Source organism: Ambystoma mexicanum, chromosome 3q (genome assembly GCF_040938575.1).
Source record: "Ambystoma mexicanum isolate Mex_15411 chromosome 3q, UKY_AmexF1_1, whole genome shotgun sequence".
Lineage (NCBI taxonomy): Eukaryota > Metazoa > Chordata > Amphibia > Caudata > Ambystomatidae > Ambystoma > Ambystoma mexicanum.
Window position 1 is genome coordinate 369,196,484 of NC_090926.1, and position 1,153,433 is coordinate 370,349,916.

Sequence of the window (1,153,433 nt, forward strand, 5' to 3'; positions counted from 1 at the left end):
CCTGGAGCTTGGAGGATCTGCGAGAGTGACCATCTGTCCTTATGAGGAACTTGTTCGAGCCTATCAAGTCGAGCAGGGGTCACAACCCTCTGTCTTTTTTCGGGATCAGAAAATGAGAGTACCAGCCTGGATTTCTTTCCGCTGCAGGTACCTGTTCAACTGCACCCTTTTCTGAATTTCCTGAAGGAGCGGATCTGGTACTTTCAAGTACTGGTCTTGAGGGGAACAATCTGGTGGTCTCTTTAGAAATGCGAGTCAGTAACCATGGGCGACAGTTTGTAGTGCATATGCTGTAATTATTTCATATGCTGGGATAACCTGCCTCCCACCACTGTCAAATATTTCAAGCCTTCAAAGTGGTTTTGTGGCACGGGTTGGTGCAGAAGGAAAGGCAGCGGATACTGCTGCAGCTCCTCTACCTGTATGTCTTCAACCGCCTTAAGATTGCCTTCTCTGTCCACTATGGTTAAATTGACCTCTTCTCCTGCTAACTGAGAAATAGTAACGAAATGCAAGATTTCTTCATACCTGAGCAGAAGCTGTTAATTTCTTCCTTACTTTTGTTTCCCTATATGGGCCTCTGATTTGTATGCATTGTGGGTCTTCATATGTATTGTTTGTACTGACAAGTAAAAAAATCATGAATCATTAGCTATTTATTCCACGTTTAACATTACTCAAAACTCTGATAAGGCAGCACTAATTATTTTACTATCCAAGATTACCAGATAAAAAATATTGTACTGGTTAGGGTTGCCCAATGTCCTGACTCAAAGATTTAGCTGCTGCCTTACACTGCAACTTTTCAAAACTTTCACCTGCCTTAGAGCCAACCAAGTAAGACCCTTCAAACGGCATATCCAATAATCTGGATTGCCAGTCTGAAGCACACCCCGATTTACAAAGCCAGGCAAATCGTCTAAGCACTGTACCATCAGCCATAGAACGGCTAATACAATCTGCAGTGTCTAGCCCGGATTGCAATGATTGGCACACAGCATCTTTAGGTCCTGAATAATGCTCATACACCCATCCCTTTCTTCACTCTCTGGAATATGTCCAAATGCCATGGACATCACCTCCCACAAAGTGTAGGTGAACTTCGCTATAGCACAAGTTGCATTTGTTGCTTTCAGTGCCATACTCCCGACGGAGAAAACTTTCTTCCCCATGGCATTTAGCCTTTTATCCTACCTGTCCTGAGGGACTGTGGCATAGGCGGCTCCCTTAGATGCAAGGAACAAGTTACTTACCTGTAACTGTTGTTCTCCAGCATGGGTCTGGCATGGATTCACATGCTCATGAATATTCCCCGTCGTCAGGCTGGGAATCCTCGGTAAAGAAAAAACCAGTATCAGTTTCGTTTCTGATCTGTCTTTCGTAGTAATAACCAATCACTGGTCTCTGCGTCATACTGACCACAGCCAATGACTGCCCTCTACCTAAGCCCCGCCTCTGGCAGCCATCTTCAGATTTGGAAGCACGTGAAGTGGCAGTATAACCAAGTGAAGAGCCGCAGAGGGGTAGGCGGGAGGGTTCGCATGTGAATCCATGCCAGACCCATGCTGGAAAACAACAGTTACAGGTAAGTAACTTGTTCCTTCTCCAGCATGGGGTCTGGCATGGATTCACATGCTCATGAATAAAGAATACATAGCAGTACACACATGCACAACCACGGGAGGTGGCAAAGGCTCAACATTAAGCATTGCATCAAACTCAACATTAAGCATCTTACCTCCTCACCAGGCTCACCTCAGGCGAACAGGTTGCGCAGCACTGCTTGGCCGACCCTGGACTCCTCCCTGGAATCCCGATCGACGCAGTAGAACTTCGTGAAGGTGTGCGTCGACCTCCACGTAGCAGCCCTGCATATGTCCAGCAGGGGCACACCAGAAAGGAACGCCATGGTAGCTGCGATCGCTCTGGTGGAATGGGCTCTCGGACGGCCGGGCAGCGGTCGGTTTGCCAACCGATGACAGTACATGATACAGCCGGAGAGCCATCTGGAAATGGAAGCCTTCGAGAGAGCCTTCCCCCGATTGACAGGTCCAAAGTTCACAAAGAGTTGTGACGTCTTCCGAAAACACTTCGTGCGGTCCACGTAGAACTTCAGCGCTCTAGCCACATCCAGCGAGTGCAAAGTCCTCTCGGCCGGCGACGAAGGCGACGGGAAGAACACAGGCAACACCAAGGGTTCCTTGAGATGGAAGTCCGACGGTACCTTGGGCATGAAGGAGGGGTGCGTCCTGAGCATTACCCTTGTGTCGTGAAAAGTCAAGTACGGGGCCTTGCAGGAAAGGGCCTGGATCTCTCCCACCCGTCGTGCGGAGGTGATGGCCACAAGAAACGCTGTTTTCCACGACAGAAACTTCAACGGGGCCGAGTGCAGAGGCTCGAACGGAGGTCCCATGAGCTTGGTCAGCACCACGTTGAGCTCCCACGCCGGGGCCGGAGCCTTCACCGGCGGGAACGATCTGAACAGTCCCTTCATGAACTCTTTCACCAGACGATGAGACCACAAGGACGTCCGTCCCGTGGTTCTGGTGTATCGGGAGATCGCAGCAAGATGAATCTTGATGGACGCGTGTGCCAGTCCAGCTTTGGCCAGCGTCAGCAGGTACGGCAGAACTTGGGGAGCCGTAATCCGTAGAGGGTTAATCTTCTGTGCGTGGCACCAGACAGAGAACCTCTTCCATTCGTGTCCGTAGCATTTAAGAGTCGAGGACGCCCTGGCCTTTGCAAGTACCTCTCTGCAGTCGGCCGGTATGTCGTATCCTCCAAACTCTAGCGCTGCAGGAGCCAGGCCTGCAAGTTCAGCGATTTCGGGTCGTGGTGGAGGATGGCGCCTCCTTCCCTGGAGAGCAGATCCGCGTCCACCGGCAGCTTGATTGGCGGGACGCTGACAAGTCCAGAAGGTCCGGGAACCATATCTGCCTCGGCCACGCAGGTGCGACGAGGATCATCCTGCACCGTGACCTCTTGAGCTGGTTGACGAGCCGGATTAGCAGTGGCAAAGGAGGGAACGCGTAGAGGAACAGGCCCTCCCAGGGGAGCGAGAAAGCATCGCCCATGCTCCTCGCCTGGGGAAACCTGCTGGCGAACCTCCGGCACTTGGAGTTCGTCGCCGTCGCGAACAGGTCGATCTGGGGTGTGCCACACCGTCGGAAGAGGCGATCCACTAGATCCTGCCGTAGTTCCCACTCGTGGCACGAGCGCAGCTCCCTGCTGAGTGAGTCGGCGATGGTGTTTTTTATCCCTGCCAGATGAAACGGCACCAGAAACATCCCTTGGGCGACTGCCCAATGCCACAGGTCCTGCGCCTCCTTGGACAGTGCTGGGGACCTGGTTCCGCCCTGTTTTCTGATGTAAAACATGGTGGTGGTGTTGTCGGTGAAGATCCTCACCACCTTGCCCTTGAGGGACGGAAGGAAGGACCTGAGGGCCCAAAACACTGCACGGAGCTCCAGGACGTTGATATGTAAGGATTTCTCCGTCGGGAGCCAAAGGCCCCTTGCGTGCAGATTTTCAGTGTGCGCTCCCCACCCTTCCAGGGAGGCATCCGTGGTCACTGTCTCCTGGTGGGCTGGGGTCTGGAAGTCCATGCCTGCCGTCAGATGCGCGCGGTTGCCCCACCACCGGATCGCTTGTCGGAAACTCTCGTCGAGTGTGATCCTTTCCTCGAAGTTGCCCGTCGTTTGGATCCAGCGCGCGTCCAGGAACTCCTGCAACGGGCGCATCCGGAGCCTGCACATGGGAATGAGGTAGATGCAGGAAGACATCATTCCGAGGAGGGACTTGATGGACCTCACCTTGGCCGCGTCGGCCACCAACATGCGCTGCACCTTGCCCAGGATGGTCCTGGTCCTCTCCTCCGACGGGGAGGCCCGAAGGGACACTGTGTTGAGCCTCGCTCCCAGAAACAGAGTGTCTTGCGCGGGTACCAGGTGGGATTTGGCGTAGTTCACGGAGAATCCCAGGTCCGTGAGAAGTTGGACGGTCCTTGCCGTGTGGACCACGGCGAGCTCCCTTGTCTTGGCTCGGATGAGCCAGTCGTCCAGGTAGGGGTAGACGTGGATCCCTTCGCGGCGCAGCTGAGCCGCCACCGGTGCGAGGCACTTGGTGAACACCCTGGGTGCCGACCGTAGACCGAAGGGGAGGGCTTTGAACTGGTAATGCCGCCCTTGGACCACAAACCTGAGGAATTTTCGGTGCCCCTTCAAGATGGGAATATGGAAGTAGGCATCCTCCAAATCCAACGACGACAGGAAGTCTCCTTCCTCCAGCTGACCCAGGACGTGCTGGAGGGTGACCATCCGGAACTTTTGCGCCTTGATGAACTTGTTCAGACGTCGCAGGTCCAGGATGGGGCGCCATCCCCCCGTCTTCTTCACAAGGAAGTATCTCGAGTAGACTCCGGAGCCCCGAAGCCTCTTTGGGACGAGTTCGATGGCGCCCTTCTTGAGCATCGCCTTCACCTCCAGGAGAAGTTGAGGGACGTGAAGTTCTTTCCTGGCCACGGGGGGGACGCGCGGACACTTTCTTTGAAACTCGAGCGCGTGGCCCCGGGCTAAGGCATCCAGCACTCAACGGTCGGTGGAGATGGACTCCCACACGCTGACGAAGCTCGCCAGCCGGCCTCCCACCGGGGTGCTTCGGTGGGGGCCCGACCCCCCGGCCGGTTCAATCCTGCTTCGACAAGGCTTTAGCGCCTTGTCCTTGGCGACGACGGCGGGGTCCGCCAGGCTTGCCTCGTCCTCTGTAGGCCTCCTGAGATGACGAGCGGGCCGCTTGACGGTAGGAGGAGAAACCGCCGCCGGAACCTTTGGAGGCGCCCTTGCCTCCGCTGCTCCGAAAGGGCATCCGTCGTTGTTGCAGAACTCCAACGGCCCGGGCCGTCTCGGTGTCCGCTTTAATGGCCTGAAGGGAATCGTCCACCGTTTTCCCAAACAGGTTGTTCCCATCGAAGGGCATGTCCAGGACTCTGGTCTGAACGTCTTGACGGAAGTCCGTAGCCTTGAGCCATCCACGCCGCCTAAGGCAAACGCCGTTGCCCAACTGGCGGAACCCAGTGTCGGCGATGTCCGTCGCAACGGTAATGGCGTGGTCCGAAGCCACCTCACCTTCCTGCAGGATCTCCAGGGCCTCTGCCCTCTTGTCGTCCGGCAAGAAGTCCAGCAGGGGAGCCAGTTTGTACCAGAGCTCCCTGTCGTATCGGGCCACGATAGCCAAGGCGTTGGCAGCTTTAATCGTCGTCGCTGCAGACGAGATGACTCTGCGTCCCATAGCGTCCAATTTCTTTCCCTCGCCGTCCGGTGGGGAAGTCGATGTGGAGGCCGCACCCCCTCCCCGCTTTTTTCCTGGCCGCCGCGGAGACGACGGAGTCCGGGGTAGGCTGCGCCCGGAGGCACAGGGGGGCCGTGTCCGGGACCCGGTACTTTTTCTCGTACCGGTCTCTTCTAGCTGGCGTCGTGGACGGGTTCTTGAGGAGGGTGAGGCCCTCATCCCAAATGTCATCCAATAGAGGCACCGCGAGGACCGTCTTCCTCTTGGCCTCGCGCCGCTGATAAAGGAAACCTTCCTTCTTCTCCTCAGGGCAGAGTTGGAAAAGCTCGGATGCCCTGGCGATCATTGAGTGGAACGATCCAATCTCGTCGGGCGGAGAAGCCCTGGTGGGAGGCGACGACGGAACATCCTCGTCGTATACCTCGTCGTCCGTACCCGTCGCTGCCGTGTCAGTCCCCGTATCATCCCCTCGGGTGGACGGGGAGGAGGGCTGGAAGGGGCGCGGCGGCTGAAAAGGAGGTGGAGGGTGGATCCTTCTTTTCTTGGTAGGGGGAACACCAGAAGGTCCCGGTTCTGGGTCCCCCGACGGGAGAGGTTCCGTCGGCAACGGTAGTCTCGTCCTTATCTCAGAGCATAAGGACTGTATAGCCAACAAAATGGCCGCCGAGTTGTCTCGCGGCGCTGGCAGAGGGGAATCCGACGGGCGATCAGGGGCCCCGTCGGTACCCTCGACGATGTCGTCGTCACCTGCGTCGGGATCCATCCCGACGGGCCGGTCTTCCTCCACGCCGAGGCCGTGGCTTAAGACCTCGACCAGCTCCTCCTCCGAGGTTGAGGCCGAATCTACGACGACGCCCTGCCCCCCCTTTTTCTTCCCCACGGGGGATTTCACAGGGGTCCTATCGATGGGCACAAAAGAGGACTCCCTCCGAGGTGGCAGGGAGACTCTGAGCCCCGAGGTCGCCACCACTGGTGTAGCCTCCACAGGCTGAGCCAGGGCCGCCGCGACAGTTTCGATAGAGGGCTTGGCCGGATGGATTAAGGCCTTCACCACTTTAGGTGCGCTCACCGCCTTATCCTTGAGGGGGGGGGGGGGGGAACACTGCCTCGCCCCCCTCCGCCTTCGAGCTCGACCGGGGCCTCTCCAGGAGCTTCGCCGGGTGCTCGGCCTTCCTCTTACCCGACCCAGAGCGTTGGCTCGTGGTTGATGGTGCCGGGGAGGGTGCGCCCTGCCTGGCGCCCGTAGAGCCCGACCGTTCAGCGCTCCCGGTGCCAGCGGACTCGCGGTGCTTGGCCTTATGTTGGACCCCCGTCGCCGGGGCGTCCTCAAAGGTCTTAGAAGACCGCTCGGATTTCTTCCTCTTCTTCTCGCCGGACGGGCTCTTCCCTTCTAGCCAGTTGGCGAGACGTTGATGGCGGTCCTTCATGGTCCGCTCCGACATGTTGCCGCAAAACGCACAGTTCTTCTCCACGTGCGTCTTGTCCTCATGTAGGCAGTAAAGACAAAAAGAGTGTTCGTCCTCCTTGAAGACGATCTGCAGCTGGCATCCAGGGCAGACCCTGAACAGCTTTCCGGGCGTCGAGTTTCCCTTCTCCTGGGCCATGGCCGGGCCTGAAAAACTTCTGGAGTCCTCCAAAAGCGTAGCTCGACGAAATCTTCACCCTTGAGGGGCGCAGACGAATCCGAAACGGGTCCCCGTTGATCGGATGGAGAGTGGGTGGAGCTTGAGGCTCTTTTGACCGAAAAAACAAAGTTTTTGAGAAAAAACGTGAAAAAATAGCACTAACGCTCGAGAGCAATAGCACGAGGATCCCAACACATGAACGTGCGGTAAAAATCTGAAGATGGCTGCCAGAGGCGGTGCTTAGGTAGAGGGCAGTCATTGGCTGTGGTCCGTATGACGCAGAGACCAGTGATTGGTTATTACTACGAAAGACAGATCAGAAACGAAACTGATACTGGTTTTTTCTTTACCGAGGATTCCCAGCCTGACGACGGGGAATATTCATGAGCATGTGAATCCATGCCAGACCCCATGCTGGAGAACAGTAGCTGCTTGCACAACAAGGCTTTGTGGACTCAGATGTTTCAAAACAAACTCTGGATCCACTGATGGTCTGTATTTTTTGTGAAATCCTTGTGAACTGCAGGGATGGTATCTGGATTTTTCCAGTTTCCTAGAACTCGATTTTTTCACTGCTCTATTGAAGAGAAGGACTGGGTACTTAGGAGGTCCCCTGTCCAAAATATCCATAAGGTCATCCTGTTCATATTTAAATAACCTTTGCCATTACTGATCTATAAGATGCATCAGCATGACCTGAACCTTCAGGAGGGCCAACATCAACCTCTGGAGAGGTGTCTAGACCACTGGCATCCTGCAGGGTGTCCACAAGGTCTCATTTTAGATTCTTGGGATATCAGCGCCTCTGGAACCCCAGTAGTGCCGTATTCCCTACCAAAACTATCAAAGGGGCTTTCTTCTTCCACCTCTTCCTCATAATTAGAGGCAATGGACTTAAAGTCTTTTTCCCCCTGAGGTTTCAAAACCTTCGATAGACTTTCAAAAGTCCTCGGGGGCTTCGAACCCGACTGTTTCAGCATCGATACTCTACTTCGACGTCTTCGAAACCGACGTGTCAGAGGACTATCCATTTGAGGCCATTATAGGGGCACGAGATGGGTCTGAATCCTTCGACCTACTGTGTGGGCCATGGTCTATGGTTTCCACAGACGACACCCGGTCTGACTTTTGTACGATGGCATTGGGAGTCTCCAACTACTTCAAGGAAGGGGCTGGTTTTTGTAACCTTAAACACCTTTAATATCAGCCAGCGGAACTATTCCTGTTCCACTGACTCGTCCCTTTTTAGGGAATCGTACCAGTTTCCCTTCAGGCGAGGAATCCGTAGACGACCTGGAGCGAGGACTCCTTTTCTCTAAGATGATGTAGAGGACCGCCAAGCTCTCAAACTTTTACTGTGCCTCTTGGCCCGTTGCAAGATCTCCCTTTTAGGCTCTTCTCTTCAGACAAATCTTTTGTCACCGAAGACTAACTCTGGGATGGTTTGCCCAAAGCAAGTTTCCCATTCCTCTCCTTTAACGCTTTTCCAGTCAGACTGGCACAAGCCACAATCTTCGAAGATGTGGTTCACCCCAGTGACATGCTCAATAATGATTGGTTATGGCCATTTTAGCCGAACACGCAACACATTTCTTAAAGCCCGTTTTCATGGTATGACTAGACATTTTTAGAACAACTCTTAACTATGCAATAAATAACACGCCAAGGCAAAAAAACAGTACTGCGTCAACAGGCTTGGTACATGCCATATATATACCAGCGTCAACGTCATACTCTAGGACGACGGAGGCTCTCGAGGTAGAAGACACATGGAGCCCTCTGTTGAGAAAAGTCTCCAAGCTACAAGCAGGATATCGGAGTATATCAAAGAGGAGGCATACGTGGGAGGACAATACAGTTAAAATAGATATATAAACTTTGAAGGTGTTTTTCGTCTTGACCAATCAAACGAAGCTCAAGATATTAATTTTAAAGCTGCCCATTTTAGATGGCTTTGTGCTACCTCACTTGTGGAAGACTGCATTGCATAAATATTAGTTTGCGCTTCTGAGGTACTTCAAAAATGTAGTTTACCAATTGACAACTTCATGATGGTACTATAAAGCTCTGAGTAAATTATTAATGAACAAATTACTTACCTGTAACTATTGTTCTCCAGCATGGGGGCGGGGGGGGTGGAGGGGTCAGGCATGGATTCACATGCTCATGAATATTCCCTGTCGTTAGTCTGGAAATCCCCTGTAATAAGAAAAACTTTCACTTTCAAACTGCATTTCTCCTCTAAACCAATCACTGTCCTCAGGGTCATATTGCCCCATCCAATGACAGTCATCTCCCTAAGCCCCTCCTCTGGCAGCCATCTTCCGATTTGGTAAGCATGTAAAGTGGTTGTATGACCAAGAAGAGCCACAGATGGGATGGAGGGAGGGCTCACATGTGAAACTATGCCAGACCCATGCTGGAGAATAGTTACAGGCAAGTCATTTGTTCCTTCTCCAGCATGGGGTCTGGTATTGATTCAAATGCTCATGAAAAACGAATACACAGCAGTACAACATCACACAACTATGGGTGGTGGCAAAGCTCAACAGAAGCAATTAACTCTTACATCGGGAACAGACTCACCTCAAGCGAACAGGTTGCGTAGCACTGCTTGGCCAACTCTCGATTCTTCCCTGAAATCCCGGTCAACGCAGTAGAACTTTGGAAATGTGTGCATGGGCCTCCGTGTCGCAGCCCTGCAGATGTCCAGCAGGGGCACACCAGCCAGGAATGCAGTTGTCGCAGAGATCACTAGGGTGCAGTGAGCTCTCAGATGGCCTGGCAGTGGTCGGTTTGCCAACCGATGAGTGCATGATGCAGCCGGAGAGACCTTGAGATGCAAGCCGTGGACAGGGCCGTCACATGGTTCACAGGACTAAAGTTCACAAACAGCTGTGAAGTCTCTCGAAAACTTTGTGCGCGACATGTAGAACTTCAGGGCTAAAGCAAAGTCCAATGAGTGCAAGGCTCTTACAGCCGGTGACTAAGGCTTTGGGAAAAAAAGAGGCAACATCAAAGGTTCGTTGAGGTGGAATTCCGACAGAACCTTCGGCATGAAAGAGGGGTGCGTCTGCAGCACCACCCTAGATTCGTGGAAAGTGAGGTATGGCTGTTTTCAGGATAGGGCCTGTATCTTATCCACCCCCTCGGTGGAGGTGATGGCCACAAGGAAAGCAGGTTTCCACAAGAGGAACTTGAGGGGCCTGATGCATAGGCTCGAAGGGGCCCGCCCATGAACCTCAGCACCACGTTGCATTGCCACGCCAGGGCCAGAGCCTTCACCGGTGGAAAAGATTGAAGTCCTTTGAGGAATTCCTTGATAAGACCAAAGTGAAGACATTCCTGGTGATCTGGTGTAGCAGGATATAGCCACCAGGTGCAACTTGATTGAGGCGTGCGCCAGTCCTGCCTTGGCCAAGGATAGCAAACATGGAAGAATCTGCGGGCTGTGACTTTCAGAGGGGTAATCTTCTGCGACCGGCAACACATAGCGAAACACTTTCACTTATGACTGTAGTAACTCAAAGTCGGCGACACCCTGACCTTGGCGAGGACCTCCCTGCAGTCTGCAGGCAACTCATATCCTCCAAACTCTAGGGCTGCAGGAGCCGAGCCCTCAGGTTGAGCGATCCTGGCTTGTGATGCAGGATTGTGCCTCCTTCTCTGGCGAGAAGATCGGGAGCCACTGGCAACTTGATCAGAGGCAACACTGACATGCTGAGAAGGTCGGGATACCAAATCTGCCTCAGCGATGAGCATCATCCTGCACGGACATAGAGTGTACTGATGACTCATAGCAGGAGAGGCAACATAGGGAAGCATAAAGAACAAGTTACTTACCAAACTGGTAACGTTCTTTCGACTGGATGTTCCTCCAATGTATTCCTCATCTATGACATGTTATGTCCACAGCTGTTCTGCTTCAGAAATCTTTTCGGCAGAGGGCGTCCTTGTGTCGATGGCGTTGGGTTGATGTGCCTCAAAGGCCTCTGTCGAGGGTGACATCAGATGTTATAAGTAGCATGCAGAGTGCCCATAGCCTCAGTTCATATTTTTCCCCCCTCACAACGTGTGGCACACATGCCCAGAACACAGCATCGACTGCACTTAGCATTGCGGGACGTAAGTTGTAATGGCATAGGAAATTCTTGAGGGGTAGGCTGGGAGGGTGATGAGGAATACAAATGTTTTTTCACTAGGTGGGATAACTATTGTTTTTAGAAATTACAGCTGTTTTTCACGTGTGATGTCGACTTTCGGCAGTGGGGTGGACCGCAGCCTCGTCTCCAAACGGTCGGTCGATATTTTGGGGACAGTGTCTTGTTTGTCTTTAGACTTGCGGGCCTGTCATGAGGCGATTGGGACTGGGTGCTCAGAGGACCGGGATTCTGTAGACCTCCCCCTTGATGCCGTGTGGGCGTTTGGTCGACGGCGACTCCTTGCCACAGGCTATGTGCTTAGAGCTGTGGGTCATGGTAGTGCTTTAGCCACCTGGTTTCATCCCCAAAACAGAGTCGCCGGCCTGTCTTGCATAGCTTGATCAAGACCCAACATCTAGTTCTTCAGTCTCAAAGAGTTTTTGGTTTGAAGAGCTTGCAGGCTCAACAATGCCCCTCGTCGTGATCACGCCCCAGACACAAATTGCACACCCGGTGCTAGTCTATCCCCAGGAATTTTTTTTGCACGTGGGGCAACATTTAAATGGGGTATTCTCCATGTTTAAGGGGAATGAAAGCCAGGCTAGAAAGGGAAGAGGGGAAAATGCCTTCTACAATGACCACCCCCCATTCTCCTTACTGTTAGAGCCTAGACCCGGTGCGGCCTTCCAAGGCCGAAAGGGTCAGTCGAGTCAGGAATTCATTAGACGGTCGTCTTTTCGACCGCGTTCAAGAATTTGTCAAAGTCAGTTTGGAAAAGAACAGAAAGAGTAACTAGTCTTAATTTTTCATAAGCAAATGGTGTTAGCCGAAATTAACTCCGCAATAAGCGTCCGTCACGATGGCGGAAAAAAACAATCCGAAGGACCATGACACGTGAAGGACCATGGGTACAGGGGATGTCACACTAGGGGCAGCTGATTCCACAAGCCTAAAAAAAAAACAAAAAAAATGTATATATCATACTTTACTTACCTTAATCATATTACTGATGCTTGCATCGGCTCAGATTCACATGCTTTGTATAGGCAAACATCTAGTGGTAGAGTATTGCACATGTTTTCAAAGTCCGAAAAGGGACGTTGACTGGGCGCGTTTGTAATATCCCTAGTGTGAGGTCTACTGTACCCATGATCCCTCACGCATTGAGGTTGTTTCGGACCAGCGGGAGTATAAAGGGCATCCATGGAGATAGGCTAATTGTGATGAGGTGTGAATCATCTAGGATTTTCCCAAGAACCTTCAACCCCAAGAGGGGAAGAAAGGGTGGGCGCATGTGCATCTAAGCAGATACAAGCATCAGAAATACAATTACGTTAAGTAATGTATGCCTTCTGAGGCTTGTAGATCTGCTTAGAATCACATGCTCTGCATAGATTAGCAAGCAGTACTTTGAGAAGGTGGGTTATTTCATAACAGAGCAGCAAAAAGGTGTTTTAATACCGCCTGACCCATCCGATTGTCACCCTTAGAATGTGCATCTAAACAGTAATGCTGTGTGAAGGTATGACCGCACTCCAAGTGGAAGCTTTGCAAATGGCGTTGAAGGGCACATTTACAATGAAAGCTAGAGTTGTCCCTGTGCCCCGAGTTGAGTGAGCTTTGGGCTTGAACAGGAACGTTCTCTACGGCTAGATACAAAAAAAAAAAAATCTGTTTTTCTTATTGGTTTAGTCTTTTGAAAGTAATACACGACAGCCCTTCTGACATTTAGGGTATGTAGGCTTTCCTCTGCAGCATTCTTGAGGTCTTGGAAGAAAGCAAGAAGTTCTAGGATTGATCTACATGAACTTTGAGATGAATTTGGAAGATAAACAAGGATGCGTGCGTAGCACCACTGTCTCCTTGTGAATGACAGAAGAATCTTGTACTAAAAGTGCTTGCAATTCACTAACTTCTTGGCTTTGTGAATTGGCTCGATCCTCTCCCCCACGAACCCCTCTACCCCCAAACACCCTAAGCCTTGTAAGCACAATATTCAAGTCCCAGCCAGGAGTAGGATTAGAAACTGGTGGGTATATTTTTTAACACTCCATGAATGCTTTTACCACAGCTTCCACCATGAAACTTTACTTTGTGATGTAGGCTGAGAGAGCAACTAGGTGTACTTGTAAGGAATTGGACTAAACCAGTGTTTAAAGGATATAGTAGATAATGTACCATTTGTGAAGGTGAGCAGTCAATTGGATTGAAGGTACGTGTTTTACACCATAAGACAAAAGTTTCCATTTGTTAAAATATTGTCTTGCATTAGGCTTGCATGCTTACTTTAGGATGTCCATGCACCTTTGGTTTAGATTTAGGTGGTCAAACTAAGACCTAACAATCCAGGCTGCTTAGTTAAGCATCCGAGGGCATGGGTGGAGTGTTGTCCTTTGGTTCTGTGACATGTTATGGGCACAGAAGGTTCATTGGAGGACAAAGATCCATCATTTGCAGGTGTGAAAACCACGTTTGACATGCCCATAGGCACTATTAGGATGAAGGTAACTTGTTACAGTGTAGCTTGTGGACTATCCTATTGAGAATTGGTGTTGGGGGAATGCGTACGCAAATCTCAGACCAGTTCATCAACAGAGCGGTCCCCTTTCACCTTGTCTGGGGAAACCTAGACGCGTTCTCTTGGCATTGTGCATTCTCTTGCGTAGCACAGGGGTCCAAGTCCTTTAACTCCCAGTTTGTGAAGACATTGTGAAGGACGTATGCACTTAATTGCCATTTGTGTTCTACATGCAGCTCTGCTCTTCTGCTTAGTTCGTCTGCCAGAGAGTTGTGTTCCTCTGGAACGTGTTGGGCTAGGAGAAACAAGTGGTGTTTCGGTGCCTAGAGCCAAATATTCTGAACTAGTCTGGACAGACCTGGAGAACCCCCCTATTTATGTCGAACATGGCTGTAGTGACATCTGTTAGAATGAGCAGCATCTTCTGTACTAGCTGATGTATGAATGCTTTGACGACTGCTAGCACAGTTTGATGTAGAAAATGAGCTCCCCACCCTGTTAGCGATGCACCTGTCGTGAGAGTGGCCTCGATTGCTGAAAGGTTTGCCCTTTAAAAGGTTTTTCTTTGCCCACCATTGTAGAGTTCGAACCAGATTATTCAAAATCACCACTAGATTGTTCCACAGACCACTTGCTTGTGACCATTGTAGGAACTGTTGTAAACAGGTGTTGAGGCTATGCCGAATGGTAGCACTTTGATTTGGCATTGCTTGTTTCCCACTTAGTATCATAGGTATTTTCTGTGTGCTGGCAACATTGAAATATGAAAGCAAGTATCTTTCATGTCTAATGTTGCCATGTAATCCTGTTTTAGCAAAGGAATTACCTCCTGCAGCATTGTCATCCTGAATCAGTGTGGCTTGACATACGTGTTTGCAGGGCGTAGGTCTCAGGCTGTGCGCATTCTTCTTGGGAACAAGAAAGTACACTGAATAAATACCTTGGTTTTTGAACCACCTCTATTGCTCCCTGTTGTAGTAGTGTTAAATGTCTTCCAGAATCAAGTGTTGTTCTGACAACTCTTCATCGAGGAGGGAGGTGGTGAGGTGTTTCAAGGAATTCTAATAGCCCTTTGCCACAGTTGTAAGCAACTAGCGAGCCAATATTATACCCTCCCACGTGTAGGTGAACGGTATGAGACACCCCCTATTGGGTAAGCATGGGAGCATACCTGAAGTGGCGTGTCTTTTGTTGGCGGGTACAGCTGACCATCTAGAGGCCGCCACTCTGGCCAACCTTCAACTGCAAAGAGGGTGCATGCCCTTGGAGATTGTAGTAGGAAGAGGAGGATGCTCCAAACCCAGACTGAGGACCTTGTGAAACCTTGACTCCGAAAGGAGCGCCGTGTGTTAAAGGTGCCCCGATGGATAAAGTGTTTATTAGAAATGTGTCCTTATGTCTTCAAGGTTTAAGGCTCCTTTTTAGTAGCCTCTAGTTCGTCAACTGCTTTCCAAAAGAGCACTGAAACTTCAATAGGCATATTGATCAAAGTTCTGGGGTTTAAACCCCGAAATCCAAAGCCATGAATGCCGTTTGAGCAGGTTGCCCTTAGCTTTTACTGTTCCAGAAGTGTTTCGGGGACAGAATCCAGATGTTTTTGTATTTCGTCCTACTGTGTATTGTTATAGCTTGCAAGCAGAGTAGTGTTTGCAGCGCGCGTTAAATAGGCCCCAGAGGTGGTTACCCTCTTTCCTACGGTATTCAATCTTTCACACTCTTTATTAGGAGGTGATTCAGCAATAGCTAGGAGGAAACACACCCTTTTCCTAGTGGTGGTGACCACTGGGGAACCCGGCTTTACATGTCCTTTAATATAGAGGGTCAGAAGGTCATGGCTTAAACTATGCTGGGGTTAACTGCCTGAGTTAGCAAAGGGGTAGAGACTGGGCAATTATTTTCTTTATGGATTGTAAAGGTGGAATGGCCTGACCGATTGCTTTCCTCTCATTTAAATTTCCTCAAAACATTCTTTAGACCAGGTTCCTGTATTGGGTGAACACAATAACATCAGGATCTTCTCTAGGCCTTTTCTTTGGAAGAGAATGGGATAAAAGGGAGTTAGCCTCACAATATTGTGGCACCTTCTCCAGTAGGTGTGTGAAAGATGTGTGCATGAGCTTTTATATAGTGTTCTTCCCTGCTAGCTGGAGGCTTATATTTCTTCGACGTGTATGGACGTTTGCGAAACATAAGTTTAAGGACTTTTATACACACCTGATGACGCCCGTTTTTCGTTTTCACCTTGCGCTAAACGCCGAAGCACAGCAGGCATTTGGCGCGTATGGTCGGTAGGCCATGCAGTGCCTTCTGCCCACATGCTGCCTTCTTTCAACGTATCCGTTAAAGAGCAGCTCGAAGTTGTATGCTGTTCATGTGTGCGTGCCAGGAGTTTTCCACATAGCAGCACGCTGCCCCTCTTTCGGGACTCGGGACTGACGTGTGGGAGCCGGAAGGTTCCCCTGAAATTTCTTTGTCCTCCGAAACAGAGCAGTCACTGACTTGACCTGTCACGTCACGTCCAACTCATGCCGATAGGGGGTTTCAGATTCAACAGAGCAGGGTATGTGCCACCCACCATTTGGTGCATCATTCTTTTAGGGTTATGGGCCTAGGTAATTTGCACAACACCCCTTTGGGTGGTCTCGGGGAAGGAAGTGGTTGCACACTCAATGGGAGCACTTCCACAGGTATTTTATGTTAAAGCATGGACAGAATTTAAAAGGAGTTCTCTCCATGTTTCATTACCTGAATTGTAAATGCAGCTAGACAAGGGTAGTGTACATATACATACATATATACATACATAGGTAGTGTAGGTGTGCATTCTCAGATAAAAGATAAGCTTCTCTCCCTACTGCAAGGCTCTAGTCTGTCGCTGAATCTGAGGCCTCGTCAGACTTGGCCATCCTTTGTTCAAGTTGTTCGTCGAAACATGCCAACAGCGACTGTCGGAAGAAGTTTGTTAACTCTGGAAAAGTAGCAGCGATACATACACCATGTAACACGTCAGACCACGATGGGGTGAAAAAAAAATCTGAGGGACCTCAAAGCGTGAAGGATCATGGGTACAGTAGACAAACTAGGGAGAATATTACAAACATGCCCAGTCGGCATCCCTTTTCGAACTTCAAAAACATAATACCCTGCACCTACCACTTGATGTAGGACTACGCAAAGCATGTGATTCTAAGCAGATCCACAAGCCTCAGAAATATATGACATATATTACTCCCCTCTACCTCAGCAGCCTCCATGAGTATGTGTTGCCCAGTGTCATTCCCTTCAAATTTTAAGAGTCAAAGCTAACATTGTAAGCTGCAGAAGCTTCTTCTAGGTGGTCCCTGGGTAGGCAGACCACATTTCTCTATGTGGGCTGTATGCCAAGGGGCTGAAACCAGAATTTCACACACAATTCGAGCCACTTTCTATACTACCTGTAAATGTCTAAATTCTGGCGATCATTGAATTCACAAACACTGAATATATCTACCCATATGCAGGTTCTCTGAACATTCAAATAACAGGGAACTTTTAAATAAAAAAAAAAAAACTACCAACATTTTAACCTATTTGCCTCATGGTTTTCCAATCCTAGCCCACCACAATATATCTGTGCGCCTAAAGAGGTTTTCCTACATAGGCCCTAAACAAAACACACAAGCAATGTGCAGTGTTAAAATGCAAAGTAGAACAAGGACACTGCCACTTCAAAGCAGCCAACAATTACTGACCACATTATGCTCAGCATTGACAGTTCAAGTCCGTTCTTTTTTAAATAAAATGTGAAAAGGGGAAATTCCCTTCTCCTTTAAGCCAACACTCTGGTTAGCCTTCTGGTTGAGAAGGGGAGGCAGGTGGGTCGTTTAGAAATTCGATTATGGTAACGTGGATGAATAATTGGATTTGCAAATATTCCTTCTCCCTTGTGATCTTCATTGATATTGATGCACACTGAAAAGAATAGCAAACTAATCCACTTATGGATGGCTGGAGGGGAAGAAGCAAAAGAAAGGAAATGGGAAGATCATACCATAAGAGAAATAGACCCATCATGCCACTGCAAACATTTCAAATAAAGCAGTCATCCAAACAAGGGCCCAGCACTTCGATATAACCTGTAAGGTATCCAAGCCAACATTTCCTAAAAGATGCTTGTCCCATCTTAGCTTCCTCTCCAGCATCCAAGTCCAGGCAGCAGTGCCCAGCAAAGATGTACACACAGACTTCCTTCACATTGCTGCTTCACAGATCTCAGCTATTGTGAGGTTTTGCAAAAGCGCAGCAGTCGCCAACTTGCCTCTGTAGGTATGGACTCTAGGTCTACCTTAAAGTGATTTGTTTTCCTTCTGGTAAAATATGAGAATGTATGAAACTATTTAGAAATGGAGTGTTTGCAAACAGCAAAACCTGTGCGATTGAATCATAATTGGCAAAGTTCGTTTTTCTGACCTTTGTTTTGTCAATATAATAGAGGACCCTCATGACAACAGTTTGCAAGGCTCTGAGTGGGCAGAGGGAATCGGGAAGTAAGAGGGCAATGAAAGTTTGATTTTTGTGAAAATCTGAGAATCTTAGAAAGGATGGGCATGTTCTTATAGCTACCATGTTCTTGTGAATCACCATACACAGTTAATTCATGTGCAGAGGGCATGAATTTTGCTTGCCCTTCCAGATGAGGTAAATACAACCGGGAAACAACCTTTCATTTAAGTTGTTGCAAATCTGCTTTATGTATTGGCTAGAAAACAGGGTTTAGTTTTGCCAACACAAGGCTCAGCTCCCAAGGAGGGTCAGGCCTCCTGACCAGGGGGTAGATTTTCTTCACTCCTTGCAAAAAATGTATTTTTTGGGCTAGAAAACTATTCTAAAGAGGGATTTTTGTGTATGTTCTAATAGATACATTTACTAAGGTTTGCAGTTTCTGACATCATATTTTTTCCAGATATAGACGATAGGGTAGCACCAGCTCTTCTCTTTACTACAGGGGCAACATCCCTCCAAACTTAACACACAGAATCTCTTCTACCAGAGGTTTTTCTGATTGGGGGTAGAGGTGCTTGCTTTAGAATAGTAATGCATTCCTCTGGAATGTCCAGTTAAGAGCTGCAGCATTCTACAACCTTCCATCATTTAACTAGCTATCCATTTCAGAATTAATTGGGAAAAAGCATGCAGAGCATGATCTAAAAGCCATTTACCCTGGCTACAGGTACCTGGAGACTTAGGTTTTGTGTTTTACATTGCCCGCGATAGTTGACAAGTGAATTAATGGCCATCCCCATTTTTAGTGTCCATGAATTCATCACTTAGAAGAAATTTATTTTCTACTGGAAACGATCTGCTCAGGTCTGCTTGCTATGTTCAGAATCCTTGGCAGATGTGCTTCCTTGATGGAAGCCAGTACCAGATAGTCTGTGCCACCTTTTGGAGGTCCTGTACTTGGCGCCTCCCTGTTGAGTACATGGTTCTACTGTAAATCTGAATTCGTATTAAGGATGACTAATCGAGGGCAGGAAAGCTTTGTCCAGTTAAGGTGGGCGCATAGTGAGCACTCTGCTCCCCAGGAATCCATCTGCCACAATGGACTGAACTGTTGATAGGTTAAAACAGCACTCCGAAGTAAATTCTCATCCTTGCACCATTTAGACAGTTCTTCACAGACTTGGGCCAGATTGGAGACTGAATTGGAGGACCTTTTACTAATAGTTCTTGACTGTACACTGCAGAAACCTCCAATACTGTTCTATTACCAGAACGTGGAATCAGGAGTTTTGTGAGTATACTACAAATATCCAGTCCTCTTTTTGCAGGGTACAGCAGCTTTTATAAAGGCATCCAACATTCCATACTTTATTTATTTGCCACAAAAAGGGCTAGGCTCAGTATTTGATCTGTGCCTTTTCTCCCCAGGAAACAACTTGAAAATATTCCTTTCCCTCGTAGAGATCTTGGGATTGCTCCTTTCAATAAGACTTTTTTTGGGGGGCAGGGGGGTAGGGAGAGCTTTGAATAACAATTATGTATAACTGAGCACCAAATTGTCTTTGGTGACTTTGCCATGTTGGTAAACGTGTTTAAAGCCTACCACTCACACACCAGTGGGGGAAATGTCCCCCAGAAGGATCTGCTTTGGGCAGCAGTGGATTTGCCTGCAGGGGATTGGAACTGCTTCTTTTAGCTAAGTATATTTGGTAAGGAGATATTTGCTGGATTTGAAATGGTTGCCTGTGAAGTTGCTGCCTCTGGTGGTGGCACAATGGATGCCTTCCCTGATGAGAACCTCAATTTGTAAAAGGGTGTGAAATCCTTTTGATCAAGACCAACGGATGTCAAGCTCTCATTCTTCATCCTCAAAACCCATCTGACCTGAAAAAAGGCACCCAGGAATCCAATGCCAGTAACCTTGTGCTGAGACCACTTTAAGGCCTGCTACTGTGACCACCATGACAATCTCATTTAGGCCATGGCAATAGTTACCAGTTGAAGACTACTCTAAATCTTTTGCCTCAAGTGTATAACCTGGGTGGATCCGGGCACGCTCTATTTTCAGCAGATTATCGGTTCATTGACGGGAAGGAATTCAGCCATCCTCTCCACTGAGTTCCAAAGGCCCATGTGCCTGCTTAGTAATACCAAGGAACATGTGGTACAGCCGGCAGCAGTCACGTTTTATAACATCCACCTGTAACACTAACATCCATCCTTTAAATCGATGTGGCAGGGTTGATGAGAAAAACTGAGAAGCAGAAATGCCTGTGACAGCTGGGAATGTTCCTAGATCCAGCAACTGAATGCAGAGATAAGGAAACACTTTTCACCAAGGAAGGGGGCGGTGGGGGCATGTGAAATGTCAAAGGTCTTACCCCGACATGTTCAGACAAAGCAATCTCAAAGCAATCTAGATTGCTTATTTGGTGCTGAGCATTGTTGAAAGGTGTATCCCTAAATATCCGTAGCACAGGCTCCCTATTTGGGGCATGTTAAAGAAGGCTGTTACTCCTATTGATTTTTTTTTGGAGAAAAGGGCCTTATAAAAACATCAGTCTTCGCGGGATCCAGAATATAATCGAAAGTGTATTTCAAGGAAATGTGATTGGCGAGAATATCAACCAAGATGACATTTTTCATAAAATCAGAATTATTTTAAGCACCACCATCAAACGTATTAAAATTTCCACACACTGAACTCAACCAATTGCTTGGTAAGAACCATTATGTACTTAAAACGCAGTAGGGTTCTCACTAAGTAACTACAAAGGTTGCCAAAAGCACAGCGAGTGCCTGAGCCCTTATGTCTACAGGGAGCCAGTCCTCATTCTTAGTTTTATTATTTTAACAATTCACCAAGACTGGAAAGAGATAAATAGAAGGCACAGCAATTTTCTATTGAGAAGGGGGCTTTTGCCAAACAGAACTAAACATTGAAACCAAAACCCCCTAAAGAAATAAATTAAATGCACACATTAACAAGCCAAGTACCTACATTCCTATATCACAATCCCCCAAAAATATGAGTGGTAAAAACAGTAGTTTATTTCTCTCAGTGATCGCATTAAGATACATAAAAAAAATCTGATGAATACTTGTTTTTCCCAAATTTCCTTTAGGCTGCGCCACAAAGGGAAAGTGACTTAAATAGCTATGTCAGCGCGGCTCACAGCTTTTGAGATGTGGCAATGGTAGGAAGAGGGATGATACTTTAGAGTCTCTGGATGCGTCTCAAGTGCTTGGTCTTTCTAAAGGCCGGTCATGTGCAAGTGAAGAGGAAGCTTATTCAGTTCACTGAAATTCACCCAAATTTCAGTTTTTTTAAACGAATATCCTTTAAAAAGAAAAACAGAACCACTTAGAAATAAATCCAGTACATATTTTCAGTGAACACAGGAGGTCTCGGTTTAAAATTATCCACTTCTCCTAAAGTATTGTTCCACAAAAGCTGAAATCTGGGACAAAACTAGAAGGAAAAAACCCAATGAGACATGGGGCAGATGAACAGTATCAAAGGTAGGAGGAGTCCATCAGGTTGCGCAACCATTCCATGGAGCCCAATATGGGAACAACAGGCTGCAGAGGAATGGAGTTCTGTGCCACTGCGAGTCAACGTGGTTGTGGGGTCACTGACGCGGACCAACAATTCCTCTTCCAGTCCCAAATCCAGGCTTTGGTGGCATTCCACCGCGTGGTGGTCCTCTAATCCCTCCTCCTAGCCCGCCACGAGGTCCAATGCCACGGGGCCGATTATCTCGCCTGTCTCCTTCTCTGGCAGCTCGGGTTTTCTTTTCTTCCACATTCAGTCGCACCTCCCCCCTAAACATGATTGGCTATAGAAGATAAAAATGTGTTGCAGAATTAGAATTCAAGCTTTAAAAAGACATGATATCTTATGTACAAAGGAAAACTAGCAGCTGCATCAACCAAGAAACAACCGGCACTAAATCACAAATATCGTGTCAAGAAGCCTCTGCAAAACAACTGAACTACAAGTACACCCACCATCTATTAAGAGTGAGTGACAGTTATCTCTGTACTCTTAGAGCACAAACTCGCATGGGACAAGTGCACTCTTCAGTTAAAGGCAGCCATTTATCTGCAATTGTCATTTCCATAAATGACAAACTGAAGACATTCTAACAGTGAACACTAAACATTAGTGAATTAGCTTGTGGTAGAATGCTGCGCAACTTAAAAGGCTACGGCATCGTATACTTGGCTTAAGCACAGTGTGGTCTTCCTGCGTACAGCAAAAGTTGACTGCCCAAGAGGAGGCTCTTCAACAGATTGTAGCAACTACTATTCGCAAAGTAAAATGAGAAAGCAAGATGAGCAATATTGTGAGCATTGTCAGATGTCAAACTTACCCGGCTGCCAAGGATTTTCTGAACTGGTTCGGAATCATCAAAAACCACAAAGCCAAAGTTAGGGAGTTTCCCGCCACTGTTAATGCGAAGTTCTAGAACGTTGCCATATGCTGTAACGGGAAAGAAAATGCATTTTGCTAATGTCCACTACAAATTAAACACGTCCAGAGTATTTTGTAATTCTAAGCAGGAAGCAGTTTCACAAGAGGAGACCGTCTGTAGCATTTTCTCCTCAAAAGAAAAAAAGATATACTTTAGCAAATCTATTTTTAGCAGCGGTTAACAAGGACCGCCAACACAAAGCATTATGTAGTCTCAGGAAGCTTGCAATGCTACTTCATCATTTTATTTTTTGTACCAATCAATTGTTGCAACTGTTATCCCAACTTATTTGATAGCAGACCGATGAACAAGAGAAAGAAGGGGTACTGCCATCCAAGACTGGTGTGCCGCCAACTATATGCCTGAATGCCAGCAAGAAGGAGATCCTCATCAGCACACCTTCACCCTCCTTTCCCCTCTCTCTGGCCGGCCTCCCATGGCCCTCCACCTACCCCCACCTGCGAGGCTAATCCTACTGCACTGCTTCAGGAGGTACTCTGCCATTCCTCTCCTTCCTCCAGAAGCTCACTGTCTCCCAAGCTCTGGTTCTCTCTAGGTTGGACTACTGCAACTGCCTCTTTCTAAATCTACCTGCCTCCACCCTCTGCAACTAATTTAGAACAGGACTGCAAGTCTTGTCCTTGGCCTTAAGCCCTGGGATCATCTCTCTCCAGCCCCAAGATCTCTCCATTGGCTCCCTGTGGACGGAGGGATTACATTCAAAACCCTCTGCATTGTCCACAAGGCACCCTGGGTCCAAAATATCTTCAGCTTTCTCTCCGCAAATACCTCCACCCTAGAGCTTCACTCCTCTACCTCCAACTCCCTCAGGGTCAGTCGTTTTTCAAAGAAACGAGCTGGGGGTAGATCGGTCTTTGGCTGGGGCCTGCCTCTGGAACAGCCTCCCTGCCACTCTGAAACGAGGAGAACCACCTCCGGAAGCAGCCCAAGGCCCTCCCTCTGTGCTTCTGCCTTCACCCCCCATCCCTGTTGATCTATTCTCTTGGCACCGTGCACCTGACCCATCCTATGTCTTCCGGGCCGAGGTACCTGCTCACCCACCCGCATTGCCTCCGGGCCACCCCTTGCACTGGGGCCTGTATCTGTACCAATGCAGCCCACCCCCCCTTTTATTCCTGCACTTATCAGACATACCCTGTCTGCTGCCTTAACCCAGCACTTACCACTTGCTGGCTGCACTACCACCGTTTGTTGCCTTCACTATTTTTTCATCTGTTTTCCCTCTGCTCTGCACTTTCCACTCCCCTCTACCATGCACTTGTGCGTTCCCAATGTCACTGGGGCTAGTAAGACCGTTGTTTTTGTTCCCCCGTTTCCCTGCCTTGTCGCGCTCTGAAACACTTGTGTACGAGCGCGATATAAATAAAATATCACTATCAATATAAAAAAAAAATGACATAACCAGGGCATTAGTGAAGACAAAGAAAGGGAAAAGAGGAAACGCAGTAAAAGGTGCTTTCTATAAAATGCCCAACGTCTCCTCAAAACAGACTGTTTATGTACACTTCACAGATTTGATATCCATTTCTGTGATGTTTGTGGAATTGGGTAAAAGCACAATCTTGCAACAATTCGTAATGGAATGGAAAGTTAGATGAGACCATTACATGCAATTTATTATTCAACGCAGGATACTAGCCATCCATCATGCTCGTCGGACTCAGACACTCTGAAAAGAATATGGATCAAATAGGTTACACAGTCAAGGCATACGTAGAGGGTCTTCCCCTTCATTGTCCCATATAGGAGTGTAACATTTTCTCTCAATTCTGGGGAGGGTGGATGGAGACGAACTATAGAGGCCGAAAATCAACTTTTGCCAAAAATAAGAGTGTCCCCTCTACGACAATGCCAAATACCTGATCCTACAGGATGGTTCACACTTCGGGTCTCTGAGCAGGTTAACTCACCAGAGGTGACATCCCCATTTGAATATCAATCTATTCCTGCTCAGAGACAAGCCAGAACCGAAAATCGATTCGTACTGTCAATTCATGTTTTGTGTAAACGTGGTGCATTTTATGACATACTCCTGTCCATACTAATATCTATATTATTGGACTAAGATATGACAATTCTCTCTTTGTCAGTGCGATATTCTAATAGCTATTCAAATTGTGAAAGCTATTATAGAAGGGACTTAATAATCAAGATTGTGGACAGATTATTATGGACAAGCATGCATTTGAAAAATAACTGCATAGCATTGTATTTACCATATCATTTGCAAGCTATTAAAACAATATTTTTTTTAACATGGTGTGCAGTGCTGAATGAATAACCATGGATAGGGAAACCTTTGGCACTTATTCTATAATCTGGAAAGTAAAGTGGACATCATTGCTAGCTACACCGTAATAACAAATGAAGGTTTTCCAATGGCAGGGCACTTCTTTAATATGACTGTTGTAAAAAAAAAAAGTGGGGAAAAAAAGCGAGTCGGCCTTTTTACTGAGAAACACAACCAAACATGTTCAAGGAGCAGGTTCCCATCAGGAAGATCAACCACGCCATAGAACCATCACCTAGAACAGGATATTTGGCTGTGTTCATTCTCAGCCAAGAGGCTCCCACATTTGCATTTACATTTGAGAGGCGCACTAAGTACCTGGATCAGGGCAATAACGTTTTAATAAGGTTTACTCTGAGGGTAGGGTCAAGGTAATGCCATTCACCTTTTTAAAATAAAATGAATAAAGTTTATCAAAGTAGAATTTCAAAATAGTTATGATTTTGTCGGATTATCGCCCTCAATGGCCAGCGTTTGTTTGGCATAAAGGAGTGAACATTTGAGTGATTATAAGTATTGTTTACATACATTTCATCGGTATACAGAAGCCAATCCATCTCCAATGACGGTCTTTGATTTGTTGTAAAAAATGCTGGAAATTCTGTCTGTACAGCAGTGTTCACACTGGAAGCACTGTGCTGCGAAAGAGTCAGTCGATATCAAAATTAGGGATCTAAGGTTTGCTGTACAGAGCAAAAAAAAGTCACCGAACATCCCATGTCTAGTCCTTTTAAGTGTTTCTGCAGGATTGTCTCATCGACACATACTAGCCACAAGAGTGGTATACGTTACAAATATTTCATATTGGAACTGCTAAGTACAAATTGAGGCATAATGAGAGTCCAATGTCATAACATTTTGAAAGACTAACACCTGGAAGGGCCCCTTTAGGGAGTCTGAATAATAGCCAAGACCTCAAATCACTGATCATGGCTTCCATAAAGTTGATCGTTTTTATGTAAGATTTTCATATAGATGACCTGGGTCAACCACAGAACTTGTTGCTTTGACTTGGTCATTATTTTACCTTGTCCCTAGGGGAGTGGTAATCTTTTTCCCCTCTCAACTAGTCTTACTCTTTTTATGGGAGACCTTTTTATGTCTGTCCATAGTGTATGATTTGAGTTCTAGTTTCCTATAACTGGACTGAGTAATGTACTATGGTAGCACACAGCATTTTAAATGCGGGGGCTTCCTTTTAATTCCTTTTCTTGTGTGAACTATTACCAAGATGTCAAGTGAGATTCACATCCCCTTTATATTAAGTGAGCCAGTACACCCCACCTTATGTGGAGTGCTGGGGGATACAATGTATCATCTTTCTTACTTACCTGGTAACATTTGTTTTACAATTGCAATTTTATTCGAAAGGCTGGTGGATGTGGTTTTACTTTAGTAACTTTTTAGTCTTATTACTTGCAGGCTGTTAAATCAGCCACGATAATGCACAGAAGGGCCACCATTCTGAACGGATGGTGCTCCTTTTTTCACCATTTCTCGTTTGCTTGTTTCTGAGGTCTTCCCCTGCCATTCGAGGGGGAGGGCGGGATGACCTCAGTGGAAGTATTGTCATCTGCGGGAATCCTTTGTATTCCCTGCCAAGGGTTTGTCTTTCACCTTGCCCTAAAGGAACTCAGTCTCAATGGGGGGTTGGCTGTCCTAACACGACAGCCAGACTGCCCCTTTCTGTGAACTGCACGGAGAGATTGCAGATGTTGTGATGTACTTCCCGATAAATACTCCGAACCTGGAAGCTGCTGACAAGTCGACCACTGGAGCTGAAACCAAAGAGGAAAATGAAGAAAAGGCACCTGCAACGATATACAGTGACTGGAGAGACTGCTGTGTAACCTAAGCCTGAGGAGACCCCTAGCTTCCAATCGACATGGGTGTCCTAAAAACAAAGACTCCAAGCCAGACACTGGTACGATCCACTAGTTTCAAGAAGACCTGCATTTTGAGCCGACCTTGCTGGGCTGCAAACCGCCAATAACCTGGCACCTCTAGTCTGAGTGCAGTACCGATTTATTTTTCTTATAAAGGTGCTCATATTTCAAGCCAGTGTTTCAAAGCACCAAAATGTAAAATTAAGGGAGCAGGGGAACAAATAAACAAGGGAAATTACAATAAATACATAAGGAAGCAAATAGACAGCGTTCCCACTAGGCCTTGTGACATTTGGAACATGCAAGTGCAGAAAAAAATAATGGGGAGGGGGTGTAATTGCTAAAGACATCCGAGGCAAAGCGGAAGGTCTAAGCCCACAGATAAGTGCTGGACACAGATGGACCCCCAGCCGGCAGGTGTGGGCCCAGAAGGCAGTGCAGGGAGTGGGAGGGACAGAAGCTGGTGGTGATTGGGCTGATGGGCAGGACCCTAATGGACTCTTGAGGAATCAGGCCGCCAATTACAAGGGCTGAGGGGATGGTTAGTACGGGAGGGAGCAGGAAAGAGGACAAAGGTCTCGAGTTGCTTATGGACCTTGAAGTGGTCCGGTTCAAGAGAGAGGGAGGGAGACTATTCCAGAGGAGGAAGCCAGTCGAGGAGAGAGATCTGCCTCCAGCTCTCTGCTTAGAGACGCGTTTGACCAGCAGAGAGTTGGAGCAGGAAGATCAAAGGGATCTGGAGGGAGAGTATTTAGTGAGATTTGCAGGTAGTGTGGTTCCAGACCCCGAACAGCCTTATGGATGATGCAAAGGGTCTTGAATTTGATCCTTGCAGCAATCGGGAGCCAGTGGAGAATTATGGTCCCTGGGCTTCAGGCCATGGATAAGTCTTGCAACCCTATTCTGGATTGGTTGAAGAGGGTGGAAAGAGGCAGGTTGGGGGGGGAGGAGCAAGGAGACAGAGAGAGCGGCACAGAGAGAGACAGAGAGAGAGAGACACACAGACAGAGAGAGACAGACAGAGAGAGAGAAACAAAGATAAAGAGAAACAAAGATAAAGAGAAAGAAAGAAAGAAAGAGAAAAAGGGAAAAAGAGAAAAAGGGAAAAAGAGAAAAAGGGAAAAAGAGAAAAAGCCAAAAGGAGAAAAAGCCAAAAGGAGAAAAAGCCAAAAGGAGAAAAAGCCAAAAGGAGAAAAAGCCAAAAGGAGAAAAAGCCAAAAGGAGAAAAAGCCAAAAGGAGAAAAAGCCAAAAGGAGAAAAAGCCAAAAGGAGAAAAAGCCAAAAGGAGAAAAAGCCAAAAGGAGAAAAAGCCAAAAGGAGAAAAAGCCAAAAGGAGAAAGACAAAAAGAGAAAGACAAAAAGAAAGATAAAGAGAGAGAGAGAGAGAGGACCCCAAGGTTTCTAGCTTCAGTGGAAGAAGTCGGACAGCCCACACGCGGCGGCCAGAGTGAAGGAGGCAAACGGAGAATAGGTGACCCGATCGGAGGAATCCCAGTCTTACTAACATTAAGACAGATGACTGGAGGAACACCAGGACTGAATAGCAGACGGGCAATCAGGTATGAAAGAGGAGACCTTGACGAAGAGTTGTGTCATCTGTGTAATTCTGGAAATGAGGAGAGATGGCAGTTATTAGGCGAGCAAGAGGTGAAGGTAGATGTTGAAAAGACAAGGCAAGAGGATAGAGCTCAAGTCTTACCTTAATACTTAGCTTAAGACTGGTGCGCATCCTGTGAGGCTGAGTGGGTGATTCATGTGTTTGGGAGTTTGCCAATACCACTTGCCCAGACCCAACACTGGAACACATAGGGAGCCTTCTACGAAGTCCCTGAACACTAACTCTGAAAGTGAATACTTATTTAGACTTTTCCTGCAACTGAACCCTATCTCAACCTGCCACCAGTTGGCACCTAGACCACTAGGGTCTCTTCTGCCTCTGCGAGAATACAATAGGGAAGTGAGCTTAGGGCCCCTTTAGGAACGTGCATGCAATGTATGGGTTCACAGAATAACAGTCCAAAAAACCGAACCAACTCAGGAAGATGGCAAAGTACCGTTTTATTAACAGTAATCTAAAACAGGGAGTTACAACGATCAACGAACGTACACTCGGTTTCTCTCAACGACTTTTTCACACAACAGACTTTATACAAAAAATACATCAGAGGTGACGTAATTCTACGTGGCAAATAAAAAACATACTGGGCATAGGGATAGGCTTAAGAGGAACATCTAAGTACACATCGGAACTAGGATTGCGATTGGCTGCCCACTGTTAGGTGGGCAATACATGCCTACCTCTAAAACAGGTATCCTTCAAAAAATTAAGTACACATTTTCTAATTGGCCTTCAAACTATAAGGCCCTTGTTATACGGCCCACAATTGTTTGGCACACTGGAACTTTCAGTTAATTAAGCAGCATGTAAGACCAGACCCAGGTGCAAGGAGATAGGCTAATTGGGTGGGGTGGTACTCAGGCCAAAACAACTCTCATCACCCAAGCCTTCTGCCATGAAGATTGTCTTTGAGCTTGGCATTGCAAAGTAGCCTTGTTTCTGGGAATGCAGGCATTCACTATCATTCTAGGACTCAAGTTAGACTATTTTCATCCTTGGCTCACGTGACAGCAGACCACGATTTGGGCCATTTTGCAGATGCTCTAAATGAAAACTCGGCACTCTTGGTGTTCCCTCTCTGCACCTTAATGAGAGGATTCATCCTTTGCACGTTCACTCCTTTCCAGAATATATAGCCGACCTTGGCTGCTTCAATCTTGACTTCAGGCCAGACAACCTTGCCATGCAGCTCCACGATTTCAGCTTATTCTTGCTGCGATAATTCCCATATTCATGGGTCCTGGTTTACTAAAGTGTATGATACCGATGTCCAGCTCTTGTATAAATGGCGGCTACGCCTGCTTCTATGAAGAGTTAGGTCTACCTTGCATTTCAGCGTCTGTACAATTATTGAATGGTTGATTCTCTGCAGCACTTTGTGCACGTTAATCTTTTTCAAATTAAAAGGTTCAATTGACTCTTTGCTTCGTCATTAGTTTGTTAGATCCATACATTCTCGTCGGCCAATATCCTCAGACTTCGCTCATACTCCGAGTCAGACTTTTTTTTTGCTCTTTCATATTCCTTCAGGGAGTTCCTCCCTCAGATTATCATCCCTTCGGGGATACATTTGATAGGGTTGTCTCAATGGGTACCTTCTTTCGAATATACGCTGCAGTATTGGCACAACTGCTGGTGTCAAACACGGCACAATCTCAGGCTTCCAATATATAGGGGTAAGTGGGCGGTATTTCCTGCAGAGGCATGCAGCTGCTCCTCTACATTCCCCCCTCGGGCCGAGTCCTCAACCACCTCCTCAATTGTTTCCACATTATGATATTTTTCTTTGAAGTAATTCTTTGGAGTTCATATCTTCATCACCCACCTCAGGGTGTCGGCTGATTTGACATGTTCATCTCCAGTCAAGGTCATGTAATTCGGGTACAATAGACCCATCGTCCCACGTACTTCCGATTCTTTGGATATAGGAACTTCGGTCCCTCTGATGCTACAATGCTAGCCTCTATATATTTTCCGACAGCTTCATCAGTCAGCTCCTTGGTGCTATGACAATCACAATCTTCCTTCCTACCACCTTTATTGCCATTTCCTTCCATTGGGGAAATCGCTATCCTGATTAACCAGATTCCGAAGATCAGCAACACTAAAATTACTCCAAGAGTTTTGAATTTATTTGCCAACCACTGCAGAATCCACAAGAACAGGGAGGCAAACCACCTGTCATCTTCAATGTCATCTGTCTCATTCTCATCTTCCATCTTGTTATGCCGGTCTGTCAACAAGGTTATAGACTCCGTCAAGGTCCCATTTTGTTCATCATGAGAAGGTATAAATGTGAATCATGATGGCCTGATCTTGGCGCAAACTCCTCCTTCCATTGCCTTGATCATATCAAGGACATATCAGTTCTGGAGGGTCAGTCATATGGCCCTCAGCTCTTCCTTAATAGCATTAAATCCCGTTAGGCTAGCATAGATTGTCTGCAGAAATCTCCCGTCTGGTGATCTGTAGCCACTAGGCGTTTGCTACTGCTTGGATCCCAGGCATGTAACGCTCACCTGGTATCCGTGGGGACGTCGCTCAGCCTGTTCTGACCTCTTACGACCTCGAACTCTTCACTGGAGTCTACTCGACTGGAGACTGGGCCTGAAACACAGGATTGGTAGAGTTTAACTCCCTATTGTCTGTGTGCTTGAACCCCTTCTTACCCGGGGTCCAACCCTTCCCTTTGATCCACAGCGCACCTTGTTTTCTTGGAAAGTGTGCTCGCCGTCCTGCTTTCAGCGCAGGGGCGCGTTGATTGATGCTGGCTCGTTGCTGCCTAGTTACTTCACAGGCAAGAGTCTGACAGGTAAGTATAATGAGTCTTTTGAACAGTTCTCCAACTTCGTTCCTTTCCTTCCTTAGGTGATGTCCGGGGATGGCGACGTGCTGCTGAGAGGAGTAGCGCAGAAGGTGAGTGAGAGCGCGATGCAACCCTTTCGTATTTGTATTGAACTGAGTTCTTTTTCTGTGTCTTTTAGGTGCCGCAACGTTTTCAGTGTGGATGCCGGTTATGAAGAAGAAATGCGGCGAGTAAGCGCGATATGCGGCGCCTCTTGATGTTTCCACGCTAACCTGGAGTGTCTTTTCCCTCTTGCAGATGGATGAGAAGTTCCGGAGACAGAGTTCCCCCAGGCAATGAAAGTTCATACTGTATTCATGGCATGGGGATGAGAGATCAGACGTAGCTACTCTCCTTAGATGCTTTGTCCCCCACTTTTCTCATGTGTTGGTACCACATGAAACTCCCCAGGTGAGCAGTTTTATCTAGATCAGTATTTATCCCTTCACCATCTTTCTCTGCAGGTCAAAAGTCGTTTTCACAGTAAGGAGAACCACAGAAAAATGGTCAAACAACAGGTATCGTGGGCTAGGTGAGAGCATCCTGGAGGCATGGCTACCTTTGCTTGCAACTGGCTTCTTGCTGCAACCAGGTCAAGAGGACCACGATTTCTCCTGCAGAAGAGCTACTGCCCTTGTGTCAGGTGTTGGGCTGGTGCACATTCAAAGTTCTCACGTAAACAGGACGTATGTAAATGTCACAGAAAGCAGGCTGCTGCTGCCCACCTTGATGCTGATCAGACCACTCCCCGATCCGTGGGCAAAAGCCAGAGCCTTGCACACTTCGACCTGTTGGCAGCAAGGTTTGCCACCAGACAAAGACTCTTAATACAAATACTGAAAAGGAAGCTGGTCAGGGCATTGAAACCCAGCAAAGTGGCACCAAAGAAACAGCCCCAGCCAAAAAGTCAATACTACAGAAAATTGTGGCTGAATTGAAATACTACTACAATGGGTTCGACATTCTTTGGAATGACACCCAAGTTGCTGGCAGTGTGGTCTAGAGGCTACTGCATGGGCAAGTGCTCAGCAGGAGAGAGAGAGACGCGAAGGCTGATGAGAACCAGTGACAATCTCTTCAGATTGTTACCATTTACTGTCTTTATCATTGTGCCCTTTATGGAGTTCCTGTTATCTGTATTTTTGAAGCTCTTTCCTGAAATGCTGCCATCAACCTTTGAAACTGAATCAAAGAAGGAAGAAAAGATGAAGAAACTGGGAGAAAAGCTGGTGCTCGCAAAGTTCCTCCAAGAAACCATTTCCGAGATGGCCAGAAGGAACAAATCAGAGACTGGGGGGGTGCCATGACTGGACAGTTCTTATGTACAGCAGGTCCACCACAATGGAGAGCAGCCAATTACCCAAGATAACGTGCGCTTTTCTAAACTGTTCGAAAATGAGCTGGCATTGGAACATCTTGAAAGATCCCAGCTGGTGGCACTGTGCAAACTACTAGAGCTGCAACCCATTGGCACCAACAACCTGCTTCGTTTCCAGCTCATGATGAAACTTCGGTCCATCAAAGTAGATGACGAGATGATTTTCAAAGAAGGAGTGGATGCCTGGAGTGTTTGAGTTGCAGGCTGTTAGAGCCAGAGGGATGAGTTCTTTGGGTTTGACAGAACAGTTGAGAGAACAAATCAAGCAGTGGTTGGACCTACATCTGGAATAACGTTCCACCTTCATTACTGCCGCTTTCTTGTGGCTTGTACTTGACTGATGTGAAGCCAAAGCCTATTCAGATACCACCTATCGAGATGCCAAAGAGAGCTTGTTAAAGAGAAGCCCATTACAGACACAAAAGAAACCTTGGTGGACACTGCTCCAACTGTGGAGGGAATAAAGGAGGTAGATTTGCCTTCAAAGCCGTCAAACACTGTTTAACAAGCCTGCTAAACCTTTGAACACAATCTTTTGGAATACATTTGGATCTCTTGTTTGTATGGGATAATGTTCCCCTCTACACCAGATGTTCTACTGCGACGACCGGAGCGGAGACACGGATGCCTCCTCTCGAACACCCGTTCCTGCACTGCAATTCTGCATTTACAACAGCAGGTAAGCCCCTCCTGGGCTGGACGGACATGCACTTCATGGCACCTTAGCAGACTGACCCCTCTGCTGCAAAATTGTTTCTAGTAACTCTAAAAATCTGCAGCACGCAATTTTGTATTTATTTTTGCGGGCGCATGGTCTGCTCTGCGTTTTATCATGCTGCTGCTTCGTCAGTGCTACAGGAGGCTAGGCCCTTCTAAGATGGCCTCCTCTGTCAAAGCATCGGTGTGCCCTTCTCTTTTTGCTGGGGCCTGGGATTGATCCTGGCCCACTTCATCTAGGCCAATGAGGTTGCCGGCAGGCTTGGTCGGCCCTCCTCACAAGACCCACTCCTAAGGCCCTGTCTAACCCTGTCCACCACGGTACGCTGTGGACCAGCATGAAGGTATGCCCCCCCCACTCTCCCCAGTATGCGTGCACCCTTCCGCTGCCCTCAGTATGCATGCACCCCCCACCCTCGCTGTATGCCTGCACCCCCTCCGCTGCCCTCAGTATGCATGCACCCCCCCACCCTCGCTGTATGCCTGCACCCCCCCACTGCCCTCAGTATGCATGCACCAACCACACCCCCTCCCCCACTGCCCTCTATGCGTGCACCTGACACCCCCTCCACCACCGCCCTCAGTATGTGTGCACCCCCAACCCCTGCTCTCCCCAGTATGCCCACACCCCCACCCCCCTGCTGCCCTCAGTATGCGTGCACCCCGCACCCCACTGCCCTCCGTATGCATGCACCCCCACCCCCTTGCTGCCCTCAGTATGTGTGCACCCTCACCCACACCCCCCGCTCCCCCCAGTATGCATGCACCCCCCCACTGCCCTCAGCATGTGTGCACTCCCATCCCCGTGGCCCTCGGTATGCGTGCACTCCCATCCCCGTGGCCCTCAGTATGCGTGCACCCCGCACCCCCACTGCCCTCAGTATGCGTGCACCCCGCACCCCCTTGCTGCCCTCAGTATGCATGCACCCCCAACCCCTTGCTGCCCTCAGTATGCATGCACCCACACCACCCGCTCTCCCCAGTAGGCTAGCACCCCCGCCCCCCTCAGTATGCATGCTTGCACCATACCCCCACCCACCACTACAACCTGTACATATAACCCCCCCCCCCCCACACCCCCTAGTAAGGAACAAGTTACTTACCTGTAACTGTTGTTCTCCAGCATGGGTCTGGCATGGATTCACATGCTCATGAATATTCCCCGTCGTCAGGCTGGGAATCCTCGGTAAAGAAAAAACCAGTATCAGTTTCGTTTCTGATCTGTCTTTCGTAGTAATAACCAATCACTGGTCTCTGCGTCATACTGACCACAGCCAATGACTGCCCTCTACCTAAGCACCGCCTCTGGCAGCCATCTTCAGATTTGGAAGCACGTGAAGTGGCAGTATGACCAAGTGAAGAGCCGCAGAGGGGTAGGCGGGAGGGTTCGCATGTGAATCCATGCCAGACCCATGCTGGAGAACAACAGTTACAGGTAAGTAACTTGTTCCTTCTCCAGCATGGGGTCTGGCATGGATTCACATGCTCATGAATAAAGAATACATAGCAGTACACACATGCACAACCACGGGAGGTGGCAAAGGCTCAACATTAAGCATCACATCAACTCAACATTAAGCATCTTACCTCCTCACCAGGCTCACCTCAGGCGAACAGGTTGCGCAGCACTGCTTGGCCGACCCTGGACTCCTCCCTGGAATCCCGGTCGACGCAGTAGAATTTCGTGAAGGTGTGCGTCGACCTCCACGTAGCAGCCCTGCATATGTCCAGCAGGGGCACACCAGATAGGAACGCCGTGGTAGCTGCGATCGCTCTGGTGGAATGGGCTCTCGGACGGCCAGGCAGCGGTCGGTTTGCCAACCGGTGACAACACATGATACAGCCGGAGAGCCATCTGGAGATGGAAGCCTTCGAGAGAGCCTTCCCCTGATTGACAGGTCCAAAGTTCACAAAGAGTTGTGACGTCTTCCGAAAACCCTTCGTGCGGTCCACGTAGAACTTCAGCGCTCTAGCTACATCCAGCGAGTGCAAAGTCCTCTCAGCCGGCGACGAAGGCGACGGGAAGAACACAGGTAACACCAAGGGTTCGTTGAGATGGAAGTCCGACGGTACCTTGGGCATGAAGGAGGGGTGCGTCCTGAGCACTACCCTCGTGTCGTGGAAAGTCAAGTACGGGGCCTTGCAGGAAAGGGCCTGGATCTCTCCCACTCGTCGTGCGGAGGTGATGGCCACGAGAAAAGCTGTTTTCCACGATAGAAACTTCAACGGGGCCGAGTGCAGGGGCTCGAACGGAGGTCCCATGAGCTTGGTCAGCACCACGTTGAGCTCCCACGCCGGGGCCGGGGCCTTCACCGGCGGGAACGATCTGAACAGTCCCTTCATGAACTCTTTCACCAGACGATGAGACCACAAGGACGTCCGCCCCGTGGTTCTGGTGTATCGGGAGATCGCAGCAAGATGAATCTTGATGGACGCGTGTGCCAGACCAGCTTTGGCCAGCGTCAGTAGGTACGGCAGTACTTGGGGAGCCGTAATCCGTAGAGGGTTAATCTTCTGTGCGTGGCACCAGACAGAGAACCTCTTCCATTTGTGTCCGTAGCATTTAAGAGTCGAGGACGCCCTGGCCTTTGCAAGAACCTCTCTGCAATCGGCCGGTATGTCGTATCCTCCAAACTCTAGCGCTGCAGGAGCCAGGCCTGCAAGTTCAGCGACTTCGGGTCGTGGTGGAGGATGGCGCCTCCTTCCCTGGAGAGTAGATCCGCGTCCGCCGGCAGCTTGATCGGCGGGGACGCTGACAAGTCCAGAAGGTCCGGGAACCATATCTGCCTCGGCCACGCAGGTGCGACGAGGATCATCCTGCACCGTGACCTCTTGAGCTGGTTGACGAGCCGGATTAGCAGAGGCAAGGGAGGGAACGCGTAGAGGAACAGGCCCTCCCAGGGGAACGAGAAAGCATCGCCCATGCTCCTCGTCTGGGGAAACCTGCTGGCGAACCTCCGGCACTTGGTGTTCGTCGCCGTCGCGAACAGGTCGATCTGGGGTGTGCCCCACCGTCGGAAGAGGCGATCCACCAGATCCTGCCGTAGCTCCCACTCGTGGCACGAGCGCAGCTCCCTGCTGAGTGAGTCGGCGATGGTGTTTTTTATCCCTGCCAGATGAAACGGCACCAGAAAAATCCCTTGGGCGACGGCCCAATGCCACAGGTCCTGCGCCTCCTTGGACAGCGCTGGGGACCTGGTTCCGCCCTGTTTCCTGATGTAAAACATGGTGGTGGTGTTGTCGGTGAAGATCCTCACCACCTTGCCCTTGAGGGACGGAAGGAAGGACCTGAGGGCCCAAAACACTGCACGGAGCTCCAGGACGTTGATATGCAGGGACTTCTCCGTCGGGAGCCAGAGTCCCCTTGCGTGCAGCTTTTCGGTGTGCGCTCCCCACCCTTCCAGGGAGGCATCCGTGGTCACAGTCTCCTGGTGGGCTGGGGTCTGGAAGTCCATGCCCGCCGTCAGGTGCGCGCGGGTGCCCCACCACCGTATCGCTCGTCGGAAACTCTCGTCGAGCTTGATCCTTTCCTCGAAGCTGCCCATCGTCTGGATCCAGCGCGCATCCAGGAATTCTTGCAACGGGCGCATCCGGAGCCTGCACATGGGAATGAGGTAGATGCAGGAAGACATCATCCCGAGGAGGGACTTGATGGACCTCACTTTGGCCGCGTCGGCCACCAACATCCGTTGCACCTTGCCCAAGATGGTCCTGGTCCTCTCCTCCGACGGGGAGGCCAGAAGGGACACTGTGTCGAGCCTCGCTCCCAGAAACAGTGCGACTTGCGCGGGCACCAGGTGGGATTTGGCGTAGTTCACGGAGAATCCCAGGTCCGTGAGGAGTTGGACGGTCCTTGCCGTGTGGACCACGGCGAGCTCCCTCGTCTTGGCGCGGATGAGCCAGTCGTCCAGGTAGGGGTAGACGTGAATCCCCTCGCGGCGCAGCTGCGCCGCCACCGGTGCGAGGCACTTGGTGAATACCCTGGGTGCCGACCGTAGTCCGAAGGGAAGGGCTTTGAACTGGTAATGACGCCCTTGGACCACGAATCTGAGGAATTTTCGGTGCCCCTTTAGGATGGGAATGTGGAAGTAGGCATCCTCCAAATCCAACGACGATAGGAAGTCTCCTTCCTCCAGCTGACCCAGGACGTGCTGGAGGGTGACCATCCGGAACTTCTGCGCCTTGATGAACTTGTTCAGACGTCGCAGGTCTAGGATGGGGCGCCATCCTCCCGTCTTCTTCACGAGGAAGTATCTCGAGTAGACTCCGGAGCCCCGAAGCCTCTTTGGGACGAGTTCGATGGCGCCCTTTCTGAGCATCGCCTTTACCTCCAGGAGAAGTTGAGGGACGTGAAGTTCTTTCCTGGCCACGGGGGGGACGCGCGGGCACCTTCTTTGAAACTCGAGCGCGTGGCCCCGGGCCAGGGCGTCCAGCACCCAACGGTCGGTGGAGATGGACTCCCACACGCTGACGAAGCCCGCCAGCCGGCCTCCCACCGGGGTGCTCCGGTGGGGGCCCGACCCCACGGCCGGTTCAATCCTGCTTGGACGCGGCCTTGCCGCCTTGACCTCCTTGGCGACGACGGCGGGGTCCGCTAGACTTGCCTCGTCCTCTGTAGGCCTCTTGCGACGACGAGCGGGCCGCTTGACGGTAGGAAGCGAAACCGCCGCCGGAACCTCTGGAGGCGCCCTTGCCTCCGCCGCTCCGAAAGGGCGTCCGTCGTTGCTGCAGGACTCCAAGGGCCCGGGCCGTCTCAGTATCCGCCTTGATGGCCTGAAGGGAATCATCCACTGTCTTGCCAAACAGGTTGTTCCCGTCGAAGGGCATGTCCAGGACTCTGGTCTGGACGTCCTGCCGGAAGTCCGTAGCTTTGAGCCATCCACGACGTCGAAGGCAAACGCCGTTGCCCAGCTGGCGGAACCCAGTGTCGGCGATGTCCGTCGCCACGGTGATGGCGTGGTCCGAGGCCACCTCACCTTCCTGCAGGATCTCCAGGGCCTCCGCCCTCTTGTCGTCCGGCAGAAAATCCAGCAGGGGAGCCATCTTGTACCAGAGCTCCCTGTCGTAGCGGGCCACGATAGCCAAGGCGTTGGCCGCTTTAATCGTCGTCGCCGCCGACGAGATGACTCTACGTCCCATAGCATCCAATTTCTTTCCCTCGCCGTCCGGCGGGGAAGTCGATGTGGAGGCCGCACCCCCCCCCGCTTTCTTCCTGGCCGCCGCGGAGACGACGGAATCCGGGGTAGGCTGCGCCCGGAGGCATAGGGGGGCCGTGTCAGGGACCCGGTACTTCTTCTCGTACCGGTCTCTTCTAGCTGGCGTCGTGGAAGGGTTGAGGAGGGAAAGGCCCTCATCCCAAATGTCGTCCAACAGAGGCACTGCGAGGACCGTCTTCCTCTTGGCCTCGCGCCGCTGATAAAGGAAGCCTTCCTTTTTCTTCTCCTCAGGGCAGAGTTGGAAAAGCTCGGAAGCCCTGGAGATCATGGAGTGGAAAGATCCGATCTCGTCGGGCGGAGAAGCCCTGGTGGGAGGCGACGACGGAATATCCTCGTCGTATGCCTCGTCGTCCGTACCCGTCGCTGCCGTGTCAGTCCCCGTATCATCCCCTCGGGTGGACGGGGAGGAGGGCTGGACGGGGCGCGACGGTTGAAAAGGAGGTGGTGGATGGATCCTTCTTTTCTTGGTAGGGGGAACACCAGAAGGTCCCGGTTCTGGATCCCCCGACGGGAGAGGTTCCTCCGTCGGTAACGGTAGCCTCGTCCTTATCTCGGAGCAGAAGGACTGTATGGCCAACAAAATGGCCGCCGAGTTGTCTTGCGGCGCTGGCAGAGGGGAATCCGACGGGCGAGCAGGGGGCCCGTCGGTATCCTCGACGATGTCGTCGTCGTCACCTGCGTCGGGGTCCATTCCGACGGGCTGGCCTTGTTCCACGCCTAGGCCGTGGCTTAAGACCTCGATCAGCTCCTCTTCTGAGGTTGAGGCCGAATCTACGACGACGCCCTGCCCCCCCTTCCTCTTCCCCACGGAGGGTTTCACGGGGGTCCTATCGATGGGCACAAAAGAAGACTCCCTCCGAGGAGGCAGGGAGATTCTGGGCCCTGAGGTCGCCACCACTGGCGCAGCCTCCACAGGCTGAGCCAGGGCCGCCGCGACCGTTTCGATAGAGGGCTTGGTCGGATGGATCAAGGCCTTCACCACCTTAGGTGCGCTCACTGCCTTATCCTTGAGGGAGGGGGCACTGCCACGCTCCTCCTCTGCCTTAGAGCTCGACCGGGGCCTCTCCAGGAGCTTCGCCGGGTGCTCGGCCTTCCTCTTACCCGACCCAGAGCGTTGGCTCGTGGTTGATGGTGCCGGGGAGGGTGCGCCCTGCCTGGCGCCCGTAGAGCCCGACCGTTCGGCGCTCCCGGTGCCAGCGGACTCGCGGTGCTTGGCCTTATGTTGGGCCCCCGTCGCCGGGGCGCCCTCAAAGGTCTTAGAAGACCGCTCGGATTTCTTCTTCTTCTCGCCAGACGGGCTCTTACCCTCCAGCCAGTTGGCGAGACGTTGATGACGGTCCTTCATGGTCCGTTCCGACATGTTGCCGCAAAACGCACAGTCCTTCTCCACGTGCGTTTTGTCCTCATGAAGGCAGTAAAGGCAGAAAGAGTGTTCGTCTTCCTTAAAGACGTTCTGCAGCTGGCATCCAGGGCAGACCCTGAACAGCTTTCCGGGCGTCGAGCTTCCCTTCTCCTGGGCCATCTCCGAGACCGGGCCTGAGAAGCTTCTGGAGTCCTCCGAAGTGTAGCTCGACGAAATCTTCACCCTTGAGGGGCACAGACGAATCCGACACGGGTCCCCGTTGATCGGATGTAGGATCGGTGGAGCTTGAGGCTCTTTTGACCGAAAGAATTGAAGTTTTTTGTGAAAAAGCGCGAAAAATAGCACTAACACTCGAGAGCAATAGCACGAGGATCCCAACACATGAACGTGCGGTAAAAATCTGAAGATGGCTGCCAGAGGCGGTGCTTAGGTAGAGGGCAGTCATTGGCTGTGGTCAGTATGACGCAGAGACCAGTGATTGGTTATTACTACGAAAGACAGATCAGAAACGAAACTGATACTGGTTTTTTCTTTACCGAGGATTCCCAGCCTGACGACGGGGAATATTCATGAGCATGTGAATCCATGCCAGACCCCATGCTGGAGAACCTATGTACTCCTGGGGTGTGTGTAGCTGCCCATAATAACCGAGACCTGCAGCTCGCTATTGCCCCTCGATCTTAACCTATCTATAGTATGCACTTGCCTCCCCACATAAAGCGGCCGGCCCCATGCTACCTTATGTTGATTTCTACCTGGCACCCATGCTTTGCATGCCTCCTCTGTACTATTATGCCTGGCACCACACACCTACCCTTGATTACGGCTTTGCATATATGAGTCGCTGCTGCCATGTAACATGTGGCCGACACCTTGTATATGATCACCATCTATGCCCACACAGCTGCTTGTATCTGCCGCCATATAAGACATGGTTGGCACCACGCTTTCGATCACGCATCTGACCCCGCAAACTTTATGGATACCTCAACGCAAGATGTGTTTGCACCATATAGCTTGCCCACATAACCATGCTATCTATGTCATGCACTTTTGTAACCTTTTTAAAGCAACACGTTTGTATGCTTTCAAATGCACTTATGTAACCAAGTAAGCCTTCATAACAGCTCCACGATACCTCAGGGCAGTGGGCGCTTTACAAATTCAAATAGATACATACTTCTCCAGTGGAAGTACTAAGATGAGACTCTGAAAGTTGAGGGACAGAAAGACAACAGGAACAATCATGCAAGCGTCCATCCTACTACTTGTTGAATTTGTTCATTCTCCATCACCATGCCACTTCATTATTCATTTTTAATACAATCAAGTTTGTTAATATTTGAAACTGTAAGAGTGTTGCAATTAAGCCAATAAGGAGCCTTATAACTGGACTGTTTTTAGGATCCTGAAAAAAAGTGTGAATATTAACATTTCTTCTAACAAGAGCAGGGTACGACAACTATAAACACAAAGACAGCAAGCACAAGCCGATTAACGTCACTATCGGTTTGTACCATATGCTTGATCACTTAGGACAAATATTCTGCACAAAATGAATCTGGATACTGATCTTGTTTCCAATTTCTGATCAAGAACCAACGTTTAGGCAGAATTATGATGCGTTATTTTCTGCTTCAAAATGTACTAATAAAAGTTAATTTCAAAATTCCTGGAATTCTCCACAAGTCTTCACTCTCTACTAGAATATCCATAAGGAGTGTCTCATTGAATTCCAGTCCAAATATGTATATATTAATCACTCGTTTCATCGTCCTTCTTGGTCATCGATCGGGTCTGCACACACTGAAATTCTCCTCGTCTTGCTTCTGGATCCACAACGTTGGGAGGGAAGGGGTCTCCTTTATAAATCTTCACATCACAGAGGTGAAAAATGGACCTTGGCAGCACAAGGGGACACTATCTTCGATAATAAAAAGGGCCATGAAAACGTGGCTCATGCCACTTCCAGGTAAAATTTTAAATGAGCACTAGGTCCTGAACATATAACTTAGGTGATGGTAATAGTTTGCTTGGATTGGTTGCTGAAATTATTTTCTGTGTTCTTAGACCGACCACCATGGCGGTTGACTTGATCTTAAATGAAACACTAGATGTCATACATGTCAAATAATCATGCATCTCATCACCTAAAGTTTTAGCTATGCTCTGGGTATCATTTCAACTCCTAGACAGAGGTGTAAGGGGCATTCTCATTCAAGACCCTGTAACTAGCTTGTGGGGGGTGAGCTGGTGGTCTGATCATGGCCGATTCCAAAGGGCATATAAGACTAGGGGTAGGTAATACAGCCATTCCCTTTTTCAAAGTCAATTTGATCTTGGCGATCCTTTCCTTGATGAGGCTGTTGAGTCTCACATATCCCGTTCGCTTGTGGGTGATGAGCAGAAAACATAAAACGTGTTTTATGTTTAATAGAAGCCCCATTTGCTCAAATAGCTCATTGACAAATTGCTGCACATTATCAGATCTTAGCAACACACAACCCCCCCCCCCAACCTTGGGAACACCTTGCACACTAAATACTTTGCTGTGCAAGTGGCATCAGGGTGTGTACACTGACCTGCCTCGATCCACCTAGAGAAGGGACAAACCACCACTAATAGATCCCTATATCCATTACATGTCTGCAGTATATCGACATTCGATATGTAAATGCTGAAACTGACCATTTGGTCTAGGTATTACTCTAATATTTCTCAGTGTATGCCCAGCAGTAGAACTGACACGATGCAGTTCACCATAAATAGTGCAACATGTTCCAACAAATTAGGAATGAAGGAGGCCACCAGGGGGCGCACAGGCAATGGCTGCCTGATCGTATCGTTCCCGCCGAGGCCCGGCGTCTAGAGGGGATTGAGCCCCCCCCCCCGAAACCCCTCCAGCGGCCCAACGGAGAGATTCAGCTGGCTGACCCCCCCGGAACGAAAGAGCGGAGTCAGACGGCCCTGGGGACCCTGAGATCGGGACCAGTGTGTGGGGAAAGGCACGGAGAGGCGCGGCCTGGGCGGCCGCGGAGCCAGGGGAGAGGCGAGGCCTTCCAGCGCCTCCGCGGACACACCGCCTGCTTCGCCGTCCTCCCCCCCGCATTTCACCCCATCTCCGGCAAGAGGGAGCGGCTAGGTCGAGGGCCGGGCCTGGAGAGACTGGGGAGCCCGCTGCGGAGCTGGGGCGGGCTCCCTTCACCCCTCTCCCCGCCTCCCGGACTGGGAAGCAGCGCGCCGGGATCCCCCACGCAGCGGGTGGCGAGACATCCCGAATCGAGCCGCTCGTGTGGAGCGGGACCGGGAGAGGAGGCTCCCCGCCCCCATCGGAGATCTGCAGAGCGGGCTGCCACGGCCCTCGGAAGAACCGGAGAGTGGAGGATCAGGCACAGCAGGCACGCGAGAGGCCCCCAGAGGTGAGGGGGTCCTCCACATTTCAGTCGCAGGCCGGGAGGGTCCGGTTGGGCGCACCAGCCCCCCCCCCACACAAAGAACGCCGCGGATTTGGGGGCTCCACTGGGGGATCAGGGTGAGGAGAGGCTCCCATAGGAAGGGGTCAAGAGTCGCGGCTTCTCCCCCCCCCCTTACACATTGAAAGAGGTCCACGGGATTGGCCCCACGAACTCAGCTGCTTCCACCGCCCCCCTGGGCCCGGCCTGCCGCAACGGATTTGGAAGGGGTGTGAGGGCCCCCGCCGCACGATGGTGGGGCATGTGCCCGCCCTCCGCAACATATAGCTGCCCCCCCTGTGGCAACAGGGGTCACTCCATTCCAGCCAGAGGAATCTTGGCCTTAGCTCCCTTTTTGCACGCGCCCCCCTGGGCACCCCGGGAAGGCAACTACAGACTAAACCGGGGGGGTTCCTCCCCTCCCCCGACAGGATCACAGAGATCCAATCTGCTGTTCACGGGGAAGCATCAGATGAGCTGGCGGGAATCCCTGCAGGCATACCGCTTCCAGGAGATTGAGAGGGGCAACAACGGTGGGAGCCTAAAAAGAACCATGGCTCAATCGGAAGACGCGGCCCCCTCCTCGTCGGCCATGGAAAGGGGCTTTGCCTTGATTTTACAGGAAATCAGGGACATGCGCTCTGATATAGCTCAGAAATTTGAAAAGATGGACCAAAGTGTCGACAAGGTTGAGGATAGACTGCTTCAGGTCGAGACTAACCAATCGGCATCAGTGTCCCAGGACATGCATATAAACATGTGGCTGGCGGCCCTGGAAAAGAGGGACGAGGAGAGGGCCCAGCAGATGGACGATTTTGAAAACCGAGAGAGGAGGACAAACCTCAGAATTTTTGGAGTGCCCGAAATGGAAGGGGAAACGGAGAGGGACGTCATCAGGACAGTGCGAGATATCATTACTCTCCTGTTTGCTGAAGAGAGGACAACGAAACTCACATTCGACAGGGTGCACAGTGCGGGGGGCCCAGCGGGGGGGCTCCGATCGATCTTGGTCCGGTTTCATTACTACTCGGAAAAGACGAAAGTGCTGGAGGAGGCCAGAAAGGCCCGAGAAATCACCTACAACAACGCTCAGATCTCCATATACCAGGACCTTTCCGCCTACACGTTGGCCAAGCGGAGAATGTGCAGCCCGCTCACACAGCTGCTCAAGGAAAAAGGTGTGCGCTACAGATGGGGCTACCCCTTCTCCCTGACTTTTGAATACATGGGTCAAAGATCAACCCTGATCACGGAAGAGGATATACGGGGAGCTTTGCAAGACTATGTAGCAGACACGAACCCCGGGAGGGGCCCATCGGGGCCGGAGAAGGGCAGACCCAGGGGCCCGTCGGGAGACAGGAGAAAGCGAACCGGCGCGGAAATTCCGGAAAATGAATACACTATCACCAGCAAAAGACGGAGAACAGAATGACTCCGAGGACTAAGGACGGGGGCACCCCGTAAAGACGTGGACAGCTTGGTGTGGACTCGGAGGTTTCACCACTACCAACGTCCCATCAAACAGCAAGTATACGGGATGTATAATTGGGACATGGCCCTGGGGGGCTCAAAATGAAGAGCTTCTAACGTGATCTGCCTGGCCGCGGTGGGCGGGCTGGTGGTTCGGTCAAAAGCCAGTGATGGCGGAACTAATTGGCTGGACGCCGGGAAGGGGGTGCATAGGAAAATTGGGGTTGTTCAGTTTGGGATGGGGATTGGGGGCAGTTGGGGAATAGTTTCAGGCCCACCCAGTGGGGTGGGCACCAGTTACAACCACGGGAGCACGCAGAAATGGGTGGTGAGGGTACGTCGACAGGGAGAGAAGCATTTCTAGAAAATGGCTGAAAGTCTACCGGCCCTGGGAGTGGGCACTCTTAATGTACGAGGCCTGAACACCCACACAAAGAGGTCCCTGGTCTGTAGAGAATTCAGGAGGGCTAGCCTTGACCTTCTTTTCCTACAGGAGACTCACTGGGCACGAGGGAAAGAACCCAAGATGCGGGGGGTGGAATATGGGAGGTTTTTAGCGCGTCCCACAAGGCCAAAAAGAGAGGGATGGCCATCCTTTTGGAGAGGAATGCTGGCTTCGTTAAAGAGGAAATGCTGAAAGACCCGGAAGGTCGGTAACTGTTGGTACGAGGAACCCTGCAGGGGGCCCCGCTCATCCTGGCTGTGATATATGGTCCGAATGAGGGCCAGGCCCAGTTCTGGGAGGAGGTGGGTGAAAACTCAAGCTCTTTGTCAGGGGAGGGTTGGTGTTGGGGGGAGATTTTAACATTGTCATGGATCCAACCCTGGACACGAAGCGAGTTGGCCCTCAGTTACCCAGGCCAGCGGATGAGACCATGGCCCGGACGTTCCAAAGGGTTAACTCGGAGCTGGGCCTGGTGGACACGATCCCCAACCCCTAGGACGGGAACACCCTCCTTTACATATTATTCACCCATTCACTCTTCTTTTTCCAGAATAGATTATATCCTAGTGGACGAGACCCTGCACCCATTTGTTACTGGCTACAAGGTCGACCCCGTCCCGTGGACAACCACGACTTGGTCCGAACCACCATTGCAAGGGGCTGGCTAAGCGACCGCAGAGGCAGATGGAGATGTAACGACTCTCTGTTGAAGGATGAGGTCCGCGCTCAAGAGGTGTTAGAGGCAATTACAGAATTTTTTGAGTTTAATGACAATGGGGAGGTGGGTCCACACACCCTATGGGACGCCTTCAAGGCAACTCTAAGGGGCCTCCTTATCAAAATGGGTGCCCAAAATAAAAGAGTGAGGGAGGCCCAGGAGAAATCCCTAAGGGAGAAAATAGCTCAACTCCAGCCAGGGGGTCCCCCGGGTGTTCCCTTGGATCAAGACCAACTCGCAACTCTGGCCGATTACAGGCTCCAGTTAAGAGATCTTCTCTTGCACAAAACGGAACGTAGTTTCCAACTGGTCAAGCAAAGATATTATGAAAAGGGGGATAAAGCGGATAGGATCCTGGCCTGGAAATTGAGGGAAGTACAGAGAGAGAATGGTAAAGGCAGTGAGGAATGAGGAGGAACCATGGGCCACGACACTCCCCACATAGGGGAAGCCTTCCGCAGATATTATGAAAAACTGTACTCATCGGAATACGATGGGCGGGACGAAGAGATAGAAAGGTTCCTAAACTCGATACAAATCCCGGCCCTGACTGGGGAGATGGCTGCAGGGCTAGAGGGCCCGGTGACTGAGGACGAGGTGGAACATGCAATTAGCGGAATGAAGGTGGGAACCTCCCCGGGAGAGGACGGCTTCACAGTGTATTTTTACAAAAGGTTTCGCTCCACCCTTGCCCCCCACTTAGTGAAGGTCTTCAATGCGGTACTAGAGGGGGGGACCCTCCCGGACTCCATGATCGAGGCCATAATTGTTGTGTTGCCCAAAGAGGGTAAGGACCCCACGGAGTGCTCCTCCTACCGCCCGATATCCCTGCTAAACATCGATGTTAAGGTCCTTGCCGAGGTAATTGGGAGGCGGATGGAGAAGATACTACCGAAACTGATCCATGGGGACCAGGTAGGGTTTATAAGGTGTAGGCAGGGCTTGGATAACATCCGCAAAAGCATAGACTTAATCCACCACGCCCAGGAGTCGGACCTCGACGCGAGTGTCCTCTCCTTGGACTCGGAAAAGGCATTTGATAGGGTCGAATGGAGATACATGGAACTCCTCCTCCAGAAAATGGGTTTTGGCGCACACATCAGGGGATGGGTGGCAGCACTATACAGAGCTCCGAAAGCAAGGGTACAAGTAAACGGCAGGTTGTGGGATCCCTTCCCCCTTTCACGGGGCACAAGACAGGGATGCCCACTGTCCCCCCTGATATATGTCCTTACAATGGAACCCCTGGCCATAGCAGTAAGAGCACACCCGGACATCAAAGGGGTTAATAGGGGCGAAGTGGAATTTAAACTTTCCCTGTTCGCCGATGACATCTTGGCCTACCTGGTGGACCCCAGCTCCTCCCTCCCCCCACTTTCTGTCCCTGGTCTGCAAGTTCGGGCACTTCTCGTGGCTGAAGATTAACGCTTCCAAATCAGTTCTACTCCCCATGCGAACGAGGGACCCGGGCTTGGAACCCTTGGGTACACTTCATGGGATATCAGTGGGAAAGGTCTCCATTCGCTATCTGGGCGTCCTCCTTACTAGGGACCTATCCACACTGGCCCCAACCAACTATGACCCTGTCTTGGCAGGCATTACCGCGGACCTCAGGAGGTGGGGCGCAATGATTTTGTCCTGGTATGGCCGCATGACGGCAGTGAAGATGAATGTGCTGCCGCGTCTGCTGTATCTCTTCACCTCCCTCCCAACAATCATCCCCGATCACACTTTTAGGACCCTACAGAATGCGGTCCGCGAGTTTATTTGGCAAGGCAGGACCCCGAGGACAGCGAGGGCCGTCCTGACCCTGCCGAGAGAGGAGGGTGGGTTTGGCTTGCCTGACTTCCAACTTTATTTCCGCGCAGCCCAATTGCGCGTCCTCCTGGAACACATGAGGGAGCAGATGGGCACTTACTGGTCTTACCTAGAGGATATGGACGCTCACCCTCTCAAAGTTCGAGACCTTATCTGGGCCCCACGCAGGTTTATCCCGAATAGGCTTAAATCCCACTCCACTCTGGGAGTTCTTTGGGCAGTCTGGAGGGAGGGCCCCCAGACAGTGCACCTAACATCTTGGCCATCTCCGATGTCCTCACTCTGGGGACACCCCCTCAGATTGGGTAACAGGGGGTTCAGCCGGGCACAGATCTGGTCCGACTCGGGGCTGGAATGGGCGGGGCAGTTGTTTCGGGAGGGGGAATTCCTACCATACGAGGATTTGAGGGATGCCATCGGGCAGGGGTCCCTCTCCATATTTGAGTATCTTCGCTTAAAGGGCATCCTTTGCGATCAGTCATGGGGTGAGAACCTGAAGAGGCAGCTAACCCCCTTGAGAAATTACTTGACACAGCGACTTCTAGGAAGGGAGCTGTCTCCGGGATGTACAGAATCCTTATCACTGCAAACCTAGTGGAACGGCAGGGGTTCTGCACATTTTGGAATGACCTGGCAGGAGAAGTGATCTCGGAAGACGCCTGGTCGCGGATATTCAAAATAACTTTCCACGGGAACCTATTCACAGCGGACATGGAACACAACTTCAAGATTTTGCAGGGGTGGCACAGTGTCATGGTCACTGCTTCCACGGGGCTAGGACCAGCCCAACGTCCTTGGAAGCAGGCCTCTAACCTTCATCCTAGGCACCAGCCGGTCCCCATTGGGACCTTTTGGACCTTGTCCTGGCGCCGGTGGCACCAGGCTCATCAAAATCACTGGTCCCGGCACTGGAAGCGCCGGGCTCATAACATGTATAAAGATGCTTGGGTGGACTTACCTGCAGCAGACCATGCTGCTTACTTACCAGCCATATGGGAATCCTCTACGAGCCGGGACTAGTTTCTTACCTGGGTGGGGCAGGCTCCACTCCCTGGATACAACACTGGAACTCTTCTAGAACAGGAACTCTTCTTTCCTGGGCGAGGCAGTGGAGGAAGACGCCTCATCACTCCAAGGCTATTTAAACCACACCCGATTGATGCAACGTGCTTCGCGTTATTCTGCATCTGCAGCAGAACGCTCACCGTGTCGGTTCCAGTCTTCATTCTTCCGATCCTGAACCTGTGAGAACAAAAGCTTACCTTTCTTGTATCCAGCCTTCAGAAGCACCTGCAAAGACAAAGAAACAACAGGTTAGCACAGCAACCTTCACTCGCAGCGCTTTCCTCACCTGATCCATCGGCAGTTACCAACTCTTCGCGCTGCTCCTCCGCCATTATAAAAGCATGTGAAGACAAAAGCATAATTATTCCTGTGGGGAATTTACTTACCAGCACCCCTCGAATTCCGGTTTTCATCAACGCTGCATTCCTGCACCTGAAAGAGAAAAGGAGACACATTAGGCAGGCTATTTACTCACGCGCCATCGCGCCCTCCAAATACCCTGGCGTTTTCCAGAGTCTCTTCAGCATCCGAACTCATACCTGCAAAAGAAAAGCGACAGTTGGAGTGCATTTTGAAAGCAGGCAACAGGCACTTACTTACGCACTCCCAAGCGCTTCATTCCTATGCGCTGGCTCGAACTCTGGCTCTCTTCAAACCACCATCTTTCGCCTCAAGAGCCCTGCAAGACAAAAGGCACCATTTGAAAAGAACATTATACAGAGCCCTATTCCATACTAACGTGCCCACGCACCTAAAGACTGTAAGGACATTAAAGGTGCCCGGAAACTCACCGTTCGTGCAGTTAACGACGGTTAGCAATCCTCTGAAGTCAAGAGGCCTACGTTTCAACCCAGTGAAGGAACTGGTAACGGCACCCTGCACCAGACGCAGATGGAGAGTCCAGCATTCACCTATCTAAGGTGAGCACGTTGACCTTGGGGCTCCACGGAAAAGTGAGAGGGGGAAAGGGAGACACCCGACAATCCCAGGTCATTAACCCCATATTCTTTCACCTGCAGACATCTTACTCTTCGAGTTAGACACAGTGCGAAGAGGCCCAGCCCCGGAAGCCAATCGAGTCCTGCACTTCACTTTTCAAGATACAGTTACCACCCTGCCAAGACCAGCGCCTCCGTGGGAATCAGGTGAGCGTTACACACAGAGACCCTGTGAAACTAAGATGTTTGCGGGAGTGTCCCCGATGTGTCCGAGGGGATGTGGCCGGCCTGGCTCGAGAGGCCACATGTGATGGCTTTGCCCGAAGGTGCAGGCGTACTGGGAGAGGGTAAGGGGCTGGATGGCTGAGGTTACCGAGGAACTGCTTCCCCAGAACCCCCTGACGGTGCTGCTGGGCCTCCCCCCAGAGACCGCGGAAGTTTACAGGTACCCCAGAATGTGGGAAACAATGCTAAGAGCGGGAAGGGTGGCACTGGCACAGAAATGGAAGAGCCCGGAGACCCCCTCAAAGGAGGACTGGCTAAAGAAGCTAAAAAACATGTTCTTAATGGACAAGCTAACGGCGATGGTGAACAATGACTCTGGCTCATTCCTTGAAAAATGGTATGGGGTGCGGCAGTCCTGGGGTTGGGACGTGCACCGATGCCCGGTGGTGGCCCAAGCAGGGCCCGGGAGGACGAAAATGGGAGGTGTCAAAGACATGGCGGGTGCCCACGGCCCGGGGGTCGAATCACAGCCATAAATGATTGTCGACGCTCACACTCATCACCAAGTACTGGACAAAAAAGAAAAGTCCAAGTCTCCCTATTTTTGTGGTGCAAGTTTAAGGGTATGGGGGCGGGGGGAGGGAGGTAGGAGCTGGGTTTGTTGGGCCGGACTTATGTACAGCTCCTGCACATGCAAGGGGCCCATTTGTTATGTTTCAAAAATGCTAAAAAAACCAAAGTTAAAAAAAAAAATTAGGAATGAAGCAGTCTTCTGCAATACTGGCAGCAAGACTCACAAGTTACATGCGCGGGATAATGCAGCTGTCCAAGTGCTACTTTTAATAAAGTTACCGGCATCACTGACTTTCCAGTGCTGTTCTGTCGCCATAATGCTTCCGTGAGGTATAAATAACACCCCCCCTTAGTTTCCATAATTCTGCCCTTCCTGTGGCGCACTTCTTTGAACCTCTAAATTGGGCTATTGACAACTTATTAAACCCCTCTTGCACTAGCATTGTTGTAACTAAACTTTCTTTAATACTCACTTTCAAAACTCGAAATTTCTGGGGAATATGCAACCCTTTTGTCTTTGTCTGCAGCTTCATTCCCACAGGAGAGCAAATCTGTTGGCTTAGTATATGCTGCGCATTTAACAACCGCTATGGCCACTGGGAATTTTTGGTGCCTTATTGAGCCGATCCAATAAGGATGCATGCTGCACTGGAGAGCCACCTGCAAAGAGGTAGCCCCTCCATTTCCAATGTGTCAATTCGGCGAGTATGGTTGAAGTATAGGTGGAGTCACTGTACACCGTCACTTTCTGCCCTTCATGTTTCTCAAGTTCCTCAATAAGTGCTACTAATTCTGTTGCTTGTGCTGAAAATGTTTTAAGTAACTCATCGTATTGACTGGTCCCCTTTACTCCATACTGCATGTGCGTCCTTTCCTAGGGACAGAAGACGGAACCTTTTTTCACCAGAAAAAAACATTCTTCCACTTTAAATTTTAAGGTGCGTGGGGGTGCGGCCCAGGAAGCATGTGCTACCCTGACCCCGCCTACCGGCACCACACTTCAGTCTTCATTGACGCGTCAACAATATTTAACATTGCCTAATGACGCCAGTATTATTAGGGGGGGGGGGTGGTACATGTGAGGAAAGGGGACTAAGAGTATGGTAGTCACTACGGTGAGTAACTTCTAATTACTTATGTCCCGTCCCCTTTCCTCCATACTGCATGGGCGATTACTACTGACTGTAGCCCCAAGGTGGAAAGGAGACCATCCTGAAGCAAATGTGTTCCTTAGAACCGCCTGTCCAAAAACCGCATCCGACTTTGAGCCGGCGTCCAACAGTAATGCGAAAGCCAAGGGGGGTGGCCAAGGTGGCCGCCCTACTGATGACCTGCTACGGAACCCGCCATTGGAATGCAATGGCCGTGGCTTTGGCCCAGACGTCTTGGGTGTGCACCTTAGCTGGCAGCAGCGTGTTCTGCCCCTCGTAGGCCTCCTTGATGCCCGCAACCATCTACCTTGCCATAGAGGCCTTGGATACTTGATACCCAGGCCTAGATCCCATCCCCCAAAGGTGGCTAACAGTGCGTCCGACTTACGGAAGCCCTTGGTCCTGTCCAGATAGAATTTCAGAGCGCACCCGATAACCAGACAGTGCAAGACTCAGACTTGTCCTTGGGGTCAGCAAAAAAGTTAGGTAAGACTATTTCCTTGTTTAGATGAAGAGGACAGTACTTTAGGTAGGAAAGCAGGGCGAGAACGCAGGACAACCTTATCCCTATGAAAAGTGGTATAGGGCTCCGAGGCCACCAGGGCCTGGATCTTGCAGACTCAGAGGAGGGGAGGCCCACTAACAAAGCTATTTTAATGGTGACCAGCCTGATGTCCATGGACGCCATTGGCTCAAAGGGGTTGTGCGCCAAGGCGCCCACCACGACCTTGAGGTCCCACACGGTTGTGGCTTCTTGATGGGCAGGTAGAATCTGGACAGGCCTGCCAAATGTGGAAGATGAGAAGATCTCCTCCTCCGACATCATCGAACGTGCACGTAAGAGGTGCGGGGGTCGATCTCCTTAGAGACCGCCCAATGATGGAACCTTGTCCATTTACTCTTATATTGGCTCCTGGTAGCCTTGTTCCTGGCACCAGAACGATCTCCAGGTTAGCCTGCGATAGGCTCAGGTGCCTGGGGGTGACCTTCTCAGGAACTACGCTAAACCGTTGGCACTTCCTGTTCATCCAGGAGGCAAACAGATCTACTTGAGGATGCCCCAATCTGCTGAAGACCTCCTGTAGCACCAGGTTGTTCAATTGCCATTTGTAATTGTCCGCCCCAGTCTGCTTAGTCTGTCCACTTCCAAGTTGGCCTCCCCCAGAAAGAGGACGGGCTTGAGGAAGATGTTCTCCAGGGCCCATTCCCACATGCTGACCGCGAGGCGGCACAATGGCGGGGACCTGGTAACCCCTGCTTGTTGACATAGTACATGCTGTTGTTGTCGGTCTGGATGAGGACAGTCTTGCCCCCAATGAGCGGAAGGAACGCTCAGAGCTAACCAGATGTCCCTGAGCTCCAGCCAGTCGATATGAGAATCCTGCTCCTGCCGTGTCAAAACTCCATGGTTGCTGTGGCTGTCCAGAGTGGCCCCCTAGCCTTCCAGGGAGGAGCCCGTAGTGATGGTGACCTGCGGAGCGGTTGCCGGAAGACTTGCCCGTCCGCAGGTTGCAGTCCCTGCACCACCATGCAAGGTCCAAGTGGAGAGGAGGGAGGGATGCTGAGCGGCTCCGCTTGGGAGCCCTTCTCCTGATTCCATGAGAATGCGAAGTGCAGCTGTAACCTCCTCATCCAGAGTTTGTGTCTGGCACGGCCAGCAGGACTGCTGCCATGATACCCAATAATCGTTGGTATCACCAGGACAAGGTCACTGCTCTGTAAATGTAAGTAGTGGCTCTCTTGATGGCCGTTAACTTGTCTTCCGAGGGAAAGACCTTCTCGGAGTTCATATCACAGATGAGGCCCAGGAAGGTGAGGCTCTGCGTGGGCTGCAGCTGAGATCTCTTGAGGTTAATAGTAAACTCCAGGTCGTGGAGTGTGTTCATCGGTGCAGAGGAGGTATGGTTAACGCCCTCCAGCGATCACACCCTGACGAGCCAGTAATCCAGGTATGGGTAGACATGGTGGCCCTGAGGAGAGCTGCCACTGCATACATGAGTCTAGTAAATACCCTGGGGGCTGAGTTGAGGCCAAAGGGAAGCACCTTGTATTGGAAATGGCAGCTCATGATCCTGAAGCGCAGGAAGGAGCGATGTGGCTGCCAAATTGGGACGTGTAGATAAGCATCCTTCACATCCAGGGAGCATATCCAGTCTCCCTGGTCTAGTGTCTCCGCAATGAGTGCTGGCGTAACCATCATGAATTTCTGAAGAGGGAGAGGTTGAGGGAGGATAGGTCCAGCACAACTCTCAGGCCAGCCCGGTTCTTTTGTATGGCGAAAATCCTGGAATAGAAGCCCAATCCTCTCTGGGAGGCTGGGACTGCCTGGCTCCCGACGAGCGTCTGAATCTCTGTCAACAGAGTTGCCGTCCCAATCTGTGGGAGTGGAGGGGAGGAAGGAGGAGAGGGAGGGATCAGTAGGCGGTACCCTGAGGATACTAGAGACAGGATCCAGGGGTCCAAAAAAATCTGGCACCAAAATTGCATGTAAATGTGAAGCCTGCCCCCCCACCAGAGACATGTGGACACAAAGGGACAAGTCATTTCTTTCCCTCTGAGGTTGCTGCGGAAGAGGGTTTCATGATCTTTGCTTCCAAAAGGTCAGGGTTTTCCCAACTCCCTTGGAAGCAGATTCATAACCCAGGTTCCGAGTGCCAACCAGTCCCAATTGGGACCTTTTGGACCCAGTCCTGGCGCCAGTGGCATCAGGCTCATAAATATGCCCAGTCCCAGCGCTGGAAGCGCCGGGCTCATAATGCTTGGGTGGAATTACCTGCAGCAGACCATGCTGCTTACTTGCCTGCCAGTTGAGCCTCTGATCCTCTTCTGTTTGGAACTACTTTTCCTGTTGGGTGGGGCAGGAGCGACTCCCTAGATTCAGAACACTGGAACTCTTCTGGAAAGCAGGAACTCTTTTCTTACCTAGGCGTGGCTGTGGAAGGAGACACCTAAGCACTACAGGAGGCTATTTAAACCACACCCGATGGATGAATCTTGCTTTGCGTTATTCTGCATCCTCTGCAGCAGAACGCTCATCGTGTCTTCTGCATCTGATTCTGGGCCTAAGGAAAAAGGCTTACCATCCTGAATCCAGTCTTCAGCAACACCTATAAAGACAAGAAAGAACAGGTTAGCATTACGGTCTTCAGTGACAGCTCTTCACTTACCTGGGCCATCGGCTGTCACCACGCCTCGCGCTGCATTCTGAAAGACAAAGGCTTACCTACTCTTCGTGCGCTCCGGAGGTCTTCACTCTGCATTCCGGCATCGGAAAGACAAAAGCTTACCAACTCTTCGCACGCTCCGGAGGCCTTCGGCGCTGCATCCCGCATCTGAAAGACAAAACAAGGTGCGTTTAAAGACATTGGGGAACTTTAATACTCACGTGCCATTACTCCTTTCCACATCTAACCCAGTGGGTATTCCGGCACCCTGCAGCCGCTCCGAACTTGTACCTGCAAAATAAAAAGACAGTTAGAGCGCATCGTGAAGCAGGCAACAAGCGCTTACTTACGTGCTTCCAGGCGCTTCTATTCATCACACAGGCTCCATCTTCAACTCACTTCAGCCCGTCATCCATCATCGCCGGAACCCTGCAAAACAAGAGACATCATTACTAAAGACTTTAAAGACATTAGAATTACTCGAAACTTACCGTTCGTGCAGTAAACGACGGACAGCAGTCCTCTGAAGTCAAGAGGCCTGCTCCCCTTATCCAGTGAAGAAACTGGTTACAGCACCCTGCCCCGAGGCAGATGGAGAGCACGGCGTTCACTTACCTAAGACATCTTACCCTTCGAGTCAAACATACAGTGCACAGAGGTCCAGCCCAAAGAGCCAGCCGTGTGTTACACATCACCTTTGAAGATACGGTATACGCCCAGTCAAGACCGGCGCCTCTACGGGAATCAGGTGAGCGTTACAGAGGGGGACTGGAAAAAGCCCTTGCCCCCAGCCCTTTGTTGTTTGTGTCGGTGCTGACTCAGGCAACGGTCAGGCTGCCTCGGCCTCCGTTCCCGGAAGCCCTGGAACATGCCGAACGACCGCCCCCTGTCAGAGCATTGATTGAATTGGGTGTACACCTTGGGTGTGACCTTCGTTAGGATAGATTAAGACTTTGCAGTTTGCAAGCTGTTCTTTTTATCGAACTCCGCATCGGCGGTAGAGTGAAAGAGGGCACTACCCTCGAATGGAAGGTCCAAAATGCGTTCCTGGACATCAGGGTTAAACTTAGTAGCCCGAAGCAAGGCCATCCTCCGCTTGTCCGTGGCTATGCATATCGATGTGGGTCACGGTGGACTCCATGATGTCCTGCGCTAGCAGCTTGGCTTCTCCTAGACCCGCCTTGAAGCGTGCCTGGCTCTGCACCGGATGTTCTGGAAAGAAGTCAACTTTTTCCCACCAAAGGCTGTTTAACGGCTGCCAGTATGGCATCCGCTTTGGATTGATGTATGTGCAGGGAGGCGGAGTATTGCTTCTTCCCGTAAGTCTCCAAGAACTTCTCCTTGCCTAGCAGCGCAGAGGATGAGGTGGCCGAGGACAATGGAGGCCAAGAGTGACGCTGCAGCGATCACCGAATAGTGCGGTTGAGAGTGTGCCGACAGCAAGAGTGGATTCCCTCTGTCTATACTTGGCATAGAGGCGCCGATTGACGGGTTGGGCCGAGTGTGGCTTGAGCCATCCCTTCTTAGCCAAGGCAACAATATCTTTCTGCATCGGGATATCTTTTTTGGTAGGGGGTCATAGAGTGAGGACTTCTGTCAAGACCCCCCCCCCCAACCCCTCTCAGGCTGCTCGACATCAGGTTGAGGAAGGCCCAAATATTCTACCAAACCTGTAAGCCGGTCGTGGAAGGCCTTTGTTGATAATGGCGTGTCCGGGTCCTCCTCGTCTGTGTCCAAAGTGTCCGGCTGGTCCAGAGCACGTGGGGGAGTGCTGGACGCAATAGAGACCAGAGTTGGAGGCTGGTGTGGACCCGCCTGCACTGTGGGAGGCAGGGGAGCAGGAATCTAAGGATCCAGCCGGGACAGCGGGGGCTGCGCTGGTGCCTGTGGTGCCCGAGCCATCTGAGGAATGACTATAGGCGCCGGTGGAGTGACTGGAGGGAGCAAGTTCACGACTACATCCCACAGGATGTCCCATCTGGGGGGTTTGCATCAGCATCCAGAACATTTCGAAGAACCGGTTTTCTGAGGCTGAAGAGGTGGCAGGCGATATTGACAGAGTGGCTGGGGGCTGCTGTGCCGAGAGTGTACTGTCTGGTTTTCAGGGGGAACAGGCCCACTGCTGCTCTTGGATAAACTGTAGGCCACGTACCTGGTTGACACCATTCCCACCTTGAAGCTTGTTCTCCCACCTGCTCCGTTCCTAAGAGTGGCATCGGACGAGTAGCCATGTCTGCCACGGCAGCCAATTTGTCGATCTGCGTGCCACGTGCCAAAGTCATGGTGCTTGGCTCCCTGGGCCTGGCCTCCTCCAAGACTCTTGGTGGTGGCGCATGAGACATACCCTGCATCTCAGGCCGAGGCCTGGAAGGCGCATTGCCCTTGGCAGGGTCGCTGGTAGTGCTACGTGCATGCGCCCCCCTCTGACATTAAGCCGGTACTAGGGCGTTGCCCCTTGGTGTACACCCGGGAAAAGAACCTTGCGGTCCCTCAGCACTACTTCCAGAAGGATCCGATGACCCCTCCGGCGTGAAGCCGGTAGCTGGACTAGCCTCGGTATGTGTGCTGGTGCGAGAACCCGTGAGGTTCCTCCCGCTCTAGCGTTTCCTTGGGAAGGAGTCGTCCTTACGGGGTGCAATGGAAAATAGCAGCCCCCCTTTGAGCCTCCATCTCCGTTTGACGAAGTCCTTCAAGCCCACTGGAGGCGACTTTTCGAAGAGCTCCCTCCAACTAGCTAGCCTGTTCTTCAGTGCGCATGGAGTCAGTGCGTCGCACACGGTAAAACCTTCCCAGCCATGGTCGTAGGAAAGAGCCCCTCGCAGGCTGGACACCTGCTGAAGTTGGCATGCACAGGGAGGAGCATGATGCCGGAGGACCGAGTACATAAATGACAAAAAGACGAAAAGATAGAAGTATCCAGGGAAGAGCGTGTGGGATTACATAGCCGAAGCCAAACCCAGCAGAGCTGGTGAAATTGGGCCATACCCGTCTATGCGGAAAAGGGGGCTCAGGTGTGGCGCTGGTGGGCGGAGTCAGGGTAGCGCATGCTCCCAGGGACGCACCCCCGTGCGCCTCTTAATTTAAAGGGGAAGATTTTTTTTTTTACTGGTGAAAAAGGTTCTGTCTCGAAATGGTAGCCTTGCACTCGCCACTACTTCAAATTCTCCATTTAACCTGTGTCTTATCACTGCAGCGCCTGAGTGCATTTCCCCACTAGCCGCATACATTTTCAAAGAACCATAAATACAGAGAATCTCCCCTCCCGCTAAAGCATTCTCTTTCCCACGGGGTATATCATAGAATTCAACATAATTAGCACAGTCATGTACATGATCACTGCCTTCTTCTGGCTCAGCTATAAATGTGGCACGGTTCACTTTTTTACATCTTACGATTTTAATCGCCGATTCAAAAAACATTACCTCAAACTGAAGCGCTTTGGGATGTCAATGTGCCATTGGGATTCTCTAAACTGGCAAATAGAGCATGATCCCCAAAGAGGGCTATAGAGCAGCCCATGACAACACTTTTAGACTTTGACCGTGAACGCGGCAGCTACCAAAGATTGTTTGCAAGAGAACTGTCCTCTCATAACTGGGCCTACAATTCCACTGTAATATACCAAAGGTGTGTACCCCAATGTGGTTCTCTGTGTAAGCACTACTGTCACAACTGTCCCATTTGAGTGCGAAAACATAAAATTACTCCACACAATTGGGAATTCCAAATTGCATTTTTCAACTCTTCAAATCCTTCCTCCATTACTTTAGTCCATTCTAGTTTTGTTTTACCAATTTGCGGTTTCTTTAATGCTTGCAGAAGTGGTCTTGTGTATGTGAGATAATCAAACACCCAAGCTATAACAGTTGCATAAACATAAAACGGTTGCATCTGTCTCACTTGATTTGGTTTTGAGGTTTTCACAATTGCCTCAGCTCTCAGGTGTCACTTTCTTTCCTTCATGTGAAATCAACTGACCTATATAGAACACCTTCTTGGCAATATTGTAGCTTCTCCTGGTCTACTTTATAACCCTTGTCTACTAGAATAGTCATCAACTGAAAAGACTCATGTCTGCACTCATCTTCTGTGGTGCTGCAAATGAGGAAGTCATATACGGAACTTACCTGCAACTGTTCTCCAGCATGGGTCTGGCATGGATTCACATGCTCATGAATATTCCCCGTCGTCAGGCTGGGAATCCTCAGTAAAGAAAAAAAAAATCAGTTTCATTTTCGTTTCTGAACTGTCTTTCTACTAGTAACCAATCACTGGCTCTGGGTCATACTGCCCCTAGCCAATGACTGCCCTCTACCCAAGCCTCTCCTCTGGCAGCCATATTCAGATTTGGCACGTTAAGTGGAAGTAGGACTAAGAAGAGCCACAGAGGGGTAGGCGGGAGGGTTCGCATGTGAATCCATGCCAGACCCATGCTAGAGAACAACAGTTACAGGTAAGTAACTTGTTACTTCTCCAGCATGGGGTCTGGCATGGATTCACATGCTCATGAATACAATACATAGCAGTACACATATGCACAACCACGGGAGGTGGCAAGGCTCGACATTAAGCATTTCAACAACTCAACATTAAGCATCTCTTACATCCTCACCTTCAAGCGAACAGGTTGCACAGCACTTCTTGGCCAACTCTGGACTCCTCCCTGGAATCCCGGTCGACGCAGTAGAATTTCGTGAAGGTGTGCGTTTACCTCCACATAGCAGCCCTGCAGATGTCCAGCAGGGGCACACCAGACAGGAACGCCGTAGTAGCAGCGAATGGGCTCTGACGGCCAGGCAACGGTCTGTTTGCCAAGCAGTGACAGTGCCAGATGGAGCCGGAGAGGCATCTGGAAATGGAAGCCTTGGAGAGGGCCTTCCCTTGGTTCACAAACATCTGTGATGTCTTCCAAAAATCTTTGTGCAGTACACGTAGCACTTCAGCACTCTAGCTACATCCAGCGAGTGCAAAATCCTCTCAGCCGGCGACGAAGGCAACGGGAAGAAAACAGGTAACACCAAGGGCTCGTTGAGATGGAAGTCTGATGGCACCTTGGGCATGGAGGGGTGCGTCCTCAGCACCACCCTCGTCTCGTGGATTGTTATGTATGGAGGTTTACAGTAGAGGGCCTGGATCTCTCCCACTCGTCGTGCAGAGGTGATGGCCACAAGAAACGCTGTCTTCCACGACAGGAACTTCAACGGCACCGAATGCAGCGGCTTGAATGGAGGCCCCATGAGCCTGCTCAGAACCACATTGAGCTCCAGGGCCGGGGCCTTCACCGGCGGGAATGATCAGAACAGTCCTTTCATGAACTCCTTCACCAGGCGATGGGACCATAGCGATGAGCGCCCCGGAGTTCTGGTGTAGCAGGAGATAGCCGCCAGATGGATCTTGGAGGAGGCATGCTGCCTGCCCCGCCTTGGCCAGCGACAGCAAGTACGGCAGATCTTGAGGGGCCGTAATCCGCAGAGGGTTAATCCTCTGTGCTTGGCACCAGACAGAGAACCTCTTCCATTTGTGTCCATAGCACGAGAGTCGAGAACGCCCTGGCATTTGCAAGCGCCTCCTTGCAGTCTGCCGGGATATCGTACCCTCTGAACTCTAGTGCTGCAGGAGCCAGGCCTGCAGGTTCAGCGAACCCGAGTCGTGGTGAAGGATGGCACCACCTTCTCTAGCGAGAAGATCCACGTCCGTTGGCAGTTTTACTGGGAAGGGTGGGGGAGGGGACGTTGACATGTCCAGAAGGTCTGGGAACCAAATCTGCCTCGCCCACACCAGTGCGACGAGGATCATCCTGCACCGGGACCGTCTGAGTTGACTGATGAGTCGCAGCAGCAACTGCGGGAATGCATACAGAAACAGACTGTCCCAGGGGAATGAGAAGGCATCGCCCATGCTCCCCGCCTGGGGAAACCTGCTGGCGAACTTCCAGCACATGGCGTTCGTCGCCGTCGCGAATAGTTCGATCTGGGGATTGCCCCATCGTCGAGTAGGAGATCCACTTGATCCTGCCGCAGTTCCCAATCGTGGCACGAGCGCAGCTCCCTGCGGAGTGAGTTGGCAATGGTGTTCTTTATTCCTACCAGATGGAAGGGTACCAGAAACATCCCCTGGGCGACGGCCCAGTTCCACAGATCCTGCGCTTCCTTGGATAGGGCTGGGGGATCTGGTGCCCCCCTGCTTCCGGATGTAGAACATCGTGGTGGTGTTGGTGAAGATCCTTATCACCTTGCCCTTGAGGGACGGGAGGAATGACCTGAGGGCCCAGAACACAACTCGGAGCTCCAAGACATTGATGTGCAGAGACCTCTCCTCCGGGAGACAAATGCCTCTTGCGTGGAGAACTCCGGTGTGCGCTCCCCATCCCTCCAAGGAAGCGTCCGTTGTCACCGTTTCCTGATGTGCCGGGGCCTGGAAGTCCATGCCCGCCGCTTGAAGCGCGCGGACGCCCCACCACTTGGCAAAACGTCTCGCTGAGCGAGATCCTGTCCTCAAAGCTGCCCGCAGCTTGCATTCAACGGGCATCGAGGAATTCCTGCAGTGGTCACATCCACAGCCTGCAGAGGCGCACAAGGTAGATGCACGACGTAATCATGCCTAGTAGGGACTTGATGGAACTCACCCTGGCCACCTCCATGGTCAACAGCCGTTGTACCTTGCCCAGGATGGCCTTCGTCCTTTCCTCGACAGGGAGGCCAATCGCGCCACTGTGTGGAGTCTGGCTCTGAGAACAGGGTGACTTGCGACGTTACCAAGTGGGATTTCGCGAAGTTGATCGAGAATCCAAGATCCATGAGCAGTTGGACTGTCTTTGCTGTGTGGTCGACGGAGAGTTCTCTTAACTTTGCTCAGATGAGCCAGACGACCAGGTAGGGGTAGACGTGAATCCCCTGTAGGCGCAGCCGCGCCGCCTCTGGTGCCAGGCACTTGGTGAATACCCTGGGTGCCGACTTCAACCCAAAGGGAAGGGCTTTGAACTGGTAGTGCCGCCCCTGGAACACGGATCGTAGGAATTTGCAATGTCCCTTTAAAATGGGGATGTGGAAGTAGGCATCCTCCAAGTCCAGCGAGGATAGGAAATCGCCTCCCTCCAGCTGTCCCAGCACGTGCTGGAGGGTGACCATCTGGAATTTCTGTGACTTTATGTACTTGTTTAGATGACTAAGGTCCAGGATGGGTCGCCAACCGCCGATCGTCTTCCGGATGAGGAAGTATCGCCAGTACACTCCGGAGCCTCTTGGGACGAGCTTGATGGCTCCCTTTCTTAGCATCGCCCGTACCTCCAGCAGCAGTTGAGGGATGTGGTTTTCCTTCGTGGCCATGGGTGGAATACGGGGACACCTTTTGAAATTCCAGAGTGTGCCTGCCCGCGGGCCAGGGTATCCAGCACCCAACGGTCGGTGGAGATGGACTCCCACACGCTGATGAATTTCACCAGCCGGTCTCCCACCGGGGTGCTCAGTTGGGGGCGCGACGTTAAGGCCGGTTTAGTCCTGCTTCATCGAGGCCTTGCCGCCACAGACGGGGTCCTCCCGTCTTGCCGCGTCCTCTGTAGGCCTCCTGACAAGGAGCGGGCCGCTTGGCGGTACGAAGAGTAACCGCCTCTGAATCCTTTGGAGGCACATTGCTTGCCTCCGGAGACCCGAAAGGATGGCCATTGTTGTTAGAGCACACCCAAGGCCTGACCCATCTCGGTGTCTGCCTTGATGGCCTATAGTGACTCGTCCACCGTCTTGCCGAACAGTTTGTTACCGTCGAAGGGCATGTCCAGGACCCTGGTCTGCACGTCCGGGCGGAAATCGGTGGCCCTGAGCCAACCACGCCGGCGAAGGCAAACGCTGTTGCCCATCTGCCGAAAACTGGTGTCGGCGATGTCGTGGTCCGACGCCACTTCGCCTTCCTGTAGGATTTCCAGGGCCTCAGCCCTCTTGTCTGGGAGGAAGTCCAGCAAGGGAGCGATCTTGAACCACAGCTCTCCGTCATAGCGTGCCACGATCGCGAGGGCTTTGGCCGCTTTAATCGTCATCGCCGCCGAGATGACCCGTCCCATGGCATCCAGTTTCTTCCCCTCGCCGTCTGGCGGGGATGTTGAAGTTAAAGCCGTCGCTCCCACCGGTTTCTTCTTGGCCGCCGCGGAGACCACTGAATCCGGGGACGACTGTGCCCTGATGCACATAGGGGCGGAGTCCGGGATTTGGTACTTCTTTTCGTACCGTCTCTTAGCAGGAGCCGTAGACTGGTTCTTCAGGAGCGCCAGCGTTCCAGATGTCATCTAGTAATGGGACTGAGAGGACTGAGAGGACAGTGTTCCTCTTGGCCCTCCCGCCGTTGGTAGAAAAAAAACCTTCCTTCTGTTCTTCGGGGCAGAGCTGAAAGAGCTCAGATGCCCTGGCGATCATGGCGAGGAAGGAGCCAATTTTGTTGGGGGTGGGGAGGAGGAGGGGAAGGAGCAGCGGGGGAGGCCCGAGGAGGTGGTGAGGGACGGTCCATTCCGTTGTCACCACCGTCGTCGTCATCATCCGTCCCCGCTGTCTCCGTTCCCATTGGATGGGGGTGAAGGCTGGAAGGGGGAGGAGAATGGACTCTTCTCCGCTTGTTAGGCAGGCTCCCCAACGGACCAGGCCCTGCTGGGATCTCGGTGGGGGGTACTGGCGTCCTTGACCGCATCTCCGTGCACAGGGTCTGTATAGCCACCAGGATAGCTCCTGAATTGTCCTGTGGTACGGGCACTGGCTGCAAAAGGACCGACGGTTGGGGCCTGGGGTCGGTCCCCCCATTTCCCTCCTCGTCGGGATCCTTCCCGTCGGCCCTGGATTCCTCAAACTTCTTGTCCAGGATCCTTTGGACGCGCGCCAACTAATCCTCATAGGTGGATTATGTGTCAGTTATGGCTACCGTGCCCCCCTCCCCATTTCTCCCGCTGGGGATACACGGGGGTCTTCTCGATAGGCAGAAAAGAAGATTCCCTCCGGTGTGGCAGGGAACCTCTAGCCCCTGAAGTAGTCTCCACCGGGGAAACCTCTGTAGGTTTCGCCAGGGCCGCCACGACTCCATCAATCGAGGCCTTAGCCAGGTGAATCAGGCCTTCACGATCTTTGGCGTGCCCGAGGCCTTCACCTTGGGGGGAGGGTCGTCGCCTCACTCCCCCTCGGCTGTCTCCGTCGGGATCGCCCGGGGCTTCTTCCGAAGCTTACCTGGGTTCTCAGACTTCCTCTTGACCGAGCCAGAGCGTTGGCTCGTGGTTGACGGCGTCGATGATAATGCACCCTGCCTGGCAGCCGAGGAGCCCGACCGATCAGCACTCCCGGTGCTTTGCCTTGTGTTGGGCCCCCGTCGCCAGAGCGCCCTCAAAGGTCTTAGAAGACTGCTTGGATTTCTTCTCACCCGCTGCTGGGCTCTTCCCCTGCAGCCAGTTGGTGAGGCGAGTAAGACGATCCTTCATGGTCCGTTCAGACAAGTTCTTACAAAAAAGCACATTCCTTCTCCACGTGCGATTTGTCGGGAAGGCAGTAGAGACACCGAGAGTGCTCATCCTCAAAGACGTTCTCAAGTCTGCATCCAGGGCAGCTCCTGAACAGCTTGGATCCAACAGGAGTCATGCTTCGTTTGTCCTGGGCCATGTCCACGCGGGGTAGGCCTCAAAGATCTTCTGGAATCCTTCGAAAAGTGGAAAACACGACAAAAAGCTGCCCTTGCGGGGCGTGGAAAATTACGAAAACGGGTCCCCGTTAATCAGAAGTAGAGTCGGTGGAGCTTGAGGCTTGATTGACCGAAAATATAACAGTAAACTCTTTGAAAAAATGCAAAACGCAGTAAAAGCTTGAGAGCTACAGCGCGAGGACTCCCAACACTTGAACGTGCGATAAAAATCTGAAGATGGCTGCCAGAGGAGGGGCTTAGGTAGAGGGCAGTCATTGGCTGGGGGCAGTATGACCCAGAGACCAGCGATTAGTTACTAGTAGAAAGAGTTCAGAAACGAAACTGAAACTGATTTTTTCTTTACCGAGGATTCCCAGCCTGACTGGGAATATTCATGAGCATGTGAATCCATGCCAGACCCCATGCTGGAGAAAAGAGATCTACTTGATCTTGCCAAAGCTCCCATTAATGGCAGGAGCGCAGCTCCCTGCTGAGTGAGTCAGCGACTGTTCTTTACTCCAGCCAGGTGAAAGGGTACCAGGAACATCCCCTGGGCGACGGCCCAGTGCCACAGATCCTGTGCTTCCTTGGAGAGAGCTGGGGATCTGGTGCCCCCCTGCTTCCGGGTGTAGAACATCATGGGTGTAGTCTGAAAACCCTTACCACTTTGCCGTTGAGGGTTGAAAGGACCTGAGGGCCCAGAAGGCGGCCCCAAACACCAGGACGTTGATGTGCAGTGACCTCTCCTCCGGGGGCCAAAGGCCTCTTGCATGAAGATCTCTGGTGTGGACGCCCCATCCTTCCAGGGAGGCATCTGTCGTCATGGTCTCCCGATGCGTTGGGTTCTGGAAGTCCATGCCCGCCGCGAGATGCGCGCGGGTGCCCCACCACTGGATCACTTGACGGACAGTCCCGTTGAGGGATATCTTGTCTTCGAAGCTTCCCGCCACTTTTATCCACCAGGCGTTGAACTCCATCAGCGGCCGCATCCGCAACCCGCATAGTAGCACAAGGTAGATGCAGGACTACTTGATGGATCTCACCCTGGCAACTTCCATGGTAGTCTGCCGTTGTACCTTGCCCAGGATGGCCTTTATCCTCTCCTCCGACGGTGAAGCCAGTCGTGCCACCGTGTTGAGCCTGGCTCCCAGGAACAGGGCGTCCTGCGATGGCACCAAGCAGGACTTTGCAGAGTTTATCGAGAACCCCAGTTCTGTGAGCAGGCGGACGGTCCTTGCTGTGTGGTAGACGGCGAGTTCCCTTGACTTCGCTTGGATGAGCCACTCATCCAGATAGGGGTAGACGTGGATCCTCTGAAGCCACACGGCCACCAGTGCCAGGCACTTGAAGACCCTTGGTGCCGACTTCAAACCGAAAGGCAGTGCCTTGAACCGATAGTGCCGCCCCTGGACCACGAAGCGCAGAAATGTTCAATGTCCTTTGTGAATGGGGAAGGGAAGTATGCATCCTCCTGGTCCAGCGACGACAGGAAGTCCCCTTCTTCCAGCTGTCCTAGCACGTGCTGCAGGGTGACCATCCAGAATTTTTGGGATCTTATTTGTTGAGGCGGCGGAGGTCGAGGATAGGTCGCCAGTCTTCTTTCGGACGAGGAAGTACCGCTAGTACACTCAAGCCCCGGATTCTCTTTGGGACGAGCTCCATCGCGCCCTTTTTCAGCACTGCTCTTACCTCCAGAAATAACTGTGGAATGTGGTTTTCTTTCCTGGCCACCGGTGGAAAGTGGGGACACTTCCTTTGGAACTCCAGAGTGTGTCCGTGGGCCAGGGCATCCAGCACCCAATGGTCTGTGGAGATGTATTTCCACATGCCGCAAAGTTTGTCAGCCGGCCTCCCACCGAGGTGCTCGGGTGGGGGCCCGACGTCCCAGCCGGCTCAGGCCTGGTTCGTCGAGGCCTTGCCACCTTGGCGACGACTATGTCCACCGGCCTTGCTGCGGCCCCTGTAGGCTTCCTGCGACGAAGAACGGGCAGCCTGACGGTACGAGGAGCTGCCGCCGAATCCTTTGGAGGCACCTTGAGACTTGCTTCCGGAGGCCCGAAAGGATGGCCGCCGCTGATGAAGCATGCCCAAGGCACGGGCCGTCTGTCCGCCTTGATGGCCTGCAGCGACTGCAGTACCCTGGTCTGTACGTCCTAACGTAAATCGGTGGCCCTGAGCCAACCGTGCCGGCAAATGCTGTTGCCCATCTGGCGAAAACCGGTGTCAGCGATGTCTGTGGCTAACGTGATGGCGTGGTCAGAAGCCACCTCGCCCTCCTGCAGGATTTAGAGGGCCTCTGCTCTCTTGTCGTCCAGGAGGAAGTCCAGGAGGGAAGCGATTTGAAACCACAGCTCCCCATCGTACGGGCCACGATAGTGAGAGCATTGGCCGCCTTAATGGTCGTCGCTGCCGACGAGATGACCCGACGTCCCGTGGCGTCCAGCTTCTTCCCCTCGCCATCCGGCGGGGAAGTCGATGCCGTCACCCCTGCTGATTTCCTCTTGGCCGCCGCAGAGACAGCCCGGGGACGGCTGCGCCCTGAGGCACATTGGAGCAGAATCTGTGGCCCGGTACTTCTTCTCATACCGGTCTTTCTTCGGAGGGGCCATGGACGGGTTCTTCAGAAGGGACAGTCCTCGTCCCAGATGTCGTACAACAGAGGGACTGAGAGTACGGTCTTCATCTTGGCCTCTCGTCGTTGATAAAGGAATCCCTCCTTCTGCTCTTCGGGGCTGAGCTGAAAAAGCTCAGCGGCGATCATGGCATGAAACGAGCCAATTTCGTTGGGAGGGGAAGCCCGGGGAGGGGGTGATGGGAGATCTATTCCGACTCTGCCGTTGTCCGTCCCAGTCTCATCCCTCGGTAAGGGGATGGAGGTGAAGGATGGAAAGGTGCGGGTGGATCGACTTGCCTTCGGTTGGCTGGAGGGCTCCCCGACAGTCCAGGCACCACGGGATCGTCCGCCGGCAGTAAGGGCAACTTTGTCCTTATCTCTGTGCACAGGGTGTGCAGTGCCAGCAAGATGTCTTCCGACCTGTCAGACTGTGTTGGCATCGGTTGCGATGGGAGCGTCGGCAGAGGCTCCTCCAGTTCCTCGTCAACCGGCCGTTCTTTGTCGGCTCCACCCTTTCTCTCCACGTCAGCCTCGTCGGGATCCTTCCCTCAGGACCTGACCTCGTCGAACCTCTTGTCCAGGACTGCCTTGAGGACAGATCGCTAGAACTACCGTGCCCCCCCCGCACTCCTCAGCCTGGGGCTTCATGGGTGTATTTTCGATCGGTTGGAAAGCCAATTCACTCTGGGATGGCAGGGAAATTCTAGGCCGGGAGGCCGTCTCCACTGGGGTTGCCTCTGTGGGCTTCGCCAGGGACACCACGACTGCCTCAAACGAGGCCTTAGCCGGGTGAATATGTGCCTTCATGACCTTAGGCACGGAGGTCTTCACCGTGGGGGGGGGTCACCGCCTCGCTCCCCCTAGGCATTTTCCGTCAGGATCGGCCGTGGCTTCTCCCGAAGCTTACCTGGGTTCTCAGACTTCCTTTTCACTGAGCCGGAGCGTTGGCTCGTGGTTGACAGTGTCGGTGACACTGCGCCCGGCCTGGAAGCAGAGGTAGCCCGAACCAATGGCGCTCCTGGTGCGCACGGACTAGCAATGCTTTGCCTTCTGTTGGGCCCCCATAACCGGAGCGCCCGCAAAGGTCTTAGAAGGCCGCTCAGATGACTTCAGCCAGTCAGCGAGTCGTTTACGACGGTCCTTCAGGGTCCGGACAGACATGTTCTTGCAGAACGCACAGTCCTCCACGTGAGACTTGTCGGAGTGCAGGCAGAGACACCGGGAGTGCTCATCTTCCTTGAAGACATTCTGTAGTCCACATCCCGGGCAGATCCTAAACAGCTTGGATCCAACGGGCGTCGAGTCTCCTTTGTCTTGAGTCATGACCATGCGGGCATAGGCCTCAAAGATCTTCTGGAATTCTCCAAGAAGTGAAATTCGATTAAAAATTGCCCCTGAGGTGCATAGAAATTTCCGAAACAGGTCCCCGTTAATCGGAAGATTAATCGGTGGTGCTGGAGGCTCAAATTGACCGAAAAATGAGAGCAAACTCTTTGAAAACACGCACCACGCAGGGAGAGCCAAGCACGAGGACTCACAGCACACTTGAACGTGCAGTAAAAATCTGAAGATGGCTGCCAGAGGAGGGGCAGTCATTGGCTGGGGGCAGTATGACCCAGAGACCAGTGATTGGGTATTAGTAGAAAGAGTTCAGAAACAAAACTGATTTTTCTTTACTGACGATTCCCAGCCTGACTGGGAATATTCATGAACATGTGAATCCATGCCAGAACCAATGCTGGAGAAGTATTGTTATCACTGCACTTTTTAGATCAATATTACCTAGATCCATCCGGAGGACTCTTAAAGATCGATGGGAACTCACAGTACCCTTGAGGAAGCCAAGTAGGTTTCAGTCTTTTTTGGCGAAATGTAAATGAAGACCAGTCTTGTGAGTCCTTGTGCAACGGCATGAAAAGCATGCATTTTTCAAATCGATCATTGTACAATATCGGGCTTCCACCGGGCTACTGCATAATATTGTTGCCAGATTAGGAACTTAAAGGAAAGGAACAAGTTACTTACCTGTAACTGTTCTCCAGCATGGTTCTGGCATGAATTCACATGCTCATGAATATTCTGTCGTCAGGCTGGGAATCCTCGGTAAAGAAAAAAAATCAGTATCAGTTTCGTTTCTGATCTGTCTTTCTTAGTAGTAACCAATCACTGATCTCTGGGTCATACTGCCCCCAGCCAATGACCACCCTCTCTCTAAGCCCCTCCCCTGGCATCCATCTTCAGATTTGGTAGCACGTAAAGTGGCAGTATGACCAAGTGAAGAGCCGCAGAGAGGAGGGAGGGTTCGCATATGAATCCATGCCAGACCCATGCTGGAGAACAGTTACAGGTAAGCATGGGGTCTGGCATGGATTCACATGCTCATCAATACAAGAATACATAGCAGTATACACATGCACAACCACGGGAGGTGGCAACAGGCTCAACATTAAGCAATACAACAACTCAACATTAAGCATCTCTTACCTCCTCACCAGGCTCACCTTAAGCGAACAGGTTGCACAGCATTGCTTGGCCGACCCTGGACTCCTCCCTGGAGTCCCGATCGACGCAGTAGAATCTTGTGAAGGTGTGCGTCGACCTCCACATAGCAGCCCTGCAGATGTCCAGCAGGGGCACACCAGACAGGAACGCTGTGGTAGCAGTGATCGCTCTGGTCGAATGGGCTCTCGGACGGCCGGGCAGCGGTCGGTTTGCCAACCGGTGACAGTGCATGATGCAGCCGGAGAGCGATCTGGAAATGGAAGCCTTCGAGAGAGCCTTCCCTCGATTCACAGGTCCAAAGTTCACAAACAGCTGTGATGTCTTCTGAAAACTCTTTGTGCGGTCCACGTAGAACTTCAGCGTTCTAGCTCCGTCCAGCGAGTGCAGAGTCCTCTCGGCCTGCGACGAAGGCGACGGGAAGAAAACTGGCCACACCAAGGGCTCGTTGAGGTGGAAGTCGGACGCCACCTTGGGCATAAAGGAGGGGTGCGTCCTCAGCACCGCCCTTGTGTTGTGAAAAGTCAAGTATGGAGGCTTGCACGATAGAGCCTGGATCTCTCCCACTCGTCGTGCGGAGGTGATGGCCACGAGAAATGCTACCTTCCACGACAGGAACCTCAACGGCGCCGAATGCATAGGCTCGAATGGGGCCCCCATGAGCCTGGTCAGCACCACGTTGAGCTCCCACGCCGGGGCAGCGGCCCATACTGGCGGGAACGATCGGAATAGTCCCTTCATAAATTCCTTCACCAGGCGAGGAGACCACAAGGACGCCCGTCCTGTAGTTCTGGTGTATCGGGAGATGGCAGCCAGATGTATCTTGATGGAGGCGTGAGCCAGTCCAGCTTTGGCCAGCGACAGTAGGTACGGCAATACTTGAGGGGCCATAATCCGCAGAGGGTTAATCTTCTGTGCACGGCACTAGACAGAGAACCTCTTCCACTTATGTCCATAGCACTTGAGAGTTGAGGACGCCCTGGCTTCTGCAAGAACCTCTCTGCAGTCAAACTCTAGTGCTGCAGGAGCAAAGCCTGCAAGTTCAGCGACTCTGGGTCGTGATGAAGAATGGCGCCTCCTTCTCTGGAGAGAAATTCCACGTCCGTCGCCAGCTTGATAGGTGGGGACGTTGACAAGTCCAGAAGGTCCGGGAACCAGATCTGTCTCGGCCACGCCGGTGCGACGAGGATCATCCTGCACCTGGACCTCTTGAGCTGGTTGATGAGACGGAGCGGCAACGGAGGGAACGCGTACAGGAACAGGCCGTCCCAAGGGACCGAGAAAACATCGGCCATGCTCCTCGGCTGTGTGAACCTGCTGGCGAACCTCTGGCACTTGGAGTTCGTAGCCGTTGCAAACGGGTCGATCTGGGGTTTGCCCCATCGTTGAAAGAGCCGAACCACCTGGTCCTGGGGTAGTTCCCCACTCGTGGCACAAGCGCAGCTCCCTGCTGAGTGTATCGGCGATGGTGTTTTTTATTCCTGCCAAGTGGAAGGGAACCAGAAACAACCCCTGGGCGACGGCCCAGTGCCACAGATCCTGGGCCTCCTTGGATAGTGCTGGGAATCTGGTGCCTCCCTGCTTCCGGATGTAGAACATCGTGGTGGTGGTGTCTGAAGATCCTCACCACTTTTTCCTTGAGGGACGGAAGGAACGATTTGAGCGCCCAGAACACGGCTCGTAGCTCCAGGATGTTGATGTGGAGAGACCTCTCCTCTGGGAGCCAGAGGCCTCTTGCGTGGAGATCTCTGGTGTGGGCCCCCTATCCCTCCAGGGAGGCGTCCGTCAACACCGTCTCCTGATACGCCGGGGTCTGAAAGTCTGTGCCTGCCGTGAGGTGCGCAGGGGTACCCCACCATAGAAGCGCCCGACAGGCCTCCACGTCGAGCGGGATCCTGTCTACGAAGCTGCCCGCGGCTTGAATCCAGCGGGCGTCGAGGAACTCTTGTAGCGGACGCATCCGAAGTCTGCAAAGGGGCACAAGGTAGATGCATGAGGACATCATCCCGAGGAGGGTCTTGATGGACCTCACCCTGGCCACAGGTGCTGCACCTTGCCCAAAATGGCCTTCGTCCTTTCTTCCGACAGAGATGCCAATCGCTCCACTGTATCGAGCTTCGCTCCCAGAAACAGTGCCACCTGCGACGGAACCAGGTGGGATTTGGGGCAGGCGGACCGTCCTCGCCGTGTGTTCGACGGCGAGTTCTCTTGACCTTGCATGGATTAGCCAGTTGTCAAGGTAGGGGTAGACGTGGATCCCCTGCAGGCGCAGCCGTGCCGCCACTGGTGCGAGGCACTTGGTGAACACCCTGGGTGCCGACTTTAATCCGAACGGCAGAGCTCTGAATTGGTAGTGACGCCCCTGAACTATGAATCTGAGGAACGTTGTGTCCTTTTAGAATGGGGATGTGGCAGTAGGCATCCTCCAGGTCCAACGACAATAGGAAGTCGCCCTCCTCCAGCTCTCCCAGCACGTGCTGGAGGGTGACCATCCTGAATTTCTGTGCCTCAATGTACTTGTTTAACCGACACAGGTCCAGGATGGGACGCAAACCCCCTGTCTTCTTGCTGACTTCGGAGCCCCGGAGCCTCTTGGGGGACGAGCTCGATGGCACTCTTGAGCATCGCCCTTACTGCCAACAGCAGTTGAGGGACGCGATTCTCCTTCCTGGCCACGGGAGGAATGCAAGGACACTTCTTTTGAAATTCTAGCGAGTGTCCGCAGGCCAGGGTGTCCAGCACCCAACGGTCGGAGATGGACCCCCACACGCTGACGAACTTCGTCAGCTGGCCGCCCACTGGGGTGCTTCGGTGGGGGCCCGACACTACGGCCGGTTAAATCCTGCTTTGAAGAGGCCTTGCTGCCGGCGGCGAGACCCTCATTGCTTGCCGCGACCTCTGTAGGCCTCCTGGGACGAGGAGCAGGCCGCCTGGCGGTACGTAGAAGAGCCACCGCTGGATTCCTTGGAGGCTCCCCGTCTGCCTCCTGAGCTCCGAAAGGGCCGCCGTTGCTGAAGGACTCCTAGGGCTCGGGCTGTCTGTGTCGGTCTTAATGGCCTGGAGGGACTCATCCACCGTCTCCCCAAACAGGTTGTTGCCGTCGAACAGCATATCCAACACTCTGGCCTGGACATCCTGGCGAAAGTCCGTAGCCTTGAGCCATCCTCGTCGTCGAAGGCAAATCCTGTTGCACAGCTGGCGAAATCCAGTATCGGCAATGTCCGTTGCCACAGTTATGGCGTGATCCGACGCCACCTCACTCTTCCTGCAGAATCTGTAGGGCCTCCACACTCTTGTCGTCCGGTAGGAAGTCTAGCAGGGGAGCTATCTTGAACCAGGGCTCCCTGTCATAACGGGCCACAATCGCTAAGGCATTGGCTGCCTTAATCGTTGTCGCCGCCGAGATGACTCGTCGTCCCATGGAGTCCAACTTCTTGCCCTCGCTGTCCAGCGCCGCCTTCTTCTTGGCCGCTGCCGAGATGACCAAATCCGGCGTAGGCTGGGCCCTTAGGCACAAGGGGGTGGCGTCAGGGACCCGGTACTACTTCTCGTACCTGTCCCTTTTGGCGGGTGTCGTGGTAGGGTTCTTCAGGATAGCCAGCCCTTCGTTCCAGATGTCGAGCAACGGTACCGCGAGGACCGTCTTTCTCTTGGCCTCCTGTCGTTGGTAAAGAAAGCCTTCTGTTTTCTGTTCCTCATGGCAGAGCTGGAAGAGCTCGGATGCCCTGGCTATCATGGCGTGGAAAGAGCCAATTTCGTCCGGCCGAGAGGCCCGGCGGGGGGGATGAGGGGGGATGGTGGTCAAGGAATGTCTGTTGTAACATCGCCACCGTCATCGTCTGTCCCCGTCGCTGTATCATCCAGAGGGTCCGGCGAGGGGTCCACAGTCCTTGTGGGCACAAAGGGCGATGCAGGGTGGACTCTCCTCCGCTTGTTCGGTGGGCTTCCCGATGGTCCAGGTTCTGGATCCTCCGTCAGGGTCCGTGGTAACCTCGTCCTTCTCAGTACATAAGGATTGGATTGCCAACAAAATGTCCGCCGAGCTATCCTGGGGCTCGGGCAATGGCTGCGAAAGGCGGGATGGCTGCTCCACTGGGCCCTCGTCGTCGCCATCGTCACTATCTTCGATCACATCAGCAGGATCCTTCCCCTGGGATTGAACCTTCTCGAACCTCTTGTCGAGGCCTTTCACGGTTTCGACCAGATCCTCCTCGGAGGCTGAATACGAGTCCGTAATGGTCACTTGCCTCCCTCCTTTTTCCACCGGGGTTTTCACGGGGGTCTTAACGATAGGCTGGAAAGGGGATTCCCTCCGCAGTGGCAGGGAAACTCTGGGCCCCGAGGCCGCCTCCACTGGTGTAGTCTCTGCCGGCTTCGCCAGGGCCGCTGCGACAACCTCGATCGAGGCCTTTGCCGGGTGGATCAAGGCCCTCACCAATTTAGGTGCGTCCTGGGCCTTCGCTTTGGGGGGAGGGTCATCGCCTCGCTCCCCCTCGGCTCCCTTCGAGATCAACCAGGGCCTCTCGAGAAGCTTACCCGGGTTCTCAGACTTCCTCTTCCCTGAACCAGAGCGCTGGCTCGCAGTTGATCGTGCTGGGGAAGTCGCGCCTTGCTTGGCAGCCGACGAGCCTGAGCTTTTGGCACTCCCAATGCCCGCGGACTCGCGGTGCTTGGCCTTCTGTTTGGCCCCCGTCGCAGGGCACCCTCACAGGACTTAGAAGACCGATCAGACTTTTTCTTCGCCTTCTCACCTGCTGTGCCCTTCTCCAGCCAGGCGGCGAGGCAGGAACGACGATCTTGCTTGGTCCGTTCCGACAGGTTCTTGCAGAACGCACAGTCCTTTTCCACGTGCGTCTTGTCCTCATGAAGGCAGTAAAGACATCTCGAATGCTCGTCCTCTTGAAAACATTTTGCAATCCGCATCCCGGGCAGCTCCTGAACAGGGAATATTCATGAGCATGTGAATCCATGCCAGACCCCATGCTGGAGAACTCTGCATCTGCAATCTGGTTAAGAGGTCTCGTATCCAGGATAAATCTCCACGACCCCCCCTTTAGATTTCTTAAACAGATACACTGCAGTATTACACGATGATTCTGATGGCACCAGAATCCCCCAATTCATCATTGCTGAAATAGTCTGAAATATACCCCCAGCAGCTTCACGAGACATGGGGTAGTGTTTTACTCGGGGCAGAATTGCTTGTGGCTTGAGCTTTATTTTATCCTCTCCTATCCCCTTCAATGAACCTACGTCATGAGGGCCTGTGGTATACAAGGCACTTGGCAACTTTTCAAGATCCTCGTGAAAGATTGCTCGTCTTGGTGGCATTATCGCCATTCACTGTGCGACTTCCCTTTCCTGTATCCTTATCCAGTATGGAATGCTCATGGAGTACACTACATCACTTCGGTCTTCCCCAAACTTATCAGTTATGTCAATCTGTACTCTTCCTCAAGCGCTATCAAAGTTCTCCATGGTCTACCCTCATCGTCTATTGCTTCAAGCATTGCCATTTCCCCATATACTATGGCTGCTTCCAACTCTACAGGAATAGTCTGACCACCTTCCTCATCCATAGGTATTTGTGGTCTAAACAGAAACATCAGGTATTCTCACAATCTTTCCCACCAGGCCAGGTACCCATGTCAGTAAAATGCTCACTCCATATAGAAAAATCTCTAGATCTACCAGAACGCCTCGCAGAGCTACTTGTCCTGTAAATGCCAATATGAACTCTCCCACATTTAAATAGGGTATTCCTGGAGTGGAGCACACTATTCATGATGTTAGGCAGAATCCTGTGCAGTGCCCTTAGGGACTACTACACACAATTAAGACTACAAGTGGTAATACAAGTTTTACCTTTGGTACAAGCCTGTACTACTATGTTAAAGTGGTAGCAGTAGCGGAGCAGCCAGTCTTATCTCAAGAGTATATGAGCAGTAGCAGAGATTACACAAAGGGACCACAGTTATTGTGACTCAAGCAAACACTGACTCAAGGTTTCAGGTAAAATGATACAAGTACATTTATTTTTAAACCATTTGCCATAAACACAACACTTCTATTAATTCAAAACCACACGTAAAATACACTACAACCAAACAATTAACTTCAGTTATACTGTACCAAGTTAAGTACCCTATGTTTTAACGGACTGGTGTTGTGAAACAAAAGATGATACTGGGAATACATATGCAATCTTTTTTTGACAGTAATGGCAGTTCGGCCTTACTAAAGATACGCATATCCGCGGGAAGAAATGCTACTGGGGCAAAAACACACTTAGCACCTGAATTAACCAGAGAGTTGGGGGTAAAAATCATAGGCAATACTTTTGTCAGGGCAGACAGAATCAGAGAACACTCGTTGACAGAAATTCAAGAGTCAATAGGCAGGAGCCAGTGTCAAGTGGAACTGGGTCCCTGTTGTCGAGGATCACACAGTCGGACAGTTCAAGATTCAACGTAGCCAGGAGTACTTAGATATTGTCAATAGAGGAAGCAAAAGTTATAAGAAGGAGGGAAGATAAGGGCAAGCCTTGGAGGAGGAGAAAAGGGATTCACCCTAGCTCCTCGAAGCAGAACACAGTATCTCATTCAAGGAAGAAGCTGGTGCCACGGCAGTTTCTGGTAGTTTCCTGCAGACCCACGGTTCCTGGAGCTTTGGCAAGAAGGACATCTGGAGGGGTCTGCACCACACAGGGATGAAGCCGGCAGCAGCGACGGTACATAAAAGGTGCACTCCTTAAAAACAGGAGAGGCTCTTCAGATGGCTATCCGGACCACTGCAGCAGTGTGCAGCGATTTCGACCATGAAGAGGACCCTCTGGCTGTGGAAGATTAGCTGGTTGACCCCACCGGGCTCAAGGGAAGAAGACTCGACTGGATCTTCTCTGGTCATCGAAGTGCAGATGGCTCAGGACTGCAGCAGGGCTTCACCGGGACGGGATAGTTGCAGCAGCAGTCTTCTCTGCTTCTCTTAGTTTCCTTGTAGTTCCAGTGGCGACTGACTTCCAGCCCCAGAGTCCTGCCTTTTACGTGAAAATCCCCCATTCACACAGCCTGGCTTGCAATCACGTATCGGGGGGGGGGGGGGGGGAGAAGGTTTGTCCAGCCTGGACTACCACCTCAGCCAATCATGGCAAAGTGCGACTTGGGTTTCCTAGGATACCCTCTGCAGGGGGGGGGGGGGGGGGGACTACACCCCTCCCACACATTCAGCCCACCTAGACACCCAGGCGCCAAGAGGGCTTCTTGGCAGAAGCCCGCCAAAAGACAGTGAACAAAGAAAGCAAACCTGGTTTGCCGCGCAAAGTAAAACACAAGAAGGACTTTAACAAAAAGAAATGGTGAATAAACCCGACTGGAGCCAATAGAAAAAGTATTTGGTCAAGCGGGTTTATGTTCGAGGCTAATATAATAGCCTAAAACAATACCACGTTTATATAGTATAAACACGGTAGAAAAGTTAGGGTAGATTCCACTGCCACCAGCCAAGTCTAAATGTTAAAAGATCCAAACAATGCTCTAGGAGGTACAGATAAAAAGGGCTAAGAAGTGACCCTTTCCAATACTCCATGTAAGATGGGGTGTACTGGATCTGTGGTTAAAGGACTATGTAAAGTTAATGGCAACTTTACCCTTTTCTGGGGGACAGTAGTCAGCCCCAGAAATGGAGTCAGTGGGAAGTCTAAAAGACAACCCTGTGTGACTGCACTGAAGGTGCTGTGTAACACAAAAGGAGGGGGCTACTGAAGTGGTGTACTCCAGAACCCACAATCACAAAAACAGAGGAAATAAACATGGCAAAACATGGGTAAGAGTGGGGGAAAAGCTCACACTCCTACCAAGTGAAAAAATAACTCCAGCAATCCAGCAAAGCTGCTGAGGGACTCACTAGGTAAGGGAAATTAGCCATTAATGAGAATTCTCCCCAACACTGGGCTCTTCCCCTCCAGCCAGTTGGTGAGTCTGGTACGACGATCCTTCATAGTCCGTTCGTACATTCTTGGAAAACGCACAGTCCTTCTCCACATGCGTTTTGTCTTCGGGAAGGCAGTAGAGGCATCGAGAATGCTCATCCTCGAAGACATTTTGTAATGTGAATCCAGGGCAGCTCCTGAAAAGCTTGGATCCGGGCGTTGCATTTCCTTTGTCCTGGGCCATGTCCACGCGGGGTAGGCCTCAAAGATCTTCCGGAATCCTCCAAGAAGCGAAAAGCGACAAACTTCACCCTTGAGGGGCGTGGAAAATTCCAGAAGCAGGTCCCTGTTGATCGGAAGTAGAATCGGTTGAGTTTGAGGCTCTATTGACCGAAAAAAATGAGATTAAACTTTTTGAAAAATAAAAATAAATTAAATCGCAAAAACGCAGTAAATGTTTGAGAGCTGTAGCACAAGGACTCCCAACACTTGAACATGCGGTAAAAATCAGAAGATGGCTGCCAGAGGAAGGGCTTAGGTAGAGGGCAGTCATTGGCTAGAGGCAGAATGACCCAGAGACCAGCGATTGGTTACTAGTAGAAAGAGTTCAGAAACGTAAACTGAAATAGATTTCTTCTTTACCGAGGATTCACAGCCTGACAACGGGGAATATTCATGAGCATGTGAACCCATTCCAGACCCCATGCTGGAGAAGACCAAATTAGTCACTATGGTGAGCAACTGTTAATTACTCTTAAGTCCGGTCTCCTTTCCTACATAATGTATGGCTGATTACATTGGAGTATAGCCTTAGGGTGGAGAGAAAACCCTCCTTAAGAAACAGGTTTCTCAAAATGGCCTGACCGAAAGCCGCGTCTGACCTAGAGGTGGCGTGCAGATAGCAGTGCTTGGAAAAAGCAGAGTGGGTAGCCCAGGTGGCCGCCCTACTGATGACCTGCCACTGAACAAGGCGTTGGAACGCAATAGCCGTGCTCTTGGCGCCGATAGCATGAGCATGCAAATAAGCTGGAACTGGCTTGTGCTGCTCCTCATAGGCCTCCTTGATGGCCGCGACCATCCACCGGGAGAAGGAGGCCTTGGAAGCCCGATACCCTGGCTTTACACCTCCGAAAGTGACAAGAAGGGCATCCGACTTGCGGAAATCCCTGCTCCTGTCCAAGTAATACTTCAGAGTGTGTCGGACAGAGTGTTTCATCACCTCGGAGGTTCATCCTTGGGATCGGAGAAGAAAGTAGGTAGAACAATGGCCTCGTTAAGGTGGAAGGCGGATGAGACCTTGGGTAGGAAGGCAGGGTGCTTCCGGAGGACCACCTTGTCCTCGTGAAAAGTGGTGTAGGGCTCTGAGGCCACGAAAGGCCTGGATCTCGTTGACTCTGCACGCTGAGGTGAGGCCCAAAAGCACAGCTGTCTTTAGGGTTACCCACTTGATGTCAGCAGACGCCATGTGCTCAAATGGTTTGTGGGCCAATGCGCCCCTGCCAGGAGGCGAACTGCTGGCATTTCTTCTTGACGTGGGAGGCAAACCGATCCACTTGGGGGTGCCTTATCAGCAGAAGATTTCCTCCAGTACCAGGTTGTTCAATTGCCATTCGTAATGAGGTAGATTTTCTCCAGGACCCACTCCCACATGCTGATCGCGAGGTTGCAAAGTGGAGGGGGATCTGGTACCACCCTGCTTGTTCACATAGTACATGCTGGTTGAGTTGTCAGTCTAAGTACTGTCCTGCCCTCTATGAGAGGGAGGAAGGCTTTGGGGGCCAGCCATATGGCCTTCAACTATAGCCAGTTGAAGTGGGACTCTTGTTCCTGCCAGGTCCAGACTCCATGGACGCTGTGGTTGAGGGAGGAGTCAGTCGTGAGTGTTCTGAGAAGAGGCTGCCAAAAGGGCTTGCCCTGCCGTAGGTTGAAGTCCAGACCACCAGAGGAGGTCCGGGTGGAGACATGGGAATGTCCACATGCTCCGATTGTGAGCCCCTCTACCAATTCCAGGAAGCTGCGAAGTGCAGCTGCAGCCTCCTCATCCTGAGTCTCGTGTGGGCGACGGCAAGAAGGACCGCCGCCATAATGCCCAGTAGGTGTTGGTATCACCAGACCGAAGTCACAGTCCTGGAGAGGAAGAGAGTAGTAGCTCTCTTGATGGTCGTGATCTTGTCCTCTGAGGGGAAACGCCCTCTCGGAGACAGTGTCCCAGATGAGGCCCAGGAAGGTCACCATCTGCGTGGGTTGCAGCAGAGACTTCTTGAGATTGATGGTAAACCCCAGGTCGTAGAGTGTGTTCATGAGAGCGGGGAAGGTGTGAAGAACCGCCTCCAGAGATGAGGCCCTGAGGCGAGCCAGTCGCCGAGGTATGATAGTGGCCCTGAGGAGAGGCGCCACTGCATTCAAATGACTCATGTGTATGGGGGCTGAGTTGAGGCCAAAGGGTAGAACCTTGTACTGGAAACGGCAGGCCATGATCCTGAAGCGCAGAAAGGACCGATGAGGCTGCCAAATCGCGACGTGTAGATAAGCGTCCTTCAGATCCAGGGAGCACATCCAGTCTCCCCTCTTCAGCGTCTCTGCAATGAGAGCTGGCGTAACCATCTAGAATATTTGTAGAGGTACGGAGAGGTTGAGGGTGGAAAGTTCCAACACAACTCTCAGGCCAGCCTGGTGGTTCTTCTCTATGGCGAAAATCCTGGAATAGAAGCCCAAGCCTCTCTGGGAGGCAGGGACTTCTTCCACTGCCTGGCTCTCGATGAGTGACCTGACTTCTGCCAGAGTTGCTGTCCCAATCTGTGGGAGAGGAGCGAAGGAGGGAGGAGAGGGAGGGACCGGTAGGCGGTACCTGTGGAGACAACAGATACGATCCAGGAATTAAAAAAAAGTTTGGTGCCAAAATGGCACATGAGAGGCAAGCCTCCCCCCCACCGGAGACAGGTTGACCCAAAGGGGCAGGTCATGCCTTTTTCCCTCCGAGACTGCTGAGGAGGAGGATTGGAAAAAGTCCTCTCAGCCGGCGACAAAGGCGACGCGAAGAAAACAGGTAACACCAAGGGCTCACTGAGATGGAAGTCCGACGGCACCTTGGGCATGAAGGAGGGGTGCATCCACAGCACCACCCTCGTCTCGTGGAATGTCAAGTAAGGTGGTTTACAAGAGAGGGCCTGATCTCTCCCACTCGTTGTGCAGAGGTGATGGCCACGAGAAAAGCGTTCTTCCACGAGAAAATCTTCAGCAGAGCCGAATACATAGGCTCCAACGGGGGACCCATGAGCCTAGTCAGCACCACATTGAGCTCCCACGCCTTCACCGGCGGAAACAAACGGAAAAGTCCTTTTTATAAATTCCTTGACCAAGTGGTGTGACCATAACGATGACCGCCCCGAGTTCTGGTGTAGCGGGAGAGATAACCGCCAGGTGAACCTTGATGGAAGCATGGGCCAACCCTGCCTTGGCCAGTGACAGTAAGTGTAGCAGCACCTGCAGAGCCGTAATCCGAATAAGATTAAGAGTTCCTGTGCACGGCACCAGACTGTGAACCTCTTCCACTTATTCTGTAGCATTTCAGTGTAGACGAAGTCCTGGCAAACACTTCCTTGCAGTCCGCCGGGATATCATATCCTCCAAACTTCAGCGCTGCATGAGCCAGGGCTGCAGGTTCAGCGACCCTGGGTTGTGTCAATGTTCCCTCTAAGCTGTGTGCTTGCTCAGCATCCCACTGGGTACCGCTCATAAGTCTTAGCAGCGCACACAGCCAATTACACCCTATTCCAAAAGATTTACCAAGGCACAAGCCATAGCAGGTACCCAAAATTTGCTGTCTCTCACTAACTAGTCTTGATATTTTGTTCGAGCCCGTTTACAATGCCCAACTATGCAAACTTGACCTTAAAATCCCAAACCTATAATACACCAACAAGAGGTTAAAAACTAATATGAAAATGTGGCTCCATGAACAGAAAATACAAGATATGCACGCACACATTAACCAAATTATCTCCCCTCCCCACCAATGACTCCTATACTGGACTCTACCACACTAATACCTTATGACCCGAACCTCCACCCTAGACCACATTCAAATATTGTCAGACACAATTGACTCTGCCTTGCTTGGCTCTGCGAAAGGTTACCAGACTAGCACCTACATCCACTCCTTTTATGTTTGTTATATTATGAATGAGGTTCAATCACAATAACTTCTGTTACTCATGGTGCCTTAGCAAAAGTGTCAACCAGACTATATAACCTAAACTGTCAGCTCAAATATCAGATACTGACTAAGCAGGCTACTTGGATGTGGAACCTCGTCCCATGCTTCCTTTCCTTGTACATATGTTGCACATGCACTTTTTAGCGGACCCCTTACAAGTTAACACATTATGAAATGCAAATATTAATTTGCCTTCTTAGGCTTTTGAGAAGCCAATGTCAGGCTCAGCGTCTCCTACTTTAGCATTGCTAACATTACCCTATAACTAGAGGGGATAATGGGCATGGGCTATGCCTGGTATTATTCATATATAGCATCAGGGCAAACTATATTCAGATAACTATAATGCTTTAGACACAATCTGCAACTGTAACAAGATTTCAGAGTTCCATGGAGCATAGACCTTAAATTATATGGTAATTCGCTGCTATAGAAAAATGGGTTGACTGAGCACTGACAATCCTAGCCAGCAATTTAAAGGGGTGGGGTATGTTGCAAACAATCTTGTATGCACTTCATAATTGTTAGGCAGAATCCACTGCAGTTCCCTTGGGGAGCACTACAACAGATTAAGACTACAGTTATATGCAAGAAATTCCCTTTGGTATCAGTCCGTTCCACAAATATTTAGTTGGTAGATGTGGCTCAGCAGTCAGACTCATCTCAAGAGGAAGATGAGCAGTATTCAAGGTTTAAACATTAGGACTAGAGTACTATGGTACAAGGAAACACTGACCAAAGCTTTGTCTTAAAATATATATATTTATTTTACACACTTCTAGTTCAACACATAAATCACATTTATCAAAACAAGTTAAAATAGTCAGAGGTATACACAACTCCCTATTTAATTTATAGACAAGTTTGAGCCAGAGTGAAAATTGAGCAAAATGGCACAAGGTCAACCAAGCAAAAATGGCACTCTAGTAATTTCTCAAAAGGGAGGGAAAGGACAAGTTATACAGAGCTAACCTCTTAAACACACGAGCAACACTTCCCAAGTGGATTGTGAACAAGTTAGGCAAGGTAGCACTTTAGCAATAGTCATACATAGGTGAAAATCGAGCAAAATGGCACTTCAGCAATACTTAAGTGGGAAGGAAGAGTGGTTATAAGAGTTTCGGGTGCACCAACACAGTTGAGGATGAAAAGCAATCTAGTGAAGACAGTTCTACCAGATTTAGCCAAAGTCAATAGGCCTTTGCCAGAGTTAGTGGTACAGGGCAATGTGCCCAGGATCAAACTGTTCTAGTAGCTGCAGTCAAGTCTTTGGTTTAACAAGTCAAAAGGAGGGTGCAGAAGGTAAAAGAATGTTAGTCAAAAGGGGCGGCCAACTCAGGAGGTAGTTAAAGGATTTCAAACACCTTTAGCAGTACCCCTCGAAACGGGAGGCCTGGCGGAACAATGTACCTGAAAAAGTGGAAGTGGCTCCTGCGGTGGCAGTGGTCCCTGGAAGTTTCTGCAGTTCATGTTGTCCAGCAGAGGAAGAGAGGCTCTCGTGGAGGAAGGTTCGAGTTACTGCACTGCCCAGGGAAGAAGCGAGCCGCGGTGATGCCGAAACGGATTAAAAGGTATGCTCCTTTAAATCTCGGTCGTGGTGGATGGGTGCCTGGCTACCCGGTCTCCGAGTGCAGGGCACTGGCGATTCGACCAAGGCAGGTCCTGGAAGGAGATTGACCAACTGGTTGGCCCCACCAGCCCAAGGGAAGAAGACTCTTGCAGGCGAAGATCTTCTCAAGTCATTGGAGAAAAGTGGTGAGGATCTGCAGCAGGGCTTCACCAATGGTTCAGTTGTTGCAGATGTCTTCAGCTTCTCTCCTCTTCGGTTTCTTAGTTCCAGTGGCAGCGTCTTGTCCTCCAGACCCTGCTTTTATGCAGCAAGACACCCATTCATAGAGCCTAGCTGTCACACTCACAGTGGGGTGGCTCTCCTGGCGGGAAAACCTCCCCAGCTTATCAGGGCAGAGTGCGACAACCCTGTCCAGGGTGCCTATGCCCCCCTCCCACACATCCTGTCTACCCCAGACTCCGTGGCGCTGAGAGGAGGGCTCCTGTGCAGAAGCCCGCCGAAAGGACGAACAAAGGATCCCCGGCCCGGGTTAGGATTATAGAGAAAGACACAAGAAAGAAATAATATCAAAGTTCTGGCAATAAAAACCTACCATAGTAAAGTTAGTATTAAAATAAACCAGCAGCATGTTAGAGGCGGTCAGTAAAAGTGGTAGCCTCGAACAAAGGGAAAATCCCATAGGGAAATATTTGCGGTCAAATTTCAAATATTCACTGCCACCAGCCAGAAACTTTTGAGAACGGGACTGTACGGTACCCCCTCGAAAAATGAACACTATGGAAAAACTATTAACCCTTCCCAGTACTTCCATAGTAAGATGGGTTGTACTGGTTTTGTTCACAAGAATTGACTAGTAAAGTCAATGGGGACTTTACATGCCCTGGGAGACAGTCAGTCCCAGGGTATGGAGTCTATGTTTGGGGGTCACTATGACACCCCAGTGTCACTGCACTGAGGGTGCTGTGTAACACATGTTAAAAAGATGATTCCTATGAGGGTGAGAAAAACCTCATAGGCCATAAGCACACAAGGTAGCCTAAAACACACACTAGCAATCTGCCTAAGAGTGGAGGGGAGAAAAAAAGTCACTTTGCAGGAGAAAAAAATAAACCCCTCAATCCAGCAAAGCTGCTGGGGGACTCTATAGGTAAGTGAAATTAGCCTTAGAAGAGAATTCTCCCTAACAATAATAAGTGTGCACATGCAGATGCAGATTCATGACATTTTCTTCATGACAGTTTTAGCTTGCAAAGTATTTTGGGCATGCAACCATCCCAGTGAGTGTTTTATTGCTACAATCCCTCACTTTTTATTGAGCCCCGTCAACTAGTATTGGAGGCTAACAGGAGTCTGGGAGGGGTGCAGGTGAAAAGGCACAGGAGAAGACTTCTATGGGTTGAATAACAAATCAGCAACTTTGAAAAACCAAATCGGATGATTTTTTGCTAAAGGATAGGAAACTCTAGTAACAGTTTAGGAAACTGCACCTTCCGTTTCTTTATATGCTCAGCTGCTGAGGGCATTTCAATATAGTCATGGGCTTGTGTTTATTGCCTCTAGCATCCCCATGTATCTTGTTCAACTCCTAACAGGGAATTTCAGAAGAGGGGTCCCTAGTTAAAGAAGACACTTAATCTGTTGTACCTGTGAACATTGCTGCTATTGACCTAAAAAGCAAATATGTGATTTTCTTCAATGGGACTCGATAAACTGTTATTTCCCCTTAAAAGTCGGATTGAGATCAGGCAGTAATACTATTAGAGTTCTTACTTATGCCACTGCTCTGCTGGTCACTGACTGAAAAACATAAGTGGAACTTTGTGGATAGAGGCAGGGTGGAGGCTCCTGATGTTCATGGTTTCGCATTTTTGTTAAGCACATTTTCCTGTTTTTAGGGATTAAAAAGGTATCATGTATATGCCTCTAAACTGTAAGACTTGTTTTGAGTAACTGTTGGCACAACTCACGGGACAATGTAACATGAATAGTCAGCAGAGGCCCAGGAATTCTCATTCTCATCAAATTCTGGGGTGCAGTTATTCTGATGCAATGATCGTCTTTGGACAAATTGAGAGGCATGTTCTCCTGGCCCTTAAATTACTCAATTAAAGTGGCACATAAACTCCTATTGGCATGTTTTCTGACGCGTTCCTTTCAGTTGCCATTATTCCATTTGGAAAACTTGTACCCTGTCTAAATTTTCTGACAGCCACATTCTTGATGAGCGATATTTGTTTATTGTAATAAACAGGAGTGTTTATTTCCTATTACATTAAACATTCTGCACGGTCTCTGAGCAGTGTCAACAAATAAATGGCCACAAATAAACCTATTGTTTATGCTAAGAATACAAAGCTTTTTTTGTGCATACATGTTTTTTTAATCTACTCAGGAGTGCTTTTGGTAGGTTTTTTGTGGCATATCTTGAAGTCTTGGACTGGATGATGAGCTCTAGTTATAAATCACATAAGATATTTGTTTTTTAGCCTATGGGTTTGGAAAAAGTGTTTTATGATGCACCCTTTACACCGATTTATAAAGAATTGAAATGTAAGATTCCCTTCCAAACTCTTCGGAGATGCTATCTCACTAAATAGACACAGTCATAAAGTGGCTTATCTCGTTATTAAGAAGCGCACATGGAAAATAATGTGCGCACTGAAGCTAACCATTTCGGCATTTAGGGAAAAATAATTAGAGGGAACACTGGTCGTGGTGCAGAATCGCGCCTCCTTCTCTGGTGAGAAGATCTGCATCCGCCAGAAGATTGATTGGAGGGGACGCTGACATGTCCAGAAGGTCCGGGCACCACATCTGCCTCGGCCACACCGCTGCGACGAGGATCATCCTGCACCGGGACCGTCTGAGTTGATTAATGAGTCGCAGAAGCAATGGTAACAGGGAAAACGCATAGAACCTCCGGCACTTGGTGTTTGTCGCCGTCGCAAACAGATCGATCTGGGGATTGCCCCATTGTTGGAATAGCAGATCCACTTGGTCCCGTCGAAGCTCCCACCTGTGGCATGAGCGCAGTTCCCAGCTGAGAGTCTGCCACAGTGTTCTTCACTCCTGCCAGATGAAACAGGGCGAGGAACATCTCCTGAGCGACGGCCCATCTCCATAGGTCCTGAGCTGCTTTGGAGTGCGCCAGGGATCTGGTGCCCCCCCCTGCTCTCTGGATGTAAAACATTGTGGTGGCGGTGTTGTCTGTGGGACGGAAGGAAAGACTTGGGGGCCCAAAACATGGCCCATAGCTCCAGAATGTTGATGAGCAACGACTTTGCCTCTGGTAACCGCAGGCCTCTTGCATGGAGATGACCGGTGTGTGCACCCTATCCCTCCAGGTGCGTGGGGGGGGAGGGGTCTGGAAATCTGCGCCCGCCAACAGATGCGCGCGTGCACCCCACCACCGGATCGCTTGATGGAAACTCTCGTCTAGGGTGATCTTGTCCTCGAAGCTTCCCGATACTGGAATCCAAAGGGCGTCGAGTAACTCCTGCAGCGGTTGCATCTGCAGCCTGCACAGGCGCACGAGGTAAATGCACGACATCATGCCGAAGAGGGACTTGATGGACCTCACCGTTGCGGTCCTCAGGGTCAAACGCTGCTATACCTTGCCCAAGATGGCTGCTATACCTTGCCCAAGATGGCTGCAATTCTCGCCTCTGACGGGGACGCCAGACATGACACCATGTTGAGCCGGGACCCCAGAAACAGCACGTTCTGCAATGGTACCAAGCAGGACCGTGATTGCATGCTCCGATGCCACCTCGCCTTCTTGCAGGATCTCCACCGCTTCCGCTCTTGTCGCCGGGCCACAATGGCTAAGGCATTGGCCGCCTTGATTGTCGTAGCAGCCAACGAGATCACTCATCGCCCATGGCGTCCAGTTTCTTTCCCTCACCGTCCGTGGGGGAAAGTAAGTGATAGGATGTTGACGCCGAATATCCGGAGGACGACATTTTCACCGAGACTACAGAGTCCATGGAAGGTTGCGATCGGAGACACTTGGTGCAGAGTCCAGCACCCTGTATTTCTTCCGGTGCCGAGGACAGGTTCTTCATGAGGGACTGCCCCTCGTCCCAAATGTCGTCGCACAGAGGGATAGACCGTACAGTTTTCCTCTTGGCCTCCCGGCGCTGGTACAGGAAGCCTTCCTTCTCCTCTGGGTCAGTTCAAGCATCTGAGGCCCTAGCGATGATCATGGCGTGGAAGGGGCCAATCTCGTTGGGTGGCGAGGTCCTGGGCACCAGGAGGTCCCCTCCGTCGTCCGTACCCGTCATCGCTGTATCCGGTTCAGTCTCGTCCCTCGGAGGGATGGTGGTGAAGGGTGCAAGGAGGAGGATGGACTCTCCTCCTCTTGCTGGGGGTGGGGGAGGTTCCCCAACGGCCCGGGTGCCGTGGGATCTCCTGCCGGCGACAGGAGCATCCTTGTCTGGATTTCTGAACATAAGGTGTGCAGTGCCTGTAGGATGTCCGCCGACACGTCCGCTGGTGGCAGTTGCTGAGGCTGCAACGGGAGCAGTGGCATTGGCGTGGTGTCCTCTGGCTCCTCAGAGCCCTGATGCTCCCCGTCGGCATCTTCGCCGATCTCCACCATCACTTCACCGGTGTCCTTCCCATAGGACCTTGACCGGACAAAGCCTTTGTCCAGCACGGCCTTCAGGCCAGCAAGCTCCTCCTCAGAGATGTCCGAGCCCTGCAGGACTACAGGCCCTCCCCTCCCCTCGCTTCTGCTCGACCAGCAGGGACAGTTTAGGGGAGATGATCGGCATAGTCTTCACCGTGTCTTCTCAATGGGTAGAAAATACAATTCCCTACGCGCAGGTAGGGGAAACTCATCTTAGGCGGCGCCTCCTGCAAACCCGCATCCGCAGCCTTCGCTAGGGACGCCACCACTCCTTCCAGGGAGGATTGTGCCTGATGAACCTGGGCCTTCACGATCTTTGGCGTGCTCGAGGCCTTCACTGGTGGTTGGGGGGTCCGGGGAGGGCCAGCACCCCGCTCACCCTTGGCTTTCTCGGTCGGAATCTACTGAGAATTCACCAGAAGTGGTCCGACTTCCTCTCCGTCGCTCACCCGGAGCGTTGGCTTGTGATTGAAGGGCCCGGGGATGCCGTTCCCGACCTGGCCGCCGAGGAGCCTGTTCCAACCGCTCCCAGTGCCCACAAGCTTGCAGTGCTTTGTCTTATGTTGGGCCCCCGACGCCGGGGCGCCCTCAAAGGTCTTAGAAGACTGCTCAGACTTCCCCTTGCTGGGTGAAGCTCAAGGCTCACCCGCAGCCAGGATCTTAGTCTGAAGCCACTCCTAGAGCCTCTTGCGACAGTCCTTCATGGTGCGGGGCACCATCTCCTCCACGTTCGTTTGGTCGGAATGTAAGCAGTAAAGGCACAGCAAGTGCCCATCTTCCAGGAAAAAGGTTCTGTCGTCCACATCCAGGGCAGATCCTGAACAGAGGCGCGGAGTCTCCTTTATCTTCAGCCATGTCCACCTGGGGTAGGCCTCAAAGAATTTTCTGGAATCCTCCAAGAAGGGAAAGACGAAAAATCACCCTTGAGGGGTGTAGAAAGCTCTGAAAAAAGGGTCCACATCAGTCGGATGATGGATCAATGGAGCTTGAGGCTCGATTGACCAGAAAAAATAGAGTAAACTCTTAGAAAAATCGCAAAACACATTAAAAGCTTGAGAGCTATAGCACGAGGACTCCCAACACTTGAACGTGCGGTAGAAATCTGAAGATGGCTGCCAGAGGAGGGGCTTAGGTAGAGGGCAGTCATTGGCTGGGGGGGCAGTATGACCCCCGAGACCAATGATTGGTTGGTAGAAGGGAATAGTTTCTTACCTGTAACTCCATTTCTCCAGCATTGGTATCTTTCATGGATTCACATGCTTCGAATATTCCCCATCGACAGACTGGGAACCCTCTGTACGCTTATAAAGCCGTTTCCCATAGGAAAACGTTCAACACTTGTGTCCCATCAACGTCGTTTTGGGCCCGCGCACGCATGCCCAACTAGGACGTAGCGGTTTAAATGCCCCGCCCCCGCGGCTCCCTTCAGATTTCGACCCATCCAAAGCAGAATGGGGTGAAACCTAGATATACAAGACGATTGCATTCCGGGGAGGCCGGCGGGCGCATGTGAATCCATGAAAGATACCAATGCTGGAGAAATGGAGTTCCAGGTAAGAAACTATTCCCTTCTCCAGCATTGGATCTTTCATGGATTCACATGCTTAGAATAGAATGCACAGCAGTGATCCTGAATAAGAGGTGGTGTGAATGCAATCCGGTACCCTCCCAAGCATATGTATAGCGAACCACGCTTAGGTAGGATGCCAATTTAAAATGCGCAACAGTACATGCAAAGATCAATACCTATAGACACATATATAAATATATACATCCATATCTACATATGTCAAAATAAGCACAGACCCTTCTTGAAAAGGGCTTACCTTTTTGAAACAGATGGCGCAAGACTGCTCTTCCCGTTTGTATTTCGTTCGCATGCTGCCTTTCGAGGCAGTAGTGGCGGGTAAATGTGTGAGGCACCGACCATGCCACCGCCTGCAAATATCCGTCAGCGGGATTCCTGCCCACAACGCCGATGACGAAGTTGCCCTTGTGGAATGGGCTCTCAGACGCCCTTGTAGCGGTTTTCCCGCTTTTGAATGACAGAAGGCAATAGTCGACGAGACCCATCGGGCCAGTCCCTGCTTTGAAATTGCTTTTCCTTTTGCCGAAGGACCATATGCAACGAAGAGTTGTTGCGTAGAACTCAGTTGCCGAGTCCGATTAAGGTAAAATTTTAGAGTTCTCTTGACGTCCAAGGTATGTAGGACTTTTTCCGCAGCCAATGAGGGGGTCGCGAAAGAGGTGGGCAGGACAATGGATGAGTGCTTATGATAAGCCGTAGTAACTACTGGAATGAAACGAGGATTCGTTGACAGAACCACTTTGTCCTTAAAAAACCTTAGGTACGGAGGGTCTATGACCAACGCTTGCAACTCCGAGATCCGCCTAGCTGATGTTATAGCTATTAGAAAGGCCACTTTCCATGACAATAACTTCATCGACGATGTGGCCATTGGTCCAAAGGGTGGTTTCATTAACCCTGCTAGCACCATATTCAGGCTCCACGTTGGTGGAAAACTTTTAACCGGAGGGAACGTCTGGAACAAACCCCTCATGAAGTGTTTCACCAACTTGTCACTAAACAAGGGAGACGACTTCCTTCTCCTCGTGAAACTAGAGATGGCCGCCAGGTGTACCTTTATTGATGAAAAAGATAATCCGCTCTTCACTGGGTGTAGCAGATACGGCAGAAGCTGTTTCGGAGTAACCCTTAGAGGTTGCACTCCTGTCTATCCTTGACACCACGTACAGAACCTTCTCCACTTACACTTGTACGACTTGTAGGTGGAAGGGGCTCGCGCTGCTTGCAGGATCCTCCGACAGTCCGACGAAATGCTCAAGGCACCAAATTCTGAAAAGTCAGGAGCCAAGCTGTGAGATTGAGACTGTCTGGATTGTGATGCCACACTGTTCCCTCGTCCCGGGACAGGAGATTGGGAACCTTCGGGAACGTTATTGGTTGATCCACTGACAGGTGAAGCAGGTCAGAAAACCACGGCTGCCTCGGCCAACACGGTGCCACTAGGATAACCCGGCACCTGTACCTGCGTATCCACTGCAGACTTCTCCGTATCAGAGGGAACGGAGGGAAGGCGTAGAGGAACTTGTCCGTCCACGGAAAGGAGAATGCTTCCCCCAGCGAGCCTTCTTGTGGCCACCTGCTGGCATACATTTCGCACTTCTTGTTACTCTTCGCAGAAAACAGATCCAGCGGAGGCCGTCCCCATTTCTCGAAGACCTTCGACAACTGAACGCTGTCGATCTCCCATTCGTGAATTTGGTCCATATTTCTGCTGAGCGAGTCCGCTTGCTCGTTCCGTACCCCCGGAAGATGATGAGCTACGATGGATATATCGTGTTTCAGAGCCCAGTGCCACACCTTCTGAGCCTCGGTGGAAAGGGTTCTCGATCGCGTGCCCCTTGCTTCCTCAAGTAAAACATCGCCGTCATGTTTTCTGTCAATACTCTCACTATGGACCCTCTGATGTGCGGCAGGAACGACTTCAGGACCCAGCGCACTGCTCTCAGTTCCAGAACGTTGATGTGCAGGAGAGATTCACTCCGAGACCAATGACCTTGCGTTTGTAGAGTGCCTATGTGTGCTCCCCAGCCTGTCAGGGACGCGTCCGTCACTATGGTTAGCCGAAATTCCGACTCCTGTAGGGGTACCCCTCTGGATAGATTCTGGAAGCTTTTCCACCACTGAAGAGCTAGTAGGAGGCTGTCAACGGTCAGTTTGTCCGACCAGAGCCCTTGGGTCTGCAGCCACCGGTCCGCCAGAAACTCTTGCACCGGCCTCATGAACAAGCGGCAGTTGCCCACCAGAGCAATGCCGGACGCCATAGTGCCCAGAATTGACATATTTTCTCACTGACAGTCTGGTATTGATTTTCAGCTGACCTGCCAATCGATTTGAGTTTGGCGATTCTGTCGAGGGATGGCTTCACTAACCCCGACTGGGTCTCGAACTGTGCGCCCAGGAACACCAAGCTTCTCGACGGCGTTATCGAGGATTTCTCGAAGTTTACCGCAAACCCCAGCCGTTGTAAGAGGTGCATGGTGGCCTGCAAACTTGTGTGAGTCGACATAGGGGAGGACCCCCTCACCAACCAGTCGTCGAGATACAGGTATACATGATGGCCTTGCCTTCTCAGCCAAGCTGCCACCAGGGCCAAACATTTCGTGAATGTTCCGGGAGAGGATTTCAGCCCAAAGGGAAGTACTGTGAACTGGTAGTGAGTCCGCCCTACCACAAACCTTAGGAACTTTTTGTGTCGCTGACACATCGGTATGTGGAAGTATGCGTCCTGCAGGTCCAGAGACGCCAGAAAGTCCCCTTCTTTAACTGACCAGATCACTTCTTGGAGCGTGAGCATCTTGAATTTTAGGCTTTTCAACGATTTGTTTAGATCACGCAGGTCTAGAATGGGACACCACTTTCCGTTTGGTTTTTTCACCACAAAGTATCTGGAATAAACCCCTTGACCCCTCTGACGACGGAACCAATTCTATAGCACATTTTTTGTAGCTTAAGTGCTACTTCCTGCTGCAACACGCTCAGATGGGGTTGAGCTACAAACGCCGGTGGAATGTGCAGAGGGTTGCTTTTGAATTGCAGGGAATGTCCGTATATTACAGTGTCCAACACCCATTGATCCTTTGTTATTTGCTCCCATTCGTTGATGTAGCACGATACCCTGCCTCCCAGAACGTTCCGATGCCTGTCATTGCTGGCCCTTGGTCTGTTTATCCCTCGTCGACGAGTAACCTTTTCTCTTCTTGGGGACCTGGTAGTCCCGGCATCGTTTTGCCGCTTGAGAAGCCCGTCTGTATCCCTGAGAGGGGTATGCTGGCCTACTGAAGGATCTGCCTCGATGCCGAGAATCTGGAATTTCCCGATGCTCCCCTGAAGGGACTAAAAGACCGGAAACTTCGACCACTTTGGAGGGGCCCCCAAGGAACGCACTGTGTCCGAGTTCTCTTTCATGCCCTTCAGGGCCTCGTCTACCTTCTCACCGAACAGAAGGTCTCCCTCAAAAGGCATATCCAGCACCTTGTATTGCACCTCTGGTCGGAAGTTGGTGCATTTCAGCCATGCCTGCCTTCGGAGAAGCACACCGTTATTCATCTGCTTAAACCCCGATTCCGCGAGGTCCACCGCGATGTTTATGGCAGGATTGGAGGCCTCTTCACTTTCCCTGACCAGCAACATCGCCGCCTTACGATGTTCTTCCGGAAGATGCTCCAGCATGTCGTATTTGGCTACTATGGCCAGGGAATTGGACGCTTTCACTGTGGTAGCACCTACCGACAGCACTTTTTTGCCGAAAGCATCCCGTGTGGCATCACTTTCCGGGGGGGGGGTTGTGCACTTGTGCTGGGCCCTCGCCTTTCTCGCCGCCGCCACCACCACCACCACCACCACCACCACCACCGAGTCAGGAGTTGGTTGGGAGGAGAGACACTTGGGAGTAGACTCTGGAGCCTTAAACTTTTTCTCCAGACAACCTTTTATCGCTGGATCCGAGAAAGGGTGCCGCATGGCCTGTAGCCCCTCCTGCCACACATGATCCAGCATGGGTACTGAAAACACCGACCACCTCCTCTTTCCGATGTGGTCGAAAAGAAAAGTCCTTTTTCTCTCCTCTTCCTGGGCCAGGCCGAATTCTGTACAAGCCTTGGCCATCATGGTGTGAAATGAACCAATATCGTCCGGGGGAGACGGCTGAGCCGGGCTTCTCGGGGTTTCTAATTCTGCTTCGGACTCCCAGGTTGGATCCCTGGAGGGGAAAGCGAGACATCCGATAAGGCTATACTGTCCGAGTCCGAATACATCAGCTCTCCTTCCTCGTGGCGTGGAGCCGAGAGGTCTGCACCCGCTGGCAATGCCGTGGGGGTTGACGGAGGTGGCCGACGAGACGGGCCCGGGTCGTCGATGGCCGACCTAGCCGGAGTTGCTTTAGGTAGTCTGTCGTCCAGTGTCTTCAGCAACATTTGCAATGTGGATAAGACCTCCAGCGACAAGAGTGACTGCGGACTGAGCAGAGGGGTAGACCCCAGAATGCTCCCGGAGAGAGGCCTGGTAATCCCTCGTAACCCGAGGTCTGCAGGGCCAGCTACTGGCACATCCTCATCTCCCGAGGACACCGACAAGGCCTCTTGTTGCAGTAGTGTCTCCGGCAAAACTGGGTTGTAAACCTCTGGTCGCCAGGCCCTTGCGGAATCTCCATCGACGAAGCAATAGCTGGACCCGTCGTCGACGTCGTTGTCTGCAGTCCAAGAACGGTTGAGGCCAATTGTGCCAGTGGCAGAGACGTGGTCGACGACTGCCCTGCCGTCGACGGTGGCGATCGTGCAGGTCCTTGAGGCGTTCCCGCCTTTTCTGAACTCGACTCGAGGTCGATCTATGATGATCGCCCGAGGAGGATTTAGATTTTTCTTTTCTGTCTTTCTTCGTTGAAGATGAGGATGAGTAGGCTTTCTTCGACGAAGAGTCCTTAGAATGGCTTCTCGATGATTCCTTCTCTGCCGGTCGTGATTTCTTCACCGGGGGTTCCGACGATGTCGAGCGGCGCCCCTGAAGATTTTGACACTGAGGCCACGCTGCGTGTGGAGCCCACCTCCGAAGGCGGATATGCCCCCGCTCCATTGTTTAACAATGCCACAAATCTTCGACTTCGATCTTTAAGAGTCTTCTGGGAGAAGCCCTTACATATGTCGCACTTGTCCGCCGAATGAGGGTGCAGACAATATATGCAATCCATATGTCCGCCCCCCTCGTACACCTTCAACCCACATGTAGAGCACGGGCAGAGCAGGGCTTTTCCTGAGATCATGAAAAACTCCCACAGCACAACCTAGACAAAATAGTAGACTACACAAGGTGCTCCCACTACTTTGGAGACGGTTGAAATCTGAAGGGAGCCACAGGGGCGGGGCATTTATACCGCTACGTCCTAGTGGGGCATGCATGTGCGGGCCCAAAACGACGTAGATAGGACACAAAAGTGTCAAACGTTTTCCTATGGGAAACTGCTTTATAAGCGTACCGAGGGTTCCCAGTCTGTCGACGGGGAATATTCCAAGCATGTTAATCCATGAAAGATCCAATGCTGGAGAAAGACAGTTCAGAAGTGAAACTGAAAGACCTGCATTACTCACCGTAATAGCATTTCTGATGATTGTATCTGCTTAGATTCACATGCTGTGCATATGGTCCGACATCCAGTGGTAACCGCAGAGTATTGCATCTTGTCTTTCGGGGACCGAAATGGGATGTCGCCATAGGCGGGTCTGTAACACTATCGCTATCGTGACGTGTAGTGTACCCAAAATCCCTCACGTGCCGAGGTCCCTCCGATTGTATTCTTTCTCTCGTGAGGGAGCCCAAGGCTATTGTGATTGAGTACATGAAGAGAGAAAGTAGTAAGACGTCTATGTTCCTTCCACCGCGAGCGGGGTGGCAGGGAGGGCGCATGTGAATCTAGGCAGATCCAATCATCAGAAATGCTATTACGGTGAGTAATGCAGGTCTTCTGATGCTTGTTAATCTGCTTAGAATCACATGCCGTGCATAGACTACGAGCAGTACCCGGAGTTAGAGGTGGGTTATGGGAAGCAACAATACAGACAAGATGTCTTAATACTGCTGGTCCCACCTGAGAGTAAGATCTAGAATGAGTGTCTAGGCAATAGTGTTTTTTAAACATGTGTACAGAACTCCAGGTTGCCGCTTTGCAAATGGACTCTAGGGGAACATTTGCAATGAATGCTATGGACGCCCCAGTACCCCGAGTAGTGTGCTCTAGGCTTGTAGGGCAGTTCTCGCTTAGCAAGAGTGTACCAGTGTGATGCATTTGACAATCTACCTTGAGATAGCCGATTTAGAGGCAGGATCCCCTTCTCTGCCATCTGCCACTGAAACAAAACATTGGTTCGCTTTCCTCAGTGGTTTCGTTCTTTCCAGGTAGAACATGACTGCCCTGCGCACATCTAGTGTGTGTAGGCTTCTTTTGCCAATGCGAGTGGGAATCTGGAAGAAAGTGGGTAGTTCGATCGATTGGTTCATAGAGATGAATTTAGGCGCAAATCTGGGATGAGTGCGCAGAACTACCTTATCCCTGTGGTCTAGAACAGAAAGGGTCTGTAGTTTGCTAACCCTTCTAATAGAAGTGATAGCCACTGAGAAGGCAGTCTTGTAAGTTAGGTCTTTTAGACTTGCTTTATGCATTGGCTCATAGGAGATCCCATGAATGGGTTTAAAACATTTGGATCCCACCCAGGAGCTGGGTGAGAAATGGGGGGGGGGAGGTGGATTCTCTTAATCCCTTCCATAAAGGCTTTAATAACTGGTATTTTCCACCATGACACTTTCTGTTGTGGCATGGTGTAGGCTGATAGAGCAGAAAGATGAACTTTTAGGGAATTGAAGACCAACCCTGTGTCCAACAAATGGGTTAGGTACAGCACAATGTGTGTTGGTGAGCAATCAATGGGAATGACACCCTTGGTATTACACCAGATGACAAAGCGTTTCCATTTACTGGAATAGCAATAGCGGGTGTTAGGTTTCCTAGCTTCCCTGACTATGTCCATGCATCTCTGAGGGAGCTGTAGGTGTCCAAACTCTATGAACTCAGGAGCCTGGCTGCTAAATTCAGAGTTTGTGGGCATGGGTGTAGGGTCTCCCCCCTGTCCTGAGACAACATGTTGTACGGGCAGGGTAGTTTTACTGGTCGGGAGAGGGACATTTCCATTAGATGAGCGAAGCAGGGTTGGCGGGCCCACATGGGGGCCACCAGTATCATGGTGACTGGTTCCTGGTAAACCTTGTGACTATCTTGCTGAGTAGGGGAGTCTGGAGGGGGAGGTAAGGGGGTTTGGCCACATTTCCCCGACAGGTTATCAAGAGTCCGTGTTAGGGAGAATTCTCATCTATGACTAATTTCCCTCACCTAGTGAGTCCCTCAGCAGCTTTGCTGGATTTCTGGAGTTTATTTTTTCCACCTGGTAAGAGCGTGAGCCTTTTTTCCACTCTTACATGTGTTTTGCCATGTACAGTAGTGCAGCTTACTCCAGACATCGTCCTTGCCATGTGTATTTCTACCATTTGTGTGATCTTGGGCTCTGGAGCACACCACTCCATGAGCCCCCACTTTTTGTATGCGGTACACAGCACCTTCAGTGCAGTGACACAGGGTTGTCTTCGAGACTTCCCACTGACTATTTTTTGTGACTACTGTCCCCCAGAAACAGGTTTGTTTGTTTTATTTATTTGCATAGCGCTCCAAACCCAAGGGTAGAAGGGCGCTTAAAGAAGATGGTTACATATTGTGATATACGACTACGAAAAACAAAATGCAATACTCCGCAGTGACCACTGGATGTCGGACCTATGCACAGCATGTGATTCTAAGCAGATTAACAAACATCAGAAATACAATTACAAGATAACCATTTTACAAAAATACAGGATACAGCAGTTGGTTGGCAAAATTTCACAGACATGGTTAAGTAATGGGATGTGTGACTTCCTATCTAGGGTGTTGCTCTTTGTTCAGGAGCCAACCGATAACATGTTTCCTAAAGATCTGGAAGGACTCAATAGCTTTTATGTTAACGGGTAGGGTGTTCCAGAGTTGGGAGGCAAGTACTGTGAAGCTGGTTCCTCACGCTCTTTAATGAGAATCTAGGCACTGTTAAGCATAAAGTGTTGGAGGATCTGGTGGATATTGTGGCAGGTTTCATGGTAAACTTGTTGGTAAGATAGGGAGGGGCTAGGTGGTGTAGAGCCTTGTACGTGAGGCAGATTTTCAAGTCAATTTTTTGTCGAATGGAGAGCCAGTTGCACGATTTCCTAGCATTGGAGATGTGCTCTTGCTTGGGAATGTTGAGTGCTGCGTGAAGAGCATGGTTTTGAAGTACCTGTAGTTTGTTAATTGTGGTTTGGTTAGCAACTAGGTACAGACTATTGCAATAGTCTAGTTTAGACAGTATGAGGGCTCTGGCAAGCGTGAGGCAACTGTTGGTGGATAGGAAGGGTCTACTGGCCCTAATAAGCTTGCTGGTGTAGGCGGCGGCTGAGGCGATCATGTTGGTTTGTTTGGAGAGGTTAGAGTTGGCATCGAGATAAAAGCCAAGGGTTTTCACACTTTTGGCAATAGGGATGGTGTGACCATCGATCGTGATGTTGTCATAGTTGGGATTAAGTTTAGACAGATTAGCGGGAGAGCCGACAAGGAGGAGCTCCGTCTTATCATTCAGGCAGAGGCCATGAGAGGCAATCCATGCCTGAATAATGGAGAATATTTCGTTAATCCGGGTGACGTCTGTGTGGTAATTGCATGTGATGGTGAAGAGTATCTGGGTGTCATCTGCGTAATTCGTGTAGGTGACACCCAGACGGTCCAATTGATCAAAGAGTGGCTTTGTAAATATGTTATACAAAGTGGGGGAGACACAGGAGCCTTGTGGGACTACTCCTCTTAGAGCTTTCAGCGGCCTTCGACCTGGTCGACCACAAAATCCTCTGCAACCACCTAGCCACCGCAGCTCACTTCTCCTCCCCTGCCATCGCATGGATACAATCATTTCTGGTGAACAGAACCATGCGAGTCTTCTCTACAACAGCTGCAGCAGACCCCATTCCTATCTCATGCGGATGTAGTTATTTAAAACTACAGACCCAGTACACCCCATCTTACATGGAGTACTGAAAGGGTTAATTCCCATCCCTTTTTGTCTATGCCTCTATGAGCTTTGTTTTGCTCATTAAACATTTAGACTTGGCTGGTGGCAGTGGTATCTACACTAACATTTCTACTGTAATTATATTATATAAATGTGGTATTGTTCCAGGCTATTATATTAGCCTCAAATATAAACCCACTTGACCAAATACTCTTTCTTTTTGCTCCGGTTGGGTTTACTCGCCATTTCTTTCTTTTAAAGTCCTTCTTGTGTTTTACTTTGCGCGGCAAACCAGGTTTGCCTTCTTTGTTCACCGTCTTTTGGCAGGCTTCTGCAAAGAAGCCCTTCTCTTGGTGCCTGGATGTCTAGGTGGGCTGAATGTAAGGGAGTGGTGTAGTCACCCCCTGCACAGGGTATCCTAGGAGAGGCCAGTCACATTTTGCCATGATTGGCTGAGGTGGTTGTCCAGGCCGGACAACCCCCCTGCTGCGTGATTGACAGCCAGGCTGTGTGAATGGGGGATTTTCGCATAAAAGGCAGAACTCTTGGGCTGGAAGTCAGTTGCCACTGGAACTGCAAGGAACCGAAGAGAAGCGGAGAAGACGGCTGCTGCAACCCCGAGTCCCGGTGAAGCACTGCTGCAATCCTGAGCCATCTACTCTTCAATAACCAGAGACAATACAGTCCGGAGTGTTCTTCCCTTGAGCCTGGTGGTGTCAACCAACTCATCTTGTACAGCCAGAGGATCCTCTTCGTGGTTGAAATCACTGCACACTGCTGTAGTGGTCCAGATAGCCATCTGAAGAGCCTCTGCTGTTTTAAAGGAGCGCACCCTTAAAACGGCTGGCCTCATCCTCGAGTAGTGCAGCTCACTCCAGATATCGTCCTTGTCCCCACGACTGAAGCTCCAGGAACTGAGTCTGCAGGAAACTACCATGAACTGCCGTGGCACCAGCTTCTTCCAAGAATAAGGTACTGTGTCCAGGATCGAGGTACAAGGGTGAACCCCTTGTTCTCCTCATCCAAGGTTTGCCCTCGTCTTCCTTCCCTCTTATAACTTTTGCTTCCTCTGTTGACAATATCCAAGTACTCCTGGCAACGTTGAATCTTGAACTGTCTGACTGATCCTCGACAACAGGAACCCGGTTCCACTTGACATTGGCGAAGGCCTACTAACTTTTATTTTCCTATCAGCAAGTGTTCTCCGATTCTGTCTGCCTTGACAAAAGTATTGCCTATGGTTTTTGCCCCCAACTCTCTTTTGTTAACTCAGGTGCTAAGTGTGTTTTTACACCGGTAGCATTTCTTTCCACGGATACGCGTTATCTTTCGTAAGACCGAACTGTCATTACTGTCAAAAAGTGATCACATATGTATTCCCAGTAACGTCTTTTGTTTCACAACACCGGTCCGTCAAATCATAAGGTACTTACGTTGAGTTATTCTGCACAAAGAGAATTGGTTGTGTGTAGTGTATTTTACGTGTGGTTTTAATTTAATAGAAGCAAAGTGTTTTGCAAACAGATGGTTTAGAAATAAATGTACTTTTACTTTTCAACCAAAAACCCTGAGTCAGCATTTGCTTGAGTCACAGTAAGTGTGGTCCTTTGTGTAATTTCTACTACTGCTCGTTTGCTCTTGAGATGCGTCTGGCTGCTCTGCTGTGGCTACCACTTTAACAGTGTAGTACAGGCTTGTACAAAAGGTGAACTTTTATTACCACTTTTAGTCTTGATTGTGTGTAGTGGTCCCTAAGGGCACTGCAGAGGATTCTGCCTAACCGTCCGTTCCCCTTGGAGTGATTCTGGGGGTATCTGGAGGCGTAGTCTTGGCATTGGGCGTTTTCCTGATTTGCGAACAGGGCGATTTCTGGGAAGCCCCATTCTGCGAAGACATTGGAGACGGTCTTCATGCAGACACCATTCGTATTCTACGGGCAGTGGGAAATCTCTGCTGAGCACGTCTGCCAGAAGATTGAGTTCCCCTGGAACGTGTTGGGACGACAAACATCTTGTGTTTGAGAGCCCACATCAAAATGTATTGGGACAGCTTGGATAGCCCTGGAGAATGTCTGCCCCCTTGTTTGTTTAGGCAATACATGGCTGTGGTGCTGTCTGACAGAACCAGACCTGTCTTCCCTTGTAGTTGAGTCTCAAAGGCCTTTAGTGCCTTGAACATTGCTAATAGCTCTAGCAGATTTATATGGTTGGATGCTACTATGGGGACCACACCATGCCCTGTCTGCTGAAGCAGGCGAGCGCCCACCCGTGAGAGAGGAGTCTGTCATGAGAGTGGCTTCCACTGCAGGGTTGGTGAAGGACTTCCCCTTCAAGAAGTTTTCCCTCGACCACCACTGCAGAGAGAGAGTGAGGGCTAGCGAGACAACTATCAGATCGTCCGCTGGCCTGACACCACTGGCTGTTCAGCCACTCTTGCATGGGACAAATGCGCAGGTGCGCGTGGGAACCAAGTATATGCATGACGCCATCATACCTAGCAGCCGCATGGCCTTGCGTACCGTCACCTCCCGACTGGCTACATAATGAGGGATCTGAAAAAGCATGTTCTAAACCCGCTCGTTGGAGAGGAAGACAAGGCCGTCCTTCGTCCGGATTAGAGCCCCCAGAAATTGTTTTACTTGACTGGGGACTAGACTGGACTTCTTCCCGTTGATCGAGAATCCAACACTGAACAGGTGGTCTACGGTCTTCTGGGTGTTCAAAAAGCATGTGTTGTAAGAGTCCCCTGTTACGAGCCAGTCGTCGAGGTAAGGGTAAACCGGGACGGATAGTCTGCACAGGTGTGCTGCCACTACTGCCAGGACCTTTGTAAACACCCTTGGCGTTGAGGCAATGCCAAAGGGGAGCACCTTGAATTGGTGCCTGTCCTCCATCATGAATCTTAGATATTTCCTGTGCGCTGGCAACATTGAAATATGAAAGTATGCATCTTTCATGTCCAAAGTGCCATGTGGTCCCCCTATTTCAACAGTGGGATCACTTCCTGTAGCGTTACCATACAAAACTTTTGAGGTTTTATAAATTTGTTCGCTGGGCGCAGCTCTAGAAAAGGGTGCATGGTGAGGTCTTTTTTGGGTACAAGGAAGTACACTGAATAAATGCCCTTGTTTACCTGAAGAATAGGGATGGCTTCTATGGCATCCTTTCCCAGAAGCGCTTTCATCTCTTGAATCCGGATCTGCAGATGGTCCAGCGTGAGGAGTCGTGAACGTAGCGGTCTGAACTGTGGTGGTCTGAACTGTGGTGGTCGGGCGAATTCCACGCAGTACCCGTGGGCGACCGTCTTTACGACCCACTGGTCTGAAGTTATCCCCTCCCATGCCGTGAGGAAAGATATTAAGCGCCCGCCCGACTGGGGTGACATGGGAGGGGACCTGGATCCGTTGGTCATTTCTGACCAGAGGCTGCGGCTCTGGGGTTGGGGCCTCTGCCTTTGCAGTGTCGTTGAACCCTAGGTGGGTAGTTGGCAGGGCTTCGGGATGCTTGTCCAGAGTTCCAGTTTCCTGTATTGTAGTTATTTTGACCTGAACGGGATTGGCCTCGAAAGGACCGATGAGAAACACCTTCCCTCTGGGGGGAAGGCTTCCGAGTTATTTGTTGGAAGGACTTAAAGAGTCTCATGCTTTTTCTTGGCTGTCTCCAGAGCATCGTCGACCGCTTTACCGAAGAGATTGGTCTCTATGGGTTTGCTAAAAAGAACGGCTGTGTTTCAGGCTTGAACCCCGAGCCAAGCGTGCCACTTGAGTAGTGTACCCTGGGCCGGGGACCTGCCTGCTGTCTCAGCAGTGTCCAGAGTGTTTTTAATTATATTTTGATTTACCTGCCTGCCCTCGGCCATGATGGTGAGTAGTCTGTACCTAGCGGGTTCAGGAACCTCCTAGAGACCTTCTTGTACAAAGTTCCATTGTGCATCTGCATAACTGGCAAGCAGCGTAGTGTAATTCGCTATGCGCGTCATGTATGCAGCTGCCGAGGGAGCACATTTACTTAAGGCGTACAATCTTTTAGATTCCTTATCCGGAGGTGCCTCCCCCGTAGCAAGAGGTACCCTGCCCGTTTCCGGGTGGTAGCGACTACCAAGGAGTCGGGGGTGGTGTGGCCTTTAATATATTGAGGGTCAGTAGGGTCAGTAGAAGATGGCCGAAATAGTTCCTCCACTCTTGGATTCACTGCCCGGGTCTGTGCTGGCGTGACCAGGGAGGGGGCCAACCTTTTAACAGAGTTCAGGAAAGGAATGGCTTGGCTTGAGGGGGGTTTCTCTGGTTTCTCTCCACAAAATCTTGTTCGGGTGCCGTCTCCTGAGTGGTGATCTTAAAGTGCTCTGCTGTCTTCAAGATGGCATTGAAAGCCATTTGAACGTCCACAGGCGAGGCCTGGCGGGCCGGAGTGTTGTGAGGGGAATCCAGGTATAGGACATCAGTGTCCTGATCTTGCGTAGGGAGCGTCCCATGGCTCAGTCTCCACTTACTAGGTCTCCTCCCAGTTGCCCATGGCATCTGCCTGGTCATCAGGGTAGTCTTGAAGGAAGGGTAGTCTTCCTCGTCATAGATTTCTTGGTAAGTGTCTATCTGGACCACATCTTCATGGTGGACAGAGGGTCTTCAGATTTTCATGGAAACGTGAAGCCGGCACTAAAAGAGGGTCTTCACGAGATCTCTTAGGGGAAGGATGCACTGAACGTGAGATAATCCTTTCTAAACGGTCCATGCATCCTTCGAACTTTTCCCTGGTCCACTTAGATTAACCAGAAGGGGCAAAAGGTGGAAAAACTTAGCCTTCACGTTGGCGTCGAAATTTGTCCAAGGGTGTTGGACAGAGGCTCCTGACTGTCCTCGTAGGTTTCGCGAGTACTGGGGCACCATGGTGTGTCTTTAGAGCTGTCTGCGGCACGCTCCATGCGTTTCGACAGTGTCTTAGGCGTCAGCCCAACCACCCAAGTAATCCTCACGAGACCGTCCTCAATCTCCACCAAATCGGCGTGAGTCAACGGGTCAGCAGTAGATTTACCGCCTACCACAGCGCCAGAGGGTCTAGCGGTAGATTGTCCCCTGTGGAAAGGAGTAAGTTTCAGGCCTAGCGGGGCCGTAGGGGGCGCCCGATGATCACGCTACGGCATCCAAACTCGATTTAGGGGCAGCACCCTTAACTTTGAAGTGTCCAGTCGCAAAACGCTGCTGCGGGTGCAGGGAAGGCTGCTGATCTACCGGATCAGAGGATTCAGTTGAAATTTTCAGCGGTCCTGTTGGCGCCTTCACCAGTCGACAGAAACGTCGAACCGGTGATGGGGTTGTGTGCTTAGTGTGTGTTTTCTGTACGCCCTTGTCACTGGGTGTTGTACCCAAAGCGAGGCTTTAGTCAGGCCTAGAGGGGTCGGGGACGGGTGCGGTGGACCTAGACGCATCCGCCTCAAGGTCGATGACATCCGACACGGAAGTCTGGTCATCGTCAGTGCCCAAGTCACTGTCGGCGGGTGTGGTAGTGGGGGGGGGGGAAGAGGGTTGAGCCTGCGACATGCCATATGCGGCCCACCGCTTTACACATCGCTCCTTAAGGGTTTTAGGCCGAAGGAGTCTACAGGCCACACACCGCTTCTCGTTGTGAACTATGGGTAGACAAGAATTACACGTCCTGCAAGTCTTTCCACGGGTACCTGACCCTACATTTAGGGCAAAACCTAAATTGAGTCCTTTCCATAGCGAAAGGTATAGACAAAGATGACCAGACCTAGAGGGCAAAGAGGGGGGGGGGGAGGAGACAAAAGATATGGTCACCCCACTCCCCCTAATGTGTAGGCTGGCCAGAGCGCCCAGCCACGTGGATGGCTCATCCGCCAGATCTTAGGTGCCGAAATCCACCACCGTAGAAACTTCCCAGAGTCTTCGCCGAAGTTGCTTGAATCGCTGTTGAAGTGACTATGGGGAAATAACCGACAAAGTCGGTATAAAGATAAACAATGTCTCTTTAAGAGCTCCGCTATAGGGCGACCAGCTATCTGGGTGGACAAAACAATCTGAGGGACCCCGGCGCGTGAGGGATTTTGGGTACACTACACGTCTCGATAGGGATAGTGTTACAGATATGCCTATGCCGACGTCCCCTTTCAGTCCCCGAAAGATAAGATGCAATACTCTGCGGTTACCACTGGATGTCAGACCACATGCACAGCATGTGATCCTAAGCAGATTAACAAGCATCAGAACTGATTTTTTTCTTTAGATGATTACCAGCCTGGCAGGGAATATTAATGAGCATGTGAATCCATGCAAGACCCCATGCTGGAGAAGGGCCAATATGCGTTCCTGGACGTCCGGGTTGAATTTTGTAGCCCGGAGCCAGGCCATCCTTCTCATGTCTGTGGCTATGTAGATGGCCTGACCAGAGGTATTGTTAGGCAGAATCCTATGCAGTTCTCATAGTATGTGCAATAAATACCCTTTGGCATCAGTCTGTACCACACAGATTTAGTTGGTAGCTGTGGCTGAGCAGTCATGCATCTCAAGAAGGAGATAAGCAGTATTCAGGATTTACACAATAGGACCACAATACTATGGAACAAGGAAACACTGACCAAAGCTTTTTTTATCAAAAAGAATATATATTTATTTTAAACACTCAAATCAGCACACAAATCACTGGTATTAAAGCAAGTTAAAACAGTCAAGAAAAGTATACACAACTCCCTATTTAAATTGTAGACAAGTTTGAGCCAGAGTTAAAACTGAGGAAAATGGCAGTGTAAACCAAGCATAAATGGCAAGTTTAAAGGGAGGGAAAGGACAAGTTATACAGGGTAAACACACCAACAGCACTTCCCAATTGGATTGTGAACAAGTTAGGCAAGGCAGTACTTTAGCATAAGCAATACTTAGGTGAAAACCGAGCAAAATGGCACTTCAGCAATATTAAAAGGGGAAGGAAAGGTGGTTCAGGTGCACCAACTCATTTCTTGATGAAAAGCAATCTAGAGAAGGCAGTTGTAACAGATTTAGCTAGAGTCAATAGGCCTGTGCCATAGTCAGTGGTACAAGGCAAAGTGCCCAGGATCAAACGGTTCTAGTAGCTGCAGTTAAGTCTTTGTTTAACAACGTGAAAAGGTGGTTGCAGAAGGTAACAAGATAATGTTAGACGATAGGGGCGGCACACCCAGAAGGTAAGTATTTAAAACACCTTTAGCATTACCCAGCGAAACCGGAGGCCTGGCGGAACAATGTACCTTGAAAGTGGAAGAGGCGCCTGCAGTGGCGGAAGTTCCTGCAGTTCAGGAGATCCAGCAGAGGAAGAGAGGCTCTCGTCATGGAGGAAGGTTCGAGTTACTGCACTGCCCAGGGATGAAACCAGCCGCGGTGATGCCAAAATGAAATAAAAAGTATGCTCCTTTAAATCGCGGTAGTGGTGGACGGGTGCCTGGCTATCCAGTCTCCTAGTGCAGGGCACTGGCGATTCGACCAAGGCAGGTCCTGGAAGGCGATTGGCGAACTAGTTGGCCCCACCAGCTCAAGGGAAGACGACTCTTGCAGGGAAGATCTTCGAGTCATTGGAGGAAAGTGGTGAGGATCTGCAGCAGGGCTTCACGGTGGTTCAGTCGTTGCAGAGGTCTTCAGCTTCTCTCCTCTTCGGGTTTCTTAGTTCCAGTGGCAACCTCTTGTCCTCCAGTCCTCAGAGCCCTGCTTTTATGCAGAAAACCCCCCCATTCATACAGCCTGTCACTCTCACAGTGGGGTGGCTATCCTGGCAGGATAACCCCCCCCCAGCCTATCAGGGCAGAGTGCGACTTGGGTTGCCTAGGTAACCCTGTCTAGGGTGCCCATTTCTCCCCCCCCCCCACACATCCAGTCTACCCATACTCGCTGGCGCCGAAAGGACGGCTTTCAGTGCAGAAGCCCGCCAAAAGGACGAAGAGAGGATCCCTGACCTGGGTTAGGATTTCAGATAAAGACACGAGAAAGAAATACTATGAAAGTTCTGGCAATAAAAACCTACCGGAATAAGACATGCATTAGTTACCGTAAAAGCATTTCTGATGATTGTATCTGCTTAGATTCACATGCTGTGCATATGGTCCGACATCCAGTGGTAACTGCGGAGTATTGCATCTTGTCTTTCGGGGACCAAAAGGGGACGTCGGCATAGGCGTGTCTGAAACACTATCCTTATCGTGTCGTGTGTAGTACCCAAAATGCCTCACACGCTGAGGTCCCTCCGATTGTATTTTTTCTGCCATGAGGGAGCCCAAGGCTATAGTTAGTGAGTATATGAGAGAAAGTAGTAAGAAGTCTATGTTCCTTCCACCCTGAGCGGGGAGGCAGGGGGGGGCGCATGTGAATCTAAGCAGATATAATCAGAAATGCTTTTAGGGTAAGTAATGCATGTCTTCTGATGCTTGTTAATCTGCTTAGAATCACATGCTGTGCATAGACTAGCGAGCAGTACCCGGAGTTGGAGGTGGGTTGTGAGAAGGAATAGTAGAAAAAAAGATGTCTTAGTACTGCTTGTCCTACTTGAGAATCAGCCCTAGAATGAGTGTCTAAGCAATAGTGTTTTGTAAAGGTGTGTACAGAACTCCAGGTTGCCGCTTTGCAAATGGAATCTAGGGGAACATTTGCAATGAATGCTATGGATGCCCCAGTGCCTCGAGTAGAATGAGCTCTAGGCTTGAAGGGCAGTTCTCTCTTTGCAAGAGTGTAACATAGTGTGATGCATTTGACAATCCACCTTGATATTGCTGATTTAGAGACAGGGTTCCCTTCTCTACCAGCTGCCACTGAAACAAACAATTGTTTAGTCTTCCTCAGTGGTTTAGTTCTATCCATGTAGAACATGACTGCCCTGCGCACATCTAGTGTGTGAAGGCTTCTTTCGGCCAGGTTAGTAGGTCTCTGGAAGAACGTGGGTAGTTCGATTGACTGGTTCACATGGAACTTCGAAATAAATTTCGGCGCAAATCTGGGATGTGTGCGCAGAACTACCTTATCTTTGTGGACTGTAACAAAGGGGTCCAAAACCGAGAGGACTTGTAGTTCGCTAACTCTTCTGATGGAAGTGATAGCTACTAGAAAGGCTATCTTGTAAGTCAGGTCTTTCAGACTAGGTTTATGCATAGGCTCAAAAGGGGGCCCCATGAGCCTAGTTAAAACCACATTTAGATCCCACCCAGGGGCTGGGTGAGTGATGGGGGGATACATTCTTTTAACCCCTTCCATAAAGGCTTTAATCACAGGTATTTCCCAACACGACACCTGCTGTGACGTGGTGTAGGCTGACAACGCCGCTAGGTGAACCTTTAAGGAATTGAAGACTAACCCAGAGTCCAACAGATGGGTTAGATATAACACAATGTGTGAAGGTGAGCAATCGGTGGGATTGACGCCTTTGGGACTGCACCAGATGACAAAATGTTTCCATTTGCTGGCATAGCAATAACGTGCGTTAGGCTTTCTTGCCTCCCTCAGTAGGTCCATGCACCTTTGAGGGAGTTGCAGATGTCCAAACTCTATGACCTCAGGAGCCAGGCTGCTAAGTTCAGAGTTTGTGGGTATGTGTGCAGGGTCTCCCCCCTGTCCTGAGACATGTTGTACGGGCAGGGCAGCTTGACTGGTGGGGAGAGGGACGTTTCCATCAGGTGCGTGACCAAGGTTGGCGGGCCCACATGGAAGCCACCAGAATCATGGTGACTGGTTCCTGGTGCATCTTGTGTACCATTTTGTTCAGAAGGGGAGTCGGGGGGGGGGGGGGGGGGTGTTGGGGGGGACAGGGGGGTGGGGAAGGTAAAGCGTAGACAAATTTCCCTGACCAAGTTATCCAGAGACTGTTCCCCTTGGATCGGTTCTGGGGGTATCTGGAGGCGTAATCTTGGCATTGGGCGTTCTCCCGAGTAGCGAACAGGTCAATCTCTGGAAACCCCCATTCTGCGAAGACGTTGGATACAATGTCTTCGTGCAGTCGCCATTCGTACTCTTCTGGCAGAGGAAAATCTCTGCTGAGTACGTCTGCCAGCAGATTGAGTTCCCCTGGAACATGTTGGGATATCAGGAACATCTTGTGTTTGAGAGCCCCTATCCAGATGTTTTGGGACACCTTGGATAGCCCTGGAGAGTGAGTGCCCCGCTGTTTGTTCAGGTAATACATTGATGTTGTGCTGTCGGTTAGGACCAGCACTGTCTTCCCTTGCAGTTGCTCCTGAAAGGCTTTCAATGCTTTGAACACTGCTAGTAGCTCCAGTAAGTTTATATGGTTGGACGCTACCTGAGGGGACCACACTCTGTGCGCTGTCTGTTGAAGCGGGTGAGGGCGCCCGCCCCCCCCCCCACCCTGTGAGATGCGTCTGTCGTGAGAGTGGCTTCCACTGCAGGGGTGGTGAAGGTTTTCCCCTTCAAGAGGTTCTCCCTCGACCACCAATGCAGAGAGAGAACGAGGGCTGGCGAGACAACTAACCGATCTTCCCATTGTCCACTGGCCTGACAACACTGGCTGTTGAGCCACTCTTGCATGGTACGCATGCGCAGCTGCGCGTGGGGAACCAAGTATATGCATGACGCCATCATCCCTAGCAAAGGCTTAGCTTTGAGTACCGTCACCTCTCGACTGGCTACATACTACGGAACCTGAGAGAGCATGTTCTGAATCCTCTCACTGGAAGGGAAGACTAGACAGTCTTCAGTACGAATTAGAGCCCCCAGGAACTGTTTTACTTGGCTGGGGACTAAGCTGGATTTCTTTTCGTTGATAGAAAATTCCAGGCAGTAGGTCTGTCTTTTGGGTGTTCGAAAAACAAACGTGGAACGAGTCCCCCGTGATGAGCCAATCGTCGAGGTAAGGGTAAACTGCAACTGAAAGTCTGCGCAGGTGTGCCGCTGCCACTGCCAGGACCTTGGTAAACATCCTTGGGGCCGAGGCTATGCCGAAGGGGAGTACCTTGAACTGGTAGTGTGTCCTGAATCACGAACCTTAGGAATTTTCTGTGCACTGGCAGCATTGAAATATGAAAGTATGCATCTTTCATATCCAATGTTGTCATGAAGTCCCCCCTGTTTTAGCAATGGGATCACCTCTTGCAGTGTTACTATGCAAAACTTCTGGGGCTTTATGAACTTGTTCGCTGGGCGTAGGTCTAGAACAGGACGCATGGTGAGATCCTTTTTGGGTACAAGGAAGTACACTGAATAGATACCTTTGTTTACCTGAAGAATCGGGACGGCTTCTATGGCGTCCTTTCCCAGCAGTGCTTCCACCTCTTGGATCAGGATCTGCAGATGTTCCGGTGAAAGGCGTCAATGTTTCAGCGGTCTGAAATGTGTAGGTCGGGCGAATTCCACGCAGTAACCGTGGGCAACTGTAAGACCCACTGGTCTGAAGTTATCCCCTCCCATGCCTTGAGGAAAGATGTTAATCGCCCCCCCGACCGGGGAGACATGGGAGGGGACCTGGACTTGGTGGTCATTTCTGACCCCAAGTTGACGCTCCACTGGAATTGGAGCCTCTGCCTCTATTCTTTCCGTGCTTCTGACCCCTCTGGGGGTACTAAGTGGGGTTTGCAGCAGGTTGAGTTGAAGTTGCCCGTGCCGAAATTATTTTGAGCGGCCGGGCTTGTCCTCGAAAGGACCACCGTGAATTACTGACCCTCTGTGAAGAGGGTTTTTGGGAAATCTGGTGCAGCGACTTAATACTCTTGTGCTCCTTCTTAGCTGTCTCCAACGCATCGTCTACCGCCTTCCCGAAGAGGTTGGCCTCTTCGATGGGTTTGTTGATAATGGATGCCTGGGTCTCAGGCCTGAAGCCCGACGTGCGCAGCCACGTGTGTCTCTTTAGGAGAGTACCCTGTGCGAGAGACCTGCCTGCTGTCTCTGCGGTGTCCAGGGTATTCTTTACCACATTCTGATTGGCAAGTTTGCCCTCCGAGACAATGGCGAGAAGCTTGGCTCTGGTTGGTTCCGGAACCTCCTGAAGGCCTTCCTGGAGTAGGTTCCATTGGGCGTCGACGTAGCTTGCCAGTAAAGTTGTGTTATTGGCAATCCGGACGGTATATGCCGCCGACGTAACCGTTTGCCTAAGGCATACAACCTTTTGGACTCCTTGTCCGGGGGCGACTCTCCCGTGGCAAGGTGAACCCCTGCTCTCTTGCGAGTGTTGGTCACCACCTGCAAGTCTGGGATTGCGTGTCCTTTGATATAAAGCGGGTCGGTGGGGGAGAGCCGGAAAAGTTTCGACCCTTGGGTTCACAGCCGTAAGCCGTAGTCTGAGCGGGTGTGAGTAAGGAAGGGGCCAGCCATCTCTTTACAGAGCTCAAGAGAGGCATAGACTGGCTTGCCGGAGGCTTTTCATTAATGTCCTCTGAGAAATCTTGTTCGGCCGCTGCTTTTTTCAACATGTTGTTGAAAGCCATTTGATCATCCACCGGGGAAGCTTGTCGAATCGGGGTGGATGGTGGAGAGTCGAGGCAAACAATATCAGAATTGTGATCATCCTGCTGGGTGTCCTCCCAGCTGTCCGTTGCCCCTTGATCTTCCCCATAGTTGTCCAGAAAAGAAGCCTCTTCTTCTGTATAGATGTCTCTATACGTGTCCATCTGGACCTCTTCTTGATAGTCAACTTGGTGTTGGACATCTAGGTGTTGGGCATCTTGTGTTTGAGGGTTAGGGTCTACCTGAGCTCTTTTCGGCGGAGGTTGATCAGAAACCCTGAAAAACTGCTCCAGCCGATCCATACATCCCTCGAATTGCTCCATGGTCCACTTGGATGATCCAAATGGACCTAGCTGAGTAGGAACCGGGTTCTCCGCCTTAAGGCGTTGAGAGGATCTCCTCAGGGTGCTTGAGCGGAGTACCTGGCTTTCTTCGTAAGTCTTCGGGATCGTCTTCCAAATCCGTGGAAAACTTTTGGGCAGATTGGCCCATAACTGTGGGCGGAACCGGTACTAGGCCCACCGCCTTAGCAATCCTATTGATGCTCTTACGGATAGTCACCGAATCTTTGAGAGACAACGTCTTCGATGATGTGTCGGCAGTGAAAATGTCTTCCGCGGCTCCAGAAGGGCCAGCGGATGGCTTCTCGGGTAGAGGCCTACTCGCAGTTTTCGGGCCTGTATGGGCCTTGGAAAACTTGGAACCCATCAAAGTTTCTTGTTCTCGTTTCTTGTTCTTGGGGAGTAGCGCCCTTGTTACGTTTGTTATGCCCAGTCATGCGCTGCTGCGGATGCGGGGAAGGCTTCGGATCAGATTGATCCGATGGCGCTTTCGCCTTCTTCGAAGAAGTCGTCTAGGAGGGCGCTTGGGTTGTGTGCTTTGTGCGGTGCGATTGTACGCCCCCGTGACAGGGTGTGGTCCCTGTAGCAAGACCGGAGTCGAGCCTGGAAGGGTGGGGGACGGGCGTGGCGACTCTAGAATAGTCTGCCTCAAGGTCTATAACGTCCGCGTTGGACGTTTGGTCATCCGATGTACCCCCGTCACTTTCGGCTGGTGTGGCGGCAGGGGAGGGAGGCTCCACACGTGACATTCCGTACGCGGCCCACCGCTTCAACCGGCGCTCCTTAAGGGTTTTAGGTTTAAGGAGTTTACTCGCCGAACATGGCTTCTCGTCGTGCTCTAGGGGGAAGACAAGCGTTACACGATGTGTGCTCATCTTTCCACGGATATCTGACCCTACACACAGGGCAGAATCTAAATGGAGTCCTTTGCATAGCAGAAGGGAAGGGTGACCAGACCAAAAAGGAAAGCAGTGGAAAGGAGGAAAGACATAGCAGTATGGCAAACCCCGAGCCCACTCTCCCTACTGTGTAGGCCGGCCGGAAGGCCTGACCACGTGGAAGTCCGAACGCCGGATCTTAGGCGGCGGAACCCACAGCCGTAGACGATTCCCCCGTAGTGTTCGTCGAAGATGTTCTTGATGGGCGAAGTGACTTAACGGGGATTAAACCGACAATTCGGTAAGATAAACAATGTCTCAAGAAGAGCTCTGCTATAGGGCGACCAGTTATCTGGGTGGAAAAAAACAATCTGAGGGACCTCGCCGCGTGAGGGTTTTTGGGTACTACACACGTCACGATAGGGATAGTGTTTCAGACACGCCTATGCCGACGTCCCCTTTCGGTCCCCGAAAGACAAGATGCGATACTCCACGGCTACCACTGGATGTCGGACCATATGCACAGCATGTGATTCTAAGCAGATTAACAAGCATCAGAAAGTTAATAAAATAAACCGGCGGTATGTTACAGGTTGTCAGTAAAAGTGGTAGCCTCGAACAATGGGAAAATCCCATAGGAAAATATCCACGGTCGAATATTTACAGTAGTAACCACTGCCACCAGCCAGAAACTTTGGAGAGAGGGACTGGACAGTACCCTCTCGAAAATGAACACCAGGGAAAAACTATTAACCCTTTCCAGTACTTCCATAGTAAGATGGGTTGTACTGGTTTTGTTCATAACTATTGACTAGTAAAGTCAATGGGGACTTCACATGCCTGGGGAGACAGCAGTCAGCCCCAGGGTATGGAGTCTATGTTTGGGAGTCACCGACACCCCTGTGTTACTGCACTGAGGGTGCTGTGTAACACATGTAAAAAGATGGTACCTATGAGGGTGAGAAAAACCCCATAGACCAGAAACACAAAAATAGCCTAAAACACACATCAGCAATCCGTCTAAGAGTGGGAAAAAAGGATCTCACTCTTAGCAGGAGAAAAAAAGAAACCCTTCAAATCCAGCAAAGCTGCTGGGGGACTCTATAGGTAAGAGAAATGAGCCTTAGAAGAGAATTCTCCCCCAACATGTATCGATATGGGCCACTGAGGACTCCATGTTGTCGGACGCTACCAACCTGGCTTCTCCTAGTCCTGCTTTGAAGTGAGCCTGGCTTTGGGGCGGGAGTTTCGGGAGGAAGTCCGATTTCCCGCCAGAGCATTTGGTTAGCAGCTGCCAGCATGGCATCGGATTGACGCAGGTGCAGGGAGGCGTTGGAGTACGGCTTTTTCCTGTATGCCTCCAAGATCTTCTCTTCTTTGCCTAGCAGCGCCGAGGATGAGCCGCAAGCAAGAGTGTATCCCCTCTAGCTGCCTGTACTTGGCATTGAGGCGCCGATCTGGGCCGTTCGCATCAGCGCCAGAAAACTTTCGAAGAACCTGTCTTCAGAGGCTGAGGAGGTGGCAAGAGATATTGATGGAGTGGTCACGGGCTGCTGGGGCCAGGGCACACTGTCTGGGATGCAGGGGGAACCTGCCCTGCGCTGTTGATGGATGTGCTGTAGGCCACATACCTGGTTGACCATAGTCCCACCTTGCGACTCATTCCTGACCCGCTTTGCTAGAGGCGGCATCGGACGAGTGGCCATTTTGTCTGCCGTGGCAGCCATTTTGTGGAGCTGCGTGCCACGTGCTGAAGTCGTGGCGACTGGCTCGCTGGAACAAGCCCAGTCCAAGACGCTTGGTGTTGGATCGTAAGGCTTATCCCGCACCTCAGACCGAGGCCTGGAAGGCATAGAGCCCTCGGCAGAACTGCCGGTAGTGCTGCGTGAAGGCGCCCCCCTCGGACATGCCAGTACTTGGGTGTTGCCCCTCGGGAGTAACCCTGGTACAAGAACCTTGCGGTCCCTCTACACCGATACCGGGAAGATCTAGAGACCCCCTCGGCTGCATGGCGGGTAGCTGGACTAGCCTCGGTACGTGTGCTGGCACTAGAGCCCGACAGGCCCCTCCTGGTCAAGCGCTTCTTCGGAATGGAATCGCCCTTGCGGGATGCAACGGTGAATAGAGGCTTACCTTAGGCCTCGAAGGAAGTTTGACAAAGTCCTTCAGGTCCTTAGGAGGCGATGTCGGGAACAGTTCTTTCCACCTAGATAGCCTGTTCTTCAGTACTCTAGGTGTCAAGGAGTCGCACGCTGAGCAACCTTCCCAGCTGTAGTCTGGGCCAAGGCTGCAGAGGCAAAGGGCGTGGGGGTCTGATGTGGGGGAAGAGCCCCTCACAGGATGGACACCTGCTGAAGCCTGTCTAAGTCGACATTTATTCATATTCGTTAAGCGCACAACAGCCCGTAGGCATCATGGCGCTGGATAGGAGCGTGACGGAGGACTAAGTATCTAGAAGAAAAAGAAAAGGCAGAATAATATCTGGGGAAGAGCGTGTGGTATTACATGGCTGAAGCGAAACCCAGGAGCACTGGTGAAATTGGCCCGTTCCAGTCGACGCGGAAAAGGGGACTAAGGAGTAGTGCTGGTGGGCGGAGTCAGGCGAGCACATGCCCCAAGGGCCGCGCCTATAAATCTAAAGTGGAAAGGTGGTTTTTCTGGTGAAAGGTTCCATCTCCCGTTCTTCACGAGGGACGCCCATACATTATGGAAGAAAGGGGACAGGACGCAAGAATAAGACAAGTAAGGGGGTTTACAGGATAGGGCCTGGATCTCCCCCACTCGTCATGCAGAGGTGATGGCCACGAGAAAAGATGTTTTCCACAACAAAAACGTGAGTGGTGCAGAATACAGAGGCTTGAACGGAGGTCCCATTAGCCTTGTAAGCACCACATTGAGTTCCCACGCCGGGGCCGGAGCCTTCACCACAGGGAACGAGCGGAATAGTCCCATGACGAATTCCTTGAACAATCGATGCAACCACATATGAACCTTGGTGGAGGCGTGGGCAAGCCCAGATTTGGCCAACGTCAGCAAATATGGAAGCACCTCAGGGGTATTGACCCTCAGTGGGTCGATCTTCTGGGAACTGCAACAAATAGCAAATCTCTTCCACTTGAGTCCGTAGCATTTCAAAGTAGATGATGCTCTAGCCTTGGCGACAACTTCCTTGCAGTTCGCTGGGAGATTGTAGCCACCGAATTCTAGCGCTGCAGGAGCCAGGCCTTCAGGTTCAGAGACCCTGGATTGTGGTGAAGAATTGCATCTCCTTTCCTGGCAAGAAGATCCGCGACCACTGGCAGCTTGACTGGTGGCGCCGCTGACATGCTGAAAAGGTCTGGGTACCAGATCTGCCTTGGCCACACTGGTGATAGGAGGATCATCCGGCACCAACACTGAGTAGATTGATGACTCGAAGTAACGACAACAGAGGGAACACATACAAAGAGGCCTTCAAAAGGGAACGAGACTGCGTCCCCCATGCTCCTCTGCTCTGCTGGGGAAACCTGCTGGCAAACCAGACACTTTGTGTGCGTCGCCGTCGATCCAGGGACTGCCCCATTTGCAGAACAGGTTCTCCACCAGGTCCTGCCGAAGCTCCCACTCGTGGCACGAGCCAAGTTCCCTGCTCAGAGTCGACGACCGTGTTCTTGACACCTGACCGATGAAACGAGATGAGGAACATCTCCTGAGCGACGGCCCAATGCCATACTTCCAGTGCTTCTTTGGAGTGCGCCGATGGACCAGGTGCCCCCTGCTTTCTGATGTAAAACTTTGTGGTGGTATTGTCGGATGACCTGCACCACCTTGTCCTTGAGGGACAGCGGAAATGATTTGAGGGCCGAAAACACTGCTCGTAGCTCCAGAACTTTGAAGTGCAACATCTTTTCTTCTGGCAGCCACAGGCCTCTGGGGCGAAGACTTCCAGTGTGGGCTCCCCATCCTTCCAGGGAGGCATCCACCATTAGTCTCCTGATGTGGTGGGGCCTGGAAATCTGCACCTTGGGTCCGATGAGAGCGCACACCCGACCACCTTATCGCCCGACGGAAACCCTTGTCGAGAGCAATCTTGTCCTTGAAGAAACCAATGGGCATCAAGGAACTCCTGCAGGCGCTGCATCCATAGCCTGCAGAGTCGGAGGAGATGAACGCATGACATCATGCCAAGCAGAGACTTGATGGCCCTCACTGTGGCGATCTTCAGAACAAGCAGCCGTTATCCCTTGCCCAGGATGGCCGCCACTCTCTCCGCCGATGGTGATGCCAGGCATGACACTTGAGCCGGCATCCCAGGAACAGCACGTCCTGCGATGGACGCAAGCAGGACTTTGCATAGTTCACAGAGAATCCCAGAACCGTCAGTAAGCACACGGTCATTGCCGTGTGGTCGACGGTGATACTCCTTGAGCTGGCCTGGATGAAGTCGTCAAAGTAAGGGTAGACGTGGATCCCTTGCAGTCGCATATGGGCCGCACACAACGAAGCGCAGAAACTTGCGTAGTCCCTTGTGAATTGGGATGTGGAAGTACGCATCCTCCAAGTCCAATGGTGACAAAGTCTCCCTCTTCTAGCTGTCCGAGCATGTGTTGAAGAGTGACCATCCGGAACTTCTGGGACTTCATGTATTTGTTTAGTCGTCGCAGGTCAAGAATGGGCCTCCAGCCCCCTGTCTTCTTACTCACGAGGAAGTACCTTGAATACACTACGGAGCCCCGGAGTCGCTTTGGAACGAGCTCTATCGCCCCATTCTTTAGCATGGCCCGAACCTCCAGCCACAGCTGAGGGACGTGGTTTTCCTGTCGGGCCACCAGTGGTATTTGGGGACACTTCTGTTGGAACTCCAGAGTGAGTCCGTGGGCGAGAGCGTCCAGCAGCCAACTGTTGGTGGAGATGGTCTTCCACACGCTGACTAAGATCGCCAGCCGCCCTCCCACCGGGGTGCATGGGTAGGGGCCCCGACGCCATGGCCGGTTCATTCTTGCTTGGATGTCGACAGGCCGCCTTAGGGTACCTGGCGACGACCATTTCCTCCTCCGAAGGCCTTGGAGCGGCCCCAATTGGTCTCTTGGGCAGAGGATGGGAAGGGTTGGCAGTAAGGAGCCCCCGCAGTAACCCTTGGAAGAACGGGGAGACTTGCCTCCTGAGGACGGAAAGGACGGCCATCGCTGCTGTAATGTGCCCATGGCACGTGCCGTCTCAGTGTCCGCCTTGATGGCCTGTAGAGACTCATCTACAGCCTTCACGAAAAGATGGTCTGCGTCAAAGGGCATGTCCAAAACCCTCGTCTGGACCTCCTGTCCAAAGTTGGTGGTCTTGAGCCAGCCACAGCGACCAAGTAAAACACCGTTGCCCGTCTGGTGGAACCCCGCGTCAGCAATGTCCGTGGCCACCGTGATGGCATGGTCCGACGCCACCTCGCCTTCTTGCAAAATATCCAACGCCTCCAACCCCTGGTCATCGAGGAGGTAGTGCAGAAGGGGCACAAGCTTGAACCACAGCTCTCGGTCGTAGCGTGCTACAATAGCGAGGGTATTGGCGGCCTTGATGATCATCGCTGCAGAGTAGATAACTCGTCGTCCCATAGCATCCAACTTCTTCCCCTCGCTGTCAGGAGGGGTGGATGCTTCTGAAGATGAAGCGCCCGACGACTACTTGGCCACTGCAGAGACGGAGTCCTGTGACAGCTGGGCCCGCAAGCACTTGGGCGCAGAGTCCGGCACCCTGCATTTCTTCTCTAGGCGGTCCCTCTTTGCTGGGGCCATAGAAGGGTTCTTCATGAGTGACAGGCCTTTGTCCCAAATGTCATCAAAGAGTGGGACTGCAAGGATGGTCTTTCTCTTCGCCTTAGCATGTTTGAGTGACAGCTAGGACTGATGAATGGGGGTTTTCTGCATAAAAGCAGGGCTTTGGGTACTGGAACTTCAGATGTCGCCACAGGACCTAAAGAATCCGAAGAGGGAGAAGCTGAGCCGACCTGCAACGACACCACCGTTGGAGCCCTGCTGAACCGACTCACCACTTCCCAACGACAGAGAAGATCTTCCTTTGAGCTAGTGGGGTTAACCAGTTCGGCCCTTTTTCATCTTCCTGGATCGTCTCGTGGTCGAATCGCCCATGCCAAGCACCCCGGCGGCCGGATAGCCACGCTTGACCACTACCGAGAATAAAAGGGTAGTACCTTTTAACCGGGAAACTCTGCGGCTGGTTTCTTCCCAGGCAGTCCAACGACCTCCAGCTTTCCTTCACGTCGAGATGTTCTCTTCCCCTGGACGAAGCATCGACTTGCACCCGCTGCCAGGAACAACTGCCCCCGCTGGGGTTTTCTCACCATTTCAGGTACTGTGTCCCGCCTGGTCTCCCTTGCAACAGACTGTTCAAGGTGTCCCGTAAATACTGGACTCTCTATCCTGGGGTGACTTGGGACCTGCTAACTAACTTTTCCTGAACTGATCCAACCCTTTTTGAACTATCTGCAAAGACTTTTTAAAGTACTATTCAACTGTGTGATCTTGGACACATTCCGCCTTGCTCTTTCCAAGAGTGGGCCTGGCCTATGAACTTTCTTGCTCTAACAGTAGACTGCATTTTTCTGACTTGCTGTCGTTCTTTTAAAAAGTGCTGGTATTGTGCTGTCCTAATTTTACCTTTTTCCCTCCCTTTTTAACTTATTGGAGTGCCATCTTGGTTAAGCGCTAACCTCTGTGTTGATATGTTCTTTTCCTAAGACTTGTCGAATAATTAATCAGGGAGGTGTATATATTTCTAGTGACTGTGTTTGAACTGGCTTGATATATTAGTGCCAGTGTATTTTTACAAGTGTGTTTTTAAATAAATAATTATATACTTTTATACCAAAGCTCTGGTCAGTGTTTGCTTGTGCTACTGTATTTGTGTACAGTAATGTGTATACTCTATATACTGCCTAACTCTTCTTGAGAGAAGTTTGATTGCTCCGCCACAGCTACCAGGTAAATCTGGGTGGTACAGACTGCTACCAATTGGGTTTACTGCTAACACCTGTAATCTTAAACTTTTTGCAGTGTTCCTTAAGGGAACTGCACAGGTTTCTGCCTAACACCGACATTCAAAAGGGATGCCACCACCACCACCTCGATGGAAGGCAGGGCATTTGACAGCTGTACCTGGGCCATCACGGTCAGGACTGGTCCCTTGTACTGCTTGGCCTTCTTGGTCGTACCGGACGCCTTGTCCTGCGTGGCCTTCTCCTTAGGGGGTGGGTCAGAGCCTCTGTACCCTTTGGCCTTCTCTTTGGACTTCTCCTGGACCGTTTCCGGGGCCATCTTGAGTTTGCCCGGATGGTCCGACTTCCTCTTGGACGAAGATCCCGAGCGTTGACTGGTGACCAAAGTAGCCGAGGAACACGCGCAACGGCGCTCCCGGTGGCAGTTGACCCACGGTGCTTGGCCTTCTGTTGGGCCCCTCTGGAGGGGCACCCTCAAAGGACTTGGAAGCCCGCTCGGCTTTCCCAGATCCAGGAGAGGCGTGCTCCTGGCACCCACAAAGTGGTCAGCCAGTAATATTCAGCCGCTTACGCCGATCCTTCAACGTGCGTGTAGAGAGTTCACAGCAAAATTCTTGTGCGTCGGGTAGAAGTACTGGGAATGTATCGTCCATAAAAACATTTCACAGACGCTGTTGGTACAAAGCTTTGAAAAGAGAGGGGGAATCCTTGTCTGCCATGATCCACGCGGTGAAGGCCTTGAAGAATCTTCTGGAAGCCTCCACAAAGAAACTCGACGAAATTTGCCATTGAGGGGCGCTGAAGAATCTGAGAATCCGAAAAACTGGTCCCTGTTAATCGGAAAGGTTGATTGATGGAGCACAAGTGCCTGATTAACCGAGTAAAAGTCAAAAAGAAAAACGCAGTAAAAGCTCGAGAGCTAAGCACGAGGATTCCCAACACTTGAACGTGCAGAAAAATCTGAAGATCGCTGCCAGAGGAGGGATTTAGGTAGAGAGCAGTCATTGGCTGGGAGCAGTATGACCCAGAGCTCAGTGACTGGTTGTTAGGAGAAAGAAAATTCAGAAATTAAGCAGATTTTTTCTTTTACCAAGAATTCCCAGCCTGACGACGGGGAATATTCATGAGTATGTGAATCAATGCCAGACCCCATGCTGGAGAAAGTACAGTTACAAGACTAACTCATTCACAAGTAAGTACTTTAACCCTTTTCATATTTTCAAGACCGAAGCCTCACCATTTATAGCCATTCCCTATTCAAAAGCGGTGATCTCAAGAGGCAGAAAAGGGACCCTGGTGGTCTAGGAGCCAGCAGTAGGCAGGTCAGGATAGGTTTCAAGTACAGGAAAGTCAGTTTCAGAGGATATCTCCATAAACAAGTATTAGCTTCAGAGTTAGTTTAAAGTGTTCAGGGACTTCACGGAAGGACTATATGTGTTATAGCATTAGGCTTGGGCAAATGGTATTGGTAAACTCCCAACCACAATCACTCCATCAGGATTCGCTCAAGGTCAAGTATTGTCCAAGCCAACACAGTACATTAGGAGAAAAGAGCTTCTGGGTGGATATTTTCAGGATGTAGCAGCACAGGACCCAGTCCCTGGATTCTTGCTCTTGAGATGAACGAAACAGACACTAGATGGGAACTTGCAGAAGCAGTCACCAGAGGAGGCTTCCAGCAAATTATTCTTCCCAGTTCCTCGTGGCTCTGGATTTGGCGAATTTTGACAGGAGGCAGATGAGGAAAAAATATCGCTGGTCGGATTCATTTCACTATCAGTCCTACACAATGATTAGGTGACTTCATGGTCTTGAATTGTGTCTCTTGAGGTCCAGCAGGAGTCCACCAAAGTTCTGGATGACCAAGCACTGCATTTAGGCTTGAGCGGCCTAGTATTGGCCGTTTGCAGCCCAGGAAGGTCACAGCACATCGACGGATGGCTCGTTTTGCATGCCTTCTTGAGACTAGTGGATCTCGCCAGCCTCTGTTAGGAGTTGTCGCATTCGGGAGCCCCAGGTTGATTGAAGGGTTACATCAGGCTCTGGCTACAAAGCAGTCTCTCCAGTCACTAGAAATCGTTAGACGTCTTTTCTTTATCTTACTCTTCAGATTCAGCTCCAGTGGTCGACTTGTCAGCAGCTTCTAGGTTCAGAGTATTCATCAGGAACTACAGAACAACTTCTGCAAGCTATCCCTACAGTTTAGAATCGGGACAGCCAGCCCCCCTATTTAGAACTGGTTCCTTTCAGGCAAGGTTAAGGAAAAAAAGGATGCAGAGTTTTGGACTCCTCCCTCACTTCCTGTTCTCAGACACTCTGGTGCCTCTGCAGAGAATACAAAGGATTCCTGCCTAGAATGGCAGAAGAAAACCTAGCAAACAAACAAGAAATGGTGAAAAAAGTAGCCGCCCACCATTCTAGCAGAATGGTTGCCCTCCTTTGCTTATCAAGGCGGGTTTGATAGCCAGTGAGTAAAAATGACAAAGTAAGTAAAACCACTGCCACCAGCCATTCAATAGTATTTTACAGTTAGTCCAAAGTTATAGGAAACTAACTCCAATCGCACACTATGGCGAGACATAAAAAGGTAACCCATAAAAAGATTAAAAGACTAGGTGAGAGGGGAAAGATTCCCACTCACAGATTCAAGGTGAAATAATTACCAAGTCCAAGCAAAACGTTCTGGCATTGACACAGGTCAGGAAGATGTATCCTAAATATGAAGACCTTACCCAACAAACCATAAAGCAAGGAAGGAAAACAATTGAAAATACTACCAATATTAGGGCCAAATTATATTTTGGTTTGGAATTCATTTAAAGCAGACACCATTTATACTTTTCATTTAAGTATTTGAACATAGTACATTAAAGTAAATTAAAGTTCTCAAGATTGACCGCTTGCCGAGTTTTCTTGTACAATGCAAAATGGAGTCGGAACAGCAGCAATGACGTGTGAAGATGTTTATCCCGATTACACTGAAGACATGCCAAGACATGAAAACTCACTGAAGGGCATGATTCAACATAATACTACTAAATGTGAAAACATGTAGTTTCTGCTTACCTTGAAAGAAATCCTTTAGCTCAGACTTATCCACATCGTGAGGCAAATTACCAACAAAAAGCTGTTGGCTATCGGGATACCTGATCATGCGCCTCGTATCGAACTCTCCTTGCTCACCTTCTCGAACTAGAAAAAATATGAATGAAAGCAGAAGCTTACTTGCCACATTCCATTAACCCACCTTCAGGCCCTCCCCCCACGGCAACCCCAGAAAGTAGCACTTTGATTTTACATGGCTTAGCACCCACTTGCATGAAAAAGGTTCAAAGTACAAGTCTGGACCTGTTGCAGGAGAGGACAGATTTCCACAAACCGAGATATGTTAAGAAGGGAAAGTTGCATGTAATCAAAGTTCTCAATCACAGGAAGCGTCATTAAAGTTGTGAAGACAGAATATCTCCCTGTACTGAGGCATGACATTGCATTCTTAAAAAGAAAACACACTTTGTAAAATAAAACAATTAGAGATGCATTATGAAATGAAAAAGCTACCAGGCCAATTGTGACTTCCTGGTTTCCCCATTAAAAGCGCATGTAGGAAGAAGTCATTGCTAGCTAAAAACTAAAACCACAGAGGAACAATTGCAAGATAGTTGGCTTCAATAATGTTTGTCAGAAATAAAAGTTTGCTTAGGGCTGAAGAGTTGCTAACTGCCATCATACATACTAGTGTTGGTTCCAGCATTTTTTGTGCGGCGCATGAATAGTAGGGTAGCTAGAGATCTCTTGATTTAAGCCCTTGCCTCAGACAGATCCTGGGTGGAGGACAGATAATTGATAAAATCAATTAGGATACTTGTTAGGGGATAACAAGTTACGTAACCCTTGTAACTCTTGACTGAATGTTCCTTCCATGTATTCCTCATCTTATGATACTATCTTTTACAGCTTCAGCTGCTTTGGAAAATAATTTCGACAGAGCGCGCTGTGCGTAGATTCCGTCGACTCGAGGTCCCTCGAGGGCCTCAGTCTCGAGGTCGTCATCACCAGTACATATGGCACATGCAGCCCCCGTTGGCTTGAATTATGTTTTCCCCCCATATTTTCCTTTGCGGAATTACCCGATTAGCATTATAACGTATCAGACTCTAAAAGAGCGTAAAGTTTCATGCCTTTAAGGTGGGTGGGCAAATGTGAATCTATGAAAGATACCAATGCAGAAGAAGAACAAGTTACTTACCTCATCTGGTAACGTTCTTTCGATGGGATGTTGCTCCGACATTCCACATCTATGACAGGTAATGAACACATCTCTGCTGCCTCAGAATATTTTCGGCAGAGGGCGTCCTGTGTTGATGACGTCGATCCGTTGTTCGTCGAGGGTCGACGTCACCGGATGTTGTATATAGGACGCATGGCGCCTGTAGCCTCAGTTTCTTTCCAGAACGTGTGCCACCAATCTCCTGCCAGTATGACTGCAGAAAGCCTTGCGGAAACGGAAGCTGCAATCCCATAAGAAATTCTTAGTAGCGGGGCAGGCTGGGAGGGTTCGATGTGGAATACGTCGGAGGAACATCCATTCGAAAGAACGTTACCAGATAAGGTAAGTAACTTGTTCTTCGAGGGGATTGTGTCCTCCGACATATTCCACATCTATGACAGACTCCCAAAGCAGTACCAACTTATGGAGGTGGGAAAAAAATTTACAATTTATAATTTTAGACTGCCCAAAGAAATTGCTGAATAAAGGACTGCCTTACCAAAGGCCAAATCCTGCCCATGGATGGAGTCAAAGTAATAGTGTCTCACAAAAGTATGGACAGAGGCCATGTGGCTGCTTTGCAAATATAACACCCCTCTGTAGGGCAGAGGAGGCAGCCAAACCCCTAGTAGAGTGAGCCTGTAAGCCTACCGGAGGGTCCTTTCCCGCCAAACGGTTACACTTCGAGATCGTCAAAATGATCCATCTAGACAAGGTCCGTTTGGAAACAGCCTGACCGAAGAGTCTTCCAGCATAACCAACAAAGAGCTGATCGTCCACTCTGACCTGGGACATCTGCGAGATAGAAACTCAAAGCTCTTCTAGGATCTAACCTATGGAGCCTCTCCTCTTCCTTACCAGAATGTGGAGGATAAAACGGCGGAAGAATCACCTTCTGGCCCAAATGGAATTCCTACACCACCTTCGGAAGAAAAGAAGGCCACACGCGCAAGACAACCCGTCCTTATGGAATACAGTAAAGGGTGGCTTGGCGGAAAGTGCCTGCAACTCACTATGCATGCAGAAGTAACCGCAACTAAAAACAGTTTTAAAGGACAGTCGAAACAGACAAGAATGTAAGGGCTCAAACGGAGTTCCCAATAGGAACTTGAAAACCAAATTCAAATCCCATCCCGGCACCTGGAAAGGCGACGGTGGAAACACATTAGTTAGCCCTTTCAGAAACTGAGAAATCAAAGGGATCTTAAAATAAGAACATTCCTCAAACGAGTGCTTAAATATGGAGAGCACCGCCAGGTAACCCTTAATGGTACCCACTTGCAGGCCCTTGTGGGCTAAAGAAAGCAAAAAAGACAAACCCAAAGGAATGGAACATTGGAAAGGATCCACATTCTGTACCCTGCACCAGTCACAGAACTTTCTCCAATGGCAACTGTACAGGGATTTCGTTGCGGGCCTTATGGCCGCAAGCAACACCTCCATCACGTCGTCCGGGGATGTCCCAATCCTTATATCTCAACCTTTCATATACCAAGCATGAAGGCAGAGACTTGACCTCTGGATGAAGAACCTGACCCCCCCCCCTCACGTGAGAGCAGATCGTCTCAGTAGGGAAGACAGCGTGGAGGGCAGATGGACATGTCTAGAAGGTCCGGCTACCACGCTCTCCTGGCCCATGCCGGAGCAATGAGGATCATCCGGGAACCGAACCTCTGTAACACTTGCGGAATGACAGGGACTGGAGGAAACGCGTACAGCAGTGGGAAGGACCACTCCACTACGAACGCGTCCCCCAATGCTCCTCTTGGAGGAAATTCCCACAAGCAATCTCTTTGGCAGTTCTGGTTGATGCTGGTGGCGAAGAGATCCACTTGTGGGGTTCCCCAAAGGGCGAAGATCTCCAACAGAACTTCCTGAGCCAGCTCCCACTCGTGAGAGACCGTGCTCTGCCTGCTCAGAGTGTCCGCCACCGCGTTTTTGTCTCCATCCAGAAGAACTGCCGAGATCGAAATTTCCTGCTGGATGGCCCAGAACCAGAGCTGCATCGCCTCCCTGCACAACAGAAGTGACCCTGCCCCCCCCCCCCGCCCCTTTTTTGTTGAGGTAGTGCATGGCCACTGTATTGTCTGTCATAATCAGGACGTTCTTCCCCCGCACCGATGGCAGAAAAGCTTTCAGGGCTAGCCTGACAGCCTCCCTTCATCAGATTGCCTTCGACAGCCCACCACAGAAGAACCTGTGCGACCGAGGGCGAATCTGAACGGGATCGGCCATTCCTGCCGGAGAACTGCGACCACTGCATCTTGAGAGCCCACTGCAGAGATCTCATCCGCAGCCTGGCCTCTGGCACCAGGAAAATGCAGGATGCCATGAGGCCGAGCAACCTCAAGAACTCGAACGCCGGGACACTCTGGGCATGATGAAACTGGTCCACCAGCTGCAGAATGTGATGAGCCCTCACCTGGGGAGGCGAACACTGCCCCAGGGATGTGTATAGCACTGTTCCAATGTATTGGCGTCGCTGGGTAGGTGTCAAATGGGACTTCTTTAAATTCAGGGAGAAGCCCAGCTTGTGAAGGGAGTGGCAGGTGACGGACAGATCTAGGACTTGCTCGGGTGAGCGTGCCCTGATCAACCAATCGTCCAGGTAGGGGTAGACGTGAATACCTCCTTTCCTGAGATACGCTGCCACCACCACCATCAGCTTGGTGAAGACCCTCAGGGCGGAGGTCAAGCCGAACAGCAGGACCCGAAACTGAAAAGGCGAGTCGCCAACCGGGAACCTCAGGTACTTCCTGTGCTTGTGATGAATCGGCACATGACAGTAAGTATCCTTGAGGTCGAGAGACACCAACCAGTCCTGAAGTTGAAGGGCCTGGAGGACTTGAGAAAGAGTTACCATTTTGAACTTGTCCTTCCTGAGGAGCTTGTTCAGCCCACGCAAGTCCATGATGGGTCTCAATACCATCCCTTGTTCCTCTCTGCTACAGGCAGCAGGTCTATGGCGCCTTTCTCCAGCAGGGATAGGATTTCCGGCGCAAGGAGCGGATCCGGACACTTCAAAGTTTCCCCGGTGGATTGTCGTGAGGCCTCTGCCGCAAGGGAAGACAGTAGCCGTGGGTTATGATCTCCAGAACCCACACATCTGAAGTAATGGCACCCCATTCTCCAAGATGCTGCGCAAGTCTGCCCCCAAACCGGCGAACCCTGGGACATGGCCTCATGACTGAGCAGACGCGGCAATGCCTGAGGGCAAAGAGGCAACTGCCCGAGTCGCTTTGGCACCTCGAGTACCTTGTTTTCCACCTCTGGTACTCCTACGGTGGCCCCTTTGACTGGCAGCTCCTTTCGATCTACCAAAGGAAGAGTAGTACCGGAAGGAACCTCCCCTCCATTGCTGTCCCCTAGGACGAAATGGCGAAGGTTGCCGTACTGCAGCGCTCCAAGACTTTGCTGCAGCTTTGGAGGTGTGCAACCTCTCAAGACTCTTGTCAGCCTTGCTGCCAAACAGATGGACACCATCAAAGGGCATGTTGAGAAGCCGAGATTGCACATTAGGAGCAAACCCAGACTTCCGCAACCAAGCAAACCTGCGTATCACAGTGCTCGCAGCCATGGACCGACTGACACAGTCTGCCGTGTCCAAACCCGACTGAACGGCTTCACACATGGCATCCTTGCGGTCCTGCACGGGGGCTAGAAAACCATCCCGTTCCTCCCCTTCGGGAATATGCTCAGCCGCCAAAGATGCACAATTCCACAGAGTGTGAGTGAATCTTGCCAAGGCACAAACGGAGTTGGCCGCCTTCAAAGCGATACCCCCAGAGGAAAATACCTTCTTCGCCCAACCATCAAAGTGCTTATCGTCCCCATCAGGAGGGATGGTAGGGTACGCAGCCTGCTTTGCGGGGGCCATAGCGGCCTGCACCACCCAAATCTCCATAGTAGGGTGCGTCGACAATTAGCAGGGGTCGCTACTGGCTGGGCGGGAGACTCTCGGAGCAGTCCAAACCGCTGCCACCCTTCTTTGCAAAGCCATATGAACTGGCAACACTGGGTCAGTGGGTGGAATTTGGTCCAGGATGTCCATCAGATCATCACGATCAAAATCAACAGGTGGAGCAGACAACCTCAAGTATGCAGTCACCCTCGACATGTAACGCCTATAAGAGGATTCGGCATGCGTCCCCAGCTCAGGGCTGCCAAACTCCACCTCCGGAGAGGTGTCAAGACCGCTGGCGTCATGCAGGGACTGACTGAGTTCCTCCAACTGACTGTGCCCAGACACAAGGTCATCAGGAACATCAGGAGGCACAACCATCTCTTCCCCAGACCCTTCCTCCACCTCCGAAATATAATCCAAAGGTTGGAACAAATCCAATCTGGGAGGAGGAACAGAATAGGGCTCAAAAGCAGGCCTCACAGATTTACTGAGAGCCTTCCTCGGAGGTTCCACAGCCCTCCGGGGCACCTCTGGCAAATACTCCACAAACTGCGTCGAGGGCGCCGAGGGAATTCGGCGTTGACCGAGGCACCGCCAACCTCTTCGAGGCCGGAGCCCAGAGAATGTCCCTCGAAGGCTTCACAGGTTCCAATGGTCTCGATGGTGTCAAGGACCAGGACCTGGCACGGCTATGGCGATCTCCCTTGTCCGAGCGGGACCTCGACAGCTCCCGATGAACGCGCTGACCGCCCGAGCACAAAGGCGTGCGAGTGGTGGACCGAGCCCGTTCCTTTCCGGCTTCATCGGAGGCACAGACGGAACTGTGCCTTGCGATTCGAAAATCGCCAACATCTGCCAGCGGAATGAATCCCATTCGGCTGGCGACGAAGACTTGGTGGGACAAGTCAACCGTCTAGCGGAGTCCTCCTCCAACGAAGACGACTGGTGACGGCGCTTCCTAGAATGCCTCAACAAGACAGAGGAATGGCAGGAACCACTCCTAGACCGAGACCCCCTGGACTTTCGCCGACACGGAGAGTCGCCCCTCGAGTCATCGGTCAAAAGCCCAGCGCACTTCGACTTATGGGGCTTAGACACCCCAACTACCTTCAATTTCTTCTTCCTTTCCCGCAAGGCATTAGACGTCAGGGACTGACACTCCTCGCAGTCGTTGGTGGCGTGGCTTTCGCTGAGGCACCAAAAGGCAGACGTTGTGCGGGTCCGTGATTGACATCTTCGACCTGCAGTCCCAACACTTTTTAAAACCAGACTTTGGGGTAGCAGAAGACTAAAACATATTCGCACAGAAGAATGGAGCGCGGCGAGATTCTGAAGCAAACGCGTTGCAGAAAAAACAACTGGGTTAGGGGCGCCGTGCGTCCTATATATAACATCCGGTGACGTCCACCCTCGAGGAACAACATTGACGCAGGACGCCCTCTGCCGAAAATTTTCCGAAGCAGCACAGCTGTGGTCATTACCGGTCATAGATGTGGAATACGTCAGAGGACACAATCCCCTCGAAATATGGTTACAGGCAACCAACCAAGACTTTGCCAGCATTGGATCTTTCATAGATTCACATGCTTGAATAGAATACCAAGCAGTTAAGCATGCCCAAAATGGTTACACCCTGAAGGTTAATCTTTAGGATACCAAGTGTACAGCAACTCAACTAAAGTCACATACTAGGGAACGTAGGAGAAAAGGCTGCTCCTACCTTAAATAGGTGGCGGAGGACCGCCTGTCCAACAGCCGACTCCTTGTTGGTGTCTCCTGTCTTGACAATAATGCTTGGTGAATGTGTGTAGCGTGCTCCAGGTAGCCGCTCTACAAATGTCTTTTATAGCTACTCCTGCATGGAACGCAACCGAGGCTGCTCTTCCGCCGGTGGAGTGAGCTGTGCGAGGTCTAGTGAGTGGGTGTTAGGGAGAATTCTCATAAATGTGCTAATTCCCTCTACCTTAGTGCCCTCCAGCTCTTTCTAAATTTTGGGACTTTGACATTTTTCATTCTAATTGTTTTCTGTGTTTGTTTAATTTGGTTATGGAGTCTAACACACTCCATAGGCATCTTTTCATTTGTGTCACAGCACCCCTGTGCAGTGACACAGGGAAGCCTTTTAGGCTGCTCCAAGGTTTAAATACCTTCTCTAGGATAAACTACTGTTTTCCAGAGAAAGTAAAGTGAAATTGACTTTACTAGACTTTTCAAATTCCTAGACTCAGTGCTGGAAGGGTTACTTAGTAACCTATGTCTAGAAACTTGTGTAGCAGTCAAATGCTAACCTTTCCTCTCGAAATGGCTGGTGGCAGTGGTTTCACAACAAACTACCATTATTTTTCCCGGCAGCGAATAACGGTAGCGTTAAATCGCAGGAGCCATGTTTTTGAAGATGGCGTCTGAGCCCCCTCGGTAAAAACAGGTCCCGGCATTATTTCGCCGTTTTTTTGGAAAGGTTCTTTTAGAGTTTGTCTCTGCGTGCCAAACTAGGTTTGGTCCCTTTGTTCCTACGCCTTTGGCGGGCTTCAGGACTGAAGACCACCTCTGGCACCAGAGGACCTGGGGTGGGTAGGGAGTGAGGGAGGTGCCCAAAACTCCCTGTGCTTAAGTCTCCTAGATGACCCAAATGCAGTCGTCCTCTTCCAGCTCGTCTTCGGTTCTTTCGTTCCAGTGGTCGACTCTGCCTTCCAAGCCAAGATACTCTGCTTTTATTCAGTTCTCTCACATTCATTGAAGCCTAGCTGCTGCTCACCCCGCAGGGTGTTTGTCCTTGATGGGCATTCAGCCAGCAATCACACCAGACTGGCTGAATGCCCATCAAGGACAAACACCCTGCGGGGTGAGCAGCAGCTAGGCTTCAATGAATGTGAGAGAACTGAATAAAAGCAGAGTATCTTGGCTTGGAAGGCAGAGTCGACCACTGGAACGAAAGAACCGAAGACGAGCTGGAAGAGGACGACTGCTGCAACTCCTGGACCGTTGGTTTGCTCGGTGAAGCCCTGCTGAAGGTCCGAATACCCAAGTTCATCTCGACAGAGAAGCCTTGCAAGTACTTCTCCCTTTGAGTTGGTGGGACCAATGAACTCGACACTAAGCCACCTGGATAAAATTCTTGGAGCTGGTTGTATTTTCCTCAGAGTGCTGCAGGAAACCAAATAACTAGGGAGAGGGACACCAATGTGTGTGCTTCACTACATCTACCGTAATTGAAGCTTTTCGACCAGTCCCAGTGCAGGAGTCCCCAGACGTCCTCTTGTCCCCATGACTGAGGCTCAGGAACAGAGAGATCTGCAGGAACTGCCAGTAACAGAAGTCTTCAGCTGTATCTTTTTCTTCATTGTAAGGTACTGTGAAAACCTGACCAAGAGAACTTAACTCACTGCGAAAGTGCTTCAAACTTTGGCAACTTGCAGTCCTAGTCAGCTTGTGACCCAACATATGAACATTTTCTTTACAAACTACTTCTAAGAACTTTGGCAAAGACTTTTCCGTTTAACTACCAGAACTGCTTTATCCTATACAAAACTTTAGCCCATTGACTTTGGCCTTATCTATTGCACTGAATTGACTCCTCTGGTGAACAAAGTATTTGCACTGTCGAAGAATAACTTCTCTTTTTATTAACCTATGCCTTTTTGCTCCTACTTCAAATATTCTGAATGCCATTTTGCTCCTCCTTCAAAGTAGGTTAAATGCCACAGACAATGATAGTATGAAGTAATGAAATATATTTGTGTGTGAGATACATTGCCTCCTTCTAGTGAAGGATTTATAACTGACAAATATAAGTGTTTTACCAAGAAACCTTGAGTATAAATCCATTTGAATACTTGGGATTGTAGAGCTCTGTAATATTACAGCTCACATTCACCTCTTGAAATCAGTCTGGCTGCTCAGCAACGCTACCATATGTGGTTCGTGTGGACAGAGCTCTAGATGCTTTAATTATGTCCCAGCATTCTGATGGAAGCGTTAGGTTCACCAATTTTCACTGTTCAGGAATCATGCCTTGAGCGACAGGCTCGCTGGGTCGTGGTGGAGAACCTTGTAGTTCCGTTGAGTCAGCTAGATGAATTGATGACCCTTGGGAGAGGTGCGGTAAGATCGGGTAACACTTGTCGAGCCCATTCCAGTGCTAGGACTATCATTCTGCAAGGTTGCGCCTGTCCAGGCTATTGAGAATGCATCCCCCAATGATAGATCCTCCGAGTATCTCGAGGCGAACAGGTGGCACTTCTTGTTGTCGTTGGTGGCAAAGATCTATCTCCGGTTGTCCAAAAATGCATAATATCAGCTGTCCGTCTTGTTCCCATTCATGGGAGGTTGTGTAATCTCTACTCAATTTGTCCGTTAGGACATGGTCTACTCCTGGCAGGTGTTCTGCTTTCAGCTGGACCTTGTGCTGTAGCCCCCTTACCCTTAACTTCTGTACTTCCTTGGATAGCATCTCCGATCTTGTGACTCTGCTTGTTGGTATAATGCATGGAGGTTGTGTTGTCCTTCTGAACCGTTACTACTTGCCCTGCTAGCACAGGCAAGAAGGCCTTAAGTGCCCAGCGGAGTGCCCTGTGCTCCAGGACGCTTACATTTAGTCGAGACTCTTGGGTTGACCACGTGCCCTTTTGTCTGTAGTTCTGCCAAGTGTGCTCCCGAGCCTGACAGATGTGTCTGTTCTGAAAAGAAGCGTCGCAGTGGAAGCTTGTAATTGCATTCCCTGCGACAGATTTTGTGGTGTACCGCACCATAGAAGTGCTCAGCGGAAGCTTGGTGGAAGTTGAATTACATCTTCCCATGACCCGTGTGCTTGGACCCATTGGTGGTCAAGGGTCTCTTGTATTGGCCTCATGTGTAGCCTGTAGTTGGGTAGGAGATATATACATGAGGACATCATGCCCAGGAAAGTTTAAAGATCATACCGTGGCTGCTGTGCTGTCGGGGAACCATGATATTAGTTGCAGCATCGTGGATACCGTCTGCCGAGGGTCGTACCCTGGGGATGCAGGTGTTCAGTTCTGCTCACAGGAAGAGAGCCGTCTTGGCAGGTACTGGGCAGGTTTTGGTTTTTATGGAAAATCCTAAGTCTTTCAGGAGATTCATTGTCTTTGTAACCACAGCTGTTGCAAGGTTGAATGACCGTGCCTTTATTAACCAATCGCCTAGAAAGGGAAAAACCTCTGTTCCTGAGCCTCTGAGGTTTGCAGCCACCGGTGCCAGGCACTTGGTGAAGACCCTTGGTGCCGACCTTTGGCCATAGGGGAGAACTCTGAATTGGAAATGTGCCTCTCCCTCTGAGAACCTGAGAAATCTTCTTGGGTGGATGGGGATATGGAAGTAAGCGTCTTCCAAATCCAGGGTTGCTAGAAAGTTGTTTTTTTTTAGCGATGGGAGGAGATTTTGTAATTATGTCATTTTGAATTTGATGCGCTTGATGAATTTGTTTAGCACCCTTCGGTCCAATATTGATCTCCACTGGCCTTTCTTTTTCCTGATTAGGAAGAACAGGCCTCTTCCCCTTTGGTCTAACGGAACTCGTTGTATGGCTGCTTTTTGGAGCAGTTTGCAAATTTCTATTTTCCTATGCTTCATGAAGTCTGTTTTGCGTGGTTGTGATGTGAGGGAGGTCTAAAAATTTGATTGTGTGGCCCTTGCCAATGACTTGTAACACCCACTTGTCTGATGTAATGATTTGCCAATGGTGGTACTGTTGGCTTATCCTTCCTCCCAACGGGGTGTGCTGAGGGATAGGTATGGATTGTCAGTTCTGTTTACATTGTGTTTTGGCGTGGTTCGAGCCACGGCTGCCTCCGAGTATTGAATATGGCTGTAGATTGGTGACATTCATTGTCTTGAAAAGGTACTGCCTTGCGTTCTGACCATAGGCCGGTCTGTTGTAACCTCTGAATCGGGAGGATGAACCCTGAAAGGACCGAAAAGGTGCGGCAGTCCTGGTCTTTATTTTTCAACAAGCTGATAGCTCTAGCTGTGTCTGTGTCCGACTTAATGCCTTAAAGATGGTCATCAATCTTTTTTCCAAAGAGATCATGCCCGAGGGGCATATCTAAAATTTATACTTGGAATTCTGGTCGGAAATTGGTTTCATCCATGCCCGTCTTCTTAGGATCATGCCGTAGGACATTTTTTGGAAACCTGATTCGGCAACATCTACTGCTGCATCGATTTTGTGATTGGAGATGGCTTCCCCGTCAGTTATTATTGCTGTTGCTTCCTCGCGAAACTCAGCGGTTAGGTGCTTGGTTAGCTTTGATATGCAAAGCCATAGTTTCCGGTCAAATCGGGCTGTCCTAGCCAGAGCATTACCTGCTCTGATAGTTAGGGAAAATGATGAAACCTTCATGCCAATGGCTTCAAGTTTTCGTCCTTCCTTGTCAGGTGGTGCCGTCAATGGGGATGATGGGTTTGCAAGTTTCTTTCTGCGACTGTGATGACTGAGTCAGGTTTCGTGCGCCCTCTTAAGCATAGAGGAGCTGTGTCTGGGGCTTTGTATTTTTTTTTCTCTGGCCGTGATACCAGATGGGGTGTAGCCAGAGGTGTACAAAGTATTTTCACTCCTGAATCCCAGGCTGTGTCTAAGAGGGACAGTAGTGACAGTCCCTCTCCGCTTATCCCAGTCTTCGTATAGGACTGATTTCTTCTCCGAGGTTACCTGAATTTTGAAAAGGTCTGCTGCCTTGCCAATGATGGTGTGAAAGAATACCAGGTCATCCAGTGGTGAGGTTTCCCCTGGAGATACACTTTTTCTTGGTTTCTCCATTACGTAGTCATCCCATTCACTGTGTGTGTCTGGGTCGTGTGTAATCTCTTTCCTCAGGTTCCTGTGAAGTCTCTGAATGGGTCCTCCTGCCAATCTGAAATTGACACAGTTGAAGGTTCTATAGTTGGATTCCTCATTGGCGAAGGTCTCCTCAGTCTAGGGGAGAATCTTGATGGTGAGACTCTGGTCGGTGAAGCACTGCCAGATAGTGGTCTGTCTCTCGGCCTGTGCAGAGGTTCAGGAGAGCGTGGGCACTTACGGGCTCTACTGCTGGTGGGAGAGCCTCTTGGCTTACTGTAATGTGGTGACTTGTATCTCTTTGTGGAGATCTTGTGCTCCTCGAGCTTGCGGATATCCTTACCTTTTGAGGTTTTTTCCTCCGTATGATGCTTTATCTGACCCACAGAGCTCAAGGATGGTGATCTTGCTCTTGTGAGAAGGGGAAGAACCCCTTTCCACTGAAGAGGCCCTTCTTCTAGAAGTGTCTCTCAGTTGATTTGTGAGATTGAACAGGGGCTGTTTTGGCAGATTCCTCATCCGAGGAGTGGCACTTGGACTCCAGATGTAATCGCCTCCTGTGCCTGTCTTGTAAAGTCTTGTTGGTGAAAGTTTCACAGATTTCACACTTGTGGACATCATGAGGGTAAAAACAGTAGATCCCCTGTTCATGTGTATCCCTAATGTACACTAGCTTCCTTCTGCATCTCCTGAAATCCTTGAACAAGAAAGGCTTCTGGGTAGTTGGTGTTTCTTTCGTCATGGTGTGAAGTAAACCTTCACTCAATGAAAAAAGGTCAAAATCTTGTGCTTTCTGGTCCCAGAAAGTCACAAATGATAGTCCTTGACTAGATGAACAAGATGGGATAACATTCGAAATGTAGCTTATACAGCGAAAGATTGTAAATTCGAAAAAGCTCAGAGAGCTGGAGGATTCCCCAGTCTGTTAGACTGCGGTGAAAAATCGGAAGATGGCTGCGTGGTGGAGCTTAAGCCCTGCCACCTCATTGGTTAGGGTCAAAAAGGACCAAAGTGAGGTGGAGGGACTACACAAGTCAATGTCCTAATGGACATAATGGGCAACTCCCATAGCCTTTCTCCTATGGAAATAATGTATGGGATACATTACTCACCGTAATCGTATTTCTGATGCTTGTATCTGCTTAGATTCACATGCTGTGCATAGGCCAACATCTAGTGGAAGGTGCAGAGTATTACAGTTTGTTTTTCGAAACTCGAAAAGGAGCGTCGAACTAGGGCGTGCCAGTAATAATATCCCTAGTGTGACGTCCACTGTACCCATGATCCCTCAAGCGTGTAGGACCCTAAGATTGTATTTTTTCTGACATGAGGTAGCATGAGGAGTAGCGTGAATAGAGTATCCAAGCAAATAAGATAGATAAAACAACAAGCATCCATGCGCCTTCTCTCAGAGAGGAGGAAGGGCGGGCGCATGTGAATCTAAGCAGATACAAGCATCAGAAGAACAAGTTACTTTCTTACCTGGTAACGTTCTTTCGATGGGATGGTCCGACTACGTATTCCATATCTATGACATGTAATCACCACAGCTGTGCTGCTTCGGAAACTTTTTTCGGCGTCTGCGTCCTGCGTCGAGCCGTCGTCGAGGACCTCCTCCGACGTCATCCGATGTGATAAGTAGGACGCACGACGCCCGTAGCCTCAGTTGTAGTTTTTTCCCCCAGAACGTGTGACATTAGTCAACTGCCAGTCAGACACAAAGACTTGCGGAACGTAAGCTGCAATCGCAAAAGAAATTCTGCAGCGAGGAAGGCAGGGCGGGAGCGATATGGAATACGTCGTTGGACCATCCCATCGAAAGAACGTTACCAGGAAACAAAGTAACTTGTTCTTCGCGGGGATTGGGTCCTCCGACATATTCCGTATCTATGACAGACTCCCAAAGCAGTACCAGAGCAAGGAGGAGGGAAAGAATTTAGAATCAAATTTAGAATAGCCAATCAAATAGCAGAGCAAAGGACTGCCTTGCCAAAGGCCAGATCCTGTCCTCGGATGGAATCGAGGGAATAGTGACATACAAATGTATGTACTGAAGCCCAGGTGGCTGCATCACAGATGTTGCGAATGGGAACACCCCTCTGCAGGGCAGTAGATGCAGCCTTACCCCTGGTAGAATGGGCCCGCAAGCCAGCCGGTGGGTCCTTACCCGCCAAGCGGTAACACTCTGAGATGGCCAAAATAATAAAGCGAAGCAAAGTCTGTTTCGTCACAGCTAGCCCCAAACGCTTTCCAGCGTAACCAATGAAGAGTTGATCGTCCACTCTGACCCGGGACATGCGTGAAACATAAAAGCTTAAAGCTCTCCTAGGATCAAGCCTATGGAGCCTCTCCTCTTCCTTACCAGGATGCGGAGGAGGATAGAATGCCGGAAGAACAACCTTCTGGGCCAAATGAAATTCCGTCACTACCTTCGGAAGAAAAGAAGGACGAACTCTAAGGACAACCCTGTCCTTGTGAAATACAGTGAAGGGTGGCTTAACTGAAAGTGCCTGCGACTCACTCACTCTGCGAGCGGAAGTAACCGCAACTAAAAACACAGTTTTCAGAGTTAACAGCCTCAAAGGGCAAGAATGTAAAGGCTTAAACGGAGCACCGATAAGAAACTTAAGAACAAGTTTTAAATCCCAACCGGGCACCAGGAAAGGTGACGGAGAAACACAATAGTGAGCCCTTTCAGAAACTGTGAAATCAAAGGGATTTTAAAGTAAGAACACTCTTTAGACGAGCGCTTAAAGATTGACAGCGCCGCCAGGTAACCTTTAATGGTACCCACTTGCAAGCCCCTGTGGGCCAAAGAAAGTAAAAAGGACAGAACCATGGGGATGCCACATGCAAAAGGATCCACATTCTGAACTCTGCACCAGTCGCAGAACTTACGCCAACGGTACAGAGACTTTGTTGCTGGCCTTCGGGCCGAAAGCAACACCTCCATCACGTCTTCAGGGAGGTCCCAATCCTTATACCTCAACCTTTCAGAAGCCAAGCGTGAAGGTTGAGGGATCTGACCTCTGGATGGAGAATCTGACCCCCCTCCCGTGAGAGCAGATCGTCTCGGTAGGGAAGACGACGACGTGGAGGGCAGATGGACAAGTCGAGAAGGTCCGGGTACCACGTCCTTCGAGCCCACGCCGGAGCAATGAGGATCATCCGGGAACCGAACTTCCATAACCTCCGCAGCACTTGCGTGATGACGGGGACTGGAGGAACCGCGTACAGCAGCGGGAATGACCACTCCACCACGAACGCGTCTCCTAAGGCTCCTTTTGGAGGAAATTCCCGCGAGCAAAACCTTTCGCACTTCTGGTTGACACTGGAGGCGAAGAGATCCACTTGAGGGGTCCCCCAAAGGGCGAAGATCTCCAGGAGAATCTCCTGAGCCAACTCCCACTCGTGAGAGATCGCGCTCTGCCTGCTCAGAGCGTCCGCCGTCACGTTTTCATCTCCGGCCAGATGAACTGCCGAGATCGAAACTTCCTGCTGGATGGCCCAGAACTCGAGCTGCATCGCCTCCCTGCACAGAGGAAGTGACCCTGCCCCCCCCTTTTTTGTTGAGGTAGTGCATGGCCACTGTTGTCTGTCAGGATCAGGACACTCTTTCCTCGCACAGTCGGCAGAAAAGCCTTCAGGGCTAGCCTGACAGCCCTCAGCTCCAACAGATTGATATGGAGTCTGGACTCCGACGGAGACCAACGATCGCTGACTGTCAGCCCGTTGGCATGAGCTCCCCATCCCTTGAGGGATGCATCCGTCACGATCGTCACCTCCGGCCAGGTAAGCCAAAATGGAGCCCCCTTCATCAAGTTGCCTTCGACGGCCCACCACAGAAGGTCCCGGGCGACCGATGGCGGCACCTGAACCGGGTCCGACATCCTGCCGGAGGACTGCGACCATTGCGTCTTGAGTGCCCACTGCAAAGATCTCATCCGCAGGCGAGCCTCTGGCACCAGAAGAATGCAGGAGCAACCTCAAGAACTCGAACGCTGGGAGTGTCTGGGCATGCTGAAACTTGTGCACCATCTGCTGAATGTGAAGAGCCCTCACCTGGGGAGGAAAACACTGCCCCAGGGAAGTGTCGAGCACTGCTCCGATGTACTGGAGCCGCTGTGTTGGTGTCAAATGGGACTTCTTTAAATTGAGGGAGAAGCCCAGCCTGTGAACGGAGTGTCAGGTTACGACAGATGATCCAGGACTTGCTCGGGAGAGCTCCCCCTGATCAACCAATCGTCCAGGTAGGGGTAGACGTGAATCCCCCTTGCCTGAGATGCGCTGCCACCACCACCATGAGCTTGGTGAAAACCCTTGGGGCGGAGGTCAATCCGAACGGCAGGACCCGAAACTGAAAGTGTGAGTCGCCAACCGTGAACCTCAGGTACTTGTGCTTGGGATGGATCGGCACATGGAAGTAAGCATCCTTTAGGTCGAGCGACACCAACCAGTCCTTAAGCTGAAGGGCCTGGAGGACTTGAGAGAGAGTAACCATCTTGAACTTGTCCTTCCTGAGGAGTTTGTTCAAACCGCGCAAGTCCATGATGGGTCTCAATCCCCTTTCTTTCTTCGAAATCAAGAAATAAGGGGAATCCCATCCCTTGTTCCTCTCCGCTACAGGCACCAGTTCTATGGCGCCCTTCTCCAGCAGGGCTTGAATTTCCTGCGCAAGGAGCGGATCCGGACTCTGCAAAGAGAGGTTCCCCGGTGGATTGTCGTGAGGCCTGTGCCGAAAGGGAAGACAGTAGCCGTGGGTTATGATCTCCAGAACCCACACATCTGAAGTAATGGCTCGCAACTCTACAAGATGCTGCGCCAGCCTTCCCCCAACCGGCGAACCATGGGACATGGCCTCATGACTGAGTGGGAGCGGCTGCGGCGTTACCTGAGGGCAAAGAGGCAACTGCCCGAGCGGCTTTGGCACCACGGGTACCCTGTCGTCCACCTCTGGTACCCCTGCGTTGGCCTCTGACTGCCAGCTCCTCTCGCTTTACTAAAGGACAAGTAATAGCGAAAGGAACCACCCCTCCACTGCTGTCCCCTAGGACGAAAAGGCGGAGGTTGGCGAACTGCAGCGCCCAACGACTTCGCTGTAGCTTTTGAGGACTGCAACCTCTCAAGGCTGTCATCCTTGCTGCCAAAAAGGTGTTCACCGTCAAAGGGCATGTTGAGGAGCCGGGACTGCACATCAGGAGCAAACCCCGACTTCCGCAACCACGCAAACCTGCGTATCACGGTGCTCGCCGCTATGGTCCTACTGACGCATTCAGCTAAGTCCAAACCCGACTGAACGGACTCACACATGGCATCCTTACCATCCGGGACCATAGCAAGGAAACCATCCCGTTCGTCCCCTTCGGGAATATGTTCAGCCGCTAACGCAACACTGTTCCACAGAGTGTGTGTGTGAAACGAGACAAGGCACAAATGGAGTTGGCCGCCTGAAGCGCCATACCACCAGAAGAAAACACTTTCTTCGCCCAGCCATCAAAACGTTTGTCGTCCCTATCAGGAGGGATGGCAGGGTACGACGCCTGCTTTGCCGGGGCCGTGGCCGCCTGCACCACCAAACTCTCCGGAGTGGGGTGCCTGGTCAAGTAGCAGGGGTCGCTACTGGCTGGACGGTATTTTCGCGACAAGGATCTGCCCACCGCCGGGCGACTCTCCGGAGCAGTCCAAGCCGCCGCCAACCTTTTCTGTAAAGCCATATGGAACGGCAGTACCGGGTCAGTTGGGGGACCAACATTAAGGATGTCCGTTAGATCATCCTGCACAAACTCCCCTGGGGGAGCAGACCATCCCAAGTACTCAGAAACCCTAGCCATAAGGCGCCGGTACGAGGAATCGGCATGAGAGCCAGACTCAGGCCTACAAAACTCCACCTCCGGAGAGGTGTCCAGTCCACTGGCATCATGCAGTGACTGCCTCAAATCGTCAAACTGACTATGGCCCGAGACAATTTCATCTGGAACCTGACTAGGAACCAGGCCATCAGAATCCTCATCCGCCTCTGAAATATATTCCAGGTGGCGAAAAGAAGGCACCGAGAGTGCTTGCTCTTAACCAGAACCTTCCTAGGGGGTTCACCCGTGCCACGGGGTACCTCAGACACGAAAGGCGTCGATGGCGTCGAGAGAACAGGCATCGGTGCCGAGAGGATCAGCGTCGAGGAAATCGGCGTCGACGTCAGATGCAGCGCCGCCGGCATCGGCGGCGTCGACACAGCCCTCGAAGCCGGAGCCCCGAGCGTGTCCTTCGACGACCTGAGCGTCGACGGCTTCCTCGAAGCCGGAGCCTCGAGAAAGCCTGTCGACGCCCTCGACGCCTCAGACGTCGAAGTCTTCCTCGAAGACCTCACAGGTGCACACGGTCTCGAACGCGTCGAGGACCGGGACCTGGAACGGGTACGTCGAGAACGAGTCTCCTTGTCCGAACGGGACCTCTCCCGTGACTCGTGCCGACCACTCTTGCGAGCGGTGTCTTGACCTCTCACGACCGACCCCACTCGGGGGCGCGGACGGCTTAGTTCCCTGCGACTCGAGAATCGCCAGCATTTTCTTCCCGAAGGAAGCCCATTCCTCCGGCGTCGCACGGCTGGTAGGGTAAGCGACGTGCCGGGCAGAGTCCACCGAAGAGGACCTGGAAGATGACCGGTGTCGGCGCTTCCGAGAATGCCTCGAAGAGGCTGAGGAGTGGCGAGACCGACTCCTAGAAGGAGACCCACGAGACTTCCCACGACGCGGAGAGTCACCCCTCGAATCATCCGTCGAAAGCCCCGCAGACTTCGACTTCCAGGGCTTGGACACCCGACCTACCGACAACTTCTTCTTACGTTCGCGTAAGGCTTTGGACGTGAACGACTGGCAGTCGATACAGTCATCCGTGTCGTGGGCCTCCCCGAGGCACCAGACGCAGGCGTCGTGCGAGTCCGTCACCGACATCTTGGACCCACACTCCCCGCACTTCTTGAAGCCCGGACGCGGGGTCGAAGACGAAGTAGAAGACATCTTCACACGAAGGATTTTCTCAAAAACGAACAGGTTCGAAGAACAGAACTCCAAAGAGTCGAGGTGCTAACCGAGATTGACAAAGCAACACGTTCGCGGAAAAAACGGAACTGAGGCTACGGGCGTCGTGCGTCCTACTTATCACATCGGATGACGTCGGAGGAGGTCGGAGGAGGTCCTCGACGACGGCGCATTGACGTCATCGACGCAGGACGCAGAAAAAAGTTTCCGAAGCAGCACAGCTGTGGTGATTACATGTCAGATATGGAATACGTCGGAGGACCCAATCCACTCGAAATACAATTACGGCGAGTAATGTATTAATGTTTCCCTTCTGAGGCTTGTGGGTAATGTATTAATGTATCCCTTCTGAGGCTTCACATGCTGTGCATAGATTAGCGAGCAGTGTTAGAAGGAGGTGGGATGTGAGAAGGGTCATGAGCGAACAAATGTCTTAGAACCGCTTGTCCCACTTGAGTATCTGTCTTGGAATGAATGTCAATGCAGTAGTGCAGAGTAAAAGTGTGAATGGAGCTCCATGTAGCTGCTTTGCAAATGGTGTCAAGGGGTACATTTGCAATGAAAGCCAGAGTGGCCCCAGTACATCTTGTAGAGTGGGCTCATGGCGTAAAAGGCAGTAACGCAGCTGGATACATTTGACTATCCATTTAGAGATGGCGCCCTTAGCGATCTCCTTCTCTGCCTGTAGCTACGGAGACGAACGGTTGATCCGTCTTTCTTAGCGGTTTGGTCTTGTCTATGTAGTAGAGGACTGTTAGGCAGAAACCTGTGCAGTTCCCTTTGGGAACACTACACAAGATTTAGGACTAAAGGTGTTAGCAGTAAACCCAGTTGGTAGCAGTCTGTACCACCCAGATTTACACACTCCGGCACTATTATTGTAAATCACTCTAAACACAGTTACTATTATATATACATCCCTTATTCCTTATCAGACAAGTCTTAGTTAACACCACTTATTTCCAGACAGAGGTGAGCGCTTAACTATAGATGGCACTCCAATAAGTTAATGAAAAAGGGAGGGAAAAAGGCAGAATGTAGGAAGATACACCACTCTAATACTTTGGAACACTTTAGCAAGGCAGAAAAGACAAAAGTTACTGGTGAGCCAAAGTCCATCGGCCGGGCCCACTCAGAGAGAGGAGAGCACAAATGCGCCCAAGATCACACAATTACAATAGGCTTTGAAAGTCTTGCAGGGAGTGCAGAAAGTGTTTAGAGAGGCTCAGAAAAGTTTAGCCAGGGTGTCCCAGGCTAACCCAGGTTCAAAAACCGGGGGCTAAATCTACCCCGTACAGTCGGTTGCAAGGGAAACCTGGCGGAACACGGTACCTTAGGTGGAAAGGATCCTCCAGCGGGGGCAGTTGTTCCCGGCAGCGGGTGCAAGTTGCAGCGTCCAGAAGAAGAGAAGATCTCGACGTGGAGGAAAGATGAAGGTCGTTGCACTGCCAGGGAAGAAACCGGTTAAAGGTACTACCCTTTGATTCGCGGTAGGGGTGGAACGTGGTATCCCGGTTGCCGTAGTGCTTGGCACAGGCAAGGCGGCCACGAGATGCTCCAGGAAGCGAAAAAGGAAGAAGACTGGTTATCCCCACCAGTCGAAGGAAGGCGACTCGCCGGGCTGGAGATCTCCTCTGTCGTTGGGAAAAGTGGCGAGACGGTTCAGCAGGGCTCCACCGGTGGTGTCGTCGTAGCAGGTCGGCTCAGCTTCTCCCTCGTCGGATTCTTTGGTCCTGTGGCGACTTCTAAAGTTCCAGTCCCCAAAGCCCAGCTTTTATGCAGAAAACCCCCACTCAGCGTAGCTGTCACTCAAACACGCTAAGTGGTGAGCCGGCCGGCTCACCACTTGGGCCAATCAGGACGGAGTGCGACTTGAGTTGCCTAGGCAACTCAGTCCAGGGTGCCTAAATCCCCCTCCACCCCTCCTAAGTATCCCAGACAGAGTGGTACCACTTTGGAGGGCTTCTGTGGAGATGCCCGCCAAAAAGTGGAACAAAGGGCTCAACTTGGGTTGGAGCCACAGAAGCAAACACAAACGCCCTTTTAGAACAGAGTTCTGGCAAACAATACCAACCGGAGAATTAATATTAAATAAACCGGCGGTATGTTCGAGGCTATACGAATTAAATAATTAAAGTTGGTAGCCTCGAACAATGGGAAATCCCATAGAGATATATTTGCGGTCGAATATAAAAAGTAGTATCCACTGCCACCAGCCAAAACTCGATCAGGGGGGACGGAGACATGCCCCCTCGACTAACAGACCTCGGGGCAATCGAATTGCCCCGGCCAGTACATCCACAATATGATGGTTTGTACTGGTTCTGTTCAGAATTTGAGACTAGTAAAGTCAATGGTGACTTTACATGCCCTGGGAGACAGTAGTCAGTCCCAGGGTATGGAGTCTATGTTGGGGGGTCACTATGACACCCCTGTGTTACTGCACTGAGGGTGCTGTGTAACATCAAAAAAACACATGAAGCCCCATGGAGTAAAAGACCCCATAGCCTATTAAACACATCCAGAGTCAAAGAAACACACTCAAATCATGCCCAAGAGTGAGGGTAAAAGTCACTCTTGGCAGGAGAACAAAATAAACCCCAAAAATCCAGCAAAGCTGCTGGGGACTCACTGGGTTAGGAAATTCAGCCTAAACAGAGAATTCTCCCCAACAAGGACTGCTCTTCTCACATCTAGAGTGTGGAGTTTCACCTTAGCAGAGCTCTTGGAAAACATCTGGTAGCTCAATGGACTGGTTAACATGACATTTTGAAATTAATTTAGGTGAGAACCTAGGGTGAGTTCGTAGAACCAGTTTATCCTTATGTACAGTAAAGAAAGGATCTTGCACTGACGGAGCTTGAATTTCACTGATCCTTCTCATGGATGTAATGGCTACTAAGAAGGCAGTTTTACAAGTTAGGTGTTTGAGACTAGCTTTATGCATGGGTTCAAATGGGGGGGAGGGGCAGGAGTTTAGCAAGCACCACATTAAGGTCCCACCCTGGTGGTGGGTTCGAAATTCGAGGGTGGAGTCTCTTCACCCCTTCCAAAAAGGCTTTGACAACTGGCACTTTCCACCATGATACTTTGTTATGGGAGGTGGTGTAGGCTGACAGCGCTGCCAGGTGTACCTTGATTGAATTAAATACCAACCCTGCGTCCAGAAGGTGGAGCATGTAGGTGACAATATTGGAAGGAGTGCAATCAATTGGGCTGATTTGTTTATTCTGGCACCAAATAAATCTTTTCCATTTATCAAAATAACAGTGCCTTGTGTTAGGTTTTCTTGATTATTTTAAGATATCCATACATCTCTAGGGTAAATTGAGATGGCCAAACTGACTTCAGGAGCCATGCTGCCAAGTTCAACGAGTTTGGTTGAGGATGCACTGTTTGTCCTTCGTGCTGGGAGAGTAGGTTGTACCAGCACAGAAGTCTGATGGGGTCGCACACCGCCAGCCTGCGTAGGTGTGGGCACCATGGTTGTCTCGCCCACATAGGAGCAACTAGGATGAGCGTCATTGATTCCCTGTGTGTAACGCTCACCTGATTCCCGTAGAGGCGCCGGTCTTGACTGGGCGTATACCGTATCTTCAAAGGTGATGTGTAACACACGGCTGGCTCTTTGGGCTGGACCTCTGTGCACTGTATGTCTGGCTTGAAGGGTAAGATGTCTGCAGATAGAAAATGTGGGATTAATGAACTGGGTTATTGAATGTCTCTCTCTTCTTCCCTTTCTCTTCTCCTGTAGAACCCCAAAGGTTAACGCTCTCACCTTAGGTAAGTGAACGCCGTGCTCTCCATCTGCCTCGAGGCAGGGTGCTGTAACCAGTTTCTTCACTGGATAAGGGGAGCAGGCCTCTTGACTTCAGAGGACTGCTGTCCGTCGTTTACTGCACGAACGGTAAGATTCGAGTAATTCTAATGTCTTTAAAGTCTTTAGTAATGATGTCTCTTGTTTTGCAGGGTTCCGGCGATGGTGGATGGCGGGCTGAAGTGAGTTGAAGATGGAGCCCGTGTGATGAGTAGAAGCGCCTGGAAGCACGTAAGTAAGCGCTTGTTGCCTGCTTCACGATGCACTCTGTCTTTTTATTTTGCAGGTACAAGTTCGGGGCGGCTGCAGGGTGCCGGAATACCCACTGGGTTAGATGTGGAAAGGAGTAATGGCACGTGAGTATTAAAGTTCCCCAATGTCTTTAAACGCACCTTGTTTTGTCTTTCAGATGCGGGATGCAGCGCCGAAGGCCTCCGGAGCATGCGAAGAGTTGGTAAGCTTTTGTCTTTCAGATGCCGGAATGCAGTGTGAAGACCTCCGGAGCGCACGAAGAGTAGGTAAGCCTTTGTCTTTCAGATGCCGGAATGCAGCGCGAGGCGTTGGTGACAGCCGATGGACCAGGTAAGTGAATAGCTGTCACTGAAGACCGTAATGCTAACCTGTTCTTTCTTGTCTTTATAGGTGTTGCTGAAGACTGGATTCAGAATGGTAAGCCTTTTTCCTTAGGCCCTGGATCAGATGCAGAATACACGATGAGCGTTCTGCTGCTGAGGATGCAGAATAACGCAAAGCAAGATTCATCCATCGGGTGTGGTTTAAATAGCCTCCTGTAGTGCTTAGGTGTCTCCTTCCACAGCCACGCCTAAGAAAAGAGTTTCTTCTTTCCAGAAGAGTTCCAGTGTTCTGAATCTAGGGAGTGGCTCCTGCCCCCACCCAACAGGAAAAGTAGTTCCAAACAGAAGAGGATCAGAGACTCAACTGGCAGGCAAGTAAGCAGCATGGTCTGCTGCAGGTAAGTCCACCCAAGCATAATGTGCCCGGCGCGTCCAGCGCTGGGACTGGGCATATTTATGAGCCTGGTGCCACTGGCGCCAGGACTGGGTCCAAAAGGTCCCAATTGGGACTGGTTGGCACTCGGAACCTGAGTTATGGATCTGCTTCCAAGGGAGTTGGGAAAACCCTGACCTTTTGGAAGCAGAGATCATGACACTGTGTATCTTGTTGACCACCTTCGTCATCAGAGTGGTTGGTGGAAAAGCGTAGGCAAACATCCCTGACCAATTCATCCATAGAGCGTTCCCCCTTGGAGCCTGGCTGGGGGAAACTTGAATGCGAATTCTGGACATTGTCTGTTTTCGCTTGTGGCGATTAGGTCTATAGTGGTGAAACCCTACTGAGAGAAGAGATCTACAACTTCTTCGTGTAGACGCCATTCGTGTTCTTCTGGGAAGGGATCTCTGCTCAAAGCGTGTCTAGGGCAGCTCCTACGGACTGTTTGGAGGTGCTTGGCACCAGGCTTTATTTTTTCTCGTTGATTGAGAAGCCCAATTGGACGAGGAGGTTGATTGTTCTTTGAATGTTGAATCTGCAAATTAAGGGGGTTTAACCTGTGATGTGCCAGTCGTCCAGGTAAGGGTACACTGGGATTGCCTGCCTGCATAGGTGTGCCGCCACCACCGCCAGTAGCTTGGTGAGCACCCTTGGAGCCGAGGCTATACCGAAGGGCAGCACCTTGAACTGATAGTGCTGGCTGTCTACCTTGAAACGCAAGAATCTTCTGTGCGCTGGGAGCATGGAAATATGAAAATAAGCATCTTTCATGTCCAATGTTGCCATGTAATTTCTTTTCAGTAAGGAGATTACTTCCTGGAGTCTAGTCATGCAAACTTTTTGTGGCTTCACATACTTGTTTGCAGGGCGTAAGTCTAATACTGGGCGCATGGTTAGATTTTTTTTTGGCACAAGGAAGTAAGTAGAATAAATACCCTCGTTTACCTGGTTGCCCGGGACGAGTTCTATTGCGTCCTTTGCAAGAAGAGTGACGATCTCCTCGAGGATTCTTTGGTGCTCCAAGGAGTGTAGCTTCTGTCTTGGAGGATGGTCGCGGGGGCGTTCCAGTAGTTCTATACAGTATCCCGCGGACACTGGACAGCACCCATTTGTCCTAAGTGATCCCTTCCCATGCGTGGGTGAAGATGGAAAAGCGCCCCCCTTACTGGGGATGCATGGGAAGGGACCCGGAGCGGAACGTCACTGTTTATTGGGAGGCGTAGCACCTCTACCTGGGCTGCCTCTCCCCCTACCGCGGCCCCTCTTGACCTCTGGCAAAACGATGGGTAGCTTGTTGGTTTCTGCCCCACGAGGTTCCTTGGTTCTGGTAGTAATTGGACCCTCTCTGGGAGTTTTGGCAGTGAAAGCGATGAAAATTGTTATTTCGCCGCTGGTTTGTGGGCTCGTTTGTTAGTTGACGAAGGGACTTTAAGGTGTCTTATTCGTCCTTCACTGTCTTCAGCGCTTCCTCCACTGCTTTCCCAAATAGGACATTAGGTTCTACCGGCATGTCTAGGAGGGTGGCTTGGGTCTCGGGTTTAAACCCCGACTGCCTTAGCCAAGCGTGTGGTTGGATTACTGTGCTTTCTGCTATCAGCCTCCCTGCATTGTCTGCTTCATCGAAGTTAGCCTTGAGAATGCATCCGGACACTGATCTTCCGACGCAATCTGGGCCAACTGGCTCTTTAGAGGTTCTGGTACGGAGGCAATGAGGGCAGCTACCTGTTCCCATTGGTGGTAGTTGTAGCATGCTAGCAGAGTGGTGGTATTGGTAATACGTGCTTGGTATGGCAACGTGGATGCCACCTTCCTACCTAGAGCATATATTCTCTTGCTCTCCTTGTCTGGGGGAGCTTCCGAAGATGCTAGTGGTGCTCCTGCTCTTTCTGGTGGTAGTAACCACTAATGAGTCGGGTTTCAGCTGACACCGTATGTACAGTGGGTCGGAAGGAGTGGCCCCGAATAACTTTTCTACTCGTGGGTTAACTGCCCGAGTAAGATTAGGGGTGACCAGAGAAGGATGGATTCTGCGTTGAATAGCCTGGGCAATGGATTTTTTGTCCCCTAGAATTTGCTCTGCAAAATATCCCTTCTTGTGGGTAGCGCTCTTGCCGCCGGGTGTAGTCCCCATAACTGAGCCACCGGTCAGTCCTCCGAGGTCAGGGGCCTGCGCTTGGGTGCCTGATGACACCCTTGTGCCCTCGCCGTCCGATACGGCGGCGTTGCTGCCATCGCTGAAGGAACCCACTGCGTCCATGGCCTCCAGTTGCCTGGCGTAGTGGGCCCAACGCTTGGTCGAGCGGTCCTTAAGTGTCTTCTGTGGTGTGTTCAGCTGCCGTTGACATGCAGTCGCACAGGGTATATATAAACCTTGCCAGGGTGCAAGTTAGATTAGTGGATTTTAAAGCCATACTCCCTGATGTATAAATCTTCCTGGACCATGCATCAACCTCATTGTCCCTATCCGGAGGGATTGTGGGGTGTGCAGCATTTCTAGTGGAGGTAGCTGCTTGGACTACCAGACTTTCAGGAGATGGGTGTTTGCTTAAGTATTCTGGGTCAGAATTACAGGGTCTATATTTCGACACAAATGTTTTATTAACTGCTGGAATGGCTTCAGGGTGTTCCCATGCAGAATTAACTCTCCTTTGTAAGGCAATATGAAATGGAACTATGGGGTCTTGCTGAGGTGCTCCTGAAGGGATATCAGTCATATCATCATCTTGATAAACTGGTGAATTTCTACCCCATCCCATAAATTCAGTGACTATTCATTAGCTTTCTGTAGCCCGCATCAGCATGTTCTGCTGGGTCTGGTTTATCAAATTCGTACTCTGGAGAGGTATCCAGACCACTTGCTGATTGCAAGCATTCCTGTAAATCTTGTATTTTAGATTGAGGATCAACTAACTCCTCAGGAACAGGTCATGTGCCAAATTTAACCCCAGGAGAGGTAATTTCTTCATCTGCTGATGATCCTCCTTCATAAATTGATGACATGGTCCCAAAATAAATCATGTCTAATTTCAGGATGAAAAACCTTTTCAGGTAATGCATGTTTTTCCCTTGGTATAGGCTTGGGCGTCGACGAAAACGTTGATGGCGTCGATGCTGTCACAACAACCTTTGATGTTGTGGAGGGAACCTTCGATGTGCTCGAAGGAATAGTCAAGGGAATTGTGGAAACAATCGACACTGTTGAAGGAGCCTTCGAAGATGCCGACTGTATACTCGACGTATTTTTTTTTAGAATGAGTTGTAGATGCCTCGTACTCTATTGTCTTTGAGGGCGTTTTCGATGTCGACCTCGATGATGTATGAGAGCTTGACGCCATCTTGTTTTCTTCTACCTCCGGTTTATTCACCGGCAGGTCTTTTTCATGAGGTGACCGGGAAGAGTCCCTGGGTGATACCCTCTAACACTTTTTGTCGGACTTTGTTTTGGATCTTCCCCCGTCACGTTTCTCGTGAGTAGGGGCATGGTCTTTAGACTGAGGGGGTCTGGGCCACGTTCGCGTTCTCAACATTTTTTTAACAGAAACTCTAAATGCTTCCCATTTACTCGGGGAGTCATGTTTCGATGGGCAGGTTATCACTTCCTCAGATGACTAGGAGGGAGAGGGCGATTGGTGCCGTCTTTTCTTTGTTTTTTTGGAGGACAAAGAAGACTTCCCCGATCTACTCCTCGATCTATATTTTTTATGGTGCTTCACCGAAGACTCGGCGGAGTCCATCTTCCCCTTCGAAGTAGACTTCGTTGAACCCTCCGCCTACAACAGTTTACCTCTGCGTTCTTTTAAGGCCTTATGGGTCATCGACTGGCACGAACCGCAGTCTTCAATTCGGTGGTCGGAACCGAGGAACCAGAGGCAATTTGTGTGGATCAGTTAAAGACATTTTCTTTCCACATTTTAGAAATCTTTTAAATCCTGTCTTAGGTGTGGAAGGGTTCGTTGAAGATGACATTTCTTCACGAAAAACACAAGCGCCGTTTGTAACTATCCGAAGCGAATGGAAAAATGGAACTGAAGTCAAGGGGCGCGCTCGAGGCATTTATACAGCGGATGACGGTGCTCGACAGATGCCGCCAAGGGACATTGATGCCGCGACCCCGAGAGGAGCGCCCTCTGGTGGAGAGAGAGAGAGAGAGAGCGAAAGAAATTCTGAAGCAGCAAAGCTGAAGGTAAGGATATGTCTAAGATGAGGAATACGTGGGAGGACACAATCCATTCGAAGAACTAGTTACTTAGCCCGAGTAACTTTCTTTCGACTGGATGTTCCTCCCACGTATCCACTATTCTCCAGTATTGGATCTTTCATAGTCACATGCTTGAATAATCCCCATCCGTAGACCGTGAATCTTTGGTGATTTAAAAAATAATTATATATATAAGCATGTGACTATGAAAGATCCAATGCTGGAGAATAGTGGATACGTGGGAGGAACATCCAGTCGAAAGAAAGTTACCAGGGGTAAGTAACTAGTTCTTCGAATGGATTGTGTCCTCCCACCTATTTCTCATCTTTTGATAGACTCCCAAAGCAGTGTTTATTTTGGAGGCAGGAGTAAGAATTTTCAGAGATATTAGTCATGGGCCAAATTAAGGACTGCCTTCCCAAATCCTTCTTCCGGAGGAAAAGATGAGTCTAGACAGTAATGTTTTGAAAACGTATGGATGGTAGACCAAGTGGATGCTGCACAAATAACCCTTATTGGCACCCCTCTTTGTAGGACAGAAGAAGTTGCCATGTCCCTCGAAGAATGGCCGCTCGGCCCTTCTGGAGGGTCTTTGCCAGCTAATCCATAGCATTCTACAATGCTCAGAACAATCCATCTGGACAGGATTTGTTTCATTAACTACTAGTCCTAATTTATGACCAGTGCATCCAATGAAGAAATCTTAGCAAATCTTTGCCATTCACGAAACAGAAACTCAGAGCTCTTCGGTCAAGTCTGTGAAGCCTCTCCTCTTCCTTTCCAGGATGTGAGGTGGGTAACAAGATGGTAAAACAATCTTTTGAGATAGATGGAATTCAGAGGTTATTTCAGGTAAAAACAAAGGTTTTACCTTAACAACCTTGTCTCTATATAATGTTTAAAAAAAGGGGGGTTTGCAAGATAAAGCCTGCAACTCGCTCACCCTGCGGGCTGAATAGCTACTAGTAAAAAGGTCTTAAATGTCAGAAGTTTTAATTGACACGAATAAAGTGGCTCAAAAGGAGAACACGAGAACAAGATTCAAATTCCAAACAGACTTGAAAAGGAGTTGAGGGAAACACATTGGTGAGCCCCTTGAGAAATTGTATGATTAAAGGTAACATTTTAAAGTATGACACTTACTCAGACGAGCACTTAAAAAGTGTAAGTGCTGACACAACCTTTAATGGTTCCAATCGGGAGCCCCGGATTTGCCAAATGTAGCAAAAAAGACAACACCATAGATGTACTACATTGAAATGGATCCACATTCTTACCTCTGCACCAGTTGCAGAACCTGTTCCAAAGGCGCAAAGATTTGGTTGCTGGTCTTCTGTCAGCCTCTCAGAAACCATGCGTGAAGGTTGAGGGTCTTGACCTCTGGATGGAGAAACAGACTCTCCTCTCACGCAAGGAAGACTCAATTGAGGGCAGATGGACATGTCCAGAAGGTCCGGGTACCACAATCTCCTGGCCAAATCGGGAGCAATTAGGATCATGGATTTCCCAAACTTTCGCAACCTCCTGATCACTCGAGCAATGTCGGGGAGAGGAGGAAGCGCATATAGGAGTGGAAATTCCCAGTCCACTACGAATGCGTGCCCTAGAGCTCCTCTTGGGGAAAGTTACGTGGAGCAGAACAGTTCACACTTCCGGTTGACACTGGTCACAAACAAGTATACTTGAGGGTGTTAGGGAGAATTCTCATAAATGTGCCAATTCCCTTCACCTTAGACCAGCAGCAACTTTGCTGGATTTTGAGGACTTGATTTTACCTGGAGAGAGTGTGACCCTTTTTCCCCACTCTCTCATGTATTTTGAAATGTGTTTTACTCTTGTGTTTTCTTTGGGTATGGAGTCCAACCAACTCCATAGGCATATTTTCATTTGTGTCACACAGCACCCTCGGTGCAGTGGCACAGGGAAAACTTTTCAGGCTTTCCCAAGGTTTAAATACCTTTGCTGGGATAAACTACTGTTTTGCAGAGTAAAGTGAAATTGACTTTACTAGTCTTTTAAATTCCTAGACCCAGGAGGTGGGAGGGGGTTACTTAGTATCCCCTGTGTCTAGATACTCATGTAGCAGTCAAATGCTACCCTTTCCTCTCAGAATGGCTGGTGGCAGTGGTGATATTTCCCGAGCACCAGTAGAGTTACATTGCAGGAGCTATGTTTTTCAAGATGGCGTCCGAGCCCCCTCTCTAAGAACAGGTCCGGTCTTTTTTCGTCATTTCTTTGTGGAAAGGTCCTTCTAGAGTTTTGCTCTGCGTGCCAAACCAGGTTTGGTCTTTGTTCATTCGCCTTTGGCGGGTTTCAGGACTGAAGACTACCTCTGGCGCCAGAGTGTCTGGGGTGGGCAAGAAGTGAGGGAGGTGCCCGAAACTCCCTGCTTAGTCTCCTAGGAGACCCAAATTAACTCTGGTGATTGGCTGGCTGACTGTCTGGCAAGGGCAGCCATCCTGCTGGGTGAGGACAGCTAGGCTGGAATGAATGGGAGAGAAGTGAATAAAAGGAGAGTCTCTTGGCTTGGAAGGCAGAATCGACCACTGTAACGAAGAAACCGAAGAAGAGCTTGAAGAGGATGGCTGCTGCATCTCCTGGATCATTGGTTTGCCCGGTGAAACCCTGCTGCAGGTCCGAATCACCAAGTTCACATCGACAGAGGAGCCCCTGCAAGGACTTCTCCCTTTGAGTTGGTGGGACCAATCCACTCACAAGAAAGCCACCTGGACACCTATCTTGGAGCTGGTTGAATTTCCTAAGAGTTGCTGTAGGAAACCTTAGAACCAGGGAGAGGGACACCAGTTTGTGTGCTTTACTCACAGCTACCGAAATTGAAGTTTGCCAAGTGCTAGCTTTTTGACCAATCCCAGTGCAGGAGTCCCCCGACGTCCTCCCTCTTGATGAGGCACATGAACAGTGAGATCTTCCAGGAACAGAAGGCGTCAGCTGCATCTTTTTCTTCATTGCAAGGTACTGTGAAATAAGAGAGTACTTACCACTCGCAGTGAAAGTGCTTGAAACTTTTGCAGCTCGCGGGCCTAATCAACTTGTGACCCAACATAGGATGATTCTTTTTACAAACTACTTCCAAGAACTTGTGCAGAGACTACCATTTACGTACCAGAACCACTTTATCCTATCCAAGACTTCAGCCCATTGACTTTGGCCTAGCCTATTGAAATGAATTGGCTCTTTTAGTGAACTCAAAGTATTTGAACTGTCTAAGAATAATTGTAACCTTTCATGTTCTAATCTTTGCCTTTTACTCCTCTTCACAAGTATCCTCAAATTGTATTGAAGTATAAAATACGTGAATGATGCTGTATTGCGCCGAGACCCAATCTTTACAGCTAACACTCTAGAAACAATACAGTGGTCGACTGCCTTCCAGTCGGCTGTAACAATTAAACTGAATCATGGGATACAAGCACATTTTGTGGATATTAATTCTTGTGAAATTATTGTTTCTGCAGTGTTTGCTGTAAAGATTGGGTCTCGGCGCAATACAGAATCTTTCACGTATTTCTTATTTCAGGGGTGTTGGCCTACGGGGACCACACATGCTGTTATTTGCAGCAAGTATACCGCTAAGCTACAAATATTAGGACTAGTGCACACCACTGTGTTATGCCCTGATCTAGTATTGAAGTATTTTTGTGTGTGATTATATTGCCTCCTTATGAATGATAAATTAATAAGTATTTATCAAAGAAATCTTGAGTGCACGTTTTTTTTTACAATTGTGTTTGTAGACCTCCTTACTGCTCAGATTCCCCTCTTGAGATTCGCCTGGCTGCTCAGCTCCACTACAAAACTGTAGTAGAGTTATACCAAAGGTTGGTTTGCTTATACCTGTAGTCCTAGTTGTGTGTAGTGGTCCCAAAGGGGACTGCATACAAACTTTGCCTAACAGAATTGCGAATATCTCTTGGACTTATTGAGCTAGTTGGCACTCGTGGGAGACTCTGCTCTGCCTGCTTAGAGCGTCCGCCGCTGCGTTCTCCCCTCTGGCTAGGTGAAACACTGATATGGAGATTCCTCCTTGAATGCCCAGAACCAGAGCTGCATTGCCTCTGTGCACAGTGGTAGTGACCCTACACCGCCTTTCATTGAGGTAGTACATAGCTGCTTTGTCCTTTTCAGGACATTCCTTCCCCGTACAGAAGGCAGAAAGGCATCAGCTCCAAAAGATTGATGTGTAGTTTGGACTCCGATGGAGACCAATTACCATTGTCAGATTGTTGGTGTGGGTTCCCACCCCGTGAGAGGCCTACATCACTACTGCCATCTCCGGCCATGGTTTCCAACAAGGTTCTCCCTTCAGAATGTTGTCTTTCAGGCCCACCACAGGACATCCTGCGTAACTCATGCTCGGAACCCAAACGTCTGACATCTTGCTTGGGAATTGAGACCACTGAGTCCTGAGAGCACATTGAAGGGATCTCATTCTCAGTCAAGCCTTTGGCACTAGGAGAATGCAGGATGCCATGAAGCCGAGAAAGTCGAAGGGCGGAAGACGCTGCCCACTCTGTAATTTGGTGACCATCTGCAGAATGTGTTGAGCCCTCACCTCTGGAGGCGAGGCTTTCCCAGAGGATGCCTCTAGGACTGCTCCGATGAACTTGAGTCTTTGTGATGTTATCTTGTGGGACTTCTTGTAATTGAGGTCGAAGCCAAGTCTGTGGCAGGTGATGCTGAGAATTTCCAGGACCTCCTGAGGACGACGTGCCCTGATCAGCTTATCATCCAGGTAGGACTAGAGTTGAATCCCCATCTGTTGAGACTCGCTGTCACAACTCCCATTCACTAGGTTTAAACCCTCGGGCGGCTGTCAGCCCAAATGGTAGAACTCGATACGGATAATGAGAACCCCCAAACAGTGAACCTTAGGTACTTTCTGAGCTTGCGATGGATAGGCCCATGAAAGTCAGCATCCTGAAGCTCCAATGACCCCATCCAAGCCTGAAGCTGGAGGGACAAGCATCTGAGAAAGGGTAACCATCTTGAACGTGTCCTTCCTGAGGAACTTGAACAAGTATCTCAGGTCCAAAATGGGTCTCAATCCCCCATCCCTGTGTTCCATTCTGCTACAGGTAGAAGTTCTATAGCACCTCTCTAGTAGGCTCAAATATATCCTGCACAAGGAAAGACTGAGCGTTTCTAATGCCCAAGCATCTGAAGCAATGCCTCATCATTATTGCAGATACAGAGACAGTCTGCCTCCCACTGGGGTCTTGTGGATGGGGAACTTTGAGGCGGCTGGAATAGTGGCTGATGGTAAAGCATCCGCTGTTTGGGCAGACTTCGTACCTCTCCTTCATCCAACAAAGGAATCTTCTTTGGCCTCCGAATAGCCTGTCCTCTCGCTCTATTAACTGAGCAATAGAAGCGAAAGGACTTACCCCTCCAAGAAAATCCCCTGGGATAAGATTGGTGTGGCTGATTGCGAAGCTAAGTGATTTTTCCACCACATTAGGGGTCAGCAGCTTCTCCAGGCTTTCGTCAGCCTTGCTGCCAAACAGGTGAGAGCCATCAAAAGGCATACAGAGTAGTCTGGCCTGCACGTCCGTTGCAAATCCAGACTTGCGCAACCAAGCAAATCTGCCTTGTACGATATTTGTCGCCGTGGATCTACTGATGCCGCCCGCAGTATCCAGTCCTGACCGTAGACTCGAACATAGACTCTTATGTCACTTATGATGGACAGGAAGCAGTCTCTTTCTTCCCCTCGGGAATATGGTCAGCCGCCACCGCTATACAATCCCACAAGGTGAATGTGAATTTGAATTTTGCTAAGGCACAAGTAGCGTTGGCATATTTCAATTCCATGCTTCCTGCAGAAAGAAATCTTTCTTGCCACAAGCATCCACTCTAATGGTCTTTCAAGAGGGATAGTGGGATATGCTGCCTGTTTGGACGAGGACGTCACCCTTGAACCAACAGGCTTTCTGGCGTGCGTTGCCAAATATTCAGGGTCACAGCTAGGCGGCTTATACTTTTTGGTGAGGTTCATGTTCACCGCAGCAATTGTCTCAGGTGCCTCCGAATTTGTCTTAACCCTTTTCTGAAGGGCAATGTGAAAGGAAAGGAAAGGATTGGATCCTATTGTGGACCTTGGTGCAGGATATCTTAATTTGTGCGTCTCAAATGGGGGAGCAGGCCTGCTCCAACCTAATAAGTCAAACACCCTGGTCAGGAGTTGCCTATCGGAGGCTTCTGCATGGTCCGAAGGGTCTGGTTTTGCAAATTTCAATTCAGGTGATGTATCCAAAGCGCTGTCGGGAGGGTCTACATAGGTCCTTCAACATGGACTCTGACACATTAGGGGTACTGAACGCCTGGACAAAGGGTGGAGTGTCCGTATCAGCAGAAGGTTCATGCGCTTCATAAATTGAAGATAAAGATGTGAAGAAATCTTTTCTCAGTACACGTTTGTAGGTTTTCTCCACCTGCGATGGGAAAGGCGTTGACTGCTTAGAGCTCATGGAGCGTTTCTTCGATATCAATGGCATACAAGTCTTCAAGACTGGAGACCGACGCCACCAATGTCGATGGCCTTGACACAGATGTGTCCAAGCCTTTTTGCAGACAGCGCCCTCAAAAGGGCTAGACCCTCGACTCCAAGGAGTCTTCAGTGAACTTCATCAGGTCGAGGAATGAACGCCTCTCGATGGGTCGATGGCTTACGCCCCGGGCTCGAGAGTGTGCAGGATTTAGCCTTTGCCTTCACCTGGTCGCCTTTATGCAGCGCAACCGCAGCATGGATTCTCTCCTGGTCCTTCAAGGGGGTCAAGGCCTCCTGCTGAAATATTGTCAACATTTCTCTCTGAAAATCTTCCCATTGGGCAGGAGAAAAGGATTTGGTTGGACATGCAAGTATCTTAAGTGAGGAATCACTATAGGACGATGGAGACTTAGGACGCTTCATTTTGGCCATAGTCGACGACTAAGAATGCGAGACACTCCTGGAATGAGCTCTCTTTTTGGATGAATTTCTCTGAGGAGAGTCTCCTCTAGACTGGCCAGAAGATCGGGTTTTAGATTTGAATGAAGGGGATTTCGAGGGGGTCGTAATCGCTACTAGCTTCCCTTTATGCTCTTTTAGAGCCTTACCCGTGATCACATGACAGTCGCAGTGAGCCGTTCGATGCTATGTGCCCAGGTACACTCGATGAGGGTCCGATCGACATTTTGGCACCACAATCGTGGCATTTCTTGAAACCCTTCGGTGTCACAGTTTTTGTTCTAAAACCAAAGAGCGCCATCATTCTCTTTAAGCGAAAGCTGCGTCAGTCAAAAAAATAGACCTGAAGCTAACGGGTGCTGTACGCGTTATATATACTGGGGGTGACGTAGACCTTGAGACGGAGGCCCACAAGTGACAACGAACCGACGCACAGAGATCTCTCCCAAAAATAAATTCTGAAGCAGCTGAAGCTGGAAAAGAGAATATCAAAAGAAAATACGTGGCAAGACAATCCATTCGAAGTACTTTTTTAAAGTTCTCTAGTCTCACTTTTATGGGACGCCGACACATATTGCTCCCCCACCACCCAATCGCCTCTGCTAAGCACTTCAACATCTATCCTAATACTCCTTGAGCTGTCCTGCTGCCTTTAACACTATCAATCATTCTGATCTCCTTAATACTCTTTCTTCTTGGGATTCACGATCAAGACCTTGCCTGGATTGAATCCTACCTTGTACCTCGCCAATTCCATCTCCTGGAGCAACAACTCCACTCTACTAACTCCTCTGTTGGTGTTACACAAGGCTCTGCCTTGCGTCCACTTCTCTTTACACTACAGCTCTGTTCTTAGAGCACAAATCTCCTCTCCTTTGGGTTCCCGTACCAACTCATCATTGATGACTCGAATATTCTCTCTTCCAGAACTCTCCTCTGATCTCCCTCAATATAGCAAACTGTCTCTCTACCATTAAATATTGGATGGCTTCACACACTTGAAACAGAGGTGTTCTTTCCCTGCCAAAGGTGCTTGCAGTCATTTCATCCTCTGCCAATCCAGTTCCCACCGGACACTGTCCCCTACTGTTCTTCAGCTAGAAACCTCGGTGTCATATGACCCTTCTCACACCTGGCCTACTTTTAACTACAGAACTGGAACAGCAGCTTACCTCAACCTCCAAAATATTAGGCATCTCCTTCCTTCCAACAGCGCAAGGCAACTCTTAACTACTCTTGTCTTCTCTAAACTGGACTACTGTGCCAGCATCCGCCTTTGTGTCCCCAACTATGCTTTGTCCTCTCAACAAGATAATTAACTTCGCTACCAGGACTCTGAACTACCTCACTTCACACCTACTTCCTTGTACTGTCACCAGGCTGGAGGGCTGAAATGCAAAACCGGGGCAGATTTAAATTTTTTCTCCTGGTTCACAAATCTATCCACGATAAGACAACACTGTATCTATCCCTCTACCCAACTCTACAAGCATTCTCGTAATCTCAGCTCTGCCTCCTAGACTACCCTTGTGGCTCCTTGCCCTCCCTGTGTTTCCTCACAATTGCACTCTTTCTCTCCTTGCTCCGCTTGCATTGAGTTCTCCCCCCCAGACATCCGAGAAGCAGTTCAGCACAGCTGCCCATACCACCTACCTGCTCTTACAAATGTCCAATGTTCTTTGTCTTTAATCTATGTACCTCTACTTATATCTTGTCCCTGGTGACTCTTCCATTTACTCCCACCACAAGCTGGTCAGAATGTCCCTCAAACTCAGCCGGTCCAATAGCACAGCGTTTAGAGAGCTTGCTTTGACATCTGTGCTGATGCAGGTTCGAATCCCGGCAGGGCCAAACTCAGCCTTTCATCCTTCCGAGGTCGATAAATGAGCACTGCACACCGTGGGTAATAAGCAGCGCTCAGATACCTGAGGGTTCGTAGCGCTATATAAATGCTAAATTGTTAATTATTTTATTATTTATTCTATTGTAATAAGCATACCGCTTCCTGTCAAATCCGATTACTTATCTACTGTGTTAGGCGAGTTTTCCCAAGTCCTGACAGTAAGACTTTAGTAAGCTATCCCAGTGGTTTGTAGATCTCCAACTTTTAGTATCAGTCTGTTCTAACTCAGGACCTTGGAAGAGTGGCAGAGCAGTCAGGCTTATCTTAAGAGGAAGATGTGAGCAATACCTTATAAACTTATATTAGAACACTTCGGAATACAGATTATACTTCAAAGGGCATTTTCAGTTTTGGGTTTGTTCGCAGTTACATTTATTGCAATGTTAGAAAGGGAAAAGCCAATGCCATCGTATTATCGGTAATTAAGTACACATGCGGTTCTTAGATGTACGGTAAGACATTAACTCTGCAAACACCAACAAGAAAGTAACTTAAAGGAAAGAAGGAAAAGGAAGTCTCAAGTACAAAAACACAAGCCTTGCTAAAGGCAGTTCGCAAAGGGCTCAAAGTCTTGACAAGCAGCCCAATACAAAGAGTTCATGTGGATTTCTTAAAGTCTCTAGTCTTTTAGAAGCAGCAAGTTAACAACCAACCATGGAAACCCTATTAAGGACTCGAAGGGACAGCTGTTTGAGTCGGAGGTAAGAAGGGGTTGGCCTGGACACCTCTACATGCACTCAACGCTCTGGAGCGACTTTCTGGAATCAGGTAAGCAATGCCTTTCCCCCTCCCACTGTACCATAGGTTAGAAGAAAATGTACATGCTGGATACTCTGCGATGTTGCAGCTCAGGACCAGACCTCCAGATTCCTTTTGTCTGATGACTAAAGGCAGGACAATGGATATGATCTCTCAGCAGCAGTCTCAAGGGAGGACCTGGGGCAAGACCAGCAACAACCTCTTGGTGCACTCTGCAGTCCCTGCACCTTTTCTGCAGCCAAGGACGTGGATCGCTTGATCACTCTTCCGAGTCCTGCAGTCCCACGCTCTGATGAAGGGGCTGGGCGAGTTAGATCGGATCTCTGGAGTGTCCTTGAGGGCTCAGCAAAGATCTGGACGGATTCAGCCTTTCCACGACGATGCACTGGAAATGGGAAGCAGATCTCCTGCTATTGGGGTTATGCAGGTCTGGAAACTCATGACTTTGGGAGATTGTTCAATTCAAAGTTTGTCTTGGGACTGGTTGTTCCCACCAGCCAAAGTGAAGGAGTTTTCTTCGGAGTTCTCTGTCGCACAGAAAACTGGGTCAGGACAGCAGTGGTCACTTCATGGTGTTACAAAGGGTCTGCAGTCTCTGGCTGTTTTCTTCGGTTGCTTCAGCTTCCAGTGGTCAACTTGCTTTTCACTCCAGAAGCCTCGCCTTCTACACAGTTCCAGCACACACGCCTCTGCAATATCAGTATTTTACAGAAAGGGGTGTTTGGCTGTCCAACCAGGACAGCCAGATGCTCTGTGGGAGCTGGACCTACTAAGGCACTCTGGCAGACAAAGGGCAGGGGGTGGAAAACTCCTCTCCCACTTCCTGTCTGCCCAGACACTCTGGGGCCTCCGCGGGGATACAAAAGGGCTGCCACTAAAGGCAAAAAAAAAAAAAAAAAAAAAAACACACACAGACCTCATCCCAGAATGGTAGAAGGGCTAACAAAGAACCCCCACGCTAGTAATGGCAAAAAAACGAAGGGGCCAAAAGTTGGTACTTGGGTGCCCCTATTGTGCACTATTGAGGCTATGGACATAGCCTGCAGTTTAAAAAAATACACAAGAGTTAGTTGAATACTTCCACTGCCACCAGCCTTAACTAAAAAGTCACAGGAGCAAAGAGAAGGGGGACACTATGTATCCCTTTGGCACTGCACATAAGATGGTGTGTGCCAATCACTCAGACTATATTTTGGGAGAGATACTAAGAACTGTAGTTAATTGAGGATATAGAAAACGAATTATACAAGAGGACCCTAAGGGTCCCAAGCAACATCGTCCAAAAAAGAGCTGCATGCTGCTAGCAAAAGACAGACGCCCTTAACAGCTATGGTGGAGAGACACTCCATCGTACAGGTAGAATGCAAAGAATAGAATTCCACAAAACAGAGCCCACAAGAACGAATTAGTGGACAAAGGCTTCACTCAGGATTTCAGAGAAAAAGGCCCAGAAGTCCATCATAAAGTGCTGGGGGGTCTCACTAGGAAAGGGGGATAAAGCATAACCGTGGTACTTTAGCGGGTTCTGGCACCTCAGGTAAACAGATGCTGGAGAAGTATAGGACTACTTCCACTTTTGAGCATGGGTTTCCCCTTGCTAGTCGCATTAGCATTGGCTGGGTCTTGGTTGCAGACAGGACTTTGTTCTTGGGTCTCTTAGTAGGAGGGTTTACTGTATTAGAAACGAACCACAAAGTCGGTCCTTTCTTAGCAGGAATTCTCTGTACACTGGACATTGAACTAAGTTATGCCATTTACTGGAACTGAGACCGGTAGAATTAGGGACATTCAAAGGGGTTGATCGACTAGTTTTGTAGGTTTGAGGATCCTTGCCACACTTCTCTGGGTTGCAACCTAGTCATGCTGGCTGCAGCGTCTATGCCACAGTTTTCTATTCATGAAGCCATTATCCGGAAAGTAAGATTTAGTGTTGCTACCAGGACTCTAGGGAAAAACGCTTCAGCTTGAACGCCTAAAGGTTCTTCAGCAGAAGAGAAAGATGAACCTATCCCATTACCATCATCCTGACAGAAAGCAAAGTACCTCCTCCACAGATCTTGCCTTTAGTGTTAGGAAAGATTCCATCATTTCTGTTAAGCAAGAATTTGTAGAGTCCAACTGGTGTGGGACTTAACAAGACTTATCTCTTGGTATTAGGAAACCAACCTTTTAATATAGGCCTGTACGACAAGTTGAGAGTGACTGATCAGCCAGGCTAATCTAAAGAGGGGTAATGTGAGCTGTACAATGAAATTAGTGAATACAGTTATCCAAGTAAACTCTTACAGTAATAGTATAAATATGTATTTATATATACATAAGAATAATCAGAATCTTTAACCCCTTAAGTGCCAAGGGCGAGGTATCTCGTCTTTGACATTACCTCTGTAGTGCCAAGGACAAGATAGCTCATCCTTTTTGGCACCTTGTTTTGAGCGATCCCTGCAAAGCAGGGATCGCTCAAAACTGTAATCCAACCCCCGGGCTATGTGAGGGGGAGGTCCACCCTCACTGCCAGGGGGCTGGATTACCTTCAGTTTCACATCAGCGTGCTTTACGCACGCCGACGTGAAAGTAATTTACACTGCAGCAGCCATTTCAGGCTGCTGCGGTGAAAATAGAAGGTGAGTGTTCACCTTTCTCCCCCTCGATCTCCGGCTGTATTTCAAGCCGGAGATCGAGGGAGGTGTCGTTGGAAAGGGGAGATTCTCCCCTTTCCAACGACACCCTGTGTGAAATCATTGCTGCCCACGGATCAGGCGCAGGGCGCTCGATGCGCAGACAGCAATGCCTACTAGACATGTGGGGGGACTGCTTACAGTAAGCAGCCCTCGCCGCCAAAGCATGGGGGCATATATGTGTACAACCTTGGGGGCAGATGGCTGATAATCTGTCCCCAGGGAAGGGGACAAAAAAAATAAAAAAATAAACAGAAAGCAATGGGGATGGGGGGGGGGGGGGATCGGGGGGGGTCCTGGGATTTTTTTTGCCCCCTGAAATGGTGGCGGCCCTCCCCCTCCCACACCAAGTGGAAAGGGGGGTCACCCCTTGTAGCCCTCCCTGGGGGCAGATTTATGCCCCCAGGCAGGAGTACATGAGGTGGCCTCCCCATCCAATTGGGGGGTGGGGGGGACACCAGGAATAAGTGTGCAGGCCACCCAAAAGACGGGGCCTGCAGGTTAGGCCCCCTCCCTGGGGGCAGATGACTGATCTGCCCCCAGGGAACGGGACAAAATAAAAGACGGAAAAAAACAAAAGGGGATTTTGGGTGGGGGCACTAGCCACCAGGGATATATTTTACAGAAAAGGGTGGTGGCTCTCCCCCCCTCACCCCAAGAGGAAATGGGTCCCCCCTTGTAGCCCTCCCTGGGGGCAGATATATGCTCCTAGGAAGAGGCATCTGACCGCTGGGTGGGCTGCATGAGATGCCCCCCTCTTATATGCCCCCAGGGAGAGCTGAATGAGATGCTCCCCCCTGCATTTGGTGTGGGCGGCTAGAGGGTTACCCCCCCATTACATTAGAAAATTACCTGGTGTTTTAGGGTGCCCCTCAGCCCGCCGTAAAGTATAGTGTACCATTTTCCATTTTTTCTTTGTTTACGAAACTTGCCTTCGACGCAGAGGGGCACATTGGTGTGCCAATCTGGCCCCAGGGTGCCCAAACCTTACTGCCCCACCCACCGGGGGGCCTGTCCCACCATTTTTGGTGGCCCTCTGCCCCCCACCCCAAATGGAGGGTTGGGGGTGTATCTCACAAAGCATGCATGAGGTGCCCCCGCCAACCATTTGGGGTGAAGGGGGAAAGAGCCCCCAAAAATTGTGGGATAGGCCCCCCCAGTGGGTGGGGCTGTACGGTTTGGGCACCCCGGGGTCAGATTGGCGCACCAATGCGCCCCTGTGCGCCAAGGGGAGTTGGGTTACCAAAGGCGAAAAAGGAAAATGGTGGAACGCATTTTAGGGGGGCTGTGGGGCACTCCAAAGGGACAGGGAATTTTCTAATGGGATGGGGCGTTGACCTCCGGACCCCTCACCCGCAATGGAGTGGGTGCCATGCAGCCCTCCCTGGGACCAGATATCTGCTCATAGGAAGGGACGTCTGAGCCCAGGACAGCCCCCCCCCCTTTATCTGCCCCCCGGGGAGGGATACATTTTGCTGGTGTGACCGTAGGTAACATGTTTTTTGTTTTGTTTACAGCTTTTTCTACGCGAGCAGCTGCAACGTTATGCGAGTACTGTTTTTTATTATTCTATGGTTAGGGACCACTGTCAGTGGGGGTCGGTGAGACTGGGGCTGGATTGTTGGTGGTGTGGGTGGGAATGGGTCGCCTGGGCAGATATGTTGGTGGGCAGGGACAAAATTGCAGGAGCAGACCACAAATTGCCCCTCATGCCAGCATAACATTGGTGTTTCCCTGGGAGTGGATCCTTCCCATGTGGGTTGTCCGTCTGCAAGCCCAGGTTCCACCTCTGGCTGTGCTACGTTACAGATGTCGCCTCCGGGAGGAATGGGGGATCCTGCTGGGGCTCCCTGGAGCTGCTGCTGTTTTTAGGGGACAGTACACCCACATGGTACATGGATGTCCAAGGCCAGGGACATCACCTCCAACCGTCCTGGAGTTGCGGCTGGGCTGCATTACAGCTTTTCCCTTCAGGGAGGTATTGGCACACTGCCGAGACTCCCTTGTGGGGAGAAGCTGTAACGCAGGACAGCCAGGGCTCCAGCAAAGTCGGCGGTAATATCCCTGGCCTTGGGCACCCTTCTCCCATGTGGGTCTTTGCCGGGGGTTCAGGGTAATACATTCTGGGACGATTTGCTTAAGTCAGACCTCTGGATTCCCACGGGTGTCCTCTTTTGGGAAATGCATGGGGTTCCCCGTTTTCCTTGCTGGCTTCGACACAATAGGCCCAAATCTTTAGGTTGCCCACATGAACAAAATGGGCTGTGCCGAAAGGATTGGGGTTACCAGTGGGTTACACCCTTTTCCTTTTGCGCCCCTGGTAGGTGCACCCACACATGTGAGGTACAGTTTTCAACAGGACACGTGTGGGGACGCGGGGAGGTAGGCCATGTGTTGTTGGCGGTGTGTTTCGGTGGGTGGCAAGAGCAAAATGTCTGAGAATTGTCTTCATTTCCAGCCAATTTCAGAGACATTTCCCTGTGTCCTCACTGAACACGTCACCAACAACAGATGTCATACCTTCTCGCGTTCCCACAGATGTCCCGACGAAAACGGTACCTCACGTGTGGGTGCACCTACCGGGGGCGCAAAAGGAAAAGGTAACCAAAAGCCTTTCACCACAGCACATTTTGTTCATGTGCAAAGAGGACACCTGTGGGAATCCACAGAGGTCTGACTTGCGCAAATCGGCCCAGAATCTACTACCCAGAAACCCTGGCAAAATCCAAATTTGTGAGTAAAAAAACCAGTTTCAAGACATTTCACTCTGCTCACCCTCCGAAACACGCTGCCAACAGATGTCATACCTTCCCGCGTTCCCACAGGTGTCACAACGAAAACGGTACCTCACATGTGTGGGTTCACCAATCTAGCCGCAAAGGGAAAAGGCTAATCCACTGGTAACCACAAAAGTGTTTGGCGAGGTAACCTACAGATTTGGGCCTAGGGTGTCCAAGCCACCAGCGTGCTTTACGCACGCCGACGTGAAAGTAATTTACACTGCAGCAGCCATTTCAGGCTGCTGCGGTGAAAATAGAAGGTGAGTGTTCACCTTTCTCCCCCTCGATCTCCGGCTGTATTTCAAGCCGGAGATCGAGGGAGGTGTCGTTGGAAAGGGGAGATTCTCCCCTTTCCAACGACACCCTGTGTGAAATCATTGCTGATCAGGCGCAGGGCGCCAGGGAAAACTGGGAACCCCATGCATTTCTGAAAAGAGGGCACCAGTGGGAATCCACAGAGGTCCAACTTGCGCAAAGCGGACCAGAATGTTTTACCCAGAACTCTCGCCAAAGTGAAAAATGTGGGGGTTTTTGGCACATTTTGGACTTTGCAGGGGTGTCTGGGTAATACATTCTGGGCCGATTTGCGCAAATCATACATCTGCGGATTCCCACGTGTATCTTTTTTCGGAAATGCATGGGGTTCCCTGTTTTCCCTGGTGGCTTGGACACCAGAGGCCCATATCTGTATGGTGTGCCTGTCCGCAGAAAGTGTGAAATTCACGTGTCAAAACAGACTTGGGGTTACCTGTGTTTTAGGCTTTCCCCTTGGCGCCCAGGTAGGTGCACCCACACATGTGAGGTACTGTTTTCATCGGGACACCTGTGGGAACGTATAACATTTGTTGTGTTTGTGTGGTTTTCAAATGTGCCCTACATTTAGTCGCTGCTTTCGGCACCATACACTATTGTAACCTGCACAAGTCACCTACCCTTGAAAAGGTCTGTCTCTGCTCTTTCAAAAAAAGTATGCTTGCCGTTCCTCACCACATTGGTTTTCCTGATTTACACATGCTAAGTGCGCCTGTTCAGGCCGTAAGCATAAAACTCCTGTGTACCATGGGTCAGTGTTTGGCTTGTGGTATTGCTTGTTTTGTAAAAACACTAAAAAAATGTGTGCTTTCCTAACCAAGAGTCGGGGGAATGTAGCGGAGCATTGCTTCTCTCAAAATTCATAGAAGCCATTGCCGTACCAAGCCAACCATGTCCACCACATACTTTTTTTTCGGTCATTTTCCCACTGTTCCCCCCAATCTATGGCATTTTCCCCTACCGAGTTGTTGCCCAACCTATGCAAATCTCCCCTTCTTAAACTTGGAATTTTGTCTCCAATTCGGCTTTCCTACCCTTTTCTTCCATTCCGTCCATACATGTCCAATTGGCAAAAATGGCCAAAATTGCCTACCTCACAAAACGGTTGATAACCACATCAAAATAATGTTTTTTCATTTCCACTCAACCTGTTCTTGAAAGCAAGGAAATTGGGGAATTCAGCACAGCAAACCATTTGTTCCTAGCTCTTACAAGGAAAAAACCAGGCTTCTTTGTACATCATTTTATTCGCATTTTTTGAAAAAACTAAATTTTCGCTTTTTTGGTTATTTACTCTCACCCCCCCCGCCCCCCTACAGCAACCTAGGATTCTCCTGGGGGGCGTTACAACCGCCTACATGTGGGGAAAGAAAGGAGACAAATTTGTCCAAGATATCTCATGTAACAAAAAAGTTACAAGGCATTGAATGGCCACATACCGAAATCACCAAAAAAGGCCTCAACAATGGGGGGGGGGGGGGAATACCCATGGCACTTAAAGTGTTAGAAAGCAACAAATAACATTAAATCAAAAGTTAGAATTCAGTTCAACAAGAACAATAAAGCAGTTGAGTAAACTTTCCTTATGCTAAACATGTTCCAGCACACTGAGTGACGTCATTTGAGGTCAGTATTCTCACTTATTTGGGAGCACCATTACAATATTGAGTTTTAAGGAGGGAAAAGTCAAAGTCAAGATACTTTGTAAGTAATAAAACAGTTAAGATTCTCCCAGAGGCATGTAGGCAGTCTTCATCCCGCCATAATAGTGTTCAACTATTAAAACCTGTGAGGTAACAAGCACTGCCAAAGCCAATAGGCTCAGAAGGGGAGCCTTTAGGGAGCCAGGACAGCCAAAGTCAATGGTCCAGTTCAAAGTTCTGATGCTCTCTTAGAAATGTTTTAAAATAGTCAGTAGTTCAGTAGACAAATCCCAGAAGCTCAAGAGGAGCCACTTTGAAGAAGCACATGCTGGAAGGCCAGTGCCTGAGAGTTGGTCAACTCAAAAGGGTTTAAAATAGTGCTCCCCAAGCTAGGAAGCACCACAAATGGCAAAGTGAACCACAGTACCCGAGAACTGAAAAATTGGTTCCAGCTGGATGCCTTCCTGTTTCATTGTAGCAGACCCTTGTTCCTGGTCCTTGGTCACGGCGACAAAAGGGGTGATGTCTGGTGGGCTACTGGGTCAGCACAAGAGTGACTCTGCAGCAATGGATTCTCCTGGAATTCTGTGGCCTTTTGTGGTTTTTCTGCCCTTTTCTCAGCGCCAGAGAAGAACAGCTCTGGTTGGAAGTTACTTGATCCCTCGGTCCTGGAGTCTTGATTTCCTGCTTCTGTTGGGTCCTCTGGACGCCCACAAAGTTTTGCCCGGATTCGCACTTCCGAAGACAATGCACTCGATGGTCAGGAGTCCCCAGGCATTGGGATTCTGCAGCCTTGGAAAGTCACAGCATGTCGGGGTTGCGCCAGAATGAAACTTGTCTCAAGGCTAGTTGGTACCATCAGCCCAAAAGAGGAAGATGTCCCTTGCAGGTATTTGAGTCTAAACGAAAATGAGGTCAGCACAGCTACAGGGCTTCAACTGGCACTTTGCGGTCCAGGAGGGTGTTACTGGCGTCTCTTCATGTCTTCGTCGGATGTTGTCCTCCAGTGGTTGGCTCTGCCTCTAGTCCCCAAAATCTCACCTTTTAAGCAATTTTGCATTCATTCACAGCACTAGGGCTGTCATCCAGCAGGGTGGATGTCCTCCCAGACAGCCAGCCGGCCAATCAGAACTGGTTTCACTCAAGCAAACCTAGAGACAAATGACAAGTGTGGGCTACATTGGCCCGCTAAAGAATACTCCCCCCCCCCCCACATCACCAAGCTGCACTTCAGCAAAACCTGCAAAATGATGGCGCTGGCTCCTGCGAGTACCATTGCATCCAAACTGCATTTTGCAGCGACAAAAGGCGGGCTGCACTGTTTTGCCAAGCGCCATTGGGCAAGATGGCACAGGAAGCACCCCGAGAAAGGCTACTAGGGTGTGTTCTTGTTTGTCTTAAAGAAATGGAGTGAAAAAGCAGCGCTGCTTTACTGCAAGCCCAAAGTTCCCATTGAAAAAAGGAATATTTCACCTTTAAAATGATGCTGCTTTGATGCTATTTTTCCCTGTTCTTCATCACACTACCTCTATCAGAAAGACCCCATCATGCCCAGCCATATTCACATGGTGCTCCATCAGAAAAGAGCATTATTCCTGAATAGCAGGCTGTGCCAGTCAAATCTAAGAAAAATCAACAAAAGCTTTACTTCAGCTGCACAGAAAAATGTCAAACATCACTGCTTGAAAAGAAATTCTAGCTTTCTGTGCACATGTCAATTTCTGGAGACCTTTGCCTTGTACAGACTTGTGTACAAGAAGCTAACTATGGCTACAAAACAATGTGGAAGCGCAGATGGAAGAGAAACCGAATTTGCAAGGAAAACGCAAGCTGGCTTTACACATGGAAAAATTGGCTTTTGCAAACCACAAAAAAGCACCCGTTTTAAAATGACCATGTTGAACAAAAACTTTTGTCTGTGCCTAGCAATGTAAAGGGGCTTGTTGCTGGGAAATATAGGAGATGTTTCATCCAACAGGTTTGTTTTGACCCAGGACAAAAGAAATAAAAGGAATTAAACTGCATTGGCTGATTTTTGTAAGCTCCATAACATGTTATCCCTGCTGGCAAAGCTAAGGCTTCCCCCAACAAACTTCCAGGACACAAGACATAATTTCTAGCTTGAAAAACTTTGAATGGACTAAGACAAAGAAAGTTCACACGCTCGTCAGACATTCGTCTGTGCTCCAGGCTGGGACAATAGAAATTCTGGGACACAAGGACATGAAAAAGTCATACTGCCCTGTGAATTCTACAAAAAGCTTCAAAGAAAAACACCAGGACAACCCTGAACTTAAGGGGATGGCCTGGAAAGACATGCCCATATTTGGTGGACAATGCTGACTATTTGGTTTAAAAAGCTATTTTATAAAGAAACTTATCAGGAATGTAAAAAAATTTACTGTTAATGTCATTTCGGGGGGTTTAATTTAAGACATTGTAGCTTTCACTGCCATATTGGGAATAGAAATGGCAGAGATTTGGGTATTCCACGAAAAGTATACGTGATGCCACTGCGAATTTCAATGCTGACATGGCTAATGATAATCCACACACATGTATAAAGTTATAGAATTTTAGGCCAATATTTCACCCTAAAAATGACCAAAAATTATTAGAAGGGCGAAACAATGTCTTACCGACTGCAGAGTTGGACTGGCATGGGCTGAATAAAATATGTAACCTGCTTTTGTAATTTGTTAAAATGCTACCATGTACAAATGTGCCATTTATGGCAAAACTGGATTTTAGCTCAAGCGTGGGAAGGCTTTTCACATCATACAATACAACCTCATAAATTGAGACTCCTCAAGGAGGCGATTAACTGAGGCAGACCTATCCGAGTCTAGGAGGTAGGCCTAGCTCAGTTCTGCCCACCAATAATTCTTTGATGTCACCATGTTTTATAATAAGTGTGGCTGACAGGACTCTGGACACACTTTCCTGAATTTCCTGCGCCCGCGTTCCTAATCTTCCACATTCATCATGCTAAACTCTAGATCCCACTGCAAAGCCAAAGCATATCTGACCCTACTCCTGCTAGGCCAAAGCATAGCTGAAACATCTCAGCAAAGCCCTTGATCCGGAAATCCCACTAAAATCCCATTAACCAGGGGGAACTGTGTGGTACCTTTAGTATCCTGAGACCAGGCAGGCTTGTCCACTACCTGCATCCAGCTTTACTTGACATCCGGTGACCCGAACTTTGCCCAGCTGTATTGCCAGGAGAGTCCGCTATCCGGTGACCAGAATCTTTTGTGACCAGAACCCTGACTGTTACAAAATCCCCAAACTCAAAGTGTGGACTGAGTATTTTCCCATCCCAGAGAAACAGTCTCCCCATCTTGATTTTTGTCTTTGTTCCCCTCTCTAAGCAACCCTATTGTCACAATTCCTGCCCCCAGCCCTCCGGCATATCGGGCTGGAGCAAGGCCATGATCACCTAGTTGGTCTCTAAGGGCCTCTCCATCTCCCCAGAGACCTACTTGGACTCAGACTTGGCGCCTTTGGCACCAATCTCACACATAGCCCTAAGATCCATTTAACATTGGATTTGCAATGTATTATGGGCCAATGGATGCCCCCATGTAATTCAGTTTCCTGAACTGAATAAGCAGTCTAGCCTTTTGGGTGCGGCTCAGCCCAGTGATACCTGGGATACCTACAGACTATTTAAACCACGCCCGGCACAATAAACACGCTTTGCGTTTCTCTGCACATGCAGCGTGACACTCACTGTGCTCGAATCTCTCAAAGAGGCCCACTTCTTTCTTCTGCGCCACCGCTCCTGCAAGACCATCATTAACAATACTCACCTTGAAGAGCATCCAGCTTCTGCCCAGCTCTTTCTTAGTCTTGCGTATTCCACCGACGGGGTCATCTTCATCTCGGCACGCCGCGCCTACGAAACGGGAGAAGAACAGAAGAGCATTAGTAAGCATTCAGCAATACCTTTACCCTCTCGAAACTACAAGGAGAGTTAGTTCCTTACCTGAATTCCTGCCAATCGGACATCTTCTGTTCCGGAGCATTCCGCCGATCTGAAAAAGGGAAGAGACATCAGGTTAGTGCAAAAGACATTTATGAGGCGCCGCACATCGCGCTTACTCAACGCAGCTCACTTCCACGCTGGGTTACTGCGGCACCTAAAAGGACACAGAAAAAACTAACATTGTTAGTGCGAAGGAAACCAACTAGCATCGTGCACCGCGCTCTTATTCACCTCAGCAGCACCTCGCCATCCTCAGGACCTTCACCACCTAAGGAAGGAACAACATAGTTTAAAGAGACCAGAGCCATCAGTCTTTTCGCAAGGCTCATTCCACTTACCGGTCGGGCTGAAGTCACAGCCAGCCCTGTCCGCTGGGCCCGTGCCAGTGAAACAACTAGGCACCCCTGCACCGAAGGCAGGACAGATAGCATCCCACATTAGAAAACAAGCTGAGGAGAGAACCGGGGGGGAAGGTTGGGACCCACGGAAGAAGGGGACGTTAGACAAGCGAAACCAATAGGGAATTAACCTCTGGTAATCCTGTGTTTCAGACCCCGTGTTTGGTTGAGCAGATTCCAAGGAAGGGTTCGAAGTGGTCGGAAGTCCAGACAGGCTGAGTGGCGTCCCCGTGGATACCATGGGAGCGTTACACCTATCCATATCCTGATAACGTGTACAGCTGTCAGAATTCTCTGTGCATCTTGTCCTGGACCTCCAAGCATTAGCGCCACTTTTCTCTTAATTGCTGTCTGGCATAGATTAAGTCATTAGCAATATTTTAATTTAATTAATTTTCCCTCAAGAAAAGGTGTACACTGCGTGAAGGGTTACAACTGCAGCGTAACTTTTATATTCACGGGTGGCATTCTTAGCCATTAAATCTAGTTTAAGTAAAAGTTGCCTTTCATTTTAAAACCGATTCTCTTTTTCACTACTCCATTTTCCTAAAAACGAACCTCACTCTACCTTCCAAATCTGTATAAATTAACCAGCCAGAGACCTGCTTTCAACTCTATGTTGTCCCTGTGATATATATCCATTCCCCAGTCCAAAAACCGCATTGAAAATCCAAGTATTTCACCAATTTTTCATAAAATTAGTTGGTGTCAATTTAAACGGCAATTGAGAAAATGCAACTTTCCAACGTGTGAATTTGGTTGTAGCAGGTTTGAACTTTCCACTTGTTTTTGAATTGTATGCCTCTTGCTGATCCCTTGCCTTGTGATTGCTAGTGTTTAGGGATTTCTGTTGTGAGAAATATTTGTCTCAAAGATTAAACCGCACATTGTTAATTTCCGAGTGTCATTTCATGCCATCGCAAAGGATTTAAATTCCCTCTTATTTTGTGAACCAAGGCCGGATTTTGATTTTGTTTGCTGCCTCTTATCCCTTATTACCTGCTGCTTCTTTCTATCCACTCATAATTCGATTGGAGGACCTTCAAAGGGGGAAACCTTAACGTGGGTGCTATCTATTCTAATTCAAAAAGTGCTATTCAATTGTGCTTTGGATAGGCTCATGTAGAAGGTAAACCAAGTGTAGTTCAGTAGTTTTTATTGTAATTATCACCCCATTGGTGATTGCTGCCCAATATTAAAATGTGTGATTTTTGTGAATTCTAAAAATATTGTATTTTCACCAACCGGCCTGGTTCATGGTCCATTGTGACCACGGATATTTGTAAAAGGGGGTGTGAGACAGGTCGGGTATCGGCTCTATTTGAATTAATTGAAATTAAAGAAAAAGCATTCCTATTGAGCGCCATATTACAGGATAAGACCAAGTTTCCAGACACACTGGAGCCTGGGCAGGCTGAAGCCCCCCAAAGGCAAAAAGACACAAAGGACTCAAACCTGGTTTAAACGACAGCGTAAAAGCCCAGAAGAAATTAATGGACAAGAAATTGTGAAAAAAGACGACCAGTGCCATTTTGGGAAAATTGGCACCCTTGGGTGATGTACTGCAGCTGAGAAAACAGCATGCAGATATATGGCACAAAGGTAGCAAAAAGGAAACCACTGCCACCAGTCACTGAATTTAATGTACCAAACAGTTACATGAGAAGTGTGCTAAGGAGTTACTATTTAACCTCCCAGAACTCCACATAGGGTGCGTTAGGACAGTTTTTCTGCAGTCCAACTAAGGGCTTAGTAAAACCATTCAACTGAGGCAGTACAAGACTCCACTCTTAGTATAAGGCTGTATATCACCTGAGTTCATGGTAGCGCAGACAAAGCAGCCAGGGTTAACTAGGAGGGAGGGCTGTAGAATCAGTACAAATTAAATTGTAATACAAATGTTCCAAAAAAACACTGAAACACTATGTATGTAAAAATAAATGATTTATTTTAATACAAGCTGGCCCAGATAAATTTAGGGGTACATTTGTACCATCACAAATTATATGTAATCAAAATGATCAAAACACAACACTATGCGTGAAGGTGCACAGACCAAAGCCCAAACCTTATTTGGAACACCCAACTGTAGTTCTAGGGAAGTCAAAACCTTTTCATATACATTCAGTATAGGTCACACCTATTCTTGGGTAGTAAAAACCAATGGTTACTTTCACAATTACATTTAGTAATGCCAGGGCAGTAGAACAGGTGCTTTTGAGATCAGTGAAACACAGATTGAGACGAGCACAAACTTTTGTAATTTATTTTTTGGATGGCACACAGCTATCAAGGTAAGTGAAACCCATATACTTTTATCATCTCGCAATTAAGTCCAGGTTAGATCTTTCCCAGCAGTACAAGTTAAACCTATGTACCACCTATGAGGGACAGTTGGAACCAAAGACTCATCTTATGTCTGTCTGCAACAGTACAGGGAAAGCTAAACCCAAAGTTACACTTTAATGACTCAAAGTTATTCTAGGTAGGTAACAACCTAATACAGACTTATTCTGGACAGGCTAGCAGCAAGTGAGGGGAAGCAAGACCCAGTTGGGGGACACTCATACAATGATCCTAACAGGAATAATCTGGTGAAACCAACACATTAGTTTTGGTAAGAGGCACAACCTAATCACAGGTGAGTAATATACACTCACATCTACTGTCTATTAGAATGGCAAAACTGTTTCTGGAAAGAAAGATGTTAACCATACTTTTAAGAATAGTGCATCACACTCAAGGTAAGTAAGAACCATTGTAACGGTTTACTCTTAGTTACAGTTACCAACCAACTCTTTTTCAAGTAAGTAACTTTTAAACACTTATTTTCTGTTCTAGGCAAAAGGCCCAATCACTTAAGTCTTTCCCTTATTCTTGGAGCATGAATGTTCTCAGTGGCAGAAGGGGCGGGGGGTCACTAGGATATAGTGACCAGACTGTCAGAATATGTTCTGAAGTAGCAAATGTCAGAGTTCCTTAGGAAGACTGTCCAAACAGGTGAGTACTTTACTTCTAGAGTTAGAAGAGGGTCCATGGGCTTCACAGAAGACACCCTAGCAGGATAATAGCAGTGGGACTGGGTGCACTGGACGAGAGGCCTCCAATCACAGAAAACACCTCACACCTACACAGAAATCCTAACAGAATTAAGGTAAGTACATACCCAAACCAACAGGACCTCAGCATTGAAGATTTTGCAGCAGGACGACTTCAGGATCTGCAGCCAAATACCCAGTCAGTGGATTTGTTGTCATGGTGACTGAAAAGACCACGTAAGGAACTTTGCAGCAGGGATCAATGGAGAAGGCTCTAGGCAAGGTTATCTTTGCGGATGAATGCAGGTCTGAGGATTTGGCATCTTTTCAAGGAGCACAGAAGACAGGAAATCACGGTTGAATTCTCGTCATTACAGTGGTCCAGCACTGTTGAGGGGACGTTTTCGACTCTACTTGTGTCTCTGGAGATACACCAGGATGCCCAATACGTTCAAGCGAGATTGGGAAGACCGTGCAGCGCACGATGGTTCGAGGTCACAAGGTATTGCTGCCCCGCAAGGTCGCAGCAACGCTTGTGATGGCTCAAAATGCAGGTCTTCCTGAGTCTAGTGGGTTCTGACCAGGCTATGGGTCAGGGTTGTCGTTTTCAGAGTGCCCAGGTCGATTGGAAGGAAGGGGTACAGCAGGCTCTCTGGTCGGTGGAAATCATTTCAGCCACTTTTCCTTCATCCTCTTCGGTTCCAGTGGTCGACTTTTCTTCAGCTTCCAGGTTCACCATATCGAACAGGAACTACAGCACAACCTCTACAGTCTCTCGCTGCATTTTACAACAAGGGGCGGTATGATTGTCCAGTCAGGACAGGAAGCCCCCATGGGGATTTGTCCCCATTCAGGCAAAAGGTTAGACAAAGGGCTGCAGAGTTTGACCCCTCCCTCATTTCCTGCCTCCACAGACCCTGGGCGGTGAGACCAGGGAACTCCCGGCGACTCCCGCCAAAGATAAAAAACACATCAAGGAATTTCCCGCCCTGGATGTGAGGGGGAAGGAACAAGAAAGGACAACACACTAAAATGGCCATAAACATAACCGGGGTCATTTTGGTAAAATGAGCACCCTTGGGTGCCTTTACTACAGCTGTGAACACAGCCCGCGATAACGGTGCACCAAATTAATACAAGGTAACACCGCCACCAACTATTGAAGGTAAGCTTGTCCCTGTAACAGGATTATTACAGTTTTAGTGTGAAAAGGGATACATTTTATCTCCCCAGTTCTTCACATAAGGTAGAGGGTGCTGGTTTCACAAAATAAAACGTAAAAGGGATCCAAAGATCCTTTTTACCCTTGGGAACTGTAGTTCACTCAAGGTTAGCCAGAGAAAGTTTAAAAAGGGGAGCCCTAGGGCAACCCAGCAACAACATGCACAAGATTCTGAGTGTGGAAAAAGGTTCCCACTCACAGAGGTATTAAGGACAAATATCCCACTAGTAAAGCAATACGTTATGGGGTTGACCCAGGTCAGGAAGATTTAGCATTTCTATGAAAATCTTAGCTAACAGGCCGGTGTGCGATGTACCCACAAAAGAAAAGGTAAGACAAAAGTCATCTTACTAAAGAAAATGTATTTAAACATTAAGAAAAGTCCAACGGACTTCTCAGTGTAAGTGCACAAAAGGTGCTGTGTGTCACTATGCAAAAAGCATATGCCTATGGAGTTTACCATACACCATTAAACAATAAGAAACCAAAACCAAAAATCCTAGTCTGAAAAACGAGGGAGGGTGGGGGGGGGGGGGGACAGTTTGGGGGAGATCCCACTCACTCAGTGAGAATTAAAAGGCCCAGAGTCCAGCAAGGCTGGTGGTCTCCAAGGTCAAAGGTAATTGCCATAGAAGAACAAGTTACTTCTTACCTGGTAACGTTCTTTCGACGGGATGTTCCTCCGACTTATTCCTCATCTTTGATAATACGTTTCCAGCTTGCTGGCCTCGGAAATTTTTTATTTAGAGGGCGCTGCGCGTCGACGTCCGCCGAGTCGATGTCCCTCCACGGCCACCGTATCGGCGCCGACGTCACCATGCCCATAAATAGACACGAGCTGCGTCCGTTGCTCAGTTCCGTTTTGTAGTATAAGAAAAGACATGCCTGAATCGGTTAGTAACCTTGAAGGAGCGAAAGCTGCAACCACAAGGGAAGTCATCACTGCGGGGATGGATGGGAGGGGCGATAAGGAATACGTCGGAGGAACATCCCGTCGAAAGAACGTTACCAGGTAAGAAGTAACTTGTTCTTCGAAGGGATTGTGTCCTCCGACGTATTCTTCATCTTTGATAGACTCAAATAGCAGTGGTATGTAATTGGAGGTGGGAGTGATGGTGTTATGTATCCCTTTAGGGATGGACCGAGTAATACGGCCTTGCCAAATATGGTTTCGTGAGCATTGGAGGAATCCAGATTGTAAAATTTTGTGAATGTATGTGCGGACGACCATGTGGCAGCCGCACATATGTCCCGGACCGGTACCCCTCTCTGGAGAGCCGAAGAAGCTGCAATACCTTTGGTTGAATGAGCCTTGAGGTTTTGGTGTGGCTCTTTCCCTGCTAGTCTAACATTCCAGGATGGCAAAGATAATCCACCTGGAGATGGTTGGTTTTGTTATGGGTAGTCCCAATCAGCTGGTTTGCTTGCCTGATCCTAGCCATTCTGCTGATGTAAAAGCTGAGAGCTCGCCTAGGGTCCAGCCTGTGTAGCCTTTCCTCCTCTTTCCCCGCATGGGGAGGAGGGTAGAATGAAGGCAAGGTAATTTTCTGAGTAATATGGAATTCAGAAACCACCTTTGGGAGAAAATTAGGCTTCACCTGAAGGACAGCTTTGTCCTTGTGGAAAATTGTATGTGGGGGTTTACAGGAGAGAGCTTGTAGCTCACTCACCCTCCTAGCAGATGTTAGTGCTACAAGTAGGACAGTTTTAAGTGTGAGAAATCTCAATGCGCAAGAGTGAAGTGGCTCGAATGGAGTGCCCATTAAGAAGTTTAAGACTAAATTTAAGTCCCATAATGGAACCTAGAATGGTTTTGGAGGGTAAACGTTAGTTAGACCCTTGAGAAATTGTACCACTAGAGGAATTTTGAAATACGATGGTTCCTCCGCAGTGCGCTTGAAGATAGAAAGCGCTGCGAGATAGCCTTTTACAGTGCCAACTTGAAGGCCTGAGTTTGCCAAGTAGAGTAGAAACAATAACACCGTTGGTGTACCACATGAAAAAGGGTCGATATTCTCTTCCCTACACCAGCTGCAAAACTTGTTCCAACGGCAACGGTATAAAGACTTTGTTGCTGGTCTTCTGGCCGAAAGCAACACCTCCATGACGTCATCAGGGAGATCCCAATCCTTGTACCTCAACCTTTCAGAAGCCAAGCGTGAAGGTTGAGGGTTCTGGTGTCTGGATGGAGAACCTGACCTCCCTTCTGCGAGAGCAGATTCTCTTTGAGTGGAAGACGGATTGGAGGACAGATGGACATATCTAGAAGGTCCGGGTACCACGTTCTCCTGGCCCAGTCCGGGGCAATTAGGATCATGGTTTTCCGGAATCTTCTCAACCTCCTGATCATTTGAAGAATAACACGGACTGGTGGAAACGCGTAGAGGAGTGGAAACTCCCAGTCCACTACGAACGCGTCTCCTAGAGCTCCTCTTGGGGGAAATTACCTTGAACAGACCAGATCGCACTTCCTGTTGGTGCTTGTGGCGAACAGATTCACCTGAGGGGTTCCCCAGAGGGCGAAGATCTCTTGAAGGACTTCCTGAGCTAGCTCCCATTCGTGGGAGACTGCTCTGCCTGCTCAGAGCGTCCGCTGTCAAATTCTTCTCTCCGGCTAGGTGGACTGCCGATAGAGAGATTCCTTCCCGAATTGCCCAAAACCAGAGCTGCATTGCCTCTCTGCACAGTGGCAGTGATCCTATGCCTCCTCTTTTGTTGAGGTAGTGCATGGCCACCGTGTTCGTCATTATCAGGACATTTCTCCCCTGTACTGATTGCAGGAAAGCTTTCAGCGGTAGTCTGATCGCTCTCAGCTCCAATAGGTTGATATGTAGTCTGGACTCCGATGGGGACCAACGACCGCTGATGGTCAAGTCGTTGGCATGGGCTCCCCACCCTGTGAGCGAGGCGTCTGACTACGGTTATCTCCGGCCATGGTTGCCAAAACAGTTCCCCTTTCAAGATGTTCTCTGAATAGGCCCACCATTGAAGGTCGTGGGCTACCTTGTCCGGAATCCGGAGGAGGTCTGACATTCTCCCTGAGAATTGTGACCACTGACTTCTCAGTGCCCACTGAAGAGATCTCATTCTCAGGCGAGCCTCTGGCACAAGGAAGATGCAGGATGCCATGAGGCCTAGCAACCTCAAAAAGTCGAAGGCTGGGAGACGCTGGGCATTCTGAAACTTGGTGACCATCTGCAGAATATCTTGAGCCCTCACCTCTGGTGGCAAGGGTTTTCCCAGGGAAGTGTCCAGGACCGCTCCAATGAACTGGAGTCTCTGAGATGGTATCATCTGTGACTTCTTTAAATTGAGGGAGAAGCCCAGTATGTCAAGGAAGAGGCAGACATAATCTAGCTGGGTCCGGCCCTGTTCTGAAGATACGGCCCTGATCAGTCAATCGTCCAGGTAGGGATAGACGTGGATCCCTTCCCTCAGACTCGCCGCCACTACCGACATCAGCTTGGTGAAGACCCTCAGGGCGGAGGTCAGCCCAAATGGCAGAACTCGAAATTGATAATGAGAGTTGCCAATTGCGAACCTCAGGTATTTCCTGTGCTTGAGATGGATTGGCACATGGAAATAAGCATCCTGAAGGTCCAGAGATACCAGCCAGTCCTGGAGCTGGAGGGCCTGAAGGATCTGAGAGAGAGTTACCATCTTGAACTTGTCCTTCCTGAGGAACTTGTTCAATTCTCGTAAGTCCAGGATGGGTCTCAGTCCTCCGTCCTTCTTTGGTATGAGAAATTAGGGGGGAGTACCAGCCCTTGTTCCTGTCCGCTACAGGTACCGGTTCTATGGCACCTTTCTCTAGCAGGTCCATAATTTCTTGCAAGAGGAGCAGATCTGGAACTTTTAGGGAGCTGTTCCCCGGTGGATGACTGAGGGATGTGTAGAAAGGGTAGGCAGTAACCTTGGGCAACTGTCTCCATCGCCCAAGCATCTGACGTTATAGCCTGCCTGTCACGCTCACCTGATTCCCACGGAGGCGCAGGTCTGGCTTCGAGTGCTGATGCTTCTTCTATGGTGAAGCGCAGGACTCTGAGGATGGACAGGAAGGGCCCCTCTACTCTGGCTTTTCTGGCTCGCAGGAATATTCCCCTGTGCGTGAAAGGGAGTATTACCTACTGACGGAATAATGCTCAAGCCTCCCACTCCCTTCCAATCCTCCACGATACCCTTCCACGATTCCCCGTGAAGTCTCACCTTAGGGTCTGGAAGGATGAGTTCTCCATCCTGCTTCTGATGCAGGGGCGCGTTGAAACCCAGTTACTTCACTGGATTGAGGTTTGATGGGAGTTCAAAATAGGCTTGACTATTCAGGTGAGGCGCTGTAAGAGTTCTGTTGCAAGTTCAAAAGTTCAAGCTTAATAATAATGTTCATGGTCTTATTGCAGCAAGCGCTAATGCTTATGTCTTTTTCCCCTTAGGGGCCGGGGTTCGGAATGCCGAAGATATGGCGCCTACCCGAAGTGAAACGTGCAGTTCCAGTAAATGACAGGTAAGTTCTGAATGAGCGTTCAGGTAATGTCTTTGCATTCGCTCAATGTCTGTCTTTTTTCCCCCATAGGGGCCAGGGTCCGGAATGCCAGGAAGCGGCAGGACCCGAAATAAAATGGGAATGACCCAACAGGTAAGTCTTAGAAGGAAACTGAGCCTTTCCTATTCCCTTCCTTCTCTCACCTTGTCTTCTTGTCTTTTTCTCTAGGCTCCGAGAAGTGGGTGCGGATCCGGATGATCGCTGCTGAAGATGGAGGCGCCCAGGAAAGGTGAGTGAAATGCAGCGCTGCAGCGATCGAAGCGAAATGCTTTTAAAATGATGTCTTCCCTTTCAGGATCGTCGGTGTGATGTCTCTGTGATGCAGCTTTAGCTGGTAAGGTCTTCTTTCTCTCCAATTCTCTCTTATCTCCCTTTGCAGGCGACCCAGGATGCTGACAGGCGTGGCTGAAGTCCAGATGCAGGAGCTGACACGGTGAGCGTCCAGCTGCGAGGAGCAGAACAACGCGAAGCGTGAGTTGCTGATCGGGCGTGGTTTAAATAGCTTTGGAAGAAGTTCCAGGCATGTATCCTTCCACCGATCAGGTATGTATCCTTCCCCGACCACACCCAGGTGGAAAGTAGTCCCACAGGTAAAGTAGTTCCATTCAGGCCTCAAGAGGGCCTGGATGTAGCAGCATGGTCTGCATCAGGTAAGTGCACATTAAAACACTTGAACACATGTCTAGCTTTATGAACCTGGTGCCTAAGGCGCCAGGACAGGGGTCCAACATGAGCCTGGCGCCTAAGGCGCCAGGCCTGTGTCCAAAGGGCCCCAGCTTGGGCCCGCTGGCTCTTCCCTGGGGGGAATGATGCCTGCCTCTGGGGTTGCTGGGTCGGACCTGGCTCCTTGGAGGTAGGCATCATGACACTGCCATTCCGTCAGATGGGGAGTTAACCTGCTCCCTACAGGTGTCTTGTGTGCGAAGGCCTCAGAGTGGTTTGGGGGTGGCTGATGCAGATGCCGAGGGTAAAGAGGCACCTGCTGCGGTCTTAGTACCTTTGACCCGTCCACCTCGGGTGGATCTTCTTTGGTCTCTTTGAGCCGGCTGTCCTCTGCCTTTTCCGAATGCAGAATAATAGCGAAAGGACTTTGCTCTCCCAGAGGTTCCTGAGGGGCGAAAAGGAGTTTGGCGGATAGCAGCTCCTAAGGATTTTGCTGCTGCTTTAGAAGTTTGTAACTTTTCCAGACTGCCAGCCTTTTCTCCGAATAATGAAGAGCCGTCAAAGGGCATATTCAAAAGTCTGGCCTGCACATCTGGAGCAAAGCCAGACTTTCGCAACCATGCATGCCTGCGGATTGTTGTACTAGCCGCCATGGCCCTGCTGATACTGTCAGCGGAATCGATGCCAGTTTGAAGAGACTCGCACATGGCATCTTTGCCATCTTGAATGATGTTAAGGAAGGCTTCCTTCTCCTCTCCATCGGGTATGCAGTCTGCCGCTGATAAAGCACACTCCCATAATGTGTGACTGAACCTGGCGAGCGTACAGGTGGCGATGGACTTCAACGTCATACTACAGGCAGAGAAGACTTTCTTTGCCATAGAGTCGTACCTCTTGTCATCCCTGTCCTGTGGGACAGTAGGCTAAGCAGTCCTACTGCTGGATGAAGTTGCCGCTTGAACCACCAGGCTCTCTGGGGTCGGGTGTTTTGACAGGTATTCAGGGTCAGCAGCCGCTACTCTATACTTTGTCGACAGTCTTTTATTGACTGGTGGGATGACTTCGGGAGTCTCCCAATCGGATGCAATTTTTCTTTGTAGGGCTGCACGGAAGGGGACCACCGGGTCCTCCTGTGGGCCTTTGTCCAATATATCTGTTATATCATCCTGTTGAAAAACAGGTGAAGGCGCAGACCAACCCATAAACTCAATTATTCTTGCCATCAGGGTTCTATATGGTGTTTCGGCATGTTCCCCTGGGTCTGGCTTTACAAATTCCACTTCTAGGGAAGTGTCAAGTCCACTGGCCTCATGAAGTGAGTCCTGTAGTTCCTTCAGCCTCCTTTCTTCAGAGGTGAAATCCTCTGCAGCAGGCAGTGTGGAACTCTGTAAACCAAAAGTTTCTTGGTCAGAGTCTTCTCTTTCTTCATAAATTGAAGACAGACCAGGGTATTCTGATCTCTGAAATGGAGTAAAGCCCATCTCTAGGGCCGAAGTAACCGGCTTCGAAGGCGCCAAAAATGGCGTTGAAAAAACTGGAAGGGGTCTCGAAGAACTCGAGAGGATCGGAATCCTACTCAAGGGCATCGACGACAGTCTCAGCGTCGTGCCGGAGGCCCTTGAAAACACTGTTGGCTGTGGAGCCTTGGTCCTCTTTCATCGGCGTCGACGATGGCGTCGAGTCGATCGACCGATGCGTCGAGGAACCCTTCGACAACGGCGTCGATGGCGCCGACCCATGCGTCAAAGGAACCCTCGACGACGGCGTCAAAGACGGTGCCTTCTTACCCGATGGCTCATGGCGCTCTCGGGTGGAATGATTCGCCGGGTGCTACGACTCGCAGCATTTTGATTTTTTGGGTTTTTCACCCGGGGTATCACCCTCAGCTGTCTTCGAGGGGGTCGAGGCTGCGTTCTCAAAGACGCTTAACATTTTCTTTCTGAATTCCTCCCACTCGGCTTGAGAACTGTGTTTGGTGGGACAGGAAACTCTTTCTGGGGACACCGGAGACGACGAGGAATGGCACCTTCGACGTCTCTTTTTTGAGTGTCTAGATCTCGACGAATGGTGGGAGCTGCTTCAAGATCTAGAATGGGAGTGTTTGACGGCGAGGAGACGAATGACTCGACTCAGCCGACGAAACCTTGGAGGAGGATTTGGCTGACTTACCTCTCTCGAGCTTCCCCTTTCGCTCCTTCAGGGCTGTCGCCGTCATGGACATGCAGACCTCACACTCCGAACAATGGTGCTCGGACCCCAAGCACCATAAACAGACCCTGTGTGGATCCGTTATTGAAATTTTTTTACTGCAGTCTCGACATTTCTAGAAGCCGGATCGCGGCGTCGTCGGTTCTGATGAAGCCATCGAGAACGATAAGGAATATTATTCGAAATAGATTTAGATAAACCTGACTGAACTGAGCAACGACGTTTCCGAGGCCCCACAAAGCGTGGAAAAACGGAACTGAGCAATGGACGCAGCAGTGCGTGTCTATTTATGGGCATGGTGACGTCGGCGCCGATACGGTGGCCGTCGAGGGACATCGACTCTGCAGACGTCGACACGCAGCGCCCTCTACAGAAAAAAATTCCGAGGCCAGCAAGCTGGAAATGTATTATCAAAGTTAAGGAATACGTCGGAGGACACAATCCCTTCGAAATGAAAATTCTCTAACAATTTCCTATACTGTTTTTGATCAAGTCCTGACTTATTTGAAGGGAAGTAAAAGCGTCAGCTTCACTTCCCTTATTTGCTCATTTGTTGGGAAACTATCAGACTATCAGTAATGGGTGACTTGGTTTCCCTTTTGAATTCTTGTATTTTTACATGGCACACAGCATCTTACAACGTGCCTGGTTTTTACACCCTAGCTTTTTACATATGGGATTTTTGGTTACTTTCATGTGCAAAAGAAAAGCTTGTGGCAGCAGTTACATTTGTATCGATTTTGCATTATTTTAGTGTGCATATTCGTGTTTACCCCGTATGGCTATTAAACGTGCCTAGTGCCCTCAAATTGCAGTGCAACGAGATTTCTGCTTGTTCTTTGGCCATATTGCGGTTTGGGTTTCATGCCTTGCCAGGTCAGGAAATCCCTTATAAGGTCATGCACTTGCCCGGGAAAGCTGCAACTTTCACAGGTTAGTGCTGCCTTTGTGTGTGTCCCAGGAAGGGGGTGGGACTGTCTAGTCCCACTCCACATCCTTGGTGCCAGAGCGTCTAGCTGGTATCTGGTAATATTTTCCCCATATGTATGGTCGCCATACATAATGTCGCCGGGAAAAGGTCATGGCGACATATATGGTGACCATATATGAGGTCATGGGGAGCGGGGGCCCTTTGGAGAAAGAAAAAAAAAGTTGTGGGGGTTGCAAGGGTATCCCCGCATGCTCAATATAATAATGTCCCTATAAAAAAACTGCCAATTTTTTGGTGACTTTTGCAGGGATATTACATGGAACCGTCAAGGTTTGGGGATAAAGTGAATTCAGTAGTTGTCCCAATTGGACAACTACTGGCAGGTTGAATGGTGCAGATACTTGCCATTGGTGGGCTTGGACTTGCTCCCAGATTGGAATGTGGGTAAGACTGCATTTCCCCACTGGTTAGCACTAGGGGGTGGGGCGGATTAGGACTCTGCTCCTGGGTTTGTGGGGACTTGCACTCACCACTGGATGATCCTCTGGAGCTACACTTGTGCCCCTGGTGTCTGCTGCATTCTTTTGGGTACCTGTGGGGAATAACAGACTAGCATGCGTTAGGGAGATTTATAATGTGTATGCTTCATCCCCTCTCCTAGTGAGACCCCCAGCACTTGTTGCTGGACTTCTGGACCTTTCTGCTTTATATCCTGAATGAGTGGAGCCTTTTCCCACTCATTCATTCTTATGGGTTCTGCATTTTGGAACTGTACTCTGTTTTACCTTTTAACATGGAGTGTACTTTCCTCCATCTCTTAAGGCAACTGTATTTTACTTTTGCAGCACACTGCTCCTTATGGGCAGTGTTGCTGGGATCCCTTTGGTTTCTCCTTTGAGATTCTCTCCTTAGCCTTACAACTGTTCTTAAGGATACTTTGGATCTCTCTTGAAACTTTATATTCAGAGACAACGGCACACAACACCATATGTGGTGTGCCAATGGGATACCTAGTATCCCCCTCTCTGCTCCTGTGACACTTTAATCACAGATCACTAGTTATGGCTGGTGGCAGTGGACCTGTTCTACCAACTATTCAGTCCCAGTTGTGCACAATAGGGTCAACTCTGTACTAACTTGATGGCTCCTTTCTTTTTTCACAATTTCTAGCGTGGCTGTTCTTTGTTAGACCTTCTACCATTCTGGGAGGGGGTGAGGTGTATGTGTGCATGTTTTTTTGCTTTTGGCAGGAAACCTTGGGTGTCCACCTCCTAGGGTCCAGTGTGTCTGGGCAGGCAGGAAGTGTGGGAGGAGCCTTTCACTTCCCTACCCTTTGTCTTGGAGAAGCGGCTCCCACTGATTGGACAGCCATCCTCCCCTGTCTGTAAACTGCTGAGAGAGATTGCTTATGAGTGTGTGCTGAAATTTAATGAAAGGTGAGGTTCCTGAGGTGAAAGGCAAGTCGACTACTGGAAACTGAAGATGACCAGCGACACCTGCAGACCCTTTGCAACACTGAAGCGACCACTGATGTCCTGACCCAGTTTTCCATGCGACAGAGGAACTCTTAAAAGGACAACTCCAGCCCCGAGACAAACTACAATCTGAGCCATCTCCAAAGGTGCTACGAGTCTCCAGATTTGCAGACTGCAAATACCAGGAGGCCGCCAACCCAATCGTAGTGCATTTTCTTGCCAAGGCCAAATCCGCCCAAGTCTGCTGAGCTCCAGGTGAACCTCCAGAGACAAGTCCCCTAACCAGAGTGCAGGACTCCAGGAATCTAAGAAGAATGACCAGGCGGATCATGTCCTTTGTTGGTGCTGCAGAAAAGGCACCAAAACCGCAGTGAGCTGAGAAGCTGAAGAAATCCGTGCTAGAGGTTCTCCCTCGAGACTGCTGCCGAGCAATCCCGTTCCTTGTCCTGCTGTGATGCTGGAAATTCATCGGAGGGACAGGGCCTCCGTATCCTTGTCCTTTAATGCTTTTTATCGTGTGTTCTGTCGTGTTTTCCATGTAGGAGTTCATCTCGGAATCCTGGCGGTGCAGCTCTCTTTTGGTTTGTTGTACAGACCCATGGGATACCCTTATGGCACCCATGGGTGGGGGTACAACCCTGTGCCCCTAGTGTATGTTTTTGGGCACCTGTGTGTGGCCCACAAAGCAGGGTATGGGCTCGTGGCAGCTCCATACTGAATTTGACAGGTGCTCTGAGTATCCTCCATTTTGGGATACCCAGGCCCTGCCATTGGAATCAGTTTATTCCTGATGGGAAACTAGATGGCCCCTGTGCCCTTTTGTTTTCTATTGCCGGTTCCTCGTTTTCCCAAAGTCCTGGGAAGCCCGGACCCTGTCCCTTCCCCCTGACTGGATGTTGGGTGGAAGTACCATATATGGTGGTGTTGTAAAGTCCAGGCCAGACTGGCTGGAGCCTGCCCAATGACTGTATGTTGTGGGTACACCCTGTGGGTGGGAGCTGGGTGAATGGAGTGTGACGAATACACATTCTGTGTTGTGGATGTTTAGTATCTGGTGTTTGACACAATGACTGAGACAGCCCTGCCCAAATCTGGTATTAATGCAGTGTGGAGTGTTGAATGGCTGGGTACTTGTCCCAATACATAACTTGTGAGTGTCTGGAGAGAAGTGAATGGCCTGAATGCACTAATCACCTGATTGGCTGCCTGCATGAATGCCCATCTGACCGATTGGCTGCCTGAGTGTAACCCAGCAGAATGAATGGGAGATCAACTAGTATATCTGGGGGCCTCTCACTGCTAGAATTTGTGTTCAGAAGCTGAAGAGTAACTGGAGTGAAACTGAAGCTTGACCTTGAAGCCCTGCTGGAAGAGAAGAATTGCTGTTGATCTCCATCAATCTGAAAGCTGCTGTGTCTCCAAGGACAGACCCAGAGAGGACCTGGTAAGGCGTCCTCTTCCTGAGCTACGAGGGAGCATCGTGCACCAGCTGATCTTTGCCAATGCTCCCTGGTAGACAGACCTACGACAGGCTGCCGACCGGAGACTGGGACCGCCGCAGAATCCCAAAGAGAAGCGCCCGGACTGTTGTCCACCACTGTTGACAACCACCGTCGCCGACCGGAGCCGCCATGCTCCCGTTGCTTAAGAACTTTCGATTCACGGACGCACTCGTCCGCACCACCGCCCACCTTATCCCACCGGAGAAGGCCAGGCTGTCGACGAGCCGAGGACCATTCGCTGGTGGGTTTCCCGCCACCCAAAGACCACAGACGCCGACGATTCGACACCCTTGCTGGGCCACAGTTCTTCAAACTCTTTGCAGTCCTGAACTATCGACACCGAGGTGCCCCGCACACCTCTTCCTTGCAGGACGTTTATGCTTCCGAGTTGACGGGCAACGCTAGGAAAGAAGCTGCCACTTCACCGTTGTAGTTCATCCTGTTCTCAGACATTCGACAACCCGTGACTCCTGCCCTAAAGGGAGAGCACTCAAGAATTGCCGTCAATTCCCCAACGAGGAACGCTACAATGCCAGGTACTTTGGGGTTGCAGAACTAGTGGAAAGTTTCTTGTAAACAATATATGGACCTGGCTTGTGATATATCTTTATTCTACAGGTTGCCCAGGTTTTGGGGGGGGGTGGGGGGGGGGGGGAGAATCTCCACACAGAACTGTGTCTAGGTATCGGGGCCAGTATTCTGCTGCTTGTTCTAACCAACTGCTTTCCTCTTCTATCTATTGTTGCTTTCCGTTACAAACTGATTTGTGTGCCCTTTAACCATACAGTTGATGCACTTTAAAGATATCTAATAGTAATTGTGGTACCACGTAGAACTGTATATTTTCCATTATCGATAAGAGTAAAAAGTGAGTTATTGTGATATTGTACATAACCTTGAATATTAATTATATAAAGACTGTTTTAACTAATACAGTGTGCGGACATTCCTTTGTGGGTGCTTGGGACTACACTGTACTTAAGAGTAGTGCCACCAGTGTAAAGACCGGAACGGGGGGTGGGGGGTGTCTGTACTTATGCTCTCTATATGGTAGAGAATCTTGGCTGGGGTCCTCTGTGCCTCTACCATATAGAGAGCATAAGTACAGACACCCCCCTCCGGTCTTTACACTCGTGGCAGCGGTGGGATGCTTATGGTTTTAAGAATCAGTGTATAACCGTGCCACTTACAAAATATCTGCACTTTGTTAAATTGAGGTTTAGTTGTGTACAAGATAACTGCATTACAAGCAATGGAATCTAATGCGACTGGTAAATTGACTAGGATGAGCTTAGAGGCTCTCCAGAGTGCTTGTGGAGCTAGGGAGTTAGACTTTGTGGTTAGTCTAGGGCTGAGCTGATAGCTGCCTTGGTGGACTACCAGACAGATGGTGAAACTCTTGAAGGGGGGGTGCAACCAATGAGGACTCTGCTCCGAGGGTTGTCGCTGAATCCGTTTCCGGGAATTACACCATTCCTGCTGCCCCTGTTCCAAACACCAGCAATTCCTTGGAACTTGAGTTATTAAGGATGAAATTGGCCTTTGAATATTGCAAGTTGGAAATGGATGCTGAGTTTAAGAAAGAGGAGCTGGCGCAGCAAGTGGAGCTTAAGAATAGGGATCTTGAACTCAAAGATAAGGACCCCGAACTCGACCGGGACACTGAATGTCAGCAAATCCAGTTCGAGAAAGCTCGAGTGGACACTTCAGCTAAACCAGTTGTGTGTCAGGTCCCCAGCAACCAAGTTTATGAAAAATTTGGTTGGTGTGTATGCAGAGGGTTCTGATATCCTCCAATGGACTGAAGTGTTTGAGATGGCTTGGGCAATTCATAAGAGAGATTGGGCTAAGTGTTTGTTAAGCAGAGTGCCTCAAACTGGATATGACCGTATTCTGTAACTGAGTGTGGAAGAAAGGGGTCAGTATGAGTGCATGAAGTCTGCTTTGATTGGCCATATACCTACCCAATACCTTAAAAGGTTCAGGGATTTTAAGAAAAGAGAATGTGTCTTGGGTTGACTGGGTGAGTGCTGCGCACATGAACATGATGGGGTGGATTGATGGTTACAAAGTGAAAACGTTTGTTGAATTGTCCCACCTTTTGTTTTTTGAACATTATTCTGAAGCCTGTTCACCAGAGATGCGTCAGTATGTTGCTGACCAGAACATTTTAGATCCCTTTAAGCAGTTTATGTTGGCTGACAAGTGGGTCTCCCACCGTGTGTCCCCTAAGGACTCCAGTGGGAAGGACAAAGAAAAGAGGATCTCTCAGAAGGCTGAGGAGTCCCAAAAGCAGTCAGTCGGGTAAGCCAAAACCTTCCTCTCCTAACATCCAAAAATCTAGTGGGGATAAGTCATCTGTGGGTGGGAATAAGCGTAGTGGTCCACCTGCTGCAAAGCAGGCTCCCAGTGGTTCCAGTACCGTCCCCAGCATTCCTGGCACCTGTTGGGAATGTGGGGCTCTGGATCAGAAGAAGGGTGACTCCAAGAGTAAAGGTAACGCACTTTGCGTACAGGCTGTCAGTCTGACCTAACCTTACCCCATGTCTGAGGTGGAGGCCACTGTCCTCCCCTCCTCTACAGGAATCACATTTGGTGCTCCGGTAGAGATTTCCTTAGTGTCCCTTGGGGCCTGGACCAGTACGCAGAAGTACTGGCGACTATCCCACAGAACACCCGTAGGTTTTTGAGAAGTGTCCTCTTGAATGGCCAGCCTTCTAATGGCTTGAGACACACTGGCGCAAGCATGACAGTGGTGGACAGGACCCTGCTCAAGCCAGAGGACTATGTAGGTGCTCCTCTGAGAACCACCAAGGTGGCTGGCGGGCCTCCCAAATTATCGCCTGTAGCCTTAGTCATACTCCTATTTGGAGATAAAACAGCAACGTTTCCTGTCCTGGTTCAGGACAATGTCCCTGCTAACATTTTGTTAGGAAACGATCTAGTAGAGTTGGGGTTGATCTCTGATTGTCTCCCCATGACTGCTGCTGCAGTCAATAGGTCACAGGTGACATTGGGTCCAGCTGTGAGCCCGGTACCCACGCCAACGGTGAAACCCAAAACGCAAAGAAGAAGGAAGAGTAAGAAGGCTGCCTCAGCGACGGGGGCTCCTCTTCCTGCTGTTCCTACAGCACCCATCGGGATCCATGCTCCGGACGGGCTAGACGGGTGCGGGAGCCGATGGCTACTTGTTTCGAAACTGGTTTGTGAATTTTCCACCATTGATATAACGGCACCCTCAACTTTTGTGTCTGTCTGGAATCCAGGCTGACTTAAATTGATCATTTGTTATGCGCTTATACACCAGTGTTCCAAAGCGCAACAACGCATGGGAGTGGAAGCCACAAGACAAACGATCTTACTACGCATGGTACATTCAGTGTGTGTGTGCACGTGTGTGTCAATAGGGACAAGTGCGCCCAGTCCCGTCAGATCCTGGGTTAAGTGCAGAGAGATGCCACTCTCTTGGGTCGTAACCAAAGTGCAGTAGTACTTTGGCAAGCGCAGGGGACTGGCGAGGAAGCTTGGGCCCTGTGAGGCTCTGAAGGTACACCAGGCAGCCAGTCAGCAAAACTGAAGCATAATTAGAGGAGAGAGCAGAAGGGAATCGTTTACCTGTAACTCCATTTCTCCAGCATTGGTATCTTTCATGTATTCACATGCTTAGAATATTCCCCGTCGTCAGACTGGGACCCCTCGGTACACATACAGCCTTTTCCAATAGGAAAACTTCCGACACTTTTGTGTCCTATCTACGTCCTTTTAGGACCCGCCTACGCATGCTCCGTAGGCCGTCCCCGTATAAGAGGCCCGCCCCCGCGGTTCCCCTTCAGATTTCGGCCCCTCCAAAGTAGGAAGGGTTAATTTTATCCAATAAATACATTACATTCCGGGAGGTTGGCGGGCGCATGTGAATCCATGAAAGATACCAATGCTGGAGAAATGGAGTTAGAGGTAAGAAACTATTCCCTTCTCCAGCATTGGATCTTTCATGGATTCACATGCTTAGAATAGATTGTATTGCAGTAACACTTGAGACGGTGGTGAGAATGTAATGTAATATACCCTCAACATAGTACACAATGCATATTTACAGTAGGAATAAGTTACCTCATATAACCTTACCCACATAAAATGAACTGTCATTAAAAAAGTAGACAACAGATTCGCCACAGCGTGGAGCTTACCTTACTGAAACAGATGGCGCAGGACAGCTCTTCCCATCTGCACCCCGTCCGCATGCTGCCTAGCAAGGCAGTAGTGGCGGGTAAACGTGTGGGGCACTGACCATGCCGCAGCTTGGCATATGTCTGTCAACGGAATTCCTGCCCACAAAGCTGTTGAGGATGACATCGATCTTGTAGAATGGGCTCTAGGATGTCCTTGTAGTGGCCTTCCGGCCTTAGAGTGACAAAACGCAATCGATGAGACCCATCGAGCCAATCCTTGTTTAGAGATTGCTTTTCCTCTCGTCGACGGACCATACGCGACGAACAGTTGTCTAGTAGACCTGAATTCCTGTGTACGATGTAGGTAAAATTTCAGAGCCCTCTTAACGTCCAGGGTATGAAGAGCTTTTTCTGCTGCCGATGATGGTGTGGCGAAGAAAGTAGGGAGAACAATGGACGAGTGTTTGTGATACACCGTCAGAACTTTTTGGACGAACATAGGATTAGTTGCCAGGACTACTTTGTCCTTAAAGAATCTTAGGTATGGCGGGTCTACGACCAGCGCTTGCAGTTCCGAGATTCTTCTAGCTGATGTGATAGCAATCAAGAATGCCAACTTCCACGAAATGAATTTTATGTCGGACGTGGCCATAGGCTCAAAAGGCGGTTTCATTAAGCCTGCCAACACTGTTGAGACTCCAAGTCGGGGGGAAACGTTTTTCCGGGGGAAAAGCTTGAAATAAACCCGTCATGAAGTGTTTTACAAGTCTGTCGCTAAATTGAGGAGACGACTGCCTTTTCCTTGTGAACCTCGAGATGGCCGCCAGGTGCACCTTTATCGATGTGAAGGATAATTCCCTCTCCGCTAAGAGGAGCAGGTAAGGTAGAACTTGTTCCGGCGTCACCGACAACGGTTGTAGGCCCTGTTGCCCCTTACACCATTCACAGAACCTCCGCCACTTATAGGAGTAGGATTTGTATGTAGAAGGGGCTCTAGCCGCCTGTAGAATTTTTGGGCAATCCTCTGAAATGTCTAAGGCGCCAAACTCCGAGAAGTCAGGAGCCAGGACGTAAGGTTGAGACTGTCCGGGTCGTGATGCCACACCGTGCCTCTGTCCCGGGATAGAAGGTACGGGACCTTAGGAAACGCTATGGGATGTTCCAGCGACAGATGGAGGAGGTCTGAGAACCACGGTTGCCTCGGCCAGTATGGTGTCACTAGAATCACCCGGCAATTGTATCTGCGTATCCACTGTATTGTTTTCCATATGAGGGGAAACGGGGGGAAAGCATAGAGGAACATGTCAGTCCATGGGAAGGAGAACGCCTCCCCCACCGACCCCTCTTGGGGCCATCTGCTTGCAAATTGCTCGCATTTCTTGTTGTCTTTGGTCGCGAAGGCGTCCAGAGGGGGTTGACCCCATTTCTCGAACACTTTCCTCAAGTGACCCGTGTCCACTTCACACTCGTGTATCTGGGCCATGCTTCTGCTGTGGGAGTCGGCTTGGCCGTTCCTCACTCCTGGAAGGTGATGAGCCACGAGGGAAATTCCGTGCTTTGCTGCCCAATGCCATGTTTTCTGGGCTTCTATGGAAAGAGTCTTGATCGTGTCCCTCCTTGTTTCCTCAGATAAAACATGGCTGTTGTATTGTCGGTCAGTATTCGCACTCGCGAACTCTTAATGTGTGGTAGGAACGCCTTCAAAGCCCATCGTACCGCTCTGAGTTCCAGTACGTTTATGTGTAGGAGTGACTCCGTTGGAGACCAGCGACCTTGCGTTTGGAGAGCACCCATGTGCGCTCCCCATCCGGTTAGGGACGCATCCGTAACTATAGTGCTCTGAAACTCCGGCTCCTGTAGGGGCACACTGCTGTTCAGATTGTGGGAACTCTGCCACCACTGAAGGGTCCGACGCAGCTTGTCGTCGTCGACGGTTATCCTGTCCGACCACGATCCCTGAGCCTGTGTCCATCGGTCCGCGAGGAATTCTTGGACTGGCCTCATGAATAGTCGACAGTTTCTCACCAGATGGATGCAGGATGCCATGGCCCCTAGGACCGAAACATACTTTCTCACTGAGATCCTGGTGTTTTGCCGTAGTCGGGCCGCTTGTTGAATGAGTCTTGAGGTCCTGTCGAGGGAAGGTTTCACCAGCCCTAACTGAGTCTTGAACTGTGCCCCCAAGAATACCAGCGTTCTTGATGGCCGCAGAGAGGATTTCTCGAAGTTTATGGCGAATCCTAGCCGTTGTAGAAGCTGCATGGTGGCTTGCAGACTTGTGTTGGTCGACGCTGGGGAGGATCACCTTACCAGCCAGTCGTCGAGGTATGGGTATACGTGGTGGCTTTGCTTCCTTAGCCAGGCAGCCACTGGAGCCAGGCATTTTGTGAACTTTCTGGGGGAGGTCTTGAGCCCGAAAGGAAGAACCGTGAATTGTTAGTGAGTTTGCCCTATTACAAAGCGTAGGAATTTCTTGTGTTTCCGACACATTGGAATATGGAAATACGCGTCCTGTAAATCGAGGGACGCCAGGAAATCTCCCTTTTGAACTGCGCGGATCACCTCCTGCAGAGTGAGCATCTTGAATTTCAGGCTCTTTAAGGACTTGTTGAGATCGCGTAAGTCTAGAATGGGACGCCATTTGCCGTTCGGCTTTTTTATGACGAAGTATCTTGAGTAGACTCCTTGACCTCTCTGTGATGTTGGAACTAATTCTATCATGCCCTTCGCTTACATGAGTGCAACCTCTTGTTGCAGTACCTTCATATGGGACTGAGCGGTGAACGCAGGTGGAATTTGCGGAGGGTTGTGTTTGAATTGCAGAGAGTGTCCGTTTCTTATGGTGTCTAGCACCCATTGGTCCGTCGTTATCCTTTCCCATTCGTCGACATATGCTGAAACTCTTCCCCCCCAGAACGGTGTGTGGTATGTCACTGCTGATCTTTATTCTGCTTGTCTCTCGACGACGACAGGTATGATGGTTGTTTTCTGGAAGACTGGAAGTTTCGTCGACGGTTAGCCGATTGTGAGGCACGTCGGTATCCCTGGGAGGGGTAAGCCGATCTGGCAAAGGATCTGTCTCCAGAAGAGAATCTTGAATTACCTGAAGCCCCTCTAAAGGGACGAAAAGACTTGTAACTTCTTCCACTCTGGAGGGCACCCAATGAACGTGCCGTGTCCGAATCTTCTTTCATCCCTTTTAGGGCCTCGTCCACCTTTTCACCGAAAAGAAGGTCTCCCTCAAAGGGCATATCTAAGACCTTGTATTGCACTTCTGGCCTGAAGTAGGTGCACTTAAGCCATGACTGTCGACGCAATACCACCCCATTGTTGACTTGCTTGAAGCCTGACTCAGCGAGATCCACCGCGATGTTTATTGCGTGATTTGAGGCTTCCTCACCCTCTTGGACCAGGAGCATCACCGCCTTTCTCTGTTCTTCTGGCAGATGGTCAAGCAGCGGAGCTAGTCTGTGCCACATCTCCCTATCGTATCTGGCCACAATTGCCAGAGCGTTTGCGGCCTTTACTGTGGTCGCTCCCACGGAGAGCACTTTCTTGCCAAAGGCATCTTGGCGTCTCGTTCTCAGGAGTCGTCGTGCACTTGTGCTGTGCCTTTGCCTTCCTCGCTGCTGCCGCCGACACCACCGAGTCCGGTGTTGGTTGGGAGGATAAACACTGGGGGGGTCAACTCTGGAGCCTTAAACTTCTTTTCTAGGCGTCCTCTCACTGCTGGTTCTGAGAACGGGTGTCTCATTGTCTGCAACCCCTCTTTCCATACATGGTCTAGTATTGGTATCGAGAACACCGACCTCCTTCTCTTGCCCATGTGGTCGAACAAAAAACAATCCTTTTTCTGTTCTTCTTGGGACAGACCAAATTCTTTGCATGCTTTCTCCATCATAGAATGGAATGACGCAATGTCGTCCGGAGGGGACGGGTGAGCTGGGCTTCTGGGGTTTTCCAACTCCGCTTCTGACTCCTAGGTAGGATCCCTGGAGGGGGATAATGAGATATCCGACATGGCTCCCCTGTCAGACTCCGAATCTGGTAGCTCACCTTCTTCCTGTGCCAGTGTTGAGATTGGCATGCGTGGGTGCGTCGGTTGACGGGACGGGCCCGGCTCGTCGACGAGTGACTGTGGCAGGCTTGCCTGGGGTAGTCGCTGGTCCAACGACTGCAACAAGGACTGAAGCATGGACAGAATATCCAACGACAGAACCGATTGAGGATTGAGGAGAGGGGCAGATACCGGTGTAACGGATGCCCTCGTCGACGACTTGTCAGCCGCTCGTAGCCCTAGGTCTGCTGGGCCGGCAACTCTCTCGTTCTCGTCCTCCGAGGACAGCAACATAGCTTGTTCTTGAAGCAAAGGCTCCGGGGGGGGGGGGGGGGGTCGGGTCAAAGACTTCAGGCTTCCAGGCCTCCTGTAGGAACCCATTGTCGACGGGACGGTGGATGCCCTCTGTGCCAGTGGCAGGAAGGCGGCCGATGACTGGACCGCCGTCGAGGACGAAGACTTCGCAGGTGGTTTTGGCGGTCCCGCCTTCTCCACACTGTGCCTGCTTTTACTGGACTCTCGACTCGTGGTCGATCTGTGATGATCGCCAGAGGAGGGTTTCCCTTCCTTCTCTTGCTTTTTTGATGAGGATGATTTCTTTGCCGAGGAGTCTCTAGTGGAGTGACTTCCAGAAGACTCTTTTTCCGATGGTCTAGATTTCTTCGGCGGTGGTTCCGACGAGGCCGCACGGCGTGATGTTTTTGCCGACTGTGTGGAGCCCACCTCCGAGGGGTGGGGTATGCCCCCGCTCCATCATTCAGCCATGCCACCAGGCATCGGTTCAGGTCTGAGGGTTTTTTGAGAAAACCCCTTGCATATGTCGCAGGTATCCGCCGAATGGTGAGGGTGGAGGCAATATATGCAGTCCATATGTCCATCCCCCTCGTAAACCTTTTTTAAGCCGCATGTCGCGCATGGACGGAACAGCGCTTTACCTGGCACAGAGGACATTATTACTCGAAATCCAATGACGCAACCTTTTACAAAACAGTAGGACAACACGAGGAGATCCCACTACTTTGGAGACGGTTGAAATCTGAAGGGGAACCGCGGGGGCGGGCCTCTTATACGGGGACGGCCTACGGAGCATGCGTAGGCGGGTCCTAAAAGGACGTAGATAGGAAAACTTCCGACACTTTTGTGTCCTATTGGAAAAGGCTATGTGTACCGAGGGGTCCCAGTCTGACGACGGGGAATATTCTAAGCATGTGAATCCATGAAAGATCCAATGCTGGAGAAAGAGGTGGTTAGCAGGGGAGGGGGAGAGAAGGAGGCGGCGAAGAGGAAAGTCTTGAGGCGTTTCAGGAATTTAGGGAGATCAGGCTCAAGACAGAGTGGCAGGGAGGCTGTTCCAGAGGGAGGCATGTGGAGAGGATAAAGCTCCCTCCCACCTCCCAAGTCTCTACTTGGAGAAGCGGCTCACCCGCAGAGAGTTGGAAGACAAGGAGGGCTTGGGAAGGCGAGTATTTAGAGAGCGTTGCAGATAGAGTGGGCCCTGTTACAGGTCTCTGCACCTTTAATGGAGAGATCAGGGCACTGGTGGGAAGCGAGAGGGAGGAAAGTGAGGAGCCAAGGAGGGAAAGGGCAGTTCCCATGCAGCCATTGAATAAAGTGGAGGATTCATTCATCCCTCTGGTGTTGTGTCCCATCTTTGCGCGCAACCCTCGCAACTGAAGACAAGGACTTCTCCCTGCGCACCAGACTGTGGCCTCTGCTTGGAGCAGTGATCCCACAGCGTCCGTCCTCCCAGAGGCGATCCTGCCTCAGGTAGTGCATACTGGGATGCCTGCCGATCCCGCCCCAGGCCCACTCCAGTGGCCATTCACCATACCTCCGGCCGGCATTCCGCCAGCGGCCTGCTACCGACGACCATCCAGCAGCGGGAGCAGATACTCCAGACGACACTTGGCAGAAGAGGCCGCTGCCCACAGAAGTAAGAAAGAGAAAAGTGCACAGCAATCCCGCCATTGACAAGCAGCAGCTGCCTACACAGCCCACAAGCACAGACCCGCAGCGAAGCCACGACCAGGGACACACCCCCACGGTAGGTGCTGTGCACAATACCATAATTTTCCTGTCCTTAAGGTTGGAGCGGACAGAGTACTACCAAAGAGGCAGCCTCACAACAGGGGGTACGTCGCATTACCAAGCTCATAACCCACCAGGTGTCCACGCGATTAGGCATAGACTATAGTTTAGGCAAACACCCACCACCCTGCCATCATGAGCAGCCCAGAGGCACAACCACCCACTCCTGCCCCCACGTCCAAGGCGGCACTACTATGCAAGCCACTCTCTTTCACTTTGACGCCCCAGAGTGATAAAGGCCAGAGATGGATTGAGTGGGTGGAGGACTTTACAACCACTATGTGAAAGCGACAGGTGAGGCGAAATCTCTGAATCCAAGTGACATTCATCAATCTAGTCGGCAGAGAGATGAAGACCATTGTCGAGACCAGTGACCCAGACGAAATGACGGACTTCACCGGGTTAATCACTGCTCAACAGAAAAGTCATCATTAAACCCAACAGAGACTATGAAAGGTACATATTTAATCAGTGCATGCAGAAGAGCGAGGAGACCATTGATAAATTAATCACTCGCCTCAGGCTGAAGAGCACCCATTGCCAGATCCACCTATTCGCCACTTCCGAAGCGATAAGACTACGTGTAATAGAAGGATGCCCATCGCCCGCCCTCAGAAAACTGCTAAAAATAAATAAAATAAAAACTCCATGGATGAGGCGAGTGAGATGGCCAGAATCTTCAAGAGGGTCGATGCACAAGCAGCCTCCATCGAAGGAAACCCGAATGCAAAACATGAGAAGGGGGAGACCATCGCTGCAATCCAACCAGTACCCCAACACCCCACAGATCGGGGTTCTCACCCAACAGGTCAGCCAACCAACTGGGTTTCAGGACGCAAAGACAATGCTACCGGTGTGGTATACATTTCCCGCATTCTGGGACCTGCCCAAAACAGTCACAAAAATGTAACTGTGGCAGAGATGGCCATTTTCAGTCAGTCTGCAGAGAAGAAAGACCATCCCCCACCACCCACATGAACACTCAACTGCAGGTCAGGACATACCGCTGCCAGCCCCAGTCCCTCAGAATACACCCAACATACCGTATTACCAAAGCCAACAACGGTACATCAGAGTGATAGAAGAGGCTCCCCCGCAAGACATCGAACATGGGTATGACCAGTACGACCTATACTCCCAGTTCGGAGACGAATACGACAAACCCCCCAACACACATACCAGACCTACGGAAATCAACACAATTTCCAATACCAAGGTGGCGATGAATACGGCCAAAGTCACTTGGATGAATACGTCGACCTCATCCAAGATGACCATGAAGCAAGAGAAGCACCCAGAATAGCAGTCAATCTGGGTAACAAACAATTCTGTATTCTCATTCATTCGGGTGCAACAGTAAATCTCAGGGGGGGGGGGGGGGGGGGACAGGAATTCCTGCAGATGCCAGAGAGACCCAAACTCCCGAAAGCCAACTCAAGGATCTTCTAATGGGGAGCAGCACTGCCCTTACACTCGATCTGACAGTTCAGGAGATGCCTGATGCACAACGGTTTGACACTAGACGCCACCATCCACGTCATTCAGAGCCTGAAGGGTTGCTGCCTCCTCAGCTACCGCACAGCATGCGGCCTCTGCCTCATTAACATCAGTTTCCAGGAGGGTGAGGCAATTCAATCATTCAATTGCGATTCAATCGTCAAGGTTGTTCTTCAGTAAGCTGATGGCAGTGGCTTTGCCTTACGCTGCTATTAGAGCAAGTCTAGACTTTAAAGGCTCTGGAGCAGAGTCGACGAGAGCCGTAACCTTGTCCCATTTATGGCAGTCATAGCTGGCCAACAGGGTGGAATTGTTGGCGATCCTAGCTGGAAACACTGCCGAGGTTGCAACTTTTCTGCCCCTGGTATAAAGCTTCTTGCTCTCCTTGTCTGGGGAAGCTTCTGAAGAGGCTAGTGGTGTACCTTCCCTCTTTCCCTCTTTCGCGTAGTTGTGACAATCAGCGAATCTGGCTTAAGCGGTCCCCCAATATATAAAGGATCAGATGGACCCTGGCGGAAATGTTTTTCATCCGTGGGTTTACTGTCCTTGTTTGATTGGGGATTTCCAGTGAAGTTTTTCTCTGGACAGACTTTAGGATAGGTATGAACTGGGTGGCAGCTTTTTTTGTCCCCCAGGATATCTTCGGCAAAATCTGTGTCTTGCTGAGTCTCCTGAGTTTGAATACCAAAGTGCTCAGCTGCTTTTATTAGTAAGTCATTAAATAAGGGCAGATCTACTGGTAAATCAGGCACTGGGGAATCCTGTTGATTAGCAGAAGACATAGTATACACCTCTGCCTCATCATCCTCACCATCATAGTATTGATATTCTTCCCGATTCCCCCCCCTTCGGTGTCAGTATGGATTTCATAAAGCTAAGCAGAAGTGCGAGGCCTTTCTGCTAGTAGCTGTGATGGGGCAAGGGGCTGAGAGGTGGAAGACAGGGGTTGCGAGATTGAGGCCTGAGCAGTAGGTGTGTTTTGGAAATGTTCTATTGCACGAGGATTTCTTTCTGTGCTGTCCATAGGGCTGAGCTGGGGATGATCCCAGGGTAAGGTATGGCAGGGACTTGGGGTGTAGGTGTGAGAATGCCTTTATTATGTAAGGCCTCACTCAAGAGCCCCTCATCCTCTTCCTGCAGGACAGTTCAGGTTTCCACAGAAGGGGTAGATTCATCCCTATGGGACTTATCCTTGTCTTTATGAGATGTGTCTCTATGATTGGAACTCTTACAGTAAGACTTCTTGGAATGAGAAGCCTTTAATAGTATTTCTTGGAAATGTTTAACCAGGTGCGATAATCCTCCATTTTTGTACTTCTCTGCCGGTTTCGACAAAATGCTTTGAGTTTCAGCATTGGGAAGGACCTCTGCCACATCTGCCGGCGCTCGGTCAAAAGAGTTTTATGGGCGGTGTCTTTTGTTTTATGGGGCCCGTCATGGGGCGACCAGGATTTCGTGTGCCCAGAGGACAGGGAATCTACTAATCTTCCTCTAGACGCCGAATCTGGGTGTCCAGTCGGCAGTGCTGATACATCGCTGCGGGCTGTGCCTAGTGTGGGAAGATGAAGTGCTCTTGCCGGCGGGTGTCATCCCCACAACAGGGCTGCCGGCCTCTCTGCTCAGGTCGGGGCTTGCACTTGGGAACTTGGATGTTCCCCTTCGCCCTCGCCGTACGAGAAGACGGCAACGCTGCCATCACTGGAGACTCCCTCCATGTCCATGGCGGCCTCGGCCTGCATGACGTGGTGGGCCCAGTGTTTTGTTCTGCAATCTCAAAGGGGTTTCGGTTTAAAGAGCTTGCACGCTCGACAATGCCCTTCGTCATGGTCGCGGTTCAAACGCAGTTTCCACACTCTGTGTTTGTCGATCCGTTAGGCAAGATTGAATACTGTACCCTTTGGGTGCACTACAACAACCCCGATCTGGCAATAGGAACCCAAACTTTGGTATAAGTCTGTACTACACTGGTTGGTAGTGTGGTCCAGTAGTCAGGCTTATCTCAAGAGGGATCAATGTGAGCTGTAAGGGAGTTACACAGATTCACATTGACAAGTATACAATTATTCATGTATTTACCAGTCAGTTATACTAACCCCTTCTTCAGAAGGGAACAATATTAAGCAACAAACAAATACACTTAAAAAATAATACACACTTCGTTTTCTGCATCAGCATATACCCATTTGGGATGGCTCACAGACAATACCTACACCCTGAGATGACATCAATTACTAGGCAGCTGTAGACATTAATAGATCACTGTTTGCATTGAGACTTTCTTAGGAGAGTGTCAAAGTAAAGAGGGATCAGAATAAAACAAGTATTCACACAAGGCTTCTCAAGCAGATAAGTACTTTCAATAACCCCCCCAATGCAAAGTCAGTTAACCCTTTCTTTTAGGGAAGGCAAAAACACTTAAACAGAGGAGAGAAGAATCATTCAGGGAGCCAGACCAGCCAATGTTTAAGTTAACAAAAGTCAAGGTGAACTAAAGCACTTCTTGCAAGTAAGTAGAAAGTCTTTCACAATATATTAAAAGTCTTGGTAGAATAGAAGAAATCAAAATAGGGCCGAAAGCGGATTAGGCTTGTGAGGTAAAGAAGCTAATAGCAACTCTACAAATGCAACCAAGCAAGTCTCCAACTGTTAGGCATTGTTTGTATGCAGTACCTTCTGGGACCACTAAACACAACTAGGACTACAGGTGTAAGCAAAACCAATCTTTGGTACAAGTCTGTACCACACAGTTTTTGGTAGCGAGCTGAGCAGCCAGGCTCATCTCAAGAGGGAATGCGAGTTTGTAAGGGTGTTACAAAAAGGTCTACAATGACAAGTATTCAGACAGACACTTCTGCTCAAGGTTTCTTGGTAAAACACGCCTTAATTTATTACACAATCATTTATAAAGCATTCACTAAATGAGGCAACCAATATCACAATAATACTACAATACGGATTACTAAGCAGTTGAGCTCCCTTGAAGTAGGAGCAAAAAGGCATACATTAAGTATTACAGTTACTTTGAAACAGTGCAAATAGTTCACCAGAGGAGTTGATTCAATGCAATAGGTAGGCCAAAGTCAATGGGCTAGTGTCTTGTACAAGTAAAAACGGTTCTGGTCTTTAAAACGGAAAAGACTTTGACACAGTTCTTAGAAGTAGTTCACAGAAGAAAGGTTTGTATGTCGGGTCCCAAGCTGACTAGGCCTGCAAGTTGCCAAAGTTCCATGAACTTTCGCGGTGAGAGGTAAAGTTCTCTCGGTCAGGTCTTCACAGTACCTTATAATGAAGAAAAAGATGCAACTGAAGACTTCTGTTCCTGGAGATCTCGCTGTTCCTGAGCCTCCGTCGTAGGGACAAGAGGGAGGACATCGGGGGACTCCTGCACTGCACGGGGAATGGTCACAAAGCTGGCAAATTGGCAAATCTTCGATTCCGTTTGCTGTTCAAGCACACAAGCTGGTGCCCCCTCCGCCCCCCGGTTAATCCTAACCACCTCTGAGATGGAATCCAGGTGGCTTACGAGTTGATTGGTCCCACCAACTCAAAAGGAAGTCGTCCTTGAAGGGGCTTCTCTGTCGAGATGAACTTGGCGATTCAGACCTGCAGCAGGGCTCCACCGGGCAAACCAACAGGCCAGTAGTTGCAGCAGCCGTCCTCCTCCAGCTCGTCTTCGGTTCTTTCGTTCCAGTGGTTGACTCTGCCTTTCAGTCCAAGAGACTCGTCTTTTGAACAGTTTTCTCCCATTCATTCCAGCCTAGCTGCTACTCACCCAACAGGGTGGCGGTCCTTGCGGGACAGTCAGCCAGCCATTCACGCCAGAGTGCATTTGGGTCTCCTAGGAGACTAAGCACGGAGTTTCGGGCACCTCCCTCACTTCCTGCCCACCCCAGACACTCAGGCGCCAGAGGCGGTCTTCAGTCCTGAAGCCCGCCAAAAGCATAGAAACCTAGTTTAGTGCGCAGAAACGAACTCTAGAAGGATCTTTCAAAGAAGAAATGGCAAATAAAGAACACCGGGACCTGTTTAAACAAAGGGGGCTCGGGCGCCATCTTGAAAAACAGGTCTCCTGTGATTTTTAGCTACCGGTGTTTGCAGTTGGGAAAAATCATGGTAGTTTGTTGTAAAACCACTGACACCAGCCATTTCGATAGGAAAGGGTAGCATTTGACTGCTACATGAGTTTCTAGACATAGGGGGTACTAGGTAACCCCTCCAGCACTCTATTGTAAGTTAGTGTGTGCTGGTCTAGGAATTTAAACAGACTAGTAAAGTCAATTTAACTTTACATTCTCTGGAAAACAGACGTGTATCCCAGAGAAAGTATTTAAACCTTCGGACAGCCTAAAAAGCTTCCCTGTCTCACTGCACTGAGGGTGCTGTGTAACGCACATGAAAGGATGCCGCCTATGGAGTCGTCTAAAACTCCATAATCAAAGAACACAAGAATAAAATCCACATCAAAATACATGAGTGGGAAAAAAAGGCTCACACTCTAGCCAGGTAAAAAAAAATCAAGTTCTCAAAATCCAGCAAAGTTGCTGGGGGTCTCTAAGGTGAAGGGAATTAGCACATTTATGAGAATTCTCCCCAACACCAACAAGGACATGTGGCTACACAAGAGCTAAGTCCTCTTAGACTTTACAGTACCTTTAGGTTAAAGAAAAAGTGCAGCAGACGACTTCTGTTCCTGTGCAGCTCTGCAGATCTTGCTGTTCCTGGGCCTCAGTCGTGGGGACAAGAGGGAGGACTTCTGGGGACTCCTGCACTGCAATGGCATGGTCACTGCTTGCAACTGGCCAACTTCAAACAAGTGGCACTTATGCGTCTACTGCAAATAGAAATACTGCGGTTCCTGGCTGTCGAGATGGACTTTCCTTGCATCTGGGGACCCGCACTCTGTTGAGGGGACTGAGGCTCAGTCAGTCCTGCTTCCTGGGAGTCCGGAGGATCTTCCTAGAGCTCTTGGCCAGCTAAAAGCAACGCACACAAACTGGTGTTCCTCTCCCTGGCTATCCGGCTCCAGCAGCGACTGCAGTGGAAACTCAACCAGCTTCGAGAGGATGTCCAGGTGGCTTACTTTGGAGTTGATTGGTCCCACCAACTCAAAGGGAGAAGTCATCCTTGCATGGGGCTTCTCTGTCAATACAAATTTGGAGTTTCAGCACAGCAAGCAGGTCTTCACCGGACAAACCAACGCTCCAGGAGTTGCAGCAGGCGTCTCTTCCAAGTTCTTCTTCGGATTCCTTCACCCAGTGGTCGGCTCTGCCTTCCAAGCCAAAAAGCCTTGCCTTTTATGCAGCTTGCTTCCATTCATTCCAGCCTAGCTGTCAGTCACCCAATAGGGTGGCTGCCCTTGCCAGACAGCCAGACGGCCAATCACCTAAAAGTGCATTTGTGTCTCCTAAGAGACCAAGAACAGGGCGTTTCAGGCACCTCCCTTGCTTCTTGCCCCCGACAGACACCCTGGAGCCAGGTGGCGGGCTTCACCTGTGAATCCCGCCAAAGGCAAAATGAACAAAGGGACCAAACCTGGTTTGGCATGCAGAGTAAATCTCAAGAAGGACCTTTCCACAAAGAAATGGTGAAAAAAGAAGACCGGGCCCATTTTGACAAAAATGGCACCCATGGGTGCTTTACCATGGCTGCGAACGCAGCCCGCAGTAAAATCCCATAATGGTAGTAAAAAAAGTAAACCACTGCCAGCAGCCATTAAGTGAGGCAAGGGTAACAAAAAAATGTTACATGAGAAGCTAGACAAAAGGGATACAAGGTAACCCCTCCAGCACCCTATTGTAAGATAGTGTGTGCTGGGTCTAGAAAGTTACAAATGTAAGTAACCAATTTCACTTATCTGGGAAACGGTAGTTTATCACAGAGAAGGTTTTTGAAAATTTGGGACATCTGAAAGACTTCTTGTGTCACTGCACTGAAGGTGCTGTGCGACAATGTAAGATGAGGCCTATGGAGTTTGTCAGACTCCACAACCAAAAGAAACAGTACAAAATCACATTAAAATACATGGGATAGTGGGGAAAAGGGTGTCTCTCTCCAGGTTAAAAAAATTCAAGTCGGGGAGGCCACCAGGGGGGGCGCACAGGCAATGGCTGCCTGAGCGTACAGCTCCCGCTGAGGCCTGGCCGTTTTGGAGGATTGAGCCCCCCCAAAACTCCCCCAGGCAAACTCAAAGTGGCGACTCGGCGTTGTGACCCCCGGGGCACCCTAGGCTCGAAAGAGCGACCCCAGAGAACCCCGTGGAGCCTGAGAACAGGCCCCAACGCACACAAGGGGAGAAGGGAAACTAGGCCTGGGCGGCCGCAGCTCCAGAGGAACGGAGGCGTTTCACCAAGGCCGCGAGGAGGTGCGGACCGAAAGCACGGACCCGGAGCGCGAGGTGAGCCCTCGCCGCCCCCCCCACCCCGAGGCTTTCGGGAGGTGGGGGATTGGGGACAGGAGCGGTGGAGCCCCCACTCATTGGGACAGGTCGTCGCTGAGCTCTGGACAGCCTGAAAAAGTTAAGGTGGGCCGGGAGGTGCCACTCCCATTAGAAGAGCGAGCGGAGGGAGCATGAGCACGCAGACTTCAGTCATGGAGGGATCCGCAGGCACTAAGTGAGGACGGTGAGGTGGAGTAGCCAGGCCCATTGACCATTCCCTCCCCTGCGGGAGACACCGAGGAGGACCGGGTGCAAGGCCCCCACCCGGCATCGGTGGGGCGTGTGCCCGCCCGTAGACGCCCTCTGGGCCTGGCCGGACGGTCCCAGTTGCCTGCGCCGTCAAGAAACCCCGACTGCCACGGTGAAACAAGAGTGTGAGGCCCCCGCCCGGCGGCGGCGGGGCGTGTGCCCGCACAGCACCGGTAGAGCCCGCCCCCCCTCTCTCTCGCTGGCCCCCCGGGGCTCCCCAGGAGGAAAATCACTGGCTGCCTCACGACGGTGGGGGACTGGGGTTGACCAGATGAACTGGCGGAAAACATTGCAGGAATTTAGCTTTCAGGAGGCTGTGAGTAGCATCCAAGGTACGACCCTCGGGAGCGAAATGGCCCAGCCGGAGGCCCCGGCACCCTCCACAGCGGCAATGGAAAAGGGTTTCGCCTCAATTCTGCAGGAGATCAGGGACATGCGCTCGGACATTGCCCAGAAGTTTGAAAAAATTGACCAGAGGGTGGATAAGGCAGAGGACAGACTACTACAGGTGGAGACCAACCAATCCTCATCTGCGTCCCAAGAAATACAAATAGACATGAGGCTAGCGGCCCTGGAGAAGAGAGACGAAGAGTGGGCCAGGCAGATGGACGACTTTTAAAATAGGGAACGGAGGAACCACCTCAGGATCTTTGGGGGCCCGGAATCAGAAGGAGAAACGGAGAGAGAGACATCACCCGCACGGTAAGAGACATGATCACCCTCCTGTTCGCGGAGAAGGCGACGGAACTCACATTTGATAGAGTGCACAGGGCCGGGGGGGGCCCTAGGTCGATCCTGGTCCGGTTCCATTACTACTGAGAAAAGACAAAAGTGTTGGGAGGCCAGAAAAGCCCGGGAGATCACTTATAGTAACGGTCAGATCTCAATATACCAGGATCTTTCGGCCTATACATTGGCCAAACGCAGAATGTGCTGGCCCCTAATGCAACTGCTTAGGGAGAAAGGGGTGTGATACAGATGGGGCTACCCCTTCTCCCTGACCTTCGAATATATGGGTCAAAGGTCAACTCTGATCACAGAGGACAACATAAGGGTAGCCCATCCAAGACTACGTAGTGGACTTGAACCCACAGAGGGGCCATCGGGCCCGGCGACAGGCAGACCAAGCGGCTCTGGCCCATCGGGAGACAGGAGAAGGAAAACGGGCGCAAGAAAATTCAGGAAAATGAATACACCATCACCAGAGAAGGACGAGAGCGGAACGACTGAGGACTGAGGACAGGGGCATCCCATCAGGCTCCAAAATGGTCTCGGAAGTTCAATTACTCACAGCGCCCCCATGAACAGCAAGTATAAGGGGGCCAGGGAGGGGTCGCTGCAATTAGGGGGCAGGGAGGCTCAAGACGATGAGCTTTACACAGATGGCCTGGCCGAGGTAGGTAGGCTGGTGGTTCGGCCAAAGCCAGCAATGGCAGAACTGATTGGCTGGATGCGGGGGAGGGGGGGATACACGACAGTTGGGGTTGTTCGGTTCGGGACGGGGATTGGGGGGCAGTTGGGGAAAAGTTTCAGGCCCACCCAGGGGGGCGGGGAGGAAGGAATGGGGGAGCACAATTTAAATTCAAGGGAGCACGCAGGAAAGGGTGGTGAGAATATGTCGACAGGGAGAGGAGCGATCTTAGCTAATGGCTGAAAGTCCGCCGGCCCTGGGAGTGGGTTCCCTTAACGTGCTGGGCCTAAACACCCCCCACAAAGAGGTCCCTGGTCTGTAGGGAATTTAGGAGGGCTAACCTTGACCTTCTCTTCTTACAAGAAACTCACTGGGAATGGGGGAAGGAGCCCAAGATGCAGGGGGGGAATAGGGGAGGTTTTTTGCGCATCCCACAAGGGTAAAAAAAGAGGGGTAGCCATCCTCCTGGCGAGGAACGTTGGTTTCGAAAAAGGACATACTGAAAGACCCTGAGGGCCGTTACTTGTTGGTACGAGGGTCCCTGGAGGGCGCCCCACTTACCCTAGTGGTGGTATACGGCCCAAATGAGGGTCAAGCCCAATTCTGGGAGGAGGTGGGGGGAGAAAATTCAAGATTTTTGTCCAGGGTGTGTTGGTGGTGGGGGGAGATTTCAACATGGTCCTGGATCCAACCCAGGACAGGAAACACGTTGGTCTACAGTCTTCCAGGGCAACGGATGAGTCCATGGCTCGGACCTTCCAAAGGGTTAACTCAGGGCTGGGTCTGGTGGACAAGGTCCCAACTCCCAGAACGGGAGCCCCCTTCTTCACATACTATTCGGCCATTCACTCATCTTTTTCCAGAATAGATTACATCTTCGTGGACGAGACCCTGCACCCATTCGTCACTGGCCACAAAGTCGACCCCGTCCCCTGGTCGGACCACAACATGGTCCGAACCACCATTGCAAGGGGCTGGCTAAGCGACCGTAGGGGGCGATGGAAATGCAACGACTCTCTGTTGAAGGATGAGGTCCGCGCGCAGAAGGTGCTAGATGCAATAACAGAATTCTTCGAGTTTGACAATGGGGAGGTAGGTCCGCACACCCTATGGGACGCCTTTAAGTTGACCCTAAGGGGACTCCTAATCAAAATGGGTGCCCAAAATAAATAAGAGTAAGGGAGGCCAGGAAAAATCAGAAAATAGCTCAACTCCAACCGGGGGGTCCCCCTACAGATCCATTGGATCGAGATCAGCTCGCCACTCTGGCCGACTATAGGCTCCAGTTGAAAGATCTCCTGCACAAAACGGAACAGAGTCTCCTGCTGGTTAAGCAAAAGTACTACGAAAAGGGGGACAGGGCGGATAGGATCCTGGCCTGGAAACTGAGGGAGGTGCAGAGAAGCAGAAGGGTGAAAGCAGTAAAGAACGAAGAGGGGTTAATAGGCCACGACACTCCCCACATACGAGAGGCATTCCGCCGATACTACGAAAAACTATACTCAGAATATAACGGGGGTGATGCGGAGATAGAGGGTTCCTGAACTCAATACAAATGCCGGCCCTAACTAGGGAAATGGCAGAGGGGTTGGATGGACTGGTGACCGAGGACGAGGTGGAACACGCAATCAGCGGGATGAAGGTGGGCACTTCCCCGGGCAAGGATGGCTTCACAGTCTTTTATAAAAGGTTTCGCTCGACCTTAGGCCAGCACTTAGTGAATGTCTTCAACGCAGTACTAGAGGGGAGGACCCTCCCAGACTCCATGATGGAGGCCATAATTGTGGTATTGCCCAAGGAAGGGAAGAACCCCACGGAGTGCTGCTCCTACCGCCCGATATCCCTGTTGAACATCGATGTTAAGATCCTAGCCAAGGTAATCGGGAGGCGGCTGGAGGAGATCCTACCGAAACTGATCCACGGGGACGAGGTAGGATTTATAAGGGGAAGACAGGGCTCAGACAACATCTGTAAAACCATAGACTTGTTCCACCACGCCCACGAGTCAGACCTCGACGCGAGCGTCCTTTCCCTGGACTCGGAAAAGGCATTCGATAGGGTCGAGTGGAGATATATCGAACTCCTCCAGAAAATGGGATTTGGCGCACATTTCAGGGGATGGTGGCTGCATTATATAGAGCTCCGATGGCAAGGGTACAAGTGAATGGCAGGTTATTGGATCCCTTCCCCCTCTCACGGGGCACAAGACAGGGATGTCCGCTGTCCCTCCTGATGTATGTCCTTACAATGGAGCCCCTGGCCATAGCAGTTAGATCACATCCGGATATCAAAGGGGTTAAGAGGGGCGAAGTGGAATTTAAGTTTTCCCTGTTCGCGGACAACATATTGGCTTACCTGGTGGACCCCAGCTCCTCCCTCCCCCCTCCTGTCTCTGGTGGGAGCATTTGGGCGCTTCTTGGGGCTGAAGATTAATGCGTCTAAATCTGTTCTGCTCCCCATGGGAACACAGGACCTGGGCTTAGACTCTGTGGGCGTACTTAACGGGATAGCAGTGGGAAAGGTCTATATCCGATACCTGGGTGTCCTCACCAGGGATTTATCAAAACTCGCCCCGATCAACTATGACCCCGTTTTATCAGGTATTACCGTGGACCTCAGGAGGTGGGGCTCAATGATTCAGTCCTGGTAGGGCCGCATGACGGCAGTGAAGATGAATGTACTGCTGCGTCTGCTGTATCTCTTCACCTCCCTCCCAACCAGCGTACCTGACAAAACCTTTAGGACTCTGCAGAACACGGTCCGCAAGTTTATTTGGCAGGGCAGGACCCCGAGGACCGCAAAGGCGGTCCTGACCCTGCCGAGAGAAGAGGGAGGGTTCGGCTTACCAGACTTCCAACTTTATTTCCGCGCCGCCCAACTGCGCGTCCTCTTGAAGCACATGAGGGAAGGCATGGGCACCTACTGGTCCTACTTGGAGGATATGGTTGCCCACCCTCTTAACGTCTGAGATCTCCTCTGGGCCCCGCGCAGGTTCATCCCGAACAGACTTTAAACCCATGCTACCCTGGGAGTTCTCTGGGCAATCTGGAGGGAGGGCCCCCAGACAGCGCACCTAACGTCATGGCCATCTCCGATGTCCTCACTCTGGGGACACCCTCTCAATATGGGCAGTAGGGGGTTCCACAAGGCACAGGCCTGGTCCGACTCGGGACTGGAATGGGCGGGGCAGTTTTTCCAGGAGGGGGAATTCCTACCATACGAGGATCTGAGGGACGCTATTGGGCAGGGGTCCCTCTCCATATTCGAATATCTCCGCCTGAAGGGCATTCTTTGTGACCAATCATGGGGTCAGAACCTGAAGGGACAGCTAACCCCCTTTGAGAAACTACTTGACACAGCAACCTCCAGGAAGGGAACAGTGTCAGGGATGTACAGGATCCAGAACACTGCCAATTTAGTGGAGAGACAGGGTTTCCGCGCATTTTGGAATTACCCGTCAGGAGAGGTGATCTTGGAGGACGCCTGGTCACGGATATTTAAAATAGCATTCCATGGGAATTTATTCACAGCCGACATGGAACACAACTTCAAGATCTTGCAGGGGTGGCACAGAGACCCCGTAAAGTTATCAAAAATGTTCACGGGAGTGTCCCCATGTGGTGGCACTGCCCAAAAGTATAGGCGTATTGGGATAGGGTGAGGGGCTGGATTGCTGAAGTCACCGAGGAATTGCTCCCCCAGAACCCTCCGACGGTGTTGTTTTTCTTCCCCCTCTCCCCCAGCCCGGAGGCCACGGACATTTACAGGTACCCCAGAATGTGGGAAACAATGCTGAGGGTAGGAAGGGTAGCCCTGGCTCAGAAATGACTCTGGTGCATTCAAAGAGAACTGGTATGGGGTGCAGCAGACCTGGGGATGGGACGTCCACTGACGCCCGGTAGGGAACGGGTGCCCACGGCCCGGGGGTAGGCAGTCGAATCACAGCCATAGATGATTGTTGATGTTCACACTCTTTACCAAGCTCCGGACACAAATGAACAGTTTAAGACTCCCAAAATTACGGTTCAGGTTTGATTAAGGAGTTAGGGGGATGGGCATGTTTTGGGGTGGGGAGGAAGGGAGGGGGGCCGGGTTCATTGGGCCTGTCATATGTACTTCTTTTGAACATGCATGGAGCCAGTTTGTTATATTAAGAAAATGATAAAACCAAAGTTTAAAAAAAAAATAAATTCAAGTCCTCAAAATCTAGCAAAGTTGCTGGGGGTCTCGAAGGTAGAGGGAATTCGCACATTTCTGAGTGTTCTCCCTAACAACCCCCCCATCTCTTTACATAGATCTAGGTTTTACTCCCAAGGGTAGAGTCTACATTGAAGTGTTACTTCTTGTTAGGCAAGATTGTGTGCAGTAGTCATTCTCTTATCACCTTTGTGTTGGTGTTCCATGCTTTATTCACAATTAGGCAGCTATGATGTTTTCACATTGGGTCAATGACACTTGTTTGGGTTATGTATTTTGGTGCCTTCTGTTGAAATCTGCCTTGTACATAGTGAATAACATTTTGTTTAACAGTATTTGCGTGTTTTGAGTATAACTTTTTTGCTACAGTGTCAATTTTTTCTGTTGCTCTCAACCATTCATATGGCCAACCACATTAGCATGCATATTTGTGCAGTGGGGTATCTAGGACTCATGTCCAGACTTTGCATGACTATTTCAGAATATCATTTTCCGATATCAGTTTTCTAAATTACTCATGCTTACTGGAATGAACCATTCAAGCCAGTCAAAGGACAGATCCAAAATCTTGCCTACGGTATTAGGGAATGGAAAAGATGAGTTGTTAAGACAGCTGCAGGGTTCGAAATTGAGGGGAGCTATTTAGCTCTTGCTTCTAGCATAGTAGAGACTGGTTAGCTTGAAACCAATGGCTAGTTGGCCCCCAATGGCAAATGGTGCCTTTCAAACATGTAAATGTGACATTAACTGACTATTTGAGAAGTAACAAGTTACTTACTTGTAACTTGTTCTGCAGCATGGGTCTGGCATGGATTCACATGCTCATGAATATTCCCCGTCAGGTTGGGAATCCACGGTAAAGAAAAAAAAATCTGTCATTTATGAACTGTCTTTCTCCTAACAACCAATCACTGAGCTCGGTCATACTTGTTAGGTAAGATTTGCACAGAACTGGTAAATCTTCATTTCCTGGCTGAACCCCAGAACTTTGTTGCTTTACTAGTGGGTTATTTTTCATGAATACCTCAGTGAGTGGGATCCTTTTTCCACACTCAAATAGTATTTAACTCTTTATGGGTGTCATTTTAAAGACTCTCCATAATGTCTTTTTAAAGTTATCCTCTTTAACAACTTATTGGCAATTAGTGCCTATTGCTGGTTTGCCCTAGGGGATCCCCTTTTAACTTTCTTGTGCTAACCTTGAGTGACCTACAGTTCCCAAGGGTAGAAAAGATCTTTGGATCCCTTTTACATGTTATCTAGTGAAACCAGCACACCCCCCCACCTTATGTGGAGTGCTGGGGAGATGCAATGTATCCCCTTTCACACTAAAACTAACAATTCTGTTACAGTGACAAGCTTACCTTCAATGGCTGGTGGCAGTGATACCTTGTAGTGTTAATTTGGTGCACATTTACAGCGGGCTGTGTTCACAGCTGCAGTAAAGTGACCCAAGGGTGTCCATTTTTACCGAAATATCCACGGTCTTTTTTGCCATTTTAGTGTTCGTCGTTTCTTGTTCCTTCCCCTGACATCCAGGGCGGGAAATTCCTTTGTGTGATTTTTGTCTTCAACGGAGTCCCCTGGACTCCCTGCCCAGGCTCCAGTCGGTCTGTGAGAGCAGGAAGTGAGGGAGGAGTCCAAAACACCCCAGCCCGTTGTTTTACGCCTTGCTTGAATGGGGACAAATCCCATTGGGGGCTGGCTGTCCTGATTAGACAACCAGACCGCCCCTTCTTGTAAAACACAGAATGTAGAGGTTGTGCTGTAATTCTTGATGAATACTGCCAACCTGGAAGCTGAAGACATGTCGACCACTGGAACTTAAACCAAAGAGGATGACTAAGGAAAAGCGGTGGAAACGATTTCCAGCAACCCGAGAGCCTGCCGTTTAACCGGATCATGCTGTAGCCCTTCCTTTTAATTGACCTAGGGCCTCGGAAAACAACCCCGACCCAGAGCCTGGTGAGACCCACTAGACTCAAGAAGACCTGCATTGTGAGCCATCTCATGCGTTGCTGCGACCTTGCGTTGTTGCAATATCCACAATACCCTGGGACCTCAAGCCATTGCACGGTGCAGTCTTCCGAATTCCGAATCTCGCTGAAACTACGTGGGCATCCTTGTGGATCTCCAGAGACACGAATAGAGTCCTAAAAGTCCCCTTAGAGTGCTGGACCTTTGTAACGACGAGAATTCAACCGAGATATTCTGTCTTCTGTGCTCCTTGGAAAGGAGCCGAATCCGCAGAACCGCATTCAGCCGCGGGGGGAAACCTTGCCTAGAGCCTTCATCGATCCATGCTGCAAAGTCCATTCTGAGGTCTTGTTTTCAGTCTCCACAACATGGAATCCACTGACTGGGTATTTGGCTGCAGACCTGAAGTTCTTCTGCTGCAAGATCTTCTTCAATGCTGAGGTACTGTGTTGGCTTGGGTATGTACTTACCTTAAGCCCGTTAGGATTTCTGTGTAGCGGTGGGTTGTATTCTGTGATGGGGAGGCCTCTCATCCAGTGCACCCAGTCCCACTGCTAGAATCCTGCCAGGGTGTCTTCTGTGTAGCCCCTGGACCCTCTTCTAACTGGTGAAGTACTCAACTGTTTCCCCAGTTTTCCTAAGGAACTCTGACTTTTGCTACTAAAGAACCTATTCTGACACTGCCTGTTGGTCACTAGTCCTAGTGACCCCCCAGCCCCCCTTCTGCCACTGAGAACACTCATGCTCCAAGAATAAAGGAAAGACTGAAGGGATTGGGACTTCTGCCTAGAAAAGAAAATAACTGTTCAAAAGTGACTTCCTTGTAAAGAGTTGGTTGGTAACTGTAATTCTAAGAGTTAACAGTTACGAAAGTTCTTACTGATCTTGAATGTGTGATGCACTATTCTTAAAAGTATGGTTAACATATTTTCTTCTTTAGCAACCGTTTTGCCAGTCTAATAGAAAGTAGATGTGAAGGTATTTTACTCTCCTGAGATAAGGTTGTGTCTCTTCCCAAAAGAGAAGTGTTGGTTTCACCAGTTTAGTCCTTTGAGGTTAATTGTATGAGTGTCCCCCAACTGGGTCTTGCTTTCCCTGACTTGCAGCTAGCCTGTCCTTAATAAGTCTGCATTAGTTTGTCGCATACCTAGAATAAGTATTCAGTAAAGTGTAACATTGGGTTTTACTTTACCCTTCATTGTGAGGTTAAAAAAAGTGCATGTGTTTTATTTACCTTGTGTTAGCTGTGTGCCATCCAAAATAAGTTACAAGAGTTATTGCTTACCTCAATCTGGGGTTCTCCGATTTCAAAAGCACCTTTAATTGTATATTACATCCTTAGGTTTTACTCACCTAGTATAACTTTTCACAAAACTAGTTAAAGTTTTTTACTACACCTAGAATAAGTGTCCGCTATTCACCAAAAGTATATTGTCCAGTTGACCGATTATGTGATTTGTACTGAGAACATTATACAAGTGGAACTGTCTAATGCCCTTGCATTACTGAATTTAATTGCAAAAAGTAACCATTGGTTTTTACTGCCCAAGGGTAGTCTACACCTATAATGAATGTGTATGAAAAAGGTTTGGACTTCCCTAGAACTACTGTTCGGTACTTCAAATAAGGTCTATACTTGTGTCTGTGCACTTTCAAGTATAGTGTGTTTTTATAGTGCGATTTCATATAATGCTTTAGTACTTACCCCTAGATATATCTGGGCCTACCTGTATTTGAATAAATCCTTTATTTTTACAATACAAAGTCTTTGTGTTTCTTTGGATCATCTATTACAATTTCACTTGTACTGATTCTAAAGCCCTCTCTCCCTCCTAAGGTAAGCCTGGCTGCTCTGTCTACGCTACCACAAACTCAGGTGGTTCAGCCTTATACTCAGTAGAGTCTTGTACTGCCTCAGTTGAATGGTTTTACTAAGTCCTGGTTGGACTTCAGAAAAACTGTCCCAACAATACTGCACAGAGCCAATGACTGCCCTCTACCTAAGCCCCTCCTCAGGCAGGGATCTTCAGATTTGGTAGCACGTAAAGTGGCAGTAGGACCGAGAGAAGAGCCGCAGAGGGGCAGGCGGGAGGGTTTGAAGAAGTTACAGGAGAGAAGGAACAAGTTACTTACCTGTAACTGTTCTCCAGCATGGGTCTGGCATGGATTCACATGCTCATGAATAAAGAATACATAGCAGTACACACATGCACAACCACGGCAGGTGGCAAGGCTCTACCAAAGCATCTCTTACCTCATCACCAGGCTCACCTTCAAGCCTTCAAGCGAACAGGGTGCGCAGCACTGTTTGGCCAACTCTGGACTTCTCCCTGGAACCCTTGTCGACACAATAGAATCTCGTGAAGGTGTGTCGACCTCCACATAGCAGCCCTGCAGATGTCCAGCAGGGCAACACCGGATTGCAACGCCATAGTTGCAGCGATCGCTCTGGTGGAATGGGCTCTCCGACGGCCAGGCAACAGTTGGTTTGCCAACCAGTGACAATGGGTGATGCAGCCAGAGAGCCACCTGGAAATGGAAGCCTTGGAGAGGGCCTTCCCATGGTTCAGAGTGCCAAAGTTCACAAAAAGGTTGCAACGCCTTCCAGACACTCTACGTGCGGTCCACATAGAACTTCAGAGCTCTAGCCACATCCAGCAAGTGCAAAGTTCTCTCAGCCGGCAATGAAGGAGTCGAGAAAAACACCAAGGGCTCGTTTAAATGAAAGTCCGAAAGCACCTTGGGCATGAAGGAGTGGTGCGTCTGGAGCACCACCCTCGTGTCGTGAAAAGTGAACTAAGGTAGCTTACAGGACAGGGCCTGGATCGCACCTACCTGTTGTGCAAGGTGATGGGTACAAGGAACGCTGTCTCCCACGACAAGAACTTCAGTGGAACTCTCTGCATAAGTTTGAATGGAAGGCCCATGAGCTTAGTCAACACCACATCGAGTTCCCACGCAGGGGTTGGAGTGGAGCCTTCTCCGGAGAGAACGAACGGAATAGTCCTTTGACTAACTCCTTAACCACACGGTGCAACCATAACAACGACCGTTCCAGAGATCTGGTGTAGCAGGAGATAGCCGCCAGATGAACCTTGATGGAGGCATGGGCCAGTCCAGCCTTGGCCAACGACAGCAGATACTTCACCACCTGCGGAGCCGTGACTCGTAGAGGGTCGATGAACTTTGTACGGCACCACACTGAGAACCTCTTCCATTTGGGTCCATAGCATTTAAGAGTAGACTATGCCCTGGCAAGCACCTCCTTGCAGTCCGCTGGGAGATCGTAGCCCCTGAACACTAACGCTGCAGGAGCCAGGCCTTCAGGTTCAGCGATACTGGGTTGTGGTGCAGAATTGCACCTCCTTCCTTGGTGAGAAGATCTGAGACCACTCCAAGATTGACTGGAGGGAACGCTGACATGCTGAGAAGGTCTGGGTACCATATCTGCCTCGGCCACACCGGTGCGACGAGGATCATCCTGCACAGGGACCGTTTGAGTTGATTGATGAGTCGAAGAAGCAACCGCAGCGGAGGGAACGCATACAGAAACAGGTCGTCCAAGGGGAATGAGAATGTAACCCCCATGCTCCCCGGCTGGGGAAACCTGCTGGCGAAACTCTGGCACTTGGTGTGCGTCGCCTTCGCAAACAGATCGATCTGGGGTTTGCCCCATTTGCGGAACAGGTGATCCACTTGTCCTGCCGAAGTTCCCAATCGTAGCAAGTGTTAGGGAGAACTCATTCTATGGCTAATTTCCCTTATCCTGCTGGATTTGAAGGTTTTTTTTTCTCCTGCTAAGAGTGAGACTCTTTTCCCACTCTTAGACAAATTGCTGATGTGTGTTCTAGGTTATTTTTTTGTATTTAATGTCTATGGGTTTTTCTCACACTCATAGAAATCTCCTTAACATTTGTGGTACACAGCACCATCCGTGCAGTACCACCGGGGTGTCCTATCGACCCACAAACAGACTCCACACCCTGGGGCTGACTACTGTCCCCATTGACTTTTCTAGTCTATAGTTATGAACTAAACCAGTACAAACCATCGTACTATGGAAGTACTGGAAAGGGTTAATCATTTTTCCCTTGAATTCCTTCGAGAGGGTACCGTACAGTCCCTCTCTCCAAAGTTTTTGGCTGGTAGCAGTGGTTACTACCATAAATATTCGACCGTGAATATTTTCCTATGGGATTTTCCCAATGTTCGAGGCTACCACAGCCTCGAAAATACTGCTGGTTTATTTTAATATTAACTTTAATCCGCTGTTTTTTTTTTGCCAGAACTTTAATTTCTTTCTCGTGTCTTTCTCTGAAATCCTAACTCGGGTCGGGGATCCTTTGTTCGTCCTTTTGGCGGGCTTCTGCACAGAAGCCCTCCTCTCGGCACCACGGAGTCTGGGGTAGACGGTATGTGTGGGAGCTGGGGGGGGGAATAGGTACCCTGTACAGGGTTGCCTACGCAACCCAAGTCGCACTCTGCCGCGATAGGCTGGGTGTTCTCCCGCCAGGAGAGCCACCCCACTGTGTGAGTGACAGCTAGGCTGTATGAATGGGGGTCTTGCCGCATAACAGCAGGGTTCTGAGGACTGGGGTACAAGACAGCGCCACTGGAACGAAGAAAACGAAGAGGAGAAGCTGAAGACATCTGCAACGACTGAACCACCAGTGAAGCCCTGCTGCAGATCCTCACCACTTTTCTCCAACGACTTGAGAAGATATTCCTCTGCAAGAGTCTTCTTCCCTTGAGCTGGTGGGGCCAACCAGATCGTAAATCGCCTTCCAGGACCTGCCTTGGTCAAATCGCCAGTGCCCTGCACACAGACCGGATAGCCAGGTACCCGTCCACCACGACCGTGATTTAAATGAGCGTATCTTTTAATCCGTTTCGGCATCACCGCGGCTGGCTTCTTCCCTGGGCAGTGCAGTAACTCTAACCTTCCTCCACGAGAGCCCATCTTCCTCTGCTGGACAAGACAAACTGCAGGAACTGCCAAGAACCACCGCAGGAGCCGCTTCCACTTTTTCAGGAACATTGTTCAACCAGGACTCCCGTTGCCGTGATACTGCTAAAGATGTTTGAAATCCTTTACCTACCTCCTGGGTTCGAGGCCCCCTATAGGACATGCATTACTTCCCGTAAAAGCATTTCTAATGATTGTATCTGCTTAGATTCATTCACATGCTGTGCATATGGTCCGACATCCAGTGGTAACCGCGGAGTATTGCATCTGGTCTTTCGGGGGACCGAAAACGGACGTCTGCATAGGCTTGTCTGAAACACTATCCCTATTGTGACGTGTGTAGTCCCCAAAATCCCTCACACGCCGAGGTCCCTCCGATTGTATTTTTTCTGCCATGAGGGAGCCCAAGGCTATAGTGAGTGAGTACATGAAGAGAGAAAGTAGTAAGAAGTCTATGTACCTTACACCCCGAGCGGGGAGGCAGGGAGGGCCATGTGAATCTAAGCAGATACAATCATCAGAAATGCTTTTACAGTAAGTAATGCATGCCTTCTGATGCTTGTTAATCTGCTTAGAATCACATGCTGTGCATAGACTAGCGAGCAGTACCCTGAGTTGGAGGTGGGTTGTGAGAAGGAACAGTAGAAAAAGATGTCTTAGTACTGCTTGTCCCACCTGAGAATCAGACCTAGAATGAGTGTCTAGGCAATAGTGTTTTGTAAAGGTGTGTACAGAACTCCAGGTTGCCGCTTTGCAAATGGACTCTAGGGGAACATTTGCAATGAATGCTATGGATGCCCCAGTGCCTCGAGTAGAATGTGCTCTAGGCTTGAAGGGCAGTTCTCTCTTTGCAAGAGTGTAACATAGTGTGATGCATTTGACAATCCACCTTGATATTGCTGATTTAGAGACAGGATCCCCTTCTCGACCAGCTGCCACTGAAACAAAGAATTGTTTACTTTTCCTCAGTGGTTTAGTTCTATCCATGTGGAACATGACTGCCCTGAGCACATCTAATGTGTGAAGGCTTCTTTCGCCATGTTAGTAGGTCTCTGGAAGAACGTGCGTAGTTCGATAGACTGTTTCACATGGAACTTCGAAATAAATTTCGGCGCAAATCCGGGATGAGTGCGCAGAACTACCTTATCTTTGTGGACTGTAACAAAGGGGTCCAAAACACCGAGAGGACCTGTAGATCACTAACTCTTCTGATAGAAGTGATAGCTACTAGAAAGGCTGTCTTGTAAGTCAGGTCTTTCAGACTAGCTTTATGCATAGGCTCAAAAGGGGGTCACATGAGCCTAGTTAAAACCATATTTAGATCCCACCCAGGGGCTGGGTGAGTGATGGGGGGATACATTCTTTAAACCCCTTCCATAAAGGCTTTAATCACAGGTATTTTCCACCACAACACCTTCTGCTGTGACGTGGTGTAGGCTGACAACGCCGCTAGGTGAACCTTTAAGGAATTGAAGACTAACCCAGAGTCCAACAGATGGGTTAGATATAACACAATGTGTGAAGGCGAGCAATCAGTGGGATTGACGCCTTTGGGACTGCACCAGATGACAAAATGTTTCCATTTGCTGGCATAGCAATAACGTGCGTTAGGCTTTCTTGCCTCCCTCAGTAGGTCCATGCACCTTTGAGGGAGTTGCAGATGTCCAAACTCTATGACCTCAGGAGCCAGGCTGCTAAGTTCAGAGTTTGTGGGCATGGGTGCAGAGTCTCCCCCATGTCCTGAGACAACATGTTGTACGGGCAGGGCAGCTTGACTGGTGGGGGGAGGGACATTTCCATCAGGTGAGCGAACCAAGGTTGGCGGGCACACATGCAAGCCACCAGAATCATGGTGACTGGTTCCCGGTGCATCTTGTGTACTATCTTGTTCAGAACGGGAGTTTCGGGGAGGGTGGGTGGGGGAGGGGGGATGAAAGCGTAGACACATTTCCCCGACCAAGTTATCCAGCGACTGTTCCCCTTGGATCGGTTCTGGGGGTACCTGGAGGCGTAATCTTGGCATTGGGGGTTCTCCTGAGTCACGAACAGGTCGATCTCTGGAAACCCTCATTCTGCGAAGACGTTGGATACAATGTCTTCGTGCAGTCGCCATTCGTACTCTTCTGGCAGAGGAAAATCTCTGCTAAAGTACGTCAGCCATAAGATTGAGTTCCCCGGGAACATGTTGGGATATCAGGAACATCTTGTGTTTGAGAGCCCATATCCAGATGTTTTGGGACAGCTTGGACAGCCCTGGAGAGTGAGTGCCCCCCTGTTTGTTCAGGTAATACATTGCTGTTGTGCTGTCGGTTAGGACCAGCACTTTCTTCCCTTGCAGTTGCTCCTGAAAGGCTTTCAATGCTTTGAACACTGCAAGTAGCTCCAGTAAGTTTATATGGTTGGACGCTACCTGAGGGGACCACACTCCATGCACTACCTGTTGAAGCAGGTGAGCCCCCCCCCACCCTGTGACAGATGTGTCTGTCGTGAGTGTGGCTTCCACTGCAGGGGTGGTGAAGGTCTTCCCCTTCAAGAGGTTCTCCCTCGACCACCACTGCACAGAGAACGAGGGCTGGCGAGACAACCGAGCTTCCCATTTTCCGCTGGCCTGACACCACTGGCTGTTGAGCCACTCTTGCACGGGACGCAGGCGCAGCCGCGCGTCAGTAACCAAGTATATGCATGACACCATCATCCCTAGCAAAGGCATAGCTTTGCGTACCATCACCTCTAGACTGGCTACATGCTGAGGAACCTGAGAGAGCATGTTCTGAACCCTCTCGCTGGAAGGGAAGACTAGACCGTCTTCCGTACGAATTAGAGCCCCCAGGAACTGTTTTACTTGGCTGGGGACTAAGCTGGATTTCTTTTCGTTGATAGAAAATCCCAGGCTGAACAGTAGGTCTACTGTCTTTTGGGTGTTCGAAAAACAAACGAACGAGTCCCCCGTGATGAGCCAATCGTCGAGGTAAGGGTAAACTGGAACTGAAAGTCTGCGCAGGTGTGCTGCTGTCACTGCCAGGACCTTGGTAAAGACCCTTAGCGCCGAGGCTTTGCCGAAGGGGAGTACTTTGAACTGGTAGTGTTTGTCCTGAATCACGAACCTTCGGAATTTTCTGTGCGCTGGCAGCATTGAAATATGAAAGTATGCATCTTTCATATCCAATGTCATGAAGTCCCCCTGTTTTAGCAAAGGGATCACCTCTTTTAGTGTTACCATGCGAAAACTTCTGGGGCTTTATGAACTTGTTCGCTGGCGCAGGTCTAGAACAGGACGCATGGTGAGATCCTTTTTGGGTACAAGTACACTGAATAGATACCCTTGTTTACCTGAAGAATCGGGACGGCTTCTATGGCGTCCTTTCCCAGCAGCACTTGCACCTCTTGGATCACAATCTGCAGATGTTCTGGTGAAAGGCGTCGATGTTGTGACGGTCTGAACTGTAGAGGTCAGGTGAATTCCACGCAGTAACCGTGGGCGACCGTCTTTAAGACCCACTGGTCTGAAGTTATCCCCTCCCATGCCTTGAGGAAAGTTGTGAATCGCCCCCCGACCGGAGAGACATGGGAGGGGACCCGAACTTGGTGGTCATTTCTGACCCGAAGTTGACACTCCTTAGGAATTGGAGCCTCTGCCTCTATTCTTTGCACGCTTCTGACCCCTCTGGGGGTAGTAAGTCGGGCTTGCAGCAGGTTGAGTTGAAGTTGCCTGTGCCGAAATTATTTTGAGCGACGCGGGCTTGTCCTCGAAAGGACCACCGAGAATTGCTGCCCCTCTGTGAAGAGGGTTTTTGGGAAATCTGGTGCAGCGACTTAATAGTCTCATGCTCCTTCTTGGCTGTCTCCAACGCATCGTCTACCGCCTTCCTGAATAGGTTGGCCTCTTCGATGGGTTTGTTGATGGATGCCTGGGTCTCAGGCCTGAAGCCTGACGTGCACAGCCACGCGTGTCTCTTTAGGAGAGTACCCTGTACGAGAGACCTGCCTGCTGTCTCTGCGGAGTCCAGGGTATTCTTTACAACATTCTTATTGGCAAGTTTGCCCTCCGAGACAATGGCGAGAAGCTTGGCTCTGGTTGGTTCCGGAACCTCCTGAAGGCCTTCCTGGAGTACAATCTCCAACGCTACTGACCTCTTGTCGTCGGGGAGGAAGTCCAGGATGGGGGCAATCTTGAATCATAACGCGCTATGATGGCCAGTGCATTGGCAGCCTTGATGGTAGTGGCTGCAGAGTAGATGACCCGCAGTTCCATGGCATCCAATTTCTTCTGCTCGCTGTCCAGAGGGGTGGACCCTGCCCAGGGAAAAGCACCCAATGTCTTCTTGGCCACAGCTGATACCACAGAGTCCCATTACGGTTGGGTCCCGCAAGCACTTGGGCGCAGAGTCCGGCACCCTGTACTTCTCATGGCGATCCCTCTTCGCTGGGGCTGTAGAAGGATTCATGTGGGACAGTCCCTCGTCCCAAATGTCATCCAGAAGTGTGACCGAGAGGATGGTCTTCCTCTTTGCCTCACGGTGCTGGTATAAGAAACCCTCCCTTTTCCCCTCTGGAGTGAGCTAGAAGAGCGCCCAAGCTCTGGAGATCATCGAATGAAAAGAGACTATCTCGTCCGCCGGGGAGAATCAGAGGACATGGGAGGCCTCCTATCCCACCAGCGTCGTCCATGCCAGTCGTATCCGGGTCCGTCTCAGCCCTTGGGGAGAGGGGAAGGGGGGGGGGGGTTCGAGGAGTAGCATGGAGGAGGGTGCCTTCTCTGCTTGGCCTGTGGTTCCTCCGATGCCACAGGGGTCAGCCGCCGGCGCTTAGGCATCCTGGTCTCAGAGAACAGAGTATGCAGTGCAGAGAGAATGTCCATCGAGAGGTCTCTAGGAGGTGGTTGAGGTTGGGGTGGCAGCTGATGTGGGGGCGGACTAGGCCGCTAGGGCACCAGCAGGGCGCCTAGGCCCTCATCGCCATGATGCTCTTCCTCAACGGTATCCTCGCCGTCGGTGCCTTAGTCATGGGGCCTGTTCCCTACGCTTGCTTCCTCCTGGATGGTTTGCAGGCAGACTAGCTCCTCCTCAGACAACATCCGTACCCTGGAGGGCCACCACGCCCCCCCCCTTCGCTTCCAGAGGGGAAGGTCTCGGGGAGATGACTGGCATCTTCTCCAGGGTCTTTATGGGCCAGAATGCAGCCTCCCTCCTGGGAGGAAGGGATAACCTTGCCTTTGGGGTTGCACCCTGCAGAGCTATCTCGGCGGCCTTCGCAAGATTCGCCACCACTCCCTGGATGGAAGGCTGGGGCTTCGCTGGGTGTACTTGGGCCTTCACGGTCAGGACCACAGCCTTGTCCTGTTTGGCATTGGGCGTCCCAGGTGCCCTGTCCTGCTTGGCCTTCTCCTTAGGGGGAGGGTCTGCGCCCCAATCCCCCTTGGCCTACTCCTTGAGTTTGCCTGGCAGGTCCGACTTTCTCTTGGCCGAGGATCCTGAACACTGACTGAAGTCGCAGGTGACGTCGGACCCGCCCTGGCCGCCGGGGAGCCTGCTGCAATGGCACTCCCAGTGGCAGTGGACCATCGGTACTTAGCCTTCTGTTGAACCCCCGCGCGAGGGGCACCCTCAAAAGTCTTAGAAGCCCGTTCATCTTTCTTGGAACCTGGAGAGGCATGCCGCTGGGACCTACCCAGAGCTGGGGCATTGGCCTGCAGCCACTCCTTCAGCCACCTATGCCTATCCTTCAGTGTGCGAGGCGGCATCACCTGGCAAAATGCAGTCTTCCACCACGTGCGCTGGGTACAGGCAATAAAGACACTGGGAATGCTTGTCGTCCAAAAAGACATTCAGCAAGCCACAGTTGGAGCAAAGTCTGAACAGAGGGCATGAATCCTCATCAGACATGCGCCACGTGGCGTAGGCCTTAAGAATCTCTTGGAAGCCTCTGAGAAGAAACTCAACGAAATTCGCCCTTCAGGGGCACTGAAGAAATCTGAAAAACAGATCCCCGTTAATCGGAAGTTTGAACGATGGAGCACAAGGCAAGATTGAACGAAAAATAGAGTAAAAATTCTTCCAAAATAGCGTAAAACAGTAAAAGCTCGAGAGCGAATCACTAGGACTCCCAATACTTGAACGTGCAGTAAAAATCTGAAGATGGCTGCCTGCGGAGGGGCGTAGGTAGAGGGCAGTCATTGGCTGGGGGCAGTATGACCCAGAGCTCAGTGATTGGTTGTTAGGAGAAAGTTCAGAAATGAAACTGATTTTCTTTTTCTTTACCAGGGATTCCCTGCCTGACAGGGAATATTCATGAGCATGTGAATGCCCACGACCCCATGCTTGAGAATTAGAACACATTGAATACATGTTTAAACACAATGGTTCATACAAAGTGGCCAGACAGTTTAAGGAGCATCGCTCGTAGCTCCTGGTTCCCCCGACATCTCCTGCCTACAGGGTGATGCCAGACACCGAGGAGCTGGTTTTAGCTCCTGCTCATCTAATATCAATTTCGAACCCTGCAGCTGAGTGGTTAACAGGAGCAGGCAATGCTGGCTGAGGCACTAAGGGCACTGGCAAAGACTGTAGGCCAGCATGGGGGGTGGTGGGGAATCTACAAATACAGGCTGACGCACGAGGATACCTGCACACATTGACAAGCATCCGTCCCACGCAGTGAAGTCAAAAGGACTGGTGGGTGGGGCAATGTAGAGTGGTCCCATGCTTCACGCTTGTGCACCAACATTCATATTTATTTTGGTTTTTTGTACTGATCAAAAAAGGCTTTATTGGGGACCTAAACAATGTGTTGTTGTAGCACATACCAGGTCTGGGTCCTCTCGGTGGTGGCATGGTGGGCCGTTGCTCCCGTAGTCTTGGATCCCTTTGAGGAGGTCGCTGAGCAGAAACTTGAGAATCAGATTTAGATTCTGGACGGGGCTGCAGAAGACATTAGAAAGACCAAGAGCACTCAGATTAACCATATGCAAATACATGGAAATCAGCATTATACCAAGAACACAAACTGCCACTAGGTCAGGGCATCTGTGTGGGAGAAAGGACATGCCCTTTAAACTGAACGATCTTCACCATGGGAAATCGGGTAGAGTTTACAATGAAGGTGTTACAGTTTATAATTGTTACATTTTATCAAATGGATAAACAACTGAAAAGTAACCGTCAGACCACAATACAGACACATTGGGCAAAAGTTCACATACAAAAAATAAATGCACGTAAAACACTGCTTTAAAATGAACATCAAGGATTTCTGATGACGAGATCAGGCAACATTGGTGTCCAAGAAAGGAACAAGTTACTTACCTGTAACTGTTGTTCTCCAGCATGGGTCTGGCATGGATTCACATGCTCATGAATATTCCCCGTCGTCAGGCTGGGAATCCTCGGTAAAGAAAAAACCAGTATCAGTTTCGATTCTGATCTGTCTTTCGTAGTAATAACCAATCACTGATCTCTGCTTCATACTGACCACAGCCAATGACTGCCCTCTACCTAAGCCCCGCCTCTGGCAGTCATCTTCAGATTTGGAAGCACGTGAAGTGGCAGTATGACCAAGTGAAGAGCCGCAGAGGGGTAGGCGGGAGGGTTCGCATGTGAATCCATGCCAGACCCATGCTGGAGAACAACAGTTACAGGTAAGTAACTTGTTCCTTCTCCAGCATGGGGTCTGGCATGGATTCACATGCTCATGAATAAAGAATACATAGCAGTACACACATGCACAACCACGGGAGGTGGCAAAGGCTCAACATTAAGCATTACATCAAACATCTTACCTCCTCACCAGGCTCACCTCAGGCGAACAGGTTGCGCAGCACTGCTTGGCCGACCCTGGACTCCTCCCTGGAATCCCGGTCGACGCAGTAGAATTTCGTGAAGGTGTGCGTCGACCTCCACGTAGCAGCCCTGCATATGTCCAGCAGGGGCACACCAGATAGGAACGCCGTGGTAGCTGCGATCGCTCTGGTGGAATGGGCTCTCGGACGGCCAGGCAGCGGTCGGTTTGCCAACCGGTCACAGTACATGAAACAGCCGGAGAGCCATCTGGAAATGGAAGCCATCGAGAGAGCCTTCCCCTGATTGACAGGTCCAAAGTTCACAAAGAGTTGTGACGTCTTCCGAAAACACTTTGTGCGGTCCACGTAGAACTTCAGCGCTCTAGCCACATCCAGCAAGTGCAAAGTCCTCTCAGCCGGCGACGAAGGCGACGGGAAGAACACAGGCAACACCAAGGGTTCGTTGAGATGGAAGTCCGACGGTACCTTGGGCATGAAGGAGGGGTGCGTCCTGAGCACTACCCTCGTGTCGTGAAAAGTCAAGTACGGGGCCTTACAGGAAAGGGCCTGGATCTCTCCCACTCGTCGTGCGGAGGTGATGGCCACAAGAAACGCTGTTTTCCACGACAGAAATTTCAACGGAGCCGAGTGCAGAGGCTCGAACGGAGGTCCCATGAGCTTGGTCAGCACCACGTTGAGCTCCCACGCCGGGGCCGGAGCCTTCACCGGCGGGAACGATCTGAACAGTCCCTTCATGAACTCTTTCACCAGACGATGAGACCACAAGGACGTCCGCACCGTGGTTCTGGTGTATCGGGAGATCGCAGCAAGATGAATCTTGATGGACGCGTGTGCCAGTCCAGCTTTGGCCAGCGTCAGCAGGTACGGCAGTACTTGGGGAGCCGTAATCCGTAGAGGGTTAATCTTCTGTGCGTGGCACCAGACAGAGAACCTCTTCCATTTGTGTCCGTAGCATTTAAGAGTCGAGGACGCCCTGGCCTTTGCAAGAACCTCTCTGCAGTCGGCCGGTATGTCGTATCCTCCAAACTCTAGCGCTGCAGGAGCCAGGCCTGCAAGTTCAGCGATTTCGGGTCGTGGTGGAGGATGGCGCCTCCTTCCCTGGAGAGTAGATCCGCGTCCACCGGCAGCTTGATTGGCGGGGACGCCGACAAGTCCAGAAGGTCCGGGAACCATATCTGCCTCGGCCACGCAGGTGCGACGAGGATCATCCTGCACCGTGACCTCTTGAGCTGGTTGACGAGCCGGATTAGCAGTGGCAAAGGAGGGAACGCGTAGAGGAACAGGCCCTCCCAGGGGAACGAGAAAGCATCGCCCATGCTCCTCGCCTGGGGAAACCTGCTGGCGAACCTCCGGCACTTGGAGTTCGTCGCCGTCGCGAACAGGTCGATCTGGGGTGTGCCCCACCGTCGGAAGAGGCGATCCACTAGATCCTGCCGTAGCTCCCACTCGTGGCACGAGCGCAGCTCCCTGCTGAGTGAGTCGGCGATGGTGTTTTTTATCCCTGCCAGATGAAACGGCACCAGAAATATCCTTTGGGCGACGGCCCAATGCCACAGGTCCTGCGCCTCCTTGGACAGTGCTGGGGACCTGGTTCCGCCCTGTTTCCGGATGTAAAACGTGGTGGTGGTGTTGTCGGTGAAGATCCTCACCACCTTGCCCTTGAGGGACGGAAGGAAGGACCTGAGGGCCCAAAACACTGCACGGAGCTCCAGGACGTTGATATGTAGGGATTTCTCCGTCGGGAGCCAAAGGCCTCTTGCGTGCAGATTTTCGGTGTGCGCACCCTTCCAGGGAGGCATCCGTGGTCACTGTCTCCTGGTGGGCTGGGGTCTGGAAGTCCATGCCCGCCGTCAGATGCGCGCGGGTGCCCCACCACCGGATCGCTCGTCGGAAACTCTCGTCGAGTGTGATCCTTTCCTCGAAGCTGCCCGTCGTTTGGATCCAGCGCGCGTCCAGGAACTCCTGCAACGGGCGCATCCGGAGCCTGCACATGGGAATGAGGTAGATGCAGGAAGACATCATTCCGAGGAGGGACTTGATGGACCTCACCTTGGCCGCGTCGGCCACCAACATCCGCTGCACCTTGCCCAGGATGGTCCTGGTCCTCTCCTCCGACGATGAGGCCAGAAGGGACACTGTGTTGAGCCTCGCTCCCAGAAACAGAGCGTCTTGCGCGGGTACCAGGTGGGATTTGGCGTAGTTCACGGAGAATCCCAGGTCCGTGAGAAGTTGGACGGTCCTTGCCGTGTGAACCACGGCGAGCTCCCTCGTCTTGGCTCGGATGAGCCAGTCGTCCAGGTAGGGGTAGACGTGGACCCCCTCGCGGCGCAGCTGCGCCGCCACCGGTGCGAGGCACTTGGTGAATACCCTGGGTGCCGACCGTAGTCCGAAGGGGAGGGCTTTGAACTGGTAATGACGCCCTTGGACCACAAACCTGAGGAATTTTCGGTGCCCCTTTAGGATGGGAATGTGGAAGTAGGCATCCTCCAAATCCAACGACGACAGGAAGTCTCCTTCCTCCAGCTGACCCAGGACGTGCTGGAGGGTGACCATCCGGAACTTCTGCGCCTTGATGAACTTGTTCAGACGTCGCAGGTCCAGGATGGGGCGCCATCCCCCCGTCTTCTTCTTCACGAGGAAGTATCTCGAGTAAACTCCGGAGCCCCGAAGTCTCTTTGGGACGAGTTCGATGGCGCCCTTCCTGAGCATCGCCTTTACCTCCAGGAGAAGTTGAGGGACGTGACGTTCTTTCCTGGCCACGGGGGGGATGCGCGGGCACCTTCTTTGAAACTCGAGCGCGTGGCCCCGGGCCAAGGCGTCCAGCACCCAACGGTCAGTGGAGATGGACTCCCACACGCTGACGAAGCTCGCCAGCCGGCCTCCCACCGGGGTGCTTCGGTGGGGGCCCGACCCCACGGCCGGTTCAATCCTGCTTCGACGAGGCTTTGCCGCCTTGACCTCCTTGGCGACGACGGCGGGGTCCGCCAGACTTGCCTCGTCCTCTGTAGGCCTCCCGAGACGAGCGGGCCGCTTGACGGTAGGTGGAGAAACCGCCGCCGGAACCTTTGGAGGCTCCCTTGCCTCCGCTGCTCCGAAAGGGCGTCCGTCGTTGTTGCAGAACTCCAAGGGCCCGGGCCGTCTCAGTGTCCGCTTTAATGGCCTGAAGGGAATCGTCCACTGTTTTCCCCAAACAGGTTGTTCCCATCGAAGGGCATGTCCAGGACTCTGGTCTGAACGTCTTGTCGGAAGTCCGTGTCGTGGGGAAGTCGATGTGGAGGCCGCACCCTCCCCCCCCCGCTTTCTTCCTGGCCGCCGCGGAGACGACGGAGTCCGGGGTAGGCTGCGCCCGGAGGCACAGGGGGGCCGTGTCCGGGACCCGGTACTTCTTCTCGTACCGGTCTCTTCTAGCTGGCGTCGTGGAAGGGTTCTTGAGGAGGGTGAGGCCCTCATCCCAAATGTCGTCCAATAGAGGCACTGCGAGGACCGTCTTCCTCTTGGCCTCGCGCCGCTGATAAAGGAAACCTTCCTTCTTCTTCTCCTCAGGGCAGAGTTGGAAAAGCTCGGATGCCCTGGCGATCATGGAGTGGAACGATCCTATCTCGCCGGGCGGAGAAGCCCTGGTGGGAGGCGACGACGGTACATCCTCGCCGTATACCTCGTCGTCCGTACCCGTCGCTGCCGTGTCAGTCCCCGTATCATCCCCTCGGGTGGACGGGGCGCGACGGCTGAAAAGGAGGTGGAGGGTGGATCCTTCTTTTCTTGGTAGGGGGAACACCAGAAGGTCCCGGTTCTGGGTCCCCCGACGGGAGAGGTTCCTCCGTCGGCAACGGTAGTCTCGTCCTTATCTCTGAGCATAAGGACTGTATAGCCAACAAAATGGCCGCCGAGTTGTCTTGCGGCGCTGGCAGAGGGTAATCCGACGGGCGATCAGGGGCCCCGTCGGTACCCTCGACGATGTCGTCGTCACCTGCGTCGGGATCCATCCCGACGGGCCGGCCTTCTTCCACGCCGAGGCCGTGGCTTAAGACCTCGACCAGTTCCTCCTCCGAGGTTGAAGCCGAATCTACGACAACGCCCTGCCCCCCCTTTTTCTTCCCCTCGGGGGATTTCACGGGGGTCCTATCGATGGGCACAAAAGAGGACTCCCTCCGAGGTGGCAAGGAAACTCTGAGCCCCGAGGTCGCCACCACTGGTCTAGCCTCCACAGGCTGAACCAGGGCCGCCGCGACAGTTTCGATAGAGGGCTTGGCCGGATGGATTAAGGCCTTCACCACCTTCAGTGCGCTCACCGCCTTATCCTTGAGGGGGGGGGGGGACACTGCCTCGCTCCCCCTCCGCCTTCGAGCTCGACCGGGGCCTCTCCAGGAGCTTTGCCGGGTGCTCGGCCTTCCTCTTACCCGACCCAGAGCGTTGGCTCGTGGTTGATGGTGCCGGGGAGGGTGCGCCCTGCCTGGCGCCCGTAGAGCCCGACCATTCGGCGCTCCCGGTGCCAGCGGACTCGCGGTGCTTGGCCTTATGTTGGACCCCCGTCGCCGGGGCGTCCTCAAAGGTCTTAGAAGACCGCTCTGATTTCTTCCTCTTCTCGCCGGACGGGCTCTTCCCTTCTAGCCAGTTGGCGAGACGTTGATGGCGGTCCTTCATGGTCCGCTCCGACATGTTGCCGCAAAACTCACAGTCCTTCTCCAGTTGCGTCTCGTTCTCATGTAGGCAGTAAAGACAAAAAGAGTGTTCGTCCTCCTTGAAGACGTTCTGCAGCTGGCATCCAGGGCAGACCCTGAACAGCTTTCCGGGCGTCGAGCTTCCCTTCTCCTGGGCCATGACCGGGCCTGAGAAACTTCTGGAGTCCTCCAAAAGCGTAGCTCGACGAATCTTCACCCTTGAGGGGCGCAGACGAATCCGACACGGGTCCCCGTTGATCGGATGGAGAGTCGGTGGAGCTGGAGGCTCTTTTGACCGAAAAAACGAAGTTTTTGAGAAAAAACGTGAAAAAAATAGCACTAACGCTCGAGAGCAATAGCACAAGGATCCCAACACATGAACGTGCGGTAAAAATCTGAAGATGGCTGCCAGAGGCGGGGCTTAGGTAGAGGGCAATCATTGGCTGTGGTCAGTATGACGCAGAGATCAGTGATTGGTTATTACTACGAAAGACAGATCAGAATCGAAACTGATACTGGTTTTTTCTTTACCGAGGATTCCCAGCCTGAAGACAGGGAATATTCATGAGCATGTGAATCCATGCCAGACCCCATGCTGGAGAAACAAGGAGTTGTTCCATCACTGGAGAGAAGCCTGGTGCAAATGCCGCCAAAAACCTGCTCAGGAAGTGTAGTTTAGTGTACCAATACTATCAATTTCCTTAATAGGGATTAGTAATTCACAAAGGTGTTACTGTTGGGGAGGTTTTGGCACAGTCTCAGGTGAGGGGTGAAGAAAGTCCCCTCCGTTAGGGATTTCAGAACTACCAATGCATGGAGGTTCTTAGAGGCAAACCTAGTAGAGGCGCAAAGGCTTTTCTCATTTCTATACCAAATGCTCAAAGTAGCGTAGGCCGAGCAAGACAGTAGACTTCAGATTTCAGGGGTGTTTGGAATGTGGGTAGAGGCAGCACTGAGACAGTCAAGTAATACAAGTTAGACATGCTAGGCATATATTGGTTGCAAATAACACCCTTGCTGTCCTGATCCTCGTAGCACTATTACTGAACTCACTGGGATTCTGTCAATGTCTGAAGATCAGTGAGACTAGCTAGCTCACCACCTACATTTCCTTTTGTTCTGGGGACACTGGGCCCTTTTCTTATGTTTCCTGTGTGGAGATCACCAACTTTTGTTTTTCGGCTTCCATTTGGCAGCACCCCCACCTATGTGGTGTGCTGCCAGGGACCCTTTGGGTACCTTTTGCCATGTTCTATTGGGTTCACTGGTTAGTGTTTCTAAAGAATTAACAAAATTATTCAATGTAGTGACTACCTTTCTCCTAGTCCACAGTCCTCCTTCCTCCATACTTTTGGGACAGGACCGGAGCACTTTTTGTAAAAAAAAAAAGCATCAAATTGAAAAATGTTTCCTCTTTTTATGCAGGGTACTGCATGCAGCAGTAACCAGACCCTCCTTAGCTCCGCCCGGTCTGAGACAATTTAAGCAATTATAGAGGATTATTGTTAGAGGGGATGGCGGGAAGGCATATGGAGGAAAGGGGACTACGGACTAGGAGTAAGGTAGTCACTACGGTGAGTAACTGTTATACTCCTACCTCCCGTCCCCTTTACTCCACACTTTTGGGTGATTACCAAGCACTCCTCACAGGAAAACGGGCGGATGGCACTCCTTTACTGAAAGAGGTTTCCAAGAACTGCCTGCCCGAACTGAGCATTGGCTCTGGAGCTCAGGTCTAAGCAGCAATACTTACAAAAAGCTGGTGGGGAAGCCCACGTAGCTGCTCTGGCAATGGTTTCCCAGGGAACATATTTCTGGAAGGCAACGGCACTAATCCTCTTTCTGTGACTGATGCTGTCATGTTAAGCTTGCTAAGAAGGTCCCTTCCGAGCAGGTTTATTGGCGATTGTTCATAATACAGTAAGGGAGTTTTTACCGTTTTACCCCCCACTGTCACGTCCAAAGCTTCTGTGTAAGGAACTTCAATTACAGCCCCAGAGAACCCCTGCGTCTCCAACTTCCGGTTAGATAACGGAAACCGGCCCTCCCTAATACAGGATTTCTCCGCTCCCGAAGCCACCATGAATATGAACGGCTTGTCTCCGATCTGCGCCGCTACCAATGGTTCCTCTGCTGCATCGTAGGTTGTAGATAGGACAGGACACGCAAGTGTTCTCTGTGGGCTGTCCTATGCGGGGTGTCTCATTGCCCCCCCCCCCCCCTGGTTGAACACACTCCCTGAAACTACTGATACACCACTATAGGAGGCTGGGGCTGGGGCTCCACTTGCTGTCGTTGCGAAAGGGTTGCCTGGGGTGTAGTGCGTAGTGTCGTTGTTCTGTGGGTGATTCTGTGTTCTGTAGTGGTGTCCCTGCCTTTGCTCAGGGTACCCCTGCCCTGGGTCCCTTTGTTGTTGTCCCATTGGGAGACCATATGGGCTCCCCGGGTGAGGATGGCCATAGTGTTCTACTTCTGGAAACCCGTTGTTTGTTCTACTCCTGCACTCTCTGGAAAAGTGCCCCCACCTCCCGCAGTTCCAAGAACTTCCTTGCGCACCTCTGGGACCTTGCCATCCGTTTCCTCCCATTCCCCCGTACTCTTGTCCACCCCCTCTTCGACCCCTGTACCCACCTCATCCCCCTCGAGGGGCCCACTCTTGCCACTGCGGACCTCCACTCTGCTCCTGCTCGTTCCACTGCCGTTGCCCTGCTCCTGCCCAACTCGTTGCCATCCTTCCTTGTATTGCTACCAGCCCCTCCTCCTCATCTCCCTCCCTGCTGTGTGGTAGCGCGGCTACTGCTGCAGCGACCTTCACCAGCTTTGTTTGTACTAGTTTTGCCTCGTCTGCCAATCTTCTCTGCGCCATCTCCTTTTCCCTCTCTTTTATTCGTTTACAGTGGTGAACTATTATGCTCTGTATTTCGGGCCATCCTTTTGCTTCAATACCTGCTATTTTGTCAAGTGCTTTTTGCACCTCTTTTGGGAGCCCCCTCTTTATTATGAAGTAGAATAATGATGTTGATCGATACCAGGGAGTGCCCGTTTCGGCTCTCCACATCTCTTGGACCCAAACAATGTAATCCATAGCATCTTCCCCGTCATTCATTATACATTGCATTACTGACTGCAAATCTGGGGTATCTGGAAACGTCTCCCGTAAGGCGTCCCACACCCTGGCACGTACTGTGTTAAAAGAGGCACCATCATGGCGATCGCAGTCTAACGTTACTCCCGGGAAGCCATCTTTTACCCATACTCTGTCAGCTTGAATCCCAACTGCTGATACTAGCAAACTCTTCACATCACCTATTTGCTAGAGGTACCCCGGCTGTGTGTTTCTCGAATGCATATATTCACTTGCTTGCCCCTCCTGATAGCGGGGCAATAACTTTTAACAAATTGGCCTTATCCATCTGAGCCCAGGGTATGTAATTCAGCCTCCCTCCTCCCCTGTGTATTAGTGGGAGTTGTAGACACCCCTTTGCCGTTGTATCTGCACTCACCTTTGTTCCCGTTTTTCCTAATGGTGTCATTTTCCCCAACCTATTCCTCAGTCGTCCTGTCCACTCTTCGTCCATGGTTCTCCCTGAATATGCGCCATCCAACCCCTCGCTTTCCCCTCCCATTGCCATGCTTAGTCTTTCACTTTCCTCTAAATCTTCTCCTATATCACACAGTAGCTCCTCTCTGCCTCCTGTAGTCCTTATCTCATCATCAGTGCACCCTTCTCTTCCCTCTAGTTCAATTATGCGTGTCGGTTCTTCTTGTATCCTAAACAATATCTCTCCTTTTTTCCACCCTTCAATTGTTTTTTTCTCACTCTGCGCTCTTGATGCAGGCTCTGATCTAGCAGTATTGATTGCAGTCCGTTCACATATGCTTTTTATTCTCAAGAGCTCGTCTTTGGCTATAGAGAGCCTAGACTCGGTCTCTTGTTAATTTCTCTATGTTCACCATTGGTGTACTTACCTGGTCTCGCTCTCTATGACTCATATGGTGGGGATGCTGTTGGCCCTTGAGTGGTAGTGGTTGTCGTTGGGGGTACATATGTTGGGTCACTGTATCCCTCTGCGGGCACTGGCTTATTTAGTATTGGATACAACCTAGTTACATCCATCTGTGGCTTCCCTTCTGGCAACCCCTCATCAGTAATGGATTGTCAGTGGTAGATGGCAGATCAGTACCCAATTCCCTTTTCTTAGGCGGGGGTATTTCTTCAAACAGTCTCCATAGGTCTAATATTTCTCTCCTATTATGTAGCCGCTTCCCCTTGTATTTCAAACAAATGCATGTAGCTACCATATCTAGGACACTCTTGTCAAATGATCCCCCTTCGGGCCATATCTGAGGCAATCCTTCTCCCTTCAGCTCTGTGATCCACTGATCATGATATTTCTTAATACGTTCAGCGTATCCAGGTAAACTCCTACAAATATGTGATAAGGGTGTTTCAGCCCCCATACGGAACAAATTACTTACCTGTAACTGTTGTTCTCCAGCATGGGTCTGGCATGGATTCACATGCTCATGAATATTCCCCGTCGTCAGGCTGGGAATCCTCGGTAAAGAAAAAATCAGTATCAGTTTCGTTTCTGATCTGTCTTTCGTAGTAGTAACCAATCACTGATCTCTGCGTCATACTGACCACAGCCAATGACTGCCCTCTACCTAAGCCCCGCCTCTGGCAGCCATCTTCAGATTTGGTAGCACGTGAAGTGGCAGTATGACCAAGTGAAGAGCCGCAGAGGGGTAGGCGGGAGGGTTCGCATGTGAATCCATGCCAGACCCATGCTGGAGAACAACAGTTACAGGTAAGTAACTTGTTCCTTCTCCAGCATGGGGTCTAGCATGGATTCACATGCTCATGAATATAAGATTAAATAGCAGTAAACATATGCACAACCACGGGGGGTGGAAAAAGGCTCAACATTAAGCAATACAAAAAACTCAACATTAAGCATCTCTTACCTCCTCACCAGGCTCACCTTAAGCGAACAGGTTGAGCAGCACTGCTTGGCCGACCCTGGACTCCTCCCTGGAATCCCGATCGACGCAGTAGAATCTCGTGAAGGTGTGCGTCTACCTCCACGTAGCAGCCCTGCAGATGTCCAGCAGGGGCACACCAGATAAGAACGCCGTATTAGCAGCGATCGCTCTGGTCGAATGGGCTCTCGGACGGCCTGGCAGCGGTCGGTTAGCCAACCGGTGACAGTGCATGATGCAGCCGTAGAGCCATCTGGGAATAGAAGACTTCGAGAGAGCCTTCCCTTGATTCACAGGTCCAAAGTTCACAAACAGCTGTGATGTCCTCCGGAAACTTTGTGCGGTCCACGTAGAACTTCAGCGCTCTAGCCACATCCAGCGAGTGCAAAATCCTCTCGGCGGTGTACGGTGCTTTGCAGGATAGGGCCTGGATCTCTCCCACTCGTCGTGCGGAGGTAATGGCCACCGGGAACGCAGTCTTCCACGACACAAACTTCATAGGTGCGGAGTGCATTGGCTCGAATGAGGGCCCCATGAGCCTGGTCAGCACCACGTTAAGTTCCCACGCCGGGGCCTTCACCGGCGGGAACGACCGGAACAGTCCTTTCATAAACTCTTTCACCAGTCAATGGGACCACAGGAACGTCCGTCCTGTGGTTCTGGTATATCTGGAGATCGCCGCCAGATGAATCTTAATGGAGGCATGGGCTAGCCCAGCCTTTGCCAGCGATAGCAGGTACGGCAGCACCCGAGGGGTCGTAATCCATAAGGGATTTATCTTCTGTGCTCGGCACCAGATAGAGAACCTCTTCCACTTGTGACCGTAGTATTTGAGAGTCGAGGACGCCCTGGCCTTTGCAAGAATCACTCTGCAGTCGGCCGGTAGATCGTACCCTCCAAACTCTAGCGCTGCAGGAGCCAAGCCTGCAGGTTCAGCGACGCCGGGTCGTGGTGGAAGATGGCGGCTCCTTCTCTGGAGAGAAGATCCGCGTCCGCCCACAGCTTGATGGATGGGGACGTTGACAAGTCCAGAAGGTCCGGGAACCAGATCTGCCTCGGCGACGCTGGTGCGAGGAGGATCATCCTGCACCGGGACCTCTTGAGCTGGTTGATGAGTCGAAGCGGCAACGGAGGGAATGCATACAGGTATAGGCCATCCCAGGGGAACGAGAACGCATCGCCCATGCTTCTCGGCTGGGGAAACCTTGTTGGCGAACCTCTGGCACTTCGAGTTCGTCGCTGTTGCGAACAGGTCGACTTGGGGTTTGCCCCATCGTCGGAAGAGTTGATCCACCTGATCCTGGCGCAGCTCCCACTCGTGACACGCGCGCAGCTCCCTGCTGAGCGAGTCGGCGATGGTGTTTTTCTCCTGCCAGGTGGAAGGGAACCAGGAACATCCCCTGGGCGTCCGCCCAGTGCCACAGATCCTGTGCCGCCTTGGATAGGGCAGGGGATCTGGTACCTCCATGCTTCCGTATGCAAAATACTTGTCGTGGTGTTGTACGTGAAGATCCGCACCACCTTGCTCGGAGTTCCAGGATCTTGATGTGCAGGAGCTTCTCCTCCGGGAGCCAGAAGCCTCTTGCGTGGAGATCTCCCGTGTGGGCGCCCCAACCTTCCAGGGAAGCGTCAGTCGCCACCGTCTCCTGGTATGCCGGCGTCTGAAAGTCCTTGCCCGCCGTGAGGTGCACTCGAACGCCCCACCACTGAATCGACCGCCGGAACACCTCGTTGAGGGGGACCCTGTCTTCGAAGGTGCCTGTCGCCTGCATCCAACGGGCGTCGAGAAATTCTGGAAGAGGGCGCATCCGTAGTCTGCATAGGCGCACCAGGTAGATGCAAGAGGACATCATCCCCAGGAGGGACTTGATGGACCTCACCCTGGCCACGTCCGTGGCTAGCAGGCGCTGCACTTTGCCCAGAATGGTCTTCGTCCGTTCTTCAGACGGTGCCGCCAGGCGCCTCACTGTATCGAGCTTCGCTCCCAGAAACAGGGCCACCTGCGACGGCACCAGGTGGGACTTTGGGTAATTTATGGCGAATCCCAGGTCTGTGAGTAGCTGGACGGTCCTCGCAGTGTGTTCGACGGAGAGTTCCCTCGTCCTTGAGCGGATTAGCCAGTCGTCCAGGTAGGGGTAGACGTGAATCCCCTGAAGGCGCAGCCGCGCCGCCACGCCGCCACAGATGCCAGGCACTTGGTAAAGACCCTGGGGGCCGACTTCACGTTCGGATTGAGGAACTGTCGGTGACTGAGGATGGGAACATGGAAGGAACAAGTTACTTACCTGTAACTGTTGTTCTCCAGCATGGGTCTGGCATGGATTCACATGCTCATGAATATTCCCCGTCGTCAGGCTGGGAATCCTCGGTAAAGAAAAAACCAGTATCAGTTTCGTTTCTGATCTGTCTTTCGTAGTAATAACCAATCACTGGTCTCTGCGTCATACTGACCACAGCCAATGACTGCCCTCTACCTAAGCACCGCCTCTGGCAGCCATCTTCAGATTTGGAAGCACGTGAAGTGGCAGTATGACCAAGTGAAGAGCCGCAGAGGGGTAGGCGGGAGGGTTCGCATGTGAATCCATGCCAGACCCATGCTGGAGAACAACAGTTACAGGTAAGTAACTTGTTCCTTCTCCAGCATGGGGTCTGGCATGGATTCACATGCTCATGAATAAAGAATACATAGCAGTACACACATGCACAACCATGGGAGGTGGCAAAGGCTCAACATTAAGCATCACATCAACTCAACATTAAGCATCTTACCTCCTCACCAGGCTCACCTCAGGCGAACAGGTTGCGCAGCACTGCTTGGCCGACCCTGGACTCCTCCCTGGAATCCCGGTCGACGCAGTAGAATTTCGTGAAGGTGTGCGTCGACCTCCACGTAGCAGCCCTGCATATGTCCAGCAGGGGCACACCAGATAGGAACGCCGTGGTAGCTGCGATCGCTCTGGTGGAATGGGCTCTCGGACGGCCAGGCAGCGGTCGGTTTGCCAACCGGTGACAGTACATGATACAGCCGGAGAGCCATCTGGAGATGGAAGCCTTCGAGAGAGCCTTCCCCTGATTGACAGGTCCAAAGTTCACAAAGAGTTGTGACGTCTTCCGAAAACCTTTCGTGCGGTCCACGTAGAACTTCAGCGCTCTAGCTACATCCAGCGAGTGCAAAGTCCTCTCAGCCGGCGACGAAGGCGACGGGAAGAACACAGGTAACACCAAGGGTTCGTTGAGATGAAAGTCCGACGGTACCTTGGGCATGAAGGAGGGGTGCGTCCTGAGCACTACCCTCGTGTCGTGGAAAGTCAAGTACGGGGCCTTGCAGGAAAGGGCCTGGATCTCTCCCACTCGTCGTGCGGAGGTGATGGCCACGAGAAAAGCTGTTTTCCACGATAGAAACTTCAACGGGGCCGAGTGCAGAGGCTCGAACGGAGGTCCCATGAGTTTGGTCAGTACCACGTTGAGCTCCCACGCCGGGGCCGGAGCCTTCACCGGCGGGAACGATCTGAACAGTCCCTTCATGAACTCTTTCACCAGACGATGAGACCACAAGGACGTCCGGCCCGTGGTTCTGGTGTATCGGGAGATCGCAGCAAGATGAATCTTGATGGACGCGTGTGCCAGACCAGCTTTGGCCAGCGTCAGCAGGTACGGCAGCACTTGGGGAGCCGTAATCCGTAGAGGGTTAATCTTCTGTGCGTAGCACCAGACAGAGAACCTCTTCCATTTGTGTCCGTAGCATTTAAGAGTCGAGGACGCCCTGGCCTTTGCAAGAACCTCTCTGCAATCGGCCGGTATGTCGTATCCTCCAAACTCTAGCGCTGCAGGAGCCAGGCCTGCAAGTTCAGCGACTTCGGGTCGTGGTGGAGGATGGCGCCTCCTTCCCTGGAGAGTAGATCCGCGTCCGCCGGCAGCTTGATTGGCGGGGACGCCGACAAGTCCAGAAGGTCCGGGAACCATATCTGCCTCGGCCACGCAGGTGCGACGAGGATCATCCTGCACCGTGACCTCTTGAGCTGGTTGACGAGCCGGATTAGCAGAGGCAAGGGAGGGAACGCGTAGAGGAACAGGCCCTCCCAGGGGAACGAGAAAGCATCGCCCATGCTCCTCGTCTGGGGAAACCTGCTGGCGAACCTCCTGCACTTGGTGTTCGTCGCCGTCGCGAACAGGTCGATCTGGGGTGTGCCCCACCGTCGGAAGAGGCGATCCACCAGATCCTGCCGTAGTTCCCACTCGTGGCACAAGCGCAGCTCCCTGCTGAGTGAGTCGGCGATGGTGTTTTTTATCCCTGCCAGATGAAACGGCACCAGAAGAATCCCTTGGGCGACGGCCCAATGCCACAGGTCCTGCGCCTCCTTGGACAGCGCTGGGGACCTGGTTCCGCCCTGTTTCCTGATGTAAAACATGGTGGTGGTGTTGTCGGTGAAGATCCTCACCACCTTGCCCTTGAGGGACGGAAGGAAGGACCTGAGGGCCCAAAACACTGCACGGAGCTCCAGGACGTTGATATGCAGGGACTTCTCCGTCGGGAGCCAGAGTCCCCTTGCGTGCAGATTTTCGGTGTGCGCTCCCCACCCTTCTAGGGAGGCATCCGTGGTCACAGTCACCTGGTGGGCTGGGGTCTGGAAGTCCATGCCCGCCGTCAGATGCGCGCGGGTGCCCCACCACCGTATCGCTCGTCGGAAACTCTCGTCGAGCTTGATCCTTTCCTCGAAGCTGCCCGTCGTCTGGATCCAGCGCGCATCCAGGAACTCTTGCAACGGGCGCATCCGGAGCCTGCACATGGGAATGAGGTAGATGCAGGAAGACATCATCCCGAGGAGGGACTTGATGGACCTCACCTTGGCCGCGTCGGCCACCAACATCCGTTGCACCTTGCCCAAGATGGTCCTGGTCCTCTCCTCCGACGGGGAGGCCAGAAGGGACACTGTCGAGCCTCGCTCCCAGAAACAGTGCGACTTGCGCGGGCACCAGGTGGGATTTGGCGTAGTTCACGGAGAATCCCAGGTCCGTGAGGAGTTGGACGGTCCTTGCCGTGTGGACCACGGCGAGCTCCCTCGTCTTGGCGCGGATGAGCCAGTCGTCCAGGTAGGGGTAGACGTGAATCCCCTCGCGGCGCAGCTGCGCCGCCACCGGTGCGAGGCACTTGGTGAAAACCCTGGGTGCCGACCGCAGTCCGAAGGGAAGGGCTTTGAACTGGTAATGACGCCCTTGGACCACGAATCTGAGGAATTTTCGGTGCCCCTTTAGGATGGGAATGTGGAAGTAGGCATCCTCCAAATCCAACGACGATAGGAAGTCTCCTTCCTCCAGCTGACCCAGGACGTGCTGGAGGGTGACCATCCGGAACTTCTGCGCCTTGATGAACTTGTTCAGGCGTCGCAGGTCCAGGATGGGGCGCCATCCTCCCGTCTTCTTCTTCACGAGGAAGTAACGCGAGTAGACTCCGGAGCCCCGAAGCCTCTTTGGGACGAGTTCGATGGCGCCCTTTCTGAGCATCGCCTTTACCTCCAGGAGAAGTTGAGGGACGTGAAGTTCTTTCCTGGCCACGGGGGGGACGCGCGGGCACCTTCTTTGAAACTCTAGCGCGTGGCCCCGGGCCAGGGCGTCCAGCACCCAACGGTCGGTGGAGATGGACTCCCACACGCTGACGAAGCCCGCCAGCCGGCCTCCCACCGGGGTGCTTCGGTGGGGGCCCGACCCCACGGCCGGTTCAATCCTGCTTGGACGCGGCCTTGCCGCCTTGGCCTCCTTGGCGACGACGGCGGGGGCCGCCAGACTTGCCTCGTCCTCTGTAGGCCTCTTGCGACGACGAGCGGGCCGCTTGACGGTAGGAAGCGAAACCGCCGCCGGAACCTTTGGAGGCGCCCTTGCCTCCGCCGCTCCGAAAGGGCGTCCGCCGTTGCTGCAGTACTCCAAGGGCCCGGGCCGTCTCAGTATCCGCCTTGATGGCCTGAAGGGAATCGTCCACTGTCTTCCCAAACAGGTTGTTCCCGTCGAAGGGCATGTCCAGGACCCTGGTCTGGACGTCCTGCCGAAAGTCCGTAGCCTTGAGCCATCCGCGACGTCGAAGGCAAACGCCGTTGCCCATCTGGCGGAACCCAGTGTCGGCGATGTCCGTCGCCACGGTGATGGCGTGGTCCGAGGCCACCTCACCTTCCTGCAGGATCTCAAGGGCCTCCGCCCTCTTGTCGTCCGGCAGAAAATCCAGCAGGGGAGCTATCTTGTACCAGAGTTCCCTGTCGTAGCGGGCCACGATAGCCAAGGCGTTGGCCGCTTTAATCGTCGTCGCCGCCGACGAGATGACTCTACGTCCCATGGCATCCAATTTCTTTCCCTCGCCGTCCGGCGGGGAAGTCGACGTGGAGGCCGCACCCCCCCCCGCTTTCTTCCTGGCTGCCGCGGAGACGACGGAGTCCGGGGTAGGCTGCGCCCGGAGGCATAGGGGGGCCGAGTCCGGGACCCGGTACTTTTTCTCGTACCAGTCTCTTTTCGCTGGCGTCGTGGAAGGGTTCTTGAGGAGGGAAAGGCCCTCATCCCAAATGTCGTCCAACAGAGGCACTGCGAGGACCGTCTTCCTCTTGGTCTCGCGCCGTTGGTAAAGGAAGCCTTCCTTTTTCTTCTCCTCAGGGCAGAGTGGGAAAAGCTCGGATGCCCTGGCGATCATTGAGTGGAACGATCCAATCTCGTCGGGCGGAGAAGCCCTGGTGGGAGGCGACGACGGAAAATCCTCGTCGTATGCCTCGTCGTCCGTACCCGTCGCTGCCGTGTCAGTCCCCGTATCATCCCCTCGGGTGGACGGGGAGGAGGGCTGGACGGGGCGCGACGGTTGAAAAGGAGGCGGTGGATGGATCCTTCTTTTCTTGGTAGGGGGAACACCAGAAGGTCCCGGTTCTGGATCCCCCGACGGGAGAGGTTCCTCCGTCGGTAACGGTAGTCTCGTCCTTATCTCGGAGCATAAGGACTGTATAGCCAACAAAATGGCCGCTGAGTTGTCTTGCGGCGCTGGCAGAGGGGAATCCGACGGGCGAGCAGGGGCCCCGTCGGTATCCTCGACGATGTCGTCGTCGTCACCTGCGTCGGGGCCCATTCCGACGGGCTGGTCTTGTTCCACGCCTAGGCCGTGGCTTAAGACCTCGATCAGTTCCTCTTCTGAGGTTGAGGCCGAATCTACGACGACGCCCTGCCCCCCCTTCTTCCCCACGGAGGGTTTCACGGGGGTCCTATCGATGGGCACGAAAGAAGACTCCCTCCGAGGAGGCAGGGAGATTCTGGGCCCCGAGGCCGCCACCACTGGTGCAGCCTCCACAGGCTGGGCCAGGGCCGCCGCGACCGTTTCGATAGAGGGCTTGGTCGAATGGATCAAGGCCTTCACCACCTTAGGTGCGCTCACCGCCTTATCCTTGAGGGAGGGGGCACTGCCACGCTCCTCCTCTGCCTTAGAGCTCGACCGGGGTCTCTCCAGGAGCTTCGCCGGGTGCTCGGCCTTCCTCTTACCCGACCCAGAGCGTTGGCTCGTGGTTGATGGTGCCGGGGAGGGTGCGCCCTGCCTGGCGCCCGTAGAGCCCGACCGTTCGGCGCTCCCGGTGCCAGCGGACTCGCGGTGCTTGGCCTTATGTTGGGCCCCCGTCGCCGGGGCGCCCTCAAAGGTCTTAGAAGACCGCTCAGATTTCTTCTTCTTCTCGCCAGACGGGCTCTTACCCTCCAGCCAGCTGGCGAGACGTTGATGGCGGTCCTTCATGGTCCGTTCCGACATGTTGCCGCAAAACGCACAGTCCTTCTCCACGTGCGTCTTGTCCCCATGAAGGCAGTAAAGGCAGAAAGAGTGTTCGTCCTCCTTGAAGACGTTCTGCAGCTGGCATCCAGGGCAGGCCCTGAACAGCTTTCCGGGCGTCGAGCTTCCCTTCTCCTGGGCCATCTCCGAGACCGGGCCTGAGAAGCTTCTGGAGTCCTCCGAAGTGTAGCTCGACGAAATCTTCACCCTTGAGGGGCACAGATGAATCCGACACGGGTCCCCGTTGATCGGATGTAGGATCGGTGGAGCTTGAGGCTCTTTTGACCGAAAGAATCGAAGTTTTTGTGAAAAAGCGCGAAAAAATAGCACTAACGCTCGAGAGCAATAGCACGAGGATCCCAACACATGAACGTGCGGTAAAAATCTGAAGATGGCTGCCAGAGGCGGTGCTTAGGTAGAGGGCAGTCATTGGCTGTGGTCAGTATGACGCAGAGACCAGTGATTGGTTATTACTACGAAAGACAGATCAGAAACGAAACTGATACTGGTTTTTTCTTTACCGAGGATTCCCAGCCTGACGACGGGGAATATTCATGAGCATGTGAATCCATGCCAGACCCCATGCTGGAGAAGTATGCATCCTCCAGGTCCAGCGACAATAGGAAGTCGCCTTCCTCCAGCTGTCCCAGCACGTGCTGGAGGGTGACCATCCTGAACTTTTGTGACCTGATGTATTTGTTCAACGACGAAGGTCCAGGAATTGGACTTCGAGATTCCTCACGGCCTCGGTCAGAATCTCCTCCGAGGCTGACTCCGAGCTCGAGGAGGCTACCGTGCCCCCCCTCGCTTCTTCCATCATGGTGGCCATGACGATGGGCTGAAAAGAGGATTCCCTCCTTGGCGGCAGGGAAACTCTAGTCCCGGAGGCAGTCTCCGCTGGCGGGGTCTCTGCCGGCTTGGCCAGAGTCGCCGCGATCGCTTCGATAGAGGCCTTTGCCTGCTGGGTAGGGGCCTTCACCACCTTAAGTGCGTCCCGGGCATTCTCCTTAGGGGTAGGGGCGACGCCTCGCTCCACCTCTCCCGAGATCGGACGGGGCTTCTCTCGAAGCTTACCCGGGGTCTCGGACTTCCTCTTCCCAGAACCGGAGCGCTGGCTCGTGGTTGACGGTGCCGGGGAAGGCGCGCCCTGCCTGGCGACCGAAGAGCCAGACCTTTCGGCGTTCCCAGAGCCAGCGGACTCGCAGCACTTGGCCTGGTGTTGGGCCCCCGTCGCCGGGGCGCCCGCACAGGACTTAGAAGCCCGCTCGGACCCTTTCTTCTTCTCACCCGTTGAGCCCTTCTCCAACCAGCTGGCGAGACGGGATCGACGGTCCCTCATGGTCCGCTCCGACAAGTTCTTGCAGAACTGGCAGTCCTTCTCTACATGAGTCTTGTCCCCATGAAGACAGAGGCATCGCAAATGTTCGTCCTCAAACATATTCTGCAGCCCGCATCCAGGGCAGCTGCGAAACAGCTTGGGTCCGGATGACGAACTTGCGTCCTGGGCCATCTCGAAGTAGGCCGCAAATCTTCTGGAATCCTCCAAAAGGTTGATTCGACGAAATCTTCACCCTTGAGGGGCGTAGGAAAATCCTGCAACGGGTACCCGTTTACGGGAGTACAAACGGTGAAGCTTGAGGCTCGATTAACCGAAAAAATGTGAAAATTCACCTGAAAAAGCACAAAAACACAGCAAAAGCTCGAGAGCTAAGCGCGAGGACTCCCAAAACTTGAACGTGCGGTAAAAATCTGAAGATGGCTGCCAGAGGCGGGTCTTAGGGAGATGGCAGTCATTGGCTGTGGTCAGTATGACGCAGAGATCAGTGATTGGTTACTAAGAAAGACAGATCAGAAACGAAACCGATATTGATTTTTTCTTTACCGAGGATTCCCAGCCTGACGACGGGGAATATTCATGAGCATGTGAATCCATGCCAGACCCCATGCTGGAGAATAGGAACTCCCTGATGCAGGGCAGTGGCAGTAGCCACGCCCCTAGTGGAGTGAGCTTGCAAACCCTCAGGAGGTTCCTTTCCCGCCAATCTAACATTCAGTAATGGTGAGGATAATCCGCCTGGACAAGGTCTGTTTGGTAATAGCCTGGCCCAATTGGTGTCCAGTGTACCCCATAAAGATTTGATCGTCCACTATGACCCTGGACATTCTAGAAATATAAAAGCTCAGCGCTATCCTAGGGTCCAACCTATGGAGTCGCTCCTCTTCCTTACCAGGAGGAGGAGGATGATAGAAAGCAGGAAGTACCACTTTCTGGCTTAAATGAAACTTTGACACTACCTTAGGTAGAAACGATGGACGTACCCCCAGTACAGCCCTATCCTTGTGGACACAGTAAAGGGTGGCTTAGATGAAAGTGCCTGCAATTCACTCACTCTGCAAGCAGATGTAACCACAATCAAGAAAACCGTCTTGAAAGAAAACAGTCTCAAAGGACAAGAGTGTAAAGGTTCAAACGGAGCACCCATCAAGAATTTCAAAACCAAATTCAAATCCAATACCAGGACCTGAAACAGGGACTGTGGGAACACATTAGTGAGCCCTTTAAGAAATTGGAAAATCAAAGGAATCTTAAAATAACCTTCAGATGAGCGCTTGAAGATAAACACCACAAGGTAACCTTTAATGGTACCTACTCTAAGACCCCTGTGGGCCAAAATATCAAGAAAGACAGAACCATGGGAAGGGAGTAGCTTCTTACCTGTAACTCCATTTCTCCAGAGTTGGCATCTTTCATGGATTCACATGATGTCAATATTCTCTGCTTCAGGCTGTGAACCTCGGTCATTTTAACTTAACGTTTTCCCATGGAAAACGTTAACACTTCAGTGTCCTATCAACGTCCTTTTTGGGTGCCTTAATCACCACCAATAGGATGTAGGGTATAAATAGCCCCGCCCCCGTGCCTTCCCTTCAGATTTAAACTCCAAAGTAGAGGCAATCCGAACCAGGTTTGCATGCAGGGGCGGCCGGTGGGCGCATGTGAATCCATGAAAGATACCAACGCTGGAGAAGAACAAGTTACTTACCTTATCTGGTAACATTCTTTCGATGGGATGTTCCTCTGACATATTCCACATCTATTTGTTTAAATATTTATAATGCGCGCCAGACCCGAAGGTATCAGGGAGCCGAAGGCAAAAGAGGGTTGTTCAGCTTCGGTTACATTGCTGTAAAGTAATATACAATAGCATACATTTAAATACATAAATAAGGCAGATTACATCGGGTGAGCAAATATGTACAAGTAAATGCAGATCGGGCACGTAGTGTTTTCTAAAGTAATGTAGTGTCAGATGTCATTTTCATTGATCCATTTGATGAGATTGGATCTGAAGCGAGGATATGGTAATTCTTCGCTGTCGGTGGGAGCGAATTCCAGTATTGGGCGGCTTTGACCGTACAAATGCTTCCGCCAGTTTTACTGCGGTTAAATCTGGGCACTAGTAGAAGGTTGGCGATAGCTGTTCGAGGGGCGAATGGATGATTGCCCGGAGAATCTGGCTATGCAGTATTGTGGGGCAGCATGGTGTAGGCATTTGTGTGTCAAGGATGCTGTTTTGAGGAGAATTTTATCTTTTGTAGAAAGCCAGTTAGCTCTTCTAAGGTCAGATATGTGGACTTTCTTGGGGATGCTTAGGGCTGCTCTCAGGGCGTTGTTTTGAAGAATCTAGATCTTATTGGTGATGTGCTTATTGCTCCCCACATATACAATTCAAGTTTACAATAATCCTGTTTGGATAAGACAATGGCTCTTGCTAAGGTAATGCAATTGTTCAGAGAGAGGAAGGGCTTAGCTGCTCTAATTAGCTTTACAGGTGTAAGCTGTAGCCGAGGCCATGGATTTAACTTGTTTTTTTAAGTTTAGAGTAGAGTTTAGATAGAATCAGAGTGTTTTTACTTCCTTGGCTACTGTGATATTATTTTGAAGTTCGAGTAGGGCTGGCCTAATTTGTGGAGTTTGGCGGGTGTCCCTAGAATGAGGAGTTACATTTTGTCATCATTCAGGGATAGACCATGGGAGGCCATCCATGCTTGGATGATGAGGTACACTATTCACAAAGGCCAACTCCTTGTTGTAATCTCCAGTTAACGGGTTGAGGAACGGTGTATCATCTGCATCGTTAGTGAGGGTGAAACCAAGGCTATCTAGATCATCAAAAAGGGGCTTCGTGAAGATGTTGTACAGAGTAGGAGACAAACACAAGCCCTGGGGCACACCACAGGTGATAGGTATGGGGTCAGCGGCTGATAAAGGTGAGAAGACCTGCATTGTTCCATTATCGAGCCAGGATTGAATCCATCCTATAGGTTCTTGTGAGAAGTGAACGGCAGAGTCCAGATTGTTACAGAGAATCTAATGGTCGACCAGGTGAAAAGCCGCCGAGAGAAAGTAGCAGTAGTAGTGCTGTCTTGCCATTATCTCTCAAGGCATCTATTTGTGCTTTAAGGTCAATGATCGCAGTTTCCGTTCCATGTTGTGGTCTAAAACCTGACTAGCGGACTCCTAAGAGATGGTTGCATTCCAGATAGTGTTTTGATTATCTATGACAGGTAATGACCACAGCTGTGCTGCTTCGGAAAATCTTCGTCAGAGGGCGTCCTGCGTCGCCGATTTCGATACGTTGTTCCTCGAGGGCCTCCGTCAAGGGTCGATGTCACCGGATGTTATATATAGGACGCACAGCGCACGTAGTCGCAGTTGTAGTTGTAGCTTTTTTCCAGAATGTGTGGCACCAATCTCCTGTCAGTATGACCTCAGAAAGCCTTGCGGAAACGGAAGCTGCAATCGCATAAGAAACTTAGTAGTGGGGCAGGCTGGGAGGGTTCGATGTAGAATATGTCGGAGGAACATCACATTGAAAGAAAGTTACCAGATAAGGCAAGTAACTTGTTCTTCGAAGGGATTGTATCCTCCGACATATTCCACATCTATGACAGACTCCCAAAGCAGTACCAACGTATGGAGATGGGAAAAGAATTTACAATTTAAAATTTTAGAATGACCAATCAAATTACTGAATAAAGGACTGCCTTACCAAAGGCCAAATCCTGCCCATGGATGGAGTCCAAGGAATAGTGTCTCACAAAAGTATGGACAGAGGCCCATGTGGCTGTTTGGCAAATATTGCGAATCGGAACACCACTCTGTAGGGCAGTGCAGACAGCCACACCCCTAGAATAGTGAGCCCATAAGCCTACTGGAGGGTCCTTTCCCGCCAAACAGTTACACTTCGATATAGTCAAAATGATCCTTCTAGACAAGGTCTGTTTGGAAACCGCCTCACCGAAGCGTCTTCCAGCATAACCAACAAAGAGCTGATCGTCCACTCTGACCCGGGACATCCGCGAGAGATAGAAACTCAAAGCTCTTCTAGGACCCAACCTCTGGAGACTCTCCTCTTCCTTACTAGTATGTGAAGGATGATAAAACGCCGGAAGAACCACCTTGTGGCCCAAATGGAATTCCGACAACCTTCCGAAGACAACCCTGTCCTTATGGAAAACACTAAAGGGTGCCTTGGCGGAAAGTGCCTGCAACTCATTCACTCTGCGTGTGGAAGTAACCGCAACCAAAAACACTGTTTTAACGGACAACAGTCGCAACAGACAAGAATGTAAGGGCTCAAACGGAGCTCCCATTGAGAACTTCAAAACCAAATTCAAATCCCATCCCGGCACCTGGAAAGGCAACGGTGGAAACACATTAGTTAGCCCTTTCAGAAACAGAAATCAAAAGGGATCTTAAAATAAGAACATTCCTCAGACGAGCGCTTAAATCTGGCCAGCGCCGCCAGATAACCCAATTCCCGCGAGCAATCTCTTTGGCACTTCTGGTTGATGCTGGTGGCGAAGAGATCCACTTGTGGGGTTCCCCAAAGGGCGAAGATCTCCAACAGAACTTCCTGAGCCAGCTCCCACTCGTGAGAGATCGTGCTCTGCCTGCTCAGAGCGTTCACCGCCGCATTGTCGTCTCTGGAGAGAAGAACTGCCGAGATTGACATTTCCTGCTGTATGGGCCAGAACCAGAGCTGCATCGCCTCCCTGCACAACAGAAGTGACCCTGTCCCCCCTCCCCCAGCCCCTTTTTTGTTGAGGTAGTGCATGGCCATTGTATTGTCCGTCATAAATAAGACATTCTTCCCCCGCACAGACGGAAGAAAAGCCTTCAGGGCTAGCCTGACAGCCCGCAGCTCTAACAGATGGATGTGGAGTCTGGACTCCAACAGAGACCAACGGCCGCTGGTTGTCAACTCGTTGGCATGAGCTCCCCAACCTGTGAGGGATGCGTCCGTCACGATCGTCACCTCCGGCCAAGGTTGCCAAAACGGAGCTCCCTTCATCAGATTGCCTTCGACGGCCCACCACAGAAGATCATGTGCGACCGAGGGCGGAACCTGAACGGGATCAGACATCCTGCCGGAGAACTGCAACCACTGCATCTTGAGAGCCCACTGCAGAGATCTCATCTGCAGCCTGGCCTCTGGCACCAGGAAAATGCATAAGGCCGAGCAACCTCAAGAACTCGAACGCCGGGAGACTCTGGGCACGATGAAACTTGTCCACCATCTGCAGAATGTAATGAGCCCTCACCTGGGGGGACGAACACGGCCCCAGGGATGTGTCTAGCACCGTTCCGATGTATTGGAGCCGCGGGGTAGGTGTCAAATGGGTCTTCTTTAAATTGAGGGAGAAGCCCAGCTTGTGAAGGGAGTGGCAGGTGACAGACAGGTGATCTAGGACTTGCTCGGGCGAGCGCACCCTGATCAACCAATCGTCCAGTTAGGGGTAGACGTGATTCCCCCCCTTTCCTGAGGTACGCTGCCACCATCACCACCAACAGCTTGGTGAAGACCCTCTGGCGGAGGTCAATCCGAACGGCAGGACCCGAAACTGAAAATGCGATTCGCCAACCGCGAACCTCAGGTACTTCCTGTGCTTGGGATGAATCAGCACATGAAAGTAAGCATCCTTGAGGTCGAGAGACACCATCCAATCCTGAAGTTGAAGGGCCTGGAGGACTTGAGAAAGAGTTACCATCTTGAACTTGTCCTTCCGGAGGAGCTTTGTTCAGCCCATGCAAGTCCATGATGGGTCTCAATCCCCAGTCTTTTTTTTTTCGGGATCAAAAAATAAGGGGAATACCATCCCTTGTTCCTCTCCGCTACAGGCACCAGTTCTATGGCGCCTTTCTCCAGCAGAGATAGGATTTCCTGCGCAAGGAGCAGATCTGGACGCTGCAAAGAGAGCTTCCACGGCGGATTGTTGTGAGGCCTCTGCCGGAAGGGAAGACAGTAGCCGTGGGTTATGATCTCCAGAACCCACACATCTAAGTAATGGCACGCCATTCTAAAAAATGCTGCACAAGTGTGCCCCCAACCGGCGACCCATGGGACATGGCCTCATGACTGAGCGGACGCGGCAGTGCCTGAGGGCAAAGAGGCAACTGCCCGAGCGGCTTTGGCACCTCGAGTACCTTGCTTTCCACCACTGGTACTTCTACAGTGGCCCCTTTGACTGGCAGCGCCTCTCGATCTACCAAAGGAAGGAACAAGTTACTTACCTGTAACTGTTGTTCTCCAGCATGGGTCTGGCATGGATTCACATGCTCATGAATATTCCCCGTCGTGAGGCTGGGAATCCTCGGTAAAGAAAAAATCAGTATCAGTTTCGTTTCTGATCTGTCTTTCGTAGTAGTAACCAATCACTGATCTCTGCGTCATACTGACCACAGCCAATGACTGCCCTCTACCTAAGCCCCGCCTCTGGCAGCCATCTTCAGATTTGGTAGCACGTGAAGTGGCAGTATGACCAAGTGAAGAGCCGCAGAGGGGTAGGCGGGAGGGTTCGCATGTGAATCCATGCCAGACCCTGCTCCATGCTGGAGAATAACAGTTACAGGTAAGTAACTGGTTCCTTCTCCAGCATGGGGTCTGGCATGGATTCACATGCTCGTGAATAAAGAATACATAGCAGTACACACATGCACAACCACGGGAGGTGGCAAAGGCTCAACATTAAGCATTACATCAAACTCAACATTAAGCAAATCTTACCTCCTCACCAGGCTCACCTTAGGCGAACAGGTTGTGCAGCACTGCTTGGCCGACCCTGGACTCCTCCCTGGAATCCCGATCGACGCAGTAGAATTTCGTGAAGATGTGCGTCGACCTCCACGTAGCAGCCCTGCAGATGTCCAGCAAGGGCACACCAGATAGAAACGCCGTGGTAGCTGCGATCGCTCTGGTGGAATGGGCTCTAGGACGGCCAGGCAGCGGTCGGTTTGCCAACCGATGACAGTACATGATACAGCCGGAGAGCCATCTGCAAATGGAAGCCTTCGAGAGAGCCTTCCCCTGATTGACAGGTCCAAAGTTCACAAAGAGTTGTGACGTCTTCCGAAAACACTTTGTGAGGTCCACGTAGAACTTCAGCGCTCTAGCCACATCCAGCGAGTGCAAAGTCCTTTCAGCCGGCGACGAAGGCGACGGGAAGAAAACAGGCAACACCAAGGGTTCGTTGAGGTGGAAGTCCGACGGCACCTTGGGCATGAAGGAGGGGTGCGTCCTGAGCACTACCCTTGTGTCGTGAAAAGTCAAGTACGGGGCCTTGCAGGAAAGGGCCTGGATCTCTCCCACCCGTCGTGCGGAGGTGATGGCCACAAGAAACGCTGTTTTCCACGACAAGAACTTCAACGGAGCCGAGTGCAGAGGCTCGAACGGAGGTCCCATGAGCTTGTTCAGCACCACGTTGAGCTCCCACGCCGGGGCCGGAGCCTTCACCGGCGGGAACGATCTGAACAGTCCCTTCATGAACTCTTTCACCAGACGATGAGACCACAAGGACGTCCGCCCCGTGGTTCTGGTGTATCGGGAGATCGCAGCAAGATTAATCTTGATGGACGCGTGCGCCAGTCCAGCTTTGGCCAGCTTCAGTAGGTACGGCAGTACTTGGGGAGCCGTAATCCGTAGAGGGTTAATCTTCTGTGCGTGGCACCAGACAGAGAACCTCTTCCATTTGTGTCCGTAGCATTTAAGAGTTGAGGACGCCCTGGCCTTTGCAAGAACCTCTCTGCAGTCGGCCGGTATGTCGTATCCTCCAAACTCTAACGCTGCAGGAGCCAGGCCTGCAAGTTCAGCGACTTCGGGTCGTGATGGAGGATGGCGCCTCCTTCCCTGGAGAGAAGATCTGCGTCCCTTGGCAGCTTGATTGACGGGGACAAGTCCAGAAGGTCCAGGAACCATATCTGCCTCGGCCACGCAGGTGCGACGAGGATCATCCTGCACCGTGACCTCTTGAGCTGGTTGATGAGCCGGATCAGCAATGGCAATGGAGGGAACGCGTATAGAAACAGGCCCTCCCAGGGGAACGAGAAAGCATCGCCCATGCTCCTCGGCTGGGGAAACCTGCTGGCGAACCTCCGGCACTTGGAGTTCGTCGCTGTCGCAAACAGATCGATCTGGAGTGTGCCCCACCGTCGGAAGAGGCGGTCCACTAGATCCTGTCGTAGTTCCCACTCGTGGCACGAGCGCAGCTCCCTGCTGAGTGAGTCGGCGATGGTGTTTTTTATCCCTGCCAGATGAAACGGCACCAGAATCATCTCTTGGGCGACAGCCCAATGCCAAAGATCCTGCTCCTCCCTGGACAGGGCTGGGGACCCGGTTCCGCCCCGTTTCCTGATGTAGAACATGGTGGTGGTGTTGTCGGTGAAGATCCTCACCACCTTGCCCTTGAGGGCAAGAAGGAAGGACTTGAGGGCCCAAAGCACTGCACGGAGCTCCAGGACGTTGATATGGAGGGACTGCTCCGTCGGGAGCCAAGGGCCTCTTGCGTGCAGATTTTCGGTGTGCGCTCCCCACCCTTCCAGGGAGGCATCCGTGGTTACTGTCTCCTGGTGGCCGGGGGTCTGTAAGTCCATGCCCGCTGTCAGATGCGTGCGGGTGCCCCACCACCGGATCGCTCGTCGGAAACTCTCATCGAGTGTGATCCTCTCCTCGAAGCTGCCCGTAGTCTGGATCCAGCGCGCGTCCAGGAACTCCTGCAACGGGCGCATCCGGAGCCTGCACAGGGGGACGAGGTAAATGCAAGAAGACATTATTCCGAGGAGGGACTTGATGGACCTCACTCTGGCCGCAACCAGCATCCTCTGCACCATGCCCAGAATGGCCCTCGTCCTTTCCTCCGACGGATAGGCCAGAAACCACACTGTTGAGCTTCGCTCCCAGAAACAGTGCGTCTTGTGCGGGCACCAGGTGGGACTTGGCGTAGTTTATGGAGAATCCCAGGTCTGTGAGAAGTTGGACGGTCCTTGGCGTGTGCTCCACGGTGAGCTCCTTCGTCTTCGCTCGGATGAGCCAGTCGTCCAGGTAGGGGTAGACGTGGATCCCCTCTCGGCGCAGCCGCGCCGCCACCGGTGCGAGGCACTTGGTGAACACCCTGGGTGCCGACCTCAGTCCGAAAGGAAGGGCTCTGAACTGATAGTGACGCCCTTGGACCACGAACCTGAGACACCTTCGGTGTCCCTTTAGGATGGGAATATGGAAGTAGGCATCCTCCAAATCCAACGACGACAGGAAATCGCCATCCTCCAGCTGACCCAGGACGTGTTGGAGGGTGACCATCCGGAACTTCTGTGCCTTGATGAATTTGTTCAGTCGTCGTAGGTCCAGGATGAGACGCCATCCTCCAGTCTTCTTCACGAGGAAGTTTGAGTAAACTCCGGAGCCCCAAAGCCTCTTTGGGACGAGCTCGATGGCACCCTTCCTGAGCATCGCCTTTACCTCCAAGAGAAGTTGAGGGACGTGATGTTCTTTCCTGGCCACAGGGGGTACGCGCGGGCACCTCTTTAGAAACTCGAGCGCGTGACCCTGGGCTAGGGCGTCCAGCACCCAACGGTCGGTCGAGATGGACTCCCACACGCTGACGAAGCTCGCCAGCTGGCCTCCCACCGGGGTGCTTCTGTGGGGGCCCGACCCCACGGCCGGTTCAGTCCCGCTTAGACGAGGCTTTGCCGCCTTGACGACAACAGCAGGGTCCGCCTGACTTGCCTCTTCCCCTGTAAGCTTCCTGCGACGACGAACGGGCCGCTTGACGGTAGGCGGAAAATCCGCCGCCGGAACCTTTGGAGGCACCCTGTTTGCCTCCGCCGCTCCGAAAGGGAGGCCGCCGTTGCTGGAGAACCCCAAGAGCCCGGGCCGTCTCCGTGTCTGCCTTGATGGCTTGAAGGGAATCGTCCACTGTTTTCCCAAACAGGTTGTTTCCGTCGAACGGCATGTCCAAGACCCTGGTCTGCACGTCCTGACGGAAGTCAGTAGCCTTGAGCCATCCACGCCGCCTAAGGCACACGCCGTTGCCCAACTGGCGAAATCCAGTGTCAGCGATGTCCGTCGCAATTGTAATGGCGTGGTTCGACGCCACCTCTCCTTCCTGCAAGATCTCTAGGGCATCCGCCCTCTTGTCGTCCGGTAGGAAGTCCAGCAGGGGGGCCAGTTTGTACCACAACTCCCTGTCGTAGCGGGCTACGATAGCCAAGGCGTTGGCCGCCTTAATCGTCGTCGCTGCAGACAAGATGACCCTGCGTCCCATAGTATCTCATTTCTATCCCTCGCCGTACGGCGGGGAGGTCAACGTAGAGGCCGCGCCCCCCACCCCCCCCGCTTTCTTCCTGGCCGCTGCGGAGACGACCGAGTCCGGGGTCGGCTGTGCCCGAAGGCACAAGGGGGCCGCGTCCGGGACCCGGTACTTCTTCTCGTACCGATCCCTTCTAGCCGGCGTCGTGGATGGGTTCTTGAGGAGGGCAAGCCCTCATCCCAAATATCATCCAGTAGAGGTACGGAGAGGACCGTCATCCTCTTGGCCTCGCGCGGTTGATAAAGGAAGCCTTCCTTCTTTTCTTCCGGGCAGAGCTGGAAAAGCTTGGATGCCCTGGCGATCATGGAGTGAAACGATCCAATCTCGTCGGGCGGGGAAGCCCGGGTGGGAGGTGACGACGGCAGATCCTCGTCGTAAACCTAGTCGTCCGTACCCGTCGCGGCCGTGTCAGTCCCCGTATCATCCCCACGAGTCGTGGGGAGGAGGGCTGAACAGAGCGCGATGGCTGAAAAGGAGGTGGAGGATGAATCCTTCTCTTAGGGGGAGGGCTCCCAGAAGGGCCTGGCTCCAGTTCCCCCATCAGGAGCGGTTCCTCCGCTGGTGGTAATGGCAGTCTCGTCCTTATCTCCGAGCATAAGGACTGTATAGCCAACAAAATGGCCGCCGAGTTGTCTTGCGGCACTGGTTGAGGGGATTCCGACGGGCGGACAGGGGCCCCGTCGGCACCCTCGACGTTATCCCTCCCGACGGGCTGGTGGTCTTCCACGCCAACGCCGTGGCTTAAGACTTCGATCAGCTCTTCCTCAGAGGTTGAGGCCGAATCCACGACAACCCCCTGCCCCCCCTTTTTCTTCTCCGTCGGAGGTTTCACGGGGGTCCTGTCGATGGGCATAAAAGAGGACTCCCTCCGCGGTGGCAGGGAGACTGAGCCCCGAGGTCGCCACCACTGGTGTAGCCTCCACAGGCTGAGCCAGGGCCGCCGTGACTGTCTCGATAGAGGCCTTGGCCGGATGGATTAAGGCTTTCACCACCTTAGGTGCGCTCACCGCCTTCTCCTTGGGGGGGGGAGGGTCACTGCCTCGCTCTCCCTCCCTCCCTCCCTCCCTCCGATGGGGCCTTCGAGCTCGACCGGGGCCTCTCCAGGAGCTTTGCCGGGTGCTCGGCCTTCCTCTTACCCGAACCAGAGCGTTGGCTCGTGGTCGATGGTGCCGGGGAGGGTGCGCCCTGCCTGGCGCCGTAGAGCCCGACCGTTCGGCGCTCCCGGTGCGAGCGGACTCGCGGTGCTTGGCCTTGTGTTGGACCCCCGCCGCCGGGGCATCCTCAAAGGTCTTAGAAGACCGCTCGGATTTCTTCTCGCCCGACGGGCTCTTCCCTTCCAGCCAGTTGGCGAGACGTTGATGGCGGTGCTTCATGGTCCGCTCCGACATATTGCCGCAAAACGCACAGTCCTTCTCCACGTGCGTCTTGTCCTCATGTAGGCAGTACAGACAAAAGGAGTGTTCGTCCTCCTTAAAGACATTCTGAAGCTGGCATCCAGGGCTGACCCTGAACAGCTTTCCGGGCGTCGAGCTTCCCTTCTTCTGGGCCATGTCCGAGATGGGCCTGAGAAACTTCTGGAGTCCTCCAAAAGCGTGGCTCGACGAAATCTTCACCCTTGAGGGGCGTAGACGAATCCGAAACTGGTCCCCGTTGATCGGATGAAGAAACGGTGGAGCTTCAGGCTCTTTTGACTGAAAAAAATCGAAGTTTGAGAAAAAAACGTGAAAAAAAAGCACTAACGCTCGAGAGCAATAGCACGAGGATCCCAACACTTGAACGTGCGGTAAAAATCTGAAGATGGCTGCCAGAGGCGGGGCTTAGGTAGAGGGCAGTCATTGGCTGTGGTCAGTATGACGCAGAGATCAGTGATTGGTTACTACTGCGAAAGACAGATCAGAAACGAAACTGATACTGTTTTTTTTCTTTACCGAGGATTCCCAGCCTGACGACGGGGAATATTCATGAGCATGTGAATCCATGCCAGACCCCATGCTGGAGAAGAGTACCACCGAAAGGAACCTCCCCTCCATTGCTGTCCCCTAGGACGAAATGTCAGAGGTTGACGTACTGCAGCGCCCAGACTTCGCTGCAGCTTTGGAGGTCTGCAACCTCTCAAGGCTCTCGTCAGCCTTGCTGCCAAACAGATGGACCACCATCAAAGGGCATGCTCAGTAACCAAGATTGCACATCAGGAGCAAACCCCGACTTCCGCAACCAAGCAAACCTCACGTATCACGGTGCTCGCAACCATGGACCGACTGACAGTCTGCCGTGTCCAAACCCGACTGTACGGCTTCACACATGGCATCCTTGCCATCCTGCACGAGGGCTAGAAAACCATCCCGTTCCTCCCTTTCGGGAATATGCTCAGCTGCCAATTCCACAGAGTGTGAGTGACTCTTGCCAAGGCACAAACTGAGTTGGCTGCCTTCAAAGCCATACACCCAGATGAAAATACCTTCTTCGCCCAACCATCAAAGCGCTTATCGTCCCTATCAGGAGGGATGGTAGGGTACGCAGCATGCTTTGCGTGGGCCGTAGCCGCCTGCATCACCAAACTCTTCGGAGTAGGGTGCGTCGACAAGTAGTAGGGGTCAATTCTGGCTTGGCATTAAGGCTCCACACCGGCGGAAACGTCTTGGCTGGAGGAAAAGTACTAAACAACCCCTTCAAGAAATGCTTGATGAGACTATCACTAAACAGAGGTGCTGCATGCCGCCTCCAAGTAAATCTAGAAATGGCTGCCAAGTGTATCTTTATGGAGGAGAACGCCAGACCCTTTTCTGCCAACTGCAACAAGTAGGGCAGAACTTGCTCCGTTGAAATGTTCAAAGGGTCCACCCCAGCCTGGCCCGTACAACACACACAATCTTTTCCATTTACACGCATAGGAGACATTTGTAGACGGAGCTCTTTCTGCCTCCAAAATGCGCCGACAGTCACTGGACAGCTTTAGCAGGCCAAACTCAGAAGTCAGGAGCCAAGCCGTCGGGCTGAGAGATCTCGGATCGTGGTGCCAGACAGCGCCCTTGTCCTGAGACAGAAGGCCCGGCATTACTTCCAACCAAATCGGCTCTGCTACGGACAGATGGAGATCGGAGAACCACAGCTGCCTGGCCCAGAACGGAGCCACCAGAATCTCGTGGCACGGGTATCTCCGAATCCACTGGAGGGTCTGTCGAATGAGCGGAAACGTAGGAAATGCATAAGCAAACCTGTCTGTCAACGAGAACAAAAGCGCATCCCCCTAGAGACTCGGGGTGAGCCCACCTGCTGGCAAACTCCTTGCACCGTTTGTTCTCCCTCGTTGCAATGAGATCCAACGGAGGACGGCCCCATTTCTGGAAGATCGACACCTGTTGCTCCTTCAGCTGCCATTCGTGGAGCTGGCATACATCCCTGCTGAGCGCATATGCCTGCACATTCAATACTCCCGGCAGATGAAATGCCACAATGCCAATGTTGTGCAACAGAGCCCAATGCCAAAGTTCTTGTACTTCTTCCGATAGCACCCTGGAATGTGGGCCCCCCCCGTTTCCTGAGATAAAACATTGTGGTGGTATTGTCCGTCAACACCCTCACCACGTATGCACGAAAGAAACGATTTCAGGGCCCAATGTACCGCTCTCAACTCGAGCACATTGATGTGGGACCGAGACTCCACCAGAGACCACAGGCCATGAACCTGTGAGCCCTCGAGATGCGCCGCCCATCCTGTCTGAGAGGCATCTGCCACAAATGTAAATTGGAACTCTGGTTCCAGCAACGGCATGCCCCGAACCAGATTGTCCGAACACTGCCACCATCGAAGAGCTTCCACCAGACCGCTGTCGATCACCACCTTGTCGGACCACGACCCGCGACTTTCAGCCCACCGGTTGGCGAGAAACTCCTGCACCGGCCTCATGAAGAGACCGTTTTTTCACCAGCGGAATGCAGGATGCCATGGCCCCCTGCAGCGACATGTAGGTCCGGACCGAAACCCTTGTACCGATCCTCCACTATGCGCCCTTTGCCGGAGCTTCAGAATCTGCTCGCCCGAGGGATTCACAAGTCCCAAATGAGTTTGAAACTCTGCCCCCAGAAACACCAAGTCCTTGGAAGGCGACAGAAAGGACTTCAGAGTTCACAGCGAAGCCTAGCCGTTGCAACAGCTGCATGGTAGCGCAGAGACTTCCCTGCGGCTCCAACGGTGACGAACCGCGTCCCAGCCAGTCATCCAGGTATGGGTAGACGTGATGACCCCTCCCGTCGGAGCCACGCCGCCACCAAACATTTTGTAAACGTCCTGGGAGACAACTTTAAACCGAAATGGTGCACCTGAAACTGGTAATGATCTTCTAAGACAAACCGCAGAAACTTGCGGTGCCGTCGACCTATGGGAATGTCGAAATGTGTGTCCTGTAAATCCAACAAGGCCAGAAACTCGTCCGGCTGTACAGACCGAATGACTTCCTGAAGCGTGAGCATCTTGAACTTCAGACGTTGCAGAGTCTTGTTCAACGCCCGAAGATCCAGAATGGGTCCCCACTTGCCACTGGGTTTCTTCACCACAAAGTAACGGGAATAAACCCCTTGGCCTTTCTCGGCCACTAGAACCAATTCTATAGCCCCTTTCTGTAGCATAAGTACAACTTCCTGCTGCAGGATGTGAAGGTGAGGTTGCACGGTGTACACTGGAGGAATGGGAACCGGGGAACACTTGAAGTCCAGCGAGTGGCCCCGACGCACTGTGTCCAACACCCAACGGTCCGATGTAATCCTGCACCACTCGTCCACATGCAGTGCTACCCTGTCCCCCCAGCAGATTTCCCTGAAGACAGTCATTTCTGTGGCTTAGCCTGTCGCCGCTTGGAGGAAGAGGCTGGCGCACCTCTTTTCCTGGAGGCCTGAAAGTCCAAACTTCTGCGCCGACCTCCTATACCCCTGGGAGAGGTATCCAGACCGACCATAACCCTGGTCACTGGAGGGAGTAAACCGGGCATTTCTCGATGCCCCACGGAAAGGCCGAAAGGAGCGAAAAGAGCACCCACACTACACTCCCAACGATTTAGCAGCCTCACAGTCCTTCATACCTTTGAGGGCCTCATCAATTTTCTCACCAAACAACTGCTCCCCCTCACAGGGCATGTCCAGAACCTTATAATGCACCTTCGGGCAAAAGTCTGTGCACTTAAGCCAGGCTTGTCGATGCAGCAAACCGCTGTTGATCTTTTTAAAACCAGACTCTGCCAAGTCAACGGCAATGTTAATACTATGATTGGACGCCTCCTCCCCTTCGCGTACCAACAGCATGGCAGCTTTACGGTATTCCTCCAGCAGATGTTCCAACAGAGGCGCTAGCCGATGCCTTATCTCACGATCATAGCGAGCCATGATCGCCAACAAATTGGCCGCTTTCACCGTCGTCGCCCCAACAGTCAAAACCTTTTTGCCGAAGGCATCGGTCTCCTGATGTCACTCTCCCGAGGGGTTACACACTTGTGCTGACTCCTGGCTTTACAGCGAGCCACCGCCGACACCACCGACTCAGGCGTGGGCTGTGACACTAACCACTTCGGTGTAGAGTCCGGGGCCTTAAACGTCTTCTCCAGACTCCCTTTGACAACTGGATCTGAGAAAGGATGTCACATCGTGCGCAGGCCCTCCTGCCACACGTGGTCCAGGATAGGCACGGAGAACACCGCTTTCCGTCTCTTGCCCATGTGGTCAAACAGGAAGCACTCCTTCCGCTCTGCCTCAGGAGCCAACCCAAATTCCACACACCTTCGCCATCATGGCGTGGAACGCCCCAACATCATCAGGAGAAGACGGTTGTGCCGGACTACGAGGCTGTTCCACCTCACTGTCCGAATCCCACGCCGTATCACTTGACGGCGACGAAGAGCCAGTAGACATGGTCTCCCTAGGCACACTGACTCAGAGTCCAGCAGCTCACCCTCTTCAGGATGGGAACTGTTGGGGAGAATTCTCAATAAATGGCTGATTCACCTTACCTAATGAGTCCCTCAGCAGCTTTGCTGGATTTCTAGGGTTTATTTTTTCACCTGGTGTGAGCCTTTTTTTCCCCACTCTTGCATGTGTTTTGCTGTGTGCGTTTTCACTGTGTGTGAGAGATCTTGGGCACTGGAGCCTCACCTACTCCATGTGCAACGCTTTTTGTGTGTTACAGAGCACCTTCAGCGCAGTGACAGGGTCGTCTTTGAGACTTCCAATGACTCCATTTTTTCTGGGGCTGACTACTGTTCCCCCAGAAACAGGTAAAGTTGCCATTAACTTTATATAGTCATTTTAAACTGCAGACCCAGTACACCCCATCTTACATGGAGTACTGGAAAGGGTTAACGCTTATCCCTTTTTGTCTGTGCCTCTTGGAGTCTTGTTTTGCTCCCTTAACTTTAAGACTTGACTGGTGGCAGTGGTATCTACCCTAATTTTCCTACCACGATTATATTATATAAACGTGGTATTGTTCCAGGCTATTATAGTAGTCTGAAACAAACCCGCTTGACCAAATACATTTAATTTTGGCTCCAGCTGGGTTTATTTGCCATTTCTTTTTTTTTATTTAAAGTCTTCCTCGTGTTTTTCTCTGTATGCCAAACCGTGGATGATTCCTTTGTTCTCTGTCTTTTCGCGGGCTTCTTCACAGAAGCCACCCTTAAGGTGCCCGATAGTCTAGAGGGGCAGGATGTGAGGGAGAGATCTTCGGACCCCTGTCATGGGTTGCCTTAGTAACCCAAGTCGCACTCTTGTCTGATGGCTAAGGGGACAGGCCTTGTCAGGCCAGCCACCCTGCTGTGTGATTGACAGCCATGCTGTATGAATGGGGGAAAACTGCATAAAAAGCAGGTCTTTGGGACTGGAAGAGCAGAGTCACCACTGGAACGAAAGAACTGTTAGGGAGAATTCTCATTTATGGCTAATTTCCCTCACCTAGTGAGTCCCCTAGCAGCTTTGCTGGACTTCTGGAGTTTATTTCTTTCACTTGGTAAGAGTGTGAGCTTTTCCCCCACTCTAAACCATGTTTTGCCATGTGTATTTTAACTGTTTTTGTGATTGTGGGCTGTGGAGTACACCACTTCAGTAGCCCCCATTTGTGTGTTAAACAGCACCTTCAGTGCAGTGACACAGGGTTGTCTTTTTAGTCTTCCCACCAACTCCATTTCTGGGGCTGACTACAGTCCCCCAGAAAAGGGAAAAGTTGCCATTAACTTTACTTAGTCAAATTAGCACAGATCCAGTACACCCCATCTTCCATGGAGTACTGGGAAGGGTTACTTCGTATCCCTTTGTACCTCCTAGAGCACTGTTTCGCTCTTAACATTTAGACTTGGCTGGTGGCAGTGGTATCTACCCTAACTTTTCTACCACGATTATATTAGATAAACGTGGTATTGTTTTAGGCTATTATATTAGCCTCGAAGTTAAACCCGCTTGACCAAATACTTTTTCTTTTGGCTCCGGTCGGGTTTATTCGCCATTTCTTTTTGTTAAAGTCCTTCTTGCGTCTTACTTTGCGTGGCAAACCAGGTTTGCCTCCTTTGTTCACCGTCTTTTGGCGGGCTTCTGCTCAGAAGCCCTCCTCCAGGCGCCTGGGTGCCTAGGTGGGCTGAATGTGAGGGAGGGGTGTAGTCACCCCCTGCACAGGGTATCCTAGGAAACCCAAGTCGCACTTTGCCATGATTGGCTGAGGTGGTTGTCCGGGCTGGACAACCCCCTGCTGCGTGATTGACAGCCAGGCTGTGTGAATGGAGTTTTTTCACATAAAAGGCGGGTCTCTTGGGATAGAAGTCAGAGTCGCCATTGGAACTACAAGGAACCAAAGAGAAGCGGAGAAGAAGCCGGCTGCTGCAACTACCCCGTCCCGGTAAAGCCCTGCTGCAGTCCTGAGCTATCTAGCCTTCGACGACCAGAGAAGATCCAGTCAGGAGTCTTCTTCCCTTGAGCTTGGTGGGGATAACCAGCTCATCTTCAACACCCAGAGGATCCTCTCCTTGGTCGAAATCAAACACTGCTGTAGTGGTCCGGATAGCCATCTGAAGAGCCTCTCCTGTTTTTAAGGAGCGCACCTTTTATTCATCGTCGCTGCTGCCGGCATCATCTCTGTGCGGTGCAGACCCCTCCAGACGTCCTTCACTTCGAAGCTCCAGGAACCGTGGGAAACCAGGAACGACGGCCAAGGCACCAGCTTCTCCATTGAATAATGTACTGTGCCCTGCTTGAGGAATTAGGGTGAACCCCTTTTCTTCATCTCCAAGGCTTGCCCTTGTCTTCCCTTCTTATAACTTTTGCTTCCGAACATTGACAATATCAAAGTACTCTTGGCTACGTTGAATCGTGAACTGTTCGACTGTGTGATCGACAACAGGCACCTGGTGTCACTTGACCCTGGCTCCGGCCCTTTGACTCTTGAATTCCTGTCTATGAGTGTTCTTCGATTCGGTCTGCCCAACTATAATATTGCCTACGATTTTTGTCTCCAACGCCCTATGGGTATCCCAGGTGCTAAGTGTTTTTGCCCCGGTAGCATTTGTCACAGATACGCGTTTATTTAGTAGGCCGAACTGTCAAAAGTGATCGCAATCGTATTCACGGTAACGTGTCTTGTTTCATAACACTTGTCCATTCAAACACAGGGTACTTACCTTGAGTCAGACCGTACAAAGTGACTTGGTTAGTCGTAGTATATTTTACACGTGGTTTTGAATTTAATAGAAGTGTTGTGTTTATAACAAATGGTTTAGAAATAAATGTACTTGTATTTTTCTACCTGAAACCTTAAATCAGTGTTTGATTGAGTCACAATAATTGTGGTCCCTTTGTGTAATCTCTGCTACGGTTCATATACTCTTGAAATAAGCCTGGCTGCTCCGCTACTGCTACCATTTTAACATACTAGTACAGGCTTGTACCAAGGGTAAAACTTGTATTGCCACCTGTAGTCTTAATGGGCACGGCACAGGATTCTGCCTAACAAGAACCAACGAGGAATTGGAAGAAGAGGACCCCTACAACGACTGAACTGCCCGGTGAAGCCCTGCTGCGGGTCGGAATCTCCAAATCGGACAACAGAAGATCCTCCAGGAAGCTTCTTCCCTTGAGCTGGTGGGACTAACCAATTCGCCCAAACTACAAGCCAGGACCCCTCAGGTCGAATTTGCTGTACAAAGCTACAGTGGGCCAGATAGCCAGGAAGGTCGGACCCTGCTTGGGGTTTAAGGAGCACACCTTTTATTCGCGGTTTTGCTCTGCTGCTGGCTTCTTCTCTGGGTGGTGCAGGACCCTCCAGTCTTCCAACTTCGTGTCAGTCCGACATTCACTTCAAGAACCGTAAGCCTGCAGGAACCAGCAGGAACATCCGCCTCAGCTACAGCTCCCTCTCCGTTTTAAGGTACTGTGCAAATCCAGTTGTGCGTTTCGCTCAGCCGCAGTGAGAGCGTTTGAAATCTTTCTCCAATCCAAGGGCTTGTCCTTCTCTTTGAACTAACTTTTGTACCAACCAACCTCATCTGGAATCTGTGCCGGGAACTACATTTAACCTATTATCTTGAGCAAAAGACTTTTGAACCATACACTTTGGCCCCAAGCCTTTTCTATCTGATTTTAACCTTGTAGTCCCTCTTGTTCCCTTGCTCTGATTACTTACCTGTTGGTTTTTCCTAATTTCTATTAACTTTGTCTTTCTCTCCCTTTTAAATTGCTGGAGCGGCATTTTGCTCCCACTTCATTTTATGAGTTTAACTGGTCTGGAATTTATAGGAAGTGGTGTGGTGTATTTATGATTGTGATTTCTTGCCTTGCTAATAGTGAGATATTATACACCTGTTGAGTAAATAAATATATATTATTTTACTTAGAAACCTTGAGTCAAGTGTTTGCCTGAACCATTGTAATTGCTGTTCTTTGTGTAACTATTTGTACTGCTCACTTACTCTTGACATAAGTCTGGCTGCTCCGCTACTGCTACCACTATAATCCATGAAAGATCCAATGCTGGCGAATGGAACACTGAAAAGGATCGACATTGTGTCCTCTGCACCAGTCGCAAAACTTACGCCAACGGTACAGGGATTTGGTTGCTGGCCGCCTGGCCGAAAGCAACACCTCCATTACGTCATCTGGGAGGTTCCAATCATATCTCAACCTTTTCAGAAGCCAAGCGTGAAGGTTGAGAGTCTGGACCTCTGGTTGGAGAACCAGACGATCCTCTCGGTAGGGAAGACGGCGTGGAGGACAGATGGACATGTCTAGAAGGTCCGGGTAACACGCTCTCCTGGCCCAATCCGAAGCAATGAGGATCATGTGGGATCCGAACCTCTGCAACCTCTTAAGCACTTTAGGAATGATGGGGATCGGAGGAAATTCGTACAGAAGTGGGAATGACCAATCCACGACGAATGCGTCCCTCCCCCCCAAGGCTCCTCTCGGAGGAAATTCTGTTGAGCAGAATCTCTCGCACTTCCGGTTGGCACTGGTCACAAACGGATCCACGTGTGGGGTTGCCCAAATGGCAAAGATCTCCAGAAGGACTTCCTGAGCCAACTCCCACTCGTGAGAGATCGTGCTCTGCCTGCTCAGAGTGTCCACCGCCGCATTCTCCTCTCCGGCCAGATGAACTGCCCAGAGTGAAATTCCTTCCTGGATTGCCCAGAACCAGAGCTGCATTGCCTCTCTGCACAATGGGAGTGATCCTAAACCCCCCCCGGCCCCTTTTTGTGTTGCATGGCCACTGTGTTGTCCATCATGATCCGGAAACTCCCCCACTCCCCCCCCCCCCCCCCCACACAGACAGCAGAAAAGCCTTCAGGGCCAGCCTGATGGCTCTCAGCTGCAATAGGTTGATGTGGAGTTTGGATTCCGATAGAGACCTACGACCGTTGGCAGTCAGATCGTTGGCATGAGCTCCCCCACCCCATCCAGTGAGAGGCATTCGTCACCACCGTCACCTCCGGCCAAGGTTGCCAAAATGGCTCCCCATCACATTCCCTTTGCTGGCCCACCACAGAAGATCCTGCAAAACCGAGAGTGGAACCTGAACGGGATCCAACATTTTGCTTCAGAATTGGGACCACTGCACCTTGAGGACCCATCGCAGGGATCTCATCCGCAGTCTGGCCTCTGGCACCAGAAAAATGCAGGATGCCATGAGACCGAGCAACCTTAAGAATACGAAAGCCGGAAGACCCTGGGCATGTTGAATTGTATCCACCATCTGTACAATGTGATGAGCCCTCACCTTGGGAGGCAAACACTTCCAAGGACGTGTCCAACACAGCCCCAATGTACTGAGCTGTTGAGAAGGTGTCAGATGCGACTTCTTGAAATTGAGGGAGAAGCCCAGCTTGTGGAGAGAGCGGCATGTGAGACGGAGATGATCCAGAGCTTGCTCGGGAGAACGTGCTCGGATCAGCCAGTCGTCCAGGTAGGGGTAGATGAGAGCCCCCCCCCCCCCCTAGTCCCCTCACCCGAGATACGTGGCCACCACCACTATTAGCTTGTTGAAGACCCTCGGGCGGAGGTCAATCCAGAAGGGAGGACCGAAACTGAAAGTGCAAGCTGTCAGCCGCAAACCTCAGGTACTTTTTGTGCTTTGGATGAATTGGCACATGAAAGTAAGCATCCAGTAGGTCCAGAGACGACAACCAATCTTGAAGTCAAAGGGCCTGAAGGACCTGAGAAAGAGCGACCATCTTGAACTTGTCCTTCCCGGAGGAACTTGTTCAACCAACGTAAGTCCAAGATGGGTCTCAGTCCCCAATGTTTCTTTGGAATCAAAAAATATGGGGAATACCATCCCTTTCCCTTATTACTCTCCAGTACAAGCGTCAAAGAGACTCCCCAGTGGATTGTCGGGAGGCTGCTTTAGGAAGAGATGGCAGTAGCCGTGGGCTGTTGTCTCCAGAACCCATGCATCCGAAATAATAGCTTGCCATTCTTCGAGATGCTGAGACAGTCTGCTCCCAATTGGCAAACAATGGAACATGACCTCTGTTTTGGAGCGGCTGTTGCAGCGCCTGAAGGCAAAGAGGTTGCTGCTTGAGCGGCTTTTCACCTCCATTTCCCTGACCGCCACAGGTACTACTTCGTTGACCCCTTTGATTGCCGGCTCCTCTCGTCCTGCCAAAAGAGTAGTAACGAAAGGATGCTCCCCTCCACTGTTGTCCCCTAGGACGAAAAGGCGGAGTTTGACACACTGCTGCACTCAAAGATTTAGCAGCAGCTTTGGAGGTCTGCAACCTTTCAAGGCTCTCGTCAGCCTTGCTGCCAAACAAATGAGCCATCAAAGGGCAAGTTCAGAAGACAGGCCAATACATATGGAGCAAAACCAGACTTCCGCAAGTACGCAAACCTGCGTATAACAATGCTTGCAGCCATGGATCGGCTAACACTGTCGCCCGTGTCCAACCCAGACTGAAGGGATTCACACATGGCATCCTAGCTGTTAGGGAGAATTCTCTGTTTAGGCCGAATTTCCTAACCTATTGAGTCCCCCAGCAGCTTTGCTGGATTTTCTGGGTTTATTTTTTCTCTCCTGCCAAGAGTGAGACTCTTTTACCCTCACTCTGGGACATGTTTGAAGTGTGTTTCTTTGGTTTGCCTTGTGTTGAATGGGCTATGGGGTCTTATACTCCATAGGGCCTCATGTGTTTTTGTGAAATGGGTTACACAGCACCCTCAGTGCCGTAACCCAGGGGTGTCCTAGGGACCCCCAACATAGACTCCATACCCTGGGACTGACTACTGTCTCCCAGGGTCTGTAAAGTCACCATTGACTTTACTAGTCTCAAATCCTGAACAGAACCAGTACAAACCATCATATTGTGGACGTACTGGCCGGGGAAATTCCATTGCCCCGGGGTCCGTTAGTCGAGGGGGCACGTCTCCGTCCCCCCTCATCGAGTTTTGGCTGGTGGCAGTGGAAACTACTTTTTATATTCGACCGCGAATATTTTCCTATGGGATTTCCCATTGTTTTAGGCTAATACCTTTATTTATTTATTTACGGTAGCCTTGAACATACCGCCGGGTTATTTCTTTATTATTATAACTCCGGTTGGTATTTTTTGCCAAAACTTGATTCTAAAATGGCGTTGGTGTTCACCTCTGTAACTCTGACCCAAAGTGGAGCCCTTTGTTCCACTTTTGGCGGGCTTCTCCACAGAAGCCCTCCAAAGTGGTGCCACTCTGTCTGGGGTACTTAAGAGGGGTGGAGGGGGATTTAGGCACCATGGACTTAGTTACCTTGGTAACTCAAGTCGCACTCCGTCCTGATTGGCCCAAGTGGTGAGCCGGCCGGCTCACCACTTAGCATGTTTGAGTGACAGCTAGGCTGGGTGAATGGGGGTTTGCTGCATAAAAGCAGGGCTTTGGGGACTGGAACTTCAGAAGTCGCCACAGGACCTAAGAAGCCGAAGAGGGAGAAGCCGAGCCGACCTGCCAAGACGACACCACCGGTGAAGCCCTGCAGAACCGTCTCACCACGTTTCCCGACGACAGAGGAGATCTCCACCCGGAGAGTCTTCTTCCCTTAACTGGTGGGGACAACCAGTTGCTGCCTTCTTTTCGCCGTCCCGAAGCATCTCGTGGCCGCCTTGCCTGTGCCAAGCACCCCGGCAACCGGGATACCACTTTTTACCTCAACCGCGAAAGAGGGGTAAAAATCCTTTGTGACCGGAGAACTCCACGGCTGGCCTCATCCCTGGTAGTGCAACGACCTGCAGCCTTCCTCCCCGTCGAGATCACCTCTTCCTCGGGACGACGCCGCGACTTGCACCGACTACCACCGCTGGAGGAATCTTTCCACGTTTAAAGGTACTGTGATCCGCCCGGCCCCCCTTGCCACCGATTGTACGGGGTAGATTTAGCCCTCGGCTCTCGAACCTGGGTAGGCCTGGGTCACCCTAACTAAACTTTTCCGAACCGTAGTAAAACCTTTTCTCTCACCTGCAAAGACTGAGGACATTGTGTGATCTTGGGCACATTTTTCGCCTGGCTCCCTCTAAAGCGGGCCCCGAACTAATTCTCCTGGTTCCACCATTGACTGCCTTTGCTAACCTTATGTGAAAAGTGTTTTACCTTACTGCTCTCTTTATTTCTGCCTTTTCCCTCCCTTTTGGTAAAACTTGTTGGAGTGTCATCTAACGTTAAGCGCTCACCTCTGTTTGGAAATAAGTGGTGTTAACTGTCCAACAAATGTTTAGGGATGTACATATGAGTAATAGTAACTGTTTGACTTTCTTATCTTTTCTAGTGTGCTAGTGTAATTTATGAGTGTACCTTTAATAAATAAGTCTATACTTTTACACCTAGCTCTGGTTAGTGTTTGCTTGTGCTACTGTGCCTCTGTACCTATTCTGTATCCTCTGTATACTGCCTAACTCTTCTTGAGGGAAGTCTGGCTGCTCAGCCACAGCTACCACAGTGAATCTGTGCGGTGCAGACTGCTACCAAGTGGGTTTACTGCCAACACCTGTAGTCTTAAATCTTTTGCAGTGGTCCCAGAGGGAACTGCACAGGTTTCTGCCTAACACTAGCCATCCTGTATGAAAGCAAGGAACCCATCCCTTTCTTCCCCCTCTCGAATATGCTCAGCCGTTCGAGAGATGCAATTCCACAGAGTGTGTGGAAATCTTGCCAAGGCACAAGTGGAGTTGGCTGACTTCAGCACCATAGTCCCCGCAGAAAACACCTTGCGTGCCCAACCATCGAAACGCTTGGCGTCCCCATCAGGAGGGATGGTAGGGTACGCCGCCTGCCTCGAGGTGGCCGTAGCCGCCTGAACCACAAAACTCTCAGGATTGGGGTGATTGGATAGGTAGCTGGGGTCGCTAGTGGAAGGGTGGTATTTCTTAGTTAACGACTTGTTAACTGCCGGAAGAGACTCCGAAGTCTGCCAAGCAGCTGCCACCCTTTTTTGCAAAATCAAATGAAAAGGCAACACTGTCAGTGGACGGACCTTGATCCAAAATATCAGTCAAGTCACCCTGAACAAATGCATCCGAGGACTAGACCAACCAAGATACTCAGTAACCCTAGCCATCAGTCTCCTATAAGAGGACTCAGCATGAGCCCCAGGCTCAAGCCTGCCAAACTCCACCTCAGGGGAAGTGTCTAAGACACTGGCATCATGTAGTGATTGGCGCAACTCTTGCAACCGACTGTCCCCAGAAAAGACAGGAGCCACATCCGGCTCAACAGGGTCAAATTCCACATCTGACCTCTCCTCAGATATCATCCAGAGGAAGAAAGAACTCCTGCCCAGGGACAGAAGTGGGTCTGGATTCCCCAACAGGCTTCACAGACTTTGCTTTAGCCTTCCTTGGAGGATCCACAGTACCAGGGACCTCCATTGGCAAATTCCGGCCAAATGGCCCGAAGGCGCCGACGACGGCAAGGGCTGGTGTGAAGGCAAAGCATCAATCTCCGTATCCGACGCCAACCTCGAGCACTTACCAGATTTCTGTGGTGTTGCCGGGCACGAAGACCGAGACCTGGATCTAGCACATCTTGGCAATCAACCTGAACCTTGTCCGAACGGGACCTAGACGGTTCCCGATGAGTATCAAGGCGAGGACCCGGGCCCTAAGGAGCGTGAGCATCAGACCGAGACCTTTCCCTGCCGGCTTCTTCAGAGGGCGTGGACGGACTGGTGCACTGGTAATTGAAAAATCGCCAGCATCTGCTCCCTGAAGGCCTCCCATTCCTCCAGGGTTGAGGACTTAGTGGGACAAGCCACTTTCCTCGCGGCACCATCATCCGATGGGGAAGGCGTCCGGTGACGCCGCTTCCGGGAGTGCCTAGACGAGGCCGTAGCCGTCAGTGACTGGCATTTCGAACAGTCTGTGGCATGACTCTCCCAGACACCACAAACAAATGCGGTGCAGGTCTGTAATCGCCATCTTAGACTTAGTCCCGGCAAGTCTTAAAGCAAGACTGCGGAGTCAGAGGGGTAGATGAAGACATTCACGAAGCATACACGAGGCGCGGAGAGTTCTCGAAGCAAACACATTTGCGAAAAAACGGATCTGAGGCTACGGGCGCCGTGCGTCCTATTTATAACATCCGGTGACGTAGGACGCCCTCTTCCGAAAAATTTCCAAAGTAGCACAGCTGTGGACATTACAGGTCAAAGATGTGGAATACATTGGAGGAGACAAACCATTCGAAAAGGAGGATTGGTCCGGAGGACAACCTTATCCTTGTGAAAGGTGAGGAATGGATGTTCTACAGACATGGTCTGAAACTCACTTACACGCCTTGCCGAAGTCATTTCAATCAGAAAAGCCATTTGCCACGAAAAGGAACTTCTAGTCCACCGTAGCCATGGGCTCAAAAGTTTTATGGCATAAGGCAGTGAGGACCACATTCAGTTCCCACTTTGGATGCGGGTTGCGCACAAGTGGATAACGATGCAATAGATCTGCAAGTGTCTTAATTACAGGGTTGGTCAATGAAAAAGAGCAAGAGTCTGTGGACCAGTAAGCGGTGACAGCCGACAAATAAGTCCTACAAGACCTATATGCCTGAAGTTGCCAGATGAGAAACGAATGACATGACTGTCGATGGTAGCTTCTCTGGGGTCCAGCTGCTTTGCTAAACACCAGTGACAAACAGAGCCATTTGCTCTTATACTCAGAGGAAGGTTTTCTAGCCGCCTGGATAATGCGCATATTATCCACATACAAGTTACAACGTTCCAAAGATTTGAACTCATGCACCAGGCCGCCAAGCTGAAGGATTGTGGGCAGGGGTGCCAAATCTGCTGATCGATCTGGTGAAGCAGGTCAGGAATCAGCGGCAGTCTGATCGGTGAGCAGACTGACAGATGCTGAAGCTCCGAAAACCAGAATATGGCTGGCCACCACGGGGCTATGAACAGGCGAGTGTTCCTGAGCTTGCATAGCGCCCCGTGAATCAGATGAAGAGGCGGGAAGGCGTAGGCCCTTATGTTGTGCTTGGAATCTCGAGCGCATCCCCCAGGGAAGAAGCTCCGAACCCGTTTCTGGAAGCATAAATAGGAAGTTCCCATTTGATGTCGCAAAGAGATCCACTTCTGGAGTGGCCCAATGGCAAAAAAGGTCGGATAGGATCTCTGTGTTCAGCTCCCACTCGTAGCGGACCACCGCTCGCTGGCTGAGAGAGTCTGCAGTTACATTCACCTGGCCCGGAATCTGCAAAGCCAGCATCCAAAACACTGCTGAATGGTCCATTCCTAAATCCGAATGGCTAGATCTACAAGGGGAGGTGAACTGGTAGACCCCTGCTTTGTGATGTAAAACATGGATAGCACATGGTCTGTGCGGACGTGGACCACTTTGTTCACAATCACTGGCTTGAAAGCTTTAAGCGCCAAGAAAATCGGCAGAAGCGCCAGATAATTTATGTGAAATTGTCTGTCCTGTGGCGATCACAGGTCAAAAACCTGAAGATGATCCATCATCGCGCCCCACCCGATAAGGGAGGAGTCTGTCGTAATTGTCACTTGAGGGGAGGGCTCCTGAAAAGGAGCACCCACCGACAGATTGCTGGAAGATGACCATCATAGGAGACCTGCCATGCAGGGTGGGACCGGAATCATTTTGGTGTCCGGGGCCACTACCTGAAGCCAGGAACTCTGAAGAGCCATCTGCGTGAGTCGCATTTTGAGACGAGCAAGGGGAAGAGCAAGCACGCACGAGGCCATTAGGCCTAGAAGCCTCTGGAACCACCAGGTCGACATGCTCCGACTGAATGAAAAACTTGACACTTGGTTAACAGATCCGCCATCCTGTCCACAGTCAAGTACACTCTGCAGTCGATAGTGTTCCAATGGAAACCCAGGAATATCAGGTACGGAGAGATCGTCATGGAGGATTTCCACCAGTTCACCTACAGCCCAAGAACGAACAGGAGCTGAAGGAGAGACTGAAGATTGCTTGAGGCTTTCACTGTAAAAGGACTGCGCAGAAGCCAGTCGTCCAAATATGGATACACATGAATACACTGTTGCCGTAGAAAAGCCGCGATGACCGATATCTTCGTGAAGACACGCAGCACTGAGCATTTACCAAAAGGGAGCACTCAGAATTGGAAGTGCTCCTCTGCCAGGGAGAACCACAGATATTTCCGATGCGGGCTCCAGATCAGGATACGCATATACATGTCCTGAAGGTTCACACCGCTGTGCCAGTCGCCCTTCTGAAGAGAGGACATTATTTGGCAGGACGTGATCATCTTTAATTTCTCTTGGGGAAGAGAAAGGTTGAACTGGGAAAGGTCTAGAATGGTGCGCAAGCCAGCCTCGTTGGGTTTGGACACCGTAAACAGAGTAGAAGCCCTCCCCTCGTTCCACTAGGGGAACGGGTTCCATCGCCTTGAGGTCTAGAAGCTTCTGGACCTCTGCTCTGAGGGAGGGCGTCCCAGACTGCTGAAAGGGAGGTTTGAATGGTGGGGTAGAGAGGAGGGGCAAGCGGAAGCCCGCCCGAGGGATGGACAAAACCCACTGTCTTCGGTGATGGCTTGCCACGCCTCCAGATGAGGCGAGATTCGTCCTCCCACGCGAGTCTCATGCACGCGCCAAAAAATATTCTTCAGACTTATAGGCGGAGAGACTACCTGTCCCTGAAGAGGAGGCTGAAGGCCGAGAGAAAAACCGACCTTGTTGCCGTCTCCGACGGGAGTTACCTCTTGGCAGATCAGTCCTATGAGACCTGCGATCCTGGAACCATCTGAAGCCTGACGAGGACCGAGATTGGGATCCAGATCTCTGAGCGTTGACTGAGGGCTTTACTAGCACCGACAGACTTGGCAGTTTGCGTGCTCGCCTTAGTCTTTGTAAGCTCGTCATCCGTTGAAGAATGAAATAACTATCAAAAGGCAGGTCCAGAACTTTATCTTGGACCTCCTTCGAAAACTTTGTTGCATGAAGCCAAGCGTGACCAGAGGGGTCCACCACCAGCATGAGGCCTCGAGCTGAGGTGTCGACATGGTGTGCAGCAGCCTCCAGCATATCTTGCGCCAATACCCTGGCGCCTGACAACCCGCCTTTAGTCTTCCAGACGATCCCCAGGAATGAATTCCTGGAAGTCCGCCAAATCCCTCCACAGTTTCATATTCGCCGCTGCCAAAATGAGCTCTGCGTTAGCCTGACCCAATTGCAGCGCAGAGTTGGCAAAAACATTCTTGGCCAAAGAGTCGAGCAACTTGTCTTCCTTGGTCAGAACTTGAGCTGCGGCAGCAGAGGTTGCAGAGGCCGGCTTGGATTGAAAAGTGGCAGCCACAACCAAAGTTGAGGAAGGGAGTGGACATGACACCAAGACTACTTCCTCAGAGGTGTGAAGCTTGTAACAGGCGTCAATTCTCTTATTTATATGTAACAGTGTGGGGGTCATCCCAGACTTTACGGGCCTCGGCCAGAACATCCTTCTGAAGGAACAGGCCGGTGCGCTCCAGTGGAGACAAGGTGAGTGCCTCCCTAAGCACCCCTTCCTGCGGAGTGAGTGCCCCAGAAACTGGTATCTCAAGGAGGGACATGTCCAGAACCCGGTCGTGGAATGCTCTTACAGAGCGGGCTGGTCCTCACTATACTGGTCTGCTTGAGGGTCGTCCAGAAAGTCAGGATCCGCCAGTTGCGATGCAACTGGCATCAAACTGACATCTCGCTCTGCTGGAGTCTTGTCAACCGGGGACAATGGAGGCGGAAGAGGGAGGCAGGCCGGCAGGTAGAGGTGGTACCGCTGCCGGAGTGACAAATGCCGTGACTGAAATTGCCGGGGAAGGATGCAGCACCAGAGGGCAGATTTCCCTACAAAGGCCTTTAAAGTACTCCCTCATGGGATCAGTGTTCATAAGACTCTGAAACTTCCCCAAAAAAGGCATCCTCTGCTGAAATTTTAGGAACTGGGATGGGCAGAGGCCGCTCTTAGGGGCAAACCGCCACGAACGTAGTGAGGAAGGCTGCCAAGAGCGCCCGCCACCAACAGGGTCTACATAGACCAGTGGGGCAGAAGCAAGCAAGACCGTATGTGGTAGTGGCATCCAAACGCATCAGTCATGGGAAGGGCGGAACGGATTCACACCGTCCAGTGGACAAGGTTGTCCACCAAAAAGGTAGCTCCCTGCGAACTATAGCATGGGTGTGAGGGAAGAATGCAAAATGGCAGCCGTAGACCACACAGGAAGACCCACCATTTTGTGAGCATCTGAGGAGAACTCGTCACATGTGTGGATGAAGCCCCTCCCAGACCTGGAGGACCCCATGAAGGAGTCCCTGGTATAGGGTGCCCTGAAAAGTAAGGACCTTACCGGGCGTCAAACAAGCGCCAAATCCCCAAACGATCCGGCATAGACGGAGGACTACGTGACCACAGAACTGGAGCAGGAGAGGACGACAAAGGGAAAAGAAAAAAGTCTTGCCGGTGATGCAAGTACATCCAGTCCCGACCGCGCGGAGAACAGGACTGAAGGGCGATGCGCGGGACGGAGCTAAGGAGGGCGGGGTCACAGCCATGTGCGGTACCCCGTGTAAAAAGGACACATTTTTCAATTTGATTCTTTTTTACAAAAAGTGCTCCGGTCCCGTCCCACAGGACAGAATGTCCCAAAAGTATGGAGGAAAGGGGACAGGACGTAGGAGTATTCTTTTTTGCATCTTCCCCTCCATAGATTTTGTTCTATATAAACACATTCTTTTTGCTCTGCTTTTCATCCAGTCCTGACTTTTTGAAGGGCAGTATAGCCTTCAGATTCACTTCCCTTTCACTAATTTGTTACAGGGAAACCAACTAGTCCTTCAGACAATCAGTACTGGGAAACATGTTTCCCTTTTCAATTCCTGTATTTTTACATTGCACATGCACATTACAGTGCAGTGCAATGGAGATACTTATCACCCTAGATTTTTACACATAGGATGTTGGTTACTTTTATATGTACCCAAGACATTTTTACATCATTTCTTGTGTGCACATTAGAGTTAACTACTAACTGTGGCTAGTGCCATAAAATGGCAAAGCCAGGAGCCGTTGCTTGTTCTTTGGCCATAGTGTTGTTTTGGCCTTCTTAAGTCAAGAAAGTCTTTATGAGGTCATGTACTTACCCAGGAAAGAGACTGGCTGTTTGCATGGTGGAGCTCCTTACCATTGGTGCGATTGGTTTCTGCGCGGATTCTGCAGCCATTCTTCAGATCTACGATAGAGCCAAGAAACCTTTAACGATGTGTGGGGTAAAATATAGCCCATGAATGTCGGAAATAAGACCAGGCCACTATTTAAGCATGAAGCAGATTTGTGCTAGCCAATGGAAAAAACAGGCCAGTCCCAAAACACTTCCTTTTCTGACTTAAGGCCTAGGACAGGAACAGAAATGGGCCTCTTCCAACTTTGCCAAAATGAACAGGCGCTCTAGTGAAGGAAAATGTGCCTGAAAACTTGAAATTACTAGATGCGCCCAATGCATGGCAAAAGACATCTGTGGCTGAAAATGCTTTTTTTCCCCATCAAATATGAAAAGCTAAACTGCCTACTTAGAGACAGATATAGCGTGTACAGTATCTTTATGCAAAATGAGACGGATTAAGGAAGCCAGGTGAAACAGTATGGCATTTCATGCGAGGGAAAAGAGTGTTTATTTTTTCAAACAGCCAAAATGACATTTAATGGAAAGTCTTATTTCATTTTTAATAACTGAACACTGCTGCTCTCTGTTAACTGGCTTGTTTGTTGAAATTCTGAATGTACCTCGGCGTTAATATGGTGGAAGAAAAAACAATGTTATAAACAGGTTTAAATATAAGTTACTATGCAACTGGGTAAACAACGCTGTGGGCAAAATGTCAAAAGGTAAAAACCTTTTGTTAGGGAGAATTCTCAAAAAGGTGCTTCCCTTCTACCTTAGAGACACCCAGCTCCTTTGCTGGAGCTAAGGACTTTTAATTTCCAACCAGGAGAGGGTTAAACCCTTTTCCCCCACTAGTGTATTCATCTGTGATTTGGACTCTGTTTCTTTTGACTTTGGAGTCTGACAAACTCCATAGGCATCATCTTTACATTGCGACACAATGCACCTTCAGTGCAGTGACACAGGATAAATACCTTCTCTTGGTGAAACTGTTTCTAAGAGAACTGAAATGAAGTTGACTTTACTTACATTTTGTAACTTTCTAGACCCAGCACACACTATCTTACCATAGGGTGCTTGAGGGGTTACTTACTATCCCGAGTCTAGTTTCTCATGTAACATTTTTAAATGACCCAATCTACAATTAAAGGCTGGTGGCAGTGGTTTACTTTTTACTACCATTGTGTGTTTTTACTGCGGGCTGCGTTCACAGCTGCAGTAAGGCACCCATGGGTGCCCATTTTGTCAAAATGGCCAGTCTTTTTTTCTCCATTTCTTGTCAGAAAAGTCCTTCAAGAGATTTATTCAAATGCCAAACTAGGTCTGGTCCCTTTGTTTGTTTTGCCTTTGGCGGGATTCACGAGTGAAGCCCGCCTCCGGCTCCAGTATGTCTGGCAGAGGCAGAAGTGAGTGTCATGATTCCTGCCACTCATGTCCCCAGCCCTCAAGGATGTCAGGCTGGAGCCAGGCCACGATCACCTACATGGCCCTCAAGGGCCTCTCCATCCCTCCAAAGACACACTTGGAGTCAGACTTGGCGCTTGTGGCACCAGACTCACTCACTCACTCCCATAGGATAACATTGGGGATTGGACTTGCAGTTCTGGGAACCGAACTATGTGGGGGCATCCATCTTGTCCCCATCAATGCACTATATGTGAAGTCTAGTCTTTTGGGTGTGGTTCAGCCCAGAGACACCTGGGATACCAAGAGACCATTTAAGCCACACCCAGGCTGAGAAACATGCTTTGTGTTTTCTGCACCTGCAGCGTGACACCCACCGTGTTAGGATCAGTCTCCAGTAGGCCTGCATCTTTCTTCTGCGCTCAGCTCCTGCAAGAACACCGTTGGGAACAGCCTTACCTTGCGGCGCTTCTGCCTATCATTCATCGCTCCTTCTGTTCCGCGGGCATCTTCGGCGGTGTCATTCCAATCCCGGCACGCCGCTTTCTAAGGAAAAGGGAACATAAAAAAGGCATTAGTAAGCATTCAACAAATCTTCTCATTTTTTTTTTTTTTAAGACTGTACGAGCTTCAAACGCTTATCTGGATCCCAGCCGCTCTGGGGGAACTCTGTCTCTGGAACTTCTCATCCATCTGCAAGAGGGAAAAGACACTCTAGGTTAGCGTGGAAACATCTAGAGGCGCTGCATACCGCGCTTACTCACTGCATTTCTTCTTCATAACCGGCATCCAGGCTGAAAACGTTGCAGCACAAAAGACACAGAAAAAGAACTCGGTTCAATACAAATACGAAAGGGTTGCATCGCGCTCTCACTCACCTTCAGCGCTACTCATCTCAGCAGCACGTCGCCATCCCTGGACGCCGACCAACATCTAAGGAAGGATAGGAAGAGAGTTTGAGAACTGTTCAAAAAGACTCATACTTACCTGCCAGACTCTTGCCAGTGAAGTAACTAGGCCGCAACGAGTCTGCATCAATCAATGCGCCCCTGGGCTGAAAGCAGAATGGAGCACACTTTCCAAGAAAACAAGGTGAGCTGTGGATCAAAGGGAGGGGTTGGACCCCGGGGAAGGAGGGGCTCAAGCACATAAACAATAGGGAGTTAAACTCTACCAATCCTGTGTTTCAGGCCCAGTCTCCAGTCGAGTAGACTCCAGGGAAGGGTTCAAGGTCATAAGAGGTCAGAACAGGCTGAGTGACGTCCCTGTGGATACCAGGTGAGCGTTACAGTGAGGGAGGTGCCCAAAACTCCCTGTGCTTAATCCCCTTGGTTACAGGAATGCACGCAAGGGCCAGCTGGTTGTATGGCAAGGACAGCCACCCTGTGTGATTGAAAGCTATGCTGTAATGAATGGGAGAAACCTGTATGAAAGGTGAGGCTTTTGGCTTGGAAGGCAGAGTCGACCACTGGACGAAGGAATCCGAAGAAGAACTTGGAAGAGACGCCTGCTGCAATTCCTGGACAGTTGGTTTGCCCGGTGAAGCCCTGCTGCTGTGCTGAAGCTCTGAATTTGTTTCGACTAGAGAAGCCCTGCAAGGACTACTTCTCCCTGTGAGTTGGTGGGACCAAAGTGAACTCGTTTGGACATCCTCAAGGAGCTGGGTGTACTTCCACGGCTGTTGCTGGAACCGAAGTGCCAGGGATAGGATGACCAAATCAAGTGGATCGCTTTTAAGTCAGGCCCGAGCACCAGGAAGATTCTCTGGACTTTCCTGAAGCAAGACAGACCAGGCCCGAGCCACCTCAAGAGTGCTGGACACCGGATGTGAGGAAAGCCTGAAGTGGTATCCGAGAACCGCTGTGTTATTTGCTGTCAAACGCAAGGAACTGAAACGCCGAAGTACCACTGAATTGAAGTTTGCCAATTGCCGCCGCTGACCTTCCCATTGCAGTGCAGGAGTCCACAGGCATCCTCCTTGTCGCCACGACTGAGGCCCAGGAACACTAGGATCTGCATAGCTGTACAGAAACAGAAGCCAGCTGGAACCATTTCTTCTAACCAAACGTACTGTAAAGCCTAGGAACTTCCTTCTTGTGGTGTAGCCTTACTTGCTCTCAGTTGAGACCTGTCTTGGTTACCCTTGCAGAATTGCTAAAAGCTTTGCCCCTCACAAGCCTCCCAGCATGTGGCCCTTCAAGTGAATCTTATTTGTACAAACCTTTCTAAAAACATTGTGCAAGACTTTCTTACCTGCAAAGAAGATCTTCAGCTCCCATAGACTTTGTTCAACTAACGTCGACTCTCCTGGCTCCCCGAGAGACTCTTCTTACCCATGACTTTGTGCCTACACCTTTCCCCCAGGAAAGGGGGACATTTACTTGACATTGGAAGGTTCAAAAAGTTTTTACCTGTTTATGAATTCTATGTTAACCTTTGTTTTATTTCCATATCTAACCTTTTCACCAAACTCAGCATCACTCTTAATGTACCAGTGATAAATCAATGTCCACAGTGTCCTAGCCATTTCAGTCACTGCAGGGTGTAGGAAGTGTCTGTGTGCCATACCCAATGGGTATTGTTAGGCAAGATTGTATGCAGTACCCTTTGGATGCACTACAATAAACTTGACCTCCTGGCAATGGGGACCCAACCTTTGGTACAAGTCTTAACTATACAGGTTGGTAGTGTGGTCGAGCAGCCAGGCTTATCACAAGAGGGGTCAATGTGATCAGTAATGTGATAGAGTTTCACAATGCAGTTATTCAAATAAACACTTGAGGTTTCTTGATAAAACAATTATTTCATTTCGCAGTCAGTAATATAAAACCTTCAGTAGGGAGCAAAACATGTAACAATTATAATACACTTTAAAACACACTGTTTCTCTAAATCAGATACCCATTTGGGATGGCACACAGACATTTCCTACACTCGCAGGTGACTTAAATAGCTAGGATACTGGACATTGATTTATCACTGGTACATTTATAGCAATACTGATTTGGTGGAAAAGATAGAAATGGAGGAGTAAAACAAAGGTTAACAAATAATTCATAAACAGGTAAATCCTTTTTGTAACCTTCCAATGCATGGTAAATTAGCCCTTTCCTGTGGAAGGCCAAAGCACAAAGTCAAGAGATAAAGACCAGTCTCTCAGGGAGCCAGGACAGCCAATGTTAATTGCACAATGTCAAGGGGAACTGAAGATCTTCTTTGCAGGTAGGTAAAAAGTCTTGTACAAAGTTTTTAGAAATGTTTATTGAAAAAATAGCGCACTTGAAGGGCCACAAGCTGGGAGGCTTGTGAGGGGCAAAGCTTTAGCAACTCTGCACGGTAACCAAGACAGGTCGCAACTGAGAGCAAGTAAGGCTACACAACAAGAGGCAAGTTTTTAGACTTTATATTACCTTTGGTTAGAAGAAATTGTTCCAGCTGGCTTCTGTTCCTGTACAGCTCTGCAGATCTTGTTCCTGAGCCTCAGTCGTAGAGACAAGAGGGAGGACGTCTGGGGACCCCTGCTCTGCAATGGGAAGGTCAGCAGCAGCAATGAGCAAAATTCATTTCAGCGGTCCTGGTTAGGGAGCATTCACATAAATGTGCTAAATCCCTTCAACCTTAGAGACCGTTAGCAACATTGCTGGATTTTGAGGACTTGATTTTTTATTTTTTAACCTGGAGAGTGTGTGACCCTTTCCCCCCCCCCCACTCATGTATTTTGAAGTGTTACTCTTGTGTTTTCTTTGGTTATGGAGTCTAACCAACTCCATAGGCATCATCGTTTCATTTGTGTCACACAGCACCCTCAGTGAAGTTACACAAGGAAAGCTTTTCAGGCTTTCCTAAAGTTTAAATACCTTCTCTGGGATAAACTGTTTCCCAGAGTGAGTAAAGTGAAATTAACTTTACTAGTCTTTTAAATTCCTAGAGCCAGCACAACCTACCTTCCTAGAGAGTGCTGGAGGGGTAACTTAGTATCCCCAGTGTCTAGATACTCCTGTAGCAGTGAAATGCTACCCTTTAGTCTCAGAATGGCTTGTGGCAGTGGTTTCACAACGAACAACCATGATTTTTCCCTGACTGCAAGCGCCGGTAGCGTTAAATCGCAGGAGCCATGTTTTTCAATATGGCGTCTGAGCCCTCTCTGTAAAAACAGGCCTGGTTTTTTTGCCATTTCTTTGTGGAAAGTCTTTCTAGAGTTTTTCTCTGCGTGCCAAACCAGTTTTGGTCTCTTAGTTCATTCACCTTTGGCGGGCTTCCGGACTGAAGACCGCCTCTGGTGCCAGAGTGTCTGGGGTGGGTAGGACATGAGAGAGGTGCCCGAAGCTCCCTGTACTTAGTCTCCTAGTAGAACCAAATGCACTCTGTGGTGATTGGCAGGCTGACTGTCCGGCAAGGACAGCCACCCTGCTGGTGAGTGACAGATAGGCTGGAACGAATGGGAGAGAACTGAATAAATGGCGAGACTCTTGGCTTGGAAGGCAGATTCGACCACTGGAACCAAGGAACCGAAGAGGAGCTTGAAGAGGACGGCTGCTGCAACTCCTGGACCGTTGGTTTGCCCGGTGAAGCCCTGCTGCAGGTCCGAATCGCCAAGTTCAAATCGACAGAGAAGCCCCTACAACGACGTCTTCTCCCTTTGAGATAGTGGGTCCAATCAACTCACAAGTAAGCCACCTGGACACCTATCTCAGAGCTGGTTGAATTTCCTCAAGAGTTGCTGAAGGAAACCGTAGAACCAGGGAGAGGGACACCAGTTTGTGTGCTTTACTCACATCCAACAGAATTGAAGTTTTGCCAGATTGCAAGCTTTTTGGACCAGTCCCAGTGCAGGAGTCCCCCCGACATCCTCCCTCTTGTCCCCGCGACTGAGGCACAGGAACAGCGAGATCTACAGGATCGCTCACAGTGAAAGTGCTTGAAACTTTTGCAACTGGCAGGCCTAATCAGCTTGTGACCCAACATATGATGATTCTTTTTACAAACTACTTTTGAGAACCTTTGCAGAGACTTTACAGTTTACTTAACAGAATCACTTTATCCTATACAAGACTTCAGCCTAGCCTACTGAATTTACTTCTGGTGAACTCAAAGTATTTGCACGGTCTAAGAATAATTGTAACTCAAGGGGAGAATTTGGAGCTTCAGCACAGCAGCAGGGCTTCACCGGGCAAACCAACAGTCCAGGAGGTGCAGCAGACATCTCTTCCAAGTTCTTCTTCGGATTCCTTCGTCCAGTGGTCAACTCTTCTCTACGGTCGACCACACCATTCCTCATCTCTCTTGGCGTGAGAGAGAGGAAAGAAAGATCCATAACTACCCTCAGGACCACTTGGTTGTTCGTGGGTACTGCAAACGTTCTGGAACAATAACCCCTGGCCAGCGGAGGCATTGGCTGCACCGCCTGCATGTTCGATTGTTGCAAGATCTCCCTCATCAGGGCATGGGACCCGATCTACAGTAGCAGAGTGGAACAAGGGGGATGGGAAGGAAGAGGAAGGCTGAATCCCATCAACACCACTAAAATGATCCAGGGATTTAAAGAAAAAAGAAAAAAAAAACACTTCCAGCTGTTTACGAACAGAGCCAACCAACCCCCAACAGAAGTTCTCTGCTCCCAGACCTGAAACTCATTGTTTTTGGTCAGAGGCCAGTGCAGAGAAACCCCCCGCCACTTTTGGTGCATTGCTGTGAGAACTGGGATACCTGTATGGTTGACTGGCCTTCCGATCCTGGAAGCCCCTGAACCCGCCAAAGTTTTCTTGGTTTGTGTCCGGATCTGCTCTGGCCTTGAGAGAAGGGCTTGGGCCCAGGTTTGGTAAGAACAGACAACGACTTGGCCGTTTGGGTGGACATCTTTGTTAGCCTGTTATCCGTTGACGAATGGAACAACTTCAAACCCTCGAAAGGAAGGTCAAGGAATCTGTCCTGGACATCAGGAGAACCTGGTTGAATGCTGTTAGAACTGATTCGCTATACTCTGGCCTGGGCGACAGATGTATAGCCCACATCCTGCCAGCAAACACACAGCCCTCCAGTAGCACGCCAAAAGCATCTGCTCTCCCGGGCACTGGAAGTCCATATAAAGATATTCCTGGCCTCACAGGCCAGGACGAAGGCTAAAAGACAAGATGGCCAAGGACAAGTGAAAAACATTGTGGCATGGCCATGTTTGGTCACTAGCTAGTTAGCCAAAAGTGGTAAATGCGGTAAGGCTAAAACTATTGTAAAAAGTCACTGCTGCCACCAGCTTGTCCATTTAGCACACCTTGAGTAACCAAAAATCCTCTGAGGGTTAGTCAAAGGTAAAAAAAAGTGTACCCCATTGTAAGATGTATTGTACAGTGATAAAAAGTGACCACAAGTGATACGTTTCTAAATGTACTAACCAAGTAACTAGACTAAGGGAAACAATATTTCCCAGTACTGACAACCTGAAGGACAGGTCAGTTTCCCCATAGTGTAGTGAAGCTTAAAGCTTCACTGCACTGTAAAAAGTACAGGCCAGGATGAAAAATAAAAGTAAAACGTTTGGGCGTGCAATAAAATGGAAAGAAAGGTGCTGTAAAGAGAAATCTTTCCTAACTCCTACTGATGTAGCTTGCTCCGTGGGAAACCCACAGGTTCTTGCCGGAGATCTTGTGGGAGATACTCAAGTGTACTGGTAGACACTCTCTCAATGTTCCAGGAGCAAATTTCAGCGCTGTGAATAGAGAAATGGACAGGGCATCTGTCAATGTTAGGAGAGCTGTACCTAGAAGAGTTCTGCGTGAGATCAGTCTTCAAGACCTAGGCCCTGATACACTCCCCAGACCCTTCAAGCACTTAAGTCTCAGAATCAGACTTCCTTAGCCAAGCCTAAGGGAAAGCCTAGGTCCAAGGGGAAGTCCATGGCCAGCCAACTCAGAAGAAGCAGCAGAGAGAAAGAATATTCCCCCCGGTCCTACCTACAACATCTGTTGAGGTAGCTGGTAGAGTCCCTATTCCAGGTTTGGAAGAAAGACTTCCAGAAAATCTTGGATCCTGTAAGACTCCTGAGCGACCTAGCATGCTAGTAGAGGAGATTAGTAGGGTAGAGATTATTACGGGCCAACAAAAAAAGAAAGCATCATACTGAGGCATGTGGACAAAGGCCCACTTCCAGTGGCAGAGTTCCCCTTCAGTGAAGCAAAGTATACAACAGGAAGGTGGGTTACTGGAAAGTAAACCCACAGAGCCCACCAGAGAAAACCGATAGGTTGGCAGTTTCTCAGGGTGCCGAGGCCCTTCTGCCTATATAGTTCGGGTTTGACATTCCCCTAGTGGTTCATCCTAGTGTCAGGATACCAGCAGAGTGGTCTAACACTTTCTTGCTGGCCCAAGAAGGGGGGGGGCGGTCGCAGGAGAAACCCACTGCAGGACTCTCCCTCACTATCACCAGGTTGACAGAAGTGAGGCAAGTATTCACATACTTCAGAGTTCCCTTTTAGGAGTTTACTTCTTTGTACCAGAGGCAAGGCCTACTTTTTTTTAGCCCTGTGACCCTGAAGAAGTTGGGTATTCAGTCGAAATTGGTGGTTGCTGATCACAACACTATATGCCTTAATGCCAACCCACAGAGAAGGACTACCAAGTCAGTCATTGACACCTTACTGCATGACAGTCCCATAGGTAGCTCCTCTGCTGTGCTCAGTAATGGTCAGACCAAGTGGAAGGAAAGTGAAGTGACCCGTCATCCACCGGAAGATGGTCTGAGAGAGAACTGTTAGATCTCTCCTAAATTTGATTGGAGCTTTTGGTGATCCCAGAGAAGCAGGCGAGACCTTCTGTGAAACAAATTTTATAAATCTCTTCACACCTGTAAGTGGTCTGGGTCTTGCCATGTTTCACAGCTTGGCAGGAAAACTACTCAATGGGTCTGGGTGAGACATAAGAGCTAGAATTGGAGCCAAGCATATGGCAGAGGGAGCCAGACAAATCTGGGTGTCTCCCTGCCCCGTGCCAAAAAAGCCCTTTTAATGGCTTCAGTGTGGATGACCTAGAGTCCTCACCTGACCCCACATCAGCAAGATGAGCTGGAGATTTTTCTGAGGCAATCTTCCCCACCCTTGTTGTTACTGAGACCATCTGTAACAGATTGGTGTAAACCAGACTATTCTGGGAGTTGGTGAGCCCACCAAGTCTGGGTGTCGTCGGTTTGAGATCCACCCGGTGTTGGAAAAAGGTGCGTTTGAGCACTTTAGCTGTCTAGAGTCCGATTCTGAGGATCTGGAGAAACATACAGGTAAAGCCAGTTTGGGATTCTGTATGGACACTAGAGCTCTGTATTCTGTCCGAAAGACAGATACACTCTCCCCACCAACTGGTGGATTAGCTCTGCACTAAAAAGTACAGTTGCCTAATTGATCGCTCTGCCGGGTATGGAAACATATCCCTTGCAGTCTAAGCAAAGGAGAAGACAGCAGTTTTGGCCTTTTCAGATCCTTCAATGTATGGACTTCTGGATTGGTGGCCGCAACTGAAACCGGTCAAATGAGATTAGCCTCTGTTCTGAATGGGAAAAATTATCTCAGCAATACATGTCTGGATGACTGGGTGTCGGGAACTTCAGACAATCTTGTTCTGGAGACAATTAAGTGTCAAACTAATCAAGAACTATTGGCCTTCCTTCCGCATCATTTTGGTGTAAGTGGAGGAAGCTGCAACCTCTTGGCAGTGGAGTACATGATTTACAGAATTGGGCAACACCTACTAACCAAACCCAAGTGAGGACTTTTCTGGGCCTCACTGGGAAACACAAGAGTAAAGTGGCAGGCTATAGAAATATAGCTGTCCCTCCGACTGCCCTCACTACTTCAAGGGGACCTAAATAGTTCTTATGGACCCTGGAGTATGAAAATGCCTTCACTGGCCTGAGGGAACCCTTAACTCAGGCCGCTGGTTTAAAGGCATCTGTTTAGAAGAGACCTTTCATTGTGCAGGCAGATGCATAAGACATTGGGATAGTTGGAAAACGCTCACAGCTTGATGACAAAAGTGATTAACATATATGTCACATCAGCTACCAGTTTAGGTGTGGAGAACTCCGGTGGCCCCAGGTGGACAAAATCTGTTTTTCCATCATATGGTGTCTTAGAAGGTTGAGGGCCTACCTCCATGGGACTCACTTCACGGTGTATGCTCACCCTAAGCCTTTGAAGTGGTTGGTAGATAAGGGTGATAATCCAACGTGGTTCATGAGTATGCAGGCCTTGAACTTCACTACTGGGCCTAGGCCAGATCCCAAATTAAGCAATTCTGATGGGCTGTCCAACTGAGCTAACCAACTGGAACAGAGTACCTACCCACTTGGGGGCGGGGGAAGGGGGAGATTAGGTCCCCTTTGTCCCTAGTATGGTTAGTGGTGTTACGTAAGATTTTACTGCATCTTTCCTTCCATTTTCTATGGACCCCTAAACTTTTTGCTTTTATTTTTGATCCTGACCCGTCCTTTTTACAGTGCATCGAATCCTTAAACTTTGCTAGACTGTCTTTTGCTCATCTCTTATGGAGAAACCGACATGTACTTCAGGCTGTCAGTACTGGGAAACATGGTTTGCCGGTATCCTTACAAAATATCCCCACCAAAAATATCGCCATATGTATGGCCGTTTGTCTCGCCATAGGTGATATTTTTGGGGAGGATATTTTGTGGGAGTGGGGGTGTCCCCTGCACATTTTAAAATAATGTGGGGTGTCCCCTTCAGGGTCCATGGGTCAATGTTGCTGCAAAAATATGGCAATATTTTTGTATTGCAATATTTTTGCGGGGATATTAACACATGGAACCGGTTTCCCTTAGTATAGTTACTTTGTTAGTACTTTTAGTAACTTATCACTAGTAGTAATTTTGTATCACTGTACAATTCATTTAACAATGTAGTACAATGGGGTACACTTTTTTATTTTACCCTAGACTTACCTGCAACTATTGTTCTCCAGCATGGGTCTGGCATGGATTCACCGGCTCATGAATCTTCCACGTCGTCATGCTGGGAGTCCGCGGTAAAAGAAAAAACGTTTCACGTACACATACAAACTGTATTTCTCCTTTAAACCAATCACTGTCCTCTGTGTCATACTGCCCCAGGCCAATGACAGTCTTCTCCCTAAGCCCCTCCTCTGGCAGCCATCGGTCGATTTGTTAAGCATGTAAAGTGGCAGTATGACCAAGAAGAGCCGCAGAAGGGAGGGTTTGCATGTGAATCCATGCCAGACACATGCTGGAGAACAATAGTTACACATAAGTAACTTGTTCCTTTTCCAGCATGGGGTCTGACATGGATTCACATGCTCATGAATAACGAAAACATAGCAATACACCATAACACAACCACGGGAGGTGGCAAGGTTCAACAGAAGCAATTACTCTGACCTCTGGAACAGACTCCCCTCAAGCAAACAGATTGCATAGCACTGCTTGGCCAACTTTGGACTCCTCTCTGTAATAGCTGCAGATGCAGTAGAACTGTGAAGGTGTGCGTGGACCTCCGAGTAGCAGCCTGCAGATGTCCAGCAGGGGCACACCAGACAAGAACGCCGTCGTCGCAGCGATCGCTCTGGGGGAGTGGGCTCTCGGACAGCCGGGCAGCGTCGGTTCACCAACCAATGACAGTGCACGATGCAGCCGGAGAGAAAACTTGAGATGGAAGCCTTGGACCATGATTCACAGGACCAAAGGTCACAAAGAGTTCACAAGTCTTCTGAAAACTTTGTGCGTGCCACGTGGCACTTCAGGGGACGAGCAACGTCCAGGGAGTGCAAGGCCCTTTCAGCCGGTGACAAAGGCTTCGGGAAAAACACAGGTAACACCAAAGGTTCGTTGAGGTGGAATGCCTATGGAACCTTTGGCATGTAAGAGGGGTGCGTCCGCAGCATCACCCTCTCCTCGTGAGTGTCAGATATGGCTATTTGCAGTATAGGGCCTGAATTTCACCCACTCTCCTGGCAGGGGTGATGGCCACAAGGAAAGCAGTTTGCCACAAGAGGAACTTGAGGGGCCTGATGCATAGGCACAAAGCCAACCCCCACCCCCTGCATGAACCTAGTCAGCACCACATTGAGTTCCCACCTCGGGGCAAAAGCCTTCACCGGCAGGAAAGATCGAAATAGTCCTTTGAGGAACTCCTTGACAAGACAGTGAAACCAAAGATGCCTGGAGACCTGGTGTAGTGGGAGATAGACGCTTGATGCATCTTGAGTGAGGTGTGCACCAGTCCGGCCTTGGCCAAGGATAAAGAGTATGCAAGACTCTCCGGGGCCATGACCCTCACGGGGCAATATTCTGCGACCAGACCACGTAGCTAAACGCTTCCATTTGTGACCGTAGCACTTAAGAGTCGATGATGCTCTGACCTTGGCAAGTACCTCCCTGCAGTCTGCTGGCAACTCTTATCCTCCAAACTCTAGGGCTGCAGGTGCCAAGCCGTCAGCTTTAGCAATCCTGTGTCGTGATGCACGATTGCGCCACATTCTCCGTTTAGAAGATCCTGGACCACTGGCAGTTTGACTGGAGGTGACACTGACAGGCTGAGAAGGTCTGGATACCAAAGCAGCCTCGGCCACGCCGGGGCGAGGGGTATCATCCTGCATCAGCACTGTGAGTGTGTTGGCACTTGGCAGGAGCGGCAATGGCAGGAACGCATACAGAGACAGGCCTTCCCATGAGAGGAACGCGCCCCCCATGCTGCTCGGTTGGTGGAATCTGCTGGCAAACTTCTGGCATTTGGGGTTAGTCGCCGTCAGAAACAGAACAATCTGGGTCCTGCCCCACTTGATGAAGCTCCCACTCGTGGCAGGAGCGCAATTCCCTGCCGAGGGAGTCTGCGATGATGTTCTTGACTCCCGCCAGGTGAAGAGGAACATCCTTTGTCCGACGGCCCAGTGCCACAAGTCCTGCGCCTCTTTGGAGAGCACTTGCGACCGAGTGCCTCCGTGCTTCCATATGTAGAACATTGTGGTGGTGTTGCCCGTGAAGATCCTCACCGATATGCCCTTCGAGACAGATGGAATAACTTGAGGGCACAGAACACTGCCAGCAGCTCCAGGATATTTCCTCAGGCAGCCACAGGCCAGTACACGTGTATCCTTCGAAGTCGCAGATGGACCGCCACCATTGCCAGGCCTTTCGTGAACACCATGGAGGCCGACATCAGGCCGAAAGGGGGCGGCTTTGAACTGGTAGTGCCGTCCCTGCACTACAAAGCGTAGCAACTTTCGGTGCTTCTTGTGAATGGGTACGTGGAAGTATGCATCCTCTACATCCAGCAACACAAACAAGTCTCCTTCCAGTTGGCAGAGTACGTGCTGTAACTTGACTATCCAGAATTTTTGGGACTCTAGGTACCTGTTCAGACGCTACAGGTCCAGAATGGGTCCAGCACCCATCGGTCTGTCATCTCCTCCTCGCTGACGAATCCTGCCACCCTGCCTCCCAGCGGGGTGCATGGGTGGGGACCCAAGGTCCTGGCCGGTTCAAGCTTGCTTTTGGTGCTGGCATCCTGCCTTGCAAGACTGCGGTGCTGACCTCCACCGTAAGTGTGGTAACAGCCTCTGTAGGCTTCCTGGGTCGTGGACCTGGAGGACTGGCGGTAGGACGAGGAGAACACTTTCGACAATCTTGACAATCCCCTGGAGGAAAGAAAGCAAGAGCTGTACTACAGGAGCGTGCCCAGGGAACGGGCCGTCACCATATCCACTATGATGGCCTGTAGTGACTCGTCCTTCCCAAAGAGGTTATCTCCATTGAATGGCATTTCCAATACCCTCGTCTGGACCTCCTGGTGGAAATTCACGGCCTTCAGCCAGCCTAGATGACGAAGGTAGACACTGTTCCCCCCTCCACCCCCTCATCTGCCGGAACCCTGTGTCGGTGATGTCCAGTGCCACTGTGATGGTGTGGTCGAAGAAACCTCTCGAGGGTGATCACCCCCATCCTCTTGTCAGGGAGGTGATCCAGAATCAGGCCCAGCTTGAGCCACAGCTTCCCTGTCGTGCCTGGCTAGGATTGCCAGTGTGTTGGTCGCCTTGATGGTGGATGCCGCGGTGTAAATTACCTTCCTTCACATGCCGTCCATCTAATTCCCCTCGCAGTCCAGGGGGACCGAGGACAATGGGGAAGGGTTCGCGGGCCATTTCCTTGCGGCAGCCGAAACCAAAGTCTAGCGATGGTACCCGGTACTTCAACCTATCCCGCTTGGCTGGTGCCGTGCAAGGGTTCCTCAAGGGGGCCAGCTCACCCCCCTGCCCCCAACACATCGTCCAGAAGGGGCACCACCATAATGGTGTTCCTCTTGGCTTTGCGCCTCTGGTACAGGAAACCCTCATTCTTGGTTTCCTAGGGCGGAAGCTGGAAAAGTTGAGGCTTTTGCGACCATAGAATGGAACGGGCCGACCTCATTCGGTGGGGATGCCCTCGGCCATAGAGACCCTCCTGGTACGACAATGGTTGTCCGCCGTCGCCGTATCCGTCCCTGTGTCCACCAGAGGAGTGGGGGGGGGAATGGTGTAGGTGGTGATGGCGGAGGAGGGTGGAAGGCGCAAGTGCCAGCCACGGATGTGGAGGCTGAAATGGGGATGATGCTTCCTCTTCGCCGGAGGCTGATCGGCAGGCTGAGGGCCTGTAGGAACCGAGCCTTGCGGCAACCTCTTCTGGATTTATGAAGGGTCAAAAGGATGTCCAGTGATATATGTCACATCTGAGCTGGCATGATCGGAGCACTAGGCCCCGCCCTTGCCTTGGTTGTCCATGTGGACCGTGTGTGAGGCCACCAGGGCCTCGTCGTCTGTGGACGAAACTTCCATGGCACGCTCAGGGTGGAGCCAGGGGCCTCCTTGCACCCCCCCCCCACCCTTTTCACATCCCGAGGGGTCGGACCCAGGCTCCGCGATAGCATTCTTTTCTCAGGCGATCCGGCAGACTTTGTCAAAGTCACTGATGTGGTTTTGCTCCTCAGAGGTAGGGACACCACCTGAGGTGTGGGGCTACTGTTAAGGGGTCAGCCCCCTGTGCCCCCATGAGAGCAGACCCCACCAGTTCTATCATCGATGAAGACCTCTCCAGAGCAGACTGGGCCTTCTTGGGCAGTCCGGCCGCCTTCTCTGTCCCTGGTTTATCGGGCCTCTCCCGCAGAATAGCCAGGTTGGGCGACTTCCTCTTAGAGCTAGACCATTGGCTGGTGAAGGAGGCTGATGGTGATGTTGAGCGTGCCCTGCCCAATGCGTGATCCACTTGCGCAGCGCCCCCTGTGGAACTTGACTTGCAGTGCATTGCCTTGTCTTGAACACCCACAGGTGAGGCAGCCTCAATGGACTTGAAAGCCAGCTCCTCGGACCGGCCGGTACTGGGTGAGGAATGACCCTGCTCGGAGCATGGGGCAGAGGCCTTGGCATGCAAAAACGCTGCCAGTCTACTGTGTCAATCCTTCGTCATCTTCTGGGAGAAGCCGAGGCAGATCTCGCATTCTCCTGCCTTTTAGTCTGGGTGAAGACAGCGGCACTGGCGGTGCTTGTCCTCCACAAACACGTTTCGTAGCCTGCACTTGGTGCAGAGCCAGAAGAGGAACCTTGGAGGTGCAGAGCAAGCCTGATGGCGTTCTGGAAACTTCGAAGAAAACTTTGAAGATCTTTGCCCTTGAGGGGCGCTGAAATTCACAAACTGGTCCCCGCCGTCGGCAGATGGAGAGAAGAGCACACACGCTCTTTCGGAACAAAAATTACTTTTTCGGTTAGAAAATGAAAAAACTAAGAAGCATCTCACTGAGCACAACTAGAGGACCCCCCCTCTGCCCCCACCAATGAAGCGTACAGTAAAAATCTGAAGATGGCTGCCAGAGGAGGGGCTTAGGGTGAAGACTCATTGGCTGGGGGCAGTATGACCCAGAGGACAGTAATTGGTTTAGAGGAGAAATACGGTTTGTAAGTGAAAGTGAAGCTTTTTTCTTTTACAGAGGATTCCTGTCCTGACAGGGAATATTCATGAGCAAGTGAATCCATGCCAGACACCATGCTGGAGAATTTTTGGTTACTCTAGGTGTGCTAAATGGACAAGCTGGGGGAAGCAGTGACTTTTTACCATTTTTTGGTGCCTTTCATTTGAGCTTCACCGCGTTTGGCTATTAACTGTGGCTAATGAGTAAACATGGCCATGGACAAGGTTTTTCGCTTGTCCTTTGGCCATCTGGTCTTTTAGCCTTTGTCCTGGCACATAAGGCCAGGAAAATCATTTTATGGACTTTCAGTGCCCAGGAAAGTAGAGGCTTTTGGCGTACTACTGGAAGGCTAGGTGTGTTTACTGGCAGGATGTGGGCTGGTCCCAATGCACAAAACTGGTTTCACTATGTCTGAGTGTTATGCACAAGTGTTCCCCCCAGTGTTCCTGATTGGGCCACTGTTGGGGTGTGTGTGGCCTAGTTCTACTATTGGCTAGTGGGAGTTTCTGCTCTTAACTTGCTTTTGGGATAAGAGGACCCCTACACCCACTCGAGAGATCCTGGAGAAACCTGAAGGAGCCAAGACTTCTGACCAGCTGTGAGACCTGTGAGGAGACCAGTGACCAGTCTGAAACGGGCCTGGCGACTAACCTCTGCTGCTGTCATAAAAGAACCCAGTCTTGCTGGGGATCTGCAGAAGTCCTGCAAAGGAGCTGCTACCGGTCGAGTGGAAGGAAGGAATAAGTTACTTACCTGTAACTTTTGTTCTCCAGCATGGGACTGGCATGGATTGACATGGTCATGAATATTCCCCGTCGTCCGGCTGGGAATCCTCGGTAAAGAAAAAAATCAGTTTCAGTTCTGAACTTTCTTTCTCCTAACAACCAATCACTGGTCTCTTGGTCATACTGCCCCCCCCCAGCCAAAGACTGCCCTCCACCCAAGCCTCTCCTCTGGCAGCCATCTTCAGATTTTTACCGCACGTTCAAGTGTTGGGAGTCCTCATGCTATAGCTCGAGCTTTTACTGCTTTTTGCGATTTTTCTAAGAGTTTTGCTTTATTTTTTCGGTCAATCGCAGTAGAACTTTGTGAAAGTGTGCATCGACCTCCACGTAGCAGCCATGCAGATGTCCAGCAGTGGCACACTAGACATGAATGCTGTAGTTGCAGCGATCGCTCTGTTGAATGCTCCGACGGCCAGGCAACGGTCGGTTTGCCTAACAGTGACAATGGGTGATGCAGCCGGAGAGCCACCTGGAAATGGAACCCTTGAAAAGGGCTTTCCCATGGTTAACAGGGCCAAAGTTCGCAAAAAGTTGACGTCTTCCGAAAACTCTTTGTGCAGTCTACATAGAACTTCAGCGGGTGCAAAGTCCTCTCAGCCAGCAACAAAGGCGTCGGAAAGAATACAGGTAACACCAAGGGCTCATTTAGATGAAAGTCCGACAGCACCTTGGGCATGAAGTAGGGGTGCGTCTGTAGCACTACCATCGTGGAATGTCAAATAAGGTGGTTTACAAGAGGGCCTGGACCTTCCCACTCGTCATGCGGCGGTGATGGCCACAAGAAAAGCTGTTTTCCACGACAAAAATGTCAGTGACGCCGAATGCATAGGCTCGAACGGAGGACGCATGAGCCTAGTCAGCACCACATTGAGCTCCCATGCCGGGGCCAGAGCCTTCAGGGGCAGGCACAAGCAAAATAGTCTTTTAACGGCTCCTTGATCAATCGATGAGACCATAAGGATGATCGTCCAGGAGATCTCGTGTAGCGGGAGAAAGCTGCCAAATGAACTTTGAGCTTTGGCCAACGACAACAAATACGGAAGCACCTGCAGAGCAGTGACTTGTAGAGGGTCAATCTGAGTACGCCACCAAACTGCAAACCTCTTCCACTTGTGCCCATAGCATTTGGGAGTCGACGACGCTGTGGCCTTGGCAAGCACCGCCTTAAAATCTGCTGGGAGATCGTAGCCCCCAAACTCTAGCGTTGCAGGAGCCAGGCCTTCAGGTTCAGCAATCCTGGGTCGTGGGGCAGAATTGCGCCTCCTTCCCTGGCGAGAAGATCTGCGACCGCTGGAAGCTTGACTGGAGGCAACGCCGACATGTCCAGAAGGTCCGGGTACCATATCCGTCTCGGCCATGCCGGTGCAACTAGTATCATCCTGCACCAAGACGGAGTTGATTGAGAAGTCGAAGAAGCAACAGCAACGGTGGGAACGCATACAGAAACAGGCCATCCCAGGGGATAAAGAATGTGTCCCACATGCTCCCTGGCTGGGGAAACCTGCTGGTGAACCTGGCACTTGGTGTTCGTCGCCATCGCAAACAGATCGATCTGGGGATTGCCCATCTGTGGAACAGGTGACCCACTTGGTCCTGCCGAAGTGCCCACTCGTGGAAAGAGTGCAGCTCCATGCTGAGAGAGTCGGCAACTGTGTTCTTCACTCCTGCCAGATGAAACGGGATGAGGAACATCCCTGGGTTATGGGCCAGTGCCAAAGGTCCTGCGCCTCTTTGGAGAGCACCGGGGATCTGCCCCCCCCCCCCCTGCTTCCTGATGTAGAACATCATGGTGGTGTTGTCTGTGAAGACACGTACCCCCTTGCTCTTGAGGGATGGAAGGACCTGAGGGGCGAAAACACTGCCCACAGCTCCAACACGTTGATGTGCAACGTCTTCTCCTCCGGTAGCCACATGCCTCTTGCATGAAGATTTCCCAATGTGCGCTCCCCATCCTTCCAGGGAGGCGTCCGTCGTGACAGTCTACTGATAAGGTGGGGTCTGGAAATCCACGCCTACGGACAGATGCACTCCCCACCACATCGTTCAACGGAAACTCTGAGGGTGATCCTGTCCTCAAAGCTTCCCGACACTTGTATCCAACAGGCGTCTACGAACTCTTGCAGTGAACGCATCCGAAGCCTGCACAGCCGAATGAGGTATATGCATGACATGCCGAGCAGGGTTTTGATGGACCTCACCCTTGCCATCTTCAGGGCAAACAGCCGTTGCGCTTTGCCCAAGATGTCGGCTATCCTCTCCTCCGGAGATGCCAGGCACGACACTGTTGAGACGGGACCCCAGAAAACGCACTTCCTACCATGGAATCAAGCAGGACTTTGCATAGTTCACTGATAACCCCCCAGGTCGTTCAGGAGTTGGAGGGTCCTCGGCTTATGTTTGACGGCAATGTCCTTTGAGCTTGCCCGGATGAGCCAGTCGTCCAGGCAAGGGTACACGTGGATCCCTCATAGGCACAGCTGAAGACTCTTGGCACAGACTTTAATCCGAAGGGGAAGGGCCTTGAACTGGTAATGTTGCCCTTGAACCACGAAGCGCAGGAACTTGCGGTTGCCCTTGTGTATGGGGATGTGATGAGCATCTTCCAAGTCCAGCAACAATGGAAAATCCCCCTCTTCCAGCTGTCCTAGCACGTGCTGAAGAGTCACCATCCGAAACTTGATACTTGATGTACTTGTTCAGACGGCGGAGGTCCAGTATAGGCCTCCAACCACCGGTCGTCTTTTTGACAAGGAAGTAACGAGAGTACACTCCGGAGCCTCTTTGGAACGAGCTCTATCGCACCCTTTTTTTTAACATGCTGAGGGATGTGGTTTTCCTGACCGCCCCTGGTGGTATATGGGACACTTCCGTTGGAAATCTACGTAGTGAATATGGGCGAGAGCATCTAGCACCCAACAGTCGGTGGATATGGTCTTCCACACACCGATTAAGCTCGCCAGCCGACGCCACGGCCGGTTCAATCCTGTTTTGATGTCAAAGCGCCCGTATTGTATGTGAAGACCCGCACCACCTTGCCCTTGAGGGACGGAAGGAAAGACTTGAGGGCCCAAAACACTGCCCGAAGCTCCAGCACGTTTATGTGCAACTTCTCCTCCTCCGGCAGCCACAGGCCTCTGGTGTGAAGACTTCTGTGTGAGCGTGAGCTCCCCATCCTTCCAGGGAGGCGTCCATCGTGACAGTCTCCTGGTGGGGTGGGGTCTGGAAATCCACGCCTCCGGACAGATTGGAGCGCACTCCCCACCACCTTATTGCTCGACAGAAGCCCTCGTCGAGCATGATCTTGCCCTGGAAGCTTCCTGACACTTGTATCCAACGGCTGTCGAGGAATTCCTGTAATGGACGCATCCATAGCCTGCAGAGTCAGATGAGCGATGCATTACGACATCATGCCGAGCAGACACTTAATCGTCCTCACTGTGGCGATCTTCAGTGCTAACAGCCGTTGCACCTTGCCCAAGATGGCCTCTAGTCAGGATCCCAGAAACAGCAGGTCCTGCGATGGAGTCAAGCAGGACTTTGCATAGTCCGAGAACTCCGGAACCGCCAGTAGGCGGACTGTCCTCACTGTGTGGTCTCTGGCGGATGAGCCAGTCGTGCCAAGTAAGGGTAGATGTGTATCCCTTGTAGTCGCAGATGCGCCGCCAGGGACTAGGTGAAACCCCTTGGGGCAGACTTTAGTCCGAAGGGAAGGGCCTTGAATTGGTAATGCTTCGCCAGAACAACAAAGAGCAGAACCTTGGTGTCCCTTGTGAATATGGATGTCCAAGTACTCATCCTCCAAGTCCAGCGACGACAAAGTCTCCCTCGTTGAGCTGTCCGAGCACGTGCTGAAGAGTGACCATTGATGTATTTGTTTAGTCGAGGATAGGCCTCCAGCCCCTGGTAGTCTTTTTCATGAGGAAGTACCTTGAGAACACTCCAGAGCCCCTGAGCTACTTTGGGACAAGCTCCATCAGCCTTTCTTTAGCATGTCCCGCACCTCCAGCAGCAGCTGAGGGATGTGGTTTTCCTGTCGGGCCATAGGTGGTATTTGGGCACACTTCAGTTGAAATTTCAGGGTGTGTGCGAGAGCGTCAAGCACCCAAAGGTCAGTGGAGATGGTCTTCCAGCCAGCCTCCAATCAGGGTGCATGGATGGGATGGGGCCCCCTGAAGGTAGGTTCAATCCTGCTTGGATGAAGGGCCGCCCTTGGGTCCCTAGCAACAACGTCCTCCTCCAAAAGCCTTGGAAATGCCCCTGTTGGTTTCCTGGGCTGAGGAGCAGGAGGGCTGGTGGTAGGAAGATGAGCTCCAACCGAAACCTTTGGAAGATCCTTAGGACTTGCCTCATGAGGGACAAAAGGACGGCCGTCTGTGTCCGTCTTGATGGCCTGTAGATACTCATCTACAGCCTTCCCGAAGAGATTGTCTCCGTCAAAGGGCATGTCCAAAACCCTTGTCTGAAAGTCCTGATGAAATTTGGCGGCCATGAGCCAGCCACAACGAAGGCAAACTCTTCTGGCGGAACCCCGCATCAGCGTTTTACGTGGCCACCGTGATGGCATGGTCCGATGCCACCTCGCCTTCCTGCAGAATATCCAACGCTACCGACCTCTTGTCAGGGAGGAAGTCCAGGATGGGAGCGATCTTGAATCATAGATCTCGGTTGTAGCGCGCTACAATGGAGCGGGCGTTGGTGGCCTTGATGGTAGAGGCCGAAGAGTAGATAACCCGTCCAATGGCATCTAAATTTCTTCCCCACGCTGTCCGGAGGGGTAGACGCTGCCGAGTAAGAAGCACCAGACGACTTCTTGGTTGCAGCCGATACCAGAGTCCTGCGACAGTTGGTACTGCAAGCACTTGGGCGCAGAGTCCAGCACCCTGTACCTCAAGGCAATCCCTCTTCGCCGGGGCCGTAGAATGGTTCTTCATGAGGTACAAGCCTTTGGGCCAAATATCCATGAGTGGGACTGAGGGGGATGGTCTTTCTCTTCACCTCACTGGTAAAAGCAACCCTCCTTCTCCTCTGGAGGGAGCTGGAATCGTTCAGAAGCTCCGGAGATTGAGTGAAACTAGCCTATCTTTTCCGGCGGGGAGTATCTCGGAGGAGGCGACGTGAGGTTCCCCATCCCACCATCCGTGCCAGTCATCGCTGTGTCGGGGTCCGTCTCATCCCTCGGGTGCATCTTCCTCTTCTTGGCCGGTCGTTCCTTTCGTCGCCAAAGGGTCCGCTATTGCTGCAGGCTGGACAGCCGGCAAGACAGACATCCTGGTCTGTATCTCAGACCAGAGTATGCAATGCAGAGAGAATGTCCGAGAGATCTCTGGGCAGCAGCTGAGGCGGAATAGGCAGCTGGGGCGCCGGCAGTGTGCTCAGGCCCTTGTCTTGCTGCTCTTCTAAGTCGGTATCCTCACCTTCATCGGCACGCTCGTCGTAGGGCCGTTCCCAACGTGGTCGTCCTCCTGGATGGTTTGAAGGTAGATGAGCTCATCTGAGGAGATATCTGTGCCATGGAGGACCAGCGCGCCTCCCTCCCCTTCTTCGCGTCCAAAGGGGACGGTCTCGGGAAGATGACTGGCATCTTCTGGAGGCAGTGGACTCGCTGTGCTTAGCCTTCTGTTGGACCCCGCACGAGAGGGGTGCCCTCAAAAGGTCTTAGAAGCCCGCTCAGCTTTCTTGGAGCCGGGAGAGGCATGCTCCTGGGACCCACCCAGAGCAGGGGCCTTGACCTGTAGCCACTCTTTCAGCCGCCTATGCCGATCCTTCAACTTGTGAGCCGGCATCTCCTGGCAAGAAGTACAATCTTCCTCCTTGTGCGTCGGGTACAGGCAGTAAAGGCACTGGGAATGTTTGTCATCCGAGAAGACATTCCGTAAGTCGCAGTCGGAACAAAGCTTGAAAAGGGGGGGGTTGAATCTTTCTCCTCCGACATGGTCCATGAAGCGTAGGCCTGAAGAATCTTCTGGAAGCCTCCACGAAGAAGCTCAACGAAATTCGTCCTTGAGGGGCACTGAAGAATCCGAAAAACGGGTCCCCGTTAATCGGAAGGTTGATCGATGGAGCACAAGGCTCAATTGAACAACAAAAAAAAATAGTAACACTCTTCCAAAAAAGGGAAATGCGCAGTAAAAGGTCGAGAGCTAAACACAAGGACTCCCAACATTTGAACGTGAGATAAAAATCTGAAGATTACTGCCAGAGGAGGGCCTTAGGTAGAGAGCAGTCATTGGCTGGGAGCAGTATGACCCAGAGCTCAGTGATTAGTTGTTAGGAGAAAGAGTCCAGAAATTAAAATTAAACTGATTTTTTCTTTACTGAGGAGTCCTGGCCTGATGACGAGAAATATTCATGAGCATGCAAATCCATGCCAGACCCCATGCTGGAGAAGAAAGGGGATACATTGTATCCCCCCCCCCCCCAGCACCCCACATAGGGTGAGTTGTGCTGGCTCAATTATATCAATGAAAGAGGGATGTGTATCCCACTTCATTTCTTGTAAACAGTAGTTCACCCAAGAAATAGAATTAAAAAGAAGCCACTGCATTTAAAATGCAGTGCGCTACCATAGTACATTAGTCAGTGCAAAGTTAAAGGAAACCAACTCCAAGCATACACTATGGAGAGACATAAAAAGGTTACCCATAAAAAGAGAAAAAGACTAGATGAGAGGGGAAAAACGATTATCACTCACCTAGGGACAAGGTAAAATAATTACCAAGTACAAGCAAAAGGTTCTTGGATTGACACAGGTCAGGACTATTGATCATAAAGATAAAAATCATACCCAACGGGCACTTCTACTGCGGAAGCCCATAACTGGAGCTTATCAGCTCATTGGACGGTCCAGAGAAACCTTTGAAGGCTCTAACTTGCTGGGATACCAGAAGACGCCAGGACCTGTTCCCACCGGTCCAGATAGTTGAAGCACTGACAAGGGTCTTTGGTCAGTAGCCAGACAGGGGTCCACTGGGACTGCAGCAATAATTGGTTTGAAGCCTCTTCAGTGATCATCCATGGGTCTTCCACAGTCCCAGCTACGACAGGATACTTGGTTCCTCTTAAGATCTGTTGGAATGGCTGCAGGACACCTCTTATCCAAAAGTAGGCGAGTGATCAGATCAGCCCTCCAATGGCAAGTTCTGACCCACACGTGCACCTCAGCAGTGGTGCTAACCGGGACGACTATGGGTCTGACTCAAGCATGCACACTAGACACACGTGTCAGTATGGGGATTGGGACTCGACAGTCCCAACCCACTTCCTAGGTCCCCACACAAGTTGTATGCGCACTACCCTGTGAAAAGCAAGGCTTTCCCGGGCAAGTCCATGACCATAGAGGAAATTCCTGAGAATGCAGAAAGAAGGCCAAAGAACAAGATGGTCAAGGAACACACTAAAGTCCTCATGGCACGGCTGGGTTGGAACAGTAGCCACTGTTAGTAGCCAAATACAGTAAGGCTAACAAAAGGAACAGTAAAAAGTATAAAAATGCAACTGCTGCTACCAGGTTGTCCTTAGGCACAATTTAGGTAACCAAAACATCCCTTTGAGTGTAGTCTAGGGTATTACAAAACAATCCCCACTCCCCTGTATTGGAAGATGCATTGTGCAATGTTAAAAAGTTACCTAAAAAGGCAAACTCAAAAGGCAAGGGTAGCCGTTTCCTAGTACCGACAGCCTGAAGGACTAGTCAGTTCTCCCATAATATGCAAGCAAAAGCCTACTGAAGTGAAGCTGAAGGCTTCATTTCACTGTAAGAAGTCAGGACATGGTAAAAATCAAAAGCAAAACATTCGGGGCTGTTAGGACAGTTTTTCTGAAGTCCAACTAAAGGCCTAGTAAAACCATTCAACTGAGGCAGTACAAGACTCCAATCTTAGTATAAGGCTGTACCACATGAGTTCATGGTAGCGTACACGAAGCAGCTAGGCTAATCTTAGGAGGGAGAGAGGACTGTAGAATCAGTACAAATGAAAGTGTAATACAAATAATCCAAAGAAACACTATGTATGTAAAAAAAATCTTTATTTAAATACAGGTAGGCCCTGATAAATCTAGGGGTGAATAAGGACTATCGCACCTTAAATGTAAACAATTGTAAAAACAACACTATACTAGAAGGTATGCAGACAAGTAGAAACCTTATTTGGAACACCCAACAGTAGTTCTAGGGAAGTCAAAACCTTTTCATACACATTCAGTATAGGTCACACCTATTCTTGGGACATGAAAACCAATCGTTACTTTCACAACTACATTCAGTAATGCAAGGGCAGTAGACCCTACCAGTTGTACAGCGACATTACGTACAAATCACAATCATTCAACTGGACAATATACTTTATAGTGGAACACTTATTCCAGGTACAGTAAAAACCTATAATTACTTTTGTGATTAATCACAGTTATACTAGGTGAGTAAAACCTAAGGATGTAATATTCAATTACAGGTGCTTTTGAGATCAGTGAAACACAGATTGAGACAAGCAGGAACTCTTGTAACTTATTTTTGGGGTGGCATACAGCTAACTCAAGTTAAGTAAAACCCATATACTTTTTTTAATCTCACAATGGAGTCCAGGTTAGATCTTTCCCAGCTATACAAGTAACTTATGGGTGATTTATGAGGGACAGTTTGAACCACAAACACTTATGTCAGTCTATAACAGTACAAGTAAAGCAAAACCCAATGTTACGCATTACTAAATAAAGTTATTCTAGGTAGGTAACAACCTAATACAGACTTATTCTGTACCGGCTAACAGCAAGTCAGGGGAAGCAAGACCCAGTTCGGGGACACTCCTACAATTATCCTAACAGGAATAATCTGGTGAAACCAACACATTACTTTTGGGAAGAGGCACAACCTAATCACAGGTGAGTAATATACTCTCACATCTACTTTCTATTAGAATGGCTAAACGGTTTCTAAGGAAAGAAAGATGTAAAACATACATTTGGGAATAATGCATCACACATTCAAGTTAAAAACTTTCGTAACTGTTCACTCTTAGAGTTACAGTTACCAACCAACTCTTTACAAGTAAGTACCTTTTAAACACTTATTTTCTAGGCAAAAGTCCCAATCCCTAAAAAGTCTTAACCCTTATTCTTGGAGCATGAGTGTTCTCAGTGGCAGAAGGGGGGGGGGGGGGGTCACTAGGGACTAGTGACAAACCGACAGTGTCAGAATAGGTTCTTATGTAGCAAAAGTCAGGGTTCCTCAGGAAGACTGAGCAAACTGGTGAGTACTTTACTTCTAGAGTTAGAAGAGTGTCCAGGGGCTTTGCAGAAGGCATCACTACATATTATCCCCACCAAAAATATTGCTGCATATATGGTCGTCTGGAACGGCCATAGGTGAGATTTTTGGGGGGGATCATTTTGGGGGTTTTTGGGAGCGGGGGCGCCCCCCGCAGGTTCCATGCATTAATATCGCTTCGAAAATATGGCGATATTTTTGCAGGGATATGAACACATGGAACCTCGCAGAAGACACCCTAGAAGGATTCTAGCAGTGGGGCTGGGTGCACTTGATGAGAGGCCCCCCAATCACAGAAAACACCCCACAGCTACACAAATCCTAACAGACTTAACATACCCAAGTCAACAGAGTAGCTCAGCATTGAGGATTTTGCAGCAGGACTTCAATATCTGCAGCCAGTGGATTCCTTTTCGTGGTGACTGAAAACAAGACCTCAGAAGGAACTTTGCAGCAGGGACCAATGGAGAATGCTCTAGGCAAGTTTTCCTTGTGGCTGAATGTGGTTCTGCGGATTTGGCGCCTTTTTAAGGAGCACATTAGACAAAAAAAAAATTGCGTTTGAATTCTTGTTGCTACAAAGGTCCAGCCCTCTGGTGAGGGGACTTTTTGGACTATTCGTGTCTCTGGAGATCCAGGATGATGCAAGTTTCAGCGAGATTCGGAAGACTGCACCACACAGTGGCTCGAGGTCCCATGTTATTGCAGCAACGCAAGGTCGCAACGCATGGGGTGGCACAAAAGAACTAGTTACTCTTACCTTGTAACGTTCTTTCGATGGGATGTTCCTCCGACGTATTCCTTATCTTAGATAGAAATCCTTCAGCTTTGCTGGCCTCGGAAAATTTTTTCGCCAGAGGGCGCTGCGCGTCGATGATCGCCGAGTCGATGACCCTCGACGGCCTCCGTGCCGACGTCGACGTCATCCTGCCTATAAAGGCCGCGCGCAGCGTCCGTTGCTCAGTTCCGTTTTGTAGTCCCCAGTAATGTTTTTGGATTAGACTAATCACCTTGAAGGAGCATAGGCTGCAAACCCACAGGAAGTCATACTGCGGGGATGGATGGGAGGGTCGATAAGGAATACGTCGGAGGAACATCCCATCGAAAGAACGTTACAAGGTAAGAGTAACTAGTTCTTCGAAGGGATTGTGTCCTCCGACGTATTCCTTATCTTAGATAGACTCCCATAGCAGTGGTATTGTGACTGGAGGCGGGAGTAATAAAAGTTATGTTACCCTTCCAGAATGGACAGAGTGTAACACAGCCTTGCCGAATCTAGTTTCTTGACTAGAGGAGGAATCCAGGCTATAGAATTTGGTAAATGTATGTGCGGACGACCATGTGGCAGCCGCACATATATCTCGAATTGGCACCCCTCTTTGAAGGGCTGAGGATGTTGCGATACCCCTGGTAGAATGAGCCCTTAGATTTTGAGGAGGCTCCTTTCCTGCCAATTTGTAGCACTCCAGAATGGCTAAAATAATCCATCTGGAGATGGTTTGTTTTGTTATTGGAAGGCCCAACTTATGTCCTGCATAACCTACAAAGAGTTGGTCTGCTTGTCTGATCTTAGCCAATCTGCTGATATAGAAGCTCAAGGCTCGCTTAGGGTCCAGCCTGTGCAGTCTCTCTTCCTCCTTCCCCGGATGAGGAGGAGGGTAGAAAGAAGGTAATATAATCTTCTGAGTGATGTGAAACTCCGAGACTACCTTCGGGAGGAAGTTAGGCTTCACCTGAAGAACAACTTTGTCCTTGTAAAAGATTGTATGTGGAGGTTTACACGATAAGGCTTGCAACTCGCTAACCCTTCTAGCAGATGTCAATGCTATTAGCAAAACAGTTTTGAGGGTGAGAAGCTTCAATGAACAAGAGTGTAGTGGTTCAAAAGGGGCACCCTTTAGGAAGTTTAAAATTAGGTTTAAATCCCATAAGGGAACTTGAAAAGGTTTCGGGGGATAAACATTAGTTAATCCTTTTAGGTATTGTATTACCAATGGAATTTTGAAGTATGAAGGCTCCTCTGCAGTGCGCTTAAAGATTGATAGCGCTGCGAGATAGCCCTTAATTGTGCCAACCTGTAGGCCTGAATTAGCCAGGTAAAGTAAGAATGACAACACCATAGGTGTACCACAAGAAAAGGGTTCAATATTCTTTTCTCTGCACCAGCTGCAAAATTTGTTCCAACGGCAGCGGTATAGAGTTTTAGTTGCCGGCCTTCTGGCCGAAAGCAACACCTCCATAACATCATCCGGAAGGTCCCAATCCTTGTACCTCAACCTTTCAGACACCAAGCGTGAAGGTTGAGGGTCTTGATGGCTGGATGGAGAACCTGACCTTCCTTCTGCGAGAGAAGATCCTCTCTGTATGGCAGTCGAATTGGAGGGCAGATGGACATGTCTAGAAGGTCCGGGTACCACGTTCTCCTGGCCCAATCCGGGGCAATTAGGATCATGGTCTTCCGAAACCTTCTCAACCTCCTGATCATTTGAGGAATGACAGGGACCGGAGGGAACGCGTACAGAAGTGGGAACTCCCAGTCCACTACGAACGCATCTCCTAGAGCTCCTCTCGGGGGAAATTCCCTTGAGCAAAATCTGTCGCACTTCCTGTTGATACTGGTGGCGAACAGATCCACTTGAGGGGTTCCCCAAAGGGCGAAGATCTCTTGAAGGACTTCCTGAGCTATCTCCCACTCGTGAGAGACTGTGCTCTGCCTGCTCAGAGCGTCCGCTGTCAAGTTCTTCTCTCCGGCTAGGTGAATTGCCGATAGAGAGATTCCTTCCTGAATTGCCCAAAACCAGAGCTGCATCGCCTCTCTGCACAGTGGTAGTGAGCCTACGCCTCCTCTTTTGTTGAGGTAGTGCATGGCCACTGTATTGTCCGTCATTATTAAGACGTTTCTTCCCCGTACAGACGGCAGAAAAGCCTTCAGCGCTAGTCTGATGGCTCTCAGCTCCAACAGGTTGATATGTAGTCTGGACTCCGATGGAGACCAACGACCGCTGATGGTCAAGTCGTTGGCGTGAGCTCCCCACCCCGTGAGTGAGGCATCCGTGACTACTGTTATCTCCGGCCATGGTTGCCAAAACATTTCTCCTTTCAGGATGTTCTCCCGACAGGCCCACCACTGAAGGTCTCGGGCTACTTTGACCGGGATCCGAAGGAGATCTGTCATCCTTCCTGAGAACTGTGACCACTGAGTTCTCAGTGCCCACTGGAGGGATCTCATTCTCAGGCGAGCCTCCGGCACGAGGAATATGCAGGATGCCATGAGGCCTAGCAACCTCAGAAAGTCGTAGGCTGGGAGATATTGGGCATTCTGAAATCTGATGACCATCTGCAGAATATCTCGAGCCCTCACCTCTGGTGGCAAGGCTTTTCCCAGGGAAGTGTCCAGGACTGCTCCAATGAATTGGAGTCTCTGTGATGGTATCATCTGTGACTTCTTTAAATTGAGGGAGAAGCCCAGCTTGTGAAGGAAGTGGCAAACATAATCTAGTTGTCTCTGAGCCTGTTCCGAAGATACAGCTCTGATCAACCAATCGTCTAGGTAAGGGTAGACATGAATCCCTTCCCTCCTTAGACTTGCAGCCACAACCGACATTAGCTTGGTAAAGACCCTCGGGGCGGAGGTTAGCCCAAATGGCAGAACTCGAAATTGATAATGAGAGCTGCCAATTGCGAACCTCAGGTATCTCCTGTGCCTGGGATGGATCGGCACATGGAAATAAGCGTCCTGGAGGTCTAGAGATACCAACCAGTCCTGAAGCTGGAGGGCCTGAAGGATCTGAGAGAGAGTCACCATCTTGAACTTGTCCTTTCGGAGGAATTTGTTCAATTCCCGTAAGTCTAAGATGGGTCTCAGTCCTCCGTCCTTCTTCGGTATTATGAAGTAGGGGGAGTACCAACCCTTGTTCCTTTCCGCTACAGGTACCAGTTCTATGGCACCTTTCTCTAGCAGGTCTAAAACCTCCTGCAAGAGGAGCGGATCTGGAAGCTTCAAAGGGTTGTTCCCCGGTGGATGACTCTGAGGGATATGTAGGAAGGGTAGGCAGTAACCTTGGGCCACTGTCTCCAGAGCCCAAGCATCTGACGTAATAGCCTGCCATTCCGTCAGATGGTGAGTTAACCTGCCCCCTACTGGTGTTCTGTGAGGGGAGACCTCAGAGTGGTTTTGAAGCGGCTGATGCAGTTGCCGAAGGTAAAGTGGCTCCTGCTCCTGCGGGTGCGGCTTTCTTTCCCCTACCCCGTCCACCACGGGTAAATCTTCCTTGGCCTCTTTGAGCCGGTCGTCCCCTGCCCCTTCCATATGAGGAATAGTAACGAAAGGACCGTCCTCTCCACGATGATCCCGAAGGACGAAAGGTATTCTGACGGATAGCAGCTCCCAATGACTTGGCTGCTGCCTTGGACGTTTGCAGTTTCTCCAAACTGTCATCCGCCTTCTTTCCAAAGAGGGTAGAACCGTCAAAGGGCATATTCAAAAGCCTGGTCTGCACGTCAGAGGCAAAACCAGACTTCCTCAACCACGCATGCCTGCGGATTGTGGTACTTGCCGCCATGGCCCTGCTGATACTGTCAGCAGAATCTAGGCCAGTTTGTAGGGTCTCGCACATCGCATCTTTACCATCCCTGATGATGTTTAAAAATGCGTCCCTTTCCTCTCCTTCTTGGAGGCAGTCAGCCGCTGATGAAGCGCACTCCCAAAGGGTGTGGCTGAACCTAGCGAGCGTACAGGTCGCGTTAATAGACTTTAACGCCATGCTACAGGCAGAAAAAACCTTCTTAGCCATGGCATCATACTTTTTGTCATCCCTATCCTGCGGAGCAGTGGGGTATGCAGATGTGCTGCCTGATGAGGTTGCAGCCTGTACAACCAAGCTCTCAGGAGTAGGGTGTTTTGACAAATATTCAGGGTCAGAACTAGCCACCCTGTATTTTGTTGACAGTTTTTTATTTACTGCCGGGATAATTTCTGGCGTTTCCCAGTTTGTCAAAATCCTTCTCTGTAGAGCAGAGTGAAATGGAACCACAGGATCCTCCTGTGGGCCCTTGTCCAGTATGTCAGTGAGGTCATCCTGCTGAAAGGCAGGAGAAGGTGCAGACCAACCCATAAATTCTATGATTCTAGACATCAGAGCTCTATATGGAGTCTCCGCATGTTCTCCTGGGTCTTGTTTGATAAATTCTGCTTCAGGAGAAGTGTCCAAGCCACTAGCTTCCTGAAGTGCATCCTGAAGATTTTTTAATCTTCCTTCCTCAGAGGCGAAAGTCTCTGGCTCTGGTGATGTGGTCCTCTGTAAATCAATATCTTGGTCTGAATCCTCCCTTTCCTCAAAAATCGAGGTTAAAGGGGGATACATTGGTTTTTGGAATGGTATAAACCCCATTTCCAATGCAGAAGGAGCCATCATCACAGGCCTTGAAAACGTCGATGTCGTCGACACCGACGTGAAAGTACTCGAAGGCGCCGTGAAAAGCGTCGAGAAATGTGTACTAGGCCTCGAAGAACTCGAAAGGATCGGAGTCTTGCTCGAGAACGACGTCGACGTTCTCGGCGTCGAGTCGGAGGTCTTTTGTCTAACCGTTGGCTGTGGAGTAGCCGTGGTTCTTTCCTTCACCGGCGTCGATATCGGCGTCGACGTCGGCGTCGACTCGATCGACTGATGCGCCGATGAATCCTTCGACAACGGCGTCGATGGCGCCGACCTCTGTTTCGAAGGAGTTTTCGACGATGGCGTCGATGATGCTTTATCTCCCGATGGCTCGAGGCGCTTTCGGGTTGACTTTTCCGCCGGGTACTGCGACTCGCGGCGTTTAGATTTTTTGGGTTTTTTACCCGGGGTATCACCCTCAGCTGTCTTCGAGGGGGACGAGGCCGCTTTCTCGAAGACGCTTAGCATCTTTTTCCTGAATTCCTCCCACTCAGCTTGCGAGCTGCGTTTTGTGGGGCAATGAACTCTCTCAGGAGAACTCGACGAAGATGACGAAGGGGATCTCCTACGTCTCTTCTTCGAGTGTCTCGATGTCGACGAGTGGTGGGAGCCACTTCGTGATCTAGATCGAGAGTGTTTTTTATGGTGAGGAGACGAACGTCTCGACTCTACCGAAGAAGCTTTCGAGGAAGTTAAAGTTGACCTACCTCTCTCGAGCTTCCCCCTACGCTCCTTCAAGGCTTTCGCCGTCATGGAAAGGCATTCCTCACACTCCGAACTCTGGTGCGTGATTCCCAGACACCACAAACAGACCCTGTGAGGGTCCGTCAACGACATTTTCTTCCCGCAGTCTCGGCACTTTTTGAAACCGGACCGAGGGGTCGTCGGGTCGGAGGAGGATGCCATCGATATCGAGGTAAATAGTAGTTATTATATACGTTATCTTGACGAGAACTGAGCAACGGTGTTCCGAGGCACAACGAAGCGCGGAAAAACGGAACTGAGCAACGGACGCTGCGCGCGGCCTTTATAGGCAGGATGACGTCGACGTCGGCACGGAGGCCGTCGAGGGTCATCGACTCGGCGATCATCGACGCGCAGCGCCCTCTGGCGAAAAAATTTTCCGAGGCCAGCAAAGCTGAAGGATTTCTATCTAAGATAAGGAATACGTCGGAGGACACAATCCCTTCGAATGCAGGTCTTCTTGAGTCTAGCGGGTTTCACCAGGCTCTGGCTCATGGTTGTCGTTTTCGGAGACCCCAGGTCGAATGGAAGGAAGGGCTACAGCAGGCTCCAGTTACACAGCAGGCTCTCCGGTCACTGTAAATCTTTTCAGTCGCTTCTCCATCATCCTCTTCGGTTTAGATTCCAGCGGTCGACTTGTTTTCAGCTTCCAGGTTCGCAGTATTTAACAGGAACTACAGCACAACCTCCACATTCTCTCCCTGAATTTTACAACAATCAGGACAGTCAGCCTTCCCCTCTCCCATGCCCTACCCCCAAGCCCCCCACCCCCCCCCCCCCCCAACTGTGAATTGTCCCCATTCAGGCAAGGAGGAAGACAAAGGGCTGGGGAGTTTCACTCCTCCAACGCTTCCTGCCTTCACCGACAGACTGGAGTGTGGGTGGGGAGTCTAGGGGACTCCAGTCAAAGATAAAAAAACACAAGGAATTTCCCACCCTGAATGTCAGGGGAAGCAACAGGAAAGAACAAGAAACGGTAAAATGGCAAAAAAAAATCAAATAAGACAGGGGCCATTTTGGTAAAAATGAGCACCCTTAGGTGCCTTTCATGCAGCTGTGAACATAGACCGCAGTAAAGGTGCACAAAATTGATACAAGGTATCACTGCCACCAACCATTGAAGGTAAGCATGTTCCTGTACGAATTGTTACAGTTTTAGCGTGAAAGGGGATAAATTGCATCTCCCCAGCACTCCACATAAGGTGGGGTGTGCTGGTTTCACCTAACAAAATGTAAAAGGGATCCGAAGATCCTTTCTACCCTTGGGAACTTTAGTTCTCTCAAGGTTAGCCATAGAAAGTTAAAAGTGGAGCCCCTAGGGCAACCCAGCAAGAGGCACTTATTGCCAAAAAGTTTTTTAGAGTATAACTTTAAAAAGACACTATGGAGCACCAAAACAAATGACACCCATAAAATAGTGAAATATTCTGAGTGTGGAAAAAGGTTCCCACACAGAGGTATCAGAGCAAAATGTTCTGGGGTTTACCCAGGTCAGGAAGATTTACCATTTCTATGAAAATCTTTCCAAACGGGGTTCATGGAATAATGGAGGAAGAGTTGCTAAAAGAAAACTTTCATAACAGGAATGTATACACAACTATATATGTAAAATTCTCCCCCTACTGTACACCAATGCTGTAGCCGCCGTTCTGTCTCATCTCCAAGTTGCTGCCAATTCGAAGGCGGGGGAAACAACAAAAATGAGGACATTGACAACTAATTGTGGGTCCCTGTATATGTAGTATAGGGATAGTGTTACATAATGCCCCTGTTGATGCAGTTTTTAAAATTTGAAAAAGAAAAAGATGCAATACTCCAAGCTAACTACAAGACGTCTGAGTATGCATAGCATGTGAATTTAAGCAGATTCACAAGCTCCAGAAAAAGCCTAGTTTAGACATGGATGTGAACTCTTATTACTCGATATCTGCGTTGACTGTACTTACAGACAAGCCCCTGATCCAAGTTTGCCTTACTGCTCAGCCTTTGCTACCTTGTGAGTTTGGTTACACCAAGTGTGACAATCCTTCACTTAGCCACTATGTTGGCCTCAAAATCCTCCAAGAGTGCCAGTTCTACAAATCCTTCATAAGACCCATGGTCACACTTTTCTAAACTTCCCTCAAGTAACACTGACCTGTAAACTGCCCATTTACCTTTGCTCCTTTTAGGGCCATGACATTTTTAGATTACTTGGAGCATTTTAACACTTTAAATTTAAAATGATTTAAAATGCATTTTATAAGCCCTTGCTTTTATCACTTTTAAAAAGCCTTACAAAGTTACACTAAAAGGAATTGCTGGGTCTTTACTGGACTTTTTTTGTTGTTTCATAATATCCCTGTTCCATTTCTAAAGTACTTATTTAACTGTAGACGTTTGACATAGGAGTAGAAGTTTATTTTTCAGCAAATATACTGTTTGGACTTCAGTTTATTGTGCGCTTTTCTGACTAGATGTACTTTGTACCAGTCCTCTACCAGTGAAGCCAGACTGCTCGGACATGCGACCATTGAGTGTATGAATGAACTTGGTGGAAGCCAGGTACACACAAGACAGGTTGGTCTTCTTGAACACCAGGAGACAAGCTGTGAGAGGTTGCAAACATCCAAGAAGGTACATACTAGACATCGCGTAACATGAACAATACATTTTTCTACTAATGCCCATATGTAAGACTCACCTGAGCTGCTGGAACCTTGACAACATGAGGTGGTATTCCAGACACTGGTACTGCACCACTGGGTGGAAGGTGCTTACTGGTTACTGATGCCCAAGAGAATGCCTGCGATAGGATGAATTTCAAACAGTTACTGAGAAACAGTCTTGATTCCATATGCCACTTACAATGCATGAACAGTAAACCAATTTAGACTTTGCATTTGTTATACTTCAAACCCAGCTACATTGCAGGAACTGGAAGTATGAAACAATAACAATTTGGTATTTCCACAAACCATGCCATTTGTTGACACAAAACACTAGGTGTAACATATTGGAAAACCATTGGTAAAGCCATACACCATTTTCAATGGCATGCCTGCTTAATTAAGAGACTGCTTAATAAGTTACTTGCAATATAAAATATTCTGCATCTTCATTAAATTGAGAGGGAATGAAAACGCCTGAACGTTTCAAATGATTTTAATGTTGTAAAACATTAAACACAAAAAGCCTATTTCGCCATTTAATATTTTAACCTTGCCCATTAAAAACATTTGGTAGCGTTAGTGCGGAATTCCATTTTTTGAGGTGTAGCTGCTTATTATGCATTTTGCAAAGGTAGCGGGCGCCCCTCTCTCGACAGAACAAGGCCTGATAACCTGTTCAGTGGTTAACCACTTGAGAGTTCGCAGCCACTGCTTTTACTCACTGTGCCTTTCACAGATGGGAAATATCCATTTGCATATCAGTCTTTGTCCTGCCCAGGGGCAGTCCAGCACCGAAATGCAATGGCAATTCCAACCTGAACGAGAGTACCACCAGCAACCCCATACACGTGTTTCACCCATGTTGGGGATCATCAGTGAGGTGACGCTGATGCCTCTCAAAGCACAGTGAGAGGGAGACCACCTCTGGTTGCCCCCAGGAGACCTAGGGTTACCAATCCCAGGTTCCTTGAAATTTAGTTTGCAAAGGTAGCGGGCGCCCCTCTCTCGACAGAACAAGGCCTGATAACCTGTTCAGTGGTTATTAACCACTTGAGAGTTCGCAGCCACTGATATGCAAATGGATATTTCCCATCTGTGAAAGGTACAGTGAGCAAAAAGCAGATGGCTGCGAACTCTCAATGTGGTTAACAACCACTGAACAGGTTATCATGACTTGTTCTTCCGAGAGAGGGGCGCCTGCTACCTTTGTTGAAGTAGCTGCTTATTATGCTTCACTCAAGTCGGTCTGAACACAGACCACGAGATGAACGTTTTCATATGACTAACTTTTTGTATTATGAAGATGACCATTTGTAGAGTGGCATGTTAGGCTGCTCAATTCGTATGACAATGATGCTTACACTATCTGTCTGATCAACAGATGACAGAATCACAAGCATGCACGCCAACCATACGAGACATGCAACTCATTTAACACTGTCAAGCCACTCCCACATATGTGCGTTACGCTCACAATCTCTATTAACATTTGATTTGACCAGGGCAATGTGCATTTAAGAACTGAATAGGGATATTCATTGCAAGTAATTGCTAACGTTATTTTCGCTACCAATATGTGAAACCATAACTCACATGCAACTAACCAAGCAAGATATGCTTACAAATAATTATTCAGACGAAATACACAGATGTTACACCCGCGTACAATTAACAACTTTGATGAAAATATACCTCGTGGTTATCCATCTCACCTATATAAAGTGTCTCACTGTTGGTACTTTGACGTCCATTGGAATATCATTTGGATTTGACCAAATCCATTAATGTACCTAATAACATTTCCGCTCTCAGACAGGTCATGCTTATACCCACCCACTGTGATGCATATGTATCATAGAATCTAATCAACACAAGAACTCTGTTGAATTTTCATTTTTCCGTGGCTTATGGGCTTACTAAAGCTACAGGTAATTCATCCAGCTAATAGATTTGCATGTAGCGTTACAACACTTAAGTCAAGTGCCAACTTTATATTTTCTATTAGCCTAACGGCAAAGGGCACATAATTGTTGGTATGTGACGTAACACGCACGGCTACACCGACATATTTTAAGGGCGTCTTTACATAGCGTTCTTGTGCGGCGCCACAGGGATTTGACCCCACTCAAGACATCGAATACGGCAAGCACCAACATTTGCATCATTGACGAAATGACATGCATTACTTACCGTAAAAGCATTTCTGATGATTGTATCTGCTTAGATTCACATGCTGTGCATATGGTCCGACATCCAGTGGTAACCGCAGAGTATTGCATCTTGTCTTTCGGGGACCGAAAGGGGACGACGGCATAGGCATGTCTGAAACACTATCCCTATCGTGACGTGTGTAGTACCCAAAATCCCTCACGCGCCGAGGTCCCTCCGATTGTATTTTTTCTGCCATGAGGGAGCCCAAGGCTATAGTGAGTGAGTACATGAAGCAAGAAAGTAGTAAGAAGTCTATGTTCCTTCCACCCCGAGCAGGGAGGCAGGGAGGGCATGTGAATCTAAGCAGATACAATCATCAGAAATGCTTTTACGGTAAGTAATGCATGTCTTCTCATGCTTGTTAATCTGCTTAGAATCACATGCTGTGCATAACTAGCAAGCAGTACCCGGAGTTGGAGGTGGGTTGTGAGAAGGAACAGTAGAAAAAGATGTCTTAGTACTGCTTGTCCCACCTGAGAATCAGCCCTAGAATGAGTGTCTAGGCAATAGTGTTTTGTAAAGGTGTGTACAGAACTCCAGAATGCCGCTTTGCAAATTGACTCTAGGGGAACATTTGCAAAGAATGCTACGGATGCCCCGTTGCCTCGAGTAGAATGTGCTCTAGGCTTGAAGGGCAGTTCTCTTTTTGCAAGAGAGAAACAGTGTGATGCATTTGGCAATCCAGCTTGATATTGCTGATTTAGAGACAGGGTCCCCCTTCTCTACCAGCTGCCACTGAAACAAAGAATTGTTTACTTTTCCTCAGTGGTTTTATTCTATCCATGTAGAACATGACTGCCCTGCACACATCTAGTGTGTGAAGGCTTCTTTCGGCCATGTTAGTAAGTCTCTGGAAGAACGTGGGTAGTTTGATTGACTGGTTCACATGGAACTTCTAAATGAATTTCGGTGCAAATCTGGGATGTGTGCGCAGAACTAACTTATCTTTGTGGACTGTAACAAAGGGGTCCAAAACCGAGAGGGCCTGTAGTTCACCAACTCTTCTGATAGAAGTGATAGCTACTAGAAAGGCTGTCTTGTAAATCAGGTCTTTCAGACTAGCTTTATGCGTAGGCTCAAGAGGGGGTCCCATGAGCCTAGTTAAAACCACATTTAGATCCCACCCAGGGGCTGGGTGAGTGATGGGGGATACATTCTTTTAACCCCTTCCATAAAGGCTTTAATCACAGGTATTTTCCACCATGACACCTTCTGCTGTGACGTGGTGTAGGCTGACAACGCCGCTAGGTGAACCTTTAAGGAATTGAAGACTAACCCAGAGTCCAACAGATGGGTTAGATATAACACAATGTGTGAAGGCGAGCAATCGGTGGGATTGACGCCTTTGGAACGGCACCAGATGACAAAACGTTTCCATTTGCTGGCATAGCAATAACATGCGTTAGGCTTTCTTGCCTCCCTCAGTATGTCCATGCATCTTTGAGGGAGTTGCAGATGTCCAAACTCTATGACCTCAGGAGCCAGGCTGCTAAATTCAGAGTTTGTGGGCATGGGTGCAGAGTCTCCCCCCTGTCCTGAGACATGTTGTACGGGCAGGGCAGCTTGACTGGTGGGGAGAGGGACATTTCCATCAGGTGAGCGAACCAATGTTGGCGGGCACACATGCAAGCCACCAGAATCATGGTGACTGGTTCCTGGTGCATCTTGTGTACTATCTTGTTCAGAAGGGGAGTCGGGTGGGAGGCGTAGAAAAATTACCCCAACCAAGTTATCCAGAGACCATTCCCCTTGGATCGGTTCTAGGGGTACCTGGAGGCGTAATCTTGGCATTGGGCGTTCTCCTGAGTAGCGAACAGGTCGATCACTGGAAACCCCCATTCTGCGAAGACGTTGGATACAATGTCTTCGTGCAGTCGCCATTCGTACTCTTCTGGCAAAGGAAAATCTCTGCTGAGTACGTCTGCCAGAAGATTGAGTTCCCCTGGAACATGTTGGGCTATCAGGAACATCTTGTGTTTGAGAGCCCATATCCAGATGTTTTGGGACAGCTTGGATAGCCCTGGAGAGCGAGTGCCCCGCTGTTTGTTCAGGTAATACATTGCTGTTGTGCTGTCGGTTAGGACCAACACTGTCTTCCCTTGCAGTTGCTCCTGAAAGGCTTTCAATGCTTTGAAAACTGCTAGTAGCTCCAGTAAGTTTATATGGTTGGACGCTACCTGAGGGGACCACATTCCGTGCGCTGTCTGTTGAAACAGGTGAGGGCCCTCTCTCCCGCCCCCCCTCCACCCTGTGAGAGATGCGTCTGTCATGAGTGGCTTCCACTGCAGGGGTGGTGAAGGTTTTCCCCTTCAAGAGGTTCTCCCTCGACCACCACTGCAGAGAGAACGAGGGCTGGCGAGACAATTAACAGATCTTCCCATTGTCCGCTGGCCTGACACCACTGGCTGTTGAGCCACTCTTGCATGGGACGCAGGCGCAGCCGCACGTGGGGAACGAAGTATATGCATGACGCCATCATCCCTAGCAATCGCATAGCTTTGCGTACCGTCACCTCTCGACTGGCTACATATTGAGGAACCTGAGAGAGCATGTTCTGAACCGTCTCGCTGGAAGGGAAGACTAGACCGTCTTCTGTACGAATTAGAGCCCCCAGGAATTGTTTTACTTGGCTGGGGACTAAGCTGGATTTCTTTTCGTTGATAGAAAATCCCAGGCTAAACAGTAAGTCTACTGTTTTTTGGGTGTTCAAAAAACAAACGTCGAACGAGTCCCCCGTGATGAGCCAATCGTCGAGGTAAGGGTAAACTGGAACTGAAAGTCTGCGCAGGTGTGCCGCTGCCACTGCCAGGATCTTGGTAAACACCCTTGGCGCTGAGGCTATGCCGAAGGGGAGTACCTTGAACTGGTAGTGTTTGTCCTGAATCACGAACCTTCGGAATTTTCTGTGCGCTGGCAGCATTGAAATATGAAAGTATGCATCTTTCATATCCAATGTTGTCATGAAGTCCCCCTGTTTTAGCAATGGGATCACCTCTTGCAGTGTTACCATGCAAAACTTCTGGGGCTTTATGAACTTGCTGGGCGCAGGTCTAGAACAGGACGCATGGTGAGATCCTTTTTGGGTACAAGGAAGTACACTGAATAGATACGACAATGCATTACTTACCGTAAAAGCATTTCTGATTGTAGCTGCTTAGATTCACATGCTGTGCATAGGTCCGACATCCAGTGGTCACTGCGGAGTATTGCATCTTGTTTTTCGTAGTCGAAAAGGGACGTCGACCGGGCGTGTCTGAAATACTATCCCTATAGTGACGTGTGTTGTACCCGTTGACGCTCCTCTGGAATTGGAGCCTCTGCCTCTATTCTTTCCGCGCTTCTGACCCCTCTGGGGGTAGTAAGTGGGGCTTGCAGCAGGTTGAGTTGAAGTTGCCTGTGCCGAAATTGTTTTGAGCGGCGCGGGATTGTCCTTGAAAGGACTGCATCTCTGAAGAGGGTTTCTAGGAAATTTTGTGCAGCGACTTAATAGTCTTGAGCTCCTTCTTGGCTGTCTCCAACGCATTGTCTACCGCCTTCCCGAAGAGGTTGGCCTCTTCGATGGGTTTGTTGATAATGGATGCCTGGGTCTCAGGCCTGAGCGAGAGACCTGCCTGCTGTCTCTGCGGTGTCCAGGGTATTCTTTACCACATTCTGATTGGCAAGTTTGCCCTCCGAGACAATGGCGAGAAGCTTGACTCTGGTTGATTCCGGAACCTCTTTAAAGGATAGTTCCGGGACTTTTTTTTTATTGTCCCTACGGGTCGGCCATGTGTTTGTAAGCATAAATCGGTAGATCGTAGGAAACTTTCCTATGGACCTTACCCGACTTTTCGCCCATTATCGCACTCGAAATCAGCCTCCATTTTGTGATAATCCTATCATTTCGCCCCATCGACCTGGCTCACCTGCCTTTGCGGCACTTAATCAAATCCCCCGCCCCTGAGCCTGACATCAGCAGACGCGTACTGCCCATTTCAAGCATGTCTCGTGTCAACAATCGCTGCGCCTCAGCTATTGACGTGTTGCCATGGAAATGGCAGGACGCCTCTTTCCCCAATAAGTATAAACAGACCGTTTCACAACATACAGCAGCAGATTTTCAATTCCATTCCTCTCTCTGTGTTACTTTGAGTATTCTGTGACTCGTTTCAGTGCTCTGGTCAGCTACCTTCGCCGCTTGTAGCCCGTGTGAACACCTGTACCATCTCTGTAAATTATTTTACTATCTTTACCGCACAATGGCCACAATAATGCCGTATATGTACGAGCCCGAGTACACCGAGGAGGAACTACTGGAAAGGCAAGCACGCGAAAACGATGGGGATTCGGACGGCAGTTGGGAGGACCAGTCAACGGATGAAGAGCCTGGACCATGTCGCATGGACGGCGTCTCCACCTGGTGCACGTGCAATCGGTGCGAGCTAATGCCAACTGAGGAGGAGAACTGCTGCTGCCGTGAAAATTCCGGGTGCTTGGCCTACATTTCGGAAAGCGAGCAAAGTCTGCAGGAAGGCGAGCAAAGTCCGCAATGCATCACCGAGCTGCCAGAGTTCAGGGAAGCCTGCCTCTCACGGACAGTGTTGAGGATGATGATGGTGCTTATGCACGAACTTCGTGGCACTGTTCGTCCGCGTAATCCGAGTAACGAGTAAGTATACTCTGTTTGTGATGTCAGTGATGCCACCACTATTTCATGGTCGTCTCCCACATATAAAATTACATTTACATATCATTCGAACGCATGTAAATTGGTTCCAAATAGTGCATTTTCTAGATATAATTTTTTTCTAAGAAAAATGACATGTTACCTGAATCGACATTGATAAGAAAGTTTGGTCAGTTTAATACAGTTTGCATCTTTGTTTTTCACAGGTGGTACAGGCTGGTGGCCTATCGTTGCTTCACTTGGTGGCTTCACGGGAGGCTCGGACACCGCGTTCGGAGAGTAATACCTGCCTGTGCGGTACTTGCCATTAGACAACATTTCCCCAGTGACAGTGGACAATACCGCGGATTTTCCCTCGATGTGCTGCAACCTCAACTTTACAATGTGTAATGTTTATTATTTATGTTTAACTAAAATCTAAAATAAAGCCCAACATATATTTTAACAATGGTTGTTTTGATTTTTTAAATGAATCTAGTGTATATTCTCCTGGGAGGGTGAGGTATTTATAAACTCACCCCCCTGCCTTCCATGTAGTAGATCCTGCAGCCATCCTCTTACATTCAGTTAGATGGCCTCTCCTTGGTGAGGCCCTGCGGCAAACGGGTCTTGTCTGCACGACCACCGCCCCGATCCACCCCCCCCCCGCCCTATCAAAGGCAGTTCGCACCAGGGTACTTGCGCTGCTGGCAAGTGGAGCTGTCAGGGAGCGATAAAGGCCAAGAGGTGCCAAAGACCATGTACACTTCAAAGTGGTCTATAGAGCATGGGTTGTTGTTCCCATGTCTACCTCCAGACCCCGTGTCTCCTGCCAAGCATCCCCCCTCACGCTGGACGCCCCCCTGCAATCCGCATAATGCCACGACATATACACGTCATTCATTCACAAACACACCCCTGTTTCGAATTCTTTATAACCCACTTCATATTTCTAATGAGAACTTCTTTGCGCTTTGCTAGTCAACCCGTGAAGGTGCTGGTTATCTGCTCTTCGTCTCTGTGAACTTCCGTGACCACTTTGAGCAAACTCGTCAGTTTGCAACCTGTGAACTGCTCCCTGTTCTACGACAAGAAACTACTCTGATCCCTGCATCTAACTGTTTGTTCGTCAAGGTAAGTCCATGTACCATAATCATTTTGCGTCCAATTTTTTAATTTATATCTATTTGCTAGTAGTCATCAAATTGCATCCATGTTTTCTTTTCGTTCACGACAGTACATGCAAGGAACTAGTCACATGTTCTGAGTTTAGTCAAATTACTTTTTCTATTTTTTGAAAGTTATTGAAATACTTATCCGCATGTGAATAACGTGTATAGTTCCAAGAACCAAAACGGACCTTGCATTGAACCTTTTATGTGTCATTTAATGTTTTAACACATTGGTATTCATAGAGAATTGTTGATCTTTACTTTTCAGAACTTTCCATAATGCCTGCCTGTTCCATTGGCGGTTGCCCTTCGAAGACCCATAACAAATCTGAAGGTACTATAATGCATGTTTTCCCTAAGACAATAGATCAGATAAGAGAATGGGTCCGATATTGCGGATATCCAGCCTCTGAGCTAGAAAGTAGAGTCCTAGAAGTCTTTGCGGACAAGAGGGGTGATCGATACCGCATCTGCAGCAGGCACTTTAGCCCAGACATGTACTCCACATCATTGCTAATAAAGAAGAAAACACCGCGAGCGAGGCGAAAATTGCTCTCAACCGCTATTGCCACTCTATTCGTCCACATCCCTCCACTGGTGAGTCAAGTTTACGTATTTGTCTCTCGGCCTTGCGGTAGTGTGTAGCATTAGCTAACAATAATTTCCCCATTTATGTATCCACTCAATATGAAGGCGGAAGATTCTCCATCTGTGTCGTTATTGCAGTCATCAGCCACTTCAAGCGCCTATCGGGTAATCTTACTTAGCTATTCTGACACTGACTTGTTTTAGGCATGTAAATCAATAGTTTTAATTGATCGTGTAATTATTTTACCTAATGGTACACCACAGTACTCGTCCTCTAGTCTTTGTTTTCAGTTATAATTATTGTTATCCAAAATAATGCAAGTACTGTCTTTCAGGGAGATGCTGAGGAGTCCAACGCATTGACGACAACCGTAGATGTCACTCAGATGCTCGAGGTACGTTTCCGGACAGTTCCATCGATGGAGATCATCAGATCTTGCATTCTTGTAGCGTGATTGTTACACACAATGTTTCTTTCGTTTTTAGCCATTGGTATGTCCTTCTGTCGTCGCCCTCCTATGTGTCTTCTTTTTTCAATATTGTGTTCATTACTAATGAAAGTCCTATGTTTCAGGGAGTCGATGGAGCATTAGTCCAAGAAGAAGGGGGAGCATGCAGTTACGGGTCGGCGCAACAGCTTGCAGAAGTGTGCACCGCAGTTACATCGTCCCTTGATGTTCTTATGCATTTCGAGGTATGGATACTGACAGTTCGATCATGCGAGATCATATGACGTTATTCCATCCGCTATACTTCCTTCTTTATTAACGCAAGTACTATGTTTCAGGGAGCTGACGGAGCTTCTTCAACAAGAACATCACCCCTAGTAGTTGATGCAGATCTCTGGGTGGTGACACTTCCAACGATGGAGCAAATCGAATCATATTTAGATATCCATTATTTATTTTAGACAACTGATCATTTGTGCAGGTCTATTTAGATGAGCCGTTGACGCCTGCAGAAAGTTTATGTTCTTTTAAACAAAATAGAAAACCATACTAATGCAACTACTGTGTTTCAGGGAGTTGCTGAAGCGTCATCTTCAATAATATCATCAATGGAAGTCTATGCGGAGCCCGAGGTATGGATCTTGACAGTTCAATCTAACTAGATCAACAATGCGTGAACTATTGTCGTTTGAATGTTCTACACAATGCGTTCATTCGTGTTTTGCTATTGAGATGTACGTATGGGTATTGGTCCCCAAGTAAATTTTGTGTTTTCAATATTATTATACATAATAATGAAAGTTCTATGTTTCAGGGAGTCGATGGAGCCTCAGTGAGTGATGGATGTGCTTATCATGAAAATATAGTCGTTGCAGCGCGAGAGGAAGTGGAGACATGCACACACGAGTCGGAGCAACAGCGTCCAGATGTTGAAGTTCGAGGCAAGAAAGTTTCAAAGAAAAGAAAGCAAAAGAAGGTTAGTGTCCTGTTCACTATATTATGTTGTCTTTCACTGTCAATAGTTCAATACTGTAAGTTGTGTTTAAACTGAACATCCCTTTTCTAATCTGTCCTCTAGTTGCGAGTGGGTGTAAGAACTAGATCTACACAGACAGTGAAGCGAACGAGAGATGTTGCTTGTCAAACCTTTTGGCAGGGACTTGAGACTGGAGATGCATCGTGCCAATGGGAAGAATATGAAGTGATTGACAACGGAGCTATACCACCACCAGCCATTGATAGTGAATGTCCTCCTGGTAGTTTGGATGCAGTCGGAGATCAATTCACAGAATCCACACCCGCAAAAAATAAGAGCGCGCGAAAGTTGAAGACATTGTTTTTTTCTCCCATCTCCGGACAAGGAACAGATGTTGCAATGGAAGAGAATGAAGTGGACGACAATGAAACACCATCAATATCACTCAGCATAGCGGAAGACGATATCAGAGATTGTACCTTTCATGCGAGTGACATGTCCTCAATGTTACAGGCCGAACCAGCTGGGATGCAGAGTGACAGTATAAGGAAAGAGGCCAAATTCATTGTATTCGATAGCTGTTTGATGGATATTATTATGATGATGAAATGTGGGCATTGGGTTGGTGGGGAAGTATGTGGGGAGCCATTGATTAATGTGACTCGTGCAATTCGAGGCACTAACCTTAAAATACATGCCACCTGTACACAATATCATCCGTTCGCATGGTCTGCACAACCCATGCTGGGGCAACTGCCAGCAGGCAATCTACTTTGTGCAGCGGCCGCACTTTTTAGTGGTTCAAGTTTTAAAAAGTTACAGTATTTCTTTCAGTTTGTGGGAATCCATTTCATTGCGAAAAGTCAGTTCTACAAATACCAAACCGATTATCTATTTCCAGCCATCAGCGAAGCTTGGAGAATGGAAAAAATGTCAATGGAAAGTACATTCGCGGGCAAACGCTTCAGGCTAGCCGGTGATGGACAGTGCGACAGCCCAGGATTTTCAGCCAAGTACTGCACCTACCACTTTCAGGACATGGAAAGTAAGAAAATTGTGAGTTCGGTGGTCGTGCAGGTGTCACAAAGTACATCCTCAGTGGCCATGGAGAAAGTTGGCTTTGTAGCATCATTGCAAGAACTACAATCGCGGGGAATGGTGATCGACCTGATAGCCACGGACAGACACGTTTCAATTGCCAAGACAATGAGAGAAGAGTACAAAAATATAAATCACCAATTTGACGTATGGCATCTTGCAAAAACAATCAATAAAAAATTGTCGGCTGCAGGAAAAAAAAAAGATATGCAAGGTATTTCACAGTGGTCCAAGTCAATCAGCAACCATCTTTGGTGGAGCTCAAAAACATGTGAAGGGTCGTTGGAAATTCTACTGGAAAAATGGCGGTCAGTAATGTTGCACTGTAGCAACGTACATCGATGGTCGACAAATGAGCATTTCCACAAATGTGAACATGGCCATTTGTCCACAGAGGAGGCACGGAAGAAGAAGTGGTTGATTCCTTCATCACCCACTCACAAGGCCATTGAAAAGATTGTATTTGATAAAACTATAACAAGAGATTTGAGGGGACTCACGGAATTCTGCCACACAGGAGATTTGGAGGTGTTCCACAATATGTGCCTAAAGTACAGGCCCAAAAGATTGCATTTTGGCATGGAAGGCATGATAAATCGGACTCTTCTAGCGGTCTTGGCACATAACCATAATGTTGGCCGTCAACAAAGTAGGACGACCGGAACTTTAGGGACGCTTCGCTACAATAAGGCCTTCACTAAAAGAAGTAAACAATGGGTGATCAAACCAGTGTTTGAGGATATGCAATATGAGTTTATTGAGAGACTTATCGTAGATGTCCTCGATAGGCACATACATGGAGTGGTGAACGAACCTATGCAGGGGACAACTGCATTGCCACCCAACATTGCCTCTGTTCCATGTCCACCTAAAGCAGAGCTCATTGAGAAATACACATCACGGTTTAAATGATTGTAATTTGATTGTCTGTTCTCTCGAGTCTCCTCATGTTGCAGGCCCATTGCAATTAAACCAAACAGTAATATAAATCATTTTTACAAAAATTATAGAATGTTTCCGTATTACAAACACATGGCCGACCCATAGGGACAATAAAAAAAAAGGCACGCAGACAAGATGCCCTTACACTAACTGCAGCTAACTAGAAATGTGTGCTCGCTCAAAGTGAAGGTCAGCTGCTTTGATGTTTTGCTCGGGTGGCGGAACGGCCCACGACCCAGTATAAGGTTCTATTGTGATTTGACCTTGACAGGCCGGGACCATCCTGAAAGACTAAGAAAAGATAATGAATAAAATTTCAGAAACGAAACGATGAGCCACGTTCATTAGAAGAAGTAACGTCGGCAAAGAAGGAGTGGTGTTTCGGGTCTGCCCTACACAGAGACACAATGGAAAATGCAAATATAATGTAAGTAACTTTTGATGAGTTTATACCGCAATTTCATTACTATACAGTGGCTTTAAAGACGGGTTCAGTTGTACTTGTTCGTTCTATGTGGCATATTGTTTTCTACCGCGCACTATCTTGAGGAGAAACATCTGCTTTTACTGAAGCACCTCAAAACCTTCCTCTTTGCTTCTGCTTTCTCTCTCCCTCTCCCCTGCTACAACTGGTCCACTGTCTGCGACCTCGGTCCTGGGCCCTTCCACTCTCCACCTGCACTGCCTCCCTGTCAACCCCTGCACTGGGGGACTGTCTCAGTACCCTACAGCCCCCCCTTCCCAGCACTTGTTCTGCACTTACCTTGCACTTGCCACCAGCTGGCCCTATTTATTTATTATTTTATGCTACTTACCTGGTACTCCACTCCCCCCCCCCTCCCTGCCTCGCCACGCCTTTAAACACTTGTGTACACCCAGTAGCGCTGTCCTCGCTATGATTTTAATAAGGATCTGATGGTGAGACTAATTTCATTTTTTATGTTTTTAGGTACATCATTCACTACTGTCTGTGTCACGAGTACCAGACACCGGCGGACGGCTTCTACAGCCGCCAGTTGCTTCTCCGCGCGAACAACGTTACCACCCTGACCATTTTATGGGACGATCGCCAAGTACAAGTATGCCCTTACGCGGTACTAACGGTTAGATGCAACATACCTACCGTTGTGGTGGCCTAGTGCCTCGTTGTTGGAACAGCCATGCGATTATCAGTGCGACCGAAGAGCTTATTTTTATCATAAACCAACACCCTGTGTACTGCACACGAACATCGCTTCCCTCAAGACGAACTAATTTGGATCGAGAGCAAAGAAAAATGCAAATCGCTGAATATTCTCTAAACATTTGATGTCCAATAAACGTACTTTGCCAAATGTACAATCTTGCCGTTTGCTTTTAAACCACGGTTTCACATTCCGAATTGTGGCGCTGTATTGTGAGATGCTCTAAGACCCTGTGTACAGCAAAGGACCATCGCGTTCCTCAATACGAACTTTTTGGAACATGAGCAAATAAAAATGCAAATCGCTGAATATTCTCTAAACATTTGATGTCAAATAAATGTACTTTACCACATTTACAATCTTGCGGTTTGATTTCAAAGTACAGTTTCATATTCCGAATTGTGGTGCGCTGTATTGTGAGCTGATCTGTGTTGATTTCCGGGGTCTGTGTGGAGTCGCGTAGAAGACGCCTGGGCGCGTTTGCCTACGCAGCTCAGTCACGTCACGGATAGAGGCGGGGAATATGAATGTTTTGATAAAGTCTGTTTCAGGGGCGGGGGATTTGATTTAGTGCCGCAAAGGCAGGTGAGCCAGGTCGATGCGGCGGAATGATAGGATTATCACAAAATGGAGGCTGATTTCGAGTGCGATAATGGGCGAAAAGTCGGGTAAGGTCCATAGGAAAGTTTCCTACGATCTACCGATTTATGCTTACAAACACATGGCCGACCCGTAGGGACAATAAAAAAAAAGTCCCGGAACTATCCTTTAAGGCCTTCCTGGAGTAGGTTCCATTGGGCGTCGACGTAGCTTGCTAGTAACGTCGTATTATTGGCAATCCGGACGGTATAGGCCGCCGCCGTAACCCGTTTCCCTAAGGCATACAACCTTTTGGACTCCTTGTCCGGGGGCGACTCTCCCGTGGCAAGGGGAACCCCTGCTCTCTTGCAAGTGGGTAAGGAAGGGGTAAGGAAGGGGCCAGCCGTCTCTTTACAGAGCACAAGAGAGGGATAGACTGGCTTGCTGGAGGCTTTTCATTAATAATGTCCTCCGCGAAATCTTGTTCGGGCAAGGCTTCAAGCGTGGCAATTTTAACGAATTCTGCTGCTTTTTTCAACATGTTGTTGAAAGCCATTTGATCATCCACTGGGGAAGCTTGTTGAATCGGGGTGGATGGGGGAGAGTCAAGTCAAACGATATCAGAGTTGTGATTGTCCTGCTGGGTGTCCTCCCAGTTGTCCGTTGCTCCTTTATCTTCCCCATAGTTGTCCAGAAGAGAGGATTCCTCTTCTTCTGTATAGATGTCTCTATACGTGCCCATCTGGACATCTTATTGATAGTCAACTTGGAGTTGGACATCTAGGTGTTGGACATCTTGTGTTTGAGGGTTAGGGTCTACCCGAGCTTTTTTCGGTGGAGGTTGATCAGAAGCCCTGAAAAACTGCTCCAGCCGATCCATACACCCCTCGAATTACTACGTGGTCCACTTGGATGACCCAAATAGACCTAGCTGAGTAGGAACCGTGTTCTCCGCCCTAAGGCGTTGAGGGGATCTCCTCAGGGTGCTTGAGAGGGGTACCTGGATTTCTTCGTAAGAGTCTTCGGGATAGTCTTCCAAATCCGTGGAAAACTTTTCGGCAGATTGGCCAATAACTGGGCATGCGCTGCTGCGGATGCGGGGAAGGCTTCGGACCTGACCGATCCGTGGGCACTGCCGAAATTTCCGGCGGGCCTGTTGGCGCTTTTGCCTTCTTCGACGAGGTCGTTGAGGACGGCGTTTGGGTTGTGTGCTTGGTGCGGTGCGATTGTACGCCCCTGTTGCCGGGTGTGTTCCCTGTAGCAAGACCGGAGTCGAGCCTGAAGGGTCGGGGATGGGCGTGGCGTCCCTAGAAGTGTCCGCCTCAAGGTCTATAATGTCTGCATTGGACGTTTGGTCATCCGACGTGCCCCCGTCACTTTCGGCTGGTGTCACGGCAGGGGAAGGAGGCTCCACGCGTGACATGCCGTACACGGCCCACCACCTTAACCGGTGCTCCCTAAGGGTCTTAGGTTTAAGGAGTTTATATGCCAAACACCGCCTATCGTCGTGCTCTAGGGGGAGACAAGCGTTACACGAGGTGTGCTCGTCTTTCCACGGATCTCTAACCCTGCACACAGGGCAGAATCTAAATGGAGTCCTTTCCATAGCAGAAGAGAAGGGTGACCAGACCAAAAGGGACAGCAGTGTAAAAGAGGAAAGACATAACAGTATGGGAAACCCCAAGCCCACTCTCCCTACTGTGTAGGTCGGCCGGAAGGTCCGACCACGTGGAAGTCTGAACGCCGAATCTTAGGCGTCAGAACCCACAGCCGTAGACGATTCCCCCTTAGTCTTCGTCGATGTTCTTGATGGGCGAAGTGACTTAACAGGGATAAACCGACAATCCGGTAAAATAAACAATGTCTCATGAAGAGCTCCGCTATAGGGCGACCAGTGATCTGGGCGGAAAAAAACAATCTGAGGGACGTTGGCGCGTGAGGGATTTTGGGTACTACACACGTCACGATAGGGATAGGGATAGTGTTTCAGACACGCCTATGCCGACGTCCCCTTTCGGTCCCCGAAAGACAAGATGCAATACTCCGCAGTTACCACTGGATGTCGGACCATATGCACAGCATGTGATTCTAAGCAGATTAACAAGCATCAGAAATACCTTTATAACTCATGCAGATAACATGGGGACATCGCATGGACATTTCTATTGAAACGTGCACCATGCTTTATCACATACAGGCGAAGAATATGGAATGACAATTTGATTTTGGGGAATAAAACCAAAAGGTACCTTAGTACCACGAACAACATCGAACATAACTTCGCTGCCAACAGTAAGGGACACACTAGTTCACCTATACTATGTAATAGTCATACCACAGAGAAAATTTTGACTCATTTTAATGAACTCATCTACCACAGATAGGCTACCTATAAGAATCAATCTAATAGCTGATCTACCATACTATAAACAAGACAAAAAGATCCGATATCTCACCTACCTGCATTTCATGGTAGGCCTCGCATTTATTACTTTTACCCTACACAGCTTCACAATTTGGTCAGCTGAATTCTGTATACAAGAAAATGTTCTTTTCTTCTCTTTCCATCTGAATCCAATATGTTTCCCTATAGAGTTCTGAGCTACAAGGGTGAGTTACCATTGAACTCCCATCTACAGTGATGCTGGACGGATGATCACAGCGGGTGATTTGTGGACATTTAAGGATATTTAATGCAACTTACCTGTAGGGACAAACTTAGTGAGCACGCAATTGGCAGGGCACTTACACGGTATAAAAAAACACAGTGGCTGAGTTAAAGTGAGGTGCATTACTCACCTATGGATTTAACAATAAATGTTTAAAAGACTCAATCTATACAATCGTGTTTGTGGAAATGTCTGTTTAGTTTTTTCCGAGCTTCTGCACCACCCTCCATCAGTGAAATGACCATGGGTATGTAACCATTTGACCCAATGCACTGTTCTCACACATCTATGTCACGTAACAAACAAGTGCTATACTGCTCTAAGTAACTGCTCTGTAAACTATATGGGACACCATTTTTTTCTTTTCTGTGCATATACACTTGTACAATTTCCTGACATTTATTTATGTATGTCATTATGATTTCTTTGTCAGCCTTGACGACGACTAAGGTCGAAACACGTGTCTGCTGATCCTAAAATAATAAATCAATAATTGGATAACCCATTTTGAGTACATTGAACTGATTGCACACCAATTAACCTTTGATCCAATGTTTAGAGGACCAAGCGCGAATTAATTAAATCCTATCAAATTCCTGTTTCACTTTTACAAGGTCTTTATGGGTGGACCTTGCAGACTGGGTAACGCAGCTTGCCTTAACACACACTTAGTGGTCATAAACCACTAAGGCTACAAACCCATATGCTCAATTTACCACCTTAAGAACCCCTAAACCTTATGCCTCAGACTACCTCTACAGCCTCACCCCACCACAACCTTTTTTTGATCTGAGATACCACGTTATCACATATGGTTTGTTGGATGGGGGGCGTTTAAGGCTTCCACCCCCCCCCCCCCCACACCCCCATTTTAACCATAGGGTGATTCTGTCACCCCAACATTGGTTTAAGGAGTAGGCTGCAAGCAGCTATAATTTAGTTTTCACTTAGTTAGGGGATTTCAAGCAGATTTACTGCATTAGCCAAATGTATCTTTATTGGTAGCCATTAGGGAGAATTTTCATTTCTGTGTTTATTCCCTTCTACCTTTGAGAACCCCAGCTCTTTTGCTAGGCTTTTAGACTTCGATTTGTTTATCCTGGAGTGAGGAGACCTTTTTATCACTCATGTATTTTTTTAACCGATTTGTTCGTTTTGGAATCTAACAAACTGTTACGTTCACCTGGTTCCCACAGGGGCGTCGATCGGACCCGGACAACTGCGGTCTCCACCAACGTGATGCGTAGTGAAGAGATGACAGTCTGGACTGGCCCGCCTAATCTTGTCTGCTGGACTCGTAGAAGTATTCTCCTGCAAGTGGAGAAAGGGATTTAGCCACCTGTGGACTTTATTGATGCCCCACCCCCCCAACTGTTCTCGTTCTCCCCACTAATCACCTCCGATATCCCCTCTTGGTAACCTCACCTTATGTTTTTAAATGATGAGCTCTCCATCCTGCATGGCATGCAGGGGCGCGTAGATACCAGTTACTTCACTGGTTTGAAGGTACTGGAGGAGTTAAAAGGAATATTGAGTCCAAAGAGTTCATTATGTCCCAGGTTTACTCTTGTTCCATTCCCTCGTTAGGTTGCAGCTGGGTCCAAAAGAATATTGCCTGGAGGCAGCTGATGGCGTTCAGGTAAGAGTCTGTATTACCAAACACTGTCCGGTAAAAGTTGCATGAGTTTAACTTGCTGTTCTCTCCCTTTATGGGTGCGGCATAGAAAGATGCGGCGAATTAAAGGATAATACCGCCGGTGTAAAGCAGGTAAGCCTATGGTGGCAAAGAGATTGTCTTTGTTGGTTTTCTCGGCTCACCTTGTTATTCCTTTTGTTTTCCCCCCAGGTGCTGGGTTTCGACGAAGAAAATGATGGAGGCAGCGCCGAGTTTAAAGATGCGGTGGATTGGTGAGTATAACGCAGCGCTGCTGCCGGCGAAGCGACACATGCTGAAATAATGTCCTTTCCAGGCTTGGAGATGTGCTGGCTCTGGAATCGGGTAAGGAATCAAATAATGTCCATGAGCTAACCTCTTTCTTTTCCTTTTGTCTAGGAGCTCCGGATTCAAGGCGGGCGTGGCAGAAGACTGGATGCTGACTTGCAGACACGGTGAGCGTTACACTGCTGGATGCAGAACACGAAGCATGAGCTTCTGTTCAGGCGTGGTTTAAATAGCCTGCAAAGTAATAGTCCCATCCAGGCCTCACGTTGGCTTGGACTCATTTGCAGCATGGTCTGCATAAGGTAAGTCTATGAGCCTGGCGCCTATGGCGCCAGGACTGAATCCAAACAGCCCCCAGCCGGGGCTGTTGGGGTTTTAATGAGTATCTGGATGTCTGCTCCCGAGGCTGATGGACTCGAGCCGGATGCCCGGGGGTAGGCATCATGACACAAACTCCATAGGCATCACCTTCGGTATTGTGACACACAGCACCTTCAGTGCAGTGTCACAGAGAAGTCCTTTAAATACCTTCTCTTTGGGCCTTGGTCAATCGGGCCATGTTGGCTCGATTGAATTAGAACTCCCACTAGATACTCCCAACATTCTAGGATGGGTGAGTGACCCTAAGAAAAACGTTCACCAAAGACCTAATCACTCATTCTTATTCAATACCTTTCGTAGCATCCCCCAACTCCGTACACTACACTCGGATGAGTGGATCCGACTGGCAAACCATAACTTCCATATGATCTGTGGGCTCCAATCTTGCATTATCTCCAAGTTATTATGGGACCACAGATGGATCTTGGATTGAGAGGTCTTTCAATACGCCTGTTCAAATTAATTGAAGAGGCAAACCAATTTCTAGAAGAGCAATTACCTACTCTAGTGCCTACCAATGCCAGTTCCATGGACACTCTGAATCGAACTGCAGTGAACAATGACAATTATGCAAATATCTGCTCTAGTTGGTACTTCTGCAAATATTGCGTGGCTAGCTCCACTGTTGTCCACGATAGCGGAACAAACAAAGGCCAACAGTCTTAACATCAATTGTTAACAATTGCATCATGGAACTGCCGATGGTAAACTATTGCTCCACTATATGACCGAGTGGGATGTACACATGGTGAAATTTGAGAGTAGCCCCCTATGCCAGTACTTGGACGTGTGGTACAGCATCCTCTTATCTAGACTTTTTTAATTCATCCGGTCTACTGGGGTTGGTTAACTCAGTCCACATTTTGAACAGTCTTTGTAGTGTCACAACTCAGGGATGGTTTTCTGGTCGTTGCAGATAATACCTCCCCACTCTTTTGGGGAAGTTACCTTCACTCAGGGAATATGAAATCTTTTATGATGATGTGCCAAAGACTTCCTCGCCAAGAGCTCAGCCTACAGGGATCAATACACCTGGCAGGCCGGGGGCTTGACTGAAAAGGCAGGAGCAGAATCGTCAGAGCTAGAGGGACAAAGAACAAAACAATTGTTCAGGAAATTGTTGGGTGTCCTGACCCACGTTTGAGCTATCATGCTGCAACATTTGGTGCTGTGGGCTTAGAAAATCCAAGATGGCCAAAAAGCCCACATGTGCGCCAAAATCCAGGAGAACCACAAAGTTTGTGCACACTAAAATGGTTGCCTAACTTGCCACCCACCAGTGCGAGCAGGATGGGCCGGGGTGCCATGAGTGAAATGTGTGCCAAAGGAAAAACCGCACTTTAAAATTACCTTTGGTTTCTCTGAATGCCAGCTCAAAATGCCTATTTTCAAACATTGCAACACATCCAAAAATCTCACTGAACACCAGCGGACATCTGGCAGAATGAAGTATGTGTGCATACTAAATCTGGGAAGTTGAAGAGCCCCAAAACAATGTTCATAACAAGACTTGCTGAGCTCTGCAGGTCTGCAGCAGCCCAACTGAAACTGCATTTAAAACTACCAAAAATCGAAAATGTTTAACTTAACTGAGTGACCTACTTTTGAGTGTCACATAGTTTGTAACTGTTAAAATGTCATAGTTTTGAACTTAGAATCAGCATTCTAGCTGCATATGTAAAAATTGTCTCGACTTAAACTGGGGAACAAAAGGTGACATTTTACCTGAAACCTGGCTTAAGGAAACTGGAATTCTGCCAGACAGCTACCCCCGACAGGAGTGGGGGCTTGCCCAACAAATGCATTCCCAGGCCTGGCTGCATTCTGTTGCTCCTGCCAAAAGGAGGTCACACACTCTCCGATTGAATTACCAGGGGATTGCAAGAAACTAAAGAAAGGGCCCAGGCAGATGGTTTATTAGGGTGGTCGTAAATGGCTTCCTTTTGAACAAAGCCCTGCCTTGACTCAGGCAGATGGTTTATTGGGGGGACCGTAAAACAGCTTCCTCTTGGCAGAAGCTGGGAGGGGCAGGGTCTCTGAGCTTGGCAGAAACTGGATAAACGGGTTTCTATACCATGTGACCTGAAAAGACACACCCCTGTTGGCCAGAATATGATTCTAAGAAAGATGTATAACTCACAGTGCGGACTTGTCAAAATTATTTAAATGATACCATAATTCTTGTGATTTTTCGGTGCACGTTTTAAGACGCGTTGGGAATTTGTGCTATTTATTGACACCACAGACTATGTGTTTAAACTAGAGACATGGGAATTTACTGGAGTATGTACGGATAGGCAGTGTATATGTGTATACTTTTTAATGAAAAACCAATGTGGCAAAACCAGTTAAAAAACGCAAAATGTTGCCAGTTCTGAATGCGAGCTCTTAGAAACAGAGTTTGAACAGAGTATACCTCATGTGATCCGTGATGGGTGCATGTAATTTCAAACCACTGTGCATCTATGAAATATGTTTTTAGGTCAAATATAGATTTGTGTGTAATTTGACAGGGGAGTGTCCTTTCTGCAAGCCATTAAATGACATCATTCTGACACACAATCCTGTTCTCCAGTGAGAACGCAAAGAATTCTCCAACTTATCAGATCTCTGAAGGGGTTGGGCCTAGAAAGCTAGCCTCTCCACCCACTTTCAAAACACATAAAAAGAGATTGCTGGGACAGGTAGAGACATTCAATTCCATTTGCTGCGGAGCATGCTGACCGACGACTTCACATCCAGAGATCCTACACTTAGACTTCCAAGCTAAACAGAGACTACAGAACTTTGAACCAAGAAGGCCCACTGCAAGCAAAAGTATTTGTCAGCAGGCCCAAAAATCATTTGCAGACTATCAACAGCCGGGCGAGCCGTTTGAATTCCCTGCCTAGAACATTGCTGTGTCCGGAGAAAGCGGGACTAGGAGCCGTGCAGACCGGTCCTAGACCAGACCAGCAGAACCCAAGATCCAGGAGCAGTGCCGGTGACCCAGAAAGCAGAGCTGTACTCGGAACCGGAGACCAGATCGCTGTGAAGTGCTGTGCACAGTGACCGGATCCGTGACAAAGTCGCCTTCCTGTACAAAATCTCTTGTGAGTACTCAGCAAAACTCAGAACATATCCCTTAGTTTAATATAATATAATTCAATCTATTTAACCTAATTAGAACTGTCACCTGTCATTTTCTAGCTGCAAGCTGTAACCTGTCGCTTTGAACTTTTAAAATTTCAAATCCGAAAAACTACCTTTATTTAATCGTCCGTATCTCTGGAACCGTTTGGGCTAGGTTTAACTTTCCTCAAAGCTTAGAATCTCAGCTTTTCAACAAGCTTAGAACCGACTTGCTACTCCTTATACATTTTCCGTAATCACGATTCACGCACTTGCGAATTTTACCGCGATTTGCGATTTGGTTAAAAATCCAGCCACGTGTAACCATCAGCAGTCATCTCTTTCCTTGCTAAAAATTTGTTTGCCTCTTAATCATCATCTCTGAATCATTGCTAAAGTGAGCCTGAACTCATTAACTAGATACCACTCACCCTGAACCTCCTGAACGGAATTAAAAGTATTTTCAGCATATTCTCGCTGCATTGTCACCCTATTCAAAGCATTTCGCCTGTGTTTCAAAACTCCTATTGTTGTATAAGCTTGCTGGGGTGAACTGAATTACATTTGATTGCATTTCTAAGAACTGTGTGCTCTCCTCTTCATTTCCATACATTGCATAAGGGGGGGGGGGGGGAGTGGATTGCCAGAGAAAAGTTATTACATTGTTTTGTTGAAATCATATTGAGTATTTTCTGTATTGCATTTTCATTCAACATTGCATCCATCTGAAACTAGATAAAGCATTCTCTACCACCTTATTCTTCTGTTCCTATTCCCAAGCGTGCTACCTCATCCTTTATACTACTCCTGGGTAATCAAATCAGTTTATTAGTAGAACATTACCCATTGTTGATAACTGCTCATTTTCTGAAGTGTGATATTAATTATTAATTTATTATAAAGTGTGATATATATATTGTTTGCATGCTCAAATAAACCGTTTAAACTTGCAAAACAGAACTACTTCTTGACTCTGTGGGGTCAGAGGGGTGTTATATAGGGGTAGTCATCCAGAACTCATGAACTGGACATAAAGATATATCAATAAGGGTTTCCATTCAGTATCCCAGACTAGGCATTGACTTAGCTGTAGTGCTGGATTGAATCCTCTTACAAAATGCAGCCAAGTAGTGCCGGAAAACAAACCGCCAACACCGCCCACCGCCCACTCTTACCTGCTCCGTAGAGACAATATACCAGTAACCTACTAGTATCGAAAAGCAGAGACAAGGAGGATGTATGGTGAAGGGAAGGTGTGCCTGTATCCTAGGAACACCAAGGTTGAAGCAGCAAAGCGTCCAAAAAGTGTTCAAAGCAATCCAGAGTGAAAGCAGCAGAGCGTCCCAAACAGTGTTCAAAGCAATCCAGAGTTAAAGCAGCAGAGCGTCCCAAAAAGTGTTCAAAGCAATCCAGAGTTCAAGCAGCAGAGCGTCCCAAAAAGTGTTCAAAGCAATCCTGTGTTAAGGCAGCAAAGCGTTCCAAGAGTGTTCAAAGTAAAGTAGCGGACAAGAAAAAGAAATTACATGACCAGGGAAGCGAGTGTTAACCTCACGCTAGTTCCCTTACAGAAATGTTCGGAGTATCAGGTCACCAAAACTTAAGGATTCAGAAATGGGAGGTCAAAAATGAGTAAGCCGGGTTCATATAATCCAAGGGGGACAATCGAGGGAAGCAGGCGTCGGGAGGAAGACAAGGGCAAGGCAGAGACAACTTGATTTGAGCGCCGGGTAGTCAAGAATTAAAGAGGAGTACGGGAACAGAAGCTCTTAACTAGCAACAGTTTAGGAGCACCCGATCTCCGAATAGCCGGCATTTAAATACGGTTCACAATGAAGAAAACAACCTAGTGCGCGTGTCACATGACTACAAATAGCGGGAGTTGTGGGAATTGTAGTCTCAAAGGGTTCTGCGTGTCGGGTAGCGCTCGGACAAACGCCATGGTAGTCTCCAATTTACCCGGGATGTGACAGGTAGTGATCATTATCCTATTCAAATACAGGTACAGTCTGACATTATAGCTTTAGATACAGATCCTCTGTTGGCTTTGGTTCGTACTGATCGCATATTATCATCTCTGTAGGGAACTAACCTATTTAGTCAATAGCGACTCATGGCGTACTTAAGACGTCCAGCACCTATCTTTCACTGCTTCTCAAAGAGAAGCCTGGAACAACATGATGACCAGAAGTCATCTTCTCTTTGGTGCGTAAGCAGAACATTCCTTCTGCAGGTCAGTCATGTTTTTAGAACACACAGCAGAGCTCAAATGCGGAAAAGAAAAGAAACAAAAGAAATCCTTAATTTGTGTACTAAAATACAATCTAATGAAGTGCAACATCTGCTCAAAATATCGTTTTCTCATTAAAGGTCTGATGCACCTAAAGGACAATCAAAAGGTCTCTGATTTGAAAAAGAGGCACATGTAGTATCTGGTCTATCCTTCGAGGCAAATCACACACTCATCAACACAATCAATTTTTTGCACTCTCAACTGAATGTTGGGAGAAACTAGTGCAAAATACAAATTACCACCTCAGTACAAAGCCTGTAACTCGGGGATTACCCATTTCAATTCATACAAGGATTATGCCTTTTCTGTAAACGACAATTTGGGCCATTGGCCAACTTACAACCTCAAAGGCCGATGGACCAGACGGTATACAGTCATATATTCTGTAGTCACTCATTTTTGGGCAGCAATTCTTTTCTCCAAGTTTGATCTTATTCCCAGAACCAACATTCCTGTTTCTTGGCATAATGCCATTATTATCCCGATTTTTAAGCCGGGCGATCCTCAGGACCCTGCTAATTACCGTCCCATCGATTTGATGTATGCCTCGGCAAAGGTTTTTGAATTCTCCTTAGGAAACATCTCGAAAGGTATATTTACGAAAATGACACCTACTCTAAATATCGGTGGGCTGTCGCCGGAAATGGGAATTTAGCTAAATGCTTTTCTGAGTGCTCAAGTTCTCGAAGTCTAAGACATCTAATTCTGGTACCGAATATATCCCTGCGTTAGACCTATCTTGCGCTTTTGACTCATCAGGGAGCTATTGTGGACCTAGATGCTCAAATTAGGCATCCCATCACGCCTAGTTCAACTGATTGCATTACTTCATGTTAGCACCAACTACAAAGTTCGGGTAAGCAAGGATGGCGTCCCTACATCCTCCATTTCTATAAAGACGGGCATTAAACAAGGGTGCAACCTCGCCGCCACGCTCTTCAATCTATACATCTGCGACATTGACAATTTGTGGGTAAGTTCTTCCATGTGCTCAGACTGGGCATGTTAAATTTACCTTGGCTCTGTTTTGCAGACAATATTCTTTTCGACCGAACTCCACCTGGTCTGCAGTTGAAACTAAACACATTTCAAGATTACCACCATAACCTCCAGGCTAACCCTGGTAAATCGAAAATTATTTTCTTTACAAACTGGAAAAGGTCAAGGGCTCATCGATGGTACATTTCTGGCAACCTAATCGAACTGACCAACACTCTTAGTTATTTGGGCTACTCTCTGAGTCTAACTGTGCAAACATGGTCCACACAGTTAAAGGATAAAGCATGCCCTCTGGCGCACAGATGAAACTGATTTTCAACAAATACTGCATGTTTTCTCTGCTTCCCATCATCAACTTCTATCTTTTGAAGGTGGAACCAATTCTCTTGTATGGGCTGGACTCATGCTTAATCAACTTGGACACCGTTTTAAACTGTCCAATCTCAGTTGTGGAAACACTCTGGGATTGGCAGCAGCCGTGCCCCAGTCGATATGACACGAACTAGGGCTGTCTTCCTTGTCGCCTAGACTTGCATGGCGTAGACTATCAACATACGCCAACATTCTAGATCCGGCTCGCAACTCATTGTACCAAGACATTAACAATATTCTTCATGATGGCAACCCACAGTCAATAGCAACCTTCGCAGATCAAATGAATGAAATTTTAGTGAATATTGATTCTTCAACCGACGACTTAAGTCAAGGTCTCCCCAGTGTAAAACGTAAACTGTTTTAGTGGGACTGGATTAAGACTATAGACTCAAACACATCCTATAAAACTTACACGGAGTACGCTCTTATTTCCAAGAAAAAGAAAGCCTCTTTCTGCATTCATTATAACATTTTGTTGCAAGAAACCCAGAAATAGTTATATGCGGTTTAAACTAAACAAACTTCCCACTTGTGAGCGTTCCTCATATTGGCACAACTCACCTATATCTGGCCCTGACAAAAGTTGTTTCTGCAAAGATGGCGATTGAAACACTCAAACATCTGGTCATACACTGTTATTACTTTGAAAATGATAGATGCATTTTTCTTGGCTTGTTTAATCCTGCACAAAGGTAACCTGCCTGTCACTTTTTTTTGGGCAAGATGTTTGCAGGGAGACAGTCTTAGGCTGATCGTGTCTTTAACCAAACTACTTTACAATATTGAAGAGGCCCTGCGTGTAGCCAATGAGATTTCATCGTAATCTAGCCACAGTGATATGTGAGACACCCATGCCAAGGAAATGTTACACGATGTGCGAGTATGGATGTTCTGCGGAGAGTGTCATGTCCTGACTGTATGGGCACTAGAGCTGGGACTGGTCCCCACTTACCCAATAGCTCCAGCTTCAGAATGACTCAGTGTCAGGGTATACGCCCTTGCAATACTCAAATGTAATTATACAGGAATTGTTGCATCAATTTACAGTCTAAGCATGATGAAATATGTTATGCTGTGGTAATCCACTGACTTTCTTGCTCAAACTTGGTTATTTCACGTTCAGCAGTAGGCACAAAAAGTGTTGTAGCCAAAATGATGTATGCTACAACTGTCATGTTATGCACTAGACCAACTAATGCTATTATAAACTGATGTATTTTAAAATCGTGGCTATGTCACCTACTCACTTGTACACTGTAAGACTGTTGGTTATATCTTTCTGTTGAGATCATTTGATGATGTTCCTACTATTCTATGTAAGCAATTGCAGATTTGACTGACTGAATTTCATTTTGGTTGGGTATCACACATTGTGTCATGCTACATTTCAGTACATGGCTAGCACAATGTTTGAACTATGTGCACCAGTGATGCTGTGCCCACTTGATAGAGGTCGTAATTCTATCTTTTTTCTATGGATGTTTTAGGATTATGTTTTTGGAAATGGCGTAAAATGGAAAAGTTTGGAAACAATCTTTTATTAAAAAAAATGAAATACCTTCTCTTGGATAGAGTAGTAAATTGAAATGGACTTTACTTTTTTCTCTGTAGACCCAGCACACTTCATCCAATATGGAGTACTGGAGGGTTACTTAGAATCCACTTTTGTTTACTTTCTAATGTAACATTTTTATGTTACCCTCACTACAATTAAGGGCTGGTGGCAGTGGTTTAATTTTCCTACCATTGTGTGTTTTTACCACAGCGTGAATAGTCACCTGCAGTATTGCTCCCATGGGAGCCCATTTTGTCAAAATGGCCCCAGTCTTTTACACCATTTCTTGCTTGTGAGGTCTTTCTTGGCTTTTACTGTGCGTGACAAACCAGGTTTGGCCCCTTTGTTCATTTGGTCTTTGGCGGGATTCACAGGTGAAGCCCACCTCTGTCTCCATCATGTCTGGCAGGGCAGGATGCGAGGTAGGTTCCCGAAACTTCCTGTACTTAGTCTCTTTGGTTATCAGAATGCATCCAGAGGGGATTGGCTGGCTGTCCTTAGAGGACACCCTCCGCTGCTGTGAGTGATAGCTAGGCTGGAATGAATGGGAGAAACCGCATAAAAGGCGAGGTCTTTTGCAAGGAAGGCAGAGTCGACCACTGGATGAAGGAACTGAAGAAGAAACTGGAAGAGAAGCTTGCTGCACCCTCCTGACCCGGTGGTTTACCCGGTGAAGCCCTGCTGCAGTGCCGAAGCTCCAATTTTCATATCGATTAGAGAAGCACGGAACAGACTACTTCTTCCCTTGGGTTGGTGGGACCAACTGACCCCAAGACAAACTTCACTGGAACCCCTCTCACTGCTAGCTGTACTTCTTCGCTGCTGCTGGAACCGAGTGCCAGGGGACAGGAACAAGTGCACTGTCTTTAAGCTGGACCTGAGTTCCAGGAAGATCGCGAGGACCCTCCCGAAGCAGGGTGATCCAAGCCTGAGTCACTTCAACTGCGTGCCCGACCCAGAAGCAAGGGGAGTCCACAAGATGTCCAAGAATTGCAGCGGTGCCATTTGGCAGTAGCTGAAAACCACAAAGTAACGATCTGGAGCAAGCCCATTGCTGCCGCCGACCTTAAAGTTCAGGAGTCCCCAGACGTCCTCTCTTGTCCTCCATGACTGAGGCCCAGGAACACAGGATCTGCAGCACTGCAACAGAAGCCAGCTGGACCATTTTCCTCAGACTTAAGGTACTGTCCAACTAGGGGTACTTACCTTTTGTGTGTAGCTTGCTTGCTCTCACTGGAGACTCAGTAGTTGCCTTTGTTGCATCTTTGCTTTTTCACAAGCCTCCCAGCTTGTGGAACAGTGATTCTTTTATACAAAACTATATATAAAACACTGTTAAAAAATGTGTTTGTGCTATCCTCAAGAAGTGCCTCAGCTCCCCTCGACTTTGTTCAATTGACATTGGCTGTCCTGGCTCCCTGCAGACTCTTCTTACCCTCCAACTGTGTTTATGTGTCCCTCCAAAAGTCATACATCAGTTACTTGTATAACTGGGACAGGGTTAACCTACACTTCATTGGGGGATTGTAAAGTACTTACCTGTTCAGAGAAACGTGTTAACCTTTGTTTAGTTCCCTAACCTTTTCCCACAACCTCAGTATTGCACTCAAGTGTCAAAATGATATATCAATGTCTACAGTGTCCCAGCTACTGAAGTCACCTCAGGGTGTAGGAATTGGGCGTGTGACATCCCAAAAGGGTATCGAATTGCTTAACTGAAGGAGTGTATTTTGAAGTGTATTTTGAAGTGTATTTTATTTTTGCATATTGCCCTTTCTAAAGAAGGCTTATTCTAAAACTTAAATTAATAATTATTTTAATAAGAAAACTTAGTGTTATTTGAATACCTGTCACTGTAAATCTATGTTGCACCTCTACAGCTCACATTGACCCCTCTTGAGATAAGTCTGGCTGCTCAGTCACCCTACCAACTTCTGTAGTACAGCCCTATACCAACGGTTGGGTTCCCTATTGCCAAGAGGACAAGCTGGGTGGAGTCTCCCAAAGGGTTACTACATACAATCCTGCCTACCACAAAGCTCAACAGAAGTAATTATGCTCTGGACCAGGCTCACCTTCAACCAAACAGGTTGCGCAGCCTTGAACAAAGCTTTCCCATGGTTCACAGGACCGAATTTCACGAAAAGCTGCGACGTCTTCCGGAACCTCTTCGTGCGTGCCACATAGAACTTCAGCGCTCGAGCCTCATCTAGCGAGTGCAAAGTCCTTCCAGCCAGCGACAAAGGTGTCAGAAAAAAACACAGGCAACACCAAAGGTTGGTCGAGACTGAACTCAGACGGGACCTTTGACATGAAGGAAGGATATGCCCACAGCACCACTCTCGACTCATGGAAAGTCAGGTAAGGCTGCTTGCAGGACAGGCCCTGGACCGAACCTACCCTCCTGGCAGAGGTGATGGCCACGGGAAAAGCAGTCTTCCACGAAAGGAACGAGAGTAACTTTATGCATAGGCTCGAAGGAACCCCCTCCACCCCCTCCATGAGTTGTCAGCACCATGACGCCGGGGCAGGCGCCTTCACCGTAGTGAACGATTGGAACAGTCCTTTGAGGAACTTCTTGATTAGACGGTGTGACCAAAGAGAAGACCGTCCCGGAGACCTAGTGTAGCGGAAGATAGCCCCCAGGTGCACCTTGATGGAGGCGTGCATTAGCCCAGCCTTAGCCAATGACAAATACGGAAGAATCTGCGGGGCAGTGGACCTCAGAGGGTTGATCTTCTGCGACCGGCACCAAGTCGCGAACTGCTGCCTCTTGTACCCGTAGCACTTCATGAGTGGCCGATGCTCTGGCCTCGGCAAGGACCTCCCTGCAGTCGGCCGGTAGCTCGTACCCACCGAACTCCAAGGCTGCAGGAGCCAGGCCTTCACGTTCAGTGATCCTGGTTCGTGGTGCAGGATGATGTAGAATATCGTGATGGTCACAACTTTGCCCTTGAGGGGCGGAAGGAACAACTTAAAGACCCAGAAAACAGCCCGCAGTTGCAGGATATTGTTGTGGAGATCCCTCTCCACCAGTAGCCGCAGGCCTTTCCAGGGAAGCGTCAGTGGTGACAGTCTCCCGGTTCGGTGGGCTCTGGAAGCCTGTGCCTCCTGCAATGTTGGAGCACACGCCCCACCACCTTATCACTCGACAGAACTCTTCATCGAGAACAATCCTGTCCATGAAGTGAAGCTTCCAGACACATGGATCCACTGGACGTCCAGGAATTCCTGTAGGGGGTGCATCCACAATGTGCAGAGCCTGATCAGGTAGGCACACAACATCATACCAAGCAATGACTTCATGGCTCGCACTGTGGGGGGGATCTTCAGCGTCAACAGCCGTTGTTCCTTGGCCAAAATGGCTACAATCCTTTCCTCCGAGGGGGCCACCAGGTAGCCGACCGTGTTGAGCCTGGCCCCTACAAACAGAGGGTCCTGCGATGGAATTAAGCTGGACTTTGGATAAGTCACAGAGAATTCCAGATCCGTCAGCAGCCGGACGGTCCTGTCCTTGTGGTAGACAGCGATTTCCCTGGGCTTGGCCCGGATAAGCCAGTCGAGATACAGGTACACATGTATCACTTGCAGACGTAGATGGGCCGCCACTGGTGCCAGCCACTTCGTAAACACCCTGGGTGCCGACTTTAGTCCAAAGGAAAAGGCCTTGAATTGGTAATGCTTTCCCTGTACGACAAAGCGCAGGAACTGCTGATGCTTCTCATGAATGGGGATATGGAAGTAAGCGTCCTCCAGATCCAGCAACTTTAGGCAGTCCCCCTTCCTCCAGTTGGCCAAGCACGTGTTGCAACGTGACAATCCTGAATTTTTGGGACTCGAACTTGTTTAGTCGCTGCAGGTCGAGAATGGGCCTCTAGCCCCCCAGTCTTCTTTCTTACTAAGTAGTATCTGGAGTAAACTCTGGGGCGCCGGAGTCGCTTTGGAACACGCTCCATCAACACTTTGCTTAGCATGGGCCATATCTCCTGTAGGAGCGGAGGGATGTGCTGATCCTGCTGGGCCACCGGTGGTATCCGCGGACACTTCTGCTGGAATTCTAGAGTGTGTTTGCTAGAGCGCCCAGCACCCATCGGTCAGTGGAGATTTTCCACTCGCTGATGAAGCCTGCCAGCCAGCCTCACACTGGGGTCCATCGGTGAAGGCCCGACATCCTGGCTGGTTCAGACCCGCTTCGGGACCTGCGTACTGCCTTGGGACGAGACACACCTCCTAAGGCCTAGGAACGACCCCTCTGTAGGTCTCCTGGGTCGTGTAACAGGAGGGTTGACGTAAGAGGACAATCCACCACCAAAACCCTTCAATGATCTTCCGGATTTGCTTCCTGAGGCACGAAAGGAAGGGCAGAGTTGCTGAAGCGTGCCTAAGGCCCGGGCCATCCGTATCGGTCTTGATGTCTTGCAACGAGTCATTGACAGCCTACCTAAAAGATTGTCCCAGTCGAACGGCATGTCCAGTACCCTTGTTGGTGGCTTTCAACCAGCCACGACGATGGAGGCAGACACTGTTCCCCAATCTGGCAGAACCCAGTGTCAGCGATTTCCATGGCGATGGCATGGTCCAATGCCACTTCGCCCTCTTGGAGGATCTCCAGCGCCTCGACATGCTCGTCGAAGGAAATCCAGCAACGGGGCCATCTTGTACTACAGCTCAACGTCATACCTGGCCAGGACCGCAAGACCATTTGCTGCCTGACTGTTGCCGCAGAATAGACCACCTTTTGCACATTGCGATAAATTCTTCTCCTTGCTGTCTGGGGGAACGGAGGCTGATGACTATGGATTTGAGGACTTCTTCCTCGCAGGCGCTGAGACGACCGTGTCTGGAGAAGGCAGCGATCGCAGGCACTTCGGTGCGGACTCCGGCACCCGGTACTTCTTCTCCAGCCGGTCTCCTTTTGTCGAGGGTGGATTCTTAATCAGCGCCAGGTCTTCATCCCAAATGTTATCCAAGAGGCACTGCCAGAATGGTCTTCCTTTTAGCCTCTGGGCGCTGGTACAGGATCCCTTCCTTTTTGGTCTCTTCTGGCGTCAGCTGGAAAGGCTCCAACGTGTGTGCTACCATTTAGTGCAATGATCCCACTTCGTTCGGTGAAGACACTCTAGGTGGTGCGGACACGCTGCCATCAATGTCTATCCATCCCTGTATCCCTAGGGAGGAAGGTATGCAAGGCGGCATAGGGTGCCGCTTCCTCTTCTTCGCCAGCGGTGGGCCCAGTACAACCGGGACCAGGGCCACAGGTGACGTCTGCATTCTCTTCTGTATCTCAGACACCAGTGTCTGAAGAGTGGACAGGATATCAAGCGACATGTTTCTGGGAGGTGGCGGGGGGGTTGTTAGTAGGCTTTCTGGGCCCAGGGCCTACGTCGGCTCGGCCGCCCCCCCAGACCATTTCACCATCATACTCAGCGTTTCCGCAGTTCCCACATCCTCCATGACTGTTTAAACAGACGCCAGGTCCTAGCCGTCCCAAGAAATACCAGTGGCTTGGAACACTGCAGAGGGCTCCAATGCCCCCCCCTCCCCCCTTCTTTGCGTCCTGAGTGGTCAGACCCAGGTTCAGGGCTGGCATCTTCTCCAGTGTTTTCTCCACTGGCTTGGCCGAAGCCTCTGGCTTGGGAAGAAGGGCACTCTGGGCGTAGCTGGGGTATCCTGGACCGAGTCAGCCCCTCTCGCCTTCGAGAGGGCAGCCACCAGCTCGATTGACTAGGACGACTTCTCCTGGACCAACTGGGCCTTCAGGGTTAGGTCGGTCACCTTACTCGTTGCCTTGGCTTTCTCAATTCTCTCCCTCAGCTTCCCAGGTGTAGCAGACTTCCTCTTGGAGGAGCAATGGATGCAGATGGTGATGTTGCTCGTGCCCTGCTGGTCACGGGAGGCGCTTGCGCGCAACCAACGGAAACAGACTTGCAGTGCTTGCCATGGTCTTGTGCACCACCACCACAGATGGGGTGCCCTCAAAGGACTTGAGGCATCCCCCTGGTTTTTGCACCTGGTAGAGGCCTTGGCGTTGAGCCAAGTCACCAATCTGCTGTGCCGATCCTTCATGGTGTGTTTGTTGAATCCCAGGCACATTTTGCAATCTGCCTCCTTGTGATCCAAATGGAGACAGGCACTGGGAGTGTTTGTCTTCCACAAACACATTACTCAATCCGCAGCTGGAGCTGAGTTGGAGAGAGAACCTCTGTACTCCTCCGACATGCAGTGTGTGCCTGATGGCCTTTGGGAATCTTCGATGAAAACTCGCTGATTCTTGCCCTTGAGGGGCAATGAAAGACGCAGACAAACGAATCCCTGCTTGCCGGTCAAAGGAACAAAAGAGCACATGGGCTCCATTAGACAAAAAACAAACCTTTTAACAGAAAAAGAGCGACAAATCGTATATAAACTCAGAGCAAAACACAAGGACTCCCAACAATTGAATGTGCGATATAAATCTGAAGATGGCTGCCAGAAGAGAGGCTTAGGGAGAAGGCAGTCATTGGCTGAGGGCACTATGAACAGAGCTCAGTGATTGGCTTAATAGGAGAAAGACTATGTGAAAGTGAAATTTTTTTACCGAGGATTCCTGGCCTCAAGGCGAATATTCATGAGCATGTGAATCCATGCCAGACTCCATGCTGGAGAACCGGTAGTATTATAGCACAATATTTGATCATACAGATATATAAATTCACCACAGTTCAGATTTCCATTAAAAATAGGACTTTCAGCACAGCACGCAAGAAAAATGTATTACATGATGAAACCAGGTGAAACAGTGATTCCCTCAAACCCCAAGAAGGTGGCCTTGTGCCAAAATGTCACAGGAGCCACAATGGTATTAAAGATTCCTTTGTATTTCAGGTGTTATTTCCCAGGTTCGATGACCCAAAGGCAGTGGAATGGAAGGCTAGAAGAAGACAAAGGCACTTGTTCCCAATGTTATCCTATTAAGGGCAGGTGGATGGACGGAGATAAGATTTTCATATTTGTGATAAATATTCCTGACCTGCATCAACCCCAGAACTTTTTTGCTTGGACTTGGTGATAATTTTCCCTTGTCCCTAGGTAAAGGAGAATCTGTTCCCCCGCTCACCCAGGCCTTACTCTTTATGGGTGACCTTTTTCTCTTTCTCCATAGTGTATGGTTGGAGTTCGCGTTCCCTATAACTTTTGGGCTTCGGCTGGATTGCCCCTTTGGGCTTCCCTGTTAATGTCTCTTTAATGTACTTGGTTGAACAACTGTTCCCAAGGGGTAAAGCGGGATTGTCATCCCCATTTACATTGTATATAGTGAGCCAGCACAACCCGACCTTCGGGGGGGAGGGAGTGCAATTTATCCACTTGCTCATTTACCTGTAGCATTTTTGGTGTCTCTGCTAATCTTTGGATTTCTTGTTCCAGCGGTCGACTGACTAATCACAAAATCCTTGCCTTTTATGCGAAATCCCATTCATTCACAGTCATGAAGCTGTCAATCACCTGCTAAAACTGGTTTCAGCCAGGCTTTCCTACAAAGGACAGCAAGGTTTCTGGCTCCTCCCTCACTTCCTGCCTTCCCAGAAACACTGGAGCCTGGGCAGGCCTCAAGGCTGGAGCTCGCAAAAGACAATACACACAACAGACCCAAACCTATTTTAAAGGATAGAGTAAAACCACAGAAGAAAAACGGAAAATGGTGAACAAAAGACAGGCCATTTTGAAAAATGGTCACCCATGGGTGCTGTACTGCAGTTGAGAAATCATCCTGTTAGTAACCTGCACAAAAGGTAGTAAAACATACCCACTGCCACCAGCCATTTAAGTCAGTGTAACAAAAAGTTACATGAGAAATGGGATACAGAGTTACTACGTAACAACCCCCCAGCACTCTAAATAGGGTGGGTGTGCTGGAACAACAAAATAGAAGGGTAAGAAAAAAAGTTATTCTACTATTCTTGGGAACTGTAGTGCTCACATGAAAATGTATTTAGAGTCGTCCAAGGGGCTCCTCAGTGGCACTGCACATAGGGTGATGTGCATCACTAAGAAAAAAGCAGATGCCTATGGAGTTGACCAGACTCCATCAAACAGTGATAACAAAAACAGTCAGAAAATGAGGGAGTGTCAAAACGTTCCACTCATTCAGGAGGTAAAAATAAAAAAGAATCCAGATTCCAGCAGAAGTGCTGGGGGTCTCTTAGGTTAAAGGGAATTAGCACAGAAACTGAAAATGTTCCACAACACTACCAATGTCCTTGAGAAGTACAGACCTTTTAACAGAAAAAGATCCCCTAAGGGTTAGGGGATCTACAAACCACTGGGATAGCTTACTAAAGCTTTGAAAACTCCCCCAACAGTCCCAAATGAGACTCATGCCCACAGGGTGGTGAGGTCTACTGATCTCAATAAGACCTGCATTTTGAGCCATCCACAAACTGCTGTAACCTTTCTGGGCTGCAAATCATCAATACCCTGCAACCTCAAGCAGGAGTGTGTTGCATTGTCTTCCGAAGTCCAAATACATCCAAAACTTTGGTAAACTCCGGCAGCGTCTCAAGAGACATGATTAGAATCCCTGAAGTCCCCTCACCAGAGTGCAGGACAGAGTGAAGAGAATCTGAATGGCAATATTCTTTCTTCATCTGGATGCTGTAAAAAGGAGCCAAATACACAGAGCCGAGAGAATCCATGAAGAAACCTTTGAAGAAGCCTCCACTGACTGCTGCTGGAGCCAGTTCCCATCTAGTGTCCAGTTCTTTCGTATCCAGATCAAGAATCCAGGGACCGGGTGCTATGCTGCTGCATCCTGAAGGCATCCACTCTAAAGCTCTTTTCTCACAAGCTACTGTGTGGGCTTGGGTCATACTTACCTCTGTTGTGCGTCCTGTGAGGCTGAATGGGTGTTGTGTGGTTGGGAGTTAGCCTATACCACTTGTCCCGGCCTAATACTGGAACACATTTAGGGAGCCTTCTATGAAGTCCCTAAACACTAACTCTGAAAGTGAATAGTTACTTGTTTAAGAAGATATCCTATGGAACTTCGACTTTCATGCAACTGAACCCTATCTTAACCTGCCTACCGCTGGCACACAGACCACTAGGGTCCATCTTCTGCCTCATAGAATTCATGCAATAGACTGGGGAAGGACTGGAAAAGGAAATGATTCTGCCTTGATAGTTCAACAAGTGTAAAAGTACTTACTTGCTAAAGAAGCTAGTGTGGTAACTGTACCGCTGAATGAATTACAAAGTGTCATTAAGTTTATGCTTACCGTTGAATTGCATTCTTACCGTTGAGTTGCATTCTGCCCCTCTAAAAAGTGTATACATTGCTACTTTGACTGGTGTTGCCGCACTTCAAAAAGTATTAAGTGTTGGTGTTGTTTTATCACTGCTTAACTGAATGAGTGGAAAACCATACTAATAGGGTTTACCTGCCTGGAATAACATTGTGTCATTCTTAAAGAGCATCATAGGGCTATATTTGATTTATTGTTTGCTTGTTAGGTGCTTATAGAGCAAGTAAAATACTGTTTCAAAGCACCCACAGGGCAAAGGGAGTGAAAAACATTACAAAACAATAATACAATATTTAAAGCAGTGGAGGGACAAAGGGACAAACCTACTATGCCTTGTAAGTACGTGTTGGGCAAAGTTAGTATGCAGTACCCTTTGGGACACAACCAGGACTACAGGTGTAAGCAAACCAAACTTTGGTATAAGTCTGTACTACACAGGTTTGGTAGCGGGGCTGAGCAGCCAGGCTCATCTCAAGTACTCGCAGTAATGATGTTACACAGAGGTCTACAATCACAGGTGTTCAAAGGTTTCTTGGATAAATACTTATTAATTTATCAGTCAGTTATAAAACATTCATTAGAAGGAGGAAACTATAATAATACAAATGTACTTCAATACTTTTCAAAAGAGGAGTAAAAGTAAAGGTTATCAGAACATAAAAAGGCTACAAGTATTTTTCGGACAGGGCAAATACTTTGAGTTCACCAAAGTCAATGGGCTAAGGTCTTTTATAGGATAAAGCGGTTCTGGTAAGTAAACTGTAAAGTCTCTGCACAAGTTCTCAGAAGTAGTTTGCAAAAAGAAGAACCATAGGTTGGGTCAAACGCTGATTAGGCCTGCGAGTTGCCAAAGTTTTAAGCACTTCCGATGCGAGAGGTATGTTCTCTCAGTCCTGTTTCACAGTACCTTACAATGAACAAAAAGAAGCAGCTGAAGACTTCTGTTCCTGGCAGTTCCAGCAGATCTTGCTGTTCCTGGGCCTCAGTTGTGAGAACATGAGGGATGACGTCGGGGGACTCCTGCCCTGCACTGCGACTGGTCAAAAAGCTCGCAACTGGCAACCTTCAATTCCAGTGGATGTAAACAACGCACACAAACTGGTGTCCCTCTCCCTGGTCCTACAATTTCCAGCAGCAACTCTGAGGAAATGTAACCAGTTATGAGATGGGTGTCCAGGTGGCCTACTTTGGAATTGATTGGTCCCACCAATTCAAAAAGGGAGAAGTCGTCCTTTGCAGGACTTCTTGGTCAAGGCAAACTTGGCGATTCGGACCTACAGCAGGGCTTCAGCGGGCAAACCAACGGTCCAGGAGTTGCAGCAGCAGTCCTCTTCAAGCTCTCCTTCGGTTCCTTCGTCCAGTGGTCAACTGACTTCCAAGCCAAGAGACTCGCCTTTTATTCAGTTCTCTCCCATTCATTCCAGCCTAGTGTCACTCACCCAGCAGGGTGGCTGTCCTTGCCGGACAGTCCGCCAATCACCACGGAGTGCATTTGGGTCTCCTAGGAGACTAAGCACAGAGAGTTTCAGGCACTTCACCTCACTTCTTGCCCACCCCAGACAATCGGGCGCCAGAGCCGTTATTCACTCCTGAAGCCCGCAAAAGGCGAATGATCAAAGATCAAACCTGGTTTAGCGCGCAGAGAAAAAATCTAGAAGGACCTTTCCACAAAGAAATGGAGAAAAAAAGACTGGGACCGGTTTTAACAAGGGGGCTCAGACGCCATCTTGAAAAACATGGCTCCTGTGATTTAACGTTACCGGAGCTACGAATAGTTTGCTGTCAGGAGAAATCATGGTAGCTTGTTGTAAAACCACTGCCACCAGCCATTCTGAGAAGCAAGGGTAGCATTTAACTGCTACATGAGTATCTAGACATAGGGGATACTAAGTAACCCCTCCGGCATTCTATTGTAAGATAGGGTGTGCTGGGTCTAGCAATATAAAAAGACTAGTAAATTCAATTTCAGTTTACTTACTCTGGGAAACAGTAGTTTATCCCAGAGAAGGTAGTTAAACCTTGGGAAAGCCCGAAAGGTTTCCCTGTGTCACTGCACTGAGGGTGCTGTGTGAATTGCAAAAGATGATGCCTATGGAGTTGGTTAGACTCCATAGCCAAGAAAACACAGGGGTAAAACATATTACATGAGGGAGTGGAAAAAAGGGTCTCTCCAGGTAAAAAACATCAAGTGCTCAAAATCCAGTAAAGTTGCTTGGGGTCTCTAAGGGGAAGGGAATTAGCATATTTGAGAATTCTCCCCAACAGTATTCAGAACGTGCAATTGCAGCAAGGAAGAGGACAGAGGTGATAAGCGCTGTGGAGTCCAAGCTCATGGGTGAGCCACAGATTAAGTGCTAGGGTTGTTACGTGCTATACGGCCTGGAGCCATCTTAGGTGCAAGTCCGAACCTCCAGGGCGGAGTGTGTGCCCAAGGCAAGTGCTAAGGGTAGACAGGAGCTGAGGTGAATGGGGTGTGGGCGGTCAGGGGCCTGAGGATGCATAAGGGCCCCCGGACACCTATCAAACTATGGGATTAGCAGGGGAGGGAAAAGGGGAATGAGGAGGTAAAGAGGAAAGTCTTGAAGATCTTCCGTTATTTAAAAAAGTCCTGCTCAAGGTGCAGAGGGAGGGGGAGGCTGTTCCATAGGAGGTAGCAAGCTGCGGAAAGTGATCAACCACCTACGCTCTGTTTAGCGAAACACTTTACACAGAGTTAGTGTCAGTGGAACATAGTGGTCTAGATGGAGAGTATTTAGGAAGATAAAGTTGAAGATAGTAAGATCTCTTGGCTCAGACAGCCTTATGGATGATGCAGAGGGATTTGAATTACATTCGTGAAGCAACCGGGAGCCAATGAAGACTTTTTAGGGCAGGAGAGATGCAGTCCCTGGGTTTAAGGCCAAGGATAAATCTCAATGCCCTATTCTAGATTAGCTGGAGGGGTCGCAAAATGGAATGAGGCGGCTATTGCAATAGTCAAGCCTAGAGAGAACCAGGGCTCGGGTAACATGGAGCCTCTGGGGGGAAAGTGAGAAAAGGGAAAGTTCCTTTGAGAAGAAAGATGAAAGTGGGACTTCCTGACAATGTCCTGAGTGTGAGGGAGGGGAGAGAGAGGAGTCGAAGATGACTCCAAGTTTCTGGCTTCAGGGTGAGAGCCGAAGGAGGAAGGCCAGAGTGAGGGAGGACGGGAAGGAGGGAGCAGGGGTCCCGATGGGAAGGCTCTCAGTTTTACAGGCATTGAGGCAGAGATCGTTGGAGGTGCACCAGGAGTGAATGGCAGATAGGCAGTCAGGGATGATGGAGGTTGCAAGAGGGTCCACAGGAAGTTTGAAAAAGAGTTGCGTGTCGTCTGCATAACACTGTAAATTGGAGAAGGTACAAGTTACTTACCTGTAACTGTTCTCCGGCATGGGTCTGGCATGAATTCACATGCTCATGAATATTCCCCGTCGAGCTAGGAATCCTCGGTAACAGACAAATTGTCTCCTATAAACCAATCGCTGAGCTCGGGGTCATACTGCCGCCAGCCAATGACTGCCCTCTTCCTAAGCCCCTCCTCCGACAGCCATCTTCAGATTTTGTAGCAAGTAAAGTGGCAGTATGACCAAGAACAACCAGAGGGGCCGGAGGGAGGGTGCGCATGTGAATCCATGCCAGACCAATGCGGGCGAACAGTTACAGGTAAGTAACTGGTTCTTTCTCCAGCATGGATTCGCCTGCTCATGAATAAAAAATACATAGCAGTACGTACAAAACAACCACGGGAGGTGGCAAGGCTCTATTATCTGCACCTGGCACAGTTAAACAATACCCTGCATTATTAAGTGTGCACCCCGTCTAATTTGAGTTCAATATTAACGGTGCACCCTGTCCAACTCACGGCAAGTTATTGCACTTTGCCTAGGAATAAGAATAACACTAATCATGGACCAGTCCTGCTCAACAGGTTCATTTATCCTAATAGGGAACGGCCTCGCACGCTTATGGTATGTGCGTCACTACTCCCATCCCTGCCCCACCCATTTCCTCCCCAAAGGTCCACCATTCCCTCTGCCAAGATCTCCACTATAAATCACCATTCTAGCACACACCAGTGAAGTATGAAATCCCATTGACTCAATCGGATCCTCTCCCAGATGCCCCATCACCAGACATTTAAGGAGACTTAGACTATCATCACAGACTGGTCACCATCATACCCAAAGGCACATCACAGCCAATACAAGGTCTTCCAACCAAACAGGTTTACAATACTACACAGGCAGTACACCAAATGCCTAACATAACCGGTAACAAGTCAAAAAATCCTCAGGAACACACTGATCATATTAAGAAACCTGATTATATGGACTGTCAGTTTTGAAAGGTGCGCTTATTAGCACAAGATCCATCACAGCACATGCCCTTGACATTGCAGACCTTAACAAAATTAAACTAGATATTCTGTCAGTCACAGAAACTTGGCTCCATATGGCCTCGGGTCCTTCTCCATCACTAGCCATCCCAGAAGGATATACCATCTACAGAAAGGTTAGAATTACATCTAAAGGAGGCAGAGTAGACCTCATGGCTAAAAATACCTTCAACATTACAACAGAAGATTTTACCATAACTTCGGCCGAAGTAATCATACTAAAAATTTAACTTACACATACTACCCTCCACATTGTCTATAGACCCTCAGGACCAATATCCACATTTGAAGATACCATCACCTCTCTCCTAGAAGTAAACATGAAACCCCGTCTAAAGTCCTCATCCTAGGGGACTTTAACCTAGGATTGAATGACCCCTCGGACACCCAGGCAGGCTTCCTAGACAATTCTATGAAAGCCCAAGGATTCTCTCACAGCATCAGATCACCAACTCTGAGCAAGGACGGACCTTAGACTGGATTTCCGATACCAATTGTGTCACATACATCCTATCTAACACCCCCTCACTAGGCTCGGACCAGAATACCAGAATAATCTCCACTACAATAACGACCAAACTTACTAAACGCTCCCCACCCACTTCCACTCTACCATCGAGAAGCTAAAAAAATATCAAACCAGGACAACATGCTCCCTCTCCTATCATCTTAAACAAATTCCACCTACCAAGACAGTGATCCATCCTCACTAGTCTCTCTATAAAGCAACTATGCTAGCAGCAATGAATACAATTGCCCCTCTGAAATTTAATAAAGTGAAACCTAAAGTACACATTTATACTTGGCTTACTTCATACTTGCAAACCCTGCGAGGTACCTAAAGGTCTGCTGAATGCAGTAGGCTTAAATCACCAACACCAGCAAACAAAGCTTCCTTTCAGAATTTAGCCTATAATTACAAGGAAGCCATTATCAAAGCTAAAAGGGACTCATAACCAAAGAATTCAGAATGTCCAATCAAGCGCAAGATAACTAGTCGCTATTCTCCATGAGCTGGAATCACCAACGCCCGCTCCGGACAACTCCATTAATGATCAACAATGGTGCACTAATGTGCAAAAGGCACTAGCAGACAAGAAAACCCTTCAAAGAAAAATGAAAAAAAAAAAAATGTAACCTTGACTCAGTACCCCAAACTACACCTACGACTCTAGAATCACATGCGACTAATACATTATCGTTTAGGCCAGTGTCCATGGCCGAAACCAGCAATATCAAAGGACTAAAACCTTCAAGATGTAAAGGAGACACTTGCCCTGCCACTCTTATAATGGAATGTGCCAATGAACTGGCACCTTTCATCACCACCATTATCAACAGTTCATTTGCCACTAACTCATTACCAGACTACCTAAAAGAAGCCTGGGTGCTAGCCTTGCTAAGAAAACACACTGGATCCTAATTTCCAGCATATCACTACTGTCCCATTCTTCTTAAAAATACTTGACCGCGTAGCCTACCTACAGATCCAACAATTCTTGGAAACTAACACACTAAAAACACAAATGGACCATTCCAAGGACAGAGGAGACTTGAGTATCCTCCTCCTATTAGACCTCTCCACAGCTTTCGATGTGGTCAATCACAAAATCTTATGTCGTCACCTCGAAAATGATCAACTTCTCCCCTGAAGCCAATGAATGGGTTGGAACAAGTTACTTACCTGTAGCTGTTGTTCTCCAGCATGGGTCTGGCATGGATTCACATGCTCATGAATATTCCCCGTCATGAGGCTGGGAATCCTCGGTAAAGAAAAAATCAGTATCAGTTTCGTTTCTGATCTGTCTTTCGTAGTAGTAACCAATCACTGATCTCTGTGTCATACTGACCACAGCCAATGACTGCCATCTCCTTAAGCCCCGCCTCTGGCAGCCACCCTCAGATTTGGTAGCACGTGAAGTGGCAGTATGACCAAGTGAAGAGCCGCAGAGGGGTAGGCGGGAGGGTTCGCATGTGAATCCATGCCAGACCCATGCTGGAGAACAACAGTTACAGGTAAGTAACTTGTTCCTTCTCCAGCATGGGGTCTGGCATGGATTCACATGCTCATGAATATAAGAATACATAGCAGTACACACATGCACAACCACGGGAGGTGGCAACAGGCTCAACATTAAGCAATACAACAACTCAACATTAAGTGTCTCTTACCTCCTCACCAGGCTCACCTTAAGCGAACAGGTTGCGCAGCACTGCTTGGCCGACCCTGGACTCCTCCCTGGAATCCCGATCGACGCAGTAGAATCTCGTGAAGGTGTGCATCTACCTCCACGTAGCAGCCCTGCAGATGTCCAGCAGGGGCACACCAGATAGGAACGCCGTAGTAGCAGCGATCGCTCTGGTCGAATGGGCTCTCGGACGGCCTGGCAGCAGTCGGTTAGCCAACCGGTGGCAGTGCATGATGCAGCCGGAGAGCCATCTGGAAATAGAAGACAGAGAGCTTTCCCTTGATTCACAGGTCCACAATACACAAACAGCTGTGATGTCCTCCGAAAACTCTTCGTGCGGGCCACGTAGAACTTCAGCGCTCTAGCCACATCCAGCGAGTGCAAAGTCCTCTCGGCCGGCGACGAAGGAGACGGGAAGAAAACAGGTAACACCAGGGGCTCGTTAAGATGGAAGTCCGACGGCACCTTGGGCATAAAGGAGGGGTGCGTCCTAAGCACCACCCTCGAGGCATGGAAAGTCAAGTACGGTGCTTTGCAGGATAGGGCCTGGATCTCTCCCACTCGTCGTGCAGAGGTAATGGCCACCAGGAATGCAGTCTTCCACGACACAAACTTCATCGTTGCGGAGTGCATCGGCTTGAATGGGGGCCCCATGAGCCTAGTCAGCACCACGTTAAGTTCCCACGCCGGGGCCGTCACCGGCAGGAACGACCGGAACAGTCCTTTCATTAACTTTCACCAGTCGATGGGACCACAGGGACGTCCGTCCTGTGGTTCTGGTATATCTGGAGATCGCCGCCAGATGAATCTTAATGGAGGCATGGGCTAGCCCAGTCTTTGCCAGTGATAGCAGGTACGGCAGCACCTGAGGGGCCGTAATCCGTAGGGGGGGGTTGATCTTCTGTGCTCTGCACCAGATAGAGAAGCTCTTCCACTTGTGACCGTAGCATTTGAGAGTCAAGGACGCCCTGGCCTTTGCAAGAACCTCTCTGCAGTCGGCCGGTAGATCGTACCCTCCAAACTCTAGCGCTGCAGGAGCCAAGCCTGCAGGTTCAGCGACGCCAGGTCGTGTGGAAGATGGCGCCTCCTTCTCTGGAGAGGAGATCCGTGTCCGCGACAGCTTGATGGATGGGGACGTTGACAAGTCCAAAAGGTCCTGGAACCAGATCTGCCTCGGCCACGCCGTTGCGACGAGGATCATCCTGCACCGGGACCTCTTGAGCTGGTTGATGAGTCGAAGCAGCAACGGCAACGGAGGGAACGCATACAGGTATAGGCCGTCCCAGGGGAACGAGAACGCATCGCCCATGCTCCTCGGCTGGGGAAACCGGCTGGCGAACCTCTGGCACTTCGAGTTTGTCGCTGTTGCGAACAGGTCGATTTGGGGTTTGCCCCATCATCGGAAGAGTTGATCCACCTGATCCTGGCGGCGAGGCGCTCCCTGCTTGCCGTGACCCCTGTAGGCCTCCTGAGACGAGGAGCGTGCCGCCTGGCGGTAGGACGAGCCACCGCTGGATCCCTTGGAGGCCCCCTGTCAGCCTCCGGAGCTCCGAAAGGGCCGTCGTTGCTGAAGGGCTCCTAGGGCGCGGGCCGTCTCCGTGTCAGTCTTTATGGCTTTGAGGGATTCGTCCACCGCCTTCCCGAACAAGTTGCTGCCGTCGAACGGCATGTCCAACACCCTGGTCTGGACGTCCTGACGGAAGTCGGTCGCTCGGAGCCAACCCAGTCGTCGTAGGCAAACTGTTGCCCAGCTGGCGCAACCCGGTATCGGCAATATCGGCTGCCACCGTTATGGCATGGTCCGACGCCACCTCGCCTTCTTGAAGTATTTCCAGGGCCTCGGACCTCTTGTCGTCCGGTAGGAAGTCCAATATGGGGGCCAGTTTAAACCAGAGCTCCCTGTCGTAACGGGCCACGATCGCCAGGGCGTTGGCCGCTTTGATCGTCGTCGGCGGAATGACCCGTCGCCCCATGGCGTCCAACTTCTTTCCCTCGCCGTCCGGAGGGGAATTCGACGTTGATGCTCCTGACCCCGCCGCTTTCTTCTTCGCCGCGGCCGATAAGACCGAGTCTGGCGTTGGCTGGGCCCTGAGGCACAGGGGAGCGGTCTCGGGGGCCCGGTACTTCTTCTCGTACCGGTCCCATTTGGCTGGTGCCGTGGAGGGGTTCTTGAGTACCGACAGGCCCTCCTCCCAGATGTCATCGATTAGAGGCACCGCAATGACAGTCTTCCTCTTGGCCTCCCAGCGCTGATAGAGGAAACCTTCCTTTTTCTGCTCCTCCGGGCAGAGTTGGAACAATTCGGACGCCCTGGCGATCATGGCGCGGAATGAGCCAATCTCGTCGGGCGGAGAGGCCCGTGCGACGGGAGACCCGTTCCGTCATCGTCGCCCTCAGAACCCGTCGTCGAGCCCACCGCACCGTCATCTCCCGACTCGTGGGAGGATGAGGAGGGAACTGTAGGCCTTACGGTGGCGAGTGGAGGAGAGGGTTGGGTCCTCCGTCGTTTGTTCTGAGGACTTCCCGAAGGGCCAGGTTGCGGGTCCTCCGGCCTGGGCCGTGGTAATCTCATCCTTATCTCAGAGCATAAGGACTGCATCGCAGACAAAATGGCCGCCAAGCTATCCTGAGGCCTAGGTTCCGGCTGTGCCGGAAGGGAAGGCTGCTCTTCCTCGCCATTGTCGTCTTCCTCGGGTATCTCCCGAGGATCTTCCTTACGGGATCGAACCTTCTCAAATTGGACTTAGAGATTCCTCACGGCCTCGGTCAGTTCCTCCTCCGAGGCTGACTCAGAGCTCGAGGAGGCTACCGTCCCCCCCCTCGCTTCTTCCATCATGGTGGCCATGACGATGGGCTGAAAAGAGGATTCCTCCTTGGCGGCAGGGAAACTCTAGTCCCGGAGGCAGTCTCTGCCGGCATGGCCAGACTCGCCTCGATAGAGGCCTTTTGCCTGCTGGGTAGGTGCGTCCCAGGCCTTCGCCTTAGGGGGAGGGGCGACGCCTCGCTCCCCCTCTCCCGAGATCGGACGGGGCTTCTCCCGAAGCTTACCCGGGGTCTCGGACTTCCTCTTCCCCAAACCGGAGCGCTGGCTCGTGGTTGACGGTGCCGGGGAAGGCGCACCCTGCCTGGCGACCGAAGAGCCCGACCTTTCGACGCTCCCGGAGCCAGGGGACTCACAGCGCTTGGCCTGGTGTTGGGCCCCCGTTGCCGGGGCGCCCGCACAGGACTTAGAAGCCCGCTCGGACCCTTTCTTCTTCTTCTCACCCGTTGAGTCCTTCTCCAACCAGCTGGCGAGACGGGATCGACTGTCCCTCATGGTCCGCTCCCACAAGTTCTTTCAGAACTGGCAGTCCTTCTCTACATGAGTCTTGTCCCCATGAAGACAGAGGCATCGCGAATGTTCGTCCTCCTTAAACACATTCTGCAGCCCGCATCCAGGGCAGCTGCGAAACAGCTTGGGTCCGGGTGACAAACTCACGTCCTGGGCCATCTCGAAGTAGGCCGCAAATCTTCTGGAATCTTCCAAAAGGTTGATGCGACGAAATCTTCACCCTTGAGGGGCGTAGAAAAATCCTGCAACGGGTAACCGTTAACGGAAGTAGAAACGGTGGAGCTGGAGGCTCCATTTAACCGAAAAATGTGAAAATTCACCTGAAAAGCGCGAAACACGCAGCAAAAGCTTGAGAGCTAAGCATGAGGACTCCCAACACTTGAACGTGCGGTAAAAATCTGAAGATGGCTGCCAGAGGTGGGGCATAGGGAGATGGCAGTCATTGGCTGTGGTCAGTATGACGCAGAGATCAGTGATTGGTTACTACTACGAAAGACAGATCAGAAACGAAACTGATACTGATTTTGCTTTACCGAGGATTCCCAGCCTGACGACGGGGAATATTTATGAGCATGTGAATCCATGCCAGCCCCCATCCTGGAGAATGTCCGCAGCAGAGCTGCGGACATTACCGGTCATAGATATGGAATACGTCGGAGGACCCAATCCCCTCGAAGTGTAGTTTTGTTAGTGATTCTAACTTGATATGCTGCTGAGGAGCATATCACTTTCCTTCCGAAAAGTAAATATTTGTTTGCTTTCTTTGTCTGGTGGGGCTTCAGCCGATGCCAGAAGAGTGCCAGCCTCTTTCTGGTAGTGGTGACAACTAGTGAATCCGGTGTTAGCTGACCCCTAATGTACAGAGGGTCTGTGGGCGCTGCCCTGAATAAATGTCTCTATTCTGGGGTTAACAACCCTTGTGAGATTAGGCACCAGTAGGGAGGGATGTATAAGTCTTTGTACAGACTAACTGCGAGATGAACTCTGTGGCAGACTTCTGGTCTCCCAGAATATCCTCCACAAATTCCTCGTCGACTTGTGCCTCTTGGTGTCAATACTAAAATGTTGAGCAGCCTTAAGCAGCAATTCATTGCATTGTAGTTGGTTGTCTACTTCAGAGTGCTACAGGCTGGTCTTGGGGGTCATGCGACTGGATGACCGATTTAGTATTGGTCCAGACTATATAGGTCCCCTTGAGAGCTGGGGTCTTGTGACTCAGAGCCACATCATAAGTCTCCTGAGAGGTGTCTTGGTAGGTGGAGGCCGGGGGGGCCTCTAGGCCAGATTTGCTAGGCTGTGGCTGAAGGTTTTTTTGGCAGGGTGTTGATTTGTTGAAGCCCTTGGTTGTGGGGTATATCTAAGGGACATTAGTTCTTCTGGATGCTTATCCATAAAGTCGACAAAGTATGACATCCTCGTTAAAACATCTGTTCAACTATTCAGGAGTATAGTCACATGAAGGTGGAAAGCCTTACATGGTAGGGGTTGCTTCGGGGGGTGCCTGATCATGGTGATGCATAGCCCCCCGAATGTCTACAGGGGAAGAATCTAAAGAATTCATGCTTTTGGAGGACAAAGACGTCGAGAGTTTCAATTTTTTTTGTTGAGCGTTTAACAGGGTAGCAAGGACGTATTTAATATACTATTGCATTTTCAGCTTTTGTTTGGGGACGTAGATGCGCCTTTCACCGCCTGTATTTCCAGGCATGCGAAAGGAGTCCCTTTTTGTGCGCATTGTCCGAAACGACCTTTAGATACATTTTCGGAGGCCTGTCAGGAGGCGAAAGCATAAGCAATTGCCCAGATGACAGTGGATCCTGAGGCTTTTTCCGCTGGCACCGCATCGGTCTCGACGCTTAGCGATTTAATCAAATGTCGGCCGTGGAGTATTTGCTTTATGTTCTTGGATGTGTGCCCCCTATGGCCGCTCGGTGTCGTCTGTCACAGAGCCGCTGGCCTGTTTATTGGAGTCAGGGGACCCACACATGGGGTTCCGACGAATCCTGCTCGCCTTCAGGCGTCACTAAGAACACGGATACTGCCCTTGCTGGAGTCCTCCGTCACGTCGAAGGTTTCAGCCTGCATTGCGTGGATGGTCACGCGTTTGGTGCATCGATCTTCGAGAGTTTTTGGGAGGAAAAGTTTGCAGGACTTGCAAAGCTTTTCAGGGTGATCCCTAGGGAGACAGTAATTGCACACTCAGTGCATGTCTTTCCACAGGAATTTTCGATGGCAGGTAGGGCAACATTTTAAAGTAGTTTTGTCCATCAATGAAAAAGCAGTTACGTGAGCAAAGGGGACGGCAGAATATGCATTCTCTAAAGAAGTCAGTATGGAGACCTCTCCCTACTCTAAGGGCCAAAGCTCCATAAAGTAGTGTTTCATCATTTCTAAAGTGAATGAATATAAAACACTTCCACCTTGATTAGCTGTGTGCTCTTGTAAATGTGCGTTATTGGGTTTTGTTTTCCCTGATCTGCTTTAGTGCATTTCTAAAACAAACAGTCTTTGAGTTGCTTGTAGCCACTCAAGTATGAGGTTCCTTACTTACCTTGAAATACATTGTGTCTTTATTAGAGTCCATCATCAGTTTATGCTTTCCCCGAACTGCTTTAGAGCACTTCTAAAATAGTCATAAAGTTCCTATTTACCTTACAACTGTATAAACATTTCTGAAAAGTATATCAGGTTACTTACCTACCTGGAATAGCTGATGCTTTTCTTCATGGAATAGCTGCTGCTCTTAGGTTGCAGAGTTAATTCAAATAAGCACTTCCTTGCCTGACTGAAGTCACTATGGGTGTGGTTAAAAGAGTACATGGTAAATTACTCACCTGTTGGGTTGTGCCTTCCCTGAATTGCTTCTGGGCACTTCTCAAATAACTTCACTAGGTTCTTGTCCATGAGTAGCTTAAGGACCCTCTAGAAAGTATAAAAGTTAACTCTAAACTGCGTTCTCAAAAGTAACATTGGTGTGCAACCATCTATTCTTGATAGAAGAAAGGTATACATGTTGCAAGATGGACTTGTAACAGTGTTGGTCTGATTAAGTGTGTCTAAACTGAATAACACTGTATATTGGGACCAACATGGCCTACTACCCTTGATTTACTTAATGTAATCTAAAAGTATACCAAACCTGGTTTTACTCACCAAGAATGGCTTAATGCCATTTTGAATGTGCTACGGTTTGACTGCTGATTGTAATCTTAAATAAGGTTACACCTTGGTTTGTAGACCATAGGTATTGAGTTGGTTTTTAGGATTGTGTTTATATAATTTTATTGTAGCCCCAAGATTCATCTTGGCCTCCCTGTATTTAAGTAAACCATGTCTATTACAATATATAGCGTTTCTTTCAGTCTTCTCTCCCTCCTAAGAAAAGCCTGTCTGCTCTATCTACGCTACCAAATGTTCTCAGGTGGTACAGCCTTATGCTAAGAGTGGAGTTGTTTACTGCCTCAGGTATGGTTTTATGAAGTCCTTAGTTGGACCTTAGAAAAACGAACCCAACACTCTTCAGTAAGATATCTTCAAATAGTCTCTTGCCACCTTCTGGACAAAATCTTGTAACTCTTTTCGAATGTACTTTGGTAAACAGTTTTTCTACAGTCCTTTTTATCACGCTTTCGTATACTACGGCTTATAAGCCTCTGACATTTGTTACCAAGGACTTCTTAGGTTGGTTATCCTTTGTAGTGACTGGACCATCCCTCGGTCCTCGGTTTGCTCAGTTTCATTATTTCTCCTCTCATCTGGTTCACTTTATTTCACTTCCCAGTCATTTACAGACTTCTCTGGTTTCCTCCACTCTATTTCTTAAACCATGGGGTACTTCCCCCTCTCAGGGTGTTTGTGCCCAGTTCTTAATACCTTCTCTTTCAGGTGTATGTGTTATTCTCTTGGGCACATTTACACAGTTCTACTTCTATAGGTTTATATTTAGTAACTCTTCAATTTCACTGGGAAGAGTTTCTCCTGCTCCCCAACTATGCCCTGGCGGCCTCCCGATACCCAATTTCTCCCAGTTAACTATCTGCAGGGGAACACTCTTGGGCTCGGCGCTTGCTCGGTTTTCTCTTCCTGCGCTCCGGATCTCGTGTTTCTCCTGGTTGGCGGTGGCCCGCATGGCGTCTCAGTCACCACTTACCAGCTGTTTTGTTTCTGATGTTGGACGGCGCACGGCCCACCACCAAAACATTGTCATGCCACCACTGGAATACAGATTCCCTTCTCCTCTGGTTCTCTGTTGAGAAACGCTGGGCACTCAGCATTTCCCTCCGATGCTCAGGACTTTCAGGTAAGTCTCAGGCTCCGCGACTCTCCTCGTCCAGGATTCCCATCAGGGGGCTTCCCCCGATTATGCGTTTCTCTCTTGGTTTCGTCTCTCCTCAGCGTTGTCTGCCTTTCGAGCCTCTTCATCTCAGTTAAATGTACATCTCCCCTTAAAGAGACAAATAGTCCTCCTTGTGCATAATGTGGTATTTTAGTTTGGTCTTCAGCAAGGTCTATGGCTCTTATGTTCTTCATATCGGATAGTCCCATATATGCTACTACGGTGGATTGTCTAGGGAGTTCCTCACAGGAATAAGTCTCTCCCAGTGAGGTCCAACTTGCCCAGACCTCTAGGGAGGGTCTTGTGCAGTGGGCTCACCTGCCTAGCCTCAAATGAGGAGACACCTCCTTGGGGAGAAGGGACGAGTGCCCTCGATTTGTCACACTACCAAAAAGACATCAAGGAGCCCAAGTGGAGAAAAAGCCCAAAAAGTTGAAAAGCTCCAAAAAGCGTCCAGAGAATGCTCAAAATAGGAATCAATGCTCAAGTCATCTTGCTTTATTTATTGTTTGGTAGAGATGTGTAACTTGTTACTATCTATGTAATTAAGAACATTTGAAATATTATGTGAACACTTTTTTGGCGTTTCAAACTAGCAGAAAATATCAGTATTAATGGGTTAAAAAAAGGTTTTATAAAGGTTTTATAATGCTCCTTGTGTACAGGAGCATTATAAATGCCATATCATATGGTACTTAAATGAAAGCGCATATTTGTTAGTTAACTGGAGCTGATCATTCAGATGGAAACGTGCACATCCCAGTTCCAATTGTAATTGATCAAACACACCAATCATACTTGTTCAATGCAAAGGTCTTGCTGTCTGGTGCCATTCACTACAAATAAATATCAACTTGCTGTGTAAAGCTGATAAAAACATGGCTGGCCCTTCTGACATTACTGCACTAGGACAGCTATGTCGAGCACATTATCACCATCTTGTCCCTCCACATAACTGCTCTTGTGAGGTGAGAAAAACGCTGAAGCCGTGATCCTGAATTTCAGTAGGGGGTGCACTATGTGGGAAGAGTTGAAGCATTAACCAAAATGTGATGCATGTCTGATCTTAAGTAACAGATTGGGTGAACCTGCACTGCCCCATCACAAGTAATAAGGTTGTGTGGTGGGAAAACTGCCTGAGTTTTAGACTCAAAACACCTGTACAATATCTGACAGAAACAATCCCTTGAACCCCTTACCCGTGAGTCCTCCTGCACTGCTGGAGCGGATGGTGTAGGCACAGGTCCTGGGCTTTTTTCTGCGATCTCTTCCAGGACCTGTTCTTCCAATTCAGGTTCGCACTTCTCTTCCTGTATTTCAGGCTCTGGCTCCTGCTCAGGCTCTGGCTCCGGCGCCAGCTCAGGTTCAGGCTCAGGTTCAGGCTCCGGCTCTGCAATTGGTTCTTCCAACTGTTCGTCTGGGTCATTGGAGCTGGACAAAAGAAAAATAAATATTGAAGGTGAAAACACTCATTAAAAACAGGTTTGGTGTTCCAGCAATTTCATGAAAGAAGAAATCTGGAAACCACATTTCAATGTTGTCCATGCAAGACCAATGGAAGCAGCTGCGTAACAGAAGTCAAAGCTTTTCCATAGAAAAATAACTATACCTTCCAGGTGCATCGTAGTATGTGCCGGCATCATCAGCAGGTACTTCAGGGCTCTGCTGCCTTTCTTCTGGATCATCAACCTCCTCTTCCTCCTCCTCAGAGTCTACAGGGGTGAAGAAGAGACATGCTTGTACTAGTGGCCCCATCCACCGAACTTGTGAAAGTCTAGTTTGCAGGATAATGGGCCAGAAAAAAAGATGCTTGTAATCCCTACTTTATCTTCATTAAATTAACATTAAATATCGCAGCCTCTGTGTGCCATCTCTGAACACAGAGAAAACCTTTTATTTTCCAATTACACTTTACTTGGAAATCTCTCAGACTAAGATATAACTGGGGAGAAAGTTAAAAATGAACCATCAGAAAATACAATATTGGTTTACAGTAACATACATCCCTTACTTTCAAACCTAAAACAAAGCCAGACAGGCTGCAGAGTTAAAATCAAAGTAGGACACAAGCACTTTACGGCAGACTGAACGCTGAAGCTTAGTTGCTTTTGCTGCAAGTTTAAGGCATAGTCTCAATTTTCTAAATATTTCATCATGGCCCCTAACATTTTAATGACGATTCACACGATGGAGAATTAGGATTGCAGGTAAGAAACTTCCTTCATCATGAAATAATAAACATGAAAAAGAACAGCAAACTCATTTATCCCTACCTTGCAATTGGTTGAGGAGTAGCAACGGGAAAAAGATTAGAGAAAAAAAGGAAGTAAAGGAGTTAACTAAACACATTCTGAAGGTAGGCATATTCCACACTGGAATTGGCCTTGTTTGCCTTTATTAAGCATTGACCCAGGGGCATTCTTTGAATAGCATCCATTACAGGTACAGGCTACGCACAATGCTCAGAGTCCATAGCATAAGCAGATTGATTATTTTTCAATATATAACTATAAAAGATCTTGTACAAGTATTTGCGGAACTCTCTCTCGCAGTGGTTCCAGTGGAAGACTTCCAATATTACTCCACTACTTAAATAAAAAGAAATGCTTAAACCAGGGGTGACTGCCCTGGCAAACAAACATTTTAGAGAAGTCCCAATTACAAGATCACAGGGAAAGGGGTCTAAGGGTTGATTTTATTCAATCTGGTTTTCGCGCAGCCCACAGGACGGAGACAGACCTGGCGGGTGTATGGGTGATATTTTGTAGCACACATGTTAATTATGCTGGATCGCTCTCTGCAGCATTCGACAAAGAACACATCTCATCTGGTTACCTACACTGACTGAAATCACAGGCGTTTCTCAGCAGGCACTCGGTTGGTTCTGCTCTTTCTTGAAGGGTCTTACCCAACAGGTCCAAATTGGTCTCCGACTCTCGAATGTGAATTACATTTCATGTGAGGTACACTCAAGGGTCATCTTTATCCCCCCCCCTTTTGCTTTTTGATATTTATATCCACCTTTGAGGTCTCTTTTCCAACTTCAGTAAAATTCTTAAGCGGTCACCCAGATTTATCTGTTTATCAGTTTGTTAGGCAAGATTGTATGCAGTACCCTTTGGGTGCACTACAATAACCTTGACCTCCTGGCAATAGGTGCCCAACCTTTGGTATAAGTATGAACTACAAAGGTTGGTAGTGTGGCTGAACAGCCAGGCTTATCTCAAGAGGGGTCAATGTGAGCAGTAATGTGACAGTTTCACAGTAGCAGTTATTCAAATAAACACTTATACTCAAGGTTTCCTGATAAAACAATTACTGATTTATTTCACACTCCGTTATAGAAGCAATATATACAACTAAAACACTTCAAAAACGCACTCTAAAAATCAGATGACACCCATTGGGGATGGCACACAGACACTTCACACACCCTCAGGTGAATTAAATAGCTAGGACACTGGACATCGATTTATCACTGGTACATTTAGAGCAATACTGAGTTTGATGTAAAAGATCGAATAGAGGAGTATAACAAAGGTTAACACATAATTCACAAGAAGGTTTAAAAACCTTCCTATGTCAAATAAGTTTAACCCTTTCCTGGGGAAAAGAAAGCACAGAGTCAAAGGTAAGAAGAGTCCATCAGGGGGCCAGGACAGCCAATGTTAATTGCACAATGTCAAGAGGAGCCGACAATGATCTTTGCATGTCTCGGGAGGATAGCTTAGGGGCAACGTGATCGCCTTGGAAGCAAGACACTGAGCAACACAGGTTCGATCCCCGGGTCCGAGCTTAGAAACCTCTGGGTATTAAGCGCGTTATAAATAACCTCTCATAACATATCAGGTAGGTAAAAAGTCTCACAATTTTTTTTAGAAATGTTTGTAGAAAATAAAACACTTGAATGGCCACAAGCTGGGAAGCTTGTGACGGGCAAAGCTTTAGCAACTCTGCAAGGTAACCAAGACAGGTCTTAACTGAGTGCAAGCAAGGCTACACAACAGGAGGTAAGTACTCTTAGAATGTACAGTACCTCTGGTTAGAAGAAATGGTTTCAGATGGCGTCTGTTCCTGCACAGCTCTGCAGATACTGTTGTTCCCGAGCCTCAGCCGTGGCGACAAGAGGGATGATGTATAGGGACTCCTGCTCTGCAGTGGGAAGGTCAGCGGCAGCAATCGGCAAACTTAAATTCAGCGGTTCTTCAGTGTTTCAGCTCTCACGTCTGACAGCTAATAGCAACACTGCGGTTCTTGGATACCACTTCAGACTTTCCTTGCTTCTGGGGTGCAGCACTCTGTTGAGGTGGCTCTAGCTTGGTCAGTCCTGCATCAGGGATGTCTGGCGGATCTTAATAGCGCTTGTGCGCGACTTAAAAAGCATAGCACACAATCTGGTGTTCCTCTCCCTGGCACTTCAGTTCCAAGAGCAGCAGCGGACCTACAGCAAGCTCCGAGAGGATGTCCAGACGGGCTAACTCTGGAGTGGATTGGTCCCACCAACTCAAAGGGAGAAGTCGTCCTTGCAGGAATTCAGAGCTTCAGCACAGCAGAAGGGATTCACCGGCAAACCAACGGTCCAGGAGTGGCAGCAGGCATCTCTTCCAAGTAGTTCTTCGGATTCCTTCGTCCAGTGGTCGACTGCCTTCCAAGCCAAAAAGCCTCGCCTTTTATGCAGGTTTCTCCCATTCATTCGAGCCCAGCTGTGAATCACACAGCAGGGTGGCTGTCCTTGCTGGACATACTGGAACCAGAGGCGGCCTTCACTCGTGAATCCCACCAAAGACAAAACTAACAAAGGGACCAAACCTGGTTTGACGCGCAGAGTAAATCTCAGGAAGGGCCTTTCCAACAAGAAATGGCAAAACAAGATGGCAGCCAATTTGGCTAAATGGGCACCCATGGTATAAACACACAATGGTAGTAAAAAGTAAACCACTGCCACCAGCCATTAATTGTAGAAAGGGTAACATGTTACATGAGAAACTAGACAAAGGGGATACCAAGTAAGCCCTCCAGCACCCTATGGTAAGTGTGTGCTGGGTCTAGAAAGTTACACAATGCAAGTAAAGTGAATTTCTCTTCACTGCTCTTGGAAACAGTTCATCCAAGAGAAGGTACTTAAACCTTTGGGAAATCTAAGGGACTTCCCTGTGCCACTGCACTGAATGTGCTGTGTGTCACAATGTAAAAGATGATGCTTATGAAGTTTGTCAGACTCCAAAGCCAAAAGAAACAGAAAACAAAGAATTAAAAGTACAAAGTCCCAAAGTTCAGTAAAAGACCTGGGGGTTTCTAAGGTGGGAGGAATTTAGCACTAAACTGAAAATTCTCCTCAACAGTTGCACATATTCTGTACAGACTCTCAGACCATGTCTGAAGTTACATGTGGGGGATACGTTGACTAAAGCGAAATTCATCGAAAACAGATTTGGTTCTAAACATGTGCTTAATGATTCTTCAAGGCTACAGCCTGTCACAAATGGCACAGAAAATAGTCTCAAGGCCAGTTTTCGGGTTTTTATTAAAATGTTTGTGGGGTCTATGGCCGTCCCACACACCCTCCTCTAACTGGGGATGTCCTCCCTAGCGCACGCATCAGTAACTCCTAACTTTTCCTTGAGGTTTCCCTAAGTGCAGAGACTTCCCAAATTTCCCTGCTCTAACCGAAGGGTAGTGTTCCGACGAGTGTTTGGTTAGTGTCTTGCACTTGCTGTCTTAATCGGGTAGATCGATCAGGGCCACTAACCTCTACTCTTACTACCACTCCATCGATTTACTACTTCCACCAATCCGTCATTGCCTTTTCACTCCTCCCCCATTACTACACCCTTCTTCCCACCTACTACATACCATCACCTATGTGAAGTGTTTTTTTTTTGGGTTGAGTGTTGGGGTGTTACATAGTACCTCCTTATCCCACATCTCATGGAACTTTTTGTTACACTAACTTGAATGGCTGGTGGCAGTAGTTACTTTTAATACCTCGTGTGCAGAGTACTATTTCTCAACTGCAGTACAGCACCCATGGGTGACCATTTTCCAAAATGGCCCCAGTCTTCTCCCCCCCCCCCACATTTCTGGTTATTTCCTGGTGGGCTTTTACTCAGTTTAAACTAGGTTTGAGTCCTTTGTGTTTTGCCTTTGGCGGGCTTCAGCCCTGAAGCTCGGCCAGGCTCCAGTGTGTCCGGGAAGGCGGGGAGCAGCCCGAACTTCACTGGCCTTTGTTTGTAGGCATGTCTGACCAAAACCAGTAACTGGGCAGGTAGCTGACCTACAGGAAGCCCCCGCCCATGTGAATAACCGCTGTAGGGCTGTAAATGAATGTGACTTCACATAAAAGGTAAGGCAGAGTCGATCACTGGAACATCATATCCGATGAAGAGGACAAGTAGAGACGCCAGCAACACCTTCCAGGACCGCAGAAGCACCAGTGGAGCCTTGCAGCTATGCTGACCCCGTTTTCGCTTCAAAAAGGAAGATCCGTGCAGGACTTCCTCTCCCCCTTGGGCTTGTGGGTCCAACTAGCCTTGAGACCGGCTTTATTTTGGTTCATCCCCTGATTTGCTCGACTTCCATAGGTTGCAGAATCCCAATGCCCAGGGACCCCTGACCATTAATCGAGAGTGCATCGTCTTGTAGATATCGAACGCCGCCAAAACTTTGTGGGCACCTTCAAGGACCTCCAGAAGTAGGAAAGCTTTGTCCAGAGTCCCCTCACCAGAGTGCAGGACTGAGGGACTGAGGAAACACCAACCAGAGCTATAAGTTTCTCTTTGGCGCTGAGAAAAATGTGCCAAAACCACAAAGAGCCGCTGAATCGTGTGGAATCCATTGCTGCCGAGTTCCTCTCAAAAGAGTGCTGCCACAGAAGAGTACCAGACATCCCCCATTTCGTCACCACGACCAAGAACAAGGGTCTGCATCACTGCATAAGGAAAGCATCCACCTCCAACCTCTTCAATTCTAAGGTACTGTGGGGCTTGGGGTACAACAACCTTTAGCCATTTGTAGTGCTCTCTGGCTTATCAAGTCCTAATTGAACCCTGTCCTTCCAGCTTGTGCTCCATCAGGTGGGCTCCCCTTGAGCTCCTGTGATTTTTTTTAAAAAAAAAAGGTCTGTTTGATAACATTTTTCTTAGAAAAGCTGCATCAGAACTGGAACTGTCCCTTTAGCTTTGGCAGTGCTTGCAGGTTTTAATTGTTGACACTATTATTGATGGGATAAAAGACTGCCTACATCCCTCTGGGAGAAACTAAATATTGAACCAGTTGAAAGTATGTTCTAATTCAACTAACCATTTTCCCTCCTCAACCCAATTTTGTACGGTATGAATAAAATAAGTGCCAATATGGACCTTGATTGAGGTCACTCCATGTGCTGGAACATGTTTATCATAGAATACATTTAAACAAGAACCAATAATGCAGGTGAGTAATTATTTTCTATCTTCCATTGAATGTTACTTACAGTTGCTGCTTTTTCAAGACTGCTTAATTTACCTTGTGTATATAACAATAAACATACTAATATATAAATAAGTGTGTACGTGTTTACTTGGTGCCTTGCGTTTACTGATTTGATTGTGCTACTCTACAGCTCACACGACCCCTCCTAAGATAAGCCTGGCTGCTCTGTCACTCTACCAATGTATTTAGTACAGGCCTATATTGAGAGTTGGGTCTGCCTAATAACACACCAGTTGGACTTTACAAAATCTTACCCAACATGCCCAACCACGCACTACTACACAATCACCTTAATTTCCCATTTCATCCATGTCACATTCATTCCTTACACTATCTTCTACTCACTCGCCAGACAAAGACAAACAGAAGAACCACCAACGCTCCTAAACCAATATCCCACCTGCTGCCACAATCTCCTCCGCAAACCACTGCTCGCTCCTTACTCTGCTTGTCTCTTGGTCATCCTCCACCTCTCCTTCACTTCGGACTTCACAAAAACAGGAAAATGTTGGTTTACTGGGTGAAGTGCCCCATAGGCGTTCATTTTTGGGGATTGGTTCCCTTTGCCTAATCAATCCTGGCTGCTTGTATGTGAACATCCTTTAAAGCAGGGTGTAAGCCGTGCCCACTTTATCCACAGAGGCTTGCCACGTTTCCTCCTCGGCCGCGTACCCAATTCAAAATAATCGTTCATTCTGCTGCTTTGACATTGATTTATGAATGTCTTGGTGCATCTATCCTTTGACCATCGCTTATTGTCTAGGAGATTCATTTTGTGGCTCAGGGCTCTGCTGTTGCATGGGAGTCCTGTGCCACCTTTCCGACAGCTGTGCAGCCTTGCAGCTTTCCCTAGCAACCAGTTCTTCTGCAGCTGCTCTGTGGTTTGACTGCTGGGCAAGTCAAAAACGTTCTACTGCAGCTTTTTTCCTCTTTCTGCAAGCCGGCTGATTAGACTCTCTGAAGGGTACATACAGACTGGTGGGCATGTTAGCTTTTCTGATGTTTCCAGACTGCTTGACTGATTATCTTGGCTGGGGTTGTTTCTGCAGGTAAAAGAGTGGAAAGCATTTTTGCATTGAGGCATGGCTTGGGAAGAGGTCTTCAGAGATGCATACCGTCACAAGAAACAGGGGACAGAAATTGGGGCTCTTTCTGCTGCCACTGTCCACTGCAGTTATGAGACTGGCTATAGAGGTCTCCGACCACTGGCATGACAAGGGCATTCTATCCTTCTTTGACAATGTCAGGTTACTGGCATCGTCACATATCCCCACCTCGTCATTTCCATCTCCCAACCAGTTTTGCACATAAAGTAAGGAACAAGTTACTTACCTGTAACTGTTGTTCTCCAGCATGGGTCTGGCATGGATTCACATGCTCATGAATATTCCCCGTCGTCAGGCTGGGAATCCTCGGTAAAGAAAAAACCAGTATCAGTTTCGTTTCTGATCTGTCTTTCGTAGTAATAACCAATCACTGGTCTCTGCGTCATACTGACCACAGCCAATGACTGCCCTCTACCTAAGCACCGCCTCTGGCAGCCATCTTCAGATTTGGAAGCACGTGAAGTGGCAGTATGACCAAGTGAAGAGCCGCAGAGGGGTAGGCGGGAGGGTTCGCATGTGAATCCATGCCAGACCCATGCTGGAGAACAACAGTTACAGGTAAGTAACTTGTTCCTTCTCCAGCATGGGGTCTGGCATGGATTCACATGCTCATGAATAAAGAATACATAGCAGTACACACATGCACAACCACGGGAGGTGGCAAAGGCTCAACATTAAGCATCACATCAACTCAACATTAAGCATCTTACCTCCTCACCAGGCTCACCTCAGGCGAACAGGTTGCGCAGCACTGCTTGGCCGACCCTGGACTCCTCCCTGGAATCCCGGTCGACGCAGTAGAATTTCGTGAAGGTGTGCGTCGACCTCCACGTAGCAGCCCTGCATATGTCCAGCAGGGGCACACCAGATAGGAACGCCGTGGTAGCTGCGATCGCTCTGGTGGAATGGGCTCTCGGACGGCCAGGCAGCGGTCGGTTTGCCAACCGGTGACAGTACATGATACAGCCGGAGAGCCATCTGGAGATGGAAGCCTTCGAGAGAGCCTTCCCCTGATTGACAGGTCCAAAGTTCACAAAGAGTTGTGACGTCTTCCGAAAACCTTTCGTGCGGTCCACGTAGAACTTCAGCGCTCTAGCTACATCCAGCGAGTGCAAAGTCCTCTCAGCCGGCGACGAAGGCGACGGGAAGAACACAGGTAACACCAAGGGTTCGTTGAGATGAAAGTCCGACGGTACCTTGGGCATGAAGGAGGGGTGCGTCCTGAGCACTACCCTCGTGTCGTGGAAAGTCAAGTACGGGGCCTTGCAGGAAAGGGCCTGGATCTCTCCCACTCGTCGTGCGGAGGTGATGGCCACGAGAAAAGCTGTTTTCCACGATAGAAACTTCAACGGGGCCGAGTGTAGAGGCTCGAACGGAGGTCCCATGAGTTTGGTCAGCACCACGTTGAGCTCCCACGCCGGGGCCGGAGCCTTCACCGGCGGGAACGATCTGAACAGTCCCTTCATGAACTCTTTCACCAGACGATGAGACCACAAGGACGTCCGGCCCGTGGTTCTGGTGTATCGGGAGATCGCAGCAAGATGAATCTTGATGGACGCGTGTGCCAGACCAGCTTTGGCCAGCGTCAGCAGGTACGGCAGCACTTGGGGAGCCGTAATCCGTAGAGGGTTAATCTTCTGTGCGTAGCACCAGACAGAGAACCTCTTCCATTTGTGTCCGTAGCATTTAAGAGTCGAGGACGCCCTGGCCTTTGCAAGAACCTCTCTGCAATCGGCCGGTATGTCGTATCCTCCAAACTCTAGCGCTGCAGGAGCCAGGCCTGCAAGTTCAGCGACTTCGGGTCGTGGTGGAGGATGGCGCCTCCTTCCCTGGAGAGTAGATCCGCGTCCGCCGGCAGCTTGATTGGCGGGGACGCCGACAAGTCCAGAAGGTCCGGGAACCATATCTGCCTCGGCCACGCAGGTGCGACGAGGATCATCCTGCACCGTGACCTCTTGAGCTGGTTGACGAGCCGGATTAGCAGAGGCAAGGGAGGGAACGCGTAGAGGAACAGGCCCTCCCAGGGGAACGAGAAAGCATCGCCCATGCTCCTCGTCTGGGGAAACCTGCTGGCGAACCTCTGGCACTTGGTGTTCGTCGCCGTCGCGAACAGGTCGATCTGGGGTGTGCCCCACCGTCGGAAGAGGCGATCCACCAGATCCTGCCGTAGTTCCCACTCGTGGCACGAGCGCAGCTCCCTGCTGAGTGAGTCGGCGATGGTGTTTTTTATCCCTGCCAGATGAAACGGCACCAGAAGAATCCCTTGGGCGACGGCCCAATGCCACAGGTCCTGCGCCTCCTTGGACAGCGCTGGGGACCTGGTTCCGCCCTGTTTCCTGATGTAAAACATGGTGGTGGTGTTGTCGGTGAAGATCCTCACCACCTTGCCCTTGAGGGACGGAAGGAAGGACCTGAGGGCCCAAAACACTGCACGGAGCTCCAGGACGTTGATATGCAGGGACTTCTCCGTCGGGAGCCAGAGTCCCCTTGCGTGCAGATTTTCGGTGTGCGCTCCCCACCCTTCTAGGGAGGCATCCGTGGTCACAGTCACCTGGTGGGCTGGGGTCTGGAAGTCCATGCCCGCCGTCAGATGCGCGCGGGTGCCCCACCACCGTATCGCTCGTCGGAAACTCTCGTCGAGCTTGATCCTTTCCTCGAAGCTGCCCGTCGTCTGGATCCAGCGCGCATCCAGGAACTCTTGCAACGGGCGCATCCGGAGCCTGCACATGGGAATGAGGTAGATGCAGGAAGACATCATCCCGAGGAGGGACTTGATGGACCTCACCTTGGCCGCGTCGGCCACCAACATCCGTTGCACCTTGCCCAGGATGGTCCTGGTCCTCTCCTCCGACGGGGAGGCCAGAAGGGACACTGTCGAGCCTCGCTCCCAGAAACAGTGCGACTTGCGCGGGCACCAGGTGGGATTTGGCGTAGTTCACGGAGAATCCCAGGTCCGTGAGGAGTTGGACGGTCCTTGCCGTGTGGACCACGGCGAGCTCCCTCGTCTTGGCGCGGATGAGCCAGTCGTCCAGGTAGGGGTAGACGTGAATCCCCTCGCGGCGCAGCTGCGCCGCCACCGGTGCGAGGCACTTGGTGAAAACCCTGGGTGCCGACCGCAGTCCGAAGGGAAGGGCTTTGAACTGGTAATGACGCCCTTGGACCACGAATCTGAGGAATTTTCGGTGCCCCTTTAGGATGGGAATGTGGAAGTAGGCATCCTCCAAATCCAACGACGATAGGAAGTCTCCTTCCTCCAGCTGACCCAGGACGTGCTGGAGGGTGACCATCCGGAACTTCTGCGCCTTGATGAACTTGTTCAGGCGTCGCAGGTCCAGGATGGGGCGCCATCCTCCCGTCTTCTTCTTCACGAGGAAGTAACGCGAGTAGACTCCGGAGCCCCGAAGCCTCTTTGGGACGAGTTCGATGGCGCCCTTTCTGAGCATCGCCTTTACCTCCAGGAGAAGTTGAGGGACGTGAAGTTCTTTCCTGGCCACGGGGGGGACGCGCGGGCACCTTCTTTGAAACTCGAGCGCGTGGCCCCGGGCCAGGGCGTCCAGCACCCAACGGTCGGTGGAGATGGACTCCCACACGCTGACGAAGCCCGCCAGCCGGCCTCCCACCGGGGTGCTTCGGTGGGGGCCCGACCCCACGGCCGGTTCAATCCTGCTTGGACGCGGCCTTGCCGCCTTGGCCTCCTTGGCGACGACGGCGGGGTCCGCCAGACTTGCCTCGTCCTCTGTAGGCCTCTTGCGACGACGAGCGGGCCGCTTGACGGTAGGAAGCGAAACCGCCGCCGGAACCTTTGGAGGCGCCCTTGCCTCCGCCGCTCCGAAAGGGCGTCCGCCGTTGCTGCAGTACTCCAAGGGCCCGGGCCGTCTCAGTATCCGCCTTGATGGCCTGAAGGGAATCGTCCACTGTCTTCCCAAACAGGTTGTTCCCGTCGAAGGGCATGTCCAGGACCCTGGTCTGGACGTCCTGCCGAAAGTCCGTAGCCTTGAGCCATCCGCGACGTCGAAGGCAAACGCCGTTGCCCATCTGGCGGAACCCAGTGTCGGCGATGTCCGTCGCCACGGTGATGGCGTGGTCCGAGGCCACCTCACCTTCCTGCAGGATCTCAAGGGCCTCCGCCCTCTTGTCGTCCGGCAGAAAATCCAGCAGGGGAGCTATCTTGTACCAGAGTTCCCTGTCGTAGCGGGCCACGATAGCCAAGGCGTTGGCCGCTTTAATCGTCGTCGCCGCCGACGAGATGACTCTGCGTCCCATGGCATCCAATTTCTTTCCCTCGCCGTCCGGCGGGGAAGTCGACGTGGAGGCCGCACCCCCCCCCGCTTTCTTCCTGGCTGCCGCGGAGACGACGGAGTCCGGGGTAGGCTGCGCCCGGAGGCATAGGGGGGGCCGAGTCCGGGACCCGGTACTTTTTCTCGTACCGGTCTCTTCTCGCTGGCGTCGTGGAAGGGTTCTTGAGGAGGGAAAGGCCCTCATCCCAAATGTCGTCCAACAGAGGCACTGCGAGGACCGTCTTCCTCTTGGTCTCGCGCCGTTGGTAAAGGAAGCCTTCCTTTTTCTTCTCCTCAGGGCAGAGTTGGAAAAGCTCGGAAAAGCTTGGATGCCCTGGCGATCATTGAGTGGAACGATCCAATCTCGTCGGGCGGAGAAGCCCTGGTGGGAGGCGACGACGGAAAATCCTCGTCGTATGCCTCGTCGTCCGTACCCGTCGCTGCCGTGTCAGTCCCCGTATCATCCCCTCGGGTGGACGGGGAGGAGGGCTGGACGGGGCGCGACGGTTGAAAAGGAGGCGGTGGATGAATCCTTTTCTTGGTAGGGGGAACACCAGAAGGTCCCGGTTCTGGATCCCCCGACGGGAGAGGTTCCTCCGTCGGTAACGGTAGTCTCGTCCTTATCTCGGAGCATAAGGACTGTATAGCCAACAAAATGGCCGCTGAGTTGCCTTGCGGCGCTGGCAGAGGGGAATCCGACGGGCGAGCAGGGGCCCCGTCGGTATCCTCGACGATGTCGTCGTCGTCACCTGCGTCGGGGCCCATTCCGACGGGCTGGTCTTGTTCCACGCCTAGGCCGTGGCTTAAGACCTCGATCAGTTCCTCTTCTGAGGTTGAGGCCGAATCTACGACGACGCCCTGCCCCCCCCTTCTTCCCCACGGAGGGTTTCACGGGGGTCCTATCGATGGGCACGAAAGAAGACTCCCTCCGAGGAGGCAGGGAGATTCTGGGCCCCGAGGCCGCCACCACTGGTGCAGCCTCCACAGGCTGGGCCAGGGCCGCCGCGACCGTTTCGATAGAGGGCTTGGTCGAATGGATCAAGGCCTTCACCACCTTAGGTGCGCTCACCGCCTTATCCTTGAGGGAGGGGGCACTGCCACGCTCCTCCTCTGCCTTAGAGCTCGACCGGGGTCTCTCCAGGAGCTTCGCCGGGTGCTCGGCCTTCCTCTTACCCGACCCAGAGCGTTGGCTCGTGGTTGATGGTGCCGGGGAGAGTGCGCCCTGCCTGGCGCCCGTAGAGCCCGACCGTTCGGCGCTCCCGGTGCCAGCGGACTCGCGGTGCTTGGCCTTATGTTGGGCCCCCGTCGCCGGGGCGCCCTCAAAGGTCTTAGAAGACCGCTCAGATTTCTTCTTCTTCTCGCCAGACGGGCTCTTACCCTCCAGCCAGCTGGCGAGACGTTGATGGCGGTCCTTCATGGTCCGTTCCGACATGTTGCCGCAAAACGCACAGTCCTTCTCCACGTGCGTCTTGTCCCCATGAAGGCAGTAAAGGCAGAAAGAGTGTTCGTCCTCCTTGAAGACGTTCTGCAGCTGGCATCCAGGGCAGGCCCTGAACAGCTTTCCGGGCGTCGAGCTTCCCTTCTCCTGGGCCATCTCCGAGACCGGGCCTGAGAAGCTTCTGGAGTCCTCCGAAGTGTAGCTCGACGAAATCTTCACCCTTGAGGGGCACAGATGAATCCGACACGGGTCCCCGTTGATCGGATGTAGGATCGGTGGAGCTTGAGGCTCTTTTGACCGAAAGAATCGAAGTTTTTGTGAAAAAGCGCGAAAAAATAGCACTAACGCTCGAGAGCAATAGCACGAGGATCCCAACACATGAACGTGCGGTAAAAATCTGAAGATGGCTGCCAGAGGCGGTGCTTAGGTAGAGGGCAGTCATTGGCTGTGGTCAGTATGACGCAGAGACCAGTGATTGGTTATTACTACGAAAGACAGATCAGAAACGAAACTGATACTGGTTTTTTCTTTACCGAGGATTCCCAGCCTGACGACGGGGAATATTCATGAGCATGTGAATCCATGCCAGACCCCATGCTGGAGAAAGAACCTTGCCTGTTCTTGTTGACAATCCAGTTTGGGGTGTGAATATCAGGTAGGGGAGATGGGCAAGTCTTCCTTTTTAGTTAGTGCTCTAGTTAATTCCAAGGTATAATACATGAATGCCATTCTGGCTTTAATTCCACAGCAGAAGCTTCTCGCCTTGATGAGGCACAAAATGCTGCAGTTGACTTTCATTTATCAAGAAACAGTTTGATTTCTCTACCGCATACATCTCTTGGCAAGAGGAAACGGGATTAGTATGGTTGATACATTCCCTATTCGTTGAACAGACCATCATTATCTTAGGGTATTTTGTATTAAGGCAGAACAATGTGAAGACCGTATCAGAGCCTCTATCGGCACTAAACTTGAGCAAAAGAAAAAGGAACTAGATAGTATAGCTGGGACTGAACTAAGTATAGTGCTGAGTAAGTGTATTCAGCTCAATGACTGATATCCTATTCCAAGAAGGCACTCCAATTATGAGCAATATTTGTACAAAATATGCACCCTTGAGAAATATTGCTACTAAAAAGCCCTCTAAAATATGGTATACTATAGAAGAACTTCTTGAGTTAAAAAGAGAACATACATACCACGAAAATCGATGGTATCGCTTTAGGTCAACTAAACATGCATTGCTGGCAAGCACAGCATTGAGTAATTATAAAAAAAGCAGTGTTCAGAGCCAAATCTATTTTTTTTAGATACTAAAATCACAACAGCAATACATTGCTGGCAAGAATAATTCAAAACAATTGCTGACTTTGTTAAGTCCCAATATAAATGCACCAGTGAAAACTTAATCTGTAACTCATGCCAATGGCCTGAATAATTTTTTCAGAGATAAAATTCTGAATATCCAAAATAATATTAGGCTTCATAGAAAAATCAGACAAGGACCTTCAATTGGAGGCTGTTATCTCCAAAACACCAACATTTTCTTTAATTGAGTTGACAATGACAAATCAGTTTAGTTTCAAACAAGTTTCAGAGGATGATATTGGTGCCCTTCTGTCTCAATTGAAACAGACAAATGACTTTTTTCATCAACCCTGCCCTAGTCACTGAACGACATTCTTTCGAATAAACTCCCTTGATGACCAAGTTTGTTAACCTTTCACTTACTCAGGGCTTAGTCCCTGATACTTTGAAATTATCGGTTGTGTCCCAGTTACTGAGGATTAAATTATCACCCAATTGCTGGTCTTCCATGGCTGGGTAAAATCCTGGAAAAGGTGGTCACTAAATTACAGGACTATGTCGAGGACCACTGCCTTCTCCATCCCCTGAAGTCTGGTTTTCGCCCCGTGCACGGGACAGAGAACATTGTTGGTGGTTTGGGAAGAGATGCTAGAGGCTGGGGATGCAGGTAAACTCTCCCTGCTTGTGATGCTAGACCTGTCTGCCGCTTTTGATACGGTGGACAACGGCATTCTGTTGGACTGAATGAAAAATCTTGCAAACGTGGACTCCTGCGCGCTACAGTGGTTCTCCTAATTTCTTACTGGACGCCAATGTGTTCAAGTCAGAGGCTTTCTTTCAGAAATTCTCCAGTGCTACAGTGTACTGCAGGGATCGGCACTCTCTCCACTCCCCTTTAAAATTCAAATTCGTGCCCTTATGGATATCTTGGAGCAATATTATCTCATATTCTATTCGTATGCAGAAGATACCCAGCTATATATTAGGCACAATGATGTTTTTGCCTTGGTTAGCAGGTGTTTGGAAGAAATAGGAACCTAGATGGAAAAGGAACAAGTTACTTACCTGTAACTGTTGTTCTCCAGCATGGGTCTGGCATGGATTCACATGCTTATGAATATTCCCCGTCAGGCTGGGAATCCTCGGTAAAGAAAAAACCGATATCAGTTTCGTTTCTGATCTGACTTTCGTAGTAATAACCAATCACTGGTCTCTGCGTCATACTGACCACAGCCAATGACTGCCCTCTACCTAAGCCCCACCTCTGGCAGCCATCTTCAGATTTGGAAGCACGTGAAGTGGCAGTATGACCAAGTGAAGAGCCGCAGAGGGGTAGGCGGGAGGGTTCGCATGTGAATCCATGCCAGACCCATGCTGGAGAACAACAGTTACAGGTAAGTAACTTGTTCCTTCTCCAGCATGGGGTCTGGCATGGATTCACATGCTCATGAATAAAGAATACATAGCAGTACACACATGCACAACCACGGGAGGTGGCAAAGGCTCAATATTAAGCATCACATCAAACTCAACATTAAGCATCTTACCTCCTCACCAGGCTCACCTCAGGCGAACAGGTTGCGCAGCACTGCTTGGCCGACCCTGGACTCCTCCCTGGAATCCCGGTCGACGCAGTAGAATTTCGTGAAGGTGTGCGTCGACCTCCAAGTAGCAGCCCTGCATATGTCCAGCAAGGGCACACCAGATAGGAACGCCGTGGTAGCTGCGATCGCTCTGGTGGAATGGGCTCTCGGACGGCCAGGCAGCGGTCGGTTTGCCAACCGATGACAGTACATGATACAGCCGGAGAGCCATCTGGAAATGGAAGCCTTCGAGAGAGCCTTCCCCTGATTGACAGGTCCAAAGTTCACAAAGAGTGGTGACGTCTTCCGAAAACACTTCGTGCGGTCCACGTAGAACTTCAGCGCTCTAGCCACATACAGCGAGTGCAAAGTCCTCTCAGCCGGCGACGAAGGCGACGGGAAGAACACAGGCAACACCAAGGGTTCGTTGAGATGGAAGTCCGACGGTACCATGGGCATGAAGGAGGGGTGCGTCCTGAGCACTACACTCGTGTCGTGAAAAGTCAAGTACGGGGCCTTGCAGGAAAGGGCCTGGATCTCTCCCACTCGTCGTGCGGAGGTGATGGCCACAAGAAACGCTGTTTTCCACGACAGAAATTTCAACTGAGCTGAGTGCAGAGGCTCGAACGGAGGTCCCATGAGCTTGGTCAGCACCACGTTGAGCTCCCACGCAGGGGCCGGAGCCTTCACCGGCGGGAACGATCTGAACAGTCCCTTCATGAACTCTTTCACCAGACGATGAGACCACAAGGACGTCCGCCCCGTGGTTCTGGTGTATCGGGAGATCGCAGCAAGATGAATCTTGATGGACGCGTGTGCCAGTCCAGCTTTGGCCAGCGTCAGCGGGTACGGCAGTACTTGGGGGGGGCCGTAATCCGTAGAGGGTTAATCTTCTGTGCGTGGCACCAGACAGAGAACCTCTTCCATTTGTGTCCGTAGCATTTAAGAGTCGAGGACGCCCTGGCCTTTGCAAGAACCTCTCTGCAGTCGGCCGGTATGTCGTATCCTCCAAACTCTAGCGCTGCAGGAGCCAGGCCTGCAGGTTCAGCGATTTCGGGTCGTGGTGGAGGATGGCGCCTCCTTCTCTGGAGAGTAGATCCGCGTCCACCGGCAGCTTGATTGGCGGGGACGCCGACAAGTCCAGAAGGTCCGGGAACCATATCTGCCTCGGCCACGCAGGTGCGACGAAGATCATCCTGCACCGTGACCTCTTGAGCTGGTTGACGAGCCGGATTAGCAGTGGCAAAGGAGGGAACGCGTAGAGGAACAGGCCCTCCCAGGGGAACGAGAAAGCATCGCCCATGCTCCTCGCCTGGGGAAACCTGCTGGTGAACCTCCGGCACTTGGAGTTAGTCGCCTTCGCGAACAGGTCGATCTGGGGTGTGCCCCACCGTCGGAAGAGGCGATCCACTAGATCCTGCCGTAGCTCCCACTCGTGGCACGAGCGCAGCTCCCTGCTGAGTGAGTCGGCGATGGTGTTTTTTATCCCTGCCAGATGAAACGGCACCAGAAATATCCTTTGGGCGATGGCCCAATGCCACAGGTCCTGCGCCTCCTTGGACAGTGCTGGGGACCTGGTTCCGCCCCGTTTCCTGATGTAAAACATGGTGGTGGTGTTGTCGGTGAAGATCCTCACCACCTTGCCCTTGAGGGACGGAAGGAAGGACCTGAGGGCCCAAAACACTGCACGGAGCTCCAGGACGTTGATATGTAGGGATTTCTCCGTCGGGAGCCAAAGGCCTCTTGCGTGCAGATTTTCGGTGTGCGCTCCCCACCCTTCCAGGGAGGCATCCGTGGTCACTGTCTCCTGGTGGGCTGGGGTCTGGAAGTCCAAGCCCGCCGTCAGATGCGCGCGGGTGCCCCACCACCGGATCGCTCGTCGGAAACTCTCGTCGAGTGTGATCCTTTCCTCGAAGCTGCCCGTCGTTTGGATCCAGCGCGCGTCCAGGAACTCCTGCAACGGGCGCATCCGGAGCCTGCACATGGGAATGAGGTAGATGCAGGAAGACATCATTCCGAGGAAGGACTTGATGGACCTCACCTTGGCCGCGTCGGCCACCAACATCCGCTGCACCTTGCCCAGGATGGTCCTGGTCCTCTCCTCCGACGGGGAGGCCAGAAGGGACACTGTGTTGAGCCTCGCTCCCAGAAACAGAGCGTCTTGCGCGGGTACCAGGTGGGATTTGGCGTAGTTCACGGAGAATCCCAGGTCCGTGAGAAGTTGGACGGTCCTTGCCGTGTGAACCACGGCGAGCTCCCTCGTCTTGGCTCGGATGAGCCAGTCGTCCAGGTAGGGGTAGACGTGGACCCCCTGGCGCAGCTGCGCCGCCACCGGTGCGAGGCACTTGGTGAATACCCTGGGTGCCGACCGTAGTCCGAAGGGGAGGGCTTTGAACTGGTAATGACGCCCTTGGACCACAAACCTGAGGAATTTTCGGTGCCCCTTTAGGATGGGAATGTGGAAGTAGGCATCCTCCAAATCCAACGACGACAGGAAGTCTCCTTCCTCCAGCTGACCCAGGACGTGCTGGAGGGTGACCATCCGGAACTTCTGCGCCTTGATGAACTTGTTCAGACGTCGCAGGTCCAGGATGGGGCGCCATCCCCCCCGTCTTCTTCACGAGGAAGTATCTCGAGTAGACTCCGGAGCCCCGAAGCCTCTTTGGGACGAGTTCGATGGCGCCCTTCCTGAGCATCGCTTTTACCTCCAGGAGAAGTTGAGGGACGTGAAGTTCTTTCCTGGCCTCGGGGGGGACGCGCGGGCACCTTCTCTGGAACTCGAGCGCGTGGCCCCGGGCCAATGCGTCCAGCACCCAACGGTCGGTGGAGATGGACTCCCACACGCTGACGAAGCTCGCCAGCCGGCCTCCCACCGGGGTGCTTCGGTGGGGGCCCGACCCCACGGCCGGTTCAATCCTGCTTCGACGAGGCTTTGCCGCCTTGACCTCCTTGGCGACGACGGCGGGGTCCGCCAGACTTGCCTCGTCCTCTGTAGGCCTCCTGAGACGACGAGCGGGCCGCTTGACGGTAGGTGGAGAAACCGCCGCCGGAACCTTTGGAGGCGCCCTTGCCTCCGCTGCTCCGAAAGGGCGTCCGTCGTTGTTGCAGAACTCCCAGGGCCCGGGCCGTCTCAGTGTCCGCTTTAATGGCCTGAAGGGAATCGTCCACTGTTTTGCCAAACAGGTTGTTCCCATCGAAGGGCATGTCCAGGACTCTGGTCTGAACGTCTTGACGTAAGTCCGTAGCCTTGAGCCATCCACGCCGCCTAAGGCAAACGCCGTTGCCCAACTGGCGGAACCCAGTGTCGGCGATGTCCGTCGCAACAGTAATGGCGTGGTCCGAAGCCACCTCACCTTCCTGCAGGATCTCCAGGGCCTCTGTCCTCTTGTCATCCGGCAGGAAGTCCAGCAGGGGAGCCAGTTTGTACCAGAGCTCCCTGTCGTAGCGGGCCACGATAGCCAAGGCGTTGGCCGCTTTAATCGTCGTCGCTGCCGACGAGATGACTCTGCGTCCCATAGCGTCCAATTTCTTTCCCTCACCGTCCGGTGGGGAAGTCGATGTGGAGGCCACACCCCCCCCCCCCCCCGCTTTCTTCCTGGCCGCCGCGGAGACGACAGAGTCCGGGGTAGGCTGCGCCCGGAGGCACAGGGGGGCCGTGTCCGGGACCCGGTACTTCTTCTCGTACCGGTCTCTTCTAGCTGGCGTCGTGGAAGGGTTCTTGAGGAGGGTGAGGCCCTCATCCCAAATGTCGTCCAATAGAGGCACTGAGAGGACCGTCTTCCTCTTGGCCTCGCGCCGCTGATAAAGGAAACCTTCCTTCTTCTCCTCAGGGCAGAGTTGAAAAAGCTCGGATGCCCTGGTGATCATGGAGTGGAACGATCCAATCTCGTCGGGCGGAGAAGCCCTGGTGGGAGGCGACGACGGTACATCCTCGTCGTCTGTACCCGTCGCTGCCATGTCAGTCCCCGTATCATCCCCTCGGGTGGACGGGGAGGAGGGCTGGACGGGGCGCGACGGCTGAAAAGGAGGTGGAGGGTGGATCCTTCTTTTCTTAGTAGGGGGAACACCAGAAGGTCCCGGTTCTGGATCCCCCGAAGGGAGAGGTTCCTCCGTCGGCAACGGTAGTCTCGTCCTTATCTCTGAGCATAAGGACTGTATAGCCAACAAAATGGCCGCCGAGTTGTCTTGCGGCGCTGGCAGAGGGTAATCCGACGGGCGATCAGGGGCCCCGTCGGTACCCTCGACGATGTCGTCGTCACCTGCGTCGGGATCCATCCCGACGGGCCGGTCTTCTACCACGCCGAGGCCGTGGCTTAAGACCTCGACCAGTTCCTCCTCCGAGGTTGAAGCCGAATCTACGACAACGCCCTGCCCCCCCTTTTCTCTTCCCCTCGGGGGATTTCACGGGGGTCCTATCGATGGGCACAAAAGAGGACTCCCTCCGAGGGGGCAGGGAGACTGAGCCCCGAGGTCGCCACCACTGGTGTAGCCTGCACAGGCTGAGCCAGGGCGGGCGCGACAGTTTCGATAGAGGGCTTGGCCGGATGGATTAAGGCCTTCACCACCTTAGGTGCGCTCACCGCCTTATCCTTGAGGGGGTGGGGGGACACCGCCTCGCTCCCCCTCCGATGGGGCCTTTGAGCTCGACCGGGGCCTCTCCAGGTGCTTCGCCGGGTGCTCGGCCTTCCTCTTACCCGACCCAGAGCGTTGGCTCGTGGTTGATGGTGCCGGGGAGGGTGCGCCCTGCCTGGCGCCCGTAGAGCCCGACCGTTCGGCGCTCCCGGTGCCAGCAGACTCGCGGTGCTTGGCCTTATGTTGGACCCCCGTCGCCGGGGCGTCCTCAAAGGTCTTAGAAGACCGCTCAGATTTCTTCTTCTCGCCGGACGGGCACTTCTCTTCTAGCCAGTTGGCGAGACGTTGATGGCGGTCCTTCATGGTCCGCTCCGACATGTTGCCGCAAAACGCACAGTCCTTCTCCAGTTGCGTCTTGTCCTCATGTAGGCAGTAGAGACAAAAAGAGTGTTCGTCCTCCTTGAAGACGTTCTGCAGCTGGCATCCAGGGCAGACCCTGAACAGCTTTCCGGGCGTCGAGCTTCCCTTCTCCTGGGCCATGACCGGGCCTGAGAAACTTCTGGAGTCCTCCAAAAGCGTAGCTCGACGAAATCTTCACCCTTGAGGGGCGCAGACGAATCCGACATGGGTCCCCGTTGATCGGATAGAGAGTCGGTGCTTGAGGCTCTTTTGACCGAAAAAACGAAGTTTTTGAGAAAAAACGTGAAAAAATAGCACTAACGCTCGAGAGCAATAGCACGAGGATCCCAGCACATGAACGTGCGGTAAAAATCTGAAGATGGCTGCCAGAGGTGGGGCTTAGGTAGAGGGCAGTCATTGGCTGTGGTCAGTATGACGCAGAGACCAGTGATTGGTTATTACTACGAAAGTCAGATCAGAAACGAAACTGATACTGGTTTTTTCTTTACCGAGGATTCCCAGCCTGACGACGGGGAATATTCATGAGCATGTGAATCCATGCCAGACCCCATGCTGGAGAATAACTGGTTACAACTCAACCCAAAAAAAAAAAAAAAAAAAAACAGGTGATTTGGTTCGGTCCAAAGCACCTGCTTGTAGGAAATAGATGCCACCTCCCGAGTTTTTGGAAACTAGTCTCAAGTATACCACCAAGGTAAAGAATCTCAGCTGCATTTGGCAGAGTGATCTGGGATGTAATGCCCAGGTATCAGCCAAAGTGCAATCGGTTTTCTATAACATTCTCCTTTTGCGTCAAGCACTACCTTATTTTCCTACCACTGTTTGCGCCGTGGTGGTCAGGGCTCTCTAGTCCATTCCAATTTAGATTATTGTAATCTACTTCTGGCTGGAGCTCCGGGCAAACAGATCCACTGGCTTCAAAAAGCACAAAATGCAGGTTTAAGTCTGGTTTTTGATTTAGCTAAGAACACCCCTCCCCACCCCCATCTCTGCTCTGTGTCAGTCGTTGCACTGGCTAGCGGTGGAAGACCGGATAAAATTTCAAATTGGGTGTCTGGTCTACAAATGTTGGACTGGGCTGGCACCAGTTTAACAAATAAACTGAAGCATCATCGACCAACTCGGGCCCCTCAGTCTGAAGACCAATCTCTTCTCATTATCCCTAGGACTAATTGTGTCTGAGCGATCGTAGTGTGTCAGTTGCCAGACCAAGAGTATGGAATAGTCTTCCATTGAGTCTAAGACAGGCACTCCCTTTATTGAGCTTCAGAGCAGGTTTAAAGACCTACTTGTTCAAGTAAATCTGGCGTTTGTGGCTTGTTGAATTTCTGTGGCGTCAGTCTCTACTAGGTTGATGTTCTTTTCCATCATATGGTACCATCTGCGCCAGGACTCTTAATTTCGTTGTGTGCACTATACAAATCCTTCAAATTCAAATCTCTAGAATGGTTGCAGGTTAAGCAGAGGAAACAATTTAAAATGTTTGGTCTGGTTTTCAAATGTTTGCTTAGTGTTCAGATGGATTGCCAAACTCAAGCCTGGTGGACAGAGTTTAAGAGGCCATGTTAGGTAAGATTTTCATATTTGTGACATCTTCCTGACCTGTGTCCACCCCAGAACTTTTTGCTTGGACTTGGCGATTTTTTCCTTATCCCTAGGTGAATGGGAATCTCCCCTCCCCCGTGCCTCCCCCAACCTAGTCTTTTACTCTTTATGGGTGACCGTTTTAGGTCTCTCCATAGTGTATGGATGGAGTTCTAGTTTCCTACACCTTTTGGGGTTAGGCTGGGTTGCACCTTTGGGCTTCCCTGTTAATTTCTCTTTAATGTACTTGGGTGAACTACTGTTTCCAAGGGTTAAAGCAGGATTTTCATTACCTTTACATTTTATGTAGTGTGCCAGCACACCCCACCTTATGTGGAGTGCTGGGGGGATACAATGTATCCCCTTTCTGACTTACCTGGTAACATTTATGTTACAATTACAAGTTTGCCTGAATAGCTGGTGGCAGTGGTTTTACCCTAGTGAAATTTTCATCTTATTGCTCACAGGCTATTAATTCAGCCTTGGTAATGTACAAAAGGACCACCATTCTGCTAGAATGGTGGGTTCCGTTTTAGCCATTTTTAAGTATCCTTGTTGTTTGAGGTCTTCCCCTGCCATTCTAGGCAGGAAAGACCCAAGTGGAAGTGTCGTCTATGGCAGGAATCCTTTGCATTTCTGACCCAGGCTCCAGAGTGTCTGAGAAGGCAGGAAGAGAGGAAAGAGAAACTCTGCAGCCCTCTCTTTCACCTTGCCTGAAAGGAACCAACTCCCAGTGGAGGGCTGGTTGTCCTCATTGGACAGCCAGATCACCCATTTCTGTATACTGCAGGGCGATATTGCAGAAGTTGTCCAGTAGTTCCTGATAAATACTCTGAACCTGGAAGCTGCCGACAAGTCTACCACCGGAGAGGAAACCGAAGAGGCAGATGACCATGCACCTGGCCACCCTCTGTCCTTTGGACCCAGGTACCTGCTCATCCTGCCACCGGGCCACCCCTTGCACTGGGGTCTGTATCTGCTCCCATACAGCCCCCCCTTTTTCTTCCTGCACTCATCAGACCTACCCTGTCTGCTGCCTTAAACCTAGCACTTGCAAATTGGTGGCTGCATTACCATCGTTTGTTGCCTTTATTATTTAGTTATTGTTATTTATCTGTTTCTCCTCTGCTTCGCACTTTCCACCTCTCCCCCTTCCATGCACTTTTCCCCTCCACCCTCTCCCATGCACTTGCGCGTTCCCAATGTCACTGGGCCTAGTAAGATCGCTGTTTTGTTCTCCCCTGTTCCCCGCCCTTGCCTTGTCGCGCTCTGAAACACTAGTCTACGAGCGCAATAGAAATAAAATATCAATCAAAGAAAGGACATCTATAGCGATTTCCGGCGACTGGAGAGCCTGCTGTGTAACCGGAGCATGATGTAACACTTTCTTCCAATCGACCTGGGGGTCCTGTATGCGACAAGTCCTATCGAGAGGCTGGTGAGATCCACTAGTCTCAAGACCACCTGCATTTTGAACCATCCCAAAACATGCTGTGACCTTGCTGGGCTGCAAATTGCCAATACACTAGGACCCCGAGTGCGGTGCATGGTCTTACTAAATCTGAATCTGTCCGAAACTTTGGAACTCATTCTGGATCTCCAAAGAGACTATGTGAATCCTTGAAGTCCTCTTACCAGGGTGCAGGACCAGATTAGTGAAGAGAATCCGACTGGTGATATTAGTTCTTCATCTGGCTGCTGTAAAAAGGTGCCAAATCCACAGAGTGATGAGAATCCGTGAAGAAACCTTTGTTGGAAGCCTCCTCCGACGACTGCTGCAAGTTCCCATCCAGTGTCCAGTTTTCATCTCCAGACCTTGTATCCAGGGAATGGGTCATGTGCTGCTGTATCCTGAAGGAAGCCACTACTAAGCTCTTCTCCCAAGGTACTGTGTGGGCTTGGGTAAAATTTGCCTCGAGTCCTGTTGGGGCGAGTGGGTGATCGTGTGGTTGGGAGTTTGCCCATACCACTTGTCCAGGCCTAATGCTGGACCACATATAGGGAGCATTCTCAGTAGTTCCTGAACACTTTCACTAACACTGAAAGTGACTACTTGTTGAAGATGACACTCTGAGATAAGTTTCAATAGCAGGAAAGTCAACCTGCCTACAGCTGGCTCCTAGGGCACTAGGGTCCCTCTTCTGCCTCTGTGAAAACTCATGCAATAGACTAGGGAAGGACAGGATAAGAAATAACTTCTTGTCTTGAAAAATACAAGTGTAAAAGTACTTGGGGGGCGTGGCCAACTGCCCATGTAGAAAGTCGGGTTGCTCTGAAGGCCCGAGGATCCTACAAACTCCTGTGACTGCCCATCAGACAGACGAACAAACTATGCACCCAAAAAAACCTCTACCCATGTGAAGGTACAGTGCACGCGATACGTGGACTGAGATCCCAAACCATATTGCAAAATAAAAGTTATGCACCCGGAAACAAGACGCAACTCGGATGAAAGTCCAGGCAAGATGGCCACCTAGGAGAACAAAGGGGCACTCGGTGCGAACTCCGACGCGGAAAACAATCGTGCCGATAAAGGACCATATTGATCCGGGGAAGCATTGCCAAGCGACGGAGACCAGCACCAACCAGCTCCGAATGAACAATGCATCGGCGGAGCACTAAGAACCTCCAGGAAACACCCTTGGAAATGTGAGCTTGGGGAATAGCGGCTGAGGCAAATTACGGTCAAAGGACGGGAGGGCGCCTAGTGCAACGGCCGCCAAGAACGGAGAGAGGAACTTTGAGAACGCGGCGGGGAGCGTAGGAACAGACAAAGGAGGCCGCATGTGAAGCGGAGCGGAAGCAACATTGCGCCTGTGGGAAGTCGCGGTGCGCACACAGAAGTACGGAACCCGCCTGCTGAAGCAAGGCTACGAGCAACATCTCGCCCCTGGGCAGCTGCAGGTTGCAGAGACATGCAGCACCCACCTGCCGAAGTGTGCCCCAAAACATTGCGCCCCTGGATGGCCACAGGGCACACACAAGTGCGGCACCCGCCTGCTGAAGTGTGGCCACAACTAGCATCTCGCCCCGGGCGGCCGCGGGGCACACACAGACACCACACCCTCCCATCGCAGCGTGCCCAAATAACATTGCGCCCTTGGCCGACCGTGGGGCGCACAGAGGTGCGGCACCCGCCTGCCTGAGTGCGGCTTCATGTACAGGAGACTGCAAGAGAAGCAACGCAGTGGAAAACCGCAGGAAGCACGCGTAGTACTACGCAGGGCGGCTGCACATGCCCAAAGGAGGCCGGAGCCCATCGCAGCCTCCCTGAGACTGGCACCAAAGCACAGTGAGCAGGCCTCGGAAGCCTGGGAGCCATTACAGGCTGGGGGAGTAGAGGGGAAGTAATCCTGGGGACAGCCCCCAGACACAGTGGATGGGGCCAAGGCAGAATAAGTGACACGCAAGACACCTCAGATAGTGCACACAAGTCTGCTGCAGAACTGTGCGGACAATCATCTACGAACTGCACACGGGACGGACAGCCTAACACTGTGGGCACTCGCTGGGGCAGGCGACAAGGAGTGCCTATAGGTACACACGATAGTAGCTCAACTATACTCCACCCGCACGCATGCCTGGGTGAAGACATACTGGAGTTAGACCAGCCATGGGCCCCACACACAGCAAAAAGCGACTGCCACAACCTCCAGTGGGTATACGCAAGGGCCCGAATCCCACTGAGGGGCAGAGGACTGCCACGCCACTAAAAAACACGCACACCTGGACAGACACCCCCAGCTAGCACGTGCATCAACAGAAGCCCCTACGACCAAAAGCCTACCAGTGCAGTCTCAACGCAGACAGCACAACGAACACCTGCGTTCCAAAGAACATATAGAGCTACTCCATCCGCCACTGAAATGGCATCCAAACCACCCAAATCGAAAGGGTAGCAGCCTACTATGGATGAATACACCAGGACATCCCAGACCACGGGTGGCCCCAGCAACAAAGAGGAGCCCACAGTTAGACACAGGGCCGACGAGGAGTGAGACAGATCCTAGAGGCAATAGCGGACTTAAAAGTCAGGTGGGAAACTAAACTGGAAGCGGCCATGGCAAACCTCAAGACATCTCTCGAACTCAAGATTGACGCAGTGGACGTCAACCTATTGCGGCAAGATGTCAAAGTGATAGCCGAACATACAAGCGAGCTAGAAAAAGAAGTCCAATCAAACACAACCACCTGCAAGGCGAATGCCACTGAAATCCATACACTGCATCAGCAAGTAAGCGACCTAGAAAACCGGGCGGAAGAGGCGGAAGGACGGGCCCGAAGGAACAATGTACGCATAATTGGACTCCCAGAAGGAGAAGGATCTAACACCACAGACTACATAGAAACCATGCTGCTACAGGAGATCGAAAGGGTGGTGGTGGGGGTGGTCGGGTGCTGACCCAAGGATTCGCAGTCAAGAGAGCTCACCGCGCACTAACACGGAGGCCAGCCCCGGGTGCCCCACCGAGGCCAATCATTGCCAAAATATTAAACTACCGTGACAGGGAGAGAATCCTAGAATACTTTCGCAAAGGGGGCACAATCAAAAGATCAGTGACAAGAACAGCATACCAGGACTACACACTCCAGGTGCAAAGACGAAGGCTGAACTTCGGAGCAGCTAAAAGGAGATTGCGTATAATGGGATTTAAATACATGCTGATGTATCCGCCAAAACTGAAATCCACAACAATAAGACATTCTTCTTCAAGACCCCAGAAGAAGCCAGAACGTCCCGCAGCAAGAAGCGGAGGAGCAGCGCGAGAGCAGAGACGAGAAATTTAGCATCAGCCCTGTAAATTGAGGTGCTGTATATGAAAGGACATTGGGACTTGAATATAGCGCTGCATTGGGTCAAGAGTAGTCAAGAGAGATATACGAGGCGAGCAGGGAACAAACTAAAGGCGGGAAGTGCAAGGGACCCAACTCGCACCCCACTAGATAGACTAGTTAGGCTGCCGGTAGATCGGCAACCTCATGCTGGGTCCCTAGCACCGATATACAGGGTAGGACTAGATGCGGGAAAGCCTGAGATCCAAGGATGGAGCGGGGCTGAAGTTGGCAATGGGGAGGAAGTTAAGGGGTTTGTAGTGTATAGAGGTAGGGTTGCAGTGGAAGCTGTTGGGGATGGGGAACGAACTTACACTTAAGCGCCTCAGCGCATAAACCAAGCCAAGTATACTCGGACTGGAATAAAGAGAAGGAAGAAGGGGGGATGGGATATGGTTGACAATGGGGGACATTAGAATTATAACATGTAATGTCAGGTGACACAGTTAGCTGAAAAGGAATAAGGTGATGTACCTGGGAAGGCAAAGAGTGGACATAGCTTTACTTCAAGAAACTCACCTCACCAAAGAGAAACTAGAAGTGGTAAAGAAAAAGTGGAGAGGGACCACCATGGGAGCAACATACTCAGCATATGTCAGGGGAGTAATCGTCTGGGTGGCGCCACATGTGCCCTTCCATACACTTCAGGCTACGGCAGAGCCAGATGGGAGGATGTTAGCGGTCCGGGGGCTGCTAGAGAACAGAGAACTGTGCATCATAAACACATATGCCCCTAACCATCTAACCATGACACCGTGGCCTACTTTAAGACGCTACACAGTAACATCAGTCTGTACGTAGGAAGGGCAGAAGTGTGGGGTGGGGATTACAACTGTATGTTGAACCCCAGATTAGACAGGTCGGACACAGAGGTGGAGAAATCCCCCACTGCAGCGAAAACACTACAAGTCTTGCTAAGAGACTTTGGTCTGGAGGACGTATGGAGGCAGCAATACCCAGATGACAGGCACTAGTCACACTATAATGCCCCCACACAACCTATACACTAGATTGGATTACATGTTCACCACCCCGGAACTGGTCCGGGAAATGATAAACTTAGAAGACAAGGATACTATCGGACCACTCCCCCCTGGTCCTGACGTGGCAACATCAGCCCCCTAGAGCTAAGATTCCAACATGGAGACTTAGAGCGGAGGCATTGAAGGATACCGCATTCCGGGAGGACCAAAGGGAGGAGATAATCTGGTATTTCGAAAACACGGGAAGCTTAGAGTCAGAGGGATCCTTATGGGAGGCCTTTAAAGTGGTAATAAGAGGTGGTCATATCTAAATCTAGAAGGCTTCAAGAAGGAATAGAGAGAGCTGCAAGAGGTTGAAAAGAAACTAGAAGTAATTATGAAAAGAGGAGGCGCCTCACAGGAAGACGCTGAACAAATGAGTCAACTACAACAGGCTTGGCGCTGGGAGAGGCTATGTAATCTGAATTACAAAAAATATATCGAGAGGCAACACGCAGAAGGAGACAAACCGGGGAGGTTGCTTGCATGGCTATACAAGAATGAAACACAAAGACTGGCGATCAGAGATTACAGAAGAGGATGGCCAGACCTGGAACACCCAGTAGAGTGTGAACGAGGAATTCCTTAGATTTTACAAATGCCTCCATGAAGATGACGGGGAAGTGTCAGAACGAGAAACCCTAGAGAGTCTAGAAGATATAGGACTACCCAAACTAAACAAGGAAGACAAGGGGACCTTAGATGCCCCAATCACAATAGAAGAATTAGAGACAGTGGCAACGCATTTGCCCACGAGCAAAGCCCCAGGGACGGACGGGCTCCCTAGCGAATTCTACAAAATATTTAGACAAGAAGTGCTCCTCCCGATGCTGGCAATGCTAAATGAGGCCTTTGAGAGAGGAAGACTGCCGGAATCCCTAAGGGAAGCGGTAATCATTCCGCTTCTCAAACCTGACAAGCCAAGCACAGAGTGCGGGTTATACAGACCCCTATCCATGCTGAACCAAGACAGCAAAATCTTCACGGCCGTGCTGGCGAACAGACTAAAGAGGGTAATAAACTCATACACCCCGATCAAACAGGATATGTCCCAGGCAGAAGCATATCTGACAACCACAGGAGGCTCCATCGGATCATGGAACAGGCAGAGGATGATCCAAGCGAAATAGCGATAGTCTCGTTAGACGCGGTGAAAGCCTTTGACTACGTAAGGTGGCCTTGGATGATGCCGGCCCTGAAAGAATATGGTATGGGTACCTGGGTACCTGCGATGGGTAAAAATGGTGTATAGCTCCCCAATGGCCAGAGTCAAAACAGGAGCGACAATCTCCGATAAATGGCAACTTAGTAGGGACACTAGACAGGGCTGCCCCTGGTCTCCGATGCTATATATCCTTGCATTGGAACCACTAGCGATTTATCTAAGGCACCAGTACAGAGAAATAGGGGTCTATACTAAGGGGGGTCCGCACCTGATATCACTGTATGCGGATGGTATGCTGCTATACCTGGAGGAAAACTTACAATATATCCTGGAGATGATGGAGCGCTACACGACTTTCGGGCATAGCAGTGAACCCAAAAAAAAAAAAAAAAACAAGCATGTTCCCCCTGGGGAGGTACAGAGGAATCCCGCAGGGGAATTTACCCACGTTACAGATAGCCTGGCAGACCAGAACTTTCAGATATCTGGGCATTAACATACCACACGAGCATAGACTAGCACAAATATAACACGGAAAGGGCAGTGGAAGGTATCAGGAACAGTATGGGGTTCTGGGCAAAACTCCCCTTGGCCACAGTGGGGAGGGCGGCCTTGCTCAAGATGGTGGTCCTTCCTAGGTTGCTACACTTTTCTGCTAATATCCCATACATGATCCCCAAACGCTTCTTTACTAAACTCCAAAGCCTATGTAGAGGATTCCTGTGGCACAACTCAAGAAACAGAGTGGCACTATGGAAACTACAGAATACGCCCAATAGAGGGGGCATACATCTGCCGAACTTTGAAATGTATCATTTAGCAGGGCAGCTACAATATGGCGCCAGGTGGCTGTCGGAGGACAAGACAGCAGAATCTAGACTGCTGAGAGGCGAATGTGACCCTCACTTTCTAAAAGAACTGATATGGCTACCCAAATCAGAGCTGCAGGGGCGATCCAGATTGCTGGACCTGGGCTGGCAGATATGGCGCAAAGCGTGCCGAGCTGTGATAAACCCGACCCCATGTTCCCCGCAGGCACCACTTGTGGCGCTATGCGGGATGGATGAGCAACTGAGAAAAGGGATCCGCAAGCATTGGGAGCCGGTAGGCCTAGCGATCCTGGGAGATATTTGGCACGAACGAAAGGCACTGGATTTCCAAAGGGTAGTGGACGAAACTGGGGTACACATGGGGCAATATATCGCATGCTAGAATAATAAAAAGGGTGAAGAAGACATGGTCCGAGATAGCACTAGCAGAACAACCGGACATTGCCATAGAAACAATGTACGATGTCTCGGAGGGCGGGCACAAAATATCCAGATTATACGAACTTGTGATGAATAGGGTGGGTAAGGAGCCACTCCAATTAAGACGGACTGGGAGGAGGTAGCAGGAGAATCTATGCAAGTCTGACAATGGGAGAGCGCCCAGAGATACCACAAAAAGATATCTAGAAACGCAAGGCTGCAGCCGATCCAGTTATATGTCACCCACAGGGCGTACATGACCCCCCGCAAAGAACTGCCAAAATTGGCAGTGCAAAAGTACAAAAATGCCCCAAGTGTGAGGAGGTGGAGGCCGGGATGATGCATATGTTTTGGGCATGCCAGGAGGTGGGTAAATTCTGGGAGGAAGTCAAGCTACGACTATCAGGAAAGGGAATCAAGCTAGGAGGTGAAATCCATACAGGCATGCATGTTGGGAGGATTTGCCAGACCACTGAACTTGAAACATGTATGCAAACTAAAGGACCTGGCCTACATTCTGGCCAAAAGGAGGATAGCTATGGGCTGGAAAGCAGCTCAGAGACCCAGACTAGAGATATGGTGGAACGACCTCCTGAAATGGGCAGATGCCAAGACTGTAGCATGGTACGAGGCAGCCAGCAGAGGGGAGGAAGATGAAGTGGGACCCTTGATAGCATGGAGACAAATGGTAGCCACATTGTCCAAACCAGCCCAAGACAATTCCAGTGAACAGGACACATCCAAGAAGGGGGGAGGGGGATTAACCCAAATACAGACTTAAAAACAGTCAAGAAGTTAGTTGGCTTAGGAGTTGCTTGAAGCCCCTCTTAAAAGCAGCCGTCTCAGAAGTCGCAAGCAAAGGAAGCCTTCCAGAACAGGACCAGGCGATGCTATGACACTGAAACTTGGCAGGAAGGGGACGTGCAAGATTAGCTGGAGGACTAAGAAGTTTCAAGCCAAAGTGAGGAATGGCGGCGCTTCTAGCACGGTAGCCTAAAACCAAGCCAGTCAGTCCCCCAGGTGGTCAGGGATACTTCCAGGCCACAGGTCCATGAGTCGACGTCTAGACTGGTTGGTCCTACCAGGCCAAAGGTAGGAAGCATCGAGATCAGAAGCCAGATGGTGCTTGTTAGTGGAGTTTTCCTAAAGTCTATGTAGTTAGACTTCACAAAACTATTGCAATGGTTTGTAGATTTCCCCCCCCCCCCCCCAACTCTTAGCATCAGTCTCTACCAATATTCCATGAGTAGTAGAGTGGCAGAGCAGTCAGGCTTAGAAGAGGAAGATGTGAGCTGTAGGTAAGTACACTGATGTATATTAAAATAATGAATTATATATACACACACAAGAATCACTTAAATACTTAGCATATTGAACCAAAACACTTTAGAATACTTTTCAAAGGTCACTGCTTGTTAGGGAGAATTCTAAATTTTATGGCTAATTTTCCTTAGCTATAGAGTCCCCCAGCAGCTTTGTTGGATTTGAAGGGTTTGTGTTTTACTCCTGCTAAGTGTGTGACTCTTTTTCCCACTCTTAGGCATTTTTGCTATGTGTCTACTAGGCTATTTTTTGTGTTTAATGTCTTTGGGGTTTATCTTACCCTCATAGGAACCATGTTTATACACGTTTTACACAGCACCCTCAGTGCAGTGACACAGGGGTGTCATAATGACCCCCAAACACAGACTCCATACCCTGGTACTGCCTACTGTCTCCCAGGGTATGTAAAGTCCCCATTGACTTACTAGTCAATTTTTATTAACTAAACCAGTACAACCCATCTTACTATGGAGGTAGTGGGAAGGGTAAATAGCTTTTTCCTGGTGTTCATTTTCGAGAGGGTACCATACAGTCCCTCTCTCAAAAGTTTCTGGCTGGTGGCAGTGGTTACTACCAAAAATATTCAACCGTGAATATTTCCCTATGGGATTTTCCCATTATTCGAGGCTACCACTTTTACCGACAGCCTCTAACATACCGCTGGTTTATTTTATTATTAACTTTACTCCGGTAGGTTTGATTTGCCAGAACTTTAATATACATTCTTTCTCTGAAATGTATATAAATATACATTCAGTATCAGCACACACACTTCTGCAATCTCGCTCAGCAGTTTTAAAAAAAGGGACAGGTGGCTGTACATCAGGACAGCCAGACCACCAGTGGGAGCTGGTTCCGTTCAGGCACTCAGGCAGACGAGTCAAAAACTGCTCCCCCACTTCCTGCCTGCCCAGACACACTGGAGCATAGGAAAGGGTTTATGGTGACATTTTCAAACGTCACATTTTCGAAATGCCATTTTGTTGACACAAAAATGGCAAATTGTTTTTCAAATTTTTTTTTTTTTAAATTTTAGTTTAATGGGGGGTTCCCTCCAAAACCCCCGTTTTTTTATTGACACTTTTTTTACTAACGAAAAAGAAAAGTTTTTTTTTCCGGCATTTGTGTCGAAAATGTTTTCGAAAATATAACTGGATACCATAGGCGAGGACACCCAAGGGTTCCCGCCAGAGGCAAAACACACAGAGACCCCCCCCCCCCTCCCAGAATGGTAGAAGGGGGGGGGGGGCTAACAAAGGACAACCAAGCTAGAAAGGAACAAAGTAAAGACCCACCAAGTTAGTACTTCGGTGACCCTATTGTGCACAACTGGGGCTATGAACAGGCCTGTGATAGAAAATTACACAATAGTTGGTAAAACACATCCACTGCCACCAGCCATAACAACCAGTACCCCAGATTAAGTTTTTCCCTCCTTTAATTGCATGCTGTGTCATAGGAGACAACCTTGATGTTGCGAGAGAGGAAGATGTAAAATATGTAAATTCTATGCAAGTAAGTGGGGAAGGGTGTGAGGGCGTTGAGGAATACATGGGAGGACCATCCAGTCATAAGAACATTACCAGGCACTCCCACGTATTCCTCATCTTTGATAGACTACCAAAGCAGTTTGTCTGAAGAAGTAGGTGCAAAGAATGTTCTTATTTGTTGAGGTTATGGACAACAGCTTTGACAAATGTGGCTTCCTCTCCTGATAAACAGTCTATACAGCAAAATGTACTCTGTGTGAAGGGACGACCAGGTTGCTGCTCTGCCGATATCTGCATTGGCACACCTCTTTCTAGAGCAGAGGAAGAAGTTACCTCTCTAGTGGAATGTGCCCTCAAACTTTCAGGCAAATCCTTGCATGCTAGAGATTAGCATTCCGTTATGCACATGACAATCCATCTGTAAATTGTTTTGTGACTGCTAAGCCTAGTCTTTGTCCAGCATATCCAACAAAAACTGGGCTATACCAATGGACATTTGCGGAATCCGGAAGCTTGCAAGTGCCTGGCTGTGGGGCTGAGACAGCCGTCTATGCTTGCTGCGCACAGCATTGTAATTCGCATTGGATTTACCCCTGCTACATGCTGAAGGGAAGACCTGTATGGAGAAGAGGAAGCTCAGTGCTCCCATATTGTGGCGAAACGGCAACAAAGGACTAGCACTGCAACATCTACGTTGCTGTGCATGCTCTGACCCCGCCACCGCCCTCCCGACAACTCCTCAAACTACGGTGCATGCGCATCTCGCACGCACATTTGGAAGCGCTTTCAAGTACCTGGCTGTTCGGATGGGGGTGCGGGGGGAGGCAGATGTTTATGTTTAAATCGTGGATTGGGCTCCCCTTGCGCCAACAGTTTCGATTAATAAGCGCCAGACGTGAATCACGGCCCGTAAAAGGTAATGAAAGTGCGTACACAGTAATTGTTACTCATTACCAGTCTATTTCTTCTACATCTAAATGCATTCTTCCCTATACACTCTACAGGGGCTGAGCCGTAACTCTTATCCTTGAGCGTGCCCACCCTGCCCTATCTCATGGGGTAAATTGTTGCCCTGTGGATAACAGTCACTGTTTTTGGCTACCCTTTCTTGCTGTTCTGACCCGACTTATGACTGCACTGACAAATACAATACTCCTTTTGTTTGTTACTTAAGGGAGATGGCCCTTCATTGCCTGTCATTTTGTGTATTAGTGTAAGTTCGATTTTCTATTTCTTGCTCTTCTCTCCCGAATTCCGATTTTCTTTTCTTAGTTGCCTTCTGAATGCAGGTAGTACATATCCAAACCTTAGTTCCTTGCCTAAATTAAACAATAGCAACCAGTTTGCACAGCGGTAAGATTTGTAACGCAGTAAACAAATACAATAATTCTTTACAAAAGATTCCATCTCAGTCTTGAAGCTTGCCGTCAATCGACAGTAGCGGCATTACACTACACACCTCACCCCAAGATCCCTTTTCATCTAAGCACGACACAGTGATGAATACCCCTAAAAATTATATTATCAATGAGACAGCCTTCTCCCTAATGCATGCACAAACACAAGCAGCTGCTGATGAAGCCAAGGGTTTATATTTCCGGTCAAGGAAATAAATTATTGTGAAGTCTCCATCCAAAACAGCTTCTTTAGCATGCGTGAACCATCCTCCTCCACCAAACACCTTTTTTTGACGCACCAGCAAATCAAGTTTTGAGGCTCTCTGATGTGTCCGTTATGGCAGAGTTGGGGCAGCGCTCCTGCTGATCACTTGGGCCTTCGACACCAGCCACTGGAAAAGGCACAAAAAAATAAAAAACAAAATCGATTAAATAAACCGGAGACGGAACCTTTTTCACCAGAAAAAAAAAAAAAAAAAAAAAATCCTCCTTCCCCCTTAAATTTAGAGCACAGGGGTGGGGGCGATGGCCCAGGGAGCATGCGCTGCCATGACTCCGCCCTCCGGCGCCACACCTCAGTCCCCATTGACATGTCGACAATAGATTTAACATTGCCTAATGACACCAGTATTATGAGGCGGGAGGTTGGTGGGACGTATGGAGGAAAGGGGACTCGTTAGTCACTACGGTGAGTAACTTACAATTACTCTTACGTCCCCGTCCCTTTCCTCCATACAGCATGGGCAATTACAAATGAATGTAGCCTCAGGGTGGAGAGGAGACCCTCCTTAAGCACTGAGCACCACCTTTCCGAATGTCGCATCAGTTCTAGAGCCGGCGTCCAAACAGTAATGCTTGCAGAAAGCTGAGTGTGGCCCAAGTGGCCGTCCAGCTTATGACTTGCCAAAGGACATGGCGTTGGATTGCGATGGCCGTTGCCTTGGCACTGACTGCGTGGGCCCTGCATGTTGCCCGGGAGCGGCTTGTGCTGGACCTCGTACGCCTCCTTGATGGCCGAGACCATCCAGCGAGATATGGAGGCCTTGTAGGCCCGAAAGGCTGGTCTTGAGCCTCCGAACGTGACAAAAAGGGCGTCCGATTTGCAGAAGCCCTTGCTCATGTCCAAGTAAAAGTTCAGGGCACGCCTAACCTCCAGGCAGTGCAGTACCCTCCGTGCTTCATCCTTGGGATCGGGAAAGAATGTAGGAAGGACTATTTCCTTGTTCAAGTGGAAAGCAGACGGCACCTTGGGCAGAAATGCCAGGTGTGTCCGCAGGACCACTTGGTCCCTGTAAAATGTGGTATATGGTTCTGAGGCGACCATTTAGCAGGGCTGTCTTGATGGTGACCAGTCTGAGGTCTGCGGATGCCATTGGCTGAAACTGCTTGTGCGCCAGAGCGCCCAAGACTATGCGACAGTCCCACACAGGGTGCGGCCTCTTGACGGGCGAATAGAGCCTTGCAAGCCCCGTCAGATGTTTGATGATAGGATTGGAGCATGAGAGGATCCCCCTCCAAGTTCCTGTAAGCCCCAATGGCTGTGAGGTATGTACAGCAGGTGCCCACCTGCAACCCAGAGTGGGTGAGGTGCGCCGAGAAGGAGAGCACGTCGTCCAAAGAACATACCAGGGGGTCGATTTCCTTGGAGTCTGCCCAGTGCCAGAATCTGGTCCATTTACTCTTATAGTGGTCCTTGGTAGCCTTACGTCCTGTATGATTTCCAGATTAGCATGCGAGAGGCTGAGGTGCCGCAGCGTTACCTGCTCAGGTACAACGCTGTGATGGCTAGTTTGGGTGGGGTGGGGTGGGGTGGGGTGGATGACCCTGCCCCCCCTGTTGAGCCAGAAGATGTGCTGGGCCCATTGGGAGGTGCATTGGAGGCACATCCAAGAGGCTGAGCCGCTCCAGCCACCATGGCACGGCCGGCCACCATGGCACCATTAGAATGATGTTCATCTTGCAAATCACTAAATCAGCGGAGTGGGCGGGAAGGCGTAAGAGCTCATGCCCTTCCATCGAAGCTGAAATGCATCACCCAGGGATCCGGAGCCCTATCCCTGCCAGGTGGCGAACTGAGGGCACTTCTTGTGTCAGGAGGCAAAGAGATCCACCTGGGGATGACCCCCACCTGCTGAAGATCTGAATGACGAGGTTGTTTAGCTGCCACTCGTAATTGTCGCCTCCCAACCTGCTGAGCAAGTCTGCCTCCAGGTTGTCTTCCCCCGGGAGGTGGACTGCCGTGAGGTACATGTCTTTTTCCAGGGCCCACTCCCACATGCCGATTGCCAGTCTGCACAGAGGAGGGGATCTGGTGCCTCCCTGCTTGTTGACGTAGTACATGCTTGTCGAGTTGTCTGTTTGGATGAGGACAACCTTGCCCCTGAGAAGTGGTAGGAATGCTCTGAGCACTAGCCCGATGGAGTTCAGCTCTAAACAATTGATGTGGTATTCCTGCTCCTATAGAGTCCAGGTGCCGTGCATGGCGGGATCGTCCAGGGTGGCTCCCCAACCCTCGAGCAAGGAGTCTGATGACTGGCCTGCGGGGAGTGCGTCCAAAAGGGCTTGCCTGTCCGTAGGTTGCAGTCCCTGGACCACCAGGTTAGGTCCGGGTGGAGGGATGGAGGAACGATCATCTCGGATTGGGCGCCCTGCTCCTGGTTCCATGATGCTGCGAAGTGCAGCTGAATCCTCCTCATTCTTAATCTCATATGTCGAACGACTAAAAAGGACCACCGCCAAGAGACCCAGGAGATGCTGGTACCACCAAGCAGAGGTCCTCTCTGCCGAGGAAGTGGGAGGTGGCCCTCTTGATGGCCTAGATCTTGTCCTCCGAAGGAAATACCTTCTCGGAGCACATGTCCCAGATGAGGCCCAAGAATGTCAGTCTGCGTCGGCTGCAGCTGCGACTTCTTGAGGTTAATTGAGAAGCCCAGATCGTGCAGTGTGTTCATAAGGGCATTCTCATGTCCGTGGCGATACAGATGGCACAGCCAGAGGTGTCAATATAGACCATGGTGGATTCCATGAGGTCCTGTGCAACCAGCATGGCCTTAGTCAGCCCCGCCTTAAAGAGTGATTGTCTCTGCGTAGGGAGTTCAAGCAGGAAGTCTGCAATTTCCCGCCATAACCTTTGGTTAGCGGCAGCCAGCATGGCATCAGCTTTGGCCTGACAAAGATGCAAGGACGCATTGGAATAGTTTCTTCCCGTATGCCTCCATGATCTTCTCCTTGACTAGCAGCACCGCAGAGGAGGCGGCCGAGGACTACTGAGGCTTGGAGTATAGCGATGTTGCAGCGATCACCGAGGAGTGTGGCTATGGATGGACCGAGAGCAAGAGTGCATCCCACTCCATCTGCCTGTACTTGGCGCCCAGGCGTCGATTGACCAGCTGGACCGAGTGAGGCTTGAGCCAACCCTTCTTGGCAAGGGAGACTACATCGGCTTGCAGAGGAATCCCCGTTTTGCCAGAGGCGTCGCGTGAGGACTTCAGCCAGCACCCCCTCTGCTGGCTGCTCAACCTCAGGTTGAGCTAGGCCCAGGTACTCGGCCAGCCAAACAAGACGTTCCTGGAAGGCCCTGGCTAACGATGGCATGTCTGGATCCTCCACTTCATCCATATCCTGCGGATCAGGAGGATCCGTCGGAGGTGGAGGAGTAGCCGGAGGCAGGGGTACAGTGACCGCGTCAGGAGGCTGAGGAGGAGGTTTGTATGGAATCACCCGAGCAATCTGCTGGGGAGCCAGAGGCTGAGGAGGCACTTGTGGTGCAGCTAGCATAGTCGGAAGGACTTCCCGATTGAGTCCTTGAAGATGACCCCCCATCTGAGGTGACTTCATGAGCCAGAGGAACCTCTCTAGAACCCCTCTTCACTGGCCAGAGAGGTGGTAGGGGGTACTGACGGGGTAGCCGGGAGCTGTTGCATACCCTGCCTGTATGGACACAGTGCAAAGCTGCCCTGCGCATAAGGATATGCTGTAGGACACCTAACTGGTTGAGGCCAGTCTCACCTTGACACTCGTTCGCCAAACTCCTGGAATGGCATTGGACGGGTGCCTCCGTCTGGCGCAGCGGCCATCTTGTCGAGCTGCCTGCCACGTGCTCGGTTCGCTGGGCTAAGACTCTTGCGTGTGGATCACGAGGCCTACCCTGCTCCTCAGGCCTAGGCCCGGTAGGTGTGACACCCTCGACCCGGGAGTCGGTAGAGCTGCTTTTAGGCAGCCCCTCAGACGTATTGCCGGTACCAGCCGTATTGCCGGTACAAGGGCGGAGCCCCTCAGCCAACTTGCCGTTACAAGAAACTTCTGGTCCCTCAACACTGCCAATGGGAGGGTCCAAGGATCCCTCGGCCCAAAGGGCGGTAGATGTGGCAGGCTCAGTGCATGTGCTGGTACAAGGACCTACACAGTCCCTCCCGCGTGGGAGTGTCCTTGGGAAGGATTATCCTTTGCGAGGTGCGATGGAAAATAGCAGCCGTACCTTTGGCCTGGCTCGGGGTTTCGCAAAGTTCTTGAGGTCCTCTGGAGGGGACTTCTGGAAGAGCTCCATCCACCTTGCTAGACTGTTCTTCAGCGCTTTCAATGAAAGCGAGCCACACGCTGTACAAGCTTGCCAACCGTGGTCTGGGCCAAGGCAACGTAGGCAGAGGGCGTGGGGGTCTGAAGTTGAGAAGAGCCTGTTGCAGGGTGACACCTGCTGAACCCTGTGGAAGTCAACATACGCCGGGGAGGAGCGCGACGCCTGACGACCGAGTACCTGAATGATAAAAAGACGAAGAAGTATCCGCGCATGGTATCACATGGCTGATGCTAAACCCAGGAGCTCTGGTGAATTCGGGCCGTTCGCATCGATGCGGAAAAGGGGACCGAGGTGTGGCACCGGAGGGCAGAGTCAGGGCAGCGCATGCTCCCTGGGATGCACCCCTGCACGCCTCTAAATTTAAAGGGAAAGAAGGTTTTGTCTGCTGAAAAAGGTTCTGTCTCCTGTCCCTTGGAAAGAACGCCCATGCAGTATGGAGGAAAGGGGACGGGACGTAAGAGTATAACAAAGTTACTCAATGTAGTGACCATCTTGCTCGTTGTCCCCTTTCCTCCATACTTGTGGGACATTCTGTCCTTCGAGGTGGGACCAGAGCACTTTTTTCCAAAAGCATCAAAAATTGAATTTATTTTGGCCTTTTCTTTTTACGCAGCTGTAACCCCGCCATCCTGTGCATCGACATTCAAACCTTTTCTATCGCCAGGTCTGACCATTTAAGCAATAGTCAGAACACATGACGGCCTGGCGGGCGTATGGAGGAAAACCGACTATGGACTAGGAGTAAGATAGTCACTACGGTGAGTAACTTTGTTATACCCCTACGTCCCATCCCCTTTCCTCCATACTTGTGGGAGATTCCTAAGCACTCCTCACAGGTAATACAGGTGGATGGAAACTCATTACTGAAGAGGTTTTTAAGAACAGCCTGACCGCATTGAGCATCAGCCCTGGATCTCAGGTCCAAGCAGTAATGCTTACAAAAGGCTGATGGAGGCCCACGTAGCCGCCTTGGCAATGGTCTCCCAGGAAAAAAACTTTTGGAATGCAACAGCAGCCGATTTGCCCCGTACCAGATGGGCATGAATGCCCTTCGGAGGTTGAAGGCCCTGAATGGTTAGGCCTCAGATACAGGAGGCAATCCATCAGAAGATGAAAGCTTTTGAAGAGGGTTTCCCTTTCAGGTCTCCGAACGTAACAGAGTTGGGAGGAGCCAACCCCCTATGCCCCCCCTCGCCCCCGAATTCAGTTCTATCCAGATAGAATTTCAGAGCTCGTCCGACATCAAGATTGTGAAATACTCTTGGCATCCGAGGCCGGGTTTGGGAAAAAGACAGGAAATGATATAGATTGATTCGAATGAAAATCTTTCACTACCTTAGGAAGTAAAGGATGAGAGTGGAGCACAACAATGAACGTTAAGGAAAGGGTGTTCCACAGAAAAGGCTTGAAGCTTGTTTACACACCTTGCCAAAGACACTGCAATCAAAACGGCAACCTTCCAAGAAAGCTACTTCAGATCCGTCATAGCCATAGGCTCAAATGGCTTATGACATAAGGCGGTCAAAACCACATTTAAATCCCACTTTGGGTGAGGACTGCATACAGGTGTAAAGAGATGTAAAAAAAACCTGCGAAATGCCTTTTAATGACTGGCTTTGTCAAAGAAAAGGAACAGGCATCGGTGGATAAGTAGCGGCAATAGCAGACAATTAAGTCCGAAAGGATAGGACATGGATGCCCGAAGTAGCCAGATGAGAAATGAACGAAAGGACAGCGTCAATCATAACATGTCTGGGGTATAATTGCTTAGCTAAACAGTGACAAAACCAGAGCCCCTTGCTTCTATACGGAGACCTCGTAGAAGGCTTCCTAGCCGCATGGATAATGCGCATATTGTCTTCCGACAGGTTAAACTGCGCTAGGGATTTGAACTCTGGCACCAGGCCGCCAAGCTGAATTATTGTGGGGAGGGGTGCCACATCGCACTGGTGAAGCATGTTGGGAATCAACTGCAGACTGATTAGAGGACAAATAGATGCTGAAGTTCCAAAAACCAGAATCTGGCTGGCCACCAAGGAGCTATGAACAGGAGTGCGCAATTCGATGGATTCCTGAGCTTGCAGAGTGTGTAACACCCACCTGGTTCCCACGGGGGCGCTGATCTAGTCTGGATTACTGCGGCCTCTTCTAGCGTGATGCGCAGGACCCGGAACACCGATTGGACAGGACCTCCAAATCGTGCTTCCTTGGCCCGTAGGAATATCCTTCTTATGGTTTGGAAGGTTGAACTCTCCATCCTGTTTCTGGTGCAGGGGCGCGCGTTCGTCCAGTTACTTCACTGGATTTCTGAATGGCGCTGGCAAAATCCACTTGACTTTCCTGAGCGATGCGCCGTAAGTATGAAAGTTCAAAGTTCAAGTGAGGCCCCCTTTATGCTGTCTTTCTCACCTGTGATCTGTCCTTTATTTCAGGTGCAGAATGAAGGCGACGCGTCGAGGGCTTAACCTGCCGAGGTGAGTAGTAATGAGGGCGATCCCTCTAGATATCCTTATTCCTCTGAAATTTCTCTAGTCCTTTCCCCATAGGGGCCGAGGTACGGTACCTGCCAACGGGGCGGCGCCGACCCGAAATGTGGAAGAAAAGCCGTTTAGTATTATGGCTGTTAATCAGGCTTTCCTTCTGTGTGTCCTTCTGCTCACCTTTTGTTTCTTCCTCTCTCCCCTAGGTGCAGAGATGTGGCGTCCGATGCCGACAGCCGCGATGGAGCCGGGAGATGTCTCGAGGACAGGACAGGTGAGTGAAGCGTGGCGCTGCAGCGAGCAACGCAATGCTTTTAAATTGAAGTCTTCCTTCAGGGATGCTGGCGAGAAGATTCCGGATGTAGGTAAGAAGCTTGAAATAATCCTTGGTTTTCACCTTTCTCTTCTCTTCCTTCCTTGCAGGTCTTCCAGGTTCAAGACGGGCGTGGCTGTAGTCCAGGAGCAGGAGCAGACACAGTGAGCGTTAAGCTGCAGGAAGCAGAACAACGCGAAGCATGAGCTGCTGTCTGGGCGTGGCTTAAATATCCTCCAAAGTCGTCCCAGGTATGTATCCTTCCCTGGCCACGCCCGAGTGAAAAAAATAGTCCCTATGAAACAAATAGTCCCTTTCAGGTCTCAGGGAGGCCTGAAGCGTGCAGCATAGTCTGCATCAGGTAAGTGCACAAAACACCTCCCTTTATGAGCCTGGCGCCGATGGCGTCAGGACTGATGTCCAACATGAGCCTGGCGCCAAAGGCGCCAGGACTGTGTCCAAAGAGTCCCTATAAGGGGCCGCTGGGCTTTTACCCGAGGGCATGATGCCTGCTTCCGGGGGTGCTGGGCCTGGCCTGATGCTCCGGGGGTAGGCATCATGACAGTGTCAGATTAATCTGAGGAAGAGGCGAGAAAGAATATGCCCTCACGTTGTGCCACAGGATCTCGAGAGCATCCCCTAGAGAACAGGCCCTGGATGCATAAAGAGTACCTTTCCCGTATGTGGTCGTCGCAAAAAGGTGCACTTCTGGAGTTCCCATTGGCAAAAGATGTTGGAGGACTTCGATGTTCGGTTCCCACTCGTAGCTGGCCGCTGTCTGCCAGCTGAGTGAGTCTGCAGTCACTTTGAGTTGCCCCGGAATGTGTACCGCCAGCAACCAAATGCTCTGCTGGATGGCAAGGTCCACAAGAGGTGGTGACTTGGTATCGCCCTGCTTGTTGATGTAAAACATGGATACCAAGTGGTCCGTGCGAACGCGGACCACCCGGTTCGTGATGGATGGGTTGAACGCTTTCAGCGCCATAAAAACAGCCAGGAGTTCCAAATAATTTATATGAAACTGCCTGTCCTATGGTGTCCATAGATCTAAAACCTGGAGATGATCCAGAGTGGTTCCCCACCCTAAGAGGGAGGAGTCTGTGGTAATGGTCACTTGTGGGCAAGGATCCTGAAAGGAGTCCCCTCCCCCATCGTAAAATTACTGGTCGAGGACCACCATAGAAGGTCTGCCACATCATGCAGGAAGGAACTGGTATCATCTTGGAATCCAATTCCGAAGCCCGACACCAAGAACTCTGAAGAACCAGCTGCGTATGCCTCATTTTGAGACGCAAGTACACACACGGCCATTAAGCTGAGAAGCCTCTGGAACCACTAGGCCATCATGTGTCTGACTGCATGAATAGATGACACGTAGCGAATAGATCCGCAATCCAGTCTGCCGTCAAATACACCTTGGAGTCGATCGTGTTCCAACGAAAACCCAGGAAGATCTGATCTTGGGAGACCATCATGGACGATGTCTGCCAGTTCACCGAGAGCCTGAGGTGGACAGGGGCTGAAGGAGAGACTGGAGATTGCTCAATGCGGTCTGTGGACAAGGGCTTGCTTAAGAGCCATACGTCCAAATACGGATATACATGAACGCCCTGAAACCGAAGGTGAGCTTCGATGACATCTTCGGAGAGACACGCAGCGCCGAGCTGAGACCAAAAGGGAGCACAACGAACTGGAAATGCTCCCCTCCCAGGGAGAACCGCAGATATTTCCGATGCGGCCTCCATATCAGGATGTGCATATACGCGTCCTGAAGGTCCACAACACAGCCAGTCGCCCTTCCAAAGAAGACATTATTTGGCAGGGTGTGTTCATCTTGAATTTCTCTCAGGGAAGAGAAAGATTGAACTGGGAAAGGTCAAGGATGGTGCACAGGCCAGCCTGGTTGGATTTGGGCACTGTGAGTAGAATCCTTCCCGAGGGGAACAGGTTCCACTGCCCTGAGAGGTCTAGAAGCTTCTAAACCTCGGCTCGGAGGGAGGGTGTTCCGATCTGTTGTAATGGAGGATTGAAGGATGTGGTATGGGGGAGGGGCAAGCGAAAGCCCACCCAAGCGATGGACAAAACCCACCGATCTTCGGTGATGGTCTGCCACGCCTCCAGATGAGACGAGATTCGTCCTCCCGAAGTCTTGTGTGACCGACAAAAAATATTTTGCAGACTTTTCGGCAGGGATACTACCTGCTCCTGAAGAGGAGGCTGAAGGGCGCAAGAAAAACCGACCACACTGTTTGACGTGCGCCACCAACCGGAGGGGCAGTTCTGCATGCCCGGCAGTCCTGAAACCCTTTGAAGCCAGAGAAGGATCGAGTCTGAGACCCCCGACCTCAGTATAAGGGGCCCTAGCTGGGACCTTTGCCAGGACTGACAAGGATTTGGCGGTTTGGGTACTCGCCTTGGTCTTTGTGAGTTTGTCATCTGTAGAAGACTTAAACAACTTTCCGTCGAAGGGAAGGTCCAGAACTTCATCTTGTACCTCATTCAAAAACTTTGTCGCTTTGAGCCACACCTGGCGGGAGGTGTCAATTCCCACCATCAGGCCTCGAGCTTAAGTATCCATATGGTATACTGCAGCCTCCAGGATATCCTGTGCCAACACCCTAGCGTCCGACAAACCATCCTTGAAGTCGTCTAGCCTAACCGTAGGAATGCACTCCTGGAAATCAGCCAACTCCTTTGACAGCTTCATATTTGCTGCCGCCAGTATCAGCTTGGCATTTACTTGCCGAAGTTACCGTGCTGAGTTGGCAAAGACTTATGCCCAAGGAGACCAGAATTTTGTCCTCTTTGGAGAGAATCAGAGCTGCAGCAGTAGAGGTCTGAGAGGCCGGCTTGGACTGAAGAGTGGCCGCAGCTACCACCATTGAGGAAGGGAGCGTACAAGACACCAAGGCTATCTCCTCGGAGGTGTGAAGCCTGTATCGGGCGTGGATTCTTTTAATGATATGTAGCCCAGTATCGGGCTTATCCCAGAATGTACAGGCCTCAGCCAAAACGTCCTACTGGAGAAACAGGCCGGTAAGCTCTTGTGGTGACAAGGTGAACGCTCCCTAAAGCACCCCTTCCTGCGGATTGGGGGCCTCAGGTACTGGAATGTAAAGGTGGGCTATCAAATCCAGAACCCGGTCATGGAATTCTCTGACAGAGCGGGGCTGCTCATCGCTATCCTGATCTGTTTGAGGGTCATCCAGTGAGTCGGGAATAGGCGGCAGTGCCGCCACAGATTTCAAAGTGCTATCCCGTTCTACCAGTGTTCTCTACGGGAGACAACGGGGGTAGAGGAGGAAGCACTGGAGGCGGACCGGTAGGAAGAGGTGGTACCACCACAGGCGCCGCTGGGGTGACAGGTAGAGCCGTACGTTCAGCGTAGATTTCTTTGAAAAGACCCTTAAAGTAATCTTTCATAGGGTCAGAATGCATGAGCCTCTGAAATGCCCTGAAAAAAACATCCTCCGACGAAGTTTTAGGCGCTGGGGTAGGCAGATGCCTCTCATATGGGGCATGCCCCCACAAATGCAATGAGGATGGTTGCCAGAAAGTCCCTCCACCAATTGGATCCGCGTAGACCAGCAGAGCAGAAGTAGGAGGAAGCGAGACAGTATGTGGCAGCGGCATCCAAGTACATCAGTCATAAGAGGGGCGGAACAGATTTTTACATTCCACCCGAGGTGAAAAAGGCTGCTCATCACCAAAACTAAGATTCCCAGCACCCGCAGTCGAGAACGAAGGTGTAAGGGAACAATCCAAAATGGCCACTGTGGACCAGGAGTGGTGGGCCGCCATTTTGTCAATGCCTGAAGAGAACCATCACATGTACAGCTGAGGCAATCGTCTCCTCAGGCTGGTCTGGGGACTTGAGTAACATTTTAGCCTTGACACAAAGATTCTCGGCCGAGCTGGTACTGGGGGGTCTCGGATGTTTGCTTGACATCTTACAGGTGGCCCCACCATTAGCCTCAAAGGGAGGAACATCAGCAGAGCCGGTAACAGGAGTTACCGTGCATGACCGCCCTCTTTGCCCCCTCGACAGCACCAGAATCACTGCGATGAGCGTGGAAAAATGGAGGAATGACCCTTGCAGACAAGACCTTAGGAGCAGGTCTCTTGGTTTTGTCAGTACAGAAGAGGAACCTTGGGTTTCATCCCGGGATGTATAGCTCCCACCCAAGGGAGCTCAAGCCGTGGATTGATACAGAAAGCTCCAGAAAAGGAGGCCTCAGGGCATACCCCAGTGTCTGTGTGGAAAGCTCCAGAAACAGACTTCAGAGCAAATCCCAGTGTCCAAAGCCTCAGACGAACTGGGCCAGCATTTAGCACCCGACAGGTGAACCTCGGAACATGTTCTCGTCTTGGCAGGTCCGTGGTGGGAACCCTCAGAAAAAAGTCTGGTACGCCCATTAGGCCTGTGAGGCACCTCAGGATCCATCCTGGTGGTAGAGCTACTGGAGCCCCTGTCGGCCCGAGAAGACCCCGGAAAGGAGTCCCTGTCCAGGGCGCCTTAAAAAGTAAGTAATTTACCGGGCGTCTTTTTTTAGTCGATGAAAAGTTGAAGATGAGGAATGCACTGAAACTTCCTCCCACCTAAGTCGTCGGCGTTGGAGTGCCCGGACGGGGAGGGAATCTTAGTAGAAGCACGAATCCAAGCGATGGTCCGGGCCGAGACACTGCAAGCAGAGAGAATGGGGATCCGCCTTAGCGAAGCAATGTTTGCATGAAGAACAGGACACAAATCCCAGACACTCTGGCATAGACGGAGTAACTACGCGACCGCAGAACCGGAGCAAGAGAGGACGACAACGGTAACAAAAAACTCCCGAAGATGCAAGTGTGTCCAGTCCCGACCGCGCAGAAGAAAGAACTGAAGGGTGATGTGCGGGGCGCAGCTCAGAACGGCCGGGTTACGGCCGCGTGCGGTACCTCATGTAAAAAGAGAAGGACAAACATTTTTCAATTTTTGATGCTTTTTGGAAAAAAAGTGCTCCCGTTCCGGAGGACGGAATGGCCCACAAGCATGGAGGAAAGGGGACGGGACGTAGGAGTATGTTCATTTACATAATGTAAAGCCTACCAACCACAGAAAATTCCAGGGCAACATACCCATTGGAGACTGCTTAATGCAAAGTGTGTAATGTTAATTCCGACAGAAGATACATCTCAGATTTGTTCCAGCCCGGTTGATCCCAAACAACCCCCTCCAGTGACTCAAGAAGCATCTGACATTGCCTATTTAGGCCCCTTTGCTAACCTTCATGAGATGGAAGTGGCCAAGCAATCATACCCTGTCCTAACAAGAATACTTAACTTGCTGGACAGAGGGCATGCGCTGCCCCACCTTGAGATTAGGGCACTAAAGCATACCTCCCAAGAACCAATTTCTAAAGTTAGCAAGATGGAAGGTTTTCTGCATGGTCAACTGCCATTGAAGTCTGATCCAAGAATCAACAGCTTCGACTCCATACCCAGAAGTACACAAACACAGCATTCTCAGACCAATGATGCGCCTTCCTGCTCCAAAAAATCTCAGACTAATCCTTTAGTAGATACCATCTCAACACTCCTATGCTCCAGCCCTCTTTTCCTTTGCCCAATTACAATCAGAGCCTATCGATAACACACTCACTATCCTAGTCTCAAAAAACAACCTTGCTGGTGTGAAAATAGACAGGCTTGAAATTATGGTCTCATGTGTTGACCAAACTAACCCAATTGGCAAATCATATTGGTCTACACCGTAGCGACACAGATGGCATAGTGCCTAATGTCACTCCCGACACTCCCACTGCGTTGAACTGGATTGAACAGGATGGAGTAGACTCGAGAGTCCAAGAAATCTAGGTCATCACCGCTGGTGAGAATGAAAATGTTGAGACCGCATTAAGGGGGCGGCCTCTGTTGGGTTTCTCTCACGGAAACAAAAACGTCTCCATGTTAGAGCAATGAAAAGAAGAGTTGTAAACAAACCCCAAATGAAGGCTGATAGCAAAAAATAAAAAAAATACTACAATTCTCCCCCAATGAACTCCAAGACCTCTCCTACCAACCTCTAATCTCTCGAATGAGTAGGGACACCTTGACTTGGAGCAGTTGGATGAGGAAAGTAGGAAAGCATTACAGTTGCACGAGAAACCCCCAAAATTGACAATGGGGGAGGGGGGGACAATTAATCTGAAAAAGAAAAAACAAAAGATATTTCAACCAACGGGAACAGGGTAGCAACAGGCATTAAACTATCCAGGGGACATACATTGGATCCTATACCGGTGGCGCAATCAATGCAACTGCCTCCACATACAGAAGTTAAAGAAACCTAACAGTCCAAACTTTCCTTTTTACCCTCTTGTAAAAGTTACTAAAAAAACGAAAATAGTGCTGTGGCTACTGAATCCATTATGGATGCTGTCGTTAACCCATGTAGCTTTGACACGCCAACAGATAATAAATTAAAAACATCTATCCCGTCACCAGTAATAGGGACGGATGTTGGCAATAATGAATTGAAAAAACCTACGGAACAAACCTCACTGGGTTCAACCCAACCTCAAATAATTGTGGATGAGGAAAAGAATGAGACCTTGTCTTTCCCTATGAACGATTGAGGCCACCAACTTATTGGGGTGGCTGAGCAACACTGCCCGAAATGGCAAGAATACACTTAGCCGCTAAAATATGCTGCAAACCTTTAATCGCATACCTCCACTTACGCTCCTCTGTTCGGAGGACATTGAGTGGGTCAGACTGAATACAAACAATAATCATATGGTTTCCCAACTGAACTCTAATATAACATCAATGTTGTGGGATCACCGAGCCGACTGAGCGCCTGGGTCTTAGCCTCAGACAATTTAGATCATTGGTGGCAGTACAGAGTTTAGTGGAATTCGTTTAACCTTTTCAGCCAATCACAGCAGCATCTTTGTCCTTTAACTCCATAGATGCTACAGCTCTTTCGCAACTTGCCTCGCTTACTTCAGTTATCAAGGAGTGGTTATGGTTGATACCCTTAGTTAATAGCATAAACGCATCAAAGACCACTAACCCACCCACGTAGTAGCCAAATTCTTATCTGTGCATCATGGAATTCATGCGGCTTTAGAAACCCACACACATGGCTTAACACCTAACATACTACCAATCAATTATCCATTATCATGGCGCAAGAAACCATGAAACTGACTAAGTTAGAAATTAACAGATTTACCTCCTACTCGGTCGTGGCAACTACCGGATGCCAAGGTAGACCCTGTGGGGGACTTGCCATCTTTCGTAACAACTTAAAGAGATCTTCACAAGTAAGAGATAAAAAGGGAAGATATTCTTACATTCTTGCTATTACATTTTACTTTCTTGAGGTGTGTCGCATCCATTTAATCATATCCCTGTACTTTAATCCTTAAAAAAAAAATCTTTGGATCTTTTCCTTGAGGAACTCAATTGGATCCTTGATAATGCTTACTTGAACAATTCGTCGTTCAACATAGTTGATGGCGATTTCAAAACATGCTGCTCACAGCACCCACCCTTGAGGATATGCAAAGTCCTTTCTTCCCAACTAAGGACAGCAATTCAGCATGGAAGATGGAAAACGTTCTTTGACAACTGGGAAAACCAGTTTTTGGAATGTGATGCCAAAGCACTCCTTTACGTGGCATAGTGGAAACAAAACGTCTTGCATCGATTACCTAGCAGTTTCTCACCATCTCCTTTTAGTACCTCTGTTGACAATGAACCCCCACTAAGGGGACCATTTTATCACCAAAACCCACATCCATGTTAAGGGATCCCTGCTCCCCATAGTACCCTATTTGGCCTTATTGGAGGTTGATCATCCTCTATTATCCATCAGATGGATAACTCATTTATGCAGACAATTGACATGATCTCTCAAGAGATGGCAAAATCTAAGTATCAATCAATTCTATCGCAGTGCACATACCCGATAGAAGCTACCTATACTCAAGTGATATCAACAATGCTGGGCAAATTAGAGAAAAAACCGTCCGAGATGCACTAGAAAGTCGTTTAATCCCGTATGGGGAAAGATCCTTCATCTGCATCCTACTTTGCTGGTGCTACACCGACCCTTCAAAGTCTACAGACTGGTGCCTTCTGACCCACTGCTGGTCCAACTCACCTGGCGTGACCGCAAGAGGACTGACAGATCTACTCTGCTTTCACAACGCCGCCTGATCCTGCCGTGGCGTCCCGCCTCCCGCTTCCCGCTTCCACAGTGATTGGACGCCTGTACTCCAGAGTGCCGGGTCGCCAGGCCCATCGGGGGGAGGGGCGTCCGAGTGGCGCCACACAACCAGATCTGCATTGCTCTACACTGCAGGGGCTGCGGTCCTGGACCACTCTCCCTTCTCTCAATGTGTCAGCGTCGACAACAGTCTGGACACCTGGAGCGGCCCTTCACAGTGACAGCACGCCCCGGTCGCACCCTGGGCCGCCGCCTCCTGCTGGGGGGGCGACGTCGGGGTAGCGGAAGGGACCGCAGCTGCACCCTCCCTGCAGCCCCACGCCGGCGTCCCTCTGCGACCCCGCGGCTGGCGGGGGAGGGTCCCTCACTGCCCACGCTGATGTCCAGCGAAATTGAGCTGCAGCGCAGATACCCCATGGAGGGGTGAATAACCGAGGGTGGCTCTATTCCCTCCAATGTTACACCAGGTCCGGGGACCCGCTTGGTGCACTGCAGGCTTTGCAGCTGTAATTATTTCACAAACCCCATCACTGTGCTGCTGGCACCCAGAGGGATATGGGGGAGTTTAACTTGACATAGCACTGCAGTCCTGAGCCCCGCTGTGATACGAGTCATACCTGCAGCCTAATCCTAGCTACTGTAGTGCTCTCCTTGTGGGCGCGACCATCGGTCCCACGTCCTGCAGACTCTTTACAAAACTAACTCTGCAGCTAAAGCTTCTGTTGGACCAGGCCCACTTGCACTGGACGAAACCTGCATACTACCCTAATCCAAGTGCAGGCACCGGACAATCTCTCTGCCTCAATTGACATTGCATAGCCCTGCGGTAGAACACTATTTCGGGACTGAATCACTGGGCCCTAGTGGCTGTGTGCTCATCCCACACCTTAACACTCATTGTTCAACAGTTCCTCCGCAGCGACAGCTCTCATCTTGCTCCACGTGGGAGGCCACAACCCGCTTGAGGGCAGACTGGGTCGATCAGCCCAGCTGCGGCCACCCTCACTGCTGTTTCAGGCGACCCTATGCTGCTCTGGGAGGCTACTTACCTCTCGTCTCACTGATCTACAGTGACTGTACCTCTGCACTTGACCTACCCCACTTTGTTACGCTTACACTACATAACCCTGCACACTACCACTCAAGGGTGAATTGAGTGCATCTGCCACTCACCACACTGTTGAATTTGGCCCATCCACATCAGCATCCTTCAACATAGCAAACGGGGCTACAGCCCGCTCAGGACGGGCTGCGGCGGCTGTCCCGTGTGACCCTGCTCTAGACTGTGGCACCGACCTCATCCACAACCTCATCTCCACAACGACCATTTGAGGATTTGCCGCCTGGGTCCGAGTTACTCTATCCTGAGGTGTTCAGTGCCCATCACAACGTTAGCTTGCCACGTCGGCCCACGGCTGCTACACTTCTGCTCTAGTCCTAACCAATCCTGTAGTGCTCTGTGGAACGTAATCTAGTATACCACCACTTAGCGCTGGGACAATTCGAACACCCTTGTTGCCCTTCTCGGCCCCGAGCGAGACCCTCCCGGTCCGACTCTGCCTCTGCTGATCCCTTGGACGCCGTACTATACTTCTCACAGACCCGGGCAAGACCATGACCAAGGGAGCTACCAAGAAGCAGAGCTCCATCAACATGTATACCAAAACGACAAAAAAAACAAGCGAACCTCAATCAGAACCGGAGGCATCCACGTTAGTTCACCCTGACAGCACTGAATCACAGACAATGATGGGATACATGCAGGAGGGGTTCACAGCTTTACACTCGAAACTATGACATGAGTGGAACCATTGTTAGGGAGAACTCTCTGAAAGGCTAATTTCCCAAACCTAGTGAGTCCCCCAGCAGCTTTGCTGGATTTTTGGGGTTTATTTTTTTTTCTCTCCTGCTAAGAGGGAGATTCTTTTGCTCCCACTCTTAGACATGATTTGACGTGTTCCTTTAACTTTCCATGTGTTTTATGGGCTATGGGGTCTTTTACTCCATAGGGTCTCATGTGTTTTTTTGATGTGGGTTACACAGCGCCCTCCATGCCGTAACCCAGGGGTGTCGTAGCGACCCCCCCAACATAGACTCCATACCCAGGGACTGACTGTCTCCCAGGGCATGTAAAGTCACCATAGGATTTGCTAGTCCCAAATTATGAACAGAAACCAGTACACACCATCATATTGTGGGCGTTCTGGTCGGGGCAATTCGATTGCCCCAGGGTCTGTTGTTCGAGGGGGCACGTCTCCGTCCCCCCTGATCGAGTTTTGGCTGGTGGCAGTGGATACTACTTTTTATATTCGACCGCGAATATATATCTATGGGATTTTCCCATAGATCGAGGCTACCAACTTTTATTTAATTCTTATAGCCTCGAACATACCGCCGGTTTATTTAATATTAATTCATTGGTTAGTATTTTTTGCCAGAACTCTATTCTAAAATGGCGTTTGTGTTCTCTTCTGTGACTCCAACCCAAGTCGAGCCCTTTGTTCCACTTTTTGGCAGGCTTGTCCACAGAAGCCTCCAGAAGTGGTGCCACTCTGTCTGGGTACCACAGGGGTGTGGGAGGGGGTTTAGGCACCCTGGACTGAGTTACCTTGGTAACTCAAGTCGCGCTCTTGTGTGATTGGCCCAAGTGGTGAGCCGGCCGGCTCACCACTTAGCATGTTTGATTGACAGCTAGGCTAAGTGAATGGGGGTGTGCTGCATAAAAGCAGGGCTTTGGGGACTTGAACTTCAGAAGTCGCCACAGGACCTAAGAATCCAAAGAGGGAGAAGCTGAGCCGGCCTGCGACGACACCACCAGTGGAGCCCTGCTGAACAGTCTCACCACTTTTCCCGACGACAGAGGAGATCTCCAGTCCGGAGAGTCTTCTTCCTTTGACTGGTGTAGATAACCAGTTTTGCCTTCTTTTCACCTTCCTGGAGCATCTCGTGGCCGCCTTGCCCGTGCCAAGCACCCCGGCATACCATGGTGTACCACTACCGCGAAGAGAAGGGTAGTACCTTTTAACCGGAGAACTCCGCGGCTGGTTTCTTCCTTGGCAGTGCAACGACCATCATCTTTCTTCCACGGCGAGACCTCTTCTTCCTCTGGACGAAACACAGACTTTCACCTGCTGCCAGGAACAACTGCCCCCGCTGGAGCTTCCTTCACACTTCAGGTACTGTGTCCCGCCTGGCTTCCCTTGCGACAGATCGTTCGGGGTGACAGTAAAGCCTCGACTTTCCAACCTGGGCTGGCCTGGAACAACCTAGCTAACTTTGCCCGACTTTAATTTCATCCTTTTTGTACGAACTATCTACAAGACTCTTTGGGCATAACCCCACTGTGTGAACCTGGACCCCTTCTGCTTGCTCTCTCCAAGAGTGGGCCTTGCAATTGACTTCCTTGCTCTCCAGTAGAACTCTGCCTATCCTGCCTTACTGTGGTTCTTTGTAAAAGTATTGAAACTTGTGTGCTTCCTTAACTCTGCCTTTTTCCTCCCTTTCTTTACAACTTATTAGAGTGTCATCTTATGTTAAGCGCTCACCTCTGTCTGAAAATAAGTGGTGTTTCTCACTAAGACTTGTCTAATAAGTGAATAGGGTTGTATATATAGGATAGTGATTGTGTGCTGAATTTACTTACCTCGTTTTTGCTAGTGTAAATTACAAGTGTGTTTTTAAATAAATAATTATATACTTTTACACCAAAGCTCTGGTCAGTGTTTGTGCGACTGTGTCCCTGTACCTATTGTGTATACTCTGCATACTGCCTAACTCTTCTTGAGGGAAGTCGGACTGCTCAGCCACAGCTACCAAGTGAATCTGTGTGGTACAGACTGCTACCAAGTGGGTTTACTGCCAAACACCTGTAGTCTTAAATCTTTTGCAGTGGTCCCTAAGGGAACTGCACAGGTTTCTGCCTAACAACCATATCCTCGATCAAAGCTCATATGAGAGGACAGACGCCTGAGTGACTAAGGTGGAGACCAGGGTCAGTGCAACTGAAGACGACATTGCCCTTCGGGCTGAAATGAAAGGTTTGTCCAGGAGAGTTCAGGATGTCAGCAAAAAGAATGAGTACCTGGAATCCCGTTTCAGGCGTAAATCTATGCATCATCAGGGTCCCAGAGGATAACATTGATGGTCCCATGGAAGACTACGTTGAGAGCATCCTGCTCTCCCTTCTGGATTCCCTGAAACTCTCCCCGCAGTTTGCGATCGAGAGGGCCCATAGATCCCTGGCAGCCAAGCCCAAGCCAGGCGCTGCCCCTGGCCAAATCATAGCGAGGGTCCTGAATTACCGCGATTATCGAGGGAACGAGGGCCACAGGCAACCTCTTCCTCGGCTCTGCCAGAATTCATCTCTACCCGGACTTCTCTGTAGCCGTCCAATAGGAACAGAATCCTTCCTTGCCACCAAGAAAAGGCCAGACCTTGGAGTTAAATATTCAATGCTCTATCCAGCTAAACTCAGGAAAGTTAATGGCAACTTTACCTGTTTCTAGGGGACAGTAGTCAGCCCCAGAAAAATGGAGTCAGGGGAAGACTCAAAGACAACCCTGTGTCAATTTAAACTAGATACCCAGTACGCCCCATCTTACATGGAGTACTGGAAAGGGTTAATTATTATCCCTTTTTGTCTGTCTGTGCCTCTTGGAGCCTTGTTTCGCTCCCTTAACTTTAAGACCTTTGAGGGCGCTCTGGAGATGGGGGCCCAACAGAAGGCAAAGCACTGGAAGTCTGCAGGCGCTGTTGGTTCGGGCTCCTCGGCTGCCAGGCTGGGCGCAACATCACAGACTATGTCAACCACGAGCCAACGCTCCGGCTTGATGAAAAGGAAGTCTGAGAACCCGGGTAAGCTTCGGGAGAAGCCCCGGTCGATGGAGAAAGCCAAGGAGGAGCGAGGCAGTGGCCCTCTCCCCACGATGAAGGCCTCTGAGGCGCCTAAGGTCGTGAAGGCCGGAATTCAACTGGCTAAGGGCTTGATTGAGGGAGTTGTGGCGGCCCTGGCGAAGCCCGCAGAGGCGACCCCAGTGGAAGCCAACCCCAGGTGTAGTTTCCCTGCCATCCCGGAGGAGATTTTCGGGTTTCAGGTTCCATCTTTGCAGTCTCAAGTGGGTCATCCCCTGCCTTTCCAAAAAGAAGCAGACTCTTCTGTGGGCTTATTGATAAGTGAAGCCTGCGTTTCGGGTTTGAACCCAGAGATTTTCAACCAAGCAATGCCCTTCAAAAGAGTCCCTTCTGCCAACACCCTGCCAGTCATCTCAGTGGCATCTAACGTAACGTGTTCTGAGTGACTTGTCCTTCTTGCACAATAGCGAACAGCTGTTAGTTAGCTGGCTCAGGAATGCTTTACAACTCATCCACCAGACCCCAATAAAGCTGGTAATAGCAATGCAGTTACTATAAGCTGCATAAGACTTATTTTCCCTAAGGCATTGAGTTTTTTTTACAGTCTTGGTCAGGAACGCCTTCACATTTTCTGGCTGTGGTGACCACCAGGAAATCTGGAATGGAGTGTCCCAGAATACAGGGGTGATCCGAGGGTGCGGGTTGAAACATTCTCAATGTGCTGGTTAGGGCGGGCGTGAGGGGCAATATGCTTCTTTATGGAGTTGAGCAGGTGAATCGATGGACTAGTATCTTGAGTCATGCACCATTTCCTGGGTGGTCATTTTTAAATGGTCCATTGAATTCTTAATGTTATTGAAAGCAGCTGGTCGTTGATATGGGAAGCCTCCCCCTGGGTTTTGTAACAGGCGTGGCTTCTAAAAAGATATTGTCAGGCTCTGCCACACGAGCAGCGGTAGTGGGCCAAGAACCCTGGTCATTGGTATAAATCCATGTATCTGGGTCCTGGGAGGCAGCATCCTGCGACACTTTGTGGTTGGGACATATTAGTCAGTCAGTTTTCCTAAAGTCCACCTGGAAGTAAGACTATAAAACGATCCCTTGAATTACAGGTCCCCAACTTTTAGTACAAATATGTACTACCCAAAGGATCAGGTAGAATGGCAGAGCAGCCAGATTTACCTTTGTAGGAGAATGTGAGCTGTAGGTAAGTACACTGAAACTAGTCAATACAATAGCCCAAACTCTTATACACTGAAAGTTAAAATAAAATGTATTTATTTTATATACACAAGGCAGGTAAGTAGATATTTTTTTAGACAAACCGAGCCACATAGGAAACAAAATGTTTCAATGGTGGCTGCTTCAATAGTAGTTACTTGTTCTTACAATTGTTACAAAAATGACATTTCTGCTGTCTAACTTGTTGTGGCACACACCCGCATTTGTTAAAGAAAAATAGGTTCATACATTTATAAAGTCACACAAAGTCTGTAGGATGGACAAGAAGGTTTTTCAACACAATTAGCAGTAAGATACTTTACAGAAACACTTTTGAAGGTGTATAATGCTTTGCAAGTCCAATCCCCAACTGTTCACGAGTTCAACAATGTCAGTGTAGGAGTGGAACCAAAGTCTAACATAGCAGTAGAAAAGGTAAGGATCCGCAGGATACTTTAGTTACTTGAATAAAATACTTGAGAAGACAATGTATTCGGACCTTGCGCAAAGGACACCCCAATAGGACACAAGATGGGAAGCCTTGGGCAGACGTATGGGTGAACACACTGCAGTGACTATTCGGCTTGAGGCAAGTTCTATCTCGAGCTCCACAGTACCTTCGGTTAGAAGCAAGCGCAGCTGGATACTTTCCTGTGCAGCAGCAACAGACCCAGTCTGGTGATGAAAGGAAGGACTCTGAATGGGATGTGACGGCAGCAGTCGCGAGAAAGGACCCTCAGCAAGGATTTCTTGAGTCCCCCATATCGGTCTGCTTTTTTGGCAACTTTTTATCAGCTCCAACAAAGGACGGTTATCACCTGGTCGATCGCCCCCTTTTCTTCAGTCCTGCACTCTGGTGAGGGGACTTGGATGAGTGGCATCGTGCCTCTGGAGGTCCAACTGAAGCTCAAAGTTCGGGCGGATTCGTCGATGCAAAGATTTTGCACTGCAAATGGGTCAGAGGACCCCTGGTATTCGCAGTTTGCAGCCCTGGATGGTCAGAGCACCTCAGGGGACGGCTCTATCTGAATTTCATCTAGGGGCTGGTCGTCCCACCAGTCATAGGGAAGGAGTCCTTTTCGGAGCTCCTCTGTCGATAAGAAAACTGGGTCAGGACAGCAGTGGTTGCTTCATGGTTACTGGAAGAGTCTGCAGGCGTCCAAGGTAGTCTTCAGCTTCCGATCTTCTGTTCCGGTGGTCAACTTGCATTCTGCTTCAGGAACCTCACCTTTTATTCGTAATTCCCATTCACTCTTCTGCAAACCCTTCCAGCGTATTACAGAAGGGGGCGGATGGCTGTCAAATCTGGATAACCAGCCTGCCGATGGGAACTACTTCCATTTAGGCACTCTGGCAGACAAAGGACAGGGGAGTGCAAAACTCCTCCCCTGCTTCCTGCCTTCACAGACACTGGAGCCTAGGTGGGGACAACCAAGGGTCCCGCCAAAGGAAAAGCTCACACACAAACCTCCCCCAACCACAATGGTAGAGGGGATAACAAAGGACAACCACGCAAGAAATGGCAAATAATTCAATAAAAAATAAAAAGGAGCCACCATGTTAGGACCTATGTGACCCTTTTGTGCATAACCGAGACTGAACACAGTTTGGGGTAGAAAATATCACACAATTTGTTAGAACACGATCACTGCCACCAGCCATAACGTTAGGGTTGTCACTGACTAGAAAGTCATAGGAGCAGATAGCAGGGGGATACTGGGTATCCCCTTCACACTCAACATAAGGTGGGGTGTGCTAATCTCTCATAAGTAAAGTTTTAGGATGGATATAAAGTATCCCTCTTTCCTTAAGAACAGTAGTTCTTATGGAAAATTAAAGATTAGAAAAAGGAGAACCCAACAGGTTCCCAGCAAGACTGCACTTAGGATGCTGTGTGCTGCAAAAGTGTAAAACCAATGCCTTAAGAGATAAGGAGGAAAGCCAAATGCATAGAATAAGGTCAAACAAAAGAATAGAGTTCCCAAAAAGTCAGAGCAAATAAGAATGAATAGAGGGAAAAAGGCTCCACTCATTCAAGACAAGAGAAAGAAAAAAAGTACAGAAGTCCAGCAAAAAGGAAATAGGGTCTCACTAGGAGAGGGGATTAAGCATAAAACTGATCAATCTCCCAACACAGATCGTACTGATCATCCTGAAAAATATCCCCAGAGCGGTCAGCCAACTTAAGCACAGGAGAGGTAAGAGCAAAAAACGGGATCAAAGTCTAGGAGACTTGTAGGGCCTAGGGTCATCCACAAACTAGCAAGTCCTCTTACAAGTACTTTTATCAAACCTGTCTGAGAAATGGATAAACTCAGAGACCTTCAATATACATTCCTCAAACCTTGCCCTAGTCCAGGAGCCTGTAGTGGAAGCTTCAAGGAGTGGAAGAGCTGACTCTTCTTGAATAGGACCTTTTTTGACCTTGCAGGGACTGACAATGGAGAAGGCAAAACAGAGGGTTAGTGGGGACCAGGAACACTATCATGGCTGTGGAGGTGCCTTGGGCAACTTCTCCCTTAATTTAGGGTGTGACTGTTGGGGAGAATTCTCAAATATTTGCAAATTCCCTTCACCTTAGACACCCCCAGCAACTTTGCTGGATTTTGAGAACTAGATATTTTTACCTGTAAAGAGTGTGAGCCTTTTGTCCCACTCTTTCATGTATTTTGATGCATGTTTTACTCTTGTGTTCTTTGAATATGGGGCTTTAAGATCACTCCATAGGTGTCTTCAATGGTTTTTACACAGCACCCTCAGTGCAGTGGCACAGGGATGTCTTTAGACTTCCCAAAGGTTTAAATACCTTCTCTGGGATAAACTACTGTTTCCCAGAGAATGTAAGGTTAAATTGACAGGGGGTGGTGCTGTGTATCACTATACAAAAGGAGTTTGCCATCCTAATAAGGGATAATCACAGAAGGAAGTGAGGTAAAAGGTCCCACCAACTCAGGAGTTAAAATTAAAAAGTCATACGTCCAGCAAAAGAGCTAGGAGATCAGAGGCTCACTCTCCTCTGCCTCTTGATGCGAGGCTAAAGCTCCTAGTTCTGGTCTGTAAACATAAGCCAACAAACAGGTTAGTGTGATGGACCCTAGGGGCCTCCTTGGGGTTGCCCCAAGTCAACTAAATAATTGACCTCTCCAAGCTTGCCTACAACCTTGAAGGGTCCAATACATTTGTCCTGTAAGGCCCTACCGGCTTGTAGGAACCATAACCAATACTAACTGGAGTAACCACCACCATGTGGCCTTCTGGTTGTGCCGATGCTGGACCAGTCTGGCAAGCCTTCAGTTTTTTTGATGCTTCCGTCATCAGTGTCATTCTCCTCCTGAGGCCTAGCACAGTCAGTGACTCACTGGCTGTAGAGTAGGAGCACTCTCCAACCCTTCTTTAATCAGGGCCTAAGGGCCTCCGACTGGAAGACTATAGAGCAGTTCAAAGGGGCTAAAGCCGACCCCAGCTTGAGGAACTTCTCTATAAGCATGGCAGTAGAATGGTCCACCTTTCTTCTAAGGGGGTTCTTCTAAGGCACCCATCATGCTCTTCATTGTTCAGTTAAACCTCTCCACCAACCCATTGGTTTGGGGATGGTAGGCTGTTGAGAACTTGTAAGCCACTCCACAGTTCTTCCACATGGTCTGCATGTAGTGGGACAAAGTTTGATCCCCTGTCAGATTACTTCCTTAGGCAACCACAGCCTGGCAGAGGGGGGGGGGGGCTTAGTCACTGCCTGAGCCGTAACAGTTCTTATAGGTATTGCCTCAGGTTATCTGGTAGCATGGCCTACTACAACCAATATAAACCAGTTGCCTGAGAAGTTGGAGGGTCTAGGGGACCAACAATGTAGATCCCCCACCCTCTCAAAAGGGACTCCACCACGTGGGCACTAAAGGTGCCACATTCGTGGGCCCTTTCTTACCAGATGTTTGGCAACTGTGGCAGCTCCTACAGAACGTATCTACATCTGCACTCATCTTGGGCCAGTAGAAGTACAGAGATAGCCTTTCTTTGGTCCGCTTGAAACTAAGTGGCCAGCCAGAGGTATCTCATGTGCCAACTGTAGGAACTTTGGCCTCACCTCCTGAGGTACTAACAGTCTCCTGTAGTCCCCTGGGGTAGACTCAGTAGGTTCACCGTAGAAGAGTCCATCCTCCCAGTAGAGCCTATGCTTCTTTGGCTCTTGCCCTTCCAGCTGGGAAGCGGTCTGTTGCTGCAGACCTTCTAGAGAGGGACACCCTGTCCTCTGATTAATTCTGCCCTAGAGGGTCCACCTCTGCAAGTAAAGTCTGTAGCTCAGGATGGTCTGTAGGATCCAGATCTCCAATGCAGGGAAGGTTTTCTTTCAGCTCTGTCACCAGTAGCTTTTTCTCCGATGTTGGTTGGTCCTCCCACTCCGCATCAGCTGGGGAAGGGAGGGGGGGTGGGTCACTGGGCTGACCCGGGACAGTCCTATCGGGGGTGTCTTGTGAACACGTTTTGGTTTCAGACCTTTCTTACCAGAGACCCGGGATTTCTCCTTAGTCGTTCTCTTATTCTTCGATGTTGAAGGGTGGCCTTCCTGTTGACTAGAGGTATTGGAGGTCTCCTTAACCTCAAACTGAGTGTCTCTTAAGGTTGCTTCTCTGGCCAATCTTTTTTGCTCCCATTTCTTTTTGCTGCAAGGCCTGAGGGTACTAGACACTACTCAAAGAGTCTTGAAATTATTCCCCAACAGGACTCTCCCAGGCACTTCATTCTGTACACTAACAGGGACCCTAACAGTCATGTTATTGCGCTGGGTGAGAGTTGGCAAAAAAAGAACCATTTGGATAGGGCCTCCAGCAAGTTTAGTGGAACCTTTGGGCACCTTGGATATATCCTCAGGTTTCAAGAAACTTTCAACCACTGTTATGCTTGCCCCATTGTCTCGGATGGCAGGAATCTGACCATCTACAAGAACACTGTCCTATTACTCTCTGGTGTTATCTGGAATGGTGTGGTTACCACAGACCCAGGGACACTAAAGATACACTGGCTTGAACTCCAATGGGTTCTTCAGCCAGTATGTTAAAGTGTGCACTAGCCATTTGTACTTCTCCCTCAGGAATGAAGGCTAAGGAGCAAGTTACTTACCTGTAAGTACCGGTCATCAGGCCGGGAATCCTCAGTAAACACAGTTTCACTTACAAACTATTTCTCCTCTAAACCAATCACTGTACTCTGGGTCATACTGTCCCCAGCCAATGACTGGCCTCTCCCTAAGCCCCTCCTCTGGCAGCCATCTCCAGACTTTTACTGCACGTTCAAGCGTTGGGATTCCTCGAGTTTTGCTCCTTGAGCTATTCTACAGTTTTTGCTTCTTGCTTTCTGAGAAAGTCCTATTTTTGTCAAAACAGGGCCTGTGCGCTCTTCTCTTCATCGGCCAACAAGCGGGTACCCATCTATTGTACGAGATATGTGAAAGTTTGATTAGCATTGCAGGAATACAAGTGTATCATGGCTACAAGGCTGTTCGCAACCGTGACCTTCCCACGTGGTCTTAAACGATGCTCGGGAAACGCAGCTTACACATACCCCTTCAGTAAAGACCCACATATTAATGTAGCAATAGAACACATTTTGTCATACGCGCACACATACATTTAAAGTAGTTGATGTATGTATTAATGAAGGATTGCTACTTTGGCATATGAACCGGACAAGTGCGCACGTTAGCAAATGGAATTTGATGCAAAATGGCATGCTAGAATATACATAGACCCGTACTGTAATGACAAGCCTCCTGTCCTAGTTAGTTCAAGCCCCACACCACAACCAAGCGAAAGGACAAATATGCAAGTTTTCCGGGTTCAGTGTTCTTGCTCTAATTACTCTAGGCCCGGGACATGCAGCTTTTATGTACCCCTTTTGTGCACCCTCGCACAGTAAAGAACCGCAAGGGTAAGCATCAAATGCAACAGGGACAGCAACACCATTTACAACATAGAGGCCATGGGCACCATCAGTTCAACTCCTCAGGCACTGCACACATTAGATCTCTAGATCATGGACAAATATATTTGTGATTCCGCAGAGGCACCTGTCCTTAAGCATCAAGGGGAGCAGCTCAAGAGAGCCTTCACGCTTAATGCGGTTTCTTATGAGGCAAGTGCACAACACGTATTTTTCATGCCTCCACACACACGCATTTATAATTGTTTCATGCATGTATTAATACTGGATTGCAACATTGTTGCATGAACTGGGCACGTGCACAAGCGAGCAAACGTAATTTGGTGGAATTTGTCATGTGGTATTATAGATAGACCCGAACTGTAAAGGTAGGCTTGCCGGCTTATTAAACACATGTTCATAATTGAAACTTATGTATATCCGTATCATACTAACCAAAGGGAAGAAGTTGTCCAGTCCGGGCTTCTCAGAGCTTGGAGTTTCAGCACTGCAGCAGGGCTTCACCAGGCAGTTCAACGGTCCAGGAGGGTGCAGCAAGTTTCTCTTAGTTTCCTTCATCGGGCGTTTCATTTAGTGGTCGACTTTGCCTTCTTTTCAAGAAACCTTGCCTTTTACGCAGGTTTCTCCCATTCATGCACAGCCTAGCTGTCACTCACAGCGCAGGGTGTCTGTCCTGCAAGGACAGCCAGCCAATCAGCACTGGGAGCATTCAGGTAACCAAGGAGATTAAGGACGGAGTTTCGAGCACCTCCCTCGCTTCCTGCCCCGCCAGAAACTGGAGCCAGAGGCGGGTTTCAGCACTGAAGCCTGCCAAAGGCAAAACGAACAAAAGGGTTAAACCTGGTTTGGCGCACAGAGTAGAACCCAAGAAAGACCTTGCAAGCAAGAAATGTCAAAAAAAGAAGACTAGGGCCAGTTTGACAAAATGGGCACCCATGGGTGCTATACTGCAGCTGAGGATTCAGCCTGCGGTAAAAACGCACAATGGAAGGAAAATGAAACCACTGACCATTGAAAGTAGTGAGGGTACACCCCCCTCCCTCACCCCCTCCACCAGTACTTCCACATAAGAAGGGGTGTACTGGACCTACATAGGAAAAACGGGCACGTAAAGTCATTTTCACTTTACTACTCTTGGGAACAGTAGTTCACCCAAGAGAAGGTATTTCAACCTTGCGAGAAATCCAAAAGGACTTCTCCGACACTGCACTGAAGGTGCTGTGCGTCACAATAGAAAAAGGTAGTTGCCCGACTCCAAAACCAAAGAAACAGGTCAGATCAAAAATACGAGAGTGAGAAAAGGGTCTCACTTACTCCAGGATAAACATTAAAAGTCCAGCAAAAGATCTGGGGGTCTCCAAGGGTGAAGGGAATTAGTACAGAAATGAGAATTCTCCCTAACAAAGAGCGCTCTTCGGACCGGCCGTTCCTGGGTGAGGTATGCACCTGCCTTGATAGAATTGAGCCGTGCCGCCAGCCTGCTGTGCCAGTCTTTCATCGTCTTCTTCGAGAAGCCAAGGAATATCTCGCACTCAACCTCCATGTGGTCCGGTTGCAGGCAGTAAAGACACTGCAGATGTTTGTCTTACACAAAGACATTCCGTAGTTCGCATTTGGTGCAGGGCCTGAAGAGGGTCCTTCCCTCCTTTTCTTCATACATGGTCGGATGGCACAAATTAGGCCCAAGGTGACCTTCTGGAAACTTCGACAAATCTTTGCCCTTGAGGGGTGCGAAACTTGGACAAAGGATCCTTTTTGCCGGCCGATGAGAAAGAGCACAAGGGCTCTTGAACACAAAAATGGACCTTTTGTGAAAAAATGTGGAGAAAAAAAAAAAGCGTACTAAATAGCTGGGAGAGCAAACTCTAGAACTCCCAACACTGAAGCGTGCAGTAAAAATATGAAGCTGGGTGCCAGAGGCGGGGTTTAGGGAGAAGACCGTCATTGGAAGGGGGCAATATGACCCAGAGTAGAGCGATTGGTTTAGAGAAGAAATTCAGTTAAGTGAAACTTTTTACTGAGGATTCCCAGCCAGACGACGGGGAATATTCATGAGCATGTGAATCCATGCAAGACCACATACTGGAGAAACCTGTATATAATACAAACTGTGACAAAAACAATTCAGCTAAAACTGCATCATTCATTAAACAGAACTCATGGTAATGAACCAGAATCTTCCGCTCAACATGCAGAGATGCACAGACCAACACACATAGAAGAGGCTTGGATCACAGTCCGAGCCATATATGGTAGAACCATTAGTACAAGCCGACACTACAAACTGTACATCATTTTTGGTGGGCGGCGGCAGATTATCTATCGAGGACAAAGGAGCTAACATGAGACAGTGTTACAGCTCAGTACTGGAGGCTGTTTTACACCAAAAGTATCAACGCCCAAGTCGATTTATTGTTCTCAATGGAAGAATAGTCAGCTGAGCCAGCGGGCAGCAAACAAGTTTTTTTCTAAAACTAAACCTGACGAAGCTGAACTAATGTGGCCCTTCTACGCATCTCTGAATAAAACCTAAGCGAGTGAAGCCCACAAGGCTAAATAACTGAATAGTTAAAAAGTGACTACTGAAGAGTTGCCCAATTTACAGTTGCCGAACTATGGTCCTACACCATGCCTGTACTAATAAGGTTATCAATCCACATGGAGCCAAATCAGTGTTCAGTTATTAACCTTCAGTCAATTACATGAAAATTTCAAGGTTAAACAAATATGTATTCAGTAGTTATGTTACATACCCTCCTCAGGAGGCTCAGTATCGGAGTCCCCAAAGACCTCATCTTGATAGCGGAAAATGTCATTGTGGACATAGAATTTGTTTGCCACAGAACCCTGAAAAAGATGCAAGTTATTAGGTTTCCCAAAATTAATAAAACAACGCTACTCACTTCCTACAGAAAAACAGCAATGCTTAAAGTTGCACTTCGGCAAAGCAAAGGCGCATGCATACCTGTAATCCTAGTTCATTATGGGCACCTTAAAATCAACAACTGTATATTCTTGTTAGCTAAGAAGTTGTTAATACCAACTGGTGAGGGACTTTACAAGACATCTCTTGGTATTAGGTAACCCCCCTTTTTATAGAGGCCTGTAACAAAGGTTTTTAGAGCGACTGAGCATCCAGGCCTATCTTAAGAGGGGTAATAGGAGCTGTAGAGCATACAATGAAATCTGTAAATACAGGTATCCAAGCAAACTCTTGCACACAAAGTTACATTATAAACAAGGATACTTGGACAATATTTAAAATGAGCAACTAATAATAGCATTAATATAAAAGTTAGGATTCAGTTCAACAAGAGCAATAAAGCAGGCGAGTAAGCTTTTCTTATGCTAAAGATATTCCAGCACGGACGTCATTTGAGGTCAGTATTATCACCATTAACTTTTCCCTCCTTGAAACTCAATATTGTAGTCAGATCAGAACATACTTGGTAAGTAATAAAAGTTGGATTCTCCCACAGGGATGAAGGCAGTCTTTTATCCCAGCAATAATGGTGTTCAACAATTAAAACCTGTAAGGGGACCTTTAGGGAGCCAGGACAACCAAAATCAATGCGCTAGTTCAACGTTCTGATGCAGTCTTAGAAAATGTTTTAAAATAGTCAGTAGTGCAGTAGAAAATCACAGAAGCTCAAGAGGAGCCACCTTGAAGCACAAACTGGAATGCTAGTGCAGGCAAGTTGAAGTCAACTCAAAAGGGTTTAAAATAGTACTCCAAGCTAGGAAGCATCATAAATGGCATAAAGTAGATGTACCCCAAACCCCACAGTACCTGAGAATTGAAGAATTGGTTCCAGCTGGATGCCTTCCTGTTGCAGTGTAGAAGACCCTTGTTCCTGGTCCTGGGTCGTGGCGACGAAAGGGAGAACCTCTGGCGGGCTACTTGAGAGGGACCCTGCAGCAATGGATTCTCCTTGATTCAGCGGCTTTGTGGTTTTGGCACCCTTTTCTCAGCACCAAAGAACACACACCTCTGGTTGGTAGTTACGGGATTCCTCAGTCCTGAACTCTGGTGAAGGGACTCTGGATGAAGTTGTCATGCTTCTGTAGGGTCCTCTGAATGCCCTCAAAGGTTTGGCTGGATTTGCACTTCCGAAGACTATGCACTTGATGGTCAGGGGTTCCAGGGTATTGGGATTCTGCAGCCTTAGAAAGTCACCACAAGTGGGGGTTGCGCCAAAATGAAGCTGTCTCAAGGCTAGTTGGTCCCACCAGCCCAAGGGAGGAAGTCATCCCTTGCGGGTCTTCCCAGTCTTAACGAAAACAGGGTCAGCACAGCTGCAGGGCTTCACCGGTCACTTTGAGGTCCAAGAGGGTGCTGGCAGAGTCTCTTCAAGTCTTTGTTATCAGATGTTGTCCTCCAGTGGTAGACTGCCTCTAGTCCCAAAAACCTTGCCTTTTAGGCAAGTTCCCATTCATTCACAGCTCTAGGTTGTCAACCACATAGCAAGTTGGCAGTCCTGAGGGACAGCCTGCTGGCCAATCAGAACTGGTTTCACTCAGGCATACCAAAGACTAAGGACAGGGAGGTTTTGGGACCCTCCCTCACTTCCTGCCTTTCCAGACAACCTGGAGCCTGGGCAGTCTTAAGGGCTAAAGCCCGCCAAAGGCAAAGAGTAAAAGCCCAGAAGGCACTGAAAAGAAATGGCAAAAAAAGAAGGCAGGGGCCATCTTGGGAAAATGGTCACCATTGGGTGCTGTATTGCAGCTGAGAATCAGCCTACAGATACATGGCCCAAAGGTAGTAAAAGGGAAACCACTGCCCCCAACTATTCAAGTTAGTGTAACAGAATGTTGCATGAGAAGTGGGATAAGGTGTTACTATGTAACCCACCAGCACTCCACATAGGGTGGTGTGTGCTGGACCCACAAACTAAAAGGTAATACAAAAGTCATCTTACTATTCTTGGGAACAGTAGTTCACCGCAGAAAATGTACTTCAACTTTAAGTGAGGTCCAAGGGACTTGACAGTGGCACTGCACAAAAGTTGCTTTGTCACCATGCAAAAAAGCAGATGCCTATGGAATTAATCAGACTCCATTAAACAGTAAGAAACGCCCAATCCTAGTCAGAACACAAGTGAGTAGGGGGCAAAATTCACTCAGGAATAAATGGTTAGAATCCAGCAAAAGAGCTGGGGGGGGGGCAGAGAGGGGGGTCTCTAAGGTTAACCCCTTAAGTGTCAAGGACAAGGTATCTCGTCCTTGGAATTCCCTCCAGAATGCCAAGGACGAGATAGCTTGTCCTTTTTGGCACTCTGTTTTGAGCGATCTCGCAAAACAGTAATCCAACTCCTTGGCTATGTGAGGGGGAGGTCCCCCCTCACTGCCAGGGGGCTGGATTACCTTCAGTTTCACGTCAGCGTATGTAGAGCACGCCGACGTGAAAGTGAAAGTAATTTTCAACACAGCAGCCATTTCGGGCTGCTGCGGTGAAAATAATAAGGTGAGTGTTCACCTTTCTCCCCCTCACTCTCTGGCTGTATTTCAATCCGGAGATCGAGGGAGGCGTCATTGGACAGGGGAGATTCTCCCGGTTCCAACTAAACCCTTTGTGAAAGCATTGCTGCCCGCGGATCGGCCGCAAGGCGCTCAATCCACGAGCAGCAATGCCCACTAGACACCAGGTATGTCTTCGAATGGGGGGGGGGAATGGGGAGGTGGGGACTGCTTACAGTAAGCAGCCCTTGCCACCCCCTCCCCCGGGCCCCAAAGTTGTACAACCCTTCATCTGCCCCAGGGAAGGGGGCAAAAAAAAAAGAAATAAACGTGGGGGTGATCGGGGGTTCACAGGATTTTTATGCCCCCCTGAAATGGTGGTGGTCCTCCCACAGCAATTGGAAAGGGGGGCCACCCCTTGTAGCCCTCCCTGGGGGCAGATTTATGCCACCAGGCCAGAGTACATGAGGTGGCCCCCCCCATCCAATTGGAGAGGGGAGGGCCACCAGGAATAAGTATGCAGGCCCCCCAAAGGATGGGGCCTGCAGGTTAGGGGCCCCCCTGAGGGCAGATGGCTGATCATCTGCCCCCCCCCCCAGGAAAGGGGGCAAAATGGAAAAAAAGGGAATTTGGGTGGGAGTAGTGGGCCACTAGCCACCAGGGATTTATTTTACAGAAAAGGGGGTAGCCCTCTGCCCCTCACCCCAAGGGGAAATTGGGGAACCCCTTGTAGCCCTCCCTGGGGCAGATATCTGCTCCTAGGAAGGGGCATCTGACCCCAGGGAGGGCTGAATGAGATGCCCCCTGCATTTGGTGTGGGGGTAGAGGGTCACCCCCCATTACATTAGAAAATTACCTGCTGGTTTAAGGTGCCCCTCAGCCCGCCCTAAAGTGTAATGTACCATTTTCCATTTTTTTTCTTTGTTTATGAAACTTGCCTTGGCGCAGAGGGGCACATTGGTGTGCCAATCTGGCCTCAGAGTGCCCAAACCTTAATGCCCCACCCACCAGAGGGGCCTGTCCCACACATTTTTGGTGGTCCTCTCCCCCCAACCCCAAACGGAGGGGGGTGTACATCATACAGCCGTTTGTAGGCGGCCCAGGGAGGCCTGCATGAGGTGCCCCCGCCACCCATTTGTGGTGAGGGGGGGGAAGAGGGCAATCAAGAATTGTGGGACAGGCCCCCCCAGTGGATGGGGCAGTAAGGTTTGATGGTTTGGGCACCCCGGGGCCAGATTGGCACACCAATGTGTCCCTCTGCGCTACGGGGAGTTGGGTTACCAAAGGAAAAACCTTTTAGGGGGGCTGTGGGGCACCCCAAAGGGTCAGGGAAATGTTCTGATGGGATGGGGCATTGAACCCCCTCCCACCCGCAATGGAGAGGGTGCCATGTCATTCAGCCCTCCCTGGGACCAGATATCTGCTCCTAGGAAGGGACACCTGAGCCCAGGGAGGAGTGCAGGACAGCCCCCCTCCCTTATCTGCCCCAAGGGAGGGCTACATGAGATTTGCCGCCCCTCCAATTGGGGTGGAGAGGAGCACCCCCCTTCACTTTAGAAAATTCCCCAGCAGTGTAGGGGGCCCCTCAGCTCCCGCTAAAGGGCAGCCTGCCATTTTGAATTATTTTGTTGGTTTACTAAACTTGGCTTGGCGCAGAGGGTCACATTGGTGTGCCAATCTGACCCCGGGGTGCCTAAACCTTACTGCCCCACCCACTGGGGGGGCCTATCCACAATTTTTGGGGGCCCTCTCGCCCCTCACCCAAAAGAGGTGGCAGGGGTACCTCATGCAGGCCTGCCTCAAGGCAGATATCTGCCCGTAGGAAGGGGAAAATTGGGTTTCACTTGGGGGGTGAGGTTCAGTAGACCACCAGGGATGGCTTGCAAAGGAGGGGGGGGGGGGGGCATGTTTGAAAATGATTCATTTATGTTTGCTGGTGTGACCGTAGGTAACTTTTGTTTACAGCTTTTTCTATGCGAGCAGCTGCAACGTTATGCAAGTACTGTTTTTTATTATTCTATGGTTAGGGCCCACTGTCAGAGGGGTTGGTGAGACTGGGGCTGGATTGTTGGTGGTGTGGGTGGGAATGGGCCGCCTGGGCAGATATGTTGGTAGGCTGGGACACAATTTGCCCCCCATGCCAGCAGAACATTGGTGTTTCCCTGGGAGCGGATCCCTCCCATGTGGGTTGTCCGTCTGCAAGCCCAGGCTCCACCTCCGGCTGTGCTATCTTACAGATGTCACCTCCGGGGAGGAATGGGGATCCTGCCGGGGCTCCCTGGAGCTGCTGCTGTGCTTAGGGGACCGTACACCCACATAGTACATGGATGTCCAAGGCCAGGGACATCACCTCCAACAATCCTGGAGTTGTGGCTGGGCTGCATTACAACTTTTCGCTTCGGGGAGGTATTGGCACACTGCTGGGACTCCCTGGTGGGGAGAAGCTGTAACGCAGGGCATCCAGGGCGCCAGAAAAGTTGGCGGTAATATCCCTGGCCTTGGACACACTTCTCTCATGTGGGTCTTTGCTGGAGGTTCTGGGTAATACATTCTGGGACGATTTGCTGAAGTCAGACCTCTGGATTCCCACGGGTGTCTCCTTTTCAGAAATGCATGGGGTTCCCAGTTTTACTTGCTGGCTTCGACACCCTAGGCCAAAATCTGTAGGTTGCCCACATGAACAAAATGGGCTGTGCCGAAAGGCTTGGGGTTACCAGTGGGTTACCATTTTCCTTTAGCGCCCCCGGTATGTGCACCCACACATGTGCGGTACTGTCTTCATCGGGACACGTGTGGGACGTGGGAAGGCAGGCCATGTGTTGTTGGCAGTTTGTTTTGGTGGGTGACCAGAGCGAAATGTCTGAGAATCGTCTTCATTTCCAGCCAATTTCAGAGACATTGAATGGCCACATACCAAAATCACCAAAAAAGGCCTTGGCACTAGGGGGAAATACCCATGGCACTTAAAGGGAATTGGCACAGAAATGAAGGTTCTCCCCAACAATCCTCAAAACCACACGGTCCTTAAAAAAGGTAATAAAAGGTGGTTTAGTGTAAAGAGCCTGCAGTTCACCAACCCTGCAGATGATGCTATTGCCATCAACAAAATTGTCTTACGGTTCAACATTCTGAGTGGACAAGAATGCAAGGGTTAAAAATTCACCCCCCCCCTCACCCATTATATATCTTAACACTAGGTTCAAGTCCCAAACCGGTACAATAAAAGGCATCGGGGGGGAAAAGATGTTTGGAAACCCTTTCAAGAACTGAATTACAATAGGGACCTTAAAACAACCCTCATCAGGCGAGCGCTTGCAAATAGAAAGCCCCGCCAAACATCTCTTTACTGTGGAGACCTGAAGTCCTAGATTGGCCAGATGGAGCAAAAAGACAATACTATATATAGTAGTATTACATGTGATGGGATCAACATTCTTTTCCCCGCACCAGCTGCAAAACGTATTCCAAAGGCAGCGGAACAGAGATTTTGTTGCTGGCCTTCCGAAGGTCCAGATGGTTGAATGTTCCCCTTTTAGAAACCAGGCATGAAGATTCAGAGTACTGATTTCCGAATGAAGGAGACGCCCCTCTTGCGCGAGCAAGTCCTCTTTGGGGGAAGACGAATTGGTGTGAAGATGGCCATCTCTATAAGTTCGGGGTACCACGTTCTCCGAGCCGAATCTGGGGCAATTAAGATCATGGATTTCCCAAACTTCAACCTCCTGATGACACAAGGAATGACGGGGACTGGTGGTAACGCGTACAGAAGTGGAAATTCCCAATCCACCACAAAAACATCTCCAAGAGCTCCTGTGAGGAAACTCAAAAGAGAATAGGTCACACTTCCTGTTGACACTGGATGCGTACAGATCCACCTGAGGGGATCCCCAAAGGGCAAAGATCTCCAGAAGGAACTCCTGAGCCAACTCCTACTTGTGGCAGACAGTGCTCCGCCTGCTCAGCGCATCCACTGCTAGGTTTTCTTCTCCAGCTGTATGAACTGCAAGCGGAGAGATTCCTTCCCTTAGTGTCGAAAACCAGAGCAGCATTGCTTCTCTGCACATAGGTAGTGACCCTACACCCCCTTTCTTGTTGAGGTAGTGCATTGCCACTGTATTGTCCGTCGTTAACAGAATATTCTACCCCGCACAGAGTGCAGAAAAGCCATCCACACTAGTCTCATTGCCCTCAGCTCTAAAAAGCTGTTTCAAAGATAAGACTACAACAGACCAATGACTGCCGATTGAAAGGTTGTTCATATGGGCTCCTCATCCTGTGGGGAGCATCTGACAATTGTCATCTCCGGCCACGGTTGCCAAAAAGGCTCTCCTTTCATCACATTCTCTCTGCACGCCCACCACAGCAAATCCTGCGCGACCTTGTTCGGACTTGAAGGTCTGTCATTCTGCTGGAGAACTGATGCCACTGGAGGGATTTCATTCTCAGAAGGGCTTCTGGCACCAGGAAAATGCAGGATGCCACGAGTCCTAGAAACCTTAGGAAGTCGAAGGCCGAAGAGACTGGGCACACTGAAACCTTTGGACCATCTGCAAAGCTGTTGAGCCCTCCATCTGGGAGGTGAGCCTCCTTTTTCAGTGGACAATTGCAGGGCTGCTCCAATAAACTGAAGCTTGTGTGATGTGTCAAGTGGGACTTCTTGAAATTCAGGGAGAAGCCCAGCTCGTGGAAAAAATGGCAAGTTCGACTGAGATCATTCTGAGCCTGTTTGGGAGAACAAGCCCTGATCAGCCAGTCGTCTAGATAGGGGTAGATGTGAATCCCTTCCCTCAGACTTGCCACCAGCGCCACAAGCTTGGTGAAGACCCTTGAGGCAGTAGTGAACCCGAATGGCAGAACTGTAAACTAATAATGAGAACCGCCAACTGTGAACCTTGGGTACTCTGAGATGAATGGGCACATGAAAGTTAGCATCATGAAGGTCCATTGACACCAACCAATCCTGAGTCGAAGGGCCTGAAGGATTTGCGAAATAGTTACAATCTTGAACTTGTTCTTCCTGAGGAACTTGTTCAAGCGTCTGAAGTCCAAGATGTGTCGAAATCATGTCTTTCTTGGGGATTAGAAAATAGGGAGAGTACCAGCCCTGATCCTTCTCCGTCACAGGTACCAACTCTATCGCACATTCCTCCAACAGGGGAGCCGATCCAGATCTCAGATCTCCCAGTAGCCATAGGCCACCGTTTGCAGTGCCCAAGCATCAGAGGTTATGCCCCCTCAATTCTCCAGATGCCAAGTCAGCCCGCCCCCTCTTCACCATCCCACCAGAGTCCTACAGACAAAGAACTCGGAAGGGTTTTGGAGTTGTTGCCGAAGCGGAGGGCGAAGAAGCGGAGGCTGACAGGGAGCACTTTGACCCCTTCTGCACAAATTGCACCCTTTCCCTTGTAATACAGGAGTAAAAGCGAAAGGGCCGAACCCTCCATCCATGGGGAGACCCTTGGGACTGATTTGGCTGGCAAATTGCAGCTCCTAATGACTTCGCAGCAGCTCTAGATACTTGCTGCTTTTTCTAGGCTCTCGTCTGCCTTTGACCCAAAAAGCTGGGAGCCATTAAATGGCTTATTCAATAAGCGTGCCTGACCATCAGCTGCAAAGCCCGACTTCCTACGCCATGCAAATCTCCTGGCGACAGCTGGCATAGTCCTGCTGACAATCTGCTGAGTCCAGACCAAATTGGAGAGACAGTGACATGGCATGTTTGCCATCCTGTACCAGGTTTAGAAAACCTTCCCTCTCCTTCAGGGATATGGTCCACAGCCAAAGCAATAACACCCCACAAAGTGTGGGTGTACTTGGCCAAGGAACAAGTTGCATTAATGGATTTGAGGGCCATGCTGCCTGTACTAAAAACCCTTTTACACAAAAAAACCCTTTTGTTGTCTATCCCGGGGGATAGTTGGATAGGCCTACAAGGACTTTGAGGACTACGTTGCTGCCTATACCACCAAACTCTGGAGTTGGTGATCTAGTTAAAATTTCAGGCAGCTCTATTTTCTTGTCAAATTCTTATGAACCTGGTTCATAATCTGGTTTTAGCCAGTTCTCTAACACCTTAGTCCTTAAGGCAGCTTGAAAAGGTAACACTGGCTTCCTTGGGTATCTGCTATCGAGAATGTCAGATCATCCTTCTGCATTATAGCACTGGCTTTCCCCATCCCAGGTATTCAGTGACCTTTCCCATCACTGACCTGTATGAAGGGTCAGAATAATGACCCGACACATCAAGAGTGGCAAAGTCTGTCTCAGACAAGGTGTCCAAGCCACTAGCCTTCTTTAGGTTGTCAACTAGATGTCTCATCCTAGATTCTTCAGGTACATTAAGAGTACCATATTCATAACCAAAGAATACATCCTGGTCTTCGAAAATAGACCAGATGGTCCTAAAGAAACGAGGTTTGAAAGACTGATACCTCGAGCAACAGTTTCATACTCCTCGAAGGCACCAACAGAGTTTATGGCTTAACAGGCTTCGACGGATGTAGCAAGGCCCAGGAACCTGCTCCTACACAGGAGTTCAGGAGGAAGGCTTTGACTATTGCCTGTGATGAGACGAATACTCTTGACACATGCCAAGGAAACTTACTACCCTACCTGGGCCCTTTGGCACGCTGGAAGTATTCTCTGTAGGCACCCTGCCAGTCGTATTAGACACAGTGGGCTCTGAAACCTCCTTGGGAGGTTTTGATGGGGCACTGAGCTGCCTTCTGAAAAACCTCCAGCATTTTTAGACAGAAATATTTCCAGTCAGCAGGGGGTGCAGACTTACTCTGGAAACCAACTCATCTGTCAGGAGACTAGCCCGACTAAGACTGCCATCTATGGCATTGTTTCTTCGTTTTTTGGTCAGAGGAAGAGTGTAGAGATCTGGATTTCTAGCGCTTCGAGTGTTTTGAGCTATACCTGGAGTCGTCCGGAGAACTCCTTTTGGACGGGGTAATAGAAGGGGATTTTGAAGGGGGGCTACCAGCTTTGAGTTTCCCCTTCCTCTCCCTCAAGGTCTTCACCATCATTGACCGACAAGCGCTGCAGCAGCCAATTCAGTGGTCCACCCCTAGACACCGCAAACCGAATGTAATGGACATTTTAGCCCCGCAATTGGAACACTGCTTGAAGCCAGTCTTCGGTGTAGACATTCTTGACTTTGCAGGAAATACACAGAAAGAATGCGCTGATGCAAAGACCCGCTCGAAGCCTGTGGAAAAACGGAACTAAAACAACGGTTCTCGCTCAAACTACTTATACCAGCGTTGATATCGGGGCCGACCATAGGACTGAGGCCGTCGAGGGCCATGACTCGACATAGCGTGCAATTCTAAGAAAAAAGATTCCAACCCTGCAAGCAGACTTAAAAATATAACAATGAGGACTACGTGGGAGGACAATACATTCGAAACCCATTCTTGACATCAGCCAGGAGGCCTGCAAAGAAGAACCCTTGGAAGTGCCCCTGGATCACCTAGTGAGTTCGGGCTACTGTGCTGCAGACATCGCCAATCTGCTCGTGTTTAAGCCTGGACTGGCCACCCCTGTGTTAATCCTGGAACTTTGGGGGATCGACAGGTTGTGAAGCAAAACTAATCTATGCCAAATGACATGGTTCCAGCATCAATTGGAGCAGAGTTAGGAGGTAACGTCTGACTGCACCAAGTGTGTATGCCTGCGCCACCATGCATCGGTGGTGTTAGGGAGAATTCTCATAAATGTGCTATTCCCTTCACCTTAGAGATCCCCAACAACTTTCCTGGATTTTGAGGACTTGATTTTTTTTTACCTGGCGAGTAAAAGCCTTTTTTCCCCACTCTCATGTATTTTGAGGTGCGTTTTACTCGTGTTCTTTGATTATGAGGTTTTCGATAATTCCATAGGCATCTTCTCATGGGTGTCACACAGCACCCTCAGTGCAGTGACACCAGGAAGCTTTTTAGACAGTCAAGGTTTAAATACCTTCTGTGGGATACACTGTCTGACCCAGCACACACGATCTTACAATAGAGTGCTGGAGGAGTTACCCAATATCCCCCATGTCTAGAAACTCATCTAGCAGTCAAATGCTACCCTTTCCCATCGAAATAGCTGGTGGCAGTGGTTTTAGAACTACCATGATTTTTCCCGATCGCGAACACCGGTAGTTAAAAATCGCGCGAGCCATGTTTTTCAAGATGGCGTCTGATCCCCCTTTGTTTAAAACGGGTCGGTCTTTTTTAGCCATTTCTTTTTGGAAAGTTCCTTCTAGAGTTCGTATCTACGCGCCAAACTAGGCTTGGTCCCTTTGTTCCTACGCCTTTGGCGGGCTTCAGGACTGAAGACCGCCTCTGGCGCCAGAGTGTCTGGGGTAGGCAGGAAGTGAGGGAGGTGCCCGAAACTCCTAGTGCTTAGTCTCCAAGGAGACCCAAATGCACTCTGGCGTGATTGGCTGGCTTACTGTCCGGCAAGGACAGCCACCCTGTAGGGCGAGTGGCAGCTAGGCTGGAATGAATGGGAGAAAACTGTTTAAAAGGAGAGTCTCTTGGACTGAAAGGCAGAGTCAACCAACTACTGGACCGTTGGTTTGCCGGTGGAGCCCTGCTGCATGAACAAATCACCAAGTTCATCTCGACAAAGAAGCCCCTTCAAGGACGACTTCTTCCTTTTAGGTGGGACCAATCAACTTGTACGCCACCTAGATAACATTCTCAGAGCTGGTTAAAAATTAACCAGGGAGGGAGGTTGGGGGGGAGTGGAGGAGGGGGCACCAGCTATCGTGCTTGAAGAACAGCAACTGAAGATTTGCCAACTTGCCAGCTTTGTGTCTCGTCCCTGTGCAGTGCAGGAGACCCCAGACCCCCCCACGACTGAGGCTCAGGAATAGGGAGCTCTGCAGGAAATGCCAGGAACAGAAGTCTTCAGCTGCATCTTTTTCTTCAATACAAGGTACTGCGAAAACCCAACACAGAATTTACCTCTCACCGCGAAAGTTTGTGGAATTTACAAGCTCACATTCCCTTGAGATAAGCCTGGCTGCTCAGCTGGTTACCAAAAACTGTGGTACAGACTTCTACCAAAGGTTGGTTTTGCTTACACCTGTATTCATAGTTGTGTGTAGTTGTCCCAGAGGGTACTGCATGCAAACGCTGCCTAACAGATGGCTGTCGTCTAAAACAGCTTTCCTGATCTAGTCCTGTGAAGAGGGTCCCTGCATAGAGTTCTTCTGCATTCTCCAACTTGGAGACCTCGTAATAGCATTTGTCGACTGGAGAAGAGCTCGAACCAGCAACCCCAGGGCATAATGGAACGAAGCGGAAGGAAGGGAGACCATCGACCCTCTTCTGAAGACCAGCAAAGACTGACGAACAATCGGGGTACGGGAGTGAGCTGTAATAGTACTTAAATGAACCCATAACTCCCTTCTAAAAGTTTGGAAACTCTTAGAAACTTCTAATAGTTGGCTTTACATTGCTTGCTCGCACAAGCATTCAGAAAGTGGAGGACTTGGCCAGAATAACTTGTCCTCTGCCACTTACATTTGGGCACACAGCCCCATACATCGTCGGGATGGCGTTTTAGTTGCATCTCTGTGGACATGATGCATACAAATGGTACCTTCCTTTGCAGGGGTTTATGTATTTTGCCACACTCCAGTGATCGCATATATGCATCTTATTTAGTTTTGTATGATATTTCATTCTAGTAGTCATTTTGTGTTTTACGGCCATAAAAAAGTATTTAACACTGATAGTCTAACTATCAGTTATAAAATATAAGTTATATGCCTTGACTTTTCACTTTGTACTAATGGAGGACCAGTGTGTCTGCTGGTCCCCTCCGTTCTGTCTTGGGCTTTCCCACGTGCTTCTCTGTGCCCTGCGTGGCTTCCTGTGGCTCTCTGGGGGCTGCATAAGCTCTGCATCATGCTGCTTCTCTGGGTATGTGCGGCTTCTCTCGGCAGCACGCCTTCCACTGAGTCTTTCGCCACGACGCAGGGCTTGACCACTCGTCAGTTAGTCCTTCCTTGCTGCACCAATTTGTAACACTACTGCAAACTCTCCTGGGTTCCAAATAGCAACCGTGTCACTTGTTCCCTCCTGTCAGCGTCTACACTTGCAGTTCCTCCAGGGCATGCCTCTCTCACGGCTTGGTTTTCCCTCTTCTAGTTTGTATTCGTTCTGGCCCATCAGAGCTCAGGAAACACTTGACTGCTCCATAGTGTTTTGAGGAACACTCTTCCTTCCCCTGCACCCCCTCGTCCCAGTATTTCCATGATGGCTCTCCGAGGGGGACAGGTGGAGGGGCTTGGGGGGGGGGGGGTGATGTATACTCCATTCTTCTTGGATAGTCATCCCTAGTCCCATAGGAGTGGTCCCTCCCCATGATATTCTCCCGCTGAGTACCACCCCCAGGGGGGGGGCTATTGAGTAGCCGCCTCACCTACCTGGCCTCATGCGAAGGGGCTCCTTGGGAAGTCTACCAGTAGATTATTCTATAAAACTATTTATTTGGTATACATGCCCCAACTCTTGGTACAAGTCTGTACTAGCCAAATGTTTGGTAGGTTGGCAGAGCAGCCAGGCTCATTTTAGGAGGATGTGAGCTGTAGGTAAGTACAAAGAACTCAGTAACTACATAGGGCCAAAGAAACTCACTTGCGTATATAAAATGTATATTTTACTATAACTACAAGGCAAAGTTATTTTCAGGTATGTAAGTACTATTTAAACTAATTCACACAGACAATGTAAACAATACTTTAGGCGTGTAAACCAATAGGAAGGAACAAGTTACTTACCTTTACCTATTTTTCTCCTGCATGGGTCTGGCATGAATTCACATGCTCATTAATATTCCCAGTCAGGCCAGGAATCATCGGTAAGAGAAAAACAGTTTCACTTACAAACTGTCTTTCTCCTATAAACCAATCACCAAGCTCTGAGCCATACTGCCCCCAGCCAATGATTGCCCTCACCTTAAGCTCCTCTGGCAGCCATCGTCAGATTTGGTAGGACGTAAAAGGGCAGTATGACCAAGAAGAGCCACAGAGGGGCAGGAAGGAAGGTTCGCATGCGAATCCACGGCAGAGAACAAGAGGTAAATAACTTGTTCCATCTACAGCATAGGGTTTGGCATGGATTCACATGCTCATAAATAAAGAATACATTACAGTACAAGGTTACACAACCACGGGAGGTGGCAAGGCTTAATAGAAGCAAATTCTTACCTCCGGAACAGGCTCACCCTCAAGCAAACCGCTTGCGTAGCACTGCTTGGCAGACACTGTAATCCATGTCGACGCAGTAGACCCTTGTGAAGGTGCGCGTAGATCTCCATGTAGCAGCCATGCAAATGTCCACCAGGGGCACACCAGACAGGAACACAGTCGTCGCAGCAACCGCTCTGGTGGAATGGGCCAGGGCGCAGTCGGTTTCCCAAACAGTGACAATGTGTGATGCAGCTGGAGAGCCACCTGGAGATGGAAGCCTTGGACAGGGCTTTCCCATAGAACGGAACATCAACGCACGAGCCACATCCAGTGAGTGCAAAGTCCTTTCAGCCGGCAACAAAGGTTTTGGAAAAAACACTGGCCTTACCAAAGGCTTGTTGAGGTGGAATTCCGACAGAACCTTTGGCATGAGGGATGGGTGCATCTGCAGCGCCACCCTTGTGCTGTGAAAAATCAGATAAGGCTGTTTGCAGGAACGGGCCTACCCTCCTGACAGAGGCGATGGCCACGAGACCAGCTGTCTTCCACAAAAGGAAGAGGGGCCTGATGCATAGGCTCGAAGGGAGACCACATGAGCCTCTTCAGCAGCACATTGAGTTCCCACGCCAGGGCACGGGCCTTCACTGGCGGGAATGATCACACCAGTCCTTTGAGGAACTCCTTGACAAGAGGGTGGGACCAAAGAGATGACTGTCCTGGAGACGTGGTTTAATGGGAGATAGCCGCCAGATGCACCTCGATAGAGGTGTGCCCCAGTCCCACCGTGGCACAAGGACAACAAAAACGAAAGAATCTGCGGGGGCAGTGACCCTCTTCTGTGACCGGCACCAGCTAGCAAAATGCTTCCACTTATGTCCGTAGCACTCAATAGTCGACGATGCTCTGGCCCTGGCAAGGACCTCCCTGCACTCCAAAGCTGCAGGCGATCCTGGGCTGTGAGGCAGGATTGCACCGCCTCCTCTGGTGAGCAGATCTGCAATACCAAATCTGCCTCGGCCCCACCAGGGCGATGAGGATCATCCTGCACCACACCTTTCGAGTTGATTGATGACTCGCAGCAAGCGAGGCAATGGAGGGAACGCGTACAGGAACAGGCCTTCCCACAGGAAGGAACACACATCCCATGCTCCTCAGCTGGTGGAAACTGCTGGCAAATGTGGCATTTGGAATTCGTTGCTGTCGCAAACGGATCAATCTGGGATCTGCCCCATCTGAGGAAGAGGCTGTCCACTTGATCCTGTCAAAGCTCCCACTTGTGGCAAAAGCACAGCTCCCTGCTGAAGAAGTCAGCAATGGTGTTCTTGACCCCCCCAGCCTCCTGCCAGGTGGAAAGGAATGAGGAACAGTTTCTGGGCAACGGCCCAGTGCCACAAGTCCTGCGTCTCTCTGGAGAGCGCTGGGGACCTTGTCCCTCCCCACCCCCTTGCTTCCTGATATAGAATATTGTGGTGGTAGTGTACGTGAAGACCCTCACCACCTTGCCTATGAGGGACAGAAGGAATTACTTGAGGGCCCAGAACACTGAATGCAGCTCCAGGACATGGATGTGGAGATCCCTCTCCTCCATTAGCCACAGGCCTCTGGCGGCGAGTTGCTGCTGTGGGCTCCCCAGCCCTCCAGGGAAGCGTCCGTGGTGACCGTCTCTTGGTATGGGGGGGTTCTGGTATTCCATTCCCCCTGCGATGGTGGCGCGCACGGCCCACCACCTTACCGCTCCACAAATTTCTCACCGAGAACCATCTTGTCTGCGAAGCTTTCGGACACCTGACCCCACCAAGCGTCCAGGAATTCCTGAAGGGGTCGCATCTGCAACCTGCAGAGCCGGATCAGGTAGATTCACGACGACATGCAGAGCAGCGACTTCATGGTCCACACCGTGGCGGTCTCCAGTGGCAACAGCAGTTGCACCTTGCCCAGCATAGCCGCTATCATTTCCTCTGAGAGCCACCAGGCAGGAGACCGTGTTGACCCTGGCCCCCATGAACAGAGCGTTCTGCGATGGTATCAAGCAGGACTTTGGACAGTTCACCAAGAACCCCAGACCGGACAGTCCTTTACATCTGTTCGATGGCCATGTCCATTGACTTGGCACGGACGAGCCAATCATCGAGGTACGGGTACACATGTATCCCTTGTAGGCGCAGATGGGCCGCCGCTGGTGCCAGGCACTTCGTAAACACCCTGGGCGCCGACTTCAGTCTGAAGGGAAGGACCTTGAATTGGTAGTGCTTTCCCTGTAGACTAAGCGCAGGAACTTCCAGGTCTTCCTTCACAAGAAGCATCTTAAGTATGCATCCTCCAGATACAGCGATGTCAGGAGGTCTCGTTCCTACAGTTGGCCGAGCACGTGCTGCAACGTGACCATCCTGAATTTTGACTTGAGTATTTGTTGAGACGCTGCAGGTCGAGAATAGGCCCCTAGGAAGTATCTGGAGTAGACTCCGGAGCCCAAGAGTCGCTTTGGAACCAACTATCACCCCTTTTCTTATGGCCCGTACTTCCTGCAGGAGAAGAGGGATGTGCTGCGCCTGCCGGGCCACCGGTGGTATCCGCAGACATTTCTGCTGGAATTCTAGAGTGTGTTCGTGGGCAAGAGCGTCCAGCACCCATCGGTCAGTGTAGATCTTTTCCCACCCGCTGACTAAGCCCGCCAGCCGGCCTCCCACCGGAGTCCATGGGTGGGAGCTCGACGTCTGGCCGGGTCAACCTTGCTTCGGGGCCTGCATGCCACCTTGGGCATAACGTCCACCACCTCCAAAAGCCTTGAAACAGCCCCTGTAGACCTCCTGGGTTGTGGAACGGGAGGGGCTGGCACCAATTGGATCCCCAGCCGAAACAATCCCAACGACCTGCCGGATTTCCCTCTGGAGGCATGAAAAGGATGATGTTGCTGAAGCATGCCAAGGGCATTGGCCGTCTCCTTGTGGGTCTTAATGGCTTGCAACGATTCATTGATGGCCTTCCCAAATAGGTTGTCCCCGTTGAAGTACCTGTCCAGAAGCCTCGTCTGGACTTCCTGCCGAAAGTTGGTGGCTTTCAACCACCCACGATGACCGAGGCAGACGCTGTTCCCTATCTGTCAGAACCCTGTGTCCGCCATGTTCAGGGCCACGGTGATGGCATGGTCCGATGCCACCTCGCCCTCCTGTACGATCTCGAGCACCTCAACCTGTTTTCCGTCACGGAGAATTTACAACAACGGGGCCATTTTATACCACAACTCACCGTCATAATTGGCCAGGATCGCAAGAGCATCTGCTGCCTTGACGGTCGTTGCCGCTGAGTAGATCACCTTCCTACCCACGGCGTCCAGCTTCTTCCCCTCACTGACCAAGGGAACAGCGGCTGAAGAGGGATTAGAATACTCCTTCCTTGCAGAAGCTGAGACCACCGAGTCATACTTTTCCAGCCTGTCCCTAGTCGCCGGGGCGGAGGCAGGGTTTCTCATCAGCACCAGGCCTTCATCCCCAAACGTCATTCAGGAGAGGTACTGCCAGAATGGCCTTCCTACTGGCCTCACAGCGTTGGTAAAGAAAACCTTCCTTCTGGCGTCAGCTGGAAGAGCTCAGATGTGCGGGCGACCATGGCTTGGTACGACTCCACTTCATCCAGGGTAGAAGCCCTCAGTGGCAGAGAGACTTCATCATCCATGTCCGTAATCAATGTGTCGTCCACCGTATGGAGGTATGTGTAGCGGTTGATGAGGCGGTGTAGGGTGCCATTTTCTCTGCTTCGCCGGGGGTGCTGTCGGCATCCTCTTCAGGATCTCCGACACCAGCAATACGTCCCTGGGGGGTGGGAGTGCTTAGGCTTGCTGGGCCCAGCACACATCGTTGTCGGCATGCCCGCCATAGTTCCCCCTCCATGATTCCGCCAGCATCCTCAGCGTTTCTGCCAGTTATTCCCCACGTCCTCCAGGACTGCGTGAACGGACACCAGGTCGTCTTTGTACTAAGAAGAAATATTCGTGCCTGGGAGCACGGTTGAGGTCTCCACTCACCCTGCCCACCCCCTCACTCCCCCCCAATCTTTTTTGCATTCCGAGGCCTCGGGCTTAGGTATAGCAACCTCTTCTCTGGCGTTTCCTCCGCCGGCTTGGCCTAGCCCTTCTGCCTCGGGGGGAGGGCCACTCTGGGCACCATCAGTGTCCTCTGGACCAGGTCAGCCCCTTTCCCCTTCGAGAGGGTGGCCGCCACCAGCTCTATCGTCAGAGAACTTCATCTGGACCGCCTGGGCCTTCAAGGTTAGGTCAGACACCTTTCCCTGCGCCTTGGTCTTCTCCCGCAGCTTCCCTGGGTTAGCCGATTACCTCTTTGAGGAGGAACTGGAGAGATGACTGGAGATTGAGTTAGACTGAAGATTAGCACGCCCTGTCGCAGGACCCGCTTGCGCGGCAAACCTGATGAAAACACTCAGTGCTTGGCCTCGACTTGGGCCCCCGGTGGATGGAGTGCCCTCAAAGGACTTAGAAGCCCGCTCCTCGGACCAGCCAGTCCAGGGTGAGGCATGCCCCTGCTTGCCACCCAGGGTAGAGGCCTTGGCGTTGAGCCACGCTGCCTTGACGGTGCGCTTGGAGAACCCAAGGCAGACCTCACAATCTGCTTTCCTGTGGTCCAGATGGAGACGGTAGAGGCACTGGGAGTGTTTGTCCTCCACAAACATGTTCCTCAATCCACAGCTGGAGCAGAACTTTTAGAAGGAGCTTCCCCTCCTCCTCCTCCAACATGGTCCAGCGTGTGGTGTGAGCCCAATGACCTTCTGGAATCTTTGATAAAACTCAAAGATTCTTGGCCTCGAGGGGCGTTGAAAGACGCTAACAAACTGATCCCTGCTTGCCGGTCAAAGAAACTTAAGAGCACACAGGTTAACTAGTTCTTGAAAAGCGCAAAAACGTAAAAAAAGCTTGGAGCAAAACACTTCAACGTGCATGTTGAAATATGAAGATGGCTGCCAGAGGAGGGGCTTAGGAGAGGGCAGTCATTGGCTGGGGCAGTATGACCCAGAGCTCAGTGATTTGTTTATAAGAGAAAGACAGTTTGTAAATGAAACAGTTTTTTCTTTTACCGAGGATTCCCGGCATCACAACTGGAAATATACATGAGCATGTGAATCCATGTCAGACCCCATGCTGGAGAAATATACTGTTCATGAACATAGTTCAATGACAATTGTCACTCAGAAAATGTTATGTTCTAGGGATAGAAAGGGTTATTTAGCACCAGTAATAGTTCAATACTTTAGTCTTGTAATACTTTTCAATGGCCACAGGGCTTCATCAGTCCATCACTAACTAGTTGCGAGTTCTTCAGAGCCAGTTTAAATGCAGGTAAGGCACATCGGGGACCTTGAAAAAGGACTCCCTAAAAGCACACAAGCATTAGGCCTGGGTGAATGGTATGGGTGAACACCCAAACACCGGATAGAGCACTCTAGTAAAACAGGAGCGACAAAATGGCTTGAGGGAAGTTCTACCCAGAGTCTCACAGTACCTTAAGTGTTGAAGAAAAGGCAGCTGGATTCCTTCCAGGTGCAGCATCAGTGGACGCAGTCTCCTGTTCCTTGGTCGTGGTGACAAAAAGGAGGGACTCTGGAAGGGATGTCGCAGCAGCAGCCTAGAGAAAGGTCTCTCAGCACAGAGTTCTTCGAACATCCAAGTCAGTCTGTAGTTTTCACACCTTTTTACAAGCTCCAAGAGTGAATGTTTACCACACGGTCAATCCGCCTCAGTTCTTCGGTCCTGCCCTCTGGTGAAGGGGACTTTGAGGAAGGGGGAACTGATCTCTCGAGGTCCAACTGGAGCTCAAAGTTCTGTGAAGGTTCATTCACGGGAAGACGATGCACTGCAATTAGGTCGGAGGACCCCTGGTAATGGCTGTTTGCAGCCCTGGGATGTGACAGCACATCGTGGGATGGCTTGTCCAGCAGTTAATCGTATGGCTCGTTGGTCCCAGCAGCCTAAGGGAAGAAGGAGTCCTCTTCGGAGCTCCTCTGTCAACTCAAAAACAGGGTCAGGACAGCAGTGGTCTCTTCAAGGTTACTGGAAAGAGCTGCAGTCTTAGTCAGATCTTTTGTTCCAGTGGTCGACATGCTTTCTGCCACAGGAACCTCACCTTTTATCAGGACTTCACACTCAACCTCTGCAAACTCTCCCTGCAGTTTACAGAAAATGGTGGATGGCTGTCTAATCAGGACAGACGCCCCTCAGCCACACCCCCCCTGCCCCCAACACCTCCCCCCACCTCCCCCAAACAACCCCTCAGTGGGAACTGGTTCCTTTCAGGCCCATCAGCAGACAAAGAATAGAGTTTCGGGATCCTCCCATGCTTCATGTTGTCGCAGACACACTTGAGCCTTGGCGGGCTGCACAAAGGGTTCCCGCTAAGACAAAATGCACAACAGAACCACCTCCCAAGATGGCAGCAGGACCAAGAATGAACAACCAAACAGGAAATCACAAAACAAAGTAAGGAGACAGGATGTTGGAACAGAGGTAACTGTCCGGTGCATAACACCAGCTGGGAATATAGCCTGTGGTGGAAGATTGCACAAAAGTCAGTAGAAAACGTCCACTGCCACCAGCCATAACCATAGGGTGGTTACTGTAACCAAAAAGTTACAGTAGCAGAAAGAAGAAAATGTTTACTTACCCAAGGTAACTTTCTTGCGACTAGATGTTCCTCCCACGTATTCCTCATCTTTGACATTCAAGTCTGCTTGCAGCTTGCTTCATACATTTTTGTTCATAGTGTGTTGAGTCATGGTCCTCGGTGGCCTCTGTAGCGTCCCTTGTGACGTTGAGGCTGGTATGTGATATTTAACACGCATGCTGACCGTTCACTCAATTTTTTCCCTCATTCATCTTGCATGCTGTGACATAGGAGAAGACAATCTTGACGATGCGAGAAAGGTGTAACCACAGAAGGTTCTAATCAGGCAAGAGGGGGGTGGATGGGTGGGCGATGAGTAATACGTGGGAGGAACATCCAGTCAAAAGAACGTTAACACGAGTAAGCAACTTGTTCTTTGAATGGATTGTGTCCTCCCACGTATTCCTCATCTTTGATAGTTTTCCAAGAAGTTTCTTATTTATCATCATGGAGGACAGTCTTGCCAAATGGGTCTTCCTCTCCTGAAAAAGAATCTACTCAGTAAAATGTACTGTAAGTGTGAAGAGATTGCCAGGTTGCCGCTCTACAAATGACTCGCACCGGCAGACCGCTTTACAGAGCTGAAGGAGTAACCCTTCTAATGCAATGTGCCCTCAAACCTAAGAGCAAATCTTTGCCTGTTAGAGTAACTCGGTTATGGCTATTACAATCCATCTAGATATTGTTTGTGTTGTCACTGCCAACTTTGGCCAGCATAACCAATGGAAAACTCATCTAGCTGAATACTTTCAGTTCTTGTAATGTAGTAGCTTAGTGCCCTTTTTGGGTCTATATGTAGTCTCTCCTCTTCAGATGGACGAGGAGGAGGATAAAAAGATGGCAGTACAATATGTTGCGCTAGATTAAACTGACAACTTTCAGAAGGAGAGATAGCCCAAATAAACTGAAGGGTAAATCCCTACTCTGTCTGGGACTGGCATATAGAACAGGTAATACAACAGACGAGAGTGTCCCAACAGGAAGAAAGTATATTTTAACAGAGGAACAAGTCATTGTGCGCTGTCGTGATATAGGATAGCAGGAAGGGGTCACCCTTGGCTAGGTGAGTATAGTTAACACCTATTATGGCATCCTTGTGGTGGCTCCCTGCGGAGCAAAGAGCCAGCATCCTGTTATTGAATAACACGCAACAGTATGTCCTCGTGTCTGCTGTCAAATATGTAGGAGCTGAAACAATCTATGTTGGACATTTAGTGTAAATATACAGAAACATTTCACATTTTATTTTTAAGTAGCAAAATCAAAGACAATTTCAAAACAATTTCTAAGTGCATACAATATAAATAGGCAAAAGTAGATCAAGAGGCCTAAAGTTGAAATCAAGAATAGGAGGAATGAAAAAAGAAAGGTCTAAAGCAAATATGGTTAATGTTTAGAACAAAGTATAATTTAGGCAAATCAGCAAACATATTACAAAAACAGGACTACATGAATCAAACAGTGCATTAAGACCAGAATCTGGTCTAAAGACGGTCAGTCTTTCACAACATATATGCCAATTACTCATAACGTTGCAAGGTTATCCAGTTGGTTTAGGCTAATTGAACCCCAATCAGGAAACAGTTATGAGAAAAAACTATGTTTCTTTGCAGTTCTGTTAAGTAGAAGTCATTGCCTTTTGAATCTACTCAGGGAATTTCCTTCCAGCTATCCTCTATTGAGACTGTAAAGAAACATTGTTTTTTCTCATAACTGTGGGCTCGAAAGGAGACCCCCATAAGTCTAGTCAATACCACATTTATGTCCCTGGTATTATCCTGCAATGGCACTGTCAGTGTGTTCATCACACATAAGAGGAATGGAAACGGAGGGAAGGCATAGAGAAACCATCCCTCCCACAGGAACAAAAACGCGTCCCCCATGCTCCTCGGTTAAGGGAACCTGCTGGCGAACCTTTGGGACTAGCTGTTCTCTGTCGAAGAGGTAGATCTGGGGCTGGCCCCAATTGCCGAACAGAAAATCCACGTGGTCCTGCTGAAGTTCCAACTCATGGCAAGAAAGCAGTTCCCTGCTGAGCGAGTTCGCAATGGTGTTCATGACTCCCGACAGGTGAAACTGGGCGAGGAACATGCCTTGAGTACGGCCAGCGCCAAAGGTCCAGGGCCTCCATGGAAAGCGCTGGTGACTCCCACCCCTCACCCCCCTTTGTTTCTGGATTTATAACATTGATGGTGTTGTCTGAAGATACTCACCACCTTGCCCTTTAATTGGCGGGAGAAAAGACTTTAGGCCCCAGAATATGACCCCAAAGTTCTCCGCCAGAGGCCTCTGGCATGCAACTTTCCGATGTGAGCTCTCCAACCCTCTAGAGAGGTGTCTGTGGTGACTGTCTCCTGGTAAGGAGGAACCTGAACCAGAGCTCCCTGGACGAGATGGGGCCATACGCCCCACCACAATCAGCTGACTCAACTCCTTGTTGAGCAACATCTGGACTGCAAAGTTCCAACACCTGCACCCACCTCACATCCAGTAACTCCTGGAGGGGTCACATGTGAAGCCTGCACAGACGACATCATTGCCAGCAGCGACTTGATGGACCTACCTGCCGCCGTCTGTACCGATTTGCCTTGTATGGCTGTCACCTGATCCTCCGAGGGCAACGCCAAACATCACCACGTTGATTAGGCACCTCGCAACAACGTATCCCGAGACGGCGTCATTCAAGATAGTTTAAGGACGTGTGTTCGCCTGCCAGAGCATGTGAGTGGGAACGCACCAGCCAGTTGTCCAGGTAGTGGTATACTTGGATGCCTTGCAGATGAAGGTGTCCCACCACCTGGGGTTAGGCACTACACGTGAACACCTTCAGGCCGAAAGGCAAAGCCTGTAACTGGTAATGCTACCCTTGAACTATGAACCGTAGGAATTTGCTGTTTCTTGTGAATGGGGATGTGGAAGTAGGTGTCCTCCAGATCCAACATCAGGAAATCTCCTTGCTCCAGCTGGCTGAACACGTGTTGCAACATGACCATCCAGAACTTTTGGGACTTCAAGTACTTTAGGAACTCCAAAGTGTGCCCCTGTCCGAGAGCATCCAGCACCCATCTGTCCGTGGTGATCTTTTCCCACGTGCTGACGAACTTCGCCAGCCAGCCACCCACCGGGGGGGGGGGGGGGGGGCATAAGTGGGGGCCACGACAGGTTCAGGCCTGCTTGGGGGTGTGAGCGCTGCCCTGCGGACGGTACCACCGCTGTGCTCCACTGACGAGAGAGGCCCCTGTACGCTTGAGTGGAGAAGTGTGAAGGTTGTCGGTACAGTTTATTAGAGCCCTTGGAAGATCTTCCTGGTTGTCCTCTGGAAGAGCGAAAGGACGATGGCCGTCGCTGCTGAAAAGTTCCCAGGAAGCGTGCTGTCTGTGTCTGTCTTTATTGCTCGCAAAGACTCGTCGACTGCCTTTCCGAAGAAGTTCTCCCTGTCGAATGGCATATCCAGTACCTTAGTCTGAACGTCTGGGAGGAAGTTAGTTGCCTTCAACCAACCTTGACGACACAAGAACACCCCGTTCTCCATCTGGTGGAAATGCATGTCCGCGATGTCCACTGTCACCATGATGGAATGATTCAAGGCCACTTTCCCTTCCTGAAGGAGTTCCAGTGCCTCAACCTTGTCTGCGGGCAGGAAGGCCAAAATAGGTCCCAACTTGAACCATAGTTACTGGTATTATCGGTACAAGATGTCTAGGTCGTTAGCGCCTTGATGGTAGAGGCTGCTATTAGGCAGAATATTCCGTTTAGTGCTAGATTCCTCCCACCTTAGAGACCCCCAGCTCTTTTGCTGAACTTTGGGACTTTTGAATTTAAAAATTGTGTTTTCTAGGTTTGTTTCTTTTGGTTATGGAGTCTGACAAACTTCATTAGGCATTATCTTTTATGTTGTGTCACACAGCACCTTCAGTGCAGTGACTAAGGGAAGTCTTTCAGATTTCCCAAAGGTTTAAATACCTTCTCTTGGATAAACTACTGTTTCCAAGAGCAGTAAAGTGAAATTGACTTTACTTGCATTTCTAACTTTCTAGACCCAGCCCACACCATCATACAATAGGGTACTGGATGGGTTACTTCGAATCCCCTTTATCTAGCTTCTCATGTAACATTTTTTTATGTTGCCCTTTCCTCGATGAATGGTTGGTGGCCGTGGTTTACTTTTAACTACCGTGGTGTGCATTTACCGTGGGCTTCGTTTGCAGCTGCAGTAAAGCACCCAAGGGTGCCATTTTTGTCAAAATGGGCCTGGTCTTTTTTCGCCATTTCTTTGTGGCAAGGTCGTTCGAGATTTATTCTGCGTGCCAAACCATGTTTGGTCCCTTTGTTCATTTGGTCTTTGGCAGGATTCACAAGTGAAGCCTGCCTCTGGCTCCATGGTGTCTGGAGGGGGGGGGGGGGGCGGGGGGGGTCGGAAGCGAGTGAGGTGCCCGAAACTCCCTGTCCTTAGTCTCCTAGGACAGCTGGGCTGGATTGAATGGGAGAAACCTGCATAAAAAGCGAGGCTTTTTGGCTTGGAAGGCAGAGTCAACCACTGGATGAAGGAATCCGAAGAACAACTTGAAAAGGACGCCTGCTGCAACTACTGGACCATTGGTTTGTCCGGTGAAGCCCTGCTGCTGTGCCGAAACTCCAAATTTGAATCGACAGAAGCCCCTGGAAGGGCTACTTCTCCCTTTGAATTGGTGGGACCAATCAACTCCAAAGTAAGCCACCTGGACATTATCTTGGAGCTGGTTGAATTTCCACTGTAGTCGCTGCTGGAACTGAATAACCAGGGAGAGCACCACCAGATATAGTGTGCATTGCTTTTCAGCTGGCCAAGAGCTCCAGGAAGAACCTCCGGACTCATAGGAAGTAGGACTGAGCCCCTCAACAGAGTGCGGGACCCCAGATGCAAGGAAAGCCCATCGACAGCCAGGAACTGTTGTGGTGCTATTTGCAGTAGACGCGAGGAGCTGAAACACCGAAGTGCCACTTGCTTGAAGATTGCCGGTTGCTGTCGGTGACCGTCCCATTACAGTGCAGGAGTCCCCAAATGTCCTCCCTCTTCTCCCCACGACTGTGCCAGGAAAACCATGATCTGCACAGGAACAGAAGACATCAGCTGCACTTTTTCTTCAACTTAAAGGTACTGTACAGTCTAAGAGAATTTAGCTCTTGTTGTGTAACCATACTTGTCCTCGCTGGACACTTGTCTTGGTTGCATCTGTAGAGTTGCAATCAGCTTCTTTACCTCACAAGCTGCCCTACTTTGGATTTCTTCTATTCTACAAAGACCTTTTAAACATTGTGAAAGAGTTTCTACATACCTGCAAGAAGTGCTTCAGCGCACCTTGATTTTTACTAACGTAACATTGGCTGGCCTGGCTCCCTGAATGACTTCTCTTGCTCATGTTTTTGCGTCCTTCCAGGAAAGGGTTAACTAACTTTGCATTGGGGGTTATTTTAAAAGTACTTACCTGCTTCAGAAGAATTGTGTGAATACTTGTCTTTTTCTGAAATCACTTTTCTTTGACACTCCTCTCAAGAATATTCTAAATGCAACAGTGATATATTAATGTCATCAGCACCCCAACTATTGAAGTCACCTGAGGGATTAGGAAGTGTCTGTGGGCCATCCCAAATGGGCATTTGCTGATTTAGAAAACAAAGTGTATTTATTGAAGTGTATTTGTGTGTTGCTTTACATTACTCCCTTCTGAAGGAGGCTTACATTAACTGGCTGTTAAAAAAAGAATCGTTTAAATCAAGAAACCTTGTGTGTAAGTTTATTTCAATACTTGGCACTGTGAATCTCCAACTCCCCTACAGCTCACATTGACCCTGCTTGAGATGAGCCTGGCTGCTCAACACGCTACCAACCTGTGTAGTACAGACTTATAGCAAAGGGTGGGTTCCTATTGCCAGGTCAGGGTTGTTGCAGTGCCCCAAAGGGTACTGCATACAATATTACCCAACAGCTGCCTTATAAATTATTTGCTTGCCCATTGCATCCAGCTTCTTCCCCTCCAAGTATGATTGCTGCCGACTCGCTGAGCACTTCATGGCTGCTGCCGAATCGGGCGAGGACGGAGACCTTATGCACCTGGGGGCTGAATCTGGAACCCTGTACTTTTCCAACCTGTCCCGCCTCGTCAGAGCTGCACTCTAGTTTCATCAGCGCCAGGCCTTCCTCCAGATATCCAGGAAGGGAACAGACATGATTTCTCGACTTGCGCCGTTGGTATAGGAAGCCTTCTTGCTTGGTCTTCTCGGGAGCCAACTGAAACAGTTCTGAGGCCCTTGATATGACAGAATGGAAGGATCAAGCTTAGTCGGTGGGGAGGCCCTATGCGGCTCATCCGCTTGCGGTGTCAGCTGCGATAAAGTTGTTCTCGTCGGAACCCGTGGCAGCTGTGTGTGTGCAGGTCCAGGGGTCTGGATGGAGTCTTTTCACGACGAGGTGTAGTCGTCGGATGATGGCGAGGACGAACACCCCCTATAGCCTCTTTTTCGCAGAGCAGCCTTAGCCTTGGAGGCTCCTGCGTGTCCCGTGAAGGCGCAGGTACTGGAGGCATCCTCTGCTCCATTTCGGTGACCAGTGCATGCAGGGTCACTAGAATATTCAGCAACACCTCCCCAAGTCTAGGGGTGAACGGAGCCAGCAATATAGGGTCTGGGCTGACGCGCTTCCTCTTGCAAGCAGGAGACCCCTTGTGATCCATTTAGCAATCGTCCTGGAGATAATTGTCCTTATCGGTACTAGAGTAGATCTGCTCTGGCCTATCAGTAACACAGCCTGCTGGTCCACGTACCGAGGGAGCTCCACTGGAACAGTCCGTATCTCCTCCTCAGAATGCTGCTGTGTCTGTATGGTCGCCAGGTCCTTCCCTGCCGCCGGAGTGGCCGCCGCCTTCAGTGCTGCTTCTGCAGCCATCTCTCTCCTCAGGGGTAAGGACACCTGTGGAGTGGCCGCCACCTCCTTAGCGCACCCACTCTCCTTTAGCACTACCCCAATGGTCATAAGTTGACTTAGTCGGCGATGAGCTCGTCACCACGTTGTCGACGTCGACTCAGCTGACCCGACATGCTGCAAGGTCTTCCCTAGCTTCGAGGCCTCTCCGGACTGGTCCTTCGTGAGCTTATCCGCAGACCAGAGTTTAGCCGGGTTTGGGGATTTCGTCTTAAAGAGGACCCTTTCATTGCCTGACTCACTGTGGTGGCCGATGGTGATGGCTATGGCCTTTTGCCCGACTCTGGACCCGCATCAACAGCGATTGTGGAGTTTGGCCTTTTCTTGGACAACCCCCTCCGCCCCCCCCACCCCCCCCGGCAGGGCATCCTCAAAGGATCTTTACCTTCTCCCAGAGGGAGTTTGTTCCTCGGACAGACCAGTCCTAGATGAGACCAGGCCTAGATTGGCAGAAATGTGCCAATTCCCTTCTGCCTTGGAGACCCCCAGCTCTTTTTGCTTGACTTTAGGACTTTTAATTTCTAACCTGGAGAGAGTGAGAACCTTTCTCCCCACTCATGTATTTTTCTGTGATTTGGACTTTTCTTTTGAGTCAAACTCCACAGGCATCATCTTTGCATTGCGACACAAAGCACCTTCAGGGCAGTGGCACAGGGAAGTCCCTTACATTTTCTAAAGGTTTAAATACCTTCTCTTGGTAAAACTACTGTTTCGAAGAGCCATGAAGTGAAATTGACTACTTACATTTTTTAAATTTCTAGACACAGCACACTATCTTACCCATTTATTTGTATTTATTTATTTGCATTTATAAAGCGCACATGGCCCCAAGGCATTGTGGCGTTGTTATAGAGCATTTTACAACTGTATTGCCTGTTCCTAAGTAAACAGTAGGAGGACATGGTACACAGGAAAGCAGAGTGAGAAGCATAGGTAGGTTAAGCTGTAAATTGGGTTACAGTTCACGCAAAAGTATAGCCGGCGAATCAGTGGATGAATGGTTAGTTCTAGTAGAACAGTAGCGTTTTCAACATTTTGCGGAATGTGGTGTAGGATTTTTCATTCCTTAGGGTGGCGGGTAATGCCTTCCAGCTTTTAGGGGCCAAGTGCTGAAAACTGGATCTACCCGCTTTGGCTCTTTTGAAGGTGGGCACGTAGGTCTGGTTGGACAGATAGGACCTGGTGGGCCTTATGGAGGAGTTGAAGGCGATTCTTTCTGAGAGGTATGGTGGGGCTTTGGCGGAGAGGCACCTGTGCATAATGGCCAGTGATTTGAAGAGTATGCGTTCTTTTACCGATAGCCAGTGGGCATCTTTCCTGGCTTGTGAAATATGATTCAGTTTGGGAATGCTCAGTGCATCCCCAAGGGCATTATTTTGTGTAAATTGGAGTTGGTTGAGGTATCCAGGAAAAGGGCATTGCAGTAGTCCAATTTGGTACCTACTGTGGCTTGGCTCTGGCGACAGAGGCAGTTCTTTGTGGAGAGGAAGGGCTTAACCGCGTTGATAATTTTGGTGGCGAGTACGGCCAAAGAGGCTATAGCCAGGGTCGGATTGGCCCCTCGGCCTTTCAGCCCGGTGGCAGGGCCGAAATCGTCCTGGGGTCTGGTTTATGCCCATGCCTGAAGCCCGTTTAAGAAAACAAATGTTTCCATTTTTTTCTTCATTTTTTTTCTTCAAAAAGCCTTTCATCCTTCTTAGGTCGATAAAGGAGTACCAACACAGGTTGGGTGATATTGTATGCATATTTTTTCTATAAAAAAAGAGCTTAAAAGTACTATACAATAACATGATTTGGCCTTGGACCTCTGCTTGGATTCACAGTAATTTAGTGTACTTAGGAACAATGCTATTTGATGGCACTTCCTGTTTTGTCAAGGGGTGAAAGGTCGTGTTTCATAGCTTCTGGGATATCACTTTGGGGTGGGGTAAAATGTTAACACTTCCGTTGATGTCAGAGGTCAAGGGCCGCGAGGGGTGGGCCACTTTTTTTTGGGTGACCTGGCCCATTTCTTGTCCCAGTCTGACCCTGGCTATAGCACTGACCTGGCGAGTTATGGAGAGTGGAAACTAGGTAAACGCAGGGTTTTTACCGCTGATGAGACTGTTATGCTTGAGTTGTCGATGGTAAAGGTTATGTATTATGAGGGGAGCTTTGAGAGTTTCCCCGGTACCTACAATGAGGATCTGTTTAGGCAGAAGCCGTTTGAGGCCATCCATGTTTGTATTGCTGAGTACATTTCGAATAGGGCTGCAGCATCTTGTGGATATATGCCAGATAGGGGGAGCAATACCAGAGTGTCGTCAGTGTAATTGGTATACGCTATGTTGAGACGGTCCAAATTATTAAAGAGCGGATGGGTAAAAATATTGTATAGTGTGGGGGCAGTGCATGAGCCCGGTGGGACACCGCAGTGGATGGTGGTGAGGGAAGCACAGGCAGGGTCTGCGAAGACTTTCATGAGTCTTCCACTCAAGGAGGCCACCAAAGTGATTGCTGTGAGAAGTGTGCCTCTTTTTTCAGATGCATACCTAGGAGATTTTGGTTGATATGGTCAAAGACAGCGGATAAGTCTAAGAGGAGGAGAAGTGCCGGTTTGCCTTTGTCCATGATGTCTCAGTTGAATTTTAAGATCTAGTAAAGCTGACTCCGTCCCATGTCCCGGACGGAAGCCCGACTGTCTTTCCTAGGATATGGTTTTCTTCTAGGTAGTGTTGGATTTGCGTGTAGGCTACTTTATCCAATATCTTAAGCTGAAAAGGAATGGTAGCAATGGGTCTATAATTGTTGGGAATTTCGGGGTCCAGGGTAGGTTTTTTTTAGTTTTTTTTTTTTAAAGTGGGCGCACCCATGCTTCTTTGAGGCCGTCTGCAACTGTGTTGGAATTTAAGGAGGCATTGATGAAGGATTTGAGAAACAGGGCGAGAGTATCCGCGCAGTCTTTTACTAGTTTTGCTGGGCAGGTGTCCCCTTTGCAGTTAAATGGCTTGATTTTGTTAATTATCTCGATAACTTCAAATTCAGTGATTTCCTGGAATTTGAAGGGTGTTATTGTTTTTTTGGTAACCTTTGGCTCTGGGCTGGTGGTTGTCATTTGCTTGGTACTATTAGTTAGGTTGATATGCGCTGTCAGATTTCTGTGGTGCTCCTGAATTTTCTTTTGCAGAAGTTCAATTTTATTTAGTAGGGCAGTTTGTATGGTGTTACACCAATTCTGATGATCTTTGACGATGTCTTGCGACTTGGTGGCTGGTGTGGATATTTCTTTGTAGATAGCGAAGAGCTCTTTGGATTCAGACCCATAGGGTGCTGGGGGGGTTACTTGGTATCCTGCGTTGTCTAGTTTCTCGTAAATTTTAGGTTACCCTTTCCACAATTAATGCTGGTGGCAGTGGTTTACCTTTTACGACCATTGTGTGTTTTTACCATGGGCTGCATTCGCAGCTGCAGTAATGCACCCCAGGGTGCCCTTTTTGTCAAAATGTCCATGGTCTTGTTTTTTCTCCATTTCTTGCTGGAAAGGTGCTTCTTGAGATTTACTCTGGCGCCAAACCAGGTTTGATCCCTTTGTTCATTTGGTCTTTGGCAGGATTCACAAGTGAAGCCCGCCTCTACCTCCAATACGTCTGGCAGGGACAGGAAGTGAGGGAGGTGCCCGACACTTCCTGTGCTTAATCCACTTGGTTACAAGCATGCACCTAAAGGTGATTGGCAGGCTGGCTGTCCGGCAAGGACAGCCACCCTTCTGTGTGACTGACGGCTAGGCTGGAATGAATGAGCGAAACCTGCATAAAAAAGGCAATGCTTTTTGGCTTGGAAGGCAGAGTCAACCACTGAACGAAGGAATCCGAAGAAGAACTTGGAAGAGACGCCTGCTGCAACTCCAAGATCATTGGTACGCCCAGTATAGCCCTTCTGCTGTGTTGACGCTCCAAATTCGTTTCAACTAGAGAAGCGCTGCAAGGACTTCTCCCCTTGGGTTAGTGGGGCCAATCAACCCCAAACTGAACTTGTTGGGACATACTCTCGGAGCTGGCTATACTTCCACTGCTGCTGGAACCGAAATGCCAGGGAGAGGAACACCAACCCGAGTGATTCGCTTTTAAGTAGGACCCAAGCGCCAGGAAGATCCTCCGGACTTCCCTGAAGCAGGACTGACCAAGTCTGAGCCACCTCAACGGAGTGCTGGAGCCCAGATGCGAGAAAAGTCCAAATTGGTATCCGAGAACTGCAGTGGTATTTGCTGTCAGATGCAAGGAGCTGAACCTATGAAGTGCCGCTGAATTCAAGTTTTCCCCCTTGCTGCCGCCGACCTTCCCGTTGTGTTGCAAGACTCCCCAGAAGTCCTCCCTCTTGTCCCCACGACTGAGGAACAGGATCTGCAAAGCCACAGAGGAACAGAAACCAGCTGGAAGCATTTCTTCCAACCAAAAGGTACTGTAACCCTAAGAGGACTTACCTCTTGCTGTGTAGCCTTACTTGTTCTCAGTTGAGGCTTGTCTTGGTTGCCCTTGCAGAGTTGCTTATAGCTTTGCCCCTCACAAGCCTCCCAGCTTGTGGCCCTTCAAGTGAAACTTATTTCTACAAACTTTCCTAAAAATATTGTGCAAGACTTTTACTTACCTGCAAAGAACATCTTCAGCTCCCCTAGACTTTGTTCAACTAACATTGACTGTCCTGGGTCCCTAAGACTCTTCTACCTCGGACTTTAACCTTTCCCCCCAGGTAAGGGTCAATTTACTTTGCATTGGAGGATTTTAGAAGTACTTACCAGTTTATGAATTATCAACAACTGAGGGGTTTAGCACGGGAGGGGTAAGGAGGAGGTGAAGAGGAAAATCTTGAGGCGCTTCCAGAATGTGATGAGATCCGGCTCAAGACAGAGGTTGGAGAAGCTTTTACAGAGGAGGGAGCCAGCCAAGGAAAGCGATCGGCCTCCAGCTCACTGCTTAGAGAAGCGTTTCACACACAGAGTTGGACCCGGAGGAAAGTAAAGACCCGGAAGGAGAGTATTTGGCGAGAGCAAATTGTAGATAGCGTGGTCCCTGGCCCCAGACAGGGTTTCCCTCTCCCGTGCTAAACCCCTCAGTTGCTGAGATTGGTGGCCTTAGCCCTTATGTGTCCTTCCGGGTCCTGGCCTTCCTTGCCCCAGAATGATGCAGAGGGATTTGAATTTGATCCTTGCAGCAACCGGGAACCAGTGGAGAGATTTTAGGACAGAGATCCAGTCCCTGGACTTGATGCCAAGGATAAGGATAAGTCTTGCAGCCCTATTCTGGATAAACTGGAGGGGGCAAAGAGAGGAAGAGGCTGTTACTGTAGTACAGACTAGAGAGTACTAGGGCTTCAGAGACATGGAGCTTCTGGGGAAAGGCGAGGAAAGGAAGGATGCTCTGAAAAGGAGTTGGAAATTTGTTTTCTTGGCAAGGTCCATGAGGTGAGGGAGGAAAGAAAGACGCGTCGAAGAGGACTCAAAGGTTTCTGCATTCAGATGAGGGGGTGGGGTGCCCAGAGATGGTGGCCAGAGAGAAGGGAGGAGAGGGCGTGCAGGAATCCCTTCACGATAGTTTATCCAAGGGATCCACAGATTCCCCCAAGCCTAATCATGTGGGACATTTGGTTTTGGGGAACTGTCTGTCCTCTCGGTGAAGTGTAACAAGTCAGACATATTCCCCTCAAACAAACACGGTGTCCAAACCAAGCTACTTGCTAGACTTCTCATGGGCTCCATCTGAAATGAAATACTTAGGGATCACAGTGACCAGACATGCAACGTTATTTGACTAATTGTGCAAAATACTTGGCTCATTTCAGGCTTAAGCTTGAGGCATGGGTGCAATTACCTTTAACAATCGCGGGTAAAATAGCATTGCTGAAGATAGTCCTCCCAAAACTTTATTTCTTCCAAAATATACCATTATGGACTGAAGGCAATTGTTCAAGAGTTGGAATCTGACATTAACGCTTGTGTGGCACTCAGGGGTGGTGCTCCTCAAGTGGGCTACCTTAACCATACCTTATGTACAAGGGGGATTACATGCTCGATATACTGGTTGGTGGCACAAGCGCAATAGGCATCCTTTTGGTTTGTACAGGATGCACCCAACCCGTATATGTTCAACCCGAAAGGTACTCTGCGGGTGAGCGGGACATCAGATATCTAGTACTCGCCTCCCATGTTCATAGACTCTTAGGTGGACTCGATCATCAAGCAGCAATGGATTCCAAATGGCTTAAGCTCACTGGGAGACATTTACCCACATTTATTTCCGATGACATCCCTGCGCTCAGACCGTATAAATCCTCGCAGTGGCTTCAATATACCGGGATCTGTAGAGAGTTTAAAAGGTGGATTTCCCTGTTGAATCTTTAGACAACGTCATACTGTGGTATATTATGGGTGCACAGGGTGCTCAGTCTCCACTTTACATACTCTAGCCCAAGGCAGAGGTTCGATATCCTTAACAAAGGTCCGCTCCAAGTGGGTGCAGGATATGAATCTAGACATTGCAGATTAGGTCTGGGGCGATGGGAGCGCAACCCAGTGAGAGGACATCTCCCGGAATAACTCACGTTTCCGTCCAATACAACAAAATCCTACAAAGGTATTACACACTCCAGCAAGGTTAGAGCTATTTTCTCAGGAAAGCGTGGGCTGCTGCCCTAGATGTGGGGAAGACCATGCTGGGTGTTTCCACACAGTTTGCAGCTGCTCTAAATGTGATGCGTACTGGGAGGTCTGTGCTCCTCTTGAGATGACTGGTGGTAAACTAGATGCTACTCCCATGCAAGCCCGTTTCATGTATTTGATGACTTGGTGGGACATACACTTGTTGGTCTATGCTTTTTGCTAGGGATGCACTGCTCGTCACATTGGTTACGACCCATGATACATTCGGCTGATCAATGGCTGTGTGATGTTGCCTGGGTAGTGATGCTGAAGACCAGTGGGCTTCCATGCAACGAGGGGCAGGTGGGGCGGTGTCCAAAAGACATGGCAGCCCTTTAAGGCTTACCCGACTAGCACACAAGAAAAAAAATAGATTAATGAATGTCTCCACCTTGGAAAATAGCTACGTCTACTTATTTCCCTAATCTATGGGCTTGCCTTCACCTATGTCACTACGTCTGATCTGTTTTGATGCCTCAATTGCATGGTCTGTACACAACCGAACAAAAAAAAAACAAATGCAGTGCACTAGGTAGACTTTTGTATAACCCTTGTCTTTTACACTGGGGATTTCAAGTTACTTACAAGCTAAGCTGGTAGCAGCAGTTACATCTTTTCCATTTTTACAGTACTTTTAGTTTACACATTGGAGTTTACTGCATCCGGCTTCTAAATGTGGGTAGTGCCCAAAACTGCAGTACCACAAGCTTTTTTCTTGTTCTTTGGCCATATTGCTTCTTGGCCTTCTTCCCACCTTCCCAGGTCTGGAAATCCCTAACATGGTCATGCATTAGCCCGGGAAAGCTGGTGTTTTTGCAGGCTAGTGCATGCCATTTGTGTGGTAAATGTTTACACTGTACGACCCAACCGGAAGCACCCGCAGCTCCTGGGCACCTTCTACTGGAACAGTGGGAAAGCCTACCTCCAATGACTTCCAGGCGAACTGCCTAGCCACTTGGGAAAATCAGAGTCAGGTGGGAGGAGTACTCAACACAATCAGCCATCCCATTCCATTCCATTCTCCCCTATAATAAAACTTAATAAACTTTGGTTTATCCCATCGCTTTTTGAACGTTTTGTGCGAAAAGGATAGGAAAATACTTTTACTTACCTGTAATATTGTTGAGAAGCCTTCAGGAACATTTCACCATCACAAGAACACATCCTACATTTGTCCCCTCTAAGAAGCTTTGCGACTTTAAGGCAAAAAGGCCCCATTCAACATAGAGATTGGACTTCTAAAGTTAGAGCATTATTCTTGTGAACTGCATTTCCTTATGTCATCACTACTTAGCTTACTTTCAGGAGCATAGGTTGTTTGCATTTCTACAAACCAAAAAGGTGACTGTATACATGTTTGATACCCGAGCTGTGTGATAATATAACTTGCTGGTTTTATTTTTCTAGTGTGTTTTGGTCCTATGATAGAGTATTTTTGTACTTACCCGTCTAAGTGGAATTATTGTGAACTTCACTGTGTGGACTAAGTGTGCACCCCTGACCCCACTCATGTCTCCTGAGACTAAGCCTTGACCACTCTCCACGCTTGCCTTGGTCGAGATTGGCTAACCTCCGAGCATCCCTGTTCATTAGAACTAGGGTGGCCTTTAATATGTCCACCGGGCCACATTGTAGAAATCCATCTCAACAGGAACCGAATTTCAGGAGAACTCACTATATATACTTCAGGTCGCCGAGTTGGTGGGTAATTCCAGATACTCCCTCTCAGGGGACCCATCGGTCTGTGGTAATTGCTTTCTGCAGGTCCCCTTCTACTGGGGGGCAATGGGGGGCAGTGGGGACTTTGCATCCTGCTCAACTTCTGCTCCTGGGGCAGCAGGGTCTCAGATCCTCCACTAGATCTCTTCTTCGGGGTCTCCAATGATGTCCCCTAGGGTCGATTACTTTCTTCCTGGTGTCTGACAGAAACAGAGTGATATCTGGCTTTTCCTATTGTTTTCAATGAGGCTCTGTACTCAACACTGGAACTCCTACAAGGGAATCCCGTTTCCACAAAGTAAATTACTAGGTTGAAATTTACTTTGTGGGTATAACTTCCAGGCCCTGGAACTTAAGTGGCTTACTCCAATTTACTAGGGACTGAAGCCTGTACATTACACTCCTACCTAGGATATACATGTGTATCACTGTGCTGCTACTGTTTCCCTCCTTAGAATGCAATATGCCCTTCTTGGTGTGGGGAAAATCTAGAATTGAAAATGAGATGTACTCTCCTAGCAGACTGCTGCATTATAATATTGAGTAGGTACTGCAAACTGCCATGTTTAAACAACTGTTTCCTGCCCGCACGAGGTGAAGCTTTACTGCACACGTCCTTGCGTGAAGGCTCTCCGCCTAGTGTGCAGCTATGCTCGCCTTCCCATCTCCAGCTTCTGACGCATTTCCCTTTTGGCATACATAGCATGTTTTAGGCTCTCACTTTCGCCTTTAGCAGACGGAAGTCATCATACTGCAAGTATGCTTGCTTGCCTCAGACAATGTGTGAACTTAAGTTGTAGATTCAGCTCCACTATACGTATCAGTTTATGCGCTCCTTCCTGATGACACTTTCTCAAGAAGCGAGAACGCAGCTGGTATCGAAGGTTTGTATAGTTGGGCTTTGTTCCCAGTTTGTAACACTGTTTCAGTACGATTCCTGGCCCAGTCTGGACCTCCCCTTCCATTTAAATGCATGTGTTCCCTTTGGTATAAGAACAGTGCACGGAGGGAGGGGGGCTTCTTACTTGCGTAGAAGGATCATACAGTGGTTTTGTTCTGGTGCTTGCTTTCTACTAAAACTGTTCACCAATCCATCAGAATAGTCGGTGGTAATTGTTTTCACAAGTTTGGTGCCATGACTCAGATTGCTACTGCCCTGCGGCCAAGACCAAGTGTCGCCGGGCCCACCTCTGGGAGATCCCAGTGGGCCCATGAGAGACTATTTCGCCAGGGGGGGAGAGCTGGCCGGAGCGCCAGCAAACTCAGGGAAGGTGGGCATATGCGGAAGACGGTCAACCAAGTCATGGGTTGGTGAACACAGGCAATTGCATCAGTGTATTGTCATGTCTCGTATAGTACCATCTGAAACTGGTTGGGGTAAAATTTTGTCTCTGGTTAACAAATTATGAAAACTATTGTGAATATTTAAGGATACACGAAGGAAGGTAGGTACCCAGCCTACAGAACAATCAGAACAAAAAGTAAAAATAATTGGGTAATTGGAGGATGAAAGAAAAAACCCAGTAAAAGCAGCTCCATACTGACTTAGAGAACATGAGACTGCTGCACCGGTTAGAATAGTGGAGTATGGATCAGGGACTAGGGTGGATGTGTTTTGTATGGATGCGATGAAAATATTTTGGATGAGAGCCCAATGATGGTCAGGTCTAAACCTGTACCTTGATACTTTAAACCCTAAATGTGCAACATCGTTGCGACTCGGCTTTATATTTCATGCACGCCTCTATCCTAGTACGGGAGCTGTGACCGGCTTTGTTTCTATCGATTAGGTGTCTTGTCTTTGACTCACCTACACAAGTCTCTGAAAAAAGCTGAACTAACACTACGCATTGTGAGTCACATAATGGATGACATTGACTGCTGCCTCACAGCCTATCTAGCCAACACCGGCGGGTGTCACTGAAATTTCTATTGGGGACGGCCGGAAGTCAGGTGGCTGATACCAAGCTTCCGAAAAGATGTGGCAGAGCAGTCAGCTATGAGCCGTACCAACTTCACCAGTCACAGTACACTAAAGCATCCCGATGCAGACAGTTATTTATGGACCTGGATCCATAATAAGTCATACCTTTCCTTAAACCCCTGTGAGAATGGGTTCAGGTCAGAATAGACAAGTGCTACTTCCTCCTAATGGAAATCCAGCAACTTCATGTTTACTCACTAGTCACCCAAAGCATACAAGTACCTGGATAAATGGCACAAATATATACAAAGTGAGTCACCTAGACACTTAGCCCAGGAAGGCACATTCGACTTTCATAAAAATAAACCGCCGTTAAGAAAGGTGCACACCAACGGCAATGCAACAGCAATCTAGATCGAGATACCAAAGCTCCTAAAACACAGACTGCGTCCAAAACCCAGGCACTGAAAGACACCCAAGAAAAGCTCCAAGAGCAAGGTTAATCCCTGAAAACACAAGCACTACACCTGCAGGTACCAGCCCACAAACGTTTATATCCCGTAATCCAAGGAGCGCCCCCGCCAAAGAAAACTCCCGAAAACATTCTAGACACCTACAACCCTGCAATTAGAAATGTTGCACCCGGTCCATCAACTGGCTAGCCCAGATTCTACCCAACCACCAACCCATCATCAGTCCACCAATAAACTATGGTCGGCCAGTTCACCCCTGAAATACAAACCCAGGTTTCCAAACTTTACTCTCCTTCCTCAGCAACGTTTCAAGGGTTCCGAATTTGACATCCAATACCAGTACTGGTATTCCCGCTTAGAAAGCTCCCAGAGGAGATCCCTTGGTTAGTCTACAGCCCCCTTTGAGCGCTACGGATTTGTTGGATTGTTCATAGATTCCCAAAGATACATGAGGATCCCATTAAGTTCCAAGAGGAGCTTCAGGTTATAATGCCACGAGTGCTACCAACTGTTGGAAGCAGTACTTAACAACCCACCAATTCAGACCTAAAAAGCTTTACTGGTAGCCTGGTACAAATGATCACTGAAATTTGTCCTCAAAAGACTGATTGGTCTAAAATTAAGGCATGCCAGCAAGCCAAGGGTGAAAATCCTGCCGAATATTTTTTTTTTTTTTTTTTAATACTACTCTGGGATTGTTGAAGCAGCCATTATAGTAACCTCAAGCTGTGGTGGCTTAGTTTGTTATGGATTTGCAATCTAAGGTATCAGATGGAGTTGATGTGCCGATAGGGTGGGAAGAAAAGGGTTTTGTGGAGGTTTTATTAGCTGCACAGCACTTCTGTCAAAAGGTCGGAAGACAGAAAAAAAGAACTTCAGTCAAACTTATGGCGTTACAGTTCCAGTTTAGAACTGTTTTGGAAGGGCAGGGAAGAGGGTGAAGAGCACTCCCATCACATTAAACAGGGTAAATTGCTAAGAGGTATTAAACTAACACGTTCAAAGATCAGTGTAATTACTGCTAAGAGTTTGGACAATAGAAAGACTATTGTCCACATTGGCCTTGAAGGTCATAGCAGACAGCAACTAAGCAGAATTAGTAGGTACCTGCCTCCACTGGCACCAATAAAGATAGATGGTTAGGAATGTCAAGGGGTGTCCAAACTTGTTGCACCACTCCTACGGATTGATTCTACGGCCCTGTACGTCGATTGTGTTACTGCTGGTCAAAACACGCAATGCTTGGTTGACCCGGGAACATCACGCTCCACGTTAATAGCTACATTTTCCACAAACAATGCATTCTGATAGCGGTAATGGGGGACACCAGTACCCCATCCTGGGTCTACTTCATTTATGGTCACGATGGGTCCAATTTCTGACAAGGAACCAGTTACTTACCTGTAACTATTGCTGTTCAGCATGGGTCTACCATGGATTCACATGCTCATGAATATTCCCAGTCGGACTGTGAACATTTGGTAAAAGAAAAAAACTGCTTCACTTACAAACTGCATTTCTCCTCTAAACCAATCACTGAAATCTGGGCCAAACGGCACACAGCCAATGACTACCCTCTACCTAAGCCCCTCCTCTGGCAGCCATCTTCAGATTTGGAAAGCGCATAAGACATGCATTACTTACCGTAATAGCATTTCTGATGATTGTATCTGCTTAGATTCACAAGCTGTGCATATGGTCCGACATCCAGTGGTAACCGCAGAGTATTGCATCTTGTCTTTCGGGGACCGAAAGAGGACGTCGGCATTGACGTGTCTGTAACACTATCCCTATCTCTATCGTGACGTGTAGTACCCAAAATCCCTCACGCGCCGTAGTCCCTCCGATTGTATTTTTTCTGCCATGAGGGAGCCCAAGGCTATAGTGAGTGAGTACATAAGAGAGAAAGTAGTAAGACGTCCATGTTCCTTCCATCCCGAGCGGGGCGGTAGGGAGGGCGCATGTGAATCTAAGCAGATACAATCATCAGAAATGCTATTACAGTAAATAATGCATGTCTTCTGATGCTTGTTAATCTGCTTAGAATCACATGCTGTGCATTGACTAGTGAGCAGTACCCAGAGTTGGAGGTGGGTTGTGGGAAGGAACAGTAGAGAAAAGAGGTCTTAGTACTGCTTGTCCCACCTGAGAATCAGACCTAGGAGTGTCTAGGCAATAGTGTTTTGTAAAGGTGTGTACAGAACTCCAGGTTGCCGCTTTGCAAATGGACTCGAGGGGAACATTTGCAATGAATGCTATGGATGCCCCAGTGCCTCGAGTAGTGTGCTTTAGGCTTGAAGGGCAGTTCTCTCTTAGCAAGAGAGAAACAGTGTGATGCATTTGACAATCCACATTGAGATAGCCGATTTAGAGACAGGATCCCCTTCTCTACCAGCTGCCACTGAAAAGAATTGTTTAGTCTTCCTTAGCGGTTTAGTTCTTTCCAGGTAAAACATGACTGCCCTGCGCACGTCTAGTGTTTGAAGGCTTCTTTCGGCCATGTTAGTAGGGTTCTGGAAGAAAGTGGGTAGTTCGATTGACTGGTTCACATGGAACTTGGATATGAATTTAGGCGCAAACCTGGGATGTGTGCGCAGAACTACCTCATCTTTGTGGACTATAACAAAGGGGTCTAAAACAGAAAGAGCTTGTAGTTCGCCAACTCTTCTGATAGAAGTGATAGCCACTAGGAGGGCTGCCTTATAAGTGAGGTCTTTCAGACTTGCTTTATACATAGGCTCGAAGGGAGCTCCCATGAGCCTGGTCAAAACCACATTCAGATCCCCATCCAGGGGCTGGGTGAGATGGGAGGATAAATCCTCTTAACCCCTTCCATAAAGGCTTTAATCACCAGCATTTCCCACCACAATACCTTTAGTTGTATTGTGGTGTAGGCTGACAGAGCAGTCAGATGAACCTTTAGGGAATTGAAGACTAATCCAGAGTCCAACAGGTGGGTTAGATGCAACACAATGTGTGAGGGTGAGCAATCGATGGGATTGTCCCCTTGGAATTGCACCAGATGACAAAACGTTTCCACTTGCTAGCATAGCAATAACGTGTATTAGGTTTTCTCGCTTCCCTGAGTATGTCCATGCACCTCTGAGGGAGTTGCAGGTGTCCAAACTCTGATCTCAGGAGCCAGGCTGCCAACTTCAGGGTTTGTGGGCATGGGTGTAGGCTCTTCCCCCCCCCCCCCTGTCCTGAGACAACATGTTGTACGGGCAGGGTAGTTTCACTGGTGGGGAGAATTTCCATCAGGTGAGCGAACCAGGGTTGGCGGACCCACATGTATCATGGTAACTGGTTCCTGGTGCATCTTGCGCACCATCTTGTTGAGAAGAGTAGTAGGGGAGAGGGGGTGGGGGCGTAGACAAATTTCCCCGACCAAGTTATCCAGAGACCATTCCCCTTGGATCGGTTCTGGGGGTATCTGGAGGCATAGTCTTGGCATTGGGCGTTTTCCCGAGTAGCGAACAGGTCAATCTCTGTGTCTGTCTTCGCAGAATGGGCTTTCCCAATGTCTTTGTGCAGTCGCCATTCGTATTCTTCTGGCAGAGGAAAATCCCTGCCGAGTAAGTCTGCCAGAAGATTGAGTTCCCCTGGAACATGTTGGGACAACAAAAACCTCTTGTGTTTGAGAGCCCATATCCAAATATTTTGGGACCGCTTGGATAGCCCTGGAGTGTGAGTGCCCCCCTGTTTGTTCAGGTAATACATCGCTGTAGTGCTGTCAGTTAGGATCAGCACCGTCTTCCCTTGCAGTTGTACCCGAAAGGCTTTGAACACCGCTAATAGCTCCATTAAGTTTATATGATTGGACGCTACTTGAGGGGACCACACTCCGTGCGCTGTCTGCTGAAGCGTCTGTCATGAGTGGCTTCCACTGCAGGGGTGGTGAAGGTCTTACCCTTCAAGAGGTTTTCTCTTGACCACCACTGCAGAGAGAAAGAGGGCTGAAGAGACAACAGATCTTCCCATTGTCCGCTGGCCTGACACCACTGGCTGTTGAGCCACTCTTGCATGGGACGCATGCGTAGCCGCGCATTTGGAGCCAAGTATATACATGACGCCATCATCCCTAGCAAACGCATGGCCTTGCGTACCGTCACCTCCCGACTGGCTACATATTGAGGAATCCGAGAGCATGATCTGAACCCTCTCGGTGGAGGGGGAAGACAAGACAGTCTTCCATCCGCATTAGCGCTCCCAGAAATTGTTGTACTTGGCTGTGGACTAAACTGGATTTCTTTTTGTTGATTGAAAAACCCAGGCTGAAAAGGAGATCTACTGTTTTTTGGGTGTTCGAAAAACAAGCGTCGAACAAGTCCCCCGTAATGAGCCAGTCATCGAGGTAAGGGTAAACTGGGACTGATAGTCTGCGCAGGTGTGCTGCTGCCACTGCCAGGACTTAAGTAAACACCCTTGGCGCTGAGGCGATGCCGAAGGGGAGTACCTTGAATTGGTAGGGTTTGTCCTGGATCATGAACCTAAGTTATTTACTGTGTGCTGGCAACATTGAAATATGAAAGTATGCATCTTTTATATCCAATGTTGCCATGAAGTCCCCCTGTTTCAGAAATGGGATCACCTCCTGCAGTGTTACCATGCAAAACTTCTGGGGTTTTATAAACTTTTTCGCTGGGTGCAGATCTAGAACAGGACGCATGGTGAGATCCTTTTTTGGGTACAAGGCAGTACACTGAATAAATACCATTGTTTACCTGAAGAATAGGGACAGCTTCTATGGCGTCCTTTCCCAGCAGTGCTTCCACCTCCTGGATCAGGATCTCCAGATGGTCCGGTGAAAGGTGCCGTGAGCGTGGCGGTCTAAACTGTGGAGGTCGGGCGAATTCCACGCAATAACCGTGGGCCAGCGTCTTTAAGACCCGCTGGTCGGAAGTTATCCCCTCCCATGCCCTGAGGAAAGATGTTAAGCGCCCCCCCGACCGCGGTGACATGGGAGGGGACCTGGATCTGAGGGTCATTTCTGACCGGAGGCTGTGGCTCCTCTAGTATTGGGGCCTCTACCTCTGGCTTTGCCACGTTTGACCCCCAAAGTGGGGCTTCCAGATGTTTGGTTTGTGTTGAAGTTACCCATGCCGTAGTTTTGACCAACACGGGCTTGCCCTCGAAAGGAATGCCGAGAATTATTACCCCTCTGGGAGGAGGGTCTGTGCAATTTGGTGCAAAGACCTTATAGTCTCATGCTCTTTCTTGGCTGTCTCAAACGCTTCATCCACCGCTTTCCCGGAGAGGTTAGTCTCCTCAATGGGTTTATTAATGAGGGAGGCCCGAGTCTCGGGTCTAAATCCTGATGTAGGCAGCCATGGTGTATTTTCAGTAGAGTCCCTTGTACAAGAGACCTGCCTGCAGCTTCTGCAGTGTCCAGGGTGTTCCTGACCACATTCTGGTTGACCAGTCTTCCCTCCGAAACAATGGCGAGAAGCTTTGTCCTGGCGAGTTCAGGAACCTCCTGAAGGCCTTCCTGAAGCAAATTCCATTGGGCATCAGCATAGCTTGCTAATGGAGTAGTATTATTAGCAATCCGAATGGTGTATGCAGCTGCTGACGTGACAAGTTTGCCCAGGGCATACAACCTCTTAGACTCCTTGTCCAGTGGTGATTCTCCCATGGCAAGGGGTACTCCCGCCCTCTTACGAGTGGTGCCCTTTAATATATAGAGTGTCAGAAGGAGAAGGTCAAAATAATTTCAACTCTCGGGTTCACTGCCCGCGTCTGCACAGGTGAAACCAATGAGTGAGCTACCCGTCTCTACAGAGTTGAGGGGGATGGATTGACTCACCGGAGGTTTCTCCTTCATATCCTCCACGAAATCCTACTCTGGTAACGCCTCTTGAGTGGCAATTTTGAAGTATTTAGCTTCTTTTTTCAACATTGAGTTGAAAACCATTTGGTCATCCACAGGGGAGGCCTGGCGAGCCGGGGTGGACAGAGGAGAGTCTAGGCACAACATATCAGTGTCCTGATCTTGCTGTGTCCAAGGGTCTTGACCTTACTGCTGGGTTTCCTCCCAGTTGTCAGTCATATCCTGTTGATCTTCCTCATAGTTTGAGAAAAGAAGCTTCTTTATTATAGATGTCTCTATATGTGTCCATATGGACCACATCTTGTTGGAAACCACAAGAGTGATCTTCCTGAATTTGGGGGTTAGGGTCTACGCAAGCTCTTTTTGGGGGAGGATGATCAGAAGAACTGATAATCTGCTCCAGCCGATCCATACAACCCTTGAATTTTCCTGTAGTCCATTTAGAGGACCCAAACAGGCCTACGCGAGAAGAAACTACGTTCTCCGCACTGCGGCGGAAACCCCTCAGGGTGTCGGAGAGAGGCTCTTGACCATCTACGTAAGCATCATCAGAATCGGGAACCCAATCTGCCGAAATCTTTTCCGCGGCCTGGCCCATAACCTTAGGCTGAACCGGAGTAAGGCCCCACCGCCGCTGTGATTCTTCCGATGCTACTTTGGATAGTCGCCGAATCGTCGAGAGACAAAGGCTCCGATAATTTGCCGGCAGTATAAATATCGTCCGCGCCACTAGGGGGGTCTAGCGGTCTGTTTTCCGGGTAGAGGCCTAGCCGTAGTTTTTGGGCCTACTGAGGCCTTGGAAATCGTCGGGCTCCCGAACTTCGACGCGTGTAGGTTTTGGAGTAGCGCCCTTGGTTTGTGTCGATTGCCCAGTCGCAATACGCTGCTGTGGATGTGGGGAAGGCTTTGGATCTGAAGGATCCGAGGGAACCAGCAAAGTTGTCGGGGGCCCTATTGCTGTTTTTGCCTTTTTCGACAAAGGCGCTGAAATTGGCGTAGGGGTTGTGTGCTTAGTGCAATACGCTTGTACGCCCCTGTCGCCGGGTGTAGTCCCTGCAGCAAGACCACAGAGTCGAGCCTGGAAGGGTCGGGGACTGTTGTGGCAGACCTAGAAGCATCCACCTCAAGGTCTGTAACACCCGCATTGGACGTTTGGTCCTCCGAAGTACCCCCGTCACTTTCAGCTGGCGTGGCCGGGTGGGTAGAGGGGGGGGGGGGGGGGGGGGGGCTCCACGCGTGACATACCGTACGCGGCCCACCGCTTTACACGGCGCTCCTTAAGGGTCTTGGGCCAAAGGAGTTTGCACGCAGCACACCGCTTCTCGTTGTGCTCTAGGGGGAGACAGGCGTTAGACGTCCTGTGTTCGTCCTTCCAAAGATATCTAACCCTACACTTCGGGCAGAATCTAAAAGGAGTCCTTTCTATAGCAAAAGGGAAGGATGACCAGATCGACAGGTAGGAGAGGGGAAAGGAGGAAAGACATACTAAACAATATGGCCACCCCGACCCCACTCTCCCTACTGTATAGGCCGGCCAGCAGGCCCGACCACGTGGAAAAATCCGGCCGCCGGATCTTAAGCGCCGAAATCCACAGCCGTAGACGATTTCCCCCGTAGTCTTCAAAGATGTTCTGGTTGGGCGAAGTGACTTATCAGGGAATAAAATGTCAATTTGGTAAGATAAATAATGCCTCTAGTAAGAGCTCTGCTATAGGGCGACCAGTTATCTGGGCAGGAAAAAACAATCTGAGGGACCTCGGCGCGTGAGGGATTTTGGGTACTACACACGTCACGATAGGGATAGTGTTACAGACATGCCTATGCCGACGTTCGCTTTCGGTCCCCGAAAGAAAAGATTAAATACTCTGCGGTTACCACTGGATGTCGGACCATATGCACAGCATGAGATTCTAAGCAGAACAAGCATCAGAAAGTGGCAATATGACCAAGAAGAGCCGCACAGGGGCAGGAGAGAGGGTTTGCATGTGAATCCATGCCAGACTCCTGTTAGAGAACAATAGTTACAGTAAGTAACTTGTTCCTTCTCCAGCATCGGTCTGGCATGGATTCACATACTCATGAATAAAGAAAACATAGCAGCACAACATTACACAACCACGGGAGGTTGCAAGGCTCAACAGAAGCAATTACTCTTACCTCCGGAACAGGCACACTTTCAAGGGAACAGATTGTGTAGCACTGCTTGGCCGACCCTGGACTCCGCTCTGGAATCGTTGTCGACGCAGCAGAATCTTGTGAAGTGTGCTTGGACCTCCACTTAGCAGTCCTGCAGATGTCCAGCAGGGGCACACCAGACAGGAACGCCATCTTTGCAGAGATCGCTCTGGTGGAATGGGCTCTCGGACAGCCAGGTAGTGGTCTATTTGCCAACTGATGTGTGCGAGACAGCCGGCGAGCCACCTTGAGAGGGAAGCCTTGGACAAAGCCTTCCCATGGTTCAAAGGACCAAAGTTCACAAACAGTTGAGAAGTCTTCAAAAACTCTTCGTGCGTACCACGTAGAACTTCAGAGTACGAGCAACATCCAGCAAGTGAAAAGTCCTCTAAACCGGTGACGAAGGTTTCGGAAAGAAGACAGGCAACACCTAGGGCTTGTTGAAGTAGAACCTTTGGCATGAAGGGGTGCGCCCGCAGGACCACACTATTGGAGATGGCCTGGATCTCACCCACCCTGTTGGCAGATGTGATGGCCACAGGTAAAACAGTTCCTCCCCCTCCCCCGATGCATAGGTTCGAAGGGGGTCCTCCCATGAGCCTCGTCAGTACCATGTTGAGTTCCCACTCGGGGCAGGCACCTTCAACAGAGGGAACTAAACAGTCATTTGAGGATCTCCTTGACGGGACGGTGGGACAAAAGATCGTCCTGGAGACCTGGTGTTGCGGGAGATAGCCGCCAGAAACACCTTGATAGAGTGGTGCGCTAGCCCCACCTTGGCCAAGGCCAACAAATACGGAAGAATCTGCAATGGAGGGAACAAGTACATGAAGGAACAAGTTACTTACCTGTAAAGGTTTTCCAGCATGAGTCTGGCAAGGATTCACATGCTCATGAATATTCCCCGTCAGGCTGGGAATCCTCAGTAAAGAAAAAATCAGTTTGTTTCATTTCTAAAAAGTCCTTCTCCTAACAACCAATCACTGAGCTCTGGGTCATACTATCCCCTTACCCCAGCCAATGACTGCCCACTACCTAAGCCCCTCCTCTGGCAGCCATCTTCAGATGTGGTAGCACGTGAAGTGGCAGTAGGACCAACAGAAGACCTGCAGAGGGGTAGGAGGGAGGGTTTGCATGTGAAGTCATGCCAGACGCATAAGTAACTTGTCCTTCTCCAGCATGGAGTCTGGCATGGATTCAAATGCTCATGAATAAAGAATACATAGCAGTGCACACATGCAAACACAGGCGGTAGCAAGGCTCAACATATGCATCTACTACCTCCTCACGAGGCTCACCTTCAAGCGAACAGGTTGAACAGCACTGCTTGGCCAACTCTGGACTCCTCCCTTGAATCCCTGTAGACTCAATAGAATTTCGTGAAGGTGTGCGTCAACCTCCACGTAGCAGCCCTGCAGATGTCCAGCAGGGGCATCCCAGACAGGAACGCCATTGTAGCTGCGATCGCTCTGGTGGAATGTGCTCCGACGGTCAGGCAACGGTCAGTTTGCCAACTGATGACAGTGGACGATACAGCCTGAGAGCCACCTGGAAATGGAAGCCTTGGAGAGGTCCTTCCTATGGTTCACAGGGCTAAAGTTCAAAAAAGTATAGAGGTTTTCAAGAAACTCTTCGTGCAGGCCACAAAACTTCAGCGCTCTAGCCACATCCGGCAAGTGCAAAGTTTCTTCAGCCGGCGAAGGAGTCTGGAAAAAACTGGTAACACCAAGGGCTAGTTTAGGTGAAAGTCTGGTGGCACCTTGGGCATGAAGGAGGGGTGCGTCCGCAGCACCACCCTCGTCTTGTAGAAAGTCAAGTAAGGTGGTTTACAAGAGAGGGCCTGATCTCTCCCACTCGTGCTGAGGTTATGGCCACAAGAAAAGCAGTCTTCCACAACATAAACTTGAGTGGTGCAGAATGCATAGGCTCGAACTGAGGTCCCATGAGCCTAGTAAGCACCACATTGAACTCCCACCCCGGGGCCGGGGCCGGAACCTTCACCGATGGGAACAAGTGGAATAGTCCCTTGACAAATTCCTTGAACAAACAGTGCAACCACAAGGATAGTCGTCCTGGGGATCTGGTGTTGCGGGAGATAACCACCAGCTGAACCATAGCCCTTTAAGTGCCACTGACGAGCCGGCTCGTCAGTGGAAAGCGCTCCAGGTTGCCACTGACGAGCCGGCTCGTCGGTTTTGGCACTCTGCTTTGCCAAACCCTTAGGTATCTGGGCGCATTAATACGTGTTGCATTTGTACGAGATATGAATACATGTTACAAGGATATTAGGTGAAGAAACATTAAGACAATATTTACAGATTTCTGGCGGTTATACATAGAGACTTGAAGGCAGTGTATTTGGGAAGATCTGGTAGCCCTGGTCCATTGGGTTTTGGTAAATCTGCGAACCAAGTAGTTTGGTGCAGAGTTAGTAAGGCATTTATGGGTAAGGGTTAGTGTTTAAGGAAATTCTGTTAATGGACAGACAGCCGGAGTTGCATCTCGTTTCAAATATGTGGTGGGATCGGGGTATGTTGAAGGCTGCTCTGATAGAGTTGTTTGAGGACCTGAAATTTGTTTAGGTAGAGAGAGGTGTAATAATCCAATTTGGATAGGATCAGCACTCTAGCTACAGTGGAACAGCTAGTCAATGAGAGGAATGATCTGCAGGCGTTTATTAATTTACAAGTATAGGCTGTGGCTACAGCATTCACTTGTTTTGTCAGCGTTAGACAGGAGTAAAGATAAACACCTAAGGTCTTGACTACTTTAGAGACCGGGATGTTAATGCCGTCGATGCAGAAGGAGTTGAAGGTGGTATCAAGTTTTAGTTCAGCTTGTGAACCGGTTAATAAGAGTTCCGTCTTCTCATTGAGGCAAAGGCCATGTGTGGCCATCCATGCCTGAATGAGGTAGTTTTAATTTAGTAATTTAGAGTGTCATGATTGCCAGAGATTGAGGTGAGAATTTGGGTATCATCTGCATAATTAGTGTAGGTGACACCCAATTGGTCCAGATCGTAGAATAATGGCTTGGTGAATACATTGTTGGACACTCGGGAGCCTTGTGGCACTCCGCAGGTTACCGGGGCGGGGTCAGCAGAAGAGTGGTGAGAACACATCGTTCCATTTTCTAAGAAGGATTTAATCCACTCGGTAGCTTCTTCAGAGAAGTGGGCTGAAAAGGAGAGGTGGTTGCATAGGACTTCATAATTAACCAGATCTAATGTGGCAAATAAGTAAAGAAGGAGAAGTGGTGTTATATTGCCTTTGTCTATTTGCTCGTCAATTTGTATCTTTAGGTCTGTTAGCGCGGTTTCCATGCCGTGTCTGGGCCGGAATCCAGATTGCTGCAGGCCTAGGAGGTTGTTAGCTTCCAGATGGGTCTGTATTTGGAGCTAGGCTGCCCTGTAGAGAATTTGCAATAGGAATGGCACTGTGGTGATAGGCCTCTAGTTTGTAGGGACATTGGGGCCCAGTTTTATTATTTTTTTTTTTTAAAGAAGGTGGAGCACCCAGGCATCTATCAGGTTAGTGTTTGAGGCTGGTGATAATGTTTTCCACTTCTGTGATAGTTGAGAATTTGAAGAGGTTGCCAGAGATCTCTGCTGGGATTTGGGTTTTAGGGGGTCTTGCGTCTAAGTTGATGCTAAGTTTTTTCAGTTTGATTTTAGATTGTAGCTGTGATATTTTATTAAGTAGGGATCCTTGAATCTTGGTGCACCAATCCTTGTGCATAGGACTCAGCGGGTGGGATGGGCAATTCTAGCTCTCGATCTTAAAGAGTTTGTTAGAGCCAGATTTACCATTGTAGATTCGATTATTATAGATTTCACTTTTCATTTGGAGGATAGCTAGCTTTTAGGCATTGGCCGTTTAAGAAGGCATCTATAGTAGGTGTTGAAAGTTGGTTTTTCCAGGCCGATACGGCCTTCCCTTTGTTGTCACGTAGAGTTTTAAGGTTGGAGGTGAACCAGTTATTGAAGGGAGGCTTGGCTTTCTGTAATTCTAGGGGGGCAATAGCATCAATCACTTGGAGGAGCGTGTGGTTATTGAGCTCCACAAAGGTGGCTGGGTCTGCATTAGGTTAGGAGGCTTTCGGTGGTGATGTTATGGCTTCTAGTTACGGCGGGAGGAGCCAGGAGGTTGGTAGAAGGGGGGAGTGAACAGGGCTGCGTGGTGCATGTGATCACATGGTGGTAAGTCCATGCACATGGTGCATTGTTAGGGATGTTGGTTTCGCAATTGAGGTCAGCAATCCAATCGAGAATTCTGCCTTTGTTGTGCGTAGGTTTGTTAATACGGTGGGAGAAACCTAGTTCCGTTATTGTGTTGGCTAGGGGCATAGCTGGACTGTCTTTAGGGTCAAGGAAGCCAAGGTCAAGATTGGCAAGTAGAATTTGTGAGCCCGGTTTGGTATCTGTGGCAAAAAGTGGTTACAAATCTTCCTCGAACGTGGAGATAGGACTAGGTGGTCAGTAGATAAGATGGATGGTGGGATGCTGATAGGGGGAGTTTCACAGAGAGGAGTTCGGCAGAGGGGAATGGAAGGTGGGGGAGGACTCTGAAGCCGAGGTCAGTTTTGCTGATTATGGCGACACCGCCAATTTTTGAGGATTCTCTGTCGTATCTCATTATGGTGTATTTATCAGTGATGGCTAGTGCCACGCAGGGGCCTGCCACGGCATGCAAACAGGTCTCTGTGATGGGCAGGAAGTCTAATTGATTGGTGGTGATAAGGTCTGCCAAGTCTAAGGCGTGGGCTGTTAGTGACCTGCCATTAATAAGGGCACCATTGACGCCCATGTTGGGTTTGGGGAGGATGCAGCTGCCAGCAGTGCCTTTCAGCGTGCGTTAAATGTCCCTACTAGTGTCGATCTTGTGAGACGTCCTAGTGTTACTGATCGACTTGTTATTTGTTGGCTTGATAGTGTTTTTAGTGGTCGATGTGAAGGGGTGAGCTTGGATGACTCTGGATGTTCGTTTCAGAGTTCTGATTGCTGATTCATCAGGATTCAGAGTTTTGTTGGTTACGGTTTTAGGCTCGATTTGTAAATTGGTAGTAGAAAGGTATTGTGGTTTCAGTCTCGAGCCTAGTCTGAGATTTCTAGTGGCTGCAGTGCAGGGTTGATTTGGCGTAGGTCTAGAGGCATAACGTATCCATAGGGCTGGTGAGAGTTTCCCTACAATTGCTGGGAATTAATGTATGATAAAGCTGAGTGGTCAAAGGAGGCAGAAACTGCGTGGGTGCTATGGAATCATGGCGAGGGAGAGAAGTGGACAGAGTGGCATGCTAATCTTGATGGAAGGGGCAAGGTCTGTTGTCAGAGTGCTAGTGAAGCTTGCCATCTTGCAGATGCTTAAGGCTATGGCTTGTGAGACCAGGAAAGTAATTAAGCTCACGCTAAGGCAAGCCAATAGCAACCACTTCTGCACTAGGACACTAGTATAATAATGCGTAGACATGGCTAGTTTGGAGGCAGGTGCTTAGGGCATAGAGCACATTCACTCAAGTGGATGCTAGCTAGTACAGCGATAGTCTTTAGGGGCACAGTGGCATGTGCAGTGCTGTGCAACACAATAAGGTACCTGTGAGGCAGTTTAGACAGTTGATAAGGCTGAATATAGGCATGTGCAAAATTAGAGTATCTTCAAAGACACACAATAACACTTACATCTCAGTGCACCACACGGCGGCAATGCAGTTAGGCACAGTTAGAATGGCAAGATGTAGGCACAGGCAAAATACAGGTATCAAAGGACACAACATGTGCATCTCTGTGCACCACAGGGCGGTATCAGCAAGAGCATGTGATGCCGTTAGGTACAATTAGATTGGCAGGACCTAGGCAAAGGCCAAATAGGAGTACCCTCAGGCATGACATGTTAGCGAGTAAGTCGCGCGATATAGTAGCATAAGTGGCAGCTAACTGGGCACACAAGCAAACAGCGGGTGAGTTGGTACATGTGAAATAGGTAAATTGACGTAGAGTGTTTCGGTGAGCAGTCGTGTAGTTTACCAGAACGCCGTACTGAACAGAGAATAGGGTGAAGTTGAGCATGTACTTTTACTGCCCCCAGATGGAGGCACAGAAAGTCAGTGCAGCAGATGTGCTAACTGTTCAGACCCCGTGGAAGGAATGTGGGGTGTCAAATGTTCCTCTACATACCATACAGAACAATGGCCTTGAGAGGTTCAAAAGGACCCTCTAAAGAATGGTTGGAGCTCTGGAGGAGCCTTAGTGAAGAAAGTGGATCTCCTTATGCCTTGCATACACTTTGCCTACAGAGCGGTACCTCACAAAGGGGTTGGCTTTACCCCCATTGAAATCTCATTTGGTCACTATCAGAGGACCGCTTGCTACAGGCAAGGATGGATGTGAGATGCCCACTCTGCCTGTCACTACCAATGTAGTGGAATATGTGTTGGTCTTCAGAAAGATAAATTAGTGGCACAAGCATGTTGAAGGCTAGATACGCACTGTTGAAACATTAGTTTCACCAGAAAGCTTCAATTGTTAATTGTTCCCCCAAGCAAAAAAATCTGGATTATGAATCCTATAAGGCTTAGAGTTTTACAGGACAAATGGTCAGGTCCCTACTGCATTGTTGAAAGACATGAGGGTATGATAGCCATTTGTGGACCTTGGAAGACCTGGTCAGGCTGCCAGGCTCCCAAAGTAGTCCATGTGAATAGGTTGACGACGTCCATCCCTATGGTTGAAATGAGAGCCCTGCTTCTGGCATCAAATAAGGAAGAGGAGGAATCTGAACCTCTCCCCAAGCTGTTCGAGGGCAGCCCTTCCAATTGCTCCATTGAGGGTATCAAATTGTCCCTTCAACTGACTGCACAACAGCAAGTGTCCCTGCTGGGGGGCCCTGCAGTGCGGCAAAAAGATGGCTGCAGCCCCGAGAGCCCTCCGGCTTGGGCTCACACATCCTATATTATATCCAGGCCTCCTGTACCCGAAGAACAAGTTACTTCTTACCTTGTAACGTTCTTTCGACGGGATGTTCCTCCGACGTATTCCTCATCTTAGTTATCTCCTTCCTGCTCTGCTGGCCTCGGAAAATTTTTTCTCTAGAGGGCGCTGCGCGTCGACGTCCTCCGAGTCGATGTCCTTCGACAGCCGCCGTATCAACGTAGACATCATCCTGCCTATAAAGGCCGCGCGCAGCGTCAGTTGCTCAGTTCCGCTTTGTAGCCCACAATAATACTTTCTGGACTAACTAATCACCCTGAAGGAGCGTTAAGCTGCAACAACAAGGGAAGTAGAACTGCGGGGATGGATGGGAGGGTCGATGAGGAATACGTCGGAGGAACATCCCGTCGAAAGAACGTTACAAGGTAAGAAGTAACTTGTTCTTCGAAGGGATTGTGTCCTCCGACGTATTCCTCATCTTAGATAGGCTCCCATAGCAGTATTCTATTATCAGAGGAGGGAGTACTGACTTCACGCTGTCTTCTATTGATGAATAGAATGCAGTACAGCCCTTCCAAACCTAGTCTCTTGACTGGAGGAGGAATCCAGATTGTAAAAACGTGTAAAGGTATGGACAGACGACCATGTAGCGGCCGCACATATGTCTTTAACCGGCACGCCTCTTTTGAGGGCCGATGAAGCTGCAATACCTCTGGTCGAATGAGCCCTAAGGTTTTGAGGGGGCTCTTTCCCTGCCAGTTTATAACATTCCAGAATGGCTAGAATGATCCATCTGGAAATGCTCTGCTTAGTTATTGGTAACCCCATCTTGTGACCTGTGTAACCTACAAACAGCTGGTCTGCCTGCCTTATCCTGGCTAGTCTACTAATGTAAAAACTTAAAGCCCTCCTAGGGTCTAGCCTGTGTAACCTCTCTTCTTTCCCCGGGTGAGGAGGAGGATAGAAAGATGGTAGGGTAATCTTCTGAGTGATATGGAATTCAGAAACCACCTTTGGGAGGAAATTAGGCTTCACTTGCAGGACAACTCTGTCTTTGTGAAATATTGTATGAGGGGGGTTTGCAAGAAAGAGCTTGTAATTCGCTCACCCTTCTAGCAGATGTAAGTGCTATTAATAAAACAGTTTGAAGGGTAAGGAATCTTAACGAACAAGAATGGAGAGGTTCGAAAGGTGTACCCATCAGGAAAGTTAGTACTAAGTTTAAATCCCATAGGGGAACTTGGAATGGTCTTGGGGGATAAACATTGGTTAACCCCTTTAGAAACTGTATTACCAAGTGTAATTCGAAATAGGATTGTTCTTCCGCAGTACGCTTAAAGATGGATAGCGCTGCGAGATAGCCCTTAATGGTGCCAACTTGAAGGCCTGAATTTGCCAAATATAGTAGGAAGGACAAAACCATTGGTGTACCACATGAAAAAGGTTTGATATTCTGTTCTCTATACCAGCTGCAAAATCTGTTCCAACGGCAGCGGTATAAAGACTTTGTTGCTGGCCTCCTTGCCGAAAGCAACACCTCCATAACATCATCAGGGAGGTCCCAATCCTTGTACCTCAGCCTTTCAGAAGCCAAGCGTGAAGGTTGAGGGTTTTGATGTCTGGATGGAGAACCTGACCTCCCTTCTGTGAGAGTAGGTTCTCTCTGAGTGGAAGTCGAATTGGAGGGCAGATGGACAAGTCTAGAAGGTCCGGGTACCACGTTCTCCTGGCCCAATCGGGGGCAATTAGGATCATGGTTCGCCGGAATCTTCTCAACCTCCTGATCATTTGAGGAATGACAGGGACCGGTGGGACCGCGTACAGAAGCGGAAACTCCCAGTCCACTATGAACGCGTCTCCCAGAGCTCCTCTCGGGGGAAATTCCCTTGAGCAGAACAGGTCGCATTTCCTGTTTAGGCTGGTGGCGAACAGATCTACCTGAGGGGTTCCCCAAAGGACGAAGATCTCTTGAAGGACTTCCTGAGCTAGCTCCCACTCGTGGGAGACTGTGTTCTGCCTGCTCAGAGCGTCCGCTGTCAAGTTCTTCTCTCCGGCTAGGTGAACTGCCGATAGAGAGATTCCTTCTTGGATTGCCCAAAACCAGAGCTGCATCGCCTCTCTGCACAGGGGTAGTGATCCTACGACTCCTCTTTTGTTGAGGTAATGCATGGCCACCGTGTTGTCTGTCATTATCAGGACGTTCTTCCCTTGTACAGCTGGCAGGAACGCCTTCAGCGCAAGTCTGATGGCTCTCAGCTCTAACAGGTTGATGTGTAGTCTGGACTCCGATGGAGACCAACGACCGCTGATGGTCAAGTCGTTGGCGTGGGCTCCCCACCCCGTGAGTGAGGCATCCGTGACTACGGTTATCTCCGGCCAGGGTTGCCAAAACTTTTCTCCTTTCAGAATGTTCTCCTGACAGGCCCACCACTGAAGGTCTCGAGCCACCCTGCCGGGAACCTGAAGAAGATCTGTCATTCTCCCTGAGAATTGTGACCACTGAGTCCTCAGTGCCCACTGGAGGGATCTCATTCTCAGGCAAGCCTCTGGCACTAGGAAAATGCAGGATGCCATAAGGCCTAGCAAACTCAAAAAGTCGAAGGCTGGGAGACGTTGGGCATGCTGGAACTTGGTAACCATCTGTAGAATATCTTGAGCCCTCACCTCTGGTGGCGAGGCTTTTCCCAGGGAAGTATCCAGGATCGCTCCTATGAACTGGAGTCTCTGCGATGGTATCATTTGTGACTTCTTTAAATTGAGGGAGAAGCCCAGTCTGTGAAGGAAGTGGCACACGTGATTTAGCTGGATCTGAGCTTGTTCCGGAGAAACAGCCCTGATCAACCGACATTAACTTGGTGAAGACCCTCGGGTGGAGGTCAGCCCAAATGGCAGCACTCGAAATTGATAGTGAGAGTTGCCAATTGCGAACCTCAGGTATTTCCTGTGTTTGAGATGGATAGGCACATGGAAATTGTCTTTTCTGACGAATTTGTTCAATTCTCGCAAGTCCAAGATGGGTCTCAGTCCTCCGTCTTTCTTTGGAATGAGAAAGTAAGAGGAGTACCAGCCCTTGTTCCTCTCCGCTACAGGTACCGGTTCTATGGCACCTTTCTCTAGCACCAAATTTCCTGCAAGAGGAGCGGATCTGGAGCTTTCTGAGAGCTGATCCCCGGTGGATGACTCCGAGGTATACGTAGGAAAGGCAGGCAGTAACCTTGGGCAACTGTTTCCAATGCCCAAGCATCTGACGTGATAGCCTGCCATACCGCCAGATGTTGAGTCAACCTGCCTCCTACAGGTGTCCTGTGAGGGAAGTCCTGAGAGTGGTTTTGGGGCGGCTGATGCAGATGCCGATGGTAAAGAGGCACCTGCTGTTGCTGCGGCTTTTGAATATCTACCCCGTCCACCTCGGGTAGTTCTTCTTTGACCCCTTTGAGCCGGTCGTCCTCTACCTCTTCCGAATGCGGAGTAGAAGCGAAAGGACTTGCCCCTCGCAGAGGTTCCTGTGGGACGAAAAGGAGTCTGACGGATTGCAGCACCTAGGGATTTTGCTGCTGCTTTTGAAGTTTGCAGTTTCTCTAAACTGTCATCCGCCTTTTTCCCGAACAAAGAAGAGCCATCGAACGGCATGTTCAAGAGCCTGGCTTGCACATCTGGGGCAAAACCAGACTCTCTCAACCAAGCGAATCTCCTGGTTGATGTACTTGCCGCCATTGCTCTGCTGATACGGTCAGCCGAATCAATGCCCGTCTGGAGGGATTCGCACATAGCGTCTTTACCGTCCTGTATAATATTCAGGAACGCATCCCTTTCTTCTCCCTCCGGGATGCAGTCAGCCGCTGTAGAAGCACACTCCCAAAGCGTATGGCTGAACCTAGCAAGGGTGCAAGTAGCATTAACAGATTTTAACGCCATGCTACATGCTGAAAAGACTTTCTTTGCCATAGCATCATATTTTTTATCGTCCCTGTCCTGTGGGACAGTAGGATAAGCCGTCTTGACATCGGTAGAGGATGCTGCCTGTACCACCAGACTTTCTGGGGATGGGTGTTTAGACAAAAACTCGGTCTGTAGAAGATACCCTGTACTTTGTAGACAGTTTTTTATTTACTGCTGGTACTACATCTGGAGTTTCCCAGTTTGTCATGATCTTTCTCTGAAGAGCTTTATGTGGGCCTTTGTCAAGAATATCCGTGAGGTCATCTTGTTGGAAAGATTGTGAAGGTGCAGACCACCCCATGAACTCTGTAATCCTGACCATTAAGGCTCTGTAGGGGGTTTCAGCATGCTCCCTAAGTCTGGCTTAGCAAACTCCACCTCAGGGGAAGTGTCTAACCCACTTGCCTCATGTAAGGAATCATGAAGATCCTTTAACCTGCGCTCTTCAGAGGAAAATTCCTCTCTAACTGGGGTTACAGGTCCCTGTAACTCAAATGTGTCTTCCTGTTCAGACAATTCACCCTCTTCTAAAATTGAGGATATAGTTCTCAATTGTTCTGAACTCAAAGGGAGTAAATCCCATTTCCAAGGCAGAGGGTGCCGAACTTGTCATTATCGGCCTCGAAAACGTCGATGTCGTCGACGAAGGCTTCGAGCGTGGCGTCGAAAACAAAGGCAGAGGCCTCGAAGACCTTGAAGACCTCGACAGAATTGGAATTCTACTCGACAATCTCGAAGCCATCGACGGCGAAGACCTGTGGATAGTCACTGGATGTGTGGTAACCGTGACTTTTCTTGGCATCGACGCCAGTGTCGAAGCTGGCGTCGAGTCGACAGACCCGTGTGTCGAAGGTCCCTTCGACAACGGCGTCGAAGACATCGACCTCGACGGAACCTTCGAGGAAGGTTTGGAGGTCATAGTCCTAGTCGAGGGTTCGAGACGCGCTCGAGAGGTTTCCTTCGCCGGGTACTGCGACTCGCGGCGTTTTTGACCTTCGGGTCTTTCGACCAGAGCATCGCTCTCGGCAGTCTTCGAGGGGGTCGAGGCCGCTTTCTCGAAGACGCTCATCATATTTTTTCGGAATTCCTCCCATTCAGCCCGGGAACTATGTTTCGTGGGGCAAGGGATTCTTTTTGGCGAAACAGAGGAAGAGGAAGACGGAGAAGGGGATCTTCGACGTCTCCTCTTCGAGATCGAAGCACTCGAGGAGTGATGAGACCCACTCCGAGACCTGGAGCGCGAATGGTGACGAGGAGACGAATGTCTCGACTTCGTCGACGAAGAAGAAGTTTTAAAAGTCTAACCTTTCTCCAGCTTCCCCCTACGCTCCTTCAGGGCCTTAGCTGTCATGGACATACAGTCCTCGCATTCCGAACAATGGTGTTCAGCTCCCAAACACCACAGACAAACTCTGTGAGGATCGGTCAACGACATCTTTTTCCCACAATCTCGACATTTCTTGAAGCCGGATCGAGGCGTTGTCGGTTCCGACGAGGAAGCCATCGAGTACGGATCGAATAACTCGAGGTAAATAGGATTAATCTGACTAAGAACTGAGCAACGGTATTCCAAGGCACTGAGTAAGCGCGGAAAAACGGAACTGAGCAACGGACGCTGCGCGCGGCCTTTATAGGCAGGATGACGTCGACACGGCGGCTGTCGAAGGACATCGACTCGGAGGACGTCGACGCGCAGCGCCCTCTAGAGAAAAAATTTTCTGAGGCCAGCAGAGCTGGAAGGAGATATCTAAGATGAGGAATATGTCGGAGGACACAATCCCTTCAAAATTGCAGTTCTGTTCAGGCATTTGTCCCTCAGACCTGCTGCAGCGGACTGTCCCGAGGATCGGAACTCCGGGGTGGCCGTAGCGAGTGCTGATGCTCCGGCTTGGAGTGTGGCTTTGAGGTGGCCGGACATTGGCAGCTCCATGGTGTATGGCCGACTGCTGAGGGGAGTGAACACGGTTTTTCCATCCCCTGGAGTTGCCGCGGTCTGGCGAGTGTGCCCGTCGGGCTACGCTAAGGGGGCTGAGGGGGGTGTCACTGCTCCCTGTGTGCACCCCCCCCCCACTGCAACTTGGGGGACTGGGCACTGGACCAGCCCGGGTGGTGTGGACCAGTGTATCCCTGCCTGGACCATTTCTGCTGAACATACAGCGCACAAAGGCAACAAGTATTCTGGATTGGGAGGGCGTGGCTAAGGAGCCATGCTGTAGGCAGCACTTCGGAGAGGTTCCTGCAGATCCAACAAGATCCTCAGCAAAGACTGAGTTAACATGGTGCATTCATACACAAAAAACAGACACCAATACAAGTAACGCTGCAGTGGAGACAGGACCAGGCTGAAAGTCTGCAAAAGGTCGACTAAAGGAGATTTGGCGAAAGAAAAGCAGAGGTCCAGGGACTGAAACGGAATCAAGATGGCGGACGCCACACAACAAAGGGTCCAGCAGACTCCGACCATGGCAGCGGCAAAACTGAGTTAATCAGCAAGCCACTGGAGGTCAAGGCACAACGCATCGGACATAGCAGAAAAGCAGCCCTGCGTCTGATCCAGCCGGGATATTGGCCGATACTCTGGAAGAGACATGGGAGGTGCGTGGCTTGCACCGTGGGTGGCTGCTTCAGGATCGATCCGAGGGAGGCGGAGGGGACACCTAACACAGAAGACGCTGCCCAAGTCTGGCAGATAGCACACAAGTGGACAAGGCAACACTTAAGGCGGAGGGCTGGTGAGGCGGAGGGCTGGCGAGACCTAAACGCCGCTGCACGGCTGAGGCATCTACCGAGCCGAAAAACGCTCTGAGGTGGACAGAGGCTGGGGCGACCTGTGAACCTAAGATGGCAGACAAGAGACAATAGCTTTGTTCAGCCGTGGTAATGACCGGAGTCCCCGAGAGACGGGAAGGGAAGTATAACAAAGATTGTTAAGCGGCTTCCACTGCGGTCCCACCCGAGAGGCGGATCACATAATATTGATATGCAGCTTCCACTGTGGTCCGCTCCATAAAGGAAGTGCACAGCCCCCATTATAGTGTAGTGGACATCACAGCTTCCACTTAGGTCCGCCCCAAGGATGTTGGTATGAAACTACATGCGGGCAAGTCAATGTACTAAAATGCCCAAGTACGGCCCGACCCAGGTGGCCCAACAAAGAACAAGCGAAGCTGAGTGCGGACTGTGGCGCATCATAATACTTTAGTAAAAGCTTCCAGTGAGGTCCGATATGAGCATATCACAGCATACGCTGGCTGGGCCCAGCTGGTGCGAGCGGGGACCTGCACAAGGCGGATAACACAGAATAGGTCGCTACACCCTGCTCAGCTTACTGCTTACACAAGACTGTGGTAAGCCAGAGCACAAAACGCACCAGCTGGGTTACATCCACAAGAGCAAGCGGAGGCACGTTGCAGGCAGGGGGTGGGGGTTGGCCACCACACCTGCTGTGCACAGAGAGAGCTCCCTCTTGGGAGAACTGAGGGCAGCAGGACTGGCAGTGGCTAGTAGACGTGGAAGAGCACAACCCACTCACTGGTCAACTAAGTGAAACAGGCATCTGAGGAATAGAGCACAACATTTGGAGGTGGAAGGGGGAGGCCAAGCTGGGAACAGACATATGCTATAAAGGGCAAAGGAGACCGCACTACAGGAAGCTGCACAGAGCAGCAATATGGCAGGGGAGACGGCTGGTTAAGGGGTAAATAACCTGCCCAAGGAATAAGACACCAAGGGGCAGGGCAAGGCAGAACCTGGGGACTATTCCTTGCCGGGCCGGATCGCACAGCAGAACACTCACAACTGCACACCTAGAGTGTCCAACCTAGGGGTGCAACGTAGCAGCTACTGGGATCAGTGGTCCATCCAGTTTTTAAAGGAAGAATCTACACTTCGCCTGGTCATTTTTCACCTTCCACATAAGCTACGCTGGCCCAGCTGGGAGTGGGAGGAAGGAAGAAGACGTCTGTGGGCACGGACCAGCATAGCATCCCAGGCACGCCTCGTGCCACATGGAAAAATAAGATTAGCAGAAACTAGAAGACGTGGGAGAGCACAACCCACTCGCTGGATGATCTAGGGGTACAGAAGGCTTGGGAACAGAATGCACATCTAATGATGGAGGGATGAGGCTGGGTTGAGAGCGGAGCCACGCCACAGAGAGCGAAGAGGACGTACACCGCAAGAAGCTGCTCAGAGCAGAATTAAGGTCCGATAAGACTGCCAGACGGGGAGACAACCCGTTCACGATAAAGGAATGCCAGGCAAATCAAAAGTGGGCAGAGGCAAGCAAACCAGCATTGAGCAGTTCATCAGAAAGTCTGCCAAGGGCCAACCCACTCCATTGGAGGCAACCATGGCCTCATCCAGCACAGTACAGCAGGAGGAAGGCGAGGGGCCGATATTGCAAGCTATAATGGCCCTGAAGGCATCTGGAGAACAAATTGAATACAGCCATGGCGGCCCTAAAGACACCCCTGGAAAAGAAAATGGATAGTGATGGTGGACGTGAGCCTCCTCCGACAGGACGTACGGACCCTGGCAGACCACGTGGGCACGGTGGAACAGGTGCAGCAAAACACCACAGATGTTGCAGCCACTCAGACTCAAATGTCAGATTTGCTCCGAAGGGTCAAGATCCTGGAACAGAGGGCAGAGGATGCAGAAGGAAGGGCTCAAAAGGAATAATATCCTGAATGTTTGACTGCTAGAGGGAGAAGAGGGCTGGGACCCTACGAATTCTGTCGAGAACCTCCTGCAATAGGAGATTGGGGCAGGGGTACTATTCAAGGTTTTGCAGTAGAGAGCCCACAGGGCCAAGACCAGAAGGCCCCAACCAGACCCCCGCATAACACCTACCCCCACGATCCCAGAGATCAATGATCGCAAAGATCATGAACTTCAAAGATCTAAGAAAATACTGGCGTTCTCTAGAGAAGGTGAGCATGATAACCAGGAACTCCTCCAGAAGAACGATCTACATGGACAATACAATCCTGGTGCAGAGACAACGATCACACTATGGCCCCACCAAAGACCGCCTCAAGGCAGCAGGTATATGTTACATGCTGCTGTACACAGCAAAACTGAAAGTGATACGAGAGGGGAGATTGCATTTCTTTGAGAAAAGAGAAGAGGCCCAAGCATGGATGGACCAACAGGGTATCCTGCAAGGGAGACCCAGGAATGCCAATAACAAATCAACCCAGGCGGCAACGGGAGTGAGACTGCCATGAAAACGATGGTTGACACCATGAATACTACGTAACACAGATGGAATCTAATTAAAGGAGCAACAAGTGATTGTATTGCCGCAGATGGCGACAGGACACACAACCCCAAGACGTGTTAGTTAGGATGCCAGTTTTAAGGCATCATGCTGCCACGGGCCTGCCCACTTTGGTGGGCAAAGCAAGAGAAGCAGCGGAGCCCGAGCAGGGGGAGGGAGGCTGGGCGTTTAATAGTTATGGTTAGTGAGTGTTTAGTTAGGAAGAGTGAAGGCACAAGTGGGGGAGAAAGCACCAAGCAACAGGAACAAAATGCAAATGGCAGGCAAACGAACATATCCGACGGCTACCGGGGAAGCACAACTAGGCGGCACACTTGCAACAAATCCAGACGTGTAAGATACAGCATGAACGGGGAGGGTCAGATCCACCCCATGAGAGAGGACTCGGCGAACGATGGAACAAGAATGCCCACCAGTAGACACAAGTCGACAGGCAGGCCTATGGGAACAGATGGGCCATGGGACAATGCAACCAAATGGTCCACGAAAAAGCGGTCAGCCACCTGGAACGTCAGGGGATTAAACGCCTATGTCAAGAGACTAAGGGCTTACGCCTGGCTGAATAGAGCAAAGGTACAAATTGCTTTGCTGCAAGAAACACATTTAATGGCAGAAAAGCAAATTAAGATAGCTAGGTAACTGGGAGGACAAATGTATAGCTCAACAAACTACTATGCCAGGGGAGTTCTGACATGGAAAGCCCCGGAGTTCCCTTCAAACTAATAAGAAGAGAGGGACATGGAAGGCAGAATGGTGATCGTACATAGAATGTTGGAGAGCAAAGAGGTGTGCCTGATAAACACGTACGCCGCCAACCACGAAGCGACAAGAGGAGCGTCATTCATATGGGCAGGAGACTTCAACTGCATGTTGAACCTGCAGGTGGATAGATCCGACAGCAAGTGGAAGAAACCAGCTCCACCGCCCAGGGCCCTACAGAATACTCTAGACCAGCTGGAATTGGAAGAAATCTGGAGGAAGGTACATGCAGACACCAGGGGGGACACTATAGCGCCACACACGGCGCGCACACACACACACACGCATAGATTACTTATTTAGGGGCAGGGACTCCCTCGGGGAATTCACGGGGATACATATTAAAAGGCAAGAACGCTATCCGACCACTCCCCAATAGTAGCAACATGGACATACAGGAGCCCCCATACCCACCTGGAGACTGAGGGCAGAGGCACTGACCGATGAGGTCTTCCAAGAATATATTAGAGAGACGATAGAGGACTATTTTGACCATAATGTTGGGAGTGTTGACAGAACTGGCATGGTCTGGGCCATCAGCAGAATTGTGGTGGGCAGACCTGAAAAAAAATATAGGACAATAGCGGAAACAGTGAACTCTCTCAAACAAGACCTGTTCAACAGCACAGAAGGGTAAGACACGACAGGCCCTTGTTCAGGCTTGAACTCCCGGCAACAGGGTGAGTGAGGGAACTCAGGGGGGGCTATGGACATGCCGCAAGAGGCTTAACTCGGGAGCCAGGGATGATCAATACTGTACATGGACAGACAAGGAGAGAGCCAAACCGATGCGCCATGGAGACGGAGGATAGAGTGCAGATTCCAACACGAAGAGGTGGTTGTAGTGTAATGTTTGATGTTGGTTTAGTTTTGGAAATCAAGAAAGTTAAATACATAAAATAAAAATTATTCTGGATTTTAACCACACTTTTTGAAGTGCTCCAATAATCTCCAGCCCTACAAACAAGAAATGATAGCAAGCGATGTAAGATGAGCCTCTCAACGTTTATATATAATCAATCCTTCTGTCCGGAAGACAGCTTAAGGGGGGAAATCAGACAAGGAACGGATGCAATAGCACTGCCCCCTCCCTTTGAGCCAGAAACCGTGTTGACACAGTGGATTGCTGGTTTGATATATACCATGACCTGCTTTCTCACTTGTGCTACTAACACCATTAATGCAGCCATGCATTACTAGTGTTTGCATGTGATATTGGCATGACTTTTGTGCCGCTTCATTTTTGTTTCATTCATTGTGTACAATAAAGTATTCCGCCTTTGCGGTTCATATATATTTTTTTGAATAAAATGTTCTTAATAATCCCGACTCCATACAACTGCTGATTTATGAATAGCAGTTGTGGATTGAGCACACTCAGTCTGACCTAAATGTGTGTAAAGGTGGGTAAGCTTGTAGGATTCAATTTTGTTAATATGTACTACTGTTCCCTCAACTCACAAGCACCCTGGTTTTAAAAAATAAATAAAAACAATAAAGGGCCCTTCCACTCTAGTGGCATTTATATATTCATGGTCACATATCCAGATGTCATGCATTACTTACTGTAATAGCATTTCCGATTGCATCTGCTTAGATTCACATGCTGTGCATATAGTCTGACATCTAGTGGTAATCGCTGAGTATTGCATCTAGTCTTTCGAGGATCGAAAGGGGGGACGTCGACATGTGCTTGCTTGCAACACTATCCCCAACGTGACGTTTAGTGTACCCAAAATCCCTCACTCATAGAAGTCCCTCTGGTTGTGTTTTTTCTGCCATGAGGGAGCCTTAGGACTATCGTGAGTGAGTACAGAGAGAGAAAGGAGTAAGAGGTCTATGTGCCTTCTACTCCAAGAGAGGAGGAAGGGTGGGTGCATGTGACTAAGCAGATACAATCAGAAATGCTATTATGGTAAGTAAAGCATGTCTTCCGATGCTTTGTGAATCTGCTTAGAATCACATGCTGTGCATAGATTATCAAGCAGTACCCAGAGATGATGGTGGGATGTGCATTAGGCACACAGTAAAGAGATGTCTTAGTACTGCTTGTCCCACCAGATAATCAGCCAAACTAAACTGCAATTATCCGTAGATAAGTGCACACCCTCCTATTATTCATACAATTCATGCGTTAAAAAAAAGCTGCATAATTCCTTCCAACACAAAGAACAAGTTACTTCTTACCTTGTAACGTTCTTTCGACGGGATGTTCCTCCGACGTATTCCTCATCTTAGATATCTCCTTCCAGCTCTGCTGGCCTCGGAAAATTTCTTCTCTCTAGAGGGCGCTGCGCGTCGACGTCCTCCGAGTCGATGTCCCTCGACAGCCGCCGTATCGACGTCATCATGCCTATAAAGGCCGCGCGCAGCGTCCGTTTCTCAGTTCCGTTTTGTAGCCCACAATAATACTTTCTGGACTAAACTAATCACCCTGAAGGAGCGTAAGCTGCAACAACAAGGGAAGTAGAACTGTGGGGATGGATGGGAGGGTCGATGAGGAATACGTCGGAGGAACATCCCGTCGAAAGAACGTTACAAGGTAAGAAGTAACTTGTTCTTCGAAGGGATTGTGTCCTCCGACGTATTCCTCATCTTAGATAGGCTCCCATAGCAGTATTCGATTATCGGAGGAGGGAGTACTGACTTCACGCTGTCTTCTATTGATGAATAGAATGCAGTACAGCCCTTCCAAACCTAGTCTCTTGACTGGAGGAGGAATCCAAATTGTAAAAACGTTTAAAGGTATGGACAGACGACCATGTAGCGGCCGCACAGATGTCTTTAACCGGCACGCCTCTTTTGAGGGCCGATGAAGCTGCAATACCTTTGGTCGAATGAGCCCTAAGGTTTTGAGGGGGCTCTTTCCCTGCCAGTTTATAACATTCCAGAATGGCTAGAATGATCCATCTGGAAATGGTCTGCTTAGTTATTGGTAACCCCATCTTGTGACCTGCGTAACCTACAAACAGCTGGTCTGCCTGTCTTATCCTGGCTAGTCTACTGATGTAAAAACTTAAAGCCCTCCTAGGGTCTAGCCTGTGTAACCTCTCTTCCTCTTTCCTCGGGTGAGGAGGAGGATAGAAAGATGGTAGAGTAATCTTCTGAGTGATATGGAATTCAGATATTACCTTTGGGAGGAAATTAGGCTTCACTTGCAGGACAACTTTGTCTTTGTGAAATATTGTGTGGGGGGGTTTACAAGAAAGAGCTTGTAATTCGCTCACCCTTCTAGCAGATGTAAGTGCTATTAATAAAACAGTTTTAAGGGTAAGGAATCTTAACGAACAAGAATGGAGAGGTTCGAAAGGTGTGCCCATCAGGAAAGTTAGTACTAAGTTTAAATCCCATAGGGGAACTTGGAATGGTCTTGGGGGATAAACATTGGTTAAGCCCTTTAGAAACTGTATTACCAAGGGTAATTTGAAATAGGATGGTTCTTCCGCAGTACGCTTAAAGATGGATAGCGCTGCGAGATAGCCCTTAATGGTGCCAACTTGAAGGCTTGAATTTGCCAAATATAGTAGGAAGGACAAAACCATTGGTGTACCACATGAAAAAGGGTCGATATTCTGTTCTCTATACCAGCTGCAAAATCTGTTCCAACGGCAGCGGTATAAAGACTTTGTTGCTGGCCTCCTTGCCGAAAGCAACACCTCCATATCATCATCAGGGAGGTCCCAATCCTTGTACCTCAGCCTTTCAGAAGCCAAGCGTGAAGGTTGAGGGTTTTGATGTCTGGATGGAGAACCTGACCTCCCTTCTGTGAGAGTAGGTTCTCTCTGAGTGGAAGTCGAATTGGAGGGCAGATGGACAAGTCTAGAAGGTCCGGGTACCACGTTCTCCTGGCCCAATCCGGGGCAATTAGGATCATGGTTCGCCGGAATCTTCTCAACCTCCTGATCATTTGAGGAATGACCGGGACCGGTGGGAACACGTACAGAAGCGGAAACTCCCAGTCCACTATGAACGCGTCTCCCAGAGTTCCTCTCGGGGGAAATTCCCTTGAGCAGAACAGGTCGCATTTCCTGTTTAGGCTGGTGGCGAACAGATCTACCTGAGGGGTTCCCCAAAGGGCGAAGATCTCTTGAAGGACTTCCTGAGCTAGCTCCCACTCGTGGGAGACTGTTCTGCCTGCTCAGAGCGTCCGCTGTCAAGTTCTTCTCTCCGGCAAGGTGAACTGCCGATAGAGAGATTCCTTCTTGGATTGCCCAAAACCAGAGCTGCATCGCCTCTGCACAGGGGTAGTGATCCTACGACTCCTCTTTTGTTGAAGTAATGCATGGCCACTGTGTTGTCCGTCATTATCAGGACGTTCTTCCCTTGTACAGCTGGCAGGAACGCCTTCAGCGCAAGTCTGATGGCCCTCAGCTCTAACAGGTTGATATGTAGTCTGGACTCCGATGGAGACCAACGACCGCTGATGGTCAAGTCGTTGGCGTGGGCTCCCCACCCCGTGAGTGAGGCATCCGTGACTACTGTTATCTCCGGCCAGGGTTGCCAAAACTGTTCTCCTTTCAGAATGTTCTCCTGACAGGCCCACCACAGAAGGTCTCGAGCCACCCTGCCGGGAACCTGAAGAAGATCTGTCATTCTCCCTGAGAATTGTGACCACTGAGTCCTCAGTGCCCACTGGAGGGATCTCATTCTCAGGCGAGCCTCTGGCACTAGGAAAATGCAGGATGCCATGAGGCCTAGCAACCTCAAAAAGTCGAAGGCTGGGAGACGTTGGGCATGTTGGAACTTGGTAACCATCTGTAGAATATCTTGAGCCCTCACCTCTGGTGGCGAGGCTTTTCCCAGGGAAGTGTCCAGGATCGCTCCTATGAACTGGAGTCTCTGCGATGGTATCATTTGTGACTTCTTTAAATTGAGGGAGAAGCCCAGTCTGTGAAGGGAGTGGCACACGTGATTTAGCTGGATCTGAGCTTGTTCCGAAGAAACAGCCCTGATCAACCAATCGTCCAGGTAGGGGTAGACGTGAATACCTTCCCTCCTTAGACTTGCAGCCACTACCGACATTAACTTGGTGAAGACCCTCGGGGCGGAGGTCAGCCCAAATGGCAGCACTCGAAATTGATAGTGAGAGTTGCCAATTGCGAACCTCAGGTATTTCCTGTGTTTGAGATGGATAGGCACATGGAAATAAGCGTCCTGAAGGTCCAGAGATACCAACCAGTCCTGGAACTGAAGGGCCTGGAGGATCTGAGAAAGAGTGACCATCTTGAATTTGTCTTTTCTGAGGAATTTGTTCAATTCTCGCAAGTCCAAGATGGGTCTCAGTCCTCCGTCTTTCTTTGGAATGAGAAAGTAAGGGGAGTACCAGCCCTTGTTCCTCTCCGCTACAGGTACCGGTTCTATGGCACCTTTCTCTAGCAGGTCCAAAATTTCCTGCAAGAGGAGCAGATCTGGAGCTTTCTGAGAGCTGATCCCCGGTGGATGACTCTGGAGGTATACGTAGGAAAGGCAGGCAGTAACCTTGGGCAACTGTTTCCAATGCCCAAGCATCTGGCGTGATAGCCTGCCATACCGCCAGATGTTGAGTCAACCTGCCTCCTACAGGTGTCCTGTGAGGGAAGTCCTCAGAGTGGTTTTGGGGCGGCTGATGCAGATGCCGATGGTAAAGAGGCACCTGCTGTTGCTGCGGCTTTTGAATATCTACCCCATCCACCTCGGGTAGTTCTTCTTTGTCCCCTTTGAACCGGTCGTCCTCTACCTCTTCCGAATGCGGAGTAGAAGCAAAAGGACTTGCCCCTCGCAGAGGTTCCTGTGGGACGAAAAGGAGTCTGACGGATTGCAGCTCCTAGGGATTTTGCTGCTGCTTTTGAAGTTTGCAGTTTCTCTAAACTGTCATCCGCCTTTTTCTCGAACAAAGAAGAGCCATCGAATGGCATGTTCAAGAGCCTGGCTTGCACATCTGGGGCAAAACCAGACTCTCTCAACCAAGCAAATCTCCTGGTTGATGTACTTGCCGCCATTGCTCTGCTGATACTGTCAGCCGAATGGAGGGATTCAGACATAGCGTCTTTACCGTCCTGTATAATATTCAGGAACGCATCCCTTTCTTCTCCCTCCGGGATGCAGTCAGCCGCTGTAGAAGCACACTCCCAAAGTGTATGGCTGAACCTAGCAAGGGTGCAAGTAGCATTAACAGATTTTAACGCCATGCTACATGCTGAAAAGACTTTCTTTGCCATAGCATCATATTTTTTATCGTCCCTGTCCTGTGGGACGGTAGGATAAGCCGTCTTGACATCGGTAGAGGATGCTGCCTGTACCACCAGACTTTCTGGGGATGGGTGTTTGACAAAAACTCTGGGTCTGTAGAAGATACCCTGTACTTTGTAGACAGTTTTTTATTTACTGCTGGTACGACATCTGGGGTTTCCCAGTTTGTCATGATCTTCCTCTGAAGAGCTTTATGAAAAGGCACCACAGGATCCTCCTGTGGGCCTTTTTCAAGAATATCCGTGAGGTCATCTTGTTGGAAAGATTGTGAAGGTGCAGACCACCCCATGAACTCTGATCCTGGCCATTAAGGCTCTATAGGGGGTTTCAGCATGCTCCCCCGGGTCTGGCCTAGCAAACTCCACCTCAGGGGAAGTGTCTAACCCACTTGCCTCATGTAAGGAATCATGAAGATCCTTTAACCTGCGTTCTTCAAAGGAAAATTCCTCTCTAATTGGGGTTACAGGTCCCTGCAACTCAAATGTGTCTTCCTGTTCAGACAATTCACCCTCTTCCAAAATTGAGGACATAGTTCTCAATTGTTCTGAACTCATAAAGGGAGTAAATCCCATTTCCAAGGCAGAGGGTGCCGAACTTGTCATTATCGGCCTCGAAAACGTCGATGTCGTCGACGCCGAAGGCTTCGAACGTGGCGTCGAAAACAAAGGCGGAGGCCTCGAAGACCTCGACAGAATAAGAATTCTACTCGACAATATCGACGTCGAGGACCTGGGGATAGTCACTGGGTGTGTCGTAACCGTGACTTTTCTTGGCGTCGACGCCGGTGTCGAAGCTGGCGTTGAGTCGACAGACCCGTGTGTCGAAGGTCCCTTCGACAACGGCGTCGAAGACACCGACCTCGGCGTCGAAGGAACCTTCGAGGAAGGTTTGGAGGTCATAGTCCTACTAGAGGGCTCGAGACGCGCTCGAGAGATTTCCTTCGCCGGGTACTGCGACTCGCGGCGTTGACCTTCGGGTCTTTCGACCAGAGCATCGCTCCCGGCAGTCTTCGAGGGGGTCAAGGCCGCTTTCTCGAAGACGCTCATCATATTTTTGCGGAATTCCCCCCATTCAGCCCGGGAACTATGTTTCGTGGGGCAAGGGATTCTTTTTGGCGAAACGGAGGAAGAGGAAGACGGAGAAGGGGATCTTCGACGTCTCCTCTTCGAGTGCTTCGATCTCGAGGAGTGATGGGACCCACTCCGAGACCTGGAGAGCGAATGGTGACGAGGAGACGAGTGTCTCGACTTCGTCGACGAAGAAGAAGCTTTAAAAGTCTTACCTTTCTCCAGCTTCCCCCTACGCTCCTTCAGGGCCTTAGCTGTCATGGACATACAGTCCTCGCATTCCGAACAATGGTGTTCAGCTCCCAAACACCACAGACAAACTCTGTGAGGATCGGTCAACGACATCTTTTTCCCACAATCTCGGCATTTTTTGAAGCCGGATCGAGTTGTCGGTTCCGACGAGGAAGCCATCGAGTACGGATCGAATGACTCGAGGTAAATAGGATTAATCTGACTAAGACCTGAGCAACGGTATTCCGAGGCACTGAGTAAGCGCGGAAAAACGGAACTGAGCAACGGACGCTGCGTGCGCCCTTTATAGGCAGGATGACGTCGATACGGCGGCTGTCGAGGGACATCGACTCGGAGGACGTTGACGCACAGCGCCCTCTAGAGAGAAAACATTTTCCGAGGCCAGCAGAGCTGGAAGGAGATATCTAAGATGAGGAATACGTCGGAGGACACAATCCCTTCGAAACCCCCATTTAATAGGTGTATGCTTTAGACACAAGGAAGCAGGTCGGAATTTATTTTATTTAATCATGTTTTGATCATGAAACACATTTACAAAAAGACATATCGAATACCTTGATAACACATCTATTAAAAACCAATTATCAAAAACACATTGTCACACCAACAAACAAAAAAAGGCTCACAGCTCACATCATTCCTCACATACTCTCATCCCCATACATACAAAAAAACACCACTCGTACTTGTGCAATATACGCAATCCTGATAGTTCCGTTCTGTGACTCAGAACATCCCATCTATTTAGGTTGATATCTTGGTTACTCAGAAGTGCCCATTTAACAATTTTAAAAGAGTAAAACACTGGGTAAATGTTCCAACATGGTTACTCATGAACACATCAATTCCCACATTTTGTCTGTAAAACCCAAGTTAGAGCCAACTCTGGGAGGAGTAGGCTCTATGGTGTTGTCAACTCGAGTTTCGGGCAACCAGAGCAGTCTGTACAATTTCCGTCTGGTGCACCTCATCAGGACAAACATTACAAGCAGAAAACAGTTTGAAAAAGAATTCAAGTTGGTGTGCAATTGATTGTTGTCCAATTTTCAAAAGCTTGTTTTTTACTTTTACCAGGTGTGAAGTTGCAGTAAACCAAGTGTTTCCCCGAATGCCACTTCCAAAGGTGCGGTGGTTTCGAATCTAGTCACCTCATGCAATGTTAGCAGGACCGAGCCAAAGACAGAGTTCCTTCTTGGTTGCAATGTTATTGTATCTTGAGGTTGTCTCGTTTTCCACCAAGGTGTTTTTTCCCCGCCAGGTTTACTACAGGCCAGTTAGTTCAGGGGGTGTGGGGCCATCAACGCGTGATCCCTATATTCTCCGCCAAAGGGACACTGCAGACACCTTGAATGTAAGACACTGACCACATCCAAACACTCGTGTACTTGCTTGAAAGCTAACAAGCCGTATGGAATCCAAGTTCCTCTGTTTCGCCACTGACAATTGATAATCAGGCCTACAGTGTCTACCCAGGCAGCAGTGTTTTGTAAAGGTGTGTAAAGAACTCCAAGTTGCTGCTTTACAAATGGCCTCAAGAGGAACATTTTAAATTAATGCTATGGAGCCCCTGTGCCCAGAGTAGAGTTTGCTCTAGGCTTGAAGGGCAGATCTCTCTTGGCAAGAGAGAAACACGGTGTGATGCAGCTTACGATCCACTTTGAAATTGCTGATTTAGAGACAGGATCCTCTTCTTTTCCAGCTGCCAATGAAACAAAAAACTGGTTTGTTTTTCTATGTAGTCAGGTCTTTTCCAGATAATAGGTGACTGCTCTCCTCACATCAAGCATGTGGAGACTTCTTTTCCGCCACGTTAGTGGGGTTCTGGAAAAAAGTGGGTAGTTCCATTGATTGGTTGGCATGGAACTTTGAAATAAATGTAGGTGCAAATTGTGGGCGAGTGCGCAGGACCACCTTTTCTTTGTGAATCGTGACAAATGGGTCTAGGACTGAAAGAGCCTGCAGTTCACTTGTATTTGTATTTGTTTATTATTTGTATCGTGCTCCGAACACCGAGGTAACTGGGCGCTGGAAAACTTGGATGTTACGTACATGGAAAAAGCGACGACAGTTAAGAAGAACAGTGGTTACAGTTAGGTCTACTGTTAAACATTTACATACAAGCGCAGACGAGTTAGGCAAATATAGGAAGGCAATCTAATGGATAGCTGCATAGAGACAGCAGAAAAACCTCATCTTAGCGTATTGCTCAGTCAGCTTTTTATTCCGGATTTGAAAGTAAGGAAGGATAGTTCTAGTCTGTAGGAGCGGTATAGAGTTCCAGCACTTGGCTGCTTGGACTGGAAAGTTTGCTACTCCTGCAGTATTTAGGTTGAACCTGGGGCTGCAAGGCAGTGGGAAAGAGTGGATCTGGTGGGACGAGCTGGTCGGTGTTTGATAAAGTTATCCGACAAGTATTTGGGGGCTGAGTTCGAGAGGCATTTGTGTGCGATTGCCAGGGTACTAAGTAATTAAATCACTGACAACCAATGGACATCCAGTCTGGTAGTTGAAATGTGGCTGGATCTAGGAAGGTCGAGTGCTGCTCTTAGTTATTTTGTAGGACATGTAGTCGGTTTAGATTTAGTTCAGAGGATACTAGGAAGAGTGTGTTACAATAGTCAATGTTTGACAAAGCTAAGGCTCAAGCGAGCATTAAGCAGCTACTAGTAGACAGATAGGATTTGCAACTGTAGATTAGCGCGTTGGTATACGCAGTGGAAGATGCCACAGAGCTGACTTGTTTTAGAGACCGTGTTGAGTCTAGGTAGACCCCCAAGGTTTTTATTTCACTGGCGACTTTGATCAAGTTTCCATCAATATTGAAGGACGTGTACCTCTGGTCTAATTTATTCAGACGTGCCTGAGTGCAATCAATCAAGAGCTCAGTCTTATCGTTAAGGCACAGACTGTTGGTGGCCATCCAGGCCTGGATTTCTAGGTAGATATCGTTGATAAGTTTGTAGTCTTCATCATAGCGGCCAGTGATCGGGATGAGGATCTAGATGTCATCTGCATAGTTGATGTGGATGACACCCAGGTTGTCTAAACGATCGAAAAGGAGCTTTGTGAATATATTATAAAACGTTGGTGACACACAAGAGCCTTGAGGGACTTGAGTGTATAGAGCTCGGGTCTGCTGAGGGTGAAAAGACTGGTGGTTCGATTGGATAAGAAGGAATTGATCCAATTAGAGGCGTTGGAAGAGAATGCTGCTGTGGTAAGATGTCCAGCTAGGATTAGGTGGTCAACTAAATCGAAAGCTGCAGACAAGTCTAACAGCAGAAGGATAGACAGGTTGCCTTTGTCCTTTGCCTCGTCCATCCAGACTTTCAGGTCCAGGAGAGCGGTCTCAGTTCCATGTCTCGGCCTAAAACCGCATTGCCTAAGCCCAATGAGTTATTTTCCTCCAAATGCTTCTGGATTTGCAGATATGCAACTCTATCCAGGATTTTTAATAGGAAGGGGACGGTAGTAATTAGCCTTTAGTTTGTTGTAATGTTTGGGTCTAGGCATTTCTTTTTTTTCAAAGAGGCATGAACCAGGCCTCCTTGAGATTGTATGGTACTCGACAAGTTTCGAAGGAGGAGTTTTAGTGTGGTAATGAAAGGGGCCAAATCTTTGGCTCCCTCCTTGATGGAGGCAGGGCAGATATCTCCGACAGTGCGAAGGTTTCAGACTTTTAATGAGGTCTTCCACTTCAGAGAACACAAAAGGTGGGCATTGAGGAAGTTTCTCCTCAGGTGCCGCTTTAGCGTGATGGCTACTTGAAAGGCTGCTCTTTTTGGAGTTAATCTTGTTTTGTAATAGTAATATTTTGTCAGCTAAGGCTTGTTGGATTTTTGTGCACCAGGCCGTATCCTTAATGCAACTTTCGGTGGAGGGGTGCAGGTGATTCTAGTTTCTTTAGGATGCTGAAGAGCTCCTTGGTGCTTGATTTAGTGTTGTGGATTCTGGTGTTGTATGCTTTTTGCGTGGATAGGATAGCAGCTTTGTAGGAAGCAGCTGCTATGGTGAACAAGGTTTTGTTATGGCTGGTGGGTGATTTTCGGCAAGTGGTTTCCATCGAACTTTTGGTGTTCCTTAGGATTTTTAACTCTGGCATGAAACACTTGTTGAGGTGGGCGATTGGTATGGCTTTTTTTAGTTTGAGAGGTGCAGAGATGTTGAAGGCAGATCCCAGAGTGACATTGTATAGGTCAACTTATTTTGAGTCAAGGTTCTGGTACTTGGATGCGTTCAGGATGTTAAGCGGCAGGAAACTAGAAATAGTGATGTTTCGACAGTTTCTGGATAGGGTGGGTGTGATAATAGTGCTGGGTGGGGAGGTGGGGGTATTCCATGGATGGAAAACGAGATGAAGTGATGGTACGACCAGGCAACAGGTTCATTCTGGAGAATTGTTATGTAACAGTTAAGGTCAGACACCCAGTCCAAGGTTTGGCCCTTTGTGTGTGTGTGTGTAGGTTCTGTGACTGTTTGAAGCCAAGTTAGGAGATGGTGTTTTCCAAGGCTAGGGCATGTGCATCATTGGGGTTCTGTAGTCCTAGGTTAAGGTCTCCCAAGAGGATGGTTTGGGAACCAAGTTTAGCGTTGGCAGAGAGGAGGTTGGTAATGTCCTCCTCAAAGCAAGAGATAGGGCCTGGAGGGCAGTAGATGAGGTGTCTAAGAAAAGTTTGAGTGCGTGATAGTACGATTTTAACAGATACGAGTTCTGGGGGAAAATTGGTGTGGGAGGTGGCTCTGAGGCCCAGGAGATTCTTTGTAATGAAAGCCACTTCCCCCACCTTTGTCTAAGTTTCTATCTACCGTAATAATGGTATATCCTCTGGAAGGGATAGTGAGATGGCTGGACCTGAAGCCTGATGGAGCCAAGTTTCAGTAATAGCTAGGAAGTCCAGGCGGTTAGCCGTGATGATGTCAGCGATAGAGGGCTTGGGCCACTAGTGAGCGAGCATTGATGAGTGCTCATTTGATGGAGAGCGGCAGAGGTGCGGCTAAAGGTGCTCCTGTGCTCTGATTTATTGAAGGGGCCTTAGTCGGTGGACAGGCCGCGATGGTGGTATTGGGGGGGGGGGGGGGGGGGGGGTTGCTGAATTAGCGGGCTCGACCGCTACTGCTCAGTCCGGAGTTGTTAGGCGCTTTTTAGGCTTGGGTTGAGTGAAGAGAGACCATCATTAAAGTGACCTTGTGGTTGGGGAAGCGTGAACCTAGTCTTGTTTCCGATGTCGACAGGACATGGGACAAGTGAAGTAGGAGGTGTGGCGAAGCACTGTATCCATTCAAAAGGGCTGAGCAAGGGGGTGGCTGCCGTCCTGAGGAGGGTGTCATCTGCAGAGATTTATTTTTTGCTAGGTTGTAGAGGTGGGAGGAAGTTAGATGGGGTGATGTGGAATAATGGTAGGAAGGAGGCCATGGCAAGGGTAACTCTGGAAGGTGGCCATGGTGGTAAGGGACTAGGCGAGGATTTGGACAACAGTGAAGATGTTGTGCGGGTGGGCTGGGTCTGTTGTAGACCGTAGTGGTAGTCGGGCAGGCAAGCAAGAGCTAATGTGGTAAGCTAATGTGTTAGCATGTGGTGAAGTTAAAGCTAGAGATAGAGTATGGGGTACTTAATGTGGGCTAATAGCTGATGGATAAACTGATGGATAAACTGTAGGCCACGTACCTGGTTGACACCAGTCCCACCTTGTAAATCGTTCTCACGCCTGCTCTGTTCCAAGGAGTGGCATCGGACGAGCTGCCATGTTATCTTGCGCTGCAGCCATTTTGTCGAGCTGTGTGCCATGTGCCAAAGTCATGGTGCTTGGCTCACTGGGCCCAGCCTCCCCCAAGACACTTGGCGATGGCACACAATGCCTACCCTGCACCTCAGGCCTAGGCCTGGAAGGAATATTGCCCTCGGCAGTGTCGCTGGTAGTGCTGCGTGCACGTGCCCCCCCCCCCCCTGACATTAGGCTGGTACTAGGGCATTGCCCCTCGGGTGTACACCTGGTAAAAGAACCATGCAGTACCTCAGCACAGTGACCTGAAGGATCCGATGACCCCCACGGCCGTGAGGCCGGTAGCTGGACTAGCCTTGGTACGTGTGCTGGTGCAAGAACCAGAAAGGTTCCTCCGCTCAGTAATTTCCTTGGGAAGGAGTCGCCCTTACGGGGTGCAATGGAGGAGAGCGGCACTCCCTTGGGCCTTGATCTCTGACAAAGTCCTTCATGTCCTCTGGAGGCGCCCTTATGAAGAGCTCCCTCCATCGAGCTAGCCTGTTCTTAAATATGCATGGAGTAAGTGCGTCACACACAGTTCAACCTTCCCAGCCGTGGTCGGGGCCAAGGCAGCAGAGTCAAAGAGCATGGGGGCCAGATTTAAGCCAGCCTAAATCGAAATGCGCTCGGAAGGAGAGTGGCGCCGGAGAACAAAGTACCCAATTGACAAAAAGATAGAAGTATCCGGGGAAGAGCGCGTGGTATTATGGCCGAAACCAAACTCGGGAGCACTGATGAAATCAGCCTGTTCCCTTAGACACGGAAAAGGGGACTGAGGAGTGGCGCCGGTATGCCGAGTCAGTGGAGCACATGATCCCAGGGCAACGCCTCAAAAATAAAATAATTGGGACACATCTAGAACATATTAAAACATAACGGTCCACACAATTTATATAAAGGCATGGTTTGCCTCTCCTGTAGTAGTTCAATTTGCAGTGCGCTGGTTTCCCAGTGGCAGTTCCTGCCTATTCAGTGAAGCCCGACACCCAGAAGCTGGATTTTGCTCCCGCTTACTGAAACCTACTTTCAAACTCAGTTTACCCCCTCAAAACATTTTATGGGCTTTATGTGAATCTATATTTTCAGTACTCCCACTCTGTTGCTTCCCTTCCTCATGCTTACTAGAAGCACTCGTCCTTATAGGACACTATGGCACACCCATAGATCGGCAGAAGCGGCTAACGTCGGTTGACTAACTTGCTCAGATCGAACTCCTTAGAATCAGTTAAGTGCACACTGAGCTCAGGAGCGATATAAAGCAAAAACATGCTCCAGCTTAAACAAGGTTATCATGCTTTCAAAAGTGGTTACCAGATGGCCTTCAACCCTCCCACTAAAGATTTAAAGAGCATTGACACATGTGACCCAAATGACAGTCTTTTCTCTTGTGGTGTCTAAAACGCAAGTCTTTAAGAGCAGAGCCTGCTTTACATTTTCAAAATGTTCACTCCAGTTTATAAAATTCCAAAATGGCACTGCATCCATTCTGAGGAAGCCTGCTGAGAAGCCAAGCAAGTGTCACTCATCAGCTTTTTGCAACTCACAAGCGTACCCAAAGGCAGGCAACCAAATCCAGAGGATTTTCCTCATCATTAACATACAGCAGGTCCTTTGGAAATCTAGGACCCAGTCCCATTCCGAGACTATCTGGAGGAGCCTCTAAGCCCTTTCAGCCTGGCCAACTCCAGCTGGAAAGCTTGGTCCTTTTTAATGCGTCTTGACTCCATCATTGAACAAACTTACCCAGTAATCGTTTTTCTGTTGCGTGCATCTGCTTAGAATGCCATGCTATGCATAGTTCAACATCTGGCAGTTGGCTTGGAGTATTACAAATTTTTCAAATAACAAAAACTGGTCTTTGACAGGGGCGTTCCCGTCACAATATCCCTATCCTATGTTTACAGGGACCCACAACCCTTCACACATCAACGTCCTCCGATTGTTTTGCTACCTTGTGTGTCGGTAACCGAGTTGGGTTGTTTCTACCCACTGTTGCGCTTCTCCCTTACAAGGAGCTTTGGGAGCATGGGCGTTGAGGCGAGACACGCATGTGACTAAGCAGATATAAGCCACAGAAATATTACTTACTAATATTAGTATTTTGGGGCTTGTGGATAATCTTATGCTTTGCATAGATTAGCAAGTAGTAACTGAAGCAGGTGGTGGCTGAACAGTGAATAGGTATTTAAGAATTGCCCGACACTTCTAAATCTGCGCTCGCCCGTGTATCTGCACAATGCGGTGTAAAAGTACGTACTGAACGCTAGGTTGCACCTTGCATTTATGTCAGAATTGGCTTGTTTTTCTCATTTGCTTTTTCTAGCAAAGGTAGAACATTAGTGCTCTACATACAAGTATAGGTAAGGACAGTTTCACCCTATTCTGAGGGTTGGGGAAGAAGCAAAGGAATCCATGGATTGGTCGACATGAAATGGAGATATTTTGGTGGGAATCGTGGATTCATTTTCAAAACCGCTTTATTTATGAATGGATACAAAACGTTCTGTAACCGCAAGTGCCAGTAATTTGCGTATTCTTCTAATCGATGCTACCTCTATATGAAAAGCCACCCTATAAAAGTTATTTTAAGGAAGCTTTATGCAATGGTTCGAAGGGAGCTCCCATGAGCCTTTGTAGAACTGTATTAAGACACCATCTGGGAGGTGGTGCTACTAAGGGGTAGAGGAGTTTAACCCCTTCCATGAATGCCTTTATCACTGGTGCCAGAGATGCTCTGCAGTGACATAGTATAGGTGGCTACCGCATATATATGCGCGCTTCAATAGAGTTAAACACCAGCCTGGAGTCCAGCAGGTGTAAAGCTGTATTAGAAAATCTGTGATTACTGTTATTGGGGTCTAACACCAAATTACAAAATATTTCAACTGGTGTAAGTAGCAGTGTCTTCTGAGGGGCTTTCTAAACTCCCTCATCGACACACTTATCCAGGAGATTTAAATGGCCATACTTTATGATTTCAGGAGCTAAGCTGCCAAGTTCAGCGTTTGAGGGCATGCATGTATGTCAATTGCCCGAGATGTTCCAATTGGTTTGCATCTTAACTGGGGGTTGAGGTGCCATCCTCAAGAAATAAAGTGAACCATGTTTGTCTTGCCCATTGAGGGGGGGGAAAAGCGCAAGCAAATGTCCCTGAACAGTTCATCCATAGTGCGTTCCCCAGGAAGGCCCTTTGCCCTCTGGGTACCTAGATACAAAACGCAAGGAATTTTTCATTTTCGGCTGTTGTTAAAAAGTTCCACTTTCGGATGTCCCCCTTTTTTGAAAATCTGACTTAGTGGGTTTGTGTCGATTCCCACTTGTCATTTTGTAGAAGCAGTCCGATTAGAGCGCCCGCTAGATATTTCTCCCCCGGGAACATGTGCTTGGGTGTAAATTCCCTTCCTGATGCACCATTTGCTTATGTCCTGTGGAGGGATGGTACCAAGAAGTGCTGGTAGATGGGGGTAATTGGGATGTTCTTTCCGAGAAGATGTGCTGCCACTCATCCTCTTTGTCGATCCCTCGCCAGACCTATGGACTTTACATATGGTCTTTGTAGGCCCTCCTTTCGCTTCTTACATTAATGGTGGAACCCGGTGGGAGGCCCTCCTGGCCTCCTTCCACTCCTGTAAGGTCATCATTAATGTTTACTTGAATGGTACAGTCTTGGTCCAAGGCCCTCAAGCCAAACCTCAGACTCATCCCACGCCTCATCAATTTCCTTCCTTCTCCTGCTGTCCCCTCTCCCTTCCACAGCTTCCTTGCCTCCCCCTGCTGTCTCCTTTTTGGTTACCCTGCCCTCTCCTTCCTCTTCTGCCCTCCTCCCCCACCCCTCTCAGGCTTCTACACCTCCACAGGGCGTACCTCTGATTTGTACCCCTCCCTGAAAGTCGTTGAAGGATGGCAACCTTCTCCATATTGCTCTTGCTCAGCTGTCAAAACACTAACGCTCACCTGATTCCCGTAGAGGCGCCGGTCTTGACTGGGCGTATACCGTATCTTCAAAGGTGACGTGTAACACACGGCTGGCTCTTTGGGCTGGACCTCTGTGCACTGTATGTTTGACTCGAAGGGTAAGATGTCTGCAGATAGAAAATATGGGATTAATGAACTGGGTTATTGAATGTCTCTCTCTTCTTCCCTTTCTCTTCTCCTGTAGAACCCCGAAGGTTAACGCTCTCACCTTAGGTAAGTGAACGCCATGCTCTCCATCTGCCTCGGGGCAGGGTGCTGTAACCAGTTTCTTCACTGGATAAGGGGAGCAGGCCTCTTGACTTCAGAGGACTGCTGTCCGTCGTTTACTGCACGAACGGTAAGTTTCGAGTAATTCTAATGTCTTTAAAGTCTTTGGTAATGATGTCTCTTGTTTTGCAGGGTTCCGGCGATGGTAGATGACGGGCTGAAGTGAGTTGAAGATGGAGCCCGTGTGATGAATAGAAGCGCCTGGAAGCACGTAAGTAAGCGCTTGTTGCCTGCTTCACGATGCGCTCTAACTGTCTTTTTATTTTGCAGGTACAAGTTCGGAGCGGCTGCAGGGTGCTGGAATACCCACTGGGTTAGATGTGGAAAGGAGTAATGGCACGTGAGTATTAAAGTTCCCCAATGTCTTTAAACGCACCTTGTTTCGTCTTTCAGATGCGGGATGCAGCGCCGAAGGCCTCCGGAGCGTGCAAAGAGTTGGTAAGCTTTTGTCTTTCAGATGCCGGAATGCAGTGTGAAGACCTCCGGAGCGCACGAAGAGTAGGTAAGCCTTTGTCTTTCAGAATGCAGCGCGAGGCGTTGGTGACAGCCGATGGCCCAGGTAAGTGAAGAGCTGTCACTGAAGACCGTAATGCTAAACTGTTCTTTCTTGTCTTTATAGGTGTTGCAGAAGACTGGATTCAGGATGGTAAGCCTTTTCCTTAGGCCCAGGATCAGATGCAGAAGACACGATGAGCGTTCTGCTGCAGAGGATGCAGAATAACGCAAAGCAAGATTCATCCATCGCGTGTGGTTTAAATAGCCTCCTGTAGTGCTTAGGTGTCTCCTTCCACAGCCACGCCTAGGTAAGAAAAGAGTTCCTGCTTTCCAGAAGAGTTCCAGTGTTCTGAATCTAGGGAGTGGCTCCTGCCCCACCCAACAGGAAAAGTAGTTCCAAACAGAAGAGGATCAGAGGCTCAACTGGCAGGCAAGTAAGCACCATGGTCTGCTGCAGGTAAGTCCACCCAAGCATTATGAGCCCGGCGCTTCCAGCGCTGGGACTGGGCATATTTATGAGCCTGGTGCCACTGGCGCCAGGACTGGGTCCAAAAGGTCCCAATTGGGACTGGTTGGCACTCGGAACCTGGGTTATGAATCTGCTTCCAAAGGAGTTGGGAAAACCCTGACCTTTTGGAAGCAGAGATCATGACAAACACTCCGACATCTGCCAACTCCTGGAGAAACACTACCTCGATGTCCCGTCTCAGAGACATGGTTCACGGCCAGCTGTGTCACAAGCTTTCACACTCTCCTCTGTGCCCAGATCCAAACATTCGGAGTAGCCCTGATCTTCACTGAGTGGATCCCTGCCTCTGTCATCTCTACGCAGGCCGACTCATCTTTTGAATGCCTTGTCTGCAGGCTCTCCCCCCCCCCCCCCGGCCAGTCCCGAACTCTGGCAACCATATATCAGCCACCTGGTCAGATTTCCTCCTTCCTGTCTGAGTTGGCGGACCTCCCCTCTTCCCTCCTGGTCTCAACCACTCAGCTCCTTCTTGGGGACTTCAAAATCCACCAGGATGCTTCCTACTCTTCCTCTGGACTCGTGACCTCTGCGACTCTCGCTCTCTATTCTCCCCTTTGGTCCGACTCACTCTGCAGGGCACACTGGATGTTGTGATCTCTTCAGACCCTACACTTTCGTTCCCCCTCACCACTCCTCTTCTCCTTTCCTCCTAGCTCACCCTCTATACCCTCAGGCCAAGCCAACTCCAGCACTGCCACCTACCTTCTCGGTTATCCGACCCATGAAGCGTGTGTCAACTGAGGCTTTCGCCACCACTTTTCTCACCATCCCCACCCCCCTCTCTTGGCTGACGCACACCCCGACACAGCCCTTTCCATGCTCCACTCGGCTGTATCCAATACTCTCCATGTTCTTGCCCCGGTCATGAGGATCCAGTTAAAGCCCAAAGCCAAGTGCAACTCTAGGTATGACTCAGACCTAGTCACCCTTAAACACAAGTGCAGGGTGGCTGAGAGGAAATGACATGCTTCAGGTACATCCTCTGAAACTGGCCTGCCGCCTGCTCCAAAGGCAATACTGGCTCCCTGTCCGCACCAAGAAGAGCCTGCGTCTCCGAGGCATCAGACAACTCAGCCGAACTCTGCAAGAAGCTGGCCAATCCTACTGCAGCCTACATCTCCTATCCCCTCCCAGGCCCGCTGCACAGCCCTGGCTTCTCATTTTATCTCCAAAACTCAGGACATCCTGTCCTCTGTCTTCTCCCTCTACTCCCTGGCATTTCCAGTGGGCCTTCTCCAATCTTCATCACTCCTTTCCTGGGCAAACTCCTGGAAAAGATGGCCATCTGCCAGCTCAATTTTCACACTGAATCTGTTGGTTGTGTCCATGACCATCAGTCTGGCTTCAGAGCTGCCAGAAGTATGGAAACTGCTCTCCTTAACATCCGTGAAGACCTGCTCGCCAACCTTCATTCCAACACCCCATGTCCTCAACTTACATGATCTCTTCTGCCTTTGACATGCTCAACCGTCTCCGTGATAAAATGGGTATCACCGATCAGGCCCTGGCTTGGCTGACTGCTTTCCTCTCCGATCGACACTCCCAGGTCCAACTTGGGTCCTTCCTCGCCTCCATCTCTACCTGTGGTGTTCCCCAAGGGTCTAACCTTTTTCCCTGGCTGTTCAACCAATACCTAGCACTTCTTGCTGCTCTCTGCCCCCGACGACCCAAAACTCATTTTCAGGCTCCCTTCTGCCACATCTTCTTCCCTCATTTCTGACTGTCTGCTATCCAGGAGTGGTGCGCCGCCAATGATCTCTGCCTTAATGCCAGTAAGACAGATTCTGCTCATCAGCACACATGCTCCCTCCTTTCCTGTCACTCTGGCCGGCCTCCGTTGGCTCTCTTCCTGCTCCTACCTGTGAGGCTAAAAACCTTGGGATCATCTTCGACGCCACATTTTCCTTCTTGCCTCACATCTGACGTCTCCAAGAAGTCACACTACCAGCTGCACCCCCTCAGAGGTATTCTGCCTTTCCTCTCCTTCCCCCCCAGAAGCTCACAGTCTCCAGAGCTCCGATTCTCTCTAGGCTGGACTATTGCAACAACCCCTTTATAAATCTGCCTGCCTCTACTCTCCACCCTCTGCAACTCATCCAAAACAGGACTGCAAGACTTGTCCTTGGCCTCAAGCCCAGGTATCTCTCCAGGACTTGCATCTCTGCACTGGCTCCCAGTGGCAGCAAGGATGGAGTTCAAAATCTTCTGCATTATACACAAGGCCTTCTGGGGCCTGGGGCCTCAATACTGTCAACTTCCTCTGCCTAAATATCTTCCTTCTCTAGTTCTTCGCTCATCTGCCTCCAACTCCCTCAGGGTCAGTCGCTTCTCCAAGCAACGAGTTGGTGGTAGATATTTCTTCCGCTGGGGCATCCCTTCCGCTCTAAAAATGGAGAACCATCGCCGGTTGTGGAAGCACCAAAGACCTTCCTCTTTGGTTCTGCTTTCTCTTCTCTCCCTTGCTGATCTCCTGGCTGAAACTGAAACTGCACTGGTTACCGGGCTACCCTCCGATCTCGGGGCTAGGTCCCCTCCCTGCCAGCTGCACACCTGCACTCCCCTGGCAACCAGTGCACTTAGGGACTGTTTCTGTATCCCTACATCCCCCCCCACCAGCACTTGAAGCCCGAGGTCTGCACTTAACCATGCACTTGCCACCAGCTGGCTGCACTTATGTATTGTCTTTATTTTTTATTTTATTGTTATCCTATGTACTGCACTGCCCGCTCCCCTTCGCCCCCCCCCCCCCGGACCCTCCCCTGCACTTGAGCAATCTCAAGGTCTCCTGGCCCAGCAAGATTGTTCTCCATCTTCCCTCTGTTCCCCCTCCCTTGCCTCATCGCGCCTTGAAACACTTGTGTATAGGCGGGTTATAAATGCCATATCATATCATTACTGTAAGGACCTTTGTGAACACACAAGGTGCTGAAGCTATTCCACAAAGTGGTACTCTGAACTGGCAGCGCTGCGTTTCTACCTTGAACTTTAGGAATAGTGGGACTGGGGAACATGGAAAAACGAAAGCATGCATCTTTCATATCTAAAGATGACATGGAGATCATCATTCTGAACTTTTAGGGTTTTACCTAGTCTAGCACTTCGTTTTTGTCCTTTTTTGGAACTAAAAAAGGAAGCAAGTACAGGTCTTCATTTATCTGGTGAGTAGGCACAGGTTTAATGCTTTCAATAGCAAGCCCGCAATTTCACTTTCAGAGGACAATGATTACCTCTCCACTGTTGGGTTAACAGCCCTAGCAATTACTGGTTTCAGTAAATAGGGGTTCCTTTTTAATTGAGGCCAGAAAAGGAACGCAAGGAGATACTTCCTTCTTTTCCCCAGGTCTTATATAAAATCAAACATTTTCATGGTTCCTCAGTAAGCATCCTAAAGCTCTAAGCAACACATGCAATGATCTGAATAAAGGTATGTGTCTTCAGCAGAGGACTACACCAGTGGCAGTTCAACAACTGAGGGCAAGAAACAAGTTAGTTAACTGTAACCATTGTTCTCCTGTAACTATTGTTCTCCAGCATGGGTCTGGCATTGATTCACATGCTCATGAATATTCCCATTCAGGCCGGGAATCCTCTGTAAAAAGTTACTTTCACACAAACTGTCTTTCTCCTATAAACCAATCACTGAGCTCTGGGTCAAACTGCACCCAGCCAATGACTGCCCTCTCCATAAGCACATCCTCTGGCAGCTATCTTCAGATTTGGAAAGCACGTAAAGTGGCAGTATGACCAAGAGCCGCCGCAGAGGGGACGGCGGGAGGTTTCGCATTTGAATAAATGCCAGACCCATGCTGGTGAATAGCAACAGGTAAGTAACTTGTTCCTTCTCCAGCATGGGGTCTGGCATGGATTCACATGCTCATGAATAATTTATGTATAGCAGTACACACATGCACAACCATGGGAGGTGGCAAGGCTCAAAATAAGCACCCCTTACCTCCTCACCAGGCTCACCTTCAAGCAAACAGATTGTGCAGCACTGCTAGGCCGACTCTACTCCTCTCTGGAATCCCCGTCGACGCAGTAGAATCTCGTGAAGGTGTGCGTGGACCTCCATGTAGCAGCCCTGCAGATGTCAAGCAGGGGCAGACCAGACAGTAATCGCTCTGGTGAAATGGGTTTTCGGACGGCCAGGCAACGGTTGGTTTGCCAACCAGTGACAATGGGTGATGCAGCCTGAGAGACACCTGGAAATGGAAGCCACCGGACGCTTGACTGGAGTGGACGCTGACATGCTGAGAAGATCCAGGTACCAGATCTGCCTCGCCCACACTGGTGCGACGAGGATCATCCTGCACAGGGACCATCTGAGTTGATTGATGAGTCGAAGAAGCAACGACAACTGAGAGAACGCATACAGAAACAGGCCGTCCCAGGGAAATGATGTGTGCCCCCCATGCTCCCCGCCTGGGGAAACCTGCTGGCGAACCTCTGGCAGTTAGTGTTTGTCGCCGTCGCAAACAGAACAATCTGCGGAACAGGTGTTCACTTGGTCCTGCCGAAATTCCCACATGGCACGAGCGTAGCTCCCTGCTGAGAGAATCGGAGACAGTGTTCTTTACACCTGCCAAATGGAATGGAATGAGGAACATCCCCTGGACGATGGCACAGTGCCATAGGTCCTGCGTTTCTTTGGAGAGCGCTCGGGATCTGGTGCCTCCCTGCTTCCCGATGTAAAACATTGTAGTTTCATTGTCCGTGAAGACTCACAGCACCTTGCCTTTGAGGGACGAAGGAAGGACTTGAGGACCCAAAACACTGCTCGAAGCTCTAGCACGTTGATGTGCAACAGCTTTCCTCCGGCAGCCACAGGCCTCTGGCATGAAGACTTCCGATGGGAGCACCCTATCCTTCCAGGGAGGTGTCAGTCATGAACGTCTCCTGGTGCGGTGGGCTCCGGACAGATGAGCGCACTCCCCACCACCTTATCGCTCCAAGGAAGCTCTTGTGTTCTCTTGTCCTGGAAGCTTCCCGACACTTGTATCCAATGGTCGAAGACCTCCTGTAATGGGACACATCCGTAGTCTGCAAAGGCGGATGAGATAGATGCACGACGACATCATGCCGAGTAGAGACTTGATGCTCCCAACTGTGCCGATCTTCAGTGCAAACAGCCGTTGCACCTTGCCCAAGATGGCCGCTATCCTTTCTTCCGACGGCGACACCAGGCACGACACTGTTGAGTCAGGAACCCAGAAGCAGCGCTTCCTGCGATGGAGTCAAGCAGGACTTTGCATAGTTCACCGAGAACCCCAGATCTGTCAGTAGGCGGACAGTCCATGCCGTGTGGTCGACGGCGATGTCCATCGAACTAGCCCAGATGAGCCAGTCGTCCAAGTAAGGGTAGACTTGAATCCCTTGTAGTCTCAGATGCGCCGCCACTGGTGCCAGGCACTTGGTGAATACCCTTGGTGCCGACTTCAGTCCAAAAGGGAAGGGCCTTGAATTGGTAATGCTTCCCCTGAACGACGAAGCGCAGAAACTTGCGGTGTCCCTTGTGGATTGGAATGTGAAAGTATGCATCCTCCAAGTCCAGCGACGACAGAAAGTCTCCCTTTTCAAGCAGTCCGAGCATGTGCTGAAGATTGAACATGCAGAACTTTTGGAACCTGATGTATTTGTTAAGTCGCCGGAGCTAGAGGATGGGCCTCCAGCCCCCGGTCCTCTTTTTCTCAAGTAAGTACCTTGAGTACACTCCGGAGACCCCTGAGCCGCCTTGGGATGAGCTCTAGCGCTCTTTTCTTTAGCATGGTCGAGGGACGCGGTTTTCCTGCCGGCCCACCGGTGGTATTCTGGGACGCTTCAGTTGAAATTCTAGGGTATGTCCGTGAGTGAGCGTCCAGCACCCAACGGTCGGTGGAGATGGTCTTCCACACGCCAACAAAGTTTGCCAGCCGCCTCACACCGGGGTGCACGAGTGGAGGCCCAACGCCACAGCCAGTTCAATCCTGCATGGACGTCGAAGGGCCGCCCTGGGGTCCCAGTCTACGACAACCTCCTCCGAACGGCCCCAGTTTGTTTCCTGGGCCGAGGAGCAGGAGGGATGGCGGTAGGAAGAGCTCCCACTGAAACCTTTGGAAGATCCTTGAGACTTGCCACATGAGGGCCAAAAGGACACCCGCTGCTGTTGAAGAGTGCCCAGAGCATGTGCCGTCTCGGTGTCAGCCTTGATGGCCTGTAGACACTCATCCACAGCCTTCCCAAAGAGGTGGTCTACGTCAAAGGGCATGTCCAAAACTCTCGTCTGAAAATCCTGGCAAGTTGGTGGCCTTGAGCCAGACACGACGAAGGCAAACGCTGTAACCCATCTGGCAGAACGACGTGTCGGCGATGTCTCTGGCCACTGTGATGGCGTGGTCCGGCGCCACCTTGCCTTCCTGCAGAATCTCCAACACTTCTGACCTCTTGTCATCGGGGAGGAAGTCCAGGATGGGAGCGATCTTTAACCATAGCTCTCAGTTGAAGCGCGCTACGAGGGCGTTAGCGGCCTTGATGGTAGTGGCCGCAGAGTAGATAACCCATCATCCCATGGCATCTAATTTCTTCCCCTCACTGTCATGGGGGGGGTGGACGCAGCAGAGGAAGAAGCGTCCGATGACTTCTTGGCAGATGCCAATACCACAGAGTCCAGCGAGTGTTGTGTCCGTAAGCACTTGGGGTCAGAGTCGGCACCCTGTACTACTTCTCAAGGTGATCCCTCTTCACCGGGGCCGTAGAATGGTTGGTTCTTCCTAAGGGACAAGCCTTTGTCCCAAATATCATTCAGAAGTGGGACCGAGAGGATTGTCTTTCTCTTCGACTCTCAACGCTGGCATAAGAAGACCTTCTCCTCTGGTGCGAGCTGGAAGAGCTCTAAAGCTCTGGAGATCATAGAGTGAAACAAGCCAATCTCGTCCAGCAGAGAGGATCTGGTGAGGCGACGAGGTCTGAAAAATAAAATACTCTTCCAAAAAGCAAGAAAAAAAAAAACAGTAAAAACTCGAGCTAAACACTAAACACGAGGACTCCCAACGCTTTAACGTGTGGTAAAAATCCAAAGATGGCTGCCAGAGAAGTGGTTTAGGTAGCAGGCAGTCATTGGCTGGGGGCAGTGTGACCCAGATTGGTTTAGAGGAGAAACAATTTTTAAGTGAAAGTGAAACCTTTCGTTTACCAAGGATTCTCAGTCTGCTGAGGAATATTCATGAGAAAGTTAATCCATGGCAGACCCCATTCTGTAGAATTGTGTTTTTCCCAAAATGTCAGACTTTGACGGGGCTTGTGGGTAATGCATTTAAAGGGGATTTACACAAGTCAGACCTCTGGATTCCCACAGGTGTCTTTTCAGAAATTCATGAGGTTCCCTGTTCTTAGTGGCTGCAACACCCCAGGCCCAAATCTGTAGGCTGTGCACAAAAGCACATCCTGCAAGATTTGCTCTACCAAAACACTTGGGTTACCAGTGGTTTAGCCTTTTCTCTTTGCACCAAGGTAGGTGCACCCACGCATGTCAGGCACTGTGTCACAGGGACACCTGTGGGAACGCAGGAAGGTAGAACATGTGTTAGTGGCGTGTTTCAGGAAACGTCTGAACATTTTGGTTTTTCCCCTAAATTTTTGACTTCGCCCGGGCTTTCAGGTAATAAATTCTAGGGTGATTTGCGCAAGTCAGACTTCTGTAGATTCCCACGGGTGTCTTCAAATACATGGGGTTCCCCGTTTTCCTTGGTGGCTGCAACAAAAAGGATGTCTATGTTCCTTCCATCCGAGCAGGGAAGGAAGGGTGGGCGCATGTGAATCTAAGCAGATACAACCATCAGAAATGCTTTTACGGTAAGTAATGCATTGTCTTCTGATGTTGGTTAATCTACTTAGAATCACATACAGTGCATAGACTAGCGAGCAGTAGCCCGAGTTGGAGGTGGGTTGTGAGAAGGAACAGTAGAAAACAGATGTCTTAATACTGCTTGTCCCACCTGGGAATCAGACCTAGAGTTGGCATCTAGACAGTAGTGTTTTGTAAAGGTGTGTACAAAACTCCAGGTTGCCGCTTTGCAAATGGACTCAAGAGGGACATTTGCAATGAATGCTATGGAAGCCTTAGTGCCCCGAGTAGAATGGGCTCTCGGCTTGAAGGGTAGTTCTCTTAGCAAGAGAGAAACAGTGATGCATTGGACAATCCATCTAGATATAGTGGATTTTGAAACCGCTTTCTCAGAGGTCTAGTTCTTTTCATATAAAACATGGACGGCTCTGCGCACATCTAGTGTATGCAGGCTCCTTTCTCCTAGATTTGAAGGAGATTGAAAGAACGTTGGTAGTTCTATTGACTGGTTGACATGGAATTTAGAAATAAATTTTGGTGCAAACCAAGGATGTGTGCGTAGAACCAACTTATCCTTGTGAACTGTTACAAAGGGGTCTAGTATAGAGAGCGCTTGTAGTTCACTCACTCTCCTAATGGAGGTGATAGCTATTAAGAAAGCAGTTTTAAGAGTGGGTTCTTAAGGGATGCTTTGTGCATGGGTTCAAAGGGTGAGCCCATAAACCTGCTAAGTACCACATTTAGGTCCCATCCGGGAGCTGGGTTAGCTGTAGCAAGGTGTATCCTCTTTACTCCCTCCATGAAGGCTTTAATTTCTGGGACTTTCCACCATGACACAGAGTTGAGAAGTGGTGTATGCGGAAAGTGCAACTAGATGAACTTTAATAGAATTAAAGACCAATCCTGGTGAGTCAGGTAAAGAACAATCTGTGTGGGAGAGCAATCAACTGGGTTGATGCTCTTATTTCTACACCAGATGATGAATCTCTTCCACTTGCTAGAATAGCAGTAACAAGCGTTAGGGTTTTCTAGCCTCCCTGAGAATGTACATACATCTTTGAAGGAGCTGTAAATGTCCAAATTCTATGACCTCAGCAGCCAGGCTGCTAAATTCATGGTCTGTGGGCATGGGTGTATTGTCTTGCCCCTGTCCTGTGACAGCAGGTTGTACAGGCAGGGTAGTTTCACCGGTGGAGATAGAGACATCTCCATCAGGTGAGTGAACCATGGATGTCGGGCCCACATAGGGGCCATTAGTATCATGGTGACTGGTTCCTGGTGCATCTTGTGCACTATTTTGTTAAGAAGGGGAGTAGGGGGGGGGGGGGGGGGGGTACTGGGGAGCGTAAACAAATTTCCCTGACCATGTTATCCAGAGACTGTTCCCCTTGGATCGGTTCTGGGGGTACCTGGAGGCATAATCTTGGCATTGGGAGTTCTCCAGAGTTGCGAACAGATCTATTTCTGGGAACCCCCATTGTGAGAAAACTTCGAAGACGATGTCTTCTCTTTACCGCCATTCGTACTATGCGGGCAGAGGGAAGTCTCTGCCAAGTTCGTCTGCTAGCAGATTGAGTTCCCCTGGTACATGTTGTGACAACAGGAAAATGTGTCTGAGAGCCCACTTCCAGATGATCTGGGACAGCTTGGATAGTCCTGGAGAGTGCGTGCTCCCTTGCTTGTTCAGGTAGTACATGGCTGTGATGCTGTCTGTGAGGACCATCACGGTCTTCCCTTGTAGGTGTGCCTGGAAAGCTTCAGTGCTTTGAAGACCGCTAGCAGTTCCAGCAAGTTTATATGTTTGGACGCTACACTCGGAGTCCAAACTCCAAGTGCAGTCTGATGGGATAGGTGAGCCCCCCCCATCCTGTGAGGGATACATCTGTGGTTAGAGTGGCTTCCACTGCGGGGGTGGCGAATGGTTTCCCTATTACAAGGTTTTCCTTCGACCACCACCGTAGCGAGAGAACCAAGGCCTGCGAGACCACCACTAGATCGTCCCATTGTCCGCTGGCCTGACACCACTGGCTGTTGAGCCACTCTTGCATTGGGCGCAGGCGCGCGTGAGGTACCAAATATATACATGACGCCATCATTCCTAGGAAACGCATTGCTTTGCGTACCGTCACCTCTCGACCGGCCACATATTGAGGGATCTGAAACAGCATATTTTGGACCCTCTCGTTGGAGGGGAAGACAAGGCCGTCCTTTGTTCGAATTAGAGCCCCTAGGAATGATTTCATCTGGCTGGGGTCTAGGCTGGACTTCTTCTCGTTGATGGAGAAGCCCAATTGGAACAAAAGATCAACAGTCTTTTGGGTATTTGAGAAGCATGTCTCGTAAGAATCTCCTGTTATGAGCCAATCGTCGAGGTAAGGGTATACTGGTATGGACAACCTGCGCAGGTGGGCCGCTGCCACTACTTTCGTGAATACCCTTGGCGCTGACGCTATGACGAAGGGTAGCACTCTGAACTGGTAGTGTTTGCCCTCTATCATGAACCTGAGGTATTTTCTGTGTGCTGGCAACATTAAAATATGAAAGTATTCATCTTTCATGTCCAGTGTGGTCATGTAATCTCCCTGTGAAAGCAGGGGGATTACTTCCTGTAAGGTCACCATGCGAAATTTGAGGTTTGACAAATTTGTTCGCTGGGCGCAGATCTAGTACAGGGATCATGGTTACAGTACAAGGAAGTACACTGAATGAATAACTTCCATTACCTGTGATAGAGGCACAACCTCTATTGCTCCTTTTAGTAGCAGCAGTTCCACTTGAAGAATGGCGAGGTGCTCCGGTGATAAGAGTCGTCCCCTTGGAGGTCTGTACTTGGGGGACCAGCTGAATTCTATGCAGTAACCGCAGGCTATAGTTGACAATACCCAGCGGTCTGATGGTATTCCCTCCCATGCTGGTAGGAAAGATATTAACCGGCCCCTGACCAGCAATGCATGGGCGGGTACCCGAACCATCTGGTTATTTGGTGTTGGTAGCCGGGGATCCTCTGGGAGTGGGGCCCCGACCTCTACCCTTGCCACGGCGTTGTCCTCTGGGTGTATTGGCCACTGGTTCCCCGAGTAGAGGACCAGTTGCCTGCAGTGTACTGCTGTTGTTGCTGTTGATGTTGGCCTCGAAAAAAACGTTTGTTGCCGAATCCTCGCTTATTGGGAGGCCTTGAGATCTGGTCTAAAGTCTTTAGGGTGTCGAAATCCTTCTTCGCAGTCTCCAGTGCGTCATCCACCGCTTTCCCAAAGAGGTTAGAATCCTCTATTGGTTTATTGACTAGTGACGCCTGTGTTTCTGGCTTAAAACCTGAGTTGCGGAGCCAGACATGACACTTCAGAAGTATCCCCTGGACTAAAGAACGGCCAGCCGTTTCTGCAGCATCAAGAGTGTTTTTAATGATGCTCTGGTTAACCAGAGTTCCTTCTGTTACCGTGGTTAACAAGCAAGTTCTTAAGGGCTCAGGGACCCTCAAGGTCTTGGCGTATCCCATTAGGCATCAGCATAACTTTGTCAGTAAGGTATTATTGGCAATTCTGGTGGAAAAAGCTGCTGAGGCTGTAATTCTCTTACCCAGGGCGTAGAGTTTTTCCTTCCTTGTCTGGGGGTGCTTCGCTAGTTGATAGCGGAACCCCTACTCTTTTCCTTGTGGTAGTTACCACCAAGGAATCTGGTATCGAGTGACCCTTAACGTATAATGGGTCCGAAGGAGAGGGAGTAAACAGTTTTTCAATTCTTGGGTTGACCCCTCTGACCAACGCAGGTGTAGACAGTGATGGGATGATTCGTCTCAACTGAGGTGAGGAGGGGAATGGTCTGGCTAGTGGGAGGTTTCTCCTTAATGATTTTTCCTACAAAATCAGTATCGGAGTAATTTCCCCAGTCTCAATTTCAAAGTGCGCTGCCGCTTTCCGTAGTAGCGCGTTGAAAGTGGGTTGGTCATCCATCAGTGACGGATTCCTGACCGGTGTGGTCTGAGGAGAGGAAAGGTTCAGGATCTCAGGGTCTGTAGACACCGTTGGTGACTGCTAGGGCTGTGAGCCACCTTCATCTAGGTTTTATTCGAAGCCCCCACCCCACCTAGGTCAGGTTTTTCCTCAAAACCTTCGAGGTTCCGTTGGTCTTCACCATTTAAGAACTCCTCATCCTCTTGGAAGTGAGAGTCTTCTTCAGTGAGGTCATAAGTATTGGTCTCCTCTAGAAGGGGGGTTAAACAGTCTAGGCTATTTAGCCCTGGGGCCTCATGAAGTACCTCTCTTGGCCTCTTGGGTGTTTTATTTTCAGGAGTGGACATAAATCTATCCAGTTTGTCGATACATGATTGGAATCTCTCAAATGTCCAATGTGGTAACCCAGAACGGTCTGGAGGCGAAAAAGGAGGCTCTTCTGCCTGTAGCCGTCTAGATCTGTCCCATAACGTTGAGGATAAAGTCCCTTCGCCTTCTGAGAAACCTTCTCATAGGCTAGGGCCTTCCTTCGAAGGTGGGAGCCTCCCTTCCGGCTTTCTCGGCGTCTCCCTGGCCTTGTGAGCGGTCTTCGGTGTATCACTCGCCATCAGTGGAAACAAGGCGAGCCAAGCTCTTGACGATTAATTTCTCGGTCGAGAGTTCGTCTGGCGCCGTGCTGGGCGGTGCCAAGTCTCTTTTGGCGACTGTCGCACTTTTACGAGGCGCCTGGCGTTCTGGTGGTAGCGCCCTTGTCTGCAGGTAGCCCAGTCACTAGAAACGTCTGCGATGGCGGGGAGGGCTTGCAACCCTTAAGGTTGGTGGAGGACGCCGGTGGGTCCGGCGTCTGTTGGCACTAGGGCTCTTAGTCTTTGATGAAGAAGGGCCGTGAGTTGTGTGCTTATGTTTAAGCTTTGTGTTCGAGTGTCGTCGGGGTGTTCATCCCCATAAGTAGGGCATGAGCCAAACTTGTCGGGGCCAGGGACAGACGCCGAGGAGCGGATGCGCTCCCTAGAGAGGTCTACAACCTCCGAAACAGAGGTCGGGTTATCACGGTCCTCGTCACACTCGGCGGCGGCAGGTGAGGAATCCGCTCTAGACATAGCGTAGGCTGCCCACCTCTTGACCCTGCAATCCTTTAAAGTTTTTGGGCGAAGAAGTTTACAGGCCGCACAGCCTTCCTTGTTGTGGTCGAGGGGCAAGCACTGGTTACACCGCTTGTGCTCGTCTTTCCATGTGAATTTGCCCTTACAGCGTGGGCAAAATCTAAACCGAGTCCTCTCCATAACTGAGGATACAATTAAGAGTGATAATGACCCCGAAGGAAAGGGGGGTGAAAGAGAAAGGCATTGCTAGAATTAGAAGAAATGTCCCACAACCCCCACTCTCCCTACTGGCTTAGGCCGGCGAGGCCAGGCCACGTGTTCAGCAGCGCAGAAGGATCTCCGCCGTCCAAGTCACTGCCGTCGAAGTTCTTACTCGGCGGTGAAACAGCTTTGCAGCTTCGCCGTCGGAGGGATCTAATGTAATGTATAATAAATAACGACCAAAGGGTCGAGTAAATGTTTTGCAATTTCTCTCGAAGGAGCTCTGCGTTAAGGCGACCAATATCTGGGCAGAAAAAAACAATCTGAGGGACCTCGACGCGTGAGGGATTGTGGGTACAATGCACATCACTATAGGGATAGTGTTACAGACACGCCTTGTCGACGTCCCCTTCTTGACTACGAAAACAAAATGCAATATTCCGCAGTGACCACTGGATGTCGGACTATGCACAGCATGTGATTCTAAGCAGATTAACAAACATCAGAAATGTTCCAAACTTTAAAAAAAACACTTATTAAAAAAAAACAAAGCACAATTTTAAATGCATTCTATACTTTTATTTCTCTTCATTGTAATTAATGTAGCATCTTTATTTAAAGTATAAAAGCCAGAAATAAAGCAGATTTAACCAAAATGAAGGGACCAAATTTACAGAAGATTGTTGCATAATCAGTGCCAGTTAAAGTAGGAGGCTTCACAAATGGAAAAGGACTGCCTTTGTAGCTCACATAGAAATGTATAAAATGGTTTGTGTCGGCTCATGCAGGGCACAAGTCAAGAGGAAGTCTGAAATGCGTGAACTCCATCTCATAACTATTCACCCCACTCAAACAAATGCTGCTCACTTTTCACTTATCCTAGCCACTCTCTCGCCAGTACACAAACATATGAAACTTACAATTCCTGATAAAATATCAGATAGTTAAACTCAGACCTGAAGTCCTTAAAAAAAGAAAAGGGGGGGGGAATAGGACGTACGCAATGGGAAGTGACATGACAGCAACTGATAGTATCTATGCACATCTTTGTTTTTTCCAACTGTAAAAAGTGCGCATTGCATATAAACATTTGCCAGAAGAAAAGATGTTCCTGTATTGTTGCATGCTAAGTATAAAAGATGAGCACCTTTTTTGTCTAAGAATATATAACAAACCATGCCCTAAAGAGCAGATTACAATGCAAGATATTTTTCAGCTGTGTGATAGCAATTTGTCTGGTCTAATTCTATTGAGTTTTGCAAACTGAAGTCTACATTTGCCTTTGAGTTCATGTTGCATTGTATTCAAATGAGAATGTCAAAGTATTCGGCAAGAGCCGAATAGCTTTTTTTCAGCCGTAATTCGGCCGAATACTTACTCGAAGCCGAATTTCGGTACACCCCTATTATTTACACATGCTAAGTACATCTGTTTAAGCTGTCAGCATAAAAATCCTGTGTACTATGGCTCCGTTTTTGGCTTGTGGCATTGCTTCTTTTGTGAAACATTTTGAAAAATGTGCAATTTCCTAACTAGAAGAGTCGGGCGAAGGTAGCGGTGCATTGCTGTTCTCAATATTCACAGAAGCCATTACCTTACAAGTCCAACCATTTCCAGCACATACTTTTTTCCCCTGTCGTTTTTCCAATTTTTCCCCAAACTACGGAATTTTATCTACATAGTTGTTGCCTGCCCTGTGCAAATGACCCCTTCGTAAACTTGGAATTTTGTCTACTTTTCAGAAATGTATGCCTTTGTCTTCCCATTCAGCTTTCCTACCCTCTTCCATTCCGTCCATGCATGTCCCATTGGTAAAAAGGGTAAAATCGCCTACCTCTCCCAAAACTGATGGTTACCTTATGTTTTTTTTGCTTTCCATTCAACCAGTTCTTGAAAATCTGGAAAATGGTGAATTTATAACATTTGTTCCTAGCTCTTACAAGGAAAAAAAACAGGCTTCGTCATTTTATTGGAGAAGATTTGCTCCTTTTTTGGGTTATTTCTCACAGCCATACAGCAAACTAGGATTCCTTGGTGGCGTTAAAACTGAATACATGTGGGTAGAAAATGGCCCAAATGTTCTGAGATATCGCATGTAACAAAATACATGGGATAGAATTGCTACATACCGAAATTACCAAAAGGGCTTGGCACTGGGAGGGCAAACCATTGGCAGTTAAGTGTTTAATAGTTTTCGGCTATAATAATGTACACGCCTTGCAATGCAGTTTGTGATCCCGAGGTAGGCAATTATTACACTCTTTACGAGTGTCTTTCCAAGGAAACCTCCAGTTGTAAGAAGGACAAAACTTAAATGGAGTTTGTTCCATGGTTAATAGAAACCGAAAGGGCAGCCAGACAAAGGAAAATATGAGAAAGTGTGAGATGAGGCATTCTCTAAAATCTAAAATGTTAGAACCCCCTCTCTCCCTACTGCAAAGGACAAAGCCCGAAGAAAGCCATAGGCCGTCGTCGAGAGATAGGTCGCACAAGTCTTTGGATGGTAGTCTGCAAATGTTTGTCCAAGGAACGTCGAAATCGTGCGAAGATATTATAATGTTAAATATACAAAGCAATATATCTCGCAGATAAGCTAAGAGCTCTGCATTAACGCAACCGCCCAGAATGGCCGAACAAAAATGATCTGGGGACCTCAACACATCATGGGTACAAGTACACGTCACACTAGAGATAGTGTTAGAATAGCGCCCAGTCGATGTCCCTTTTCAAACTTTAAAAACAAGATGCAATACTGTGCAACTTCCACTAGATGTCCGACTATATGCACAACATGAGATTCTAAACAGATCCATAAGCCACAGAAAAAAGATTTAAGAAAACATCTGTGGGTCTGTGTGGTCTGTTTGCATCCCCTGGTTTGATCGCCACCTTGAATGCAACTGTTTCTCATCTTGGTTGCTGCAGCCATCCCTCCCCTCCACTCTTCCCCTTTAGGGCGTAATCTGGCTTAATTTAGTTTAGAACATCATAGTTGCAGCTCAACTACAGTCTGTCCACTTGAGCTATGAGGGACGATGTTCCTAAACGCCAAGTCCCCCAAAGTAACTTAAACCTTTACCATGCCAGTTAGCCGGTGTGCCCCTTTTGTAATGTTCAATGAGTTTGAATTCCAGGGACTGAGTTGAATTTAATTGCTTGGTCATATTTTTAAGGCTACGTTTTACATTTGACACTTTAAAATCTAGACAGCACAGTAGCAAATAGCCATCTCAATTGTATGCAGATTTTAAAGCATCCTTTTAGGCCACTATTGCGGTTTTAAATACCCATACTTTTGTTTAACCTTTGGTAGCGTTTTACTCTTTATGCACATACTGTGATGGGGCGCAAAGGGGATGCCTGCAAGAAACTTTAGGGCCAATTGCCTTGACACTCTTTGGAAGGGAGTACTTTCTTACCTGTAACGCCATTTCTCCAGCATTGGTATCTTTCATGGATTCACATGCTGTGAATATTTCCCCGTCAAGCTGGGAAACCTCGGTAACTTTAACTTGGCGTTTTCCTATGGAAAACTGACACTTTAGTGTCCCATCAACTTCCTTTTTGGGTGCTTTAGGCCCCACCAATGGGACGTCTGGTAAAAATAGCCCCGCCCCTGCAACTTCCATTCAGATTTTAACCTCTAAAGTAGAGACCCCAAAGCCAGGTTTGCCTGTGGGGCGGCAGGTGGGCGCATGTGAATCCAGGAAAGATACCAACGCTGGAGAAATGGCGTTGCAGGTAAGAAACTACTCCCTTCTCCAGCATTGGATCTTTCATGGATTCACATGCTGTGACTAGATTACATAGCAGTACAACCAATGTGTGGCGGTGTCACAGGCAAACCAACAAACAGTATTTAATCACATACATGAGACAACAAACCCAGCAACTGATACAGCACAGAAAACCCTGAAGCTGCAGGGCCTACCTTATTGAAACAGGCGTTGGGGGACCGTACACCCCACCTGCACATCTTCCACATGTTGCTGCCCCAGACAGTAATGCCTGGTGAAGGTATGCGGCACCGGTCAGGAAGCTGCCTGGCAAATGTCCACCAGCGGTATCCCAGACCTTAGCGCCGCTGACACCATGGACTGCGCCAAATGAGCACCCCTCAAAGGCTTGCCAGCTTTTGTGTGACAAAACGAAATTGTAGAGGAATCCCAGCAGGAAAGTCCTTGCTCGAGTTGGCCTGCCCCTTGTTGGACAGCCCAGATGCCACAAACTGCTGCTGTGACTTCCTGAAGTCCTGTTCGATTCAGATAAAACTTCAGGGCCTCAACATCCAGAGAAAGTAGGGCTCTTTCCGCTGGCGTGGATGCATTGGCAAAGAACGAGGGTAAAGCAATAGAGGCAAATTTGTGAAATGCTGATGGCACTGGAGGAAATGTCTGAAACAACCCCTTCAGAAAATGTTTCACCAAGCAATAACTAAACAGAGGAGCAGCATGGCGCTTTCTCGTGAATCTAGAAATCTCTGCCAAATGCACCTTAATGGATGACAACGCCAGGCCCCGTTCCGCCAGGTGTAACAAGTACGGGAGAACCTGAGCCGGGGGAAACGTCCAAAGGCTCAACCTCAGGATGACCCTTACACCATTCACAAAATCACGTCCATTTATGATGATACAAGACATTCGTGGGAGGTGCCCTCACTGATAACCAAGATCCGTCAACACTCTGGATATTCCTAGATGACCGAACTGAGTGGTCAGGAGCCACGCCGCCAGGCTGAGAGACACCGGATCGTGAACCACACTCTGCCGCCGTCCTGAAACAGGAGATCCGGATTCGTTCAACCGAATCGGCCCTTTCACTGCCAGATGAAGGAGATCTGAAAACCACGTCCGACTGGGCCAGAACGGGGCCACTAGAATCACCCGGCACTAGTACTTACAAATTCACTGGATGGTACTCTGAATGAGCAGGAATGGCAAAAACGCATACGTGAAAAGGCCCGTCCACGGGAACGAAAACGCATCCCCCAATGACTCGGGAGGAGCCCCTCTGCTGGCAAACTCCAGACAGTGCTCGTTTCCCCTTGTAGCAAATAGAAACAACGGAGGATGCCCCCCATCACCGGAAGATTGTCACCTGCTGCTCCTTCAGCCTCCACTCGTGCAGCTGACTGGGCGCGTCCGTTTGAATATTCAGAACTCCGGGCAGATGGAAAGTGACAATGCTGAGCCCTTGAGCTAGAGACCAATGGCAAACGTCCTGCGCCTCCTTCAACAAGACTCTGGAATGTGTGCCCCCCTCCTTCCTGTTTCCTTAACTAGAACATTGTGGTGGTATTAACACCCTCACCTCCGCGGAAGAAAAGACTTCAGGGCCCAGTGCGCCGCCCTCATCTCGAGCACATTCATATGTAACATAGCCTCCACTCAAGACCATAGGCCCTGCGACTTGTCTAGGTGTGCCCCCGCCACCCTACCTGGGAAGCATCTGCTACGATCGTAAACTGGAACTCGGCTCCAGCAAGGGCATGTCCCTTACAAGATTGCTTGTGCATGTCCACCAAGCCTTCGTCGACCACCAACTTGTCCGACCACAATCCTCGACCTTGCGACCATCTGTCTTGCGAGGAACTCCTGCACCAGGCTCAAACAGGCAGCAATTGGGAAGAAGAGGGATGCACAATGCCATGGCCCCCAACAGAGACAAGTAACCTCGGACCGAGACCATTGCGCCCCCTTTCCACTCGCTTGCCTTGGCCCGCAACTTTGACACGCTCGCTGGAAGGCTTTACCAGATTTCAGGTAAGAAACTGCACCCCGAAAAACACTAACTCTCTGGATGGCATCAAATAGGATTTGTAGAAGTTGACGGCTAATCCCAGCCGTTGCAAAAGCTGCATGGTCGCCATTAGAGACTCTCGTGCCCTTTTCTTAGAGGAACCCCAACCAACCAATCGTCCAGGTAGGGGTACACATGACCCTCCCACTGGAGGAAGGCCGCCACCGGGGCCAGACACTTGGTGAACATCCTGGGGGACGACCCGAAACTGATAGTGTTCCTCTCCGACCACAAAACGCAGCAACTTGCGGTGCTTCCGCCTCATAGGGATGCGAAAATAGGCATCTGCAGATCCAACGACGCCAGGAACTCTCCCGGCTGCACCAAACGGATGACATCTTGAACTACAGGCACTGCAGCCTCTTGTTCAATGCCCGAAGATTTAGAATAGGCCTCCACTTGCCGTTGGGCTTCTTTGCGATGAAGTACCGGGAGTAAATCCCTTGGCCCGTTCCGCAACCGGAACTGGTTCTGTTGCCCCTTTTTCTAGCATGTGAGCCACCTCCTGCCGCAGGATTGGAAGATGCGGCTGCAGCACATGCACTGGCGGAATAGGGACCGGAGGACGCCGAAACTCGAGTGGCCAAGACGCACCGCACCCAGCGATCTGATGTGATTCCTTCGCCACTCGTCGACAGGGATGGCAACCCTGCCCCCCAGCAGATTCTCCATATGGCAGTCACTGTTGAGCTTTTGTTTGCCGTCCCTTAGCCGCAGAGGACTGCAAACCTTTCTTCGCTGAGCGTGGAAGTCCCAGCCCTTCTGAGCAGACTGGACTGATAGCCGATAACCTTGAGACGAGTAGCTGGAGCGCCCATACCCTTGATCTCTGGCGGAAGCAAACTGGCCATTCCCAGAGGCACCATGAAAAGCTCCAAAGGAGCTAAAAGAGCAACCACTTTGCAAGGAACCCAAGGATTTAGAAGTTTCTGTATCCCCCTTCATCCCTTTCAGGGCATCATCAATTTTCTCGCCAAACAAGTGTTCGCCCTCACAGGGCATGTCGATGACCTATTGGACCTCTTGGCGAAAGTCTGTGCACTTCAAACAGGCCTGCCATCGGAAAAACACCCCATTATTAATATGTTTAAAATCTGACTCCGCCAGGTCCACAGCAATATTGATGCTGTGGTTGGAGGCCTTCTTCCCCTTTCGAACCAACAGCATTGCTTCCTTTCGGTGTTGCTCCGGCAGATGTTCCAAGAATCGGGGCCAGCCGATGCCACATTTCACGATCATATCCGGCCATAATCGCCAAGGAATTTGCAACCTTCACAGTCGTAGCCCCTACCGTCAAGGCATTCTTTCCAAAGGCATCTTGCTTCCTGGTCTCACTGTCCAGAGGCTCAACACATTTATGTTGGCTCCTGGCCTTACGACTGGCAGCCGCCGGCACCACTGACTGGTGTGGGCTGACACCAGGCATCTAGGTGTAAACTCAGGAGCCTTGAATTTTTTTTCAAGGCAACCTTTTACCGCCCGCTCTGAAAATGAAGGCGCATTGTGCGCAGGCCCTCCTGTCACACGTGGTCGAGAATTGGCACCGAGAAGAAAGTCTTCATCCGCTTGCCCATATGGTCGAAGAGGAAGCAGTCCTTACGTTCCTCTTCAGGCAACGCTCCAAACACTTTCGACATGGAGTAAATGCCCCAATATCATCGGAGGCGATGGTTGTGCCGGACTACGGGGCTGCTCCACCTCCGGGTCCCACGCGGCATCCCTCATGGACGACACCGTAGATGGGGTGTCCCGCGGAACACCCTCGGGGTCCGATTCAGGTAGCTCGCCTTCTTCAGGATGAGACCGTGGACAGTCCAGCCCCAATGGCAATGGCAACCGTGCCAGAGGAGACTTCAGTGCTTCACCAGGCAACCCCTCGACCACCGGCACTGCTGGACTTGGAGGCGGTAACCTTGCATCCAGTTGCCCCAACAAAGACTGAAGCGTAGACTGCACTTGCAACGACAGCAGAGATTGCGGGTTAACCAACGGGTAAAGGAGCGGCCCAGCCCCCACCCCACTCAAAGTCAAAGGTCTCACACTCTGCAGACCCAGAGCCGACGGGTCAAACACCGGTTCCTGTTCCTCCTCCATTCCCGAAGAAACAGAAAACAGTCTGATCTTGCTGCAAAATGTTCTTGGGAAGGATTGACTCAAAAGGTGGCAGACCGACGCCCCACCCATCAACAACCCATCCGATTCCATCTGTGACGACGACAGCAGCGGACCACTGTTTGTCAGTCATGGACGGTGCAGACATCACCGTCAACGACTGCACCGTAGATTGCAGCACTACCGACGATGGAGCAACAGTCGACTAGCTCATCGTCTGAACCACGTCCCCTGGCTTCGATTTCACCCAAAAATCTGGATTGGTGCTTTGAAGACTGGACGAAGACTTGTGATGTTCCTGGACGACTGCTTCGACGAAGATTCCTTCGGCTTCGCCAGGTCTTTCTCAGACACCGTAGCTTTCTCTGGCCTACCGCCAGATTCCTTGGGCTTGTCCGGCCAGCCATACTTGGACAACGAAGAGCCACTGGCCCCCTTCGAATGATGCGGCCTAGACAAAGACTTGCTGCCTTTCCCCACCTCTGATGCAGGCATTGCTGACCGATGCTTCTTAGCAGGGGGTTCCGCCAACGCCGCTCCGCTGACTTCTATGCTCTTCCTGAAGACTGGCTCCCCCGGGCCGAACCCACCTCAGAAGCCGGGTAAGTGCCCTCATTAGGCCAACATCTGAGCCGTAGATTATTCTCCTTCAAGGTCTTCTACGAAAACCTGTGACATATCTCGCAGGCATCCGCCGAGTCATGGGGGTAGAGACAGTAAAGACAGTCCATATGACCATCGCCTTCGTACACCTTCATGCCACAGGTAGCATAAGGCCGACAAAGACTTCTGGGCTACCGATGACATCCTAATCCACGAACCAAACGCATATGCAAAAACACAAATAAACACGAGGTGATCACAGTAGACGGTTGAAATCTGAAAGGAAGCTGCCGGGGAGGGGGGCATTTATACAAGACGTCCTATTGGTGGGGCCTAAAGCAGCCAAAAAGGACATTGATAGGACACTAAAGTGTCAAATGTTTTCCATAGGAAAACGCTAGGTTAAAGTTACCAAGGTTTCCCAGCCTGACGGGGAAATATTCAGAGCATGTGAATCCATTAAAGATCCAATGCTGGAGAATGTCATCAGTACCTTTGTCTGAAAGTGAGAAAAAGAGGATCCAAAATGGAACCCTCCCGTCGCCTGCACACCTTCAAATTGCGTCCTACACCACTTATTGTAGGACCTGGGGCTCCCGTGTAATTGATGCCCGATGGAGTCTCCCATGACTGATTGAACCCTCACTACCCTTTTACATCATTAAACGCAATAGGACTAAGGATCCTCCCGTTGATGGTGAGCTTATATCTAGCCCATGGGGCATTATCTAACTCTTCAAGGACAACTCCATTTTTGTCTTTGCACCTAAATTGATCATGGCGGCTATGCGTAGATTGGGTTGTTTGTGGCTTTGGATAATCACCATATACTATTAGAAATGTCCACACAGAAACTGGTTGTTGCCTTAGGGCTATGTTATTCTACACAAATGGTGACTTACAGTCCATGATAAATGAGTAAATGTGCACTAGATACAGACTGCGGTCTTGACTTGAGAGCTTTACAACCCTGATTATATTTCCTTTGTATTCTTTACATTTTTATTTTGTATGTATGATTTATGGCTCAAGAAGAAGAGAATTGGTATCGCGAAACGCGTCAGCCATCTACAATGAATTCAATCTTCTCTACTATTTGCGTTTGGAATAAACACTTGTTGTAATATTCATACATCTGATTGTATTATTAGAAAGAGCCCCACGTGCTTTCAAATTGTAAATTCTTACTTTGAACCATGTAGAAGTTGTTTTTAATCAATGTTTAGGCGTCTTAGGCGCAATTTAAAGGTGTGCAGGGGACGGGACCATTTTGGATCCTCTTTCTCACTCTTACATTTTTGTGGCCCTGTGCCAGGACCGCTTTTCCTCCCCCGTAGCCTTTAATCATTAAATTTATATCTATTTAAACCATAAAATCTTAAGTGTGGACCTTTATTCCCTTTTTCCTATCAGTACCTTTGTCTAGCAGGTTATCTGCCTTTGAGAAAAGACGTGCTGCTCAGTCACGTTTACAAGTGAATTTGGATTAACCTGAAGGAAACCCCCTGAACAATACTAAGGTTATCTCTCTTTAAAAGCTTACTGCAATAGCGTGTATGTTTAGTGAGTAAAACCGTATAGCTGTGAAAAACTGCAACACACCCAGAAACCTGTGAATAACACTGTACAAACAAGGTCAGCAACGCTTACAGACCTTAATCACTGGGCGGTTCAATCGCTACTTAATTACGTAGGATTCGAAAATTGCCCACAGCGGAAGTGGTTACTACCAATGTTCTCAAACAGTACCTGTGCTAGAACTTCAGGTTGGGAATGGAGGCTGCAACTGTTCCTACCAGAGCCTTCTCCCGGCACCTCACATCCCACCTGCTGTGCTGGGAATGAGGATGTAACATTATCTCTTCCACCACACTCCAGGTGCTGTCAATTGACAATTTCAAGGAAGTGTCTGCAGGTAATGTCAACTTAGTTTCTTTGCAGAAAACGTAAGCAAACCAAGCAGTTGACCAACAAAAAGTGAACAAACCTTCACATTATGTAAAACAATTCAACAGTCTGGAGTCTACATTCAGAAGAATATTAAGACATTACACCACACTTGCTTAGGGGCAGCATGGACAGCACTGGGACGCCACACAGCATTTAATCAACTGATGCCAAATGTCAGCCTATTCTCAAGTATCAATTGCCCCACCACAGGCTAGATGGCAAATTCATCTCTTACCTCAGGCGCCAGTACAAATGTCTGCATGAACCTCCGCATGGGCTGCCTATTGTTCGATAGCTCACCCATAACCTGGACAACAACCCCATCATTCAGCGTAGCATGAGCATCCACATGACGGATCTTCGTATGGCAGTCCTTGAAATTCAGTGACATAACTTTCTTGTGGATTTCCTGTAGAGAGGAAAGGCAAATAACTTTCAGGGTACATGAAGACCATCACAATACCATGTGTCTCACACACTCCCAAAGTCTCCAGAGCAGTAAATACTGCAGATTGTGTATTTTTTTTTTAAACATAGCCACAATGTCAGATGCTGTTACTGCTAGTTTTCAACAGACTGCTGTATTTATTTTATTTAGTTCACAAGAAAATGTACAGCAAGACCAATGTGTAAATCAAGCTTTAAAATGAATTTGATAACCCATTTGAGAGCCAGGGGTACCCAAAAGGAGAAATTAACCCCAGACTGGACCATGATACCCTGGGGTCAGGATTCATCACAATTAAACCTTATATAGCAAACTCCCTACCAAACAAACGGCAAGGCCATACATTGGTTTTCTTGAAGTAGGTTGCATCTTATTTTATTTGAAACAGGGTCCAGGCAGTGAAAGACTATGATAAGTCACTGCACCTGCCGTTTTACTGCAGTGCCCCTGCCCGCTGCCCCCCCTCGCAAAACAATCACTAGCCTGTTTCACCCTCTAATTATCCCCACATATAGCAAATTTATCTGCAGTGAAGTGTCCTGCAGCAAAGCCAGGGGTTGTAGCAACAATGACTAAAACAATTAAAGTAAAGCACCCCGCACATTTTCACTGGTTTGTCCAGGGTCACAGGGTCAAAAGGTAAGCTTAAAACTCAGGGCTAGGGTACACAGTGAGAAATGCAGAGGCGCCATGCCACCAGGTTGGTGCTTCACATACGACCTTCAATGGCACATAACTATGATAATGACTTATCCTAGAAGGTTATATTTATTAAAAGCCACAAGTAATCCAGGTTTCCAAATAAAGTAAAATCTTTGCTAAGCGAGGTCACTGGGACTGCAGTAGCAGAGAAGGCAAATTTGCAGGCTAAACGAATATGCAGATACATGAACGTCCCAACCAGGTGGCAGAAAAACTCCTAGTAAAAAGGCCAAATACAGAGGTCTGGCCAGTTTGCCCTGTTCACCTGCACTACCTTCACCCGTCATGGAAAGTGGTTTATCCAGAATTTTCTCTTAATGAAAACAGTTTTATTACTGGCAGTAGGAGATGCAGTATGAGAGAATGTGACTTAATTAAGTGCTGATGGTTTTCTTCTATGAAATATGGCACATCAAGGTACCCACTAGTGTTCACTAACTACTTAATGGACTAACAATTTAAAGTCATGCTCTGTACACCCATTAGACAAAGTGTATTTCCAGTTGCTTAAAATAGAAGATTGAACAGCATGTGTAGCGTAAACAAGTACCACTGTCCGTTACATTTTTTTTTTTTTTTTTTTTTTTTAAATGGATAAAAAACACAAACACCACAGTTCCACAGAACAAGCCTCGTTCAAAGGTTCATATATCCAACTGCGAACTACCATCCCGGTCAGCATTTCAAGGTACTTCGCACTTACGTTAACAGCCACAAGCACACAGCACACTACTGACGAATGCTTACAGATTGGCCATACACTGCATCCGCTGGTTTCCCAGTGGGATCCAACCCTCCGTGGACATACGAGGAACTCTTCCCATAAAATCTGAAAGAGAACACAGGTTTCCGACTGTCAAGACTAGAATTGATTAATAAAAGGTGAACAGCAATACTTTTACAATTGTTAGTAAAGGACAGACTTGCATATCACAAGGTAAAGCGTATTGGTTGAGCAAAGGGGAAAACCGTTTCAGAGAAGAGCCTTTAACGCACATTTTCAAAAGGACTCCCTCTTCAAAAAGTGTTAAAATTGGGGTCAAAGCAATCAATGAACTGGAACAAAGGATGCAGCTGGGGTTTTGTTACTGGCAGCACAGCTAACGATGCAAGGCTGCAACATGTGTGCAAACCTAGCTATTTACACCTCAAAGACGATATGGACATCAAAGCAAATAACATTTTGAAACGGCATGAAGGATTAAACACAAGATTCTTCCTGCCACAATTGAAGACCCAAGTTAAAAAAAGAACAGACAATGCTTATGCCAAACTTGTAACATGAGGCAGTGCATCATAAAAGACAATGCAGGCATACCATACTTCTCCAGCATGGGGTCTGCCATGGATTCAAATGCTCATGAATATTCCCTGTCGACAGGCTTGGAATACTCAGTAAAAGAAAATACGTTCACTATAGCTTGAAAACTGTATTTCCCCTCTGAGCCAATCACTGTACTTTGGGTCATACTGCCACCATCCAATTACAGTCCTCTCCCTAAGCTCCAACCCGGGAGGCCAGCTTCCGATGTGTACTGTGCTATTTTTTCATATTTCAAGTTTTTGGCAAATTTTTGTAACTTTTCGACCGATTCTGTCTAATCGTACGACCGGAGGTCGACTACCGGCAGTAGGGACTCGCTATCGGCAAAGATCACACTACATCGCAGAGCTTTCATCGAGTTTCGAGAAGGCCCGGCACTATTTCGCACCTTTCCACCATGACCGAGGAGAAGAGATGCCTCTTTAAACTCTACGCATAATGTGGATTGAAGAATGCGTACATCGAAGATAGGCACCATAAATTTCTGTATTGCCCGCTTCTGGACCACGACAAGGAGGGATAAGAGGTCTGCTGCGGATTTTCGAAAAATTCAAAGGATCACTAGCTTCTGGGCATGGTTGTGCTTCCACCGGGACCAGCCGGTCCCACACAAACTCCCTCAGAAAAGAGGTCGAGATCCTTTGATGGAGCACCACCCTCGGGTTCCAAAAGAAGGCAAGGCTGCATGTTGTTGAACCCCACTGGGTTCGCTGCTGCTTCAGGTCTCTGCTCGGGAAGGACAAGGTTGCTGTCACCAACCACTTCGATGTCGAGCCTACCAGGGAGACACGCTCCCTCTTAGAGAAAGTCCTTGACTCTTTCGAAACTCTGCTTACCATCGACGGACAAGGCGACAAAGGAGAGATCCAAAAGGTGGCCCTTCGCTGTCCCCCCTCGGCATCGGCAGCTCAATCAGCCAAAACAGTCACCAACGATGAAGGCTCCTGCTAGGACCTTGTCGACTACCACTACGTCAAAATGGGGTCTGGCCACAAGGCGACCCCTCTACCACAACAGCGTAAAGCAGCTGCCGCGGCTCCGGCACAGAGCCCTCAAATGGGGACAGCAGCTGCCCCTCCTCAGAAGTCTCGAGAGAAGGGAAAGGGTAAAACGCCTATGGTCCCTAAGAAGGGTACGGACCCACAGGCTGCCCCAGTGAGACTGGCACAGATTTATATGAGCTCCGATGAGGGCGATGACAATCTTCCCAAATTCTCTTATTCGGACCACAAAGGTGGTCAGGGACCAGCGTCTGGAGGTGGGTCACCACAAGGCAAGCCCAGTCCTCCAGCTCACCAGAGGCGCACCAGTCCAGAGCCTCCACCTCTCATTCCTTCCAGGCCTCAGCCCAGGGACAGGTCGGCCATTTGGATCACGCTGCACTCGCTTGTATCAGAAATTCAGAGACTGACGTCCACACCGGGCCATGCTCCATCTAGGAGTCCCCCAAAACTACTTCCAGAAGGCCTTCCCAGTGCAAGCACAGGTCGAAGGACCCTGCGGGTCCAAGTAGTCAACTGACACCACCTCAGGACTTGAACACGACTGGGAGGATTCTGCTACGCACACGTATACAGCAGCTACAGTGATGACACCGATGAAGCCAATGACTCCATACCAGCTGATGGGGAACCAGTGGGCAGGGATGAACCACACAGGGCCTCTCCGCCGGATGAGTTTGGGTCCTACCACGCAATGATGTCCAGGGCCTTGGAACTTTCCCACTTGAGACTAAAAAGGAACAAGTTACTTGCCTGTAGCTGTTCTCCAGCATGGGTCTGGCATGGATTCACATGCTCATGAATATCCCCCCCCCCCTAATCAGGCTGGGAATCCTCTGTAAAGAAAGAACAGTTTAATTTTCACTTACAAACCGTCTCCTATAAACCAATCGCAGAGCTCTGGGTCAAACGGCCATCAGTCAATGACTGCCTTCTCCCTAAGCCCCTCCTCTGGCAGCCATCTTCAGATTTGGTAGCACATAAAGTGGCAGTATGACCAAGAAGAGCCAAAAAGCTGCAGAGGGGCAGGAGGAAGGGTTTGCATGGGAATCCATACCAGACCCATGCTGGAGAACAGCTACAGGTAAGCAACTCGTTACTTTTTCATCTTGAAATATCCGTGCCGTGGAGCACTGTGGAGGACTCCATTTCCCTTACACACCCACCCCCCCCCACCACCACCAACACCACCACTTCCTTAAGGTCCAGATGGAGACAGTAAAGGCACTGAGTGTTGGTCCCGATGGCCTTCTGGAATCTTCGATGAACTCTCGACGAATCTTGCCCTTGAGGGGTGTTGAAAGACGCAGATAACGGATCCCCGTTTGCCTGTCAAACGAAGAGCACAAGGGCTCTTGACAAAAATTGGAACTTTACCGAAAAAAAAAGGCAAAAACAAAAGCCCGAAGCAAAACACAAGGACTCCCAACACTTGAACATGCAGTAAAAATCTGAAGATGACTGCCAGAGGAGGGTCTTGGGGAGAGGGCATTCATTGGCTGGGGGCAATATGACCCAGAGCTCAGTGACTGGTTTATGGGAGAAAGTTTAGAAGTTATTTTTTCTTCTACCGAGGATTCCCAGCCTGACGGAATATTCACGAGCATGTGAATACATGCCAGACCCTGTGCTGGAGAAGGAAGGATTCCTTTACCAACGTCGTGAGTCCAGACTGAAGACCATCCAGTCAGGTCCCTTGCTGAAAGATATCTGGGAGGAGGGCCTGGCCCTAATGAAGAATCTGAGCACTGCTCCACCGAAGGGGCACAGGCTCGAGAAGAACCCGACACCGAAGTGCCTGAGGTTCCAGCCTTCACCCAACTGTGGTCTCAGCTGTAGTCAGGAAACTCTGAACCAGTCATCCTCGTCTCATGGTGCCTCCGGACCAGCAGAAGATGGACGCTATGGGAGAAAATGATCATGTATATTGCTGCCAACACCATTAAGGCTGCTAATGCCCTGGCCATTTTGTCCAGCTATGATCAGGAACTATGGTCTGAACAGCAAGGGGGTGGGGGCGATGGAGTGACCTCGGACCACGCCATCACAGTGGCGGTGGAGAACATGGACACCGGTTTCCATCAAATGGGTATCAAAGTATCTTCGTCGGCAGGGATGGCTGAAAACCACCAACTGCAGAACAGACGTTAAGTCCAAAGTGTTGGACATGCAAATTTGATTGAGAGAACTCATTTGGCAAGACAGTCAACGAATCGCTGCAAATTATTAAGAAACACCGAGACAGCACGTCCATTGGGTACCCTGCAGCAACAGTCATCGCCCTTTCGTTCCTAGAGAGAAAGGGACTGCCGGTCCTCCAAGGAATTATCGTTGGAGCCTAGGAAGGCCCACAAGCACCATGCGCTACAGGAGCAGCGTACAGACAGCTACTTCCACTTGCCGGAATCATAAGGTAAGCCCTCCTGGCTTCATCACCCCCACCGCTGCTCAGATCATATTTATCTGCTTTATGATCATTGCAATATTGAAAGTGCCTTGCTGTATTTGGTATGTGATTGCGGGTGCAACGCGCTACTGAAGACTTGGTTTCCATAGTGATTTATTGTAAGCACATTTACTTTTAACCTTGGAAAGATGTCCGCTGCCAAAATTTGCTGAGTTTGAATCAACAAAACATGCTTCTTGAAGCCGATTGGGTGTCCAACCCCATATCAGCCAATCAGGAGGACTGGTAGGTGACGAAAGCCGGCCCTCCCATCTAAGGCCGATATCAAAAGGCTCCTGTCCGAGCTATGCGGAACGGGTAAACGTCCCATCTTACCTTACGCCTGAAAACAAACCTCTGTCCTCCAGTAGATCGCAAACCTAAGCCGGGTAAGCATTTGCTCCGAGTACTCCCCTGTACCTACTCTAACAGATAGTAGCTAGGCGTTCCACCTTGGCACAAGTAATGTGCCCTGCCTGCCGATGCACTAACACCAAGTATTCTCTACCTTGTCGGTAGGCTGAGTTTTTGCAGAAAGACTTTGGCATACCAGTCAGTTTCAAATGACGACCTTATCCCACCAATCGAACACTCAAGTGCCCAGCCCACTCCACTTCGAGTGCCTTCCAGGACTATTGCCTGCAATTACGAGCTTAACTGCCACAAAGGTCCCTTGCTTTTGAGACTACACTATTCGTAGCCTATGGTGCTAGTAGCCCTTCTGCTCAGTCATAAAACTTGTGTTGATGCCTCTATGTACCACGGCTAACGTGTTAATGTATTCTACTCTGTTCCCAATGTTGCGCTTGCTAAGACTATTGCCTTTATACAGAGCTCATTACATGTCCTGGCGAGAGCATGTGTTACACCTTAAAATCATATGACTATTGAACTCGACTCGGGCCACACCTACTGCTTTTGGGGAGTCCCTAAATTTACAGTGCGGAGTACGTTTGCAGGATTCCTTTTGTATTGACCCACTTTTTTGCACCGAATATATCCCCTGTGCATTGCCCTATATACGCAATCTGATTGTTACTCAGACTACTCCCACTGCTCTACTGAGGTCCCAAACTTGCACCGCTGTGTGTATTCCTACACGGCATGTGTATTGCCCGATAAATTTGTATCAAATGTTTTCTTGTACATTTCTTGTACATCGCCCTCCATCCTCTATCTGAATGCTACTTAAGGGTCATGTTATGTACTGCTGTGCCAAGATCCCTAAACGCGCATTGCAGAGTGTTGCTGCTGCTGCAGTCCATGCGCATTGCCCTACATTCTTGCACTAATTTTACGCAGGCTATACCTACTGTTCTGCCAAAGTCCCTAAACGTGTATGTTGGAGCATAGTTTCAAAACTTCATATGTACTGTCCGTTACACCTGTACTGAATGCATCTTTAGTATTCTGCCATATATGCTTGCACCAAATGTTAGTATGGCTACACCAAACGTGAAGTACTGAGCATATTTGTCGCAATTTTAGTGTACTGTCTCACATAGCTGAACTGAATGCCATTTAAGCCTCTCCTACTGCACCCGATGAGTCCCATATCTAGTATTGATATCCGTATGTGCCACACCTTATGATTTTGGCAATTTGCTAGATCCAAGGAAAAGTTTAATCACTATGCCCAATATGTCTGCTGTCTTAGTCAAACACCACCTGTACTTCAGCCCTATGAACATTCAGACTTGTGCACAACCGATATTCTCCTTATCCCTGTCACTCGACCTCCCCAACTGAAACGACACACACCCTTATCTCCTCTTCCCCCCCCCCCCCCAAACCCCCTCCACCCCAGACACTCTTCCACAAGGCTACCACCTACACAATCTTTCTCAGACGGATATTACACCAACCACTCTAACCGACAGGAGAACAACTGCCTTTCCTACCAATCCAAGTCTCAGCTGCATTTGCCACCCTAACATTAGAAACAAGAGGCTTGCTACTAAAACCAGACTTAGAGACTTCACATATACTTTCAACCCTTCCTTACTGCAAAGGAACTCTCACCTCTACAGAACAGCCCACTCGCATGCCACTACCATCAAAAACACCCACTGCTCAGAGGCTAGGCCCTAACCAACAACAATACGAGCAACACCACCAAACCCAACATACCCACTGCCCAAGCGGCACAAAATACCTCATATGGCAGACAAACACCAGTATGAGGAAGGCAAACCAAGTAATTCAAGGTGCCCTCATCAATGCTACATCCCTGCCGGCTCACACCCTAGACATTGCAGGCACACCAGCTAGATTTCGTCATGATCACAGAGGCTAGGCTCCATGGAGCAGCCGGCCCGGCACTGGCCCTAGCCATCCCAGACAACTACCTTTAGGATGGATAGACCATCCACCAAAAGGAGGAGGAGCAGCCATTATAGCAAAAAATACCCTCAATATGAGTGTAATACCCAACACTCTCCTACCTACCGACGAATTACTTTCATTGCAAATGACACTCCCCATCGCCACCCTGATCATACACCTAATCTCCATGCCCTGTACTCTTGCGAACGATATAGTCCAACTACTCTCGTCCAACATCAAACCGGGTGGCCAGAACATTATTCTTTAAATAGGCCTTAATGACACTCTTGGCAAAAAGGCACTCTCCCTAGCCAATATGATATCGGCCCTTGGCTTCTTGCACTGCATCCAAAGCCCTACCCACTCTAAAGGCTACATCTTTGATTGGCTAGTGGACCTCAACTGCAACACAGCCATCACTGCGAATACTCACTAGCCCTGGTCAGACCACCACCTCATTACCTTCAACATTAAAGCGAAGTTTGGCACTACTAAACCCACCACATCTGGCTGCGACCACCCCTTGCAGAAATAAAAAGGAATATCATGGCTAATAACCTACCACTTGGATAACCCATCCTAGCACCCCAACACTTAGGATCAAAAGACCCTACCACCATGGTAAAATTGTAGAATGAAACAACTCGCTGCCATTGACAATCTAGCACCCATCTCCTTGAGAAAAGCCAAACCAGAAGCTCAGCTTAATGCATGCTTCACGCCTGCCCCCCGCACCCCCCCACAAAAAAAAAAAAAAAAACTACACAATACAAAAGACTAGCCGAGACTAACTGGACTAACTGGAGAGAAAGAAGGTAGAATTTATCGCAGCCGCACAGGAGTACAAACAAGCAGTTCATCTAGCTACAATGAAATAACCAAGGCTAACGCAAAAACAAAAAGAACTCTTTGCCATCCTCGGAGAACTAGAGTCCCTTGTACCAGCAGTGAAAGCCTGTAACAAGGACTCAAACTGAGGCTCTAATATCCAGAAGGCGCTGACAAGATAACAGTACTTCAATATAAAATGGATGCAAAAAAAAAAAAAAAGCCAACCGACACATTCTCGTTGCATGTTCATCCATGCTTCAGGTTCAAGTCCAGCGCCCCAATTTGAATTTACAACTGTTACGAATCAGGAAGTGCTCAAAATTATCACCAGCCTTAAACCCTCAAGATGCCAAGGCAACCCGTGCCCGGGTACGGTCATCAAGGACCGCGCCTCTGGAATCACCCTATCACTAGACTAATGAACACATTTGCAAACAATAACGTCCCAAACAATTTAAAAAACGCTTGAATACTCCCTCTCCTTAAAAAATAAAAAACCTTCCTTGGACCCTAATATACCTACAAACTACCGGGCCATCACAACAGCGCCATTCCTATTGAAGATACTACATAGAGTCAATAACCTCCTTGGCTTACGACAACCTGGCTCCCGCCCTAGCACAGATCAGAAACAGCCCTACTGGATTTGAAAATCCAAATGGATGAAGTAAAAGACTGAGAAAAACTGGCCCTTCTAATATTGCGACATATCAGCAGCATTTCATCTTGTTAACCACAACATCCGCTGCGATCACCTAGCCTCAGCGACTCACTTCTCCCCCAATGCAATCCAATGGCTCAAATCTTTCCCGTTAGACAGAATTATGAGTCTTCTCACGCAGCCCAGAAGCACACCAACCCCAGTCACGTGTGAAGTACCGCAAGGTTCATGTGTCTCCAACATTACATAATCTCTTTACAAAACCTTTTTGACAGTCTTGATGACTTGGGGTTCACCTATACCAACTACGCAGATGACACCCAAATCCTCATTCCTATCACAGGGGACCACGACACAGATTCAGCCACACTCAACGCCATCTTTTTAACCATCCAAGCCTAGATGGCTCATAATGGTCTATGCCTTAATGACGAAAAGACTGAGCTGCTCCTCATAGGCTCACAACTCCACCGCACGGAATTAACGACACCTTTGAAACTTAACATAGACGTAACCTCGAAAGTATCGAAGGAATAAAAACCCTTGGTTATGGAGTCTTCACTCACACTAGCGAAACAAGTCAACGTCACTGCATCTGCAACAGCATATACACGCAAGCTCAATGCTTGCAGCTCCTCTGTCATCCGACGGCTGCATTACGCTGAACAGTCCCCATTTTAGTAAGAAGTCCTTTCTTTGTGTAATGTTTTTTCGTGGGTATTTTAATGCACATTTTTTGCTGAAAAACCTGCATCAAATTTCTTTGGGGGGGTTAGAAAAATATATAAATTGAAGGACTAGGAGTGCAGGATGCAATCTACCATCGATTGAGCAATGGCTCTTTTGGCTGAGTGGATTCAGAAGAACCACCCCTAGAAGCAAATAACTTGCAAGCAATCTAGTATCAGTGATCTAGTATCCGTGGTTCTAGTCATGGAATACTTAATTGACTTGCCGACTAAGGAACAAGTTACTTAAATGTAACTGTTCTCCAGCCTGGCATGGATTCACATGCTCATGAATATTCCCCCGTCAGGCTGGGAATCCTCGGTAAAGAAAAAAATCAGTTTGTTTCGTTTCTGAACTGTCCTTCTACTAATAACCAATCACTGGTCTCTGGGTCATACTGCCCCCAGCCAATAACTGCCCTCTACCTAAGCCCCTCCTCTGGCAGTCATCTTCAGATTTGGTAGCATGTAAAGTGGCAGTAGGGCCAAGAGAAGAGCCGCAGAGGGGTAGGGTTTGCATGTGAATCCATTCAGACCCATGCCGGAGAAGGGAATTGTTTACCTGTAACTCCATTTCTCCAGCATTGGTATCTTTCATGGATTCACATGCTTGGAATATTCCCCGTCAGACTGGGCACCCTCGGTACATTTATAAAGACTTTTCCATAGGAAAAATTGCGACACTTTTGTCCTATCTACGTCGTTTTGGGCCGCTTACGCCTGCGCCAATAGGACGCAGACGTATAAATATCCCCGCGACTCCCTTCAGATTTTAACCCCCCCAAAGTAGTCTGGGGTATAACTGCTTGCATACAGGGGAGGCCGGCAGGCGCATGTGAATCCATGAAAGTTACCAATGCTGGAGAAATGGAGTTACAGGTAAGAAACTATTCCCTTCTCCAGCATTGGATCTTTCATGGATTCACATGCTTAGAATAGATTGCATAGCAGTACTCCTGATTTGGCGGTGTGAATGCAAACCAGACTATCGTAGCCACACATGCCCCTGGTCATTGAGAAACTTTCAATGGTTACACGTTAACCTTAAACAAAAAAAAACATAATATATTGATTGAAGGATATACCCCGGTATAGGGCTTACCTCACTGAAACAGATTAACGTAGGACTGCTCATCCCATCTGTACATCTTCTGCATGTTGCTGTTCGAGGCAATAATGGCGGGCAAATGTATGTGCCACCGACCAGGATGCCGCCTGACATATCTCCCAGCGGAATCCCGGACATATTCTTACAAAACGCCCAGTCCTTCTCCACGTGCGATTTGTTGTCGTGAAGGTAGTAGAGGCACTGAGAGTGCTCATCTTCCTTGAAGACATTTTGTAATCCGCATCCAGGGCAGATCCTGAAAAGCTTGGATCCGGGTATCGGGTTTCCTTTGTCCTGGGCCATGTCCACGTGGGGTAGGCCTCAAAGATCTTCCGGAATCCTCCAAGAAGCGAAACTCGACGGCAACACACCCTTGAGGGGCGCAGAAAATTCCAAAACTGGTCCCTGTTGATCAGAAGTAGAATCGGTGGAACTTGAGGCTTGATTGACCGAAAAAAAATTAGAGTAAACTCTTTGAAAAAAATAAATAAAAAAATACATTAATAAATAAAAATCGCAAAACGCAGTAAAAGCTCGAGAGCTATAGCACGAGGACTCCCAACTCTTGAACGTGCAGTAAAAATCTGAAGATAGCTGCCAGAGGAGGAGCTTAAGTAAAGGGCAGTCATTGGCTGGGGACAGTATGACCCAGAGAGCAGCGATTGGCTATTAGGAGAAAGACAGTTCAGAAACAAAACAAACTTTTTCCCTTTACCGAGGATTCCCAGCCTGACAGGGAATATTCATGAGCATGTGAATCCATGCCAGACCCAATGCTGGAGAAAGACTGCAAAATCCTATATGCTTTAGAAAAAGACTGGTAGGTTACATCATTGTACAAGTGGAAGTTTGTCTAAAGCATAAAGTTTAGGTGGACCTGCAGAACTACTACCCCGGTGGCACATACAGAAATATTGGTGGGGGTGCTAGATGTAGTTACACTGATTTAGCTATGCACAGTCCGGGAAAACTGGGTTGATAAGCGACTCATGCACCGAAAGCTGTCCATAGAAAAACTGAGAAGTCGGACTGCTCCTGATCATTGGTGAAGCGATCAATTGTGACCCCCACCCTTGGATCAAGGCCTTCCAGAGGGGACTGAGGGCAGAATGTTGGAGATCAGGAGCACCAGCGCACAGCACCTGGGACCCAAGATAGCAGAGACAGCGGACTGCGCTCCCCGCCCTGCATACACAGAAGGTGGGATGCAGAACACTGCCGAGGTTGAGCAGCAGTTGGAACCCGGCACCGCCATACAGGTGGGTGCTAAGGAGCGGTGAATGCACGCTGAACACAAGACATTGTGGGAGCAAGCTTGGGCAGACTGAACATCTGCCGTCCCCTGGAGGATTGTGATGTGGGGCCTAGCGGGTGCTCCGCTAGGTCCCAAGCCAATAAGTGACATCCGCTCACAATCATTGCTATACTTACACTGATCCAGTTTCTGGGGCTCGTGCATTCTACTTTATTCGGACTCCGCCTACATACACTTGGCGTCACAACCCAAAAGTCATGACGTGCTCAGTCTCCCTCTGCAACACTACATCCCTCCCCAACTTTGATGAAAAAGAAAACAAGAAAGTTCAGTACAGTACTCCGCTCTCAGTTCATTGCTATACCATGCAAAGAGTATTGAGACTTTCTCTGTTGGCTGGCGGGATGTCTGCTGGTGTTGTATCTTCTGTCCCACTGACCCTTCTCTGGTGGGGTTCTTGCCTCAGACTTCTGGCCGTGGCAGCTACTTCACCGTCAATGTTTTGCTCCATATCATCTTTTCAGATGTCAGTGCTTTGGTTTCTCTCCACATCGTGGGTGTACTTTCTGAAAATGGGACACGTTTCAAGTCACTTTCATTTTCTCGCGTTGCGACGATCATGCCATGTTCATACTCAAATTTTGAGCACAAGCACTATTCATAAGAGTCATTTTCAATGTGGGCGATCTGTTCTAGATTAGTACAGTATCCCCGGCGTTGAGGTCGCCATTGAGAGCTTGACAGGCAAAGCTTTCCTTCTCATTGTGGGTTTGCCTTGTTCGCTCTACTTTATCATGGTTCGTTTCAGGAACAGTCCAATTTTGGTGTAGCGCAAGTACCACTTGCATCGGTCCCCCGAACATCAGGGCTTCTGGGCTCACTTTTGAGGAGTGTGGGGTCTGCCGGTACAACAAGAGAAACTAGTAAACCTCCGTTAGCCAGGGGTTATGTTGGTCCTATGCCATCCTCCCCTTTTTCAGGGATGCCATAAATGGTTTTCCGTCTCCATTTGCCTGCGGCCAGCATGATGTAATACGATGGAGGCGTACATTCAGATTATCAAAAAACACTTGTAGTTATCTTCCTTTGAAGTGCGGCCCATTGTCGCTCTATCTTGATCAATATCCCATGGACTGAACAGAGTGCCGTTAGGCCCAACAGTGCGTCAACGGACTTCAAAGGATCAACCTCCAGGCATCTACTAAATTCATCAACAGCCACCAACAGGTAGGTTAAATAAGCAATGGTGCAAAAGTCTACACTGATTGTGTCCCATCTCATCTGGCTGCAGGGTGGGTTGGCAATCGGCTTGGGTGGTCCTTGGCATTGGAACGACTGGCACACTGCACAGGATCCCACTAGTGTCGCGACTTTCTGCTGAATGCTCGGTACACACCCTGGATTTCAGAAATGCTTATTGACTATTCCTTGGTGTCCTTCGTGGGCTAAACGAAGTACCTGCTCTTCCAGGTAACAGGTAGGACAATCTGTTGTCCTTTCAATATTACCCCTTTGCGGGGATCTCGACAGTTCGTGTCAGAAGGCAAACAGGCCTTGTAGCATTTCCTGTGCTGCCGCTGTGTGATGCGTTATGGTCGTCAGGAAGTTTTTCCCCAGTCACTGAATGCTAAGGATTCTTTCACAAGCTGCAGACAGGTGTCCTTTGCTGTTTCATCCACCATTTTCTGTAGCTTCATTGCTTTTGGTCGGGCACACGCCACTACTTGACAGACATGTTGGTCAGTCTCGTGGGCGGCTTCACATGCCAAGGGTGTTGCTGGCCGGGGATGTTGGGATAGATCGTCCGCCGGGTTGTCTGATCATGCCCGGTTTATTACCTCAATATCGAATGGCTGAAGTTGTAACATCCACCGTTCCAGTCCGAAGCGAGGGTTTGGTACTGACCCTTTAAATACTGGCACAAGTGGTTTATGGTCTGAATACTTTGAGAGGTTGCCCAATGAGGTTAAACCCTATAGGCACTTTCAAATCAAGGTAACATACTATGGATGGGACAGAGAATAACTTCTCAAACTAAATAAGACCAACTCAGGAAGTTAGCAAATCACTTATTTGCAATGGTCTAAAACAGGGAGTACAACGAACATCAATGGACGTCGCACAACATAATCTCAACACATTTCATGAAAATAAAAGAAATCACATTTATATACTTAATATTAGTCATGCGTGACGTCATGCTACGTGGCAAACTAAGAAAACCTACGGAAGATTGTGGTTGGACTAAGGGTACTAGCCAAGTATACTTTCTATATAGGACAGGATCATGATTGGGTCTTTATAGTCAGGAGGGCACTCATGCCATCCCTTAGTACAAGCCATAATGCAAGTCATTTTCAACAGTAATTAGAAACCCAACACATCATTGGCTCTTAAACTATAAGGGTCTTTCGTTATACAGCCTTCTACAATTGGTTGGCAGGCTTGTGCCCTTCTGGAACATTCGATTCTCTAGCAGCACGTAAACTGGTACCCCAGGTGCTGGTGGGTGAACTTGCCCGTGACTCCCCACCAAATTAGCCCAACATCTCATCACTACCAATGGTACATAAGGCGCTATACAAATGCAAAGTAACATAACTCAACTCATATAGTCGGTCATTCACATTGTCTTTGAACTCAGCCTTGTATCTCTGGGAATATAAGGGAGTGCGAGAATTTGCCATCTTCAATCTGGTGCACCATGCTCTTCATTCATTTTCATCCCCTGCTCATGTGATCATAGACTGATGGCCCTTAATGGTCTTCAATAAAGAAACTTCGCACACATGGTGTTCTCTTTGCAACTTCACAAGGAATGCCTAAGCTTCTCACGTATACTGTTCTTCACAGCTGATAACCAATTCTTGGATGCTGCCAGTCTTTGACATCAAGCCAGATAGCCTCTTTGGTTTTGCTTCGAATTTGCTGCGACACACGCATAGCTTCTCAATCTGTCTTCCTTCATGGAGACCCGCTTACTAAAATTGTTATCTCGAATGTCCATAATTCTATATACATATGTTGGCGGCACCGCCTGCAGTCTATATACCAAATATAGCCAGCCTTTATGATTAGCCTACTAGCGTTGCAGAATCTGTACAATTATAAAAACAACTTCTGTTTTCTGCAGTGTTCTTCAAACATGCAATCTTCATTCCACACATAAAAGCCTTTGATTCTTTACTTCGCCATCGGATTCTATATCGCTTATGTATTCTCTTCGCTGGTCATCCTGCTCAGTGCGTCCACTCATTTCTCGTGAAGCCACCAGCTTCTCTTTTTAAGTCTTCACACTTCTTCAGGCACTTCCCTCAGAAGACCAGTCTTTCAGGGGTGCGTCATGTAGGGTCTTCTCAGATACCTTGTCTAAGACTATTCGCAGTATAGGTATCATTAGTGGAGTTGCACATGTCGCAATTTCCGGTTTCCAACATTTAGGCAAGATGGGGGCAGGACTTCCTCTCGAAAAAGTGCTTCTTTGGAGTCCAAATTTTCATTACTCCTTTCAAGGATCCTGCAGATTTTACAGGCTCATCAATATTCCAGGTTATATGGCTGCATCAGCCATTTGGATTACAGTAAACCCATCGTCCCACGTACTTGTGCTTTCTTGGATGCAGGAACTTTGTTCCCTGTGGTGCCAAGATACTGGCCTTTATGTAGTCCTATTTCTTCATCTGTCAATTCCTTGGGTTTAAAGCCCAATTCGACATCCATCATGATCTTCATTCCTACTGCTTTCTTCGCCGTCTTCTTGAACTGTGTAATTATCCAGGTTACCCAGAATACAAACATCACCATAACTAGTATTGCTCCCAAGCGCGTGAAGATATTCACCATCCATTGTGGGACCCATGAGAAGATGGATGCAAAGCAGCAGACATCCGCAATATCTGTCTCGTCTTCCATTTTGTTATGTAGCCTTGACAACATTGTTATGGCCTCTGTCAAAGTTCCATTCTCAGCATCATGAGAAGGTACGTACATGCAACATGATTCTCCAATTTTGGCGCAAACACCTGCATCCATTGCTGTGATCATATCATGGACATATCTGTTCTGGAGAGTCAATCTTATGGCTCTCAATTCTTCCTTGATCGCATTATATACTTTTATAGTAGTGTTAGATATTTAGCAACATCTGTATCCCTGGCATAAAGATAGTCGTGAATATCGAGGGAGTCTTGCTGAACAATCTGTGCTCATAAAGAATAGCAAAGGCTTCCATCTATTTTGCAGAAAAGTAATTGTGTCCGGTTGAGCAATTCGAGCAATCTTCTCAAATGAGCATCTGCTTTCGGAAACTTCAGGTCACTTTTCAGAATCACTAATGCTGGAACACAAATAAGCATTAGGGAACACATTCCTCCCCAATCCTTGGCCAGCTTCATGTAAGCTCTGGACCCACAGGCCCAGTAGTGGTCCATCAAGACTACCGCTCCATCCTTCATTCCTGGTACAAAGATTAAGCCACACCGATTTACTCCAACCTACCTTGTACCATGTTTCGGAAACAAAGCTGCACTGGCTATGGGCACGATCTCCAAGGGTCCTCCTTTATCGTTGGCCATGTCAACAGCTTCACAATCTTCGGTCAGTGATGCTTGCATTCATTCTCTGCAGTATTTATAACTGGCTCAAAATCCTGTTATTGCTGCTGCTCTACACACAATCAGGCCTTTCACCCATCCTTCCGGAGTCAACACTGTTAGGTTAATTTGTTACTTGCCGCTTTCCTTGCATCTTCGTATCTATTATGGATTTTTGCCTTGACAATTTAGCATTTGGTTTTCTTCTCTTCCGAAACCTGCTTGGTTTATTCCAGACTGCTCATATAGATATTGTGTTTCTGGCTTTTTTCTGGTCTTCAGACCCTGTACGTAGTGGTCTTCTCTTGGAGACGTCTTCTCAGTCACCAACATCAAGGATGCTGTTCGACCCTAGAATTGTCCTCATGTCCGGCAGAGTGCAAGATGTGTTAGACAATGGGCTTTCTGTGTCAATCTGGAAAAATGAATACCCTTCATTTGAATGATAGACGTAACTTGATGGCTGTGGGCCAACCGTCTTATGCACCGAATTGGAGAAATATGAACTGCTATGCGTGACCGACGAGCGGCCATTTTAAATGTAGTAAGAATCGGCATTTTGCTTGTTAAGCATTGCTCATTGCTTTTTGTCTAAAAACTGCTTTGTAGCTTGCAATTCTTGCAGATTCTGCTTACTCTGCTCAACTGTTAACATTGTTGTCTGAATATGAAAGGACATGGTCGCGGGACTGAAGAGTTTGCTGAAACTCCTCATGAGTAGCCCAGAGAGGAATGCCCACGCTCCCCCTCTGTAGCCTTGGGAGTAAGCTGTAGGGCATTTAATCACTTCACAGCTGCCAGTCAGTCTCGTACAATGGTAGAATATGTTAGAATAATACAGTTAAAGGCTTGAATTATGCTTCTCTTACGGCCCCCCTTTGCAAAACCCTTTAGAATGTGTCGGCTCCCAGGACACAAATAGTACCTCATAGATAGCAAAGCTTGGAATGTGGCTCTTCCCCCGTGTACAGATTGCTTCCAAGAACAGAACCACCGTGTTCTAAAAGATGCCTCCGCACTTTCTAAATTGCACATTGTTACTAGAATAGACATCGAAAGCATTATAATCGTCATACTCGTCGGATATGTCCATCGTCATCCCGAGTTCAAAGGAACTTAATACAGAGGGGTGTTGAACATGACTTTGCTGATGGTACGATATGCATTTTGTATATATGTAACTGTTGACATAATTCGCTCTCTTGCGTCCCTCGAGGTCTAGGAAACTCATGTTGCGGGGCGTGAGATCAGAATTGACCAATTGATACTATCTTTTGCTTGCAATAAACCCTAGCATTGGGATTTTGAAACCTCGTGTCTGGCGCATCTTTTCGTGTATTGTCATTGCCTTGTCTCCATAGCACGAGGGACCCCCTAGGGGCCCCTTTCAAGATGTCGCCCGAATAGGGACCCTCCCCCACTTGCCCAATCGTATACGTGGTAACGGAGTAAAGGCGGAAGAATGGCAAGGACAGGACGGTCGAGCCGGGATCAAGAAGTGTACGGGGCGCCCTGTAGAAGAGGTGAGATTCCTTCCACATATCTGCACACATCTGATCCCTGATCGATGTACCGGGCCAGAGGGCAAAGGAGGCGAGGGTCCCGAGACGAGGCAGAAGCCAGAGAAACGCAGACACGACGTGGGGAGAGGTTGCGTTAGAACAGGCGACTTGTTTTATCAGGTGAGTCATTCCCCGATTCCAAGAGAAAACTGATTTTTGGAAGAGTGTTGATTTTGCAAACTCAAACGTCCAGGTAAAAGTGGCTAACCAAAGGGGAAGGTTAAAGAAACATGCCTGGAGTACTGTCCACTTTAGCGGGGCTTTTCAGCTGCAGTAGAGAGTCCTTGGAATATGACCAAAGAGCACCGCTGGGGGGGCGGGGGGCCGGGGGAGACGCCGGCGTATGAAATGTATGCTAAATATGGTGTGGGTGCGTGTCACGATGCCTGCCCCCAGAAAGCCAGACCAGGCCCAGCAACCCCGGAAGCAGGCATCATACCACTTGAAAAATGCCCAAAAACCCCAGTTAGGGGCTCTTTGGCTACATTCCTGGCGCCATGGGCGCCAGGCTCATTACATAAATCTTACCTGTTGCAGACCATGCTGCATACCTACCTGATGCAGACCATGCTGCACGAAGCCACAATCCAAATGAGGCTTAAAGGGACTACTTTACCTCAGGGACTCCTTTCCTCCCGGGTGGGGCTGTGGAAGAATACTTACCTGGGACTTCTTCCAAGGCTATTTAAGCCACACCCAGACAGCCACACGTGCTTCGCGTTATTCTGCTTGCTGCAGCGTAACGCTCACCGTGTCTTCAGCAGCTCCAGTCTTCAGCCACGCCCGCTTCAGCCCTGGAACACCTGAAACAAGAAAACAACAACCTGAAACAACAAAGAAAAGGGGAGAACCACAATAGACTTACCAGGTTCTTAACAATTGCCACTTGGAACTCTTCTGGTGGTTTAAATCCGCAACCTGCAAGGCATCTGGCAGAGTGAAGACCAGACTTTTGAACTCTTACGAACAATTGGACTTCGAGTCAATACTGGAACCCACCAATTCCTCCACGCCAGTGAAGGAACTGGACGTCTACGCGCCCCTGCGCTCGACGCAGGATGGAGAGCTCATCTTTCCAAATCTTCAGGTGAGATTAAGAGGGAACTTCAGGAGTGTTCTGTGGGCAGCCAAGGGGAGTGGGACGGTGGGTTAACGCTCAGATTACGGGAGGTTAATTCCCTTTCTCCATTGCAGAAAGATATATTAGTACGAGTCCAACAAACAAAGCTAAGTGGGTCTGTCCAGTGTGTCACCTCGGCTCTACGTGTTACTCTGGTGGACGCAACAGCGGGCCAGTTCAGATGGACGCCCCCGTGGGAATCAAAGGGCGTAACAGTGCGATAATATTTTGTGAAATTTGGCATAGGAAAACTAGAAAGCAACCCGACCATCAGTGGCCAATTAATGGTAGTTTTGAGATGGGGAGGATAGATAACCTAGAGAGGGTGCGGATTAGAAAGAAATCGCGACCTGCAGCTTTTGAGACCGTCAAAGATTGGAGGAGAGAAGCGATGCTCTGACTAAGGAGTAGAGAGAAGCATGCACGTAGGCATAAAACGAAGCTTGAGATAGCAGAAGAGAAGGAAGAGGAAGAGTGGACTGAGAGTCTAAGACGGGAAGGGAGACGGGACCAGATGAACATAGACAGAATATACCCGCAGCGGGAAATACACATAGCAGATGAATTAATGGAACATTTGTTAACTAACACGGGTCGAGGCCCAAAACCAGAATCGAAACCAAACACGCCAGCAGTGACTGCGCGGGCCCAACCAGTAGCTCTCATACCCCCACCCGCAGCCCGAGCACTTCCCCTCACGCAAGCGTTAACCCAAGCCCCGCCCACAGCACGAGCACTCCCACAGCACAGACCGCGGACACACAATTTCCCAGCACCCAGGAAGGCCCTTCACAGATGCCACCTGTGTCACTTTTCCCATCCGCACCTCCCGCTCTAGAGACAGATTCAGCACCATCCTCCCCTCCCGAAGTCGAGATTGAGACTGGGGAGGCGAGAGGCGGGGCTGAAGGAACAGGATTTGGACGAGTAACTCGAAGCGCAATCAGCAAAGAGAGAAAGATTGAATTACGACAAGAGGCAGAAATGTACATAGAAGGAAATTATGAGACGGCAGCATTGGCCTCATTGTATGGGTACCGAAGAAAAGACGAAAGACAGGTAGTGTTGGAATGCATGGGGGAAATTCTGGTGGGAGAATGGAAAAAGATACTTGGGAATTTACCGCCACAGCGGTTGTTAGATTTCAATAAGTTAGCACACAGTGAGCAAAGAGATGAGGATGTAAGAAAACATGTGCACAAACTGACTGAAGTAAAAAATGAAATGGAAGACGGATATGCTGAAATGTTTGCTACACCCGAGTATAGTAGAGAGTTTATTAAGAAAGGTAGGAAGGAGGCGCCAAAGTGGAGTATAAAATAAATCATGGCCGAGTTTTTCCAGGTGGTACAAAGCATTTGCCGGTACCGGGACAGATAGGCGATAAACAAGATTGCAGGTATGGGTAGGGGAAACAATGCGATGGATGTTGAACAAAAGAACGTCAGTAAAAGAAGTAAGTGGGATATGTAATGGGTACCCATTGGAGATGAGAAAGGAAGCGATGCAAACGATAGCAGGGGTGTTACTGCAGCAGGTCATTGGATACAATAGAGGTAGAGGTAATGCACAAGGCCGGGGAAATTTGAATAATATGCATGGGGTGTCATTGGGATTAAATCAATGTGCGTACTGTAAGGAGGAAGGACACTGGCGACAGAGGTGGGTTTGGTCAGAGAAGGCCTCAGAGGACATCAGGGGTCGAACGGCCCAAGCAGAAGTAACATGCAGCAGCAGCAGGGATATACCAATGGAGGTACTCAAACCCAATCATATGGCCAAAACCAAGCACAACAGAACCAGACATTGAACCAAAGTGTTTCGAACCAAAATCAGGGCGGGCAGTGCCAACAGAGAAATGATCAGAATGGAGGACATCTAGGGGGAAATGGGAATATTTTTGATACACAACCAAACACGTATTATAGCAGTAGCGGTGACTACACATCGGACGACATGTTATTTTCCCGATTGGACAGCCCACGACAGGGGTCGGAACCAGTGTCTATTCCCGTGAATCAGAGAGTACCCTACGTAGAAATGAGAGTCGGGAATAAGGAGCACCATTTCCTTGTAGATACAGGGGCACAGAAGTGTTCGATAGACCACCACTTGGTTCCGGAGATACCACTGTCGGGGCAGAAGAATGTTTCTGTAGGGTTCGCAGGTACACCAGTAATTAATCCCATGTCCAAAGCTGTCCCAATTACAATAGGACCATTTATGGAGCAGTGTCAATTTCTTTTGACAGAGAATTGTGGAGAGAACTTGCTAGGATTAAATTTGTTGAGAAAATTGGGGACAGTCATACATTGTACGGCAGACGGGGTGTTCCTCACGATGTGGCCTCACGATGCACCGGTGACGGAATTAATATCAAAAGTGTTGCCAGAAGAGTTAAGTAGAGTACCAACCTGTCTGTGGGCAATACATGATAATGATGTAGGATGCTTGAAGATGGAGCCAACAAAAATAACTTTGAAAGAAGGTGTAACATACCACGAATTCCCCAGTATAAAATTTCTGTTGAAGCTGAGAAGGGATTGAAAAGCATTGTTACTGACCTGGTGAGATTGGGGGTGGTTGAGGAAATTGCATGGAGCACGTGCAACAGCCCGATTCTTCCAGTTTACAAGAAAGGAGGCAATGAAGTACCCTATTGTTTCATAATTGATCTGCGCGCATTAAACAAAGTGGTAGACCCACAATTCCCTTTGGTCCCAGATGTCACAACAATACCGGCCACTGCAGAATACTTTAGTGTAGTTGATTAAGAACGCATTCTTTAGCATCCCAGTGGATAAAAGCAGTAGATATCTGTTCGCGTTCACTCTAGGTCGATCATTCACATTCACACGCATTCCACAAGGATATACAAAAAGCCCGAGCATTTACAGCAGAGCGCTAAAAGAGCAGCAAGACATGCTAGAACTAGCCGAGGGTTGCGTACTCTTGCAGTACATGGATGACTTATTAGCTGCTGCAAAGAAAGTACTGTATTACTCGACACATTTAGCGACCCATGGTCATAAGGCAAGTTTGAAGAAATTCCAGTATAATCAAAAGGAGGTGTCTTATTTGGGATACCTACTTTCGAAAGAAGGGAGAAGATTAACACCAGAACGCATAAAAAGTATTACTATGCCTATTACAAAAACTCAAAAAGGAGCGAGAGCTGTAATAGGCATAGCCTCTTATTGTCGGCAGTGGATCAGTAATTTTGAGTTGATTGTGAAGCCGATGATAAAATTGACTAAAAAGGATGCAGAGATGCCTTTGCAGTGGGATGCGGAATGTTAGAAAGCGTTTGAGCAATTGAAAGTTGCATTGTGTGCTGTGCCAGTTTTAGGCACTCCTAACTATAAAAACATCTTCAGACTATTTGTGAGTACGAGTGACGGATGTGCTTTGGCGGTTTTGACATAGGAACAAGGTGGAAGAAATAGGCCGTGCGGCTATTTTTCTTGCGTGTTGGACCCTGTAGCGCGCGCACTACCACGATGTTTGCGATCCCTCGCAGCGGCTGCTGCATCAGTGAAACAAACGGAAGGAATGGTATTGGGGCACACTTTAATTCTGATGGTGCCACATGCTATAGACGTTCTATTAAATAGGACGCAGACGCAACACCTCACCTCAGCTAGACTGAGATACAAGCTCATCTTGTTTCACCACACATCCAAATTATGAGGTGTAGTGCATTGAATCCTGCAGAATTAACGCCACTGCCCATAGCAGAAATTGGTGACAACGAATCACCACCCCCCATGATTGTTTAATGATCACTGAAGAAGAAACAAAGGGAAGGATTGATTTGAGCGATATCCCACAAAAAGAGCCAGATGGGGAGTTATTTTGCGATGGCTCTTGTTTTAAATTACCTGATGGCACATCAACGGCTGCATATGCAATTACTACCCTAAAGAGAGTTGTAGAGAGCAGAAGGATCCCCTAAAATACGGCACAAGCCGCAGAAATAATAGCACTGACCCGAGCCTGTGAACTCGAGAATCTGAACGTAAATATTTATACCGACAGCCAGTACGCCTTTGGCGTGGTTCACAATTTGGCCGACTTTGGGCTGAGAGGGGTTTCTTGACATCACATGGAGCCAGGATTCAGCATGGCCCTTTGATTGTGCGATTGTTGTCTGCGCTCAAAGAAATGCAGGCTGAGGCCTTGACCGAAGAGATTCAGGGGTGGGCTAAGGGCTCTGCTGAGTTAGATTTGGAAGGATGTTGGGTGGACAAGGAAACAAAGAACTGGATGTTGCCAAATTGTTACGTAACTGCAATGGTTATAATGGCGCATAGCCCTACCCACATTTGCGCAAAGAAAATGGTACAGCATTTATCCACAGTATGGAAAAATGAGCACATAAAAAAGAATGCAGAAAGGCTAGTGCAGAATTGTATCACGTGCCTGCAACACAATGTAGGAAAGGGAACCGTGACTCCTGCAGGTAGTTTCGGCCCACCCTCTATGCCATTTGAGGTGGTCCATTTTGATTTCATAGAAATGGAAAGGTGCCAGAACTACAAGTACGTGTTGGTGGTAATCTGTGCATTCAGCAAGTGGGTGGAGGCATATCTTTTAAAAGACTGTACTGCCATGTCCACAGCAAAAGTAATGCTGAAGGAGTATTTCTCCCGGTTTGGGTTGCCTCGTGTCCTGTGGTCAGACAACGGCCCCCACTTTGTGGGCGCAGTAGTGCTACAGATCTGTGCAGGTCTGCAAATAGAGAAGCGATTCCACAGTTCCAGGCATCCCAGTTCTGCCGGGCTTGTGGAGAGACAACGGAATCCTGAAGTCAAAGATAGCGAAAATTTGCGCTGGGAGCAAGTGGAGTTGGGTGGATGCATTACCCCTAGCGCTGTTGTGTATGCGCATGTCTGTGCAGGCTAAGACTGGGCTCTCCCCTTATGAGATTAGAATGGGGAGACCAGCAAATGTATGGTGCGCACCGCAGCCCAGAAAATTATGTGAGGTCGAGCATCCTATGTTAAGCACTTACTGTGGACTTTTAATACAAAAGTTGCGTTTGATTCATCAGCAGGTGCAGGAGGCGTAGCCGATGCGATATACAGGACCGGGGCACTCACTGGAGCCTGGGAGCTGGGTGCTAATCAGAAACTGAACGAAAGACAGCATTAGCACCCAGGTGGCGCGGCCCCTATCAAGTACTTTTGGCAACACAGACGGCCATCCGAGTGGACGGACACAAGGCATGGATCCATGCTACCCATGCCAAAAGGTTCCCAGCGTCACTGAAAACTTTGCCCGATCCAGACGACGAGAAAAAAACAGTCTCGGAAACGAAAGAAACTGTTGCCAGTCCAGTGCCACAGCATCAGCCTGAGCGAGAAGTGAAAGTTGAAAAAGCGCAAACGAGAAGTGAAACTTGAAACAGAGCCTGAGGAGGCTGCCAGTAAGGGGGAAGGGCGAAAAGTGCTCCAACGTTGCTCGGCGGAAACATCACTGCCGAACGACACAAACCCTGCATTGCAAACACGAGCAGAAACAACGCGTCCACCCATTTGGCGCCCACCAGTTCTCGCGAATGCACCAAAGCCAGAGAAAGAAACTACATCATTGCCACGACGCCCATCATTGTGCCACAGGCTGACACTGAGCCTGATACTGGAAATGCAAGGGCACTATTCACGGATCATACAATAGCAGGAGTGAATCGATATAATCTGCGGCCTCGACAGGCAAAGTGATCCACAGATCTTTGGTGCTTTTCTTTTTGGCCTTTGGTTCTACTCACGGACGGAGTAGGAACCAGGGGCGTAGAGGAGAGAAGTGTGAGAATTGTGCAAGTCGGACAATTCAAAACTCACGGCTCCTCGGTGCGCTTATAAAGTACATGTGTCCTAAGCCAGAGCAGGACAAGCTGGATGCACATGGTACTCTATCAATAAAGAACTGTTCAGAAATCGTCTGAGCAGTGGGAGAAAGAACTAATCTTGCTCGGGAGTGGATAAATGATCCAGGCTGTGAAAAGGCTGGGAGAATTGAACTGACATTTTTCGTTGAACTTTTCTGGCATCAAGAACGAGACACATTCACGACGAACTTCGCCAGCAAGAAGGACGATGAAGAACAAGTCAAGACCGGTTTCAGCCTCCTCCTGCACCCCTGCTAAAAAAATAGATTTAGAGACTGTACATTTAGGGAGAAAGCATGGTAAAAGGAATAAGGTACTGATTTGGACATTGGTCCTATGTTTCTTAAGTATGATAGTACCAACAATAACCGCTATTACACTGGTTCCTGGAGTGCGTACACCCATTAGAAACACTTTTGCCAAAAACATTTACTGAAAGCCCGGTTCATGTAATCACTGGTACTTTGCCCCCAATGGAAGAAAGACAGAAGATTACGCCAACAATACATTGTTGCTCATCATGAACATGACCCATGCAGTGTTAAAGAAAAAAAGATTGCTGGGTTTGCGCCCATTTACCACAGCATGGTGAGAAAGGGATAGGCTGGTATGCACAACCATTGCCATTGATTTATTCCTGTGAAGTAACGTTAAGTGCAATGATCTTTGGGAAATGGAACAAGAGTAATACGGGTCAGCTAGATGAGACCAATATGAATGAATTTGAGGAAGTAATCATGAGACTGTGGGTTGTTCCATATTCCAAAAAGCTTGCATATTTGCACTAGAACCCGTGAGAAAGAATACATGAAAAATAACAAGACTAGATAGATTACATAGGCAGAATAGACCAACCCCGCCAGCAGAAAGAACATCAGTAATGACATTTCGGATGAGGGATGAATTGAACAAAGATGCTGTGCCCCCTGCCTATGCAGTGGATTACAGCCCCAAAACTGCCCCCTAGGTCTACAGAAAAAGTGTTCCTATAAAAGTAGGAACATTTAGCAACTGCCTGAACACAGTGGTTTTAAAACATGAAATAAAACCTGTGTACGTGGGATAGGGATGTAACGGTATTACGGTATACCGTTAAAAATACTGTGAACCACTTAATTGAACAATAGTAACCGTCACATTGTTTATACCGGTATACCGTTCATACCGTTAAGTGTGCTTTCAATCTGATTTGGAAAGGCTGCAGTAAGCAAGTGCTGCGCAGTCTTGGTCTTGCACTGTTGGATGTGCCGTCTGCCAAGTAGTTTCAGTTTGAGCAGTTTTTAATGCCATTCCATAAACCACACGTCCCCGACACAAAATCAATATGTTGCCAAGAAGGAAAAGTGCACTTTTTTTTATTTACAGTTTTTTTTAAACCGCTCACACAGCCCGCGGGCATCGAGGCGCTGTTAAAGAAATTGTTTTTGTTTATTTAGTTGCGCAATTGTTTTTGTCTTAGTTGCGTATTTATAACGTGCTTAAACACCCAGAGGTTTCTAAGCGTGGACCCGGGGATCGAACCTGTGTTGCTTCGTGTCGTCTTGCTTCCAAGGCATGCATGTTGCCGCTGAGCTATCCTCCCGGGACTTTGGGGTTTATATATTTATAATGGATAATGTTTTCTAGACATATGACAATGGGGGATTTCCCTGGTTCTATCATTGAATATACATAATAAGTCACACTGCGAAATTTACTCATCTCTGTGGGTATTCCCTGCAGCCATACCAAAGGGTAACATGTCCGTGATTACTGAACACCTTTTGTCCCGGAAGTAAACTAAAGGATGTAACGTAGAGAGTGTGAGTGTGTGTGTGTGTGTGTGTATACGCACAAGCGTATACTACCATCAGACTCCATTGATCTGTGGCATGCAGGTCATCAAGATGGCAACATGTTCATCTTCACCAGTAGCCAGTGGTGGAGCTAAAAACCTAAATGACCACTCAAGAAAAGCTATTCAGTTTGCTTTGCGGTGGTGGAAGCAAGGGGTGGCATTTAAGTGGAAAGTATGTTGAAAAGCCCAATTCTGGCCCTGGGTGCCTGGTTTTGCTTGTGATGAATCTGACAATTTATGACCTTTTAGAAAATATTTGAGATTAGTTAACTCCACCTGCTATACCGCGATAACCATGATATACCGTCATTTGGTAAGAAGGTTATTGTACCGTCATAAAACTAATACCGTGACACCCCTAACCTGGGAGACCCCGTTTATTTTATATGTTGAGAAAAAGCATATCCATGGTTACCTAGGAACTGGGGAGGTACATGCAACCTAGGTCTGCTGTTTCTGTTTCCAGGAGTGTTCCTCTTGGAGACAGCAGAAGTAGCCAGACGAACAAAAGTTAGAACTCAATGGAGTAGTGAGGATGGAATGATAGAAATGGATATAGCCAAATCATTTATACCGTTCTTGTCCCAAATAGAAAACTCTTACAATATAAGAAAACTGTTTGGAATATTACAAAAAAACAATAGATTCCACAACAGATATTTTGTTGAATATGACGTTAGAAGAAAAAGGAATAAGACTGATGGCACTTCAAAACAGGATGGCTCTCGATATAATATTAGTTGATCGTGGGGGAGTTTGCAAGCTCGTAAAAACTGCATGCTGTGCGTATATAGATGACTACTCCCCTACGATATTTAAAGCGATCCGGAAATTACATGTCATAAATTCCACACTCTCTACTGAAGCAGGGGGTTTGGGGATAGAATCCTGGTTATGGGGATTATTGCGGTCTTGGGGATGGAAGTTAATTTCAATACTAATGATGGTACTCGGGATGTTCATAACATGCTGCTATTGCATACAATGCTTACCAATAATATGCACTGAAATAACTGATGGATGTACTAAGGGATGTATGCACATGGTGTTGAGGAAAACAAACGCATGGCCGGAATAACAGACACGGAGGAAACAAAAATAGTAAAACAATTCATGGCGATAGACATTAATGATGGAGAAATATGAACTGCTATGATACCCCAGACTCCTCCTCAGAAGAGGATACAATGAATAAATAAGACGTTTGGCACACGGCCAAAAGGAGGGTTTGTCAATCTGGAAAAATGAATACCCTTCATTTGAATGATAGAGGTAACTTGATGGCCGTGGGCCAACCGTCTTATGCACCGAATTGGAGAAATATGAACTGCTATGCGTGACCGACGAGCGACCATTTTAAATGTAGTAAGAATCGCCATTTTGTTTGTTAACCATTGCTCATTGCTCTTTGTCTAAAAACTGCTTTGCAGCTTGCAATTCTTGCGGATTCTGGTTACTCTGCTCAACTGTTAACATTGTTGTCGGAATATGAAAGGACAAGGTCGCAGGACTGAAGAGTTTGCTGAAACTCCTCATGAGTAGCCCAGAGAGGAATGCCCACACTCCCTCTCTGTAGCCTTGGGAGGAAGCTGCAGGGCATTTCATCACTTCACAGCTGCCAGCCAGTCTCGTACGATGGTAGAATGTTAGAATAATACAGTTAAAGGCTTGAATTATGCTTCTCTTACGGCCCCCCTTCACAAAACCCTTTAGAACGAGTCGGCTCCCAGGACACGAATAGTACCTCATAGATAGCAAAGCTTGGAATGTGGCTCTTCCCCAGTGTACAGATTGCTTCCAAGAACAGAGCCACCGTGTTCTAAAAGATGCCTCCGCACTTTCTAAATTGCACATTGTTACTAGAATAGACATCGAAAGCATTATAATCGTCATACTCGTTGGATATGTCCATCGTCATCCCGAGTTCAAAGGAACTTAATACAGAGGGGTGTTGAACATGACTTTGCTGATTGGATGATATGCATTTTGTATATATGTAACTGATGTACGTAATTCGCTCTCTTGCGTCCCTCGAGGTCTAGGAAACTCACGTTGCGGGGCGCGAGATCAGAATTGGCCAATTGATACTATCTTTTGCTTGCAATAAACCCTAGCATTGGGAATTTGAAACCTCGTGTCTGGCGCATCTTTTCGTGTATGGTCATTGCCTTGTTTCCATAGCACGAGGGACCCCTAGGGGCCCCTTTCATCTGTACTGGTACTTCTGTAGCTATGAAGATCTTCGAGGTCCCCACGGCATGGGGTATGAGAGTCCAAACAGCAGCTCATCTTAGAAGTTCTCACCCATCTTTTTCATGTGTGAATACCACATTTTACCCAGATGTGCTGTACTATATAAATGTGTCATTTTCATTATCCTCTGTATTCCTTTTGCATCTTCCCAACAGAATGGTTGCTGCACATGGAAAATTCTAAAGCAGCTATGAGCAGAAAACACTAGAGACCTAGGTTCATTAATAATGGGTAAATTTACACGAGTTATTGCAGTGAGGAGAATCAAAGGAAACTCTGCTTTCTTTGGACCAATAAAATTATAAATCAGAAGGAACAAAGCATGACTAAACAAGACGCAAGCATAGACCCTACCACTTGTGCAATTGTGGACTCTTGCACTTGCTCATTTTCTGAAATCGTTAAATTTTCAATATTCCTCATTTTGCCTGGAACGGCTTTAAGGAAGGAAAATCTCTACTCCAGCAACTGTAATAGGTTTGCGATTTGCAGTAGCACTTTTACAATTGCTATAAGCAGTCTTATTAGAGGGCTATTTTTAGGATCATGTAAAAACGTGTTGATATCCACATTTCTTCTGACAACTGTAGGATAACAAAAATAGCAAGCACAACTCTATGAACATCACTCTCAGGGAGATAAAATCAATCTAACAAGTACTCAGTAAGGAAGGAATCGGGACACTTCCCTTTGCCAATTGTCGAAGTCAAATTCAAAATCTAATTCAGGCATTTCTGTAATGCATCAACAATTTCCTAAAGTTAATTTTCAAAGAACTGACAAGGAATGGATTTGCACGCCTGCTAAAATATTTATAAGGAGTGTTCAAGAAGAGCCACAGTCCAAGTGCAAACTTGCACTTTTTGATTAATCCGTTGATTTATCATCGATCTAGTCTGCACATGCTGAAATTCTTCTAGTCTTGCTTCCGTTGCTTCCGAATCGATAGTTAGGGGTGTGTCAGCGCCTCCAATACAGATGTGAACATTACGATGGATCCATGCTCTCCTGCCTTGAACTTTTACTGCAGAAGGAGTAATGTACTCCACAATGTCCAACAAATCTGGGTTCATACAACTTTCAAGTAAAATTTGCGAATCAGTACTGTATCTCCAACAAATGGTCCAGATGCTGATAATTTAGAAACTCCGTCTGCTGAATGGTTTTCATCTGTGTTCTGAGACAGACCCGCAGCCCCTGGCGCTGGGGTTGATGTGAAATTACAGATACTAGCAGTGATACATGTTAAGTATTCATTTAATTCATTTCCTAACAGTTTTGTAGTACTCTGGGCATCACTTCTACTTGGAGGAGTCAAAAGGCATTCTCATTTGTCTTCCTGTCACTAACTTGTGGGGCGTGAGGTGATAGTCCGAACAAGGCTAATTCCTTAGGGCATATAACGCTAAGGGAAGGCTATTGCCATGCCTTTTTCAGCGTCAATTTAAGCTTGGCAACTCTCCTTTAGAAGGCGGTTGAGTCTCACATAACCTGCTCACTTGTGGGTGATAACAGTAATAACCCTATTTGTTCAAATATTCATTAACAAAATGTAGCCCATTATCGGATTTCAGCACGTCTCACACTCCCATCTTGCAAAGACTTCAAGTATTAAGAACTTTGCTGAGCAAGTGACATAAGAGTGTGCACAAGGACCTGCTTCGATCCACCTTGAGAAGGGACACTACCAGATACCCAATTCCACTACATACCTGCAGCATGTAGCTGAAACGGACCATTCGGTCGAGGAATTACTCTAATTGATCACAGTGTATGCCCAGTGGTAAACTTTTGACATATGATGCAATGGACTACATAAAACCCAACGTGTTCCAACAGGATCGGTACAAATCAGTCTTCTACAATAGCTGCAGCAAGACTCTACCTAGTTACATGCGCAGGGTAGTGCAACTGTTCAAGCGCTACCTTTAAAAATGCTACTGGCATCACTAGCTTCCATTAATATCCTGTCGCCACTATGCTTCTGTGGGAGATGGAAAACACCCCGTTCATTTCCATAATGCTTGCTCTTCCTGTGGTGTACTGCATTGAATAGCCATTACGTGAGCTCTTGATAAAATGATTAAATCCTTCATTTACCATCATAATCTTAACCACTTTTTCTTTAACAATTGGAACATCAAAACTTGAAATATCTGGACCTTCTGCAACCCTCTTGGCTATTGCGGCTTCGTTCCTGCAAAAAATAGTTTGCTTATTTTGCGCTGTGCATTTAACTATTGCTATGGCTACTAGGAGTTGTAGTGCCTTAATCAGCCTGTCCAATAGATGTGTGCTGCACTGGAGTGCCGTCCGCTCAAAAGTAGCCCCTCCTTTCCCAACTGTCATGATGCCTACCTCCAAGGAGCCAGGTCCGACCCAGCAACCCCAGAGGCAGGCATCATTTCCCCCAGGGGAGTGCCAGCGGGCCCAAGCTGGGGCCCTTTGGACGCAGTCCTGGCGCCTTAGGCGCCAGGCTCATGTTGAACCTCTGTCCTGGCGCCAGGCTCATAAAGCTAGACATGTGTTCAAGTGTTTTAATGTGCACTTACCTGATGCAGACCATGCTGCCACATCCAGGCCCTCTTGAGGCCTGAATGGAACTACTTTACCTGTGGGACTACTTTCCACCCGGGTGTGATCGGAGGAAGGATACACACTTGGGACTTCTTCCGAAGCTATTTAAACCACACCCGATCAGCAACTCACGCTTCGCGTTGTTCTGCTCCTCGCAGCTGGACGCTCACCGTGTCAGCCCCTGCATCTGGACTTCAGCCACGCCTGTCAGCATCCTGGGTCACCTGCAAAGGGAGACAAGAGACCTTACCAGCTAAATCTGCACCACGGAGACATCACCGACGATCTTGAAAGGGAAGACATTTTTAAAAGCATTTTCGTAGCTGCAGCGCTGCATTGGGTTCCTCCATCTTCAGCAGCGATCATCCGGATACACAGCCACTGCCCAGAGCCTAGAGAAAAGACAAGAATAAGAGGTGAGAGAAGGAAGGGAATAAGACTTACCTGTTGGGTCATTCCCATTTCATTTCGGGTCTTGCCACTTCCAGGCATTTTCCGGACCCCGGCCCCTATGGGGAAAAAAGACATAAGCATTAGCGCTTGCTGCAAAAAGACAATGAACAGTATTATCAAGCTTGGACTGAATAGTCAAGCTTACCTGCACTCCCATCAATCCTCAATCCAGTGAAGTAACTGGGTTTCAACGCGCCCCTGCATCAGAAGCAGGATGGAAAGCTCATCCTTCCTGACCCTAGGGTGAGACTTCACAGGAAATCGTGGAAGGGAATCGTGGAGGGTTGGAAGAGAGTGGGAGGCTGGAGCATAACTCAGTCAGTAGGTAATACTCCCTTTTCACGCACAGGGGAATATTCCTGCGAGCCGGAGAAGCCAGAGTAGAGGGCCCTTCCTGTCCATCTTCAGAGTCCTGCGCTTCACCATTGAAGAAGCATCAGCACTCGAAGCCAGACCTGCGCCTCCAGGGGAATCAGGTGAGCGTTACACCAACGTGCTAGCCCCGAGCGCACAGTCGACATCACTCCGACGGGGTCACTATATTGTCACTTTCTGTCCGTGTCTTTCGAGCGCAGCAATGAGCGCCACCAATTCTGCCACTTGCACTCAAAAGTGAGACGTAGTCTTGCACTCACCACTACCTCAAATTCACTGTTTGCGCTATGCCTCACTACAGCAACGCCAGAATGCCTTTCCCTACTTGTCTGATCAATTTTCAGAGAACGATCAATAAAGAGAATTCCCCCTCCTGACAGCACATGTTCCTTAACGTGTGCTAAGTTGTAAAACTCCTCAGGTTTGCGCAATCATGCACATGCTCGCCCTCTGCCACTGGCGCAGCTACAAATGTGACAGGGTTCACTATTTCACATCCAACCATTTTAATCGCTAGGTTAGATATAATAACTTTGTACACAAAGCCCTCTGAGACGTCAATGTACCCTTAAGTTTCTCCAAAATGACAAATAATGTACGCTCTACAAAAAAGTGTCAGACAACATATTACAATGCTTGTAGATTTCTCAATTGCGAACGCGACAGCTGCTAATGAGTGTTTGCACGGAAAATGCCCTTTCAGGACTAGGTCCAATATCCCAACGTAATAGGCCAAAGGTTTGTACCCTAATGTGGTTCTCTGTCAGTACTGCTGTCATAACTGTCCCATTAGTGTGTGAAAATAAAAATTCTTCAGCATAATTGGGTATTCCTAAAGCTGGAGCCATACAAATTGCTTTCTTCAACTCTTCAAATCCTTCCTCTCTTTCCTCAATCCATTATATTTTCTTGTTGACACCTGTGGTTCTTCAAAGCCTGCAACAGGGGTCTTGTGTACGAGCTATAGTCAAATACCCATGCTCTTAATTACATAATCCCAAGAACCATTGCATCTGCTTCACAGTTTGCGGTTTTGCAGTTTTCATGATCGCTTCAGCTCTCAGGTGTCACCTTTTTACCCTCATTTGAGATCAAGTGGCCTATGTACAAACTGTTCCTCTGTTACCTTGTATCTCTTGTCTGCAAGGATAGTCAGTAATTGAATCCAGCCTTGTCTACACATCTTCTGTTATGCTACAAATCAAAATGTCATCTACATAGTGTATTACGGTACTTCTCAAATCAATATTGCCAAGATCCATCTGCAGGACTCAATTGAAGATCGATGGAGACGCATAGTACCCTTGAGGTAAGAGTACGTTTCGAATTTGGCGAGACAAAGGAAGTTAAATCCTGTGAGTCTCTGTGCAGAGGTATTAAGAAAAATGCATTTTTCAAATCAATCACTGAAATATCACGCTGCCACTGGGATACTACATAGTATTGTCGCCGGATTCAGAACTAAAAGGAAACTCTGCCTCTACAATCTGGTTAATTGGTCTCATGTCTTGTATGAATCTCCACGACACTCCCTTTATTTTCTTCACAGGATACACCATGGTATTACACATTGACTCAGACAGTACCAGAATACCTTGCTTTATCAATGCAGAGATAGTTTCAAAAATGCCCTCATCTGCCTCTCAATGCATTGGATATTGTCTCACTCAAAGTAAAATTGCTCCAGCTTTCAGCTTTATTTTAACCTCTCCCACTCCTTTTTCTAGGCCCACATAATAAGGGCCTGTAGTCCATAAAAACTTGGCACCTTCCCATGTCGGAGTCAAAAAAAGCAGGATGCTGTCGCATTATTGCCATACACAGTGGGATCTCCCTTTTCTCTATTCTGATCGAATACGTAATGCTCAAAGAACACCACTTCATCTAATGGATCATCTCTGAACCCATCAGTGGATTTCAGTCAATCTACACCCTTCCCCAATGGCAATCACTTCCCCAATGGCAATCACTTCCCCATGGCCTACCCTCATCTCTTCCTTCAAGCATTGCCATTTCCCCTCGTACGACTGCATCTAATTGTAAGAGGATCGTCTGTCTCTTCCCCCCCACCCCCCAGGTACCTGTGGTCTAAACAAATTCATCAGGTATCCTCAGTCCTTCCCACTAAGCCAGGTAAGAATGCTCACCCCATAAAGGAACATTTATGGCTCCATCGCAACACCTCGCAGAGTCATTTGCCTGTAAATGCCAATATAAAATTCACCCACATAGTGTATCCCAGGTGTGGAGCACACTATACCTTCATCCGTAAAGGGAATCGTGATAATACGTTTTGTCATTAAGTTTCTTCCCAAAATATTAATTGTCTGCCATGAATGCAATAATGGAACAGACATGTCACATTCTCCTATATAGACTGGTAATTTGTCAGTAAAAGGAACTACTTGTAGCTCCAGAGAATCCTTGAGCATTCATGGCATTTCCCTGACACGGAGTATTTTCCTTCTCGTAAACATGAACAAGTTGCCCCAGTGTCTACTAAAAATGAAAAAGATTTGCTACCTATCTTCACATCAACATTTTGTTCCTCTTTGGTGGCTGGTGTCACAGATAGTACTGACCACATCAAGTCGCCCTGTGAGCTGTCCTATTGTGGATACATACATACCCCTGAACCTGTGAAAGGATTTCCTCCCACTACGGTGACACCCCCTATTCAAGGGGTCAGAAACTGTCCTGCGTTTGCATTCTGCAGTATCTGCATGGGGGCGTGCTGCGACTGCCCTTGCGGTAGATTCAATGGCGCTAGCTGTGTGCTGCACCTGTTGCACTTGTGGTGCTTGTGCTGGATATACTGGAAAATTTGAGAAAATGCTTCACTTGCTTGTGAGCTATATGCGGAGGACAAGCTGCCCCCCCCTCTTGAATATTGAACATTGTGTATGTTCCTTTGGCTCCCACATGTGCCACGTCATTCCACATGTCCAGCATATTGGATGTTTTCATCAGATTAATTCTCCTTTATTAAATCCTTCTTGCACATTCTGTCCATTCTGAAACCCATGTTGGGTGTTTTGAAATCCACCCTTTCTTCTGTAACCCTTGCCTCACCCAGTGGTATAAACCAATCTCCTCCTTGGTTCATCAGGCGCTGCTTATTCGCGCTTGCGATGTACCCACTGCTTGCTGTACTCCTAGCCCTTCTCCACTTGTCAATACCTCTCGTTCTATGACATATTTTGATAGTTTTTTTTCCTGGACTAACTTGGCTTCCTCCATTTTTTCTAGCATCAACCTTTTTATTATTCTTCCGTAACAGCCAACAGTGATGCACTATAATCAACTGTATTTCAAGCCACGGTTTTGCTTCCATTCCCACTTACTTCTTAAGTTGTCTTTGTACCAGCTCAAGCCGTCCATGACAAAATGTGGTAAAATATCCCCACGGTTTTCCCCTATGGCTCACAAGTTTCAAGAGACCAGCGCTTTTGAATGTCTTGAATAGAAGCAAGAGGATCTTCTTCTTTTGTGTCATAATCGCACCCATATCTGACACTTTGATATTGTACTCCAAGGGCTCTCCAGAAGTCTGCCCTACAGTTATTAAATGACGCTCCATTATGGGCCGTGATTTGTGCCGTGACACTATTAACCTGCTCTCGTCGAAATGTCATCTTCTCTTTCCCCCAGGATAGCTGCTAGGAGACCCTTAATATCCCCTATTGTGAAGGTATTTCCTCTGGTCATTTTCTCGAAATCACAAATCCATTTCCCCACACCTGCCGTTAAGCTGGGGCGTTTGCACCTTAAATTATCCTTGTCCATGGAATACACTGGTCTTGCCCCTCCCGTTTCCAATAGGGGAAAAGGGCATAAATCCTATTCCGCAATCCGCTTCCATCGTCTATCCATAGCAGGAACAATAATTCCTAATCACCTTCTTCCTGGCAAGGACCTTAAGCAATTTACAAATGACAGCGATTCTCCCCTCACGCTATATAATCTTCTTTTAGGGTGCTCTGGGCATGCTATAGGATCTGGCGTCCTATCCTTAGGTTGGACCACCTTACTCCTTGGTCTGCCTGTATTCCTCCCTCGGGGGAACACGCGCTTCTTCCCTCCTTGCTGAAGGGTTCTCTTTGACGTGTCTAGTCCCCAACTAGTATGGCTCTCCTCTCCTTCACCTTTGTCTAAGGTTAGCCTACTTAAAGACAGGGCTCTATGCTCTGAACCAAATGGGTTTCGGGTTTCACCTTGTGATTGGGAGATTATAAGGAACAAGTTACTTACCTGTAACTGTTGTTCTCCAGCATGGGTCTGGCATGGATTCACATGCTCATGAATATTCCCCGTCGTCAGGCTGGGAATCCTCGGTAAAGAAAAAACCAGTATCAGTTTCGTTTCTGATCTGTCTTTCGTAGTAATAACCAATCACTGGTCTCTGCGTCATACTGACCACAGCCAATGACTGCCCTCTACCTAAGCACCGCCTCTGGCAGCCATCTTCAGATTTGGAAGCACGTGAAGTGGCAGTATGACCAAGTGAAGAGCCGCAGAGGGGTAGGCGGGAGGGTTCGCATGTGAATCCATGCCAGACCCATGCTGGAGAACAACAGTTACAGGTAAGTAACTTGTTCCTTCTCCAGCATGGGGTCTGGCATGGATTCACATGCTCATGAATAAAGAATACATAGCAGTACACACATGCACAACCACGGGAGGTGGCAAAGGCTCAACATTAAGCATCACATCAACTCAACATTAAGCATCTTACCTCCTCACCAGGCTCACCTCAGGCGAACAGGTTGCGCAGCACTGCTTGGCCGACCCTGGACTCCTCCCTGGAATCCCGGTCGACGCAGTAGAATTTCGTGAAGGTGTGCGTCGACCTCCACGTAGCAGCCCTGCATATGTCCAGCAGGGGCACACCAGATAGGAACGCCGTGGTAGCTGCGATCGCTCTGGTGGAATGGGCTCTCGGACGGCCAGGCAGCGGTCGGTTTGCCAACCGGTGACAGTACATGATACAGCCGGAGAGCCATCTGGAGATGGAAGCCTTCGAGAGAGCCTTCCCTGATTGACAGGTCCAAAGTTCACAAAGAGTTGTGACGTCTTCCGAAACCCCTTCGTGCGGTCCACGTAGAACTTCAGCGCTCTAGCTACATCCAGCGAGTGCAAAGTCCTCTCAGCCGGCGACGGGAAGAACACAGGTAACACCAAGGGTTCGTTGAGATGGAAGTCCGACGGTACCTTGGGCATGAAGGAGGGGTGCGTCCTGAGCACTACCCTTGTGTCGTGGAAAGTCAAGTACGGGGCCTTGCAGGAAAGGGCCTGGATCTCTCCCACTCGTCGTGCGGAGGTGATGGCCACAAGAAAAGCTGTTTTCCACGATAGAAACTTCAACGGGGCCGAGTGCAGAGGCTCGAACGGAGGTCCCATGAGCTTGGTCAGCACCACGTTGAGCTCCCACGCCGGGGCCGGAGCATTCACCGGCGGGAACGATCTGAACAGTCCCTTCATGAACTCTTTCACCAGACGATGAGACCACAAGGACGTCCGCCCCGTGGTTCTGGTGTATCGGGAGATCGCAGAAAGATGAATCTTGATGGACGCGTGTGCCAAACCAGCTTTGGCCAGCGTCAGCAGGTACGGCAGTACTTGGGGAGCCGTAATCCGTAGAGGGTTAATCTTCTGTGCGTGGCACCAGACAGAGAACCTCTTCCATTTGTGTCCGTAGCATTTAAGAGTCGAGGACGCCCTGGCCTTTGCAAGAACCTCTCTGCAATCGGCCGGTATGTCGTATCCTCCAAACTCTAGCGCTGCAGGAGCCAGGCCTGCAAGTTCAGCGACTTCGGGTCCTGGTGGAGGATGGCGCCTCCTTCCCTGGAGAGTAGATCCGCGTCCGCCGGCAGCATGATCGGCGGGGACGCTGACAAGTCCAGAAGGTCCGGGAACCATATCTGCCTCGGCCACGCAGGTGCGACGAGGATCATCCTGCACCGTGACCTCTTGAGCTGGTTGACGAGCCGGATTAGCAGAGGCAAGGGAGGGAACGCGTAGAGGAACAGGCCCTCCCAGGGGAACGAGAAAGCATCGCCCATGCTCCTCGTCTGGGGAAACCTGCTGGCGAACCTCCGGCACTTGGTGTTCGTCGCCGTCGCGAACAGGTCGATCTGGGGTGTGCCCCACCGTCGGAAGAGGCGATCCACCAGATCCTGCCGTAGTTCCCACTCGTGGCACGAGCGCAGCTCCCTGCTGAGTGAGTCGGCGATGGTGTTTTTTATCCCTGCCAGATGAAACGGCACCAGAAAAATCCCTTGGGCGACGGCCCAATGCCACAGGTCCTGCGCCTCCTTGGACAGCGCTGGGGACCTGGTTCCGCCCTGTTTCCTGATGTAAAACATGGTGGTGGTGTTGTCGGTGAGGATCCTCACCACCTTGCTCCTTGAGGGACGGAAGGAAGGACCTGAGGGCCCAAAACACTGCACGGAGCTCCAGGACGTTGATATGCAGGGACTTCTCCGTCGGGAGCCAGAGTCCCCTCGCGTGCAGATTTTCGGTGTGCGCTCCCCACCCTTCCAGGGAGGCATCCGTGGTCACAGTCTCCTGGTGGGCTGGGGTCTGGAAGTCCATGCCCGCCGTCAGATGCGCGCGGGTGCCCCACCACCGTATCGCTCGTCGGAAACTCTCGTCGAGCTTGATCCTTTCCTCGAAGCTGCCCGTCGTCTGGATCCAGCGCGCATCCAGGAATTCTTGCAACGGGCGCATCCGGAGCCTGCACATGGGAATGAGGTAGATGCAGGAAGACATCATCCCGAGGAGGGACTTGATGGATCTCACTTTGGCCGCGTCGGCCACCAACATCCGTTGCACCTTGCCCAAGATGGTCCTGGTCCTCTCCTCCGACGGGGAGGCCAGAAGGGACACTGTCGAGCCTCGCTCCCAGAAACAGTGCGACTTGCGCGGGCACCAGGTGGGATTTGGCGTAGTTCACGGAGAATCCCAGGTCCGTGAGGAGTTGGACGGTCCTTGCCGTGTGGACCACGGCGAGCTCCTTCGTCTTGGCGCGGATGAGCCAGTCGTCCAGGTAGGGGTAGACGTGAATCCCCTCGCGGCGCAGCTGCGCCGCCACCGGTGCGAGGCACTTGGTGAATACCCTGGGTGCCGACCGTAGTCCGAAGGGAAGGGCTTTGAACTGGTAATGACGCCCTTGGACCACGAACCTGAGGAATTTTCGGTGCCCCTTTAGGATGGGAATGTGGAAGTAGGCATCCTCCAAATCCAACGACGATAGGAAGTCTCCTTCCTCCAGTTGACCCAGGACGTGCTGGAGGGTGACCATCCGGAACTTCTGCGCCTTGATGAACTTGTTCAGCCGTCGCAGGTCCAGGATGGGGCGCCATCCTCCCGTCTTCTTCTTCACGAGGAAGTATCGCGAGTAGACTCCGGAGCCCCGAAGCCTCTTTGGGACGAGTTCGATGGCGCCCTTTCTGAGCATCGCCTTTACCTCCAGGAGAAGTTGAGGGACGTGAAGTTCTTTCCTGGCCACGGGGGGGACGCGCGGGCACCTTCTTTGAAACTCGAGCGCGTGGCCCCGGGCCAGGGCGTCCAGCACCCAACGGTCGGTGGAGATGGACTCCCACACGCTGACGAAGCCCGCCAGCCGGCCTCCCACCGGGGTGCTTCGGTGGGGGCCCGACCCCACGGCCGGTTCAATCCGGCTTGGACGCGGCCTTGCCGCCTTGACCTCCTTGGCGACGACGGCGGGGTCCGCTAGACTTGCCTCGTCCTCTGTAGGCCTCTTGCGACGACGAGCGGGCCGCTTGACGGTAGGAAGCGAAACCGCCGCCGGAACCTTTGGAGGCGCCCTTGCCTCCGCCGCTCCGAAAGGGCGTCCGTCGTTGCTGCAGGACTCCAAGGGCCCGGGCCGTCTCAGTATCCGCCTTGATGGCCTGAAGGGAATCGTCCACGGTCTTCCCAAACAGGTTGTTCCCGTCGAAGGGCATGTCCAGGACTCTGGTCTGGACGTCCTGCCGAAAGTCCGTAGCTTTGAGCCATCCACGACGTCGAAGGCAAACGCCGTTGCCCAGCTGGCGGAACCCAGTGTCGGCGATGTCCGTCGCCACGGTGATGGCGTGGTCCGAAGCCACTTCACCTTCCTGGAGGATCTCAAGGGCCTCCGCCCTCTTGTCGTCCGGCAGAAAATCCAGCAGGGGAGCTATCTTGTACCAGAGCTCCCTGTCGTAGCGGGCCACGATAGCCAAGGCGTTGGCCGCTTTAATCGTCGTCGCTGCCGACGAGATGACTCTACGTCCCATAGCATCCAATTTCTTTCCCTCGCCGTCCGGCGGGGAAGTCGATGTGGAGGCCGCACCCCCCCCCCGCTTTCTTCCTGGCTGCCGCGGAGACGACGGAGTCCGGGGTAGGCTGCGCCCGGAGGCATAGGGGGGCCGTGTCCGGGACCCGGTACTTTTTCTCGTACCGGTCTCTTCTAGCTGGCGTAGTGGAAGGGTTCTTGAGGAGGGAAAGGCCCTCATCCCAAATGTCGTCCAACAGAGGCACTGCGAGGACCGTCTTCCTCTTGGCCTCGCGCCGCTGATAAAGGAAGCCTTCCTTTTTCTTCTCCTCAGGGCAGAGTTGGAAAAGCTCGGAAGCCCTGGAGATCATGGAGTGGAAAGATCCGATCTCGTCGGGCGGAGAAGCCCTGGTGGGGGGCGACGACGGAAAATCCTCGTCGTATGCCTCGTCGTCCGTACCCGTCGCTGCCGTGTCAGTCCCCGTATCATCCCCTCGGGTGGACGGGGAGGAGGGCTGGACGGGGCGCGACGGTTGAAAAGGAGGTGGAGGATGGATCCTTCTTTTCTTGGTAGGGGGGAACACCAGAAGGTCCCGGTTCTGGATCCCCCGACGGGAGAGGTTCCTCCGTCGGTAACGGTAGCCTCGTCCTTATCTCGGTGCATAAGGACTGTATGGCCAACAAAATGGCCGCCGAGTTGTCTCGCGGCGCTGGCAGAGGGGAATCCGACGGGCGAGCAGGGGCCCCGTCGGTATCCTCGACGATGTCGTCGTCGTCACCCGCGTCGGGGTCCATTCCGACGGGCTGGCCTTGTTCCACGCCTAGGCCGTGGCTTAAGACCTCGATCAGCTCCTCTTCTGAGGTAGAGGCCGAATCTACGACGACGCCCTGCCCCCCCTTCTTCCCCACGGAGGGTTTCACGGGGGTCCTATCGATGGGCACAAAAGAAGACTCCCTCCGAGGAGGCAGGGAGATTCTGGGCCCTGAGGTGGCCACCACTGGCGCAGCCTCCACAGGCTGAGCCAGGGCCGCCGCGACCGTTTCGATAGAGGGCTTGGTCGGATGGATCAAGGCCTTCACCACCTTAGGTGCGCTCACCGCCTTATCCTTGAGGGAGGGGGCACTGCCACGCTCCTCCTCTGCCTTAGAGCTCGACCGGGGCCTCTCCAGGAGCTTCGCCGGGTGCTCGGCCTTCCTCTTACCCGACCCAGAGCGTTGGCTCGTGGTTGATGGTGCCGGGGAGGGTGCGCCCTGCCTGGCGCCCGTAGAGCCCGACCGTTCGGCGCTCCCGGTGCCAGCGGACTCGCGGTGCTTGGCCTTATGTTGGGCCCCCGTCGCCGGGGCGCCCTCAAAGGTCTTAGAAGACCGCTCGGATTTCTTCTTCTTCTCGCCAGACGGGCTCTTACCCTCCAGCCAGTTGGCGAGACGTTGATGACGGTCCTTCATGGTCCGTTCCGACATGTTGCCGCAAAACGCACAGTCCTTCTCCACGTGCGTTTTGTCCTCATGAAGGCAGTAAAGGCAGAAAGAGTGTTCGTCTTCCTTAAAGACGTTCTGCAGCTGGCATCCAGGGCAGGCCCTGAACAGCTTTCCGGGCGTCGAGCTTCCCTTCTCCTGGGCCATCTCCGAGACCGGGCCTGAGAAGCTTCTGGAGTCCTCCGAAGTGTAGCTCGACGAAATCTTCACCCTTGAGGGGCACAGACGAATCCGACACGGGTCCCCGTTGATCGGATGTAGGATCGGTGGAGCTTGAGGCTCTTTTGACCGAAAGAATTGAAGTTTTTTGTGAAAAAGCGCGAAAAATAGCACTAACGCTCGAGAGCAATAGCACGAGGATCCCAACACATGAACGTGCGGTAAAAATCTGAAGATGGCTGCCAGAGGCGGTGCTTAGGTAGAGGGCAGTCATTGGCTGTGGTCAGTATGACGCAGAGACCAGTGATTGGTTATTACTACGAAAGACAGATCAGAAACGAAACTGATACTGGTTTTTTCTTTACCGAGGATTCCCAGGCTGACGACGGGGAATATTCATGAGCATGTGAATCCATGCCAGACCCCATGCTGGAGAAATCTACCTACTTTTCCTCAACTTCCCCATTTACTTCCTTCCATTAAGTACGGATAGGCTTTATCGATCCCATCTCCGATGCTCCCTATGTCAAAATCCTCATCTAATATAACCTTAGATGGCCCCGACGATGCTCCCTGTAACGGGAGGAACTCTGTCACGCCATTGGATCACTGGACTTTGGCTCCAGCAATTCATTCTGAATGCAATCCATCTTGTGTTCCTGTGGTCTCCTTTTTTGTTCCAATTCTTTGTCTACTTCTCGCCACTCTTTTTCCCCCCCATCTAACTCCTTCCTCTTCCTTTCTAATTTCTTCTCTTCCTCGTCTCTGTAGCCTAATCTCCTAATTTCTGCACTTCCTCTTCTCTGTCTCGTCTGTCCTGTTCTTCCATTGCCCCGTTATACTTGCTTTGTTCCTCTGCCCTTCTTTCTTTTGTTGCTCCTCCCGATACAGCTGTTCGCTGCTGTTGGCTCTTCTTTTTCTGCTCATCTTCATTTAATCTCTTTTCTTGTTCCAGGTCTTCCCCATCTTGCTCGTCTCTTCCTTTTGCCCAACTCCCTCAATGCTCTTCCCATCCTCCCATCCATTAATTCATTCTTTACAAGCGTTACCTAGTCAGCTTTATCCTTTTCTCCTTCCCATCTCTTAATTTCCTGTTCTGTGTGTCAATACATTTGATCGCTCACTTCCCCATTTTGTAAGATCTTAAAGGTCTCCTTTAATCTCCTCTGGACTATCGTCACTGTTCTAAGCAGACGGTTTGTATATTGATTACTATACCCCGTTGCAGCTTTCAATTCCTTCAATGGATACAATCCTGCATTGTCTGTACTAATGCTTTTTTCCTACGGCGATACAAGGGGAGCAGGAGGCTCGACACCTTCCTTATTTTTTTTAAATGAATTTCTTTGGTTTTACAACAATTGTGACAGTTACCAAGTGCGCTTATCAAGATCACAACAAAAATTGAAAGGTAAGTCAAGCGAACAAAGATGAACTGTAATAAAGAAAAAAACTGATTAAACGTATCGCCCCCATCTAAATTAAACGTCTACCATTGTGACAAGTCTCGACTGTCAATACTTACCGTCGTTTTACAAAAAATACTTATGAAAACAAAAGACCGTGCTTCAACAATCGCTGCTCAAAACCTCCATTGTCCAAAAGTCTCAATCTAGCTTCAAGTCTGTACTGGCAACTTCTGTAGATAGATGCTGTGTGCTTAATCTTCTCTTGATTTTCTTACTCTTTTGTGGATCTTCGACCTAAATTTATCACATACACACAGGTCGACTTCACATTAATCCTCAGCGCTTTATTCCTCATCTCTGCCCCTAAATATACCCCAACAGGAATTAAGTTATCTTACAGGGACCTGTCCTCTGCATCACCAAAGTTACTTCGACTGAAGTATAGAATTACTTATTCCAAGTCCACTTGGACCAGAACTCTCTGGGTCCATCTCCTTCTCTTATCTATATTCACAAAAATACATGACTTTTTCTACACTATTTTCTGAATTCCCTGTTACTTTCTAAACTACCACAATCCCATACCCGCAATTTGCCATTCCCTTGGTCTACTCACCATTTGCTCTTTCAGCTCGAGGCCTTCAGTATCAACTCCCCCTCCAATCGACCACTTTCGCCTTCCGTTCGCAAAGCGACTGTGGAACCATAGAGGGATGTCGTTAAAGGAGACACACGTCCCACCTGTCTCGATTTTCTTGCAAGAATTACATATCGGCCACTCCACAGGAAACCTCTCGATCTTCTGCCTAGATGGCAAAGGGCACTCAATCGTCCGAAGCACTAGAGTTAACTGGGTCGATGGGTCTCTTGTCAACCATCCGACATGCTACTATGTGAACCCTAGAGGCCCTTTTAATCAAGGTTAACATCGTACTGTGGATGGGACGAAGAATAACTCCTCAAAATAAATAAGACCGACTGAGGAAGTAAGCAAATAACTTATTTGCAATTGTCTAAAAGTGGGAGTACAACGGTCATCACACAGTATAATCTGAACACATTTAATAAAAATAAAACAAATCACCTTTATATACTAAAAATGTATCATGCGTGACGTCACACTACGTGGCAAACTAAGAAAACCTATGGAAGATTGTGTTTGGACTAAGGCTACTAGCGAAGTATACTTTCTATATGGGATAGGATTGTGATTGGGTCTCTATAGTCAGGTGGGCACTCATGCCCTCCTTTAGTGCAAGTCATCTTCAACAGTAATTAGAAACAGCACTTCACTGGCTCTTAAACTATAAGGGTCTTCGGTATACAGCACACTAAAATTGTTTGGCATGCTTGTGTCCTTCTCGAACATTCTTCTCTAGCAGCACATAAGCTCGTACCACTGGTGCTGGTGGGTGAACTTGACCCCGTCTCCCCACCCAATTAGCCCAACATCTCATCACTCATGCCGTCTGCCATTCACATGGTCTTTGAACTCTGCCTTGTAGTAGCTTCTCGTCTCTGGCAATAAAAGGGAGTGTGAGCACTCGCTATCTTCAATCTGGTACACCATGCCCTTCATCTATTTTCATCCTCTGCTCATGTGACCAGAGACCGTGAAACAGCCCGTATTATGGCCTTTAATGCAGTCTATATACTACGTATAGCCAGCCTTTATGATTACTTCGCCTACTTGCATTGCAGCAGCTGCACAATTATAAAAACGGTTTTCTGCAGTGTTCTTCATAGGTACAATCTTCATTCCGCACATAAAAGCCTTCGATTCTTTAATTTGCCGTCAGATTCTATATCGCCTATGCTTTCTCTTCGCTGGTCATCCTTCTCAGTGCATCACACATTTCTTGTGACATCACCAGCTACTCTTTACATCTTTAAATTTCTTCAGGCGCTTCCCTAAGGAGACCACCAGTCTTTCATGGGTACTTCATGTAGGGTCTTCTCAACAGATACCTTGTCTCAAAGACTGTTCGTGGTATAGTTATTACTGGAGTTGCACATGTTGCAATTTCCAGTTTCCAACATATAAACATATAGTAAAGATAAGGGCGGGACTTCCTGAAGAGACATTCGGCTGCTCCTCTACAAGGAATACATTGAACTATCTGCACCCCCATTGAATGGCTAGCGATACGGGTGTAGTCATGTTCTGTTTTTGAGAGGGCTCTGCTGGCAAGCGCTACGGGGTGCGTTACTACCTGTGCGATGACTGCTCCTAGACCTACAGGGCTGGCATCTACTAACAGTTCTGTGCGATTCCCTTATGACCAAAACATCCCTTCTTGTTTGCTCCCCCATTTTCAGGAGACATCCTTCAGCCCCTGGTCTTTCAGGGTCGCTGCTACTGTAGCTAGGTCTGGGATAAAACTGCCACAATATGTGGCCATGCCGAGAACGCTCCTATTCTGTTTTCTGAGGTAGTTGTTGCGGTCGGGGGGGAACTTTGGTGGTGGGTGTCACTGCGATTGTAGTCTGCCACTTTTGCTGCATCTGGCAACACAGCGTTGGCATAAAAAATGTATCAGAACAACGCTAGTTTGCTTCGTCCAAACTCCCATTTCTCCATGTGGAGGTTTAGGCCAAATTCCTCTAGAGTAAGTCTGCTAGTAGGTTGTGCTCTTTCTTGGATTTCCCATAGACCTGAAAGTCAATGCAGACATTGTTGGCTCCCGGCAGGTCTTGGAGCACTTTCTGCATTTTATTTTGAAACACTTAAGCCACTGAGGATATCCCGAAGTTCAGCTGACTATACCTCCCGACCCCCAGATGCGAAGAGAACGTGGCGATATAGCGCAACTCTTTGGCTAGTCAAGTCCAGTTGTTGCCCTCGTTAGATCCATGATCAGCTAGTCGATTGTTGGGGTGATGCGCTATTGCCACGTTTGCAAGTCTCATACCTATGCATTTTCACACAGCATCTGGTTGCTTGGGTTTTTTCGTGACCACCACTGGGGATACCCAGGGAGTAGGACCCAATGTTTTCTTAATGATATGGAAGTCCTCCAGTTTCTTCAGTTCGGCTTTCACAACTTCTCCCATATGGAATGGCACTCTACAATGTTTCACTGCTTTAGGTTCCACTGTGGAGTCATCCAGTAAAGTCACTGTGTGATTTTTCTGGCACCCAATACTTTAAAACAGTTCGGCATGGTTTGTCGATGTCTGGGCGTTGAAGGCGAAATTGATGAATTTCAGCTGTTTAGCCATGATGCAGCTGAGCAAAGTCTCTATTCCTGCATCCACTACTTAAATATGGCGTGCGGCATGTCTCCATTGTACGTAAAGTTGGATTTAAAGGTCCTTTCATGGGTAGTGGTTTCTTGCACCGGTACGCAAAGAGCTGCACGATCTAGCGTTGTATAAGGGGGCACGTGGCAAGTTTCTCGAATTTCAATATGGGCACAATATTTACTGTGGCCCCTGTGTCCATTATCATGCGCATTGGAGCTCTGTCAGCTTGGAGCACGCATTTTGGCTGCCATCTGCTTTTTGGGTTTCTCTTCCCCTCTAGTGGGGTCGATATTTGAGAACATGGGCACTCACTTCTTTTAGGGCGAAGACTAGTCACCGGATTGTTCATCTTAATCGCTCTCGCTGTCACTTTGTCCTCGTTTTGGGCCTACGGCTCATGCTTTGCCTTTGTCTCTTCTGGTAGTACTTCATGCCCTTGTCTGGATCTTTCCTAGGCATGGTGCTTTGGCAGACAGTAAGCGATTCAGCCAGCTGCACTTTTCGGCACATCATGCCTAGAGCTGGGCAGGGTTCTCCTTTAATGCCAGGCTCCACCGCACCACTGCATGTTTCTTGCAGTCTTTCCATGTTACAGGTTTGGACCTTTCCCACATATACTGTCAATGGCAGCTATGGTTACCTCGGTTTCATCGCGTCAACTGGTAGACTGCTCTTCGTTGCTTCCAGCGCTACCATCTGGAATCTGTTTTGTCTGCCAATCATTAGGCTTCGGTCCAATGCCGGGTTCCCCTCTGACAATATGGTCCTGCATAGTTTATCAGACGATATCCCATGTTGCAAATTCTTTATCTGGACATTCACATCCTATTGCCATTTCTCGGATCTTGGCGTGGAAATTTATCGTCATTTGCCATGCCAGGCTGATTTGAAACCATCCATAAGCCGGATTGGGCTGTGGCTTAATCTTCCCTGCTTCATAGTCACCCTCTGTTATGTAGATCTTTAATCGCACCGCCAGCGTGCCTAGATTCAGCATGAGGAATATTAATTTGTCCATCTCTGCTGTGATTTGATTTTATCTGTAGCTCAAATTGCTGTAGCCACAGCTCCCACCGAAAGGCTGCTTCTGCTGCATAGGGTTCAAACGACCTCATGAACATACGGGGCGCAGAGTCTAGCCACGTGGCTGCTTCTGGGGGTAGTTCCATCCAACCAGCCCCCCCCTCCTGCTGCTCCTTGAGCCCCTGCCCCGACTGATGGCGCATGCAGGTTTTCCACCATCTTGTCCGATGTAGGGGCAGCTTGCCATGGTGTATTGGCACTTCAAGTCTGCTACGTGCAGTTACTGCGAGTCCTCTGATGAATATCACTGATTTCTTGCGGCGACTCCCATGTGGCCAGGGGACAGCAGCCGCTTCCTGACCCTGGGGCACCTATATGAGGGAGGATCACATGGGAGCAGACAACCTCTGGGGAGATGTCATGGCTTCATCGGGTGAGATGAACAAGTTACTTACCAAACTGGTAACGGTCTTTGGACTGGATTTTCCTCCAACTCATTACTCATCTAGGACATGTAATGTCCACAGTAGTGCTACTTTCGAAATTTTTTCGGCAGAGGGCGTCATTGCGTCGGGTCGGTGTCCCACGAAGGCCTCCGTCAAGGGTGATGTCATTGGGTGTTATAAGTAGCACGCACGGTGCCCGTAGCCTCAGTTCATGTTTTTTTCCCCCCCTCACAACATGTAGCCCACATGCCCAGAACCCAGCATAAATTGCACTTAGCCTTACGGGACGTAAACTCTAAGGCATGGGAAATTCTTTAGAGGGGTAGGCTGGGAGGGCGATGAGGAATACGTTGGAGGAACATCCAGTCATAAGACCGTTACCAGTTTGGTAAATTACTTGTTCTTCGAATGGATTGTGTCCTCCAACTTATTCCTCATCTATGACAATCCCCAAGCAGTACCAATGATTGGAGGAGAGGAACAGAATGTAGACAAACCCAATTAAATGGCAGAGTAAAGCACTGCCTTACCAAAGGCAACATCTTGATCATGGGAAGTATCCAGGGAGTAATGCTTAACACGTGTGTATACAAGGCCACGTTGCAGCATCACAGGTACTTCTCACCAGCACACCCCATCGGAAGGCTGTCTAAGTAGCAATGCCTCTGGTGGCATGAACCCGCAAAACCACAGGAGGGTCCTTACCAGCCAACCGTAGCATTCTGAAATAGTGATAATACAACTAGACAAGGTCTGCTTAGAAACAGCCTGTCCTAAACGGTGTCCACTATACCCCACAAAGAGCTGGTTGTCCACTTGGAGTCTGGCCATTCGAGAGATAAAAGCTCAAGGCTCTTCTAGGATCCAACCTATGGAGCCGCTCCTCTACCTTACTAGGATGAGGAGGAGGATAGAAAGCAGGGAATACCACCTTCTGACGCAAATTAAATTCTGACACAATCTTAGGGATAAAGTACGGACGTACTCTCAATACAACCCTGTCCTTGTGGAACCAAGTAAAGGGTGGCTAAGAAGAAAGTGCCTGCAACTCTCTCACTCTTCTAGTAGACGTAACTGCAACTAGGAAAACAGTTTTAAGTGTCAACAACCTTAAAGGGCAAGAGTGCAAAGGTTCGAACGGAGCACCCATCAGAAATTTTAGAACCAAATTAAGGTCCGAAACGGCAGGAAGACATTTGTGAGCCCTTTCAAAAACAGAGTGATCAGTGCAATTTTAAAATAAAAACATTACTCTGAATAGTGTTTAAAGATAGACGGCGCTGCCAGATTACCTTTATGTGCCCACCTGAAGACCCCTGTGGGCCAAAGAAAGCAAGGAGAGAAACCTCTGGAATCGAACATTGAAAAGGATCCACATTCTTTCCTCTGCACCAGTCGCAAAACGTACGCCAACGGCAAAGGGACTTTGTTGCGGGCCGTCTAGTCAAAAGCAACACCTCCATCACGTCTTCCAGGCGGTCCCAATCCCTATAGCTCAACCTCTCAGAAACCAAGCATGAATGTCGAGTCTCTTGTCCTCTGGATGGAGAACCCAACCTCCCTCCCATGAGAGAAGATCCTCTTTGGGGGAAGACGCATTGGAGGACAGATCCCACGCTCGGCTGGCTCAATCCGGATCAATGAGGATCATGCGGGTCCCGAACCTTCGCAACCTCCTGAGAACTTGAGGGATGACGGGGATCGGGGGAAACGTGTACAGTAGCGGAAAGAGCCACTCCACGACAACTGGTCTCCTAGAGCTCCTCAGAGAAAATTCCCTTGAGCAGTACATTGAGCACTTGCGGTTGCTAACAGGTCCACCTGCGGGGTTCCCCAAAGAGTGAAGATCTCTTGAAGGACTTCCTGAGCAAGCTCCCACTCGTGGGAGACCCCACTCTGCATGCTCAGAGCATCCGTCGCCCTGTTCTCTGTTCCGGCCAGATGAATTTCAGAAAGGGACATACTCTCGCTTATTGCCTCCCTGCAGAGGTAGTGACCCTACACCTCTTGTTGAGGTAATGCATCGCCACCATGTTGTCCATCATTATCAGGGCATTCTTCCCCCGTACAGACGGAAGGAAAGCAGCCAGCACTGGTCTGATGGCTCTGAGCTCTAAAAGATTGATGTGAAGTCTGGACTCCGATGGAGACCAACGACTGCTGCTTGATAGTCAGCATAAGCTCCCCACCCTGCCAGGGAAGCGTCCGTCACTACCGTGACATCCGGCCATGGCTGCCAAAAAGGCTACCCTTTCATCAGATTCGACCCACCACAGGAGGTCCCGCGAGACAGACTGGAACATGAAGGAGATCAGCATTTGCCTCCTCCGATATAAAAAGCTTCAACAAGGCTGCTAAAGGTCAGCCCCGTTTCACTCCTTTAGTTATTTAGGTCTCCTGTTACATCTCCTTCGGCATTTAGTCGCACCCGAATGGTGGTGTTCGAGTATAATGCCATCAGAGGGGTCAATACCTGGTGTGGACAGCCACAGGCTTTACGTTTTTTCCATAGGAGCTGGTGACTAATGCTGTTGAACTCCTGTGTTAAGTCGACAAACACAAGAAACAACCTTTTCTTGCATTTTAAGGCATCCAACTTTGCCAAATTTAGGAGCATCAGGTTTAACTCAACTCCTACGCCTTTTGTTAATCCAGTTTGCCTTTCGTCGACTAAGTTGACTCCTTCAGCCCAACTTGCAATTTTTGTTTTGCAGAAAAGTAGCAAATATTTTTCCCATTGTATCCAACAGCGCTATAGGGCGGTAGTTCTCAGGGTCTTCGCATTTTCCCTTTTTAAACACTGGAACTACCACTGCGCATTTCCACGATTCAGGGATCGCCAATGTGGATGCTATATGGTCAAACAACAAGTGCGCCCAGTTGGTTTTGTTCGCTTTTAGCATAGAGTTTGATATGCCATCTGGCCCAGCGGCCCTCGAGATCTTCAAATTTTGAATGGCGTTTGATGTCTTCAACAGTTTTGGTGACATTCCATTCACAGTTCTCTAACATTATTTTGGCACCGTCAAAATCTTCACTATTAAAAACCGCTGTATTCCCCCAGCTTGCAGCGTTCACACCATTTGTTAGTGCAAAAACTTGCTTTAGATGACCAGTGTTTATAATTTGCCAATGTTTCTGCTATCTTTTTGGATCATAGCATTAACTCTGCTTGTTCTTGATCCAGAATTATGTTAAATGATTGTATCCAATTTCAGTAGCGTTGACGTCTCTCAGCAAGCAGGGGATTTATACTTCTCTCCAGATTTCTTTAGCAATCGAAGATCTTTTTTTTAGCAGTTTCTCCGCCTCGCTTATTTCGGAACTGAATGGATGCTTGTTTTTGTTACTTTTATATTGTGCCTGTGGGAACCTGAAGTAAACTGCGTCAACAAGGACACAGTCAGCCTGCACTCTCCTCGTATTTGTGCGCATAAAGTCAGCTGTCAAGTTGTCTATCTGCTTACTATTTATCCGCAGTCGATTTTAAGCATTATTAATGCTTGATGTTTTGTAGCTTGGCTGGCTTCTTTTGTGGTGCCTCTCCCAGAATAGCACTAGGGCATCATGGCCACTTTACCGATTTCCATGTTGTTAACTTTGAAACGTGATAATGTAGTTTTTCTGAAACCCAAATGTAATCTAGGTTTTTTTTTAAATCTCCTCAATGCCAAGTATCAGCTGCCAGAAAGTCACCCCTAGTGCAACCATTTAACATCACACAGTGACGTAAAGTTAGTTCATATTCCCACTTGAGGCCTCGATCTAACTTTATGCTTATTAAATGTGCTTCGCACTTTAGCTTTATCGAACCATGAATAGTTCAGGTCGCCACATACCAGAATAAATGGTTCTTCAGAAGAAGAAAGGCTGGCATCTATTTGAGCTGTTATGTAATGATCACTGAGTCTGCATATTCAGCATCAATGATTCCAATAAGTACTTCTGATCAAGAGTTGCTTCTCTTTGGTGTTTCTTCAAGGATAGATTCAAGAATTAGTGCTTACACAAACAGATTAGGATATGAGGTGCTTGTCACTTCCCATCCGGATGAGTTCTTTATCATCGTTAATAGTCCAGAAAAAGGACGGCCAAATAGATTTTTCCCAGCAGCATTTAAAAAAAACTGAATAACCGTCACACAATGGCTTTCTTTCTTATTTCTACTTATGATGAATTCTCAAAACTGTTCATAGAATGTTCCTCATCCACACACTCAGTTACCACCGAGATATCTTCATCGTCAATTGAATATGTTGAGAGATTACACAAGTCTAGCGAGCCATTTGAAGATATGTCAGACGAAATTGAGTCTTCTCGCACTCGCTTGGTGGATGTTTGCGCTATTCTCCGTCACCTGGACAGTATTATTTTTGTCATTCAACTTCTCAGACCTGGCCATCATGGCACTTTGTGGCCACTTCTGAGTTGTCAAATTTCTAATAAATTTCTTCGCATCATTTGAACATGCACGTTTCAGTACGGGTCCCTTCATTGTTGTTTTCGACCACTTAGTTTTTTTCTCCCCAAGTAGGGCCAGTTTTGAACTTGCAGGTTTTAATCGATTTGGCAGGACCTGTGAAGATGTCAGGACTTTTTGTACAACTGTTACTCCAGGTCCAGTTTGTATTCTTTGGGATTTTGTCTCAGTGGCTTTAATCGCATCACTGTGGATTTAGTAAATCAGCAGCTTCAAGTTCTTTTGCTTGCAAACCAGCGGCAGTGGTCAATTTCCCCAAGGTCGAAGCAGGTTGCAACACAGGCGATTGTACTTTTTCTGGTTCTGATTTTTTATTTTTCGTTTCAATTACTGAGTTTTTGCTACAATCGTTCTGTTGAACAGCAGATGACAGCGAGTCGAGGTTAATTGGCTGAGACAACGGTGCACAGCGTGGTTCAATTTTTACAAGATCATTACTTTTTCTGTTGCAAAAAAATATTATTCATTGGGCAGCAAAGAGGCCGCACTGCAACGTTGTGTCTAATCCACTTCGTGCATTCGACAAGTGCTTCGCTGAGATCTACTTTTTCAAGTGCGTCGCGTTTAGTTATTTCATTAAGGCGAGATTGCCATTGGCAAGAAGAGGCAGCTTCCAAGTCAAGTCGTTGGGCAAGGTGTTCATAACACTTTTCCATTGCGATCAGCTTGCTATTTGCAGTGGTCAGTAGAGAATTTTGGTTACGCACAGCGTCATTCAGGGTCTCATACAACTTCATAAAAGGCATTAAGGCAATAGAAGTAGCAGCTAAAACGTTATTATGAATCTGAAGTCCAGCTGCGATGGTTATGTTTCCTTTAGTGTTAGAAGGGTCTTCCGATTGTTTTGTTGACAAAGGTTGAGCAGAACAAGAGCGAATTGAATCCCTTTCAGACTATACATTCACTGTTTCAGAAGGTCGGAAACTGTCAATGTTAATATTGCCATAGCCATTAATCTGACAGCCATCAGATAAATCTAGATTGATGGGCCCCACCACAGCAGCTGAGTCGTTTAAAATAGATGATTTATTAGTTAGATAATTAGTGCCCTTCATTAAAGTACTCACTTTTCTGACTTTTGCAGACATGTTTTCTTGTTTTTTGATTGAGACGTATTGAGGCGATTGCGCATTATCGACTTTCAACCGCTCCGTCAAACGGGCTTCACGTGCTACAACATCGTAGTTTAGCGTAATGCCAGGAGTTTTCACTTGAGAAGGTAGATTTTCGGGCTGTGCCCTTCAATCTTTTTTCTGCGATCACCTCAACATTTTCATCTTCGATTTCTTGTACTGTTTTAAAATCAATCATTTTTTTCCCCCCTCAATTCCATTGCCATTTGTATGTTGACAAGGCTTAGTAGTTTGGTCCAAACTTGCTTTTTTGACTGGCTCATTATGTTTATGCCGCTCCACAGATATTGCAATTTGTCCTAGTTGCACGTTTGAAGAGATTGTCGTTGCAATAGACTCTCCAGCCGGTTGCGGAGTTGAAACGCCTTCCATCGGTGAACTCATCGCTAGTAAGTCTGCGTCCGTTATGTCAAATGTGAAAGATGTGTCGGAAGCATATACATAAACCGAGGGGGGGCGGCTGACTTTTCACATTTAAAGTCCCAGCCATAATGCATGTTTGGACTGCACCCTCTTGCTGCTCGAGAAATGAGGGAGGTGGTGGGTAAATAGATTTTTTGGTTCCTGTGGCCGTCTTGTCATCGACGCCAGCCAGCACAGATTTTGCGCTCTTCACGGCAGAGGAAAATGAAACTAAAACCGTTGAGGCCAACTCCACTGAGAACAGTGCAGTTTCAACACCAGCTGCTGATGAATCTTTCAATACAATTGCCCATGGTTACTGCCTCCCTTTTCTCCAATGGCCTCACGACAATCCACCGGGGAAACACTCTTTGAAGGTTCTGGATCCGATCCTGTTGCAAGAGATTTTGGCCCTGCTGGACAAAGGCGCTATAGAACCAGTGCCTGTGGCGGAGTGGAACAAGGGTTGGTATTCCTTATTTTTTTTATACCCAAGAAGGACGGAGGACTGAGACCCATCTTGGACTTATACTTGAACAAGCTCCTCAGGAAGGACAAGTTCAAGATGGTAACTCTTTCTCAGATCCTTCAGGCCCTCCAATTTCAGGATTGGTTGGTGTCATTGGACTTTCAGGATGCTTATTTTCATGTGACAATTCATCTCCAGCACAGAAAATACCTCGGGTTCGCAGTTGGCAGATCCCGCTTTCAGTTTCGGGTCCTGCCTTTCGGGCTCACCGCCGCCCTGAGGGTCTTCACCAAGCTTATGGTGGTGGTGGTGGTGGTGGTGGTAGCACATCTCAGGAGATGGGATTCACGTTTACCCCTACCTGGACGATTGGCTGATCAGGGCACGTTCTCCCGAACAAGTCCTGGATCACCTTAGCATCACCTGCCACTCCCTTCATAAGCTGGGCTTCTCCCTCAACTTCAAGAAGTCGCTTTTAACACTATCCCAACGGCTTCAGTACATGGGGATGGGGGGGGGGCATTTTGGACAACACTTCCTTGGGGATGTGTTCGCCACCCAAGGTGAGGACTCATCACATTCTTCAGATGGTCACAAAATTTCAACAAGCCCAGAGTCTTCCGGCTTTCAAATTCTTAAGGTTGCTCGGCCTCATGGCATCCTGCTTTTTCCTGGTGCCAGAGGCAAGCCTGAGAATGAGATCCCTTCAGTGGGTTCTACGAACTGAATGGTCCCAGTTCAGGAAGGAGCCCACGCACCTGCAGTAACGGTTTGTCATTTTTCGAGATGCTGAGACAGCCTGCCCCACCGCCCCACCGGAGAACCATGAGCCATGGCCTCAACTGTTTAGATGCGGCAGTGCCGGAAGGCAAAGCGGCCTGAGCTGCTTTGGCACTAGGGATGTAACGGTATTACGGTATACCGTTAAAGATACTGTGAACCACTTAATTGAACAATAACCGTCACATTGTTTATACCGGTATACCGTTCATACCGTTAAGTGGGCTTTTCAATCTGATTTGGAAAGGCTGCAGTAAGCAAGTGCTGCACAGTCTTGGTCTTGCACTGTTGGATGTGCCGTCTGCTAAGTAGTTTCAGTTTGAGCAGTTCTTAATGCCATTCCATAAACCACACGTGCCTGACACAAAAGCAATATGTTAGCAATAGGAAGAATAAATACAGTGCCAAGAAGGAAGAGGTTTTTTTTTTAACTGTACATTTTTTTTTAAAAGCGCTCACATAGCCTGCGGGCATCGAGGCGCTGTTAAAGAAATTGGTTTTGTTTATTTAGTTGCGTAATTGTTTTCATCTTCGATGCGTATTTATAACGCACTTAAGCACCCAGAGGTTTCTAAGCGCGGACCCAGGGATCGAACCTGTGTTGCTTCGTGTCGTCTTGCTTCCAAGGCACGTACGTTGCCGCTGAGCTATCCTCCCGGGACTTTGGGGTTTATATATTTATAATGGATAATGTTTTCTAAACATGACAATGGGGGATTTGCCTGGTTCTTTCATTGAATTTACATATAAGTCACACTGCGAAATGTAATCATCTCTGTGGTTATTCCCTGCTGCCATACCAAAGGGTAACATGTCTGATTACAGAACACCTTTTGGCCCGGAAGTAAACTAAAGGCTGTGTGTGTGTGTACGTGTGTGTACGTGTGTGTGTACGTGTGTGTGTGTGTACGTGTGTGTGTACGTGTGTGTGTACGTGTGTGTACAAGCGTATACTACAATCAGACACCATTGATCTGTGGCATGCAGATTATCAAGATGGCAACATGTTCATCTTCACCAGTAGCCAGTGGGGGGAGCTAAAAGCCTAAAGGACCATTTAAGAAAAGCTATTCAGTTTGCTTTGCCAGTTGCAGCAGCCGCCCCCCCCCCACCTTTCCACACGTGTTTGGTGGAAGCAAGGGGGCATTTCAGTGGAAAGTATGTTGAAAAGCCCAATTCTGGCCCTGGGTGCCTGGTTTTGTGATGATAAACCTGACAATTTATGACCTTTTAGAAAATATTTGTTAAGATTAGTTAACTCCACCTGCTATACCGCGATAACCATGATATACCGTCATTTGGCAAGAAGGTTATTGTACCGTCATAAAACTAATACCGTGACACCCCTATTTGGCACCCCTACCTCATCCACCACGAGTGCCTCTACATAGGCCCCTTTGACTGGGCATACCCTTCCACCTTTCCAAATGAGTTATAGCAAAAGGAACCACCCCTCCATTTTTGTCCCCTAGGATGAAAAGGCAGGTTGTCCGACAGCCGTGCCCAAAGATTTGGCAGCCGCCTTGGGAGTCTGCAACTTTTCAAGACTCTCGTCAGCCTTGCTGCCAAAAAGATGCGACCCGTCAAAGGACATGTTGAGAAGAGGGGCCTGCACATCGGGTGCAAAACCGGACTTCCCCAACCACGCAAATCTGCGGATGAGTGCTCGTAGCCATTGACCTTGGGACACAATCCGCAGTGTCCAACCCAGATTGAAGGGATTCACACATAGCATCCTTGCCATCTTTCACAATAGCTAGAAAGCCATCCCTTTCTTCCCCTTCGGGAATATATTCAGCCGCAAGCGAAATACAATTCCACAGAGTGTGCGAAAACTTAGCCAAGGCACAGGTAGAGTTGGCCTATTTCAGAGCCATACTTCCAGAAGCAAATACCTTGCACGCCCATCCATGCATTTATCGTCTCTATCCGGAGGGATGGTAGGGTATGCTGGCTGCTTCGAGGTGGCCGTAGCCGCCTGAACCATCAAACTCTCGGGAGTGGTGCAAGTGGACAAGTAGCCGGGTTCGCTGTTGGATGGGAGGTTATTTCTTCGACAAAGACTTATTAACTGCCGGAATAGACTCTGGGAAGTCCAAGTGGCAGTCACCAGTTTTGTTTACGGCCACGTGAAGCAGCAATACCGGGTCAGTGGACGGACTCTTTTCCAAACTGTCCATCTGATCATCCTGATCAAACTCAACTCGAGGCCTGGACCAACCCAGGTACTCAGCAACTCTCAATATTAGCCTCCTATAGGCGGATTCAGCATGCTCCCCAGGCTCCAGTGTCCCCAAGTGTCTCAAGGCGCGACGAAGCAGGGAAGGGAAAAAAACACAGTGGAAAGACAAACGATCCTAATAGGCCAAGTGTCATTCAGATCGCGCAAGTGCAAGGGTAGGGAGAAGGGAAAAGTGCCTGGGGGAACGGAGAGGGGAAGTGCAGTACATGGGATGGAGGAATAAATACGATAGGTAAACGGCCTGATGGTGGCCAGTGCAAGGTAGAGCAGAAGTGCTGGTGGGGGGGGGACTGAAGGGATACAGAAAACAGTCCCTAAGTGCAGCGGGTTTCCAGGGAGGCTGGGCAGAAGTGCAAGGGGTGGGACCTGGCCCCAGGGTCAGAAGGGTGGCCAGGTAACAAGAGCAGGTTAGGCCAGGGGTTTCAGCAGGGGAGAGAGGCAGAGAAAGCAGAAGCAAGGAGGAAGGTTTTGAGGCGTTTCCGGAACCGGAGATGGTTCTCCTCAAGTTTCAGGGAGGCAGGAAGGCTGTTCCAGAGGGAGGCTCCTGCCGAAGAGAGAGAGATCGACCATCAACTCGTTGCTTGGCGAAGCGGCTGACCCTGAGGGAGTTGGAGGCAGATGAGCGGAGAGCCCGAGAAGGAAGGTATTTAGGAAGAGAGAGTTGAAGGTAATGCGGCCCCAGAAGGCCTTGTGGATAATGCAGAGGGTTTTGAACTTAATCCTTGCAGCCACTGGGAGCCAGGGCAGAGATTTCAGTCCTGAGAGATACGATCCCTGGGCTTGAGGCCAAGGACAAGTCTCACAGTCCTGTTTTGGATAAGTTGCAGAGGGCAGAGAGTAGAGGCAGGCGGGCTTAGATAGAGGCTGCTGCAATAGTCCAGCTTAGAGAGAACCAGGGCTCTGGAGACGGTGAGCTTCTGGGGGAAGGAGAGGAAGAATACCCCTGAGGAGGTGCAGCTGGTAGTGTGACTTCTTAGAAACATCACAGATGTGAGGAGAGAAGGAGAGTGTGGAGTGGAAGATGACCAAGGTTTTAAGCCTTGCAGGTGGGAACATGAAGAGGGCCAAGAGAGGCCGGCCAGAGCTGCAGGGAAGGAGGGAGAAGGTGTGCCTATGAGTAGAATCTCGGTCATACTGGCATTAAGGCAGAGGTCATTGGCAGCACACCATTCCTGGATAGCAGACAGACAGCGATGAGGGAGGGAGAGGAGGAGGCGGCTGAGGGTAGCCTGAAGATGAGCTGGGCATCATCCACATAGCACTGAAAATTGGGGCAGAGAGCAGCGATGCGGTGGGCAAGGAGTGCCAGGTATTGGTTGAACAGCCAGGGAGAGAGGTTAGATCCCTGGGGGACACCACAGGTAGAGAGAAAGATATCGGAGAGTAAGGATCCAAGTTGGACCTGGGAGGGTCGGTCAGAGAGGAAAGTAGTCAGCCACACCAGAGCCTGTCCTGTGATACCCAGGTTATCACGGAGTCGGTTGAGCAGGATGGTGTGGTTGACCGTGTTGAAGGCAGAAGAGAGATCAAGCAAGATGAGTACACATGGGGTGTTGGAATCAAGGTTGGCGAGCAGGACTTCATGGATGTTCAGTAGAGCAGTTTTCGTGCTTCTAGCAGCCCTGAAGCCTGAACTTCAGGGCACGAGCAACATCCAGTGAGTGAGTGCAAGGGCCATTCAGCAGGTGACTAAGGTTGGGGAGGAGGGGGGGGGAGGGACAGGTAACACCGAGGGCTCTTTGATGTGGTATTCCAACAGAACCTTCGGCATAAACGAGGGGTGCGTCCGCAGCAACACCATTGAATCGTGTAAAGGCAGATATGGTTGCTTGCAGAATAGGGCCTGATCTCTCCTACCCTCCTGGCAGAGGTGATGGCCACAAGGAAAGCAGTTGTCCACGAGAAGAACTTGAGTGGGGCCAAATGCATAGGCTTGAAGGTGCCCCCCCCCCCCCATGAGCTTTATCATGACCACGTTGAGTTCCCACGCCGGGAAAGATTGAAGTCCCTTGCAAAATTCCTTGACTAGTCAGTGGGACCAAAGTGACGCTCTTCCTGGAGACCTTGTGTAGTGGGATATCACAGCCAGATGCACTTTGGCCACGGATATCAAGTACCAAAGGAGGTGCAGGCCATGACCCTCCGGGGGGCGGGGATTAACTTCTCAAACCGGCACCACATAGGGAAAGGCTTCTACTTGTGTCCGTAGCCCTTCAACGACGCCGACCTCCCTGTAGTCTATATGCATATCATCCTCCAAACTGTAGGGCTGCAGGAGCCAAGCACTCCGGTTCAGCAATCCTGGGTCGTGATGAAGGATTGTGCCTCCCCTGGTGAGAAGATCTGGAACCACTGGCAGCTTGACCGGAGGGGACGCCGACAGGCTGAGAAGGTCTGGGTACCAAATCTGCCTCGGCGATAAGTAGCATCCTGCATTGGCACATAGTGTGTTGTCCCGTAGCAGGCAATGGGGGGAAACTCGTACAGAGACAACCGCTCCCACAGAAAGGATAACGCGTCCCCGCAGGCTGCCCAGTTGGTGGAATCCGATGGCATACTTCTAGCATTTGGAGTTCACCGTCATTGCAAACAGATGAATCTGGGGCCTGCCCCATTTGGCGTAGATGCGGGCCACCTGGTCCTGCTGAGGTTCCCACTCATGGCAGGAACACAAATCCCTGCCGAGGGAGTCTGCTGTGGTGTTCGACTCCCGCTAGGTGAAACGCGACAAGGAACATATCTTGTCTGACAGCCCAGTTCCACAAGTCCTCCGCTTCCTTGGTGAGCGCTGGGGATCGAGAGCCCCATTTTCTGGATGTAGACCATGGTGATGTCCATAAAGATCCTCACCACCTTGCCCTTCAGAGATGGAAGGAATGATTTGAGGGCCCAGAACACTGCCCGTAGCTCCAGGATATTGATACGGAGGTCCTTCTCCTCCGGAAGCCACAGGCCTCTGGCATGCAGATGTCCAGTGTGGACTCCCCAACCTTCCAGGGATGCGTCCATGGTGACAGTCTACTGGTATGGAGGTTTTTAAAACCCTGTGCCCTGGGCGATGTTGGAGCGGATGCCCCACCACCTTTTCACCCAGCAGAACTCATTGTCGATCGGGATCTTGTCAGTGAAGCTTCCGGACACCTGTATCCAGCGGGCATCCAACTCATGAAGAGTTTGCATTTGCAATCTGCAGAGCCAGATTGGGAAGATGCAGGACATCATGCCGCGTAACAGCTTCATGGTCCACATCGCGGCTGTATTAATTGACAGCCATTGGCTACTGGCCTCTCCTCCGAAACGGACACCAGGCAGAATCCCGTATTGAGTCTGGCCCCTAGGAACAGCGCGTTATGCAGGACTTCGGATAATTGATGGAGCATCCCAGATCTGTCAGTAGCTGGACAGTCGTCTCAGGTGTCCGACGGCCAACTCCTGCGAGCGGGCCCGGATGAGCCAGTTTAGGTATGGACACCTGTTTTGAAACGCCAGATTGTGTGCTTGGGCTAGAGCGTCCAGCACCAATCTGTCAGTGATCTTCCACTTGCTGATGAACCCAGTGCACGTGTGGGGGCCCGACGTCACGGCCGGTTCAGGCCTGTTTCGGAGCCGGTGTCCTGCCAGCAACACTGTCCTCAGTTACCATAGGCCTGGGAACGGCCTCTGTTGGCTTTCTGGGTCGTGGATCTGGAAGGCTGGCAGTACGAATAGGAGAAACAAGTTTAAGACCTGCACAACTTCCCCTGGAGGAGCGAAAAGAAGAGCGCTGATGTTGGAGTGCCCAAGGAAAAGGGCCGTCTCTGTATCCGCCTTGGTGGCCTGGAGGGACTTGACGACCTTCCCCAACAAGTTCTCTGTCAAAAGGCATGTCCAACACCTTTGCCTGGACTTCCTGCCAGAAATGCGTGGCCTTCATCCAAACAGACACCATACACCCGTCCCCCACCCTCCCCATCTGCAGCAACCCAGTGTCGGCGACATCCAATAGCACTGTAATGGCAGGAGACGCAACTTCTCCTCCGCCGCCCCTCCCCCACCTTCTGGAAAATAGCGATTGCCTCCATCCTCTTATCTGAGAGGAACTCCGCATAGGGCCCAGCTTGTACCACAGCTCCCTGTCGTACCTTGCTAGGATTGCCAATGCTGTGGCCGCCTTGATAGTGGACGCCGGGGTGTAAATCACCTTCCTTCCCACAGAGTCCAACTTCTTCCCCTTGTTGTCCAGCAGGACCGAAGAGGACAAGGACGGGTTAATCGACCGCTTCCTCACAGCCGCCGATACCACCGAATCGGGTACTTGGGTGTGGACTCCAGCACCTGATAATATTCCAGTCAATCTTGTTAAGTTGAAGCCATTCAAGGGTTCTTCATGAGTGACAGGCCCCTCTTCCCACTTGTCGTCTAGAAGTGGGAACTTCCATGATTGTCTTCCTCCGGATCTCGCACCTCTGGTACAAGAAAACCTTTTACCTTGGGGGAACAAGCTGAAAAAGCTTGGGAGGCTCTGGCGATCATGGAGTGGAACGACCACACGTCATCCAGTGGGGACGATCTAGCAACTGCAGAGAGCCGCCGCAACGATCTCCTTGTTGCCCGTAGAGGTGGTCATATCCGTCCCCGTGCCAGTGTCCGTCTACTGCGAGAGATGGGGACCGACGCGAAGGCTGAAACGGGGGCAGATGACGTTTCCCCTTGGTTGGAAGCTGCACAGGGCCTAGAGGACTACTGGAACCGGGCCCGGTGGCATCCTCTTCTGGATATCTGACACCAAGGTATGAAGTGTTGACAGAATGTCCAGAGACGCATCCCTTGGCTGAGGTGGCGGGAATCGGAAAACTAGGCCTGCGCCGTCGCCCTAGTCTTCCACGTCCTCCTGGACCTTGCGCAAGGACTCCTGGTCCTCGTCGTCTGGACTAGACCTCCATGGCTTTAGCCACAGCCTTCGAGATCTGTTTCAGGGACTCTGAGCCACTCCCTTCCCCCCCCCCAAACCCCTCCTCTTATGGAGCTTGAACCGGAGCTGGTTTCCCCCTTTCTGGCGTGGCAGCAGACTGATGGTATCACGGCGGCTGTCTCACGCCTAGGGGGCAGGGATACTTTCTGTGCTGCAGAGGCTATCTTCACAAGGTCAGCCCCCTTAGCAGTCAAGAGAGAGCAGCTGCCGCAAACTCCATCGTCAAAGTCTTAGCCTGTGTCGCTTGTCCCTGCTTGGGCAGTTTGGCCTTCTCCATCCGCGGCTTCTCTCACTTATCCCACAGTTTAGCCGGGGTAATTTTGAGGAGGGGCTAGATTGCCAGCTGGCAATTGAGGCGGAGGGTGATGTTGATCAGGCCCTATCCACCTTGGGACCCACTTCTGCGGCGACCACAGTGGACTCGACTTACGGTTCTTGGTCTTGTCTTGGGCCCCACGGATGAGGCGCCCTCAAAAGACCGCTCCTTGGACTGGCCGGTCCTGATTGAGGCATGACCCTGCTGGGATCACGGGCAGAGGCCTGGGCGTTAAGCCACGTCACCAGTCTACTGTGCCTGCCCCTCGTCTTCTTGGAGAACACGAGATATAGCTTGCACTCCACTTCCTTGTAGTGCGGGTGCAGGCAGTAGAGGCATTGCAGGTGCTTGTCCACCACAAAGACATACCGCATACCACACTGGGTGCAAGGCTTGAAGAGGGACCTTCGCTCCTTCTCCGTCATGGTCGGAGGGCGCTAAGTAGGCCTGAAGGCCTTCTGGAAACTTTGACAAACTTTGCACTTGAGGGGCGCTGAAATTCAACAACGGATCCCTGATGTCAGCAGATTGAGAAAAAAGCTCTTTTGGAACAAGGTTCTGTCAAATACCCGACGACTCCCCAGCACTGAAGCGTGCAGTAAAAATCTGAAGATGGCTGCCAGAGGCGGGGCTTAGGCAGAGGGCTGTTATTGGATGTGGGCAGTATGACCCAGAAGACAGTGATTGGTTTAAAAGGAGCGATACAGTTTTGTGAAAGTGAAACTCTTTTACAGAGGATTTCTAGCCTGACAATGGGGAATATTCAGGAGAAAGTGGATCCATGCCACACCCCATGCTGGAGAAATCCCGATTTTGGTTTAGGTAGGGAAAGTTTTTTGTGCTGGGTCGGAGGCATTTTAATAATACCTTTTGTTGTCAATAAAAGTAACGAAAAGCAAGGCTTACTTGTGTCAGAGTTTCATTCCTGACACCTCACCTTCTCTGAGGTGTTCACGCTGTGCTCCTTCTCTGTGGGGTACTGACGCAGTTATTCCCCCCCCCTTAGGCTCACCTACCAGGCACTTGCTTTCTCTGTTCCCCAAGTGCAGATTATTCACTTTACCGCCTGATGGTGTAATCTGGCTGCAGCGGCACCCTACAGGGGTGTGCCTGCTGAGAAGCAGATGCAGCGGACACAGGCTGGGGTGTGTCTGCCACAATGATCATATGAGAGTCTGTATAGTTCTCATTTATTTTTTTCTTCTTTTGCCACGTCTGTAGGACGGGCTAAGCAGTACTGGTTGTGCTTGGCCGCTCTGGCGCCTTGGTGTTAATGGTGCAGATCGGGGGTGTTGGAGTGGCACAGCTCGCCCACTTTAGTGTCTGAAAATGGAGGCATGGTTCAGCTGCAACCGCATGGCTCAGTGAGCAGCCAGAGCCGTGCTCCTCCAGCTTCGGTCCGCGTCAGGCTGACCACCTCGTTGCCAATGTGATGTGGGGCATATTGAGTACCCTGCTAGGTCCAGAGACAATTAAAGACTTCCACACGTTCACTGCTATACTCGCACCGTAAACTGGATCAGTGAGTCTTATTGCTGATCGATTTTATCCATCAGCAGTGATTTTTGGATATCTAGGCTTGAGCCTCATTTCTCCATCTTCTTGGGTGGTGGAGTATGTAGTCGTGGGTTAGGATTCTTCTTGGTCTGTGTGGACTTGTCACAGTAGGGCTGGTTTCACAGGGTCTTCGCAGTGATGGGCCGCAGGTAGCCGTCAAAAGGGTTTGCAGTGGTGGCAGCGAGTCTTCTGAGGGTTTGGGTTCTGATCCAGTCCTTGGCAGACGTTCTTGCTCAGCTTCGCTAGATGTTCATCAGCATCTCAATGTCCAGTTCTATGTGAAGATTAGCTATCCTTGTGTAGAATGGAGCTCCAGACTATATCCGAAGAGCCTTGTCCTAGACGATCTGAAGACTCTTCCGGTGTTGCTCATGGAAAGTCATCAATGCTGGGGGGCATAAGTCAGGGTAGCTCTGATATCGCCTTGTAGAAATTGCCCTTTTTCCCCGGAGGGGCATGGACTTGGTCTTCAGGAGTTGGTACAGCGCTGCAATCTTTCCTGTTGCCTTCTGCGGAGTATTCTCAATATAGCTTCTCCAGTTTAGTTTGCTGTCCAGGGTCACACTGAGGTAGCGGCTGCTGCTCTCCCACTTGATGGTCTACCCACTGAGGCTGATGCGCGGGTGCGCTTTGATCCGTCTTGTGAACAGCGCAGCAGTTGTCTTGCTGGTGTTGAGTTCTATCCGCCAGTCGCTGTACCACGTTGTGATGGTATCCAATGAAGCTTGCAGGTTCTTCGCCACTTCCTTTTCGCTGAACGACTGGGAGATGACCAATATCGTCCAGATACAGTGGCAGGTCGTCGTGGAGATCTCAGGCTGTCGTTGATGAAGATGTTGAACAGGAAGGGTCCAAGGTTCGATCCCTGTGGCACGCCTGCGCAGATGTGATGAGGACATCTCAAGCCGCATGGCGACATAGAAGGTGCAGTCTTCACAGGTAGCTTGCAATCGTCTTCACCAAGTAGTTCGGAAATCCCAGGCTGATCTTGTGCAGCAGTCCCTTGTGCCAGACTCGGACAAATTCTTTGGCGACATCCAAGAAGACTATTCCCGTGGACTTAATGTTGAATCCGTGGCTGATGGGTCGTTGCATGCTCCTTTTGAAACCCAAACTGTTCCTTTGCTAGTACATTTCTTTCTTTCAGAGGCAAAGTCGCCGAGTTGGACGGAGGATCCCTCAGATTTGCTGGCCTTTGGGAATACAATGACCCTTGCTTCCTTCCAGAATCTCGGGAAGTGCTGGAGCCTCATGCAAGAAATTAAGATCTCTGTGAGGTGTACCATTGATGTTGGCGTGAAGTTCTCGATTGCCAGGTTGGTTATTCCATTGCTCACTGGTGCCTTGCGGTTCGCCAGCTTCTCTGCCAGTCCTGCTACTTCAGAGCTTGTGCACTTAATGTCTTCTGCTCCCATCCTGGTTCGGTCTTCTGCCAGAGGCTTCTCAACTTATTCCTCCACGCCGTCTGAGAGCCTGCTTGCCTTGTTCGGGGTGAACAAAGCCGCCAGTGTCTTGGCGAGGACCTCAGTCTTGTCCTTGTTGCTGCATGCAAGGTGGGTTCATCCCCGAATTGGTGGGCTTTGGTAGGCGACAAGTTATTCTCCACACAGAGTTGTCTGCCTCCTTCAGCTTGGCTGTTGTGGCCTCCCACTTCTCTCCACGGTGCGGTCCGATTTGCTCCCGCAGGACCAGCTTCTCGGACTTGTGCGTTCTTTATTCTAACTCCGCCTACATACACACGTCACAAAGTGCTCGGTCTCCTTCTGCAACCCCACATTTGGGAGGTTAGTGCTTGTGGGAAAGGGAAAAAACAGTGGAATATTGGCAATAAGCAGCCCTATGGGACTGACGAGAGGGCTCAGATACCAGCCCCCTTGGTCTCTTTGCGAAAAGCGAGTGCTGGTGTATTGGCCAATTGACCCCAGAGGACATTTTTGGCAGTAACTTTTCCACAAGCTGTGTTGACATCCGTCACCCAAAGGAGGTCCAAACAGGGCACTCTGGAACACTCGTCTCACCATCACTGGTGGACAGGGGAGGGGGGAGCGGATAGAGCGGTCAGAGCTAGGGTATTCACGAGTAGGGCCGAACCAGGAACATGGCTGCAGAAAACATGAAATGTTTAGCCTAGCACACACAATTGATAAGGAGCTTAAATTGAAGACAGGGCAAAACCACAGGACTGACCACTTAAATAAAGGTTGCGATACTGGACAAATCATTTAATCTCAGCAGGGCTCAAGTACAAAAACAAGATTGGGACTGACGTACTCAATAGCAAGGGACATCAGAGGAAGTGAACATATCCTAAAGTGAAATATGGAAAAATGTACTTTTGGGTCATTATATTGTAATGTTGCTCCAACCACATTTAGTGACCATTCTTAAAATACCTACTACAAAGTTATTTATTTGCCTTTTGGTTAACCCATGACAACTTATTGCAGGCCACTTAATCACTAACTCACAATGCAGGATGCAAGCAGGAGTGGGGGCGAGAAACAGATGGTGCGCCATGCCTTTGCATATTAGCGTGGGGTGTTGCGGGAGGGTGGAGGGGGAGAAAGAAGGAGCATGGCTGGCGCTGGAATGGTATAGGAGTAGGGGGAAGCACTGGTGTTTCAAAGTTGCACCCAAGGAGGGTGGGTTAGATGATTGAATTTTAGGTTTTTATTCAAGACTGGAACATGGATCTAAATTAATGTTTATTTTGCTCAGCTATATTGGCAGGTTGTTTTATTATGTGATTTACGGTTCAAGTCCTCTCTACAATACAGTGTTATTTTAGTTAGGCTTAGAAAGCATAAAAACGCATGTCGTTTGCATGCCATAGCTCCAACCAATCCCTGCACCCGAACCACCTAGGTAGAATGTTTTTTACTCCCTTTTCCAGCACTGCCTGTGGGTTTTCTCAGCTGAAAGCCAGGGGCCCCAGAGACAACTTTGGAATGGGCTCTAATGCATCTTCAGTCTACACTAATTAAAACAATATTTCAAAATACATTTTGGATTCGGCATGTTCCCAATAATAGAGAAAGTAAGCTTTTTCAATAGGATCCCCATTTTACCTTTCAGCGACATGTTACCCCGTGGTTCTTAAGTTAACGTTTGCTGGCTCACCAGGCCATGTACAAATATTTGAAAGATGGTTAAGCAGGAAGAAAAGCAGCAGAGGGGTTTGAGGCTGTAAACATAAAACACTCATTTGGCCACACACTGTCAAATAGCAAAAGTGCAGAAAGGTTTGCCTCGGGTTATCCCAGCCGACATCCCCTTCCACAGCACATGCTAACCAACTACTTTCAGAAACTCTCGGAACCAGGTCAACCAGCTAGGTCACCTTGACAACAGAGTGCCGTTTGCTGCAGGGGCGAGATGATCTCTCCAGGCATCTGCACCTAGTCACCCCCTACCCTTGACAATGCCGAGACCTTGTGGTTCCACCCGCCGCCAAGGCATTTAACTCGACACATGTCGACATGGGAGCACCAACATCCAGTTTCCCAAATCTCGCTCAGAATACCCAAATACTGTTAACGGTGCTATATTGTTTAGTCAGTCACAAGTAAAGTGTAGCGAGGATAGGTATTAATCAAGATCACCTCACTACTACAGCTCATCAACCTACTCCAAAAGAGAGGCACACTTGAATGTCACTTTTGATAACCCAGAAAAGATGTTTTCTTTTTGATGAATGTTTTTTTTTTAAATCATGTTAAATTTATGGTGTATGTAAGAACCCATTTGTATGCATTATCTAACAGAAGGGAAGTGATCACGTTTATGCGTTTTTAAAAAATATTCTTCAAATTGTGAATACTGTGAAGGTTTAGAAAATGTCAGATATGTAGTCCATCTACAGAATTAAGTAGAAAAACGTGTTCCTGTCCTGCTTATTTTATTACATCTGCTATACGCCCAGACCCGGAGGTATCACGGCGTAATTAGACAGTTTGGTTATTACCAAGTTGTTGCACACTTGGGGACAAGAGGGGAAGTCGATCCTGAGGTTGTGTTTTGTCTTAACATTCTCCCTATGTGTTCAAGATCGAACCCCCCACCCAGATATTAAAAAAGGGAGTACCCAATTTTACAAATCACTAGGATGCTGCAGAAACAAAATTGCTTAACTACAAGGGGTGTCCAAGCTACTTGAAACATGCACAGAGAGATCTCAACGTAACAACGGTCGCATAATAGGTGTACACGAGGCCTGAAGCCAGTGCATCGACCTGTATTTGGAAGAGTGGTTTCAGTCGCTTGTGGGACTGACAGGCCTCTGCAAATTTCTTGGTTGAAAGAGCGCATAGGGTCCCAGCCCGAGCTCCGGCCCCCAGACACCCGCTCCTCAAACAATAGTTGCCAGACTTCTAAAATACAGGGGCAGAGACGTCAACCTTCAGGTGGTACAGAAGGGTTCCCTTGAACTGGAGGGATCCAAAGTCGTTTTCGTTGGACTATGTAAATAAGAAACGTCAATTGATGGGAGTTAAATATGGCTGGTTCTTTTCAGCCACTATTTATCATGAGGACACGCTTTACTAACCCCAACTTGTCTGAACTGTTTGCTGACAAACTTCCCTCCAGTAGCCAAAAGGTGGAAGCGTAGGCATAAGACTCGAAAGGACCACTTAATGAAGCTTTCCGATACATCACCAAATGACCCTCCGAATGACAAGGATCACCCGCTCGTTGGCCCAAAGGATAATTTTTTTTTTTTTTTTTTTATTAACAAGGAGCAGTGTGTTTAGTTTAGACAATAAACTTTTACACTACAATAAAATGAAACCAAATACACATTATCATGCGACAAACAAATTAAGATATATTGCAAACATAGCGCAGTCATATTAGTTATCCATTATAGGAGTAGATAGATAACCACAAATTCTGTTGAGTTGTAACATAAGGTAGTCTTATCGTCCTTGTCACTCAGGCATTGCCATCACTCAGGTGGTGTTCAGGTATTCAATCAGCCCTCCTTAATAAAGTTAAACTTCAAAGAAAAATCCATTCTCAACGCAAAGCCTTGCCCAACCACGGTAACTTGCCCCCTCCATATCCCAACCCACTCTTCTTTCAGAGACGTCTCAGAAAAGGAAGTCCTTGACCTCCTCCAACACATCATACCTTCCACATGCAAAGGTGACATTTACCCACCTGCTAACATCAAAGAGTGTGCCGACACTCTTACCCCCCCCATGATCACTGCGTTCATCAGTGCTCCCTTTTCATCTGGCATTGTACCTCGAAGCCTAAAAGAAACCGTGGGTCTGCTCGCTCATAAAGAAACCCTCCCTTGATTCCCTCATGCCCGAACAACCACCGTCCCATCACCAGTGTCCCCCTTCCTCAAAATCCTCCACAAAGCTGCCCTCACCCAAATCCAACACTACTTGGAAACCAACGCTATCTTAGGTAATAGACAATGTGGCTTCCGGAAAGGTCACGGCACAGAAACCGCCCTACTAGATCTCAAAACCCAAACCACCAACATCATGGACAAGGGCAAAGCAGCCCTTCTGCTTCTCCTAGATCTCTCAGCCGCGTTTGATCTTGTAGATCAAAACATTCTGACCTCTCCAACGCAGCGCACTTCTCTACAGAAGTAGCCTCATGGATAACCTCATTCTTAGAAGGTAGAGCCATGAAGATATACTCCGACCAAGCCGATGCTGCCTCCCGACACCATTCACTGCGGAGTACCCCCAAGGATCTTACACTGCCCCACCTTCTACAACTTGTTTACCAAGCTCCGATTGACTCGACTCGCTAGGCATAGCATACACCAACTATGCCGACGACACACTAGTACTACTCCACCTAACTGGTGATTAGGATCAAGACGCAGCTGCCCTCCAAATTTACACCACCATACAAACTTGGATGGCAATAAATGGTCTCTGCCTTAACGGGGACAAAACCGAGATTATACTCCTGGGACCCAAAGAAATCTTACCCAAACGCAACAAATCAAGTTCACCATCATCCGTTTCCACCTCTGTAAAAAAAAAAACCTTGGAGTCTACCTAGATTCGATTCTATAATACTACACTACAGGTCAGCACCATTGCCTCAGCCCACACCAAACTCCATGCCATCAAACCTTTCCTCTCCCGCCAAAATTGCCTCTCCATAGCCCGTGCCACCATCGGAGCTAAACTGGACTACTGCAATGCCATCCTTGCAGGCACCTCAGCAAAAAAATCTCAACAGGATCCAAATAGTGCAGAACAATGCGCTGCATGCAGCTCTCAGCATTCCCAAAAGAGTTCACATTACTCAAGCCAGGCAAGCTGCTCACTGGCTTCCCGTTAATGAACGGGTCAAATTCAAAATCCTAACCATCACGCACAAATGCATGAGTCTCACTGCTCCAACCTATCCAACTGATACCATCAACAGAGTCAAACTCTACCCGTCCCAATAGAAGTCAACATGCTAAACAACTACAAGTCCCACTCATCAAAAGAGCCAACGCCAGAGGTCTAGGCTTCCCCCCACATAGCTCCTAAACTAAGGAATGCTCTCCCTAGTGAGCATAGGACAGAACATCCCTCCTCGTCTTTCAGAAAACTCTCAAGACTGCTCTGTTCAACTAACCCCGCTTGCTCTCCTAGCAAAATCTAACTATCCCCCTCTTCTGCCAACTAACCACTAAGACACTCATGTTCGCAACATTGACTGTATCCTATGTAAACCAAACATGTTTCCAATATCCCGTGCAACCATTGTAACCACCATGTTTATTATGTCCTGTAACCACAAGCGAAGCTGCCCTGTAACCACTAAGCTAAAGCATGTAACCACTATGCAAGGTCGTGAGGGCAATTAGACTCATTTGTAGTCCTCATCAGTCTTAACCAAAGGGGATTTGAAATTACACGAGCGATAGAGTGGGCTCATGGAGACAGGTTATTTTGTCTTGAAATGTCGAGCATTCCAAGACCAAATGAAACAGGGATTCAACCGGAGCTAGGCCACAAGCATGGCAGCCGTGCATTTCTCTACCAATCTGAAGTTTTGGCCTGCACAACTTCCATCGCCAGGAAAGCATTCAGACGAAATCTTGGATAAAGATCCATGTACTTCATGGAGATCGTTACAGTTGGTAAGTAACTTGTTCTGTTCTTTCGATTGGATGTTCCACGTATTCCTCATCAAAAATATATCCTTACCTTCAGCTTTGCTGCTTTGGAAAAATGTCTCTACCCACCAGGGGGCGCTCCACTCAAGGCTGCGGCGGCAATGTCCCTCGGCGGCATCCGCTGTATAAATGCCTCGAGCGCGCCCGTTGGCATCACTTCTGTTTTTTGCATATATTGTAGTCAATGGATTGTAGTTACTGGTATGCCTCTTTTGACACAAGCCTTAAATGAATTTTGAGTGTAAATCACAAACTGTACTGTGGGGTAGGCTGGGAGGGTCGATGAAGAATAAGTGGGAGGAACATCCAATCGAAAGAACGTTACAGTTGGTAAGTAACTTGTTCTTCGAACGGATTGTGTCTGCCTACGTATTTTTCATTTTAGATAGTCTCCCAAAGCAGTTTTGTACTGGAAGTGGGAGTACAGACATAATAGTCATGTATAGAATGAAGTACTGATTTAGCAAAGAGACCTTGTGAAGAAGTCGAATCTAGGGCATAGTGTTTTATAAATGTGTGCATGGATGACCTGGTGGCTGCTACGCAAATATCCTGCAGTGGGACACCCATTTGAAGTGCTGTTGAAGTCGCCATGCCCCTGGTTGAATGAGCCCTCAGCCCATCTGGAGGATCTTTCCCAGCCAATTTATAACATTCAGTTATAGCCAAAATTATCCATCTAGATAATGTTTGCTTAGTCACTGCCAGTCCCAATTTACGGCGAGTTGGGGTTCTGGAGGGATGGAGGGGGAAATACATGTTAAAGGTTTGGTAGTAAAGTGGTCTCGCAGATGCTGGTGCTACACGCCTCATGAAGGTACAAGAGCTGTTGGACACAATGGTTCGTCAACGCACACATGAAGCTCTGGTGATGGGTTAAAGATAAACTTACTATCCTGGTACGTTCAGGGGTTAAACAACCTGATGACGGCCAGAAATGTTGGGAACCTTGACACCAGACAGCCCCCAGATTCTGATGTTACAAGAAACACATGCACAAGGATCTGTTAACATGAACATTTTACCCAAATGGGGCAAGCTACGATATTACAAAGATTATTCATCCCAGTCCAGGGGAATGATAACCATCATGCGCCACTCTGTTTCAGAACAAGGGACACAAGATAGACCTAATGGGGAGATATGTCTTGGTTTGGGGGGAGAGGGGAGTAGCAGGCAAATAAGTAACATTGGTCAATACCTACGGCCCAAATATCTATGACCCAGACTTTTACTTAAGCATATTTGAGGCCCTCAACACACTGAATACATCCATCATAATATGGGGAGGAGAGTTCAACGTGGCCCTTGACCCCGCGCTGGATAGATCCACTACTACAGTGAGGGCGCCCACCAAGACGGTACCAACACCGGGTCAACTTCTTTCACAACTGTCATTGATAGATACATGCTGTGTACTGCACCCTGATAGTAGGCGATACACATACTACTCCTCTGTACATGATAGTGAGTTGCGTATAGATTACTGGTTCCTGTCCTCAAATATGTCTGATGCATTGAAGAACTGAAATCTTGCCCTGTACGCCATCTGATCACTCCCCTGTGTTGCTGGAACTTAGGCTGAGACACACCCCCAGACCGGTAAGGAGATGGAGAATGCCCAGTGGGATACTTAGGGATCCAAATGTAGTTGAGTCTTTGCATGTTGAGATAAATAACTTCCATGGATAATGTGGGGACGGTTGATCTGGTCTCCACAATATGAGAGTGGGCGGAGTTCGGGCAGAGTTCAGTCTGCGGCAGTACGTGGTGGAGTGTGGCGAGAGGAGCTGCAGCGACTGACTTTGCTGGATTCTAGGATTGTGTTCCAATATACTTACACCTTTAAGAAAAAGAAAAGACCAACTTCCTATAAAAACCTGCCTGGAGCGCGGAGTTCGGGCAGAGTTCAGTCTGCGGCAGTCCGCGGCCGAACGGTGGCTGGTTGAGGCGGGCTATTCGGCTGACGGTCGTGAGAAGGTAAGTGAATCTAATTCACTAATTCCTCACTACTTTCTGGATGGCCGAAACCGGCCCCCTGACGCGTGCAATGGTCAGGCAAACGCTCCTTCCAAGACCGAAGTCCGACCACTTAGCTGCCTCTGTTTCTGCTTGCGAAGCTGCCGCCGTGAGTAATAATCATAGTGGCAAAGACGTGCTCGGCCTTGTTGAAACAGTGGACCCTGTGGCAATTGCTGTAAACACCAGCCAGAGCTCTCCACCGCCGCATGTGGGCTCACTAGCCGGATATGACTGGGGAAATCAGAGTAGGCAGCGCAGAAAGAGTCTAACGTTGCCCGCAGAGGCTTTGTGCATGGTAAATGTGCTACCGGTGACTCATTCTTCCATTCAAACCTTGCCGCATGCCCCCAGTACTAGCTCGCTTGACTTACATGCTTTCGCTTGCCCTAAAGTGATCAACTCCCCCCCTCGAGGTCCAACATTGGACTATGGAAATCGCCGACCACTGATATCATCGGACACAAGAACACCGAGCCTGCATTCCAGCCTTGTACAGGAGGAGGGTGCCACTGAAGATTCCCTTGAGATACCGAGCAGCCGTAAGATAGGCAGCTCGACAGTTAAGCCCGCCTGCTTAGAAACAGCTGCGTCAAACGATGCCTCACAGCCGGTGATTGAAATAAATACTGCGGTGTTTCAATCTCCCTTCGACGTTACTGACTCTGAATTGTTGGAACTTGAAGTGCCGTCGGATCAAAACGAGTCTAGAAGGCTGAGATTTCTGTATCCAGTCAACAAACCAGACGACTCATACACCTTGGCAGAACTGTCCAGTGTGGTAAATGATGGCGATAACGTGGTGTCAGGGTCTCAGACGAATGATGCGGTGATACGTCGGCCGCTACCTGTGCGGAAAGCAGACACTAGCAAGTTGATCTGGAGTAACAAGTCTCCATCACGACGTGTGAACCAGAGTGTACTAAAGACATGTCTAACCAATAGAGAATGTAGTGCTCCTGACCCCAGCAGCCCAAATTGCCAACAACTGAGGCCTAGCGATTCGGGTCAGTTGCTGGATCTAGCCGGGCGTGAAGCAAGATTAGCCGAACGCTTGAGGGTTGATTTTGAGCACATGAAGCAACGCCTGTCGGCCAATTTTACAAGACCCGATATTGAGCCGGCCGCCAAGTCCTCTTCTAACTCAGACTCGACAAACCTGAGCACGATGAGTATGGAACAGGAACATCAAAATCCATGCCCGGGGACGAGCAAAGTGGTGCCAAGGCCTCTAGTCGAAGCAAATCTCCCTCTCAGTGGCCTTCCACTGACCGGGGCTGATGGCAGGTCCCCCGGGCCAGCGAAGCTTCTTAATGACAACTTCAGGACATTATCAACACACACTACTCCCATGCACCAGGTACCACCGTCTGATACGACAAGCAAGAAGGATGACCCAACGAGGATGGGCGTAAATCCGATTAAGGTCATGGATCATCAAAACCAAAAAAATTATACGGATACAATGAAAGATGCGGCGACTGCCTTTAAGTCAAATTTATCGGCAGCAGCGGCCCTACAAATACACAACAATGTGCTAGCCGCAACATCGGTCCCCCTTATTCCCTTCACCAAATTATACGAAAACATACATGAATCCATCCAATCGAATGGAAGTATGCTTCTGCACATTATGGAAAAACTAGCCAAGCAAGAACAAACAATTGCTCAGTTACAAAATAAACTCGACATTGATTAAGATGCCCTGCAGTCCATGCAAATGCAACTACATGAAATTACGTCGAAGGACACGTCAGATGTAAAAGCGATGACAGCAGCAGTCACGGCATGTTTAAAGCATACCACAACTTCATTGCAACAGCTGTGTCAACATGGCGACAGTTTCGGTGGCCTCCCCCTGGTGGTGAAGGAACCAGTGGCGGCGATTCCGAACGAGACGGCTAAGATCGGGCCCTCAGTCCCCTTACTTGATACTTATGCAAATGAGGAGGGGGTAGGTAGACCCTTACCTGCCGCTCCGATTGATATAGCCAAGATCGGGCCCTCAGTCCCCTTATACGATATTCATGCAAATGAGGAGGGGGCAGGTAGTTCCTTGCCTGCCGCGCCGCTCTTGCCCATAGCAGAGACAGCTGCTGACCCCCCTGGAGGGTCATCTGAGAATGCAGTTGAGAAGCAATCAACATCCTCTGTCGCGGTCGACCGCCCTCCTTTGGGAAATGAACCAAAAAGTCTTGTTCCACCTGCATGTGGTATCAAAAGGGTATCTTTTGGCATCTTTGACGGGCCTGCCCGAAATCTACACAAGGACAAAGGAATCCCTTCAAATGGACAAACTACCGGTTTGATAACGAACCAACCGAAAAAAACAGACTGAAAAGCGAAAGCACTGTGCCGCTCGTCCAAAAACGAGCAATTCTAAGAAATTTATACGTAATCTGACGACCCCTCCAAAACTGAACTTTTTTTCGAGAAACACAAATGGAGCCGCACTGCAGACCCTTAAAGGTACAAAGAAGATAGGCAAGGATGTGCCTGAAGCTGCTGTGGTAAAGGTGAATCCTAAAAAACGTCAAAGACTCGACTCCGATGACCTGGAAAGCGAGGCAGGATCTTCATCAATTAATCTATGTGATTTATCCACATATTCAAATGATGACGACATAGAAACAGCCCAGACAAGTGTACTGAATAGCACTATGGGTAGCTCGGATTCAAATGTGACCATAACTGAGGAAGTCTCGCCGTCGACAAATCCCTAGGCTTCAAAGAAAAAATCTGGTCTGAAAGAGGTGGTCTTGTCAAACAAACTAAAACAATCTACCATCCTTGATCACTGGACACCAAATAGGATTTCTAGGCTCCTCCACAAATCCTTAATGGACGAACGGCCCGGTTTGGTACATCAGGGCCGTATAAATAAAACAAGGAGCCTGAATCCAAAACTAACAGCAGGACAGCGAGCAAAGGAAAATACAAATGCTAGTATAGATGCCAAAGAGTATCGATTGGAGAAAAATGCAAGAATTGCTATTATCAATATCCTCAAAGACGACTCTGCGGTAAGTTTGAACAGAAGAAATGTTATGCGCCTCTTACATGCGGTGCCCGCACTAAGAACAGTGTCCACTGACGACATAGCGATCATCGAATACATGTCGGAAGCCCACGAGGACCGAGTATACTTGCACATAAAGTCCTATGCGGTCCGAAAAGCCATCTTGGCAGCAAAAAACGATTTACTACAGCTTGGTTTTGATGTTAGCGAACCAAACCTTAAACCTGAACGGGTTGCCAGCCCTAATGAGAGAAAGTCAGCAAGTGGATATGAAAACAGAGTATCCACCCTCACAAAGAGAAAATTCGAGCTAAGACAACATTTGGGAACAGTATATCATTCAAATCATCATGGAACTCAACATAGGCTTGATGCGTCAAATCATTAGCTATCGGCCGTCAAGGAACGAATAGCGACCTCCTTAATCTCATGGAATACTAGAGTATTTCGTCACCTGTTTGAAGAATTTCCAATTGACTTGGAAAACAACTTGATAATTTGTCTGCAAGAAACGTGGCTGAGGGCACCCCCGGTGAAAGATGGCTGTGAGCCTGCTAAATCCGGCAGGTAAAAATGCACATGGACGACCGTTTTCAGGGCTAATAACCATGATCAAAATTGGTCGCAATTGGGAGGTGCTAAAAAGTGAAAATCCTAATATATTCATCCAATGCACGCTACTTCAATACAAAGATCGCAGTCCACGGCTACAGAATCCACATCCTATTATTAAATGTGTACTGGAACCCGGTGATGATTACAACGAAGAACTTTGTATCTGCTATAACGGCGATCTTGGACAAAAATCTGCATGAAACGAGCAACCCTATGGTCATCATATGCGGAGACATGAATCTGTCATGGTTTGATTCGAACGGTGACCGGTTGAATCGCATGAAGACGCAATGTCATCAAAATCAAGCAAGACGTACTCAATGGGACAACATCATGGAGACCTAGGATTGTGACATGGTAAATGGTCAAGTGATTGGCGACATACCACAAAATAACACGTGGCACAACATGGGTCTTGCAAAAACACTAGATTACATCTGGGTGTCCAAACATTCATGGGACCTAATTAGAGACATGCATGTAACACCAACCAAAAATAGTGACCACGAGATAATGGTGATGAATAGGACCATAATCTCCGGGTGTACGAGGCAGCAATCAACAACTATCCTTGATGTAAATAACGGGAAAAACAGGTTACGAATATCTTCCCGTCAGATATCAACTATCACGACTGAATTAGATGAAGTAAAGATCTGGTCGGCCAGCAACATAGACTATGTGTCACTCTTACCCTGCCGTCAAGAGAGTGCGTTATGGAAAAAAAACTCGGTAAAAATGCACACTCATGAATGGAGTACAAAGTTAAACAACGAAAAAAAGAAGGTAAATACATGGAGGACCGGACATGTGCAAATCGATACAAAGACGACGGCAAGCATACCGCAATTGGGTAAAAGCCTTTAAGTACCAGCGTGACCAGGAACGTGGAGAAGTAATGTTGAGCCTGCTGAAATCGCATAAATGCAGCGACACCTGGCAAATACTTAACTGCACAATAAATCAAGCGACCAGGATGGCAAATGTGGTGACGGAAGTCGATTGGAATCAACATTTCAATAAAGTCTTCCTAGGAGACGTTAAAATTGAACCAAAACACCTTGCTTTATCAGTTGTAAAGTGGGACTGCTGTGAATCCGCCGACGACAGTCACCGCAATTGAGAAGCTGAAAAATTCGCGAGCTGCAGGACCCGATGGCATCACAAATGTGATGCTTAAACAAAATAAATTAGAATGGTCTAAATTCATCGAGACATTATTTGCCAAGATTCCAGCTAATTATCGACCCATCGCCCTTCTGGACACAATCGGCAAGGTGTTTGCAAATGTTCTCCAAAAAAAACTAACGAAGTGGTCAAATGCAACTGGAATCACAGACTGCCGACAAACAGGGTTTACGAAAGGTGTCGGAACCGAAACCAACCTGACACTGCTTAACATTCTCAAACTGAATGCACTGGCAAGAAACACGCAGCTGTTCTTTGCATTCATAGACCTTCATCAGGCCTTCGATTGCATCGACCGAGATTTACTGTGGGAGAAATTATACAACTGGAATTGTCCCCCTGACATTTTGCAACCAATCATAGCATTACACACGGCAACAACAATCCAAATAAGGCTGAATGAAGCAGGTCACTTATCAGAAAGAATGAAAACACAAAGAGGAGTCAAGCAGGGTTGCCCGATTGCTGCCTGCTTATTCAAGCTCTTTATCGCTGACATTCCTGCCGCTCTAGATGACGTCCGTTGTTTTCCACCAAAGATAAACGGGACCCATATAAATTGCATGATATACGCAGACGATCTTGTATTGGTTGACACTACGCAGATCGGATTGCAACGACTCCTCCACAAGTCACAACAGTATATGTCGACCAATAATTTGAAAATAAACACGTCAAAAACAAAGATTATGAAAGTCGGATCTTACAAAGGAGCGAAGAAACAACCATTTAGATGGAGTGGGAACAAATTATATTGAGGAAGTAACAGAAATCAGATATCTGGGCATCATGGTAAACAACTCGATATGTGAGAGGAGCTGGGTCCGTGATGTGGAGCTCCGGATAAAGATTCTGGCAGCGCAAGGCTCACAAATTCATAATCTTTATGGAAAATTCCCTTTGATTCCGATTCGTCTGTTCTACTTGCAAAAAGTCATTCCTTCAATTACGTATGGAGCCGAATCTGGATGGAATCTCGATTATAAAATCTGGGCAAAATTAGAAGGCCACTTCTGGAAGCGAGTACTAAGGTTACCAAAATGCCTTTCAATAACAGTAATAAGGCAAGAACTAGCTCTGGATGACCTTTACACAACTGTGCTATGGAAATCACTTGCACTACTACGAAAGATGTTAATAACGAATAAAGAACCTGCATATGAAATCTTAGCGGTAAAAGATATGAAACATGCCGGAGATGTATATACAAAATGGTTTAAGAAGGCAAATGACATTATGACAGCCGCTAACATATCTGAAGAAATGCTGAGAAAGTGGCCACAAGTCGCAAAAAAAAAACTAAAAGAATGGACATGGGCAGGGAATATAGTAAGATTGGAAGGTCAGATATCTGCACCCAAACTTGGGCTGACTGCCAATAAAATGAACAAGATGCCAGGGTACCTTCTACAATTTCCCTCGAGGTACCATCGTGATCGCTTTCTGAAAGTGAGAATGAATGCGATAAGAACAAAGGAAATCTTACTAATAAGAAAGGACGCAGAGACCAGAGACAATCTGTGTAGATTTTGTCAAGGGGACATTGAAACAGTGAGACACCTCTTAGTTGCCTGCCCCAATCTCTGTTCGTTAAGATCTGTACATCTGAGTAAATATGCTCTGAGAAATGAGAATATGGAAGACTGGTGGTACCGAATAATGAGTGGGAGTTCTATTCACCTAACATGCTCTGTGATAAACTTTCTTGATGCCATTCAATTATAAGGCCACGTGGGCGGAGGGACAGGCTTCTTCTTCTTATTATTCTTGAGGTTGTAAAGGATGCGTTTTGATTGAGACGATGTGTTAAAACAAAAAGTTTAATAATAAACTAAGTTTAAAAAAAAAAAAATATGAGAAAACTTCAAGGTTTGGGTCCGTGGAGTCCTGATATCAAAGTCCACGGGTCTCCTGAAATGTGTGCGGCGGGAACTAGAGGGGGTGGAGAATGAATTAAACAACTTAGAAGAAACCTACAGTCATACACATGACAGGGACACTCGCTGAAATACACAAACTCCTTAGAGGCTTTTGACAGTCTGGCTGTCAGAAAGATACGATATGTAGCGGCCCCTGCCCGGGCACGCAGATATGGGGCGGGGAAATAAGGCTGGGAGAATATTGGCCAACTTGATTAAACATGAAAGACCAACAGCACAAAATGAGGTGGTCACGAGTGAGGAAGACATAAAGGACGAATTTGTTAAATTCTATTAGACACTATATGCAGATAGAAAGACTTACACTGAAATAAAGGCCTATCTGGAGACACTCGACCTCCCAAAGCTCCTGGTTAATAAAATGGTGATAGACCAGCCTGTCACTGCAGAAGAAATTACTGAAGCAATTAAGGAGCTTTCATCAGGTAAGGCACCTGGTTGGGATGGGCTAGGTGCCGAATTCCGTGAGGAACTAGTTCCTATAATGCCAAAAAACATGGGCAGCCCTAGAGAAAAGCATACTGCCCCCGACAATGAGAGAACCCATAATAACTGTATTGCCCAAGCCACGACGTCTGCCACACGATATGTCATCTTACAGACCCCTTTCGCTCATAAATGATGACGCAAAGTTATTTGCGAAGGTGCTGGCGAACCGGAAGCTACCCATTGCATCTAGCTTGGTCCACCCGGACCAAAGCAGATTTATCCCTCAAAGGTCTACTGCCTTAAACCTGCGCAGGTTAGGTATAATGGCGCAGATAGATCCGGACAGAAGCGCAGTCGCTGTGTCCCTTGATGCCGAAAAGGAATTCGACTCAGTTTCATGGGTCTACCTCTTCGCAGTACCGGAAAAATTTGGAGTAGGACCTAACTTCAAGTATGTACGATTGCTGTATACCACCCCTGGGGGGCCAGAGTTTGCACCAATAGGACCATCTCCAAAATGTTCCAACTGGGCAGGGGCACTAGGCAGGGCTGCCGGTTCTCACCCATAGAGCCCATGGCAGCAGCTGTCAGATTGAGGCACGGGGATAAGGGAATAAAAATGAAAGGCTCCACCCAACTAATTTCATTATATGCAGACAACACACTATTATATATTCGGTAACCCGACAAAAACATTGCACCCATAATGGTAGATCTACACGAATTTGCGGAATCCTCTGGGTGCACCATAAATAATGCTAAATCGGAAATATTCCCGCTTACCCCCTCTACTAAATGTCCAGCTGTGACGTGTGGACTTAAGTGGTCGGAGCAGCATATCATATACCTGGGAGTTCTGGTGTCCAGGAGCAGACACTCTGTATTCGGACAATCATGACCATGCATTACAATTACTTAACACCAAACTACAGGTGTGGCAACACCTCGCCATCTCTCCACGGCAGGATTGCAATTCTCAAAAGGATTGCTCTCCCTAAGCTACTATACTTTTTTGTGAATGTTCCTATATGGCCTGGCAAGGATTTATTTGCCAAACTAAAATCAATGGTAGTGGCATTTCTTTGAAATGGGAAACCAGCCAGAATAGGGTGGGAAAAGATGATGGAACTGTACTGCACTGGAGGCATTGCCGCCCTGAACTTTGAGCTCCACTATTTGGTTGCTCAAGCACAATTCGCGAAATACTGGTATGATGAAGCTGAAAAAAAAAAAACGCCCCATACATGGATAGAAACACCACATACCCCACGGACATACAGTTGGTTATTCTAAACACAAGACATAAGGACACATGCGAATACGACCTGGTGAGTTGCACGGGTCGGGCCTGGGGGGCAATATACAAGCGGCTGAAACTAGAGACACCCTATAACCCGGAGGCTCCCCCATGGAATTTCCCGAACATACCCCCGACTTTCGATGCAGGAAACCTGGGCCCTAATGGAGAGATGAAGGTGGGGGACATGTTCATAAATGGGAAGTTTGCGACTCTGGAAGACTTAACTAGAGCAATGGGGGGGAAGGCCACTCAAAACACTTCAATACTATCGGATGAGATCTGCATTCCAGGAGCGGTGGCTGCTCTTCTCTGATGAGTCCCCCCACACCCATGCCTAAAACTGGTTACAACAAAGGGATTTCTAAACTGTATGCATTGGTACAGACCCACACTCCTTGGACAAACCGGGTCAAAGATAAATGGGAAGCAGACATGCAAACGCCTATAACTGTGGAGAAATGGGGCAGATACTGAGCACTTACAAAAAAGGTGTCACTCAATGCCGGCCTGCGTCTGATTCAGTTTAAAATCCTAAATAGATTACATTATACAACGGCTAAGGTGGCCAAATTTGCGACAGACTGCTCAGGTGAATGCCCCAAGTGTGGCTCGCCACATCGGGGTCCTTTCATATGTATTGGGAGTGTCCAGCTCTGGCGGGGTGCTGGGTAATGGTGGCGGAGATGCTTGCAGAAATTATGCAGATACCCCCTCATTTGACACCTAAAAAATATTTTGAGACATCGGCAAGTGCTCCGAAAAAATTAGAAGGTTATTAAATGTCTCATGTGCAGTGGACAAAAAAAATGTATCCTACAAGCTTGGAAAAGCCCCACACAACAAACATGAACACTTTCCTTCGTGAACGGACATATGTTAACGAATGTGAGTAACAATACATCTTGACCCAGCCTGGCACAAGTCCACCAAAAGACATTTGGGGCCCTTTTAGGGTGCATCTGTGGGAAATGCTTCCTGATGATGAAACCTCCATGTAACCTGTATTAAACCATTGTGATTACGAGATTTACCCTTGTATGATGTACTGAATATGATGTGAACTAATGCTGCTGTATCTGATGTGACCATTAATAAAAAAGAAGTTTAAAAAAAATATTGAAACTAACAGCCCTTCTATGGTCTAATCTATGTAGTCTTTCCTCCTCCTTACTTGCTTGAGAGGGGTGGGGGGGAGGGTAAACAGCAGGAAGTGTTATTTTTGTGACAGGTGAAAATCTGAGACAATTTTTTGCAAAAAAAATAAAGGGTTTGACCCAAGGACAACCTTATCTTTATAAAAGATGCTGAGGAGGCCCGTTAGAAAGTGCCTGCAGCTCACCATGCGGGCTAATGCAATTGCCACAAGTAGTATTGTTTTTAGAGTAAGGAGCCTTAACAGGCAAGAATTTAAAGGCTCAAATAGGATGCATGTGAGGAACTTTAGTACGAAGTTTAGGATCATGGTTTTCCCGAATTTTCTCAACCTGCTGATTACTTGAGGGATCACAGGGACTGGAGGAAACTCTTACAGGAGTGGAAATTCCCAGTCCACCACAAACGCGTCTCCTAGAGCTCCTCTGAGGAAGTTCCCTTGAGCAGTACAGTTTGCACTTCCTTTTGACACTCGTCGCGAACAGATCCACTTGAGGGATTCCCCAAATGCAAAGATCTCTTTAAGGACTTCCTGAGCTAGTTCCCACTCGTGGGAGACTGCTCGGCTTGCTCAGAGAGTCCACTGCAGTGTTTTGCTCTCCGGCTAGATGAACTGCCGACAGATTCCGTTCTTGTATTGCCCAGAACCATAGCTGCATTGCTTCTCTGCACAGTGGTAGTGACCATATTCCTCTCTTGTAGAGGTAGTAAACGGCCACCGTAAGGATGTCATCAGGACATTCCTTCCCAATACAGAGGGCAGGAAGGCCTTCAGCGCTAGTCCGATTGCCCTCAGCTCCAATAGGTTGATGTGTAGTTTGGACTCCGATGGTGACCAACGACCGCGGATTGTTAACTCGTTGGTGTGAGCTCCCCACCCTGTGAGTGAGGCATCCGTCACTACCGTTCTCTCCGGCCATGGTTGCCAAAAAAGATTGTCCCCCGAGGATATGTTCCCTTTAAGCTCACCATTGAAGATCCTGTGCTACTCTGGTTGAAACTTGCAAAATATCTGACATTTCCCCTGAAAATTGGGACCATTGAGTCCTGAGGGTCCATTCAAGGAATCTCATTCCCAATCTGGCTTCTGGCACCAGACAAATGCAGAATGCCAGAAGAACGAGCAATCTGAGGAAAAATCGAAGGCCGGTAGATGCTGGGCATTCTGGAATTTTGTTACCATCTGCAGAATGTGGTGCGCTCTCTTCGGGAGGCGAGGCTTTGCCCGAACAAGTATCCAGGACTGCTCCAATTAGCTGGAGTTTCTGTGATGGTATAATGTTTGACTTTTTTTAAATTCAGAGAAAAGCCTAGTTTGTGAAGGAAGTGGCAGGTCTTGGACAGATGCTCCTGGACTTGTTCTGAGAGCGTGCCCTGATCATCCAATCATCCAGGTAGAGGTAGACGTGAACCTCAACTCCCCGGGAATACCAACCCCTGTTCCTCTCCGCTACAGGTACATGTTCTATTGCACCTTTCTGTAGCAGGTGCAAGCCTTCCTGCAACAGGAGCGGGTCTGGATGTGTATCCTGGCAGGTGATTGAGGTTCCTTTTGAAAAAGGAAGTCAGTAACCTTGGGATACTGTTTACAGTGCCCAAGCATCTGAAGTAATACCCCGCCATTCTTCCAGATGCTGAGAGATCCTGCCTCCCATCGGGGTCTTGTGGGTGAAAACCTCAAGAGTGGTTTTGCAGCAGCGGCTGAAGGGACAGTTGCCGTTGCTGGGGCAGATCTAGTACCTTTTCCTTGCCCCGAGGAAATTTCATTTGTCCTCTTCGACTGGCCTGTGCCCTTCCTTTTCCAAATGAGGAATTAAATCGAAAGGGATGACCCCTCCAGGAAGAGGAGCCTGTGTAGGGGCGTTGAGGTTGTCATATAGCGGCACTGACTGATTTTGCTGCTGCTTTGGAGGTCTGCAGGTTCTCCAAACTTTCATCCGCCTTGCTGCCAAACAACCTCGAGCCGTCAAATGGCATATTGAGAAGCCTTGACTGCACATCAGGTGCAAACTTGACTTCCTCGGCCAAGCAAATCTGCGTAGTACCGTACTAGATGCCATGGACCTACTGATACCGTCAGCCGTGTCCAAACCTGATTGAAGGCGTTCCCCCGAAGCCTCCTTTCCATCCCTTACTATGGACAGGAACCCTTCACCTTCCTCGCCTTCCGGGATGTGTTCAGCTGCCGCGGTCATACAGTCCCACAGGGTATATGTAAATCTTGCAAGAGTACAAGTTACTTTTGTAGATTTTAAAGCCATTCTAACTGATGGAAAAATCTTTCGAGACCATGCATTAATCTTTTTATCATCTCTATCTGGGGGAATTGTAGGATATGCAGTATTTCTAGTAGAAGTAGCTGCCTGAACTACAAGACTTTCAGGTGATGGGTGTTTACTCAAATATTCAGGATCTGAAGAACAGGGCCTATATTTTGAAACATTTTTTATTTACTGCCGGAATAGATTCAGGGTTTTCCCATGCAATGTTCACCCTCCTTTGTAAAGCTACATGAAAAGGCAGTATGGGGTCTTGCTGAGTCCCCCTGAAAGGATGTCAGTTATACCCTCCTGATATACAGGTGAATTTCTACTCCACTGCATCAGCATGCTCAGCCGGGTCAGGCTTTTCAAATTCATATTCTGGAGATGTGTCCAGACCACTTGCTGACTGCAAGCACTCATAAGTATGCCATCTTAGATGGAGGGTCAATCAACTCCTCAGAGACTTGTTTTGTACCAAATTTCACACCAACAGGTGAAACATCTTCTGCTGATGAATCTCCCTCATGAACGGAGGACATGGTTCTAAAGAAATCTCGTGTCATTTCTGGATGAAATACCTTCGCAGGTGGCATAGACTTCGACACGTGTCAATTTTGTAACTGGAATGAACAAAGACGTCGACAAAAGCGTAGTCATCAACTTAGGTATCGTCGAGGTAATCTTCAACACCTTTGTAGGAATTGCCGACACCGTCGAAGGTGCCTTCGACACAGTCGACTGTGCAATCGGTGTAACCTTTTTGGGATGGGTTGTCGACACCTTGTGCTCGACCGCCTTCGATAGAGGCTTCAAGGAAGTTTTAGACAAGGATTTTGACGACATAGGAGTGATGTACGAGTGTCGGGTGGCATTTTTTTGAGTTATACCAACTATTTTTGCACCGGTAGGCGTTTGAGGCGTCTGAAGATTCCCTGGATGACACCAGATGATTTTTTGATGGATTTTCTGGCCTTAGATCTTACCCGGTCACTTTTTGTATGAGCTGGGGCATGGCCTTTGCTAGACTTTGAGGGGGTCTGGGCCACATTCTCAAAAATCTTTTGCATAGATTTTCTGAACGCTTCCCACTTTCTTGGGGGAATCATGTTTTGACGGACATGTAACGACTTCCTCATACGACGTTGAAGGGGAGACCGCTGTCTTTTCACCACATTTTTTGGCGGAAGAGGACTTCTGATCTACGCCTCTACCTAGATTTTTTGTGACGTTTTGATGAAGACTCAGCCAAGTCTCTTCTCCCTAGCGAAGAAAACTGAGGATTCTTCCCCTACTGCCAGTTTACCTCTCCGTTCCTTTAAGGCCTTATGGGTCATTGTCTGACAGGAACCGCACTCGTCTATATGGTGCTCAGAACCGAGCCACCAGAGGCAATTCCAAAAGGGATCAGTCAGCAACATCTTTCTCCACATTTCTGGCACTTTTAGAATCCAGTCTTCGTCGTGGAAGGATTAGATGAAGACGACATTTCTACGAAATGAAGCACAGTTTCTCGATCCGAAGCGAAGCTAAATGGAAAAACGGAACTGAGGCCAACCAGCGTGCTTGAGGCATTTATACAACGGACGACGTCAGCGCTCGACGGATGCTGCCGAGAGACATGGACGCTGGTGCCTCGAGTGGATCGCCCTCTGGTCGGAAGAGACTTTTTTCCGAAGCAGCAAAGCTGAAGGTAAGGATATATCAAAGATGAGGAATACGTAGGAGGACACAATCCATTCGAAATTTGCATACATTTCCCTCCAAAGAATATACGCTCCAAAGGATACATGAAAGACCGAGCAATGCACCCCCAGCAGAGAATGCTTCTGGGTCCATCTGCCATACTGATATAGTTTAGAGTGAAATGTGAAGATCAACTATGCGTCACACTTAAAATAGAATTATGAAGATTAGTCATTTGTCACAACAGATGGGGCAGTGTAGATTAGCCACATGGTGCTTTGTTTACTCGCTAAATTATTTTAACACCCCGCTTCTACTTCCTCAGACACCACTCAAAAACGATACACGCTCACTCTGCTTACCAACCTAAACCCGAAAACACCTAACACAAGCAACACACTTGCAAAAGACAAACCCGGACACTGAACCTTACCCATACGGACAAAAGAAGTCAGCACACACAACCTTTAACACCTGCCAATTTACATATAAAACACAAGGACACCCCCCCAATACAACCAACAGCTTCACAGAAAACATTGCAAGCCTTGGACCTTACCCGTACGGATACAACAAGCCAGCGCACTCAGCCTATAATCTGCAAGCCAACACACACAGACGCCCATTTCTTCCGATTCTGGACATAGCCCATCATTCTTCCCTCATTAACCAACACCGTCCTCTTTTTTGCAGAGCCACGTGGGTGCCTGGAGAACTGCCCTTGGGTGGCATCGGTGCACAATATAAATCAACAGATCTTATGGCAAATATTTAGCCTCCATGTCATAATCTATAGCATAAAAAAAACGATTGTACCCCAATGTGTTGAGTCTGTGTGGCCCCACAACTTGGGCAGGGGTTATCACCATAGCTTGTTGCTTTCCTTGTTCGATTAGTTCTGGCAATGGGTACTTCAGGTTGTTAATCAAGTGTAGGAAGGTGGGGTGTTAGGAAGTTGGGATATTTCCCATTTGGTTGGAATGGTTCAAGTCATGTCCATTTGTAGACCAGTCAGTGTCTCATCTCCTGGGTCATAACTGGCCCGGGCCCTCAGAGGTCTTCAGGACTGCAGAATGACCACTACCCTACACGGCTCTCCTGGAATATAAACTTCCTGTGTGATAAACTACTGAAGCACTGTGCCCTGCTCGAGTTTAACATGTGTTCCAGCAAGAGAGGCATTTATCAGGTAACATTTGTAATTTCTTTAGTAGATCCAATTACTCCTTGACGTTTCATGCAGGTTTCACGAGGGGCTCGAGAAGATTGTTGATTTTATTCAGGAAATCCACCTCTATGCAGGTTAGGACTGTTGTGCTGGACCCAAGATATGTTTTAGTTACTGTGATAAAGATTATGGGGTTAGTCAATATGTACAGGCCACCTAATCTTGGCTCACCTATGCACCATGAAAATAATGATATGCTTAACAAATATACTGTTGATTTGTGGATTATTGGGGGTTATTTTAAATGAAGTAAAAACAATTTTTAACTAATGATGTGGATCAATTAAAGGTGCACGGGGTAGTTGGGTGGAAAGCTCTGGCCAAACTTGCTACAATTTCCAGAAGCTTCTGATCTATAGTTGATATACATGTCCAGCATTGCGGACTGGTAGTGCTAATAGAATACTCAACCCCATGTGTATTGGCACAGACCTTAATCCTTGGACTGAAGAAAGAAAAGGCCAAATGACACTGGTTCACTTCTGTCTCATCACCACAGAGTCTAACTTGACAGGAGGTGGGAACTAAAACCTAGAAGAGCATGGTTACCCTACCAGGAATTACCATTTACTCACCTCCAGTCCCTCATAACCCCATCGTCACATGCCTACCTACGGGACACCCATACAGAATTTTGAATATTAGCTTCCATTGGAAATACTTGCCGTAGATTTCGAAAAAGCGTTCGACTTCGTTAACTGGCATTTCCTGTGGGCAGTGATGGATACAATTGGTTTTCGGTGACACTGTCATGAAGCAAGTTAAACTACTATACAGCTCACCTATGCCTTCAGCAAAGGTTAATGGGTTCAACCTCACATCCATTTACCCTGAGACGGGCACTAGCAGGGCTGCCCACAGTCATGTCCATTTACCTTGGCCATCAAAGACCTGGCAGAGTAGCTCAGGAGTGATCCCATCTGAGAAGGTGGTCACTGGCCGACAGGTCTCAAAGACCGAGTTGCACCATATGCAAACAATCTGCAAATTTGTCTTGCTAAACCGGCGATGTCAGATACGTAGTTTAAAATATTCTGTTGGAATTTGGTAGTCTAGTGGACTAAGGATGAACTGGTAAAAATTGACCCTGGTCCCCTTGCAGGGATTTTGGGGTGGGGGGGTGGATCTGCAAGCAATACCAACAAACTGTAGATCTTAAGGCCTGCAGGACTTGGATGGATTTGAGCTTTAAGGTAGGGAAGAAGCAGTAAGTTCCTGCCTCGTCATCTCATCCCAATAACTAACAGGTTTAAAGCCGACGCGTCTTTGGGAAGACCTTACCTCTGTCCATTCTCGGACGAACAGCACTGTTTAAGATGATGCTCCCGAGAGAACTGGTATTCTAAGCACTCCAGTTGTAATTCCATGTGGGGAGTTTCAGAAGATAAATCAGGTTCTTCGGGAGCTGCTCTGGCAGGACTAAGCCAAGGACTGCCACCTTATTCAACACGGTGTAGGAAGGGGGAATTGGACTCCCGGATCTCAAGTGCAACTACTGGGCTGCTCAGATGCCGACAGCCAATCAGTGGTTGCCTGGAGACCCCAAAATAACATTAATTCAGAGGTCCCATGGATTGGTGCACTGTGCCCTAGTCAGGTATGGTTATGGTAAGGGACGTCTCAGCCTTTCAACCGTCGATGGCTGTAGTCCACGTACGACAAGTGCTGAAGGTAATGGGATCTTTCGGAAGCGTCATGCCGAGTGCTCCCATTTGGTTTAGGGAGAAAGGGAGGGGGAAAGAGAAAAAAAAAAAAAAAAAAAATCCATCCAGCATAGAGCCACATTTCCAGAACTGGCAATCGATTTAATCCACCAAACAAGAAACATTACATTCAATTTAAGCATGAAATTACAGCTCAAATTCCAGATGCACCTAGATGCATATGTCGCTGCTGGAGGTCAATGTGAATGAGTCCCTCATTCACAAAATCAATCTTCTCTCTCTACCAAGCCTTTCTTTACCTCCACCCCCCTGTGAGGTGGGAGATGAGGGGGGGGGGGGGGCTGTTTAAGGCAGCCTGCCATTCCTCTGACTTCAATGTTCCCTAAAATGGTGGGTATTTCAGCAAAGAATCGATTGATCCAGCTCAAAATGCTTCACAGAATATACTAAGACTTCCTTTTTAAATGAGGTAAAATACCCGATAAAGTGTCTCCAAAATACAAAGCGGACATGGGTACTTATCTACTATGGCAATGACCAAAGATTCCGAGATTTTGGTCTGCAGTGTCAATCGGTTGACTGGGATTTGCGGCCATGAGATTCTAGACCCCCAAGCTGATTTTATTGAGAGTGGGATCAATGAAGGCTTTGTCTTAGGCCGATAATCTATTTGTGTCACTGGTGCTGTTAATGTCAAAAGGGCTATTGCTATGAAATGCGGGGTGAATAATATTCCCAAATTGTCAGGATATACAGATCCCATGGGTGCAGTCAGAAAGACACAAACATTTCAAGAACTGGGGTATGTGAAAAACTTGACTGTCTCTCACCCGCTAGTCCCCGGGGATCTGTCATCCAGGTGGGCATAACACGGCCATTGGTTTTGGATCCAGTTCCTGGGGGAGGACCAGTGCGAAAGGATCACCTGGATGAGGGTTCTTCGGGGAATTAAAGTGGGACACCGGAGGGTGAGATGTGGCATCATCTTCCTTGTAACACCTTTTCCCCATCCTACCATGTACAATGTACCATAACCTAGGAACTCAAACCCCCGACAGACTAACACCAGAGCTGTATACCTGACATGAACCAACACTTTGGTCAGTTAAGGTCAGGCAATTACAGATCATTGCACACAGACTTCCATCACAGTTACACCCCTCCCCCCATAGATAAAAAGGCAGAGCACGAAAGCACGCTGAGCGAGGCAAAACACATGAGGAAACAGTAGTTCCAAAATGGCAGTTTAATACAAGGAGAAAGACAGCAAGACCAGAGAGGGTTGCAAGGAGGAAAGTACCATTGACCAGTTAAGACAGTCATTTTTGTGAGCTTTGTAATGTAAGAAACCGAAGACAGGAACCAAGACTGCTCCAGCCTGCAGTGTCGGAAGTACCCAGGGCTCTCCCGCGTCAATAACCAAAGTGGGGAGGAGTGATTGTTGTAGGAGCCAAGGACAGTACCACGGTGGCAAAGTAGTGTCAGAAAAGACATGAGAGCCGGTGAGTCTGAGACCGATACCAAACCAACACAAGTTTTGAACCAAAGCTGCAAGCAGTAACATTGTATAAAGAGAACAGTGTGGGGCGTTCGGGATGAGCAACGCAAATATAATTTGAAGCCAACGGAAGCAGTTGAACTTTATACTTGAACTTTGGGAGGCCAAGAAAAGATAACATACACAGTTGTCCGGCGCCACGTGGGTGCTCATTTGAAAGTCCGTCAGGTATCCAACTGATGCTGAGTGCAAGAGAAACAAATGGAGATCGAAGTGATCATGCAACAGGTCAAGCTAAACCCTATTATAGAACAGAAGCAATGGATCTGAGCCCAGAAGAGGGGGATCCAGGGTGAACGCCCAAATTGAATGCTGGAAAAGAACGTGTGTGTTTTGTTTGTACAGCAGGCCCTCTGCGTCAAGAGACTTGCAAGAAGTCAAGAGACTTGGACACAGAAGATCCTGAACTGTGAAAAGAGATCTGTATCCTTGTGCCGCAAAAGCCAGAGTGTGTGTGTGAGTAACCAACCTTGCCCGGTGCTGAAAAGGTGGGGAAAGGAGGCCAACGGCCCGAGCATCCTGACATTTTGTTAAAACTTTTCATCAACATTACTCATTTGTAAATTAGCAGTAAGGATTGGCAATCAGCTATTTTTTTTAGTATAGGCCCTTTATTTTGCCAAAACACCATTAGGACTGCATTATTATTTGATGGTCGTAGCTTGCTCCCATGTGAAGATTTAGGTTTAGATTGGCGTTTATCACACCCTTGTGCAAGTTCAATAAACACTCTTGAACTGTGGATACTGGTCTGTCTCACTGTTGATACCATGCCTTCTGTACAGGTAAACAGGGCTAAACGTATATGGACTGGTTCTTATTCTATTAATGAGTTTCTCTAGGTTTTAAAAATATGCTGTACACAGGTTTATGATGTGGCATGGCTTTTGCCTTTCCTGCTTGTTAATGTTTTTTTATGAGAAACAAAATGCATTATGTATGGGATACATTAATTACCGTAATCGTATTTCTGATGATTGTGATCTGCTTAGATTCACATGCTATGCATAGGCCGACATCTAGTAGTAGCTGCCGAGTATTACATTTTTAGTTCTCGAAACGGGACGTCGACAGGGCGTGCAAGGAATACTAGCCCTAGTGTGACGTCCAATGTACCCATGGTCCTTCATGTGTCAAGGTCCCTCAGATAGTTTTGTTTGACATGAGGTAGCATAAGTGTAGCTTGAGTAGAAAACATCTATGTACCTTCTACTCCACAGCAGAGGAAGGGTGAGCAGATGCAAACCTAAGCAGATACAAGCATCAAATGACATGCATTACTCACAGTAATAGCATTTCTGATTGTATCTGCTTAGATTCACATGCTGTGTATATGGTCCGACATCCAGTGATAACCACGGAGTATTGCATCTCTTCTCTCAGGGACGTCTGTAACACTACCCCTATCGTGACGTGTAGTGTACCCAAAATCCCTCACGCACCGAGGTCCCACCGATTGCAGCCCAAAGCTATTGTCAGTACATGTAGAGAGAAAGCAGTAAGACGTCTATGTTCCTTCCACCACGAGCGGGGTGGGGTGGCAGGGAGGGCGCATGTGAATCTAGGCAGATACAATCAGAAATGCATCTCTTCTGATGCTTGTTAATCTGTTTAGAATCACATGCTGTGCAAAGACTAGAGAACGGACGTTGGGTTGTGAGAAGGAACAGCATAGAGAAGATGGCTTAGTACTCCTTGTCCCACCTCAGAATCAGACCTAGAATGAGTGTCTAGGCAATACTGTTCTAGGTTGCCGCTTTGCAAATGGACTCTAGCGGAACATTTGCAATGAATGCTATGGAAGCCCCAGTGCCCAGAGTAGAGTGCGCTCTAGGCTTGAAGGGCAGTTCTCGCTTAGCAAGAGCGTAACAGCGTGATGCATTTCACAATCCACCTTGAGATAGATTTAGAGACAGAATACCCTTCTCTACCAGCTGCCGCTGAAACAAAAAACTGGTTTGTTTTCCTCAGTGGTTTGGTTCTTTCCAAGAGAACAGGACTGCCCTGCGCATATCTAGAGTGTGTAGGCTTCTTTCGGCCATGCTAGTGGGGTTCTGGAAAAAAAGTAGGTAGTTCAATCGATTGGCTCACATGGAACTTCGAGATGAATTTAGGTGCAAACCTGGGGTGAGTGCGCAGAACTACCTTATCCCTGTGGACTGTCACAAAAGGGTCTAGAACTGAAAGGGCCTGTAGTTACCTAACCCTTCTGATAGAAGTGATAGCCGCTAGGAAGGCCGTCTTGTAATTAAGATCTTTAGACTTGCTTTATGCATTGGCTCAAAGGGAGATCCCAGGAGTATGGTTAAAACCACATTTATATCCCATCCAGGAGCTGGGTGAGAAATGGGAGGATAGATCCGCTTAACCCCTTCCATAAAAGCTTTAATCACCTGCATTTTCCACCACAACACCTTTTTTTGTGACGTGGTGTATGCTGAAAGAGCAGCCAGATTAGCTTTTAGGGAATTGAACCATGTCTCTAACAAATGGGTTAGTTACAGCACAAAGTGTGTGGGTGAGCAATCAATGGGATTGACGCCCTTGATATTACACCAGATGACAAACCGTTTCCATTTGCTGGCATACCAATAGCGGGCGTTAGGTTTTCTAGCTTCCCTGAGAACATCCATGCATCTGGAGGGACCTGAAGGCGTCCAAACTCTATGACCTCAGGAGCCAGGCCGCTAAGTTCAGAGTTTTTGGGCATGGGTGTAGGGTCTCTCTCCCCCCGATCCCCCCCACCTGTCCCGAGACATGTTGTACGGGCAGGGTAGTTCGCTGGTGGGGAGAGGGACATTTCCATTAGATGAGCGAATCAGGGTTAGCGGGCCCACATGGGGGCTACCAATATCATAGTGCACAAGATGCACCAGGAACCAGTCACCATCTTGTTGAGTAGGGGAGTCGAGGGGAGGTGGGAGCGTAAACAAATTTCCCCGACCAGGTCATCCAGAGACCGTTCCCATTGGAGCATTTCTTGGGGTACCTGGAGGCATAGTCTTTGCATTGGGCGTTTTCCTGAGTAGTGAACAGGTCTTTCTCTGGGAAGCCCCATTCTGCGAAGACGTTGGACATGATGTCTTTGTGCAGACGCCATTTGTATTCTACAGGCAGAGGGAAATCTCTGCTGAGCACGTCGGCTAGAAGGTAGAGTTCTTCTGGAACGTGTTGCGACAGTAGGAATATCTTGCGTTTGAGAGCCCACATCCAAATGTTCTGGGACAGCTTGGACAGCCCTGGAGAGTGTGCCCCACTTGTTTTTTCAGGTAATACACGGCTGTGGTGCTGTCTGTTCAAAGCAGCACTGTCTTCCCTTGTAGTTGCGTTTGAAAGGCTTTCAATGCCTTGAACACTGCTAATAGAGCCAGTAAATTTATATGGTTGGATGCTACCTGTGGGGACCACACTCCATGCTCTGTCTGATAAAACAGGTGAGGGTCCCCCCCCCCCCCCAATCCCGTAAGACAGGAGTCTGTCGCGAGAGTGGCTTCGACATCAAGGGTTGGTAAAGGTTTTCGCCTGACCACCACTGCAGCGAGAAAACCAGAGCTGGCGAGACAACTACCAGATCTTCCTATTGTCTGCTGGCCTGACACCACTGGCTATTGAGACACTTGCATGGGACGCACGCGCAGCCACGCATGGGGAGCCAAGTATATGCATGACGCCATCATCCCTAACAAACGCATGGCTTTGCGTACCGTCACCTCCCAACTGGTTACATATTGAGGGATCTGAAAAAGCATGTTCTGAACCCTCTCGGAGGGGAAGACGAGGCCGTCCGTCTGGATAAGAGCCCCCAGAAATTGTTTTACTTGACTAGGGACTAGACTGGATTTTTTCTCGTTGATAAAGAATCCCAGACTGAAAAAGGTCTACGGTCTTCTGGGTGTTCAAAAAGCATGCGTCGTAAGAGTCCCCTGTTATGAGCCAGTCGTCGAGGTAAGGGTAAACCGGGTGGGATAACATGCGCAGCTGTGCTGCCGCTACTGCCAGGACCTTGGTAAACACCCTTGGCGCTGAGGCGATGCCAAAGGGGAGCAATTTGAATTGGTAATGCCTGTCCTCTATCATGAACCTTAGATATTTCCTGTGTGCAGGCAACATTGAAATATGAAAGTAAGCATCTTTCATGTCCAATGTTGCCATGTGGTCCCCCTGTTTCAACAGTGGGATCACCTCCTGTAGCGTTACCATACGAAACTTTTGAGGTTTTATAAATGTGTTTGCTGGGTGCAGGTCTAGAACAGGGCGCATGGTGAGCCTACATTCGGTCACAATGTTAAGAAGCCTGGACCTGACGGGTTCAGGAACCTCCTGGAGACCTTCCTGTACCAGGTTCCATTGAGCATCTGCATACCTCGCCAGCAGCGTGGAGTTATTCGCTATGCATGTGGTGTATACAGCTGCCGAGGTAACACGCTTACCTAGGGCGTACAACCTCTTTGATTCCTTAATCCGGAGGTGCCTCCCCCGTAGCAAGGGCTACTCCTGCCCATTTCCGGGTGGTAGTCACTACCAGGGAGTCGGGGTGGTGTGGCCTCAATATATTGAGGGTCTGGCGAAATAGCTTTTCCACTCTTGGGTTCACTGCCCTGGTTTGAGCTGGCGACACAAGGGAGTTGGCCAATCTTCTTTTAACAGAATTGAGGAGGGGAATGGCTTGGCTTGAGGGGGGGTTTCTCCTTGAGAATTTCCTCCACAAAGTCTTGCTCGGGTACCGCCTCTTGAGTAGTGATCTGAAAATGATCTGCTGCCTTCCTTCAGATGGCATTGAAGGCCATTTGGTCGTCTACATGCGAGGCCTGGAGAGCCGGGGTGGACAGCGGAGAATCCAGGCATAGAACAGCAGTGTCTTGATCTTGCGTGGGGAGCGTCCATGGTCCCGTTTCTACTTGCTGCGTTTCCTCCCAGTTGTCAATGGCATCCGCCTGGTCCTCGTAGTCCTGCAGGAAGGAAGGGTCTTCTTCGCTGTAGAGGTCCAGATAAATGTCCATCCGGGCGACATCCTCATGGTACAGGGACCGAGGGCTGAGAGTTCAAATTTTCTTGGATACGTGAAGCAGATTTAAAAATAGGATCTCCACGAGAACTCTTAGGGGGAAGGATGTTCAGAAAAAGAAATCATCTTTTCAAGACCATCCATACACCCTTCAAATTTCTCCCTTGTCCTAGAGGAACCAGGAGGGCCTACAGGTGGAAAAACTTCTTCCACCCTTTGGCTTTGAAAGTTTTTTTCCAAGGATTTTGGAATGAGGCTCCCGACTGTCCTCGTAGGTTTCGCGAGAATCGGGGCACCATGGCACATCTTTAGACTTGTCCGCGGCATGCCCCATGCTTTGACGTGATAAGTACCAGGCCAACTGCCGAAGTAATTCTCGCGATACGGTCTTCAATCTCTGCTGATTCGGCGTGAGTTAACAAGTCAGAAGGTCTATCGGTAGATCTACCGTCTGCCGCAGCGTTAGAGGGCCTAGCGGTAGATTTTTCACCTGGAGACCTAGTAGGTTTTGGGCCTACAGAGCCTTTAGGGACCACCGAAGCGTCAAATGCCCACCCTTTACATGTAAACCCGATTTAGAGGTAGCGCCCTCGTTTTTTTGGAATGCCCAGTCGCAAGATGCTGCTGGGTAAGCGGGGGAAGGCTGCTGATGAATCCGCCGAAATTTGACAGACCTGTTGGCGCTTTAATCTTTTTCAACGTACCCGTCGAAATTGGTGGTGGGGTTGTGCATTTAGCGTGATGTGGTCTTTGTACGCCCCTGACGCCGGGTGTTGTACCTGAAGCGAGACTTGCGTCGGGCCTTAAAGTGTAGGGGATGGGCGTGGCAGACCTAGAAGTGTCCACCTCAAGGTCTACAAGATACGCTGCGGATGTTTTGTCATCGCATGTGCCCCCCCCCCCGGTCACTTTCAGCGGGTGTGGCGGTGGGGGGGGGGGGGGGAAGAGGAGTCTGCCCGCAACATACAGTAAGCCGCCCACCGCTTTACACAGCGCTCCTTAAGGGTCTTAGGCCAAAGGAGCTTGCAAGCCACACACCACTTCTCGTCGTGATCCAAGGGGAGACTAGAATTGCACATTCTGTGGTAGTCTTTCCACCGTACACTTAAAGCAGAAACTAAATGGAAACTAAATGGAGTCCTTTCCGTAGCGAAAGGTTTAAACAAAGATGACCAGACCTAGAGGGCAAAGATGGGGAAAGAGGAAAGACATAACGAGAGATATGGCCACCCCGATCCCCACTCTCCCTACTGTGTAGGTGTAACGCTCACCTGATTCCCGTAGAGGCGCCGGTCTTGACTGGGCGTATACCGTATCTTCAAAGGTGATGTGTAGCACACGGCTGGCTCTTTGGGCTGGACCTCTGTGCACTGTATGTCTGACTTGAAGGGTAAGATGTCTGCAGATAGAAAATATGGGATTAAGGAACTGGGTTATTGAATGTCCCTCTCTTCTTCCCTTTCTCTTCTCCTGTAGAACCCCAAAGGTTAATGCTCTCACCTTAGGTAAGTGAACGCCGTGCTCTCCATCTGCCTCGGGGCAGGGTGCTGTAACCAGTTTCTTCACTGGATAAGGGGAGCAGGCCTCTTGACTTCAGAGGACTGCTGTCCGTCGTTTACTGCACGAACGGTAAATTTTGAGTAATTCTAATGTCTTTAAAGTCTTTAGTAATGATGTTTCTTGTTTTGCAGGGTTCCGGCGATGGCGGATGACGGGCTGAAGTGAGTTGAAGATGGAGCCCGTGTGATGAATAGAAGCGCCTGGAAGCACGTAAGTAAGCGCTTGTTGCCTGCTTCACGATGCGCTCTGTCTTTTTATTTTGCAGGTACGAGTTCGGAGCGGCTGCAGGGTGCCGAATACCCACTGGGTTAGATGGGGAAAGGAGTAATGGCATGTGAGTATTAAAGTTCCCCAATGTCTTTAAACGCACCTTGTTTTGTCTTTCAGATGCGGGATGCAGCGCCGAAGGCCTCCGGAGCGTGCGAAGAGTTGGTAAGCTTTTGTCTTTCAGATGCCGGAATGCAGCGCGAGGCGTTGGTGACAGCCGATGGACCAGGTAAGTGAAGAGCTGTCACTGAAGCCCGTAATGCTAACCTGTTCTTTCTTGTCTTTATAGGTGTTGCTGAAGACTGGATTCAGGATGGTAAGCCTTTTTCCTTAGGCCCAGGATCAGATGCAGAAGACACGATGAGCGTTCTGCTGCTGAGGATGCAGAATAACGCAAAGCAAGATTCATCCATCGGGTGTGGTTTAAATAGCCTCCTGTAGTGCTTAGGTGTCTCCTTCCACAGCCACGCCTAGGTAAGAAAAGAGTTCCCGCTTTCCAGAAGAGTTCCAGTGTTCTGAATCTAGGGAGTGGCTCCTGCCCCACCCAACAGGAAAAGTAGTTCCAAACAGAAGAGGATCAGAGGCTCAACTGGCAGGCAAGTAAGCAGCATGGTCTGCTGCAGGTAAGTCCACCCAAGCATTATGAGCCCGGCGCTTCCAGCGCTGGGACTGGGCATATTTATGAGCCTGGTGCCACTGGCGCCAGGACTGGGTCCAAAAGGTCCCAATTGGGACTGGTTGGCACTCGGAACCTGGGTTATGGATCTGCTTCCAAGGGAGTTGGGAAAACCCTGACCTTTTGGAAGCAGAGATCATGACAGTAGGCCGGCCAGAAGGCCCGGCCACGTGGATGCTTCAAGCTGCCGGATCTTAGGTGCCGAAATCCACCGCCGTAGAAACTCCTTTCTTGCCATCGAAGTGACTTAAGGGGGGGAAGTAACCAAAAAAAAAATTAAAAAAAAATTAAAAAAAAATAAAAATCGGCCTAGAGATAAACATTGTCTCTTATGCAAGAGCTCTATAGGGTGACCAGTTATCTGGGCGGAAAAACACAATCTGAGGGACCTCTGCTCGTGAGGGATTTTGGGTACACTACACGTCACGATAGGGATAGTGTTAGACACGCCTATGCAGACGTCCCCATTCAGTCCCCGAAAGAAAGAAAAGATTAAATACTTTGCGGTTACCACCGGACGTCAGACTATATGCACAGCATGCGATTCTAAACAGATTAACAAGCATCAGAAATACAATTACGGTGATTAATGTATGCCTTCTTAGGCTTGTGGATCCGTTTAGATCACATGCTATGCACAGATTAGCAATCAGTGTCTGGAAGGACGTGGGTTGCGAGAAGGTACAGTGGCAAACAGATGTTTTAGTACCACTTGTCCCACCTAATGTGCTTTAGAATGTGTGTCAATGCAGTAGTGCTGAGTAAAGGTCTGAATAGAGCTCCATGTAGCTACTTTGCAAATGGCATCCAGTGGGACGTTTGCAATAAAGGCCAAAGTAGCTCCTTTACCCCAGTAACGTGAGCTCTTGGTGTGAAAGGCAGAGTGTGGTTTGATCGAGAGTAGCAGAGCTATATACATTTCATTATCCTTCTGGAGATGGCGTTTTTGAAACGCGATTCCCTGCCAGGTGCTATGGAGACAAACAGTTGGTCTGTTTTTCGTAGCGTTTTGTCTTGTTTACATAGTAAAGAACCGCCCTCTTCACAATAGTGTATGGAGGTTTTTCTCAGCTGAGCTTGAAGGGTTTTGAAAGAAAGCAGGTACTTAAATGGACTGGTTGACCAGGAACTTAGTACTAAGAACACAATCTGCCACGTCGCGGTCGTGTGGAAAAAAGGAACCTCAGAGAGCCCTGCTGGTGGGGGGTTTCGCTGCCTCCATACATGCCGGACAGCAAAGGATTAGACACACGTGGGACCGAGGTGGGGACCTCGCCGTCACAAAACGCACCTTAACCAACCTCGACCCAAGGGTCGAGACAGCAACGAGGCAGAAAGAATCATACAGCAGTGACCCGACGGATCTGTCCACACAAGGAGCAGGCACAAATGGAGACAGCGGTCACGAGCAGCACACCAGAGCCCATGTGTGTCTGTATGGTGGGTGGGGGGGCACTGCGCGGTCCAATCCGGGTTAATCTTGAGTGACACTGGGCTACACGACAGTGGTAGGCATCGCAGGGAGGGAGGAAAGAAGGGGGGGGGGAGGCGCGTAAAAGGAGAAGCGCTCTCACCTTGTCTAACCTGTTGCTGGGGCTGAGGAGATCAATTGTGGTGGCACTTTATTGAACTGGCTGAGTGAACCCCAGCGCGGATTAGACCAGCTGAACCAGCACTCGCCGACCACATCAAGTATACAGCACCAGGAGGGAGGATCGGAATGCTGCAACAGTGTGTACCCATTTGGTCCTGCCTGTGGTAGGAAGTAGAAACAGATCTGGAATAGCGCAGGGCAAAACCTACCGGCTGAGGAGAGTGGGTGAGCAACGCCCACAACCATCACCACTCCGGTATTACATGTAATATTAACAAGGCGTTCACCACAGACATTTTAAGTGCAAGCTGTGACTGCTCACGGACCTGCCCACACGAGCGAACCCTCCAAATATTGCGGTGCCGTGGCCTACCCACACAATACTAGAGGTGAACAGGTGATCACTGCAGACACTGTGCCATCCGTTTGCTAATATACATTGTAGAACCCCATCATGCCAGCCAGACAGGGGAGGCATAAGCGGCAACTGTCACAAAGGCATTGATAGAGAACCATTACTGTGGAGATGCGACCACAGCAACCTCTGTAACACAAGGCGAGCAAAACGGCCACGTTCGACCTCCCTGCACCCAAGGCTGTTCAGGTGTAACTATTGAAATTCACCACAACATGGTCAATACTTGAAAGGAGCCCACTCGGGGCCTTATCCAACGATAGGCTAGTGATCCGCTGCCAGGAAGTCATCACCGGTGGAAGCCGACAACCGACACCGGCCTGGCCCACACTATCCGCACCTCCATCTTGGTTACCCACTAGCAAACAAGGATATCACTGACCTGGATGATTGGTCCCGGAGCTCGCAGAAAGACCGCTCCATAGCAGGATCCATTGGACACTGCCGACCCAAGCCACCTGTATCACCGGCAATGCCCAAATCAGGTAAAGGAGGCAGACAACGCGCAAAGCTACACTTTGATTCGCCTGCACAGACCAAAACCAGCAACACAAAGGAGGTACCTTCAGACGCGCGCCCCCAGGCATCGCCTCAGGACCCGGCCGTGACATTTCAGGACATTAAAGAGATGTTCACCCAGTTACAATCCAGCATCCAGTCTCTGGATGGGAAACTCTACTCACTTACCTGCAAAGTTGACCACATGCAGGTCTGTCTAGATAAACAGTGAAAGGCTGGACGAAGCAGAAAGGAGAATCTCGGAGGTAGAGGATACATCAACTTCCACGGCTAAGGAGATGTCTGAAGTGAAGAGAGTGCAGAAGGAACTTCCCGACAAGCAAGAAGACTTGGAATCAAAGTCAAGGAGGAATAACCTCAGGGTTGTCGGGATCCCAGAAATGAACAAGCCAAAGAACATGCTTCATGGAAGAATTACTGCAGGAGGCGCTGGGTTCTGAGGGATTCTCTGCAGAATGCATAGTCAAAAGGGCGCATTGAATCCCAAGTGGGAGGAAACCGATCCCAGGTGCTCCACCCGCCCAATTATAACATGTCTGTTGAACGATTGTGACAGAAACGTGGATCTCCGCAGGGCAAGGGAAAAGGGGTCGATTCTCTACAAAGGCGACACAATCAAAATATTTCTGGACTTCTCGGACAAAGTGCAGGCATCGAGGAGCAAACATTCTTGATGTCAAGAAACCGCTGCGGGATCAGGGGACGAAATACGCAATGATGTTCCCAGCTAAACTGAGTCCAGCATAATGGACGGGCGCTGTTTTTTAGCGCCCGAAAGAAGCCACAGCCTTCCTGGAGCTACAACCAAGAAAGCCTCGAATGCGGGGGAACAATGACTAACATTGTATTTATACAACATATCCTTTTAAGTGAAGGGATGCAGGTGGTGGTGGTTGAGACAGACCCCCAAGTTGACCGGGGGGGGGGGGTGGATCTGGTGACGGATGCACATCTTTGTAGGTGTGTCAGGAGGTCAGGCTTACAGCTACCCCTCAAGAGGAAGCTCAAGTGTGCACATGGTTGGGGTAAGGGGGACGTTGAGAAGGGGTAGTCAGCGCAGAGGGGGGAGGGGTGGGTAGGTGTGTTCAGTTTTGAAGTGTGGGGGATTATAGGACGAGGGGAGTGAGGGTATGCATCAATGGCGAATTGGGGTTGTCGGTGGGGGAAACATGGTACCCAAGCCAATAACCAACAGTGTCCACAGAAGGCCATCACTCCACAGTATGCTCTATGCATAAATGAAAGAAATGGCTACGCTTCCAGAAGATCTTACTCTATATGCAGCGTCACCATATTGAGCTAGCATTCCTACAAGAGACTCACTTAACACCAGAGTCTTAGTCCAAATTAGGGAAACCATGGGGATGCCACAGATATTTCTCCTCGTATTCATCATTCGCGAGGGGGGGGGGTGCACCCTAATACACAGCAAGACTGGTTTCCAACAGACAAAGGTGGTACGGAATGGGGAAGGGAGAGTCCTTCTAGTCCAAGGCACCACCCAGGGCAACTTTACACATTAATCAACTATTACGGTCCTAACCAGGACACAACAGATGCTGGAGTGGGTGGATCGCCAGCTAGGGGAATTACCTCTTGGAGAAATAATCTGTGCCGGCTACTTCAATGAAGTAATGTGGGGGGCTGGAGGGGAGAGGGGGGGGGGGGGGGGGGGAATTGTGTTGGGGGACCAAGAGTCTGGGAATAAAGGGACCAATCTGCTACAAGACATGACCATCTCATGGAATGTTGCAGACATGTGGCAGGTAAGAAACTAGACAGTGCGGCAGTATACTTGCCAACGAGGCTGGATTTCTTTGATATCTCATTCGCTAATGAGGCAGGTGCAGGAAGTGGAGATTCTGGCCCGAACCCTGTCGGCCCACACTCCTGTGAAACTAGCGTATGAACGGCAGGGCCAGGAAAGAGGGAGCCCCCCCCCCCCCCTGATGGCGGTTCAACAATCGAAGGCCTCACGGACAGTCTTCCGAGAGTCTAAACATCGGCAATTGACACTTTTAGAGATAAACGCAGGATCTGTGAAGTTCCTAGGGGTTCTATGGGAACGCTTTAAATCTGTGATAAGGTGAGAATGTATATCTAAAGAGGCAGGGATCCTCTGGCAGATTAGGAAAGAGCTGGTAGCTAAACGCAGACTGCAAACCCAACTACGACAAATAAGGCACAAACTGAAATTCTGAAGCAATTACAAGAATACCAAGCCCTGGCACTCAGGGAGGTTAAAAGGCAACCAGAATAGATAATGGGGGTGGTAGGGTCCAGGCCATAGCAGACGAGCAAGGACAGGACCGGTTCGGAGATACAGAGATAGTACATCAATTTTTCCATAGTCATCTATATTCTTCCCAATTCCATGCCACTCAGGCAGACATTGAAGGATACCTGGACCAAGTTGCCCTACATTGGTGCACTGATGACCAAGAGAATACCTAAACCTAGCTGAGGTACTGAACGCTAAAAAATCACTGCCAAATGGGAAGTACCCGGTACTCGACGGGTTCACGGCAGAATTTTACAATCACTACGCAGATGCGCCGAGCCCCTCTGGACCCCCTAGGCCCCCTCCTCCCCCCATCTGTTGGAAAATGTTTCAACACAGCTTAGAGGCAGGACAACTGCCACAAACGTTGAGGGAGGCGGTAGTGGGAGTCTTACTAAAACAGGACAAACCCAGTAATGATTGCTCCTCATACCGCCCAATTTCCCTGATCAATATAGATGAAACAAGTTATTTACCAACTGGCAACGTTCATTCGACTGGATGTTCCTGCAACGTATTCCACATCTGACATGTAATGTCCACAGCTGTGCACTTCGGAAACTTTCAGCAGAGGGTGTCCTGTGTCAATGACGTCGGGTCGATGTCCCTCGAAGGCCTCAGTCGAGGGCGACGTCACTGGAGGTTATAAATAGGACGCACGGGGCCCGTAGCCTCAGTTTAAGTTTTTTCCCTCAGAACGCGTGGCACCAGTCTCATGCCCGCTTGACTGCACATAGCCTTGCAGAAAAGTAACCTGCAATCGCATAGGAAATCCTCCATAGGGGCAGGCTGGGAGGGCGATGTGGCCTACATTGGAGGAACATCCAGTCGAAAGAATGTTACCAGTTGGTAAGTAACTTGTTCTTCGAATGGATTGTGTCCTCCAACGTATTCCACATCTTTGACAGACTCCCAAAGCAGTACCAGTAAACGAAGGAGGGAAAATTTAGAGTACCCAATCAGATTACGGAATAAAAAACCACCTTACCAAAGGCGATATCCTGACCATGGATTGTATCCACGGAATAATGCTTAACCAAAGGTGTGAAGCGAAGCCCATGTAGCGCATTACAAATATTCCTAATAGGAACACCCCGCTGGAATGAGCTTGCAACCCTTCAGGAGGGTCCTTACCCACCAATCGGTAACACTCCGTAATGGCGAGGATAATCCACCTGGACATGGTCTGTTTGTAGGATATGCTGGACACCAATTGGGCCAGGCTGTTAACAAAGAGTTGATCGTCCACTCTGACCCTGGACATCCTAGAAATGTAAAAGCTCAGAGCTCTTCTAGGACCCAACCTATAAAGTCGCGCCTCTTCCTTACCAGGATGAGGAGGATAGAAAGCAGGAAGAACCCCCTTCTGACTCAAATGAAATGCAGATACAACCTTGGGTAGAAAGGAAGGACTTACCCGCAGTACAACGCGGTCCTTGAAATACACAGTAAAGGGTGGCTTAGAGGAAAGGGCCTTCAATTCACTCACTCTGCGAGCAAAAGTAACTGCAACCAAGAACACAGTCTTGAAGGACAATCTCAAAGGACAAGAGTGCAAAGGTTCAAACGGAGCACCCATGAGAAATCTCAAAACCAAATTTAAATCCCAAACCAGCACCTGGAAAGGTGACGGCGGGAACACAAGTCTTTCAAGAAATTGAGAAATCAAAAGGAATCTTAAAGTAAGGACAATCTTCAGACGAGCGCTTAAAGATAGACAGCGCCGCCCTTAATGGTGCCCACTTGAAGGCCCCTGTGGGCCAAAGAAAGTAAGACAAAACCATAGGCATGGAGCACTGAAAAGGATCAACTTTGTGCCTTCTGCACCAGTCACAGAACTTGCGCTTATGGCACAGGGATTTTGTTGCAGGCCGCCTGGCTGAAAGCAACACCTCCATCACGTCATCCGGGAGGTCCCAATCCTTATACCACAACCTTTCAGATACCAAGCATGAAGGTTGAGAAGCTTGACCTCTGGATGAAGAACCTGACACCACCAACACAACACTCGGGGCCCCCTCACCCAGCCGCTACCCCAATCACCCTCGTCGCAAGAGCACATCCTCTCGGTAGGGAAGACAGCGTGGAAGGCAGATGGACATTTTTAGAAGGTCCCGGTACCACGCTCTCCTGGCCCAACCTGGAGCAATGAGGATCATGTGGTAACCGAACCTCCATAACCTCAGCAACACCTGAGGAATGACAGGGACTGGAGGAAACGCATACAGCAGCGGGAATGACCAATCCCCCATGAACGCGTCTAAGGCTCCTCGGAGGAAATTTCCTTGACCAGAATCTCTCGCACTTCCGGTTGACACTGGTAGTGAAGAGATTCACTTGTTGGGTTCCCCAAAGGGCAAAGATCACCTGAAGGACTTCCTGAGCCAACTCCCACTCAAGAGATCGTGCTCTGCCTGCTCAGAGCGTCCGCCGCCACATTTTCATCTTCAGCCAGATGAACTCGAAATTCCCTGCTGGATCGCCCAGAACCAGAGCTGCATTGCCTCTCTGCACAGCAGGAGTGACCCCAGTCACCCCCCCCCCTTTTTTTGTTGAGGTTATGCATGGCCACTGTGCAATCGGTCATGATGAGGACACTTTTCCCCCACACAGACAGCAGAAAAGCCTTCAGAGCCAGCCTGATGGCCCTCAGCTCTAACAGGTTGATGTGGAATTTGGACTCAGAGACCAACGACCGCTGGAGGTCAAGTCGTTGACATGAGCGCCCCATCCTGTGAGGGAAGCATCCATCACTATAGTCACATCCGGCCATGGTTGCCAAAACTGCTCCCCTTTCATCAGGTTCCCCTCGTTGGCCCACCACAGAAGATCCGGGGAGACCGAGAGTGAATTTTGAACAGGATCCGACATCTTGCCCGATAACTGCGACCACTGCATCTTTGAGGGCCCATTGCAGGGATCTCATCCTCAGCCGGGCCGCTGGCACCAGAAAAATGCAGGATGCCATGAGGCTGAGCAACCTTAAGAATTCGGAAGCCGCAAGACTCGCATGCTGAAACGTGTCCACCATCTGCACAATGTGATGAGCCCTCACCTTGGGAGGCAAGCACCTCCAAGGACGTGTCTAACACAGCCCCGATGTAATGGAGCTGTTGGGAAGGTGTCAGATGCAACTTCTTGAAATTGAGGGAGAAGCCCACCCTGTGGAGGAACCAGTAGGTGAGACCGAGGTGATCCAACAATTGCTAGGGAGAGCGCACCCGGATTAGCCAGTCGTCCTGGTAGGGGTAGACGTGAATTTCCCCCTCCCCACCCCCCATCCCTCACCTGCAGTATGCTGCCACCACCATTAGCTTGCAGACCCTCAGGGCGGAGGTCAATCCGAACGGCAGGACCCAACTGAAAGTGCGAGTCTCCAGTCACAAACCTCATGTACTTTCTGTGCTTGGGGTGAATCGGCACATGAAAGTAAGCATCCTGTAGGTCCAGAGACACCAACCAATCCTGAAGTTGAAGGGCCTGGAGGACATGAGAAAGTAACCATCTTGAACTTGTCCATCCTGAGTAGTTTTTTCAACCAACGCAAGTCCAGGATGAGTCTCAATCCCCCAGTCTTTCTTTGTGACAAAAAAAAAAAAAAATAGGGGAATACCATCCCTTGTTCCTCTCCGCTACAGGCACCAGTTCTATAGCACCTTTCTCCAGCAGGGTTAAGATTTCCTGCGCAAGGAGCGGATCTGGAAGCTTCAATGAGTTTCCCCGGTGGACTGTCGTGAGGCCGCTGTAGGAAGGGAAGGCAGTAGCCGTGGGCTATAGCATCCAGAACCCATACATCTGAAGTAATGGCTCGCCACTCTTCGAGATGCTGAGACAGTCTGCGCCCAACTGGCGAACCATGGGACATGGCCTCATGACTAAGCGGCTGCAGCAGTGCCTGAAGGTTAAGAGGCAGCTGCCTGAGTGGCTTTGGCACCTCAATTTCCCCCGACCACCACGGGTACTCTTTCACTGGCCCCTTTGACTGCCAGCCCCTCTCGTTCTACCAAAGGAGGAGTAGTAACAAAAAGAACCTCCCCTCCACTGCAGTCCCCTAGGACGAAAAGGAAGAGGTTGACGCACAGCTGCGCTTACAGATTTTGCTGCAGCTTTCGAGGTCTGCAACCTCTCAAGGCTCTAGTCAGCCTTGTTGCCAAACAAATGAGTGCCATCAAAGGGCATGTTCAGAAAGACGGCTTTGCACATCCGGAGCAAAACCAGACTTCCGCAACCACGCAAATCTGCCTAGAACGGTGCTCGCAGCCATGGACCGGCTAACACGGTCTGCGGTATCCAAACCAGACTGAAGGTATTCGCACATCATATCCTTGCCGTCTTGCACGAGAGCCAGGAAGCCATCCCTTTCTTCCCTCTCGGGAATATGCTCAGCCGCTAAAGAAACAGTTCCACAGAGTGTGAGAGTGGAGTTGGCCGATTTCAGTTCCATGCTCCCCGCAGAAAATACATTCCTATCCCAACCGTTGAAGCGTTTGACGTCCCTATCAGGAGGGATGTTAGGGTATGCCGCCTGCCTCGAGGTGGCTGTGGCCGCCTGAACCACCAAACTCTCGGGAGTGGGGTGAGTGGATAAATAGCTGGGGTCTCTAACGGAAGTGCAGTACTTTTTAGTCAAAGATTCATTAAAAGCTGGAAGATATTCCCATGACTGCCAAGAAGCTGCCACCATTTTCTGTAAAATGAGAAGAAATGGAGATGTTCTGGTGGCTCTCACCTCAGTCATAACAAAAGAATGCATCCTGAAGGCCGCCAGATCCAGCACTGGCCTTACAATCAATGGCCATGAGGTTAAACTGTTCCAGGACCTTGCCCTCTCTACACTCCACAAGCGCAGACTTGTGCGCCCCGGTGACTAAAACCCTACAGAAGAAACAAATACCTTATAGATGGGCGTACCCTTTTGGCCTGATGTTCAACTGGGAGGGCAAACAGAGGCAAATAAGCACAAGTGAGGAGGGTCAGGATCTGCTAAATCTGGAGGAAACTCCGAACTGCCCAGATAAAGACGTGATACGAAAGCCACAGGACGTATGGCTCAACCCGTGGGAATGGTCCATGGAGCGCAGAGGCAGACCGAGGGGAGAATCTAAACTAGGAGATCCACAAATGAATCAAGACCACTAGAAGCATTAGTAATACCACACTATAGCCGTGTACATATTCCGACTGGGATCTGTAGATCTATACACAGTAACATATACAAGCTCCTATAAGCAGTCGGTGCGGAGGCAGGTAATGCCAAGCTATGGAATCCACTACGAGACCCGACAACGTCGGGCTTCTTGTCCCTTGTGAATTGTTAACCGACCTGACGTCCCAAGTAGTTAATGGGGAGGATTCTATGGAATACGGGTTGGGGGGGCGGAACACAAGGGAGGGAGGGGGAGGGAGAGGGACAAAGGGGGAGATGGGAAAGTTATCAGAGATCTGCACAGGGAGGTGAAATAAAAGGCTCCCGAAAGGTCCGAATGGGTAAGGGAGGGGTAACGTCAATGCAACCTAACACAAAGAAAAAGAGTAACTCTTCTTCTAAATATACATGGCTGAATCAAATATAGTCTCCCTGAATGCTCAGGGATTGAACTCTCCAATCAAACGTCGGGTTATCCTCGATAGGCTGGTAAAAATACAGACAGAAATAGGGATACTGCAAGAGACACCTTCTCCCTAAAGATGAAAAGCGTATGGCATATCGAGTTTTCCCGCAGCAATACTTTGCATCCAGAGGGGAGAAAAAGAGAGGGGTGGCTATACTAATAGCTAAGGCCCTAGCTTTCCAAAAAACCCAACTCTGCAGAGACAAAGAAGGTTGCTATCTGGGTTTGAAGGGACTGATCAAAGGTAGAAAGTACACAATCCTGGCCATATACGCCCCTAATGAACGCCAAGATGCGTTTATAACAAGCTTACTGGGCAAACTGGGCAGCTGGTGTGAGGGTCAACTAATTGTTGGAGGAGACTTCAACTGTGTTATGGGTCCAGCCCTGCATAAAACACCTTCCCCCCCCCACAAATGCAGATCCTAGAAATAGACAAGCACTGGGTCTATTCTTTAGGGAAATGGGAGTCATCGAGACCTGGTGATTCTTTCAAGGTGACAGCAGGGAATATACCCACTATTCGGCGGTACATCTGGGCTATTCTAGAATAGTTATGATTCTGATCTCTACTACGCTAATCCCACAAATAACCGGGGTGGAGATTGGGGTGGAATATCACTCGGACCATGCGCCAGTGATAGTTGGTGTAACCTGGAGGGAGAACACAAAAGTAAACCACCCTGGAGACTAAATGAAATCCTATTGAGAGATATAGCACTTAGAGCACATCAAGACCTCCATCAATAATTATTTTAACGAAAATGACAATGGGGAAACTAGCTGGGGGACAATCTGGGATACAGGGAAGGCGGTGATCAGAGGTGAATTCATGTCGCAGGCAGCGGCATACTACCGAGAAAGCAATAGTAACTCACCGGTTGGAAACTGAAGTGAAAAATGCTGAAATGCAACACAAAGCTTGCCGCTCAAGAAATCCCTGCAGGCACTCCGGAAGATTAGAACTCGGCTCGAGCACCATACAGCAGACCAGATGGCCCAGTCATTGCTTCGCACGAAACAGTCCTACTACATCCACGGGGGCAAGGCAAATCGATTCCTAGCGGCAAAACTGAGAAAACCCAAATACCGCAATTACATAGTACAATTGAACGATGAACTTGGGAAGTCGCACACAGCAGAGCCAGAAAAAATAAAGATAATGAAACATTTCCATGAGACATTCATAAGCAACGAAAAACTCGACCCCACACAGTAAATCACCTATTAACTCTCTACCCCTACCCCAAATAACAGAACTAGACAGAATCAGTCTGGGAAGCCCGATCCTGGCGCAAGAGTTCAGCGACTCCATCTCGGCCTTGCCAGCAAACAAAACTCCGGGCCCTGATGGTCTCAGCAACGGGTACTATAAAACCTTCCGTAACCAACTACTCGCCCCAATGACAAAGCTATACAACACTATCAGAGAAGAAGGGAGAGTGACCTCTGATATGGAAAAGTCCACAACTATACTGCCCTTGAAGCCCGGAAAAGATCCCTGCAACTGTGCAAGCTACTGACCTATAGCGCTATTGAACACTGACACAAAGATTTATACGAAGATATTGGCTACCCGACTGATGAGTACTCCCAAATATAATACATGATGATCAAGCGGGCTTCATCACGGACCGCCATACACAGGATAATATCAGAAGGTCAAGACACGTTAGACGCTGGACGAAGGACGCAACAAGAATTTGCAGTAGCAGCCCTAGACGCCTCCCGAGCATTTGATAGTATAGACTGGAACTATCTGACTAATCCTGGAGCGATTTGGTTGTGGCCCAGAGTTCACCAAGATGGTGCTAGCTAACTATCAAACCCCATCGATGACTAATGATCAATGGCCAGAAAACAGACCCGGTAAGGATCAGAAGAGGCACGACACAGGGGTGCCCCCTCTCCCCACTAATATTCGCAATGGCGATGGAACCGTGTGCCACGCTGTTCAGATTAGAAGCCAACATCAAAGGAGTGACTCTAGGCTCCGAAACTCAAAATCGCATTGTATGCGGACGACATTATTCTTTACATGGGAGATACAGGTAATACAATGCCCAGTGCGATGGCTCGGCTAGAAGAATTCAGGCAAGTCTCGGGGTTCTCTATAAACTTCCCAAATCAAAGGCAATGAACATCACGGCAAAGAAGGGAACGATAGAAAGGCTAGAGCAATCATACCCATTGACATGGGTGAAAGACTCTCGAATACCTGGGTATACGACTCACCACGAAACCAAGCAAACTATTCTGGGCGAATATCACTCCCTTATGGAAGCAATTACAAGACGACATGCTCAAATGGGAATCCCAGGAATTATCGTGGTTTGCCTGCATCACGGCAGTCAGTCAAAATGACCATTCTCCCACGTCTTCTCTATGTGATAAGTTTAATCCCGGTGTCCATCCCGCCAACCAAGATCAAGGAACTGCAAAATGCAATTCTTAATTTCATATGGCAAGGTAAAAACCCTAGGATCCAGAAAGCTATCTTAATGCGACCCCCCACTCCTGGGAGGCCTCGGAGTACCAGACGTGGATAGATACAGCAGCAGCACGCCTAGCTCCTATGCTGCGCTGGGCCAAAGTCAAACACCACAAAGGTTGGTGTAGAATATAACAATCAGTCACGACGATCCCTCTGATCTCACTCCTGAGTCTGAAAGCTGAACACAGGAAGTGGTGGTGCCCTCCTGGAATCCACAAAGGGGTCACTACAGAGCTGGGACATAGCCAGGAAACAGAAACGTATCCCATGGGACGTGGGCCCATACTCGCCTATTCTACAGAATCCGGACTTCACCCCGGGCCTTCAGGGTAAAGACTGGGAAGGATGGAACGGGGCGGAGACCCTGACCTTGGCGGAGATGTACAGAGATGGCTCCCCACTGCTTTTTACAGACGGTCAGCAGAATTTTAACATTGGGGAAAGGGAGCGATACAGATATGCGCAAATAAGACATTGGATAACCCACCCGTCGGTGAAAAGAGCAGGCACACGATCACCGTCCGGCCTAGAACTAACCCTGCAGGAGGGTCAGACCCAAAAAGGGATCACCAGACTCTACAAACTCCTCAAATTCCCAAACGACAGACCGCCTCCCATACCAAGTGAACTGGGAACACGACCTACAAGAATCCCTAACAGAAGAAGAATGGTGTAAAATATGGTCACGTGCACATGGTTCCTCCAGATGCACCACAATTAAAGAATCTGCCTATAAAATGTGTCTTAGATGGTATATGCCCCCACACCGCCTGCATAAGATCACCAAGACCTATTCGCCATACTGCTGGAGAAACTGTGGAGAGAGAGGTGACAATTCACATGTGGTGGACATGCCCCAAGGCAGTGGTCTATTGGAAGGAGATTCTGGGCCACATTAAAGACATCACCAGTGTCGAACTTCCGATGTCCCCAAAAACTATCCTATTAGGTGTCCCGATAGATGGCAAATACGCAATGTCAGGGGCTTTGGCCACTTTTATCACTCACTATCGGCAGCTGGGATGACCTTAGCGCAAAACTGGAAAAATGAGAAGGGCCCCATAGTGGCATGCTAGTGGGTCAAAATATGGGGAGTGATGGCCATGGAGAAAATATGCGCACTCACAGCCGGAAAATACCAGAAATTCCTAACGACCTGGACTCCATTCCACAAGTTCGTGAGCGACAGAAGCCCACTTCTTTAAACCTTCTTTAAACCGCATCTCCTCAGGAGTATACATGTCATATAAATGCCATCAACAACAAGAAGAAATGAACACAGGACTAACCCTACCTGGAATCTTCACATATGCAGATCTCTGTACAGTTTCATTTTATTCTGAAGTGTTAGTTAAAACAGGGAGGGGAGGACAAAGGAGTAAAGAAGTATGAGAATTGCAAAATGAAAAATGAAAACACTCAGAGACTCTGTGCAATGTTGGACAACATCAGAAAGAGGGAGGCTGAATAAGAACGTTAATTTAGTGTTTCTGAATAGTTTGAAATATCTGTATGCCTTTGATCCAAAAATAAAATGTTTTTTAAAAAAAAAAATGATGAGATGAAATGGTAACACCGGGTCAGAGGACGGACCTTGATCCAAGATGTCCGTTAGATCATCCTGCACAAAGTCTTCAGAGGGACTGGACCATCCCAGATACTCCGAGACCCTAGCCATGAGCCTCCTGTATGAAGACTCAGCATGAGCCCCAGGCCTACCAAATTACACTTCCGGAGAAGTGTCCAACCAACTGGCATCACTCCTCCAACTGACTGTCTCCAGAAGAAATTGGAGCCACATCCAATTCACCAGGGTCCTCAAAATCAGACCTTTGTTCCTCTTCATATATTTCGTCCAGAGGGAGTTGAAGAGGGCCTGGAGTCCAATACTGGCCTCACAGACTTCGCTGTAGCCTTTAGGAGGATCCACCACATTGGGTTACTCTAATGGCAAATTGCGGGCAAAAATCCCCAAAGGCTTCGACACAGAGCTTCGACAACCTCGGCGTCATGATCGCCGAAGGCTTCGGCATCGACACTGGTGCCGACAGCGTGAAGGCTGATAAGACGGCAAAATGTAGACGTCCGAGTGGGATGGACAAGGCACTGACCAAGTCGACGCCAGCTTCGAGCCCTTAGTAGGTTGCTGCTTTCTCGCAGGGGACGAGGACCGAGACCTAAAAGCACGTCTCTTGTGACATTCCGAAACCTTGTCCGAACGGGACCTCGAAGGATCCTGATGCGAGTCGCGAGCCCGAGCCTGAAGGCGTGCAAGCCACGGTACGAGACCGATCCTAGGCAGCTTCATTGGAAGGCGCAACCGGACCAGTGCACTGCGATTGAAATATCGCTAACATTTGCTTCTTAAAGGCAGCCCATTCCTCCGGAGTTGAGGACTTAGTCGGGCATGCTACCTTCCTCGCGGCTCCATCCTCCGAGGACGACAGGGAAGGCGACCGGTGACTGCGCTACCGGGAATGCCGCAACAAGGAAGAATGTCGGGAACCACTCTGGGACCGAGAACCCCGGGCCTCCTCCCTACACAGAGTTGCCCCTCGAGTCATCAGTGGACACCACTTTGGATTTCGACTTCGATTTACCGGACTTACTGGGTTTAGAGCCTCTACCTACCTGGAGCTTCACCTTCCGCTTATGCAAGGGCTTGGTAGTTAGTGACTGGCCATTTTGAACAGTCGTCTGTGTCGTGACTCTCGCACAAGCACCACAAACAAATGCGATGCAGGTAGGTGAGCGACATTTTTGACTTGCAGCCCCGGCAAGTCTTGAAGCCGTAATCGGAGGGGGTGGGGGGGGGGGGGGGGGGGGGGGAAATCGAAGAAAAAAAAACACATCTGATCGATGAAACACGACGCCCTCTGCTGAAAAAGTTTAAGTGCACAGCTGTTGACATTACATGTCAAAGATGTGGAATACGCTGGACGACACAATCCATTCGAAAATAAAATCTTTGCCAAGATCCTAGCATCTCCCTAATCACCAATGATGACTGATGGTAAAAGCAGACAAGGCGGGTTTCATTCCGGGCCAGTCCGCATCATATGGACTTCGGAGAATGTTCGGGCTGATCGCGGCAGTGGCACCCGAGGATTCGGTTGTGGCCGCTCCACTGACACCACCAAGGTGTTCGATTCGGTTGAATGGTCATTCTCGTTTGCCGTGATGCGCGAAATGGGAAATGGGCGAACACTATCGCCATGGTCAAACTGCTATACACACAGCCGGTCCCCCGTGTGAGGGTAAAGGCACAACTGACACCAATCATGGCACTTTAAAGAGGAACACGACAGGCCCCCCTTCACCACTACTTTGTGCTGGTGATTGAACCATTCCCAGAAAGAGTGAGACCTGCATCTACATTGCAGGGTTAAATTATATACCCACAGGGTGGTAATCTCACTATACATGGATGATATGGTGATATTTATCACAGATCCCAAGGACAACCTAGACGCAATGAGAGATTTGCAGTAATTCAGCGAAATATCAGGGTTAAAAGGTCAACGCCTCCAAGTCTTCCCATTAACAGAAAAAATAGAGCAATTCCAGGATGGGTGGGAGTTTCAATGGCACATGGCTCAAACACGCTATCCGGATATCAATATAGCTAGGGTCAAAGTACCGTAGCAAATATTTGAGAACCCTAGATCGAGCCTGAGCAGCCATGTTGAGATGGAAAAGCCTCCCCCTTAACCTGTGCGGTCGGATATCCGTTATCAAAATGACATTGCTACCCAGGTTCCTTTACATTTTTCCTGAATGCCCCAATAGAAGTCCCGGCGGAATTCTTCCGCAGCCTGAAATCAGCGGTTTTAAAGTTTCTATGGGCGGGCAGACCAGCTAGAGTATCCTGGGACAAACGAACAGCGCCTATACATGTGGGCAGACTAGCACTGCCCGAATTGGAGACCCATTACTACGCAGCACAAGCAGAGTTTAGGTATTGGTACAATACTCAAGGGGAGAGGCGGCATGTGGAAGTGCAAAGGTCGGTAGCAGCACCAGATCTGCTTAGATCGATCACCCTAACAGCACCGGGTAGAACACAATACCCTCATAACCTGGTAGAAGTGACCTGCAGGGCCTGGACACGAATGGAGCACAAAAAGAAGGGGGCGTGGGGTCCTCTATTCACCCCTACTCCCGGCAATGCATGTACCGGGGATCCCCATCACAAGTGAAACGAGATTCTTGGCCATGGTAAAGAGACTGGGGGTGTCAAACCTTGATTAACTATTTCCCGGTGGGAAGTTTATATCATTGGAAGGTCTGAAAGAGAAAGGGGCATTGTCGGCTTTGGACAATTTTCTAGATTACAGCTTGAAAGTAAGTCTGCAACAGGTGTTCACTACATTCCCCAATCAACCACAGGTTTCCCAATTGCTGGCACTATATGTCATAAGGTGACATTAGAGTTGTACGCCATATGTATTCAATCTAAGGTAGAGGCCGGAACCACATCGAAGGGGAAATGGGAGAAAACCTTGGGCGGGAGATCCCAGAGGACATGGAGATACTGCTGCGAGGGCACCAGGAAAGAGGCAATCAACGTGTGATTTAAACGTATTCATTTTAAATACACACAGACACACACACACAGACACCAGTATTACTACACACCCTTTAAACTGAAGGAATATTTCCCTGATAGTTCAGGGAGGTGCACTAGATGTGGCGCTGAACAGGAGGATTTCCCCCATGTGGCATGGAGTTGCCAGATTATACATCAATACTGGGAACAGGTGTTTGACACAATCAGACCTGCAGCCGCTGTTAGGCCTGCTAGGGTATACACCAAGGGAGATCCCCCAAATGCACTAGGAAACTGGTTGGCCTGCTACTTATATTAGCTAAAAGACAGGTGGCTATGCAATGGGGTGGGAAATGGAGCCCTAAAATATCGCAGTGGAGGGCTGATATAATGTATTGCATAGAAATGGAAAACTGGTGGGGGTCATTGTCCCGTGGTCAGTGTAACGCTAGCAGCATGTGGGATGCATACACACTTTCTGATCCAACAGCCTGGCAACAAAGAGGCGGCTTCACCCAAGTCCGGAACAGAGCCATCACCAGCAGGTAGCCGCACGTAGGAACATGTGTATATACAATGAGACAAGTGACAGGATTAGAACAGTCAATTAACGATGAAAAATAATCAGTTTCACTGCGTGGTACATATATGGCTAGGACATATTGTATATGGTACATTGTATTAATGCTTGAGTGTATCAAGGGTGCTTATAGGGACTGTTGGCACATGGTGCCTTTTGTTAATTTTAGAAAATATCAATAAAAAGAAGTTTAAAAAAACAATATTCTTTTTGGTCCAGGCACAAGAGACCAAGAGGGACCTGCAGTACCATAGGGTCTGGAGACCAATTTCCTGGTACCGGGCAAGTAGTTCTGCAGGATGCAGTTGGTGGTTTCCAGAGGCAGTTGCTGTTCAGCGACCACCACAGACGCCAGCAACGGCGCACTGATGCAGATGGGAGACACTTGAGAAATATGATTTTCAATTTGAAAATTCCTTTGACAGAGGTCCAGAGGAGCAAACAGATAAGTCTGATGCAGTCAGTAGTTACAATCAATGCAGTGCTCCTTCTCTGGCATCCAGCATGAGGAAAGCCCCAGCTTGGCAAAATCCAGAGGAAGAGCGTAAAATGAAGAAAGTGCACTGAGAGGAGCTAGCCATAGCAGAAGGACCAATAATGTAGTGCAGCACTTGGTGCTTTCAAGTTGAGGGGAAGACAACCAGAGCCTTTACCTGGGGTCCTGTTGTGTCCTACAGTCCAACGGAGGAACTCACCTTTCAAGCATCCTCCTCAGAAGCACTGGCCACTACTCTTTATAAGATTCACCATCTTTACACGTTGGCATTTAATAAGTTTGATTACTTGTCCAAATATTAAGCAGGTCAATAGCCATGAAAGGACTAAGGTATAATAAGATTCATACGTAACAGTATCCTGACCAGTCTTTGTTTTCTCCTCTTCACAAGCAGGAATTGTTCAACTTCTTAAAAATGAGTTAATCCTGTTAGATTGTTATGACCACTTTAATTTAACCATTCTCCATCTGTGATTCGTCAGTTCTAAAGATTTGGTTTTGTAAATATACATGTATCTTTTCTTTGTATATACTTTTTATAAAATTTGATGTATGATTTTGAATTATGTCATTTGCTTCTGTTTTTTTAAATTTTTTTCTTTTTTCAAATTTAAACATTAAAACTCTAACTACCTAAGTATATTGGCACTTTGTTGCTGTTCTTAGTGACCCTTTGGGCACAGATCTAAACCCCTCTCTCAAATCTCACCACTTTTTACAAACCAATGACAATGAAATGAATATTGTTTTGCTTGTGGATCTCCCTGTGTTTGTTATATAGTACTTTATGCCGATGGATCCATATTCGCACTATGGGTACCCCTATTGTTAGCATCTCGACCATCCCACCAAGCACAACCATGCATTCTGGAAAGGTCTCCGGAGTGAGACAGACATCTGTGGCCAACGATGACCACCTTCTCTCACAACCAATAGGAACAAGGAAGTGCTATGTGGCCTCTCACGTCTTCAAGGCAACGACAACCTGTGTTTCGATAACTGGGGGAGGTGATAAAACCTGACCCACCCTTGTAAAGGAGTCCACTCAGTGGAACCATTTTACATAGGTGAAAGTCACCTTCAGCCTACCACATGTCAAATAGAGGGTACTCTTTCTGGGAGATGAAGGAGAACATTTAAGGTACCATTGCATTAGGATTGATATGGGTTCACCAGGCAGAGAAAAGAAACTCAAGAGCCAAACTCCCAGCCAGGCTTCAAAATTAGGACTAGCTGGGATAAAAAATAAATAAAAAAAATGAAAAAAAGTCAAGCCATAAACAATTTACATGTGGTCAAAAGTGGTCTTTTTATCTGCGTTACAGGAGAAGCACACACATGGTACAATTTAAATGCATCTCTGATAAGCAATGTCTATTCTGCTGTTTTAATGAAGAATCATTGGGTAAGACAGGATATAGTGTAGCGAGAATCTATAGTTCTTACTAGCATTCCAGAAATGACACTGAATAGTGAGTTAATTATGCCTTGAAATCCAGGAACCTTTTAGACAAATGAAGCAAACCACCTATCCCCATTATGCCATATATAGTCATCAAGAAGGCCTACCTGTGCAAGTAATCAGGCGCCTGGTTCAGTAGAGTGTAGTACTGCCTCACAAATTCCCGCCCGACCAGCAGGGGACTTGGCTTCTCCATCACCATTTCTTTGGTCAACTAAAATCTGAGACAACAAACGTTGTAAACATAGAAAATTCCCCATAATCCGCAAGTACACCGATTAAATATTGTATTGAAACAGATCCCAAGTTCAAGCAGAGGTGAACATTTTGCATTTTACAGGACATCTCTATAAAATCTATTGCCTGTAGATGCCAGTCTAGCCCAGTTTTTATTTCAATCGACTTTGTAAACTGAGTGTGTCAGACGTTCAAAATCCACATAAACCTTGCTGAATTGCAGTTGCAATTAATTGCACAATTTACACCCCCAATACTGAAAATCAATTGTTTAAGCATAGTTCTATGGATTAACATGAAGTCCAGAATCCAAGGGGGGGTGATGAGCACGGGATACATTGCAAAGCACAAAATTTGACTCTTTTCTATGCTTTATTAAACTACTTAGAAAGCCAAGTCAGTTTTATAGCACTGAATGACAGATGTCAAATGTCAGCAAGACGCAAAGATAACCAACAAGAACAGGTCTCTTTAGAGTGGTTCTCTAGCCATTCCTTCATTATCCAAGAAACCTGAGAATTAAGATCATCAAGGTAGATTGATGTCCCAAGAGGTGCCTTTTACAGGTTAGAGAATGTGAATGTTACTTGCACAATAGAAAGCGCATCTTGGGGGATATGGGCAAAAAACATTCAGAAAATGAAGGCCCACATTGCTTTGGTTTGGGACCATACGCACTAATGGGGATTTCTACACCTCTGCATTATTACAAAAGAAAGTTGGCCAACATACTACTGTCCTCTGGTCCGTAGTCCCTAGTGTCCATACTGAAGGGAGTCCTATCAGGAGGAAAAGACTGGTGCATGAAGTGCAGCAGCCTCAAATGAACAGAAAATCCATGCGTGACCACATGCATCCCTTCTCGCTCCCACGTCCCCCAAACCCCTGACACTCAGGACATTTTCACATATCCGATGCTCCAACATCAGTCCTCTTCATCGGTAAGCAAGTCAACACATTACTACGTACTAAAACAGAAAGTGGGAAAGCATACGGAGGAAAGGTGACACAAACTATGTATAGTAGTTTGCTTGCGTTTATCACCGTAAATGGAACCCAAGTTTGTTTCTTATGTTGAAAAACTACGATCTGCTCAGATTTTTGTAATTATGAGGCAGTAGGCTCAGTATTAGTATAAAGGCATTATGAAGCAAGACAGACAACCGATTCAAACTTCAAACAAAATAACTATCAACTTAAATGTCAGGATGGTTGAAGGCCTAACTTGCCCTATGCCAAGGTGGGATTTCCCTACCTGAATGAAACCAAGGAAAGTCGGAGTCAAAGTTAAACTTAAAAGTCTGTCCAAAATGGATCCTTGCCCTCACAACTAAAAGATATATAGGGCACAGATGCGGGTCTCCGCTTCCACCTACTATATCAAACTATTTGCGTCACTGCAACCTTTTATTTCACATGAAGACGCAGAAACAAATCGCACAAGCCATTATCGGTCATAAAATTGATTATTGTTGCAGCTTGCTTATTGGCAGCTTGCAAACAAACTGATCGCCTTCAGGTGATACAGAACAGTGCGGTTACGGGACTCAAATGGAGAGGCCATGTGTCAGTAGCAAGGCAAAGTCTGCATTGGCTTCCACTAAGGGCCAGAATCCAATTTTGGTTAATTCAGATTACCCATAAATGTTGCGTGGGACTTTTGCCTTCCCATTTAAAGGATTGGCTGGTAGATAACAATTCGAGAGCCTTAAAATCAAATAACACTAATCAAATAATGACCCCTCGCTACAACTACAAAGCCCCTATGGGCTCCTTTGCCAACACCGCTCCAAAAGCCTCAAACACCCTCCCAGCGGATCTTAGGGACGCAAAGTCTGTTTAACTCTTTAACCCCGTAAATGCCAAGGACGAGATAGCTCATCCTTTTTGGCACATTGTTTTGTGCGATCCCTTCAAAGCAGGTATCACACAAAACTGTAATCCAACCCCCGGGCTATATGAAGGGGTGGCCATAAAGCACGCCGACGTGAAAGTGAAAGTAATTTGAACCGCAGCAGCCATTTCGGGCTGCTGCAGTGAACACAAGCCAGAGATCGAGGCAGGAATCGTTGGAAAGGGGAGATTCTCCCCTTTCCAACACCTTGTGCGACAGCATTGCTGCTCCCGGATCGGGCGCAGGGCGCTCGATCCGGGGTCAGCAACACACACTAGACACCAAGGATCTGTTACAGAGGCAGGGCAGGGGGGGGCATCTTATTAGGTAAGCACCCCCTCCTCCTGTGGCCCCAAAGCATGGGGCCACATGTATGGAGACCCCTGGGGGCTGATGGGGGACCATCCGCCCCCAGGGGTGGGGGAAAAAAATGGATATGACTGCTGTTGGGGGGGGGGGCGGGGAGTGCCCGTCCCCCAATCACAACTGTACCTCCAGGGAAACTTTATGGAAAGGGGTTTCCCCCCACTCAAAATGGACTTGGGGTCATGTCATGCAGCCCTCCCTGGGGGCAGTTATCTGCTCTTAGGAAGGGGCATATATGTATGTATGTATGTAGGAGGGCTGCATGAGAACACCCCCCTCTCTTTTGCCCTCAGGGAGGGCTGAATGAGAGGCTCCCCTCCTGCATTTGGTGTGGGGGGGGGGGGGGGGGAGAGGGTCAACCCCCAGTACATTAGAAAATTACCTGGCAGTGTGGGGTGCCCCTCAGCCCTCGCTAAAGGGCAGCCTGCCATTTTGTATTTTTTTCTTTGTTTACTAAACTTGCCTTGGCGCAGAGTGGCACAGGGTGCCCAAACCTTACTGCCCCACCCACTGGGGGGCCTGACAATTTTTGGGGGCCCTCTCCCCCCCCGCCCCAAATTGGGGGGGGGGGTGTACCTCACACAGCCGTTTGTAGGAAGCCCAGGGAGGCCTGCACAAGGTGCCCCCGCCACCCATTTGGGGTAAGGGCCACCCCAAAAATTGGGGGACAGGCCCCCCAGTGGTTGGGGCAGTAAGGTTTTGGCACCCTGGGGCCAGATTGGCACACCAATGTGCCCCTTTGCACCAATGGGGAGTTGGGTTACCAAAGGAAAAAAGTGACAATGGTAGACTGCATTTTAGGGGGGCTGTGGGGCACCACAAACCGACCGGGAAATTTTCTAAATGGGAAGGGGTGGTGACGCCTTCCCCCCCCCTAACCCACAATGGAGTGGGGGCCATGTCATGCAGCCCTCCCTGGGGGCAGATATCTGCTCCTAGGAAGGGACACCCGAGCCCAGGGAGGAGTAAAAGACAGCCCCCCACAGCCCCCCCCACCCCAATATCTTCCCCCAGGGAGTGCTACATGAGATGTGCCGCCCCTCCAATAGGGGCGGGGGTGGAGAAGTGCACCCCCCATTACATTTGAAAGTTTTCCGGCAGTTTAGGGTGCCCCTCAGCCCCCCCCTAAAGTGCAGCCTGCCATTTTCAATTTGTTTACCAAACTTCCCTTGGCACAAATGGGCACATTGGTGTGCCAATCTACCCCCAGGGTGCCCAAACCTTACTGCCCCACCCACTGGGGGGCCTGTCCCACAATATTTGGTGGCCCTCTTCCCCCTCACCCAAAATAGGTGGCAGGGGTACCTCACACAGGCCTCCCTGGGGGCAGATATCTGCCTGTAGGAAGGGGCGAATGGGTTTTCAGAGGGGTAGGGGGTGAGGTTCAGTAGACCACCAGGGATGGCTTGCAAGGAGGGCATGCTTGGAAAGTATCGATTTGTTTTTTTGCTGGTGTGACTAAAAGGTAACATGTTTTCTGTTTTTATTACAGCTTTTCTACGCGAGCAGCTGCAACGTTATGTAGTACAGTTTTTTATTCTATGGTTAGGGCCCACCGTCAGTTGGGTGGGTCAGACTGGGGCTGGATTGTTGGTGGTGTGGGTGGGAATGGGCCGTCTGGGCAGATATGTTGGTGGACTGGGACACAATAGCAGGGGCAGGACACAAATTGCCACCCATGCCAGCAGAACATTGGTGTTTCCCTGGGAGCGGATCCCTCACATGTGGGTTGTCTGTCTGCAAGCCCAGGCTCCTCCTCTGGCTGTGCTACGTTACAAATGACACCTCCGGGGAGGAATGGGGATCATGCCGGGGCTCCCTGGAGCTGCTGCTGTGGTTAGGGGACAGTAAACCCACATGGTACATGGATTTCCAAGGCCAGGACATCACCTCCAACCATCCTGGAGTTGCGGCTGGGCTGCATTACAGCTTTTCCCTTCTGGGAGGTATTGCCACACTGCCGGTACTCCCTGGTGGGGAGAAGCTGTAACGCAGGGTAGCCAGGGATCCAACAAAGTCGGCGGTAATATCCATGGCCGGGCACCCTTCTCCCATGTGGGTCTTTGCCAGGGGTTCTGGGTAATACATTCTGGCCCGCTTTGCGCAAGTCAGACCTCTGTGCATTCCCACAGGTGTCCTCTTTTCGGAAATGCATGGGGTTCCCCGTTTTCCATGCTGGATTCGACACACTAGGCCCAAATCTGTGGGTTGCCCACATGGACAAAATGTGCTGTGCCGAAAGGCTTGGGGTTACCAGTGGGTTACCCTTTTCCTTTTGCGCCCCGGTAGGTGCACCCACACATGTGAGGTACCATTTTCATCGGGACACGTGTGGGGATGCAGCACGGTAGGCCATGTGTTGTTGGCGGTGTGTTTCTGTGGGTGGCCAGAGTGAAATGTCTGAGAATTGTCTTTATTTCCAGCCAATTTCAGACATTTGCCTCTGTCCACTCACCGAAACACGTCGCCAACAACAGATGTCATACCTTCCCACGTTCCTCATACCTTCCCACGTTCCCACAGGTGTCCCGACGAAAACGGTACCTCACATGTGTGGGTGCACCTACCAGGCGCAAATGTAAAAGGGTAACCCACTGGTAACCCAAGCCTTTCGGCACAGCACATTTTGTTCATGTGGGCAACCTACAGATCTGGGACTAGGGCGTCGAAGCCAGCAAGAAAAACAGGGAGCCCCATGCATTTCTGAAAAGAGGACACCCGTGGGAAACCACAGAGGTCTGACTTGCGCAAATCGGGCCAGAATCTACTACCCAGTACCCCCAGCAAAGTCCAAATTTCAGGGTAAAAACTACAATTTTCAGACATTTCACTCTGCTCACCCATCGAAACACGCCGCCAACAGATGTCATACCTTCCCGCATTCCCACAGGTGTCCCGATAAAACGGTACCTCACATGTGTGGGTAGACATACCGGGCACAAAAGGAATAAGGCTACACCACTTGTAACCCCCAAAGGGTTTGGGGAGACAACCTACAGATTTGGGCCTAGGGTGTCCAAGCCACCAAGGAAAACCGGGAACCCCATGCATTTCCCAAAAGAGGACATCCGTGGGAATACACAGAGGTCTGACTTGCGCAAAAGCGGGCCACAATTTATTACCCAGAATCCATGACAAAGTGAAAATTGTGTTTTTTCACCACCAAATATCACACTGTCTGGGATTGTAGGGAATAAATTATGGGCCCATTTGCGCAAGTCTGACCTCTGCATTCCCAAGGGTGTCCTCTTTTCAGAAATGCATGGGGTTCCCCGCTTTCTTTGGTGGCTTCGACACCCTAGGCCTAAATCTGTAGGGTGTGCGCATGAGCAGAATTCCTGAAGTGATGCTGTGCTGAAAGCCTTGGGGTTACCTGTGTTTTAGGCTTTCGCCTTGGTGCCCAGGTAGGTGCACCCACACATGTGAGGTACCGTTTTTATCTGGACACGTGTGGGAAAACGGGAAGGTATGACATTTGTTGTGTTTGCGTGGTTTTGACCCATTTGCTGGTGCCCTCTGTCACACAACCCTTTCATTTCCCAAATGTGCCCTACATTTAGTCGCTGCTTTAGGCACCATACACTTTTGTAACCTGCACAAGTCAACTACGCTTGAAAAGGTCTGCCTTTCAAAAAAATGGATCCTTGCCGTTCCTCACCACATTGGTTTTCCTGATTTACACATGCTAAGCACGCCTGTTCAGGCCGTAAGCATAAAACTCCTGTGTACCATGGCTCAGTGTTTGGCTTGTGGTATTGCTGGTTTTGTGAAACACTACAAAAAATGTGTGCTTTCCTAACTGCAAGAGTCCGGGAATGTAGCGGAGCATCGTTTTTCTCAAAATTCATAGAAGCCATTGCTGTACCAAGCCAAACATGTCCACCACATACCTTTTTTTCGGTCATTTTCTCGCTTTTTCCCCCAATCTAGGGCATTTTCCCATACCTAGTTGTTGCACGACCTGCGCAAATCACCCCTTCCTAAACTTGGATTTTTGTCTACTTTTTAGAAATGTATGCCTTTCTGTCCTGCAATTCGGCTTTCCTACCCTTTTCTTGCATTCCGTCCATGCATGTCCAATTGGCAAAAATGGCCAAAATCGCCTACCTCACAAAACGGTTGATCACCAAATCAAAATAATGTTTTTTCGTTTCCACTCAACTGGTTCTTGAAAGCCAGGAAATTGGGGGATTCAGCAGAGCAAACCATTTGTTCCTAGCTCTTACAAGGAAAAAACCACAGGCTTCTTTGTACATCATTTTATTTGCATTTTTTGAAAAAAACACATTTTCGCCCTTTTTGGTTTCTCTCCATCCCCCCCACAGCAACCTAGGATTCCTGGGTGGCGTTACGACCAAGTGGGGGGGGGGAAGGGGGTGAATTTGGCTGAGATCTCATGTAACAAAAAGGTTACAAGGCATTGAATGGCCACATACCGAAATCACCAAAAAAGGCCTTGGCACCGGGGGGGTGGGGGGGGTATTGATGTATTGATGCAGTTATTCCATAACTAATCAGATTTAATATAGTCATATGTCCAGACTAGGCTTCCAAAAGAACAAAGTGGCCCTTTAGTTTTGCATCTCATTAGGACATGTTTACAGGTTTCAAAAACACCACCCATTTTGCACATCTTACAGATTCTATCGCCAGCCTGTACACCCAATTGACCACCCATATTAACACGTACTGGCAGTTGGCCAATGCGCAACAATAATAGGAATCGGCGCACTGTAGTTGGACAGCACGCCAGATATGGTTGGAGCACTTTATAACAATATCTGTGGCCCGTACGTTTTTATAGTGCACATATGCCGGGAGATGGTCATATTCACTACACCAATCCAATCTCTCGAGTTTCTTCACAAGGGCACTTATCATATAGCCCAGTCCAGTTTGGCGACCACCCGATCTTCTCATATATTGCTTACACACATTTCCTAAATGCATCTGTGGGATTTGACTGCATTATACCGTTCTCAGCACTGGGCATAACGGATCTTTTAGAGCTCCGATATACAATATATGTTGCCTCTTCCAGGCCATTCCAGTCAGAGACATAAGGCACAATTCTAGCCGCAATATTTCAATAGGGATAGATTGAGACTCTGCATTCTTTTACAAAAGCGGCCTTCAAAAGGACGGGTTGGCCATCAAGGCATCAGAACCACATAATATTGTCGTGCAAAACAGTTCCTTGTAGAGTATCAATACGCCCCTCAGTGAGTAGCCCCCACATTGTTTACTGAAATTAGCAATGAGGAATGTTAACGCTATGGCCCTTCTTCGCGCTCGTTAATTCAGCATATGGTTTGCCTGTGTTACCCTCCACCCCAGGTATTTGTAGCTAGTTACATACTCCAGCAGGCCCTCTGGCATCAGTATTACTTGGCCAACTAGCTTCTTTCTGGAAAAATGCATTTTGTTTTCACCATGTTAATGACCAATGCATTTTCCAAAGCATATTTCCAGCGCTCAGCAATGCTCTTGGTCATACCAAAGTGCGTATGGTTATATATGACGAGATAATTTGAATATGCCATACTATTCACCGCCTTACCAGCTATTTTTGGAGGGAGATTCAGACACCTCTCTCAATCAAGACGGGAGATCCGAGATATAAAGATTAAACAGCAGAGGGGGCAAGAACAAACTTGTTTGACCCCCACAATTGACTGCATCATTTGGGTTAATTCCCCCCTACCGTTAAGTTTGACACACGCCTGGGTATCCCAATGTAATTGTTGAATCATGCATGATAAATCATTATGACACCCATAGATTTTCAATTTTTCCCCACAATCTCTTGTTTTACATAATCAAAACACTGCCTTGAAATAGACTAATGCAACATACAGTGATTGCTCAGCATGCCCAAGGGCTCTTCTGGTCAGCTTGTATATCATACATAAATTATGGACCATAAATGATCCAGCACGGAAACCAGTCTGGTAGGTGTCATATTCACATCAGAGACACGTTGGCAACCTCTTCAATACAAACAATGCGAATATATTTCCCGACACTCGGCATCGACAACAATGGACAGTTCTTAGGCAATGTTCGTGACCCCTTTTTGTATACAGGCACCAATATCACTTGTTCCCAATGATATTATACCGATCATATCACGGCCCACCTTTCAGGATTGTTTTTCAGTATAATGTTGGCTAATCCATTGGGGCCTTATTAGATCTTATCCTTCATTTCTTCCTTATCAGAGCCAATGTTAAATACAATTTTTTGCCCTCCTTCATGGGTAACCCAGGCCTTCTTATCCCTCAGTGCGTTCCTAGTGTGTTCCTTGCACTGTGCAGCATAGATTCCACTGTGCAGCATCGATTGGGTTAATACCATTCGCTTTAATTGGCGTCCCCCGTCTTGCTCAGCAGTCTCCATATTTTACATCGATTGCCCCTTTTTAGGGCCTTAAGCATAGTTTGCCATTGTTTAATATGGCCATTCCTCCTTCCTCAATTATCGTACCTGCTTTTCCTAGCTAGATTCCAACCGAAATACCATCGGCTGATAATGACCCGATTCGCCTGATCACTTTACACAATCTATTTTCTTCTCATCTCCTGACCGTAGTTGTTCCGATTACTTTTTGCACACAAAGCCACACCTTTCCCTCTTTTGAGACCGATGGCTTTTCCAATTCTCAATATCATTGGCAGACAATCCTCATGTGTGACATTCCCTCTTCAGTCAGGTCATCTATATATCCTGTGCTCCTTTGTATTGACCTTGCCGTCCAACCAATCTGGTTCCCAGCACCTGCCTACCTTGACATTTAAGTTAAGCTTTATGTTCAACAGTAATTGTGCATGATCACTCTGGTCATTATCTCTCACCACTGGGAGGAGACCCGTATTACAACAATCTAATGTGGCCCACCTGCTCAGGCATTTCCACGTATACTCGACACACACACACTTCAAATCTACTGCATAATCCCAATCATCCTTAAGAGACCAGCCACTGAGACCATCCAAAATACATGCCAAGATATGGTCTGTTTTTTTGCACTTCCCGGAGTGTCAGACATTTAGTACAAGCAGTCTTCTTCCTTACACCGCCTAACTACGTATTTCTACTGCAAGGATATAACCTTCCCCTAGCTTTGTATCCATATTTCATGCTGTTCCGTACCCCCACTAATAGCACAACATAGAGACTATCCATTATCCCTTTTTTGGCCATTATTTGATGAACCAGATATCCGTCCCAATGACATTGCATAGTTAGCTAGATTTCCTGTAAAGCAAACCATTTCCCACAACAGACCCCACTGAACTCTTGCAGCGAATACATGTGAAAATCCGTGTGTTCCAATTTAAGATAACTTCATGGCTTAGCATTGCTGGAGGCTTGTGCCTGCGAGGCAGTCTGCGCCGGCATACATCTTAAGACCTCAACACTTCAGGCACATCTATATTAGTTGCACCCATGGTGACCAACTGACTGCCAACTTTCCTATCAATTTGCAGTTTGTCGGTACTTCAAGATGGATCACAAGGGTCATTTGGCACCCCTACCATATATATATATATATATATATATATATATATATATATATATATATATATATATATATATATATATATATATATATATATACACACACACATATATATATATATATATATCTCAAAGCTTAAGTTTTCCAATTTTTTTTACATATGCTCCGATTTTTGCTGGAACGGTGTGTCATTACAATGGGACAGGGTTACAAAAGTCTGCTGAAGTGGCTCAAACTCAAAATCAATGATGTACAAGATTCTCGATGATAGGATTGTGTGCAGAACTTTCCCAAGTTCCCATCTGTTGACCCATTTCTTGCAGTCGCCTGGTTTTCTGTGATGCATCGTAAAGTTCAGAGTCACTTTTGCTGGTCCCACTTATTTCTTTCCATGGAATTGCCCAACCCAGGACTGGGAACATGGAGAATGACCCTCTAAATTGGACACCCTTGCCCTTTCCTTTGTTGGCCTAGGCACTTTGCCGGTTTGTACCTACTTCTTAAGGTTGATAGGATTTCACTCCCGAGTGAAGCAACTTTCAGCAATTGATACATCACCAGATTCAACGATTGCCGCCACACACATCTCCCTCCGTCACCTCTATCCAAAACATCTTACTGGTTTCTTGGATTATAGTATTCAGGACACAACTAGTAAGGGTCCTGGGACTACATTGACACAGTTTACTTGCTGTAGTCGCCTCTTCTCAAGTTTCCCAGCCATTTTTTTTTTAACCCCAGTGGGGTGCCTCTTGATCGTAGCAGCGTCCTCATTTGCACTATTTTTAATAATGCTGCCACTACTGATCATCCTACTTGTAGTCCTCTTCAGCGTCCAGCATTCTTTCTGTCACAACAATTGTTCTGCATCCAGTTCCTCTCCAACTGCCAGGGCTTGCACCATAGTCTCTTTGAACTCCTGCCAAGTGAGTTTTAAGTGTTTAACACCATTATTCCCAAACGTTTCTTGCAACTTTTACCTTCCTCAACTTTACTTAGTTCCTCCTGTGACTATCTGCATGTTCAATATTTTGTGTGCAAACTGCATGCTTGTTAGAAAGAGGGCAATATCTGCCTGGTCCACTCACTCTTCAATTCTGTTTGCACGTTGGTTGCTTTCCATGAAAAGGTTTGGGAACGTGGATAGCCTCTGGTTATAAAGAAGGCATGGAAGTGTCCCTGATGGCACATCTGGATGACGCTCGGCCTCTTCTGCCAGCCCCCCCCACAAATGCAATGGCACAGTCCACTGCAGCTGCATTCTCTAAGAGAGCCATCAATCATGAGTGACCGATCGTTTCTAAAGGCTGTTAGAAAACTATGTATGGAACTCAACTTCACTTTTAATGTCAATTAAATTTGGTATTTCAGGTGGGGTCACTGGTATGAAAAAAGGGGGGGGAACGAGTTCATTGTACCCTTTATCCCACATTTACTTTGGTTTATTGTGTCTTTAGACAATTCTATTAGACTTCCCTTTAGTCGCCATTACTGCTGTCCCTGCAGCTTCCACTGGAGGTACCATACCAGTTTTTCCATACGGCCGTCTTAAGTTGTCAAAGCATTGATACCCAGTTAATTTTTACACGCCCCAAAACAGTTTATTAGCAATGTTATTCCGGTTGTTCTTACAGAGGCTACAGGAAAGTGAGATCAAAATGACATGCATTACTTAATAGCATTTCTGGTGATTGTATCTGCTTAGATTCACATGCTGTGCATATAGTCCGACATCTAGTGGTAACCGCAGAGTATTGCATCTTGTCTTTCGAGGATCAAAAGGGGACGTCGGCATAGGCGTGTCTGCAACACCATCCGTGACTGTAGTGTACCCAGAATTCCTCACGCGACGAGGTCCCTCCAATTGTATTTTTTCTGCTGTGAGGGAGCCTTATGACTATAGTGAGAGTACAGAAGGAGAAGTAGTAAGAAGTCTATGTTCCTTCCATCTGAGTGGGGAGGATGGGTGGGCGCATGTGAATCTAAGCAGATACAATCATCAGAAATGCTATTACGGTAAGTAATGCATGCCTTCTGATGCTTGTTAATCTGCTTAGAATCACATGCTGTGCATAGACTAGGGAGCAGTATCCAGAGTTGGAGGTGGGATGCGAGAAGGAACAGTAGTGAAAAGATGTCTCAGCAATGAATGCTATGGAAGCCCCCGTGCCTCGAGTAGAGTGTGCTCTAGGCTTGAAGGGCAGTTCTCTTGGCAAGGTTCTAACAGAGTGTGATGCAGTTGACAATCCATTTAGAGATGGCCGATTTAGAGAGAGGGTCCCCCTTCTCTACCAGCTGCCATTGAAATGAAAAACTGGTTTGTTTTCCTTAGTGATTTAGTTCTTGCCAGATCGTACATGACTGCCCTGCGCACATCTGGTGTGTAGGCTCTTTTCCGCCACGTTGGTAGGGTTCTGGAAGAATGTAGGCAGTTCTATAGACTGGTTCACATGGAACTTTGAAATGAATTTAGGCGCAAACCTTGGGCGAGTGTGCAGAACTAACTTACCTCTGAATTGTGACATAAGGGTCTAGAATAGAAAGGGCCTGTAGTTCACCAACTCTTCGCATGAAAATGACTGCCACTAGGAAGGCAGTCTTGTAAGTGAGTGCATTTAGGCTTGCTTTGTGCATAGGTTCAGGTCTGGTTAATAACATTAAGGTCCCATCCGGGATCCGGGTTGGAAATGGGAGGATACATTCTCTTAACCCCTTACATAAAAGCTTTAATCACTGGATTCTTCCACCAAGACACTTTCTGCCGAGACGTAGTGTAGGCTGAAAGTACAGCTAGGTGAACCTTCAGGGAATTGAATACAAGGCCCGAGTCCAGCAGGTGAGTCCGGTATAACACAATATGTGTAGGGAAACATTAAATTGGATTGATGTCCTTGGTATTGCATCATATGACAAAGTGTTTCCATTTATTGGATTAGCAATGTCTGGTGTTGGGTTGCTTTGCCTCAGAGTATATCCATGCATCGGAGGAAACTGGAGATGCCCCAACTCTAAGATTTCAGGAGCCAGGCCGCCAAGTTGAACGTTTGCGTGCATGGAGAGTTTCACCCTGTCCTGAGACAACATGCTGTAAGGGCAGGGTAGCTTCATTGGAGGAAAGACATTACCAACAGATGGAAGAGATGGGGTTGGCGTGCCCATAATGGGGCAACCAAAATTATGGTCACTGGTTCGTGGTGCATCTTGTACACAATCCTGTTGAGTAGGGGAGTAAAGCGTAAAGAAATCTCCCTGTCAATTTTATCCAGAGACCGTTCCCTTTGGATCAGTTCTGTGGGTACCTGGAGGCGTAATCTGGGCATTGCGAGTTCTCCAGAGTTGCAAACAAGTCCATCTCTGGGAAACCCCATTCTGCGAAAATGTTGGAGACAAGGTCTTTGTGTAGTCACCATTCATACTCTAAGGGTAGTGGGAAGTCTTGGCTGAGCACTTACTCCAGAATATTGCGTTCCCCTGGAACGTGTTTAGACAATAGAAACATCTTGTTTTTGAGAGCCCACTTTTAAATGTTCTGAGAAACAGTCCTGGAGAATGAGTGACCCCCTGCTTGTTCAGGTAGTATGTGGCTGTGGTGCTGTCCGTGAGAACAGTACTGTCTTTCCCTGTAGCTGTGTCTGAAAGGCTTTCAGTGCTTTGAACACTGCTAGTAGCTCCAACAGGTTTATGTGGTTGAAAGCTACTGTGCGCGGTCTGTTGAAGACGAGTCCCTACTCTGTGAGCGATGCGTCCGTCGTGAGTGGCTTCTACTGCGGGGGTGGTGAAGGTTTTCCCCTCGACCACCACCTCAGAGAGAGAACGAGGGCTACTGAGAACATCGCTAGATCGTCCCATAGTCCACTGGACTGTTACCATTGGCTGTTTAGCCACTCTGCATGGGGCACATGCGCAAACATGCGTGAGGAACGAAGTAAATGCAGGACGCCATTATACCTAGCAGTCGCATGGCCTTGCATACAGTCACCTTGCGACTGGTTACATACTGAGTGACTTGAAACTGCATGTTTTGAACCCTGTCGGAGTGGAAGACAAGCCCATCTTCTGTCTGAATAAGAGCCCCTAGAAACTGCTAGACTTGACCGGGGTCGAGGCTGGATTTCTTCGCGTTTATGCAGAATCCTAGACTGAATAAAAGGTTGACCGTCCCTTGAGTATTTGCTATGCATGTTTCATAGTAGTCCCCCGTTATGAGCCAGTCGTCGATGTAAGGATAAACTGGGATGGATTGCCTGCAGAGGCGAGCCGCTACCACTGCCAGTACCTTTGTAAATACCCTTGGGGCTGAGGCAATGTCAAAGGGAAGGACCTGCCACGGATAGTGTTTGCCCTCTATCATGAACCTTAGGTACTCTGTGTGCCGGCAACATTGAAATATGAAAGTATGCATCTTTCATGTCCAATGTTGCCATGTAATCCCCTTCATGAGAAGAGGAATGACTTCTTACAGCGTCACCATACAAAACTTATAGGGTTTGACAAACTTGTTCGCTGGGCGCAAGTCTAGACCAGGGCGCATGGTTAGATCCTTTTTGGGGTACAAGGAAATACACTGAATAAATACCCTTGTTTACCTGTGGAACTGTGACGACTTCAATGGCACCTTTTCCTGCAGGATCTTGAGCTTTTGGAGCAGGATCTGGAGGGGTGCTGGTATCAGGCACCTGGATCTTGGGGGTCTGTACCGAGGTGGCCGGCTGAACTCTATACAATACCCGTGGTTGACTGTCTTAAGCACCCACTGGTCCGATGTGAATCCCTCCCATGCAGATGCATGCAGTTAAGATTAATTGTCCCCCGACCGGGGAGGCATGGAAGAGGACCCGGACTAGAGAGTCATTTTTTAACCATAGGCCGGGGAGCCTCTAGGGGTGGCATTGCGACCCCTTCCCTTTCCCAGACATTGTCCTCTGGGAGGTTAATTAGTGGGGGCGTTCGAACCTTACCCGGAAGACCAGTTGTTCCCCGAGCCATACTGATTATGGGGGTTGGGGAGCATTGATGGGATTAGCGAGCGGTGAGAACTCCACCGCCCCATTGAAAAGGTCTTTGGGTAATTTGGTTTAAGTACTTGAGGGTCTTGCGTTCTTTTTGGCAGTCTCCAGTGCCTCGTCCACCGCTTTTCCAAACAGATTGGAATCTTCCACGGGTTTGCTAATTAATTATGCTCGAGTCTCGGGTTTAAACCCGGAATTTCTCAGCCAAGCATGGCGCTTTAACAGGGTATCTTGTGCCAGGGAGAAACCAGCTGTTTCAGCAGCATCCAATGTATTCTTGAGAATGTTGTGATTAACTTGTTTGCCCTCCGTTACGATTTGAAGTAGGCGGGTGCGCACCAAATCTGCGACCTCCTGAAGGCCCTCTTGCAGTAGGTTCCACTGGACATCGGAATAACTAGCCAATAGGGTGGTATCATTGGCTATGCGCATGGAGTAAGCCACATCAGTGATTATTCTTTTCCCTAGAACATCTCTCTTATACTCCTTGTCTGGTGGCTACCCGCCTGTAGACAAGGGGACCCCCAGTGCTCCAGATAATATTTTGAGGTGGGAGTATTTTACGCATGATTTTTCAAATTAGAGAGCAAATGCAATTTCAAGAGTAAAAATGAGTTTTCTCCTCTGCAAGAGAGTACAACTTAACCAACACATACACCCAATGCATACGTAAAATCAGACCCATAGACCAAAAGCATTGTAGATCAAAGTTGTCTGGCTTGTGCAGAGTCCTTCACTCCACATGCAAACGGCACATCCCGTCTGGGCACATAGTAACAGCACATCACTCCACTTGATAAAGGCATATATCCTCCCTGAACATGCTAGCTACGCATCTCGGGTCTTCAAGCTAACAGCACATCTCGGCATGCTAATTGACCTTCTGTTCCATGGCAGGTGCAAATGACACATCTTTACTAAGTACGTACTATGGGGACATTTCTTCTCTGAGTGCTAACGTAGCATCTCCTCTGCCCATGCTATAACAGCACATCTCCTCTCTGCCAGTCATAAAGGCAGGGCTCCCTTCTGCACAGGCTAAAACGTTGCATCAAAGAAAGGGTGGAAAGCTACTGGGCAGGAGGGCGGCCTGCACTACCCAAGTTCCAATTACGTGACGCAGTCATGATGGGTGTGGCGCAGAGGGAAGAGCAGAGTCGCCGCTTCTTTCTTAGAAAAAATTAAATAATGAAGAATGACCGTTCACATAAGTTACTATCAGAGCTGGAAATTGACAAAATGAACTGGGGCCAAATGTACCCGATTTTCCCCCTCCCCTTTCCTTATTCAGCCTGACTCGAACAGGTCCTCGCCAGCCCCCACCACAATGCCCAACAGTGCACCCCTGGCATTCTGCTGTGTTTTGCTCCAATAAATTAAGGACCATTCGAAATGGGATAATAACTGTTACCACAGTGCTTAAAAGCAGAAGGAATTTGGCTAAAAGCGCTATGTAAGAACACATACTCCCTTTCGACCCGTTATTGGCGTAGCTTCCTTACACATGCAACGACACATCTCTCTGCACATGCTAACTGAGCATCTTTCTGCATGCGCCAGTGGCACATGGCCTTCCTGCATGTGCTATTGGCAAATATATTCAGTTCAGGCTAATGGAACAGTTTATCCCTGCATGGGGTACTGGCCCATCCCTCGTGGTATTGCCCAACATGAAGCACACGTCTTACTACAGCCAGCGTAACTTTATAAATTATACATTAAAGAGCAGGTTTACACCAGGCAGCAAGTAAAGGAATAATTGCAGATGGGTTGGCTCCCGCCCCTTTATTTCAGCACTTTGAGGGGAGAGGTGGGGGTGGCAGGTGGCTTGTGCGTGTAAGCCGACCTACCTGACCTTTCTCCCATGCAGGGGCATAACAAAACCTACATTTCGTGGGGTGGGGGGGGGGGAATTAAGTCTTGATGGGAGGGGCCACTTCAGAAAATAGGCAGGGCAAACTTGGAGGCTCTGCCCCCACTGTTCTACCCAACTCCTCCCATGGTCTGGTGTGGGGAAGAACTATTGAATAGTATATTTTAAAGCGCAATATGCAGAGGTGATGGAAGACTTTCTTGAAAGTAACAGCTTTAAAGTGTTACTGTGTTTGTTCAAGTACATTTTTCTGAGCACACACAGTAAAAAAATGAACACTGCCAGTTTGGGGGAAAGACTTCCCTCACCTCCCTGCCTATCAAAATGCAAGTGCGCACATCCAGGGGTGCACCTAGGCTAAAATGTAGGCTGGGGCTAACCCTTCAAATGTTGGGAAAGGCACTAACTTCAGAGACTGTGGAGGAATGGCAAACTTACTTGTGTAGGGGCATCTAACTTCATTACTCATTGTAATTAGAATATTCTAGTGCAGCTTCAATGTTACAGTTATCTCTCTACTTTGAGTTTGAAACACCCACTTCTTGCAGAACCTGAAGGTCCTAGAAAGTGTGAAAATGGCAGATGGTGTGCAATGAAAGACTCAAAATCCTAGCATAACAGGGCATTGCAGAGTGTGGGGCAGTACTCTGGACGGCCGAAGCACCTTCAGTGGCTAGGAGCAACAGGGGAGAACATTTAATGTTGGTTCTACCACAGTCCGCTATACTAGAATCTCTGGTGCACCGACTGGCTGGTGACACCATGTCTGTCAAATCCAATGTTAAAAGAATGGGGGAGGGCCAGTGCAGCAATAATGCAATTCTATGCAGCAGTATTGGAGCCACTAGCAGAGGAGCACTAGTATACACCAAAATGTCCCTACACTTATTAAAACTGTCCTTTTGTAAGGGTGTAAACTTATATGCACTCCAATTTTTGCAATTGAAGTCAGGGTGAGATTACATTATTTGCCCAGCATCACACACTTGCACTTAACAGCGAAGCTGGGATTTTAACCCGCTCTCAATTTCGGCGTAGCCACCTTCTTCCGCGCTTTACTTGGAACAAAACTTTTAGTTTTATGTGTCAAGACCTACAATAATGTCCTATAGATTTTACTTGCATAGTAAAGCATCACCACATGTAAATCCTTATAGCAGCATTTTGTGCAAAAATAATATCACTGTACCTTTATTTTCCAAATCCTGCATGGGAAACTAGAAAATGCAAAAAGGCGTAACATCCTGGATTTACCCACTTCATTTTCAGGGCTTTAAAAACGCTCCAAAAAATAAGTTTTGGCATAAACTCACTTAGGTTTGGAGATTCGTCACAAACTTCCAGCGTGTTATGCATGGTTAAAGAATATTCAACTTAGGACATCAAAGCAAAATTTACTTTTTAGCATATCAAGCTATTAGATGTTATGGGTATGAACACATTTTAAAAGGTTGCATGCTGTATTGTGTTGCTCGCTTAGCTGTCACAGATTTGGTCTTTCAGTTCGAAATTCACCATCATGTGTAAGAAAGGCTATGCTGCTGACAAAAGAAATGGTACAGTGCCATCTAGTGGTGGAAAGTATTTTTTTAATGAATAAATCAAAGCGTACACGGTACGCAGTAGAAAATGAATTCATGTGCATTTGTCATAATTTCATGCGTAAAAAGGCTCAATATGCACGTATCTGCAGTGCTGGGGACCCCCCCCAACCCTCCTTCCCTCTTCCTCGTTGTCGTGACCACTAGACAGTCCGGCGGAGCATGACCTCCGAAATATAGGGGATCAGTAAGGGAGGGTCAAAATAGGTGCTCCACTCTGGGATTAACAGCTCTAGTTTGAGAGGGTGTTAATAAAGAGGGGGCTATACGCCTCTTGATGGAATTGAGAAGGGGAATAGCTTGGTTAGCCGCAGGCTTCTCTTTTAAGATGTCCTCCACGAAATCAGAGTCAATAACAGCCTCCTGTGTGGCTATCTGGAAGTGCTCTGCTGCCTTGCTGAGAATAGCATTAAATGCCATTTGGTCGTCCACAGAGGAAGCCTGACGCACAGGGGGAGACTATCGAGAGTCAAGGCCAATGGCATCCTGGTCCGAGGTTGGAGTCGGGGATAGCCATAGTGGGTTCTCAGCAACAGGTTGATCATCTCCCCAATTCGGGGTGTGATCACGAGGCACATCGAAAAGATCATCCCCTGTTCATAAGGCTCCTCAGGGTCTGAAAGATCGAAGAATTCCTCCTGGAGGGGGTCTGCGGTCCTCTGATATTTAGTTGCTGAGGGTACAAAATAAGGGATCTCTTCACAAGGCCTTTTTGGGGTAAACCCCTCTGAAAAATCTACACATTTTTCTAGCCTGTTCATACACTCCTCAAATTTCTCCCAAGTCCATTTAGATGACCCTGAAGTGTCTAAAGGGGGATAAAGGATCATGTAGTTTAAAACGTGAAGCTTTTTCACTGAGAGTCTTAAACAAAGACTGGGCACTCGAAGTTCTGACGCTCTTTGGGGCGTTCCGGCATCTTTCGGCTTTTTTCTAGGCTCATCAGGCCCTTCTGGACGTTTCGATGAGTCTTTCGACGTATCCATGCGTTTACCAGCCACCGCAGAGACAATCTTCGCAAGGCTTTCACCGATGATCAGTGTTACGGGATGGTGTTTAGGCTGAGAGGGCGGCTGCGTTGAAATTTTCGGCACGACCAGTGTTTTTTTAATCTGCGCGCTCTTAGACGGCGCGTAGACGTGGGATTTGGTGCTGGCGCCCTTAGTTACAGAATGCCCGGACACATGCCGCTGACGCGGTTGCAGAGAGGGCTGTCGATCCTGCGAATCGGCGGGGGTCGCCGAGGGCCCCCCTGGAACCTCCCCCCCGACCCGACACACCCGTTGACGCCTTGAACCGCTTCAACGGTACCAGGGATTGTGTGTTGTGTGTTTAGTCCCATGTGCTGTGTGCGCGTCCTCGTCACTGGGGTGTAACCTCCCCATAGCAGGCCTTGCATTGCGCCTATCGGGCCTGGGATGGACGTCTGGAGCCGACGTCTGGAGCGAGCTTGCTCGGTTGTCAGGTCAATGGCGTCTGTTGGAGCCATGGTTGTCGCTATGGGCCTCATCGCTTTCAGCGCAAGTGGTGGTGGGGAAGCTACCCAATGCTCCCTTACAGTCTTAGCACGAAGGAGCTTACAGTGCCGAAAGATTCTTCAGCGTGGTTGAGGGGAAGGCACTTGTTGCACCGAGGGTGCTGGTCTTTCCAGGGAAACTTTTCCTTACAGGAAGGGCAACATTTAAATGGAGTCTTGTCCATAGCGCAAGGTAACAGAACAATGACAATACCAAAAGGGGCAAAGAGAAGGAAGACGAAAGACATTTAAAGAAGGGAACCCCCAAACCCTACTCTCCCTACTGAGTAGGCCGGCCAGACCGCCCAGTCACATTGTCGACAGCATCGACCGGAATACCAGCCGTCAAAGGCTGTTCTGTTCTGTCTTCGATGTACTTAAGAGAGGATGAATGTTGTATAGATGACCAAAGGTCTGGATTTTTACAAATTGCAATATTTTTTTTTTTTAAACATCTCTTTATTGATTTCAGTATATAAAACATAAATTCAATACAGAGAAAAATATATATATATAAATCCGATATAAGACCTCTGGAACCATCATGGGTTAGGAGAAAACACTCGAATTGTGTGAGATTGTGTGTTGCTGCTTTCCTGACTTCCGTTGACATGACCCAGTGTCCAATTTGGAAGTATCTGAGCCTTTCCCCTTCCCCTACCCCAAATTGTAACTTACATTCCTCAAATGTCTTCACTCCCTGGGCGAAAAACATCTCTAAGGGCCCTACATCCTCCTTCCTCCCAGCTCTGGAACGCTTCTCGCTCCAGCCCTGGTGTGAAGTCCCCATTGTTAAAGATCGGCGGGGACGGGAAAGATGAGATCCCTCGTCTCTCCACTGCCCTGTCCCATGTGTCTACCATACCCTTCGTGATATCACTCAAATATATATGTGGTGGCCTCAGCCTTCGGGGGAGCCATAATACTTCACCCAGGTGGTGTTGGGCAACTGCCCTATCCATTTTCACCCAGTGATTTTCATAGCTCGCTGCAAACCATTCCCTGATCACCCGGAGAAGCACAGCCTCATGATATCGGCTAAAATACGGTAGGCCCATACCCCTGCGTCCCCCTGGACACCAAGAGAGAGGTGGCTTCTTCCCGTTCCAAACAAACTGCTTTTGTGGCCACCCGGTCCAGTTCCTTAAAGAAGCCCACAGGGACAGAGGGATTGCCTGGAACAGATAAAGTATGCGGGGAAGGATCACCAATTTCAATACCGCCCCCCTCCCGAGCCACGAGATCCCAAGATTGCTCCACCTATTCAGGTCCTTTTTGATCGCCTTTAACATGGGGGGGGGGGGGTAATTCGCACCATACCAGCCGCCAAGGGAAGGGGTCACCCGAACCCTCAAATATCGTAACCCGCCCGGGCTCACTTGAACGGGGAGAGTGCCTTCAGTGCTTTAGCTTCATCCTCCAAGGTATAGATTCATCAATTCGGACTTCTGCCAATTAATCCGCAACCCCGACACCCCCCCCCCCAAATTCGGTCAACAGTTCTATGCAAGCCCTAACTGATTCCTTCAGCTGCGTCAACATAAGCATATCGTTTGCAAAAGCTGCTACCTTGTGCTGGTATCCCCCGAAGGGTACACCCTGAATCCTATCTGTCTCTTTTATAGCTATTAACAGGGGTTCTAAATAGCAAACAGCAGGGGGGGGTGGACAAAGGACACCCCTGTTTTGTTCCCCATCGACGGCTAATTGAATGCAACACCTCCCCGTTAACTAAGATCCGTGAGCTAGGGTTTTTATAGTTTGCCGCAACCATATTGATGAATTCTGATCCAAGGCCCATTGTTTCCATAACCAAAAACAGGAACAACCACTCCACCCGATCGAATGCTTTTTTGGCGTCGATCGCCAGAGTGGTCGTCTTCCGTGCTTTCTCGACAATGTGGGCTACCCTTCTAATGTTATCAGCCATCTGACTCCCAGCCACGAACCTGGTCTGGTCTTGGTGTATCAGCGAGGGCAGGTACCTTTCCAGCCGGCCGGCTAATATTTTAGTATGCATTTTTGCCTCTGTATTTATGAGGGCAATAGGCCGATAAGATGTACACTCCTCAGGGTCTTTCCCCCCAAGTGTTATTTTGGCCTCCTCCATCGATGGGGTTATCCCGCCTCTAAACCCAAATGAGTTGAATAATTGTGTTAAGTGTGGAACCAGCAAGTGGGAGTAAGCCTTATAGGGTAGCCGTCTGGGCCCAGAGCTTTTATCCAGGGGAGGGCCGCTATAGTGGCTCTAACCTCGTCTTCAGTGATGTCTTTGCCTAACTCACACCTCTCGTCCCTGTATAGTCGTGGAAGGGGAAGGGCCCCAAGAAAGTCCCTCTGCGGGCCTGGCGCCGTATTTTGCGAAGAGTATAGTTCTTCATAGAACTCCGCCAACCTCCTCTTAATCCCTTCCGTCCGAGTGACCCTTACCCCCCACTCTTATCCTTCCTGGCCACAATAACATTCCGCTCCCCATTCCCCCTCAGTAAACGTGCCAGGAGTGAGTCCGCCTTATTGGCCTTTGCATAACATTTTTGTCTAACCCTTAGCATAGCCGCCTCCGCCTTCTTAGTCCTTAGAATTCTCAGCTGACCCTCCGCTGCCCTATACTCCTTGTACACTTTTCTAGTGGGGTTCTCCTCCAGAAGTGCTCTGGCAGCCTCAAGTTCGCCTTCCAACTGCGTCTCTAACTCCCTTAATAACATATTTCTTTCCGCTAGAAGGGCGATCAGTTCCCCCCTCAAAGTCGGTGTGAAAGCATCCCACCTCGTCTCTAAGCTCGTATCCACGCTATTGTTCCACACAAAGAAATCCCGAATCTCATCAATCTCCTCCCTCATCACCCGATCCCTCAGGAGCGTGTCCGGGAATTTCCAACTCCAAACCCCCTGTCTACGCCCCCCCCCCCCAATCGGAGTTCCATTTGAACTTTATGATCAGCGATCCCCATGGGGCTTACCTCTACTGACTCCACCCCTCCGACCAGGCTTGCCAACACCCAGATGTAATCAATTTGTGACTGAGTTCTATGTACTTCTGAGATAAAGGTAAATCCCTCCTCTTCTCCCCTTAGCGCCCTCCACATCCCGCAAGCCCGCTTCCTCCCACTGTCCCTTTAAGTGAGGCGAAGCCACTGCTCTTCCACTACCACTCCCCCGCTGCGTGCGGTTCCCCCCTCCTGTCCCAAACCAAGTTGAGATCGCCCATCAGAACCACCTGCCCTCTAGCAAATCCCTGCAGAGTACCCAAGGTATCTCGGAGAAATTGATCCTGGCCCGCATTTGGGCCGTACACCGAGGCTATCGTGTACAGAGTGCCCAGGTACTCGTCCCCAACCATGATAAACCTGCCGTTCTTGTCCCAGAGGGTATCGTTCACACGAAAGTCCATCCCCCTTCCCGAATGCCAAGGCCACCCCCCCTTTCTTTGTGGGACCCGATGCAAACAATATTTGCGAGTAGCCTCTCAACCTCAGGCGATGCTGATCTTTCAGCAGCAAACGGGTCTCCTGAATCGCATCTGGTTTCTGAGTCCTGGTGAATTTCGTACGCTTAAGAGGGGAATTCAAGCCCCCAACATTATGTGTTAACCACTTGAATGCTGAGTTGGTGACTCACGCGCACAACCTACTCAAGCCCTACCGGTCGCACCAGGTCCCATCCTACGCCCCACCCATCCTCCCCCTCATCGGTAACTTGAGAGCCTCCATTACCCCCCCCCCCCATGCCCCTGGTCTCCGCGACTTACTCCCTTAAGATCCGAATCTACCCACTGATCGCTACGACCTACACCCCATTCCCCCCCTCTTCTCCCACCCTGAATCCCCAACTTAGGGTGAGATTCCCCTCCCGCCACCCCCCCATCCCACTTACCAACTCCCCAGAGCAGCCGCTTCCCCTGCTCCTTCCCCTCCCCCCTATCGGGCCTCATCACCCTTCCTGATCCCAATCTGTTGCACCCCCCAGTCCCCATGCCCAACTGTCACCTTTACGAGTCCACCACCCCTTGCCCCTCTGGTTGTTACGCACGACACTCCCCTTGCCAGCATTGCCCACTCTACCCAGGAACCTTCTCGCCCTCCCTAGACAATCTACCATTCCCTCGCACTCCCTTCTGCCTGTTGGCCCCCACCGTTGACCATTCCCACTCCTTCTGCCTCGGCCTGCTACTTGCCACCGAACCCTCGCTGCCGGAGGACCCCCCCCCCTTCCAGGTCGATCTGCAACACATCAGCCCCCTCCTGAACAGATGTTATCCATTTCTGGTGACCCTCCCAGTCAAAGACGAGGTCAAATGGAAAGGTCCGCTCGCGCAATATCTTCAGCACTGGCGCCATCAGTCTCCTCTTTATCAAGGTGACACTTGCCAGGTCTTGATATAACGCTACATGTTGGCCTTTAAACACTATTGGCTCCTTTTTCCTCGCAGCCTGGAGGACTGCCTCTTTCTGAGCATATCTGGTAAAGGCCGCGAGGACATCGCTCGGTCTCGAGGAGGGACCCTTAAATAGCCTGCCCACTCTGAACACGGTCCAGCTCAATGCTGCTCGGGGCAGCCTCCCCCAGGATTTCTGCAAAGAGGTTCTGTATTTCTAGTTTGAGGTCCATGTCCAATACCGACTCCGGGAGTAACTTCACCCGTATGTTAATCCTTCGGGATCTGTTCTCCAGGTCCTCCATCTGTACCTCCAGGTTGTGGGTAGCCACGTCTAAGCGTTCTATGGCTTCACTATTAGCAGTAGAATCCTTTTCCACTTCCTGAAGCCCCTTTTCCAGAAGGTCAGTCCTTTCCCCTAGCTGCCTTAGGTCTCGCTTGATTTCCCCCAGTGCTTCGTTTAAGTGTGCCCGCATGAGCTGGAACTGCTCCTGGAATGTCTTAGCCAGGCTGGAGTGGAGGGCCCGGATCTCACCCACCAAGTCCTGCCGGTTGACCGGGAATAAGGACTGCATCTCCCCTGTGGGTCACGCCCCCTCCAGCCATTCGCTGCTACCCTCCGAGCCGTCACCTCTCTCTTGCACAGACCACAAGGAGCGGAGGGTACTCTGCGGGTCCTGGGACGGTTTGCCACCTTTCCCTTTGCTCCGTGCCGCCTTCCCTTCAATTATTCGCAAAAGAGTGGGATCCGACCCAGTTTCCCCCCTCAGTCCTTCACCAAGTGGGGTCCAGCCCAGCGCCTTCATCTGCTTCAGTCCTTCTCCTAATGCGGCTGCCTCTCCCCCTGATATCTTCACAAGGGACCGCCTGTCCGCTAGCTTCTCAGTGAAGCCGGCGATACTCCAAACACCTCCCCCTCAAATCTTTCCCCACCAGGGCCTTTATGTATGTTCACAGCAATTGCCGTGCTCTGGGGGCCCTCACTTCAGCGGACCACCCGCATGGCACTGCCGGGGGGCTACAGTGAGGGGGGTGAGGCAAAAGGTAGTCTCCAGCTCCTGCCACACAAGCAATGCAGGGGGGGGCCAAGTCAGGAGTAATCCTCAGTTGCCACTCCTAGCACTGGAGGAGAGCTTCAAACTGCCCCCATAGTTAACTCCTTTAGGGGTACACCGGGCCTCTCCTCCACAACCCCCTCCTCCGGCGACAAAACCAGAAAGGGGCAACCTGGGCCACACCGCCTCTTGTCTCTGCTCCTGCCCAGGCCCCCAATACTCCACGCTCTCCCGTCTCAGTCCTCTCCCAGGTGGCCGGGGATCCACTCGTCCCGCCTCAGGCCTCCCCCCGGGGTTCCCCGACTCACCGCGATGCCTCAGGGATGCGTCCTCCTCCTGGAGCCGGCAGCCAAGCCCGTCCTGCAGGCGGGGACTCGGCCAGTCCCTCCTCTCCCTTCTGCTTCTGTGGGTGCAGCGGGCACCCGCTCGGAGCCGCAGCGCCCCCCCCGCTCACCAGCGCTGTAACTGTTGGTCTCCGCTCTTTGCACCAGCGCGGCCCCGAGCCCCGCCCAGCCAGGCGATACCTGGCCAGGAGCACCCACTGCACGTTGGACGCCTCTTCTCCGGCTCTGCTCCACAAAAGGCGGGCTTCTCGGCAACAACGCAGGCCGAACCCGCCCGGGGGGGGGGGGGGGGGGGGGGATCACATCACGCCACAGATCAGTCCTCCTCCCGGCGATCGTCCGGATTCCTCCTCCCCCAAGCACGCCCGGGGGTCTCCTCCAAGCCTGCGGTGTATCAGATTTGTGGCGGGGTGGTGGACCGCACAAATTTCTCCTCGAGGAGCCGGAGCACGCGACTGGTACATCTACCCTCTACCAGCCGCCATCTTGGAATCCAAATTGCAATTTTTGATAGAGCTCCGCATAAGGCAACCAGCTAGCTGGGTGGAAAAACGTGAGGATTTCTGGGTACACTTCACGTCACGGATAGTGTTACAGAAACGCCTATGCCGACGTCCCCTTTCAATCTTCAAAAGGCAAGATGCAATACTCTGCGGTTACCACTAGATGTCAGACTATATGCACAGCATGTGATTCTAAGCAGATTAACAATATCAGAAATATGATATATAATACACTACTCACCGTAATCATATTTCTGATGTTTGTATCTGCTTAGATTCACATGCTGTGCATAGGCCGACATCTAGTGGAAGCTGCAGAGTATTACAGTTTGAGAATCGAAAAAGGACGTCAACAAGGCATGCCGGTAATACTATCCCTAGTTTGGCGTCCACTGTACCCACAGTCCTTCACGCATCGAGGTTTCTCGATTGTTTTGCTTCTGACATGAGGTGCATGAAGTGTAGCACGAGTACAGGCGTATGCAAGCAGATATGTATCAGACAAGCTCAAAGCATCCATGCACCTTCTCTTCAAGGGGAGGAAGGGTGGGCGCATGTGAATCTAAGCAGATACAAGCATCAGAAATAGGATTACGGTGAGAAATGTATCCCTTCTGAGGCTTGCGAAATCTGCTTAGATCACATGCTATGCATAGATTAGCGAGCATTGTTAGGAGAAGATGGTGGTTGTGAGAAGGTTAATTGGCAAACAGATGTTTTAGAACCACTTGTCCCACCTGTTTCGGTCTTGGAATGGGTGTCAATGCAGTAGTGTGGAGTGAAAGTGTGTACTGAGCGCCATGTAGCTGCAAATGCTGTCTAAATGGACATTTGCGATAAACGCCAGAGTAGCTCCTTGTGGAGTGAGCTCTTGGTGTGAAAGGCAGAGTTTGGTTTGATAATAAAAAGCACAGTTGTATGCATCAGACTATCCATCTGGAGATGGCATTCCTGGAAATGCAGTCTCCTCTTCCTGGGGCTATGGAGACAAACAGTTGGTCTGTTTTTCTCAGCGGTCTGGTGTGGTGTACATAGTAAAGCTATATAGGAAGCTCAATGGACTCACATGAAATTTAGAGATGAACTTAGGAGAGAACCTAGGATGTACACGTAAAACCAGTTTGTCTTTGTGTACGACAAAGAAAGGATCCTGCACTGACAATGCTTGCAATTCACCAACTTCTACGGAAGTAATAGCCACTAAGAAGGCAGTCTTGTAAGTCAGGTTTTTAAGACTTGACTTGTGCATTGGCTCGAATGGGTGCCCCATGAGCTTTGCAAGTACTACATTGTGATCCCACCATGGCTCCCTCCATGAATGCTTTGATGACCAGCACCTTCCACTACAATACTTGACTGTGGGAGGTGGTGGTGTAAAGCCAGTTAAACCTTTATAGCGTTGAATACCAACCCGAGTCTAGCAAGTGGAGCATATAGTTTAGAATGTGGGATGGGGTACATTCTATGGGGTTTATTTGTTTAGACTGGCAACAAATTACAAATCTCCTCCACCTGTCCAAATAACAGTGTCTAGTGTTTGGTTTTCGTGCCTCCTTCAGGATATCCGTAGTAGGCTAAAATGTCCAAAATCTTATGACTTCAGGAGCCACTCTTCCAAGTTAATTGAGTGAGATTGAGGGTGCACTGTTAATCCCTGTGTTGAGAGAGTAAGTTGGTCTGGCACGGGAGTTTGAGGGGGATCACACATTGCCAGTTTGCGCAGATGTGGACACCATGGCTGTCTTGCCCACATAGAAGCAACTAGGATGAGCGTCACTTGTTCCTTGTGAATCTTGTTCAGCACCTTGTTCATAATAGGAGTTGAGGGGGGCCAACAGCGTAAGCAAATCTCCCTGACCAGTTCATCCATAGGGCATTCCCCCTTGGAGCCTGGTTGGGGGAACCTGGACGCAAAGTCTGGGCATTGTTTGTAAGACTTTGCCTTAGATTGCTTTTCTATTAACAAACAAGTCTAGCATGGGGGAACCCCACTGAGAGAAGAGGTGGTCTACGACCTTTGTGTTCCTCTGGTAGGGGATCTCTGCTCAGTGAGTCGGCTAGAGAGTGGAGTTCCCCTGGAATGTGTAGCGAGGATAGGAATATTTTCCGTTTGAGTGGCCATTTCCAAATTTTATGTGCTAGTTTTGAGAACGTTTTCCTCCCTGTTTGTTGATGTAAAACATTGCGTAGCGCCGTCGGTGAGGACTTGCACTGACTGGTTTGCTAGGTGTATCTCGAATGCCTGAAGGGCCTTGAATACCGCCTGTAGATCGAGCAGATTGATTAGGTTCTGCACCGTGGTATGAATCCAGAGACCTTGTGCTGTGTGATGTAGGTGATAAGCCCCCCACCTGGGGAGTGACGCGTCGGTCTTAACTATCGCCTGTATTCCAAAGGGTAACACTTTGAATTTGTAGTGCTGGTTTGCTATCTTGAAATCGCAAGAATCTTCTGTGTGCTGGGAACACTGAAATATGAAAATAAGCATATTTCATATCCAGTGTGCCCATGTAGTCGCCCCGCTTTAGCAGGGGGAATACTTCTCGTAGAGTAGTCATGCTGAACTTTTGTGGCTTGACATGGGCGTTTGCAGGGCGTAGGTCTAATACTGGGCGCATCGTTAGATTTTGTGCACAAGGAAGTAGGTTGAATAAATACCCTTCTTTACCTGGCTCACTGGTACATTAAGATTAGTAAATGAAGCAAAACCCTCGAGAGTCACTAATAACATTCGCAACGTTATCTTTCATAATTTAATCATGTCCATGTTCAAGAGTCAGAGTTATATGCATATAACTGACTCTTGAACATGGACATGATTAAATTATGAAAGATAACGTTGCGAATGTTATTAGTGACTCTCGAGGGTTTTGCTTCATTTACTAATCTTAATTTCTCATTGCAAGCTATCTATTTTGTGGTGCTAGCAGCGCATTTATTTGGTGAAACAATTACTGTTTATCTTCCCAGATTACACCAGGGAAGTCCAAAAGGCACAGCAGTCATACCACTCAATCAAAAGAAAACAGCATTCACTTGGCATCAAATACGCCCTTTTCCCCCCGGCCCAACTCAAGGTGCAACATGGAGGGTCCATTCATCTCTTCTACAACCCGAAGGAGGCATGATCTTGGCCGGAAACTCAGGTCTCTGTCGGGACTAAGAACCCAATCGACAAGTGCAGTAACGCAAAGCTAACCGGCCTGCTGGGCACAGACAGTAAGCAACCTCTGGAGCAGCCGGCAAGGAACGAAGTTCGATTCGAAAAGGGAACAGCTGAGGAAACAACCAGGTGATGTCTAACTGCGGACTAAATACCACTAATGAAGTACCGGGCAAAGCGGGCACGGAACCGGAGTGTGGGCCGTTCAGACTGCTTTAGCGGCCTCCCCAAAGATGCATTTCACTGTTTTTAGCGACGACAGATGTGGACACCCAATTAGTTATCTAGCGTGACGATGGCAGATGGGAAAATCTCCTTGTTGGCATGGAACATCAATGGACTGAGGCTCCAGCATTAAGCAGAGCCTGGTACTTCAGTATCTGAATAAACACCCCGGACACAGTGCTCCTCACAGAGACACACCTGATGGGGAGAATTAAAATGTTTAAGAGGACAAACTACACCAAGGCATATCATGCAGGCCTCAAGGGGAGTAAGAGGGGTGCTGATATTGATTCATAAAAGGATTCCCATCCACTTAAGTCAGAGCAGACCCCCAGGGCTGATACGTGTCAAAGGGGAGCTGTGGGGTAATATGTAGGGTGGAGATGTCAGTGTATGCCCCCACCTCCTCTGACGCACAAGTTGCTGAACGACCTCCAATCCCAACTAATCCTAGACACAGCATGTTCTCGTGGGTGATAGTGGGAGTTTTTAATGAAGCCGTGGATTTGAAGGCAGACCACACACACACACACCTGGGAAGTAGGAACCCCATCCCTCGCTAAATTAAGATCATTTACCACAGCGGTGGGCGCATGCCGATTGTTGCACGAATCAGAGTCAGGCTTTTCCTTTTTCCTCAAATGTACATAGCTCAATGTCCTGCATCGACGACTCGGGCTTATATCTGCCAAATATCTGGCTAGAGGGATTTCCGACCACTCAAACTGAAAAGTGGCCAGACTAAACCAGTGGCAATGTGGCGACTTAATGCATATTAGGGGTTCCAGAATTGATGGAGGGGTTGTCCCAAAAAACTATGGAATACTTTACAGAGAAGTGTCTGTAGACAGCCAAGTTGTACAGTACTCCGTGGGAGGAGGTCACCGACAGCAGCCGCACGGAAGAAAAAACATACAAGAAGTAGAAGAGGCTGAAAAAACAGGTTTTGAAGGCAGAAGAGGTGTTCCTTGCCTCCCGTATCCAGGCTACACAGGAGACCCTCATCAGGGCACAGAACACACTGAACAATGCAGCACTAGATACTGTGAGACAGTCACACTGGGTGATGCAGAGCCAGGTCGACTAGTCTGGGGAAGATGCTGGCGTGGTTGGAAAAGAGGGAGCAAGGGACAGGTACGTGCTATGCAGGACTCCAATGACACAATACTAACCAGGGACGGGGAGATCGCAGGTGCATTCACAGCCTTCGCAAAGGATTAAACTGGGGCAATGGACCGTGGCTTTATTGGCCTCACAACAGAGTGCAGGGTTGGACACAGTATAACAGCAGAGAAGGTCATGAGGGCTCTCATGCAATTACAATCAGGTAGGACACCAAATCCCAACGGATTCTCGGTAGAGATTTGGAAACATCTTGGAAACAAGATCACAGAACCTTTGCACCATCTTTTTCAGCATTGTAGGGCTGATGGGGTCTTGCCCTCAGACCAGAGGAAGGCCTGCATTGTGGTCCTTCCAAAACCAGGAACCCCCCCACCCTCTAAAGCCCTCTCCCCTTCACCCCCACCCCCAAATGAGCTGCTCCTAATAGGCCAATAATCACTCATCAACAACAAGGCCAAAGTGTTAGCTGACTCCATTTCACCCGATGTGACTCACTGTCAAACGCGCCCGTTGTCATTGATGGACAAAGTGTCACTCTTTAAAAAGTTGTCTCTCCCTAGATTCCTATATGCGCTACAGAACACTCCTAGGGCAATCCCCCCCATCTTTCGCACGATCAAGAACTCCTTAAGGAGGCTGCTTTGGGGAGGAAAGCAACCACATATCGCCCTTAGGACGCTTAAGCGCCCAGTGTGGGAAGGGTTTGGGGTCTGGGAAGTCTGTGCCTGCAACGGTACTATTGGGCGGCTCAAATCGGCACAGTGAACGACTTGTTGTATGGGAACCCAGGGCTTCCACACGTGGACATTTTCATTTTATTTGGCTTTATAGCGCCTTACACCAAAGCGCTGAACATAAGAACAAAAACAGTACAAATAATGAAGTGGATATTTAAAAACACAGAATATTTCCACTATTGCAAAAACCCTCCTTTACCAGATGACAAAAGATCGGATCGTATAGAGATCCTAAAGGATGAATAAGCAATAAAAGCACCTATTAAAGTGGAAGTGAATTCCAATTTAAGGGTTCTAAGAGAGAAAACGAAAACAAGATTGAGCACAGGAGATGAGATGCAGAACGAAGTGAGCGAGAGGTAAAATAGGAAGAAACAAGCGAAGATAGATAGGGGGTAGAAAGACCATAAAGAGCTTTAATGACATTTTAGACAGTGATGAAAAGAAACCCATCCAAGTTTAGCCAAAGAAGCAGAAATTCAATCACAAGGGGAAAGCAAGCAAAGAGCACGAATAGAGGCATTAAAAAACTGATTTTAATGCAACTAAATGAGATCTGGGAAGTCCAAAGAGTACAGAGGAACAATAGAAGAGCCATGAAAACATTAAAAGCAGACACCAATAACTTTGTGGCTTTAAAATGCATAAAGGACGGGCTTTCCGGATGTAATACAGATGAAATCGACAGGAGCAAGCAGTTGATTAAATATGATGCTCGAAAGAAAGATCAGAGTCAAAGAAAAGATCCAAGTTAGAAGCCACTGCAGTTAAATATTTCAGAACAGATACTGAGGGTGGGGAAGAGGCCCACATTGAACATACTCTGTGAAATAGACTCCTCCCGGAGCTCAAGAAAATGGGACACTTCGGACAATGGGAGGAGCGGGGGATGAGAAACCTCTGGGACGTGGTCCATGGGGCACTTCTCCACTTTGCAAAAAATGCAGGACACATTCAGAGTGTCACGGAGAGACTATTATAAATACATGCACCTAACCCACGCAATAAGGTCTCGGTTCCCTGCTCTAGATGAGATACCCACTTGTTCACCCATAGAGGCAAACGTCCTCCCTGCAACCATACCCACAAAGATCACATCAACTTATACCAGGTACCAACAGCCTATATTACTCACGAACATCACTGGTGCTATTGGGGGTTGAGAGGCTTGATAAACCTAGCTAACTGCTTGAGGTGTAGGGGTACTTTTTTCCGCACCCTGTGGGAATGTGCTCAGATACAAGTGTTTTGGGGGAAATGCATTCAAAAGCTGTCGGCAATGATTGGATCAAAGACCATCAAACTTGCTGGATGAGATACCGGACGAATATAGACTCTTCAGCAAAGCAGAGACATTCTTCGCCTCTTTGCTACTAACAGGGGTGCAAACCAAAACCTATGCCAAGTGGTTGTGGCTGGTGAATGACACTGAGCAAGGGTTCAATGTGATAAAGGTGGAATTGCGTGCCTTGCGACGAATGACAATGCCGAACAGGTACGTACTAGACCTGTTGACGGTGATGGAAGGAGGCATGTGCAAAAAGATAGAAGATTCCCGTTGCACATTTGTACCTCCCAAAGAAGCAGTAAATACCACCCTCTCACAGATAATGGGGCTGTACACAACCTAGGAGTGCGCATTAAGAAAGAAGCTGGAATACAAAATGATTTGGTTCGATACAATGTTTTCCTGGGCACCCTCCTGGATGAGGGCAATAGTGAAGATGCCGGTGCCAGTCATTTTCGTGCCAGATGAGTCTCCAACGTTTTGCCAAAGCAAGCCTAATGGCTCAATTATGGTTTCAAATTGGGTAAAGCTTAAAGCACTTCGCGGGGCCACAGAAATAGGTACCCACACAGATGACCCCGAAAATAACCCTGCATGGTAGAAATGCATCACCCATTACAGCCCCATCCTGGCACTGTCACCAAATCACCACCGTACCTCAAGAACCGAACACTGGGTTGACCTAGCTGGGGACAGGGGATGCATCTACATGACATGTATGCCCAGTCTGGGGAAAGCTAGGTAGTGCATGGGTCCCAATTGAGGGCTCACCGCCGTACAGAGGCTAGAAGGTTATAGGAAGATAAATCCAAGAGGAACTTTGAAGACTACAGAAGGACTGATGGCCCCCTTGGGGAACCTATTTGGCAGTTTATTACTGTAGAAGTAACTAAGGGGGGAATGCTGGGAAGGTGAGAGGGTCTTCCCACTACCCCTAGGCGATACCGAATGAGAAGTAAACTATAGTGGGTCCATGCAGAGAGTAGAGGGCAGGGGGGCATGTGGAGAGAGACGCATGGCCGAGCCAAAGCGTGTATTAGGCAGATGGGAATGTAGACGGCAACCAGCAGCCATTGGTCCAAGTGCGGCAAATAGTAGTCCAGCCTCTACCAGTAGACCCCTTGCATGAGCACAAACACCAGCCGCACCCTGACCGGGTCACAGAGTCCATGAAATTTTCCATTGTTCTGCATAGGTTACAGACCCTTATTCCTTGGAGGAATGCGTCGAGCAAGGTCTTGAGAAGGGAGCAGCGTGCCTCTTGGCAGTAACATCCCACAGAATAGCAAGGCCCTCCTACCCCCAAACGATCCCTGCACGAGAAATATAGCATGGCAGCAATTTCATCCCGAGATCCCTGCATGCCACAGGAACATAGACCATAAAGACTTTACACCCTCCAATCGATAACAAAGATCAGAAAGCAAGGCTATTGCACCTTCACAAGTGGGTCATGCAATTTGTGCAGCGAAGTGCAGGATGGTGTCTAAATTTTTAGCACAAACCAAAAGGTGGAGTACCTTGGGAGCTGCTGATCTGCCTGGGAACGAGGCAAGTGAATGAGTTAGGGTGACCTCGGCTCTCCTCCGAGCCCAGCCATGTATCTGACAGGTGTAGTGTAATCATGATAGAAGAACATTGTCATCACTAGTGTATAATTGAACGATCGGCCAGCTTCGCCATCTGATGAGCCCAGCGGTGCCACACGGGCAACGCTGGACAGATTAAGGATCAATGGCCTGGTATCATCCCATATCTAACAGGCCCTACACGAGTATATATACCATCCACTAGGTATTGGAGAATACCCCATCTGTAATTGTGTCATCAGTGACGCTGTTTGTGCTTATAACATGCCACACAAGCAGATGGAGAGAAGATGTTCAGCGGCAGCTGGGTTCTTTGTTGGCGCATTTCCTTTTTGTAGGGAAATAAATACTCGTTATTCTTGCAAGAGTTTCTTGGGCCTTTTTTCACTAGCCCCCAACCCGATTCGAAGCCACCCACCCAATTCAAAGCCGTTAGTTCCAACTATGAAATAACTTTAGTACAAGTTTAAACTACAAAAATCATCATCAATGTCCTTTTTTTTCTTAAATGCAACTCTAATGAGTTGGACTACACTGATGTACATTTTTCCAGAATAACGCCTTCTTGTTTTAATGGAGAAAGCTTGCATGATAGACAAGCTGCCCTGGACGGCTTAGGCATGGCCTCTAGGCAAGCTGTGGATGGCGCGTTGTCCATCTGTACATGGCACTCCGCCCTCGATCTGAATTAATATGAGGGATCGTTGCCAAAATTCCTTTTCTTAGCTGAGGGAAGCGGGGGGTGGGGCGGACTAAAGCTACCTCGCCTTCCAGAGACCACTGTTCAGAGATTACGAAGCCAACACGCAGAAAAGTGCACAGTGCAAGATAAAAACACACAATCAAGTAAACTCAAGGAGAAATAATATCTTCAAATTCAAAGCTTTTAGCAACAGTGTCGTCTACTTTAAGCAGAAACAGATTCATCATTAAATTGAACGGTGTCAAAGTTACCACAAAAGTAGTAACCAGACTTTAGGATCATGCACCTAGTCTACTTAAAATGTTTGACAATTTAGGAATGATATGGTAGTTCATACGTAATCAGGGTTACGTGCTACATCAAATGGTATCGGAATGCTTTGTGCCATCTGCTCCTAAATTCCTTCTGCCAAGTATTTATGCCAAAAAGTATAGTCTATTGTCATGATGCCCGCTCCCGGGGAGCCGGTTAAAGCCCTGCGTCCCCGAAAGCGGACATCCAGTCCCCAAGGAAGGACCCAACAACCCCATATAGGGGCCCTTTGGACAGTGTCCTGGCGCCTATGGCGCCAGGCTCGTTACGGATGTGCTTGGGTGCACTTACCCGATGCAGACCATGCTGCAGGATCCCGGCCTCCTTGAGGCCTGAAAGGAACTACTTTACCTGTGGGACTAATTTACCATCCGGGCGTGGTCGGGGAAGGATACATACCTGGAACTTCTTCCAAGGCTATTTAAACCCCACCCGAACAGCCACACGTGCTTCGCGTTGTTCTGCATCTAGCAGCTGGACGCTCACCGTGTCTGCTCCTGCATCCTGACTTCTGCCACGCCTGCCAGCATCCTGGATCACCTGCAAAGGAAGAGAAGAAGAGAACAGAAGGAAAAGTCCTTACCTGCTAAATCCGCATCCCGGAGACATCTCGCCGACAATCCTGAAAAGGAAGACTTATTTAAAAGTTCATCGCGTCGATCGCTGCAGCACCGCATTCTACTCACCTTTACTGGGCGCCTCCATGTTCAGCAGCGATCATCTGGATTCGCAGTCACGCCCCAGCGCCTAGGGAGAAAAAGACAAGAACAAAAGGTGAGAGAGAAGGGAATGAGGAAAGCTAAATCTCCATGTTAAGACTTACCAGTTGATTCATTCCCTCTTCATTTTGGGTCTGCGCCGCATCGTGGCATTTCCGGACCCCGGCCCCTAAGGGGAAAAAGAGACATCAGCGTTAATGAGCGAATGAAAAGACATTACCAAAAAAACGCTCATTAAAGACTTACCTGATTTCTACAAGGATTTCACCTCTCATCTCGGGTCGGTGCCGGTTCCCCGGCATTCCGTACCCCGGCCCCTATGGGGAAAAAGACACTAGCATTAGTACATTAATGCATGGACACGAGGGGAACCTCTTATCAAAAAAGGTACCTGGAAGCCAAGCAAGTTTGGTTCTCACCAATCCGAAAATCCAGTGTAGTAACTGGATACCAACGCGCCCCTGCATTAGAAGCAGGATGGAGAGCTCGTCCTTCCAGACCCTAAGATGAGACGCTACGAGGAATCACAGAAGGGTTTCGAGGAGGGTGAGAGGGGAAAGTGGGAGGCTGATTGCATTACCCCGCAGACAGTTAATCCCCTATTTTCGCCTACAGAAGGATACTTCTGCGAGCCAGACAAGCCAGATTTGGGGGCCCAGTCCAGTCCGTCTTCCGAACCCTGCGCATCACCTTAGAAGAGGTCACATCAGCGCGAACCAGGCCAGCGCCTCCGTGGGAGTCAGGTGAGCGTTACATCCATTTGTTTTGAGCTCTTCCACAAATATATAGTGAAATGAAAAAATATTTTCATATCCATTGTATCCAGAGGAAAATCGTTTCGATACCTTAATTGAGCTAACAAAGTCATTTATTTTGCATATTTGCAAGCTTTTGTGGAATGTCTCCACTTCCTCAGGCGGAGATGAAATTAAGCATTTGAAAACCCTCACAGCATTACAGTTTACATAGCCCCTACTGCAGATACCCAGTTATCTGTGCCCGTCTGTACCAGATTGTTTACCTAAAAAAAAAAATAAAAAAAATAAAAAAAAGGCAGGCATGTGGATGTTCAACTCCCCCACACATTGCAAACTTCAAAGCCTAAATGGTACACTGTTAGATAGGTCAAGGGTCATTGAAAGTGGACAGCAGGGAAAGAAATGAAAAAACCAGCCCCTCTTGTATTGGGTGGCGGCAGGGGGTTTGGGGGGTGGGGGGGGCATCCACATGCCTTCATGAACAAAACTACAAATCAGGTACTGACAGGGGTAGAATCCATCATCTCTATTTGGTAGATTGACATCAGGGACTCAGTTTTCCATCAGTTAAGGAATGTTGTGTTAAAAGAAAAACGTCACGAGGGGCATGCCAGACCCAGACATGTTCATAATACACATCGAGAGTAACCATCTGGTTCCACAGGGTAATTAGCCGCCGAGAGAGGGACTGGTGTCTTTCATGGATGGTCAGGTTTTGCCCTTGGGCAGTCGCTTGGTCACAGATCATCCCTTGGGGGCCAGGTGTGCAGGCTCGTCTTCACCCTTTCTGCCCATAAACTTAATGGACTTGCCCCTTGTTTCGCATCATGCCACTGGCACTTCAGGATAATTGCAATAGACTGTTCAGAGGCTCAGACAGTTTCCATTTTGATGGAGTCCACCTGTCTAAACAGGGAACAAAATGGTTTTGTAATTTTAGGTCCTGTTATGTAGTGGTAGCACATATTAGTATAGGGACAATCTAAATAGAACGTAGAAGGTAGAATGGTAGAAGGTTAAGCTCTGGAATGGGAGGTTGGAAGAATCAGTTGTGTTAAGAATAAAGATGAATAAGGACATCGGAGGCGGCGTGCTTGGTTATTACTTAAATATATGATCAACACCATAATGGCGATAAGGATAAACTGGGCGTGATTGATAAGAGCACCCTGGGAACTGACGAAGGTGAAACGAGCGTAGACGCGGACGCTGGGAGAAACAAGAAAACAAAGGAAAAACAAAACAAGGAAATACGGAAGTACGGCACGTTCTCAATCATATTTGAGGTAGGACTACTGAATATAGCATTCGCTAACAAAGGCATAAAAAGAGTAGTTGCACAAATAAGCAAACTATTGAAAGCATTTTTGGAACAAGAACGAAACGTACCAGCATGCGCGAGCTGCTAAGCAAGTGTGCGCGCTGCAATAAGGAAACATCAGGAAAACATTAGAGGAAAGGACCAGGTGACGTGAGAATACATGCCGCCATCTTTAGGGACTTCACCTACTATACAATACGCCAGCAAAGGTAGTTCGTGTGGAAAGAAACAAACGTTTCAATGCACCGAAACTTCAAAGGAAAACCAAGTACAAATCGGAATGAAGCGCAAATCAAAACACATGGAAAGTGAAAGTAGCATGTGCTAAAACATTAGTGAAGTAGTGAGAAGACCAGTAACAAGGGTAAAAGGCAAAGGCAGATTCTCATGGGCAAAGCATAGAGAATGAATGCACACAATTACATTTGAACAAGGAAGTGAGCTCAATAATAAATTTAAAAGTGAAAAGGAGGATAAAAAAAAAGAAAACAGAAAGAAGCGCATACAAACTCCTATTAGATAAATAGAAAGTAACTGCACAAGAGCGTCCCTTGAAAAACACACATTCGGCAGGGGATGCGAGTGAGCAACAAAGCATGTCCCAAACATCAGCAAGTACTTCAATGTCTAAACTACCTGAGGGGACCAAATCCTTTCACTCTAGACCCCACATGAGACAAGGCCAGAGATGGCAAGAGTGGATTGAAGAGTTTGAAGAGTTCCTGAGAACTGTAGGAGATCAAAATGCACCAAATAAAATGGACATCTTCACAATCTTGGTCGGAAAGGAAATAAAAAGCATAAAAACCAGTCTGCTTCAAGAAAGAACGACCTATCCACTGCTGGTGGCTGCAATCAATACACAAATAGTAATCCCACTCAATAGAGACTGAGAGGTATGTGTTCAACCAGTGCACACAGAGCCCTCAGGAGACAATAGCCCAATTTGTAATGAGGTTGCAAAAAAATAAAACCACGTTCTGTGAATTTACTAATTTTAACGATGATGAGGCTATACTGTTAAGAGTATTGAAAGAGGTTTATCATCGCAGTTTAGAAAACATCTGCTGAAGAAGCCTTCGCCGATGAAGGAGGTATTGGAACTGGCCAGGGTGTATGAGAGAGTGGATGCTCAGGCGGCAAACATAGAAAACCCGAAAAAGATGGACACTATCGCTGTTATGAATAGAAATGTCCAGGGGCAAAGATATCCTGTAGTGGGATCACCAGTTTGGGGCGCAGGGGCAGTGGGGAGGGATAGTGCTACAGATGTGGTTTTGAATTTCCCCACAAAGGCCTATACCCCGCAATGGGCCAACTATGCTTAAGGTGTGGGCAAGAGAACCACTTCCAGACAATGTGCAGAGAAAGAATGAACGTTCCGCCTAACACTTATGAATCACAAGTCATGCCAAACAGGAAATATGACAATCAAAGAAGTGGTGGACGACTAAACCCAAGGGAGAAAGATGCGCGGCTATATTTGGGAACGGGAATAAGTCTGCACACCACTCGACCAGGGTTTGTGAGAGCCATGGATGAATTACAAATTGAGACAATTGATCAAGAAACACAAACGTGAGACCAAAGACATCAATAATGTATCCCCAGTTCAAAGAGGAATAAACTGAGGATCCATTTGAGAACCCACCGGTGCCAACTACGTTCAATGAGGAAGGAGAACCTATTATCTTCCAACAAGAATATGAATACGACAGATATAACAGGGAATATGTGAGATGGGCAACCAAGAAAGTGAAAATAACACAATAAAAGGTGGTGGTGAACTTGAATGGAGAAGATATACCGTTGCTAGTGGACACCGGCGCTACAGTCAACGTTATGAGTGAGGAAATGTACAGAAAGGTAGCCGAGCGATATCCTCCGAGTACATCAAAAGCTGTGATATTCCAGTGGGGAGCAGAACAGCCTTTATTAAACAAAGGTTTATTCCACTGAGTTTATCCACATGGGAAGGTGCATACCAGCCAAAATACATGTCATTAAGACGCCTACTGTTGGCAGGAGCCTCCTCAGTTGCAGAACTGCAACTAATTTGGGACTAATTAATGTGCAATATAACCAGTATGAAAAGATACAAGGCGTTCCCTCAAAATCCCAAAGCATAGGATTCCTGAGTAAAGGAGAAGTGGATATAGACAAGCTAAAGGTGGAATTCCCAAAGTTGTTCAAGGGAATTGCAAAGTTGAAATCCAACAGTGTACATCTGCACATTGACAATTCGATTTGGCCCGTCCCTCAACACCCAAGACGTATTGGATTGGTATCAGGTAATATTATCCCCATATATATGGTCGCCGTAAATAATATCGCTGGGAAAAGGTTGCGGCGTTATTATATGGGTGACCATATATATGGGGACAGGGGCAAGAAAAAAAAAAAAAAGTTTGGGTGTTGCAGGGGTGTCCCCCGCATGTTCCATGCAATAATGTCGCCACAAAAAACTGCCATTTTTCGGCGAGATTTTTGTGGCGACATTATTACATGGAACCATTGGATTCCACCTGCAGAAGAATCTCAAGAACTGAAACAATTGAGGGATAATGACATCATCGAAAGAGTCGAGACTCCATGGGTCTCTCCTCTGGTGGTAGTTCCCAAGGCTGATGGGGGGGGGGGGTCTTTGACTATGTGTGGACATGAGGGTACCAACTAGGGCCATATTGAGGGAGAGGCATCCAGGTCTGAATATAGAAGACATGATTGTTCGCCTAAATCAGGCTAAAAGATTCAGTAAATATGATCTAAACCAGGGCTGTCACCAGTTGATAATTGATGATGAATCTGTCGTGATAAGCTTCTAGGCGCTTGCAGTAACATGCACTAACCTACTGAGTTATCTTGTGTATATTAGAGCTTATTCGAAGCGTGGAGGAAAATGCTGAAGTGAGCCAAGTCTCTCAAACTGGGTGAGCCCACATGCTTGTAAGGGGTTAACTGCGAAGGCCCTTCATGCAGACAAACATCTAGCCTTTGCAAGAGGCTCTACGCAACCCTTGGGAGCCAGGCACAGCTCTGCTCGTCTTTGCTCTGAGAGTCAGGTGCACTGATTACACAAGAATGCCAGGCCTTCCCCAAAACATGCACGAAGCCTGGGAGCCGAGACTGGCTGTTTCCAGTCTTGTAACTTTCCAGACGAAAACATGTTTACTGTCCCGAAGGATGAGCTCAGAAGCTTCTCGAAGAGCTGGTACGTCATAGTGATTGACGTGCAGCCCCTAATAAGAAAACTATACCTGGGCCAGTGAGGGAGGGACTCATCCTGGGCTGTTGGCGAGACGCGTGGACGAAGAGGAACAGTGCCTGGACGACCAGCTGTGCACAATCTGGGCCGAGACTCCTAGCATCACATCCCGGCTCTGGTGTAGGACTGTGGGGGGCTTGGCCAGTCCTCCCCTCCTCTCTCGAGGAGTGCCGGACACCTGTAGCGGCGAGGGTCCCGGGTGTGATCCGATCTTACAGTCTACATTTTATAGGAGCGTAAGATAATTGCATATATGACTGACAATTGATATTATCCAGCTTGCACTTTTATTCCCATATTACTGTAAATTGCTGCTTAGTCCTCATTAGACACTATAGAAATAAATGCGAGCATCATGTATTCTGTGTAACTGGCTTTCTTCCAGACTGAGTTCATCGTGCTTCATATATCCTTACTTGTGTGGGAAGGTGATTAGGAATGATTTATTTGCACTAAGGGCCAGTCCCGGGGGGGGAATGCGGGTTCTCCTTTTTCATTTCAGATTCTCGACCTAGAACTAATTTTAGTACCCCATGAGGGTTTATTTAGATACAAGAGACTTAGTTTCGGAGTTTCTTCAGCGGCTGAGATTTTTCAAGAAGCCATCAAGAAAGTAATAGCGCCAGTACCAAATGCATTCAACTATAGCGATGACATCCTTGTATATGGGAGTGACCAGGCCAAACATGATGCCTTGAGACAAGTATGCAGAGTGTTACAGGAAAGTGGTCTAACACTGAATGCTCAAAAGTGTGAAATAAATAAACGGAGCCTAAAATTCTTTGGACATGTATTCTCTGAGGAGGGCATGAAAGCAGATCCGGATAAAATAAGAGTAATATTGGATTTGAAACCTCCAAAGATGTAGGAGAACTGAGATCTTTCCTTGGAATGGTAGGGTATTGTGCGAGATACTTGCCAGGATATGCTACACTCACTGAGTCGTTGAGACATCTATTGAAGAAGGATGTGGCATTCATATGGAGTGGAGAATGTGAAGAGAGCTTCCAGAATATAAAGCGAGAGCTAGCAAATGATAGACAGTTGGCATATTTCAACCCAAAATGAGATACAGAAGGGATTGCCGACGCTAGCCCAGTGGGACTGGGTGCAATACTGGCACAAATGAATCCCGGTGGAACATCAGAAGACCACTTCATAATTGGAAAGCCTTTTGTTTTAGGGACGGATCATCAAGCGCTAATTTCTCTGTTCGGGAACCCGAGAGTTAAAATGCCCCCCAGGATTGAGCAGTGGGTCATGAGATTACAAGAGTATGATTAAAAGATTGTACATAGGCCGGGGAAGGATGCAAATCCAGCGGACTATCTATAAAAGGCATCCGGTGAACATCGTGGATCAGGAAATGTACAAGGAAGCGGAACAATACATTTCATATACATCATTAAATGCTCTGCCCTTGGCAATACCAAAAGAGATTTGTGGACAAAAGTCAGAATGATCCCTTGATAAAAAGTAGCAGTTGGGCTTACACGGAATGGAAAATGGCAATGTGTTGATCAAGAAAAAAGTTTAGAGAAGGGAGATATGAAGAATTTGAAGAAATTAGCGAAGGTGAGCAGTGAGCTATCTGCAACAAAAGACAGAATACTCCCCAAGAGGGAGCAGACTTGTAGCGCCCAAGAGCTTGAGGAAAACCTTAGTGATGCTGGCTCATGAGGGGCACAGAGGAGTAGTGAATACAAAGAAAAGCTTGAGGAATCAAGTATGGTTTCCATATATGGATTTGATTGTAGAAGCCACTATACAGAATTGTGTTTCTTGTCATCCAACGTCCCCTGCTGCTAAAGCAGCCCCTCTGCGATAGTGCCGTTGCCTAGGGGCCATGGAACAGAGTGGCCTTGATTATTTTTTTGGCCCACTGGAAGGAGGAGGGTATTTACTTGTGGCCATAGAGGAGTACTCAAGGTTTCCGCTAGTAAAGCATGTCCAATCCATGGGTTTTCATCATGTCGTAGTAGTCTTAGATGAATTTTTCAGTGAGTGGGGATACCACAGATAGTCAAGACAGACAATGGCGCACCTTTCCAAGGACATGATTTTAGTAAATTTGCATCCCACATGGGATCGAGGCATCAGAAGATAACACCTTTGTGGCCACAGGCAAATGGGATGGTGGAGAGATTCATGGGTACTTTGAAAAGGACCAGACAGAAGGCGGTTGTGGACAATGTGCAGTTTCCACAAGCAATTTCGTAGTTCAGAACCTATAGAAATAACCCACATGAAAGGACAGGGCACACTCCAGCAGAATTGATGATTAGATATCAACCACAAATTCGACTTCCTAGAGTGGAGGACTATACAATTGAAGAGGACGATTAAATAAAAGAGCGGGATCAAAAGAAACGATTGAAGGTCAAGGAGTGGGTGGATCATAAAAGGAAGGCCGCCGAAATAGACCTGCAAGGAGATGCCGTGATAGTGAAACAGAAAAGGAAGACATATAGGCCGATGGTGTTAAAGGTCAAAAACATAAAGGGATCCATGGTTACGGCAGCTGGTATTGATGGTGAAACAACAAGACATGTATCCTTTTTCAGGAAATTTGCACTAAGTGGGTGTGAGGAGAGAGGGGATGAAGGGAATGGCCGGGATAAGGTAAATGGGGCAAGGGAGGTGAATAGCTCTGACATGAATATTGATTTAACATGGTTGTACCCGGAGGAAAGGGAGTTGGTGGATTGTAGTGCAGAGCATGTCCAAAGAGAAGGGGAACAAATGTTGGTGGAAGTGTGATTCTGGGAGAAGGGGACTCTGGAGATAAAGACTGGTCAATGGATGGTCGTTTGGATCTTAGAGACATGAACAGTAATGATGAATCTCGGAATTTGGACATGAGAAGCAGGCATCAGAGTGATTTGCAAGCCAGCAACGCTAATTGAACAAATGTAATAGTTTGACAAACATTTAGATGGTAAGTAATAAGCATTTATAGCTTACAGTTGATAGGCATTTAGATAAGTAAGGGGGGGTTGTCATGTAGTGGTAGCACATATTAGTATAGGGACAATCTAAATAGAATGTAGAAGGTAGAATGTTTGAAGGTTAAGCTCTGGAATGTGGGAGGTTGGAAGAATCAGTTTTAAGAATGAAGATGAATAAGGACATCTGAGGCGGCATGCTTGGTTATTACTTAAATATGTGATCAACACCATAACAGGTCCTTAATCAGTATCGTGGATTAAAGTGGAGGGCTGGCTGTCTCTCACTGGGGGAGTGTCATGGTGCAGGCACCCAAAACCCTGAAACTGGTGGGGTGATCCCGGACTTTGGCCCCCTTGGGGGCTTATAAGGCCCTAGCCATGCTCACCTTGACTCAGTCCTGGGGCCGCTGGCGCCAGGCTCATGGAGGTGTTAGTTACATGGTCCATTAACTTGGCTCTGAGACGCTGAGCCATTCAGTTCAGGGTGTGGTCTGGAACTACTTTACCCGAGAGGAGGGATACAGAGAAGAGGCATATTTTCTTGGAATTACTTGCAAGGCCATTTAAACCGCACCCAACAATCTGAACATGCTTCGCGTTATTCTGCACTCCTGCAGCGTAACGCTCACCGGGTCAGATCAGTTCTTGCTTCCTTCTGCCACGCCTGTCCAGGGTCTTCCATCCATCGGCACCTGCGAACAGAGAATAACAGGAGTTATTTAAGCATCGAAGGCCTTACCTGCAGTACATCCAGATCTCGTCTCCTGCTTTCCCACGGACCGCCACATCTGCAGAATAGAACGAAAAGCACCCTTTTGGGTAACTAATCACCTGATTGGCCCACTCCAGGAACTTCATCGGACAGTTCTTCACTCAACAGCGTGCCGCAGCTCGACACCGCTACACAGATCTTCTATTCTTCCTGGACTCGCGCCGTACCTGCTGAACAGAAAGACAAAAATAGGTTAGTCACACATAGCAAAGAAAAGCTACAGAGGCGAACATTTACGCGCCCAGCACAGCGCAATACTTACCGGCAGGAATCCTGAGCATCATTGTCAGGAGGGTCATCCATCATCTGAAGGTCGCTTAACGCCGGACCTGTAAGAGAATAACGGACATTATTATCTTGAACAGAAAGACTTAAGGCAGTTATTCCAAGCAGTTATTGGAATAGAGACTTACCTCCTTACTCCCGGGCCTTCTACTTCAGCAACTTCCTTCGGATCAGTGACGTAACTCGATCCAGGAAAGACTGTGAACCGCACCCCTGCCAGAGTGTGCAGGACGGAGAGCTTGCCCATTAAAAAACAAAGGTGAGCCAGAAGAAGTGAAGAATAGACCGGAAGGAGGTGAAACCACTGACCAGCTCCCTTCGGTAGCTAATATCTTGTTTCGACTTGCAGGCTAACATCTCCAGAAGCAAGGACTAAGGGGAAGACGCAAGCTAGCATCACCAGCCAAGCAGAGCAGCATCAGGACAGACAACACACTACGCACACGAGCACGCCCCCGTGGAGACAGAGTGAGCGTGACAGGCACTTCGGACCAGTGTGGGACACAGGGGCGCGATCAGGAGGCATTCAGTATATGTCATGGGCCTCCCGGTACCACTCCCAAAAGGGAGTGCCAGGGAGGACTGGAAGGCGCTTCGCCGTGGGACGGAGTGGGCCACATGTCAGGAAAGGGATTAATTTACTGTTGATGGCAGTTTGTTACCGCCTGCGATATTTCTTCCTTTGAGATTTTTATATAACGGAATTCGACGCTCCAATTCGAGTTCAAGTGACCAGTGTTCAACCAATAAGCGCCTATGAATGAGTTTCTTGCGCAATGCCCATGCACGGTAGCCCTGCCCCCGCTCTGCCCACTTCTGGTAGGCAGGGGACGTCAGTCAGATGCTGTCTGACCCCAGGCAAAGGATGATTTTAATTTTGGTTTTCAATTCGAGACAGACATCGGATAATATTAGGAGGGGGTTACCCATTTAATTGTAAAAGTTTAATATAAAACAGATTCCCGCACAATGCCAAAAAAGGCGTTTGTGTAGAATGGCCCTTTTTATTTTTTGCAATGGAACAGATGGTACCGGGGGCTAAGTTAATCCGGATGGTGCGGTCCAATTATCAAGCTCCCAAGATACAGTTCAGTGTCTTGCAGTATAAAAGGAGCTAGGGGCACCCAACAGGGGTGACCGCTTTCAACACTGTTGTATGCTATATACTTGGAACCATTTTTACATAGAATTAGAGCGAGAGAGAAAACATACAGGGTATCACATTTGGGGGCGAGGAGCATAAGATAGCTGCCTTCACAGATGATATGCTGCCAACACTTTTGGCACCTATACAATCGATACCACCCTTGTTGGAAGAATTAGCCGATGTTCAGCGGGTAGCAGAAGGTCAATATGGGGACAGCAGAGCTTTTGGAACTGGGTTCATCCACTCAACAGAAGGAGACGGTCCTCCTACTCGCCGTTTAAAGTGGCGGATAGTTCCATTAGATATTAGTCAGGTTACTCACCGTAGTGACCACTTTACTCTAGTCCATAGTCCCCTTTCCTCTATACTTAAGGAACATTCCTTTGTCTTGTGGGACGGGACCAGAGCACTTTGTAAAAGCATCAAAATTTTGCAAACATTTTAGTCCTTCCTCTCTTTTACGTGGGGTACTGCACGCGGCGTAATCCTGGTAACCTGGTAATACTCCTACGCAGCCGTCCCATTTCCTCCATACTTATGGGAGATTCCCAAGCACTCCTCACAGGAACTACTGGTGGATGGAAAAAATCATTATTGAAAAAGGTTCTTCAGCACAGCCTGGCCAAACGGAGCAACAGATGTGGAGCTCCGGTCTAGACAAGGTTTACATAAAGCCGATGGGGAGGCCCAAGTAGCCGCTTTTGTGATCGTCTCCCAGGGGACATATTTCTGAAAGGCTGCAGTCCTTGGACAGTGTAAGACTCCGTAATACAGGCAGCGATCCATCTGGAGATAGTCGCCTTAGAGGCCTATTTACCTTGTGGATTATCAAAGGTCACCAACAGTTGAGAAGAGCTCCTAAATTCAGATGTCCTGTCCAGATAGAATTTAAGAGCCTTCTAACATCCAAAACAATGTAGAACCCTTTCCTCTTCTGGAGCTGGGTTTGGAAAGAAGACCAGCAGGTAGATTGACTGATTCAGATGGAAATCAGAGACCACCTTTGGCAGGAAAGAAGGATTTGTCCTTAGGACCACCTTATCCTTGGGGAAAACCAAAAATGGATGCTCCACCGACAGAGCTTGGAGCTCACTCACCCGCCTTGCTGAAGTAACGGCAACCAAAAAAAGACTTTCCACGAAAGTTATTTAAGGTCCACCGTGGCCATTGGTTCAAACGGCTTATGGCACAACGCCGTAAGGACCACATTCAGAGCCCACGTCCGGTGCGGCCTGCGAACCGGAGGATAATGACGCTTCAAACCCACAAAGTGTCTCTTAACCACTGGATTTGACAGTGAATAAGAGCACAGATCTGTGGACAGGTAGGCGGCTACCGCCGAAAGATAAATACTGCATGACAGAACATGAATGCCCGATTCTGCTAGGTGAGACACGAAGGACAGCACCATGTCAATCGTAGCCACCCTGTGGTCTAACTGTTGGGCTAAGCACCAGTGAAAGAACCGAAGCCACTTGCCCTTATACTGAGAGCTCGTCGAAAGCTTCCTAGCTGCCTGAATTATTCGCATGTCATCAGCAGACAGGTTGAGATGCTCTAAAGATCTGAACTCAGGCACCATGCCGCCAAGCTGAACCATTTTGGGGAGGGGTGCCACAGCTGTTGATCCCTCTGGTGAAGCAGATCGGGACTCATTGGTAGCCTGACCGGTGCACACACCAACAGGTGTTGAAGTTCGGAGAACCAGAACCTGGCCGGCCACCACGGGGCTATGAGCAGAAGACAACAGTTCACCATGTTCCTCAGCTTGCAAATCATCCGATGAATCCGAAGCAGATGTGGGAACCATAGGCCCTCATGTTGTGCCAAGGAATCTCGAGAGCATCCCCCAGAGAGGAGGCTCCCAGACCATTTCTGAAGGCATACAGAGAAGTTTGTTTGCCAATGTCGCGAAGAGGTCCACCTCCGGAGTGCCCCAGCACAGGAATAACCAGGAGGAGGATCTCCGCTTTCAATTCCCATTCGTAGCTGACGATTGTCCGCCGACTGAGGGCATCTGCCGTGACATTCAGCTGGCCCGGAATGTGCACTGCTACCAGCCAGACACCATGCTTAATCGCCCATTCCCAAATCTGGATGGTCAGACCTACAAGAGGGGGAGACTTGGTGCCCCTCTGCCCGTTGATGCAGTACATTGACACCACATTATTCGTGCAGATACGGACCACTTTGTTGGCAATGACCGGCCTGAACGCCTTGAGAGCTAGGAAATAAAATACAAATCGCCAGAAGCCCCAGACGATTTATATGAAGGAGCTTGTCCTGAGGCGACCAAAGGTCCGAGACATGAAGATCCAATGTCGCACCCCACCCCAGAAGGGAGGAGTCCGTCGTGACCGTTACCATCGGGGCTGTGTCTTGAAACCCCTGCACCCACCGACAAGTTGCTGAGAGACAACCAACACACCAGTTCCACTCTCATGGAAGCCGGAATCAATATCAACTTGGAGTCCGGATCCACAGTCCAACGCCAAGAACTCTGAAGAGCCATTTCAGTCCGCCTCATCTTGAGATGAGCGAGAGGTAGAGCCAATACACATGAGGCCCAGATGCCTCTGGAACCACCAGGCCGACATGCTCTCCAACTGCGCAAACATCTGACACGTGGCCAACAGATCCGCCATTCTGTCCCCGATCAGGTAAACTCTGCAGTCAATCGTGTTCCAGCAAAAACCCAGAAAAATCAAGTCCCGAGACCGTCATGGAAGATTTCTGCCAGTTCACCGACAGCCGAGGTAGGAACAGGAGCTGGAGAGACTGAAGATTGCACATGGCTTTCAACGGGCAAGGGCTGCGTAACAGCCAATCGTCCAAATATGGATACACATGGATTCCCTGCAGACAAAGATAAGCTGCAATCACCGACATCATCTTCATAAAGACAGGCTCTGCCGAGCTGAGGCCAAAAGGAAGCGCTCGGAACTGGAAATGCTCCTCTCCCACAGTGAAATTGAGGTATCTCCTGTGTGGATTCCAGATCAGAATATGCATGTATATACGCATCCTGAAGGTCCACCACGCTGAGCCAATTGCCCATCTGTAAAGAGGACTTTATCTGACCAGGCATGATCATCTTGAATTTCTCTTGGGGTGGGAAAAGATTGAACTGGGAAAGGTCTAGAATGGTGCGCAGGCCAGCCTGGTTGGGTTTGAGCACCGTAAACAGCCGGGAGTAGAAGCCCTCCCCTCTTTCCCCTAGGGGAACGGGTTCCATCGCCCTGAGATCCATTAACTTCTGAATCTCGGTTCTGAGGGAGGGCGACCCCGACTGCTGAAAAGGAAAGTTGATGGGTGGGGTAGGGGGAAGGGATAAGCGGAAGCCCACCCGAGTGACTGACTAGACCCACCGGTCCTCGGTGATGGTCTGCCACGTCTCCCAATGAGACACAATGCGTCCTCCCACCGGGGTCTCCCGAGAGCTCAGAGAACCCTCATTTGGCAGGTTTTTCAGTGCGAGCACCACCTGAACCTGAGGAGGCGGCTGAGGAGCGGGAGAAAAAGCGACGCCGGGGAACTCCTGCCAGAGGCAGCAACGAAGGGTTATAGACTCTGCGGGATTTTCGATCGAGAAAACACCCAAAACCAGAGGAGGGCCGGAATTGTGACGACGGTCTCTGCATCCTAAAAGGTGGTTTTACCAGGACATTTACCAGGACAGACAAGGATTTGGTGGTCTGGGTGCTATCCTTATTTTTGGTCAGCTCCACATCCGTTGAGGAATGAAAAAGCTCCTTGCCGTCAAACGGCAGGTCCAAAACCTTGTCCTGCACCTCCTTGGAGAAATCGGTGGCGTGCAGCCAAGCCTGCCGAGAGGTATCCACTCCAAGCATAAGGCCCCGGGCCGAAGTGTCAACATGATGAGCCGCAGCCTCCAGCAGATCATGAGCCACAACCCGGCATCCGACAATCCCGCCTTAAAGTCCTCAAGTTTTTCAACAGGGATGAACTCCTCAAACTCAGATAGACCTTTCCACATTTTTATATTCGCCCCCGCTAACACCAGTTCTGCATTAGCCTGTCATAGGCCGAGGTAGCAGAAATCTTCCTCCCAAGGGAGTCAAGAAGCTTATCCTCTTTCCCCAGGACCTGAGTAGCCATTGTAGAAAAGGATGCTGCAGTCCTGGACTTCAAAGTGGCTGCAGCCACCACCGTGGAGGAGGGGGTTGGGGGGAGGTCAGACATGATGCCAAGGCCACCTCTTCTGAAGAATTCAGCCTGTAGCGCACAACAATTTCCTTATTGACGAACAGTCCAGAGTGTGGCCTCTCCCAGACTCTACGGACCTCGGCCAAAACGTCCTTCTACAGACCGGTACGCTCTGAAGGAGACAAGGTGAACGCCCCTGAAAGCGCACACCCCCCTCCTAAGCGGGTGCCTCGGGCATTGGGACATCCAACACACACAATGTCCAGCACCCGGTCGTGAAAGGCTCCGATAGAGCGAGGCTGGTCTTCGCTGTCCTGATCGCCCTGCGTGTCATCTGACAGGTCAGGGTCCGGCTGAACCACATCAGGCAACACAACAACCTTGTCCAATGGGGACAACGGAGGCAAGGGTAGAAGAGTAGGGGGAGGCCCTGCAGGCAAGGGTGCCGCAACCACTGGAGACGCAGGTGGGACCAACGGCGCAGGTGGCCATATCTCCCTAAACAGGCCCTTAAAATACTCCTTCATGGGCTCGGAACGCATAAGTTTTTGAAACTTGCCAAAAAAGATTTTGGAGCGGCCGGAGGAGGCCTCTCAGGAGGGTAATTCCAGGGACGCAGGGCAGAGGGTTGCCAAGGAGGTCCATCCCCAGAGGTGTCCACATAAATCAAGGGTGTCAACGCCGCAGGCAGCAAGACATTGTGCGGAAGGGGCATCCGGGCATTCCAGTCATAAACTGGACGAAACAGATGAGCACAAGGAAACCGATGTTCACCTACAGAGCCAATCCCTACAGCGGAGGCCGATGGCGTAGTTGTAAGGGATGCATCCAAAATGGTCACCGTGGTCTTGGCAGGAACAGACACCATTTTGTCAGCACCTGAGGAGAACTGCGACACGTGTGGAAGTGAGGCAGGGGTCCCCACAGGTGAGTCAGGGGGTCATCATTTTAGCCTTTACACAAGGAACTTCGGCCGAGCCGGTACTGTGTGGCCTAGGATGTTTTTGTGACATGCTAATAGCCAAACTAGCCTTCTCAGGAAGGACCTTCACACTGCCGGTAAAGGAGGAATTATGGTTTGAAACCTCACTCCTTGCCCCCTCAACAGCTCTAGAGTCACCGCAAGAGCGGGAACTATGAGGAACACCTTTCACCGACAAGGCCTTAACAGACCTCTCAGAACTGTTGGTCACTTTAGCCTCCAAACGAGGGACCTCGGACCCGGGTCCGGTAGAAGCCTCTTCACACCGGGCCTCGAACTTCCGTTCGGTATGAACAAGCCCAGCCGAGGCCTCGGGGCGCACCCCGGTACTTTTGAGGGAAGCTCCAATCAAGGAGGCCTCGGAGTGAGCTCTGGTACCCCACGACTCAGTAGAACTGGGTCTACAAACATTGCGCACAGGAGGGGCCTCAGATTGTAATATAGGCCCCTTACGGAGACCCTCTGAGAAAACTCGGTCAACTTTAGGCCCAGAGGGCACCTCAGGGCAAGCCCCGGCAATAGATCTTTTAACGCCCTCACCGGGCGTTCCTTCTTTTCGACGATGAAGGATTGAAAATGCAATGGAGGAGTGCGCTGAAACACCTCCGCCCACCGTTTTAACCGACATTGAAGTGCCCAGACCAAACAGGAATCGCAATAAAAACACGAGTCCCACCGGTGGTCAGGACCCAAACTCGCTAAACAAAGGGGATGGGGATCCGCCCTAGCGGAGCGTCGCTGACGGGAACAACAATTCGGGAAGTATAGCTGAAACGGCATAGACGGACTATCACGCGATCGCTAGCGAGAGCCAAAGAGGAGGAAATTGGAAGAAAAAAACCTACCGCAGATGCAAGTGCATCCAGTCTCAAACAAGCAGAGAAAAGGACTGATGGCCGATGCGGAGCTAAAATGGGCGGGGTTACGGCCGCGTGCAGTAGCCTGTGTAAAAGAGTAAGGACTAAAATGTTTGCAAAATGTTTATGCTTTTACAAAGTGCTGCGGTCCCGTCCCACAGGACGGAGGAATGTCCCATAAGTATGGAGGAAAGGGGACGGGACGTAGAAGTATTGGGGTTAACATAAAGAAGTTGTCCCAGCTGTTAGTAATTATCCACAATTACTGCAGAAGCTGAAGGAAGATCTAGGAAAATGGACTCCACTACAAATTTCATGGCTAGGTAGAATAGCCACTATTAAAATGGTGACGCTTCCGAGGTTACTCTATACATTTCAAGCCCTTCCAATTAAAGTTCCTTGGTCTTATTTTAAAGAACTTTAACAAAGAGGTTAGGAGATTTTTCGGGAAATAAAACTAAAGAGTGGCATTTTGAAATGATGGCATCCCAAGAAAATGGGGGATTGGAGTGCCGAATTATTAAAAAAATATTATGAGGTTGTACTGCTGCTCCAGGAATGGTTCACGGGGGACACTAAGAAGGTATGGGTAAAAATGGATAGTGCAATGGCCGGGTGGCCGCTTGAAGGGGTATTGTGGCTATACAGACAAGACAGGCCTATAAATATACAGTCTAGCCAGGTACTTGCTGTGGTCTTTGATATATGGGGTCGCCTAATGTTATGGAGAATTCTCTTCTAAGGCTAATTTCCCTTACCTGTAGAGTCCCCCAGCAGCTTTGCTGGATTTAAAGGGTTTATTTTTTTCTCCTGCTAAGAGCGAGACCCTTTTTTCCCACTCTTAGATAGATTGCTAGTGTATGTTTTAGGCTATCTTGTGTGCTTATGGTCTATGGGTTTTTCTCACCCTCTTAGGAATCCTCTTTTTAACATGTGTGGTACACAGCCCCCTCAGTGCCGTACCACAGGGGTGTAGTAGCGACCCCAAACAGACACCATACCCTGGTCTCCCAGGGCATGTAAAGTCCCCATTGACTTTACTAGTCAATAATTATGAACTAAACCAGTACAACCCATCTTAAAATGGAAGTACTGGAACGGGTTAATATTTTCCCCCCCCCTAGTGTTCATTTTCGAGGGGGTACCTTAAAAGTTTCTGGCTGGTGGCAGTGGTTACTACCATAAATATTCGATAGCAAATATTTTCCTATGGGATTTTCCCATTGTTCGAGGCTACCACTTTTACTGACAGCCTCTAACATACCGCCGGTTTATATTAATATTAACTTTAATCCAGTGTTTTTTTTTTGCCAGAACTTTAATATTTCTTTCTTGGGTCTTGCTCTGAAATCCCAACCTGGGTCGGGGATCCTTAGTTTGTCCTTTTGGCAGGCTTCTGCACAGAAGCCCTCCTCTCGGCGCCACAGAGTCTGGGGTAGACAGGATGTGTGGGAGGGGGGGGGGGAATAGGCATCCTGGACAGGGTTGCCTACGCAACCCAAGTCGCACTGTGCCCTGAAAGGCTGGGGGAGGGGGGGAGGGTTCTCCCGCCAGGAGAGCCACCCCACTGTGTGAGTGACAGCTAGGCTGTATGAATGGGGGTCTTGCTGCATAAAAGCAGGGTCTTGAGGACTGGAGGACAAGACGTCGCCACTGGAACTAAGAAACCGAAGAGGAGAGAAGCTGAAGACATCTGCAATTACTGAACCACCGGTCAAGCCCTGCTGCAGATACTCATCACTTTTCTCCAACGACTTGAGAAGATCTTCCTCTGCAAGAGTCTTCTTCCCTTGAACTGGTGGGGTCAACCAGTTCACCAATCGCCTTCCAGGACCTGCCTTGGTCGAATCGCCAGTGCCCTGCACTCGGAGACCAGATAGCCAGGCACACATCCACCACTACCGCGATTTAAAGGAGCGTACCTTTTATTCGTGTCGGCAGCACCGTGGCTGGTTTCACCCCTGGGCAGTGCAGTAACTCTAACCTTCCTCCACGACGAGAGCCTCTCTTCCTCTGCTGGATCTCCCAAACTGAAGGAACTGCCAGGTACTACTGCCACCGCAGGAGCCTCTTCCACTTTTAAAGGTACATTGTTGCGCCAGGCCTCCCGTTTCGTTGGCTATCGCTAAAAGGTGTTTTAAATCTTTTACTTACCTACTGGGTTGGCCGCCCCCATCATCCAACATGGTCTTTTACCTTCTGCAACCGCCTTTTCAAATCATTTAACAAAGACTTGACTGCAGCTACTAGAACAGTTGGATCCTGGGCACATTGCCTTGTACCACTGACTCTGGCACAGGCCCATTGACTCTGGCTAAATCTGTTACAACTGCCTTCTCTAGATTGCTTCTCACCTAGAAATGTGTTGGTGCACCCTTATAACCACCTTTTCCTTCCCTCTTTTTAAGCTTGTGAAGTGCCGTTTTGCTCGGTTTTCATTCAGTATTGCTCATACTGAAGTACTGCCTTTCCTAACTTGTTCACAATCTACTTGGGAAGTATTGCTGGTGTGTTCTAGAGTCTAAACCTGTATAACTGCAATTTCTCAAAAGGGAGGAAAAGGACAAGAGTGCCATTTCTGCTTGGTTTTCACTGTGCGGTTTTGCTCAGTTTTCACTCTCGCTCAAACTGGTCTACAATTTAAATAGGGAATAGTGTATACTTTTCTTGACTGATTTAACTTACTTTAATAATGGTGATGTGTGTGAACATCAGGGTGTGTAAAATATAGATTTTCTTTTTGATACAAAGCTTTGGTCAGTGTTTCCTTGTTCCATAGTACTGTAGCCCTAATATGTAAACCCTGAATACTGCTAATTTCCCCTCTTGAGATAAGTCCGACTGCTTAGCCACAGCTACCAACTAAATCTTTGTGGTACAGACTGATACCAAAGGGGATTTTCTTGCATATACCTGTAGTCTTAATCTTCTGTAGAGCTCCCTAAGGAACTGCACAGGATTCTGCCAAACCCCTAATAGAAAAAAGGTGCTGTCTTACATGCCCATCACCATTTACTCCATTATTTGGGAACCCACAATTTCATCCTGGGACGATACAGGGTACGTTTAAACAATGGCGGAAAGTAGGCTGCACAAAGATGCGCAATATGATGCAGGGAGGGTACATTTATTTGAGGATTGCAAACAACTATTGGGTCTTTTGGAAACAGATAGGCTTGAGTACTATGAACTGAGAATTTGGCTAGTTAGATCTGGTGAACAGGAAGCTGCGGGGAGAGAGCTTACTACATTTGAAAAATGTACCAACACACACTCGGGGAATAGACAAATGTCAAAGCTATATTCAATACGGTTAGAAGAGAAGGGAAGGGAAGGGACAGGCTTGGGGGTACATGTACAAATGGGAAAAGACTCTGGGGATAGATTTATCGAGAAAGCATTGGGAACACCAACGGAAAAAAAAAAATAATAATACCTAAATTAACTATGCTGATCCAGTTAAGGGAAGCATGGCATAGGATTATATACCAATGGCACTTCACAGTTGAAAAACTAAATAAAATGTTCCGACCTCAGATAGATGTTGGCGAGGATGTGCGGTGGTGAGGGGGCAGAGAGGGGATGACTGGTGGCATTGCCCAAATTTGAAGAAGTTTTGGGAAGAGGTTACTAATCGGATCACAACATTTGTTTCCTCAGTAGTTGGTCACCTAAGGAATGGATAGCTGGTTTGTTTGATCCGGAAAACTGTTTACCCTCCAAAATTCAAAATAAAGCATTCAGGTTAATGGTAATAGCTGAATGGTTGGTCACTGCAAGTGCTTGGAAACAGAGTTGCCAAGGGTAAGAGACTGGTTAATCAAACTGTGTGGGTTTATTGCTTTGGAGTGAATGACATAACCTCCAAGGAGAACAGGAAACATTTAGACAAGAATGGGCGTTGGTTTTGGACTTTAACAGTGACTTTGTACAACAATGGTGTCCAAATAGGATTATTATATAAGCAAGCATAATTGTTGCTAAATTGAGCAAGTAGAAAATATCATGTCTCTGCCCGGAGGGGGGGGTGTTGGGGGAAGAGAGGCAAAGGGGGAATAGAGGAAGGGCGGGGGTGGGATTAAAATGTTTATTTGGAAAAGGCTAATAAAAATATATTTTAAAAAAGAAATAATCGGGGAACAGACATCTCTGCTCCCATCTCTTATCCACAGACACAAGGTCAGCTTCATCCACGGCAGCGAGGGCTCCAACTACATTAGAAAACTATCAAACTGATGCACCACACAAGATCAGTGTGCTTAGATGACTTTAATTATTGTCCGATTTTAAAAGCGGAATAATCGTTTTTTTCCTGGCACAAGATGAGCCAAAGGTCATTAGCTCAGTCTTGGTGTCTTTTGGACACATCCAATTGGTCTTCACCCATGTTTCGACAGAATTATATATAACCGATAGCTGTAGTTTCCGCTTAGCTCGAAGACCAGCAGCGTATCATCGGCAGAATTGGTGAAAAATACACCCAAGTTGGTGAACAGGGTGCATAAGCAGCGTTGGTACAGGTTGGAGAGCAGCTAGCTTGTGGCACGCCACAATCCACTGGCCTATTTGAAGCAGCGTGTTCGCCCTAGATCTTGAAGCATCTGTCTTGGAGGAAGGACGACACCCAGTTGATGGCATCTTGGGAGCAGTTTCCTGATGAATCCAGGGCCTCGGAGCATCCGATGATCCAGCACATCAAAAGCTGCCAAGAGGTCCAGGAGGATCAGCAGGCCTGCCTTGCCCCCATAAAATGCCCAGCATCTCCGACTGAAGGTCAAGCAGCGCAGACGCTGTACTGTGGGCTTTTCTAAAGCCCGACTGTTGTGGGTGGAGGAGGTTGTTTTTATCCACATAGTTCTTGAGTTGGTCTGTGGCAATCTTGTCCAGTATTTTTAAAAGGAATTTGTAAATGGCTACATTTGAGGGATTTTGTTGGTTTACTTCGGGCTTTTTTGGCAGAGGTGTAACCGTAACAGTTTTGATAGCCACCTGGACTATGCAGTGCCAAAAGAGGAGTTGACCATTCTTCCGAGGAATTGTAAAAAGGTTTCTGCATTGTCCAGTATTAATTTGGGTGGTATTACATTTTCTGGGCAAGAAGTGCAGTTGATGTTTGAGAGAGTTTTCCTCATGTCTTCCATAGATATTGGGGTGACCTGAAATGTAAGACCCTGTGATTTTGTAACTTCTTCCGATGTTGGGCGAGGGAGATTGGGAACCTTGCATTTTGGTATGGTTTCTCGAGCTTTCGTGATTTTGTTTTGAAAGGCTGGACCATTTCACAGTCTTCTGCTGAGGGTTGAAATGGCGGGGACAGAGTTTTTGGCTTTTCAATGGATTTCAAAATTTGGAATAATTTCCATGTGGAGTTTTCAGCAGTAACAATCTGTTCATTGAAGTGATTCTTTAATTGTTATTTTTGTTCTGTACATAGTGTTCATGTTCTTCCCATTCTTTCTATTAGTCTCAGTGGGGTCTATTAGCCATTTTCTTTCTAGTTTTCTTTTCTCTTTTTTGAGTATGATGGTTTCTGCATTGAACCAGTTTTGATGGTTTGCGTTGGGTCGAAACTGTATTTTTAGTGGGGGCGTGAAGATCAAGGAGTTCCTGAAAGTAGCTGTTGTAGGTCAGCACCATTTTATCACATGCATCTTCATCAGTTGTGATGTTCATAATGTGATTGATTCAGTTGCAGGGCGTGATTCTTTAGATTTCCGCCTTGTACAAACTTATGGGCATTGTTTGGTTTCTCTACTTTTGTTTTGGTCCAAGACTGGTTTCGATTTTGTAGTGGTCTGTCCAAATGCATGGGTAGGTTCCCAGCACGGTCATGTCTACATTATTAGTGATTAGCCAGTCTAGCTGGTTTCCCGATTATAGAGGTGGGGTCTTTGTTTTTTGGTACCGATTAAGAGGAGTTTTGTAAGTCTGCCTCTAAATTGGTGGCTTCCTTATCCGTGGAGTGTTCTCTCCAACTGTTAATGTCACCAAAGAGTATGGTCGCTGTATTAGGGGCTTTGAGGTTGTATTACTGGCATTATGGCCAGTAATACAGAGATCCTGCTCATTGGCACGCCTGCTCCTTGTTTCCCCCCCAATTCCCTACCCAGACCCCTCAGTACTCTTTCCTCACAGCCACTAGTGTGGCAAAATAACTTGGGATGATCTTTGACTCCTCCCTCCCCTTCTCTCCACACATCATGAGCCTTGCCAAGTTCAATTTTCAGCTTAATCTCCTCAGGGGTATTCTACCTTTCCTCACCTGCCCCCAAAATCTCAACATCTCCAAAGACCTGGCTGTCTCTAGGCTTGATGCAACAGCCGCTTTCTCAACCTGCCCCTTTCCTCCCTTCAACTAATCCAGAATAGGACTGCAAGACGTTTCCTTGGCCTCAAGCCCACAGACCGCATCTCTCCAGTCTAACTCTCTCCACTGGCTCCCGGTTGACTGCAAGGATCAAATTCAAGACCCTTTGCATTATCCACAAGGCTGTCTGGGGCTTGGAACCTCTACATCGAGCCTGCTCTCCCGAAATACCTCCCGGCCAGAGTCCTTCGTTCTTCTGCCTCCAGCGCTCTACAGGTGAAACATTTAGCTATTTCTTCAGCTGGCTCCTCCTGGAACAGCCTCCCATCCCCCAGACTTGAGCCAGATCTTCAGTTCTGGAAACATCTCAAGACTCACCTTTTCTCCTCTAACTTCCTAACTCCCTCCCTCCTCCCTAAACTCTCCCATCTGCCACTGCGACTGGGGCCTGATCCCTACAGAGTCATACCGGGGCCAGGTCACCCCCGACCAGTCCCCTCAGCATCCTTTGCCAGTAGTTGCCCTCTGGCTCCCTTTCCCAGACTATCCCAACTTGGTCCTCCCTGTCCACTGCACTCATCCTCCCCTCTGTCCCCCCCCCCTTTCCCCTGGAACTTGCCACCTTGGCCTGAACAGCACTTGCCCACACCCACCTGCACTTCTACCTCTACAACACCACCACTTGCACTTAGCACCTTGTCATTCACTTGCACAATAGGATTGTCACAAGGACAATATAACCGTTCTTTGTTGTACTTTTGTGATTCCCATCCCCCCCCATATTGTCTTGTGGCACCTGGAGACACTTTTGTATAGGAGCCATTAAATAGTCCAATAAATAAAATAAAGCCTTTGACAGGGTTGAGTGGCTTTATATGAAAGTTTGAGAAAAATGGGATCAGGACAACTTTCGGAAATGGCTTTGGGCAGTCTAAAGATTCCAACAGCAAGGGTACAGGTTAATGGGGTAATTTCAGATTTCTTCCACTTATATTGAGAGGGACACGACAGATGTCCCTTATTGCTGCTCCTGTACTCCCGAACATGGAGCGACCATGGAGCAATCTGGTATCGCCATTAGAGCTACTCAGTCAATTTAGGGGATAACTTGTGGGGAGGTAGAATTTAAACTGCCCCTCTTTGCCGACATCTTGGGCTACCTCTCCGATGTATGTTCTTCTCTCCCTGAACTACTCCCACAAGTCGAGGTGTTTAGGCCGTTCTTGGGCCTAAAAATAATCAACAAATCTTGCCTAATGTCCAGTGCTCCAGATAAGATTTTGAAGTGGAGCATTTTACTCCCCATTTCTTAATGTTGGAAGTAAAATGATTTGGGACCCATTAATTATTTCCTGGTACAGTCATATGAACTGAGACAAGATAAATGTTCTCCCACGCCTTCTTTACCCATTTACAGCTCTTCAGCCATAAAGCTTTTTCAGTGATCTGAATAGCTGTCAGTTTTATAATGCAGAATAAACAAGCAAGCTAGGGTAAAGGGAATCACTTTCACCCTCCCAAGGGACCATGGAGGCTTCGATTTTCCAGACTTCCTCCTTTACTATCAAGTCTCTCAATTACAGGATGCTAGAGCACATGAGCAATGACCTTCGATCTTACTGGACGTACTTAGATTTAAAAACTCAGCCTCATAAAAGTGAGGGATTATGGGCGCCCTATCACAACATACCCAGCTGGTTAAGGGATCACCCCACATTAGGAATGCTCTGGACGATCTGGAAAAATAATAAGGCAAATAGAGATCTCTCCTCCTGGCCTCTTCCCCATGACGTCTGTGTGGGCTCTATGTCCATCTCTCCCAGCAGAGATTTGCCAAGGCGCAACAGTGGCCGGACAGGGGACTTGAAAGAGCAGACCAACTATTGAAGGAAGTTGACTTTGAAATTCGAGAAGCTGCTGGAGATCTTAGGGAGAGACACGATTACTATCTTTGATTACCTTAGTCTCAAGGGAATACAGACAGACCAGAAGTGGAATGCACACTGAGAACTTAAGCCATTTGAACAGGTCTTAAACAATTCAGTTAATAGGAAGTTGATCCTCTCATACATAAAGTCACGGCCATAGAAATTATGGCGAGACAGACCTTTGAGATATTGGGCAGATTTGGCCTGGGGCAATCTCAAAAGAAGATCGGCAAAGATCTTTAAAATTACTTTTCATGGGAATCTTTGCATCCTCCATTAAACAAGTTCAAAATTCTGCGAGGCTGGCACCAGGAATTATGGAGATGTTCCAAGGAGTTTCCCCTCTTTGTGCCAAAGCTTGTGTGCAGGTTGGCTCGCTTTCCCATATGTGGTGGTACTACCCACAAATGGACATTTTCTGGGATGAACTCTTGAGCTGGATATGTGAGATGACAGGAGGGTGTTAAGAGCGGGACTGGGGAGCGGGGCGATCTGCTCGCTCTAGATCCTAAATGCTACTAGGCATCCCAACCAGGGACAGGGAGGAACAGATTGTTTAGGGTGGGGAGACTAACGATTGCCCAAGGATGGAAAAATTAGTGGGCCCCCCTGAGTCTGAATGGGAGGAAAGAACTTCGAGATTATGGCAATGGAAATGTTAACAGCGATAGTTAACAATCATGGGATTTTTTCACGATGAATGGGGCCCCTTGATTACCTGGTGGTCACCTAGTTGGAAGCACGAATTCTGCCCAAGATCCGGGCGGGTGGTAGTGAAAGCAGTCGTGGTAACCAAATCGTTCTTAGACGGTAGCCCAGATTGGTGGCCAGTGCATGGGGTAGGCTTCCGAGCTGGAGTACTGGGGTTAAGCCCGTCCAGTGGGACACTTCCTTACTAATGGCTAACGAAGAGGGAGCCCAAGTACCTTAATAGAAATGGAGCTTTACGACGGACCGTATGTGACTTGCGATTGTTGACTTATTTATAATGGAAATTTGACGAGTGTTACGAAGGGGTAGGGTCGAGTTTGGCTAAAATGGTTTGATATTTGTATGGCGGAAAAAAAATGCCAAGAACTTTTTTTTAAAGCTGTTAAAAAATAAAAATATACAGCTGAGGCAATAACTTTAGTAGGCTAACTTCCATTTGCCTTTCTTAGCTTCCACGTCCACACAGGCTTCTTCTTCTGTGACTGAACAGTGTCTTCCTATTTTTGCCCTAGTTACTTGCTTCCCCACTACCTTAGGCTTCAATCCTATTTAGCCAGCCACCATGGTATTCCCAATCGACTAGTCCCCATACACCCGACAATGTTTTCCTTTATAACGAGTCCTATGTTTTTCTGTCCTTATTCCTCCGTTCCTTGGAGACCATGCAAACAGGCCTACAAGTTGGTAGACATTTCCCCTCACACTTTAATGCAATGGACTACATCTGAGAGGTTTTATAAATCACGTGCATAGTACATTTCAGCTTTCTCAATTACTAGAAAATGCTCTTTTGGGCCACTTATTTGTTTCCCATGCCACAATCAAGCGAAACACCAAATTTCAAACACAGGTAATCTGCTCAATTGCTGCAGAACCAGATGCAACTGCTTCTTTATCAGGTGAATTGAAACGGTAGGAAAAAAAAAAAAAAAAAAAAAAAAAAAACAGACTAGCTCTTACTTGCATAACCAGATTCTTTTCTGCCACACCATAATGCATCATTGAACAGACAAAAGTACCCAGGTTTAGCCTAACTGTTTTACAAGGATAAGTCTGGCTATAGAACAAGCATCTTAAGATGGGCACACTTAAGACTACAACTTCTGGTTTTGCACAGCTAGAGTATCTCATACGATTCAGCACTCCCCAATAATAGCATAATACTTACTGGCTCTCAGTAGTACCTAACTGACTTTGTTCCCCAATGAAACCTTATAGACTGCTCCAACCAGTCCCTTCTCCCCCCCCCCCCCAAACACAACTAGTCACCCCCTCCCACGTACACAATAGAAACATCTGGACTAATAGAATATTAAAAACTGTCAGTTTGGGTAGTCTGACTACGGAGGGCCAATCGCACAACATGCTCCCTGTGATGGAAGGGCTACTGCTCTGTGCCTACTCGGACCCACACCACTACTAAACAAACAAGAGTTCAAATCATAAAGGTAAATGGTCATGCAGGCCCTGGCAGGTTATACTCTTCAGGAAAGGTCTGAGCTGGCATAAATGCAACACAAACGTAAAGGTACAGTGTTAGCAAAATAAAACTGTCCAAGCAAGGTTCTACAAAAATTAGATATTTAATTAAAATAAAACACTTCTGGCACACTCCTGTAAGGGGAAAAAGCAGAGAAAAATCGACTTTATTCTAAAAGCAGCACACTGGGTTTGTAGGCCGGGGTGCTCAGGCAGATTTCAGCCAGCATAGCAAAGTTCATGAAGAGGGGTTTAAAAAAAACAAATTAAAAAAAAAAACAAGTAGAGCAGGGGGCTTAAAAGTCACCATGGTTCTTAAAAGGGGACCATGGAGGTAGGGCTACCTCAAATACTGCATGCTCCGGTCTATGTAGCTCAAAAGCATTCGATCCAGGAACCCAAGTGCTTTTAGCACTGGTCTGGGATAGAGTTTGAGACACTGCCTGGTTTCAACAACGAGGTGCTGTTCAGCAACGGCTTCTGGGTCGAAGACGCTGGGGCCACAGGCATTGTCGGATCAGTGGTGCTGGAAGACAGTTGCCCTGGATTTGGAGAAGCAGAGACTGACCTTCGGCAGCAAGCTGAAATGGCATTTGGATATTGCGGCAGTGATGGCTTGAAGCTCGAAGAAGCTTGCAACAGTAGTTGGGAATGCTAGAAGACTCATGGGGTCTCAACTGCAGATCTATGGCGTAGAGCAAAAGTCAGATACACAGGCAGGACAAAAATGACTGGGTTGGTTTTCTAGCAGAAGCTTGGTCTGCATCAAAAGTGTCCCAAAACAGTGTTTAGGTGGCTCAAAGATACAGGGGCGGGGGGGCGGGGAGCTGGGGGGTCACATCCTTGCATCCTTGTTTCTGTGGTTGCTGGGAGATCTCGTTCAGGGCCTTAGCAGCAAAGCAAGTCCTTTCTACCACCCTTCCCAACCAGGAAGGTTTGTGAAGAGGTGCTTGCCACCTACAGGGGGTTCTGGATACCAGTGCCTCAAGTTACAGGAGGCCTTGTCCACCAAGTAGTTTCAAACCACATATGCCTATGGGACAGTAGGCAGAAGACCACAAGGCATAAAATAAGTAGTGTTGCATAGCCAAATTGTAACTTAAATAGGTGTATCCTCTGTAACTAAGAGCCTCTGGCACCAGTATGTAATCTTAAATCTGTGTATCTTCTGTAACAGCGCCTCGATGCCTTTTGGGCTGCAAGTGCGCTTAACAAATGCAAATAAATAAAAAAATAGCAATTTGCTACGCAATTCTGTCAGTTTGCTAATCAAATGGACAATTGTGTAGCAAAGATAGCTATTTAAGTTGCCTGCTCCGATGAAAGCACAGCTCGTCCTGCATTCCTCTTGCCCGCTGTGCTCTCTTCCCCCTCTTTTCTCTGTGCACTTCAAGTCCTAATGGAGAGAAAGTGCAGCGGAATCATCTCCTCCACTCTTAAGTGTCAAAGCCATTCGTGGGAGTGCTAGGATACATTTCTTTTTCAAATAATTGCAAACCAGAAATAATCAGGATGCTACTTTTATTAAGCTTGCTACATCCTGTTTGGCAAAGACCAGTATTTGTCAACTTTATATTATGTAGGAATGTACATAATGCAGTATTAGTGTATCGATACTGCAAAACACTGCATCATCTCCATGTTTTACAGTAAAGTTTAGTGTATCTAAATTTCATTGCGTCAACTAGATTTAATTTTGTTGGGGAAGACATCATATTGACGAGTGAACAATTTTGAAAATGTACATGATCAAATACTTTAGATGGCAAACCTAGTTCTGTAACCTGCAGGTTGCATACATCTTGCACCTGGAGCTCAACCCGGGAGCGAACCCATACAACTTGACATTCTTTATCATCACCCAGTTGCTTTATTCCAGGTAACCTGAAATTGAGATGACCACAAATTATAATATTCCATCTAGTTTGCCCAGTTATCTGCCTGCTATGCAATCCACTCTGCTTAGTCTTTCATTCCTCTTACATAATGAATACACAGAGAACTAGATGCTTATGCAAAGTAGCGATCAATAGTTCCATCCAATCTGTACATCTACAGACCTTCTGCAATACCAAACACTGTAGGGAGCCTCCAGAGCTCGCTTTGCTTTATGATGATGATTGCATTACATATTTCCAGCTGCAGGAGACAGCTTGTGCAACTTTTCTCAGAGCCTTTTTATCCTATCTATTTATGTGTGTCCATTCATGCGGCTAACCTTTTACATTTTACAGACACTCAGCCGTGGCTCGCAAAGTCTTTTCGCCCACTCACATTGTCGAGAACATTTTGTGAAGGGTGAGTAGCATTTGCAAGAGAGGTTTGAAACTTTTATTTAACATTTACTTTGTATTAAATGTCAAACAAAAGTTTCACTGTGCGTGGCTGGCCTCTGGGTGACAGCAGTGTGCCAAACAAAGCAGGTAGGTTGTGACATGCACCAGTGTACACAATTCACATTTTAAATGTGCTGTCCTCCATTGCTATGGGTCGAGTGCATTTCTCTTAGGTTGAATAGGGAAACTAAGTTACCTGACCTGCAGGTCTAGCGGCATCTTAAAGAATTTGCAAGGCATGACTCCTCTAACTAGTGTCTTATATCAGCGGTATGCAAAACTGCTGTATTGTTGCTCATTTCATGTCTTGGGTCAAAATAACTTCTGGTGACATTAACAATATTAGTACAAAATTGCTAATCAAAAAAATATGTTAATTAGCAAACTCTGCTAATCAATTTTTAAAAACTAATTAATGCCTTGGACCAGCTCTTTCCCACAGAGCCTTCAGTCTTCATTTCCATGGTACATGACTTCAGAATAAGACTATTACACAACACAGTTCCAGGTCAATCCTTCTGGTTTCAAGTTCAAAGATTATTCACTTAAAGAGGGTGCACTACCACACACCCCGTACATAGGCCAAGTGCTAAAGCAGACTGGTTGTAAACATGCCTTCGATAACAAGTGTCCTTTGCTGCGGATGTCCTACCCATGGTGCCTCGTCTACATGTTGGAAGGATGTTCGAAGCTGGGGAGCCCTAATGAAGTTAAAGATGGCGGATTCCCGTCGGGACAAAACCACTCCTCAGCTCTTTTCATCCATCTGCACACTTCAAAAAGGACTCCAGCTATTAGCACCCTGGCGCGAGTGGGCCTCCGAAGTCTGGATGGTGTTTGAAGCACTGGCTACCAGACAACCTCAGAACCTGCTCCGAGAATAGGGACCTCACACAGCAGGACCACCACCAGTGCCTAGAAAACTGAAAGAAAGAAGCAGTAAAAGTGCTCTCAAAACCTACAATCACTCAAGACTGGAAGCAGCCCCATTTCACCCCTTCCCCAGCCACCCAATGACTTTTGTTGGCATGCATTTCAAGACACATCCCTCAACCAATGCCAGGAGCCACGCATCGCATAGTGGGATTGCCGGAAGGAGCAGAGGAACGAAACCCCACGGATTACATCGAAACAATGCTGCAAGAAATAAAAGGGAGGGGTGCTGACTCAAGGATTTGCGGTGGAACGGGCGCACAGGGCCCTGACGAGACCACCACTGGCAGGACATCCCACCCCCCCCCCCCCCCCCCCCAAGGACAATTATTGCCTAGATCCATAATTATCGAGACAGGGAAAAAAATCCTAGAGCACTTCCGGAAGGGAGGGACGATTCAAAGGGCATCGGCGAACATTACGTCATACCCGGATTACACACTGTTGTTACAAAGACGCTGAATGAACTTTGGAGCAGTGAAAAGGTTGCAGGAAGCAGGCTACAAGTACATGTTAATATACCCGGCGAAACTGAAGGTGTACCACAAAAACAGACCATTGTTCTTCGACACTCCTGAAGGTGGATCAGAGAGGCTTGACACAGAACTGTCCATCGGAAACGGGTACCCAGAAGGAAGACGGTGCAGATAAGTAAAACAGAGGCTGCGGTACTCACGGTGCTGCAGCATGCCCAGTGTCTGAACACTGGGCCTAGAATATAAGACAGGGCCTAGAATATAAGACAGGGCAAAGTCAGCTGGGACAGAGGATATATGAGCTGCATAAACATGATCCCTTAAGCACAGAAATATAATGTGAATTGTAGGAGCCCAACGGAACTAGCTCTCACACCCCCGCGAATTGACTAGTTAGGTTACCGGCAGAATGGTAACACCCTGTTGGGTTCCTGATCTCAGCAGTCCGAGATAGGACCAAATGCGGGGGGAGCCGGAGATCCAGGGATGGAGCTGGGCATCAGTTGGGGACGGGTAGGGAGGGTGTGCAGTGAATATAGTTGGGGAAGAAGGGGAGGGGGGTGGAAGAGGGTTAGTTGGGGAGTTAAGGTAAAAATGAGTTGGGGGGGAAAAAGCCCACATTTATGCCAAACCAGATCGGAGGGAAACTAAGAGGGAGGGGGGTTAAAATATGAATGGCAACGGGAAGTCTTAGAATTTTAACTTGGAACACGAGAGGCCTTAACAGTTATTTGAAAAGGAATAAAGTAATGATGTACCTGAAAAGGCTCAAAGCGGACATAACATTACTACACGAAACCCACCTTACTAAAGAGAAATTGGAGGTGGTTAAAAAGAAGTGGAGAGTGACCACTGTGGGAGCGACATACTCTGCATATGCTAAGGGGGGTGGTTATTTGGGTGGCACCCCATGTGCCATTCCAGATGCTTCAGGCCACGGCGGAACCAGACGGGAGGATGATACTGATGCGAGGGCTGCTGGAGAATAGAGAATGGAGTATCATAAATACATATGCCCCCAACAAAGACGCGGTGGCTTACTTCAGGACTCTATATGGCAAAATTAGCACCCTCTTGGGAGGCACGATTGTGTGGGGAGGGGATTTTAACTGCACGCTATACCCCAAAATGACCAGGTCAGATACGAAACTGGATAGACCCACCCATGCCGCAAAAGCATTACAGGCCCTGCTGAAAGATCTGGGACTAGAGGATATCTGGAGACTGCAACATCAGGCATTATTCACATTATGCTGACCCACACAATCTGTATACGAGACTGGATTACATGTTTGTTGCCTCTGAACTCGCAGGGGAAATCACAGGCTCGGAATACAAGGCGAGAATATTATCAGACCACTCCCCCTGGTCTTAGAGTGGAGACATCAGCCCCCCCACCCAGAGCAAGAATCCCGACATGGAGGCTCAGACCAGAGGCCCTACAGGACTCGGTATTCTGAGTGGATTTAAGGGAGGAGCTTACTGAGTACTTTGACACTAATACAGGGAGTGTACAATCGGAAGAAACCTTTTGGGAGGCGTTTAAAGTGATGGTAAGAGGGGCGGCCATTTCTAAATCCAGAGGGCTCCTAGAGGGCATAGAGCGAGAGCTACAAGAGACAGAAGAAATGAGGCAGAGGGAGGGCAACTCATAGGAGGATGCCGAACAAATGAATCTACTACAACAAACCAGCAGGGAGCACTGGGATAAGCTATGTAAACTGAGCTATAAAAAAATATATCGAAAGGCAACACGCAGGAGGAGATAAACCGGGGAGGCTGTTAGCATGGTTTTTTAAAAATGAGACACAGAGACCAGTAATTAGAGAGATAAAAGGGAGAAGGTCAGACCTGGAACACTCAAGAGGGAGTGAATGAGGGGTCCCTCAGATTCTACAAACACCTCTACGAAGATATAGGGGAGGAGGTAGGTCGGGAGACTCAGGAAACATTGTAAGACATAGGATTACCCAAACTGAATGATGAAGAAGGGGAGAACCTGGAGGCCCCAATCACAATAGAGGAACTAGAGACGGTGGTTCAGCACCTACCCACATGTAAAGCTCTGGGGTCGGATGGGCTCCCTAGCGAATTTTACAAAACATAGACAGGAAGTACTCCGCCCGCTGATGGCCATGCTAAACGAGGCATTTGAGAGGGGAAGGTTGCCGGAGTCTCCGAGGAAGGCGGTGATCATTCCGCTCCTGAAACCGGATAAGCCAAGCACAGACTGTGGGTCATATAGACCCTTATCTATGTTAAGCCAAGATAATTCTCGCTGCAGTGTTGGCAAATAGACTCAAAGGGGTAATTAGCAAACTCACACACTCCGATCAAACAGGCTATGTCCCGGGCAGAAGTATAACTGATAACCATAGGAGACTCCACCACATCAGAGAACAGTCAGAGAGCGACCTCGGCGAAATGGCAATAGTCTCACTGGATGCAATAAAAGCTTTGACTCCGTGATGTGGCCGTGGGTGCTGGCGGCCTTGAGAGAATACGGGATGGGACCTGGGTATTTGAGGTGGGTCAAGATGGTATACAGCTCCCCAATAGCTAGGGTAAAAACAGGAGCGATAATATCTGAAAAATGGCAACTCAGCAGGGGACCAAGACATGGGTTGCCCCTGGCCTCCCATGCTATATATTCTAGCACTAGAGCCACTAGCGATCTGCCTCAGACAACAGTACGGAGAGATAGGAATTCATACAAGAGGGAACCGCACTTGATATCACTGTACGCCGATGACATACCTGCGCTTTCCAAAAGAAAACTTGCATTATGTCCTGGAAGTAATGGACCGTTAGACGGCCCTTTCTGGCATAGCGGTAAACCCCAGGAAGTCCAGCATGATCCTCCTGGGGAGGTATAGGGGGACCCTGTATGAGAATCTTCCTATCCTGCCGATACCATGGCAGACTAGAACATTTAGATACCTCGGGATTTACATATGTTTGTATTCTTCCGCAGCCATATGATATAACACGTAGAGGGCAGTGGAAGGCATCAAGAACAACATGGGGTTCTGGGCGAAGCTCCCCCTGGCTATGGTGGGAAGGGCAGCCTTGCTCAAGATGGTGGTTCTGCCCAGGCTGTTACACTTCTTCACGAATATCCATTATCCCATACATGCCTCCCAAACGTTTTTTCATGAAACTCCAAAGCCTATGCAGGGGCTTTCTGTGGCACAAAATAGGGTGGTCCTATGGAAGCTGCAGAACCCGTATGACAAAGGGGGCATAAACCTACCGAACTTCGAGATGTACCACCTGGCGGGGCAGCTTCAGTATGTGGTCCGAAGAAGAGACGGCAGAGGCCAGATTGAGGACGGATTGCGCCCCTTTTTTCTAAAAGAAATGGTATGGCCCTCTAAACCAGAGATACAAGGAAGAGCGAGGCTGCTGGAACTGGGTTGGAAGACATGGCGCAAAGCATGCCAAGTAGTGGGAAACCCGACCTCATGCTCCCCGCAGGCGCCACTCATGGCACTATGCAGTGAGGACACGCAAATGATAAAGGGGATCTGTAAATTCTGGGAACCGATGGATCTTGCGACCATGGGAGACATATGGCAAGACGGGGAGGTACTATACTTCCAGAAGATAATGGAGGATTCCCGGGGTACACAAAGGACAACATATTACATATACTAGAATCAAACGTATGGGAGAAAAGTGGCCTGAGGGAGTCTTAGCGGAACAACCCGATACAGTCATAGAAACGATGTATGATATCTCGGAGGGCGGGCACGAAATATCCCGTATTTATGAATTACTGATGTCTAGGGTGGGCAAGGAGGGGCTCCAACTGAGGCGGAATTGGGAGGAGGCGGCGGGAGAACCAATGCAAGATGGACAATGGGAAAGGGCCCAGAGGTATAAGGTTTCCCCAAATGCGAGGCTACAGCAGATCCAGTTATACGTCACTCAGAGCATATATGACCCCCGGCAATATCGCCAAGTTCGGGGGCTCAGTGATACAGAAGTGCCCCAAGTGCGGGGAGGTGGATGCTGGGATGATGTTTTGGGCATGCCGGGAGGTTGGTGAATTCTGGACGGATGTTAAACAACGTCTGTCCCAAAAGGGGATAAGTTTGGAGGTGGAGTCAGTATGGATATGCGTGATCGTGGAGGGCAAGGGGGGATTTGCTAGACCACGCAACCTAAAGCACATTAGTAAATTGAAAGACCTAGCCTATATTTTGTCCAAACGGAGAATCGCTATGGGCTGGAAAGCAGCCCAGAGACCTAGACTAGAGGTGTGGTGGACTGACTGACCTGAAGTGGGCAGAGGCTGAGACAGCAGCATGGTACGAAGCAGTCAGTAGGGGAGGGGAGGAGGAAGTGGGGCCCCCGACAGCATGGAGACAAATGGCGGCGGGACTTCCCCCCCCCCCCATGCGGAACTCGGAGAAGATGACAGGTTGGGGAATGAAGTGGGAGATGAACCCCAAGTAACGAATTTGGAGGTATTGAAGTAGGGGCTCGAGTTAAAGGGATGGGGGGGGGGTAGGACTGAAGTGTAACATGTAAAAGTAATAATGTGAAGCAAACATATGGAAATGTCCTATACGTTGGTTAAGTTTGGTGTGTTCAAAATAATTTTTTTTTTTTTTTTATTTTTAAAAACAAAGCACAATGCCAGGCGCTCTAGCAGAAAACAATGGAAACCGCACCAACCTTCTAACAAACTACTCTTCAATCACTAGATCACTAGATCGACACCACCATCTGGGCACCTTCCAGAAGCAGGTCACTCCTAGAAGAACAGTTGCATCACACCTTGCAACACTGAAAAACACTTCCAGATTACAAGATCCGTGTTCAACTCATAGATGGCCAACTCACTGCGACCGTGTCGGCGCATTTCTAAGCGGACTAAGGCCTGCATACCCCACCCATTCCCCAAGCTACCCATAAGTTTTGGTGGTTTTAAAAAGGCTAGAAACAAAACCGCTCACCCGAAATGTTAAAGTAGGATAATCGTAGCCGGACATTCCGAGCACAGCCGATTTGCCGCTGGGCGTTCCATTCAAGTGCGCCCTATTGGCAGCAGCCAACAGGCGCAGGGAGTATGCGTGCGCACCGGGATGCCAATGCTAACCTTAATATCCTGGTGCAGAGGCCTATCCAGGCGGGGATATTACGGTTTGATATGGTCACCCAAAGCACTAATAAATCATGCAGTGCTTTGGCTTGACAGTACCGTTCACACTCCTTTCCCCAACCCAACTCCCCAATCACTCTTCTTTCCCCTTCCCAAACCTCGAGCCGGATGGCATCCACTGCATCCTTCTTCCCCGTTCAAGGAGCAGTTTCCACTTTTCGCTTCTTTCATATTGTACAAAATAAAACAAAATGTTGGCCTTTCATGTCTGAAAAGCCTCTCTGCTGCGAAGTACCATGTGAGATATAGCTATAATTTTGGGAGAAGGAGCACCCCGTTCCCCCCACTTCTTCCAGAAATTGCTTCGTGCCCAAGTCACACCTGTTCCAATTCTTCCAGCAGTTTTCGCTATGCGCTGGAGCAAAAATGTGACACTTTCTCTATGGGAAAATGAATGCGGACTAGGCCAAAACTGCATTTTTTTTTTTAACTTTAATAACTTATTTTTTAACCATTCTTTCCCCCAAAATGTCCTCTCGGGAGACCCTCGACTAATTTCAGCCAAATCTGTCATACGAGTCAAACGTTAGCAATTCATTTTTCGGGCAGGACACACACAAAGTGTTTTATTAAGACTTTTTTACGCATTTAAATCTAGTAAATACGCCACATTTCATTTTGCCATGCCTACCATTTAGGCAGGTGGGCCACAGCATTAGTTTGTGAAATTACTGCCTGTGCGTGGTACTGCTGCACTGAAACACATGGGGAGATGTCTGCCCGATTCTGTAGCCCATGTCCGAGTTGTCATTAGAGTGGACGAGCAGAGCCTTCTTGTGTCCAACAATTCCATACATCCACAGATCTGGGTTGGAATTGGATATGTAGCCCGTGTGTTGCACATGCACTGCAGATAGTACAAAAAAGCTGCAGGGGTGTGTGTGGCTTATGTATTCTCTCCCACATGCAGTAGGAGTTATGCGATTGCAGTCACCGTGTGCTGTTCATGCACCCTTCCACCTCTCAGAGCACAGCCTTGCACTACTTTCCCCTCCTCTCTGAGAACCCCTCTTAATGGCTAATGTCATAGCATTTCGACACGAGAAAGGAAATAAACAGACCCTCAATATGTTGCACCAATACGAGCAAGTGAAGCCACACAAACACAAACGTTTGGATTACTTTGTTATTGATGCAGACACTAAAATTGTCCCAAACGGCAGACTAGTCTTAGTACTGAGCTAATATAGTTTGTTGAATTTAATTGGCTCTCTCTCCCGGAAGAGCAAATCTCGTGGATATCGCCAAGAAACGGTATAATGGTTTAAAACACCCTTTGTGGGGAATGTTTGTCAAAAGGTTCATTAACGTGCATGCTTGCTGCAGGGTTAAGTTTAATTGAATGTTATCTCCTTCGACTGCTTGCTTACCTCGGGAGGTGGGTTCGTTAGAGGATGGGTGCATTCAATTTAAAGCACTGCAGTGGCAGCCAGACACTCCAAAACGGAGTGAAAGAATTCCATAATAAAATATAAATAACAGAGCTCTATTCCCTCCCTTAGGAGCACAATAACTGCAATATACAAAATGTGGGGAAGGACTGAACACATTTCACTCACGCTGCAATTTAGCTTACTAAACTTGAAACGAATGTGGAATTCAACAAATGTAAATGCAAAAAGATTTTTAACTCCGAGTTGCGAAAAGACACCTGCTTTAATGAATGCGAGCATAGGTTAAAATACTGGGCTTCACATGTCCGTCATCTGGTACAGATCTGGGCAAGGCCGAAATAGGTCTGCGGTTGCTTCCGTTTCTGTGCAGAGGGGACCCGGCCTAGCAGTTCGGGCTAGGTTGCTCCCATTGGTGGCAGTACCTGGCTGAAAAAAAAAATATATATATATATATATATCACACACCCCTTTCGCAATGGCAGAAGAGCTAAGATTTAGTAAAAACTTTCCAGTTCCAGCCATCACTTGTTTTGGTTGGCATTGGTAGACGACACTGATTTTTACAGGATTCACATGCTGCGAAGATTGCCAGCTTGGCGCCAGGCAATCTTCGTTTACCTTGATTTTTACTTTTTAAAAAGAAAAAAAGTTTGGTCCATATTTAATTTATTTATATTTATAACGCGCCGAAGCTCGCAAGCATCAGGGCGCGACAAGAACACGAAAAAAAGAGGTCACAGGACTACATAAAAAAAAAAGAAAAGAAGGTCTCAAGGGAGTCCATGCTGAATATTTAACGAATTACCGAAAAAGTAACGTTTTCAGCTGCTTCCTAAATAGGGAGTAACTGCTTTCCAGTCTAAGGTTATCTGGAAGCTCGTTCCAGAGGGCAATAGCTTTGGTGGGGAAGGCTCTCCCAAGTCCAGTAGCTGACTCTAGAATGGCCAACTTTGAGTAGCCCTTTTTTGGCTGATCTTAGACAACGGCTTGGACACATACCAGTGAAATTCCCTTTTTAAAAAAGGTATGATGGGGCCGTACCGAATAGACAGCGGTGGACTAGTGTCAGAAATTTGAATTTAATACGCTCCTCTATGGCGAGCCAGTGAAGGCCTATTCAGTCGTGGGTGATGTGGTCGCGCTTGGATTTCCCAGTGATAGATCTAACAGCGTTGTTCTGGATTATATGGCATTGTTTAATGCAAGAGTTACTTGAACCAAGCATCAATGCATTCCCATAATCCAATCGGGACAGAATCGTGGCTCTAGCGATGGTGGCGCTATTTTTGGCGTTGAGATATGGCCTAGTACGGTGTAATAATCTCTGGTAGGGCAATTCCTTTTAAGGTATAAAACATGTGCATCTGCACCTAGCGAGGATTGCAGGTATATGCCAAGTGTTTTCACTTTGCTTGAGACCATAATGCTGGAGTCTTTGATGTTGAATGAGGAATAAACTGGGCCTAGATTGGATAAGGCTTTTGTAGATCCAAATGTCATAGGTTCTGTTTTTGACCCATTCAGACACATCCAGTGGGCCTTCATCCAGCTTTCTATGGTATTATAGATAGCCGACAGTCTGTTGTTGTCTGTAGCGTGGTCTCCGCTGAGTTCTATAATCAGCTGTGTATCATCTGCGAAGATGGTAAAGTAAATTCCCAACTGCGAGAGGAGGGCGCAGAGGCAGCCAATATATAGATTAAATAGGAGAGGGGAGAAGCTGGCACCTTGCGGGACGCCGCAATCCACAGGGTTTGTTACTAGAGGAATGTCCACCCCAGGTGATTTTAGATTTTCTGTCCTCCAGAAAGTAGGATATCCAATCGATGGCTTCCTCCGCAGTTTCCTGCTTTTCCCCAGGGCCTCACGGAGCTTCCCGTGATCTAATAAATCGAATACTGCTGAGAGGTCCAATAGAATAAGCAGGCCGGCCTTTCCTTGATCAAGGATTTCCAGCATTTTAGATTGAAGGTCGAGTAATGCTGATTCCGTGCTGTGTGCACTTCTCAATCCCGATTGCTGGGGGTGTAGCAAGTCGTGCTTGTCCATGTACTCTTGAAGTTGGTGCGTGGCTACTTTATCAAGAATCTTCAACAAAAAGTTGCAATTCATGATAGGACGAAGATTGGCCGGATTTTGCTGGTCAAGGCCAGGCTTTTTAACCAATGGTGTAACTGTTACTGTTTTTAGACTGGTGGGAACAGTCCGGTCTCTAAAAGACGAGTTTGTCATGCGGCAAAGAAAGGGTGAAAAAATGCCTGCGTCGTCTAGGATAAATTTAGGGGCAGTATGTTTTCAGGGCATGAAGAGCAATTCATGTTGGAGAGAGTGTCCGACATGATTTCTGGTGTTCGCAGTGTGAACTGGAATTTGGATACTTTAATTTCGGGGTCAACCTGGTTATAAGTCAGTGGGGTGTCAATAACATTGCAATTTAAGATGGCGTCTCTAGCTTTTAGAATCTTTTGTGAGAATGCAGTTTGGACTTTTTTGCAGTCCGACATATTTGGCTCGAAGGGAGGGGTGAGAGTAGGCGGCTTTTCAAAGGTTTTTAAAATTTGAAACAGCTTTCCCGTAGAGTTGGATGCACCTGTAATTTGCTCATTATTTTTCTTTATTTCAATTAATTTATTTCTGTACAGGATGTCAGATTTCTTCCATTTGTCTTTATTGAGTTCTGTAGGAGTTTTAAGCCACCGTCTTTCGAGTTTCCTTTTGGCTATCTTAAGGGTGCCTAGTTACGTAGTGTACCTAGTTCCGTAGTGTAGAGGGTGAAGGCATATAGTATGCCTTCACCCTCTTTATAGGTGCATTAGGCCCCATCCAATGGGACATCGAGTAGCAAGCTCCTCCTCAACAGCCCTTCCTCAAATTCTGTCCTGTTTTGCTGGCTACTAGACTTCGTAGGGATGGTTAGAGGGCCATGTGAATCTATAGCAATGCTGGTGAACAGGATAAGCAACGTACTCCTTCTCCAGCATTGGATCCTTCATAGATTCACATACTGTGAATAGAACATGTGCTACGCTACACCAGGGTACCTGAAAATAATATGAAGATGAGGAAAATGTGTTGTGAATAGAATATGTAGCACTATAGGTGGTTACATGTTGGTAAAATGCCTTCCGTCCTGCAGCGTCTATTCCAATAAGGCTCTCCCCATCTGGGCATCTGCTGCAGGCAGTAGTGCCTTGTAAACGTGCAAGGCACCTTCCAGGTTGCTGCTTGGCAAAGGTCGATGAGCGGGACACCAGCCCATAGAGTCCCCGAGGCTGCAGTTGCCCTTGTTGAAGGAGTGTGGGCCACTCATGAAACTGTCTGCCCGCTTTAGTGTGACAGAAATAGCAGTTGAGATCCACCTTGACATCCCTTGCTTGGATATAGCTTTGACTTTAATGTTAAGGCCAAAAGCTTTGAGGAGCTAGTTTAAAGCCCTGATAGACTTGGTTTTGTCTATGTAGTATTTGATTGCGCTTTTAACATCCAAAGAATGCAATGCAACCTCTGCCGGCAAAAGAGGCATTGGAAAACCGGCAACGCTATGGTAGCTTTATGAGAATAAATCTAGGATTGGTCTAGAGTAGAACCTTCCCTTTACGGAAATGTAGGTAGGGTTCGTTGACAGCCAGCGCCTGCAGCACCAACACCCTCCTGACAAACGTCATCGCCGCCAGGAACACAACTTTCCAGGGCACATTATTTAGGTTGGCTGTGGTCAGTGGCTCGAAGCCCTGCTAGGACTGTACACAGGCTCCAGTCCAGCAGAGATTTCTTGGTTGGCGGGAATAACAGAAAATCATCCTTTCAGGAAATGCTCAATCCACCCAAACAAGGGTGCAGGCCCCCCCTTTTCCTAGTGTATCCATATATGGCAGTCAGGTGCGCTTTGACAGACTATTGACTGAGACCTTTCCTTGGTAGGGACAGCAGAAGTTGTTGCGGCCGCACAGTAAGCAGTTGAACCGCTTGTGTCTCTTCACACCACGAACAGAACAGTTTCCACTTGAAAACGAGGACTGGTTTGTAGAGTTCCCTCGCATCTGCCAAGATGTCTTTTCAGCTTTCGTAATGGCTAGTGTGCCCAAATTTAGCAAAATCAGGAGCCACACCGGATTGCAGGACTTTTCCGTGGTCCTGGGATATGGCATCTGGCTGGTCTGCTGATAGTTGGAGAAGGTCTGAATACCATGTCTGGCGTAGCCAGTTGGATACGATGAGGATGATCCGACACAGGTGTGTCATTATTTGTATTGTTGGACATATGAAAGGAATTTGGCAGGAATGCGTAGACAAAGGTTTGTCTGGGGAAAGGAGAAGGCATCCCTCTTTGACCCCTGTTGTGGACTTCTGATGGCAAACAGTGGGCACTTCTTGTTGTGGGCGGTGGTAAAGAGGTTTATGGATGAATGCCCCCACCGTTGGAACACACTCTGAAGTTGACTGTTGAGTTCCAATTCGTGCAACTGAGAGGATTGCCTGCCGAGGCTGTCCGCCAAGGCAGAACGTGTGCAAGAGCATCTGGTTGGAGACCCCAGTGCCACACTCGTTGGGCGTCCCAAGACAATGTTGCCGACTTTGTTCCCCCTTGCTTTCTGATATAAAACATTGTTGCTGCGTTGTTTGCGAGTATCCAGACCGTGCAGCCTCATAGCACAGGCAGTAAGGATTTGAGGGCCTATTTTACTGCTCTTAGCTCCGGAACGTCGACGTGGAGTGTCGCTTCTTGGGCTGTCCAGAGCCCCCTGACATGCAGCTGGTCGACATGAGTTCCCCAGCCTGACATTGAAGCATCTGTGATAAGTGTGTTGTGGTGACATGGTTCCAGTAACTGGTGCCCTTTCATGAGGTTTTGCCTTTTGGTCCAACACTGAAGTTTGTGCACGATTTTGGGGATAATGAGGATCTTGTCCTTCCCTATTCCCACCACTTGGGACCAATTATGCGGGTGCAATTTGGTATGGGTGGGATGCACAATGACAGTGCTGAGAAGGTGCATGCACTTGCAAACTGAAGTCCAGCTTCCTGGTGGGAACTAGCGAGGTTAGAGTGTTCACTCGGTCGGTCCACTGGTGGCCGCACTCGTGGTTCCGCTGTGGACAAGTGTGCCCCAAGATGGCTTCACAAAAGATTTATCGAGCAACTTAGGCTCTGAAGTGTCCGCACCATCTCAGATATGGAGTCCTGTGCCCAGGCATGCATTGGTGCCCTCACAAGCCAGTCTAAATAAGGATAGACGTGGTGGCCCTTTTTGCAGAGGCTTTCAGCAATTGGCGCTAGGCATTTGGTAAAGGTCCGTGGGGCCGATATAAGGCTGAACTATGTGGGATATATTGACCCACTTAACAGTATTTCTCCACATCACCAAGATGCATTGCGCAGATACAGCAAAATGGCTGCGCTGGCTCCTGTGAGCGCCATGGACTCAAAACTGCATTTTGCAGCAACAAAAAATGGCTGCACCGTCCTGCCAAGCACAAATCAGGCAGGGTGGAATCAGGGAACACAGAGCGTGCCAGTGTGTTCCGACATATACAAAATGAAGAAAGCAGCGTTGCTTTGCTGCAAACCCCAAAATCCCCATTTAAAAAAGCAAACTTCACCTTTACAAAATGCTGCTTTGACGCTAATTCCATCTGTTCTTTCTGATATGATAGGATATGATATATGATATGGCATTTGTAACGCGCCTATACACAAGTGTTTCAAGGCGCGACGAGGCAGGGAGGGGGGGAACGGGGGGAAGACAGACAACGATCCTACTAGGCCAGGTGTCATTCAGATCGCGCAAGTGCAGGGGTAGGGGGAAGGGAAAAGTGGAAGGGGAGAGGGTGGGGGGAGGGGGGAGTGCTGAACAGGGTAAGTAGAATAAAAAATAAATAATAAATAGGGCCAGCTGGTGGCAAGTGCAAGGTAAGTGTAGACAAGTGCTGGGAGGGGGGGGGGCTGTAAGGGATGCAGAGACAGTCCCGCAGTGCTGGGGTTGCCAGGGAGGCAGTGCAAGTGGAGAGTGGCTGGGCCAAGGACCGAGGTCGGTGAGAGTGGCCCAGGTGCAGTTTCAGTGAAGAATTAGCAGGGGAGAGGGAGAGAGAAAGCAGAAGCAAAGAGGAAGGTTTTGAGGTGCTTCCGGAACCGAAGATGGTTCTCCTCAAGTTTCAGGGAGGCAGGAAGGCTGTTTCAGAGGGAGGCCCCTGCCGCAGAGAGAGATCTACCCCCAGCTCGTTGCTTCGAGAAGCGGCTGACCCTGAGGGAGTTGGAGACAGATGAGCGAAGGGCTCGGGAAGGAAGATATTTAGGAAGAGAGAGTTGAAGGTATTTAGGCCCCAGGCCCCAGAAAGCCTTGTGGACAATGCAGAGGGTTTTGAACTTAATCCTCGCAGCCACAGGGAGCCAGTGTAGAGATTTCAGTCCTGGAGAGATACGGTCCCTGGGCTTGAGGCCAAGGACAAGTCTCGCAGTCCTGTTCTGGATGAGTTGCAGAGGGCGGAGAGTAGAGGCAGGCAGATTAAGATAGAGGCTGTTACAGTAGTCCAGCTTAGAGAGAACCAAGGCTCTGGAGACCGTGAGCTTCTGGGGGAAGGAGAGGAAGGGAAGAATACCTCTGAGGAGGTGCAGCTGTTAGTGAGACTTCTTAGAGACGTCAGTAATATGAGGAGAGAAGGAGAGTGTGGAGTCAAAGATGACCCCGAGGTTTTTTGCCTTGCAAGTAGGAGCAGGAAGCGGGCCAAGAGAGGCTGGCCAGAGCGCTGCAGGGAAGGAGGAAGTGGGTGTGCCGATGAGTAGAATCTCAGTCTTACTGGCATTAAGGCAGAGGTCATTGGCGGCACACCATTCCTGGATAGCAGACAGACAGTCGGAGATGAGGGAAGGAGAGGAGGAGGCCGAGGGTAGCCTGAAAATGAGCTGGGTATCATCCACATAGCACTGAAAGTTGGGGCAGAGAGTGGCGATGCGGTGGGCAAGGAGTGCCAGATACTGGTTGAACAGCCAGGGAGAGAGATTAGATCCCTGGGGGACACCACAGGTGGAGAAGAAGATGTCAGAGAGGAAGGACCCCAGCTGGACCTGGGAGGGTCGGTTGGAAAGGAAAGAGGTCAGCCACGCCAGAGCCTGACCGGTGATGCCCAGGTTATCACGGAGACGGTTGAGCAGGATGGCATGGTTGACAGTGTCAAAGGCAGAAGAGAGATCGAGAAGAATGAGAACACACGGAGTGTTGGAGTCGAGGTTTGAGAGCAGGTCCTCACGGATGTTCAGGAGAGCAGTTTCCGTGCTTCTGGCAGCTCTGAAGCCAGATTGATGGTCATGAAGACTACCAACAGATTCAGCATGGAGGTTGAGCTGGGAGATGGCCAGTTTCTCCAGGCAGTCATGCCCAGGACATCTCACTGTGCTTCAAACAAAACCCTTGCACTCAAGAACCTAACTATGGATGCACGCCAATATTGTGAAGTCAGATGGCAAAAATCGAATTTGAAAGGAAATGCTAGCAGTTTTCAGCACGTGTAAAATGGGCTTTGCAAACCAAAGAAAAATAAATGCCCGTTTTAAAAGGAAAAGTAATATGTTGAATGAAAGCTTGTCTGTGCCTAGCAATGAGAAGGGGTTGGCTGCTGGGAAACACATATGGGCTATTTTTATTCCACAGGCTTGTTTCTTTTGATTCAGGACTAAATATAAGGTTTTAAACTGACTGGGCTAGATTTTGCAAGCTTCCAAAAACAAGTTATCCTAGTTGGCAGAGCAAAGGCCTCCGCCACCGTAAACTTCCAGGACACGAAAGTGATAAATTGCTAGGTTGGAAAACTGACCGACTAGGACAAAGAAATTTCACATACTAATCAGACTTCAGTCTGGGCAGGGGCCCCCTTCAATATAAATAGATCAAAGTGCGAAGTGGATAAGGGGCAATAACCTTCAGTCAAGCTCGATAAACCCATCCTCCCTTTGGTGGAAGTGACAGTTGGTGGTAGCTAAAAAAAAAAAAACAAAAAAAAAAAAAAAAATAAATAAAAGTCCAGTGCAGGACAAAGGACTGCTATTTGCTTCCAAAGACCATTTATAAATAAACACTATAGACTTACCTCTGCAGCAAGAATTTGTAAAAATGTTATATAGTTTAAATATGATTTTATGGGCTTTCAATGAAGACATGGTAGAATTTCACTGACACTTTGGGGACAGAAATGGTAAAGTATTGCGCATTACAAGAAAAGCATCCATGTTGCAAACGTGAAGTTTTGTACATGCTTCCCTTATGATCATCCACAACCATGTATAGAGTTATGTAATTTTTGGCCGAATATTTCACACTGAAAATAACCAAAAAAAAGTATTAAAAAAAAAAGGACAAAACAATGTCTCACAGATAGCAGGATTGGACGGCTGTGCTCTACATAAAATATGTAACCTGATTATGCCATTGATTAAGGTACCACACATGTATACATTCTGGTATGACAGATTTTTGGCAAAAAAGGTCTGTGGGAAGTCTTTTTACATCATAAAAGGCAATCTCCTGCACTGGGTCACATTCCAGGGGAGGCAACCAACATGGATTGTCCAATCCAGTGGTTTAGAGACGGGCGTAGCTAAGCACGCCCAGCAATATATGCTATGAGGTCACTATGCATTATAATTAAGAGTCCCTGACAAGACTCTAGACACACTTCCTGACTTTCCTGCGCTGTGTTCCTGTTCCATCCATCCAGATCCCAACTACAAGGCCAAAGCATTGCAGACCCTACTCCAGGGCCCACTGGAAAACCCAAGCAGTGCTGATCCTGCTCCAGCAAGGCCTCAATTCTGAAAACCCACTAATCTCCCATTAAAAAGGAGAAAGCTGTGGTATTCTTTTGGGAAGCATCCTGAACCAGCCTGGCTTGCTGCCCTTGCTATTCCAGTGCCATCCGGTGACCAGAACTGCCCAGCTGTTTGCCAGGCGCACTGCCGTGTAGTGACCAGAACCGTAGATGGTCCAAAAATCCCAAAACTAAAAAGTGGACTGTGTATAATTGCCACCCCATAGAAACCCATAGTATGCCTTGTCTTGCCTTTGTCCTTTTCCCATTCTCCAAGTCATCCTATCCTTATCCTGACAACTTGTTGAAACTGTCAGACTCATTCTTGCAACTCTGCCCTAGCGCCATCTCTTTAGTAATTTTGTCTCGAGTAATCCCAAGCCATTAGTCCTATTTCGAGTGATTGGACTGGTTTACGCCAAAGTTGGGCGCTGGGGTGAGCAGGTTGAAGTCTATAATCAACCCTAGAGCTTACTGTGTCCCTCTTTGGTGTACTTGTATTTCATTGAATTGATATAGCCCTTTACTCCAAAGTGCTTTACATGAGAACAAGTAAACATACAACAAGCATAAGATGACAATTGAACAACAACCTGATAACAGCATAAAGAACTTCCAATATTGCAGCGGAGAGGAGGGTGTGGGAGGGGGGAGGTGAGCAAGGGAGTGTTAAGTGTTAAAGGAGGTAAGGACGGGGGAAGAGCAGGAATGTGAGGGAAGAAGAGCGGAGAAGGTGAGACAAGATTCAAGCGGGGGAAGGGAGGAAGGGGATCGGAGGGATGGAGAGGGTAAGGAAGAGGAGGAGTAAGAGGTAAGGGTAAAGGGGAAGGGAGGAGGTAGGGAAGGTGGTGTGTGAGTGGAAGAGGTAAGATTTTAGAGAAGAGCGAAAGGAAGGGTACGAGGGAGAAGAGCGTATGTGAAGGGGGAGGCAGTTCCAGCGGAAAGGAGCAAGGAGCGGAAGCGGGAGGGGGCGCAGGGTGGAGGAGGAGAGAGTAGGAAAAGATTAGCAGAGCGGAGAGGACGAGAAGGGGTGTAGAAGGAAAGAAGGGATGAGAGGTAAGGAGGAGCAAGATCAGAGGGATTTGAAAACAAGACAGACGAACTTGAATTGGGAATGGAAAGAGCCAACCTAGAAAGGTGAGGGAGTAGGAGATGCAGTCAAGAGGTGAGAGAAGGCATAGGGAACGGATGGCGGAGTGGTAGATGGATTTAAGAGGGGAAGAGGAGTCCCAAGAAAAGGGAGAAACAGTAGAAGAGTCTGGAGAAGAGGAGGAAAGTAATGGGAAGTAATTAAAAGTTTAGTGGCATGAAAGTTAAGGAGGAGGTTGAATTTTATGAATGTTAGGAGGTGAAAGCGACAGGATTTGGCAGGGGGAGAAATGTGGTGAGATAGAGAGAGGTGAGGGTCAAGATGGAGACCAAGGTTGTGGGAATGAGGAGAGATGGAGAGCTGGGCAGGGCGAAAGAATAAGGGGGGGGGGGGGGACAGTGAAAGCAGGGAAGAAAAGGAGTTCAGTTTTATCAGTATTCAGAGTAAGGAAGTGTGAGGACATCCAGTATTTAATAGCAGAAAGGCAAGAAGAGTTTATCATGAATGTCAGGAGAGGAGAAGGAGAGGGAGAGGAGGAGAAGGCGAGGAAGAGCTGGGTGTCATCAGCATAGACATGGTGCAAGATGCCAAAAGAGGAGATCAGAGCTAAGAATGAGGTGAAGAGTGAGAAAAGAAAAGGGCCAAGGACAGAGCCTTGGGGAACTCCGTAGTTGAGAGGAAAAGAAGGGGAGGAGCCACTCCAGGAGACAGAAAATGTGCGGTTAGAAAGATAAGAGGAGAGCCAGTTAAGAACACTGTCCTTGAAGCCAAATGATGAGAGGGAGGTGAGAAGAGGATGGTCAACAGTATCAAAAGCAGCAGAAAGGTCAAGGAGAATAAGGATGGAGGAGTGCTTTGCGTAGCATGCAGAGAGGAGAGTTGAGAACAAAGGGGTGGGCAGTTTCAGTGGAGTGCAGTGGGCGGAAGCCGGATTGGGTAGAGTGAAGGAGTGAGTGGTTGGAGATGAAGGAATAGAGTTGAGAATAGACAATACGCTTAAGAAGTTTAGACAGGAAAGGTAGTAGAGAGATGGGGCGATAGTTGGAGGCAAGATGGGGGTTGGCAGAAGGGTTTTTGAGAATAGGGGATGATAGTAGCGTGTTTAAAAGGAGAAGGAAAGGTGGAAGTTGAGAGGCAGATGTTGAAGAAAGGTGAGGTAGGTAATGAGGAGGGGGTAGGTTCTAGGAATGAGGATCAGAGGGGGAAGCAGTAGGACGAGTGCTGGATAGTAGAGTGACATGAGAATGCGTGACCGGAGCAAAAGAGGACATAGCGAAGGCAGTGGGGGAAGGAGGAGGAAATGGAGATGATAGATTGAGGACTTTGCTAGAAAAGGAGGAGGCAAGATCAGTAGCAGCGAGAGAAGAGGTAGTGGAGGGATCAGGAGTAGATGGGCTAAAGTTTGAAAGATGCGGCAAGGGTGAGAGGTGGCCAGAGGTCACAGAATTGAGGCATGCGTCGTAGAGGGTATGATAGGAGAAATAAGCAGATTGGTTAGAGGGGGATGGGTGTTTGAGCCACTGATGTTCAAGGAGCCTAAGTAGGCGACGCATAGATGAGAGATAAGAAAGCCAGGGTTGAGCAGGTTTGAGAGAGGAGCGAAATGGTAAGAGGGGAGGGTATAGAAGTTCAAGAGTAGTAGAGAGGGAGGAAGATAAGATGGAGGAGGCAGCAGAGGCAGAGGAAGAGGAGAATTGGGAGAGGGGGAGGAGGGAAGAGGAGAGGGTTTCTAGAAATTGGGAGGGGTTAAAGCAGCGTAGGTCACGCCGGAGAAAAGAGGTAGAGGATTGAGGGGGAAGCAGGGGAGAGGGGGGAAAAGAAAGTAGGGAGTGATCAGATAGGTAGATGGGAAGGGAGGAGATGGGGGAGGCAAAGAAGGAGGAATTAAAGATGAGATCAATAGTACAGCCAGATTGGTGGGAAGGAAGGGAGAGAGGAGGTAGGAGTTGAGGATGGAGAAGGAGAGTAGGGAGGGTTAGAAGAGAGGTGGAGGTTAAAGTCACCAACAACAAGAAGTGGAGTGGGACTGAGGGAAATAAGACTGAGGAGATGGTCAATGTCCTCATAGAAGGAGCAAACTGGCCCCGGGGGGCGGTAGATGAGGAAAGAGATAGCATGAGGATAATTAATTCAAACATGAATTCAAAGGAAGGGAAAGAGGGCAGAGAAGTAGGGGATGGAGAAGAGGTGAAGTGTGGGCGAAAGAGGAGGCCAAGACCACCACAACGGCCAGTGGTGAAGGGAAGATGTTCAAAGGAAGAAGAGGAGGTGAGGGAGGCAGGAACAGAGGTATTGTGAGGCAGGATCCAGGTTTCAGTAATGCAGAGAAATTGTAGGTTAAGGCGAAAGAAAAGGTCAAGGACAGCAGAGGTTTTGTTACAGATCGATCTGGTGTTCCAAAGGGCGACATAAAAAGGCATTAGAGGTGTTAGTGAGAGGAGGATAGATAAGGTTGCAGCGATGAGATGAGGTATTGGGGAGAGGGATAGAGGGAGTGGGAGGAGGGGAAGATGGAGAGGAGATGGCCATTAGAAGAATGTAGAGTAATGTGAGGGGGAAAGAGGGGAGGGGGAGTATCGGTGCTGAAAGAAGGAAGCATAACAGGGAGATGTAAGAGAAGTAGAGCAGTGGGTGGGGGAGAAGGGAGAGGGAATAGGAAGGGGACAGACACTGAAAAGTAGTACTCCTATTGGGCAGAAGAGGAGAAACACTGGTGAGGAGGGAGGGGGGTAGGGGCTAAACCAGTAGTGGTGGTAGGTGAGCTCAAAGCCCACAGTTGTTAAGAGGGGGGGGGGGAATCACTGAAGCCTGCAGCAGAAGGAATAGGTAATGAGAAGGAGCAGAAGGAGTGGAAGGAGCAGAAGCGGAAGCACAGTGGTCAGTGACAGGGAGGGAAACAAGGACGGAGGAGAACTCTACAACACAAAGTGGAGAGGGCCGGCCAGAGAGTAGCTGGAGATGCGGTTGTGGAGGCGGAAGGCACAGCAATACGACAAAGGGGAAGGAGAACAAGTCAATGGAGGGGAACGTTGCAAACCGTAGATGGAGTCAGCCGGAGGGTAGTTGGAGCTATGGAGTAGAGGTAGAGGCGTCTCAGACCGATGTAGGGGAAACAGGCTGCCGGGGGGAGATGTCAGTGGGAGATGAAGGGTACAGTAGGAATGGAAGTCACCTTAGGTAGAGGGTGAAGAGAATGCAGCAGTCCATAGTAGATTGAGTCAGCAGGGGCACAGTGGGCTATAGATGGAGCAGGCAGCGAGAAGCAAGCGAGTGAACCCGAAGTATAAGAAGCAATCCTGAAGAGACAAGATGAGCCCGCAGAGAGTCGGGGGAACATGGGTGAAACCACTGCAGATGAAGCAGGTAAGAGCAAGGGCACAGCAAGCCAAAGATGAGGGAAGAGGCAGCGGGAGGCTTGTTGGCCTAGCCTGAATACTCTAGTGTAAAGTAAAACTGTTCTGGTCACAGCGGATTTCCTTTCCCATTTCACAGCTCCATTTTACTCAAAGCACACCTTTTTATATCTTGCATAACTCCAATTTACCAGCTAGAGACCTAGTTTCACTTTCAGAATATCCCTGTGATATACCTCTACGCCCCAACCAAAAATCAGTGTATTTCACCCATTTTTTTAAAAAACCATTTGGGTAATTTCAGAAGGGATTTGAAAAATTGCTAAATTTCCAACGTGTCATTTTGCTGCAATTTGTTTTCACTCATTTTTTAACTGTATGCTTTTGGTAATCCATTCTTTTGTCATCATTAGTGTATCTGCATTGTTGCTTTAGTGAGGAATTATATTTGCTTCAAGGTTTTTAAACACACATTTATTTGTCCATTTCCGAGTGTCATTTCATAACATTGCAAGGGGTTTAAAATCGGTTCTCTTATTTGGGGAAGGGTAGGTCAGATTTGGATTCCGTTTCCCGTTTCTTATTCCAGATTACCTGCTGCTTCTTTTTATCCACTCAGAATTGATTTGTGGGTTGAGGGAACATTGTAGGGGGAAATTCTAACTTGGGTGCTATCTTTCCAGTGCTCCTATTCCGCTGCGCTGGGTCTACGTTCCACTAGCTGGTTAAACACAGTGCATTGCTCACATTCTCATTAAATATTGTATTTTACCAACAAGCCTGGTTCATGGTCCATTGTGACCCCGGGGTATTTGAAAAGGGGGTGTGATATGAGTGGGATATATAAGCATTTCAGTTGTGCGTTGCATACTAGGCCCAGACCAAGGTGTGGGCCGCCTGATTGAAATCCTTAACAAATAGCAGCACTCTGAATTGGCAGTAGATGTCAAACCTGGGAGGTACCTCCTGCATTTTGGGTGGAATGGATGGGGGAAGTAAGCATACTGGAGGTCGATTGACCCCAGGAGATCCTGTGGTTGAATGGCTTAAATTACTTTTTTTTTTATTTGCATCAATTGGTTTACATTAAAACCTTAATGCATAAAAGAGAAAAAGAACACCACATTAAACAATATTTACGAAAATATGAAAATGAAAATAACAAAAATGATGCAGAAGTTTAAAGGCAAGCTTGCGAAATTAGGAGAATGGGCGGACACTAATGAGCGGGCACTGCAGGAGCTTAGGATGAGTCGAGTGAGAAGGATCAAGTCCTGGAACACCCATCGCACAATCTAGATCCCCAATGTGATTATCTCGAAAACAGGTCGCAGCTCTCAAATATCCACCTCAAGAATGTTCCAGAAGACATTTTGGCTGAAGAGCTTAAAGCGATTGAACACCACATTTCTTCATGGATCTGCTCCTGGAGGTCCCCCCGGAAGGGGTGCGCTTGAACAGATTACATAGGGTTGGCCTACAAAGGAAAGAACCCAGGGCTCGCCCGAGCAACGTGCGAGCTAGCAGCCCCAACGTCTAATGGGCAGAAAAAGGAGATTTTGAAGACGGCAAGGTCTGGCGTTGAGGTCCAGATTTTTCAGGATCTAGCACAATCACCTTACAGAGAAGGACTAGTCCTGTGGGTAAATATGAATAGAGTGGTAGTGGGTTCCCCATCGGCAGAGGTTCTACGGCTGGCAAAAGCGGAGGGGGATGGGGGGGTGGAGTATGCATGCATCGCAAATCACGGCTTTGCTCGGCAACATCTGGGATGAGATGGTCAGAACCAAGAGGTATCACATCAATCCCTGCCTGTTCACACCCTATTTCGCAATCCTCTGTTCTTTTCGGTATTGGAGGGGAAAACCTTTTCCACTCTGGCAGGAGGCGGGATGTTTGCAGCTCAAGGGATATTATGTGCGAAGAAGTGATATCATTTTAATACTGCAAACAGACATTTGATTTGAGGGGAAGTGGTGAACTACTACCAGCTCACAATAAAGTGGCTGAAAACAGGCACCTAACTCTTTGAAAATATATTTAAGTAAACAATCGGTGACAGAAATCTGATAGACAAACTATTGTCTGAAAAACCCAGGTGTGAAGGGACGCTTGGCCATTCCGTGAGCCAGGTAGACTGGGAATTTCTCTGGGGTAATAGTCTCAAACTGACTCGATCTATCCAAATACACATTTGGTACAAAGTTTTGCTACAATGGCACTATACCCCAGTGAGGCCCCAGAGGATGTTCCCAGAGGCGTCAGCTGGCTGCTGGACGGCTTGCAAAGAAAGAGGAGATTGGGTCCACATTTGGTGGACGTGTCCGGTCATTCAACCATTTTGGGAACAGGCGAGGTCTTCAATCAAGGCAATGATGAAAGCAGATTATCCCTTGGGTAGGGAGACTTTTGGGAAAAGGAAATGGCGCCACAAAGTAGATCACAAGTCAAAACATGCATGATCTTAGTTTTGGCAGCGGTCCTAGCGGTGGCCAGGAACATGAATGGCTAAGTAAAATATGCAATATACTGGCTATGGAGTGTGCGACATAACATCCAGGGTGAATACTTGAAATTCAGACAGGATTGTGGTATGGTGTTGGCATAGTGATTTTCGCTATCCATTGGGTCCACAAAATCTGAACATTTTGGATATATTGTAAATGCGTGTTGCCCAATGTACAAGTACCTGAAACCCTGTAGAGATGTAGCATGATCAATTCCCTGGTGGGGGCAGGGGAGCTTTGTTGTACTGCTATATTTCTATGCATATATACAAGAATTTTTAAAAATGTTAAACAAAAAACGTTTTTAATCCTTTCACATGCACCCCGCACCACTTGAATGCGCTCTGACGGTTGAGTTTCCACTCGAAATGTATGCCATTTCTGTAATCCATTCTTCACCGAATACTGTTTTGTGACAGCAACCTAGAAAAACCGTTTAGCTAAACTTACCCCTACACCAGTTATCCATTCCCCAACGAACATTGTAAATGCAATTGGTGTTCATAATTTTACTGCGATTGTATCTAAATCGTAAAATCTTAAGCATATGCCACAAATACCACTAAATGTTATACCTGAAAGAGTCGACCTATGGATTAATAGGCAATGTTACTTCCATGCCACAGCATAGCAGATGTGTTGTCTTGCTTACAAGGTGCTACTTTCATACAGCATGGAAGACAAGTAAGTCGCCACAACTGTGGTAAATCAAACTACAGGGAATGGGGAATACTAAGTGCAGCAATAGGAACTAAACAAAATGAAGCTACGACATATTTTCCCTGGAGCCCTTGTTTGCAACTTGATCATCACGTGCGAAAACCAAAATACCACAACTCACGATGCTGGCTCCTGAATGAACGGGGCATGGGACGTTTTAAAAGGATGAGGCAAAGAGAGTTATCAAAGTAACATTTTAAAAAATTACTTCTGCTCAAATCTGGCAACCGGAAAAAAAAAACAAATACAAAAATAAATAAAGGCAAAGAAGCACACTCACTGGTCTCATTGTCAAAACTTGCATTCCAATGATCTTCCAACAAAACCCGGCTGTAGATGCTGGGAATTTTGTGTACACAACCCTACCCACAATCCTTCTATTGCACTGTGATAACATCACTGTTTAGGGCTTCTTACATTTTTGCTACCAATGTTTTTTCTATAATTATTTATACAGCGCTCCTTTGCTTCAGAGTTAGGTTCACATGATATTTTGTATACCAATCAAGTAGTAGCCGATGAATTCCTTACTGAAGATGGGTCTTTCAGATAAAAGTCTATATTGCCAAGAGCCAAATTCTTGAAAAGCTGACAATGCACAACAAAAGAGCAATTTAGCAAAAATGTTAATCTTTATTTTGTCACACTCAAGTATGCCAGGAACACACACACATTCTATAACCTAGCAAAAAGTTACTGACGAGGTTACTGCTTGCTTCTTTTGCCAGAGCCTGTGCAAGGCAAAGCCACTGTTGTAGCATTCATTTTCAAAGTAATACATCAAGTTAATTTCCATTCCAGTCAAGCAAACCTGCAAGAAGGAATTCTGCTTTTGGACACATCACATCCCAAAACTGTACATGAGACATGTCTTTTGGTGGTCCAGATTAGATACATCAATTATAATCCTGAAACCCATCTTCAAGGAAGACAGGGATCCAGATAAAAATGAAGTGGTAGTATTTTACGCCCTATATTAAGTTGGGAGTAAAATGAATTTTTAGGAGACCAAAACATAGTTCCATTCCCAGTGGGGGCATTTAATAAGCAATTACAAATATGTATCAACTGAAAAGCAAATGTTTTGTAATAAATATTTCTTGGCAACGAGTTATTCATGCATATTCAAACATACATTTCAGATTAGGCCGAAATAGTCTACTTTCTTCCTGCGGCACCATGTGTACTACTCGTCCAAACACATCCACAGAGCTGTGCGTGTGTGGAAGCAAGGGCATAGACTATGAGCCTCATTACGAGTATGGAGGTAGCCACGGGCTCCAATACCGGGGTCTGTGAATGAGGAATTACAGAGTCATTCCGACCTTGGAGGACCCGGTAATTCCTCATGCACAGAACCATTCCCCATACCCGTTTGAGGGAATGGGGATGGGGCTGGAGCTAATAACGGGCCCGTTATGAGCTCCTTGGTCCCCTCGCGGGATCCGGAAAGGACGTCTGGTTTTACCAGACATCTGTTCCGGGTCCAGCGAGGGAACCTCCCAATAGGGCATCCCGTAATGAAGGGTGTCTGTCCTGTACCGACACCCTTCATTACGGGACCGCCAGGGTCATAAATGAGGCCCTATGTGTCCCTTTCCTAAATGTCATGGGAGTATTTTTACTTTTTTTTTTTAATGTTTATTTGTTTTTGGAATATTTGCTTGTTTTCAGGGAGTAAACGTGGCTGATACGCCACTTATCTGTAGGGCTGGCAGGGACTCAAAGATATGTTAAGAGGTGTAAAGGTTTTCACAAAATAGAGCTAAAATCGGTCAAATGCCCAGGTGTCAACCAAGAGTGCCAGCAATTCAGGGTATAAGAGATCAAACCTTCTGGTAGGTTAAGAAAGAGGCAGGTCACCATAACAAGCACATTACTAGAAGCTTCAAAAAGATTAGCGCAGTGGGAAAAGCAATAGAATTATTCCTATCCCAAGAAAAATCATAGACCTACATATATTTTTGAAAAGATGGCACTTATCGGATCCGATCTCAGTGAATTCCAAGAGGTTGTCCTATATAAATACACAACACTGCATAAACCACAAAATATTGTGCAGACCAAGAATAACCACTCAAATAAAAACGACATGCTACATATTTCCTACTGGGAAAACCACTGAAAACGGTGTTCCCACACTGCACCCAATGGCAAGTCAGTCACATCTACGGGTGCAGCTACCTCACATAAGGGAAGGGAATGCGCAACAGGTTAGGCATGTCTGGTCTATTTTTCAGGATATTTGGCCGACTAGTCAGGAGTGGCATGTATGCAGATTAGGCCCAGGGTAGCACAGCTCCAATTGAAAACTTTGTAGCCCATAAAAAGGTATAAAATAAGCAATATTGCAGCGCAATTTGCTATGTAACGCTGGAGATTTATGTATTGTGTAGCAGAGGTTGTGATTTAAATGACCCTGCCCAAATAAAATGCAGCTCACCCTGCATTCTTCTCTTGCAATCACGGCTGTCGCCACCATCTTTCTTGTTCACAAAAAGCTCAATGGGCTAATGGAGAGGGCAGCAGTAATGATATCCTCCACTCCTAAAGGTGCCAAGGACCAGAGTGGGAGTAGTAGCCAGAAAGAGGTGTTTTATTATTATTATTTATTGCACACCAGCATTAGAATACTTAAAGCCAACTAGAGTCAAGTCACAGGTTGAATTCGTGTCCGATCTGACCTATGACTGCATCAAAGCATCAGAAATGGCCATGGGGCTTCATCATTGCTGGGAGAAGTCGTCTACATATAGAGGACTAAAGATATGACTCATTAAAAGAACAGTGATAAAATCCCTTTGAGGGCCAGATGCTCTTGGAAATTCACTGAGAAGGTCCATCACGTTGTCATGGCAGATAAATGTGCAGGAAGTTCAGAAGGATATCAGAGCTAAAGACCAGAACCCACCTTTTGGCCAAACGACTTGCAAAAACCCAGTCCTCCGAGCAGGGCAGCCATAGGCACCATACTGCCGGGCAGAAGTTGCTATCCCTTGGTCTTCTCCCACTAAACAGCAGAAGTCCCGACACCAGGCCAGTTGGAGGCTGGGGTGTCACCTACAAGGATTCTGGACCCAACAGAGAAAGCTTGCTGGGGATGCCTGGGTCAACAGGCTAGTCCACTGGGGCTATAGGTAGAGTTTTCATCCCCTCCTCCCCCTTGGCCATCAGAAATTATCCAGACACCACTCCCCAAAGATCAAGCCAAGAGGAAAGCGATGCACCAAGCAACTGTGGACAAAGAGGGCCATCAGGAGGGTGTCCATCCAGGAGCAATGGAATACATTACATTGGGCCTCATTGCACGGATGGCAGAGAACCAGGACGCTAATAGCGCCATGGTTCATGCCGGTAAAATACCAGCACCGCCTTGGCGGAAAGGGGAATTACCGCCCCATTCCAAGGTTGGCGGGGCGGTAATTCCCCCTTCCACCATTGCCCTTCCCCATTCCCATTTTTGCCCCATAGGGCATAATGGGAATGGGGAAGGAGCTAATTACGGTACCGTAGCTCCCTGGGTCCCTTTGCGGGTTGGTTTTTAACGCCTGCAAAAAGCAGGCGTAAATTCCCCAACCCGCAAAGGGACCTCGTAGTAAGGCGGTAAGGATTTACCGGTAAAATACTGGTACCGGTAAATCCTTACCGCCATCCGTGTAATGAGGCCCATTGTGTTCCCAGTGCCCAAGCCTTCAGGGAAGTGTCGTCTCATCATACACTTGGAAGCAGCTGAACGTCAACGTGATCACCCAACACTTCCTTCAGTGAATTATCCCCCTGGTGCAAGAAAAGGACTTCCTTGCTTCAATGGAACTCCAGGGTGCAGATTTCCACGTTCCAATTTGGAGACTCCACCAGCGGTTCCTTAGGTTTGCTGTGGATGGGGGAGAGGGGGTGGAGGGTAGAGGGTAAATCAATTACAATTCAGAGCCCTCCCCCCCTTTAGGTTGAAATGAACCCTGTGTGTCTTCAAAGTCCCAAGGCCAGTTGTCGGTGCTCTGCATCTCCAGTGGGTTCAGGTGTTTCCATTATTTGGATGACTGGCTCCCCAAGGTGCACTCGTGAGCTCTCCAGGTGTGACATGTAGAAACAACCATCTCCTTGTTCAGGAGCATGGGGTTGATCCTCAACAAATCCAAATTCCAGCTCCCCCTCCCAGGATCTGCAGGTCACTGGGTCCTTCTTCCGATAGACAGTACTCTCAAGCTACAGTCATCTCCAAAAACGTTGGTGGCCAGCCAACAAGCTTCAGCAAGAGACTTTCTACAGATCCATGGGCATATGGGCCTGTGTGTTCCTGGGCTCATCTGCACACAAGACCCACCTACACACATTCTGTGAAGAGAAATCTATGGATTTCAAAACCAGGATACCAGTACTCCCATCCCTCCAACAGCAGCGCCAATGGTAGTTTCAGTTGCTCAACCTCTTATAAAGGGATTTCCTTAGAACAATCTCTTCCGACCATTGTTAGCAGCAAGACAGGATGGAGGCGGTGGTACAAGTCAAGACCACCAAGAGCTTTGGTCGGATCAGGAGGCACTCGGCTCCTCCAATTATAGTGAGTTGAAGATGCAGCTAGAGCACTTCAGGCATTTGCAACGGTTCAAGGGAAGTCTGTTCTCCTCCAGACTGACAATAGTGTTGTATGAACAGGGAGGTCTCCGGTTAAAATCCGTAGGAAAGCTTGGAATGGATATGGTTGACTGGGCGGAATCAAACCTCTTGGTGCTTTTGGCTGTGCACATCAAAGGACGGGACACCCTAGTGGCTGACAAACGTAGCCTTTCCCCTTAGCCGACTTGGAGGGGACAGCAAAAGTATTCTGGCATAGATGCAATATCCTAGGGTCCCCCAAGCCTATATCCATTTGGTCCTTCCCCCACTTTCAGATTGCAAGGTGCCCCATTTCTGCTCCCATTCTATTGGGGGTGGACAACATCCATGAACTGGCCCAGAGGGCATCCTGTAGGCCTTTTCTCTGCATCCCCTGATCCCATTCGTCCTGCTCAAGATCAGGGATTGCAAATTAGAGGTTGTCCTTGTGATACCCTTTTGGCCCCGTAGAAAATTGTTCCTCTCTCCGCCTAGATTTAGGAGTAGCTCCAATGCCGCCCCTACCTCCTATCCCAGAACCCCAGATTTCCCCCAAAAATTGCCTGGGGGTATGGAGATTGAGCGGGAAAGGTTGCAGAGGGGAGGTCTTGCTCTATACAGAATGACAGAAGGCCCACCACTCTAAAATCGTATGATCGGCATTGTAGGATGTTTTATTCCTTGTGTAGGGCTAAGGCTCCCTCTACCACCAGAGGCACGGCGCATGCATCCTGTCATTCCTGCAGAAAGGATTCAAACTGGGCTCAATGAGCAGCTATGCGCTCCTTTAGATTCCGGAGGTTGGGGGGGCACTCCAAACTTCAGGGTTTGGTGCCTGAAGAGTGTCTCGCAAGGCCTTAAAATCCCCTCCCCTTGGGAATGTCCATTTGAAATGCCTGGAGAAGAAACGAACTATCAAATGGGATATATATGCAATAATGATGCAAAAGCTACCAGTATAATAGATCGACGGAGCCAGCACAAAAATGCAAAACATCATTTGGATGGGGCAATGGTACACTACTCGTAGAGTTTATTTTGTCTGGAGGAAGACATGGCACATGAAATGACTGAACGTATCGAAACTAGTGATTTTCGTTTTAATTACATAGAACAGTGTGAGCTCAGTAATTAGGAAGACAGCCAAAAGGTTATAGCTCTATCAGTTAGTTGACAACAACATGTACAGTACTCTTATGAAGTCTTGTATGATAGTTGACATTTTTTGTACAGGCTTGCACCTTTACATTGTTTTATATTGCAACACTGAACACTATTCTTATTTCATTTTTCTTAACATTGATGAATGGAGTTATTGCTTATATGACTTTACGGATAGCTTTTGCATCTTTATTACATATATATTCTTCAATATAAATTATTCCATTTGACATTATAATAGACAAAATTATAACAATTGCACAGTGGTCTCTAAATATCATAAATCACAAAAAAATGGCCTTCCAGCATCCCACCCAACCCATCTTCCACAGCACAGGAGCTCTAGGGCACACTAAACGTTAAGGACACCTCCCCCTACGTACCTGGAGAGAAGCCAGGCCTCCCCTGCTTCCAACAGCCTATTTGTCACCTTTGTTGGGACTGTACAGGTGAAAATGCAGCAGCACCCACGGTCAGTTACTGGTTATGTGACACCATCTTCTTGACCTATGGGACCTAAAGCTCATCTCCTCCAGAGTTTCAGGGGCAATCCACCAGGGGCATGTCGGATTCCTGGGCTGAAGCCAGGGGAATTCCGATTGAGGACATTTACAGAGCAGCCACCTAGGTAGATCCAAACACCATCATCAAGCACTATCACCTTAACCATCAGGAAGCTTGGGGTGTTGGTATGGCTGTATTGGGCGTGGCAATATTAAACATGAACGATATTTGATGCTCAATAAATTCGGTGATGGAGCCACCTGGGTAGATCCAAACACCTTCATCAGGCAGCTTGTGGTGTTGGTATGGGTGTATTGAGCGTGGCAATATTGTAAACATGAACGATATTTGATGCTGAATAAATTCGGCGATGGTGGGCGTGCATATGCGTGTCTGGTATTTTCTATTTTAGGCCCATTAATGAGCTAGAGTTGGTATAACATGGAGGATCGGATGATTTACCGATAATTTTAATTACTCCCAGTTCTACTCTTTCTCGTCCAAGTAAGCGTGTGCAGCCTGTCCCTTCCCACTGGTAATTTGAGAACGGGCCTGCTAAGGGAGTGTCAAATAACTGACATGTCCGATCAGGGGGCACTATATGTCCTGAAGGGAAGAGGCGGCGAGGTAAAGGAAAGTGAAAAAGGGATTACTGAGGAGAGGCAAAGTTACCCCCTTCCTTTCCACACACCAAGGTCAGCTGACACCCTGGCAGGGTCACAATATGCCACCTTTTGCACAAGAATAGGAGCCATAACACCACAACGGTGGTGGTGGGCGCAGTATAAATATTAGTTAACATACTGGGACATGGAAGAGTAATGAAAATGACCAGTTAATCTGATCAGGACTGACTCAAAGTGTCACGCAGTGAAATGAAGCCCTTCTGACTGAAATTTAACAATCAAGTTAAAAAAAGTCCCCAAATAAATAAAAAGACCCCTTAAACTCTTACTCATACCCCCACCCCGCTTTGCTTAACAGTGCACCGCAAAGTTCGGTCTCTCATTAGTCCACGTATGACTCCGCCCATGAACTCAAACTCGGCCATTCCCAAGTTTCACCTGTCATCCCAAGGCAACCTCTATGGTAAACTTCGAGTAGCCTGTCCCGTGAGGCACAACCCTCAATTCCTTTAAACCCTCCCGCCTAGCACCTCCCATTCAAACTCAATCCTATACTTTCGCCATGTGTTGTCATTTATATCGTGTACCACCCCATATAATACCCTCTACGTAAAGGTTTAATATGCCCAGTCTCGCGGGGAGATCGAGGCCGCGCCCCGATCAATTCCCCTCCCCCACTCTCCCTTCATAGCGTTCGTGCATTCTCGATGCTCCCAGCCCTCGCTGAGACGTTCGCCTGCACCCTGAACAGCTCACCCGCAGACGCTCAGCGGAGCGAGGCCTCAACTCTCCTCAGGGGCTCGGGTAAGCGGCGTGCTCAGGGCCGGCTACATACAGCAAAGGACCTACCTAACCTACAATGTGGCGTTTCAGCCAATGAGCGAGCTTAACCAGCAGCTGCGCGACTGTTTATTGGTCAAAATGAGAACATAGGGGCTGAATTCACAGAGTGACAGGAACGCTGCCCACTAGCCATTTGTGTCACGTTTCTCCAACGGAGCAACAGACTGACATTAATATTTGCCAATAGACAATCGCTCTACTGGACCTGCGCAGGGTCACGCACGGCTGTACGTGCGGCGGAGAGTTCCTCCATTTATGATTGGCTAAAATGGACTGCAAACCAGATTGGCTCTTGTAGAGTTCGTTGGCCGGAAGAAAACAGAAGCCCTTGAACATTGCCTAGGAAACCCTGGGTGAGAATAGTACGGTTTAGTTAACTAAACTCATCCTTCTTCCTTGCGGGAAGTAGGATTGAAGCTAAGTGACAGGAACTCCTTAAAGAACAAGATGCGATTAAAACTGGTTATTGCAACTGAATTTAGTAATACAAGTATTCCATCAGACATATCATGCCACAGTATATATTTATATCGAGAAAAGCAAAAATACACCTATTTAAAATCAATTACAATATTTTAAAAACAACATCTCTTAAGGATGTTTGAGCCGGACCTGGAAACCAAAGCGTACTAGTCACTTAGATTAGAAATAAAAAGTGGTAAAATCACTGACTTACATAAAAATGATAAAAGTTTAAGGAAGATATGAAAATAAAAACAACTGGCTTGTAGTTTTGTGACGCTAAGCACATGGACACGTGATGAGGGTGGGACGCCGGATGGCAGGGGAACGAGAATGGAGGAAAGTGAGGAGTCAGTATCAAGTTGACAAGGACGAACCCTATGACAGAGGATACTGGAGTTGGGACATGAAGGGCATAGGGGAATAGTATCCACTAAACGGCTTTTAAGGCGGAAGACATGGGTCCCACGAATAGATGCCCAAGTTGAAGAATTCTTCATAGATTGTCCCATGTGCACCTTCATTAACACGCACACAAAGCCAGAACTGCTTCAAATGACAGAACCCTGGAAAAGGCGTGGGATGAAATCGCCATGGACTTCTTTGGCTCCATAGAAGATGGAGAATACGTGCTGGTCGCCATTGATGAATATTCCCGGTTACCAGAGATACAGCTGGTGAGATCCACTGCAGCATACCACACCATTCCCGCTCTTGATAGAATGTTCACAGCATATGGCTTTCCCTGAATCGTAAAGTCCGACGATGGCCCTCCTCTTACTAGTCAGGACATCAGAACCTTCCCGGAATACATGGGGTTCTCCTCAGTGGCCCCAAGCAAACGGGACAGTAGTAACCAGGGGAAGGGAGTCATGTGCCCCTGGTGTTTATGAGCAACATCAAGCAGAATGTCCAGATCGCTCATCTGACCAGAGATCCAGTGGAAAATCTTCTAGATCAGCTCGTCTGAGATTACCTGAATACTCCCCAGAACACGATGGGCAAGGATCCCTCAGAAATTATGTTTGGCCCAAACATTAGAACACGTTTGCTCCACTTGTCACTACGGGAAGAACCCTATCACGAAGATCAGCCCATGAGAGAACAGGATGGTAGAGCCAAGGAGAAAATGAAGAGTCATGCCGATGGCAAAAGGAAGGCCTGCAAGGGCACCCTACAAAGTTGAGACACGGTAGTGGTCCGACAGCCCGGACCCACAAACACACAGCTGCATTCAACAGACACGTTGACAATCATGAGCATCAAGGTATCTCTCATAACAGCAGAGGAAGAACACCGACAAGTGACTCGAAACTTGTCTAACTTCAGGAATACAAAAAAGGTGGGGAGAATGTCAGGAGAGAAAACTACCAGAGTAGAGGACTCTGACATCTCCTACAGAGGGGATGAGAGGAGTCAGCCAGCAAACTGTGGAACTAACCTGATGACCCCAGCCCAGAAAGGGCGCAGGCAAACCACCTTGGCCGACCCCAGAGAGCCAGGAACAGACCTCAAAGACTTATTGAGGAAATGGCTTAAATGTTACCTGTTTGTTTAAAAAGGCGGGAGGTTGAAGTGTCGTGAAGCTACGGACATGTACACGTGATGAGGGTGGGAAGGCGCGGGAAGGGAGGAATCAGTATCAAGTTGGAAACGGCCAAAAAAAAACGTGTTCCACCACCGTATCTATGTCTGGGCCTTAAAAACAAAAATACAATAAAATTGCATTGATAAAGCTAATAGTTATGGTTTTCCACGGTGGAAACATTTTTTTGTGTTCATGTACAGACAATTTTAGGCAAATTCGTAAAAATATGGTCAGAGAGAGAGTGGCTGCTGGTTTGGTGAATTAATTAATTAATGCAAATGTGAGGATTAAAGAACATGTTGCTGAGATTTAAGTTGTGTTATGTATTTTTACAAGGCTTTGGTACTGTGCCAAATCACCACCATAGTGGGCTCAGCAGCTGACCTCCCTGGAAGCTGGCGTATTGTGCCCTGGGCCATGGACCATGGTGTACAGGTCCAAGTCTGCCGAGGAAAAGGAGCTAGTAGAAAATAAGAGGATGGTAAAGCAGTACAAGAGAAAGGAACCAGGAGGGGTGGGGGGGGGATTGTTGTATTCAATGTGTGCGCAATGACAGTCTCAGTGTTCCATTCTGGAATGTCATTGCGTGTATTGGAATTTGACATTTGGGGATTGGCCTCCTTGGCTGCACCGCTCAGTGCTGCCGGGTCCTTATATATCCAATAAACGCATGGTTAAACACCTTATCATTGGGGATGTCTTGGTAATTACCACATAAAAGCAGAAGGAAAAACGTATGTTTGTGATCAATTGAAGGTGAGACATCAGGGAAATTCAAAAGTAAAAGTAGAAATTATTGCATTCCATAATCGTTATGCCAACAATGTTATATCACATTAAGAACGATTTCAAAGAGAAAGACTGTATGTAGTGTGAAGCTAACATCTCACGCATTTGTTTGGGTGAATGCAGGAAGGGGAGCCAACAATCAGAGTGTAACTATCTGGCCCTGCTGGAAGAACACCCTGTCCCTACAACGGTGTGCCTATCCCTAGGCAGCATGTGGTGCAGCGCCTATCTAATAGGGATAGAATGGGAGAAAAACTGTCCCTCTAATAACCAAATGTATGGGTACCACCAACCTGCATTGGTTTTTATTTTGACAAAATGCAAAAGATGTATCTGAAAGGAGCAACCAAACAAAAAACACTACTCCTATGTGTCCAGGAGTGACAGAGCTAGGTATTAGATCACTGTCATTCTCAGCTAAAGGTAGCTTGCATGAGTGCTTAAAAGACTGTGGGAATTTCTATACCATGTTTTATTCACCCATAGGCAATTTAGTCAGATCTCATGTGGAGTAGTGGGTATAGAGAAAGACTTAAAATGGGGGGCATCAAAGGTGTGGTGTAGATGATGCCTGCTAGATATAGTGTTCTATAAAAAAACTCACAGCTAGTGAGTCAAACAGTTAATTTCTTCTAGCATATCACCCGTTATTATTGAAGATACCTGTAAAAGGTTATGGGACCGCCCATGACCAGAGAGGTCAACCGGTTTAGATGGGATAAAGTGATTCCAACCATCTTCTTCAGGACCGATTTGTCAATTTAGCTGTAAGTCATCTTCCAACCATGCCCAGATAGTAGGGGCACAGGGTAGGATGGCTGCTCCGTCTCCTGCAAGGGAGACAAAAGGCAGACACAACAAAACAGGGTGTCAGTATGGCTGCTCCGTCTCCTGCAAGGGAGACAAAAGGCAGACACAACAAAACAGGGTGTCAGTATACCCTGTATCAACAGTATCAACCCGTAGCTGAAAACACCACTAGTCTGTAGGTAGTAAGGGTTCGTGGGAAGTGTTTAAGATTGTAGTGGTTTCAAGGCGGGGGGTGGCTATCCGTTAGGCTGTGCTACTAGCTATGTAGCATAGCGTTTAGTTCAATCACTCCAAAGTACCAAGTGGGAGGGGATGGGGAAGGGAGTCAAAGGCCAGGAGTGTCAGGGGAGAGCTCCCTCCATGCACGTGCCACCAGCTCACAAGAGAGAGAAGATATTTATATTACACAGCCACAGTAGTGGGCGTGTAGTTATGGTTAAGTTGCTGTTTCCATAGGAAGAGCACTTTTTGGGCGGCTTATAACTTTGCTCCCCCTGGACGAATCCTCGCCAAACATTGCAAAAAAAAGTATATGGGCCACTCTGAATTTTTCTGCAAAGTCTGGAGATGTTTGGTCCAGGGGGGCAAAAGTTATAGGCGGGGTCCCAAAACATCTTTTTTCCCATAGACTGAATGGGGGAAAAAATTTGCGCACGGCTGCAGTTCAAACCGCTGGACGGATTTTCACCAAATTTGCAGAAGGGGCAGCGGCGTGGTCCTGAAAGCATGCGTTTGTACATTTGGTGACCTTCCATGCAGTACTTTTCTTTGAAATTATCAAAAAGTAGGTCTGAAAAAATGAGTGATATCTATGTCCGCTTGGCGGTCACACTTCCCTGTTCGGTCCACGGAGAAGATACCGATTGGCTAAGGGGCTGGCGTCATGACCGCGGACACGCAACGTCTCTGCCCATTGGCTGCTGCGAGATGTGTTCTGCGTCAGATTGTTTGGATGCGCCCGACATCTTGGATTCGCCGAAAGCAGAGCAACAACCAGCGTACACATGCTCTATAAAACTCTTTTGCTGTGTCACAGAGCGTTGGGAAAGGTTCAGACAGTAAGACATGGGTGATCAATGCATTTGCTCTGGGGGTCGGTCTTCATGATGTACTTTCTGTAGACACCTTGTACGCACAGAAAATGTGGGGTGTAATAACGATAGCTCTTCAGTCCATGCAGTGGACAGGAAACTTCTAACTGTTGAAAACACACGCGTAGTGGTAGTCAACATTGAAATTGACAACATGCCGTGATTGCAATACTTTTTCCGATGTCTATTATTATATTCATTAGTACGCCGCCATGGGTGTCGCATGCTACAGTGGTTGTGGCCAGGGCCTAGAGTCTTGGATGAATGGATGTCGGTCGAAGGCCAAAGGCCTTCCTTCCAAGACTGTTGGCCCTGGTCACAACCACCGCAGCATGTCACACCAATGGATACACCCGTAGTATTGCGTTTCAATTGGCAAATTGTGGGGAGTGCGTACAGTCTTGGGTGCATGGCCAAAGGCACCCAAGACCAAAGTTATAAGTACTAGACGTGGAAGCCACTGCACACACATCCCATGTAAGATCTATGGACATAAAGCTAGGAGTGAAACCTCTGGCCAGAAGAACTGAAGGATACCACACCTATGGAAAAACCCCCACTACCACGCATCACTGAGGTGGTTGTGGAGAGACCCTGCACTCTTGGGTAACACAATTATAATCTCTTTATGATGTATTTCCTATGGCCACCTTGTATGCACATAAAATGAGGGGCCAAATAAGGGCACTATTTCAGTCCGTCCAGTGCACAGGGAACTTGTAACTGTTGTAAGGACCCGCGTAGTGGCAGCAAACATTAAAATTGACAACATGCCGTGATTGCATTACTTTTTCCTACGGCTATTATTATATTCCTTAGTTCGCTGCCATGGGTGTCACATGCTATGTTGGTTGTGGCCAGGGCCTAGAGTCTTGGATGCATGGCGTCGGCCGAAGGCTGAAGGCCTTACTTCCAAAACTCTAGGCCCTCGTCACAAATACTTCAGCATGTCACACCCATGGATACCTGTTACGCTCACCTGGTATCCACAGGGACGCCGCCCAGCCGGGTTACTCGCTGGTATGCTTCTCAGCTTTGCCCTGATGTGGTCTGCGGGAAGGTTCTGACTGAAAATACAGGAGGACTGTGTTCAAGACTGACCGACTGGGGTAAGTATTCTCCCTCACCCCCGTATGATTTCAGTCCCTCTGGCACCCTCTCCTCACCTTGTGGTAGAATTAGACGTGCTCTCCGTCCTGCCTTCTTTGCAGGGGCGCGTTGTCTTTCATGGGCGAGTGCGGTCCAGTTACTTCACTGACGCCGGCCCGTTTGATATTGTTCAGGTAGGTCTTATTGCTGTTCTTTAGTTTTGTTGCTAGCCTGCATGCCTTTCTTTGTTTAAAATGTCTCTTTTTTCTCCCTTAGGTATGCAGAGCTTCAGCGCGGCGAACTGCTTGGTTGAGCCCCGCTGGTAAATGTTGGCGCATTAAGAGCGCTATGATGCGGTAAGTAAGCGCTATGCGCAGCGCTGCAAAGTCTTTCCTTAGCTAACCTGTGTTTTCCTTCCTTGTAGGTCGCAGTGTTCTTCAGCACGAGTCGAATGTCCGGGGAGGTGCCAGCCGAGAGGCGACCAGCCAGGTAAGCGTGTTGTCTTGCTCGGGTGTGGTTTAAATAGCCCCAATAAAATAGTCCAGGAAAAGTAGTCCCTAGGCTACCACACCCAAAACACTAGACCGCATAGCTTGGTTCTTAGGAACCAAGCTATGTGGATGCCTCCATGTTGGCTGACAATAATAAAGTAGTCCCCAAGCACATTGTTTATTCATGGTGTATAAGCCTGGCGACCTAGGCGCCAGGACTGGCCCCATGAGGGCTTTTAAAGAGGATGCCAGGCTCTAGAGGCCCGAGTCCTGACTCCACCTGGCCAATGGGTTTGCCAGAGGGTGTTTTGGGCGAGGGTCGTGACAATACCCTCTTACTAATGCCTATTAATTGCCTGGTTGTGGGGAGTGTGTGCACTCTTGGGTGCAAGGCTGAAGGCCATGCCCCCAACAACAAAGCTATAACCTTTTCACTTACAAGCCCACATGGGTTTCATGTAGTGCAGTGGTTGTGGACAAGATGTGTACTTTTGAGTGCATGGTTGCAGGCTGTATGCCATATACCCAAGCATGCACCCAACAGGAAACTGGTAAGCACTGGAGTTATAAGCCACTTCACAACCATATATTGAAATGTATGGCAATACACCTAAAATTTTAGGCCCTGCCCAGAAACAGTGCAGCATTTCAGACCTACACAGACACCCCTAGTATTGAACATCAGTCAGGTGGCTGTGGGGAGAGTCTGCAGTCATGAGTGCATGGCCTTTGGCCATGCACCCAACAGCACAGTTATATGTAGTGTACTTACAAGGTACAGTGGGTACGATATGGTGTGGAAGTGCATCACTCTGTCGGCTGTGGGGAGGGGATGCAATCATGGGTGCATGGCCGAAGGCCATGCCCACAAAAGTACATTTGTTCGTAGTGTAGTTATATGCCACAATGAATGTCATATGGTGTGGTAGTAGTGGCCAGGATGCAGAGTACTTGAGCTAAGTAATAAGCACTGCAGTTGTAAGTAACTATGCATTTCAAAAACTATTTACCCATACATTCATAATGCTATGGCCTCAAACTCACCTCTGTAGCCAGTGGCTACAAACTACTGCACCATATCAGAGCTATTGGTACACTTGTACTATGCAACATCATTAAGATGGTTATGGGGAGGGCGTAGCGTTTTGGGAGCATGGCCAAATATGGGTGTGGTGTAATGCGCTAGTTGTGTTGTCTTAGCTTCATGGCTGCAGACGATGGTCCGAAAAGTACATTTATAAGTAGCTAATTTACAAGGACCATGGTGTTGATATGCAGCGATGGTTGTGAATAGGAACTATACTCCTTGTACCTTGGTCGTAAATCGTAGGTGGTACATTACTCACCGAAGATGCAAGGGCCAGCCTACAGGCACTGCAGCATATTAGTACCATAGATTAGACGTGTAGATTTCCATGTGTAGAAAATGACTGCCAATATACTTACTCCTTACTTTGTTCAGAATCCACATACAATTTTTAAGTGGCTATCGTACTTGGCAGAAGTATCCCTTTTACCATTTCTGTGATAAAAGAAAAAGGTGTGTTAGTGTTTGCATTTTTGAAAATTTACTACACTGCATAATAGACAGTTTACCTTTTTTTACCCTTATATTTAGTTTACAAACCAGTGTACTCTGCATTGCGCTCAGTTTCTGTGTTTGCTTTTCTAATCCTTGGGACTGGGGGAAAAAAAATCCTTGTCGGATTAAAAAAAACCTTTGTTTACTATGGTACTAACTACTTCCTTGTTTCCCTTGTGTGTTTCCTTCATTTTTCTGATCAATGTTATGTTTGTTGCCGATTTTTAACAACAGTTAGATACCTGTAGGCGTATTCTACCTGTGCATTTGTTTCCAACGATCTGTGATAATCATTTATTTGTGTCATTCTTCCATCCTCTTGGGTAGTTAGATACCTGTGGGCGTATTCTAACTGTTTGTATTCTTTCACATAATTTGTTGACAATCTTGAAGTACACATTATTTCGTAAATTCTGGCCTTAAGAACAATATATACGCATTTGTTAGATTAGCTGGCAATCTCTGTTTTAGAGTAATGGTGCTATCATTACATTCGAACCATCCACAATTCTTTTTAATGTATGCAGTGTAGTGACCTGCATTGGTTGTAGCTCCTGCATGGTAGATTATACCTACTGTTTTAAAGGTTTTCTTTCCCAGTGACACTTGACCGTGTGTGAATCCAGTCAGTTTGCAGGTGTTTTTGGTGCCATCTGCATTATAACGTAGAAGCATAAGTATTATGTAGGTACTATGTGATTGTATCAGTAAGGTGGTGCAATTGTCTGAATTGCAAATAGTACATAATCTGCCATGGTTTGCATTTTGTACAAGTTGCTGAAATGGAATACTCTCACAATTTGGTATGCAAACATACACAAATCACTCATTTCAGAGTGCATGTATGTTTCCACATGTACGAAATTTAGAAGATTTCATTTACAGGTTTGCTTTTGTTTTCCAATACTAATAGTATGTACATTAGAAATTCTTGTGGATCTTCTTGTGAGTTCATAGTGAATCTCACTATTCCAGCACAGTCGTCCAATTGTTACCTTACTCCATGAACACTGTATGTGTTGTCAGGATTTCTTGTTGCCTTTCTATGCAGCACTAACATTTGCAAACACAATTGGTCTGTACTGTGCAGGCAAATATTATTAACAATTGGTGGCAATTTAAATAGAATATTCATTGCTACATTTGAATAGCAACTTACCCCACTTTCATTTGCAAATTTGAATGGCCCAGCAAGTTCTGTATCTGAGTGCATTTTTCGTTTTTTCTGTTGCTTCGTTGCCGACGTCCCTGCTTTACATTCCCTAATAGGTTGTTCTATGGTTGCGGTAATTGATGAAACTTTAGCTTCTTTTCTTTTCTTTGCGGAATTTGCTGTTGAATTCTGTTGCATTTCTGTTTCGTTTACTTTTCTTTTACCACGTTTTACTTAATCTGGAACAGGTTATTGTTTCAGATGAGGGGGTGTACAGTGAACGCAATCTATTGTATTCTAGAATGCAAGGAATATCAGCTTTGACTTTACTTGAATCAAAGTTTATTAGCAGTAGACCGTTAAGTGTACGTAAGTGTGATAATGCTACGTAGCTCATGCCTTCCTTAAAGACTGTGTTTCCTATATCTATCAATGCTTTGTCTAGGGTAAGACCTTGGGATTTATGAATCGTAACTGCATATGCAAGAGTTAGAGAAAATTGCTCTCTACGTACATACATGTCTTTGCAGAGAAGGAATCGAGCAATTGAGCGCCCTATCCTTTTCACTCTGAAACATTATCAAAGCGAATATTTACAAACTGAATGTTGCTATCACATGGGTATGATTGAAAGCCAACAACTGTGCCCAGTGCTCCATTAACTAGCCCTTGCTCTACGTCAAGGTTACGTTTAAGCATTACTCTACAATTTAAGGATAATTTCAATATTTTTTCCAAACCAGTTTGCCTGTGGCACTAATTTTTATTATTGGTTGCATTTCTTTCTTTAACATTGTTTCATTGAATTTGAAACAGATTGCAAGAGTTGGCATTAAGGCCATACAATTGACATTTGTGTGCGCTATTTTTTCCATAACATCAGTTGCACATGCATTATCGCCATAAAGTGCACGTATATGCTGGTTTTTCAATACAACTTGTGCTTCTTGCGATAAAACACCAACTCTAATACTTTTTAAGATGTTGGCATAAGTGAGATCTGCAGATTGCTGCATGTTCTCAGTTAATTCTCTGTATTGGAAATGTTGCCAAAGGTTAACATTACCTATGCTACCAACAGTTTTCCGGCAGAGTTTGTGGCCTAAGGTTTTAAAAATCGGTTCACCTTTCACTGGTGTCAATTGTAGAAGATCTCCGAAAACGATAATGTTACGCTCACCTGACTCCCACAGAGGCGCTGGCCTGGTTCGCGCTGCTGTGACCTCTTCTAAGGTGATGCGCAGGGTTCGGAAGACGGACTGGACCGGGCCCCCAAATCTGGCTTGTCTGGCTCGCAGAAGTATCCTTCTGTAGGCGAAAATAGGGTATTAACTGTCTGCGGGGTAATGCAATCGGCCTCCCACTTTTCCCTCTCACCCTCCTTGAAACCCTTCTGTGATTTCTCGTAGCGTCTCACCTTAGGGTCTGGAAGGACGAGCTCTCCATCCTGCTTCTGATGGAGGGGCGCGTTGGTATCCAGTTATTTCACTGGATTTTCGGATTGGTGAGAACCAAACTTGCTTGGCTTCCAGGTAAGTTTTTTGATAAGAGGTTCCCCTTGTGTCCATGCATTAATGTACTAATGCTAGTGTCTTTTTCCCCATAGGGGCCGGGGTACAGAATGCCGGGTAACAGGCACCGACCCGAGATGAGAGGTGAAATCCTTGTAGAAATCAGGTAAGTCTTTAATGAGCGTTTTTTGGTAATGTCTTTTCATTCGCTCATTAACGCTGATGTCTCTTTTTCCCCTTAGGGACCGGGGTCCGGAAATGCCATGATGCGGCGCGGACCCGAAATGAAGAGGGAATGAATCAACAGGTAAGTCTTAACATGGAGATTTAGCTTTCCTTATTCCCTTCTCTCTCTCACCTTTTGTTCTGGGCTTTTTCTCCCTAGGCGCTGGGGCGTGACTGCGAATCCGGATGATCGCTGCTGAACATGGAGGCGCCCTGTAAAGGTGAGTGGAATGCGGCGCTGCAGCGATCGACGCGATGAGCTTTTAAATTAAAGTCTTCCTTTTCAGGATTGTCGGCGAGATGTCTCCGGGATGCGGATTTAGCAGGTAAGGACTTTTCCTTCTTCTGTTCTCTTCTTCTCTTCCTTTGCAGGTGATCCAGGATGCTGGCAGGCGTGGCAGAAGTCAGGATGCAGGAGCAGAAACGGTGAGCGTCCAGCTGCTAGATGCAGAACAACGCGAAGCACGTGTGGCTGTTCGGGTGGGGTTTAAATAGCCTTGGAAAAAGTTCCAGGTATGTATCCTTCCTCCAATCAGGTATGTATCCTTACCTGACCACGCCCAGATGGTAAATTAGTCCCACAGGTAAAGTAGTTCCTTTCAGGCCTCAAGGAGGCCGGGATCCTGCAGCATGGTCTGCATCAGGTAAGTGCACCCAAGCATTCCCATACGCCAGGACTGATGTCTTTTATGAGCCTGGCGCCACAGGCGCCAGGACACTGTCCAAAGGGCCCCTATATGGGGTTGCTGGGTCCTTCCTTGGGGACTGGATGTCCGCTTTCGGGGACGCTGGGCTTGAACCGGCTCCCCGGGAGCGGGCATCATGACAGATAATGTGTTTCCCTGCTAAGAGTTCTTCGTTGTTATTTTTAAGTACTTCTTGCAATCTGAGATGAATCAAAGCCAACAATAGGTTGGAGACCATGCTCACTTTATCTATTAGTAGCATTTTCATTTGTTTCAATACTCTGCGTAATTCCATTGCAGCTTCTCCAGAAAGTTTGTAGTAGTCTAATATTTTTGATGCTCTACTGGAAGCAGTAGTAATTGGTGTAAAGGGACACCGCCTATGTTGTAGGCAGCTAAACCTGTGGGGGCAGTTACAACAGCTGACAGTTTGTTGTTTGTCAATTGTTGAAGGAACTTGTTGATGATTTTGATTAAGAATGTTTTCCCTGATCCAGCTTCACCACTGACGTATAGCAATATAGGTTTGTAATTTTGGCAGGTACATTCTTTATTTTCGTGTTGTACACCATGTACAATTTGTTTTGTTACGTCTTCAAAAATGGTGCGCTGATCGTTGTTAAGTTTTGCTTGTTGTACAGTTAAGTCTTCTGTATCTTCTTGATACTGATACACGGTGTTTTCTACTTCTGCCATAGCTACTTCAGCCTCATTTGCTATTAGAGGTTGTCCTAGTGGTTCTTGACTTCCTGTTACAGAAGGTTGACTACTGTCGGAAGAGTCCTTATCTAGTTGGGCCTAAAGTTCTTCTTCCTGTTGCTGCTCATTGTGTAACATTGTTTTGTACTGTGTAAAGTTCACATCGGTGATAGTGCTTTCATTTGCTTTGAAAGCATCTTCATAGCAGTCATAGTTATCTAGTATGTCTTCCTCTTTTCTCCATGGTTTGAAAAGTTGTAACAGAGACACGTAATATAGTTCTTTCTGTTGAGGAGTTTTTAATGACAATTGTACATGATTAATTAAGCTTTGTTTGGTAAGTTTCACTAAGCTCCCTTCACAACCGGTCACTCTTTATCTACGTTTGCTTTGATCGGGTTTTACATTATTTTTGTATGCAAAGTTTTGAGCTATGTGGTATAGACACATGCTTTCCAGAGTGCTACTCCTGTTTGGATAGTATGTGTCCAGTAAATTGTTTTTTGAATGTCTTGGCTGTTGGGATCATTTCTGGCAATTCTTTCTATGTCCTCATATGATTTAAGCACTCTTTTTCTAGATTTTGCAGGACCAAGACTAAGCCATACTATGTTGTCTGATTTTCCATACAAAGCAGTGCCAGTTAAACGATCTGCTGCTTCATAGGCCCCACATTCTTTATGAGAGATCATTTGTATGACTAGGCTGTACAATTTATATGATAATGTTTTGTCTGATGCTAGGTCATCCCAGAGGTCTTGAAGCTATGTTTTTTCTGCTTTTGTTAAGTAGGCTGTAACATATCGTGCAACAGCAGTTGAATTGTCTGCAGTGTACTGCACATCTATGTTTGCATTCCATAAGAGGGCAATGATTGCATTGTAATCATTGATATATTTTGATTCTTCCCTTCTCTTTAGGTAATACGTGTTCTTAGGTGATTTACTTTTAACACTATGTCGAACTGAAAACATGAAGTTGTTTACTTCACCTGTTTCTGTAACTGGTCTAGGGAAACCAAAGCGGCATTTGGTGTAGTATTTACCTTTGTTTTTGTATTTGTGGCGACAATATTTGCCACATTTGTGTCTTTGAAATTGTAAAATCTGCCCATGCAGCTCACTATGTGTCTGTTGGGATTTCACATGTGACATATTTTTGGATAAACTGCAAAACAGTGCTATCACTGTCGTGCCCAAATTTCGGTGCACCTTTGATCCATAACAGCATGTGAATATGTGGTGCTCCTCTCACTTTTTTCCAAAAGAAGTGCTGCACTTCTCCAAGGGGAGGAACAGTTTTATTGCAAATGAAGTGCAGCATGGCAATGAAATGATGATGGAAATATCTTGAGACATTAACTGGATCTAGAGAGCAAAGTTCTCCAGGTGTTAATATATCTATGTTGTTTTTGTTGCTGTTTGCTATGCGTAGGAACTCATGTAAATCTTTCCATGCATAGTCTGCACAACTTAGCGTAACAAACCAAGTCGGTGGTCCAAGGTTTCTGATCATGCAACGCACGTCTCTGTGCCGTCTGAACCAGTATTCCTTTGTACCACGCATGTTTGCAAACAAATTTGTTATACTTGATTGTAAAACCTCATCATTTTCCTGTACTTTTTGTATTAACTGCGTAGCTGACATATTTTGAAAGTGGGTTCCAGATTTAAGAATGTGTGCAACTCCATAACTAAGTGTTGCTAATTCACTTTCATAGAGTAGTTGGAATATGTATTCCACATTTTGTCTAAATCTGGGATCTTGCGAATACATTCATAATGAGCGGTATTCTGATGCCCCAATCTGAGTGGGTCTATCGTCGTATCTTCCACCTTTGCCAGTAGGAAATAGCAGTGGAAAAGCATGTGCTTCTATACTTTTTTCCCAAACACTCATTGGTGACCCTTTGGTTTGTCGCATTTGGTAAGTTTCTAGTGCATCATCTATGCTTTCATTGGAATGCAATGAATGAATTGTGTAATGGTCCAAAAGAGTGGATACTGTAGCTGGATCCAGAAGTTCGAATTGTACAGTTTCTGATGGCTCTTGAATTATTTCAGTTGTTTCCCTTAAGCTTTCATCAATATTTATTTCCTTGTAGTACTCATTATTGTCTTTTAGATATTGCAATGCTCCTCTAACTTTGTGTAAAACCACTAATTGTTGCCACATTTATTTGTCCCTTGCTGGTACTCCATTTACCAAGACTATTAAAGAATGCTCTATTGAACGTTCCACTCCTAGAGTGTGTACATTTTCCATTAGATCTAATGGCAAATAAACTACTTTGCCACGAATGCCTTTCAACAATTCAGAGGAAGGTAAGTTTGCTGTTTTTGGATGAAGGTGTATAATTGCTTGAAATGGGTGAACTGTTTGAATTATTATTTTCTCATACAAATTGTGCTGTTGCAGGATTTTTGGTAATGGAAACAATTCCAAATGATTTGTAACAGCACGTGAAGGAGTGTGGTTGTTGTCTAATTTTGTAGTACAGTAACTGCAACATATTAGTCATTTAGTTAGTTCATATTTGTTTTCAGCTAAAAGGTACAGAGCTAATTCAAACCATTTAGAGTCTTCATTGTCTTCTAATCTATATGCTATATCCACATTTTTTGTGTTCCTTTTGTAAAATGTTCTGCGGCAACAAACACACACGTGGTTTGGTACTTCAGCCGATGACCTTTTAAATTTTACTATTTCTTTTCTGTATGTGTGTAATAGAAGGTTGCTATGTGCAGAATTGTTGCTACTATGTTCCAAAACTGTTGCATTTTGTAAGTGGCTCTCACTTCCAAAATACCTTTTCTGAATACGGTCAATTTCTTCTTGTAAGTATTTGGGTGTACCATGCAGAAGAGTGGTATTTAAATTGCCTAATTCTGAAGCTGAACATTTTGCATACTATATTTTATACACAAGATTTCTTACATTGGAATGATATATTGATATTCTTTTGATATCATGGAAGGTACTTTTGCAAATAGGCACAGAAATGCAGGCTAATGAATGTCCTTTTAGTCCTGTGTATTTCCGCACTGGACACATATCCATATTTTGCAGCACTTTCATTTTACTTTTGTCTTTACCTTTTACATATTGATTGAGGAACTGACGTAAAGATTTGAAAGCTTTGTTTGGAATGGCACACATTGATGTGCACGGCCATTTGTATACTGGACGTTGTGGTTCTGCTGAATCGAGAGGTAATTGTGAGTTTTCAGGGGATAGTTTTGTAAGCAGTGTTTCTTGTTCCATGATGGTAGTATTGATTTTCTCATACCCTCGTCCACTGCTATGGATGCAATTGTGTTTGCTTGATTTTGTATGTATGCTTCTTCATTAAAATATGGTTCTGTGGTTGTTGTGTGATTCACCACCACAAACATGTAAGAAATAATTTTTGTTCACATTCCGTTTATTGCTGAGTTTCCTTTGTAGTTTGGTACTTAGTTTTGTTAGTGCATTCATCCTATTTAACACTAATATAAACAACTTCCTTTTGAGAAGGATTGCACTGTCCACGAGAGCTTGTAGGATTAACTTTCTACGGTAGGTTTTAAGGGGTGAGGATGATTACGGTCCTCTTCTTAGAAGATTCTGAAGGACTCTGTGACGAAACATTTTTGATCAAATACTTTTTTTACTGTGCGTTCTTGTGACACTGTCAGGATTATTAGGAGGATTGTTAGCTGTACTGGTAGCCATTTTGTTGCCAACATTTTTGTGTTTTGTGACACATTTTGATGGAGGAGGCAAAGTTTCGGTAGTTGAGACTTCCTTTGTTTTGCCAACCAACTGCATTAGCTGGTTTGTTCCAAGATTCTCTACAAACTCTACAACAGGTGGATGTTTACATTGGGCACTTTTATTTTGATTTGCTCTACCTCTGTGTTCCTTTCTACGGAGTTGTTTTTTGGTAGGCATTCTTTGGTGTCTGTTGAAAAAAAAGGTATACTTTGGTCTGTTGTCCAATGTATGTGTGCTGTGTGCATGTGTGCATGAGTCTGATGGGGAAGCTCTTTGTCATGGTGTGTCATTGTGCATTGAACTCTTGCAATGATTTGGTAAGGCTACTTTACTGTTTGTATACTACTACAATGTGCTTCAGATCAGAGTACAAAGTGGGCTACTTGTGACGAGAACCATTATTAATAAACAAAATGCCACAAACTTGCAACAGCATCTTCTTTCCTAAATCTAACCTTCTAAGGATTACGTATGTTATTTGAGTTCCAAACACACATGGATTTGTCAGCCATTCTGCCTGTTATTCTTTGTTCAATAAATGGATATTTGTAGATAGAATGGTTTAGAAAGCAATGTTTGCTTTGGTGCCCAAAATAACCAAATAACCCACACAGCCTCTTTGAGAAGTAGTTACAATATAAAGGTAGTACTGTGCTTACTTTTTTTGCAAGATGACCAGGTTTCTTCGGATATGTCGTCTGCAGTGTAGATGCTGTTGATTCTCAGGAGAGTAGTCTTTACTGCGATTGAAAAAAACAAAATCAATTACTTTGTGTGTTTTCAGCAGTGATGATACTGCACACATTAATTGTGCTTCTTTCGTCAGAGCATTTTACTTTCATATTTCAACCCAGTGCTTGTGTGCACTTCACTTCACTCTGTGCAGTGTTTGCATGGTATTTGCAATATGGTACTTGAAAGTCCTTCAAAATTGCTAACAATTTTAAGGTTATGGAAATGCCTTGTTTTTTACAAAGTTCACTATGCATAGGAGAGAGATTTGTAAGCGATAGGGCACAGTAGTAGATGGGGAAAAATGTTCTATTTGAAAACTAAAAGCACACTGCCGACACATCGGGAGACCCTCAGAGGGAGATGTCACCACAGCAATCGGGAGCGTTTACTTTTCTCATAGGATTACATTGCAAGTAGCATTACTGTAGGCTGTACACAGTACACAACTCTGACATTTCCACATACACAATTGAGTTCCGCCCTAAATAGGCATGCTTGCAACGTATGTACAGGTTATGCGGAAGACAGTAAGCAGTCTTGCGGTTTGTCAATGACAAATCGGACATCCTGCACTTAAAAAGGGGAGCGTTCATATGTATTGCCTATGCACATTTAGCGGCATTATTTTGTCTAAATTAAATCATTAGGGTTTACATGTTCTCTGATTAAAATATACATACCTGTACTCTATACTCATGCATGTGCGCATGCATGGAGCTGTACGTAGAAATTTGCAGTACTTGCACAGTAGCTTGTGAAGTAAGTGCTTTGCAATGATATACGATTTACATTCAGAATCATCAACAGTAATTTTGAAGTACGCAATGTTGATGACAGAGTTAGAATTAGCGATGTTTAATGTGATTGGTGGATGGTTGTGCAACTCCTTAGTTGTGCCCAATGAGGGACTCGATTTGTTACCGCTGTGGAAAGGGTGGAAGGACTGTGTAAGAGTTACGTGCCGTACGTAGGCAACGCTTGTCCACAGGTAGGGCGTGTCACATACGGGTTTCTACAGCTAATCCTGCATGGAAAGGGGATTGTAGGCATCAGCCAATCAGATGTTCGCATTACTCTTTTGTGTCGAAAGACGGTGCGCACACTGAAGAGGCAGAGGTGGAGAAGTTCAGGGTTTTGGTGCTTGGAGACATTTTTGTGCATGGCTTACAACACTATGCCAAGAGTAGCCATGTGGCACACCATTTTCATGTCAGAGGAGTGGAGGTCGTGTGAAGCGCAGACACTGATACCAATGCTGCGGCAATTCTGCAAGTTTGCAGAGACATGCGTACAATGACCACTCCTCATGTGGTAATTTTGCACTACGGTGCTTGCCATTTGGGATACGTGAGGTCACGTACTTTGTTGGCAGATTTGGCACAGTTGATTGAAGCACTCATGACCATCTTCCAAACAACGAAAGTCATTTTTTCTGCTTTACTCCCTATAGTAAAATGGAACAACAATTCTGTTTTCTGTCCGGATCAAAGCATTGGGAGGTGTATCATCAATCGCGGCATGCGTGCATTCATGCTACGAGTTGGTATGTTTTTCTGCAGCCACGATAACATTGCTCCAAGCAATGCGGATTATTTTGAAGCAGATGGTGTTGCGCTATCTTCTTTGGGAAATACAATGTTCTTTTGGAACGTAAGGCTTGCTTTAGAGAAGGTTCTGTAATGGTTGCAGGAGCAAAGCAAGGACAAAAAATACCAAAAACTAAATACATTAACAGATGTCTGTATGGTATCTGGCCAAAAATAAAAAAACGGTTCTTTTTAGAGCCCACCTTAAAGGAGAAAAGGGGGAATATTACTTTAATGTACCGTCGTCATGCTCTGATCCTATACATGTCCGCGAACATGGCGGTAGTGTGCAGCCAGCGCATATCACCAACGGGGATTCAGGGGTGGAGACGCGTGCAAATGAGAATGAGCGGAGCTAGGGATTGGTCCATAAAGTTCAGTAGGTGTGTTCTGACCGGCGCACTTTAGTAAGACGGTCTTCTCCCTGACAGAAGACCACACAGCCATGGCTTTCCATGCTCGAAAACAGATTGGGCCTCATTACGACCCTGGTGTTAAGGGTTTAACGGCACCGTAAAAAGTGTTGGCGCCGATAAACCCTTAACGCCTGATTACGAGGTCCCTTTGCGGGACCCGACCTTAACGCCTGCTTTTAGCAGGCGTTAATGTAGGGTACCACAAAGGGACCTTGGTGCTAAGTACGGTGCCGCAATTTGCGGCACCATACTTAGTGCCTTCCCCATTCCCATTGAGCCCTATGGGGCAAAAATGGGAATGGGGAAGGGCCCATGGTGAAGGGGAATTACCGCCCCGCCAACCTTGGAATGGGGCGGTAATTCCGCCATGGTGGACCCCGGCATAGACCATGGTGCTAATGGCACCATGGTTTAGCGCCGGGGTCGTAATGAGGCCCATTATCTGGATTTTGGGAGACTCATAGATACATTGGTTGAAGGTGCATGCAGAAAGCTGCAGTTTATCTGCAGATCTCGGATTTCCTCATGTGGAAGTGCACTGGAATGGCGTGCGTGGCATGAGGTGGCTGGACTTGGAACCTCTCTGTGTTACTTTACTGACAGAGCGTCCTCCAGATATACTGATCATTCATTGCGGAGGAAACAGTTTAGGCCAGGTCTCTGGAATTTCTTTGCAATTTGCAATGAAGAAAGGACTTGCGAAGCTCATGGACATGTTTCCAAATTCGCAAATACTTTATTCCCGTATTGCGCAAAGACAAATATGGCTGTGTTCTTCTGCTTTTGGTCCACAAATGGAGAAAGCAAGACACAATGTGAATAAGGCTGTTTGTGCCTTTTTAAGAGATGTTGGCATGTCCTCTTTCCACAATGAAAATATTTAGTTTCGCAGCTCTTTCATTTTCCGCAGAGATGGAGTCCACCTCACATATGCTGGCAATCAGATTTTTCTTCGCAATGTACAAAATGCATTGTGACCTCTTTTGAAATCACACTAACCTATCTGACAATCCGTTTTCTCCAATCCACAGTTTTTGACTCACACAACACACCACCGAAAGGCTCTTTTCAGAGCCCCCACATACTCCCAGCGTACACTTCATTGTGTTTGCTATGCTTTCACCCTCCTTTTTTTTCCCCTACGACTGTCCGCAAACTTTCCACAACTCCGCGGGGGTCTACGACTGTCATTTCATAGTTCTATTGTTAAACTGAGAAAGGCGGCTCAGAAAAGAGCCTTTTCTGTAACTTTTGTTGTTTTCACGTTTATTGCTTCACAGCACACGACACACTAGGAGAAGAGGCCAAAGGAGGGTAATGAAGGGACACCAGCCACGGGGATAAGAAAGGGCAAGTGAACAGAGAAAGATATAGGGTAAGCTTCATTTAGGTAAGGAGCAGATCTTCTGGTGCTCTGTGACCGCAGCCTCAAAGGCACTTCGAAAACTCTCCCCCCTGCAGAGTACTGTGTCACAATACGTACACACTACTGTCACCTTTGAAAGGTAATGGTCAACAGCATTGCAAATGGCTTGTGAGGCAGCCGGAGGGAGGCGCTTCCCCACATGAGTGTCTCTTGTGGTGGGTTGATCGGACACGGAGGATGCTGTGGAGGAACTCAATCGACTACGCTCTTCACATGGCACCACCTTGCGAATGTCCGCAGTGTGGAACGAAGTGAGGTGTCGCTTCATGGTTGTCGTACCAAAGCTGTACGCACCAAGTCTCCTGCGACTCAGCACCACCTCGCACTGGTTACACTTCACCAGGTTCGCACGTGCTTTTGGTACGTTCCCATAAACGGAAAACAACTGCCACACCCACGACTCCCGACGAGTGCTCCTAGTGCGGAGTTCCTCCACTTCATTCTCTTGCTCCTCTTCTTCCTCGCTCTCTACATCCTCACCCGTATATCTCTCTGCAGGCCCTTGGGGAGGTGGTGGTGGTGATGGCAGGTTTGGGGGTGGTGCAGAGGCTAATGACCCAACAGCAGCCATGGAAGCCATACCGATTAGTTTCCTTTTGGTCACTACAGCAGTAAAGGCAGTACACCTCAATCTGCTATAGCTAGAAGGACAATGAAGATGCGCTCGGGGGTGTGGCCATTTGTAGGGGTGGAGGGGTGTGCCTCGTGACCGTCTTCTTCCCTGCAAAGCGGTACAAAAATTTTACACACCCAGTCCTCATGTCAGCTTTTGTCTGGGATATATGAAATTACATTTTTACACTCTACAATACTTTGCCTTGTGTCTACAAGTTCTTTTGTACTGCTGCTGAAGCAAACAAACTGCGCAAATTAGTCCACACGCTCAGTGTGGGTGCGGTCACATGATGACATCCTCAACACATCCGCGCCAGAAATGGGACTCCGCTGGACAGCAAATGCAGATTACCCAACGTGCGCATGCGCGCAAGTGTCCTATGGACAGTGTTTAGGTTCTCCAACTAATTCAAAGTGCAACACACGTGAGACAGACAGTTAGGGACAGGCGCGATGTTCGCTATATGTACGGTTGTACTGCGCATGTGCACACATGATATGTTCACTGTACAGACAGTTCCAGTGTCCTTAGGACAACTCCATTTTGTTTGCTTACGAACTTGCCGGCCACCGCCCCTGTTCTACGGATGGCACCATTTTGGCGGCGCCCGATACGTACAGGTATACTGTTCTTCACACACTCCCATTTTGTTCATTTACACCCATTCTGGACAACTGGTGTGTTCAACATGTTTCATCTCGTTTGCAAGCGGTACGGCGAGGTATAATGTCCTGAGGACGCCCCTTTCTGTTTATGTGAGCACACCTTCTACAGATGGTGCAGTCAACCATCAAATCCATCTTCCTTCACATTAGTAAGGGTAGGTGTACTGCCTTCTTAGCACCCACATTCCATTCCTTGCGGATAGGTCGAACAGGTGCGCTGTTCGCGAACATTTAACGTCTTTTTAAAAAAACCTTTTTTACTCAAACTCTTTCACTACAACTACTGTACAAAAACATTCCAAACACACACACACACACTTCAGTCCAAAGAAATAGCAGGGGAAGTGGACACTGACACAAATATGGGGGAATTAGGATTCAACACAGGCTGGTTATGAGGAGAAGATTTGTGAGGGGAAGAAGGGATGGATATTTTCGTCAAAACGTCTATTTTCCTCTTGAAGGTTTGGGGAAGGTTCACTAGGGAATGGAGAAGCAGGGCAGGTACAGGTGGGGCAATGGTAACAAACTTTTCCTCTCACACAGTCCTCCACAAACTCCCGTAAACCTTTAAAATTTTCGTTCAATATGTCCATTTTCTGCTCAATCCTTTTCATCCTGTCTTCTTCTGTCTCGTTTGTTGCCCTTTCTTCTTTTCTTTCCTGGTCTGTTAAAAAAATATACATATGTTAAATGCCTATAAAATAGTGGTCATTATTTTGCATATGCAGAGCAATGTGTACCATTATTGTCGCTGTCTTCAGACATTTCCCCATGCGGAAAATTCTCCTCCAGTCACTCCAAAGTACTTGCCATTTCTGAGTCAAAATAACAGAAAGAAATTATTATTTCTGCACCACATACCAAAAAAAACACACATACCAAAAAATGACCTCCACTCACTCTTTTGATGTAATCTCCCTTCGTCCTACTGCGTCCGTCCACTATCGTTCCAGGCTGCCGAGTTTCTGTGAAGTGATTACACTGGAGGCATCCTTTTTCTTTTTTGGTACCATCCACTTCATTCTACATGGTTATTAAATGTGTCATTTTCTTTTCCCATCTTCAGGTTTCCATATTTACTTATTACTACTTATAATATCTTTATGCTCTTCTTCTACGTTGCACACTTTTTGTTTAAGACAATAGTACACTTTCAGATACCCCCCGCCTCTTTGGGTAATGTTGATCCTCTCCGCCCCGTCCGCAAACAGGCGCTCAGTCTGTCCCTTTCTAATATCAATACGGAGGGGGTCTGTATGTTCTATGTTAAATGTATATCAAGTACGTAGATTACACTACATATCTCCCAAGATTACATAATGACAATGCATATTCTGCACTACAACTTCATTGCCACAATGTCATGATTAAGTTCCTCTTCGAAAAACCTGTAAAATTCACTACAAAAAAAACTTTGTTGAGAGGACGTTATGGTTAAGTTGCCCTACCAAAAACCTCTGCACTTCACTAAAAAAATAATTTCACCCTCCCCTTTATGCTTCAATTTACAACCGAAAACCCCCTGAAATTAGAGTTATGGAAAACTAAGCCCCCAAACCTGCCACCACCCCTGTGCACTGCTAACACTAACATCCAGACCATGAAAGATGTAATCTCAAATGTCACTGATGACATCACTGACGACATCACATGTTTAGTCCCTTTGTTTTTGTTCCCTGCCATCTATATATATGTACATTCAGTAAAATAACTTTGTTAAAGGAATGTTATACTTCACAGTGAAGCCAAACACCACTGCATATTTCCCCATTATGGTAAGCTAAGCAACCATTACTTTCACCATCTATGTGCATTGCTAAGACTAACACCCAGGACATCAAAGATGACATCACAAATATCATTGATGACATCACTGATGACATCACATGTGAAAATAATGTTCCTGAAAAGACCCTACCTACAAGGGGTTCTTTCTATTATGTTGGTAGCAAGATGTCAGGGGTGATTGTGTAATGTTAAACATGTCATAACTAGCTCACAAATCTAGACTTAATACACACTTGTGCTACTACAAACAATACATATGAACACCCAATGCATATAAATAAGAGGCACATACAGGGAAACTGACGTAAGGAAGAAAGAAACAGCAGCATCACACAGTTTATCTTCCTGTATACAAATTAATTGTGTGTTTGAGGCCTGCTATTGCCCCCTGCATGTGCATCATGAGCTGAGACCAGACCCTATGGAAAGTACTTAAGAACATATGACAAGGGTAACGTTTTGATATACAGCACCTTTTCAATGTTCATATTGTGATGGTCAGTGAATAAAACCACCAGGCCTACATTTTTCAATGCACCAAAATAAGTGAGGCAGACATGTGATGTCATCAATGATGTCATAAATGATATTCGTGATGCCATCTTTGATGTCCTGGGTGTTAGTCTTAGCAATGCACGTAGATGGTGAAAGTTATGGTTGCTTAGCTTACCATAATGGGGTAATATGCAGTGGTGTTTGGCTTCACTGTGAAGTATAACATTCCTTGAACAAAAGTTTTTTTACTCAATGTACATATATATATATATATATATATATCAGGGAACGAAAACAAAGGGGCTAAACATGTGATGTCGTCAGTGATGTCATCAGTGACATTTGAGATGACATCTTTCATGGTCTGGATCTTAGTGTTAGCAGTGCACAGGGGTGGTGGCAGGTTTGGGGGCTTAGTTTACCATAACTGTCGAATTTCAGGGGTTTTTCGTTTGTAAGTTGAAGCATAAAGGGGAGGGTGAAATTATTTTTTTAGTGAAGTGCAGAGGTTTTTGGCAGGGCAACTTAACCATAACGTCCCATCAACAAAGTTTTTTTTGTAGTGAATATATATATATATATATATGCCCACCTGAGAAACTCGTTAGTCAGGGGCTGTCAAGCAATAGCAAATGCCTGTGTAGATGTCAAATTGCTGAAGATGAGGCAAAATGAGAGAAAAGAAAAACACCCATAATGGGATCTTTAGCACGTTAGAGAGCAGCTGCTCACATGCTGTATACATCGTGTGCACTGGGCACACGGACAAGCTGCTTACCTGCTGGATCGCTGGAAGCTAGCCCGGTTGCAGCCATCCGACGGAGTGTCAGCAGCCGTGCGTACCAGGAAAGCTACTTCCTGGCCGTGTGAATCAGTGGGCGGGGCTAATCCGCATAAGCCAATCACAGCCTACCACGGTGTCTGACATGTCAGTAGCTCGATCGCGGGCTCCATGGGTGTGTCGGGGGCAGAGAGGGGCCGGCTTGATGTCAGGAAAGCCTACAGGGGGGTCTCTGGAGGGAGGACAGGACCCCAATGAGGGGCTGAACCAAAGGGAAACTCACAGTGAATGGTCAGTGAAATTACAAGCCAGAGAAAATACATGCAGCGACCAAGGAACCCAGAGCTAGGTCACAATGGTGCACATGACGCCAAATGCCATACTTGGGAGTGAGGTTCTATCAGGTGCGGACAGAGACCGCGGGTGTGAGTGAAGGGGGGGGTGGCAAAAGGGTGGGAGAGAAAAAGTCACCCTAGTTCGCCCCGTGGGGGTCATCATGGCTAAGCAGTCGACGCTCAGAGGTGTCCACATGTGAGGATACCACTGCAGTGTAAAATAGAGCAAGACTGACAAGAATGCCACAACAGTTACGAGCAGCCAAAACCAGGATGATTGAACATCGTTCCTGCATTAGAACAGGGAAGATAACAGCTCCCCTGGTTTCCCACTTTGTAGCTGAGGGACACACATCAGACAGATTCAAATAGACCATCCTTGAAAATGTTAAACCACCAACACGAGGGGGCAACTTCCACGACATTCTGTTCAGGCTTGAACAGAAGTGGATTTTCAAACTAGATACATGCCACAGAGGCCTCAACAAATGTATTCAGTGGCAAGACCTTGCTGTTATACGATGACCTTTCATCTTAAGCTTCCGCTTTCCTCATTTTCCTCACCTATTTGTCCATCTGTAACGGTTGTGACATTCTTGTCCGTCTTGCTCCATTTTACATTGCAGTGGTATCCTCACATGTGGACACCTCTGAGCTTCGACTGCTTAGCCCTGATGGCCCCCACAGGGCGAACTAGGGTGACTTTTCTCCCCCCCTTGGAACATTTCCAAGGACGAGTTCAAAGCCCTAATTGACAGCAGACCACTGAGTTGATGATGGATGGTCATGTTAATTTTTGGGAAGCTGTGGTTAAGACGAGCTTATCTGCGAGCTGCTAACGTAGGTTGGGAGGGTACTGACAGAGGTTGGAAAAGTTACTGATGATAGAGGACCGCATGATCAAGGGTCCTATAGTTGTGTAGCCAATTAGACGTTGTATGTTTAGTGACGTTCATAGTGACATATTTTAGGGAAGGGCTTAGTTGCCCCACCTGATGTTAAGAAGCCTATCACTTTATTTCACTGCCCAAACGAGTATGGATCGTATACCTAGATGATTCGTTTAGATTTGTTTAGACCCTATCACATTCACCCATAGGTATTTAAGTTTTGCCACGTAGGATGACGTTAGTGATACACAGGTTAACGTCATCAATGACGAATATTTACTATAAAGGTGTCATTTTTTTTAATGAAACGCTTTGAGATAGTGATGAGAGATGTCTGCTGATGTCCGTTGTCCTCCCTGTTTTAGATAATTGATATTAAAACAGTTATCCTTTTGCCAACTACCTGAGTTGTTTCGATTATTTTTTTTTAATAATTCTGTTTATTACGTTTTAGTAACACAACAACAAAACAGACATGAATCAAAGGCATGCATCAGATCATGGTAGTAAGGCAGTTTTCAAAAAAGCAAAAGGAACCCAGTCGGGCCGAGAGCCATCAGGCATTTGTGGGATAAGGCAGGTAACCAATGTTAACAACAGTACATTTCTATTTTCAACGGCACATTTCAGTTAGCGTCCAGCCATTTACCCCATATTTTTTCGAATTTGCGGGGGCAACCCCGTGCATTATAAATCCGGCGCTCCGAGGCCGCGCATCTGTCCAGCTCATTGCTCCAGCGGTTCACAGATAGAGGGTCGGCAGAGCCCCAGCTAGTCGCGATCAATCTTTTGCCTGCCCCAAATGCCAGTGCCAGAAATATTTTTTCATATTTCGAGAGATCCAGAGTTGTTTCGATTATTGAAGTTTGAATACAATTCTGCATCACCATCTATCTCAAGGGTATTGCTATCTCATCTTAAAGGGCTGGAAGTCCAGTTCACTCTGATGACATGTACATTGTAATTTTGAATTTCACATTACTATTTACACGGCCACAGTAGTGGCCGTGTAGTTGGGGTTAAGTTGCTGTTTCCATAGGAAGAGCACTTTTTGGGTGGCTTATAACTCCGCTCCCCCTGGACGAATCCACACCAAACTTTGCAAAAAAAGTATGTGGGCCACTGTGATGTTTGGTCCAGGGGGGGAAAAGTTATAGGGAGGGTCCCAAAACATCTTTTTTTCCCATAGACTGAATGGGGGGAAAACTTTGCGCATGTCTACAGCCCAAACCGCTGGACGGATTTTCACTAAATTTCCGGCAGGAGCTTGGTCCCGAAAGTGTGCTTTTGTAAATTTGGTGCCAATCCGTCCAGTAGTATTCTTTAAAACGACCAAAAAGTATGTCTCAAAAAATTAGTGATATCTACGTCCACTCCACGGACACACTTCCCTGTTCGCTCCACGGACAAGATACCCATTGGCTAATCCGTGGCGTCATGTTCGCGGACATGTGGCGCGTTCACTGATTGGATGTTGAATGGCGTGAAGGGCATCAGATTCTTTCGCTGCGCCCGCCATCTTTCAATCGTGTTTTGGTGTAAGCGGACACTGCCGCTAACACATATAAAACAACACACCATTGCGCTTGTTAATCTTCTGAAATACAGTTTCGGAAGGTGAGGGTTAATGAGGCTGGGATGGGATGTGGCAGCAAGAAGTCAAAAAGTGGTGTTTTCTTGTCACCAAAGTCATACAGTAAATTGAAAGTTGCTGCTCAATATAGTGTGCACTAAGTACAGGCGAAGATTTACTGCATGTGTGTTACAATGTATTTAAAATAATATTGCGGTCAGAATGGCGTCCTAGAGTTTGAAATCTGAGGCAACATAACAGTCAGGAATTAAAAATAGAAAAGGTACTATATTTGTAGACTTATCCTTCAAGTATGTTCTTACAGTAATTCCCTTAGGGTCCAGTCAAATCATGTGATACATATGAATAGGGTAAGTAGCCCCTTTGAAACAGAGCAATTATTTCTCTGCAAAAATATAATCAGTTAGGTTATGAACACTTACTGCTACTACTGCTGTTTTTTTCCTTACTTCAATTTTCACAGAGACGACATCACATATAAAATATGAGTATATACACTTTTCTATTTTTAATTCCTGACTGTTACTGAAGAAAACCATGTGGTCTAGATATGTCAGTAAAGGAAAAAAGGGGGAGCCAGACATGTGATGTCATCAGTGATGTCATCAATGACATTTCTGATGTCATCTTTGATGTCCTGGGTGTTAGTCTTAGCAGTGCACGGTGGTGGCGCGAGTTATCGTTGCTCAGCTTACCATAACTGGCGAATTTCAAGGGTTTTTCGGTTTTACTTCAAACACAATGTCCCGTTAACAAAGTTTTTTTTGTGTGAATTTCATAGGTTTTTAATAGCGCAACTAACGTCCCTTTAATAAAGTTTTTTTTACTGAATATAAATATATGTACCTTGATGCACCATTTGCTGTATAGGAGCATTATAAATACCCAATGAATTATTGATTAATATGTTCATGCTGTCATACGTTACATTTTGGTGGCTATTGTATGCATCCCAATCTTTGAGCCTTACGTTTTTCATCTCTTTACACTTACAGAGAAGTCATTCTCAATGGAGCATTCAGCGTTGGCTTGTGTGGGTGACCTGAATTTCGCACCAACCTCCTGAGTGCCATTGCTTCGAAGTTGTCCCAAAAAAAAATGTCTTGCTGACTTTTGCTATTTATTTTCTGTTAATACATATCTCATTGTAAATAATAAAATGATCAGCGTAAAACTTGATTGCTTCTCTACTACTTTGCTTCTTTGTGTTAACATTGATCAAATCAGCGTAACTTCAAATGGCCTTCAACTATACAGAATGTGGGCCAATAAAGCAAATGGGGCCTTGTACATCTATGCTTGCTGACAGGAGCATCAGGGTGGGATGGAACATCACATACTGGATAGTATGAACTCTTTTGCTGTGCCTTGAAACTTCATCCCGGAGAACTCTTTGGTAGTGCTAAAGAAGATATAAATCATAAGCTATACAGTATATATAATTTGTATCCGTTCAACATTTTTGACTGGGGTTTATGTCTAGGCAAACAGCTTGACACTCTTGGGCCCCTATTGTTATCTTATTTGGCATTTATATAGCGCTCCTTATCATTGGTATGACCTCCAAGTGCTGGTAGGTTGAACACCCTCTGGGACCAGAGTCCAGGTGAGTTGAGAGAGTAAGTGTCGTAGGGTGCATGGGTGCACCAGTTATGTGTGGAGCTGATGTAATTGCCTGATGGTAGCTGCATCCTATCATTAGGTGTGGTGTTGATGATATCAGTTGAATGTGTGCAGTCTGGTGGACACCCAGACTGGGTTCTGGCTGCGTTAGGACTGTAGGTCGCTTATGTGTGCAGCTAGGCCGGTTTGTCATGGGCTATAGCTGCGTTTTATCAAAGTGATGAGGTGTTTGTGGGGTAGTGGTCGTATGTGAGCAGCTAGGCCGAATTGGTCGAGGGGTATAGGTGCACTCTAATTGTGTGATGTTGTAGAGTAGAGAGTAAGCATACTGTTAGGATATGATGTTTCATGCACACAGCGCCTAAGCGCAATGCAGCTTCAAAGGCGTTCAATGACAAGGGAGGAAAAGAGGGAGAAAGCCAATACACTCCCACAGGGCATGAACAGCACAGATGTGAAGATTAGCTACTGCACTCGGTCTAGAGACACCTTGACAGTGCAGGCGCTAGGGCACAGACAAGAGGGCATGCCTGGGAACTGTAAACAAGGACGGGAGGAGTTAGGTACACAGCCATCGCAGGGGATCGGGGGTAGAGGCAAACGGCAACAGCCTGCAGGGGGCCAGAGGGTACAGAGAAACATCATGGGACCAGAGGGGCTGGGGGTATACAGCGACATCAAGGGTGACCAGAGGGGCCTGAGGGGCACACAGCGACAACATGGGACACAAGAGGGGTATGGGGTAGACAGCGATATCTTCGGCGACCAGGCGAGAAGCTGGGGGCATCACACTGGACCAGAGGTTGTGGGAGGGGCAGTGACGAGATGGGAACCAGGGGGTCTGGGCACACAGTGAAACGTTAGGACCTAAGAGGTTGTGGGCACACAGTGACGGCGAGGGAAATAAGGGCGGGGGTACACAGCGACAACTGGCGGATAGTAGGACAAGAAACTCATATCAGTTAAGACTAGTGATCTGACCAATCAGGGAAGTGGGCAGCTGGGAGACGGGCGGGGTCAGGAAAAGGAAGCGGGTGGGGAAGGCAGGGAGAGGGATTCACTGAGGCACGGAGCACAGATTAATGCTATTAAATGGAAATAACATGCTCGGAGGAGCTTTTAGATGCTTTCCACTCACCTCGCTTTCACAAACCGATTACTACCCAAAGCAAAGACATTGGGTAATAATTGTATTTTCGCTGTGTTGCAACTAACCAACGATCCACAACTATTTGCAGATAAGCCTGCCACTTCGTCCATGTAACCAAAATTGAACAAGGTTTATAATTTGCTTATGTTTGCAATCTGTTCAGATCCCTTATCGTGTGCTAGAGGTTGTGGGGTTGTTTGATGGTTTAGAAACCGATATTCATCCCTGCACCATTGGTGCACCAGAAATTAATTTGTCGCAGAGTGCCTCATATCCCAAACAGAACGGCTCTCCTAATTGGCTAATAGTCACCAAAGCGCTATAAACCCAATCAGAGGGGTTGGCTAGCCAACTATGATTCTATGAAGGCCACTTGCCTCCGGAACTAATACAGTTGTGTCCTGCTGGGAGCAGTTAATGATCGTCAGGTAAAGGAGGAGTGCTTCAGTCGGAAAGGGTTTCGAGTACTGAGGCAGTCAGGCACATACGATGTGGCCTTGAGGGATGCAAGGATGGCAGTGAGTGTCTCCAATTGTCTAGATAGCTGCGGTTTTGCGAGATGGGATGTGTAGTGTGCAGTCAGTTGTAGTGTTAGTTTCAGCATGAGTGTAATTGTTTCAGTGAGGGGAGTGGGGACAGGACTTCTCCTCAATGGTGTGATAATTGCACGAGAGGGAAGCTGCACTTTTCACCTGGTGTGTGATACTTAGCAACACTTTATGTACCAGGTTCCCATCCAGTCCCCAGGCGGTGTTTGAGCATGAATCCAGAGAACCCACAACCAGCCCTCTTCAAGAATGTTTTATGTTACCCATACCCTGCTTCAAGTACTCCCAGGACGTTGAGTAGGGTAAGAAAGTAAGGGGGTGGGGGCTCATTTGGGGGCGTGTCTTGTATGATGTCCATGGTCTAATACCTGGTGGGGGAGGCCTACCTACAAACATTTTAAAAATACTGTGGCTTGCTAACTAAGTGCATATCACAACACAGTGTACTTGCTACATTCTGTAAAGTATTAGAAATCAATGCTCAATATCATTACTTACTGGACCCTCACAAAAGGGTAGTTGTTTTATTAGCAGGTTCATTAGCATCCCATTACGTAGGTTGGGCAAGACTAACCCTTCAAAGGCACTACTCATACCCTTTGTCGGGCCCTGAAAGGGAGGCCCAAGCAGTTCAGGCACTTTCATCTGCCTGCAGCTATTTTTGTTTGCAAAGAGCCTCTCCCTCCATCCAGTGTCTTATGAGTGGGAAAGCAGCCGCAGCCAGTCCTGAGCCTTGAAGGGACAAGCGTAAAGGAGAGCAACAGGGGGATAGCAGGAACCTTGAGGGGGCAAGCGTAGAGGAGTGCAACTGTGGGACAGCAAGAGCCTTGAAGGGGCAAGCGTAGAGGAGAGCAACAGGGGGATTGCAGGAGCCTTGAAGGGGCAAGCATAGAGGAGAGCAACAGGGGGACAGCAGGATGCTTGAAGGGGCAAGCGTAGAGGAGAGCAACAGGGGGACAGCAGGAGCCTTGAAGAGGCAAGCATAGAGGAGAGCAACAGGGGGACAGCAGGAGCCTTGAAGGGGCAAGCATAGAGGAGGGCAACAGGGCGACAGAAGGAGCCTTAAAGGGGCAAGCGTAGAGGAGAGCAACAGGGGGACAGCAGGAGCTTGAAGGGGCAAGCGTAGAGGAGAGCAACAAGGGGATTGCAGGAGCACCCGTGGAGCCTCATAAGGACCCCGACAAGTGCAACCCTGACGAGTGCAACAGGTGAGGCACCTCCATTAAAGTGAACACACAGAGGAAGATACCGTAGGACATAGCAAGGGAGGGAGGAGGCTCTGGGCCACAGAGCAGTCAGCTATACCTCTGAGGACTACCTCACAACCCCACCACATACCCATCCAGGAGAACATTGAGGCCAGGAAGGGCCAAGGCACCGCACCCTGACGGCCCCGGCGAGATCCGATCAAGGGCCCACAAGATTGACGCCAGACACCCCGGTTCCCCTGAGCAGGATAAAGAAGCTAAGGTGGAGCTTCCAGGGAGGGCAGGCACGCCTAACCAGACAAACTGTGGCAACCACAGGAGTTGAAGCCTCTAATATCAAGAGGGGCAAAGCTGATACCCCAGGCGGGGGTGGGGAGGGGCGCTGGGAGACGTTGCCTCCTATAAGAGGGGGAAGTAAAGGTCTGGCCTCGCAGACATGGTCCAGGAGCGAGAGACAACCCGCCAGGTATAGCCCCCTGGTCCTCCACAAGGAGAGAATCCCCAAGTAGCTGCAGAACAGAGGTCCCACAAAAGGAGGCCCAAGGGAGAAGGGGGGAGCCGACCAGCTCCTCATCGCCACAAGACCGGACCTCGAAGACATTACATAGAGGTGTTTCTTCTGCCCCCCCAATGAGGCTCGAGGGGTCTGAGAGGCCCAGAACCAGAATAAAAGCACCACGGAGGCTAAACTTTAAGGCAAAATAAAAGCCCGGGGAGGGCAACCACCACAATAGATAACACCACAGGGGGGAGGGGAGGCTCTTCGAAATTGAAAATGGGCCCGGACAAGCCTGCAGGTTGTACAACTGGGGAAAGGAAAGGACTCAATACTTTTTTTTAAAAAACATTTTTTATTGTGTTTGGTTAAAATTTACCTTTACAAAACAATCCTCACATTACCAGTAAACATGGGTAAACTAAGCAAAAACAGCCTTAATACTCTAAAAGAATAAAACAAAAAATTAAAGGACTCAATACCCGCGAATCCACAGCGGATTCGGCGCCAGATTTTGCTATCACTACCTAAATGATGCAACATAGGGTTAAAAATGCTGAGGCACAGCTGCAGTTGCCCAGGAAGGACGACACCAAGCCACCATAGGGTTAAGTTGGCACAATTCCTCACAGGCGGATTTACAGGGCAGCAGAAAATGCCATTTTACGTGCCGTCAGATTTTGCTTAGGCTGCCGTCAGATTTTGCTTAGGATGTCGTCATATTTTGCTTAGGCTGCCTAAATGATGCAACATAGGGTTAAAAATGCTGAGGCACAGCTCCAGTTGCCCGGGAAGGATGGCGCCAAGCCACCGTAGGGTTAAATTGGACAATTCCTCACAGGCGGCTTTGCAGGGCAGCAGAAAATGCCATTTTACGTGCTGTCAGATTATGCATAGGCTGCCATCAGAATTTGCTTAGGATGCCGTCAGATTTTGCTTAGACTGCCTAAATGATGCAAAATAGGGTTACAAATGCTGAGGCACAGCTCCAGTTGCCTGGGGAGGATGGCACCAAGCCACCATAGGGTTAAGTTGGCACAATTCCTCACAGGCGGCTTTGCAGGACAGCAGAAAATGCCATTTTAAGTGCCGTCAGATTTTGCTTAGGCTGCCGCCAGAATTTGCTTAAGCTGGCTAAATGAGGCATCATAGCGTTAAAAATGCTGAGGCACAAATCCAGTTGGCCAAGAATGGCGGCGCCAAGCCACCATAGGGTTAAATTGGCACCATCCCTCATAGGCGGCTTTGCAGGGCAGCAGAAAATGCCATTTTACGTGCCATCAGATTTTGCTTAGGCTGCCGTCAGAATTTGCTTAGGCTGCCTAAATGATGCAAAATAGGGTTAAAAATGCTCAGGCACAGCTCCAGTTGCCCAGGAAGGATAGTGCCAAGCCACCATAGGGTTAAATTGGCACAATTGCTCACAGGCGGCTTTGCAGTGCAGCAGAAAATGCCATTTTACATGCTGTCAGATTTTGCCTAGGCTGCCGTCAGAATTTGCTTAGGCTGCCTAAATGATGCAAAATAGGGTTAAAAATGCTCAGGCACAGCTCCAGTTGCCCGGGAAGGATGGCGCCAAGCCATCATAGGGTTAAATTGGCACAATTGCTCACAGACGGCTTTGCAGGGCAGCAGAAAATGCCATTTTACGCGCTGTCAAATTTTGCTTAGGCTGCCGTCAGAATGTGCTTAGGCTGCCTAAATGATGCAAAATAGGGTTAAAAATGCTGAGGCACAGCTCCAGTTGCCCGGGAAGGATGGCACCAAGCCACCATAGGGTTAAGTTGGCACAATTCCTCGCAGGCGGCTTTGCAGGGCAGCAGAAAATGCCATTTTACGTGCCGTCAGATTTTGCTTAGGCTGCCGTCAGAATTTGCTTAAGCTGCCTAAATGATGCAAAATATTGTTAAAAATGCTCAGGCACTGCTCCAGTTGTCTGTGAAGGATAACACCAAGCCCCCATAGGGTTAAATTGGCACAATTCCTCGCAGGCGGCTTTGCAGGGCAGCAGAAAATGCCATTTTATGTGCCGTCAGATTTTGCTTAGGCTGCCATCAGAATTTTCTTAGGATGCCGTCAGATTTGGCTTAGGCTGCCTAAATGATGCAACATAGGGTTAAAAATGCTGAGGCACAGCTCCAGTTGCCCGGGAAGGATAGCGCCAAGCCACCATAGGGTTAAATTGGCACAATTGCTCACAGGCGGCTTTGCAGGGCAGCAGAAAATGCCATTTTACGTGCTGTCAGATTTTGCTTAGGCTGCCGTCAGAATTTGCTTAGGCTGCCTAAATTATGCAAAAAAGGGTTAAAAATGCTGAGGCACAGCTCCAGTTGCCCGAGAAGGATGGCGCCAAGCCACCATAGGGTTAAGTTGGCACAATTCCTCACAGGCGGCTTTGCAGGGCAGCAGAGAATGCCATTTCACATGCCGTCAGATTTTGCTTAGGCTGCCGTCAGAATTTCCTTAGGCTGCCTAAATGATGCAACATAGGGTTAAAAATGTGGAGGCACAGCTCCAGTTGCCTAGGAAGGATGGCAGCAAACCACCATAGGGTTAAGTTGGCACAATTCCTCACAGGCGGCTTTGCAGGGCAGCAGAAAATGCCATTTTACGTGCCGTCAGGTTTTGCTTAGGCTGCCGTCAGAATTTGCTTAGGCTGCCTAAATGATGCAACATAGGGTTAAAAATGCTGAGGCACAACTCCAGTTTCCTGGGAAGGACGGCGCTACGCCACCATAGGGTTAAATTGGCACAATTCCTCACAGGCGGCTTTGCAGGGATGCAGAAAATGCCATTTTACACACGGTCAGATTCTGCTTAGGCTGCTGTCAGAATTTGCTTAGGATGCCGTCGGAATTTGCTTGGACTCCCTAAATGATGCAAAATAGGGTTAAAAATCCTGAGGTACAGCTCCAGTTTCCCGGGAAGGACGGCACCAAGCCACCATATGGTTAAGTTGGCACAATTCCTCGCAGGCAGCTTTGCAGGGCAGCAGAAAATGCCATTTTAAGTGCCGTCAGATTTTGCTCAGGCTGCCGTCAGAATTTGCTTAGGCTACCTAAATGATGCAAAATAGGGTTAAAAATGCTGAGGCACAGCTCCAGTTGCCCGGGAAGGATGGCACCAGGCGACCATAGGGTTGAATTGGCACAATTCCTCGCAGATTGCTTTGCAGGGCAGAAGAAAATGCCATTTTACGCGCCGTCAGATTTTGCTTAGGCTGCCGACAGAATTTGCTTAGGCTGCCTAAATGATGCAAAATAGGGTTAAAAATGCTGAGGCACAGCTCCAGTTACCCGGGAAGGATGGCACCAAGCCACCATAGGGTTAAGTTGGCACAATTCCTCTCAGGCAGCTTTGCAGGGCAGCAGAAAATGCCATTTTACGTGCCGTCAGATTTTGATTAGGCTGCCATCAGAATTTGCTTAGGATGCCGTCAGATTTGGCTTAGGCTGCCTAAATGATGCAACATAGGGTTAAAAATGCTGAGGCACAGCTCCAGTTGCCCGGGAAGGATAGTGCCAAGCCACCATAGGGTTAAATTGGCACAATTGCTCACAGGCGGCTTTGCAGTGCAGCAGAAAATGCCATTTTACATGCTGTCAGATTTTGCCTAGGCTGCCGTCAGAATTTGCTTAGGATGCCGTCAGATTTTGCTTAGACTTCCTAAATGATGGAACATAGTGTTAAAAATGCTGAGGCACAGCTCCGGTTGCCCGGGAAGGATGGCGCCAAGCCATCATAGGGTTAAATTGGCACAATTGCTCACAGGCGGCTTTGCAGGGCAGCAGAAAATGCCATTTTACGCGCTGTCAAATTTAGCTTAGGCTGCCGTCAGAATGTGCTTAGGCTGCCTAAATGATGCAAAATAGGGTTAAAAATGCTGAGGCACAGCTCCAGTTGCCCGGGAAGGATGGCACCAAGCCACCATAGGGTTAAGTTGGCACAATTCCTCGCAGGCGGCTTTGCAGGGCAGCAGAAAATGCCATTTTACGTGCCGTCAGATTTTGCTTAGGCTGCCGTCAGAATTTGCTTAAGCTGCCTAAATGATGCAAAATATTGTTAAAAATGCTCAGGCACTGCTCCAGTTGTCTGTGAAGGATAACACCAAGCCCCCATAGGGTTAAATTGGCACAATGCCTCGCAGGCGGCTTTGCAGGGCAGCAGAAAATGCCATTTTATGTGCCGTCAGATTTTGCTTACGCTGCCATCAGAATTTTCTTAGGATGCCGTCAGATTTGGCTTAGGCTGCCTAAATGATGCAACATAGGGTTAAAAATGCTGAGGCACAGCTCCAGTTGCCCGGGAAGGATAGCGCCAAGCCACCATAAGGTTAAATTGGCACAATTGCTCACAGGCGGCTTTGCAGGGCAGCAGAAAATGCCATTTTACGTGCTGTCAGATTTTGCTTAGGCTGCCGTCAGAATTTGCTTAGGCTGCCTAAATTATGCAAAAAAGGGTTAAAAATGCTGAGGCACAGCTCCAGTTGCCCGGGAAGGATGGCGCCAAGCCACCATAGGGTTAAGTTGGCACAATTCCTCATAGGCAGCTTTGCAGGGCAGCAGAGAATGCCATTTCACGTGCCGTCAGATTTTGCTTAGGCTGCCGTCAGAATTTCCTTAGGCTGCCTAAATGATGCAACATAGGGTTAAAAATGCGGAGGCACAGCTCCAGTTGCCTAGGAAGGATGGCAGCAAACCACCATAGGGTTAAGTTGGCAAAATTCCTCACAGGCGGCTTTGCAGGGCAGCAGAAAATGCCATTTTACGTGCCGTCAGGTTTTGCTTAGGCTGCCGTCAGAATTTGCTTAGGCTGCCTAAATGATGCAACATAGGGTTAAAAATGCTGAGGCACAACTCCAGTTTCCTGGGAAGGACGGCGCTACGCCACCATAGGGTTAAGTTGGCACAATTCCTCACAGGCGGCATTGCAGGGATGCAGAAAATGCCATTTTACACACGGTCAGATTCTGCTTAGGCTGCTGTCAGAATTTGCTTAGGATGCCGTCGGAATTTGCTTGGACTCCCTAAATGATGCAAAATAGGGTTAAAAATGCTGAGGTACAGCTCCAGTTTCCCGGGAAGGACGGCACCAAGCCACCATAGGGTTAAGTTGGCACAATTCCTCGCAGGCAGCTTTGCAGGGCAGCAGAAAATGCCATTTTAAGTGCCGTCAGATTTTGCTTAGGCTGCCGTCAGAATTTGCTTAGGCTACCTAAATGATGCAAAATAGGGTTAAAAATGCTAAGGCACAGCTCCAGTTGCCCGGGAAGGATGGCACCAGGCGACCATACGGTTGAATTGGCACAATTCCTCGCAGATTGCTTTGCAGGGCAGAAGAAAATGCCATTTTACGCGCCGTCAGATTTTGCTTAGGCTGCCGTCAGAATTTGCTTAGGCTGCCTAAATGATGCAAAATAGGGTTAAAAATGCTGAGGCACAGCTCCAGTTACCCGGGAAGGATGGCACCAAGCCACCATAGGGTTAAGTTGGCACAATTCCTCTCAGGCAGCTTTGCAGGGCAGCAGAAAATGCCATTTTACGTGTCATCAGATTTTGCTTAGGCTGCCGTCAGAATTTGCTTAGGCTCCCTAAATGATGCAAAATAGGGTTAAAAATGCTGAGGCACAACTACAGTTGTCCGGGAAGGGCAGCACCAAGTCACCATAGGGGTAAATTGGCACAGTTCCTCACAGGCGGCTTTGCCGGGATGCAGAAAATGCCATTTTACGTGCCGTCAGATTTTGCTTAGGCTGCCTAAGTGATGCAGCATAGGGTTAAAAATGCTGAGGCACAGCTCCAGTTGCCCAGGAAGGATGGCGTCAAGACACCATAGGGTTAAGTTGGCACAATTCCTCCCAGGCGGCTTTGCCGGGCAGCAGAAAATGCCATTTTACATGCTGTCAGATTTTGCTTAGGCTGCTGTCAGAATATGCTTAGGCTGCCGTCAGAATTTGCTTAGACTCCCTAAATGATGCAAAATAGGGTTAAAAATGCTGAGGCACAACTCCAGTTGCACGGGAACGACGGTGCCAAGCCACCATAGGGTTAAGTTGGCACAATTCCTCACAGGCGGCTTTGCAGGGCAGCAGAAAATGATATTTTACGTGCCGTCAGATTTTGCTTAGGCTGCCTTCAGAATTTGCTTAGGCTGCCGTCAGAATTAGCTTAGGCTGCCTAAATGAGGCATCATAGCGTTAAAAATGCTGAGGCACAGCTCGAGTTGGCCAGGAAGGGCGACGCCAAGCCACCATAGGGTTAAGCTGCCACAATTCCTCACAAGCAGCTTTGCAGGGCAACAGAAAATGCCATTTTACCTGCTGTCAGAATTTGCTTAGGCTGCCTAAATGAGGCATCATAGCGTTAAAAATGCTGAGGCACAACTCGAGTTGCCTGGGAAGGGCGGCGCCAAGCCACCATAGGGTTAAGTTGGCACAATTGCTCACAGGCGGCTTTACAGGGCAACAGAAAATGCCATTTTAAGTGCTGTCGGATTTTGCTTAGGAAGCCGTCAGAATTTACTTAGGCTGCCGTCAGAATTTGCTTAAGCTGCCTAAATGAGGCACCATAGCGCTAAGAATGCTGAGGCACAACTCCAGTTGGCCAAGAAGGGCGACGCCAAGCCACCGTAAGGTTAAATCAGCACAATTCCTCACAGGCGGCTTTGCAGAGCAACAGAAAATGCCATTTTACGTGCCATCCGATTTTGCTTAGGCTGCCGTCAGAATTTGCTTAGGTGGCCGTCAGAATTTGCTTAGGCTGCCTAAATGAGGCATCATAGCGTTAAAAATGCTGAGGCACAGCTCGAGTTGGCCAGGAAGGGCGACGCCAAGCCACCATAGGGTTAAGCTGCCACAATTCCTCACAAGCAGCTTTGCAGGGCAACAGAAAATGCCATTTTACCTGCCGTCAGATTTTGCTTAGGCTGCCGTCAGAATTTGCTTCAGATGCCTAAATGAGGCATCATAGCGTTAAAAATGCTGAGCACAACTCGAGTTGGCCGGGAAGGGCGGCGCCAAGTCACCATAGGGTTAAGTTGGCACAATTCCTCACAGGCGGCTTTACAGGACAACAGAAAATGCCGTTTTACGTGCCGTCAGATTTTGCTTAGGCTGCTGTCAGAATTTGCTTAAGCTGCCTAAATGAGGCATCATAGCGTTAAAACTGCTGAGGCACAACTCAAGTTGGCCGGGAAGGGCAGCGCCAAGCCACCATAGGGTTATGTTGGCACAATTCCTCACAGGCGGCTTTGCAGGACAACAGAAATTGCCATTTTACATGCCTTCAGATTTAGCTTAGGCTGCTGTCAGAATTTGCTTAGGCTGCCGTCAGAATTTCCTTAAGCTGCCTAAAGGAGGCATCATAGCGTTAGAAATGCTGAGGCACAACTCCAGTTGGCTGGGAAGGGCGGGGCCAAGCCACCATAGGGTTAAGTTGGCACAATTCCTCACAGGCGGCTTTGCAGGGCAACAGAAAATGCCATTATACGTGCCATCCATCAGATTTTGCTTAGGCTGTTTTCAGAATTTGCTTAGGCTGCCTAAATGAGGCATCATAGCATTAAAAATGCTGAGGCACAACTCGAGTTGGTCGGGAAGGGCGGCGCCAAGCCACCTTAGAGTTAAGTTGGCACAATTCCTCACAGGCGGCTTTACAGGGCAACAGAAAATGCCTTTTTAAGTGCTGTCAGATTTTGCTTAGGCTGCCGTCAGAATTTGCTTAGGCTGCCGTCAGAATTTGCTTAAGCTGCTTAAATGAGGCATCACAGTGTTAAAAATGCTGAGGCACACCTCGAGTTGGCCGGGAAGGGCGGTGCCAAGCCACCATAGGGTTAAGTTGGCAGAATTCCTCACAGGCGGCTTTACAGGACAACAGAAAATGCCATTTTACATGCCGTCAGATTTTGCTTAGGCTGCTGTCAGAATTTGCTTAAGCTGCCTAAATGAGGCATCATAGCGTTAAAAATGCTGAGGCACAACTCAAGTTGGCCGGGAAGGGCAGCGTCAAGCCACCATAGGGTTAAGTTGGCAGAATTCCTCACAGGCGGCTTTACAGGACAACAGAAAATGCCATTTCACATGCCGTCAGATTTTGCTTAGGCTGCTGTCAGAATTTGCTTAAGCTGCCTAAATGAGGCATCATAGCGTTAAAAATGCTGAGGCACAACTCAAGTTGGCCGGGAAGGGCAGCGCCAAGCCACCATAGGGGTAAGTTGGCACAATTCCTCACAGGCGGCTTTGCAGGACAACAGAAATTGCCATTTTACATGCCTTCAGATTTAGCTTAGGCTGCTGTCAGAATTTGCTTAGGCTGCCGTCAGAATTTGCTTAAACAGCCTAAAGGAGGCATCATAGCGTTAGCAATGCTGAGGCACAACTCCAGTTGGCCAGGAAGGGCGGCGCAAAGCCACCATAGGGTTAAGTTGGCACAATTCCTCACAGGCGGCTTTGCAGGGCAACAGAAAATGCCACTATGCGTGCCATTCATCAGATTTTGCTTAGGCTGTTGTCAGAATTTGCTTAGGCTGCCTAAATGAGGCATCATAGCGTTAAAAATGCTGAGGCACAACTCGAGTTGCCTGGGAAGGGCGGCGCCAAGCCACCATAGGGTTAAGTTGGCACAATTGCTCACAGGCGGCTTTACAGGGCAACAGAAAATGCCATTTTAAGTGCCGTCGGATTTTGCTTAGGAAGCCGTCAGAATTTACTTAGGCTGCCGTCAGAATTTGCTTAAGCTGCCTAAATGAGGCATCATAGCGTTAAAAATGCTGAGGCACAACTCGAGTTGGTCGGGAAGGGCGGCGCCAAGCCACCATAGGGTTAAATTGGCACAATTCCTCACAGGCGGCTTTACAGGGCAACAGAAAATGCCATTTTAAGTGCCATCAGATTTTGCTTAGGCTGCCGTCAGAATTTGCTTAGGCTGCCGTCAGAATTTGCTTAAGCTGCTTAAATGAGGCATCACAGTGTTAAAAATGCTGAGGCACACCTCGAGTTTGCCGGGAAGGGCGGCGCCAAGCCACCATAGGGTTAAGTTGGCACAATTCCTCACAGGCAGCTTTGCAGGGCAACAGAAAATGGCATTTTACGTGTCGTCTAATTTTGCTTAGGCTGCCGTCAGAAATTGCTTAGGCTGCCGTCAGAATTTGCTTAGGCTGCCTAAATGAGGCATCATAGCGTTAAAAATGCTGAGGCACAACTCGAGTTGGCCGGGAAGGGCGGCGCCAAGCCACCATAGGGTTAAGTTGGCACAATTCCTCACAAGCTGCTTTGCAGGGCAACACAAAATTCCATTTTACGTGCCGTCAGATTTTGCTTAGGCTGCTGTCAGAATTTGCTTAGGCTGCCGTCAGAATTTGCTTAGGCTGCCTAAATGAGGCAACATAGGGTTAAAAATGATGTGGCACAGCTCCAGTTGCCCGGGAAGGGCGGCGCTAAACCGCAACATGGGGTTCAAAATTGCCACCATAGGGTTAATGCAGCACTGCCCTGTACAGCACAGGGTTAAAATTGATAACATTGGGGGGGCGCTGTTGAGCAGCCATCAAGATGGCTGCCTAGCTCTTGAGCTCCGTGCACAGCCGCTCTTCACCCGATGACATCTGCGGACTAATACATCCCTGCACCTCCTCGACCGTCCCCCTGTCCTCCCTACAACGGGGGCTACGTACTGCTGCGATCCTGGCTCGAATCGGATCTTGGGTGCCGGAGATCTTCGCTGCGGGAGCCTCGGAGCTGCCGCGACGCTTGGAGGCCCATCGGGGTTTCTCTGCCCGGCTCCCGCCACTCCATTACTGCCTCCCCTGCTGCATCCTCCCACTGGCCCGCCTGCTGGGACTCATGCCGCGGTGCCCCGCGGGCCGCGCTGTGGGCGCCGTGAGGTGGGCCTAGCCCGTTCCGTGGTCGGGGCCCTCGGGCCTGGGTGGCCGGTTCTCCCGGCCGGACTTCCTCTCCTTCACGCCGCTCGACACCTGGGCGGTGCGGCCCTCCTGGAGGGGTCGTGCCCGCTGCCGGGCTTGACTGCCTGCGCCCGGCCTATATCCTGCTACCGCTGCTGGGATCTGATCCGCCCCCGGCGGACCCCGAGGACCGGAGGAACGACACTCGCTCCCGGACTGGATGACCGCGTAGCGCACACCAGGTGAGGGGTTGCTGGGGCCGCTGCGCGTCGGGGCTGCGTTGGCCCCGAATCCATTACAGGCCAATTTCTATCTGGGCCTCTCCCCCCGCGCTGCGCGGCCCCGGCTGGCCCCTGCGCCGCCTTGATTGCTTTCGGGGCCCGTGCCCTGCGGCGCTGCGGGGCCCTGCACCCCGCCGGACCCGGATTGGCCCGCTGCCGCCTTCCTCCGAGCACAGCGGTCTCCGGATCGTTGCCGAGGCCCTCACTCTGGCGCTCATCCTTGCTGGGTGCCGCCGTCACTGCCCCAGGTAACACCCGCTCCTGTACTAAGGCCCACACTCCTGCTGGTTGAGTTCTCTGTGGTGCTCACTCGGGGTCTGTTCTGGCCTCCATCCTCATTATCTAGGGCGGCCTGGTCCCTGCGACTATTCTATACCTCCCCGCTGACACGGCTCCTGCCGCCACTGTCAGGATTGTTTACATCGGCGGACCGGACCACCATCATTGGCCTTGAACCTCTCCTGCATCCCCTCACTCGTGTCTTTACTCTGCCCACTTAGGGCCCCTGCAACACTTTCCACGATGTCTAACAGATCAAGGAATATCAATAAAACCGGGGCCATGGACAAATTCGCTAAAGCCGCTCCGAGACCTGACTCGGCCCACGCACCAGGCGACCCAGCCGACGGCTCGCTATGCGACGAGGCACCCACCACTGACCTCACAGCGATAATGGAATCCATGGCCAGAAACTTTGCAGCTTTCCACGAAAAGCTTAATGACATTAATGCCAACGTGGCCTCACTCAGAGCTAAACTGGACCAACAGGGGGCTCGAATCACGGAGACTGAAAATAGGATTGGCACCAACGAGGATAATATTTCTACACTGCAGGGCACTGTGTCCACTCTGGTCTCGGATATGAAGGCGGTCAAGGCCAAGTGTGATGACCTTGAATCTAGGTCGCGTAGAAACAACATACGCATCGTTGGTGTCCCTGAAAACGCGCTGAGGGGTCGACTGGAATCGGCGGTCGAGGACCTCCTGAAGGAACTACTGGGCAACCCTGACATGTCCCCCTTCTTCACCATCGAAAGGGCCCATAGAGCACTGTCATCCCGGCCTAAACCCGGTGACTTTCCGAGGCCTATTATTGCCAAGGTTATGAGCTTCAAAGACCGTGACTTAATCCTCCGCCTCGCACGGGAAAAAGGCGAGTTACGAATGGACTCGCAGGTGATCAGGATTTTCCCCGACTTTTCCACCGGAGTTCAGCAGGAGCGTCGCCAGTTCCTCGGAGTGAAGAAACTCCTCAGGGAAAGGCACATCCCCTACGCCATACTTTTCCCTGCACGCTTGAAGTTCACGTTCAACGGCAAACTTTATTTTTTTACAGTGCCGTCTGAGGCGGTCAAATTCATCGAGGCACATGTTCCTCTCCACCCTCCGGCAGATGACACTGTGAATAATGAGTGAATTTTATGTTTGCTTTGCGATGCTTTGATACTATGCTTATTGGTAAATCGTCTCATGCCACTCTTTGTTCACACCCATGAGTGACCACACCTCTGCATTCACTGGTATACAATGTGGACCTACGTAGGTTTAATCACAGTTCCTTAGCCCTCAGATACGTACTTTCTATCTTGCATGTTGTAGGTCCACTCATAGTGATCATGTTGATTCCTGTTCTCGTCAAATGCAATACCTCTCTGCTTCACATCCAGGCCGGTACGGCCATAGGTAACGGCTGTAACATACATCACTAAACGGCAAACACTGTTTATTTTCTCACGGACGCCTTTGTGTCCCAAGCGTGCTAGCACACGGCAATAGCGCACCCCATTGCGATTGCACTGCTTCCTAGTTTTTTGTTTTTGGTTTGCCCCTGTTGGGCTCTTGCACTGGCTGGATCATGTTGGGGTCGGTCCGACTGTGCACCGTTGGGGATGGGTGGGATGTACACTGCTGATCATGGGTTGGTGGTGAGGGTGGGGGGGGGACACCGGGAGTTATCTACAAAAGGCACACGAGGTTGCATGTGGCCGGCACTAATGGGCCACGTTCGTAAATCTTGCCTCAACCCTTGGGGCGCACACTATTGTTGGGTCCGAGACGTTCATTGAGAACACGTGTTACATAATGAGACTCCTGGCACAGTTATGGCAACCGTCTTAATGTCATGGAATGTCCGAGGGGTAAGCAATCACACTAAGGCGCGCAAAATCATGGCATATGCCAACAGACATAACTGCAAGATACTGTTCCTGCAGGAGACACACTCCAATGGCCACATCCCCCGAACAATGGCCCCGGCATGGGGATCTGCTAGATTTTTTACCTCCTACTCCACTCAATCCAGGGGGGTTTTAACCATGATCCATAAATCCATCAAGTTCACACTGCATAAAAACTACACTGACCCTGAGGGACGCTATGTCATACTACACTGCACTTTGGCCAACAAAGAATATCTACTCGTCAATACCTATTGCCCCAATATCGATTCTCCCGATTTTTTTGATAAGATCGCCACTATACTGCTGGGATATGTGGGAACTCTGGTCATTTGGGGAGGAGATTTGAATCTTATTCTTGATGCAGCCCTAGATAGGACTGGATCCAACCCACGGCCTCTGTCCAGTGCCGCCCGCAGGTTGCACTCTCACATTAAGACCCTCGACATTTGCGATGCCTGGAGGTCGCTACACCCACATCTTAGAGACTACACTTACTATTCGTCAGTGCATGGGAGCTCTTCTAGGATAGACTTGTTTCTTGTCTCGAAGGGTGTCATGGGAGGGGCGTTGGGCTCCCAGATCCTACCCCGTACGCTTTCTGATCATGCCCCGATCACACTCACAGCCAGACTAGGGGTACCCGTCCCGACGTTCAGCACCTGGCGTTTTAAATCTGACGCCCTGCGAGATGTGGTATTTAAGGCTGAAATACTCGACGATATTCTGTCTTTCTTCGAAATGAATACTCTCCGAGATACCTCTGCCGCCGTGAGGTGGGACGCCTTTAAGGTGTATATCAGGGGTATGTCTATCTCCCGGGAAGCCGGGGTGCTGAAATCTATCAGAACAGCGCTGAGCCGTTCAGAAAGCAAACTGAAACAATTGGAACTGCAAGGCGCCTCCGGTGCCGACCCCGCCACTCTTGCCCAGATTTCTGAGGAACTCCAAGCTTTCAACAAACTCGCCGTCAGCGAGATTCATTTCCTTGGTCGCCCTCAAGCGGCCAGGAAATATGGCGAGGGAGAGAGGCCCGGGAGAACGTTAGCGACACTAACTAAATGGGAATCTGGCCGAACGCAAATCACCTCACTTAAAGATGAACAGGGTAATGCTCAATGGGCTGACCAACAAATCCTGAACACATTTACCGAATTTTACAGATCTCTCTACTCTCAGCCTGCTGAGCACACTGAACAACACATGCGGGAACTCCTTGACTCGATCCCCACCACTGAGGTCTCCTCCGCTACCCGTGACGAACTAGACTCTCCAGTCACGCTCGACGAGATAGTTACAGCCATCTCTGACCTACCCAAAGGCAAAGCCCCGGGGCCCGACGGTCTGACCGCCGATTTCTATCAAGAACACGTCGCTATACTCGCCCCCAAGCTACTCGAGGTCTGGGATGAATCGCTCCGAGTCTCTATTCTTCCCCTCTCTATGCGCGAGGCAGCCATTACAGTGCTGCTCAAGCCCGATAAGCCCGACGACGAATGTGGGTCCTACAGACCCCTCTCCCTGATGAACCTCGACACAAAGATCTTCGCAAAAATTATAGCGAACCGATTCCTGCCCATTATGACATATCTGGTCCATGATGACCAGGCCGGCTTTGTACCGGGCAGGTCCACCTCCCACAACATCAGGAGACTGTTTAACGTAATGTCCCGCATTGACCAAGAGGCACAAGCAGTGGTGGTCACACTGGACGCCCAGAAGGCCTTCGATATGGTCTCCTGGAGATACACTTGGCTGGTTCTTGAGAATATGGGTATTGGCCCGAACATGATTGGGTTTATAAAATTGCTCTACACTTCCCCTGTGGCACGGGTTAGGATCAATACACTAACTTCTGATCTTTTCACACTGTTCAGAGGTACCCGACAGGGATGCCCCTTCTCTCCAATACTGTTCGCTTTAGCAATTGAACCAATGGCAGACTATGTCCGTGCTCACCACGCCCGCAAGGGTATAAGACTGAAAGACAGCCCCGAAATTATATCTCTATATGCGGACGATGTTCTCCTATACATCAGAGACCCTGCAATACACCTTGACTCAATACTAAGGGACATTACCCGCATAGGCACTCACTCCGGCTTCACTATCAATTACTCCAAGTCGGAGATCTTCCCGCTCACTAAGTCCACCCAGCAACCTGCCTCTGAATACCCCCTCCGTTGGTCACCGACTGGTTTTAGATATTTGGGCGTGCACATATCCTTGGCCAAGTCCTCTCTTCTCGCTGACAATTACTCTGCGGTAACGCGCATTGTCGAAACTAAAATTCTCAGGTGGCGAGCCCTCCCGCTCTCCATTGCTGGACGGCTCTCCCTCATTAAAATGATTCTGCTCCCCAAACTCCTCTACACATTTAGCAACGTACCCGTGTGGCCTGGGAATGACTACTTTGCCAGACTGCATACACTGTTTGCTCAGTTTCTTTGGCACGCGGGCGCAGTACGCAAAAAGTGGACGGACATGACACTTCCATACAAACTAGGGGGACTTACCGCCCCGAATGTATCACTTTACTGGCACGCAGCTCAGGCCCAGCATGCCACCCACTGGTATCCTGGGGCACCAACACGTCCCCATGTCAAACTGGAGAGTTTGGCGACCACCGGCATTGACCTAATGTCTGCGTTACTGCATTACCAATACATACCCGACTCTCCTATTGACCCTCTCTACACTACTCTCTTGGCCTGGTCTCGCATGCTTTCCCAGACGCCTGGTGTCTTCCCGTACTACAAGTGGCTTCCCGTGTGGGCCTTTCCTGGCCTGGAACCCACACACGACGCAGCGCTGGCCCGACACTGGGGGGAGCTGGGATACCATGCACTGACGGACTTCTATCCTGAAGGCAGGTTTATTGACCCCCGATCTTGGAAACCGGGTCACACCGGGACCGCGTTGGAAACTCTCCAATATTATAGACTGCGGGCCGCGTTTAGGTCCAAATGGCCCATATTCCCGGACGAGCCCCCAGACAACCCAGCCATCGCATACATTGCCAATTCAGGGGGCGCCCGCGGCGTGGTCTCCTCACTCTACAAGATATTTCAGGCTGCTTCCCCTACTCCCACTCTCAAGGCACGGGATGGCTGGGCCGACGACCTGGGCCTGGAAATATCAGATGGGGCCTGGGAGAACATGTGCCTGCACACCCAACGAGTCTCCCTCAACTTCCGTTTTCGTGCCATGCAGTACAAACTCCTAAATAGACTTTATTATACTCCGTACAGAACCTCTAGGTTCGCTCACACTGCGACACACCCCTGCCCCCGCTGCAGAGCGACAGAGGCTGACCACCTACACATGTTCTGGTCTTGCAACAAACTGCTTGGTTTCTGGGAGGGTATCCTTGAAACTCTCTCCGCCATCATTGGAGTCGTTATTGACCCGGATCCCCTGGCCGTCCTGTTTGGCGCTTGGGCGACCGATGACACTAGATGCTCAGCTAAATTTCTGAATATTGCATGTATGGTTGCCAAGAAATGCGTTCTCCAGAATTGGAAAAATCCCTCCCCTCCGGCTCACCGGAAATGGCTCCAGATGCTTACCTGGTCACGCAATTGCGAGGAGGGGTTCATATCCATGCTCCCTGCTACATCTCGCCCCCGTAACATCTGGACGGAATTCAACACTTACCTTAACAATAGAAGTACAAGTCCCTCCAACTCTGGCTTGTCTCCCACTCCTCTGTGACTACCCCTACTATGTGCACACTTACTTGTATATATCTCATGCGACCACTGCCTTGTATTGCTGTGACCAATGTACCTTACTAAATGTAATGTAACGTCTTTTACACGTGCTGAAATTGTGACCTTGTTGCCTGCACCATGTAACCTTGTGCCGCCAAAAATAAAAGTTTAAAAAAAAAAAAAAAAAAAAAATTGATAACATTGGGTACACATTGCTAACATAGGGTTAATGCTGACTGCCCGTACAAAATAGTGTTGGTTTCAAAATACACTGTCAAAGAATGCCATTGAAAGCATTTTCTGACGGGTTAATGCTGCACTGCCTTGCACAACATAGGGTTAAAATAGATAATATGGGGTTAATACAAAACTTGGGGAAATAATGGTAACATAGGGTTAATGTAGCAGCATTTTCTGACAGGTAAGCAAACATTGGTAATGTAGTGCTAGGACGGTAACATATGGTTAATGTAGCGCTGGCCCTTCCCCGTAGAACAGAAAGCATTTTATGACGGTAACATAGGGTTAATGTAGCACTGTGTTACGCTCACCTGGTATCCACAGGGACGCCACCCAGCCCTGGTTGGATGATTTGCACTTTGGAACCCTCTCCCGGTCCCTTGGCCTCTGGTTAAAGATGATAAAGATGGGCCTGCAATATAGGAGAGCTGGATTCAATACCAGATTGTCTTTATGTTTTCCCACCTCCCTTGGCCTCAACTCCTTCCTCCCCCTTGGGCCTTCTCCTCACCTTAATATTCTAAAAGGTGGATTCTCTGTCCTGCTCCTCATGGCAGGGGCGTGTAGATGTGAGGGGCGAGCAGCGACCAAGTTACTTCACTAGTGCAAGCCCCCCCTGTGGGAATCCAGGCCTGCTGTGGCTGCATTACAGTCTTTATATGCAGTTCTTATGTCCCTCTTAGTTAGAATAATAATGTCTTGCTTCTTTCCTTTTAGGTATGGAAAGGTATTTTGGTGTTGTCATGCAGTTTGAAGATGAGCATGGGCCGGTAGGCGAAAGCGCGGTGTGCGCGATGCTTTCCGGTGAGTAATGCGCGATGCGTGGTGCTGTTTCGCCTTTTATATTGCTAGCCTGTGTCTTTTCCCTCCTTGCAGGTTGCGATGTTCCTCTCCGAGCGCCGTAATATTCCAGCAATGATACTGACCAGGAGATGACTACCCAGGTAATAATTGTGTGGCTTTCTTCATTCGGGAGGAAACGTGAGTAAACGCTTACTAATGCTGTCTTTCTTTCTTCTCTTTCCAGGTTATGGTATTCCAGGATGCATGCGGTGCCGGATGATGGAGTTCGTACAGTCAGGTGAGTGGAACTGAAGTCGGCGATGGATTGAAGACAGGATACTGTTCCAGGTAAGTTTCGTAGTGTTCTTTCTCTCTCTGCAGGTTCTTGGTTTCAGGTAAGCTGGCATCAAAGAACTGGACACGGTGAGCGTTACGCTGCCCACAGCGGAATAACACAAAGCATGTTCTGCTGTTTGGGTGTGGTTTAAATAGTCTAAGGTAAAGTAGTCCAGGTAAAGTAGTCCCAGGCCTGCCGCACCCAAAAGACTAGACCTCATAGCACAGTTCCTTGTAAATGAGCTATGTGTGTGCCTCCATGTTGGCTGGACCCCCAAAAGTTAAATAGTCCCAAGTAAATAGTCCCATTCTAATTTTAGTCTTCATGATGGTTATGAGCCTGACGCCAAAGGCACCAGGACTGACGCCAAGAGAATCTTGGATGAGGTTTTAAGGCCTTTGACCTGGCCCTAACTGGAAGGCTGACTTGCCAGTGAGGGCCAGGGGCAAGGGTCATGACAGCACTCCCCCCGAAGGCCCCTCTCACGGTGGCACTTCTGCCTGGTCCTGGTTTGGCTGGGTAATTCTGATGGAACTTTTTAATTAAGCGAGGTGCATGGATGTATTCACTAGGTTCCCGTCATCTGTCTTGAGGGCTGTATCCCTTCCAATCAACTAAGTAGTATAGTTTGGATCTGGTGTATTTTTAGTCTAGGATATCCTTTACTTCAAACTCTGGTTCTCCATCAAATAATACTGGTTTTGGTGGTGTTGTAACCCGAGTACCGGGTTGTACCGGTTTCGGGAGGGATACGTTAAACACAGGATGAATCTGCATAGTGGGTGGTAGGGCTACTTTAACTGCCAGTGGATTTATTATGGATTCAATAGAATAAGGTCCCAGATATCGGGGACGAAAGGTCTGAGTCCCTTTTATGGGCACATATTTTGATGCTAACCAGACCTTGTCTCCAATTTGATAGTCGGTGGCTTTACTATTATGTTGGTCAGCAAATTTCTTTTGTCTGTTCTTGGCTTGGAGTAAATGTTCTGCTGCTTCTTTGAAGGCCTGGGAAATAGTCGTATGTAGGGTTTTAACCGCTGGCATTTCCAAAGGGGTTGGAAGATCCAATTCTGAAGTACGTGGATGTCTACCATATATAGTGTACAAAGGGGTTTGTCCAGTGCTGGTGTGTAATGAATTATTATAGGCATATTCAGCTATCCATAACAAGTCCTTCCAATTTCTTTCCAATTGATGTAACATGCAACGTAAGTATTGCTCGAGGGTTTGGTTTGTGTAACGCTCACCTGATTCCCGCAGAGGCGCCGGTCTTGACTGGGTGAATGCCGTATCTTCAAAGGTGATGTGTAACACACGGTTGGCTCTTTGGGCTGGACCTCTGTGCACTGTATGTCTGACTCGAAGAGTAAGATGTCTGCAGATAGAAAATATGGGATTAATGAACTGGGGTTATTGGGTGCCTCTCTCCTCTTCCCTTTCTCTTCTCCTGTAGAACCCCAAAGGTTAACACCCTCACCTTAGGTAAGTGAACGCCGAGCTCTCCATCTGCCTCGGGGCAGGGTGCGGTGACCAGTTTCTTCACTGGATAAGGGTGCAGGCCTCTTGACCTCAGAGGACTGCTGTCCGTCGTTAACTGCACGAACGGTAAGTTCTGGGCACTTCAAATGTCTTAAAAGTCTTTTGTAATGATATCTCTTGTTTTGCAGGGTTCCGGCGATGGCGGATGGCGGGCTGATGAGAGTTGAGGATCGAACCCGCGTGAGGAATAGAAGCGCCTGGAAGCACGTAAGTAAGCGCTTGTAGCCTGCTTCACGATGCGCACTATCTGTCCCTTTTATCTTGCAGGTACAAGTTCGGAGCTTTAGAGAAGCTGAAGGGTGCTGGAATACCCACTGGATTCGGCGTGGGAAGGAGTAATTGCACGTGAGTAATAAAGTTGCCCAATGTCTTTAAACGCACCTTCTTTTGTCTTTCAGATGCGGGATGCAGCGCCGAAGGCCTCCGGAGCGTGCGAAGAGCTGGTAAGCTTTTGTCTTTCAGGTGCCGGAATGCAGTGCGAAGACCTCCGGAGCATGCGAAGAGTAGGTAAGCCTTTGTCTTTCAGATGCCGGAATGCAGCGCGAGGCGTTGGTGACAGCCGATGGACCAGGTAAGAGATGCGCTGCCACTGAAGACCGTAGTGCTAACCTGTTCTTTCTTTGTCTTTACAGGTGCTGCTGAAGACTGGATTCCAGGATGGTAAGCCTTTGTTCCCTTAGGCCCAGGATCAGAAGCAGAAGACACGATGAGCATTCTGCTGCAGAGAATGCAGAATAACGCAAAGCAAGATTCATCCATCGGGTGTGGTTTAAATAGCCTCCTGTAGTGCTTAGGTGTCTCCTTCCACAGCCACGCCTAGGTAAGAAAAGAGTTCCTGCTTTCCAGAAGAGTTCCAGTGTTCTGAACCTAGGGAGTGGCTCCTGCCCCACCCAACAGGAAAAGTAGTCCCAAACAGAAGAGGATCAGGGGTTCAACTGGCAGGTAAGTAAGCAGCATGGTCTGCTGCAGGTAAGTCCACCCAAGCATTATGAGCCCGGCGCTTCCAGCGCTGGGACTGGGCATCTTTATGAGCCTGGTGCCACTGGCGCCAGGACAGGGTCCAAAAGGTCCCAATTGGGACTGGCTGGCACTCGGAACCGGGGTTATGGGTCTGCTTCCAAGGGAGTCGGGCAAGTCCTGATCTTTTGGAAGCAGAGATCATGACAGCTTGTTCTTTCTGTTTGGCCATCATTTTGAGGATGGTGACTTGTGGATAGTCGAATGTCAATTTGGGCCATTGAACAGCATTTCTGTCATGATGCCTACCCCCGGAGCATCAGGCCAGGCCCAGCACCCCCGGAAGCAGGCATCATGCCCTCGGGTAAAAGCCCAGCGGCCCCTTATAGGGACTCTTTGGACTCAGTCCTGGCGCCTTTGGCGCCAGGCTCATGGTGGACATCAGGGACTATTTGTTCATAGGGACTATTTCTTAACTCGGGCGTGGCCAGGGAAGGATACATACCTAGTTGGGGAAGGATACATACCTGGGACTTCTTTGGAGGCTATTTAAACCACGCCCAGACAGCAGCCCATGCTTTGCATTGTTCTGCTTCCTGCAGCTTAACGCTCACCGTGTCTGCTCCTGCTCCTGGACTACAGCCACGCCCGTCTTGAACCTTGAAGACCTGCAAGGAAGGAAGAGAAGAGAAAGGTGAAAACCAAGGATTATTTCAAGCTTCTTACCTGCATTCGGAATCTTCTCGCCAGCATCCCTGAAGGAAGACTTCAATTTAAAAGCATCACGTTGCTCGCTGCAGCGCCACGCTTCACTCACCTGTCCTGTCCTCGAGACATCTCCCGGCTCCATCGTGGCTGTCAGCATCGGACGCCACATCTCTGCACCTAGGGGAGAGAGGAAGAAACAAAAGGTGAGCAGAAGGACTCACAGAAGGAAAGCCTGGTTAACAGCCATAATACTTACCGGCTTTTCTTCCACATTTCGGGTCGGCGCCGCCCCGTTGGCAGGTACCGTACCCCGGCCCCTATTGGGAAAGGACTAGAGACATTTCAGAGGAATGATAAGGACATCCAGAGGGATCGCCCTCATTACTACTCACCTCGGCAGGTTAACCCCTCGACGCATCGCCTTCATTCTGCACCTGAAGTAAAGGACAGATCACAGGTGAGAAAGACAGCATAAAGGGGGCCTCACGTGAACTTTGAACTTTCATACTTACGGCGCATCATTCAGGAAGGTCAAGTGGATTTTGCCAGCGACATTCTGAAAACCAGTGAAGTAACTGGACGAACGCGCGCCCCTGCACCAGAAGCAGGATGGAGAGCTCAACCTTCTAAACCATAAGGTGAGCTTAAACCGGGTTTGGAGGAATAGAGAGGAACGGAGGGGGAAGGGGGGAGCTAGCACACCATTCTGCAGACTGTTAATCCCCTTTCTCATCTGCAGAAGGATATTCCTACGGGCCAAGGAAGCACGATTTGGAGGTCCTGTCCAATCGGTGTTCCGTGTCCTGCACATCAGGCTAGAAGAGGCCGCAGTAATCCAGACTAGATCAGCGCCCCCGTGGGAGCCAGGTGGGCGTTACAGAACGCGAAGCCTCCCTACAAATTCCCACCCAGGTGCTATGGAAACTTCTGAGACTGACCAACTGGCCCAACTACTGGGGGAATTACGGGCCGAGGTACACGCCGCTCGTCAAGAGACTAATGCCCTCAGAAGAGAAGTGATTGTAACAAGGGACAGGACTGATGACCTGGCTAGACAGCTTTGCAAGGTCAAGCTGGACAAACTCCTTTACCCGGTTCCGGGGGGAACCCCACTCCTGTGGTTTCCAGTAACCCTGTGCTGATTAATCTACCTGCAAACATGTCGCTGGCCCCACCCGAACGCTTTGCTGGGGACCCCAAACGATTCGCCGTATTCATGAATCAGTGTCGTTTGCACTTCCTATGCAGAACCGGGGCCTTCCCTAATGATTAGACCAAGGTAGCCTTTGTGTTGTCATACCTCAGCGGCTGTTCTGCCGATTGGTCAGTCCAACTGGTAACTCAAGATGACCCGATTCTTCGTGATTTTCAAGGATTTCAAACAAGCATGGAAAGGTTATTTGCTTGACATTCCCAGGGACAGGCTCTGGATGACGAACTTCTATCTCTGCGACAGGGCAATGAAGACCTTGTATCCTATATTGCAACCTTCAATAGACTAATTGTGGAAACTGGTTGGCCAGAGGATAAAAGAATCACGTTATTCTATTGAGGTCTATGCGGAGAACTTAAAGATGTCCTGGCACAAGTTGTAAATCCACCCCAAGAATGCACTGAATATATAGACTTAGTGGTCCAGTTGGATCACAGGCTGCAAAACAGAAAAGCAGATCGGTCCAAGTTTGAAACCCGGGTGTGGGCCAAAACCCACGCTAACCCCAAGGGGGCTGATGCCTCAGAGCCTATGCAAATCGGAGGAGTTAAAGGACCCCTAACTCAAAAAGAACGGGAAAGAAGACGACAGATGCAATTATGCCTTTACTGTGGGTCCTCAGGACACTTTCTACGAGATTGCCCGGTTAAGCCGCCCAAGAAGGTGGTAGGAGCCGCTGATAAAATCCATGGAAACTCTGTATCAGGAAACTACCACGCCCGGCAAGCGTAGGGGTCCGCTTGCCGAGCTTGAAAACTAACTCTCAGACCTCGCATTTCATTGTGCCAATGGTCCTCATATATCCGGAACAGCCAAAACGGTTGCATGCTATAAAGGCATACATCGATAGCGGGGCTATAGGAAACTATGTGGATCGAGAATTGGTCTCTAGGATAAACCTCCCTCTGCGTCCTAAAACCAGCAAAGATGTCATCACCACTGTAGATGGAATGGAAGAAATAGACACAAACTCAGAACCTGTGCCGATAATTCCTGAACAAAGAATTTTGGGAATAACCACTTTACAAACCCTTGAAGACATTCAAGCACGAGTAAAACAAGTCCTGGACTCTTCAGCCTTGCAGGATTGGATCAAAAAGGGGTCTAACTTTTCAGTCAAGGATGGCTTACCTTACTTCCAAGGATGCTTATTTTTGCCAGAAAAGGAATTGCAAGAACTGGCTATTTCCCATAATCATGACACCCTGATGGAAGGACATCCTGGCATTGCCAAAACTGAGGAAAAGGTTAGACGACAATTCTGGTGGCCTTCCTGGCGAAAGGATATTAAATCTTTCGTGATGTCCTGTGGAGTTTGTGCCCAAAACAAAGGTCAAAAGACAAGACCCGCCGGTCTTCTTTAGCCCTTAGACATTCCACCAGCACCTTGGCACACCCTGTCACTAGATTTTATCACGGACCTGCCCTCTTGTAATGGTTACAATACTATTCTGGTCGTGGTGGATTTATTTTCCAAAATGGCCCACTTTATTCCGTTGAAAGGATTACCTTCAGCCTTTGTTCTTGCCAAGGAATTCCTCGAGAATATCATCCGTTTGCATGGATTCCCGTCCATACTAGTCTCTGATCGGGGAAGCCAGTTTATTTCTCATTTTTGGAAAAAGTGTTGTCAGCTGGCACAAATCGACGTAAGACTCTTGACCAGCCACCACCCACAGACCGATGGTCAGACGGAGAGAACGAACCAGACCCTTGAACAATTTCTACGATGTATGTTGCACCAATCGGAGGGTTATTGGAAGGATATTCTGTGGGTGGCTGAATATGCTTATAATAACTCGATACACTCTGGAACGGGTCAAAGCCCCTTTTTTACCCTATATGGACATCACCCTCGTACTTCAGACTTGGACTCACCTTCGAGCCTTGAAATGCCCGCAGTGGATCATTTGCATTCTACGATAACTCAAGCCTTCAAGGATGCAACTGCACATTTGCAACATGCGAAAGAGAAATACAAAAAGAATGCGGATCTACATCGAAAGGAAGCGCCTCCGTACCAAATTGGGGATCAAGTATGGTTGGCTACCAAACACTTATCGCTCAAGGGACCTCGAACTTTTAATCCAAGGTATTTAGGCCCTTACTCAATCAAAGCTATAATTAACCCAGTAGCAGTCAAGCTCGATCTACCAGCCAACATGCGGATTCACCCCGTTTTTCATGTGTCACTTTTGAAACCAGTACAACCAGGAACCAGATTAATAAAGCCACCAGACCCAATCCTGATAGATGGAGAGCCAGAATTCGAAGTAAAGAACATTTTGGATTCCAAAATCTTAAAATCAAAGCTTTTCTATCTAATTGATTGGAAAGGGTACGGGCCTCAGGAAAGGTCTTGGGAACCCAGTGATCACGTACATGCACCTCGGCTGGTAAAAAGGTTCCATCGGAATTTCCCAAACAAACTGAAACCTCCAGAAGGAACGACCTTGGGAGGGGCCTTGAGGGGGAGTGCTGTCATGATGCCTACCCCCGGAGCATCAGGCCAGGCCCAGCACCCCCGGAAGCAGGCATCCTGCCCTCGGGTAAAAGCCCAGCGGCCCCTTATAGGGACTCTTTGGACTCAGTCCTCATGTTGGACATCAGTCCTGGCGCCATAGGCGCCAGGCTCATAAAGGGAGGTGTTTTGTGCACTTACCTGATGCAGACCATGCTGCACGCTTCAGGCCTCCCTGAGACCTGAAAGGGACTATTTGTTCATAGGGACTATTTTTTAACTCGGGCGTGGCCAGGGAAGGATACATACCTAGTTGGGGAAGGATACATACCTGGGATTTCTTTGGAGGATATTTAAGCCACGCCCAGACAGCAGCTCATGCTTCGCGTTGTTCTGCTTCCTGCAGCTTAACGCTCACCGTGTCTGCTCCTGCTCCTGGACTACAGCCACACCCGTCTTGAACCTGGAAGACCTGCAAGGAAGGAAGAGAAGAGAAAGGTGAAAACCAAGGATTTTTTCAAGCTTCTTACCTGCATCCGGTATCTTCTCGCCAGCATCCCTGAAGGAAGACTTCAATTTAAAAGCATCACGTTACTCGCTGCAGCGCCACGCTTCACTCACCTGTCCTGTCCTCGAGACATCTCCCGGCTCCATCGCGGCTGTCAGCATCGGACGCCACATCTCTGCACCTAGGGGAGAGAGGAAGAAACAAAAGGTGAGCAGAAGGACTCACAGAAGGAAAGCCTGGTTAACAGCCATAATATTTACCGGCTTTTCTTCCACATTTCGGGTCGGCGCCGCCCCGTTGGCAGGTACCGTACCCCGGCCCCTATGGGGAAAGGACTAGAGACATTTCAGAGGAATGATAAGGACATCTAGAGGGATCGCCCTCATTACTACTCACCTCGGCAGGTTAACCCCTCGACGCATCGCCTTCATTCTGCACCTGAAGTAAAGGACAGATCACAGGTGAGAAAGACAGCATAAAGGGGGCCTCACTTGAACTTTGAACTTTCATACTTCCGCCGCATCGCTCAGGAAAGTCAAGTGGATTTTGCCAGCGACATTCTGAAAACCAGTGAAGTAACTGGATGAACGCGCGCCCCTGCACCAGAAGCAGGATGGAGAGCTCAACCTTCTAAACCATAAGGTGAGCTTAAACCGGGTTTGGAGGAATAGAGAGGAACGGAGGGGGCAAGGGGGGAGCTAGCACACCATTCTACAGACTGTTAATCCCCTTTCTCATCTGCAGAAGGATATTCCTACGGGCCAAGGAAGCACGATTTGGAGGTCCTGTCCAATCGGTGTTCCGGGTCCTGCGCATCACGCTAGACGAGGCCGCAGTAATCCAGACTAGATCAGCGCCCCCGTGGGAACCAGGTGGGCATTACAATTTCCTCCAGAAGTTGGATACGAACTGACTACCTCGATCTGAGATCAAGACCGATGGAAAGCCATATAGCCTTACAATTTCCTCCAGGTATACTTTTGCTAAATTGGATGCATTTGGAAGACCCTTAAAAGGAATAAAGTGTGCCATTTTAGAGAACAAGCCTACAACTACTAAGATAGTATTGAATCCTTGACTGGGAGGTAGATCTGTAATGAAATCAAGGGACAGTGTGTGCCATGGTGCGGGAGGAATTTCAAATGGCTGGAGAAGACCAGCTGGTTTCTGCTTTTGGGACTTGTTTTGTGCACACACCGCAAGATTGGATAAATTGTATGATGTCTTTACGCCATGTGGGCCACCAATAGTTAAGTTTTACTTTAGCTAGAGTTTTGGCAATTGCAGGATGACCTTCAATCAGGGAGTCGTGATAACCCGAAATAACCTGCTCTTGTAAATCTTTACTTGGCAAGTATAGACGGTTCCTAAAATATGGTATCTGGTCTTTAATAGTGTGATGTTCTCCTTGAGTACATAATTCTTGTGAGAAAGTGGGATCCATTAAGAGCTGGATCTTGTATTGGAGTTCACCCTGTGTCAATGTTGTTGTAAGACCCAGGAGTTTGTCTTCTGGAATGATGGCTACTGGATCTGGAGTTATGTATGCCTTTTCATCAACACCCATGCAGGACAAGGCGTCAGCCTTTCCCTTTCGGACTCCTAGCTGGTAATTGATCACATATTCATATTCAGCGAAGAAAAGATCCCACCGCAGATGACGGGATGATTGAGCCATTGCTGTTTTTAGGTATTGCAGGTTTCGATGATCAGATGTCTAGCACCAAGGAGATAGTGTTGCCATGCCTTGAAAGCTGATTTTATAGCCAAGAGTTCTTTGTCTGTGATAGCATAGTTGAGTTCAGGAGGTGAGAATTTTTGTGACCAAAAGGCCACAGGGTGTAACTGGCCAGTTCCTGGTTCCCTTTGTGAGAGAACAGCTCCCATAGCCATGCTAGAGGCATCTGTTTCAACTATATAAGGGAGGTCTGGGCGAGGATGCTGTAGAACTGGAGCAGAAGTGCATTTTTTCTTAAGTTCTTGAAAGGCCTTCTCTGCTTCTTCGGTCCAATGGAACTTTTTATTGTTTTTTCACAACAGTGATGTAATTGGATGCACTATTTACGGAAAATCTGGGATGAATCAGCGGTAAAAGTTTGGAAAGCCCAACATACTCTGGATTCCTTTAAATGAAGTTGGTGACGGCCAGTTAAGAATGGCATCTACCTTGTGCCTAGCCATTCTGATACCTTTTGGTGTGAGGATAAAACCGAGGAACTCCACTTTGGTGACATGAAAAGAGCATTTTTTGAGTTTAGCGTACAGTTTATGTTGGCAGAGTTTGGTAAGGAAGGAGCAGACATGCCTGACATGGTCTTCTTTTGTAGCAGAATACACTAAGCTGTCACCAATGTAAATCAGGGTGCAAAAAACATCGATTAACTCCCTCAAAACATAATTCATAAAGTACTGGAATGCAGCAGGAGCATTGCAAAGTCCAAAAGGTATTACCTGGTATTCATATAAACCGTATTTGGTACGAAAGGCGGTTTTCCATTTGTCTCCTTTCTTCACTCGAACAAGATGGTACGCCCCCCTAAGGTCCAGTTTGGTATAGATTTGGGCGTCTTTGACTTAATCCAATAATTCAGGAATAGGGGGCAGTGGATAACGTTTTTTTACTGTGATCTGGTTTAATGCGCGATAGTTGATGCAAGTCTCCTTCCTTCTTTGGTACGAAGAATAAGGGGCTGGCTGCCGGTGATTTAGATGGGTGGATAAATCCATTTGCCAGGTACTGATCAAGATAAGATTTCAAATGCAGGTTTTCTGGTTTAGTAAGTGCTTAGATTCGACCACAAGGAATTTGCGCACCAGGTATGAGGTCGATCTGACAATCGTAGGGCCTGTGCGGTGGTAGAATATTGGTTTTTCTTTCTGGAACACGTCTTGAAAATCTTGGTATTCATTTGGTAGAGTACTAGTCACACCTAGTACAATCGCCGCCGTACTGGGAGTAGCAGATGTACATAAGTCTGTTTTCCCCTTTTCTTGGTAATAACAGGTGCGAGCACAATCATCGGGAAAGTCCAACGTCTTGGCACGCCATTCTATTAGAGGGTTGTGAACTACCAACCATGGCATCCCTAAGATTAGTCGAAACTGAGGAGCTTTGATGAGATTGAATGCAATGGATTCTCAGTGTCAATCCTGGCAAAGTAGGGTTAGTGCTGCTGTACATTGGGTACTGGTCCGGAAGCTATTTCTGTCCCATCAACAGTAGTAACTTTTTCAGTAGCTGACTTAGAGCATAAGGGAAGCCCCATCTCTGCTGCCAGATCTTGGTCTACATAATTCCCAACTGCTCCGCTGTCTATGTATGCTTCGACAGCATGCATCCGAGACAGTTGTTGGTGATTGATCAAAATTACTGGTAATGCAAAGTGTTAGGTCTGTGGCTCATCCTTCTCGCTCGACAAGCGGACCTCTACGCTTGCTGGGCTTGGTAGTTTTCCGACTGCTTGTTTTTATCTTCCTTCTCTTTGGCTCCTACAGTTCTCCTTGGTGGTTTCACTGGACATTCTTTGAGGAACTGGCCTGATTTTCTGCAATATAAGCATAACTGCTGTTGCCTTCTCTTGTCTCTTTCAGTTTTAGTTAAAGGGGGCCGTACATCTCCGATTTGCATGCGTTCTACAGTGTTTTCCAATGTACGTGGAACATTATCCTTTGACCGGACATACACAGCTCGAGTGTCTAACCTTATCCGGTCCGCTTTTCGGTCTTGTAATCTGTGATCTAATTGCACCACAAGGTTGATTAATTGTCCACAGTCTTTATGTGGGTTAACCACTTGAGCAAGGACATCCTTTAGTTCCCCTCGTAGACCCCGATGAAATAGTGTGGTCCTTTTTTCCTCAGGCCACCCAGCTTCAATGACTAGTCTGTTAAATGTTGCTATATATGTAAGCAAGTCTTGACTTCCTTGACGGAATGACAAAAGTTCGTCGTCTAATGCTTGGCCTTGGGTATGACGAGCAAAGCGTTTTTCCATTTCCATCTGGAAACCCCCAAAGTCATGTAACAACGGGTTATCCTGACTTACCAATGGTACCGACCAATCCGCAGCACTGCCACTCAGATATGACAAGACAAAAGCAACCCGCGCTTGGTCGTTAGGAAAAGCCCCAGGTCTGCAAAGGAAATGACGACGACACTGGTTCATGAACGTTGCGTACTTCTTGGGGTCCTCTGTAAATCGTTCAGGTGGAGCTAAAGGAACTGCCCCAGGAAGGGTTATTTGTACTGGATTGGTGGAAGAAGTTGGTACAGGTGCTGGCGGAATGTTACCAGGCAATGGGGTCTGTCCTGTCTGTGATTGGAACAATTGTCTACTTATTCCGTCAGTACGATCCTTAGTAACAATCAAATCCCTCCTAAGAGCGTTGGTTTCTTGCCTGGCTGAATGTACTTCAGCGCGTAATTGTCCCAACAACTGAACTAACTGGTCAGTCTCTAAAGTCTCCATGACGCCCAGGTGGATAATATTATTGAGGCTTTGAGTTCTGTTACGCTCACCTGGTATCCACGGGGACACCACCCAGCCCTGGTTGGATGATTTGCACTCTCGAACCCTCTCTTGGTCCTTTGGTAAGGCCTCTGGTTAAAGATGGGTCTGCAATATAGGAGAGCTGGATTCAATACCAGATTGTCTTTATGTTGTCCCACCTCCCTTGGCCTCAACTTCTTTCTCCCCCTCGGGCCTTCTCCTCACCTTAATATTCTAAAAGGTGGATTCTCCGTCCTGCTCCTCATGGCAGGGGCGTGTAGATGTGGGGGGCGAGCAGCGACCAAGTTACTTCACTAGTGCAAGTCCCCCTGTGGGAATCGAGGCCTGCTGCGACTCCGTAGGTTGGCTGCTTTACAGTCTTTATATGCAGTTCTTATGTCCCTCTTAGTTAGAATAATAATGTCTTGCTTCTTTCCTTTTAGGTATGGAAAGGTATTTTGGTGTTGTCATGCAGTTTGAAGATGAGCATGGGCCGGCAGGCGAAAGCGCGGTGTGTGCGATGCTTTCCGGTGAGTAATGCCCGATGCGCGGCGCTGTTTTGCCTTTCATATTGCTAGCCTGTGTCTTTTCTCTCCTTGCAGGTTGCGATGTTCCTCTCCGAGTGCCGTAATATTCCAGCAATGATACTGACCAGGAGATGACTAACCGGGTAAGAATTGTGTGGCTTTCTTCATTCGGGAGGAAACGTGAGTAAACACTTACTAATGCTGTCTTTCTTTCTCCTCTTTCCAGGTTATGGTATTCCAGGATGCATGCAGTGCCGGATGATGGAGTTTGTACAGTCAGGTGCGTGGAACTGAAGTCGGCGATGGATTGAAGACAGGATACTGTTCCAGGTAAGTTTCGTAGTGTTCTTTCTCTCTCTGCAGATCCTTGGTTTCAGGTAAGCTGGCATCAAAGAACTGGACACAGTGAGTTTTACACTGCCCACAGCAGAATAACGCAAAGCATGTTCTGCTGTTTGGGTGTGGTTTAAATAGTCTCAGGCAAAGTAGTCCAGGTAAAATTGTCCCAGGCCTGCCACACCCAAAGTAGTCCAGGTAAATTAGTCCCAGGCCTGCCACACCCAAAAGACTAGACCGCATAGCTCAGTTCCTTGTAACTGAGCTATGTGTGCGCCTCCATGTTGGCTGAACCCCCCCAAGTTAAATAGTCTGAAGTAAATAGTGCCATTCTAATGTTGGTCTTCATGATGGTTATGAGTCTGGCGCTAAAAGCGCCAGGACTGACTCCGAGAGAGTCTTGGATGAGGTGTTAAGGCCTTTGTCCTGGCCCTAACTGGAAGGCTGACTTGCCAGTGAGGGCCAGGGGCAAGGGTCATGACAAGGGTCATGACACACTGCCCATGCCCCGTAGAACAGAAAGCATTTTATGACGGTAACATAGGGTTAATGTAGTGCTGCCCCTGCCTCGTAGAACAGAAAGCATTTTCTCCCTAGATGTGGATGATACTGTCGACCCCTGCGTGCCCAGCTACGTCAGATTCACACGCGGTATTGACATTGGCCCCAAAGACACATTTGCTCAAGTTCAGTCACACACATAAGAGGTCTGAACACCCACAGGCAACTCAAACCCCTCTCCAACCTAACTGAACAGATAGCAAACACTGCAGAAAGGAGGCAGACAGAACCAATCTAGAACGCGATTTTCACGACCTACTGGGTATTTTTAAAGACTGCTGAGGGACACCTGTGCCTTGCGGTGGGCCCCCAAGATGCCACTAAGACAGGAAGAGATTGGGAGACCCAAAAGCACACACATGCACTGAGCACCAGCCAAAAAATCAAAACCCTCAAGTGCAGCATAATCAGAGCCCAGGACGCCAACACCTGACCTGGGGCGTACGTACCATCACAGACAAAAAGCAGAGGGCATGCTCAGCGGACCCCGGGACAGCACCAAATAGCAGAAGGAGAATATAATCAACACCGCAAGATGTGGACAGTAGACCGATAGCTCCAAATAAGTGCAGAATCATACAGATAAAAACAACGCCCTGGAGAAGCGACAAAATACAATAACAGACAGCAGAACCACGAACACAGTCAGGGATTCCTGCATACTTTAATTCACCCAAAGAATACAAATCCTCTCAATCAGAGATTAGAGCAAATAACTGGCACAAGATCAATATAGCAAGGAACGCAGCCTGCAAGACACAAAACCTAAGACTGACCCATTGAAGGGATCACATCAGCCATAGTCAGAGGACACTCTGACGTCAACAGACATTGTCCGTGTTCCTAATGTCGGAGGGGAGAAGGAAAGCCGTGACGCAACCAAAACAGTCGACAACGACAGCACAACCCAAACAAACAACAATGGATAGTTACACAAAAAAGACTGATCCTAGGACAGACCCTTCACACCTGGAAGCACAATCGAGCAGCGCTGAGCTAGAAACCCGACAAAACGCTGATGGGAACAAGATACTAGAAGCAATAGAAGTCATGCGCACCTCCATGGAAACGCATATAGTAGAAATTAAGTGCAATATGGCCCTCCTACGTCAGGATGTCCGCAACCTTGCCAGTAGAGTGGGGGAAACGGAACAGAAACAAACCACCTCCACGACCAAAGAGCTGAAAGACACGGTCCAGGAGCTGACATATAAACTCAATATGTTGCAAGACTGGGCAGAAGATGCAGAAGGAAGGGCACGCAGAATACGTTGAAAACCTACTCCTCCAGGAAATAGGGCCAGGGACCTTGTTTCAAGGCTTCACAGTAGAAAGAGCTCACTGCACCCTCAGGCCAATCATTGCAAAAATACTCAACTACTGAGACAAAGAAAAGAGACTAACCTTCTCCGGGCTAGGAGATGTAATCCAAAGAGGCTCAGCAACTCTGGCTATATACCCAGACTATACAATGCAAGTACAGAGACAGCAAGCGCAATTTGTGCCCACCAAGGAGAGACTTCGACACCAGTGAATCAAATATATGCTCCTCTACCCAGCAAAAATGAAAATATTTTACAAAGGGAAATCACTATTCTCCGAGACTCCAGAAGCAATAAATTCCTGGATGGATGAACAAAATTTAGCCCAGCTCTCAGAGAAACAACTACACAGGAACAGCCAAGGCAAACTAGTCTCAGACCTCAACACTGCTTGCACAACGAATATACGGCACAATGAGCAGGAACTCTACACTCCATCGCAATTAAGCTCTGACCAGTAACCCATCCAGGTGCATAGTGGTGACCAAAAGTCACGCTTAAGACACTGCCTTTCTTTGACCGGTCAGGCTCTTGACCCCACACTCGACTCAAAACGGACTAAGAGTACCTTGGAGTACTCAACCACTGACTCCCTGGAACCACCAGGAAGATGGTGGGGACGCCTCTACGAAACTACGCCGGTGGGCACCAAGTTAAATGTTATGTTCCGGTTTTATTGTTCAAGTCACAACAGAAGACCACCCCCAAGTGGAGAGGTCACAATAATAATAGGCTGCATAGAGTCCAAAGGTCACAGACACAAAATCAACTCAAAAATGCATTTGGGATGAGATTGAGTGAGAAAACGGCCAAAGATGAGAAACACAGCAACACAGCTGATGTCAGTTGTAAGACCAGGAAGAAGGATGAGAAGTAACAAATACACCACAATGCAACCCGGCACCTTAAAGAGAGAAACTTAATCGCTGACAACAGAATATAATGCAAACAAGACACGTCCGTCCGATGGGGGATAACCTGAATATAGTCACGTGGAATGTACATGGCCTCAATAGCTATGTAAAGAAGATGAGAGTAATGTCCTTTCTACGCAGAAAGTCCATCCAAATTTCACTACTACAGGAAACCCATCTAACAGCTGACAAACAGAGACACATCTTCAATAAATGGAGAGGGAAAGTCTATGGGTCAATGTGCTCCAACTATGCAAGATGAGTACTCATATGGTTTGCTCCAGGAGTGCCACACAAGATCCTGCACAGGTACTCAGACTCAGAAGGCAGAATTATATTATTACATAGATATATAGACAGAAAAGAGTTTTGCATAATAAATACCTATGCGCCTAACCAAAACGCAGCTACCTTCTACTGCACATTGTACTCCGTCTTATCCCCATATAGAGGAGCCCACAGAGTAAGCAACAATTCTCATTCTATTCGAGCTTACATAAAATATACACAAGAATAGACTTTGTTTTCACAGGGAAAGACAAGATAGGAAGTGTAGTAGAGGCCACATATGACGGCAGAACTCTATCTGATCACTCACCCATGATAGTGCAATGGGCCCTAGCAAAACGACCTGCACCCATCCCCACATGGAAATTACGGGCAGAATGGTTGCAAGATGCCAGCTTTAGAGACAATCTAAGACTCCAAATGCAACAGTTCTTCAAACATAACCTAGGCAGTGTAGATAGCACCCGCACAGTATGGGAGTCCTATAAAGTGGTTATAAGGGGAGCAGCGATGGCCACCGCAGGGGGAGTCCAGAAAGATCTACAAAACCAGATCTCAATGGTGTAAGCCGAGATTAAAGAACTAGAGGGGATGAATACACCAGGAGAGAATAAAGAAAGTACCCTTATGTCCCTAACGCAAAAATGCATAGAACACTGGGAGAAACTGGTTGATTTTAGCTTTGCAAAATACACTGAAAAAGTCAATGGACAGGGTGACAAACTGGGCAGACTCCTAGCCTGGTTGGTCCGAGGCCTGGATGGCAGAGAAGAGGTAGCAGAAATAGCTGATGGCAGCGCACACATATGGCGATCACAAACAGAGATTAATCACGCCTTCAAAGATTTCGACAGTAAATTATACGAAGATAAGACGCACTGAAAAATGGCAGACGTATTAGAAACTTAAGAAGATATAGAGCAACCAAACCTAACAACAGAACTGCAGGAAATTCTAGATAGCCCACTCACTCTAGAAGAAATACAGGGAGTTATCACCTCACTAGCCACCGGGAAAACACCAGGTAGCGATAGACTCCCATCCGAATTCTATAAAGAGTATACAGATATATTAGCCCCACAACTACTACAAGTTTTACAGGATGCATACGAAACCGGTGCCCTCCCAGATTCAATGGAACAAACCCTGAGAATACAAATCCTAAAACCAGGCAAAGACAGTAGACTATGCAAATCCTATTGACCGATTGCGCTGATGAACCAAGTCACCAAAATCCTCACAGCAGTCCTTGCTCAAAAGGGTAATCACTACAGTAGTCCATCCAGACCAGACGGGGTATGTCCCAGAGAGAGCCACAACAGCAAACATAAGAAGACTCCAAGCAATCATAGACAGAACACACACCAGGCCGGAAGGCTGCGCAGTAGCTGCTTTAGATGCCATTAAGGCCTTTGACTCTGTGCGATGGGAATGGCTGTTCACCACACTAGAACATTACGGAATAGGACAAGGATTTATGCGGTGGATACGCATTCTTTACACTAGTCCATCAGCAAGAATTTGTACAGGAAAACACATCTCTGACACATTCCCGATCTGCAACGGTACCAAGCAAGGCTGCCCGCTATCACCTCTCCTATATATTCTAGCATTAGAACCCTTAGCAATCTACATGAGAAACTCATTTAAGGACACAGTCCTACAGATAGATGGAACCACACATGTCATATCACTCTATGCAGATGACATACTCCTATATATACAATACCCAGAAGACAACCTAGGGACATATCTAGAAGCATTAGACACCTTTCTGGAATCTCCATTAGCAAAACTAAATCCTGCTTATTTCCGCTAGCGGGCTGAGCGGCCAAAACAGAGGACCAACTACCCTGCCTTCAACTCAGTTGGAACACCCACACTTTCCGCTACCTAGGCATAAACATACATCATAACATAGAAGACACTCACAATGCCAATACATTAAGAGAAAAGATAGGCCTGGAGGCATCCATTACATTTTGGGAGAAACTCCAACTGTCGGTGATGGGACGGATATCGCTGATTAAAATGATTGCTCTGCCCAGAATGCTGTATCACTTTATCAACGTGCCATACCTCATACCAAAAACGTTTTTCACAAACCTTAACTCAGTGCTAAGTAGCTTCATATAGGGCAAAGGCAGGAAGAGAGTAGCCATTATGTAGAGACTATGCAGAGGGTAGAATGCACCTCCCACACTTCAAACTATATCAGCTAGCAGGCCAACTACAACATGTGGCTGGCTGTCTGGCTGATACAGAGACAATGGAACACACCCTCCTGAGCAACACTGTGGGGGTCATTCTGACCCTGGTGGTAAGGGGTTAACGGCGGCGGTAGAGGTGCCGGAGCCACCCCTTACCTCTTCATTACGAGTTCTGCTCGCGGGACCAGCTAAGGACGCCTGGTTTTACCTATGGGGGCTCGAATGGGAATGGGGATGTACCGGGTCCGGGTTCCTTGAATGAGGAATTACCGGGCCCTCCAAGGTCGGAATGGCCTGGTAATTCCTCATTCAAGGAACCCGGACCCGGTACCCGGTAAGGGGGAAGCCATGCCGCTAATAGCAGCATGGTTACCTCCTACCTCGTAATGACCCCCTGTGTCTTCATATCTTCTCAAAGAAGTGTTGTGGCTTGAGAAAAACAAGATTACACAACCCCCGACGTTCCTACAGCTAGAACAGCAAATATGGAACAGGACAAAGAGAGTGCTGATAGTAGAAGAACCATACTCCCCCCAGATACCGCTAGCAGCTCTTAACAGAACCAGTAAGGAACACCTGAAACAAAGCAGAACTTACTGGGAAACCAAAGGACTGATCACGACTGGTGACGTGCCTTCAGAGGGAACGATAGCTGATTTTCAAGACCTGACTGAATCCTACGGACTGAGCCGTGGTCAATATATTACTTATGCAAAACTCACCAAACAGCTAAAGACTAAATGGCCAACTCTGATGGGACTACAAACAGAAAATCCCATATTTGGCCTGCTGTACGATGTCACCGAAGGAGTTCACATGGTGTCCAGGCTATACACAGCGCTCACAGAAGAGATACCCAAGGATACGACCAAAAGAATACAGATATGGGAAACAATGATAGAAAGGGAGATCACAGATAAGGAATGGACTAGAGTGAAACTCTACCCCAAAAAGATATCCAGAAATGCCGGACTAAAACAATTACATTTCTACGTGCTCCACAGAGCATACCTGACCCCGGAGAAGATGTCACGCTTCACAGGTGCCACCACACAAAGCTGCCCGAAATGCGGAGAGAAAAACGCAGGCATTGGACAAATGTTTTGGAACTGCCCCAAAATTCAGAGGTACTGGCAAGAAATAGAACAACGGCTGAGAGAGAAGGCGATACTAGGCCAAGAATGGACAATCAGAGCCTGTCTCCTAGGTCTGTATAGTTACCCAAACAAAAACAGAGCAATGAAAAAGATGATTTTTTTTTTGTAACGTATTTTATTGACATTTGTTCAAATGCATACAAATATTAACAATTAACAAGTACTAACATATTAAACAGTTAACCAAAACAGTCTTCATGGTGTAGTATAGTGTTCTTGGCATTCTATTTGGGCAAGGGGATAGGGGGCTAACAGATCGGGTGCTAGAGGGGATCCAGGTCGGGGGTCTCCCAATGCTTAGTTGGTTCCTAGTTCAGCTGTGTTGGTTTGGGCGGTGTTCTCAAGGGGGCTTATGATCGGCGGTGAAGTGTATGTCGCGCAGAAGGGCCTTCCATGAATCGAGAGTGTCGTTCGCGTTGTCCCCACCTGTGTTGGCTCCATCTTGCCAGGCTCTAGTTTCTGCTTCAGTCCATCTTTCCAGCTCTTTGATCCAGCGTTCGTGTCTCGGGCCCCCTGGTGACTTCCATGCCATTGCTATGGTTCTTTTTGCAAGGATGCAGGCGATGTCCATCAGCATGACTACATGTTTGTATTTGTTCAATCTGGGATGGGCTCCTAGTAAACATTCTTTTGGTTTCCACTTGTATCCTGTTAACTCAGCATCTGTGCAGGTCTGTTTTACCTTGGACCAGAATTTTGTCGTCTTGGTACAAGTCCAGAACATGTGGATCAAGTCTGCTTTGTGTCTTCACACCAGGGGCATTTTGACAATGTCCGTTTGTTGAAGCTGGTCACTCTCTGTGGGGTCATGTACGTCCTATATAAGAAGTTCAATTGTATCTGTCTGAATCTGGCGTTTCTAGACACCTCTTTGGGGTAAAGCAATATTCTTTCCCACTCCTTGTCCGTCAGTGTAATTTCTAGATCTGCTTCCCACTTTTCCTTCACGGTTGTGCTTTTGGGGTTGGGTTTGTCCATCAGCCGACCGTAGAGCCGGATTACTGGTTTCCAGCCATCTGTGAGGTCGTGCATCTCCTGTAGAAGGGGGTCTGGGGTAGGTTCCTCTGGCCAGCTGTTCCATTTTTTCTTGGCAGTCTGCTTGAGTCGGTGGTACCATAGAAACTGGCCGCTCGTGAGTCCCTCCCTTACTTGCAGTGATTCGATTTCTCTGAATGTGCCCTCGTCGAACATGTCTCCCCATGTATAGATTCCGGCTCTTTCCCAGCTTCTAGCTACTGTGAGATCTGTCTGGGTCTTGCATGCGTCTGCCAGGATGGGGGTGTTGGGGGAATAGGGGTGTTTCAGTTGCAGGATGAAACAGGTTCTGGACCATATCTGCCTGCCTAGTTTCGCGATCATGGGGACATCCTGTGTCTGTTTCAGTGGGTTCCAGAGTGTCTCTTTAGGGAATAGCTTGGAGGGTGTTTGTCGCAGTAGTCCTGACTCGGCGGTCGATTCATCTGAGAGCCACCTCGTCACGTGGCTGAGCTGTGCTGCTAGATAGTACATTTGGAGGTCAGGGAGCTGTATCCCTCCTTCTTTGTAAGGTAGCTTAAGAGTAGTTAAAGATAGTTTATGTCTGGCCGGTCCCCATGTGAAGTCCCTGATTAGTGTTTCCAGCTTCCTGAAGAAGGGTGGTCTGATATAGTAGCAGATGTTTACAAAATAATACAAGAATCAAGGAAGGACTGTCATTTTGACAATTGCTGCTCTGCCCATCATTGCAAGTGGTCGTTTTGACCAGAATTTCATAGATTTGCAGAGGCCTTTTATTACTGCTTCAGTATTATGTTCATGTGTAAATTCCGGGGTGTGTTTCATGTTGACTCCCAGGTATCGGAACATTTCCGGTCGCCATTTTATCCCAACATCTGGCAGATCGGATTCCTTCGAGCCCCTGAGTCTAGCCAGTGGAAACGCACAGGATTTTAGCCTGCTGAATTTAATCCCAGAATAGTGTGCATAGTTGTCGAGGACGTCCAATGTGACTTGTGCGTTGAACTGTGGGTCTTTCAGGTATAGGAGTACGTCGTCAGCATACAGTTATATTATGGAGTGATCATTACCCAGCCTAATGCCTGCATCGAAGAACTGTTTCCTGAAATAAATGGCTATCGGCTCTAGGCCTAAGATGTATAACATCGGTGATAGCGGGCATCCCTGCCTGGTGCCACGCTGTATCTCCCAGGGTTTGGACATCGTTCCACCGGTTCTCACTCTTGCTAAAGGCGAGTTGTACAGTACCTTGACCCATCTCACAAAGCCCTCACCAAAGCCAAACTCCCTCAGCACCTCGATCAGCTGCTCCCAGAATATAGAATCGAAGGCCTTGATGGCATCGAGCGAGAGCACTGACAGATCTTCATCTCTTGAGTAGGTCTCTACCATGATGTGCTGTAGCCTTCTCAGGTTGGCTGTGGTGTTGCTGTGGTGTTGCGTCCAGGGACAAAGCCGTTTTGGTCATCGTGGATCAGGGTTCCCACCCCCTTCGCCAGTCTCTTGGCCATAATGGTGGTCAGGATCTTACTATCGTAGTTCAACATCGCTAGTGGGCGGTATGAGTCGCAGTCGTTATGGGGTTTGTTCGGTTTAAGCATAGGGATTATTATCGTTTCCTTCATGGAGTTGGGTAGGATCCCATTTTCATATGCCTCCAAATATACCTCGTGTAGGATTGGGGTGAGAGTTGTTTCGTATGCTTTGTAGAATTCAGGCGGGAGGCATGTGGCTAGCGATCTAATTGCTTCTGTCACATATTCTGTAGTGATCTCTATTTCTAGTGACTCTCTCTACTCATCCGATAATCTTGGAAGGCCTATCTCTTCTAGGGTGACCTTGATTTCCTCTCTAGGTACTTGTTTTTCGTGAGTGTATAGTTTGGAGTAGAAATCCGCAAACGTGTTATTGATGTCTTGCTGTGTCTTGTGTGTTGTCCCTCCTTCGTCTGTAATCTCTGTTGGAAGATGTCTTGGGTGTTCACGTTTACACAGCCAGGCCAACAGTCTGCCAGGCTTATCAGCTTCTTTGTGTGACCTGGCAGTGTATGTTGCAAAGTCAAATTTGGCTTATCTGTTCTAGGCTGATTGTAATTCTTCTCGGATTCCTTTCAACTTCACCTGTACTTCTGGCGTGGCCTCAGAATTGGATTCCAGGTGTGCTAATTCCGCCTCTAGTTCTGCCCGCTCTTGGTATTGCTTCGCCTCGTGTCACTACTTTCATAGCTTCCCATAGTGTGCTACAACTTGATACAGAGCCTTTGTTAATGTCTATGTAGTCCTCCTGTTTGGTACCAAGGTCCTCTCTGAATTTGTAGTCGGTGAATGCTGCTGTAGGCATTCTAAACGTTGGGATTGGTGGTCCAGGCCCCCTGAGTTTCCATTGCATGACTAGCGGTGAGTGGTCAGAAATTGATCTGCCTAGGTATGATGTGGATTCTGCCATCAGGACTTGTTCTCGGTCTATGAACAGATAGTCTATCCTCGTGTGGATTTTGTGTGGGGCTGAGTAGTAGGAGTAGTTCCTCTCAGTGGGGTGATGCTCCCTCCAGATGTCCACTAAGTTAAGGTGCTCCAGTGTGCTGTTTAGTGCATCAGTTGCAGCGTTATTTTGTTGATGGGGCAGCTCTGACCTGTCCATGGATCTATTTCTGACGCAATTAAAATCGCCTCCCCATATAAAGGTTCCTTCTCTATGGTGCACCATTTTAGTGCACAATGTCTTGAGGTGAGAGGGTATTCCGTGTTGTGGGAGGTAGGAGTTCACTAGGCACACAGTCATGTGTTTGATGGTGCCCCACATTATTAGGTACCTGCCCTCTTTGTCGGCTTCGAGGCCCAGCAGTTGAAATGGCACATTCGGGTTTACCCACGTAAATACTCCCCTTGCATATTTGGAGTATGGTGCCCCTCTTCCGATTCCACCCCATCGTTCAGATAGTTTTGACGTGGATTCTCCCGTGAGGTGGGTCTCCTGGAGCATCGCGATCGAGATCTTTTTTCTGCGCGGGTAAGATTGGATCCGATTCCTTCTTACATATGAGCCCATCCTTCTCACATTCCATGTCATCACTTTGAGTTGTGACGCCATTGAGTAGGTGTTGTGGGTCTTTCTCTTTGATCTCCGCTGGGATTTTGGGGCGGCCTCTGTTTCCGCTTGGGTGATCTCTTGTTTGGGTTCCAGGGTCCGCTCGATCCCGACTCTTGAGTTTGTTTTACCCTGTGCCTCTTTATTCTTAGTGAATTGAAGACTGTGTAACTAACAAAACAATTAACATAACCGGAACTGGTGCGCCCAGTGACTACATTGTTCTTGTGGTGCTCAGGCGCTCTCGCGCCGCCTGAACCCATCCGGGTATCATGCACGAGCGGGGTCGGTCAGGCAACTGGCCTGTCCTGGACTGTTCATGGGGGTTGTGCCTTGCGCCTGGCGGGAGGCCGAGCGAGGGCCGCGTCTGTGTGGCTAACTGTTGTGTGGGTTACCTTCTTGGTTTCTGTTCGCCTTATGTCTGCGTTGAAATTGTGGGTTCGTAGGTGGTTCCATTTCTCACGTATTTCTTCGAGGTTTGCCTCAGTCTTCCATAGGGTGGGCGTCTTTGCCGGTGTGCAGTCATAATGTCGAAAAAAGAATGTCGAATTACAAAAAAGTCAAAAACATAATGTCGAAAAAAATAAATTTGAATTCTTTGTTTTTTTATTTATATGTTTTTTTTTGGGTTCTGCATGTAAAAAAAGGTTAAAACACAAAAACCAATAAAAAAGGGGGGTTGTGGTGACCCCCCCATTTTGAACAAAAACAAAGTAAAAAAGACATTCAAATTTTTTTTTTTCGACATTAAGTTTTCGACTTTTTGACTTTCAACATTATGACCCTCATTACGACCCTGGCGGTAAGTGAAAAACGATGCCGGTAAAGGATTACCGGCATCGCTTACCGCTAGGTCCTATTATGATCCGAGGAAGTGCAATTAGCGGCACCGTAGTTAACCACAATGAGCAATGTCCAAACATGTGATTTGTGCATAACCAAAAAGTGTATTGAAATTGTGATTTGAATGAACACACCGCGTCCCCCCTCCCCCCTCAACTCCCCAACACACCCCATCCCCCCCCTCAACTCCCAAACACACCCCATGCCCCCTCCTCCCTCAACTTCCCACAAAAGTGTGTGGATGCATCATGTGGGATTGTCCCACTGGGCAGACTCTATTGCCCCCCCTCTACCTGCACCCGGGGCACCCCTGCCTGTACTCCGCAGGTTCCTGGCAGATCTGCGGACGGGGCTGGATGGGGCAGAACTTGCAGCCGAGGAGGTACTTGGCCCCTCACAAGGATGCATGTCCCTCAAAACCTGAACAAGGTTTGTGAGCACGAGCCGGACCGCGGCTAATTCCGTACATATGTCCTTGGTTGAGGATTCTATTGCCGCCTTCACTGTATCAGCACATTTTTGCATTTCGGCCCTAGCACTCCCACATTCGGCCACATGCTGGTTCATCAGTGAGGACATTTGTTGTTGCCGCTGGATTATCTGTTCCATTGACTCCTGGTTTCTCTGGGCCGACGAGGATGCCAGTGGCGTGACGAATGTGCTGCTCCCCTCCTGCACATTTTCAACTGGGGATGGAGTGGCTGGCCAAGAGTTATCAGGGGATTGACCCTGTATGCCTGCTGCCTGCAGGCTGCATGGTGACAGGTAGGGGGAATGAAGGTGGCCAGTGGGGGGACCTACAAATACATCTGCATTCCCTGCATCATCGTCCGAGCCACCTGCGGTGGCAGCAATCTCGCCCATTGTGCTGCTTCCGGCAGAACCAGTGCCTTCAGTGGGCAACACTTGCTGGGTGTCTGATGCTGGTGCTACCATGGTGCTTGGCCTGGTGGACATCTGTGCCCCGGCCTGTGTTGTCACCGATGATTTTGGCTGCTGAGGGATTTTGATTTTTACAGCAGAGGTGGAGGGTTGTTGTGTGGGGACATCGGGCCTGGCTTTCTTTGCAGGTGTGGTGGCAGTGTCTTCCTCGTCACTGTCCGAATGAGAGCCTGTGGTGGAGCAAAGGGGGGAAAGGGTTAGTGATGCCTCTCTGGACTTTGAGCAGGCATTGTGATGGCTGCATTCAATTTGATTTCTACATGTTGCACGTTGGAGACAGTGACATACTTGTAGGTGGTATAACCATGGAGGCATGTGTGTGGCTACGGGAAGGGTGTGCATACTGCATGTGTAAAAGGTGGAGGTCAGAACTGCCTGTTGGCAGTATTGTGCAGATGTGTTGTGTTAACCCTGTCAGGCATCATTGCAATTCCCATCAAAGTGGACTTCAGTGACTTTAGCATGGCTGGATTTGAGGCACCTACCTGCGTCACATGAGGTCGGGGCTCCTCTCTCCATGTCTCCGACCCCTTCGATGCATTCAGTGCCAATGAGTGTGGCACATGTCTCCTCCCATGGCTGCATTTTTATTGGGGAATGTGCTCCTCCACCAGTTTCCATGGCCAGGTTCCTGTTGGCAGAAAGAATGCTCCTTATGCGGAGCCGTAGGTCATCCCACCTCTTCCTGCACTGTCGTGCATTGCGGGGTGTAGTGCCAACTGCACTTACCCTCTGTGCAACCATGGCCCATATGGCCTTCTTACGGGCTATTGCTGGCCTTGTCATCTCAGTGGAGAACACCACATCTGCGTGTTCCTGAAGTGTGTCGGCCAACATGTTCAGCTCCTCCTTAGAGAAGCGCTCCTGCCGCAGCCACTCTCTACTTTTTTTTAACAACTTTTGGCATTGTGGTTAAGGATTGATGTAGAGGAAGGTTTGCCGAGGTTTTGAGGGTCAGGTGTCCACTGGTTGCGGCGGATGGCAATGGATTGTGTTTTTGAAGATGGCCGCTGTGCTCTTTTCCGTTCCTGTGCGTTGACGCAACTTCCGGATCCGCTTATTTGCGGTCACCGCTAATAGCGGTCCCCGCTATTTGCGGTCACCGCTAATGCCGGTGATCGTTGATATCGATGGCTGAGGTGGCGGACGCGCTATTTGCACGGCATAAAATGCCGGTAAGTGGCGTTTTTAGTGCTTTACCGCCACACCGGTTGTTACATTACCGGCATGGTGCAATGCTCGGGCCCGAGAGGTTGTAATGTGCCGCTTTTAGCGCTATATGGCCAGCATGGACACGTTGATTGCGCCATGCCGGTAATGTCTGCAAATTACCGCCAGGGTCGTAATGAGGGCCAATGTGTTTAGACATTATGACTATAAACCGTCTTTGCCTTCTGCCAGGTTGTTATCTTCCAACCACATATTGGCTGCTGCTGTGGTCTCCAAGAATATCGCACAATCTTTGTAGATGACCTTCAGTCTTGATGGGTAGAGCAGCATGTACTTCAAATTTAATTGTCGGAGCCTTGCTTTGACTGGCACAAATGAGTTCCTCTCCCTCTGTACTTTCTGGGTGTAATCAGGGTAGATAGCTATTTTGGAGTTACCACGTTCTATGGGTCCTTCTTCTCTGGAATACTTCAAGATGGTTTCTCTGTCATGAAAGTTAAGTATTTTAGCGATTATGGGGCGAGGATGGGAGCCTGGAGGGGGTCTCTTTTGTAGGGATCTGTGCGCCCTTTCAACTGCAAATCCTTGCGTTAGTTTGTCAGTGCCTATCTCTTGTTGTAGCAGGGACTCTACATAGGCCGTTGGGTTCGAGCCCACGCTTCCTTCCGGTACCCCTAGTATTCTGACATTGCCCCATCTAGCCCGTCCTTCGGCCTCCTCGGATCTTGCCTCGAGCGCAGCCACTTTATTCTCTAGGTCCACAACCTTAGCTTTTAGATCTGCAGTATCGTCTGATGTTTCCCTTATGGTTGTCTCGTCATTTGTCACTCTCTCAGTTACGTTTCGGGCATCTTGGCGCATGAGTTGTATTTCAGACTTGAATTTGTCAATCCCTGAATCTATAAATGTTTGTAGTGATGCAATAGCTTCCAGCACTTGGGATTGATTGTCAGAAGGTTCCCCTTCTTTTGTCTGCGCAGGTTCAGGGGTGGAGAAGCGAAGTTGCACAGGGGTCTTTGCTTTGGTGGAGACATATGTGTCCATAGTGTATGGTTTCCCATTGCTTCTGGTGGCCATTTTGATGCTTTTATTAGTGTGCTGCCTAACCTGCTCCAGGGGTAGGCTGTTCTGGTTCACAGTGTTGTCCTGGGAGGAGGGTCGCAGGACTGGGTAGGTGCGCTAAGCTTTGATTGCTGTAGGTAGGGGCTAGTCTCTTGACTCCCAGCACTTGTGGTTCGTTACTCCGGGTGTCTTTGGGCTTTTATCTGGTGCCACTTTATGGGATGTAGGGGCCCTCTGGTGATGGATTGGTGCCCCTCTGTGCCCACTTGAGCCCGGTGCCTCAGGCCCTCAGGTCAGTTCTGGGGGGGGGCTTCTGTTGTGCAGGTGGCGTGTGTCTGTGCCCCAGTTTGTTGGACAGTTTTGGTGGCCCTGCTGCCAGCGTGCCGCCCCTCAGTTCTCCTCACCTCTGGCTTCTTGTCTCCAGCCTCGCTGAGGCCAGCCGGTTCTGGGTCTAGTGGGAGGAAGGGCTCCCCCGTTCTCGTCGTGTCTGTGTGTCACCTTCTCTTAGCTTTCTCTGCTGTCTTCTGATGTGTGTCTCTCTCTCCTGCTGCGTATGGGTTCGCTACCGAGTAGTGTTGGGGGAAGGTTGCGGATGTCTGCTTCCCGCATATCCAGGCTGGGTCTTCCCGTCTCCTTTCCAACCGGGGGAGCTTCTTCCCTTCGCTGGGGCTGGCGCTCCACGGTAGCCCGCAGTACGGTGCGGGTCGCTGGGGCCGGGTGTTGCCCAATGTCCAAAAGTGCCCAGGCGGGAGGGCGGGACTCTCTGTGGCCACGACTCGCACCAGTTGTTCCGCCGTGTATGTCCCCTGCAACGGCTGCGGATGGTGTTGTTGTCGCGGACGGCGCTGGAATCACAGGCCAGTCGCCATCTGAGATGCAGTCGGAGGTAGGTGGCATCAGTTCGGGTGGGATCCCGCAGGTTCTGCAGATCTGATTATCCAGCAAACGTGTTGAATCATGTTGAGGACCGCTTCCGCTGCCCTCGTAACTGCTTTTTGTCACCGTGGATGGAGTTTAAATTAGACAAAAAGGATCAAGATGCGGCGCCTCGGCCAGAGCTCGGCAACTCAGCCTCTACTCGCCATGAGCTCCAGGCCACCCCCCAATGAAAAAGATGATAAACCTAGCGTAGGCACTGGCTAAGCGACGAATAGCGATGATGTGGAAAGCCAAAGAAGGACCTAAAATAGACGCATGGTGGAACGACCTGAAACGGTGGACCATAGCAGAAACGACAGTCTGGTATGAGGCACTATGGAAAGGAAGGAGAGAAAGCTCTGCAGACATCACATCATGGAATACGATAGTACAAGGACTGTTCGTCTCATCAGATGATAAACCCCCCTGAAGGTGCACTACCAGATGATATAACAAGCTCAAAACATACAGGAAACATTGAAAAGTATGGCTTTAATCGACCTAACTGCCGCATTTGATTGTGTGGATCGAGGTACATTATGGGCCAAATTGGCAAACTGGGGCATGAATTACGGGCTCCTATTGACTTATAAGTGGGGTCTATGAAAATGGTGGCATTCAGGTCTGCCTTAGCCAAAAGGTGGGACCTCTCAGAGAGAATTTGATCTTACAGGGGTGTCAGACAAGGGTGCACCTTAAGCCCCTCTCTCTTCAACGAATATCTTTCAGATGTCGCGCTCTTGCTTCTGAAGTAAGGGCTAGTTGCTCCAAAGATAGGCAAGGAAAAAATAGTATGGCTTGCCTATGCAGATGACCTGCTGATTTTTTTTTTTTTTTGTAAATTTGATTTTATTAAGTTTTACAAGTGTGAGTCATGGTACAACAATAAGAAAACCAGTACATATCTTATAACAGTAGAACTAAGCTATAAAACTCCATGTATTCCGTGTTTGTCCGGCAGACACGATCTCCATACATAATGTTCGAGTATAAACATGACTTCCCCCCTCCCCTGTTTCCCACCCCCCTCCCTCCCCGTGGTCAGGTAGTGTTTAGTACAATTCTTGCAGCATCCATCGTGTGGTAATCAGAGTTAGTATATGTTGTCGGGAACTTCCGCAGTCCTGAGAGGACACTTTAGTGTGGGCGGACTCAGTATTATTTAGGTCTCGTTTCGCTCTTCTGTTCTTGGGGTGGTCAATTTATGGCTGAGGAGTCCGTTGGGTAGGTGTATGTTCTTGTATTCGATCCAGAGGGCTTCGATCTGCGACGATCTTCCGTGTAGTGACGCTGTGATATGTTCCATTATGCAAATGTTGTTGGCAACGTTGATCCATTCGCTTTTCGTAGGGGTTATGGGGGCTTTCCATTTCATTACCAGCGTTGCTCTTGCTGCTAATAGCAGTTGCGGAGCTATATCCTTTATTTTGATCCAGTCATCCTCGTCCTTCTCAAGGTCGAAGAGCATGAGGTAGGGATTAGCTGTTCTGGTAATGCCGTCAACCTCCTTGATCCAGCCCAACACTTCAGACAAGAAGACTTTTATTCGGGGGCACCCCCACCACATGTGCCAATAGTCTGCTTTTTCCCCACATCCCCTCCAGCATTCTGGCTTGATTGTTTGGAACATTTTGGATAACCTGACTGGGTCGTATTGCCATCTATGCAGTAACTTGATTGCGTGGAGCTTGTATTGGTTTGAGATGGATATTTATGTGGCCGCTTGGCATATGGTGTCCCATAGGTCCGGTGTGATCTGTTCAGCAAAGTCTTTTTCCCATCTGCCTTTCAGTGCTTCCGTGTTCACTCCCTCCCCTCCTATCAGTGCCCTGTACATGTCGGATATTAGGCCTTTCATCTCAGTTCTTGAATCAAGTATTTTTTCAAAAGGAGTGAGATCTCTCATAAATTTAGGCTTCCACAGAGGTCTCGTCAAAACGCCTTTAATTTGTATATATTGGAAAGTGGATAGTGGACCTATTCCAAGGGCTTCCGTTAGTTCTGGGAGAGGGATGAAGGAGTCTTTTCTTTGTAGTTGCCCAACTCTTTCTAATCCTGCCTCATACCATGCTTGGAATCGTCCTACATTTGGAATGTGGTCGTTGATTCCGGGAGACCATAAGTGGCTCAAAGGGGCTGGCCAGGTGGTAATGTTTTGCATGTTCTTTCCTTGTGTCCAGATGTCCCAAATGGTGCTCAGTATGGGGTGACCTTTGAGTTTCCTTCGAATTCTGTCCTTCAGAGCCCAGAGCCATTCCGAGACCGTGGCTGGTGAGAAATAGTGATTGTCCATATTGACCCAATGGATGTCTGTTTGATTACGCAGATGTGGGATTAGAACTCTTAGTTGGGATGCTTCGTAGTATTTGTGTAGGTTAGGGAGTCCGACCCCTCCCTTGTCTTTGGGGAGTGTTAAGATCTTGTACGGGATCCTCGCTTTCTTCCCTTGCCATAAGAATCGGAGCATGGCCCTTTTGGTTTCAGTAAAGAAACCAATCGGGATCGTGATGGGTAACATTTGGAAGGGGTATAGGAATCGCGGGAGGGATATCACCGAGCCAAGATATTGTGAGTTTATCCCATCTTGCCAGGTCGGACCGGAACTGGTTTAGTAGGGTAGGGAAGTTGGCCTCGTATAGGTCACTCAGCTTTTTCGGAATTTGTATCCCCAGATACTGTAGTTTTGTGTGTTCAATTTTAAGGCCCAGGGGAGAGAATTTGGTGATATTTTCATCTTCTGAGCCTTGAAGGGGGAAGAGTGTCGACTTAGTTTTATTTACTTTGAACCCTGAAAGTCTACCGTATTCTTCCAGCAGACAGAGGGCTCGAGGGATGGAAGAAAGGGGGTTAGTAATGTGGAGGAGGATGTCATCTGCATAGAGGGCAATTTTGTATTCCGTCAACCCCATTCGAATACCCTCTAGGATGGGGTCGGCCCTCATCGTTATTGCCAGGGGCTCTAGTGAGAGTGCAAAGAGAATTGCCGAGAGGGGACATCCCTGTCTAGTCCCACGTTGCAAGTTAAACCATCTAGAATATTCACCGTTCACGAATATTGAGGCTTTAGGGTCTGAGTATACTGCTTGTATTGCTGTCCTAAACCTCGTGCCCATTCCCACTTTACATAATACCGCTTTTAGGAATCCCCATTCCACCCTGTCAAAAGCCTTTTCTGCTTCGATAGAGAGTAGGACCGGGTCATTATCCAGGGTCTGGGATGTATGAATGAGATGGAGGGTTTTGCGCATCGTGTCAGCCCCCTGTCTCCCGAGTATAAATCCAACCTGGTCTGGATGTATGAGTTGCGGGATTAGCGTTTCCAACCTTGCAGCCAGGATTCTAGTATAGATTTTCGCGTCAAGGTTAAGCAGGGATATGGGGCGGTACGAGGCACATTTCGTGGGATCCCTCCCTGCCTTGGGGATCACTGTGATCAGTGCCCTGGTAAAGGAGTCCGGGGGCTTCCCCGTGTCCATTATCTCATTGAAAAGGGTCGTCAGGAAGGGAGACAGTATTGCAATGAAGGTTTTATAGAATCCGGCAGTGTAGCCATCTTCTCCCGGGGATTTACCTAGGGTTAGTCTCTTTATGGCAGCTTGGACTTCCGATTCTGTGATAGGGGATTCCAACAGTTCAGCATCTTGTTGTGATATGTGGGGGACAATTATTGAGGACAGGTACGTTTCAGTATCTATTTGTTCAGGGTTAACTTCAGAGGAATAGAGTGCCTCGTAAAAGTTGGCGAAGGCTTCTGGAATAGTAGTGTCAGCGTATGACGTTTGGGAGTTATCCTCAGAGATTTCTAGTACTCTTCGTTCAGCTCTCTGCTCTCGAAGCCTGGCAGCGAGAAGCGCATCTGACTTGTCCCCCTTTTCATAGAATTTTTGTTTCAGAAACCTCAATTTGCGCACCACTTGCTCGTGTTCTAATAGTTTCAGTTTGTTTCTTTTATCTCTGGCTCTACTCATTTTTATGGGATCTAATTCTGCGTCTGGGTCGGGTTTGCTCTCCAGTTGGTGAATTTCTGTTCGTAGCTTCTGTTCGATAAGATTACGTTCCCTCTTTTTTGAGGAGCCTTCTCTTATCAGAATTCCCCTCCAGGTAGCCTTTCCTGCCTCGCAGACGGTCTGTTTGGATGCCTCCCCATTATCATTTGTTTCGAAGAATTGGGAGATTTCCATCTCCATTTCGGCTCTGAAGACAGCGTCTTTCCAGAGGCTCTCATTGCAGCGCCATTTGCCACTCCTGGTCGGTAGATTCGCCCACTGAATGTCTGTGAGGACCATGTCGTGGTCCGACCAAGTGATCGGGGTTATGCCTGCTTTAGCTGTAGCCTCAGCGAGGTCTCTGGATAGGTATATGTAGTCAATTCGGGTATACGTATTGTGTGGAGCGGAATAGAAGGTGTAACCTTGTTCTTAGGGATGATGTGCCCTCCACGCGTCTATCATATTATACATTTCCATCATTTGCGCAAGCTCAGTTGGCTCAAGTCTGTTCTGGTGGCTCGTGTTGAGGTTCCCAGGTTTTCGATCTTTGACCGGGTCCGCCCATTGGTTAAAGTCTCCGCCTAAAATAATGTGCCCGGTGGCTTCTAGTAATATCTTGGGAATCGTTCTGGAGAGGAATCTCGATTGTCCCGTGTTCGGGGAATACAGGGTCGCAATCGTTACGTTCACCTTACTTATTTGCCCATTTACGAGCAGAGCTCGTCCTTCCACATCAGACCATGTCCTGGTAGGGGTGCATGCTATGCCTTTTCTAATGAGGATTCCCACTCCTCCTTTTCTAAGCGGGCCAGAGCCCCAGTATTCGTTCCCAACTCGTTTCCCAAGGATCAGTCTTTCTTCTCCTTTTATATATTTCGTTTCCTGCAGGAGGAGAATATCTATTTCAGCCCTATGGAATTCTCTGGCGATGAGGGACCGTTTCGTCGGTGAATTGAGTCCTTTTACATTGAGTGTCCCGACTCTCAAGGAGACATTTTTCCTTGTGTTAGTGTCAGTTGTCACTGCTCTTTCTCATGGGCAACAGTCTCTTCGTGTGTAATTGGTACTGCTTTTTACTCGTGGAGTGCTTGCTGCTGCGCTTGTTTTGGTTTACTATGTACGCTGCTTTGACCCGCCTCGGCCCTGTGGCCTTTCCCTCCCCCTCCCTCCATCCCCTCCCCATTCCTAATTGAAGGCGTCCGATCGAACCCGGCATGTTGCTCCAGGTCGGCATCGGACCACTTGGTGGGGCCGCTACTTCACGCCCCTTAACCAAATAAGTTATCTTTGTCCGGAGTGCGCCCCTCCTTGATTCCCCCCTAATTTTTGTCATTAGAGTCAGGAAAACGTGTATGTGTTCGTATCGCCTCATTACATCATTCACTTATTTAATTGGAACTGTTTTACCAGTGTCGCTTGGGTTCAGTGATCTGCTTCTGGGGAGATATTGCCTCTCCGGAATTTTCATGACCCCTTTACTTTCTTTCTCCTGGGGCCTTGGATTCGCCACTCTCGTCCTTCTCCATGCGTCTCTCCTAGGCTGGCCGCCTCTCCCCGAGTGCCAAGAAGGTCAGATATGCACGTTTGTATTTCTTTCTCGGATCTCAGCCTGAATCTGGTTCCCTCGTATTCGAATGAAAGTGAGAAGGGGTAGCCCCACCTGTATCGAACGTTCTTTTCTTTGAGCATCTTTGTGAGCGGACCACATGTTTTCCTGAGAGCCAGGGTCAGGGAGGAAAGGTCTTGGTATATTGAGATTTGTGCTCCCCCTAGCGTGATCTCGTCGCTCCTTCTGGCTTTTTCGAGAATTCTAGCTTTGTCTCTGAAGCGATGGAATCGGGCAAGAACCGATCGTGGAACACCCGTGGGGCCACCTGCTCTATGTATTCGTTCCGTTATTGGTTCATCCACTTCATCGTCTGCTGTGAGGAGTCTGATAATGTTGTGAAGTGTTTCCTTGAGGTCCGCCTCCGTTTCCCCCTCTTCCTCAGGAATTCCAAAGATGCGTATATTGTTCCTTCTTTCTCTATTTTCCAAATCGTCCAGTTTGAGTCTGAACTCATCTTCTTTGCGTTCCAGGTCCTTCAATCTCTGTTCATGTTGTATCTCTAACGTGTCGATTGAGGTCTGGTTATTTTCCACCCCTTCAAGCCTGTCCTCCATGCTGTCGAGTCTTTGGGTGATCCTGTCTATTTTGCCTCCTATGTTAGTGCCCAAGTTCTTTATTTCGCCCAGAAGGGCAGCAATGTCTCCTTTCGTTGCCGCCGCCAGTTCATTTCCCGTAGTGATGTTGTTTGCCATTGCTGGTTCAGTCAGGGCGGGAGAAGTGGGGGCGTAGGCGAAGTGCAGAAGCTTGTGCTTGAAGTTCATGCGGGGTTTTGATGGCAATGTCGTGGTTCCTTCAAAGCGACAGGCAGAGGAGGCACACGCCCCTGTTTTGGGGGCCTTACCCTCTGTACTGATCCGTTACAAGGCACATGGGGTAGTACCCTCTTGGCAGTGGTGGATTGGTTGCAGCTTTAGGTTTGGGTATTGACAGTATACTGCTGTGGTGATGGCGGGGAGTGCGTACTCAGTTCCTTTGAATGGAGGAGGCACACGCCCTGTGTCCAGGGGCCTTACCCTCCGTTTGGTATGTTTTCTGTTTCGCCGGCGAGGTGTACTCCGGGGGGGCCTCAGGATTGGAGATGCCTCGCGCGTGTTCTCAGGTGAATCGCACCACCGTTTGGTACACGTGCCAAGATTTGGGGTCTCACCCCTGGTTTACCTCTAGTGTCGCTTTCTCCGTTCAACACTACGGTGTTCTGTGCCGGGGTTCGTGGTTCGGAGGGTTGTCCCGCGCACCTCCACTACTTGTGGGGCCAAGGCAGATTGTAATTCTGGTGGGTTTCTCGTCTCACTTTCAGGAGTGTGTGTGGTTTACCGGTGGGGCCCCTTTAAAGGGTGCAGGAAGCCATCAATTACCTTCTGGAGGGCCAGTCCGTGGTGGGGTGGTTGTTTCCACGTACCCGTTTGACGTGGGTGCACCTCGCTTCTGGAGTGGAGCCGAGCGTGATGTGTAGACTCTCCCCGTTTTGGCTCCTGGGTGGTCCGTTAGGTGGTCCGTGGGTCGCTTGGGGCAGAGGCCTCTTCTCTGGTAAGCGCAGAGTGCTTCAGCGCCGTTATGTCCCCCTCTGGAGCGTCGGGATCCACCAGAGAGTTTGGGGGGGGGCCAAGATGAAGCGTCGAGTCCCAAAACCACTCACGAAGAGTGGGTCCGCAGCCGCTACCCGACGCGGGCCGGGGCGGTGGAGTGCAGATGTCGGGTGGCCCTGAGCTCTCAATGTTCAGCTGCTCGAAGGGGGGCGGGCAGTGAACAGGCCTCGTCACGCGTTATGGGTCCTTCGTGGATGCCAGGCAAGGGAGGTATCTTGAACGGGGGTTCGGGAGGGTTCAGGGCTAGGGCACCCACCTGTTCATGTCAGGGATCTGCTCAGGGCCGTGGTCATCCGCGCTCGTGTAGGCTCCGTTTGCGGGATCGTGTTGTGGGCTTTTCCCGAGAGTGCCCTGCAGCGCACGTGTGCCGGGTTGGTTTCGCTTTCTCCCCGGTCCGGACGGCCGCGGCTTGTGAGTCGGATTTCGTCGGGATCCCAGGCCCGTTTTCGCTCGGGGTTTTTCCCAGTGCTGGGGGAGATATTTGCACAGCAGCTTCACGCTTTTTCTCCGGTGGGGGGGTCCAAAAAGTGGGGGCTCAGTCCATCTTTTGGGGCGGCTGCAGCGGAGCTCACGCAGAGTTCATGGATGTCTCTGCGCCCCCTGGTGGCCAACCAACCGACCTGCTGATTTTTGATCTTACTAAGGTGGGACTGCAAAGGTCTCTTAATAACTTTGAGAATTATGCTAGAGATAATGGGTTAGTAATGGTTTATAGTGATTCCTTTGAAAAAAAGGTTTCAAATCACAAAACCCTCGAAAACAAAGTTTCGAAAAAAACGCTTTGACAATCTACATTTAACATGCAAAAATGCATTTCTTTTGAAACCAATCCATCGACAATAGACATGGGGCCTCATTACGACTTTGGAGGCAGCCACGCCCTTAATAAGGGCATGGCTGCCTCCAAAATCGTGTCCGGGTCCGGGTTCCCTGAATGGGGAAATACCAGGCCATTCCGAGTATGGAGGGCCCGGTATTTCCTCCTTCAGGGAACCCGGGCCCAGTCCTTCCCCATTCCCATTCGAGCCCCCGTAGGGCCCATTGTTAGTTCCCTGGTCTCCTCGCGGTAAAACCAGACGTCCAGAGCGGGTCCCGCGAGGGGACCTCGTAATAGTGCGGAGTGGGTTTAAACGGCGGCAGCACCATTACCGGCACCGTTAAACCCATTCCGCACTAGTTGTAATGAGGCCCATGGACTGGTTTCAATTCAAATGCAATTTCATATGTTAAGAGTAGCATTTCAATGCTTTTTTTGTAACTCTAAAACGTTACATGGAGCTGTCCAGTGCTGAAATTTCAGCACTGGCCAGCCCCTTGTAACGTTTTAAAGTTTTTGTATATATTGGGGGGTTCCCCCCACCCAGGCTGCCCCAACCCCCACACCATCCCCCAGCCCCCTATCCTAACCCAAGCACTAACCCTAACCCTAACCCTAGCCCTGGCCCCAACCCTAACCCTAATGTAACCCTTAAACTAACCCAAACCCCAACCCTAACCCTAAACCCTAACCCTAGCCCCAACTCCAACCCTCACCCTAACCCTAATTTAACCCCTAAATAAACCCAGGCCCCAACCCTAACCCTATTTTAACACTTAAACTAACCCTAGCCCCAACCCTAACCCCAACCCCAACCCTAACCCTAAACCCTAACACTAGCCCCAACTCTAACCCTAACCCTAATTTAACCTCTAAACAAACCCAAACACCAACCCTACCCCTATTTTAACACTTAAACTACTCCTAGCCCCAACCGTAACTCCAACCCCAACCCTAACCCTAAACCTTTACCGTAGCCCCAACTCTAACCCTAACCCTAACCCTAATTTAACCCCTAAACAAACCCAAGCCCCAACCCTAACCCTATTTTAACACTTAAACTAACCCTAGCCCCAACCCTAACCCAAACCCCAACCCCAACCCTAACCCTAGCCTCAACCCTAACCCTAACCCTAATTTAACCCCTAAACTAACCCAAGCCCCTACACAAACCCTAACCTGGCCCCAGCCCTACACTAATACTTACCATTACATGTCGATGTCACCATCGATTTTTTTTCAACAAAATGGTCATTCAATGGAATGGCATTTCAACCAAAAAATTTGAAGGTTTGCCATTTGATACTTTTACATTCGTTGGAATGACCGGATACCTTAGTAATCAATCCTAATAAAACCAAGATCCTTTCCTTCAGAAAAGCGAGGGCGAACACTATCGGGCCCATGGGTTACGTTGGAGGTATGCCACTGAAGCTCTCAGAGTCTGTTCCGATATCTGGGCTCAATTTCTCTGCCTACAAGGGCTATAAAATAGTCATTGAGCCGCTGGTACAAAAGGCAAAATTACTGGAAGCCCAGATTGTTACGATAGATAGAAAGTTCAGAAGATTCTCTCTCAAACCTGCAGTGATGTTTTTTAAGGTAAAATCGTCCTGAAATTGATTCATGGCCTAGAACTAAAGTCTGATAAAGTATATAAAACCCTTAACAGAATTGAGGGATGAATTTGGAGGAGAATACTGGGGGTCCCGAATGCGGTACCCTTATCGGCTATCCGTTTTGAATTAGGGGTAGTCTCCCTCTGGGCTCGGTACAATGGGCTTGTCTCTCACTATACTCTAAAATCAAGGCTCCAATCCCGAATACCCTTGACCATCTAATGGGAAGAAATCTGAACTACTCCCGGGCACTAATATCCTTAAGGGACAGATCAGAACAGGTACTTAATGACATTGGTGTGACTTTGGAGACTTCGATTGAGAATACCATGAAGGCTAAACAAGCCCTATTTGACCTTGACTGGATTCAGTCCACCGAGGAATTTCACTCTTATCCTTCCCTGAGTCACTTGAAGCATGAGCACAGATGTAGAGGCTCTTTATCGAAGATATTGCTCCAATTTCCAAATAGATTCTATAGAGGAATTTTACTCAGGGCACGGTGGAATCTGTTACCCACCAGGGAAATTCAAGCAAGGAGGTCACTAATTCTGGTGGAAGCTGCTTGTTGTAGGTTCTGTATGAAGAGTCTGGAAACTTTAAGGCATTTGGTCCTAGAGTGTGTGCCATTAGAGAGTCTAAGAGCAACATTTTTGGTGCCCTTGAATGTGAACTGCATAACGTACAATGAAGAGCTGGTATGGAAGCGCTGTTTGGATATTCATAATATCCATGAGGGATTGGCCCTTTCGGGATTCATTAAAAGTCTGAATTTGGAGAGTTGAAGCATGATTTTGTTTGGTCACTGACACCATTGATTATGGCTCATGATCCACGTGATGTTTATGTATTCTATTCCTACGATTAAGTTTATGCTTCGATATCTGTTCTTTAGGTCTCTGTGTCCTAACTTTTAAAGTTTAAATCCTTTTTTAGCATCATATGTGAATAATCTTGATTTTATTTGCTTTATTCATTTCTTATCCATGTATGCTGTGATCTATTTATGTCGTGATCTGATTTTTGTCTCTTTGTAAAGGTTTAATTAAACCAATTGCAAAAACAAAAAAAAACAAATTGAATAGTTGGACCCTAACGTATTCTTGACCTGCAGTCTCGAAAACTACATCTTGTGACCCACTTAATGTTAAAAAGTTAGGGTTAGGGAGGGTATTGAGGGAGGAGGAGTGGGAATCTGACAGACAACAAAATGCCTTTATATATCTACAAAACTCAATAAAACATATATTAAAAAAAAGTAAAATGCTAAAAGTGAAAGAATGAAAAAATAAATGAGAATAAAATAACAAAATATCAAAAGCAGAACAACGAGCACAGCGTGTACACTTCCCCAGAATCAAGGCTAAGGTGATGATGAAGTGACCACCCCACTTTGAAGTGAGCAGTACTTGCTCATTTTGCCTTCTCAGGTATGCTTTTGGTTGTCCACTCATGGACTAAGGTTTTCCCTGGTCCTTTCGGTAGCAACACTCCAAGCGGTCTTGTCCTGCTGGGACTATCTGTGTCTCTGCTCCAGGGCTCTGGTACCTCTCAACTGCAGTGATGGTGGTGCTTTCTGCCTCAGCCCCAACTCAATGGCTCGAGGTTCTGCCTTAGTCAAAGCAACAACATTCTCTGCACTGTCTCCGGAATCCACCTACCACAGCGTCTGCTTTGTTCTCGGCTCCTCCTATCCTCCTATGCGCGGCTCCATGAGTCTGTGTTCCTCGCTCTATGGTGGAGTCTCCCCCACCTCTTCGGATGTTCAGCTACCTTTAAGTTCCTTCCAGGAACAGAAGGAAACACTTGATTAGTGCTTGCTCCCACAAGAAGGTGAAGACAAATACAGGTCAGAAACTGAGCCTGCCACATTAAGGGGCCCTGCACATAATTGCCCTGTTCACTGCCAATGAAACCAATACACATATGAGGTGGGGTGCTATTCTTCTTTTGGCATTCCTTGTCTCCTGGGGGTCACCCTGTTTTGTTTTTGCTTGGCCACGTGAGGAGAACATTTACACTTACGTTTCCCCGGCCCCCTGGCAAAACAAGTTATGGGACTCTGAGGTGGAGCGTCCTCCCTCTCAGCGAGACTTCATCACAACTAACTCTACCACACAATGCCCTCACCTGTATGGGGGCATATCCCCGCCCTTCTCAGTTGTGTCTGCCCTCGGCCGAAGAGCAGATCACAAGTCTAAGTGACAGAGGGTGGAAAAAACCATTCAGAAGTGGAAAAAACCCAGTGTCCCTCTCCTTACATTCATTCCCAGAACCCCTTGGGCTTCATTCTGAGTAGGGCGGTAAGGAGACCGGTGCCAGTAATCCCTTACCGCACTACTACGAGGTCCCTTGGCGGGTCCCTCCTTTAACGCCTGGTCTGACCAGGCGTTATGGACGGGACCCGTTAAGGGACTTCAGAGCTAATAACGGTACCGCAATTTGCTGTACCGTTATTAGCGCCTTCCCCATTCCCATTTAGCCCTATAGGGGCTCAATGGGAATGGGGAATGGCTTTTTCAATGGGGATTTACCAGTCCTGCAAAGGTCGGACTACACCGGTAAGTCCCCATTGAACCATACCGGTGCCGGTACCGTTATTGGAGGCAGTCATGGCGCAAATAGCTCCATTACTACCTCCATTCTCGGAATGAGGCCCAAGCTTATCATGCACCTGCAGGATGCTCCGACTCCCTCTCTGTATTCGTACTTCAGTGGCCAATACCATAACTATTCTCCACAGTGAGTCTCCTCAGCAATAATATTTATGTGACTATGTGACCTTGCTTTGCTTTCGCTACTGAAATGCTTGTTTATAATCTGAGGCCCACGGAGACATTGGGCCTCATTACGACTTTGGAGGCAGCCATGCCCTTAATAAGGGCATGGCTGCCTCCAAAGTCGGGTCCGGGTTCCTTGAATGAGGAATTACCGGGTCATTCCAACCTTGGAGGACCCGGTAATTCCTCATTCAATGTACCCATCCCCATAGGGCTCAATGGGAATGGGGAGGGAGCTAACAAGGGGGCCCGTTAGCTCCCTGGTCCTCTCGCGTCCAGAGCGGGTCCAGCAAGGGGACCTCGTAATAGGGCGGAATGGGTTTAACGGCTCCGGCACCTTTACCAGCCCTGTTAAACCCATTCCGCCAGCCTCCTAATGAGGCCCATAGACCTTTATTACGGTGATGGGAGATGAGTGTCCAAAATGCCTACGCACCGACGCCATGTTATTTTGGCTTGCATTTCGCACAAGCATTACACACCCCCAGTGGAATCCTGCTTGCCCTGTCCCCTAAGGAGGGTGTTTTATAACAGACACACCTCCCTAGTCCCAAAGGGGGAGGCTCCCCCTTGGGGAGAAGAGATGAATTATTTGGATTCATTACAATTGGCACTCCTAGTCTATAGAACATCTCATGATTAGAACAACCTTGTCCTGCATCAAGATCCAACTCACACTAACGCTCCCAAGGCCAGAGTCAGTCCCAAACGCTATGTTACATTATCCGTCTTGTCATGTTCTGGGAGCCCCAGGTGCATTGCCACAAGGAGTTAGATATGTAATGTTATGTCTATGGGGGTCATTCCGAGGTTGGAGGTAAGGGATAAACGATGCCGGTAAAGGAATACCGGCATCGCTTACCGCTACGGGCTAGTCTGACCAGCCAAACCACTATAAGCGGCTTGGGCGCGGGCACGGTCGGTTGGCGTCATCCCGGGACCTCTTCTGGGGTGTGGACTTTGCGGGGGTTGCGTCCTGCCCATCGCTGTCATGGTCAGAGCCTGTGGGGGTCAAAGAGAGGGACGGCATGAGTGATGTTTTAATAGGCATCATACATACATTTGGACAATTGATCATCCACACAATTGAGGGTAATAGGCATTTGAGTTTTGGATGAGCAAGTTGTTTGATACATGGGTGGGTTATGCAGGCATACGTCGGGGTCACTCATGTTGGCCAAGAGCTATGCTATCTGACATGCATATTTGTTGGGGCCTGCATGCTGTGTGAGTTATGGCATTTACATCTTTGTGTGGTATGTTTCAGGTATGGCATTGCCTTGCTGCAGGCATCGGCATGTGTCTGTGATGCGTCCGCCTACTTTGCTGGGAGTGTGTGTGTGTTGGACCATGGCTTGACTCTTTGGACAGACATATTGGTTGACTTTCATCAGACTCAGCATTACAGAAGGACATTCACCTCCATCGGCCGATGTTGTGGCGCCACACTCCATCTCGCCAACACCTTCAGTCCCCTCCATTCCGATCATGCTGGCGCAGATGTCCTCCCATGGGGTCAGCTTGATGGGTGAGCTGGGACCTCCTCCTGTTGCCATTGGCTGGCTCCTGTTAACTGAGAGTATATTTCTAACTCTGAGTCGCAAGTCGTCCCAGCGCTTACGGCAGTCTTTGGTGGTGCGTGGGGTGTTTCAAACAGCACTGACTTTCTGAGCAACAAGTGCCCAAATCTCCTTTTTTTTCAAAATTGCCTCTCTCTTCATGCTGTTGGCAAAGACTATCCCAGCATGCTCCTGCAGTGTCCCGGCCAGCATCTCGAGCTCTACCTCGTTAAATCTCTCCTTGCGCTGGCGGGCAGCTCCCTTTTAAGGGCCTTGGGCATTGTGGTGTGTTTGGAGAAGTGATTCAGACAAACAGTAGAGTCCCACAGGTCCTGTGTGGTGAGGATGGCAATGGATTGTGTTTTTAAAGATGGCCGCCGTGCTCCTTCCCGTTCCTCTGCGATGACGCTACTTCCGGTTCCACTTATTTACGGTGACCGTTATTAATGGTGACCGCTAATTATGGTCACCGCTATTAGCGGTCACCGCTATTGCCGCATTGGTTCATGACGGTAGTGCTATCTGCGCTATGCATGATTCCGCTAAGGTCATATTTCGTGCCTTTAACGGCATGGCGGTAATGTCCTTACCGGTGTTAAGAAAGGAAGAAGGCAATGTGCACGGAATCTCACAGTGTACAACTTTGAATCTAAATATGTGCATACAAAACCCAAGACTTGTGTATACTAAAACCCAGGAGAAACAATAATACCTATATATGAAAAGGAATGTGGGGTAAGCACTTAGAACCTCCTTATGACTGAAAGGAAAGTCGGCAAACTCCTTACCCACTATGCTATTACAGATACTGACAGCGCTAAACCCACGTAGAGGGCAAGCAAGGACAGGATCTGTGAGCTGACACTCTGGATGATACAGAATAAGGAACTTAGAAACTGTACTCACGAGGACCGGAAAGACCACTTGAATGTCAGTAAACTCACGAACCCAGTTGATCAAACAGGAACCCTGAAGGCTGTAACAGCAATGGGTGGAGGAAACTAAATACATAAGACCCTAGTCAAGGGGCGAGTAGAAATAGTGATATAAAATAGTGAGGAAACAAAAAGGGGCATTTACACTGGGACTAGTTACAGTAACACCCACACCTAATAATCCATGGGAAATTAATGCAGAAGTGAGATGGAAAACATGGAATGGATCCAAATAGAAAGTAAGGATCAGGAGCAGGGAAAATGATATCACAAAAGGAAACCTTGAGGCAGGAAGCTAAATCTATAAAGGGAAAGACTAAAGCATCAGGTTTTTCAGTAGCAAAGGACAGCAACAAAGAAACAGAAAACACAGGCGAATTGGGCAGCATCAAAGGGTAAAGCACAGAGACAGGCTGCCTGCAGACAGAGGAAGACAGAAAGGGAAATCCAGTGAGCAGAAATCAATTAAGCACAAGAATCCGAAATCCAGGGCAGAGGAACAAGAAACAGGAACTGGGCACTAGGCACAAAAGCTAGGAACAAGGAACAGGAACTAGGAACTCGGCACAAATGCTAGGAATGGAACAGGAACTAGGTGCTAGGCACAAACGCTAGGAACAATGAACAGGAACTAGGTACTAGGCACAAAAGCTAGGAACAAGGAACAAGAACTAGGTACTAGGCACAAAAGCTAGGAACAAGGAACAAGAACTAGGTACTAGGCACAAAAGCTAGGAACAAGGAACAAGGGACCAGTCACAACAGGAACACAGCAACAATGACCAGCGCTGGACTGAAGCAAACTGAGGCTTTTAAAGCTGCTTAACGAGCACACCCCTCAGGCGTGCCGCCTGCTGCACCTGCAGCCACAGGTGTTGCCTATCCTCCACCCAGCCTTGTCCTGCAAGGGAGGAGGTGAAGCAGTGAGCCAGGCATTCTGGGAAGCATAGTCATTTTATTAAAGTAGCAGTAGCATGCTGGCTGCCAAAAACCTGGAATGGATCCGGAAGGGAAGTAATTTGGGAAATAAGGTTTTAGCGCTCCCAATTCATCAGGACACTGTAGCATAAGGTTCGGAGGAAATGTCCAGTAGGGAATAAACCCCAAAACATGCCCCCAAGTGGCGGGAACGGGAGCGAAGGGAGCGAGCCGTGACACTATACCCCCTCCCACGGACGACTTCAGGCGGCCGTTACTCGCACACAACATCTTCTTTCCATGACAGGAGCGCTTTGTATTCAGAAGTGGCACTGACGGAAACGATGACCCACGGGCAGAAGCAGAAGGACTGGAATGAATAGAATCAGGCCGCAGTCTATAAGAGCCATAGGCAGGTTTTCGGTGAGGAAGAGACTCATGGGTCGAAGAAAGGCATGAAGGACTTGCAGGACCTGAAGCAGATTTGTAAGGACCAGGAAGCTCAGTCTCTGGGAGCGAACACTCATACATCATTGAGGAGGGAGGCAGGCTGGTGCAACATGCTTTGGACAATGATTGATGCTCGGGTAGCCCCCCTGCTGAGAGCGGACACACAGGAGGTGAGAAATCAGCAGGTTTCAGGAAATGTTCATGTTCAGACAAAGAAGGTGGCGGCCGAGGTAGAGGTTCGGATCTTCTCTCATCATCCATTTGATTAAAGGCCTGTGGTTGAGGGTGACCAAGGTTCGACTGCATCTGTCCCACGCCTTGGGGGCCTGGAAGTCCAATGGGTTGTACGAGGTTGGCACTCCTGGTGTCAGTCATGTAGCCACCTTGTTGCATATGGAATACAACCGCAGGAACGTTTGGCATACCGATAGGAGGGATAGACGCAGTACTTGGCACATCAGGCACATTCGCAGCAGGAGCAATAACGGGCACATTTTGAACTGCAGCAGTCATATCCTTCCTTTGGCTACTAGCACCCGAATGGTGCAGCAGTTGGGGGGCCGTGCCCGTCCCTTCCTTCAGGCTCATGTGGGATCCGGCAACAAAAAGGCTGTCAAGCGGCTGATCCAAACTGGCCCCCAAATGTGAACCGTCCAGCCCGTTATCCTGGTTGGCTACTTGTTCGATGTCTGGGCCATGGCGGATGGTATCCGTCTCCCACTTGTAACACTCCAGGCAAGTCCAACGGCCTTGCATGTAAGGCCCTCCCGAGTCATGATCCAGCTTGATGTTTCTGGCAGAAGATTCAGACTCAGATGTAGCATATGCGGGAGGTGCTGATTATACAGTCAAGCAGTTGGGAGAATTAACTTGTGTAAGAGGCAGGCCTTCTGGTGATCCTCCTGAAGCATAAGAAGGGCAGATTGGACGTTCATCCGTAATAAATGGTTGTGATTTAGGCGGTAGCTCTGAAGTAGATGAATCTGCAACACGATCAAACAGAGCAGACAGGTGCACCTCCGATATTGGCAGCGAGGCTGAACAGGATACAGGTTTTTCATGAACTGAAGCCAAACTAGCAGTAGGCTCTGGGACCGAAGACAGGCACTCAGGATGTGCTACCGGAGGCTCCATGGCTGAAGGATAATCCGCTGGATGAGTCACTGTAGCCGAAAACAGGCATGCCAGAGGAAATTCAGAGGCTGAGGGCATGCAAGCTGGAGCCGTCTCGTTAGCTGATGACAAACTTGTCAAGGTCTTTGACTCTGACCACGTACATGGTGAAGGCTCTTGAGTGATTGGCAGACATAGCAATTGTTAATTGATTGAAGACACGTTAGACAATGATGACTGCAGAGTCGTGGACTGGATAATCGAAGAGTCAATGGTTGTAGGAGGACAAACAGAAGTCCCAGAAGTCAACAGACACATTTGTGGCTCAGGAATGGAATGCACCTTTAGGGCGGTTGACTCCTTGGCACCAGTAACCAAAGACTGAGCTGTAACCATGCCGTCCCTCTCCTTAGTGGATGACACAGAGTCTCTTCCTTTGTAAAAGTCAAAATCAACCAGAGGAATCACCATAGTGAAGTCTCTGTTAATCAGGATTTCGTCAAATGTCCATTCCTCTGACTTAGCTTCTGAAAGTGGCATATTAACAATCAACAGTTCAGGAATTGCCTGCCGGGTCTTTGGTTCAGTATACTGTGGAATGAGTCCATCAAAACATGAATCTTGTACTGTCTTTGACTGTTCATTGAGACAAAAATTGGCAGAAGAAGGAGCGAACACAGAGGTAGCATCGTTTTCCACATCAGCTTGAATGTCTACTTCAGTCTCAGCAGCTAGATCAAGGGCAGAACCTAAGCCTACAGTAGGGACTGATTCTGTGTATGCCACCATTGTGGATTGTGTTTGGGAATCAGAAGCATGTATGTGTTCAAGCTCAGAATTATGACTGACTGCTAAACAGGAAATCTTAGGTAAAGGAGCGGCTTGTAAATCTTCAGTTAACGGCAATTCCTGACAAACGGTAGAACAATTGTCAGAACCTGTGCCCTGAACAAGTGTTGTGCTAGAAAGAGAACTTTCACTCCCAATAGAATCTTCATATTGACAAGTATCATGACCTACAAAAACCTCCACACTCAGGGATTGAACAGTATTCACTTCATCAACGGATAAAGTTTGAGGTGTATTCAGAAAAGACCGTAAAGTCTTATTCTCCTCTAGTAAAGTAATGTATTCTTGTTTTAACTCCTCAAGTTCAGCTTTTAGCATGCCCCGCCTTGACTGTACATCCCTATCAGTAGGCACAGGGGAAGGCATGGTGGCATCAGGGCTGGATCCTGCCCTAACCATCCGGGTGTGCACTGATTGTACATTGTCTTTTGCTGCTTGCAGGTTTTGTGATCTATACTCACTCTTACCGACTTGGTCTGTGTTACCCTTAAGCAGACTACTGACATCAGACCTCTTGACATTAGGGACTACAGTAAGTACTTGTGCAGAGGAGTAAGCAGTTGACTGAGGGCTGAAAACAGAAGATATGCAATGAACCCCTCCATTCTTTATGTTTGAATCATGAAACTGTTCAATCTGAGGTAAAGCACAACCGGAATCATGGGGTTCAACAACAGACGTTCTCGTGTGTAATAAATCTAACAGTGTGTTGTTTTCCGCTGCTAAGGCTTGTGCGGACATAGAATCTGGATCAAAATTAAAGACAGAACTAGGATCAGGCAATGTACGATGGGCCATCCTGTGGGTAAAATACTCAGCAGGTAAATACCCATTTGTATCAAGGAGTTCTGTTAAGTCAGGATCAATGATTTGATTGTCAAAGGTAGACTTAGGGGAAACTTTCTGTACTAACTTGTTAGTTACCTTGCTGCCTTTCTTTCTTAAACTGGCCATATTCAAACGGGAATAACGGCTGGTCATTCTGTTAAGAAAGGAAGAAGGCAATGTGCACGGAATCTCACAGTGTACAACTTTGAATCTAAATATGTGCATACAAAACCCAAGACTTGTGTATACTAAAACCCAGGAGAAACAATAATACCTATATATGAAAAGGAATGTGGGGTAAGCACTTAGAACCTCCTTATGACTGAAAGGAAAGTCGGCAAACTCCTTACCCACTATGCTATTACAGATACTGACAGCGCTAAACCCACGTAGAGGGCAAGCAAGGACATGATCTGTGAGCTGACACTCTGGATGATACAGAATAAGGAACTTAGAAACTGTACTCACGAGGACCGGAAAGACCACTTGAATGTCAGTAAACTCACGAACCCAGTTGATCAAAAAGGAACCCTGAAGGCTGTAACAGCAATGGGTGGAGGAAACTAAATACATAAGACCCTAGTCAAGGGGCGAGTAGAAATAGTGATATAAAATAGTGAGGAAACAAAAAGGGGCATTTACACTGGGACTAGTTACAATAACACCCACACCTAATAATCCATGGGAAATGAATGCGGAAGTGAGATGGAAAACATGGAATGGATCCCAATAGAAAGTAAGGATCAGGAGCAGGGAAAATGATATCACAAAAGGAAACCTTGAGGCAGGAAGCTAAATCTATAAAGGGAAAGACTAAAGCATCAGGTTTTTCAGTAGCAAAGGACAGCAACAAAGAAACAGAAAACACAGGCGAATTGGGCAGCATCAAAGGGTAAAGCACAGAGACAGACTGCATGCAGACAGAGGAAGACAGAAAGGGAAATCCAGTGAGCAGAAATCAATTAAGCACAAGAATCCGAAATCCAGGGCAGAGGAACAAGAAACAGGAACAGGGCACTAGGCACAAAAGCTAGGAACAAGGAACAGGAACTAGGAACTCGGCACAAACGCTAGGAATGGAACAGGAACTAGGTGCTAGGCACAAACGCTAGGAACAATGAACAGGAACTAGGTACTAGGCACAAAAGCTAGGAACAAGGAACAAGAACTAGGTCCTAGTCACAAAAGCTAGGAACAAGGAACAAGAACTAGGTACTAGGCACAAAAGCTAGGAACAAGGAACAAGGGACCAGTCACAACAGGAACACAGCAACAATGACCAGCGCTGGACTGAAGCAAACTGAGACTTTTAAAGCTGCTTAACGAGCACACCCCTCAGGCGTGCCGCCTGCTGCACCTGCAGCCACAGGTGTTGCCTATCCTCCACCCAGCCTTGTCCTGCAAGGGAGGAGGTGAAGCGGTGAGCCAGGCATTCTGGGAAGCATAGTCATTTGATTAAAGTAGCAGTAGCATGCTGGCTGCCAAAAACCTGGAATGGATCCGGAAGGGAAGTAATTTGGGAAATAAGGTTTTAGCGCTCCCAATTCATCAGGACACTGTAGCATAAGGTTCGGAGGAAATGTCCAGTAGGGAATAAACCCCAAAACATGCCCCCAAGTGGCGGGAACAGGAGCGAAGGGAGCGAGCCGTGACAACCGGCATGGCGCAAAGCTCGTGTCCGCGAAGTCGTAATAGTCCTCTATTAGCGGACTAATGACTGCACGGACGCGCTGTAGAGGAGGTCCCAGACATGGCCTACACCCCAACCCCACAGAGTGAGGTGCCAGGAACATACTCTCATAGTATGTGACGTATGAGGAACAAATGAGCCAACAGAGAACAGCTCTAGGACCCTGCCCAGTGCACATCAGAAGAGCAATACCTGTTGAAGTGCCTATAAGCAAACAACCCTGGGCAGCCCGGTGCCCACTGAGACAACTGTACCAGGAGTTAGCATGAAATGAAGACTACTTATAGACTGTCCCCGAAGAGACCCAAAGAGCCTTAATGGAAGGCAAATGGTGACGACATAAGAACCTGGACAGTCATAAAGATGAACATAAACGACGAACGAAAGTTGACACACAAGGGAGAAACGTTATGAATAAAGTTGTAATGGACCTGTAAGAGAAAAGATGTAAATATAAAGAAACGTAACCAATAAGTGAAATAAACACACGTAACTGACTAAAATGCCTGTAAATAGGCTTGGAACGCAAGAAGCTAAGAGAACGATACTGCTTGCAATGCTTAGTAGAACAATAGAGCGGCATGCGCCAATGATGTATCTACCTCAATGAAGCACAGTATACAAGTGCAAATCCATTTTGTAAAGCAGAATTAAGCCCATGCTGCAAATGACTAACAAGGCCAAGATTCATATTCCATCCAAAGCCGAGGAAAGAGCGGAATCGAAACTTAGTAAGAGGCGACTCATGCCTGGGAATTCAAGGTCAACCTAAGGAAGAGGGCGCTAGAGAGCCGTCCAAGATGGCGGCCTCCCTGTGAGCTCCGTGGAGCTCCCTAAAAGATCCTGAAGAATCGTGTGTTCCGTGGCATCCACACAGTTTTCAATCTTCAGTTATTGACGGCTGTGGCGTTTCTGCATAGGCTCCTGCATTTATTTCTTCTGCCCGCCGTGGTTTTGCCCGTGAGCGACAGACTGTGAGGCCCTCCACCCCCCTCCTCCCTTCATCTGCCTAGTGAGCGCGGCCTCGCTGGAGCCGCGGCGTATTGGGACACACGGGAAAGCTGATCCGGCCACACCTACAAGAGTCGCTGCCCGCGCTTCGTCGGAACCCCCGCAACGCGGGGTGGAGCAGATGATCGTGTCTCCGCAGCCCTCGTTGAGGACAGCCGAACCGCCCACCGCACGCCGCCGGAGCTCCTAGTGGATCGGAGGGAGCCGGCGAGAGAGCGGCTGCGACCGACAAGTGTCAGAGGAGCCGGCGGGACTCGCTGACGGCGTGGGCGACGCAGCTGAGAGCGCGGTGGAAGTGCAGCAGGAATCCAGGTACGAGCGCCCTGCGCCCCCACCGCAGTCACGGGAGCCCGCGACGGGCCTGCCCAGCATCCGGAGCCCCTGTGACCACCGGCCGGCAATTTCCGAGGCCCTGCGGGCCCTAAAGCTGGAGGGGGATTTGTAGATCAGTCAATCGGGCAGTGGTGGTCCCCGCCTCCAGCGCTGCATCCACCCGTGGTCGCCCACCCCGCCCAGGGTGTACAGCGGACTGAGGTGGACAACACGGCCTACCACCCTGGCAGCCGGTCGACAACCTCACGGCAGAGACCCGGTGATGTTACATTTATAAAGCGAGGGACCTGCAAGTAGACATCTCACCAGCCCCAAGACATCTAAGATCTTGCCTACAAACCCAGCACCTAACAGCGGAAGGCCAGATCAGACATTTGGCACAGTCGCACCCCCAGCACCTGAGTGCAGCCCAGCCCAGCCCAGAACAGAGCGCAATCTAAGGACGGCCTAAGCATGAACTAATCGGCGCATTTACTCTGAATTCACTGGCGTTCACCCCCCCTCCACCTCAGCCTGAGGCAACAGTGCAAAAACGAATCTGGGACCCAAGAACCGCGCCTCAGGCCAGAGGCCCCCCTAGCCTTCTAGTTACCAGAACACTCTGCGTACATACAGCTGAACCCCTCAGATGCGTCGCACGTCACCCCCCTGGCACCCTGCCATCCATATTCACCTCAAAGATGTGGAAAAATGATAGATCACAGAGGAAATTAAACTTTGAAGGTTGTCCCTCTGCCAAAGTAACCGCCTCAACCAGCAGACCACAATCACCCAATCAAGAACAGCCCCATGAAGTCGGAGAGCCACAAGAACTTGATATCAGAGAAATCCTGCTGGACCTCAAGGCTGGAATAGGAGGCCTGGGGAGCAAACTAGACTCCCTTTCTTCCAAAGTCGACCAACTCCAGCACAGACTGGACAAGCACGCCGACAGCCTAGACACCGTTGAGCAGAGGGTTTCCGACCTTGATGATGGTACATCGACCTTAACTGCCAGAGTATCTTTATTAGAGGCGCAAGTGAAGGCAATGAGTGCCAAGAATGAAGATCTAGAAGGACGCTCCCGGCGAAATAACTTAAGGATCGTCGGCGTTAGGGAACATCAGCCTACCCAAAGAATGGAAGAATAGATAGAGAAGATCTGCACAGACCTATTCGGGGCGGAGATCCTATCGAAGCTCTTCGTGGTCGAGCGGGCCCATAGAGTTCCCAATACAAGACCTGTTCCAGGAGCGAATCCTCGGCCCATCATAGCAAAACTGCTCAATTACAGGGACCGTGATGCTATTCTGAGAGTGTCATGATCACTGTTTCCAAGGAGCCAGGACCAGCCCAACGTCCTTGGAAGCAGGCCCCTAACCCTAATCCTAGGCACCCGCCGGTCCCCACTGGGACCTTTTGGACCTCGTCCTGGCGCCGGTGGCACCAGGCTCATCAAAACCATCGGTCCCGGCACTGGAAGCGCCGGGCTCATAATATATGTGAAGATGCTTGGGTGGACTTACCTGCAGCAGACCATGCTGCTTACTTACCAGCCACTTAGAAGTCCTCTGTGAACAGGAACTACTTTCTTACCTGGGCGGGGCAAGCTCCACTCCCTGGATACAGCACTGGAACTCTTCTGGAACTGGAACTCTTTTCTTACCTAGGCGGGGCCGTGGAGGAAGACGCCTCATCACTCCAAGGCTATTTAAACCACACCCGATAGATGAAACGTGCTTCGCGTTATTCTGCATCTGCAGCAGAACGCTCACCGAGTCTGTTCCAGCCTTTCTTCTTTCGATCCTGAACCTGCAAGAATTATACTTACCATTCCTGTATCCAGTCAACAGCAGCACCTGCAAAGACAAGAAACAACAGGTTAGCAAGGCAACCTTTACTCGCAGTGCTTACTCACCTGATCCATCGGCTGCGGCCATTTCTTCACGCTGCACCTCCGCCTGTGAAGACAAAAGCATTGTTATTACTTACCGGCACTCCGCGAATTCGGGATTTCTTCACGCTGCATCGCCGCCTGTGAAGACAAAAGCATTGTTATTACTTACGGGCATTCCGCGGACTCCGGCGCTGTAACCCAACTTCTGAAAGACAAAAGAAGAGACATTAGACAGGTAGTTACTTACGCCCATCGCGCTCGTCGCCATAGAACGCCTGCAAATACTTCGGCGTCTCTTCAGCACGAATTAAGCTGCAAGGGAAAAAGACAGTTAGAGCGCTTGCATTTACTTACGCATTTCCAGGTGCTCACTCCATCTTCCATCTCAAGAGTCCTGCAAGACAAAAGGGAAAAGCATTATACAGAGTCCTGTTCAATATTAACGTGCCACGCACCTAAAGACTATAAAGACTAAAAAGGTGTCTGGAAACTCACGGCTCGTGCAGTTAACGACGGTAACGATCCTCTGAGTTCAAGAGGCGTATGTTTCACCAGTGAAGGAACTGGCAACGGCACCCTGCACCAGACGCAGATGGAGAGTCCAAGGTGAGCACGTTGACCTGGGGGCTCTACGGAGAAGCTAGGAAGAGAGAGAGAGAGAGGGACATTCAACAACCCAGACCATTAACCCCCATATTCTTTCACCTGCAGAAACCTCACCCTACGAGTTCGACACACAGTGCGAAGAGGTTCGACCCCAGAAGCCAATCGAGTCCTGCACATCACTTTTCGAGTCACAGACACCTTCCTGCCAAGACCAGCGCCTCTGTGGGAATCAGGTGAGCGTTAAAGAACGCGAAGCCCACTGCAAAACTCCTACCCAGGCGCAATGGAAACCTCAGACACTGATCAATTAGCCCAGTTGCTCGGGGAATTAAGAGCAGAAGTACATGCAGCTCGTCAGGAAACAAACTCTCTAAGAAGAGAACTGATAATTTCCAAGGAGCGAACAGAGGACCTCGCTAGGCAATTGCTACAAACGCAGGCAGGACAGACACCTCTGCCCGCTCCAGGAGGAAGTTATCCTTCTGCATCATCTTTAAATCCAGTGCAAATAAATCTACCCGGTAATGTGCCCTTGGCTCCGCCCGAACGCTTTTCTGGTGACCCAAAGAAATTTGCAGTGTTCATCAACCAGTGCCGCCTACATTTCTTATGTCGACCAACTGCATTCCCAACAGACCAGACCAAGGTGGCTTTCGTGCTTTCTTATCTCAGTGGCAGCGCCGCAGATTGGTCGATCCCTTTAGTCACCCAGGATGATCCGGTTTTACATTATTTCCAGGCCTTCCAGTCCAGCATGGAGAAACTGTTCGCAAGACATGCACAAGGGCAGGCCTTGGACAATGAAATTCTTTCATTACGACAGGGTAATCAAGACCTCTTGACTTATATAGCCTTATTCAACAGATTTATAGTGGAAACTCAATGGCCCGAAGATAAGAGAAGAACGCTTTTCTACAGAGGCCTGCGTGGAGAGCTCAAGGATGTGTTAGCTCAAGTTGTGAACCCTCCACAAGAATGCTCAGACTATAGTGACTTAGTTGTCCAATTGGACCACAGATTACAGAACAGGAAGGCTGATTGTTCTAAATTTGATACCCGAGTGTTTTCTAAGCCACAGACCTCTACTAAGGGAGCTGACACTGTGGAACTCATGCAAATAGGGGGCATGAAAGGTCCTTTAACCCAAAAGGAGCGGGAAAGAAGAAGACAGCTGCAATTATGCCTCTATTGCGGGAACTCAGGGCACTTTCCTCGAGACTGTCCAGTGAAACCAGCTAAGAAGGCTGTAGGAGCCGCAGATACCTGTACCACAAGTTCTGAGCAGGGAAACGACCTAGCCCGGCAAGTGTAGAGGTCCTCTTGCCGAGCGTTAAGATCCTGAACGTCCGGATCGTTTGCATGCAATTGAAGCTTACATCGACAGCGGAGCAATCAGTAATTATATGGACCGTGAAATGGTATCAAGGATGAATCTACCCCTTGTCCCTAAGGCAGTAAAAGACGTCATTACTACAGTGGATGGCACGGAGATAGCCTCCGGACCAGTAACGCACGCCACCCAAGAAGTGACGCTAGTGAGCCAAGATGGACACCGGGAGAAAATCGTGTTCGATGTGATCAAGGCCCCTGAGTTCCAGATCATTCTGGGAATCCCTTGGTTAGAGAAGCACAATCCTCAGATCGATTGGCGAGCAAAGACGGTTCAGTTTCCAGAATGTTTTACCACTTGTTATCCTCGGCCTGATGTTTCACTGGCGGCAATCTCTTCTGAGGTTCCCAAATTACCTCCCGAATACCAGGAATTCCAAGATGTCTTTCGGAAGGATCAAGCTAACACCCTGCCTCCTCATAGGTCTTACGACTGTCAAATAGATCTGATACCCAGAACAACTCCTCCTTGCAGTAGGATTTATGCCCTCACCGAGCCAGAGAATCTTCACCTCAGACAATATCTGGACCAATACCTAGCTAACGGGTTTATCCGTCCTTCAAAATCTCCAGCTTCATCGGCTTTGTTCTTCGTTCCGAAAAAGGAAGGAGACCTTAGGACTTGTATAGATTACCGCGCCCTGAATCAAATCACCGTTAAAAACAGATACCCGTTACCTTTGATCCCTGAACTCCTGGACCAAGTAAAAGACGCATGTATATATACAAAGTTGGATCTCAGAGGAGCCTGCCAGTTGGTACGAATAAAAGAGGGCGATGAATGGAAGACGGCCTTCCGCACCAAGTATGGGCTATTCGAATATCAAGTGATGCCCTTTGGACTTTGTAACGCTCCTGCCGCTTTCCAGTATTTTATGAACGATGTCCTTAGAGAACTCATAGATGTGTGTGTTGTTGTCTACATTGATGACATCCTTGTCTATTCATCATCTGAAGAGGAACATCAGAGACACGTTAAAAAGGTTCTTGAGAGATTGCGTCAGCATAACCTTTTTGCTAAGCTTGAAAAATACGTTTTCAACGTAACTGAAGTTGAGTTCCTGGGATTCATATTGTCACCTAACGGAGTCCATATGGATTCAAAGAAAGTCGATGCAATCATCAAGTGGCCATCACCAACCTCTGTAAAAGGAGTTCAAAGCATGTTAGGCTTCGCTAACTTTTACCGCAGATTCATTCCTGAATTCTCTCGGATAGTCCAGCCCATCACCGCTCTGTTAAAGAAGAACAAACGTTTTGAGTGGTCTACTGAAGCAGAACAAGCTTTTCAGGACTTAAAAGCTAAATTCATTTCTGCACCTGTTCTAAAACATCCTCGCCCAGAACTCCCCTACATCGTGGAAACGGATGCTTCTAGTCTTGCTATGGGGGCAGTTTTATCACAAAGAGATCCGGTCACACACCAATTACATCCTGTAGCCTTTTGGTCCCGCAAATTCTCGGCTCCCGAGATCAACTATTCAATTACAGACAAGGAACTTTTAGCTATCAGATCGGCCTTTAAAGCCTGGCGGCATTATCTTTTGGGAGCCAGACACACAGTCACCGTAATGACTGATCACCGCAATTTACAATATCTGAAGACGGCCAAAGCTCAGTCTTCCAGACAGCTTCGCTGGGCTCTGTTTCTGGCTGAGTTTGACTTTATAATTACTTATCGACCAGGCAGTAAAAACGGAAAAGCAGATGCCCTCTCCCGGATGGGAGTAGATGAACATTTGACCAATCCAGAACCAATACCCATAATCCCAGAACAAAGGATTTTGGGTTTGGTCAGCGCTCAATCCTTTGAAGACATCAAGACTACAGTCAAATCACTCCTAACTCCGGCCGATTTGCAGGACTGGCAATTAAAGGGAAAAGAATTCTCAGTGGATCAAGACCTACCATATTTCCGAGGACGATTGTACTTGCCCTGTGAGAAAATACAAAAACAAGTAATCTCCTGTTATCACGACTCACTAATGGAGGGTCACCCTGGCATTACCAAAACCATGGAAAAGATCAAAAGACATTTCTGGTGGCCATCATGGAAGAAGGATATTAGAGACTTTGTAATCTCCTGCGGTGTGTATGCCCAGAATAAAAGTCAGAAGGAGAAACCAGCCGGCCTATTACACCCTCTAGACATTCCTCCCTGTCCATGGCATACCCTGTCCATGGATTTCATCACAGACTTACTGTCATGATCCCTGCTTCCAAGGGGTCAGGACTTGCCCTACGACCTTGGAAGCAGGCCCATGACTCTGATCCCAGGAACCAGCCAGTCCCTATAGGGACCCTCTGGACCTTGTCCTGGCGCCAGTGGCGCCAGGCTCATGATGGTGACTGGTCCCGGCACAGGAAGCGCCGGGTTCATATTAGATAAGAGTGCTTGGTGGACCTACCTGTAGCAGACCATGCTGCTTACTTACCAGCTAACTGGTCTCCTGATCCTTCTCTGCCTAGAACTACTTTTTCTGTCTGGGTGGAGCAGGAGCCACTCCCTGGAAGCAGAACACAGGAACTCTTTTAGAAATCTGGAACTCTTTTCTTACCTGGGTGGGGCCGTGGAAGGAGACGCCTAAGCACTACAGAAGGCTATTTAAACCACACCCGATTGGTTTCACGTGCTTCGCGTTATTCTGCATCTGCAGCAGGACGCTCACCGTGTCAGCTCCAGGAAACCTCCAGCTCCAGATCCTGTGAACACGACATAACCTGCTGGAATCCAATCTTCAGTCTTCTTCAGTCTTCTGCAGCTCCTGCAAAACAAAGGCACAGGTTAGGCAAATGTAAAGGTAGTGAATCTACTTACCTAATCCAACGGCAGCATCCAAGGTGCCTTTTTCTGCCTTTCTCTTCCGGCATCCGACATCTGCAAAGAGAGAGAACATCGGTCAGTAATATTCAACTACAAGTTCTGCTTACCTGTGTTACGCCCGTTCCAACTCAGCTTGCGCTGCACCTCAGCACCTGCAAAGACAAAAGAGACATTACGGAGCATTCTCCAGCGCTAGTGCAGTCTTTCTACTTACGTGCCATTAGAAGGATAATCTTCATCGTCACAGCATCTGAAAAGGGAAAGACATAGACTTTACAGACTTAAGACTTTTGAAAGAGAAGAGAACAATGCAAAAGGAACTTTAATACTTACAAGGCACGCTCGTGCATTAACAGCGTCTTCGCTCTCAGCAAATCCTCTGCTATCAAGAGGCAGAGCTCGCATCCAGTGAAGCAACTGGATCCAGCGCCCCTGCATAAGACGCAGGATGGAGAGCCCGGCATTTACCTATATAAGGTAAGCGCAATATCAACCCAGTTCCACGGGGAAAGAAAGGGCGAGAGGGGCTAGGAACTTTCCGAACCTTCCAAACACTAATACCTTGGTTTACCCTTGCAGACATCTCACTCTTCAGCTTAAACTGTCGGTGGGAAGAGGGCCCAGTCCGGGAGCAAAACGAACCCTGCGCCTAACACTGAAGACAGTATCCTCGCCAGATCAAGACCTGCGCCTCCGGGGGAACCAGGTGAGCGTTACACTTACCTCCATGCTCAGGGTATAATACCATTTTAGTAGTCGTGGATCTATTCTCCAAGATGGCTCACTTCATTCCCCTGAAGGGCCTACCTTCAACTTCAGTATTGGCCCGAGAATTCTTAGAAAACATCGTTCGGTTACACGGTTTTCCCTCGGTTTAAGTCTCCGATAGGGGAAGTCAATTCATCTCCCACTTTTGGCGAAGTTGCTGTTGTCTAGCCCAAATTGATGTAAGACTTTCAACCAGTCACCATCCCCAAACTGACGGACAAACCGAGAGGACAAATCAGACTCTAGAGCAATACCTACGTTCCATGCTCCAACAAACTGAAAACCCTTGGAAGGATATTCTTTGGATCGCTGAATACGCTTACAACAATTCGACTCATTCTGGAACCGGGAAGACTCCCTTCTTCCTATTATACGGAAACCATCCTAGAACCTCTAACCTGGATCCTCCCCAAGAATTCGAAACACCTGCTGTGGATCACTTGCACTCGGAGATCACCCGTGCTTTTAAGGAAGCCACTGTCCATCTGCAAAGAGCTAAAGCTCAATTCAAAAAAGGAGCAGATCGACACCGTAAAGAGGCCCCTCACTACGCAGTAGGAGATCAGGTCTGGTTATCCACTAAGCACCTGCCTCTAAAAGGACCCCGCACCTTCATCCCGAGATACCTTGGACCCTATCTCATCTCTACCATAGTTAATCCGGTGGCTGTCAAATTGGAATTACCTGCGCATATGAAAATACATCCAGTATTCCATGTCTCCTTATTAAAACCAGTACAACCAGAAACCCGATTGACTGAACTCCCAGAACCTGTTTTGGTAGATGGAGAACTTGAATTCGAAGTAAAGAACATCCTAGACTCCAAAATCTCCAAATCTAAGTTATATTATCTGGTTGATTGGAAAGGATACGGCCCCCAGGAAAGGTCTTGGGAACCCTCAGAATATGTCCACGCACCTCGTCTGGTCAAGAAATTCCATCTGAATCACCCCGACAAGCCAAAACCCCCGGAGAAGATACGCTTAGGAGGGGCCTTGAGGGGGGGTGCTGTCATGATCACTGCTTCCAAGGAGCCAGCACCAGCCCAACGTCCTTGGAAGCAGGCCCCTAACCCTAATCCTAAGCACCAGCCGGTCCCCACTGGGACCTTTTGGACCTCGTCCTGGCGCCGGTGGCACCAGGCTCATCAAAACCATTGGTCCCGGCACTGGAAGCGCCGGGCTCATAATATATGTGAAGATGCTTGGGTGGACTTACCTGCAGCAGACCATGCTGCTTACTTACCAGCCTCATCACTCCAAGGCTATTTAAACCACACCCGATAGATGAAACGTGCTTCGCGTTATTCTGCATCTGCAGCAGAACGCTCACCGAGTCTGTTCCAGCCTTTCTTCTTTCGATCCTGAACCTGCAAGAATTATACTTACCATTCCTGTATCCAGTCAACAGCAGCACCTGCAAAGACAAGAAACAACAGGTTAGCAAGGCAACCTTTACTCGCAGTGCTTACTCACCTGATCCATCGGCTGCGGCCATTTCTTCACGCTGCACCTCCGCCTGTGAAGACAAAAGCATTGTTATTACTTACCGGCACTCCGCGAATTCGGGATTTCTTCACGCTGCATCGCCGCCTGTGAAGACAAAAGCATTGTTATTACTTACGGGCATTCCGCGGACTCCGGCGCTGTAACCCAACTTCTGAAAGACAAAAGAAGAGACATTAGACAGGTAGTTACTTACGCCCATCGCGCTCGTCGCCATAGAACGCCTGCAAATACTTCGGCGTCTCTTCAGCACGAATTAAGCTGCAAGGGAAAAAGACAGTTAGAGCGCTTGCATTTACTTACGCATTTCCAGGTGCTCACTCCATCTTCCATCTCAAGAGTCCTGCAAGACAAAAGGGAAAAGCATTATACAGAGTCCTGTTCAATATTAACGTGCCACGCACCTAAAGACTATAAAGACTAAAAAGGTGTCTGGAAACTCACGGCTCGTGCAGTTAACGACGGTAACGATCCTCTGAGTTCAAGAGGCGTATGTTTCACCAGTGAAGGAACTGGCAACGGCACCCTGCACCAGACGCAGATGGAGAGTCCAAGGTGAGCACGTTGACCTGGGGGCTCTACGGAGAAGCTAGGAAGAGAGAGAGAGAGAGGGACATTCAACAACCCAGACCATTAACCCCCATATTCTTTCACCTGCAGAAACCTCACCCTACGAGTTCGACACACAGTGCGAAGAGGTTCGACCCCAGAAGCCAATCGAGTCCTGCACATCACTTTTCGAGTCACAGACACCTTCCTGCCAAGACCAGCGCCTCTGTGGGAATCAGGTGAGCGTTAAAGAACGCGAAGCCCACCGCAAAACTCCTACCCAGGCGCAATGGAAACCTCAGACACTGATCAATTAGCCCAGTTGCTCGGGGAATTAAGAGCAGAAGTACATGCAGCTCGTCAGGAAACAAACTCTCTAAGAAGAGAACTGATAATTTCCAAGGAGCGAACAGAGGACCTCGCTAGGCAATTGCTACAAACGCAGGCAGGACAGACACCTCTGCCCGCTCCAGGAGGAAGTTATCCTTCTGCATCATCTTTAAATCCAGTGCAAATAAATCTACCCGGTAATGTGCCCTTGGCTCCGCCCGAACGCTTTTCTGGTGACCCAAAGAAATTTGCAGTGTTCATCAACCAGTGCCGCCTACATTTCTTATGTCGACCAACTGCATTCCCAACAGACCAGACCAAGGTGGCTTTCGTGCTTTCTTATCTCAGTGGCAGCGCCGCAGATTGGTCGATCCCTTTAGTCACCCAGGATGATCCGGTTTTACATTATTTCCAGGCCTTCCAGTCCAGCATGGAGAAACTGTTCGCAAGACATGCACAAGGGCAGGCCTTGGACAATGAAATTCTTTCATTACGACAGGGTAATCAAGACCTCTTGACTTATATAGCCTTATTCAACAGATTTATAGTGGAAACTCAATGGCCCGAAGATAAGAGAAGAACGCTTTTCTACAGAGGCCTGCGTGGAGAGCTCAAGGATGTGTTAGCTCAAGTTGTGAACCCTCCACAAGAATGCTCAGACTATAGTGACTTAGTTGTCCAATTGGACCACAGATTACAGAACAGGAAGGCTGATTGTTCTAAATTTGATACCCGAGTGTTTTCTAAGCCACAGACCTCTACTAAGGGAGCTGACACTGTGGAACTCATGCAAATAGGGGGCATGAAAGGTCCTTTAACCCAAAAGGAGCGGGAAAGAAGAAGACAGCTGCAATTATGCCTCTATTGCGGGAACTCAGGGCACTTTCCTCGAGACTGTCCAGTGAAACCAGCTAAGAAGGCTGTAGGAGCCGCAGATACCTGTACCACAAGTTCTGAGCAGGGAAACGACCTAGCCCGGCAAGTGTAGAGGTCCTCTTGCCGAGCGTTAAGATCCTGAACGTCCGGATCGTTTGCATGCAATTGAAGCTTACATCGACAGCGGAGCAATCAGTAATTATATGGACCGTGAAATGGTATCAAGGATGAATCTACCCCTTGTCCCTAAGGCAGTAAAAGACGTCATTACTACAGTGGATGGCACGGAGATAGCCTCCGGACCAGTAACGCACGCCACCCAAGAAGTGACGCTAGTGAGCCAAGATGGACACCGGGAGAAAATCGTGTTCGATGTGATCAAGGCCCCTGAGTTCCAGATCATTCTGGGAATCCCTTGGTTAGAGAAGCACAATCCTCAGATCGATTGGCGAGCAAAGACGGTTCAGTTTCCAGAATGTTTTACCACTTGTTATCCTCGGCCTGATGTTTCACTGGCGGCAATCTCTTCTGAGGTTCCCAAATTACCTCCCGAATACCAGGAATTCCAAGATGTCTTTCGGAAGGATCAAGCTAACACCCTGCCTCCTCATAGGTCTTACGACTGTCAAATAGATCTGATACCCAGAACAACTCCTCCTTGCAGTAGGATTTATGCCCTCACCGAGCCAGAGAATCTTCACCTCAGACAATATCTGGACCAATACCTAGCTAACGGGTTTATCCGTCCTTCAAAATCTCCAGCTTCATCGGCTTTGTTCTTCGTTCCGAAAAAGGAAGGAGACCTTAGGACTTGTATAGATTACCGCGCCCTGAATCAAATCACCGTTAAAAACAGATACCCGTTACCTTTGATCCCTGAACTCCTGGACCAAGTAAAAGACGCATGTATATATACAAAGTTGGATCTCAGAGGAGCCTGCCAGTTGGTACGAATAAAAGAGGGCGATGAATGGAAGACGGCCTTCCGCACCAAGTATGGGCTATTCGAATATCAAGTGATGCCCTTTGGACTTTGTAACGCTCCTGCCGCTTTCCAGTATTTTATGAACGATGTCCTTAGAGAACTCATAGATGTGTGTGTTGTTGTCTACATTGATGACATCCTTGTCTATTCATCATCTGAAGAGGAACATCAGAGACACGTTAAAAAGGTTCTTGAGAGATTGCGTCAGCATAACCTTTTTGCTAAGCTTGAAAAATACGTTTTCAACGTAACTGAAATTGAGTTCCTGGGATTCATATTGTCACCTAACGGAGTCCATATGGATTCAAAGAAAGTCGATGCAATCATCAAGTGGCCATCACCAACCTCTGTAAAAGGAGTTCAAAGCATGTTAGGCTTCGCTAACTTTTACCGCAGATTCATTCCTGAATTCTCTCGGATAGTCCAGCCCATCACCGCTCTGTTAAAGAAGAACAAACGTTTTGAGTGGTCTACTGAAGCAGAACAAGCTTTTCAGGACTTAAAAGCTAAATTCATTTCTGCACCTGTTCTAAAACATCCTCGCCCAGAACTCCCCTACATCGTGGAAACGGATGCTTCTAGTCTTGCTATGGGGGCAGTTTTATCACAAAGAGATCCGGTCACACACCAATTACATCCTGTAGCCTTTTGGTCCCGCAAATTCTCGGCTCCCGAGATCAACTATTCAATTACAGACAAGGAACTTTTAGCTATCAGATTGGCCTTTAAAGCCTGGCGGCATTATCTTTTGGGAGCCAGACACACAGTCACCGTAATGACTGATCACCGCAATTTACAATATCTGAAGACGGCCAAAGCTCAGTCTTCCAGACAGCTTCGCTGGGCTCTGTTTCTGGCTGAGTTTGACTTTATAATTACTTATCGACCAGGCAGTAAAAACGGAAAAGCAGATGCCCTCTCCCGGATGGGAGTAGATGAACATTTGACCAATCCAGAACCAATACCCATAATCCCAGAACAAAGGATTTTGGGTTTGGTCAGCGCTCAATCCTTTGAAGACATCAAGACTACAGTCAAATCACTCCTAACTCCGGCCGATTTGCAGGACTGGCAATTAAAGGGAAAAGAATTCTCAGTGGATCAAGACCTACCATATTTCCGAGGACGATTGTACTTGCCCTGTGAGAAAATACAAAAACAAGTAATCTCCTGTTATCACGACTCACTAATGGAGGGTCACCCTGGCATTACCAAAACCATGGAAAAGATCAAAAGACATTTCTGGTGGCCATCATGGAAGAAGGATATTAGAGACTTTGTAATCTCCTGCGGTGTGTGTGCCCAGAATAAAAGTCAGAAGGAGAAACCAGCCGGCCTATTACACCCTCTAGACATTCCTCCCTGTCCATGGCATACCCTGTCCATGGATTTCATCACAGACTTACTGTCATGATCCCTGCTTCCAAGGGGTCAGGACTTGCCCCACGACCTTGGAAGCAGGCCCATGACTCTGATCCCAGGAACCAGCCAGTCCCTATAGGGACCCTCTGGACCTTGTCCTGGCGCCAGTGGCGCCAGGCTCATGATGGTGACTGGTCCCGGCACAGGAAGCGCCGGGTTCATATTAGATAAGAGTGCTTGGTGGACCTACCTGTAGCAGACCATGCTGCTTACTTACCAGCTAACTGGTCTCCTGATCCTTCTCTGCCTAGAACTACTTTTTCTGTCTGGGTGGAGCAGGAGCCACTCCCTGGAAGCAGAACACAGGAACTCTTTTAGAAATCTGGAACTCTTTTCTTACCTGGGTGGGGCCGTGGAAGGAGACGCCTAAGCACTACAGAAGGCTATTTAAACCACACCCGATTGGTTTCACGTGCTTCGCGTTATTCTGCATCTGCAGCAGGACGCTCACCGTGTCAGCTCCAGGAAACCTCCAGCTCCAGATCCTGTGAACACGACATAACCTGCTGGAATCCAATCTTCAGTCTTCTTCAGTCTTCTGCAGCTCCTGCAAAACAAAGGCACAGGTTAGGCAAATGTAAAGGTAGTGAATCTACTTACCTAATCCAACGGCAGCATCCAAGGCGCCTTTTTCTGCCTTTCTCTTCCGGCATCCGACATCTGCAAAGAGAGAGAACATCGGTCAGTAATATTCAACTACAAGTTCTGCTTACCTGTGTTACGCCCGTTCCAACTCAGCTTGCGCTGCACCTCAGCACCTGCAAAGACAAAAGAGACATTACGGAGCATTCTCCAGCGCTAGTGCAGTCTTTCTACTTACGTGCCATTAGAAGGATAATCTTCATCGTCACAGCATCTGAAAAGGGAAAGACATAGACTTTACAGACTTAAGACTTTTGAAAGAGAAGAGAACAATGCAAAAGGAACTTTAATACTTACAAGGCACGCTCGTGCATTAACAGCGTCTTCGCTCTCAGCAAATCCTCTGCTATCAAGAGGCAGAGCTCGCATCCAGTGAAGCAACTGGATCCAGCGCCCCTGCATAAGACGCAGGATGGAGAGCCCGGCATTTACCTATATAAGGTAAGCGCAATATCAACCCAGTTCCACGGGGAAAGAAAGGGCGAGAGGGGCTAGGAACTTTCCGAACCTTCCAAACACTAATACCTTGGTTTACCCTTGCAGACATCTCACTCTTCAGCTTAAACTGTCGGTGGGAAGAGGGCCCAGTCCGGGAGCAAAACGAACCCTGCGCCTAACACTGAAGACAGTATCCTCGCCAGATCAAGACCTGCGCCTCCGGGGGAACCAGGTGAGCGTTACACTTACCTCCATGCTCAGGGTATAATACCATTTTAGTAGTCGTGGATCTATTCTCCAAGATGGCTCACTTCATTCCCCTGAAGGGCCTACCTTCAACTTCAGTATTGGCCCGAGAATTCTTAGAAAACATCGTTCGGTTACACGGTTTTCCCTCGGTTTAAGTCTCCGATAGGGGAAGTCAATTCATCTCCCACTTTTGGCGAAGTTGCTGTTGTCTAGCCCAAATTGATGTAAGACTTTCAACCAGTCACCATCCCCAAACTGACGGACAAACCGAGAGGACAAATCAGACTCTAGAGCAATACCTACGTTCCATGCTCCAACAAACTGAAAACCCTTGGAAGGATATTCTTTGGATCGCTGAATACGCTTACAACAATTCGACTCATTCTGGAACCGGGAAGACTCCCTTCTTCCTATTATACGGACACCATCCTAGAACCTCTAACCTGGATCCTCCCCAAGAATTCGAAACACCTGCTGTGGATCACTTGCACTCGGAGATCACCCGTGCTTTTAAGGAAGCCACTGTCCATCTGCAAAGAGCTAAAGCTCAATTCAAAAAAGGAGCAGATCGACACCGTAAAGAGGCCCCTCACTACGCAGTAGGAGATCAGGTCTGGTTATCCACTAAGCACCTGCCTCTAAAAGGACCCCGCACCTTCATCCCGAGATACCTTGGACCCTATCTCATCTCTACCATAGTTAATCCGGTGGCTGTCAAATTGGAATTACCTGCGCATATGAAAATACATCCAGTATTCCATGTCTCCTTATTAAAACCAGTACAACCAGAAACCCGATTGACTGAACTCCCAGAACCTGTTTTGGTAGATGGAGAACTTGAATTCGAAGTAAAGAACATCCTAGACTCCAAAATCTCCAAATCTAAGTTATATTATCTGGTTGATTGGAAAGGATACGGCCCCCAGGAAAGGTCTTGGGAACCCTCAGAATATGTCCACGCACCTCGTCTGGTCAAGAAATTCCATCTGAATCACCCCGACAAGCCAAAACCCCCGGAGAAGATACGCTTAGGAGGGGCCTTGAGGGGGGGTGCTGTCATGATCACTGCTTCCAAGGAGCCAGCACCAGCCCAACGTCCTTGGAAGCAGGCCCCTAACCCTAATCCTAAGCACCAGCCGGCCCCCACTGGGACCTTTTGGACCTCGTCCTGGCGCCGGTGGCACCAGGCTCATCAAAACCATTGGTCCCGGCACTGGAAGCGCCGGGCTCATAATATATGTGAAGATGCTTGGGTGGACTTACCTGCAGCAGACCATGCTGCTTACTTACCAGCCTCATCACTCCAAGGCTATTTAAACCACACCCGATAGATGAAACGTGCTTCGCGTTATTCTGCATCTGCAGCAGAACGCTCACCGAGTCTGTTCCAGCCTTTCTTCTTTCGATCCTGAACCTGCAAGAATTATACTTACCATTCCTGTATCCAGTCAACAGCAGCACCTGCAAAGACAAGAAACAACAGGTTAGCAAGGCAACCTTTACTCGCAGTGCTTACTCACCTGATCCATCGGTTGCGGCCATTTCTTCACGCTGCACCTCCGCCTGTGAAGACAAAAGCATTGTTATTACTTACCGGCACTCCGCGAATTCCGGATTTCTTCACGCTGCATCGCCGCCTGTGAAGACAAAAGCATTGTTATTACTTACGGGCATTCCGCGGACTCCGGCGCTGCAACCCAACTTCTGAAAGACAAAAGAAGAGACATTAGACAGGTAGTTACTTACGCCCATCGCGCTCGTCGCCATAGAACGCCTGCAAATACTTCGGCGTCTCTTCAGCACGAATTAAGCTGCAAGGGAAAAAGACAGTTAGAGCGCTTGCATTTACTTACGCATTTCCAGGTGCTCACTCCATCTTCCATCTCAAGAGTCCTGCAAGACAAAAGGGAAAAGCATTATACAGAGTCCTGTTCAATATTAACGTGCCACGCACCTAAAGACTATAAAGACTAAAAAGGTGTCTGGAAACTCACCGCTCGTGCAGTTAACGACGGTAACGATCCTCTGAGTTCAAGAAGCGTATGTTTCACCCTGAACCAGACGCAGATGGAGAGTCCAGCATTCACCTATCTAAGGTGAGCACGTTGACCTGGGGGCTCTACGGAGAAGCTAGGAAGAGAGAGAGAGAGAGGGACATTCAACAACCCAGACCATTAACCCCCATATTCTTTCACCTGCAGAAACCTCACCCTACGAGTTCGACACACAGTGCGAAGAGGTTCGACCCCAGAAGCCAATCGAGTCCTGCACATCACTTTTCGAGTCACAGACACCTTCCTGCCAAGACCAGCGCCTCCGTGGGAATCAGGTCAGCGTTACAGAGAGCCGCCAGGGACAAGGGGGTGCTCCAACATGACGGAGACAAGATTCAATTCTTCCCGGATTTCTCCCAGGCAGTTCAGGCGCAAAGGCGTTCATTCACAGCAGTAAAACGAAGATTGCAAGAGAACCAAATCCAGTATTCCATGCTTTTCCCTGCGAAACTCTGCATACAATACAGAGGCAAAACTCAGTTCTTCAACACGCCTGAGGAGATCAATGAATACCGAGACCGCAATGGCTGCAGATCCGCTTCAAACAATGCAAACCCCCAAAGGGGAAACAGACCTAGAAGAGATCCGCCATAAATACCCACCCCGCAGCTGTCACAGATAGGAGATATCTTGTTATCATAAAGACAACAACATCACCACCATGGAACAAACTCACAATGTGACTGGGAGCCAGCCTCCTCTTGGAGGGCCACTAGCGCCCCTAGCACAGCAATGCTAACTGTTTGGTTTACTGGGGACTGTTCACCACGGGCCAGTTGGGAGTTGCCCGTGCAAGGGAGGGTGGGTATACCGTGGGCCTGTTGGGGGTTGCCCGCACAAGGGAGGGATCCAAAAGTTACCAAGTTGTTCTCCTCCAACCAACTGCGTTCAAGCACACAACAACTACAGATCTTCAGTCCGGAACCTGCGATGAGTGACAGGCTCCTCCGCACCTTCAAGTACTATCGGATCCGCATGGTGGAGGTGGCATCATCCCCCTCCTTTTTGTCGTCGCAAGATGGGTCTAATTAAAACCGCTACCTGGAACATCAGAGGTGGCAACCAATCCTCTAAACTCAGGAAGGTTCTTCAATACTTACGGAGACACAAGATCACTATCGCTATGCTGCAGGAGACCCACCTTACACCATCGGCAGAGCAGCACTGGGCCCGCTCATGGGGCTGCCATAGATACTTCTCTTCGTACTCCTCGTACGCGAGAGGCGTTGCAATACTGATCGACAAGAAAGCCAGTTTCAGTCTAATCGGTTTTAGGAAGGATGAAGAGGGCAGGTTCCTGTTGGTAAGGGGTCTACTTGCGGGGAAAGAAATAGTTCTGGTGAACACCTACGCCCCCAATGTCGACAGACCGAATAACTTTAATTGGATCATGTCAAACCTGGGTGCGTATACCTCAGCAACAATCATCTGGGGAGCAGATCTCAATACCCCTCTGGACCCCCATATCGACAAATCGCATGGTCCGAGCAACGGAATCTCCAAGGCCAGTCGCCAAGTTACAGAGATCTGCCAGGCCTTTCAGCTATCCAATATCTGGAGACACTCCCATCCAAACTCCCAGGACCAGACCTTTCACTCAGCGGTCCATAACACCAGCTCCCGCATCGATTATTTACTGGTATCGTCCCGTAGTCCGTTCAGCTGGGGCCCCGGCCAAATTCTATCACGATCCCTATCCGATCACTCCATGGTCACACTCAAATTTATGCTATCCGAGATCCCGAAAGCCCCCGTGAACTGGAGATTTAAATCGGGTGCGCTTTTAGACCCTGTCTTCGCAGATGAGCTCCGGCAGGACATCACTACCTTCCTCGAGACAAACCAAGGCTCAGTCAACTCACCCGGCACGCTATGGGAAACATTGAAATGCTACGCTAGGGGGCTTGTGCATGGCTAAGGAAAATGGCATCCTGAAACTGATTAGGCGAGAGTTAACAGAAAGTGAACGACGCCTGAAAGATCTTGAAAATAAGCAAACAGCATCCCCAGACGCGCGGACCCGGGCCGACCTAAAGATGGAACTAGTAAAATTCCATGCAGCAGCCGAACGTGAATTGAAATTCTTGGGTCGCAGACACAAGATCAGACAGTACGGAGAGGGGCAGACACCCGGGGCACTCCTGGCCCACCTTTTGAGACTGGATCAGACACCCCCTCAGGTGGAATGTATCTGAGACACGAACGGAAACCTAACATACACTGAAGAAGACATTGTGAACACATTTCATAAATTCTACCAAGACCTGTACAGCTCTCAAATCACTAGCAACCCGGAGGAGCTTCAGAACTACCTCAATGATACTGAATTGTACAGGGTTATCCATGACCTTCGCGAACCTCTGAACGCGCCCATCACACAGGGAGAAATCACTGAGGCAATAAAATCTCTCCCAAATACCAAAGTACCTGGCCCCGACGGTCTCACCGGCGAATTCTATAAAGCTCACGCACTTACGCTAGCCCCACTACTCCTCCAAGTATACGAAGAGGCACTGGAGCGAGAGATTCTTCCGCCCACCCTCTGCGAAGCCAATGTAACTCTCCTTCACAAACCAGGCAAACCCCAAGACGATTGTGCCTCTTATAGGCCGATCTCATTGATTAACCTCGACAACAAGATTCTGGCCAAGATCCTAGCAAACCGTCTCCTTCCCCTCATGCCCGCACTGGTCCTGGGTGACCAAGCCGGATTTATTCCCGGACGCAGTACGACATACGGCATTCGCCGACTGTTTGGAGTCATCGCTGCACTCGACCCATCGCAGTATTGTTAGATGCCGAAATGGCCATATCTCTTCGCAACACTCACACAAATGGGTCTGGGAAAAACCTTTATCAGGTTGGTCTCATTACTATACAATGACCCCCGCTCCTACATCACCCTCGGCTCTACCAGATCTCCCGGAGTTAGGTTGGAACGCGGAACTAGGCAGGGATGCCCCCTGTCGGCCCTTATATTTGCCTTAATTATGGAACCACTTGTCTCCAGGCTAAGAACCCACCGAATTAATAGAGGCCTCACCCTGGGCCCACATAGACTGATCGTCTCCCTTTACGCGGATGACGTGATGCTGTTCATTAAAGATCCCCAAACAAATCTCAATCCGATCATGCGCGAGGTGATCCGATTTAGCGGCATCTCTGGTCTCAAAATAAATCATTCCAAATCAGTAATATTTCCGCTAACAACAGCTACCCCTCAGTGCCGAGACGACCACGGATTTAAGTGGGAAAGCACCAGGGTTCGCTATCTCGGCATTCTCATGTCACATAACCATGACGAGATATTTAAAAATAACTATGGGCAAGTGCTCCAATCCCTCCGTGAGCGCATCCAGAGATGGAAGTCGCTTCCCCTAACACTATGGGGGAGGGTTTCGTTGACTAAAATGATGATTCCCCCCAAACTTCTCTATTTGTTCACGAATATACCCCTAATACTCCCAGGCACATTCCTGCAGAAAATTAGAAGCCTCATTTTAGAACTAATCTGGGCTGGCAAACCAGTGAGAGTCGCCTACACAACACTGACATTACCGGTGTCACAAGGTGGCCATGCACTTCCAGACATAGAAAAGTACTACTGGGCCGCTCAGGCTCAATTTCTTAGCCATTGGTATGCCTCTGGGTATGTCCGTCCACATGTGCAGGTTGAGCGCGCCCTGGCCTCCCCAGACTTCTTAACAGCTGTCATCTTCAGCAATCTCCCGGTCCCATATGGCACGCTAAATACAGTCCTATCCTCATACGCCATCTGGAAGAAAATCGCCCGTAATTACGAAATACAGATAAGATACTCCCCGTTACTACCTGTCAAGTTTATTCCCGGCATTCCCCTAACCAACGAAAAAGTTTTTCTGATCTGGCTAAATAAAACCAACATAAACTCTATGGGGGACCTGTTCCCAGATGGCGTGTTCATTACCCCACAAATGATCAGGGAGAGGGGCGGCACCACCTCACTCGACATTTTCCTTTACTTCAGATTGCGTCATACCCTGCAGGCCCACTTCCCAACATTCCCCAAACAAACAACCACCGACATGGACCCTGTTGCACAATGTGATCCAGGCCAAGGGAGAGGGAAGGTTGGTGTCCATAATTTACAGATCACTGCTCGCTGATACAACTGTGACCACCGCTAGGGCGAAACACAGATGGGAAGCGGCCCTCCATACCACGATACCCGAAGACGACTGGACCTACATTCTCCGGCAAACCCAAAAAGTAACGTTAAATACCCGATACAAGCAGACCCATTTTAACTTTGTGCACCAAACATACTATACTCCCCAAAAGAAACGACGCCACCACCCCAAAGCCTCAGACCAATGCAAAAGATGTGGCACCCCCTCCGCCGACTTCGTCCACCTCGCATGTCACTGTCCAGGTATAGCCCGATTCTGGTCCTCAGTTCTACAACACACGAGCGACATATTGGGAGAGGTGCTGGCCCCTGACCCAACAGTCGCGCTCTTGGGTATGACAAGACACCTACAAACCCTGGTGCGGAAGCAGTCTTCTCTGCTCCTAGTGCTCGCCCGTAGAAGAAAGATATCCTTTACTGTCAAGACATGGATGTTGAGTTCACACGGACCCTTCCCCTGCATGCGCGATCACCTGACATTTGGGGTCCTTACATTAGATACTTACTCGCTACCACCGATGTTGCACATTCCCAATCTCAAACCCAGCATTCACAACCCAGATAAAGGTCAAGGTCCCACTATTCACACAAGTACCCGCGGAATAGACTTTCCTACAAAACAAATAGTCCGATGAATATGCGATTCACAAATATCCGATGTGTATTGTGTGTGCTATGAACCTAACGTTTGGTTTTTCTTTTTTTGTTAAGTAAAGGAAGGGAGGAGAGCAGCAACCTCAGAGAATCGAAACTTCAGAGCATACCAACCGCTAGTGAAGATCGAGATAAAGAGGCCCCAGGCAGGTGGCGAGGCCGAAGGAGAATTAAATACACAAAAAGAAGGAAAATGAAGCAGATTCACTGTGAACAGACACGTGAACAGCCAAGGGCAAAGAGGTACCAACGTCTGATGTCCCCCAGGAACCCGAGGATGCCATAACTTTTCCCGATAAGAAGCTACAGTTTCGAGGCCATCCTCAGCCAACTAATTGACACATAGCCCTAAAGGTACTGATTGATGGAAGGGAGGCAGGGTGAATCTTGGGGCACTCCGCATCTGGGTGTCCATTCTGCATGCTGCTAATTAAAGTGGAGATTTATGCCTAGTGGTGTAACCCACCCAATCACAATGGACCAAATAATCTAGGGTCCTATAGCTTGTAGAACCAATAAGACGTCGTACATGTAGTGACGTCTATCAAGAGTGATGTAGTGGGATGGGCGTAGACACCCACCCGATAAGAGTTATCCAATCCTCACGCTCTGTTACCATATACAGATATAGTACCTATACTTAAGTTACCTTTTCCAACCAATAGAATTGCATGTCAAACTTTTGAGTTTCCCACGTCAATGATGACGAGAATGTGCTATAAAAGTTACTGTTTGCATGAAGATTGTGGGAGTTGAAACGAGACAGGCGATCGCAACACTGCTGATTTCCATTTGTTTCCCCGTTTTCGTACTTGTCATTAAACGGACTTCCCTTTGCCAAACTACTGAGTTGTCCTTCTTGATATGTGTCGGAGTAAGAGAATCCTGCACCCCATCCTCCTCAAGGTGCAGCTATCTCGTTTTAAGGTGCCGGAGGGTGTGCTCTGAATCTCGATGGGCCCGTTCAGAGGTCCCTCCGCCCTCCAGCACACTTGGTAGCGACGAGGATGGTTTGACCATCAACTATTGATTAATTATTACTAAGACACCTATTGACCCGTCGACATGAAATAACTCTAGGGGCCTCATTATGAGAATTGCGGAATGGGTTAACGGGCTCCGCTAATGGAGGCGGGCCCGCTAACTAAAACCATTCTGCAATATTACGAGGTCCCCTCGCGGGACCCGGTAAGGACGCCTGGTTAAACGCCTGGTTAAACCAGGCGTCCTTACCGGGTCCTGCGAGGGGACCAGGGAGCTAACAACGGGCTGGTCGTAATTGGCCCGTTGTTAGCTCCCGCTCAAATTCCCATTGAGCCCTAAGGTCCGGGCCCGGGTTCCTCGAAGGAGGAATTACCGGACCCTCCATACTCGGAATGGCCCGGTAATTCCCTATTCAGGGAACCCGCACCTGGACACAGTTTTGGAGGTAGCCATGCCCCTATTAAGGGCATGGCTACCACCAAACCCGTAGAGACCCTAGGTCTTCGGCAATATCACAAGTCCTTCGCTATTCGGCTGAGTAGACTGAGAAGCTTCCCATGGACAATAATAGTATAAGAACAGAAAAGAAAAACTGCAGTAGGTCTGAAGGAACCTGCCTTTCAAAGCATAACCCTACTCATTCCTACGGGCAGCTGATCAGACGAAACAACCGGAAGAGGCAGTAAAGGAGGGGCGGTGATCCCGAAGATCGAGAGAGGAGACATGCGCATGGTGAGTGAACCAAGAAATTCAACACTTTGGCAAACGTATTACAGGCATTAGAACAAGTAAGGGAAAAGGTAACGGGGTGGCGGAAAATAAAATAATTAGAAGTAGAGAAGACTGTAAGTATATAAGGGGATAACAACTCGAGCATAATAGAGAAAATAGTGGTTACCGGGAGGACACCCGAGAGAAAACAGTGGTTACCGGGAGGACACCCGAGAGAAAATAGTGGTTACCGGGAGGGGCACCCGAGAGAAAAATGGAGGATACCAGGAGGGACATCTAAGATAAAAAAGTAAGAGGATTCGCCTTGTTCCTGCGCTTTAATACAGCAGTCAGAAGAAACGTGAATTCAGAGCCCATATAATAGGGGACGATTAGGCTACTGTGACGATTAAAGACTTCACAAAAGGGGATCATTTAAACTCCATGTTGGGGTATTGTTTAGAAGGTAGGGATATGTGTGTCCAGCTGGTGTCCGTCTAGTCTGTCAAGTGTCCGTCGTTTTTTTTTTTTGTTATATGTCAAATGTAAAGAACTGTAATGTTGATTGGTTGAAATGAAGTTTGGGTTTTTACCGGATTCTGTAACTAAGAGGGAATCGCCAATGGATTGACGTTTTTTTAATAAACTGATGATATAGGATTTTGCCAGGAAAAGATTGAGTCGAAGCTTGCGTATGTGGTTCTTGCTCATATTGTTGGAAGTATTAAACGTGCATGAAAATATTGTTGGTAACAGAATTTAAGAATGGAAGAGATTACGCCCACTTATGTAAGCAATTGCCTAAACATGCACCCAAGCTTAAGAAGTATAGTGCGGAGTGTGTTAACGGTACCGCCCACAAGATGTTTATGCCGTGGCCACAGAACGTGTCCTTATCTAAAGCCGTCTTACAACATGTGACGACTTATCTGCATGCCACATATACAGGTAAAAAACTAGAGAAACGTCTTGCTGTTCTTGAACTTTGAAAAATTGTAACGCTCACCTAATTCCCGCAGAGGCGCCGGTCTTGACTGGGTGAATGCCGTATCTTCAAAGGTGATGTGTAACACACGGTTGGCTCTTTGGGCTGGACCTCTGTGCACTATATGTCTGACTCGAAGAGTAAGATGTCTGCAGATAGAAAATATGGGATTAATGAACTGGGGTTATTGGGTGCCTCTCTCCTCCTCCCTTTCTCTTCTCCTGTAGAACCCCAAAGGTTAACGCCCTCACCTTAGGTAAGTGAACGCCGAGCTCTCCATCTGCCTCGGGGCAGGGTGCCGTAACCAGTTTCTTCACTGGATAGGGGTGCAGGCCTCTTGACCTCAGAGGACTGCTGTCCGTCGTTAACTGCACGAACGGTAAGTTCTGGGCACTTCAAATGTCTTAAAAGTCTTTTGTAATGATATCTCTTGTTTTGCAGGGTTCCGGCGATGGCGGATGGCGGGCTGATGAGAGTTGAGTATCGAACCCGCGTGAGGAATAGAAGCGCCTGGAAGCACGTAAGTAAGCGCTTGTAGCCTGCTTCACGATGCGCACTAACTGTCCCTTTTATCTTGCAGGTACAAGTTCGGAGCTTTAGAGAAGCTGAAGGGTGCTGGAATACCCACTGGATTCGGCGTGGGAAGGAGTAATGGCACATGAGTAATAAAGTTGCCCAATGTCTTTAAACGCACCTTCTTTTGTCTTTCAGATGCGAGATGCAGCGCCGAAGGCCTCCGGAGCGTGCGAAGAGCTGGTAAGCTTTTGTCTTTCAGATGCCGGAATGCAGCGCGAAGACCTCCGGAGCATGCGAAGAGTAGGTAAGCCTTTGTCTTTCAGATGCCGGAATGCAGCGCGAGGCGTTGGTGACAGCCGATGGACCAGGTAAGAGAAGCGCTGCCACTGAAGACCGTAGTGCTAACCTGTTCTTTCTTTGTCTTTACAGGTGCTGCTGAAGACTGGATTCCAGGATGGTAAGCCTTTGTTCCCTTAGGCCCAGGATCAGAAGCAGAAGACACGATGAGCGTTCTGCTGCAGAGAATGCAGAATAACGCAAAGCAAGATTCATCCATCGGGTGTGGTTTAAATAGCCTCCTGTAGTGCTTAGGTGTCTCTTTCCACAGCCTCGCCTAGGTGAGGAAAGAGTTCCTGCTTTCCAGAAGAGTTCCAGTGTTCTGAACCTAGGGAGTGGCTCCTGCCCCACCCAACAGGAAAAGTAGTCCCAAACAGAAGAGGATCAGGGGCTCAACTGGCAGGTAAGTAAGCAGCATGGTCTGCTGCAGGTAAGTCCACCCAAGCATTATGAGCCCGGCGCTTCCAGCGCTGGGACTGGGCATTTTTATGAGCCTGGTGCCACTGGCGCCAGGACAGGGTCCAAAAGGTCCCAATTGGGACTGGCTGGCACTCGGAACCGGGGTTATGGGTCTGCTTCCAAGGGAGTCGGGCAAGTCCTGATCTTTTGGAAGCAGAGATCATGACAGCACCCCCCCTCAAGGCCCCTCCCAAACCGGGCTTCTCCGGGGGTTTGGGCTTGTTAGGAAATGTTCGATGAAATCTTTTGATTAGACGAGGGGCGTGGACATATTCTGCAGGTTCCCAGGATCTTTCTTGGGGACCGTAGCCTTTCCAGTCAATCAGGTAAAATAGTTTAGATTTGGAGATCTTGGAATCCAGGATGCTTTTGACTTCAAACTCGAGTTCTCCATCAACTAGAATAGGTTTTGGAGATTTAGTTAGTCGGGTTTGAGGTTGCACGGGTTTTAATAGAGAGACGTGGAAGACTGGATGTATCTTCATGTGAGGGGGCAAGTCCAACTTGACCGCTACTGGATTTACTATGGTAGTGATGGAATAGGGACCAAGGTCTCTTGGGTTGAATGTGCGTGGTCCTTTTAGAGGTAGATATTTGGTGGATAACCAGACTTGATCTCCTACTTGATATTGGGGGGCTTCCTTCCGATGTTGGTCTGCTCCTTTCTTGTATTGTTCTTTAGCCCTTTGAAGGTGAGAAACGGCTTCCTTAAAGGCTTGGGTGATTGTAGAATGCAGGTGGTCTACTGCTGGTGTTCCAAGATCTTGGAGTGGATCCAACTCCGAGGTTCGAGGGTGACTACCGTATAAAAGAAAAAACGGGGTCTTCCCAGTTCCCGAGTGGACAGAGTTATTGTAGGCATATTCGGCTATCCAAAGGATATCTTTCCAAGTTTTTTCAGTTTGTTGTAGCATGCAGCGCAAATACTGTTCCAGAGTTTGATTGGTCCTCTCGGTTTGTCCGTCGGTTTGAGGGTGGTGGCTGGTGGAAAGTCTCACATCAATTTGAGCCGACCGACAGCAACTTCGCCAAAAATGAGAAATAAATTGACTACCTCGATCCGAAATGAGAACTGAAGGAAAACCGTGCAGTCGGACGATGTTTTTGAGAAATTCTCGGCCCAGAGTTGCTGCTGTTGGTAAGCCTTTGAGTGGAATGAAATGCGCCATCTTGGAGAATAGGTCCACGATTACTAGGATCGTATTGTATCCGGAGCATGGAGGTAGATCGGTGATGAAGTCCATAGAAAGCGTATGCCAAGGGCGAGGCGGGATGTCAATAGGGCGTAAGAGGCCGGCTGGTTTTTCCTTTTGACTCTTGTTTTGGGCGCATACTCCACAGGACATTATAAAGTCTCTGATATCTTTTTTCCAAGACGGCCACCAGAAGTAGCGCTTGATCTTTTCCGAGGTCTTGGTCATACCGGGATGTCCTTCCATTAAAGAATCGTGATAACAAGAGATTACCTTTTTCTGTAAATCTGTGCTGGGCAGGTATAACCGTTCTTGGAAATATAATAGGTTGTCCTTCACCGTAAAGTCCTTTCCCTGCCGATGCCAATTCTGTATGTCTGCTGGAGTTACCAGTAGCCTGGCTTTATCCTTAACTTCCTTTATGGATTGTGTGGCGATTACACCTAGTATTCTTTGTTCGGGAATGATAGGTACAGGTTTAGGATTGATCAAATGTTCTTCCACTCCCATCCGAGAAAGGGCATCAGTTTTACCGTTGTTTGTACCAGGTCGATAGGTAATTATGAAGTCAAACTCGGCAAAGAATAGTGCCCAACGGAGTTGCCTAGAGGATTGAGCTTTTGCGGTTTTCAAATATTGCAGGTTTCGGTGATCTGTAATCACAGTAACGGTGTGTCGGGCCCCCAGAAGATAATGCCGCCAAGCCTTAAAGGCGGACTTGATAGCTAGAAGTTCCTTATCAGTAATAGTGTAATTGATTTCAGGAGGCGAGAATTTGCGGGACCAAAATGCCACGGGATGCAACTGATTGGTTACTGGGTCCTTTTGTGATAGAACTGCCCCCATGGCAAGGCTCGAAGCATCAGTTTCAACGATGTAGGGGAGTTCTGGGCGAGGATGTTTTAAGATCGGTGCAGAGATAAATCTAGTCTTCAAATTCTGGAAAGCTTGTTCCGCCTCGGTAGACCATTCAAAACGTTTGTTTTTCTTTAACAAGGCGGTGATGGGCTGGACTATTCGAGAGAATTCGGGGATAAACCTGCGGTAAAAGTTAGCGAAGCCTAACATGCTTTGAACACCTTTTACGAAGGATGGCGATGGCCATTTGAGAATCGCATCGACCTTCTTTGAATCCATACGCACTCCGCTAGGTGATAATATGAATCCCAAGAATTCAACTTCAGTCATGTTGAAAACACATTTTTCCAACTTAGCGAAAAGTTTGTGTTGACGCAATCTCTCAAGGACCATTTTTACATGTTTCCGATGTTCAGTTTCCGATGAAGAATAAACGAGGTTGTCGTCAATGTAAACAACAACACACACATCTATGAGCTCTCTGAGGACATCGTTCATAAAATATTGAAAGGCGGCCGGGGCATTGCAAAGTCCGAAGGGCATGACCTGATATTCAAATAGCCCATACTTGGTGCGGAAGGCCGTCTTCCATTCATCGCCCTCTTTTACTCGTACCAAGTGGTAGGCTCCTCTAAGATCCGGCTTTGTATATATGCATGCTTTTCTGACTTGGTCCAGGAGTTCAGGGATCAAAGGTAACGGATATCTATTCTTAACGGTGATCTGGTTCAGGGCGCGATAATCTATACAAGTTCTAAGGTCCCCTTCTTTTTTTGGAACGAAGAACAAAGCTGTGGAAGCAGGGGACTTGGAAGGACGAATAAACCCATTCGCTAGGTATTGATCCAGGTATTGTCGGAGGTGAAGATTCTCAGGCTCGGTGAGGGCATAAATTCTACTACAAGGAGGAGTAGATCCAGGTATCAGGTCTATCTGGCAGTCATAAGACCTATGAGGAGGTAGAGAGTTAGCCTGATCCTTCCGGAAAACATCTTGGAATTCTAGGTATTCAGGAGGTAACTGGGGAGCCTCCGAAGAAATTGCTGCCAGTGCAACACCAGGTCGAGGGTGACAAGTAGAGACACATTCTGGAAACTGAACCGTTCTTGCCCGCCAATCGATCTGAGGATTGTGCTTCTCTAACCAAGGAATTCCTAGAATAATCTGGAACTGAGGGGCCTTGATCACATCGAACACGATCTTCTCCTGGTGTCCATCTTGACTTACTAGCGTCACTTCTTGGGTGGTATGGGTTACTGGTCCGGAGGCTATCTCCGTACCATCCACCGTAGTAATGACGTCCTTTACAGCCTTTGGACAAAGAGTCAGATTCATCCTCAAAACCATTTCATGATCCACATAATTGCCGATGGCACCGCTGTCGACGTAAGCTTCAATCGCATGTAATCGATCCGGATGTTCAGGGCTAATGAGGACCATAGGTATCACGAAATGCGAGGTCACGGAACTGGTTTTAACGCTCGGCAAGAGGACCTCTATTCTTGTCGGGCGAGGTCGTTTCCCTGCTCAGCGTTTGTGACCCTGGTAACTGCAGCTCCTACTGCCTTCTTGGCTGGTTTCACCGGACAGTCTCGAAGAAAGTGCCCCGAGTTTCCGCAATAGAGGCATAATTGCAGCTGTTTTCTCCTTTCCCGCTCCTTTTGTGTTAGTGGTCCTTTTAGGCCCCCTATTTGCATGGGTTCCCCGGAGTCTACTCCTTTGGTAGGAGTTGGTGGTTTGGAAAATACTCGAGCATCAAACTTGGAATGATCGGCCTTCCTGTTCTACAGTCTGTGGTCAATTTGAACGACTAAGTCAATATAGTCCGAACAGTCTTGCGGGGGATTCACTACTTGGGCTAACACATCTTTGAGCTCTCCACGTAGACCTCTATAAAACAGCGTAATCCTTTTGTCCTCAGGCCATCGATTTTCCACTATCAGTCTGTTGAAAGACGCAATATAAGCCAAAAGGTCTTGATTACCCTGTCGCAATGAAAGGAGCTCATTGTCCAAGGCCTGCCCCTGTGAATGTCTTGCAAACAGTTTTTCCATACTGAGCTGAAAAGCTTGAAAATCATGGAGAACCGGATCATCTTGATTAACTAGAGGGATCGACCAGTCTGCCGCATTGCCACTAAGGTACGAAAGCACGAAAGCTACCTTAGCTTGATCAGTTGGAAAGGCTGCTGGCCGGCATAAGAAGTGCAACCGGCACTGATTAATAAATACTGCAAACCTCTTTGGGTCACCAGAAAATCGTTCGGGCGAAGCCAGAGGTACATTCCCAGGTAGGTTGATCTGCACTGGGCTCGTAGAGGATGTTGAAGGAAGATTTGCCCCTGATGCGGGTAACGGAGTTTGTCCGGCTTGTGACTGTAGCAATTGTCTAGCGAGATCGTCTGTTCGCTCCTTGGAAATAATCAGTTCCCTTCTTAGAGCATTCGTTTCCTGACGGGCTGCATGCACTTCTGCTCTTAGTTCCCCAAGTAACTGGGCTAGCTGGTCGGTATCCGAGGTTTCCATAGCGCCTGGGTGGGAGTTTTGCGGTCGGCTTTGCGTTCTGTAACGCTCACCTGATTCCAGCAGAGGCGCCGGTCTTGACTGGGTGAATGCCGTATCTTCAAAGGTGATGTGTAACACACGGTTGGCTCTTTGGGCTGGACCTCTGTGCACTGTATGTCTGACTCGAAGAGTAAGATGTCTGCAGATAGAAAATATGGGATTAATGAACTGGGGTTATTGGGTGCCTCTCTCCTCCTCCCTTTCTCTTCTCCTGTAGAACACCAAAGGTTAACAACCTCACCTTAGGTAAGTGAACGCCGAGCTCTCCATCTGCCTCGGGGCAGGGTGCCGTAACCAGTTTCTTCACTGGATAAGGGTGCAGGCCTCTTGACCTCAGAGGACTGCTGTCCGTCGTTAACTGCACGAACGGTAAGTTCTGGGCACTTCAAATGTCTTAAAAGTCTTTTGTAATGATATCTCTTGTTTTGCAGGGTTCCGGCGATGGCGGATGGCGGGCTGATGAGAGTTGAGGATCGAACCCGCGTGAGGAATAGAAGCGCCTGGAAGCACGTAAGTAAGCGCTTGTAGCCTGCTTCACGATGCGCACTAACTGTCCCTTTTATCTTGCAGGTACAAGTTCGGAGCTTTAGAGAAGCTGAAGGGTGCTGGAATACCCACTGGATTCGGCGGGGGAAGGAGTAATGGCACGTGAGTAATAAAGTTGCCCAAAGTCGTTAAACGCACCTTCTTTTGTCTTTCAGATGCGAGATGCAGCGCCGAAGGCCTCCGGAGCGTGCGAAGAGCTGGTAAGCTTTTGTCTTTCAGATGCCGGAATGCAGTGCGAAGACCTCCGGAGCATGCGAAGAGTAGGTAAGCCTTTGTCTTTCAGATGCCGGAATGCAGCGCGAGGCGTTGGTGACAGCCGATGGACCAGGTAAGAGAAGCGCTGCCACTGAAGACCGTAGTGCTAACCTGTTCTTTCTTTGTCTTTACAGGTGCTGCTGAAGACTGGATTCCAGGATGGTAAGCCTTTGTTCACTTAGGCCCAGGATCAGAAGCAGAAGACACAATGAGCGTTCTGCTGCAGAGAATGCAGAATAACGCAAAGCAAGATTCATCCATCGGGTGTGGTTTAAATAGCCTCCTGTAGTGCTTAGGTGTCTCCTTCCACAGCCTCGCCTAGGTGAGAAAAGAGTTCCTGCTTTCCAGAAGAATTCCAGTGTTCTGAACCTAGGGAGTGGCTCCTGCCCCACCCAACAGGAAAAGTAGTCCCAAACAGAAGAGGATCAGGGGCTCAACTGGCAGGTAAGTAAGCAGCATGGTCTGCTGCAGGTAAGTCCACCCAAGCATTATGAGCCCGGCGCTTCCAGCGCTGGGACTGGCATTTTTATGAGCCTGGTGCCACTGGCGCCAGGACAGGGTCCAAAAGGTCCCAATTGGGACTGGCTGCCACTCGGAACCGGGGTTATGGGTCTGCTTCCAAGGGAGTCGGGCAAGTCCTGATCTTTTGGAAGCAGAGATCATGACAAAAATGTTCGAGCAGCCGAAGGAGGAAGAGCCACCCGCAGTCTGGATATTAAACATATTCACAGAGGGGGGTGAAACACCTATCGCACCACCAGCCCCGCCTGAGCCAGAGATTGAGGGAAGTAAGTCAGAGGGTCTCTACCCGCTAAGAGAGCTTAAGGTAGCAACCGGGTATAGCAACCCTGCATATGAGTCACCTACGTACAGTAGTGACGAAATCAAGGGGAAGGATCAGGAAGTTAATGTTACCTCCACAGTCCCGAGGATATGGAGAGATGCGATGATGAAAGGAATGACCAGGCACAGATTGGTGCACCTCACGATAAAGAGAGAGAAGTAAAGAAGTGGAAAGGAAGTGAAGACAGAACAGATGAAATAGCATTCGCAACAGACGAATGGATGGGAGGACAGATATTGTTGAAACTAGATGGTAAAGGAAGTGATGATGTGAGACCGAGAGAGAGATGTGATGAGGCACAGAGAAGGGAAAAGGAAAAGGAAATAAGGGACGAGAGAATAAGAAAGAAAGATAGTCTGAGGCGAGAACAGTTATATCGCAGAGAGCAAGAAAAACAGCTCGTTTGCAAACAGAAGGTAGCCTATGAACAGTACAGACAGAATCAGCAAAGTTTGGGAGAAGAGCAAGGAGTACATGAGAAAAGGATAAAAAGGGGAAAGGATGTGGAAGTTAGAAGGGCGGATGAATGTAGAAATGAAAGATGAAGGGAAGAAGATAAAGTCAGAGAAGAAGCGAGGAAGCGCAAAGAATTTGACGATGACATAGAACGTAAGCGTAGACAGAGGGCACACAATCTTGAATATTTGGAGCGGGAAGATAAAAAACCCAATCCTGTTGTAGAATGGGAAGATATCGAAGAATTCTTCCCTGCAAACAAGTCAGTATCAGGCACGAATGGGGCCAATATCGAAGATGACTTCAACACCAGAAGCATTGGTGAAACGATCAATAAGAAATATGACGAGATGGGGTTGGAGCAAATAACGCAAGGAGAGGGGGAAGACGAGCGCTTGGAAAGCACTCAGCTGTATGACACCGAGGATATCACTCGAAGTAGCGGGATCAGGAGACTGTCTTTGGACAGACTAGAAATCAGTAAAACTGATGATGACGCAAGGAGTTGCGTGAACTGGGAACAACCAGTGCCCGACTCCGGTGGGGAGACGGAGGACGAGGCACACGAAGAAGGGAGATGGCATGAAAAGCAGATTCAAAGGGACAAAGGGGTACGATGGTCAGACGCCAGTGAGTCTGCATCTAGGGCATCAGAGTCTGCCGCGCAGCCTGGCCGACATGAAGGAACACCCCACAGTCAGAGGGGGGTGTCAGCACCTGCCTATGTAGACAGATTGAGGACATTGCCAGGTAGACAGCGATGCGGGAATGCTACTCCAACAATAGACAAGAGGAGCCATGGGGAAAGAGAAGGAGGACTGCTCATTCCAATTACCGCTACTAGAAAAGGGGGAGTAAGACAACAATATATTCCATGGCCACACATGGACAGATAAAACCTGAAAAGCAAGCTTCCAATTTTGACATCGGGAGCCGTGAAGTGGATACACGAGTTAGAAAAAATGACAGGGGGTGTCACGTTAGCTATAGGGGACATTAAAGGCCTCCTGATCGCCATACTTGGTGAGAGAGCAGACAATGGGCCTCATTACAACCTGCCAGTCCGGGGCCGTGCAAAATCTGTGACGGCGGTAAAAACGTTTCCGTGTCCGCAAAGTTGCGGAAAAACCGTCCGATTACACGCTGTCGGTCTCGCGCACCACACGGACTCGGAAACGTTGTTACCGCCGTCACGGAAAACCTCACGGAAATGGAAATAACGCAGCCACAAGTGGCGCAAAACCCGTGTCCGCCTCCGCCGCCACGGACATGGAACCGGAAATACCATGATCGCCAAAACAGGAAACAGAGAGGCGGCCATCATATAAAAGCACAATCCATTGCCATCCAGAGCCAGCACAAGCACAATCCTAACTCTGAGAAGCCAAAAAGGACAACCAGCATGTCTGCCAGGATTCCTGCTCAGAGGCAGCGCAAACAGCGCTTCAGCGAGGCGGAGTTAACCGTCTTGGTGGAGCACATTGTGGACAATGCGGAGATGCTGTTCAGCGCCGACCAACGGCGTGCCACACAGCAGCGGAGGAAGGAGGTGTGGGCCGAAGCTGCACGCAAGTGCACCGCTGTGGGCGTGACAGCGAGGAGCGTGAAGGACTGCCACAAGCGGTGGGACGACCTGAGGCTGAGGGTACGCAACCTCATTTCCATGCACTGCCAACGCAGCAGTGGGACAGGCGGAGGACCCCCTTCCCCACTGAGGCTGTAAGCATGGGAGGAGCGTTGCAGCAGCGTCCTCCACCTAGAGGGAATCCATGGGATCGGGGGGGGCTGAGGCAGGAGTGAGCCCACCTGCAGATGCCGGTAAGTGCCCAAACATGAATGCCACATGAAAATATGCAGGTGTGAGTACTGGGCCAAAGGACCCATTAACAACCCCCCCCCCCCCAGGCAGTGCATGTGTGGGCCAAAGGACCCATTAACAACCCCCCCCCCCGGCAGTGCATGTGCGGGACAAAGGACCCATTAACAACCCCCCCCCCCCCCCCAGGCAGTGCATGTGTGGACCAAAGGACCCATTAACAACCTTCCCCCCCGGCAGTGCATGTGTGGGCCAAAGGACCCATCATGATCCGTATGGCAACCAATATCACAGAATGCATACACCAGCAATCAGATGCATGTGACTAACACTATTCAATGTACAATCTTAATGACGCATGTGATGCACCCATCTGCCACCACAACAACACTAATTGCATGCCCTTTGTGTCCCCACAGCCGTTTCAAGTGACAGTGATACTGCACAACAGGCCAGCCAATCTGCACCGGCAAGTACACAAGCCACCGCCACCACACAGGAGGATGCTGCCGGCAGTTCTGCACCTCTGGCCACATTACCAGCCACTACAGATGTGCGGCCCACCACCACCACCGACATCCCCACCGTCTCCACACTGCCTAAGTCTAGACAGGTGCCACGGGAACCTATCATGGCCACCCAACACAACACCGAAGGCAGCAGCACTGCAGAGGGGGCGGCCTGCAGTGATAATAACAGTGCCCCGCAAGAGCACTCGGAAACGGGGCCACAGGGGGAGATGCCCACATTGGAAGACCTGGGGTCCTTCCATGAGCTGGAGTTCAGCCCCACATCACTGGGGAGTCCCATGAGGTCGCCCACCCCATCCATGGCCGAACTGAATGCCCGCATGCAGCGGATGGAGGACCAGCAGGCTACCCTCACCCAGCTGGTGGATAGGCAGCTAGAGGAATCCAAGTTGCAGAGGGAGAGCTACAGCGCCTCAGTGTGTCGCCTGTCGAGGTCCATAGGACGCTTTTCGAGCACTATAGTGACCCTTGCACGCCATGCGTGGGAGGGCATCGACCACACCTCCAGGCTTGTAGAGGCCATGTTGGTTGGCTAACAGGCAAATTTGGCACAGATGCCCTCAATCCCAGATTCTGCGCAATCAAACACAACCACCCCATCCGTAGGCTAACGGGTCCCTCGGGCAAGGTTGCACAGGCACAGAAGCGCACACGGAAGTGATGGCATGTGTGTGGGGCAGTGCAGGACACATGTGGACTACAAGGGTGTGAGAGGGGTGGGCACGTTTGGGTGGTGGGGTAGGTAGTTTTGGGGGTTTGAACAATGGGGTCTGGGTGGGGGTGGGCACGTTTGGGTGGTGGGTGGCCCCGGGTGTACAGCTTCCCTAACCAATGCACCTCCTTCCCTGTTGTTATTACATCAATACATCACCATTTCGAATCAAGACATACATGTGTGGACATTGATCATTAATTTTGCAGTGCAACTATTAATTCATTGTCGTCACCATGTTCGTGCATTTCTGTGAATGTGCTGTGAGTCAAAAGTAAATGCGAATCAGGGCATCCCGTGCTCTCTGGCCATCATCTGGACCCCCAGGGAGAGGCGGTGCCATCCCATCCCCATCTCCATCCCCATCCCCATCTCCATCCACATCCCCATCTCCATCCCCATCCCCACCCCCATCCCCATGTTCCTCATCTGCGTCTGGTGGCATTGTGATGTTCCTGCGCAGGCATATATTGTACAGCATGGCACATATGAGCGTGATTTTACCCGTCTTCACTGGGCTGTACAGCAGCGATCTGCGAGATCTGCTCAGACAGCGGAAACGGGCCTTCAGCAGTCCAAATGTCCTCTCAATCATTCCACGTGTGCGGATATGTGCCCTATGTATGCCTCTTCATGCCTGTTCCTTGGTCTCCGTACAGGTGTCATCATCCATGGCGCAAGTGTATATCCCGCATCACCTACATGGGATGTAGATGGGGGAACATGTCAGTGTTCGTGACATCATGTCCTCATCTGCTGCTGTGCATTCTTGTATCATCATTCATTCATGCATATGTACCATGCAGTGTATGGAGGTATGTTTTGGGCATCACGATGTATGTCGCTAACTGGATATGGGCCTACACATTAACTTGCGTGTTTAGTGTGCCCTGCAGGTGACATTTGATTGTGTGCATGTCACGGTGCAGTGCTGTCCACACATGGCAGAGTGACTCCACTGTACGGAAGTAGTAAATACACGTCGTCTCATTTACACGCCTCTCGTGCCTTTTGAGGCAGTGTTTCAATTGAGGGTGGGTGTCTGCAGTGGCACAAGGTTCATGGGACAGTGACGGGATTGGCTGTGCCAGCGTGTGCACGGACACATTGTGGTGCCCTGTCATGTCTTCCTTCATGATGTTTGGCATCCGCTGTGTATTTGGTAGATGGAAGGGGGGTGATGCATGTGCGGTCACAGCGGCACACTCACAATGCTCATTGGCCTGGACACACACACACCACTTCGACAGGTTTGTAGCATCGTCAGCTGTACTCACCCAATAGCCATGTGCTTTGTCCGGCATAGCGTTCCATGTACCGTGGCAACGTGGAATTCCGCAGTACCATTGAGTCATGTGATGAGCCTGGGAAACGTGCGCAGCAGTGTGTAATCAGTTGCATGGCATCACAAACCATCTGGACATTCAAAGAGTGATAGTGATACTGTTTCCTATTGCGGAACACCGCCTCAATTGCACGTGGTACTGTCAGCTCAACGTGGGTGCAGTCAACTGCGCCTATGCAATTTGGCATGCCTGCTATGGCATGGAAGGCCAACTTGGTGGCAATGACCTCGGGGAGGGTGCGGGGTAGGGCTATGTGTTCCGACACATGGCGCAACAGGGCATCCAGTACCTGTACCAGGATTTTGGAGAAACAGGGTTGTGATATGCCGTGCAGCTCACCAACCGTGTGTTGATAGGTGCCAGGTCCAAGGAAATGCAGTACTGAGACAACCGTCAAGAGGGGGGGAAGGCGGTGGGGGTGTCAATTAAGCTGCTGATGTTGTCCTCAATCATGGCGGTGATGTGCAGGATTGTTGCACGGTCTAGCCAGTATAGTGTGTGGATCTGTCCAGGGGTGAGGTTCCAGGGTGAGGCCCTGATGCGTGGTATTGCTGGCTGGCGGCGGGGTCGGGCTGGCTGGGCAATGGGGTTTGCCATAGCTGCAGGGTTGGCTGGTTGCCGCCTGCGCCTCCTCTGCCTACGCCTCCTCCTCTGCACCATTAATGCCACCATGTGCAGTGCTGCCTGTTGGTTGAGTAGGCCCAGTCCCAGTGCTACTAGTCCTGCTGCCTGCATGATTCTGTGTTGTGTTGGGCTGGGTGTGGCCCTTTTGTAGGCTCCCAGTGGCCTGCTAGGTCCAGCTGGGCTGATTTGGTGCACATGTGCCCTGATTCAGTTCAGCAGGCAGTGTATAACGCCATGTTCATGGTGGCGGCGGTTCCGCCACCGTGATCACGGTATTTACGCCATTTTTTTGCCGGTATTTCCGTGTCCGCGCTAGTTGTGATGCTCACAGTGTTTCGTGTTGACGGTAACAGAGGGGTTTCCGTGCAGACGGACTTAACGGGACCCCTATTTCCGCGGTGGCGGTTGAGGGTGGTGCTATTACCGGGGCCGCGGGTCATGATTGGGCGGACATGGAAACGGTGCCGGTATGGTTTTACCGGCAGTGTTAATTCCGGACCGGAGTACTTGTAATGAGGTCCAATGTATGGAAACGAGCTGGGTACCCTGGTGTAACCATAATTAACACTACCCATGATGGAGCACCATTTAATAATTGTAGAGCAGCGGTGTGGAAAGCGCTACGAGTATTGTACCCAGACACTTCCGATATGGGAGCTATAATGACTCAAAAAATGAAAGAGTCAGAGGATAAGTTGATTTATATCCAGAATTTTCAAGACGCATGGGTGCTCGAAACACATGAACCTTGGACGAAATTTATCCCTGTATTCTACCATATATTGTGCCAACGATTGCCGGAACCGGTACAAAAACAGCTCAAGAAATTGGTGGGAGTAGAAGCTAAACCTTGGGACGAAATACAGTTGACAAATGCACATTACTGTAGATTGCTGCAAGAAAAGAATCGGAAAAAAGGAGGCAAATCGTAAGGGTGAGGAAGCAAAGCTGGTGCAAAAGAAACTCTCAAAGTATGCTCTTGAAGGAGCTATGCTGACCAGCCCAGCTGAATTGAACGTACAACAGGCGACTAACCCAATCGCAGAATAACCAGGGTAACGCAGGATTTTACCCGAGGGGAAGGGGATTCAGAGGAAGAGGATGGCAGAGCAATCAGGGGGGTTTCCAGAATAATCAAGGAGGCTTCCAAAACGTGCAGATGGGTACGCCAAATATGTCATATGGACAGATAGCCCGACCACCACCAGTTTGTTGGCTGTGTGGTATAACAGGGCATGTGGCACACACGTGCAGAAGCCAAGGCACGTGGCAAAATGGACAAGGAATGGGAGCATTCACGGTAAGTATGCTTGCTATCCCACAACAGGGCAGTGCACCGAATCACACAGTGCAGCAGCAAGCACCGGGCTTGCAGCAAGGTGCGCAGCAAGGAGTTCAACCCTCGAACATGGGGAACCTGCCACAAGGGCAATCCCAACAGGCCCAACCGCAACTGTCTCAGGGCACTAACCCCAGAAGGGAAGGCAACCATGGGAATGGAGAAAATACACAAGCATACAGTGGACCTAACTTATACATGAAATAGGACAGCTCGCTGGTAACCCTGATGTGTTCTATCCTATCAGTGACACCAGACCCTAACAGGGAACCAAGGGTAAATGTCATCATAGGGGGGAAAGAATATTCCTTCTTAGTTGACACGGGTGCAACACGCTCAAGCATACGAGAAGGCAAGTTTTCCTTGTCCGGCCAGGCCATAGATACTCAGAGTTTTACAGGAGCTCACAGCAGAGTTCCCTTTACGGACAATCTCCCAGTCTCTGTAGGAGATCGTGAGGTGAATGTGTCTTTACTATATTCACGTCAGACCCCAGTAAACATTTTGGATCGAGACTTGATGATAAAGTTGAATATGACTATATCGTTCACAGAGGAGGGCAAAGTATGCTCCACTCCAGGAATGCATTATTCTAACGTGTGCAAAATGATCAGAGCATACTCGGGACGCATAGCCATGAGAGCTATACCATTAGAACCAGAAGTCTTCGCATTTGCCGTGCGTGTGCTTATGGCGGGATTGCCAGGCCTCGCAGATAGAACTATGAGAACCCCTGATGAGTTCCTGTTCAGGCCAAGAATACCTATGCATGAAGAAGAGAGACAAGTATTTCCCTTATCGATACATATTGCAGCAGTATGAGGGAAAGTAGTAGTGGTTGAAGGATTTGACGACAAAGGCAGACAATGGTGTGCCATTATCGCCATTGAAGAAGGGTACCGAGTGACTGACGTCACAGATGACGCTCTGTTCGAAGAGCACCCTGACTTGGAAGAGACCAGGGTGGAAGTAAGTCTCATATTCTGGGTCAAAATGATCAAACGAGAAGTGCCTCAGAGAATGATGTTGGCGCTGATCCGCCCCGCATACTTTCACAACGATATGGCCCAGGTGCCTGTCTCAGTATGGAGTACAGGAGCCTATGACGTAGGCCTCCTGAAAGGGGTAGGAGAAGTGAAAATTAAACTGAAACCAGGAGCGATTCTACCAAGAGCGCAGCAATATCCCATGTCCAGAGAAGCAGATGAAGGGATCGCAAAGACAATTTCCGCCATGATGGATCAGGGCATCCTCGTGACGTCAGAATCACTCTGTAATACAGTGATTTACCCCGTCAAGAAATCAAAGGGAGGGTCATGGTGCTTAATCCAAGATTTAAGAGCATTCAATGATATTGTTGAAGCCGAGTTCCCTATAGTCCCTAATCCATCTACGATCTTGTGTAACATACCGATCGAGGCAAAATACTTCACAGTGATTGATTTGAAAAATGCCTTTTTCTCAATCCCGTTACACCGTGACTCGCAAGATCTGACGTCATTTACATTCATGCAAATACGTCTGAAGAGCACGAGATTGCCACATGGGTATTGTGAGTCCCCGTCCATTTTCAATAGAGTCATGCAAATGGACCTAAGCAATATTGCAGTAAACAGTGTTGTTTTGCAATATGTGGATGACATTCCGATCTGCAGTACCACTGAAGAGCAATGCAGGCACGACTCAATACAGTTATTGACTATACTGGCAGAGAAAGGATATAAGGTTGACAATGAAAAGTTACAATACTGTCAACAAGAGATACTATACATAGGTCAGTTAATCTCACATGAGGGGAAAAAGGTTACCCCAGAAAGGGCCGAAGCTATCATGAACACGGCTAAGCCGCTCACGATAAAGCAAATGCAGAGCTTCCTAGGCCTGTGCAATTATGTTAGAGCATGGGTGTTCAACTACAGCTTGTATACCAAGCCCTTGCTCCAGGCCCTAAAGAAGGCCCAGGGGACAAAGGAAAGAATTGAATGGACTGAGACAATGGAAAAAGGGTTTACTGAACTCAAAAGAGCAATCTGCACGGCTCCAGTTCTCGGGATTCCTAACTATGCAGAGGAATTTTACCTGTTCTCGCACACAGATGGCAGATTTATGTAACACTCACCTGGTATCCACGGGGACGTCACTCAGCCTGTTCTGATCGCTCACGACCTTGAACCCTTCCCTGGAGTCTACTCGACTGGAGACTGGACCTGAAACACAGGATTGGTAGAGTTTAACTCCCTATTATCTCTGGGCTTGAAGCCCTTCTTCCCCGGGCTCCAACCCTTCCCTTTGATCCACAGCTCACCTTGTTTTCTTGGAAAGTGTGCTCTCCGTCCTGCTTTCAGCGCAGGGGCGCGTTGATTGATGGGGGCTCGTTGCTGCCTAGTTACTTCACTGGCAAGAGTTCGACAGGTAAGTATAATGAGTCTTTTGAAAAGTTCTCTGACTTTGTTCCTTTCCTTCCTTAGATGATGGCCGGCGTCCGGGGATGGCGACGTGCTGCTGAGATGAGTAGCGCTGAAGGTGAGTGAGAGCACGATGCGCGATGCGCGATGCGACCCTTTTGTATTTGTATTGAACTGAGTTCTTTTTCTGTGTCTTTTAGGTGCCGCAACATTTTCAGCGTGGATGCCGGTTATGAAGAAGAAATTCGGTGAGTAAGCGCGGTATGCGGCGCCTCTAGATGTTTCCACGTTAACCTGGAGTGTCTTTTCCCTCTTGCAGATGGATGAGAAGTTCCAGAGACAGAGATCCCCCAGAGCGGCTGGGATTCAGGTAAGCGTTTGAAGCTCGTACAGTCTTTAAAAATAAGCGAAGATTTGCTGAATGCTTACTAATGCCTTTTTTCTGTTCTTTTCCCTTTTCCTTAGGAAGCGGCATGCCGGGATGGGAATGAAACCGCCGAAGATGCCCGCAGAACAGAAGAAGCGATGAATGATGGGCAGAAGCGCCGCAAGGTAAGGCTGTTCCTAACGGTGTTCTTGTTCTTGCAGGAGCTGAGCGCAGAAGAAAGATGCAGGCCTACTGGAGACCGATCCGAACACGGTGAGTGTCACGCTGCAGGTGCAGAAAACACAAAGCATGTTTCTCAGCCTGGGCGTGGCTTGAATAGTCTCTGGGTATCCCAGGTGTCTCTGGGCTGAACCACACCCAAAAGACTAGACTGCACATGCAGTTCTGGGAACCGAAATATGTGGGGGCATCCGTCTTGTCCCCATCAATGCACTACAAGTCCAATCCACAATGTTATCCTACGGGAGTGAGTGAGTCTGGTGCCACAAGCACCAAGTCTGACTCCAAGTGGGTCTTTGGAGGGATGGAGAGGCCCTTGAGGGTCATGTAGGTGATCGTGGCTTGGCTCCAGCCTGACATCTTGGAGGGCTGGGGACATGAGGGGCAGGAATCATGACAACACTCCCCCCCAAGGGGGCTCTTCTGTCTGGTCCTGGTTTGTTTGGATGGTTTTGATGAAATCGTCTAAGCAAGCGAGGTGCATGGATGTACTCACAAGGCTCCCATGTCCTGTCTTGTGGACCATACCCCTTCCAGTCTACTAAGTAGTATAATTTGAATCTGACGTACTTTGAATCCAGGATGTCCTTGACTTCGAATTCAGGCTCCCCGTGAGACTACTACTGGCTGCGGTGGTGTTGCTACCCGGGTCCCAGGTTGAACAGGTTTAAGGAGAGACACGTGGATCACAGGATGAATCTGCATGTTTGACGGCAAAGCTAGTCTGACCGCCACAGGATTTATCACGGAGCTGACGGTGAATGGACCCAGGTATCTTGGACGGAAAGTTCGGGTTCCTTTAATGGGCACGTGTTTAGACACCAGCCAGACTTTGTCTCCCACTTGGTAGTTGGGGGCCTTTGCTCGGTGTTGATCATCAAACTTCTTTTGGCGATTCTTAGCTTGAAGTAGGTGTTCAGCTGTCCTTTTAAAGGTTTGAGAAATGGTCGTGTGCAAGGTTTTGACTGCTGGCATTTCCAGGGTTGTAGGAACGTCCAACTCAGAGGTACTTGGGTGCCTGCCATATATGGTATAAAAGGGTGTCTGCCCAGTGCTGGTGTGTAGGGAATTATTATAAGCATATTCAGCTATCCATAATAGGTCAAACCAGCTTTCTTCAGCTTAGTGTAACATGCAACGCAGATAATGCTCGAGCGTCTGATTTGTCCTCTCAGTTTGACCATCCGTTTGGGGATGGTGACTGGTGGATAGCCGGATGTCGATCTGGGCCATAGAGCAGCATTTTCTCCAGAAGTTAGATACGAATTGAGTACCTCTTTCTGAGACTAAAACTGAAGGAAACCTATGGAGCCGTACGATGCCTTCAATACCTTTGCCAGAGTGGAAGCATTTGGGAGCCCCTTAAGAGGAATGAAATGTGCCATTTTTGAAAATGGGTCCACGACCACAAGAATAGTGTTAAACCCTTGACTGGGTGGTAAGTCAGTAATAAAATCAAGGGACAACGTGTGCCAGGGTGCTGGTGGGATTTCCAATGGTTGTAATAGCCGAGCCTGTTTCTGCTTGGATGACTTGTTTTGAGCACACACTCCGCAAGATAGGATGAATTGGATAATGTCTTTACTCCACGTGGGCCACCAATAATTTCGTTTTACCATGGCTAGGGTTTTAGCGATTCCGGGGTGGCCCTCGATCAAGGAATCATGATAACCAGACATGACTTGTTCTCATAGTTCTTGGTTTGGTAAGAATAAACGATTCCTGAAGTAGGGCAACTGATCTTTTATCATGTAATGTTCTCCTTGTGCACTCCACGCTTGTAATTGTTCCGGACTCATCAGGTTTTGGATTTCTTCATGTAATTCTTTCTGAGTTATGGTTGCTGTGATTCCTAGGAGCTTGTCACTCGGGATGATTGCTATTGGGCCAGGGGTCTGATACCCTTGCTCTTCCCCCCCCCATACATGAAAGGGCATCGGCCTTCCCGTTTTTCAACCCTGGTCGAAATGTAATCACATAGTCATATTCAGAAAAAAAAGAGCCCAACGTAGTTGTCGTGAGGATTGGGCCTTTGCTGTTTTTAGGTACTGGAGGTTCCGGTGGTCAGTTATTACGGTGATTGTGTGTCTGGGGCCCAAGAGGTAGTGCCGCCATGCCTCAAAGGCTGACTTAATAACCAGGTGTTCTTTGTCTGTGATAGCGTAATTGAGTTCAGGGGGTGTGAATTTACGCTACCAGAAGGCAACAGGGTATAACTGGCCCATTTCGGGGTCCTTTTGTGTGAGGACGGCTCCCATAGCCATGCTTTAGGCGTCCGATTCCACCAGGTATGGGATATCAGGGCGAGGGTGGCGTAAGATTGGGGCAGATGTGAATCTTGCTTTGAGTCCCTGGAAAGCTTCCTCGGCTTCTGTTGTCCACTGGAACTTTTTGTTGCTTTTCCTTAGCAGTGACGTGATGGGATGCACGATTTGCGAAAATCCTGGGATGACTCTACCTCCGCAATAAAGGGCTGAACTATCGTCCAGTGAAGTAACTGGCTACAGCGCCCCTGCACAGACGCAGGATGGAGAGCGCCGCTTTTACCTACCTAAGGTGAGCACGTGCGGCCTAGGAGAGTTGTAGGAGTGTCAGGAAGGGGAAAGGGCCGAAACCCCGTCAGGCAGACGTTAACCCCTGTTTCTTCTCTGCCCGCAGACATCTCACTCTCCAGATTAAGATCACAGTAAGGAGCTGGCCCTTCCAGGGTGGTGCCAAAGACCTGCGAGTGACTTTGGAAGGTTCGGAGAACGCCCAGACCAGACCCGCGCCTCCGAGGGATTCAGGTGAGCGTTACAGAACGCGAAGCCTACCACAAATATCCCACCCAGGCGCAATGGAAACCTCGGATACAGACCAATTGGCCCAATTGCTTGGGGAGCTGAGGGCCGAGGTACATGCATCTCGTCAAGAAATAAATGCCTTACGAAGGGAATTGATCGTTTCCAAAGAGCGAGCGGACGACCTGGCCAGGCAATTGCTACAAATTCAAGCTGGGCAAGCACCTTTGCCTACCTCGGGAGGGAATTATCCACTTACAACCTCAAGCAATCCGGTGCAGATTAATCTGCCAGGGAACGTGCCCCTGGCTCCACCAGAACGTTTCTCAGGCGATCCTAAACGCTACGCAGTATTCATCAACCAATGCCGCTTGCACTTTTTGTGTAGACCCGCTGCATTCCCAACTGACCAAGCTAAAGTAGCGTTTGTACTTTCCTATCTTAGTGGCAATGCGGCTGATTGGTCCATTCCTTTAGTGACACAGGATGATCCGGTCCTCCAAAACTTCCAAGACTTTCAGGCCAGTATGGAAAAGTTGTTCGCACGACACTCACAAGGGCAGGCCTTGGACAATGAACTCCTATCGCTAAAACAAGGTAACCAAGATCTCCTGGCGTACATAGCATCTTTTAACAGACTGGTGGTTGAAACCAGGTGGCCAGAAGACAAGAGGATCACGCTTTTCCACAGGGGGCTACGTGGAGAACTTAAAGATGTCTTAGCACAGGTGGTAAATCCTCCGCAAGAGTGCTCCGATTATATCGACCTAGTAGTTCAATTAGATCATCAACTACAGAACAGAAAGGCCGATCGCTCCAGATTTGAAACCCGGACGTTCTCAAAGACTCAAAACCCTGCTAAAGGAAATGATTCCGTGGAACCCATGCAGATAGGCATCGTGAAAGGACCTTTAACTCAAAAGGAACGAGAAAGGCGAAGACAGTTACAGCTGTGCCTCTACTGTGGGAAGTCTGGACACTTCCTTCGAGATTGTTCAGTGAAACCGGTCAAGAAAGCCTTGGGAGCTTCCGATAAGGATGCAAAACAACAAGAATCGGGAAACGACCTCGCCCGGCAAGCGTAGAGGTCCGCTTGCCGAGCGTAAAAACCAGTTCCTTGACCTCGCATTTCGTACTGCCCATGGTCCTCATAAGCCCCGACCAACCAAATCGTATGCATGCTATTAAGGCATTCATTGATAGCGGATCAATCGGTAACTACGTGGATCAAGATATGGCAGCTAGGATGAATCTTCCTTTATGTCCTAATTTGGTAAAAGATGTAATCACTACAGTGGATGGTACAGAAATAGTTTCCGGACCAGTCTCTCACACCACCGTGGAAGTGACGCTGCTCTGCCAGGACGGACATCGGGAAGGAATCGTGTTTGATGTAATCAAGGCCCCGCAGTTTCAAGTTATTCTAGGAGTTCCTTGGTTGGAAAAACACAATCCTCAGATCGACTGGCGAGCCAAGGTAATCCGGTTTCCAGAGTGCACCCAAACTTGTTATTCTCGGCCCGACATCAGGCTGGCAGCCATCGCTTCCGAGAACCTCCAATTGCCTCCTGAATACCAAGAGTTTAGTGATGTCTTCCAGAAAGATCAGGCCAACACCTTGCCCCCGCACAGATCATACGACTGCCAGATAGACCTGATACCCGGATCCACTCCACCGTGCAGTAGAATATATGCTCTTACTGAGCCAGAAAATCTTCACCTCAGACAATACTTAGACCAGTACCTGGCTAACGGATTTATTCGTCCCTCAAAATCTCCAGCTTCTTCAGCTTTGTTCTTCGTCCCGAAAAAGGAAGGTGACCTGAGAACGTGTATAGATTACCGCGCCCTGAACCAGATTACAGTCAAAAACAGGTACCCGCTGCCTCTGATTCCCGAACTATTGGACCAAGTAAAAGGCGCCTGCATTTACACTAAACTAGATCTCAGAGGAGCTTTCCACTTGGTACGAATCAGGGAGGGTGACGAATGGAAGACGGCCTTTCGCACAAAATACGGATTATTCGAGTATCAAGTAATGCCTTTTGGACTATGTAATGCACCGGCCGCCTTCCAGTTCTTTATGAATGACGTTCTCCGAGAGCTTATTGATGTTTGTGTAGTCGTCTACATTGATGACATCCTGGTATACTCCTCCTCAGAAGCTGAACACCGACGACATGTCACCGCAGTTTTGCAGAGGCTTCGCCACCATCGTTTATTTGCTAAATTGGAAAAGTGTACCTTTCATGTAAAGGAAGTCGAATTTTTGGGGTTCATTTTGTCACCCAACGGTGTTCACATGGACACAAGAAAAGTGGATACTATCACCAAATGGCCGTCTCCGACTTCGGTAAAAGGAGTACAGAGCATGTTGGGCTTCGCTAATTTTTATCGAAGGTTTATCCCCGAATTCTCTCGAATAGTCCAACCTATCACGGCTCTCCTAAAAAAGAACAAAAAATTCGAGTGGACTCCAGAGGCCGAACAAGCCTTCCAAGATTTGAAAGCCAAATTTATTTCTGCTCCAGTCCTGAAACATCCTCATCCAGAACTTCCTTATATCGTCGAGACCGACGCATCTAGTCTTGCAATGGGGGCAGTTTTGTCACAAAGAGATCCTGAAACACACCAATTACACCCTGTGGCGTTTTGGTCCCGCAAATTTTCGGCCCCGGAAATCAATTACACAATCACGGACAAGGAACTTCTGGCAATCAAGTCCGCCTTTAAGGCCTGGCGGCATTATCTCCTAGGAGCCCGGCACACTGTCACTGTAATTACTGATCATCGTAACCTCCAATATTTGAAGTCAGCCAAGGCCCAATCTTCAAGACAACTCCGTTGGGCATTATTTTTCGCAGAATTTGATTTTGTGATTACGTTTCGGCCGGGCGTCAAAAACGGAAAAGCTGATGCCCTTTCACGAATAGGCGTTAACGAACTCGCAGCTAATCCAGAACCAGTACCCATAATCCCCGAACAAAAGATTTTGGGAGTCATCAACACAATGTCTCTTGACGACATAAAAAGGAAGATCAAGCAAATAATAACTCCCGAAGATTCCTTGACTTGGCTGCAGAAAGGAAAAGATTTTACGATAGATCAAGATCTATTATACTTCCAAGGCAGACTTTATTTACCGTGTGATGACTTACAGAAACAGGTCATCACCTGCTATCATGATTCCTTAATAGAGGGACATCCGGGTGTAGCCAAAACCTCCGAAAAAATTAAAAGACATTTCTGGTGGCCGTCCTGGAGAAAGGATATCAAAGACTTTGTGGCCTCATGCGGCATCTGTGCACAAAATAAGAGCCAGAGAGAAAAACCAGCCGGGCTACTGCATCCGATAGACATTCCACCGTGCCCTTGGCACACCCTCTCAATGGATTTTATCACGGATTTACCCCCTTGTTCCGGATATAATACAATTCTAGTAATTGTTGATCTTTTTTCAAAGATGGCTCATTTTGTTCCACTGAAAGGATTACCCACAGCTTCCATTCTAGCCCGAGAATTCCTTGAAAACATCGTTCGCTTGCACGGGTTCCCTTCAGTCCTAATCTCTGATCGAGGGAGCCAATTCATTTCCCATTTCTGGAGAAGTTGTTGTCGTCTTGCACAAATTGATGTGCGACTCTCTACCAGCCACCACCCTCAAACTGACGGGCAGACTGAGAGGACTAACCAAACTCTGGAACAGTATCTTCGTTGCATGTTACAACAATCAGAGGGTACTTGGAGGGACATTCTTTGGATTGCTGAATATGCGTACAACAACTCAATACATACCGGAACAGGTAAAACCCCTTTCTTCCTGTTGTATGGGGTTCACCCTCGGACCTCTAATTTAGATCCCCCTCAAGATCTCGGAACACCCGCTGTGGACCATCTTCATGCGACCATAACTCAAACATTTAAGGAAGCCGTCGCACACCTTCAACGAGCCAAAGAATCTTATAAGAAAGGTGCTGATCAACATCGGAAAGAGGCCCCTCAGTACCAAGTAGGAGACCAAGTCTGGCTGTCTACTAAACATCTGTCTCTCAAAGGACCACGCACCTTCAATCCAAAGTACTTAGGACCCTACACGATCACGGCTGTGATAAATCCTGTGGCGGTTAAATTAGAATTGCCCACTCGAATGAAAATACATCCTGTTTTCCATGTTTCACTCCTGAAACCTATGCAACCCGGAACCCGTCTGACTAAACCTCCAGAGCCAATCCAAGTAGACGGAGAAAACGAATACGAGGTTCGGAACATCTTGGATTCTAAGTTTTTCAAGTCAAAACTGTATTACCTGATTGATTGGAAAGGGTATGGCCCCCAGGAGAGATCTTGGGAACCTTCAGAAAATGTCCATGCTTCTCGTCTAATCAGAAAATTTCATCGGACCTTCCCCAACAAACCAAAGCCTCCGGGGAAGACCAATTTGGGAGGGGCCTTGAGGGGGGGTGCTGTCATGACCACTGCCTCCAAGGTGTCAGACCTAGCCCAACATCCTTGGAAGCAGGGTCATGACCCTTATTCCAGGCACAAGCCGGCCCCCGTAGGGGCCTTTTGGACCTTGTCCTGGCGCCAGCGGCGCCAGGCTCATGCTCATAAAGGGACCCAGTCCCGGCACTGGAAGCGCCGGGCTCATATAAAAAGGATTGGTGCTTGGGTGGACTTACCTCCTGCAGACCATGCTGCCTTCCTACCTGCAGGATGAACTCTTCATCCAATCCTGCTGGGACTACTTTAACTGCTGGGTGGGGCCAGCACCACTCCCAAGAATTACATACTGGAACTCTTTTCTTACCTCTGAAAGCTGTGGAAGAAGACGCCTAAGCACTACTGAAGGCTATTTAAACCACACCCGATTGGTTTCACGTGCTTCGGGTTATTCTGCAATAGCAGCAGGACGCTCACCGTGTCGGCTCCAGCTGCTCTTCTTCTTCTTCTGCACCTGAAAACAGGAAAATCTTCAACTTACCTTCCTGAATCCAGCTCCAGCCTTCCGCGACATCTGAAAAGGAAAACGAGAACATTAGAGTAGCACGAGAAAGTACCAGAGCTGCTCTTACCACCTTCCGGCGCCTTCCAAGGCCTCGTGCCGCCATTCTTCGTTCTCCAGCCATCTGCAACTACAAAGAACACAGGTTAGCGATAACTCTGTGATATCTGCTTACCTGTGCCACGGTCTCCGCGAGCTCCGTTCAGCGCCATTTGTCCGCACCTGTAAAATACAAGAAGGACATTATTAGAGCTCAGGACTCCATTTCTACTCACGCGCCTTAAGCGGTGATACCTGTCCATCCTCCGGCACTATCCTTCGGCATCAGTCTTCATCACCGATTGCACAGCCACCTGAAAGAAAGGGAAAAAAGACTTTTAAAAGTGCATTTAACTTCAGATGAACTTTTTGCTTGCCTGCAAAAACTCTGGACTTCTCCACTTACCGGATCAGCATACCGGACCTGCAAAAGAGGCAAGATTCTGAAAGGACAATAAAAAGACTCATATAAGGCACTCACCGTTCGTGCAGCTAACGACGGTCTTGCCTTCTGGACTCTACCTCCGCAATAAAGGGCTGAACTATCGTCCAGTGAAGTAACTGGCTACAGCGCCCCTGCACAGACGCAGGATGGAGAGCGCCGCTTTTACCTACCTAAGGTGAGCACGTGCGGCCTAGGAGAGTTGTAGGAGTGTCAGGAAGGGGAAAGGGCCGAAACCCCGTCAGGCAGACGTTAACCCCTGTTTCTTCTCTGCCCGCAGACATCTCACTCTCCAGATTAAGATCACAGTAAGGAGCTGGCCCTTCCAGGGTGGTGCCAAAGACCTGCGAGTGACTTTGGAAGGTTCGGAGAACGCCCAGACCAGACCCGCGCCTCCGAGGGATTCAGGTGAGCGTTACATGGACCAGAAGCTATTTCCGCGCCGTCGACAGTGGTAACAGTGTCAGTGGTTGATTTAGGGCGTAACGGAAGCCCCATCTTTGCCGCAAGATCCTGGTCGATGTAATTCCCAACGGCTCCACTGTCAATGTACGCTCTTACTGCGTGCATCTGAGATAGTTGTTGGTGATTGAGCAAGACCACAGATAGTGCAAAATGGGAGGTCTGTAGTTCACTTTCTTCGCTCGACAAGTAGACCCCTACACTTGCCGGGCTGGGGAGTTTTCTGATTCCTTGATGGTATCTTCCTTGTAGGTGGCCCCTACCGTCCTCCTCAGTGGCTTCACAGGGCCCTCTTTAAGGAAATGACCTGACCTTCCACAGTACAGACATAACTGCTGCTGTCTCCTTTTATCCCTTTCCACTTTAGTCAAGGGGGATCTGAACCCCCCCCCCGATTTGCCCATGAGTACGACGGGCGAACATCTTTTCCATCTCCTGCTGAAAGCCCCTGAAGTCATGCAGCAAAGGATCGTCTTGGGCCACAAAGGGTACAGACCAGTCCGCGGCGCTACCACTCAGGTAGGATAGCACAAAAGCGACCCGTGATTGGTCATTCGGAAAGGCCCCTTGTCTACAAGGGAAGTGCAGGCAGCACTGGTTCATGAACGTTGCAAACCTCTTGGGATTCCCCGTAAATCGTTCAGGCGGGGCCAAGGGAACCGCCCCAGGAAGGGTTATCTGAACGGGATTGGCTGATGGTGCTGGCATTGAGGGCACGCTTCCCGGCAATGGTGCATGCCCTGCTTGTGACTGGAGAAGTTGCCGGCTTAAATCATCAGTGCGTTCTTTGGCTACAATCTGCTCTCTCCTCAGGGTGTTGGTCTCCTGCCTTGCTGCATGTACTTCGGAACGTAGCTGCCCCAACATGTGGGCTAACTGATTGGTTTCTGACGTTTCCATGACGCCCAGGTGGATTTTGATGTGAGGCTTTGTTTTCTGTAACGCTCACCTGGTATCCACAGGGACGTCACTCAGCCTGTTCTGACCTCTTACGACCTCGAACCCTTCCCTGGAGTCTACTCGACTGGAGACTGGGCCTGCAACACTGGATTTGTAGAGTTTAACTCCCTATTGTTTCTGTGTGCTTGAACCCCTTCTTCCCCGGGGTTCAACCCTTCCCTTTGATCCACAGCTCACCTTGTTTTCTTGGAAAGTGTGCTCTCCATCCTGCTTTCAGCGCAGGGGCGCGTTGATTGATGCGGGCTCGTTACTGCCTAGTTACTTCACTGGCAAGAGTCCGACAGGTAAGTATAATGAGTCTTTTGAACAGTTCTCTAGCCTCGTTCCTTTCCTTCCTAAGATGATGGCCGGCGTCCAGGGATGGCGACGTGCTGCTGAGATGAGTAGCGCTGAAGGTGAGTGAGAGCGCGATGCGCGATGTGACCCTTTCGTATTTGATTGAACTGAGTTCTTTTTCTGTGTCTTTTATGTGACGCAAAGTTTTCAGTGTGGATGCCGGTTATGAAGAAGAAATGCAGTGTGTAAGCGTGGTATGCAGCGCCTCTAGATGTTTCCACGCTAACCTGGAGTGTCTTTTCCCTCTTGCAGATGGATGAGAAGTTCCGGAGACAGAGTTCCCCCAGAGCGGCTGGGATTCAGGTAAGCATTTGAAGCTTGTACAGTCTTTAAAAATAAGCGAAGATTTGCTGAATGCTTACTCTGTTCTGTTCCCTTTTCCTTAGGAAGCGGAGTGCCGGGATGGGAATGACACCGCCGAATATGCCCGCAGAACAGAAGAAGTGATGAATGAGGGCCTCAAGGTAAGGCTATTCCTAACGGTGTTCTTGTTCTTGCAGGAGCTGAGCGCAGAAGAAAGATGCAGGCCTACTGGAGTCCGATCCGAACACGGTGAGTGTCACGCTGCAGGTGCAGAAAACACAAAGCATGTTTCTCAGCCTGGGTGTGGCTTAAATAGTCTCTGGGTCTCCCAGGTGTCTCTGGGCTGAACCACACCCAAATGACTGGACTGCACATGCAGTTCTGGGAACCAAAATATGTGGGGGCATCCATCTTGTGCCCATGAATGGACTACAAGTCCAATCTCCAGTGTTATCCTATGGGAGTGAGTGAGTCTGGTGCCACAAGCGCCAAGTCTGACTCCAAATGGGTCTTTGGAGGGATGGAGAGGCCCTTGAGGACCATGTAGGTGATTGTGGCCTGGCTCCTATCTTGGAGGGCTGGGGACATGATGGGTGGGAATCATGACAATTTATGATGGCAGTGCTCTCCCAAAGAACCTCATTGGGGTATAAGCCACTGGCATACTACAGTGGGAACCTGGAACCAGTCATGAGAGGCCACTTCCCGTGCGAACAAAGTTTAGCTGCTGAAGCGTTCGCCATAGACGTTATACGTCGAACACTCATTATTCGCCATCTTGGAGAAACCAAAAGGTACATTGACATCTCAAAGGGCCTCTGCCTATGAGGTGATCATATCAAATCCATCGATCAAAAAAGTTCGATGTAAAACAGTAAACCCAGCCACATTCATAGCTGAACCAGTCACTGAAGGCGAGCCGATACATGACTGCACAAACTACGAAGAATTCTATGATGAAATCCCCAGGGTGAAAGAAAATGCCCTGACGGGTGGTGAGATTGTTTTCATTGACGGTTCCTCAAGAATCGACAAAGAAGACGGACAAAGATATGCAGGCATTGCAGTAGTGAAACACATAGCAAACAGAGAATTTCAAATACTCGTCAGTGCACGAATACCATCTCATTATTCAGCACAGGCGGCAGAATTATTGCCTTTGATACTCGCCATTGAGAATCACGCTGACCAGGAAATAACTGTATACAGTGATTCCGCCTATGTGACGTCAACAGTACATGCAGGTCTATCGCGCTGGAAAAGGAGGGGTTACCTCAGAGCGGACGGCACGCCAGTACAGCATGCAGCCTTATTGGACAGGCTGATCAAGGCACTACAGCTCCCAGTGGCCATAGCGGTCGTGAAATGCGCCGCCCATACTCACGGGACATATTTTGTGTCGCGCGGAAATCACGCAGCAGACACGGAAGCCAAGCGTATGGCCTCAAAGAATGAGACGATCATGGAAGTAGAAGTGGCATGCACCCATGAACGAATGATGATAGCTCGAGCCACACCAGAGGCCTAGAGTAATATGGGGCAGACTCAACTGATGGAGCTTCAAGGGGAGGCACCGCAGGACGAAAAGAACCTGTGGAAGCGTCGAGGGTGTTCATTAAACCCCTCAGTGTAACGCTCACCTGATTCCCGCAGAGGCGCCGGTCTTGACTGGGTGAATGCCGTATCTTCAAAGGTGATGTGTAACACACGGTTGGCTCTTTGGGCTGGACCTCTGTGCACTGTATGTCTGACTCGAAGAGTACGATGTCTGCAGATAGAAAATATGGGATTAATGAACTGGGGTTATTGGGTGCCTCTCTCCTTTTCCCTTTCTCTTCTCCTGTAGAACCCCAAAGGTTAACGCCCTCACCTTAGGTAAGTGAACGCCGAGCTCTCCATCTGCCTCGGGGCAGGGTGCCGTAACCAGTTTCCTCACTGGATAAGGGTGCAGGCCTCTTGACCTCAGAGGACTGCTGTCCGTCGTTAACTGCACGAACGGTAAGTTCTGGGCACTTCAAATGTCTTAAAAGTCTTTTGTAATGATATCTCTTGTTTTGCAGGATTCCGGCGATGGCGGATGGCGGGCTGATGAGAGTTGAGGATCGAACCCGCGTGAGGAATAGAAGCGCCTGGAAGCACGTAAGTAAGCGCTTGTAGCCTGCTTCACGATGCGCACTAACTGTCCCTTTTATCTTGCAGGTACAAGTTCGGAGCTTTAGAGAAGCTGAAGGGTGCTGGAATACCCACTGGATTCGGCGTGGGAAGGAGTAAGGGCACGTGAGTAATAAAGTTGCCCAATGTCTTTAAACGCACCTTCTTTTGTCTTTCAGATGCGGGATGCAGCGCCGAAGGCCTCCGGAGCGTGCAAAGAGCTGGTAAGCTTTTGTCTTTCAGATGCCGGAATGCAGTGCGAAGACCTCTGGAGCATGTGAAGAGTAGGTAAGCCTTTGTCTTTCAGATGCCGGAATGCAGCGCGAGGCAATCGTGACAGCCGATGGACCAGGTAAGAGATGCGCTGCCACTGAAGACCGTAGTGCTAACCTGTTCTTTCTTTTTCTTTACAGGTGCTGCTGAAGACTGGATTCCAGGATGGTAAGCCTTTGTTCCATTAGGCCCAGGATCAGAAGCAGAAGACACGATGAGTGTTCTGCTGCAGAGAATGCAGAATAACGCAAAGCAAGATTCATCCATCGGGTGTGGTTTAAATAGCCTCCTGTAGTGCTTAGGTGTCTCCTTCCACAGCCTCGCCTAGGTAAGAAAAGAGTTCCTGCTTTCCAGAAGAGTTCCAGTGTTCTGAACCTAGGGAGTGGCTCCTGACCCACCCAACAGGAAAAGTAGTCCCAAACAGAAGAGGATCAGGGGCTCAACTGGCAGGTAAGTAAGCAGCATGGTCTGCTGCAGGTAAGTCCACCCAAGCATTATGAGCCCGGCACTTCCAGCGCTGGGACTGGGCATCTTTATGAGCCTGGTGCCACTGGCGCCAGGACAGGGTCCAAAAGGTCCCAATTGGGACTGGCTGGCACTCGGAACCGGGGTTATGGGTCTGCTTCCAAGGGAGTCGGGCAATTCCTGATCTTTTGGAAGCAGAGATCATGACAGCACCCCCCCTCAAGGCCCCTCCCAAACCGGGCTTCTCTGGGGGTTTGGGCTTGTTAGGAAATGTTCGATGAAATCTTTTGATTAGACGAGGGGCGTGGACATATTCTGCAGGTTCCCAGGATCTTTCTTGGGGACCGTAGCCTTTCCAGTCAATCAGGTAAAATAGTTTAGATTTGGAGATCTTGGAATCCAGGATGCTTTTGACTTCAAACTCGAGTTCTCCATCAACTAGAATAGGTTTTGGAGATTTAGTTAGTCGGGTTTGAGGTTGCACTGGTTTTAATAGAGAGACGTGGAAGACCGGATGTATCTTCATGTGAGGGGGCAAGTCCAACTTGACCGCTACTGGATTTACTATGGTAGTGATGGAATAGGGACCAAGGTATCTTGGGTTGAATGTGCGTGGTCCTTTTAGAGGTAGATATTTGGTGGATAACCAGACTTGATCTCCTACTTGATATTGGGGGGCTTCCTTCCGATGTTGGTCTGCTCCTTTCTTGTATTGTTCTTTAGCCCTTTGAAGGTGAGAAACGGCTTCCTTAAAGGCTTGGGTGATTGTAGAATGCAGGTGGTCTACTGCTGGTGTTCCAAGATCTTGGAGTGGATCCAACTCCGAGGTTCGAGGGTGACTACCGTATAAAAGAAAAAACGGGGTCTTCCCAGTTCCCGAGTGGACAGAGTTATTGTAGGCATATTCGGCTATCCAAAGGATATCTTTCCAAGTTTTTTCAGTTTGTTGTAGTATGCAGCGCAAATACTGTTCCAGAGTTTGATTGGTCCTCTCGGTTTGTCCGTCGGTTTGAGGGTGGTGGCTGGTCAAAAGTCTCACATCAATTTGAGCCGACCGACAGCAACTTCGCCAAAAATGAGAAATAAATTGACTACCTCGATCCGAAATGAGAACTGAAGGAAAACTGTGCAGTCGGACGATGTTTTTGAGGAATTCTCGGGCCAGAGTTGTTGCTGTTGGTAAGCCTTTGAGTGGAATGAAATGCGCCATCTTGGAGAATAGGTCCACGATTACTAGGATCGTATTGTATCCGGAGCATGGAGGTAGATCGGTGATGAAGTCCATAGAAAGCGTATGCCAAGGGCGAGGTGGGATGTCAATAGGGCGTAAGAGGCCGGCTGGTTTTTCCTTTTGACTCTTGTTTTGGGCGCATACTCCACAGGACATTATAAAGTCTCTGATATCTTTTTTCCAAGACGGCCACCAGAAGTAGCGCTTGATCTTTTCCGAGGTCTTGGTCATACCGGGATGTCCTTCCATTAAAGAATCGTGATAACAAGAGATTACCTTTTTCTGTAAATCTGTGCTGGGCAGGTATAACCGTTCTTGGAAATATAATAGGTTGTCCTTCACCGTAAAGTCCTTTCCCTGCAGATGCCAATTCTGTATGTCTGCTGGAGTTACCAGTAGCCTGGCTTTATCCTTAACTTCCTCTATGGATTGTGTGGCGATTACACCTAGAATTCTTTGTTCGGGAATGATAGGTACAGGTTTAGGATTGATCAAATGTTCTTCCACTCCCATCCGAGAAAGGGCATCAGCTTTACCATTTTTTGTACCAGGTCGATAGGTAATTATGAAGTCAAACTCGGCAAAGAATAGTGCCCAACGGAGTTGCCTAGAGGATTGAGCTTTTGCGGTTTTCAAATATTGCAGGTTTCGGTGATCTGTAATCACAGTAACGGTGTGTCGGGCCCCCAGAAGATAATGCCGCCAAGCCTTAAAGGCGGACTTGATAGCTAGAAGTTCCTTATCAGTAATAGTGTAATTGATTTCAGGAGGCGAGAATTTGCGGGACCAAAATGCCACGGGATGCAACTGATTGGTTACTGGGTCCTTTTGTGATAGAACTGCCCCCATGCCAAGGCTCTTAAGCATCAGTTTCAACGATGTAGGGGAGTTCTGGGCGAGGATGTTTTAAGATCGGTGCAGAGATAAATCTAGTCTTCAAATTCTGGAAAGCTTGTTCCGCCTCGGTAGACCATTCAAAACGTTTGTTTTTCTTTAACAAGGCGGTGATGGGCTGGACTATTCGAGAGAATTCGGGGATAAACCTGCGGTAAAAGTTAGCGAAGCCTAACATGCTTTGAACACCTTTTACGGAGGATGGCGATGGCCATTTGAGAATTGCATCGACCTTCTTTGAATCCATACGCACTCCGCTAGGTGATAATATGAATCCCAAGAATTCAACTTCAGTCACGTTGAAAACACATTTTTCCAACTTAGCGAAAAGTTTGTGTTGACGCAATCTCTCGAGGACCATTTTCACGTGTTTCCGATGTTCAGTTTCCGATGAAGAATAAACGAGGATGTTGTCAATGTAAACAACAACACACACATCTATGAGCTCTATGAGGACATCGTTCATAAAATATTGAAAGGCGGCCGGGGCATTGCAAAGTCCGAAGGGCATGACCTGATATTCAAATAGCCCATACTTGGTGCGGAAGGCCGTCTTCCATTCATCGCCCTCTTTTACTCGTACCAAGTGGTAGGCTCCTCTAAGATCCAGCTTTGTATATATGCATGCTTTTCTGACTTGGTCCAGGAGTTCAGGGATCAAAGGTAACGGATATCTATTCTTAACGCTGATCTGGTTCAGGGCGCGATAATCTATACAAGTTCTAAGGTCCCCTTCTTTTTTTGGAACGAAGAACAAAGCTAAGGAAGCAGGGGACTTGGAAGGACGAATAAACCCATTTGCTAGGTATTGATCCAGGTATTGTCGGAGGTGAAGATTCTCAGGCTCGGTGAGGGCATAAATTCTACTACAAGGAGGAGTAGATCCAGGTATCAGGTCTATCTGGCAGTCATAAGACCTATGAGGAGGTAGAGAGTTAGCCTGATCCTTCCGGAAAACATCTTGGAATTCTAGGTATTCAGGAGGTAACTGGGGAGCCTCCGAGGAAATTGCTGCCAGTGCAACACCAGGTCGAGGGTGACAAGTAGAGACACATTCTGGAAACTGAACCGTTCTTGCTCGCCAATCGATCTGAGGATTGTGCTTCTCTAACCAAGGAATTCCTAGAATAATCTGGAACTGAGGGGCCTTGATCACATCGAACACGATCTTCTCATGGTGTCCATCTTGACTTACTAGCGTCACTTCTTGGGTGGTATGCGTTACTGGTCCGGAGGCTATCTCCGTACCATCCACCGTAGTAATGACGTCCTTTACAGCCTTTGGACAAAGAGTCAGATTCATCCTCAAAACCATTTCATGATCCACATAATTGCCGATGGCACCGCTGTCGACGTAAGCTTCAATCACATGTAATCGATCCGGATGTTCAGGGCTAATGAGGACCATAGGTATCACGAAATGCGAGGTCACGGAACTGGTTTTAACGCTCGGCAAGAGGACCTCTATTCTTGTCGGGCGAGGTCGTTTCCCTGCTCAGAGTTTGTGACCCTGGTAACTGCAGCTCCTACTGCCTTCTTGGCTGGTTTCACCGGACAGTCTCGAAGAAAGTGCCCCGAGTTTCCGCAATAGAGGCATAATTGCAGCTGTTTTCTCCTTTCCCGCTCCTTTTGTGTTAGTGGTCCTTTCAGGCCCCCTATTTGCATGGGTTCCCCGGAGTCTACTCCTTTGGTAGGAGTTGGTGGTTTGGAAAATACTCGAGCATCAAACTTGGAGCGATCGGCCTTCCTGTTCTGCAGTCTGTGGTCAATTTGAACAACTAAGTCAATATAGTCCGAACAGTCTTGCGGGGGATTCACTACTTGGGCTAACACATCTTTGAGCTCTCCACGTAGACCTCTATAAAACAGCGTAATCCTTTTGTCCTCAGGCCATCGAGTTTCCACTATCAGTCTGTTGAAAGACGCAATATAAGCCAAAAGGTCTTGATTACCCTGTCGCAATGAGAGGAGCTCATTGTCCAAGGCCTGCCACTGTGAATGTCTTGCAAACAGTTTTTCCATACTGAGCTCAAAAGCTTGAAAATCATGGAGAACCGGATCATCTTGATTAACTAGAGCGATCGACCAGTCTGCCGCATTGCCACTAAGGTACGAAAGCACGAAAGCTACCTTAGCTTGATCAGTTGGAAAGGCTGCTGGCCGGCATAAGAAGTGCAACCGGCACTGATTAATAAATACTGCAAACCTCTTTGGGTCACCAGAAAATCGTTCGGGCGGAGCCAGAGGTACATTCCCAGGTAGGTTGATCTGCACTGGGTTCGTAGAGGATGTTGAAGGAAGATTTGCCCCTGATGCGGGTAACGGAGTTTGTCCGGCTTGTGACTGTAGCAATTGTCTAGCGAGATCGTCTGTTCGCTCCTTGGAAATAATCAGTTCCCTTCTTAGTGCATTCGTTTCCTGACGGGCTGCATGCACTTCTGCTCTTAGTTCCCCAAGTAACTGGGCTAGCTGGTCGGTATCCGAGGTTTCCATAGCGCCTGGGTGGGAGTTTTGCGGTAGGCTTTGTGTTCTGTAACGCTCACCTGATTCCCGCAGAGGCGCCGGTCTTGACTGGGTGAATGCCGTATCTTCAAAGGTGATGTGTAACACACGGTTGGCTCTTTGGGCTGGACCTCTGTGCACTGTATGTCTGACTCGAAGAGTAAGATGTCTGCAGATAGAAAATATGGGATTAATGAACTGGGGTTATTGGGTGCCTCTCTCCTCTTCCCTTTCTCTTCTCCTGTAGAACCCCAAAGGTTAACGCCCTCACCTTAGGTAAGTGAACGCCGAGCTCTCCATCTGCCTCGGGGCAGGGTGCCGTAACCAGTTTCCTCACTGGATAAGGGTGCAGGCCTCTTGACCTCAGAGGACTGCTGTCCGTCGTTAACTGCACGAACGGTAAGTTCTGGGCACTTGAAATGTCTTAAAAGTCTTTTGTAATGATATCTCTTGTTTTGCAGGGTTCCGGCGATGGCGGATGGCGGGCTGATGAGAGTTGAGGATCGAACCCGCGTGAGGAATAGAAGCGCCTGGAAGCACGTAAGTAAGCGCTTGTAGCCTGCTTCACGATGCGCACTAACTGTCCCTTTTATCTTGCAGGTACAAGTTCGGAGCTTTAGAGAAGCTGAAGGGTGCTGGAATACCCACTGGATTCGGCGTGGGAAGGAGTAAGGGCACGTGAGTAATAAAGTTGCCCAATGTCTTTAAACGCACCTTCTTTTGTCTTTCAGATGCGGGATGCATCGCCGAAGGCCTCCGGAGCGTGCGAAGAGCTGGTAAGCTTTTGTCTTTCAGATGCCGGAATGCAGTGCGAAGACCTCCGGAGCATGTGAAGAGTAGGTAAGCCTTTGTCTTTCAGATGCCGGAATGCAGCGCAAGGCGTTGGTGACAGCCGATGGACCAGGTAAGAGATGCGCTGCCACTGAAGACCGTAGTGCTAACCTGTTCTTTCTTTGTCTTTACAGGTGCTGCTGAAGACTGGATTCCAGGATGGTAAGCCTTTGTTCCATTAGGCCCAGGATCAGAAGCAGAAGACACGATGAGCGTTCTGCTGCAGAGAATGCAGAATAACGCAAAGCAAGATTCATCCATCGGGTGTGGTTTAAATAGCCTCCTGTAGTGCTTAGGTGTCTCCTTCCACAGCCTCGCCTAGGTAAGAAAAGAGTTCCTGCTTTCCAGAAGAGTTCCAGTGTTCTGAACCTAGGGAGTGGCTCCTGCCCCACCCAACAGGAAAAGTAGTCCCAAACAGAAGAGGATCAGGGGCTCAACTGGCAGGTAAGTAAGCAGCATGGTCTGCTGCAGGTAAGTCCACCCAAGCATTATGAGCCCGGCGCTTCCAGCGCTGGGACTGGGCATCTTTATGAGCCTGGTGCCACTGGCGCCAGGACAGGGTCCAAAAGGTCCCAATTGGGACTGGCTGGCACTCGGAACCGGGGTTATGGGTCTGCTTCCAAGGGAGTCGGGCAAGTCCTGATCTTTTGGAAGCAGAGATCATGACACTCAGATGGGTTGTGGCGGCAAGTCAGCACTGGTAAACCAGTCATGCCGGTAGCCTTATTGAAGATACCATTGGAACAACTGCACTACCCATTTCATATGACAAAAGAAAATATTGCTGCAATGCTCGCAGAAGACTGGTTTATACCGAATTTAGCAGAGCATGTTGCATTCTTCATGGATAACTGCATAGTCTGCCAACAATTCACCGCTGGGCATACATTAAAAGTAGTGAGAGGAGTCATCCCCTGGCCAAATGGGCCATTTCAGCACCTGCATGTAGATTATGTTGACATGACTCAAGTATGTAACGGGTACAGGTACTTAATTGTAGTGGTGTGTCCATTCTCTAGATGGATAGAAGCAGGTCCCTGTACACACCCAGACTCAACCTGTGCTGACAAATTTCTGGTGAGGGAAGTGTTCCCTAGATGCGGGGGGGGGTGTGAGGTGATGAGGTCAGATAATGGGGCTCATTATGTTAACGCAGTCTTCGAACAAATCAGCCTGTTGCTTGGTATAAAGCACAAGTTTTTATCAGCGGATCATCCAGAAGGTAACAGTATTTGTGAGAGGCTCAACGGCTTGTTAAAAGAAAGGATAGCCAAGTTGAAGCTTACTCTAAAAAAGGGATGGCTGCACTGTCTACCACTGGCATTGTATGCTCTTCGGAACCAACCAGGCTCCGACCATCATCTTACACTGCACGAGATAGTCACGGGAAGGAGAATGAGGACCCCTCTTACCCCTTGAGATAGAGCTAAATGTGATGCTCAGCCAACCCGAGAGGTCCTGGGGACCGAATTATCGGAGTATCTGAACTGCATGACATCAAGCCTTCTTATCGTTACAGAGCAAGTACAGCAACAACGAAAAGGGTGCAGCACAACACAAGACCCAGCAGGAGGTGCTGAAACAGACACAGTTCAAGGTCTATGTGTGCCAATCATCTTCCCTGGTGATGCAGTGCTGGTAAGAAACCACACAAGGAAAAGGTGGGACGAGCCAAGATTCAACGGCCCGTTCATCGTAGAGGACTGCACTCCATCAGCCGTTAAACCGCAGGGCAGGAGAGCATGGATCTTCCTTAATGACATTAAACCCTATATTGGCAAGATCCCTCTAGCTGCACCCCACCTCGAAGAACCTACAGACAACGGGGAAGAACCTCAGCACGTGCAGACGAAAGCCATGACGAGGAAGAAGGACGCATGAGCAGCAAAGCCAAGATAAAATTAACTCTGTTTTAAAACTGTGGCTTTAAACTGGACATTTTCTCTAAGCAAAAAAGGGGATAAGGACATAATGGACACTCTGTGCATCGTAGTTGCAGGGTGAAGAAGAGAATCTCACAATCTAAGCCACAACGCACTGACTATACAAACTTTTGAATCAAACCATACTTAAGCAGTATTGGAAAATAAGACTTTGATGGAATGAGAGCAAAGACTTTTTCGTTTAATAGCATAAAACAGTATCCTGAAGCAGCCAACACTAAGACTTTGTTTGCAGATCCCATGGTATCTCCCAGCAGAAATCTCACATGGGATGTACTCACCTTCTTCCAGTTAGTGGTAATTTCATATCTGTCACTCGTAGGGAGAGTCACCAGTGTCACAGACTTTATTCAAGATCCTGCCAACAAAAAAATAATCTGGCAACTACTGACTGTCATCGCGGAAGCCTTTGTGGAATTACCCAAACACAGTGATAAGGACACAAATGCTTCCGCCACAGGTAATCATTGATGAACTCACTTATACGCTTTTCTTTTGTATCCTAGAGGAGTGCCCAGGACTGGTCGGGAGAACCACGGACACATTAACCTACATTAGAGACCCAAGAAACACTGAGCATTTGAACCAACTATGGATCAAGCTCAACTATGTGGTGGCAATCCATGCAGCAGGAAAGTGTAAAGACTGTTCACATCAAAAGAAAGGCCTGTGATCTCGAAATCAGCAAAGCAGGACAATGTCCCTGTCACCTGAGGACAGCAGGCTGGCTCACAATGTCCTATTCCGTCTAGTCACTGACTATCCAGAAATGGTGGGGAGACCTGCCGAGGTTGACGTCATCACCTTCATCAGAGATCCAGCAATGTTGCACACATGGGAACACTCCTCCATGGTATCATGCTCCAGGTGTACAGTTCTTCATCTTTCGCCGAGGGACAGATCCAAGAGACAGAGACACAGTTCTTCATCTTTCCGCCGAGAGACAGATTGAGAAGAGCAGAGAAGAGAGCTTCACCGTTGTGTTTTATTTTTTATTTTATTCTTTTTTTAATTTTTATTTTTTCCATCTTTTCCGCATTGAACAGGTTCCAGCATGTCCTCAGGAATGAAGCAGATTCGGGGAGTGCATTGGGAATTTGCCTATTTTGAATATGCATAACGAATGTTATTTACCAAAGGTGGTAGTTTAATCTTTTTCCATAGTCCAGTATAAAAACTATTTCACATAACCAAAAACAATCATCAACCACAAGAGGGGGACACTCAAGAAGCACTTGACACTTTATGATACAAATCTTTTGAGAACCAAGAACGAAATAAACAAAAGGAATTAAAACACTGACAATTGACTCATGATTGAAACGGGGGCCCAGAACAGTAACTTGGTCCTCCCGCAAACAGAGGGGCGACCCCGCTTCCCTGGAAGAAAATGCTGCAAACTTTCATATCGGTCGATCATGTGTATATGCGTAGTGATTATCATTGATTTTCTGTCATTAACAATCAGAACTGCATTTTTCATTGGTGCACGAAGCATCCCAATTTCAGTGCACCCACCAGACAAAGTACACATGAGTCCCACAAAAGCCCCTAGACCCTATGTAGTAATCCCAGTCCCAAGAAAACCTGATGGTTAGGTAAACAAACTAAAATTGAATGTATTTAGCAGCGATTCATACACACTTGAGATACCGAATGAAGACAAAAGCTGGAGACAGGGTCAGCACGGAATGAATGAAAATGTAGCACTGACCACTACACGCGCACATACACTGAATGAACACGAACAAGGGCAAGTGTCAATGGCTGCAGAATCTTGAACGATGGCAACAGAAATTACGAGACTGCCCACCAAACAACCAGTCCCTGAAAATAATAAGGGTGACCGAAAAGAAGCAAATGAAAGACCAACTAAAGAAGATATAGCAAAAACCCTAGAGAAGGCAGAAGCAGCTGCGAGAGAATTCACTGCAAAGACACAAATGCTGATAGAACATTTTTTCCCATTTATAGCTAAAGCAAAGAAACTACATGAGGAGCTGAAAAATAAAACTACAGAGACTAGAGTGACAAGTATGCCAGTTCCAACACAGGAAACAAGCACCAGGCCCAAGACGCAGTCATACGTCGGACAGATGATACACAGGTGGTTAAGGAGCCCCACGAAAGGACACAAGAGGAGAGGAAGAAAATTGCAAAACCGCCTCTTATCACAGCGATACAGCCAATGAAACCTGCTTCACCGAGACAAGCATGCCTAAGAGTCTTCCAGCAAGGAAAACCCACAACGACTGTTTTAACTTGATGGTCGTGTAGATTATTGGAACCTCCGTCCCCAAGTACCACGCAGGAAGGTAACAAGAAACTGCCCATGCAATCTTTGAGGCCACAGGTGTTGACTGCCGTCAGACTGGAACCAGGAACGCCGGAGGGACCCCTGACCACTACAAGGCAAACAATGAGTACAGATAAGACAATGGCAATGCAGAATGCAACCAGGGCACCAGAGAGGAATTACAATAAGGCTTACCTAAGTGGGGAAGACAGGATGTCTACCTTAGGTGGGTATAAGGGGCAGGAGCCTGCGGATAACCAGCGGCAGCAGAAGGTGGAAGAGTCGCCGTAGCACTCTGAATGGAAGCTTAACACCTGAGCCGGCAGCGTGACAAGGGGTGGTTCAGTAAGCAGTCCATTGAACAATCCAAAGTCAGTAGCCAGCGGTTTGCGACAAGTCCAGGGGAAATCCAGATCAAAACCAATTAACAAAGCCAAGAGTCGGAAGTTACAGGAAGTATGAACAGTATGATGGTGCAAGGGAAAAGACAAAGGAATCCGTGAAGCTGTCCGTAGTCAAGGTAACCGTAGATATCCAGGTAACAAAGCGCCAAACAGTACTCGTAGAAAGCAGCTGTGAAGAGTTGTTTGGGTGCTCACTTGGTCCTTTTAAACTGTAGTGGTGAGGCATGTGACCCGAGCACATGACCCATGCTCCTTGTCACGTGTTCGGTGTTAATATCAGGTACTTCCCTCGCCCTGATCACATGATGCGGAGATCGATGCGGAACCAGGTAGTATCGATGTCCGCGGCACACCGTTGAATGACGCCATGGTAATTGCCAGTGGAGGAACGATCGCAAGGATCTCGGGTGACCGCTCAGGCTTCTCCTCTTCCAGGTGTGCCAGGTATAATCACCAAGCCGCTGCCGTCGGGTATGTGAAGGTAAACGGGAACGTGAGGGGAATTGAGGTTTTGTAACAGGAGACATGACAGAGCTCCCCCCCCAAAGGCCCACGACCCCGTGGGCAGGAAGGATGATCCCTATGGAAACGGGCAACCAACTGAGGAGCGTGTACATCCGAAGCAGGAACCCAAAAGCGGTCCTCAGGACCGTAACCCGACGAGTCCACCAGATACTGCAACCGCCCCCTAAAGAAACGTGAACCCAATATAGCACAGATTTCAAACACATCAGGGGAAGCCACAGAAACAGGGGCCGGAGGAGAGACAATAAGGGTAGGGTCAGGGCAGGGCTTGAGAAGAGAGGTATGAAATACCGGGTGAATGCGCCAGTTAGAAGGGACCGCAATGCGATAGGCGACTGGATTCAGGACCTTGGATACCTGGTAGGGACCAACAAATCGGGGAAGAAGCTTACGGCACCCGGGAATGTGCAAGTGACGAGAGGATAACCAAACACGTTCCCCCACGCAATAGCTAGGAGCCTCCACCTGCTTCCTATCGGCCGCAGCCTTTATGGACAATTGGGCCTCCCGTAGATGGGTGAGGGTCTGGGCATGAACCTTGACAAGATCGCGGGCACAGGCATTTGCAGCGAGAGTACTGGATGTTGTGAAATCAGGGAACAGAAGGGTGCGGGGTTGCTGACCATAAAGAGAATTAAAAGATGAAAACCCGGTGGAGGAGTGCAAGATGTTTTTGTATGCGAACTCCGCAAGATGAAGCAGACTGAGCCAGGACTTTTGATACTGAAGAGACAGACAACGTAAGTACTGCTCCAAAGCCTGATTCACCCTCTCCGTCTGACCATCGGTCTCTGGGTGGTAAGCGGAGAAGAATCGTGCATCGATGCCAAGGAGTTTGGTAAGAGCCTGCCAAAAACGGGACATGAACTGTGTTCCACGGTCTGACACTATAACTGTAGGTAGTCCAAACAGACAAAAAATTGACTTGAAGAACAGCTTGGCCAAGGTGGGGGCGGAAGGAATACCTGTACAAGGAATAAAGCGAGCCATCTTAGTTTACGAATGCACCACTGCCCAAATTGCGTCATAACCTTGTGTTTTAGGTAAGTCAGTGATTAGATCCATCGTGACTGTATGCCAGGGTTTTGGGGGAACCGGTAGTGGTTGGAGCAGTCCTAATGAGCGACCCCTGCGTGATTTACACTGAGCGCACACCGAATAGTTCCCGTAGTTCTCTACATCCCGCCTCATCGACGGCCACCAGCACCAACGTTTCAGTAGATCTAGGGTACGTTGTTGCCCCGGGTGTCCGTTGATGGCGGCTTTGTGAGACCATTCCAACGCCTGGTTCCGGGTATCACTAGTGGGCAAGAATAGTTTCCCATGTATGAAAGGCAGCCCATTCTGGTAAACAGGATCCCACTCCGTTAGCGTATGAGGGTGTTGCAAAACCCATTGACGTATAGCAGACAACATGGGTTGTGAGGGGGTACAGGAACCGACTACATGACCTTGCTCTATTAACATATCTGGAAAAGACGGAAGTGACACACCTCCTGGGGAACAGGACAAAGCTTCCGCCTTCCCGTGGACCACCCCCGGCCTATGCATGATCAAAAAGTCATAGGGCGCAAAAAACAGATGCCAACGCACTTGCCGGCTGTTCACACATTTAAGGGAAGCAAGATCTTGTAGGTTCCTGTGATCAGTGTACACTATTGTTTGGTGTTTAGCCCCCAGGAGGTGGTGTCTCCATATTTGAAAAGCGTCCTTGGTGGCAAGGAGTTCTTACTCAGTGACTGTGTAGTGAGATTCAGGGGACGTGAATTTGCGTGAGTGGTATGCCACCGGGTGTAGGTGGCCAGTCGTTGGACATGGTTGAGAAAGGACAGCCCCTAAAGCAAAAGACGATGCATCGGCCTCCACTACAAAAGGGAGGTCTGGATCCGGGAGTTGGAGAACTGGGGCTGTAGTAAAGGATGTTTTAAGAGACTCAAAGGCTGCCTGATGCACGGTAGACCAATGGAAAGGGACAAGAGGACTAGTCAAGGCTGTCAGGGGGGCAACAATGGAAGAGAAACCTGAAATAAAGCACTGATAGAAATTAGCAAAACCCAGGAATGACTGTAGAGTCTTAAGATTTACCGGAACCAGCCATTCCAAGATAGCACGGATCTTAGACTGGTTCATAGTCAGTCCACCTGGTGATATATGGAACCCCAAAAACTACACCTCTTTGGTATGATATTGGCACTTTTCAGGTTTTATCGAACAATGCATTTTTGCTCAGTCCGGATAACACTTCTCTAACGTGAATGATGTGTTCCTCCAGGGAAGGGGGGAACACAAGAATATCATCTAGATAAATAACAACATAAGTGTCTAAGATGTCGCTGAACACATCATTTATGAAATGTTGAAAAGTGGCTGGGGCATTACACAGCCCGAAGGGCATCACTGTATACTCGAATAACCCTTGGCGGGTGCAAAAGGCTGTCTTCCACTCATCCCCTTTGTGTATACGGAGCAGATTATATGCCCCCTTAGATCCAGCTTGGTATAAATGGAGGCATGTGTTAGTCTGTCTAGGAGCATAGAAACTAGAGGGATGGGGTAGCGGTTCTTGATTGTGATCGAGTTTAACCGTCTGTAGTCCACACAAGGGCGTAAATCCCCCTCTTTTTTCGGGACATAAAATATAGGACTTGCTGCGGGTGAATTGGAGGGTCGGATATGGCCTAACCGTAAGGCTTGTTGTATGTATTCCTTTAGGGCCAGATCTTCGGATGGTGACAGGGAGTATATCCGGCCTTTTGGTATTGAAGCACCGGGCACCAGGTCTATTGGGCAGTCGTATGGCCTGTGTGGTGGCAGGCCTTCTGCCGAGCCTTTGTCAAACACAGCTTGGAAGTCATGATATACTGGGGGTATACCTGATAGGACTGCACCTACCATATGCGGGGCAGTAGAGGATTTGTTGTCCTTTCTGTTTGCCAGAAGGGCAACAGCCCCAAGGGCTCGTGCAGGGCTGGGCGTTCCCTCGGGTTCCATAAGGCAATAGTGTTGGCACGTTTCAGATTCAAAAATAACTTGACCTGTACCCCAGTCAATCAGTGGGTTATGTTGTCGTAACCATGAGATGCCTAAAATGACCCCGAATTGAGGTGTGGAAATGAGGTCAAAGGAAAGAGTTTCCCTATGAGTATCCTGCATAACTACCTCAAGAGGTGCGGGTTGTTGCTTGATTGGACCGGAAACGAGAGAGGTCCCGTCAACAGCCTGTACCGGCTCGGGGTGTTTCTTAGCGATCAGTTGAGTTGAGTGTATTGGCCAGTGTGATATCTATAAAGCAACCAGTAGCCCCTGAGTCGATCACGATCTGTACAGAATGTGTGCAGTCACTGGTAGGTTTCAATAGAGTCTGGACTATGATGCGTCTAATGGGACCAAAAGTGGGGATAGCTTCAGAAGGGATCTGAGAAGTGCTCGCCCTTACCCCCGCTCTCAAGGGCAAGCTTTCTGAAAACCCGGATTCTTGTGCTTTGGGCGACGGGGGCACTCCTTGACGTTATGCCCATTGAGACCACAGTAAAAACAGGCATTGTCTGTTCTTCTGTGCTCTCGTTCAATATGGGTTATGGGACTACGTACCCCACCTACTTACATGGGTTCACTGGGTGCATCTGATGGATGAAGAGAGTGACTGCTAGAAAGGCCAGCTTCTACTCGACGCTCGGTTCTTCGGGCATCTACCTGCAAAGCCAGATCGACCAAATCAGAATAAATGGTTGGCAGAGATGGAACTACTGAGAGGGCGTCTTTCATAGCGCTGCATAAACCCCTATAGAATACCACAGCCTTCTTGTTCTCGGGCCAAGATGTTTCTGCAGACAACTGATTGAATCATGTTATATATTCAATGAGGGATTGTCTGCCCTGAGCAAGATCCAATAGTTCCAGATCCCGTGTTCAGACTTGATGGTCGTGCAGATTATGGAACCTCCGTCCCCAAGTACCACACGGGAAGGTAACAAATAACTGCCCGTGCAGTCTTTGGGGCCACAGGTGTAGAGTGCTGTCAGACTGGAACCAGGAACACTGGAAGGACCCCCCACGACCACTGCAAGGCAAGTGATGAGGTTAGGCAATGGCAAGGCAGTTCAATCAGGGCAATAGACAAGACCCAAAAAGCGGCTTACCCAATCGGGGTGGTCGGGACACCCTAGATGGAATACTGAGGGCAGGGATCAGCAGGTAACCGGCGGCAGAAGAAGAAAGGCAGAATATTAGGAGCACTCTGGATGAAAAGCACACACCTGAATCAGCAGAGAACAAAGTCACAAGCAGGAGAATCCGTAGGCAATTCAAATACAGTCTGGGGTCAAGAATCAGAGGAGAGCGTCAGTTCCAGGGAAATCCGAATCACTAATCCATTGACAAAGCCAGGGGTCGAGTATCCAAGAAAAACAGAGCCAAGCGACAATCCAGGAGGAAGCAAAGGAATCCGTGAAACAGTCTGAGGTCAGTTAGTACAGGAGTTAAGGTAACGAAACGCCAAACAGGAAATGCAGAAAGCAGCTGTGAAGTGTTGTTTGCGTGTCTGTTTGGTCCTTTTGAATGTACGGACTGAGCACATGACTCCAGTCACATGACGTGTACTCTGTGTCACGTAATTCCTGGTCACATGATGCGGAAGTTTCCACGCAGCCAATGGGAGTCACTTCCCGGTCACATGACGCGGAAGCCTTTGCACAGCCACACGATGCCGGTGTTCATGATACAGCGTCGGGAACCACCACGGCAACTGCCAGTGGAGGAAGGGACGCAACGATCCCGGATGATCACCCAAGCCCCTCCTCAGGGTGTGTCGGGTCCGGACATTCGACTGCTGCCGTCGGGTAAGCAAGGATGTTAGGTGTCTGAGTGGGAGGTGACGGGCACCTGATGGGAAACCGGGTTTCTGGGAACGAGGAAATGTAGCAGGAAGCGTGACATCCCGGGATTGAGCTTTATATCTAGTGTCAAATACCATGGCCATCTCACTCACTAGGAGGTCAAAATTGTAAAGGGCTGGATGGTCTTTTTCTAGCAGTGGGTTCGCCCAGGTTGCTGCCACCCCCGTCAAATGAGAAAGCAAAAAGGCAGCCTTGGAAGTAGAATCACGGAAAGCCTGGGTTCGGCAAAGGAAGTGGAGCTTACACTGATTTAGGAATGTGCGATACTTTCTGGGATCGCCATGGTACCTTTCTGGGGCTGCTAAAGGGAACGTGGTTGGAACCACCACGGGAACAGGAGCTGCAGGGGTCGTGGAGGGCCTGGATTTTGTGGTGGGACATCCCCAAATTCTGAATCTGCAGGTAATGGGTGTCGTGCACTCTGTAGGGAGTCGAGGCGGTGGTGGATTGCTGTCGTGGCTGGAGCCATGTCTGTCCTCAGGACTGCTACAGCTTGCATTAAAGCGGCCACGGGATCCCCGGCTGAGGCTTCCATAATCTGGACGACCAGTCAGGCTTCACAGTCTGTTTTAACTTGATGGTCATGTAGATTATTGGAACCTCCGAACCCCAGTGACCACACGGGAAGGTAACAAGAAACTGCCCGTGCAATCTTTGAGGCCACACAGTGTTGAGTGCAGTCAGACTGGAACCAGGAACGCCGGAAGGACCCCTGACCACTACAAGGCAAACAATGAGTACAGATAAGACAATGGCAATGCAGAATGGAACCAGGGCACCAGAGGGGAATTACAATAAGGCTTACCTAAGTGGGGAAGACAGGATGTCTACCTTAGGTGGGTATAAGGGGCAGGTGCCTGCGGATAACCGGCGGCAGCAGAAGGTGGAAGAGTCTCAGTAGCACTCTGAATGGAAGCTTAACACCTGAGCTGGCAGCGTGACAAGGGGTGGTTCCGTAAGTAGTCCAGTGAACAATCCAAAGTCAGTAGCCAGCGGTTTGCGACAAGTCCGGGCGAAATCCAGATCAAAACCAGTTAACGAAGCCAAGAGCCGGAAGTTCCAGGAAGTATGAACAGTATGATGGTGCAAGGGAAAAGACAAAGGATTCCGTGAAGTTGTCCCTAGTCAAGGTAACCGTAGATATCCACGTAACAAAGATCCAAACAGTACTCGTAGAAAGCAGCTGTGAAGCGTTGTTTGGGCGCTCACTTGGTCCTTTTAAACTGCAGTGGTGAGTCATGTGACCCGAGTCACATGACGCGTGCTCCGTGTCACGTGTTCGGTGTTAATATCAGGTACTGGCCTCGCCCTGATCACGTGACGCGGAGATCGACGCGGAACCAGGTAGTATCGATGTCAACGGCACACCGTTGAATGACGCCATGGTAATTGCCAGTGGAGGAACGATCGCAAGGATCTCGGGTGACCGCTCAGGTTTCTCCTCTTCCGGGTGTGTCAGTTATAATCACCAAGCCGCTGCCATCGGGTATGTGAAAGTAAACAGGAAACTGAGGGGAATTGAGGTTTCATGACAGGAGACATGACAACGACGCGTTTAGAGATGTAGTTATGGCAGACTACAGAAAGCCACTAAGAATAAAGAGAAGCTCACATGAAGACAACAATGAATTGAACGATTACCTGGACAGCACAGCACATCTAGGAAATAACATTTGATACCAACACATGAAAGAGGTCGGAAGAAGAAAAGCTGAAGGAGAATGCTACGTCTGCGCACTCCTAACGTACAGCATGGGAAAATCCAAGATCTTCGTAGCTGTAGAAATTGATGTCCTGACAGCACACTGCTTGTCACACGTAGCAATGTGCAACACCAGAGGACAGTTTATGGGAAGAGATGCTTCACTGATATGGGCAATAGAAACAGCATATCCCGATGAAGATGACTATGTCCAGGACATTTAGACAAAAAGCAGAGCCCATACCAGGAATCACGTGATCAGGTACGAGAAGCCTGAAGTGAAAGGATCAGGAACAAGATGGGAAATAAACCTGAGGCTGAATGTCAAGTGAAAGACTGCAGAAGAGGCCCAAATTTGGAAGAACAGAGGCCAAATGCAGATCTGGGGAACAGTATTTGTATTTGTATTTTGTATTTTATTTATTTTTAGAGCTCTCCCGGCCCTGAGGTAGCTGGGCACATATCTTACAGCTATTAAAGCTCTTAAGGCAGTACAGTTACATATGTTATACAGTTCAGTTAAAAATTAAATAGGTTACAAAGAGTAGGCAGTCAAGTTCATGCAGCCAGACTGTAGATTTTCTTTTGAAGATAGGGAAGGAGGGTTCAGATCTAATGGACGGCGGAAGCGTGTTCCAAAGCTTTGCCGCCTGGACAGGAAAGCTGGATCCCACTGAATTCTGTAGCTTGAATCTAGGGATAGACATAGTATGGACTTGGGCCGATCTTAGGGGCCTTGATGAGGTATGTGGCAGAAGTCTGTTGGAAAGGTATACTGGGGCGAGGTTGGCTCTGGCTTTGTGTGTTAAGGCAAGTGTTTTGAGGGCGATTCTGTGTTTGACAGATAGCCAATTAAGGTTGCGTCTTGTGTCGGATATGTGTGACTTCTTCGGGATGTTGAGGGCAGCCATAATAGCGTTATTCTGTGTCACTTGTAGTTTGTTCATGTTTCTAAGGCTGGTCCCTAGAAAGAGAGAGCTGAAATAATCGATTTTTGACATAGATAGCTAGCGTTCTGGCAAGGGTAATGCAGTTGGGTGTCGTAAGGAATGGCCTACAGGCAGTAATTAATTTGCAGGTATAGGCAGATGCTGCAACCTTAGCGTTAGTTTGTCTGGTGAAGGATAAGGTGTCATCTAGGTAAATACCGAGAGTTTTGGTGTTATTAGAGGCAGTGACGGTATTCCCATCAATAGTGAATGATTTGAATGACGGGTCCAGTATGTTCAGTCTGGAGCGGGAACCAAGTATTAGTATCTCAGTTTTCTCATCGTTTAAACAGAGTCCATGATGCGCCATCCAGGATTACTGAGTAGATTCCATTGAGGGCTTTAGTGTCTTTGTTGTGGTCTCCTGTGATAGGGATAAGTATCTGGGTGTCATCGGAGTAGTAAGTATACGAGACACCCAAGAAATCAAGAATATCAAATAGAGGCTTAGTTAAGACATTATAGAGCGTGGGGGAGACACACGATCCTTGAGGTACCCCGCAGAGTACTGGAGAATGTTCAGCAGAGGCTGAGGGTGAGAGAACTCTCATGGTTCTATTGGCCAGGAAAGACCTAATCCAAGAGGTAGCAGAGTCTGAAAAGTGCGCAGCTGTTTTTAGGTGTTGGCACAGTAGTTGATGGTTGACAAGGTCGAAGGCTGCCGATAGATCGAGCAGTAGTAGGAGTGCTAGTTTTCCCTTGTCTTTTATATCTTGTATTTGGGTTACAAGGTCAATCAAGGCCGTTTCCGTGCCATGTCTAGGGCGGAAACTAGATTGCCTAAGGCCCAGGAGGTTATTAGTTTCTAGATATGCTTGAATTTGTAAGTAGGCGGCGCGGTCCAGTATTTTTAGTAGAAAGGGCACCGTTGTAATAGGTCTGTAATTAGAAGGGTTACTAGGGTATAGTGAGGGCTTTTTGAGGAGTGGGATGACCCAAGCATCTTTTAAGTTATCGGCACCGTACCTGTTTTAAAGGAGGCGTTGATAAGGTTAGTGATAAAAGGTGCGAGGTCATGCGCCGCCGTTTTAATGACTGGAGCGGGGCAGGAGTTACCTTGACAATTGGACGAATCAGCTTCCTAATGATATTAACCACTTCCCAGGTGTCTATGGGTGAGAAGCTGAATGGTATGATTGGTGGTTCGGGACCAGTATTGTTGGTGGTGGATATCTTGTGATCAGGGTCGGTCAGCAGGTGTTGTTTTTTTAGGTTAATTTTGGTTTGGAGCATCAATATTTTATCTAGTAGAGCCTTCTGGATGTTCGTACACCAAGCGGCATCAGTGATGCAATTGTCGATGGGGGCGATGGGGGATTCAAGTTCTTTAAGAATCTTGAACAATTCTTTTGTGTTTGATTCTGCTAGCGTAATGCGTTCATTGTAATTAATTTTTTTAGCTTGAATAATAGCTTCTTTGTAGTTAGAGGAAGCTATGGTCAGCGTAGTTTTGTTATTGAGTTTTTGGCAGTTTTTCCAACGTGCTTCTGCATTTCTTTCAGTTTTGCGCAGTTCTCTCAGGTGAGGTGTGTACCAGGAGTTGAGATGGGAGCGTGGTTTAGATTTGTGCATTTTTAGTGGGGCAATGATGTTTAATGCTTTCAGGATGGCCTGGTTATAAGAGTCTACTAAAACTGTAGGGTCCGCAGAGTGTAGTGTATCGTTCAGAAGGAGAAGAATGAGAGGGAGCAATTTATCTGTTGTGATGTTTTTCTTATTACGAGTGAGGGTCGCCGGTGCAGTGTTCACAGTGGGACAGTAAGGAGTAGCGTTAATGGCGAAGGTTATTATGTGATGATCTGACCAGATGCAGGGTGTGATGGTGGTCAGGGTAGTACTACAGTTAAGGTCTGCAAGCCAATCTAAAGTTCTACCTTTAATATGAGTCGGTTCATGAATGTGGTGGGTATAACCTAGATCTGAGAGCGTGCTTGCTTAGTCAGTGGCATTAGTGTCTGCTGGGTCATTAAGGCAAAGGTTGAAATCTCCCAATATTATGCTTTGCGAGTTAGGTTTGGCATTATTGGTAAGGAGTGACACAATGTCCTCCGAAAAGGTTGAAGTAGGACCGGGTGGTCGGTAGCAATTTGAAAGTTAGTGATACAGCGGATGAGATCTGGGGGTTGGGAATAGCTCTAATGTCAAGTGAATTCTTAAAGATGACGGCAGTTCCTCCACCTTTCACTTGGGCCGTATTTCTATCACATCTGATTATGGAATAGTTGGCTGGAATGGCTAGGGATAATGAGGGGCCCGATGCTGCATGTAACCAAGTTTCAGTGACAGCTAGGAAATCAAAATTTTCAGTGGTTATAAAGTCAGCTATGTCCAGAGCATGGGCAGAGATAGATCTAGCATTGATAAGGGCTGCCTTGATCGAGGTATCCTTCAGGATTATTTTGTGAATGGGTGTATGTCTAGTGTCGTCAGTTGTACTTGAGAGAGTAGTTTCCCCAAACGGATGGGAAGAAGGAGTTGTAATCTGCCGAGCGTGGATGGTCCTTGGAGCCTGCAAGGAAGCAATAGAAAACTCACAGAGATTATGCAAACCTCTATGGCCGAAATTGGTAAAGCTGCTGGCATGGGTCGAAGACAGAGGAGGACCCTTGCAAATAGTACCACTGGAAAGCCCGAAATTGTGCTTCAGAAGCAATGGCACAAGGAAAATGGGAGAGAATCAAAACTGCAGATGAATCTTTGAATCTCCCGGTATAACTCAGGGGACCGCAGTTATTATGGACCATTACTGGGCATGCGGATCCAAAGCATACATAAGACTGAGAGAGAGTGGGGAGGCATATGCACACTAGTGAACATCCACGTTCCTGCACTAGTGATCCCGAAAAGTGACCTGAGTATAAACAGTTTCCCGAAAGCTGATGCGCACCTAAGGAAAAGGAGGTCTGTGGAACTGGTGTCCCGAATGAAGAGGGAGAATAACTTTTCTGCCAAATCAGAAGAAGCATTTTATGCAATCCCATATGAACACAGGCTGGTTAGCCTCACCTCAACAGTATTCACAACACTACTCTTGCCACACATCCAAGTAGGAGTAAATACGAAATGGTTGCAGATAACCAGATGGGAGTTATTGCAGACCATTAACACCACCATAAAAGGATTGAACGCAATCAAAGAAGAACTAAGAGCAATCCGATTGATGACCCTACAGAACAGATATGTACTTGACATGATCACAGCGATGGATGGAGGTGTTTGCGCAAAAATCAGAGAATCATGCTGCACATTTATACCTTCGCATGATGAAGGAAATGGAACGTTAACAGAAGCCATAAGCATGCTAACAAACCTACAGAACCAGATGACTGATGAAAATGATGGAGTAGATGACGACACCTGGTTCAGAGCATTACTCTCTTGGGTCCCACAATGGATGGCGGACATACTCAAGCTTCTGGGAGCCCTGCTACTGATGATACTATTAGGATTTTGTGTTTTAAAAATAATCATCACACAATGCCAGAAAACTGCAAAGGAAGCCATTGGGATGAAGGTCATAGTCGATGTTGAACCAGGATAGTAGCCCAGAGACCTAACTGACTAAGAAATAAGAACTTTGTGAAGGCCAGCAAATTTGTGCCAGAAGGAACAAAATTTGCATACCCCAGAAACGAAGGAGGTATGAGGGAAAATGGATCTACTGCAGCCCAAATGGACAATGCCAACTAATGACCTGGAACAAAGACGAACATGTAAAAACAGCAGGAAGTCTAAAAGGAGTGATAAAGATATGGGGCCTCATTACAAGTACTCCGGTCCGGAATTAACACTGCCGGTAAAACCATACCGGCACCGTTTCCATGTCCGCCTAATCATTACCCGCGGCGTAAATACCGTGATCACGGTTGCGGAACAGCCGCCACCGCGAACATGGCGTTATACACTGCCTGCTGAACTGAATCAGGGCACAGGTGCACCAAATCAGCCCAGCTGGACCTAGCAGGGCACTGGGAGCCTACAAAAGGGCCACAACCAGCCCAACACAACACAGAACCATGCAGGCAGCAGGTCTAGTAGCACTGGGACTGGGCCTACTCAACCAACAGGCAGCACTGCACATGGTGGCAGTAATGGCGCAGAGGAGGAGGCGTAGGCGGAGGAGGCGCAGGCGGCAACCAGCCAACCCTGCAGCCATTGCCCAGCCAGCCCGACCCCGCCGCCAGCCAGCAATACCACGCATCAGGGCCTCACCCTGGAACCTCACCCCAGGACAGATCCACACACTATACCGGCTGGACCGTGCAACAATCCTGCACATCACCGCCATGATTGAGGACAACATCAGCAGCCAAATTGACACCCCCACCGCCATCCCCCCCTCTTGAAGGTTGTCTCAGTACTGCATTTCCTTGGCACTGGCACCTATCAACACACGGTTGGTGAGCTGCACGGCATATCACAACCCTGTTTCTCAAAAATCCTGGTACAGGTACTGGATGCCCTGTTGCGCCATGTGTCGGAACACAGCCCTACCCCGCACCCTCCCCGAGGTCATTGCCACCAAGTTGGCCTTCCATGCCATAGCAGGCATGCCAAATTGCATAGGCGCAGTTGACTGCACCCACGTTGAGCTGACAGTACCACGTGCAATTGAGGCGGTGTTCCGCAATAGGAAACAGTATCACTCTTTGAATGTCCAGATGGTTTGTGATGCCATGCAACTGATTACACACTGCTGCGCACGTTTCCCAGGCTCATCACATGACTCAATGGTACTGCGGAATTCCACGTTGCCACGGTACATGGAACGCAATGCTGGACAAAGCATGTGGCTATTGGGTGAGTACAGCTGACAATGCTACAACCCTGTCGAAGTGGTGTGTGTCCAGGCCAATGAGCATTGTGAGTGTGCCGCTGTGACCGCACATGCATCACCCCCCTTCCATCTACCAAATACACAGCGGATGCCAAACATCATGAAGGAAGACATGACAGGGCACCACAATGCGCCCGTGCACACGCTGGCACAGCCAATCCCGTCACTGTCCCATGAACCTTGTGCCACTGCAGACACCCACCCTCAATTGAAACACTGCCTCAAAAGGCATGAGAGGCGTGTAAATGAGACGACGTGTATTTACTACTTCCGTACAGTGGAGTCACTTTGCCATGTGTGGACAGCACTGCACCGTGACATGCACACAATCAAATGTCACCCGCAGGGCACAGTAAACATGCAAGTTAATGTGTAGGCCCATATCCAGTTAGCAACATACATCGTGATGCCCAAAACCTACCTCCATACACTGCATGGTACATATGCATGAATGAATGATGATACAAGAATGCACAGCAGCAGATGAGGACATGATGCCACAAACACTAACATGTTCCCCCATCTACATCCCATGTAGGTGATGTGGGATATGCAATCACGCCATGGATGATGACACCTGTACGGAGACCAAGGAACAGGCATGAAGAGGCATACAATAGGGCACATATCCGCACACGTGGAATGATTGAGAGGACATTTGGACTGCTGAAGGCCCGCTTCCGCTGTCTGAGCAGATCTGGCGGGTCACTGCTGTACAGCCCAGTGAAGACGGGTAAAATCACGCTCGTATGTGCCATGCTGCACAATATATGCCTGCGCAGGAACATCCCAATGCCACCAGACGCAGATGAGGAGTATGGGGATGGGGATGGGGATGGGATGGCACCGCCTCCCCCTGGGGGTCCACATGATGGCCAGAGAGCACGGGATGCCCTGATTCGCATTTACTTTTGAGTCACAGCACATTCACAGAAATGCACGAACATGGTGACGACAATGAATTAATAGTTCCAAACGTGCCCACCCCCACCCAGGCCCCATTGTTCAAACCCCCAAAACTACCTACCCCACCACCCAAACGTGCCCACCCCTCTCACACCCTTGTAGTCCACATGTGTCCTGCACTGCCCCACACACATGCCATCACTTCCGTGTGCGCTTCTGTGCCTGTGCAACCTTGCCCGAGGGACCCGTTAGCCTACTCGAGCGCCTCCTTGGACTGGCTGTAGTGGAGCTGGATGGGGTGGTTGTGTTTGATTGCGCAAAATCTGGGATTGAGGGCATCCGTGCCAGATTTGCCTGTTGGCCAACCAACATGGCCTCTACAAGCCTGGAGGTGTGGTCGTTGCCCTCCCGCACATGGCGTGCAAGGGTTACTATAGTGCTTGCAAAGCGTCCGATGGACCTCGACAGGCGACGCACTGAGGCGCTGTAGCTCTCCCTCTGCAGCCTGGATTCCTCTAGCTGCCTCTCCACCAGCTGGGTGAGGGTAGCCTGCTGCTCCTCCATCCGCTGCATGCGGGCATTCAGTTCGGCCATGGATGGGGTGGGCGACCTCCTCAGTGATGTGGGGCTGAACTCCAGCTCATGGAAGGAGCCCAGGTCTTCCAATGTGGGCATCTCCCCCTGTGGCCCCGTTTCCGAGTGCTCTTGCGGGGCACTGCAATCACTGCAGGCCGCCCCCTCTGCAGTGCTGCTGCCTTCAGTGTTGTGTTGGGTGGCCATGATAGGTTCCCGTGGCACCTGTCTAGACTCAGGCAGTGTGGAGACGGTGGGGATGTCGGTGGTGGTGGGGGGCGGCACATCTGTAGTGGCTGGTAATGTGGCCAGAGGTGCAGAACTGCCGGCAGCATCCTCCTGTGTGATGGCGGTGGCTTGTGTACTTGCCGGTGCATATTGGCTGGCCTGTTGTGCAGTATCACTGTCACTTGAAACGGCTGTGGGGACACAAAGGGCATGCAATTAGTGTTGTTGTGGTGGCAGATGGGTGCATCACATGCGTCATTAAGATTGTACATTGAATAGTGTTAGTCACATGCATCTGATTGCTGGTGTATGCATTCTGTGATATTGGTTGCCCTACGGATCATGATGGGTCCTTTGGCCCACACATGCACTGCCTGGGGGGGGGGGTTGTTAATGGGTCCTTTGGCCCACACATGCACTGCCTGGGGGGGGGGGTTGTTAATGGGTCCTTTGGTCCACACATGCACTGCCTGGGGGGGGGGTTGTTAATGGGTCCTTTGGCCCACACATGCACTGCCTGGGGGGGGTTGTTAATGGGTCCTTTGGCCCACACATGCACTGCCTGGGAGGGGGGGTTGTTAATGGGTCCTTTGGCCCACGCATGCACTGCCTGGGGGGGGGGGTTGTTAATGGGTCCTTTGGCCCAGTACTCACAACTGCAGATTTTCATGTGGCATTCATGTTTGGGCACTTACCGGCATCTGCAGGTGGGCTCACTCCTGCCTCAGCCTCCCCGATCCCATGGATTCCCTCAAGGTGGAGGACGCTGCTGCAACGCTCCTCCCATGCTTGCAGCCTCAGTGGGGAAGGGGGTCCTCCGCCTGTCCCACTGCTGGGTTGGCGGTGCGTGGAAATGAGGTTGCGTACCCTCAGCCTCAAGTCGTCCCAACCCTTGTGGCAGTCCTTCACGCTCCTCACTGTCACGCCCACAGCGGTGCACTTGCGTGCAGCTTCGGCCCACACCTCCTTCCTCCGCTGCTGTGTGGCACGCCGTTGGTTGGCGCTGAACAGCATCTCCGCATTGTCCACAATGTGCTCCACCAAGACGGTTAGCTCCGCCTCGCTGAAGCGCTGTTTGCGCTGCCTCTGAGCAGGAATCCTGGCAGACATGCTAGTGGTCCCTTTTGGCTTCTCGGAGTTAGGATTGTGCTTGTGCTGACTCTGGATGGCAATGGATTGTGCTTTTATATTATGGCCGCCTCTCTGTTTCCTGTTTTGGCGATCATGGTATTTCCGGTTCCGTGTCCGTGGCGGCGGAGGCGGACACGGGTTTTGCACCACTTGTGGCTGCGTTATTTCCATTTCCGTGGGGTTTTCCGTGACAGCGGTAACAATGTTTCCGAGTCCGTGTGGTGCGCGCGACTGACAGCGTGTAATCGGACGTTTTTTCCGCAACCTTGCGGAAACGTTTTTACAGCCGTCATGGATTTTGCACGGTCCCGGACTGGCAGGTTGTAATGAGGCCCATGGACTCCAAAGACACACACGTTCACACCATCATGTACAAACCCAGAAGACGATGATCAAGATACTGAAGAACCAAGTAAGACAAAGCTAAAGGAGGTTGCAGAAGTGGTCGATGAACCGACCAGAGGGGGGAGTGTAGAGGAGGTCCCAGACATGGCCTACACCCCAACCCCACAGAGTGAGGTGCCAGGAACATAATCCCCAAAGTATGTGACGTATGAGGAACAAATGAGCCAACAGAGAGCAGCTCTAGAATTCTGCCCAGTGCACATCAGAAGAGCAATACCTGTTAAAGTGCCTATAACCAGACAACCTTGGGCAGCCCGGTACCCACTGAGACAACCGTACCAGCAGTTAACACGAAATGAAGACTACTTACAGACTGTCCCCGAAGAGACCCAAAGAGCCTTAATGGAAAGCAAATGGTGACTATTAGGGAGAATTCTCTGTTTAGGCTGAATTTCCTAACCTAGTGAGTCCCCCAGCAGCTTTGCTGGATTTCTGGAGTTTGTTTTTCCATCCTGCCAAGAGTGAGACTCTTTTTCTCCCACTCTTGGACATGAATGTGTGTAATTCCTTTGAATGTCAATGTGTTCTATGGGCTATGGGGTCTTTTACTCCATAGGGTCTCATATGTTTTGCTATGTGTGTTACACTGCACCCTCCGTGCCGTAGCACTGGGGCGTCCTAGCGGACCTCCATCATAGACTCCATACCCGGGGACTGACTACTGTCTCCCCGGGCATGTAAAGTCACCATTGGATTTACTAGACCTAAATTTACTAACAGAACTAGTACAAACCATCCTATTGTGGACGTACTAGTAGGGGTAATTCGATTACTCTTGGGTCTGTTATTCGAGGGGGCACTGTCCCGTCCCCCCTTGTCGAGTTTTGGCTGGTGGCAGTGGAAACTACTTGTTATATTCGACCCCGAATATAACCCTATGGGATTCTTCCCATTGTTGGAGATTGATACTTTTCCTCGTTAATCTCTAACATACCACCAGTTTACTTATCTTAAATAAGTCTATCGGATGTTATTTTCTGCCAGAACTCGGTTTTTAAAATGGCGTCTGTGTTCGTCTCTGTGACTCCTAAACCAAAGGTCGAGCCCTTTGTTCCACTTTTGGCGGGCTTCTGTACAGAGACCCTCCAAAGTGGTGCCATTCTGTCTGGGTTACAACAGGGGTGTGGGAGAGGGTTTAGGCTACCTGGACTTAGTTGCCTTGCCAACTCCAGTCACACTTTGGTGTGATTGGCCCAAGTGGTGAGCCGACCTGCTCACCACTTAGCGTGTTTTGATTGACAGCTAGGCTGAATGAATGGGGGTTTTCTGCATAAAAGCAGGGCTTTTGAGACTGGAGCTTCAGAAGTCGCCACAGGACCTAAGAATCCGACGAGGGTAAAGCTGAGCCGACCTGCAACGACGACACCTCCGGTGGAGCCCTGCTGAACCGACTCACCACTTCCCGACGGCAGAGGAGATCTCCCTGCCGGAGAGTCTCTTCCCCTGACTGGTGGGAACAACCAGTCCCCTTTGCTTTTTCTTCGCTCCAGGACGCAGTGGTCGAATTGCCGTGCAGAGCACCTCGGCAACCGGATAGCCACTACCCTTGTACCGCGACCAAAAGGTGCTGCCTTGTGACGGAGCACTCCGCGGCTGGTCTCTTCCCTGGTGGTGCAACTATCTTCCACTTTTCTTCGACAACGAGATCATCTCTTCTCTTGGCAAAGACCCGCCGTGCATCCACCACCAGGAACAACTGCCCCCGCCGGAGCTGTCTCTCCACAAACAAGGTACTGTGTCCGCCTGGCTTCCCTTTCTGCCGGATAGAGTGAGGTGTCTTAATCCTCGCCTTTGCATTGGGTTGCCTCCAAGCTTTCTTTAACTTGCTGTTCTGAACTGGTCCAATCTTTCCATAACAATTTGCGATAAAGACTCGAAGCGCATTTCCACTGAGACACTTCTTGGGACATATCGCCTTGCCTCTCTCCGAGTGGGCCTGGCCTCTGAACCTTGTAATCTGCAGTAGACCCTGCCTTACTTGCCTTGCATTTGTCCGTAAAGTATTGGTACCGAGTTGATTTCATAACCTGCCTTATTTTTCTCTCCCGTCCTAACGAATACTAGAGTGCCATCTAGGTTAAAGCATACTCCTCTGTCTGCAAATAAGTGATGCTGGTGAACCTAGACTTATTGAACTATTGTTAGGGGGATTGATCTTTTTCTTCGTATAAGTACTTGTGATTGAGGTTGTTTGCCGTATTAGTGCCAGAGTGTTTTCCATAGATGTGTTGTTATAAATAAATATCTTTATATCTTTACACCGAAGCCTTGTTCCGTGTTTGCTTGTTCTACTGTGTAGATTGCCCTATTTTGTATACTTCACATACTGCCTAACTCTTCTTGAGGGAAGTCTGACTGCTCAGCCACAGCTACCAAGTGAATCTGTGTGGTACAGACTGCTACCAAGTGGGTTTACTGCCAAACACCTGTAGTCCTAAATCTTTTGCAGTGGTCCCAGAGGGAACTGCACAGGTTTCCGCCTAACACTGATGGCAGCGGTGGGATTTGTATCGAGTACACAGTTTAGAGTGCTTTTCGACACTTAACTAACCACAAAGCTTAGCACTAAAAAGCAACTTTCAAAAACATGTCTACTATGGAAGCTTACAGTCAAGAATCCTTGTCAGGTGAAAATTCTGAGAGTTTACGAGCTCTCTGTAGGCAAGAGAATCTTTCTGTAAGAGGCAAGAAGTTAGAACTGATAGCGAGATTGCTGGAAAACCAAAGTCTGGGTACTGGTTCAGCGGAACCAACTTCTAAAGCAGATGTAGATAACAGTGATGGTGTTGATCTAAATCGTAATTCTGACGATAGTGATGAAGAGGCTGAAGAGGAAGGAGAGGCTAACGAAACGGTCCCCCGTGCTCCTCTACCTGCCTTAGCAGCTGTACCTACGGGGCCCATACCAGGTCCCACATGTAACCCTGCTTATTTTGAACTTGAAAAAATGAAGCTCGAATTAGAATACAAACGGTTCTTGGCTCAATCTGTCAGGAACCAGGATTGGAAATGCTGGAGTCGATGGAAGTTCCGACCCCAAGGATCTTTCTAGTCCTCATCCAACATGGCGCGGTGCCTTTAAAGGCAGGCTCCGCCCCCCTGCTCGGCGCGTTGTATCTGTTGCTGTTTCATTCAACGCTCCGAGTGCTGCTTACTCGTATCTTCGTTCTGTGATTTCTACTCCTTCTACAGCCCTCCCGTAGTGAGCCTGAACTACGCTCGTTTCCTTTCCTCTCTTACCTATCTATCCTTTTTTCTGTGTTTCCGTCTTCCTGCTTTTGCCTCCCCAGTTAACTTTTACATTCTACCTTGTCACTGTCGCTCTGTACGGTACTGTCAACAATACTTTCGTTTGCTTAGAGCACCTTCCTATCCGCCAGCAGTTTTGGTTCAACTTCCTACCTTTTGGACGCAGTGCCACTTCTTCGCACCGTGTTCTCTACTTCTTTTCTGCTGCCTTTCGTCCACTGCCAGCTCGGCAGCTCCCTTCTTACTTGATTCTGTACCCCCAGTCATATGCTGTGTTTTGCTCGCCTCCGCGAGGTTTATCTAGTTTACCATTGGATTGTAATTTCACCTCTCTGGATCCACAACAAGAGCTGCTGAGCATCTGTGCCATCTCTTCGAATCATCATCAAGACCATCTATGAACTAGGGTTTTTTTTGCCTTGTGCTTTTTCCCTAGATTGGAGGCTGGCCCCCTGGGGTTCCCCTAGGACAGGTCTTTGCCTCTGTCAAGGTGGCCTCCGGAGGGGCTAGACCTTACCTGCACGAAAAGACGGTTCGAGCACCCAAGGGTGCAAAGATTAAAAAGAGACTCCAGAAGACTGAAACCGGCCGTCAAGAATCCACCTCAGGAGAGTCAGGTGAGGAGAAAGGGGAGGTAGACTCAGATCCTGACAGAATACAACGCCCGAGCAGTACCATGGCCTCCTTGGAACAATACCAAGAACTAGTGGCAGCTATGCAGAACCTAACTGCAGAAGTCCAAGCGCTGAGAACTGAGAATATCGCCCTCCGACAACAGGTGGTCTTACACCGTGACGACCGCGGGGATCTACCCGCTATGCCCCTTTCTTTTGGCAAGTACGATGGTCACCCAGGGGGATTAAAGGACTTCCTCGACGCCTGCAATGTTTATTTTGCCTTTCGCACCCATGCCTATGAATCCGCCAAGTCCAGAGTCGGATTTATTATTGCCAACCTCATTGGCAACGCACTGGCTTGGGCCACTCCCCTGGTAGCCAGAAATGACCCCTCCCTGAATGACTATGACCGTTTTGTGGAAGCCTTTAAGGATAAGTTTGACAGACCAGAAGTATTCTACTCTTCACTGGAAGCTATATTGGATGTCACACAAGGGAACACTGACGTCCAGACCTACATATCCCGCTTCCAGAGATTGGCGGCTAAGGCAGATTGGCCGGACTCTGCTCAACAAACAATATTCCGAAGAGGGCTACACGATGAAATCAAGGATGAGTTAGCTCGTGTAGCTCGACCTGTGTCCTGCCAAGGATTGATGACTCTATCTCTACAGATCGAATTCCGTCTATCAGAACGGAGACAAGAAAGAAGACGAATCAGAGGCACCCCTCAGACTGTCGGTCTACCTGCTCCTTCTCCCACATCCAGGTCAAACCTCACTCCTGAAGAACCTATGCAAATAAGAGCCACCCGAGGGCCTCTCACACCTGAGGAACGCAAACGAAGAAGAGAAGCCGGATTGTGCATGTACTGCGGTTCCTCTAAACATTTACTAAGAAACTGTCCGGAAGTTCCTCCTAGGCGGAAGGAAAACTACAGCCCCCGAGCTGTCGCAAGGGAAGTCTCGGGGGAATTGCCAAGTACCCTTGCAACTGCTCAAGAACCATGAATAACCCCGAGGAGAACAGTCTGATGGTGTTCCGAGTTAAATTGTGGCTATCTGACTCGAGTCCCACTGAAGTTCTTGCTATGTTAGATTGCGGAGCAGCCGGAAACTTTATGGACTCCAATTGGGCTAAGGAACATCAGGTGTCCACAAGACCAAAGACAACTCCCATACCTGTAGAAGGTGTGGATGGGAGGCCTTTGTCCTCCGGACCTATTACTAAAGAGACTATACCTTTGAAGATGGAATTGAGTCACCATTCTGAATATTTGGTGTTCGATCAGATCCGAGCTGCGCACTTTCCATTGGTCATTGGTATCCCTTGGTTAAGACAACACAATCCTCAGATCAACTGGAAGGCCAATAGAGTGAGCTTTAATTCGCACTTTTGTAAGTCCACTTGTATGAACCAGTCAATCGGCTTAACTCACCATGGCGGGAGGTCGGGTCCTGCTTTAAGTCTGGCTATCATCGCTTTGGTTCCAACACATTACCAAGAGTATTCGGAGGTGTTTTTAGACATCCAACCACGTGAGTTACCTCCTCACAGGGCAGAAGACTGTGGTATCAACTTACTTCCGGATGCTGTAGTTCCGTTTGGACGGATGTATCCCTTGTCTCTCCCTGAAAGAAAAGCTCTATGGAATTACCTAGACTCCAATCTTCAAAACGGGCTTATCCGGGAGTCCAGATCCGCTTGTGGTGCCTCCTTGTTCTTTATTCCGAAGAAGGATAGTGCAGAATTACGTCCATGCATAGACTATAGAGGTTTGAATAAGGTGACGATTCGGGACAGGTATCCCATGCCTTTGATCCGAGATATTCTGGAGGCAGTACAGGGGGCTATTTACTTCACCAAACTGGATTTAAGGGGCGCTTACCACCTCCTAAGGATATGAAGAGGGGACGAATGGAAGACGGCGTTCCGCACCCCATTTGGACTTTTCGAGTACAGGGTGATGCCTTTTGGCCTTGTCAATGCCCCAGCCATTTTTCAATGATACATGTACAAGGTATTCGCGGATATGTTGTTCGTATCTGTTGTAGTGTACTTGGACGACATCCTGGTATTCTCCCAGACATTACCCGAGCATAGGGTACTGGTTAAGAGAGTACTGCAACGTCTTCAAGAACACAAGCTATTAGTTAAACCGGAGAAGTGCCAATTCGAAACCACCTCTGTATCCTACCTAGGATTCCTTTTGTCAGGAAGAGGCATAGAGATGGATCCAGGTAAGGTTAAGGCCATCAGGGAATGGAGAGAACCCAACACCGTCAAGGAGCTACAAAGCTTCTTAGGGTTAGCAAATTTTTACAGGAGGTTCATTCCCAACTTCTCCAACCTAGTGCTTCCTCTTACCTCCCTGCTAAAGAAGGGTGTCAAGTTTGCCTTCGGAGAGGAACAACAGAGGGCTATTCTAACCCTTAAGGAGTCTTTTTCTTCTGCTCCTGTTCTGGTACAACCAGACCAAACCAAACCTTTCATTTTGGAGACTGATGCGTCGATAGGAGCGATAGGTGCTATCCTATTGCAGAAGGCCGCGGATGAGTATGAACACCCAGTGGCATACTTTTCTAAGACCCTCACCAGCAGCGAACGCAATTACTCTGTTCTGGAAAGAGAGCTGTTGGCCATCAAATTAGCCTGTCAAGAATGGCGACATCTCCTACAGGGCGCTGCCCATTGTTTTGTGATCAGAACGGACCATCGTAACCTTCGGGTTCTCCAACAAATGGAGTGTACCAATGCCCGACATGCCCGGTGGGCTTATTTTTTTTTGCAATTCGATTTTGTGATGACCTACATTCCCGGCTCTGAAAACAAGAAGGCGGATACCTTGTCACGAAGCATCGGGGACAGCTCAGGGAATTACGAAGGGCATGACCGTATTTTCCCCAATCTTAAGGTTTTAGCAACTACTGTCTCCTTCCTCCAAGACCTGATACCTCAATATCAGGCTTGCACAGAACTCCCTTCTTCGGTCCGCTTACGTAGTGATGGGTTGTACTACCATGAAGACGCACTTTTCATTCCCACTAAAAGTCTGCAGAAACTCATTCTTTCCTGGTGTCATGATTCTCCCTTGACAGGACATCCCGGTATCCGAAAGACCTATGAATTGCTGCAACGAGGTTTCTGGTGGCCAAGGGTAAGAAAGGATGTGCACCAGTATGTCACTTCATGCTCTATATGTGCTTCTAATAAATACCGCACTGGCAAACCACTCGGTCTCTTGCAGCAGCATTCCTTACCATCACGACCATGGGAACACGTGTCTACAGACTTCATTGTCGAACTCCCTCCTTCTAACAACATGACAGTAATCATGGTCACAATAGACTCCTTCAGCAAGCTGGCCCACTTTTTTGCATTCAGGCAGATACCATCCGCTTCTGAGACCGCTGAGGTCTTTCTTCGAGACATTGTCCGACTGCATGGATTACCCCGGACTATTGTATCTGACAGGGGACCTCAGTTTACGTCCAAATTCTGGACTTCACTTTGTCAGACTTTGGGAATCCACCGCGCTCTTTCCTCGGGTTACCACCCTCAGAGTAACGGGCAGACAGAAAGGCTGAATGCCAGCCTAGAACAATACTTGCAGTGTTTCTGCAGTCCACAGCAGGAGAGGTGGTACCATTTCCTCTCGCAAGCAGAGTTTGCATACAATAACACTCTGCATACCTCTATCCAAATGAGCCCCTTTTTGTGCACATATGGGTATCATCCTCAACATCTACCGGGTCTTAGTTCTCCAGCCACAAGGATCCCTGCCTTGGATGGTATCTTGCAGGAAATACATGAAATACATGGTCTTGCCAAGAAGGCACACCAGGCCAGTCTACAGACTCAAAAGAGATGGGCAGATAAGAACCGGGGATCTAATCCCAACTGGGGTGTGGGACAACTGGTCTGGTTGTCAACCAAATTCCTACCTAGATGGGTTCATGCTGGAAAGTTTTCCCCTCGATTTCTTGGGCCATTTTCTATCCTTCAACAAATCAATTCGGTAGCCTACAGGCTCAGACTTCCGGAATACCTCAAGAGAGTTCATCCGGTTTTTCACATATCCTTGCTTAAGGAGTATAAGGAAGATCCGTTCCGTAGACCCATCCACAAGGGTCGCGCCCAAGTACGATGTATTCCGGAAGAATACGAAGTGGCTTACCTGGTGGATTCCAGATACCGCAAGGGCAGACTCCAATACCTGGTACACTGGAAGGGCTATCCAGTGGAAGAAAGGTCCTGGGAACCAGTTAGCCACATCCACGCACCCAGACTTCTCAGGAAGTTCCATTGTCTCCACCCGGGCAAGCCTGGGGGTTCCCCAAGAGGAAGGAGGTATACTGTCAGGAACCAGGATTGGAAATGCTGGAGTCGATGGAAGTTCCGACCCCGAGGATCTTTCTAGTCCTCATCCAACATGGCGCGGTGCCTTTAAAGGCAGGCTCCGCCCCCCTGCTCGGCGCGTTGTATCTGTTGCTGTTTCATTCAACGCTCCGAGTGCTGCTTACTCGTATCTTCGTTCCGTGATTTCTACTCCTTCTACAGCCCTCCCGTAGCGAGCCTGAACTACGCTCGTTTCCTTTCCTCTCTTACCTATCTATCCTTTTTTCTGTGTTTCCGTCTTCCTGCTTTTGCCTCCCCAGTTAACTTTTACATTCTACCTTGTCGCTGTCGCTCTGTACGGTACTGTCAACAATACTTTCGTTTGCTTAGAGCACCTTCCTATCCGCCAGCAGTTTTGGTTCAACTTCCTACCTTTTGGACGCAGTGCCACTTCTTCGCACCGTGTTCTCTACTTCTTTTCTGCTGCCTTTCGTCCACTGCCAGCTCGGCAGCTCCCTTCTTACTTGATTCTGTACCCCCAGTCATATGCTGTGTTTTGCTCGCCTCCGCAAGGTTTATCTAGTTTACCATTGGATTGTAATTTCACCTCTCTGGATCCACAACAAGAGCTGCTGAGCATCTGTGCCATCTCTTCGAATCATCATCAAGACCATCTATGAACTAGGGTTTTTTTTGCCTCGTGCTTTTTCCCTAGATTGGAGGCTGGCCCCCTGGGGTTCCCCTAGGACAGGTCTTTGCCTCTGTCAAGGTGGCCTCCGGAGGGGCTAGACCTTACCTGCACGAAAAGAAGGTTCGAGCACCCAAGGGTGCAAAGATTAAAAAGAGACTCCAGAAGACTGAAACCGGCCGTCAAGAATCCACCTCAGGAGAGTCAGGTGAGGAGAAAGGGGAGGTAGACTCAGATCCTGACACAATCTGAAAGAAACCAAGAGCTCGAGTTCAGACGGATGAATTCCCAGGCCGAGCAGAAGCAAGCTGAGTTAAGGCTCAGGGAAATAGAACTTAATCACGTATTAGAGATGAAAGAGTTGTCTGTGGAAAATTCTTCTCTCTCCTCTGGTTCCTCTAGGAGCTCCAGTCCCAAAAGACCCTGGATGCCGAAGGAATTAGTGGGTATGTATGAACTGAGATTGGATGTGTTGGATTGGTTAAAACTGTTTGAGTATAATCATGGGCTCCAGGACATCACCGGGAACGATTTACTTCCCTGGTTGTTCTCTAGGCTCCCCCCTGTTGCGACTGATGTGGTAATGGAGTTGGGGGAGGCGGATAAGACGGATTACGAAAGTGTGAAACTAGCTTTGATAGCTAGATTCGGGAAGACCCGTTCCCAGTATCTTAAGAGGTTTAGAACCCTCAAAAAGCATGATGGTACCCCTTGGGCTACCTGGGTGAGTGAAGGGTTGAAAAACTTAGAGGGATGGATTCAGGGTTACAAAGTGACCACTTATGAGGGTATGAGGAATCTTTTTATGTTGGAGTCGATTTATGATGCCTGTTCTCCTGAGCTCAGACAGCACTTGGCTGATTCGGAGGAGTTGGATTCCCGGAAGCTGGCTAAGGCTGCTGACTTATGGGTTGCCAACAGGGCTACTCATAAGGATTCTGGGGCAACTCAGAAGAGGGATGAGGGAAAACAGCCTAAAAACGACTCAAAAGAGAATTTGAATAACTCAAATTCCAAAGAGGGCCCCAAACAAAACCAGAAGGGTAAGCCACAAGGAAAACCGCAGCAGAATAGTGTGTCTTCTGGTGCCAAACCGGAAGGAGGCCAGAACAAGCCACCATTCCAGAAAGCATTCGGTAAATGCTTTGTTTGTGGCTCGACTGACCACGTGAAAGGAGATCCCAGATGTAAGGGTAAACCTTCAGGGGTCCAGCTTGTCTCCTTAGCCTTCGCTCCAGAGGAGGAAGTCCAAATGGCAAGTGGAAACTTTCTACTGCTAGCTGATGAACCCATTGGAGTCTCAGCCAGCGTTTCTTTAGTATCTCTGGGGTTGTGGGAACAACAGAATTTAGATGTCTATAATTCTATCACCGATAATAGTAAAGAGTATTATAAGGACAGTGTCCAGGTGAATGGTCAGGAGACTCCTGCCATTAGGGACACTGGGGCCAGCATAACTGTGGTGGATAAATCGTTTTTTCAGGCTGAGGATGTTGCTAAGGCACCCAAACGCCTCACCAAGTTAGCTGGAGGGCCTGTGCAGATGCTTCCCCAATTACCAGTTCTCATCCAGTGTAACAACATGACTGTGAAGATACCTGTCAGCATACAGAGTGAGGTACCAAGCCGCGTACTGTTGGGTAACGATTTGAAAACTCTCGGAGTTGTATCGCATACTCCCAGACCTCCTAGTAAATGGTTACAGGAGCTAACCAGACCTGCAAGAGAGAGGACCATGCACGGTACTCTCCCGGAGATGATGAAGAAAGAAATCACTCCTGCTCCACTAGAATTGTCGGCCGCTATCTCGAAGAAATCAGAAGCGAAAGGGAAACCTAAGACTTCTATCCCAAAACCAGCAGCCAGCATTTCAGTGCAGCCAACAAGGACTTCCCCGCGGTTGTCCAAAGTTACACCCGTAACTCCACCTCTAGCTGAGGCTGAGAGTGAGGTACAACCCTGTGTGGTAAAATTAGACTCTGACGAAGAGCTAATGGAAGGCCCGGAACTCATTGGAGATCTGGATCCTGTTGACCATCCTGAGCTGCAGTCTTTACTGGCAGAAGGTGGACCCAGCAGGGCATACTTCAGTAAGGGACAGAGAGAATGTCCAACTCTGGAAGGTCTTCGCCACCAGGCAGAAGCTCAGGCTGAAGGGCAAGAGCCTGGGAAATACAGGTTGCACTGGGAAGATGGCCTCTTCTACAGTGAACCGACCGAGTCTGCACCTGGAGACTACAAGCGGCTTCTAGTACCCCAAGAGAACAGACCACAGTTCTTGCAGTTAGCCCACGAGATTCCTTTGGCTGGTCACTTGAGTTTCAAGAAGACTAAGGAAAGGCTCTCTCTCTACTTCTATTGGCCAAAGATGGGGGCCGAAGTAGAAAAACACTGCAGGAGCTGCCACACCTGCCAGACCTCTGGTAAGGTTGGCTCCAAGAATGTGGCACCTTTAGTACCTCTCCCAGTTGTGGGAGTCCCATTTGAGAGAGTAGGGATTGACATTGTTGGTCCCCTTGATCCTCCAACCTCCTCAGGCAACAGGTTTATACTTGTTGTAGTAGACCATGCTACTAGGTATCCTGAGGCAATTCCTATGAGGACGGTTACAGCTCCGGCTGTGGCTAAGGCCCTCCTTGGTATTTTTACCAGGGTCGGGTTTCCTAAGGAAGTAATCTCTGACAGGGGGTCAAACTTTATGAACCCACTACATGAAGGCCATGTGGAAAACCTGTGGAGTTACTTACAAGTTCTCAACAGCTTACCACCCACAAACCATTGGGTTGGTAGAACGGTTCAACCGAACCATGAAGAGCATGATAGGTGCTTTAGAGGAACCCCTTAAGCGTAAGTGGGACCTTCTACTGCCATGCCTTCTCTTTTCTTATAGAGAAGTCCCTCAGGAGGGAGTAGGTTATTCTCCCTTCGAACCTCTCTATGGTCATCCCGGCAAAGGTCCATTGGCCCTGATTAAGGAGGGGTTGGAGAGTGCTCCTTCCCCCAAGCCAGTCAGAATGACTGACTAGGTGATAGGTCTCCGGAGGAGAATGTCGCACATGATGACAGAAGCAAGTGATAACTTGAAAGCTGGACAAGCATTGGTCAAGCACTGGCACGATCAAAAGGCTAACATGGTTGAGTTCGCTCAAGACCAGCTCGTTCTCGTTATGATCCCAATAAGGCATAGGGCCTTGCAAGACAAATGGATGGGACCCTTCAGAGTTGTGGGTAAACTCGGAGAGGTCAACTATCTGGTGGACTTGGGCAATCCCAAGGAGGCTCTGACCGTCTTCCACACCAACCGACTCAAAGCGTATGTCTCCCGAGCTGATGTAGGAGCGTTGCTTCTAGCATCATCCGAGGAAGAAGAAGAGAGTGAAGCTCTTCCGGATCTCCTCAGAGGCTTACCTTTGGACGAAAAAGTTGAAGGAGTAAATCTCTCTTCAAATATGACACCCAAGCAACAAGAAGAGTACAAATCTATGTTGAATCAGTTTGCCTCTCTGTTCTCGCTCTCACCAGGCTTGACCCCTTGGGGCCAGCATGACATACTCACTGGTGACTATCTGCCAGTCAAAAGCAGAGGATACCGAATGTCAGAACACGTACGAACCCACATCAAAGGTGAGGTCAGCAAGATGCTCGATCTCGGGGTAATAGAGCCCTCTACTAGTCCATGGTCTAGCCCAGTTGTGTTAGTACCAAAGGCCGGATCTAAAGAGCTTCGATTCTGCGTGGATTATAGAGCTCTTAATGCAGTCACCAAGACTGATGCCCACCCTTTGCCAAAAACAGATGAGTTGGTGGATAAACTTGGCGCCGCCAAGTTCCTCAGCACCTTTGACTTGACGTCAGGCTATTGGCAAATAGTCCTGACAGACCATGCCAAGGAGAAAACTGCATTTTCTACCCCCGTTGGCTTATACCAGTTTAAGGTAATGCCTTTCGGATTGAAGAATGCACCTGCTACGTTTCAACGGATGGTAAACCAGGTTCTGAATGGGATGGAGGACTTCTGCATGGCATACTTGGATGACATAGCAGTGTTCAGCAATTCCTGGGAAGAACATGTAACCCACCTGAGAGATGTTTTGCAGGCTCTTGGACGAGCCAATCTGACCATAAAGGCGAGTAAATGCCAAATTGGACAGAGTAAGGTAGTCTATCTTGGACATGAGGTAGGAGGTGGAGAAATAAGGCCTTTACTCAGTAAGATTGAAGCTGTGCAAAATTGGACAACACCTACTACTCAAACCCAAGTGAGAGCCTTCCTAGGCCTCACTGGGTACTACAGGAATTTCATCGAGAACTATGGGACCATAACTTCTCCACTGAATGTCATCTCCTCGCCCAAATTTCCTAAAAAGGTTAGATGGAACGAGGAGTGCAATCAGGCTTTTGAAAACCTGAAAAGGCTCTTTGCCAAGTCCCAGTACTCAGAGCTCCTGATTACCGCCAACACTTCATTGTGCAGACAGATGCTTCAAATGTAGGAATAGGTGCCGTACTCAGTCAACTGGATGGGAAAGGTAGGGAGCACCCCATTTGCTTCATCAGCCGCAAGCTGAAGGATCCTGAAACAAGGTGGGCAACAATCGAAAGAGAGTGCTTTGCTATCGTGTGGGCTCTGAAGAAGTTTAGGCCGTACTTGTATGGTTCTACTTTTGTCATTCAGACTGACCACCAACCCTTGAGATGGTTAATGCAAATGAAAGGGGAAAACCCGAAACTATTGAGATGGTCGATCTGCCTGCAAGGGTTTGATTTCACCATTGAGCACAGGTCAGGGTGTCACCACCAAAATGCTGATGGTCTCTCTAGGATGTATGTCATCGACTAGAGGTATGAGATTCATCCAGGAGTGGATTAAATCCTCCTGTCCCTTAGTCTGGGGGGGGGGGGTGAGTGTTAGGGAGAATTCTCTGTTTAGGCTGAATTTCCTAACCTAGTGAGTCCCCCAGCAGCTTTGCTGGATTTCTGGAGTTTGTTTTTCCATCCTGCCAAGAGTGAGACTCTTTTTCTCCCACTCTTGGACATGAATGTGTGTAATTCCTTTGAATGTCAATTTGTTCTATGGGCTATGGGGTCTTTTACTCCATAGGGTCTCATATGTTTTGCTATGTGTGTTACACTGCACCCTCCGTGCCGTAGCACTGGGGCGTCCTAGCGGACCTCCATCATAGACTCCATACCCGGGGACTGACTACTGTCTCCCTGGGCATGTAAAGTCACCATTGGCTTTACTAGACCTAAATTTACTAACAGAACTAGTACAAACCATCTTATTGTGGACGTACTAGTAGGGGTAATTCGATTACTCCTGGGTCTGTTATTCGAGGGGGCACTGTCCCGTCCCCCCTCGTCGAGTTTTGGCTGGTGGCAGTGGAAACTACTTGTTATATTCGACCCCGAATATAACCCTATGGGATTCTTCCCATTGTTGGAGATTGATACTTTTTCTCGTTAATCTCTAACATACCACCGGTTTACTTATCTTAAATAAGTCTATCGGATGGTATTTTCTGCCAGAACTCGGTTTTTAAAATGGCGTCTGTGTTCGTCTCTGTGACTCCTAAACCAAAGGTCGAGCCCTTTGTTCCACTTTTGGCGGGCTTCTGTACAGAGACCCTCCAAAGTGGTGTCATTCTGGCTGGGTTACCACAGGGGTGTGGGAGGGGGTTTAGGCACCCTGGACTGAGTTGCCTTGCCAACTCCAGTCGCACTCTGGTGTGATTGGCCCAAGGGGTGAGCCGCCCCGCTCACCACTTAGCGTGTTTTGATTGACAACTAGGCTGAATGAATGGGGGTTTTCTGCATAAAAGCAGGGCTTTTGAGACTGGATCTTCAGAAGTCGCCACAGGACATAATAATCCGACGAGGGTAAAGCTGAGCCGACCTGCAACGACGACACCTCCGGTGGAGCCCTGCTGAACCGACTCACCACTTCCCGACGACAGAGGAGATCTCCCTGCTGGAGAGTCTCTTCCCCTGACTGGTGGGAACAACCAGTCCCCTTTTCTTTTTCTTCGCTCCAGGACGCAGTGGTCGAATTGCCGTGCAGAGCACCCCGGCAACCGGATAGCCACTACCCCTGTACCGCGACCAAAAGGTGGTGCCTTGTGACGGAGCACTCCGCGGCTGGTCTCTTCCCTGGTGGTGCAACGATCTTCCACTTTTCTTCGACGACGAGATCATCTCTTCTCTTGGCAAAGACCCGACGTGCATCCACCACCAGGAACAACTGCCCCCGCCGGAGCTGTCTCTCCACAAACAAGGTACCGTATCCGCCTGGCTTCCCTTTCTGCCGGATAGAGTGAGGTGTCTTAATCCTCGCCTTTCCATTGGGTCGCCTCCAAGCTTTCTTTAACTTGCTGTTCTGAACTGGTCCAATCTTTCCATAACAATTTGCGATAAAGACTCGAAGCGCATTTCCACTGAGACACTTCTTGGGACATATCGCCTTGCCTCTCTCCGAGTGGGCCTGGCCTCTGAACTTTGTAATCTGCAGTAGACCCTGCCTTACTTGCCTTGCATTTGTCCGTAAAGTATTGGTACCGAGTTGATTTCATAACCTGCGTTATTTTTCTCTCCCGTCCTAACGAATACTAGAGTGCCATCTAGGTTAAAGCATACACCTCTGTCTGCAAATAAGTGATGCTGGTGAACCTAGACTTGTTGAACTATTGTTAGGGTATTGATCTTTTTCTTCGTATAAGTACTTGTGATTGAGGTTGTTTGCCGTAATAGTGCCAGAGTGTTTTCCATAGATGTGTTGTTATAAATAAATACCTTTATATCTTTACACCGAAGCCTTGTTCTGTGTTTGCTTGTTCTACTGTGTAGATTGCCCTATTTTGTATACTCCACAGACTGCATAACTCTTCTTGAGGGAAGTCTGACTGCTCAGCCACAGCTACCAAGTGAATCTGTGTGGTACAGACTGCTACCAAGTGGGTTTACTGCCAAACACCTGTAGTCCTAAATCTTTTGCAGTGGTCCCAGAGGGAACTGCACAGGTTTCCGCCTAACAGTGATGACATAAGAACCTGGACAGTCATACAGATGAACATAAACGACGAACGAAAGTTGGGTGAAACGTTAGGAATAAAGTAGTAATGGACGTGTAAGAGAAAAGACGTTAATATAAAGAAACATAACCAATAAGTGAAATAAACACACGTAACTGACTAAAATGCCTGTAAATAGGCTTGGAACGCAAGAAGAGAAGAGAACGATACTGCTTGCAATGTTTAGTAGAAGAATAGAGCGGCATGCACCAATGATATATCTACCTCAATGAAGCACAATATACAAGTGCGACTCCATTTTGTAAAGCAGAATTAAGCCCATGCTGCAAAGGACTAACAAGGCCAAGATTCATATTCCAGCCAAAGCCAAGGAAAGAGCGGAATCGAAACTTAGTAAGAGGCGGCTCATGTCTGGGAATTCGAGGTCAACCTAAGGAAGGGAGGAGTGCAGCACTCTCGGAGAATCGAAACTTCAGAGCATACCAACCAGCCAGTGAAGGTCGAGATAAAGAGGCCCCAGGCAGGTGGTGAGGCCGAAGGAGAATTAAATACACGAAAAGAAGGAAAATGAAGCAGATTCACGGTGAACAGACACATGACCAGCCAAGGGCAAAGAGGTTCCAACGTCTGATGTCACCCAGAACCCGAGGGTGCCATGACGTTTCCTAATAAGAAGCTACAGTTTCGAGGCCATCCTCAGCCAACTAATTGACACATTCTAAAGGTACTGATTGACGGAAGGAAGGCAGGGTGAGTCTTGGGGCACTCCGCATCTGGGTGTCCATTCTGCATGCTGCTAATTAAAGTGGAGATTTATGCCTAGAGGTGTAAACCACCCAATCACAATGGACCAAATAATCTAGGGTCCTATAGCTTGTAGAAGCAATAAGACGTCGTACATGTAGTGACGTCTATCACGAGTGATGTAGTGGGATGGGCGTAGACGCCCACCCGAAAAGAGTTATCCAATCCTCAGCTTTATTACCATATACAGATATAGTACTTATACTTAAGTTACCTTTTCCAACCAATAGAATTGGATGTCAAACTTTTGAGTTTTACACGTCAATGATGACGAGAATGTGCTATAAAAGTTACTGTTTGCATGAAGATTTTGGGAGTTGAAGCGAGACCGGCGATCGCAACACTGCTGATTTCCATTTGTTTCCCTGTTTTTGCACTTGTCATTAAACGGACTTCCCTTTGACAAACTATTGAGTTGTCCTTATTGATTTGTGTCGGAGTAAGAGAATCCTGCACCCCATCCTCCTCAAGGTGCAGCTATCTCGTTTTAAGGTGCCGGAATGTGAGCTTTGAATCTCGATGGGCCCGTTCAGAGGTCGCTCCGCCCTCCAGCACAGTGCTATTTACGCCATGCCGGTAAGGACTGTTACTTACCTCCAACCTCGGAAGGACCCCCAATGTCCCTTACACTGACCCAAATTACCCGTCATATCATCAGGGTAAGTTCACATTGTGCATCAGCCAGTAGCAACACCAATGCAAGCACAACCTGAGAGCTAAAACACAGCAGTGCCCACCCAACAGGCAAGATCACTGGCAGTCCTACGTAGGGGTGAGGTCACCTTGGGGTGGGATGCAGGAGCTGACCCTCGAACACTGAGTGCACACAAACTGTGTGTGTTCAAGATTTGCCCAAGCAGACCATGCAAGCAAGCTGAACTCCCTGGATGCAGTTTTTATTTTTTTATTTTAAATTTCTAACCTATGGGGCCAAGAGATATAGGGGGTCATTACGAGTTTGGAGTTAAGGGGTTACCGGCACCGGTAAGGATGCCGGTGCCGGTAACCCCTTACCTCCATATTCCGAGGTCCCTTAGCGGGTCCCACTAAGGCCGGCTGGTTTTACCACCCGCTCTTAACGGGAGCCGTTAAGGGACCATGGAGCTAATAACGGGCCCCCTATTTGCGGGCCCGTTATTAACTCCTTCCCCATTCCCATTGAGCCCTATGGGGGCTCAAATGGGAATGGGGAATGTTATTCAGAATGGGGATTTACTGGGTCCTCCAAGGTCGGAATGACCCGGTAAATCCCCATTCCGACTAGCCGGACCCGACTTTGGAGGCAGCCATGGTGCTAATAGCACCATGGCTACCTCCAAACCCAGGAATGACCCCCATAGATATAGAGGGATTGCAGTGAACTCCTGCCAGCCTCTCAGCAATAGGTTCTAGTTTTGCTTAAACAGTGGCGTGAAGAGCGAGGAATGATACGCAGACACAGAGAGCTCATGTTTTTGGCTATAGACTTTTATTCAAAATAAAAAGGGTTAGAAAATGCCTTGCTGTCCCTACTCTAAAAGGTATTTCCCTAATTGCACCAAAACTAAGGGTCTCTCAGATGTATGTCAAGATGTCCAAAGCAAAATGTCCTGTGTCCGAAATACTATTCTGGCCCTCACATTCTAAAATTAACTCTAAGGTGTAAAGGGTAATGTCTTTGGCCTTGAAAGTGCACAAACATTCAAGTCCAAAAGGAAAGGCGTAACTCCAGCACAAAAGTTCCAAATGGATACAGTTCACAGTTCCAGGGGATTACTCCCTTCTCAAGGTTTTCTCTTCAAGATATTTTAAACTGCTATGGGTATGAGTCTTCCTTGGAATTCTCTGAGCAACAAAAAAAGCAACTTATATATGAAAAAACATGGCTGTTAGTCCCAACTTCTTGGGACACCTGGTGTATTCCCCTACCAGGTTTCTTCTCCACTTTTAATCTAACTCTTTACTCACAGTCTTGGTTTTACCTGGTGCGTTCTCTTACCAGGACTTCCTTATGAGATTCACTTTACACACTTGCCAACTTGACTTTGCCTGGCATACTCTCCTGGCAGGGCTTTCTCATGTGCTTCATGTGAGGAAGGCATGGTATCATGGATGAAGACAGACACAAAGTAAGCACAGTTCAATGGCATTTATTTAGCAAAGATGGGTGGTAGAATGCCTGTCTAGCCCTATATCTAAAGATGGGAGCAAGCTCGACCATCAAATATTAAAGAAAGCAGTACTAGTAGTGTCTTGTGAAATCAAAATGGCATATACTAAAAAAAAAAGTGCCAATCCTTACGCTACAACAAATGCGTGCGGGTAACAAAGGTGTATGCAAAAGAAAACCGTGTTCAAGAAAATGTGTATTAGGATGACTGAACAGCGGGGTTCCCTTCCCCATGTTTTCAGCGCAGGACAAGGGGCACACTCGGGCTTTGAAACACTCTCTGGCTTCTTCGGCTCGAGGATGCAGTTCAGGACATAAGCCAAGGCCTTCCACGACAAAGGGGGTCATTACGACCTGGGCGGTAAGGGATACCGGGCACCAGTAAGGAGACTGATGCCGGTAATCCCTTACCGCCTTATTCCAAGGTCCCTTGGCGGGGACCGTAAGGAACGTGTGGTCTGACCACACGTCCCTTATGGGTCCCGCTAAGGGACCAGGGTGCTAATAACGGGCTTGCAAGTCGCAAGCCCGTTATTAGCGCCCTCCCCATTCCCATTGAGCCCTATAGCGCCTCAAATGGGAATGGGGAATGGTTTGTTCAATGGGGACTTACCGGTCCCACCAGGGTCGGACTACACTAGTAAGTACCCATTGAACAACACCGGACACGGGCACGGTATCGGAGGTAGCCATGGAGCTAATAGCTCCATGGCTACCTCCCAGGTCATAATGAATCCCAAAGTCTCTTTCCAAAACAAGTCTCTCATTCGCAGAATTCCTGGACACGCACAAAACAAGGTTCCTTCTCTTTAGGATCTCAAACTTCTCAAGGCTCAGGTTCACAGTTCATACTGGGTCTTCCACGATCAGGCTCAGACTCCTTTTTGAAACACAAAGGGCCTCATTACGAGTGTGCCAGTCCGGTAACAATGGTGCCGGTGGGGGGGGCGTGGCCTAGGCTCATGGAGTGAGGAGTCATCTAAGCTGATCTCCTGTCCTGATCCTTGTAAGATACTTCAGAACATAGACTGAGGCAGTGTTGAACTTCCAAATTTACACCCCTGCATTAAGAAAGCGGTTCTGCAGCTGATCGTTCGAGACTTGAAGGGAATCAGAGCCTGCATGCCGTAATTGCGGCCTCCATACAAGCACCCAAGGGGTGGCAAAATGGCAGACCGAGCCGCGGCTTGACAACGGAGTGGGGGAGGGCCGGCGCCTCATGCTGTGTTGCACAACAGAACCTGTGAGCAGGAAGATAAGCACCCTCCCGGTCCTACACCCCGTCAGATGCCTGCAAGCCGCATAGTTCAACTGACTCGGGGACACCAGACATCGTTACCAATCTGTGCGCTCTGACTGGAAGAGGAAGGAACGGACGGCCTCTCGGCGCCCCTGCCTTGTGGAGACCCCACTGGCAGGTGACACACCTACGTGAGACCCGGCGAAGAGGATAGTTCCGAGTGGAGCTGCTGGGCATAATCCTAGGAGGGACAAACGCCCGGACGACGCGAGAGGGGAAGTGCCAGAACCTGATTCTGTGCATGCGGCAGGCCGTCCTAAGGTACCAGCTGAAAGCACCACTTCAGATCCTGGACCACGAAGTGTGGTGCCTGGGGAGAAAACCTCGAGAGACACTTGAACAGCAACCCTAAGCGGCGAGACATACTGCACGACCGGAGTGCAGATGTGTCGGAGCTGCAGGGGTGCCTTGAGGCGCCGGAGGAGCTGGAGGTCTCGGGCAGAGTGAGGCCCTGTGGAACTTGCAACACCGCAGTGCACCTGGACTGCAGGAAGAAATGTCAACACATGAAATAAGTCCAGGCCATCCTGAGAAGGCATTGTACAGAGACACCTGCAGTGTACGCCTGGATAAGGCACGCATCGGCAGGCACAAACAGTGAGTACCCCCGCACGCCACACTGCCAGCTACGAGGCAAGACTGCAGCAGGCGGAGCGTATGTTACTGGAGGCATACAGCACTGGAGCCTGGGAACACAAGCTGTTTACCGCCATTAAGGACTAGCAATTGAGGAGTCCAGGGCAGGCTCTACTGATCCCTGCGCACCAAGGTGGGTCTGGAGGCATTAAGAGACACAAAAGTGGGCAAATGGAGTCTTTTCTTTGAGCCGGGTGGGAAGCTGCCACTCCTCTAATGTGCTGTCAGCCCACTGTGGCCTGGCTTAGACCACTGGTGACGGACCCCATGGAAGGAGGCTGCCCAGTGTATGTCGCAGACAGCGCTCTCGAACACCTCGGCTCCCCCTGAGGTGCTGGCCACGAAAGGAGGGAAAGAGCAAATAAAGACTTGATGAGAACTGTCCGCTAATCCTCCTTTGACAAACTGTGGACCCACTGGGAGCTGATCCACTAACACAACTTGGATTCCCTCTGAGGGACACTGCCCTTGAATACGGTGCACACTACTCCACGCTTGGGAGTGCAGAGGCTGAGAAGAGCGCCACCAACGTTGATAAACCCTGGCAATACTGGAGAATCCATAAGCCCAATAGTGTGATGCCCTGCACGGTGACATAGAGTGGAGCAAGACGATAGTGGAAACAGCGGTCTAAGGGGCAACTACTGGGCGTGCAGCCCGATCCGGGCTCGGTCATAGACCCGTCAGGAGGTCCTACATCAAAATAGGGGCCAACAAGTTTCAATACCAGCTCAAAAACCATCACCGTCTTACACACTACTGGTGGATATCTCCCCATCAAACAAGAAAAACAACTCCACAATCATGGAATCTTTTGCGGCAGCCAAACCACGAGGCCAGATGCAGCACATCAAGGAGGCTAGCTCAGATCAGGCAACCCCGATCGAAAACAACAAAGACAAACAGGTGCTGGAGGCCATTGCTGAGCTGCGCTCCTTCATAGACACCAAAATAGAGGAGGTCCAGGCGGACATGCAGCTTATGCGTCAAGACATGCGCAATCTCTCTGAGCGGGTAACAGCCACAGAAGCTGGGCAACATGAAGCTGCAGAAGCACTGAAAGACATCCAGTCCAGAGTGCAGGAACTGGAGAAGAGAAATAAAGTCTTGGAAGAGAGAGCAGAGGATGCCGAGGGGCGGTCCAGACGCACCAACATACGCCTCCTGTGCATTCCTGAAGGGGTGGAAGGCCCCAACCCCACGTACTTTGTTGAAACCCTACTGCAGCAGGAAATTGGGGCTGGTCGGCTATCGCAGGGCTTTGTGGTGGAACCAGCCCACAGATCCCTACAAAAGTAACCACCACCGGGATCAAATCCCCGCCCGGTGATAGCACAGATCTTGAACTTCCAAGATAGAGAAATCATACTGCACTATTCGTGAGAAGGAGAGGAAATAAGAAGAGACAATGCCAAGATAGACATATATCCGGACTATACTCCAGCTGTACAGAGGGCTAGGAATTCTTTTGTCCCGATTAAGGCCAGACTTGGCAACTGAACCTTAAATACATGTTAATGTACCCATCAAGGCCCAAAGTGCTATATAAGGGAAGAACTGTCTTCTTGGAGACCCCGGCGGCAGCCACCATGTGGCTGGAGCACAACAATATGGCGGAGGGAGAAGAGGCGCTGACATAGCCGGTCCTACAGTGATAAGTCGGCGCCTTGGAAGAATACCCGACACACTGTAACACTCACCTGGTATCCACAGGGACGTCACTCAGTCTGTTCTGACCTCTTATGACTTCGAACCCTTCCCTGGAGTCTACCCGACTGGAGACTGGAACACAGGATTGGTAGAGTTTAACTCCATATTGTCTCTGTGTGCTTGAACCCCTTCTTCCCGGGGTCCAACCCCTCTCTTTGATCCCCAGCTCACCTTGTTTTCTTGGAAAGTGTGCTCTCCATCCTGCTTTCAGCGCAGGGGCACGTTGATTGATGCAGGCTCTTTGCTGCCTAGTTACTTCACTGGCAAGAGTCCGACGGGTAAGTATAATGAGTCTTTTGAACAGTTCTCTAACATCGTTCCTTTCCTTCCTTAGATGATGGCCGGCGTCCGGGGATGGCAACGTGCTGGTGAGATGAATAGCACTGACGGTGATTGAGAGCGTGATGCGCGATGCGACCCTTTCGTATTTGTATTGAACTGAATTCTTTTTCTGTGTCTTTTAGGTGCTGTGACGTTTTCAGCGTGGATGCTGGTTATGAAGAAGAAATGCGGTGAGTAAGCGCTGTATGCGGCGCCTCTAGATGTTTCCACGCTAACCTGGAGTGTCTTTTCCCTCTTGCAGATGGATGAGAAGTTCCAGAGACAGAGTTCCCCCAGAGCGGCTGGGATCCAGATAAGCGTTTGAAGTACGTACAGTCTTTAAAAAATAAGCAAAGATTTGTTGAATGCTTACTAATGCCTTTTTCACTTCTTTTCCCTTTTCCTTAGGAAGCGGCATGCCGGGATGGGAATGACACAGCCGAAGATGCCCGCAGAACAGAAGGAGCGATGAATGATGGGCAGAAGCGCCGCAAGGTAAGGCTGTTCCTAACAGTGTTCTTGTTCTTGCAGGAGCTGAGCGCAGAAGAAAAATGCAGGTCTGTAGACCGATTCGAACACGGTGAGTGTCACGCTGCAGGTGCAGAAAACACAAAGTATGTTTCTCAGCCTGGGCGTGGCTTAAATAGTCTCTGGGTATCCCAGGTGTCTCTGGGCTGAACCACACCCAAAAGACTAGACTGCACATGCAGTTCTGGGAACCGAAATATGTGGGGGCATCCATCTTGTCCCCATCATTGCACTACAAGTCGTATCCACAATGTTATCCTATGGGAGTGAGTGAGTCTGGTGCCACAAGCACCAAGTCTGACTCCAAGTGGGTCTTTGGAGGGATGGAGAGGCCCTTGAGGGCCATGTAGGTGATTGTGGCCTGGCTCCAGCCTGACATCTTGGAGGGCTGGGGACATGAGGGGCAGGAATCATGACAGCACTCCCCCCCAAGGCCCCTCTCAAGGTGGCTCTTCTGTCTGGTCCTGGTTTGTTTGGATGGTTTTGATGAAATCGTCTGAGCAAGCGAGGTGCATGGATGTACTCACAAGGCTCCCATGTACTGTCTTGTGGACCATACCCCTTCCAGTCTACTAGGTAGTATAATTTGGATCTGATGTACTTTGCATCCAGGATGTCCTTGACTTCGAATTCAGGCTCCCCGGCGACTACTACTGGCTGCGGTGGCGTTGCTACCCGGGTCCCAGGATGAACAGTTTTAAGGAGAGACACGTGGAACACAGGATGAATCTGCATGTTTGACTGGAAAGCTAGTCTGACCGCCACAGGATTTATCACGGAGGTGACGGTGAATGGACCCAGGTATCTTGGACGGAAAGTTCGGGTTCCTTTAATGGACACGTGTTTAGACGCCAGCCAGACTTTGTCTCCCACTTGGTAGTTGGGGGCCTTTGCTCGGTGTTGATCAGCAAACTTCTTTTGGCGATTCTTAGCTTGAAGTAGGTGTTCAGCTGCCCTTTTAAAGGTTTGAGAAATGGTCGTCTGCAAGGTTTTGACTGCTGGCATTTCCAGGGTTGTAGGAACGTCCAACTCAGAAGTACGTGGGTGCCTGCCATACATGTATAAAAGGGTGTCTGCCCAGTGCTGGTGTGTAGGGAATTATTATAAGCATATTCAGCAATCCATAATAGGTCGAACCAGCTTCCTTCAGCTTGGTGTAACATGCAACGCAGATACTGCTCGAGCGTCTGATTTGTCCTCTCAGTTTGACCATCCGTTTGGGGATGGTGACTGGTGGATAGCCGGATGTCGATCTGGGCCATAGAGCAGCATTTTCTCCGGAAGTTAGATACGAATTGAGTACCTCGGTCTGAGACCAAAACTGAAGGAAACCCATGGAGCCGTACGATGCCTTCAAGAAATACCTTCGCCAGAGTGGAAGCATTTGGGAGCCCCTAAAGAGGAACGAAATGTGCCATTTTTGAAAATAGGTCCACGACCACAAGAATAGTGTTTAACCCTTGACTGGGTGGTAAGTCAGTAATAAAATCAAGGGACAACGTGTGCCAGGATGCTGGTGGGATTTCCAATGGTTGTAATAGCCCAGCCGGTTTCTGCTTCAATGACTTGTTTTGAGCACACACTCCACAAGATAGGATGAATTGGATAATGTCCTTACGCCACGTGTGTCACCAATAATTTCATTTTACCTTGGCTAGGGTTTTAGCGATTCCGGGGTGGCCCTCGATCAAGGAATCATGATAACCGGACATGACTTGTTCTCATAGTTCTTGGTTTGGTAAGAATAAACAATTCCTGAAGTAGGGCAACTGATATTTTATCATGTAATGTTCTCCTTGTGCACTCCACGCTTGTAATTGCTCCAGACTCATCAGGTTTTGGATTTCTTCATCTAATTCTTTTTGAGTTATGGTTGCTGTGATTCCTAGGAGCTTGCCACTCGGGATGATTGCTATTGGGTCAGGTGTCTGATACCGTTGCTCTTCTATCCCCATACGGGAAAGGGCATCAGCCTTCCCGTTTTTCACCCCTGGTCGAAATGTAATCACGTAGTCATATTCAGCAAAAGAAAAGAGCCCATCGTAGTTGTCGTGAGGATTGGGCCTTTGCCGTTTTTAGGTACTGGAGGTTCCGGTGGTCAGTTATTACGGTGATTGTGTGTCTGGCGCCCAAGAGTTAGTGCCGCCATGCCTTAAAGGCTGACTTAATGGCCAGGATTTCTTTGTCTGTGATAGCGTAATTGAGTTCAGGGGGTGTGAATTTACGCAACCAGAAGGCAACAGGGTTTCGGTGTCCTTTTGTGAGAGGACGGCTCCCATAGCCATGCTTGAGGCGTCCGTTTCCACCAGGTATGGGAGATCAGGGCGAGGGTGGCGTAAGATTGGGGCAGATGTGAATCTTGCTTTGAGTCCCTGTAAAGCTTCCTCGGCTTCTGTTGTCCACTGGAACTTTTTGTTGCTTTTCCTTAGCAATGACGTGATGGGATGCATGATTTGCGAAAATCCTGGGATGAACCGGCGGTAGAAGTTTGCAAAACCCAGCATACTTTGAACCCCCTTGAATGAATTTGGGGATGGCCATTTCAGGATAGCATCTACCTTGTGTACATCCATTCAGATTCCATTCGGGCTTAGAATAAAGCCCAGGAATTCCACCTCGGAGACGTGGAATGAGCACTTTTCGAGCTTGGCGTAGAGCTGGTGTTGACTGAGTTTCTCCAATACGGATCGGACATGTTTAACATGGTCCTGCTTTGATGCGGAATATACTAGAATATCGTCGATGTACACTAGAGCACAGACATCAATCAATTCCCATAGGACATCGTTCATGCAGTATTAAAATGCTGCAGGCGCGTTGCAAAGGCCAAAGGGCATTACTTGATATTCGTACAAGCCGTATTTGGTGTGAAAAGCAGTTTTCCATTCGTCCCCCTGTTTTACGCGAACAAGGTGATATGCCCCCCTCTGGTCTAGTTTTGTGTAGATTTGGGCATCTTTGACTTGATCAAGCAATTCAGGGATCAGTGGCAGGGGGTAGCGGTTTTTTACAGTAATCTGGTTCAGTGCGCGATAGTCTATGCACGTTCTCAAGTCCCCTCCTTTTTTGGTATGAGCAGGGAGCTGCTGGATACTTCAAGGGACGGATGAACCCGTTGGCCAGGTATTGGTCAAGATAGGCCTTCAGGTGCTGGTTTTCTGGTTCCGTGAGTGCGTAAATTCGCCCACAAGGGATTTTTGCGCCGGGTATCAGGTTGATTTGGCAATCGTATGGTCTATGCCAGGGGTGCACAACTGATTTTGACAGAGGGCCGAAAGTACCCTACATGATGGCTATAATGGGCCGAAAAGTAAATGTGGGTGGGGCAGTAGGCGCGGTGGGGCATGGCAGGAGGCTTTTTCAACCCCCAATTTTTATTAAACACTATGCCCCATAGTCCCCACCCCTCAAGCAAACACTATGCCCCATGGCTCCCACCCCTCATGCAAACACTATGCCCCAAGGCCCCCACCCCTCAAGCAAACACTATGCCCCATGGCCCCCACTCCCCAACCAAACACTATGCCCCATGGCCCCCACTCCCCAACCAAACACTATGCCCCAAGACACCCACCCCTCAAGCATACACTATGTACCATGGCCCTCACCCCTCATGCAAACACTATGCCCCAAGGCCCCCACCCCTCAAGCAAACACTATGCCCCATGGCCCCCACTCCCCAACCAAACACTATGCCCCATGGCCCCCACCCCTCATGCAAACACTATGCCCCAAGACACCCACCCCTCATGCAAACACTATGCCCCATGGCCCCCACCCCTCATGCAAACACTAGGCCCCAAGACACCGACCCCTCATGCAAACACTATGCCCCATGGCCCCCACCCCTCATGCAAACACTATGCCCCAAGACACCCACCCTCATGCAAACACTATGCCCTAAGACACCCACCCATCATGCAAACACTATGCCCCATAGCCCCCACTCCCTGACCAAACACTATGCCCCATGACACCCACCCCTCATGCAAACACTATGCCCCAAGACACCCACCCCTCATGCAAACACTATGCCCCATGACACCCACCCCTCATGCAAACACTATGCCCCAAGACACCCACCCCTCATGCAAACACTATGCCCCAAGACACCCACCCCTCAAGCAAACACTATGCCCCATGCCACCAAGCATGCACCATGCATACATACTCATACAGACCCCAACCCCCCACCCATGCATACAAACTAACCAGCATGCACCATGCACCCATACAGACCCGAAGCCCCCACCCACAACTCAGCACACAAACTCACAAGCATACACCATGCACCCATACAGACCCGGAACCCCCACCCCCAACTCAGCAAACAAACCCACAAGCATACACCATGCACCCATACGGACCCGAACCCCCCACCCCCAACTCAGCACACAAACCAACAAGCATACACCATGCACCCATACAGACCAGAACCCCCCCCACCCCCAACTCAGCACACAAACTCACAAGCATACGCCATGCACCCATACAGACCCCACCTCCCAACTCACCATACAAACTCACATGCATACACCATGCATCCATACAGACCTGAACCCCCACCCCCCAACTCACCAAACAAACTCACAAGCATGTACGCATACAGACCCAGACCCTCCACCCCCACATCTCAACATACACTGAACGTGCACACAACAACAACAAACATTCAGGCAGACCCGACCCCTCCAACCCCCCACCCCCCTCCCCAGCATCTCAACATACACTTCACTTGCACACAAACACATTCAGGCAGACCCGACACACACCCCACCCCCGCATCTCAACACACACTGCACTTGCACACCAACACATTCAAGCATACCCGACACACACCCCACCCCCGCATCTCAACATACACTGAACTTGCACAGAAACACATTCAGGCAGACCCGAAACACACCCCACCCCCGCATCTCAACATACACTTCACTTGCACACAAACACATTCAGGCAGACCCGACCCCCCCACCCCACCTCCACATCTTAACACACACTGCACTTGCACACAAACACTTTCAGGCAGACCCGACCCCCCGCGCCCCCCTCCGCATTTCAACACACAATCCACTTGCACACAAACACATTCAGGTAGACCCGACACACACCCCACCCCCGCATCTCAACATACACTGAACTTGCACACAAACACATTCAGGCAGACCCGACACACACACCCCCCCTCCGCATCTCAACACACAATCCACTTGCACACAAACACATTCAGGCAGACCCGACACACACCCCACCCCCGCATCTCAACATACACTGAACTTGCACACAAACACATTCAGGCAGACCCGACACACACACCCCCCCTCCGCATCTCAACACACAATCCACTTGCACACAAACACATTCAGGCAGACCCGACACACACCCCACCCCCGCATCTCAACATACACTGAACTTGCACACACACACATTCAGGCAGACCCGAAACACATACCCCCTCTGCATCTCAACACACGCTACACTTGCACACAAACATATTCAAGCAGACCCGACACACCCCCCACCCCCGCATCTCAACATACACTGAACTTGCACACACACACATTCAGGCAGACCTGACACACCCCCCACCCCGCATCTCAACATACACTGCAGACATACAAATACAAACACACCCATACACACCCGACACACCCTCCCCACCTCCGCATCTCAACATACATACAAAAAACACAGTCAGGACGGACCCGAGACAGACACACACACACAAACAAACATACAGCCCCCCCCACCATGTACTTACCCAGACGTGCTGGAACGCTGGCGAGGCTTCTGGCACTACGGCTGGCGTGGGCGTGACAAGGCTGAAATGCCTTCCGGCATCATGCCTTACTGGCCACGCTAGCCGTAGTGCTGGCACTCCATTGGTGCAGCACACACGCACTACACGGCTCGTAGGAGCTGCGTGGTTCGTGTGCACTGAACCAATGAGGGCCAGTGTTTTGTCCGGCCCGGAAGACAACAAAGACTTTCCTAATGGAGGGCGGCCAATGCTGTTTGCGGGCCGCCCTCCATTAGGAAAGTGTTTGTGTCTCGCGGGCCAGACAAAACAGCATGGCGGGGCGCAACTGGCCCGCGGGCCGTATGTTGTGCACCCATGGTCTATGCAGTGGCAGGGTATTAGCCTGTTCTTTCTGAAAGACATCTTGAAAGTCCTGGTATTCACTTGGTAGGGTGCCGATTGCCACAGTCGCAAGCGTGGAAGTTCTGGTGTCTATTGGTTGTTTCTCTTGGTGATAACATGTGTGGGCGCAAGTCTCGGGAAAGGCCAATTCTTTTGCTCGCCAATCGATTCGAGGATTGTGAGCTACCAACCATGGCATTCCCATAATCAACCGGAACTGTGGTGCCTTAATGAGGTCGAAAACGATAGATTCTTGGTGTCCATCCTGGCATAGAAGGGTTAAAGCTGCAGTGCATTGGGATACTGGACCAGAAGCTATTTCCGTGCCGTCGACAGTGGTAACAGTGTCGGTGGTTGAATTAGGGTGTAGCGGAAGCCCCATCTTTGCCGCAAGATCCTAGTTGATGTAATTCCCAACGGTTCCACTGTCAATGTACGCTCTTACTGCGTGCATCCGAGATGGTTGTTGGTGATTGATCAAGACCACAGATGGTGCAAAATGGGAGGTCTGTAGTTCACTTTCTTCGCTCGATAAGTGGACCCCTACACTTGCCAGGCTGGGGAGTTTTCTGATTCCTTGATGGTATCTTCCTTGCCCGTGGCCCCTACCGTCCTCCTCGGTGGCTTCACAGGGCACTCTTTAAGGAAATGACATGACCTTCCACAGTACAGACATAACTGCTGCTGTCTCCTTTTATCCCTTTCCGCTTTAGTCAAGGGGGATCTGACCCCCCCCCCCCCGATTTGCATTGGTTCTCCTGAACCTTCCGTTGTGCGGGCAATATTGTCCTTTGAAAGCACATAAATAGGGCGAGGGTCCGGTCTGGTTCGATCCGCTCTTTGGTCTTGCAACCTATGATCCAGTTGAACAACAAGGTCAATGAATTCTGAGCAGTCTTTCGGGGGGTTCACTACTTGTGCGAGAACATCCTTGAGCTCCCCCCGCAACCCCTGATGAAATAATGTGGTTCTCTTCTCCACTGGCCATTCTGCTTCAACTACGAGTCTATTGAACGTGGCTATGTATGTTAATAGGTCTTGATTCCCTTGGCGTAGGGACAGAAGTTCGTTGTCTAATGCCTGCCCATGAGTACGACGGGCGAACATCTTTTCCATCTCCTGCTGAAAGCCCCTGAAGTCATGCAGCAAAGGATCATCTTGGGCCACAAAGGGTACAGACCAGTCCGCGAATCTACCACTCAGGTAGGATAGCACAAAAGCGACCCGTGATTGGTAATTCGGAAAGGCCCCTGGTCTAGAAAGGAAGTGCAGGCGGCACTGGTTCATGAACGTTGCAAACCTCTTGGGATCCCCTGTAAATCGTTCGGGCGGGGCCAAGGGAACTGCCCCAGGAAGGGATATCTGAACGGGATTGGCTGATGGTGCTAGCATCGAGGGCACGCTTCCCAGCAATGGTGCATGCCCTGCTTGTGACTGGAGAAGTTGCCGGCTTAAATGATCAGTGCGTTCTTTGGCTAAAATCTGCTCTCTCCTCAGGGTGTTGGTCTCCTGCCTTGCTGCATGTACTTCGGAACGTAGCTGCCCCAACATGTGGGCTAACTGGTTGGTTTCTGACGTTTCCATGACGCCCAGGTGGATTTTGATGTGAGGCTTTGTTTTCTGTAACGCTCACCTGGTATCCACAGGGACGTCACTCAGCCTGTTCTGACCTCTTACGACCTCAAACCCTTCCCTGGAGTCTACTCGACTGGAGACTGGGCCTGAAACACAGGATTGGTAGAGTTTAACTCCCTATTGTCTCTGTGTGCTTGAACCCGTTCTTCCCCGGGGTCCAACCCTTCCCTTTGATCCACAGCTCACCTTGTTTTCTTGGAAAGTGTGCTCTCCATCCTGCTTTCAACGCAGGGGCGCGTTGATTGATGCAGGCTCGTTGCTGCCTAGTTACTTCACTGGCAAGAGTCCGACAGGTAAGTATAATGAGTCTTTTGAACAGTTCTCTAACTTCGTTCCTTTCCTTCCTTAGTTGATGGCCGGCGTCCAGGGATGGCGACGTGCTGCTGAGATGAGTAGCACTGAAGGTGAGTGCGAGCGCGATGCGCGATGCAACCCTTTCATATTTGTATTGAACTGAGTTCTTTTTCTTTGTCTTTTAGGTGCCATGACGTTTTCAGCGTGGATGGTGGTTATGAAGAAGAAATGCGGTGAGTAAGCGCGGTATGCGGTGCCTCTAGATGTTTCCATGCTAACCTGGAGTGTCTTTTCCCTCTTGCAGATGGATGAGAAGTTCCGGAGACAGAGTTCCCCCAGAGCGGCTGGGATTCAGGTAAGCGTTTGAAGTTCGTACAGTCTTTAAAAAGTAAGTGAAGATTTGTTGAATGCTTACTAATGCCTTTTTTCTGTTCTTTTCCCTTTTCCTTAGGAAGCGGCGTGCCGGGATGGGAATGACACTGCCGAAGATGCCCGCTGAACAGAAGGAGTGATGAATGATGGGCAGAAGCGCTGCAAGGTAAGGCTGTTCCTAACGTTGTTCTTGTTCTTGCAGGAGCTGAGCGCAGAAGAAAGATGCAGGCCTACTGGAGACCGATCCGAACACGGTGAGTGTCACGCTGCAGGTGCAGAAAACACAAAGCATGTTTCTCAGCCTGGGCGTGGCTTAAATAGTCTCTGGGTATCCCAGGTGTCTCTGGGCTGAACCACATCCAAAAGACTAGACTGCACATGCAGTTCTGGGAACCGAAATATGTGGGGGCATCCATCTTGTCCCCATCAATGCACTACAAGTCCAATCCCCAATGTTATCCTATGGGAGTGAGTGAGTCTGGTGCCACAAGCGCCAAGTCTGACTCCAAGTGGGTGTTTGGAGGGATGGAGAGGCCCTTGAGGGCCATGTAGGTGATCGTGGCCTGGCTCCAGCCTGACATCTTGGAGGGCTGGGGACATGAGGGGCAGGAATCATGACACACACATTGATATGGATGCGAGACCCCACCATAGCATGGACACAGACCTCAAGAAGGACGGGGGAGATGCTGGAAACTCGCCCTGAGTCAAGAGGAACATCCCAGCGAAAGGACCGGGGTCGGCCTGTTGCTGACCTAACATGACCCGCACACGAAGACCCGGATGGGCCCGAATGGAGTGGGGGCTCCTGAGCGTTGCCTGTTCTGTGCATCTGCTGCGAGTAGCTGCTTAATTTTGGTTTGTTATAGTTTGAACTGTTTTAAGGTCTTCCTAATAGCTGACAAGATGGGGAAAGATGCACTTGAATAGGGAAATACTGAAGGCAGAGCTGGGGGCGCAGGGGGGAAGTTGACCGGCTGGAAGCAAAGTAAATATGGGGAACGGTGTTGGGTTACGCAAGGCAGCAATGGCGGCTGACATAAAAGTACTGACATGGAATGTCAGAGGGATGGGTACTTACATACGAAGGAATATGATTAAGGGCCTCATTACACGGTAAGCGGTGGACCAAGGTGCTATTAGCACCTTGGTCCATGCCGGTAAATTACTGGCACCACCTTGGCGGAAAGGGGAATTATCGCCCTACTCCAAGGTTGGTGGGGCGGTAATTCCCCCTTCCACCATTGCCCTTCCCCATTCCCATTTTTGCCCCATAGGGCATAATGGGAATGGGGAAGGTGCTAATTACGGTACCGCAAATTAGCGGTGCCGTAATTAGCACCAAGGTCCCTTTGCGGGTTGGGTCCACGTAGTACGGCGGTAAGGGTTAACGGTCACCGTTACCATTAACGGTGACCGTTAACCCTTACCGCCGTCCGTGTAATGAGGCCCTACATCCTTCCTAAGGAGGAAACGAGTCTCCATCGCTCTGCTGCAAGAAACTACCTCACATCTGATGGGAACAATAAGGTAGCTGTGCACTGGGGTAAACAGGGTTTCAGAGCGACATACTCTAAATATGCACGGGGAGTATACACATGGTTCAGTGACTCAGTGCCTTTCCGACTGTTAACTAAGAAGGTGGATATGGAGAGGAGATACCTGATACTCATAGGAAGTATTGAACAATTAGAGATATGCATCGTTAACTCCTACTTTCCTAACTGTGGGGCCTCAACGTACCTGACTAAGCTGAGCGTGAAATTAGCTCCTTACCGCGATTGCTTCTTCATCTGGGGGCGGGGGTTCAATTGTGTCCATGACTCTGCCCTTGACAGGTCCAGTCCGCCGGTGCAGTGGGCGAGGACGGTTCCGTCGTCGCTCAATGAAGTAATAGGGAACCTGGGTTTGGCGGAGGTATGGAGGGAACTTCACTCAGAGAGCAGAGAGAACTCTTACTTCTCGTCACCCCATGGAGTGTACACCAGAATCGATTACTTACTATTAGACAGGACACATTTGCCCCAAGTAGAGTCAGTGGCATAGCTAGGCAGGACAATATCAGATCACTCACCATTACTCATTGAATGGAAATCGCGGGGCCCTATGCCACCCATACCGCTGTGGCGCATGCCAGTTGATACCCTAATGGACAGTGCCTTTAGGGAGGACCTTCGGAGTAAAATTGAGGAATATAAAGAGAACAACGTGGGGAGTGTGAAGGCCTGGGACACAATCTGGGAGGCAATGAAAGTCGTGGTTAGAGAGGAAATCAATGCTAGCGCCGGGGGCTTTAGAAAGTCACTGAGGAGCGAACTAGAGGCAGGCGAAGGGAAGATTAGACAGATGGAAGCTTGTGCACTGAAAACCAGAGAAGCTGAACTAGAACTAGCAACGATCAGGGACAGCTGTCAAAGCGCTAGACTGGCGAAGTTCGATTACATTGCAAAAATCACCAGGGCACACTCGGAAGGCGATAAACCAAGCAGGTTGCTGTCGTGGTTGTGGAAGAGGGAAAATCCGAGACACTTGGCCACTGAAATTAAAGATGAATCAGGCTCAGTGTACATGTCACAACTGCTAATTAACAAGACCTTCAGCGACTTCTATTCCCAGCTGTATCGCCACAACACGCTAATACCCCAGGGTGATATACTGGATACGCTGGAGGAGATAGGCTTACCCTCGCTTGATAGCGCCCAACGGGACATATTAGATGTAGAAATAACGGTAGAGGACATAAGTGAAGCAATCAAATCCTTGGCCACCAGCAAAACCCCTCGGAGTGACAGGTTACCCCCTGAGTTTTATAAGGTATACAGTCCAGAATTAGCCCCGATTCTACATGAGCTATTCAAGGAGGCATACAACAATAATATATTACCGAGGAGTATAAGAGAGACATTGGTGGTCCCAATACCTAAACCCGGGAAACCCACAGATGAGTGTGGCTCGTACAGGGCGTTATCAATGCTAAACTATGACGTTGCATTTCGAGCGTTTTTTTCTGTGCCTCCATTGGAACACATGAGGTGTTCCTGCTTCAACATGGCCGCCGAACTCCTCCTTGCCAAGAAGGCGACCACATGACATCCAGGAGAGCCCCCATTGGCCAACTGCAACTACAGAAGGCCAATCAGGCGCCGGCAGGCAAACGCCGGCCCCCTCATCCAATGGATCCTCATCACAAGGAACTTTTCCTGTCTGGAGCCTGTTCGGGGGTACCTGAGGCCTGGGCCAAGGACTCTGCCCATTTTCTGGTAAACCCGCCCTGACCCTGCAGCTTGCCCACACCTCCTCAGATCCTAACCTTTCCACCTAATCCCTTCATGCAATACACCTCATGGGTGCCTCTGCTTTTCACTGACTTTGGACGATTGCTTGCTATCACCTGGTCTATTCTTGATATATAATATCTCACTATACTATTTAGTGCATTTACCAGTATTGCTTATCCGCTTGTACTGTATCCTCTTGTGCAGCCAACTGCTACCTATTATGCCCTGCCACCATTTAGCCTCTGCCTGCCCCACTTAGAAAAACGAATTTAGGCATTGTATTTTGTTGAACTGCTACCTATTATGCCCTGCCACCATTTAGCCTCTGCCTGCCCCACTTAGAAAATCGAATTTAGGCATTGGGGGTCATTCCGAGGTTGGAGTAAAGGGAAAAACGATGCCGGTAAAGGTTTACCGGCATCGCTTACCGCTACGGGCCATTCCGACCGGTCAGACCGCTATTTACGGCACCGTAATCTACGATGCTGTAAATACCGGTCTTGGGTCGCGCGCGCGCCCCACCATGCCGAAAATAGCAGCATTGGCGTAAACCGGAGCTGATCACAAGTATGGAGCACACGTAAATAACGGCCTCATTAAGGCTGTAAAGTCACTTACCGGCATGTAGTACACACAGGCAACTCAGAGAAGGAGTAAAGAACTCTGAGCAGTGGTCCACAGAGCCACAGGTGCACACAATCAGCACAGGTGGAGGCAATGGGGTGTGCCACAGCACAAAAGGACCACACCCACACACCCCACCCCCTCCCACACCAAGAAAAGACCAATAGCGGTAGCAGCACATGAGGCTGGAGGCCCTGCCAGCAAGGTCACAACCACTAGAACTACACCAAAAACACCAGGCCTCCCAACTGAGGAGACACAGGGGGAGAAGGAGGGGGAGACAGGCCCAGCATGCAGCACCAGTGCAGCCTCCGCCACCACCCCAGCAGCCCCCATTCCCAAGCAGTAGGTCCTGTACCTCAAGGAAACCCCTGAGCAGACACACACACCCTACCCGCTAGAATGTGACAGCCCCACCACCATAATTTGGTGGCTAAATTACTAGATAAGTGAGCAGCATACAAATACACACCACTCTCCCGGCACAATTGAAGGTGGTGCCTGTGCCCCACACCCATGCCACAGGCACCTATCAGCACACAGTTGGACCCATGCATGGCATGTCACAACCGTCCAGTACACGGACGCAGAACGAAGTGCTGGAGCACCTCCTCAGGCACACAAGGGGCTACAAATCCCTAACAGGGACTACCCAGGAGACATACGACACAAAAGTTGGCCCCCATGCATTGGCAGGCATGCCAAATGACATGGGTGCCCCTGACAGCACCCACGTGGATTAGGTTGACCTGCATGGCATGCATGTGGTGAATCACAACCGCAAGCAATACCATTCCCCCAACGTGCAGACGAAAAGCAAGGCAAGCAAGAACAGTTCCCCTACATGACAGTCCAGACACTTACCAAAATTGGCTACACATGCAGGTGTTGGCGGCTGTCCCTTGACACCATGGTACCGGACCCCTGTCAGAAACCCACAGACCAGGCCCAGGGAGCCCTATTATAATGGACATACCCGTGCATGCGTGGAGATGAAGCAGCCACCTTGCTTGTATAAGGCACATAAATTGCCAAAGCTGGACTGGTGGGGGACCCATCTACTGCAATGTGCTGTCCAAGACCCCCATGTCATGTGTACAGCTCAACAAATTGTGCATCCCTTGAAATGTGGCTCTGTCCCCTGACATGGGACTGCTAGTATCAGATGAAGATTGAGTGAAGGAGGAGGAGGAAGGGGCAAGACAGCATCATGGAGGCGGTGCATGGGAGGGACATGTCGTGTGGCTTACAACGTTTGGACATAATAACCAAAACACAAGACAGCAGAGGCCGGCATTATATGGGCACACAGGGCCCTGGGCGTGTGTATACTTGTAGACCATGCACTGTCAGACGTCATGATACACATGCTGAATGATGAATGTCCACACAGGTTAAACTTTGCAACTCCAACGGTGTATTTACATTTTGAATGGATGAGTGTAAACAATCCCTCCACCCACCCAACCACCTCCCCCCAACTCCACAACAAACCCTCACCCCCTTCCCCCTCCCCTCAACTCCACAAAAAACCCTCAACCCCTCCCCCTCCCCCCCAACTCCACAACAAACTCTCACCCCCTGCCCCCCCCCAACTCCACAACAGTACTCCAATGTAGTACATTAAGGCCACATGTGGCAGCAATGACGATCAACGCATGCTCCTGGGGCCCGGGGGAGGCATGTCCCGGCGCCGCATGGAACACAGAGTGCGTCGCGGAGGAGTTGCCGGTGTGTAACAACTGGATGTGGCCGTGTCCTCCTGCTGATGCTGCGGATTGGAATGTGCAGCCTCAAGGGCATCAGCTATGCATCCTAGGACGTCACATAACCTGTTAGTGCTCTCAGTGACTGCCTGACGCATTTCCCGGAGTTCATTTAGCCATTCCACCCTGGCCTGGCGGTTGTCCTCCATGAACACAGTGATGAGGTCAGTTAGCTGAGTTGCACGACGTGCATCAGATGATGGGTGTTCATCACTGGAGTGACTTGGCTCTACGTGCTCTGGCATGGACTGGACTGGTGAACTTGGGCCACGATCATTGTATCCCTGTGTGTCTGTTGGAGCAGTACGGCCAGGTGTTTCAGGATCCCCAGAGTCACTGCATGATGCCAGGGGGACATTGCTGGGCTCCGGGGTGTGGACTGTGGGGTAAAACTCCTCCTCGGACGCCCCACAGATGGATGAAGGGCTGTCCACATTCTCCTCAGGGCCCGTAGCTGCAACCTCCCCAGCAATACTGGACTCTGCCGACGTTGGGGTGGCCATTGTGGCAGGCGCAGATGCTGGGAGGGATTGGGGTGGTGCAGCCTCCACTGACCTTTCAGGAGCCGGGGTGGGTGTTTTTTTCGGTGCTGGAATGCACCGGACCCTGCCACTGCCCATGGAGGTGGTTGGACAGCTTGTCTGTGGCTCACTGCTGTCATGATCAGTGCCTGTGGGGGTAGAAGAGAGGGCCAACATGAGTGATTGTATGATGTCCTAATAGCATACATGGCTGCATTCACATTTCAGTCATTTGGGGTTTGTGGCCTTTTGGGTGTAGCAACAGCAGTGGTACATGTGCATGAGTATGATATGTACGCAGGTTTCGGAGTGACTAATCCTGGCCTGGTAATGTGCTGTCTGGCTGGCACACTGCCGAACCTGCTGCACAGTGTGCATGATGGGATGTGCAAGTTAGTGCACTATGGTTGATGTGCGTTATGTACTTGCACTTGGCCCCTGATTGCGTGGCAGTTGGCTCTGCATTAGTTGGATGGGGGGAAGGCAACATGACAAGGTGCCTTTGATGGCCCTTGGGGGAGTATACATCATGCAATTGCCATTGGCAGTGTTGACTTTGGACACTCACCTCCTTCGGCAGACGACGTTGCCCCACACTCCATCTCGCCGACGCCCTCAATCGATTCCGTCCCGATCAACGCCACACATGTCTCCTCCCATGGCTCAAGTCTCATTGGGGAACTTGGGCCCCCTCCAGTCTGCATTGCCTGACTCCGGTTGGCGGAGAGGAGGCCCCGCACCTGCACCCGCAAGTCATCCCACCGCTTGCGGCAGTCCTTGGAGGTGTGGGGGGTGGTGCCTACTGCGCTCACCCTCTGGGCGATTTGTGCCCAGATGTTTTTCTTACGGATTACTGACTCTCTCCGCATGTCGGGGCTGAACACAACGTCAGCATGCTCTGTCAGGTAGTCCACCATGGCCTGCAGCTCTTCAGGGCTGAATCTCTTCTTGCGGAGCCGGTCCGCAGACTTCTTTGGGGCTTTTGGCATAGTTCCTGGTTGTGTGGTCCTTTCCCCGACTTTGGATTGCTCCCAAGGGAGCTGCCTGATGAGAATGGCAATGGATTGTGTTTTTAAAGATGGCCGCCGCGCTCCTTCCCGTTCCTGTGCGATGATGAAATTTCCGGTTCCGTTGTTTTGTGGTGACCGTAATTTACGGGATCCGTAAATTACGGTCATCGTTATTTACAGAGCCTGCTGCTTCCAAGGCGGTGTTGTTATGTACTTGTCGCAGCATACAGGTAGGGGGTTTTGCAGGTCATTTAGCGGCATGCCGCTAGGTACTTTTCCGGCATGGCGAAAAACGCCTGTCCGCAAGGTCGGAATGGGCCGCAATTAGCGGTCTGACACCAGGCCGGTGTTGTCCTTTCCGCCATGCCTGAAAGTACCTGTACTTACCTCCTAGCTCGGAATGAGGGCCATTGTATTTTGTTGAACTGCTACCTATTATGCCCTGCCACCATTTAGCCTCTGCCTGCCCCACTTAGAAAATCGAATTTAGGCATTGTATTTTGATGAACTGCTACCTATTATGCCCTGCCTCTGAACTACCTAGCACTAGTCACACGATCCCCCTGTCATTTCTGTCACATACCAGCGGCACACACCAGCTGCACACACACACACACACACACACACAGCCACTCTCCACGATCATTATGCCCAAGAATGCACCTCCCAATCATAGCATAGTTTCACTCTCCCGCACTCTCCCTGCCACACTCCGCTCAGCCAGCCTAACAGCCATCCTTATAGACCTCACTATAATGGCCTCTAGGCCTCCCGGTATATTCCCAGCACACCTCACCCAGCGCCCGGCACTAAATTCACATGCGGCAGCACCAGACTACAACATCACACAGTCTCGGCCACCTAGCCTAGCCACCAGACTCCGCAATCTCAGAAATCAATCACTTCCTATGTATTTACTCTGCTCACCCACACCGATCACGACTAGAAACACCAGATTAGGCACCCGCACTGCACCACTACCCCATACTAAGATGAGCATAGGCACTGCCCCTCTCTCCAACCACCCCAACATGCCTCTACACTACTTCGCACTAAGACCCTCACTACCACACACCACAACAAGCACACTTCACCCCTTACTAGTACAAACAAAAACATCAAAGGCACACCACACCCACCTCTTAAATGTGCACTACTGAACGTACGCTCGCTACCTGCACATGCCCTCGAGATAAATGATCTACTATCCACACTTAATCTGGACTTACTTTGCATCACCGAAACCTGGCTCAAGGATGCCACCCGCCCAGCGATCACACTAGCCCTACCCACAGGCTACACCATCCTTAGGCAAGATAGATGTGATAAGATTGGAGGGGGAGTCGCCCTTATCCACAAAGACTCACTATCCATCAGATTAGCAGACCATAGTACATGGGTTGGTAATGCTGATATCCTATCAGCCAAGCTTACGCTCTCCCCCAATAATCTAATCAACATCCACATCCTATACAGACCTCCTGGACTCCCAGCTGACTTCCAAGAGCACCTCTCCCATCGACTCAGCAACAACATTAAAAAATCCTTCAAAATCCTTCTATTATGAGACTTAAATTTAGGATACAATGATCCTAAGGATAAATCCGCCGCAGCCCTAGCTAAAAAACTCGCAGACTTAGGTTTCTCCCAAAGAGTCCTCACCCCTACTCACTCCAAAGGCCGCACCCTTGACTGGGTCATGGATCGCAACTGTGCATCAAACATTACCTCAAAGACCGCCCTTCCTTGGACGGACTACACATGCATCGAATTCCTCATCCCCACCAACCCTAAACCTAAGACTCTCACCCACGCACCACCTGCCACAATAAGACGTTCTAAAAAACTCAACGCAGACAACTTGCGTCCCCATCTTAAAAGCCCCTGCCTAGCACCACCTTTCTCTCAGGACCCAAATATACTATCAGCTATCTTCAATGATACTCCCACCAATGCCATAAACTCTATAGCCCCACTTGAGAGCAAGAAGGAAAAAAAATAATTTCACTGCAACTCTTGGTTCTCGGAAGAACTCCAAACCCTCCAAGCTCAAGAGCGCCAGTCGCTAAAAAACTGGCAAACGGATCCGAGTGATCTAAATAAGAGCCTCTTCAAACAAATAGCCCTCCAATATAAAAAAGCCATTTTAGCAGCAAAATCCAACTCCTGCAATGATAGGCTCTCAAAGGCCAACTCCCAAGCTAAAGAACTATTCGCAATCTTTAATGAATTAGTCACTCCTCCGGCTACCGCTGACGAGATAACTAAAGACTAAGCCTGGTGTGCCAGCATTCAGTCCGCCATGCTCAACAAAATAAAACTCCTCCAGAACAAAATCCAAAACCACTGCAAAGCCCTCCCAAACCAAAAAAGCAACCGCCCTACACAAGCAAGCATAGTAATCTCAATCACGCTCAATTCTCCTTCAGAAACGTCACTGAACCTGAGGTCCTGAATCTCATCAAAAACTTCAAACCATCCCTCTGCAAAGCAGACATTTGCCCTCCCAAAATCATCAAGGAATGCGCCAATGACCTAGCACCCCTGATTACTGCCTTCATTAACGCATCTTTCCAAACAGGAACTGTCCCAAACAATCTCAAGGAAGCCTGGTTGCGGCCAATTCTAAAAAAGGCCACATGACCCAGCGCAACCCAACAACTACCGACCTATAACGACAGTCCCGTTCCTCCTAAAATTCCTGGACAAAGCAGCTCACATCCAGATCCAATCATACATAGAAGCTAACTCCATACTAGGCAAAAGACAATCAGGCTTCCGTGTCGGGCATGGAACAGAATCCGCTTTATTAGACGTAAAAAATCAAATCCCACAGATCATGGACAAAGGCAAACCTGCCTTGCTCCTCCTCCTCCTCCTCGATCTATCAGCTGATTTTGACCTGGTAGATCACCAAACACTCACCACCGACGTCACCCATGCAGCCCATTTCTCTAATCAAGCAGCATCCTGAATCACGTCCTTCCTTGAAGGAAGAGCCATGAAGGTCTACTCCGACACAGCTAACCAGATCCTACCACTATAAACTGCGGTGTCCCCCAAGGATCTTGTACAGCCCCCACCTTCTATAACCTCTTCACAAAACCCCTCTTCGACCAACTTGACTCCATGGGTGTTGCAAATACAAACTATACAGGCAAAACTCAAGTACTTTTACCCCTATCTGGACTCTATCACCAAGACGCCACGGCCCTTCACAACATCTATGCCACTATCCAAGCTTGGATGGCAATCAATGGCCTCTGTCTTAACGGGGAGAAGACTGACATTTTCATCCTGGGCCAGTCAAACACATTATCGAAACTAAGCCCCCAATACAACAACTTCAACATAGACAACTCAACCATCTCCGTATCATCCTCTGTCAAGACTCTAGGTGTTCACATTGATGCAAATCTATCGATGACCAAACAAGTCAGCGCCATAGCCTCTGCATCAGCGTTCAGCACCAAACTCATCAATGCCATTAAACCCTATTTATCCACCCCCAACCACTTGGCCATAGCTAGAGCAACTATAGGAGCCAAACTCGATTATTGCAACGCCCTTCTAGCTGGCACCTCCGTCAAAAAAATTCACAGACTGGAAACCACACAAAACAATCCCCTCAGAGCTGCCATGAGCATCCCTAGAAGAGACCATATATCCCACGCCAGACGTGAAGCCCGGTGGCTCCAGGTCAAACACAGTATTACTCTGAAAATCCTCCCCATCACTCACAGGTGCATCAACAAAACCGCTTCAGCATACCTATCTGAAGCAATATCAAGGACCACATCCACTCGCCCCACCAGAGCTCAGTACACCAACCAGCTACACATACCACGCATAAAGAGAGCCACAGCGGGAGGTCTAGGCTTCTCCTATATTGCACCAAAAATCTGGAACTCACTCCCTGCCACCCTTAGAGCTGAAACTTCCATCTCTGTCTTCCGCAACAACCTCAAGGCCACTCTCCTCAACTAGCAAGTGGAGGACTGCCTCCTCCACGTCTGCCATGTATATTGTAATATAACACAAATGTAATTTAACTATATTGTAACCTGTGTGTATACTGCTAATGACTATGTAACTATATTGCCACCTGTATATATATTGCTAATGACCATGTAACTAAGTAACTAAGCTTTGTACTGTAACAAGTGCCACAATGACCTCGGGCTGTTGTGCGCTATATAAATACGAATAAAACAAAACAAACAAACAAACAAACGTCAAAATACTGACCACTATACCGGCCAAGCGGCTGTCAAAGGTCATAGGAACCATAGTGCATGGGGACCAGACTGGGTTTATACCAGGCAGAAGCACGGCAATAAACTTGCAAAGGCTACAACATACCATTGCGCAGACGACAAACTCACGGGAGCAGTATGCGGTAATCTCCTTAGATGCCATAAAAGCATTTGATTCCATATACTGGGAATGGTTGATTGCCGTCCTGAAAAACTTTGGGTTGGACGATCACTTCATTGCGTTGATCGCAATACTCTATGAGGCACCGGTGGCTAGGGTGAAGACTGGTAGGATAGTCTCATCGCCATGGGACATTCAGAGAGGCACCAAACAGGCTTGCCCGCTATCACCAATGTTCTATATTCTGGGACTAGAGCCCATACCGATATACATAAGGAAGCAGTTCTTTGATGCCGGCACCAGGTTGGGGGGAGTGGATCACATCGTGTCCTTATACACAGACGATGTGCTTCTGTACCTGAAGGACCCACACCTTAACGTACCAGTGATCTTAGATGTGCTGGGGAACTTTGCGCGAGTGTCAGAGATCTCTTTTAGCAGAGAGAAGTCTTGTATATTCCCACTGGCGGGGCTAGCGAAAAATCCAGAAAAGGACCTCCCAATGGTTGAGCTCACACATGGGGGCAATACAGTACTGGTGGTTCAAGGGCTCAGAAAATCCATGAGGTTTTGGTCTAAACTCCCATTGTCAGTGATGGGCAGGGTTGCCATCACTAAAATGATAATTTTACCAAGGTTCCTATACTTCTTCCAGAATGTCCACTGCTACATTCCGACCTCTTTCTTTTGACTCCTGGATAAATTGCTGAAAGAGCTGTTCTGGGGCCCTACCAGACTCAGGCTGTCTCTGGCCACACTGATGTTGCCGTACAAGGAGGGCAGGGTCCAACTGCCAGATCTGGAAAGATATTATTTGGCAGCACAACTCAGTTTTGTGACCAAGTGGCTTGCAGACGAGGCTACATCGGAGACAAGGCTGCTGAAACAACTAAAAGCGCCAGTGTTGGTCTAAAGGAAGCACTGCAGGTTCCACTACAACTCATGGACAAGGTCCCAATGATTGTACAATTGGGTAGAAGGGTCTGGAGTAGGGCCCTGAAGTTGATGGGATGGACACACCCCTACTCACCCGAGACCCTGATAGCGGCTGACGTCTGCGTAGTTACAGCAGACCTGGCGAATGTAAGGTGCTGGGATAGGTATGGCACTTACACTGGGGGGGATGCCTATGCGGAGGGTGTTTTCAGGGAATTTGAATCAATGGGCCAGAAAGAAGGACTGCCTAATGGTCAGTTCTTATGGTACTGGAAGATCAGGAAGGTAGCGAGGGGGAGGTGGAAGGAATGGCCAGAGGAACTGGAAGCAGACCCATTACTGACATTACTTCACAACATGAGTGATGGATGCAAGCCAGTATCCAGGCTGTGTAGCCTGCTGGCAGACAGACCCAACCCCAAAAGTTATAAGCTGAAGCAAAAGTGGGAGGCAAACCTGGGAACTGTCATAACGGAGAAAGAATGGGAGAGGGCTCTAGCGTACCCCCGGGAAGTCTCAAGAAATGCCCAATTTAGGGTGATACAGCCAAATGTCCTACATAGGACCTATATGACACCGGGTAAGATAGCCAAATTCAATACCAGCACGACTCCACTGTGTCCCTGGTGTAGGTCAGAAGGGGGGGAAATGCTACACATGTTCTGTGAATGTCTGAAGACACAACGCTTCTGGGCCAAAATAGAACAAGCCTGCAGAAAAGCAGGAGTGGCTCGGTACGAGTGGACGCCAAAGGAATGTCTCCTGGGAACCTACACAAGAATAAGCAAATTCAGACACATAATTAAATTTATGGACATGGTGTGTGTGTTGGCCAAAAGGGCTATAGCAATGGCGTGGAAAAAGGCGGGGGGCCCGCAATACACCAACTGGTATAGAGAGCTAGAACACCGGTCTGAGGCAGAAACCAGGGTATGGGGCGATGGGGTGGCAAAGGCAGGAGGCGAGGCGAGCTGGCACATGAGGCCTGGAAATCTCTAACCTGGGACATGTTTCACCCATCAGACGATAAATCCCCATGAAGGAACTGCACCCGCACCTGAAATACCTGGAACTGCTAGGTGCTGGGCTATGGGAGTGGGGGAGTCGGGACAAATACCCTCTGGCTCCCAGTAGCCCGGGCGGCACCCTGCATACCAGGGCACCCCCGGATAGAGTGCCAAGCGCCCTTTCAACAAAGCAAGCAGTTGAAGACCTTCTGTTGTTGTTGTATGGTTACTTGTGGTTGTTACCTTACTTTGCATGCATAAATGACAATGTTGGCTACTCAAGAAATAAATTGATAATGTACACTATAAATACCAATAAAAACATTTAAAAATAAACACGGTGCCAGTAAGACCACTGGCACTGTTGTTACCGGACCGGCACACTCCGGGTCTGCAAGTGGCTGTTGTCCTGCACACCAGGCCTGACCTGGTGGGCAGGACGGCACCCGCTCGCAGACTTACATGGAAACACTGGCACTGTTGCACACAGTGCCAGTGCTTTCATGCTCCCCATTCCCATTGATTCAAATGTTCCTATCGGACTCAAATGGGAATGGGGATTTACCTTTGCTGGCGCCTGACTTCCCGGACCGCTGGGGCTAAAATCCCCGGTAAATCCGACAAGTGAGGCACTGGAAAGAATCACAACTCTGGTGGCAGCCTGCCAGTTTAACCGGCACGGCTACCTCCAGAGTTGTAATGAGCCCCAAAGTCTCAATAGGTCTCCCTCGGTCAGGCTCGGACCCTTTAAACACAATGCTTGTTTACAGGTCTCCCTCAGTCGGGCTCAGACCTTTCACAAGAGATTTAAAAATTCATGTAGGTCTCCCTCAGTCAGGCTCAGACCTTTCAAACACAGCACTTGCAGGGGTTCCTTTCCCCAAGCTTACTTCACATCCTTTTGGGGTTCCCTACCCTTAACTTATCACACTTCCAGTCTCCCTCATTCAGGCTCAGAACTTTTCCTGATGTTGAAGACTTTCAAATGTGCGTGGCTTTTACTACAGACCTCCGCAGGACCACTTCAACTTTCAGCTTTCAAAACACAGCTCAACAAAGTCTTAAATGTTCATCAGAGACTTTCGATTAGGCACTTTCACTATGCCGGACCACGCTGTTACTCTGTAACATCGGTCCACAGTTCACAAGTTATAGGCAAGGTGCAGATGTCTTCAAGGTTGTATTTCCACTACAAGTCCCATAATGTACCTTTCCTTATGGTTAAATAGTGGATTTCATGCTCACAATAAAAGTTCATATATTTCTGACAAGTGCCCGCTTCAGCCTCACACGCGTGGCGGGTTTCCCCTCACTAAGAAACTCACCGGCCATGCAATGCAAGAAGCTCTCCTTGATTTTTGGCACTGTTTCCGGGCTGTAAGCCTCCAGCCACACCAGGTCAGCGTTCGGGCGTCTCGCTTATCCTTGGCCCAAATAGCAAGTGGGTCTCAGATTGAGAAGGGATCCCCTGCTGGACTCAGCCACGCAGCCTCCCTTCAGCTCTCCCAACTGCTTCGCCCTGTTCTGCCAGGAACTCCACCTTTTATACACCTGGGTTTCTTTACCAGGCTGCAGGTGTGAGTTCTGGGCTGGGTCTGCCTGTCCTTGCCTGACTCTATTAGTGGGAGAGGCCAGTATTAACATGGGACAGTTTGTCTTCTGTCTCCCTTTGAGTAACCTGTATTCTTCTTAGTTGCCTCCTCTTCTTCTTAGTGATTTTCGAAATTGGGGGGGGGAGTTGTGATGAAATTGTCCTTTAATGGCAGAATGGGTGTGATGGTGATTGAGTGCTTGACCCTGCTTGGTCTCAGTGGGGCAGGGACACTACATATTACTAGAGGTATTCTTTCTAGTTGTAGTACATGGGTGACTCAGTGGGGTAAGGGAATTATGGGAGTTGTAGTTTCCTGCCGTGACGGTAGATAGCTCGTGTATGGACACGTCAGAAAAGAAGGGATGTATTATATGTCCTCTGGGTCTAGAAGAGGGGGGACTAAGTTACATTCAAGGGTGAAAAGATGGTTTAATTACCTACGTTGTTTTCTCTTTCCCTTTTCTAAGTTAAAGAGTTGGGGTGCGACAGGATTCTACTGACAATATCCTCCAAAGACAAATGGGATATTGGCTAGGGGCATGTCAGACAAAAGGGAGGAATACTGCATATCACCTGATGCCATTCCTCCAACAGTCCCCAAGGATCCCTTGTCCAGGTGATCCTCCCACACTGGTTCACCCCCAGGGTTTAGTTCCAAAGGCGATGGCTGAGCCCTGGCCATCTCAACAAAGACTCCCCGGGGTCTATATGTGAAACCACCCTCAGGTTTCTCACATTCACTTGACACACTTGCAAGCTTGACTTTGCCTGGTATACTCTCCTGCCAGGGATTTCTTATGTGCTTCTCTTAACACACTTGCAAACTTGACTTTGCCTGGTATACACTGCTGCCAGGGCTTTCTCATGTGCTTCACTTGACATACTTGCAAACTTGTATATATCCTGCATTCATTCTGTTATTCCACCTCTGGAAATATTGGTTTTCACATTCCCTTTTAATGTGCTTCATTGACTCTTCTTTGCCCTTGGTAAGGTTGCCGAAGGGCCCCAGTGTCCCAGTTTCCCTCCTGAGGACTTGGTGGCTTTCTGTGGCATTCTTCGGTCCACCCGCGGTCAATGTGAAACAGTGCTTTGGTGTCCCGTTCCCACTTCCCGGGCTCACCGACTTAGCTCAGCGGCTTCTACGTCCTTCGCGGCTCCAGGCGGCATGGATACTGTTCTCCGGTTCCCGCGATCACCAGGAAGTCTTCCCTCTTTCTCTCACGGCCTCTTCTCCCTGAGCCAGCTGGCTCCACAGGCTTCTCTGCAGCACAGTAGGACCTTGGTCAGTAATGAGAGGACTTACCTTTCCCAGGCAACCTCTCTACCCTGCCAGCTGGTTATGGTTTATAAATGTCCCGGTGTCATGAACCGTCGCCTGCGTCCATTCTGGACTTCGTGGTCCCTGACCCATAGAGGACTGAATGCAGTAATCCTCCCAACAAGGCCGCCTGATACAGAACGCAGCTTGCCAGTCTTTGCGCTCCACGCTCTGCGTACTACTAAACAGACATGCCCCCGCAGCTCTGCACGTCTCAACGCTACCACTCGCTGTATTTGGACGTGTGTTGCCGGAGTTCGCTCGGGGCTTTTTTCTGAATCCTGTTTCCCGGTTCCTTGAATCCTCCTCCTTTACTTCCTTTCCTCAAACATATCTCTGAACTTTCCTGGATTTTCGCCTGCGCTCGAGTCACGGCGTTCCGTGCTTCCGAGTGTGGACATTGTTCCTTCCTGGTTCCGTCCTGGACATCTGAACGTATCCTGGAGTTGAAACATCATCCTCACGCTGGAATCCGAAGACCAGAACACGGGTTTATATAAATCCCAGACCATGCGAAAGAAATCACCAAAGAAGGTCGCAAGCAAACAGGAAAAACAGGTGAGAAGGGGAGAGACTTGTGACACCCGGCACCAATCATGTGCCCACAACCACTAGAGCACATATTGTGCGTCTCGTCTTTACTGATCCTCATTGCTCCATTCAGCTTTCTCGCTACAGTACTTTCACATGCATGGAAATGGTAGTCAGTTCTTGATAATTTATGTATAGAACATTGGAAGGTATTATCAGTAGGTTCCATGGATGGTTGAAGGGAGCTATAACAATAAACCATTAAGGCATGGGGAATTGAAGGGGTATCCCTAAATGGGAAAAGGGGATATCATGTCTCCTCCAATGATGTTGTGTCACCCCTTTGAGGGTCACCTCCCCCATGCGTTCCTCCCCCATATAGCCACCGCCAGGGCCAGGATTAGGTAGCGGCTGCCGTCCCTTGGCCACATGAGGAGAGGTTACCCACCAGGAAAGAATTGATGACATCATCAGATTCGTCACAGTGGGTTCTCGTATCATGAGCTGAATGTCCACTGGAGCACAGGATTGATCAACCTGTAGGGTAAGCCTTGAGGCAGTAGTTATGGCGCTATTTATCTTATTTAAATGGGGATGATATAAAGTTTCCCATCCAATCTGTGTTTTGGGTTAGCCATGGTGACTTTGTAACACATGATTTTAATCCAACTTCATATCAGTGATTATTGGTATGTAGGTCTAATGTTCTTATGTGATAGCTAGTCTCTTAGGTTCATAATATATATGCCCTGCTATAGTAATAAAGTTGGGTAGACGGCTAAACAATAGAGTGTGGACTGTCCACATAACTAAGGACTCACAGCACCATCCGAGGAGATAACTATGTTAATAAGGGTGGTAGTGGACGTCCTGTCAAATTCTCTCTTGCTCCCCAAGTCAACATCCACTACCCCTCATCTTACCAGCACTTGCCCATATGTTCCTGTGCATCACTTTGAACACTTTATTTAGGATCTAGGAATGAGAAAACATTCTCATGACTTAAAGGAATAGTTCACTCAAAAGTTTTATTGGCTCAAAAGATGGCCCATGATCAAAAATATATATTAAAAATATTCATTAAAAAAGTTCATATGTAAAATTTTGAGCAAATGAGGCTCAAAGTCACACATTTAAAGCACTAGCAGGCATCCATTTTGTGAAATGGATGTGACTCCTGTGCTTGTGTTAATTTCTGTCCTTGCGGCACTAAGGAAGCAAAAGCCAGCCAGCTGTAATAACCAAATGCCTCCCTATCGCGGACACCTATAGCAGTGCCTCCTCTAAGGAAACTCTCACTGACATCCTCTTTTTCGTGCCTTCACCTGACCTATGGACCCTTCATATGGTCTCTGTTCTCTCTCCTTTCTCCTCTTCTCCCATTAATGGTGGCACCCGCTGGGACGTCCTCTTGGCCTCCTTCCACTCCTCTAAGGCCATCATTAATGTCTACGCTAATGGGACCGTCTTGGTCCAAGGCCCTCAGGCCAACCTTCTCCTCTTTGATAGACGCTTCCCGCGCCTCATCAACTTCCTTTCCTCTCCTTCTGTCCCCCCTCCTCTGTCCTCGGCTACCTTGCCTCTACCCTCCCTCCCTGCCCCCTGCCGTGCTCCTTCTTCTCCTCCGCAGGGCGTACCTCTGATCTGTACCCCTCCCCGGAAGTCCTTCAAAGATGGCAACCTTCTCCACATTGCCACTCTTAACTCTCGCTCTGCCGTCAAACATTCCTCTGATATCTGCCGCCTTCTTGAGGAACTGGACCTTGACGTACTCGGTCTTACTGAGACATGGTTCACGGCCAGCTCTGTCACCAGCTTTGACACACTCCTACCCGACGGCTACAAGATCCTCTCCGTGCCCAGGCCCAACCGTGCTGGGGGGGGGGTGGCCCTTATCTTCCCTGAGTGGATTCCTGCCACTGCTATTCCCACGCAGACATACTCCTCTTTTGAATGTCTTGTCTGCCGACTCTCCCTCTCTCCTAGCCATTCCCTTACCGTGGCTACTATCTATCGGCCAGCTGGTCAATTTTCCTCCTTCCTCTCTGAGTGGGCGGACCTCTCCTCCTCACTCCTGTCCTCAACCACTCAACTCCTCTTTCTTGGAGACTTCAACATCCACCTGGATGCATCCTGTCCCCCTTCTGGACTCTTTCGCGACCTCTGCGACTCTCTCTCGCTCTCTATCCTCCCGTCTGGGCCAACCCATTCTGCTGGGCACACTCTCGATGCCCTGATCTCTTCTGACCTTCCCCTCTCTGTCCCTCTCTCCACTCCTCTCTCCTGGAGTGATCACTTTCTCCTCTCCTCCCATCTCACCCTCCCTACCCCACAGGCAAAGCCACCCTCATCACTGCCATCTTCCTTCTCGGTCATTCGACCCATGAAGCTTGTGTCAGTTGAGGCTTTCGCTGCCACCTTCTCGCCCCCTCTTCCCCCCTCGGCTGACTCCCAACCTGACACAGCCCTCTCCACTCTCTACTCTGCTATATCTGATACTCTTGATATCCTTGCCCCTGCCTTGAGAATCCACCTGAAGGCCAAAGCCAAATGTAACTCCTGGTATGACTCGGATCTAGTCACCCTTAAACGCTTGTACAGGGTGGCAGAGAGGAAATGGCACGCTTCATGTTCATCCTCTGACAAACTGGCCTGTCGCCTGCTCCAAAGGCAATACCGGCTCTCCGTTCTCACCAAGAAGAGAGCCCTTATCCAAGCCCGCATCACTGCGGCATCTAACAATTCGGCTGAACTCTTTAAAATCTGCAAGGAGCTGGCCAACCCTGCTGCAGTCTATACCTCTCCTGTCCCCTCCCAGGCCCTCTGTACGGCACTGGCCTCTCACTTAATTTCTAAAACTCAGGACATCCTGTCCTCACTCTCCTCCCATCACCCCCCCCCTCTATTCCCTGCCCATCCTCTGGCCCTTCTGCAGCCACCCCTCCTCTCTCCTTCTCTGCCTTTCCCCTTTTTTCCGCTGATGAGGTTTTGAGACAAGTCCGATCTATGAAAGTCTCGTCAGCACAGGTCCACCCCTGCTCCTCCAAAACTATTAAGGACCACATCGAATCCTTGGCTCCTGCCCTTGCTGACTTCTGCAATCACTCCTTCGCCTCTGGAGTCTTCCCATCCCCTCTCAAGCACTCCCTTGTGCATCCCCTTCTTAAGAAACCCTCTTCCGACCCGTCATGCCCAGCTAACTATCGCCCTATCTCTATCACTCCTTTCCTGGGCAAGCTCCTGGAGAAACTTGCCATCTCCCAGCTTAATCTCCATGCTGAATCTGTTGGTAGCCTTCACGACCATCAGTCTGGCTTCAGAGCTGCCAGAGGCATGGAAACTGCTCTCCTGAACATCCGTGAGGACCTGCTCTCAAACCTTGACTCTAATATTCCATGTGTTCTCATTTTACTTGACCTCTCTTCTGCCTTTGATACTGTCAACCATACCATCCTGCTCAACTGTCTCCGTGATAACCTGAGTATCACTGGTCTGGCTCGGGCTTGGCTGACCTCTTTCCTCTCTAATCGACCCTCCCAGGTCCAACTGGGGTCTTTCCTGTCTGATATCTTTTTCTCTACCTGTGGTGTCCCCCAGGGTTCTAACCTCTCCCCCTGGCTGTTTAACCAGTATCTGGCACTTCTCGCCCACCGCATCGCTGCTCTCTGCCCCAACTTTCAGTGCTATGCGGATGATACCCAGCTCATTTTCAGGCTACCCTCGGCCTCCTCTTCTCCTTCCCTCATCTCTGACTGTCTCTCTGCTATCCAGGAATGGTGTGCCGCCAACGACCTCTGCCTTAATGCCAGTAAGACTGAGATTCTACTCATCGGCACACCCACTCCCTCCTTCCCTGCAGCTCTCTGGCCGGCCTCTCTTGGCCCTCCTCCTGTTCCTACCTGCAAGGCAAAAAACCTCGGGGTCATCTTCGACTCCACACTCTCCTTCTCTCTTCACATTTCTGACGTTTCTAAGAAGTCACACTACCAGCTGCACCTCCTCAGAGGTATCCTTCCTTTCCTCTCCTTCCCCCAGAAGCTCACTGTCTCCAGAGCCCTGGTTCTCTTGAAGTTGGACTACTGTAACAGCCTCTATCTAAATCTGCCTGCCTCTACTCTCCGCCCTCTGCAACTTATCCAGAACAGGACTGCGAGACTTGTCCTTGGCCTCAAGCCCAGGGACCGTATCTCTCCAGGACTGAAAGCGCTACACTGGCTCCCTGTGGCTGCGAGGATTAAGTTCAAAACCCTCTGCATTGCCCACAAGGCCTTCTGGGGCCTGGGGCCAAAATACCTTCAACTCTCCCTTCCTAAATATCTTCCTTCTCGAGCACTTCGCTCTTCCACCTCCAACTCCCTCAGGGTCAGCCGCTTCTCCAAGCAACGAGTTGGGGGGAGATCTCTCTCCGCAGCAGGGGCCTCCCTCTGGAACAGCCTTCCTGCCTCCCTGAAACTTGAGGAGAACCATCTCCGGTTCCGGAAGCACCTCAAAACCTTCCTCTTTGCTTCTGCTTTCTCTCCCCCTCTCCCCTGCTAAACCACTGATACTGTACTGAATCAGCTACTGGGCCACTCACTAACCCTGGTCCTTGGCCCAGCCACTCTCCCCTGCACTGCCTTCCTTGCTACCCCTGCACTGCGCGACAGTCTCTGTATCCCTACAGCCCCCCCCCAGCACTTGTTCTGCACTTATCTTGCACTTGCCACTAGCTGGCCCTCTTTCATTACTAACCCTGTATTGCACTTTCCCCTCTCCCTTCCCCCTTGCACTTTTCCCGTCCCCCCCACCCATGCACTTGCGCGGTCTGAATGACACCTGGCCTAGTAGGATCGTTGTGTGTCTCCCCTTGTTCCCCCCTCCCTGCCTCGTCGCGCCTTGAAACACTTGTGTATAGGCGCGTTACAAATGCCATATCATATCATATCATATCATAAATGCTGTGGTGTTCATAGAAAGAAAACCGCAGCATTTACAAATACAACAATGGTGTGTTTCCGACTGCGGCGGCTTTCACTTTTAGTCTCCTGGGCTCCCCCGTGTTGAGGGAGCCCAGGAGACTCAAAGCGAAAGGCGCCACAGTCAGAAATACAACATTGTTGTATTTATGATTTCTGTGGTTTTCAAACCACAGCAATCACAAATACAACAACGTTGAATTTATAACTGCTGCGTCTTTGCTTTTTGCCTCTCATTTTACATTTTCTGTGCTTCCCTTGGCTTGGGGAGCACTGAAAACGTAAAATGAAAGTGAAGGCAGCCTCCTCAGCTCATGTACAGCTCTGCTCTGGCTGCAGTACGCAAAAGCTCTCAGTAGTAGGCTTTTGCTGCTTGTTCAGTGCCGCCAGGGCAGTTGCTTAACATGAGCTGAGGAGGCTGCCTGAAATGGCAAAATGGATACTCCCATGTACACGCTTTGAGCCTCATTTGTTCAAAGGTTTACATAGGAACTTCCTTTAAAATTATGTTTAATGCATGTTTTTGATCATTGCCCATCTTTTGGGACAATAATATTTTTGAGCGCACTATTCCTTTAAGGGGATTAAAACAAGGCAGAAAGATTTGGGGGAATTTGCCAAACAGCCCCTAAAAGGTAAGGAAACATTAGGATATAATAGCCTGTGGTATTGAGTCAGTGCGAGCTGGGAATGTCGTGGTGACATGGGGAAGAGGTATTCATAAAACGAGACAGAACACAAAAGTCGGGAACTGTGCTATTGACATCAATAAATACAGGTAGAAAATGGTAGAGTAAATAAGGTGGCCATTTAAGGACTGGTGTGGTTTGAGTGGTAACAATGAAGTACAAGAGGGGGTTTGGTGTAAACAGGATGACCCAGGAGTGCAAGTCAAGGTGATGGGTTAAAAGTAATCTGGGAGTGATACAGCAAAGCAAGTCCAAAAATAAGGTGAGTAGGCTTCTCCCCACCTGAGAATATTTGTGATGAATCCTGTGGAGTCATCATCAAACCCCAGCCTAAAGTCTCCTCCCATGTGATCAGGGAAAGGCAGCTGCTACCGGATCCTAAACGTGGGGGTGGTATCAGGGGTAAGGATCACATGGGAGGAGACGGCTATCTGGGTGAAGTGGTGACTCCAGCAGGAGAGACATAGTATTAATCTTCTGAGGATGAAAGTGAAATCGTTCCCAGATACCTAATGGTATGGTATCATTGCAACAGTCCCTCCAATGTCAATGCCCAAAGAATCTGTCATAACGTAATTTAAAAAGAATAAAGTGTGTGCCTCAAAGGTCCAGGAAGTAAAGGTGAGAACCTTGAATTGTCATAATTCTGCATTAATGAGATATCCTCACTCTTACATGGAATTACAAACTCTTTCCGCAACCTCCCCTTATTCTGACAACTCCCAGTTCATAGAGCAGCATGGATTAAATGAAAGTAACATAGAACAACCTAATGTCACATATTATTCTATGGACTTCAGTTCCCATAATGCTAAAAGTATTGGGACGGAGGCCACCAGGGGGCGCACAGGCAATGGCTGCCTGACTGCGGTGTTCCCGCCGAGGCTGGGCCTATTTTGGGGATTGAGCCCCCCCCGACACTCCCCGAACAAACATACCACAAGGCAGGAGCGACTAAAACCCCCGTGATGCCCCCGCCCGAAGGAACGGGCTCCTAACTCCAAGTGGAACCGGAGTTCAGGAAGCGAAGGAGCGCGACTCCACGGACGCCGCGCTCGGCTGCTCCAGAGGCGGAGAATGCCTCCACATCGAGAAGGCCGCGGTGGCGGACCGCGCCCCCACTGGCCCCAGGGGTGAAAGGCGAGTGCCGGTGGAGGGACGCTCCCCGGAGGGGGACCGGCGGCGCCCCCCCTGACCAAACATAGAAGGATCGGCTGTCCCTCCGGCTCGGCCCCGAGTCCCCAGAGGAGAGGAACACACAAGAACCGGAGCTCGGGGAGTGGAGGGGCGCGACCCCACAGGTGCCGCGCTCGGCGTCTCCGGAGGCGGAGGGGGCCTCCGCTCTGGGAAGGCTGCGGAGACGGTCTGGGCCCACCCCGATCCCGGGGGTGAGAGGCGAGTGCTGGGGGAGAAATGCCCCCCCCCACCTGACCACGAACAGAAGGATCTGCCATCCCTCTGGCCCGGCCCCGAGTCCCGCTGTACGGCGGCCCGGGGGGAAGAAGGAAATCAACGTCGGGGGCTGGACCCCACAGGAGAAGGCCCAGGAGAGGAACCCCATAGCACCGCAACGCCACGGGGGCTGAAACTACTGACGCAGCCACCTCATACAGGGCTACCCAGCACACAGGATTGCCCCAGAGGCACACAAGGGGTGAACGGCCCCGACCAGGATCCCATCCTGATCCAAGATAGTGCACCATGGACACGGCGGGGCCCGGCCCAGCAGCGCAGCAGAGGACCCCGGGGGAGATACCCCCGAGGAGACGACAGGAACTCTACGGCCCAGGTGAGAGGCCCCACCGGTGGCCGGTGGGGCGTGTGCCCGCCTGCGGGGCCTATCCCATCCCCATTGGGAGTTGAAGCCGGATCCCGCAAGCCGCACCCGAGCAACGCACACTGGCACGTCCCCGGGATAGCGGAATACACCCACAAGGGCCAACCAAATCGAGATGGACCACGCAGCTGGGGAGCAGTGCGCCCTCATAGATTGTTGGAGGACCCCTCGGGCTCTTAGCGAATAGGGGAGCGCCTTTGGTGTCCCTGACCTCAGCGGGCGTACGGCCCACCCTGCACCCGCGGGTGGTTAGCGACCCAGGTGAGAGGCCCCCGTCCCCGGTGGGCGGGGCGTGTGCCCGCCTGGTGGGCTGCTTCACCCCTGGCAGGGGATGACCCATCGCCCATAAACATCACCGGAGCGACGCCAAACGGTCCGACCCGGGGGCGACACGGGACCTCCTCGGACCGCAGCGATCCCCAGAGTGGGAAACCAGCAACACCCTATGAGCTGGAAGAAGACCCTACAAACGTTTCGCTTTCGAGAGACAGAGGTTGCTACCAAGGTCCCACCTCTCCCCAGAACCATGGCCCACACAGAGCCCGCTAGCCAACCTGAAATGACAATGGAAAGAGGCTTCGCCTCCATCCTCCAGGAGATCAGAGAAATGAGATCGGATATCGCCCAGAAGTTCGAGAAGTTAGACCAGAGAGTAGATAAAATCGAGGCCAGAGTCCTACAAGTGGAAAACTATCAATCGTCCTCTACATCCCTGGAGGTCCAACTTGGTACACGGCTCGCGGCTCTGGAAAAGAGGGACGAGGAGTGAGCCAGGCTAATGGACGACTATGAAAATAGGGAGAGACGGAACAATCTAAGGTTCTTTGGGATTCCGGAAACGGAGGGCGAAATGGAGAGAGAGCTGACCAGAGTGGTGAGAGACATCATCACCCTCTTGTTCGCTGATGAAATGACAACGGAACTCATGTTTGATCGGGTGCACAGAGCCGGGGGGAAGGTCGGAGAGCCCCAGAACGGTCCTGGCTCGCTTCCACTACTACACCGACAAAGCCAAAGTTCAGGAGGCTGCAAGGCAGGCAGGGGCAATAACTTATAACTGCGCCCAAATCTCTATATTCCAAGATCTCTCAGCCTACACCCTAGCAAAATGAAGGATGTGCCGCCCCCTGACACAACTGCTGAAAGAGAAAGGCGTTTGTTATAGATGGGGATATCCTTTGTCCCTGTCTTTTGAATACTCTGGCCAACGCACAGCGCTGGTAACGGAAGAGGACATTAAGGGGGCTATCCAAGACTACGTGGGTGATCCCGCCCCCGGGAGGGGCCCAGTTGGCCCAGATGCACTAAGCAGGGGCATCCCCAGTCAGTCCAACTCCAGAAGGAGGAAAACCGGCGCTAGGAAGTTAAAGAAATTGAATACACCACCGGCCCCAATGGAGGAAGACCGAGCTGAATCGGAAGGATGATAACAGTGACCCCATGAGAATCAGCAAATCTAAACAACAGGAGGACTATGGGGACGCTTCGATTGCTGCAACTTCTCTATTTGCAAGTATGGGGGGGGCCGCAACCACGGGTGCAGTGTGAAACTCCATCCTGGGCCGGGGGAGCGGTCGCCCACGGAGCAGAGGGGGTAGCCCGGACCGTCCATGATTCGGGCCCAGTCAATCGGGAGGGGGGTAACAGTTCCGGTTCCTCCACAAGCAATACCCGAGCGGGCGTGCGGGAGGGGGGTTGAATTGGGGGGGAGGGGCTCACATTAGTGTGCTTTGTTATCAACGCCTGGCTGACGGGAACCGGCTGGTGGTCCATCCAGGTATCCAGGAATGGAAGGACTACATGGCTGGATGCCGGGGAGGAGGGTGGGGGTTCATACACAAATTGGGGTCTTTGGGGTAGGGAAAGAGTTGGGGGGCAAGTCGGGGAAATGTTCTAAAAGAGTTCACGCAGGGAAACCTGGAAAGCAAGGAGGGAACGACCGCGCGACACCGGTGACCAAGAGGGAAGGAGACAACGATTATGGCTGACGACTGACCAGCCCTGGGGGTCGGGACCCTGAACGTGCGGGGCCTCAACACCCCCACGAAAGGATCCCTAATTAGCAGAGAGTTTAGGAGGGCCAAGCTGGACCTACTCTTTGTACAGGAGACGCACTGGGCGAGAGGGAGGGAGCCCAAGATGCGCGGGGGCGATATAGAGGAGATGTTCCACGCTTCCCACAAAGGAAAGAAAAGAGGGGTTGCGATCCTCCTGGCTAAAGGCTTGGGTTTCGAGAAAGACTCCACCATCAGAGACCCGGAGGGCCGCTACCTTTTTGTAAGAGGCTCACGGGCGCTCCTATAACCTTGGCTGCAATTTATGCTCCAAACGAGGGCCAGGCCCAATTCTGGGAGGGAGTGGGGGAAAGGCTGAAAACTTTTGTCCAGGGCCCATTGATGGTGGGAGGCGACTTCAACATGGTCCTGGACCCATCCAGAGACAGACAGCGGGTGGGCGCAATAAACTCTAGGCCCGCAGAAGAAACCGTGTCACGCTGCTTTCAGAGGGTGAATGAGGGCTTGGGCCTGGTGGACACGATGCCCACCCCCTGAACGGGGACGGCCTTTTTCTCGTATTACTCATCCACTCAAAAAGCCTTCTCCAGGATAGACCACATCCTTGTGGACGAGATACTACGTCCCCACACAGCTGGTTACAGTATAGACCCCGTACCCTGGTCAGACCACGATCTGGTCAGGGTCACCTTGGCAGGGGACTGGAGTAGAGAACGGAGGGGTCGGTGGAGATGCAACGACGCCATATTGAGAGACGAGGTACACGCCCAGACAATCCTGGAGGCCATTTCTGAGTTCTTCAAGCTCAATGATAATGGGGAGGTGGGCACGCACACCCTCTGGGACGCCTTTAAGGCTACCCTGAGAGGGGTACTCATCAAATTGGGTTCTCGACAGAAGAGGGAGAGGGAGACCCATGAGAGAATTCTGAGGGAAAAGATAGCACGCCTCCAACCAGGGGGGGTCCCCAGTACAGACCTTGGACCGGGACGACGTGGCCACTCTGGAGGATTACAGGCTCCAGTTAAAAGATCTGCTCCTTCACAAAACGGAGAGAAGCCTCCAAATGGTCAAACAAAGATACTACGAGAAGGGGGACAGGGCGGATAGGATCCTGGCCTGGAAATTGAGGGAGGTCCAAAGAAGTAGGATGGTGAAGGAAGTGAGGGACAGTGGGGGAACACTAGGTTATGACACCCCCCACATAAGTACAGCTTTTCGCCAGTATTACAAGGCGTTGTACGCCTCGGAATATGACGGGGGTGATGCCCAGATCGAGGAGTTTCTCGACTCCATACAGATACCGTCCCTTCCCCGAGATTTGGCCGAGGGGCTGGAAGGTCAGGTGACCGAGGAAGAGGTGGAGAAGGCGATTAGTGGGATGAAGGTGGGGACCTCCCCGGGGGAAGACGGTTTTTCGGTTTATTTTTACAAGAGGTTTCGCTCATCCTTGTCTCCCTACCTGGCGAAGGTTTTCAACTCAGTCTTGGAGGGGGATACCCTCCCCGACTCCATGATGGGAGCCATTATAGTGGTCCTACCCAAGGAAGGAAAGGACCCGAGGGAATGCTCATCTTACCGGCCAATATCCCTGCTTAATATCGATGTCAAAATCCTGGCCAAGGTGGTGGGTAGGCGGATGGAGGGAATAATGCAGAAGCTAGTCCACAGGGATCAGGTGAGTTTCATAAGGGGCAGACAAGGGTTGGATAACATCCGCAAAACAATAGACCTAATACACTTTGCCCAAAACTCGAACCTTGATGCATGCGTCCTGTCACTGGACTCGGAAAAGGCTTTCGATAGAGTTGAGTGGAGATATATGTCCCTCCTTCTCCAGCGAATGGGCTTTGGGAAGCACATCTTGAGTTGGGTGGCCGCCCTCTATAGAGCCCCTACTGCACGGGTCCAGGTAAATGGCTTGCTGTCAGAATCCTTTCCTCTTACCCGGGGAACTAGACAGGGCTGCCCTCTCTCCCCCCTGTTATATGTCCTCACAATGGAGGCCCTGGCCATAGCGGCCAGATCTCACCCAGACATTAGGGGTATTAGAAGGGGGGAGGTGGAATTTAAGCTATCCCTGTTTGCCGACAACATCCTGGCATATCTGGTGGACCCGGCCTCTTCGATCCCCCCCTTCTGTCCCTGCTCAGCTCCTTCGGGCGGTTCTCGGGCCTGAAGATTAACACAACTAAGTCTGTTCTCCTCCCAATGCGCCTGGCGGACCCGGTACTGGACCCCTTGCCCAGATTCCACGGGATAGCAGTTAGCAAAGACAATGTAAAATACCTGGGCGTCCTTCTCACTAGGGACTTATCGGAACTGGGTACCTCCAATTACGGGCCCATTCTATCTGAAATCACCGCTGACCTGAGGAGATGGGGAAAAATGATTATCTCCTGGTATGGCCGGATGACGGCAGTAAAAATGAATATACTACCCCGGCTCTTGTATCTCTTCACAGCCCTCCCTACCCGGGTACCCGCCCAAACCTTCATAGACCTGCATAAAGGGGTCCGAGACTTTATCTGGCAGGGGAGGTTGGTAGGGCCACCCTGACGCTTCCAAGGGAGGAGGGGGGTTTCAGTCTCCCAGACTTCCAGTTATACTACCACGCAGCACAACTACGGGTCCTCCTAGAACACATGAAGGAAGGCTTGCTGACATATTGGTCGTATTTGGAGGACATGGACGTCCACCCCCTCAAAGTCCGAGACCTCCTATGGACTCCTTGCAAGTTGATTCCGAAACGAGTACTGTCTCACCCTACCCTGGGCGTTCTTTGGGAGATCTGGAGGGAGTGTCCTCGAACGGCTCATCTTTCATCTTGGCCGCCCCCCATGACCACCTTGTGGGGGCCCCTTCTGAAATTGGGCAGTAGAGGGTTTAGCCAATCCCAGCGCTGGTCCGACGAGGGCTTGGAATGGGCGGGCCAACTGTTTAGAGAGGGCGAGTTCCTGAGTTATGAGGACCTCAGGGATGGCTTGGGAGGTGGGTCCCTCTCCATCTTCGAATACCTTCGTCTTAAGGGTATCCTCAGCAACCCTGCATGGGGCCCAAACCTTCGGAGACAATTGACTCCCTTTGAGAAACTCCTCGACTCAGCAACTTCCAGAAAGGGCGCGGTTTCCAGTATGTACACAGTCCTCAACACCCTTAACCTTCAGGCTAGGAGAGGTTTCTGTGGGTTCTGGAATGATCTGGCGGGGGAGGAGATATCCGAGGACGCCCGGGCCCGCATCTTTAGGATATCGTTTCATGGCAATCTTTTTACTTCAGACATGGAACACAATTTCAAAATCCTGCAGGGGTGGCACAGAGACCCGTAAAAACTCTCGAAAATGTTCACAGGGGTGTCACCAGACTGCCCGAGGGGCTGTGGCCAGGCAGGGACCAGAGGCCACATGTGGTGGCTATGCCCGAAAGTGCAGTCCTGCTGGGAATCCGTGAAGGATTGGATAGCGGAGGTAGCGGAGGACTCTCTTCCTCTCAACCCGCTGACCATGCTGCTGGGCCTCTCCCCGGAGGAGGAGGAACTGTACCGGTACCCAAGGATGGTGGAAACTATGCTAAGGGCGGGCAGAGTGGCCCTGGCCCAGAAGTGGAAGAGCCCGGAAACGCCTTCCAAAGACGAATGGATGAAGAAACTCAAGAATATGTTCTTGATGGACAAATTGACTGCCCTGGTGAACAATGACTCTTGCTCATTCCTCGCAGACTGGTATGAGGTCCAGCAGTCATGGGGATGGGACGTCCATTAGTGATGGGTCTGCACCCCCGGATGACCGGGGCGCGAACGTCTCTGAACAGGTATACACCCAGTGGGGGGTTCCCACGACCCGGGGCGACATCGGCCTCAAGCCTGATACAATGCGGGTCTCGTGTCGCACTGCTTCAAAGACTGAGGACACGATATGGAAGTCTGGTTTCCTTGCAGTTGTTATGTTAGAATTTGACTCGGGGGAGGGAGAGGAGGGTGGGACCATGAGAGGTGGGGGTTCGGGGTTTCTGCACTTTTTGTTTTTTGTGTTCTGTCTTTAAAAATGCTAATAAAACCAAAGTAAAAAAAAAAAAGTATTGGGACGAGAAGAGCTCAGAGGCAATGAGGATTCAGAATGGTGAATATTCAAAGGTGCGGTCTAGTTGTCGCCACTCAAAGCACCTCAGTGGGATATTTAAAACCCTAGATGAGGCACAACTGTGGATTTAAGGTCATGCAGAGGAAGAAGTGCACAGAGCACTGGAATGCCGTGTGGAAGGTTTAGCTGAGGACGCTGAGGCCATCCGAAGTTCAGGAGTCGCCACGGTCACGAAGTCCGCCAGCCAAAGTCACCACAAAGGGTGAAGTTGAGCAGAAGCAGAATTGCAGAATATGCGCAGCGGAAAGCAACGTACTAAGATGAAGCCCAGCTGAGGAGAAGTGTTTCCAGGGAGCGTTTGGCACGCCAGTGAAGTCCCAGAAGATCATTGGAGCTGCTATAGCTCCTGAAGACGGTCATGCAACTTAAAACAGGCTTGCAGAAGCGGGAAATTAAACAGACTCAACGGTGAAGGACCGCAGCGGAGCCAGACAGGAAGAGGGAGCAGCCACAGAGAACCGGTGAGTTGGCTGAGTGTAAATGCTGACCCCGGGACACTCCAAATAAGAAAGCTGTCACAATGCAACAATTCTGAGTACCGAACAATTGATAAATCAAAGCAGAGACTACTTTTGGATTATCGAATAATTAAAGAAAACGAAGCAAAGCAGCAAATGCGAAAGTTCCATTGTAAGGAACTAAAAGAGGGGAAAGCTTATGACCAGCATTGTAAACAGCCAAGAGGCTGTTAAAAGACTTTAGGCAAACTATCAGTGGGGAAGGTCTCCAACCAGCACTACCCACAGCCAAGAGGTCGACAAAAGACTTTAGGAGAACTGCCAGTGGTGAAAGCCTCTAGCCAGTGCTACCCACAGACAAGAGGCTACAAGAAACCCATACTAAAACAACCACTGGGAAAAGCTCATAACCAGCACTGCAATCAGCCAAAAAGATGTGAGAAAACCTCAATAAAGCAGTCCACACATAAACCCCTTGCAAAAGATATACTTTTGGGAGAGCTCATATCTCAAATTGCCAACAGGCGCAACTCTTCTTTTTTGGGATCCCAACTAGAGGAAGCTTGTAACCCAAACTGCTATCAGTCAAGAGGGTGTTGTGAGGGGTCAAAAATGGTAGTCAAACAACTTTGTGAAGGTTTTTCATATGATGCCATTTTATTAACTTAAAAGGGTTTGATACATGCCTCTCCATCCATACCCTAAAGGGGATTTCCCTGCCTATCAAAATAAACTAAAGAAACACTCTAACAAAAGGAATCTGTCCCTCACACTTATACATACAACAAACATATGAAGGGAATATATGGCAATTCAAATATAATATAAAACACAATTATATCCAACATAAACTTAATAACTATTTCTCCTTGTAACCTGGTTCATGTTCCCTTCCCCAGATTGAAAGTAGGAATTTGTATCAACAGTTCAAAATTAGGAAAGTTCCGTTTTATAACAAAGTTCTGGTGATAAGGTTCTTCTTGCTCCAAAAGTCTCTCACTTGGGCTTTCCAACAGTTCAAAAGAAAAACCAACTATTTGTCTCTCCACTTGTAGCAAAGAGTCAACACAACTTCTTCTTAGGAAACAAAAGCACTTACACAGTTCACCTATAGCAATAGCAATGTTTTGTCCGGATGATTTCACAGTAATTTGCAAGATACTGTAGTGGCCTTGTCACTTCTTCTTCTTCACAGTTTTTAACCACAACCCAGTACTTCAACAACTTCCTCCTGGTCTACTAACCTGCCAGGACTACCACTACAAAGACCTTTGCTCTGGTATACTTGCCTGCCAGGACTAAAAGCTCCTAACACTACTACAAGTACTTCTGTGGTAAAGTTCACTTCAAACAACTTAGCAAATTCTTTTGACTTTCAACAACATCAGTAATGAATACTTCTTCTGGAAAGACATGAAACACATTGGTGCTGTTTATGCCACATGAAACACAGTTTATGCTCCTCTCCTCCTGAATGCTTTCTATCAGGAGGAGGGCAGCTCCTGTGCCAATCGTGTTTTCCCCCACTTACAACAACCAAATACTGATAAATGCCTTTTTATCACACTTGTTCTTCTTGGGCTTAGACAATGATTGTTTGGGTCTTTAGCAACTATTGCCTCTTCCTCTCTTTGGCAATAGGGGTTACAATTGGCTTGCTTCTGAATTGCTCTCTTTGGGTCTTGTCAATATTGATTCTTATTAACTTTCTTTAGCTTTGCCCTCTTTTGGCTTTGGTAATGGTAGTTCCTGTTACCCTCTTCTAATATTGCCCTCCTTTGGCTTTGGCAATTACTTTGACCTTTGTAATTACAATGACAACCTTTATGTCTCTTCGCAAGGTTCTTATTCTGCCACTTTAGCTGCTTTGTATCAGATTGGTATGCAAAGTTATTCTTATTCTGCCGCTCTAGTTTCTTTACATTAGCTCGGTATTCAATATTCCCAATAGTGGCCAGCGGGCAATTACGCAATGTTCCGGGGTCACACAATACTAGTGAAATCACTGGGTGCTTCACATGTGTCAGCTCGCTCCGCTGCCACTGTCACTTCTGCTTCCTCCACTTCCCTCAGCACAGTAAGCTGCTTCTTCCTGCTTCCCGTGGCCCACGCTGGTCGGGAGAGGAGCGTTCCTCGATCCACGAACACGTCGGTACTTGCCTGACACTGGAGTACCAGTTCTTTTGGGGAAGGTTTCTTAGATTAACGCTTCCCGCCGCGCAACCTCTGCATTCCAGGCCGCCATGGGGAAGGCTTTCCGGAATAATGCTTCCCGCCGCGCAACCTCTGCATGCAGGGTCATTAAGGGTAGAGGATCTCAGGAAACTGGTATTCGCTTCGCCTATAGCAGTGGCTCTGGCGTCTCTGCTTCCCTTCAACTTCTGCTGCCACTTTTTTGGGATCCCAACTGGAGGAAGCTTGTAACCCAAACTGCTATCAGCCAAGAGGGTGTTGTGAGCGGTCAGAAATGTGAGTCGAACAACTTTGTAAAGGTTTTTCATAAGATGCCATTTTATTAATTTAACAGGGTTTGATAAATGCTTCTCTATCCATACCCTAAAGGGGATTTCCCTGTCTATCAAAATAAACTAAAGAAACACTGCAACATGTAGTCTCGACAATTACTCCTCTTCTGCTTCTCCTAATGGCCTACACCTGAGGGGTGGGGCTTTATACTCACCGGCCCCTCTCACGTGATGGTCATTAGAATCACTAGACTGCATCTTGCATCTTGCAGTCTAGTGCCTCCAAATCCCTCTTCCTCGTCCCAGTACTTTGGGCATTGTGGGACTTGAAGTCCCCAATGTTCAAATTACCTTTTTCTTCTACAGTCTCAACTTTACAATGGGCCATTAAGATTGTAGGGTCTATGAGAAGTTATAAAAGTAGGTTTCCCATTCTTCCTGGCCTGACACCCCCACTCCACTTCCATGGGATCCTCATGCATAACACCACCCACAGGTTCAGGATCAGGAAGCATCTGCCTTTCCCTGACCACAAGGGAAGGACTCCAGGTCGGTGTTCTGGGGTAATTATCTCTGATTCATCACACTGCATAGAAGATATTGAGGGTTCATTTGAAGAATATTCTTCTATAATGTGTTCTCAGTTTAGGGAAAACTGGAACACAAAATGTCAAGAGTCAAGAGACTATAAAAGGGAGTTATTGTTCAACCCTCCTTCTAGGAGAGATTGGTGGGGAGAATCTTGGAATCAATATTGCCAGCAAGTTTGAAAGTAGTTGTAGGAGTTTTCTTCCTAGCAGGCGAGTACACCAGGAAAGGGCTTACAGTGATTAGCCCTGGCAGGTGAGTGGACCAGGAAAGAAGATGGTGGTTTGATAAAATATCTTAATGGCAGAAGATGCATTGAAATAACCTTTCAATGCAGAATACCATCATTAAAATGTCACCTGCCGACACGACCAACCGGGAGCGGCTCATATACATTATGAATTTTTTTTTATTTATTTTTTATTTTTTTATTGTTTAATCAAACTTAGATTTTTACAATATTTCTTTTTCGTTATGTCTCTAATTTGCCTCTCGAACACGATTTCATATCAACTAGGGTTTGTTGGCTGTGTGAAACTTGGACTCTTTGTATCATTCTTTGGCTTTTAGTAGATCGTTCGCGATGAATTCCAGTATTTTGGCTGTTATTATTTGCCAGCTGGTTTTGTCACCACCAATGAGTCTGCACCACCATGTTGGTTCTTCCATCAATTGGTCGTTTTTTGTTACGTGCGAGAAGTACCTTTGTCTCAATGAGCACGTCGCAGGACAGGTCATTAAAAGGTGTCGAATTGTTTCTTGTGGCGTAGGCTCAGTGCCGTGGCAGAAGCGACAATTTGCAGTTGGTGATAGCCCTCTTATGTACAAGATTTAATTTGTTGGTAAAAGATTCAGACGCGCTCTTAGAATCAGGTTCCGAGCCCATTTGTTCGGGAATCTCTATATGTAATTTTGAAGCTCGTTCAATTTTCTTGTATTGCCAGGGAGGTGGGCGGTGAGCCTTTGAGCTGAGGCTTGCTCAGTCGTCTTTGCCCAGTCCGCTTCCTTCAGCTTTTGTAAAATTTTGCATGGATTGTGGATAAGATCAGCTTCGTCAGAGGCAATGGTGTCCAAGAGGCAAGTGTTTTCTTTTTGCCAAGTTGATAACATCTCGGATTTGCCCAGGTCCATCTCACGCTTGATCATGCTGTAGATCTCATTACCATCGACAATTCTGCACTTTCTGTAGAGCATTAGTGTATTGCAGTTTACTGTGCATTGCATGGACTGGAGGCTCAGCTCACGTCTTATTGCTACTCCTGAGGTCGAGTTCTGAATTTATATTTGAATCCAACATCTATGAATGACAACTTATTTCTAGACGGAGTCTTTCTAACCATGGATGAGACAATCTCAAACCATCAGCATGTGGAAGTCATTATATGTGTGGATTTAAATATACATTTATACAACAAACTTGGTCAACGCTTGGACTTCGACAAGCTGTCAACCCGCGTGAAAAAATGGCAGAAGGAAATTCTCATTCGAAACTTGAAACAAATAAAGCAACCCAAGGATCACAGGATCACATGAATAGATCATTACCTACATGGTCCAGTGGCAAAACCACAGCTATAATCGACTATGTATACCTTACCTCAGAATTAATGGAATCCATCATACAGACCTACAGCAAGCCCACACAAAGGAGAGACCACCACCAAATAATAATAAAGGGACTTGGCCTCGCTCAAGCCAGGAAGACGAATCCGCCATTGCAGATAGAAGTCACTGGTAAAAACGGTAGATTGCGCCTAACCGAAGATCAAATGAGAGGACTTACTAACCACATACAATTACCAACGGTGCTTGACTCTGATAAGTTAAACTATGATACCTTTCTGATTCCCTTTTTTCGTCCAACAAAGAATGTTGTGAAGAATCATACTCATCAATACGACTCTGTACTTGCTGAGAAAAAAAAGAAATGCGAAAGAATATCCGCAATCTAAAACCAACAAGTGGTATATCATTCAGTGTACAGAAGAAAAAAATCAAGCAAGCACATGTAAACTGGAAGAAATCACATCAGGCAATTTTGTTGCAAAATGACGCAGAACCTATCATGAAGGCCCACAGGAACAACAATCCAAGACAGCTCTGGAATCTTCCAAATAATAACTATAACAATGCACAACTTATGACAGCAAACGTGACTGAACAAGCTTGGATAGTTCACTTTTCAAGTATATATAATACTTCTGTCCCTTCTACGCCGGAGCTCCAACAGCCTTCGACTAAAAATTGGAAGATCTGTTATGAGAAAGAAGACCTAACTTCCATCTTCCATAAATTAAACACCTCACGAGCCCCGGGACCAGACGGCCTGTCAAACGCAGCTTTAAAACAAAATGCTGACTTATGGATTCTCTTCATGATACAGCTGCTAGAAATCATTAATAAGTTGAACAAAATTCCGCCATCCTGGAGAACAGCGATTATTGTTCCAATCTATAAGCAAGGTGCTTGTGATATTCCTCAAAATTTCAGACCAATTGCATTTTTAGACCCGTTAGGTAAGATCTTTGCAATACTACTTCTGAAACAACTCAAGGAATGGGCCACGAAAACTAAACGATTTGCCCCAAGACAGACTGGCTTTACATCTAACGTACCAACGTAAATCTCCTTATCATGAATCTGATTAAGAACGAAGCCATCAACAAAAAAACACTGATCTATGTGGCATTTTTAGATCTACACATGGCCTTCGATTCAATATCAAGAACAAGATTATGGCAAAAATGAACAACGTGGAAATGTCCTACAGAGATTCCAGAGCCAATAAAAATGCTTTATTCCAATACCACAATTACTGTGAGATTATCAAAAGCCGGTATTACCACCCCTGTGATAAGTACAACCAAAGGCTTGAAACAAGGCTGCCCCCTTGCAGCCACTTTATACAACTTGTACACAGCGGATTGCGAAGAATACCTACATGACCAGACACTGAATCCTCCAAAATTGAACTCTGTTCCAATTCCAGCACTATTCTATGCCGATGACAATATCCTTTTGGATAAAACCATATCAGGCCTACGGCAAAGCCTACATCTCATGGGTAACTACATGAAGGCCAACGACCTGCGTATAAATACTACAAAGACCAAAGTCATGGCTTTAGTTAATCTTCCATTTAAGAGGAAAAGATTGCTGAATCTGATCATTGATGAAGCTTGCCTCGAAGAAGTATCAAACTTTAAATACCTAGGCATCACGCTGAACCAGACGAAACTAGAAAAACCTTGGTTTGACACTGTTGAAAGAAAAACTGAACTATTAGCCAGACAAGGTTGTATCCTCCATCGAAAATATGGCAAATTTTCATTTAAGCTTATTATAACCTTCTACAGGCAGAAGGTTGTCCTGGTAATAACATACGGCAGTGATGCAATGATACATTCCCAACCAAAGAACTGGACTAAACTCGAGGCAACCTTCTGGTGGAAGTTATTAAGATTGCCAGATGCATTTCCAATGGACAGAATCCGATATGAAATCGCGACGCAATCAATTGCGTCAATAGTACGATGGAAACAATTTGATCTGCTAAGAAAACTGCTGATAAATGACGATATACCAGCCATAGCAATCCTGAAATTCAATCATGGCGCCATGCACAATACAGTCTTACGGGCATGGCAAGACCATCTACTTCAACAGCTAAAAGCTGAGGACATTTCCATTGACACACTCATGTATAGACCACAGCATGCAAAACTCAAACTGGCAAAGAATGACTGGATTAGAACTTGTCATACTAAAACTCTATACTCCAGAAACCTTCAATAACACTCGAATATATGAGCACTTAATGAAATCCCAAAATACTTGGAATTATTTCCTGACTCTATGGTCCGAGCCATTTACATGAAGATACGACTAAACAATCTACCCACAAGAGACAAACTAGCGACAATACGGAAAATCCTGAAAAGTGAAAGATACTGCCGCTTCTGCAAAAACAGCGAGGTTCCAGAGACAATTCATCATTTAGTAATGGTCTGCCCAGACCTCATGGAACAGAGACAAATCTTTGGCCACCATTTCCATATATCAGCCCAGCAGCTGGATGAAGATTCCCGTTGGTCATTAATACTGAATGGCCGAGAAAAAAAACTAATTTTCACAATTGTGAAATTTTTAGAACATGTTCTAAATCTGGATATTAGATGACATAAATAGTAAAAATGAAAACTGATTGTCTATCTATTTTAGTTACTTGCTGAGTGAAACCAAGGAATTGTTTTTTTTCTGTTCTTTCGTTTTTTCTTTCTCTATGTCTCTATTCTTAAACTGTAAATAATAACTAAAAGAAAAGTTTGTAATAAACTAAATCATTTAAAATAAAATTTAAAAAAAATAACCTTTGTAAGAAGAGTTCATTTACTTTATAAATTGTTTGACAAGCAGTGGCATCACTAAACCAAGTTGAGTTTTGCTTTCCTGACAAAAGTGTTATTATTTCAAGAAGAAATATTGAGAAAGATTGAAATGCTATCTTAACAAGAAGCAGTTTCTTTGAAGAAGGTGTCACATGGTAACAGAACAATTGCATTGGTTTTGAACTTGTGTTTGTGAAAGAAGGTTAATCATCCTTTCATGAGGAATATTGTGGAAAACCTTGAATTGTTTTTTTTTTTTATTGTTGCGTCTATAGTTTACATGAAACCTTACAAAACATTTAAATCATACAATTACAAAACTTTAAAAAGATCAACAGTGCTATACAATTATCTTAGTAAACACATAAAATCCGTATATTAAAGTTCTTCTCCATCTCTAATACAGAATAATTTAAGATACATATGTCAAATACACTTCTCAAATTCATTTCATGTCTATATATTATTATTTTCTATTTATTTCGTGATATACTCCAGGACTCTGTGTGATACCAGGGTTAAGGAGATACTAAATCCCCACATAAGCCGACTCCAAACTAAATCAGACGACATCTCAAGATCCCTGTCAAATCTCCCTTCAAAACAAATGGCACGAATAGGCTCAAAATGAGTACCAAAAAGCACCAAGTGTTTAAGGGTCTCCGTGACAGCAGAGATTGTACAAAAGCGGCACCTCGTTTCCAAAGGTCCTCTCTCTCTTTCAAAATTAGCAGACCAGTATCTGTCATGATCCACAGAACGCGCCCCTTTTGGACTTTCTGGTCCTTGTCACAACAGGGCTTGCACTCTTTGATATTCCCAACATGGCCTTCTAACGGGGTTCCCCTTGCACCAGCTTCCACGTCGGACATAGCACATTCTACAAATAGACCACGCCCCTGCTATCGCTGGTAGTGACTAGATGTGTGCTCCATAGTTCGCTGAACTATTCTCCTGTCCTTGGTTCCCGGACCCTCTAATTTCCCAATTCCTTCCTCCCTCATCTCTTACCTTGTTTCCCGGATTTCGTGTACCTCCTTCGTGTACACTTCCTCGCTTCCTGGACGTCCTGAGCATCCGAGTATCCTGGAACGCTGAACACATGCTGGAGTCAGAGGAGATTCCTGCAGGCTTGTACAAAACCCGATCCGTGCGCAAGAAGACTTCCTCCAAGAAATCCTGCAAGGAGCGATCTCAGGTGAGAAGGGGGGAATCCCGTGACAGTATCTGGTCCTCTCCAGAGTAGGTATCTGATTCAGTCTAAAACGCATGTATACTGATCTTACCTTCTCACAAGGAAAGCATCGAATGTATAATGGCAAGCATTCTCTTGCGTGACCATAATGTGCATATTCCTTATAGGTAGAAAGGACCTCAATCTGGTTTATACCATCAGCCCAATCCGCCCTCAATAAAAACCTCTTTACCAGCCCTGGACGTTGAATAAGATCTTCCATTTTTAGTCCCAATGTTTCTAAAATAGAATTCATTTGAAGGCTGAATTTTTTAATAGACGGGACCGTTCCTATCCTTACCAACTCAAACAAAGTTTCGTATAATGAGTTATAAGGCGGAACCATGATGATTTTTCTATACAACGACAACTGCTTCCACTTAAGTCTGGTTTCGAGGGAAATCAAACATAACTCGCTTCGAATAATAGCATTTGGGATAGATCTTGATAAACCGAGTAGGTCCTTCCACAATTTTCCTTGTAACATATTCAAGAAGGGACCCATTTCATGTGTGCAGATATCCAGGCCATATAATAATATAGGCTCACATTTAGCCATGTAAAAACGCTTCAATAGAAGAAGTGAAAACTTACAAGTTCTTACTTTCAAAAATTTCATTTGATAACTTAGGCTTTTCACTTTTTCCTCGAGGCTTTGTCTCCAAACATTGCAACTTACTTTATTAGTTAAATTATAACCTAAGTAAGTAATGGCCTGGACCTGCTAGAACCAGTTGTTCTCCCATAAACCAGGTGTAGTCTATTTTCTTTGTTTTTTTAGTAAATACCAATATTCGTGATTTTAAAGCGTTAGGTGCCAGATTATTAAGTAAAGCATATTGGTAAAAAAGACCCATCTTCCGTCTAAGGCCCCTGGTGGTACGGTTTTACAAAATAAAATCATCCGCAAAAACCATCCATTCAATAGTCACTGTACCCATTTTTGCAGGCGTGATAAGAGGTCCTACCCAAATCTCCTCTACATCGCTAACATACAGATTAAATATTAGAGGTGCCAGAGAGCAACCTTGTTTCACTCCTATATAAGTAGGTATGCTCTCTGAAAGGGTACCCTCCTTAGATAAGCGGACTCTAATGGAGGTATTGGTGTGAAGAAGAGCTAACAGCTGTACAAGTTTAAGTGGGATATTCATCTTCAACATCTTACCCCAAAGTCTTGCTCTGATGACCCCATCAAAAGCATTGGAGAGGTTTAAGGATGCTAAAAAAACCTCTCCAATGTCCGATTGGTGGACATAATCTCTTAAATGAGCCAATATTGTACCATTCAAATGAGTGCCTAATTCGGCTCTAAAGCCAACCTGAGATCTGCTTAGGCAGGAATTTGCCTCACCGCTTGATTGAGGTCTCTTAGGAGTAAAATACCAAAAACCTTGCTTGCCGCATCTAAAAGGGCTATAGGTCTGTAGTTATGGGGATTAAGGATATCACACTTTTTAAACACTGGAACTATAATACTTTGGGTCCAGGGTTTAGGGATAATATGGGTCTCAAAAATGGATTCAAATATAGGTTTTAAAACCTTAGCCCACAATTCCGGTACCGCCTTCATAACGAAGGGGGGAATGCCATCTGGGTGTTTATTGATCGCCCAGATAATATCCTCCCAGTCCCACGGGCAGTCACCCATTGCCTGGATTTCCAAGAAGGATTCTGAGACCCCAACAAAAGCGGACGGGAGGGAGCTAATTTTTTGGTAATACGCACACCAAGCCTCCTCAGAAATAGGACAAACTAATTTGTCTTTGGCCGAAGTTAACATCAAATTAATTGACACCCAAAAGTTAACCTCCTTACCCTTACAGAGACTATCAATCATGAGTTGATGAACTTTTAAACTACAATCTATTTTTAAGGATTTAATAAAGTTCTTATATCTCATGATAATTCTGTTTTTGTGTATCTGAAAGGATTGTTTAGAAAGAGTAAGGCGGGAAAGTTGTACCAATTCCCTTAATTTCCTGCGTTTGGAATAGTGTATTGCAGAAACCCAGCCAACACTTTTTCTATTAAGTGGCATAGGTCTTGATAGCTTGGTAATTTTATAGGCACAAGCCAAAAGTATGTTATTATAAAAATAACTTCCCTTAGGTACAACACTGCCTTTGTGTATCAGGTGTAAGGTCTCACTTAAATGGTTCAAAATAAGGGCATTTAATTTTTTATCAGTATGATGATTCCAAAGAACTGTTCTACCTTTATTAGATAGTTCCAGGGCCATATATTCAGGTCTTACTTGTCTCACTTGGGTCTGCAAAGAAAAAGGGAAGTAAATGGGGATACAATCTCCCAAGCCTATATCAAGCTGAAGCAGGGAGGCCCAGGATTGCTTCCAGGTATCGGAGACATAAATAAAATCTATCCTTGAGGTCTGGCTTCCCCTCTTCCAGGTATATTTGGACCAAGGATAATTGTCAGTATGGTCCACCATTCCCAAGTCCCAAGTTTCGAGGAGATGATCCCAACAAATCCCTTTACTAACAGTGGGACAGATCGCATTAGGGATGTCTTCCCTTTCATTCCACCAACTACCTTCTGCACAAGCAGCGTTGAAATCTCCCCCTATCACAATATTGTTACCCAACCCCTTCTCATACCAGTCCCCAAAGATCTCTCCTAGTTTGTCTTCAACAATTTCAAAGGGAGTTTTACGCTCATTAAAATAAAGGTTGAGGAGGAGAATCGGATCAAGTTCCGTACCACGTGACAAGACAATACCCAGTAACCATTCACTCGAATATAACATATCACAACAAAATCCAAGATTACAGTCCACTGCTACGAACAGTCCTCCACTAGACCTCCCTGTTATTACCCTAGTAGCCAGGTGTGAGAATGTATGAAAGCCCTCTATCTGACATTTTTCCATCAGCATTGTTTCTTGGAAAAGATACATTTGTGGAATAGTATGGTGCATTTCTTTTTCCCAAAATGTATCTAAGTTAATAGAGCCACATGAATTCCACGAAACCATCTCAAAATGGATACTGTTAGGGTCGCCCCAAAACCTGAGTATCGTTTTCCTGACTCACAGAAACAGGCTTCATCCAAGACCAATGCTGGCTATGATTTAAAAGGTTCGATATCAGGGACATTATAATTTCAGAATTCATATGGGGTATTAATTCCGAATGACTAAGATTTTGCCCAACGGTATTGACAGCCTTTGACAATTCCTTATGTGCTAAGAATATAGATGCCTCATTGGAATTAGAAATGTTTCTCAATTGAAACCCCCAAGACTCCAAGTATTTTCCCTGGGCCCAAACCATATCTGCTGCCATGTCTGAGTGAAAACTACTTACCATTCTATGGTTATTATGTTCAGGAAGAGCTATCGCATCAATGTCGTCAGTAGATATAGAACGTAATAGGGGTATCTTTTTAAAGAGATTTAAAAGATTAGTTCTATTTAATTGTGCAACTGAATCCCCCGTGTTGTTATTAATCCACCCTATAACTTTTCCAGATTTATTCAATATAGCTTGCTCTTTGGTCCGATGAAGATCTGTTTCCGACGTTACGGGAATAGTTCCATCAATATTTCCCATGACCTTCGGAATGTTAAGGGCCAATAGAGTATTCAGGAGGTTGGGAATATTTTCAGCTAGTATAGGTATAGGTAAATTGGTCGAATTAGAAGGAGGCGATATATTCTCCGGATGGGACCCACTCTCAAAAATAGCCCTAGGTTGGGACAGTCTAATGGTAATAATAGCACTGGGGGGCTTCACCTGCGTCTCCCCATGTGTATTAGTGACACTAGGTGGCTTCGCCTGAGAATCCTCATTTATATTATTACTAATATTCCCATTTTGTGCCCCCAAGGAAGTTCTAGCGTGCTTTGTACTAACAATTTTTCCAAAGGCAGTGATTTTCATCTGCTTCGTTTGGATACGGTGGAACGGTTGAGAGGATGGGTGGATAGGGCGGATGAGTGGATTGAGTGGATTGAGTGGATAGAGTGAATGAGAAGGTAGAACGGATGAGAGAATGAGTGGATAGGATTGATGAGTGGATAGGGCAGATGAGTGGATGTGTGGATAAGGCGGATGAGTGTTAGTGTGTATGAGTGGATAAGTGTACAGAGTGGATGAGTGGAGGAAGCGTATGAGTTGATAGAACATATGAGTGGATAAGAATACAGAGTGAATGAGTGTACAGAACAGATGAAGGTTTAGAACAGATGAGTGTAGAGGTGAATATATAGGACAGGATAGTGCTATTGAATGCGTGAAAGGCACGAGTGCTTAAAAGAGATGAGTACGGGGAGCAGTTGAGTGCGGGGAGCAAAAGGAGCGTGGGAGTCAGATAAGTGCGTAGAGAGGATGAGTGCGTAGTGGGGATGAGTGCGTAATAGGGATGAGTGCGTAGTGGGGATGAGTGCGTACTGGGGATGAGTGCATACTGGGGATGAGTGCGTAGGGGGGATGAGTGCGTAGTGGGGACGAGTGCGTAGTAGGGGACGAGTGCCTAGAAGGGACAAGTACGTAGAAGGGATGAGTACGTAGAAGGGACGAGAACGTAGAAGGGACGAGTACGTAGAAGGGACGAGTGCGTAGAGGGGGTGAGTGCGTCGTGGGGGTGAGTGCGTCGTGGGGGTGAGTGCGTCGTGGGGATGAGTGCGTCGTGGGGATGAGTGCGTCGTGGGGTGAGTGCGTCGTGGGGTGAGTGCGTCGTGGGGAGGAGGAGAGTGCGTAGAGGAGCACGTGACGAATATAGTATGACTTAGATTGCAGAGAATGTCTGAAAGGGCATATAACTCATCTTATCTCACCACCACGCTTACTCTCTCCTTACATCACCACTCAACTAGAACACAGAGATACTAGGACACCATTCGGTATAACTGTTCTCATACCAACACTCGCCGCTCACTCCACATCATTCTAAGTAATCACTGCTGGTTACACACCCCCCAGCCAGGCGTTCTCCTCAGGCCTAACGCAGCCACATCCGATCTGGATAAATCCTGCCAGAACGAACACATATTCCTGACCTCTCCACCGGCACACCTATCGCTAGAAAGCCGCTATCACACGGATCCCGCACGAGCTGCACACATACCCGGTGCTCACACGCACCCTTTTTTGACTATCTCTACTCCCTCTACTGATATGAACTTCGGTTCCCAAGGGCGTTCAACCTACCAGCGCCTTCAGACCATACCAATGGTATATAAGGCGCTATATAAATGCAAAATAACAATAACAATAACAATACGATTTAGCCCTTCCTTAAAGGGATTACTTACCCTAATTTCTTCTCCATTAGCACCTAACTCCTGATTAGGGGCCAAATCAATAGCCACTTTTCCAGTGGCGATGGAGTCAGGGCCTTTTTTCTTATTCGCACTCGCCTTATTTCCCAAGTATGTATCATTAAGAGGGAGATCTCTAATCGCTTTTAAATTAGAGTTTCTACCAATAATTTTTCAAATTTGGCATGTTTTTAGATTTTTTTGTCCTCTTAGCCACTTTTTTCAGCCTTTTACGTTGTTTACCCAAAGGATTTGGGTTTTCATTAGTGTTATAATTCGAATTGTCTTGAGGACTTTCCACCTATATTTGAGTTTGTGTCATGAACCATCAAATTTGCCCCTTCTGGTCCTCCTGGTCCCTGACACGTCGGGCCTTACACTTCATAATACTACCAACATGGTGGCAAGCTCAGAACGCTGCTCACTAGTCTTCACGTTCTACGCAGCGTCCTCTATAAAGAAACCACACCCCTGCAGCCCAGCGCGTCTCAACGCTGCTACTAGCTGTGATCGGACGTGTGCTCTGTACCTTCTCTTGTGCTACTTACTATATCCTGACCCCTGGATTCCCTTCTCCCGACTTCTTCCTTCTTATCCAATCTTCCCGGAATCCCTGCGTCGCTTCCCCGAGCCCCCCTATTCCTTCTTGAATATTCCCGGAGTTTTCCTTGATCCTGGACATCGAAGCTGAACGTAATCTAGAAGCCGAGGACGGCCGAGCGGGCTTATTTAAGTCCCGAACCTTACGAAAGAAGACTCTGCCTAAAGAGGACATCAGGCAACACAGACAGGTGAGAAGGGGGGAAACATGTGACAGATTGAGACGCTACCTGACCGAAGTCGATATAGACATGGAGGCGGCCATCCAGGATCTTATGCGTGGCATGCAAGAACTAACTACCGAAGTACAGAACTTGAAAGCGGAGAACGCTGCGCTAAAACAATTAGTACTTTCACGTGACTCTGCCACAAAGGACAGTGTGCTATTGGGCGGCATTGTTGACAAATATGATGTTTGGTCCACTTTACCTTTAAACCTTATTATTTTTCCACCCCCAGGGCTAAAGTGGGCTTTATTATTTCTCACCTTTCCGGGAATGCCTTAGCCTGGGCCACACCATTAGTTAACACCGGAGATCCCCTTTTGGATGATTATGATGGATTCATTCAAGCACTAAAAACCATGTTTGACTGCCCAGAACAGGTCTTTAGTGCTCAAGAACGTTTACTCGATTTCCAGCAAGGCTCTCAGGACATGCACACCTACGTAACTCGATTCAAGCAATTGGCTAAAGAAGCGGGTTGGCCTTCTGAAGCTTGCTTCACCCTCTTTCGAAGAGGGCTAAATGAAGATATTAAGGATGAATTAGCCAGGGTAGCACGTCCTAGTTCTTACCAGGCACTTATGGATCTTGCTCTACAGATTGATTTTCGCATCCAGGAAAGAAGGGCAGAGAAAAGGAAGACCAAGTCACCCATCCAAAAAAATCCTATTGTGGGCCCTTCAAAATCCGAAGATTCTCCTGTTCCTACAAATGAACCTGAACCCATGCAGCTAGGGGCCTTCCGTGGACCCATATCACCCCAAGAAAGGTTGAGAAGGATCCATACTGGCTTGTGCATGTACTTTGCCTCGGACAAGCATTTAGTCAGAGAATGTCCCTTAGCCCCTCCATGGCGTTCGGGAAATGCCAGCTCCCGATCCTAGATGGAGCTCAGTTTCGGGAGAGAGATGCAGGCTCCACATCTATACCATCCTTGAACTCTCCTGGACAAAACTCCCTGGTAATCTTACAGGCCTTCCTATCATCATCCAAGAAGGAATCCTACCCCATTCTGGCACTAGTGGACTGTGGGGACATGGGAATATTCATAGACCAGGAATGGGTCCTTAAACATCATATTCCCTACGAATCCTGGAACGTCTTGCAACCTGTAGAAGCAATTGATGGAAGACCTCTTTCTTCTGGACCCATAACCCTTCAGACTAAGGAAATTGAGCTTGCTATAAACCATTAACGAGAAAAGATAAAGTTTGACATCATAAAATCTGCCCATTATCCAATGGTATTGGGAATGCCCTGGCTACAAAAACACAACCCATACATCAATTGGACAGCAGGTTCCCTGTTCCTAGGTTCTGAATTTTGCATGTCCCATTGTCTGCTCCTGGAGCCTTCACCGATAACATCAGAAGAACGTTCAACAACTCAGCAAGGTCCTCTTATGGTCTCCAACATCATCCAGGTTCCTAAAGCCTACCAGGAATACGCCGATGTGTTCTCTTCTGCTATTGTCCAAGCCTTACCACCCCATAGGCCTGAGGACTGTGCTATTGAAACCGAACCTTCAGCTGTGATTCCCTTTGGAAGGATGTTTATTCTTTCTGAACCCAAGAAAAAGGCCCTTCGTGAATACCTAGATACTAACCTAGAAAACGGCATCATACGCCCATCCAAGTCTCCGGCTGGAGCCTCATTATTTTTTGTTCCTAAAAAAGACACCAAGGAGCTCAGACCTTGTCTTGATTATCGAGGTCTTAATCAGTGCACCCTTAAGGATCGTTATCCATTATCCTTGATCTCAGATATCCTGGAAGCCGTAAGAGGAGCCGTAATATTTACCAAATTGGATCTCAGGGGTGCTTATCACTTGATTCGTATTAGAGAAGGAGACGAATGGAAGACAGCCTTCAGAACACCCTTTGGTCATTACGAATACTTGGTCATGCCCTTTGGACTCTCTAATGCTCCGTCAATCTTCCAACGCTTTATGGACCGGGTGTTTTCGGATATGCTATTTCTTTTCGTCATCGTCTACTTGGATGATATTTTGATATTCTCTAAGGATCCTCTCAAGTATGAAGAACATGTTAAAGCAGTGTTACAATGGCTACGTGAACACAAGCTTCTAGCAAAACCCAAGAAATGCCTTTTTCATGTTTCAACTGTTCACTATCTAGGATTTGTCCTTATCCCAGATGGCATAGGAATGCATCAATCCAAGGTTAAGGCCATACTATCCTGGCCAACTCCGACCACCGTAAAACAGATCCAATCTTTCCTGGGCTTGGCCAATTTCTATCGGAGGTTTATACCATCCTTCTCCGAGATTGTTCAACCGATCATCTCCTTGTTAAGGAAAGATACTCCCTATTATTGGACCCCAGCCCAGGAGAAGGCCTTCCAACGCCTGAAAACAGAATTTAGACAAGCCCCCATCCTGGCTCAACCTGATATAAATCAACCATTCCTAGTGGAAACAGATGCCTCTAACTATGCCATCAGAGCAGTTCTGAAACAGGAACTCAATGACGGGCTGGAACATCCTATTGCCTATCTTTCACGGACATTGACCTCCAGTGAAACTGATTACTCAGTCTTAGAAAAGGAACTTCTAGCCATCCGTCAAGCCTTCACCGAGTGGCATCATTTACTTCTAGGAGCTAAACGTCCTGTCCAGGTTCGAACGGACCATCGAAATCTCCAAGTGTTACAGGCCCTGGAATGCAGGAACAGCCGTCAGGCCCGTTGGGCATTCTTCTTTGCCCAATACCAGTTCCAGATTCACCATGTTCCGGGAACACAAAACGTAATCACTGACGCCTTGTCTCGGCGCCCTGACTATGAACCTCCTGAAGACCGAACATTTCCCAAGATGTTTCCCCACACAGTATTTGTAGCCCAGGCGACCAGCCTCCTAGATGAAGTCCGCATTCAGACTCAATCCTCGGAGCTTTGGAAAGATATCTCGGACAAGAACCAGTGGAAATTGAAGACCAAACATGGATACTTGTTCAAAGACAATGCCTTGGTCATCCCAACACAAAAACTACAGCAAAGGATAATAAATCTCTGTCACGATACTCTTTACTCCGGGCATCGTGGTATTACCAATACCCTCCGATTAATGCAATTTTTGGTGGCCTGGAATGAAAGCTGACGTACAACTGTATATTCAGGCATGCTCTGTCTGTAATCAAACCAAACATGACAACAAAAGACCGGCGGGTCTATTGCAGCAACCTCCACTTCCAACAAGGCCTTGGGAATTCATAGCGACAGACTTCATTGTGGAATTACCATCTTCCAGGGGATACACAACCATCATGGTCACCATTGATTTGTTCACTCATGTGGCCCATTTTACACCTCTGTATAAACTGCCATCCTCGTCAGAACTTGCTGGAATTTTCCTGGAACACATATTCCGACTGCATGGTCTTCCTTCCAAGATCATATCGGACAGAGGGCCCCAATACATTTCTCAGTTCTGGAAACATCTTTGCCAAATACTAGGAATCCAACGCACTCTTTCCTCAGGATATCATCCCCAAACCAACGGAGCCACAGAGCGCGTAAATCAAACCTTGGAACAATACCTCCGTTGCTTCACTACCAAGGTCCAGGACGATTGGTCCCTTTTAATACCAGTGGCTGAATTCGCCTATAATAATTCGGACCACTCTGCTTTTAAGACCAGTCCTTTTTTCTGTAGCCAAGGATTCCACCCTTCGGTTCTACCCTCCATCCTTCCTCATCCTACACCAGTTCCAACAGTCGACTCCTGGATTGAAACACTCATTAATGTTCAAAGAGAAGCCAAAGAACAATTAGAAAAGGCCAGGACCCAGACCAAACTGTATGCGGACTCCAAACGAAGACCAAGCCCCTCCTACTCAATAGGGGATAAGGTTTGGCTATCCTCGAAACTGCTGCCACGGCATCTGCGACCAAATAAATTGGCTCCTCTATATTATATTATGGGCCATTCCTTATAAAGGAAATCATCAACCCAGTGGCCTACCGACTCAAGTTACCAGACTCCTGGAAGAAAATCCACCCAGTCTTTCACACGTCTTTAATGAAGCCATATGTCCAGACCTCTCGAACTAACCTTCGGCCCAAACCAGTACTCGTCAATGACCAACTGGAGTATTAGGTCTCCAGGATTTGCGATTCTAGATATAGACGTGGCAAACTCCAGTACATGGTAGAATGGAAAGGATATCCCCCCAGTGAAGGCACTTGGGAACCTATCTTAAATCTAAATACCCCCAGGTTACTCAGAAGGTTCCATCTTATACACCCGGGCAAACCCGGAGGGACGAGTTTCCGGAGGAGGCATGCTGTCATGAACCATCAAACTCGCCCCTTCTGGTCCTCCTGGTCCCTGACACGTCGGGCCTTACACTCCATAATACTACCAACATGGCGGCAAGCTCAGAACGCTGCTCACCAGTCTTCACGTTCTATGCAGCGTCCTCTATAAAGAAACCACACCCCGCGGCCCCGCGCATCTCAACGCTGCTTCTAGCTGTGATCGGACATGTGCTCCGTACCTTCTCTTGTGCTACTTACTATTCCCTGGCCCCTGGGTTCCCTTCTCCCGACTTCTTCCTTCTTATCCAATCTTCCCGGAATCCCTGTGTCGCTTCCGCGTGCCCCCCTACTCCTTCTTGAATATTCCCAGAGTTTTCCTTGATCCTGGACATCGAAGCTGAACGTAATCTGGAAGCCGAGGACGGCCGAGCGGGCTTATTTAAGTCCCGAACCTTACGAAAGAAGACTCCACCTAAAGAGGACATCAGGCAACACAGACAGGTGAGAAGGGGGGAAACCTGTGACAGTTTGAAATTCATCTGATATATCAACCTCTCTATGGGGCGTCAAGTTTTGTTGATGATTACGTTTTTGTTTACGTTTCCCTCCCTGTTTTTGAGGGGTCAGTTGAATAACAATCGAATCATCATTACAACTATTTATTTCAATTTCCACCTGATTAGATTCCCCCGTCCTCATTTCCTCGCTTTGCTCTTCTAAGTTCGTCATGACTTCTAGTAATAAGGTGGGGCTATCTTGGACAGTTCTCTATATTTGTCATCTTGATTTACCAACAACTTTGCGTTTTGGTCTAAGGAGTTCTTGTCCCTTACTATAGTCCCGACAGGGTAGCCCGTTCCCCGGAAAGTAGAAATTCTTGTATGGTTGTAATTTTTGCATCCATATTGGACTTCCTCAAATTGTATTCTTCATTAAATTTCCCCAACCCAGACTTGCCATTATTAGGGGAGTCCTGTTTTTTACTCCCCTCAGACAGACCTTCTAGAAATGCTAGGCGCGTTGTTAATGCATTAAAAGCAGATTGTTGCCCCACCATAGCTCCACCCACCATTTCCTGCATCTCTGCAAGGGTTTTAAGGACTAAATTCAGGCTAACATGCAAGTTGGATAAAAGGGGGATAGTATAATCAGTCTTTTCCCCAATATCAATTACAGTTTTTCCAATAATACCACTATTACAAGGATCATTATCCTTTTTATCCACCTGTGAATCCACAGATGTTATATGTGAACTTCCCGCACCCGTTCTCCTTTCCCCTCCCTCTGTTTGAGCATAGGCTTCTTTATATAATAGTTGTACAGCCTTATTCTGCTGCTGTAAAGTAACGGGTTCCACCATAAAGTGTGGTATACTAAGACCAGTCTTATTTACCATTTGGGCCCCCTCAGACAGACTTCGTCCCCCCCTAGATTTTACTCCCCCACTAACTTGAGACATATCTAGTTCTATAATTTACTTTAAGAGTTCCCCCGTAGCATCAGCCATTTGAGTAAAAGAGTCATCCATGTCGATCCCCCCTTCTATGATGAACACTTAATTGGCATAGCTTGACTTCCTCTCTGATAGGGGTGTTAAGAGAGAAACCTTTAGCCGTATCAGGCTAAAGTATCTGCCTTGTAGGGCTGTTTGTTTCCAAAAACAAACACGGGAGGATCAATATGTGTGTTAGCCATTAGTTTCTTAAAGGTCCTGCCGTTCTGACCTATGTGAATATTTCCCCCAAAGGAATCAGCAATAGGTCTGCCCCTATATTTACTATTCTTTTCACGATTAAACTCCTCTTGAACAGGAGTAGAGGCATGAAAATGAACCACCCTTTTCAAAACGTTCATGCTCTCTTGTAAGCATTCTACATCAGTAAGTTCATTAGTACTAACCGATAAGGTATTACTCCTGAAATCTTTCTCTAAAAGAGAAGTATTTGTTTTTCCTAAATCTGTAGCTTGTCCATTACATATGGATAAAGGCTTCTCAACCACCAACGGATCACTCTCAATTCTACTGCTTGATTGATGTAATTCTAAATGATCAATCGCTTCTGATGTAGGTGTGTTATGCCCTAAATCCCCTAAGTGATCCCTCTCCATTTCATCCCTAATTTGTAAATTAGCTTGAGATAAGGCAATCTCCCTAACCTCCCTGGTCTCAATTACACCTAATCCACTTCTAAGTATTCTTCTCTCCATAACAAACAGAAATAAAAATCAGAAAGAAACTTAAAATATGGAGAAATTCTTCAACTTCCACCTGGGGAGAGTTCTTACTCGCAACCCCCTACTAAGTGAGAAAGGTGGTAATGGGGAGAGGAAAAACAAACAACCTCGCAACCCCTGAAAATAGAAATCCAAAGGAAGCTACAAAACAGATCCCCGGGAAAGCCCAAAATTATTATTTTACTGACACGAAAATAGTAGGGAGTGTACAATCCAATTAAAAATCCTCTAAAAAGAGATGGAACACATTAAAAAGAACAATAAAATAAATTCGTCCTCTGGAAAATGATCTTGCCAACCTGGACGAAAAGTACAGTACAGAATATCAGATGCGATGTTGATATAAATAAATACTAAATCAAAATGGTCCATCCTGGGCACGCCCGACGGCTTAAGGAGCTGCCTTAGTCCGTCTCTCCCCCCCAAGGACCGGTACCAGGAGATCCAAAGTACATATGTTCTGAACAAACTTGTGACTGATAAAATGGAAGCTGAAGATCTGCCTCTCAGGTATTCAGATAACCTAAATCAACAGTTCCGGTCTCTGGGTATATAGTAATGAAGAGAATAAATAGTAATGATGAACTCTCGAAGATGCCGGATTCCCGGCCTTCACGCCGAACACGCCAAACACAAGCACTTTCGCTGCACTTCCTTGAATTGTTTTGAATTTGCATACAAACATTTTGGAAGAGACATTTGGTGTGTACCAGAGAAAGACACAGTGGTTGACAAAGACCGTTCTATCACCTTTAACAGAACTTGGTTGAATCAGAACTTTAATCCAAGTGGTCCCGAATTGATCCAAGGGAAGGGAATCCAACCTGGGCCAGAAGGATTGCTTCCAAGGACTTTTAAGATCGAATTCCAGAATCGTTTTGCTGAACTAAAATTAACCATATTTCCCTTGTATGATTTTATTCTGCATGTACGTGTGAGGGCCAGAGATATTTTGGACACTCTGTCATTTTTCTTTAGTTTTAGTTTGCTAGGTAGGGTCCTCTCTATTAGGTATGGGAAAGTTAGGCATTTATCCAAACCCCTTTTTATTTTGAATAAATGGCGAATCTTGAGCAAACTTTACCTTTATGTCAATCTCGAATTTCTGACCCCTCACATATTACACAATCCTTCCAAATTAGCTCCAGTAGTTAGATACAGACTATGAACGTAAAATCACACGAAAGGACTCAGGATTCATATTGGAAATCGACAAGGCAAGGCTATGTTTCTTTACAGGTTTCAACCAGTATAAACAGATAGCATCCTATCAGCGCACCGCCCAAACTAATACCCCAAAATACCTCCAGTTCTCCTTCCCTTATATTCCCTGTGATGAATTCCAGGGTATTGCCACTTCTCCCATGAAATGAGCCCCTTCCCATGAGGCCAGGGAGGTGAGGCCGCTACCCAATAGTCCCCCTCAGGGTGGTACTCAGCAGGAGGATCTCATGGGGGGGGACCCCCTATGGACCAGTGACGACTATTATTGGAGAATGCCGTATTTCCACTCTCCACCCCTACCTCCCTTATACTGCTACTCTACACTTTGAGAAACCTGAACGAGTCTCCCTATCTAGTCCCTAGAAACTTGTCAGCCAGGTGACCAGGACACTGCCATTGCTTTTTGATCCAGTTCCTGGGGATGGACCAGTGCGGGAGAATCACCTGGATGGGGGTCTTTGGGGAGTGGGAGTGGGATATTGATGGGTGAGACACTGTATCCCCCTTCTTTAAACACCCCTTTTCCCCATCCTCCCACGTAGTATATTCCAAAACACTGCCCCCCCTTTCCGACACGAACACTTTTGGACAATATGAAAGACAACGGACTAACACGAGAGCCGTTGACCTGACATGTCCCAACACACGGGTCAGGCAAAGTCAGGCAATTGACCAGAATAACACACACCTGACAGCCCTTTCCCTTCCCCACAGGGATAAAAGGTGGAGCACAACAGCACCCTATGAGCAAGGCAGACCGCATGACGTGAGAGCTAACTCAGCACGGCAGTGCAAGAGGAGGTGAAAGACGGTGCAAGTCGAGAGGATTCCAAGGAGTGAAGTTACTTTGCCCTTATCGACAGAGACCCGTGAATCCTCAAGAGAAGGAATCGTAACATAGCAAACAATAGCCAACAGGTGTTGTAGCAGATGTCAATGGTACTCGGGCGCCTCCTCCGCTGACAGCCAAGCCAGGGAGAGACATATGGCCCAATTGTACCGGCCTTGACTCTACAGATAAGAAAGCAAAACAGTTCATCACAGCCGGTAAGAAAAGGGAAAAGCCGTTAAAGAAAACAAATTGTGTTGAATGAAAGTAGCAAGCGGCTAATTGAACTTTGAAAAGAACTGTTGATATAAGAAAAGGTGAAAGCCAGCATAGCAGAATCAAACACCACGTGGGTGTTCACTTTAGAAACTCTAGCGGATTACCCTGCTATTTGAACTACAGTAACCAGAAGGCCTTAGTAAAAGGCGAAAGAGGGTGAAAGTGGTCATACGTGTGTCTTGTCAAATCCTCCGTTCACTTGAAAGTCTTTGACCGACAGATGATTGAGGCAAATCTCGCATGGCAAGAGGAGTGCGTTGTAAAGGTTGGCAAGAGTGAACCCCTGCGGAGGGATGCTAACAAAGGGCGAGGAAATCTGAAGTCCAATAAACATTGTGTGGACAGGAGTGAACCCGACAGAGGGAAGTCCACAGAACCTTTGTTTGAAAAGACATTGAGACTTGTGAGTGTAAGAGTCTAAAGTTACATGAACAGTGTGTTGGAAACCTGAAAGAGGGAGATCTAGGGGTGGAAAATCACCACCCAAAGTTCATTGAGAAAACAACTGTTAAAATGAATTGTCGAATACGACTGCAAGAGATCTGCGCCCGGGAAAGGTGGACCCAGGGGTGAGACCGTGTTTGTGTATTGAAGATATCGGGCCTCGAAGGCAAGAGACTTTTTATTGAAAAGAGACTTGAGCATCGAAGAACCAGATAGCTGGAATGGAACTGTCCACTCGTGCTGGGGAAGCTCGAGTGTGTGCTCTGCTTAGGAGACCCACCTTGTCCTGTGCTGAAAATGTGGGCAAGGGAGACCCCTGGCGATTGCATCCTGGCTTATTATTTGTGAACACTTTTTTCTTTATTGAAATCCCTATCCCACACTCTTTCTATAATTAGTTGTAACGATTTGGTAATATTTTATTTTTAGTTTAGGCCTTTTTACTTTGACAAGACGCAACAAGGACTGCCTTATTTTTCATTTGATGGTCGACGTTAGCTCCCATCTAAGATTTAGGTTTAGAGTAGGCGTTTTTCCAACCTGTATCTTGTTTAACCCCTTAAGTGCCATGGGTTTCCCCCACAGTGCCAAGGCCTTTTTTGGTGATTTCGGTATGTCGCCATTCAATCCCTTGTAACATTTTTGTTACATGAGATATCTTGACCAAATTTGGCCCCTTTTTTCCCACGTGTAGGCGGTCGTAACACCACCAAAGGAAGTTTGCTGTAGGGGGTAAGAGAAAATAACCAAAAAAGGAGAACATTTTGGGGTTTTTCAGAAAATGCCAATAAAATGATGTACAAAGAAGTCTATGTTTTTTTATTGTAAGTGCTAGGAACAAATGGTTTGCTGTGCTGAATTCCCCATTATCATGGCTTTCAAGAACAGGTTGAGTGGAAACCAAAAAAACATATTTTTATATGGTTACCAGCCGTTTTGTGAAAGGTAGGCGATTTTGGCCTTTTTTTCCAATAGGACATGCGTGGATGGAGTGGAAGAGAAGGGTAGGAAATCTGAATGGGAAGACAGAAAGGCATACATTTCTGAAAAGCAGAAAAAATTCCAAGTTTGGGAAGGGGTGATTTGTGCAGGTCAGGCAGCAACTATGTAGTGAGAAATTCCATAGTTTGGGGAAAAATTGGGAAAATGACTGAAAAAAAGGTATGTGGTGGACATGGTTGGCCCGGTAAGGCAATGGCTTCTGTGAATTTTGAGAAAAACAATTCTCTGCTACATTCCCCCGACTCTTCCATTTGTCGTAATGTTTCACAAAACAAACAATACCACAAGCCAAAAACTGAGCCATGGTACACAGGAGTTTTATGCTTACGGCCTAAACAGACTTACTTAGCATGTGTAAATAAGGAAAACAAATGTGGTGAGGTAGGGCAAGCATACATTTTTCGAAAGAGCACAGGCAGACCTTTTGAAGGGTAGGTGACATGTGCAAGTTACAAAAGCGTATAGTGCCTAAAGCAGCGACTAAATGTAGGTCACATTTGGAAAATTAAAGGGTTGTGTGACAAAGGGCAGCAGCAAATGGGTCGAAACATTATGAAAACCACGCAAACACAACAAATGTCATACCTTTCTGCATTCCCACAGGTGTCCTGGTGAAAACGGTACCTCATATGTGTGGGTGCACCTATCTGTGCGCAAAGGGGAAAAGCTAAACCACTGGTAACCCCAAGTCCTTCGGCAAAGCAGATTTTGAGAAATTCTGCTCTTGTGGACAACCTACACATTTGGGCCTACGGTGTCGAAGCCAGCAAGGAAAACAGGGAACCACATGCATTTCCGAAACGAGGACACCCGTGGGAATCCACAGAGGTGTGACTTGCGCAAATCGTCCCAGAATGTATTACCCACAACCCCTGGCAAAGACCAGAATTTGGCAAAAAAATCACAATTTTCAGACATTTCACTCTGCCCACCCACCGAAACACGCCGCCAACACCACATTTCCTACCTTCCCGCGTTCCCACAGGTGTCCCGACAGAAACGGTACCTCACATGTGTGGGCACACCTACCTGGGCGCAAAGGGAAAAGGCTAAACCACTGGTAACCCCAAGTCTTTCAGCAGAGCAGATTTTGAGATATTTTGCTCTTGTGGACAACCTACACATTTGGGTCTATGGTGTCGAAGCCAGCAAGGAAAACAGGGAACCACCTGCATTTCCGAAAAGAGGACACCCGTGGGAATCCACAGAGGTGTGACTTGCGCGAATCGCCCCAGAATGTATTACCCACAACACCCGGTAGAGTCCAAAATTTGGCGAAATAATATCAATTTTCAGACATTTCACTCTGCCCACTACCCGAAACATGCTGCCAACACCACATGTCCTACCGTCCCGTGTTCCCACAGGTGTCCTGACAAAACGGTACCTCACATGTGTGGGTGCACCTACCTGGGCGCAAAGGGAAAAGGCTAAACCACTGGTAACCCCAAGTCTTTCGGCAGAGCAGATTTTGAAGATTTTTGCTCATGTGGACAACTTACAGATTTGGGCCTGGGGTGTCGCAGCCACCAAGGAAAACAGGGAACCCTATGCATTTCTGAAAAGAAGACACCTGTGGAAATCCAGAGAGGTGTGTTTTGCTCGAATCGCCCCAGAATTTATTACTCACAACCCCCGGTAAAGTCAGATATTTGGCAAACAAATCACAATTTTTGGACATTTCACTCTACCCACCCAGCAAAACATGCTGCCAACACCACATGTCCTACCTTCCCGCTTTCCCACAGGTGTCCCAACGAAAACGGTACCTCACATGTTTGGGTGCACCTAACTGGGCGCAAAGGGAAGCAGCGACTAAATGTAGGTCACTTTTGGAAAATTAAAGGGTTGTGCGACAAAGGGCAGCAGCAAATGGGTCGAAACATTATGAAAACCACGCAAACACAACAAATGTCATACCTTTCTGCATTCCCACAGGTGTCCTGATTAAAACAGTACCTCACATGTGTGGGTGCACCTACCTGGGCGCAAAGGGAAAAGGCTAAACCACTGCTATCCCCCAGGGGGTTTGGGGAGCCAACCTACAGATTTGGGCCTGGGGTGTCGCATCCACTAAGGAAAACAGCTAACCCCATGCATTTCCAAATAGAAGACACCCGTGGGAATCCACAGACTTGCACGAATCGTCCCACAATTTATTACCCACAAAGACCCACATGGGAATCGGGTGCCCTTGACCAGGGACATTACCCCCAACTTTCCTGGAGCTATGGCTGGCCTGTGTCACAGCTTCTCCATCCAGGAAAGGTCAGGGACCCTGCCGGGGCTCCCTGGACCCGCTGCTGGGCTTGGGGATGGTCAAACCACATGGGAGACAGCCGACCAAGGCCAGGGACATCACCCCCGACCATCCTAAAGCGCTGCCTGGGCTGCGTTACAGAATTTCCCTCGGGGGAGGGACGGGGACCCTGCCGGGGCTCCCTGGAGCTGGCGTTGTGTTTGTGGATGGTACACCCACATGGGAAATGGATGCCCAAGGCCAGGGACATCCCCTCCAACCGTCCTACAGTTCTGGCTGAGTTGCGTTGCAGCTTTTCTCACAGGCCCGCCAGATCGCCAGTATAGTCGGGGGTTATGTCCCCGGACTTGGGCGGCTGTCTCCCATGTGGGTGGACCGTCCCCAAGTACAGTAACAGTTCCAGGGAGCCCCGGCAGGGTCCCTGTCCTTTCCCAGAGGGAAAAGCTATAACGCAGGCCAGCCAGAACTCCAGGATGGTCGGGGGTGATGCCTCTGGCCTTGGGCACCTTGTCTCTCATGTGGGTCAACCGTCCCAAAGTCCAGCGGCAGTTGTGGGGAGCCCCGGCAGGCTCCTTGTCCTTTCCCAGAGGGAAAATCTGTAATGCAGGCCAGCCAGAACTCCATGATCGTCGGAGGAGATGCCCCTTCACAATGGGGCAGATGGGCACATTATTGTGCCTATTTGAACCCAGGGTGGGCACACCCACTGGCCCATGCTTTGGGAGCCCTGTGTCAAATTTGCTACTGGCCCTCCTCCCCACCCCAATTGGTTGGGGGGCATCTCATGTAGCCCTCCCTGAGGCCACAGAGGGGCAGAAATCTGACCATGGGAGGGCTGCATGAGATGCCCACCTCCATTTTGGGTGGGGGGGAGTGCCACCCCTCTTTTCAATACATAACTCACTGGTGGTCTAGGGTGCCCCCCAATCCCCCATCAAAACCCCATTTTATTTTCTATTTTCTTTTTTTTGTTTTGCCTCTTACCTTGAGGCAGATGGGCACAATTCTGTGCCCATCTGCCCCAAGGGAGGGGCACAATGTACTGCCCCATGGTTGGTGGGGCCTGTGACAACAATTCTGGTGGCGCTCCCCCTCCACCCCTAATGGATGGGGGGGATCTCATGTACCCCTTCCTGGGGCCACAAAGGGGCTGAAATCTTCCCCCAGGGAGGGCTGCATGAGATGCCCCCTCCATTTTGGGTTGGGGGAGAGGGCCACCCCCCGCCACCCCCTTTTCAATACATAACTCACTGGTGGTTTAGGGTGCCTCCCACCCCCCATCAAAACCCAATTTTTTTGCCCCTTCCCTTGAGGCAGGTGGGCACATTACTGTACCCATCTGCCCCAAGTGGGGGCAAAACGTACTACCCCATGCTTGGGGCCCTGTGACACCAATTCTGGTGGGCCTCACCCCCCCACCCCAAATGATATGATATGATATGATATGATATGGCATTTATAACGTGCCTATACACAAGAGTTTCAAGGCACGACGATGCAAGGGAGGGGGAACAGGGGAAGACAGACAACGATCCTACTAGGCCAGGTGTCATTCAGATCGCGCAAGTGCAAGGGAAGGGGAAGGAGGAGAAGTGCGGGGGGGAAGGTGGAAGAGGAAAGTGCAGTACATGGGATAAGAACAATAAATAAACAACAAAAAAAAGTGTGGCCAGCAGGTGGCAAGTGAAAGGGTAAGTGCAGACGTCCGGTGTCAAGTGCAGGAAGTGGGACTGTAGGGATACAGAAAACAGTCACCAAGTGCGGGGGTTGTCAGGAAGGCAATGCAGGAGTGCGACTGGCGGGGGAGTGGATCTGGGCCCGAGATCTGAGGGTGGCCAGGTAACCAGTGCAGTTTCCGTGTCAGCCAGGAAATCAGCAAGGGAGAAGAGGAGAAAAAGCAGATGAGAAGAGAAACGTTTTGAGGTGCTTACGGAACCGAAGATGATTCTCCTCAAGTTTCAGGGAGGCAGGGAGGCTGTTCCAGAGGGAGGCCCCAGCCGAAGAGAGAGATCTACCACCAACTCGTTGCTTGGAGAAGCGACTGACCCTGAGGGAATTGGAGGCAGATGAGCGAAGAGCTCAAGAAGGAAGGTATTTAGGAAGAGAGAGTTGAAGGTATTGAGGCCCCAGGCCCCAGAAGACCTTGTGGACGATGCAGAGGGTTTTGAACTTAATCCTCGCAGCCACTGGGAGCCAGTGAAGAGATTTCAGTCCTGGAGAGATACGATCCCTGGGCTTCAGGCCAAGGACAAGTCTTGCAGTTCTGTTCTGGATAAGTTGCAAAGGGCGGAGAGTAGAAGCAGGTAGATTTAGAAAGAGGCTGTTACAATAGTCCACACTGGAGAGAACCAGAGCTCTGGAGACAATGAGCTTCTGGGGGAAGGAGAGGAAAGGAAGAATACCTCTGAGGAGGTGTAGCTGGTAGTGTGACTTCTTAGAGACGTCAGAGATGTGAGGAGAGAAGGAGAGTGTAGAGTCGAAGAGAACCCCGAGATTTTTAGCCTTGCAGGTGGGAGTAGGAAGGGGGCCAAGAGAGGCCAGCCAAAGAGATACAGGAAAGGAGGAAGTGGGTCTGCCGATGAGGAGAATCTCATTCTTACTGTCATTAAGTCAGAGGTCATTCCCCTTCCTAGGGGCGGAAATCTACCCCCAGGGAGAACTACATGAGGTGCCCCCCATCCACTTGGGGTGGTTGGGGGGAGAGGGCCACCCCCCTTTCATGACACAAAAAAATTCTGGTGGTCTAGTGGCCCCAAACCCCTCCCCCCAAAACAAAACTTTTCTTTTGGTGTTTTTTGTTTTGTTTTGCCACTTTACTAGGGGCAGATGGGCACATCAGTGTATGAGGTGCCCCCATCCACTTAGGGTGGGGGGAGAGGGCTCTCATTGGCCAAAAACATCCTGGTGGCTAGTGGCCCCTTCCCTGGGGGTAGATGATCTCCCATCTGCCCCCAGAGGTGCCAATATGTGTGGCCCCATGCTTTGGGGCCCGGGGGGAAGGGGCTGAAGCCCCCTCCCGACCCACGTCACAAAAGGATCCCTGGTGGTCTAGTGGCATTGCTGGGCGCGGATCGAGCGCTCTGCACCCAATCCGTGCCCAGCAATGCTTCTAAAAATGTGTTGTTAGTAAGGGGAGAGTCTCTCCTTTCCAACGACACTTCCCTCGATCTGAACGGCACAATAGTGCCGCAGATCGAGGGAGAGAAAGGTTAAATCTCACCTTTTATTTTCACTGCGGCAGGAGGGACACCGGATGCCCTTCAGGCTATTTGCCGATGTCTTCAGTAAGACTGTGCCATGCTCTGATCAATGCATGAGTCAATTTCTCTATCCCAACCAAAGTTCATTTCACAGTTCTTACCCTTTAGTACTAGGCATACACCTCTCGAGACCTCAGAGTATACATTAGCACATCCGTTGGGGAAACATTCAAGTTAGTGGGCCTCATTCCGAGATTGGTGGTAGTCATGGCGCTGTTTGCGCCATGACTGCCACCAATAACGGGTCTGGCACCGGTCTAGTTCAATGGGGATTTACCGGTGTAGTCCAGCCTTTGCGGGACTGGTAAGTCCCCATTGAAAATGCCATTCCCCATTCCCATTTGAGCCCCGATAGTGCTCAATGGGAATGGGGAGGGCGCAAATAACGGGCTCGCGCATGCCAAACCCGTTATTTTCACCCTGGTCCCTTAGCGGGTCCCGTCCATAACGGCTGGTCAGACCTGCCGTTACTGGCAGGACCCGCTAAGGGACCTTGTAGTAGGGCGGTAAGGGATTACCGGCACCGGTCTCCTTACCGGTGCCCGGTATCCCTTACCTGCCACCTTATAATGACCCCCAATATCTTTCGATTCTGCTTCACCTTCTGGGGGGTTATTCACTGCAGGAGCGGGTGACCTTTTTACATGGTTCGCATGATACAAATGCAGGCCATGTTTGATCAGACAGCCGGTCAGGACTAACAGGTGTGCCAATACTTGGTGGGCGGCTCATCACAATCTCGAACGGGGACAGGCCATGCGTACGCTTTGGGGTCACCCTCATGCTCAACAATGCTAATGGTAACACCTCAGGCCATTTCAGGCCTATTTCTGCACATGCCTTAGCCATTTTGTCCTTCAGCACTCTGTTGGTTCATTCAGTTAGACCTGCTGACTGGGGGTGGTACACAGAATGGAACCTTTGATCAAAAATCAATTCCTAGGGCTGTACACACCTTCTCAACCCCTTGCCCTGTAAAGTGTGGCCCATTGTCGGACCATAAGTAGGTGGGAACTGTGTACAAAGGAACCCAATGCTTCAATATGCATTTTGCAGTAGATGTCGCTCCATTGTCTCTTAGTGGGAAAGCATCCACCCAACCAGAATACCCACATTTCATCACCAAACAATATTTGAACTTCTTTACCGATTCCAGCTGTATGAAGTCCATGTACACACATCAAATGGCTGAGTGGGCAGCCGGCTATGACCTTTTGGAGCTGGCATGCCTTTCCCTGCATTGTACAGGATGCATATTTCACATTGTCTGGCCCACCTTCTACAATACAGGCCAATGTTTTTGTTATCCCATACTGCTTTCAAAGTCCACTCCATTCACATGCGTTTGTCCGTGGCACACACTCACCACAATAGGAAGATAAGCATTTGGCAACATCCATCTTCCCGTTTCCCCATTTACCCAGGACCCCCGAGTCTCTCCAGTGTATGTCACTATTCATCTGCCAATTCTTCTTTTCTTCTTCTGTCACCTCTGTCTGCATCTGAGCTACTTCATCTTCTTCTGTCCCATCTCTTTCTTTCCCTTGACACAAAAACATTTCCATTCTGTCATTCCCACAGTTTTCTTCCACACATTTTTCAACCATGTCTGCCATGTCATTCCCCTGAGACACATAATCTGTTATTTTCCGATGAGTGGCACATTTAACTATTGCCACCCTATTGCCACCCTTGCGGTCAGCGCTAGGGCAGTCAATAGCTTGTGTATCAACACTGCATGCTTTACTTTCGTCCCTTGTGATGTTAGGAACCCACTTTCCGCCCACAATTTCGTTAGTTAGTTGCAACCCCATGGGCATAAGCTGAATCAGTATAGATTGTTACACACATGCCTTCACTCTTCCTCAATGCTTGTATCAGAGCACGTAATTCAGCTGCTTGTCCTGAATTCTCTGGTACCTTTCCCATATCGACTATGTTGTTCTCAGCTGTTACCGCATACCCTGCTACTGTTTCTCCTGCTTCCAACTTATAGCAAGACCCGTCATAGAACAAGATCCCATCACCATCCTCTAAGGGCTGATCCTGCAACTCTATTCTCCCCCTCGTTTCCTCTTCTGTTCTTATCACACAGTCATGCCTTGGGCCGTCACCCTTGGTTGGAATGGGTAACAATGACGCTGGGTTAAGCACATTACATCTTTCAATTTTTACATTCCTGCTAAACAGATACATTTCATACTGGGTTAGTCTTGCAGCTGCCAAATGCTATGTCTGCATTCTATTCAATAATACGTCCACAGCATGAGGCAATCATACAATCACTTCATTTCCGAGTATATTGCCATTGCTCTGCTTTAATGTTAGCGCAACTGCTGCAACTGCTCTCATATATGGGGGCAATCCCCTTGCTACTGCGTCTAACCCTGTGGAAAAATAAGCGCATGGTCTTTGCTTCCCACCCTGTTCTTGCGTTAATACTGAACCCGAACAGCCATCCACTTCACCAACAAATGGGTAAAATACCTTCTCATAATTGGGCGTACCCAGGGCTGGAGTGTTACATAAAGCACTCTTCAACGCCATGTACCCCTCTTCCATCTCTTTGTTCCATTCTAAGCGTACGTGGTATTTCTCATCCTTCAATGGTTTTAACAGGGGCTTAGCTATTACTGAGTACTCTGGTATCCTGTGCCTACAATATGACAAAATTCCCAACACCTTTCTCAGTTCCTTATATGTTCTGGGAGTCGGCATTGCCTGAATCAACGCTACTCGGTCTGTTGACAATGACCGCCATTCCTTTGACAAGACATAGAGCAAATAGTCAACTCGTCGCTATACATACTGCATTTTTGCTAAAGACACATTGTGATTATGTTTTGCCAGGTGAGACAGTACCATAACAGTCGCTTCTCTGGAACCTTCCTCCGTATTGGCACTTATTAATATGTCATCTACGTACGGGACCAAGGATGTCCCTGTTGGTAGCATAAGTTCGTCCAATTGGGCTTTCAGTGACTGGCTAAAGATGGTTGGACTTTCTGTGTATCCCTGTGGGACTCTGGTAAAGCCATACTGTCTCTGACACAGTGTAAAGCTAAACAAATATCAGGATGTTGGTGCAATAGGTAGGCTTAAAAATGCATTCTTCAAATCAATCACACTAAACCATTCGGCTGTATTGGGAATCAAGGTCAGAATTCTAGCAATGCTCGGTACGACTGGAAAGCGTGGTTCCACTATCTTGTTAATTTCTCTCAAATCAATACTAAAACCGTAGGGCATGGCCTAATCACCTTTCTTATGGACTGGAAGCACTGGGGCATTACAAGGGCTATCATCACATTCTTCCACAACACCAATATCAATTAAATCTCTAACAATCCTAATCAGTGCTTCCTCCCGTTCCACTGAAATCTTGTACTGTTTCACACAGGGAGCCTTACCCCATCCTTTAACGTTTTCACAATTGGGTCAACTGCTAGGGTCCCTACATCATTACTGTGAGTAGTCCACAATTATTCTGGTAATGCTTGTAGTTCTGCTGGCAATGGTCTGCCTACGCACATCCTAATATCACCCTTTAAATCCATAATAGTCATCCGAACCCCACACGGGAAGCAATAGATGGTGGCATTAATTGCTTTCAGTGCATCAATGCCGAGCACATTTTCGGGACATTTTTCTGTCAACAACCATCTACCATCCCACGTCACCCCCTCAATCTCTGCTTCCGTTTCTTCACTTACCGGAGTAACTATGGGTTCCCCGCCAAATCCTACTGATGTCTTATTTGTTCCCAATAGTGGCACAGAGGGGACGGCTTTGGTATCAACGGAGCTGTGCCCAGCCCCAGTATCTACCAAACATTTGATGGCGGGTTGTTGACCTATCGGTAAGGATACATAAGGACCCTTCTGATCGATAGGTACAGATACCGCTCCCTCAGATCCACCATGGCCCCTTCATAGCAGACTGCTGGTCGAATCTTGGAACATCATTCCCAAACAGCACACACTCCTCTCCCTCACATTGACTAGTCTGTGTCATCTGTCTTGCCTCATGATCAAAGAGGTTCGTCCCTGGAGAGGTGAAGCTTGCTTTCGGAGTCGGCGGTATGCTGAACTGCTGAGGAGGTGGCCTGGGTCCTATTTGCAAAGGGCCCGTTCTTCGAGCTATGCTCTCTGGACACTGGTTCTTCCAGTGGCTAGGTTTCTTGCCAAAGGCACATACATTCTGTGCCAGGCCATCCGGTCGCGCATAGGTATTCACCTGGGCGGGGTGGTTCCTGATATTCTGGCCTCTCCATTGACTGGGGGGTACCTCTGGTTTCCTCCTTGCGGCTATTGTCCTTGCTTCAATTGTTGCATTAGCACCCTAGTCTTCAACTCTTTCTCTGCCTTTACCTTTGTCTGCACCCGGGCCTGCTCGTTTCGTTCATAATATCGTGCCATTTCTAGTAGTTCCCTGGGCGACTTAGATTGCCACGTACTCTGTGCTGCTCGCAAGTCCCTTTGTATAGGTTGATGCAAACCATCCACAAAACTTCCTGCAAAATATTGTTGACCTGTCCCACTCATCAGGTCCAAACCGCTGTGAGATTTAAATGCTGCTTCGTACCTTAAGAAATACGACGCAACATCCTCAGTTGGGCTTTGGGTCACAGTGGGCACTTTTTCGACATTGACATCCATTGGCTTAAGGACCTTCTGCAACTCCCTAACACATTCACACCGTGTAGTTTCAGTGCCTCAGTGAATTTCTCATGTGGTTTCCTATCATCACTCGCCTCCGTGACCGCTGCCCAGTTTATTCCCACTTCATTATTTGCTCTAAATGGAATCCACACCTCTTTTGGAACTAGTGACATCATGAAGTTATCCACATTCTCCACCATATACTGACCAGGCCGGAACAGTTTCCTCATTTCCTTGTAGAAGCCTGCTGGGTCTATCCATGGGTCAGGGATACATTTGGTAATCTGCATCAGTTCTGTTCTCATCAACGGGACCAACACATACATCCGGACGGGTTCATTAGTATCCCCTGTCATGGGCTGACATTATCACAAGGGAAATGCGGCCACCCCTCCTGATTCCCCCTTACTCTTTTTTATCCAAGGTTTCCTTCCAATTTGTATACAGTTCTAACGCCTGCTTCAGCATCCTCTTTCTCCTCGACTTCGTTGTACCGCTTCCTTCTGGTACCCCTGGATTTGGATCCTCCTTTAAATAGTCTCTGAGACCCTGTAACTGTGACTCCGAATCGCCATCAGCTTCGTCAATCAATGTGTCTAAAAGTTCGATCATATGGATCAAACACTGGGCTTGTTCCGCCCATCCCTGGGTCATTATGTCCTCAAGTACCTGGCTTACGTCCCTGGTTGCTAACTCCTCTACCTTTTTAATCACCAAGTTCTTCCCAGTTATGACTGCTTCCGACATCTGTCGCTTTCTTATTTCTAATTCTTCGGCTAGCTATCGTTCCTCTTCCATCTGTCATGACCTACAGAACGCGCCCCTTTTGGACTTCCTGGTCCTTTTCTCAGCGGGGCTTACACTCCCTGGTACTCCCAACATGGCCGTCCAGCGTGAAACACCTTCCTCGCTCAACACGTTGGACGTAGCGTGTTCTATTTATAGACCACGCCCCTGCGGCTCCGCGCGTCTCAATGCTATTGCAAAGTAGCGACCAGACGTGTGCTCCGTAGCTCGCGGTATTGTTTTCCCTGATTCTGTCCCTTCTAAACTCCATTCCTAGTCCCTATCCTTTCCTTCTTCTTCCTGGACTTGTGTGCTGTTTAGTGCACCCTCTTACTTCCCCGGATTCCTGGATCGTTGCATCCCGGAACTTTGAACGCACGCTGGAGTCGGAAGAGACTCGTGCAGCCTTATTCAAGACCCTATCAAGGATATGCTGATGTATTTCCAACTGCCATAGTCCAGACCTTACCCCCTCACAGACCTGAAGACTGCGCCATAGATACAGATCCCTCAGCTGTGATTCCCTTCGGCAGAATGTTCATCCTTTCTGAACCTGAAAAGAAGGCCCTCCGAGAATACCTGGATACCAACCTCGAAAATGGCACCATAAGACCTTCTAAATCTCCAGCGGGTGCTTCGTTGTTCTTTGTTCCCAAGAAGGACACCAAGGAACTCAGACCTTGCCTCGACTATCGTTGGCTTAAATCAATGCACCCTCAAAGACCGGTACCCATTGCCCTTGATCTCGGATATCCTGGAAGCTGTGAGAGGCGCCGTAATATTCACGAAGTTGGATCTCCGGGGTGCCCACCATTTGATCTGTGTCCGGGAAGGAGACGAATGGAAAACAGCTTTTAGAACACCCTTTGGTCACTATGAATATCTAGTCATGCCCTTTGGACTAGCTAATGCCCCCTCAGTTTTTCAACGTTTCATGGATAGAGTGTTCTCAGACATGTTATTCCTCTTCGTCATTGTCTATCTGGACGACATATTGATCTTTTCCAAGGACCTTCTAAAGCATGAAGAACATGTAAAGGCAGTATTGCAACGACTTCATGAACACAAACTTTTAGCCAAACCCGAAAAATGCTTGTTTCATGTTACTTCTGTTCACTACCTAGGATTCATCCTTAGACCAGAAGGAATTGGTATGGACCCTTCAAAGTTAAAGGCATACTGGCATGGCCCGCTCCCACGTCTGTGAAAGAAGTTCAATCCTTCCTGGGGCTTGCCAATTTCTACCGGAAGTTCATATCCACCTTTTCCGAGATCATTCAGCCGATCGTTGCTCTATTGAAGAAAGACACCCCCTTTATCTGCCGAAGGGCATCACAGCTGAGGGATCTGTATCTATGGCGCAGTCTTCAGGTCTGTGAGGGGGTAAGGTCTGGACTATGGCAGTTGGAAATACATCAGCATATCCTTGATAGGGTCTTGAATAAGGCTGCACGAGTCTCTTCCGACTCCAGCGTGCGTTCAAAGTTCCGGGATGCAACGATCCAGGAATCCGGGGAAGTAAGAGGGTGCACTAAACAGCACACAAGTCCAGGAAGAAGAAGGAAAGGATAGGGACTAGGAATGGAGTTTAGAAGGGACAGAATCAGGGAAAACAATACCGCGAGCTACGGAGCTCACGTCTGGTCGCTACTTTGCAATAGCATTGAGACGCGCGGAGCCGCAGGGGCGTGGTCTATAAATAGAACACGCTACGTCCAACGTGTTGAGCGAGATAAGGCATTCCAACGTTTAAAGGCAGAGTTTACACAAGCCCCCATTTTAGCCCAACCCGACATAAATCGACCATTCCTTGTGGAAACGGATGCCTCTAACTACGCCATAGGAGCGGTGTTGAAGCAGGAATTTGAGGATAAACTGGAACACCCCATTGCTTACCTTTCACGAACCCTAACTCCCAGTGAGACACACTACTCCGTCCTGGAAAAGGAACTGTTAGCCATCTGCCAAGCCTTCACTGAATGGCGACATCTACTTCTGGGTGCTAGACATCCAGTTCAGGTCCGCAGGGACCATCGGAATCTTCAAATTCTACAGTCATTGGAGTGTAGGAACAGTCGTCAGGCGCGTTGGGCATACTTCTTTGCCCAGTACCAGTTCCACATCACTCATGTTCCTGGATTACAAAACCTGATTGCTGACGCCTTATCTTGAAGTCCTGACTATGTAACTACTGAAGATAGGGCCTACCCTAAAATGTTTCCCCACACTATCTTTGTAGCTCAAGCAGTCAATCTCCTGGAAGAAATTTGAGTTCAAACCCAATCCTCTGATCTGTGGAAGGATATTTCAAGGAAGAATCAATGGAATCTAAGAGTCAAGGAAGGATATTTATTCAAGGACAATGCACTGGTCATTCCCACACAGAAATTACAACAAAGAATAATAAATCTCTGTCATGACACCCTTCGCTCCGGACATCGTGACATAACCAACATCCTCCACCTCATACAGAGAGAGTTTTGGTGGCCTGGAATGAAGACCGACATACAGCAGTACGTCCAAGTTTGTGCTATCTGTAGTCAAAATAAACATGATAACAAGAGACCGGCGGGTCTTCTACTACAACCTACACTGCCAACAAGGCCATGGGAATTCATTGCTACAGACTTCATTGTGGAATTACCACCTTCCCGAGGATACACGACCATCATGGTTACCATTGACTTGTTCACTCATATGGCTCATTTTACACCTCTGTGTAAGTTACCATCCTCGTCCTGATACCCGTGGCTGAATTCGCCTACAACAATTCCGATCATTCAGCACTTAAGAACAGTCCCTTTTATTGTAGCCAAGGTTTCCATCCATCGGTTCTACCCTCTGTTCTCCCTCATCCACGCCGGTACCTACTGTCAACTCCTGGATCGAAACCCTCATCAACGTACACCAGGAGGCCAAAGAAAACCTAGAGAAGGCCAGAACACAGACTAAGAGGTAGGCAGATTCCAAAAGAAGACCAGGGCCTTCTTATGCAATTGGTGGTCAAGTCTGGTTGTCCTCGAAATTACTACCCCGACATCTACGGCCAAACAAATTGGCCCCTCGGTACTATGGTCCATTTCCCATCAAAGAAATTATAAATCCAATCTCATACCGGATCAAACTACCAGACTCCTGGAAGAAAATTCACCCAGTTTTTCACACGTCCCTATTTAAACCCTACATCCAATCCTCCCGGAAATCCTGCAGACCCCCTCCTCTACTGGTCGACAACCAACTGGAATACGAAGTGTCCAGAATATGCGACTCCAGGTATAAACGGGGTCAGCTTCAATACCTTGTTGAATGGAAGGGATATCCTCCTAGTGAAAGAACCTGGGAACCACTTTCTAATCTCAAGACCCCGCGACTGCTCAGAAATTTTCACCTCATACACCCGGGAAAACCTGGAGGAACGGGTCTTCGGAGGAGGCATGCTGTCATGACCTACAGGACGCACCCCTTTTGGACTTCCTGGTCCTTGTCTCAGCGGGGCTTACACTCCCTGGTACTCCCAACATGGCCGTCCAGCGTGAAACACCTTCCTCGCTCCACACGTTGGACGTAGCGTGTTCTATTTATAGACCACGCCCCCTGCGGCTCTGCACGTCTCAATGCTAATGCGAAGTAGCGACCAAACATGTGCTCCGTAGCGCGCGATATTGTTTTCCCTGATTCTGTCCCTTCTAAACTCCATTCTTAGTCCCTATCCTTTCCTTCTTCTTCCTGGACTGTGCTGTGTAGTGCACCCTCTTACTTCCCCGGATTCCTGGATCGTTGCATCACGGAACTTTGAATGCACGCTGGAGCCGGAAGAGACTCGTCTAGCCTTATTCAAGACCCGATCCATCCGCAAGAAGGCATCGACCAAGAAATCCAGCAAAGATTGGACTCAGGTGAGAAGGGGGGAACTCCTTGACACCATCTGGGTCATATGTCCCTTTCGAATTTCTTCCATGATTATCTCCATATATTCCCATAATGCGATTTTGTTCTACCTACCTTTCTTCCAGCTTCAACGTCCAGATAGGACTTTGAATACTTATCCTGCACCTGATTTCTAAAATCATTGTAATTTTCCATCATTAGTTGTGCGATCTTTTTAAACTCCACTGGTCTTAATCTGCCCAATTTCCTCTTCACGTCTTCCCACAACCTCTCCCCTTCCACTTCCTTTTCTAGGTTCCCTAAGTCTCTTACTCGTTCCGGGGATACTACAACCGTCCTGGTGACCCCCACTTTCCCAGTCTCACCAAATCTCATTGGAAACTCACCTTCTTCGGCGGCCTCTGTTATCAATTTGGGAGCTGTGGCTCCTGGGAATAGGAGATTGTTTGTGATTAATTCCGATTCTCTAGCAATGTCCTCATATTTTGGGGCAGGGATGTATGGGTACATACCCTTACGCTCCTTTATCAACATCCTTCTCCCCTCTGCATTATATTTTTCTTGTATTTCTTTGACATCTAACTGCCTTGCAGTTTCTACAGCAGTTCATCTATTTTGCTTCCGCTCAGTTTTCATTCGTGCATTCTGCCTCCTAATTGCCTCGACCCTCCACAACCTGATTGTCTCAAACTGTGCTGGTTGGACATGTTGTTTTGTCAATTCTGTTTATAGTAGGCCAATGCTGTCCAAATCAAATGTGCCCTGTTCCACCCACTTATGTTCGAGTGAGTCTTTTGTATATTCTGTCCATTGTTTCATAAACAAAGTTGCATTTAACCCATACTTAATTAACATTTCAAATGCTGGGGTACGCTCTAATGGGGCGTACCAGGCTTTGGCCAATTCCCCCCCTCCTGTTGACAACAAATTCCCCAAGACGTTTGTTTCACTTATACCCATTACATCTGGGCCGGTCCTTCACATCAAATATCCATCCTTCCTTTCAGTCTACAAAACAGACCTCAACAATAATACATACCATAAAACTGATACTCTTGTCCCAACGGCCTTGCCAACTGTTCCTCCTACCCGCACTCACCTCTTGTGGGGTCTTCGCCAGAAGTCTATCGAACCCGAAGAACGGCAGCCTGCTGTCATGTCGTCCAGCGGGACTGGCGGAGGAATGGTAACGCGTGTTTTTGCATTCAATAGTGTGGTTTTAGTTGGGGCCCGATACCGTTACTCCTCCAGCCTCGCCCTGGAAGGCCTCACCCAGTGATGGGCTACCGCACCTTCGGGTCCCTTCGTGGTTGGCCAAATTGAGGATACACTGTTTGCTAACCCCAACCTTGTACAAGGGACCCGACCAATCAGACTCAGACCAAATAAGTCAAGTCATCCATTTATTCAATTTAGGCTTTCGCGAAAGGACATGACTCCCTGCACACTCAGAGGACTGCACAGGAGTGAGCCGAGCATTCAATGTTCATACAGCTTATATACAATTTGGTTAGCATTGCATTCAATAGCTGGCACGTAGTCAAGACAAGAATCTGCGTGGTCATTGGCAGCTGGTTGCACGCCCTGTTTCACATCTTCGTTTGCGTGAAGAATTTCTTGCAAACTCATTCCTGTAGCTTAGCAGTTATATCTGCAGCTGCACACAAACCACACCTGCCTTATCTTCAGGCGGCCTAGTTTGGGGAATTGCTTGTGTGGTTTCATAATTAGTGCATATCTTCCGCGACAAACATGCGTCCCACCCCTGCTCTGCTCTTCTTCTTGGAATAACAAGGTTCTTGGCCACAAGCTATCAGCCCTTCCTCCGAAAGCTTTGAAGGTTTCCGAGAAGGGTTTATCTTGCTAAAAACATGAGCACCAAATGAAGCGACATGGCCGGTCCTCCCAATTAGTATCTAAACTATCCCTTTAAGTTCAAAGTGTAATGGATGTAAATAGGATTTTGACACATGACAGTGGACTCTTTACTTGGGACATCCTGACAGTATTTTTAGTTGAGGCAGAGACACCCCTCTTAGTATTAGGGATAGTTAGGTTTTTTCCTCCTTTATTTTCATCTAATAAAAGTCTTTGCCAGCCACCAGTTAGTCAATTTGTCTGTGCGTTAACTCCTGTGCCAATGCGCAAGTTCCTCACAACACAAATCTTTTAACGTTTGTTTAACAGTCTTTTTCTTTGATTTAGCATTTCACTTCTTGTAAAACCGTTCTCACGAGATTTCAGGCACAGTCTATGATCTGCGCTGTCTACAAGTACATTTTTCTTTAGAGTCATCACATTCAAATACCAAATCTTTGCAACATTTACATCGTTTGTTTTGTTTGTTTGTTTATTTATTTGTATTGTGCACCAAACCCGAAGGTATCAGGGCGCAGAGGTTACAAGAAAGTTTGCAGCTTAGGTTACAGGAATAAATACACAATGCAAAAGTAACAATTACATGTCATCATAAAACAAGGTAGGAACATAACAAGAACGCTAAGTCTAAGACCTAGGAGCAGCAAATGAAAATGGGCCTCATTACACGGAAGGCGGTAATGGTTAACGGCCACCGTTAATGGTAACGGTGACCGTTAACCAGTACCGCCTTACTACGAGGTCCCTTAGCGGGTTGGTGCTTTAACGCCTGCTTTTTGCAGGCGTTAAAAACCAACCCGCTAAGGGACCTCGGAGCTAATTACGGCACCGCAAAATTGCGGTGCCGTAATTAGCGCCTTCCCCATTCCCATAGAGCCCTATGGGGCAGAAATGGGAATGGGGAAGGGCAATGGCGGAAGGGGGATTTACCGCCCCACCAACCTTGGAATGGGGTTGTAAATCCCCTTTCCGCCAAGGCGGTGCCGGTATTTTACCGGCATGAGCCATGGCGCTAATAGCGCCATGGCTCACTGCCTTCCGTGTAATGAGGCCCAATGTCTTTAAATCTTCATTATGAGACTTATTTCATTTAGCCTGTTCAACGTTTTCGCATTTAACGAAGAAATCAACTTTGTTATTTTCCATTGCGATCATTTCCGTTTGGAATTTTAACGTATATCCTTCATAACAAGGCATCATAGTGTATAAAATTGTAGTCCCTCTTCAGTTTCTGTCTATCCTCCTGGGAGCGCATGGTTCTTCACTTCCGGGTCAGTCGCTCTAACCTGATGATATCCGATGTTGTCTTTCTCAGACAAGGGGTGTGGGGCTGATGCCCCCTGACACACATCCGGTCCCATTCGTGTCCCATTGTCCGAGCAAGTTTAGGTGAGTACAATCCTAGACAGAGGTGCAGTTGGCCTTCGCCCAGTTCACTCGAGAGCTTCAAAAAGCGATGACTCAACAGTCCTTTAGCGTATATCAGTAGCTCTCAGTGCAATCATTACCAACAGCCAAAAGGCGGCTGTGTCCCTATCCAATATCTGTGTAAAAAAAAAGAAAAACAACAAACATCTTGGGTGCATACATAATTATAATAATGTAGTGTGAAGGAATCAAGAAGAGACAAAGACAACGTATGTGAACTTTGTCCTAAACACTTTCATTAGAAATAAAAGTGGGTTGGGAAAAAGGGCTAACATATCCTATTCTAAGGTGGGATTGCCTACCTAAAAGAAACTAAAGTTAGTCTCTGTCAGGATGTCCAGACCAAATGCTCGTCTGTGTTCAAAGTGCATTTGTTTTCAATAATTTATAATTCACAAACTTTACGTGTTTTACTTTCATTCAGTCCAATTTTTAACAAAATGTGAGTTTCATGCACTGCTATTTTCATTTTAGCCCCATTTATCTTCTTTTGCCATTGGCCTTTCGTTATAGTTACATGCAGTAAATATTTCACTTTCCTTGTTTGAAGACTTTCGATAACGTTCCTTCTTTTCTCCAAGGTACAAAACCACTTCAGCAACAGTTTAATTGCTTAAGAATGAAGAGTTCATAGCGAACATGTTTGTTGCTGTATAATGCTACGCGACCACTCCGATACAATGAACAAGTCTCTTGTTTAATTTAACAATAGCGGTTCACTTTATAAGGCTTGTGGTTAAAGTAACATAGGTTTCTCTACCTTGGAAATTCACAGGCTCCCTTTGAGGTCCTTTTCCGTAGCGTGCTGGCCACAGACTTTGCGGTCTCCTTCCAGGGGGTCTTTCCCCACCCCTCAGACACTCTTGCGCTCTCGCAGTGCCACAGGAGAACGAGCACTCCCTTCAATGAGATGAAGGACAGCCCCTCATCTGGCCTTCTTCCTTTGCCTTGCCTCTGACCCTGGACCCTCAGTGTCTTCAGTCCCTGGCGTGCTTCTCAGGCTGCAGAATGGCTCACCATGGCTCCCATCAGCATCTCTCCTTCCACCTCGGATCACCCTCTTTTATACATCTTTGTTGTGTAAAGGGGTTGCAGGTGTGAGTCCTTTCTTTTAATTGCCTGATCATAGTTAGGCTTATTAGTAAGACATACCTAGTCAATGCAATGGTACTCCTCTAAGGCCCCCTTCCTCGTCTCAGTACGAAAGTGGTGTAGCTGCATGTTTGTGTGTATAACTCCTAGTTGTCTCTTCCTCGTTCCAGTGCTCCAGTGCTGTCAAATGTCCCATGTGGGAAAATAACCAATCATATCATATCATATCATAATAGCCCGTAAAGGGTGGGGGGTTGGGGTTAGGTTTGTCATCCATAGGAAAAGGAGGATACCATGTCTCATCCAAGGGATCCTCACCCCCAATCCTCAAGGACACTCACCCAGGTGATCCTCCCTCACTTCGCCACCCCCAGGGTCAGGATAGAAGAGCGATGGCCTTTCCCTGACCACCTGTGCAGAGGATCTAAGGGGAGTAGGAGTGAGAATAACCCTCAGGTTTCTCACATGATGCATACAGACTACCCTCGCTTGTCTAACTTCTTTCTATCCCTGGGGAATTCATTATTCTCTGATGGTGCACCTTTCAGTCCCGCATCTAATTGTGCCAAATCATTTTGCCCTCTATGGTAACAGATACTCGGGATGTGGTTCTAGCCCCGGTGTATAGAAATGTATGAACTTCTTCTTTGCTTTTATTCTTCTTCCCCTTTTTACTGGGTTTCTTCAGGCTCTTTACCCCTTTTGTCAGCACTGCATGAGATTGGGTATATAGGGTATTATTGTACACAGGTTCAATCTTTTCCTCCCTATCAAACCTATCCCAATTAGGGTTTTTAAATAATGGGCTGGTGGTAGAACCAATTTTATTTAAGGGTCAATGTCTTGCTGTATGACCAACCTCTCTACAGGAGTAACATAATTTTATTTCAGGCTCATAAAGGATTGGCTCCTCCTGTTTTAATGGATAACACTGTAGGGATGTTGCCATTCCTTCTAATGAGGGTTCTGTTTCAATTTCCAGAGGTAATGGAGATTTGAACAATGGTATCATTCTGGTTTCTCTTTCTCTTATGGGACCATTCTCCTCTGGATTTGTATGGAGGGACTCGTTGCACCTTCCTAGCTTTTGGGTGTTTATTAGGGAAGTGGATTCCTCTTTTCCTTCTTGTTTTAATTCCTGCTTAAAGTGGTGTTGTGGTCTGTCTACGGAGCCTTCCATCCTCAGAACCTGGAAGGCTCGGAAGTGAGATTTGAGGACCGTTAATGCGAGGTGCGGGAGCTCCAGTCGAGTACCCACAGGCCTGTTTAATAAAGCGAGTTTTACCCCACTTATCTGTATGGGCCGCCTCCTTCAGTGGCGACGAGGAGGCCGCGGGCCTGTGGGGGACCCCATCCACCCCTGACGGAGTGATCTGGCGTTGCTCCGGCAGAAGGCCCAAAAAAGCAGATGCTGGGCCAAGACAAGGGGCACACCATCTCTGTACTGGCAGGTGAGGGGTGTGGACGAAGAAGCTAAGAGGCTAGGCTAAGAGGCAGGAATCAGGCCTCATAAAATTGGGAAGAAGCACAGTGCGGTACATTGCTCGTGGGCTTGAAGAAAGGACTCACGAGCCTCGATACCGTACGCAGAATAGAAGGAATCCATAACAACCAGCAAACAAATAGAATGAACAGTAACAGGCACAACAAATGATCCTGCAACACGGCGGAAAAGGGAAGTGAATGGACTATTAGAACAAAAACAGCAGTTTTAAAGTGCAGAAACAGTGGATTAAAAGCAGTTTCTTCAAAATAAAAGAAACCTTAATGCAGCAATCGACACCTATCGTCCAACATATTCTGTCCAGCAAGAAATGTGAACGGCATTAAATGCAAAAGGAGAGGACCATTCGCAAGAGTCTGTCGTGAGTCATCTTAAATTGAACCAATTGAAACAGGAGGAAGGCGACCAGAGCAAGAAGAAAGCCCAGTGAATCAGTTCATGGCTCAAACTAAGCATGTGCTAGAAGTAAATGACTTATCGGGAAGAGAAAGGGGACCAACTGATGTATTTGTGGTAAATGGCAAGGTGGTGACTATGAAGGTGGATAGCTGCTCTTCATGGACCATAATGTCACAAGAGATGTACGAAGAGTGCATAGAGGGAAAAGTTGAAGACTTGCTAAAGCATGACATAGAACCATATGCCTATGGGAATGTGAAAATCGATCTGTTGGGTAAATTCTCGGCAGCTATCAAGTATAAGGGCAGGAGCTATGCAGCAGATGTCTATGTGACTAAAGAAGGATCGTCAAGGCACCAGTGCCGATTACCATAGCAGAAGCAGGTGACAAGTGGGAAAAAGAATTCCCAGAGGTTTTCTCAGAAGAGTTAGGAAGATTGAATGGTTTTGAACACTTTAACAGACTCAAGAATGATGCGGTGCCGAAAGTACACAAGGTGAGAACGGTTTCACAACAACTAAGGCGTAAGCTGAAAGAAGAACTGGAGATGCTGCTTCAAAAAGGGATAATTGAGAGGATCGAAAGTTCTGAGTGGATTTCTCCAGTTGTAATTGTGGCAAGGCCAAATTGTAGCATTAGACTCTGTGTGGATCTAACAGATCTAAATAAGAACATTTGAGTGGATCGTCTGTTATAATTGTTAAGTATTTGGTTAGAATCCGAAATCAAAGGTATCACTGACCTGATCAGACAGCAACTTCCCACGGAGAATACAAATGCTGAAATGAAAGCCCCCTCCCGGAAAGTTCTGCCCTCCCCTCACCGGAAATAATAATATACCAATGAGGGAAGGTGCACACCCCCCAGGGAAACCCTCAGGGGAAGAAAACCCTGGACGATGCCGGTCACAGGAGGTCTGTAAGAGGTCTTGAGATCAGTAGAGGTCTTTGGTATAATGCAAGGCTTGTGGTGGAGATGGATTCTCTACAGGTATAGACAAGACAGGTAAGATTTCAAAAGTCAGGAGAGAGCCAATGGAAGAAACAAGATAAATGGTAGGCTGGAACTTACTGGATGATTTTGCAGAATCTACTAAAAAACTATAATGGGATCTGGAACACTGGATTTCCAACACTGAGGTTCTGAAACAGAGAAAGTGAGCCCACCCTTAGAGAAAGAGATAATTATCTTCCTGCAGCAGTAACAAGGGAAAGTAAGGCCGAGGGCTGGTGTTTAGAAAACGCCAACTTACTTTGGAGGGGGGGAGGTAGAGAGTATGAGGAGTTCAGAATGGATGTTGGAGGCGGTAAACTTGCCGGGAAAAGACGAGGTCCAGTATTGAAGTCGAGTCGAGAGAGGAGAAGAGAGTCTGATAGGAAGACGAATAAACAGAGAGAGGTCAGAGAGAGGGAGAATTCACATAAATCAGCGAGGTTAGATAGCCTAGCAGCGAACTTACGGATCGCTGTAATCAGCAGTAGCGACACAGCGAATGGTAGTACTTCCTTCACTATATACGATCACGTGAGCAGCCATCCGCGTCTCTAGGAAGCGTGTAGAGTCTATACCGCTGTCTGTAGTAATGGCACGGAAATCAGCGGCCATCTTGGATGTGTTGAATCGTATCACACCGCATACCCGGTGGTGCTGCCAGAGAGACCAGCATCGTAGCGGCGTGACACTATGCCCCCTCCTCAAAGGGGGTGAACCCGGCTTTCCTGGGTGAAACCGAAAAAATCGATGTATAAGTCTAGGGGCATGAACCCCAGAAGCAGGTTCCCACGTTCTCTCAGCAGGGGAATAACCTTTCCAATCCACCAGAAATTGAAGGTGGCGCCTATAATAACGGGAATCACAGATACTGGCCACATCGTATTCTGGAACGGTGTTGGTCATAATCGGGGGAGGATGTGCCTTGTTAGCTCATAGAAAACGGTCATTCACTATCATCTTGATCTGAGAGACATGAAAGACTCGATGTATACGAGACCATGAGATGGGTAATGCCAAACGAACAGCGGTAGTTCCTACTAAGGCGTTCACCTTAAAAGGGCAAAAGAATTTTGGAGATAGTTTAGATGGAGTCAAATGCTTAGGGAGGAACCGTGAGGCCAGCCAAACCGAATCTCCCACCTTTATTTCTGGTATCTCACGGCGATGACGATCAGCAAACCGTTTGGCTTGTTCTTGTGCCGCTTGGAGAGACAAACGAGCAATCCGAGGCCCATTCTGTATGTTTGAAAGAAGATCGTCCACCCCTGGACAACCGGTGGAGGAAGAAGAGACTGTAGGAGCAAAAGCAGTGTGGTATCCATATGAACAGTGGAAAGGGCTAGTCTTCAACGCGGAATGGGTGCTGTTGTTGTATGCAAATTCCGCTAACGGAAGTAGATCAACCCAATCGTCCTGAGCAGCTGAGACAAAACATTGCAAGTAACACTCTAATGTTTGGTTGAGGCGTTCTGTCTGTCCGTTGGTCTGGGGGTGGTATCCTGAGCTAAGAGCTCTCTTGATTCCCAGTGAGTGACAAACTTTTTTCTAATAGAGAGAGGTATATTGAGGACCTCGATCTGATACTATGGTTTCTGGTAGGCCATGTCGGAAAACACCTCTGAAATAAGCAGTTTGGCCATATGAGAAGCTCCTGGTATCTTGAATAACGGAGTGAAATGTGCCAGTTTGGTGAAATAGTCAATAGTGACCATAATGGTAGAGTATCTAGAGGAAGGTGGAAGGTCCACTATAAAATCAGTGGAGATTACTTGCCAGGGTTTATCCGGGATAGGCATGCGAGCCAACAGCCCGAATGGTGGGGCTCGAGAAGTCTTGGATTGTATACATACCGTACATGGTGCTATATAATCACGTACATCAGAGCATAAGGTGGGCCACCAGAAGTGTCGCTTGATCAAATCAAGGGTGGTTTGATAGCCATGATAGCCAGCTGCCCGGGAGTCATGGCACATTTTCAGAACTTCCTTTTGAAGGGAAGGTGTAGGGACAAGGACTTGTTCCCCATAGAAGTAATAACCTTGGTCTTTTGTGAGATGGTGTGATGTTCCCAGATTCTCACATAATTGCCAGTGTTGAGTTGTGTCTTGTTGTAGCCTTTGAAGAAAGTCGGTAAGCACTGCAATGAATTTAGCCTTTGGGAAAAGTTTCTCCGAACGAAACTTGTGTGTAGGAGTATCCTTACGAGAAAGGGCGTCCGCCCGAAGATTTTGATTTCCTGGTAGAAACGTGAATTCAATCCGGAATGGTAGGAAGAAATGGGCCCATCGTGCTTGTCGGCTATTGGTTGTCTGGGCTTGCTGCAGAACTTTGAGGTTATGATGATCTGTGCGTACCTTCACTGGAAATGGAGAGCCTAGTAGAAGGTGTCTCCAGTCTTCAAATGCCTTGTTTATGGCCAAGAGTTCCTTCTCAAGAACAGAATAGTTTATTTCAGAAGGATTAAAGGTTTTAGATAAATACGCCACTGGTCTTTCCTCACCTTCATCTGAGCTTTGTAGTAGTACTGCCCCTAGAGTGTGGTGAGAGGTGTCAGTTTCTACGATGAATTGTCGAGTCTGGTCTGGAGTCGATAATATGGACTCCGATGTGAATAATGTCTTCAGGTTCTCAAAGGCGTCTTGAGCTTGTTTATCCCACGTAAACACAACCCCTTTTTTTTAATAACCTGGTGATGGGAAGGATGGTTTCTGAGAAATGGGGAATAAACCTCCGATAGAAGTTTGCGAAACCAAGAAAACGTTGTATGTCTTTGATGTTAACCGGGGATGGCCAATCCAGAACGGCAGAAACTTTCTTGGGATCCATGGAGATTCCTTGGGCAGACAGTATGAACCCCAAATAGGTAACATGTTCTTGATGGAATGCGCCCTTCTCAGCTTTGCAGTACAAAAGGTTGGACTGCAGGTGATCTAGGACTATGTTGATGTGTCGAATGTGTTCTTCCTTGTTTGAAGAAAAGACCAGAATGTCATCCAGATATATGACGACGAAGTGAAGGAGGATGGCAGCGAACAAATGGTCCATGAAGCGCTGGAATACTGTGGGAGCGTTAACAAGGCCGAATGGCATAACTCGATATTCGTAATGCCCAAACGGGGTCCGGAAGGCAGTCTTCCACTCATCACCCGGAGCTATCCTTATCAAATGGTAAGCACCTCGGAGATCCAACTTCGTATAGACAGACGTCCCCTGAACTGCTTCTAATATATCCGTTATTAATGGCATCGGATATTTATCAGGCACAGTGATCTTGTTAAGACCACGATAATCGATGCAGGGTCTAAGTTCTTCAGAATCTTTCTTTGGAATAAAAAATAGAGAGGCTCCAGCTGGGGATTTGGATTCCGTTATGAGTCCATTTTGGATATTGGTATGTAGATATTCTTTGAGGGTCTTCTTTTCATGTTGGGATAGCACATATATGCGTCCAAAGGGTAGAGGAGTGTCCGGGAGTAGGTCTATATGGCAGTCGTCTCTCCGATGAGGGGGCAGAGTGGGAAATTCAGGTGTTGCAAACACCGTTTGATAGGATTGGTGGCATTCTGGAATAAGTCCAAGCTGACTGATCAGAGGTACCGTAAGAGGACTAACCACCTCCGAAGGGATCTGAACCCCAACAGTATCGTGAGAAAGGCAATGATTGACACAATGTTCAGAGCCTAAAAATAATGTACCCGCTGTCCAATTAATATATGGGTTGTGAACCCGCAGCCAAGGAAGACCTAATATTACTGGGAAGTGGGCGGTTTTGATCAGATCGAAAACCAAAGACTCTTTGTGGGAAGCGATCATGCAGGTGACTGGTTTGGTCTGTTCTCGGATGGGTCCAGAGCTTAAGGGATTACCATCTACCCCTTGAATAGATGTGGTTAAAGATTTAGTCACTCTATCTATCCCTTTTTGTGCAGCCCATTGATCATCCAAAAAGTTCCCTGCTGTCCCGCAATCAATTAATGCAGGTATACCCCGTAATATTAAATCTGGTAACAATATAGTCAGGGAGAGAACTACCATGGTTTGGTTATCAGAAGGTAGTTCTTATGATAATCCGAATGTCTGTGGGGAACCCTGTGTCTGCAATCCTGCTGCTTTCCCCTCTATGGCAGGACCTTGGTGTTTCCTGGGACCGGGATCGGAGCACGGCGAGGTGGGACTATGGGGCAATCGCGTAATATGTGTGAAGAAGACCCACAATACATACATAAACCAAGGGTATTTTGCCTTTCTCTCTCAATACCAGAAAGAGGGCCACGAACCGATCTGATTTGCATTGGTTCGTCCCCTGATGGGGGCTTGTTAGCGGGAGGATGAAATTCCGGCATTGACCGAACACTCTTTCCCTTCTTCTTCTCATGAGAGCGTTCGTGCAGACAGTAATCTATCTGCATTGTGAGAGTAATCATATCTGCCAGGTTTGCTGGGCGAGGAACCTTAGAAACCACATCTTTGAGATCCTCAGACAGTCCTCGTCGGAAGAGAGTGAGAAGTCCATCATCAGGCCATCCCGTTTCGGTGGTTAATTGTTTGAATTGGGTGATGTAGGACATAAGATCTAAAGAACCCTGTCTCAGATCAAGTAGTCTTTCCTGAGTGGTAACCGATATTTCTTGTCGGCTAAACATTGACTTTAGACTGTTAGTAAAGGCCGGCTAAGAATCAAGGATGGCATTACCAGAGGTGACCAGTGGGGTTGCCCAGGTTAATGCAGGTCCGGATAAATGAGATATTAAGAACCCCACCTTGTCCTTATCAGTAGGTAAAAAACGAGACTTGAAGGTAAATTGGACGGTACAGCTATCCAGGAATTCCTTTAATTTGTGAGGATCCCCATCAAACTTGCCCGTATTTAAGGTTGCAGGAGGAGTCTCGGAAAATGCTCTAGCGACCTGTTGTTTAAGTTGGGCGTTATCTTGTTTAAGAGATTGCATCTCGAGAGACATAGCTTGCATTGCAGCCATAAACTGCTGCATGTGTTGCTCCATGGGAATGCTGTATGCTCAAGTAATAGTTCCTTTGCCTTTTCCTTTATGGCGTCGCTATCTGTTATAATTGTTAACTATTTGGTTAGAATCCGAAATCAAAGGTATCACTGGCCTGATCAGACAGCAACTTCCCACGGAGAATACAAATGCTGAAATGAAAGCCCCCCGTAATGTTCTGCCCTCCCCTCACCGGAAATAATAATATACCAATGAGGGAAGGTGCACACCCCCCAGGGAAACCCTCAGGGGAAGAAAACCCTGGACGATGCTGCTCACAGGAGGTCTGGAAGAGGTCTTGAGATCAGTAGAGGTCTTCGGTATAATGGAAGGCTCGTGGTGGAGATGGATTCTCTACAGGTATAGACAAGACAGGTAAGATTTCAATAGTCAGGAGAGAGCCAATGGAAGAAACAAGATAAATGGTAGGCTGGCACTTACTGGAGGATTTTGCAGAATCTACTAAAAAACTATAATGGGATCTGGAACACTGGATTTCCAACACTGAGGTTCCGAAACAGAGAAAGCGAGCCCACCCTTAGAGAAAGAGATAATTATCTTCCTGCAGCAGTAACAAGGGAAAGTAAGGCCGAGGGCTGGTGTTTAGAAAACACCAACTTACTTTGGAGGGGGAGGTAGAGAGTGTGAGGAGTTCAGAATAGATGTTGGAGGCGGTAAACTTGCCGGGAAAAGACGAGATCCAGTATTGAAGCCGAGTCGAGAGAGGAGAAGAGAGTCTGATAGGAAGACGAATAAACAGAGAGAGGTCAGAGAGAGGGAGAATTCACATAAATCAGCGAGGTTAGATAGCCTAGCAGCGAACTTACAGAGCACCGAAATCAGCAGTAGCGACGCAGCGAATGGTAGTACTTCCTTCACTATATACGATCACGTGAGCAGTCATCCGCGTCTCTAGGAAGCGTGTAGAGTCTATACCGCTGTCTGTAGTAACGGCACGGAAATCAGCGGCCATCTTGGATGTATTGAATCGTATCACACCGCATACCCGGTGGCGCTGCCAGAGAGACCAGCGTTGTAGCGGCGTGACATCGTCATCCTCTACCTATCATTTCGAAAGCATTTTCAACCTTGAGCAATGCAAGATTGTTTTCAGTTATAGACCTGTTTTCGGCGTATCATCAGGTGCCTCTTTCGGATGAGTTCTCAATATCTGACAGCTTTTGTAACAACTGATGGAACATTCAAATTCTGTTCATTGTCTTTTGGATTGGCCTTCCATTCCAAAGGATGATGGAAAAGGTGTTAGAAGGGGTGGTGCCAAACATAATTGTATTTCAAGATGACATTTTTATTTATGCTGAGTCACCTGAAAGACATGATGAATTGATAAAATTGATTTTGAGTAAACTGAAGGATGCAGGTTTAACAGTACAAAGGAGAAAATGCAAGATAGCAGTGGATAGTGTGAAGTATTTAGTCCATAGTGTGTCGGGAAATGGCATGAGCCCAAAACTGAGTCTGGTAGAGGCCATTGATAAAGCTCCCAATCCTGCTGATAAGGATCAATTGAGGTCATTTTGGGTTTGGCTGAATACTGCCACAAATTTGTAAAGGACTTTGTGGTTATTTCCACACCTCTCAGATCCTTACTCAAGAAAGGGATCAAGTTTGAGTGGTCAAAGGACTATGAGGAGGCAATTTGCAAAATAAAAGAGGACATTGTGAAAGTTCCTTCAATTGGGAAGTTTTCATCAGAGGACAGATGTGTCTTAATGGTGGATGCAAGTCTCTTGGGGTTGTGAGCAACACTTATGCAGTATAACAAGGATAAGCAAGAATGAGTGATAGCGTTTGCATCAAGAACACTGAAAGGGGCTGAAAAAAATTATTCAGTCATTGACAGAGAAGCTTTTGTGACAGTTTAAGTGCCTGGTCTCCCTTTTCTCCCCCTTCTGTCGAACTCTCCTCACCTGAACCGCCGGAATCGCTGTCGGGGTCCTGTAGACGCCGTCGGAGTAGATAATCCTTCTCCTTTTTCCGATGAGCTTGCTTGTCACGGAGGGAGGCCACCGTGACCGCTGAAGAGAACAGCTGTCCGAGGACCTCCCTTCCGGAACCAAGCCGAAATAGGGGAAAAAACCCCGAATGGGGAAAAACCCTTGAACTCCTCTGGTCTGTAGCCCGGAAGACGTAGTTCCAGCAGAAAAGTAGACTTTCAGAATGGGTAGGAGGTAGTTAGTAGACTGGATCCGTATGCGTAACTGAAGGTAACACTGCAGTGGAACAGGGGAATCCTGTCGTGGGAGCCGGAACACCCACCAGCCAAGGCCTGCAAGCGGGGCAAGGACCGGAGGAGAGGTAAGCAAAGGAGAAAAGCGCCAGGCAAGTAGCGGAGAGAGAAAAGAAAAGAAAAGCGCAGGGAAAAAGGGCGGCGCCTATCCGCGGGGATGGGGCCGCAAGAAAAGAGAAACAGAAACCGCCGAGGCGCGGCGGCAGCAGAGAAAACTGGAGGGAAGAGAAAGTAAGAAGAACACTCGCTGTAGGGCGCGAGTGACTGGAGCCTGGACAGAGCGAGGCAGGAGCGAAGAAACCCGGAAGAGCGAGAGCTTCCAAAGGAAAGTTGCAACGCAGGGACCGCTGGGCCGGGAGAGTAGATATACTCCCAGCGGCCCCGCGCTACAAGGAGGAAAAAGTAACGGACACAAAGGAGGGACTAGTACCTCCCGTACCTACGTCCAAAAACCCAGCGCGGAAGAAACCGCCAGTCAGAACGCCTGCGGGTGACAGTATGCCCCCTTCCAGTCCGCACCACACCAGGTTTCCCCGGGTGCAGGCGGTGGAACCTGGCGAGCAAGCGAGGAGCATGCACCTGAGAAGCAGGTTCCCAAGAGTCCTCCGACTCCGGATAACCCTTCCAGGACAAAAGGTATTCCAACCTTCCTCGGTAGAACCTAGAGTCTCTAATGCTGGAGACCTCAAATTCTGCTTGCTTGGGTGTCTGTGAGGGAGTGTGTCTGGGCACTGGTCTGTGATGAGAATCGGAATAGAAAGGTTTTAAGAGAGACGAATGAAATACAGGGTGAATGCGATTCAGAGAAGGAGGCAGCCGAAGACGGTAAGCCACAGGATTGATCCTGAGAAGAATGGGAAAAGGACCCAGAAAGCGAGGGGAGAGTTTAGAGGGCCTTGTCCATCTGGGTAAGCACCAAGTGGACAACCACACCTTGTCGCCTGGCTTCCAGTCTGGACATTCTTTGCGGTGTTTATCTGCTCCGATCTTCGATCGTCTCCTGCTGTTCTCTAAACTCCGCAATGCCGTAGCATGGGTCTCTTTGATCTGATCCAATACCTCTTCGGCCGCTGGGGAGTTGGTGAAATTGGGAACCTCAGGAAGAATGGACTTAGGGTGGACCCCATAAGTACAAAAGAATGGCGAGAGACCAATGGCGCGTGCCTGGTATTGTTATACGAGAATTCTGCAGTAGGCAGTAGAGAAACCCAATTGTCTTGATGCTGAGTGACGTAACATCTCAGATATAGTTCGAGAGTAGCGTTCAGACGTTCCGTCATCCCGTTGGATTGGGGATGGAATCCCGAAGAGAGTGCTCTCTCAATCCCCAATCGGGTACACAGGGCTGTCCAGAATCTCGAGGTGTACTGACTACCCCGATCAGAGATGATCTTGTCAGGTAAACCGTGAAGTCTGAAGATATCTCGTGCAAACACCTCAGCCATCCTGGTGGCTGTAGGAACACAAGAAAGAGGAGAGAAATGTGCCATCCTGGAGAACGCATCCACCGTGACCATGATGCAGGTACAGGATTCGGATACCGGTAGGTCTACAATGAAATCCGTAGAAACCAACCCCCAGGGGCGAGTAGGCATCTCAACTTGGGTGAGTAACCCCAACGGTTTCCCTGTAGGATATTTAGACCGAGCACAAGTAGGACAGGTCTTCACAAAGTTCAGGGTATCTCTTCTCACAGTGGGCCTGGAAAAATTTCTCGAGATGAGCTCCAGGGTGTTGATTCCCCCGCGGTGACCTGCAAGGCGAGAAGTGTAACACCAATCCAGAATCTTCTTTCGCAGCATGCCTTCCGGAACATACAGTCGTTTCTTGAAGAACAGCCAGCCGTCCTTCTCCTGGTAATGAGAGTCGGAGTGTAGCGGTAATTGGGGAAGTTCCTGAACCACAGCGGCTTTAACCTCTTGAAGGAAAGAGCTAACAAGGGCCACTATCGGGTTGCGAGGAAACATAGGTTCAGCGGATAACAAAGCCCTTTCCTTGCTGGAGTCCTTGCGGGATAGGGCGTCTGCCAGACGGTTTAGTGACCCAGGAATGTAAGAAATCTGGTAATCATATTGCGAGAAAAGATAGGCCCAACGTGCTTGCCTGGAATTAGAACACTCCATTTCCTGGAGGGCTTTCAGGTTCTTGTGGTCAGTCCTGATAAGGAAGGGATGTCGGGCCCCCATGAGCAGATGGCGCCATTCGTCACAAGCCAATTTCATTGCCAACAGCTCCTTTTCTAGGACAGAATAATTCAATTGACTGGGTGAGAGTGTCTTAGATAAGTAAGCTACCGGATGTTCCACTCCACCGGCAGCCTGAAGTAGTACCGCTCCGATGGCAATTGCAGAGGCATCGGTCTCCAGGATGAAGGGCTGAGTTTGGTCCGGGTGTCGGAGTATCGGAGCTGAGCAGAAGAGATGTTTGAGCAACTTGAAACTGTTCTCGGTATCGGTTGACCAGCGGAACGGCAAGGCCTCTTTCTTGAGTAGGCGAGTGATGGGGTACACCACTTCCGAGAAGTTGGGGATGAACCTTCGGTAATAGTTGGAGAGTCCCAGGAACCTCTGCACCTCTCGGACAGAAGTGGGGGCGGGCCATTCAAGAATGGCCTGCACCTTCCTTTGATCCATGTCTATTCCCTCTTCTGATAACTTGTATCCCAGATACTGCACAGAAGGCACCGCAAATTTGCACTTCTCGGCTTTAACCAATAGATCGTTCTTCTGTAGATGTTCCAGAACTTGAGTGACATGAACGATGTGTTCCTGTAAGTTTGAGGAGTAGACCAAGATATCATCCAAATAGATGATGACAGAAGTGGAAATCATGTCGGAAAACATTCTGTCCATAAATCTTTGGAACACTGCAGGAGCGTTAACCAGTCCAAATGGCATCACCTTATACTCGTACAGGCCGAATGGAGTGCGGAATGCCGTCTTCCATTCGTCACCCTTGGAGATTCTGAGCAGATGGTATGCGTTTCTGAGGTCGAGTTTGGTAAAAATTCTGGCTCCTTGTACAGCCTCGATGATATCGGAGATCAATGGCATGGGATAACGATCTCGGATAGTCACCTTATTTAGGCCTCTGTAGTCTATACAGGGTCTAAGTTCAGTGGAATCCCTTTTCTTGATGAAAATTAAGGGAGCCCCTGCAGGGGATTTCGAAGGCTGAATCAGCCCATTCGCCATATTTGTGTCCAAATAGTTACGTAACACAAGCTTCTCCGTAAGTGTTAAAGAGAACATTCTGCCGAAGGGAACTAGTGCATTGGGTACCAGATCTACGGTACAGTCCTCGGGCCGGTGGGGTGGCAGTTTGGAGTGAAGGCTTTCTTGGAATACTTCGGAGTATTTCAAACAAAAATTGGGTAGTGCAAAAACCCTCACACAGTTGGAGGTGTGAGCCGTAATGGATTGAGGGGCCTTCTGACTCTTTGGTGGAAGACAGTGTTCGGTGCAGTATGCAGAACAGAAACTCAGCTGGTTATTTGTCCAATCGATTTGGGGATTGTGTCTGCGAAGCCATGTGATCCCCAAAATAATTGGAAAATGTGCAGCCCGGATGATGTCGAACCTTATCACTTCCGAGTGCTGAAAAACTGTTAAGGATAGCTCTTCAGTGGTATGGGTGATGAGTCCGGATGATAGTGGAGAGCCGTCAACTCCTTCTATCTTCTGACCTTCCTTCCGGGGTATCCTGCGTAGACCGACCTTATCGGCCCATAGGGTATCAACGAAGTTTCCTGCTGCTCCGCAGTCCAATAACGCGAGAGTCTCCACCTTCTCGCCTTCGATCATGATGATAGCTGAAACTACCCTGAGTCTGGAATCTTCCTTGGAGTTGGAAGAAGAAACAGTTAGAGAAACATAGGGACAAGTAGACAGAACTGGAAACCCCCGGACACTAGTCCCTATTGATGCCGAGGGTGATCGTTTCCCTGCCTCTTGTTAGGCAGTTCTGTGCAGTCCTTTAGAAGGTGTTGATCCGACCCACAGTAAGCGCAAAGTCCTTTTTCTCTTCTTCGCCGTCTTTCGGCAGCAGTCAGAGGTGCTCTTGTAAAGCCAATCTGCATCGGTTCCTCTGAAGCGGCAGCGGGAGAACGACTAGGGGGAGAGTATGTCCGAGAATCCGGGAGGAATCCTGAGCCTCGTTGTTTGCGTCTTTCCATCTTCCTTTCCTGTAGGCGATACTCGATATGTAGTGCCGCAGTTAGCAGGTCCGAGAAAGTAGGTGAGCGAGTAGATCTGGCTAACTCATCCTTAATCTCCTCTTTTAGACCCCTCCTGAAAATGGCATACTGTGCCGGTTCTGGCCAGCCTGCGCCAGAGGCTACTGTTTTGAAAGTAGAGATATACGACAGGACGTCCAAAGAACCTTGTTTTACATCCAACAACTCTTCAGAAGCAGTAAATGACAACTCTGGGCGTTCGAAAGTCTGTCTCAGAGAATTTTGGAACGCTGCGTAATCTTGGAGAATGGCATTGTTGCTTGTGACTAGGGGAGTGGCCCAGGTCAGAGCGTTGCCTGTCATGTTCAAGATTAGGAAGCCGACCTTCGCTTGGTCTGTAGAGAAAGTGCGGGGTCGGAAAGTACAGTAGACGGTACACGCCTCTAAGAATTCCTTCACTTTCTTGGGGGCACCATCAAATTTTCCCGAGGATAGTGTTGTAGGCGGTAGTTCTGGAGGAGGAGGTTCCCGGGCGGATACCATTTGTCTAAGGAGGGCGTTCTCAGCTTTGACTCCCTGAAGTTCCTGAGACATAGCTTGAATTGCCTTCCAAAGTTCTTGCACTTGCCCTTCGGCTGACATGGTGTCTTTCTTTGGCGTTGCAATCTGTGACAGTTTTAGTGCCTGGTCTCCCTTTTCTCCCCCTTCTGTCGAACTCTCCTCACCTGAACCGCCGGAATCGCTGTCGGGGTCCTGTAGACGCCGTCGGAGTAGATAATCCTTCTCCTTTTTCCGATGAGCTTGCTTGTCACGGAGGGAGGCCACCGTGACCGCTGAAGAGAACAGCTGTCCGAGGACCTCCCTTCCGGAACCAAGCCGAAATAGGGGAAAAAACCCCGAATGGGGAAAAACCCTTGGACTCCTCTGGTCTGTAGCCCGGAAGACGTAGTTCCAGCAGAAAAGTAGACTTTCAGAATGGGTAGGAGGTAGTTAGTAGACTGGATCCGTATGCGTAACTGAAGGTAACACTGCAGAGGAACAGGGGAATCCTGTTGTGGGAGCCGGAACACCCACCAGCCAAGGCCTGCAAGCGGGGCAAAGACCGGAGGAGAGGTAAGCAAAGGAGAAAAGCGCCAGGCAAGTAGCGGAGAGAGAAAAGAAAAGCGCAGGGAAAAAGGGCGGCGCCTATCCGCGGGGATGGGGCCGCAAGAAAAGAGAAACAGAAACCGCCAAGGTGCAGCGGCAGCAGAGAAAACTGGAGGGAAGAGAAAGTAAGAAGAACACTCGCTGTAGGGCGCGAGTGACTGGAGCCTGGACAGAGCGAGGCAGGAGCGAAGAAACCCGGAAGAGCGAGAGCTTCCAAAGGAAAGTTGCAACGCAGGGACCGCTGGGCCGGGAGAGTAGATATACTCCCAGCGGCCCCGCGCTACAAGGAGGAAAAAGTAACGGACACAAAGGAGGGACTATTACCTCCCGTACCTACGTCCAAAAACCCAGCGCGGAAGAAACCGCCAGTCGGAACGCCTGCGGGTGACAGCTTTGGCGGTGTATTGGGCAATGTGTCATTTCAAGTTTTTCTTGTGGGGCAGGAAATTCATTGTCAGATCGGACCACAAGACGTTGGCTCGAATGTTTGAGTGTGGAAACTGGGCGGCGGGTTCACCAAGGATTAGCTGATGGTGTCTAGGTTTGCAAGGATATGATTTCAAAGTGTGTTATTTACCAGGGAAGCGTAATGTTGTGGCAGATTACCCATCTAGGATGCCGGTGGTAATGGGGGAGGAAGGGTATATTAAGGAGAAAGAGGAAATTATTGTTGCAGAAGTCGAGTTAGGATGTGTAGGATGAATCGAGTGGGAGAACCGTAAGAACTTGGATGAGGATATGAAGATTATCAGAGAATGGATAGTGTCAGGTTGGTCCAGCAAAGAGGTGTTAGAGAAGAGGTGTAGGTTTGGTGGGAAGTTAAGAATGAGTTGAGTGTCATTGATGGGAGACATAGAAGAGGTTTATGTATCGTACCTCCAGAGAAGATTAGAGATCAGTTAGTAGAGATAGCCCATCAAGGACATCTAGGAGAGAGCGCCACCAAGAGGAAGTTAAGACATAGTTTTTGGTGGCCAGGTATGGACAAAGTAGTAGAGAGTTATGGCAGTAATTGCGGACCATGTTGTTTGAGTGACAAGAGCAAGGTTGAATGAGAAACCCCCCTTATTCCCAACGTTGTACCTGGTCAACCCTGGAAGAAGGTGGCGATTGACATAATGGGCCCAATTATGGGGTTAGGTGAGGGGTTAATATTTTTGTTTGTGTTAGTGGACTTCCACACTAAATGGGTGGAGTGGAGTGCTGCCAGAGAGGTGACACCAAGGGAGTTAGTGGCATTCTTGGAGAAGATTTTCTTGAGAGAGGGTTTCCCCTCAGAAATTATCTCAGATAATGGTATTCAATTTTGTTCTGAATTTATGAAGACGTTTCTCAACAGTTATGCTATCAAACACGCACACACAGCTTTATATCATCCAAGGGCAAATGGAATGGTAGAGAGGACCAACAGATGTATTAAGGGTGGTATCCAGTTGTCATTAGATTCAGGGTTGCCGTGGAAGCTACCTCACCACACCCCATTCGGTAACTAAGATATACCGTTTGTGTCTCTAAAAGGGAGAGAACCAGGTACCAAATTGTGCCCGGGGTGGTTAGGGTTGGCAAGTTCAGTGGCGGTGGACAGAAAAGGAATAATGGATTGTATAAAACAGAGTCAAGGTATATTCAAAGAAACATTTGACAGGAAAAAGAGTGTGAAGGATCTTGATTTGAGTGTGGGAGAATGGGTCCCACACCCATAAATGTACAGAGAGTTAATGTATTGGTCCTAAGAGGATCTCTGCAGTGTGGAACGGGTAGTGATTGTGGAAGGAGGTGAGGTGTGGTCTATGGGCAGACTGGCCAAATGTGAGAATGGTTGCAGTGGTGTATCAAGGGATGCTGAGTCTGGTGACGTAGAATTATCGTCTAAAAGATTGAGACGAGAACCCATGTGGATGCAGGATTTTGTACGTGAGTAAGGGGGTTGCGTTAATTAGGTCACCCCTGTTCGTCTTTATGCTCTATTTCAGAACTGTTGGATCCTATTGAAAACTTTTGTTTCTTTTGTTTTGTTTGTTTGGTTGGGTGTTCGCATTGTTTCCCAGTTATCTAATATGTTATTTCTAGTTTTATTGTGTTTAAGATTGTATTACTATTGTGAAGGGGGAGATGTGATGTGCTCTGTCTCCCGAGCCTTCCATCTTCAGAACCTGGAAGGCTCAGGAGTGAGATTCGAGGAATGTTAATGCAAGGTGCGGGAGCTCTAGTCGAATCCCCACAGGCCCGTTTAATAAAGTGAGTTATACCACACTTACCTTTGTGAGCTGCCTCCTTCAAGTGGTATATAGGTACTTGAATAGAAGATATGGGATATAAGAATGCTCACCCTTTAGATCTCATATCTGACTGGTGAGGAACAAGGTTAATCTCCCTTATAAATGTAGAGTCTTTGGGGCAAGGTTATGATTGAGGTATCTTCTCCTTGTTCCCTATCTGGGCTAACAACAGAGTTGGAGGTCCCCGGAACTTCAAGTTTACTTTTCTCTATTGTCTAAGTCTGAAAAAATTATTTGTGTTTACCGGGTGAATATCTTCCCCTGTGGTCTCATGAATCAAGTTTCCCATTAATTCACGCCTCTTGATCTTAATGTGGTTAGATGTAAAATTCAGGATCAAAAACTTCAAGTGAATTCCACATGAGAGGAGAGGTAATATTTTCAAGTCCTTCTTCCTGTCAGGTTTAAAGTACATAATCATATTAGCAGGGAGGTCTACCCATATTTCTAATGAGATAATTAGCTTTTCTCGAGCTGGGACCACCCCTTTCTGAGGGAAAAATAGATGATAGCTATTCCCCTCTATGGGTTTTCTTACAGGGAGAATGGTCTGGGATACTAATGGATGGAAAGTTAGACCAATCCCTCAATTTAAAAGAGATTGAGTCCTACAGTTTTCTAGCTTCCCTGATTGTAAGGGTCTTGACTCAAAGGAGTGATACTGATCTCCATCTAGGGAATATATGTGAAGAAATATTTCTTATTGCCCATCTCGTGATTCCTAATGTTGTTCTCAAGAATTGGGATCTCACTATTGTAAGACACCTGAGGGTATTCACCCAAGCAGACCTCGAGAATCCCTTATTCGGGGCGCCAGGGAATTGTTGACGCTCTCAGATCCCAACCCTGGGGGTGGACGAGCGAGGGAGGGTCACCTGGGTAGGCGAGCCCAGGGTTATGCTGGGGAGAATACCCCAGGTGAGACGCAGTCTTACACCTGGGAGGGAGATGAAATACCTGAGGCCGTTATAGGCTGTTCCAGATCAACCTCCCTTCCACCCAAAATATCTCCATTACCAAAATCCAACAACCCCTCCACATCTGGTAAGCCTAGTAGGAATCCAAACTCTGCTGCCGTGGGAAACTACATCTCCCAGAATCCCAGTCATTCTTCTCGCTGTCCCTCTATTATTTCCCGAACTCCCAGTCTGCTTTCACCAAACACAATCCCCCCCTATTCATTTCACAAAGCTCACAAATCTCACCTTTCCAAGTTCATCGAACCCCTTAGGAAGAATCTGCATGACACCTTTTCTCCATCTTACCCAGTAGGATACTTAGAAACCTTACCCCTCACTCCCTTTTCCGACACAAAACTTTCTTACACTGTAACAGAGAACGGACTAACACCAGAGCCGTTTACCTAACATGTCTCAACACAAGGTTCAGGTAGAGTCATGTAATTGATGATGATCACACACATCTGACTACCCTTTCCCTTCCCCACAGGGATAAAAGGTGGAGCACGAAAGCACATGCAGAGCAAGGCAAACTGCACGAGAAAGCAGCTATTCCAGGACAGCAGTTCAAACAGAGACAAAAGGCGGCGAAAGCTGAAAAACTGACAAGGAGGGACGTGCCTTTGCTCTTTTCAACCCAGACCTGCAAAGCCTCCGAAAAAGGGAACATAAGAACTGGATCTACAGCTGACGTATGGAGTAACAGACGTCAACGGTACACGGGAGTCTCCCACTTTGATAGCACAGTTGGGAAGGCATGCTGGCTACCGTGGTACCATCCTTGACTCCAGAAGCAAGACAAGCCAAAGGGTTCAGCACAGCCAGTGAGTCAGAGAAGGCTGATAACAAACCAAACTGTGTTTAGCCCAAGGTTGCAATCGGCAACATTATGTGAATGCAAGAAACTTGTGAATAAAGAACTTGTGTATGTTTGAACTTTTGAGAAAGCCCAAAGAAGGGTCAGCTGCAGAGTGGTCAGGCGCCGCAGGAGTGCTCATTCTAAGGACTCTCGCTGGACCCTTTTGTTTTGGTGTTGAAACTGCAAGTATCAGAAGGCTCTCTGAAGGGTTGACGTGAGTTGTCAGAGTAGTCCTACAAGGGTCATGCCAAATCCCTTGTCCAATCGAAAGTCTCTGACCCATTGCCAAAAGAAAGCTAGGGGAAGGGAAAACGTGGTTTCCAAAGAGATTGTGAACATTAAAGATAAGGGAAGTGTGAACCCGACAAAGGGATACCGAAAGAAAGCTAAAGGAAGGGAAACCACGCTTTATGATGATATAGAGGAAAATCATGAAGTGTGTCAGCAATTCATGAACTGTGTTAAAGATAGCTATGTGAACCGAACGGAGGGATGCCAAGGGAAAAGCTAAGAGAAGTAAACCCTGCATCGTGATAGTATTGATATTCCGAGTAAAAGGCTGCAGCGAACACACAGGGAGGCCCACGTTGTAAGAAGGATCCGAGCCCGGCGGAGGGAGATCCTAGGGGCAAAGAGCAATCGCCCAACGTGCAAGATCACCAAAGGAACTTTTATTTGCTTGTTATTTTGATCCAGCTGGCCTTCTAAGGCAAGAGACTTTACAGAAGAGAGACTTGGCCCTGAAGGTCCTGGTTTCTTTGAATGGAATCACAAACCTTGTCCTGGAGAGGCCCAGGAGTGTGCTGTGCTCAGGAGTCCCACCATGTCCCAGACCTAAAACGTGGGGAAGGGAGACTCCAGCCATACCATCCTGACATATCATTTTGTGAACACTTCTTTCTTTTCTGGTGAACATTATCCCACACTGTTTTTGTAATTTAGTGGTAAGGATCGGCAGTATTTTATTTTTAGTATAGGCCCTTTTTTTATTGTTTTGGTTTATATAAACCTTTACAAAACTTAAAACAATTTCTTTTGAATTGTATACACACATCCATAAAAACCTCTATACATCAACACCATAATCAATATACATCAACCTCTGTTAAGTCACATAAAAACAAAAACATATCACCTAATTTTTATACCCAAACGAAACAGCATTTTTGAGCACCATAAGATTTTACACTAACTAAAAAAGAGCACAAACATTCCTCAAAAAGGTAGCCACTCTGATGTTTAGATTACCTTCACAATTGTGTAACAGTCTCATCCAGATAAATTCCCTATTAACATTAGCAGTATTTTGTACATATTGTGCAAAGTAAATTAACAGTTTGAGCTTCAATGCCAGACATACCAATAATATATGTTGCAAAGATTCAACCGTCCCTTCGACTCGACAAAATCTGCACCACCTCCAAGCCTCGGAATGCCTATTTCTAATAGCATTAATTTGATTTGTTAAAATGACATTAAACCTAAAACGCATAAAGTCATTTCGAATTTGTTTACAGGGATATTTCAGTGAGTATCTTTCCATAGTCGGATACCAGTTGTAGATTGAACAAACTTGATGATACAAAGAGGATTCTACAATTTTGTTTTTAGTGTTCAACCAATCAAAGCCCATGACACTTTCTTTATCACGCAATGGTTTGTTCAATAAAGTAGTTGCTGACATACCTAAGATTTTCAAAGAATTTAAGATCTCCACATTTAAGACTTGAGTAAATGAATTTTCTATATCCTGCCCAGCACATGAATACATATAATAGGCCCTTTTTATTTGACAATACGCCACTAGGACTTCCTTATTATTATTTGATGGTTGTAGATTGCTCTCATCTTAGCTTTAGGTTAAGATTAGGCATTTTTCTCACCCATTCATACAGTTTAATAAACACCCTTGAACTGTGATCACTTGTGTCTGCCTTTACTGTTGCCACCATGAGTTCCTTACACTATCCAAATCCCCTGGCCATGTGAACACCTCCCAGTTGTTAACTGGATTGATTTTAATAAGCAGTGAATCGCAGGCTCCCTTTAATGCTTCACTTTTAAGGGTCCACAACGTGTATCAGTTGAGCTGAATCCCACTCTGACATCATTTGTGAAGGCATCAAGAAGGAGACATAGACAACCCATGTGAACTTTGGGCTAAAGACTTTTATTGCAAATAAAAGTGGGTTGGGGAAAAGGCCTAACCTATGCTATACCTAAAAGAAACTAAGGTTAGTCTGTGTGAGAATGTCCAAACCAAATTTCTGTCTGTGTCCAAAAGCTATTCTTGCCCTCACATCTAGAGTTCATATTGTGCAAGGATATTAGCCCAAAACTAATTAAGTGTCCAAAACAATAAGTTCAACAGGGTCTCTTTCAGCTCTGCAAAACAATGTCCTGGGTTCCTTTCCCCAAGATTCACACTGATCGCTGGGCCCAAAGAAAGAGGTTCTTCCGCCTCTCAAATGTCACAGTTCACACAGCTTCGTTTCACAGTTGACTTTTCAATAGGCAGGGAGTGCATCTCAGCCCCTCCTGTTGGACCATGAATTCACAACGTAAAAGGTCCTTGTAATGTCACAGTTCACACCACACCGTTCTTTATTCTCTCAAGTTTCAAATAACAAAGTTCCTTTATTTAATTGTTATTCTTTACTGATAATGGTCCTCATCACGACTTGGGCGGTATCACGGCAGTAGATGCGCCGGGATAACGCCCAACGCTATGCGCAATTTGTGCCGGATCTGGATTTGCAGTGGCGCTGTTAGTCCCCATTTATTCTGACTCCATAGGACTCTATAGGGCTTTTCGGCATTGTTACTGCTGGCGGTAATTGCGCCAGAAATTGGTGGAAAGGGGAGGTTTTTATCTCCAGCTAAGAGCTGGATTCTACCCCATGAAAAAAAGGTATATAGAAAGGGTTGGCAAGAAGGAAAAGGCACATCCTATACCATGGAATATGTCTTTTGACTGAAGGGGACTACATGTAACTAAGTTTTCTGCATCCTACGTAACCACTAAGCTTTCTGTATCCTCTGTAACCAGTAAGTATCTCTGTAACAGTGCCACGATGCCTAAGGCCTGCTGCGCACTTTATAAATGGTAATAAATAAATAAATACATCTGGGGAAGGGTGCCCTGTGAAAGTAAGAAAGAACTATGAGCTATTAAACTGTGTGTTTGAAAGCTGGAACATGCCTGCAGCTTGGGGAAAGGAACCCTGAGAGGCCTACCAAGGAAAACATCCTGACAACAGTGATCTTGTGTTTAAAGGTTGAAAGGGGGTCAGGAGCCCTAAGAGGTCCAGCCAGGTTGGACATTATTAGTTGTGCTGAACTGTTGAAAGGACTGAAGCAAGAGGGAAGGGAACTCTGAGAAGCTTACAAAAGGAACAGTGTTATAATTATTCTATGGTGTTTTGAAACTTGAATACACTGAAGCTTGGGGAAGGGAACCCCAAGGAAAATAAATACATTGAAGGTAGTTGGCATAGCTACAAGGGGCCTGTGGATAAGGTCTTACAAACAGCCCTTTTAATTGAACTAATTTGTGTGGCAGTGACCAAGCAGCACCCGGTGAGAAGACCACCTGAAAGCAACCCTGGTTTCCACTTTTTGTTGAACCACTATTTTTTCTGTTTTGAAAATACTTCCTATCACATTTTTGTACAGAGTGAGGGCAAGCATAGGTTTAGACATACACAGACTTTTATTTTGGACTATTAGATGATGACGGTCACTAGGAATGTCAGTTAAGGGAATTACCCCTTTAGAGTTAGGGCCAGTGAGGCATTCAACTAACCCAGGAACCTTAGTAAATAAAGTTTTTCAAACAAACCCTTTTGAGTCTGTGTCTCTCTTGTTACCAATACCCCTTCTGGAATTGCTTTGGCTTCTCCCAGCTTTAGCCAAGGGTTTCTCACAACATGCCCATATACGCATATGTTTTTTAGCACCCCCTTCTGGGCTTTATCGTGACTTTGACAGTTTTTGGGTTGCAGCAAAATACGCATTGTAACTTTCTGTAACTTCGTTAACTTTCTTTCTCTTCCTTCATAATTATACAAAAGTTGGTTTCACTTTCCTTGGCATTCAGAAAGTCTCTGTGACTATTGTTAATTTGTTCAGTATTCAAAAAAAGGTTTTGTTACAAACTGTTCCTTATAATCAACCGAGTTTGCATCTTTGCCAGGTTGTGACACAATTCCTCTAACTTAACCTGGTTCACTATCCTGCCAAGTTAAGTATTTCTTGTATTTGGGTTTCAACTCAACATATGGTTTCTCTAATAAGCGTTGTTCCGTTGCCACTCTGCCCGTTTCATGGCATGTTCTTTTGCCTTTTTCCCCCAATCCACCACCAATATGCCCCGGCATCACTTTGCCAGCTTTCGGGAGTAACTGGTTTCTCTAAGCGTCTAAGGTGCTTTTGCCGCTCTTCACTTGTGGCACGGATCAGGAATGGGAGTCCGCCCCTATCTGCGGCTCCATGTAGGTTGGCCCGCCTCGGCGTATCTCCAGCGCTTTCTCCTGGGATTCGGTAAGACTGCTGTGCCTCGCGATCACCAGGGAAGGAATGTTCATTGAGAAAATTCAAAGGGGGATACCATGTCTCATATAAGGGCATCCTATTCCCTCTCCCTAAGTCTCAATCTCCCAGGTGATCCTCCCTCACATATCCACCCCCGGGGTCAGCATCCAAAAGTGATGGCCTTTCCCTGGCCACATGGGGGGAGGACAAAGAGGGAAAAAAAGTGAGGACACCCTTAGATTCCTCACAGTAGGTATCCATTACTGTTCTCAGACTTCTTCCATATCATGGTTTATTCACCAATCATTATCATAGACATCCAGTAGCCTTTATGGCAACATCTTTCAGTACAAATCAGATTCCCCCCTCCATCAGGGGCCAGCAGTGTTAACATACCTCCCCTTTTGCACTTACAGCCCAACTAAGCTAGCTGATCTAACACCCCTATAGTATCCACAATTCACCTGTTTTTCGTTTGCAAACGGAATTGTGGTGGGTTGGAAGAAGGAGTCAGACACGTAGAGGACATTCTGTACTCTCTTTAATAAAATAAATGATAAAAATAAGGCCTATCTCTCCATATTGCTAAAGGGAATACCTGTGCTCGTCAGATGTCAGGATGTCCAAAGTATATATGTCCTCCATTCAAACTAACTCTTTCTGACCCTACAACTAAATAGAATTAAAGTAAATAGGCCAAGAGAATGTCTCTTCTTCCACTGGTCTTTTCTTCTTCTTTGATAGTATTTTTATAGACAGGTTTCTTTTTGGCTCATATCATTCTTAGCATAATCTCATTTTATAGTCTCTCTTATCAAGTCGTATAGTTCTTCAAAATGCCTCTTGGGTTTCGTGCATTCTGCGGCTCTGGCTTTGGAGTACTTTTCCATCCAGTAGTTCCTCACACTCTTGTCATCACATATATGTTCTTCCCAGTCTCTTTGCTCAGGTTTACCGAAGGTTTACCTAAGTTATGTTTGCCTTGATTCCCTTTTTGTCTTTCTTTGCCAAGGATTCCCTCTCTGAGGCTGTCTGCTCTTTTATCTTGTTCACTGGCTATCCTTATCTCATCTGTCTCGAGCTATGTGTTCCTGGGCTGTAATTTCTCGAGCCTTCAACTCTGTAGACATAGGGTGGTTGCACTTCCTTCCAGGGTTTCAGTTCCCAGTGTCTGTTGGCTCCCCACCTGCATTGGTTAAATATCTTTTTTATATATGGGTGTCATGATGCCTACCCCCGGGGACCCAGTCCAGCAACCCCGGAAGCAGGCATCAAGTTATCCCAAGCAAGCCCAACAAGCCCTGCTACGGGCTATTTGGGTCCAGTCCTGGCGCATATGGCGCCAGGCTCATATGGAGAGTCAGTCCTGGCGCCATAGGCGCCAGGCTCATAGATTAAAACTTACCTGATGCAGACCATGCTGCAAACTTACCTGATGCAGACCATGCTGCAAGAGCTCCAAGCCAAAAGAGGCTTGGAAGGGACTACTTTACTTAGGGACTATTTTTTTACTCGGGCGGGGCTGGGGAGGAATACTTACCTGGGACTACTTTGAAGGCTATTTAAACCACGCACGAAGAGCAGCACACGCTTTGCGTTATTCTGCATCCAGCAGCCTAACGCTCACCGTGCCTGCAAGTCTGCATCCAGCCTTCTGCTACGCCGGCCTCGAGTTTGGAGCTCCTAGAAAAAGGGAGAAAGAAGGAGAAAAGATTAGAACAAGAGCAATATCTTTGATCCTTACCTGAATTCCCGATCCATCGCACCCTTCAAGCTGGAAGAAAGAGGTTATTTATGCGCGTCGCCTCGCCTGCTGCAGCGCCGCGCTGAACTCAACGGCCTTCGCAGGATCTTCACATTCCACCGCATCCTCCTGCATGTTCCCGCCGCACTCCGGCACCTAAGGAGAAGACAAGAACAGCAAGTTGAGCCAAGGGAATACACAGAGGAATATTAGTTACCCCCCATAGACTTACCTGATTTTACCACCGGGGGTACTATTCCTCTTCACGGGTCGGTGCAGCTTCCACTGCATCTTTGCCGAACCCCGGCCCCTAAGGGGAAACAAAAGGACAGCAAGGTGAAACAAAGGGACTAACAAGGGGAGCCCTCCTCACCAAAATAGACTTACCTGATTTTACCGCTGGAGGTATTATTCCCCGAGACTTCATACTTTCTCTCAGCGCCTGAACAAGGGAGAAAGCAACAGGTTACATATTGACATTATTTTATCGAACTGTGTTGGAAAATACAAATCCTTATCAGAATACTACCAGTTGTCACGAGGAACTCTTCACTAGGGTCAAGCTGCAACCTGCAAGGAATTGGACAAGAGTGAAAGTCAGGCATTTGAACTCTTACGAACTTCATACTTACGGCGTCTTGCCGGGAATCTCGGAGTCAATATTGTTCTGGAACTCACCAATTCCTTCGAGCCAGTGAAGCAACTGGTTATCAACGCGCCCCTGCGCTCAATGCAAGATGGAGAGCTCATCTTTTCAAACCATCAGGTGAGACTATAAGAGGGGACATCAAAGGTGATCTGTGAGGAGAACAGCGGGGGTGTGGGTATTTACGCTCAACTCCACGGATGGTTAATTACCTTTCTCCATTTGCAGAAGAATATTCCTACGGGCCAAGCAAACGAAGTTAGGTGGGCCAGTCCAGTCCAGTCTATCATCTCGGCCCTACACGTTACATTGGTGGAGACCGCAGCTGTCCAGTTCAGATCGACGCCTCTGTGGAGCCAGGTGAACGTAACAGAACGTAAAGCCTACCTACAAATTCCCACTCGGACATTATGGATACCTCAGAAACTGACCAATTGGCCCAATTACTAGGGGAACTGAGGGCTGAAGTGCATTCCGCCCGCCAAGAAACCAATGCTCTTAGGAGAGAACTGATTTTGTCAAAGGAGCGAACTGATGACCTTGCTAGGCAACTATTGCAAAGCCAGGCTGGACAAGCACCCCTACCTGGTTCCGGGGGAAATCCAGCTCCTGTGTTATCAAGTAACCCTGTGCAAATAAACCAAAAGGTTCGCTGTGTTTATGAACCAATGCCGCTTGCACTTTTTATGCAGACCTGGAGCCTTCCCAAATGATCAAGCCAAGGTAGCCTTTGTATTGTCATATCTCAGCGGCAGTGCAGCTGATTAGTCAATTCCACTTGTTACTCAGGATGACCCAATTCTCCGGGATTTTCAGGGCTTTCAAACGAGCATGGAAAGACTATTTGCCCGGCACTCCCAAGGACAGGCCCTGGATAACAAACTTTTATCCCTACGACAGGGTAACCAGGACCTTCTATCCTACATCGCAACCTTCAATAGGTTGATAGTGGAAACTGGATGGTCTGAGGTAAAACGAATCACGTTATTTCATCGAGGGCTTCGAGGAGAACTCAAGGATGTCTTGGTTCAAGTCGTGAACCCACCTTAAGACTGCGCTGAATATATAGACTTAGTGGTCCAGTTAGATCACAGACTTCAGAACAGAAAGGCTGATCGAGCCAAGTTTGAGAATCGGGTGTTGGTCAAAACCCACGCTAACCCGAAAGGAGCAGATGCTTCAGAACCCATGCAAATTGGAGGGGTTAAAGGACCCTTAACCCAGAAGGAAAGAGAAAGAAGACGGCAAATGCAATTGTGTCTATATTGTGGAACTTCTGGGCATTTTCTACGGGATTGCCCTGTAAAACCACCCAAGAAGGTTGTAGGAGCTGCTGATAAAAGCCATATGGAGTCAGACTCGGAAAACGACCACGCACGACAAGCGTAGAGGTCCGCTTGCCGAGCTTGAAGAAGGATACTCAGACCTCGCATTTTATCATACCAAATGTCCTCGTAGATCCAGGGCAGCCATCGCGTATGCACGCAGTAAGGGCATACATTGATAGCGGAGCCATAGGAAACTATGTGGACTACGAATTGGCTTCCAGGATGAATATACCTCTCTGCCGAAAAACCACCTCAGATGTCATCACCACATGAAATTGTCTCTGGGCCTGTAACTCATTCCACCGCAGAGATGACACTATTGGGTCAGGATGGGCATCGAGAGACTATTGTGTTTGATCTAATCAAAGCCCCACAGTTCCAAATAATACTGGGGATACCTTGGTTGGAAACACATAATCCTTGTATTGATTGGCGAGAGAAGAGAATAACCTTCCCGGATTGTGCACAAACCTGTTACCCAAAGAAAAATCTGAACGCAGGCCTGGCCACAGTAACCACAGCAGTCATGCAACTACCTCAAGAATACCAAGAATTCCAGGATGTCTTCCAAAAAGAACAGGCAAACACTGTACCTCCTCACAGATTGTACAATTGGCAAATCGATCTCCTACCCGGTGCACAACCCCCTTGTAGCAGGATCTATGCCCTTACGGAACCAGAGAACCTTCACCTACGACAATACTTAGACCAGTACCTTGCCAATAGCTTTATTCGGCCATCCAAGTCCCCTGCATCTTCAGCTTTGTTCTTCGTGCCCAAAAAGGAAGGCGACCTCAGAACGTGCATAGACTACCGCGCATTGAACCAGATAACTGTTAAGAACCGATACCCATTGCCTCTGATCCCTGAACTACTAGACCAAGTGAAGGACGCTTGCATATACACTAAATTAGATCTCCGGGGGGCATACCATCTGGTACGTGTAAAAGAGGGCGACGAATGGAAGACTGCTTTCCGCCCGAAGTATGGGTTATTCGAATACCAGGTGATGCCTTTCGGGTTGTGCAATGCACCAGCAGTCCTCCAATAATTCATGAACGGTGTCCTTCATGAACTCATTGACGTTTGTGTTGTCGTATATATCGATGATATTCTAGTATACTCCTCTTCAGAATCTGACCATGTGAAGCACGTCCGAGCAGTCCTAGAGAAACTGCGCCAGCACACACTGTCATGACCGCAGCCTCCAAGGAGTCAGGTTTAGCCCAACTGCCTCGGAAGCTGGGTCACAACTTCATTTCCAGGCACCCATCGGCTCCCATAGGGGCCTTATGGACCTTGTCCTGGCGCCAGTGGCGCCAGGCTCATAAGGGGACTCAGTCCCGGCACAGGACGTGCCGGGCTCATGATGTAAGGAATGGTGCTTGGGTGGACCTACCTGCTGCAGACCATGCTGCTCACTCACCTGCAGGATGAAATCCTCATCCATCCATGGCTGGAACTACTTTACCTCTGGGTGTGGCCAGCACCACTCCCTGGGACTGGATACTGGAACTATTCTGGAAGCTGGGACTTCTTACCTGGGCGAGGCTGCTGTGGAAGGAGCACCTAAGCACTCCAGTAAGCTATTTAAACCACGCCCGATCAGAGCAACGTGCTTCGCGTTATTCTGCAATAGCAGCAGGACGCTCACCGTGTCAGCTCCAGAGAATCTTCAACTTCTGCATCTGGGGAAGAGAAATCCGCAATCTTACCTTCCGAAATACCATCTTCGTCTTCAGCAGCATCTGAAAAGGGAAAAGAACACCAGGTTAGCACGAGATAAAAACCAGCGCAGCACTTACCCAGTCCATCGGTGCATCTCAAGCCACGGGCTGCAGCTTTCCATTTTTTCCGGCACCCTGTGGAAGCAAAGACATTGGTTAGTAAACCTCCGTGAAACTTTCCTTACCTGCGCTGCATTCTTCTCGCCTCCGCCGACGCTGCTACTCGCATCTGCAAAACAAAAGGACATCATTAAGAAATACAAAACTCCATCTATACGCACGTGTTTTGGGCAGCGCTCATCTTTCTCACTCCTCGGTGCATTCCTCGACATCCATTTTTCTACCCAGCTGCTTCTGCGACCTGAAAAAGGAACAGAGACATTAAGAAGTGCTTTTAACTTCGAATTGACATTTTCTACTTACTTGCCTGCAATACCTTCGCCATTCCATCGCTCTCCGGACCTCCATATTCAAGCAACCGCCGTTCGTGCTGCTAACAACAGCCTAGCTCCAAATCTTCATCCTCTGCAACCAAGAGGCTGGACAATTAACCAGTGAAGTAACTGGCTTCGGCGCCCCTGCACTGACGCAGGATGGAGAGCTCCGCTTTCACCTACATAAGGTGAGCACATTTAGCCTACAAACTACTTGGGAGTACCAGGAAGGGGAGGCAGCTTACCCAGTCAGGCTTATATATCCATATTAACCCCTTGCTCTCATAATTGCAGACACCTCACCCTTCAGATCAAGATCTCCGTGAGGAAAGGGCCTTTCCAGGGTGGCATTCGAGGCCTGCGCGTGACCCTAGAAGACTCCGAGAACCCCCAGCCCAGACCTGCGCCTCCGAGGGATTCAGGTGAGCGTTACACACACTATATGTAAAGCTGGAAAAATGCGTTTTTCATGCCACAGAAGTTGAATTCCTAGGGTTTATCCTGACCCCAAAGGGAGTCCGAATGGACTCACGAATGGTGGACGCAATCCTTAAGTGGCCATCACCAAGTTCAGTTAAAGGAGTACAAAGCATGCTCGGCTTTGCCAATTTCTACAGCAGATTCATCCCGGATTTTTCACATGTTGTACATCCCATCACAGCACTCTTGCGAAAAAATAAACGCTTTATGTGGACTGAAGAAGCTGAAAATGCCTTTCAAGAGCTGAAAGCGAAATTTACATCTGCACCTGTATTAAAGCACCCGCGCCCTGACCTTCCATACATAGTGGAAACTGATGCATCCAGTCTAGCCATGGGAGCTGTCTCAAAAGGACCCTGAAACTGGCCAGCTTCACCCAGTAGCATTTTGGTCCAGAAAGTTCTCGGCACCCGAGTTAAACTATGCGGTTACCGACAAGGAGTTATTAGCCATTAAATCCACCTTCAAGGCTTGGCGGCACTATCTTCTCGGTGCCAAGCATACCATTACTGTGATCACCGATCACCGGAACTTACAGTATTTAAAGACAGCCAAGGCCCAATCGTCACGTCAACTCCGATGGGCATTGTTCTTTGCCGAGTTCGATTTCGTGATAACCTATCGACCAGGTTGTAAGAATGGTAAGGCAGACGCCTTATCCCGAATAGGGATGGGAGAGGCAGAAGTGAACCCAGAACCAGTACCTATAATTTCCGAACAAAGGATTCTTGGCATGACTTCTCTACAGACACTAGAGGACATTCAGGTAAAGATCCAGCAACTCTTTGATCCAAGAGCCCTGCAGGACTGGGTAAAGAAAGGCCCGGACTACTCTGTCACCAATGATCTGCCTTATTACCAAGGGCGGCTATTTCTGCCACACAAGGAACTACAAGAGCTAGTCATTTCCCGCTATCATGATACCCTAATGGAGGGGCACCCAGGTATTGCAAAAACCGAAGCTAAAATTAAAAGACAATTCTGGTGGCCCACCTGGCGAAAGGATATTAAATCATTTGTGATGTCTTGTGGCATTTGTGCTCAAAACAAAAGTCAAAAGAAAAAAACAGCTGGACTCTTACAACCTTTAGACATTCCGGCTACACCATGGTACACCTTATCGTTAGACTTTATTACTGATCTACCCCCATGCAATGGATTTAACACCATTCTAGTTATTGTGGATCTTTTTTCCAAGATGGCCCACTTTATTCCTTTAAAGGGATTACCTTCAGCTGCAATCCTGGCCAAGGAGTTCCTCGAAAACATTGTTCGCATACACAGATTTCCGTCCGTATTGATCTCTGACAGGGGCAGTCAATTCATTTCAAATTTTTGGAAAAAATGCTGTCAATTGGCGCAAATCGATGTGAGGTTATCGACCAGTCACCATCCCCAGACCGATGGTCAAACGGAGAGGACCAACCAGACTCTCGAACAATACCTGCGTTGTATGTTACATCAGACTGAGAGTAATTGGAAAGACATTCTTTGGATCACCGAATATGCATACAATAATTCAGTACACTCTGGAACTGGACAAAGCCCCTTTTATACCTTATATGGGCACCATCCTCGAACCTCAGACCTTGACTCACCCCAACACTTAGAAATGCCCGCAGTGGACCATCTGCACGCTACAATTACACAAGCCTTTAAGGAAGCAACTACACATTTAAAACAGGCGAAAGAAAAATACAAGAAAGATGCTGATCGGCATAGAAGTGATACTCCACAATACCAGATAGGGGATCAAGTATGGTTAGCCACAAAACATATACCTCTAAAGGGAACACGGACCTTTAACCCCAGATATTTGGGACCTTCCTCTATTAAGGCCATTATCAACCCTGTGGCTGTCAAGTTGGACTTACCTGCTAATATGCGAATTCACCCTGTCTTTCATGTGTCACTTTTTAAGCCAGTGCAACCAGGGACAAGACTAACCAAGCCACCAGACCCCATCCTTGTAGACGGAGAACCCGAATTTGAAGTTAAAAACATCCTGGACTCCAAGCTGATAAAGTAAAAACTTTTTTATTTAATCGACTGGAAAGGTTACGGACCACAGGAAAGGTCATGGGAACCTAGTGACCATGTTCATGCACCCCGATTGGTGAAAAAATTTCACCGAAATTTCCCAGACAAACCGAGACCACAGGGAAGAACGACTTTAGGAGGGGCCTTGGGGGGGAGTGCTGTCATGATGCCTACCCCCGGGGACCCATACCAAGTCCAGCAACCCCAGAAGCAGGCATCAAGTTATCCCAAGCAAGCCCAACAACCCCTGCTACGGGCTATTTGGGTCCAGTCCTGGCGCCTATGGTGCCAGGCTCATATGGAGAGTCAGTCCTGGCGCCATAGGTGCCAGGCTCATAGATTAAAACTTACCTGATGCAGACCATGGTGCAAACTTACCTGATGCAGACCATGCTGCAAGAGCTCCAAGCCAAAAGAGGCTTGGAAGAGACTACTTTACTTAGGGACTATTTTTTTACTCGGGCGGGGCTGCGGAGGAATACTTACCTGGGACTACTTTGGGGGCTATTTAAACCACGCCCGAAGAGCAGCACACGCTTCGCGTTATTCTGCATCCAGCAGCGTAACGCTCACCGTGCCTGCAAGTCTGCATTCAGCCTTCTGCCACGCCCGCCTCGAGTTTGGAGCTCCTAGAAAAAGGGAGAAAGAAGGAGAAAAGGTTAGAACAAGAGCAATACCTTTGATCCTTACCTGAATTCCCAATCCATCGCGCCCTTCAAGCTGGAAGAAAGAAGTTATTTATGCGCGTCACCTCGCCTGCTGCAGCGCCGCGCTGAACTCACCGGCCTTCGCAGGATCTTCACGTTCCACCGCATCCTCCTGCATGTTCCCGCCGCACTCCGGCACCTAAGGAGAAGACAAGAACAGCAAGGTGAGCCAAGGGAATACACAGAGGAATATTAGTTACCCCCCATAGACTTACTGATTTTACCACCGGGGGTACTATTCCTCTTCACGGGTCGGTGCAGCTTCTACTGATGGTTTCGCCGAACCCCGGCCCCTAAGGGGAAACAAAAGGACAGCAAGGTGAAACAAAGGGACTAACAAGGGCAACCCTCCACACCAAAATAGACTTACCTGACTTTACCGCCGGAGGTATTATTCCCCGAGACTTCATACTTTCTCTCAGCGCCTGAACAAGGGAGAAAGCAACAGGTTACATATTGACATTATTTTATCGAACTGTTTTGGAAAATACAAATCCTTATCAGAATACTACCGGTTGCCACGAGGAACTCTTCACTAGGGTCAAGCTGCAACCTGCAAGGAATTGGACAAGAGTGAAAGTCAGGCATTTGAACTCTTACGAACTTCATACTTAAGGCGTCTTGCCGGGAATCTCGGAGTCAATATTGTTCTGGAACTCACCAATTCCTTCGAGCCAGTCAAGCAACTGGTTATCAATGCGCCCCTGCACTCAATGCAGGATGGAGAGCTCATCTTTTCAAACCATCAGGTGAGACTATAAGAGGGGACATCAAAGGTGATCTGTGGGGAGAACAGCGGGGGTGGCGGGATTTACGCTCAACTCCACGGGTGGTTAATTCCCTTTCTCCATTTGCAGAAGAATATTCCTATGGGCCAAGTAAACGAAGTTAGGTGGGCCAGTCCAGTCTGTCATCTCGGCCCTACGCGTCACATTGGTGGAGACCGCAGCTGTCCTGTTCAGATCGACGCCTCTGTGGGAGCCAGGTGAGCGTAACAATGGGTCACGTCCCTTGTAAACTTCTTTCTTCGATACTATCTCGCCTTCAGGACTTGGACGTGTCTCTCTCTTTAAGTAAAGTAACACCAGTCTTCCCCGACGTGGCTGTTTTTTTTTGCTTTCTCAGGTTTATATGGTTATCGCCATTAAATGTTATATTTTCATTCTCGTCCGTAAGACTTGGATGAGTTTCTTCGTGCATATAATGATTCCCTGGTGGTCTCCTGTGATTCCTATTGTACAGGGAATGGTTGAAGGGCGTGGCTCACGCTCAGGTACTACTTCTCTCTCTTCTCGCTGCTTGGGTTCCCGTTCTCATTTCCTTATCCTTTGCCTGCCTTCCACAGACGCTGGCGAGTGAGGCCGTTCAGACTTCCCCTATCGGTAGTCTCGGTGCTGTTCCTCGGCATCCAAACCACAGTCTGCAAGCATGGTCACGCCACTACTAGGTACTTCTCCTCTCTGTTCCTTCTCATACCTCTTCCTTTGCCGTTATATATGCCGGGCCTTGGCGGCTCCCAGTGTGTTTCTCTCGCTCTTCAAAACTCGCGGGCTCCGCAAGCTGGCTTGATTCCACCTTCACACGATGTGATGATTTCAGGGTGCTTCCCCTGTGCATAGCACTCGCCTTCCCTCCTTCTGCTCCGACTCGTCGCAGTTGCCACACTACTCTTCATAGAAGATAGTCCCATTTATGCAGCTATGGTAGTTGAGATAGGGAGTTCCTCACAGGAACAGGAGTCATTGTCTCCAAAGGGGCAGTCTCTCCTGAGGAAAAATTACACTTGCCTCGACCCCCCACCGCCCTAGCCTCAAAGGGGGAGTCTCCCCCTTGGGTAGAAGGGACAAAAACCTGCGATTCGTCACAGAATTCTATTCTAGACATACCATTAATATGGCCCATTCCTGCTTTTTGTTTGTGCCGGTGAACCATCTACTTCTTCCACACTCGATCTCCAATACATACAGTCATCGTCATATTTTTTTAACAGTTTCCCCAGCTCTTGTTGCAGTATCATACTTTCTCACCTCATTTCTATCAGAACAAAAGAGGATTTGAAATTGGGGACAGACCGAAAAGAAGGTAAGCTGGAGGGTCCATTTTGTATGACAACTGACCCTGTTTGGCAACAACACTCAATGATATGCGCTTAGAAGGATTTGATTCACAACTCTCAGATTCAGCAAAATCCTTAGGTTTCCAAATTGACAGCAATCCATCCTTCCAGAAACGCCAGCGTACCTGGTGGCTAAGCTCCGCATATCTCGTGCCACACGCTACTCGCTCAGCAAGTCGTCCAACTGGCTTGAATCACAACTCGTCCGCAAAGAGATGACCCGCAAATAATCCTTCTCTTGTCATGCACACACCCTCTGGTACTCGATCCCGGTGCCGGCTTAGAATGCCCCCACAATTCTCCAATTTCACAAATCTCTCAAAACATGGCTCTTTCAACAGCACCTGACCAAGGATGCATTTAAATTGAGGCACATGCCGACGCAAAGACCTTACAGTATTGCGCTACTGTTAAAAGATACAAGTCCAAATTCCAGCTACCCACACTCTGTACAGCGCTCTGCTGCTCTCGATCTAGGTCCATACTTTAAACAATAAAATAAAAAATAGCACTGCATGCAGCACCAAACCGTTCCTGCCAATACAAGAAGAAATGCTGTGAGACATGCTATGGTTCAAATTTAAGGTTGCTCAAAAACTTCCTTGTTGACAGCGCACAAAATATCTCCATTCATACAAATTGTGGCTGTGCGATGAGCCACTTCAAACGTTTTTGTTTCCTTTCAATACCTGCAAGCTCTTTGTCATATCTGTCACATGTCCTACTGCTTCTTCTACTCCTTCCAGGTCTTGAGACTTTACCCACCCCTTCAAGAATTCAACATGCACTTTTATTTTCCTTCTTTCTGTAACTGGTCAAAGAACAGTGAATTTCTTAGTACTAGTATGAATGTTGAAATGCAAATCAAACTGTGTACAGATCGATCCTTTCTTCGAAACAACATTCTTTCTACTAAACCATACCCAATGCCTTCACCTTCCCAACACACCCTGACTCCGACCAACACTATCGGTCCTTCTGTTAATTTACTTAAGCCTTGCATTGGGGGGCTGTAGAGACCATAACTCCCAATTTGAACAAATGCTAAGCCACAGATCGGGTGTCAGTCCTAGGGCAGAGATATGATATCGTGAGGCATTGTTGGGTAGCTTTATTTCCCATTCTTCATGGTGTGTCATCCATTTCCATGCGCAACCTACCCACGCTCGGGCCTGATTCTGCTGGCCAGTGCCCATAGTCCCTGTATTGACCCATGCTTTGCGAACAAGCATTCTTTGTTCTCGCAATCTCAGCTGCTGTGTTCACTGACGTTCCTCTACTGCCACAAGTGCCCTGGAATGCCAGAATCGTTTTTCAACTGTCTGGGCCAACTGTACATGTTCCCGAATCGATTTCAATTGATTGTTCACATAATCTTGCACATCTTTGCGCGCCATATCCCATTCCTGATTCTGTCCAGCTTCTAGCACGGCATCCATCCGTTTTGTGAGGGCTCCCTGAGTAAGCTGACTCATGGTCCTTATGACATGAAGTTCACTGATTTATGCCACACTACCTGTAAGATCTGCCCCAGAAATGAGCCCGGTGGCCTTCTCTAGTCGATTTAATTGACCCTCTAAATTTGAACCCTTCTATATCCCCCTTGCTGCAAGTGCAGAATTAGCCCCACTCCACATTTTGGGCCTGATCACGACTTCGGAGGTAACCCTTAAATCCGGCGGTAGCGCTAATACTGCCGGATTTAAGGGTCCGCCGAATCAGGGCTTCGGCGGATTTCGCTCCAACTCTGAGCGGGGGGGAAATCCGCCAAAAATATGTGCTATTACCGTCGGCGGGAAATCCGCCGGCGGTAAGAGCGCGAAAATTCCCCATTGAGCCCAATGGGGAATGGGCATTCCCTCAATGGGGAATGGGGAATTACTTTACCGCCGAACTCGTGATCCGGCGCTATTAGCGCCGGGGAGTTCAGCGATAGGGCTATTACCGCCGGCGGTAACGGCCAAGTCGTGATCAGGCCCTTTGTCTAATACTTCCATTTTCTGCTGTCATTCCAACATTTCCTCTTGTTGCTGCGCTAATCGGATACCGGCACCCTGAGTACAATTCTGATAATGCATGGCCACCTGGAAGGCAGATAAAGGAACAGTAAACAAAACTGTTGCATTCAATTCCATATATCTATATCCTGACTACGTGCTACTGCTATGTTACTGTTTCAAGTGTTTTTTCTCTGCCTATTCAGCCAGCAGGCTCTGCCTGCAAACTTCCAGCATAACACCATTCCCCACCGCGAAGCGGGAGGCAAAGCGATACAGCCTGCAGACTGAAGGCTGTGGTGTGAGCATATTACATAATTTTGCCTAGAGTACGAGTACAACTGGCCTTTCGATTTTGAATGGTAAACGGCATTCTTTTCAATAATTGTTTAAAACACGCATTTCCCTGAAGACTGTGGGGATACCTTTTCTCTCCCTTTGATTTGGGAAACTATCCGTTCATTTGAAAACTGCTGGCACTCATAAAATGACAATGGGGTTCATTCCGAGTTTGGAGGTAAGTAACATCCCTTACCGGCGTGGCGCAAATAGCGTGTCCATGCTGGCACCAGTCCGCTAATAGAGGAGTATTACGACTTCGCAGGCACAAGCTTTACGCCATGGTAAGGTATCTAGCACCATGCCGTAAAAGGCTCCCAAAAAGCCCTTACCGGCATCAAGCGTAGCTCAAATAACACTACCGACATAGTTCAATGCGTCATTAGCGGTGACTGTAAATATCGGTGACTGTAATTAGCGGTCACCGCTATTTACAGTCACCGATAATAAGCGGAACCGGAAGTAGCGTCATTGCACAGGAACGGGAAGGAGCACGGTGGCCATCTTTAAAAACACAAATTATTGCATCCTCACCACACAGGACCCCTGGGACACTGCTGATTGTTTGAAAACATCAATGAGGATGAGCTCCACATGCTGGTGGATACACTGCAGGAGCATGCAGCCACAGTCTTCTCTAGCAACATGAGGAGAGAGGCAGTGCTAAGGAAGAAAAAGATCTGGGCACTTGTTGCCCAGAAGGTCAGTGCTGCGGGGAACACACCATACACAGTAAAAGACTGTCGCAAGTGATGGGACGACCTGCGACTAAGGGTGCGCAACATCCTCTCTGTCAATCGCAGCCATGCCATGGGAACAGGAGGAGGTCCCAATTCCCCGATAAAGCTCACCCCATGGGAGGACATATGCGCAAGCATGATTGGGACGGAATCCATCGAAGGTGTAGGCGAGATGGAGTGTGGCGCCACAACATCGGGCGATGGAGGTGAGTGTCAAAAGTAAACACTGCTATGCCAAATCTGATGAAAGTCAATCCCATTGTCAGTACGAAGAGTCAAGCTATGGTGATATGCAGATGCCTGGTGCAAGGCAATATCGTACATGATACATACCACACAAAGTAGAAAATTCCATGAGTCACACAGCGTGCATGTCCAAAATAGTATGCATGTCAGACAGCACTGTTTCTGGCCAACATGAGTGACGCCGACATATGCCTGCATTAACTACCCATGTATCAAATGACGTGTTCTTCCAAACACAAATGCCTATTAACCCCAATTGTGTGGATGAGCAATTGTCCCAATGTATGTATGATGACTATCAAAACATCACTCATGCCATCTCTCTCTTCCACCCCCACAGGCACTGACCATGACAGCGATGGGCAGGACGCAACCCCTGCACAGGCCACACCCCGGAAGAGGTCCCAGGATGACAGCAACCGGCCGCCAACCTTGAGGGGAAAACCCAGGGGGTGCCATGTACCAGCATCCAAGCCACCCCAGGTACCCATTGCACCTGTGCCACCAAGGCCCGTGGAGGGCACAGCACCACCACCACCTCCACCCACTGGTCAGCCTGATGACGCAGGCGAGGCACCACATTCAGAGGAGTCGAGTTTGGCTGGGGAGATGGAAGCCACAGCACCCCTGACTGTGGATGACATACAGGAGGACATCTGGGGCACCATGGAGGATGATCTTACGGATGTGGTCCATACCCCAACTCAACTGGTATCCCCCCAAGTATTGTCGTTCGATATGGGGAACACCACCAACCCAGAGCAGTCCGGTCATGAGCACACAGAGGGACACTTCAGTCCAGTTGTGGGGGGAGGAGGAAGGGGGTGAGGGTGGTTGAGGGTTTTGTCACTTACGTTTACATTGTTAGATTTAATACACCGGTTGTGTGAAAAACAAGACCGAGTGGACATTCATCATTGCGATAATGGGTGGCCACCTGGAAGGCAGATAAAGGAACAGTAAACAAAACTGTTGCATTCAATTCCATATATCTATAACCTGACTACATGCTACTGCTACTGCTATGTTCCTGTTTCAAGTGTTTTTTCTCTGCCTATTCAGCCAGCAGGCTCCTCCTGCAAACTTCCAGCATAACACCATTCCCCACCGCGAAGCGGGAGGCAAAGCAATACAGCCTGCAGACTGAAGGCTGTGGTGTGAGCATATTACATCATTTTGCCTAGAGTAAGAGTACAACTGGCCTTTCGATTTTGAATGGTAAACGGCATTCTTTTCAATAATCGTTTAAAACACGCATTTCCCTGAAGACTGTGGGGATACCTTTTCTCTCCCTTTGATTTGGGAAACTATCCGTTCATTTGAAAACTGCTGGCACTCATAAAATGACAATGGGGTTCATTCCGAGTTTGGAGGTAAGTAACGTCCCTTACCGGCGTGGCGCAAATAGCGTGTCCATGCTGGCACCAGTCCGCTAAAAGAGGAGAATTACGACTTCGCAGGCACAAGCTTTACGCCATGGTAAGGTATCTAGCACCATGCCGTAAAAGGCTCCCAAAAAGCCCTTACCGGCATCAAGCGTAGCGCAGATAACACTACCGACATAGTTCAATGCGTCATTAGCGGTGACCGTAAATATCGGTGACTGTAATTAGCCGGAAGTAGCGTCATTGCACAGGAACGGGAAGGAGCACGGTGGCCATCTTTAAAAACACAAATTATTGCCATCCTCACCACACAGGACCCCTGGGACACTGCTGATTGTTTGAAAATATCAATGAGGATGAGCTCCAGATGCTGGTGGATACACTGCAGGAGCATGCAGCCACAGTCTTCTCTAGCAACATGTGGACATTCATCATTGCGCATGTGTCAATTATTCAGTTACAGTGCAAGGTGTAGTTGTACCCCCACACCCAGAGCCCTCCGTCCAACCATCATGTCACCCTCCGCTGCCATGTGTGTCACAAATATTGTGCATTCACTGACTTGCGCACAGTACGGGCCTCCTGTGCATCGACACCACGATGATGTCCAGCCACATCTTCTTCCTCCCCTTCATCATCAACAGGTGGTAGCAGTTCAATGTCAGGGGGCAGGGGCACGTTCCGGCGGATGCACATATCATGCAGCTTGACACATACCATGATGATCTTGGCTACCTTCTCATGCCTCTAGCGGAGTGCCCCACCCGACGTGCTGAGGCATTGAAATTGTGCCTTCAACAGGCCCGAGGTCTGCTCGATGTCCACACGGGTACAGGAATGGGGACAATTGTAGTCCACCTCGTGCCTGTTCTGTGGGTTTCGGACAGGGATGAGGAGCCACGGCTTCAAGGGATAGCCACTATCACCTGCATGTGAAGCAATTAAAGGTAAATGTCATGAGAATAATGATGGACAGCTGTACTAGTCACACATGCCGGCAGATTATCGTTGGTCACATGCACATGTCCCTGGTTGTATGCAAGCTATTTTTTGGCCCTCATTGTGTCCTGTGCCATGGAATAATGGTGTGGGTTGCATCTTCAAGATGATACACGGTGTGCTCTGCCGTATTGTAGCTCATGCATTGTTTACGCATATTGCTGTGTTTGTGTCAATTTAGTGATTTGTTGTGTTGTGTAGGATTTTCTGATGGTGAGGGTTGGCAGTATCCTCTGCCATTTTTGGCATTCTGTGCTGATTTTTACCCATGGTGACATGCAGCATTCCTGTGGTTGATCTGGGATGATGGCCACCACAATGTGTGAAGATCTTGCTTGCATCACCTTCCATCTCCACCTGTTTGTGGTGGTATAGTTTGTGATTGCGTTAAACCACCTCCATGGCATGGAGGCCACCTTTTGTTTCTAGTATCTCCTGGGGAGTCCGTGGTAGAGATATGTATTCCTTTGCGTGCTTGAGGTGGAGCACCAACACTACCTTCAGTAGAGGGGGGATGGCGGTGCATATTTCAATGAGACTGACAGTCGTATATCATGTCCACAATGGTGTTCATGGTGTCACGGTCCAGACGGTACAGGGTGTGGTTGTGCTGCAGGGTTGGGTTGGAGGGACTGGCTCTGATGTTTGGGATTGGGGGCTGCATGCGTGGTTAAGCTGGCTGCACTAGTGGGGCCTGCAGGGCCTGTCTCACCCTCCTTCTCCTGCTGCGTCTCCTCTGTGGTGCCTGCTGTTGTCGTTGGTGTTGTTGCAATGCATGCATGTCCTCCAGCTGAAGTGTTGATGCTGCTATTGTATTGATCTTAGTGTGGTAATGGGTGTGGTGTGTGGGTGTGCTCATTTTGTAGTGGGGCAAACTCCATTGCCTCCACCTGTGCTGATTGTGTGCACCTGTGGCATTTGGGATCACTGCACATGGCATTTTACGGTAGGTCTGTGATGCCGGTATTTACGGCATGCCGGTAGGCACTTTTAACAGCTTCATGAAGCCGTTATTTGCATGTCCGCTCACCTTGTGATCTCCTCCAGTTTACGGCATGCTGCTATTGCCGGCATGGTGGGTCGTGTGCTCGCACCCAGGCCGCTATTAACGGCACCGTACTTTACAATGCCGCTAATAGCGGCCCGGCAGGTCAGAATAGCCCGTAGCGGTAATTGATGCCGGTATTCCTTCACCGGCATTGTTGTTCCTTTAGCACCAACCTCAGAATGACCCCCTATGCACGTGTGTTTTTAACATGCCGTTGCTGCCCAACAAGCAATAAGCAAATAAAGGAAACTTTCCCCAGAGACTGTTTGAGACACGATGGCGGTGCTCTTTGATCTGGGTAAATCGCAGAGATAATTGAAAGCTGCGGGTGTGCTTAAAAGACGACGTTACTGCGTGTTTTCATCTATTCCTACTGACGGCGTTGTCCAGAGACTGTTGGGACTTTGTTCCATTTCATCTGGATTAGCTGTAAATCTACAGACTAACAATCTGCATTGGGGTTGTTTAGCGGTCAGGAAAAACATAATGCAAACACAGAATACCGGCATAGCAAGTCCAGGATGGCAGGAACTGTACTGCTGTTATGCGAGCTGGCCTGCGTAGTCAGTTGTGCCAAGAGTCACAAATGGACCGCCTATCTGCTTTGGAACAGGCTGAACTGCGGACACTGTTCCATCATTTTTGAAGAACAACACGGCGCTACAAACACCACAGGTCTCGACGTTGTAATGTCGGTTTTCTCCACCTATTAGCACTACTGAGACAAACCAGCAGGGGGCCTGTGGAATAATAACAGCAGATCTCCTAGTCCCTCAACTGATTCTAAACATGGAGGATCTGTTTAATCCTGCTAAATTAACAATTATGGAGAAAACAGCATAAAGCAACACACGCCGGTAAGAACACAATCAACAAATCTTTAGCATCATTCAAAACCCCAGAAAGTGAACCCTGTCCTCCTGCCTATTTCAGGACAGCGCATCCTTGATCACTTTTTCGTCAAAACTGCAACAACAAGCATAGGATCTTAAAGCTACATCCTGCCCTGGAGATGATTGTCCCACGGATATCTTCAAGAAATCAACAGACCTACTGGTCCCTTAGATCACTAAGCTAATAAACCTAGCTTTTGATGAAGGTGTGGTACCGGATGAGCTCAAATCCGCCTGGATAACCCCCCTGCTGAAAAAGTCAAATCTAGATCCCACTAATAAAGAAAACTACAGGCCAATAACCAATGTGCCTTTCATTCTGAAGATATTGGACAAATTAGTATACATGCTTTCAGGCTCATGTTGAAGAGCACAATATTCTTGGTATTCAACAGTCAGGCTATAGGGCTCGTCATGGGACAGAGACGGCCATGCTCGACCTAAAGTCCACCCTAGCGGGCATAGCGGATAAAAACCAAGCCGCACTGCTGATGCTACTTGACCTCTCCGCAGCCTTCGATCTAGTTGATCATAGCTTACTAGTGACAAGGCTCTGAGAGGTCGCAAATTGTACATGCTATCATCCAAATGGATAGCCTCCTTTTTGGGCCCCCGTATGGTAAGGGTCTGCATGGGTAGTGTCATGTCACGCGGGAGACTGGGGTCTGCCGCTCCCATTTCCTCCTGGCGAGTCTACCCGCGCGTTCGCGTCTGGGGACTCGCCGGGAGGGGAGCGACGGGTTACGGGGCCGGCGGCCTTCGGCGCATGCGCGGAGGACCTCTCTCTCGGTTCCGCGCATGCGCCGTGGACTGGGCTCGCCTCCTTGGAGGGGCTTGCCTTCCAAGCCTCGTTGTGGGTTCGCCGGCGCCCGGAAACGGAACGGCTTGCGTTCCAGGCCTCTCGGGCGCCGGCGGCCCATAAAAGGGGCCGCGAGTCAAAGCGGGTCGCGTCTCAACGCGGTTCGCTTCGCTCGCCTCGTTGTTCCTGCCTCTCTACTTACCTGTGGCCTGTCCTGGGCCAGCCTGCCTCCAGTCCTTACCTGTGGCCTGTTCTGGGCCTGCCTGCCTCCAGTCCTTACCTGGGTCCTGCCTTGGGCCAGCCTGCCTCCAGTTATTACCTGGGTCCTGTCCTGGGCCTGCCTGCCTCCAGTCCTTACCTGGGTCCTGCCTTGGGCCAGCCTGCCTCCAGCTCTTACCTGGGTCCTGTCCTGGGCCTGCCTGCCTCCAGTCCTTACCTTGGTCCTGCCTTGGGCCAGCCTGCCTCCAGCTCTTACCTGGGTCCTGTCCTGGGCCTGTCTGCCTCCAGTCCTTACCTGGGCCCTGTTCTGAGTCATCTACCATCTATTGTGTATATGGGTCATACCCTATACTAGCCTGCATTCTCCTGTTCCATCCTGGGCACGTGTATACAGTACTTTATTTTGGCCAGACAGCAAGCTCCTACTGAACTCACTCTTTCCTGTCTTGCCTGACTCCGAACTTTATCCTGTGTACCATTGGAACCATCAGCACCAACCAAGCTCCTTTTGCCTACTGCGAATACCTTTTCTGCTACACTGGTTTATTACCAACTGTCGCTGCACTGAGGTTCTTGGAAGATTCATGGTCTTGACTACTAGCTCCACCTGGACTATGGTTCCATCAATCTGAGTCTACAATCCTCTTGTCACGCATATCTGGAGAGTGCCTTTTGTGACATTGGGAGTTGGTCCATCCTTCACCCAGTTTCTCTTTTGGGTGGTGGAGAGGCTGATTCCTCGTGCCGCTATTTCATCAGTTCTCGGACTTCAGACTGGCGACCTCTGCGAGACCAACCACCAAGACTACAGGTACGCGGTCCTCTCGGGCCAATCAGCTTGACAGATTGAGACGCCTGCCTTCTGATTCAGAGATGGATGAATCGCAAGACATGAGGAACGAGTTGCTAGCGCTCAGGGCTGAGATGACCGCCCTGCGTCAGGAGAATCAAACATTACGTCAGATGATAACGCAAGGAGCACCCAGTACCTCTCAAGTAGAGGGATCATTGGCTCATACAACACCCATCATATTCGACGGAGACCCTAGACGGGTGGCAGAGTTTTGTAACCACTGCAGGATACATTTCCTCTTCAGGTCTACCTACTTTAACAACGATAGGGCCAAGATTGGTTACATCTTGGGGAACCTAACTGGGAACGCATTAGCTTGGGCAACTCCGTTTGTGGTTACGAACAGTCCTATTTTGAATGACTTTGCTGCCTTTGAAAAGGCCTTCCTTGAGGTGTTCCAGACGCCGAACCTGGCCTCCGTTGCACAGAACCAATTGATGGACTACAAACAGGGAAGCACTGACATCATCACCTACATCAGCCGCTTTCGACTTTTGGCTACCGACTCCCAGTGGCCCGAAATTACACAGAAGACGCTGTTTCGTCGAGGCCTGAGAGAGGAGTACAAGGATGAGTTACTCCACATCCCTGAACCAGAGAGCCTTCAACTCTTGATTGATCAAGTACTCCGTATTGACCAAAGGATAGCCGAACGAAAGGCTGAGAGACGTCGGCTTGACAGAAGCGGTCCCCGGACGACCAACACACCCGCTGGTTCATTCGGGTCGACCGAGTCCGGACCTGAGCCCATGCAAGTAGGAGCCATGAGAGGACCTTTGACGGAAGAAGAGAAGAAACGAAGGAGGTCTTTGCGTTTGTGTCTTTACTGTGGAGCAGCTGGGCATTATTTGGGTACGTGTCCTTTGCGTCCGCAGAAGAAGAAGTCGGGAAACTAGGAGACCTGTCGTATACGGGAAGGGCAACGACAGGTCCTATCCCTTCCTCAGACCCTTCTGTTATTTGTTCTATTCGTCTGCCCATGCAACCAGCGGTGCTACAGACCCTGAAGGTCCGAATTAAACTACCAGACAAGAACCTGGAAGTATCAGGTCTGCTGGACTGTGGGGCTTCCGGCAATTACATTGACGAAACGTTCGTCTCCAGACATAAGATACCACTCATTTCCAGACACACACCTCTGTCGGTGGAGCTTATTGATGGTACTCCCTTGTCTTCTGGACCCGTTAGTCAGTTCACAGTTGGACTGGCTCTTCTGATTGCTGACCATTACGAAGAACTTGCCTTTGATGTTATTAAGTCACCGAACTATAAGGTGGTCTTGGGATTACCTTGGTTGCAACACCACAATCCTTTGATAGACTGGAGAACCCAGACCTTGACCTTTTCATCCGAAAGGTGTGCTCAAGAATGCAAGCTACCTGTTCCCACCATGGCCGTTTCGATTTCTGTAGAAACAGAGAGCAATGGGGTCCATCTATGTTCCACGTCTCTGGTCCCACAGGAATATTCCGAATTCAAACAGGTTTTTTCTGAACCCGGCAACATACCCCTTCCTCCACACCGTTCCTTTGATTGCTCCATCGACCTGCTGCCGAACCACGTTATTCCCCATGGGAAATTATATGCCTTAACACGTGACGAGAAGCAAGTTCTTCAGGAGTATTTGTCAGAGAGTCTAGAAAAGGGGTACATTGTGCCGTCAAAATCACCTGCAGGATTTCCCCTGTTTTTTGTAAAGAAAAAAGAAGGTACATTGAGACCCTGTGTCGACTACCGGCAGTTGAATGACATAACAGCCAAGGACCGGTATCCTTTACCATTAATTCGCAGTATCCTTGAAACCCTGCATACTGCGCGAATCTTCTCCAAATTGGACCTCCGCGGAGCTTATCATTTGGTGCGCATCAGGAGTGGGGACGAGTGGAAGACAGCTTTCAAGACATCTTTTGGGCATTTTGAATACAGGGTTATGCCTTTCGGCTTATGTAATGCCCCCGCTGTTTTTCAACGATTCATGGACTACATCTTTGGTGATCTGCTAGGGTTATCCGTCTGGGTTTATCTGGACGACATATTGATATTTTCTAAATCCTTAGACGAGCATGTGGAACACGTTCGTGAGGTCCTTCATCGGCTGTCCATCAATAACCTGTTCGCCAAAGCAGAGAAATGTTGCTTTCACCAACCCAGCATTGAGTTCTTGGGATTTGTTATCAATCAAGAAGGTATTGGGATGGATCCCAAGAAGGTGCGAGCCATACAAGAATGGAAACTTCCACACGATATCAAGGCTCTCCAACGCTTTTTGGGATTCGCAACTTTTACAGGCGCTTTATTCCACAGTACTCGCAGATCTCGGCGCCCCTCACCAGGCTAACCAGCAGCAAGATCGTTTTCGAATGGGATGCCGTGGCTTCTCAGGCTTTCGACGTATTGAAGTCGGCCTTTATGGCTGCCCCGATCCTGCGCCATCCCCAGGAAGAGTTGCCCTACATAGTGGAGGCCGATGCTTCCAGCTTCGCGGTAGGAGCAGTCCTTCTTCAGAAAGATCCAACCACGTTAGTGGAACATCCAGTGGCCTATTATTCTCGCAAGTTGAGTCCCAGCGAACGAAACTACGCGGTGATTGAAAAGGAACTGTTGGCCATCAAGACCGCATTCGAGGAGTGGAGACATTTTCTCCTCGGAGCTCGCTTTTCTGTGGAGGTGCGGACAGATCATCGCAATCTGCAATATCTTCGCTCTCTGCAATGTCGGTCTCCTCGTCAAGCCCGGTGGGCCTTCTTCTTCTCTCCGTTTGAGTTCCATGTTACTTATATCCCGGGAACCTCCAATATAAAGGCGGATGCTCTTTCCAGGTCCCTGGAAAACGTAGATGGGACGCCTTGTCCAGATCTGCCACTGATTTCTCCTCGCCATTTTTTGCTGGCCTTGTCCTCTCACCTTAAGTCCATCGCGGAAGCCACTCGGTCGGATCCAGAAAGAACGACCCTTCTTAGTCGGCAATTGGTTTCAGAACGAGATGGACTGTTGTTTTTTCAGAAAAGACTCTACATACCTAGAGGAGCCGTTAGAAGGGGCATTCTACATGGATTCCATGATTCACCCATAGGAGGACATCGCGGGGTCAGAGCCACTCGAGAGTTGATATCCCGACAGTTCTGGTGGCCTGGTTGGGCGACCGAGGTCCAGAGGTACATCGACAGCTGTCCAATTTGTGCCCAGTGCAAGGTTCCCAGAAGACGACCATTGGGTTTGTTAATGCCCACTGAAATAGCTCCCTATCCGTGGCATACAATCGCTACCGATTTCATTGTGGATTTGCCTCCATCAGAAGGGTACACCTGTATAATGGTGGTTGTGGACAGCTTCACCAAACTGGCCCATTTCATCCCATTCCAGAAAATCCCTACAGCTACTCAAATGGCTTCAGCATTTCTGCACGACATCTACCGGTTGCACGGCCTACCGGAGAAGATCATATCGGATAGAGGAACCCAGTTCCTTTCATCATTTTGGAGACAGGTGTGTGGTCATCTGGGAATACATAGAGCACTAAGCTCAGGCTACCACCCACAGACCAATGGGCTAACCGAAAGGACCAATCAGACTTTGGAGGGGTACCTCCGCTGTTTTGCCAATGCCACACAGTCTAATTGGAAAGATGGGTTAGATCTGGCTGAAGTATCCTACAACAACACCATTCATGCTTCCATTGGAGTCAGCCCGTTCTTCTGCTCCACTGGTCTACATCCTCGGTTGATGCCTTTTCAACCAGTTCCATCTAGTACTGTTCCTTCTGCTGATGGCCTGGTCTTACACATCCGGGAACAACAAGAACTGGCACGCAAGATCTTGAGTGAAGCCAAGGATCGAATGAAGAGACAGGCGGACAGGAAGAGGTGTGCAGAACCTAATTTCCAGGAGGGTGACAAGGTGTGGTTGTCCTCAAAGAACTTGCCCCTCCGCAACCTGCCCGTCAAACTGGCCCCTCGATATTTGGGACCCTTTGTTATCACCAAACGGTTGTCCTCTGTAGCCTTCCGTCTTCGCTTACCCTCTTCTTGGCATGTACATCCCGTTTTTCACGTGTCCCTGTTGAAGCCCTATGTGGTCGATGATTACGGCCGCACCTCTCCTCGTCCGGCCTCTGTTCTGGTGCAGGGCGTCCCTGAGTTTGAGGTACACGAGATCTGTGATGCCCGTTACCGTAGAGGGGTGCTCCACTATTTGGTTGACTGGAAGGGGTACCCAGCCTGTGATCGTACATGGGAACCGCGCCAGCACGTGCATGCTCCCCGGCTGATACGTGAGTTCTACGTACGATTCCCCTGGAAACCTGGGGCCCCGGGTCTTCCTGGGAGGGGGCATAGTGTCATGTCACGCGGGAGACTGGGGTCTGCCGCTCCCATTTCCTCCTGGCGAGTCTACCCGCGCGTTCGCGTCTGGGGACTCGCCGGGAGGGGAGCGACGGGTTACGGGGCCGGCGGCCTTCGGCGCATGCGCGGAGGACCTCTCTCTCGGTTCCGCGCATGCGCCGTGGACTGGGCTCGCCTCCTTGGAGGGGCTTGCCTTCCAAGCCTCGTTGTGGGTTCGCCGGCGCCCGGAAACGGAACGGCTTGCGTTCCAGGCCTCTCGGGCGCCGGCGGCCCATAAAAGGGGCCGCGAGTCAAAGCGGGTCGCGTCTCAACGCGGTTCGCTTCGCTCGCCTCGTTGTTCCTGCCTCTCTACTTACCTGTGGCCTGTCCTGGGCCAGCCTGCCTCCAGTCCTTACCTGTGGCCTGTTCTGGGCCTGCCTGCCTCCAGTCCTTACCTGGGTCCTGCCTTGGGCCAGCCTGCCTCCAGTTCTTACCTGGGTCCTGTCCTGGGCCTGCCTGCCTCCAGTCCTTACCTAGGTCCTGCCTTGGGCCAGCCTGCCTCCAGCTCTTACCTGGGTCCTGTCCTGGGCCTGCCTGCCTCCAGTCCTTACCTTGGTCCTGCCTTGGGCCAGCCTGCCTCCAGCTCTTACCTGGGTCCTGTCCTGGGCCTGTCTGCCGCCAGTCCTTACCTGGGCCAAGTTCTGAGTCATCTACCATCTATTGTGTATATGGGTCATACCCTATACTAGCCTGCATTCTCCTGTTCCATCCTGGGCACGTGTATACAGTACTTTATTTTGGCCAGACAGCAAGCTCCTACTGAACTCACTCTTTCCTGTCTTGCCTGACTCCGAACTTTATCCTGTGTACCATTGGAACCATCAGCACCAACCAAGCTCCTTTTGCCTACTGCGAATACCTTTTCTGCTACACTGGTTTATTACCAACTGTCGCTGCACTGAGGTTCTTGGAAGATTCATGGTCTTGACTACTAGCTCCACCTGGACTATGGTTCCATCAATCTGAGTCTACAATCCTCTTGTCACGCATATCTGGAGAGTGCCTTTTGTGACATTGGGAGTTGGTCCATCCTTCACCCAGTTTCTCTTTTGGGTGGTGGAGAGGCTGATTCCTCGTGCCGCTATTTCATCAGTTCTCGGACTTCAGACTGGCAACCTCTGCGAGACCAACCACCAAGACTACAGGTACGCGGTCCTCTCTGGCCAATCAGCTTGACAGGTAGTAATCATTCCACTCCTATCTCTCAAACCTGTGGTGTCCCACAAGGTTCCTGTCTGTCGCTGCTGCTTTTTAATTTGTACATTCAACCTCTTCTTGATCTCCTTAACAAGCTTGGAGTTCAATATTCAAACTACGCAGACGACACTCAGGTTGTCATCCAGCTAAGCGGTCTGTATAAGAACTATGTTGAAACCATAAATAACATCTGCAAAGCCATCCAGGACTGGATGGCCTGCAACTCTCTAGCTCTGAACAACAACAAAACAGAGCTCATGATAGTGTCCTCCAAGAACACCCGGAAAACAAACTAGATACAGACTATGCCAATTTCCTAATTGCGGACAATGGGCCTCATTACACGGAAGGCGGTAACCATGGTGCTACTAGCGCCATGGTTGCCGCCGGTATTTTATAGAGTCTGCCATGGTGAATGGCAGAATTAACGCCCCATTCCAAGGTGTGCGGGGGCGGTAATTCCCCATTCACCATGGCACTTCCCCATTCCCATTTTTACCCCCATGGGGCTCAATGGGAATGGGGAAGGCGGTAACTACGGTACCAGAAATTGCGGTACCATAATTACCTCCAAGGTCCCTTTGCGGGTCCCGTCCTTAATGGCTGGTAAAACCAGCCGTTAAGGTAGGGACCCGCGAAGGGACCTCGTAGTAAGGCGGTAAGGGATTACCGGTACCGGTACCCTTACCGGTACCGGTAACCCCTTACCGCCATCCGTGTAATGAGGCCCAATGTCATTACTGTCCAAAGGAAAGTAAAAACTTTGGGAGTTGTTCTAGATGATGAGCTATCCATGAAGCCCCATGTCTCTAACATTAGGTCTAGCTGTTGATTGATTAATAAGCAAATCAATTACATTTGCCCATTTATAACAGCTGAAAACTGTGCACTTCTGTCTACGGCGATGATTAACTCCAGACTAGGCTCTTGTAACAGCTTATTGTCCGGCACGACTGCCGCCAACATTCAATCTTTACAGGTGGCTCAGAATAATGCTGTGCGTACCATCTTTAATCAACCTCGTCGCACCCATATCTCCACCTTCAGAAAGAAGCTACATTGGCTTCCTGTAAAACATTGCATAACACATAAAGTGTTAACGACGACACATAAGTGCTTGTCCCTCAGCAGTCCCAACTATTTGTCTCATCGCATTAATATCAAGACCAATGGTAGAAACCTTTGTTCTTCCACTGCTACTGTTCTTACTCCCCCGAGATTTAAAACAGCTAAATTTGGTGGCACCACTCTTGACGTCCAGGGCCCCCTCCTCTGGAATGCCCTACCGGCTGGGATACAACAGATTCAAAATTACCCCCTTTATAAGAGAGCCATAAGACTCACCTTTTTAATCTAGAATAATTCTTTCTATGAGCTCTCTCTTCCTCCTGCTGGTTTTCTTTTGTTGTTTGTCTTGTCTTTGTTTTTTGTGCGCCCTGAGGCCCACGGGCATGTGGTGTGTAATAAGAATTAAAATAAATAAATAAACTGAAATAAAAGCATTACCTGTGGTCAGACGAAAAGCCATGCTAGACCACTCAGTTATATCTGCACAAGAAAATCTAGGCGGACATAAAGACCTCACTGATATCAACATTATTGAATTTGCAAACCAAGCTCTAGAACATGAAACTGCTTGAGAACAGATGCAGTCTGAAACATGCTGACAGTGTGGTACAACAAACATGTAATGCATCAGTGCATGGCTCACCGTCGGATCTTACCAACTTAATTGACAGATATAGCATCAACAATGATCCCGAAGGCCATGCACAGATTGACACAGACCACTTGTCGGCAGTGGACAAGTAACTCAAAAATCCAGCTATGCATAACACACTTAGGGAAATTGATGAGAGAATACGACTGACCCACCCGACGGTCTCTGCCCTGAACATGGTTCTGAGTTCTTTTGTATCTCTCTATGACAGCATGTGGGCTGAGGTGAAGTCAACAAACTCTCTGATGATGGAGGTAAATTGTAAACTTGACCTCATAGGATCTGAGTTGCGCTTCCAACCTATGGGAGCAGGTATATGTGATCTGGTAGTCCCTCAAGGGGTTCTACCAACCAACACAGTAAGTCGAGAGGAGATAATTGAAATAATAGAACTCTCAGACAATACTATTTCTACTGTTATTGATCAAATTCCTGAAAACAGTTATCTCCCAGAGTCTTGGTTAGGGCACATACCGAATACATCTGCCCCACTGAGTAATATAATGGACGTAGCAACGATTGACTTAACAGGAGAGCTCTGTGTACCGGTGCAAGCCAAAATCGCTGCTGAGGAGGCCTCGCCGAGACCCATTGGGACCATGAAGAGCCAATTGCAAATGTCTTACTGCAAGGAAAACAACTCAAGCCCACTAAGAAAAGATATCTGCAATGAAAGTCACGACAAAGTAACCTCAGACTGAACTATAAACCATTCTTTAAGAACAGTATGTCTCCTCTTACTGAAGAAGGAGTTCTGTCTGACACGGGCAAGACCAAATCAAAACAACTGACTCTAGCATACAAACTGACCCAGTCCCTATTGAGTCTCTTGCTCCCCTAAAACCAATTTAAATTAATGTGAAACCAGGTACATATGCAATACCGTGCATTAGTGAGAGAATTTTTGAGGCTGCCCTAGGGATGGACAGCATGGGGGCTGGGACTGCACAGGAGAATTGTGCCTACGTGCAGAGGCCTCCTGCCATAATAGAGAAGCCACTAGGCTTTTCCTCTACTACCCCAACATTTGAAAACCAGGCTGAAGGGGTAAAGAAAGTGGGGAGTTGCGACCAAGGCCATGCCTCAATGCAGGTCAAATGGATGGTGTAGCGGGAAATCTGCCTAGCAGAAGAAACACCCTAATGAGATCTATCTGCTTGACAGCAAAAGATATGCTAGAGATAGATCAGAAATCAGTAGATGCACATCAATAAAGGATGGCTTCGGGCGGCGTGGCCAGCATGCGAGCGACAAGAACATGAGTTCTTGGAGCTCCTGTGGCCGCTGGCATAATCCTGAAAAATGTATCCTGTTTGGTGAGGTGCAAATGGTAGTAAACGTACCCACAGAGGGGCGAACATCTGCTGCACAGTCGTGAGTGGTTTGTTCTGCAAAATTGACAGCCTGTCGGTGCTGTTCGACGACGACTGCCAGACGCGCAAAATGTGCCACCAAAATGGCCGACGCGGCCTGCACAAGCTGATGTGAGGGGTGATATTCTGGAATATCGGCCGTGGCTGCAAATGCAAACTGCATCGGACGACCGGAACAGAGAGAATAGGAATGGTTTGCAGGCAGACGAGTAGCTGAGACAGATCATCAAAGCGGACCGGTGGACCCGGGCGAGCGCTGCTGGTGGTGGCAAGACCACAGCGTATGAAGAGTAGGGGCCCGCGAACACTGGTGAAAGCATTGCCGAGACAGGTGAACATTTCTGGAGGCAGGGCCAGCCAGAAGACCACGAGACGGGGCAGTCATATAGACACCGACACAGGCCGGTCAGCGCCACTGAAACGGTGCGCTACTGAGCAAAGCTGCCCATCGCCTGTCCGGGACCTCCTGGTGCCACCCCCCTCCAGCTCCGAACCCCCCCCCCCGTGGCACCACTTACAGGCAGTGGTCGAAGTGTACAAAAAGAAGTAGTGGAACTATGTTCCCTGCTCGCCCGCACCACTCCCCACAAACCCCATCACCATGCCCACTCCCACACACAATACAAGCCCCCAAACACATGCACCTGCTGTTTAAGGGAACGTTCAGTGTAGTGCACTGAAAGTGCATGTTTCAACTTCTTCCTACACTTTTATTTTAAAACGTAACCATTCCGGAACCGTTTCTTTTTAAAATAAAAGTATAGGAACAGTCAAACTTAATTTAAAAAAGTAGCGGAGCACTGCTCCCGACCGCTCCCGCTCACTTTGACCACTGCTTACGGGCGGGGGGATACCATCACGCCAGGCTGCACCCTCGGATGAATCCGGGCCCACCTCAGAAGAGAAGCGGGTACGGGTGTCTGCAGTGAGAGGCTATCACGAGCAACAGAACACCGGGGAGACCCGCGGTAAGGGCTCCCTGCGCAGAGACCGACATGCCCTGTTAAAACGATCCAGCTCCTGGTGTTCCACGGAAGGACGCCGCTGAACCATCTCCCTGCACCCCCATAGTAGGCGGGGTTTGACCGGGACCACCCTGATGCTGGCCAAGCGCGGTGGTGACTGTGGGCGGGATGGAGAGAGGGCCCTGAGACAGGGGGTCGTGATATGCCTGACACACCTTAAAGACACCTGGCCCTCCCCCCACCATACCCACAGTGCCTGAAGAAGCCGCAGCGGAACAAGACCGAGGTCCCACTGTATTAAGACTCATAGGTGCGTGAGGCGTTTTGGCAGGACTTAACGGAAGGGCCGAAGTGCAAGATCTGGCCCGTCTTGGGACAACGGAGATCCGGATGTGTGTCTGGTATGCTCATGATCAAGCAACAGAGGCACGCTGGCCTATTTAACCTGACTCTGGGCTGATAACACTAGATCTGTTCAGTAGACATTGGGGCACTGGGATCACCCAACGGCGCAAATGACATAGAGCACCGCAATAGCAGTACCTGCAAAGAAGCGCTACATCCAGACCAGCGAACATGATTGATTACACGTTGGAATCCAATGAAACAGGAGCGCTCCACATTTGAGGAGAGGTGTGACCTGCCCAAAGGGATACCAGTGAAGCAACGAAGCTTCGGATAAACATCTGAAACACCTACGACCCCATAAAGAGACATACAGACCTACGCAACCTAACTCTGAGTCGATGTAAGCAGATCTGTCTGGTGGACGTTGGGGCCACGCGTGAGCACAGGTGGCACTGAGCACTGCGAGTGTAGTACCAGCAGGAAAGGTCTGCACTCAGGTCAGACAACACAACTGATTACCTATTGAATACAAACAAAACAGAGTGCTCCCACATCTGATGTGGGGTGTGTCTTGTCTAGAGGGATGCTACTGAAACTGGTGGATTGAAGACAACTTTTGGGTGACGACTATTAAAGGCAGAGCAAATAACATAAAGGGCTATAAGGGCCAGCTACACAAAAACTCTTAGGGCATATGCTGTAGAGCACCCCAAGAGGTACGATTGACACTCCTGGCCGAAATATACACATCCCCCCACAAAAGAAGAAAGAACCACCACCCCGCTGGGACGGTGACAGGCTCGCAACACCGGATTTGCAAAGAAGAGGGGCAACCCACTGGGGTCCTGACGTGGTGGGCTCTTACACGAGGAAACTGCTGCGGACGGCCTGTTTCGGTGCATTGAACCCACTGACAGTGCAGAACCCTTGCGGAACATCTGCCTCTAGAGGCGCTGGTGTTACACCTCGACCTTCGCCGCATCACACTCCCCGGGGTCTGCCCTGTGCCTCTTCAGTCTCTCGTGTTAATAAGGACAGTTGGGGAGCTCCATGCAAGGCCAGAAAGAGGGACAAGAAAGTGGTTGCTCTTCATAAGGGGCTACGGCGCCGTCATGCACCTTTTTTCTCACGCTGGCAGCTGCCGTGGAGAATAGCTGCAACAAACTACATTTCCCAGAAAACCTGTCAAGGATTGTAGTTCCCGGCGTAAATACGGGAGCCTCATTTTCGAATACGTCACGCCTCCTTGTTGTATTTAAACCACAGCAGTTTTCAGAACGCTGCTTCTGTTTATAGTTACAACCGGCATTTTCTGAAGTGCTCCTTCTGTACCTTTATTCCGGAAGTCTCCTGTTTTTTCCGTGTACCGACCTTGCCTGCACACAGACTCCTACTTCTTGATTCTACTTTGGTTTTGTTTGCTGATCGTCTGTGTACCAGACCTCTTGCATGCTGCCTGGACTCCTGGATTGCGATTTTGTTGTGTTTGCTGACCGCCCGTGTACCAGACCTTTCGCCTGCTCCTGGACTCCTGGATTGTGATTTACTTCCTGTTTGAATTCTTAACTTTTGATCACGGACTCTTGAAATCCTTCTTTAAAGTGCTTCCTTTAATAACACTGGTAAAAACAATTCTTCATTTGGAATCCTGTCTTCATCAAACTGTTACCTCATCTTTGGATAACATTGCTTCATTTCTAAAGTGCATTTTGGAACGCTTTGCTGTGGTGCACCATCCCGAAACCAGTGCGACCCTCGTTCCGTCCGGGGATAGCTACCCTACTAACCTTCCTTTTTTTTATTTTATACTTTCGTTGTTGCCCAGGATTCTTTACACTACTTTTACTTCCACCAGTGGTAAAGTATATTTCCTTGATTACCAATGTTGGGCAGTTTCACATTTAGCTACTATAAGTTTCACATTTAGCTAGTATCTAAAGCCTCTTCTGCTTTATAGGTTGCTCCAGCTCCTTTTTTATGGCTTAAGGGGAACTCACTCTGGTACTCTATTTAAGGGTAATAGTCTTGGGGAAAGCCAGGGTTGAATCTGACAGAATATTCATCTCTTGTCTTTTCTTTACAGCTGGGTCCGTGGCGGTGTGTTCTCCCCGCTCTTTTGATTGATCGGTCCCCTTGTCTGTATAGTTCAGCAGGTGGTCATATCAGTTTAAAGAGTTCATTCCCTCACAGAGAGGAGGCTCGGGTGGAGGCTCCAACCCGAGCTCCTTCAAGCAACTCTCCTGCACAAGAGGTCCGGTCTGTTTTACACACTCCCCATTCCGGTGAGTAACAGCTGGTCTGGGAAATGAGTAAAGATAAAGCTAAGAAGGCGACCACACAAAGCACCATGGATCAATTTGCAACTATTTCCCCCACTACTATGGCGGACGCTGAACCGCAGACGGTCTCCCCCCCCCCGACATCTGAAACATTAATGCTAAAGGATGTGATGGCTGCCATTGCCAACTCTCGCTCCTCCATGGAGAAGAAAATGGACGGCATCTCGGCCAAGGTATCTTTCCTCTGGCATGACCACCAGAAATTAACCTCTCGTACCGGTGAGGTGGAACATAGCATCTCTGGAGTGGAAGATGACCTGGGAGGAGTACACAAAAAACTTTCACAGACAATGGCACGCCTGAAAACCCTTGAGGCGCGAGTGGAAGAAGGAGAAGGCAGGTTGCACCGCAATAACATCCGCATCCTGGGACTTCTGGAGAATACGGAACGACCTAGTATGGAGCTCTTCCTGGAACAATGGTTGTCGGACCTGTTCACTCCGAAATCCTTCTCTAACTTCTTCTCAATTGAGAGAGCCCATCGGATGCCTACGGGGAAGTCGATCCCAAGCGCCCCTCCCTGAACAGTCCATCGCTAAACTTCCGAACTACTGAGATAGAGACGCCATCTTACAAATGGCCTGCACATAAGAGACAATCACGCATAATGGCTCCAGAATTGCCTTCTTTCCGGACTATACCCGTGAGGTGCAAAAGGCTAGGCAATCTTTCGAACACCTGAAAAGGAAACTCCACTCTAGGAATATAAAATATGGACTGCTCTTTCCGGCCCAGCTCAAGATTCAACACAACGGCATCCCCCGCAAATTGAACAGAATGATCCGGAACATGGAGCAGCCTGGCAGGTCATGGAGCAGATCCTTGAGAACAACGCCCTGCGGGTGAAGCAAAAGAAGAATGATTAAGCAGGTCCAACCTAGAACGTACACATCCATATGGGTGCTCACTGAACTCGCCTGCAAGATATCCCCACCGAAAACTACCACAGCGGGGGCGGCTGCTAACCCCACCGCGACACCTAGTGGGTGTTGTAAGTGTTCCGGTTAAAGTCAGGAGCAGGTTCTAGTTGTCTCCCGGCTAATGTTCGGGCGACAGATACTTTGAGTTGGGGCGCAGTATAGGGTGGGAGGAGTACACAAAAAAAGGATGTGATGGGGGAGGAGGGAAAAGAAATGTTTGTTATGTTTTTTGTTTAGAGGTGTTACATGAAGGTTGGAACGGAGGATGGGATTTGTTTAGTCAGGTATGGATCCATGGGCCACCTCACAGATATATTTCTAACATTGCAACAGAACAGAGTACTGCCATCGTATTACCCACCCACGTAGCATGACACAGCACGCTCCCGCACTTACTCCTCATGGATTGAGCTCGCCTGACAACAAAGATCGTACTCTAAAACTCCTGACCTGGAATGTCAAAGGGCTAGGTAGTGGTCTTAAGAGGAGATTACTATTTCTGAACAAACATGCTCTGGATATAACATTCCTTACTGAAACCCACCTAGTGGGTACAACCTGTAATATATTTAAACGCACCAACCATCGCACCGCGATACATGCTGGTTTCACCATGGACTCACGGGGTGTACTCGTACTAATGCACAAAAGGCTTCCTTTCACCCTCTCTAGTGTGACACAGGACACAGGGGGTAGATTTACTTATGCCATGGGAACGTGGTAGAACCATACAATTGCCTTGTTGGCAGTTTATTCACCCCCTGCATTGATGACTGCATTGGTAAATGACATTCCGCCGGTAATTGCCAATGACACGTCAGATATGTTGATCCTGGGGGGAGATTTCAATGAAGTGATGAACATGGACCTAGATTGCACACACTTACGAGGGAGGAACCCTAGAATTCATACCAAACTCGCCACCTTCACCGGCACAATGGGATTGAGGGATGTGTGGCGAGACCTACATCCTGATGTAAGGGAATACTCATATCATTCCGGGGTCCACGCCTCCTTATCAAGACTGGACTATTTTCTTCTTCCAGCGACAGCCATTCACAAGGCAGTTGTGGCAAAACTCCTCCCGAAGGGTATATCAGATCATTCTCCCCTGTTGATGGAGCTTGCGACATCGAGACCATCCCCTCCCTCATCGTGGTGCCTCAACAATTACTATCTGGGATTCCCGGAAATCATTGAACACATACAAACAGCTTCCAAGTCATATTTTGAGCTAAACATCAGGTCAGTGGAAAGCCCAGAGGTACTGTGGGAAGATCACAAACCAGTGCTCTGAGGAGAGATTCTCTCCTGGACCGCAGCAGAAAAAATGAAACACCAAGAGAAGATGGTGTAAGCAGAATTAAGAGTTAAACAAGCGGAAGAGTCCCATTTCGCCCATGATCGACCGGACACACCTAGATCACTTATGGTAGCTCAAAAATGCCTGAAAAACATAGCCCTAGTGTAGGAATCACGACCCGGGACCAGGTGGCTGTTTGCAGAAATTAGGTTTATTTTGTCCAAAACAACAAAAGAAATTAGAGTTCACTTAAGTCCTTAAGAGTTACTTCACTCCTCAAGCGGCCTTCCAGGGATGTAACTTCGCCATTCTAGGCCTCCTTGGTGTCCGGATAGGCCCACCAGTCGTTCCTTCTTCCCTCGTCCTCTCCGCATGACTAGGAAAAACAACACAGAGTCGATCAGTTCCCAGGCTTTTATTTTTCTTGAGTGACTTACTGCCCTGCCTATCGGGCTCCCTATTGGCTGATTCTGCAATATTCTGCCTCCAGTAAAGGCCGCCGCCTGCTTCCGGCTCATCTGTTCCTCCCGCTGGTCCGGAAAGATCTTCCTCACAACCCAGCCTGTCCCGTAAGGTTACCCACCCATGGAGAGCCCCAGCGTCCCGCCTCTTCCCTCCTGCGAGGGCCATCACATCTCCCTCGGCTCGTCTGTCAAGCCGCCTCTCTCTCCAAGCCTTTCCCGGCTGCGAGAGGAGCTCTCCGGGCTGTGCGTGCCTTTGACCTGCTGTCTGCGCATGCCTTTGCCATGCTTCCTCCAGTCCCGACCATGGGATGCGCCTCCTGTTGCCAACATCGGCGGCCTCAGGTAAGGACAGGTTGGTCCGGTGCTGGGTTCACCCCTCGCGGCCATCTCCCATGCTCCCGGGGTCTCCCCCTTCCAATACTGGCCCTGAGTCGGCTACCTGCTGTCGTCTCCCGAGGTGTCCACTCTGCATTCCCCTTCCTTCTCTCACCCTGCGTTGCTCTACCTCACATCTAGACAACGCCAAACAAACTCATAGAGCAATGAGAGCCAGAATATACGAAACAGGCGATAAGGCAGGTAAAGTGGTGGCATGGTTAGAATGCAGAGATGAGGGACATAGCCAGGTTAGGGTGATTAGACTAGATAATGCGGATCTGCTCTTAACTGATAGACATTGCTGAGGGTTTTGCAGCCTACTACGCTGAGCTGTATTGGTCTCCCAATGTCCCCATTGAAACCTCCATATTAGACATGATCACCCTCCCCTCCCTGAGTGCCGTACATAAAACTCTCCTGGAAAAGGAGATCACGGAAGAGGAACTGATAATGTCATTGTTGCAGCTTCAATTTGGCATAACTCCAGGCCCAAATGGCTTCCCGATCAAGATTTGGAAAAAAATAGGTGCGAATGAGGGGGCCCAATACTTGCTAAACATGTATCGACACACAAAAGAACAAGGCTACTTGCCGGCTGACCTTAGAAAGGCCACTATAATTGTAATCCACAAAGCCGATGAAACCCCAGATAAATGTAGCTCATACAGACCAATCTCCCTTATAAACAGTGAAACGAAACTTCTAGCGAAAATATTAGCTACTAGACTACAGCAAGTTATAACATCACTAGTACATCCGGACTAATGTGGGTTCATGCCGAATAGATCGACGCGTATGAACATACGTAGATTGCACCTAGCACTGAGAGAACGCACGCCTCCCAGGATCCCCTAGCGCTACTAACAATAGACTTTGAAAAAGCCGTTGATTCGATATACTGGGAGGCACTCTGGGAAATGTGTCGAATGGGGTTTAGCGAAGAATTTATGGGCTGGGTGCAACTGCTGTATAGCTCCCCAGAAGCTGAAACCAGAGTAAACGGCTGGCCATCAAAACCCTTCGACTTGGGGAAGGGGACGAGGCAGGGCTGCCCCCTATATGTGCTGCTCTTCGCACTAGCAATAGAGTCCCTAGCTAGACCATTGAGGGAGACGCAGACTTGGAGTGGCTTCCAGGTGTCAGCAGACTGGGAAGACAAGATCTCCCTATACGCAGATGACCTGCTGGTATACCTAAAGAACCCGGTCATCTCTTGTTCCCATAGTAACCGACCTCCTACAACAATATGGCTCTTTCAGCGGTCTGAAAGTAAACTGGTCCAAATCTATTCTGTTCCCAATTAGGGGGATGGGAAATGTAGTTCCGGGGAATTGTCCCTGCTGAGTTGAGGGAACCCATTTTCGATACTTAGGCATACAGATCACTAAAGATCTGAATGAATATTTAGACAGAAACCTACATCCAATTGTGGAAAGATTCACGGAGGATGTACGCCACTGGATTTCCTTGCCACTGACCCTCTTGGGGAGGGCGGTGCTGTTCAAAATGATGGCCCTGCCCCGTTTCCTATATGTCTTACAGAATGCCCCACTTCACATCCCAGCGAATGTGTTCCGCATAATTGAATGCATACTTAGGAAGCTTCTATGGGGAGGTGGACACCTGAGAATAGCACCCTGCACACTCCAGAGGTCTATTTGGGAGGGAGGTATTAGACTGCCGCGCTTAGAAACCTACTACTGGGCGAGTCAAATGGCAGTAGTGAATGACATGCTACACTGGGACACGTCGCTACCACATGTGAAGGCTGAGATTGACATAAGACAAAAACTGCCCCCATTGGAAGGGCTTTACCAAAAAATAAGTACAGTACCCCGTTGGAAGATGGTAGCTCAGTCGACACTAATCTGGCCAGAAGCACATAAGTTTATTTGCTGGGACAAGAAAGTTACTCCAGTACAACCGCTATGGAAGAATGGGAATCTACTCGAGGTAGGCAAGCTACCTAGATGGCCGAGCTGGATGTCAATGGGAATAACGAAAGCGGGTGACGTACTTGAGGAAGGCCAACTATTGCCTTTTGAGAACTTAGTAGACAAGTTCAACCTCCCTGAAACTGAAAGATATCACCATACACAGCTAAGACATGCACTACAAAAACATCTTCCAGCTCTGTCTAACATGCCAGATTGTACCCCCATGGAAAGAAACATAGGGCCTCATTACACGGACGGCGGTAAGGGTTAACGGTCACCGTTAATGGCAACGGTGACCGTTAACCCTTACCGCCGTACTATGAGGTCCCTTTGCGGGTTGGTGGTTTAACGCCTGCTTTTTGCAGGCGTTAAAAACCAACCCGCTAAGGGACCTCGGAGCTAATTACGGCACCGCAAAATTGCGGTGCCGTAATTAGCGCCTTCCCCATTCCCATAGAGCCCTATGGGGCAGAAATGGGAATGGGGAAGGGCAATGGCGGAAGGGGGATTTACCGCCCCACCAACCTTGGAATGGGGCGGTAAATCCCCTTTCCGCCAAGGCGGTGCCGGTATTTTACCGGCATGAGCCATGGCGCTAATAGCGCCATGGCTCACCGCCTTCCGTGTAATGAGGCCCATAGTCTTAGAACGTATCGACACCAGAATTACCTCTATCATGTACAGTGCTGTAACCTCCTTTGCTACACCTGAATTGTTAAGCTTGAAGGCTAAATGGGAGAGAGACGTGAGTGATATCCTGCCGGAGGACTGGGTCACGATCCTGATGTATCCCCGTGAAACGGCCACCTCATCTAGGCTCTGGCTTATTCAGTTAAAGATACTACATAGAGGATACTATCCGAGAGTGGCTGTCTATCGCTGAGGCAAGATTGCGGATCCGAATTGTCTACGATGCCAACACGGGGAAGGAACCTTCTTCCACATATTATGGGACTGCCCACATATCCAACAATACTGGCAACAGTGCTGTGATGAGCTTACGAGAGACCTGGGACGTGCAGTTCCTAGAGAACCCAAATTGGTGTTACTAGGAATGGAAGGTGAAGGGGAGATGACACTGTATGAAAAGGCACTCTTTTCAACCACTACAGCCCTAATCAAGAGGAACATAGCGAAATTATGGGGATCTGATGTATTACTGCAAGTTGAACAATGGATTGCAGATGTAAATGTATGTATAGCAATGGAACAGAGGGTATATAGAGCAAGAGGATGTCTGGAGAAAGCCGGGAAAATGGGGCAAAAATGGGAGGACGCTCAATAAATTGCCAAGCTTGATTAATGTATAAATCAAAGAAATGCAATGTTGCTGCTGTGAACAATATATTGTGTTTACTGTGTAGGGTGCTTGGATCCATTGACCTTCGACTGTTGTTGTAGTTTGACTCCACAGGAGTCCACTGTTGTAATGTATAAAATGAAAACCAATAAAATGTGTTACAAAAAAAAAAGAAAGGATGGCTTCATCATCCGAACTAGGTACTATTGAAGCACAGATCGCAAGATCTCCATCCCCGAATATATACCCTTCAGTGTCTCTGGTGTGAATAATCTGTTACAACGCTTGCATGTACTGACCAGCTATGCTACACGGGATCAATCCAGTGGCCAGCTTCTAAACTGGGCAAATACAGCATTCCACATCATGCTAGAGAGCCGGAGATAGAGGTGGGTGAGAAGATGACAACCATCAAGAAAGGGCAAATGAATGATTCGGTTGGGGGTAGGAGGGACCTTAGAGTGAAGATGACATTGGTACTTGGTAACAATTTTTCAGTCTGCCTGAACAGATCAAATATCCTTTTGATTTTTGCAGAAATTACTGCCCTTGGTTTGTTAAGCTCCTCTGATATAGATAGAGTTGCCTTTCCGGATAGGGCACATCCGGACTTGTATTATCTATCCCAATTCCCCCCTGGTAAAAGAACTTGTCCTCTCACAACAATTACATCTACTTGATTTAGGTTTTTAAATTAGCCTTATGAAATTGGAAGATGGAGGTTCATTGGGGTCCAGAGAAAATCTGCGAATAGTGGTGCGCTCAGGTGGAAATGAGACCAGTAGGTCGGCAATGGTGGAAGATCTGCAGCCTGAGAGTAAAATAGACTGGGCTGCAGTCACGTCAACCCTGTGGTGTATACAAGTGCCATAAACAATCAAATTGTGTGTGAACAGGGTTTAGAAACATTAACTTGTCTGTCAAATGTTGGAATACTCGGTGGAGCAGACATCTGTTTACAAACCCAGAGTGTCTAACCAAGTTGAGAGAGGGAAATTGCATATGTTTGAAAGAGACCTGGTTAACCTCACCACCCATTCTCCATGGCTTTCAAGTATTCACTCAATCAGCAAAACCTAGTATAGGGGAAGATCCTCGGGGGGCTTGCTGATTGCAGTAGACAATGCCTTCGGTCTGACTGGGATCCCCTTAGATAAATTACCCTTTGGTGCAATGGGAGTGGAGCTTACCTCCTCTGGTAACAAATTAAAGATACTGCTAATTGACGTGTATTGGCACAAGGGAATCTCAGAGATTCATTGTTTTGTGAAAGCAGTGAGTGAATGTATTGACGACTGGTCCTCCAGATGCCCAAATGCTAGGATCATTGTGGTGGTGATGTTAATGCCAACTGCTTGTTTCAAGATACTCCCTGGGAAAGTGTGACTCTCTGTGAGACAATTAGACCTTGACTACAAAATGTGAAGCCAGAAGAATATGGTATTTGGGTCTGGGGGCCATAGGGTTGCAGCCTCTAGTGTGTAACTCATTGAGTGAACCAAACAAGGAAAACTGGCACACTTGGCACAGAGGGAGTAGTTCTTTGTTACTGGATTATATTTATGTTGACGACTGCTTGTTTAACTGTTGTGTTTTGTATTCATTGTTTAAGAATGCTTTGAGCGATCATTTCATACTGACAGGAGAATTTGACATTGTAATAATCAGTAGAGAACACAGAACTGAATCAAACATCGTAACTTCTCCAAGAGGCAATGTACTCCGCTGGTCAGATGTTAGTATCTATCTCCTGAATCATAACCTTGGTGAAATTATGAACACAGCCACCCTTGACTGGAAAATTAAAAATGTCAATGTGACTGGAACTCAGAGGTTCTTGGATGAGTTGATTTCGGGGGTGCAATCTCACTTAGGAACTAAGCGTTATAAACCAGCCAGACCTCTGCACTGTTATAATAGAGATCTGGCTTTGGAAAAGACTAAAATGAGGAGATGCAGAGACTATGCTGGGGATCTTGATTAATTCTCGAGCAAGTGCTTTTTGGTCACTCATTAATGGTCAGGACCGTAACTATGCGGTAATTGAATTAAACCCTATTTCAGAACCAGAGTGGATTACTTTCTTTGAGAATAGATTTGGGAACCCGAAGTGTACTACTATAATCGACTTCAGTCCATACCCAGTAACATACATGGATAAGTGGTTGTCAGAATTAGAGATCTCCACAAATCATGTTCTTCTGAAAAAATGCAAAAACTCACATGCACCTGGTCCTAAAGGCCCGACTAATAACACTCTAAAGGCCAACCAATTAAACTGGGCTCACATATTCTATTTAGAATTCTTTAATATCATCAGTACGGGAATAACACTTCCCTCTTGGAGTATGGCACATGTTGTCCCCATTTTCAAATGCCGTAGCAGGTCTGATCCAAAAATTATAGGTCTATCTCCCTGATAGATGCCGATTGTAAGATCTTCTCAGCATTCCTGTTGACCGATTTAGAAAAATGGGCATCGAGTCATCATGCTTTGAACCAACTGCAGACAGGGTATCGTAAAGGCCATTCTACCAACATTAATGGCCTTGCAGGTAAGTGCATCCAAGAAGCCTCTTGGAACATGTCAAAAGGATGCACCCACATGGCATCAATTGTCCTGTCTGCCGCTTTTGATAGTGTTGAACGAAACAGGTTATGGGCCAAACTGGATAATTGGGGCATGCTGGTGGGGCTTCTCAGACTCTTAAGTGGGGTCTATACCAACTGTGGAATACCGGTACGGTTGAACCAAAAAGCTGATCTCAGTAAGAAAATCTGCTCACATAAGGGGGTCAGGCAAGGATGTATCCTGGCATGGTTGTTTAATCAGTATGTTAATTAGTATATGTCCGATGTGGAAAATTGTCTGAAAAATGGTGGTCTAATCTCCCCAAAGGTAGGGATGGTGAAAATAGCATGGCTGGCCTATGCAGATGACTTCCTGATATTTGAAAAAATGAATGTCGGTCTGCAGAGATTGTTAAAAGTATTCGCAGGGTGCGCCAGGGATAGTGGTCTTACAACTAATCTCAAGAAAACTAAAATACTTGCATTTAGGAGGAAAGGTACAAATATTAGCCACACCAGTTGGAACATTGAAGGGACTCCGATAAAAAATAGCCTTGGGGTTGTGTATTTGGGGATTAACTTTGGGGCTCATAAAGGACATAAAATTGGGCTAGACACTCTACTCCATAAGGATGTACAGTTACAATGCCAGATAACGAAAATAGACCATAAGTTTGGCACATTTTCTATCAAGCCTGCCATCATGTTCTTCGAAGGTAAAATCATCCACAAAATGATCTATGGTTTGGAATTGCAAAAAGAAACAATATTCAACACGTTAGATCGGTTTGAGGGTAAATTGTGGAGAAAGATCCTCGGCGTCCCGAATGCAGTACCACTGGCGGCCATAAAATACAAACACCATTTTAGAAAGAATTCTGAATCAACGCCTATCTGGCCAACTTCCCCTACCTCACCCATTCCCTGTGTGCAATAGCCCCCGGCAACGGGCACATAGTCATCCCCTGGGTGTTGCCCGTTTGCATCAGGGGGTAGTGGCACATTCCTACGGCAGTAGTTGTTGTGCAGCATGGTACAAGTGAGTACAATCTGTCCTACTTTTTCTGACGCATACATCTGTGCCCCTCCAGTATGGTCCAGGCACCGGAACCATGCCTTCAATAAACCAAATGTCCTTTCCACACATATGCGGGTCCTACTGTTGGCATTGTTATATGCCAGCTCTGATGGAGTTTTGTGGATTCCGCACAGGGGTCATCAGCCAGGTGAGCTGCGAGTATCCTGAATCACCTGCATGGGATGAAATGTGTACATGAGGCCTAGGTCGCTTCAATGGGTGGGCAAGGCCTAAGCATCAACACATTATGCACTGTGGTCATCTCTGAGTGCAACAGGGTCATGCAATGTGATTTGCTGATTGGTATACATCCATCATCTTTCAGGCCATGCATCATCTGACACGTACATGCACCCTGTGTGATTGAGTGGGCTGTCTTGTGGCAGATTACATTTGCCTGCACATGGGATTACTGGACTCGCACCAGTGGATGATGACCTCTGTGTATGGGATTGTGTGTGACACTCATGCACAACAAGTACCGTCATGTAACCACTTGTCCTTTGAATATGGTGTATTCATGTTCCATGGGTTTGCTCTGCAATGTACGCCATTTCCCTTGTAGCCCACTTTCTACATGCACCGCTCCCTGGGTTTGATTGGCACTGTCAGGATGAGTCTCACGTCATGACTGGCTGTTCAGAGCCAGTGGTGATTTGTACTTGGTTGTGGCTGTTTCAGTGGATGGGGGAGCTTTAGCTACATGGCACCGATTTTTGTTTTGTTTAACATGCATGTAAATGTGCATTCATGGGCCACTCTCTCAGGGATGTTCATGTTCAGATTTGATCCTGATCATCTACAGTGGTTTAGAGGATGACAATGCATTCCTCTCAATTTGCAATCCTGTGGTGTGCCCTGGGTGAGGTTACTCTGATGTGACAGGGTGTAAAGCAGCACTGCAACACAGACAAGATACATTCTGGTTGTTGTGGTCACATGTGTTATGCTGTTTTGAGAAGTGTGTGGCCATTACCTTGTGTGGATCCAGGTGTGGTGGCCGTGTGCAGATGACCTTGTGTGCCACACGTATATGGTACTGGTGCTGTGATGGTGCTGGCTGTGGCTCATAGTGGCATGCAAGGCTTCCTGTGGCTCTTCCCCTCCCCCCTACATTTGGTGTATATTGGCATGCATTTCAGGCAGGGTTTGTACTCACCCACTATCCATGTGCGTTGGCCTTCGTGCCTCTCCGTGTAGGCTGGCAGTGTACTGTTGCACAGCACCATGGAGTCGTGAGTGTATCCAGGGTAGCGAGCACAACAGTGGCTGATGGTCAGGTCTGGGCTACAGGTCATCTGCACATTCAATTAATGGAAATGCTTCCGAGTCCTGTAGGCTGCCTCATGGTCCCAGGGTGCAACCAGTGCAACATGTGTGCAGTCCAGGGCTGCAATGACATTGGGCACCTGGGAAATCATGTAGAACTGTGCCTTGAGTTCATTCACCTGTGCCTGGGTGGTGGACAATGCAATGTGTTATGCAATGTGTTCTTTCACATGGTGCAGCAGTGCATCCAGCACCTGGCCCAGGACTGCACGGAATGTGGACTGGGCCATACCATGCATCATGGAAACTGTGTGCTGGAAGTTGCCGTCCCAAGGTACTGCAGGACTGACACCAGCTTCACGAGTGGGGGCACAGCGGTGCTGATGGCAATCCTGCTACCAATGTCACCTTGGATTGTGTCCAGAAACTGGGTGATGGTAGCCCTGTCCAGCCTGCAATCGGCTACCAACTGAACATCAGTCAGGGTTCAGGGTGTAGCCCTGTCCAGCCTGCAATCGGCTACCAACTGAACATCAGTCAGGGTTCAGGGTGTTGGCCTGATCCTGGGGGTGGCTGCCTGCCTTGCTGGGGCTGGTCTCCTCCTACTCCTCCTCCTCATCAACATCCCCCCGTGCTTGCTCTAGCCTGGTTGTCAGGCCTCTGTAGCTCCTGGCGCAGCATGTCGAGGTCCATGTCAAGGCTACCGGCTCAAAATGGCAACATAGTGTTGGGTAGTGTGTTTGGGGCCGGGGTGGGTCTTTTGTAGACCTCTTGTGTACATTGTTGGCACATGTGCCATTATTACTGTCACCTCCCTGCTCCTAATGGCAACATGGTGTTGGGTAGTGTGTTTGGGGCCTGGGTGGGTCTGTGTGCATTGTTCACACCTGTGCCTTTATTACTCTCACCTCCCTGCTCCTAATGGAAACATGGTGTTGTGTAGGGTGTTTGAGGCCTGGGTGGGTCTGTGTGTATTGTTTGCACCTGTGCCTTTATAAATCTCACCTCCCTGCTCCTAAGGCCAACATGGTGTTGGGTAATGTGTTTGGGGTCTTTTGTAGACCTCTTGTGTGCATTGTTTCCACCTGTGGCTTTGTTACTCTCACCTGTGTTCGTTTATCTCCAGTATTTGGCCGGGGGTATTTTCAGTGCTATTAGTGCTGGTTTTCTGGCGCTACTAGCACCAATACTCTACTTGTGATAGGTCTGTGATAGCGCGTTGTGTTGTCGGCACTATTACAGCTGGCTGTAATAGCGCCCAGTTGGAATAGCATTGGCTGAATTGCAGTCGTGATCTGGCGGAGTCGTATTGGAGGTGCTAATTCCGTTACCGCCGGATTTAAAGGCTACCACCCAACTCATGATGAGGCCCATAGTAACTTATTTGGATAACCAGATAACATGGGATAAATGTTAGTTGACAGTATTTAAAGAAAACAGTTGAGGTCCCATTATTTGTTTATCCCGTTAGGACTTAATACATCAAGCGATCAATCCAGTAGGCTTCTCTCTGTGCCCTGAGTTTCTTCAGGTCTTTTCTCTGATCTTTTGTGTCAATAACTTCAAGTACTTCAAATCTCAATTGGGTAATGCTATGCCCCTTGTCATTAAAATGTCTTGCGACTGCGGTTGTCTAATTCCTGTTCATTATACATGATTTGTGCTCATTAATTCGCACGCATATCTTTCTTCCTGTTTCTCCAACGTAGTAAATCCCACATGGGCATCTTATAATATATAAATGATTTTCTGTAAGGCAGGTGGCGTAGACTCTGAGCTTAATTCTTTCTCCCGTATTTGGGTGGAACACTACTACTCCTTTACTCACATTATTACAGTTGCCACATTTAAAGGTGTCTTGCATTTTTCTTTTTTGCGTGTTCTGTGCCTGTCCTCGCGTTGCCGAGTAGGTTCCTGAGGTTGTTGCTCCTTTGATAAGTGGAAATAGGAGGATTGCCAAATAGTTCTTTGGTCCTTTTATCACTCGTGAGTATGTTCCAGTGCTTTGTGATACATTGCTTGCTTTGTTGGCTTTGAGCTGAAAACTTGGAAACAAACACTATCGAAGTTGTTTCTTTTTTCGTCTTGGTTTTTTAAAGATCTTCCTGTGTATGGGTCCTTATTTTGGAAAGTGCTGTGCGGTACTCAAGTCGTCCTCAGGATATCCTCTTTCCTTGAATTTAATGCAAAGTTTGGATAGTTGTGCTTCATATTCAGTTGGATCACTCACTAATCTCTTAATCCTGAGCATTTGAGCATATGGTAGGTTCTTCAGTGTGTTCTGTGGCTGAAAGCTCAACCTATGTAGGAGATTATTCCTGTCAGTAAGTTTAGTAAACAATGTGGTGGAAATCTTGCATTCGATTCTTTAGATGTTGTCACTTCTTCCTGAGGGGGGGGGGTTTCCCATGAGGCCAGAGAGGTGAGGCTGCTACCTGATAGTCCCCCTGGGGGTGGTATAATATGGGAGGATCTCATGAGGAGGGACTCCCCCTCTGGGGATAAGGATGAACACCTGGGTAGAATCAAACGCAACACCCCAACCCCAGCCTTCCCAAACATTGGTCACCATTCCATCAACCCCACTTCCTAGCACATCCATCTGCTATATAGTCATAACTCCCCTATTTTGACTGAGACAAAGATGATTAACCACAGCATTAATATTACCAAACAGGTAACCACTAGGACGATCTGGGACACAGGAGTCATGAAGAACAATACCAAGAAGGAGCCACAGCAGAATAGACTTCCACAGAGGCGTGGTTCCTTTTACATCATAAAAACCAAAGAAGGGCTGCCAGTCGGAGAGACATCGCGTACCAGGACGAGAAGCCGTGAAGCCCGGGAAGCCTCAAGGTGACACGGAGAAGGTCAGGACAGAGCTGAAAGTAGTCTGCTCCCGGAGTCAAGAGGACAACAGGACTCCTTTACCCCAGGGCGTCTAGACAGGAACTGGAGGCTGGCAGACGGGGACCCAAATGCAAGAAGCAGCGTCCGCCCATACCGCTGCTTTAAGGGCGGGGAAGGCGATCTGCAAGGTAAAGGGACAGAGACACAGAGACGCCCGCGCAGTATGCAGAGAAGGAGAAGGACCCCAGGAAGAACCGGCCTTGCCCCCCGGTAGCAGACAATTTAACGAGAGATGTGCAGGGAACAGTAGGGGCTGGACGGTACAGGAGGCACAAATCCTATAGAGACATTACGAGAATGACTATCTTCCTTGTGCCAGTACTTGCCAAGCGAGGCAGCCATTGGAACATAAAGAGAAGGGGAAAAAAATAGGATTCAGGGACTCAATGCATATTTGTAAAGAGCCAGCAAGAGATACGAGTCATCTTCCTTGTGGCTGTACTTGGCAGGGAAGTAAACCAAATGGGCCAGTTCAAAAAAGGAGAAAAACCAGGGTCTGTAACCCAGAGCAAGAAAGCGATACAATTCTTCTTCCTTGTGGCAGTACTTTGCAGGGAAGTGAATCAAGTGGGCCAGTTCAAAGAAGAGGTGACACCAGAATAGGATGTTGTAGGTGTGAAACCTAGTGAAGTGAAGACCAGGGGATGAGAGCCAGTCCCCCTGGTTGTAAGAGACTGATTGAGGATTACTAGAAGGGTGTCATTCTCCTAGTAACATGTACCAGGAGGAAGCTCTAACTGGCCTGGGCAAGAGAGTGATTTCCCCGGGCTAATTTGAGACTGAGACCAAACGCCAGGAGAAGGGATGCATTCTCCTGGCCCACGAAATAAATATTGTTTGTTTGGAACTTTGAGGTCTGGGGAAGGGAGTCATTTCCTTGAGCTATTTGAGACAGAGACCGAACTCCAGGAGAAGGAAGGCAATCTCCTGGCTCAGGAAGTAAAGATTGTCTGGAACTTTTTGACCTGGGGAAGGGAGTCATCCTACTGAAACTGAATGCCAGGAGAAGGGAGGTATTCTTCTGGCCTACTAAGGAAACATTGGGTGGAACATTGACCATAACCCAGGAAAAAGGAGTCATTCTCCTGGGACCAGAACAGTGCTGTTTTATTCTTTAGCTCAAAGTGTAAGGGCCAGAAGTAAGGTTTTCTTGGCACAGGATGGTGGACACTTTTACTTAAACTGACATCCTGTCAATCACCTTAGATCTTTTAGTTGCGGCAGGGAAACCACTCGTAGGAATAGGGAAATATAGGCTTCCACTTGCGTTATTGTTTAATAAACGTCTTTAGCCCCAAACATGCCACCTTTGTGTCAGCTTCCTTCTTCTGCACCCTTTACAAAGTGCAATTTATACATTATGTTTTTGGGCATAACCCGTCCAACAAAACCGAGGTGAGTGGCAGTGGGTATGTAGGGGAGGCTTGGTATCACAAGTATGACACTGACACAATGGATACAATTTGTAAAACCTTTATTGAAAATGTTGGGGCTGGAGAAACTCCTACTTTTCCCTATAACTAAGATGGGAGTAGTCTCGACCATCAACCGATAAACAAAACAGTCCTAGTGGAGTCCGTCAAATCAAAATGGCCTATGCTAACAAAACCTAATGCATGCTCTATCTCTTGTACAAAATGTTTAAAAAGGAGAAATGTATGCAAAGGAAAAATCAGTGTTCAAATGAATAAATGCGGTTGAACCAGCTCTCCTCCCCACGTTAGACCTTACAAAGTAAGGCTGTCCCTGTAGGCAGTATGACACAATCTGGCTCGGTTTCCAACACTATAAGCAGTTCCAAACCATGGATTGAGGCCCACTTGGCCTTCCACAGTAAAAGTCTCTTTCTTGACTTTCAAAATTGTACTTCAACACAAAGATTGCCCTTGGCCAGGTTCAGACCTTTCAGCACACAGTTCACGTAGGTCCCCCTCTGTCGGGCTCAGACCTCTCATGTCACAGTTCAACACAAAATTGCAAAGGGGTTCCCTTCCCAAAGCTTATTGTACTTCTGGACTCCCTCAATCGGTCTCGGACCACTTTCAGATGTCGATGTTTTTCGAATGTGCGTGACTCTCTTTACAGACCACCGCAGAAACAGCTTGATTCAAAGTTCACGTTTACTCTTGCTTAATTCCCTTTTGCTATTCATTTGCTTTATAGCTTCAAACAATGTACTTTTCACAGAGACTTTCGAATGGGCTACGTCTTTTGTCGGACCACTCTGTTACTTAGCATTGCTGATCTCACAGCTGGCCTTTACTTCAAAGTTCATTCACAGGTCTGCCTTTCTTCGTGTCTCATCGCCACGCATGTAGCCTTCACTTGCTACTTCATTTGCTTTAACACACATGGGTCTCTCAGGTCACTTGCCAATTTACAGGCTGTGTGAGTCTCTTTCTTGTATTGCTATTTCTAATTCACGATTCAAGGTTAGTACCACAGGTGTGCTCGCCTCCCCAACTCTGCCCTTCACCCGGGAAGGTCGCTGGCATCCTTGAAACACAATGCAATCTTCATTTGTGGGATCTGGCCTTCTCCACGTGTCTTTCGCAGTCTGTCGGAGTCAACAACCTCTAGAAGGGAACCCTTGGGGTTTTTGGCCCGCTGCTCTCGTCCCTTGGTCTGTTGCTCTGCTCCAGTAGGTGTGCCTTTGTCCTGGAAGTTCTGCTCGTACTCGTGTTCCGCCTTGTTCAGAGTGTGTCTTTAGGTGTTGATTTTTATTTGTGTGAGGAGAGCTAACTGGTATCAGGTGCATGCACTTAGTGTAAAGTGACTGACTTTGCTTGAACCGATTAACGGGGCATGTCCAGTACGATGTGAGAGAGTTAGGGCCTCATCACGAGTTGGGCGGTAACGCCGGCGCTATAGCCCTACTGCCAAACCCCCAAATTAGCGCCGGATCATGGGTTTGGTGGAAGGGTAATTGCCCATGCCCCATTGGACCCATTCGGGAATTCCTCATTCCCCATTGGGCCCAATGGGGAAAATTTGCGCTATTACTGCCGGCGGATTTCCCGCCGGCGGTAATCACGCCGAAAATCAGCAATTTGCCTCGGATTTCCCCCCAGCTCAAAGCTGGGGGGGAATCTGCCAAAGCCATGATCTGTCGGACCCTTAAATGTGGCGGTAATAGCGCTACCGCCGCATTTAAGGGTTACCGCCAGACTTGTGATGAGGCCCTTAGTCTGGTTACTCTCAGTCACCCTCTTCCTCATCCCAGTGTTTGTGTAAAAAGGGGAGGGCAAGTTGGGACTTCAGAACATCCTACAAAATAGGATGAGGTAGATAAACAAAAAGGGGGGGGATACCGTGTCTCACCATCGGTTGCCTCACCCCCACTCCCCGAAGACCCCTCACCCAAGTGATCCTACCGCACTGTTCCACCCTGAGGATCTGGATCCAAAGGCGATGGCTGTGCCCTGGCCACCAGAGAGAAAGATCCCTGTGGGTTAGCGGGTGAGACACCCTCTGGTTTCTCACAGGTAAAAATGACGTACTGTAATAAGGTGCCTCAATTACCCATTGTGATGAACCAGGAATGAGACACGGATACAGGGGATTGTCGAGATTGGTACAAACTTTTATTTAAAGAATAAAGGGGTTGGAAAATGCCTCACTGTCCCTAATCTAGGAGGTATTCCCTACCTCAGCCAAAACTAAGGGTCAGTCCAGTGTCAAGATGTCCAAAGCAAAAGTGTCCTGTGTCCAAAATCCTAGCCTATCCCTTTCATTCTAAAAGTAACTCTGAGGTTCTAAGGGTATATTGTCTTTGGGTCTGAAAGTGCACAAATGTTCAAGTTCAACAAAAGGGCATACATCCATCAAAAGTTCCAACCGGATAATGTTCAGAGTTCCAGGGAATGGCTCCCTTCCCTGGGTTCCTCTTCAACAAAACAAAAAAGTTCAAAAGAATAACCAGGTTCTTTGTAATCCAAGAAAATAACTCCCTCCTCTTTGTGTAGCAATTGTCAGGTTTAGAGCTGGTATCAGGTTTCACGCTTACCTGAGCTTTACGAGTTGACTTGGGTGGTTTCTTGTCTTCGTTTTTTATCCCGCAGGCGTGAACTCTGCAGGTAAGGGCGGTCTTCTCCAGAAGCCACACAGCCCTGCAGTGGCTGCTACAGCCGGCGTGACCCCCGAAGCGAACCCCAAAAGAAAAAGGGAAAAACCTGCAAGGGGTGAAAAAACCCTTTGATGACATGAATAGTAGATGGTGAAGATCTGGAAACAAACAATATCCCAAGTACCACAATAATGGAAAGAAGAGATCCAAAGTGGGGTTTCGTGTCCATCGTGGCTCTGAGACGGTAATTGGAAGAAACAGTGCCAAGGAACAAAGGAATGAGAGACAGGAAGTCAGTGAACAACACCACCAGAGGGAAAACAGGAACAGGAGTCAAGATGGTGACAGGAAGGACAAGAGCAAGGAAACAATGAAGGGAACACAGTAGGGACGGAATGAAAGTGCTGACCTAAGGGTGCCAGAATACCTTAGCGTCGAGACATGTTGAACAGCTCTCTCCGTCAATCTATATGCAATCGCTGAGGATCTTGTTGCAGCGTAGCGTCTGTCGATGACACAATATCCGACCAACTAGATCGCATGGGAACACTGGAGAGGCACGGCCAAGTATACCGGCCATGTTGGGGGAGGTGGTGTACTCCGTGAATCGAACGCTACTGAAAGGATGTGTTCTCCACTGTCTCCACAAGGTCCATCTTAACCCAGGACGACACATGACAGCAATCCACTCCTGGGGAAATTACTCCCTTCCCCAGCTCTTTTCCGCATTTAATGCAATTCAAAATCCTAAGGGCATGAGTCTTCCTTGAGAATCTCTTTTCCAATTTCAATGCAACTCAACAACTCAAAATCCTATGGACAGGAATCTTCCTTGTGGGTCTCAGACTCACAGAATACCTGGTATACTCTCCTGGCAGGTTCTCTTGCACCTTCAATGCAACTCAAAATTCTAAGGGAATGAATCTTCCTTGGGATTCTGTTTTCAAGATACCACAATTTAGGTGCAGGTCTCAGACTCGCAGAATACCTCATATACTCTCCCGTCAGGTTCTCTTTCATCTTCAATGCCATTCAAAATCCTAAGGGCATGAATCTTCCTTGGGAGTCTCTTTTGCAGTTCATTTCACACACTTAATTTCACTTGGCTTTGCCTTATATACTCTCCTGCCAGGACTTGGTCACATTTCCAAATTGTACTTTCCTCCCTTTGGTTTGCCTTAGGAGTAATGATCCTCTTCTCCTGGTTCAGTCACAATCTTACACAGCCTGGTTCACTAGCCTGTCTGGCTTTCTCTCTTCTTATTCACTCTTTCTCTCAACTATATCTTGATATCTCTCATATCTCTCATTGGCCCATATTAAGGCCAGTGCCCTTATTGTAACAATGTTTGTACTTGACTTCCCTTCACTTTCTAACAAGCGGGCCCTTGACCCTTGTTCGACACTATTTGTCCCTTCAATCCCGATGCAGCATTCACCCCTAGGCGATGCGGTTCCCCACTTCCTCTCTATGGGCTCACTGTGTGGCTCGGGTGCTCCTTGTGTCTGTCCTTCCTCCTCCTTTGCCGTTCGCCAGCTCGGTGGGCGTCCAGTTAGCTAGTTGACCTTTGCACCACCTTCCTCTGCTTTCGGCTGCTTTGTCTGCCTGCGGGCATTCCATACGGCACTTCCGTTGGCTCGGTCACCATGCTCTGTCTCATGCTGCGTTCCCAGGTTTTTCTGTTCCCGAGATTCTCACGGATGTCAGAATAAAGCTGCAATGTTCTCTCCCTCACGGCAGCCTCGCTGCTGTCTTTCTCTGCATCTATGCTTTTCGTGTTGTAGGGGAGGAGTGGTCCAAAAGACCCCCCCCCTTGCCTACATCTCCACCCCGGGTGAGGGCCATGGCTCATCGGGCCTTCCCTCCTACCACCAGGGCCCAGGTGGTGGATGGCTCACCTGCTGAAGACATTGCCCGCACGTATTAAATTTAGCTAGGCCTCAGAAACCATTTTCTGTCTGCTCAAGATGGTGTGAGCTCAGCGCGCTGCAGCACGGCCCCCACCTTCAGATAGGCTCAGTCCTCCCTGTCTCCGCAGCACCATGGTAGATCCGCTGAAAGTACGTTCCCACGAACAAGACGGGCATGATCTAGCGTAATACATTAACATTGTAACAGTCCACCTTCCGCAGTGTATCGCTGCTTCCACGATGACCCGGTCAGCAAGGCCTGGGCGATGGGAAAATCTGTAGAATGGTCATCTGCTGAAAGCAGACAGGTACCCAAATATGAATGTACGAAACCACTTTTAACACATGTATCCTCTCCATACAACCACTCTTACTAAAGAAATCTGTGAAATTGTGTAATTATCGTACATGACACCAGCCGTGAAGGACCTACACCCCTGCAGGGGTGTACAAATGTTGAAAGCATTTGCGGGAGATTATTCCTCATAAGTACCACTGAAAGCCCCATGCCACGCAGTCCCGCAACACAACTAAACTGATGCTGCTAGAGTACACAAGAAAACGAATGTAACCATACCCATGACACATGTGAAGAGTGTGCGAGAATGCACTCGTCACATGTGTATGTCTAGGCTCCTCACGTGCCATCTCCGCCACGTACAGTGGCGGGTTACTTTCTATGTACTCCACCAACCCTAGAACTACCTCACTCACTGCAAATGTATATGCATATAACTAATTACTGTAGTTGTAAGATATATTGTATGAATAAGGTGCTCAGGCTGGGTATAATCGAAACACATCCAGCAAACTTTAAATGCATGTTTCAAAATGATTTGAATAAGTATTATAGAGTGTTCAAATGTTTGTGATGTTTTTACCTAAAATCGGCAACACACGAGGGAGATACCTTTGTGAAATGCATGCAAGGCCGTTCCCCCTCCCACCCTGCGAAGGCTGCCAAGACATGAGAGCAGAGGCCCGCGCTGCGCTACTCCACCTCCCCCAACCAGACTGGAGCTGCTTCAAAGATTTGTAGCCCCCTCTGCAGCACCCAAGGCCACGGCCCGCCACCTGCACTATTTACAGCACAGCAGTAAACCTCTGCCTGAACACACACTTCTAACGGTGCCCCCTCGTAAACCCCATAGCCCACCAGACCATCTTAGACTTATGGCCCTGTGCAATCAGGACACCCAACACTTTGACAACACACAGCGGAACATCCATAACAACTTCTAACAAGGCAGAAAGACCTGTACCGCCCGTCCCAGGCCCTGAAGCTTAGCCCCTCGACCTATAGCCCCGGTCAACAGGACACTGGTAACCATGTCCTGACGTATTGCCTCCAGACCCCTCACAAGGTACATTCCTCCTGTGTTGCATTAACCTGTAGAATAACCTATTGGAAGATTTACTAAAGAAGATAATATTGCAATGACTGAATGACTGCGGTGTGCATGGCCCAGGGCAAATAAGTCAGGAAAGGACATTCATCTCTGACACTGGCCACAATGGCACAACAACACCGCCCGGATGAACCCAGCCAACCTGCCAGGCCCAGCCCAACCCGCGAGGCTGACCAGTGACGTCTTCCAGCCAAAGCCAACCACATCGCAGCAGCACCTATAGTTAGTCGTCGCCACCCAATCCCATTGAACTTGTGCCCCCTATAGTGTGTAGGTTCTTATGACGTTTTTTGTAAATATATACGCCTGTCTTTGCTATTGTCAGACAGAGCGCTCTCGGAGGTTTGCAGAGTTCTTTGCATGCCCTATTCTAATTGATAAACTCCCATTTAAGCTCACCCGCACTCTGTCCTGGCTTTATTCCCGATTTGGGAGAGTCCTTTATTGTCTCTCATTGCGGGGAGGATCGTGCTGGTTGGGGACGCATGCCTTCAGTGGTGACCCCGAAAGCGTGATTATTATTATTATTATTCTTTCCCGACCTAACATTACCGTCCCCTTTTGGCACGAGAATCTCCGGTCGAAAAGGGATACGCACGGTGAGCCGGCTCCGGGAGGCTGCCCGCCAACGGCGACCGGTACACTAAGAAGTGCGCACTCAATAGAGAAAGGGTACGGGATCCCGGTTGAAAAATCCCCTTTGAGTACCGCTCGCCGGAGCCGGGGCTGACTGTTGAGCTGACGGCGACACTGCCTGGACGGACCCAGTTTCGGAGACTATCGGTTCAAGACGGGCACGTGAGTATTGAGTGCGAGCGATTGTAAAGGGAGCGGGGAAGGAAGTGTAGGACAGGTAACGAAGAGGGGGTACGTAGATCTACTAAGGATCATCTTAAAATTTCTTGCTTTCTCTTTGCATATGGCCATTAGGATTACGAGGTGATTAAGAGATAAAAGTGACGGGAACCTAGCTCCGAAAGGGGGTGGAAGGCAGCGCCGCATAGTGCTATATTGACTAGTACTGGGAATATATGAAGAAGTGGAATATAAGATAAAAGTGTTCAGCAAAAGGGGGCACTGAGAATATATTAGTAACCGCTATTACTTCGTTTTTCTTTTTCTTTAGGGGTAGGAGGAGAATAAAAAGTGAGATTAGTACAAACTTAGGGGGAAAGTAAGAGAAAAAAACGTCCTACTAGAAGGGGGGAGAGCAGGCTAGTATATATATATATATGCGCATCCATATATTCAAATAAGACGGATAGGGACAGCCGGCTAGGGAGGAAAGGGAGGGCAGCTTGAGTGGTGAATTGAGTGTTACCAAGAGGTGTGTGCACCTCGTATGTGTCAAAAGACAATTTGATGTTGTGAATGTGTAAAACGGTTATACATGTATAGTAGTTAAATGGTCATGGTAAGTGTGACCGGATAAAACTTTTTTGAAGACAACATTGATACAGTGAAGTGAGTGGGTACCTTTTTGATTTCTGAGTTGATATTGTCAAAATAAATGATGGGTTGCTCTTGTATGTGCCCCCCAAAGATAATAGTGTAGAAACTGTGTACAGCCAGCTTTGTATTGTGCAGGCAGGGGAGGAGAGCCCAAAGGAGCCCAATATTGAATGTGAAGTAGAAAACAAAAAATAATACTGATAATACATTTACATTGTAGTTGCAGACACACAGAGACACACAAGCACTAGGAGGGCGCAGAGATGGGGGCCGAAACACCCCTATCACATATTTGTAAGAATCTCCCAGGGTACGCGGAGCGGATTAAGAAATATCACGACCAATGGATAACCGAGTTGAAGGGAGAGGGGTTACCCCAGATATGGCCCGAGGGAGGGTCATTTGATAAAAGCGTTCTGGATATGGTGGCCACATGCATTTGTTTAAAGTACAAGGGGAAGCAGTTGCAAAATAGGAGGGAAGTATTAGATCTTTGGAGGTTATTTGAAGAGATACCACCGCCTAAAACACCAGCATTAAATCCTGATCTCCCGTCCACCACAGACAATCCACTAATGATACAGAAAGATGTCAAAGAAGTGTCAAGTGCAGCGCCACCAGTAGAGGTAATAAGTTTGTACCCGATATTAAACAAGCCTGTGCCCGCAGAAGGATACAGTGACCCCACATATGTGCCTCCCCCGACAACTACTACACCCCACCGGCCCAATGCACCCCCACCATATGAAAGTACGAGAGAGCGAGGTCAGACGAGTACACAAAGGGTGGACATAGAGAAACTCACAGATGATTTGCAGTCAAGACTCTCAATAGCAAAAGATGAGCTCTCGAGGATAAAAGACATGTGTGGACAAACAGCACTTAATACGGCTAGATCAGGGCGCACGTCTAGAGCGCCAGGTGAGAATAGAAAGCCTGAAGAGGGGTGGAAAAAAGGCGAGATACTGTTCAGAATTGAAGAAGAACCGACACGAATAATTGAAATAGGGACACGAGAGGGAGATACTGACAATGAAGAAAGGCCTATGGGGGACAGAGAGGAATTGCTATGTGACATAAGGGACGAGTTAGAAGAAAGCGACAGGTTGAGCATGGCAATGGGAGGGGGAAGCGAAGGGGGGGATGGTACGTGTTCAATGAGAACACTGGATGATGAGTGGACGGGGCGATTAAGGAACAGAGTGGGGAAAATGGCATCACTGGGAACCTCAGCAGCAAGAACGGGTGTAGAGGCAACGACAAAAGGAAGGCTACAGCTCCCATTGATACATAGGGGAGGAGGGAGGCCTAACTACATCCCATGGGCTCAGATGGATAAAGCCAATTTATTAAAGCTATTGCCCCCGTTATCAGGAGGGGCAAGCAAGTGGATATACGCCTTTGAGAAACACACTGCCGGGGTGCCCCTAGCTATAGGGGATGTGAAGAGTTTGCTCGTATCAGCAGTGGGTGATCAGGCTGAAAGAGTATGGGTTAAGGCCGGTTTCCCGGGAGTAACATTAGACTGTGACCGCCATGATGGGGCCTCCTTTAACACAGTGCGCGCCAGGGTGTGGGATGCTTTACGCGAAACATTCCCAGACACACCGGACTTACAGTCAGGCGATGCAGTGTACAATGAATGACGAGGAGGAGGCTATGGATTACATTTTTCGGGTCCAAGAGATGTGGAGAGCTGAAACGGGCACGCCCTGGTATCAATCGACATCTTTATTTTACTTCATTATAAAAAGAGGGCTCCCAAAGGAAGTGCAGAAGGCGCTCGACAAGATAGCAGGTATTGAAGCAAAGGGATGGCCAGAGATTCAGAGCATAATAGTACACCATTGTAAACGAATCAAGGAGAGGGAGAAGGAGGTGGCGCAGAAGAGATTGGCAGACGAGGCGAAGTTAGTACAGACAAAGTTGGTGAAGGTTGCAGCGGCAGTAGCCGCGCTCCCACACAACAGGGAGGGAGACGATGAGGAGGAGGGGCTGATAGCACTACAAGGAAGGGTGGCAACAAATTGGGCGGGAATAGGACAGCGGCAGTGGAATGAGCAGGAGCAAGGCGGAGGTCCGCAGTGGCAAGAGTGGACCCCTCGAGGGGGACGAGGTGGGTACAGGGGCCGGAGAGGAGGTGGATCAGGGTACGGGGGAATGGGAGGAAATGGATGGCAAGGTCCTAGAGGAGCGCAAGGAAGTTGCTGGAACTGCGGGAGATGGGGGCATTACTCTAGAGAGTGCAGGAGCAGGCCCAACAACGGGTTCCAAGAGGTAGAACAATATGGCCATCCCCATCTGGGAAGCCCATATGGTCTCCCAATGGGACAACAGCAACTAAGAAACCCAAGCCAAGGTAATGCCGGCCAGCAACAGGGACCCCAGTATAGAACACAGAACCACCCACAAAACAATGACAGTATGCAATACACGCCAGGTAACCCTTTCGCGACAACAGCAAACGGGGCTCCTGCACCAGCACCTTACAACGGCATGTCAGTGGTGTCAGGAAGTGTCTTTAATGAGGGGGGGGCGATGAGACACCCCGCATAGGACAGCCCACAGAGAACACTTGCGTGTCCAGTTCTGTCTACCACCTACAATGCAGCAGAGGAACCATTGGTAGGGGCGCACATAGGAGACAAGCAGTTCATATTCATGGTTGATTCGGGAGCGGAGAAATCATGTATCAGAGAGGGCCGGTTCCCGTTATCTAACCGGAAGTTAGAGACGCAGGGGTTCTCTGGGGCTGTAATTGAAGTTCCTTACACCGAAGCTTTGGATGTAACAGTGGGGGGTAAAACTGTGAAGGCACCCTTACTGTATTACGAACATTCCCCAATAAATTTGTTAGGGAGGGATCTCCTGAGCAAACTTAACATGACTATATCATTTACCGAGAGGGGAATAGTGTGCTCTACACCCGGGATATGCCCCTTGCGTGCGATGTTGGTAGTACAAGCCTACACAACCATACAGGAAATACGAGGGCTGCCACAAAATGAGGAAATGTTCATTGAAGGGCTAAAGACTTTGGCCCTCATAATCCCAGAACTAAGAAGAATGGACTGGAGGATCCCAGCGGAATTCCTCTTCCGCCCCATAGTGTGTCCCAACGCAGCACTAGGATCAGTGGTATCATTGGACTTGCACGCTGTACAGGTATCAGCGAAAAGGATCGCTGTGATTGGAGTGGACAGGGAAGGATGTGAGTGGCGCACAGTGCTGTGTACAAACGCCAACATCGCCCTGCGGGAGTTAACAGATGAGGATCTCTTTTCAGACACAGAAGGGGATGGTGAGATAGTAATGGAAATAGCGATGCCCTGTGACATTTTGATTCAAGCCAGGGAAACCCCCGTCCAATTGATGGCAGTGGTAGGAGCACCGCCGTTATTTTTTGATGACGACATGAGGCTCGTACCAAACAATCTACGGACAACAGGCCCCCATGATGTAGGGCTGTTGCACGGAGTACAACCTGTGGTAATAAAACTAAAGCAAGGAGCAATCTTACCCCGAGTTAAACAGTATCCATTGTCCCGTGAAGCTGAAGAAGGGATAAAAGAAACAATAAATGCACTACTAGCACAAGGGATAATAGTGCCTTCAAACTCCCCATGTAACACATGTATTTATCCAATCAAAAAAGCAAAAGGAGGGTCTTGGAGGATGATACAGGACTTACGCCCCTTCAATGATGTAATTCAGAAGGAGTTCCCTCTAGTCCCGAACCCTGCATCAATACTATGCAGCATCCCGAAAGTGGCATCACATTTCACAGTAGTAGACTTGAAAAACGCATTTTTCTCAATACCCCTGGCTGAAGAGAGTAGATACCTCACAGCATTCACACTGGGGGGTAAGAGATATGAACACTGCAGACTACCACAGGGATACTGTGAGAGCCCGAGTATATTCAACCGCATATTGCATGAAGACTTGGGAAACCTATCAGTTGAGAGTACGATTATTCAGTACGTAGACGATTTATTAGTGTGTGCACATGACGAGGTAACATGCAGAAAGGATTCAACAACTCTCCTGACCCTACTGGCAAACAAAGGGTACAAGGTAGACAAGGAAAAGTTACAGTACTGCCTGACAGAGGTCTTATACCTGGGACAGCTCATATCAAAAGATGGAAAAAGAATAATTCCTGACAGGGTAGAAGCAATAAGATCAGTAGGAGAACCCACAACAGTGAAAGACATGCAGAAATTCTTGGGGATGTGCAACTATTGCCGAGCATGGATATTAGATTACGCAGCATACACGAGGCCCCTCCTACAAGCACTCAAGGAAGCACAACAGGAGAATAAAAAAATAGAATGGTCAGAAGAAATGAGCACATCATTCCAATCATTAAAAGAGCTAATTTCAAGCGCTCCAGTGCTAGCAAACCCTGATTATGGACGCAAATTTTACCTATTTTCACACTGCAAAGGAACACTCATGACAGCTGTACTGACACAAAAGACGTCCCTAGGACACAAGCCATTGGCTTACTATAGTGGTACTTTGGATGCCGTGATGCAAGGCCATTTCGCGTGCGAGCAATCACTCGCTGCAGCCGCGTTCGCGATTGAGAAAAGTGCCACAATAGTAATGGGTTGCCCTGTGACATTGTTTGTGGAGCATTCATTATTTGCAATACTTGAGAGGTCAAAGAGCACACTGACAACACAGCGGGCGACAGCCTACGAGATTATATTGTCTAGCGCCAATATCCATGTAGTGAGATGTAAGACAGTGAACCCCGCCACATTCATTACAGAAGCATGCACACTAGAGGACATGCAGGACCACGATTGCGCAACCTACACAGGAGAAAGAGGGGAGGACACAGTGGTGTGTGAGAACGCTCTGAGCGAGGGGGAAGTGTACTTCGTGGACGGGTCTGCATCAATTGATGTGGACACGGGAGAAAAACACGTTGGCATGGCAGTAGTGAGGTTAGAAGACGGTGAGTATGAAACACTAGTGCAATACCGCCTCCCCTCACATTACTCCGCACAAGCAGCAGAACTGATTGCGCTCATAGAAGCACTACATGCAGCAAAGGGCTGTGCAGTGACAATATACACAGACTCAGCTTACATGACGACGACAGTACATGGAGGTCTAGCAAGATGGGGGCGTAGGGGATTTCGACGGGCAGACGGGACACCAGTACAGCATGCGGAATTGTTGAAAGAGCTAATTGAGGCCCTACAAAACCCTACTGCAGTAGCAATAGTAAAATGCCAAGCACATACATCCAACACGGACGTTGTGTCTCTGGGGAACGCGGCAGCGGACGCTGCCGCCAAGGAGGCTTCCTATTTTCAGAAATATGACGCAGGTGAGTACATGCTTCAGCATAAGAGAAACGAAGAGCCCCCAGAAGGGTACAACATGATGCCCATATCACAAATACTAGAATTGCAGGAAGGCGCTAGCGCAGACGAAAAATGGATGTGGACTAAACGAGGGTGCAGCAGGTCGGGAACAGACTTGCTGTGGCGGCAAAATAACTCAGGGAAGGTGGTGATGCCCATCCAGTTACTAGAAATTGCGTTTCAACAACTACACTTCCCCGCACACAATACCAAACAGCACATTGCAGCAGAAATACAGGAAGATTGGTTCGTGCCCTGTCTCCAGGAGCACGTATCTCGATTAGCAATGGAATGCACAACATGTCAGATCTACAATTCAGGAATGACACTACGCACACTCCGGGGAACAATTCCTAAACCCACTGGCCCATTCAGAGAACTGCATATAGACTACGCAGACATGGGGGAAAGGTGTAATGGCGCACGGTACATGATCGTGGTTGTGTGCCCATTCTCAAGGTGGGTGGAAGCTGGACCATGTGCACGGCCTGATGCCAAAAGCGCCGCCAAGTTCCTAGTGAGGGAAATATTCCCGCGCTGGGGAATTTGTGACGTGATTCGCTCAGACAATGGCACTCATTTTGTAAATGAACTTTTCAAGGAAGTAACTGCATTATTGGGAATAAAACACAAATTGTGTTCGATTTATCATCCTCAAAGTAATGGCGTAGTGGAAAAGATGAACGGACTGCTAAAGGGCAGGCTATCAAAACTCTGCTTTTCATTGAAAAAGAACTGGATCTACTGTCTGCCCCTTGCGCTATTTGAATTGAGAAATCAGCCAAGTAAAGATCACCATTTGTCCCCGCACGAAATCGTGACTGGGAGACGAATGCACACAGCACACTCCCCGCTGCGCGAACACTCAGATGCACACAGAAGCGCCGCGATATTAGGAGAAGAATTCACGGACTATTTGAAAAAACTAACAAGGGCAGCGCGCGTAATATCACGGCAGCTCTCCCCACCCTTCACTAGAGAGAAGGGAAACATAACAGGGTCTGTCACAGAACCTGAGCAGCAGCTACAGCTAATGCCAGGCGAACTAATATATGTCAGGAGTTTTGTGCGTCGATGGAATGCACCACGGTTCCACGGCCCATACGAGGTAGTGTACTGCACGCCCACAGCTGTAAAAGTGAAGGGCTTGCGGTACTGGATACACTTGACAGATGTGCGAAGAGCTTATAATAATGTGCAAGAGGAGGCAGATGAGGAGGCACAGACAACAGCAACCAATTTAACTGAACAAAATGTCTGAACATCGACTTGTGTGTGTGCTTCAGCAATGAACACGAATGGGAAAGTGACTGATGAAGTATTGTTGCATCTTCTTGTCTATTTGTTTTTTGTTGTGTTTTATCATATTATGCGATTGATGAAATGATCAAATTATAACTTGTTAACACCCTTGTCTGTGAATTCCCCTCCCTACAACCCTACCCGCTTCCATTTCCCGTCAACATATAACGGCCCTATTGGTGCCAACAAAATGTTTACATGCATGCACTTAATGCACTTTTGTATCTCAAACAGGAACTACCATGGCATCTAACAGGCAGTCTGCAACGGATAGAATTAGCAGAATGAGAGAATTATTAAATGAGAGATGTAGATATTCGTATGAGTGCGGATTATCTGTGTGCATTACAATGTTTTTTATGCTAATGTTTGGCCTGGTCACATATTGGTTTGTCGCGTTCATCTCTATCGAGATGAACGAGGGGGGAGGGATTAACAGCACTGGGATCAACAGCACCACTGGGACCAATGTAACTACAAGTGTCAATACGAAAGAAGGTGATTTTCTGGTATGGGATGGAACTAAACTTGTATGGGGTTATCACACCACACCATCCAATGCTGTCATATCAGAAAAGAAAGAGCCCCAGGGTGGAATGCAAAACAACACAGTGTCTCCACCAGTGATGTATAGGTATAATGCTCGCAGCTTAAATGACCGAAATCCGTCTGCAATATCGTGGTTGTATGATACCCTCACCAGTCAACCTGCCCCCGTCTTAAAAAACAACCTGCAAGATAAACTCAGGGACGAAAAGGAACAAATGATAGCAGCACACGAAATTTTATACGCTGAATGGGCCGCGGGGGGCGGGAATGAGAAAGGGGGGTCTATTTTATCCTTCGCCCAGGAAGTTGGGAAGTACATGAGGAACAAGAACAACAGACGGAAGAGGGAAGCAGGGAGGAGGAAGTATGATGAGTACTATGGGTTAGGTCTAGATAAGATGGAAGACCCACGACACCCCCACCACTCAAATAAGTGGTATGCAGATATGAGTGCCACAGCTAAACAAACAACAAACGAGAGCTGTTATGTCTGCTCCCTCATCCCTCACGCTTCAGGTACACCCAAAGTATTGTTACCCAAAGAGTTGCCAATTATAGATGCCCAATGTCTCCTTCATCTCACGTTATGCAGGATTAAGAACACCTTCCAGGCACACGAAGTTACTTTTCAAATGCTGCAGAACGAGAAAACGTGCTACCCAAAAACGGCAGGGGTAGTATGTTTAAAAGAACCATTTTTCGTAATAAAAGGGACACTTTTTTCTGATAACAAGTGGAAGGATGAAGAAGTAATGTGCAAAGCGGAAGCACTGAGAGGTGTGGCACCAGAGAAATTGCAGTGGATAGAAGAAACATGCACACCAGTATGGAAGGAACACATTTCAAAACTAACCTGGGTAACCGCCATTGAAAAACCTTTCAAACTACAGAGCGAAATAGACTATGAACTGTGTTTTAAAGGGGAGGGGAAGACCTCCATGGGAACAAACAAGAACTGTAACAAGACCCTCACCATCCCAGATTTGAGAAAAGGGACAGCGGCCCTTATGGACACGTACTGGGTATGCGGCAACCAGGCATACCTACACCTCCCCCCGTCGTGGAGTGGCAGCTGCTCAATGGCCACTCTACACTCAGCCCTAATGGTAATACCAGAAAGCCACATTGACGGGAACAACAAGACACCGGGACGCCGGCAACAGAGTGCAGCCCAACCAACTGCGGAGTCACAAATGTATGTCCTGTCTTCCGGAAACAAGGGAGAAATGCTGAACCGTAACAAGCGTGCATCAAACTACATATCAAAGGAATCATCAGACCTATTGGCCCAGATCCCAGATAAATATCGATTATTCAGCTCAGCAGAAACATTCTTTGCCTCACTGGTCTCAAGTGTCCAAGCAAGAGCAAATGCAAAATGGCTCCAGATAACACGCTGGGAACTGATTCAGCTGGCGAACGACACTGAAGAAGGGTTTAACGTAATCAAAGTGGAACTAAGGGCTTTACGACTGATGACCATGCAAAACAGGTATGTCCTGGACCTGTTGACGGCGATGGATGGAGATGTTTGCTGAAAAATCGGAAGTGCCTGCTGCACGTTCGTACCTTCCGAAGACGCAGAAAATGGCTCCCTGTCCCATGTGATCAAAGCAGTCCACAACCTAGGAGAAAAAATGAAAATGGAAGGCGGAGCAGAAGACAGTACCTGGTTCGATAACATCTTCTCCTGGGTCCCCTCATGGCTTGGAACAACTGTGAAGTTTTTGATGCCAGCTGTGGTGTTCCTCCTTTTAATTTTTTGCCTGTGCCAGGTGGGTCTTCGAGTTTGTGCTAACGCAGTACCCAATGGTGCAATGATGATGGTGACAATGGGCAACACCCGTGGGACAATACAAAACATGCAGGAAGTACAGGTCCAAACAGGAACAGATGACACACCAAGATATCAGCTAGTGCCTATCTATCATGACAAAGATATCATAGATAAAGCATGGCACACCACCATTAGAGAGCCCCGTGTATTAGAATGGTACCAGGAGGTGTGGGTAGACTTGGCGGGAGATGGCGGATGTATCTACCTGACTTGTACCCCAGATGAATATGCCAGAAGAGGGGAAAGCTTAAGGGGGGTGTGCAGAGCATGGATGCCCATAAAAGGCACACCTGCATGGGACGAGGCAGTGATGGACGAAGCGGAGTGTAGAAGGTTGGAGGAGTTAAAGTATTTGTTACTTAAGTAACGAAAGGGGGGAAATGTAGGGGAGGAGTGGTCCAAAAGACCCCCCCCCCCTTGCCTACATCTCCACCCCGGGTGAGGGCCATGGCTCATCGGGCGTTCCCTCCTACCACCAGGGCCCAGGTGGTGGATGGCTCACCTGCTGAAGACATTGCCCGCACGTATTAAATTTAGCTAGGCCTCAGAAACCATTTTCTGTCTGCTAAAGATGGTGTGAGCTCAGCGCGCTGCAGCACGGCCCCCACCTTCAGATAGGCTCAGTCCTCCCTGTCTCCGCAGCACCATGGTAGATCCGCTGCAAGCACGTTCCCACGAACAAGACGGGCATGATCTAGCGTAATACATTAACATTGTAACAGTCCACCTTCCGCAGTGTATCGCTGCTTCCACGATGACCCGGTCAGCAAGGCCTGGGCGATGGGAAAATCTGTAGAATGGTCATCTGCTGAAAGCAGACAGGTACCCAAATATGAATGTACGAAACCACTTTTAACACATGTATCCTCTCCACACAACCACTCTTACTAAAGAAATCTGTGAAATTGTGTAATTATCGTACATGACACCAGCCGTGAAGGACCTACACCCCTGCAGGGGTGTACAAATGTTGAAAGCATTTGCGGGAGATTATTCCTCATAAGTACCACTGAAAGCCCCATGCCACGCAGTCCCGCACCACAACTAAACTGATGCTGCTAGAGTACACAAGAAAACGAATGTAACCATACCCATGACACATGTGAAGAGTGTGCGAGAATGCACTCGTCACATGTGTATGTCTAGGCTCCTCACGTGCCATCTCCGCCACGTACAGTGGCGGGTTACTTTCTATGTACTCCACCAACCCTAGAACTACCTCACTCACTGCAAATGTATATGCATATAACTAATTACTGTAGTTGTAAGATATATTGTATGAATAAGGTGCTCAGGCTGGGTATAATCGAAACACATCCAGCAAACTTTAAATGCATGTTTCAAAATGATTTGAATAAGTATTATAGAGTGTTCAAATGTTTGTGATGTTTTTACCTAAAATCGGCAACACACGAGGGAGATACCTTTGTGAAATGCATGCAAGGCCGTTCCCCCTCCCACCCTGCGAAGGCTGCCAAGACATGAGAGCAGAGGCCCGCGCTGCGCTACTCCACCTCCCCCAACCAGACTGGAGCCGCTTCAAAGATTTGTAGCCCCCTCTGCAGCACCCAAGGCCACGGCCCGCCACCTGCACTATTTACAGCACAGCAGTAAACCTCTGCCTGAACACACACTTCTAACGGTGCCCCCTCGTAAACCCCATAGCCCACCAGACCATCTTAGACTTATGGCCCTGTGCAATCAGGACACCCAACACTTTGACAACACACAGCGGAACATCCATAACAACTTCTAACAAGGCAGAAAGACCTGTACCGCCCGTCCCAGGCCCTGAAGCTTAGCCCCTCGACCTATAGCCCCGGTCAACAGGACACTGGTAACCATGTCCTGACGTATTGCCTCCAGACCCCTCACAAGGTACATTCCTCCTGTGTTGCATTAACCTGTAGAATAACCTATTGGAAGATTTACTAAAGAAGATAATATTGCAATGACTGAATGACTGCGGTGTGCATGGCCCAGGGCAAATAAGTCAGGAAAGGACATTCATCTCCGACACTGGCCACGATGGCACAACAACACCGCCCGGATGAACCCAGCCAACCTGCCAGGCCCAGCCCAACCCGCGAGGCTGACCAGTGACGTCTTCCAGCCAAAGCCAACCACATCGCAGCAGCACCTATAGTTAGTCGTCGCCACCCAATCCCATTGAACTTGTGCCCCCTATAGTGTGTAGGTTCTTATGACGTTTTTTGTAAATATATACGCCTGTCTTTGCTATTGTCAGACAGAGCGCTCTCGGAGGTTTGCAGAGTTCTTTGCATGCCCTATTCTAATTGATAAACTCCCATTTAAGCTCACCCGCACTCTGTCCTGGCTTTATTCCCGATTTGGGAGAGTCCTTTATTGTCTCTCATTGCGGGGAGGATCGTGCTGGTTGGGGACGCATGCCTTCAGTGTTCCGCTCGGCATCAGCATACATTAGAGAAAGAAAGTCTCTCTTTCTCTTATAGCTGAGTCTACTTAAAACCTCATGGCACTCACTGCTCAATAGCTTCCAAACACTAGACCACTGCGTTGGCTTGCCATTTCTGGCTCTCTTCATTACTCCATCCCTCTTCCTCATTTCAGTACTTACAAAGGATGGGTATTGAAAGATACTGTCAGCAGCTATATTTGAAGGGGATTGCTACAATATGCCATCATGGAATGAGGAATGGAGGGAATATCCCTAAAATGGAAAGGGGGATACCATGTCTCATCTGATGATGCCTGTCCTCCCCCTTGAGGGTTACTCCCCTCATGTGATCCTCCCTCACATAGCCACCACAGGGTCAGGATCAGGTAACGGCTGCCTTCTTCTGGCCACAGTACGAGAGGCTGACTCCAGGAGAGTAATGATGACATCATCAAATTCATCACACCCTCTATCTTAAAAGATGGAGGTCTCTGCTGGTGATGTGGATAGTCTGATGAAGCCTTTCCTTGCATTTTCGTCTAAGTATTCCCTCAATTCAGCATCCTGCTTCAATGTTAAGGCATAAATCTCACCATTAGGGATTTTTGATTGACATAATAGCTCACTTGGTCAATCATTTCCCTGTGTGGAGGTAATTGTCCTATGTCTTCTTCTAAGAATATGTCTCAGAACACCCATATCATCTTCTTGTTCTTCCTTAATGACCTCGACATAGTTTGATGACAGACCTTGCCTATTGCGGGATGCAATGGTTTCGATACCAATCTAATGAAATGTCATGGTTCCCATTTTCCCAATTAATGTACAGGTTATGCTTCCTCAGCAAGTATGTGCCCAGAATGACAGGGAAGTCTGGAAAATGCATGACATCAAACTGAATATTTCCCAAATGCCTGGTTTAGGTCACCATAATCAACGGTTTAGCACCCTTAAATACATCCCTGTAGTTAAGGGTCTCCCATTCACCACCCAAATAGGTTCTGGTCAGGTCATCCGTGATTTATGGATCCCATGCAGAGTTACAAAATCCTGATAAATTTAATCTCCCGAGGCTCCTGAATGTAATAAATCGACCACCACTAGAGGAGCTAAATAGATTGACAGAAATATCTGCACAAATACATTTACTGGGAACAGGATGACATACTTTTAGCCTCTGCATATGTTCCTCATGGTCAGGCTTTGGTGTTTCCCCATTAAACTGGGGTATTACTTACATAATGACCTGGTATACCACAAAATATTCTTAGCCTTTCTCTTTCCCTTTCTCTTTCTGACACGTTTAAGGTTTCCAATCTGCATAGGTTTTCTGACCCTCTTCTCATGATATTGAGGGGTTTCCTCAGTAGGAGGAACCAATGTTTTGCCCACACCTGAGGTGTCCTCTATTCTATATTTATTTCTCAACTCCCAGACTGAGCCTGTTGATCAATCTGTAACGTAAGGATAACCAATCCAGTTGCCATGGTGTGTTGATTAACAACTAAAAGCAGTAAATCATTCAATTATTTTAAGCTTGCCTAAAATATGATTTCTATTGAAGGGTCTGTCTATTGGGCTACTGTGTTGCAATTGTTGGAACCTATTAAAATGATTAACAAGATACATAGAGCCCTGTCTTGATGGAAGCAGTTTTATGTATGCTATTTGTGTAACTAGCTTTTATTCAAACATAGCTTTCAACTAAGAAAACATCAGTCTTATCACCATGGACTTTTATTTCAAATCAAAAGTGTGGCCCATTCTAGTGCACCATTGCACAAAAAGGATAGCATGAAGTTGATTTTTGCTTCCACAGAAACACACTTTTGTGTTTTACCCATAAACTGTGTGAGACAGGCGTGGTGTCAAGAGAGACACAGACTCAAGTGTTACTAGTTCCAAAACCTTTGTTTACTACAATGCTGGAGTTGGTGTAATACCTAACTGGCCCTAACTCTAAAGGGATGGTTCCCTCAACTGATGTTTCTAAGGGCTGTCGATGTCTGAAAGTCCAAAACCAAAATCCATCTGTATCTAAACATATACTTGTCATTCCCCGATTTATCGGAGCTCATATTGTCCTTAGGTGCCACCTCTTACATACGTTAAGGAATTGCACGTGCAGCCTGGGCAGAGCTCCGTTACCTTGCGTAGGGTTCTACAGCGTCTTTAAGCGCTACGGCTGTGTCGCAGCGCTACACACCATGCAGATCTAAACACATTATTGTGTCATCCTACTCTGCAAAACGTAAGCAGCACAGGCACCGAAAGTACCAATACCGTGAGGTTGCCTTTGAACGAACGCGAACAATAGTCCGGTCCCACACCAGATTTTTCCACCTTACCTGACGCATGGCAGATGGAAGGTTCTTCTCTTGAACTTCCCTGTTTATGGCGTTAAGAAGCGGGGTAATGTATACACCCCGTGGCAAGACTGGTGATCTATTGCTTGAAATTACCAGTGTGTTTTAGAAGACTGTCCTGAAGAAAGTGGTCTCACTCAAGTTCATACCACTGAAACTGGTAGACAGTGGTTGTGATATGGTAGAGGCAACAACTAAACCGACCAATAACGTGAACAACCTTTGTATGTGTTTAACCTTCCCACACTCTGGGCCTCATCACGAGTTGGCTGGTAATGCGGCAGTTTACCCGTCGAGCCGTATCAGCGCTAACACCAAGCCCCCCGGCGCATAGTCCGCCAGATCATGAGTTTGCGTGCACGCGCACAGGGACATGGTGTTAGCGCAAATAGCGCTCGACGTAAAAATGGCCCAAGAACCCGTAAATCCAGCACACCATGCGCTTCCACCATCCCGCGCTATTAGCGCACGGGAGACATGTCAACACCGGAACGGGAGACAAAGCGGTGGCCATTTGGAAATCACAATCCGTCGGATATCACAGCACCTCAGGGGTGTTGCGAGGTCTAGAAAAGACCCTGGGCTATGCTGAAGTTGGGACTGGGGGCTAGCTAGCCTTTTGGCTGTAGCTCCTGAGATTCTATCTGGGGCTACAACCAAAAGGCCAGGGGCTATAGCCCTCTTAGCCCCCCCTAGCAATGCCTCTGCAGCCCCTGCAAGCCATCCACCCCAGGGAAGAGTGAAATATGTCACAGGAGCACACTAGGGGCAAGTCAGCCCTGGACAGGGTCAGGAAACCCAAATTCAGTGACCAGGAGCTGGCCATAATTGTGGAGGAGGCAGAGATCCACCATGATGAATTACAGCAGCGCAAGACAAGCGGGCAGCGGCGTGCACAGATCTGGTGGGACATCAGCCAGAGGGTGTCTGCAGTAGGGCGCATGCCCTGGGATGGGGAGGACAGTCGCAAGCGCCTCAATGACTTGCGTGTCAGAGTACGCGGCATACTCTCACAGCACAGGAGTGAAAGCGAGTAGAAGATGACTGCGCTAATCGACATGGGCACCATAGAGGGAGTTGGTGGAGCAGAGGCTGGCACTGGTATCCAGCCGGCGGCAGGTGAGTCCCACCCCAAATGCATGCATCTGACAGGACCACACATGCAGACCCTGAGTGAATGAATGTGCATGAAATGTGTGTGCGGCACTGCAGACACCCATAACTGAGCCTTTGAACCACCGAACCGGAGTGTCCCCTAGACTCCCCTCTACGTGCACTGCATCAATACAAGGGCCAGGGGACAGACATCCATTGCCATGGCACAGCTACGTAGAGTGTGAGTGTGCATGAATAAACCTCCAGGACCATGTGCATGGTGCATCCCCATCACGCATGTGATGATGACACACAAACATTTCCGTGCAGTGTTCCTCCACACTGACACATTCCACCAATCACGACATGGGGACTGAACACAATGCAAGTGCCATGCATAATTGGTACTGCCTACAATCCCACTTGATGCCATGAACTGCATGATACTAATGTAGACTGCCATGAACTCAATCCACACCCTATGTACCCCACAGGCACATGGCGATCGCAACGACGGGATGACGATGAGGAGGCCACTTCATCACAGCGCCCGAGGCAGCGCACCTCGACCAGCACCACCACCCCGCAAAGGGGCTGCCCAGAAGCAAACCGACGCCGGACCCATCCCACATCACCACACCGCAGCCCAACCAGATGGCTGCAGATCCCACATGGCCACAGGGTGTCAGCGCCTACCTCACCCCAACCCATCATGCGGACTCTCGATGCAGAGGGAGTCACCTGTGGGTCAGAGCCCGATGAGGGACAGAGACCTCCAGCTGCGCCTCTAGCAGGACTGTTGCATTCCTCCAGATGCAGCGACACCAAAGGGATGGCCACACCACAGGGGAGCCCAGGGCCAGTCACACAGGGAGCACAAACCCGACGTGTGCATGTGCGTCGTGTCCGCACGCCAGAGCCTGATGTAGACACACCATCATTTGGCACCCCAGACGACCGGCACTCAGACCACAGCAGCCTCATCCAAGCTGCCAACATGTCCCCATGCAGCCCCTCCCCCCCAGCAGCGCACAGCTGCCAGGCCGCTACCCGCCGCACCAGGAGTACCTTTCATCACAGGAGCAGCTGTGATGGGACGTATGGACATAATTGAGGGCAAACAGGTAAAAGTGGAGTCCATGGTCAAAGTGTACAGCCGGCACATCAAGGCCATCAGCGGATCCATACGGCATGGCTGCAAGTACATGGCCCGAGACAACGCACGCACCCGGAGAGTGGTGGAGCAATGCACCTCAGCCCTGACAGGTTTTGGCCAAAGGGTACGGGAGTTGTGCGAGGCAGTATCTGCACTAGCTGAGCAGACAAGGGAATCAAATAACCTTCTCCGCCCACAGCTGCAGGTCACCGGGTCAGTCCCATCAACCTCCACTACACCCACAGAGGGATCCCTTGAGCCTTCAGCTAGGCGCTGTTCATTGCACCACCTGAGATCCCACACACCAGAGGGGCCTGGACATGGAAAGCTCCCGGGACCATCATAGATGGACATGGCATTGTTGTGGGTGCCATGAGAACATGCACCTACCTGCACTGTTGGGGGGAGTTAACTGGGGGCAGGGGGGATTGTGTGCTGGGTGTTCACTGGGGGGAGGGGGGATTGTGTGCTGGGAGTTAACTGGGGGTATGGGGGATTGTGTGCTGGGTGTTCACTGGGGGGAGGGGGGATTGTCATTCATTAAATAAATAACGTTCAAAATGTATACAAAGCATGGACAGTCATGATTGTGATTAAGTGCTCTTTAATGTTCAAGTGATATGTGTAAAATGTAGCCATCACCCGTATCAAAAATAATTCTCAATCAAGCCCTGTCTGGTCAACCTCCGCTCCCTCACCCCATTCCTGTGTACACGTGCAACATCTTCTGGCACATCATCATCTTCACTCCCATCCTCAGGTGGCTGCACATGAGCATCGCGGGGCAGTGGCACATTCCTGCGACAGCAAATGTTGTGCCGCATGGCACATGTAAGTACGATTTTGCCAACATTTTCAGGTGAATACATCAATGCCCCTCCCGTACGGTCTAGGCACCGGAAGCGTGCTTTCAGCAGTCCAAATGCCCTCTCCACGCAGATGCGTGTACGTCCATGGGCAATGTTGTATGCCTGCTCAGCTGCAGTGTGTGAATGACGCAAAGGGGTCATGAGCCATGTGTACTGGGGATATCCAGAATCACCTGCAGGGGAGAGAATGCAGGCATGACGACAAGGTAGGTTCAGTGGGTGCACAAGGCTCAGTCATCAGTGACATTGGTAGCAGGATCAAGTTTGTGTTGAAGAGGTCATGCTATCTCATTGCAATGTTGGCATCCACCCTTTGCCTTCCGGGACATGCATGGTGTGAGGTTGCCATGCAGCTGTGTATCTATGTATATGTGAGTTGTTATGTGCATCACACTCATTCATTACATGTGGGCTAGTGATCATATGGTCACTTAAATTGTGGTGTGTGCTGTGCTAGGTGCAGCATTGATTCAATGGAGTACTTACAACTTGCAACGCCTCTGTTACTAAATGTAACAGTACTCTGTCCCTTGTCACTGGAGGAGGGGACCCTTCTATCTGCTTGTGCATGCGACATGTTGTTAGCCCATGTGTCATTGGCATTCCCTTTGGCTGCTGTTGTGTTTGCTGATTGGCACAATTCTGTACAGTTCTCCAGGCATGTGATTGGCCAATCAGGGGCCAGTGTTTCAGGGATGTACATTGTCGTTAATCAAACTAGTTTTGTGTAGTGCTTTTGTGGATGTGCCTACTTTCGTGTAACATTAGCATGACTGTCGGGTGGCCAGGGTGGGATGTCTCTGCTGTGTCAGGGCGAGAAGCAATACTGCGACACACACAGGAGGCTTTGTGGTAGTTGGGCTTCCATATGTGACTGTGCTGCCACATGTCTTTGCCATTCGAACTGGGTGTGTTCTGCTGTGTTGAACATGTCCAAGGGTTCTCATGCGAGGTACATGCATGGGAATGTTGCAGTGCTGGTGCTGCCTATTGGCATGCAGGGATTTCACTGTGTATGTCCAGCCCCATCAGATGTCATTTAACATACATTACGGACTACATTTGTACTCACCCAGCATCCATGTGTTTTGGCCTCGGTGCCTTTCCATGTACGCTGGCAGGGTACTGTTGAGCAGGATCATGGAGTCATGGGTGGATCCTGGATAGCGGGCACAGCAGTGCCTGAAGGTGAGGTCAGGGCTACGTGTCACCTGCACATTCATGGAATGGTAATTTTTCCGGTTTCTGTAGGCTGCCTCATGTGCCTGGGGTACTAGTGCTACATATGTGCAGTCCAGGGCTGCTATGACAGTCAGAACTTGTACAATGTCATGGAATTGACCCTTCAGCTGGTTCACCTGTGCCTGTGTGGCTGGCAATGCAATGTGCTCATTCACATGGAGCAGCAGCAGTGCATCCAGCACCTGTCCCAGCATGGCACTGAAGGTGGACTGCAATTGTAGCACGGACACAAGCCTCACGAGCGGGGGCACTGATAGCTATACGGCTGCTGATGTTAGCCTGGATTGTGTCCAGCAACTGGGTGATGGTTGCCCTGTCCAGCCTATACTCGGTTACCAACTGGCCATCAGTCAGGGCCCAGGGTGTTGGCCTGACCCTGGGAATGGATGGCCACCTTGCTGGAGTTGCTCTCCTCCTCCTTCTCCCCATCCCCACCACCCCCTGTGCTCCCAGGGCCCTGGCCTGGTTCACTGGCCTCTGTAGCTCCAGGCGCAGCAGGTAGATGTCCACATCAAGGCTCCCGGCTCCAAATGGCAGCATGGTGTTTCAAAGTGTGTGTTGGGTATGGGTGGATCCTTTGTAGGCCTCTGATTTGCATTGGTTTCACCTGGGCCCTTATTGCTGTCTCCTCCCTGCTCCTGCTGGTGTAATGGTGTTGGGGAGGTTGTGTTGTGCATGGGTGCAGTGGAGTAACTTTGCTGAAAATGTTGGGGGGGACATCTCATCTGAAGAAAAGGTGCCCCAGCCAAATGAATGGGGACAAAATGGTGTGCCATGAAAGATGGGGGGGACAAACACCCCTGCCCCCCCTAAAATAACACCCATGCATGGGTGGGTCCTTTGTAGGCCTCTGATTTGCATTGGTTTCACCTGGGCTTTATTGCTGTGTCCTGTGTTCTTTTACCTCCAGCATTTGGCGAGGGGTATTTTCGGCAGATTATCTGCCGCTTTTCTGGCACTAATAGCGCCTACGCCAGACTCGTGATTGCTCTGTAATAGCGTGAATGGATACTGGTGCTTTTACAGCCGACGGCTTTACAGCCGGCTGTACTTGCTACTTGCTCCGGCTGTATTGGCGCCGGCGGTATTTGTACTCTTGACCCGATGGACCCTTAAATCCGGCACTGAAAGCGTTACCGCCGGATTCAAGGGTTGCCGCCAAACTCCTGATGAGGCCCTCTGTTTAATACTTAGCATTTTCCAGACGGATGTTGTGGGTCATTATTTGTTCGTCTTCGTCTAAAAAGCTCACCCAAACAGAGAGTTCTTGCTTCATTCCTTTCTTAGCACTCCGTCTGAGGGTTAAGCTTTTAGTTCTTAATTTTGAGTTACCCGAGGACTGTTCAGTTCTTCTACGGGATATTAAAATATTATGTATCCGAAGTAGAAGGCTGATGTTTCTGTTTTACGTGTTAACTCATTTAACATTTATTCGCCCATACCTACCCAGTAGGATACCAGTGACCTGGGACAGACAGGAGTATAACAATTCTTGAATTGTACATTTTTCTTCAAAAATAATTTCTCTTTACCCTCTTTTCCTGTCCCCTTTTAGGTAAGCGGCCCACCAGTGCTTTCTAGGCAATTATCCCCTTGGGAATAGGCAGGGATAGCGAGTTCTTCGATCTATCCTTCTGTCTTCAATACTTACCCTGTAACTCCCTGTTCACTGTGTTTTCGAGAACTCCTGGCAGAGGGAATCCCTACTGCATTCCTAAGAACCACACACAGTTGTGTGCTGCCCTCTTTGTGTGTTAATAAACCTATGCTTGCCCTCACTTTCTGATAAAATGTGGTAGGAAGTCTCTTTAAAGAAAAATAGTGATTCAAAAAGAAATGTATACCAAGGCTGGTTTCAGGTGGTCTTCTCACCAGGTGTGGCTTGGTTAGTATCCTCAATGTTTAGCACAATAAAAAAGAAGTTGTTCATCAGCTCTTCTCCACAAAGTTCTTGTACTCCGTTCAACAAATCAAAATGTCTAGTTCTTGGGGATTCCCTTCCCCAGGCGTCACTCCTTCCAAGTTTCAAATCAAACAAAAATATAACAGTTTCTTCCAGGCTTCTCAGGGTTTCCTTCCCCAAGCATATGCCTCCTTGTTTCACCAAATAAATGTTCACCTTCCGTTAGGCCTCTTACGGTTCCCTTCCACAAGCTCAGGCCCCTTTCAGTCTTAAACAAAAAGTTAAACTTGTCAATATGTGCCTTTCCCTTGTTTACAGTTCCTTTCACACACAACCTTCTTGTGAGGTAATATCAAAGACTTTGGAAAACGCTAGGTTCTTGACTCATCCTAAGCACAACCTCTCTCCTAAGCACGACCTCTCTGATCTTTGGCCGCTCTCTGTATTTCATGTACTTCCTTCTCTTCTATACTTTCCTCTTCCAGGTGCTTCCTACACCTGTTTGATTATCATTCACTTGGTTGTGCTTACCTGCACCTCCCCTTCACTTTCGGGTCACTCGCACCCTTCTCATTTATGTTGAAGCCTTTTTCTTCCTTTCTGCTCTCTCAGTGCCTCTCTCTCGCAATCCTTTTACTTTCTGCTATCTTTCTTGCCTTCCGCTGCATGCCGCTTGCAAATCCTTTCCTTTCGCTCTTCCTGCTCCAGCTAGCCACTCGTTCCTGAGTTTCTCATCACTTTTCCCTTTGAAACTCAACGGGTAGTGTTGCTCTGGCGAGCGGTCCTCTCAGGCAGGGTTGGACTGGCCTATAGGGAACTCTGGAGATTTCCCCGTGGGCCTCTGCACCCTGGGACTCTTTTCTGTGGTATTTCCAAATTTTCTCATAGGAAAAGCATTGGGCTTGCTGAAAATGTGTCATATGGGGCCACTTTGAACTTTATTTCCAGGGCCTCTTTTGGTCCCCAGTAATTATTTCCAGGGCCTCTTTTGGTCCCCAGTAATTATTTCCAGGGCCTCTTTTAGTTCCCAGTCCAGCCCTGCTCTCAGGACACATGGGACCGAGATCAGGGTCTCACCGCCTGCCACCCAGACCCCCTTCGGACCGGCACACGTCCCAATGGAATGAGCACTCCTTCAGACGCTGCCAGCAGGACACAGGTGGCCTAAGTCCGGCTCCCTGAAGGCATGGCTCTCTAGCCACGCTTCAGCCCTTCACAGGCACCAGGCCAACATTGCTGCATGCTGCTCTCCTCTGGATCCTCCAGGTTCCTCTCCCTTCAGCTCCCTGCTCCTTGGCTCCTCGGCTTCCTTCAGGATTCACAGCTCGCTCTCCTTATTGTACAAAACCACACCTTTTATACTTTACATAAGAGTCAAGTGGAGTCTGGTGTGAGTAGTCATTGTGAAATGCCTGACCCTGCCCGACCCTATTAATGGGACAACCTAATGGTAGTAGGTAGCAGTCTTCCTTTTGTTTCTGAAGGTGTTTCATGCAGGTAATACTCAATACTCTCAGTTGCCTCTTCTTCTTCCCAGTATTTGTCGGAAATGAGGAAGGTGAGATGGAATGGGATTGAAAATGTCCCATGAAAGCCGAGGAAGGGGTTTTAGATGGGAAATGCGGGGAGAGAGGGAATACCATGTCTTGCCCTCGGGTATTCTCTGCCCAATCCCCGTGACCCTCGACTTAGGTGATCCTCCCTCCCTTGTCCACCCCCAGGGTCGGGATCCAAAAGGGATAGCCCTTCCCTGGCCACCTGAATGGAAGATCCCGGGGAGTAGGTGAGAGAACACTGTCAGGTTTCGCACAACTGTTGCTGACACTTGGTTAGGAAGTTGCAAACGGTTTTTGGGTTCTGTGATGTATTCTACGGAGCCACCACTGATCCCCAGCCTAAAGTCTCCTCCCATGTGGCCAGAGAAAGGCAGTCACTCCCTGATCCTGCCGCTGGTGGCAGAATTATGAGGGAGGATCACATGGGACGAGTTGGCTGTCGGTGAGATGTAATGATTACTCCATTGTGCAAACGGGGTGGCATCAGGCGACAGGACCAAATAACCAAAAATACAAGAACCACCCAGAAGCAACCTAAACAAAGCTGTGCCCACTCAACCCACCTGGTATATTCACCTCTGTAGGAGATACACAGTATTCTTCTTTATGTGAAGAGGAAGACCCCATAATCCATAAATACCTCTTGGCATGTTGTTATTTTTCCAGTCCTTCCCGTGTTAAAACCCAAACCCTTCTGTATAGAAAACCTCCCTAGCCGAATAACAGTTATCCCTCAGGTATGCATAAACCACATTCAACATCCCTTGATTATAAAGTGTTATAGCGGGATAGAAGTTCTGGACCAAACATTACTACACATAATGTTTACATAAGTTCTCTTGACTCTAACAATGACTATTCCAACAATCATTCAAACCCATATTACCCTGAGAAGCCTAGAACAAATATGGACTTCAGTTCCCATTACCAATGAGGTAGTGAGACGAAGAAGAACAGAGAGTTAATGTTGAAGAAATTTGACCTTGAACGTGAAGTGCAGTCTAGTTGTCCAAGACCAGATCAGCTGTGCAGGCCATTTAAATTTGAATATTGCTTGCAGCTGGGAGAGCAAGAAAGACCAAAGGAGGGAGGCTGCAGAGTATGCAGCGCGGGAAGCGAGACACGGAGCAGAGGCAGTCCAGAGAGGAGGAATCACAGAGCGAGTGGTAAAGGTTCACCTGCCGCAGAGTGGCGGCATACTGAACCGTATAGCAACGGTGAGCAAAGTGCAGCGGAGGCAAAACCCTGCAAAGCTGCGCAGGTTCCATCGGCAAATGAAGCGGGCACCGACACAGGAACCTGAGGAGCCTCTACGCAGAGGGAAAAAGCTGGTCCCAAAACAGACTCTAACAGCAGCAGCATGCCATGCAGGTGAGTCGGCCTGTAAGGAAGAGGGGCCCCGGGATGTGCAAGATTGATGAAGACTATTCAAAGGACAGTTTTGAAAACCTCCCAAAACAAATAATTAAAAGGCAAACATGGTACAATTCTCCTGACATGAGACATCAGTTGTAGGAAACATGGAACCAGCATTGCCAGAAGCCAGTAGACATTGTGAGAGAGAGACAGAAGTTGTGTGGTTTTCCTGACTTGAGATGTCAGTTGGGGGAATTCTGGAGCGGGCATTGCCAAGAGTCAAGAGATATTGAAAAGGTTAACAGACAGAACTTAAACAACCCCTCATATATATGTCTGCATGGAGGCAGTTGGTGCAAGTAATCACTGAAGTCAACATTGCTTGTTTTTTAAGAACTGTGGTTGTATGATAACTAAAGTGGCAGGAGGTTTGCAGTTACAGAGCTAAAGAGGTATTCGTGGTGGGAGAGTAAACCAGGATATCAAGAAGTTTTCTTTGTGCAGCTAAAGGGGTATCCCTGGCAGAAGAATGAACCAGGATATCAAAAGGTTTTCTTTGTGCAGCTAAAGAGGGTTTCTGGCAGGAGAGTAAACCAGGATATCAAAGGATTTAGTTGACAGCTGTAGTAAAATACATTTTGGTTTTGCCATTCGGAAGCAGTGGCCTAACAGAGAAGACATTTGAGTTTTGCAATTCTGAAAAAAAAAACATTGGAGTTTTGCAATTCTGAAAGCAGTGGTATAATGAAAAAGACTATTTTAGTGTTGCCATTCTGAAGAAGTGGTCTAATGATAGAGGCATTTGGGTATTTGCAATTTTGAAAGCAGTGTTCTACAAAAGAGACCTTTGGTTTTGCCATCCTTAAAAAGGTGTTCTAGAAAGGTGAGTTTTGGTTCTGGCATCCTGAGTAAGAGGTTCAATGAGGGAGACATTTGGTTGTGCCATCTTAAGCAAAGTGTTCTGAGGAAGAGGTATACGCTATTGCTATCTGTGAAGAATCCTGTGGATCCCTCACTAAACCCTGCCTAAGGTCTCCTCCAAGGTGGCCAGGGGAGGGCAGATACTTCCTGATCACAACCTTGGGGGCGGTGTACTTGGGAGGATCACCTGGGTGGAGACAGGTCCCAGGGTAGTGAGGAGATTCCATGGGATGAGACACAGTATTTTTTTCTCTTTAAGGGATACTCTTACCACCATGCCAGAAGAGGTTATGACTTATTGTCATTTTAACATCTCTCAACCTCCTAGTAAAACTGAGATGGTAAATCCTATAGTGGTAATTCCCCAAAATATTATATCAAAAAACAAACACCCTCCTCAATATCAAAGGTATGCGACAAGGAATGACAAAAATGTTGCATTCTCTATGCCTTCTTTCTCTAAAAAGATTGAAACCTTCAACCCCCATTTAAAATACTAAGGAAATTAAATCCACCCTTAAAAGTATACCAGAAGTAGAAAACACTAACTTTTCTAAAAATGAACTACATGTCCCAGAACCCTCTTGGGACTGAGATGAAGAAGAGGACTAAAGAGGCATGTAGCAGAAAAGGACAGGCAATTGGGCATAACAGCTCTTGCCATGGTCAGGCAATTAACAATAAGGATCTGCAACTGATATCAATTGCCCCACCTAAGAGGCATACAAGGCTGCAGCAGGAAGGGAAAGATAGATGGAGCTGGAGCAGGAGCTGGAAGGCTGGCAAAAGTAGCAGAAGGAGAAGAGCACATGGCTGGCAGTTCATTAGGAAGAGAGCACTTAAGGGACGCTGGGACAAGAGGAAAGCAGGTTTCACCTGCAAGTTCTGAGAGGGCCCTGTGCTCACAAACCCTGCCTTGCAGTGGCTGCACTGAGAGAGATGTGCTGAGATTGAAGGTCTTCCCAGGTGCGCCTAGCGGCTGTAATTTCAGAGTGGTGAACATGCTGCAATCCGAGGCCCGTGTGCAGAAGCAAGTCAAAGGAAGCTCCCGGTGGTCACGGCTGGACCGGAGATACTTGTGCTGCAGAGGGGTGTGGGTCCCAAGAGTGCCTAACGTTGCAGAAGGAGAAGTGGAAGCAGCCCGCAACCGCAGTGTGCCCGGAACCAGTGAGTGAAGCTCCATGTTCAGGTTTACTTTAAAAACCTTGCCGGTGACTGTTACCAGCTCTAAACTAACTCGCCTAAGAGTGGGACCAAGTAGAAGTTGTCCGTCGATGAGAAGAGTTCAGCTGACAATGGAAATGTATCACGTGCACTTCTAATACAAGCCGGAGTGCTCGCGTATTGAATTGATTAGATTTTTTATTTATATTGCAGTCGTACACATGTGTTTCAGAGCACGACAAGGCAAGGGAGCGGTACAAGGGAGGAACAAAACAATGATCTTACTAGGCCCAGTGACATTGAGAACGTGCAAGTTCATAGGAGAGGGGGGCAGTGGAAAGTGCAGAGCAAAGGAAAACAGATAAATAGTAGATAATAAATGAATAAATAATTACAACAAGCAACAAACAGTGGAAGTTCAGCCAACAGGTGGCAAGTGCTGGTTTAAGGCAACAGACAGGGTGAGTCTGGTAAGTGCAGAAAGAAAAAGGGGGGGACTGTATGGTTACAGATACAGGCTGCAGTGCAAGGGATTGCTAGGAGGCAGTGCGGGTGTGTAGCAGGTATCTGGGCCCAGAAAACAGAAGGTAGGCCAGGTGCACAGTGCCAAGAGAGCAGGTCAGCAGGGGAGAGAAGGGGTGAAGGCAGAAGCAAAGAGGAAGGTCTTGAGGTGCTCCGGGACCGAAGATGGTTTTCCTCAAGTTTCAGAGTGGCAGGGAGGCTGTTCCAGAGGGAGGCCACAGTCAAAGACAAAGTTCTACCCCCAGATCGTTTCTTTGAAAAATGACTGACCCTGAAGGAGTTGGAGGTAAAGGAGCAAAGAGCTCGAGAGGGAAGGTATTTACGAAGGGACAGCTGAAGGTATAGTGGACCCACGCCCCAAAAGTCTTGTGGACAATGCAAAGGATTTTGCATTTAATCCTAGCAGCCACTGGAAGCCAGTGGAGAGATTTCAGGGCAGCAGAGATACAATCCCAGGCTTGAGGCCAAGGACAAGTCTCGCAGTCCTGTTCTGGATGAGTTGCAAAGGGCGGAGAGTAGAAGTAGGTAGATTTAGAAAGAGGCTGCTACAGTAGTCCAACCTAGAAAGAACCAGGGCTTGAGAGACAGTAAGCTTCTGGGGGAAGGAGAGGAAAGGCAGAATACCTCTGAGGAGGTGTCGGAGGAAGTTTGACTATTTAGAGACATAAGAGATGTGGGCAGAGAAGGCACGCGTGGAGTCAAAGATGACCCCGAAGTTCTTAACCTCGCAGGTAGGGGTAGGAGGAGGGCCAAGGGAGGCCGGCCAGAGAGTGAGAGGAAAGGAGGGTGAAGGCGTGCCGATGAGGAGGATCTCAGTCTTGCTGGCATTAAGGCAGAGATCATTGGTGGCTCACCAATCCTGAATGGCAGATAGGCAATCGGACAGAAGGAGAAGAGGTGGCCCAGGGTAGCTTGAAAATGAGTTGTGTCCGTCTTGAAATGGGGAAAATCTTCCTCGGGACCAGCCCTGGAGAGCAAAAATTACCCAATTCAGCCCAAAATACAGGTTCTATTGTGCCGAGCAGTGAACTCATGCTAGTGACAAATGACACCTTCAAAAAGTTTAGCATTTATTAGAAACAGTAAAATTTAGCAGCCTCTTGGGATTCAAGTTAGAGAAGATTACAAAACACAAAACTTAGAGAAATACAAAATATAGAGAAACATAGAACTTAGAGAAACATAGAGAAACACAGTCTTACGCCCCTTCAATCAGCACTGGGAGACCCTGGCCCTCATAAGCTAGCTGTTGCCAGCCCCGCTCAGAGGACAGCGCTGCAGGGTGCCGACAAAGCATCAGGTTCCGGACACTCGATCTTGCTCGAACCAAGTCCACGGATCGATCTCCCACCTGAGTCATGTGGGCATGCATTTTTATAATCTTGTGCTGTCAGTCCATGACGCACAGTTCCAGAACTTTCCCTGTGCAAAATATAGGCTTGCTCATGGAAAAACCCAAGTCTCTCTGAGATGCTCCCTGCTCGCTCCTACCCCTCCCTTGGAGCCCTCTCTGCGAAAGCACTGGAATGTCCTTATCAGCGTGTGGGCAAGGCCATACCAGGCCTTCTCAGGGAAACAGGATTTGTTTACAAAGCCATGCAGGGCTACAGTTAGAAAGGCAGAATATTCTAAGAGAAGCCGAGATGAATTAACCCCATGTGAGCAAGCTGTAAACGGCATGCACTTATAGCTCAGTGTTCATAGCGCTTAAGATTGGCTATCTAAGCGCTACATAGGTGCTATGATGCTCCAAACACTCCAATAATGTCTCTACTAGCTACAGAACTGGGGCCTTCGCCCTGCCTGTCTATCTACAATGCATAATGTGACCTACCACACCTACTAGGCCTGCATATTCCTTGTAGCTCACTACTGCGCAATGGAGGTGCTACAACAGACTACTGTCAGCATTTAGCACATACTTTGAATAAACTATTGGCTTTCAGCGGCTAATGCTGTCATCTAAAGCCCTGATTGGCAAATTTGGCTTTTTGTGTATCACGACACTCCACCCCTATTCAAAGTGTGGGCGACAATGCTGGCTAATATCCATCGACATAGTATGTAGTGCAGTGATAAATGAGGTGGTGAAAGACCTTGGGGCTTTGCAAGAGGTTTAAGCAAACTATCTTCTAGCAGTTAGTCAGCGTGGCATGCAAGGTTAGTAAAAACACTACCTAAACAAAAATGTACACAAAGTGAACAGTGACATATACCCTTGCCAAAGCCTGGCTTACACAAAAATACCTACACAAAGTGAACATGGACATTTACTCTAGCCAAAACCTGGCCTACACAAAAATACCCAAATAATTATTGTATAACTGATTGTCAGTTAAAAAGCAGCATGCAGTTAGAATATCAGGGCAATCCAGTGTAGTCTAATCTACAATGCACTATTGCATTTATGTATGGTTACCAATTCTAAACCTGGCAGCCTTTCACTCTAAGGGCCTACTCTCCCCCTGATCCCAGGGCATTCAAACGTGACTATGGGCTGTGTGATTAGACACTTCCCCCATGTATGTGGAACCCAACCAAAAACCATCTAATTTCATGAGCAAGGTGAACCCATGGGCACCAGGTTATCTAAATAAAAACAATTCTACTAATTTGCATTAAAGCATGGCATGTGTTATTCATGCAATTAAAAGCAAGCAATTTGATCCATATGTTTGCTGGTAACTGTAGCTCTGTGTGCCAGTGGGTTGAGGATGGTCGCCCCCACTCGGAGCGAAAAGCCAACACCTGCTGATTTAACAATGTTCGCCATAAAATGCATCGTGTATATTTAGCAGTCTTGTTGACCCGCCGTATGGCAGAAAAAATGTTTTTATAGCTAAAGTTTTTGCCAACTGCAGTGGTGGCCAATACTTGTAGCAGTGTTGGGCGTATCAATGGGCCCCACTAGGCCAGAGGTTTTATAGCAGAGCTGGCATCAGAACCCATTGTGGCTAGCTTATTGCGCACAGTTTCTATGTCAAAAGCGTATAAAGCTCCTGTTACCACCCGCTGCTCCCGCAATTAATGAATCTAGCTCCCTAGCTACGCGCACTATGGTGATGGACCATAGAAATGGACTCCATTTGTAGCAGCTTGGTAGTACTAAGGAAACATTGCCTCATGATAAATCTATGTCTAAGTATATCACTGTAATAATAGAGGTGTGCATTACCAGCCTACAATTTAAATATTGCCTTACTACTGGAAAATCTAACATGTTCACAGTTTCTACCTTGTGTGACTTGGAGAATACCCTTCTCCAAGTGGGATGCCTACCATATACAATATTAGTCTTAGATACAAACACCATACTACCATCCGGCAGTGGCTGTTTCATCGTACCATTGTGTGAAATGCATTTAGTCAAATTATAGTCCATAAAATCTTGGCGAGAACACTCGCTGCAGTTCTTTGGTCAGAAAAAACATAAAACATCAAACAAATCGTTGGATCCATTCACTGAAACATTTGGGCCTAGGATTTCATAAGCATCAGTCATATGAGTCAGTGACAAAAGATGCCCGACAATGTGCCAGGCCAGTACGCTAGCAATTCCATGTGGATACTCATTTGTAGCGCTTTTCCAAGGAATTATACTAAATGTCTACAATCAAAAGGTGACTCTTTGCATTAGTGTGCTGGAGACAGCTGTCCCCACAGAAACATGAAACTGGTTGGTTTAACAAAAACCGTGTCACACACTGTGTCATAAAATCAAATATCAAGTCAGTTTTGATTTCATTTACCCGCCTTAAGGCTGGCTGTAAAAGTATCCAGTGTTTCAAAGGTTACCATCTCAAATTAGAGCTCATGTACTCGGCATCATTACTACAAATTAAGAACCTTAACCTACGCACAACTAACTTTGGTGTGCGCACTCATTTTATCTCAAAATATATTACGCTTCTGCTTGCATAATCCTGCTGCCCCAACAATTCATAAATCATTTTCCTGCCTACGTGCAACGTAGTCGTTTTAGAAAAGGCAAAACATCTCTGGTTAAAGCAATTCAGTTGGAAGAGCAAAACATTTCGTTTTTTCAGATTCATCTCAAAAAGTGCATTTAGAAAACCATTTTTCAATGTGTTAGCATTCAAGTGCTGTGTCACACAGCTGTTTGTGGTACATGATGTCACAGTCCACAACCCATTGTCCACAGTCCTTTAAACAAGAAAGGCAAATCGTATCAACCAGGTTATTTCCAGCAACTGAATCATTTGAATGCAGCATCAAATGTTTGATAACTAGCCAAGTCTGCACTGTGCCAGTTCAGCAAAAGTTATTACTCTGTTGGACACTTCTCACAGGTTGCAGAACAAATGTCCTCATACGTCATGCATGTTAGCAGCATTGAGTGCGGTGCAGGACAGGTTCAAAGTTCACATATCATCTTGCAGTGACTCGCTTTCTCTGAGACTCTGAGAATGCGTCTGCTTGACTGATCAGTGTCACCCGCAAATTGCACACATCTACCCCAATCATGGCACGCAACTGTCTTGGTTTTTTGCCTAGGCAAAATACAAACAGAAATGTTAGGATTTCATCAAAAGTACAATGTCATTGTTATTCACGTTAGGATGTCATCAAAACTACAATATCAGCGTTATCCACCCCTTCCCTTAACACCACACCCACCTTCAGAAGTCTCATCAGGTAACTACACACTTTATCATTGCTACCACAATTATCGGTCACCCTTCTGCATGTTACTGGGGGATTATTTACACTCAACCATACGGGGTGTAATTGCCTAGTCACAAATTCATTTGTGCAATGCGATCATAGTTGGTCAATGGTACTTCAGACTGATCTGTGATTTTACAAAAGCCATATAATAAGTACCCAGGTCGCACTTCTCAATGGATCAATGCTTTCCTTTGTCACCAAAGCGATCACGAATGCCAGGCGCCAACTTGCTTCCAGTGTTTCATGATCTTAATTTAGGTTGCCCTGCTGGCACCACTCCATTTTTCAAAGGTAAAGTCCATCAATCCAATACCGCCTGCAGTTGCACAAGCAGCTTTGTTTATTTTTCTCCATGCAGCTAGTGTCTTTCAAGCCTCTGGTTTTCCACTCGTCATTTTCCCAAAGGGTGTCTGCTGAATTCTTGGGCCACCCCTTTGAGCGCGATAGTCTAAGTCAGTTTCTTTATTTGCTTCAACAAATCATTCATTCTTGCACTAAGCCGTGAGGCTTCTGGATCATGGCTAATGTGCAGTGTTCATGTTATACTCCAAAGCCCCGCTCTGCATGTTGTTTCTTGCAAAACGGCTACCTTTGTCAGTTTTGCTTCCATCTGGAACGCCATAATGTCTTTGTCAGTTACTCCAGCCCTGGCAACGTAGCTTGCATTTTGCCAGCTGTGCATTTTCACTTCTCAAAGCGCCTAGAGGTTTCTTCTCCAGTGCACAGCGCTTTACTTCAGTTCACATCACATGGGGCACGAGGATGCAGCTTGCACGGCAATGTCTCTTCACTTCACATCACATGGGGCACGGGGATGCAGCTTGCACGGCAATGTCTCTTGAAATGGGCGTCTGTCTTTTCTTGGCCCATTCACAGATGCACAGGTTCCCCAAATGTTCAGATGCGTGATGCGCCCAGTCTGCCATTCTGCATGCAGCATTTATTTTCCTTCCAGTGTTGATACTGGGCTAATTCTTTACTTCTGATCAGCTCTGTTATTGCATGCCAGTGTCAGAAAGCATGCGTACATCATCATGTGTAAGGTAGATTGTGCTCTTTTTCATCTTCTCACTCACAGCAATTATTGATTAGTTTTGTTTCAGCATTCTGTCTTTGCTCCCCCCTCCTCAGTCTTTGCTCACACCGACGGTGTCTCTCACAGGGGATGGAATGCAGGAATGTCATGGTTTATCTTTCCTGTGCACATGGCAGCGCCTTGCCACGCAGCAAGGTTATCTCTTTGCCTATAACTCATAAGCTGGGGCGGCTTCAATGGAAGGTACTCGTTTCAGACAGTTCACCCAGATTAACTGTTTTCTGCACTGCTTCAGCAACTCAGAAAAGCTCCCATATCTGCCAGCTTCTGTAAACACCATTTTACTGAACAGGAGCGCAGCATTCTGCTTTCCTGCCTTCCTCCAACAGTTTTTTTTTTTTTTTTCGCGCTCCTCGCCAAAGACAGTGCAAGTTATCTTCAAGGCACAAGCTCTGCACAGCAAGACTCTTATTTTCAAAAGAGACACTTTTTCTTGTCATCAGATTCAACTCCATGTAATTTTGCAAATCGGCAAAGCGTCTTTTAGCCTGTTTAAACTGATCAATGTCCCATTTAAGGCATACATTTTTCTTTTTCCTCGTAACCTTGTAGTTTGGCTTCACAAACTCACTCCAATGCAATGTGCGATCTTTCAAAAGAACCCGCAACCCACTAAATCTTTGTGCTGTCTTATCACACACAGATTTTTTATTCTGTTGTACCATTACCAAAATAAAAACCAATGATTTCAGTGCATTTAAAACATGTCGGGCCTCATTACGACCCAGGCGGTAAGTTACCGTCTGGGTCGTACCTTTACCGCCATGGCCGTTTACGCCATGGTGGTTGGCGGATTTACCGCCCCATTCCAAGGTGAGTGGGGCGGTAAATCCCCATTTCCCATTTTACCCTTCCCCATTCCCATTTTTGCCCCATAGGGCATAATGGGAGTGGGGAAGGCGCTAATTACGCCACCGTAAATTACGGTGGCGTAATTAGCACCATGGTCCCTTAGCGCCATGGATTTTAACGCCTGCAAAAAGCAGGCGTTAAACTAACCATGGCGCTAAGGGACCTCGGAATCAGGCGTTAAGGGTCGGCGCCGTTTATGGCGCCGTTAACCCCTTAACGCCTGATTCGTAATGAGGCCCGTCATGTGTAGTGCAGCTCCCTGCACGTTTTTCTGCAAGAGCAACCCACACTCTATATTGCTTGTGGGCTGTTAATGTGTCAACAACATTTTTCACCATGTATCACAGTCAACAGGTCACTATTTCCAAAACATACATCACTTATAACGCAACAGTACTTTGTCTTTTAACAGCAAATCCATGGCATAGCATGGGAAGCAGTCAAAAATACTTTAGGGGCAATTTTGGGGCAGTTTAGAAAATATAAATTGTCTTTTCCCCCCAACCCTTGCAAACTGATTCTGCAATTCCAAATCAATACACAGAAATCGAAAATTCAAATGCCA

The 1,153,433-nt window shown here is 48.8% G+C and overlaps 1 protein-coding gene, 1 long non-coding RNA gene and 1 pseudogene across 2 annotated transcripts; 2 read left to right on the forward strand and 1 right to left on the reverse strand.

Moving 5' to 3' along the window:
* Window positions 1–21,082: 21,082 nt before the first annotated feature.
* G3BP1 (G3BP stress granule assembly factor 1) lies at window positions 21,083–752,477 on the reverse strand. Its single transcript, XM_069653996.1, has 12 exons — window positions 752,243–752,477; window positions 654,848–654,961; window positions 536,088–536,169; window positions 534,426–534,599; window positions 428,863–428,956; window positions 363,891–363,993; window positions 363,481–363,712; window positions 311,597–311,698; window positions 225,180–225,294; window positions 122,363–122,488; window positions 22,430–22,539; window positions 21,083–21,892 (listed from the first exon to the last, which is right to left on the reverse strand). Exons 2-12 carry the CDS (start codon window positions 654,940–654,942, stop codon window positions 21,686–21,688), a joined length of 1,440 nt encoding a protein of 479 aa, XP_069510097.1. The 5' UTR covers window positions 654,943–654,961; window positions 752,243–752,477; the 3' UTR covers window positions 21,083–21,685.
* On the forward strand, window positions 32,263–33,074 carry LOC138582422 (LETM1 domain-containing protein LETM2, mitochondrial-like; annotated as a pseudogene).
* A 115-nt stretch (window positions 752,478–752,592) lies between the features above and the next one.
* On the forward strand, window positions 752,593–780,781 carry LOC138582580 (uncharacterized). Its single transcript, XR_011305045.1, has 2 exons — window positions 752,593–752,682; window positions 780,587–780,781. It is a non-coding gene; the product is annotated as an uncharacterized lncRNA (long non-coding RNA).
* Window positions 780,782–1,153,433: the final 372,652 nt, after the last annotated feature.

Bases quoted from the DNA above. Each gene is read 5' to 3' on its own strand.
- G3BP1 (XM_069653996.1), bottom strand. From the start codon at position 654,942: ATGGTGATGGAGAAGCCAAGTCCCCTGCTGGTCGGGCGGGAATTTGTG. The intron at 122,489-225,179 runs GTATGTGCTACA...TATTTTTTCTAG, and splicing joins ACCGAGAGGACCCAGACCTG to TTCGAGAAGGTGAGCAAGGA. The intron at 21,893-22,429 runs GTAAGTTTGACA...TATCTTCTATAG, and splicing joins AGAAAATCCTTGGCAGCCGG to CCAATCATGTTTAGGGGGGA.